At 41.3% G+C, this 1,153,433-nt stretch overlaps 4 protein-coding genes, 4 long non-coding RNA genes and 2 pseudogenes across 29 annotated transcripts; 4 read left to right on the top strand and 6 right to left on the bottom strand.

Annotated features, from left to right (window-relative positions):
• Window positions 1-100,501: 100,501 nt before the first annotated feature.
• LOC147584756 (uncharacterized) lies at window positions 100,502-167,115 on the bottom strand. Of its 4 annotated transcripts, none has more exons than XR_015253011.1 (4): window positions 165,857-167,115; window positions 154,144-154,328; window positions 111,776-111,979; window positions 100,502-103,071 (listed from the first exon to the last, which is right to left on the bottom strand). It is a non-coding gene; the product is annotated as an uncharacterized LOC147584756 (long non-coding RNA). The 4 variants fall into 4 exon arrangements; XR_015253015.1 differs by lacking the exon at window positions 100,502-103,071 and adding an exon at window positions 103,483-103,747; XR_015253010.1 differs by lacking the exons at window positions 100,502-103,071; window positions 111,776-111,979 and adding an exon at window positions 144,977-145,074 and having other exon boundaries at window positions 165,857-167,111.
• Window positions 167,116-167,281: 166 nt separating this feature from the next.
• On the top strand, window positions 167,282-168,894 carry LOC147584755 (uncharacterized). Its single transcript, XR_015253019.1, has 3 exons — window positions 167,282-167,404; window positions 167,731-167,847; window positions 168,741-168,894. It is a non-coding gene; the product is annotated as an uncharacterized LOC147584755 (long non-coding RNA).
• Window positions 168,895-174,421: 5,527 nt separating this feature from the next.
• LOC147584754 (uncharacterized) lies at window positions 174,422-203,484 on the top strand. Of its 3 annotated transcripts, none has more exons than XR_015253002.1 (3): window positions 174,422-174,569; window positions 188,537-188,681; window positions 203,020-203,484. It is a non-coding gene; the product is annotated as an uncharacterized LOC147584754 (long non-coding RNA). The 3 variants fall into 3 exon arrangements; XR_015252998.1 differs by having other exon boundaries at window positions 202,911-203,484; XR_015252999.1 differs by having other exon boundaries at window positions 174,424-174,569; window positions 203,126-203,484.
• Window positions 203,485-382,084: 178,600 nt separating this feature from the next.
• On the bottom strand, window positions 382,085-395,852 carry LOC147584753 (reactive oxygen species modulator 1 pseudogene; annotated as a pseudogene).
• Window positions 395,853-399,489: 3,637 nt separating this feature from the next.
• LACC1 (laccase domain multifunctional purine nucleosidase 1) lies at window positions 399,490-413,732 on the bottom strand. 6 transcript variants are annotated; one of them, XM_086711698.1, is made up of 7 exons: window positions 413,596-413,732; window positions 411,867-412,479; window positions 411,041-411,219; window positions 410,135-410,300; window positions 406,902-407,127; window positions 405,124-405,284; window positions 399,490-403,899 (listed from the first exon to the last, which is right to left on the bottom strand). In XM_086711698.1, exons 2-6 carry the CDS (start codon window positions 412,423-412,425, stop codon window positions 405,125-405,127), a joined length of 1,290 nt encoding a protein of 429 aa, XP_086567824.1. In that variant the 5' UTR covers window positions 412,426-412,479; window positions 413,596-413,732; the 3' UTR covers window positions 399,490-403,899; window position 405,124. The 6 variants fall into 6 exon arrangements, with proteins under 6 accessions (XP_086567824.1, XP_086567787.1, XP_086567814.1 ...); XM_086711661.1 differs by having other exon boundaries at window positions 413,584-413,719; XM_086711688.1 differs by having other exon boundaries at window positions 413,575-413,710.
• Window positions 413,733-413,738: 6 nt separating this feature from the next.
• Window positions 413,739-469,170, top strand: CCDC122 (coiled-coil domain containing 122). Of its 4 annotated transcripts, XR_015252979.1 has the most exons (7): window positions 421,069-423,547; window positions 424,062-424,177; window positions 433,684-434,082; window positions 434,848-434,964; window positions 445,548-445,785; window positions 466,964-467,008; window positions 469,119-469,170. XR_015252979.1 is itself a non-coding variant. In XM_025924951.2 (6 exons), the coding sequence occupies exons 2-6, from the start codon at window positions 423,502-423,504 to the stop codon at window positions 445,695-445,697; spliced, it is 828 nt and encodes a 275-aa protein (XP_025780736.1). In that variant the 5' UTR covers window positions 413,739-413,858; window positions 423,458-423,501; the 3' UTR covers window positions 445,698-446,102. The 4 variants fall into 4 exon arrangements, 3 of the variants coding, with proteins under 3 accessions (XP_025780736.1, XP_086567850.1, XP_086567840.1); XM_025924951.2 differs by lacking the exons at window positions 466,964-467,008; window positions 469,119-469,170 and adding an exon at window positions 413,739-413,858 and having other exon boundaries at window positions 423,458-423,547; window positions 445,548-446,102; XM_086711724.1 differs by lacking the exons at window positions 466,964-467,008; window positions 469,119-469,170 and adding an exon at window positions 413,784-413,902 and having other exon boundaries at window positions 423,458-423,547; window positions 445,548-446,102.
• Window positions 469,171-486,303: 17,133 nt separating this feature from the next.
• Window positions 486,304-496,415, bottom strand: LOC147584752 (uncharacterized). The gene is made up of 2 exons (XM_086711638.1): window positions 495,389-496,415; window positions 486,304-487,026 (listed from the first exon to the last, which is right to left on the bottom strand). Exons 1-2 carry the CDS (start codon window positions 495,653-495,655, stop codon window positions 486,985-486,987), a joined length of 309 nt encoding a protein of 102 aa, XP_086567764.1. The 5' UTR covers window positions 495,656-496,415; the 3' UTR covers window positions 486,304-486,984.
• On the top strand, window positions 494,855-1,080,616 carry ENOX1 (ecto-NOX disulfide-thiol exchanger 1). 9 transcript variants are annotated; one of them, XM_086711591.1, is made up of 20 exons: window positions 494,855-495,625; window positions 602,394-602,517; window positions 617,535-617,600; window positions 667,094-667,226; window positions 783,581-783,724; window positions 810,572-810,718; window positions 848,963-849,106; window positions 849,969-850,103; window positions 899,996-900,169; window positions 901,683-901,889; window positions 905,490-905,723; window positions 915,806-916,018; window positions 935,270-935,376; window positions 939,337-939,454; window positions 962,942-963,126; window positions 992,061-992,168; window positions 996,467-996,523; window positions 1,032,697-1,032,799; window positions 1,044,990-1,045,075; window positions 1,080,229-1,080,616. In XM_086711591.1, the coding sequence occupies exons 6-20, from the start codon at window positions 810,631-810,633 to the stop codon at window positions 1,080,403-1,080,405; spliced, it is 2,136 nt and encodes a 711-aa protein (XP_086567717.1). In that variant the 5' UTR covers window positions 494,855-495,625; window positions 602,394-602,517; window positions 617,535-617,600; window positions 667,094-667,226; window positions 783,581-783,724; window positions 810,572-810,630; the 3' UTR covers window positions 1,080,406-1,080,616. The 9 variants fall into 9 exon arrangements, with proteins under 9 accessions (XP_086567717.1, XP_086567725.1, XP_086567697.1 ...); XM_086711599.1 differs by having other exon boundaries at window positions 494,856-495,625; window positions 849,966-850,103; window positions 900,014-900,169; XM_086711571.1 differs by having other exon boundaries at window positions 494,857-495,625; window positions 849,966-850,103.
• LOC147584751 (uncharacterized) lies at window positions 614,856-627,189 on the bottom strand. Its single transcript, XR_015252960.1, has 4 exons — window positions 627,153-627,189; window positions 620,152-620,270; window positions 619,812-619,881; window positions 614,856-615,079 (listed from the first exon to the last, which is right to left on the bottom strand). It is a non-coding gene; the product is annotated as an uncharacterized LOC147584751 (long non-coding RNA).
• On the bottom strand, window positions 750,308-750,766 carry LOC112861542 (prefoldin subunit 4 pseudogene; annotated as a pseudogene).
• Window positions 1,080,617-1,153,433: the final 72,817 nt, after the last annotated feature.

Below are 1,153,433 nucleotides of genomic sequence, written 5' to 3'. Positions count from 1 at the left end.
AGCTATACAGCCGTGGACTGTGCCTGAGGAGTGGGACCGAGTATTCTGTCTCAAATCCGGCAACCCTTCCCCCTCACTCAGAGATTACCGCATGGTCCCCAGACTGTAAATCCTGTCTGTGAGACCCCAGGAGAGGTGCTGAAAATATACAGGAGGGGCGTAGAGGTAAAGTCTGCGTGAAATTGGGTTTCCAAAACAAGTATATGATTTTGCATTCACTGGGGTGGGGGTGGGGGGGCTGTGGAGGGCACTGACGGAGGTAAGAGAGGCAACACAGCATCTCGTCTCCTGGCGAGGCCACTGATGAGACCCGGGCCCTGTAAGGCAGTGGCGGCAGAAGGGACAGAAGGACATTTCTCCACGGGGCCCTATCCAGCCCCAGAAGATTTTAAGACCTCTGTACTCAGACTCCCTGCACATGCTGGCTGTGGAAAAGTGACTGAACCACTTTCTGATCAGCTGGCAAAATAGACATCTACCTCAAAGAGCCGTTGGGAGGGCTCCACGAGATAGCAATGCTCCAGAAAGGCATTTCAAAGATAACAAAAGACTTCCCAAATACCATTCTGATGTGATGTTATTTTAATACTAAAATGAATGAGACATTTTTCGTGATAAGAGAGCTTCTACAGGTTCTCTTGTGAGTTTCTATGCAGGTAGCTTTTTGTTCCTCTAGTTCTCCAGAGTGAAAATAGTACTTCTCATATCCTACTGGGTCTCCTTTTGCCTTCTGTGAGCCCATGGTGGGAAGGGCTGGGGCTGCGTGGGAACAACAATTAGAGGAGAGTGAAGTGGCTCATACCCATGGATCGTTGTAGAAGTTAGAAGGGGCTTAGGGGCAGGATGCTGCTTTAAGAGTTGATTTTTTTAACTGGATTTTAAAAATTGGAATCTCATTTTAGAAAAGGACGATGTGCCAGCAGAGTTTAAATGCTTAGAGTAGAGGCTCAAGAGGAGAGAGATTCTCTACAGTGGGGACTCAATTTTGAGTTCCATATTAGGTCAGGCTCAGTCTTTCAGGAGCTCTGCGTTCTGGCTCTCCCTGGGAGGGCTTGTGGTGAGGCTGGATTCCAATTAAGTGGATTGAAACAATCCTGTGCGTGTCCCAGTGGCCAAAAGATTTAAGAAGCCAGGTGGCCTGACCTGAGTGCTTTTAGGAGCAAGGCTGCTGTCATACAATGGAAGCAAGGAGGAATATATGTGGCCCTCAGGTGATACACTCAGGTGCCTCTTGGTACTCCCCTGCCCAATTGTGAGGCTATAACCCTGGCCTGAGAAGGTCATGGTGGCCCGAGACTCATAATACTCAAGAAAGAAGGTCTGGGTCTTGACCCTTGGTAAGCCACGGGAGCCCACAGACGTGGTGGTTATAGATAAGAGGACTCAAGTAGAGAATAACAGAAGAGGGAGAAGTTGAGTATCCACTGTGTCCCTAATAACAGATGCAGTGTGAGGAGATACGATTCATCACTCAAAACTTCCTCTGAGTCTCTCCAGGAAGAAGCGTTCTCTGGAATCCTAAAGAGTTGTTCCTCAAATGAACATCAAGAAGTGGTTCTGAACAGTGCAAGGGGTGGACTGTGGTGGGTACAAAGGTGCACTGTCCAGATACCCCTTCAAGAAACCACTGGCTTCCCAGTTGTCAGTATCTTCAGGCCTTGCGTCAGTGACAGATCTGCCTCTTCCAGTGACTGATTGAGGTGGGTATAGAGGCCCAGCCATTTCAGCCCCATATGGGTCATATACACTCCTGAGCTCCTTGTGATGCTGGCCATGACTGTGTTTGGCATGTATTGGTTTGACTTCTCCCTCTGACCAGTCCTACCCACCTCCCTCTCACTTCCACAGCTCTTGATCCCTAAGAAACACCCAGTTTGCCAAATTCCATTTCCAAGTCTGCTTCTGAACAATCCAGTTTGACTGCCAACCTGAAAGAGTTGGTACCAGGAGTGGTCCAGGAAAGCAGGCAATAAGAGGGAGCTTTGAAACCAGGTCGCTTGCTTCTCACCTGGTCAAGAGGACCCTACCCCTAGTGAGAGGAAGAGAATAGATAGCTCCTGACAAAATGTAGAGGTCCAGTTGTAGAGGTCCAAATTTTCCCCCAGGGTGAATTGGGAGAGCGTATTGGTTGGGGAGAACGTACCAGCTAGAGTAATTTGTCAGGCATTTGAGAAGAATGCAAAAACAGTAATTATAAGGACTGATTTTGCTCAGTGATGTGGAACAAAATTTCCAGCATAATAGTTCAGAGGTATCTATCTCAAGTTAAAAAAAATCATAATTCCACCTTGTTGTGAAGTTCAAAAAAATTCTTGGAGACTATAAAAACTTCTATCAGCCAGGAAAATGTCATTATCATTAAAACAGTGCAACTGAAACTCAAAAGCTTCAGTACCAGTCACTCCTTGGACACCCAAAAAATGGGAATTGATTCACCTTGAATAAGGAATTGCCACATTGGTGCAACAGATAAAAATGTAAATTCCTGAAATTACTAGTTAATGCTTGGCTTATCCAAATTTTATTTTCATTGATGGTGGTGACCCACCTCTCTTCAGTAAACACTAATGTGTGGGTATCAGTGAGCCATTGCATGCAGAAATCCTGGATCCCCATCACTGTCCTCCACAGTTTCAGCTGGACACACACTTGCCTTGTGATTCCTGCATGCACCCATCTTCCCGAGCCCAGCTGGAATGGAGTGTTTTACGGGATGCATCCTATTTGGATTCCTTGATGCAAAAGAATGTTCTATAGAAAATCTTGTCCACCTGCCTCGGTCAAAAGACTTCCCAGCTTAGATTTCAAGATGCATTCTGTCATCATCTGCTTGCACACAGTTCTGCAAAGCTTCAGTGTTATGAGCTGGCAGTTACATTGACTCGGGACTGAGTTTTGTTTCAAATGGAAGGAGTCTTGACTTAACTCATGAGTGTCTCTGAACTTGTAGGAATAATGATGCAGTCAGGCAGGTAGAGTTTTGCTGCATGTGTAGGGCTCCCCAGGGAACCCATCTAAATTGTGAGTCCTTGTTCTTTACCCAGAAAAATCATTTTGCCAAGAACCCTGATTATGTAGGCTCAGAGGTAGATACTGGATGGCTTTTTTGGGTTTTTCACTTGTATCTGTTTAACAATAAATACCATTTTATCTCCTTGATGTTATGTAGCATTTTATTTATTTATTTATTTATTTTTTTATTGTGTATTTATTTTTGAGAAAAAGAGAGCACAAGCCGGGGGGAATGGCAGAGAGAGAGGAGACACAGAATCTGAAGCAGGCTCCAGGCTCTGAGCTGTCAGCACAGAGCCTAATGCGGGGCTTGAACTTGGGTATGGCGAGATCATAACCCGAGCTGAGGTCGATCACCTAACCGACTGAGCCACCCAGGCACCCCTGGTATGTAGCATTTTAAACTTTCCAGACCTCTTTTCATCCTCCTAATAGCCTTGCAAAATAAACAATTACCATCTCCTTCTGGTATATGAAGAAATAAACTTTGAGTTCATATAATGTGATATTTAAAAGATTGAGTAATAAATACCTTTAAAAAATTCTTACAGACTCCAAGTGTTGACTTAAATTATTTTCATAGAGAGTTATATAAAAATATAAAAATATGAAAGTAGACATACATTCTGTATGCTTGTATTTGTCATACAACCACTGAAATCGAATTAAATATAAATAAGACAAAAATATCAATAGCATTCAAGTCATTAACCTTCATTTCATATGTTAGGTGGTGTTTTACTGAAAGGAAATTGCCAGTATTGGGCTTATTTATTTATTTTGGGGGTGGGGCAGGAGCAGAGAGAGAGAGAGAGAGGGAGAGAGAGAATCCCAGGCAGGCTCTGAGCTGTCAGTGCAGAGACCTCAGCCTTTGATCCCCCGACCCGCGAGATCGTGACCTGAGTCAAAATCAAAAGTCAGATGCTCAACCGACTGAGCCACCCAGGTGCCCTGACCTGACTTTATTTTTAACCAGGGCCCATGACCCTGAAGGATCAGCCACTTGAAAGGTGCAAACCAAAGTGTCATCCTCAATGTGAAAAAAAAAAAAATCGTATATAATGAAAAGTTCCTCAGTGCGTGTTTGCTGTGATAGTTACTGTTGCTGAACCGGTGGAGGTGAGTACCGACAGCAACAGGAAGTAGGCAGCCCATCCCCTCGCGAGGTGACCATACTCTGAATCCCCCCCTTCCAGGCTTATTAAAATCTGCTCATCCCACAGGGCCCGATTTGAATGCTTCTGCTTCCGGTCAGGTCAGTACCTCCTCTCCCCACTCCCGCGGCACGCCGCCCCTCTGTTTGCACTCTGCCTCGGGTTGCAATTTGCAGTCTCGTGTGTGCTTTAAACCTTGGGTGGAAGACTTGTAAGTCAGGTACATTTTCATGACCATCATGGTGCTCAAGATGAACGAAATGTCCTAGTTTTAGGTGAAAGCAAAATGAGGGACCTTCACAGGATGTGTATTTGAGCTCCACTAGACAAAGAAATCTCTTTAAATTGCTTGTTTTCTGGCGTACTGGAAGCCTCTTAGCATAGACTGGTTGACACAAAACTTTGTTCAAAGCTTGAGCCGATTTGGGACTCATCCAGTTAGCCTAATACAAATCTCTTGCTTTACACAGGGGAAATGGAGTCCCAGAGAAATTAAACAGCTTGCCCAGGGAAAGGTCACACAGTTAAATATTTGCAGCACCAGTCATTAGCTCTGAGCTCCGTATCCTCTTCTACATCAGACAGCTTTCCTGCCTTCAACTCTTCATTGATTCCTAGAGAAGCCATTGCAATCAATCTGCTCAGATCTCAAAGAAGAAGCTAGAGCTAATTGCTCATCAGAAGTTCTTGGAAATTGATTTATACTGCCCACCACTGTTCAGCTTTAATTTTCTTAGTTAATTCCACCTACCTCACCAAAGAATGCAGCCTTGGGTCAGACTTAATAGACAGAGACAAGACTACTGAAGGACAAAACTGTACTGTGATGGCATACCGTAAGTAGCAAAAACACCGACATGTTTGAATGAATGAATCGATATCTACATCCTAAATCTCATGACATATAAATACAGACACTGATGAAATGAACCAATGGGCTTGCAAACACAATCTGTAGATAGCAAGAGCACAGAGCTGATAGGCAGATTTCCCACTTTACCATTCACATACTAGATGGAAATTGACCAGCTATGGCTCTTGGGCCAAATCCAGGACTCGTTTTTCATTAAGAAAGTCTTATTGGAACATGGCTGTGCCTATGTGTTTATAAATTGTCTATGGCTGCTCTTGTACTGGTAGAGTTGAGTAGTTTTTACAAAGACCATATGGGCCTCGAAATATAAAATATTTGCTATCTGATCTTTTACAGAAAACAAAAACATTTCTAGCTCCTTCAACTTGAAGTGTTTCTTAACATGGGCTTTGTAACTCCAATAGGTCTCTAGACATACTGTGGGAATTCTTCCAGAACTTTTCAATGTTGTGTGTTCATGTGGATGATGATCTGGAGGGAAAAATGAACATAAGCATGCTCTGCATCATCTGAACGACTGCTCTAGAACCTAGTCATGGTGCCTTGTGTTTTAGTGTCTGCATTTAGGTTAGGGTTGATCATCACTGGAAAGATGAGAAGGTGGAAAGACCTCATAGCAAGCAGACAAAGTCCCTTTAAGAGCATCCAGGGCTGCGTTAACTGCCTTGCCTATGACCGAGAGGTGTCTGCCCATGAGTCAGGTAAATTCAGAACCAGACAAAAATACGCCCCCTCAAGAGACCCATCCTCGCATAGCCAAACCCACTTTCCATGCTCCAAAGGAAAAGGAGGGTAGTTATTTTTGCTATATGGAGGAGTGAGGAGGGGTCCACCTTAAACATTGCATGGGATGCATTTTTCTTAATTACTTCACCAATTAATGTCCCAGGTATTCATGAAGCGGTCAGTGGGTTTCCAAGGAGCTGGGAAAATCAGTGCTATCCCATCTGGATGGAGTGATTGTACCACTTCATTCCCAGACTAGAAATGTGCCTCTCACAGGAAGTACGAAGTTGGGTTAGATTATCCATTTAAAATGGTGTCCTTGAGCCATTTACGAATCCTTGGGGGTGTATATCAATCCAATTAAATTCATGAAGGGAGACAAGGAGATAAAAGCAGACAGGCTTTTAAAAGTTCATGGCCTATGGGGGAAAAAAAAACACTGATTGGTTCAAGGGGGAACTTTCAAAGCAAGAAAGCAGAACTTGACTTATAAATCTTGAAACCATGGCAAGGCAATCAAAATACTGATTTCACCAAACTACAAAGACTTCTGTGATGTTTCAAACCAAGTCACTGCTCAGAGGAACTCAATTTCAGTCTTGACTAGTTAAGATAAAGTTTATAGTTGCAAACTGGAACGATCCTTTTGGAAAGAATTATACAGCAGGAGGCATAAAGTCACTACATAGCTGAGACATAGTAATTCTACTCCTAGGAATTTTTCTTAAGGAAATAATTCACAGAAATCAAAGAACATATAAACACAAATGTTTACTGCTGCATTATCTTTAAGATAAAATAAATAAGGAAGCAATCTGAATAAAAAAAAAACCAATGTTAGGAGAACGTTCAGTGGATTGTGCTATACCAACACCATAGCATTATTAAAATGAATGCTCACAAAGAATGTGTAGAATTATGAGAAATGTGTTATGAGTTACGTAAAAATAACAGCAAAGTAGAATGCTCACTATCATTGTGGCTATGTACACGTTATATGCAAGAGGTAATATCAAGGAGCAAAAATAGTTTAGGTAGTGCAATACTATGGGTGAGATTTTAAGTGCCTTCTTCAATGATGTTGTGTTCTCTTGAAAAAGAATGAGGACAGTCACTAATTAAAAAGCTGAAAGCTCAGAGAGGGACAAACATCAGGGAAACACTGTATTTTGGTTATGACATAGATATAGTAAATCAGTGGGAAATAAAATCACTTTGTTCAAAACATAAAAATTCTGTAAAGAATCTAGGTGTCAAAAGTCATGAGGCCCCCTTTCTCATGAGAGCTAGGGACACTGGTTACTTACTGTATGGAAATGTCCTTTAGGCTTCAGACATCTTTTATGGCAAGCACTAATATTATTCCTGTTTTTCAGATGAGGTAAAAGGTATCAGGAATAGAGGTAATCTGCCTATGATCGCACGGACATTGAGTGTTAGAGCTGGGATTTCATCTGACGCCAGAGCCACTGCAGCTGTTGGGCTGGAAACACTTCGAGACTTTCTGCCCATCAGAGACAGCCTCTCAGACTAGAAAACCTTCGGAATGAGTAGGTGCTTGGTCATCAGACAGACCTGCGTTTGGATACTGGCTTTTTGCATCTGCCAGGATGCTTTTGATGAAAAGGAGATTGAATCTGACTCATCCTGGTGTAGACACTTAGGAATTTTATTCTCTCATTAACATGAGGTCCAGAAGTTGGGCTGACTGTGGGGTTGGTGGGCTTGGCAGCTCAGTGATGCCACCCCGGGTCTTTGCTATCTTTCCCCTTGCCCCTCTGCCATCCTTAGAGTGATCCTTGCTGGGGAAAAGATACATCAATCACATCCTTGCCCAAGGATGATGAGAGAGTTCCTCTGCCAGGGATGGTCTCTCATGAGAGAGAAGCTTTCCCCAGGAGGTTGCCAGCAGAAATATGTTCCAGGAACATTCTTGAAGCAGCTCCTGGCTGGCGAAGTCAACCACAGTGTTCACTGCACTCTTCAATTAGTTACCTAACCTGTTTGCAGATCTGAGGAGTCAGTGGGATGAGGATTGGCTGTGCCGATTAATGGGGACAGTCAGTAGGGGTTGAGTTTGTTAGTTGGGAGGCAGGCTGGGTGAGAGGTGTACTGGGAGGAGAAGCCTGAGCTCTCTGAGGTGTGATCTTAGAGTGCTTTATTCTTTTTCCTCATGGCCCTTCACTCCGGCAGTGGTAGAATGATAGTTTGGTAAAGAAGGAGGTGCTAATACTCCTAAAATGTTTTAAATATTCTTTTCTCCTCTCGCACGTTTTTTTAAGGCAGCTTAACTGAGACGTTATTGACATAAAATTGTGTATATTTAAGGGGTACAACTTGATACTTCGATATATATACACATGGTGAACTGAGCACCATGATCCAGATAATTAACCTAGGTGACAGTTACCTCCACATGGTTAGTGTGTGTGTGTGTGTGTGTGTGTGTGTGTGTGTGTTGAAATGATTTAATTTCAGATTTACCCTCTTAAAAGATTCAAGCATACGCTATAGTGTTGCTAATTATCATCACATACTGTGCGTTAGATCTCCAGAACTTACTCATCTTGCATAACTAAATTTTCTCACTTCTTCTTATCCTAAGCCTTCACTCCATTCCTCTATTAAATTTATTTGGTCGATTAAAAAAAATGCATAACCCCAAGGCTTAAAGAGGTTATGAAATTCCATTATTCAAAACGCAGAAATTGGATTTCACGGCAAACTCACAATATTTCAAGATTTGAGCTAAATACGGTAATTTCTGCTGTTCCCCATCCCCACTAATCCTTGTTACTGGTGTTTCTCTTAGGCTGTTTTCAGCTTCTCCTTTGACATCAGAATTTTTGTCTCTGCATTATTATTATTATTATTATTATTATTATTACTATTACTGTTATTATTATTATTTATACTAGGTGGAAAAACAATGAGTATTTACAAATTGCAAAGTTCATGCTCCTGAACATTTGTGGCTCTTCCCTCCCTGTGCCCTTCCGCAAAATCAGAGAGCATCTGCTTTCTCAGTTAGATGCTCCTGTATGATGAGTCCCTGGAGGATCATCAGGCCCAGTTTCTGTTTCACACACTGATGTGTAGGCTAAGCATCTCTCACCTGCTCCGTCGACCTCTCTCCTTCCATCTCTGGTGACATGCATGTGACAGGTAGAATGACCCCTAAAGATCAACACAAGTTGCTGTGAAAGCAAGAAAAATAAAACTGGTTCACAATGCTTGTTAGCATGAATACGTAATGATTCCCTTCCTCTTTTTGTTCTTTCTTCCTCCCTTCCTTTCTCCAAGTCATGTAGATAGAGCCCCAGATGTAACTTGTAGTTCCCGTCAAATCGGTCAATGGGTGATCAACGATCATAGGCACATTTCTTTATGTGAGTGAACGAGAGTCAGCTTTGAAACTCAAGTATGTGGTTTTGTACCAGTGTTCATGGGTACAAAGACCCTCCTGATTTTGACATCTCTAGTTGAAAGTTATATGAAATGGTTAATTCTGCAGCAAGTTCCTACTAATTCTCCAGTCTTGACCCATTTATTGTAACCCTAAAGCCGTAAAAACACATTAAAAACTATAAAATACCAATGGGCTAAAGGCAATGGAGTTCAATGTAGAAGAATGTGGCTGTAGAATAATAAATCTTTGTGTGAACTTTATTTATTATAAAACAGCAATATAACACTTGATGTTTTAAAAGGAAATATTGCTTAGAATTCTTTCACCCCAATGCAACTGTCTTTCTTTTTTTTGTGTTTCCAAGCAGCATTGGCTGTCTGCATTTTCCAGTAGCTGTAATCATAATGCTTTTATAATTACGGATGGTAGTTGACTGTTGACATTCTTGAATCTGATATTCTCAACTTCAGTTATTTGCCTGGAACTTCAAAGATGGCAATAATTTGTAATTTTGTGGGGGTTCGATTTTGAAATGGTTGGATTTCCAAACCGTCGTGTGAGAAGGTAAGAATCTAGAGTGAGTGAGCAAGCCCCTCCCACCATTGCTGGGGGCAGCGTTGCAACACTGCTTTGGTGGTTGCGTGTGGAGCTTGCAAGGAACGCTCATGAAACGATAAAGATGTTGTTTCTTTGCAGATTTCAGTAAATTTGGGTAAGTACACTAATAATGTGCTATAATGCAATATAGAGCTTGTTTTATTGGCAGAATTTATATATATATAATATATATGTATATATATAGCTTTATAAGCAAATTCTGAACTCGTAGATACATTAAGAGTCTTAAGGGGTTACTTAACATTTTTAGATCCTGCATTTTAAAGGGGGAAATTGTATGCTACAATGGTTTTCACTTATCTGGGAATTTGCAAAGATACTGGGCCATATTCTTCATGAATTCAATAGTGTACTGTATTTTACCTTTTTACGTGACAGTCACATGGCATTATGTAATCCTTGTAAAGATCATATTAAATGACTATGGAATATTCCATTGAGTTGTTGTATGATGGTTTACCAAACTATTGTCCTATTATTCCACATATAGGGTGTTTTCAATTTTGCACTTTTTAAGATGATGTTGCAATGATAAACTTTGGGTCTACTTTGGAAGCACTTTCTTAAGATAAATTCCTAGAGGCAATAAAGGAATATGGACATTTTTATGACTTGGTATATATTATTATATTGCTTTCCAAAAGATTTACGTAAATTTACAATATGGCCATTAATGTATTAATGATAAGTTGAGTGACACAAATTAGACGGACGCATGCATGGTTATTAATGTTCCTACTAGTTAAATGGGTATAAAGTGGCTCAATATTATTGTTTAACTTTCCAATGCTTTGGTTGGTGCCCAGGTTGAACGCTGTACATACATTCGGAATTCAAAGCTTCTTTTGAAATGAAGTATCTGTTTATGTTTTTTGCTGAGTTCTTTAAGGGGGTTATTCCGGGCTTTGGAGTTGAGAGATGTGGAGAGATAGAGTTTGAATCCCAATTCGCCTACTTACCAGCTGTACGATCTTGAGCAAATTACCAAACCTCTTTGGTCTTGGTTTTCTCATCCGTGAAGGCGCCACAAAAATGTGTCTTTCACGAAGTTTGGAGAATTAATCAGGCTAGCACATGTGAACAAGTACTGAGCACACACATCACAACTGTTTCATGAGTTTTTAATCACATGATACGGCTTTTCTTTGTTGGTTGGCTTTTCTCACTGAGCCCTCAGTGGCTTCCCATCACTCTCAAGATGAGCCCTTGCTGGCCACTCAGCAGCCTGAGTGCCTCTCACCTCTGTGCTCATTCTCCAGTCCGCCCTTCACAAGAGGGGCCTCATTGTGCCAGAATTCTATCTATGCCTTCCTGCAAGTAGTTCCTGCCCTCGTCATCCAGCATCCTTATAATCCAAGCCTCACGTGAGTAAAAACCATGTTTTATCTGATGTTACAGCCTTGTAGCACAGTGCTTGCATGTGGAAAGTGCTTAATAAATATTTGTGGAATGAAGAAATCAATACCTGCATTACTCATCAGGTGTGAATCCAAATGTCTCGTAAAGGAAAGAAAAATCACTTTCACGGAGCAAATATTTGCCATCGTTGGGATTGGTTGGGGTTAAGGCAGTGTTGTGGCATGAAGGGTTTTATTTTCCAAGGGCCAGGCCTAAGTGTGTAAATTGTGGAATTACAAAAAAAAAAAAAATATAAACTCTCACTGACCTGCCGTCACCAGTCGCGGTCCTGAGTGATTCTCTAAAAATTCAAAGGACAGAGAACTGCTGGAGGCTGTCGTGTGTTCACTAATGTTGATGCTATGCTCTGAAGGCAAACTCAGAAGTGGGATCCTTAAATTAGGATGGGCCGTGGCTGCATTGGAGGAAGTGATTAATCTCTCAAGATGAGTACTTTGAAAGTGGCAACATCTATTTAGATGATTAAGTTCTGATCTAATTGTCTAAAAGGCAAAAAAAAAAAAAAAAAAAAAATAGGTACGTGTTTTGGCACCTGTCTTCAGTACTTAAAAATACACCTGAGGTACAGGAGGTAGAATAGGTAGAACTTGAGTTAGATCTTGGAAGAGGTGGACAAATGGAGAGTAAGCTTTTGGAGCAGGAGGAAGATCAAAAGTAAGGTGTGAGGTGTGGAAGCAGTGAGGGGACGGGTGGGGGTGCAGCAGAGGAAGTTAGCAGGGGGTAGAGGGTGGAACAGGTGGCTCATGGGGCAGCTGGCAGGCTATCCCAAGAAAGCCTTGGCAGTGCACCTGTGCAGCTGCAGGAGGGAGAGCTAGAGCAAAGGCTGAGATAAGGATTGGGTACACGTGATTCACTGAAGAGGTGAAGCAGGATGGGAGTGGGGAGAGAAGCCAGGGAAAAGAGACTAGCCTCAGCCCGAGCCACTGGGGTGGGGTGGTATCTTCATACACCACACTGCAGAATTGTCTCCGCCTGGGGGCAAGGGGCCTGGCCTTGTGTACCCCTCTATCCATCACTGGCTGTCAGGAGGCAGGGTGTGGTTATCTCTCTGGCGAGGTGCTCTGGTCAGCCGGGGACAAGCCTCCAGAGAAGGGGAGCAGCTGGGAGCAGCCGTGAGGAGCCAAAGCCCCAGCAGCTAGGCTAAGGGAACCCCGCATGCCAAGGGGATCTGGGCGAGACCCCAGCACCTCTGTGACATACATGGCTGCAGCTGATGAGGTCTCTTAGTCCCCAACTCCATAAGCCTTCATCCTTAGCCCCTTTTCAGATTCAGCTCAAATGCTTCTTCTCCGTAAAACCAAGGTCTCACCGCTGTGGGGGAGCAATCTGTCTTCAGACATCCTAAAATGCTTCATTTGCACCTCTTTTGTGGCACTTTTCACCTGTGGGGTGTCATTTCACTCATTGGTGTGTAGGTCTTATCTCATCTACTTGTCGGGGCAGGCATCACGTCCCCTTCGGTGCTATACTATGCCTACTCTGGCATGCCTGTCGACATATGGACATGTGGTGGCCACAGTAAACGTGTGTAGGCTGAGTGTTGAGAGATCGCTCCTGCCCACCCGGGGAAGAGCTTCAGCTGTAAATCCATGTTTTCTGTGTTGCCTGCTAAATGCTCTTGGCTTATTATCAGACCCTAGCTCTGCTTTGTAATCTTCTTCGCCCTCTTGAACATTAATATTTATCATTAACATTATATATTTTTTATTTTTTTAATTACTCTTTCTTTATTTTTGAGAAGCAGAGACAGAGCATGAGTCGGGGAGGGGCAGAGAGACAAGGAGACACAGAATCCAAAGCAGGCCCCAGGCTCTGAGCTGTCAGCACAGAACCCAATGCGGGGCCCGAACTCACGAACCGTGAGATCATGACCTCAGCCGAAGTCAGACGCTCAACCGACCGAGACTCCCAGGCACCCCTAACATTAACATTATATTAACGTTAATCTTTTTTAATGTCCTTTGGCCTGTATGCTATTAACATGTCTGACACAGCAGTGAAACGATAGTAACTTTGGGATTGCAGCTTCGGCTGTTTTGGAGGATGCTTTCAGTGACCTCCTTCTGCATGACCCTGTGTCCAGCTTCACAGATGGTTGGGCCAATGAATGAACTGAGTATTGAAGTACTGTATTTGACATGCCCGAGAGTACGTCTGCCACACTCTGGCCTGCAGCCAGGCTACAATTCTGAGCCTGCTTTCTGGACTTTCTTTTGAGACGTCCCTCTCAAAAGCGAGCCTTGCTGTTTGCTTACCAGCAATATAGAGTAGTAAGATGCTGTGGAAATTGCCCCATTGAGCCTTCTTACCTTTTCCTTCAAAGTCCCCTGGTGTTGCCTGTGCACCGACGCACTGAAGAGAACCCAGGAGAGGTGACATCGGGTGTCCCGAGGCAGCCCAGGCGTCGGTCACAGCCACGGGCACACGTCAGCTTGTTGGGCGTTTGGACTGAGGGCAGAGAGTGGTGCAGGTTGGAAAGGAGCCTGTAGTTTGGCAGAAGGGCAGCATTTTCTGCACGTTCTTTTGGAAGAACATCCAGGATGGTATGTGTTTCATAACACTTGTGCAATCTGATACATCCCGGGCAGGATGGATTCTTGACTTACTGTATTTGAACCAAACCCAATCTTAAAAATGTTGGCAGAGAGAGGGAACAGGTATTCCATACAGACTCTGCCGCGAAGTGTGACAGCACTGAACTTTTTGTAGCCAGTACCATCCGAAGACCGAACATGTCATCTGTGCAACTTAAGGAAATGAAAGGATCCAGAAACAAAACCCAAGTGAATTCGGACTGGTTTTCTATATTTGGGGACCCGTATGCAGTCGGACTTTTTCCTTGAGCAAAACTACTTGCTGGCCAGAGAGATCATTAGCCACAGCCACCAGGGTGCCCATTTGGGATGGGTGCTGTTAGTGGTGATGGGAATCATGAACCCTGGAAATGCTGACCAGGCCGTGATTAAGGCCCTTTCTAAATTATTGGTGCCTGGCTCTTCCCAGGCCTCAGTGCCTGTACTTCCCAGACCCTTTATTCTGGCTACTGTAGGGTGTAATCAGCCAGTGGCCAGAGGGACCCAGTGGACACCACCCTGAAGTGCTGTAAGCAGACAGCACTGTCCTTCCCTTTTTAAAAACAAATGTAAGTTTATTTGTTTTGAGGGACAGAGTAAGAGAGAGAGAGAGAGAATACACGAGCAGGAAAGGGGCAGAGAGAAGGAGAGACAGAGTCCAAGCAGGCTCTATGCCGTCAGTGCAGAGCCCGAAGCAGAGCTTGAACCCACAAACTGCGAGATCATGACCTGAGTTGAGATCAAGAGTCGCGCGCTTAACTGACTGCGCCACCCAGGCAGCCCTGTCCTTCTTCTCTGTTGTCCCTTAGAGGATGACAACTTCTTGTCCTTTCCAGGTGCCACCACCTCCTATCTTTGGTTTGGTTAAACTAAGGAAAAATTTAAATGGCACCACTTCCTGAGAACTTTATTGGCTCGATCTATCTTTCTCCGTTGCTAACTTTGTCTGCCTTGGCTCGCTTGGATTTCCCCCAGACGTGGGATCCTTTGGAATAAAATATTCAAGGGTCAAATGTTTTAGTGTGACAACTTGACGTGAACAGTACCCGGGGGTGGCACGAGATACAGATCGGGTCCTGGAGGGCATGTCTCCAGAGGAAGACCTGGAAGCAGCTGTGGTGTAGTGGAAAGACTCTGCCACCCGGACTCCTAAAACTTCCTTTAAATACCAGTCTGCCACTAAGATGTTTGATCAGGCAATTGTTTCAGCTCGGTTTCTTTTTCTTTTCTTTTTCTTTTTTTTTTTTTGTAAGGCACTGTGCTCTGTGGTATTAGTGTTGATAATTTTGCCATCTCCTTCAGAGGAAGGATTATACATCCTTGTCCCCTGGTGCCGGGTGTGGCGGTGTGATTTTGGGCACCCCTCCTTCCTGTGGAAAAACTATAGATCCCCTGCCCTGTTGACGTCAGGCTTGGCTGTGAGATTTGCTTTGGCTGGCGAAAGTCAATTGTGTCAGTGCTCTCGGGACGCCTTAGGAGACGCTGTGTGGTCTGCCACTCTGTTTCTCTCTGTCGCTGGGTCCTGGAATGAAGATGACCTGAAGGGCCGTAGCTGATCCACGGTGCACGTATCACATGAACGGAAATAAAACTTTGCCGCAGTAAATGCTGAGATTTGTGGGTTTTCTGTTATGGCTGCACAACTTAGCTTAAGCAGATTAACACAATCGAGAATAATATGATCTTGTGAGATGATGAGAGAATGAACTTAAAAATGGATTGTGCCCTTACGAGGTCCTAGGTAACTGTGTTCTAGTATAAAAGCCACACAGTTGAATAAGGCATTCCAAAAAGCTAATAGTAGAAGAGGTGACAGAGATGTCTACAAATTATGTTCATGACATGGCATTTGGAAGGAACTCAGCCTGGGCCACTACAAATTCCTAAATTCAGGGAAATCCCCTAACATCGGATTTTCCTCAAAAAATTCCTAAAGAAAAGTGAGTCGAGAAGAGTAAAACTGCACTGTGGACTAGACGCTGAGCAGCTGTATGAGATCTCTCACTAGCTGAGTAACTCTCTTTGTCCCTAAGCCTTATAGGTCAAAGCACCTTATTCAAGCCCATATCCCATGAAAACATTTTATTTCAGCTGCGTGTGGGTGTTTGCATGCAATCAAACTGCAAATGTAAATTATCCAAGGACCAAGGGTACAGAGAATATACAACATGGCATTCAGTATGGTTCATCACTTGATTAATGGCTGGTCTAAAGCTGGGAGAACGGGGCTACGCAGTACAACTCAAAGACATCCACAGTGTGCTTGTTCTAATCACAGGTGGTTTTGTCATCAGAAAGAGAAACCTACCCAAACCAGTTCAGTTAAGGAGGGGGGCTGGGAGAACCAAAGAACCCTCATGGGATCTGGAAGGCCTCCAGCCAGTACTTTGTCCATCCCTCATCTCAATTCCTCACTGAGAATGATCACTTTCCGCTCTTTAAGCTGGCTTTCCCTGCATCTGTGGGCTTCCTTCCTTGGTCTTGCCTGGGTTCTGGCTTCCCACCGCTGACCTGGCCCTTCTCTATGTGATTGTGATGATTGATTTTATGTGTCAACTTGTCTAGGCCATGGGGTACACTGATATTAGCTAGACATTATTCTGGGTGTTTCTGTTTTGCAATGAGATTAAGATTTAAATTGGTGGACTCAATAAAGCAAATTGCATTCCCAATATGGGTGGGCCTCATCCCCTCGGTTGAGGGCTGCATAGAACAAAAAGTCCTGACCTAAGTAACAGAGAAGTTACTGCCTCCTCCTGCCTCACACCCTTCAAACTGGGGCATTGGCTCTTCCTGGATCTTGAGCTTGCCAGGCTTTGGCCTGGGACTAAACCATCAGCTCTCCTGGGTCTCCAGCTACCTGACTCTCCATGCAGATCTTGGGACTTGCTGGCCTCCATAACTGCATGTGCCAACTCCTTATAATAAATCTCTTTCTATATCTACATACATCCAATTGTTTCTGCGTCTCTGGAGAACACGGACGAATACAGTGATTGAATAGCTTCAAGCTCATGATGCTTGAACAGCCCTTTCTAGGTGTCCATACCAGTCCTGTGGGAGAGCAACTCTGACTTACTCTTCCTGGTCCAATAAGCTCTGGATGAGGGTGGTGTGGCCCAAAGGATCACCCCATTCAGAGCGGGGACAGGGCCAGTCTTGAAGGTGTCATGGGTGAAGAACAAACTAATTACATTTCTCTCACCATTTTCCTCTCTAGCTAATACAACTAACCTAACCTCTGTAGACACAAAAAGGTTTTTACACCATTGTGAGGCCATTGTGGGGTGCAACATTTCTGAGTGTTCCATATCCCAGAATCCTGGCGCACTAAATGGCTCCTCTCTCCATAGGGAACATAGCAATATTATAACAACGCTGTATGGTGACAGATAGGAACCATACTTATGGTGAACGTTTCGTAATACATGTAATTGTTGAATCACTATGTTGCACGCCCAAAACTAATATAATAGTGTGGTCAACTCTACTACAGTAAAAAGTAAAAATAAAAAAAAAAAAAGACTTCTCTCTGACCTCACTTGCTTTCCAATACCAGAAGAAAAAAAAAATCAGGACGACTTAACACTTTTGAGTTTGTGATTAGAAATGTACTTTCAGTCATTTCGGGGACAATGCCATTTTCCACTCTTGCCCTTCTAGAGTGATGGACCGGAAGCCACCAGCATGAGGGTTTATTAGGGCTCTGCTATCTGCCAGCTCTGTGACATTAGGCAAGCCGCTGCATGGTGCCTCAGTTTACTCCTCTGTACATGAGGCTAATGCCCATTGCTGGAGATACAAATGAAATGGTGTGCGAGTCCCTTGATAACTTCATTGTGGTGTGAAATGTTAAAGCTGTTTAAGAATTTCAGTATATGATAACTAGAAGGTGTCATAACACCTAGTCTAATCCCTTAATTGTAAAGATTATAATGATGACACTCAAAGGATATTATTATTGCTGAGGACATAAGTAATGATTCTCACAATTCTATGGTTTGCTCTGCTCTGACCTTTCCACCCTCCATGAAGCATTTGTTCTCTTAGGGAGGAGGATCAGGTTCCCCAGTGTGCCTCCCATCCCCCTCCTTTTAAGGACTTTCTTTGTTCCCTCAGGGGACCACTTGTTGGACTCCCTCTGAGGTTAGGTGTGTGATCTTCCCCACCCCCAGAAGCCAGGGCAGGCTGGCTGCTTTTCTGGCTCTGACCCACCAAGGGCAGGCATCCAAACTGCTATGGGAAGAGGAGTCAAAAGCCGTAGCTGTGAGTGAGGATTAAGTCATGGGGCAGAGCAAATGCACAGCAGACAGGCATGCGGGCCCTGTGGCCAGGTTTTCCGGGATGTGCAGTTTGGCAGAGCTGAGCCCGGGGTGCCCAGCAAACAGCTTTTGATCTAACGCCATAGTGGTTTTTGAACTCCGAGTACAGCGCCTTTAATCGCTCTTGGCTCGGATTTCCCAGGTTAATTTCCTGACATCTAAGGAGCTTTGTTTAGCGTATGTAACTTCCTGCCTTTTATGTCAGAGTCTGTGAACTGACGGAATCAGGGAATGAGCCAAGTAACCTGGGGGTGGAGGCAAGCATTTGAGACTCCCTTCCTAGTTTTATTTTCCTTAGTCATACCCCAGCCTTAGTCACTTTTCCCCCTGATATTAACACAATAGGAGACTCTTGTGTAAGATGTTAGGAGGGGAGGGGAAGCCAGGGGAGCAGATTGTAGAAGGAGCCAGAGTGGAGTGCTAGAAGGCTTTACCCTGGCTTTGTGACTTTGCACCCATGTCCCACGCCTTTGGGACTCATTCACTGTGGGGCTTTATCCTCGGTCCCCACCCCAGTTCTCTCTACCCTCTTTTGTCCACCATTCAAAAGACCCTGGCAACCCTGGACGGATGAGACAGAAAGAATGACCCTGCACCCCCAACCCCGTTGTCTGGCCTGTGCAAACTCATCTATCCCTCTCTCGCCGCCCCCCCCCCCCCCCACCGCCACCCCCGCTCCCCCAACTGCTGGTTCTTCACCAGCTCTTCGTTTGCATTCCCTTTGTTGGTCTGACAGCACCATTTTATCCGAGTTTGCTCAGTTGTTTGTTTGTCTTTTATTTGGGTGAGCTCCAGGGTTTCTAGAAGCTTCTGGACAGCTGGGCTGTGCCTCTTTAACATAGTGCATATGGTGCCCTGAGCAGACAGGAGCCTGAAGCCTGTTTCTGATTGTGGCAGATGTTGTAGCACCTACATCCCCAGGGGCTGTGGGGAGGTTCAATGAACATTCCAGACACCCACAGGCGCATGTCAAATAGTTAAGTTTGCGAACCCAAATGTAAACAAACAAACAAACAAACAAACAAACAACAAACAAACAAAACAGGATTCCTCTTACTTAAGAGGGGTGAATTCATCAGTTCAGGAGATTTTGGGAAGCCCCCTGTGAAATTATTTAGAGACCATTAGATGGACGTGCCCTCAGAGAGCATGGCCTGTATGCTCATTGATATCTCCTGGGTCGCTGTGGGCTGTCTGGCTTTTTGTTTCTATAACCCAACACAACCCTTGACATCTGGTAGGTACTCAGGACATGACTGTGGAATGAAAATGACCTGCTGCTACTTTCACCAAGTCAACTCACAGGTGAGTAACCTGAGCTTCCCAGGAGCTGCAAGGAGCTGGTTGGATGAAAACCTGTCCCCTGCCTCCCAAGCTAGGGCTGCTTCCACTTAGTTGACTTGTTTGTTTTGTATGGCTGGTGTGGACCACCGGCTGAGTCCGAGGGCCCTCCGGTCTCAGGGAACTCTTCAGAACCTCACAACTCGGTGAGAAGGAGAGCCTAGGAGTGAGAAGGTGAGAAGGAATGCACCAGCAGATCTGCCGCCATTTTTGTGGCCAGTAGGAAGCCCTTCCTGGGAATCTGGGATGTCTCCTTCAGACTCGACTGGGTCCCCACAATCTGAATATCTAGTGGTATTTGGCCAAATATTTGCTCCCCCTGGCAGGGCTCACTCTCAGGCCATTACTCCCTGCTCAGGGTTGCCTCCAGAGGAGTTGTCAAGGGGACACTGCCACATGGGAGTCTGGCTTGGGTGGAGCCCAAGGTCATCCATCAGGAAGATTTACCCTAATGATTTACCCCCCACCAGTTACTCACAAACAGTGAAATTCTTAGTCAAAACAGAACTACTCCAAAGAAAATAACTTCTCTGTTTACGAATTGCTCTATAACTCTTTGCCCCTCTTGGTTCTCTGTCTCTGTCTCTGTTTCCATCTGCCTTTCTCAGTTTGTCTCTGGCTTGGAGACACATGCACTTCAGTTCATTCTTCCTCCCATTTTCATCATCACCAATCTCATAAGTGGTGCTCTGTAGTGGATAAATCCCAAATGGATGGAGAAGATGCTGGCACTAGTGTTATACTGGCTTGTATTCCAAAGGACCAATTTGGAATCATCCAGAGCCTCACAGGGAAGTGCCAAGGAAAGCCAGAGAAGTCATTTGGATCCCCAGTGGGACAAAGCAGCTGGTGCAGGGGGAATGGTGGTGTCACTGGCACCAAGCCCAGGAATCAGCATCACAGAGACATCGAGTAATGAGGGAAGGTCTCCTGACACAGTGACTGTCGCTGCTGCCCAGGGCTCATCTCCTTTCCTGCGGCTGGCCCCTTTGGTGAACTCCCTAGGGTTTTGGGCCAGCAGGCTTGGACTGCAAACTCCAGTTCTGGCCCAAATTAGGAGATGGGGCCAAAAGAGCAAGAGAACGAGGAGGAAAGAAGGGAGAGAGTGGGAGGTTTCCATAGCCATGCCCATGGGGAAATGTCAGTGATGTGAGTCCAATTCTAGAACCTTCTTAAGCAGGATGCTTTAAAGATCTGAAGTCAGGGTTTCCTGCACTGGGAGAAGAAAGATTGTTTATAGTACTCAGGCTAGGTAATGCCCTGATTTCTAATTTAACAGGTTTTTTTTTTTTTCATTCCTTCCTATTTCCTCTGCCACCTAGCTACTTCCCCAGGGTGTTCATAGGAATAATGAGAACATGTGTAATTGCTGTGAGCTCCTTAAAAGGAAAGTGCTATATAAACAGAGTATTTTTATGTGTGCATATAAAATATATCTTCTCTGACTAGAAGTTTCTTATTCATGGAGCTAAATGAAACGGGTTTATTTGGAATAACAGTGATCCCAAAGGACCTGAGTAGGGCAAAGAACTTGTGTGTGGGGAAATATCAGTCAATATTAAAAAGTGTCTCTGGCATTGATTTGTCCCCCTCATCTGTGAGGTCTTAGTTTCTACCTTACTCTCTTTGGTTCACCTTCATGAAGCTTTTGGAGCATGTTCACACATGGGCTTTTCTGCATAGACCATCACACGGTTGCAGATAGTGGCGTGTTGGCAAATGTTTGACGACTGGCTATTTGGGGGAGCGGGCGGTCCTAATTTATGGTTTCGGCCAGTTTTCACGATGTAAATAGTCTTGATCCCGGCCACTTTCAAGCTATCGACATGGCCGATATGGACTTGGGGAGAGGTCCACGTAAGATACCGGTACATGATTTTTTTCACCACACAGATAAAAAGATGTAAATAACCTCAAGAGCACAGATGAAAGTAAAGCGGGGTAAAGTAATTAGGAAGGGACGAGTTTTGAGAATAGATTACATTTGTTTTTAAGATTATTTAATTATAAGTTTTTATGATTTGATTTGAATGATGGCCGCGTGGATAACTGGCTTACAGCATTTCGGAAAATGGAGCAGTTGGCTCTCCCAAGCTGGTCTGGGCTGGCCCCGGCATACCACAGTGCTGAGGTGCTCAGCTTGATATGGTCTCGTCTCTGAGGCCCCGGAAGCCAAGCATCCCCTGGGCGTTTCCACCTGGACATCACAGTACAAGGGTAAGATAAAGGACTCTAAAAATGAATTCTTTGTTTCCACAATTGCATCTCTTTCAGACTTTATCCAAGTGAAAAATCTTAAAGTCACCTTCTATCCTCCTTCTCTCTCAGTCTTCACATTTGCTAGCAACCGTTATCAATTCTTCTTTGCAACATCTCTCGCAGCCGTGGTTCTCAAAATCAGGCGTGCACTAGGAGATTTACATACATACTGATGTCTGGGTTCCACTCTCAGAGGTCCTGATTTCATTGGTCTGGGTATCATGATCTTGCAAATTTCCCCAGGTGAATCTAACGCTCAGCCAGGGATGGAAATCACTGTCCTTTGCACTCTCACCGGTACCCACCTCCAGTACGGTACGAGGGGAACACAGGCTTGGAAGTCCAACAGACATGGCTGTGAATCAGCTCTGCCACCTACAGGGGCATGTTTCTGAAACCTCTGAGCTTCACTTTCACCAAACTGTACAATGGGGAGTAATAATACTGGTCGTATAAGATTATGTCAACATTTTTTAGCTCAGTGCTTGCCTTAATAAGTCAGATTCCTACTTTGAATTCCAGTGGTCTCCTAGCAGATCTTGTCTTTCATTTCTCCCCAGCCTGCATATCTCAGAAACGACTGCTGAAATGATCATTCCCCAAAGTCGAACCTCTGTCCAAGACCCTTGGATGGCTCCCCATTGGCTATTCTTCACTGCCCTGAACCCCAACAGCCTCACCTTCCACTAGGGAGGTGGCACAACTCTCTCAGGTCTGAGCCGACCTAGTGCTTTGTCTAGGTGGAATGTCTCCCCTGTTCCTCACGCAAGGAACAGCTCATAGCTTCCAGGAAGCCTCTCTTTTCAGAAGGACGCTGACGGTTATCTCCTCAGCCTCTCCTAATCTCTGGCTTCAACCTTCTGTGCTCCCCTCATTGAACGTAAGCACTTACATTTCTCATCCTCAGACTGAAGCCTCCTAGATGGCAAGGATGCCTCTTACTCACAGCCCAGGCTGTCCGCGGGATGTGGTCAACCAGGGTGGCTAATTACACAGAGTGACAATCAGCTTCCCAGCTCAGAGCTGCCATTTTCTGGGGCTGCTCAGACTGGAGGGAGAAGGAAATGAAGTAATTCTGAGGTCCCATGGCCACTCTTGCAGCACCTCTTCGTCACCTCTGCCCTTGCGATCTGTCCCAGTGTAAATACTGCACCTAATTGCACCCCAGTTGCTCCTGGGCATCCCAAGTGGTCACGCCAGGGCCTGACCTTTCAGCTCAGCAGGTCTCCTCGGTGCCCTCCATGCCCTAGGCACTCAACGCATTTGGAAATGGGGAGGAAGGCAGAGGTCCTTCCTGCCTGGCTCTTGTTTTCACTGCCAGTTACCTCGGGAGCACTGCCTAGGAGAGGGAATGTTCTTCCATCAGCACTGTATTCACTTGTCTCCCTGAAGGACACGTGTCTAACACCACCCACAACAAAAGAATGTTTTAATTTCATAGCAATTGATTTAAAAGTTATGTCTATATGAAAGCAACCGCCTTTACCTAGGCTGTTCCATATCCTAGTACTATATATTAAACATTTGGGATGAGCAGAGACTAATTTCTCTGTGTTTCAGCCTCTTGTGTTCAATTTCCTAGCTCCGTTACCGCCATCATCATGGCCAAGTTGGTAACCTCAGAATCCCCCTTGACTCCCTTCCCATCTCGCTCTCCAAATCTCCTTAGCCACCAAGTGCTATTGGTTCCATTTTCCAAAGGCCACATGCCCGGCTCTCCTCCCCGTTCCCCCCACAATTCACTTATTTTAGCTTTTATTTTCTCTTAGTTGGGCTATGGTATGAGCCTCTGACCTTCCTGCTCCCTTTGCCACATCACTAGCTGCCTGATGTATCTTTGTAAAATCTGATAAATCATACTTACGCCTAAAATCTTCTGTTTCACCCAAAGAAATAAGTCTGGCTCCTTAAAATAATTTTTTTTCATGTTTATTTATTTTTGAGAGAGAGAAAGAGAGAGACAGAGCACGAGCAGGGGAGGGGCAGAGAGACATGGAGACAGACTCCTAAGCAGGCTCCAAGCTCTGAGCTGTCAGTGCAGAGCCCGACATGGGGCTGGAACCCAGAGTCGTGAGATCATGACCTGAGCCAAAGTCAGACACTTAACTGACTGAGCCACCAAGGCACCTCAAGTCTGGATCTTTTAGTGTTACATACATGCCTACACATCTCATCCCAACCCATGTATCAGCCTCATACCCTTTCTGTTCACTCTCACCTGCCCTGTACTCACACACCACACTTCTCATGGGGCTTTCATGCCTCCACACCTTCTTGTCTGTGGTCCCTCTGTCTGCAGAAATGCCCGCCTTCTCCTTTGTCACCTGAAATTTCCAACTGATCTGTTAAGGGACAGCTCGAAGGTGACCCTCTATGCAATCTTCCTTGTCTCCCTCTGATAGAATTAATTATTCCTTCTTTGTGTTCCCACGGCTGTTGGTATAAACTTTATTCAGCACTTGGCTGCATTATTTTAATTATTTGTTTTCCTATCTGCCCTCATTCAACTGTGGCTTAGTCATCTTGGTATTCCCCAGTGGCTCCACAGGGAGGGAGGAGTTCCACAGATGTTTGTGGAATCAACGAGTGCATTTCCTGTCTCATGTTGCACATGCTCTCTCTTGTCCTCCTCTATGAGAGATACACCAGTAGACCAAGTGGAGAGAGCCTAGACCAGATGATAATACTCTCAAGGCAGCTTAAAAGCTCCATTGTATGTCCAGAAAAAAGCTTTTTCCCGGATCCCATGTGGCAAAGAGCTGTGGCAGACAGGTGAAAAGTCTGTTTGCCCTCAGAGAGGCTGTGTTTGGAAAACCCGTGTTGATTTTAACTTGAGTATTAGTCACCCATAAAACGCTGCCAGAAATCTCTCTGGGGCTGGCCGAAGTTACAAAACGTGTGCGGGTTGTTTTCTAAGCCGTGCTTTGTTAAAATAGCAATTCCCAGTTTGCCTCAGGTATAAAGTTTAGGTTCACGGTTCACTGGATATTTTAGGAGAATATGGGCAAACATTCCAATCACCCCCTCTCCTCCCCTGCGGTATGCAAGACTTCGGTTCTCTGTTCCCATGGCTCAGATTTTTCAGAGAACAGATTGCTGATGATGGTCATTCCGTCACCTTGCCCTCTCCCCAAAGAACCATCTTTAAGCTCTCCATGGATTTGAGTGTCCACAAAACATTACTCTCTAGGGCAAGCTTGGGGTGGCGTTGGGGAACTTTGGAGTTCCTGACAGAGCTGGAGCTCTGGGCCCACATTAGAGATGAGGCCGCTTCTGGGACAGCTAGCCAGATTGAAAGAAGGAATAAATAAGTAAACAAAGGAATCCTTCCTTGTGACTTGAAAAAAGAATCATGGAACCCAACTCTATTTAATACTGTTCCCTCTCACTGGCCTTTCCCTCCTCTCCCCTTCAGAGATTCACCTTTGAGCACTGACTTGGTCCAAGGTTTCACTAACCTTTATTTTGCCAGATTAACCTTCAGTGCCAGGCAGTAGAAAAGACCATCAGTGATGGTTGTGCAGTAGAAGAGGCTGGATGGCTCTCTAATGAATTCTGGCCAAAACAGAAGGAAAAGCACTTGTGAAACACAAGTAGAGGGTCAAGGAATGATGGTGGGGTGTGAAATGCCTCCATTGCCCTCACTCAAGAAACTGACACCTAGCTGGTTGTCACTCTTCATCAAGCTGGAGGCAGCGTTGACAGAATGGAACTGGATGCTGAGGAGATGTTGGTGAAGTGGCAAGGTGATGAGAGGGAGGAGGGTATGGCAGAGTTCCAGCTCTTTCTGGACAGAGCTTCAGTGAAGGTGAAGAAAATGGATCTCAATCATGCAAAGCCACTGCTCCAACAGTATATCATCAAGGAAATGGCCAAGGGAGTCTCTGGGAATGAGGACAAGGCTGCCCTGTGTTTGCTTGGACAGGTATTGGTAACATTTACGGCTCAGAATCTTTAGGAATTAAAGAGTATACATTAAACTAAAACAGATGGTCTTAGAAGTGCAAATATAATTAGGTTACATATATCAATGAACAAATATTATATGGAAGAGTGGAAAATGTTATAGAAACGAAGAGCTGTGTTTTGAGGTGTGCTGCCCACAGAAGGAATGCGGCCACCACTGTCAGCTTGGTGACTTCCCGGAGTCAAGCTTCTTTTGATGACCTCTCAAGGAGCTCCTGAGCTCATGTTGGGATGTTTGTCACCCTGATCCCAAGATAGCAACTGGCAAAGTTTTCTTTACTGGTTATACCCTGGTGGAAGTTCCCAGAAGGTATAGTCTTAGCCACACAACTATATTATGGGCTCAAGTCAAACGCCCAAATAATAGAGGGCAGGGATTCACTTTTTATTTTACCCGATCCTTACTGGGTCCTTCTGATGGTAGACAGGGCGTTTGTTCGTTCACTCATCCGTTCGTCCATGCAGCATTCACTAGCAACATGTGGGAAACTCTGTGCTAGGGATTAAGAATGTGATAAGACAGACCCTGGCTTTAAGATGCTTGGAGATCAGTCAGGGAGACAGAAAAAATACTAGCTGTGATACATACCACAGTGAAAACATCAGGCTAGAGGAATGTGCAGGATGCTGTGAGAAGATATCAGGGAGGTATTGGATATAGCCTTGGAGAGGAGTTCAAGCAGGCTTGAGTTGATCTTGAAAGCTGAGTGGAAGCGAGTCAAGTTACAAGTGGCAGGGGATGAGGTCTGGATGCCAGGACGTGGGAGTAGCACTTATAAAGACAGAGACATGAAATAAATATGGTGACCGGGATGCAGCAGGTATTTCAGGGCTGGAGCAAGACAGGTGGGATTCTAGCAGGAAAAGCAGTTGGAGGGACTGAAAGGGGTCATATCATCAAAGACCTGTGTGTAATACTAGTATAAGTTGCTTCATTCTGATGTAATGAGGAGCAACTGAATACTTTCTTCTTTATAAATGTTTATTGAGGTGTATTTCAAATACAATAAAATGCATCCATTTTAAGTTGGTGAGTTTCGGCCTACACACCTGTGTCACCACTGCCCCAGTTGAGATATAGAACATTTCCATGGTTCCCCAAATTTCCTTGTTCCTCTTTGCAGTCAACATCCTCCTCCAATCCCAATTCCAGGTAACCACTGATGTGTTCTTCAGTCAAAATAGATTACTTCTGTCTGTGTGAGAATTTCATATTAATAGAATCGTACAGCATGTTACCCTTATATCTGCCTTCTTTTACTCAGCATAATGTCCTTGAGATGCTTCCGTGTTGTTGGGTGTTTATTCCTTTTTATTGCTGAGTAGAATTCCATTGTATGAATATACCACACTTTGTTCATTCATTTATCTGTTGATGAATATTTGGGTTTTCAGTTTTGAACTGTTGTAAAGTTGCAATGACCATTCGTGTACATGCTATCTTTTTGTAAACATGTGTTTTTATTTCTCTTGGGTCCATAACTATGAAACTAAACATGAAAAGACATTTAGTATCATCGGTCATCAAGCAATGCAAATTAAAACCGCAATAAGATACGAGTAAACGCCTATCAGCATGCCTAAAATTAAAGAGACTGACCATGATAAGCACTGGCAAGGGATGTGGAGAAACTGGAACTCTCATACACTATTGACGGGAGACTAAAACGGTACACCCATTTTGGAAAGCGGCTTCGTAGTTTCTCATACACATAAACATGAACTCAGAAAGCCACCTCCTGAGTTTTTGACCACTGAATAATTTCAAGTAGGGGAGCAATATAAACAGATTTTGTTTTTATTTTTTTTAAATGTTTATTTGTTTTTGAGAGAGAGAGAGAGGCAGAGAAAGAGGAAGAGAATCTCAAGCAGGCTTTGGGCTGTCAGCACATAGCCTGATGTGTGGCTCGAACTAACGAACCATGAGATCATGACATGGGCAGAAATCAAGAGTCAGACGCTTAACCGACTGAGCCACCCAGGTGCCCCCGACAGATTTTGTTTTTAAAAGAATAGTAGCATTGAGGATGACGGATTCTGTGTAATTAGATCCTCTTTGTCTATATCAATTTTTGTCGATGAAAAATAGTCTCTCATGTTTTAATGCCAAAAAATGGGTAATTACTTCCCTATGGTGAGTAGTTAGATAACATTAAATATTTCATTATTGAGTGTAATTCCAAATAAACTTCTTTTTTTTTTTTAAGTTTACTTATTTATTTTTGAGAGAGAAAGTACAAGCAGGAAAGGAAGGGAGAGAGAGAGAGAAAGAGAGAGACTGAGAGAGAGAGACTCTGAAGCAGGCTCCACACTGCTAGCTTGAAGCCCTCCCTACTCAGGGCCCAAACTCACAAACCCTGAGATCATGACCTGAGCTGAAATCAAGAGTCAGACGCTTAACCCACTGAGCCACCCAGGTGCCCCTCAAATAAACTTCTTTTTTTTTTTTTTTTTAATTTTTTTTTCAACGTTTATTTATTTTTGGGACAGAGAGAGACAGAGCATGAACGGGGGAGGGGCAGAGAGAGAGGGAGACACAGAATCGGAAACAGGCTCCAGGCTCTGAGCCATCAGCCCAGAGCCTGACGCGGGGCTCGAACTCACGGACCGCGAGATCGTGACCTGGCTGAAGTCGGACGCTTAACCGACTGCGCCACCCAGGCGCCCCTCAAATAAACTTCTTAATGCAACAGTGTTGTTTCTGCTGAATTAGTTCCTTAAAGTGAGACCCTGGGATTGGGATCGCTGCACTAATACTCTTAAAAATGTTTAGGTTTTTTGCTGCCAGGTGACATTCTGACTGCCTAAGGATTGCACCAATCAACAATGGGGTATACATTATTGTTTATTTTTCACAGATCGGGAAGGAGAAGCTCAGATGATGTGAATTAGCTAACGTGGGTAGAAGACGGCCCAACAGTGTTTGAACCTGTGTCCCGATTTCCTCTTCAGTCTAGGGGTTCTTGCTCCTTCTATTCACACCTTTCCTCCTGCAGAGCTTTATTTGGAGAAACGTTTCTCTGTGCCAGACTCTACCAAAGGTAGGGACACGCAAATGAAGATGCATAGTCCTTGTTTCCTCAGAGCTTAGACTCCCTCCTGCCTGTCTGGAGAAAATCTCAAGTGAATAGGCTGAATTACAAAAGGAAGGAGAGGAAAGGCATTAGAATCCCATGGTGGGTCACAGGTTGGATACCCAGCTTCCGGGCCCACGTTGAGAGAATTTTCCTCTGCTGTGCTGTTACTTGTCTGGGTCAGCCACAGTGGGGTAGAGGCCTGGGGTTAAGAAACCCATCTCGGTAGGGAGTGACTATAGAGCTTCGCTGTGAGCTTAGACAGGGGAGAGTACACAGAAGTGCTCAGTGGGGGACAATGACAGGTGGGAGCAACCCCTGCGTGAAGGGGAGGGTCTGAAAGAGGCATTCTGAATTGAGTGCATTTTGTTGGGAACAACTTACATTTCTCGAGCTCTTTCTGTGTGGTTGGCATTGTTCCAGGTGTTGTAAAAAAAGAAGAGGGAAAAAGCTTTGGGGGCTGGAGATCAAAACGTTCCGAGAAATGTCTGGCACGTATCAGTGCAGGTGAGGGGGGGGAGATGGAGTGTGGAGGTGGTGGCCTTTCATTTTAGTGTGCTTCAGCTCCCTCCCTCCCTCCCTCCCTCCCTCCCTCCCTCCCTCCTTCCTTCTCTCCCTCTGAGTGCCCTTTCTCTATCCTCTCCCCTACCGCACCCCTGGGGCCTCTGATACCAGGCCAGCCCTGTTGTGTTCTCCCAGCCCCTCACAGAGGCACCTTGCCCAGGCCTGCACCCTGCTTTGGGATGCCAACCACAAATGCCAACAGATACCAGTCAGGTCAGCCAAGTGAGAAAGGAAGGGTGTGTGGGGAGCCAGCTGTAGGGGCTGCGCTGGACTCGACAGCTTCCGCTGTCCGGTCTCAACAGGGCAGCTGTTAGTGCTCTCGGTGTCAGATGTTAATGATACTAATGAAACAGGGCGTTACGAGGGGGTCCAAGGTTCTGGGAGGAGTGGGAAAACTACTGCTTATTTGAAATCTCACTATGTTTAAATATTGGAAATCCAGTTACTTTCAACACTTTTTCTAACAGTTTGTATAGGCCAAATTAAATCAGAGTGGACTGGACTGGATTCCACTGGGGACTTCCCATCCGTGCTTCTGTCCTAGGCAATGCTACTTTGCATTTTTCTTTCTGCCTCAAAGCCTGCCTGCCTCTCGTTCCCGGGATCTGCTCTCTTAGGACCCAGGGAGGTTTAATAGCTTCTACTTATTGAGTATCTATTATATTTCAAGTATTTTGCATGTTTATGCTTACTCCTGACAAATATCCTGTAACGTAGGTATCTCTATCTCCATCTTACAGAGGAGTGAGTTGACCATTGTCACTTGGCTATGTGCAACCATCAGTGGCACATCTGAAATTCAAACCTAAAGTCCACATCTTCCCTGCCATGCCAACCTACCCTTAAACAAGTGGCATACTCTCTCTGAGGAAGCCTGTGTTGCTCAAGTTTTAAGGCAAGAAGTTGCGACAATCTCTGAGGTTCAGGTGGACCCCTGACTTGGTTGATGCTCCTTGTAGTTCAGCTTTGTTGTGCGACTAGGCTGCTCCCGCATAGAAGTATTTAAACATATATAATCACACACACACACACACACACACACACACACACACACCCCTCCCCCTCCCCCCCCCACAAGCATTCCATAGCACTTTATGGTCAGATGCCTTGAACATACCACAGCAATAAAGCTGCTTCTCCCAGTTGCAAATGGAGGTCCTGCAGCACGGCAATTCTATAACTTGTTAGAGAGTGCAAAAGAATGATGAGTCACTGATGGAGCGTGTATGGAAATGAGGACATTTAAGAGACCGTTAAGGGCACTGAAATGGATCCAGGACATACAATAGTGTGTATCTACCGCTATGGTTATGGACTTGTATAATGCTTTTTGCTTCTTTGACTTCAGTGCTTGTAATTGGATATCCCAGGATGAAACAGAACAATGTTAAGAGATGTTAGATCACATAGAAAACAGTTGTCAGTCACAGGCGATTCTGCCTGGAGACTGGTTTGACTTATCCAGAAGGAACGTCCAGTCACCAGATCCTATTTGTTACCCATATTTCTACTAGCACCTCTGTGGACCCTCTACTTACAAGAGTAGCAGTCAAGAGTACATGTTCAAGGGTGTGTGGAGAAGCAAGAAGTCAGAAAGGTGCAAGTGTCCTGCTTAGACTTCTTCCTTTGACATTTACCACCTGGAAGATGTCTTTCATTTGTGGATGTGGCCACATGTCCTCACATTCCAGTGAGGACCAACCTGGCGTTCTAACTGTCCTGGTCGGGGTCTCCTGAGGACGGGATGCTCAACTTTGTTCTGGGGTTGTGGAAAGGCGCCTTGGAAGAAAAAGAAGAGGAGGAAAACGGAAATCAAACTTTTATGGAACTCAACAGTTGCCCCGAGATAGTGTTCCTCAAAATGTGTTACATGAAACACCAGTTCCATGAGCAGCTCTGTGATGGAAGGATGCTGGGTCCAAAGATTTAGGGGATGTTGTATATCATATCACTCACGTGGAGCTGCGCAGTGCAGATTGGCATATGAAAGGTTGTAAGAAGCCTTGCAGAAAAACTCCTCGCTTTTTGTTTAAGGAACTTTGTCTGAAATTTACTTGAATGTGTTTCTCATCTCTCCCCCCACCCCCAATACATCTCTTCACATCCAAGGAAAACACTTGGCATTGAGGGCAGACGAAGGTAAAGATGCAGGAGGGGACTGACTCTGCTGGCTAGAAAAAAAGTACGAACCCCTTTTCCATTGTCTGTTACTCAAATCAGTAATCCCAACTCTGTTTAATGAGCCACCAAGGTGTCCGGAAGCTCATAAAACATCATTTAAAGCATGAGAAAGTGCATTGCCTTTGACCAGGAAAGCACCCACTTCGCCATTTGATGTCGATCGGGAGGAAGAGGGCCACGGCCCTTTCCTCCCTGAGTCCTGCACATTCCCAGTCATGTCCTCAGAGTACTGCTGACTCCTCACTCCAGCTTGGTCTCCTTCACTGAGCTCACTTGTAAACCCTGCTCCTTCCCTCCAGACTGCTCATCTCCTTCGTAATTAGGCATTCACTGGCATGATCATTGGTTTACGGCTTCCACTGGACTAAATGCAGAGCACAGGGACGGGCACGTAATTGGTGTTCATTAAATTTTTGTCAAGAAATTGTATTAAATCCATTAGAAGTCATAATGAATCCACATCCCTTGGTACTCGTTAAAGCAGACACTTTCTCACCCTCTAGGCAAAAGTCTGTATTCGTTTGCTAGGGCTACCATAACAAATGACTACAGTCTTGGTGTATAAAACAACAGAAACGTATTCTCTCACAGTTCTGGAGGCTACGTGTCTGAAATTAAGGTGTTGGGAAGGTTGGTTCTTCCTGGAGGCTCTGAGGGGGAACTCATTTCACCCTCTCTCCTGGCTTCTGACCGCTCCTGGTGTTCCTTGGTCTGTAGCCGCATCAGCCCAATCTCTGCCCCCGTCTTCACATGGCCCTCTCTTTTCTGTGACTGATCAGAGGTTTCTGTATGGAACTCCTGAATCCCTCAAACATAACAGAAGCCTAAATAAAACCTATGGCCGCACCACCCTGTCCCATTTGCCTGCCAACAATTATACACCCATGTCTTCCTGCCTTTTGTCACAAGACTGCAGTGTTTTTAAAAAAGTAGAGGTTTGGGGCGCCTGGGTGGCGCAGTCGGTTAAGCGTCCGACTTCAGCCAGGTCACGATCTCGCGGTCCGTGAGTTCGAGCCCCGCGTCGGGCTCTGGGCTGATGGCTCAGAGCCTGGAGCCTGTTTCCAATTCTGTGTCTCCCTCTCTCTCTGCCCCTCCCCCATTCATGCTCTGTCTCTCTCTGTCCCAAAAATAAATAAACGTTGAAAAAAAAAATTAAAAAAAAATAAAAATAAAAAAATAAATAAATAAAAAAGTAGAGGTTTATACATCTTACTGTCATTTATTATGTCCACAGTTGTTGAATGTCCTTGAAGGGTGGTAAGATACCCCAGGTGGAAGAGACGGGGAGGCATTTCAGGTGGGGAAACCATAAGGAGTAAAAGTTTGGTCCAAGTGAGGAACAGAGAATATTTTCTCTCTCTCCCTCTCTCTTTCTCATTTTCACCTTACAACAAGCTACAGAATTCACAAACTACCCATTCATATCTTGTTATCATCTACAGCAGTGACAGGTTGGTTTGGTTAGAGCTGGAGACAAGATACTTGCTGTGGAAGAGGTAGCTAGGCTGTGAGCAGAAAACCAGGCAGTTAACAAAAAGAGAGCTAAGATTTCCATTTCCTCCTTTGGCTCTTGGAGGAACCATATGAGGACTACGAAATCTGGAGTCACTGAAAGATGTAAGGCTGAATGTAAACTTTGGTAGTAGACTGGTCAACTGCTACTTCCTATGGGACTTGAGGTCCTTGGAAGAGAACCAGATTTCTGCGTGGTCCAGAATTTCTGGAAAATGGAACTAGAAATAGATTCTGTTCCCACTTTTAATAAACCGTAGAGTTCATGGTTTACTTTATCAATTAACATCTCAGGTGAATATACTGGTGGGGCTTGGGATGTGTTCTAGCTTTGAGTGATGAATCTGAAAAATATTTGGAGCCATGGTTAGCTGTCAGGCGAGGGTTTCCCATGAAGACCATCTCTTCATGACCCTCTTGTATACTTGCACCTTTCTCCCTCCAAACCACGAGGTAAGGAGTACTCTTATTATCCCAAATACTTGAGAAGAGGGTCAAATGTGTGATGACTTTTTCACCAATTATATCAAGAAGAAAGACGGAAGAGGCAAAAATTTGGTCCTTTCCTGGTCATAAAGGAGGAGAGGGGTGGCATGTCTGAAATAATCCATGTGCTTTTTCCATCCACCGCCTTGAAAAAAAAAAGTAAAATATGAAACCACAGATAAGGAAGAACTTGAGGAAAAGAAATGAAATGTGAGGAATTATCTTGATGAATGACAAAAACATATCCCACCTGCAGAAGAAATGTTTCCAAGAATGTTGTGGGTAAAGAGGAAGAAACGGTGCAGTAACATCAATATCCATGTCTGTGGAGGCAGGAAACACTTTTTGAAAATTAAATTTTAAACAGATAGCAATGATTTTGGTATTGAGACACTTGAAAAACCCTGGATGAGTTTCAAGATTTTGCTTTCTAATATTCATCTTCTTTCCTTCTAGGGAGCAAAATTTATGAACTTCAGAATTAAATTTAAAAGATATAGTAGTTTGGTATGCTGGAAATCTTCACTAGCAAACACGCCAGACTTTAATAAAGGTGAGTCTGACATATTTCCATGAGAGAGAAAAGCATTTCTTCTTTTCAATCAGGAATATGAAATACATTTCATTAATTTTGATGCAATAAGAGACCCTCAGTTCACATATTTTATTTAGCAAAAGGGCACAATATACCTTTCTTTTCTAATATCTGCTTGCTTTGAGAAATCATTTTGCCCTTCACACACAAATAAGAAGCACATCTCCAAGGGACATAAAATTTTAAACTATGTCCTCAACCAGGTGAATTGCAAAATGGATCACTCAATCCTTCCAACCAAGAAGAGATACTGTCATGGGAAGGTTCCCTTCCAAGGCTGGGATGTGGAGTAGAGGCTTGGGGAAGGAGGGTAGACTTTTGTTGGAGCCAGTGATGACAAGTTTGGGAGCATTCCACCCTGTGGTTGAAGGAAATACTCTCATCTAAAATAATACTCTTTTGACCAGGTGTGTCCACTGAATTCTGGGACCGCATAAGTGAGTGGGAACAAAAGCCAAGTCAAAGAAAGCACTCAAGGAGGGAAAAGAGAGGAGGGAGGAAATTTCCAGATGAAATTTGAAATGAGATCAAGAGTCGATGAGGCGAAGACATACAGGATGGCTGTTCCGAATGAGAGGAGCTGCAGAAGATGTCACTGCATATTTGTCTTTAGGAAGAAAATAAAGCTTAAAGGAACAGGAACACCGAATATTAAAAGTACTACATACAGTGCAAAACATTGTTTTAAAATCTGAAAATGATTTCAGAGTACAGATTTCATTTTAAATGGTTTTGTGAACATGGTTTTCAAGAGTAAAGAAGTAATTTTACACGGTGTGGTGGTGTAGTCGTTGAATTGTGGCCCCCAAATTGATATGTCTATATCCTAACCTATGAACCTTATTGGGAAAAAGCATCTTTGCAGATATAATTAAGTTAAAGATTTTTTTTTTATTAAGTTTATTTATGTATTTTGAGAGAGACAGAGGCAGCGCAAGTGGGGGAGGGACAGAGAGAGAGGGAGACAGAGAATCCCGAGCAGGCTCTGCATTGTCAGCATGGAGCCCGACCTAGGGCTCGAACTCACAAAACTGTAAGATCATGACCTGAGATCATGACCTGAGCTAAGAGTTGGATGCTTAACCGACTGAGCCACCCAGTTAAAGATCTTTAGATGAGATAATCCTAGCTTACCTGGGTAGGCCCTAAATTCAGTGACAAGTGTCTTTATTAGAGGTAAAAGAGAAGATATGGACACACAGAGGGAAGAAAGCCTTGTCAAGACAGGCAGAGATGGTGGCGATGGAGCCACAAACCAGTGAGTGCCTGGGGCCACCAGAAGCTGGAAGAGGCAAAGAAAGATTCTCTCCTAGAGATTTCAGAGGGAGCATGCCCTGAAAACACCTCAACTTTGGACTTCTGGCCTCCAACTATAAGAGAATAAAATTTTCTTGTTTTCAGCCACCCAGTTTGTGGAAATTTGTTATGGCAACTAAACAAATATGGGTGCTTATAGCAGGGTTTTAGCATCCAGACAGACCTCGTTATGAGTTGTGGCCCCTCTTCTTCCTAACGGTTGTTTGCAAGGCTCTTAGCATCTCTAAATATTAGCTTATGCATCAGTGAAATTGGTAAGACAATAGTAGCCACTTCATAGGTTGTGGGGACCAAAGGAGTCGATGTGTGGAAAGGATGGAAGGCAGTGAATGTCACATAGTAGATATCCAGTAATGGCGGCTGATATGATAGTGGTAATTATCTCCCTTACCCTGAGTCACTGGCATTGGTGCTTACACACAACCCACTTGTGCTGGTTAGGAAGCCATTCTCTCTCTGCTCCAAACCTGCCTCCTGTGCTCCGTTCCCCTGGGCTGGGACTGGGGCTCTGCTAAGGACATGTCTGCTTTGCCAATTAGCAGCCCTGCAGGGAGGCAGGAGGGAGAAGTTACTTGCCCTTTCTGTTTGCTTGCTTTTCCTGTCAGCGTCCCCATCAGGGACTTTTCACCCTGGAAGCAGCACGCTTCCAGTTAGTTGCAGTTTCCAGCCTCTTTCAGAATTCCCCAAAGCAGCACCATCGCACATGCATGCTCTGAGGGACCAGCCCCAGACAGGCAGTGCCCCCTCCTAAGTATGAGGCCTAGCTCTGGGGCATTCTCCAAGCTTCCAGGGTCGGCCTCCCCGACTCCCCTCTCTTTGTTCCTGCAGCCCTAGAGGTGCTCGTTGGCTACTTCCTGCAGTTACCAGCTTTCTTTATACCTCCGGGTTCCCTGTTTTCTTCAGTGCCCCAATACCTGTTCAAACAACTCTCTATAGTAAATTCTCTTGGTTCAAATACTAATGGAGTTCCTGTTTTCTGACCGTGCCCTAGAGATGACACTCTCTGTGGGCTTCTTGGTTTCCTATGTGTGTGGGGGAAATGATGGATACAGCCTAATAGGCACTGAATTGAAATCAGCAAGACTTGAGTTTGTATCTTGGCTCCCTTACTTTCCAGATGAGAAATCTTAGCCAAAATGCTTGGCTTCTTTGAGAGTCCAATTTTCTTATTTGTGAAATGGGATTAATGATGTTTATCTTGTAGGGTTATGTGTAGTTGAATGAGATAATGTCTAAAAAGTGCCTGGCACCTAACAGATGTTTAAGAGACGTTGCCTATCATTTTACGTGCGTTATAAATATATCTTTGTGCCTTTATACCTCTTACAGGTTCCTTTGCTTTTTACTGCTGAGCATATGAGCTCCTTTGGCAAGTGGAGGCTCTCTTACTGTGGCTTCTCTGGTTCGTTTAGAGTGTTTGTTTTAGATGAGAAGGCTGCAGTTCTGTTGTATTAATTAGCTTGACTCTAACTGATTTAAGACGGAGGATGGGGTAGTTGTGAGTATGATGGAGCTGACTTTAAAATGCACAATAAATTAGCATGAAAGCAATACCCCTATTGGGAAGCACCTTTGGGAGCCTTTTGATAGCCTGGTGCTCAGCCTCCTTTACTCAGCACTCTCTCCCATGTAAATGTGCTCCTGACTTTTAGAAGCATATTCAGGAAGAGGCTGTGACATCTTGGGGGTAGTGGAATGTGAATTAAAAACTCAATGAATACAATCTGACTGGGACTATTTTCCTAAGACTTAGTTAAAATTCACTTGAAGCCACTCCCATGTTTAACGACTATATCAATGTCAAAGAACATGGTTTACAAGTCATCAAACATTCTCTGGGCACTTAAGGAAGCGTTCTGCAGGCGCTGCCAGGATTGAAATCACACAAAAGCTGTGGTCTTAGCTGGTGTGGGGATTGTAATGGGAGACCAAACTGACAGGCCCAGACACAAATGTAATATCTGCATATGTAGTTCCTCTAGAGTCCAAGATTTTCTGGAACTCCCAGGAAGTTTCCTGAACTGCCAGGTAAAGTGCCTGGGGCATAGGTACCACCACTGCAAAGCATTTTTCAGAGTCTGTTGGGAATTATTTCTCCCATTCTGTCTTGCCACCCCCAAGTGACCCCAATGCCCTAAGACTGCTGCCAGGCATCATCATGTCAACTCACAGGAGGCTTGATCGATCCACTTGGCTCCCAATTACTTCCCCTTCTCCACCACCAAAACGTGCCAACCCTACGCTTTCAGGACTCTGCTTTCTTTACATGAGAACATTCAGTCAGTGAGCTGTATGAACCACGCATATCACGAGACGCTGGGCTAGGCCTATTGACATAAAGGTACGTGTGCCATATACTCTGGCGTTAAGGAGTCCATAGTCCTAGTAGGAGACAGGTGAACAATGTGTGTATATCAGACACACAATGGGTTCTAGGATGGTGAAACACAAAGAGGAAATGGCCATTCTAGCAAGGACATGGTGAGAAAGGGTTTCAGACACACTTCAAAATGGGTACCAGGGCAGTGCTGCAAGTTTTAAGAAATATGAATTTGAAGGGTGAGGAAAGGGAGATTCCAGGCACTATGGCAGAATAGAATATGGGAAGACAAAATTTTGGAACTCAAAATACGGATGCATGGCAGGTTTTAACCTCAGGGGACCGAGACAGGAAGAGGCGATAGGCTGGGGTAAAGACAGGCTGGTTGGCACAGAGCGCAGGAAAATGGATCCTTGTTTTAAACGATCTTTGTTTCACACCTCATAGCCATGTCCTTAGTGTTTCGGCCAGGTATTTTGCACTGCTTCCTCTAATGTCTTTTTACCACAGGCTTCTCAACGATCATGTCATGCTTGTTGAAAAGGTGCCATACTTGGAGAAAGTGTTCAGGAAAAGCAACAGAGCCCCGCACCCCTCTCATCAGCTGGGATTCTGCAGAAAGGTTTACTGTGCTCCTCCCTACCTTCCATCCCAGGAAATAAGATCTAAAGACATCCTTTGGTCATCTACTGCGACATGATTCCATGCGAGTCAAAATAAGAAGCAAATGGCGCTTTTTAACAAACATTTACTATTTTCTAAGCACTGTGTCAGCTGCTTTGGAGGCAAATAAAAGTGGGAATCAGTCCCTCCCGTTAAGAGCTTGTGCTTTTCGTTGGGAAGCCAGACTTATACATGGATTTTCATATAATATGGTTATGGACAAGGGAGAGGGATGCAGAGGATGCCTTAGGGGGTGTGAAGGACAGCACTCAGCTTGAGCTTCTGAGAAGGCTTCAAGAAGTGATGGAGGCTGAGCTGAGTGTTGAAAGGTGAGTAAAGGGTAGCTATGTCAACAAACGATAGACAGAAATTCCAGGCTAAAGAGTGTGAGCAACAGCAAGGAAACTTGAAACCACAGAATGTTTGTTAGGAGCTACAGGTGCTTTAGCAAGATTAGAGCATACATTGTGAGGCAGGGAGAGGCAGAAGAGGAAATTAGAAGGGTACAGGCCAGTTCGTGCAGGACCAGTAGGCCACGCAAGGAGCTTAACTTTGTTCTGTCATGTCGGAAAGCCATAGAGTGATTTTATGTTGAGGATGGCACGCTTTGGTATAGCTAACTGCAAAACAGAGGATGAATCTGAGTGCGGAAGGTGTCCAGACTGGAACAGGGAGTCAGTTAGAAGTCTTGCATAATAGTCCAGGTGAGAGCTGAGCTCCTGAGCTAAGGAAGGGGAGGGAGGGTGGAGTGGGGAGAAGGAGACAAGTCTAAGCGCCACTTAGGAGACAAAGAAGCAATTGGATTTCATGACAGATTGGCAAAGGAGAGGAGATAAGGGAGAAAGCAGGATGAATTACGTTGCAGCTTGGCTGAACGCGTGAGCAGAGGTTTGGTGAGCTGAGACTGGGAATATAAGAGGGAGAAGAGAATTTTGAGGAGGGAGGAGAAGGCTTGAATATTTAATACTTGGAGGACCTGAAAAAGGCCATGCTCAGCAGGGAGTTGGACATATAACCTGAAACTCTGAAGACAGCCAAAGTGACTTGTAAGCATGGTCAGCCTACAAGTGGAAAATACAGTTGGGGGAGTGGCTGGAATCATGCACAAAGGGAACAACTGGAGACAGAGAGAATAACACATCAGTTATCCTTTCCCTCGAGGGAATGTATAGTCAACTGGGGGAGAAAGACTTGAGAACACAAAGCACTGTAATACAAGGAACCATGCAATAATCCCTATAGTTACAGCAACTGTATTTTCCAGGTCAAATACTGGACCATGTGGTTTCACCAAAGTCCAGCCACAGACACAGTTTTTGAAGACAGCTGTGTCAGAAATCCAGTGGCCTTAGTTGTTTTGTTGTTGTTGTTTGTGTGTGTGTGTGTGTGTGTGTGTGTGTGTGTTTTTAGTTTATTTATTTACTTTGAGAGAGAGAGAGAGAAAGAGAACTGGGGAAGGGCAAAGAGAGGGAGGGAGACAGAGAGAGAGAGAGAGAGAGAGAGAGAGAGAGAGAATGAATCCCAAGCAGGCTCCATACTGCCAGCACAGAGCCCAATGTGGGGCTCGAACTCAGGAACTGTGAGATCATGACCTGAGCTGAAATCTAGAGTTGGACACTTAACCAACTGAGCCACCCAGGCGCCCCATGGTTGCCTTAGTTTTACTAGAAGTACACTTAGAAGTGTCTCTAAAGTGCAGCATAAGAAGAAATTCATGGGGAAAGAGGAATTTGAGTTAATCCCTGAAAGGGGACTTGTGAAATCTCAATTCTACCTATATTTAATGCTGTTTCCCTTGAATACTGTGTCATCCTGGAGCCACCAAGAGTAGGGTTGACCCTGGTGAAAAAGAGAGTCCTGTAGCAAGCAGGCTGCCTAAAAGTCTTTAGATGAGATATGTTTTTGGGCTCCATGTTCTCTTTTGGTCTTCTGGGACCCAGCAATTTGAACAGCGTTATCATTTCCCATCCTGTGTTAACCAACAGAGATAAACCCAAATGGATACAATTAATGAATTCCATTATTTACAAACGCAGTGGGATCTTCACTGAGTTCAAGTCATAATACAGAGTATATTTACTTGCAGGATAAATGGGTTGTCAATGAGCTAGCACCCCACCCCTCACATTTGCTTCATGAATTGTTTTGTGTGAGTTGCTTGCTTCCCCCAAGTTTAGTGCATGAGCTTCTTAGAGAGAGATGAGAAAAATACGGATAGCAGAGAAATGCAAAATGTCTGTCTCCTCTGCCTGGTTTTATGAACCTCAATATTTTAGTATAAGAAATTTGAAATCTTCAAAAAGTTTCAAGAAGAGTACACTATCTACGCTTTACTTGCCTTCACCAATATTAACATTTTATAACATTTGCTTCCTTTCTCTCTCTCTCTCTTTGTGTAGCATACATAGCTGGGTTTGTTGTTGTTGTTGTTGTTGTTGAACCACTTGAAAGTTAGTTGTAGGCATCATGAGCGTTCATCCCCAAATACTTCATCATTTATATCTTATTAAAAGGGGCATTATTCGGGGCGCCTGGGTGGCTCAGTCGGTTAAGCGACCGACTTCGGCTCAGGTCACGATCTTGCGGTATGTGAGTTCGAGCCCCGCGTCGGGCTCTGTGCTGACTGCTCAGAGCCTGGAGCCTGTTTGAGATTTTGTGTCTCCCTCTCTCTCTGACCCTCCCCCATTCATGCTCTGTCTCTCTCTGTCTCAAAAATAAATAAATGTTAAAAAAAAATTAAAAAAAAAGGGGCATTATTCTACATACTGCAATACTACCTTCCCACTCGGAAATGTAACATTTGTACCACACTATTATCTAATAGGCAGCTCCCATTCGAATTCCCTCAAAGTTCCCACTAAGGTTTTTTACCACCTTTTTTTTTTTTTTTTAGTTATATTTTCAAATTCCAGAACCTAATGCAAGACCATCCATTGTCTTTAGCTGTCATGTGTCTTGGGTCCTCTTTAGTTTAGAAACCTGTCCCCTTGCTCTTTTGTAGTTTTCCAGACATGAAGATTTTAGAAGGGTCCAGGCCACTTGCTTTTCAAACACTCCATTTGGATTTTTCTGATTGTTTCCTCATGGTTAGATTCAGGTTACACATGTGGGTAAGACTGGCTATTGAGCTCCTGAGAGAGGGTTAGGGGCCGAACCAGAAGAGCTGTGTGATTGGCAGTCTGGCCCAGGCAAGAGAGTGCTTCCTGACCAGATGCATCTCAGTTTGGCTCCAGGGCACTGAGGGCCAAGCGGCCTGGGTGTGATTGCCAGTGTAGAGCTTTGGTGTACAGATGTGACTAGGGTCAGTGGCACAAAGCAGACCAGGGACAGCTCTTTGGAACAGCTATCGTGGACTCATAAGAGCACAGCAAGAGGCTAGGAAGGGCAGTCGGGGCCAGGCCAGAGAGCAGCAGCACCCCTGAAGTGCACCCATCTCCCCTGTGGTTCCAGTAATACTGGAGACTGGTGTCCTTCTGGGTGGAAGTTTTTACGATACTCTTCCTGATTAACCAATAGGGTAGCAGTCCAATAGTCAGGTGAATTTTGGGGTTTACCATTTGGAGAGGAGGAGGATACTGCTTAGGATGGGGAATGAATGAGTACCTGGAAGAAACTACCATGATTTTCATTTTTCTGAGAGACGTAGAGGCCATTGTGGCAGGGGGTGAAACAGAGGGACAGAAATGTATTCTAATCGGATATCTTATGCAAACTTATTTCTAGTAGAATTTTTATCACTAGAGGTTCATGATAAAACAGGAAAGGCACTCTTGTATTTCCTTCTAATGGTGACATTTCCTGTTTCATTGATCATTTCCGTTGATATTTCCATTGATCGTTTTGAGAATGTATGTAAAGCAAAGAACACTTCCTTCTGTGCCCACCATTGAGACGCTAGGTCATCTGTCTGCCCTGCTCCCTTCTGACTTTGCCCTGAGCAAGCTCTGTGAGCATTCATTGCTTCCGGGTAGGGAAGGAGATAAAAGTGGAAACTATTGTTTTTTTGACAAATACGTTTCCTTTGCTGTGCAAAACCGTTTTATTTTGGTGTAGTCTCAATAGTTTATTTTTGCTTTTGTTTCCCTTGCGTGAAGAGACATATCCATAAATACATTGCTAGGGCCCATATCCAAGAGATTACTGCTTATGTTTTCTTTCAGGAATTTTATGGTTTCAGGTCTCACATTTAGGTCTTTAATCCATTGAGTTAATTTTGTATATGGTGAAACAAAGTGGTCGAGTTTCATTCTTTTGCATGTAGTTGTCCAGTTTTTCCAACACCATTTATAGAAGAGACTATCTTTCCCCATTGTATATTCTTGCTTCCTTTATTATAGATCAATTGACTATATACGTGTGGGTTTATTTCTTGACTCTCTATCCTGTTCCATTGATCTATGTGTCTGTTTATGGGCCAATACCATATGGTTTTGATTACTATACCTTGGATCTGTGATTATGATACGCCCAGCCTTGTTCTTCTTTTTTCAAGATTGTTTTGGCTATTCAGGGTCTTCTGTGGTTTCATATAAACAAAAAAGCAACATACTGAATGGGAGAAGATATTTGCAAATGATATATTAGATAAGGGGTTAATATCCAAAATATATAAAGAACTTATACAACTCAACACCAAAAAACCCCAAGGAAGCCAATTAAAAATAGGCAGAGAATCAAATGGACATTTTTCCAAAGAAGACATACGAATGCAACAGACATATGAAAAGATGCTCAACATCACCAATTACGAGGGCAGTGCAAATCAAAACCACAATGAGATATCACCTTGTTCCAGTCAGAATGGCTAGTATCAAAAAGACAAGTGATATCAAGTGTTGCCAAGGATGTGGAGAAAAAGGAACCCTTGTGCACTGTTGGTGAGAATGTAAGTTGGTGTAACCACTGTGGAAAACAGCATAGAAATGCGTCAAAAAATTAAAGATAGAAATGCCTCCATATGATCCAGTAATTCCACGACTGAATATTTACCCGAAGAAAACAAAAACCTAATTTGAAAAGATATATGCACCCCTGTTTATTACAGCATCATTTATAATAGCCATGATATGGAAGCAACCCAAGTGTCCATCAAATAAATGAATGAATAAAGAAGATGTGATATACATACATACATATATATCTATTATATATATATATATATATATATAATAGATATATATAATAGAATCATATCAGCCATAAAAACAATGCGATCTTGCCATTTGCAATAGCATGGGGAGCTAGAGGGTATTATTATGCTAAGTGAAATCAGTCAGGCAAAGAAAGACAAATACTGTAGGGTTTCACTTGCATGTGCAATCTAAAAGACAAAACAAATGAACAAACAAATAAAATGACAGAAACAGGCTCATAAATACAGAGAACAAACTAGGGGTTACCAGAAGGGAGGAAAGTAAGGGGATGGGTGAAATAGGTGATGGGGATTAAGAGGTGCAAACCTCCAGTCATAAAATAAGTCATGCAGATGGGAAAAAAAGGTAGGAACTAAGCTTGCCCGGGAACAAAGAGGAGGGGATGTTTCCTGTTTTGTGGAGCTGGTCCGCTCTAGGAGCACTAGGGTGAGGCAGATCCAGGCTTGGTTTCAGGATTGCAGAGCCTTTTGATCTTAAAGCAGCCCTTTGATCCTGGACAGGATTCAGCCCTGGGGGGATGTAGCTGGTGCTTTGTATAATCGTTGGCTCTTTCCTAAAACCAAATCCTACCCCGGAGCCATTAAAATTGTGAACAAAATGTTTCAGAGCAGGACAATTATTTTTATTAAATTTATTTATTTATTTTTACGAAGCAACAATGCCTTCCATGTGTAAAGCATTTTACCCTTTCCAAAACATTTTCACAAATTATGTTTGGCCTTCACATCGGCTTCACAATATAGGGAAAAGGAGGAAGCAGCCCACCCTGGGATCCAGGTCTTCTGTTAGGGTTTTCTGCCCAGGGCTCAATCCTCTGCCTCTTGCTTCCTCCTCTCAGCAGGTGGGTACCATTTAAGTTTGCTAAGAAAGTGGACTCTTCCACCTTTTACCCCTCAGCCTCCGTGAGTTCCTTCTTCCACCTGGCTCCAGGTATGCAGGGAGAGAAGACCCAGTTGCAACCAGAGAAAGCCCAGGGGGCGCCTTGAGCAGCTGTTGACCCAGAGAGGGAAGACACGTCTGAGGTTTCCCCTTTTGTGAAAACACAAGTTCTCATGTGTTGTGGGGAAGATGTTTTCTCATGAGACCAGTTGGGAGGAATAAGTGTGCTCTGTGGGATTTATTTTCTCTGACCAGGAGAAAATTGACCTGCGTTAAGATGAACTTGTGCATGGCCCCTGAGTCTGGGAGGTTGGATTTCAGGTCAGCGGGCTGTAGACATCAGCTGCCACTTTTCTCTGGGGTGTGTGTGTGTGTGTGTGTGTGTGTGTGGCAGCTGTTAGATGGTGGTATTCTAAGTGATCCTCCACATATCATAGCACATTTTGTGTGTTCCTAACAGGAAAGGCATCATCATGGATGACAGCCTCCACCTTCAATTTGCAGCTAACTTTGGGCTGCCTTCATCACTTATAAGAGAGGTAGCTTCCACTGAAGCATTTGTGAAATCCTTGGAATGGAAGGTTGGTGAGGGAGGAGGCTTCCCAAAGCTCTATGGCAGGATCCTTCTGAGGATACACCAGGATCTTACCACAGTGACGTGAAGCCCTGTGGCTGATGGCTGAGAATGACACCCCTCTTAGCTCTCCCCTTCTGGGAAGCTGAATCAAACATCATTGTCTACGCACATGTTTATATGTTCCTGCAGGATGTTCTGGAGTCTAGCCATTATAACCTGTCACCCATGAAGCTTTGTGCCCACGCCTGGAGGCAGAAAGCATATGCAATTGTACACTGCAGAAAAAACAAAGCACCAAATCCCAGAGGCAAACTTTTCTCAGGTTTAAAAGGAGATTAAGAAATCTAGAAAATTCAGATGTTAATATGATAGAACCCAAATAACCAGCCAATTCAGTAAAAAATAAAGTGCATCCAGCTTCCTGGCAGCATTATTCACAATAGCCAAAAAGTGGCAGCAACCTAAATGTCGATCCATGGACGGACTGATGGCAACATGTAGTGTATACATACAATGGATTACTCAGCCATAAAAAGGAAGGAAAACCAGGTCTATACCCAGCATGGATGAACTTTGAGGACATTATGTTAACTGGAATAAGCCAATCACAAAGGGTCAAATTTTGTATGAATCCACTGTATGAGGCATCTAGGGAAGTCGAATTCATAGAGACAGAAAGTAGAACGGTGGTTTCCATTGGTTAGGGAGACAGGGAAATGGGATGTTATTGTTTCATGAGTACAAAGTTTGTTTTTCAAGATGGAAAAGTTCTAGAGTCTGTACAGCAATGTGAAAATACTTAACATTACCTAACTGTACACTTAAAAATATTTAAGAGGATCAATTATATGTTATGTGTATTTTACCACAGCTAAATAACAACAACAAACAAATGAAAGGTTACAAGGCAAGACAAGCCAGTTGTAAAACAACTAACAGGTTCACAGAGCTTTGGTAACTGTGGCCACCTGGATTGCGGGGTCAGAGGAGGTGATCTCAGCTGGGAGAGAAGCTTCCCTGGGGAGGACTTGTTGAGGAGAGAGGTGGGTCATCCCCTCTGCCCTTTGCCTTCTTGGGATTTCTTCTCTTTGCTGGTAACTTCTGGAGGAAAACTCACTGTGAAAGTACCAATCCCTGTCTTTTACTCTAAATACTGACACTCTTCTGGGCAGGGACCTGTTGTCTCTTCAAGATTTCTGGTGACTGGAGTGATTTATCTTTCATTGGGCATAAAGGGTGATCAGATTGGTTGACTGCTGCCAGGATTGGTGGTTCATCTAATCAAATGTTTCTCAAAGAGGAATCCACAGGTTCTCTATGCAAACATAACTCATAGTCATCTAACCTTTACAATATGAAAACAATTTAAAATTATGCAGTTAATTCAATCATTGGAGCAACTGGATGATGAACTCATCACTAGAATGCTGGTTTTATTTCAGCACCCACAGTTATGACTGAAGTCACTCCAGTGAAGGGCAAATCTCATCGTAAAACTTTGTGTGAATGGAGGTATAGCACCAAATTGAACTGAGGAAAGTGATCGGAGTATTGAGTCATCCTGTGGCACAGGGTGTCACAGGCATGCCACACTCAAAAATGCCAGCATCGTATTTATGCTGTGAAGTAATGTCAACAAGACACTGTTATTGGTGCCATTCATTTAATATGGCTAATTAGAGTTTTATCGACCTTTGAGGTATTGTTTCCATTATATTCGTAAGCTTGTGATGCTTTGCAAGTTATATTGGAGCTACGATATCCACATAATAATGGTATATTTTTAAATAGCTGTATAATAAGTTTAAGACCTAGAGGGACATCTTTAATTCTGGACTCTATGAGGTCAATATAATGACTTTTGAGAATGGGTGAACTTACATTTAGGAAGTCTACCCATTACCATCAGCATAAAAACACATAAAAATCCACAGATTGGATTGGGACTCTGTAGCCTCTTCTCTCAGGTTCAGGTGACCTCTGGGTTTCACACTCTTCTTGCCCTCTCTTGTCAGTGCTCGGCTGGCTGCTTCGTTTGTTCAGGATGCTGGTTTTATGTACAGAAACTTCTAGGCTGAATATCAGCAAATGCTCAGATTTCATTTTAAACACAATTCTGATCAAGCAGTCTCTATGGAGTTTGGTTTCCCTAGAAAACATTCCGCAAACTGCTTTGTCATTGTGCTTGTTACCCAAGGCTTGCTTTGTGGTTCTACTTGCGTTCACAGCTCTTTTTGTCTAACCACACGTGGTGCCCTCCATTTGCCTTTCCCCTCCAGATTTGGATCTTACCCAAGCACCAGAAGGGTCCCTGGAGCTCTGTGGGCAGGATTCCCACTTGGGGTGGACTTGGCACCCAGACACTTTCTTGGAGAAACCGTTAATGTTTCTGCTGTGAACAGGAGCTAGGGGTGATTTCTGGTCACCTTTCCATGACCTGCATCGGCGGTATCTCACCTCCATGCTATTGGGTCATTTGGCAAATATTTTCTAGATGCCTTCTGTACGACATCACTGTTCCAGGTTTTGTCGATACCAAGATGAATAAAATGTAGTATTTACCCTTCATGAGCTTGTGGTCTCATGGGGGGTGCCATATGCATTGAAATAGGTTGCAGCGTCTTGTGACAAACACCCTGTCATGTAATACAGGTATGCAAGTAGGACAGTCCTCCAGAGGTGAAGAGGAGGAGCCCACTAACTATCAGGGAAGGTCAGGAGAGACATCCTGAAGAGTGTGACATTTGAACCCCTCTTGAAGGATGAATGAGAGCTGTTTTGGTGGGAAATGGGGGTGGGTAGGCATTCAAGGTAGAGAGGAGCTGGTGCAAAATCTCGAAGGGACAGAACTGCATGGAGTTTGGGTGGCAATGTAAATTGTTTGGGATGGTTGGAGTATAGGTTTTGGTGTGTGTAAATGTGTACAGTGGGCGGGAGAGGGTGGTGGATGCTCACACTAGAGGGAAGCAGACAACTTGGCCTCCAGGTTGAGCCAAGGTAACTATCACCACTCCTTCCTTGGGCCACTATGTTTTCTCTTTCCTCCCTCCCTCTTTTCTTTCTTTCTTTCTTTCTTTCTTTCTTTCTTTCTTTCTTTCTTTCTTTCTTTCTTCCTTCCTTCCTTCCTTCCTTCCTTCCTTCCTTCCTTCCTTCCAACAGCTTTATAATTCACATAACATACAATTCACCTATTTGAAATGCACAATTTTTTAGTATATTCACAGAGCTGCATAACCATCACCACAATTAATTTTAGCACATATTCACTACCTCAAAAAGAAACTCTGTACCCTTTAGCTATCATGCCCCAATCTCCCTCCTCCCTCACACCTCAGCCCTAATCACCAGTAATCTACTTTCTGCCTCTATGGATTTGCTTACTCTGAACATTTCATATAGAAGCAATCATACAGTGTGGGACCTCTTGTGACTGGTTTCTTTCACTGAGCATGGTATATTTTCTTTATATTTTGCTGCAGAATAGGCAGCAATTCCATTCTCCCCAAACTTGCAGAGGGATAGTGACTTTGTGGGAGTGAAAAAGGAAAAAAGAAAACAGTGATGGGGAGTATTTGGGGCTCTGAAAGGGCAAAGCTACAAAGGCATAAACTTTCATTTAAGACATTTTCTTTCTAAGACCATGGCTCTCCAGCTGTAAATATTTCTCTTACAAAAGGCTGCCTCTTGTCTTGAGCAATGGATAGTTTATCTGGAGCCCCATGGTCTAAGTTTGTCTTGGTATGTTGGTTGGTAGAGATAATCCCTCTCTTACCCATAGTGTGTTGCCATTGCCCCCATGAAAACACCAGTGAATTTGCCATCAATGCTACTTGCTTTTAATGAGCCTTCTGCCTGATGGAGGCTAGACATAAAAGTGCCTCTCCTCCAAAACAAACTGGATGAACTGGTAGGTGGCATAGCTTGTACCGGAACTATTTTCATTAGTGTGGTAAAAATCACATTTGCAAACTCAACACGGCAGTCCTTGTCTATGTCTTATGTCACTGTGCAGAGTTGCTGAGTTCTGAAAAGGTCTGCTTTCTTTCTCTGTGAGCCTTGCTGGCCCATTTTCAAAGACCACATCAGCCAGGGTGAACAGCCCTGGGTCCTTTCCACGCAGCTGTCTCAGGGTCTTATAGACCCTCAACTGGACTCTTATGAAGACTGGCTGTCACTTGGGTTGCAGTCCAGTGATTCCCCCTCTTCCACGTGAAGATTTGATTTTAAATCAGTTTGGGAAATGGCATGGTTAGCCTGAATCATCTTAGGATTCAATGCTAAAATAGAATGGAATATGCAGTGGTTGACTCATCCTACTGTAGTTAAGCTACTTGTCACTTAATACTACGTGACTTTAAGGATTGTTTTAGTCAGTAGCTTTATAAGGTACAAAATGCCAGAGAGCTTCCTCCATCTTGTTCTTTTCTCTAGTCATGTGCGTCATTGTTACACCTCTACCGAATAGGGTATTTTAAAAGCCTATTGTGTATAACCCTGCTTTTTCTTTCTGTTTCTTTCCCCCTTCCTGACTGTCTCTGTCTCTGTCATGCTTATATTTGCCAAAATATGATGATAAATGTTGCCTTAGCATTTTAATTAGGAAGATTTGGGGATGTGGCTTAAGGTCGTCCGTTCTTTAAAATGTGCAAAATGAGAATGGGAAATGGGAGAGGGCAGTCTAGGACAGCAGGTAGAGGGAATGCTCCATGCTCATAAAAGTCCCAGGCTAGTGAAATGAAGCTTCTACCTGAAGTTAATGTGCCTAATCATAACAGCTGTGATCCAAAATCTGCTCTGGGAATTGACATCGTCTAAGAGTTGACTCAACCTTGTGAGCCTAGAATATTAGGGCTAAGAATGTGGGCAGCAGCACACTTATCCTCTCTATTAATGATCTCTGAACCTCTGACCAGTCTGGTGTGGTGGGAAAATACAGGTTTTATAGTCAGTGGATCTGGGTTGGAGTTTGGGGCTTAGCCATCTACCAGCTGTATAATGTTTGGCAAGTTGTTCAGTATCTCTGATCTGCAATTCACATTTTTTTTGTAAAAGAAAAATGATAATACTTATGTCAAGGAGGTTATTGTGAAGATGAAGTATGCATTGAACCTTGCAGGTATGGGGAATTTCAGATTCAAGATTTGTTTCTGTCCTTATATGGGACTGTGTTATGTGATCCATTTGAGAATACCTGGCCAGACGTTTAGCTGGAATGTTTGCTTTATCCACTTTGTTCATTTATTCTTTCACAGATTCATTTGCTCGTCCACTCAATGCTGACCCCTAAGTGTGTGACACTGGGCAGATGTTGGGGATACAACCATGCCCTCCACCTGCCAGTGTTGTGGAGATCAGACCACAAATGACAATTACACTCTGGTGTGAATAAGCACCGTGCCAGGAAAAGTCCCTAGTGCTCTGGAAGTATTTGGAGTGTCAGTTAACCTAGCTGGGGGAGGGTCCAGGAAAGCAGAGACCTCAAGAATGAAAAGGAGAGAGCCAGGTGAAGGTGAGGCAGAGAGCATAGAATGACATACAGTGGGCAAGGGGATGGGGATAATGTGGCTCTTATAAATAGATATTTTGGTATGTCTGCCGTGTCGAGTATGAGAGGAAATATAGAGATAGGTACAGAGGTATGGAGAGAACCTAAGCTTCCTGTGCCCAGGACTGCCTCCCTGTTGGGAGTTCTGTCCCTCAGATGTTGATACAATGGATGCTGTCATCACCAAAGATAGAGTGCTAGGGCATGCCTCACATTTAGAGTTAGAACTTGAGCTACATTTCCCCACAGAAACAGTGTGTTAAATGGTAGTTCCATGTAGTTAAGACACTGTTATTAATGACACCGTCGAATGCATCTTAAATAAGTAAAATATAGAAAAGTAAGGGGAAACAGGTTGTGTTTTCATGCCAGTCCTTTGGGATGCAGAGCACTGTGCTTCTTGCTCTGGCCATCTGAGTCCACGTCAGATCCATGGGCTGGCTCTGCTTGGCCTAATATGTTTGGATATGAATGTCTGGTCCGGTGAGAGTTTCTCCCATGTTTCTATGGTTCCACCACTCCCTGCTGGTTAACATCTGGCCTACTTCTTCACACTGATGTTACCTAAGTTGGCCCCTGGAGACAATGATCTTGGGGACCCTTTCCCTAGGTAGCAGAGGTGAGAAATAGTATCATCATTTCCACCTGACTCATCGTCAGCTTGGTTTTAGTCCACATACAAGGTCAAGCATGATAGACGAGGTAGAGTTTGGAGATGCCTTCTCACTTTGCACCAAATGCTCTCTTTCCTTTTCTCTTCCTCCAGTTCTTTTTCCTGTCTCTCATCTTGTCCTGCCAACACCTTTCTAGCTCAGTTAAATTCAATTCGGCAAAGGCATATGGGACATGGACCACGTGCCTGGAGCTTAGCGTGCAGGGGTGAACAAAGCACAGTGGTTACCCTGAAGGAGTTCGAAATTTGGCAGGAGCAGGTGGCGGACAGACCAGAAAAGGGTCCAGCTCTGTAAGGTGGGGTCTTAGCCCTACTGGGGCGGAGTCTACAGGAGTGTGGAGGAGGAGTACCTGAGCCACCCTGGAGACGGGAAGAGGCCTTGATGGACCAACAGGAATTAGCTATACAAATGTGCGTGCGCTCTAGGCGTAGAGTAAGTAAGACACGAGCAGAGGGTCAGACACGTAGCATGGTGCACTGAGGATACTGCAGGAGTGAGCCAAAGGCTGGGGGCAGAAAGGGGAGGGAGTGCAAGCCCGGAGAGCTGAGGGTGGGAGGCCAGCTCCTGCCTTTCCTGTCTCTCCCCAGAGGCACTCTGGGTGGTACTTAGCACCTCCTGGCAGCCCTGTTGGCTGAGCTGGGCACTGACTTCTGCCCTATGGGAAGTCTGTATTTTTCAAACGTTTCCTTAGAGTCAAGAGTCCCAGGAGAGTAGAGGGGTGAGCCTACACTGGCAGGAAAAGTGGATTAAAAGCAGGCCAAACCCAAAATAGCTCCCAGGGGTTGACCAGATGAAAATTAGATTGCTGCTCTGTGTGGGTGTAACCCTGGGGAGGCCGGCCAAACGGTGAGAAGGGAATGATCCCTTCTGGGGAGTTTAGCGGAAAATGTTGCGGCCTGGATCCGAGCTCAGCAAAGGTTACAAAACAGCATTTCCTAACATAGCCACGTCTTTAAAAAGTTTCAAAATGCAAAGGATTTTTTGAGTGCCAGTAGGAATAAAAACTTACTTTGTTAATAGATATCTACCAAGAGGATCACTGACCCTGCTGTTTAAAATGTTAACACCTGGCCTTTTGGGGGAAGTAACAATCTGGAGGCAGCTTTCTACTCTTTGTGCCTGCGCTGGGAAGAATCCTGCCATCCTCCTTAGCTTTCTGTCACCAGGCATGTGTTGTCCCATTAGGAAGATGAGCCCGGCCTTAGAAAGGGGCTGGTCTGAGGTCTTGTTCTTCTGCATCTGTCTCTGGTCTTTTCCTATAAAGCCACCTGCTTAAGAAGACCGAGGGCCAGGGCGCTGCGTAAACAACGTATTATGCCTACACCATTTTGGCTTTCTTTTGTCACTGTGTTTGGAATGCTGCGTTCAGGGAACTGGTGATGCCAGCCTTTCAGAAGGCCCTGGGCTGCCCAGCATCCCCGCGGGCACCCCGGAGGCAGGCGGGGCTGATGTCCTCAACCGAAAGCTGCAGGAAGTAACAGCTCCAGTGTGAGCACCCCCCTCATCCTTGTGTGGGGGATAGGCTTTGGGAAGGGAGATTAGACTTCGAGTAAACAGGACAGAATTTCACAAGCTTCTTGGAAATGCCAGGACCTGACACTTGTCATCTGCTTCTAAATTTGCCCTTTTCATTTTCCTTGCATGGGATCTCATGGCAACTGTGGCATGCATTCCAGGATGAATTTAGACAAACAACTTGGCTGCTGAGGATTTTTACCTGTTATGGCTCCAAGAAATGTCAAGTGTAATAAGCATGACTCAGGACAATTTCAATTAAAGTGTTAAGAATAGAAAGGATCAGTAGTCTAGCCGATCACTTTCCTCTCCTGCCCTTATTATTTTCATTAGTCTCAATAAACCACTGGAGGTAAGTTTTTGTCCTTTTGTTGTATGTCAGCTAATTCCTGTGTTTGGGTAACACCAGGAGAGCTTCAGTATCACCTCCACCCACTTCCCAGGCAAGAAGAATGCATTTCCTTCACCTTGAATATGCAGAGCACCCGTGCATGCTATTATCACAGCACTAATGGCTGATAGCATACTATTTGTTCTCCAGTCTGTCTCCCCTGCTGGTCCTGGAACCCCACTAGGGGTCATCTCTCATCGGCTTTTGTATCCTCAAAATGAGCACAATGCCTGGTACAGAGTAGACACACATTTGACGTCAAGCACTCATCCTGATTCTGGGGGATGATGTTTTTGGCTGCCAACTGGCAAAGGAATAGAGCCAAAGGCTCACGGAAAGGCAGCTAGGAGGTAGCAGAAGGAGGAAAGGATAAGAAGACCAACGATCCTTCTTTGGTTTACTGGCTATGTCTATCACCCTGAGCAAATCACCAATTTGACACTTTGTTGCCCGTGAAGTGATAATACTGCTTTCCTAGATTTGGTGGAGAGGAGTAAATGATGTAATAGCTATGCAAATGTTTTCTCAACTGTGATGAGTTTTATGTAAGAGAGGCATCGTCATTGGGGGAAGGAAGCATCTCTCCAGCCACAAGCTGGGAGGCCACGTTTTTGCGTCATTCTCTCCCATTCTATCTGAGTGACCTTGGGACCAAGAGACCCATTTGGTTCTTGGTATGCCCCTGGTAGGTCAGAAAGCCCCAACAGGTACTGAGATTGAATTTTGGAATCATTGTGCAGAGTTGGAGTGAATATAAATGACAGCCTGTCGTGGATGTCTCCTCGATAAGGAAGCTGTTTTGTGGCACTGTGAGGCTCAAAAGAGATAATGCATATGAATCTGGTTTGGAGATTATTAAGGTCTATGAACTGGAGCCATGAGATTGTTAGATCAGGTGGGATGGGCTCTCATCGAGGCCTCACTTTGGCTTGTGTCCCCTGCTGGCCTCCTCCCTGTCCCTGTGTGCCCACCGCCGGTTCTGGCAACAGGGACAGGGCGTGGGCTCAGCGTCGTGGCAGGACGCAAGAGCCCCTCCAGCTCTGATGGCTGGCATCTGTGGCCCTGTCCTTCCTGTGCAATAACCCAGATGGGTGGGGTTCTTGGCAGTCTGCCATGAAGACGGCACGTGGAGGGCCACAGAAGCTGCCTGTGCTGAAAATCCCACATTTTGGGGAGCTGCCTCTGGGTGTACAAACAGACACATACATTTCTGGTATATCTGCCCCCAAACTGGGTATTGGTAATGTTTGTCACTCTTTAAAGAACAAGACCAGCCTTTTCTGCTGGCCAGACACCATAAGCAGTTAGGATTCTTGCCTGTGCACTGAAAATAAAGCACTTCAAAGCATGATTAACAGAACCTTAATAACCAGAGTCCTCAGTTCACCAGAATTATGTGGCTGCATTTAGTATTCGTGAGAATGATTAGTAAGCAACACACAAAGCTTGTGTGTCAAGATAATGTATTAAGATATTAACTTGTGCTTTGTTTGGGCTGCGATAGAAGAATGCAGTTGAAGGAGACACTGTTATGCGTCACTTATTTTATCCCAGCTTTCTTGTTCTGAGAAAGTAGACAGGTTATTTAGGGTTGCTGGACGATGAACTCCTGAGGCAGCAGAGAGAGGAGGAGGATCTTTGGGGGGGGGGGTGTGCAACTGACAGTTGAGAGGGAGGGGGAGCTATCCTGAGACTGGGGAGCTGGTGGAGGTGGGCGAGCCAGCTGAGTCATGGCGCCCTCACTTCCTCTCTGTCCGTACCCCAGGTTAGTTGTGAAGCCCAGGGCAGGAATGGTTGTGTAGAGTTCTCAGGGTGCTTGAGGCCAGGAAATGGGGACCTCGGCCCCAGTAATAATTGGCTTCTTTTGCCCCTGGCATGGGCTAGGAAGTACCAGGAACTAGGACTTCAAGAGACCCATTTGGTTCTTGGTATGCCCCTGGTAGGTCAGAAAGCCCCAACAGGTACTGAGATTGAATTTTGGAATCATTGTGCAGAGTTGGAGTGAATATAAATAAACAAATGTGATATTTCTTTTATATATATGTATATATATATGTGTGTGTGTATATATATATATATATATATATATATATATATATATGATTTATTGTCAAATTGGTTTCCATACAACACCCAGTGCTCATCCCAACAGGTGCCCTCCTCAATGCCCATCACCCACTTTCCCCTCTCCCCCACCCCCCATCAACCCTCAGTTTGTTCTCAGTACTTAAGAGTCTCTTATGGTTGCCTCCCTCCCTCTCTGTGACGTCCCCCCCCCCGCTTCCCTACCCCCCTGGTCTTCTGTTAAGTTTCTCAGAATCCACATATGAGTGAAAACATATGGTATCTGTCTTTCTCTGCCTGACTTATTTCACTTAGCATAGTACCTTCCACTTCCATCCATGTTGCTACAAACGGCCAGATTTCATTCTCTCTCATTGCCAAGTAGTATTCCATTGTATATGTAAACCACATCTTCTTTATCCATTCGTCAGTTGATGGACATTTAGGCTCTTTCCATCATTTGGCTATTGTTGAAAGTGCTGCTATAAACATTGGGGTACAAGTGCCCCTATGCAATTGTGATATTTCTTGGAAAGCTCAATTTAACTTTGCAAACTCACTCTCACCTGGATAACGGTATTTATTTTAGAGATGCAATTTCCAGGGGGCTCTGTGAGGGCAATTGATGTCTTCTTGTTTCTAGCATCTATGTCTCCAGGACCACAGATGCTTGGATAGGTGGGATGGAGCAAGAAGAAAGCTGACGGCCAAGTTTCAGAACTCAACGGTGGTGGGATGTGAAGGAGACCGTGGTCTCAGTCCTTGGCCAAGGACTGGTTCTCTTCCCCCCGGGAGCCCCTGAAACCCCTAGGTTGTGACAGTGGCAAACCAGGTAACCTGGTATGGAGCTAACACTTGTCACCTGCCACACACCAACTCATTTAATCCTCACAACAGCCTTGAGAGGTGGGTACCATTATTATTCTCCTATTTTACAGATAAACTGAGACCCAGAGATGCTTAAGATCGCATAGTCAGTAAAGGGCAAAGCCAGGAGTGAAGCAAGCACGCTGGCTTCAGAGCTCATGCCCTTCACAACTTTGCTCTTCTCCCAGTTATTCCTGACTTGTAATGGATGGGCCGGGATGTTGTTACCAGACAGTGCTCGTGGGTGCTCAGGATGCTAATGCAAGCAAGACTCTAAATCATCAAGAAAAGGTCGAATGTGCATATTCTTTATGGTTACTCAGATGTAAGATATTTTTATTTTTGTATTTCTATTTTTTAGGACAAATGTTTAGAATACTGAAACAAAAAGGGATTTCTGGGTCACCCTTGGTTGTTTCACTTTGGAAATACGAAGCGATTCTCTCCCTAGCACATTTTGGTTCATCTGGATTTGACTTCAACAAAGAACTTTCAGTAACTGAGGCGGTGTTGAAGCACATTTTGCCTGCGCCCCTCCATAACTAAACCGAATCTGGTGTGGTCTGTGTGGCTCTTCTCAGAAACACTGAAATATGAAAAGTGGCACAGGAATCTTAGGATGAAATCACAACAACAGTGTATTTGCTTTCTGGCAAGAACATTGAATTCTGGCAGAGTGTAGGGGCCAAACACAGAGTGCATGGTTTTGTCTGGACCATTCCATTTAAATGAAATTTGACTAGGGATTTGGAGAACATTATTACTACCTTGGGGAATTCCTGTGTGGATGTAAATAGAGCCTAGTATTTGCTTATAGGTAAATACTCAAAAGGTCATAATAGGTGAAGATTTAGAGGGTATAGCAACAATAGCTTTTTTTGTTGTTGTTTTTCTTAAACAAGGGTTTTATATTGTGTTTGGGTACTTTCCATGTAGCCCTACTTTCTGGATTTAAAAATGACATTTCTCATGGTACTTTCAACCCATGGTTATATGGCAGAAGGGTCATATAAAAATAGATGCCTTTATAGTCTTTGTGGGTTTTAATTTTATCCTAAGAGAGAGAGAGAGTAACAGCCAAGTGACTGACGAGAAGTTTCCTTTGTTAGAAGTCTGAGACCAGGGCATTTCTCCTCCCTCCGTGGGGGCTGTCACAGGGCTGTCTGCCTCCATGACAACAGGTGTCAACGATGCACAAGTCATTGAGAGAAACCACGTGGGTGTCCTCTGACAGCGTTTTACCCTTAGTCCCTTGCTATGGCCTTTCATTTCTGATCCACCTTTGGACTTGGGTTTCTGACTTATTACTGCACAGCCATCTCTCTGTCTATCCATCTATCCATCCAGCCATCCATTTGTCCATTCATTCTGCTTTTCATGTATTATCCATTACCTGGCTTCTCTGTGACAGGCCTTTCTTAGTGCCCCAGATGACTCTGCTCTCCTGGGGGGAAGTGCAGGCTCCCAGGGCCTCCTTCCCTCACCATGCATGCAGGGGAATGGAGGGCACTGTGAGGCCACCTTATTTTCCCAGGCCCCTCCTGTTACCATTGGAGTCCATGGTCTGCAGTTCCCATCCAGCACCTCCAGACAGGGTTCTGAACCCACAGGGTTGGAGTAAGAGAAGAGGGAGGGGAGGTTATGGGAGAGGGAGGCCACAGTCCTAACTTGGCTCCTCTTCTTCCTGTGGGGTAGGAATCACCTTCATATCACTCCCTACCTTCTCTCAGGCCTTGATACAGATGGCCAGCTGAAAGAGCTTTGGGGTCTTTCTGTTAAAAAAAAAAGATAAAAGCTTTGGGAGTCCTGATAAAATGCTTTCTCTTAACAGTCTTATAAAGTCTATTGCCTTTAGAGTGAAATACAATTTGGAATTCACATCAAGAACAATGGTGTTTTTTCTCCAGTTAGCATATCCCCTTCTTGGGGCTGTATGTGTCCATAGCACGGTGCAGTTTTAATGGCAGATGAGCTGTGGAGTAGGGGGCAACGAAGAGTCACCGGGAAAATACAGCGGGCAGTATTTCGAAGCCTCCCTGGACACATGGGACCTGTGTGAGCCCCACCCTCAAGTGGCCCCATCTTCCCTTGATGTTGCCCTGAATGGTGCTCTTTCATGTCATGTGGAAAAGCAACCTTCCCCCTTATGCTGGGTTCTGATTTATGTGGCTGTTTTGAAGATCAAAACTTGAACTAACGCTCCTAAGCTGGGAAACCCTGCCCAGGCCTCTGTGCTGGACTCAGCTGTCACACCGCATCATCTCTGTCCCACTACCCCCGGGCAATTTGGCCCTATGTCCAGAAGCAGCGGCTCCAGGGTGTCGCCATCTGTCAGACCAGTGAACTGAGGGAGCTTCTCTTCAACTTTCCCTCCCTCGTATCAAATGCAAGCACCCTCTCAAAACTTAGGCAGCTTGAGGCGCTTTTCAAGGACAATTCTTGGCCCCAGCTGTAGCTCTGACCTGCTCCTTCTGTCTGATATTTTCATGCTCTTCCCCATCACCTCAGAGGGAGGGTCTAATCATGCCATGTGGGCAGCACTTCCTAAGTTTCTCATCGTTACGGTCTGGGGACTCCAAACATTCCATGCTCTGTCTTGCCTTTATGACTTTATATATTTTATTCCTTCCTAGAATACTTTCTACTCCTACCCCTTGATTCAAGAAACATTCCCTGAACTAGCTGGGCACTTCTCTGGGCACTTCACTGAGTACCAAACTAGTTTAAGTGCCACTGTCCTATAAGCCTTTGCTCAGCATCAATTTCTTCTCTTGGGGGACAGCCTTGGTCACTCTCTCTCCCCTTTATACCTCTTTCCCCTTTTCCTCTCAGCCCTGAATTAGGGGCTCCTCCTCTGCTCCCTCAGACCCCATCATGCACTCCTATTACAGCATTTATCATATATTCTCATTGCCTTCTCTGTCATCCCCTTTTCGGCCCTAATTAGTTCCTAAAGGGCAAAGATAGAGTCTTGTTCATCCAGCAGACTATCTGCACGTAGAAGGCCCTCAGCAGAATTTACTAAATGTGTGCATAAATGAATGATCAGTTTTAATGTATTTTTGAAATCACTTCCTGGTGAGGGATTGACTAAGAAGATATTTCTGGAACTGGGAAAACAAACCAGAGCAATTTAGTGTGACTTTAATTTTAACCTGACCTTGAGGCTGTAAGCTGAATAAACAAAAGATGAAAAACAAAATATTGGAATTAAGAAATGGTCATTTTCTCTATGTTTCAAGTTTTAAAAATTTCATGCAGTTTTGACCACAGAGACAGAAGAGAAAAAAAGAGAGCTGTGAATTTTATCTCGTCTCCGGGGCAACAAAATGAGTAATGTTAGAGAGAGACAGAGAGAAATTGAGACAGAGTCTCAACAAAGGGAATTCACTGTTCCAACCAAAAGTCATTTGAAAAGAAACAAAGACTTTTCCCAAAGTAAAGGAATCAAAACCAAAATAAAAGGAAATGAGGTAGATTCCCTACACATAATCCTCTGTTGGTGAAGGTCGAGAAGGCAATGGCGAAACAATGGGAATTTTATGATTGTTCAAGCCTATTGAGACACAGCAGTGCAGCTTTTCTGACGCTTACGGCGGGGAAGAAGTATCAAGTCAGAACTGTATACATAAGCCATTTCCCACAGCCTGCTGAGAAACTCGAGCAGCGGGGTGAGGTGTGTGAAGGAATACGGTGACAGGATTTCCCTGAGAAGGGCTGGCAGGGGAACAGAGCTGCTCTGATGGATTGTGACGGATTGCCCCCCTCCCCCTCGCTTCGCTCTCCTGCCTGGAGCGCTCTCATTTCGGCTCCATCAGGAGCAAATTTCAGGTCTGTTTCCGGCATGGTTGTTGCCTCCTGATGCTGGCCCTCTGAGACTCAGTCGTTGTCATGGAAACAACCATTTAGACAATTCATCTGAACAGGGCCTTGCTAAGGGGGCGAAGAGGACCCAAATCACCTTGGTGCAGGAAGGCTCTCAGTCGGGAGCCCAGTGTCATGGCTCCCGCAGCGGTCATGGCGACTGGTCACGAGGCTTCCCAGAGCGTTCTCGGTTCAATCCTCCATTTCTCCGTGTACTCAGAATATATTTGTTTAACTGCTTCGAAAGTGCCCCCAGTGTGTGACGTCGACAGAAATGTTTCTGGCTCCTCTGACCGTCAGGGTCCTCCCACAGTGTCTGGCTCCCACATTGGGTCATCACGTAGTCTACAATCATCCATAGCAGGCCTCTCCATTTCCAGTACTTTATGTCCCATTCTGACATCGCTGAGTTCTTGGGCCCTTAGAGCAGTTCCATCTACAGTAGTGCCCACAACCTGGCAGTTAGATCACCAGCACCCCACGTCGTAGCAGGGAGGGGAACCCATAGGTGCAAGTCTAGTTAGGGGAAGGTATAAGGGCCGTCGGGAACAATAGCTGGCTCCGAAGGTCCGTGCATTTTATTCCAAGTGAGTGATGTGAAGCCATTCTGAGGACCTCCTCACTAAAAACCAGTGAGACAATGCATTATGCAGAGGCAACTGGTCACAGTCAACACAGAGAATAACACCTAGTAGGACTGTAGGTTGGGGTCCTTTAGCACCCCCGAATGATACTGGAGGCAAAGAGTATTGCATATCTCAAAAGCCACTGAAGGTCTTGTTTTATTGGTGTTCAGAATGACACCCACATGTCGTCAAGAAAAGCTAAATATATATGCATATATACACACGTATTTTTTAAATGTTTATTTTTTGAGAGACAGAGAGAGCGAGAGAGCAGGGGAGGGGCAGAGAGAGAGGGAGACAGAGGATCTGAAGCAGGTTCTCTGCTGTTAGCAGAGAGCCCCATGTGGGGCTTGAACTCATGAACCCGGAGATCATCTGAGCTGAAGTCAGATGCTTACCTGACTGAGCCACCCAGACACCCCCACACACATATGTGTTAAGAAGGTGATGTATGTAGTATATTTCAGGAAGATTTCCTACCAAACTGATGACATAAGAAAGGGAAAACATCAGCTCCATGGAAAACTAAGTTATGTGAACTACTGTGTGTGTTCTGGCAGTGTTCTATGCTACTCCAACTACTCTCTAGGAAGGAGTTCCAAGCCAATGGAGCTAAGAGTTCTTACACATGGATTCTGCAGAAGCTCTGCCAGATGGAGAGGGGTCCTTGCAATCACCTATTGTGGTGGTCCTTACATAATTATTGGCCTCGTCTGTGCTGAGAGCGTGGAGTGTGCTTGGGATTTTCCCTCTCTGCCCCTCCCATGATGGCTTTCTCTCTCTTTCAAAATAAATAAATACACTTAAAAATTTTTGTTTTTAATTACTGTCCTTGGAGCCCTTTCTGCAATGGAATCTTATGCAGGACCCTCCCCCTGACCCTTATGTGAAAACCCCTCCCTCTGCTAGCATGCGGGGAAGGAGCTGTAAGAATGACTGGTTTCAGGTGCAGGTAGTATCTTAGTCTGCTTGGCCGCCATAACAAAATACCACAGACTGTGTGGCTTAAACAACAGACATTTACTTTCTCACAGTTCTGGAGGCTAGAAGTCCAATATCAAGGTGCCAGCATGGATGGTCATCTTCTTGGCTTGTAGACAGCTGCTTTCTGATTGTGTCCTCACATAGAACAGAGAGAGACGGAGAGCTGTCGGGTGTCTCTTCTTACAGGGGCACTAATCCTATCATGAGGGCCCCACACTTGTAATCTCATCTAACCCTAATTAGCTCCCAAAGTTCCCATCTCCAGAAGCTATCACACTGGGGGTTAGGGTTTCAACATATGAATTTTGGTTTGACATAATTCTATCCATGACAGGTGGGAATGAGGAGGTCTAAGGAGGTCCTGTGATATGTGTGGGGTCCTATGGCTCATGTAGGCAGACGGGGGATAATGTCTAATTCAGGGCTCCTTGCCTTTTAGCACACAGCTTCACATTTTGAGTATCTGCCATAAGATCTTGGCTTCTCAGGCTGTTTTTGTTGTTGTTGTTGTTTACTTATTTATTTTGAGAAGGAGAGAGTGAGTGAGCAAGGAGGGAGAGGGAGAGAGAAAATCCCAAGCAGGCTCCATTCTGTCAGCACAGCGCCTGATGTGGGGCTCAAACTCATAAACCGGGAGATCATGACCTAAGCCGCAACCAAGAATTGGTCACTTAACCAACTGGGCCACCCAGTGCCCCTCAGCCTCTTCTGTACTTTTGAGAATTGAGCGGGTTCAAGGAAGGCTTTCTGGAGGCTACCTTTTCTAAAACTCATCAGGAGCCATATTAACAATTTCATTAGAAATAGCTATCATATCTAGAGCCTTGACTAAAGTCAGCACTGTTCTAAGAAGTTGCATATAGTACCTCATTTAACCTTCGTGATTACCTAGGGTAAAGGTACCCTTATCCCTTCTCCAGTTGATAGAATACAGAGATACTATGTGATTACACAAGGTCACACAGTCAGTAAGTGGCATAGCTGGGGGTCAGTCTGGCTGTGGAGTCTGCACTCTTAATCAGCACAGGGATGAAACAGACAATACCATAGTTAGGAGACAGGCAGGAGTAACCTTTCCTCTGGGCTGAATGTGCTGGAATAAACCATCTGTCCCCTGGTCAGGGCTGGGGCCAGCACATGAGGTTGGTTTTGTGAGAAACTGTAAGTGTGTCTGACATATGGCTGTTTCCCAAGCTGAGAACACAGGCACAGACTTGAATCCTCTGCTTCTTCCAATGCCAGATAATGAAACAGACAGCCTTACTAGAGTCATAATCTCAACTTCCTCTTTTCTAAATGGAAAGAGGTCAAAGATCTCTTTTCTAGGCTCACAGGATAAGGGACTAAGCAAGGCCACTGCACAGGACCACGTGGGATAGGATACCATTTTGAAATAAATTAGTAAGTGCTGCTCTCTCCTTTAGGGATGGTGAACTCCCCTTCCTCATGGTGGAATTCAGTAGTCATCAGGGACATTCCGCACGCTGGGTGTCTGACAGCCTAGAGACATGAGCTGTGCTATTGGGGTTTACATCGGACATTGATTGATGTCATTCACTCCCAGGCCCTTTATCATCAACTTCTTGTTGGACGGCCCATGCACTGCACTCAGCACCACAGGAGGGGGTGGGGGCATGAAAGAGTGAAGATATGTAAGGGTAGCGGGGATTGTGTTCTACGGCCAATAGGTAAACAGTGTGCCAGATCTGGGAGTTCTGTTGACAAGGGTTCACTCTTGGCTCGTCATTGGGTTACTTTGGGCAAATGACTTCACCTCCCCAAACTCTGGCTTCCTCACTTACAAAATATAATAACTGCATTGCAGGTTGTTGTTTGAATGTATTTAAGGTGTCTACCATCCGATCAGGTCTCAGTAATGTTAGTTTTTTTCTTCTGATGCTACAGGTTGTGTGCTTTTATTTAAAGAAACACAATGCTTCTGTTACCGTTTAACTGATGTCACATTTTCTGGTGGATTGTTGGTTTGCTTTTGACTGTGATTCTTTTTACAACTGAGATGCTTTCATGTTTCCGGGTAAAGAGCAGAAGTTAAGCCAAGGAAGGAGCAAAGCTGGGTTTAAGGATAGTCACAGAAAAGTGAGGACCACCCATTGGCAGAAAAGAATCACATTTTAAAAAGAAAGAAAGAAAAAAAAAACTATCCTGGGGAAAAACTGCATTGAAGTTCATTCTATTGTCTCAAGTTTTGGAAAGCTTTTATAATAAAAAAATTATCATTTTATGTCATGTTCTCAAGTACAACCTCCACAAAGAATCACCGTCTCCTAGAAAGATTCAAACACGTGAAATGAGGGAATTAGAAGATCGAGACAAAAGCAAATAATCACTCACCAAAACGAGAACAAGGAGAGAAAAGCATCCTCAGAAACTCAGCCTAAGATTTTAGGACAGATTCTGCTCGAGTTCAATATTCCCTTAACAGACCTGGCCCAGGTGACAGAGCTGATAAGCCGCACACGGGGAGTTTCAGAATTAAAGAATTATCTTTTACCATTCTTTCCTGCAGATCTTAGTTTCAAAGATGATTTTCTTGCTAACTCTTTAGTAACAGGGAGCAGCTGATGTGTTATGCTGTTTCTCTCCTACGGGAACATGTACTTTGCAGGCAGAGAAACACACACACACACACACACACACACACACACACACACTCATGCACCATGCAAGTGAACAGATGAGGGTGAAGACATCGTGACTGGCTATGAAAGAAGTCTAGAAGTTACCCGTGGAAATGAAGCACACAGATTTAATTTGATATTGATTTCAGTTTCAGGAGGAAGAGACTGCCCTTGCTGCTAAACATGGTGTCATGCAGAAACCTCTGTTTTCTCATTCTGACTGGGACTCTCTTCTCCTCCCAAGAGCTCACCACACGCACGTGTCTCATACTGAGGGCATTTTGAGGGAATGTTTATTCATTCTCAGGCGATGAAGAGTGGCACAGAAAGTGCATTCGGTCAAAAGCACAACTGTGCAGTGATCAGGAAATCTCAGGCAGATGAATTTTCTGAATAAGATGCTTTTCTTTCCTATCTCATCAGAATCTTCTCTAACAGACCTGTCGCTTGTTCTTAACAAATGATTTTTGAGAAGCAATCTCTCTGGTTTTGCCCCCTCCACCCAAAGGGACTATAAGATAACCAATGTCTGGATCAAACACTGGGTTAACTATTTCTGGTGCGTGTTTTCTTTTCAGGGTTTGAAGAAAACGACATCATTCAGGGCCATGCTTGCCTCACGTGGCATCTTCCCGTGTCTCTGTCGGGACAAACACTCACCCATTCATCTCCTTGCTGCCTGACCACCGGAAAACAGTGTGACTGGCACGTAAATTGTGCCAGGCGAGGGACAGGTGGGTTAGCTGAGCTTGGGGCCCTGCCAGCCCTCCCATCATGTAATAAGAAAGCTCTCAAATAAACACCATATGATTTAATTGAATCTGAGCTAGGAGATACGGTTTTTACAGAAACTAATTACGGCAGGCAGCCCAACATATTAGTGCAGTAAATCTCGCCCATGTCAAGCCCTTGAGCTGTTGCCACGCTGGCTTATTTTCTGGCTCTCCCTCTTCCCATGCTTCCTAGTTGTTTTTTTTTTTTTTTTTTCCAATCGGTTTTTCCCACTTATTCTCATCACTCTATCTTCTTTCCAGCATGTTGAGACCTTGAACAGGGGTTCAGCACTTGTAGCCCCGTGATTCCTGCTTCAGGTCGATAAACATATGTGGTTCTGTGTATGTATGTGTGTGCACACATGTGTGCATGTGTGTGTATGCTGGCCTTTCTGTCTGCGATGGACGTGACGATTCAGGATGGAATGGTATAGTAAGTCACTATGGCAGGTGGGGCTAGGGAGCGGGGGCAGTGGATAAAAAAATGATTCAAGCTTCCTTCCTTCAAATAGCTTGGCATGGGTGATTCTGGGGGAGGTAGTGTCGGCTAAAAAAGGGAAAGAGGAAAGTTGTGTAAACAAGTAGCCTTGGGAACATCAGGCAGAATGAGGTACAAGCCATGGATCATGAGAGCGAAGACGGAGGAGTTTAATCCTGACTAGGCTAAGTAAGCGTTCACTTCCTTCCATCCGTCAGTTAGGAACAGAACACTTGACTAAGCATTAGGAGTGAATGAACTCATAATTATTTTGTTACTTAGTTAAGAAGTCTCAGAGTTTGTTCGGTCACTTGGTTATCCTTCCATGCTTTTTCCATCTTTCTCTGCCATCCTCAGAGTTAATGGCTTTTGTTCTCTTGCTTCGTGATCTGAAGATGGCAGCTGCAGTTCCAGACATTGCATGAGCATCTCAAGCTTAAAGAAAGAAGAGGCCGGGGCAAAAGACCTTCTTTTTATTAGGCTCTAGATTTCTGGACTTTAAGAAATAAGCTTTTTTCTGAAGCCTCAGGAAAATTTCCCTTGTATCCCCAGCGTCTGACCACGTAAGGAAGGACATGAAGGTATCTAGCAAACGGGAGTGAGAGGCCATGACTCATTTCTTAGGGATGGATGCATTGTTACTCTACTAAAATCGAGATTCTGTGGGAAAGGGGGAACGTGACTGGGAATGACAGCTGGGTTGGTCAACCTATGGCATCGGTCACTTTCTTCTAGTATATTTGAGAAAAAGGATATTTGTCTTCCATCAGCTACTGAGACGGGCCCTGCACTCCACCAGCAGATGCTCCTTGCATTAACACCCTTCTTTGACATTTGTTTTGCTGTTGGTCATCACCATAATTCAGCTACAGTTCTCTTGAAACAATACTGCTTCCCCTATACAGGCCTACCCAAAGGATTTCAGATCAGACAAAACTGGGTTCAGATCCTGTCCCAGATGTGCCACTCACTAGCATTGTTGCCTTGGGCAAGTTACTCAATCTCTTTGCTCAGTAAAAATGTGCATAATGACTTGTATCTCATTGAGTGGCTACCAGGATTAAATAACGAATGTAAAGTGCTTAGCACCGTGTCTGGACCAGAGGACTGCTCAGTAAATGGTAGTTGTCTCTCTTCTCCACATTTAAAAAGATAATAATAGCTAACACTTACTGAGTGCTTACTATATACCTAGCACAGTTCTTAGTGCTTCATGCCAATTTAACCCTCACAGCAACTCAGGGAGATCTGTGCTGGCATTCTGTTTTTTAACAGCTAGGCCATGAGAGAAAAAGAGATATTTGTCTACAATTCCAGAGATAGTGAGAGACAGAGATAAGATTGAATCCATGCAGTTGGTCTTGAACCTGGGCGCAAACCACTATGTCTACTTCCTCTTGCACACAATGTGTCTTTCCTGAAAATGGGTTCACGCTAGGACCAAAGCTTCCTATTAGGCAACGGACACTGCACAATGGGCAGCCTGAATAACCACAGTTGTGTGTGGTCATGGAGAACGGTGGGCTTTTCCAAAGCTAGGTGCTGTCTGAGGAGATGGCACAGTGGGAGAGCAAGGCCACCCGGGGGTGTGAGGCATAACGGTCAGCACTACACATCAGGCTCTACCCTGCCAACAGTTTCCTTGCACCGGGTGTTAATCTGGTCAGTCTCATTGTGCTGTTACAGTATCCAGCTCCCTGTGCGTGGAGCGGCTCTCAGAGAGGCAGGGATTGGAAATCTCCCGCCTCCAACAAACAACAAACCCTGAGCGGTTAGATTATTTTCCGGATGGGAACCATCGAGAGAGTGAAAAGATCAAAATCAGAGCCCAGGAGCACGAAATCACTTTGATATTTTCCCTGGGCACAGCGTTTCTAATGGCAATATGGAAGAGCAGTGTTTTATGGAGGGAAATGGCCATCTTTCCTTTGGCTTCTGAAAAGCCTCCTCGGTCACTTTGAAGGATTCCGACCCACGGACATGGGCTGTAGCATGGAAACTTTAGTTGCCCATGGAGCTCTGGAGCTCAAGCACCTTTTGGTCAGAGATCCCAGAAAACAAAGGGAGAGAAAAGTTCTGAATGGAAAACTGAATCCCTGGTCTTCTGGCTATCCTAAGTTGAAGTCGTTTCAATTTGATATTTGGACGTTGATATGTTTTCCTCTAAGGGGACCATAGACCCAAGCATCAGTGCCTACATTAACATACTTTCTATTAAAGGAAGCGGATGAATCACAAAGCATGCTAGGAAGGTGTCTGATAAGCACAGAGCATTTGCTGTTTTTCAAAAAATGGGATTACGCCGCAGCCCATGAGGTCAGGCGGAGGGTGGTGGGATGGTGAATGTGGAGGTATGTAACAACTGTCCTCTGAGGAGAGAGATTCCTCTGTACTTTCCCTCACTCCTTTGTTGTGTTGTTTTGTCGCCTTTGGATTTTGTTTGTTTGAGTAAAGGAGGAGCACCCACAATAATGGGCCAGGAAGTGAGTGCAGCTGAGCAGCATAGTCCTGCCTTGAAACCTCTCTGCATTGCATACAATGAGATGCGAACTTTTTACATGTCAGGCATAAAATCACTTTCTTTACTCAGGCCTATCTGAACATTGCTAAACCCTAGATAATGACAAATTTATCATTTTAAAAGTGAATTCCTGGTGCCTTATGTCACATGATTTCACAGTCACCACGACTGGAACTAGGATTAGGGAGATTTTTAGTGCTATCCTGATTTTACAAAGGAAACCTGGGCTCAGACAGCCAAATGACTTGTAGTGGGGGAAGGACCTGACTTCTCATCTTTGGAAACAAATCCTACCACACCATCGGGCTCTTTCCTTAGTGGTTGGGAATTTGCCTCAAGTTTTCCTTGGGACCCACATTCACAGTGCATCAGGAAGTTAGTGTCCAGCAGAAATGAGAATGGAACCATGGATGTTCTGGGGCATCAGCTTGCTTCTTCCATAGAGTCAGAGTCACAGGTAGGTTCAGAAGGACTTTGAGGATATCGTGGCTTATTAGGAGGAACGGGGGTGGAACATGTCCATATTCTAGAATCATAACCACACTGACCACTGAAATGGACATCAGAAGTTTCCCAGGCTAGTTCTCATATATAAGGAAAATGCAACTCTAATTCTGCACCCAAGTCCAACGTGTGGATTTTCCCCCACACCAACCACCTGGGTGTCCTACAATTCAACTCAGTTCTGATACTATCTACCTAGAAACAGTGTCAAATCCCACAGGTTAAAGAATCGGTCCTACAAAACTGCCCCCTTCTTCAGTTGCCAATCATAAGTCTAGATTGTTACCTGTGCTTCTGACCAACTGCTATAAGTTGGAGGTTCAAATGACCTCCTTACATTTGATTCATTTGCTAGAGTGGCTCACAGAACTCAAGAACACTTATAGATTGCTTATTAGATTGCTAGTTATTAGATTACTTGTTAGATTGCTAGTTCGTTATAAAGGGATATAATTTAGGAAGAGCTGGACAGAAGAGATGCACGGGGCAAGCACAGGGAAAGGGCACAGAGCTTCACCCTTGCCCTCTCCAGGCACATCGCTCTCCCTGCACTGCCAGGCGTTCACCAACCCAGAAGCTCTCTGAATCCCATCCTTTAGTTTTTGTTTTTTTTTTTTTTTTAATTTTTAACATTTATTTATTATTAAGAGAGAGACAGAGACAGAGCGCAAGCGGGGGAGGGGCAGAGAGCGAGGAAGACACAGAATCGGAAGCAGGCTCCAGGCTCTGAGCTGTCAGCACAGAGCCCGACATGGGGCTTGAACCCACAGACCATGAGATCATGACCTGAGCTGAAATCAGAGGCCAACTGACTGAGCCACCCAGGTGCCCTACAATCCTTTGGGTTTTTATGGAAGCTTCATTACACAGCCATGATTGATGAAATTGTTGGCCACTGGTGACTGAACTCAATCTTTATCCTCTCTCTTCTTCCCGGAGGTCAGGGGATGGGAACTGAAAGTTCCAACCCTTTAATTACGGGGTGGGTTCCCCTAGCTCCCATCCTTAGATTACCTAGGGCCTTTCTAAAAGTCACCTCATTAACAAAAAAAAGATACTTTTATGACTCCCATCACTTAGGAAATTCCAAGAGTGTTTAGGAATGGGACAAAAAGCAAATAATTTATTTTATATTAGAAATCACAATATCACAGAGACTCAGAGAGGTGAACTGACTAACCTAAAGCCACACAGCCAGGACAGAGCAAGCACTTGAGCTCGGATCTCTCCCCAGTGCACTTTTCTTTGTTCCTCACTGCCTAACATTTTGGTTCCTTATTGCTGGCTGTAATTTGCGGACCAAAGAAGTGATTGGTCTAGGAGGTGGCTGAGACCCAAGTTTGAATTCCAACATTTTTTTTTCTTTTAATTCAAGCTAGTTAAAATACAGTGTAGTCTTGGCTTCAGGAGTAGAGCCCAGTGATTGATCTCTTACATATGACACCCAGTGCGCATCCAAAATAATGCCCTCCTTAATGCCCATCACCCATTTAACCCATCCCCCCACCCACCTCCTCTCCAGAAACCCTCAGTTTGTTCTCTGTATTTAAGAGTCTCTTATGGTTTGCCTCCCTCTCTGTTTTTATCTTATTTTTCTGTCCCTTGACCTATGTTCATCTGTTGTGTTTCTCAAATCCCACATGAGTGAAATCATACGATAATCTGTCTTTCTCTGACTGACTTATTTCACTCAGCATAATACACTCTAGTTCCATTCACATTGTTGCAAATGGAAATATTTCATTCTTTTTCATCACTGAGTAGTATTTCACTGTGTATATACCACATCTTCTTTATCAATTTGTCAGTTGTAAGGTGGCTGATACCTGAGAGTGGCATATTTAAGGCAGCAAGAAGAATGAATGGCAAGGTTTGTGCTCACCAAGATGATGCCTTTTTCTTGGAAAAAATTTATTCTGGTAGCAGTATCCAGGAGTCCACTGCTTACATTCTATGGGCAAAATGGGGTGATCTGGCTCTGTCTAGCTGCGAGAGACAGAACATTAAGCTGTGGCCTCTGTTGTGGGAGGTAGTGAAGAAGAAGGGGATGGGACATGGTTTATGGGGGTCAGTCAACAGTGAGGTCACACCCTGAACTTCAGGGAACAGAAGGATGGCACGCAGTCTATGACTCAGCCTCATGTGTAACCCAGGGAAGCAGTTTTTCTTCTTAAGAACCAGGTAAAGGGCGCCCAGGAGGGTCAGTCGGTTAAGTGTCTGACTCTTGATTTTGGCTCAGGTCATGATCTCAAACGGTTTGGGAGTTTGAGCCCCACATCAGGCTCTGCGCCTATAGCACAGAGCCTGCTTGGGATTCTCTCTCTCCCTCTGTCTCTGCTCCTCTACTGCTTGTGTTCTCTCTCTCTCTCTCTCTCTCTCCCTTTCAAAATAAATGAATTAAAAAAAAAAAAGAACCAAGTAAAATTGGTTCAGGTCTCCATTTCTTGGTAGTCCCAAGGTTGTTTCCAGGATGTCTGCATATAAGAAGGAGGTTTATGGGCTCCTGGTCCCCTCGGGCATATGGCTTTGTTTGAGCTGTCTCTGTTCACTTGAAGACCCCCTGCCTGGTGGGTGCTATTCCCGCTTTCCCCAAGTGAGCTAGGACGCAGACCTCAGAGGCTTTCTTCTCTTTCCACACAGCTCCCCAGGCTCCAGGTATGTGGATTTTACTAAGAAGTGCTTTTAGGGCTGGGTCCACTGACATCAGAGCCAAGGCAAAGCCCATGGAAGAAAACAAACTGGTTGCACCATTGTTTCTACAATAGTTTAGTCAGAATCAATTCTTTTAACTGTGTTTTCTCCTTTTAAGCACACTGAGTCTGTTTTCTTAAAGACCTCTCTGTGCCATTGTTTGTGTGATGCTGAGTTCCCAGAGCGGAGGGGGTGTTTAATAAATTAGCTAAGTAAAAGGGAGGGACAATCGTGAATCAGGAAGCAAACACTCAAATAGCCAAGAGCTTTTACGCAAGTGTGGAATAAGAAGGAAGAACAACCTCTTTTGGTTAGCTAGGGTTTAAAAACACATTTTCCTCTGGAGTCTTTCATTTTCTCATGTGAAAAATTTTCTTATGATCATTTTGGTAGAAGGAACAGGTTTCAGTAAGAAACTCAGGTCAAGTCCCATTGGGTCAGTGGGATTTTGCTGATAAATAAATGAATAAAAATTTATAAATATATATTAAAATATTTATGTTTATATTTTATTTATGTTTATATTATTTGTATTTATATTTTATAAGTATATAATATGTAAATATATAAATTCATACAATTTATAAGCATATATATATAATATAAACAGATTTATCTACATATCTGCCTGCAGCTTATGTTATCTGTCCCTCTACCTACCCACTCTTCAGACTACATGTGCTGCCTTCCTGAGGTTGCTTTGGAAAAAGGAGCTCCAGGATCTCAAGCCATAAATAATGGCACTAAAGGTTTTTTTCTTTTCTGCTGAAGAATATGGGTCTGGAATGGGGCGCCTGGGTGGCGCAGTCGGTTAAGCGTCCGACTTCAGCCAGGTCACGATCTCACGGTCCGTGAGTTCGAGCCCCGCGTCGGGCTCTGGGCTGATGGCTCAGAGCCTGGAGCCTGTTTCCGATTCTGTGTCTCCCTCTCTCTCTGCCCCTCCCCCGTTCATGCTCTGTCTCTCTCTGTCCCAAAAATAAATAAAAAAAAACGTTGAAAAAAAAAAAAATTAAAAAAAAAAAAAAAGAATATGGGTCTGGAATATGCCCCTTGTATTTGCTGTGGCTCGGTTTCCTCGCGTGAAGAGTGGGACTGTCATTACACAGACCCGGCAGTGCCCTGAAGATTTTCTGACGGGTGATTTTCAGGCAGCTTGTGCAGGAAGCACGGGCTGGCCATGGTTTCGGGAAGTCAAGCTGTGATTTTGGAAAGAGAATCAGAGTAGGCACTGAGAGAATTTCACTGCTGATAGAATCTAGAGAATGTCTTTCTGGGACCAGAAAGGAAAGAAGCCTCCGGTTGTCAGTCCACTCTCGTCGATGGGCCCGATGACTTAACAAGGTCCGTTGGCTCGTCACTTAAGGCTCTGATAGATTTCAGCTGCGTTTTTGGGGGGGTTGGGGAGAGAAGGACGAGGGAGGATGACGGGAGGAAATTAAGTACTTTCACCTGGGCTAATGTTGCCTCCCTCGGAGCCGTAATATGAGATCCCTTCTCAGAGGAATCAGAAGTGGAAGCAATAGTTTAGGTTTGATAGTTCATCATCCTGCAGGTGGGAGCAGAGGGTGACATAGAAAAGTCACATGGGGCCATGAGGAGAGTGGGAAAAATTCATTCAAGATGTCCATTACCATGTGTGAAAAGTCAAGTTGATTTCTGCCAAGTCATTTTGTATAATCTTCTAGAAGGGTATGTTGAACACTCTATTCAAACAATGCCCTGAATATTTACATCAGTGGGTGAGGAGACTGAGATTTGCATGAAGTTCCTTAAAATGGAAGAAGAGTCACCCCACCCCATTCCCATTTTACAGATGAAGAAACTGCACTTAGAGAAGACATTTGTTTACATGGCAGAAAAAGAGCTGAGAGAACCATTTAAATCAAGTTAAGCCTTGACTGTTCCCATTACTGCCTTCCTGCCTCTGTGGCTGGGGTTGAGGGGAGCACCGAGAGTTAATGGCATGCCAGGCTGACATCTCATCAGTGATTTATTTCATCAAGTGGCCTAAGCCAAACTGTTACAGCCGAATAGATTTACCTACAGTCTGTCTTGTCAGACAACTTTCTCCTGTTGTGTTCTGACTGCAGAGAACTATTTACCCTTCTCTAAAGATGGCATTTTCTTTGCTGCTTTTGTGCCCTTGCATATTCACTCTGTCTAGAATCACCTGCCTCATTTTTCTCTTCTAGGTTAGTCCCTATTCATTCTTTAAGACCTTTCTCCATGGCGACCCCTGCTCCGTGGTGGACCCTCCCAGGAAACCATTGATGCCTCCAGCATTCTATAATACCTGTGCCATAGCCCAGTCTCCCTGGATGTTGTCAATATCTGAAAAGATACCTCAGTCTCTCCCTATCCTGTGTGTACAGTGGAGACGGTGACCCAGGCTTTTTTATTTCTGCAGACCCACACCTTAACAATGCCTGACACTTAAAATACATCTCACAATTAGTTATCTGATCAATCCCACCATTCTTGAAGCTGAAAAAATATCAGTGATGTAACAACTCCCACAGAAACCCATATTAATTCACACTCATTACGTGTAACCTTTTGAGGGAGTTGCTGGGAACTCACTAAGACAAAGCCCAAGACACGTAAGGAGTACTGAGTCTTCCGGCAATTTACGTTCTGATTCTACTTTTTACTATCAGTACGTGACAGGCCCTTTCCACCCACCACCTCATGTAATTTTCACAACTGCACTACCAGGTAGGCGTTAATATCCTTACACTTACTTTACATTTGGGGCTGGGGCAAAGAGAGATTACATGCTTAGCTCAAGGTCACAGAGCTCCCCAAAACGGCAAAGCCAGATTTGGACCTAAGGCTAAAGGTGGTGCTCTGGACCACTGAGCTGTATGACCTTTTAACACATCCACGACAGCACAGGTTTAAGTGGCACAACCATGGCAGGGGCGGAGAGCACTAGGATGGCCTGCCTCAGCCTGGGCTGAACAGTTTTTTCACCTGCAGGCTTAGAGTAAGAATCCCAAATGGGGTCAGCCCTGGGGGCTTGTGCTGGTGCTAAGTGTTTGGGTAATTTCTCTGGAAAAGCACCCATGGGCCACCTGGAATCAGGGCATCTGTGGTGTCTACAATCCCTAGTGTCATTAATGAAGACCAGGTATGAAGGGCTTCACACACACACACACACACACACACACACACACACACGCTCATTCTGCCAAACAATTGTTTACTGAGACCAAACAACAGAGACTCTAGAATCTGTCACAGTCAGTATCAGGGGAAAGGTCCAGTTTGGGGCCTGGCAAGAGGCAGCATTGCAGACTCCAAAACAATACCAGTAAGAACAAGCCCTGGGGGGCCCAATGCTCAGCTCCTGCCCTGTGTTTGCTCAGAATTCTGAGCAGAAGTTTGGAGTGGGAGGACAGAGGTTTCCAGCCATTCTACCCCAGCCCTAGGCAATGGTCAGAGCCTGGGATTTGTCTGGGCTTTGCAACCCCGGAGGGCTTTGCTGCTTGCTGCAGACCCACGAGCTGCCAGGAGGCCCCAGAAAATGCTTGAGAACAAAGAGGCAATAAACACACTCTGAACCCTTTTCCCAACTGGCGTCATCCCAAACCAAAATGAGAAATGAATTGCTGGGGTAAGCATGCGTGTGTGTGTGTGTGTGTGTGTGTGTGTGTGTGTGTGTTTGTCTTAAGCTGATGGGAAAGAAAAACTGTTTTAGATGGGAATAGTTAGTTTGGGCCATTTAAAGTTATGGTCACATGAATATGGCCAATTTAATTTCTATAATTCGGTCCTCCCAGAAAAGCTGCCATGATAAGCTGTGAAATTTTAGCACCTCAAATTTTCACAAGTACTAACATTTCTGGGGGAAAGGTAGTGTTTGCTTAACTTGAGAACGTGTTTTCTGAATAGGGAAGCTCATCATCAACCTTGTCATCATCTCATCCTTTATTAAGCACCGCTTATGACTTAGGCAATCTTCTGGAAGCTTCCAGATACTGTCTATCATTTTCACAACAACACTGCTGGGGTGCCATCCTTGACTCCATTTTTTAAAGGACAAACTGATGTTGAGATAAACAACTTGTTTAAGATCACACTATTGGTACTTAAGTTTACGTCTTTCAGGGTCCAAACTCCATGCTATTTTTGCTATACTTTCTTGTGTGCAAATGTTTGTTATTACTAATACAATGTCCGAGGCCAGATCAATATTCAGCAGTTGGATTTGGGAATGACAGTTTTCTCAATGCATTGGCTTTTTATAGAGAACTTCAGGTGGGTGTGCTGTTGCCCAAGCTGTGGATCCAGGAGGCAGCAATTGGATCCCATTTCTGGTTCTCAAGTACTTTTTCTGTTCTTCTCTTTGATACGCTAAATATGATGCCACTTGCCTTTACTGCTATTTTATGAGACTTGATGAATTCATGTCTCCCAGTTACTCCCACTGTCTTAGCCACTAAGTATCCCACATTTTGCTAGCTGTTTTTCTTTCTTTCTTTCTTTCTTTCTTTCTTTCTTTCTTTCTTTCTTTCTTTCTTTCTTTCTTTTTAATAAAGATCATATGTACTTTGCTATTAATTGAAATGAAGCTTTTGGAGGGGTCTAGGTGAGTGGCCTGGGGAGACTGGCCCGGTCAGCTCACCATCTGGAAAGCTCTTTGAGGCCTTCTTCCCATAAAGTGCTCACTACTAGGGAGTCATCAGCATGTCTAGGAGGTTGGTTGTCCCAGTTTTGTAAAGGAGGGTCAACCCCAGAAAAGCGTGGAAATGTGACTTGGTTCTTTCGGTAGCACATGTGGGTCTGAACGCAAAAGTCACACTTCATATAAAATAATGGTAGTAAAGTCAAGCACCTATTGGCATCCGACCTTTTAACAAAACAAAAACAAGTAACAATGACCAAAAAAAAAAAAAAACACCTAACTTTTCTAATATGATCATTTAACTAAAATAAATTTTAGAGGGGGTGGCTGGGTGGCTCAGTTGGTTAAGCACCCAACTTTGGCTCAGGTCACCATGTCATAGTTCATGAGTTTGAGCCCCAAGTCGGGCTCTGTGCTGACAGCTCAGAGTTTCAAGTCTGTTTTGGATTCTGTGTCTCCCTCTCTCTCTGCCCCTTGCCTGCTCTCTCTCTCTCTCTCTCTCAGAAAAATAAACATTAAAAATAAAATAAATTGTAGATATATCTGTTAAATTGCTGAATGTTTGCCAATCCCCTGTGAGGACAAAGAAAAAGTACAATCGGTGGGAAGATCTTTACTCAAAAATATTTCATATTGATCAGCACTGTTTTAAACAGATTTATACAATGAAACCAATAATCCTCACAACAATTACAATCTTTTTCAAGATAAGGAATCTGGGTGCAGACAGAGAAGGCAAGTAACTGCCCAAACTCACTAGATGGTTCTTTGACTCCACTGTTCATACTTGGTTCATTTATCCATTCACTAAATATTTATTGGCTATGATGTCTGGGTGCTATTCTGGACCCTGGAGGTGCAGCAGTGAACAAGCCCAAAGGAGATCCCCGTGTCCCTAGTGCTTGTGTTTGAATCAGGGGCGACTCCCACACTGCAACTGTCACGTTTAGCATGACATCCATACCTTCTGCAGCTCTGGGCACGAAAAGTCCCACTTCTAAAATGGTGGTGAAGGTGGCATCTTTGTAGCCAGTGTTTGTTTCAGTAAATAGATCGTACACTGTGAGTTCCAGAGTAACAGTCATTGGGAGTCTTTCTCTTGTTTCACCTAATAGGGATACAAGTGAGAGGGTATCTGGTAAATATTGGTCCTTTTTTGAGATTTATGAAACTATTGGTCCCTTGTTAATTAAGGCTTTTTGACTAGTGGAGCAAAAACATGCACGCTTCAGTCAGAAAGAGAGGGACTCAGAAGGAAGGAGGGCCTGAAGCAGAGGCCTCAGCATGGAGGCCTTGGTTCGGTCCTGTGCACGCTGCCGATTGCTTCTCAGGATTTGTGCTGGATTGGTTTGAGCTGCGTTCCGGGAGGGAGGAGAACCATGGGGAGACACTCTCTCTGAGCAGCCGGAAGTCTTTCTCCCTTTGATATTAGCTCCCAGTGCTTCTTGCAATCTTAGCAACAAAGACCACTGAGAGCAGGGACTCTAGCACTTACCCTTTTCCCAGTTCTTCAAAGAACTGCCTTTTTAAGCACTTGACAAATGTTGAATGGGTAAATGAAAAGATCACAAGACCAAGGGTCATAATAGCTAGTCTCTGGTCTTAGTAAGTTAGCCCAGGTGCCCTAGGTCTCTGGGCCTCTGTATCCTCATCTGTAAAATGAGAAGGCAAGTCCCCTCAAACTCAGACAACTGCAGATGATCTCAATTCCAGTTCTTATTTGCAACGACAGATATGAAAAGCCTGTAACTTACATTGTACTTCTGCCTCATAGGGAACCTGATGGAAAAGTCCAAGTGGAGTCAGCTCTGACTTTTTGTAGAGTGCTGAGGGGCTGAAGCTTCTTTGTCGGGAAAGAGGAGATTTCATTATTGTTATTATTACGTTTCAGTATTGTTATTGTTATAATTACCGAACACTTTGAATTATTCTAGGTGTTGGGCTAAGTAAGTGCTTGATGTACATTTTCCCCCATCAATCCTTGAAACAGAATTATGATTTGGCCCTTTTATTTTTCTTATTTTATAAACAAGACAACCAAGGCTCAGAAAGGTTAATCAACTCAGGCAAGCTAACTCAGCACAAACTCACAAGTGATAGAGACACACATGTGCATGCATGTGTGTGTGTGTGTGTGTGTGTGTGTGTGTGTGTATGCAGGTGTTGGTATCTCAGAGCAAGAGTATCTATTTTTCCTTTTATTTGTCTAACTCTGCAGTGGGACGGTCTGTCCAACCCCCAGAAGATACAGACTCCGGCAAAGATCCACAGCTGAAACAGAGCCCCTTCCTGTCAGACCTGCTCTCGTAGTCCGTTTGGGCTGCTATGAAAAATACCACAGACTGGGTGGCTTTTAAACAACAAACTTTTTCTGGTCACAGTTCTGGAGAATGGAAGTCTGAGTTCAGGGTCCAGCATGGTTAGGTGCTACTGAAGGCCTTCTTCTGGGTCATAGACTTCTCATTGTATCCTCACGTGGTGGAAGGGGCTAGGGAGTGCTGTGGGGTCTCTTTTATAAGAACACTAATCTCATTCATGAGTGCTTCCCCTTCATGACTTAAGCACCCCTAAAGGCCCTACCTTTTAATACCAGCATCTTTGGAAGTCAGGATTTCAACATATGAATTTTGGGGGGACACAGTCAAACCATAGCACCTGCTTAAGCCAAGCCAAGGTGTGAGAGTAACTAGACACTTTCCACAAAGGCAAGGGAAAAGGAAGTACAAGTCCAAATCCTCACTAACTGACTTCTCCCGCACTAAGAGCCTCGGTGATCAGGGGCATCAGTGATCTGTTAAAAAAGAACTGAAAATGATCCCCAGAGGGGAAACTTGTTAAAACCTCTGAAAGGTTTTGTGATCCTTAATTCCAGTTGCTAAAATGCCTTTTCATAAAAAAGACAATTTCATTCAATTCTTAAGTCTGAAGATTATAACCATCTTCAGAGAGGGGCACATATTCAGGCATCCACCAGACCTTGATTTCAAAAGCATTTGTCTTGCTTTCTGTTAACACTAACAAAGCTGCCATTGATGAAAACCAAGGGCATTAAAACCCAGAGCACATCCACCACCCAGGGGGAATTAATCAGATGATTGCTTTGAGAAATGGGCCCCCTGTTGGGACACATTGGCTGGTCTCCTTAGAACATGCCCATGATTTCATTACAAACCACTCATCCCCATCTTGTGTAGAGACTCCTCTTTGGAACTCACACACACAAAATTGCCTCTGCTGGTGGGACAGCCTTCCTCGGACAATTCATTTGTTGTGCTGTTTCACAGAAGAAACATCATAAGCCAAAGAATGTACATCATAGTCTGGTGGCTAGGACACCTTGGTGAAGAGGACCCAATAAACTCATGGGGGATGATAATGCTGTATTTATGTTAAGTGTGGGCGCAAGGCTGCCTGCCAGTGCAGTTGCTACTCACATTACCTGCATCTAGTGTCATTGGAGAGGGCCTCCTGGCCTACCTACTAATTGAAATTATTATGCACCTTTTACCTGGGTTTTCAACCTATTTTTGTTTATGACTGTTGCTGGGTGTGCAAAGGAATTGCTGGTGCCTCATATTTGCCCAACCTTCGCTCTGCTGAGTGAGTGCAAGCCCGAGCCAGCCCCTGCAGGCCTCTGTGTACCTCATGGTCTGAGTTTGAGGGGATTTGAGAGCTTGCTTTCTCATTCTACACACAAGGATAAGGAGGCCTGGAGAACTTGAACGCATGGTCATGATCTCAGCTAATTATTATCAGAGTCAAGACCAGAAACTAGCTATCATGACTCTTGGTCTTGGGATCTTTTCACTTATTCAGTCCAACATTTGACAAGCACTTAGGCCAGTTCTTTGAGGAACTGAGAACAGGGAGAGAAAAGGGGGTCTCTGTCCAGAGGAGCCCATGGTGTTTGTTGCTATGATTGCAAGAAGCCCTGGGAGCTCACATCAAAGGGCAGGGGACCTCTGGATGCTCAGAGAGTCTCCCCATGGTGCCCACCCTCCACCTAATGCAGCTTAAACCAAATCAGCACAAATCCAGGATTCCACTGGAGAACAAGGTCAGAGTGACTTGGGCCAAGGGAACCAAGACAATGCCTTCTTATCCCTCCTGAGAGGAGAGCTGAAGAGCAGCCCCAAGTGATAACTGCGGGCCTCACGGCTGGGCCTTGCCCCTGACACCAGCACCGGCTGGGATGAATCACACACCAGAGAACAACGGGGCTATTTCTTGAGGGTCATTTGTCAAGTTGACATCCCTGCCTAAAGTTATTTAGGGCTTTCTAAAGACACTTCTTTCCTTCCCTGTTGCAGGAAGCACCTGCGAGGCTGTTGAGTTGTGTTTTTGCTCAATAGCACTTTGATATCCCTTAAGACCATCAATTACTCTTCTGTCCTTGCCGGTATGGTCTTTGGCTGATACAAAGATAGGAAAGCTTAGAGAGGATGATGAAGAGGAAAAGGACAGTGACTTCCTCTGGGATCTGAGGCCAGACGCTGTCTGGAGGTGGGCTTCTTGCTGATTTCTGTGGGGGCTCCTCTAGGTCAGGACAGTCAGCATCCTTGACTGGCTGGGCTTGGAACATAACTGCAATGCTCCCGTGAGGCCACATCTCCCTCCTGGAGGAGAGCTATGCTCCTTGCCATCTATTTAGAGATGAGTGTGGCTAGAGCAACACTGATTCAGGTGCATGGCTTCAGGGAGAGGGAAGTTGGAAAGGAATCAGAGGAGAAGAACATAAGCAATCAGAAGACTTGGTGAATGAGCCTCTGAAAATGACTAGGGGAATCAGAGTTGTTGAGTCTAGGGAAGGAAAGGGTGAACTGAGAACCAGCTTTGATTACAGGGAGAATAATTGTGCAGAGATCAGTGGTCATTTCCACTGACAATACAATGTGGGTTACAGATGCTTAAATTGCTGCCTGAGGATTTTTGTTCAGTGTGTGCTAGCCTGTCTGGGCTATTGCGTTGCTCTTATTCGTGAGGTGGGGGTGCTCCTTCCTTGGAGATCTGCATGAATGAAAATGACATCCTCCCAGCTGGGCTGGTTTAGAGAAAGTCTTAATGGCACATGGATCTCTTCGTTTCAGTTCACACTGCTCAGCCGCCCAGCTTGACCTTTATGTCTCCGTCAGTTTGGCAGACTCTTGATTGGTATCCAGACATTCCACCCCTGCCTCCTCTAATCCATTTGGTACACTGGGGTCCCACTTACATTCTTTAAATTCATCATGGGTTATGGCAATGTCCTGTTCGAAAAAACGTTTGTGTTCATTTATTCATTCAACAAATATTGAGCACCTATTGTGTTCATCACCTATTATGTGTCTGGCACTATACTAAGCTTTGTGCATATGACATGGCACAAAATGCAGTGCAGCCTTAAGGAGGTCACTGGGGAACCTGGGTGGCTCAGTCCGTTAAGCTCCTGACTCTTGGTTTTGGCTCAGGTCATGATCTCGCAGTTCGTGAGTTCGAGCCCCACATCGGGCTCCACACTGACAGGGGGGAGCCTGCTTAGGATTCTCTCTCTCTCCCTCTCTCACTGCTCCTCCCTCACTTTCTCTCTCAAAATAAATAAACTTAAAAATGTATTTTAGAAAAGGAGGTTGCTCAGTCTTTATATCCTTGTCCTGGAATTTTTTAAGGCCCCTACCATCCGGTTTTAACATGTCTTTCTAACTTTATGTCCACAACAACACCTTTCTCTTCTATCAGCTTGGTTTATTCACCACGCCCAGCTCATTCTGGGCCTTGCCTCTTGCCACTACTGATGCACTGAATATCCTTATCCAAAGCTAACACAGCCTCCCCTCCTTCAGGAGGACCTCTGTCATCACCTGGGTTTAGGGATTCTCCAGCACCTTAGCCCTTACCGTGCTCACTTAGCACTAGATATTTTCTTCCTGAGTACAGATGGCAAACTGGGCAGCTGCTGTGCCTACTATGACCACTTCTGCCCTCGCTCACTGTGGGTAAGACCCAAGAGACCTGTGACCACACGGACCTTTTCTCCCTATCCAAAGCTTGGCCGTGAGTTGTGGTGGGGGTGGTTGGCTAGGGCTTGCAGAGCATTCTACACCAGGAAGAAAAGGTTAAGGATATCAAATCTCTGAACTTAGAGGGAAAAAGGCTTTTGAGACTGTTTAATAAAACTACTTCACTTTACAGATGTGGAAACTGAGGGCCAGAGAAACTGATTTATCCAACGTCACAAAGTGAAGTCATAACAGAGTCAATCAAGTCTGTTTTCCTTGTCTGCTAAACTCTCTTGTCTCTATATAGTTTGGCAGTTGGAATCCTAAGGAACCTAACATTTCAGGATACACAGGAAAGAGATAGGAAATGTGTTAGTTTCTTATCTTGTCTGTCACAGACAGGCACAAATTTAGTGGCTTAGGCAACCCAAATTTGTTATCTTGCAGTTCTGTAGGTCAGAAGTCTGGTGTGGGTCTAACAGGGCTAAAATCTAAGTGTTTGCAGGGCTTCCTTCCTCTCTGGAGGTTCCAGAGAAGAATCTGCTTCCTTGCCTTTACAGTTTCTAGAAGCTGCCCCTATTCTTTGGCTCATGGCTCCCTTCTTCTGTCTTCAAGCCAGCAGTGGTGTGTGGAGTCCTTCTTACATTGTATTACTCTTCCTCTCATGCCTCCCTCTTCTAATTTGAAGGACCCTTGGGATTACAGTGGGCTTCCCTGGTCAATCTTCCTATCTTCAAGTCAGCTTAATAGCAGCCGGAATTCCTCTTTGCCACATAACATAACATAGTCACAGTTTCCAAGGATTAGGATATGAACATCTTTGGGGGTTATTTTTCTGAAGAGAGTAGGAAAATGAGAACGAAGATCAACTCTTTCTCTTGCTTTCTTGACTTCCCGAATTCTTTGTGATCAGAAAAAGTTAGTATGAAGATATTCTAGGTCTCTGTATTCAACCTCAGTCTTCTCTTCTCAGCTGTGATCTGGTTAATACGGTCAAGACACAGAGAAAAGGAACAGAAATGCCAAAATTTATAGAAAAGGAGGCTCACAAATTTTGGCTAAAATGGGATGAGGGCCAGTAGAAGTCTTTCTGGTTTCTAAAGGTCTGAGAATTCACAGGCTTGGGCTTACTCTGCTAAGTCTGGGTCGGGGCTGGGGGAGGGGGGGTTGTTTATATGAGATATTTGGATGGAATCCCCTACTACAAGCCTTGCTGGCCATTAAAATCGGTAAGCATGGGGGAGTGAGATAATGTCCTGAACAATTTAAGGAAAAAATCAACTGATTTCAAGTTGGGATGGTTTCACAGGCTCATGGTCTCTCAGAGTCTAAAGGACCTTTAGGAGTTTCTTTGTCCAGCCTCTCACCTAATGCAAGACCCTCTATAAGGTCTTTTACCACCCATTGTCACCCTTCTTTGTAAAGCTCTGGCAGAGATAAGAAATCATCTAGATTTCCTTAGATCTTCTCCAATTCTCTGAGTCTGTAATTTTTTGTGAATCTCAAGTTTTACCTCTAATTACTTCTTGGTGTTGGTAGGAAAGTCAGACAAACTGTCCCCATTTTTTCTCTGCCAGGATGGTAGGATATTGACTATTGTTATATCTTCATGAAAAGGGTCTGAGAACCCTTAGAGTACCTGTAGTATTTAACTCTCACTTACGGGGCTATGAGGATAGGGAGGAAGATACAAGGGAGGAGTCATCTGCCAATAGACCTGGTGTCTTCACAGAACTCTCTTTTCCTCAGATGCTATATTGACTCTTATTTAGTCTTCCTAGAACTCCCCCTTCCCTTTCCTCTGATAACAGACACATGCTATCCCCCTGACCACGGGAGACCCAGGAGAGCCCATCACATATCTCACATGTTTAGCCATAGTGAATGGGCCAATAAGCATCTAATCTTGTTTTTTTTTTTTGTTTGTTTCATTTTTTTGTTTTTTCCCAATCCACAGGGGGAAAGGGAGGAAAATCCTGTCTGCTCAGGTCATGAGCTATATATGAGGAAGTGAGCTTTGCCCATGGCCATGTCCCCACCTCCATGGAGAAGCTGGTATGGGAAAATGGCACCAAGCAAGAGCAAAAAGGAGAGAGAATGAGAGAGTCCTGAGGATATCCCTCAATCCAACCATCTTTTTTTTTTTTTTATGTCTTGTTTATATGAACAAATAAATTAGGCTTAAGCTGATTTAAGATGTGTTTCTTCCATTTGTAACCCATGAGTCTGAATAATTTAGAAACTTTCCCGGTTTTCCTCTTTCCTAGAGATGCTGAAAAGTGAATGAAAGATCAGAAACTATTAGTTTCAGAGTCCATCTTGTCCATGATGATTTGCAGAAGAGTCAGGAGGAAGAAAGGATGGGAAATCACGCAGGTGAGAAAGATTCTTATGTGTGAGGTCCAGTGAGAAAGAATCCAAGGGTGATACATAGGGTCCCACTACCTTTGCTCTTTTGAACCTCAGCTTGGTTCCAATAAATTATGACTCCAAACTCACATAGATTCAGGCCAAAGTTGGGGTCCCAAAGTGAGTGTTGTTCTATTTTGTGGACATCATGTTGTTTGTTTGGTGTAAATCAGGGCTTTAGAGAGTACTCAGTAGATGCACAGGTAAGCACAAAGTTTGGGTGGCAGAGGGAGAAGAAAAGAAAGAAAAATCAGGGAAGGGAAGGGAAGTGCAAAATGTATCAGGAGAAGCAAGGAGAGAGAGAGAAAGAGAGAGATTGCTCCATCAGCAAAATGAGGACTGAATATCTCGTACGTGTATAAGGTTGTGCTAGTTGCAACCTGTCATTCCAAAGCAATAAGCAGAAACCTTATTTGTGACAACAGACGCTAAGAGTTAGGTGTCTGGAGTAAGAAAAACGCACACCCAGGTATGAATGGCAAGCAGCAAAGTCAGTGGACAATTACTCATGAAGGCTGTGAAGGAGGGAACAAAATGAATCGGCCTGCGTTTAAACCAGAAGTTAAGTTAAAACATATGGAAGATGTTTTTTTGATATTCACTTAAAGCCTGGCACAGTCTACTCAAAGAGGCTGTGGCGTCTCCTGTAGAGGGAGGCTGTCGAGAATAGTTTAGACTGCCTCGTGGCTGCTTCACGAGCTTGATTACAGGCCTGCATCTCTGCCCGTCACATCTGCTTTTCAGTAACAGCACGGGGGGAGGCAAGCTGTAAAAGGCTTTTGCATTTTTTTTTTTTTTCTGGCAGACTTAGTTTTTCATGTTTGCTTCGCAAAGAAAAAAAATCTATATAGTGCAGTAAACAGTTGAACAAAATCTACACAAAGTCGTCCAAACTTTTTAAATGCTCCCAGATTTGGATATAGTGTTTATTTATGTAGCTTGAGAGTCAGAATGGATCTGGAAGGTCAGGAGATAGCTGAACTTTTGACTCTGCCCGTCAGCTCACACAGTTTTGTGCATTGTTTTATCTTCAAACTGGGAAAACGAGGAACCATTCTTCAGCTGTATCTCTCTCACAGAGCCTTCCCTCCCGCCCCCCAGATTGTGCCATACCCCGCGAGCTTGAAAACAGCCCAGGAAACCATCACACCATTGTGAAAGGACTAATCGCCACACAACACTTGGTTTTCCTTCCTGGACTGCGTCACAGGCCACGGCTCTGTGGTTCCCACATTGTTTCTGTCATCATCCCAAGGAGCATAACTCTTGATCCTGAGTCTGGGCAGGACAGCCTGTCTTGGCACGAGCTCTTATGTAAGTGGCTGTGGGGACAGCTGGCAATAAACAAACATTTTTCCAGCCCTTGTTTTCTCTGCAGACTTGAAAGATTTCTCTCTGGGGTTGCTGTTGCACTTCTGCAATGGGAAGGCGAATTCCCAGCTCAGAAATCTCTTGCGCTGCATTTCTTGCTTCTAAAATCAGAACAAAGTGAACTGAAGTGTCCAAAGAAACTGAATTATTGGGAACGGGATGTTTAGATGGATTTCTCTAAAAGGGGATTTGAAGCAGCGTTTCAGAAAGCTCATCCATTTATTTGTGCCGCTGGTAACTGTTGGTAAATTACGTTGGCACTCCAGGGCCACAGATGGGGAATCAGAAGATGAAAGAACAAACCCGGTAATGTCTTCCAGGGTCAAAGTCAGACCTACTGTATGAACAAAGTACAGACATATGAGAATAAGGAGACTGAGTATTTGTAGAACCCTTTCTCTTTGGGCCGCTCCAAACTTAGAAACTCAAAGAAGGAACAGTTTACAATAGTGCCCTCAAAACACTATGCCTCTCACTCCCATTACTGAATTTAGCGGAAATCCCACCCAAGTAGGCAACATATTGCAGGGACCCTAACACAGGCTCCCAGTCCACTGGGGTTACCCTGCTGGAAGTCAAAGCAATTGCTTCTGTGGTTGACGTGGAGGTCACCTTTAAGGGTATATGGCTTCAGCTGCTTGTCTGAAGCAGTCATGTTTCCCCCTTCCCCACAATAATCTCCACTGGAAGGCTCCAGCCAAAATGACTATGCTTTTAGTTTCCCAGCAGTGGCCAGGTGCTCGAAGGGCACTCATTCCCTGTGCTGAAAGCCAAGCTGGTTTCTTCATATCTCTGGGTAACTCAAATCATTTCACTATGAATTACCAAGTATGTTTGTTATTTTGGGAAATTGGTAGAGAGGGGAAGTACATCCAGAGTTTCTCTTAGTTTTCTTTGAGTCTACTGAGACCCCTGGGAAATAATTTATTGCCTGTAGCCTGGAAACATTGCTACACATTCAAGAAGCCTCCGCTCTGCTCATTGGCAAGCCTTGGTCTCTGGCCATATTAATCTCATCTCTCTCATCCTTGTCTCCACAACATCCATAGAGCTAAGATAGGGGTACCTTGGTGGTTCAGTCAGCTAAACATCTGACTTCGGCTTAGGTCATCTCACGGTTCATGAGTTTGAGCCCCGCATCGGGCTCCGTGCTGACTCAGATAAACATTAAAAAACAAAAACAAAAAACAAAAAACAAAAAACTAAGATAGAGCCACCTGGAAAGGAAATAGCCTTCTTGAGGCCACTTGACTAGTCACTGGTCACATGGAGTCAGCTACATAATTTGTAGGGCCCAGTGCAAAATAAAAATGTGGGGTCCCTTTTTGAAAAATTATTAGGGACTTCAAGATGGCCAAGAGCCAAGCATTAAACCAACTGCACAGGTCACATGCCCACGAAGGCACATTGCATGCAGCTTTTATTTGAAGTCTCTAGTTTTCAGAGAGGAGTAGATGGAGGAGGCAAGTGCTTCGAGGGCCATGTAAGAAAGCCTAAGGCAGAGTGACATCAGGGGGCTGCTTCTAACAGGGTACTCTGGGGAGTGTCTCGTGGGGTCGCTATGAATAACAGACACCATTCGAAGTACTTCCATATGTTAAATCCTTTCATATATACACATACATATAAATAATTTACACCTACTAAATCATAAATCCTCTCAACAACCATACGAAACAGGCGCTATTATTTTCCCTTGCTTTGCAGATGAGGACACTGAAGCACAACAGAATTTAAGAAAACAGTGATTGAGAGTTTGGGTCTCAGCTTTCCGATGCTAAATTTCTATTTTTCAGATCTGCTTGGAGCTGACTAGACCCAGAGGGCCTGCGTCATGCTAAACTCATGGACAACTGATTTCTATGCCACAAAACAAATTTATTCCCTACAGAGATGGTGTTACCATTCCAGTGAATGAAATATTCATTCCCATAATCCAGGGGACCCCTTTGGGAATTAAGGTGCCTAGGGTGACTTATGAAAGAATTAGAAGGTTTCTCAGTGAGCACAGAATCAAAACAAAGCTAATTGCCTAATCTCAAGGGAGGTGTCGACCAGACTAACGCAAAATCTGGGAAATCATCCTCCTCATGCTTACTGCACTTCTTCCTGGTGGATAGAGTGCTCCTGTCTGCTGAACACGGGGTCTCTCTCTGGTGCCTGGTGTCATCCGGGCCACCTCATGCCAGGCCAGTTACATTACACTGAATGGGCTGTCCCTTTCCTTACATTATTGTGTTCTCGTCTGGGATTTGATCCCAAATGTCATGATCTCAGCAGCAACTTATTTACACACCATCCCTGAGGATGCCCCATCTATAGAAGGCCTGCTGATTTCTACCAGTTTCCACTTCCCTGGGTGAACTGAATCTAGGCTTCTATGTGCTGCCCAAACTTAGCATTTGAATAGCTCTAAAGAGGAGTCGAATGGTAACATGTTAAAATGAGGTTATGTTGATTCCATCACGAATTTAAGATACGTAGGCCAGGCAGCTCCTTGGAGGTAAGGTAACTCCCTATGAAAGCTCCTATCTGAGTGGCATTAAATAATTCAACAATGAAATTACACTCAGGTAGGTTTCAAGTGGGACTGAGGAAGGAGTCATAAAGTAAATGACTTGCATCATACGGGAATTAGTTTTTTGTTTCGTTTTGTTTTGTTCGTAGCCCTCCACTTGAAAGTTGTCTTCTCTTTGCCAAGCATCGGGGTGATTCATAAAACCATCTTCTGATGTAAAAGAGAAACTGCTACAAGTGATTTCAAAGCCATCTTCTGGGAGCCAGTTTAAAGAGTAGCACAATCGAATTAGGAAGATGATGATGGTGATGACTGTAAATAACATTAAAAATATTTTTATATATAGGTGACAAGCATTGTGCTAACTGAATAGAAAATATTATTTTTTAACAACGCTATGAGATTATTCCAATTTTACTGAGGGAAAAAAAATGAGTTTGGGACCAGCAATGGTTATAAAAATAAAGGTAAAGATTCTTAAATCCTGAACTAAAAACAGTAAGAATTAGCTGCAATTGGAAACTTGTGATAGATGGAATAGATGGTTCCAGGCAGACCAACATGGGCTGAATACTTGTGGGGCACATGGGGGAAGACCAGAGACCACAACTAGCCAAGTAATAAACATGGAAAAAGTCCTAAAAGGATCTGAGCAGGAAAAGGACCAGGTCAGGCATTCCCCTAGGTTAGGCCCACCTGGATAAGTCCTGAGATCTCTCACTGAGAGAGGATCCAAAAGCCTGCCGGGATCATTTACTCTTTGATTAGGTGTGGATATGAATTGTAACTGACTGTCTGCGTTCATTTATGTTCCAGTTAACTGCTGAGTAGATTACTTAGATGTCATCCCATAGTGTGGATTTTGCCTTTCTTTCCTAATTTCTTTTGTTCCATTGTAGATTCCAGCTAATAAAATCCCCTCAATACTGTGAGGGGCCAAAGCAAGCTGATCCCCAGAGTCACTTAGTCTTTTGCTCTTCCCCTGGGATGTGGCTTAATCATATCTATTTGTAAAAGAGGAGCTGATGCCTCAGAGGTACTCAGTAATTTTCACAGCTAGGTAATTCACAGCTGAGGGTTCAGATCCTGGCCTCATTCTCTCTGGCTCTTTCCCCTACAGTGGAGAATCAGGCACAGCTGTACTTATACACAAGCCATCCACCAGGCTTATTCTTGTGTTCAGCGTGCCTCCCACTGCCCTGCCTTCCCGTAGCTTCCCCTGGTCTCCACACCAGGTACACCATCTCCTTTAGCTCATTGCTTTGCCTACTCATGTGGGGTTACTGAGAAAAGCAAGAATATGGCTGGGATTTCTTACCCACACTTTCATGTTCAAAATCAATTCTTTGAAAGCAAAGTCAAAATCCAATAATAGTAATAATAATAGTTGTTCATAGTTAAAGCAGGAAATCAAATAGTGCTTCTATAGCATCTACTATGTGTTAGGTACTGTTTTAAGTGTGGTTTATTAATTCACTTTGCCCTATATCTTCATCAAGCAGTGTGTGTGTGTGTGTGTGTGTGTGTGTGTGCGTGCGCTCCCACGTGCGCACATGTGAAAGGATGCTAGAATTTCAGTTTTCTTCTGTTCCAGTCTTTGAACTTCTCAAAATGAATTTTAGCAGGGCCGGCCCTAAGTAGAATCTGATTCTAACTCGTGGCTCCAAAAATGGTCCCACTCTAATGTCTACCTCCTTGGCAAAAGGAGGGGCCAGACAGGACTCAAGGGTCTAAGGCGCATCCTGCATTCCCCCAGGCCTGGTCTCCCTGGGAGTGTTTCCCACAGTCTGTGGTTCCTTCTCTGCTTCCTTTTGCTTCCTCCTCTGCCACCACAAAGTCCTTCTTTTTCATCTTGAAGAGCCACATGCTAATTACCAAGAACACCAGCAGGGCCACTCTCCTCCAGCTTTCAGGACCAAAGATCCTGGCTTGTGGGACACTTGTAGCTTTCCCTGCACCCTGGAAGGGTGGTGCCAAAGAGCCAGGAGAGACACATGTGGGCAGTCAAAGGGTAGAATCTGGCTCCCAGGTCCAAAGACACGCAAAACCAAGTTCTGTGCAGTAATTCCCCTCATAAATTTGGCTTTAACTATAAATTATTTAGACTATCCAGTTTCACTTCCTTCTCCTCTCCCATCAGATTCAGAGGATTTCAGACCTGAGAGAAACATCGAACCTGAACTAAGCATCATCAACTTGATCACCTTTAAAAGGCTCTGGTTTCACAGGGGAAGCCAAGGATGGGGAGATGTGGGGGCAGGGGGTCCTAGAGGCAGGGATCAGAAGATATCTGTGGATAAAAAAGGAGTTTGCAAAGCCAAAATTGCTTTGGACTTTATAATATTTAAGATGGTACCACCCAAATGAAACAAAAAAGGCTAGCCCACCTCACTGGGCTGTGATGTTATTGCCCTTAATAACTGTCCTGCGGGGTACACCTCCAGAAGTTTGAAACAGGAAATAAACAAGGTTTCAGGGGCTACAGCAAGACAATAATAACAGCTTTGGAGTGCAGCTGCAGCCACTTTCTGTGATTAGGTCTCTGTCCCTCCCTTGGCCTTGGCAATGGGTCTAGGGTGCTATTTGATCCCTAGGCTTTCATTCCACCCAGTTCAAGTACCTGCTTGCAGGCTTCTCCTGGCCCAGCACACAAACAAACTTTAAATGACAAAGTAAAACACTGGCAGTGTTTTCCAAGGCAGTCCTGAGGCGGGGATTTCCCAGAGTTTGTTATGAGAGGCAACCTGCCTCCCAATCAAGTCGGAAAGAGCCAGGAACCAGGTGGAAAGCCATGAGTCAGGCCTAGAGAATTTCAGTTTCAACACCCACTCAGCAAGAGGCTGTTTAATTATACCTGTTACCTTCAATGTAAAGGTCACCCACCCTGTAGTAAATGATTAATTGCTGGCTGCTTCACCTACTGTTCTGATTCTAATCCCTTTACATTTCTGGTTAATTTTTGTTGGAAAACCGTGATGTACTTCATTTTCTTTTATGAAGAAAATGATAGCCACAGTTGATGATCAATTGGTAAGCAGGCTCCATTTGACAGGTCTTTTGCAAACAACTCTGTGTAGAATTGAAGGGTAGGGTTGGGCAGCATGGTACCCAATTTGTAGTTCAAGTTCTGCTGTAAGTGGCTCACCTGAGTCAAACATTCACTGGATGTTTGGAAATCAGTTGACTAATCATTATAATCTAAGCAGGGAAGGAAGAAAAGATGCAGGCTTCTAGAAAGAACATTCATTGGCGTCACGCTGTGACTGCATTCAGGGTCTTCTAGCCCTCAGAGTGACTGACCCAGGAAGATCAGAAGGTCCCTTCTTAGGACTTGTGTTCGGACGCTTGAGTCAAGGGTAACACTTAGCCCTGTCACACTTGCTGGCTTTCCTCTTGATGGCGATGGCCGAAGGGAAAGAAGAGAGTTGCTTAATTTGACCTATAACACACGCCACAATTTAGCCCCTTCATTTCCCTCAAGAATATGATTATTAAGAGTCTAATTTGTTGGGGACTATTTTTAGGAGAAATGAGGGGAATGGGGGATTGGCAGATGGAAGGAGTGTCAAATACATTCTGATAATTTCTTCACCTTTTTTCCTATCCAGGACTCATTTAATGTCTATTGGAAGCTTGTAAATAATCAGAAATACATCATATGTACCTGCATCCAGGAGATGACCCAGTTAGTTAGCTTACCAACCATGGGAGTATTTAAGAAAATTAAATATTTATTCAGATTAAAAATAGAAGTGGAAGTAAGTTTAACAATTTTAAATGCTGAGAAACACCACAAACATTGTAATCCAACCTTCTCCCCACACTGCCAATAGCATACTGTTTCTAGTAACTAATTGCCTGGCATACCTCTATACTTTTTTGGCTATGTACTCTTTGATCACCTCTTCATATGACAATAACTTTATAGAACGAAACAATAGAAGGATAATGCCGGACCCAGAAGTCTTTCCTCCAAGATGGTTGATCAAAATCAATTTTTTAATTCTTTAAATTAAATAATTGGGATGCTAAACAATCGACTGACACAGGACGTATTTGCTATTTATAGTACTACTTCTGGGGCACCTGGGTGGCTCAGTCTGTTGAGCGACCGACTCTTGATTTCGGCTCAGGTCCTGATCTCATGGTTGTGGGATTGAGCCCCATGTCAGGCCCTGCACTGAGGGTGGAACCTGCTTAAGATTCTCTTTTTTTTCTCTCTCCCTCTGCCACTAATTCCTGTTCATGCACTCTCTCGAAAAAATAAATAAACTAAAAACTAAAAAATAAAGTATAGAATTACTCCTATAAGAGTTTGTACTCTACAGACACAGAGAGAACTTCCTCTTTGCCTAGATGTCCATGAGAATTGAAATCTCTGCATGTGATTTTATATGTTTGATGACTGGATGAATTCCCACAGACCAGCTTCTGCCTTTGTAATCTCATGCCTGGGTGACCCTCCCTTGCTCATGTATTTGCAAGTCCAGATTCTACATAGGGCATTCATATCATGGTATGACATCTGGCTGTGCGCCTTCATATCATGATGCTGGATAAGTTGGCGCAGTGAGTTCTGGGAGTATTTCTAGAAGCAATCCTACACCAAGATGAAGCACAATGACATAACTGTTATCTACAGACACGACTGCGAACCATATAAATATACCCTATTAAATCCAAACTAAATGTATCTCCAATGCACCTTCACCTCAGCGGAATTCCAAAAATACTATGGCAACACTGCACAAGGGTTAGGGTGGTAAAGGGAAGACAGAGTGGAAGGACAGTCTTAACTAAACTCCAGTCAAAATATTTCACTTCTGTAAATTTTTTTTTTTTAATTTTTTTTTTTTCAACGTTTATTTATTTTTTGGGACAGAGAGAGACAGAGCATGAACGGGGGAGGGGCAGAGAGAGAGGGAGACACAGAATCAGAAACAGGCTCCAGGCTCTGAGCCATCAGCCCAGAGCCTGACGCGGGGCTCGAACTCACAGACCGTGAGATCGTGACCTGGCTGAAGTCGGACGCTTAACCGACTGCGCCACCCAGGCGCCCCAACACTTCTGTAAATTTTAAAAAACCCATGTGACCGTGGGTCTTGCAGCTTAAGTTTTATTAACTTCACAGCAGATGTGCCTCTGCTTGTATCCATTTTCAAGCCCAGTTCAATGCTTGATAAATGGCTGTTAATTGAAAGAATGGGGAACCCAGTCTGTAAAGGACAATGAAGAGGGATGAAAGAGGACATCAAAGGCGAGGCTGCTGCTATCCGTGTGTGCACCCAAAGCAGCATCTCAGCCTGACGTGGGTGCCAGGAAGCAGCCAGGTGGTCAACCACAAGAAATTTCTAGGGATGCATCAGGCTAAGGATCTAGTTTTTGGACTATGACACTTTTCAAAAGCACAGAGCAATCTTGGTTGTTCAAGAAAGTGAGAGGGCAGCCTGAATATGCCAGAGTAAAAGATAATAGAGGTTAGTTCAAGTGTGGAGAGGTGAGGACAATAATATTATTATTATTATGATTATTATGAAAATAAAAATAACAATAACAAGGCCTCCAACTCTCCCCCAGTAATGGCATTCTGTGTGTGGCCTGGAAGGAGAGCAGGTCAGAAGTCACTTATAGGTAGGTACACAGAGGTTTCTGAAGTGAGCCACAAATGATAACCATTTGCTGGCCCCAGACAAAATTCTTTACTAAGTCTAAAGATCTTCCCATCTGTGCTTTTAGGAGGCCTTTGTGGAAGCTCTTTTCCTGGGTAAGAAAAGAGGTTTACAGAGGAGGGAATGTGATCTGTGAGACCTGTGGGATTTTTGGACCTATGAGATCTGTTGCAAAGCTGGAGCTAAGTCCTCATATTCACCATTCTGTACTCTTCTAGGGCTCCAATATTCTCCTGTTGGTTCAATGATTCAATGACTATGTATTAACCCCATGCCAGGTACTGTTCTAGAACTGGGGGTACAGTGAAAGACAAGACTGGCAAAGCCTTTGCCCTCATGGAGCTTCCAATCTGGGGTGGGGAGACAAACAGTATACAAGCAAAAAATTAATATGTATCCACTCCAGATTGTAGTAGGTGTTCTGGAGAAACTGAAACAAGGAGATAGGATATAGGTTTGGAGAGGTGGAGGTGGGTGGTAACAGCCATTTCAGGAGTGTTTTCCCTTTTGAGGAGATAGCACCTTGGGCTGGAAAGATGAGAAGGAGGCAGGTGTGCAAGCATCCAGGCAAGCATGCTCCAAGGAGAAAGGGAACACCAAACATGAACGTTCTGAGACCCATGAGACCTGGCACATTAGAGGGAGAGACTGCACACCAGTGTGTCTTCAGTGCAGTGGTGGAGAAAGGCAGAAGATGAGATTAGGGGGCCATATCATGGTCAGTTTTGTAGACTATGGTGAAGTTCATGGACTTGGACAAATCAGCTGCTCCATTTTGACAAACTGACTCCCCATTTTACAAAACTACGCCACGTTCCTAGAAGGGTACAAAGAAGGTGACCGTGGTGAATCTAGAAGCCACCAAACCAGTGCCAGTTGCAGGTTCAGGGAACTGAACCTGAGTGAAGGGAGAGTGTGCAGACCCCAGAGGAACAGTGGAGTGAAGTGAATGGGTCTTACACGACCCTTGCTGGGGCATGTGCCAAGGCACTCAAAAGAGCGATCTGGCACCAGATGTACAGAAATAATTTTTACAGGGGTGTCTGGGTGGCCTCAGTTGGCTGAGTGCCTGACTCTTGATTTTGGCTCACATGATGAGCTCATGGTTCATGAGATCGATCCCCACGTTGGGCTCTGAGCCGACAGTGCAGAACCTGCTTGGGATTCTCTCTCCCTCTCTCCCTGCCCCTGCCCATCTTGTGCTCTCTCTCTCTCTCTCAAGATAAATGAACTTCTTTTTTTTAAAAAAGAAATAATCTTTACAGTTTATAAAGTTTGGTTATATGAATGAGCTGTAGTGGGAAAAGGGAGGTTACAGAGAGGTCAGTTGGAAGGTTACTGTGGTTGTTCAGGCTAGAAATGGTGGTCCATGGTAATACCTGCAGGGTGTCTTGGGGATAGAGCTGCAAAGACTTGCTGAACAATTGGAGGAGGGTGTAGGAAAGTGGGGAGAAACATGGTGTCATCATTTGCTGAGACAGAAAAGATGAGAGAGAGAAAATTTCGGTGGGAAGACCAAAAGTTCTGTTTGGCTGTGTTGTTTGTGACACTGAATAATATATCAAATAGGACATTAGATGATCTGGAGCCCAAGGAGGAGTTCGGAGTTGCGTTTACATATCACTGGTTTTACTAGCTCAGATTGAGGCTTCAGCAGTGTTGTGAGTAGCCATGCAAATACACAGTTCAAATCCTGCCATTGACCCCTCTGACAAGTTAGCTAGTTGTTCACTAGAGATTCTTGCTCCCCCCAAAAAGAGCTGTTGCTGGAAGCAGCTGCCCACCAGGACCCATTTCTTAGACCTCTTACATTTAGGTGGGAATCATGTGACTAGTGTTTCCAAGTCAAGGCATTACAATGTGGTTTTATCTTAATCAGTTCCTCTGCTTCCCTATTTAGGTGGCTGGGTGCAGAAGATAATGTGTCTCTTGGGCAGTATTTCTCAACCTTGGCACTATTGACATTTTGAGCCAGAAAATTCTTTGTTGCAGGATCCGTTCTGTGTGTATGCATGGCCACGACTTAGAACTAGTTGTGAAGCCACAAATTGGGAAGAGATCTGTGTTTCTGAATCACTACATGGAGGATAGCCATCACCTGCTGAGAAGGAGAACCCATCTTGTACTGTCCCATGAATGATAAATATATGTTTACTGTGTTAAGATACTGATGTACAATTAGTACATCTTAAACATTCTCACCACAAGAAAAAATAATTTTATAACTATGTAAGGTAACATATGTTAACTAAACTTACCATGGCAATCATTTCTCAAAGTATAAAAATATCGAATTATTATGTATGTCTGAAACTAATAAAATGTTGCATGTCAATTACACTTCATTTGGCAAACAAATTAAAACCACTGTAACCCACAGGAAGAGATATATTGCGACCTTGGATACACATGAGTTTCACAGAAAATACTTAATATTACTATGAGCAAATAACTGATATAGATAGGATGCTACGCCACCATTAAAGTTATGGCTATAAAAAGTTTGTAAGAAAATGGGAAAATGATGATTTGATTGAGTGTTGAAAAGCAAGAAGTATTAACTGAGCTCTTTCCCATGGCAATTACCTTGAGCACTATGCATAAAAGTCCGCTTTTGCGTAGACATGTTGTTTTTGTAATAGAAAGGAAACCTAATACTTCATTTCAAATCCAAAGAAAACCCAGGTTCTGGCCCCCACAATGCTTCTGACAGACTACATAATCTATAAAAATGGTGTGAGGAAAATATGTTGCTTCCACAAGGAATTCTGGTGGGAAAAAGAATGACATTATTTGTATCACTTTCCAAGGACCAGTTCTATATAAATATAAGGTGTTATTCTATCTGCCTTTCACAATTAGAAAGAAAAAAATATTATGAAACATTTTATTTTAAAAAATAAGACTGAATCCTGAGTAATTGCTACCACAGACATTCAATAGAGCATGGAAGTCAAACTCAAATGGAACCTAGTTTCCTGTCTCACACTCTTTTCCTTGATTAAAAAAATTCTAAGTCCTAAATCTACAGGCAACAGGGATCCCTGACAGCTGCAGTAGAAATAAAGGAACCAGTTTCTGTTGAGACATCTCCCTTCTTGGAGCTCTCAATGGAAAGTTTATAAAAAGTAAGATACAATAAAGTTAATGAGAAGGCAGAAGTGCAGTCTTGAAGACTCCAGTTTTTCCTAGAGGACCTCACAGATTTTCCTTTGCAATGTCGTCTTGTGTAGTTGCACATAACTTTGCCAATTGGTTCCAGAAGTTGGTCAACTGTTTTCATATCTCTCTGAGGAGTTATCTTTTGTTGCTCACAGCATGGACACTTCCTAAGACTGTAATTTCTTGGACTCCAATTACCTGTGAAGTCTCTTTTGGAAAGATTAAAACAAGTATCAAGGGTACCATCATCTTGTTTTCCTGCCCAGGTACATTAGTGTTTCATACCTCAGTGGATATAAAGAGAAATTATGGAAGGTGGAAGAAAGAGATTTTAAATAACTTTAAGGCAAAGGATGGGGTTAGATATACATGGAGAGGATGTATAGAAAGATGTTCCTTATTCCAGAAAGATCATAGAATGGAACATTATCACTATCCCCCAACCTAGAACTCTCTAGCCTTGAAATTCCTTGGCATTCCTATTAACAATAATAATTATGATGCTTGTAATGAAAGAAATCATATCTGGAGTAAACAGTGATCTCTAAGTGCTGGACACTGTACCAAGCATTTTATGTGTATTATTTCATTTAATCCGCACAATAACCCAAGGGGTAAATTTTATTATTATTCATTCACGCAAAAGGATGAGTAACTTGCCCAAATACCAAAGCTAGCCATTGGCACTGTGAGGATTTGAATGTGAATCAGTTAGAATCCACAGCTCATGCTCTTAGCCATTATGTTTTACTGCCTTCTTGATGCCCCTAAGACGTCCACAGTGAAAGTAACTATACATTCTAGAACCGGTCTCAGGGGTAATCAGTGCTAATGTACCACTACGGTAGTGGTATCCTCTTTTGTTAACACCTTCATCTTTAAGAAATAATGTTTTCTCCAAAATCCTAATGTACTAGATCCAATACACTGTGGAAAACATTTCTTTCTGCTTCTTTCGAATTTGACAGTTTAGAATTGTCCCTAAGTGACCATCTACATCCCTCCTGGAAATAAATCCACTTTCTAAGAGCACATGCCATTTGGGCAAAGGACCCAGCTCCAGCCTCAGTGATCAGCCCAGACTTGGGCACATGATTCAGTTTGGTCAGAGTCCTTTTCTGAGACCTTTCTAACTGAAGGTAGTGAGAAGACTGTAGCTACCCGAGCTCCTTTTTTGGGGGGGCGGGCGGGGTCTTATTTTATATTGAGCTTCTGAAAGAGTCCTGATTAATATAACCTTACCCCCCAATTCTTCTCAATTTTTGCTTTAATGGAGGCCCCAGTACACTTTAGCTATAGGAGATTTTGGTTTTGTGCCAACAAATACCAAAAGATTCATCTGAGAATAATGAAAAATGAGACAAAGAGAAGCAAATGGGCACTGATAGGGAAACATCCTCATGTTTGAGACATAGTGCTGGAGTGTCAGGGAACGTGGTTCCAAGTGAAGTTATAATATTTCTTCTCAAAATATTTGTTTAAATATGGTAAGAAATTTTAACAAGGAGGAGGTGCTAGAGAAGATGCAGTCCTGCCTAAATGTAGGAGAGTCCTGAAGATTTTCTGGATCTAATCTCTACCGTTTTGTGCCAAGTTTGAGGACTTATTATACTTTAGGCTTTATAAAATATTTCTCCTCTGGGTGCTTCTGTTTGCGTAAATTTTCCATATTGGGTATGCATGTTTTTCTAGTGGAACCTTTCTCCATTGTACATCTTTTTTTTCTCCCCCCTAAGGACATATAAGAAAAAAATCAGCTTGTTTTTGTATCTAAATGGAGGTTTGTGCTAAACACAAAAATCTAACTACAAATAAATTATGCTCTGATCTTGAAGGATAAAACAAACACAAAGCAATGCAGAGCTGTGTTTTGTCAGAGCCAAATGGAACATGACGTTCAGAAGTTTCCAATTGGGTTCCAAAATTAGAATAAATCTTGGCAAAATGCATACTCATGTCCCCTTTAGGAATCTTATCATTTGAACTCATTACTGGCTACTCCATGCCTTACTCATTCCAGTAGCTCCCAGGAGGCCTGAGGACCTGCCTCCATGAGTTCTGGAGCTGCCCTAAGCCTGCTGGTTTTAACTTTGTCTAAGTTAAATGGAGGCATTTCTAAGGAAATGGGGCATAAAAAAACTTAATAAGCGTTAAGACTTGAACACCCACATCCAGCCCCATTTCTTCTGGGAAGTCCAGGTGTAGAGAAATTGTGCACTGAGTGGCCTTCGCTACTTGGTTCTACAGCTATAGCTCTCTCAAAAAGCACTTGGTGGTAGGTGTTGATTCTAAGCCTTTGGGCTGGGCCATGAACTCTGGGTTACTGTGAAAGTGTCTCTGAATTATACATTCTATAAGATATAGTTCATTTCTAGATTAGAGGCCTTCTTGGATAGGGAGTGAGGTTCAAGGGGGAGAGTGTGGGAGTTCCTATCAGGAAGTTCTTATTTGGCTGCCAATTAGTATCAAGCAAGGGTGAATACTTGCTGAGCTCCCTTCCCAGGGACAGGATGTCAAACTTCATCATTGGAATGGACTGGAAGATCTTCCTTCTGTTCATAGAGCCTCTCAGCTCAAGACCTCATCTTATCTCCCACTACTGATGAATCAGAGTGTAGACACTTTCATCAACCAGTGCCCTGTTAGCTCCTTAACATGCTGCATTCATTCTAACCTCTAGACTCATTCCAGTTTCTCTCTTGGAATGCTTCCTTCCACTCCCCTCTGCAAATGCCATTCATCCCATAAGCCCATCTCACACCTTCTCACATCCTGGGCCAGGCATCTCTGCCAACAGTTTCAACCCACTTTGGTTGCTTGCCTCTCTCCTTTTTCATTGCCTACATCAAACAATTACTACTCATTAATATTCAGTCTTTTATCTTTCTGCAAGTGTGTCCCACAATTACATCAAAGCATTTAGAATTCAGGGCCCATATTTTAGACTTTCTTTTTTATGTCTCTTGAAACTTGAATGATAGGTACTTGGAGTTTGCCCAAAATTGAAAGTAAATCTAACCAAAGATGAGCAAAATCTTTAGATCAAAATATCCAGAATATTACTGAGATAAATTGAAGAAAACCTGAATAAATGAAGGTATAGATCATGCTCATGGATTGGAAGATTCAATATTATAATCAGATGATTATTTTCATGAGCACGAGAAAGGCAAAGATTTCATTAATAGCATTTATATATTTTATGATGAACTAATCATAAAATTGATATTACAGGGCATTAAAAAAGAAAAAATTTCTGTTAATCAAAAGATACCATGGGTGGCTCAGTCGGTTGAGTGTCTGACTTAGGCTCAGGTCATGATCTCACAGTTCGTGAGTTCGAGCCCAGCATCGGACTCTGTGCTGATAGCTCAGAGCCTGGAGCCTTCTTTGGATTCTGTGTCTCCCTCTCTCTCTGCCCCTCCCCTGCCTCTCTCTTTCTCAAAAATAAATTAAAAAAATATACACCATTAAAAAGTGAAAAGTGAAGTCATGGATTAGAAGAAAATATTAGCAAGCTATATATCTGACAAAGGACTTCTCTCTCTCTCTCTCTCTCTCTCTGTCTCTCTCTGTCTCTCTCTCTCTATATATATATATAAAGATCTCCTACAAATAATAAGAAAATGATAGACATATATACAGACAAATATACAATATATTTGAAAAGGTAGTTTACAAAAAAGAAAATCCAAAAGGCGAGTAAACATATGAATAGATGCCTAACTACATTAGTCATTAGGAGAATGCAAATTAAAATCATGAGCTTCAGAAACAGACACCAGAATGGCCAAAATGAAAAAGATATTCAACATCAAGTACTGGAGAAAATTTGGAATATTTGGAACTCTTGCACACTATTATTATACAGTGGTAGTATACAGTTGATACAACTACTTTTCAAGTGTATTTAGCAAAATTGACTAAATCAGGACATATGTATACCTTATCAACTGGTACTTCTACCCCTAGGTATGTATCAGTACATATGCTCTTCAAAAGACATGTAGGAAAAATATTCATAGCAGCACCATACATAATGACCAAAAAGTGGAAATAATCCAAATGTTCATCAGCAGTAGAGTTGGGAAATAAATGTAGTATGTCCACACAATGAAATTCTTTCAGCAATGAGAATGAGCAAATTATTGCTACTTACAACACTCTGGATGAAGCTCACAGACATATTGTTGACCAAAAGAAATCAGACACATGGAGTATATATTGTAAGATTCCATTTCTTTAAAGTTCAAAAAAGGCAAAACTAATCTATGGTAACTAAGATGGCTTTTAGGATGCAATAATGTTCTATTTCTTCATCTGGGTGGTTTGGTGGTTTGGTCTTTTTGTGCAAATTCATTGACCTGTACACTTAACGATCAGTGTACTTTTTCTGTATGGATGAAGTATTTATGTTTAAAAGTAAAAGGTTTCATCTCAGGCAGATGAACTGTCATTCAGCAAGGATTTTCCACTGCTCATAAGCTCAGGAGTTTGATTGAACAAACAGCCCCATAAATCCAATTTCAAACCTCATCTTGACCTTGGAAAGAATAAAACACTGGTCTGAACTACTAAGCTCTTCCTGCTTCAGCAAATTTACTCATAAAACCATTTTATAGATGTTGCACTTTGCTTTCAACAGGAAAGCATCTTTATTAATAACATCTCCGTCCTCATTATTTCCCATTGTAGATCATCTCCTGGCTTAGAGTTGCCTGTCTCTCTCGTGACTGTCATCTTGTTGAATCTTGCATTACAGTTGTGTGTATTCTTTCTCATTCCACCACCCCTGTCTCTTGAGGGCAAAGTAGCTCCTTATGCTGCTCAGTTCAATACACTGGAGAGGCTCAAGGCTGGATTTTTTAAAATTTAATTTAATTAGATCAATTGCAAGGCTCAGGGTTACAAACTACGTGGGTGGTGTCGTCTCCACTTGATTATACCTTGGATTCTCGGGAGTCAGGTAGAAGGCCACCATCCTCACCCAAACCCAGCCAAGGGCTGGGGCATCTTTGCTTGAGTCTGCAAGACCACAGGTTTGATTTGCCAAGGTTGTTCTTGGGTGCTCAGATTGGTTTAGGATATTCCAACCAGAGCATTTTTGAATGCTGAAGGCAAATTGGGAAACACATTTTCCTGTTTTTGTGTAAATTATCTCAATTATACTAAAGTATAAAAGAACATTAGATTTGGACTCTAGAATTCCTTAATTTAAAATGTTTCTACTTTACCCTTATTAACTCTGGAACTTTGGTAGTGGAGGTGGGGAAGGGGCACTTAGCACCTGTTTCCTAATCTTCCCCCAGTGGGACAGTAATGCCACCCCAAAGGATTACTGGGAGAATTCATTCAAGTACACATGCCTTCAGCTTTTAACATTACACATTTATTCAAAACATTCTATCAGCTCTGGGGACTCACAAAGGGCTCACAGTCCAATTGGTGAGAAAGATGTATGAACAAATCAGTTCTGTATTTCTCAACCTATTTTTCATTATTGGCCTCTAAGGAGCCTTCTTAGACATTTTTTCCTCGTCGTCCCCTGCCCTCCGTGAAATTTTAATACCACAGATACACTCTGTATATATTTATGAATTGTATGCATATCTGTGCTTTATAATAAAAAGAGTAAGGTTTTTTCCAGCCCCTCCTCCAGGAACTACTTCTCTCCCCCTTGGGGGAAGATATCTCCTCCCTTGAAAATGAAGGCAACAAATATTACAGGGGAGTGGGAGATGTAATAGGAATAAGTAGTACAAGATGTAGAGTCACTCCACTGCTCATGGTGGGGGAGACCGACTGTGGTGGGTGTTCTCCGGAAAGACTCCAGGGATAAAAGGAAGACTCCGGAGATCACAAAGGTGAATCAGGACTGCCTGGCAGGCACACGCAGGGGAAGTTCCCACAGAAAGGCATAAAGAGGTGTGAGGCAGTGTGCCCATTCTGGGTGAGTACAGATGGGGAGGCCCGGGGCATGAGGCGGGCTCCTGCAGCCAGGGGGGGCCTTGAATGACAAACCAACAGCAGACCTTACCTCCAAAGGCATCGGAGACACACAAAAGTTTTAAGAAGCAGGATGACTTGATCAGATTCATACACTTGCAAGTTCCTTCAGGCTTTTGTGTGGATGAGGCGGAGAAATCAGGTCAGAGTCTTATTCCAGAAGTTAAAGACAGAAATCCTCAGGCCTTGAATGAGAGCAGTTGCCTATGAAGATGAGAGAAGGGAAGGAGATTTTGGAGACAGGAGGAAGTGGAACAGCTTATGAGACAGCACCGGTATGCTGTAGGTAATTGATGAAAGGGCCGTTTGCTAACACTCAGCACTTGGGACGCTTTGGCAGCTTGACACTGCAAAGCTTCCCAGAGGTCTCAGGACCGGATGGCTTAGATCTCTCAGTGGCCTGAGGTTTGATATCGGTACAATCAATGTTTTCCTTTGGGGTTAAACTGGGTAGAGCAAACCTAGCCAGTGGGCTGTGAGGGGACAGCATGGGCTGCTCCTTGGCTGGGCCCCAACTACTGGGCTGAATGACTCCATGAATTATGTACAACAACGGGACAGTACAGGCCACAGGCATTCTTGGACCCGTGCGCCGTGTACTGCTCTGACACTTCAAGTGCTCCCTTGTCTCTCTGCTCCAGCCAATCGGAACCCACAGGAGACATCACCAGCTGCCCTTGCCCTGTGGCTTTGCTCTCTTCAGGGAATCACCTAGGCTGCTACCAAGACTCTTGAGCGATGACCCTGTGCTCCCGTTTGTGACTCTAGCTCACAGTAAATCAGACCGCCTATGGATTCTCCAGCATGAAGTGGTTCATCTCACTTCTGTTGGTAGCTTTTAGGATTATGAAGAAATTTTAAAAGGCGGCAGTTGTGTATTCTGCAGGGAAAATGAGGAATGTTAATGTCTGGACGACTCTTCTACTAAACAGTAGGGCAGGAGCAGAGGTCGGTGGTCTTTTGGCAACGGAATGAGTGTAAGGAGATGGACCAGGGAGGGTGGCATCTGCTGATGATGTGGCTTCTTCTCTTTACGTTGGGGAGCTGGTGTGGCTGCCCCACAGACCTGCTAACAGGACCTCGGGGTGCACAGGGAGGTGTCTGTCCACCACCAGGGACCCTGTGATACATACTAAAGCCCATTCCCTTCAGCTTTACACAGAACACACCGTGTCTGAGAAGACTGCTTTGAAGAAAAGGCTAATGCTCTTTTGCCCATTCTGAGTCAAATCTGTGCACTGGGGGCCGACTTCTCTGCACTCATCTTTACCAAGCCAAATCCCTTACAGTCCCTCTCAAGGCTTGCAGAAGCCGGCCACAAAGGTGGCACGAAAATCAAGAACTGCTGAAAGTTCCCCTCCCAACCATCTCTTTCAGCCTCCCTTCTCTTTGGCTTCCCCAGGCTCTCTACTCTGCCTAACCCCAGCTGGACTAACCCCCCCCCCCCCCCCCCGGCGCTTAGCCTGTTTATCCTGGCTGTGACCCAGAGTGCCCTTCAAGGACTTGAAGTGAAACCTGGCTAACGGGCCCTGGCCTGATGCCATCCCAGGGTGTAGGAAACTGGACTCAGTGGGGCTTGCAGAACCTTCCAGATTCCACTTATTTGTTAGGAGGAGATGGAAGCCACAGCGTTGAGAGGGGCCCAGAGCTGAAGGTGACTAAAAAGCCTGCTGGGGAGCGCTCAGATGCTCCAGTGAGGCTGGAGCTTCTCATGTGGCTCCAGTTCCATCCCAGGCAGGGGCTACCTAACTATTGCAGGGCTATAGGCAAAGAGTGCTGACTTGTGCGTTTTGGAATCTGAAGGGAGGTCTGCGGTGGTGTGCCATAGTCCCTGACGTAGTCACCGTTTAGAAATTAATTGGATTAGGAACTTTGAGAATATGCCAAATAAACACTGCGAGAATGCAAAGCTGGCACCAGAGACCAGTACACTATGACAAACTCGGGATTTAGAGAAACTTGGAGGGGCTGAGCAGTGATGTAATGTTCTCAAATGTTAATGAGAAGTGTGAGTGGTTTTCCTATTAACTGCAAAGTGCAGGAGAGAGGACATGTGGCATACCATCCATTGTGAACTGGAAAGCCTTCAGGATTTTAGTGGACAGTAAGACCGAGGGAATAGAAAACACATGATCTGGCACCTCAACTTTTACATATCCAAAACTGAGCCCGTCAAACTTGTCCCTCTTGACAGTTCCAATGTCTATAGATTAGAGCTATTAGCCTTCCAGAATTATCTATTATATGGTTACAATCTATAGCCAGCTATTTAATAAACATACTTGGTACATAATCCCATAATATGTTTTAGTGAGTCATTTTATCATTCACTCACTTTCAATAAATATTTATTGAGCACATAGTAAGTACCATGCCCTTTGTTAAGTGCTAGAAATATAGTAGCAAATAAAGTAGACATAGTTCCTGCCTTCCTTGTTTTATCAGGGGAAACAGGCATTAAAGCAGTAAATACACATATAATTATTCAAAATTATAGCCCTCTTTAGCTTTATGAAAGTACAAGACTCTAGACAGCATATAGTGGGGAGATAGGCCTGGCTTTGGGAGGAGGATTCAGGGAATGTTCCTTGAGAAAATGAATTTTGAGCTCCCTTATAGTTATATGGTTATTTTGCCCAATATGGTAGCCACGAGCTACATGTGGGTTTTTTTTTTTTTAACTTAAATGGATCAAAATTAAATAAAATTAGTTCAGTTCTTCAGTTACACCAGCTATATTCCAAAGCTCAAAAGCCACCTTCAGCAAGGGGCTACCATATTATATAATATAGGTATACAATGTTTTCATGTTTGTAGAAATTTCCATTGAGCAGTGCTGTTACATAGAATTTTACCGGCTGGAAAAGGGGGCAGGGGAGGGGGAAAGAAATACACTGAGCCAGAAAAACATACTTCTTAATTTAGAGAAACTTAATTATAATCTAAGAGAAATAAACTTTTTAGAATATTCATTTGATGGTGATGTTGGATGATGGGTTTGGGTGAAGGATCAGAGGAGATGGGAAATGTCCCTTCCCTAGGTTCTCTGACTCAGGCTCAGACAGATAACACCTAGCCAGCTGTTCAGCATTTATTCCCACATGGGCCTCTGGTTCTGGACCTTTGCCTTGGTTCTTGGGTATATGAAATAGTTAGTGACCAATACAGCATAATGGAGAACATTATTGTACTTGAATTGTTCAGCAAAATATAAAATGAATGACACAGAATAGGCCAATTGACAATAAATGTTCAATTGTATCATAAAAACCACATGTAACTAAATATTGGTAGTTGCCACCCTCTGAGCTCTCTGCCACTTGCGACAGCCACTGTCCTTGAGTGTGTCTTAGTGCTCCTGAGAGTCCTGTCCTGGGCCCTATTCTCTTTTCACTCTATCCATTGCTCCCTGACTTAACATATGATCCACATGCTGATGGGTTCCAAGTGTATTTCTAGCCCCAGCACTCTCTCCAGTTCTTCTGACTTCTAAATTCAAATGCCCACTAATCATCTTCAGTTGGCTGGGCCAAAGACACTTCAAACTCATTCCTCCAGTGTCCATCCAGATTGCACCTCCTTTTCCGTTCCCTACTTCCACAATGGCAATGTTCTCTAAACCGGGAGCTAAAAGCCTGGGCACCATTCTTGACTTCCACACTGAAATGCCTTTGGCCACCAAGTCCTGTTGATTCTGCCTCCCAAATCAATTCTTGAATGTATTGATTTGCCTCCCCCTCCCCCATTCTGTACTATCCTAGTTTATTATTTACTGCCTGGATTATGTGACCATTTCCCACCCAGTCTCCATGATCCAGTCTTGGCCCCTTCCAAATCATGCTCCACAATACAGCCATAGCACTCTTTTGAAATTCGATAATGTCCTTCCATTGCTTAAAAGCCTTCGATGCCTCCCCAGTACATTTGTCCAAAGGCCTTTCTGTGGTTACAAGGCTCATCTTGGCTTGGCTCTGTTCACTTCTCCAGCTGCTTCTCTTATCCTTTATCCCATGTATGTTATTCTGTAAAAACACTTAGCTTCATTTAGTTCAGGGACCCAGCATGTTTAACTTTGTATTGGGATTTTTTGCACATACTGTTTGTAGAGATAATTTTACCACTACCACCCCTCTTCTTTCCCCTCTTTTTCTGGATTATTCAGTTTCAATGTTATTTTTTTTTTTTCAAGAAGACATCCCCCAATTCCTCAGTGTGGGTTCAGCTGCCCTGTCATATACCCTCTGAAGTGGGTTTAAGGATGCCCCCCTAAATGTCCATATCTGAATTCCCAGAATCTGTGAATGTTACTTTATTTGGAAAAGGGCTCTTTGCAGAGGTAATTAAGGATTTTGAGATGAGATCATGCTGAATTATCCAGGTGGGCTCTAAATACACTGAGAAGTGTCATTATAAGAAACACATAAAAAAGGAGGAAGATGTGAGAAGGAGACAAAGATTGAGTGATGCGGCCACAAGCCAAGGAAAGCCCAGAGCCACCAGAAACTGGAAGAGGCAAGGAAAGATTCTTCTCCAAAGCCTTCAGGGGAAGTGTGGTCCTGTCAACACCTTGATTTCAGTATTCTATTATCCAGAACTATGAGAGAACAAATTTTTGTTGCTGTAAGCCACCAGGTTTGTGGTAATTTGTTACAGCAGCCCTAGGAACTAATACATCCTTCCCTTGCTTCTATGATGCCTCTTTTCACAGTGCTTTGAAGTGGCCTCTTTATGCGACTGCCTTCCTAACTTGCAATAAGCTTCATTAAGGCTTGGGTTTGTTTATAAGCATATTCCCAACACTTGCTCAGGACCTGGTACAGATTAAGCAACCGATAATCATTTGATGTGTGAATGAAGCACTGTTGGCTGATACACAGTAGACTTGGTGGAGGAGATGGACTTGAGCTGCTCTGACAAAATGGGCAGCATTTGGGTGACATTGCGATGGAACAGTTACAGGAACTACATCAATGAGGGTCTAGAGATAAGAACGAGAGTAATATGTGGACTCATAGAGACTGACATGACAGGACGGGGCTCCTAAAATACAGCTGGGTGAGCAGTAAGGTGAACTAATAGGACTGACTCCTGCAGGCCAGAACTTCCCTAGAGGGTGTGCTCAGCATCTTTGTGTGCCAGGAAGGGGTCCCGGTTTTCCGTAACATCTGTTCCCCCCATTATGGCTGGCCGGGGTCTGGGGCTTCAGAGCATCCCACTGTAGCACACAGACACCACTATGCTCTTTGTGTGCCATGCTAAAAAAAGACTAGGAAATACGTCTAAGGTGAGGAGTCATTGAAGCTTCTCGAACTGAAACAGGATAGGGTCAGCTACATAATTTGTGAGCCCCAGTGCAAAATAAAATTGATGGCCTCCGGCTCAAAAATCATAACCAATTTCAAGATGCCAATAGGAGAGCATTAAACCGGTACAGAGCCTTCTAAGTGTGGGGTCTGGTGTAATTGCCAGATCTCACACCCCTGAAGCCAACCCTGACCGGGAAAGATTTGCTGAAGGTGGGTATGAAGTCACTGTGTGAAATGGGTTGAACGAGTAGGGGATATAACAGGGGGATGGGGTAAGAGGCTCCTGCGATAAACGAGGAAGGTGGAGGTGACGAGGTTCTTGGTTCAGGTGGTTTCATAGAAGTACAAAGGGAAGAAAAAGGCAAATCTGAGAGGTAAGAGATGACACGCACTCACAGTCAGGGGTGCTTCAGGGTCTCTCCAGATTTCTCAGAGCAGAGGAAGCATCAGGGAGCCCTCGAGGAAACGGGGAACATTAGTGTGTCATTGACCCTGTACTGCCCGGGAGCTATCTCAGACAGGACTGGCCATTTTACTCCACAAAGGAACCACATACAGACATCAGACCTAATAACTTCCTGACTTTAGTTAGGATGCCAAAGGAGGAGGGAGAGAGGACAAAGCCTACAATACTTCTGGGGGCCAGAATGTGCGAGGGTGAGGAGTGGTGGGGACTGTCACAAGCTCCGGACTGTCCACAGGTACACATGGTTATGTGGGAACACAAGGGCATGGTGGCCAGAGCTTCAGACCTTAAGGGAGAAGCTAAAGATCCAGAATTGTGAAATCTTTCTCAATTTTTAAGAGTTGACAACTCAGTTACATATATATGTAAATTCTTGAAAACATATATATATATATATATACACACACACACACACACACACATATATACATATATATATTGTACATATATATATTGTAAGCTGAAACATACCATACACACTCATGGGCCAGATCTGGCTAATGGGACTCAGCTTGCAGCCTCTGCCTCTGCATAGGACACGGCAGGTAAGAGCCAGAGCTGGGCTCAAATCCAGCCTCTGCCTCTTGATCGGAAGGGCCCTTCTAAGTCTCACCCTTCTATATAACGGGGATGATTGTGGTAGCTACCTCTTGGAGTAGTGGTGAGATTTAAATGACATCCTTTAGGTAAGGCACAGTGATGGTAACCAATAAGTAAATCAATGTTGGCTGTTGCTGTTTTTAAGCACCCACTACATGCCAGGTTCTGTGCTGTGTACTTTATATATTCTATTTTATTTTGTGCTCACAACCATGCTTTCAAATAGGTTTTATTATAGTATACTCATCTCCCATAGGTGGGGTGGAAAGAAAGGCTCAGATATCCAAATTCACTTGCCTCAAATCACAGACTCTGAGTCTGAGCAAGAATTCTAATATTACAATTTCCGCTTCCAAAGGTATTGCTTTTTAAGCAGTGTCTCTTACCCATACTGACTCTTGTGTTCTATTTTTGAGGTTTTCAGAAAGACTGTTCTAGCCAACAGTACTTTTCAAGGAAAATTTAGTAACAAAACAAACTCTAAAAAGAAATAAAGCTCTCCCTCTCACCCTCCCAACTCAAACACACAAATGCTCAAAACAAAAGTAATGAAAGCTGCCAGTGCATTTTCTCCCCCATCCAGTGGACTCTTAAATAACATTGTTTGGGGGAACACATTATTCTTTGTATTTTCCCAATTCCTCAGGACAACCACTGCATTCCTATCCTGCCTCAGAGGTGAAGAAGTTGACAGCATAATGGATAAGGGACCTATGTACAGGCCCTAAGGCAAGAGATTAACAGGTAGGACTCCAGTGCCTTTATTGAGTAGACAAACTCTCTTGGGTCCACTCAGCAATGGTGACAGGTGTCAGAGTCAGGCACGGGGCCCTGGGGCCTCTGTGCCCTGGAAGGCAATTAGGTATTTGCTCAGTGGCCTATACTTTATGTCTATCCTCCAGTCTGGCAAAGTGATCACTCCATCCCCTGCTACTCTTGAGGGGGCTTTATACGCTGGAGCTATCTACCCAGGATCATCCAGCAAGCGATTTTATTTTCTTAAAAAAAGGAAGGGAAAGGAAAGAAAAGATTTGCACTGTTTGTAGATCTCAAAGTAGCAAGAATTTTAACTTGTTCCTGGAATAAATTCTGGCACATTCAAAATGAGAGCGGATTAGGTAGGGGTGGGGGAGATCCCAGCTGGGCAAGGCAGAGTGATGAAATTCATGGCAAACAGCTTTGTTTGAGTCTTTTGACTATGGCCAAGCCAGTAGGGCTGAGAGCACGATGTTCTCAATAACAGCCTTGACAATAACATGATTTGTTTCCCTTCCAAAGCCGAAAATGGCATCTCAGACTGCAAAGGAGAGCTTTCTTCTGAACCTGTGGGATGGGAGAGCTGATTTCATCCCTCAGAGTAGGAGATGAAGGCATTAAGCGGAGCGGACTCAAATCAAAATGTCATCTGACCATAACACTTGCCTAAACAATACATATTTTATTTTGTTTTGGAGGAACTTCTCTTCAGTCTTTTTATGGGTAGGATTTCAGACTAGGATGTCCTTCTTCCCTAACCACCAGAGTGAAATTGAATATTGCCTCAATCCAAGGGTACACATCTGCATCATTTTCGTATTTCACAGCAGAAACTAAGTTCTGAAGCTTGACCCAACCCAGCTATTTTGAAGGCCCTGAGCTGATACCTACCTAAATGGTTTTCCCTTCTTCACACTTTTCTGGGTTCTTTCAGAGAATTGGGAAGATGTAAAGTAAACTGCAGTGCTTTCTCAAAAGGGCAAACTAAAAGCTAATAGGGGTTTATGCCGTTAAGAAAAATAATGGCCTAAGGATGTCTGAGTGGCTCAGTCAGTTAAGCGCCTGACTCATGATCTCACACAGTTGTGGGATTGAGTCCCACACTGGACTCCATGCTCAGTGTGAAGCCTGCTTGGGATTCTCTCTCTCTCTCTCTCTCTCTCTCTGCCCCCCTCTCTCTCAAATAAAAAATAATAATAATGTTAGCCAGCAGTTAATAATGATTACAAGTGATTGCAAATCTCTTGAGCTGCATCACCGCTACAGATAGAAATATGCAAGGTTCCCATGCTTCTCCATCATTGGAAAGCATGGACTGAACTCAGTTCTGGCCAAAGCAGTGCTCTAGTCCTCCCAGGAAACAATAAATCACCAAAGACATGGTCCCTCCCCTCACTGAAATTCCAGTAGAAAGCAAAACCAGTCACATACATTCATCTACCTGGGAAAGGCAGGCACAAACTCCAAGGTGAGCACTGTGCAAGTTCATTTTTAAATCAATGGCTTGAATTTAGATCGCATTTGCCAACGTAAACTATAACCTAAAGGTTGAATAAGTTCTCGAGCTGTCAAACCACAGACCATTTACTTATTCAGACAAGTGTAGGATTTATCCTCCTTTTGCAGCTTTGTTTCTATGGACTAATGAATGGATCTCCATGGTCTTCATAGTAAATCAGAAGCTCCACGTCACCATCCTGTGGGAGGGAATGTTCCCTCCTCTCTCCTTTTACTAAGCTTCAGCTTTTAAAGAGTTCCAGTGGGGGTGAGAAACTGGTACCTGGTTATTGGTGGAAGCAGTGAGTGGTAGGTGCCTTGGGTGAAGACGGAAAAGCAGGGAGGCCTCCAGGACATTAAGGGAGCCGTTCCTCTGTAGGAAGGAGTTTCCATCCCCGCTGCAGCATTTCTTAGTAGTGGCCGCAGGCAACACTGTTCTGATGAGTCCCTCGGCCTTCGGGGACCCTTTGAAACTCAGTTTCCACACCTGGAAAACAAGAACAACAATAATAAACGATGCTTCCTTCATGAGATTGTGAAGATAAGGAGAGGGGAGATGAGAAAACACCTAATACAGTGTGCTGTCACAGAACTGGCATTCAAGGAAATATTGAATCTGGATCTGTTAGAAAAAAGGACAACACATACAAAAGTATAAACAAATGCAGATACATTGAATGCAAACTGTTTCTCTAGGGCTGAGAAATAGATGTGGAATCATTTGCATATGAGGCAATTTGTGGGCTGGCAGATAAAGCTACTCAAGGAAACTCTGAGAAACTTGCATGTGGATGCCTCTCTCTACAAGACATATCTCTTAACATAGGCAGGCTTTTTGAGGTCTTCATGTGGGGCTCCTGGCTCTGCATCTGTCCCTGCTGATAAGAGGGAGCTCAGCCCCACCCTTGTAGAGTTGCAGATTTAGCAAGTAAAAATACAGAATGCTCAGTTAAATTAGAATTTCAAATAAACAATGAAGAATTGTTTAGTATGTCTTATGCAATATTTGGCATGCACTTATACAAAAAAAAATCCATTGTTTATCTGAGATTGAAATCGAACTGAATGTCCTGCACTATATTTGTATCCCAGCACCTCATTTTGTAAGGGCCCACGGGTGAACTCCACCGGATACTCACACTAACAGGTAGTTAAGAGGAATTAACTACACCCTGGGAGGTTGGATTGATTCAGGAAAAATAGCAAGCACAAGGTGGAGGGATACAAAAGGTGTCTGTTAGAAGAGGTCTATCAGGCTGCCCTCTCCTCAACTCCCCTGTTTGCATCAGGGGCTCTCTTCGCATAAGCACCAGGATTGATGCTCCTATGCTGTGGAAGCTTGGGGAATTTGGCCCCAAGTGGGAAATGCTGTCCGCCCCGGATAAGGACCTGAAAGAAAATACATGTGAGCACAGGTCAGGAATCCTCTAGATTCCAGTCAGTCCTCTGCCTCAGAGTCAGGTCTTATAGCATCAAATCCACTGCTCCTCTCAGCACCCACTGTTTTTATGTTTCCCTGATGGACACAAGAACCTTTCATTAGCTTTCTGCTCTGTGTGGTGACTCAGCTTAGTAAAGTCTTAGGGTAACAACACGGTGTGAAGAGAAGGATATGAAGAGGCAAAAAGAACATTAAAAAAATAAAAATAAATGGTATCACTGACAGAAGTTTGGAGGGAGATGATGTTAGAAGAGCTGTAAAAGCACTGATTTCTTAATCTTATATAGTGAGGAGTAAGCCAATGATATCAAAGCTGATGGAGCAAGATCTAAGCACATAATTTAGAGTTATACACACAATAGAAAACTTAAAAATAGAAAAACTTAAAAACAATAATAAAAACCTAAAAAAAAATAAAACTAACCACACTTAAGAAATGGGCAGGATGGTAAGAAAGTCAAAGAGAGTGTAAGAAGTATTCATTGTTCATCTTTCAGAACATGAGGTAAACAAACAAACAAACAAACAAACAAACAAAAAACCAAAAAGCCAACTATTTAAACCTTATAAATAAAGACATGTAAGTTTATCGGTTTAGCTTGTGATGGGTTATTCTGAGGCAACCAACACTGCCCAAATACTAAAACAATGATGTATTGTTTTGCTTATAAATCATGTCTCTGGCTGTGGCTGGCAGTCTCCAAGATGGCTCCCAGTGGTCCTGCCTCATGGTATGCACACCCCCGTGTACTCCTCTCCCACATGGTGCCAGAGTTGGTTTATGTGACCAATCCAATGCTAGAGAAGTGATCCCATATAACTTCTGAGACTGGGTTTTAAAAGGCACAATGGCTTCCATTGTGGGCACATGGCGTATCATTCTTTCTTGGATCACTTGTTTTGGAGGAAACTAAGTGCCATGTTGAGCTGCCCTGTGGTGAGGAACTGAGACAGGCTTCCTGCAAATAGCCACGTGAGTGAGTCATCTTGGAAGCACATCATTCATCCAGCACCAGTCAAGCCTTCAGATTGCTGCAGACTCGGTTGACCGCTTGACTATAGCCCTCATGAGACCCTAAGCCAGAATCACCTTACTAAGTTGCTCCCGGATTCCTGACCCTCAGAAATTTTGTGAGATAGTAATATTTTCATCTAGTAAATAATTTTTAAAATATTTGTATGGCAATTGTTTTTATCTTAAGCTGCTGCTACATTTTAAAGCTATTTGTTATGCAGCAGTAGATAACTAATATAGTGGCTGTGAGTTTACTGACATATAAGTTCTCATTATGAGACCCAGGAGAAAGGAATAGCCCCTAGAACACCTCTTCTCATTTCAGAGAAGAGCCAGCAGGTAGTGAAAACCCACAAGGGTGTTAAATCTTCTGCTTAATTCTGGTGTACAAGACTGATGCTCACCTTTCATTGGTTAAAGCAAGTACCTGGTGAAGTCTGTTTATGGGGCATGTAGGGATAATCCTTCCACAAGAAGGCACTACCATAGGCAGGGATAGATAATTCCCTTACTAGGAAAGAGGACATCAATAGTCGGGAATTATAATACATTTGATCATAAAAGCATAATGTTTTTGATAATATATGACTAAAATATCTCTGGAAGGATATTCAAGGAAATGAGAACATTGGTTGCTTTTAGGGGAAGAGATCTGGGTGTCTGAGGAATAAGGATGAGAGGGAGATTTTTCAATTATATGCCTTGTTGAATATTTTAAATGAGATCTAAGGAAATATGGCACCTAGTAAAAATATTTACCTAATTAAAATTTAAAGTGGAGAGTGTGAGGCTTCTGATTTGTATTCTGTTACTATTACAGAGGCACTAGAGGAACCACAAGTTACTTAAAGAAAGTGGAGCGAGGGGAAGGCAGGAGAAGTGAGACACTTAGATGTCGGGTTTAGGTTCTGTTAGTTATTATTATTATTCTATTTTTAATAAAACAGACTCTTGCTTTGGAGTAGATGTACTTTTGCCTATTTCTTCACTAAGGACAACTAAAGTCCCTGGGCATTATATCTAAAATAAACATTACATGGTTTTGAAACACAGAAATCAGAAGGCAGGGCTGCTAGGCCCCCGGAGACCCAAGAAATGACACGGCCACGAGTTCTCTGCATTTTCTTTTTGCCTCAGATAGCCCAGACTTGGAACCCAAGAAGCCAGCAACCCAGAAAGGCCAATAGGAGCAGACAACAATGGCAAAACACCCTCAGAAAAGCCTGCTTTCTCCAGCCAAAGGAAGGGGAAAGGAGCAGTCCGGGAAGATAGACAATTTTTAGGCATTAACTGCTCCTTCAGCCAAACACCACAGACAAAGCTGTGGTCCCATTCCCACCCATGCCAGTGAAGAGCAGAAGAGCCTATACTTCTGACACTCGTGAGCCAGTATCAAGGTGCTCCTGAGCCCTCCACTGGGGGATTGGCAGAGAAGGCCACATAGGGGCCAGGACTTTCATCCCCACTGGCCTGTAAAGACATCCCCCCATCCCACCTCTCAGGGCCCGTGGAGATTACCCAGTAGTAGCAAGGAGCTCCCTCCCATGTGTCAACAGAGGCCAAGTGGGGAACCTGGATTTCCACCTCCCCCTAGCAGTAACAAGGTAGTTCTCCATCCCCTACCCCCAAACCCTGCCACCTCCTGCAAGAACAGTATCAGAAAAAGCCACTTAAAAATAGAAGTTTAAATCAGATCCAGAGTCTCATATTTAGGAATGGTCTTATATTTAGGTGTAAATCGAGTTTTCTCTCGATTTCCCATGGCTGCTACAACAAATGGGCACAACTGGGTGGCTTAAGACAACAGAGAGTCATTCTCTCACATTTCTCAAGGCCAGGAGTCTGAAATACAGGTGCTGGCAGGGGAGCTTTCCTTCTGGAGGCTTTAGGGGATAATCTGTTCTTTGCCTCTTCCAGTGGCTAGCGGCAGTTGGCATTTTTTTTGACTTGTGGCCACTTCACTCCAAACTCTGTCTCCCTGACTACAATGTGTTCTTCTTTTCTATCTGTCTCCTCTGTATATCTCTTATAAGGACACTTGTTGAATTTGGATCCCACCTGATAATTCAGGATGATCTCCTCATCTGAGCGTCCTTAACTTCATGACATTTGCAAAGACTCTTTTTCCATAGAAGGTCACATTGATTTATTCCAATGATCAGGGTATGGGTATATCTTTTGAGAGAACAACATCCAACCCACTGTAAAGTGTAGCTCAGTTCTATCAAAATCTCAGCAAGATTTTTGTAGACATAGACAAGAGTATCCTAAAATTTATATGGAAAGGCCAAGAATTTAAAATAGCTGAAACAATTTTGAAAAGGAAGAATAAAATGAAAGGAATCAGTCTACCGAATTTCAAGACTTATAGCTATAGTAATCAAGATTGTGTGATACTGGTGGAGGGATAGATAAGATGGACCAGTGTAACACAACAGAGGACCTAGGAATAGACTCTCACAAACATGCCCTACTGGTTTTTGACAAAGATGGAAAAAAAAAAAAAAAAAAAAAGAAAGAAAAAGAAAAGAAAGGAAAAAAGAAGAAATTGTTATGGATCAATTAGATATCCATAGGAAAATATATGAAACCCAACCGAAGTCTCACATTCTTCACAAAATTAACTCAAAATGGATCAGGAGCCTAAATGTAAAATATATAACTATAAAACTACTAGGAAAAATAGGAAAATATCTTCAGGATCTATGAAAAAAGTTATTAAACTTGATGCCAAAAATATAATGTGTAAAAGGAAAATTTGATATATCAGAAACCTTAAAAAATATGCTCTGTGAAGAGACCCTGTTAAGAAAAAGAAAAGACAAGTTATATATTGGGGAGAAAATATTTCCAAGCCACATAGCTGACAAAGGACTAGTGTCTAGTATCAACAAGGATCACTCACAACGGAACAGTAAGAAGTCCCAAAGAATCCAGTTAGAAAATGGACAAAAGAGATGAAGAGACATTTTACCAAGAAGAATGCACAAATAGCAATAAACACATGAAAAAATGCTCAACATCATTAGCCAGAAGGGAAATGAGAATTATAACCACAATAACTTATTACTACCCACCTATCAGAATGGCTTAAATAAAAAAGAATGACAATACCAAATGATGGTGAGGATACAGAGACAATGGATGACTATCACATTGCTGATGAGAATGTAAAATGGTATGGCCGTTCTGGAAAACAATTTGGCATTCAAAAAAAAAAAAAAGCCAAACATGTAAGTACCGTACGATGCAGCAATCACACCCTCAGGCATTTATCTGAGAGAAATTAAGAGTTAGGTTCACACAAAAACCTGTACATGAATATTTATAGCAGCCTCATTTTTAGTAGTCAAACTACAACTGCTGGAAATAACCCAAATGTCCTGTAGTATGTGAACAGTTAAACCAACTGTGATGCCTCCCTATCTTGGAATACCACTTAGCAATAAAAAGGAACAAACTATCAGTACACTCAATGGCCTGGAGGAATCTCCAGAGAATTGTGTTGAATGAAAAAAAGCCAATCCCAAAAGGTTATAGACTGTATGACTGCATTTCTATAGTATTCTTGAAGTGACAAAGTTATAGGAATGGAGAATAGATTACTGATTTCCAGGGGTTAAGGGGAGGGTGGGAAGGAGGTGGGTGTAGCTATAAAAGGACAACATGAAGGATCCTTGTCTTAACTGTACCCAAGTCATTATCCTCATTGATACTGTATTACAATGTTCCAAGATGTTAGCATTGCAGGAAACTGGCTAAAGGATAAAGGGGACCTTTCTGTGTTATTTTTAAGAATTGCATGTAAATCTATAATTACCTCAAAAAGTTTCCTTGAAAAGCCTGAAACAAACTAAAAAAAAAACCTGTATTTTTTAAATTACTTCTATAATAAAAAATAAAAATAAACAGGGGCACCTGGGTGGCTCAGTCAGTTAAGTGTCTGACTCTTGATTTCGGCTCAGGTCATGATCTCTCAGTTGATGAGTTTAAGCCCCACATCAATCTCCATATTGATGGTGCAGACCCTGTTTGGGATTCTCTCTCTCCCTCTTTCTCTGCCCCTCCTTTGCTCTCTCTCCCCCCCACCTCAATAAATAAATAAACTTTTAAAAACATAAAATAAAAATAACCTACTGGGGAAATATATTTTAACATAAATTACAAAAGGTTAATATTATTATTGTAACATGATCTTTATGTAATCATTAAGAATAGACAACTACATAGAAAAATAAAAGCTATGAACAAGTAACTCTCAAACTAAGAAATGCAAATGGCCAGTAAGTAGTGTGACCACGAATTCCATTTGCCTCCCTTCTGGTTAGTGCCCCTTTTCATTCTTGACACACTCCAGATTGAACAATAAACTGATAAAAAGATGTGCACCTTTATTTTTAAAAATTTTTTTAATGTTTATTTATTTTTGAGAGACAGAGTGTGAACAGGGGAGGGGCAGAGAGAGAGGGAGACCCAGAATCGGAAGCAGGCTCCAGGCTCTGAGCTGTCAGCACAGAGCCTGACCTGGGGCTCAAACCCATGAACCCTGAGATCATGACCTGAGCTGAAGTCGGACACCTAACTGACTGAGCCACCCAGGTCCCCCAAAAGATGTTCACCATTATAAGTAGTGAGAGAAATGTGAAAAAACAAGTAATTGCTTTCTCCTATTAGCTTGTTAAAGAATAAAAGTTTGTTAATTCTCACTGTTGGCAAAGGTGTAGAAAAGGTATGTCTTGTGTTTTGTTGGTGAGAGTACAAATAGATTCAAGTTTTCTGGAGAGTAACTCATCAATACATGTTAAAATCTTTAAAAAGTATATTCTCATGAACAGCAATTCCACTTCTAGAAAATTAGACAAGGATATAGACATATGTGTTCAAGGATTTTCACTGAACTGCTGTATATATATTAAAAACAATCCAAGTGGGGCGCCTGGGTTGCTCAGTCAGTTAAGTGCCTTCGGCTCAGGTCATGATCTCCCAGTTTGTGAGTTCGAGCCCCGTGTCGGGTTCTATGCTGACAGCTCAGAGCCTGGAGTCTGTTCAGATTCTGTGTTTCCATCTCTCTCTGTCCCTCCCCTGCTCACTTGTGTGCTCTCTCTCTCTCTCTCTCTCTCAAAAATAAATAAACATTAAAAAAAACAATCCAAATAGTAAATCTTCATTAATACACAAATAATGGCACCTACATACATGTACATGTGATGAAATATTGTGTGTGTGTGTGTGTGTGTGTGTGTGCGTGTATAGCAAGATATTAGCTTATCTTGGTAAATGAGTAATTTGTTAATGCTAATTTTTTATGTATACCATTTATGTTTTCTAAATTATTTTCAAAGCCATATACTATTGCTATAATCTACAGCAAATATATTTTAAAGGGGTCCTGAGAAAATTATACCTAGAAGATCAAGGTAGTCTCAAGGAGATTAAGCGATGCAAGAAAAATGCAGAGTGTCATTTAGGAAAGTGGCCTCCACAGGACGTGGGAATTGATTCCTGCACCTAAGAACACAGTCAAGGCTAGACGTAGTCAGCCTGAAAAATATAGCTACCTCACTGTTCTGTTTTTTAATGTAGTGTTGAATGCAGTGGCTGCATTGAAAATTAGAACACATGACATAGGTACTTTAGAAACTATGAAAATCTATGAAAATATTGGTTATCACTCTCATTACAAGTGGCCTCTCCATGCGCTGCTGAGCTGGGATTTAAGGGCAGCTCTGGAATACCAAAGAGCCAATTGGATCCTCCTTGCTCATGAATGGGTCCTCTGGCATGCAGTTCACATCCAGCCCTTTGGCCATCTCGGCTTCTGTGCTGAGATGTCACATGGTGTGGTGCCCATTGCAAAGGTATGGACATCATAAAGCATGGGATTAAATTCTGACGGACCCATTCATCATTTCAGAAAACCTGGGCAAATTGCTGTAACTTCTCTAGCTGTTTCCTCTACTTGGAAATGAAGGAAATAATAATCCTCATGTTACAGGAGTTTTCTGAGGATCTGATGTAATGGGGTATGTGAAAGTGCTTTGTAAATGCAATTTCTGCAAAGTCCAGTTATGTGTGTTAGAGAAGCAGTGTTGATACTAGAAAGGCATGGAATTCTAGCATAAACCCAGAATGGCCACCTGCTGTCATGTGAAATAAACAAGTTACTTTAAACTTTTATTTCCTCATCTATAAAATAAAAACTATAATAATTTTCTCATTGTGTGTGTTTTTTTTTTTTTTTACTGAAAACTAAATGAGATAGTGATGTAGGAAGGAAACTCAAATGTATTGTGCTTATCTGCTATGTGCCATACACAAACTAGGTGCTTTTATGTGATAGTAAATACACAAAGACAGGGCATATTTCCCTCCAAATTACCCTTTGATGTAGAGAATTTTGCCTTACGTTCAGGTTCTTACAAAGATTCTTGTATTATGGGATGTTCTCTCCGTTATTTGACTTGTGAAAGACAACATACCATCTGGAAAGACACACTAGACCAAAATGACATAATGGATGATGGTTTTGGACACACAAAGGTCATTTGATGGAACTCGGGAAGCAGGAGGCATGAGCGCAGGTCAGGAAGCAACATTCCAGATGGCTCACCAGCACATGAGGTACCCGACTGTAAAATCAGCATCTTCAGAGGGGGCTATTTAGCACCCCCTATATCTTCTGTGAAATCAAGTTTTTGGTGCAATGAATAGGGTCAAGACTGGTGATTGGTTAGGTATACTATAGAGGCTCTACTCCCTTTCATGAATAAGACATAGGAAGGTGGCAGACCTATGCCTGCCACCGGCCCCTTGGTCTTTTGTCCTTCCCTTCACAGAGGACCCTGTTGCCTAATCTAACCCAGAACGGCCCACTGTCTGTCCCCATGCCAGCCTTTCGTGCACCATGCTCACTGGACTGCTGGGGCCTTCCCCAAACTACTGAATGGATTGAATGACTATCTCTGTGCTTCCTTGCCAATATGTGTCTGTGTCTGGTGGGGTTCAGTTCAACACTTTTGAGGTTGTAGGAGAGGGGATTTATAGTTCCCCATCTACCTCTGACCTCAAGAGCCTACCAATAGTTACCAGAAAACCCTTATATTTGCAGAATGGCCAAATTTGCTTAATTCAGTCTTCCACAAATCTTTCACAATGCTGTCTGTCTCTCCACAAGACCATAAACACTTTTAAAGTAGAGACCATGCCCTTTCCGTTAGCCTCTTTCAAACCCCTATAGTGCTTCACACAAAAGTAAACACAGGCAGTGGATACTTTTGGTGACTACAAGGGTTGAATTTGGAATAAAACTTCCTGTGTTCAAACCCTGGCTCTTGCATACAGTGAAAGACTTTAGGGAAGTTGCTTAAATTCACTTGCCTCAGTTTCTTCTTCGATAAAATGGAAATGGTGATAACAGTACCCACATCATAGAACTCATGTGCAGATTAAATTAATAGGTATAAAGAGCTCAGAACAGTACTTGACTCTCAATAAACATTAGCTACCCTCATCAAGTAGGTGTGAAATGTTTGTTATGTAAATTAGTAGCAGTACAGGGTTCTGGTAATTGCACAAGAGCTCTGTCCAGGCCAGCTATTATCATGTAATCAGTTGCCATAAATCTACTGCTGTTCCAAATATATCCCTGCCAATGAATCCACCTGCACCTCACACTGAGCCACTCCCAGCAGGGTTGAAGGCGGTCCACACAGACAGCCCCTCCATCTCCCATTCTCACTTCTTGGCAAAAGCCAGCAGGACACTTTCTGAGAAGGGAGCCTGAGCTCCAGTCCCAGCTCATTCCTAATGAGTCCAATTTTTTACACTCTAAGTGACCTCCCCATCAGGATGTCAAGTACGACAGTTGGTAGACATTCTCCTTTGTTCCATTCCATCTCATGACTTTACATGCTCTTACCTCCCCAACTATGCTAGGTGATTCCCAGAAGGGGAGCTGGCATGAGAACAGGGTACTTGTTGACTCTTGGACAATAATAGCTTTTCCCATCAGAGTTGGGTTTGGCAATTGTCTTGTGGTTAGGCTTACATGCGTGGTGCTTGTACTGTTTTGCAGCACCACATGGGTTTCCACACACATGCCCAGAGGCACCAGCATACCCATACAGATCTACATGGGGTGGTGCACACGGGGACTAAATAGGACTACGTGTGTTTACAAGCCCCTCCTATTCTCCACACAGTCTGCAAACATCCTGAAAAGACCTGGCATGGGGAGAGAAGGGAATAGAAGCAAGTCACTTTACTCCTCTCATCACATTTGCTTTAATAACTGTTTTTGAAAAATCAGGGCCTCTACACTCATGTTCATTCTTTCCCTCTCCCCAGTTGGCTTCCATCCTGTCCTCCTCCACCCTGTGAGTATAAGCTCAGGTGTGTGGGTGTGCACCATGCTCAACATGATGACTCACTCCAAATACAGCCTCATAGGCCCTTTGTGTCCAGTCAGGAGGAAGTCAAGATACTGTCCTCCCATACTGACCATCCTCTCCACTGGCTTGGGGCTGTGGTGATTAGGACAGTCACAGGGAAAGGGCATTCCAGACTTAAGGGGTAAGATTCCATCTTCCCAGGATGCCTTCTTTATTTTAGTTGCTGTTTATCTCAGGAGACAGCGTTCTTGGGATCCCTAAGTATTCAGAGCCTGCTGCCTTCCATATCCTCGAGATGGTCCCACTTATTAGGCAAATCTCTGGGTTCAGTTCATTTCAAACACGTTGTAACTAATGCAGTATGCCTTACATGTCAACATAGCAAACATGGGTGTGGGGTCTATCAAGAGGAGGATAGGCCTCTCCTTCTTGTTCAAGATGGTGACAACATGGCCCTATTCTTCCCACACAAAGGAGGTTCTTTATGGTTACTGTCTAGGGCCACTGAGGTGTGCCTTTATAAATAGAACTTTCCAGAAAAACCTTCCAAGCAAATTTTCTTACCAGGCCCTTCAATAGTGTTGACTGACAGGGAGAGGCAAACCTATATTAGCTTTCCACCGGTAAGTAAAAGGCAGGACTGATTAATTTGACAAGTGAGATGTGAATGAAGTTGAGTAGGTAACTCCTGGCCTAGAAAGGAGTGAAAGATAGACATTTAAGAGATGTGGGCTCTTTCACCTAGCTTCAGCAGGTGAAAACCCTATAGTTTTTTCTCCACTAATTATGCACTGGCTTCAGCAAAGAGGGTAGATAATATAGGTAAACATGCTTGTATTCTGGTTGTCAAGGAGACAGGAGATCTGTTTGCTTAGCTCAACACACAGGCAGACTTAGTAAGCACAACCCAGCATGTGGATTTCTGGACCTTTACCAAATCTCTGTATCTCTGCCCCAAAGCTATAGTGAGTTTAGTGATGTGTGGCATCCTCTCTTCTTTCCACGTTCCTCCTCTCACTATCACCCCCTCAACCTGTGAACTGCAGACATAAAATGAAATCCCTCATGGCAAGGGAGTCTCAGCCAGTAGGGGACTCTGACTGATGTCGCTGAGCCCCCAGAATGATAGCGCGGAGCCAAGAGAACACCCACATCCCAGTTCCCAGCACCCACTCCTCAGGACTGTGAGGAAAGCAGAGACTTCCTCGGCTTGCTGACTGGCTGGTTCAAGGGACAGGTGACTGTAGTGGAAAAAGGTGATCTGGGGAGGCTGAAGTGAGAGGGGCTTGGAGCCACAGAGAAACATGCTGGACCTGAGAGCAAGAAGGCTGAACCGTAGATGCCGCTGACATGTTTACATGTCAACCAAGTGCCTGGAATCCAGGTACTAGAAAGACAGGGTTCTTCTGGCAGGATGGTGGGGAAGCTTGTGGGACCAGCCAGGCCATGGTGAGTCTTGCCAGTTGTTATGTTTTTCCTGGGATCATCTCTTGTGGAACCTGCTTCCCTTTAGTTGATTAGCAAATCATTACAGAGTCGCAAGCAAACTACGCGTGAATATTCCCTAAGTTTCATCAGCTTGGGACACAAATGAGACTGTCAACCCTTAGGAGAAAATTTTGTTTGCTCAACTGTATCCTCCATGGGATGTTGTCTGGTTCCGGCTCCTCTAATATCTCTTGGAGTTCTGAGGATGTGTCTTGTATGCTTCATAGTCTGTCCAGCTGCATGGAAACAGCACCCTGTCTTCTGTGACCCACTCCTTAAAGGGACCCCTACAAAGTTTAGTGGATCAGGTTTGAGTTATGTATGACCCTTTCTCTTCAGGGCACACCAAAGGGGATAGTTAGGGCAAACCATGCTTTTCACCCACATTGTTCTTCTCTGGGATGCATTTTCCCTGAGTAGGCACACCGTTCTTCCTTTGAGTTGGCCTCCTTTTGTCCTCTCCTCCCCCATTACAGTTCACCAGCTGAAGAGACCAAGTTCAAAAAAATATTTTTTTTGCAGATGAATGAATCAAAACATACAGGTAAGTGTAGAACAATCTGATTGCATCTGTGAGGAAGAAGGCCTGAGGGAGCAAATGAGGGACAGGCCCAGAGAGCGCCCTGGGAGAGCTGAGGGATGAGATTACTGGAGATGTGGGAGGAGGCCATCCTATGTGCTTCCATAGCAACCGGGTTTTCCTGTGAATTGTCTACCACAATTACAGTGCCTTGTAATTGCTCTTGCAGCCATCTCTCCACTAATCTATGAGCTTCAGAGACTGAAGCTTTAATCTCTGTATTCCCAGAACCCAGCTAAGTTCCTGATATACAGTAGGTGTTCAAAACACAGAAGAATGACTTCAGCAAAGATCTGGAGGTGAAACAGGCAAATTGTGTCCCAGGGGAAATAAACAAAATTGCTTGGTTCAAAATGATGGAGGCATAAGGGAGGGCGATACCTTGATGGTTAGCCTTGAGTACTTGGATTGTACTTAACCATGAGTCAGAGGCTGGAATCAACCCTTTAGTGTAGATCCAACAATAGTATTTCAGAATTAATTTTCAGAAGGTGTATTTAGAATGGCTGGGTGCAGGGAGAGGAGGAAGGAGGCTGGGGGGCTGAGGGACTCACCAAGAAGGTGTCATAGGTAGTAGGCATGAGATGAGAGAGATTGGGACTGAAGGAACATTTATGGAAATAAAAGGGAGGAACCAAGGGGGAGGCTGAATGAGCAGGAATCAGGTTGGAATACATGAAAGACTTATAGATGTCGATTCATTCATTTACTCCTTTGTCATGAATTCAGGTATGCTTTATTCAGCATTGGGTTGTGCCAGGGCCCTTGGTAAGCACTCTTCTCTGCTCACTGTCAGAAAACAGTGGCAGCACATGCCCCAGCCAGAGAGTGACCATGCAGTATAGTGTGGACTCTGGCTTCAGTTTCTGCTGGTTCATGCCCCATTTCTACCTGGGTGCTTTTGGGCAATTTATTTAACTTCTCCAAACCTCACTCTCTTCATCTGTGACACAGGGATGATAACCTACCTCACAAAGTTATTGTGGGAATTCTCTGAGATAATACACGGAGCAAACCAAGGATAGCTATCATATAATAATTGAAGATGCTTTAAGCACCTGCCTATGTGTTAAGCACTGGGATATTAGGATACCCAGACACAGATAGTGAAGACCCCATCTTGTCTCCTAGCATCCCAAAGACAACTTTGGGGGATAAATAAGTTTGTAAACTGTACTGTGTAATATAATGTAGTAAATAATCTAATAGAAAGATGATGTTAGTGCCATGGAACTCAAACGAAGAGTTTAGTGGGGTCTGGGGAGTTAAGAGAGATGCCATAAAGGAAATGGTCGTTGAATTGGGTTTTAAAAAGGAGAATAAATTTGGAAGATGAGAATACAGAGGAAGAAAAAGAATTTCAGACAAAAGGTACACGTGTGTAAAAGGACAAAGGATAATGACACTCCTTCCTTGCAGAGTTATTGTAGGGACGGACTGAAGCACCATATATGCACAGGACAAGAACCTGCAAAGTGCGTCGTAAGCACTCAACAAATCAGCAAACGCTAGCTTTCTCCCTGTCTTTGCTGAATCCCAGCTGTGTCTTCTCTAGACGACTTATAGCTCAAACCAAGAACGGAGGAATGCCTCAGAAAAGAGAGGGGAAAGAAGGCAGGGGTTCTGAGACCAAGGATTTTATGACCATGGTTAATGAGTGAATGAAGAGGGAGTAAAGCAAGCATCTGCAGAAGAGGCTGACAAAGGTCACTCAGGGTAAAGAGCAGAAACAAGAGGGTTCATGTCATATACGATGAGGAAGGAAAATTCTCAAGAATGAGTGTGGTCAGATATGTCAAATGTAATGAGATGTCAAAACTGGAAGAACATTCTCAGAACTGCTTCCAGGGGCCTTTAGCATCCTCCTCAGAGGTTTCCATGGTAACCTGTGGCCACTCTAAAGGGTTGTCTCTCCAGGGCCTACTCAGCTCCAGAAATGTTTCTTCTTCCCCTCACATCCCCACTGTTCCCTGCGCACACCCCTCTCCTGGTTCACGGTGTGGGCAGATCCCAGAGAGCTGGGAGCAACAAGGCACACCACTCTACCCATAGCCACCACACAGACCAAGCCACTCTCCCAGGACAGCCTCACCCACCTGAACTTCTCATGGTTACCACGTCCATGCAGAAGAATTTCACCCCCTCCAGGAATCTGGTAACCAAAATAAAGCAAAACAAAGCCTTCTCGTATTATTGTTGCTGAGGTTGGTCTTCAAATTACCTATTGGTACAATTCTCCCAGGAGATGACCTTAAATGACTCAGACCTCAAATATTGAATGACAAATAAATCGGGTTATCAAGATAAAGTCCTATGAGACTGGGTCATTTATAAAGGCACTGGTAAGCAATGAGACCATATTAAACTACTAAAATGTCTATCTATTCCAGCACCTATAACAAAATTCAGGGAACTTACAGTTCCTAAAAACTATAGTTCAGTAGGCCTTCCTTTGCTTAAATCATATGCCAATGTGTCAGGACACAGGCTCCCTTTGCTTTATTTATAGCTTAAAAGTAAAGTAGAATAAATTGGAAGTTACTCTTGAAAGCAGAGAAATACAATGAAGGAGGCAAATAAACATGATCAGAGGAGGTTTCCTTTTTCCTTGTTTCTTCTTTGCCTCATGTTTTCTAAAACTTAGTGACTCAAATCTGAAGAACTGTCTTCACAAAAGTAGGGTAAACTACTACCCTAATGTTTAATTCACTTTTGGTTGGTCAGTACTTTATAACTTTGAACAGAATGGACTTAAATGGCAAGAGGAGATCTTAATATAATTTTGGTGGAGAAATAGGGGCAAACGCAAGTAATTAAGGAAGAAACAGGTTGTAAGGAAAAACAAGCCCCTGCTCTGGCAAACAGAGCAGTGAGAATGAAACTCTGTGCTGTGTGAGAGAACCTCTTGCCTCTTCCTCAGAGGCTGGGCTGCGTTCTCACTGTGGTTCCCATGCTGCTAGATCTCCCTCACTCTATGTCCAATAAAAACTTGCTACTTAGTCACCCAATCGATCGGTCCTAATTTAGCATCTGCTAACTGCAAATCACAATAGCGAGCATATGGGAGCACAGAAAGAACGATACTCTATAACCTCCTTCCTCTTCACCTATCTCAGAGACCCTCCTCTGACCCCCACATGAGGTGAGGGCTGCCATCATGTGCTTGTGAAACATTCTCACTCACAACAGCCATCACCCTTGTGTTTGATTAACTTCTGCCTGCAATCAAGATGTGAGCTCCAAGAGGGCCGTGACTCTAGGTGAGCTGCTCCTACCCTGATCTGGGGCATCTCATACAGTGCCTCACACAGACAATGAGTCTTCCATACATGATGGAGGAACGAATAAGCAAGCAATGGAAGAACAAATACCATTTCCAGGCTCTTGAGATTATTACCTCACCCCTCTTTGGAACAGCAATGGAAAGATGTCATTCAGATACCAGCTCATTCTCCCCTCCCTTCTCTTTCCTTTTTTCCTTTCCGCTTCTCTTCCTACTACCACATGCTTCACTCCTCACCCCTCCCACCAGCCCCTCAAATATTAAAATAACAACCTTCTCAAAAACCACACAATGGATTCGGAGTGTCTGCATCCTGGAAGAGGCAGTGGTGCTGGTGTGGGCTGTATGAGCACAGCCCAAGTCCTCTGCTATGCTGCATGGGGTTTTTGTGTAATAGGAACATGTCGACTAGCATGTTCTCAGTTTGGAAAGAGAAACCATGCCTTCTTGCGGCTTTGAGTTCAGACTAATTTTTCTTAATCTTTGAAGATGAAGAGCCTTAGAAGCAAAGCAAATCAAAATGAACCTAAATGCTTCAAGCTCTATGCAAGGCAGGAAGAATGCCGTGCGGTGATATTGTTTAGAAAGAGACTTTGTAATTGCTGTACTGGAGAGCCGACATTTGCAGAACTCAATTGTGTGGCGTCCGACTGAGTAAGTTAGCAAAATAAAGACAGATGGCAATGGATTAACTCCAACACGCCCACCAGACAATGGCAGCCAACATGGAGAACTGTGGAGTGCTCTAAAAATGCGCTTTCTGGGATAGTCCTCCAAATGCCTCCATTAGATGCCACCTAGTGACTCACCAAAACATTGCATCTTGCACAACCAAGTAGATTGAGGACACAGGTTAAGGGTACCGTGCCACACATAGATTGGCTTTGTTTAATAGGAAAAGAGGGAGTGAGAAATGGCAGATCATGAGGGACTTGAAAATTTATAATTTAGTGTTCAGTTCACTGAGAAAAAATGGTTGAGTTCTGTATTATGCCTTGTATGTGTATGGGGAAAAAAGACAAAAAGGAAGGGAAGGGGGGAGGGGAGGGAAGGGAGGGGAAGGAAGAAGGAATACAAATCCTACAAGACAGGCAACTATCTTTCATTCAGAAATACATGACCCAGAGATAGATAGAAGATTTAGGACAGCTTATGCATTTAGGTCCTGGCTTTATACAACTAAAACCTAGGATAGTGAATCATTTCATTTCAAATGCCAGCTCTAACTGCCTAGCAGAAGCTTTTTGGATGTATGGGATTGTGAGGTAGCCTCCAGGCTCAGACCACCCTGTGGTCACTGAGGTCCTCTGCGATGGTTACAGGTGAGGGGACTGGTTGTATTGGGGTGCATATTAGAGAGTCATGCATCAGGCTATGAAATCTCCTAATTTGTTTAATAGTGGGTATTTAGCCAAAAAGCTCTTTGTATTTCTGGCTGTCTGATGGCAGAAGCTGAAAGGCGTATAGAACATATAGAAAAGGCGATGATTTTCAATCTAGAGGAAACATGAAGAAATAGTATGACCAGTTTTGTTAGATTCTAGCAACTAGGGCTTCATTATATTTGTTCTTCCATTATGGAAGGCATTGTTTGATTGGCAATTTGCAGCACTAGCACATATAATTTAGGTCTTATAGTCCTGGAATATGTGCTTGGTGATGAGACATTGATTACTCCTAACTGTAGGATTTATTTCACAAGTGAAGGTCTCCCCAGTTTCAGTGACTGATCCAGTATGCAAAGTAGCTGAGGAGAGAATGAGCTTTAGTTTCTGGGCATTTCCATCACTACTCTCATACTGAACTGACACTATTTCTCATTCTTCCTTGGCAGTCGTCTGGCCTATGGGTCAAAAGAGAGATTCTTTTCTCTAATGGCCCTAAACAGCTCTTGGTGACCAGCAAACAAAGCTAGCCATGTCTGCTGATTTTAGGGGGCTTCCATTCTGTAGGGTCAGGTAGTTGTGTGGCTAACTGGTTTGACTCTACCCATCATGTCCTGGGTGAGAGCCTGGGTCCCCACCTGCCACGATTCTGCCTTCTCAAGCAACTCTCTTAGAGGTCTATGTCCTTTGATGTTCAATTTATTTTGAGGCAGAAAGGTATACCACATAGACAACAAACTTTTTTCAGGCTTTTCCCCTTTTAATTTGACTTAACTCTCATTGACTAAATGTTCACCACATGGAAGGCACTGCACTAGAGTCAAAACCCAGGGGTTGGACAAGGGGTCTAGCTTCAACTCTGTGAGCAACTCTCCTGAAGTTTCCACTTCAGTTGAATGGAAATACTGGGCTAAAGCAAACCTACTAAATTCCTTTCTCACTCTCGAGTTTTACGGCTTCACAAAGACAGCACTTGAGAATGTAAGGCTAGGTTTCAGATTTGATTTCTTAAAGTGTGATAACTTTTATTATTTATTCATTCTGAGAGTTTTGAGTACCCATAAGGTTTCAGGGACTAGTCTTGTACAATGAACAAACAAAGCCCTTGGCCTCACAAAACTTATAGTCTCCTGGGAGAGATAAATAGTAAACAAACAAACAAGAAATATAAAATATAATGTGCCAGATGGTGAATACCATGAAGAAATAAAGCAGAGTAAGGAGACAAAGGGGCAGAGTGACCAGGGAAAGCTCCTCTTTAAGAAAGAGGTGTCTGTCCTGACTAATGAGAGGGAGAGAGCTCTGTGGGGTCTGGGAGAAGAGGTCCCAGGCAGAGGTGGGTGCAAATGTGAAGGCTCTTAGGAGAGAACAATTTTGACATGCTTAAGGAACAGCAAGGGGGCCACTTACATAAATAGTTTATCAATCACCATCTGGGGTGCCTAGAAGGCACTTCTTCCCAAAGAAGCTGGTGAATACCTCCTGCGTGCCAGGCATTATTCGAGGGTTCTGGGGCAGAGATGAAAAAAGGAATCACTACATCACTACCTGTGCAAAGAAGTTTGCATTTTAATGAATAGTCAGGTCTGATTGAGAAAAAACTCCAATATTATGAAAGAGGTGCTATGATTGAGATCATGGCTAAGGGACATGGGAGTTCAGTGAAGAAGGTAACATTTCAGCTGGGTCTTGAAGGATGAGGAGGAGTTGGACAGGCTGAGGATGAAGGATTAGCAAGGTCACATGAAAGGCAAAGTGTGATTGGGGAATGAATTGAGGTCCAGGTTGACTGAAACACAGGCACAAGAAGTCATTACTAAAAAAGCCAGGAAGGCTTTTGTGTCCTCTCTGCTTTGACATGAGCTTCATGTTTGGACTTTATCCTGTAGTCCAGTGGTCCCCAATATTCACTCTTAAGGACTGCCTCTTTACACTTTCTTCCTAATTGATCGTGTCTTCATAGATTTCTTTTTAATCTTCCCAAATATTACATTTATTAAGAAGTAACTAATTTGTTTCCCATTTTTAAATGGTCATCCAACCTCCATGACATCCAATCAGAGTCATGGGTAAGTATGAGACACAGTGTGTTACCAAATTGAGTTAAAACATCATTCGAGAGAAAAGCCACACTGATGAGCCATATCATGGGGTGTATTGGTCAGATATACAACTTCAGCTGCTGTATCAGACAATCTCCCAAATCTCAGTGGTTTAATGTATGTGGGTTTACTCTTGGTCAAGTGAGGTCCATTGTGGATTGGGAAGCCCTCCTCCATGCTGTAGAAAAGCCACTGAGAACACTTCTTCCAAGGTTCCTGGACATGGAGGAGGTACCCTATCTCAGCCTGGAAGTCACATTTTGACTTTTGTTCACAGTCCATTAGACAAAACTAGTCACATGCTACAACCTAACCCCAGGAGAGGGTAGAACACATGGGGGTGCATGCAGAATATTTGTTCATCATTAACTGTCTCTGCCACATAGCATAAATGTGCAATTTCTCTCCTGGTTTCTTGGACTTTAAGGCAGCATCCAGTTGAGAACCACTACTCTGGCACCGGACAGCAGAGGAATCATTTCTTTCTCAGAAAGATCACATAGGTGGTGGTTTAGACACTGGACTGTAATGGGTAGACTGGTGGCAGGAAGACCAGTTAGGAGGCACTAGGTCCAAATGAAGGAGGATCAGGGCCTGGCCCAAAGCACTGGCAGTAGGATGGAGTAGGGGAATGGTTCTAATAATAATCTGGGATAAAATCCTTAGGTGTTGGAGACCAGATATAATGCCTGTGGGAGTCAGAGGTGTCAAAGTTGATTCTTGGGTTTCTAGGCTGGTTGAGTCAGAGACACTATGACAGCAACTGCATGAGTCAGAGCAGAAGCAGGGCCTCCTTCGAGGTTGCAGGTATAATGGTAGCCAGTCATCCTTTTTCCTACTGATCTAGTCATTTGTCCTATCCCCTCCCCACCCAAGAAAACACTAGGCCTGAGTCACAGGCTGTGGGAACTCAGAAGACAAGGCACCAGAGTCAGGGCAGATCTAGCTAGAAGTTTCAGAATCCAACCCAGGGATCAAAAGCTTTGGTACTAATCCAACCATGTTTGGGTAAGTGCTAGGCCAAACAGCACTTCAAACTACCACAACTGCCATCACTCAGTGCTCCTTCTTCTCTTCTACTCACTTTCCTTCATCAGGTTTTTCCCTCCTGGACTCTTCCCAGTTGTCCCTACAACCTTTCCAATTTGCACCAAGCATTACAGCAATCCCCTACTCACTTTGGGCATATTGTAATCAAATCTATCTGTGCACTTCTTGTTCAGAAGCCCTGTCTGTCCTGTCTCCCATTGGACAGCAACCCCATCCCTGGAGAGATCACACTTCCCCAACTGCTGTGAATTGGGTGGAGAGGGGTGAATCGCACCCCTTTCAATAGAGGGCTACACTCTTTAATAAAGTTGGTATGCTCTGGACATCAGAACTTTGGAACACAAAAATCAACTGTGTTCCCTTGTTTGAAGCATCAACCTCTTAGCAGAATCTGCTGTGATGTTGTTTTTTTGAACTTTATAAAGACAATTGAAAAAAATCACTTGAGCAGAATTAAAACCACACTTAGAAATTAAGTGTTCAGTTTCCTCAACGTTTATTCTATGTATTCAATACGATGAACTATGAAGAAATAAATTTTTCAGTTTCCTCAAATTATTCCATTTACTCAATACAATAAGCTATGAATGAGTAGCCATTATCATGGGCTGCAGAAGAAAATGGGCTTGGGCATAAAAAAGATTTGACACCTGGGCTCTACTTCTGTGATGTACTACATGTTACAAGGCTTCACTGTCCTCATCGGCAAACTAGGGGGTGATAAGAGGCAAACAGCAGTGCAGTTTGAGGATTGGGCCCATAATAGGTAGAGAATCTAGTGCAGGCCTTGCTCAATAGAGGGTAGCTGCACCATGGTTACTGCTTTGTTCCCTTCCTTATGGGGTGTGGTGCTGCAATCTCAGATGTTTCTGCCTTCCTTCCTATCTAGGTCCTCTTGGTTTTTGCCATCCTGATTTGTATCATTCACCGATCCCCATCCATACCTCACATGAAACCTTGCCAGCTGCATCGCTTCTTAGTCCTAGTATTAATTTTAAAGAGTTCTCAGCCTTTTGTTTGCTCAAAAGTGGAACCTAAAGGTACAGAGTCTGCATCAACTGCTTTTAGATGTACAGTCTGAGTTATTTATATTTCCATTTTCTGCTCTATGAGACTGTGCAAATACTGAAGGAGAGACTTGCTTCCAATTCTCCAAGATCTGCCTGGAATACCGTCTTGTGGTAGAGGAAGCTGAGCCAGCAGATGCTCCTTCTGCCAGAAGTTCAATAAAGTCTCCCTGCCTTTCAGTGGGAAGAGGAATATTTTCAGCTTGCGATGATTACACTGCTCAGAAATAAGTTACTTCAGGATCTCACTTTTGCGTGACCATTTATTATCCATGCTAGCTGCAGAAGCTGGAGTTAAAAACTGGACAATTGTTTCCTTGCTGCTGATTTGCTCTTCAACCATTTCTCACCACTTACATGTGCGGTAGCAGCAATTATAAGGCTATGTGCACCGTGGGAAGTACTTTCTGACATGGCTGATACATTCCTGACATCGTTTAAGAGTTCAAAGCAGCTCCACATAACCTTTTGAGGAGAGAATTTGTAGGGTATAAACCCAAACAAACAAAAACATTCAATGACACACGTTTCCATCTGGGTCTGCAGACAGCGTCATGGCATCCCTAGGGTATTTTAGTGCTTGAGTTGCCTTCCATCTCTTGCAAATGTTTGACCAGAGCATGGAAGTAACCAAGTAGAAAAAAAGAGAGAGCAAGTTACATCTTGGGAGAAATCGTATGGCCAGAGGGATGGCTAGGATTGTAAAAGAAGAACATATGGTAAAGGAAGTAAGGCGTGGGAAACGTGCTACCATGAGCTGAAATGGATCCCCTATATTCATATGTTGAAGTCCTAACCCCTAAGAAGGTAACTGCATTTGGGGATAGGGTCTTTAAAGAGGTAATGATGTCAAAATGACATCATTTAGATGGGCCTCCATCTAATACAACTGTACCCTTATAAAAGAGGTGGTTAAGACAGACACACACAGAAGGAAGATAATTGGAAGACACAAGAGGAAAGATGGACATCTCCATGCTAAGGGGAGAGGCCTCAAAGAAACCAACTCTGCTGGCACCTTGATCTTGGACTTCTAGCCTCTACAGCTATGAGAAAATGAATTGCTGTTGTTTTAGCCACCCAGTCCATGGTGTTTTGTACCACAGGAAACTGATACAAATGCCTTACTGGTATACAGCAGCAGGTGAGCATTTTCACAAATAAAGAAGTTTAGGAAAGCTGGGATAAATAATTATGTGTCTCTAAAATATTGTGTGTAATTCTGTTGGTATTTTATATATATCTGAAGGCACCTTGTATCTCCTACTCCTGAAATGCTTGCTCAAGTTTAAATTGTTCAAGGTTTGGCAGTCCATATCACTCAAATTGTACTCAAACCCCCTTCTTTAGAGAGAAGAGACATTAGTTGGGTAATTCTCAAATTCTTCTCACCAGGTTTTTCTAAAATCAGATAAGAAAGAATGGATGCAGCAGTGAATCAGCCTGGAAAGGGAGTCCAAAGCAACCTGACTCTTTGTAAAGTCAGGTTTATTGAGATCTGATTTACATAAAGTAAAATTAATCCTTTTAAACTGTACAGTTGGTTAAATTTTATAAGTGTATACAATCATGTAACCACCATCACAATCAAGATATAGAACATTTCCGTCATCTCAAATTTCCTCGTGTTCCTCTGTAATTTCCTTTCTTCACTCCCAGTCCCTGGAAACCACTGATATGAATTTTCACCCTATAATTTTGCCTTTTTCAGAATGTCATATAAATGGATTCACATGATATGTAGCCTTTTATGTCTGGCTTCTTTCATGTTTTTTGAAGTCTATTGTTTTGATTCTAAAATTTATTTGAATTTTATATGCAGTGCTGATGTAGATTTGTACATACATATATAAAATATAAATGGTATATATTCAATGATGGATATACCCCCATATATGTGTGTGTGTGTGTGTGTGTGTGTGTGTGTGTATAAAATGCTGAATAATATATCCATGTTTGTTTTAATATTGCTATGCATTTGAACTTACTTATCCAGTTAGGTTATTAATGTGACCCAATAATAATAGATAAAATTAATATCCCATTAGATAAAATTAATTAAAAAAGATAAAATTGAGGCCCCATTTACTAATTTAGAAATATTACTACTAATTACAAAGATGTTGGTTGCAAGACACATCCAAGAAAGTTCAAAGAGATATCCATTGAATACTGAAAATATATGGAACAGGGAGCATTGAGCAATAGCCTTCTTACCTTTTATTAGAGACTGAGATCATAAATGCCTTCTTGGGTTTTAGAGACATCAATGTTATATGTAAAATACATAGAAAGCATTAAAAATTTTTGTAATGTTTATTTTTGAGAGAGAGAGAGAGAGAGAGAGAGAGCGTGTGCAAGTGGGGGAGGAGCAGAGAGAGAAGAAGACACGGAATCCAAAGCAAGCTCCAGGCTCGGAGCTGTCAGCACAGAGCCTGATATGGGGCTTGAATCCATGAACCGTGAGATCATGACCTGAGCGGAAGTCAACCCTTAACCAACTGAGCCATCCAGGTGCTCCTAGAAAGCATTTTTAAGAAGAAAAATATCCAAATAGGCCACATGATAATCTCAGTGGTGATACATGATTATAACATCCTGAGGCTCTAAAATTTACTACTATCTGGATAGCATCAGTGGTGGCTATGGGTCTCTACTGTTTGAGCCAGTACCCACCAAAACACTTCCTCAAAACCAGAGGCTTTTCAGTTGGTTGTTTCCCTGGGCCATAGCCTATCTGCAGGACAAGTTTAATATCTGTCTCTAGATTGTTAATCAAAAAAAGTGGTTCTTTTCATGCAAGGTCCAGGTTTTGGATGAGGCCAGCAAATAGAAGGAGGAGAAGAGGCTCTCACTTGATCAGCTGGATGGACAGTACACTTCCTGCTCTTCCCAGATTCTCCTTACAATGTGACTCCTCTGTGCCCCCATTGTGATGCATTCCCTAACTCAGGCAGAATGAGTTACTCTCTCCTTGGACTTCTTATAACATTGTGCACATAGAACTATCACATTTTATGACAATTCTTTATGTGTATGTGTCCCCTGCTCTTCTTTAATGAACTTGAAGACACAAGGATTATGTCTTACCTCTCTCTGTTTCCCAAGATCCTAGCATGTAGCAAATGCTCCATGAATATATGCTAAATTTAGTTGGTCCTTATAATACAGCATATACCACATATCACAGGCCCACCCCAAGAAGACTTTGGAGACTAAGAAATGGCCTGTGTGGATAAAACTAGTCTCTATTTTAATTTGTGTATCAGGCCTTGTATTTCCTGCCAGTCTGCCAAGCTTCTGACCCAGATTCTTTCTCTGAGCCTATTTTCCAGGTCCAAGTGCAAACATAATTCCTGATCTGACCCAGATCCACTGCCTCTACTTGTTCCAGCTCACCAGGGCCTCCTGCTTTGGGCTCATCTATGAAACCTGATGTGTGGCCAAAATGATCCTGGTGAAGAGCCAGGTGGGGCAGGCTGGCACTGCAAGGTCCCAGCGTGACATCTGGTTCTCCTTGCTGTCTGCAAGGCAACTGGGTGGGCAGAGCAGAATAAGCCTTCATGGGCTCAAGTGTCTGTGTGCTGCTCACAGTGAATCCTGAGGCAGGAAACAGGTGCAGATGTGGGCCAGGGTAGAGGCCAGGAAGGAGTGAATTTGTTGCTAGGTCCCTCTGGCTGTGAGGGACCATTAAAGAGGTATGGATGAGACTGGAACAAGTGTACAAGGAAAAGGAAGAGGGATGGGTTCTATTTAGACCCAGTTAGAACCCCGTTACCCCTTACAGTGGGATGACCAGTTGGGCCCAAAAGACATGTCTATGCACTAACCCCTGGTACCTATGAATGCAAAACTATTTGGAAAAAAGTGTCTTTGCAGACACAGATATAATTAAGGATATCAAGAAAAAGAAATTACAGAATTTAAGGTGAATCCTAAATCTACTGACAGATGTCCTTAGTGGGGAGAGGCAGAAGGAGATTTGGGACAGAGGCGTACAGAGGGAGAAGGTCATGTGAAAACGAAAGCAGAGATTGGATTTTGGCTGCCACAAGCCAAGGAAGGCTTGGAGTCAGAAGACACTGGAAGAGGCAAGGAAAGATTCTCCCATAGAGCTTTCAGAGGGAGTGTGGCCCCTTGATACTGTGATTTCAGACTTCTGACTTCAGAGCTGTGAGAATATGAATTTCTGATGTGTTAAGCCATCAGGTTTACAGTACTTTGTTATGGTTGTCCAAGAAAATTAATACACTCCTCCTTTGCTTATAGATCAGAGAAATAAGTATGCATTGGAGTGTTTGGGTCCATAAAGGAGGCTTTCAGAGGACTAGTGAGACAAGCAAGGCACAAAGGAAGAGACTGGTTCAAAACCACACAGAAACAGCTCTTTTTCTCCCAAAATCATCAACAGAGACCAAAAGCATCCATAGGAAAAACGTTTCTGTTATGCAATGAAGTTCACCCTAAGAAAGTATCTTCCACTTATAGAAGAAGTAATAGTAATAGAAATAATAATAATAATTACTGAGATCATGCCTTATGTTAGGCACGGAACTAACTGATCTACTTATATCCACTTTTCCAATGAGAAAATTGAGGCTTAGAATGATAAACCTTGACACAGTGTTTACAATATGCCACGCCCTGTTCTAAGAGCTTTACAATGATTAACTAATTCAATCCTCATAATAACCTGTGAAAGAAGAATTATTTCCATTTTACAGATGAGAAAACTAAGGCACAGAGAGGTTATATAGCATGTCTAATGTCCCACAGCAAGGAAGTGAAGGAAATGGGATTCATATCCAGCTGGGATTCAGATCTTTGTCCCAAAGATTCTTAAAGTTATCCCACAGTTCTAAGTTAAAAAAAGGGGGGGTTGGATTGGAATGCATGTGTGTCTGACCCAAAATCCCATGTTTATTCCATAAGCTGGACTGCCTCTTAAAAAAATGAGGTGAAATCACTTTGTGAACAGCGGTTCTGCCCACATGACCAGTTATAGGCTCTGAGGTCTTCAGCCAAGAGGCCTGATTCCTCCCTATTGCTCACACAATCTTGAGCAGAATAGCCAACATAGATAGAAGCTCAGACCCACCTCTGGGGAGAGACTGGCATTGGTTTTGTGGGACAATCTCTGGAAGGTTGCAAGAGAGCCCTTCCCCATTCCCTCCTGCATACTCTCCTGTGTTTACCCAGTTGTGCAACTGAGGTTTTTTATTGTTTCAACAAATATTATTAGGTGCTGGAGTAAAGGCTTAATCTCAGGCTGGAGACAGAGTAAAGGCTTAATCTCAGGCTGGAGACAGAGTAAAGGCTTAATCTCAGGCAACGCATGTATAGTCTCCAATTCAGAGTGATAGGTACCATCAAGGAAGAATAAAATTAATAACAGCCACTCTTTTTAGAGTGCTTATTATGTGCCAGTCATTATATAATCCTCCTAACACATGCTGCTTTGGCTTAACACAGGAGGGTCACCTAACCTAGTCTTGAAAGGTCAAGGAAGGCTTCCTGGAAGAATCCTAAGGGATTAGTGGGAGTTAGCCAGATAAAGAAGGGAGCCAGAGAGAAAGGTCTTTCAGGCAGAAGCCTGAAGCTGAGAAAGCACATGGTAAATGTTGTAGAAAGGGAAAACAGGGGCGCCTGGGTGGCGCAGTCAGTTAAGCGTCCGACTTCAGCCAGGTCACGATCTCATGGTCCGTGGGTTCGAGCCCTGCGTCAGGCTCTGGGCTGATGGCTCGGAGCCTGGAGCCTGTTTCCGATTCTGTGTCTCCCTCTCTCTCTGCCCCTCCCCCGTTCATGCTCTGTCTCTGTCTGTCCCATAAATAAATAAAAACGTTGAAAAATAAATAAATAAAAAATAAAAAAAAAAAGAAAGGGAAAACAGCTTAATATAGCTGGGGGCAGAGCAGGAGCAGTAATAAATGTAGTGGGAAAAATATGTCAGCAAGTAAAGGTCATTTTGGCCTTTTAAGCCAGGATTAATGTTTATTAGTCCAGCCTGACCAGACTTTCCCCTATGGGCACCTGTCAGCTGGGACCCTTAACATCCTCATCTTGCCATATTCCCTGCCCCTGTCTACTGCCTGGAGGCTTGGTTCCAGGTGGATGGACAACCCAGAGCTATGGCCTTCCCATCCATCTGACTGCAGGTACCAGTACTGCCCAAAAGCTCTTTGGATATTGGCATTGGCCTTACGGGCACTCAAGTTCACTGCCCCCTGTAGACACCTCCAAATTGATGGTTAGACACTATCAGCCCTGGAAAGCAGATCCATAGGAAAGTTATTCCTCTATCTCTGGCCCAGCGGCCCCTTCCTACTCACTTTCTGATGACCTAGGTGGTCTGTGAATGCTTTAGGAAGATGTCTCCACATGCAGGTTAAGAAGAGATTCAAAACTATTGTTTAGTGAAGACTACACAACGGATCAGTGGGAGGGGACCCCAGCCCCCTGACAGTTTTGGTCAAATGCAAAGGCTTTGGAGACATGTAGCCTGTGTCTGAACTCTGATTGTACTGCTAAGCAGCAGCTGGGTGATCTTGGAGCCAATTACTCAGCTTTCCTAAGCCTCAGTTTCCCCAACTACAAAAGGGATTAAAAATTCTGTCCCTAATAGGACAATAGTCAGAAGATAGCACATAGCCAGGCATTTAGTAGACTCATATCATGACAATTGTAGTGGATGTTGTGGTGCAACATCAGATTCCCCTTCACATCTGAGGCATTTATTCTCCTGGCTACCAATGGCTCCCTATGCCAAAGGATGCTTTCTTGCTCAAGGTCATGACACTTTTCTGGGGCAGCCCACATTCAATGATAAGCTGATATGGGAATACAAATTCTGGTCCCCTTTACCCCAAAAGGGTCTTTAGAAAAGTCTCTTTCCATCTTCAAAGTTCCTCCTGAGGATCAGTTTGGGTCTTTGTTGCCACTGCAGGCAACAAAGGGGGGTGACTACTTTCACTGTCCCAGAAAAGGGCTATTTCCATTTTTTTCCTTGCAAGGGGGCTCAACTTCTTCCAATCCCATTTCTGGGGCTTTCCCACAGACGTTACTCCCTAGAGTAGTCCTGGGTAAATTTTCAGCATGAAAATCTCAGAGTCTTAGATGACCCAAGCTGTAATGATGAGGAGAAAGATGGTGTTGTGATTATACCTCACCACCTTTAAAGAACAAACCTGAACTCATACTGACAAGAATATTAAACAGCTAGCAAATTAACTGGCTAGCAATAATTTGAGAATTATTATTTATTCTCAAATAAGTTATTTCTTTATTTGATTTTCCTATTAGAAAGAAAACAACAAACTCAAATTTCACAAGTATGTGTGATTTACAAAAGTGTGATCTTTCTTTAATAATGGACCCAGCTTCAGACTCCTTTCAGAAATTGGTTGTTCTCAGGAAAATCACACATGAACCTTAGGCAATATTTATCTTTTATGTTAGAACTGCAAACCAAACAACAACTAATTCATGGATTCAGTTATAAGTGTTGTTATATATTTTTTCTCCACGACTAAATCATATATATGGTAAACTTTATTACTAGGCTTAGTAAGAGTATAGGATCATTTAGGCAAACCGATATTCTTTTTTTTTTTTATTTTTTTAATGTTTATTTATTCTTGAGAGGGGGTGGGAGAGAGAGAGAGAGAGCAGGGAAGGGGCAGAAGAGAGAGAGACACTGAATCTGAAACAGGCTCCAGGCTCCATGCTGTCAGCACAGAGCCCCATGCAGGGCTTGAACTCACAAACCAGGAAATCACGACCTGAGCCAAAGTTGGACGCTTAACCGACTGAGACACCCAGGCACCCCTGGCAAACCAGTATTCTGATAGAACTGTTACATTTCCATACATGCTTTACCAATTTTTAATGAATTAGAAAACAATAAAACAATATTTAACACTAAAAGTGTGCTGCTCACGGTTTAATTTTATTTCTGATAATTCCAAAGATATCTGACATTTGAAAGGTTATCAGTGCATTATAAATGTTCAGAGATAAGTTACTAGAGAATGACAGCCAATTTTAATCTGTAGATTATGATATACATGAATATTCATATTTGCATACATTAATCGTGTTAAATATAAATATGAGGACTATTAAAAATTGGTAATTGGAGTATAGCTGTTCATGGGCAGGGAACTCATTTATCTGTGTGGAATTAGATAGATAGATTTTAAATTAAGATAAAATTTACATAGGTGTACAGTTTGATGAACTCACCCATGTAACCAACAAACTGATCAAGATATACAAGGCGTCCAAAGCAGGGATTATGTGGGAAAAGTCTCTTGAATGTTTGGCTGTCCTTGACAGTGTGCTCAGCTTCCCAAGAGAGCTGGCCAGCTAATGGATCCTGGTGTCTGCTTCACTCTTCTTATCTCCATTATTACTTTCTGGCAACTTCCATTGGCGTTCATGGCACCTTCTCTCTGCTGAACCTCATGGCACACAGTTGTCATCAGATTGGAGGTGACTTCATTTTCCCAGACAAGGGCTGTTTCCATTTTTTCCTTGAACACACATGGTGGTCAGATTTCCCCACTCCTTCCGGGAGCTCTCCAAACCTTTGTTCATGAATCTTTCCAGCATAGTCTTGAATACTGAGTAGGGAGCAAGTCATATCCTTTGCTTTTACAGATGGAAACCTTGAAGCAAAGTGAAGTTAAATGGCTTCCTGACCAATGAGACTGGCACTAACTCAGAATTATATGACCCAGCTTGGTGCCATGAGTTTGTTTTATCTCCTTCAGCAGGAAGGAGAGTATGGCGGAGTTCAGAAGGTGGTTATCTCTTTAAGCCTCTCAATTTTTCTCACCTCTGTTTGAGAGGCTATTCCATAGTTCAGGTGTGAGGAAAGAGCGGCATGGAGGGAGATGAAGCAGTAGGAAGGGACAGAGATATGGTATGAGAAGCCCTGGGTCTTGTTGATGTTGTTAGAGATCAGCAGCAAAGGAGAAAGAACCAAGAGTCAAAGATGATCAAAAAGTAGTCACAATAGCAGTTCTTAACACTTCTTGCAGTTGTATATTCAACGTATAGTTATTAAGCTTATAGTTTATTTAGGCATTTTTTTAGTTTATTTATTTTGAAAAAAAGCACAGAAGTGGGGGAGGGACAGAGAGAAAAAGAGACAGAATCCCAAGCACACTTTGTGCCATCAGCGCAGAGCCCGATGTGGGGTTTGAACTCAGGAACTGTGAGATCATGACCTGAGCTGGGATCAAGAGTCAAATGCCTTACTGATTAAGCCACGCAGGCGCCCCTAGACATTTTTAATTAGACTCTTTCAGTATCAGAAAGATGCCTAAAAGATTTATAAAGAAGTCACTGAGTTTTCTTTTTTTCTTTTCTTTTTTTAAAAGAAGTCATTGAATTTTCTAAGAAATCCCCCTTCCCCACTACAAACATTCTCCCTTCCAAATGTTGTTCTTTATGTTAACTGATTGGCTTTGTTGAAATAGCCACATCTAGTTCTTAGGGGAAATATATATTTAGAGGCTTAGGAAATTACGCCAGAGGATTTTCCATGTTTTCAGCAATGGGAAGTGTAGACACCCAGTGTGTTACATTTTGCAAAAGGAACTGTGGCGCTGACTTTGCCCCTGCCTTACCTCTCCAAATGGAGCCAGGAGACTGGAGCAATCGGAAATGGTACCACTCTCCAGCTGTTCTTACTGGCTGGCTCATAGTTCACCCCATCTCCTTAGCATAATGACTATGTTGTGGGATTTGACAGTTGCAACATCGAATCTGCCTCAAAGCCTCTTTCTCACTTCCAGGGAGTTCCACTGGACCTCCCTTAGTTTGGTGTAAGATCTAACCACAACTTTAATTATTAGTCTTCTTGAGAGAACCAGGGAGACTGTCTCTCACACCATTACTCCATCCACTCAGCTATGAATGAACAATCCAGCTCTTTGCAGTGAACTCCCCAAACAAGCGTGACACCCCAAAGTGTGAGTAAAATAACTCCAGCCCTTAGACATCACGACCTGTGTATGCCACTCCTATTTTGCTTCTTACAAAATATTTTACACTCATCCCAGCCTGAGTTAAACTTTCTCCGGTACCTTCTTCTGACTCATAAGAACATCTACCTAATCCACTGTAGACAATCAAGGACTCTCTTTAGCTTCATCAAAGTTGCTTAGCAGCAGAAATTGGTTTATTAAAAACAACTTTCTGTGAGGAAAGCACCCCCGCATTTTCCTGTGGATTCATGTCTTCTTGTTGACTGACTTGCTAACTGAATTACTCAAAAGATTTTCTGTTTATACGTGTTGGGGGTACCTAGGGGGCAAAATGGCTAGGAAAGACGTGATATTAGAAAGTGAGTGAGACACCTTGAAGCAACTGGGAGAACCATGTTTCTTCTATCCAGAAACCTCTAATTAGGAAGTCTGAAGACTCAGCATGGCTGTGTGTCCTTTGCCCTACTGTCAGGTTTCATTATGGGCGCCAGCAGAATGTGGGAGAAAGCTCAGAGAGGAAGAAGGGGTATGTGTCAGGCTGGGGATGGGGCCAATCAACCCAGAAAGGATGTAGACTTGAGTTATTATTACCTAGTGACCTGAGGCACCACAGTTGCCAAACTCATTTGGTTGAACTATCCAGGGTAAGAGTTATGCTCACGGGGCCAGGAAAAATAGCAAAGCTACCTATGTAAGGGACGTGAGGTGGGGGAATCATTGGCATTTACTGAACGATTATTATATGTTAGCCACTGTTTTAAGGATTTTTCTGTACACAAAAATAAATACTATCAGTTGAATGTTGTCTTTAGAAATGAGAAACTAATGGGGCGCCTGGGTGGCGCAGTCGGTTGGGCGTCCGACTTCAGCTCAGGTCACGATCTCATGGTCCGTGAGTTTGAGCCCCGCGTCGGGCTCTGGGCTGATGGCTCAGGGCCTGGAGCCTACTTCTGATTCTGTGTCTCCTTCTCTCTCTGCCCCTCCCCCCTTCATGCTCTGTCTCTCTCTGTCTCAAAAATAAATAAAAACATTAAAAAAAAAATTAAAAAAAAAAAAGAAATGAGAAACTAAGACTTTGAGAGTTAAATTCACGAATACAGTTACCTAGAAGTAGCAGGGATGGGATCTGAATCCTGGAAGCCAGCACCCCTGTGCACTGTACTTGGGCCCTTAGTCTCATGGGGGGAACTGGGCTCTGTGTTGTCAGGTCTTCCCATTTTTCAAGGAAGCCAGTTGGTTTGGATTCATTAATAAGAAATATCTGAATATTTAAATTTAACTTGTTGGCAGTATCTTTTTTTTTTTTTTTTAATGTTTTTGTTACACTTATTTCAGGTCAGCAACCGAATGCAGGCTGAATGTAATCTAGGATCACTTCCTTCTTGCCAGTCATTGGGTCATTGCTCAACCTGTAACTCTGTGTACATATGGGATAAACCTAGATGAAAGAAGTAGAAATGTAAACAGGAACCCACACTAGTCCCATTGCAGTAAATGCCTGTTAAGGAAGCTTTGAAATATTGGGTCAACAGAGGGAGTTTGACTGACTAGGCTTTACTAGTTTCACCAGAAACCCAGAAGTGGATTTCGGATTTGTAATGGAGCAGAGTCTAGACGTATGTGTTTAGGCCAAAGTGCTATAGTCCTATGGCTCAAAGAGGTCAGTGAGTTACAAGTGAGCTGAGATACTGACCCTTTCAGCTTTCAGCCGGCTGAGAGTTTCTGTGGTCCTGAAGTCCCTCGTTGGTCACCTGGTCATAAGTAGCTCCTCCTTTCAGTGGACTCCATGCTGCAGACATTACAATTTTTAAAAATGTGTACCATGAAGTTAAAACAATTGGGAGACACTACTGCGGTCTGTTTCTTATGTAATATGAATTGCCCTGATTTACCATCAAGCTTTTTTCTTCTTGATGAATGGGATCTACATTTTTACATGAATCCTTTAATGGAAATTTTGTCTTCTTCTGTTCACCTGGATAGTAGGATATTCTCCTCCTGGTTCTCTCTCTCCCCCCATTCGTGGATGTTTTTATTAAAAACAAATAATTTCATTCATTCATTCATTCATTCATCCATTCCAGTTTTCTTCGTGGCTTCCAATCTCACATAGCAATGTGGTCTTATTTGGTATCAATTCACTCAATAATTTGAGTTTGGAAATGGGACAGGGTATGTGGTATACTGAGGAAATCAACTTGTTTTGGTCTACCTGAGACATTTTTAGAACTGAAAGTCCCATGCACTCCCTCCTCAGTCTTGGGTTAACCAGGATAATTAGTCATCCTATGCCTAGCAAACATGTAAAGTTGTTGTCACAGACAAAATAAAAGACCCTTCTTCATATGGACAGGTAAGTATGAAGAAAACCAGGGGAGAGTTTCACACAAAATAACCTCAATTTTTAGTAAAAATATTGATATAAGTTCATCTGCTGGAGAGGAAGGTAAACAGATGATAGAGAAACTGTCACTCAGTGAGCCCTCCCCCATATCCTAAATAACAAACCTAACTTAAGTCATAGTTACCCACTCAAAATTGGGGGAAATGTGGCTACTATGAAGGGAGGGAGGACCTGAATGTGAGCCGTGGCCTCAAAGACCCAGTGAAGGTCAGGCATCACCAGGCTGTAAGAGAAGCCAGGAACAGGGCGAGTGAAACTCCATGAGTTTCATGCATGAGTATGACTGCATGACTGCCGTAAGTGTGGAAGTGTCTGTGCCCTGGGCCTTTATCTGCAGAGTGAAGGGGTAGACCAAGCATGCCCCTCAAATTTTCACATGCATTCTAGAATCCTAGCACTTTTTCAGGGATGGTAAGGGGAGGGAAACAGCTACACACACACACACACACACACACACACACACACACACACACGTTAGAAGTCTTTTGTATGTGAAGCCAAGGGAAGAGGCCAAGGGTCTCTGCAAAAACAAAAAAAAAACAAAAAAAAACAAAAAAAAAAAAAAAGAGAAGAAATATGCCTAGAATGGACCAAGCCCCGACACACTGAAAACCAGGCAGCACCCTGGAACTTTTTGATGAAGGAAGTCTCATTACCCACATCAGAACAAACTTCTCATTGTATACCTTTACAATTTAGACAATATCACAGAACGAGAGCTTGCAGACTGAGAAGTATTTGAACAGAACAGTATACCATTTGATCCTCACACAATCCTGGGAGGCAGATGGCAGAGTTTCTATTCTCCCCATTTTACAGATGAGGAAACTGAGTTTCCAAGTAGTTAAGGTCACAAAGCCGACTTTTGGGTTCCGTTCTCACAAATCTTTGTAACACCTATAGAGAATGGGGTAAATGGCATGTTATCACTATGCAGCCATTTCACAAGTGGGAGCCCTGGGCAAGAGCGTTAGGAACCCATGGGACACACGGTGCCCTCCCCAGGCTAGAGCCCAGGACTGTGGTTGTGAAGGCCACAGTTGGTCTGCTCTGGAGAGGATCACTCTTAGAGTCACCAAAAAGATGTCACTGTAGATTTGAGGGTACCCTGACCAGTCCACATGCTTACCCTCTATATGCTGGGGCTGTGTCCCTGTGGTCACACCCCTAATCAGGTCACTGCTGGAGTCCCTCTTCCTAAATGTCTGAGTGCCACAGCTGTGGTGCTCCGGAAGGCTGTGGGATTGAAATGATCTGAGCCTGTGAGGCGTCCTGCTTTTTTGTTGTGTGGTAATAGCCCAATGCTATTATACCACTTATGCTGCTGTTTAGATTTTTTTTGTCCATTATAGATTATTATTCTGAAAATAGACTGGTAATATATTCTTGTACATCTGAATTTAATTAAGAACCTTCTTCTTAGTGACACAGATGTGGTTTTACTGCTTCTGGCCAGACCAGACATGGATGTCTGAAGACAGATTTCTGAAATGTGGGCTAATTTCTCTGATCTTTTTAACCTAGGGCCCCTGCTCTGAGATGGTGACTTATGACTCTGGCATGCTGTCTTCAACCACTCTCTGGTCACTAGGGAGTATGTGAAACATCACCAGAAACACTGTTCCCAGGAGTCAAGGCTGTCCCTTCCAACCTCACCAGGATCCTCATGGGATTCAGAAGATAACTTAATATTCAGTGTTCTGGGGACTGTCAGAATCACCCTGGCCTCACCTAATAATTTCATTACTTGAGAGGGTCGGAGATAGGATATAATCTTCTGTACTGTCTCCATTTCTGATGCGTTTGGCCCATTGAGACTCCAAGGGCATTATGGACTCCACTTGGTTTCCCAAAGGACTAACACCCGAAACTCATGTACTGTTTTGTTCGGTAGCTTCTCTGTTTAGCCATACCTCACCCATGGAGCTGATACTGTCTAAACGATGAGAGAAGGTGCAGGAGAACTGACAATTCCTACCGAGTGCACATCCCACCCCCTGTGCCCCTCTCCATGTGTGAAGGCCGCACTGCCTGCCCCTGGGGAAGTAAAAGACTAAATCCTTTAATCACCTTGCAGGTGCTCGCCCCAGCTGCTGGCTCAAGTCCCAGGGAGCACTGCCTCTTTGGTACATGTCATAGTTGGGAGATTATGCCTCTCTTCGTGTTCTAGGGTTCACACCACTTAGAGCAGAGCTGGAGGGGCAGAAGTGATGGGATGGCAGCACCCACCCATTCATGTCCACCTCCATCCAGTCTTCCGTCACAGTTATTGAGGGCCCAGCATGTGCCATGTGCTAAACTGGATACTGGGCGTTCAGTGGTGAACAGAGAAGTTGTGGTGTCAAGGAGGGGCATCTGTTTCAACAGAACGGCCCAAACAACTTCATCTGCTTTTGCTTCAGGTGTGTTAGTTACTGCCAAGAGTTTGTAGGTGTTTAGGAGCCTCGTTAAGCTTGGAAAGCTCTGGAAAGCTCTGGCTCTTCTCCGCTCCCTATGGAGCCTGGCCCTTGGTTGGCCTTGAATGCGAAGCTGGGTCCTCAAAGTGCTACTGTCAGCACTCTCCAGATGAGTACTCTGCACGGGGAGGGGCCAGGGTGTGGGGCCCTCTGAAGGCTGTGTCATCCCCGGCTCCAGCCACAGAGGTTACATCACGAAGGGAAGCTGAGCTGTCAGCATGTTGCTAGGCTGTGGTTATTTATTTTTATAAATGAGACTTGTGCTTAATTTAGAAATCTGCTTTTGCTTTTTCTTTCTTTTTTCCAGCATCATCTGGCTGTCTGGCACCACCAGAGAACTGCATTTTTGACCCAACAAGAGCTCGTGGGTGGATGGGGGCAGGAAGGAGGTTGGGGAAAGGACTGATGCCAGCCTGGCTGCCTCATGGGGAGCTAGACACACATGGCCATTCCGTTAGCCTCCTGTTCGGCTTCTAGACGGGTTTCATCTGGGAGACCTACACAGTCCTTGCTTGGAACAACACAGTGTAAAGCTGCCCTGGTGCTAACTCGTCTTCTGAATAACCACACACTGAAATACAGCAGAACAGAAGACGGGGCCACAGAGAAAGAGGACCACAGTCAGGTGCCAGAAGCAGGTGACATCTAGATTTTCAGTCCTTTGGATGCAGCTTTTTTTTTTTTTTTTAATTTTTAAGTTTATTTATTTTGAGAGAGAGAGACAGAGAGAGCAAGTGGGGGAGGGGCAGAGAAAGAGGGAGAGAGAGAGAATCCCAAGCAGGCTCCACACCGACAGTGCACAGCCTGACGCGGGGCTCGAACTCACAAACTGTGAGATCATGACCTGAGCTGAAACCAAGAGTTGGACGCTTAACCAACTAAGCCACCCAGGTGCCCCTGAATGCAGCTATTTTAATAGAGCTGCTTTATTACAGCTATTTTGACATGAAGATATTTAGATTTGGCCTAAATTTTCAGCCAATAAATGTTCTGATTTTCAGAAACAAATGGTGAGTAACATGGACATTTTATACTCCATCTGTGAACTTCCCTCCAGCCCAAATCTTTACCTTATTGCCATTCCCACCTGGGGGAATTAAGGTATATGGATTAGGAACAGGTAAGGGGAAAGGATGGTAGAGATTCACAATGGGAGAAATACTGAGGATCAGGTGATGACCAAGAATGAAGTAAATGTCAGGAATGGGGTACCTGTCAGAGCTGGGGGTAGGTCAGGAGGAAAGGATGGTCAAGAGGCCTCTAAAGTTAATAAAAGTGTCACACTGAGGTGGAGCAGAAGTCACAGATGGTATGAGGGCTGGGAAATGGGTTATAAACATAAAATACAGTGAATCCGCATTTTGGCTCACCTGTTTTAAGGCTGTATGAGAATACAGTCCACGTAGGATTCAGAATCACTCATTTTTGCTCTTCCACGGGCAGTGTCTGACTCACACATGTCTGCACATTTCACTCGAGGCTTGTTGGAGCCTCAGTTTCCCCACATAAAATGCAGACGATTATGTCTACCCTTCATCCTTCCCCACCTTTTGCTCTCCCTGCAGGGGACATGCTGAGGATGAGCCAGCAGCTTGTAAATCACTTCCAGCCACTTGGAGAAAGGTGCCCGCATGAACAGTGGGTATTAGTCTACATGAGTGGCTCTGTGAGTCAAGGATGTTGGAGTTGGGCAAGTGTAGTCGTCTCTGCCTGGTGATTCACCCGAACACCGTGATGCCTCTAAGCAGGAATGTATAGTGTTTGGGATGAATTTGTTCTTTCCACCGCAGAGAACTTCATCTTTACCCAAATGCTAATACCTGAGGAGTTTGCACATAGGCAGGAGGGGATGAGCTGTGACAAGAAGTGAAAGGAAGCTGCCCTTTCTGCCCGCCATCTACAGTTTTAGTACAAAGAACTACAGCAGCAGGTCTGTGCCCAACCATCCATTCCCCTTTGCCAGCCAAGAAATTCTTCCAGATTCTCCTGCCATTTGTCAAACTTGCCAAAGTCCACCAGAGGCAGTTCCAGTAACTGAAGGTGGAGGGAAGGAAGTACTCTCTGCCAGCCTTCACTACCTTCTGTGTTGACCTTCTGCATCGCAAGGTGAGGCCTCACTGATGCGGTCCTGGAGGGTCGTTCAGAAATGGTGCAAGGAGGCAGCGGGGGCTAGGGCCTCAGCTTCCGGACACCCGACCTGAGGTCACCATGGCTGGACAGGGACCTCCGCTGAGCCCTCAGATGCACTGCAGGCTTCCTGCCCCAGCCTTACTACCAAGTGCATGCCGTCACCAACCCTATCCTAGGAGCCAATGCGCCGCCACGACAGTTAACCTTTGTTCCCGCCACCAACTCATCTTTCTTTGTTATTTCTCACCATGTCCCTGCCTTCAGATTTCTTATGGATTCCTTTCTCAGGCATCATGTTTTGATTCCTTCCTCACATTTACTTCCAATTGCCAAGAACAACTCTGTTCCGGCAGGAAGATATTATTTGGCTTAAAGGAGAGCGAGCAGTGGCTTCTCTCCACTAGCATTCTTCGAATTTACGTGGGAATGTATTCTGGGAACTGCTCAGCGTCTCCCTCAAGTCTCTCCCTCACCGTCAACATGTTTCCATCACAGAGTTGCTTTGCTTACATTGTTTTTAACTGGTTAACGATAAGAGCTTTTCTTTCGAAGCCTGGGTGTAGGGTTCAGCGCACCTCCCCACACTATTACTCCCCAAGGACCTTGGCTGAGCCCACACTGAATACTACAATGGATATTGTTACCATTGTTACAGACCCGAGCACTGTCCCCACTATTTGCTTGTGTGATAAACCTTCAGTCCTCTTCCAGAATGGTTAGTTTTTCCACCCCTCGGGCATTGAGTTCACCCTTAGGGCAGCCCATCCTGAGGGACTGGCAAGCATTCCCTGACTTAGCTGGACAGATTGGGCCCAACTGACATGTGCTTCTCTGTTGACATCACAGGGGCTTTAATAACACATGCTAAGCACGGTGGCTGGTGTTGTCACTGGTCCCGAGCCATGTTTGGGGGAAGTTACATCGCTCCAACCGCCACTTTGTATAGTGATTCAGGAATTTGCTGTTTGACACAGAGGTAAAAGAAGAGATAGGAGGGGCTGGGTACCACCCAGGCAGCAAGCAGACCTGCTCGGCCCATCCCCAGAGGATGTTCTGAGAAGTTCCCTGAATGTGTCCTGGCCTTGGACTTGGTCTGCCTGGACCTATGGCAAACAATGGCCTAGTGTGCTCTAGACCAAAGGACATCCAGCCCTCCCAGAGCAGAATACTGCACTCAGGGATGAGGGAAAGATCCCTTTGAGAGATCAGTTAGTTAGACCGCTGCCTCAGGGCCCAAAACCACTGTAACAGGCCAAGGCTGAGCAATGAGCATCCCTTCCAGTTCAAGGTGCTTCCAGATACATGAGTGGGCTTCTTTGAGTCCGCCTACAACTCTTGGAGGTGAATGGGGCAGGTGTTGTTACTCCAGTTTTGCCAATGGGGAAACTAAGTTCTGTTGGTTGGCCCTAAGACAGTGGCCCAGCTCCTTCCTCCCAGGGGCACCTCAAATGTGGGGGCTGTCAACACAGCCAGGTTCCTGCTGAGAGTGGCAAGGGTGCATTTCCTGGTTGGGTGTTGCTCCTTTTCAGCCACTGGACATGAAGACTGTGCTATGGTAGTCATAAATTATAGAGTTTTTCAGGTTGGAAGAATCTCTTCTCCTACATATCCAGGAGGGCCCCTGCATCAGGATTGCAGGGGTAAGAAATATAGAGAACTGACCTCACTGTCCTTATTTTTTTTTAAGTTTATCCATTTATTTTGAGAGAGAGAGAGAGAGAGAGAGAAAGAGGCAGAGAGAGAGCACAAGATCCCAAGCAGGCTCTGCACTGTCAGTGCAGAGCTCAGTGTGGGGCTGGATTCCACCAATTGCAGGATCATGGCCTTAGCAGAAACCAGGAGTCAGACACTCAACTAACTGAGCCACCCAGGCTCCCCACCCCTCAATGCCTTTAATAATGATGCCAAGTTGAAGTAAGCCTGGAGTTTCCCTATTCTATCTTGTTTTGCTGGCCACATGGACTTCTGGGCAGGTGCAGGGTCAGCTACTCCTTACTAGTTTTCAGGCCTGGTGAGTAGCACCATAAATGCTCACTTTTCGTTGAGCATGTCTGGATCAACTTGCTCTGTAAATTCCTCTTTACGCAGCAGCAGGAGAATCTCTGGAGCACAGGAAGGCAGAGCCAGAACTCCCTGGAATGGGAGCAGGTTCCTGGATGCCACTTCCCCATCAGTTCTCCTGGGTCTCAGCAGACAGCACATTGGACTTGCAACCAAGCAGACACGTGAAAGCAAACGTGCGCTTCTAACATTTCGTAACCTGCCTCCCACAAAACAGAAGGCGCTCTTCCCCTCGCATTATTCTCTGCCTTGTTCTTGACATTTTTAATGTGCTGAGTCTACAGCCGACTTTGCATTCCCGACACCTCCCACTTGAACTGGCTCCTGGTCCCTCTGGGCCTGAGGATCCTAGTCACGTGCTCCACCCCACAGAACACTCTTGGCTCTCGTTCTGCCAGGCTACACTCCTCACCTTGACATTTAGGGCCTGCTGTTTCTTTTCCTCTTCTGCTCCAATAAATCAGGGTCAGTCAAGATTCACTATTCCTGGGCAGGGTTTGGAGAAACCACTGCTGGGAGAAAGGGGTTTTCTGTGTGTGTTGGGTGAAAGCAACCATTGCCTTTCTTTATTTAAAAAAAAATTTTAAGTTTATTTATTTATTTATTTATTTATTTATTTATTTATTTTGAGAGAGACAGCGCAAGTAGGGGAGGGGCAGAGAGAGAGAGAGAGAGAGAGAGAGAGAATACCAAGCAGGTTCTGCACTGTCAGTGCATAGCCGGATGCGGGGCTGGAACTCACCAAATTGCAAGATCATGACCTGAGCAGAAACCAAGAGTCAGACACTTAACTGACTGAGCCACCCAGGCGCCCGGCAAGCACTGCCTTTCTGCTCCTGTTCCCTGGCTTTGCAACAATGTGAAGCCCTAAGGAGAAAGCCTAGGCTCCGTTTCCAGACCCTTGTCTGCACAGAGCTGAGTGTATCTTTGAAGTTCTTCAGCTTAAACCGGACAATGCCATACTATCCCTTTCCTGGGTCCTTCTTGGTTTGTGGCCCAGGCTGAGCAGCTGGTGCAGCTCCTTCACCTCAGGGTGTCGGGCAGGGAATAGAGTCATCCTGAGGGACACAGAAGCTGGACCAGTTTTGTCTCTTCCCTCCCCTCATCTCACATTCTGCAGTTTCAGTGTAATCCAGTTTAGGAATGAAAGTAAATCAAGTGTCAGATGCTGAGCAAAACCTAAGGGTACCTATGAATGGGATAATAGTATCATCTGGAAGAGAGAAAGGGGAAGGGAAAGGAAAGACAGCAAATAGGAGAGGGAAAGAAGGGAAAGGGAGAAAAAGAGTACAAAGTGATAGTAATGTGGCAAAGTGGCTGAGTGCCACCTGCAATGCTTTGAGTGGCACAAATGCCATCTGTTACCCACCCCTGTTTCAAAGTGGCATCCGGAGCTGGTGAGCACATATACTCGCTCCAGAGAGGACACATAGCTCAGATTTTAGAACCATGTTGCCTCCCAGTGTCACCGAGTTGGAATAAGCAAAACCCTCCTTACCTGACCATGCATGATCTTGATCAAAGGATTCTAAAATGCTTTGTAAAAAGCGTAAATCACTTGTGTAAATATAAGCTGGTAATTTTTTTCTCCTACTCACCCCAAAACCTGAACACACACTATTAGCACAACCCTTTAAGATGCTGGTTTAGGACAGTTTTAAGGGAAGAGACCATGAAAATTGGATTGAGCATACAGCCTGACACACAGTAGGTGTTCAATAAGCATCTGACATTGTATTAGTGAACAAATGAATAGGAGAGAAATATAATGAACAATAAAGATACTTGAATATTTAACATTACTTACGTTTCAAAATACTTCATGGCTTTTGTTCTGGGTCCCACAGATGCAAAGATAAGTGAGCTTTCCATGCACATAGTCAGTAGGTGACCTGTGATTACACACACACACTAGTGCAAGGAAGACAGGGACAAGGCACAGTGATGGAGGTGGTGGACCCTGTCCAGGAGCTGTGTTGGTCTCACCAGGCCCTGGAAGACAGAACAGAAGGACAACAAAGGTATGAAACAACTCATTGTGTCAGAGAGCTGCAATGCCTGGGTATGGCTGGTGCAAATGGAAAGGGTGTGTGTGTGTGTGTGTGTGTGTGTGTGTGTGTGTGTCTGGGTGTGTGTAGGAACGTGGGGATATAGGGAAAGTAGGGGCCTTGGTGTGAGAAAACGCAGACAAGATAGAGAGCTCTGGATGGTCACCACAGGGCTCAGAGTGTCCTTTATATGACCAAACACTGGCAACAGTAGGTTTCACCTATTTAAATCTTCCTGGGAAGCTGAAACTTTATGTATAAACTATTGCTTGGCCTTTGCGGAGTGTGTGGGTATCTCCGTGTCTCCTTAGAGCCTCCAAGCTGATGGGAGAGAATGATCTCTGATGCTTATGTCGTTTCTTGTCTGTGTTCCTCTCTGCTATGAGCAACCTCAGTGCAAAATCTCCCTGGTCTCTGAGCAGAATGAGCACAACAAAGCTTTACTGAACGAATGTATGTGTGTATAGATGCATATATGGATGTATAGATTTAGGTGAAGATGGATAGATGAACAGACAGATGGACAGGTAAATGTCTAGAGTCCTACAAAAGTCTTTACGCCCCACCACTCTCTCCTAAGGGGGCAAAACCCATCGTTACCCCTGTATTTGTTTATCATTAGCCTTACAGTCTCCCACAGGCACAGAGCCCAGAAGAAATCAATCTGGAATGAAAGGAGACAAGTCTGGAGCCTCAGAAGAACTTAGAAAGGAGCCTGGTCAGAGCTTATCCGAAGTGCAGCCAGCACAGACTCTGAGGCCCAGGAGGAGGAAGAGCCAGAAGCCTCTGCAGACCCTCGGGCTCTCGTGTGCTCTGCAGCTGGCAGAATGGGCCCAGTCCCAGGACATCATGAACATTGCTGCCGCAGAATGCCTTGGGAGCCAAAAGATTTGATAAAGCCCAAATCAGAGCAGATAAAAGGCAGTTATGTTCCCACACCCTGGGCTCCTGCCACCCTGTGGCTCCCCGGGGATGTACTTGTGGCATTTGGATGTTTCTCTCACAAAGGCCTGGAGAGAGAAAAACAGCCACTCAACAACTAATAAATTATCCACCATGTCACTGCTTCTGCTGGTCTCATTCTGACACTTCTGTCCTTCTGAATGTAGACAATAATTATCTTCTAATTGCTTAGATAATCTTGTTCATGGAGCTACAGCAATGACAAAAAGCTCTCGTTTGTTATTGCTTGTTCTGGGTGTTGATTCAAGCTGAATTATGCCTTGGTTACAAACATGATTCTCCTCTGAAGAGCAGAGCACCCACACCCCACCCCTACTAAGCAAGGGCTTTGGAGGCCGGGAGGGGGTGTCACAGCATATTTCTTGCCTCTGTCTTGGCCCAAGGGCTGCACCTGACTTCTGGGAGGTCACTAATCAGCTTTTCCCTGAACAAGGAATCAAAGCGGGGTCCGTGTGTATTTGAGGGCAACTCTCAAATACAGAATAAGTGCAGGAAGGCAGTGAGGGTATCCAAGTCCCCATCCCTCTAATAGTGGATATTCCTGGAATTCTGGACCAGATTTTGATCCTGCCTGCCATTATCTCTTTTTTTCAGAGCACAGAATTGAATGACAGAAAAATATCACAAATCATTGACTTAAGTAGTATTCACTGCTTAATGCTGGATGCAATATAGTCTTTGAGAAGACTGTATCATTTCCTGCAATATGAGTACAAATTACGCATTGAGGCACCATGAATATACAGAATATATGGAAATATGAGGGAGCGGTGCAAGTCAGACATAGCAATGAGCATGGATTTTCAGAGCAACAGTCAAATGGAAAATGCTTGAGAAAAATACCTGAGTGTGAGCTGAAGGTCAGAAGGTCGGGCTTGGAGATCTAAGCTGCTGGACTGATTATTTGGTTCATTTGTCCAACTCTATTTATTGAGGATCTATTAAGTGACAAGGACCAAATGAGGCAAAGAGTTTTCAAAAAGAATAAAACACTGCCCTTGGCTTTGAGAAGCTCACACGCTGGTGAGAATTGAAGTATGAATGTACTGTACAATTAGAGTACAACAGCACACAGAAAGGAGGAATATTAGGAAAGCACCGAGGAAAGACAGATGGACTCAGCCCGAGGAGGTGGAAACCCCATTTGAACTGGGCCTAGAAGGGTTGGTGAGCTTCTGATAACTTTGCTGAGGGCATTTCAGGCCTAGAAGCTGAAAGAATAAGGAGTCATTAAAAGAATGTGAAACCATTGTGACCAAAGAGAATGTGAAGGGAGGCACAGAGGGAATGTGGCTGGGAAGAGGTTGGGGCTAGTTCTGGAAGGTTCTGAGTATCCTGTGATGGATGTGGGCTTTTACTTCAAAGGCGCTAAGTGGGGAGAGGGCATTAAGAGATTCACTCTTGCCAGTGTGGAGGGGAATCCATTGAAAGGGGGAAGGCAGGAAGCAGAGACAAGTAGGAAAGTGACAGAATTTGTGCGGCAGAAGGAGCTTCCAGAGACCTATGAGGTGGAGGCTATTCGACCTTCATGTTTCTTTCTTTGTCTTTTCACTGCTTTGGGGGCACTGTTACACAGAGATGTTTTCTTTCTTTCTTTTTTTTTTTTAATTAAAAAAATTTTTTTTAATGTTTATTTCTGAGAGAGAGAGAGAGAGAGAGAGAGAGAGAGAGAGACAGAGCACAAGTGGGGGAGGGACAGAGAGAGAGGGAGACACAGAATCTGAAGCAGGCTCCAGGCTCTGAGCTGTCAGCACGGAGCCCAACACAGGGCTCGAACTTGTGAGCTGCGATATCATGACCTGAGCTAAAGTCGGACGCCCAGCAGATTGAGCCATCCAGGTGCCTCCACAGAGATATTTTCTTATTGATCCTCTGGAACTGCTTATTCTGGAAACCTGCCCCCACATTCTTCTTGGGCCTCGAGATCTAGCCTCTATTTTCACAATTTCAGGGTGCACACTATTTTTCGTCCTTGGCCAGGGATGGGAGACCCCAGGGTGCACACTCAGGTTAATGGAAGTTTCATATCATAGGTTAGACTCAACTTGAAGTCCCTCCCTTATGATCTCCATAAATATGCTTTGTCTTTTTGAGTTGACAACTTCTCACGTGAAGCTGAAGTTATGTGTATAAGGACATGGATCTCTCCTTAGTTTCTCTTTCAAGGGCGTTAATAATCCAGGGATCACGTCTCAGCTGGCCTATGAACACTGATTTATTGGACGTCTGCTGTTTACCCAATATTAAATATTGGGTCACATCAACATTACGTGTTGTGTTCAATAGCCAAAGGAAGGTTCAGACCATGAGGAAGGCTCAGGTCAGGTGTTCATAGCAATAGGCAGCCCCTACCTGGTGCTGACCTCATCCACCTTGAGCTGATGGTGAACATCTGTCCCTCTGCAAAGTCGTGCTCACTTGCTTGGAGGACCGCTGATCACTCAGTATCCTCAGATTCCATACACACAAACACCTGCCTGGGATAACTGTCATGTCGTTTCCAAACAACTTCTGTGAAAGGGGATAAATAGAAGTGCTCTCCAGGAGGCCTCGAAGAAAGCTCTGCTCTGGACCTTGACCTTTCCCTAATTTCTCCACCAAGGGTGTTAATAATCCAGGGGTTAATAATCAGCCCACCTATGATCACGGATTTATTGGACACCTGCTGTTTACGTATCACACTACTTTTCCAGGTTGTGTTCAAGAAAGAGCCTAGACTGTGTCTCAGCAAAAGCTCCTTGTAATTCCTCCCACTGCCAGCAATGCTTGTCCCTATCTTAGAACAGCCCATGTGCTGCTGTGAAAAATAACCTTTCTTTAAATGCTTGCAAAGCCTGATGCATATCAGTAACCTGCTCCCTGTCAATGGCCAGAGAAACAAGAGAAGGGCTAGTCTTTCAAATGCTTTTCAGATATAAATCTCCAACTGAGGAGAACTTCTCCCTGGAGATGGTACACTGATTTGCCTAAAAACAAGCAAACCTACATTTACCTGAGCCAGTTTTCTGTTTCCCAAAGGTAACATACTCTGGAGAATAAAATAAAATGAAACTACATTGATGCAGCATGTCCTGTGTATGTGTCTATTAAGCACCGTATAGATACTGTAGGGTCACACACACACAAAAACAAGACTTGGCCTCTGACCTCATAGGGCTTACATTTTACTTGAGGACACACAGAGCTGGATGAAACCTTTATAGGTCCTAACATGAAAAGATACAGTCCCTCCCACCCATATACAGATCAAAAATTTAAAGATCCCAGCAAAGTGTAAAACACAGAACTGCATGCATGATTTTCTGATTGCAAAATTCTGGACAAGTTAGTTGAATAGAAGCTGAACTTTTCTCATGTTTTTGTGCCCCTGTGTTATTGATTAAAGCACGTGCTTTGTCTGCCTCCTAGTAACCCAGATGGGGGCCTTAAATATCCATACCACAAGATACGAGACTGATCCATATCAGACAATATTGTAAGAAAAAAAGGACACGGTGGATCCCTGTGTCACTCAGAGTTCTCAAGAGAAACAGAACTAGTAGATTATATATATATATGGTATATATAGTATATTTATAGTACACATATATGTATATTATATATATATATATACACACACATGCATATGTACAGAAAGACAAAGAGATTTTGTATATATATATGTATATATACACATACATTTACATATATGTATGTATATGTATACATACATATGTATATATGGAGAGAGACAGAGACAAAGAGAAAAATGGTTTATTTCAAGGAATTGGCTTAAGGGATTCTAAGGCTAACTGGCAAGTCTGAAATCCGTAAGGCAGGTCAGCAGCAAACTGGAAACTCTCAGGTAGGGGCTGATGCTGCAGTCCACAGATGGAATTTTTTTTTTTCCCCCCCTCAGGGAAACCTTAGTTTTGCTCTAAAGGCCTTTCAATGGATTACATAAAGCCCAGATTATCAAAGATAATCATTACTTAAAATCAATTTAGGTAGATGTTAATCACATCTACAAAATACTTCCACAGCAACCCCTAGATTAGTGTTCAGTACCTGACTACAGCCTGGCCAAGTAGACACATGACTCTGACCACAACAGTCCCCCCCACAAAGGATTTGGACATGAGCAGAGTGGATGATCAGAAGGTATCCTAGGCTGTGAGAGCTGGAAGGGGATTTGGAGACCACCAAGTTCAATCCTTCCACACACAGGGAAAGGGCCTGTGTTGCTCGGTTTGTACAAAATCTTGAAAACTGATTTTCCCAACCCAGAAGTATGTTTTATGTGAGGAATTCAAAGGGATTGCTACAGAGGCCTGGGGTCTAGATTCTTTGTTGATCAAGGCCTGATGGAGCATAAGGTACACAACAGGTGTCCAAACAATATTTTTAAATGGGTCACAATGGGTATTAGAACTGAGCCTGAGGCTTAGTTCCGCCCTTTGAGGATAGGATCCAAGACTATCAGTTCACTGATAACTCTTTAGGGCCTAGCCCGGTTGTGGTATGTAATAGGTGCTCGAAAGTACTGGTGGAATTCATGAATTGAATGAATGCATGGAATTTAGGCTAGGTGGATATGCAATATCCTGATTCTATCCATAGGAATGTAGATGCAAAAAGGAAATCTTTTAAGCATGAAATATGGTATTTTCTGGGTTTCCTCATCCGTCCAATGGAAATGGTAGTATATCACCTATTTAATAGCTGTATTCTAAGGACTATATGGGTAGATAGACCGATATAGATGTAGCATTTAGCACAACACTTGACATATAATAGGTGCTCAATAAATGGTAGTGGTTATTATAATCCACATCATTTCACACTACCCAATTCTAGTAGCTGCTGTTGGTGCCATACCTAGACTACTTTTACTAGCCACTGTACCCATCCCCCAGCTCTGGGAATTGAGTACTAACAGCTCACAGCTGCCCCCTTCCCCAGAGAATTGCTCTCCATTAAAACAAAAGTTGTATTCACCAGGCAGTTATGGTTCCCTCCTCCCAACAACAATTCACAGCCAGAGACTGGCGTATAGGAGAAACAAAGAGTTATCTTCCTTGTCTTAAGATGGTACCAATCCTAAAGCTCACGGTAATCAAATTGCAGCTGGGGTCACATCCTGGCATTTCCTCTGCCCTTTTCTGCTCACTCCCTTTCTTCTGAGAGCATGTTCTCAATAAATCACTTAGACAAGACTCCTTGTCTCAAGCTCTGCTTCTAGGGTATCCAACTTAAGACACAAATAGTTACTTGGAGAGAGCTCTTCTTCCTGGCCTAAGCAATAATGAGCCATTTTGCTCATTGTGATTCTGCTATTCAGATCCTTGGGTAAGTCACTTGATATTCCTAGCCAGAAGAGTAAAATGGCTTTGCCTCTGCAGCTGGTACCTGGCTCATCCACGTCAGACCTCCCCAACCAGAGAGGCCAAGATCTCTTTATCTTACATTTTGCCTAATTCTTTCTGGCCAAGTCTATCCAATTAGCCTGGCTTGCTATTTAAACCAAATAATGATACTTTTGACCACCAAACTTGAATTTCAGAGAAAACATTCATTCATCTCCAGTCAGCCAGCCAGCCAGCCAGCCGTTATGGAGGATTGTTCAAGTAGCCAGGTACTGTGCTAGATTCTGGATGTGGCTACAAGCATAGACAGGATATAGTACTTGCCCTCCAGGAACTCATTCTGGAGGGAGAAATGGACAAACAAATATGCGATTGTAAATGAAGTTTATGATCCATGCTCTAATATGATGCTAGGAGAACACAGAAAAGCTACTAAATCAGGCTGGAGGTTCAAAACGGCTTGGTTTTTTTATTGTGTTAACCTAACAAATACATAGAATAGATATCCCCTAAGAACACTGCACACCAGAATGGTTACTTCAAAGAATACGGTGTTACAATGTAGAAAGATGTGTAGTTTTAAGCACAAAGAATGGTTGCCTAGTGATGGGAAGAATAACAAGATATAAATGCAAAGGACTCTGCCTGCTGTGTTATTACTGCTGTAGCTTTGCTCCCACTCAAATGCTCACTTCCTGGAGGCCCAAAGAAAGGGAAGCTGAATTATGGTTTCTGCCTGGGGACTGGCTAGATCAGTGGTAATCAAAGCCAACTTCTCCCACTGGCTTTCCACCAACGTTGTGGCTGATGGCCCACAGACATAGGATGCAGGGGTCTCACTGCACGACTGCCCCATTCTTGCGTATTCCTCCCATGCCATTCATCAATCTACTCCTGCAAGACATGTGGAGGTTATAGCATAACTATGAGGTTAGGGATGGTAATTGTTCTATGTTGATATTAGTGTGGCTGGTGCTAATGCAAAAATAATTACTACTCTGTGTCTTTATGGCCATTTTCATTTGCCCTCTGGTGGTTATGTAGTTATTTGGCTATCGATGGTAATGACATAATGCATGGCAACTAATATTGCCTCAGCTATACAACTGGGGGGAGTCAAAAAGGAGGAGGTGTTTGGGAGAGGCTGGGACTTGATAAATAATTTATTTTTCTTGAGACTTTTTTTTTTTTTTGTCTTTGCAAAGACTTTTCTTTGGCTGTAAGAATATGAAGTCCTAAGAATACCAGTGATCTGGTGATCAAAAACCTCAAGGTCTTAATGCACATGTCAGCTCTTTTGGTGATCATGTGCTAAAGTCTGAAAAATAAGTAAGGAGCGGTCATGGTCTCTCGGAATGCCTCTTATCACTCAGTTTCCTGAGTTGTAAGCCTTGCAGTTTGTCTAGATTCTTCTCTCTTTCATATTCTCCTGTATAGTCTCCTCATTGGCAACAGAATAAAAGAAAAACTTCTTTCTGAGATGCTTCAAGATCTAATTTCTGCCCAGTCTTCTAACTTCACCTCCTTTCCCATTCCCTTGTCATTCCCAATGACTCACTGTTCTTCCCCAGCTACATCATGCCCTTTCCTCATATGCTGCTTTTACTCTCTGGAATGGCCTCATCCTTCAGATCTCAGATACTTCATCTGAGAGCCATCCCTGACTCTCTCAGGCAAACAAGATCGTATCACTCCTGCGCACTGGGTATTTTACCTAAAGCACAGAAATAACCACACTGTATTCTAATGGTGTGTTGGTTCACCTGTTTCCCCATAAGGCCACAAACTTCTAGAGGTTCATGAGGTTCTTCTCTCCTTAATTTCCAGCGCCCAGCAAAGTGACAGGCACATAGCAATTATTTAATATGTGCTGGAATAAATGAACAAAATGGGTTTCCTTCTCATGTGCTAGGTTCTTCTGGATTAAAATGACAGATAAATCAATTTTACTTTACAAGGATCATACAAGATGTTTTCATCAGCATACAGTTGCAGTCACATAATCACTTCTTTTAGAAGGCCAGTTTCCCTTTCTTCATGGTCCTCACATATGCTGTTCCCTCTGCTTAGAACACTCTTACTTCCTCTCCATTTAATTCCAGTTTAAATGTATTCCTTAAAGAACCTCTGATTGAGCACCTTTCTAATTGCTATCAGACTAGGCTATGCCCTCTGTTATAAATTCCCATGGCATCTGTGTGTTGTTTTCCATTTTATTAACACAAATTATAATTAGAAAATGTTTGTTTAATTATTTAATAACTGTCTTATCTACAAAATATTAAACTCCTTGAATGCAGGGGCTATATTTGTCCTATTCACCACTATGTTCCCGGGCCTGGCATATTGCCTTGCCTATAGAGAGTATACAATAAATATTCCAAATAAGGAACTGAAAAAGCCCCTAAGGCAAGACATACTACTGATATCTACTTAGATGCACACATTAAAAGGTTACATAACTACATCTGTTTTCAGAGATAAGCTGAAGTGCATGTTTTCTTACAGAAGATTTCAAGGAACACATGGAAACTTCATCAATATGGACTAAAGGGAATAGGGGAGAAGAAAATTTCCTTTAAATATGTAGTAAATTTCAACTTCAGGCTTATTCTTCCATATCAGTTTAATTCAACATCTACTGAGCACCTACTATGTGCTAGGCACTGTCCTAGCCTCCACACAGGGTCTACGAACATGAATACAACAAGGCACCTGACTTAAAGCCCTTTAAGAAATGTCTTTCTGTAGATTTAATAAATTCATGCTCACTCTAAGCACAAATTGTTTCTTTAAATCATGTGGTCGTCTCTGCCCTTTTCTGTGTAGAATGCTCTTCCCTGCCTGGACCATTTAGTTAATTATAATTCTTCTCTCCTACATCAAAACCTTTTAATAAGAGCACACCCTCGTTCCCTCCTTCATCCCCTCCTCTCTTTCCCCAGAATCCTACCCTCATGGCTCCTTCTCTGTGCTGTTCTCCTGTTCTCCCAGGCCTCCTTCCCATAACACTGTCCACAGTGTCATACTTACTCCTTTACTCCTATTCGGTGTGGTCCTCAGGACAGGGACCATCATTTTATTCTATCTCAGCACAGTGACTGAGACACAGGAGATGCTCAATGATTTTTGTTACTGTTACAGTGAATGAGTAAATGAATAAAACTAGTGTTTTTAATTAGATATCCTGCAAGACTATTTTTAGTGGATTGTTTACAATTAGGAATACTCACTCTACAGAGATCTAGATCTCCGAAGTTCCTCAGTCTTTTTCCTTCAGTCAGGTAAGCTAAGCATCCCCTAATATATTTGAGATTCTAGAAGATTTAGCCACATGAAGTTACCATTGTTGTGCATCAAAAATGATTGAGGAAGTGCCTAGGTGGCTCAGTCGATTAAGAATCAGACTTCAGCTCAGGTCACGATCTCGTGGTTCGTGAATTCGAGCCCTGCGTTGGGCTCTGTGCTGATAACTGCTTTGGATTCTGTCTCCCTCTTTCTCTGCCCCTCCCCCGCTCATCCTCTCTCTCTGTCTCTGTCTCTCTCTCAAAAATAAACATTAAAAAAAAAAAAAACAACTGAGTATCAGCACTTCACATGTGTCAACTTAATACTTAGAAAATCCACTGGCTAATGATGGTGTCAAGGTGAACATCAAAGTGTCTATATTTAAATGTTCCGGATTCCAAATGAAAGAACTGTTTTCCTTATCTCGGCCTGGGTCTCCCAGGCTTATGCCTTCCAAGCTATTCAGAAGGGTCTGCTAAGCCCACTGCTTCTTGTAAGAAGAAGACTGTAGTCTCCCTTTCTAAGATCGTAAATACTCAGAATACTGTGTAGAAATCATGTTTTTAGGATCACTTATGAAAGGTTAGCATTTTATAGCCAATTACTAAAAGCCCAGCACAAAGTAAATGTACCCCAAATCAAGCAGATGTACAACAAAAGCCCAAGAAAAAGTACACGGACATTCTTGGAATGAATACTAAGCAACACAGTAGACACGACTTATATCACGAAGAAAATCACCAGTTGGTGGGGATGGAGGAGCTTGGGGGATGGTGGTTTGGTGAAGCCCCTTCATTTCTAGAATAGAAGCCACACTGCTTGGCTATCTGTCCCTGGGCCTTTAGCTCCACTGCCTTGCTCCTGTCTCATGTGTCCAGCAGCCACAGGCCAGAGCTGTCCTCTGACCTGTCTAATCCACAGTCTCGTAAGACTTTATTGCTCATGCCACCCTTTACTCCACTTTCCAAGCAGATGGTGTCATTAGCTCACAGCCTCTTGCCTCATCGGTCTCTGCTGTAATTACACTGCTAAAATCTCATAACCAGTATTTCTCTACCAGGATTGCCCTAGATTTCCCTTTTTAATAGCGACTGAATTTTCTCTGGTCACTTAGAATATCATCTCAGGATGTTGACAGAGCGCTTGAGACCCAACCCCCAGCACCACCCCGACCCGTCTGATGTGGTCTATGTACCTCTCTGCTCTTTCCCAGCCCCAGATACGGGTGATTTTTGCCCCTAACAAAGATATGGACGGAGAAGGGGAAGGGAACACAGGACCCTCTAAGTATCTTCCTTTTGCTACCAGTCAGGTTCAAACGTCATCTAACATCTACTATTGGCCAAAACGTAGCCTCCACTCGGCTCCCTCTTCACGCTCCAAATTTCCCAGGTTTACCAGGAAAGGTGGAGGAAGAGAAGACAGAAGAGCAGGGTGAAGCCCAAGACCTTGGGGATTCTTATTGGGCAAGAGTCAAAGGAGTGTTCTGGACAAACAGAAGCTGTGTATGGAAGCGTATTGTGTAGTTCAAGGCCACCACAGCTATCGAGGCCAATGTCACTTTAGCAGGAACTCTGACCTGGCTCCCAGAGAGAACTGTTCATAGTTTTCCCCTGTAGTTGTAGTTTTCCCCTGTAGGTATTATTCCCTTCTGGACTTCCTGATCCAAGATTTGTCCTCTAGACAAATCCCTGCTCCTATCTCACAGGATTTAACCTTCAGTTTGAGTCTTTGGTCTCCTTCTAGCTACCAGGTCCCACCTCCCTCTCAATCTTCCTTTTTCCTTGTTCTGTGATACCTGCTGAATGAGGCCCACAGGGTTTGCAGTCAACACAGTACACCTTATGATCGTGAGGTAATTGGATAATATTATCACCTTCTCAGAAAGTCTTCAAAATTATCATGAGGATGTGAGGCATTCCTCCCCTGGCAGGTATCTGTGTGGTCAGATAAGATGACTGTTGCATTCCATTCCAATCATGTCATTCGGCCATTCTCCCATAGTGGGCACTTCCATGGAGACACTGAGGGATGTGACAGTCTGGAACATTCAGCTAAAATGGAATTCCAAACATAGCGCCTGCATGTGAGTTTCTCATAATCAGCCCATATATAGTCCGTCCACAGTCAAGGACTTAGTTAGGTGCCTCTCTGTTTCGTTTTTTCTTCCTCCTGCCCTTTAGGAGTTTTAAAAAAGTCAGAGGCATCTTGTAGATGGTGACAAAAGTATGTATTATCAAAGACAGATCTTATCACAACCCCATTTTGTCACAGCGTGAAACACAAATATCAGTATGCGTGGCTTTATGAGCTAGATTGGTTGGGTATAAATCTCAGCTCTGACGACTTTCAGTTTTTTAAGCATGAATGTGTTATTTAACCTCTCTCTGCGCCTCAGTGTCCCCTCTCTAAAGTGAGCGTTTTAATAGAAGGCAACTCACAGGGCATTGTGAAGAGTAAACAAACAAGGTTGAGAACGGTGCCTGACAAAAGTTGACAAAAAATAAAGTATAATCTAATTAATAGTAGTAGTAAAGACAATGTTTAGTATTTTGCCTCAGAGTAGTGTGTTTTGCTGCGGGGTCTCTCCTATGTGACAACTCACCGAATCCCTTGACTATATCCCTGAACCCTCCGAGTTCTCTGGACCTCTGAAACTGGTTTAGCACAAAAAGTCCCAGACTGGAAGTCAGAAGATCTGGGAATGTTTGAGGCTTACACACATACTATTCATGAACAACCTACCACAGGCCAGTCCTCGCACTAGATTCTTCTCCTGTTCTTTTCTGTGTTCTTCACACCAGTTTCACAAGGTGGCTATCATTGTCCCCATTTCGCAGATGACGAAATAAGTTTTGAACGGTTAACGACTGGGCCAACGTTAGGAAGGAGAAAACACGGGGGTCTGTCTGGAACCATTGCTAAAATCCCAGCACGTGCTTCTATGGAGAGTCACTCAACCTCTGTGACCTTTACTTCTCCCACCTGTAAAGCTGAATTCTCCCTGCCGTGTCCATCTCACAGGGTGAGAATCCAAAGAGAAAGCGTCTACGCCAGTCGGCTGCAGGCCTTTGAAACGTTTACGGGGCTCGGAACCACTACCGCCAGGGAAGCGCCTGGAAAGGCGAGCTGGGAGGCGCCAACGCGGGGAGCAGACTCGGGATCCCGCCTCCCCGCGACCCCAGGGGCGGGCGCTCTGCTGAGTGGCAGGAGAGTAAGCCAATAGGGATGCGGAGGCGGCCGGGGGCGGGGCTTCCCCAGGGCGCGCTCGGACTCGCTAGAGGGCTAGCGGGCCAGAAGCTGGCCGCAAGTTTCAGCCCTGCCCGGGGTTTGCTGAGCGCGCATCTGTGGGGCCTTATCACCTTCCTCACCGCCTGCGCTGAGAGGCCTGGCCTCGTGTGAGGAGAGTAGCAGAATCTCGTTAGTGAGGACAGCAGGCAAAGTCACGAAGTGGTGCAAATGGCCTCGGCTGGCTCAAAGGCTGTGGAATCCGGGTGTCTGGGCAATCGGTGGTTGTGATAGAGAGCCAGGGATCCCCGGGCCTTCTGAATCCACTGTCATTCCTGAATGTTTCAGGGGCTGGGCCCCACGGGGAGCTACGGAAGGCAGGAGAAAGAGCAGGGACGATTTTCCTACCAGAAATACATGTGCAGTTATTCCAGAAGGAGAAATCCGAGAACAGTGGGATTTGGGGAAAGGACATCTTGGTTCTCACATTTTGATATGATCTATTCACTTTGCTTCTTACAGCTGCCACCACCATTCTCTCACATGTTTTTTATCGCTATAATTCCGACTGGACTTCCTGATCCAAGATGTGCATCTTCCAGCAGGCCCACTGAGGTCCACAGTGATTGGTGCTAAATGGTCAGGACATTCCCCCTGCGTAAAACCTTTCTGTGATATCCCATCACCCTTCTGTGATTTCCCATTGCCCTCAGGATAAAGGCCTAACTAACGTTGGACATGGCTTTCAGGGCAGCAGAGGTTCTGGCCTCCTGCCCCAGCCCTGTCTCCAGACACTTTCCACTCCTTTCCTAGGTTAAGGGCTTGTGAAATTAGTAAAAGAATGGGTTATTTCTAGAATGATTCAGCAGTATTGTCAGAAGAGAAATCCTCCATAATCTGAACACTGATTGTGTTCAGTAACCACCTGAAATGGAGATATCAGCTCTGTCTGGAATCTAAGAAACCTCAAATCTAGTTCTTGCTCATTTTCTGATTTTACTGTGTAATCTGCCACATGTTTCTTTCACTCTGTGTTACTTTGCTTATAAAACAGGGAGAGTGAAATAATGTTTCCTATTCTTTTTTTTAGATTTTATTTATTTATTTATTTATTTATTTACTTATTTATTTATTTATTGAGAGAGCACATGCATGCAAAAGAGCAGGTGAAGGGCAGTGGGAGAGAGAGAGAATCTTAAGCAGTCTCTGTGCTCAGTGCGGAGCCCAATGCAGGGCTCGATCCCATGACCTTGGGATCATGACCTAAGCTGAAATCAAGAGTCCGCGGCTCAATTGACTGAGGCACTCAGGCACCTCGTGTTTCTTACTCTCTTATTTTTACTTTCTCAAGGTACTTCAAAGAGAAATCTAACAATACATGGAAAAGGGCTTTATAAATTCAAATTATTAATATATGTCCTTCATAGCGAGATATACAACATTAATTACCTTGAAGATATTTTTCTGGGTCATATAGAATCTGTATTTTATATACATTGTGTATGTAACCCTAAGGTTTATCTTTATATCAGGCATGGATTAAAGCACCCCACAGATACCATTTACTCTGGCTGGATCAGAGGAGCAGGCCTGACTTACAAGCCTTGTCCACTTATGCTCACTTGTTACTGTACTTAACGGAGGGACCTAGAGAAAAGGTAAGATAGAAGATGTCAACTAAAGAGTCCTGCCCGCATAAAATAAAGATGGCTCTGTCTTAAGAAAACTTTGAAAATTAATTCTTTTTGTACAAGATGTAATGATTGCTTTCAGAGGAATTGGAATAGCATGTAAAATATTAGAATATGGGATTATGGACTGTTGTAGGTCCTTGCTCACTCTATGTTCTTAATCACCTCATTGTCTCTGCCTTTAGTGCTCTTTCCAAATCTGGGATTCATCTCTCCTTTTCTTCCCCTAGCCTCCTAACATATACTTTTCACTTAGCTAACTATCAGAAGGTATAATAGATAATGAATGAAGAAATGAAAGGGTGATGGATGGATGGAGGGAGGGATGGATGCCTGGATGGACACCAACGGACATGAAGCCGGTTGATCTGGGTTCTTATATGGATCAATGCAATAGCCTTTTGAAGTAGACCAGCAATTATTGGTCCTATTTTACAAACGAAGAAACTGAGGCTCAGAAAGTTAAGTGGCTTGGTGTGGAATACACACTGTTAAAAAGTGACAGAACTGACTTTAATTTTTACGACATCTTTCTTCTCACAACATAGTCATTCTTGAAGGTAAGAAAGACTTAATTTCCACATTTTAGGCTGAGAACAGGCCTTCAAAAGAACACTTACATGCCTGTCTCCTTCACCACCTCCTCCTGTCCTAAGCAAGTGATTTCAGAAGCAAGCCAGTACTCACAGGCTAATTTTAAAGACAGGTCTGGAAAGTGACACCTGTTAGGAACATGGTAAGGAAGAACTAGACATAATGAGATTTCAGCCCATTTTGGCACTGACTTCTAATGGAAGATTCAGTACAGTTCTCTGCTTATGAAAGGAACCTGTTTCCATGGCAGAGGAGGAACTGAGGGAGGAAAGAGAGAAAAAAAAATGGTAAAAATGTATTTTCTCAAAATCATTTCTCCAGATACACTGAATAATTCAAAGGGCAAGGGCAGTTCAGTGACAAGGAGTGTGGCAGTAGGTGAGCTCTGAGAAATAGAATAACTCTCAAGATTTCATCCAACGGACAAGATAAATGAGGAATTTGGACTTGGAAAGGTTTTATTGAGCTCATGAGCCTTCCCTATTTCACTTAGTGTGGCTCACATCTCTTCATTTAAACTCGGAAGCTAGACATCCTGGGTTTTAAACCCTGGCTCTGCTACTAAACTAGCTCTGTAATCAGGGGCATGATTCTTAACCTTTCTGCCTATTTGCATCTGTAAAATGGGTATAATAATAATTAACATCTCCCCTCTGGCATATTGTAAATGCTATTGTTACTAACGTCACCACAGCTGCCTCTTGATCATTGAAGCAAGGCATTTACTTGAAGAGAGTTATTTGCAATTGCATAAAAAAATGGAGGAGGGGCATCTGGGTGGCTTAGTCGGTTAAACGTCTGATTTTGGATTTTGGCTCAGGTCATGATCTCACAGTTGTGAGATTGAGGCTCTGCCACTCCACTGCTCGCGTGCTTGCACTTTCCCTTTCTCTCTCTCTCAAAATGAAAAACATTTTAAAAATGGAGAAAACAGTAGTGAGATTACCTGGGGCACTTTTACATGTTCTGGCCTTCCTTTCCATCTCCTATCTCCAGCCTTCTGGAAATTCAGATTCTGTGGGTCTTGGGTAAAACTTAGGGATGTGCATTTTGAAGAAAAACATACCTAAAATGCTTTCTTTCATTTTACCCCTCTACCTAACACCCCACTGGAACCCTACCTTAAGGGATTTCCCTGGAGGATGAAAGATATTTTTACTGCGTGAGGATTACCAGGGTTATATAAACATGGGCAGCGCATGTACATATTATTAAGTCTAGCTCCCTAGCTAGATTAAAACCAACCTAAGTTAAGATTCAGACTTCTTCTGCCTTATGATGAGCTGATGAGCCCGCCTCAAACTCACAAATGATATCGTCATGATGGTACTCTTTCTGGAGAAACCAAGTCCTGGTGATGTAAAGTTTGGTCATCTAGTATTATGTGCTTATGTGCATTAGGTTGCAACCAACTTTTTGTAACTTATTGATCTATATGGACCTCCTTCCAGGTTCATGTACATAGCTCTAACTTATTCTTTTTAATACCTGCATAATATTCCATAGTATATAATTTTCATGCTTTCTTCAGCCATTTCCTGTTGCAGGAAATGCAAATTGTCTGCTACCATATTTTAACCACCAAGTATTATGCTGTAATAAACACTCTTGTGTGTTACTTGGGCATTTTTTTCTTTCCTCTTAGAATAAAATCAGAAAAGGCCATGGTTGGATCACAAAGTATGTACATTGTTAACTTTTAGATGATATCTCCAAAAAGGTTGAAACACTGCCCTTCCCATGAGCTCCTCCTTAGAATATCATGTGTACTGTGGGAAGGGGCAGCCTGACCTGGGCTACCTTCAAGTGGATGCAGTTGTGAGTATAACAAGACTATGATTCATGGTTGCTAAGGTGTTTTGGATTTTACAGATTGGCTAAAACCTCATCAGATCACATAATGCCTTCCCTTTTCTGACCATAACTGAGTCTGTGGCATGGCTGAATTTACCCCCCAAAATGGCACAGCCACAAGTATCAACCTACCTTCCATCCCTGTTCTTAGTTTTGTATGATACCTACTTGGGGGGGAGAGAGGGTGGGTGGAAGCAGGTACAAAAAAAAAAAAAATCTCAGCGGCAGAGATGAAAGGAATTGTGCTCAACCCAGAGACCACAGGACAGAGGTCAGATGACGGGATAGAATCAATTTCCTTATTTTCATGCTCTCTCTGCTCAGAAACATTTTCAGCTTAATAGCTGCTGACTTCTATAACACTCTCCTGTAATCTACTGCAAATCCAACGGATTCTGTGTTGTCACACTTCATCAGCTGTGTTATAATTCCCAATAACTGGCACACAATTGATGTGCTATCCCTGAAAAGCCGGCCCCCAGATAAATGGCTTCCGAGGGTATAATGATAAATCAGAGGCATTGTGAATGGATTCTGAAAGTATTCTAAGTCAGTACAAATCCTCCCTGGAATCCAATTTGGCTGGTTCATTACCAGTTCTATCTCTGGTATGCAAAAAGACGATAAACAATATTGTAAAGATGTAGATGAGATCGGCTTTTGTGACCTAATGTTTCTGTTGAAGAGAGAAGTACATGTTGTTAAAATGAGAAAAACGCACACAACCCACTGGCAACAGATTATTATAAGCTTCATTTTGAACAGGAATCATTTGTGATTTTATTACCTTGGAGACAAAGGCCTGGCTACTTCTGCATTTTATAGTGGCTTAATTAACCTTTGCGCACAGAGATCTGGTACACCTACTCCACGAACTTAAAAGCTGCTTAAAAATACTGAGAGCCACCGGCTATTTCTGATAGACTCAGACCGAGATTCTGGAGGAGTATATAGTGGTCAAAGCAAAATTTTCCGGGACCAGGCTCCGGGGGATGAGTCCCAGCAAGTGACCTAACTTTCTGCGTCTCAGTTTCCTCCATTTGGAAAATGGGCTGATAGTAGTTTGGATCTCATTTCTTTTAAGTGGCACTAAGAAGAACGAATAAATAACCAAATGTGAAAGGGATATGGCCGAAGAAGGAAAGTTTAATTAGTAAATCTAGCCTCAGAGAAATCATTAAGGATTGCTGGAGTTTGTCTCTTCGGGTTAATAAATCTCTATGTAAGGTGTTGGAAGTGACCGTATAGTGTCGTGTTTCTGTTCATGGCCTTTGGAGTTGGACACACCTGGGTTTAAATTCTTGCTCTGCCACTTAGTAGTTGTGTGACCTCAGTTTCTTGCTTTATCTAGGGGGATTAACTGGAGGACCTAATACAAGGGTGTGAGGCATGGCCCTGTGGGACCAAGTAAAATATTTTGTTTCTGTAGTACTGAGTTAACATTTCAAACGTAAATAACGATCCTATACAGGTGATATAGCTTAGAGGTGAGGACCCTGGGTCCTGGACCTGATCGTCTGGTCAGATCCCAGTTGTACCCTGTACATTAGGTGTAACCTTGGGGAATTTGCTGACTTTTTTATGCCTCAGTTTCCTTATCTGTGAGTACAGTTAGGGTACCCACCTCAAGGGGTGCCCTTGAGGACTAAAAGGTGCCCAGCTTACTAACAAGGTAAGTGTTAGATGTTACCATGCACTTCTGTGCAGAGAGGCGGACAAATCGACTGGGAACCAGGTAGAACACTTGCTACGTTTCTAAAGTTAGAAATCCCTACCATCTGCTTTTCCCTTCTAATTTCATTACTTGCCCCTAGGACAAGTTATGCAGAGAACATTCCAGTTAACTGAGAACCAGGGTTGTCAGGACACTTATAAATTGAGATTTTCTATTTAATAATGTGTACTGCGTTAGCAGGTGTATAAAAGGGCAAATCCAACCCTGTGGGGACTGAAACGCACCTAAGATGGAGGTCCTCTTGATGCAAAGGAGTGCAAATCACAAATACAAAAAGAGGCACAAGAGTGAATATCTACTTACAATGAGAAATGAAAGCACAACAAAATTACTGGCTGGTCCTGCATGGGAGGCAAGTGAAATGCAGATTCCAGGGGCCAGCTTGTGCACATGGTTGATGGTCTAGGTGGTAAGAACAGTAGCTGCAGAAGGGACAGAGTGGGCAACTGCATTGACATCCCTCTCCTGGAACGGAAGCCAACAACATGAAATCCACTAGTCAATAAAGAAGATTTATTACATGTAAACTAAACACAACTTATTTTCCTTTTTTTAAGACTTCACAGATAAATTTATAGATATGTCGGAACCAACGTTCCGATTTGGGTTTGGAAAATACAGTCCTGTGTTTCCTTTTAACTTCTTAGCCTTCACCTAGAAAAATGACTGTCCTTCAGATCTCATCTGGATGGAGAGGGGAGCCTGGAAGTGTGTGTCTGGGGCGTGCTAACACTGCAGTGCCTTCTTTTCTTTCATTTCTCTTCTGTGCTTGAGTTTTCAAGTGCTCTGAGGCTGGGAGACAAAGCAGGTGTTTAAGAATTTGTGCGGTGAGTCCTGACCTTCCTCCCACCCCCGGCCCGCCCCCCCCCCCCCCCCCCCACTGCTTCTCAATATTGTCTGAACAATTTTGGAAGGGCTGACGGTGTTCTAGAAAGTGTTATCCTATGCACACGACTACTGGAAGGGAGACAAAATCTGTCTCTCTCTCTCTCTCTCTCTCATTTCTTTTTTTTCTTTGTCCTCCTCACCTCTCCCCATGTCCCTCAGCATTCCAAAATCCTACACAGATACCAAGTTAAGAAATCACTTGCTAATTAGAAGCTCCGAAATACCCCAAAGCCTGAATAACTAATGATGATGGAATTTTGGATACAGTGTCAGGAAAGAGGAAGCTCCATATGGGGGGAGGGGGTGCTGCAGGAAGGATAAGCTTCCAGGCATTCGCCAAATGACTCAAAAGCCATGCCTGCCCACTTCTTTTACTCACCAGGTCATTTCTGTTCTTGGAAATCAGCTGATTCCTGTATTGGGCAGTGCACCCAGGCCAGCTCTGCCAGGCCCAGTGAGGGTGACATACCCACACCAGCCTGTCCACACCTCTTCCTCTGCCAGAAACTAAAGCACATGGAGGAATGTGTGGGTCATCACAGAAGTAATGCTTTCTGAAGTCCTGGGTTCATCTAAATGGTTCAGGGACAAGCAGAGAGGTAAGAACACACCTGGCATCAGGTCCTTCGTGAAAAATAAGACTTGACTCCGACGGGTGAGTTGGATTTCCATCTTGTTAAAAATATGTATAGTAGCCACTTACTCAAATATTGATTCAACACACAATTCTTAACACATGCCCATATTTTATAGGTGAAAGATACAAAGAAAACATTCACAAGTTTCATGATAAAAACATACAAGTATGCCATAAATAATATAGTATAATGTGATCATTGCTGTAACGGTAGGTAAATAGAACTTTAGGGAAGCCAAGAAATAGGAATGATTGTATTTTATGTGTGTGCACATGTGTATAGGGGGTTCTCAACCAAAGCAGGGAAATGTGATTTGTTTCATATGTAACCCAAGGATCCATGTGTCTCCTGATAGTATAGCCCCTTTCCCAGTAAGAACTAGTTTCCCTCTCCCATCTTGCCATCAGGGTCACCTTCTAGGACACTTTCAAAAATCAAGGTGACCCTGATGACTTTTCCTTTGAGGAGCTTCTCCCCTAGACACAGAACAGCAGCGGTCATTTTGTTGTTGTTGTTAAGACGATGTGAGTTTTGCCCCCTTAAAGGTGAGAGATGGAATAAAATGAAGGCATACAGATCTGAGTCTCTTATGTAGCCCCCTTACTCAAGAAGGTGTGGGGAGCAATGTGGAGACAAGGAAGACAGGTCCCAGAGAGTGGTGGCCCCGCTGGGTGCCCCAATAGGTGGAAGTTTTGTGCATCTGTCAGTCAGGGTGTGTGTCCTGGGCAGATTCCTTGAATCCTACCTCTCTTAAGTACCATGGATTTCATGTTTTCTCTTGTACTTCAAGGTTGTCATTCTAAGCCAAGAAAGAAGTCTTGAAAGGATCAAAAGGCTATTTCAACCAAGGCAGTCTCCAGCTTTTGTGTGGATGGCAGCACGGTTATATGGACATCTCTCCTTGCTAGCTCAGCCTGGCCAAGTAACCTGGCCACGATGCCTCAGATAATTCAGAATGAGAATTAAACAAAGATTAAAAAAAAAAAGAAAGAAAGAAAGAAAAAGAAAAAGTTACTTTGGCTTAAATGATCTAAGCAATGTGAAAAAACAACTTTTAAATTTATTTACTTATTGATTTTTTAATTTGGATCATCTAGGACTTAGGCTTTCTTGAATGCCTTCTAGTAATTTCTTTTCTTTTCTTTTTTTTTTTTTTTTTTTCTCCTGCTCTGAGAGATCATTTCTAGCCCATCCTGAGGGCTGTGGTTTTGGTCCCAGTGGCTCTGCCATTGGTCTCCACCATCGTGCTGAGGCATCCACACCTTTGCTTTCATTGTCCCCTCATGGCAGATCTGTGTGAAGCTTTCTTGCTGGTCAGAGTCCCCTTTGCCAGCACTTGGCAAGAAGGGGGCTGTCCTCTGAGGCAACGTTTGGGTTCAGGCACAGTAGTCCCCTGGCTTCCTGCCACCACCACACAAGGCCAGGGACCACTCTGGGTTGAGTGGGTAAGAATGTTCACGGTAGTACTTAGCATCTGGGTTGTAGTTCGCCATCTGGGACAGAAAGGTGAAGCAGAGCAGTCCTGAACAGGAGGGCGCACGTAAGTGGAGACTCAGAATGTGTCAAACACAGCCTCTGAGGGAAGGGGACAGGGAGATATGGGGAGCAAGAACGTTGTCGCTTCTGAGCTTTAGGAAGTCACCAACAATTCCACTGTTGGAGAAATGAGTGCACATAAAGAAGCCTAAACCAGCAAGAGGCAATGAATGCAAATTTCTGAGACTGATAGACAGCTACTGCTAACCTGAAGTCACCAGCCCGGCCCCCCTGTCCTCACAGACTTCGCCTTTCCTGAACTCCTATCACACTTCCCATCTTTATTACATGTTTTTGCATTTATACCGTACTCTGTCTTATGTTGCTTCCCAACTATGGTTTCGTGTATATACATGATCTCTTCCCAACTTGAATATAAACTCTTAGAGAGCAAGGCCATGCCCAACAACTGGCAAAGGGTATGAGTGAAACCAATTTTTAAAACTTGTATATAGAAGTGGGGTGCCTAGGTGGCTCACTCGGTTGAGTGTCTGACTCTTGATTTCTGCTCAGGTCATGATCCTAGGGTTGTGGGATGGATCAAGCCCTGTGTCGGTTTCTCTCTCTCTCTGCCCCTCTCCCCTCCTCTCTCTCTCTAAAGTAAAAATAAATCGGGGGGCCTGGGTGGCTCAGTCGGTTAAGTGTCTGACTCAGGTCATGATCTCGCGGTTGGTGAGTTCAAGCCCCACGCCAGGCTCTGTGCTGACAGCTCAGAGCCTAGAACCTGCTTCAGATTCTGTGTCTCCCTCTCTCTCTGCCCCTCCCCTGCTCATGCTCTGTCTCTCTCTGTCTCTCAATAATAAACAAACATTAAAAAAATGAAAAATGAATAAAATAAAATAAAAATAAAATTTGCATATATAAGAGAATACAATCATGTATTGTGCATGGAAAGAAATTAATAAGTATTGTAAAGAAGCAAACTAGCACTATAAAAAAAGCATTCTTTACCTAATTTCCTGGTCCAGAAACTATTTTTAAAGGATTTTAATAATAACAAATCTTAAACATACACGCAAGTAGAGAAAATAGTTTAACTCCCATACAGCCATCACCCAGAGTCCAGAATTTTCAAATTTTCACCACTCTCATTTCATTCAGTCTCCTTTCTACTGAGAGTAATTTAAAATTTTTAATCACAAATCCCAGTTATATTACTTATCCTTATGTACTTCAGTAAACATCTCTAAAAAATATGGACATTTTCTTACATACATAACCACAATGTTTTCATCAACCTGATTAGCATCAGCTTAAAATTAACAACAATTTCTGGATATTCTCTCAACTTCCTTGCTAGTTACCAAAGAGCAAGAACATCATTTAAAAGAAGGCCTGTTTCTCAGCCCATCACAGAAAGTCATGCTAGGAACTGACAAGAGAAGGCAGCAATTAAAGTCAAGGTCAACTTTTGTTTGGCCATACTAGCCAAGTCTGACAATCATAGTCACAGGCTCAAGTAGGACTGGCTCAGAGTCCAACTTTCTGGAAAAGTGTTGGTGGGCCCCAGACAGCTAATGCTGTGTAGAAATGTGTATATGTGTGTCTAGCACAGGGACCATCTCTGGGGCACGAAGGTGGGAATAGATTTCAAGAGGGGTGTGATGGCATTTAGGAGGGCTATGAATTTAGATGGGAACCTTTAATGGAAATTCAAAATTTCTTTCAACTGTAAATATGGACAACAAACCACAGAAGTATTAGTATCTATGACTTTGTCACCAATAGAAATGAAAATATTTAAAAAATATATTTTAATATTACAATTGTTGTAGATGTCATCAAATTTTGTAAATGCCTATTATTACTTTGAAATGATGTTAATCATTTTCCCAGCCCTAAATCTTGTTATATTCAATAAGAAAGCACACATATTACTATATCGCAAATTTGTTTCGTTTTAATTTTCTATTAGATAACTGCATTTTGATATACTTGATTTCCTTTGTAGTCCAGTGCATTTTATTTAAAAAAAATTTGTTTAATGTTTATTTTATCCTTGAGGGAGAGAGACAGAGTGCAAGTGGGGAAGGGGCAAAGAGAGAGGGAGAGAATCGAAGCAGGATCCAGGCTCAGGGCTATCAGCACAGAGCCCAATTCGGGGCTTGAATTCAGGAACCGCAAGATCAAGACCTGAACTGAAGTCCGATGCTTCCCTGACTAAGCCACCCAGGTGCCCCTCGTGCATTTTATTTTATACGTTTTAAGACAGTTTTCTGGGAAAGAGTCTGCAGGCTTCGCCAGACAGCCAAAGGAATGCATGGCCCAAAGAGAAAGATGAGGACGCCAGAAAGCCTAAGAGCTGGGATGCTGTGAGTGACGTTTAGGGGAGAAAAGGGAATTACCCCTTGCCTAGGTCATCAGTTTTTTGACTCTGAACATAATAACCAAGGATGAGATATCAGCTCCTATAAGGAGCCCGGAAGTCCCTGCAAGAGCCACATGAAAGCCTGTCTCCAAAAGGACATTTCTTCAGTGCTGGCATATGAGTCACAGATTTTGGCCAGCAATTGTGAAAGGATGCTCTAAGTCCTCCAGAGGCAGAGTACTATAAAAGTCTAAAGTATTAATAGAATTCCTCCCACCTCAAGGCTGTGGCTCCGCCCACGGCCTTGCAGGCAACATGAGGGGCATCCTGCCAGGCTGACTTCATGGAGGACCGATGGGGACAGGTCGCAGCTTACAATGCGATGCCAATACCGACTGTCGTGAATGGTGCGAGAAGGAGAGAAAGTGATTTGCCTAAACTCCCTTTTCTGGAAAATGGGAACAATGCCCATTGCCACCTACCTCGCAGAGTTTTAAGTCAATCATTGTGGTGTTATGTTAAATCCTAGGAGTGTCACATTATCATAACATGAAAAACTTACCCAGCTTTGCTAAAGGCAGAGGGTTTTTAAAAATAGCCAGCTATTCCTGGGACCACATAGATCCATATTCTTTATCTGCAAATTCACCAACCTTATTTGCTTCTCACTGGCTTATGACTATTAGCATTATGCAGTGAGTTGCATATAACTGCCTTATACAGTAACCATATCTTGAAATTTCCCAGGCAAGGGAAAAGCTCTTTGGCAGTTGTGTTTGCTTCCTATAGCCATAGGAATTTATCAGCCCTGGAATTTCACATCCACGTGTGGTGTGACTTTTGGCAGGAGTATGTTAACGACCATCAAATGGTAAAAAACGGCTGGCAATCATTCATATTAGCTCCAAACTGGAAATGACCCAAATGTCCACCCATATTGAGTGAATTAAATAATTTTTGGTAGTTGCCTACAAGGGCATACCGCACAGCAGAGAGAACGAATCAACTATTGCTAATTGGCAGTGACATCTATCAATCTCACCAATATAAGGTTGAGGGAAAGATGCCAGACAGGGAAGAATACACACTGAATGGTTTCATTTACAGAGTTTATAAATGTGGGTTTATGACAAAGTGAGCCTGGGGCATTCAAAGTCAGAGCACTGGTTGTCTACGGATGGCAAGTCGTGACTCGAAAACGTGAAGCAATTTCTGGGGAGTTAGCGCTAACTCTGTTTCTTGACATGAGTGCTGGCTACTGGGATGTACTCATTTTGTGAAAATTTACTGAGCTGTATGCTTATAATTTGTGCACGTTTCTGTGTGTATGTTTTATACTTCAACAAAAATTCAGGCTTACATAAAGACATGAGCAGGGCCCCCCAGTTTTTTCCAATGCAGATATGTATTGTGTTCCTCCAGAGCACATACCTTTTTTTAGAGAGTTGGTGATATTTTAAAATAATGTTAAGAGGGGCGCTTGGGGTGGTGGCCCAGTCGGTTAAGCAGCTGACTTTCGGCTCAGGTCGTGATCGCACGGTTCGTGAGTTCAAGCCTCGCGGGCTCTGCGCTGACAGCTCAGAGCCTACAGCCTGCTTCGGATTCTGTGTCTCCCTCACTCCCTGCTCCCCCTCTCAAAAATAAATAAACGTTAAAAAATTTTTAAAAAAGTAATGTTAAGCAATCTGCAATTTTCAATTGGGGCTTTTGATAATATGCAAATCACCAAAAATAATTGCCCATCCACCCCTGAATTGGGTTATCATTCTTTTTATTGACGTATCTGTTCATCTTAAATAATAGATATCATAAAGCCAACTGTGTGTTCTAATGACTTGTTAAAGTGGCCGGATACAAAGTGAGCCATGATGGGGACGGCCTTATCGGAAGCTTCTCCGCAGGAGGCAGGACGGTGGTGTAATTTTGCCCTGGTAAGGCCACCCGGTCAGGTTGATACACTGCATCCAGTGTAGCGCATGCAGCAGGAAGAAGGGGAACTTCTATGTGGTCAGCGCAGAGAGGGCCTTTTTCCTAACTGGTGGACCTAAATGGGTACTATTTCAGAAAGAGGATGGGACAGGGATACAGCTTGCTTCTGTCCCCCACAGGGCCCTTTTCTCTGCTCATCACTGTTGATGTAGGGCACTGTCCCTCCCTCCTCCAGTTACCTACCTTTTTTTCCCCCCCTGTTTTTACACAGGAAGCCTTTGGGAACCATCTCTTTTCTTTTACGTCTCTCTTTTGTTCCGCCCCACGCTCCAGAGCAGAGCTAAGGGTTACACTGTTCACTTTGTAGAGATAAAAGGTGGGAGTCCTATTTAGGAGCCACTGAAAGCCGGTCCCTAGGGTTGATGTCTAGGAGGAATTTCATAAATCCTTGTTCAAAAAAGGAACTACAGATTCCTGGTATTTCTTTTGGCCCCTCTTCATTTTTGTCTTTCCCTTATTCTGGGCTATTCTGATTATCAGTGAGGTACAGTGGAAAGCGAGCGGGTATCAGAGTTGGACAGACCTGATGCCGGAATCCTGCCCTTTTCTCGTCACTTTTTTAACCCTGGGCAAGTTGTTTATCTTCAGTTTCATTTTCCTCAACTGTAAAATTGGAATGATACTATCTTCTTGCAAGGGTCTGGGGAAGATTATATAAATAAAAGGTATGTGATTCCTAACAGTGTTTGCACATAGCATTGCACATTTATTCATTTTTTCATTCATGCGTTTGATAAACAGAACCATGGGGAGAGATGCATTTGTAATCAACAAATATAAAAATGCCTTTTTCGTTATGGGTTTATAATACAAATATATGATCGGTTATCTATCTATCTATTCATCATCTTTTAGCTGTCCAGGCATCCATTCTTTTATCTTTACATGTATGTGATTGTTCTATCTGTATCTGTTGTGATAATATCAAGTACTATACGTGTTTGCTAATATTATTAATGATAATATTATAACTCTGTACATACAGAAAAATGTCTGTATAACTATATACATTGAGATGTTTACATTACAATTATTTCAGGGGCATAAGATATGAAGTGGGTTTTTCAGTTTCTTCTTTCAACTTTTTTATGTTGTTTGAAATCTTTAGCAGCGGCTAACATTTTCAAAAAAAATTAAAATACTAGAAATGTTATGAACTAAAAAATTTGAAAATTTAGAGAAAATGGAAAACATATTACATGTCAAAACTGAAATAAGAAATAGGGAACTTGAATAGACTAATAAGTTTTAAAGAAATTAAGTGACAATTGATAACTTCTCCCTCTTAAAACACTATAGGCCCAAATGGTTTTTCAGGTGAGTTCTATCAAAGCCTTGAGGAACAATACATTTTTATCTGCATTGTAAGTTATTCCAGAAGAGACAAAACCAAATGCTGCAAGCTATTTCATAAACTTGGTATAAATGAGATGAACACAGTATAAACAAAGAAAGAAAACTATATACCTTTTTCTCTTATGCAACTAGATGAAAAATCTTCTGAAATATCAGCTATTTGATTCCAACAGTATGTTTTAAAATAATACAGCTTGATTAATTAATGGTTAGTCATTAGGGATTCTGCCAACATAATTCAGAACATTAATAGATTAAAATTTTAAAACTCATGATGATTTCATTTGATGCAGAAAAAGCATTCAACAAATTCTTTACTTATTTATGATAAAAACTCTTAGCAAACTAAGAGTAGAAAAGGATTTCTTTAATTCCCTTAAATGGATGATGGTTATATTCCAAAACCATTTTTACTTAATGGAAAAAATTTAAGTCCATTCCTGCTAAGACTGGAACAAGAGAAATATTGTCAAAAACCACTATATATTACAACCAACACTATAATGTTGGAAATCCTGGCCAGCCCTGAATAAAAGAAAGAAATAAAGGAATTGGAAAGAAAGAAACAAAATTATCAGTTTTTTCAGGTGCTATACTTACCTACTGAAAAGAACCAGTAGAATCAACAGGTAAATTATAAGAACTTGATGGGTATGTGATGAAATTATGAGAGCATTTCCAACAGCAAACAGCTAGAAAATGTTATTTTAAAAAGGCAAGATACCGTTCACATATCAACAACTGAGAAATGTTGGGTAATTAACGTAACCAAGATTATACAAGTCCTCTTTGAGAAAACGTAAGAGTTCTAATAAAGGACATAGAAAAACAAAAACAAGAACAAAAACAAGTGAATGAGTAGCATTCCTTGTTCTTGACCCGAAGGACTTAAAATTGTAAAGATATCAACTCTCCCCATATTTGTTGTAGTTGCAACAAAATTCCATGGATCTTTGAGATCCATGATAAATTTATTTTAAAATGCATCTGATGTTGAGGCAGTGAAGGACTTTTTAAACAAAAGCTTCCAAAAAACATGGGATAAAGTTGATTAGAGAGTACATCAAAGTTAAGGATTTATGTTATGCAAAGGGAACATGGATAATGTTAGAAACACACTTCAAAATGGGAGAAGAGCCTTTACAATGTGTCAACTGGATGAGAGATTCCCATCTAGAATATAGAACATAAATCAAATAAGAAATCTAATAAACAAATCAACAGGAAAAAGACAGTGACCTCAATAGAAAAATGGGCAAAGTTTGTCAACAGGCAACTTACAGAGAGATACACTCAGAAAGCTAACACATCATAAATAACTCAGCAAACTGACATAACAATGAGCTATAATTTTATACCCACTTGACTGAAAAGGTTTCAAAAGCCGAACTACACTCTGTGTGAGCTGGATATGGACCTAGGTCCTGCTGGTGAGAGTAAGGACCAACACAGTGATTGGAAAGCACAATCTGTACTACTCAAGCAAAGTAAGAACGCCCATGTCCTATGAGCTGGCAAGATTGAGAGGAGGGTAAGGAAATGGGAGTAGAGAAAACAACAAAGATTCTGGCTTAATTGACTGGGTAGATTCAGGTGACATTACCCAAGGTACGGAATGAAGAAGGAGGAAGAGCTGGTCTGGGGGTAAAGATGATGTTTTCCAATTTGGATCTGTTAAGAATTATGAACTCAGGGGGCGCCTGGGTGGTGCAGTCGGTTAAGCGTCCGACTTCAGCCAGGTCACGATCTCGCGGTCCGTGAGTTCGAGCCCCGCGTCAGGCTCTGGGCTGATGGCTCAGAGCCTGGAGCCTGTTTCTGGTTCTGTGTCTCCCTCTCTCTCTGACCCTCCCCCGTTCATGCTCTGTCTCTCTCTGTCCCCAAAATAAATAAACGTTGAAAAAAAAAAAAAAAGAATTATGAACTCAGGGGATGCCTGATGAGAATAGTAGACACTCCATCGATATTAACTTCTCTCCAATCAGGTAAGTTCCCTTTTTCTTTTCTCTTTAGGAAAGACTGAATTTTATTTTGTAATTTTCTCCAACTTAAATGCTATTAGTTTTTTGTCGATAAGGACCAACGTTTCTACTCCCACCTTCTCAAAAATAAAAGAATGAATAGATGACACTGATTTTGGAGATCATCAAAACTTTTAAGCTATTGTTAGGAACTGAGTGGGAAGATATCCCTACTTTTTTCCGAGTCACCGAATGTCAACATTCTTGGGCATATATTTTTTTATGTTTATTTATTTATTTTGGGGGGGGGGGGATGGGCAGAGGGTGGGAAAGAGAGAATCCTAAGCAGGCTCCACATCCAGTGCAGAGCCCAATGCCGGCCTCAGTCTCACAGACCATGAGATCATGACTTGAACCAAAATCAAGAGTCAGCCACTCAACCCACTGAGCCACCCAGGCATCTCTTGGGCATATTTTTTTAAGTGAGGTAAAGAATGGTTAAAAGACATCATGTCAGACTGAAAAGCTCATGTGTTTTGGTGCCAGAAAACCTGAATTTAAATACCAGTTCTCCACTAGAGAGCCAAGCAACTTGGGGGAAGATATTTAGCCTTTCAATAAATGTAACTAATAAAAATTACCTTTTTGTAATGTTATTAGGGTTAAATAAAATCATATAAATCAAGTGTCAGACACATAATAAATGTGTCATAAAGGCTATTATTATTAATTATTATTTTTTCTATACCATTGTAGACCCTTATCTTCAATAATTCTAAATTTCACAGAACAGTCTACATCAACACTGTCCGATAGGAGTACAAGGCAAGCCATATAGGATGTTTAAAATTTTTAGTAGCCATACTGAGAAAGTAAAAAGAAACAGGCCAAATTGGTATTAATAATACACTGTAGCCCAATATATGCAAAATACAATTTCAACATGTAACCAGTATGAATGTTATTAATAAGATATTGTACATTTTTGTTTTTGTATTGTTTTCAATATCTGGTGTGTACTTTATACATGAAACATAACCTCAGTTCTGATGAGCCACACCTCAAGTGCTTAAAAATCACATGTGACTAGTGGTTACTTCATTAAATGGGTCTACATCCAATGTTTAAATCCTGCATTATTTAAACATTCTCTTAAAAATCAACAAGTTCCTCTGTATGGTTCTCAGATAGTAAGAGTTTGTCTAACAAACAGCATGGCATTTCTCCCCCACCTCAGCCATTAGAAATGGAGATTCTTTGGAACACTCATTAGGTAGTTTGAACTTCTGGCAAGAGGGAGTGCCTGGGTGGCTCAGTTGGTTAAGAGTCTGACTTTGGCTCAGGTCATGATCTCACAGTTCATGAGTCAGAGCCCTGCGTCGGGCTCTGTGCTGCCAGCTCAGAGCCTGGAACCTGCTTTGGATTCTGTCTCCCTCTCTCCCTGCCCCTCCCCCGCTCACATTCTGTCTCTCTCAAAAATAAATAAACGTTAAAAAAAAGTTTATAGAACTTCTGGCAAGTGGTCTTTGCAAATCTCCCCCCTTTCCCTCCTGGCGGCTACATGGCCTTGGAAGGATCTCTTGAACCAGCCCACAGAGCAGTTTTGGCTGCACTTTGAGGGGCTGAGGATTTTCTGACTCTTCTCCTCAAGGTTCAGAATATTAATTCTAAAAGAGATCTTATTCCCTCCCAGACCTAGGAAGATCCAAACCACAGTAGCCATTAAACCAATGGGAAGGAGGGAGGCAAAGTTTTCCATGTGGGGCTCGCTCACGTTCCAGTGCAATCAAGCAGACCATTTGTTCTGTTTGGAATTAGTTTGGAATGAGACAGAGAGGAAAGAAATACATATTACATAAACTTACGGGAACCACAAACTGGATAAGACAAGTATTAACAATACTTGAAACATGAAAATGTATGAAATTATTACCTTTCCCTGCAGTATCTAATGGAATGCCCTGCTTTGGGTGAGAGAGTGACCAGGTGACTTCTCTCAGATCCATTTTAAGTCTATTATTCTCTTGTTTTTGAAATAATTATGTCGAGAACTTTTTTTTTTTAACTTGTGGTAAAAACACATAACATGAAGTTTCCTTTCTTAACCACTTTGAAGCGTACTGTTCAGTAGCGTTAAGTATATTCGCATTATTATGAAACAAATCTCCAGAATTTTCTTGTGTTGTAAATACAAAACTCTGTCCACATTCAGTGAGAACGCCCTTCCCCGCCTCCCACCCCCCAGCCAACAGACAACCACCACTCTACTTTCTGTTTCTAGGAGTTAGCCTGCTCCGGATACCTCATAAAAATGGAATCAAAAACTGTCTTCTTCTGACTGGCTTATTTCACTCAGCGGAATGTCCTCAAGGTTCATGCACACTGTGGCAACATTCTTTTTAAGTTTAGTTTTCCAGATTTATCATTTTAAACAATGCATTTGACTTGATTCACCAAACTTTTACCAGGCAACCACTATCTGCTACCTGCTCTATTTTCATGTTTAGTGGCTTGAAAACTGGAATATTCCGACTCAAGTTAATGTAGCCATGGTTGGGACTTCCTTGAGACTTACTCCAGGAAGCTCCGAACAACAGGCCAGGGGATACATTGCATTGTGTCCAATTTAAATTCCATCCATGCTCCTCAGCCAGGTGCTTCATTACTGCGTGTTTTCTCACTCCCCTAGGGGCTGATTCAGGTCCACGGATTATGGAGAACATAGGTAAAAGTAAGCACAGAATATGCGTGTGGCCTTGAATGAGGTGGAGATCCTTTCGTAAACTCATTATTTCATTCTCAGTGATTTGGGTGGCTCACCGGCGATAGGCTGGCCAACAGCAAAGAATCTCACATCACCAGACTCTGTCCCCATCCTCTGTCTTTCCCATTCCCAACACTTGATATCTCCAGAGCAGCAGGGAATGCAATCCTGCCATGTGCAGCTTAGCTCAAAGAGAAAAGGCACAGAGTTCCAATTTGTGATTCCCAGCCTGAAAGGGACCAATAAACTGTTGTTCTGATAAACAACACTTGAGCTTTTTTTTTTTTTTTTTTTTTTTTTTTTTTTTTTTTTTTAACGAAGGCATTAAACTGACCTTCTTTTGAAAGGGGCTAGACAGGGTAAACAGGAGAGGTCTTGTTTTCTCTTCGTCCTGGAAAAATAACATTTCTCCCTTTCCAGCTCAGTACAGTTGACTGAATTGGAAAGGAATCTATTTTCTCTGGAAAGATTTATTTGCCCAACAGTCATGTTTTTGTATATGTGTGTGTGTTGGCAAGAGGCGATAGATTTTCAGAACAAGGGTCGTCTTGTTCACAGTTTAAAGGGGCCCAGAAGTTGACTAAGGAACTGAACATTAGGGAAAGCTTTTGCAGCCTTCATTAATGCTATATACAGACTCCCAGTACATCTCCGGTGGGCCTGGGAGATGGGGCAGTGACTCTGTGGTGCCACCAAACTCATCTGAGAGCAGGTAGAAACATTTCTCCTTCCTTCACCTCAATCTCAAGACATGTGACAGCCAGAGTCTGTAAGAAAGCATCTGCGTTTCTAGTTGTTTCCAACAAAGGTAAACAATATTTGAATAAAGCCATGTGGAAAAGTTAAGCACAGAATTTCCTCCTTTCCTCACAACCAGACTTCTTTCTCCTACCTGAGGACACAATATCGCATAAAGTAACATTGTGTACTTGGGGATATATTTTTTTGAGAACATTTCTCTGGAGGTGGATGGCCTATTTCTTGTCAACTCAAAAAAAAAGTTGAATATATGTATATACCCTGACACCAGAGATGCACTGTACTTGAAGCTGGTGGCTCCTTCCCCTGGTTTTGTTTGTTTCTTTCTTTCCAAGTCACCGTTTGCAGCACTCAACTGACATCTCAGCTAGATTTTGCACAAGTGACTTTTCACCCAGCTGGTCTTTGCCTTGCCAGGTGCGGCTGGCCAACATAAAGAAAGAAAACGTGTTTTTCCTTTTAGCAGGAACGTTAAAACTTTTCCCACATTTTCCATCACCCGGTGTCTGTTTTCAAGGAAGCACAGATCAGCAGAATCCAGAGGAGTCTGAGATTGCTCCTTCATAGGGGTTGGCTCTGAGCCTTTTCGTGCATTTAATTTAGCAGAAGTCCACATCGTGAAATGAGGGCAAAATGTAATTTTTCTTTGATGGCAAAATGGTTTCCATGAGGAGAAACTGGCTGACGGCACTGAGTCCCGTGTTGCTGGAAGCCTTCACAGCAGCTACTCACCTTTGTCTTGCACCCAAACTCCCCCAGAGGCTGGCTGCACTCACGGGGCTGAACGGCTTTCCCCTCAGCAAGTGCATACCTTCTTGAGGCATTTTTAACTGTCACCAATAGATTTCCATTGTGTGCCAAAGTCCATGTACCTGGCAGAATTGGCAATCTCATCAATTCCTAGCGTGTTCTTTATTCGCCTGGTTGAAAGGTAGTTGGGACTGAATCTGAGCTAAATGGGTTTTGTACTTGTTTTCAAGCAGCCCAGCACAGCGACTCCCAAAGAATCAGCATGCTTCTCCGGGAAAGACACCAGAAGTTTTCCAGGGTAGGGTCCAGCTTTTCTTCTTAATCTCTTCTCCAGATATCTACCCCACGCTTGGTGTTAAATAAATATTAATTGGAAATGCTGACCACAAGGTAGCAGAAATGGAAGAGAGGAGAGAAATATGTCAGCTCGCTGCAGGTTAGCAAAGGATAAAACAGGGTTGATCATCCAGGAGAGCTGGACCTGATTCTTCATCTCTTATTCTTGTAGGCCTCACAGCCAAGAGAAGTTTCCAGGCCTCTCTCTGCCACAATCCCTTCTCTGATTCGCCTCCAGTGATGCCCTCTCTACTCTGCCCATTCGTCGTCCATCAGCACCCTTCCTTCCCCACCCCAAGGTGCTGAGAACCTCCAGGGTAAGTGCCTCCCCTGTCTCTCATCCTCTCTTTCCCTCCCGCCACTGGCCTTGGGATGGGAGTGGGGGGAAGGGGGGATTAGAAGCAGGAAATCTCTTGGATGGGGTATCATGTAGCTAGTTGAATCTTGCCCCCAGGGTTTCCAAATGTAGGACAAGAGGTAGCTGCCTGGAGTGGTAAGAAGGAGATTTAGGGATGTTAACACTTGCCACCTAATTGTCAAGGTGGGCTGTTCACAGAGATGTGTTCTTCCCTTGAGTTGTGGACAACAGGGAGAAAATGTAAACGAATAGGGAGAAAATGCACTATCTCAGCAGCTGGCTTCAGAATTTCTCCTATCTTGATGAACCAGCCTGATGTGAAGAGTTGAGCAGGAAGGTTAGGCCCCAGGAAAGTTATGGAAGGAAAAAATAGAACGAAGAGAGGACTATACAAAACAATGAAACTGTAATACTTTTTGCTAGTGAGGATGGGGGTAGAGTGTTGAGCTACCAGGTAGTAGATCTCAGTTGATGGAAAAAATGTTTATGTCATATCATTTTTAACTGTTTTATTTGTTTGCACTGGTATGATGTAAACTCCTCTATTTAAGTAAAGGGCATAAAGTACATATGAATTACAATAAAGTACATGTAAAGGCTCTGTGTGTGTGTGTGTGTGTGTGTGTGTGTGTGTGAAAATCGAGGGATCCTTCTGGATTTTCTACATTCAGGTCCACATGTTAGAGAAAGCCCACAGCGGACAACGAGATGATACACATATTGAAACACAGAGTCAATATGTCAATGGGAGGAACTGGAATCTGATTAGCAATATCGAAAGGCATACCTTCCTTATGCATCCAGAATCCAAGAAGCAGAAGGTTTGCGAGCTCCTTCAGGTGGCAATGAAAAGCAATTCATTTAATACTCAAAAGACAGATTTTGTTTTTCTCTGATGCCTTGGTTAAATGAAGAGCCCATTTAGTAAAGTAGGGAGACAGGGCTGGGCAGCCATTTACTGACTTGATTTGGGTCTAGCAGTATTACCTGGGAAAAGACACGAATGGAAAGAAAATGTAAACTTCTATCAGCACTTTGACCCTACTGAAAGAGATTGCCTTCTTTCACAAAAATATATGGATCGAAGGTATATGGAATCATCCAAAAATGTTGTCATGAACTTAAATTTGACAAAAGCCATACAACATATGAATCCAACCTCTGGAACCAGTTACCTGGACTTGAAGCCCCTTTACTTGTAAGTGACCATATCCAAATTTCTTAACCTCCTTACGCCTCAGTTTCCTCTTCTCTAAACTGAGGATAGTCATAGCCCCTAGCTCATAAGGTCCTTGAGAAGATGAAGTGAGTTTGGGTGCAGAAAGCACTTAGAATAGTTCTGGCACATTCAAAACGTGCCAGAATAATAATTCAGAAGTGAACTAGAAAATTCATGTACATAGTTCAATCCTCCCAACAATTAATTGTCATAACAAAGGGACAATATCTTCTCAGCTGAAGACATAAGACCAAGGAAAACAAGTAAATTTTCTAAGGTCACACAACTGGTTAGAAGCAGATGCCTTTGTGGGTCACTCATTTCGTAAATTTATTCAGCAAAAATTGTAACTATTGATTACAGCTCACACAGGGAATAGCGCAATATCTTATATGGCATTTAACTAGAAATGGAAATCCAAACAGGAAATAGCTATGTTAAGCGCACTTTAAATGGGAAAGTGTGAAATATAGTGAAATTCTTACAGTTAATCTCTGAGCGGAAACCACACAGGATAAGCAGTGTGGCTGAGCTAGCAGGGTCAGCAGAAGTCTATATTCTCAATTTCTGGTCTTCAGTTGCTTGAATTTTTTAAAACAATAGTGAGAGGATAATTAGCAAATATTTCACATGCTGAATACATTTGTATTAGCTGAAAGAAAAATAATTTTTCTCCTTAAAGTTATGCCTATAGTAAAAGTTCCTTTTCCTCTTGGTAAGCAATTTGGGCAAGCCTGGCTTACTGGCAGCTTTCACATCCCCCTCGTGACTTACAGCCTGATATTGATCTGGGTTCTGGGGGTGGCTGGGAGGCAGGACAGAATCCTTCTTCATGGAGCACCTCCTACTGCCAGTGTCAACCTGATACCTGACAGCCACCGTCCCTTCCCATCCCGCCTCCCATCTTCGGAGGGTGGTGCTCTCGTCTTCTTTTTAGAGGTGAGGAAACCGAGGCACAGAAAGGTTAGGCAACTGACTCATTTTCTCGCAGCTACTAAGTGGGGACACCAGGCTTCAAACCAAGGATGGACCCCACAGTCCATGCTTCTGTTATTCATAATTTGCCCCTGTTAGTTAAAGACGGATCCACATTAAATTAAATTCCAGGCCAGGCTGCTTTTGTAAAACTCAACTGATGCATGTACATGTGTGTAAAAAAATGGAAGTTCAGGTACTTGCAAGTAATTGCTAGATGGACAAACAGAACACGGAGAGCCCTTAGATCTGAACGAACAGCTGACAAAGGCCTACGATTAGGTCAGATTGTTTCTCACGTGTTTACTCAACAATCTTTGACTCTTTTCAAAGAAATTCACAGGCTCTAATCTCTTAAACCAGTGGTTCTCTTACTTTTCACACGTGAAAAGGCATGGCACGTGCACATTGCAACGCATCTCCAAAGGAACAATTCTGCATGTTCCTCTCTTTTTTATCCTTTCTCTTTTTCTGTGCTGCTCCTTTCTGTGCTCCGTTTCCATCAATAGAACTAATTTACTCAAAGTTGTCCAGACTCAGGACCTCAGGGCCATTACAGTGCCAGCCTCATGCTCCATGATTTCTCTCAGACCTGGTCTCTCTTCTCCATCCATAGTGACTTCCGAACTATCATCTGTCAACTTGGTTCCCTGCCTCTTTTCTCTTTTTCCTATAATCTTTTATTTTCACTTCTGCCAGATGAGTCTCCCCAAATACAGTTTATTTTTATTTTTATTTTTTCCAAATACAGTTTAAATACTATCATTTTATTGTAACAGAACCTTAAAAAACTACCACTCCTCACTTGAGCCCCTAATAAACCTTGTTGTTCAATCCCAGCAAGCTTTGTACTACCTGTACCCGATGCCCCAGCCAAAATGTCATTGAGGACTGTGTTTCTCTTTACTCGTCCATTCTGTATTTGATTAAAATACTACCCTGCTCCTCCTTCTCCAAAAACTTGTCTCCTGATTCTCAATCAAATGGAATCGTTCTTCCTTTGGACCCTCTGTCATAAAATGAGCAGAAATCGCTGTGTTGTGTTGTGATTTCTATTATTACCTCCAGTTCTGTGGTCTTTTGTCCCTCCCCTCCCCCACTCCCATCTCCCAGTAAATTATCATTTCCTTGGCGGTTGAGATTTTGCATCCCCTATAGTTCCAGTAGGGTCTTTCCCATGCAGTGGTAATTGTAATCGTGATGTTGTTGTTGCTAATGAAGGAGGAGGAGGAGGAGACGTTGCAGGAAAAGATGGTTAGAGAGCTCATTTGCTTCTTTAATCACCCTGGTTGAACAGCTCTAACTGTTGAAAAGTCTTTTTCCATATTCATCTGAAACCTGCCCCACTGAAATTTGCCCCCATAAATATTTATTGAGTGACTACTAGGTGCAAATTGCACCATTTTAGGCACAAATCACTCTCACTGATTCCAATACAGCCTGTATGCTCACCTTCCCATGAAGGGACCTTCTTCTCACACATAAAGGAGGAAAAATGCTGTTCCTAAGTCCACACTCTCAGCAGCTTCTCCAAGCTTCTCTCACTTCTACCCTGAGCTCTGCTTTCCAAGTCATTTCTTGAAGTATCTCTCTACACTCATTTCTGAGCTATAACATTGTAATGGGGGTGCATAGAGGGTTGCTGAGAGATTTATTGGATTTTTTATCATAATGCATAGCAAATTCCTGGGAGTCAGAGGTAGAAAGTCTTGTTTCGTTTACACAGAAAAATGTATCAGCCTCATGGTTAAATCTTAAAATATTTGAAGACCACACCCTGTATCCCATAAATCTTATTTGGAAAGATTTATTTACTTTGGAAGCAAGAAGTGGAGAGCTAGGTAAAGTTTCGTAGTTAAAATGTCAGGAGATGGGCTTAAAAGGGGTATATTTAGAAAGAAGACTCATTTATGTGGGATTGAGTAGATAAATGACAGTCCATCATTACAGCAATGGGGAAAGTGTTATGAGTCGGAGTCCCTGATGAAATCAGACTTTGGTGGTACTCTTGCATAGCTGGTGGAGAAACAGACCAAACTTTGGTCTCATAGGTTAATTGTGTGAATCTGATATTACTACAGGTAGTGGCTTGCCGTGCATGATCTATTTTGACACTGGGACCAGCCAAAGCCACTGATGTCTTCCCATCACTGACGTCTGTTACCCTCATTGTCTCTCTCACAGAACATGCAATGACCTCCCAACCAGGGTCCTTATATCCAACTGCTCTTCTCACCAAACCGTCCCATCTGACCCAGTGAGGCTAATCTTGCTAAAATGCAGTTCTAATCATGTTCCTGGCCCAGCTATTCTGTTTCTTAAATCGTCAACCTTAAACTTCAATGTCCCCTCCCACCTTGTCCCTGGAGGTGACCCTAAGCTCCAGATAGGGTTGACCACCCCTAATTTTATCTGTTATTTCTAATATAGATTTCAGTCCTAGTACCTATAACATTTTATTTCTTTACATCTCTCTCTTACTTCTAAGAGTGTAATTTTGCATTTGTATTCCCAACATGTACCGCAGTGCCTAGCATCCAATGAATGCCTAATACCTTGTCTTAGGAACGAATATAGGAGAAAATCTAGTCTCCCTGGTATAGCACTATAAGCATTCCATAATCTTGGCTTGCCCTGTCTGTTCAGTATGCCTGCTAATGGCTGCTGTTCCTTTGCAAAATACAAAGCAAACCTTTCCCTTAACAAGGCTTGAAATCTTCCCACTCTGATGGGGAAATTCTCTGTCCAGTCTGTTGCTTTCAGCTGGATGGCTCTTCTTAATTTCTCTGCTTGTTGAAACACTATTTATTTTCCAAGAGACGGTCCAGATGTCCCTTCTTTATGAAGCCTCCCCACGCTCTGATTGATCTGTCACCTGGTTCATCTGTCTTTGGCAGCATTGATCAGACACTTATTTCATGACCTCATTCCCTTCCATGTTCACCACTGCCTTTTGAGTTGGCAATGGGCCAAATTGGTGCTAAGAAAATTGTGTGGAGTGGAAGTAATATGACTACATGCCTTAATACAATAAGACTCTGCTGACTTTGCTGAGCACACAGCCCTGTCCCACATGCCTAGATCTTGCTACTGAAAAGGTGCTAGAAAATGGCACTGATGTCAAAGTCTTTTCCTCTCCTAATTTTCTCTGGAGGAGTAGTGAGCTGGGCTGAAGAGCCTAGAATTTCCCAACCTGTGTCCCCACAGTGATGTATGGAGAGAGGGATTCCTCTCACCCCTCAGAGTATCTGGGCCGGGCTCAAAACACCCAAGCCCCTAGGCCTCTGGGTGTTAACCCAGTGTGCTTCATGGACACTGCGTGTGTGTCCTGTTATGAAAAAAGTTGGGAAGCACTGGCCGTACTTAGTCAAATAGGGCAAGACCATGAACATGTGGGCACACACACACTACAATGGGAAATATCTCCATTTGGATTTGGTGTCACCAAATCCTGTAGGCACAGCAGGAAAAACCAGGAGGCTGGAGTCAGGAGCTGTATTCCAAACCCGTCCGTTATGTAGATGTGACTTTGAGCAAATCATCTAAACTTTCTAGACTTCTCTTTCCTCGAGGATTTTTTTTCTTCACAGATTTTTCTTTCTTTTTAAGCCGGCTTCCATTGGGGTTAGGGAAAAGCCATGGACTAAGCGATGTCCACATTCTCTTTCAATGCCCATGTCCTTGGAATCTTTGAAAACCTGTTTCTTATCAGTGTTGAAAGTAAAATAAATAACCTTTAGGCCACAACTATTTCATTCTTAGAACAGATTGTTTTTCTGGTCTGGTCACTTGATCGTTTGGTTTTCTGAGAATGTAGAGCCTCTGGGTGAGGTAAAAGCTTTCATGATATGGGTGTTAAATCTATCCAGGTGAAGGCAAAAGCTATGGCCCCTCCTGGAAAAGGAATGTGAACATCTTTGGGGGGGGCATCAAATACCATAGATATCATTTTCAGGTGGCTTCATTCTCCCCCTCCCAATTAAATATGACATGACTGTGAACTAACTTTAGAAAACTACAATCCGTAGGTTTGTGTTAATCATTTATTACTTCAACTGCTTATAGTAACCATACCACTGTTTGCCCTAAAACAGTCCAGGTTAGATGACTTTTTGTGCATCAGGTGATCTCTACTAATTATTTTCCACACTCCATTTCACTCTGCATACTGAGTGCCTACTGCACCTTCTCTCTGCCAGCAGTCTGCCCCTTCCGGGCTGGGTTGGTATAGATTCACAGGTGACTCAGCTCATTCAGAGAACTGGGTCAAAACAATGTCCTGAAATCTCTGTTTCTGAACCTGATCAAATGAAGGCGGTTAGTAGTAAACAAAGGATGGTGGACTCTGGATGAATCGCAGAATTTGAAATCAAACCCCCTAGCCGAGAGCCCTGATTCCATGTTGGATATGAATTTTTAGAAGACTCTGAATTCACGCTTTCTTCTCTGTGTTTGTGTAACTGTGGCTTATAAAAGTTTGATTTTTCACATCAGGAATTTTGTCGTTGGTGTGGCCCCTCACCACATCTTGACAACAGAAGCCTCTTGCTGTGTCTGAAACCCGCCCTTGAGGCAAGAATTCACTTGGTGAATGAACACACCTTTGAGGTGCAAGGCATCTCCTTCACCATTCACAGGCACGATTTATTCACTTGTTTCCACACACTGGCTTCTGTCTTCATCCACGGAGCTAGAAAACAGGGTCTTGTTTATATAAAGGTGTTGTAAAATGAATCGATCCCCACAAGGCCCCTTGGCCACAGGAAGGACTCCCAGACATGCTCTGCACTGTATAAACACACACTTTTCATCTATCCCTGGCACACTTTCTCCATTTATAACCTGTGGATTCCCTTCTCTGATTCTGACCTAGTAATGCTTCCTTCTTTACTTTAAAGTGTGAATGGGTTTCTGGGATCTTCTTTCTATAAATGCTTTACCATGCCAGAGCATGGTAAGATCTTGTTTCAATACAGCCTTGTCTAAAGCCCTCGCTGACCCCATCCCCCTACTGTGGAAATAAGTTCTTCCTCATCTCCTGTGACATTTCTCTGTAACCTTTCTTCTTGCATTTATCACTTCTTAAAGTGATCAAAGATCTTCATCTCCCCACCAGGGCTGGGACTGTGTAAGACAAGGGACTTGTGTCAGATGTCAAATTTAGGGGAAGGAGCCAAACCCCAGTGAAAGTAAATCATGTTGTTAATGTGACATTAAAAAATAATAATAATAATTAGTGAAAAAAATCCATGATTTTTCCATTAACAAAATATCAACATTTTCAAGAAAGACGGGATCAGTATTTTTGCTTTTATTCGCCCTTTTCCTTTCAGATTTTTTTCTTTTGCCGGAGGGTCTGTTATGGCCAAGCACTGTTCATTGATTCGGTGGTTATTGGAAATTTTGATATTTTGTTCATCATAGATTTTTGCATTCATTTTGAGTTTTTAAAATATATTGCATTAAGGTGTTATTTGTCTTGATTCCTACGTTTTTGGCATCCCCTTAAATGTTGTGCTTCTGGCCACTGCCTCCCTTGCCTGACCCTGACCCTGGCTCTGATCACCATAGCAACCGGCACAGGCCTTTGCCCTCCGATACACACTCAATTAATATTTCATGAACGAACGAATGAATGAATGAATGAATGAATGAATACTAGCAGAGATATCTTAGATGCTCTTTTCTTTTCTTTTTCCTGAAGGTAAAATGACACCTGACCCACAATTTAGTATCTACCATGACATCTACGTGGGGAAATTATAGTGGCCTCGAGTGACTGTCTGTAGTAGCTGTCAGCTTTGCTCCTGCTAATTAAAATCATTGATCCTGGACCCCTTTCACTGTCACAGAGCACCTCTTCCAGTCTTGCTTTATTTCATAAATATAAGTGCTTCTCAAGAAGCTAAATAGTCACAGGGCTACCAAATTATCTTTCACCTTCTTCTAGTGAACTGCGAGCCACTGACAATAAGAATTACTTCTTTGGAAGTCCAGAATATTGGGAGCAGAGGTTCTGTAGATGGGTGCAGTGAAGGAGTCTCAATGCCTCCAGGAGGAGGAAGATGGCAGAGGGCTGGAAGACCAAACGTCAGGGAGTCTGCTCCTCCGACGATACTACCCAGTACGCAGTGGCCCAGAAAGTGAGTTTTTGCTTCATTACAATATCACAGACACATAGGAGAGGTTCCCCTTTCTGGGGGGAGAAAGACACAGATCATGTAGGTGTTGAGTCTGAGTCTCACGTAGGCCTCGAAGAGTATGGTTGACTCCTCACTGTATTCATCAACATTGATCTTTAAAAGACAAAATGATTATTCACAAATCTTCTCACAAAATCATCTCTAGGAAGTTGAGCCTGTCATAACAAAATTATTTCTATGTCCTGGTAGACCGCCCATGAAAATAATGTTTTTGATTTAGTTACAGGAATTCTATTCGGCAAACAGTGCTGTTAAAGTGTTTTCCCTGGGTTCTGTCCACACAATAGTCGCTGTCCCTGGGAGGGTGGATTTTATTCTGTAATAGTTACGATGATTTACACTTTTGTCCAGTTATCAAATGATCGTTGACCTCTATTATCCTCACTCCTCTAACCCTATGCAGTCCAACTATAAAAACATTAAATTAACTAAAAAAAAAAAAAAAAGAAAAAAGAATAACCTATCCACCCCCCCATCCCCAATCCAGGAAGAAAGAAAGAAATCCAGAAATAAGAAAATGATTCTTAGAGAATGCTTTTTTTGTTTCCCTGGACATCTTCAAATCATTTATTTTTCCACTTCGTTTTTTGGCTGTTCCATGTGGAGTGCCTGGAACTTCACTTCTGCTATACCTCTGGAAGTTTGGGGATCTGAGACCCGGCGATGTGTTCCCTTTAACAACGCATCTTACTGGAAGAGTGTTCAGACACTTCCCGGAGTATGGAGTGAGCGTCACGCTGGGGCTCAAGTTCACGTTTCCTGAGGGCCTCGTGTGTGGCAGCCACCATGCTTAGCAGCTTTCCCAGGTTGATTTATCTGATACTTTGAAGAGTCTAGAGGGAGAACAGGTACGGCCAGGCTCATGCTAAAGAAATAAAAACCAAGGCTGTAGCAGGTCATTATGTGCCCAAGGCTGCAAGACTAGTGAGTGAGGGGCGAGACTGAGGCTTGGCCCAGGTCCCCTGCTTGTCATATTACATACAATTGCCTGGTTATTGTCACAGAAGGGAAACACCACACTGCTTCTTCTCTAAGAGATGCAGAGAATATGTTTATCCAACCCAATATGTCATGTGGTTTCCATGGGGAAAAGAAATAATCCTAAGAGGCTTCAGACATTATTTTCACCTATTTGAAGGGACAAGCACTACCTGTTCAGCTCTCTAGACCCTGTGTATACCTTCCCTGGGATTCCATATTTTATCAGAGCAACTTCTCCCTTTTCAAAAAGTCACCATAACTTCCAAAGAGGCTTACAGGTAAGAGTTTCTAGATCACCTTGGAAGACTGTTGAGGGTATATGTGGACATATGTGTGTGTGTGCTGGGGGTGAGGGAAGAATGTGTGGAACAGAAATTGAATGATGCTGAAAAATATATCCTGATTTCTCAGGATCATATTTTTTAAATGTTTTTAATGTTTATTTATTTTTGAGAGAGAGAGAGAGAGAGAGAGAGAGGAGAGAGGAAGCAGGGGAGGGGCAGAGAGAGAGGGAGACACAGAATCCAAAGTAGGTTCCAGGCTCCGAGCTGTCAGCACATATCCTGACGCGGGGTTCAAACTCACATACCGTGAGATCATGACTCGAGCCGAAGCCGGATGCTTAACCGACTGAACACCAGGACCATATTTTTAATAAACAAGCAATCAAGTATTCATGGCTACAACTATAATGGATAAAACAACTGAAGTTAAAAACAGTCTAGAAGAAGTAAGACAGAATAGCATGGCACAGTGGTCAAATGTGTTGGCTCTTCAGGTTGCTCGATGTATTCCAGTTCTGCTACTTACTGGTTATGTGACATTTAACTGTTACTTAAAAATGAACAGTGGGGCACCTGGGTGTCTCAGTCTGTTAAGCGTTTGGACTTTGGCTCAGGTCATGATCTCATGGTTCATGGGTTCCAGCCCCGCGTTGGGCTCTGTGCTGACAGCTCAGAGCCCGGAGCCTGCTTAGGATTCGGTGTTTCCCTGTCTCTCTGCCCCTCCCCTATTTGCACTCTGTCTCTGTCTCTCTCAAAAATGAATAAACATTAAAACAATGTTTTAAAAGACTGGAATTAAAAACACAGTTTAAAAAAGTAACCAACCAACCGACAAGCAAACCCTGTGTGTTCAGTGTTCCTACCTATACAATGAGCGTAATAACAGTAAGTATGCATAAGGATGTTGAGAAGAATAAATGAGAAAGTGCATATAAGATGTCTGACACTTTGTAAAAATGTGCGATTATCAAGAGGAGATATATATATATACACGTATATATATATGTAGATAGATATATAGATATATATATATATACACATATATATGTATACGTATATATATATACAACAAGGGGCTAACAAAATGCCATATATATATATATATATATATATATATATGTATATATATATATATGTATATATATATATACATATATATGTATACGTGTATAACACGTATAACAAAATGCCATATACATATATACATATATATGTATACGTGTATACCCGTATACATATATATGTATATATATATATGGCATTTTGTTAGCCCATACACGTATACATATGTATATATATATATATATATGTATATATATATGGCATTTTGTTAGCCCCTTGTTGTATATATATATATATATATATATATATATATACACAACACGTATACGTGTATATATATATATATACATATATATGTATATATATATATATATATATGGCATTTTGTTAGCCCCTTGTTGTGTATATATATATATATATACATACACGTATACATATATATGTGTATATATATATATATATATACATACACGTATACATATATATGTGTGTGTATATATATATATATATATATATGGCATTTTGTTAGCCCCTTGTTGTAGAATAATCTATTTCTCAGATTTAAGACACTGGGAAAGTGTTAATCACAGCAGAAATTGTCATCAGACTTAGAGCAGGCGATTTTATTAGTGGAAGTCAATATGACTCCAGTAACTCAGGAGCACACGGCCTACAAAGCATGGGGAAGAGGACATCCAGCCAATAAACAGTAATAATTGCAACATTGTTGGCAGCTGAGCCGCCGGAGCACCTAATCGCCTTCAACAACGAATTGGCGACTAACTGCCCAGTGGTGGCCGATCGGCACTAACCATACGAGAGGCACCAGCACAACCAGAAAACGCCCAGCAGATGCCCCTTGCAGGAAATGTAATTAAAGTGGAAAGGACTATAACAACATTCCCACTGGGCTCTTGACTCAAACTGGAGAGGCAGAGCAGTGTGTGAATTCTCCAGACCAGGAGGCTGGCGTGGAAACAGCTGACACTGTGGGCCTCCTCGGATCCTGCCGAGGGCGCTTGTAGCTCTGTCAACCCCCCAGTCACAGAGCACTTGCAGATCAGCCCAGTTCTGGGTCACGAAACAGGTGGGGAGCCGCAGAGCTCTGGGTCGTTTAAAGGAAATGAAAGATCACACACCTTCTGTAATGAAACACCCTTCTATCTCCTCATGGCCACTGATAATACAGCAAACTCTTCAGAAATAATTCAAGCAGATAAGAAATCAAGCCCCACCCTTTTATGTTCTGAGGCCTTAGCAGTGGCTCCAACTCTTGGAAGGGGAATGAAATCTATTACACATCCTCAGCCCATGAGTTTTTCCTACAAATGTATGAGACCCTAAACTTGGGAAGGTGGTAGGCAGTTCCACAGGGAGACAGTGTGATGGGTGCCCGCCCTGGAGGAGCAGCTTCGGGTTTCAGATGTGGTCTCCACGGCACTGGGCAAATTGCTTCATTCTCGGTTTTCTCGTTCAGAAAACTGAGGCATAACAGCATCTACCTCTTACGGTTCTTGTGCCTGGAACACTGTAGGCACTAAATGATTGTCAGCTATAATGCCCAGTTTTTCAAGTAGTTAACGATGGCTTCACTTACTGACAGTCTGGCGAATAAATTTTTTGAAACAAACAAACAAACAAACAAACACATACCAATAAAATGTGCATTTCTCATAACTAAACTATCTAATAGGATATATACCCAGAGTGGGATTGATGGATCATATGGTGGTTCTGCTTTTGATGTTTTGAGAAATGTCCATACTGTTTTCCGTAGTGGCTGCACCATTTTACATTCCCACCAACAGTCCCATTTTCTCCACATCCTTGCCAAAACTTGTTTTTTTTTTTTATAGTAGCCATGCAAACTAGTATAAGGTGATATATATCATTGTGGTTTGGTTTTGCTTTTTGTATATTAATTATATTTCAATAAAGTTGTTAAAAAATATCTTACATTGTCCCTTAGACATAATAGGTTGCTATTGACCCTTTGATTGCTGTGTGAAAAGATAACATGTCTCTGAGTAATTTCGACAGTCGATGTGTTGAAAGGATCACAAATATCTACCTTTGGCAAGTACTTACAGGGATCATTCTAAATACATATACCAGGGGTGCCTGGATCTCTCAATTGGTTGAACGATCGACTACAGCTCAGGTCATGATCTCATGGTTCATGAGTTCAAGCCCACATCGGGCTCTGTGCTGACAGCTCGATCCTGGAGCCTGCTTCGGATTCCGTGTCTCCCTCTCTCTCTGTTCCTCTCCCGCTCATGCTCTGTCTCTCTGTCTCTCAAAAATAAACATTAAAAAAATAAATAAATACATCTACCCACCAGGTGCTATGAATAGAGAGAGATGGGACATAGGTGGGACATAGTCCCTCCTTCATGGAACTTAAATTATGGTTAGACAGGCGGCGACAACAAAGCCTGAGAAGTGTTAGCATCAGAAATTCAGAGCGTGAGGGTGTCATGTCCTGGGAGGAGAAAGAGAAAGCTTCCCTAAATGCAGTGAAGTTTACACTGAAAACTGAAGGATTCAAGGGTTAACTACACCTGAGAAGGGGCTCCAGGTGAGTGGGAGCGTGAGGTTCCAAGATCTAGAAGGAAAAGGAGGCTGGAGCTGAGAGGAGCCGTCTCCTCCCGCCTGTAGCTACAGGAGATGGCAAGGTGGATGGTGGCCAGATTCTGGTGTAGGCTTGGAGGAACCTCAGAAGGTGAGGCTTGATCCAGAGAATGTTGGGGAAATCATTGACAGGTTTCAAGTAGGGAAGTGAAATGGTCTGATCTGAGATTAGGAAGCATCATTCTGGCTGTTCGGTGAGGCAAGAGGGAATGTGGGGATCCCGGTAGGAGGCATAAATGCCTCATCTTTGATGATTCTGGCCCAGACTTGGGCAGTTTGGAAGCAAAGTAATGGATAGATTGGAGACGAATTTATATATTTGGCTTCAAACTAAAGCTACTACCCACTCCCTGACACTGCCCAGATAGGGATGGGATATGTAGAAACCTTAACTTTTAGGCTGCCCTCTGCAAACAATACCCAGAACATATTTAGATTAGAAAAAAGAGGGGCGCCTGGGTGGCGCAGTCGGTTAAGTGTCCGACTTCAGCCAGGTCACGATCTCGCGGTCCGGGAGTTCGAGCCCCGCGTCGGGCTCTGGGCTGATGGCTCAGAGCCTGGAGCCTGCTTCCGATTCTGTGTCTTCCTCTCTCTCTGCCCCTCCCCCCTTCATGCTCTGTCTCTCTCTGTCCCAAAAAATAAATAAACGTTAAAAAAAAAAAATAAAAAAAAAAAAAGAAAGAAAGAAGAAGGGAACTGATATCCAAAGTGGAGCTAGGGGGTTGCCCATGCCAATTATCTGATAATCTGCTTGACCCATTGCTTCAGCTAACGAAGGGCTGTTTGCCCTCCTTCCACCCCAATTATGCTTATCATCATGCTTACCATCGCAGGGCCCCAGAGAAGCCAGAGAGAACTCAACACCAGTCCCTCTAGCCAAACAATCAGCAAACGAAGATAACTTTAAAGAGTGTCAAGCCCAACTTTATGACTCCCTCATAGGCACCAAGGGCATTGTCTCAAGAGCCTAAGCCACCAGACAGGATAACCCAGGACTGCTTGTCGGTTGACCTGCTGAGACCAACTATGACTCATCTGTTTACTGCAGAACGGAGGTAACCTGGGATGCAAAGGTTGACAGCCACCTCCCGGGAGACCGTCGGACCTGGAAATCAGGGCCCTGGGTTTCAACCGGAAATGTTTACACTGGCACAGACCTAAGATGGATGGAGGGCCACGTCACGGAGAGCTGAGTGAGCACATGCACACATTTTAAGGGACCGGGGTCTTCACAGCTGACTGGCTGGTCACTCTCACCGCTGCGCTGAGCAGCCTGGAGGCTAGCGGTCATCACTTACATGTGCTCTGCTACTTACACTTGGATTTATAACCACACTTTCCCACGACCGCATTTTCTTTCTTGGCAGAAGATTAAGGGCAGCAATAATAAACACGTAATAATAGTGATATTGGTCTCATTTATTAATGGCATATTATATCTGGGGGGCATTATGTCTTTCAGGTGATAGACATTACCTCTATTCCGCCATCACAGCCTGGTGCACCGATGAATCACCTGGGGACCTTTGAAATACTAACGCCTGGGCCCACCCTCCAAGGGCTCTGATTTAATTGATCTGGGTGGAGCCCAGGCATGGGCATTTTAAGGCCCCCGGGGGGGAATTCTGGTGTGCAGCCAGGGTTGAGAACCACAGCTTTAATCATCATGGCAAACTGCAATGTAGGGATTTGCAGCTTTATTTTAGAGATGAGGAAAAAAAAAAAAAAAAAAATAGAGCCCAGAAAGAACAAGTAATTTGCCCAAGTGCAAGAGGAGGAACTTCAACCTTGAGTCTTTCTGGCCACCAACCCTTCCTCTGAAGTATTGCTTCGCACACGGTTTAGGGAATCCTTGGGTGAAGAGTAAGCAGGGAGGGCACACAGAGGAGAAAGGGCAGCCACGGGCTCCCCGTGGGTACCTAGGAACTCTGGGAGGCTCCACCCCACCCTGAGCCAGCCATGCCGCCCATAGGGTGCAGATCCGTAAAGGAGAGGAGCCGAGTGGGCAAACGACCCACCTTCCTGGCTGCAGCAGCCCTGGCCTCCCTCCAAGCCCCAGGGGATGGCACAGAGGAGACACTTGGCAGAAAGTTGAACAGGGCATGGCCGGGCTGGGCCGGGCAGCCCCATGCACTCATTTACCCTTCGCCTTGTCATACTGCTGCAGGGAGATGACCTTCCTTCCTCAGCCTCTGCCTTCCCATCCTGTGCCGTGTCTGCTCAGGGCCGTGCCAGCTTCCCCAGCCACCTCTACGTCGTACTTCTGAAACCTGCTATTCACTCACGTAGGTCATGCAGATACGCACGCTACTACTGCATGGAAAGGAGGCATCTTCTCGCTCTTATCTCCCAGCCGTGAGCACCCTTAGCCATAACTGCCTGAAACAAATATAATCGAGTGCGAGTGTGAAGCCGCACCTTTCTTCCTCCCTGCTGGGAGACGTGGACTAGGCTCTCCGCCCACAGCCTCCTAGAATGAAGCCTGGACACAAAGCAAGGAGCTCAGCTCCTCTGTACCCACCTACTCCCTAGATCAAGGTGGCTCTCCCAAGCTATTTCTGATATCGTTGCTGGGAGTGGCTGAGAAAGGATCACACTCTGAGGGATAAAAGAAGGAGGGAAGAAGTTTCTGGAATCTGAGGTGGGCAGTGTCTGTGCCTCTGTGTTCTTCAGGTCGGAACTCCACTTTCATACTCTGCACAAAGGCTTGGGCTAGCCAGCTTCATTCATGTGTTTACTCAACAGTTATTAAGGGTTTGTTATACGGGGAATTTGAGAGGAGGAAGACGCATCCCTGACCTTAAGCAGCTCACGGTTTCAGCAGGGATGAAGTCACATAGACAGCAACATAATGGCAGGGGGAAGCAGTGGAGTGGCTGGGACATGGGGAGAGGCCCTGGGCCCAGTCAGAGAGGGGGCCAGGGCCCGGGGCGGAGCAATCCCTCTCTGGAGACTTACTGCATGTCAGAAAGGGAGAGATGGTTTTCTAAGTGAAGCGGGCAGCTTCACCAGGGGAGCAGAGATTCTGTCCCTCGCTTCAATAAAGGACATTCCCTTGTTGGAAAGTCACAGTTGACTTAGCTGCAGGAGCAGAGCTCTTCCCTCTCTAGGTTGCAGAGTTTTGGACTCCCTTCTCTATGTTCAGGTCGAAGGACTGAGTCTAAAGCGCCACTGAATTCCTCACTCAGGTTTTTTCTCAACAGACACATGCAATTCTGAAGGCCTGCCGGCCGCACCAAAGAGCTTCTCCCAAGAAGTCCTGGGCCGGGTAGAGGCAGCTGCGAAAGGGGAGGAGCGTTCTGTTTTGGACCAAAAAACACGACTCAGATGAGGCTGACGATACCCAAAGTACAGAGACTGCATAGAGGAGTCACTGTCCCTCTATCATGTGTCATTAAATGTCATAACAGGGCAGACAAAAAGATGCATGGAGGGACCTGTACCCGGCCCTGCCACATAGGCTCCCAGATGGTCTACTGCAGGTCTCTGAGCTTCACGGTTTTCGTACATAACACAGGGCTTGAGGGCATCCCCACATCCCCTGTGGTGGTGAGAATTAGGTGGGATGATAGCGGGAGGGGCCTGGGGCTTGGCACAGAGGGGATCTCAACACATGCCTGGTGTGACCCTCTTCCTTCCAGCCTACTCACCAGAGAGCCCCCCAAGTCGTTAATAACCCAACCCCTCCCCTCAGAAATGTTGGTCTTTTCCCAAAAGTGATGATTCCAGTTTGATCATTTTCTGCCTCCTGATACACCCCAACATGCTCCTCCCCAGGCTCCTCGGTGGGGTGCTTCTTGACACGCCTTTGTTGGGTCCCTGCGCACCGAGTGCAGGGAAGGAGGGGCGAGCTGTGGTTCCAGGAGCAGGGGTGAAGCCTGTGGGCCTCCCAGCTCCATTTCTGTCTCCTCCTTGCCTGACAGAGCCATAGCCGATGCTCTCACGAGGTCACTTGATTTCCCCACCGCCATGACCTTCGCTTGGCCCGTTTTGGAACAATGCGCGCCCCCACGTTAACAAGCGTTTGTTTCTTCCTGCCTGCGCTGAGCCTGTCTACCTTTGAAGAGGAATCACAAGAGTTGTCACTGTTATGCTCCTTACCCTCTGAATGGAACGGCTCCAGCTCTGATGTTACCTCATTTATAATTATCTTAGGGATCTCTCCTGGATGGTGGTGGCAGAGGAGGATTTCTAATTCACTCCCTTACAATGTTTTGCAAATAAGCTCCCAGAACCAGGTCCATTTTATTGTCTTCTATTTTAAATAGATTTTTTTAGTGCTCATCCAATGAAAAGCCTATTTAAACACCTGTACTCTGTCCTATAATGGTGATGGGGGAAAAAAATCCAAAAGAAGTGGAGGCCACAGAAATCTTTTAGACGGCAGTGCTTGGACAGAAATCCTTTCCTTTCCGTTCCCACCGTCGCCCTTGCGGTGAGGCCGTATCAGCTCGTACGGGACCTTAGCAAGAGCTTCATGCTGGTTTCCCAGCCTCCGGGCTGTTTCCCTCACAGTCTGTGTTGCTCCCGCCAGTATCTCAGGCATCACGAGATATGTCAGCTCCGAGTTTCCCAATAGCTTTTCAGTGATTGCAGGATAAATTCCATCCTTCTCACCCAGACATTCGAGGTGCTTTACTATCTGGGTCCTCCTGACCTTCCAGGGCCCCCACTGCTATCAAATGGGTCTACTTCTTATCCCACGATAGCCCTGCCATTGCTTCATTTTGTGCCCGAGTTATCGATCCTTCTATATCCCCCCCGTTCAGAAATCCTTCCTCTCCTCGGTGGGGGCAAATCCTACCCATGTCCTCTGACTCCTGAGCTGAAAGCACAGTCCCCGCCCCGAGATATGCATGGGGTTATCACTTTGCACTCTGCTTCCCTTTGCCCAATATGGGTGTCCCTTGTCCCTGCTCTTCCTTTCCCTTCAGCTCCTTCAGAGTCCGCTTTCTTCGCAAACCCAGAAAGGACTTGATGTCTCGGAGGTATTGCTGTCTGCTGCACCCTGTGTCCAGGCACATTTTTACGTGGTTTCATAGTCTTGTCTCTCACACTATGCACCTACCCCCCCGACACAAGTGGGCAGGTAAGGAGAGCAGGAGTCCTGGTGTTTACAGCATAGCTACCGTGTGTTGCACACGGGCACATTTAGATACATCCAAATTTACCTACAAATTTGTCTGGAAGTGTTTTGTGCCACACTTTCCAATGAGTGAACTGAAGTTCAGAGGGACTTAATGACCTTCTCAAAGACAGTTTGATGCTGGATATGGAACCAAAGAGAGAAAAAAATTTTGTGGCATGGAGCTTGTTAGGCCAGGCTTCACAAATGTGGTAGGATCTGAGCCAGATCCTGGTCTGGTGGGCAGGGTGCAAGAACACTGTGAGTGTGAACAGCATCACAAAGATTTCAGAGTCAACGTGACAATGTGATCATTCACGGCTTCTAGAGATTGTACCCAATCTCCCTTAAGAATGAAGTATTCAAGTTAATTGCCTGGTTTTGAGCATGCAAACACTGAAATTGTGCCAGAAGGGCCAAAGTTCAGGGGTAAGTGAACTTTACTGCAGCATGGTAAGAACAGAATAAATGCTGACAAAGAAGCAGAGATTTTTAAATTTTCACTGCAGGTCAAAAGAGGGCTCCTAACACAAGATGGCTGAAATTGAGCAAACACACAGTCCCAGATGGTTTCAGACAGCGGGATAAAAATGAATGAGCCAATATGGGTTCATCAAAGATAACAAATGTACCACTCTGTGTGAGTGTGTGTGTGTGTGTGTGTGTGTGTGTGTGTGTGGGAGGGAGGGGTACTAGGAACTCTGTGTTTTCTGTTCAGTTTTGCGTGGACCTAAAACTACTCTTAAATAAAGTCTACTGTAAAAAGAAGTAAAATGAAACAACTTGAAAAAATTATTTTAAATGAATGAGAGCAGGTCCCAACACCGTCCCCTGAGGAATGAGGGGAGGGGAGTATGTGACATCTCTTGGTATACTGGAGCACAGACACCCTGCCCAGCTGTGGTGAGTGCCATCATTTTTTCCCCCCTAGGTCACTTGCTAATGAAATGCTTATGAGCATCTACTGTCTCAAAAAGCAACATATGGAATATGGAGAAGGAGGAAAAGGAAAAGAAGAGAAGGAATTGAAGGATGCTTTAACGGCTTGCATATTAAAAAATAAAAAGCTGGCTGCATGGACAGGTTGCAAAAACCATAATGATCTAAGTGCCGGGGAAGAGAGGCTTTACAGAACAGCCAATATATAGTAACATTGGGAAGTGGCTCGCTTGTCTAATTTTCCTTTATCTCTTCTCTAAAATGTGAATAACGATACCTGCCTCCCATGCTTATGATGAGGATTAAATGACAACGCATATAAAATCCTTAGCCCCAAAGTCTGCACTCATTCATTAAAAATAGTTTTTGAGTTGCTGATTATGAGCTAGATACCAAGTTGGACAAAACAGATGTGATGCCTCCTGGCTCACAACGGGGCTGGGGGGGGGGGGGGGGAGCCAAATGTTAAACAAGGAAACATAAAGATACTTAGTTACAAATTGGGAGGTGTTCTACAAAGAAAAAACTCAGAGCCTGTGAGAAAATAGCAGGGCCTCCAAGCCCATGGTCAGTAAATAGCAGTCATTTCAAGACAGACCTTTCTTTGCAACTGTGACAGATTAGTTTCTATCAGACTAAAACCTTTCACAAGGAATAATAGGGAAGACTTGGATTAAAAAAATAAATAAAAGAAGAAATGTGTTTGAAGGAACACAAGGGTTGCCAAGGCTTCAAGGGTGTTAGTTAGTTAGTAGAGAAGATACTAGAACAAAGGTAAATGGGAAGAGGTCAGATTAACATGCAGCTCTACTTTCTCCTGGAAGCTTCGGCAAGATCCTAAGTGGCTATGGAGAATTTTCAGCAATCTCATGGGACAAAATTGGAGTTCATGGCCGGCTAAGGAGGAGGGGAACTGAGAAACACCCAGCTTTCAGTTGGGAGATGTAAAAGGCAACAGTCTTGGGAGTAAAGGCAAAGTAGATACAGACCAGCTCTCACCAAAAAAAAGCAGCTTCAGCTGAGGTTGAATTAAGGTGATTTGTGTAGCTTAATCACCGAGAGATTGTCCCCTATGAAGAAAGATAACTTTATCCAGAACCTCAAGTCACCCCTATAATTTTTCATACCATAATGTCCAATATTTGGAATAAAAAAAATGGGGCAATATAATGACCAAAAAAAAAAAAAAAAAAAAAAAAACCATTAAAAGATGGTAGAAACAGACTTCTAGAGTATTCAGATATTATATGGACACGGAAGTTATCAGACACACATTTTAAATACTATGTTAAATTTATTAAAGAGAAACGACAGCAAGATGGAGAATTTCAACAGGTTACTATAAATTTATATGTGAATCTAAAAAAGAATAAGAAGGGGGGGTGCCTGGGCAGCTCGGTTGGTTAAGCATCTGACTTTGGCTCAGGTCATGATCTCATGGTTCACGAGTTCGTGCCCCACGTCAGGTTCTGTGCTGACAGCTCAGAGCCTGGAGCCTACTTCAGATTCTGTGTCTTCCTTTCTCTCTTCCCCTCCCCCACTTGTGTGTGCTCTCTCGCTCTCTCTCTCTGTCTCTCTTTCTCTCCTTCTCTCTCTCAAAAATAAATAAAAAACAAGAAGGGATTAAATTAAAAGTTAAAGGAATCAAATTAAAAAATACGAAGGAAATTCTAGAACTGAAAAAAGAGAATAAATAAAATTGAAATTTAATAAGTGAACTAGGAGCACACTGAACATAGCTGAAGAGAGAAATGAAGAACCAGACTGTAGGTCAGTAGATAATATCCATACTGAACCACGAAAAGAAGGGATGCAAAAAATAGAGCAAAAGAAGGAAAGAGATATATGGGATATTGTAAATTATTATATATAAATGTAGAATGGTAGTGCCAGAAAGAGGAGAAAAAGAATGGGTAGTAGCAATATTTGAAGAGATTTTTCCAAAACTGAAGGGAGGCATTATGCCACATACACAAGAAACCCTATGAATTCCATGATGGACAGACACAGGTAAACTACGGTAAGGTACACCACAATGAAGCTATTGCAAACCTAAGACGAAGATAATGTTAAAAGCAGTTAGAGGAAGAAAGACACATGGTCTTCAAAAAGAATAAGACTTGGGGCGCCTGGGTGGCTCGGTCGGTTAAGCGTCCGACTTCAGCTCAGGTCATGATCTCGCAGTCCGTGAGTTCAAGCCCCGCGTTGGGCTCTGTGCTGACAGCTCAGAGCCTGGAGCCTGTTTCAGATTCTGTGTCTCCCTCTTTCTCTGCCCCTCCCCTGTTCATGCTGTCTCTCTCTGTCTCAAAAATAAATAAATGTTAAAAAAAAAAAAAAAGAACAAGACTTAATGCTGAATTCTTAAGAAAAATTATGGAAGCCAAAGACATTGGTATACTGTTCTAAGGTGCAAAATACTCCTTCTAAACTAGGATTATAAAAATTGTCCTTCAAGAGAAACATAGTACAAATAAAAATTGCCTTTCAATATCGAATATAAAATTTACTAACTTTCAATTTATTTTTACTTTTATCTTGTTATTATGAAATAAAACACAGATACAGAAACCACCCAAATCAAGTATATAGTTTAATACATGATTTTAAGCCTAACAGCTTTGTAATCACTGTAAAGAAATAGAACTTGACTGGCCACTCAGAAACCTCTCCTTGTGTGCTATCCTAATCACAATGCACTGCTTTCCCTCAGAGCAGTCCTTACCCTTTAATACTTTTATTGTAATCTCTTCCTTGTATTCATACTTTGATTATCCACATATGCATCCCTAGACACTATAGTGCAGTCTTGCCCACTTAAAAAAAAGAAAAAAAAATTGACATGTCCTGGAAGTCTCTTTTATCTCCTGGAGCTCCTTCTATTTTTCTTCTCCTAGACTCTATCTTGAAGATCCTGGCCTGTTTGACCCATAGAATTTCCCAAAGTCTAGATTTTGTTAACGTTGTGGTACAGTTCAACAAGTCCCTTTCTTCTCTGTTTCTTGCAAATTTTTAGCTAGATCCAGAGCCTTGAACACTATATTTTTCTGGAAGAATTCATCACCGATACTTGCATTAAAGGAAAAACACAAAGAAGGTCTTCAGCAGAAAAAAAGTGAAGCTAAATGACAAATATATATATATATATGTATATATATATACACACATATATATATACACATACATATATATATATATATACACACACACATACATATATGAAAGAAAAGGGAAAAGGTACATATGTAGGCAAATCTAAATAAATATTGACTATATGAAAACAATACTAATAACATGGGGTTTTAAATATATGTAGAATTAAAATAAATGGTGATGATAGCATAATATTCAGAAGGAAGGTAAGTAAAGTCAAAGTGTTTATAAATGTCCTTTCACTGTACAGGAATTGATAAAAATATACTGTTATGTATTATACTTCAATAAAGTTAAGATTCATATTGAATCTCTAAAGTAGCCTCTGAAAGAATGCCAAAAGATTTTGTAACTGCCAACATGTGAAAAACTGGAGTAGTAAAACCTACGTGATTAACCCAAAAGAAGGTAAGGGGGGGGGGAAAGGAACATAGAATAAATGGGATAAATTGGGGGGAAAAACAAACAGTAAGATGGTAAATTTAAACCCAAGTATTCCAGCAATTATATTTGTTTAAATATAATTAACAATTATAAACAATTTTTAAAATGTATATTGTCAGACTGCATTAAAAATAACAAGACGCAATAATATAATACTTATAAGAGAAGCACCTTAAATAAATTTTAAAAACCCAGAAATAATAAAAGTAAGGAATAAGGAAAGACACACCTTACAAATCCTAACCAAAAGGAAGCTGGCATTGGCATATTAGTATCAAACAAAGTAAATTGTAAGGCAGAAAGGGGCCATGGAAAACTAACAAAAGGATTAATCCTCTAGAATGATAGACTAGTCTTAAGTTTGTAGTGTTTAATAATATAGGTTCAGAATAATAAACTCAAAATGGACAAAGGACCTGAATGTGAGACAGGAAACCATCAAAACCCTAGAGGGAAAGCAGGAAAAAAACCTCTCTGACCTCAGCCGCAGCAATTTCTTACTTGACACATCTCCAACAGCAAGGGAATTAAAAGAAAAAATGAACCATTGGGACCTCATGAAGATAAAAAGCTTCTGCACTGCAAAGGAAACAATCAACAAAACTAAAAGGCAACCAACGGAATGGGAAAAGATATTTGCAATGACATATTAGACAAAGGGCTAGTATCCAAAATCTATAAAGAACTCACCAAACTCCACACCTGAAAAACAAATGATCCAGTGAAGAAATGGGCAGAAAACATGAATAGACACTTCTCTAAAGAAGATATCCAGATGGCCAACAGTCACATGAAAAGATGCTCAACATCACTCCTCATCAGGGAAATACAAATCAAAACCACACTGAGATACCACCTCACGCCAGTCAGAGTGGCTAAAATGAACAAATCAGGAGACTATAGATGCTGGAGAGGATGTGGAGAAACAGGAACCCTTTTGCACTGCTGGTGGGAATGCAAACTGATGTAGTCACTCTGGAAAACAGAGTGGAGGTTCCTCAAAAAATTAAAAATAGATCTACCCTATGACCCAGCAATAGCACTGCTAGGAATTTACCCAAGGGATAGAAGACTGCTGATGCATAAGGGCACTTGTACCCCAATGTTTATAGCAGCACTTTCAACAATAGCCAAATTATGGAAAGAGCCTAAATGTCCATCAACTGATGAATGGATAAAGAAATTGTGGTTTATATACACAATGGAATACTACTTGGCAATGAGAAAGAATGAAATATGGCCTTTTGTAGCAATGTGGATGGAACTGGATAGTGTTATGCTAAGTGAAATAAGTCATACAGAGAAAGACAGATACCATATGTTTTCACTCTTATATGGATCCTGAGAAACTTAACAGAAGACCATGAGGGAGGGGAAGGAAAAAAAAAAAAAAGAGATGGAGGGAGCCAAACCATAAGAGACTCTTAAAAACTGAGAATAAACTGAGGGTTGATGGGGGGTGGGAGTGAGGGGAGGGTGGGTGATGGGCATTGAGGAGGGCACCTGTTGGGATGAGCACTGGGTGTTGTATGGAAACCAATCTGACAATTAAAAAAAAATGTTAATAATAAATAAATAAATAAATAAATAAATAAATAAATAAAATATATAAATAAAAAATGATAGAATTAAAGGAGAAATAAGCAAACCCACAACAAGTTAGAAACTTTTAAGCACATTTCTCACTGAACCTGATAGAACAAAAAATACAATAGTGAGAAAAATCCCTGCCATATTGAACTCGCATTAGGGTACAGGACACAAACAGTAATCAAACAGGCACACAAATGAATGTAAAATTGCACATTGGCTGAGTTCTCTGCAGGAAAGGAAGACATTCTGTATCAATGAACATGACTTGAACTGAGGGAATCAAAAAGGCTTTTCTAAAAAAGTGACCCTTGATTTCAGATCTAAAAGATGTGTGTTAATCAGGTGAGTAGAAAGGGAAGTCTGAAGCAAAGAGCTGACACAGCAGGCATCGTGGCACCTGCAGAGATCCCCCAGTAGGAGGGAGCATGTCAGTTTGAGAAGGTGGAAGGAGGCCCGAGTGACTGAAACACGGTATATGAAGGAAAGTAGCCCCAAATCAAGCTGGAGAGGTTAATAGAGCCAGAACACTGAGAACGTTGCAGGCCATGTTATGGATCTTGGCCTTCAGAGAGTAATGGGAAAGCAATCAAGATTGCTAAAGCAGGCTTATATTGTCATTGGATTCAGGTTTGGAAAAGACTATTCTAGCTGTGGCATGAGAATTGATTGTGGAAGGTCAGAGTCAACAGAGGAGGCCAAACAACTCAGCATTCCTCAGATGACCAATGATGGTGGAGACAGTGGAGGTGGAGAGGAGTCAGATTCAAGAGACACTTGAGAGGTAAAAAGCAACAGAACTTAGTGAAGGATTCTGCATGGTGCCTGGGAGCAAGGGAGACATCAAGAATGTCTTCTCAGGTTCTTGCTTGTACAAATGGGTCCAACAGCGATGCAATTCTCAAGATAAGAATCAGGGAGAGCCAGATTTTGGAGTGCAAGCCACAAATTCAGCGTTGAGTGTGTGGAGGTTGAGGGTTGTTTCTGTTAGAGATTGTTCTGTAGAACGTCTCCTCTAGGCTCTTAATTGAGTTTTCTGTGTGGTGTTTGGTTTGTTTTATTTGCTTGTCTTACCCCCTGCAGTCTAACATTTCAAAAATGGAATAGCCAAGTCCTAACTGTGGAAATTTATCATGTCACTGCATCAAAATATTGACGTTTGCCTAATTTGAACCTTCCCGGGGAGTAATGCAAATAAGAGAGAAGATGGAAAATTTCTTGTGATCCCCAGGAGTGCCTGCAGGATGCTGGGCACTAGAGTCCAAATGTGTCAGAGAACTTTCCTGGCTCTGGTTGTCGAAGGCCATTTAATGTGGCAGGATCACTTTTCTTTAAGATGCTGCACAAGGATGAGCAAGCCAAGTTTAGGAGAATTGGCTCTCAACACACGGGGCAATTTCAGAGAAACATTAATGAGCTCTCCCTTCATTGAAAATTAAATCTGTCAAGGATATGAATCAGGTGTCATGTGAAAGAGAGCCCAATCAACTCTTTCAAAGCAATTTCCTGTTAGAACTCCAGGATAGAAGATGCCATTTCCCTCACTCCAAGGTGGTTGAGATCCTGTTGGCAAGTTGCTTTGAAATTCTTTCCATGAGAAAGAACAAAGTGAAGAAGACAGCCTGTACAGTTAGTTACCATCCAGAAAAATGAAATATATATTCATGGCTATTTCTCTCTCTCTCTCTCTCTCTCTGTCTCGGCATTGACCAGCAACCTTATGAGAGTATATCAAGCCCTTTTTAAACACATTTTTAAAACACATTTTTCCCCCTCCTTCTTCCCCGTCCTTTAATTCTTTTGAGGCTTAACTTAAAAGAAGAAATGGAATTTCTATCTTTTAAGAAGTTTGGTTATGGTATCTGATTGGAATAAGTTTCATAGATTATATGAGGTTTAAGTTGTGTATTCTTCTTTATGACAGCTTGAGTTTTAAGGTTTTTGTCCTAAATCATTATTATTGAGTCTGCCTACAGTTTCAACAATTGTCAAACTGAGGGCAAGATCTGCTTCCTTGCTTGGAATAGAACACTGAATTTTGTAACTATATGAAGAAGGTAAGAGACAGATGATTTACAGCTATTTCACAAGCTATGAACCTAAGTCAATTGTCAAAAAAGGAAAGGAGGTAGATGTTCAGGATTTGTTATTTTATGTGGTTTTATGTATTTCTGATTTGTTTGAGGATCATTAACTTAAAATTTTAGAAAATGAAAGGTCAAGGAGTTGTGATTCTACCAATGCTGCTCAACCAAAAAGCACCATAGAATTTTGAAGCACAGAGACACTTAAATCATCAGGTAGTCCAAGGGCTTCTGGAGTGTCTGATTTGGGATCGTGGTTTTAATCCTCCCCACCTCCTATTACCCATAGGGGGAACAAATTCCCAGAGGGGAGGTGTCCCAGTAAACGTCACATGACTTGTATCTCAGAATTCATCCTCTTATGAATTTTCTTCAGAGAAAAGAAGCAAGAGCTTGAGCCAGTCTTTATTCTAACAGACTGATTAGGCATATTACAAAGGGAAAGTCTCAAATGATAGCACTGGAAAGAACTATCCTACATGAAGTCCCTTTCTGGGGGTTCTGGGCTTTGGATGTGCTTAGGACATTTTATTTCCATTTGGGTTCCTATAGACTCTGTAATTTGGAGGATGCCATCAGGTTCTTGGACAATTGCTGAGTAGAATTGAGGGAAATGAGAGGAGGGAAGCATCTCAGAGCCTATCTGAACTTCCTCCTTGCTTTGGACCTCCTATACACTGATAACTGAGTATGGAGTTCTTGAACTGATAAACAAGGGTGTTGGACTTGGGTGTTTTGCTTTCTTGTTTGTAAGCTTTGTGTGTGTTTCTGTTCCTCTAAGAGAACACTTGCTTAGTCCCCTTGTGGCCCCCAACCACATGCTGGGAAAAATGGGCCCACTCTACCTTCTAATAATTTGTCATGTTGTTGCTTATTCTTGAATTCAATGGATGAAACAAATGACCCAGAGTTTGTGAGTAATGGAATCCCATCTCCACTCCAACCCCAACTCATGAACCAATGACTTCTACTTGTACCTGACATAGTAACAAATATGTTGGGGGCCTTAACTTAAATCTAGAGCTAAGCTGGTGATCTCAGTTGAAATACTCTGATTCATTCTGAAAAATCATTTGATAGAATAGTCTTAGTTTTCCTGTCTGTAAAATGAATTCCATGTTGGTGACTCTGGTATTAAAGTAAAACATCTTTAAGAAAATTGCTGGAGGCTGTGACATATGACCCAGTGTATTATTATTTTATAATGGAGAGTTTTACCTACCAAAGAGAAGAGCTATCAGCTTCTCTTGGCATTGCTGGTAATTTATTATTCATGACTTCTAAAAATTCCAGCACTGCAGGAAGCTTCAGCATCATTACTGCATTACGTTTTGCTTTTGTGTTAATGCACAGCTATTTTTCACTGTCACTTTCATGGGTAGCAAGAGAGAATAGACGAAAAATGTTAACAAATGTAGGACAGTACCAGACATATTCCAGGTTCTGTTTCTTGTTATTAATTGAATGATCAAATTCAGCTTTATCAGAAGTGAGACTTTTCTGGATGTCCACAGGTTAACCCAAATACCTCCTTCTCCTTGGTGTCCTCAATACATCATGCTCACTCAGAAGCAAGGGACAGGAAATAATGAATTTAGTTAGCACTTTCATATTTGAAGAATCAAGAACATCATCAATTTTTTTTGCTTTTCATAATTAAGAAGAAAAAAAGTCATGGTTTAATTTCAGGCAGTGAAGAAGCTTCCATTCAATTCAACTTCTCTGTGGATTAGAGTAAGGAAGTCCTTTTGATGGGACCAAAGAGATTTCTCCTTCTAGAAGGAGGAGAGGATTCTCTGCTTTGAAGACAGCTCTTGAAGGTAAGGACTCCCTGCTTCCAAAATCTGGAATAATCTAAGTCAAGCCCAGGTAACATAATGTAGAAGCAAAACTATGCTAACCCTCGATGTTACGAATGGAAACAGTTCTTTTCTGTCTAAATCACAAATACCCATTGTACATCTCCAGCTTTGTAATTCGTCTTTCTTCAAATGTTTGTGCTCTTGGGGTGACTGTATCTGCAGGTGCTAACAATCAGCAAGAACAAAGACATCGGGGCTCTTGTTCTGTGTCTTCTTTTTTTTCCATGCCTGCCCTTTGGTTAGCTGGTACTGTGTGAACAAAGTTACAAATTTGAATGACATATTTTCAAAGGGTTGAAGAATGCCAAGACAATAGCTCTCTGCAAATGTAGCACAATTGGCAGATGTAAAAAGTGGAGGAAGGGGATATTCAGCATGTATACACTCATTACTAATAGCTTACAGCTTAGCAATTTCATATTTTGTTTTGATATCTTCTGACCTCATAGAGGTTTCTTTTATGCATTCCAAGCATGTACAGAAATACTTTTTCATCCAATTATATATGGCAGTGTATTTTTCCCAATTAGCAGGGTCCTTGGGTGTGTGGTAACAGCAGAAATAAGGACATCAGGGGTCTCATTCTCCTCTCTCCTTATTTTTCATGACCTCCCTTTTTTGTTCAGCTTTAGGTTATTTTGCCAAGAAACAGCTCTAGATGCATCATATTTCCACCCATTAATCAATGCTAATCCAAAAAAGCATGAGGCATGGATAGGAAAGTTCTCTTGCCTTACAAAACAAGTCCGTGTTTATACTTGGAATCTGTTCTAGACAAAGTAAAGGACAAAAGAGAATGCGCTGGACGTTTTTAAGCATCATGATAGCCTGACTGTGAAACCTCACAATTTGTTTGGAGCAAGTAAATGGATATTGTGATATTTGTAATCTGTATCATGGTCCAGTGAAGTATTTCCCAAAAAGCACTTCATGGAAGAGAAATCCCTGGAGATACTTCAGAGAAGGAATTGTGGAGTTCAGTAAGTTTGGGGAGTGTGTCACACAAGATTTCCCTTTTTGAGACTCACAATGCATAATAGAATTTTATAGCTCAGACAACTAACAAAACAAAGAAAAAAACTATTGCACTTTGTGTAACCTTAGCATTTCAGAAACTCATTTGATCACAGATCACATTTTAAAACTCATTTTTTTTTTAAATAATACTTACTAATATCTGAAAGTAGCGTGAAGTAAATGATCTATAAGCTATAGCTTGGGAGCAGATCAGTACTTTTAATCAAAAGAAAAACTTTCAAACTTAAGGTCTGCTACTGATTTGCAGTACATCACAAATGACCATTATATCCTGCTATATCTCATTATTAATTTTCACTTTTTTTTAGAGTTTATTGATTTATTTTGAGAGAGAGAGAGAGAGAGAGAGAGAGAGAGAGAAGGAGAGGAGAATCCCAAGCAGGCTCCTCACTGTCCGCATGGAGTCCAAGGCAGGGCTCAAACCCAAACCATGAGATCGTGACCTGAGCAGAAACCAAGAGTTGCATGCTTAACCAGCTGAGCCCCCTGGCACCCCAATATTTTTAACTTTTAAATGAAAATAATAATATAAGTGAAAATTTACTAAGTTCTTATGATGTGTCAGGTACTGTACTAAGTGCTGTAGATATTTTATTCCATTTATTACTTTGAACTTGTATTTATTTTTATTTATTCATATCTTTTTAATGTTTATTTATTTTTGAGAGAGAGAGAGAGAAAGAGAGAGAGAGAGAGAGAGAGAGACAGAGTGCAAGCTGGGGAGAGGCAGAAAGAGAAGGAGACACAGAATCTGAAGCAGGCTCCAGGCTCTGAGCTGTCAGCACAGAGCCCAACGCGGGGCTCAAACTCACAAACCGTGAGATCATGACCTGAGCCGAAGCCGGACGCTCAACCGACTGAGCCACCCAGGGGCCCCTGTATTTATTTTTAAATAAACCCAAGTAGTGAAAGAATATATTCTCATTTTTAAAAAGTAAAAAAACCCCACAAACCTATAAAATATCCTTTCATTTTAGCATAAACATCTATATCTTTTTCTGTGCATTTAAATAAAAATGTTTCCTTGCAAAAGCATATACATTTCTTATTTTCTACATAACCAGAATCATATTAAGCATACCATTGTGCACTAGCTTTTTTTTTTTAATGTAAGGTATGTATTAGAGATATTTCCAGTATATATATCAGTATATACACATCTACCACATTCCATTTGGAGGCTTCATGACATTTATGGTGTATATGTACCTCCCATTTTTTTTTAAATGTTTATTTATTTTTGAAGGAGAGAGAGAGAGACAGAGCGTGAGCTGGGGAGGGGCAGAGAGAGAGGGAGACACAGAATCAGAAGCAGGCTCCAGGCTCTGAGCCATCAGCACACAGTCTGATATAGGACTCAAACCCACCAACCTTGGGATCGGATCATGACCTGAGCTGATGTCAGACACTTAACCGACTGAGCCACATAGGCGCCCCTATACCTCCAATTTTTTTAATGGTAGATATTCAGTTTATTTTCAAATTTTTCACCAGTGTAAACAATTATTTTTATTTCTATTTCTGGTAGTATGGCAGATAGGTAAACTTGGATGATGCCCTACTTGAAACAATCAGAATGCTGGAGAAAACACAGGGTACATCAGCTTGCACATAAAGAAGGGTGACTCAAGGGTCAAAAGACAAAGTGAAAGCAAGGACCCTGTGGAGCAAGAGATGGCCAAACTTATCTTTCTTTCTGAGGTTTTCTACTGAAGCCTGGACAATTTGAGCTACTGCTTGGTGAGGTGCAGGAGCCAGGAAGTAAGACTTAATATTTGTACAAGGAGCCAAAGCCAATAGAAAACACCCAACATAAAGCTGGCATCCAAAGGACTATAGCTTCAGTGTGGCAGTGTCCCTCGAAGGGACAATTCACTTGGGTGCATGGTAGGAGATGAGGGTAATCTCTCCTAAGAGTTTAAAACCACAAGCCTGACTTCATGTGGGTTTGACATCCAGTTCATGATATCTTTGTGTTTCAAAAAACATCAAGTCAAAAATACATAGCTCATGCTGCATTAAGGAGGGCACTTTTAGGAGGAGCACTGGGTATCATATGGAAGAGATGAATCACTGGGTTCTACTCCTGAAACCAAGATGACATTGTATGTTAACTAACTTGAATTTACATAAAAAAAGACAAAAATAAAAATAAATACACAGCTGACCCTTGGACAACCCAGGTTATGTGGGTCCACTTATACATGGATTTTTTTCCCATAAATATACATACAGTACTATAAATGTATTTTCTCTTCCTTTCTTTTCTTCAGCTTGTTTCATTGTAAGAATACAGCATATAGTACATATGATATACAAAATATGTGTTAATCAAGTGTTTGTGTTACCAGTAAGGCTTCCAGTCAGCAGTAGGCTATGAGTAGTTAAGTTTGGGGGAAGTCAAAAGTTATACACAGATTTTCAACCATGCCAGTAAGTCAGCACCCCTACCCTCCCCCCACACACATTGTTCAAGGGTCAACTCTCATGTGGATGCAGGTTAATGGTGCCCCTAAGCATATTATATAAGTAAAAACATCCAAATCCTCAGAAGAAATTCAACTGAGGCCTCTAAGAATTCCCACAGATATTGTTACAAGAAAAATGATCAGCCTACAGTCAAAGTTCACAAGACAAACAGGAACCAAGACACCATGAGTAAAACCAGCAGAAACAATAAACAGGAGATTCAGACTTGCAAAGACTTCATATATTGGAATTATCACTAAAAACTTTTTTAAAACTATATTTAAGGGCACCTGGATGGCTCAGTAGGGTAAGTATCCAACTTCAGCTCAGGTCATGATCTCATGGTTCATGAGTTTGAGCCCCGCCTCGGGCTCTATGCTGACAGCTCGGAGCTAGGATTGGATTCTGTGTCTCCCTCTCTCTCTCTTTCCCTCCCCTGCCTGTGCTCTGTTTCTCTCTCTCCCTCTCAAAAATAAACATTAAACTTTTTTTTTTTAATTTAAAAAAGAAAAAAGTATATTTCATGTTTTGAGAAATAAAAGAAAGCTTGAGGATACGAAAAAGAATAAGAAATTTTAAAAAGGATAACCAAATATATTTGCAAAAGAATTACTAGAAATCTTCAAGAATTCTAGAAGTCATGAATATATAAATTGAAATTAATAAGGCAATATAAACAGCAGATGAGATAGACACAGATAAAGAAGTAGTCAGTTCGGAGATATAGCTAAAGAAGCTATACAGAATATAGTCCAGAGGAATGAAGAGATAGAAAATATGAAAAAGAGTTCAAAGACATAGAAGATACAGTAGGAATGTCTGAGGTACATTAATGAAAGTTTCAGAGGGCAATCATCAAGATAACGGAGAAAAAAGCATTACCTGAAGAGCTAATGGGTGAGAATATTCTCTCATTGCTGAAAGACTTTCATACCCGTTTCCAAAAAGGCAAATGAGTCACAAGTATGATAAACAAGAGAAATGTTTATATCTGAACATATAGTAAAGCAAAACACCAAAGAAAAAGAGATTAAAAACAGCCAGCCAGCAAGACGGCACTAAAGCAGAGTTGTGGCTAACTCCTCAAAGGCAACAATGGCAACAATCATTTGTTCAAGCTGAGAGAATATACATGTGAATTTGGAATCTTATACTAAGCACACAGCTTTCTAGATTGAGGTGACATAAAGATATTTTCTATCCTTTTGCTTAGCCATTCTTACTCCGTGCTATTTACCTTGTCGCAGGACAGTTGCTTCACCTCTGTATTCTGGTAGGAAAAAGAGAAAGAGCAAAAGAAAAAAAAAAATAGGCCAGTTACTCTCCTTTTTTCCTGGAAGTCCCATCCATACTTCCACATATCTCGGCCAAAACTCCATCACATAGTCTCACTTACCTGCAAGGCAGCCTGAGATGCATTGCCTCCCCAAAACAAAATTTAGTTTCTATTTGTGAAAAGGAGGAATAGCTTTATTAGGATATTAGATAAGCCACTAATTAATGATTTCTATTACAATCAAGAATAAAACATGATTTCTGTCCTCAAAGATTTCATAGTCTGGCGAGAGAGATGGACCTATAAAAAAGGTAAATGTGGAATTTCGCACATGTATTTCCATAGTTTTTTTTTCTATAAATGAAACGAGAGGCTATTTACCACTATCATTTGAGTCTTTGTTGATTTATCATTCCTGATATCAGCAAGCCAACCAGGTGACTTTAGTAAGCAGGCTCATGTGCTAGGAATTACACTAGGTCACGGGTACATAGAAAAATCAAATGTGGTTCCCACTCTGTGAAGTCTTGTGACCTTGTGGGAGATGTCAGGTAGGAGAAAAACAGAGTAGTGCAAGAAATTATTACAACATAAATGGGGGGAAAGGAATAAAAGAAGATATTATAGGTTGAATTGTATCCGCCCAAATTCATATGTTGAAGTCTTAACCCCAAGTTAAGACTAGAATGTAACCTTAGAATGTCACCCTAGAATGTAACCTTATTTAGAGATAGAGTCTTTACAGAGGTAATCAAGTTAAAGCGAGGTCATTAGGATAGACCTTAATCCAATAGGACTATTATCTTGTAAGAAGGGGAAATTTGGACACATATAGAGGGAAGGCACTGTGATGAGACGGGAGAAAACGGCCATTTATAAACCAAGGAGAGAGGCCTGGGACAGATCTACCCCCCACAGACCTCAGAGGGAGGCGGCCTTGCTGACACCTTGATTCTGGACTTCTGCCTCCAGAGCCATGAGACAATCAGTTCCAGTTGTTTAAGGCCCTCAGGCTGGGGTACTTTTTGTCATGGCAGCCCTAGCAGGTTAATACACAGGAAGGGATCCATTCTCAGGGAGGCATAGAGAGTAAAAATGCTTCAGAAAGGCCTTCATGATTACCTGAAGGTTGAGTTGTAGAATGAACAGACATTTGCCGGTCAGAGTTGGAGAAGCAGGAACCATAGGAATTCCAGTCCAAAAGGATGTCGTGAATAGAGAATGAGCAATGTGATGAAGCATGACAAGACTGAGAAAACATTAAAGCAGGGACATAAGTTTGGGGTAAAGTTGCCGTGAGGGAGGAAGCCGGGATAGCAGGATGCTCACATTAAGAAGGACCTTTGATTTTCCAAAAAACAAAAAAAAACAAAAAAAAAAAACAAAAAAAACCCAGCATCTCTTTGAAAAATAAATATGAAGCAGAGAAGTCTTTGTAGCTGGTTTTGTACTGGATTGAGTCTGTTTCTGATTTATCTGATGCCATTTAAATGAGCCTTCTTCACGAGTTAGAACTGACGTTCAGAAGAAATTTGTGCCTCCAGTGCATTATGCACAGTCCCCAGGACACTTGCAGGCACCCTGTCTTGAGCAAATAGTTCCTGATGGAAATGTGGATACTCGGTGCTGTATACTCAAATGTGCAATCCAGCTATACAGCTTGACGTAGTTTCATGAGGCCAAGGTCTTAGTCCTAATACAAATGTGTTCTTTTGATTCCTCTGAGACAGCGCTAGAGTTGGGCCTTTGCTCAAAAACATGAAATCACTTAATACAGAAGATTATAGTGGCATGTGGGTGGCTCAGTTGGTTAAATGTCTGGCTTTGGCTCAGGTCGCGATCTCGCAGTTCACGGGTTCAAGCCCTGCATCAGGCTCTGAGTTATTAGCTCAGAGCCTGGAGCCTGCTTGAGATTTGGTGTCTCCCTCTCTCTCTACCGCTCCCCTGCTCATGCTCTGTCTCTCTCTCTCTCTAAAGCATAAGTAAACATTAAACAAATTTTAGAAGATTATAATGTTTAAGGATGGGTTGATATAAAATTGCTACAATTCCGTCTCTTCAAATCATTGTGAGACCCTTGTACCTTTCTAATCTGAAATCTCTGCTCTTATTATGCAACATTTAATCAAATCAAGTATAGGCAGGAAGAGCAGTAGACAATGAGACTTTCATGTTCAAAGCCAGAGGATAGAAAACTCTTGTGTGTTTTAAAATAGAAACTTTTGCAATTAAACCAACTCCCTCCTGCTCAGGAAAATCCATATAAATCAAATTTGATGCCAGGACTTTCTCACTGTAATAAATGACTATAAATAAGCCTACTCTTTATGATAATGTTTGTCACACCTTGAATCAAGGTTATTAAAAAGGCTGTTTTATAACAGACAACAGCCATTCATAACTGATTTTTTTTACGCCTGTGTTTGAACCAATAGTCCATCTTCTGTACAGAATTAAATTTTAAAAGCAATTAAATAAGACAATATATTACAAATCCTGCAAAAGGCATTATACATGAGGAAAGTCTAAATAACATAGCAACTGGGTTCCATTTAAGATATCTGCTATCCATTCATTGTGAAGCCTGGGTAAACTCTATCACTAGAGTACTCCTGCTTTTTCATCTGTACTATAAAAACAGGAGAAATAGATGTGTCCTCGTCCAAATAAAGCACAATGGGATTAAAGCACTAATATTCTAGTAGTCTTTGCTTAAATGTATACAAAACAATTACAGCAAAATAAACATTTTTGCCTGAAAAGACTATAGCAATTTATAGCTAATGTTGGAAGACGATGATCAGACAGAAAGGTAGATTAATGCCAATTTTGCTTATGCAGAGATTAATTTTATTTTTATCCAGTGTACTTATGAATAAGAAGAAATAACTAAGTAAATAAAAGTTCTTCAGAAGAATACTGATGCTAACTGAATATGAAAATGGGTATGACTGGAGTTGAGCACTCCTGTTGCTTTGTGGATGGAATTGTGGTTGATAAAAAGGACTTACTTCATGCCCACTCTCACATCACAGTAGAATCAGTAACAGATTTACACATAGACAATGACCATTAAAGGGGTTTGTTTTTTCAAATGCAAATGAGGTAGATGTTTATAGATTTTATTTTTATTTATTAACTAAAGTTCTGTTTGGCATAAAATAATTGTTGGCCACCCTGAATTTTACATACCTTTCTTATTAGCTCATGTTTATGGTCTAGACAATTAGGATGATCATGGGGGGGGGGGACACTCTTAGGATCAAAAGAATGGGAATAATTCCCTGGGTCTCCAGATCCCCTCATTACCAGCACAGGTTGCTGGGATCTCCCTTCCCTGCTATCAATCCATTTTTACCCCAGATTGAAAGGTGCTACACTTTTTATTTTTTAGAACGTGGGTTTAAAATTCTACTCTGTCTAAAAGATTTTTAACAGATTAGAAAATAGTCTTCAGTATTTATAATAGTGCAGATCAATTTCTAAAAAATAGATTGTCTATACTGTTTTTGGCATCAAGATCATGTAATGTAACTAGGGAGCATTTTCAAGTATCTTTTCTCAAATGTTCTCTATGTAGCTCATACTTCCTCAAAAGCAATTACTTTTTCATTCCTCATTACAATATGTGTGTTCATGTTTTTAAAGAACAGCTAGCTTACTATCAGCCACTTGTCATGGTAGAAATGGTAAGCAATTTTGGATCATTCATCTTTTTATAGAAGAAAAATCTCATCCTAAAATTTGACAGCTCTTTTAAATACCTTGCTGTGAGAATGAGGCACCTGGGTGGCTCAGTCGGTTGAACGTCCAACTTCCGCTCAGGTCATGATCTCAGGACTTGTGGGTTCGAGCCCCGCGTCGGACCGTGTGCTGACAGCTCAGAGCCTGGAGCCTGCTTCGGATTCTGCATCTCTCTCTCTCTCTCTCTGCTCCTCTCCCACTCACTCTGTCTCTCTCTAAAAAATAAATAAAAACATTTTAAAAAAACTTCTTAAAATACCTTGTTGTGCAATAACCAGGGAGCCTCTGCCTCGTACACAAGAACAGTCATGGGTACAGGCACATGTCAACTGCAAAATGTCAGAATACTCTGAAAATGAACAAATGCAAAAGATGTAATCAGAAAAACAAGACACGTGAGTTTTGTGAGTTGTTTGGTGTCTACTAACAATTTCTCTTTAAGTTAAGGAAATGAAAGGGGAAAAGGGGAAAGTAGGAGGTAAAAGAAGAAAGCTTCTGCCCCTTGTGTCAAGATTTTAGCTCCTGGTGTTTGAATCTAGTGCCTCAAATGTAAAGTCAGTTAGTGTCCTGAAACATCACGCAAGTGGCTGCTGGCTCTTAATTCAGATTTTGGATATGCAGTGTCTATAAATGTTAAGTTATTCATTTGATTAGCTAGAGTCATTACATTGACAGACACTATATCTTAGACAAAACTACAGCCTTCAGCACTTTCATTTGTAGCAAAAGTAAAATATATTAATTTTGGCTTTATTAATTCATAACATTTAATCATTCTATGTTCATCACCTCTGGCCTAGTAATTATACTTTTGGCATTCACCACTGAGAATATGCTAATAAAATCTTAATGTAACTTAAAATAGCATAATGTTGTGTGCAACCTAAAATAACCACTAGTAGGAGATAGTTGTGTAGCCAAAGCCAGCTGTTGACAAAATATTACGCAGATATGAAAGGTTATATTTATAAAGCATTTTATAACATGAAAAAAAATCCTATAAAATTAAGTTTTAAAAGCTCTGTTCTAAATTACACATAAAGTATAAATGCAACCAGGCCAAGCCTTCTATGTAGAAAAATTACTGGAAAGAAATATTACTCAATGTTATCTCCGATTGTGTGTGGGTGTCACAAGTATGGGATTTTCTTTTCATGATTTTTTCCCCCCTAAATTATTTTTATTGTAGTGTATATTCCAAGCCGTCATCATCTCCTGCCTGGACCATTACAATAGCCCCCTAGCCAATCTCTCCTTTTTCATAATTATATGTTTTGTTCATTATCTATATACTAGCCAGAGTGATCTTCTTAAATAAGTTGGACCTTTCTTAAATTAAGTTGGCTTTCTATTTCAGTTAGAATAAAATCCGAAATCTCTGACCTGTTGACAATAACCTGTTTGATTGGACCTGCTACACAGGTCCTATTTCACTGAGTACAAATTTAAAGGATTTCCCATTTCTTCTGAAATTCACCATTATCTTTCTGAAATAAAACTTACATCTTATTTATGCTCTTCAGTTCACTAGATTCCAACTAAACCCTGACTATGAATTATATTTAACACTCACAGCTTAGCCGACTTGATAATTTCAGCAACTTTTAGAACATATGTGTATTTCACATTCCACCCACATAAAAATAGCTACAAATAAGACAAATCACCTAAAAATGCTGCTAGTAATAGAGACCGGAGTAATGCAGTATGAATGAATGATTGACAAGATGAATTCATGCTAAGCAGCTTTTTCCTTACTGATTATATAGGAAGGATGTGCTTTAAGTAGCAAACACTATGATCGTTGAAGAGAGATTAAAACATTTGCTCTAGGAAAGGAGAAGTTCATTATCATTTACTGAGTTCTTGAGTTATCTACCTATGGTAGATAATTAATATTCGTCACCTCACTTAAGTCTGGAAGTGTTAGTAAACACCTGATACAAGGAAAACAAAACCTGCCAAATAGCAGTCTGAAATAAACTGAATCTTTTCCTTTGTTCCAGTTTAGCAGGTCTCCCTGGGTAGAAATTAAAACGGCTAGATCAGTGTTGTCTAATAGGAAAATAATGCAAGCCACACAGGTAATTTTAAATTTCTGGTAGCTGCATTACAAAAGTAAAAGTGAAACAAGTGAAATTAATGTTAATAATATATTTTATTTAACCTAATTTACCTAAATATCAATATTTAAATATGTAATCAATATAAAAATTATTAACAAGATATTTTACTTTTTTTGTCCTAAGTCTCCAAATTCCACTGTGCATTTTGTGCTTACAACTTGACTCCAACTTACATGGACTTGAACTAGGACTAGTTCAAGCATTGAACTACTAATGTCATTGACATACTAATGTCAAGCATTCAGTAGCCATCCATGGCTAGGGGCCACCGTGTTGGACAGCATAGAGCTCAATAATAATCCCAGAGGAGAAAGTAACCAAAGAGCAGAGAGTCTACGTTTAGTTTTCTGGGTGGCTCATGAGGCAAAGTGTCACTGCTTCTCTGGGATTGGTTGCCTTCAGATTTTGAGACACCAAAGCTGGGAAGTCTGCATTCAAACAGTCAGAAATGGGTTCTGCAAGATCCCAGCCAGCCAAAGGTCAATCAATAGATGTGGTTGCACACCGTTGAAACTTGGCAAGATTTCTCTTTGCCATCCAAACAAGTCTGCAATCCAGCACGGATGAGAATAAGAGGCGTTTATTGCTTCATCAGCCACATTGATCTTTAGTTAGGATGGCATGATGATTGATTATTTAAAGAGAGAGGCTTTGAGAGGGAAAAGAGGTATGCTTAATAATTACCTTAGGACAATAGGCATAATATGAGACTGTTTCTGCTGGAAGATGAGGAACCATGGTCACTCTACCTTTACTCAGCATTTTTACCTCTTAAAACAACCGGAGTTCCGGCCAGTAGGCACAAACTTCTTCAGAATCTATGTAACTCTATGAACAGGAGCCAGATCCCACAGAAGCCCGGCACACAAAACCCTAATTTTCCCCTATAGAAGTCGAGGTCTCATCCCAAGAACCAGCATCATAAGGGGTCTTTTACACGCATCTCTAATAACATTGCTTTGATGCAATTTGCAAGCTTCCTGTTTTGCAATTTTCCACTCTGGGTCTTGCTTCAATTGGGGTTTTAATGAGAAATGGCTGTTGTCAGCTGAATGGAGCTTCTTCTTGGCAGGGTCTCCCAAGGACACTATAGGACCAGTAAACAAAGCTGTGCATGCGGGTGGCCAGGAGAGGGTGGGTTTTGTGCATGCGCATGTGTGTGTGCACGTGTGTGTATGTGTTTGGCTCTTTTCTTTTTCCTTTCCTTTCCTTTCCTTTCCTTTCCTTTCCTTTCCTTTCCTTTCCTTTCCTTTCCTTTCCTTTCCTTTCCTTTCCTTTCCTTTCCTTCCCTTCCCTTCCCTTCCCTTCCCTTCCCTTCCCTTCCCTTCCCTTCCCTTTCTTCTCCTCTCCTCTCCTCTTTCTTTTTCTCCTATATAAAAAAAGAAATAGAATAATCAGCAATGACAGCTGAGAGAAATGTTTCACAGAAAGTAACAGATGGCTCAAAGCCACCTTCATTTCTGAGTAAGAAGGAGAAGGCCCCTGGGCCTGGAAAATTGAAGGTTTGGAAACTAATTTTGTTTGACTCTTTAATCCATTTCGAACATGGGCCCCAAAATGGAAGATTAAGGGATTTTACTTTTGCTGCTGAGTATATTCAGCTCAGAAGGGTAAAAGACCCAGACGTAGGATGTCTGTGGGTGGAACAGCAGGAGATTAAACAGGAGAAACTTATCTTTATTAGCGCCAAGGTAGGTGGATAAAATTCTCAAATTGGAGTTTTGTTATTGTTGCTGTTTATGTTAAGATTGAAGTGTTTTACAAAAGTGGAGGACACTGGGTTAACAAATGAGGCTATGTTTCATACAGAAACTACAGGTCAGATTACTCAGAGCAAAAAGGCATAAAGATTTAGAGGTTGGTTAGTATGAGCACCAGAGCAAAAGTAACAAAAAGCACAAAAGACTCGAGTCCATTCAGTCATTCATCAAATATTTGTTGAGGACTTACTATGTGGCAGGCAGTGTTTTCTTTTAGGTTTGGGGATCAGCTGTGAACAAGGTGGAGAAGTACTCTGTCCTCTATATTACAGCCCAGGAAATTGACAACAGAGAAGTAAACGGATAGTAAGATAATTTCAGCTATGCATTAACATGTGATGAAAATGTGAAAGGGTGCTATTGGGAGAAAGATCAGTAGGATGGAAGGGGGGTACTTCAAATAGCGTGGCCTTCTCAGAGGAGGTGGTATCTAATCTGAAACCTGGATGGTAAGAAGGAGCCTTCCAGATGGTAGGAATAGTGTGTAGCCTACTATGTGGCAGGCATCATTCTAGGTACTAGGGATATAGCGTGAGCAAATCAGGCACAGTTCTTGTCCTTCTAGAAGTTACATTTTTATGGGGGTAGAAAATTAAGTAAGGGCTGACTAGAAGAACGAGGGTGCTAGGGTAGAAAAACCATCAGGGAAGGTGATACATGGCTCAGAGAAGCTTTCACTGGGAAGTTGACATTTGAGCAAGGACTTAGGGAGGCAAGGGAGTGAGCCGTGCAAAAGTATGGGGGAAGACAAATGTTCTGGATGGAGGGTTCAGCCAGTGCAAAGGCCTTAAGCAAGAATCTGTGCAGCTTATTTGAGAAAGAGCAAGGAGACCAACGAGGCTAGAGTTTACCCCTGAAAAGGACAAGAACAATTTTTACTTAATAGTTAATATCAGATGTGTGCCTTGAAGGTGGAGAGTCTTTAAAGCCCAGAACTATTATACCTGCTGCCCAGAGAAACTCTTTCTCTGACAGTGGAAGGCCTATGCCTAGCTCAGGGGAGATAACACTCACTTTAGGTAATACCCTTTCATTTTCTTTCTTTCTTTTTTTTTTTTAATATTTATTTATTTATTTGAGAGAGAGAGAGAGAGAGAGAGAGAGAGAGAGAGAGAGAGAGAATCCTAAGCAGAGTCTGAGCTATTAGCTCAGAGCCTGATGTGGGCCTTGAACTCACAAACCTGACCTGAGCTGAAATCAGCAGTCAGACACTTAACTGATTGAGCCACCCAGGTACGTCTCATTTCATTTTCATATATCCCTCACAGACTTCAAATTTCACAATTCTTTCCAAATATATTATAAACTCTACAACATAAAACATGTGTTCAGAGGTAATTTGCTTCAATATTTTCTTTCTTTTTTTTTTTTTTTTAACACTTATTTGTGTATTTTGAGAGAGAGAGCAGGGTAGGGTAGTGAGAGAGAGAGAGAGAGAGAGAGAGAGAGAGAGAGAGAGAGGGAGAGAGGGAGAGAATCCCAAGCCAGCTCCACACTGTCAGAGCACTTCTTCTTCCCATCTTCTGTGTTATTGCTATGGTCAGTTTTTCTTCTACATATTATCAACCCCACAATACACTGCTATTAATTTTGCTTTAAATAATCACTTGTCTCTTAAATAGAATAAACATAGTAATTATTTCTGACACTTTTCATTTTTTAATGTAGATCTAAATTTTCACATAATACCATGTCTTTGGTATTCAACTTCTCTTTCTTATACTATAGAACCCCTGGCAATGAATTCTCTCAACTTTTCTTTAAAAAAAAAGTCTTTACTTTCCCTTAATTCTTCAAAGACTTTTTCCTGGGTGTAGAGTTCTACTTAGATTTTTCATTTTTTTTCTCCTGATGTTTCAGTCCATGGTCCACTAAGGCTTGTATAGATACTGAAAAGAATTCTGCTATAATTCTTATATCTGACCCTCGTTACATAATGTCTTTTTCCTCTTGCTGCTTTTAAGATTTTCCTTGAACAGTGATGTTCTGAAATTCAATTGCAATATGCCTTTATGACTTTTTGTGTCTTTCTTTAGGTTTATTCTGCTGTAGCCACTAAGCTGCTTTTACCATTACATTATTTTTTAAACTGATCCACCATTTCTTAATTTCTCATCTCATACCTTTTTTTTCCGAGTAATCAAATATTTTTATTATTTTATTTCCCCCAATCATTTGGTAGTTACCATTCAAGTGATTAGAGATTTGCAATGTGCACATTAAACTTATTAGTCTATAATAAAATTAGCATTTCCCACATGATGCAAGAAACTTAGAATATTTTAAATTCATTTAGTCCCTACTGTCTTTTGTGTTGTTTTCATATACATCAATTCTGCCTGTATTTTCAACCCCACAAGATATTATCTTTATATTATTGCTTCATTTTGTTGTTTTATACAAGTCACTATATTTACTCACATATTTACCCTTTCCAGTGTTCTTCCCATCTTTGTGCACTGCTTTGATTTCATTTAAAAACATTTTTCTTCTTCCTGAAGAATTATTTTAAATATTTATTATTGTGTACTTTTGCTGGGACTTAATTCTCTAAGCTTTTGTTTGTATGAAAACAATCTTTATTTTCCGTTCATTTTTGAGTAATATTTTCACTCAACTATAGTATGCTAGGTTGCCAGTTATTTTATTTCAGCACTGTTTACATGCTACCCAATTGTCCTCTGACTTCTATCATTTCTGTTGCGAAGCAATCAATTTGTAATTGACATTGACTTTGAAAGTAATGTCTTTTTTTGACTTTGAATTGACTTTGAAAGTAATGTCTTTTTTTCCCCATCTACATTTAAATTATGTTAGTTTTTGCTTTTATCTATAGCGGTTTGGATACATTCTACCTCGGATGGGTTTTTTTGTGTTTAATAATTTTAGGATTCTTAGAGGTTTTTGAACATGGGTTGATATGTTTCATCAGGTTTTGGAAATTCTCAGTCATTATTTCTTCAAATATTACTCCTGTGCTATTTCCCATTTCTCTCTCCTCTATTTTTGTAAACCCTATCACAAGTGTTAGCATTTTTTCTTTCTTTCTTTCTTTTTTTTTTTTTTTTTACCTGTATTTTGGTATTTATATACCCTTATACACTCTCTGTATTTTTGGTCTTCTTTTCTTTCTGTGGTTCAATCTGAATTTTCCTTCACTTACCCATTTTCCAGTTCACTAATTTCTTCTTCTGTTCTAATTTTCTATTAAGTCCATCTATTGACTTATTAATCTAAAATACCTTATTTTTTAATTTCACAATACATATCAGATTCTTTATTTAAGGATTCCAGTTTCCTATTCTCCAGCTTGTATCAGTTTTTCCAAAAGTACTGATTACAGTTAATCTGAAGTCTCTTTCAGAAAACTCCATTATCTGGGTTGCCTGTGGATCCATTTCAATTATTTTATTTTAGTCTTCAGGCATGTCCAGTAATTGTCAATTGAGTAACTGGTATTAACTATGAAAAACTGTAGAGGCTCTCGTGATATTATTTTCTTCCATAAAATGTTTACTTTTCTTCTGGCAGGCAATTGGAGTAGGAGCATGTAACCTTGATTCAATGGGTATTGGGAGAAATCAAGGTGGAATTTTAGTATTTTTTGAGGGCTTGTCTATTTCTAGTCTGTCTTTACTTTCCGCATGTAGTTCTTCATGGGTCTCAATTCAAAGAGTAGAATGGTCGTCATTGCCGCTCATCCTTGGTTGGGACGTGAACTCCCATTTGTGCCTCCCCAGCACCATGATATCCACAAAAGTTTGCTAGGCTATTCACCTCTTTTGTGTGTCGTTATGGTTGCCTTCTAAACTTTTCACTTCTCACAGTTGTGCAATGGCAAAATGTCTCAAGGGGGAAAGCAACAGAGAATGTCAAATAGTCTCATTGCATTTTCTCTCCTTCCGGAATATTTATCCCCAACCCTTTTTCCCCCTTGATTGTTCTCTAGTGCCTTCAAATTGCTACATTTTAGTATTTGTGCAGCTTTCAATGACGGTATCAGAGGGAGAGTCGATTTGACATAAACTATTCTGATTCTCAAATATGTAGACTAATGTAATTTTAATTTTTTTCTAAATATAATTTTGATGAAAACAATTATTTAGATATCAAAGAATCATTATATTTCTGCCAAGTAAAATAACAACATGAAGCCAGGACACCTATTGCTTGACAACCACATTTTTAAGGAATGACTACATTGTAGTCATGCTGGAAAGTGAGTGATAGGAGGAGAGAAATAAACCATGAGATCATATTACCAGCAGAATGTTAGTTGAAACCAAAGGGAAAGATACTGGAAAACAAGTTCTGCAATGTCAGTGTGGGTGTATGTAGGAGGAAGAGAACCATTAATAGCCTATTTATTTTTAGAATGTATCTTTTTCATTCTAAAAATATGACAGTTTATCAGGTAGCACTATGATCTTTCAGTATAACTTGATAAAAGAAGTTGATTGAAAGGCAGGTGATATTAATTATTCTGTGCCTGCTGAAATTTTGAAAATAAGGTGGCAGGACTGAGTGTCCCCCTTTCCTCAGCCATTAAAAAAAATCACAGCTGGGGCGCCTGGGTGGCTCAGTCGGTTAAGCCTCCGACTTCGGCTCAGATCATGATCTCGCGGTCTGTGAGTTCAAGCCCCGCGTCGGGCTCTGTGCTGACTGCTCAGAGCCTGGAGCCTGTTTCAGATCCTGTGTCTCCCTCTCTCTCTGACCCTCCCCCGTTCATGCTCTGTCTCTCTCTGTCTCAAAAATAAATAAACGTTAAAAAAATTTTTTTTAAAAATCACAGCTGCATCGGTTATACGCGAGACAGCACAACATGGTAATATTGGTGGAAAAGCACTATTCTGTGCCCAATCTATAGCAAGAGCCATTATGGAAATGAGTGAATGAGGGAAAAAATGAACAAATACAAACTTCTTCAGCAAACTTCTGACCTGTCCTCCCACAATAAAAATGCTAAACCACTGGAGAACGATGTCACAGTTTACCAAACAGGTGATACTAGAGCGTATACAGAAGAAATCCAAGAGGAGAGGAGAGGAATGAGAAGGGTCTCGGAATCATAGTCTAGGAATCATAGTAATCAAGATTCAAATTCCTGAGTTCTGTCACTTCTTAACTATGTGGTCTTAGTCATGTTGCCTGAGTCTCTGATTTTTCATTTGTAAAATGAGAATGATACCTACTTGTAATGCTGTTGCACAGGTTAGAATTATACTAGCAAAATGACAGACATAAATAGAATCTCAGTAAGTAATTGGTATTCTTGTTATCTCTTTCTCAAAATCACCAGGATAATAATGTATATTTGATTACTCGTTGCCGTGTAATCTTTACACGGAAGACAATTTGCCTTAGAGATTCCTTCAGAATTCCTTCAATTTTTATATTAAAAGAGCCATGTAAAATTAGCAAAGGGTTAGCTAATGATAGCTTAGAAGAGTTCATAATAATCATCCTGGAGCTTTTAGTAATTTCACATGGAGAAAAGAAACAAACACTATACGGTTGAGAAAAAAGGAAATCAAAGGAATGCCTTTGTCATTACGATTTGTTTTCCATTTATCATTTGAATACAATTAGAATTCAATATAGGCTTCTTTGTCCTCGGTGACTGGAAACACAAAATTAATTTGTGGCACAATGACCTTGACACTGATCAGCATACTCCTTCTGGTACCACAACTTTGATGATTCTTCATACACAAGAACATCTACTTTATTGACTTTACCACCACTGTTCATCACCTCCTTCATGTCCTCAACTTACTGCCTCACTAGGGTTAGGATCCTTGGTCCACTCATAATCACTCTATCTCCCACTCAATTTCCTTGCTCCTTCCCCTTCCATTATGAAGGCATAGAACAACATCAACCTCTGGAGCACCCTGGTGGCTCAGTCAGTTGAGCATCCAACTTCGGCTCAGGTCATGATCTCATGGTTCATGAGTTTGAGCCCCACATTGGGCTCACTGGTGTCAGCTTCCCGGCAGCCCACTTCAAATCCTCTGTCCCCCTTTCTCTGTCTCTCCCCTTCTGGTACTCTCCCCCCGCCCCCCAGAAAAACCATCAACTTTCTCACTATTGCCCCATTCCTCTTTATAGAAAAACTTGAGTGCTGTTTCCTTGTTCTCCCTCCTCCCCTTGCACTCACTCCCTAGTAAGCCCACTGCAAGCAACCAGACCTGTGCACATCACTCCTCTCAAACTGCTCATATCCAAGGCATCAACTCCAGGAGTCAATGCCACATCTTCATCTTACTCATTAGCACGTTGAGTGATAATTCCCTACTTAAAAAAAAACTCCTTTAATTGGCTACAGGGACACATAATTGCCCATAATTGTCCCAGACTTCGCAGGTTGCTCCTCCTCAGAATCCTCTGAGACTCCCCCTCCTCCTTTCCTTTTCCTGATTTCTCAATGTTGCAGTCCACGGGGACAAGTCCTCAGAGTCTTCTTTATCCACATCCACTCTCTTGATCATCTAATCCAGACTGTGGCTTAAAATAGCATCTACGTAGTTCATCTGAGATTCTGTGATAGGCTGAATAGTGTCTTTCAAAGATATCCTGGCACAAGTCCTTGGTGTCTGTAGACGTTACCTTAATTGGCAGAAAGGACTTTGCAAATGTGATGAAATTTAGGATCTTCATATGGGAAGACTGATCAGGGTGTTCAGATGGGCCCTAAATGTAACCACGAGTACCTACATAAGAGGGAGGCAAAGGAAGATTTGACTACAGAGACAGAAAGCAATGTGATGGCAGAAGAAAGATGCTATGCTGCTGGCTTTGAAGATGGAGGAGAGGGCCACTAGCCAACGAATGCAGGGACTGCAGCTCTGAGAGCTGGAAAAGCAAGAAAATGAATTCTCCCCTAGAGCCTCTGAAAGAATGTGGCTTTCCTTTCAACTCAGTGAGACCATTTGGACTTCTGGCCTCCAGAACTGTAAGAGTAGAAATTTGTGTGGCTTCAAGCCATCAAGTTTGTGACAATTCATTATAGCAGCCTTAGGGAACGGTTACACTTTATTCTTTATATTTTAACATCTTTGAGCTCAGGAGGCATTTAACAATCATTGTGGCAGAATTGTTGTCAGCCAGACAGAAGATGTGACCTGGTTCGAAAAACTGGGTACTGTTAAGTACATCCACATTGTTGTGCAGCCAATCTCTAGGACTCTCCATCTTGCAAAACTGAAACTGTATCTTTATTAAACAAGTCTCCACTGCCCTCTCCTCCCAGCCCCTAGCAACCACCCTTCTACTTTCTGTCTCTATGAATTTGACTACTCTAGGGACTTCATGTAAGTGGAATCACACTGCTTTTGTCTTCTCATGACTGGCTTATTTTACTTAGTGTAGTATCATCAGGGTTCATCCATGTTGTAGCATGTGTCTGCGTTGCCTTTCTCTTTAAGACTGAATAATACTCCATTGCATATATACCACATTTTGCTTATCCATTGGCCTGTCAATGGACATTTAGTTTGCTCTCCCCATGGCTTTTCATCATGCTTGCAATAAAATCTGAAGTCCTTACGGTGCCTTACAAGACCTTTTATGATCTGGCCCTTAGCCATCACCTTGGCCTCTTTGCCTATTAAGCTTCTCCTCACTATGCTCCAACCACTCCAGCCTCCATCACACCCTTGCTGTTTCCTCTTTTCCCAGGACTCCTCTGTGCATAGCCCACATGGCTCCTCTCTCTCTTCCGTAGGGCTCCCTTCAAATGTCCCTTCGGAGAAGGCACTCCCCGGACCACTGCATCTAAAGCAGGGCTGCTTCTGCCTGCCCTGCAATTGTGTGGTGCTGACTCATGTTCCTCCAGAGCTTACTGTCTGACATTATTTGAGCTTTTATGAGTTAATTTATTATCTGTCTCCCAACCAGAATAAAACACCAAGAGGGCAGGCATTTTGTGTCATTAAATGTTGAATCCTGAGTGCCTAAAATAGGAAATAGCACATACTAGAAATTCAATAGGTGATCTAGAACATTGAATGCAGTCAAAGAGATCAGATTCAGTGATTCACTTTCAGAGTATTTTAAGCTTTTCAGTGAAAATACTTTATTTCTCAGAGCAGGTTTTGGTTTTCAGAAAAATTGCACAGAGAGTGCAGAGGGTTCCCGTATACTTTCTCCAGTTAGTTTCCCATTATTAGCATTTTGCATTAGTGTGGCACATTTGTTGTAACTGATGAACCAATAGTAATACATGAGAATAACTAAAGCTCATGGCTTACATTAGGGTTCAGTATTTGTATTGTACATCCTATGGATTTTGACAAATGCGTGATGTCTCGTATCCACCATTATGGTATCATACAGAATAGGTTCACTTGCCCAAATTTTCCTGTGCTCCACCTATTCACCTCTCTTTCCTTACTCCCAACCTCTGCCAACTCCTGGAGTGTTTTAATTTTATGTGACTAGGTGACTAGATGCTTCCTAGGACAAATATGAGAAAGCCCATGTGTGAGTTTCCTGCTGCTCCTCATGCACTGTCTTCAGGCTGAATGTTCTTGCCTTTCAGAGCTATTAAGGAACTGCAGCACATTTCTTGGGTTTAAAAAAAGAAAGAAAAAAAAACCACTTCACCTAATAATGTTCCATCTTGTTCTCCTTTCAAAAAGATTGCTTCGTTCCTAATTATCACCCAGCTGTGGTCCCAGAGGCTGACGTCGGAAAGCTGTGATGAATAGAGGGACTCACTGGGAAATCGTTTCTCACAGAGATTCATTTCCTCCTTCTAGGGCTCTCCCCACTCCCACTTTTTTTCCCCTCATCTTCATTTTCTAACAAGCTTGAGTTATTGAGATTTCTAAACCTGTTTTTATGCAATGCCATGTTAATTAAGAAACAGCCACAAGCAAATTGATTTTCCCAGTCAATTCTGGGAGGAAGCTGTGCTTGAAAGTCTCCAAATCATACATGCTCTAGTAGGAGTACTAGGGACAGGAGGTCAGGAATAGGGAGAGCCACAAAAGCCCAGGTGTCTTTCTGTGGGAATGGGGACCGGGGAATTGCCAAGTGAATGAGTTGTCTTTCCTGATAAGGAGAGGGTCTCTATCCTATTTAATACCTATGAAGGGACTGAAATGTTGTAAGGGCGAGTAAGGCTTTGTGGTCTTCAGCTAGCTCCTGGTGGTGGTGGGGGTGGGGGAGGTACCTCCTTCCTTTACTCATATGACCACCAGCATTGGCTCCTTTCATTAGTCTTCAGTACTAGGCTCTCTCTTTGGAGAAGCTTGCCAGTTATGAAATCACAGCTATTGCTAACTGCAAAGAAGTCTACTGAGTGGTAAGGAAGAAGATAATGTATTCATGAGAGGAAATTATTTATGTTCATTGTATACATCAAGTTCGTAAGAATGGTTTGTTTCCCCAAATTACTTGCCATTTCCCCAGCACATAATTCATTCTTTCTTTCACATATGTTTTCCACGTGCTCATCCCAATGTCCGTGTTCCCATTTCATTCTTTCTCTTCTTTCTCAGTGGCATCTTCTCTGTGGCCCCAGGGAGTGAGTCACTCCTTGTTCATTTTTCCCATAGTTCCCTACATAATTTTAATATAACACTTTTCACTCCTCTACTAAGTAAGAAGTCCTTTCTTAAAGGCAAGAGTTTCATCGAGAGCTCCACAATCCATAGTTAGGAGCTCCAGAAATTATTGATTGCAAGAATGAGCTTAGATCTTTTAGCTATAGTACAGCAGGAGTCCTGGCTTGGGTGCAAGCTGTGGGGAACCTATGGCCACTCTGGCATGTCTGGAGGGTAAGTGGAACCAGCACACTACGGGCTGGTTTTATGAGGACGGAGAATCTCTGGGGAAAGAATTAGTATTACAAGACTCTTTCCTGGAAAGACCTAATCTCTCTTGCCTCCAGGCCACTACACATGCTGAGCACATGTTCTGCCTGAAACTCTTCCTCCACCTCTGTCCTGAGCTAATTTCATTTATGTCGCAGAGCTGAGTTTAAATCTCATTTCCTTAGGAAGTCTTTGCTAGCCACCCGGACCATAAGCTTCCCTCGTTCTTCCCCCTTAAAGCTTGCTGATCAGTACCCACATCATGCTTAGTTCTTGTCCAGTGTCTGTCCTACTTGCTCATAAATTTCTTGAAGTCAGGACCATCCCTGTTTTGTTTACTGCTTTACCCCAGAATCTGGCCCAGTTCCTATGCACAACAGTGACTCAAAAATATTTGTTAAATAAACAAATGAGTATATGCAAATATTCCACTTGAGAGACTCATAAGCACATCAAACTAAATATGTTGCAGACTCTTCTGATTTTCCCCTCTGAAGTCTATTCTTCATCTTCCTCATTTTAATAAACGCACCCATATTTATCCAGCTGTTTAGCCCAGAAACTTGGTAGTTGGTCTCGATTCTTCTTCTCTTTTACCACACCCCCATATTGAGTCCATCAGCAAATCCTTCCAGAATACATCTTCCATTTCCTTATAGCCATCCCCAGTGTCACCGTCCTCCTTCAAGCCACCGTTGTCTCTCACCTCTCACCTGGATGACTGCAAATCACTGCCTCTTTGCACTCTGTTCCCTCCTATTGCTATTTAAACTGCTAAATGACTACCAACTCCCCACAGAGCAGTCAGGGTGACCTTTGCAAAATGTAAAGACAACTATCCCATTGCTCTGTTCTTTAAGGGCTACCCCAGTATATTCACAACCCCAAATGTAGCCCAGCCATTCCTTACTGCTCCAATCCTACCTCCTGCTGCCTCTCTCACTCAGCTCCAGTCACGCTCACTCTAAGCTTACTTTAGGTCATGGAATGGACCATGCTTCAACTCTTTTTTTTTTTTTTTTTTTAAGAGAGAGAGCGCAAGTGGGTGGTGGGGCAGAGGGAGAGGGAGAGACATTCTCAAGCAGGCTCGACACCCAGTGCAAAGCCCAATGTGGGGCTGGATCTCACAACCATGAGACCATGACCTGAAATCAACAGTGGGAAATCAACCATGAGACCATGACCTGAAATCAAATTAACCTACTGAGCCACTCAGGTGACCCCAGTTCTTGATCTTCATTATAACACTTCAATTATTTACTTCTTAGCATTTCATACAGAGAGTTACACATTTACTAATTTGTCATGGTGCTTGTTTTGCACATAATTGTTCACCATGAGCATGTGGTTGGCATGTAACAGTTATTCAATAAACATTTATTGGCTGAAAGAACATGAACAAAGGTCAATGGCAATGGAGTGGGGATAGAACAGAAGGGCAGTTCTGAGAACGGTATAGGATCTGTTGCAACTACATGCAGTGGCCCAGACATCAGTTCCCTCTGCCTTGGTCACCATGAGCCTTGTTGTGGACATCTGCAACAATCTGCTTCTCTCTGAGCAATGGAGGCCAACCCCTCACCCGAGGCACAGGAGAGACAGATGCAGCACCAGGGAAGGCTAAACATGCTGCGGTCCCATCAGGGCCAAGAAATTTAGTTTTTTGAACCCTTGAGTGGTGCCATGTGGGAAGAACTTGGGCCTTGCTAGGACCCAAAAGGGAAGAATTTTAGGGGGTTGAAGATTCTACAGAGTGAGCAAGGGTAGAGCTAGAAAAATGCCATTTTGTGAGCATTGTGGCCAGGCACATGTAGGTTTTGACTCTTTTAAGCCTTGTCTCTCAATAAGTAACTTATTTGTGGTTTGATTTTTACCTTCAAGACAGAGTAGGCAGCATTAATAATCACTCGTATCAATAGTGGTGGAAGAAGTCTCAGGGAGTTAAACAAAACCTCAGTCCCACTGGTGGGAGTGGTTGCAATTTTATGAAGTCACTTTGGAAGTACATTAAAAAGCAGACACAAAAGGTCTTTCAGCCATGTTCCAGCTGCTGTAGAAACCCTTCAGGTATTTATGTCAATGAGTACATTAACAGTCTTAATAGGTCACAGGTGGCTGCATTTTTTATTTTTTTAAAGCATTCTTACAAGGCGATCCAATTTAAGTGTACATTTGGGCCAAATTCTCATCCTTTATGGCTCTTTGGGGGCATGAATTCATTAGAGAAAAGGCATAGAGTTCTTTAAAAGGAAGAATTGTCTACCAGTTAATGAGTCGGCCTAAAATATTAGGAACTCGATATCCTGTTTCCACTCCTTTCGTTGTCACGTTATTTCCTTCAGTGGGGGCTGGTTTTCCTCAGGGCTGGTGTATCTTGTTGTCCTCCCTAACATGGATTCTAGGTCAGGAAAGTGAGATCACATGAAAACCAACATGGATTAGTCTTGCTCAATATCCAGCCTCTTCAGGCTTCCTCTCCCTCTGTAAATGAGGCTACATAAGCCCAGGCCTTTCTGTCTCCTACCCAAGAACCAGTCTCCACTTCTTGGGCCAGCTCTGAAAAATGGGCTTCTTCCTCATCCCTTGTGCCCAAGTTTCTGCACTGGGAACCTGATGCTACCATTGTCTCTCTTTTTCGAATTTTTTTTTTCTTAAAGAATTCATTTTTTTAATATTTCTAGTTTTTATTTAAATTTTAGTTAGTTAACCTCTAGGGTAATATTAGTTTCAGTAGAATTTAGTGATTCATCACTTACATATAACACCCAGTGCTTATTGTGGGAAGTGTCCTCCTTAATACCCATCGCTCATTTAACCCACCCCCCTGCCCACCTGGCCTCCAGCAGCCCTCAGTTTGTTCTCAAAAAATTCATTTATTATGGTAAAATATACATGACATGAGATTTCCCATTTGAACCATTTTGAAGTGCACAGTCCATTCACATTGTAAGTTCAATCACATTGTTGTACAACTGTCACTACTATCCTTCTCCAGAACCTGTTCATCATCCCAAACTGAAACTCTGTACCCATGAAACACGAATTCCTCATTCTCTTACCCCCAGAGTTACCCCCGGGTAACTCCTCTTTTACTTTCTAGACAGTCTTGCACTGAGTCTTGCCTTGATCTTGCCTGCCCACCTCTTCATTCCCTAGCCACAAGGACGAGTCAGAGACCAGAAGGTTATTTTTGAACTTTGATATGAGAGATGAAGCCCTGCGACTTGCTAAGAAATTTTTTATGTTTTCTGCCTGAGTGGAATTCTGAGTATCCCTTCAGACCTCAGCCTTCACTGCCTGTCTCTGCCTGTCTCTCATGGTTTCCCTACTCTTTTTTCTTGAGTTCCTACCCTTCAATACATTTTTCCTACCTCCAATCCCCCTTTCCCCATGTCTGTGGCTTATTTCTATACTCTCTGAAGCAGTGTCCTATCTTCCAAACTACACTTCTCCTCAGCACCAGTAGCTGGACCCTTCTCCCTAATCCCTTCTTCTAAATCTTCATCCTTCCCAGCATGCTCTTCCAAGGCTACCTGGCGGCCTCTTGAGGCAAGAGAACATTGCCATTCAGTGATGGTCACAGGGACACAACACCATGGACTCTGCAACCTCCTGTAGTTTAAAGCTCTATGTCTTTTGAGAGGACACAGGTTCAAGTTCAGAATTAGCAGCAAAAGGCAATGAGATTTGACAAAGTACTACACAAGGAAAACAGCACTCAGGCAACGTAAATGAAATGAATTTTCATGGACTGCAATGACCCAATATGAAATCTCATTTCATACATAGATTTAAAAGACTGACTTTAAATGTCATTAGCTCCATTTCCCCAGGCCCCTCACACCATGGTGTGAAATGCGAATCTCTTTGCCAATACCCTCAACAAGGATAGGAACTAAATACATCTCCTAGTATCCCATTGTACCTCAACAGGTTAGATTATTCAAGCTCAAGGTCCTATTCTGAAGAAAAGCTTGTTCATCCAATGTAGAGTATTATTCCTCTCTTCTATTAAAGACTGATTCAGCTAAAGAATTAGTTTCTATACCATTTTAATAGTAGGTATTTTTAGAAGTCAGTGAAATATTACTGTGAGATTGAAAATAATGACCCAATTCCTCATCACCTTCAAGACAAATGACACATATTAAGACCTACCTCCCTGAGAAGAGAGATGAAGTAGAATTAGATGTTCATAATAACTTAGAATTCTCAAGTACTTCATTTTTCAGTGAACCTTTAAAAATAGTTCAGGGAGCCTATTTAAAATAGCATTTGGGTCGTCTATAACAGTCTAGTACTCTACCATGTGTCACTCCTGGTCAGGACCAAGGCAAAACAGGGACAGCAACAGGGCCCAGGGTCTCAGCATAGGCAGGTGAGTAAGAAGTTTAAAGCAGAATTTTCAGCTGTAAGACGAATAAGGTCTGAAGATCTAAAGTAAAACATGGTAACTATAGTTGATAACACTGTGTTATAAAATCAGAACTTGCTAAGAGAGGAGAATTTCAACATTATCACAAAAAAAAAAGATAATTTAAAAAAAAAAAAGCTGAATTACAGTGTGGAAGAAGAATCGCTTAAAACATAGAGCAACTTCTCACCAGCTGGGCAGGAATCAGAGACAGAAAAGTCTGATCAGACTCAAACAGGAAGCAGAGACCGTGAAAGCCTAGATGCCTGCTGTCTGCTGACATGTCATAGAACAGGACCAAGACTTTCTCAAAACATTTAGCGGTAGAAAGGGTGTTAGATTTTAATTTGCAAGACCAGGTTTAAGTTCCAACCCCATTACTTTTGAAATATGTATTTGGAGCAAATCACTTATCATCTCTGAACGTGTTTCTTTCTCTAGTTAGTAACCACACAGCTCTTTTTACAGAGTCCTTTTATGTATCAAATGAGTTGAGGCTTTGAGCACTAGAAGGTGTGGTATGGTCATAAAAGCTAGATTTTCCTAAAAGAAACAAATCTTGCAGGCTTTGAGAAGAAAAATCCAGCTATTTGTTCCATGGGAGATGTTAGCTGTATCCAGAAAACTGAGTGGAGAGAGTTTGCATTTTCCTCTTCGGTTCTGTTCAAGAGTTCCATGTCATGTTTTTTCAGCTGCTAATCATGGATATTTCTGCCAAATATGTAACAATGATAGTGCTGGCTAAACCTTTTCTGGCTGCCACTTTAGCACTAAGCCAGCACAGAGCCAAATAGTACACATTTTTCTGGAACATATCTGTGTGATATCAGTTAATTTTATCTCAGACTTTCTATATAGATCTTCTCTGATCAGTCTTGTAATATTGCAGAAAAGAGAGAATTTTCATCTTTTTAGGAAACTTCATTTTTTAGACAGTTTTAGATTTATAGAACACTTGTAAAGGTAGCTCAGAGAGTTTCCATTTCCCCAAACCCAGTTTTCTCTGTTAACTTTCATATATTTGTTGCAATTTAAGGAGTCAACATTGAAACATTATTATTAAATAAGGTCTATATTGAGTGAGTTTTCCTTAGTTTTTACCTTATGTCCTTTTTATGTTCCAGGGTCCCATCCAGGATACCACATTGTATTTTCTCATTTTTTCTCCTGAGGCCTCCATTAGCCGTGACAGTTTTTCACATTTTCCTTGTCTTTGATGGCCTTGACAGCTTTGAAAAATACTGGTCAGATGTTTTGCAGGCTGTCCCTTAGTTGGAATTTGTCTGATTTTTCAGACAAGGACCATAGAGGTAAAAATACCATTTGCATCATATCATATTAAGGGTGCATTCTATCAACATGACTTATTGTTGCTGTTCATCTTGATCACCTGACTGAGGTAGTGTTTGTCAGCCTTCTGTACTGTAAAGTTATTTTTTTGTTCCTCCTTTTCACACTGTACGCTTCTTAAGGAAGGCACTGTGTGCAGACTGCACAGCCTCACTTAAGGAATGAGGAGTTATGCCTCACTTCCTTGAGGACAGGGTATCTACATAAGTTATTTGGAATTCTTATGTGTGGGAGATATTTCTCCTCCATTTCAATTATTACTTAATTATTTACATCAGTATGGACACATGGGCATTTATTTCACACTTTGGACTACAATCCAATGTTACTTCAAGTTTTTGCCCAAATTGTTCCAGCTTTAGAACTCTTTCAGTTGGCTCCTGAATCTCTTTGCAGTATCTCCCTCATTATGGGATTTTGTTGACTTTGTTTGGGTTTCTGGTTTTTGAACACTTCCTGGCACTGTAAAATGTTCCAAGCTTATTTCCTGGTGCAGCCCTAGAGTCAGCCATTTCTCCAAAGAGTCCTGGCTCTTCTTATTGGAGAATGGTATTTAGAAACCAAGATCTGGGTGATAGGTGTGCTTGTTGCTATGGAGTGTTGGTGCTTCTGGGAACTCCCAGCTGACAGAACAAGGGAATATATGCGTATATATTAACCCATGTATTTACACATCTCTAAAAATATTTTTATATATAATTGCCTTTATCTATATTAAGCTAAACATGAGTTCATATTGGCATCTCCAACCCCAGTCCATTATCACATGGATCATTGTGATTTCCTCCACTTATTTGTCAGTTTCCATTCTAACAGTATGAAGCCTTGCTTGTTCAGTTCCAGTATATATGGATAGTAGTTTCAGAATTATTAACCCATCCTTTAACGGGGAACAACCTTACCAACTAGAGTACAATGCTTGTGTACAGTTTCTTTTGCTCTTAAATCTTACGAACGCTGTTCATTCTCTATATTACTTAGGTCAACACTTTTTCCCCACCTCCCTTGGTGAGGTTGTTTCATACGCTGTAACACAGTGCAATTCTCTTATGATAGTCTACATTCCTCCCTGGTATCCTTTGACATATAAATGCTTTCTTAAACTTTTACACAAACTAAGTTTCATGTTTCACGCTATAAATTTCAATGGATTTGGACAAGTGGATAGTGCTATATCCACAATTTCAGTATCATACAGAATAGTTTCACCACCCTAAAATATCCCTTGTACTGCATATATTCAACACTACCCCCCCCCCACCACACCCCTGAGCCTTTGGTGACAACTCATCATTTTACTATCTCTGTAATGTTGCCTTGTCAGAATATTATATAGTTGGAATCATACAGTATAGAGTACTTTCAGGCTGTCTCTTTTTATAAAGCTCCATGCATTTAAAATACATCCATGTCTTTGTGTGCCTTGTTAGCACATTTCTTATTATGGCTGAATAATATTCCACTGCATGGATGTACCATAGTTTGTTTATCTATTCACCCAGTGACAAATATCTTGGTTATTTCCAGGTTTGGGTGATTATGAAAAAAAAGATGCTATAAGAATTCAGAAACAATCCAGTTTTAGCACATGTCCATCAACTAAAAAAATTCCTTTGAACTATTGGCAGTCTATCCCTGCTCTTTCCTTAATCCCAGGCAGTACCATCTTTTTTAGAAATTATTTATAGATATAGTCATCATAGTCCAATGTGTCTGGCTTCTTTCATTTAGCATTATGTTTTCGATGTTCAGCCATGCTGTTGCATGTATCAGTAATCCATTCCTTTTTATTATTGTGCGGTATTCCATTGTCAAGATTTACCACATTTTTTTTTTAATTTTTTTTTCAACGTTTTTTATTTATTTTTGGGACAGAGAGAGACAGAGCATGAACGGGAGAGGGGCAGAGAGAGAGGGAGACACAGAATCGGAAACAGGCTCCAGGCTCTGAGCCATCAGCCCAGAGCCTGACGCGGGGCTCGAACTCCCGGACCGCGAGATTGTGACCTGGCTGAAGTCGGACGCTTAACCGACTGCGCCACCCAGGCGCCCCAAGATTTACCACATTTTTAATGCATTCACCAGTTGGTGGACATTGCCATTTTTCTTGCTATTGTGAGTAATGCTACTATGACCATTCATGCATAAGTTTTTATGTAGACATATGTTCTCATTTCTCTTGGGTAGATATCTAGGAGTGGAACTGATGTTTGGTAAGGTCATATTTAACTTTTTAAGAAACTTTTGGTTTCCCAAGGTGGTTGCACCATTTTGTTTCCACGAGCAATGTCTGCGGGTTGCACTTCCTCCACATCCTCAGAAACACTTGGAATTCTTAGTCTTCTTGAGGTTAGCCATTCTAGCAGGCATGAGGTGGTATCTTGTGGTTTTAACTTGCATTCCCTAATGACTAATGGCATTGAACATCATTTCATATATTTATTAGCCACTTGCCTATCTTCTTTGGAGAAATGTAAATTCAAATCATTGGCTCATCTTTTCTTTTTTAAATTTAAATCCAAGTTAGTTAACATATAGTACAATAATAATTTCAGGAATAGAATTCAGTGATTCATCACTTACATATAACACTCAGTGCGTATCCCAACAAGTGTCCACCTTAATGCCCCTCACTCTTTTAGCCCCTCCCCCCAACACCCTGCCAGAAACCCTCAGTTTGTTCTCTGTATTTAAGAGTCTCTTATGCTTTGTTTCCCTCTCTGTGTTTATATAATTTTTGCTGCCTTATGTTCATCTGTTTCATATCTTAAATTCCACATATGAGTGAAATCCTATGAAATTTGTCTTTCCCTGACTGACTTATTTCATTTAGCATAATATACTCTAGTACTCTAGTTCCACGTTGTTGCAAATGGCAAGATTTCATTCTTTTTGATCACTGAGTAATATTTCATTGTGTATATATATATATACCACATCTTCTTTATCCATTCATCAGTCGGTGGACATTTGGGCTCTTTGCATACTTTGGCTATTGTTGATAATGCTGCTATAAACATTGAGGTGCATTGCATTTGCTCATTTTCTTAATTTAATTTTTTTCTTTCCTATTTGCTCATTTTTATGAGGGTTATTTGTCTTCTTATTATTGAATGGTAAAATGTATTTTTTCTATATAAAAGTCCTGTATCTGATAATGTTTTGTAAATATTTTCTCCCAATCTCTGTCTTGTCTTTTTATTTTCTTAGTGGTATCTTGTGAAGACCAAAAATTTTTTATTTTGATGAAGTCCAATTTATCAACTTTCTAATGGATGTGCTTTTGATGTCATTATGCAAGAAATATTTACTAACCCCAAATCACAAACATTTTTCTCCTGTATATTCTTCTAAACAAAGTTATAGCTCTTACATTCACATCTATGATAATTGATTTAAAATTTGGGTTAGTTTTGGGGGGGGTTGTTTGGGGTTTTTTTGCAAATGGATGGAGCTCCATTTGTTGAAAAGATTATCTCTCCCCATTGAATTACCTAGGTACATTTGTTGAAAATAAATTGACCATGTATATGTAGGGCTTATTTTTGGACTATTCTGCACTATTGATCTTTATGTCTATCATTATGCCAATATCACACCGTCTTGCCTACTATTACTTTCTGTTGAGTTTTGAAACCAGGCTGTGTGAGTCAACTTTGTTCCTCTTTCTCAAAATTATTTTGACTATTCTATGTTGTTTGCATTTACATATACATCCTAGAATCAGCTTATGGACAATTAATTAAGGAAGCCAACTAGGATTTTGGTAGGGACTATTTTCAGCCTCCATTTCAATTTGGGAAAACTTGATATCTTAACAATGTCAAATTTTCCAATCCATGAACATAGTACCTTTCTCACTTATTTAGGTCTTCTTTCATTTTGTTCAGTAATATAATATAATTTTCAATATATAGAGAGGTCTTATCTTTAACAAAATTATGCCTAAGTATTTTGTTCTTTTTGATGTTATTGTGAATGGCAATTTTTTATTAATTACAGTTTTAGATTGTTTGGTGCTGGTATATAGGAATACATTGCTGTTTGTATATTTAGGTAGTATCCTATGACCTTGCTAAACTCTATTAATAGTTCTATTAGGGTCCTTAGAATTTTCTACACAAAAGATCATTTTGTCTGTGAATAAAACATTTTACTTCTTCCTTTCTAATCTATATGCATTTAGTATCATGTTCTTGCCTTACTTCACTGGCTAGAGCCTTTAATACAATAAATTTCTCCAATCTAAAAAAGAATTTAATCTTTCACCACTAAGTGTGATATCAACTGTGAGGTTTTTTTTAAATAGATACCCTTTATTAAGTTAATGCAGTTCTCTTTTCTTTCTAATTTGTTGGGAGTTTTTAACATGTGTTGGGATTTTCCTTCCAATTCTTTTTCTGCATCTGTTGAGTTGGGTTTTGCCCTTTATCCTCTTAATATTGTGTATTACATTGATTGATTTTTGATTTATTCTTGCAAATCCCACTTTTTCATTGTTTATAATCCTTTCCATACATTGATGGATTTGATTTGTGAATGTTCTGCTAAGGATTTTTGTGTTTATATTCATCGGGATTATTCCATAGTTTTATTTATTTATTTTTCTTCTGATACCATCATTATATCAATAGAAAAAGTATTACCTCCCCTATTTTCTGGGTTTGTATAGAATTTATGTTATTTTTTCCTTTAAATGCTTGATATATTTTATGAGTAGAATCATTTGGGACTTGGCTTTCCTATGTGGAAAGAGTGTTATATATTAATTCAATTTCTTTACTTAATATACATATATTCGGTTGCAATTTCTTTATGAGTCTGTTTTAGCAATTTGTGTATTTCTAGGAATTTTTCTATTAATTTATCAATTCATTTCATTTAAATTATCTAATCTGTTAGCATAAAGTTGTTTATAATATTCCCTTATAACTATTTTAATCTCTTTATGGTCTGTGGTATTGTGTCTCTTTTATCCTTGATTTTTGGAGTTTCTGTCTGCTTTTACCTTTTTCCTTGGTCAGGCTAGGTAGAGGTTTATCAATTTTGTTGATGTTTTCAAGGAACCACATTTTAATGTAACTGAAATTCTCTATTATGTTGCATTTTTCATTTTACTGATTTCCATTCAGATCTTTATTATTTCCTTCCTTCTACTCCCTTTGAATTTGATTTGCTCTTCTTTTCCTGGCCTCATATCATTGAAACTTGCTATAAGCCCCCCTTTAAGCACTATTTTAGCTGCATTCCATAAATTTTGATATTGTCTGCTCTCATTTTTTAATTAGGTCACAATATTTTCTAATTTCTGTTGTGATTTCTTTTTTGACACATGGGCTATTTAGAAATATGCTACTAAATTTCCAAATATTTGAGGATTTTCCAAATTTCTTTTTGTTACTGATTTTTAATTTAGGTCCATTGGAGTAAGAGCATATACTTTGTATGGTTTCAGTCCTATTCGTTTTATGGAGTTAGCCTATGATATATACTGAGAAATTTTCTACATGCACCTGAAAAGAATGTGCACCTTGTGGTTGGCGGTAGTATGTTTATATATGTCAACTAGACCAACTTGTTTAATATTGTTCAAATCCTCCTTACTGATTTTCTTTCTCATTCTATCAATTATGGGGAGAGGAGTATTTAAATCTCCAACCGTAATTGTTGATTTGTCTATTTCTACTATCATCTTGTCAGTTATTGCTACATGTACTCTGTGGCTTGGTCATGAGGAGCTTTACATTTATAATTGTTATAACTCCCTGTTTCCCTCTATCATTACGAAGATGACTATTACTACTACTGTCATTACCTTTTTTTCTCTAAGAATATTCCTTGTCTTAAAGTCTATGTTGTCTGATATTAGTACAGCCATTCCAGCTCCCTATGGTTACTGTTTGCATAGTATATATATCCAGAGATGTCCCTTGTAGCATAAACCTGCCATAATTTACCTTTTGTTTCTCTATTGTTGGGCATTTATATTACACATTGTTCTGTGGATAGTTATCCTCCAGATATTCAATTTTTTTTAGAATAGGAAATTCTTTTCCAGCCCTCAAACAAGAGATGCTTCAGACTTCTTCCATGATTATATGGGCATAATTGTTATCCCTGGGAAATTATAAATTAATGACAATAAATTATTTTAAGGGAATTGTATGATATGCTTTCTACTTATAATTTAACATAATCCTTAAAACAATTCGGTCATGTAGATATTTTATTCTTTTTTACAGGTGAATAAACTGAGGATCATAGAGATTAAGTAACTGACTCAGGCATAAAAAACAAGCACTCAGTGAAGGAGCCCATCCTGTTAGACTCCATATGATACCGTGAAGTTTTCTTCAACCCCCTTCTCTCTCCTTCTCTCCATGCTCTCCACTCTCACAATCTTTTCTCCTAACATTCCCACATCCCTTTCAGGTATGAAGTGGTCCAGAACAAGTTATCTGCCTTTTTTTTTTTTTTTTTCTTTTGGTCAGGGCCAGAGACTATGGTAAACTCATTCACAGTTATTCATAATTGATGATGGGCTGCTTTATATAAGGATATGATAAAGAATGAGAACTTTCTCCCATTCATATTTTATCCTATTTTCTTACATTATCTCTAATTGCACTGGTGGCAGATCAGGAAGAGAAACATGAGATGAGGACTGAAGAGAGGAGTTGTTTTTGTTGTTGCTATTAATGTGTGTGTGTGTGTGTGTGTGTGTGTGTGGCGGTGGTGGTGGTAGCTCCCTGTATATTATGAACCAGATCTCCTCAAAGTATCAGATCCTGTCTGTCTTGGCTGAAGAGGAATATCCTTTTCAGATATGAATTAGCATCCATCACATCACATTCCACAACAGTTTCTAGAAAGAGAACCAAAACTGATGTTGAGATTATATAAAGAATTGGCAAATAGACTGATGGGTTGGTAAAATCCTTGTGTGAATAACTGGAGAATAATATGGGGAAGGAAAAGAGGAATTTTGCCTGAATGCAGATATACATATATATATATAATAACATATTAATATATAATAATATAAGTATACATAATTGTATTTATATATACACATATATAGATATAGATATAGCTTCTCTGTTCTATGCCAGAATAGTGATCACCTCTTCAGCATAAAATACCCCACTTAGCAATGATCTCCTTCAATGAATCCAAATTTTATTGTCTCACCAAAGAGTTAAAAAGATATTTGTGTTTCTGTGCCAAAAGAAGGAAACACACAAGGAGAAGGTTGGGTTTTAACCTTAGCAGATTTGAGGTGCTTAGGAATTTCATAAATGGTACAATTTTAGGTATACACGGGGTTGTTCTGTTTTAATACTTTCCCAGAGCCACCGTCCTTTTTGATCCTTCAAAGGGATTTAATTTTGATCTTTTAGAAATGTTCTTATCTCCTGAAAAGAAAAATCTGTCATGGAGGAGCACCTGGTGGCCCAATCATGTAAGCATCTGACTCTTGATTTCAGCTCGGGTCATGATCTCATGGCTTATGAGTTCAAGTCCCACAGGGGCTCTGCACTGACAGCGTGGAGCCTGCTTGGGATTTTCTCTCTGCCCTTCCCTGACTCATGCTTTTTCTCTCCCTCTGTCTCTAAATAAAGAAATAAACTTAAAAAAAAGAAAAGCTTCTTACAGAAAACTCTGGCATGGAAACGGGAGCAAATGTAAAAAAAAGTTGAGGTGTTTACAGTTTCTCAAACTAGTCAGAATTCTCAAATTCTGTCCTTCTTGTAGGGGTGGAAGCACAGGGCAGAGGGCAGGGTGAGAGGAGTGTTCACAACAAGAAGAACATCTAGAAGAGAGTTCTGCACATTTCAAATCTCTGTAGTTCACTGGGTTTATACCTTATCGTGAAAGACAAAGAGTAAGATGTACAAGTAAGAGTAAGAGCTGGGGGCCGCAGGGGAGGAGATGAGCCCTTTGGTGGGATTCTCGTGTGGGATGGGATTTGTACAGGCCTATACGCATATATATGTCACTGTGTATACTTTCTCTTTTTTTTAATTGAAAAAGTTATGTGAGTGTTGAAAGTCTCAAAAGCCAGACGAGTGACCAACAGTAATGCCTATCCTTTTCCCTTCAGTATCAAAGAAATCCTATTTACCATGGGCCCAGAAAATCCTGTGGTTTTTTTTTTCTCCCCTCCTCCATCCCCATGGTCTTTTTTGCACCTGGTTCTTTGTTTGCTGGCCATGCCACAAGATTCATCTGGAGAGGGATGTGTGGCCTGGACAGGTCAGGAGTGGAGATAGGGTGGGCATTTGCTGTATATCAATTGCTTTGCTCTCCTTCCCACCCCAGGGCTATGTTTCCAGGCTTTTATTCTGATTTCTCAAACCCAACTAGAAAATTTGAATATAAATGCCTCTCCCCTTTTTCAAGAGGTCTAGAGGGCTCACAAAGGAAGTCCAAAGTACAACTGACCTGGGCTCTCAATGTCTTTTTCAGTTCTGTCTAGAATAATGAAATATTAGATAGACAATCTTCTAGACTAGCATGTTAACTTTGCTGTTGAGACAACTGAACGCCAGAGGGGCTGAGAAGCTTTGTCAGGTCTCACAGCTGGTCTCCGCCCAGCTGGGACTTGGATTTGCTTCTCTGGCCTCACAAGCCAACATTCTTTCCACTCAGCTATGCCACTTCCTTGAAGGATGAAAAGGACCTGAAATTTTTACCATGGCTGCATAAAATCTTTTCTTAAGCATCGCACAATGTTATGAGTCAGACTTTGTACATAAATGTCATTACTTATTATTAATTTGTTCTGTAGGGGTTGCTGCAACTCAGCACATCAGAAAACTGAGGTGCTGAGTTGCAGCAACCTCCACAGAATCTCAAAAATACACTTGAGACTGCTCTTCACAGGGCAAGTGCTCAATACAGGCTTCCTATGGAGAAATGTGGCGATAGCAGGAAGTGTCACTTCTCGTTCACATAGAGCTGGGGGGCGGGGGGTGGGGGTGGGGGAAGGCATCTCTTTGGACAGTCCCCTGAAATCAACCAAGATGTGGGTTGCCAAAGGCATTTGTAGGCAATAGTACTAGGGGGCCTGACACACCACACTTTGATCATTCAGTCAAATCAAAAAGCATTTATTAAGCATCAGTTCAAGGCCCCCTGCTGGGGCTTCCCTTTGTGTCTCTGGCATTCACACCTCCCTGCCTCTCTCATGTGGCTCTTCACCCCTACCCCAGAAACCGCCACCCCCCACACCCCCCACCTCCCCACCCCCCCACACCCCCCCACCCCCCCAACACCCCCACCCCCCGCAATGCTGCATGCACCTCCCTGCTGATATTATCCTTATCTGTTTCTTCCTAAGACTTTGAATACAAAGTCCAGGATAGAATTTATTCCATTGTAAAGCTATGCACCCATCCCTGTTTTCATGGGATTTTGTGTGAGGAGCCCCCTAGCCAGTAGTTGAAGCTTAAAGGGGTGAAATTTCAGCATCTATTTTCCTCTTTCAGAATGCAGAGTGAATATTTTAGAAGGATTTTTAGGAAAGCAATTTACAGCCAGTAATTGGAGTTGCAGTGTTTTTGCAAGACCAATGTCTCCGATTACAGGTTTACGATTTGCCTAAAAAGAAATCATTTATTTTAGGCTTGGATTTTGAAAAGGAGGAAAATTAAGTCTTAGGATGATTTTCTTCAAGTTTCCCAGGACATTCTTTACATCAGAAAGGGAGATGTGGGAAGGCAAGATGGAGTTTCTAGAGAGGAGAAATCCAACGCTGTTTTCCCTTGGTTCATTTATGAGACTACATTTTCCCACCATGTACACTATTTCCAGTTTATGACTCACTCAGACAATTTACTGTATTTAAAATTACATTAAATTCTCTTTGTAATGCGTAGGTCAAATATTCATACTATGTATACAGTTGGAAATTCTTCCTCATAGATCCAGCTCATGGTATGGATGTATTTGTGTCCTTGTTGCCATGGTGACTAGAAAAGGTTAAAGCCAAAGCCTCAGAAAACAGTGGCTGAGCAATAAAATATCATAAATATGTGTGTGTTTCTTAAAATACTCTTCTCACATATGGATTCAAAAATCTTAGAACCACTGCCTTGAAGTTAATTTCACATTTCCAGCATACAGGTTGTTACCCAAAAAGAATATTCTCAAAACAATCTCTTTCAACTCACTTCCTTTTTGTCTAAACTGTACTCTAATAGCTATTTATCTCAAAAGACAGACTATGTAAGTCATGAGCAATGCTTTGGTTTTCAAACGTGGATAGGACATGCCAACGAGAGTGGGGTTCAATAAAGTTGGTTTTTGATTGAAACACTGTCCTTTTCAAATCTCCAGTTTAGATTCTTCTGTAGGGGGATAATACAATATTTTCCACAGTTTGTTTAAGAACTGGTAAATAAACTTGGGCAATACTTGCAAGTGCCAAGATATTAAACATTTATCAATTGTAAGGATTCAAACCCTTCCTTTGGTCTGCTGATGGCCCTTGGTCCCTGGCTAACTCTTTTTATTTCCTTCTACATTCTAACTATCTTGTGAGATGAATTTTAAGGGTTTATCCTCAAAATGAATGCTATATAGGAGTAGAGAATGCAATCCCCGTAAGGCCAAGAGATATCTTATATCCGTACGTCTTTCCTACTTACATTTCCAAGTGCAGAGGCAAGATTAGTGAAAAATCTTCACTGAGTAATTTCCTTGGCCCTGTTGCCTACTTTATAAGGATACCAGAAAGAATATCAACACATTCCTTGGTCTATAATCTCTTGCTTAACTTTTAAACTCCAACCTAACACCTAAGTTCTTCACAATCCTTTCTTTATTTCAAGACATTTCCATGTAGAAAGCATAATAAAAACAAAATTATAGCAACATATTTGAGCATTCTTTCCTACCTCTGAATACCATCTCATATTTAATATCTAAGAATCAAAGATATCTCAAACTCAATAATCAGGCCCTTCTTCTGCCATCTGGTGGAGAAATGGGGAAGCAGTGAAATTAAGTAATGAACCAAGAGGGACTTTGCTGAATCCATAAACACATCAGTTAACAAATGTTAATGGGGCTATTATTATTATTCATCATTTTGTATTCAAATAGTAGTCACTGAGGCACTTGGTACAATTAAGGACCATACTATGAGAATTAGCCAAACTCAGTCTCTGTCCCCAGAAGGGCTGTGAAATATTACATTAATTAAAAGCTCTCCTAGGGGTGCCTGGGTGGCTCAGTTGGTTAAGTGTCCGACTTCGGCTCAGGTCATGCATGGTTCATGGGTTCAAGCCCCGCATTGGGCTCTGTGCTGACAGCTCAGAGCCTGGAGCCTGCTTTGGATTCTGTGTCTCCCACTCTCTCTGCCCCTCCCCCACTCATGCTCTGTCTCACTCTCTCTCAAAAATAAAATAAAAATAGAACATTAAAAAATAATAATAATAAGACAATAAAAGCTATCCTATAGCTTATTTTCCAGCAATTGATTCAACATATAGGACAAAGCAGGGACCCTTTAAGACTGTCAGGTTACCACTTAACTTTTTTTTAGTAGCAATTTACTTTATAATGATATTGTGACCCTAAGATGTTCGTACTTTTCTGAGAATTTTCTAAAGAGAAATAAAGAGGGGGAGAGATAGAGGGTAGGCGGATGAGGGGCAAGAAACTCTCTCATGCCTTACAAAGCTAAAAATAAAGTTTGGGGAACGTTTTTCAGTAAAGCACTTAAGAGTGCCTAAAACATCTCTATATGAGAAAAACACATCTTTGTAATCTGTCTGCGTTTTTATCCATTCCTAATTTACAGCCTATAGAGAGTAGGAATGTGATGGCAGAGATGTATACTAACCATCACAGATTTGAGGAACGTAACAACCTCCTCAAATTAGCTTTAACAAAATGATGTTACAAGCCTATTGAATTGGCCCATACACAGCCCAATCTGAATTCCCTTCTTCTTTCCAAAACCCACAGAGAAAAGGCAGCCATAAATCATGTAGGAGATACTGTGGCTGTTAATAAATGCCCTGTACATTTCAAGGAAATGTGACTCTTCATGCCAGTGGATTTTAGATGAAAGTACTCGATACAGAAAGACCACGCCGTTTTATGTTGAAAGGGGCTATTGGCTTGGTTTAGTGCCGTATGCTCTTTGGTTTTAAAGGACATTGAAATCTAAGAAAAGTCCTTCATAGTGTTCCAGAATCATTACCTCGACACAGAGAAAAAGTGGTGCTTATGTAACCAACGTACTCAACTCAAATAGAGCCGTAGACAGGGGTGTGGAACACAGTAAGCTCCCATCCCTACTTCCTGCCTTCTCCATTCAGATCCTCTTGCCCAATCCTAGGATGAGCGGTCTGCCAGAAATAATCTTCATATTAAAAAAAGGACAGAGGGACGCCTGGGTGGCGCAGTCGGTTAAGCGTCCCACTTCAGCCAGGTCACGATCTCGCGGTCCGTGGGTTCGAGCCCCGCGTCGGGCTCTGGGCTGATGGCTCAGAGCCTGGAGCCTGTTTCTGATTCTGTGTCTCCCTCTCTCTCTGCCCCTCCCCCGTTCATGCTCTGTCTCTCTCTGTCCCAAAAAAAATAAATAAACGTTAAAAAAAAAATTTTTTTAAAAAAAGGACAGAGGCACCATCTTGAACATCCTTGATTATAATCATCAGTGGGTACATTTTGAATAGACACACATGTGTGATTTTTTTTCTAAACAAAATGAAAATTTCTGTAGTTTAATAATAGGCTTTAAAAATATGCCCCCTTGACGAGGGGGGGGTGGTGTGGGGCGGGGGGAGTGCCTGGGTGGCTTAGATGGTTAAGTGTCGAACTTCAGCTCAGGTCATGAACTTACGATTCCTGATTCCTGAGTTCGACTCCCACATCGGACTCTGCTGTCAGCACAGAGCCGCTTGGGATCCTCTGTCTCCTTTTCTTTCTCTGTCTACCACCCTGTCCCCCGTCAACTCTCTCTCCCTCAAAAATAAATAAACATTAATATATATATATATATATATATATATATATATATGTACACACACACACACACACACACACACACACACACACATGTATGTACATATATACTCATACATACACCCTCCGGCATTTTTGTAGCTGTTTCTCTACTCCAACTTCCCCCCATGAATTCTGATCTGCTGCAGAAACCTGAAAGGTCAATGCAGTTTCACAATTAACTTTTATAAATTCTTACCCCCAGTCAGTGTCCACAAGAGGGCTCGCAGGACATTCTTCCCAAAGAGGAGAATGAGGCACCTATAGAAGAGGGAATTGGCAATCACCAGGAGCCAGTATAGGTTCCTTAATATCAAGCTATGTCGGTCTAAACTAATTTTTCATTGAAATTGTTTCTATAGTGTAAGTGCAGTGTATCTTGATAACAGCAAAACACCATGAAACTTTATGACAAAAAAGGAGAAAAATGAGCTGGATCCACATATATTTGGATTAATAGACATTGAAAGATAGGTACCAAAAGAAAGATGTTTCTAGAAGACAGGTAAAATAGCTAACCTTTCTTACATTTTAATTAAAGCTTGAAAAATAGTGAAGGTATGTCTTCGAGTTTGTCCAGTAAACATTTAACTGCGTATGCTCTGGTCACGGGTCATGAGCTAGGATTTGGAGATAGCAAAATAAATGATGCAGGAAGCCACCTCTGGAGCCTAGAGTCAGACTCATTAGTTATGCTAATCATAGAAAGCCTGGAGACTAAATATCGTACAACAGAATCACAAGAAAAAAAAACACGCAGACATTCATTGGGCTAAATTTTAGCAGGGATATATGTGAAGTTCTCAACTAAGGACCAAAAAATATAATAAACTAGCAATGCCACTATAGAATGGAAAGATATGGCTTAGCAACTGTTTCATTAAAAAGACTTAATGGTTTTAGATGACTGACGTAGGGTAATGATATGATGTAGTTCCCGCCAAACCAGTGAAGTGTTGGGGTGCATTATATGCATATATGGATTCAGATAAAATTGGCAACCACCCCCTTCCATTCCAGTTTCTACTGATATCAGAGTATTGTACTTTGCATTGGACACTGCCTATTAGTTGGGACATAGACAAATGAGACATCCATTGATGAACTAGAAACTATACACCCGGAAATGTTTATTGAGTGCCAACTTTGTTTAAGTCACTTATTTTGGTGCTTGGGATAAATGAGGGGCAAAACACACAAGGTCCCTATTCATATGGAGATGACTGTTTAATGAAAACAGGAGATAAACAAATAGTTGATAAGATAACTTTACATATTGATAAGCACTACTTTAAAAACCACCCAAACCATGTCCCATGAAGCACAATGGAAAGGAACTAGAGACAGGATGTCGAGACTGTAAAGATGTAAGAGACATGCAAATGTCTTACTAACATATGAGAAGGATTTTCCAAAGGAGACACTAAATATATTCTGTAAGGACCTGGCAAATAGAACCATTGCCAGTGAGAGACATGAAGACAGAATCAACTCAACATTAACATTAACCTTCCTATAAATCTGGCCACTCCACAGGTGACAGTAGTCTCCATCAAAAGAAGAAATGTTATTCACCAACCCATTTGCCAAAGCAGAAACTTCACAACCCTGGTTGTTCAGGAGTTGGAGGTCCATGGCTAATGGGTCCAAACTCTGTGTCCCAAGGACTTTGTAGGTGCCTCTGTCAGCATGTCTCACTCAGCCCACTTCTCCAATCCTTGAGTTAACTTTACTGGAATTTCACTGAAACCACCTTCTCCAGCCTCTCCAGCTTCTATTCAGGTTTTCATCATTTTTACCTGGTTCCTCAAGAAACATTCAGTTACAAGTAACAAAAAAACTAACTCAAGCTGGCTCAAGCCTAAAGAAATTTACTGGCGTGTGTAACTGGAAATTTCATTGGTATATTGACTTTAGACACAGCTGGGTCTCTGTCCTAGATTCTAGCAGCTCAAACAATATCAACAAATCTCTGTTTCCCCATCTCTTAGTGCATTTTTCTCTATCTATTGGCCTAATGATCAGAGAGTCCTCTCCAGGTATCAGGAAAGATGGTTTCTGGAAGCCAAAAGCTACATCCTTTCATCTTGAAGAAAAAAGAAAGCAAGAAAATAATAATCCTATGTCCAGAAGTCTATATGTGAAATTTTGTGGGAGAAATCTCATTGGTGCTGCTTGGATCATGTGGCCATCCTTGAACCAATCACAGCAAACATTGACAAGGTACTATAATAGGCTGGGTTTTGGTCATACATCCACTTCTCCTGTGAGGGTGGGCCAGGGGCTGAGGGCAGGGCACTTCTCTTCCAAAAGGCAGATGTTAGACAGATGCTATTGTGTATATATATGTATATATATATATATATATATATATATATATATATATATACATATATATATATAAAATATATATAAAAGACAGATGCTTTTATATATATATATATATATATATATATATATATATATATAAAAACAAGACAGAATGTAATAGATATCTTCTATAGCCTCAGTGTTTCAATAACTTCCTAATTGCCCCCATGTTTTCCCCAGTTCATGCTTTTCTTTTCTGGAAGGATAATCTTCCTAAATGGCAGTTGCAATTCTCTGCCTTCTCTCCCTAAAACCCTAAGGAGCTTCTATTTGCCTGCAAGGTATAGTCAAATGGCCAAAGCTCTAGCCATTCTGAATTGCTTGCAATTCCACAAACATCCAACATCATTCCATACCTTCACTCTTTTCTCACAGTGTCTCTCTACCTCACTTTAGTCCCACTGATTTCCTTTCAAAATTAGCCCAAACATCACCTCATCTCGCAGCCTGTCCTGTTCTCTCTCAGGTACATGTCTCCATCTGGGCCTTGTGCACACCTCTGTCTCTTCAGTTTATGCATTGCTTACATGCCATGTCCCTGTCTAATAACCTGTGGGCTTCTAGAGGACAGGCATTGAACCTTATTCATCCTGTGTTTCTGGTAACTGCCCGGCAGATAACAGGCACCTAATAAACAGTTTTAAGAGAGAGCGAAAAGGGGGAAGGGAGAAAGAAAGAAAAGGAGGGAAGGAAACGACAGATTCCCTAGGGTCTGTCTTTTCCTTCTAGATAATAGGTTTTGAGAATTACATTCGGGGTAAAAGGGCCTGACTTTGTTGTCTAAATCAAAGTAATGAGTAATAGAATTTCAGGCTCAGTCGTGGTGGAAGGTAGATGCAGGGAACGTGGGGAAAGGGGACAAAAAGGTGTTCGTGGTGTCTTTTTTTTTTTTTTTTTTTTTTTGGTGTGGACCAGCGTGGACCAGCCACTCACCCACCCACGCAAAGGGTAAAGGGTAAGCCTGGACACAGGCATGTGAAGCGTCATCTTCAGTAATGCGCTGTGGCTACCCTGTTTCTGGCTTGCTTCCAACTGGGCACTCGCGTGGAGAAATGAAAGTGAATGGAGAATTTAAAACGTGACCTAATTCTCTGCTGAAAGCATTTCCAATCATAGGTCTGAATGTATTTTAATTATACCTGGACACAGGAGCCCTCACCCAGACATACTGAAATCCCGAGTGGACTGTCACTGTGGCTGGAAAGATTTGTCTAAGCTTGTGGTTATGTCAAGAGCCTGACATCACACTGATCATTAAGCAACAGTGTGGAGGCGCAGCTGGGCGTTTCCATGGCAACCTGCACTGGGTTCCCTGCAGAGCTTGGTAACAAGAGCATTTCATTATGGGTCATTAAGGGCAAAGGCTTCATTTACATTATTTCCTGTAAAATCCTATTATTTCAGGTGTTACACTCCATCTCCATCAATGCAGCCCTTCTAGAAGAAATTATAAATGTGGGTTATTAGGGAGAGAAACAACAAGGTGCAGGTAAACTGTAAACCACAGTGTTCTGTAGACGAGAAAAGCATTTCACAATAGGGATGTGGGCTAAAGAGGCAACCAGCCTTCTCTGAAGGCAGAGAATTCTTATTCTGAAAAGTGAACCATCTTTTTTCTTATTGGCTGTTCCTCAGGCAGGGGTCATGCTTCACGACTGGTTGATAAGGATACAAAATAAGCATAGACAAATCTGGCTCTGCTGTTCTATGCTTTGAATATTATTTTACTGTGGCAACAACACTTCACACGAGATCGGCCTTCTTAACAAATGTTTAAATGCACAGTATTGGTGTGCGGGTCTCTAGAGCTTATTCATTTTGCTTCAGTGAAACTTTACACCCGCTGACTAGCGACTCCCTGCTTCCCCTCTGCCTGCCGCCTGGCAACCACCATTCCACTCTTTGATTCTGTGAATTTCACTATTTTAGATACTTCACATTAGTGATTGTCATGAAGTATTTGTCTTCCTGTGACTTGGCCCGTTTCTTATCCTCATCAGGTGCTGAGTCTTTGGTGTCTTATATTCCAGAGTAGCCTTTCTTGCCCATCTCTACCACATCCAGGAAATGGCAGCTTCTGTTAGCACTCAAGTACTTATTTAACACTCTCAAGGCAAGGAGCCTCTCCCTTGTTTATCTGTGCTTGGGAATAGGGAAATAAGGCCTTCAGGCTGAGCCAGCAGCTTTCTAATAGCCCAGGCCCCTCGCCAGCATTGCAGGCTGACCTGGAGCTGAGGGACCGTGAGTGCCTGCAGACTGTGCTAATACCAAGTCAGCTTGAGGACTTGACCTAGAAGGTCATTCATTCACTTGCAGCTCCACCTATAGGCTATCAGTTCTACAGAGGCAATACCACAAATGCCACCAAATCTGCTCTAGCTTCCAAACCCCTGTGACCTAACAATAGTTAATTTAGCCTTCTCTGAATGGTCACAAGTTCCCTCGTGATCAAAAGACCCTGGGGGTCTTGCGTCCTGGTACGACAGCTGAGATGTAGAGATAAACAACAAAGGGTCTAATCCTTACATTTTCCCAGTTAGTATGGTTGGGAATTCATGAAATGCTTCCTGTTCAGAAAACCACTAGCCTAAATGAGTGGAACAACAGGCATGTCATTGAATTAGTTCACGATTTCATTGGCATTTCACACCAGCCTCCAAGGACGGTGGTAATCAACTTCAGATGACCCAAAGCGGAGCGCTGGCCAAGCGAGTGGGTGATTGTCAATGCTTCGCTTATAGAGAATAGCTGGATCATATTTTAAAAAACAAAGTACAAAACTGTACCTTCTCTCAACATTCACCACAACTGTTAGAGAAAAAGTCGATGTTTGTGTCAAATTCCAACTTTTAACTATAGAATTAAGGTGCCTCTATTCTGAACAGTACAGTCTCTTCTTTAGGGTTAAATGACACAAGGCAGGTGACAATTTGATGAATGTTCTGGGATGTATTTCCTGGTGTAACAGGGAGGTAAATTTAGTGCAGACTTCCTGTCGAGCTGTGTGAACCAACACACAGGACCTCCAGGATGCTTTCAAGCCCAGAAGATACTCTTTGAAGGTCGTGATGGAGACGTTATTTTACAAGTTACATTTTCTTTGCCACAGAAAAGGGGATCAGGCTAGATTAGATTTGGAAAATGAGGCTATACTACAAATAAACAATAGTGGATATGGAAGCAAACGCTCCAGGTGGAACAGAGGTGACATCAGATGTAACCGGTGCTTTTATCCCGGTGATTACCTGCTACTAAAAAGGTTGCAGCTATGTGAGGTGTCAAACATCCCTTTCAAAGGATTCTAATTCAGGAACTGCCTTATATGGGGAGGTGAAGCTTCCAGCTCCCTAAATCAATGACTATACAATTAATTAGAGTTAAAAGGAGGCAAAGCTCTGAGGACAGGGATTTCACAAGCAACTCCCAACAGCCAGATTAAAAGATTGGATTTAACCACAAATTGTTGTCCCCAGTCCCCTTCCTCGCCTCTGGTATAAGTACAGTTAACGCTCAATAAAGGTTTTACAAGTGAAGAGTTGCCTTTCTTGGATAAAGATATCTGAATAAGAATGGTATTGATGCATAAAATTAACTCTTTGCAACCTACATTTAATAAAAGACATTAAATGTCCTTTATCTGGAATACATGGGATAATTATTGTATGGACTACAATACAATAATTATTATAAAATATTATTATACAAGAATACAATACAATAGTTATTATTAAATATTATAAACAGAACACATACAGGTCAGATTTGAGGAATACAAATATTTTAGATCCAAAAATGATGAAGATAAAAGAAGAGAAAAAAATAAATAAAACTCAATTCAATAAAATGGAGAGGTTTTAAAAATTCTGTGCTGGTGTTTACTTCTAAATGTACTGTTCTGTTGCATATGCCTGGCTTCTAAATTGTAAAAGAGTTACAGTGATATGCTTTACCAAAAAGAACAATGAATCCACATTATAATAGCTTGAGCAAAGTGAGCTAATTTAATTAACTTGTCTATTATGTCCTAAACTATTAATGTTAAAATAATCCTATTCTGAATTAAAGGGCTGAGCAGCCTGTGGACATGGAACAGAGAAGATTCTTCTATTTTACTTAGTTCTCTTATTATTAGTTCTGAAGAAAATCATTGCAGCCACATTTCCAGGTCTCTCTCTCCTCATTACGGAAGAAATAATCACCTTATCCAGATCTGAAAAGCTGTCATACTTGTCATTTAGCACTGGACCTATGAAAAACCAGAAAGTGCTATTGAAAATGAAAGGCTTAAGTGTTCCAATGTTTTGGCAGAGACGGTTACTTGAATGAGCTTCCATTCCTTTTTTTTTTTTTTTTAATGTCATAGCCATCTATGAGTGTAATTAAAAGAAATTAATTGAAGTGTAGTTGACATATAATATTATATCTGTTACAAAATGTTCACCATGGTAAGTGTAGTTACCCTTGGCCACTATACAAAGTTACTCTGGTATTATTGAGTATATTTCCTATGCTGTACTTTTTATTCCCATGATTTATTTATTTTATAACTTAATCCCCTTCCAATCTTTGATTGGATGAAATTGTCAAAACAATATACTTCTAAGACACATTGATAGGCTAATTGGGAACAATTATCTTCAATGTTGATTAACAAAGAGATTATTAAAATTCTGACAGGTGTCAATGCAGAGTAACAAGTCTTTGTTGTTCATAAAGAGCCTGAGTCTCAAGAGTTTTAAGGGTTTCACAAACATCATCTAATGATTTTCTGTAGCATCTTAATAAGGTAGTAGAAGGCTGGCATCCTGGCCCTGGAGCACAGAGGAGGATGCTAAGCCATTGTAGTAGGCATTGCATTTTTACTGATAATGCATTAAGCCACAGTCTTTTTTTATATCATTTTTAAGGATCTCAGATACACAGGACTCAGTTGTTTGTCATTAGTGCAAGGTCCACTTTTAGCATCCATCTGAGAAAAATCCTTGATTCGTTTTATTACTTTTCCCTTCATTTCCATCTCCAATTCCATTCCCCTCCCTACTCTCCTGGAAAATACATATAAAAGTATGTGCTATCCTAAGAATATGCAATGGGAAAAAGACAGTCTCTTCAACAAATGGTGCTGGGAAAACAGGACAGCTACATGCAAAAGAATGAAACTGGACCACTTTCTTATGCCATATACAAAAATAAACTCAAAATGGATTAAAAACCTAAATATAAAACCTGGAACCATAAAAGTCCTAGAAGAGAACACAGGTAGTAATTTCTCTGACATTGGCCATACGTCCATCTTTCTAGGTATGTCTCCTGAGGCAAGGGAAATAAAAGCAAAAATAAACTATTTGGGACTACATAAAGAAAAAACAAACAAAAAACAAAACAAAAACAAAAACACACACACAACAAAGGAAATAATCAACAAAGCTGTTGATTATCCTGTGTTTGTGCACAACAAAGGAAACAATCAACAAAGCTAAAAACTATCCCACTAAATGGAATAAGATATTTGCAAATGACATAATGAATAAAGGGTTATTATCCAAAATACATAAAGAACTTACACAACTCAACACCCGAAAAACCAAATAATACACTTAAAAAACTGGCAGAAGACATGAACAGACATTTTCTCCAAAGAAGACATACGGGTGGTCAGATGGCCAACAGACTCAAGAAAAGATGCTCAACATCACTCATCAAAATGCAAATCAATACCACAATGAGATATTCTGACCTCACACCTGTCAGAATGGCTAAAATAAAAACGCAAGAAATGGCAAGTGTTGGCAAGGATGTGGAGAAAAAGGAATCCTTGTGCACCATTGGTGGGAATGCAAACTGGTGCAGCCACTGTGGAAAACAGCATAGAGGTTCCTCAAAAAATTAAAAAGAGAACTACCCTATGATCCAGTAGTTGCACTACTGGGTATTTACCCAAAGAATGCAAAAACACTAATTTGAAAGGATACATGCACCCCTATGTTTATAGCAGTATTATTTACAATAGCCAAATTATGGAAACAGCCCAAGTATCCCTCCATAGGTACATGGATAAAGAAGAGGTGATATATACACACAATAGAATATTACTCAGTCATTGAAAAGAATGAAATCTTGCCATTTATAACAACACGGATGGAGCTATAGAGTATAATGCTAAGTGAAATAAGTTAGTCAAAGAAAACAAATATCATATGATTTCACTCATGTGGAATTTAAAACACAAACGAGCAAAGGGGGAAAACAGAGAGACAAATCAAGAAACAGACTCTTAACTATAGAGGACACACTGATGGTTGAGGGGAGGTGGGCTGGGAGATGAGTGAATTAGGTGATGGGGATTAAAGAATACACTTATCACCATGAGCACTGAGTAATGTATAGAATTGTTGAATCACTATGTTGTACACCTGAAACTAATGAAACAATGTATGTTAACTATACTGAAATTAAAAACTTTAAAAAAAAAGTATGTGCTGTCCTTCCAGGTCCACCATCTGTAAGCATATGTATTTATGACCCAGCACCTGGGTCATATGCCCCATATGCCCCTGGAAACGTACCTCAGAAGAAATGTGTACACATTCATAAGGAACTACATACTTGATTTATCAGGGAGTGTTTGGGAGTAGCAAAGAAATGGAAGCCTCCTGTATCCATCACTAAGTGAATAGATACATAAAAAATGGTTTATAGACATGATAGAATTCTATGTAACTGTCAGAGGCAATAAACGAAATTCACACATAGTAACATGAGAAATGTATGAAACAGAATGAGATCTGGAGCACAATGTCATTTATGTAAAATTTTCAAACCATATGTTTAAAACAACACTAAGTATTTCTCAGATACTTTTTTATCTCTCATTTTTAAGGGAAAAATTGATGTAGTCTATCAAGAATGAAGGGAAGAAAGGAAAGGAAAACACATAAGGGTTAGAGGGAAAAGAGGGGTCTATGGATGCAATTTATTAGCTATCTACCAACATAATGCTAAGTTCATTACATTCATTATCTATTTCAAACTTATGAAATAGATACCGTTGTTCTACTAAACGCTGAGGCACACGAAACCCAAAAAGGCTAAATATCTCACCTAAGAGGTTACTGCAAGAAAACGCAGACCCAGTTTACAAAACTAGGAGATCTGGCCCAAGAGTCCCCAAGCCAATTATAAAACCACTCCTCTCTGAGAGCTGTTTTTGGTGGAGGCAAGAATGTTCATTTTTGCATAGCCAGTCTCCTCTGTTGTAATTCTACACCCAGGTCTCAATATTAGTTGTTTTTGTTTCCCAGACTCCTGGAAGTGGGTATAAAAAGCAGTAGACAGAAGTGTAATAGACACTGATAGATATGTTCCGCTTTTGACAAATAATTACACTTGCATCTAATTTATACTTTACTGTTCCACTAATTTGGTTAGCATGAGTTGATATCTAAGAAACGAATAAGCCTGGATGCTCTATTAAAATTTAGTTTCTGGACCCGGAAAAGCGAAAGAGCGATTCCACAGTGCGGCGGCTCGTCTGCTATGTCACGCTTCCAGGTTATTAGAAATTATATTTAACAATGATGAAATCACTTGGATATTAAAAAGGAAGTGCGGGGCGCCTGGGTGGCGCAGTCGGTTAAGCGTCCGACTTCAACCAGGTCACGATCTCGCGGTCCGTGAGTTCGAGCCCCGCGTCAGGCTCTGGGCTGATGGCTCAGAGCCTGGAGCCTGTTTCCGATTCTGTGTCTCCCTCTCTCTCTGCCCCTCCCCCGTTCATGCTCTGTCTCTCTCTGTCCCAAAAATAAATAAACGATGAAAAAAAAAAAAAAGGAAGTGCAAGATGCCAGGCCACACACCTATCACTGAGTTGACCCTTTATATTTCTATAGTTGCTGCAAGGAAAATGTTTTTTGAGAGCTCTAGCAAAGATGGCACAAAAGCTCCTTCCTATCAATGAGACAAGGAGACAATGAGACAAGGAGATGAGAAGGGTGACATTGATGACATCACCAAATAATATAACGCTTGAGATTTTCACTCTTCTATTAAATATGTCCAGTATGCGGGGCGCCTGGGTGGCTCAGTCGGTTAAGCAGCCGACTTCGGGTCAGGTCACGATCTCACACTCCGTGAGTTCGAGCCCCGCGTTGGGCTCTGTGCTGACTGCTCAGAGCCTGGAGCCTGTTTCAGATTCTGTGTCTCCCTCTCTCTCTGACCCTCCCCCGGTTCATGCTCTGTCTCTCTCTGTCTCAAAAATAAATAAACATTAAAAAAAAATTTAAAAAAAAATATGTCCAGTATGCAGCCCAGAGAAAGAAGTAGAAAGTTTAATTAGGAAGCCACAAGAAAAAGTACTTTTTATTGGTAATCTCACATGAATCCTCAAATGCTAGAAAAAAAAAAAGAAATTTGGGGGGGGAGAGGTGAGAGAGGACATGAAATTTGTCGTAGATGAACTTCAAGATTGATAATTCCAGAAATAGAAAAGAATTAACAAAATAATAATAAAGGGCATAATTAGTACTATCTCTTGAAAATTCACTAGTACCTATTTTAAAAATCCTTATATTTCCACCAAGAAGAATCTAATTAAAGAATGACACATGGATTTCATTTCTTTGCATAAAACAATGATTCTTTACGTTTCAGGGGTTATGAACCTCTTTTACAATTTTGGTGAAAATTATGGAACATCTTTTTTCAAAATGCACATTCGTGCACATTTTGCAGAAAATTCCAAAGGTTCATAAACCTAAAACCCAAGGACTTAGACTAGAAAGATCAAATTGATCAGATACATAGTAAGTCAGTCTAAATTTCCCCTACTAACTCTTCTTTTTTGTAAAGTTTTCCAAGAAACATCTTGACATTTACCATCGCTGTAGGTGCTCATATAATATACAGAATGAAAACCAATCATCCTACTTCAGGCAAGGTCCAATTTTGACATAATTAGATTTTGCTTACTTTACTGGGGCTGCCATTGCGTTCTGCAAATTGCAGACATTATTATGACACTTCCAGGAACTAGGGCTGAAGGAAACCAAAGATATCTGGTTATCAAGGAGAAGGCTAGTGAAGCCTTGTGCTTGAGGAAGGAGGCAGTACTATCAATGGCTCTATCAAATACAAGAGAACCAAGTGTTCATCAAAGTTCACAGCTTCTGGGTAAAATAAATCTGGAAGAGTGCTCCAATAGCATAGGGGACACTCAAAATAGTATTGTCAAACCCCACATCTGGTACATCATTAAGGTTTACTGCAATCATGGCTTGAGAGCAAATAGAAATGTTATTTCCCAGGTGCACTGAATCAGATTAAGAACATTCGTAGGGCAACAAAATCTATTCCTTGTGTGTTGGGATGGTCTAAATGGAAGCATTTATCTGATAGGAAAAGCTTTAGACCCCAAAGCTGTACCTACTATTCACCTGAACGTTCATCTCTGTTCCTCAGAGTGTCGCCAAACCGAGGATACAAATGAGACCTAAGATAACATTAGATTCTGTTCAGTTAGCTCAGACGTGACTCATGAAGAATGTAATTTTGTATATTCAGGGGTTTTGTTTGTTTTAGTTGCCACTGTGTGGGTGATTTTTAAAGCAATGTGGCAAATTTAAGGTAAAATATAATGAGAAGCAGGAAGGTATTGTGAAGAAGCCTGAATATGAAATCAGAAAGACTGGGTTTGGTCCCTGGCTCTGTCATTTGGTAACTATGTCAACTTGCACAATTTCTCTGGTAAAGTGAAGACATAATGTTCATCTGTTAGGGATTTTCTGAGTTTTCACATCTGTCATCACAGTGAGACATGTTTTTCTCTACATTCCAAATACACTTGAAATTTATATTTTATATTCATTATAGTGATCAATGCATATGATTTAAAAACTCAAATAAAATTACAAGGTTCAAAACAATAACAATGGAAAAAGCAGTAATTTCTTCCCAGATTCCAGCTCCCCAAGGGTACCCACTACTCTTTTATCTCTGTTTGGTCTTCGACATCTACTTTTATAATATGCTTCTATCTATTTCTGGATATTTTCCAACATTTAGAAACTATATATTGAATTCCCAAATTGGAATGTGGAATTTAGTTCTCCTAAGCTGCCCTCAACACACATACTTTCCCCTCATTTATCCTCCCCAAATAGTCATAGCACAATTTGTGTTTAAACAAGTATTTAATGCTTATATTATTATAATACAATGAAAAATGTTCAGACCTGAGCCATGTAATCAATATGTTCACATTCTTTTCTTAGACAACTCTTCCCCCTCTCGTGTGTTATTTTTTTGCTTTGTATTTACTCCATTTTCTATTTATTTTTCATTAATTCCTTTTCTAAATCTCCACCTGAACTGCAAATAGCCACTCAACGTGATCAGATGCATCAGGTGATATCAGTTTCAGTTTCTCCTTCCCACAACCTTCCTTCGGTTCTTTGTCTTCCTGTTCCAATCTTCACTGTTTCTAGGACTCTTGAGGATTTACCCTCACCAACAGACTGGTAATTCCCTTTTCTTCTCTCTTATGATCCAGCCCGCATTTCCTGAACGTTTCCTTCTTTCCTTCCTTCCTCCCTTCCTTCCCTCCTTCTTTCCCCCCTTCCTTCCTTCCTCACTTCCTTTCTTCCTTCCTTCCCTCCCTCCCTCCTTCCTTCCTTCCTTTTTTTTTTTTTTAATAAGGTAGAGCATTATCTTGTTGCTTCCTAAGAAACTGTGTGGAAAGTAAAGTTTGAGACTGACTACACCTGAAAATGCTTAAATGAGTGTTTGGGTATAGAACTGTAGGTCAGAAATTAGTGTCTTATAGAAGAGAAGGCATTGTTGTAGTGTTTTCCAGCTTTCAACGTTATCCTTGAAAGACTGATGGCATTCTAATTCCCAACCTACCATGTGATCTGTTTTTTTCCTCTTGGAAACTTAAATATGTTTCATTGTTCATGAATATCGTGCAATTTCAGGATGCCGTGAGCTTTGCTGTCTCTTTCATTTTATTGTGCTGCTGTGGGCTTGAACAACCCTTTTGTCCAAATTCTTATGTTCTTCATTTCAGGCAAGTTTCTTTGGATTATTTCTGTGACAATTTCCTCCCATCTGTTTTCCATTTCCTTTTCTAAGAACGTTTCAAACAGTTTTCCTCTTTTTGATCTGATCCCACACTTATCCCTTTGGACAAAGTTGGTATCTCCACATCCTAATTCCTGGAAAGGAAAGGTACAAGCATACCTACTTCACAAGGACACCTCAGACTGGCTGGTCGCCTACTGTCAGCCCCAACCCTGAGCTCTCAGTCAGGTTATAAGGATCCAGCTACCGCGAAGCACTTCCATAACCAAGCAGAACAGACATTCTTACTCTACCCTCTGTCTTGTTCCTTCTTTCCACTCTCCTTCCCCTTCTCCCACTTTTTCCCTCATCTGTTTGTTTTCTTCATCCCTCATGGGGATGACCATTTGGTTCTCCTCTTCTTTTGCCTCCCCCCTTTTTTTCTTAAACTTTACTATCTGTGCATATCCCAACCCTACTGGCACTCTGTTCTCATTTCAAGTCTATGCCCTCTCAACTGTCATATTAGCTATAGCTTCAGACCTAGCATTCTGGAGCTGGAAGGGCTCCATTTGCTGATGAGGAATGGGCCCAGAGAGGTAGAGCTGACTTCTTAGTGGCAGCAGGACTCCAGTGCAGATCTGCTAACTCTGGATTCGTTGCGCTTTCCATTATATAACAGTTCAGTGCACCTCAACGCCAGGAACACAAACCTCTGGGCAACGTGCCTATGCATTTTGCTGTACAAATCCCACTGAAAAGAGATTTTTACATTGCATTTGAGTCAAAGGAGTCTTTTGAGAGTAGCCTCTGTATATTACAAAAGTAGAATAAAACAATTGAGGAAAGAGTTTCTAGCAAATGCTAACATTCATTGAAGAATTACTATGTGCCATTCATTTTGCATATGTTCTCTTATTTGAGCCACATAATAACTTCATATAATACTCACACAAGCCCTGATTTCAATATGATGAAAGGCAGAGAAATTGATTTCTACTCAGAGAGACATAGGAGGAACTTATTCACAAGTCTGTGTGGTTCTCAGGTCCATGCTGTTAACTAATCTATGGTGCTTTCTGACATTGTTTAAGGCATTAATCTAGCTTGCTAGACAAGCCCAATAGTCCAAAAGCATGCACAATTTTAAAACAGGCTTTAAAGTGTTCATGCCCTTTGCCTGTTTAGCAATATCTGCATCTCCCACTTCTTTGCAAATCTCTAGATTCAGAGAGGGACATATTCTCTCCAGTTCCCTGTACATCCCCATTCAGAGCCCTCCCATTCTTATGGGAAAAGGTAAATATAGCAAAAGTAGGGTGTTCCAGATTGTTTCCAGTCTGGCTCACTTCTTTTCAGATAAAAAACATTTGGTGAAGCTATATTTTTAAGGCTATTATAACAATTATATCCAGCAAGCTTCTTAAGGTTTATTTGAACTGAAGTGATTTGCATCAATCCAAGCTCCCGGTCTGCTCTCCAGGTTTTCGTGACTGCTGTTTGGAGCTATAAATCTAGCTTGGCTAATGGAGGATAATAAGCAAAGTGTCCTTGCTTTCTCTCCAACATAACTCAGCTGTGTAGTATAAAACCTTGATTCCGCCTTTAGACATGTGTTGACCAGCTTGTCAGAATTTCCATTGGCATTGTATACGAGGGTGGGTGGAAACTGCTACAATTTAGATGTAACTGAATTTTTAAAAAAAAAAAAAAAACCTTCCTTTCATGTGACTTCAACCCCCTGATTCATTTTCAACTTGGAAAAAATACCATATACATGGTGGTCTATGAGAGCTGTACTTTGGCAAGCACAATTTATAATTCATTACCTTTTTTTTTTTTTTTTTTTTGGTCAAGGCAATTTTTAAAATGCTATTTCTATCATCTTTTAAATTGATGTCTTTCTTCTTTGACTGCCATATGAGCTTTATGCATTATTTTCAGCATCTTTAGGGTATTTTTTCTATTGCTTTAAAGTGTAATGGACCATGTATCAGATATTGTAAAATATGTTCTAGCCTTCAAAGCAAGTTAAGCCTATCACCTGTTTTATAACAAGCAGGAGCCCAGCAAATGTTCTGTTGTAATCTCCACAGTAAGAAATAGCACTTTATATTAATATGGTGCCCAGGGTCTTTTTGAGCTAGTCTGGAATCCAGGACAAACCAAAGCTTTGCTGTTGATACCTTAATACCACCAGGTGAACCTGTACGGTAAATCTGGGCAGTGAGTGTCAGAAAGGTCCCTGAGTACAGTAGGTTGAAAAGTATCTTCCCTTCCAAAAAAAATTTAGATGTGCCTGAAACCTCAGAATGTGATCTTATTCACAAATGGGGTCTTGGCAGAAGTATTTCGTTGAGATCAGGTCATACGGGATTACAATGGGCACTGAATTCAAAGACTGATGTGCTTATAAGAGGAAAGACAGAGACACAGAGACACGAAGAAGAGGAAGGGATTAGTTTGACGTAGCTGCAAACCAAGGATTGCCAGAAACTAGGAAGAGGTAAGGAAGGATCTTCTCTAGAGCCTCCAGAGGGAACACAACCCTGTTAATACCTTGATTTTGAACTTCTTGCCTGCAGAACTTAGAATGAATTTCTATTGTTTTAAGTCACCCAGGTTGGGGTAATTTGTCACAGCAGCCTTAGGAATGAATACACTGAGGATTTCCTGAATGATGTTACTGAAGAGGTAATAAGACTCCAAACACTCAGGACTCCTGGATGTAGGACATCCAACAGCTATATGTGCCTGTGGGTAAGAAGAATGACTGGGGGGGGGGGGCGCCTGGGTGGCTCAGTCAGTTGAGCGACCGACTTCGGCTCAGGTCACGATCTCACGGTTTGTGAGTTGGAGCCCCGCGTCGGGCTCTGTGCTGACAGCTCAGAGCCTGGAGCCTGCTTCAGATTCTGTGTCTCCGTCTCTCTCTGCCCCTCCCCCACTCGTGCTCTGTCTCTCTCTGTCTCAGAAATAAATAAACATTAAAAAAAAAGAAGAAGCATGACTAGGGAACTACGCACAGCGACCAGATCTGGGATCATCTCACTTCAAGCAAAAGGGCAGCTGCTAAGGAAGGGAGGGAAACCCAAGCTTGGTCTGAGACTTGGAATGCAGGATTTGAGCTGCAAATGAAGGAACAGACTTCAGTAATAATCTGGGCGGAAAGAACCTCAGTAACCTGTTCATCTTCTCAGCTGCACCAGCACATGTACATATAGGACAACTGAGCCCAGCTTGATAATTTTGCAAATAGTTCAACCACAGTAAATGGAAAGACTTTTACTATGAATTACGGGAAGGTGTTCATTGTTTTGGGAAATCCAGCTCAGGACTGGAGCCCACACTCCACTCTGCTTTGACGAGCACCATTTGACACTGGGAAGCTCAAGGACTTTGGCATCAATGAGATACGTGTTAACATTCTGGCCCCTTCACTTTCTGCTTGTCTAGCTATAGTATTTTGACAAAACGCTGTGAGCCACGATGTCCCCATTTAAAATGGGAATAAGACGTATCTACCTCATAAAGTGCTTGTGAGGATCAGCTGAGATAAGCTATGCAAAACAGGTGGCATACAGCAGGTGCTCATTAAATGTTAGTTCAGTCCCTTCTGTTCCTGGCAGCCAGGCAATTAAACAGTAATTGCTCTCTTCTTCTTTTTCACACTTATATCCCTAACAGACTAGATAGGACATGATTTCCAAAGAAATGAGGAGGCTATGTTGGGTCACTTATGTTTGTATGATAATGAAATTGAAATACTGTTTCTGCATTTGATGGTGAAGGATAATTTTTTTTCCTAAAATTTATTAAATTTTTTAATGTTTATTTAGTTCTGAGAGAGAGAGAGACAGAGACAGAGCATGAGAGGGGGAGGGGCAGAGAGGGAGGGAGACACAGAATCTGAAGCAGCCTCTAGGCTCCGTGCTCTGTGCTGTCAGTACAGAGCTGGATGTGGGGCTTGAATTCACATACCATGAGATCATGACCGGAGCTGGAGTCAGACACTTAACTGACTGAGCCACCCAGGCACCCCAAGGATAAATTATTTTTTAATAGTCATGCTTAATAGTTACAAGGAGTCTTCTAGAAGGCATTGATTTAACTCAGAAGCAGACCTAAAAGCCTGCTGTGGTGAAGAGTAACGTTCCCTCAGCTGCTTTGAGCTCCCTTTCTAGAGTCGAATTGCTGGCGAGGCAAGAAATTATAAATGTCTACTCTTGTAAGTAGCTTGGGTTGGTCCAAGACTATGACAGAACAAAGATATCCTACAGTAGCACAGAAAAGGTATCAGTTGAACTTTTACTCTTCTTTAATCCTGGAAAATCATAAATTCTTTCTCAACTAGTCACTCTTCACATAGACTTTTGTGGGCCCAAACTCTCAAGGCTTTTTGAAAGTAATGGTTTTTGAGTCTGGATTCAAATTAAGACCTAACTAACACCCAGAGCCTCTGCCAGGCTCAACCACACAGTGCCTCCCAGTGTCTCCTCCACATGAGTCTCCTCCTTTCCTTCTCTTGAAAACAATGAAACTAGCCCAAAACTTTGTCTCTGAATTTTTATGTATGTGTGTGTGTTTTGTTTTTCCCAGAGGAAGAGGTTACATTCTGGTCCTACAATAATTAAATCAGGAAGGAACAATGGAGGACGTTTGTTTGCTTTACTGTATTGGATGAGATTAATGGTTACCAAGTCTGGAATTCAGGTTCCAGAAAGGGAAAGGGAGGCAAAAGAGCAGGGAAGGATGGGGGAGAGGGGAGGGAAGGAGAGTGAAGGGATAGGCAGAGGTGAGGAGAACAGGGAAAGAAGAAAAAACTATGATATGGAAGAGAGGGAATGTGGAGGGAGCATTTTGGCAGGGTTGTTTGGCAAACACAGCTCACCTTTCCTATGCCTTCCCAGGTCTAAACTTGTTACCTCATTTCTTCCTATCTACCACAGAGTGAAATACTGTAAGCAATAACCTCTCAGAGCTTAAACTAGGCCTTGCAATTGGTTCATTATGTGCTTGCTAGAGGCTTTGCTTAGAAGAAATTACGTTCAGGACAATAGCTGACTAACATATAAAATACATACTAAGTGTTAGTCACTGTCCTCACAACCACCCCCTGAGGAGATAACTATTTTTATTTTTGACTGAGAAAAATGAGGCTTGGAGAGACAAAGAAATTTGCTTAAGGCCCTATACCCAGTAGAACCGGCATTCAAACCCAGGTCAGTGATTCAATACTCCATGCCTTTAACCACCAAGCCACACTGCCACGCTTAGAATGGAGAAAAGAATCTACAGTGTTCTCCCCAGGCACAATTCAGTAGCAGTGCATGGGCCTCAATCCCTGGAAACAGTATGGTGAAAGAGTTTGCTTGAAGAAGCAACAATTTTTCATTCCTCGTGTTTCCTTAGATGAGAGATTCCACCCACTTTCTAGGAGGGAAAGGATGAGAAGAACGTCCTTGCTTCTATCTCCTTCACTGACCTTCTCCTCAGAGGAAAAGGAACAAACTCTCTGATGTGGAAGATTGGAGAAACAATCCAATGCACTTGGCCCCACAATTTGATTTCCCCTTCCCCCAGCCTATCTCCAGTGCACTCACTGGCTTCTCATTTTTGTGGTAAACTTTCCAGAGCAGTATCTGTCCCTGGAGAAGGAAGGCTCTGGGATGGTCCTGCTGAGTCAGGAACCAGGAGGGCATGAATTTCTAATTGTCTGTGGACTAAAGCAAGCCCATTTGGCCACCACGCAGAGCCATGCTTTGCAGTCTTTTTTTTTTTTTTTTAAGTTTATTTATTCATTTTGAGAGAGAGAGAGAGCACAGGTGAGGGAGGAACAGAGAGAGAGGGAGAGAGAGAGAATCCCACGCAGGCTCCACATTGTCAGCACAGAGCCCAATGCAGGGCTTGAACCCATGAACCATGAGATCATGACCTCAGCTGAAATCAAGGGTCTGATGCTTAACCTATTGAGCCACCCATGTGCCCCATAGTCATTTTTATCAGTAATATACCTGATGGTTTTATCTCCATCTCTCTATCTCTTCTGTTTCAGTTCCCAACTTCCTCAACTTCAATTACCTGAAAATCAAAGTGGGAATATTAATACCCACTGGTTTGACCCACTGGTCAAACAGTTAAATGAGATAAAGTATTTACATCTCTTTATACCTAGTAAGCATTTAACAACTGTGCCCCCCACACACAACTTTTCTTCTTCTCTTAGTCACAATCTAACTTTTATGACTTGTTTTTACTATGAATATAAATATATCTCTTCCATCTTGTAATCTCTCATTGCAAAATTTTAATTCTATACTTATAATATCTCATAGGTTTTGGCAATTAAATTTGTGCAAATAAGAAGTCTCACTGAGTTGGTATCTTCTGTAGATTTGGTCTTCATATCTTAAATCTTTGAGCATATTTACCCCATTGAAAGCATCTGATGTAATTGTTTTCAGCAGCATGTAATTTTTAAATCACGTGATTAGATCATAATAATTAGGCTCTTGAAAGGAGCCACAAAGTAGAAACTTGAACATACAAAATAAGTTAAACCTTTTAGACTTAAAAGTTATTATTTTGGCTTCACTTTGTGTACAATATTACTTAAAGACAGTAAGAAAGGGATAAAATATCTTTAGATTTGAAGCAATTCAATATCATTTGAATTTTGTTATTCAATTCTTTCACATTTGTTTTGATAAAAGAGCTAAAAGTCTCAGCCTTCAGAAGCCAGAAAATGCTGTTTGCCCAGTGGGCCCATGATTAAATGTCTTCTCATGTAGAAAGAGTGCAAAAACAAACAAGCAAACACATAGCTGACAGACGAGAGCTGAACATTTGTCACTGATGTGCAGCATGACTCTCTTTCCCTTTGTAAGTAAAAGTGCCAAACTGCTGTGTGACATTGGAGTCAATAAGTAGTCAGACTCAGCAAGCTGATCTTGGCAATTCTACTTTTAGGCCCTGTGCTTAGGCCAAGTCAGAAGACATACCTTACAGGGACCCTTGATCGCAGAATTTACAAAAGGCTATAACTCAGGTTGTGACAAAGTCTTGGGTGGAGCCTTACAGGGGCAAATACTCATTAAGACAGATCCAGGAAGGGTTCTGCTTGATTCCTGGAAGGTAGAGCTTGGTTAAGCTAACAATGATAGGAATTGATAGTGGTTCCAGCTGAGCATCAGTTAGGGCATTTTGGTCCCTTTTCTTGGGTATAGACTATGGTGATGCTACCCTTCTCAGCATGAACTTGCTCAGCTTTGAATTATCTGCCTTTTGTTCACCTTTTGATTTCCTCCTGCACTGACCCAGATCAAGGAGAAGAGAAATAACAGAAAAACAACTTCATATTGTTGAATTCTGGAGGGTGATGCACCTTGAATCAATCATGGAGAAGAGTCTAGCACTTAGGAGAGGGACACAGCATCTACTTTCTTCTGTGCTCTCAATCCATCCTCAGGCACCCTCAGAAGTCCATTCTTGTGTCTAAAAATCAACCCTATTCTTTAGAAAGAGTCACAAAGATGTGACCCTTCCTTCTCTCCCACTAGTTTGAAGGTCAGGAAAAGTAGAATTGAACAGAAACAGGAAATGGTTATAAAGTCCCAAATTCCACCCTCTGTAGTCATACCTCCTCGCCTTAAAAGTCGATAACTCAATGTTTACCCATCCTTCCTAAAAAGGCATAGGGATTATATCTGCCATAACTTTTGAACCGCCACCAGGGTTGAAGATGTGAAACAAAGTGAAGACGCCATTCCCATATTTTTAGAGTAACAAGGTGTGAATATCTTCAATCTGTAGTATTTTTAATATGATTTAGCTTATTCCATCGTGAAGAAACTCCAACATCTATTTTTCTTTAGTAATTAATGGAAAATAACGTGAGACTGTAGGAAGGTTACCCACCATCTACTTAATGACTGCCTTCAAAATTGCTAACAAACTAACTTGCTGGGACAGTAGTGACATTGACTACTGCCTGCGTGGAACACTGCTTAGCTCACCAGAATCCAACAGAAAGAACTACAAGTCATAAGTAGGTGTAAAGCTGGTGACATCATATTTCTGAGTCAGATATTTCCAACATTTCAATAGCATAACAGAAAAGACATATGCTTTCAAGTGAGACAAAAGCTAGCAGCCCTCCAACAACAGCTTTGGCACTTGCCTTTCTTAGGATTAACAAAGAAAGGACTGACCCCTAGGACCTCACAGTGCAATGAAGGGGAAAGGTACCCAAATTGAGGAAGCCATAGTTGATTTCATCCCTGGTCAAAAAGAAACCATCCTTCTTAGGAAAGAAGGACATGATCAGGCCTCAGATTGGAGGAAAAATTAGGATGTGTGGCAAATTTCATAATATGTACTTATGTCATATGTTTATGCAAAAATCAAGGCAATCCATGAAAAATAATGCAGTCATATCACCTTGGTCATTTGCTAACAGTCCCATTGGAATAGGGGTGAAAACTAGAGTTTAAAGACCTTCCACTTGTTCTGCTAATCATCTACACTTATCATTATGATATTAATCGGCTGTTTGTTTTACACTTCCCCATCCCCTACAGAAAGAGGTAGCCTTTCCCTGAGAAAACTCTGTTAGCCGCTGACAGGCTTGTTATGAAGATTCCAATATTATGGGATAAAAGTAATTGTTGCACAATCCTGTCCTAGACATTCAAATATTTGAAGTCATACATAGTGACCAAAGATTATGCAAATTCCCCTGGTTTGCTTTGCAAAAGTAACCTGAGCCTTCCTGAGGACCTGACTCCTGTGGTTGTTGGAGGGACTAAAATGGCATTAGTTTGGGAGGTTCTTGGGTGTTTGGAAGCCTCCTGGAAGCTTCCAGAGATATTATCTGGCCCTACCCACACAGTTTCTGCCCTAGCCCCACTCCTGGGTACTGACTGAGTGACATCTTGCAAAGATCGGGGAGACAGGTAACTATAACCTGTATTTTAGTTGGCCTAATTCCACCCTCCTTAGCAAACTTCCCTCAAAAGATTGAAACCTTTTACAGGATGCAATTTCCTTCCTGAGCTGAACTGTTGTACTGGCTGTGGTATCTTTTCTCCTTGCTCATTCCTTATTCCTCAGAGAACTTGGGGAATTTTAATAACAGGAACTACCAGCTATGAAAATTTTCACTCATGTTTCTGAAAGAAATGGAAATAGTCCTAATACATTGCTTCTTTCTAGTCTTCTCTATAAAATGTCTTCATCTGGTATAAGTGACATATTATAGACCAATGTTTCTCAAACCTTAGCATACTACAGGTATCAAAATCACCTGGAGGACTTAGGCGACCACAGATTGCTGGGCCCCATCCTTAGACTTTCAATTCAGTAGGTCTGGGTTGGTTCCCGAAGATTTGCATTTCTAACAAGTTTCCAGGTCAAGCTACGGGCCCAAGGAACCCATTTTGAGAATCCCGGTTATGGTGGAAGGGCCAAATACCTGTGAAGTAAGGCTGGGGTGACTGATTCATGGTGGTTCACCTGCAATTTTAGTACTAAAAGGTCCACATCCCAGTGACTCCTTCAATTCAGGGCAAAAGCCAGGACAGTTGGTCACTCTAGGTGAGGGCAAAAATATTACTAGCTTAAATAGAAATTTGGTAGCTCTTAGTATTTCTAAAAACCATTTTCAAGAATGCCATGTTATGATTTCATATTTAGATGATTAAAAGGTTTAGATACTCCACATTATCTAGCTAGTCTCCATAGTTCTAAAATATGAATGATCTTAGAGTATCCTGTAAAAGAGTAATGAGCCCTTACTGAGGCCCTAAAGCCCTGTGTGCCACTATGTTAGCACTTTGAATATATTATATCTAAATCCTCCAACAGTACAGCTTATTAGGAATTACAGCCAATCCAGATGGGAAACTAAGCTTGCAGAGGTTACAGGGACACAGCTTGTTATTCTGCAGCTGGGATTTGAGCCCAGCTGTCTCTGGCTCCAAAGCTTGTATTCTTTCCCTTATGATGATCCAAGGGAGTATTTGTTTTTCCTAAGGTTTAACATTTGCCATCACTTAATAGGTATAGATGTTCAAGGCCAGTCTTATGGGGGCTGATTATTTGTGCACTCAATCTGAGATTATAGTGCATGCCACCCCCTAAAAACTCCAGGGAGAAACGGTCTGCAGACAGTCTTTCCTTAATTAGGAAAAAGTGGTAGAAGAAAAACAGCTAGTTATGCTTTTAAAATTTAAAAAAAAAATGCTATTGATGGGGCACCTGGGTGGTTCAGTTGGTTAAATGTCCAACTCTTGATCTGGGCTCAGCTCATGATCTCAGTTTGTGAGTTCCAGCCCTGCCTAACTACACCGACAGCACAGAGCCTGCTTGGGATTCTGTCTCTACCCCTCACCCCCACCCCCGCCACACCCTCCCTCTGTCTCTCTCTCAAAACAAATAAACTTTTAAAAATTGTGTTATCAAAAGCAATTTCATTTTTATAATTAAATTATTTCAAAAATATAAGGCACAATATAATACAGAATAAAATGTGAAGGCATACTTTATAATGTAATCTCTTTATCACATTTCAATGATTATCAGTCATCACTTATTGCAAGAAGACAAAGTCTTTCCCCTCCTGGGGCACCTTTGATTCATTACATACACTTGCTGATCACAGTCATGTCCCAGGTCCTGATCCTGACTCAGGACCTCCAGTAGCTGGGGATGAAATTCTCTTCACTGTTTCCTCTTCTGTCTTCCTACTAGAAAGCTATTTCAGGTTTCATTTTTTTCACCTATGCAATCTCAGAAATATATCCTCCTATTCTGAAAAAGAGCTATTTCCCATGTGTGTGTGTCTCTCTCTCCTTTTATCTACTCTATGATCTGTCTTTTCAAGGCCACACCATAGAAGAACAAGAAACCTGGTCAAAATATGCTTCTTTCCCTGGAGGCCTCTCACCTTGATAATTTCCTTCCCATCAGGAAAATTATCTTGTCAACTCCCTAAACTCATTTGGTGAATTCTCTCCCCATTCTCCGCCCCATTTAATGACATCTTACAGTATGTGCAGAATCCATGTTTTGATTAATCTGTCAATTTTGTGATTCCAGAAGGACACTCTTTTTATTTTTGTTACTTTAAATATATTGGGATCCATCAGGAATGGTTTAGAGGACTCGCTTTTGTTTTTCCCTTGTACAGGGTAGGGTGTTCTCAGTTCCTAGCATCCTCTCACATTTATGTGAGTCTTATGGTCCACGCACAGCATGAAACGCTTCATAGTCACCTTTTTTCCTTTCCTGATTTCCATTAAACAGAATTACTTACATGTTTCTAACCATGAGAAAATAAAAGTTAGGAGGGCAAAAACTCTTAAAGTTTCCTCACACCTGTTCTACTCCAGCCAGTGGCAGCGACCCCCTGTGGCCCCCTATCCCCACCAGGAGTGCTCACCTGAGGTGGGCCCAAAGACACCTGCTCATAGTAGAAAATCCAAGACTTGATCATAAAAACATCCCCGACCCTAGAGCAGGGTCTATGGGCTGGAACTCACAACTGACCTCATCACATCAAGGCTGTGGGTGGCCTTCTTGGCTCTGAGCCTGGATTTTCCCCTACCTTGATTTTGTGTCTTGGTCTTAAACATGAGCGGTATCTCTGGACCTGCGCTGGTCAGTCTTTGCTAATGGTTCAAGATATGAACTGGTCACCATAGAACTTTTATTTTACCCCAAACGTTCGAGAAGAGAGAAAGATGACGCACATCGTCATGCCCAAAATGAGGTACAAGTTGGTGACATTTTCTTTTTTTTTTTTTTTTTTTTTAAGTTTTTTTTTTTCCAACGTTTTTTATTTATTTTTGGGACAGAGAGAGACAGAGCATGAACGGGGGAGGGGCAGAGAGAGAGGGAGACACAGAATCGGAAACAGGCTCCAGGCTCTGAGCCATCAGCCCAGAGCCCGACGCGGGGCTCGAACTCACGGACCGCGAGATCGTGACCTGGCTGAAGTCGGACGCTTAACCGACTGCGCCACCCAGGCGCCCCTGTTGGTGACATTTTCAAAGAATGAGAAAGTGGCTGGGAAGGAGAATGGGTAACAAGTAGGGAACAGTACCAATGGGTTCAGCAAACTTATAGCAAATTCCATACTTCCAGGCTCAGCAAATAGCAATATACTCCCTTTACTTTTGGCAAACATTTAAAAGTCAAATATCTTGCACCAGACACCAGGCAGAGACACCGTTTTTTTCTTATATTTTTCATAATCAAATGGGATCATTAACAGAAAACAAATCAAGCACAAATGGCCAACATCATAAAAGAATTTTGCTTAATGCATGTCTCAGCAACAAAGTAAAATGTCCTAACAGCATTTAGCATTTCAAATGAAGATAATTGTGAAACAGTAACACTGAAACCAACAACAAACGGGATTGTGAGTGTGTGCGTGTGTGTGTGTACACGTATGTGGGTGTGTGTGTGTTTAAATACAAAATGCCTTTCACTGTTTGCTCACAAGATCAGATTGCCCCTTTTGGGCAAAGACGGGGAATGATATTTTAAACTCTGAACTGAACCTGATAAAAGCTACTGGTGGTTTCTTCCTTTTAAGGGCGTAGACCAGCAGAGCCCCTGCCAGGCATTGGGCCTCCCTCAGGCCATTTCCTGTCCACAGAGCTCTGTGGCGGGGCATGGGGCTACTTTGACAGCTTTGTGTCAGAGCATCAAGGACACAGTCTTCCGTTTAAGTGTCTGGCTGGCAAATTCCAAGGAATATGATCTTTTAGCCAGTAACCCATCGCGACAGTGTCCCAAAAGGTTTTAATAGCAGACACTGTTAGTGGGTTGGGTTTGCAACCAGTTTCAAGTTCTCTCCCATGCTTCTTTCTGAACTATGGGTCTTTCCGGAAAATAAGCAACTGCCACTGAGAAATTGTTTATCTCTAACCTGTGAGCAGCATGAAAACACAGTACTTCTATTGAGATGCCAATTTGGTGATGTTTGTTTAATCATTAATGTATTACGCTTCACTGGTTGAATAGCTGAAAGTTACCCAGAAAGTTAGAAAAGGAGAGTTTGAACCAGAAACACAGATTAAAGAATTAGACTAAGTGATCATATAATTTGCCAAACTACATTCAGAAAGTTTAGGGTTATTTAGCATTATTTAATCTGGCCTGTGCTAAAGTTTGTATTTCACTCTGTGGGAAGAAACGCCTTGCTAAGCAAATTAATAGTGTATATAATAAAATTGCATAATACATTTTAACCCACTAAAAGGAATATGAACAATGTATAACTCTTAATTTATTTTTTATGCTTTATTTCTACAAAATTTGAATGGGTAAAGGAACATATAATGTTTTGTTTAAAAGTGAGGATTCATTTTTGCACTGTGATTCATGTAACTTTGTTATGTTGGAATAAGAAGATGAAACGGTACATTTAGAAAGACTCAAAAGACTTTCAGAAGTTTTTGTTTCAACCTTTTGCTTCTCAATCTAGCTTTTCAAGTTCTATAATTTTTTATTAATTTGTTTCGTATTCAGTCAACATTGATATAATTATACTATACTTATAAGTAACTTGATTTTTTAAAAAGTCACCAAATCTAACATGACAAGGAATGCCTAACTGTATTGTGACGTACTATGGCCTTGAATTGGTGGTACTTTTTTCTCTATATCAAAGACTTCTTTTTCACAGTGCAGCTGATATCATTTGGGAAGGGGGGTGCCAAAAGGCAAAACAGAATTTTTCCCGGCTTAGGCAGCATGACACTTCATATTAAAGACCCAAGGTGGAGGCAAGAGCGAGGTTAGATGGACCTGGAATCTGGCATCAGGTGGGAGCCTAGTAAGTCAATAACCAGATACTAAGAAACTATTGAGTCTGGACAAAGTAACCCTGGCCGGTCTCCACTAAGACAAGGGCAGGGACTTTCTTGCATCTGACCCAGCCAAGAAAACGCAAGGAGTAAATACTGGTTAAGCACAAGACTGTATAATTTATTGTGCAAACTGGAACACTTTGGAGAGTAAAAAATGCTATTAATAATATACCAGGACAAAAGGTAGAAACCAAGCCTATTTCCAGGCAAAATATGACTTACAGTCTTCTAGTTTAAAGCCATCCAGGGCTATATAGTTTTCATATCATGAAAACTAAGAGCAGGGGGAATCATCCACCAACATTTTCATTTTGCAGGTGTAGCAGCAAAGATATTGGGCTGTGAAGAGGACTTTCTTAAGTCTGACAAGTTCCCGGCAGCATTAGGACCAGGACTAGAACTTCCTGCTTCCAGTTCAGTGTTTTCCTAGCATACCACATACTTCTGTAGCGTTTCACCCTCTTCAAAGTGTAGCCCCAAGTTTCCCCAGGCCATAACATTCGGGAATACAAACTAAGGTCATAGTAGCAATAACAAATAATAATTTCCTTGTTCTTCATCTACTTGTAGTAGAACTAATTCCAGTTCTACTTTAAATTCCCGTGAAACAATTTCTAGGAGACTCCTGGGGTTGGTTTGTGTCCCTACATTACATAGAATCCACTTCGACTTTCACCTTCACACCAGAGTAGCACAATCTCCGTGAGCTGGAGACAGGTTCAGAGCTGGGTTCCACTTCCTTGCCCGGTACCACGGCTCTGAACACAGTATTTAACCTTCCTGGGACTAAAATTCATCTAGGCCGGAACTTTTGTAAAATGTGATCTTTATAGCATTGCTTTCTGGAACTATGACTGTAAGTAAAGTAATGTCCAATCAATTCTCATTATTTGTGGTAGTTCTGTTCTATACAATCACCCACAAACATTTAAGTAGCAAATACTGAACCACGGCTCCTTGGGAAAATACAGAGTTAGGTTCCTGTGAGCCTCTGGTCACATTTTTGTCCACTGAACAATTAATAACCTTGTTTTATGTGCATTTCTGTTTAAAGACACCTTACTTTGTATATATTATTGATTCCTTAACATTACACTCATGGCCAACAGCATTCCCTTCTCGTGCAGAGGAACACTAGACAGTGCTTCAGCATTACACTTGGGGGCTATTTCAAACAGCAAAATTACCAACAAAAAGCACACACTAAAAATGTGAAAACGTTGGAGCTAGACAGACAGCAAAAGGACACTTGCTTACAGTATGACAGCTCTACCCTATTTGACCTCAGCTAGGAACACACATGCATGTCAGGGGCCTCAAAGTTTTCTCTGCACTTGTCTACGGATGACTACAAAAGCCTCCAAAAAATTTGGAGTCACAGAGAAGTTTTAGTGAGTAGGCAAATACAAAATCTGCAAATAATGACGATCTACTATCTTAGCACAGTGCATGAAATGGAACCCATAGTAAATGTTAACTGTTGTTCTTGTGTGACGGTTGTTAAGAAAAACCTCCTGCCAAGGCCTAAGACACAGGGGGGCCACCCCCACAATTGCTGAATACCCCAGTGTGACTACTCTTGATGTCAACCAAAAGGGATAGCTTTTCACCAAGACAAGCAGTAAGCTGGTTTAGCCCTGGCACTCAGGCTTTATGTTCCAGATAGGAAAATAGTTATAAAATTGTCCCCAAAGTGTCCAGTGTCCACCAGGTAATGGACTCTGGTGGACCTACTTTCCAGGTCGTCCACAGTCAAATATCACCTCAGGCATCCCTTTCCCCTTCCTAGGTGCCACCTGTTTTGATGTGACCTTCACAAGGCATTTATATGTTACATATGGAAACATATTGCACACCATCATGAATTAATGACCCATTATCAAACAAATCCCACACACACTTCAACACTTTCCAGTTTCTCGTACAAAAGGCACTCAGATTTTTCACTCCCTTCCTTTTATTTATTTTTGTTTTGTTTCTCCAGTTCCTCTCTTAGCTTCCCCTGTGGCCTTGCATATTCTCCTATTAGAGCATGTTCTTGAAATGGCTCTAACTCCTCCTTTGGCTGCCCTCAGGGTTTTCTCTTTCCCTGTCCTCTCTGACTCCTTGATTTCTGGCTTATTCACTGTCTCAAATTCCAATTACTCCCTCCTCCAGCAGATTCTCTTCCTGCAGATCTTTCTATAATTGAGCTTGTTGTTCTCCTCTGGCAGTCTCAACTTCCGACAACGGCCTCCTCCCTGTGCCTTCTCCTTCCCTGTGGCCCCTTGGACAGGGTTGTTTTCTCTGGGACAGGCCCAGACTGTCGCCTTCCCTCAGCAGGGGGTGTCTTCTTCCTGTGCTTTGTGTTCAGCCCTAGCTGCATTCCCCATTTCCTGCTTCCCCTTCCTCTTTTATCTCTGTCTAAAATCCATCACCCTTAACGCATGTGACGTGTAGGTTTGGATTTTGCAAAAATTGAATTGTCTTAAAATAGGTCCTACTTGAACACTTGTGTACCTCCCTTATAGAATAGCTCATTATTGCGTGGACCTGGCTACACTGCAGGTCACATCCCACCCCCTGTGTTATTGCAAATAAACACAGGCCATCCCACTGTGATTTCCAACAAAATGTGTGCCTTAGATTTGTCTTTTAATACCAGCATCGAGAGCTGACAGTTACTTACAGTTCTGAAGTTTTAAATATTATGCCTGTATGCTAATTTGCTCTCTGAATCTTGCTTCTTCCACTTCGACCACCCTGTCCCACTTACCCAGCCCCCAATTACTCTCCCAAAACTAGTCTCACGAGGGCTGCTGAGGCCTTTCAAAGACATCAATCCAGTGACCTGGCCCATTCTCCTTGACTTCCCAGCACTGTCCAACAGTGTTCATTCTTTCCTTCAACAAATAGTCACGGTATTTCTCTATACCAAGCACTGTTCTAGGCACTTAGGATAGGTTAATAAAACAAAGATTGCTGCCCTTGTGGAGGTTACGTCTTATTAGACTGTGGGGGCAGAGATCAAAAACATAAATAACAAATTATTATTATATAGACAAATTAGTAAGTAAATTGTTATATTAACCAGTCTTAAAGAAAAAAAGGAAAGATAGAGCAGGGCAAGGCAGTCAGGGAGGTGACTGTTGGGAGGTTTCAGTGTCCAAAGTGTGGTCAAGTAGATATCCCTGAGAAGGTGACAATTCCGCAGACTTGAAGGAGGTGAGAGAGGAAACCATGTGGACATCTGAGGCAGTGTGTTCCAGGGAGTATGTCTGAGTGTTCAAGGACTGGCAAGGAGGCCAGTGCACTGGAGAGAGCTGAGGGGAGGGTCCTAGGGAATGACGTCAGAGAGGTAACAGACCTTCGGCCATCTTGGGCTTGTAAACCCTGTTATCACATTCCCCCTTTGGCCTCCATAAATGTGCTCTGCTGGTTCTCTCTTCAGTTTCTTCCTTTGCTTCCTCTTCCAGGGCCTTTGTCTTCAGCTGATCCCCATAGAGTTGGGTTTTCCAGATGCTCTTTTCTCATCCACCTCTGTTCCCTCACCATCTCTTCCTTCTTTATTGCATCTGCTTCCTTTGCTTCCATCATATGACTAATTCCAAAAATTGTCTCCAGGTTACACCTACTTCTAAGGTACTCTTTCTCATTTGGCGTCTTACCAGTATCTCATACTTGATATGTAATAAATCAGCTTTCTGTCAAGCCTGTAATTCTTGGGGTCTTTTCTATTTCCATTAACGAAAACTATTTCTTTGGCCATTTGTATTTAAAATCTCATAGTTACCATCATCCTTCTTATCTAATCAGTTTCTAAGTGCTCTTAATTCTATCTTCAAGTAAGAAAACTTCGTAAGGGGATCATATATCCAAGAGAACCATAACCTTAATTTAATTGATTCATTATAATCTTAATTCCCCAAGTCACTTTTAGACTTTGATAATATTGTCATATGTGCTCAGGTAGAACTCTGATTACCAATATATTCATAAAGAGTTTAACAAATTAGGAGTTAATTTTTTACTTTAAATAATCAGAATCACTTGAAAGCTTATAATTAAGGGAAATTCCAAGGTGTCGACTACACGAGGTAGCCATGGATTTGCAAAAACTGACAGAATAATAGGATCTGGGTTGCAAGCTCTAATTCTGGTGCCAGAACATTCACATCCTGCCCTTTGCTGTGTCTTCCCTCATGTTCATTTATCATCACTCAGGCTGCTTTGCAGCTCCTGCCTGGCACTATAATTCAGCAGTTTATCACAGACCCACTAAGAAAATCATTCGGGGAATGAATAAAATCCCCGGAAGTAACCTATCCACCCTCCAGCCTGTTCAAAGACTGCATGACTTACAAGCTTGTAACCCACCACCAGTCAGTTTTTGAACGAGAACCCCATCATTCACCCTATTTCCACCTTGAGCCATAGGGTACAAGCTGCCTTATTTACATTTTTCTAGCATTGTCATTTTCTGGGACACCTCTGCGATAACAGGACGAGGGGTTATCCCCTGCCCTACCTGTTGCACCATTCTCTCCCTGACGCCTCTCTCTTTTCTCTTCCCGGAGAAGCCATTACACCTGCCTTTATTCAAATGGAGAAAGATAGTTGAAAGCACAGCTATTCCGTGTAACAAGTGGGTGCCATTTCTCCTTCTTTGGGGTGTGCCCTTCCTGGGCACATAATATGTTCTCCATTCCTATTTGTGTAACTGTCCACTATTTTTCCTTTAGGGGGGAGGGGGCAGCCTCCAGGGAGGGGCTGTGCTCGCTGCACATAGCTCAAGCTCTACCTCTGTAATGTTGGCAGAGATTCACAAATGACATTCGAACAAGGTGGTGTCAGCAGCAGGGTCTTCATGTGGGGGCTGGTGTGGGTGGGCAGGGCAAGAGTGGCCCCGAACTCTAACAGGCAAGCAATGGCCTCGTTTGCAGAGACAGGCCAATCAGTGGACATGTCTGAGGGATTTCTAGAAGTCTTAAAATTGGAGCTCAGGAGCTGGAAGAGTCTGATGACAAATGTCCTAGGTGAGAGTGAAAGCAAAGAGCAAGGTTTGGAAAGAGGTAAGGTCAGAGGGGTTTTTTTCCTTCCTAGGAAGCTCCCAGTCACCATACAAAGAGCCTCTGGGCCTCACAAAGGCTTCTCATAGCTCACTGGCCTGTCTGACCTCAGCCTAATGGTAAGACCAGGAATAGGTGGAGTTATTGATGCTACTAATGCACCCTGAAGTCTGCAGGCCGACTACACTCCTTGCACATCTGTGTGAAGGGTCCAATTTATTCACACTGGGGTCTATATAGGTTGGAAACTCTTAGTAAAATGTTTTAGGGGCTCTGATTCTAAATTCTAGTGCCTCCAACAGCTGTGTATGCTTTGTGTCCACTCTTTATATGCCCTTCCCGCACTTGTGCCTGAGGCCTATGACACGGCCATAAAGCTGTTGTGTTCTTGAACCCTCCTGGTCTAAACTGGGAACCTCATCACGAATCATTCTACTCGGTGTCTACTCCAGTAGATTTCTCAATGTGGTATACCCTTCCTGTGCCGTCCCACTTGGAACTGGTAGTTGGGTTCAAAACAGGTATTGTTGGCCTACCTGCAATCCCTCTGGAAAGCTGGCTCACATAATTTTCCCCAGGCTCCCTTCTCTGCTCTCATGGGTAAAAGGTACCTAAGCCACCAACAACCAGGCAGGGAGTATAGACAGATAATATCTTTCCTCAGTATAATGGGATATGGTGATTGACTGTGGGGTGGGAAAATATCTCAGGGGAGGAGAAGCTTGCACATAAAACAGAAACTCGAGGGGTAAGTATCTGACAGTGGCAACACCTTGAGATTGCATAGCTTAAACATTCTCCATTGGCCTGACATATAGTGATACTGATTGAAATTAGGAAAAGCACATCAAGCAATATGATCAAACAATATTAATTAATACATTCAATGAAAAACCATTCAACTCTAATGAACAACAAACGTATGTTTTATTGTAGACTTTACGAAAAATTATCTAGTTGGTTTGGCCAACATATGCATAAATTCATCATGCATATGACATATTCTAGAAAGATCCATTTGGTTCCACTATTCATCATCTCTGCCCAGGAGCATCCTGGGTTGTTTAGCTTGTGTCATTCATCATTGACTAGTTAGCCTGTAACTGCTCCCAGCTTATGAAGGAGAACTATGGGAAGAGTACAAAGGGAGAAGTTTCTGGAAACGATATAAAACTAACATAACTTCCTGAACCATCCTCTTGTTCTTTGGTGACCTGGATTGGAGAGTCAAGTGCACAGATGTGCTTAGGAGGCCAACAGTGCCAAGTGGCTCCGGGGCCTTGGAGGTGGAAATATGGGTACACCCAACTCCCACAGAGCTGAGTCTGAGCTCACTGCCCAGATGGTTGCAATAAAACCCTTCTTTCACATAAAAGAAAAACATTTTAAAAGACCCCTCCCATGTACAGTATTATCTGTGGAAGCATAGGAAATCAAGTCTGAGTCGTTCATTTAAATCCAAAGTGCTATTTATAGTTGACAATGTCAGCTGTTATTTAACACTCTGTCCTGATAGCTTGGCCTCTTGGCCAGAGTTTCAATCATTTTGCTGATCATTAATGAAGTAGAGGAGACATGACTTATTAGCAAGTTTCAGTTTGAGGCCATGAATTGGTGGCATAATGGTCTTGCCCCTTCTCCCCCGAATGATCAAAGTTCAGTAGCTAAGAAGCTGTGACCAAACAGGGCCCCCACCCACATCTTTCTCATCTCCACTCTTCCAGAAATAGACAGGATTTTATCAAAGAACTTTCTTGTTTGATGCCACTATATAAGTGTAATTTGGAAAAGGTAACATTTTGAAAACCGAGACATTTTTAAAAGAGGCTTTTGTTTAAAAATATAAAGCTGGATTTCCCCTAGTGATGTATTTATATTCATGGATCACCAGGCATTCTGTGGCCCAAGCTTCTCACATATTCCCAGAAATTTGGCAAAACTTCCTATAAGGAAGCTTCTGGGAAGGTCTAGTTCTGTTTTAACACCTCATTTGTCCTCAGGCTATTCAGCAAGATCCTAGAGCTTGGGGATTAGGGAATGACCAGGAAGGGGTCAGGATTCAGGATCTCCTGGGGTGCTAGGCAAGAGGTAGGTCTTTCAGCCTCTCCCTGAGGTTAGGCTTATTGTTCTGGGCTGGCTGCCCCTTATGCATCTACCATCCCAGTTTGTTTATTTCATGGACAAAGCCTTCCTCTTGTTGCTTCTCATGTTTCTAGATCCCAGCATAATGTGCCTGCTGACTGCCAGGAAGTGTTTTTCACCCCGAGCTGACCAGTCATGGGAGTACCCACAGTCTGGGAACCAGAGAAATCCAACTGCAAGTCTGAAGGAATTTAATTTAACCTTAACAATCTTCACATTAAGTGGAAAATGTGGAAGTCAGCTCTCCGTTACTGAGTAAATTCAAAATATGGGCCAAAACAACCAAAACTCCAGTTTTTACCCAAATGTATCACATGACTGCTTCAGGTTTTCCATGTTACCGTGTTATTCAAATGAGTTTCATCAAACGTAAATGCTTCTGGTCCCTCAGGACTTCTCTATCATCCAACACTTGAGAAACCAGTAAAGTATTTTGGCGATATGTATCGAAAGCCATAAAAACATTCATATCTTTGTAGAAGTGATTCTATTTCTTGAAATTTTCTGGAATTTATCATCAAGAAATAAGCCACTACTGTTCACAGAAATTGAGATAACTGAACAATCATCTACTGATTGAAATTAGGAAGAGCACATCAAGCAATCTGATTAGCCAATAAGAGATTTAGGACAAGTAACGGTTAATCCATGTTACAGAATACTATGCAGCCATTTCGAAGCTCTATCTTTGAAGAATAGTAATGGCATGGGAAATGTTTCATATCATGAAAAGAAGGGGTGCGGAGGCACAGAGATAGTGAATTGGGTGAAGGGGCACGATCAGACAATGGGAGAGCAGAAGAGAACAGAATATAAACAGCAGTACTTTTGATTCGTGGGGTCACAAGGCAGGGCTGAGGTGGGGCAGGTATTGCCACCTGGAATATTGAGGTGAGCGCACAGAGACTCCTCTGAGGACTTGCCCACTTGTCCACTTGCTCAGTTGGCTGATGTTCGTAAGCTAGTCCAGAGAAGTCGAGAGTCCTGAGAAGCAGGTGGGTGAGATTATGAACAGATGGAGACCACATGCCCTCTGCCCAGACCGGGGAAAATAAGCCCTACTTACCATGGCAAAAATGCCTTACGGGGCATTTTTAACATGTTTGGTCACAGTCTTCTTTAATTACAAGGTAATACTGATGAAGATTCCCTCATCTCTAAGTTTTCTTATAACTGTACTCTTCCCTTCACAGGAACACTTCTTGAAAGAATAGAATCAGGGGATGTCTGCTTCCTCATTATCTAGTCATTTCTCAGCCCATTGATATCAGGCCTTGACTCCCACCCCATCACTGAGACTGCTGTAGCAAAGGTCACCACGCGGTTTCTAATTGCCAAATCCAATAGACTCCATGTTCTTGTCTTCTCAGACCCACTATAGCATTTAGTCATCCCTTATTGAAATGTTCTCTTAGAACTCTTCAAAGGCACCATTCTCACCTGATTTTCCTGCTTTCACTGTTTCCGTCGCCTCTTTGTCTCTTTTACTGGCACCTCTTGGTAGGCCTGGCCATTCCCATTGACCTGAAAAAGGTCTCCTTATCTTTCAAGACTCAGGTCCAAGTTTGATAACGCTGTGAAGTCTTTGTTCTCCCACTCAAGTTAGCTCCCTGCCTTCTCAGGATGGATTGACACGGAGGTTAATACAATTTAGGCATCAGGGCACCTTATTTGCAAAGGCCATGAGCCTCATGTGTTTGTGAGGACATATACCTTTGCAAACTTGCAGATGTAATCGATTTTAGTTGTAATAAGATAACTGTCTCTTGCCACGCTGACTGCCCCCCCCACCCCACTTACTTTGCATATTCAGTAGTTTGGAGGAGCTGAGGGGATTTGGGGATTCAGGTCAGAGAGCTGAGTTAGAGAGACACCTATTTGGATTTAATCAAATATATTCATATGGTTCATAAATACTCCCGTGGGGAGATAAGTGGCACTGGCTGTCCTGATGCAGGACTGGTTTCCAGGAATACTCCTACTGCCCATAGGGCTGACTCACCCTGTGCCATGACACCCAGGACCGAGGAGGCCAGAGACTGAATCACAATAAGAACAGTCGGCCTGCCGTCTTAGGCACTGGGACTGTGAGGGCGGGTGAAACGAGGTTTGAGATGTACCAAGCTTTCTCCCAGTCTTTAAATATACAAAATTGTTAGTGAGTAATTCAGGCTTTAATCACACTGAGTCGAAATCATCAGTAATGCAAAACCAAGTTTAATGAACTATGCTAGAGGAAAGACTGAATTACATTTCTGTCTCTCTATGAAAAATGGTCATAAAAATTATTGCCATATGAAGGTGACCAAAGAGCACACAGCCAAAACGTGTAGGGGGAAATGTATGAGAAGTTTGTTATGCAGTTAGTTAACAAAAATGCTATGTTGGTTTTCTCCCCTCTGGATTTTTTGATACTTGAGGTATATGTCAGATTTTTAAAATTTGGAATTTCTTGGAATTCCTTTCCTCCTTCTGAATAAAATTTCTCTTTTATACTTCATTTTCTGTGTAATGTGAGGTGTTTTTTTCTTAAAGAAAGCCCCGAAAATCACAGTGACTTCAGGCTCCACCAGCCTCCCCTGCAGCCCTACTCAGGTCTTCATCTTGTAGCTCTATTATTTGGTCCAGGTCCAACTGCCTCGTGCAGGCTCAGGAAATGTTTGTTGAAAAACATACCACCCAAAAATGATGTTACACTCAGGGTCTACTTTATCTTACTATAACCAGAACGTGAGAACTAAAGGCAACAGAGCATCCTAGAAAGCCAATCCCAGTTCAGATGGGGCGTAGTCAGCTTTTGCGCTTCTCTGCTTGAAGAACACTTCTAGGCATTTCTAGGTATTGTGGGTCATTTTATCTTTACGGTGTCCCAAAGTGGGGGACAGGAGAAAAGTGCGAGGATTCCTCTGATTATTATACATGATTCAACATTAGAGAACACAGCAAAATGAAGCAGAAATGAAAGAAGAATAATGAATAGTATCTGCCTAGGACCCCCTGAATCACTGCGCTCCCCAATTTTCCTTTTCTATAGAGACTAGCCAGCTGTGAAGAGCATAGTCAGGACTTAAAACTCAACTTCAAACGTTGACTTGTTTGCTGTTACTTTACTTTCTCTTGGAGCCCTTGCTGTTTCAAGGTGATGAACTACCTGGAGGCTTACATTACAGGCGTGCGGCCGGTTGCTGGGTCAGCGGAGTATACTCCCAAGCCTGGCTTTCTCTAATTTCAACCTCTCTCTTGTTCCCGTTCCAGAGATACTCTTTCCTGTGCGACTCCAGATGCACTCTCCTTTGTGGGAGTCTAATGGTAATTCCTTTCTTATTTTTTTTTAAATTTCTTAATTTTTTAATTTAAAAATTTTTTAATATTTTAAATTTTTTTAAATGTTAATCCCTTTCTGTGTCATTAGTATCAATTTGCTCCATCTTCCAGGTTTTATGATCAGAACACTATGACCTCACCTCACCCTTGACCTCCACCCTAGTTCAAGTTCTTTCTCTGATGACTAGTCTTTTCCTCTCCAGATTTTCATAACCATGGAATACAGTGCTTTTATTTTATCCTTTGTAGGTATTTATCTTCATCATCGGGACCTTTACCTCAGCATCCCCTCTCTACAGACAATAAAAGCAAGCTTCCTGGAAAGAATTCACACTTGCCTGATATATAGCACCTGTGGTTTAATCCAAAAGACACCCCCAGTCTGATCATGTAAATTTCTTAAGTATAAATATGTCATCCCCAATCCCATGTCTACAGGCTACTCATCAGTCTATACCTCCTTGCTATAAGAAAGAGACAGAGGGCCCAACTCAGGATTCATAAAAGTAAGTGTAAGACAACCAGAATAAACAAAAGAAAGACCAGGATATGGAAAGACTAGTCATGAAGAAGGCAAAACTCTCATCTCATGTTCTAGATAAAATGAAAAAGAAGATTTGAAAAACATAGTAGGGAGTGGTCTTCTAGGGAAAACTGGAAAAAAAAAAAGTCTAAAGCCTTGAAGCATAGGACAGATGTTTGAAACAAGAGTTGAAACAAAAATAATGTAGAAATTTATGTCCCAGTGAGAAGAGAAAAGTCCCCCTCTGTCTGAGAAGACTGACCAACTAACCTGAAGATGCAACTTCTGGGTCTTATGTGTCCATATTAACACAAGGAAGAAGAAAACCCAGGGACCAAGCCAACAGGTGTCATAGGCAAATGCCACTTACAACTTTCAAAATAGTAATGAAATGTACAGCCCTCCTTTATGTACTGCATTGTGAAATCGGACATTTAAAAGAATAATAGTTAGCAGGTTGAAATAGAAATGCATTAGCACAAGAAATGCATAAGGTTAAAAGCAGATACAACAAATTCATTTATATAAGAAATCTTTGGAGGTACATTCAAAGTATATTCAAGTTTGAAGATACTGGGACAATTTATGTTTCAAAGGTAGTAAGACTATTTACTTCCTGTTTTTGAATAAATTTGGTATGACTCCAAGAACCAATTCCTCATAATGATAGGTTTCTCAGACTTATTAATTAAAAACCAATTAACAATAGTCTCAACCTTGATTCCTTTCCAGTTTCCTTGACAAACTGGCTGGGGGTATTTCTTGAAAGGGAACTATAACCAAGTTGTGTTACAACTTTTAAGAGGGTGCGACATTCCACCACCATCACACAAAGAAACAAACAGGTTTTTTTTAGGGATGTTGGCATACATTTGTGCTCAAAGAATAGAACATCCCAGGGGAGCATCCGACCATGAGAAAAGAGTGGGTAGGAAATAAAAATCTGCATTATCTGATCTTGGCCAAATTTGGGGGTGGCAGTTTATACATACTGAGAGTGCTTCCCTATATATATGTAGACAAACTTTACCTACTCAATGTCCAGAATAACAAGTATTTTTGACAAACGAAAGGTTCCCTTTGGGAAAGAATCTCCAGGATTTCACTCCTCCTCCATTGCATAAATCTTGGAGTAGACAAAGGTCAGTGACAATAGTCACATTACCCTTCCCATCTCCCCCTAGGACTGCAGTATTTCCAGGGTCTGGATACCACATGCTAACCAAATACAGTGACCAGAACTGCTTTTTGTCAACATGAGGAAGCCCCCAGAGGGAATCTTCTCAGTAGAAAAATAGCAAGAAAAGTAGAATAAAAACGTACATTTCTTTCTGTTATATCCTAGATCATACTGGGTCCCCAGAAAGTATTTCTAAAATCCATTGCACAGCTTTGCCTGATAGATGAATATATACTAGGAAGACACATTAAACTTTTCTGGTTGTTATGAAGAAATATACCCCTATTCTCTCCTACCCTTATGTCCCATTCTTATGTCTGTGTGGTACTCCTGACCTTGGCATAATTCCCTGGCAGGAGAAGTACAGATTATATGATCTCTGAAATCTTTTCCCAGGAGGAGATCCAACATTACCTAAACGGTTATGTTTCCTGGGAATGCTCTGAATAGTCCCACTGTCCCACTGTTTTCTCAGGAAGCTGTTCACCTGTTTACTTTATGCTTCCCCAACCACACCCCTAATAACTCAAGTAAAGAGGTACCATAAAGAGTTCACATTTGAATTGTTTTGAACAATTTTCTGGTAAGAACTGAAGCGTTCCAAGTTAGGGGCTATTTCTCATACAAGAGTAGGCATTACTTGGCTGACAAGTCTCTTGGCAAGCTGAGCTCTCACGTTAGCTGCAGTGAAGGGTATTATAGCCACGAGCCAAATTCCAGCTGAGTACAGTGATCAGGGCCACCTTGACCTGTGAGCATTCATCAACACAGCTCCCAAAGGGAAACTTATACATCTTGGGAATGGTTTCATTGGAGAACAGGAACAAGAGCCAGATTTCTTTTCTTTCTTTTTTCTTTTTTTTTTTTTTTTAAGGGAGAGAGAGAAAGCACTAGCAGGGGAGAGAGGCAGAGGAAGAGGTGGGAGGGAAAGAGAGAGAGAGAGAGAGAGAGAGAGAGAGTCAGTCTTAAGCAGGCTCCATGCTCAGTGTGGAACCTGATGTGGGGCTCGATCCCACAACCCTGGGATCATGACCTGAGCTGAAATCAAGAGTTGGACTCTCAACTGACTGAGCCACCCATGCCTCCCTGGAGCCAGATTTCTTGAATCAAAGGGAAGAGGTTTCATATTCTAAGAAGCTGAACTAGTTCTGATATTCTTACAAAATTGATACTATCGCAATTCAATGTATCAGTGACACTTCATTTACATGGACAAGAGTCAAATTCAGTTCACTGTGGTATTTATAAAGCATGGACATAAAATTTTTTGACATTCTTATGGAAAGATAGGTTTATATCACCTCTCCATAAGTCTGGAGCTTTATGACTGCTTAACTAACAGAATTCAGAGAAAGAGGTACTATGCTAATTTCATACCTAGGTCTTAAAGATACTGAGCTTTCACTTCTTGTCTGTCAGGAGGCTCATACTTGAGACCCAAAAACCACATTACAAGGAAACCCAAACAGCACAGAAAGAGACCCACATGAAAAGAACTGAGGTCCCTGGCCCATAGTCTTGACTAGCCTTCTAGCTAACAGGGAGCACCAACTTCACATCTATGTGAATGAGCTACCATGAAAGTGGACCCCCCAGCCCTCAGTCAAGCTACGCGAGCTGACCCCCATTTGGAGCAGAGGAGTTATCCCTGCTGAGCCTTGACACAATTGCAGATTTATGAGCAAAATATATTGTGTTTTAAGCAACTAAATTTTAGAATAGATTATTATGCAGCAATATATAACTGATACAGCCAACTTGCTACAGGATATATTTAGGCAATCTGGAAGTTAAAAGTGATCTATCCTTAATTTAATATCAATTTGAAATCTAAGAAAGCAAATTCAGTTTAAGAGGGGTGGTGCTTTGCTGCAAACGTATATTTGGTGTTCATGTTTTACAATAAGCTCTGTTAAATTAGTATCTTGCACATTTAAAATCGAAACCAATGATATTAATAACTAAACCATAGCACTATTGGCTAGATCAAATGATAATATTATTCCCAACATGGGAGTTTTGTTGTAACCTTCGAGATTTTTTCCTTCAATTGCATGTCTCTCAGTGGTGAACCATTTTAATGCTTTAATTTTTCCAGAACACTAGATTACATAACCATAAAGGTGTTCAGCATGGGACAGAGGTGTTCAGCATGGGACACAAAACCTTACGCAATTTAAGGTAAATGAAACGAGGGGGCCTGAAAAATTTATGACAACACATCTCAAATCCTTACAATAAAGATATATTCACTTATTTATCCATTCACTCCACAAACATGTAATGAGTGAGCTTCATTCATGTACCAAGCATCTGCTAGTGGCTAGACATAATGATGAGTAAGAAAGTATAGTGAATAGCAATGAGTAACAATGAATACCTTCCACTTTTGTCAGCAAAGTATTTCTACCTATACACCTGGGGAAACTGGGGCTTATAGACCTCAAAACACTTCCTCTATCTCCAATGAGGCAGAAATTGCCTATGGAGACTCATACATTTCTAAGGGGTTCAAAGGCTGAACATCCTGGCAAACGCAAGACACTGGCCCAGGTTCCACTATACATTAGCCAATGTGGTGGCATCTGTTATTTTTGCCTGTTTGATGTTCATCCCCCACTTGTGTAACAGCACCTTGATTTTCCTCTCAGGACTCTCCGCCAGTGCATACACTGCTGCTACTCCAGGCTAGTTAAATCATCATTTTCCATTCTTTCTCCTTGGCCACAGTAATTGGCTTAGAGTTGGGAAGGAGACACACATCAGGAAAATGTGGACATTCTTTGTAGCTACCAGACGTGAGAAACTCTCTTTCACCTGGGGTTGCAGGCCTACCGGTGTAAACCTGGATGAAACTCATGGAGGCAACTACAAGGAGGGTGTCTGACTGTAGGGAAACAGAGTAGAGATGTGGAGAGATTGGTTAGGCACAGGGCGGGGGGTGGGGGGTGGGGGAAGCAGGCTACATGAGCCAATAATTCCTGACCTTTTGCTGAAGCTAAGATTCCTAAAATACCTGATCTATTGAATGAACCTATTTTTGGCCAACAAATGGTCCATAGAGAGGTAACTGTTACTTATTTTTTTAATTAAAAAAATTTTTTTTAACATTTACTTATTTTTGAGAAACAGAGAAAGAGCACAAGCGGGGGAGGGGCAGAGAGAGAGGAAGACACAGAATCTGAAGCAGGCTCCAGGCTCCGAGCTGTCAGCACAGAGCCCAAAGCAGAGCTCAAACTCACGAACCGTGAGATCATGACCTGAGCCCAAGTCGGATGCCTAACCGACTGAGCCACCCAAGTGCCCCAGAGAGGCAACTGTTATTTAATGAAAAGGTCACGAAGAGCTGAGATCTGGGACTTCCCCAGGAAGGGTGTTTCCAGGCAGTTAAAGAAAAACATGAGGGTCTTGAAGATGCCCATAATTTGGCACCAGGGAGCTAATATAGAGCAGAGAAAACCTAGGGTTACTCCCAGAAATTATCTTTACTGGTACCCGTGGACTTGGTACTTTACAGCCATACATACACTAGAACTTACTTTTTTTTTTTATAATTTAAAAAATCTCCAACGTGAGTTAAAGTTTTCCAAGAATATCCACACCGCCCTTTCCAGTAATTTTCACAACCGCCCCCAAGAAGTTCCTCATTATCCCAAAACAGAGATGTTATAACTGAAGCCCAGAAGTCAAAGGGCATGGATTTGGACCTAAGCGATCTGATGCCAAATTCAGTGTTCTTTTCACAACTCATCCCTGTTGAGAAAAAAAACAAAAAACAAAAAACAAAAAACAAACAACTCAGATCATCTTTATTGTGATTTCACATTTAAAACATTTTCTTGGGGGAGGAAAAAAAGGAAATATTAAAGAATCTAATATCAGAGTGTTTCCGAAACTGGTATCAAATGAAGATTGTGGGAAGTAAAAGTTGCCTATTTGAGATGGAAAACTGAAAAAAGCAAAACTTTTTATTCCATCGGGATGGTCAATATTTTTAAACTTTTACCAGATTTTTCTGACTGTATGACCTCCATCTTTGGGCCAGACGAGGCCCCCAGGGGCAAAGGCGGGACTGGTGGGCAGAGGGGGCTGGTGCAGGAGTTACAGAAAAGTTGACAAATACCCCTCTGATAATCCAGTTAGGATTTTTGCAGCAAGACCATCAGCTAGAGAGCTGGGTATTGTCAAAGGGAAAGGAGTTCCTAAATTAATTTTGCCCCATTTAATTAAGAAGCTGATTGGGAGGATAAAATCATTGTTTTGTATACAAAAGGCCTGGGAAAGCAGGAGGAGGAAGTCACAGAAAGACCATACCCTTATCAATCTGAGAGACTGTGGGGGTGGGAGGGGTGCGGGGATGCGCGTGGGAGGAGATGATGGGAAGTCATAACTTGATATTCCCACCCTGGCAATTCAGTGTAAAACCAGACGGTCCCCTGGACAGGCTACGAGAAACAATGGGGGTAGAGGGGCTTCTGCTTCCTACCCCTTTCCCTCACAGAAGCCATCACAGTGAAGAAGGTGGACAGCATGCCCAAGCAGAAAATGGGTCTGATGTTGTTTCTAAACCTCCTGCAGCTTCTGTGTAGCACAGACAATAGGCTGGGAACTTTAGGGCCTGACATCATGGGGCTGAAGTAAAGGTAGGACAGATAAGCCTACAGAAGCTATCGTGGACAGGGGCCACATGCCAAATGTGGAAAGACTTGGAGCTATCTACATGTGAGGGAAAGCCAAAAGCAGGAAAGTCAGCAAGGAGAAGACCTGGGCCAGAGCCAGTCAAGAAAGAAAAATCGGGAGGTCATTGACTGTGGGGAAATGGGTTCTACTTATATAAATGGATTGGAAAAAGCTTAGGGCGGAAAGCCACCATCGTGGGCCAAAGCGCCCAAGGTCAGCTAGCGATATATTGTAATGGGATCATGAGTAATTTGTTATGTCACCTGCAGGAAATTACTTTCCATCTGGCACCAATGTACCTTGATCACAAACTCCACTTGTCACCCAGACCTTTTGCTTCTTACACAAGTTAATGATTACTGTCTCAGTGTTTTCTCCACACTCACATGGGTAAGATCTTGTTTTCTTCACCTTCACCACGTGGGTAATATCTTGTGAGCTCAATAAATACGGAGGCAAAACTCCTGTTCAGGGGGTCTTGTCTCCTCCTGGACATTAGCCTCTCTTCTATTCAATTCTGCATCCGCTCTCTTGCTGGACAAGCAAGAACTCCAGACTCCTAGTCTGTGACAACTGGCCACAGACACCGACAACAAAATGGGCCCAATTCCCTTTAGCAGGGGACAGCCAGCACTCAGTCAAGTTCAGCACCAGGCCAGGGGTCACCTTCTCCCCATGCCCTGAGGTTTATTTGAACCACCACCTGCCCCCTGCCCCCTCCCCCCATTACCCAAACAACCTTGGAGAGAGTTCCAAGGGAAGGGGAAGAATCTGAAAGTCTGAACAATTATCCCAAAGCTTTGATTTAAGCCTAAGGAGACTGTCAAAATTCTTAGACCAAACTGGGCTGAAACTAGTACGTGTGTGGAGAGGGACTACCACCCAGGGAGTGGAAGCCTCCGATTTTGCACCTACTAATGAGTATCTGTGCTAAAGCTCTCCCTGGATCTTGATGTGTTCTTATTCTTTCTACCACAGAGTAATTCAGTTACTTTCTTTGCAACATTGTTCCCTGGGCTTGCTTGATCATAAGAATCACCCAGAGATTTCATTAGAAATGCAGATTTTTCTATTTTATATCCAGTCTCACTCGACCTACTGAATTAGAATCACTAAGAGAGGGTCTAGGAATCTATACGTCTCTCGAGCACCTCCTGAGACCTTTGTGATCAATTTGACACACCCTGCTCTTGACTTAGTGGACCTTCGATAATACAATACCATAAGGCCTCTAAATTGTGTGGCTTGGCAGGCCAATTCTGGCAGTCTGCCACTACCATGGAAATGTGTTGTTACTCTTGAACCGATGGTATTTCTTTCTCCTTAAACATTTAGGGCCCCAAATGTTATCACTTCATTACCAGACTTACACAAAGCCAATTAAATTCTGTCAGTTTGATTAAAGATGCTAAGCCCTTTAAGTTATGCAGACAAATTAACAGCTTGGATGGCTACAGCCCACACATCACTCTGGCCATCAGGATTGGTTTGGGGAGGAGCAGTGACAGAGTAAAACTAACGGTGTGGGTTCTCTGGTGAAGCAAACGATGGATGCCCTTTCTCTACTCCAGATGTGAATGGGAAAGCATCTATCACAGTTTGCTGGGATATTAATCACAATATTTGGGGGCAAGCCACAGAAATGTGCATTTTCAACAAGTTCTCTCCAAAAGTTTGCAAATCGCAATGCGAGGCAGAGAGCAAGAATCTATGGTCATATCAGACATAGAACAGATTCTGGAGGAAATAAAGGTGTTTTAGTCAGGAATCATGGAAATTTTCAGTAAAGAAAAAACAGGGCAACAGAAAGTGCATGGCTTAGAGAATGTAAAGGAAGGAAGTGTGCCTCACATAGGAAAATGCATCTCTCTTCCAGGCACTGAGGAGTCAGGCTGAGCCTCAGGAGGGCAGAGACAGCTAGCTGCTAGTCAAATGGAGGCCTCCTGGCCACATCATGACCTGCCCACCATGGACGTGTGAACCATGGATTGGAAAAGAAGGACAGAAGGGTGGGTGAGACATGGTCCCTGTCTTGCCATAGACGACAAACTTCAAAGCCTGTGAGAGACGCATCCAGTGTCTGGCCAGCCTTGTCGAAGCACCAGGAAGATACTGCCTGCCCTGCCCCCACGGACTCTGGCAGGACTCCGAGAAAGTGGCGTCGGAATTAGAATGAATTCCGTTCTTGGGCTGTTTGTACTGCTTGCTTTATTTTGTTTTCCTATCTTGCCACTCTCCAAAAAAGCTGTGAAGCAGTTTTGAATGGGGATGTTTTCGGCTGAGAAGCACATTGAGGGCAGAGAAACCGGCATAAGTAAGGCACAACATTAAGATAAGTGCGGGGGGCGCCTGGGTGGCGCAGTCGGTTAAGCGTCCGACTTCAGCCAGGTCACGATCTCGCGGTCCGTGAGTTCGAGCCCCGCGTCAGGCTCTGGGCTGATGGCTCAGAGCCTGGAGCCTGTTTCCGATTCTGTGTCTCCCTCTCTCTCTGCCCCTCCCCCGTTCATGCTCTGTCTCTCTCTGTCCCAAAAATAAATAAACGTTTGGAAAAAAAAAAAAAGATAAGTGCGGGACCAGAGCCCTGAGGAGGCAGGAGCGGGTGGGTGGTGAGATGGGTCACATGGGCACCATCAGCAGGTGGCTCCACTTGTGCAGGTGAGGGTGATGAAAGCCCCGACCAAGGTGGGATTGCTGACTTGGAAAAGGGAGACTTACATGGAGACATTTTAGAAGCAAAATCTGCAGAACTGGCCTCAAATGGAATGTGGCAGTTTAAAGAAAAAAGGAATAGCGAAGAATAACACTGGTACTTCTACTTTGGTGCAGGCCAGATGAAAACAGTGTTAGCCACCGTGGAAAATATGGGGTAGGCATCACGCACAGAAACACCTGTGAAGGTCAGTTTGGAATTGGTCTGCTTGGAATATATATATATATATATATATATATATATATATATCCTGTATGTATATATATATATATATATATATATATATGGCATATATATCCTGTATGTATGTGTGTGTATATATATATATGTGCATATATATATACATACATATATATATATATATATATATATATATATATCCTGGAGATACAATGCACAGCATGTGACTATAGTTCATAATAACTCTGTTGCATAATTGAAAGTTTCCAAGAGAGTGGATCTTAAAAATTCTCATTACAAGAAAAAAACATTTGTAACTATGTACGATGACTGATTTATTGTGGTGGTCATTTTGTAATATATACAAATATTAAGTCATGTTGTACACCTGAAACTAATATAATGTTATATGTGCATTATACTTCAATACAGAAAAATTTAACTCGGGGATTTAAATTCCAGAAAAGTGCTTTAAATATCTTAGGATAGCTCCAAATTATTAAAGTATTTTGATATCTAAGGATCAAGAATAAAAAAGATGCTTCTAAGAAGCAGTGACAGCAAACAGGTGGTCTACAAAAACCTGCTTTGATTACATCACTCATGGAGAGTCATTTTGACAAAATGATGTGAAAGCAGGCTATTCTGCTAGAAATGCTTAATTTATTAGGTGTTATTCTTAGCTGCAACCGCAAATAAAAGGGAACAGACGACCCCACTACTGTACATAGTATTCGTTATAAAGTTAGTTGCTTATAGTAAATACCAGGTACCCTACAAATAGAATAAGGCATAGACCAAGAGAACTATGAGGGAATTCTGAAGCCAAACAAAGGATAAAAATAGATAGATAGATAACACAGGAGAAACATCTCTGGAACAGCTACAAGTGAGAGCTGGGAGCTTTAGCTCCAACCTCAAGGAGGAAGCCGAACTAGATGAATACAGACTGGAGCAAAAAAGCTTCAAAAGTGACATGAAAACAAGACAGGAACTCAATTTGCAACACCCCTAAGACATAGGGACTGATTACACACATGCAACATTTTACCCTATGCTTCCTTGAGTTTGGGTGTTGTTTTGTTGTGTTGAATTTGTTTTCGCCTAGCCAAAAATGCTCTGTGAAATGATCAGGTACCAGCAAGCCAGAGACCAGGAGTCCCAGAACTGCCTTTCCACTCCAGAATGGGGCAGGGAAAGGGGACAAGCCAGTGGGAAATAATGATCAGCACAGCTAATTAGCAAAGCTCAAGAGTTAGCCGGGGTGGGGGAAGGGGCTGCGGGACCTGGTTGAACTTACAAGACATGTAGGGCTTTAACCAATGAAAGGTTTGTGCCCAACCATCCAGGCCTCTGGATCACACAGGTCGAGTCCCCAAATATGGCATAAAAATGAACTGTGAGTTTGCCTCGGCTTTACTGCTGAGCACATAAACTGCTTTAGAGAAAAACAGCAGCGTTTTGTACAAGAAACTTGGCAAGCCCATGGTGTTGACAGTGTGCTGAGAGAATCCGTTGATGTTTGACCTCACCAAGACTCAACCTGTTTGTGTTTCCAGCCCCTCCGAACCCTGATAATGAAAACCTATCACTGAGGCCTCTGATAATGGAAACCTTTTCTCAGCTGTGTTCTCCAGCTGCCACCTGAACTTACCGGTAATGTTTCAGCGGACAATAGTGAGACTGTCAACTCAAACAGTAACTCTTTTAGTGATTTCAGCCCGGTCTCTGGATTTGCTTGGACGTTAGGAGTCCAGGCTTGGTGGAGAGGACACAGAGGGGGAATGCCAATGACTGGAGCAAGACGTGGCATCAGAAAGAAATTCTGTTTTCTGGAAGAAAAGAGGTGAGTGCCTTCCTGCTGAAAACATAATTAAGTCATGGGTCAAATATGTGAGACTCAATGACTTCACTGCCCTTGTTGATGGTACGTCCGAGAACTGGAAGCCTAAAACAGGGTCTTGAACGCACAAGAAGCAAGAAGAAATGCAGAAATGTTGGAAATGGCAGAATAATGAGAAATGATGAGGATGAGAAACACTTTCTGGGGAAAGGACACAACACGGGATTTCTGTGATCACAAAGCAGCCGCTCCAAGAGCAGGGCATCAGCCCTAAAAGAGTAACCACGTTGGGAAGTGTTGGAGGAAGCCCTGGTCAAAGGGAGTTTTATTCTTTCTGCCACCATCTCTGCCAATCCCAACCTTGCACTGGTTGTGAGTGAAACAGGCTGGCGGGGGTGGGTGTTGGGAATGTAAAATATTTAATAAATAAAATGGCGAACGCTGACCAATCCAAATGGATGTGGGCCAAAGTGCTGAAACAAGTGCTGAAACAGACCTCCTGTCAGGCTGGATCCTGCGGAGACCCCAGAAACGGGGCTTGGCAGCTGGGGCATCAGAGCAGCTGAATGCCTGCCCTGTTACCAGCTCTTGTCTGAAGCCCCACATTTGTTCTGTTTCCTCTCCACCAACCTGAGGTCAGATGGCCTTCATGCAGCACCCAAAGCATCTAATTTCATGTCACTCCAGATTCAGTTGTCTGCCTCCTCACTGTTATAAAAAACTCAAGAAAATGTTCTTGTTTTGTCTGCGTTCTTGGCATCTAGCACTTTACCTCTACCTTGGGTAGTGGTGCTGGAATCCTGGGAGAGGTAGCATCTGAGAGATGTTTGTGTGGGATAAAATTCAAACATGCAGAAAAGGGGAGACCTGATTCTACATGCTGTGGACACAGAGCAAAAGGAGTCAGGGAAATGAGCAGTGAATAGCTCACTTTCTGAATTGCAGACAGAGGAGATACTGAAGTCTGGCTGTGCAAAGGGAGGGCAGTAGCCGGGACCAGTATGAAAAGGCATTCTGAGACCAAACTGTAAAGGGACATCAGAAACCAGCTAAGAAATGTAAAACTTATCTTGTAGATGCGAGAGAGAAGTGGGAAATTTTAGAGCATAAGCAAATCATGACTGCAGAGGTATGATATACGAAGTGGGAAAAAAAACATTTGGGCCCCAAGCAAAAGGCTGTTGCCCTAATCTTAGGCAGGAGACTGTCATAACTTGACCTTGGCAGGTAATGGCAGTGGAAATGGAGAGGACAATTTGGAAATGAGAGATGTTATGGAGCAGTATAATTAACAGCCCTGGTAATTGATTGGAAGCACATTCATCTGATCCCAATGGGGATCAGAATCAAAGATGATAGAAAACCTGTGAGCCTTAATTCCAAGGAGAATGGTGTTACCCTTAACAGCATGAATAATTCAAGGAAGGCCCAGGTTTGGATCCAGTTGGGAAGGGAGAAGGAGACACTACACTAAGGACATATGAATCCAACAGACCTGGCAGAAAACCAAGGGGGAGCTTTAGGACCAATAGTCACAAATGTGGGATCAGAGCTTAGAAGAGATATCAGAGCTGGAGGTAGAGAATTAGCTCAAACAAACTCAGTTTTACTGAGCATAAAAAAACAAAGCTTAGTAGCTGCTCTAGATGCTTCCAAAGATGGATTGGGGTCCCAGCTGTGGTGTTTACTTCCTCATTACTTCCTCATCTCCTGAGGATCTTTGGTCTCAGGGAAAGGTAAGGGAGGCATGTGGAACAGCTGATTCCTGAGCTATCTAGCTGGGATGTCATTGTGCAAGGCTGATGCCCAAGAGGCCCAGCAAGAGAAGAGGCAGCAGCCTTCACCCAGAGGTTTCCTCAACCTCCAAAGAATTAAATTTTTTTAATTTAATTTTTTTATTTTTAAAATTTATATCCAAATTAGTTAGCATATAGTGCAACAATGATTTCAAGAGTAGCTTCGTTAGCCCCTTACCCATTTAGCCCATCCCCCCTCCCACAACCCCTCCAGTAACCCTCAGTTCTCTATATTTATGAGTCTCTTCTGTTTTGTCCCCTTCCCGTTTTTATATTATTTTTGTTTTCCTTCTCTTATGTTCATCGGTTTTGTCTCTTAAAGTCCTCATATGAGTGAAGTCATATGATTTTTGTCTTTCTCTGATTAATTTCACTTAGCATAATACCCTCCAGTTCCATCCACGTAGTTGCAAATGGCAAGATTTTATTCTTTTTGATTGCTGAGTAATACTCCATTGTATGTGTGTGTGTGTGTGTGTGTGTGTGTGTGTGTGTGTATATATATATATATATATATATATATATACCACATCTTCCAAAGAATTAAAGTTTTAAATTCCTTGTAACAGTGTATTTACAAATGATTGGAAGTGGAGAGAATATTTTACAGAACACAAATTTATACATGAATAAAAATATGTTAACCATGGCTAGGAAATGCTAGATGGTTCAGAAAAGTTTTAGTCCGGCTCAGGAAACCCAATACCTCTAAGACACAGATAGTGTTTCTCTTCTAAGTACATGAGACAACACTGATCTAAAACTGACAATCTCAGCTCATTAGGTAGAAAGTTCTTGTGTTCTGCTTTTATTGGGTTTGTTAAGGAACTTTATCTTTGTTCGGTGTTGATACACTATGTTCTCATTTTGAAAGGTATTCTTATTTTTATCTTTTAAAATTTATCCTAGGCTACTCTGGACCAGACATTTTCAAAAACTAAGAGTTCCTACAGCCCCATGCTCATATAACAATGATTTTAACATCTCAACTTGCACAGGAGCACACTCCCACAATTAACCATTTCATTTCACCAAAATAACCATATCACATCCACTTGGATAATTTACTTATATTTTTTAAAAAAAGTAAAAGAAAAGAAAATAATCAAGTGCTCATATTCTGGAATCATGCTCCCACTGTTTGAATCTTAGGGCCCTGTTCATAGTTTCCTGCAAATTACCATAACAAATTACCTCAAACTGGGTGGCTTAAAATGACAGACCTTTTCATAGTTCTGTACCCTACAAGTCCTAAATCAAGGTGTCAGCAGAGACACTAGGGAAGGATCCTTCCTTGCCTCTTCCAGCTTCTGGTGGCCCTGGACATTTCTAGGGCCACTCCAATCTCTGCCCCCAAGTTCACATATGTCTCCATGTGTCTGTATGTCCATTCTATCTCTTATAAAGACACTCACACTGGATTCAGGGGCCCACCCTAATCCAGAAGTACCTTGTTTCAAGATCCTCAACTTAATAGAAAGTCCCTTTTTTAAATAGGGTAACTATCTGCAAAGACTCTTTTCCAATTTAGGTCACCTGCACAGGTACGAGGGGGTTAGGGCTTGGAGATATGTTTGTAGCAGACAAAATACAACTCACCGCAGGCCCCCATTACCACCTCTGTGACCCTGGGCAACTTGGCTTTAGCTCTCTGTGTCCTTGTTTCCTCATCTGTGAAATGGAGATGGTAATAATACCCAGTAATTATATAAATAAATACATGCAAACCACTTACCACAGTGCTTGAGACAAATATTGGCTATTATTATTTGTTTGGTAAATAGAAGAAACAAACAAAAACAAACAAACAAGCAAACACAAGATCAAGTTATGACACTGCTCTTTACCCTGAACTATACTTCACGTTTCTGTAGCATGCATTTTTTGTTTATTTTTAATTTAAGTATAGTTGAAACACTATGTTATATAGTATGTATTCCCTTGTTAAATTTCATACAACATTTGTCTCATTTCATTGTGAAACAGAGATTTTAAGTATCACATTATACCCATTCACAACTGAATAAACTGTGTAGTTATTTGTAGTAGCAAAGCAGGCAGGAACTTGAACACCGGTGGTCTGGCTACCAATCTAGCACTCTTTCTATTCCAGCAATGTAGCCAGGCTAGTTATTTTGTGTTCTTATGACAAACCGTGGTAGGGATCTCTCCCTAAGGAAAGAAAAACAAAAAACAAAAACACCTCAAGGCAACACCTCAAGGCAAAACTGCATATGTGACAACCTCCCTCACCACCTTGTAACATGAGACCACTTAATCAGACTGCATGTTTGTATGTTACCATATATGGGAGACAAAAAAATAGAACATTTATTAAAAAAATACACCATGTGGTGTTTGGGGCTCAGTTCTTTGGGTACAAACCCAACTGAGCCGTGCCAGCACAAATAAAGTTGCTTCCTGGAAAAAAAAAAAAGCCCCAGAGTCACAACTCTATGTGTGAGAATCCTGCTACATAACCATCCTCCCATATCCAACATTTTGTCTGGACATGAGGAAGAGACTGTGATAGAGATCTTGATTTGAAATATACCTATGATGATTAATATGAGAGAGAGACAAAAAAGCAAGAAAACTTAGAAAAGAAGAAGAAGAAAATGCATTTATGAAGTGATTCAACATGACTGCAAATGTCCTTTTCTTTCAAATTTCGTATTTATTACTTTAGTATGTTAGGTCCAAAACATGTTACCAGGCAACCTTTCCAGGCAAATCAACTCAGATCTGCTCCTGTACCCGCTAGGACCACGGTGGGTTGGAGCCAGATGCAGATGCCCCCACAGAGGAGCTGCTATTCATTTTGCCCCTTTCTAACCTTGCTCACTGGCAGTTACCAGAGGTTCCAGCCCAACTTCGAATGCTTCAGGGAACATGGGGGCAGAAACAGGTAAGAATCAAGCAATCAAAGAGCAGTAGGAAGAAACTTTGAATTTAATCCTCTGCCGACCGCGGTGACAGCAAACCCACTCTATTTTCTTCAAAAGGTATTCCTTGATGGGAAAAAGTAGATGTACTAAAAGGAAAGCATGTGAAGGAGGGATTCTGGTACTTTCATCTAGATCACTCAGCCTCTAATTCTTAGGTTCTCCTTTGGGCTTTTGCTAGAAGCCAGAAAGTTGCTCCATAGAAATAAAGTACAGGAAAAAGGAAAGGGGGGTTAAGGAGGAGGTGAGATAATTAGGTGGGAACAAATTTTAATAAATTTTGTCCTCAAAATATGGTGTGTGGATAATTATATAAGTGGATGAAATATGAGTAAATATGAGTATTACAATGTCTGCTGAAAATTGGGTTCATGCTGTTTAGAGTCATTTTAATAATCTTGTGGTTTATTTGATAATGTATTTTCCAAATTGTTCTAGAAAGCCTCAAGGCACACATACAATGAAATCATTCAGTAGAGTTCTTTAAACAATTGATAATAGTAATAAAGTGAAAACTGCCTGTATCTAACTGTAACCCATATTAAGATAATTCTTTGCCCTTCTATGGCATTTGCCTTGAAGTGTCTGACCTCTGCCTAAGGATTAATTAAATCCCACAACAGGAATGAGGGGAAAAATTCCAGACAAGTATAATTAATTCCTGTTATAAGCACCTTTTTTATTCCCAGGTTGGGTTACACCTGGGTCAGATTATGCCCCTGGTGTACATGAGAATGTAGAATGAACACATCTTGCACTTATAACCCTGAATGCTTACGACACAAGATTGTCCTTTGTCCGGGAGAACCGATCAAATGACTGACTCAAGAACATTTTGCTTTTGTTTCCTCCTCTGTCCATGCTGCCTCTCAGCAACTGGTCCCCAGATGATGTCCATCTAATCCTACATTTAAAGCGTTAGGGCATTTGACAAAAAAACAATAATTAATTTCTCAAACTCAACTGCTTCTCATTTTTCCAATCTGTCTTCCATGGAAGAACTGAACAAAATGTGTCCCGTGTGCTGTAGGAGCTATTTCAACTAAGCATCAGGAGGCTGGCCTTTTTTCCTGCCTTCAGTACTGGATTTTATTTAGTTACATTATATTTCTGGAAACTGTATTTTTTTTTTTTTTTTTTAGAGATGTAATTCCCTTCTAATGGGAACTTGAAGTCTGGGGGGCATATGTCCTCTAGGAGCTGGACAGAGAGACCAAAGCAGGAAATGGCCAAATATCCATCAGATGGTAATGCTAATGCACTGAGTCACTGCTGTTCTCTGTTACATTTGAACAAGGACCTTTAAACAGAATATAGTTCACTCAGGTAACTCTGTGCCCTTTTTTTCACACACCGTTCAGGACTTCATGTCTCATTTTTTCTCTGTCAACTTAAATTTGACCCCTTATCCTGTTGATCGGTTGGATACCATTAATGTCATCTGCCATGTACAGAACATGCGTCCTAGATCATGGCAAAAGCAAAGAAACGTCTTTGCCTACCTGGGACAGAAACAAAGGTTAGCCTAAATGGAGAAATATGACAGTGTGCAAATAAGAAACAGATAACATATATAGGGTTTATTATGGTTTCAAACAAGCTCTGGCAGAGCCAACCAAAGTGAAAAGATATAGAACGTGGTTTTCTAAAAACATTTCAAGGAGTACAGAAGCTTTAGGACAAGTTTTAAATGCTAAAATTTAATTTTAAAATTTAAATTTAAAACTTAAATGAGCACAAGTGGGTGAGCTACTCTAAGCACACAAAAATGTGCTTAGCTGGAGAAAATAAAGGTCCAAAACACAGAGGCTTTCCTCACAGCCCCTCCAGAGAGTTGATAAGCAAATATGTCCTTGAAAGACGAATTGCTCCTCTGTTGTGTTACATTTAGTGTATCCTATTATAGATTCTCAGATGCCTCTTTGGACTCAAATGGTAAAAATAATAGTGTTTCCACATTGCTAATCTCTATAAAGAACAGTGAGGTGCTAATTGTCATATGGCTTGTGGATTTCCTACAGAAATTACAGAAGCAACTATGTGCCCATGGAAGTTTGTAAGTAGGCAAGGAGCTACCAGACAGATAATTCCTGAAGGCGCCTATCTTCAACAAGACATAACAGGTCAGGAAAGATCCAAGTGGCAACACCCAAAGGTTAGGCATTAGAACATTGCATGCTATTACAAAACTTGAATTCATGTTTTTGAAAATGAAACCTCCATTCAGCCCTATCTCCACAGCCAGAGCTCAAATGCATTTCTCAGGGTGAGCCCACAAAATCTCTAGTAACAACCATTCTTTACCCTTTCACCATTTACAAAGATGGCTCTTCCGTAAACCATATCACCAAATCCTGAGTGGAACTGAGAATTTCTGCTCCTCTGACCCACTGCCTTCTTGACCACTAATCCTGCTGTGAAGGTTGTCCAAGCTAATGAGCTGAAGAGCCCCAGGATCCTAAGAAGCCTCCTTTCTCGGGGCTCTGGGCCACTGACATTACCTCTAACCCTCATCATTATCAGCACCCAGGGAGCTCAGGGGCTTTGCATGAGGGCTTTGCCTCAGGTCCCCTTGTTTGTTCTCTATAACAACAACAAAAAAAAAAAAAAAAAAAAATGACTGCTGGTTTTCATTTCTTTTCAGAGAGGTCTCCTGGCTCGTCTTCACCCAGACTAAATGCAGTGGGGCAGAGGCACTATAAACAAGTTGATTCATTTTTTTCATCCATTTTCTCATGGACTCAACAAACACTGTTCAGTCCTTATTCTGCACAGAACGCAATGCTACGTTTTGTTGGGAGTGGAGAGTGGAGTCGGTGGTCTCAGGATTGTGGCCTGGCAGGCACCCCAAAGCTTGGTACGTACATAGATACCATGTTACTCCTCTGTTGCCCGCTCTGATCTGGGAGTTCATTGGTCAGGCATGTACAGAAAACGGGAGGGCGTAGTGTCCTTGGGGGCCAAAACTAAAAGATGAAAGGACTGAGTTATAAGCCGCTTATTTTAGCACTTCCCAAACAGGTGTCTTCCTCTCCTGGCTTCAGACACAACTTAACTCTAGAGGACAGTCTTGGAGCAACACTGTAAGCCAGATCCTCAACGGACATGTCCACTTCCCCCAACTACACATATGCAAACTTTTGCCTGCTCAGACATTAGCTGAAACTGTTGAATACATGGATAAAGGAGGTGAGAATATTTGTCTTCTATTAGAGGGTAGGAAGTAAGCAAAAAGGAGAAACCAGAGAGTAGAAAAGCAGAACATGATTGTGTTAATTTTTTGCCTCTTTTTTTTTCAAAAAGAGGGAGAGCACACTACATTTTTTAAGAAAACTAAAAAATAAAATAAAATAAAAACTGAGTGGATAAGTGAAGTGCCTTCTAAAAACAGTGCCAAACCAGAAAAGAACCCAGACCTCCTTCAGAGTTTTCATTTGCATGAATCCCTCAGTACCACCTTCGGAAAGTTCTTTCCCATCTAAGCCCCCAGGGTAAGTTAAGTTTTGGCTCCGATTTCTACACAGCATCTGGTTCTATGTGAGAATGGACACTGGAGTTTGGAGACCAGAAAGCAAGAGAACTTCCAAGGGTTCCCTCAAGTGACACAACACTTAACCTGTATAAAAAAGTAAAACACGAAATGCTCCCCCCACTCCCTCTCCACTCTCCCTCACACACACAGATGCCCAATATTGGCAACGTTGATACATCTTCTGAAGAGACAGAAATGAATAAATGTAACAGAATTTATCTTTAAGGGAAAACAGATGGCTATATAACATGCTTTGTGAGTCAGAAGCATTCCTAGAAAGAAAAAAATAATAATAAAAATCCATTGATAATGCAAATTAATTGTTGCCACTTACTGCCTCCCCCCCCCCACCCTTTGCACAGAAGGTGATTACGATGACACCAAGAAAACCTGCCTTGATTGTTCCCAGAAATCAGACCTAACAAGTCAGATTCTTCCCACATAAAACCAAAGCTATTTCCCCTCTTCTGTCTTCTTTCACTTCCTCCAGCAGCCTTTCCCACCGGGTGATGCTAAGTTTTTTGTTGAGTCAGCCTGGCATGTCTTCCATTTGAAGATGCTTGGCAGGTGTTTGACAGGCAGGGTTGACAGACTTTTGAGAGCCCTTCCATCCGTCAGCCTGACAGGCTTCACAGGGCTTGAGTTCAGTACCTGTAACAGCACTATCCAAGGGTCTCTACACACCAGCCAGGCTAATATCAGAGAAAAGAACATAAGGCAATTTGCCAGCCATTCCCCTGCATCCTTATGTACTCACTTGCCAGAGTATATAGGGAATGCTCCTGGCCTCCCATCGTAACCTGGAGGATGCTAACTTGAGCTTAGTTTATGTTTGTGGGTATATGCACGCAAATGCACATGTATGATCACGGTGTAGACTTAGATAAGTTCATTTCACATATTTCTCTTGTTTTTCCTTATTTCTTCAGCAGGAAAAAAAAAGATACAATCAGTCTTCTTAGATAAAAGTACCTATGGCACTTGGCATACTTTTTCTTTTTCTTTTTTTTTTAATTGTTTTATTTATTTTTGAGACAGAGAGACAGAGCATGAGCAGGGGAGGGGCAGAGAGAGAAGGAGACACAGAATCGGAAGCAGGCTCCAGGCTCCGAGCTGTCAGCACAGAGCCTGACGCAGGGCTTGAACTCACAGAGTGTGAGATCATGACCTGAGCCGAAGTCGGACGCCCAACCGACTGAGCCACCCAGGTGCCCCAACTTTTGCTTTTTCAATCAACAGCACAGAAATTAAGTCTATTCTCTGGGTTCAGACTTCCAGCACAAGAGGGACAAAAACAAGAAGGATATAAAAGTGACCAGAAGAAACTGTTTTCTGGTTTAACTTTAGTGAGCAGGAAGAAACACTGCAAATATGGGTTAGCATGCCAATTCTTGCCTGCTGAAGCTGTGAAATTGCTTCCCTCCCACCTCACCCCTTCCCTCAGGTTTCATATTTTTATTCCCACAAAAATCTTCTGGCTAAACTGGAAGATGGAAGAATAATATTAAGGTGCAATTTAAATCTCAGTGGTTTGCTGGAAGAAGAGATATTTGGTAAACTTGTTTTTGTGGAGGAAGACTTCAAATGTAACTTTATTCCAGATCTCTGCAAGATAGAAAGCAAACTAATCCCCAGTATTGATTGCCAGAAGAAAAACATTTGCCATTTATTAAAGAGACTATTGCAAGAAAATGCTGTTTGTACTACCTAGTTGTTTACCAACGGAAGCAAAATCAAAGTCGACCCTTTGGTGCCTTGTTACTTTAAGCACAAAGAGTCCTGGTGCTTTTTCTTTTGGGAGGTGAACACATCCACTACCAGAATGTAGTTACTTATTCCAGTGGCCTTCTGATGGTAAGAATCATCAGGCATTTGTTCAATATACAGTGATATTCAATGACATGTCTGATGCAAAAAGTGTGTTCCTGGGGCCCTAGACACCTCAATTTTTAAAAAGCTCTTCAAATGACATTAATTAATTTGCTAGCATCATTTTGCTGGCTACAGGGAAAACTACGGCTAGATCCAGGGATCTTGACTTTTAGCCCAAAGATCGTTGACAGTTCAGCACTGCATACAATTTTATTGAGGAAAATAGCAATTAAAGTCATCAGGCAAAGAAATATAGGACGGTGTATCTTCAAGGCTGTTATATTCTCATGAAGCTTAGTGGCAATGAAACTTGAGGGTATTACTGAACTCTCATTTAAGGCTCTAGTTCGAAGGACCACGTGCTGACCTTCTCATTTTAATAACTATTTTCAACTGTAAACGTTTTCTATAAAACTAGGCTATCCGTGTACTTAATCTAGGGCATAATCCCCAGCTGCAAAGGTTAAGACTTCACATTCCAGTAACAACAGAAAGTTCCGAAATCTAGCCTATCCTACTTTAAACTTTCAGTCCCTTCTTTGTTCCATGTTCTGGGATTTCTGAGAGCTTATAGGTGTTTCCAGTTTGTTTTATGCCAATGAAGGAGGCATATCCATGTCCCCTGTCCCTGTAATATCCACAGGTCCAGGATAGGGTCTTGCCTTGGCCATAACAAAATTGAGGGGGAAGCTGGGCCATCGCCCGGTGTTACCCACTGTAAAATGGCTCCCAGAGACTTTGGCTGGCACCCTTTGCATTAAAGTCCATGTAATTCCCTCTCTCAGACCCCAGGATTCCCAAGATTTGACTTGGGCACAGTCTAGAATTAGGTAACAAATCTGGGCTCTAGGACAACCCACAGTGAAATGTATTGTAAAGTCAGCCCAGAAGTAGAAGCATTTTTATAAATATCTTTTGTTTTTGACCTTAGATTTAGTTGTAGTATGTTTCTTAAATTCCTCTAGTTTCTATTTTTCCTTTTATGAAGTTCTGGTTCATGTATTCGTACCACAGAACATAACTTCTTATGATGGTTTGGATACAGTTAGGATACAGAATGGAGACATACAGTGAAAGAGATTCAGTCATGTTCTAAAGGAGCTCATGGTCCAACTGGAGAAATAGAAAAGTAAATGACTCAAAAACAGAATGAGAGCCACAATTTGGGACAAATAATGAACTGGAGGCATATGGAGGAGGAGTTCCTATGTCAGGCAGAGAGGGGGATAATGAGCCGATGTCGAAGACCAAAGAGCTGGTCAGGCCAGAAAGAGGATGCGCCTCTCACAGGGTTTCTGTCCAGGTTGATCGCAGAGGTAGCCAGAGTGAGGCTGGCACAATTCAGCAGGACAGCCAGCACCAGGCAAACATGGGTCGGACCAGGGTGTAGACACAGCGTTAGACTTTTTATGTCATGGACACCTTGGGCTGTCTGATGAAACCTGTGAACCTTATGATAGGCAGAATAATGCCCCACAAAGATGCCCTCCTCTAATTCCCAGAACCTAGGAATACATTCTGTTACATGACGAAGGACAATTAAAGTTGCTAACCAGCTAATCTTAACATGGATTACCAAAATGGGTCTGATGTAATCACAAGAGTCTATACAAGTGGAAGAGGGAAGTGAAAAGGAAAGTTGGAGTGATGTTTTAAGAAGGACAAAAATGCCCTGAAGATAGAGAAAGGAAGCCCCAAGATAAGGAATGTAGGGAGCTTCTAGGAGCCGGGAAAGGCAAGGAATGGATTATCCCCTAGCACCTTTGGACACCAATTGACTCTATTTTGAGATATCTGCCACAGCTATAAATAATGTAACGTAAATTACCTCTGATTTCTAATCGTGATGATTACTGTTAATATTATTGTAGTTTGATGCTTACATTCATAATGAAAGGAAATGCAAACTTTCATCACTGAGTAGTAAAGATAAAAATGCCATTTTCCCTTTCAAGTTCTGGAATTCTGTCCAGAAATCCGTTAGAGGTCAGACTCAGGTTAAGATCTCCTGATTTGGAGAGGAGCTTGGCTCTGATTCAAGCATAGTATTTCAGGATAAATATGGTGGACTTGGGGCAGCATCCTAGAATAGCTAAACACAGGAACAGGCAGCTCACGAGAGCATCATAACCCAGAAATTAAGCCTTTGATGAGAGCAACAGAGCCTCATGCTCAAGTCCAGGTCACAACTGTGGGGATGTGATAACCCCAGGCTGAGGGTAGAGAGGGACACAGAAACTGTGATCACTCATATCCATCTTCTTGCTGCAAAACTCTGGCCATCTCTTAGTAGCCAAAACAATAAGGAGATTTTCCTAAGCCCAGAGGAGGGGTTACTGGCCATTCTTCCTTCCGTGAATTCTTGGGTTGGTGCCTGCAGGGAGGGCTCTTTCATCTACCAGACTGAAGTCACAGGTGGAAACAGGTCATGAAACTGTTCTATTTGGCCCACATGCCATTATGATTGTTATTATTTTAGTTTTTTTATTTTTCATTATGATACAATTTTACAAAGGGAAATGCATACACCTCAAGCACACTGAATATTGAAATTTCCATTACCGCAGAAAGTTTTCTTGTCTTCTTTTCTGGTCAAGAATTGACCTTTCCTTGTAAAAGCAACCATTATTACTATTTATATCATTATACATTGGTTTTGGGTATTCTTGAACTTCATATAAATAAAATTTGCAGGTATGTACTACTTAGTGTCTGGCTTCTTTCACTCAATATAATGTTTTCAAGATTCATTCATATTGTCGGTGCATATGTCAGTAGTTTATTCCTTTTTATTCCACTGTGTGGATATCACAATTTACTTATATGTTCTTTTGTTGATGGGCATTTGATGGAAATCACTTCCATTATTTTCAGGAGTATTTTAGACTACTATCAATAAAGTTGCTAGAAAGAACAGTGTTGTAGAAGTCTCTGGGAGGACACAATTTTTTTATTTCTCTTGAGTATATGCATAGGAATGGAATTGCTTTATCATGGATAGAGGTATACATAACACTATAAGAAACTGCCAATGACTCACTTAAGTGTTCAATTATTTTTTTTTTAATGTTTATTTACTTTTGAGACAGAGAGAGCACGAGCAGGGGAGTAGCAGAGAGAGAGAGACAGAATTCGAAGCAGGCTCTATGATGTCAGCACAGAGCCCGATGTGAGGTTTGAACTCACAAACCGTGAGATCATGACCTGAGTCAAAACCAAGAGTTGGGTGCTTAACCGACTGAGCCACTGAGGTACCCCAAGTGTTTGACTCTTGATTTCAGCTCAGGTCATGATCTCACGGTTCGTGACGAGGGACTGAGACCCACATCATGCTCTGTGGTGACAGCGTGGAGCCTGCTTCGGGTTCTCTCTCTCCTTCTCTCTCTGCCCCTCCCCTCTTGTATGTGTGCATGCTCCTTCTCTCAAAATAAATAAAATAAACTAAAAAAAAAAAAAGAAACTGCCGATGAATGTTTCAGAGTAGTTATTCCATTTTACACTCCCCCAGCAGTGTGTAAGACTTCCAGCTGTTCCACATTCTTGCCAACATTTGATGTCATACTTTTCATTTTAACCATTTTAGTGGTTTAGTGAAATGGTATCTCATTGTGGTTTCAATTTGCATTTCTCTGATGAAAACTGATGTTGACCACAACCCAACCTTCCTTACCACTACCTTTTGATCTTGTTAATATTTAAGCTGGGAGAAAGGTCAGCTGCAGTTGAAGGTATTTTGGGTTCACCTTTAGATCCAACTCATCAGGGTCCTGGAATCCAATTACCACAGGAACATAAGGTAATATATTACTTCCTTTTTGCTTACCATCCTCTTCTTTACAGTTGCCTTCTCAGCCAAATTTGGGTTTGGAGGGAGAATTGTTGAGCCAGTTCTGCTCATCAAGGCTTCCCTGTGTCCACTGCTTTTTGGTAGCCCCATAGAAAAGTATGGTTTAAATTTTGTATGGGTTTTTCTTTTTGTTTCCATGGGAGCAAAGAGCTTTCATATCCTTCCATAGTAATATGGAGCTGGGAGCACCGTCTTTTCCTTTTCTTTTTCTAGTTTTTGCATTAACTAACTACAATTAAAAATTAGGAACCCCCCTCCAAAATATGCAGATTTCCAGCTTCCTTTTAGAGTAGTTTCTCTTGAATGTACTTGGCCTGCGTTCCCCTAGGCAATGATTAGTCACAGCTAAGCAGAGGCTGCCCCTGAACTCAGTCCGGGTACTATCTACTTCAGCCTCATTCCCTATACTTCCATCATCTGGCCCAAGTCACATTACCTGTGATCCATGGCCTTTTGGGTACTCATCACCAGAAATTTCCATCAGGGCTGAAGGAGAATCCTGCAGTAAACTTTTTAACCAAATACTGATTCACTCAAACCCTTGGGCAATGAAAATTAGGTCAACAACATCTTGAATGACTGATAATCGCTTCTGGTTCAAGTCTCTGGCCACATTTGGCAGATAATTTATCTCCCTGAACAAATCAGGAATAACTGCAAGTAGGTATCTCATGTATTGAGATAGAATTTCTTTGCTCTGAGAAGATATAGAAATTCATGGTCTAGAAAAACTACCCTTATGTTTCCATGCTCTGAGTTGATTGCCCTGTAGTATTGTCTGATGATGGACAAGTGACAATTAAATATACCTGACACCATATTTTACCTTTAACACAACATTGGTATGTCTTAGAATCTTCTCAAACTTAGTTTACAAGTCACTACTATAGAAGTTTTTTTTTTGCAACAAAATTCCCTACTCTCCTGACTTCTAATCAATACTTTTATTGTTCTTGTTCTTATTTTTCTTTTGTCTTTTCTTTCTTTCTTTTTTTTTTTTTTTAGAGAGACAGAGAGAGAGAGAAAGCAGAAGTGGGGGAGAGCACCAGAGGGAGAGAAAGAGAATCTTAGGCAGGCTGCATGCTCAGTGTGGAACGTGACACAGGGCTCAACTTCACGACTGCGAGACCACGACCTGAGCTGAAATCAAGAGTCAGACACTTAACTGACTGAGCCACCCAGGATCCCCTCATTAGTATCATTTTTAAGCAAGAAATCCCAGCCTACTTCCTATAGGCATATTCTTCTCATCTGAACTTAAAATGCCCCCAAACTCTACCCAAGTTTAGTACATTTAAATGAAGTCAGGCAGGATGAATTTTCAAAAAAACTTTTATCCAAACTAACAGCAAGCCTCATACTGTAAGGTGACCAGCAAAGAGCTATCAAGAAAATAGAATTTAAAACTCATAGTTACAGCTTAAATGATATGCTTTAACCAGTACCAAAATTCATTCCTGCAACTAAATTATTATTTTATATGACTGTTTTGCAACCAATCATGAACTTCTTGGGGGCAGAGACTGTATCTTATTTATCATGTGACCTCAGCCCCTAGCCCAATGCCATGTATTCAATGGAAGTTCAATAAACGTATGTTGAACGAATAGATTACGAGAAGTAGTCTTTTCTGAATTGGGCTGGATGCAAAGAATCTCAAAAGCACACACTATTGCTGATTTCTCAAAAAGAATGAATGAAAAGATTTCAAAGCCATATGTGTATTGCAATGAAACTAGAATGCCCTAGAATATATTAAGATTTAGGCCCTCATGAGAGGGTAAAGTGGGGGAAGAACTCTGTAGAAATAACCTTCTCATCTTTTGTTAACTATGACATCCCCAGCTCCCAGGAAGTAAACTTCCTTTGGTGGAAGTCCTTGCAGTACAGGGCTTACTTGGTGGGCATTTACAGGTCAGCTCACATTCTCTGGGCAAGGATGGCCCCTTAAGAGATGGCTATCTAGATGGCACAATGGTAGCAAAAGCTGTGGGAAATGGACAAAATTAATATGGGTTTTCAAGCAATATCCAATTTACCTTTCTTGGTGACATTTTACAGTATGTCTTTTTTGCTTGATTTAGAGCCACATCCAATTCACAAGGGTCTATTGTTGAAACAGCTTCTCTGCCTCCTTCTCCTAAATTCTAAATACCTTGGCAAGATTGGCACATTCTCTACCAATGTTACCCATAGAACTTTTCACTGGACTTACATTTTCAAGTAATGCCTGAGATGACAAACCAGCTTGGAATGATGTCTCTTATCTATTTTTATGTAAAGTTGATTTCTATTTGACTATAATTGAAAAATGGAGGAAAAGATAATTTACAAATTTTTTTTAATCCTCACATTAAACCAGATTATAAATGGATAGAAAACTGTACTTGATGGCAGACTTTGAGCAAGATACTGGTTTTTGGGGCACCTGGGTGGCTCAGTCTGTTGAGCGACCGACTTCGGCTCAGGTCATGATCTTATGGTTTGTGAGTTTGAGCCCCGCATAGGGCTCTGTGCTGACAGCTCGGAGCCTGGAGCCTGCTTCACATTCTGTGTCTCCTTCTGTCTCTGCCCCTCCCCCTCTCATGCTCTGCCTCTCTCTGTCTCAGCTGAATTTAAAAAAAATTTTTTAAAAAGACACTTTTTTTTTTTTTGCTGCCTCAGTTGTATCAGAGAGTAAGACTGATCTCAGTGATTAAATTGTCATTTTAGGCTTGAAATTAAAAGCCAAAATTTCCTGGGGTACCTGGGTGGCTCAGTAGGTTGAACCCCTGACACTTGATTTCAGCTCAGGTCATGATCCCAGGATTATGGTGTCGAGCTCTACATCAGACTCCTCACTGAGCATGGAGCCTGCTTGGAATTCTCCCTCTCTCTCTCTCTCTCTCTCTCTCCTTCTGCCTCTCCCCCAACCCCTGTGCTCTCTCTAAAAAAACAAAACAAAAACGATAACAGAAAAATATCCTATCAGCTTAAATTTTTAGATAAACTTTCTATTAAAGTTTAACATCTCAAAAGAATATGCATAAATTATGATTATCTTGCTCAAGAATTATTACAGAAAATAACTCAGCCAACTAAGCCTTGATGAAGGAATCAACAAGTCTTTCTCAGGGCCCACCCAATGACCACCCCCTCGGTCCTCCCCAAATACAACCCTTACTTCTAACACCACAAATTAGTCTCCTTTTGAACATTATTAAGATAAATCATACCATATGTATATTTTTTATGTCCATAAGCCATATGTTCACCTATAATTTGGTGCTAACCAAAATTTAGGCTCATCAACATAGATGACCAAAGTATCGGGCCTTTGTGCATAAGTCTTTGTGTGATTCGGGATTATTCAGGGAGGAAAAAGCGATTCTATGTATTTTGAGTGGAGAGATATTTAATATAGAAAATTAGAAGGGTTAGAGGAACGAAGGTCAAGAGGCCATTCTGGGAGACCTGCAGTGATCACAGGGAAGCCACCACTGATGTCCTTAGCTGCCTGTCTAAAAACACTCCAGAGCCGAGGGGAGCCATCGGTGATGATCACAGCTCCCTACCCATGGCTGTCGTAAGAGCAAACTACTTTCTCCTCTTCTGCCTTCCAAATCTCACCTAAGTTCCTATCACTGGGAGGTCTAACCCAGAATTCAACTGGAAAAGCTTTCGGGAAAATGGCATTCTGAATGTCTCTCCTGTGATGAAGGAGAGAATACAGAAAAGGGGAATGACGACGCTGAGCTAAGAACATCATTTGGCAGAAGCTTAGACAGTTTAAAGTAGTTGATGGAAGAGAACCAGAGCCTGGCTACATTTCTGACCTGCTAGTCACTCCTGGGTCTTCAGATCCTTTTCCAACACAGGTTCTACAGTGCCTTCCTTAGAGATACTTGAAAGCCTGGTCCTATTTTACTTCTTTCAAGCCCAGTGAGTTACAAAGACCCTCTTCTCTTATTTTGCAGATTGCACAAGGCAACTTTTGAAGAAAAGTAGGCCTGTGTATGATCACCTGAAGGTTCCCAGAATTAAAGCAATATGAAACTCACCATATGGAATGTAGGCACTTCACATTGACCATGTCTCTCAAATGGTGAGACTGCCTTTTGGGGAAGACATTGTTGAAAATAATTACTATTCATCATCCTCTGCTAACAGAAACGATTTTCCTCCGTCACCTAGGTTTCCAACCTTAGAGGCTGTCCTGTCCTCACCGAGGAAAGACCAGAGAGGTAGGAGTTTTGTTTGTTTGCTTTTCTGTGCATCTGAATATCCTGACAATCTAATCCCCAGAGAGTCTCAGTAACCAGGCAACACAAGACATGCTCCAATTGTGAAGTCCTCAATCCACCTTCTCTGCACTATTCTGTTCCAAAATAGAAGGCAGAGCTGCAAAATTAGATTTGGATCTTATTACTACAAGCAAATAACTGTTCCCCCCTCTTACTGGTGACCAGAAATTCTGAGATAAGTGCTTTTAAAAAGATTAGAACAACAAATCTCGTCTAAGATCAACGCCATTTCTCTGTTTTTCTTACAGAAAGAAGAAAATGGAAGGAGAAAGCTTTTGTCTGGTGACGGTTTATTTTAACCCAGACACTTTCTCCATTTGTAATTTGGTGTCATTTGTGTTATGAGAAGCATTGCCAATTCAGATGGGTTTCTTGGGCAAGGACTAACAAAGGAGGTTAAACACAGCTGTTCTAGTGTCTCAAATCCTTAAGAGTCCAGCAGGACCTGAGCTAGTAAAATAAACTCAAGAGAAGGCTGTCTGAACCAGCTTTTCTAGAGACGAAATGAGCATAAATAAGCATAGAGTCAGCAGGGCTCCTGGGCCAAGGTCAGAGGCAAGCTGGGGACATGGCTTTACAGAGGAAGATACTGTCCACAGCACATTTGCTACAAGACATACAGAATTGGACATTCTGTCTTTTAATCGTCTGGACATCACAAGGAAAAGTGGCCCACATTGGCACTGACCCTGTCAGCACGTTTTATAATAAATACTTCATTTACTGGGAATGTTGCTATCAGTTTGCCGAAGATAAAAATGACACTCAAATGCAAGGTCAAACCACAGTGTTTATAATTCTTTTCTATTAGTGAAACACACATAATCCTAAGTATCCAGATGAAGGGGTAGCTGTTTTCCCAAATGGTGCCTCAATCTCTAGTGATTTACAAAGTACTTTTATACACATCATCTTACCACCACCGTGTATGTGTCCCTGTTACACAGATGAGTTGAACTGAAAATAGTTTCACTTGCCAGTTTTAAGTATCTTTCTTTCCCTTCTGGGCAGCTTTAGTTTCCATGTGGCCAACAGACATTATTGTCATTTGCCTCTTCCAGGCACAGGACACCTCTAGAGAGGCCAACAATCTGGAACTATCTCAGTTCTAACACGTTAGATGAGAGTCTCCTAACTTCCCTGGGTTTCAGCTTCTTCATATGCATGCCTCAGATATTGCAGTCATCCTCACCAACTGATAAATGATAAGAATGAGATTGTGTGTGGCTATGGGACTTTTACAGCTGATGGTGGGAATATGAATTAGCAGGATTTTTCATTGACATTATGCAATAAAACTTAAACTATGTATCATTTTATACAGAAAATTTTATACTTAACAATCTATTCCAATGAGATAACCACATCAATAGACAAAGATATACAAAAACGTTCATTGAAAGTAGAAACAACCTCAATATCCACCAACATGAGACCGGTGGAAGAAGATATGGTGTATTCATATAAGAGAACCTATACATCTGCTGAAAAGAATCATGGAGATTTATATTTGTTGGCTTGAATAGGAGCTCCATGACATAATTTTTGAAAGAAAAGAATTAGAAAGCAGTGTAGTTGATATAATCCCATTCATGTGTAAATCACAGAAATCCCAGATCCTGCTGTGGTCCACTTCCGCAGTGTTGCCTTCTAGAAACAGCCCAGTTACCAAAACGCATTACAAAATAATTTCACTCTTGGCTCTTAACTTTCAGAAATTATTAAGGAACATATAATTCCCAACCCAGGGCACTACATCCTAAAATACCTCTGTACCCTACCTTTTCCATCTTGTTCTCTAACACTGTAACAGCTCCTGACGGCTCTCTGTCCCCCCAGCAGCCTTTTCCTAGTCTCAATCACAAACTCTGCCCCCAAATTGACCAACCACTCATTTTTTTCTTTGGTTCTTTTTTTGGTTCTTTTTCCTCTTCTTTTGGTTCTTGCTTCAGTGATTACCATAATCTGAATAATAAGGTGGGGAAAGAAGAAAATGCTAAATGAACAAAATTTCCTTTCCAGGAGTAGGAGGAAAAGAGATCGACTATCCATACACTACGATGTCTTAACCTTGCAGCAAATACAAAATTATTATACTGCTACCCGCTGATATTTACATAAAAGTGTCTGCAAGGATGTTGACAAAATCCTTAGCAATAATGATCCCAGTTGGGATTTCTCTGTGAATTTCTCTGTCTTCCTTCTAGTTCTTTGATTTATTCATGATAAACATGTTTTGTTTATAATCAGAAATGAGAAATAAACTCATATTAACATGTAAAGAAGGAATTGTAATGACGTTCACAATGAATAATGAATATAAAAAATTACCACACAATTTAAGTATAAGATATATATATTTTAAATACATACAATTGGACTGTCTCTTCCTGTTTTCAACATTAATAAGCTCCATTATTTGGGGATTATCTTTAATTACCCCTACATGTTAGATTTGATCAGTTTCTTAGCAACAGTTGAACACTATATTGCTTAATTTTGTTGTTTTTACTCCCAGTCAATCCTATTTAATTTGTGAGTCCAATGCATTGTGATTCTTACACAGCACCTAATGACTTACAAAAAATGTTAACATTTCAAACTGATTGTAATCCTTTCAATCCATTTGCCCTGGAAGTCTTCATTTTTATGGTTTCTTGGGTAAACAGTGAGTTACTGTATGTGTGTTTGTATCCATTTCAAACTCTCCACATCTACACATCCCTGTACCTCTTTCTAACTAGATAGTATTTGTTTATTTTTGTGATTTTTGAACTGGATAAATTTTCCTGAAAATCAAGGTGCCTGACTATTTAGTTCCTGACACTGTGATTCATGCGTCTTCTCTTAGCTGGGGGATTTCCGAAGAGAAGTTTGCAACACCTCCCTGGTGGGGCACAGTCCCACAACTGCTAATAACTAGTGCCAGACAACGGGCACTCCTGGTTTCTGAGCAGGGAGCTTGTTCGTCAGACTCTCCATTCAGAAATGCCAAATGGCACCCATGCTTACGGCTGGAAATTCCAACCTGGGAGTTCCAGAAAGTGTAATTTATCATGTGACAACTATATTTACCTCTCAAAGTTCCTTCAGCATTATAATTAAATAACTGAATCAGTTCTAGTCGGAGACAGTTTACAGTATGTCTTTATGTGGAGAAAAGAAATAATTGCTGATCAAAATCCTAAAGGACCTTGAAAAATTAGAAACAAGCTCTAATAGGCTGGCTACTGAACAAAACATTCCCAGGAAAAACAAGTGCCCACAGTAGGTGGAAAATGGTTGACTTTTTAGCCCCACAGATTCAGTTGTCATCAAGGGACTATACACTTCAGTGATATTATATAAATATTAAGCAACATTTTAATAAATATATCAGGGTATATCTGTTTGTTTCCTAGTTATTCTTTTTGTCCTTTAGAGTCATTTGAGTAGCCCTCAGATATATGAATATGGCTGAATAAGCCTCACTGAATTAGAACTATGGTATAAAAGGACTCCTTTATTTCTCTCTCTCTCTTTTAGAAAGACTTGGGAGATGTTGCTTCACCTTCTGATAAAACTTGGCCAGAAGCCATGCTTTTCTACCCCTGAAGGAAGAGCACAGCAAACTCACTGTCCCAGTGAAGCCTTCCCAGGTGTTCCTGACCAGATGGTTCTTCTTGTATATAACCTCTCCTGTACCACTCCATCATTGCCTTATCACAGTTGTGGCTTTATGTTTATGTCATTACTCTTTGTTTAATATCTTAATCCTCCTCTAGGCGTTAAGCAACATTAGGGCAAAGACCATGACTCTCTTTGCTCATACTTATATTTCTAATGCCTCACATAGTGTCTAATCCACATTAGCACTCAATGAACATCGTACTTGTTGAAAAGATGAATGAATGGATGAATGAATGAATGAATGAATGAATGATGTGGAAAGACCTATATAGGGTGGTACCAATCAAGGTCATTGGGCAGAGAGGATAACAAAATGTCCAAAATAAAGTTACCACAAATGTATAAAGACATGGAACCAGCAGATTGGCCCTGGATTTGAGTTTGAAACAGAGAAGAGGATAATTGTCTAATTTCTGTGATGTGCAAGACTCTAGAACTGGTCTTAACCCATCCTTCCTGGGAAGGCCAGTTCTTTAAACTGGCTGGGTATATATTCAAAGAAATAATCTGTATGGATGGTATCAATGTGGACCTCAGATGTATTACAGGCGGATGATATCTCAACTGAGCAATCGATTGGAAGTGACCTTCCCTCAAAGGCTTGTTGAGGTCAGGACAGGGCTCAGGGCTCTGCCAACACAGAGGATCTCACCCAGCACCACTGCACATTACTGGATAGCATTCAGTGTTTACCAACAAGAGTAGACAGAATTCTGGAGTCAAATTAATATACAAATGGTGCTTCATTTCCCTGTCTGACTCCTCTTCTTTTGGAGGGTTTCTGGGTCACCTCACTCCACATGAGGTGCTTCAAATATCTTCAAATACCCCACTGGGCTTTCATCCACCTTATGTTCACATGATGATTTTCATCTGAACCTGCCCTAGAGGAGATTAGTACCATATGAACGTCACCAGGTGAAGGCACTGAAATCGTTATAACTCAACTAACCTGGTCAGTTGGCTGGAAGTCATTGCCACCGAGTACAATCCAAACCATCCACAAATGACAACTTCCAAATGGCTGCCTGACACTCTTGACTACCTTAGGAACAGGAAGCTTCCATCTCTGTACTTCCACAAAGGCCAGCCTCTACTAAGAGCCTTCTAACCTTAACCACTGTTGGTCCATCCATATGACTCAGAAGCAGACTGAATTTCCCCCTTCCCAAGACACCTGTGAACACTTAAGGGCTTGCAGGATACAAGATGGGAATGACATTAGAGCTGAAAGGACAGACTTAGTGTCTAAACTATCTGTCTGGCTGTATAGACATGTAAACACTTGAGTACCATACCCTACAAACTCCTGGTGCAGGTTATTTCTACCCAAAACTAGATAAACCCTTCTATTATATAAAGACCAGAAGAGAACTAATCCATTAAACTTAGTCTACCTCTCACCAGTGCCACCTATAGTTCTCAACCCTTTATGTTATGTTCCCAAAAATCCAGACTGAATCACATCACCCTTCAGGTTAAAAATCTCCATGTGCTTCTCATTATCTACAGGATCAAATCCAAACTTTCTTCTTGCTTCATGCCCCCTCATACAACCTTGAATTTGTGTTAACCTTACCAATTTAAACATTTTCATTTTAGATATTTAAAGTATAAAATAATACAAACTCAAAAATTCAAACGATACAAATGGCACAAAGAAAAAATATTCTCTTCTTCTACTCTACCTTTTTCCCTTCAGAATAAACTGCTGATACTGTGATGTGTGGCCCTTTAGATCTTTCTCAATGTATACATGTTTATGTATTGGAGTTGCATTATAACTTCCTCATGCACACATAGAAAACATATAGAAACAGACAGAAACATACAAAAAGAGAGCAATGTAAACAGAGGAGTTCTGGCACCACTATTCCACTCAATGAGCACACTGTCCTGAGAGAGCTTGGAATGCAAGCCATGATTCTGCTGACCGTGGGGAGAGCTAAGTTTTCAGGCCTGTGGAGGATGAACATCTCACGGAGCTGAGTGCGGTTCTCATGTTCACAGATGCGGGTTTGTCTATAGTTGCTAGGACTTTGCTTCAAGACCAAACCCCTCACTGGATATAACTCCATTGCGCATATGAACATATTTTGTTATTATAATGAGAGTATAATATACTGCTTTGCAACCATGAGCATTTTTGTTTTTATTGATTTCATTATTTTTCACCACTGTCTGATACGCCATTGCTTAGATGTACCATAATTTGTTTAATCTCTCTCCAGCTGATGGGCATTTTACCCCAGGTTTTCATTAGTATAGGTGATGCACCAAGCATCCTTCTATATAAATCTTGTGCTCTTCTTTGGGAATATTGGTAGGATACATACCTGGTAGTCAAAATACTGGAACAAACGGTAGGTGCTTTTTTTTTGATAAATATTTTTGATAAATTTTTGATAAATGTTACCAAATGTTATATAAACTTAAACATATACTAATAGTTTTCTAAAGAATATTTTGGAATTATTTGTCACAGAAAATTTTGAAGAAGAAAGCAAAATGTCCCATAGTCTCCATTTAAATTTACAACATAGAGTTGAAATATATAAAAACAAAAATACAAAAATTCTACCTCTCCACAATATCTTCTAAAGAGATTTGGGTTATCTTTAACAAATTTTTGTATATATATAATAGCATTCTTGTGTACATACAATATATATATGTCCTTTTAATAAAAAAGGATTATTGTATACATGCAAATTTTCACTGTGCTTTTCTTCCTTTGAAAAATACATCTTCAAGATTCTTTCCATATCAGGATATATAAGTCTACCTAGTTCTAGTGGCTGCATACTATTCCATTTTATTGGTATTTCATAATCCATTGAATTAGTCCCTTAATGACATTTATAATGTTTCAAGTTTTGGGTTATTGCAAACAATTCTGAACACACTCATTGTAAAAACACACTAATAGTCTTAACACGCTCATTCTCAAAATTGAACATTGCTATCTCTATTCATATTTTATAATTAATACAGGTATTCCTCGCTTTTCAAGAGTTTGTGTTAGCTATTTCTCTTTTATAAAAGATTACCTTACTACCTGTTTTCAATAGCCCCAAAAAAATCCAAAGAGGAATTTCACTTTTAGGAAAAAAGGCAAAAAAGTGAAAATAGCATTCAGCATTTGTTTTGCAGCAAGGCCTTACGGAGGCAGCACGCACTCTGAGCAGCTCCGCCAAGCTCCTTCCCCGGGAAATACACTCAGCATCTTTGTATCAAGCTGTTACAGCTTTAGCGTGTGTCTGTGAGCATCTGCGCTTTATCTCAATTTATTTTGTGCATCCGTTAGCAAGATGTGTCCTAAGGTGTAGCAGGATTCTCGCACAGAGAGCCGTGACACCGAAGCTTTACTTTCCAGGAAGCAACTTTATTCGTGCCGGGGTAGCTCAGTTTGGGTTCGTACCTGAAGAACTGAGCCCCGAATGCCACGTGGCATAATTTTTTATACATTTTCTATTTCTTTGTCTCCCATATAAGGTAACACACAAATATGCCGTCTGATGTTACAAGGTCGTGAAGGATGTCACATAAGCATACAGCCAGGTTGCCTTGAAATTTTCTTTTCCTTAGGGAGGGGACCCTACCACAAAGGTATCAGAAGAGCCTAAGAGGGGTTATTTTTTGGATGTAAGAATGCTCAAAGATGGTTTCATATACATTAGTGGTAACTGATTCTTTGCTTTATGCCACTTCGACTTAGGAAAGGTTTCATAGGAAGCCTCAACTTTCAGATAGTGGGGAAATCTGTATATAGATGGAAGTGTAGTGTGATTATTTACATATGTCTTGCCCAGAAAATGAGCTTCCTGAAGAAAAGGAGCATGCCTTACTATTTGCTAAATCCCACAGGGCATACATAGTACATTGTTATATGATAGATGCATATTAAGCATTAAAAAAGTGAATGAAGGAATGAAAAAAAAATGCTGCTGGTGAAGATGTATCTTTTCTTAATTTTAAAGTGAGTGTGAACAGTGTGCCTTTTATGGATCCACTGATATAGCATACATTTGTTAAGTATCTACTCTATGCTAGATATTATGGCCCATGTGATCAGGAATTGAAGCAGGTACATAAATATTAGTGATAACCGAAGATAAGGGCCAAAGAAAGTGCCACAAGCAACCAGAGGGATACAGAGAACATCTAGAAAGTAGTATGAGCTTGAAATAAGACAGTGCCACATTGGCAAACCAGCTCTTGGTGAGTGGGGCTTATTTGTAGCATATACCAATTTGTATGGCCATATTCAAGCTATCAGTATACCGAACAATCATCTCTCTTAAGCCAATAAAGCCTTCAGCATCACACCGAATCGGGGCATACCAACCGACCTTTTCTTTTTTTTTTTTTTTTTTTTTTTTTTTAATTTTTTTTTCCAACGTTTATTTATTTTTGGGACAGAGAGAGACAGAGCGTGAACGGGGGAGGGGCAGAGAGAGAGGGAGACACAGAATCGGAAACAGGCTCCAGGCTCCGAGCCATCAGGCCAGAGCCCGACGCGGGGCTCGAACTCGCGGACCGCGAGATCGTGACCTGGCTGAAGTCGGACGCTTAACCGACTGCGCCACCCAGGCGCCCCCCAACCGACCTTTTCAAAACCCCTTCCTTCTCCTATCACCATGACTTCCCAATACCACATCATTTCAGCTATTGCCCCCAACCCATGCACGCCACAGGAGAAACAAAGTGGTTTTTGGAGGTTCTTAGGATGGAGAAATTGGGAGCTAGAGAATGACTTCTACAATTGGTTAAGCATGCAGAAAACTACTCTGACCAGTTGAATATGCTTCATGTCCAATCTTGCTGGCCCTCAATGGGTCCATTCCATCCTCAAAGGCTTCTTTTCCCCATTCCATTGCCTGCACTGCTGGGTTCCTCACAAATGCTTCCAGCCCAGTTTTCTTGAGTGAGCTAGAAATCTCTCAGAAAGATAAGGAAAACAACTGGAGATTGTTTATTATAAATAGGGCTCAACTCTAACCGAGCTCACATCCCCTGAGGCTTAAATTTGTATTTGGACATCAAATTTACAGCAGGAATATGGCTCCTGAAGTTTGGGGGATGAGTCACAGTATATTTTAAGAGGTACTGGACACATGTTAAGATTATATTTTGCTTTAGAGCCAGGAAACAAAGTGTCTCAGCTGTGCCATGAGAAATTATACATTTCAAGATCCAAGCAAGAATCTCATACAAGTTTGTAGAAGAGGGGCTTTATAGGAATTAGTCCATCTTAGTCCAAAATGTTTTTAGTAGAATTATTTGGTTTTGGGCTCCACTGTTTATCGGAAATCTTAAAAACAAAATAAAAACAGCCAAGTGAAACAATCATATCCACCTCTTTGGAAGTTTAAAATGTATTTTTCCAAGGAGACGTTCAACCTACAATGTTCTCATTCATCATACCCTGACTTGCAAACCAGTGTGAGATTCTAATTTTCCACTCAAAATAAACCATGAAAACTAGTATGTCAGAAGAGGTCCCTTGGAGAATGAAATAGTGCCTTTAATGATCAAAATAAAGAAAGGATGGGGGGTCATAGACACAAAAATTAACCCAGCCCAGTTAAAATCAACCAAAATGGTTTTGTTATTGCTTCTGTTTAAATTAAGTATAGCTGGGAATGCAAGCTGGTGCAGCCACTCTGGAAAACAGTATGGAGTTTCCTCAAAAAACTAAAAATAGAAGTACCCTATGACCCAGCAATTGCACTACTAGGCATTTATCCACGGGATACAGGTGTGCTGTTTCGAAGGGACACTTGCACCCCCATATTTATAGCAGCACTATCAACAATAGCCAAAGTATGGAAAGAGCCCAAATGTCCATTGATGGATGAATGGATAAAGAAGATGTGAGATATATATATATATATATACACATATACATACATACATACAATGGAGTATTACTCAGCAATCAAAACAAATGAAATCTTGCCATTTGCAACTACGTGGCTGGAACTGGAGGGGATTATGCTAAGTGAAATTAGTCAGAGAAAGACAAAAATCATATGACTTCACTCATATGAGGACTTTAAGAGACAAAACAGATGAACATAAGGGAAGGGAAACAAAAATAATATAAAAACAGGGAGGGGGACAAAACAGAAGAGACTCATAAATATAGAGAACAAACTGAGGGTTACTGGAGGGGTTGTGGGAGGCGGGATGGGCTAAATGGGTAAGAAGCATTAAGGAATCTACTCCCAAAATCATTGTTTCACTATATGCTAACTAATTTGGATGTAAGTTTTAAAAAATAAAAAATAGGGGCGCCTGGGTGGCGCAGTCGGTTAAGCGTCCGACTTCAGCCAGGTCACAATCTCGCGCTCCGGGAGTTCGAGCTTCGCGTCGGGCTCTGGGCTGATGGCTCAGAGCCTGGAGCCTGTTTCCGATTCTGTGTCTCCCTCTCTCTCTGACCCTCCCCCGTTCATGCTCTGTCTCTCTCTGTCCCAAAAATAAATAAACGTTGAAAAAAAAAATAAAAAATAAAAAATAAAAAATAAAAATAAATAAATAAATAAATAAATAAATAAATAAATAAATAAAAAGAAAAAAAAATAAATTAAGTATAGCAATGCACTGTCCCTGAAAACTGGCAGTACATTCATTCCACTTTTCCTGTGGAAGATTTTGGACATAGGGAATTGTTAAAGCTAATTACTAGCAAGAAAAAGAATGCTGCGGTTAGGGTGGAAGCATAATGCATCAAAAACCAAAGGCTGAAGCAGGGAAGAACTTGGCACAAGGAAATGACCGAAACAACAGATGATGCCTGGGCTCCATGACCTTTAACACGTTTCCAAACAGGGCCAGCTTCATGAGCATGTCACCAAGGCAGCCCCCACAGAGCCCCATGCTCACAGCTCCCTGTGCCTGGGGTTTAACGTTCTGAGGTCATCATCTTGAAATTGTTCATTTTGTCTTTGAATTTGCATTTTTAAAATGAAGTCTCATGAGACAATAGAGCATGTGTGTTTGGCGCTTTGGCCCACAGAGAGGTCCCATTTCAACTCATCTCCCTCAGGTGGGCTTTCAGACACCCACTCTCCCACCCCCTGGTGCCTCAGGCCACTCCCATCCTCCCTTCCTGCCCTATCCCAGGACTCCAGCTTCCTCCTGGCCCCTTCTGGAGCCTAGACACCAGAAGAATCATACCATCTTGGGACAGGGTATGGTGGTGGCATTCCCATCCTGGGCTACTTTAAGCAGACGATTTGGGGGTGGGGGGCGGTGAGCCTCTCATCCACCCCCCAAACTACATACTGAGGGCAGAGGTTGCAATCCCTTGTGGGTCACCCATCAGCAGTGGGTTGATTGACTTCTCTGGGGAGATTGACTTCTCTGCCCAGAGCAGGACACAAGTGTCAGTCCAGTGGCTGAACATTGATATATAATTAGTGACTTTCATGTGCCTCTGTTTTACTTTTTCTTCACCTAGCTATCTCTCCACATTTATATTTCCCCCAGGAGTTACTATTTTCAACCACTTAATCAGCTGCCTCTTGGCTGCAGTTCTCTGCCCAGATTCCCATCTCTTGCTCCAGACCGAGAATCAGCAAACGCCCAAGGAGAAAAGCGGACACAGAAGTCAATGCACCCCTATGCTGTTCCCTTTTCTCTGGGATGTTAGCACCTTAAGCCCTGGTTGCTTTTGCATAACTTCATGGCTTCTAAATTTCCAATGGGAGCATAGGTATGCCGCAAGCCATTCCATCAGTGCTGGGAATTGATGACATAGTCTAGGGTCACAAACCAGACAACTGTTCCTACTAACAGAAAGAACAAATGAACGTCAAACATTCCAAAACCCACCATTTTGAGTTCAGAAACTCTAAATTTAATCACCGTTTTTATTAACGGTGTCCTACATTAGTTCTTTAAGTTAGACTTTAAATTTGATTTTCTAATGGATACTTCAGATGATTAAGACCACCTAAATGTAAGATTTTCCATGCTAAAAATTCTGTGGGCATGTATTATCCCATACTTCTAGATTGTCTGTCTGTATGGTGAAGTGAAAGAATTCACTACTTTCTGGGGGGAAATCTTGGCCCTGTCTAAGGACACATTCTCTACCCAACCCCTGTGTGAAGGTGAGGTTGCCAGCCACCCAGACAGCCTCACTCCCTGGTCAGACCCCTTAATGTTCATAACATTTCATAAGGAGAGGTCAAGGCCCTGCTCTTAGCTTATTCTCTAACTACATTTAGGGAACTTCCTCTTATCAGTAACCTGGAGATTGGGTTCAAAACAGACAATATACTGTGAATTCTTCGTGGCACATTTTGTTTTTTAAATAAAGGGTTACCGGGGCGTCTGTGTGGCTCGGTCGGTTGGGCGCCCGACTTCGGCTCAGGTCATGATCTCACGGTCCGTGAGTTCGAGCCCTGGGTCGGGCTCTGTGCTGACAGCTCAGAGCCTGGAGCCTGCTTCAGATTCTGTGTCTCCCTCTCTCTGACCCTCCCCCATTCATGCTCTGTCTCTTTCTGTCTCAAAAATAAATAAATATTAAAAAAAATTTTTTTAAATAAATTAAATAAAATAAAGGGTTACCTTTAAGAAATATTGCTCAAGGAAGATTACTGTTAAGCTATAGAGTCTGCTCCTTCCCCCTGAATCTAAAAGAACTAAACAGAAACAAAATTGCTTTACATTTAATTGCTTTGGTCCCTCATTTACAATATGCTTCGGCATTATGCCTTTGGCTTACATACAGGGAAGTAACAAGAGGAAGTCATTCTAAACTTGCCATTCTATTTAATGCAGAAATATCGTTGAGAATGCTGATCTTGACAAGTCACAGGAGAGGTTTCTGCCAGCTGTCAGTATCAGGAAGATCTATGCATCTCTGAAAAAATGGTTTGTTTTCATCTTTAGACATTCTGAACATTGTAATCAATTATGTTTCATTTTCTCTGGCAGGTAGGAAGCTCAGGAGCCAAATCTGAAACCCACTTTAGGCTATGTTATTTCAAGTATTTCGTGTATTAATCTTGCCTCTGGTTTTATTTTCCTTAGTTTTCCTTTCTTCTGATTTCTGTATAGTTATCCTGCAGCGTTGTATATATGTTTTCAGATACAACCTGAAATAATTTTTGGAATAAAACAAGGGATATATGATATGCAAATGAATGCCCTTAAGACTGGGGATGGGCTGTCCTTAGGGCTCCCTTGTTTTCCTCTTTTGGATCTTCTGTCAGGCTTGTGCGGCACAGGCTGCCGCAGGACTCCACTGCTCCAGCCTTTAAAACAGCGGGGGCGCCTGGGTGGCTCAGTCGGTTAAGCGTCCGACTTTGGCTCAGGTCATGATCTCACGGTCCGTGAGTTCGAGCCCCGCGTCGGGCTCTGTGCTGACCGCTCAGAGCCTGGAGCCTGTTTCAGATTCTGTGTCTCCCTCTCTCTCTGCCCCTCCCCTGTTCATGCTCTGTCTCTCTCTGTCTCAAAAATAAATAAACGTTAAAAAAAAAATTAAAATAGCAATTCACTGGAGGCCCCTGTGTGGGCAGTGTCAGGAGAGCAAGGTGAGAGGAATACGGCAGCCCCTCAAGAAGGTCAATGAGTGATCCATTACAACTCACAGGTTAGAGATCTGTTGTGAATACTTGTGACAGTCCCTTCCAGCTCTAAAATTTTATGTTATTCTATACTTCTATGAGCAGTTATGAAACTAACAGGTTAATTCTGTTTTGTAAGTTCTCGATGGTCTTGTGACCACTCTTCTCTGTTTCTTGAAGCCCTTATCTGTCAGAGTTCCTGTGCTCAGATTCTTCCAGAAGGAACAGTTCCACATTAAAAACTGAATGAGGACTCACAGTCCCTATTCCCATGTCTCCACAGCACAACAAAAAATGAGGTTAACAGCATACTTGCACCAGCCACCCTGGTTCCTACAGAAGTGATTCTTAAAGGCGGGGTTGGCGGAGTGGGGGATGGGGGGGTTGGGGAATATTAAATGTATTTGCCCTTTAAAGAATCCCAAAGAAATGGAATTCTATTGAAAAAATGTAACCAACTTCAGAATCATTTGCCTCCCTCTCACCCACTTTGTTTTCTGTGACTCTTTGCTTAGACCTGTTGCTTGGGACAGGGTTTACATAAATGGAAACACTTTCTTCTTCTATAAAACACATCTTACAATTCATATAATGAACTGCATATGGAGATTGCTAGGGGGATATAACAACCTTAGCAGATTTCAGAAAGGGTGGTTGGCAGTCTCTTTCATTCACTCAATCAATATCAACCACGGGCCAGACACAATACAAACCCACTGAAAGTCACTTCCAAAAAGGAGCTTAGGGTCCGATAGAATAAAAAGAAGAGAGAGACGTAATGTCAACATAGCACTACAGTTATTGAGAAATACGGAAGATACAGTAATGCCTTTAAGAAGAATGTTAAGAGACCTGGGGACTCTGGGGACTTAGAGAAATGTTAGAGAATTAACCTTGGTGGTGAAGCAAAAGTGAGGTTTGACAGGCATAGAGCGGGAGGGGATGACTCAGGCAGTAGTACAAGATGTGGCAGGAAAATCTGGGGAACTTCCAAGGGATGTGCATTATCTTTCATAAAGACTGAGAAGAGACCAGAAGAAAAGTAAGAAAGCCAAAAAAAAGAAAGTAATAAAGGTGAGAAAGAGAGAAAGGAAGGAAGGAAGGAAGGAAGGAAGGAAGGAAGGAAGGAAGGAAGGAAGGAAGGAAGGAAGGGAGGGAGGGAGGGAGGGAGGGAGGGAGGGAGGGAGGGAGGGAGGGAGGAAAGTGAAGGGAAGAAAGGGAGGGAGAGGAGGGTAATTCAAAAGGAATAAGGATTGCTACTGATACGGAGTTTTAATGTGGAACTTGAGTTCAAGAAAAAAATCAGAAGCTACATTTAAAAACTGGGAAATTGTAATACACACATCTCGAGAGAAGGTGGGTAGAAAACTTCATTTCTACCGAGTAAAGTTACAAAATGTTTCAGGCCCTCCAGAACCTCTCTGAAGTCTTTGAAATAAAATCTAAACAGACCTCCTTTGGTAAATGCATATCTGTTCTTTTTTTATCCGCCCCCCCCCCCCTTCCTAATTCTTTGGAAAAGTGTCCTTCCCCTTTGTGCAGAGGTTTGGTGGAGAAAGGTCAGAGAATGAAACTGTTACTATTTTGCCTTCCCCATCTCTTGGCGTTTCGGAGCTCCCTTGGTTTCTGACCATTGCTAAACCCTGTTCTCAAGCCTCAGATCAAATCTGTGATTACCATGATGTTCTCATAATGCCCTCTTATGCTCAGAGAAGCCCAATCAGTGGCTTTCAACCAAGAATAACGTTTTAACCAAGTATATTCATTTTCAGTTGCTGCTGTAACAAATTACTACAAATTTGGTGGCATAAAGAATACTAATTTATTGCCTTTACAGTTCTGTAGGTCAGAAGTTTGACACAGGGGTCACTAGGCTAAAATGAAGGTGTTACTGGGTTGTGTTCCTTTCTGGAAGCTCTAGGGGTCAATCCATTTCTTTGCCTTTTCAGCTTTTACAGGCTGCTGGCATTCTTTGGCTTAGAGCCTCTTTCCTCCATTTTCAAAGCCAGCAGTGGTGGACTGAGTCTATCTCACACTGCCATCTCTCTGATTCTCTCTGGTCTTAACAAAGGCTCTGGCCTTTATAAAGGATTTATAGGATTAGATTGGAACTACCTGCATTATCCACCAGGGTAATCTTCCCATCTCAAAGTCCTTTTGCCATGAAAGCAATGAATTCATAAGCTCCTAGAGTTAGGGCTAGGACTTCTTTGGGAGCCAGTAGTCTGCCTGCCACATGGGGTGATAAAGGTTTACATCACTGTGGTAGGGTGGGTCAACAACATACTATCTCTTGTGTGATGCCCTGTGAAAAACTCTGCTAGAACCTTCCTGAAGTATTGCCGCCAAGAACGCATGGCCTGAATCTGGGCAGGAGGAATCACTGGAAAGACCTAGGTTGAGGGACATTATACAGAACGATTTAATTACAGACACAGATTACAGATTTGTAATTACAGATTTAATTACAGACACAGAATTTAAAATGGTAAGGCCACAGAATACAGGAAAAGAGTGAGGAAATGTTCCAGAGAGAAGGATATTAAAGAGATATAACAATTAAATGCAATACATAATTCCAAATTGGGTCTTGCATCAGAAGAAAAAGGGGATTTGGGGAACACTTGAGGAAATGCAAATGGGGTCTGCGATGGCATCAATGTTAATTTTCTAATTAAGAAACTTATATGATGGAAACATAGGAAAGTTTCCTTCTTTGTGAGTAGAGGTGGGAAATACACCCTGGAGAGTCTAGAAATGATGAAGTATCATGTTTGCAACTTTCCCTCAAATGCTTCAGAAAGAGACGAATGAGGATGGAGATATATACGTATGTGAGTGTGTGTGGTAGATAGAGATAGAAATGGAGTAGTAAAAGTGGTAAATGTTGATATAGGGGAATCTGGACAAAGAAAATGGTGGTCTTTAGAATTGAAATTATTATAATATATAATTATAAAATTATAATCATAATTATAATTATAAAATTATAATCATAAAAATAAATTATAAAAAATTATAATTCTAACTATAAAATTATAATCATAAACATTATAAAATTATATTATATAAAATTATAAAATTATAAATTTTATAAAATTATAATCATAAACAATAAATTATAAAATAAATTATAAAAAACTGTGTAGGATTTATGTTTATTAAAATGGTAAAATGCCCGTGATTTATTTTATACATTATTCCATATGTTTGTGTGTTAACAGGAGTAATCTCTTTACCGTGGAATTATAGAGATTGTTGACTTTCTCCTTACACTTGTCTGAATTACTGGATATTTTTATAGGCTTTAAAATTTTTCTTATCAGAAGAAAATAAAAGGTATTTCTATTTTGAAGTCAGTTTATTTTTTTATTTTTATTTTTTAATTTATTTTTTAATGTTTACTTATTTTTGAGACAGGGACAGAGCATGAACAGGGGAGGGGCAGAGAGATTGAGACACAGAATCTGAAACAGGCTCCAGGCTCTGAGCTGTCAGCACAGAGCCCGACATGGGGCTCGAACCCACGAACTGTGAGATCATGACCTGAGCCGAAGTCAGACACTTAACCGACTGAGCCACCCAGGCACCCCTAAAGTCAGTTTTTTAAAAACTCCGTAATTACAATGTTTAATTTGGAAAGCTTTTCAAGTCCCTTTGCTCTTCACAAACAGCAAGACTAAAATTACACTACACATACACCCATGCATTTAAGGTACTCATGCTTATGAAAGGCTCAGATACATAGCCGTGAAACTGTCACTAACCCTAAAGTATACATTTCAATAATTTCTAAGCAATGACCTAAATTGTCATTTTATGTACTCAATTACATAACTAAGTGCTCAATTACATTAATAGTTTTAAGTCGTGTAAACCAGCAGCTCAGAAAATTAAAAGTAAATCCAGTGACATTTAATATAACACTCTACAGTTAACAAAGTTATTTCATTACATCTTCAGAATCACATTGTTTGGCTGGTATTACAAGAATCCACTTGTGCCTCCCCTGAGACTTCTCCTCCTCATGAGACTGGCTCCTATCTCACTTGATAGAGCTCGTGAGAGTGTATGAGTGACCAAGAATATGCCTCCACACTATAAAGACAACTCTTGCCCTCATTTCTCATCCTGAACTACTGACCCAGGCAGTGAGCTTGTGGTGATGCTCACTGCCCAGCCTGTTTTCTGAATCATCCTCAGAGAAAGGGAGAAATCTGCTCAGAGATCTGCAGGCATCTTGTTCACCATTAAGCTCTTCTCTTCATTTATTAATCCTAAGAAAAAGACCTGAAACCCATGGATGGAGGGAAGTAGGATGTCAAAGAGAAGGAAATTAAAGTCCCCTAAACAGAGTAAATGATGAAAGTGGTTTTCCCCAAATCAAAAGTCATTAACAGATCAACACACTTAAGCGATGTGTATATTCATATAAAGGTCAACCTCATTAATAAGGAAGCATCTGAAGCTGAGCAGAACCTACTTTTGTAGGAATCTCCTCTGGTTCGTCAGTTTCATTTGCAGAAGGAATTTTGTCTTTCTAGTACCCCACTAGTCCCTTATTTTCGAGTGGCTTTCAGTGGCCTTTACCTCTTGGTTTCTCTGTCCACATCATGATTTTTCATTAATCCTGGTAGATCTGCACTATGGCTGAGAGAATCCCATCTTATTACTTTGGTAGGAATCTGTGGTTGCCATTGACGGAGGAAAGGGAGGAGACACCACAGCATGTGAATAGGATGTCAACAGGAGCAAAAGTTGTTTCTGGATTATACCCTAGCATCCAGCCTGCTCACTAAAGTAGTCACACAGATTGAAACTGCAGATAGCAGGACAGGGGTGAAAGTGCTCTGCATAAGAAGGGGTGAAGATAGATACAGAGGGAGTGAGGCCCACAAATATTCAGGAAAGGGGAGGCAGGAGGCAAAAAGGCTAAGCACCAGAGAGGAAGAGGGACAACCAAGATCAAGGCGAGAGATGTGAGAGAAGAAACATTTTATTCAAATATCTAATTAGAAAGGTCTTCTGGGATGCCCATAATCCATCTTCTTTTACCCGCCCCTACCCCTCCCCACAAAAATCCTCAGCCCTAAATGGGTTACTAATGATCTTAGGCAAATGGAGTTTTGTTTGCACATCTCCCCTCTTCAACTCTGTTCCCTCTTATCCATTCTTCACTCAGCCACCAAAAGACTATTTTTAAGACATAAAATGTGACCACCAACTCCCTGTACTGAGAATAAAAGCTAAATTTATGACCATGACCCCCAAAGTCCTGTATGATCTGAGCCCTACATAGCTCTCTAGTCCCAAGTCATGTCCCCTCTCTGTAGCTCACTCTCCTCCAACCACCCTAGAGCCTCACAGCCTCTTTAAAATGTCTGGTTCTAAAAGTTCTATTCTAAACCAGACAAATTGTGTTAACAGGGAAGCCACCTACAAACCTCAGGTCTTCCAGAAGCCCATGGAAGGGCTGAGATGTCAGCCAATGAAGAAGGTTCTATTCCGGGAGACAGACTCTTCTGACATCAGACCAACATTTGTTATTCTATTGTCAATATATAAGAAAACTAAATGGGCAGCTGCCTCATTTTTCCCCTGAGTGCCAGGGGATCCCCATCATCATTCAAAGTGAGGCTGCAAAGTGTGCACCAGGCTCCTACAGTAATAGAATGTCATGGCTCATAATACAAGTTTGATTTAGACAAAACCAGGTTTGAAACCTGGCTTTGCACTTAGCGGTTGTATTACTTAGGCGAGTGGCTTAATCTTACTGAACCTAAACTGCCTACACGAAAGTGTGGTAATTAGTGGACTTTGTGAAAGTTAAATTAGAAACAGCACAGAAAGCTCTTTGTCATAGTAAAGACTCAAGCACTGCTAAATCCTGAACAGTAACTAAACAGAATTGCAGTTTGGGCTTTTATTTTTGCTTTTGCAAACCTCATAGGTTCAGAAGTTTAAAAGATGGGTTGGGCCAGGAAAGAGCCAGCAAAGCAGTCAACTTCTCATTGATTGGGATTGTGTTAGACTTTGCCCGAAGCCTTGGAAATATCTGGTGCAGTACTGGGCATACAGTGAAGCAGTGTTTCTCAAATGAGGCATGTAAACCCCTGCATCAGAAACATTTGTCATGAGGCACATTCCTGAGATTTCATCCAGAATCCCAGGGTTGAGGGCAGTAATGGACTTTTCAAACAAGTTTCCTAGATTTTTACTGCACACACATATTGACAATTGACTGATTTATTGAACAACAGAACCTACAGTTCTGATCTCAGATGTGTACAATCTCCATTTAGCTTTGCATCTTTAAAAAAAAATCTTTCTCCAAAACATAACCAATATATTACATTTTTTAAATGCAATGAACAAAAGGTCAAAGGGTTGCTGGGATATTTATTTCAAAGCCCCAGAGACCTCTTTGACATTCCAAAAGCCCTCAGTGGGCCTGTAAATTGAATATTTTATAACCATGGGCTTATTAAAATACATCCTTCCAGAGACTTGCCTCCACAATGCAGGTTCTATCAGGTGGAGGCTACTAGTTCATTTATAACACTAACGAAGCACCCTCTCTCAGCATTTTATCACTCTTACCACTCCATGCGTCTGCAATAAAGAGTCTGACTCCAGTTTTGATTTCTGATTGTTAACAGCTTTCAAAGCCACATCGTTCCCCTCCTCCTTCTGCTCCATATCTGCACAAGCTGTTAAGAAATTCTGGGTGCTTCCTCCTTTGGCACCAGCAGGAAGTTCAAAGCACACAAGCCTCAGCACACAGGAGGGAACACTCACTTCATATACTCCCCCCACCAGAAGAACTCAAGCTGGTCACCCCCTGTCCCCACACGCCCCTTGTAGACCTGCTTGGGAGTTTGCCTTGCCTCCCTAGAAACGTCATTGTGTGCATAGTAAACCTTTCTTATACTCTCTTAGTGTGTGTGTGTGGCACCATCTGTCTAGCCACCCAAATCAAATTTTGTGTGGTAGGAGGTCTATCTTGTATCCGTAGAGTGACCTAGATAGTCTGAAGAAGAGCAACAGCCTTTTTGTCCATCTCAGTATCTCAAGTTTCTCTGTCCAGTCTGCATGTAACTGAGATACTCGTCTCCCCAACATGCTGCTCTGATTTTGTCATTTCTGCACTTAAGGTTAGAATTAAAATTTTCAATGGTTTCCCTATAAAATCAAGTTCTATAACCTTAGCCTGGCGTCTAAAGTCCATAATTTTCACCCAATTTATCTTTCTAGCCTCGTCTCCTGTACTGTTTTTCAAAAATCCTCTTCTTTAACCAAATAGCTGAATTGCTGATTCCCAAAGGAATTTTAATGCCTGACTTGTATTGACAATTGACCTTGTATATTCTTTGCCATTGTTGTCTCAAAGTATTACTTATGATGTTAAACATTTAGTCTTTAACAATTTTCCTCTACGAGATTTTAAGAAGCCAGGAACCACCTTTGTTCTTCTCAAAGGACTTAAGGCAAAGCCTGGCATATCACATGTCCTTTATTCTTCTTATTTGATTTTATAAAGAGTCATAAATCTATTCTAAGATTTTTCAAGGGTGAAAAATTAAAATAAAGGGTAAAATTTTTGATGTGGGATTTTCATCCAAATTTTGTTTTAATCACATATGACTTTATGGGATTGGATTTGGAAAAATATTTTTTAATATAAAAATGAAATGGATCTGTCCTTTAGTCTGTTGTGATAAGCAAACTTAAAGTTTTCTCACAAAGAGAACTTATCAAGGATAACATTTACTTAGGCTGAGCTATTAAATCAATTGATTTGTTTGAAATGTACTGATTTTTACAGGAATGTTTCTAATCACAAGCTTTAGTGCAGATTTCACCGATTAAATTAGCACTAGCTAGTAGGCACCTTATTGATAAAAAAGTACAACCTGATCATTTTTCCCCCATTGTATTGGGGTTTACATGGACATATACAACAGGGATTTATGGCTCCTTAAAAAAGCATTTCTCTCCTTTAACTGCTCCATCTAGTCTCCTTCCTGAGCAGATAATAACTCAAGGAGAAGGACTTGGGTCAAAACAGCTCTCTTAGTAACAATCTAGCCACGTCAGTAAAGCTTCGATCACAAAGATATAGGATATGATGTGGCAACCAAAAGAATTCTGAACTATTTGTGGGAAGGCCAAGGAACATAGGTGGCTCACTTTCTCCTTAAAGTTAGATTCATAGCAAATGATGTCCAGGCTTCTATGATCTAGAGGCTACTTGAACAATATTTATACCAGTATCTTTCTCAAAATCCTACTTATAATAGCCCAGAACAGGTTCTATTCTTGTTTAATAGATATCTTGCTCAACAAAGGTATGTGTCGGCAGACCTGCATACATAACCATCTGGGAGCTGGGTACTCCAGATTGGAAAAGGACTTCAGTAAGAAAAGATTTGAATCACATACTTAGACTTCCTCAAATATGTTTGAGAACCATATTAAAGCTTCGACTGCCTATTTATAAATGCTATGCTTTTGTAAATGTGACATTTTGCTTAGGAACAGCACCACATGGGTCATAGCTTGAGAATCAGCTAGAGCCACTGTAACAGCTCTAATGTAAATCTCTAGATTCACTCTAGAGAATCAGCTAGAATCACTCTAAAAATCTAAATTCTACAGTACTTTGTCAACTTTTCGCTACAACTTTAGTTGTCATTCATTGAAAAGTTCACTCTACATTTTTTAAAAATGCTCACTGTACATTCACAACACTCAAGACATCCTTTGGTGTCCAGGCATTTCCCCAACTCACTCAATACTCTTCATATATCTCCTTCCCTCTAAGTACAATTCCATTCATTTTCTTTTTTTACTCACAAACTCCTAGAACAGGGTCATGTGTCTGAAATAATTCCCATTCAGCTACTCTCCACATTCTACACCTTTATTTTAAAAATCTTTTTTTAATGTTTATTTATTTTTGAAAGAGAGACAGAGTGCAAGCAGGGGAGGGGCAGGAGAGAGGGAGACACAGAAACTGAAGAAGGGTCCCGGCTCTGAGCTGTGAGCACAAAGCCCAACATGGGGCTTGAACTCGTGAACCATGAGATCATGACCTGAGCCAAAGTTGGACACTTAACCAACTGAGCCACCCAGGTGCCCCTCCACATTCGGCACCTTTAAATTCTCTAAGCATTTTGATAGTCTGAAAAATCTCAAGTTTCTGAAGTCCCTTTACAGGACTTTTCCATCTGCCGCTATTAGTTTACTAGTCTCAAACATACTTTCCACAGTTTCTTCCTATCTTGTAATTTTTCTAACTGTGTAATATTGATCATAGTAGCATCTAAATCTGCCAATGGAAGACTGTCCCCTATTGATGTGAAATAAATCTTCATTCGTGATGATGGGAGCTAATAAAGCAGTTATCTGAGACAAGGCTGTGCAAGTCAGTAACGATGGCACGAGAGCAGCATGTAACTAAGCTGCCTCAATTGCCAAGATTTATTTCATTCCTTTAAAAAAAAACACGGCTTAATTTTCCAGCTGCACAAAGCAATGTGGAAAAAGAAGACATTATCACAAATTAGTGTTAGGTTTCTCAAGACTGTATTTTTTTTTTTGGAATATCCAGCATCACCATTTATGACTTGTGGCAACACAAGTTATATTTATCTGTAAAATATGGAAATAATTCTATGAAGACTCAAATTGTAAGCAGAGAATACTTAAAGTATGCTCACATGCTTGAAGACCTTCTGGTAAATAAAATCTGAATGTTCCATTGATATTCCCAATTAGGTTTCTCATCTTTGCAACAAATGCATGCAATAATCATTTCTAAATAAAGACCATATATTCAATACTGATTACATTCTGTTATTTCTTTTGTATTTGCCCTGTAATAATCAAGCTAACAAATCTATAACAGCAGTCTTACATTATAATGTTGCCACCTTTTTGTGGGGATTTGATCCTAAATACAACCAGAAAAGCCAGTCCCCAAATGTCTCCTTGGCAATGATCCATCTTGGTTCCCATTGCATTCTATCACATTCTCCAAAGGGACATACTAAAAGGGGCATTTTTCTTTATCAATAAGCTATTAGAACAACATTAGAAAAAGTAGCAATTCTTACTTCTGTTTCAGAGACATCCAGAGCAGATCACTCTGTTTTCAGGCAAGAGCTGACTTTAAATTTTTGAATAGTGACTAACTAGCTTCTAGTTAAAATGTGGACTGAACAAGTGTTTACTATTTTCCCTCCAGAAACCTCACTAAGAAGGCAGTAAAGGTATTAAGATATATGCATCCACAAGTGTAAAGAGAACAGAAAAAGAAATGACAATATAATATTGAAAGCTCAAAATCAAATGGGTGAGTGGTTACTAACTTGGGAAACTGGAAAAAGCCTGGAGGTGGTTTGAGGTGGGAAAACCTCAAGGTAACTTCAGAAATAAGCAGATGCATGTTCTAAAGCTACAGAAAGCCTTGGTAATTGGGGTATCAATTACCTCTGAAAGTGGGGGTTCAAGTGAGGAAGAAAGCCAGACCCTCAGTTGATAATCCTGATAAGAAGCAGTTAACCTCACAGATCTCCTCCCCAAGCCTGTTCAGCCAAATGGCTACCTCTTCTCCCACCATGAAAGAAAACAAAAGATTTGCTCACTGGAGACACTGAACCAGAGAGACTCCAGCCTCACCTCGCCACATGATACAAAAGAACTCTATCGAAAACAGGGAGAATAGACCAACTTTGAAACTTCTGACAGGTGAACCTCCTCCACCTCTGCCCCAGCCTCTTCTCCCACTCAGTCCCAGAAGCTGGCCAGGAAGATGCACTGATACTGACAGCTGGAAGTCCTCGGAGAAAATCCCTCAGCCAAACTATTGCAGATTGACCCATCCACTCATTCAGAATTTATAAGCAGCCTTTTTTGGTACTGAAGGTATGAGCGCACAGCCAGTGATAACACTGTGGATGAGGAAAACCTGTGATATGCTGATAACCTGTGGTTTGCTGCCCAAAACAAAATAGACAAACAAACAACCAGAAAAGAAAAGAGGCATTGGATGAAACAAGAAAACTTCAAACAAACAGAAAAACTTAATTCTTACAATCCTCAGAGAAATGAAAAAGATCTAGCATCCGCCAAAAAAAGAAAAGAAGACTATAACAAAGCAACATTTCTGAACAAAAGCAAATCCTTGGGAGTTAGGGGAAAACAGTAGAAATAAACATTTTAATTGAAGGAACAGAAGATATGATTTATTAAGTCAAGTAGAAAATATGACATATCTGTTTAAGAGATAGAAAATAAAAAGAAAGATAACAAAATTAGAGAATCGATCCAGAGGTCCAAAATCATTTTAATGGAATATTTTGAAAGAGAAAAAAAAAATAAAACATAGGGATAGAAATTATTATAGAAATATTTGAAAATGTGTCAGCACTTTAAACATTATCTTGCAAATGATGGAACCCACAAAACGCCCAGCACAATACATGAGCAGAGAACCACTTCAATTCCTTTAGTCAGGAAATTTTAGGAGCTGAAGGACAAAAAGGAAATCATAAAACCTTCCAGAGAGTGAAAAACATACAAGGATCAGGAATCAAACTGACACTGATTACATCATGTTATTATAGCAACTGCGAAATAAAGTACAACGTCAGAATCTAGAAGATCAAACTCCTGAGGGAAATGATTTTCACTCTAGTAACCTGGTCAAATGATCTATTAACTACAAGACTAGAATAAAGACATCAAGTTCTCAAAAAGCATATCTCCTGTGAACTCTTTCCTAGCAAGCTCCATCAAAACAACGGAGGAAACCAAGAAAGATGAAAACATGGGCTCTGCGAAACAACAGGTCCAACATAGGAGACAGGCAAAGGAAATCTCAAAAGTGGCATTAAAGAAGATTTTTGGCAACATTTCTGTGGCAGGTATAGAGATCAGCCAGTCCAGACTTGAGGGGAGGACAGAAGGTAACAAAAGAGGTGTCTTCAAGAAAAAAATGTATATAATGTAGTAGGTTACCTGATATAATTTAATATATTCGGAGGAGATTTATATTTCTAGCAAGGAATTCAAGAATGAATTAATGGTAGTAAACACCACATAAAATTTAAAAATGAAGAAAAGAAGGTGATTATTAATTCTAGGGAAAACAAAAAGGTATAAAAATGCTGTGAAGGATAGTTATAAGAGAATAATAGTGTAATTGATGAATACTAATGTATAAAAATCATGTTGAGAAAATGTGAGAGTTAAATTATCTTTCATAGTAGGAAGCTGGTAGATAATATCTAAAGCTGAAAATCAAGTAATAAAACTAGAAGCATATTATTGAGAAATATGAAATTAAATACAAGAAGAAAACTAAAAGATGAGAGAGACTGCTTCTTGAGATGGGATTGAAATGGGGTAGAAAGAGGCAGAATAAGAGACCACTGTTATTCACTGAAAGCCTCATAGAGCTATTTGACTATTTAAACTATGTACATAAGTAATTTTGATTAAAAGTAAAATTAAATATAAAAATTAGAAATTTTTAAAGAAAGAAGAGCTTAATTAGAACTGATTCAAAAATGTATATGATAAGACAAAATATCGAGAATAGCCAGGACAAGATATAAATACTTTTTATAAAGTTTCATAATTAAGGTCATGTACTACTGGCATAAAGATAGACAAAGCAATGAAACAAAGAATAAATAAAAAAGTCCATACACGTGCAATCATCTGATTTACATCAGAAGCGCTACTATAACTTAGGGGGCAAAGGATTGGAATTTTTAATAAATATTTCTGAATTAACTGAATATCTTTCTGCAGAAAGGGGATGAATAGAATATACAAAAGTTAATTACATATGGATTATAAGAGCTAAAAATAAAAAAAAATAAAGCTTTTCAGAAGAGAACAGAATAACAGATTCATGAACTTAGGGTTATATTAAAGCAGTGCAAGAAAAACACGAATTATAAAACAAAAGATTGATAGATTAAATTTTATCACAATTAAGAACTTCTAATAATCAAAAGATACGAAGAAAGAATTAAAAGGCAAGTCATAAACTGAGAGAAGATGTTTATAACACAAGTATCTGACAAAGGGATCAAATTTAGAATATATAAGTAACTACAAATCAATAGTATAATGGTAGACAAACCAACTACATGGACAAAAGACTTGATAAGAACTTTATAAATATGGATATCCAAACAGGCAATAATGATTTGGGGGAAAATGCTCATTTTCATTATTCATTAGGCAAATATAAATTTAAACCAAATGAATACCACTCTACACTCATCAGAATGTCTAACATTTAAAAGACAGGTAATAGCAAAAGTTGGTGAAGAAGGGGGGCAACTGGAATCTTCATATGCCGCCAGTAAAAATTTAAATTGTATAACCACTTTGGAAAATTGTTTCCGTATCTTTGACACAGTAATTCCACTCCTAGGTGTACATACACTCAAGAGGAATGGATGCATACATCCACCAGGAGATGTGTACAAGAATATTCATAGCAAATTCACTCATTAAAGAAAAACACTGGAAACAATCCAAATCTTCATCAAAGATAGAAGGAATAGGGTATTTTCCTACAATGGGATACTAAGTAGCAATTAAAAAGAACAAACCACTATTATATGCAACAATGTGGATGAATCTCACAGACATAATGCCTGGTGAAGGAAGCTAGACACAAATAACTACATATTGAATGATTCCATTTATGTGAGGTGTGCAAGCAAAATAATTTTTAGCAATACAAATCAGAGTAATTAGTCTGCGGACAGAGATATTGACTAGAAGGAAGCAAAAGGAAGCCTTCTGAGATACTGGAAGTATTCTGTATTTTGATTTGGTTTGGAGATCCTTAGGTATGCTCATAAATGAAAATTCAACAAACTACACACCTAAGATTAATTGGATACGTGTGTGCTTGTCTGTGTGTGTGTGTGTGTGTGTGTGTGTGTGTGTGTGTTATAGCTCAATAGAAAAAAATACATATCTTTGCTCGGAGAACATCTTTTTAAGCTCCTTCACCTCATTCAGTGTCTCCCTGTCACCACTATCCCTGGTTTCCAGTAACTTCAGTATGCCCTATTTACTCCCAATTATTCAGCCCATGAGTTTTCCAGTATCACAACACTCAATACCTTCTTCCCCCCAACCACTCAGAAGTTAGAGTTTAAACATTTCAAGCTTAGTGGTCTCATAAATATATATATAGTGTTCTAGACATCCTGGCCTATCAACTGCCCTAAGTCAAATGCCTACTTTTGGGGAAAGTGCATAGATTTTTAAGATTCCATGCTGTCATATTGCCCCACATTCTAAGCCCACTGAAATCCTTTTCCCCCACTCAATGCCCCCCACCCCATCACCAAGAAGGAGGAGGAGGAGGAGGAGGAGGAGGAGGGGGAAGGGGAAGGGGAAGGGGAAAGAGAGGAACATGGAGGGGGGGTGATGGCTCCGTAAATTTTTTAACTTTTTTTCCTGGAGCCATAAATTTCATTTTCTGCATCTTTTTGTAATTCTCATATTTATCTGCCTTTTCCTTCCTTCACACTACTTACCTCTTCTTTTCTCTCTACCTATATCTGTTATACTTTAAAAAGATATGAAGAATGTAGTAGTTCTAGAATAACTTTTTTATTTTATTTTATTTTATTTTATTTTTTTTAATGTATGAAATGTATTGTCAAATTGGTTTTCATACAACACCCAGTGCTCATCCCAAAAGATGCCCTCTTCAATACTCATCACCTCCCCTCCCCTCCCTCCCACACCCCATCAACCTTCAGTTTGTTCTCAGTTTTTAAGAGTCTCTTATGCTTTGGCTCTCTCCCACTCTAACCTCTTTTTTTTCCTTCCCCTCCCCCATGGGTTTCTGTCAAGTTTCTCAGGATCCACAAAAGAATGAAAACATATGGTATCTATCTTTCTCTGTATGGCTTATTTCAGATATCACCTCACGCCAGTCAGAGTGCCCAAAATGTACAAATCAGGAGACTATAGATGCTGGAGAGGATGTGGAGAAACGGGAACCCTCTTGCACTGTTGGTGGGAATGCAAACTGGTGCAGCCACTCTGGAAAAGTGTGGAGGTTCCTCAAAAAATTAAAAATAGATCTACCCTATGACCCAGCAGTAGCACTGCTAGGAATTTACCCAAGGAATACAGGAGTACTGATGCATAGGGGCACTTGTACCCCAATGTTTATAGCAGCACTCTCAACAATAGCCAAATTGTGGAAAGAGCCTAAATGTCCATCAGCTGATGAATGGATAAAGAAATTGTGGTTTATATACACAATGGAGTACCACGTGGCAATGAGAAAGAACGATATATGGCCCTTTGTAGCAACATGGATGGAACTGGAGAGTGTGATGCTAAGAGAATAACTTTTTTAAATAAACAGGCTTTTTAGAGCAGTTTTAGGTTTAGAGAAAAATTGATCAGAAAGTACTAGAGAGTCCCATACACCTCCTTTCCAAGTCACCCACCCTTCCACCCCGTGTGCCCAATATTACTATCTTGCATTGGTGTAGTACAAATGATGAAGCAATATTGATACAATATTATTAACTAAAGCCCATAGTTTACATTAGGCTTCATCCTGGTGTACAGTTTTATGGGTTTTGACATGTGCATAATATCATGTATCCTTCATTACGATATCACAAAGAATAGTTTCCCTACCCTAAAAATGCCCTGTGTGCCACCTGTTCACCTCTTTCCTCCTCCACTGTCCCCCACCTCGAACTTCTGGCAGCCTCTGATATTTTTACTCTCTCTATAGTTTTGCCTTTTTCAGGATGTCATATAATTGGAATTATATAGTATATAGCCTTTCAAACTGGCTTCTTTCACTTGCAATATGCACTAAGTTCCTTCCGTGTATTTTCACGGCTTGAGAGCACTTAAAAAAATGATTGTTGACAAATATTGTTTGGATATTCCACAATTTGTTTACCCATTCACCTACTCCATGATAACTTGGTTGCTTCCAATTTAGGCACTTATGAATAAGGCTTCTGTAAACATTTGTGTGCATGTTTTTATGGGGATGTAAGTTTTCAATTCATTTGGGTAAATACCTGGGAGTGCATATCATACGGTAAGATTATGTTCAACTTTGTCATAGATAATTTTTTAACATTCTAAAAATAGAGAAACGGGGCACTTCTTCCGAATAGAACAGTGGAAATAAGTCTTTCTTCCATCACCACTTCAGTCCTACTTGGTAATAGGTCTCCTAATAGTTAGTTTTCACATTTCAGCCTCTAAATCTCTTCTCTTGAAGGAACTTCCTAACTCGTCTGTAAAACGAGTCAAAATCAAGTAGACCTGGGTGGCGAGGAAGAGAACCCACATGCTATGGAACAAATTCCATGGATAAGCTTCCTCTTTTTCTTCAGTTAATGAGCTTTGAAAGGAGATAGGTCAAGCTAAACTCCAAGATCTTCTACTACTGATTAGCTCCTCATTACAGTTACTTAACCTCCCATAGCCTCATTTTTCCCACCCATAAAATGGTGATTAATGGCATAATGGCACTAGAGAAAGATTTGATGAAATGGCATATTCAAAGCACATAGAACAGGGGCGCCTGGGTGGCGCAGTCGGTTAAGCGTCCGACTTCAGCCAGGTCACGATCTCGCGGTCTGTGAGTTCGAGCCCCGCGTCAGGCTCTGGGCTGATGGCTCGGAGCCTGGAGCCTGTTTCCGATTCTGTGTCTCCCTCTCTCTCTGCCCCTCCCCCGTTCATGCTCTGTGTCTCTCTGTCCCGAAAATAAATAAACGTTGAAAAAAAAAATTCAAAGCATATAGAACAGAGCCAGGTATATGAGGGACACTCAACAAAAGTTTATTTCCCTCCTTCGATTAGACAACTTGAGGGGCGTCTTGGTGGCTCAGTTGGTTAAGCCTCTGGCTTAACCTGAGACTTTGGCTCAGGTCATGATCTTGTGGTCTGTGAGTTCGAGTCCCATGTCGGGCTCTGTGCTGACAGCTCAGAGCCTGGAGCCTGATTCTGTGTCCCTATCTCTCTCTGTTCCTCCCCTGCTCATGGTCTTTCTCTCTCTCTCAAAAATAAATAAACATTAAAAACAAAACTCCTTGAATACCACACTATACTTTCCTTCCCTACCTCACTGGGGCAATAACAATAGGACTTCCTCTCAGGAGACCAGGAAATCTCCACTGATAAGAATTCCCAGTGAATTCTTAAAAAGTCTTGAAAAGATTTCTAAAAATGAGCGACATTCTGTTCGAGTCATTAGTCATAGGATGGTAATAGACCTTGGCATCTCTCTTGATAGCTTTATTCCTTAATGTTCTTTAATGTATTACTCTCCCTGGAGTGTTTGCATTTTAAATTAGGATTTCAGAAGATAATATGAAGAAATTAGTGCCCAGCTGAATTCTAATCAATCTTGTGGTTGACTCCCCTTAACCTGCCCCAGGAAATACCAGTCTTTTTGTAACACAGCCTAACTGTCCACAGAATTCAACTCAGACTCTTCAAACAACAATGGAATGTGGGATCATTGTTCCTACAAAGATTACAAAGTTAAAATGAAAGGAACACAGGGTTGAGATTGCTCGGAGCCTTATGAAAATGAGACTGTTATTTTCTATGGATGTGAGTGTAAAAATCACTTTTTTTGGAAATGTATCTATCTTTAGATGTGTTAGTCCTACCTACCACAGGGAGTATCCAATCAAAGTTAAGTGACTTCACAGAGATCAAAAGTGCTTAAGTTTGTTGATCACATCTGGGATATGTCAGATTCTTAGTGCTAGCTCTGTGCTTTTAGTATCATAACGAATGATATAGCCCTTTTTTCTTCCTAGATGATTGCCAGGGGATTAACAAGAAACTATTTAAACGCACCAATATTATGGCTTTCTGCCAGTCATAGATCCCAATATTCTTTCCCCACGATAATTTACCCTTCCAATTCTCAGGGTTATATTTACATCATGGAACCAATATTTCCCTTTCTCAAAAGAGGGCAGGACTCATGTCTTATTTGCCTGTGTACTTGGTAGTGTGAACCCCTGGTGTACATGATGTTGACTATCTATAGGCAAATGCCATAGCCTTATGGTAAAATGGGAAATTAAAGATGCAAATTCTCTCTTTACAATGTGATTTGATTACCAACCTGGTAGTTAATAATTTGCATTTTGCAATTTACAGGAACTGTGTGGTAAAAATAATCATAGCAGACCCTGACATTCTTAATATATATGTCCTGAGACATTTACAAATTCCCCAAATCACAGATACCATTTATAGTGTAGAATTTTTCCTGTAAAATTCAGTCAAGTATCACTAAAAACTTTTAATTGATCCCTTAAGACTTTTATAATTCTATAAATAGAAGACTAGACTCATTTATAAAGCTAACTGTATGAATTCTGTCTGGAAAATTTATTGAAATAGTTTGTGAATTGCCTTTCCTTATTTCCTCATGGAGCACATGGTAAAAATATTCATAGCATGGATCCAAGCCACTGCCAATGTAGCTTCCCCATAATTTATCCCAAATATCTATTTCTCATACGGTGTAAGTATCATCTATTTCTTAGGTTTTTTTTAACTTTCTCTTCACTTCCATGTCAACACTGTTCACTAGTTGGTTTTGTTTTCTGTTTTCTTTTTCCCCGTTTGTTCCTTTGTTTAGCAGGGGCAATTCCATAAAATACAGAGACTTTCTTGCTTCACTGAAGGTGTGTGCACAGGAAGATGAGCCAAGAACCATAAAGGCAAGCTAAGATGAGGATGTCTGGCATTGGATAGGCTCCACCAGAAGAAAGTGACTCATTCCTGTCAACTAGTCTCCTCTCAGTGTGCAGGATTCAAATGTGTACCTCCGCAAAACTGGAACGATTACATTATGTGGACCAGTGGAGTTACTTAGCAATAGTCAAAGCTGCACATGTTAATTCTCTGAATGCCAAAGGTCTTATAATGATTTGTTTAAATTCTAATATAATTTGTGAGTATACAGCTGTTTTTTTTGGGGGGGGGGGAGGTGGGAGACTAAATTAGTGAGTTCTATTGTGAGTAAGGAACTAGGTTACTTGCCTTAAGCTCAAGAGACATGACATCATTTAATTCTCCCCGAAACTTTATGAGGTAGGTATACTATTCCTGTTTTTACAAGAATCTAGAGCTCTGAGAGAATTTAAACTTGCCCAATATTCTACAAGTAATAATTGGCTGGGAAATAATTCAAAACTGGGTCTGTCTGACCCAACGGTGTTATTTTTACTGGAACCTTGCTGTTCAAAACACCCACACCATGAGTGTCACTCAGGAGGTTGCTGAAAATGCAGAACTCTGAGAAATATGAACCAGTTTACAGATAAATACAGATTGAGGTCTGCCAAATCTCATAGGTGCTTAGGAAAGAGTGGAAAACTAAGAGGCTGAGGCACCCAGGGACTGAAAAGGTTAACAGAGTAGAATTCACTACTTAATTAAGTAATCTAATCTTTGAATCTGTTTCTTTTCTCCAGGAACTTTGTACCCATCCTTAGGTGTTTTGTTTCAGGGGCAAGTTAATGCTCAGAGACTGGGTTTGTCCTCACTGGCAATTTATTTAACACAGGTTCACTGAGGGAGTTCCATGAGCCAATAGCATACAGGATAATATGCCTTAATAAGCCAATAAGGAAATAACATGCTCCAAGCCAATGATGGATTAATCACAATATTGTTTCAGGCAAGGGAAGATGAAAGGAATAAAGACCAAGTTTAGTTGAGGTGTACCCTTCACAGGAGAGCTGATGTCCAGCTGCCAGCACTAAAGTCCCCTGTTTCTAAAGCACGTGCTATGGAATGTGGGCCATGGGGGTTGGTGTTGTGCAGCAAGAAGATCTCTGAGGGCCACTCCATGGTTGTCACCATTGCAACGAAGTGTCGTCTTTACTGGCAGGAGTTAATGAACACCTCTCAGATCGTCCTCACAAACCCTCAGTATTTATAGTCCAAATGTCCCCTTGCCGTAGTTGCTTCTTCATGGTTTTACCGATAAGCCCCCTGGAGCACCCCCCCAGCTGCTGAGCCACCGACTGACAGCTTATCACCAACAACACATGGGATGATGACACTCTGTCACAATGGACTTCACTCTTACAGCAAAACAACTTTACTCTTAATTCTTCATTTTTGTCATTAACAAGTAGATTTGCAATTATGTCAAACCAATATACAACCTTGGGTTACTTTCAGTTCCCTCTTCCAAACATACTCCTCTACTAGTCTTTTCTGGTAGTGACCTAGCCCCAGTTGCTCAGGCCAGTCCTAAGGGTAATCTTTATTCTCTTTTCGTTGTCCTGCATACAATCCATCACAACTTCTTTTGGATTCCCTTTCAAAATATATACTAAAAGTCAACCATACTTCACTGTCACTACATCCTCCAAAATACCCCATCTCTTTCCTGGGTAACTATCAGTCTCATAATTCACTATTCTGTCTTATTCTACTCTTCACCTCCTATAAGTCATTCACTACACAGAAGTCAAAGTGACATTTTTAAATTACTTCTAATAATTCCTCATCGAATGCAGAATACAATTCAAATTCCATGACCAGCCACTCTTTCTACCAGCCTCTTTCTCATTAACCATGCTTGCATTAACACTGGCCTTCCTTCTTTTTCTGGAACATGTCAAACTCATTCTCACCTCAAGGTCTTCATGGTCCCCATCTGGAATGCTACTCCTTTGATTCTTTCTGTGTCTTTTCTCACATTCACACATCAGCTCAAATATCAGCTGGGTGGAGGAGCCTTATCTGGCCATCTTAATTAGAGCACCCCCTCCTAATACTGAAATTTATCCCATTACACATAGCACAGTTGTAGGTTGGGGTCCCCAGGAACCAGAGACTGGGGAGTGGTTTTGCTTGTAGGAAGCTTATTAGAGGTTCTTTTGACCAACATCCAAAGTAGGGAAGGAAAATAAGAGGCTTGGACAAAGGGAAAAGTTGGGCTACAAGTCCAGTGTCAGCAAAGGTCTCAACCAATCCCACAGGGAGCTCTGGGAGCTCTGAAGCTGCAATAGCCCTTTAGAGATAGATCAAGTTTCAGCAAGAGGGGACACATTTTTCTATCCCCACATCAACCAGTTACTGGCTGCCAGGAGCACCAAGGAGACACATGGCTCTCCTCAGTTGAGACAGTTCCCAGAGAAAGCTGAAAAAGTGTAATATTTCAAAGAGCTTAGGAAGTATTTTTGTTTTTGTTTTTCTTGTACTAAATGAGGATCTGGGTAGCACCTCACAGAATTCACTAGAGTCTCCCTCTAAATCCACTGTTTCATATACAATCTGGAAATAGCTTTCTTAGGATGCTGGTGTATCTCTTATTCAGGTAAAACTTACAGAGGTTTAGTGGAATGAAATACAGCCCTAGCTACTGCAGCCTATCTTAGGTTCACACATGAAACTCGTTGTCTTATTTACTATCCATTACTATGTAAAATATGTTACTATATTTTCCCCAGTATCACCTAGCACCTCCACCATGTCTTACCTGGTGGCATGACAAGTCCTTTATCCCTGAGGGGTATGAGCTCCCAGTAACTATTTTTTTCTCTGACTGTGGCTTCTGAAATTACCTACTACTGTCAAAATTGGGCAAAGGACTACCAAGAGGTCCCTAAATAAATCACCTGGGTGCCAATATATTCTTTCCTACCTCCTCTGTATAACAGTCATCCAATCTCCTGATACCAAAAGTCACCCCCTTCCCTGAATGTTGGTCCTTTGGCACAAGGAACCCCAAATGCCCAGCAACCAGCTATAGCATATACTTTAATAGTACTCATCCTGTGTATTGTGATAAAGGCATTCCCTCTTTAAAAATCAGAACTACTAAAGCTATAGAACCCGGAGATGCAAGGAGACAGAGGAAGACAAATTCCCCAAGCAGGTAATGGGACGTGATGGTAAGCAGGTCACTCCTGCTTCCAACCCTTAATTCCTGGACCCATGTATTCTACTGACTAGGAATGCAGCACCATATGAAATTCATTTCAAAGTACACACTACCCCCCACCTCATCATAAAGTATAATCTCAAAGCTGTTGCCTCCGCTGTGCCTTGAATGCACCATTCCACTGCTCTGCCAAGCCAGTAGCCTCTGGTGGTTCAGGATGTGATAGGACCAGTGGATCTCATAGTCACGTACCCACACCTGCATCCCCTTTTCTTTCAAGTGTGTCTCTAACTCTGATGCAGTGTATAAAGTATCCCATACCGATGAATTAAATATTCTGTAGGCCTTCAAATAGTAGTGGTGGATGAAGCTCCATGGGAAGGAGAGGCAAACCCAAACCCAGAATATATTTCTATCTCTGTCAAAAATGACACACTGTCCCTTCCAGGCCAGAAGAGGTCTAATGTGGTGAACTTGTTACCACGTGGCTGGCTGGTATCTTGAAGGGTTGGTGCTTTACTGGGGACTGACTCATCATTGGTTTTTCCTGCTGGCTGGTTAGACCTCCACTAGGCCAATGCATAGCATTCATTTCTGCTACCGGTGAGTCTTTATTCCTAGCTAGACAGTAGCTGACGCAGACCCCAAATTCTAACTTAATGTCTATTTCCTTGGTCCCATGATGGTATGAACTATTGCAGGTCAGGGCTCTCAAGAAGCAGACTGAGGCAGAGATTAGTGAGCAGGGAGTTTATCAGGAAGTGCTGTTGGGTTCTTGCCTATGGAAGGGAAGGAAATAGGATAGGGCAGAGGAAGAAGTTGGGACATGATGCATTAACAAAAGACGCAGCTGACCCTACAGAAAGCTGGTGTCGATCTTTAGAGCTGCTCTGAGGTAACATGAGGGTGTCCATGCATCATACCTCTATGTTGATGAGTTATTGGATATGGACTACCCCAGAAAAGGAACATAACCTTGAGTAAGGTAACTCTCTTTAGGTAAGGTAATTCTCAAAGGGGGCTGAGAAATGAGGGCTGTCTGCTGTCAGCAGTCCCAAAGGGACTGTCAAAGAACATTAGACCTAAAGGGTATCTGGAAAGTTCATCATAAAATTCGCTATAAGCATGTGTCATCATCTGAAATTATTGCTTTTTAAAAATAGTCTCTCATTTATTAAACATCTCCCTCCATTAAAACTAAATACCATGAAGACAGATACCTTACCTATCTGGCATGTAGTAGGTAGGTTCTCAACAAATAGTTGCTGGATTTTGAATGAATGAGTTTAAGACTGAGTATAACACCTGTCAAAATAACCAAAGATAATCTATACAGTGTTATTTGAGGGAGAAATTTTGCTGTCAGACTGGGAGTTCTTTTCTGTGGTTTTTTTGTTTGTTTTTTCTTTTTCTTTTCTTTTTTTCTTTCTTTTCTTGTAACTCAAAGACAGGATATAAAGGTCTAGAGAAGTCACAACCAGACACTTCAAGGTCTTTCTTTCTTTGTATGTCATCTGGAGAATAACAGATATTTGGGGAAAGAAAGAAAGAAAGAGAAAGAAAGAAAGAGAAGAAGGGAAGGAAGGAAGGAAAGAAGGAAGGAAGGACGGACTTCCATTGATATACACTCCATTTACTCCAATCTCAAATTATAAAGAAAACAAAAGGACAAATTATATTCTTTAAACTTATTTATAATGTACATTTACCAAATAGATGAAAAACTAGATGCTAACTTATTGCCCAAGCCAAGTGGAACTAAGGTTAGATGTTACATATAGTTACCTAAAGAAAAACACATATGAATATTCTTAATATTTTATGTGTAGAACTATCTACATATCTATGTATACTGACATTAATAGATATATAAGGATATATCAGAGGTCAACTGATTTCCAGATAGTGAAGTTTTTAAGATCCTATTGAAAATAATACTCTTCAGAGCCATAATTTTTTACTCAATTGGTAGGACTAGTCTATCCTTTTCAAATGGATTGAGATGTGTGGAAAATACAAGGAAGCAAAATCTGTGTAAACGGCAAATGCCAAAATCAAACTGAAAACTCAAGGCATGCCAAATTCTAAAAGCGCATCATACGTGTGTGCAAGCAAGCTAAATTGGTCAGCTAGGCTCTATGAAATACCTCTCAGCTCAGTTGTAAGGTCCAGGATAGGATTTTCTCATCTACCCTGTCCTTCTTTCTTTGGTTTCTGCATGAACCTACATATAAATACATTCTTTATCTGGACGGGTGTGTCTTCCTTCTGGCGTGGGTCTAGTTACTGGTTTTGGAGAGGAAGTGAGTATTTAAATTGGCTATGGAAATCTTGGTTTACATTGCCTTTGAGCCGCAGTCCTGTTTGCTTAGGGAGAGGAGCTGGCTGCACAGAGGAGGCACCTTCCTCTGTTGCTGAATTTCAATGAACAGAATCAATCAACAAAGTCAGGACACTATAAGCCCCGACAGGCTCCGGGCCTCCTCTGGGATGAGGCCAGGCTGGGGATTTAAACCTGACACAGAACTTGTTATATTTAATATTAAAGAAACATGAAGCAATGGAACGTCCCCAGGGGGCTCTTTCTCCTTGACACTGAGAAGTGGAAGTCTTAGCCAGGGGGCGTTCTCTTTCCTGCCTTGTTGTCTAAGGCTACTCAGAAATAAAACACATCTTTTGAAGAGAGGTATGGAAACAATGTATAATAGTTGCTAGCAACACATTTTACCAACATAATTAACAAACTAATGCCACAGGTCATAAAAGGGGAGTGTGTGAATTTAGAATTTCATTTTGTCCGTAGCTTTCCCTTCCTTAAAACTTGAAAGCCAGTACATTCAGCTGCCAGAATAAATCATCTCCACATTTTGGAGGCTTAACTTCATGGCAGTCACCAGGCAAGTGAGATTCAAGAGTTTGCCACAGATACTGGTGTGCCTGCTTTCCTACTTGTGCATTGCTGGGGTCATGTTTAGCAGTGCTAACTCCTTTAGTGTTGTTCTTCCCAGGGTGTCTCTGATTTCTCTTGATTTATTTCACTGAAAAAAAAAATCATGTTTTTAATCTGTCTGCTTCTCTGAGCCAACTGAGAAAACAAGGAGCTCAGAATGGGCCCCATTTCTTGTGAATTATTGAAACACACTGTCAGCAACTCTAAATCCTGCTGAAGGATAATAGCCTCAGAAGCAGAGGAGACAGCCCAGTCTGTGGAGCCTGGTGGAAAAAAAGAAAAAAAAAATCATGTCTTGAATGGAAAACTGAAGAAACTCCTATGTTGATTTAGAAGGTGGATTTGGGGGAGATATTCATCACCCAAATCAAAATTAACCAAGAACTCCTTTTTTAAATGGTTGGGTAAAGTTTCATACTATTTGTTTTTTCTTGTTCTTTCCTTAACATCTTACCTGGTTGGGATCAGAGTCAATTAAAGTGATTTAAATAATGCTTCAGAGGAAAATCTTGTGGGCCCTCAATGCAGATACCTCTTACACCTTCTAGAAAAAGGTGAAAAAAATAGTGTATAAAAAAATAAGCTTGTTATTTGAACCACCAGATGGAACTAAAATAAAGGATACTGAGTGTTTTCATGGAGTTCATGTAAGTCTCATGTTCCCTGTCCTCAGTTCCAATTCATCATCTATACATCCAACAAGCATTTGCTGGGGCCTCTCAGGAACTTCCTCTCTGTTCTTTTTGAAGCAATTACTCTTTGGAAGGTGCTTAGAACTTTCTGGTCAGCAAAAGGATAAGAGAAAAATGTGTTTAATATGGTGCTAATATTTTTCTGTTGTATTAACTTAGGAGTTTATTTTCATCCATCCTACATTGTTAAATACCAGGGAGTAGCTAAATATTAATCAAGTATTTTGCTTCAAGAAACTTCATGAGCTTCATGAGACTGATTCAGAATGGACTCGTGGCCCAAAGGGAAGCAGACTGTCAGGTATCAGGTCCAGTGCTGCTAGGCCTTGGGTGGGAGAGGCCCTTCCCCTCTCTGAGCCTCAGTGACCTGCATTTGTATGACCCTACGAGTGAATGCCTCCTTAAGGCTGACACCCTAGGCAGCTCACTCACCCCACCCCTCTTGACACTAGACGAGGCCCTGCTTCAGTGATACTACTTGGATGAGCTTTGTGACTCCAGAGACATACTGGGTAGAAAGAGCTTGTCTTTATTCTATCTCCTCACAATGAAAGACTGGGAGAATCTAAACAGCTCACCTTGATTCCAAGATTCATCACATCCCCAAAGCCCAACCCTAGTAGATGCTTTCCAAGGGAGCTGCCCCAAGTTGAGGGTAAGGAAACGCTACCAACAGTGGTCATGAGAACAGCTTCTGAATGCTGATCTCATGACATTCCTCTCAAGATTGATTTCTCTTTTGGCTCCTTCTTGTGCTTTGGCCCTGGGCTTTGCTAAGTGTGACTTTTGGTCTGCTTCCTTTTGGGCTTCTGCCTCCTAGCTTCTACCTTGTCTCCGTGGCAGACCTTCTGGCTCTGACCATCAGCCATGTCCTTGATCTGGTTTGTTGCATGTCCTTAAGGTCTCCTGTTCTCTTTTCCCCACAGACCTAGGCTGCGGTACTAAGGCCATTTCAAAATTCATGGCTTGGTTCTGACAGCATGTCCTGGAAAGGAGAAAAGGGACCAGAAAGCCTGGTCTTCTAATGTTCTTTCCCTACTCTGAAAAACAGACTAAAAACTGTATTTTGCCTTTCTGGACTACATAGGTGCGTTATAAAGATTAATATCCGTGAAGCCTGTGTGGGTTAATGTGAAAAGCAGCCATGTAGAAGATTGCCAAGCTATTGCCTTGGCAACATCTCCACATTAGGAAGAAACCTTTAACGCAAGCTGTAATTATAAATGAAGGAGACTGTTTTTGTTTTTATCAACTATACCAAACTCTGTATTTCCAGGTGCCTCTTGTCTCCTTCAAATTAGCCATTGTGCAAAACTGTCACTTATTTCACCGATTTGAGCAATTAATCCCTGCTCAAAAAAATTGTTTGGAATGACCTTTTTGTATTTCCTTTAGGACTCGTGGCACATTTTTTCCCAAATATCCTTAATGGTAAAAAGCCTTTGTTCTATTAGGGTGGCCCTGAAAATGCCAAATGGGGGTGGAAAGTTAGCCATTAATCTAGGAAATATTAGAATAAGAGAGAGAGAAAGAGAGAGAGAGATGGAGAGAGAAAATAGATTAATTCCACCATAACTATATATAGAGAGAGACCTGATTCTAAAGTAATAAGGTGGATGTGTGCGTATGCACTCATGGACATGGGAGGTGGGGGGCAAGAGCACACGGGAAAGTGAGAAACAGAGAATATCTTAGGTATTCCAGTTTGTTGGTAGAGTAGTGACTTTATGTTTCACTGAACAAAGAAATCAAATCTAGTAGACCATGCATGCTACAACTTTCACCCTGTCAGGAAAATTCCTCAGCTTCAGTTTTGATTGGAAGTACGCGCGCACATACCCACACGCACACTATATATATATATATATATATATATATATATATATATATTTTTTTTTTTTTTTTTTTTTTTTTAAACAGGCAATGCCATCACCGAGAAGGCAGATGCTCCCATGGGACATACCATGGGAACAACTTTCCTCCACCCAAGATTCATACAGCCTTGTCATCCTCTCCCATCTCTGCTGCTGCAGAACACCAGGCAACAGGACTGGATGTGCAAAATTGTGAATGCTTTCAGTTGGATTTTTGAAGAAAATGTTACTTTGCAAACTGTCAATTTGCCTCTAAAATGCAAGCTCTTCCCCTCCCCAACCACTGCTCTCCCCTTTTTCTGCTGCTGCTAGTCTCTGTTCCCATTATCCCTTGCCTCAGGCCTCTCTCTGCCTTTTCAAAGATGAGCAATTAGTTTCAGCTTCAAGAAGGATGCTGCCCCTTAGGGTCTTTCCAAATGTAATAAATCTGGGAAAGGAGGATGATTTACAGATCAACAGCTACCTGGCAGATACTGTGCGATATTTTGCTGTCAACACCAAGGGACTGGTAAGAATAGTTTTGCTAGCCACAGAAAATCTGTAAGAAAAAAAGAGGAATCAGAGCCTTCCCCTCTCCTCTTAAAATATTTGCTTATTTCTTTCTTTCCCATTGGCAGTTAATTCCGTTTTTAAAGGCCTACAAAAGAGACAGAAACATACTTGCTTTGTGAACTCTGGTACTTCCTAACTCATTCTGTATGTGATTCCTGATCAACATTAACAACAGACTGAATTCCTGGGTTTATGATATTTCCTGGATCCCCAGGTTGAGTGTGTATGTGTGTGTGTGTGTGTGGGGGGGGGGGTGATGTGGTTCCACCTGTCAGATTCTACTGAGGACCACCTGAGGCTAAGTCAGTACATGGGAGCTCAGCCTATGTTGTTGCTCCTAAGTCTCAGGGTAGTACTCACCTCTCACCCTGTAATCGACATACCTACCTTCTCACTTTGCCAGTACTGATAATCTGCCACATTTCAGGAAATGCTTTCTTATGCCAGAGCATCCCGAGGTCCCATGCTCATAGCATCTTTTTTTTCTATTTTAATCCTTCTGATAGATTATTGCAATATTTAGAGTGGATTAGTTGGGTCTGTTTTACCCTGTTGCCTAGATTCAATTCAACTTAATAAGCATTTATGGAATCCTTTCTAAGGACAGGTATAAATGCTAAAGAAGACAAATAAAAAGTTAAGACATAATTCAAAATCAGGGGCCCCTGGGTGGCTCAGTCCATTAAGCCTCTGACTCTTGATCTCCGCTCAGGTCATGATCTCATGATTTGTGAGTTCAAACCCTGCATCAGGCTCTGGGTTAACAGTGTGGAGCCTGCTTGGGATTCTCTCTGTCTCCCTCTCTCTCTCTCTCTGCACGACTCACTCCAGCATGCATGCTGTCCCTACCCCCCCTCAAAATAAATAAATAAGCATTAAAAAAAGTTAAGATACGATTCACAACTGGGTAGATGATTCAAGCACAAAAAGGAATGTAACACAAGGAAGAGTAAGACAAATATCTTAGGATACGTATATGACATCACTCCTTTACTATTATGCTGTTAGATGTTGGCCATCAGGAACAGGGTGATAATGAGGAAAATAATGAACAACAGAAAGCAGGAAAGGAGGCTCTAGAAAACACTTCTCCAAAAAATAAGTTCAAATCTTAATTCTAAAAGGGGCCTGTGTTCCTCTGGCAAAACTGAATCCCTCTGAATAGTGAGCGCTATGGTAGTCAATCAGAGTATTCAGTGTAGAGAAGCCATTATTTATTTTTTAAGACTTTTTAATTTTAATTTTATTTTTTAAATGTTTGTTTATTTTTGAGAGAGAGAGAGAGTGTGTGTGAACACTTGTGAATGGGGGAGGGGCAGAGAAAGAGGAGACAGAGGTCCAAAGCAGTTTCTGTGCTGACAGCAGGCAGCCAGATGTGGGGCTTGAACTCATGAACTGTGAGATCATGGCCTGATCCGAAGTCAGATGCTTAACCAACAGAGCCACCCAGGTGTTCCAAGACTTTTTAAAGAGCAGTTTTAGGTTTATAACAAAACTGAGAAGAAGGTACAGAGATTTCCCATATGTCTCCTACACTCACACATATATAACCTCCTCCATTATCACTCATCAGAGTAGAGCATTTTTTTTTTCACCAGGGATGAACGTACACTGACCCATCATAATCCCCCAAAGTCCATAGTTTACCTTATGGTTCACTCTTGGTGTTGTACATTTGATAGATTTGGACAAATGTATAATGACATGTATCCATCACTATAATATCACACATAGTATTTTTATTGCCCGAAAAGCTGTGCTCTATTCATTCCCTAATGCTGGCAACTGATCTTTTTTGTCTGTTTGTTTGTTTTTGTTTAGCTTATTTATTTTGAGAGAGAGAGCACAAACAAGGGATGGGCGGAGAGAGGGACAGAGAGAATCCCAAGCAGACTCCATACTGTCAGCACAGAGCCCCATCTGGGGCTTGAACTCATGAACCATGAGATCATGACCTGAGCTGAAACCAAGAGCTGCAAACACATGTTTTACGAATGTACATGGAACATTTACCAGATGTGTTAGTTTCCTAGGGTTACCATAATAAAATACCATTTTATTTATACAAACTAAGTAACTTAAAAATGACAGAAATTTATTCTCTCACAGATATTGAAAGATAGGCACCCTAATCCAGTATGACCTTAGTAGATCTGCAAAGACCCTCTTTACAAATAAGGTTGCATTCACAGGTACCAGGGTTAGGACCTGAACTATCTTTTGTGGGGACACAAGTCAACCCATAACACCAGATTAGACCACACTATGGACAAATAAAAAAAGTCTTAATAAATTTAAAAAGAATGAAATAATGTAATATATGTACTCTAACTTCAATGGAATTAAATTAAAAATCAACCACAAAAATGTATTCAGAAAATCTCCAAGTGTTTGGCAGCTAAACAACACACTTTCAAATAACCCATAGGCCAAAGAAGAAATCATAATTGAAATCAGAAATTAAGCTGAGTGAAAATGGACACAAGATATTTAAAAATCTGTTGGATCCAGCTGAAGAGTGCTTAAGGAGTATCATATATTTATATTAAGTGCTTATAGTATAATATATTAGTCAAGTAGAAAGACTCAAAATTCATGACTAAAGTCTGTACCTGAAGAAAGTAGAAACAGTATTTTAAGACCAAAATAGGGATAAAAAAGGATTTAAAATGGATACAAACAGAAATTAATGAAATAGAAAACAGAAAAGCAATAGAGAAAAATCAATGAGACAACAACCAAAAAACCTTGACTTCTTTAAACAAAATTTAATACAATTAATAAATTCTAGCTGGACTGATCAGGTAAAGAAAATACATAAATTACCAATATCAATAGTGAAAGATCCTTGCTAAAGATCGTATAGTCATTAAAAGAAAAATTGGGAACAAGTTTATGCCTATAAATTCTACAACTTGGATGAAACCAAAAAATTCCTTGAAATACACAAATAACCAAAGCTCACCTAAGAATAGCTAGCCTAGATTACCCTTATATATTTTAAAGAAATTGAATTCATAGTTAAAATTCCAAACACATACAGCATTTTAAGAGTTACCTTTTATAACTGATTTATATATTTTAATTTTTTCCCCCAGTTGCTTTTAACAATCTATTTTTGGTGTTCTGTAGTCTCACTATAATGTTGTCTCCTATGTTTTTTGGCATGGGACTCATGTTTCCTAAATCTGAGGATTTATAGCCTAACTCAATTCTGGAAAATTCTCAGCCATCCTGCCGGAAGTGGAACCTCCACCATTCACTCCTTACTTAAGTAGAGTTAGGCTATTTTTGGCCTATTAACTGCAGACCATATTAAGGCATAGGGCTCTTAACTTGCTCAAATTCCAGTTCTCCTAGGTATTCAATTATGGCGACTCTTTTAAATTTAGACAGACTCTCTCATAAACCACCAATGCCTTGTCTCTAATTAGTGGATTATTGAAAACCCGCAATCCTGAAGTAGACACATTCAGGGAACCTGCTGAGTCCCCGCCTCTTCTTTGTGACTGGCCTTTCACCTTCAACCCCTGCTGTTATATTTGTACTGCATTACCTCTTCTCCATTAATTAAGCAAATTGAAACAAAGATGGGCACCTCACCCAAAATGAGTTCCTTTCTTAGAATTGAGAATGAGAACACATGAGAGGGAGTCACTTAATGGAAGGCAAAAAGAAAAAGAAACCAAAACAAATGAAGCAGAGGCTTTTTGAAGGAAGGGCACTATAGCAAGGACCAGAAACTCCAACTAGTAGCATCCCTAGAACTGACACTCTTCCTAAAAGGATTAAATTCCAATAGATTCGAATCCTAAAATCAAACAAACAAAAAAACCCACCCAACTTACTTAGATAGGTGGGGTGGAGATATTCTGACTAAATCAGAAAGTCAGTATTCTCACAGCAATCCATTTTCCAGTCATAGGCCCTCAATCTTTGAGCCTGACCATGGGAAAGAAATAAAATAAATATATTTCTCACACGATGTTAACAATTTGAGTATTATTAGTGGCTGGTATATTTTTGTCAATTCCACTCTTTATTGCTGTATTGCAGAAAGTGGAAATGGTTCCATGGGAGATTACTATTTTGACATCCTCTTTCCATAACACCAATATTCAATTTTATCAAATAAAACTGTTAATAATGCTGATTATCTGGACTCTGACTTTTCCACTGCCATAAATAAACTCTTTCAAAATAAATTTATTTTTAACAAAAAATATCTAGCTGCATAGATTTCAAGAACACAAACCACACACACTTTTATCTCTTTTAAGTCACTCACTAATTAAATTATTAGTTATTTCCAATTAGTTTTACTATCTATACTTTTCATTATATATATATATGTGTGTATATATATACATATATACACATATATGTATATATGTGTGTATATATGTGTGTGTGTATATATATAGATATAGATATAGATATAGATATTTTTTTTTTTTTTTAAGAGAGTGCAAGCAGGGGAGAGAGGCAAAGAGAGAGGGAGAGAAAGAATCTTAGGCAGGTTCCACACCAGTGTGGAGCTGACATGGGGCTCAATCTTCCAATCATGAGATCATGACCTGAGCTGAAATCAAGAGTCAGATGCTTAACCAACTAGGCCACCCAGGCACCCCATCATTATATTTTTATAATAAGATTTGATCCCTTCTCTGGAAGAAATGCCCCTGGAAAAGTATCAAATAAAAACTAGTACTTGTAGTTGTAAAAGTGTGATTAGCATGGTCATAAGATATTAGAGAATTTCATTCAGAGAATTCACTGGAAGGATAATAATTATACATGCTCCTTTTGCCTCCTTTAGATACTAAATGGTCAAGTGCCCTATAGTACTGCTGAGACCCATTCCTGGCTCCCAGGTTGATTTGCTCAGTGACCACAATAATGATTTAATTTCCTGTTCTTCAGTCTCAACCAGTAGAAATAATAATTTCACTTCCTATATGGGCAAGAGTTTTAATAAGAATGTGTTGGTGAGGCAATTTGAGGTCTCAAATAATTAAGAAGCAATTGCTAGGAGTCCTAGAAGAAAAAGGAAGGGTATTCTTACTATGAGACATTGAGGAATCTCTGCTTCCACTTCTCTTCAGTGCTGTTGAAATATCAGAAAGGGATGCCCAAACACTGCTGTCAATTTCTAATTATTTCTCAAATGCAGGAGCAGTTAGGCAAAGATGTGCACACTGATGTTGGAATTAGGGAAAATGAACTAGTTTATATGTGCAAACAAAACTCACACTAAATTCATATAATCTAACTGCAGATGAGCACTACATGCTAGGACCACAGTAGGGAGGAGGGAGAAGGCAAAGAAAACACCTTGGTATGGGTGCTTAGAGCCCCAAAGAATTCTCTCAGCTAAAGAAAATTACAGTGAGTGCATGCTGGTATTATTCCTACACACACCTAATTCCATCACCCCTTATACTGAAGTCCAACATTCTCATAAATGGTTATACATAAAAGAAAACTAAGTAATTGCTTTGCTTTCTTAGGAAGAAAAAACATAAAAAGTTTAATTCATCACATTTTAAGAGAGTAATAATATCAAATCATACTCAATACACAAAATATGTTCTAAATTATCTTTATAATTTACCCTTTATTCCCAAGTATGGTCCAGGAAGGGGGAAAGGGGAAAAAGGGAGTGAGGAAGAGGCAAAAAGGGAGAGAGAGAGAGAGAGAGAGAGAGAGAGAGACGAGAAGGAAAAGGAGAAAGGCAGATAGAAAACGAAGGAGGTAAAGAGTAACAAAAAGACAGATATACCAATAAAAATGAAAGAGAAACAAGTGAAATGAGTATGGATAACAAACTTAATTTTGGGGGGTAAAAACTGAAGTAATTATAAAATACCTCTTCCTTCCATTCCTTTTACCCACTTATTTACCGAATTTGTGATGACCTTTTAATTTAAATGTTGACGATAGGGAACATATAAACATTTGAATTTTTTAATGTTTTAATTTTTAAGTTATAAAGGATAATAAAAACATAGTGACCTAGAAATTTTTCAAATTTTAACAAGGTCTTTTTTGACAACATATGCTAACTTTGCTTCTTGCATTATTTTGAAAGGCATCATGACACAACAGTTCACAGTGGAAACATAGAAGGGGATGGGGGAAAACTTAGTATATTTTTTTTAACTTTCAAAGTGCCTATATCTTTTTGACCAGAAAATGGACCCTGAGTTTATATTCAAGGTCATGTCAATTGTAGTCTCTCTGAAACAAAGAAAGGAAAAAAGATTACTACTTCCCAATGCCTGTGATTTAAAATACCGTGAAATTCTTCTTCTTCCTTTTTTTCTTCCTCCTTCCTTCCTTCCTTCCTTCCTTCCTTCCTTCCTTCCTTCCTTCCTTCCTTCCTTCCTTCCTTCTCCTTCCATTTTCTTTCTCTTTCTTTCTTTCTTTCTTTCTTTCTTTCTTTCTTTCTTTCTTTCTTTCTTTCTTTCTTTCTTTCAAGGGTTAAATTATCAGCCAATCTTTTTTTTTTTGCCAAATCAGTCTGTTAGAATGTTAAATCAAATGAGTAGACAAGGGGTAAAAGTTGCTGGATATTTGGCCATTCATTTCCTATGTTACTCATAGCAGTGATTAGAGCAATACTATTTCTAAAGAAAGTTTGCAGTCATCAAATAAAATCTATATCAAAGGTTCCATCCTACATTAAGATCATGCCTAGTGACTACTCAAAATGGTTCAACTATCTAAATTTTCGTTTCTTAACAGGTCAGATTTTCCTGATTTTGTGTTTGTATTAACAAACTATGATATTCTTATTTTGTTACTGTATAAAAATTCTACTATAATATAGTGGTACTGAGATTTAGGTACAGATTCTCAGCTCTGCAGAACAGGACACTCAGAGGAGTCTTCCCTTGTAGAGAATGGGGCTCCCCAGGTCAAGTTTGGAAGAGGCACTGATTAATATTCTATCTCCTGGACTAATATTTCTCACTTATTTAAATTATGAACTCCCTTTACATTGAAATTTTTAAAATAATCCATATTATTTTTTTTAATAAAAGCGTACAACTAGATATAAATTCTTTATACTTTAAGCACTTACACAAATATGAAACCTAAAGAAATGTATACTTATATACTATACATATTAAAACAAAATCAGGAAAAATCAAGTTAGCAACATTAATTTAGCTTAATGTATGGTGTTTCTTTCCTGAAAGTAGAATTCTGATGTAGAAAAATCTCAACTCAGATCCAATTTTAAAATATACTCTCTCTAGATGGGTGGGTTACCAGGGTTTTGGAGGTAGAGGAGATGGGGAGATACCAATCAAAGAGTATAAGCCTTCCGGTATTAGATGAGTAAGTCTGGGTATCTAAGTCCAGCACTGTGCCTATAGTTAATAATACTGCATTATGCACTTGAAATTTGCTAAGGAATAGATCTTAAGCATTCTTATCACACTCAAATAAAAAATAGTAACCATGTGAGGTGATGGATATGTGGTAATCACTTCACATAGTATATGAATGTCAAATCATCACTTTGTACACTATAAATATATGCAATGTTGTCAATTATATCCCAATAAACTGAAAAATTTTTTAAAGTAAAATATACTCTCTCCCACCATGAAAAAGATCAGAGTGTACAGGATAAAGCCTAACTTCTTGGCATAGCATTCAAGACCCTCCACATAGACCCCTTTCCAATCTCATTTCTTTCTGTGTCCCCCCACTCACTGTTCACACACTTCCAACTGGATGACTTCCCATGATCTGCCACCCAGAACCCTGTCCTTGCACCTACCTGTGACTTTGCCCATGCTGTCTTCTCAGCCTCTACCCTCAGTTGCCCACTACCATTCTAATTTTGCTCTCAGATTCAGCTCCAATACACCTACTTCATAAAGCCATCTTCCAGCTCCCTGGACCTAACAACTACACCTTCCCCTGAGTTTCCAGAGTGCATTGTTCATACTGTTTCCTATTGCCTGGTATCCTGTTAGCTGTTTATAAATCCGTCTTCTATACTATATTGTTAACCTTATAAAAAAATAACAGCTTTATTGAGATTAGTTCACAGATCATATAATTCACCCATTTGAAGTGTGCAATTGAATGATTCTTAGTATAGTCACAGAGTTGTGCAACCATTACCACAAACAATTTTAGAACATTTTCATTACTGCAAAAAGAAACCCTATACCATTAGCAGTCACTCTGCACTCTGCACTCCCTTACCCTCAGCAAACCTTAATTTTCCTTCTTGTCTCTATAGATTTACCTATTCTGCACGTTTCATATAAATGGAACCATCTGATGTATGATCTTTTACATACTTGTAAGTCTTTAAAAGCCAGAGACAAAGTCTTATTCTTGGAAGAAAGAGTTAATGAGCAGACTATGTGATAAAATAGAAAGAGAATGAGTGTGGAGTTAGACTGGAGTTAAAATCTCAGTTCAGCCATTTACTTGTGTAACTTTGGACAAGTCACTTCATCTCTCTGGGTCTCAGTTTACACATCTGCAAAAGGAAGACAACTCCTCTCTTGAAAGATCGTTGTGAGGATTAGAAAGAGGATATGCAAAGTTCCCTGAAAAGAATTCGCTCAATAAATGGAAGCTGTTATCTGTAATTATCTCTGCATGTCTACAGTAACTGGCATAGTAAACAGTAACGCAAATTAATGTGTTAATTAATGGATGAGTGATGAAAAATTCTGATGTCTTTCCTTCAGAGTGTCAATGAACTTTCAAAAGCTTAGGGGAAGGACATAGAGTTCCCAGGGCCAAATCTGTCCTGGAAGATCTAAACTAGCCTCCTGTTATTTCTCAGTCATTGTTTTGCCTTGCAGACTGGTCAATGAAGAGAGACAACAGAGCCAATAAGCAAATCTAGGATCTGAAATCAGACAGGAAGAAGTTGGGTTCTGGCCCTGATACTGGCATTCTGAAGGCGCTTTGAAAAGCAGCTCATCCATCTCAACCTCTAGTTTTCATTTGTTATACACTTCTTCATTAAATAATCATTTCTGCTTTCCCTATTACAGGACAAAAGAAATGTGCGTCACACCTGATCACTTAACTCCTCCTAAAGGTAGACCAGGGGTACCATCTGAATCATGAGTAGAAAAAAGCACAGAAAGGGAAAGGAACAGAACAGGTGTCAATCCAAAGGAAAGATAAGCCCCATTACCATAAAGTCTAAAGATATCCAAATAAATTAAATTGAATTAAATCTAGAGATATCCAAATAAAATAGGAACCTACATAACAGCAAAAAGGCTCCCTCACAAGAAAGAAAGACACTAATGTATCTATCCAATTCTCAAAATAAAAGAAAGATATTTTTATGAAAAAGTTATAATAATAATTTTAGTTGAATCATAGTTATATAGAGGATAATGACTGAATCAATGGCCTGAAAGAAATTGAATAGTGTGCCTTAAAACAAAAAGGATATGCAAGTTATTCAATCTTTACGAGAGAGAAAAATGGTAGGATTTTTTTTTAAAGAAAGGGTGTAATTTCTAAAAGATGCTAGGGTGAGTTACATGATTTTTCTGTAGGACGTAATTTTTAAAACCATAATCCTGAAAGTCATGGGGATAATTAAGGACATAATCACTTCATTGGGCAAATGACTATTGAAGCATGTAGTTTTACCAAAAAAAGATCAAAAAAAAAAAAGTAGAAATGCCCTTGGAAACTTTTGCCATTTAAAAATTTTTTAAATATATATAAAGAGCCAGAAAAATTACCTTCAGCTAGATGCAACTATGTGAAATTCAGATAGAGACATCCACTTTTTGTCATGGAAATGTTTGAATTGATAAATTTCAGCCCTTACAAGCAGGGTGAGGAAAATTTGAAGTGTTGCCATGAGGTAATATCTATTACTGACATAAAGACAGGCTAAAGCATTCTCATTTCAAATTGCTCTAACTCTTTAATTTACCCTTTCTCAATAATTTATCCCATGCTGAGGGAATGTTTAACTCCTGATCCAAATAAAGAGGGCCAACAAGCCTTTTTATCCACTTATCTTTTTAAGAATAAGACAAAAAGAAAGATAACGAAAAGAAAATATATTGATTCTTAATAGGTCTAGTTCTTTATACCAGCGGCCTGCTCACGTTTGTTCATAAACAAGTCATTATAAAACCTCAGGCCATCACCTCACCTCCTTTTTGTGTAATCAAATATTCTCTTAGGAGATAGAGGCAACCTGAACCCTCGTTTCTATATCAAATGTACACAGACAGGAATAGCTCCTAAAACTCTCTAAGGATATTTGCCCACTGTAAATAAGAAATTCTTTTGAGTATCTAGAGCTGAAGTTAAGAGTGATGTATATATTTTTTCTCACTATTTTCCAGATTCTATTAGAGGTCTACTGAAGTGTTTTCTAACAGATTTAATAGTGGGAACTCCCTGAAGAACAGGTCCAACTCAGCTCCAAAGCTCATTCATCAAGAAGGGGAAACAATGCCAGCAGCTTTCACTGGACTTCTGTTTGTGTAAGAAACTCTCAATACTGAGACGGACTTTCAGAACGAAGCATCCATGGAAGGGATCCCTCTGGTGCTGACAAGCTTGGGAATTGGGAAAGAAGAGGGTAAATTGAAGCAATAAAATGTTGGCATTTATTATTACATTAACTATAACTGAAGTGAACCAACATCCAGACCCCAAAGAACCAACATGAAACTCACTGCAAGAAACAAACACAACAAAAACATCCTCCAGTATAAAATGATGGCACAGAAGAATTGTTCTGATTCAAGCTTCCTTATCCTTTCTAACATTCGTAATTATCCTGGTTCTTACCTAAGTATTAAATGTGCTAGTTTCTGACAGGTCACATAAAATTAAGACTTAGTGGCTGGGCTTGTGTTTGTGCCCTTAACATTCCCCAAAACTTTTCAAGAGCCAAAAGTCTACTATCCAAGCTAGTAGTTGCTAGACTCAAGTCCTGGATTCTTTCAGTGACTTGTTACTTTACCCAAGTGAAGAGCTGGTTTCCATCTCTCTTTTTTTTCTTTTAAGTTTCTTTTTTGTTTGACTTTTGAGAGAGAGAGAGAGAGAGAGCGAGCACAGGAGTAGAGGAGGGTCGAAGAGAGAAGGAGAGAGAGAATCCCAAGCAGGCTCTCTACTGTCAGCACAGAGCCCAACAAGGAGCTGGAACCCACAAACCGGGAGATCATAACCTGAGTTGAAACCAAGAATCGGATGCTTAACTGAGCCACACCGGTGCCCTAGTTTCTTTCTCTCTCTCTCTCTCTCTCTCTCTCTCTCTCTCTCTCTCTCTCTCTCAACATGGTAACAAAACATGGTACCTATAATTTGCCTTAACAGGGTTATGGTGAATGTTCTGCAAACATTAGCTCATGGATATTCTTCTGCACAAATATGAAGAACCATTTCATACTAAAACAGTTATTACATACTAGTATTGATATTGAACATTATAGCAATAGCTTATGGTGGCTAACAGAGCTGAAAGTCATAATTATACATACCCTCTAGCCCTCAGGATACTTTATTGATGCCCATAATCCTTTTTACTTCTCAGGAATAGAAGCCCCAGTAGTCCATTTAGTTTTTCCCTTTATCATCACAATAGTTTATATTTACAAAAACTCCATCCACTAAAAGCCTATGGCCTGTGACTCAGATATTTTTAAAACTGACCAAAGTATCCTCAAGCATCTCAGAAAGGTTAGTTTGATGGGGAATCTAAGACAAATAGTAGAAATGGCAGATTTACAAAGCAGGGGAAAGCATATGTAATCCACTCTGTACCCTTAATCATAGGATTCAATTCACTGAGATGTTGGCTTTTTGCTGTCTTAAGGAGACAAGGATTCCGGCGTCACATGAGGTTTACACGAATCACTTTTGTGCTCATTTTCTGAGGAAGGTTGTATGGAATGACAGGTAGAGTTTAGGGTTTTAACCCTCTGCCCTAAAAAAAGGTGGGATTTCAGTTTTTTGGGTTTTTTTAAAAAAGTATATTTATTTTGAGAGAAAGAGCATGAGCAGGGAAGGGGAAGAGATGGAGAGAGAGAGAATCAGCACAGAGCCTGACAAGGATCTCGATATCATGAACTGTGAGATCATGACCTGAGCCAAAATCAAGAGTCAGACACTTAACTGACTGAGCCACTCAGGCACCTTGGGATTTCAGTTTTGATTGTTATATGATATTGGACATTTATCATTTAATCCTTCTTAGACTCAGTTTCTTATGTATAAAATGAAAATAATAACACTAACCCTAGAGAGTTGTAAATGCTTTTGCTGCATTCATCACATTAATTTTTTTAATGTTTATTTATTTTCAGAGAGAGAAAGAGATAACGGTCATGAGCAGAGGAGGGGCAGGGGGGGGCGGTGAGAGAATTCCAAGTAGGTTCCATGCCCAGTGTGGATCCCAACTCAGGCTCAATCTCATGCTTGTGAGATCGTGACCTGAGACAGGAGACGAAATCAAAAGTCAGACACTTAACCAACTGAGCCACCCAGACGCCCTCCTCACACTAAATTCTGATTTGCTTATAAATCTGTCTCTGAGCTTCTTGAGGGCAGAGACTGTCTCACCCATCTCTGAACGCCTAACACACACCAACAAATAAAAGTCACTCATTATACTGTACCGAGTCAGCTATTTGCACTGCTTTTGCTAACAACATACTGAGTATTGTTTTTGTAAACAAGAAAATACCAGTTTTAAATTCAGATGGTAGATTAGATCACTGCTTAAGAAATATCCACCCTCATCCCTCTCCTTAATGAGAAGAGTATATTTTCTCACCCCTTAAACTTAGGCTTGACCATTTGTTTTGCTTTGGCTAACGGGATGTTCGTGGACGTATCATAAACAGAAGTTTGAACTGTGCTTGCACAATTGGTCTTGCTCTCTTAACTCCTGCCTTTTACCATAAGACAAGCATGTCTTGAGTAGCCACTAGTCCAAAGAGGATGAGGGACACTTGCTATCAAGCCTTAGAGTCTGGGTATGTTTTTTTAAACAAGTCCCCAGGTGATACTGACACCAATGTAGATTATGCCTACCAATAGATTACAGATTAGATAAGTAGAAAGAAATTTTGAAAGAAACTTACCAGCCTCAAGTATTCTTCATGGCACCTGCATCAATCAGTTATTTAAAGAGAAGGTAATGGAGATAAGTAGTGAATTTGGTAAGTCAATTAAGTAGCAGTTAAGAAATCTCCTACTTTCCACCTCGTATAGTTCTGTATAACCGTTGCTGTAAATTTTAATTGAGGTTATGACTGTAAAGTAGTCAGCACGGCGCCTTGTATATGAAAGCACTCAATAAATGTTATCATCATTATTATATTTTAGTTTTCTTTGTGTTAATTCTAAAACTCACCCAACACAGCCACTAATCACCTCTGCATCTTCGTATTAAGTAATTTAATCACTCGGTCACTGAGTTTATTCATCTGTAAAATAAAGTGGTTGGAATAGATGATCTTTATTGTCTTTCTCTAAATCTAAAAGTCTAATTTTACACTGACAGGAATCCATCTCATCTGTCTTAAGGTTTTATATTCACTGAGAGTGCTCCCCTTTCTGATCACAACTGTGATGTCCTGAAAATCTTGTTTCTTATTTATCTCATCGAAATTCCTCATCCTGTAGAATTTGTTTTTTTAAGTACATTGGACTTTAGGTCAGTTTCTACCCCTATTTATGCCTGGGAACTAAGAGCTGAAGTACTATAAAGAGAAAAATCCAAACAGGAAAGGTTGTATTTTCTGTTGGTAGGGTCATACTTTTCCCATTTGGGTTTTCTTTGAGGCTTTCCTCAAGAAAACTAAAGCTCCATTAGCAGACATGCTACAAAAAGGGAAGCTGCTATTACTTTAATGATATGGGTCTAATTGCAAGGATGTGATAGTTTATTTACCATACACTGAAGAGTGTACATTTCAAGTTGTTCTAGGATTTGAAACCACAAATAATTCATTAAGATACCATTAATTTCACTGAAGGGTCACTGTCTAAAATTCTGTATATCAATATTCTTACTATCAGTATAACTTCACTTATATTATGCATAGTAACTTAAGAGAGAGAGAGCAAAATGGAGCAGAAATGAAATACACACTTGCCAAAATGGTTAATTTACCATTGCCCATTTGCCTTCTTTTGCAATGCCTTAACTCTTTGGCTGAAAGTTAGGCTTTTACTGGAGGAAATGTGGTCTGCACGCACACTGAATCTCACCGCAACTTGCCTATACGATAACCCCTCTCTCTTGCATCATCAGCTTTCTTTCTGCTGTATCTTTGTTCTCTGCACACAAAAGTGATGTTCTTTCTCCCATTTTAGAAAAATCAAAGCTTCTCTTAGTCACAGCCCTCTCTAGGTACTGCCTATCTTCTGCTTCCTTTCGTAGCAATGTAGTGCAAAGGTAGTGTGCACATTCACTCTCCCTTTCTTCTCCTCTCATTCTCTCTAGAACTTACTCCTATCAGGGTCTCACTATTTCAACAAAACTGTTGTGTCCTTGATCACCAATTAACTTCTAATTGTCAAATTCTAAAGTTGATTTCTGGTCTAAGTTGATTGTCCTCCTTTTTGAAGTACTGTCTCAATTTGACTTCCAAGAACACTACACTCTCCTGCATATCCTTCTACCTCAGTGGCTGTTCCTTCTTGATCTTCTTTCCTGAATCCTCTTCAGTTCCCTACCTCTCATGCTGGAATGCCTCAGGGTTGAGCCCTCAGACGTCTCCTCACTAAGTACATTTCTTCCTTACATGATCTCACTTGTCCGATGACTTTCAATACCATCTGTGCAGATGATTCCAAAATGTCTCTAGTCTAGGCCTTCCCTGATCATTCTTTCTAAAACAGCACTCCCTCCTGTCATTTTTTTTCTATTTTTTTTTAACACTTTAAAAATCTACTCTCTCAGCAACTTTCAAATATACATTATAGTGTTACTAATGATAGTCCCCATTATTACATTAAATCCTCAGGACTTCTTTACTTTATAACAGGAAATTTAAACCTTTTGACTTTCTTCACTCATTTGCCCACCCCACCCCCACCTCTGGCAACCACCAATCTATTCTCTGTATCTATGAGCTTGGTTTTTTTTTTGGCGGGGGGGAGGAGTTTCTTTTATTTATATATATATTTTTTTAGATTCCACATATAAGTGAGATCATATGGTATTTGTCTTTCTGTATCTGACTTATTTCACTTAGCATAATGCTCTTGAAGTCCATCCATGTCATTATAAATGGTAGGATTTCCTTCTTTTTATGGCTGAGTAATATTCCATTGTGTATGTGGATCGTCTTTATCCAGTCATACATTGATGGACACTTAGGTTGTTTCTGCATCTTGGCTATCATAAATAACGCTGCAATGAATATAGGGGTACATTTATCTTTTCAAATCAGTGGTTTTGTTGTCTTCAGATAAATACCCAGAAGTAGAATTTGTGGATCATATGGTGGCTCTTATTTAACTACTCAAAACCTTTTATTGTAGTTTGTGAGCTGGGACTGATGGGAAGGAGTAGCTGTAGTGGGCAACCGCTGCCCTGATCAGCATTGGATGCCCATCCCGATGGCCATGAATGTGCCAAAGGTGCTGCCACCCTGCATCATGGTTTTCCTGATCCCACCATCAACTCCTGACCCCACACTTTAATCCTTTTCCTGAGGAAAAGGTGCCAGAAAGTGCCTCAGCCACCACACCCGCTGCACAGCCCATCACAAAAGCCCATCTTCATGGGGTCGAAGCAGTTCATCTGCGGCTGTCTATAGGGCCCCATGACCACCAGCATCTCATTCATGTCTTCAGTTACCCAGTTTTGGTTGCTCTATTTTTAATTTTTTGCGGACTCTCCATACTGTTTTCCACAGTGGCCGCACCAATTCCCACCAAGTGTGCACAAGGCTCTCTTTCTTCGCATTCTTGCCAGTACTTGTTATCTCTTGTCTTTTTGATAATAGCCATGCAAACAGGTATGAGGTGATGTCTCATTGTGGTTTTGATTTGCATTTCCTTCACGTTAGTGATTTTGATTAGTGATGTCACCTTCTGTTCCTTTTCCCTGCTTTATGTTCCTTCACAGCACTTACTTTTTAGCAATAATTTTATATTATATATCTATTCATTTGTTTGTTTTTCATGTTTCTTCTGGACTAGGATGTCAACTCCATGAGGGCAGGGATTTGGTCTTGTTCCCTGTTGTATCTCTAGCACATGCAACATCATGCAGTGTTCGTATATATTAGGTACTCAATAAATACTTGTCAAGTGAATAATTAATGACAAAATCTTTTCTTTCAAATTGTTCAACACCAATTTCATTTGTGTAATAGTGACAGGTAAGCAATAGTTTAAGCTCTCAAAGAGTGAGATTACAGCAGGCTGCCTGCATTATACTCAGCATGTCAGGAAGGAGGATGAGCTGAGGGGCACAAGGAAGGGGGCCTGATACAGTGGTAACAATTCTAATTTGTATCCAAACTGGGGAATGGTAAATTCAGTCCAGTCCAAATCAGGTGTTGGTTTTGGGGTGGGGAAACAATGGGATGGGAGGGCCCGAACGCAGAGACGCAGCTTTATATTATCAGGTGAAGACTGCCAACTTAGGTTTCTTTTTTTCTTTTCTTTTTTTTAACTTGTTTTCTTTCTTTTGTTTTTTTTTTTTTTTTTTTTTTTTTTTTTATTTACATCCAAATTGGTTAGCATATAGTGCAACAATGATTTCAGGAGTAGATTCCTTAGTGCCCTTTACCCATTTAGACCATCCCCCCCTCCCACAACCCCTCCAGTAACCCTCAGTTTGTTCTCCATATTTATGAGTCTCTTCTGTTTTGTCCCCCTCCCTGTTTTTATATTATTATTATTTTTTAATATGAAATCTATTGTCAAATTGGTTAGGTTTCTATCAGCAAACAAGGTCTAGGGAAACTATCAGATGTTCTGAAGCAAAAGAAAATGTGCAAAACTCACAAGAGACCTACCACTTTAAGGCCTGTTTCCTTAATTTCAGTATAGGATCATGGCTGCCTACAGATGGCTTAATGTTCAGTCCAGTATCAGATGTGGGATGAAGCAGGTATTTGTAAAATGCAAAATAAATACAACAAAATCTCTATTTTCAAAGTGCCTGTAGACTTACAGACGATGGTAAGACACAGCTAATAAAAATAAGAGCATTATGTAACATGTAACCTGCTCCAGAGTCATGGAATCATAGCAAATTATGTCTTTAAAGAGGCTATTTCTGGATTGTGTTTAAATATAGAACTAGTCTCTTGAGTACAAGAAAAAAGAATAATTTACCAGTCACAAATCTCTTCATCGGTAAAATGTAAGCTTTAAACAGAACTCTTCTGTATGTTTCCTCCCAGTTCTAAATTGCTATCATTCTTCATTCATACACATGTAACCCTATATACATATACATACATACATAATAAAAATCTCATTAATTTGGACTTTGCTAAAATGAAATTTGTGATTAACCATCAAAGTGAGCCTAGATGAATTTTAATTTTGCTCTGAGACATTAGTAGCTTATTCAACAAAGAGCATAAGCAAATTATAAAAGGAATGCTCACAAAGTTTAAAGAACAAACTGTTTCCAAAGCATTCAGAACTCCTATTTGTGAACAAATAGCTAAAGTGTACATTAGCCATTTGGACGAGTGTTTTGATATACTTCATACAGATCTCTGGGCTAGGGCCCGCTGGACAGAAGGGGGTTGGCATACCAGTTCCCTGACCCTCACCTCCACTCAGAGCATAGGAGTCCGCTTGACTTGACTGAAGGAGATGCCAGAGGAAATTGTACCCAGAAGAACCATGGCCTAACTGCTTATCCCTTGAGCCTCCTGCTGTATTTCTTGTTCTGATAGTAAAAAGTGCTATGCAAAGCATACGCCAGAAAAGATGCATTCTTTTCCTTATGAACAGGTTATTATATAAAACCAATTCATTTGAAAAGATTTATCAAATGCCTACCATGCAGGAGGCACTGATACATATCCTTGTCACGTTACGGATGTTTCACTTCCACATTTATTTGTCCATAGCTCTTGAAAATATGTTGGAAGAAGATCTCATTATTACACAGTTAGTTCTAATGGGAATTTCAGTTACATTGCCTCAAAAGGCTGCATGTGGACCTCATAGGCAAATGGGAATGTTACCAAACATAGAAACTAAGGTGATTGATTAGGGAATATAAAATTTAGCAAACTTTTACAATGTAGGTCAGAAAAGTGGAAATTCACAATGAGATGAAAATTTTAAAAAGACAGCAAGGGAATGGAAAAAGAGATCATGGAAACCGCATCGCTAGAAATCTTCATTATACCTTAGAAAAATAATCACAAAGTGAATACTAAAGAGGAGGTAGGTGTGGGAGAGCAGGAATAGGAGTCGAACAACCTATCAGCCACTCTCTGTGGCTGAATCAAAAGACTAATCAAGATAGGCAGGCCATGGTCCTCAGTCTCCATTGAACACACTGAGGCCATGTCCAACTTAGTGTTTTTCCTAATGCTGCTTTCCTCACCCATTGTCTGCTTTTTCAGATACTTTTTCAGATTCCTTATTAGAGCACTGCTGCAATTCCAGCTTCACCTTAGCCCTGATTCCTCCTTCCAAAAATGACAGCCACTTTCTGGATGCCCCACAATATCAAAATTTAGCACTAAATGGTTCTTTAATAGATGTTGAGTTCTTCCAGATTAGACTACAGATTTCTTATTGGTGGGACTCAGGCCTTATTAAACCTTTTAAAACTTATGCTTTTGCGCTTACTTATGAGCAAAGTCTTACAAGACATAAAAATTAAATCACATTAATTATACATTTAATGAATTGCCTCTATTGAAAAGAATAATATGAAAGTGAAACTACTGTGGAAAACTTGGGATGTGTGGTCCACATACCCAGTGCACTTGACTCCTTATAAGACATAAAAGAAGCACTAAAATATTTTTGACAGACAGACATGTTAATTGATGAATGTTTATAAGGGAGTTTTTCTTTACTGAGATCTTTCATTCTAACCTATGTGTTCATAATGTATGAAGTTGATTAGTGAAAATAATCAGACAATATGTCCTAAAGTAAACTCAAGACATTCACCACCATCCTCTAAAGACTGTCTGGCCTCCTGCATCCTCTATCATATTTGATGACATCACCATTCACCCAGTGACCTAAGCCGGGAACCTGGCGGCCACCTAGCATTTTGTCCTTACTCTCATATTTTATTCCTCATCTGAATGTTCTGTAACCAATTCCAATTTGTGGGAAGAAATTTTCCCACACATCACCAAGCAATTCTCCGACACCAGATGGTGTCCTACAATTCAACTCAGTGAAGACAGTACCTGGAGATAGCATCCAATTCTACAGCCTAAAGGCTCAGTCTCACAGGACTGTCTTCATCCCCCACACCCATTCTTACCCTCACCCCCTCCACTTTATTTGCCAATCCCAAATCCAGGTTGTCACAATCAGCTATAGATTGGAGGGTCCCAAGACTCCCTCTTCAAGTTTGAAAATTTGCTAGAATGGCTCACAAAACTCAGAGAAACATTTTACTCAGTGGATTACTGGTTTATTATAAAAGGATATGACTCAGGAACAGCCAGATGGAAGAGATGCATAGGGCAAGGTATGGGGAAAGGGCAGGGAGCTTCCATACTGTCTCTGAGTGATCCACTGCTTCCAAATCCCTGTGTGTTCACCAACCTGGAAGCTCTCAGAAACCCATCATTTTGGGTTCATTACATAGACACAATGGATTAAACCACTGGTCACTGACCGTTGGTGACTGATTCAACCTCTAGTCCTGGCTCTTGCTCCCTTTCCTTCAGGGAACTTTCGGTCCCAAACCTTTCAGTATTACCTCAGTTCTCCTGGCAACCAGACCCCATCCCTTGGTTACAAAGGAGTTTTCCAAAAGTCATCTCATTAACGTAAAAAAAGACACCTTTATGGTTCTCTGCTGTTAGGAAATGCCTTGAGTTTTAGCAGCTCTCTGCCAGGAAAGGGGACAAAGACCAAATACATATTTCTTATTAGAAATCACAATATCATATTGTCAAATTCTGTTGATGCTCTCAGATCCATCCCTGACTCTCTTTCAGCACAGTTTTTACCTTGGTTCAGGCCTTAATACCCCCCACCAGGTTCTATGGTCATTTCCTAACTGCTGGCCTTGTATCTGGTCTCACCTCTTTCCAATCCATGCCACATACACCTAGGGATGATCTTTCTAAAATACAAATCCGTTTGTGTCACCCTCCTTCCTAAATATTGTAATGACTTTTAATGCCTAAAGGACAAAGTCTTAACTTCTTTGCATGTCATTCAAGGACCCTCATAATCTGTGCCTTTCTTTTTAATTTCAACGTTGGCCATTTACCTATACACATCGTACCTTCTACCCATGCTAAAATTGTCAAACTTTGAAATACCATGCCATTTCATCTCACTATTCTAAAACCACCTTTGACTCTACCCATTTATATTATTTGAGTTACCTTCAAGCCTAACTCAAGGACCAATTTCTTTCTCGACCACCACTGCAAGACTGATACTACGGTCCGGTAATTGCCTTCAATCTATTTTCATATACCCATTTTACCGACTAGATCTTCTTTACTCTCAAAAGGGTAGAGAGGGAAATCGCAAATTCTGGTATGGAAACAGAGTACGTGGTTTGGCCTTTCATATATTACCATCACCATAATTACCATTCAAATATTTGTTGGATACTGGTAAGTCAAGGATGAGTTTAAAAGAGAAGAAAATTTAGGGAAGGGAACAGCAGGAACAAAGGCTCAGAAGTAGCAGTGAACTTGCAGTAGGCTGAGACTAGCCCAAGGTATTTTTTTTCCTGACATTTCCTGACATTGCTAAATTGAAGGTTTATATAAAGAAGCTAAAGGTGAGGGAAGGAACAGTGACTCAATCAGCAAAACATGAAACAGAAAAATAACTCAAAGACTTGTACCTGGGAGGCTGGCAGATTGACAGCACCTTAACAGAAAAGAAGTCTGGATTACACATTCAGACTAGTTCTCACCATCTCAGTTTGAAAAAAAAAAAATGTCTAAGAAGGAAAACTGAATGGTTACCTATAAACTGCCTAATAAATGTCCTTGCCAGTTTGAGGACTTATGCCACCTGGTGGCAGTTTACCCAATTTTAGATTCAATTTTTTAAAGTGGTGTAAACTATCCAAATTTGTACCTACAAACCTTAGCACAGTGCCAGGAACAGAGCCGCTACTTAAACAATTTTTGTTGAATGGGTGAATTAGTTAAGTGTATAAATCAATGATTAAACAAGGCAAAGCTCTGTGGTGAAAAGAGCTCTGGCCTGAAGGTCAAGAGAGTAAATGTGTGGTTCCACATCACTACTTGTGGGCTGACCCTAAGAAAGTCACTAGATCTCTGGGTCTCAACACTGGTATATGTAGAATCTCTAAGTAGATGATTTCTAATCTCCCGTCCAGCACTAACATTATTGACTTTATATTGGGACTTCAGTTGGCTCATCTGGAAAAAAAATTAGGTAGTCAAAGTTAATGATATGTAAAAATCTCTTAACATTATATTATTTGATTTTTTGAATAAATGTGTATGGAAAAAGGGAAGGGTCCATTGTCAGGCAAGAGCCACAGAAATAAGAAGATAATTAAGAGTATTGGAGTTAGAAAAATAGGTTAGGGGAATTTAAAAAGGGCATGTGTATGTTTCGAGGAGTGACATATGAATCCATAAAATGCTGAGAGATGGGAAGAGCATGAAGAATCACTTATTTTGCAAATATGTGTTTGTGGACATATTGGGAGGAGAGCCAACGTGGTTGTCAGTAAGTGGCAGGAAGTGTTAACATTATTAAAATGTCTGTAGTCACTTCTAGTTAGGGGCTTGAATTCCGACAATACTCTTTCTTATTATTTGATACAATGGCTATTTTCCACATAAAAATGTTTGACATCTTAAATTCAGTTAGATGGGGGGGGGGGGTAATGACAAGAAACAGTATACATTCTTGAGTACATATTGCCACCCAGTGGATGCATGTGCATGATACACAAAGCATTTGCAAAGGGAAAGACAAAGGAAGATGACAGTAAGAGGTTAATTATGACCATGTTAGTGTTAAAGCTATGTTTATGCTCAGTGAAGGTCAGATATCATAAGTGACCCAAACCTGCATTACCACTCATTTAGAATGCCAGACTAGATCTTAATATACATTTTTGAAGTATTCTGATAAACATTATCAGAGGCTTTCAGCAATGAGAGAAAAATACTGAGCGTTCTTACCTCTGCTTTAGATACTAAAGTCTCATTAATGCCAATGAAACTTAATGTCCATGGATTTCCAATAAAACAAATCAGGCGTATTTAACTTACAATAAGGCAGAAAGGGTTCTCAAGGCAGAGACTAGACATTTAAACCTTGACTCCCCAGGGTGCTAACAGTTTTGATCAATTACATTTTTGGCATAATAATCTTGAGTTTCCCTTCATCTGAAAGCAAATAAAGATTTATTAGAGTAGGGATATATAGAGACAATGGATGGAAGCTGGGTCATTTATGTATTGACGTCATGTTTATGGAGAGATTTCCTAGTGGTTCAACTTGAAGGGGCACAACAAATATACTTCTCATGGAATAACTCCATAAGATTCTTCTGGTATTCTGTAGATAAGTCTAAACCTATGTACTATGTTTTCTAAAAAGAATAATAAAATTCACGCAATTGGAAGGACATTGAAAGTCCAAGGAAAACTAGTTTGGGGTTTTATATCTTGCTATGTTTATGCAGTATCCTCATGAAGAGATTTATCCATCCACTTTTGAGCAACTCTAGATAGGGAGTCAAGTAACTAGGGTGCTTGTTCTTTGCTGGGTCTGGGATTTATTCATCTAATCCTACTTATAAGCTAGTAAGTTAGCCTATCACTGTTTCATGAATGTTGACAGAAGACATGAGATGCCTGAGTTAGGCACAAATGACTTCATTATTCACAATTAGCAAGTAGGATGAAATTACATTTGAGTGAGTTTCCCTTACTGCCAAGTCCCATAGGCGCACTGGAGAGGGACCCAGGTGCATTCTTTGTACATCTATTTGTGTCCTATGTTAAAAATCTTTAACTCGGGGAATCCACCACTTTTATAATAAGTGGTAAGTAAGTGTGCCTTTTGCCAATGGGATCAAACAATGCCTGTCTGGTCCAAGTTGGGAAGAGAAGAAGTTTTATATTTAGATCAGATTGGACTCAATATTCTCAAATTTACTACAAGGTGGAAACAAGCAAGTCTAATGATGGGTAAAACAAAACAAAACAAAACAAAACAAAAAACATGGCTGAAAGCCCTAAAATAGATCTCTATTGCAAAAGTTCTTTCTTTACAGTGACTTTAATATATCATTATTTAAATAAGTTCAGCTAAACATTGAAGATATAAAAGTACCCAGTGAGCAGTGGTCCTCAACATTGGCTACACATTAAAATCATCAAGAAAGCTTTCAAGTACACTGATGTTACTGTGTAACACTCGCACCCGCCATTCTAACTGAATTGATTTGGGGTGATTTTTAAAGCTTAACAGGTAAGTCTATTAATGCAGCCAATGTTGAGAACTATTGCTCTAGAAATAGAGTCTACCGAAACAAAACAAAATACTTTTACTACTTTACTTTCAAATATCAACAGAACTATTGACAAGCTATTGAATTTTCATGGAAGAGACCTACCTGTTTGATCTTCACTCTCTGGATCCCTGTCATAGTGATTTGATTAAATGAATGTATTCCTTTCATTAATGGGATGTAAGTAAGTTCATTCCATGGGGTCAGGGACCAAGGCTCTTGTGTAATATAAGATAAATACTAGAATATATTATTACAGGAGTGGAAAGAAATCAACAGTTTTGAAAACACATATTGATCTCTAACATACATCATTCCCATAGAAGGCATGTTTTTTAAAGCAATAATTTATAGTTTATATTGTTACATGAATTGGAAACTGGAAATTCTAATGTTTTAAAGAAACATGGATGAACACTTTAAAACAGATCTCCATCTTAGATATTCTTTCCTCAAAATGACATTAATGTATTGTTATAATTTATATTTAAATAAATTCAACTAAATATTGAAGATAGAAAACTACTTGGCAAAAAATGACAATACACACACACAACAATGCCCCAAATGGTTTGTTATCTTTATCCTTTCAGACTTTGTGCTGATCAATAAAGGATTCCTCCCCTTTTCCCTCCCTTTTTTCTTTCTATAGATATAGGTGATTACAATGTGTTAATCCTCACTAGATATTTAAAAAATGAAGATGAGTAAGACCTGGTCTTTACTCTGATAGAGCTGACATATACCAGTAGACAAGTAAACAGACCAACATTTAAAAATCAGTACACTGAGGACTATAAAAAAAAAAATGATACACAAGATAGTACTCAAGAAAATGACCAACAAAAATGTTCTGGAAAAGATGACCCCTGGTCTGAGTCTTAAAGAATGGCTATGAGTTGGAGGAGTCAACATGGCAGAGAAGTAGGGGGCCCGAAATTCCTCCATCTCTCAAACACAGCAGTATTGAGGCCAGAAGACGGGCTACAGAGTGACATAAATATCTCCAGGGGCCCATGGGGATATCTTGGTGGGCCATAGGCATGTGATTGTGAATTGGGAGAGATAAAATGGGCCGCGTAGGCAAGGAGGGGAGGGATCCCCCTCTGTGGAGAGACAAAAGAAAGAGAAAGAGAGGCTATGGAAGTGTAGGATTATATTTGGACAAGAGAAAAACCTCTCTGGACCACATACCGGGGAATGGAAAAAATGGAGAAAGAACCAATTTCTAACTTGCAAACAGCCTTAGGAGTGAGGAACCAGGGTTGTGGGACTTCCTCTGGACTGGGGCCAGCCGCCCTGTGCGTGCACCTGGGGAGGAGGGGATCGAACCCTGGCTTGGTAGCGAGCTCAGAGGCGCAGTCAGAGCAGTCCCCTCCCTTGAGTGCTGTGGGAAGAAGGCATATAGCCTCTTCAAGGACAAAAGACCCTGCAGGTGCTGGCCAGCCTGAGGCCCTTTGTCCCCTGGCTGGGTGGAGTGGCACTACCCTGGAACAGGGGCAAGTGAAGAGGAATTTAAGACATCAGGGTTTGAATCCCAGACAAGCACATGGGAGGCACGAATGACTGTAGAGCAAGAGAAGCCAGCCCACTCGCGAACACCCAGCACTGTGACAAACGCCTGAACACAGTGATTTGGGACACCCAGTCCAGGGAAAAGAGACTGGGTGTGCCATTTTTCCCTCCATCACCAACAAGGTGGGGCTTCAGGGAATAGGACAGAGGGCCACAGTGGAAGCGGGACCCACCTACACCAAACCACGCCCCTCCGTGCCTGGTAACTGCCATCTGCCAACCAAGATTGACACTGACCGAACCAGACGGCCCCTCCTCCAAACCAGCACAGCCACTGGTTCCAAGGCAGCATCAGATATCCTCCCAGCGTTTTTGCATTTTCTGGTTTGATTCTTGGTCAATTCTGTGTGTGTGTGTGTGTGTGTGTGTGTGTGTGTGTGTGTGTGTGTGTATGTATACATGTATATGTATATGTATACACATACACACATATATATATAATTTTTTTCTTTCTTTTCTTCCTCTTATTTCTTCTCTTCTCTATTCTGGTTGGTGGTTTGTTTAATGGGACATTTTAAATCTATTCTTTTTATACCTCTTCTGTATCTCCTTCTTCTTTATATTCCTCTTTCTCTCTGGATTAAGCCATATAGTATAGTTTCTCTGATTCTCTAACTGGTCATTTTTTTTTTTCTTTTCTTTTTCCCCACTCCTGTCATTTCTCTCTTTGTATGGAATAAGGCTTCTTCTACCACCACCCCCCATTTTGAATTTTTTCCAGGGTTACTTCAATGAACAAATCAAAGCACAAGTGGAAGAAGGTCCAAACCACCACTATGAGTAGGGAGATAAAGCAACTAGAGTCAAAATAACAGAGAGCACACAACACACTCCAAAAACACCTCCTGAAGGGCCAGGCCCTGGACAGTGTATGACCCCTTTTTAATATGGTAGTTCTCACAGTTGCCGGACACATAACAAGCTATTAAAACACGTAAAGGACAGAAAACCAAACAAAATGATGAAATGGAAGAATTCTCCTCAAAAGAAATTCCAGGAAATGACAGCTAGAGAATTGCTCAAAACAGATATAAACAATATATCTCATTAAGAATTTGGAATAATAATCTTAAGGTTAATAGCTGGGCTTAAAAAAAGCATAGAAGATACCAGAAAATCTATTGCTACAAAGATCAAGGAAATAAGAAATAGTCACGACAAATTAAGAAATGCTATAAATGAGGTACAAAATAAACTAGATGCAGTGACAGCAAGGACGGAGAAAGCAGAGGGGAGAATAAGTGAAAAAGAAGATAAAATTATGGAAAATGATAAAGCGGAGAAAAAGAGAGATAAGAAAATACTAGACCATGAGGGGAGAATTAGAGAACTAGGTGATTCAATGAAACATAATATCTGTATCACAGAAGTTCCAGAAGAAGAGAGAGAGAAAGAGGCAGAAGGTTTACTTGAAAAATTATAGCTGAGACCTTCCTTAATCTGGGGAAGGAAGCAGACATTTATATCCAGGAGGCACAGAGAACTCCCTTAAGAATCAATAAGAATAGATCTTAACCACAGCATATCATAGCAAAACTAGCAAAATACAAAGATAAAGGGAATTCTGAAAGCATCTAGGGACAAATGGGCCTTAACCTACAAGGGTAGACACATAAGGGTAGTAGCAGACCTGTCCACTGAAACTTGGCAGGCCAGAAGGGTGTGGCAGGAAATATTTAATGTGTTAAGAACAATATGCAGCCAAGAATCCTTTATCCTTCAAGGTTGTCATTCATAATAGAAGGAGAGATAAAGGCTTTCCCAGATAAAGGAGTGCATGATCACCAAACCAGCCCTGCAAATGATCCTAAGGGGGACTCTGTGAGTGGAATGCTGCAAAGACGACAAAGGACAAGACATCACCACTAGCAGGGAACCTATAGATAACACAATGACACTAAATCCGTATCTTTCAAAAATCACTCTGAATGTAAATGGACTAAATGCTCCAATGAAAAGACATAGGGTATCAGAATGGATAAAAAAACAAGACCCATCTTTTTGCTGTCTACAAGAAACCCATTTTAGACTTGAGGACACCTTCAGATTGAAAGTGAGGGGATGGAGAACCATCTATCATGCTACTGGAAGTCAAAAGAAAACTGGAGTAGCCATACTTACATCAGACAAACTAGATTTTAAACTAAAGACTGTAAGAGATGAAGAAGGGAATTATATCATAATTATAAGGTCTATCCATCAAGAAGAGCTGACAATTGTAAATGTTTATGCCCCCTAATTGATAGCACCCATATATATAAATCAATTAATCACAAACATAAGCAGTCTTATTGATAAGAAAACAGTAATTGCAGGTGACTTTAATACTCCACTTACAACAATGGACAAATCATCTAGGCAGAAAATCAATAAAGAAACAACGGCCCTGAATGATACACTGGAACAGATGGACTTGACAGATATATTCAGAACTTTTCATCCAAAAGCAACAGAATACACATTCTTCTTGAGTGCACATAGGACATTCTCCAAGATAGATCACATACTGGGTCACAAAACAGCCCTCAATAAATACAAAAGAATTGAGATCATATCATGCATATTTTCAGATCACAAGGCTATGAAACTTGAACCACAAGAAAAATTTGGAAAGCCTCAAAATGCATGGAGGTTAAAGAATATCCAACTAAAGAATGAATGGATCAACCAGGCAATTAAAGAAGAAATTAAAAAATATATGGAAGAAAATTAAAATGAAAACACAACAGTCCAAACCCTTTGGGATGTAGCAAAGGCAGTCCTAAGAGGAAAATACATTGCAATCCAGGCCGATCTCAAAAAACAAGAAAAATCCCAAATACAAAACCTAACCTCACACCTAAAGGAACTAGAAGCAGAGCTGCAAAGAAAACCAAAACTCAGTAGAAGAATAGAAATAATAAAGACTAGAGTAGAAATGAACAATATAGAATCCAAAAAAAAAAAAAAAGAGTAGAACAGATTCATAAATCTAAGAGTTGGTTTTTGAAAGAATACGCAAAATTGATAACCCACTAGCCAGACTTCTCAAGAAAAGAGAGAGAACCCAAATAGATAAAATCACGAATGAAAGAGGAGAGATCACAACACCACAGAAATAAAAACAATTAAGAGAATACTATGAAAAATTATATGTCAAAAACTGGACAACCGGGAAGAAATGGACAAATTCCTAGACACCCACACACTACCAAAACTCAAACAGAAAGAAACAGAAAATTTGAACAGATCCATAACCAGTGAAGAATTTGAATTGGTTATCAAAAATCTCCCAACAAATAAGAGTCCTGGGCCAGATGGCTTCCCAGGGGAATTCTATCAGACATTTAAAGCAGAGTTAATAGCTGTTCCAAAAAATAGAAATGGAAGGAAAGCTTCTGTGAGACCCTACAAAAAAGGAGAATTATAGGCCATATCCCTGATGAACATGGATGCAAAAATTCTCAACAAGATACTAGCAAATCGAATTCAACAGTATATCAAAAGAATTATTCACCATGATCAAGTGGGATTCATTCCTGGGCTGCAGGGCTGGTTCAACATTCACAAATCATTCAGTGTGATCCATCACATTAACAGAAGAAAAGATAAGAAACATGATCCTATCAATAGATGCAGAAAAAGCATTTGATAAAATACAACATCCTTTCTTAATAAAAACCCTCAAGAAAGTCAGGATAGAAGGAACATACTTAAACATCATAGAAGTCATATATGAAAAGCCCACAGCTAGTATTATCCTCAATGGGAAAGACTGAAAGCTTTTCCCCTGAGATCAGGAACACGACAGGGATGTCCACTCTAACCACTGTTGTTTAACATAGTGTTGGAAGTCCTAGCATCAGCAATCACACAACAAAATGAAATAAAAAGCATGAAAACTGGTAAAGAAGAAGTCAAACCTTCACTTTTCACAAACGACATGATACTCTACATGGAAAACCCAAAAGACTCCACCAAAAGACTCCTAGAAGTGATACATGAATTCAGCAAAGTCGCAGGATACAAAATCAATGTACAGAAATCAGTTGCATTTGTATACACCAATAATGAAGCAACAGAAAGAAATAAAGAAACTGATCTCATTTACAATTTCACCAAGAACCATAAAATACATAGGCATAAACCTAACCAAAGATGTAAAAGGTCTGTATGCTGAAAACTATAGAAAGCTTATGAAGGACTGAAGAAGACACAAAGAAATGGGAAAACATTCCATGCTCTTGGATTGGAAGAATAAACATTGTTAACATGTCAGTACTACCCAAAGCAATCTACCCATTCAATGCAATCCCAATCAGAGTGCACAGAGCTAGAATAAACATCCTAAAATTTGTATGGAACCACAAAAGACTCCAAAGAGCCAAAGTAATGCTGAAAAAGAAAACCAAAGCGGGAGGCATCACAATCCCGGACTTCAGCCTCTACTACAAAGCTGTAATCATCAAGACAGTATATGGTATTGGCACAAAAACAGACACATAGACCAATGGAATAGAATATAGAACCCAGAATTGGACCCACACATGTATGGCCGACTAATCTTTGACAAAGCAGGGAAGAGGATCCAATGGAAAAAAGACAGTCTCTTTAGCAAATGGTGCTGAGAGAACTGGACAGCAACATGCAGAAGAATGAAACTGGACAACTTTCTTACACCATACACAAAAATAGACTCACACTGGATGAAAGACCTAAATGTGAGGCAGGAAACCATCAAAACCCTCGAGGAGAAAACAGGCAACAATCTCTTTGACCTCAGCCACAGCAACTTCTTAATCGACACATCTCTGAAGGCAAGGGAAATAAAAGCAAAAATGAACTATTGGGACCTCATCAAGATAAAAAGCTTCTGCACAGCAAAGGAAACAATCAACAAGATGAAAAGGCAACCAACGGAATGGGAAAAGATGTTTGCAGATGACATACCAGATAAAGGGCTAGTATGCAAAATCTGTAAAGAACTTATCAAACTCCACACTCAAAAAGCAAATAATCCAGTGAAGAAATGGGCAGAAGACATGAATAGACACTTTTCCAAAGAAGACACCCAGATGGCCAACAAGCACATGAAAAGATGCTTAATGTCACGCATTATCAGGGAAATACAAATCAAAGCCACACTGAGATACCACCTCACACCTGCCAGAGTGGCTAAAATTAACAAATCAGGAAACAACACATGTTGGCAAGGATGTGGAGAAATGGGAACCCTCTTGCACTGTTGGTGGAAATGCAAACTTGTGCAGCCACTCTGGAAAACAGTGTGGAGGTTCCTCAAAAAGTTAAAAATAGACCTACCCTACCACCCAGCAATAGCACTATTAGGAATTTATCCAAGGGACACAGGAGTGCTGATGCATAGAGGCATATGTACCCCAATGTTTATAGCAGCATTTTCAACAATAACAAAATTATGGAAAGAGCCTAAATGTCCATCAAGTGACAAATGGATAAAGAAGATGGTTTATATGTACAATGGAATACTACTTGGCAATGAGAAAGAATGAAATCTTGCCATTTGCAGCAACATAGATGGAACTGGAGGGTATTATGCTAAGTGAAATAAGTCAGAGAAAGACAGATATCATATGTTTTCATTCATATGTGGATCTTGAGAAATTAACAGAAGATCATGGGGGAAGGGAAGGGGAAAGAGAAAAAGTTACAGAGAGGGAGTGAGGCAAACCATAAGAGACTCTTAAAGACTGAGAACAAACTGAGGGTTGATGGGGGGTGGGGGAGAGGGGAAAGTAGGTGATGGGCATGGAGGAGGGTACATGCTGGGATGAGCACTGGATGTCGTATGTAAGTGATGACTCATGGGAATCTACTCCCAAAGCCAAGAGCACACCATATACAATACTGCTTAGATATGGCAAAATTTTGTTATATTTTGTAGAAGGTAGACCTTTGAACATTAACATAGCCCCTCACCCTGCCTAATGGAACAAAAACTACTATTCTTCTATATATGACCTGGCATATTGCTGAGTATACACTACATTGACAACTGAATTTTGGTCAAATGTCTCTACGGAATTGGGGGGGGGGGGACACTCCAGTGCTGTATCCATTCACTTAGATGTTTATATTATGTATGTCCTCGGTGCTGCTTGTTTTCTCAGGAGAAACCCTAAGTAAAAGTAACCTTGAACCTAATTTGAGTTCTAGTCAGTCTTTGAATACAAACCAACCTCTGTGGTCTGACTGAGCTTAATGGTATATTCCAGGAAATGAAAAAAAGCACAGAATGGATGGAATATGCAATAGAGAGTGGGGAGTGGGAGAAATAGAAAAGGTAACAAAGGGGTGAGATCATAATAGCTCCTATAAAAGTTAGTGAGTAGGGCTTCATCTTGGAGATAGCAGAAACATCATATAGTACAGAGGGATGTAATATGACCAGATTTGCATTTTAGAACAATAATGGCAGTAAAAGAAAGATTCAATGAAGGCGGACTAGTTAGAAGGCTGGTCAAATGATGCACCTGAGAGATGACGATCTGAATGTCTGGCAGTTAAGATAGAGAGACATGGGAACAGATGATAGATTTATAAAGGCAGAAGTGTAGGGGAAGAAGAGGTGAAGGAAAGGGAGACATTCAGAAACACTCCAAGATTTTTGGATGAACAACTTCATGAAAAATGGTTTCATTCTCTGAAATAGAACATCAGAGGGGAAAAAATTTGGAGGGGAAATGGTGAGTTAAGTTTGGAGGATATTGTTTTGAGGGGCCCATAGGATATGTCCAATAAGCAACACTATACCCAAGTCTGAATATGTACTTGAAAGTATAAAACTTAAAGAATTAGGTTACCTTATGTAGAGGAAACATCAATTATAAACACGAGGATGATGGGGTGGGATAAGAAAATAAACTCTAAAACACGTGCTTAAGGAAAGTAAAGGAATAGGGAAGTACTGATAATATGTAAATTGAAGCAATGTATAATGCAAAACTAAGAATTAAGAAAATGGAGGATGGGGCACCTAGGTGGTTCAGTTGGTTGAGGGTCCAGCTCTTGATTTTGGGTTGGGTCATGATCTCACGGTTTGTGAGATCAAGCCCCACATCTGGCTCTGTGCTGATGGAATGCAGCCTGCTTGGAATTCTCTTTCCCTCTCTCTTGCTCTCAAAATAAAGAGATAAACATTTAAAAAAAAAAAAAAAAGAGAAAAGAAAATGGAGGATATTAAAAACTCAAAACTCAATTGTCATGAACACATCTATTTTCCACAAATGTTTCTCATTAAATGAGTACTCTCTTTTTGTTGTTGTTAGAAAGGAATGTGACATTTTGAGCTAAAGAGTCTGCTGGAAGCTTTAATTATTTAATAAAATACAGTAACTGGACACCCCAGCCTTCTGAGAATTAAATAAAACAAAAAGCCTGCTCCAGATTTAGAAGGGACATAGTTTACCACAGGCACTTGGCACAAGGACACAGGAAATACGATGTAAGCATTTATTTCTCTAGAAAGAAAATCTATTTAAGGAGAGTATGAAAAGTTTGTCTCTACACAATTGATACGTGATCATCATGAGTCCAAACTAAATGTGTTAATCTGGAAAAAGTCGTAATGACAGACTCTATTTCCTTCACTAAGCAAATAGCTAGCATAGACTAACTCATTACTTGTAGCAGCCGCCCCATCTCTGATATCACAAGTTTAAAAACATTGCCTACAATGGAAACACATGTGCTCTAGACCACAGTTCACATAAACACATACAGTAAGCATATAAACTATGATTCCCATTCTTTACTGCACAAGTTACAAAAACTTTATAAAAAGAAATCCATAATTCCACTGCATCCAATATGTTGTGTGTGAATTTACATTATTTAGGGCAAACAGGCTATATATAATACATACACATTTCTTGCTTGCCATTTAGCACAAACACTCAGATACACACACACACACACACACACACACACACACAAACACATAGATAACTGAGCAGTGCTTTCTTGAAAGTGCTGGACTTCCATAGATTGGTGGCATCTAAGAGTTCACATAACAAATAGGATGTTGGGACACCGGGGTTGCTTAGTTGGTTGAGCGTCCGGCTTGTGATATGGCTCAGGTCATGATCCCAGGGTTGTGGGATCAAGCCCCATGTCAGACTGAGTGTGAACCCTGCTTAAGATTCTCTCTCTCTTTCTCTCCCTCTGCCCCTCTCCCCCGTTCTTGCTCTCTATTAAAAAAAAAAAGTAGGATGGATATATTGTAAGTATAACTTTAATACAACCAAGTAAAAACAATTATTAAATCTACTTTGAAATATAAAATGATATAATTCACATGTAATTGACATCTTATCCTCCAGCTTTTGAATCCATGGGTGTTATGTTTTTGTCATGTGTCATAGAATAAGCTTCTCTGAATTTCTCCCCCAAAATTCTACTTACAGAAAAGGAATTACTGGAGATTCTGTAGAAGTGAGATAGATCCAGGTAGGTGAGGGTTCCTAAATGCTTTTATAGACTTGAACTACAAGATGGTGCATATATAAAGTAAGAGCAATACATTCATTAACTTTAAAAGCACCTCTTTTTTTTTTTTTTTCTTTCCTGGTACAAATAAATACAGAGAGTAAGATTGGTTCAACTTTATACCAAGGAAAAGAGCAAAGCTACTTGTAGAAATACTGCCTCCTAGTGGAAAGATCACTTTTTCATTTGTTTTATAAAGCACTGGAGTACAGCACATTTATTTGGTCACTATATTACTATTCACAATTTAAAACTACAGTTAGACAAAGTTTAGTTTGATACTTAGTACCTCCAAAAAACCATGTCATGAACTCTCATCTGATTTACAAACGTGATTCCTCTTCTTAATAAAATGACAACCAGTATTTCATATGTGCAGTTAGTAGCAGAGCTTAGATTGAAAACTAAACTTATTAAAAATAAAAATCATCATTGTGGTTTTACCCTCAAAGTACCAGAAACCTATATATAAATGCTTGAGAGTGACAAAGATCTTATAGAAACAGTAAGACACAATTATTTAACAACCTAGTCATTCTGTGCCTGAGTTAATCAAAAGTTTTTCACTCAGTAAAACAGCAAGGAGACTTTTCATTAAATACTTTGTAACAGGGGCGCCTGGGTGGCGCAGTCGGTTAAGCGTCCGACTTCAGCCAGGTCACGATCTCGCGGTCCGTGAGTTCTAGCCCCGCGTCAGGCTCTGGGCTGATGGCTCAGAGCCTGGAGCCTGTTTCCGATTCTGTGTCTCCCTCTCTCTCTGCCCCTCCCCCGTTCATGCTCTGTCTCTCTCTGTCCCAAAAATAAATAAACGTTGAAAAAAAAATTAAAAAAAAAATACTTTGGAACAGATAATCCAAAGTCATAGTCAAATATAATTTTATTTTGTTTTAGAATATTTTGGTACATAAAGTGAAATATGGTCACCTAATCCTCTTGTAAATTTATAAACTTCAAACAAAATAATGCATAGCGAAGAACTGGAAAATGATCAACCTTTCTTAATGTGTGAAATTATTCTTAATCTTCATTGTTATCATTAAACAAAAGTATTTTTCCTGAGTTTGAAATTGTTGTCCTATGTTTAATGCCTTCCCTGAACTGGAAGAGACGAGGTATTTAAATTTTACACTGTCTTATGAGTTGCATAGAAGAATTCAACTGAACAAGGTATCAGGTTGTGACGACTTAACAACACATATCACAGTATTGCAATTGCTGGTTTATTGACTGCCACCTTTCAGTAGATATTAAACCTCCTAAAGGCTACAAGTGTATTTTTTTTTAACCTATCCTAGTACCTCAACAAAATTTTGACTGAATGTATGAATGGATGATATTAACAGAACGTTGAAAATAAAATTTTAACTTAGATAGCTTTGATTAACTGTAAAATCTAAAATGAGATCTGAAGTCCTAAGATGTGGGTTCAAGTCCTGCTTTATCACAAAGTATATGATTTTAAACCTCAATGAGACTTAAGTTTCCTCATCTGAATAAAAAGAATAACAACTGGCCTATGTATTTCAGAATAGCTGTCAAGATAAAATGAGGTTAATGTATATAAAAGCCCTTTGTAAATACCCAACAAATGTAATTTTCCATTATTCTACTACCTGTTCATATAAGACACATATGAATAAAATAAAAAAGTTGAAGATGCAATGAACTACTCACTTTAAAAATACACACCATATATACCATTTTGCCCCACGTACACATAGCTTGACTCCTCTCTTCAGCCTACAAATATATTTAAAACTCCTGATCAAAAGAAAAAAAATATCCCTTCCTTTGAGATACACAGCCCCCAGTGCTTTCTCTTCTCTAGTAAATACTATCAAAGAAGAGTGGACACCTACGCATCCTCTTTCGCGGTGTCCTGAAATCCGACTCTGCCACCATTGCCTATAGAACAGCTTCAATATGGTTAATCCACTGGTTTCTTCTCAGTTCTCATTTTATTCCATCTCTGAAAATTTCTTGTATGCTGTGTCTCATTCTGAGTTCCTCTCACATCCACACTGGCTTCTTTCTTCAAAATGGGAATACTCTGGTTTTCTTCCCTTATTTCTAATTATTAATCTTTTTTTTTAATGGTTCAGCTTCTTGGTTCTTCAAACCCAGGTGTTGTATGAAGTTTCACCCTCAAACCTCCTTTTCACTCATCCTGTAATTCTGCCTAGATGATTCAGTCTACTCCAATGGCCTCAGGCCTCATTTCTGCATAGCCAACTTCTAAAGCTCTATCTTTCTCCCAGCTCCCACCAATGTGACAGGGCTGTATTTCTAGTCATTGACCAAATATTTCCATCTGGATACACTTTAGTCTGCGTGTCAAACTCATTATCCTTCTCCCTTTTCCCAAACTTCTTTCTTCCTCTTGTTGCCACTCTTGGTAGTCAACCAAGCAGAAATCTTGGAGTCATCAATGACTTCCCCACTCTTCCTCACCTGTCCGCTTCATTATCTATTAAGAGGATCTACTGATTCTATATCTGAAACGTCTCGCCATCTATTCTCCTCCATCTTAATTTCCATGGTCTTCATTTAGGCTTCATTATTTCTTTTTTAAAGTATTTTGCCTCTTAACTAATTCTCTCTGGCATGGTCTCTTGCAATTTAAATCCATCCTGTTACAGATGTCGAGAAAATAAAAACACTCCCCTACTTTTTATGCCTACTCTTTAACTGAAAAATCAACTCTAAACTCTCTGATATGGCATGTGAGACCTTAACTAATCTCTTTCCAACCTGTTTTTCCAGTAACTCCTGCCTACACACTTCTCTCTCTAGAACATGTTACACACTCAATTTCATGCCCTAGTTCATGGTGTTCCCTCTACCTGTTATGGTTGTTCTTCATTTGTCAAAAGCCTGTACATCTTTTGGGCCCATGTGATATATCATTTTCTATATAGCACTTTCCCTATCCTGCCTTCCAGAGAGAATTAATCCTCTCTTCTTCAGTACTCTTCCACGGCTATCAAAATTAAATTTAAGTATTATAAGTGTTTATCTCCTCCATTGCATTAGACTCAAGGGGAAAAATTATTACTTATTTTGACTCACCTATGCTTCACCAATGCCTGACAAAGAGGGTACCCAATAAATACTGAAATGAACAGACCTATTCCTGATTCATGCAACACAGAAAATAGACCACACTTTACGAATAATCCTCATCTAGATTTTGTTAGAATCAATAAAAATCATTTGGTTTTGGATAATAGTGAAAAATATACCTAAGATGAATTATCCATTATAATCCTTTTGGTTTTAAGTAAATCAAACAGCTAAATTTGTCTCTTGTCGTTGGTTTAGGAGGAGGCAGGAAACAGTTGTGTAAAAATCCAGTCAATATCTGTAAAAATACATTGAAATCAAATAAGAGACCCTTACTAATGCTATTATAATATCAAGGTAAAAATCACTAAGTATGCTAAAGTCTTTTGTATATTAAAGAGTTAAAGACATTGTGAAGATTAAAAATAATATTAATTCAGTTAAAAGTAAACTTAAGGAAAATTAGATATGTGCTAAAGGGTCAGCACTAAATCGCTGTCATGAAATATTTTTTTATAACTCTGAGAAAAGTATCTGAAATAAATACTAACTTAATGAAATTATACTCTGTCTCGCTCTGTGACTATAGATCAGGTATCAGCAAATTATAGCCTGTGGGCTAAACCTGCCTGGTGCCTCACCTGTTTTTTTTCATAAAGACAGTTTTATTGAAATACAGTCGTACTCTTTTGTTTCTGTGTCTTTCCTGTCTGCTTTTGCTGTACAATGGCAAAGCTGAGTAGAGACAGAGACTGCACATACTACAAAGTCTATTTATTATTTATCCTTTAAAGAAAACTAGCGGGGCGCCTGGGTGGCGCAGTCGGTTAAGCGTCCGACTTCAGCCAGGTCACGATCTCGCGGTCCGTGAGTTCGAGCCCCACGTCAGGCTCTGGGCTGATGGCTCGGAGCCTGGAGCCTGTTTCCGATTCTGTGTCTCCCTCTCTCTCTGCCCCTCCCCCGTTCATGCTCTGTCTCTCTCTGTCCCAAAAATAAATAAACGTTGAAAAAAAAAATTTTTAAAGAAAACTAGCAAATTCCTGCTATAATCAGTTGGAAATCTAGCTGAAAACCAAGTCAGTTTGTGTATGTGAGGATTTTTTATTATTCTAGAATTTAGAATCTTTATGCACAGATTTCTTCTCAAAAATCAAAAGAATAAAAAAAAGAAAGGTACGAGGATGTTATGATATGAAGTATACTGATATGAAGTACAAAGAAGATAAATGGTATTCATACCGGATTTTTTAAAAAGAATAAATGATTTAATTTTATACTTATATGCTAGACTGATTATTCTTCATTAACTAGGAAAAGGAGTGGCTATTCTTTATATTATAGCATGTCACTAAAAATTAACTTTTCTACCTCTATTGCTTCAATAAAAAGTAGAAACTTAATTCTTCCTACAAGAATAAAGGGGTAAAGTTAAATATGATTAATTATTTTTAAAAATGAGGGGAGGGAAAGGTGGAAAGAGGAAGAAGGAGAGAAGGGAAAGACGAGAGAGAACCTACTGTACCTCATTCTCTAATTGATATGAAGCCAATCTGTGTACCAAAATTAAGGCCATCTCGGACGTGGGAAAAAAACTTGTCAGGATGGCAGGATGTACAGATGTTGAGATCTTGGTTCAGGTCCTGAATATTCTGTGGTAGAACTCCTCCCCGTTCTAGAAGAATCCTTGGGATAAAGATTTTTTAAAAGATAGCAAGAGTTTATTTCACCAATAGACAAAGCAGGAATGTGTGTGTGTGTGTGTGTGTGTGTATTGGATATTGGTATAAAAGAATTCTGGGAAAGATCTGCTTAAAACCAGGCAAGTTGATTTTCAGATACAAAACATGAACAAGTCCAGGAAATGATAGATTTTATCACCATTAATCACTTAAATTCATATATAAACTGTAAAACCTTCCATATTGTTCTGCAGACATGACCTGGGAATTTTATAATCAAAATCAAGTACTTATTCAGAAGAAACTTCTAAAGTTACCAGGGTATTGGCAGACAAGATTCATTTGATTCAGAACATGCTTTTTAGTCATTTGGCCCTCCCTTCTCCTGTCCTCCTCTTAACCAGATTTTTCACAGAGAAGTTGTTTCTTCATAAACACTTTATGATATGAAATATGACTATAAATTAGTGACACTAATTCCACAAGTCACATTTAAGAATCAATTTCAATCCTTTCTACTTATGTGCTAAGTGAAGCAGAATCTCAGCAAGGTTTTGTTGGCTGGAACAGAAACACAATTCAAATCAGACAATTTTCCTTTATAGGAATGATAATGGCTATTAACAGCAACACTTTGTAACTCAAAATTGTAAGGGGCCATAAAAACCTTGAAAGTGACTATGTGCTTATATTATCTAACATTTTTTCTAAGAAATATATTCCTCTAGTTATAGAATAAAATAATTTTAAAATATCAGCTTTCTGATAGTTTATTGTATTTAGGACATTTTAGCTGAGGAATGTCTATTAAGTACATGGCAACTTTTCTACATGAAGACTAAGTAGGTCTCTCAAAACTACATGGTAAATATATCCTCTTTCACTTTTAAATCAGTAAGAGGTACCAGACAGGAAAATTTCATTATTCAAACTTAAATGACAATGTATTTCATAATTAAAATAAGTTTTTATATATGTGTGTGTCAGCTACTTAAATACCTGCCACCTGAATTTTTCTTGGAGTTACTAATTGTCTAAAGTACTTTTCATTAAAAAAAAATTTTTTTTTTAACGTTTATTTATTTTTGAGACAGAGAGAGACAGAGCATGAACAGGGGAGGGGCAGAGAGAGAGGGAGACACAGAATCTGAAACAGGCTCCAGGCTCTGAGCTGTCAGCACAGAGCCCGACGCGGGGCTCGAACTCACGGACCATGAGATCATGACCTGAGCCGAAGTCGGCCGCTTAACCGACCAAGCCACCCAGGCGCCCCTAAAGTACTTTTCATTTTAGAAACAGGGGTAGCTGGGTGGTTCAGTCAGTTGAGCATCCGACTTGGGCTCAGGTCATGATCTCATGGTTTATGAGTTTGAGCCCCACACTGGGCTCACTACTCTCAGCACAGAAACCAATGTCCTCCTCTCTCTGGCCTTCCCCCGTTTGTGCATTCTGTCTCTCTCTCTCTCAAAAATAAATAAATATTTAAAAATAAAATAAAATAAAATAACACTGAGGCACTCATGCCATAGAGACTGTACATTAAAAAAAAAAAAAAGAGAGAGAGAGAAAGAAACAATAAGCAATAACCAAACTTGCAGTTCTGTAATGAAGTCAAACCTACCTAGTGGCTTTACGAATGTCAACATAGGGATTTGGTGAATCAAATAACCGTACACATTCAGGATCAAGATTATGAAATCCCTTTGCTGATTCCCTTGGCAGAGTAAAACAGCAAGGTCCTACTGAAGGTCCCAGTACAACAATAATGTCTTCCAAACTACAGCTGTATTCTGTGATCAGAGCATGCACTGTAGCCATAGCAACACCTAACAAAGTACCTCTCCAACCTGGTAAATAGGAAGAAAAAAAGATAAGGGAAGTTAAAATGTAACATTGCACCTTAATTTATATCTAACTTAAAAATGAACAGTTTGTGTATTTTTCAAAGTCCAGAAACAGCAAATAAATCACAAAATTAATTAAGCTAAATAATCAATTAACTAAAATACTGGTTTTTAAATAAGGTATGTTATGCAAAGCACCTGACATAGAAAACATATTTAATGGGAGGTCCCTTCCACTTAAAAATATTCTACAGCTTCAGTTTCCACTGGGATTATATATAACTTGTTAGTATTCTCTCTCCTTCACTTTTTTCAAATTTTTTTAAATTGTGGGAAAAAATATGTAAAATAAAATTTACCATTTTAACTCTTTTTAAGTGTATACTTCAGTAGTGTTAAATACGTTCATCTTGCAAAACTGAAACTCTATACCCATTAAATAACAACTCCCCCTCACCACTTTCCCCTCGCCCTGGTACCCACCATTCTACTTTCTGTTTCTATGAATTTGCCGACTATAGATAAGCCATGTAAGTGGAATCTTAAAAGTGTCTCTTTGTGACTGACTTATTACACTTAGCATAATGTCCTCAAACCCCTCATTCAGGTGTCAGGATTTCCTTCCTTTTTAATGCTAAATAATATTCCATTGTCTGTATATATCACATTGTGTTTATCTATTCATCCATCTGTGGACTCTTGGATTGCTTCCACCTCTTTGCCATTGTGAATCATTCTGCCATGAGTATGGGTGTGCAAGTATCTTGTCAAGGTCCTGCTTTCAATTCTTTTGGATATACCCAGAAGTACTGGATACCAGGACTTCTACCTAGAAGTAGAATTGCTGGATCATATGGTAATTCTATTTAAAAATTTCTGAGGAACCATCATATTATTTTCTATAGCAGCTGCACCATTTTACATTCCCACTATTCCCACCAATAGTACATCAGGGTTCCAGTTTCTCCACATCCTTACCAAAACTTGTTATTTTCGTTTGTTTTTAATATTAGCTTTCCTAATGAGTGTGAGGTGGTATCTCATCGTAGTTTTGATTTGCATTTCCCTAATTATTAGTGACAGTAAGCATATTTCACATGCTTGTTGGCCATTTGCTTATCATATTTGGAGAAATGTCTAGTCAAGTCCTTTGCCTATTTTTCTGGGTTGTTTTTTTGTTGTTGAATTATAGGAGTTCTTTATACATTCTGGACATGAATCCCTTTTCGGATATGTGAATTGCAAATATTTTCTCCCATTCTATGGGTTGCCTTTTAACTGTGTTGATGCTCAGTTTGTAATTCTGATGAAATCCAATTTATCTATTTATACTTCTGTTCCTTGTGCTTTCGGTATCACATCTATAAAACCACTGCCTCATCCAAGTTCATAAGGATTTACACTGTTTTCTTTGATGAATTTTATAGATTTAGGTCTTACATGTAGGTCTTTAACCCAATTTGAGTTAATTTTTATATATGATGTGAGATAAGGGTCTAATATCCTTCTTTTCTAGGTGAATATCCAGTTTTCTCAGCACTATTTGTTGAAAAGACTATCCTTTCCCCATTGTATAGTCTAGGCACCTTGTTAAAAATCTTTTGACCATATGCAAGGGTTTATTTCTGGGACCTCTGTTCTGTTCCATTGGTCGATATGTCTGTCTTCTGCCAGTACCATACTGTTTTGATTACTGTGGCTTTATAATAAGTTTTGAAATCAGAGAGTGTCAGACCTCTGACTTTGTTCAAGAGTGTTTCATTTTGACAGCTTTAATCTTTGATATTTAAAAATAATGTTCCAGGGCGCCTGGATGGCGCAGTCGGTTAAGCGTCCGACTTCAGCCAGGTCACGATCTCACGGTCCGTGAGTTCGAGCCCCGCGTCAGGCTCTGGGCTGATGGTTCGGAGCCTGGAGCCTGTTTCCAATTCTGTGTCTCCCTCTATCTCTGCCCCTCCCCCCGTTCATGCTCTGTCTCTCTCTGTCCCCAAAAAAATAAACGTTGAAAAAAAAAATTTAATAAAAATAATGTTCCAAAACCTAAGAAGTAACAAATAAGATTTTTTTACATCCAGGAACTAAGACTCAAACGTTAAATAACATTTTGATAATGGCAAATCAAAATTTGACTTCTAGTCATCCAATCCCATAACTCTAGCTAGATCAAAAGAAAAATATGCCATTTTCTTATTTATCTTTTGTCTAAAAAGCAAAGTAGTCCTAGATTTACAAGCAGAAGGAAATCTGAAAGATCATCCCTTATTTCACATAGAGTAGTAACCACAGGATAATTTAAATAGCATTTTAAAATACCTTTAGAAAACAAAATTCCATAACCTTAACACAGCATCTAAAAATCCTTTGTTCTTATCTTTAGATAATAAAGGCCCTAGACTATAACGTATTAAACTAAACGACTTTTTCCAAACATATCTTGCTTTTTCTTACCTCCATACCTTTTACACATGCTGTTGTACCTCCCCCTTCATGAATACCTTTCTGCAACATGCTTAACCTTCCTATTCCCCATTGACCGGACTTCAAGGGTTCTCAACCAGAGGCAGTACCACTCCCTTTGGAATGTTCTGAAAAGCCTTCATGCTTTCTTTTTGTTGCTGCTTTTCTTACAACAACTGGGGGGGGGGGGGGGGGGGCGGTGCTACTGGCATTAAGAATTTTGGAAGCCAAGCAAACTGCAATATAAGATTATCTTGCCCAAAATGTTAACATTTTGGCACCCCTGCTGAGAAACATTGGTACCTAATCAGGTCTTGCAAATTCCTCAGAAATCAGCCTGGTTACTGCTTCCTTTGGGAATTCTACTCTGATTCATATAATTTGACTTAGGTACTGCCCCCACCTGCTCCTATAATAAGAGTATGCTGGTTCTACCCCTTTATACTTAATACCATGTAATTAACTGTCTTGTAATGCACACCGTAAAGAAATTATAATTTTGCCTATACTACAAAATTGGTAAAACTTTAAATGCTTCATTAAGGATACTTACCAGAGTGAGCAACCCCACATGCTTTTTTGACAGGATCAGCAAAAACTATTGGTATACAGTCAGCACCAAGAGCTGCTATTGTGACTCCCCTCTGATTTGTGGTGATTCCATCGTAAGATTCAGGCTCCTTCCTTCCCATAATCCAGACGTCATTGGCATGATCAGTCTAATACCAAAGATGTGTGATAAAAATATTTTGAAAGGAGGATTTCTCATACCATAAGCTTTTCTGAAAATACTCTTTTTGTGTACAAAATTAAACAATCAGTTTAATATTACCAGCAAGCATTAAGTATATCACTTCTGTATGTGGTAAAATACCAAATTTACTTATCACTTAACTTTTGGTATTATAATCTCTGCATATTTTAGTCAAAGGAAAACACACTTTAACACTTAAAAATTTAATACTGTACATCACAAACATCTCCTACTAGAGATGAGTAAATCTCTACTTGCAGCACTTTCCAAAGAGTATTATTTAAGGAAAGAAGTTAATTACCAAATCAATGGTATTTTTACTTTTCCTGATTCAAATAAACCTAGCATTCTGTAAGGAACAAGGCATCCATTGTGACCCTAGTTCCTCCTAATGTTGATTTAGAAAATAATAGCCCTTTTCTCCCATCATTCTGGAATCTTCCTTCTGAATCAAAAAGGGCAGTGATACCATACCCTGAGAGTTAAAAGAACTTTTAGACATGAGTAGCTTCAGGTGAAATCTATCACAGAACTGATATTTAAGCTATAGAGTACAGATCTAAGAAAAACAACCATAAGCATTATCCTAACATTTTCAGTAAAACACCAGATGCAGAAGTTAAACAGCTTGATTAAAGTCCATGAAGTCATTAGCAGAGTTAAGAATATACTTTGCATCTTCTAAAACACGAAACAAAACTTTACCTTTATTTGGTAAAATTTCTCCACATCAAATCCTGCAGCATTCCCCAACCTACGCAGATTTTCTTGGACAACAACCTTGGGATCCCTCCGTTTGGAACTACTGAAGAGATTGAATGAGCTAAGAGTTGGTATGTAAGATATTCCACCTGTCCTTGTAGTAAATCCATGCAAGAATATATCTATCGAATAGAAGTAGTGAAGATTAAAAATATGCTATACAAAGACTATAGAGCATTACCAACCCAGTCTCACAGTAAGACTTTCCCTGATCACCTCAAGCTGCATGTTTTTCTGGCTTCCAATTTCTACAGCACTGTGTACCTCCATGTATTCTTGTTATACACGATTTGTGTTTGCTCTACCTTCCCCATGGGACTATTGCTTTTCAAAGGGTATCTTCTGTCCCATTTGTCTTTGGTATTCCTCATAGCATACAGCTCACAGTAAGTATCATTTAACCAAGAGTAAGATGGACTCTTAAATTTCATTCTTCTGTCTAAACGCCAATGACTTAAGGTTCCAGAATTTCTAAATAGGAGATGCTTAGGGTCATAAATCTCATTTTAAAGGAAGCCTGGGGGATTTGTCTTAAAGCTGAATTTGCACAAAGCAAATTTATTTATTTAGGGTGGCTCTGAAGGGACTGTCCCTCGACACTGCTGACACTACAAGGCCATCCCTGATACTCCCATGTTGCAGCTGATGCCAATGAGCTTATAAACCCTACAGTCTACAAAAGAGAGGAAGGGGAAAAAGGTGACCAGCCTCTAAAGAAAGACTGTTTTTTTTCATGTATACAGTAAGAACAACACAGTGTTTAATATACCTGAGATTAATGGAGATGTGATAATGGTTAATTCTCCTTTCAGAGCTGGCAGACTTCTCAAATATGTTTTTATTTCATTCTGGATTGCTTCTTGTTCTTGATCTGTGATCATGTTTATTTCAGTGGACTGTTTCACAAGACCTCCCCTCAAAGTCACCTGTAAATCTTCAAACTCAAAATTGTAAACGTTGGTGAAGAGTTGATCAATAAAAGCTTTCAGCAATGTCTTCCGGTGCTTGGGTACAATTACCTTAATGCTGCTCAAGTTTTTTTCATCAATTTTTTGTTTAATGGTATACAAAGAGGCAGCCATACTAGGATGGCTAACAGTCTCAAACTCTCTCAAGAGAGCTGATAATCCATTGCTTGCTTCCAATTCAAAGTTATGTTCCCCATCCCTTTCACAGCTGATGCTATTACAACACATTATGCAAAGAAACTTGGCCTTGGCAGCATGATGGTATCGGACAGCATTCAGTGTCTTCAGTAATACCTGGTGACTGTTTTTCTGAGAGTTAAATTTCAAACCAAAGAAATCAATCAACACTGCTTCTGCCATCCTTCAATAGGGTACGCAGCCCTTCAAACACTTCTGTGCCTCCTAAGAAATCACCTATAAAGAAAAATTAGCCTAAGAATGCAAAATTATATCAACCTTCTTATAGTTACAACAGAAATTTGTGCCTACATCAAAAAAAAAAAAAAAAAAAAAGGTTCACGGATCTAAAAATGTAGTAAAATAGTAAATCTAGACTTCTCCCATTAAAGCCAGTCCACTATCTGTCCTACGTGAACCATGAGAGGAGAACCATCTTTTAATTTGTTTTGTGAAAGTATTTGTACATCTTTTCAGCAGGACTACAGTTCCTGTGTGTGTGTGTGTGTGTTTGCACACAGCAAGTTTTAAGTAGGGAATTACTTGTTGACTTAGACGAAGCCTTGTTTTTTAATTACAGGGTGTCAGTTTATGTTATACACATCATTAATCTTGATGTGACTGGCATATTAGGTCACACCTCTTCATATGACACATTGGGGCCTTAAGTTCAACAGATTAAATGGAGCTGCACTAAAATTCACGCTTTTAAGGGGATAACAGCTGAGACGATCCAGGATTTACAAAGCACTCCAAGTAGGGCAATGGGCACAAAGACTACCACGATTTGGATCAGACGCGCTGCCTACCCTCTTGCTTACTCAGGGCCCAGGCCCCGCCCAGAGTGGATCTTCACCCCTCCAGCCCCAGCACTCCCACCCCAGGGCCTCCGCTTTCTCTTCAGGGGCCGCTCCCAACCTCCACTCCATACCGTACTGGGCTCCCGCTGAAGTTCACCTCGCCAGTTTTGAAAAACATTGAGAGAAGCTAGGAGGGTGATGGCCTCCTTCCCCTCTGCCTTGGGAAATGCCGCAAAAAGCGTCTGTCCCGGCCCGGTCCCACGCTCGGTCTCCACCTGCCCGAGCTCCACCACCGCCTCTTCCCCGCCCCTTTGGCACTTCCTGACATACGGACGTGCACCGTAGGCAGTTTTCCCCGTGCCGCCTGCCCACGCTCCGCTTAGACCTATACTCCCAGTCTGCTGCGAGCTCCGAAGCGCCCGGCATCCACCACCCCAGCCCGGAGCCAGGACGGAACCCGGAAGCCGCGAGCTGGGCACCTGGAATCCTAAGCCCCGCCCCGCGGCCCCGCCCACTGCGGCGCCCGCCCCACCTCACCCACCTCACTGCCTACCAGCCGCGGGGTGGCGTGCCGGTTTTGCGTGGACTCGACGGCCGGGGGGTTCCGCTGTTGCAGAGGCCCGGGCCGGCCAGGCCGGCGAGCGGCACGGAGGCACGAGCGAGTTCGAGGGAGAGGGCTAGGCACCAAGCGGCCACGGCGGGCCGAGCCCCGGCGCGGGGAAAGTCCGGGAAGAGCCGAGAGCCGGCCCCCGCGGCCACCTCAGTAGTTCCGGGTCAGCGCGGCCCGTCGAGGCCGTCCTCCGCCGCCCTGTCTAGGCAAGAGAAACAGGAACCGGGGCCCTTTGGCCGGAGCCAGGCGGGTCAGCGGGCGGGGGCCAGGGCGGCGGGCCGTGAGGGGGAGCGGGCGGGCAGCCAGACTGGGGGGCCCGTGCGAGGAGCTGGCCGGCGGGAGGCCGGACCCGTGAGGGGAGCGGGGCGGCTGGTCGATTTGAAGGCCCGTGAGGGGAGCGGGGCGGCGGGGAGGAGGAGGGTCCGCGAAGGGGCGGGCTGGCGGGCTGGCCCCTGTGCGGGGTAAGGCGGGAGAACGTCGTGGGGAACCAATCGCAGACGCCATTCTGTGAATGGATTCCGTCTCCGGGAGTGGGCTTCCCCAAATCGGCACTCCCATCCCGCCCAAGAAGTCCCGGACCAGCTGTGTGAGCCAGAGTTTTGGTTTCATTCCTAGAGCCCAACCCTGAAAACCTCCTATGGTTCAAGTAATAGGCCTTCTTGGGGCGGGGATTTGGTTTGTTGTTCTTGCTGTTTTTTTTTTTTTTTTTATGTTTGTTTATTTTTTAGAGACAATGTGCCAGCAGGGGAGGGACAGAAGGGGGGTGGGGCGGAACAGGATCCAAGGCGGGCTCTGGGCTAACAGCGGAGGGCATGATCTGGGCTGGAACTCACCAACCCGGAGAGCAAGACCTGAGCCAAGGTCAGATGCTTATCCCACGGAGCCACCCAGGCGGCCGCTTGCTGTTGTTTTTTACAGTGTGTTGTTTGTTCCCGGAAACAACTTGGTTGAACCTTCCTTTGCCTTTTTGCTGATTCCGCCTTACTTGCTGACGGGACCAAAACTCCATACAGCCCCTTGTACTGACTTTTTTGTATGCCCGTTTAAAAATATGAGCCCCTAGTAGAACATTAGAAGGCAGTGACTCTTAGAAATGTAATAAATTAGCATCCCTTATCTAACCTCGAAGAGGGTAACAATCATTTAAAAATATTGAACAGCTGCTACATGGAAGGCAGATGCTATGGTAAAGGGAGAGTCAATCCGACCTTCACGGAGTAGGAGAAAGGGTGCTTCCTGTGGAACTGGTTATGATGGAAGGAGAGGTCCCTTTTGTCTTCATTGTTGCTTAGATGATAAATGCTGAAGAAATTTAACCTGAAAGAGAGAGCCTTACATATCTGGGAGTTTAGAAGAGCATTTGGAAGTGGGCAAGTGCCTCCATTCTATTTAACTAGGTGATGGGATCACCAGCCCAGAACAGGAACTTGCTGTTTAGTATCCCTGGCAGGTGTTCTGTCCAAATTTGTATTTTCATGATTTTTGTTGGACATTTGTTAAAAACCCTGAGTGGTAGATGGTACACTTGATCAGAAGGTGCACTCTGCTCTCTGAGTTTTATGTTAAGTGTTACCTTAAGTAAAATAGAAATCTTTGAGTTACAAAGCTGGTTTAAAACGTTTATCCCTGTTTTTATAGACAATGGTGGGAATTCATTTTCTTTTCCTGAAACAGTAGTGGCAGTCAAAAGTTTAAAAATATTTCAGGGGCGTGTGGGTGGCTCAGTCGGTTAAGCAGCCGACTAGGGCTCAGGTCATGATCTCCCCCTTGGAAGGTTGGAGAGTCGAGTTCCCTGCATCAGGCTCTGTGCTGACAACTCAGAGCCTGGAGCCTGCTTCAGATTCTGTGTCTCCCTCTCTCTCTCCGCCCCTCCCCTGCTCGTGCTCTGTTTCTCTCTCAAAAATAAATAAACGTTAAAAAAATTTTTTTAATGTTTCAAAATAGGGAAGCTACCAGGAAAGAGAGAGTTTGTCATCTTGTATTTACATACTATTTCCTTTCACCAGTTGTTCCTAGACTACTATCTAGCCTCATCTCCTAACTCTCTTCCTTCATCCCGGTTTACCCCACTCGGGTGGTTCTTAATCCTGGCTGCACCTCAGAACTACAAGTAGAACCTACAAAAAAAAAAAATAAATAAATCTAGGGACTCCACTCCATATACATTTAAATCAGAATCTCTGGGAGTCAAGTCTGGGCTTGTTTTTCCCTGCTATTTGTTTTCTTTTAATGTGTACAGATGATTCAGATGCATAATTAGGTTTGAAAAAACAAATGCCTTATTCCCAAGCCATTTAAACTAAAGGCTGTTCCTTGGATGAACTACAAGATTTTTATCCTTTACATTTGCTATTCCTTTTACTTAGAACACGCTTCTCTTTTGACACTTATTTATTTGCTGCTTATTTAAGATCTTTAAAGCCAATCATAACTTTCCTTGAGTCCCCATCCCCTCACCAGACAGAATTAATTGCTTCTTCCTTAGCATTTTGTTCACACAGAAGAAGCCCTCTCATTGATGTACTCTGGACCCATAACCTACTAATAAATTGAAAAAGTCAATTAAACATTGAAGGTATTATTCATATTTTTTTATTTTTTAAATATTTTTAATATTTGTTTATTTTTGAGTGAGACAGAGAGTGGGCAGGGGAGGGGCAGAAAGAGAGAGAGAGAGGGAGACAGAGAATCCAAAACTGGCTCCAAGCCTTGAGCTGTTAGCACAGAGCCTGACTCAGGGCTTGAACCCATGAACCATGAGATCATGACCTAAGCCGAAGTCAGATACTCAACCTACTGAGCCACTTAGGTGCTCTGAAGTGTAAACTTTATAAGAATGAACTTGATAGTATATGACTTTTCTCTAAATAAAGCTTTTTTAAAAAGTTTATTTATTTTGAGAGAGAGAGAGAGAGACAAAGAGCACATGCAAGTGGGGGAGGGGCAGAGAAAGAGGGAGACCAACAATCCCAAGCAGGCTCCAAGCTGAGTTCAATGTGGGGCTCTAACTCACTAATCCTGAGATCCCCACCTGAGCTACATGATCTGAGATGAAGTTGGATACTTAACCCACTGAACCACCCAGGCACCCCAAAGCTATTTTTTGTTTGTTTGTTTGTTTTTTGTTTTTGTTTTATGTGTTTTGGTCAGTTTAACCCGAGAGTCGTGATAGAAATATAACATAAATATCTTAAACATTTTGTTTTAGCCTAAAACAACTATATGCTCATTTGCCAAACTGAGAAAGCCATGGCGTTTTCTTTGAACAAGTTCTGCTGATTGGAGTTTTGTGTTGCATTTCTTTCATAAACTACACCTCTAAACCATCAGCAAAGATTTCCTAGGATTTTATTCCTTTAAGAGGAAAATAAAGGCACTTGCAGAGCTATCTGAGTGCAGATTTCTCCTTTATAATCTTTTATTGTGATCTCACACATTCAAACAACTCACAGTTTGGGGGTCTTTCCAGAATATTAAACATTAGATTTTAAAGAAACAATGAAATTTATTTCCACACTATTTCATCGCTTTACATATTACTAAATTATGAAAGCAGAATAACAAGTACAACTGGCATAAACAGGTTTGGGAACAAACACAGGTAACTCACTGTCAGATTGTACTGATAGGAGCAGAAGTAGACAGATTCACGGGAGAGTAGTTTCCTAATCAGCATGATGTGGGAATTAGCAGTTTATGATTTATAAAGGAAATAGAATGAGTTAATTGGTTAGAGTTTTTAGTGTAAGTAGACTAAGAGAGCAACTACTATACCTCTACATTTTAATTATTTTACTGTGTGTCTATCGCCTTCATAGAGACGTAGAGCATTCTGAGGGCAGAGATAGTGCCTGGCTATTAAAGGAAACTTTGGGGGAATCCCTAAAAGTTCTTCTATCACCATATAGATCTTTAATCTTCTTATGAAAACAAATGAAATTCTGAAAAACGAACAGTTGTTTTTAAGACATTTACATTAATTCATGGGTCCCTCAAGAAAAGTAAATGTGGGGCGCCTGGGTGGCGCAGTCGGTTAAGCGTCCGACTTCAGCCAGGTCACGATCTCGCGGTCCGTGAGTTCGAGCCCCGCGTCGGGCTCTGGGCTGATGGCTCAGAGCCTGGAGCCTGTTTCCGATTCTGTGTCTCCCTCTCTCTCTGCCCCTCCCCTGTTCATGCTCTGTCTCTCTCTGTCCCAAAAATAAATAAACGTTGAAAAAAAAAATTAAAAAAAAAGTAAATGTAATATTGCACATTTCCTTGTTAAAAGCTTATATTAATTTCCTAAGGCTGCCATAACAAATTACCACAAACTGGATAGCTAAAAGCGACAAAAATGTATTCTCTCGTAGTTATGGAAGCAGAAGTCCCAAATCTAGGTGTTCTCATGACCATGTTTCTTTCAAAGTGTCTCATTTTCCTTGCCTCTTCAGCTTCTGGTAGCTCCAGGTGTTTCGTTCCTTGGCTTGGGGCTCCATGTCTTGAGCCTCCTATGGTCTTCTTAATGTGCATCTGAATCTCAAATCTCCCTCTACCTTTCTGCTGTAAGAACACTTGTGTGCAAATAATGGCCAACCATATGAGAACAGGCAAAGATTATTTGTTCAGAGTTTGCTATGGCAAGGAAGTCGGCCACCATCACTTGTGGGTTGGCAAAGTAGGAAAGCTTTATAGTGGAAAAAAAGGAAATCTTCAAGTATACCCTGATTAGAGGCAATTGGCATGGGGAAGCTGTAAGTGGGCTAACTAGAAGCAAGGCATCCTATGCGATTGGTTAAGTGTGCATATTTGGCTTTCTCTGATTGATCCCAAGATAGAAGTGGTGACAAAAATTAGGGAAGCTGTCAGTTATTCAGCAAACCAGCAAACACTGGTCTTTTGGGGCCAGTTGTTACAGAAGTTTTTGTTTGGCTTCTAGAATTGTTATTAGAGATAGTGGTCTGGCTTCCTACAAGCCTGGCTTATAGACAGCAGGATGGTTTCCTGGTCTGGTTACTGTAGGAAACAGGTTGGTTTCCTGAGTTGGTTGCTGCCAATTGTAGGTCAGAATTCTGTATTTATATATGGTCTGCCCACTGTTTGCATAGCCCATCTCTCACCTGTCATTGGATTTAGGGCTAATCCTAAATCCAGGATGATCTCATTTCAAGATCCTTAACTACAACTGCAAACACCATTTTTCCAAATTAGCACATTCACAGATTCTGGAGTTTGGAACATGGACATATAGGTGTGGGGGCACCATTCAACCTACAAGCTCCTCTTGGTTTAGAAATCATGCTTACTTGTACACAGAGTAAAAAAACAAAAAAACAAAAAAACCTTGCTTCTTACTGTCCTGAATGAAACACGTAGGTAGGCTGTGACTGGATTTCATCATACACCTATCATTTCTATTTGAAACAGTTGCCTAGCTATCCCTTAAAGCTTGGATTCAAGCTGCGGATCAATCTTTGTATGTTTACACTTTAAAACAAGACATCTTGGTAGTCCATTACTAGCGGAACATTCAGAGAAATCTCACCTTTTGTAGAAAGTTAGAAGCAGGGTGGTTAATGTATTAATGTTGCCTGTATTGTCTTTGATAGGAAGTTAAGGAACACTGCAAATCCTGGGTTTTTTTCTTTCTGTTTTCAGCATCCTGAAACCTTAATCACATTGCCTAGTCAAAGAAGAGAGTAATGACTACTCTTAGCAGATCCCAACACACTAGTATATAATAGGTATGAATACATTTTTAATGATCCAATTAATTAGTTCCTTTGGATGATGTTATAACTTCTCTTAAAAACATGTGATTGAAAAGACTTACACTCTTTTTTACCTGAAAAGTGTGTATTCTTACTTATTTGTGCAGTGGGTGACATTTTCCCCACTATTATCTTTATTTGTTAGAATTGAACCACCCAGATCTGAGTTCATCATGTTTATGACAAATAAAGACCATAATTTAAAATTTGCTCGATTCCAGGGAACTCTTTGACCTCATCTTTCCCCAGGTTAATTTTCTTTAGCTTTCCCAGCTAAATATCAGCTTTAGATATTAAACTCCCCCACCCACTTAGAAAGCAAAAATAGTTTCACACAAAAATTATGTTTCTGGTAATATTTTCTGTTTTCTGAAAAGTCGCTATTTTAAAAGGGTAGGATGAAATTATAAGCTACTTTAACTGCCTAGCTGTCACATGACAGCTTTCCCATTCAGAATGAAAACCGGTGCTTATGTGACATGGTTGCACATACACAATTACCTCCTCGTAGTGCTTCTAAGCCAAAAGCTCTCAAAAGCCCAGAGGAGTTTGACAGTCTTGCTTTATTTTGCTCATTAACTTGGAGGAGGTACCAGATGATGAGTTTCCAAAAGCTGGAACCATGGCCTTTTAAAAATATCCCAAGGGTCAAATAGAAGGGCTTGCCTCTTCAATGCAAAAGAGATAATGCACAAATTATGCTTATCACAGTGCTTTCATACATGTTAAGTGCCTAATAAATGTGAATTTGAATCCTAATTGTTTCAAATTCCATCCTTCCTACTTGTTGGATGTGTGACCTTTGGCTAATTTCTTAATTTCTCCAAGTCTTAGTTTACTCATCTATAAAATATAGGCAAAAATAATATCTAGCTTATAGGATTGTTCTGAGGGAAAATACAGATAATTCATGTAAAAGCACTTAGAACAATGTCAGTTACTTGTAAGTACTCAATGTTGATTATAGTTAATATAGAAAAATGATAGTTTAGTGTAGTATTTTTATTAACTTATTTTCTGTAAAGCTAATTTTTTAGTTGAAAGTATATTTTCTAAATGATTGTGTTTTATATGTAGTTTGAACATTTACTATCAAATACTGTAGTTTTTTTTTTTAAATCAGAGTCACTTAATTTGTCTTTATATTCCTCAAAATACCTTATATATTATATGTACCCACATATATGGTTTGAACGAAAGAGTAATTGAGGGGCACTTGGGTGGCTCAGTCTGTTGAGCCTCTGACTTCGGCTCAGGTCATGATCTCACGGTTCGTAAGTTCGAACCCCGCGTCGGGCTCCGTGCTGACAGCTCAGAGCCTGGAGCCTGCTTCGGATTCTGTGTTACTCTCTCTCTCTCTCTGCCCCTCCCCTACTCACACTCTGTCTTCTCTGTCTCTCAAAAATAAATAAATGTTGGGGCGCCTGGGTGGCGCAGTCGGTTAAGCGTCCGACTTCAGCCAGGTCACGATCTCGCGGTCCGCGAGTTCGAGCCCCGCGTCGGCTCTGGGCTGATGGCTCAGAGCCTGGAGCCTGTTTCCGATTCTGTGTCTCCCTCTCTCTCTCTGCCCCTCCCCCGTTCATGCTCTGTCTCTCTCTGTCCCAAAAATAAATAAATGTTGAAAAAAAAAAATTAAAAAAAAAAAATAATAAATAAATGTTAAAAAAAAAGAAAGTAATTGATACTGTCTAGTCTCTAAACTCTCGTTTTCATTGATTTAAATGATTGTAATGAATTATCAGTAGATGGCAGTAGTTTGTTTTCTTTTTTATCTTTTGTCCATTCTGCAATAGAGATCCAGAGAAAACTACAACTTTCCCAATTTTAAAGCATATATCCTTTCACAAATAGTTGGTTTAAATAAATGTCACCCAAGAGTTTTTCAATTTATGTTGCTTTAGAAATAGAGATCAAGAAGTACCAGTTATGTTATTTTTTATTATTATAAATCTAATGTTTTCCATTTTTTAAGATTTCTCCAACAAATTTTCAGGGAATACAAAAATGAGTAAGACACTGTATGTGTCTTCCTGGAGCTTATAGTCTAGTGGGGAAATATGTATAAAATGATGGAAATAATAAGAATAAAAATTGTAGGGGCGCCTGGGTGGCTCAGTTGGTTAAGCATCTGACTTCGGCTCACGTCATGATCTCACAGTCCGTGAGTTCCAGCCCTGCGTTGGGCTCTGTGCTGACAGCTCAGAGCCTGGAGCCTGCTTCAGATTCTGTGTCTCCCTCTCTCTGACCCTCCCCTGTTCATGCTGTCTCTCTCTGTCTCAAAAATAAATAAACATTAAAAAAATTTTTTTAAATAAAAATTGTTAAGTAGCAGGAATTTGCTAAATGTTGTCATGCATTATTGAGTCCTCACAATAATTCTAATGAAATAGGTATTACTATTGTTTCTGTTTTATAGATAAAGAATCAGGCCCAGGTTGGGCCTAATAAACTAGTAAGTGGTACAATCTGAATTCAAAGCTGGCTGTGTCTTACTTTATAACCTAAACTGTCATCACAGTATAACAGATATAGAAAAATTGCACCAGAAAGAGGGAGGGATTATATCTCCCCAAAAAGATCAAAAAAGACTTCTTAAAGAAGATGCCATCTGTGATGAAGTTGAAAGATTGGTTGTGATGTTGACATGGCAGGAACAGTATTTTAGGAGATTCTATCAGTAGAACAGGGTAAATTGGAATGAAGATAGACTACAAACAGACACCTAGAAAGTGCCAGGCACTGTTTCAGGTCTCTACCTTTGTGGACCTTATATTAGTAAAGGGAGATAGGAAGAAACAAATGTATATAAAATGTCAGTAGTGACAAATGCTATTAAGAAAAATGAGGCAGGGTCAGAAAATGGAGAATGAAGAAGGGGAGGTCATGTTTTAAAGAAGGTTATCAGGGAAGGCTTCTCTACTAAGATAGTATTTGGAAGTGCTAAGTAGTGAGTGAATCCTAATATAATTTAAAGAGGGAACCAACAGGTTTTGCTAAAAGAATTGCATACAGCATGTAAAAGAAAAGTCAAGATTCTGGCTTGTCCTTCGGGTAGATAATTGAGACAGAAGTCCTGGGCCACATATTTGGAGAGTATCTTAAGGGATTTCCCAAAGGGCCTATGAAACATCCACAATGAACTCTTATTTATGATTATCTTTAAGAAGTCTTGTTGAATTGCTGAGTGTTCTCTACTTTTTTATTTTATTGATTGATTGATTGATTGATTGATTGATTGGAGAGGGAGCTGCCATTTATTTAGCTTTGCTCCCTCCTGTTCTATACTTTTTTAGAGAACTCCTTACTAATGTCTCCAGGGTTTTGGGCCTAAACAGGAAAAACTTCATTTATTGAGATGGAGGAGACTGTGAAGGAGCAGGTTTAGTGGTGGTGGTAGAGTGAACAGAGAAATACATAGTTCAGTTTGGACTATATTAAATTGAAATGCCTATAAAAATCCAAGTGAAGATATCAGGTAGGCAATTTTGGTATGAGTCTGGAGGTCGAGAAGGATGTTCAGATTAGAGATATGAATAGGATAAAACCTGTAAGTGGGTTTTAAGGCTATGCAACTAGGTGACATTAGTTGAAGAGTGAGTATGGAGAAGATGCCTGAGGACTTAGCATTGGGACACTGACATAGATGGGAAAGCTGAAGAGGAACTAGCAAAGGAAACCCAAGACAAAGTCCATAATAATTACTCACTATATATGTCAGGTACTATGCTAAACATGCTACCTATATTACGTTAATTATTATGACAGCATTGTGAGGCTTTATAGATGAGGACCCTGATGGTCAAAGAAGTTAAGAAACTGTCCCAAGGTCATAACAGCTAAAAAGCAGGAGAACCAAGATTCAAATACAGTTCAGTTTTCCTCCAAAGCTTTTTCACTTAACCATTGTGTTTTAATTTTAGGAACTAATGATGAAATATCCTTGCCATCCCTTTGAGGTTTTTGACAATTAATTTGCTTTCAGGATCACCAGGATATATGACAGGAAAAAAAAAACAACAAAGAAAAGTGAGAAATTATCAATATTGATTATTTTATAGGCACAAAAAAAGGTGAATCAAAAAGGGGGAAGAGACACAGAAGAATGTCAGGCAACAAAGAAATGAAGAGTCAAGGAATTCCTGAAGAAGGTAATGAAGCAATCTTAAGAAATAAATAAAAGATAGGCAACAATAAAAAGGTAGTATGATAGGATAATTGTGTTAAAATTTATAGCCAAATAGAACAGAAGGGAACTGTTAAATTTCTCGAAGAAGGAACTTATATGTTGTTTAGAAAAGGCATAACAACCTGGAAATACAGGCCTATAATGAAAATTCATCAACTATAATCGCTATATAGTTGTTACGGTAGCATTGTATGTATATGTATAAATGGTCTGGATAAAATAGATAGGACAATCAAAATATTTCTACCGTTCTGTACAGGAACAGGTATAACATTACAGTAGGTGATTCTGAATTGTGTATTATTATGGCATTTGATTTTGGTTTTGTTTATGGTCAGAAAGGGAATATTATCAACCCTAAATATACTTTATTGATGAGAAACATCACATTTTTCATAACTTTGAGTAAAGAAACACTAATTTTCTTTGAGTGTTTACACTTAAATTTGTATTACGTACTTTATTCTTTTGTCTAGCTCTGGCTAACCGAGGCACGTCTTCATTAACCGCTGCTGTAGAGCAAGTTGCAAAGCAACAACAATCACAAACATCAGAGATAGAAAAAAATAAAAAAGTTCTATTCCATTTGCAGGTAACCTATTTCATATAGTTTTTAAATGAGCCTTTACTGTCTTCAAAACTATATTAAATTATTAATAGAGAAGTTATTGAGGATACTTAATTTGGGGAGGCAATTTCTAAACTTCTATTTTTCATGTTTACTCCTTCTTAATCTTTTATCCCTAAATGAAGTGTATACAAGTATTCCAGTGTCATGGAACATTTTGCACACCCAATATACAAGGATTCAGCAATGTCATTGCAACTGTAGTATGTACATATAAAACCCATCTATCACATAGAATTATTTTAAATTCACTGCTATTTGATAGTTTTTTCTAAAATGTTAAATTGAAGAAAAGTTAAGTTTTTAAGCTAGTGGGTTTTTAAAATTTTTTTGTTTTTGTTTATTTTTGAGAGAGAGAGAGAGAGAGAGAGAGAGAGAGAGAGCAAGCAAGCAACCAGGGGAGAGGCAGAGAAAGAGGGAGACACAGAATCTGAAGCAGGCTCCAGGCTCTGAGCTGTCAGCACAGAGCCTGACATGGGGCTCGAACTCACAAGCTGTGAGATCATGACCTGAGCCAAAGTCAGATGCTTAACCGACTGAGCCAACCAGGAGCCCCTAAGCTAGTATTTTTAAAGCCATGGCTTGTGAGTTATAGTTGTCAGTGAACATTTCAAGTTGATAAGAAACATTTTTGTGTTCCTTATATTTCATAATATATTCATAATTCCACTGCAAGGAATCTGGAAGCCATACTTGTTTTTTGTTTTGTTGTTGTTGTTGTTTGGCATGCAGCACATTTAGATGAACTATACTCTGTTAATATAGCTAAAGAAGCAAAAATGGAAACCGTATCTTTACTATCTGCTTTGTAAAGGTTATTATTAAATATATATGGAAATGAAAAGAATAGGCTCTAGAGCCCAGCTGCCTAGTTTGAAAGACAAAGTTTGCTACCTTTAGCTCCATGGTTTAATTTCTTTGTGCTTCCATTTTCCTATTTGTAAAATGGAGATAATCATATGACCTACTTAGAAGTTTCATGAGGATTAAATGAATTAATATTTGTAAATACGTGTAAAGTATCCTGCTGGGGCCCTGGTGGACAGTATAGAGCTGGATTTTGATATTGGCTTTAGGTATTAGTTCATCATTCATATGATGATGATAATTTTACTCTCACGGTAATACGGATCTCCTACAAATATCTGCATTGCATTAGTCACTTTTAGAAAAGAATATATTTTTTTGCAATAGAATATAATACACAAATAATAATGTCTTAGCAGTTTATAAAGAAATTATCCGTAAAACTTCTCAATCTTCAATAAGTTGCACAGATGTTATTTCACTTATATTCAGGGCTTACTTTCTATTAAGCATTTTGCCAAGCATTGTCCTCACTCTTAAGTTGCTCATCATCTATTTATGAGGGAGACAAATAAATACATAATTATATGCAGGGTAGTAATGTCAACAGTAGAGGCAGATTTAACACTGAAAAAGGAGTGATCACAAAGTGATTTTTCAGTTGAATTTAAAAGAAGACAGCTGAAGGGACGTCTGGGTGGCTATGTCACTTGAGCATCTGACTCTTTGATTTTTGGCTCAGGTCATGATCCCAGGGTTGTGGTATCGAGCCCCTTGTCAGTGCTGAGCATGAAACCTGTTTGGGATTCTCTCCCTCTTTCCCTCTGCCCCTCTCCCCTGTTTGCGTTCTCTCTCTCTCTCTCTCTCTCTCTCTCTCTCTCTCTCTCTCAAATAAAATTAAAACAATTTTTAAGTCTTAAAAAAAAATGAAGATAGTTGGAATTCACTTGAATAATTGGGTATCTGGGACAGGTTTAAGGGTTAGGTGCTAAGGAGGATGGTATTCCAGACATCCAGACAAGATCCTAAGAAAATCCACAGGTGCATGTAGCATTGATACACTGATACATTCGTAGACCTACAGTTGACTCTTGAATAACAGAGTGTTAGGGGCGCCCACCCCTAACATATAACTTTTGACTCCTCAAAAACTTAACTATTAATAGCCTATTGTTGACAAGAAGACTTAACCAATAACATAAACAATCTATTAACACATGTTTTGTAAGTTATACGTATTAATTACTGTGTTCTTACAATAAAGTAAGCTAGAGAAAAAATGTCATTAAGAAAATCACAAGAAAGACAAAATATGTTTCCAGTACTGTACTGTGTGTGTGTGTATGTGTGTATGTGTGTGTGTGTGTAAATCTTCCTATAGTGGACAGTACTGTGTGTGTATCTTCCTATAAGTGGACCCATGCAGTGCAAATCTGTGTGGTTCAAGGGTCAACTGTACATGTAGTTTGGTGGCAGTATAGCATAGGGTGTGTTTTGAGACATGGTGGGAGATATATACTGTGATCAGTAACCTGGATGTATTCTAAAGGTGATGGGAAGGTTTTGATGGGTTTGCAAATGATTACCTTTATATTTTAGAAAGAGAATTATAGATGCATAAAAAACACTTTTCATAATCCAACGTCCATTCATGATAAAAACTCTCAGCAAATTAGAAGTAGAACTTCCTTAATCTAAAAAGGGCATATATATCCATTTATGAATCTTACAGCCAACTTCATACCTAATGGCAAAAGACTGTTTCTCCCTTAAGATCAGGAACAAGGCAAGGATGTATGCTCTTACCACGTCTTTTCTTTCTGTCATACTGCTGGTTCAAGCAAGTGCAATCATGAAAGGAAAATAAATAAAAGGCATCCATATCGGAAAGGAGGAAGTAAACCACTTTTATTCACAGGTAGCATGATTATCTTTAGAAAATCCTAAGGAATCTTTAAAAAAACAGATTAGGACTAATAAGTGAGTTTATGAAGGTTGCAGGGTACAAGATTAGTATATAAATATCAATTGTATTTCTGTATATGAAAGAAATAACCAGAAATTAAAATTTAAATAGCAATATCATTTACAGTAGCATTATCATTTACTTATAGGTAAATGTGACAAAAAGTTTGTGTTATGGGCTGAATGTTTGTGTCCCCCTCACCCAAATTCATATGTTGTAGCCCTAACCCCCAATGTGATTGTATCTGGAGATGGGGGGTTTAGGAGGTAATTAGGCCTAGATGAAGTCATCCTCATGACATGAGTAGTGCCATTACAAGAAGAAACACCAGAGAGCTTGCTCTCTCTCTTTCTCTGCTGTGAGGATACAGTGAGAGGGTGGCTGTCTGCAAGCCAAGAAGAGAGCTCTCACCAGAACCCAACCATGCTGACACACTTTCAGCCTTTAGAACCATGAGAAATAAATGTCTGTTATTTAAGCTACTGAGTCTATGGTATTTTGCTATGGCAGCCCAAGCCGACTAAGACAATTTGTCTTAAGACTGGTATGCTGAAAACACTGATGAGAGAAAATAAAGACCTAAATAAATAGAGAGATATACCATTTTCAAGAGTCAGAAGAGTCAGTATTGTTAACATGTAAGTTCTTTCAATTTTATCTATAGTTTAAAAGCAATTCTAATCAAAATCCCAGCAGGCTTTTTTTTTTTTTTTTTTTTTTTTTTTGAGAAATTGCCGATTCTAAAACTCATATGAAAATGGAGGGGCGCCTGGGTGGCGCAGTCGGTTAAGCGTCCGACTTCAACCAGGTCACGATCTCACGGTCTGTGAGTTCGAGCCCCGCGTCGGGCTCTGGGCTGATGGCTCAGAGCCTGGAGCCTGTTTCCGATTCTGTGTCTCCCTCTCTCTCTGCCCCTCGCCCGTTCATGCTCTGTCTCTCTCTGTCCCAAAAATAAATAAACGTTGAAAAAAAAAAATTAAAAAAAAAAAAAAAGAAAATGGAAAGGACCTAGAATAGCCAAAACAATTTTGAAAAAGAAAAACAATGTAGAAGTTCATACATTACCTGACTTAAAGATTTATTATAGAGCAATCAGGACAGTATGATAAGGAATAAAGATAGACCTACAGATCCATTGAACAGAACAGAGTATGCAGTAATAGCCCCACACATATCGATTGATTTCAAAGGTGCTATTATGGATTGAATGTTTGTGTTTCCCCTAGTGTGCTGAAATTTTGAGGTAAGGCCTTTGGAAAGTAAGATTTGGGTGACTTTATGAGGGTGGTGCCACTATAATAGAGTTACTGTCCTTATAAGAAGAGGAGGAAAAGGGGCGCCTGGGTGGCTCAGTCGGTTAAGCGTCTGACCTCAGGTCATGATCTCCCAGTTCATGAGTTTGAACCCGTGTCAGGCTCTATACTGACAGCTCAGAGTCTGGAGCCTGCTTCGGATTCTGTGTGTGTTTCTCTCTCTCTCTCTGTTCCTCCCCTACCAGAACTTTCTCTCTCTCTCAAAAATAAATAAGCCTTAAAAAAAAAAGGTTAAAAAAAAAAGAAGAGGAAGAGAAACCAGAACTCTGTTTTCCACATGAGGACACAGGAAGAAGGCAGCCATCGGCAAACCAGAAACACGGTCATCACCAGGAACTGAATCTGCTGGCACCTTGATTTCTCAGAATTGTAGAAATAAATGCTTGTTATTTAAGCCACCTAATCTATGGTATTTTTTTATAACAGCCAAGCTGGCTAAGGCAGGTGCAAAGACCATCCTTTAGAGAAAGAATAGTCTTTCAACAATGGTAGAGGACAGCCACATGCAAAAAAAGTGAACCTCAATTTTCACCTCAGACCACATGGAAAAATTAACTCAAAATGGATTAGCAGCCTAAGTGTAAGAATTAAAGCTATAAAATGTCTAGAAAAAAACATAGGAGAAAAGTTTAGTGATACTGAGTTTGGTAAAGATGTCTTAAATAGGACACAAAAATTTAAAAATTGGACTTCATCGGAAATATTTTTTAATTTCTACTCAAGAGACACTTTTAAAAATGAATATATGGTATATTTGTTGGGGCCCTATGGACATTTGGATTGTCATAGACTGGGAAAATTATTTGAAAACACATATGACAATGTGCTTATATTTACAGTATATAAACAAATCCTACAACTCAGGAAGCCAAACAACCCAATTAAAACCTGGACAAAATATTTGAATAGTCATTTTATTAAAGAAGATATTACAAAAGACAAGCAAATGAAAAGAATATCAATATCATTCATCATTAAGGAAATGCAAATTATAATCATCATGAGATACTACTCTATACCACTGGAATGACTAAATTTAAAAAGACCGACCATACCAAGTATTGTAAAGAAGATATGGAAGAATTGGAACTCTCAGATTCTGTTATTTGGAATGTAAATACAACCACTTAGGAAACAGTTCACAGTTTCCTAAAAGGTTAACATATATTTACTGTATAACTCAGCCATTCAGCTTCTAGATATTTGTTTACCCAAGAGAAATGAAAGTGTATACTCACTGGAAAACTGCATACAACGAAAATACCCATCAGAACAAAGTGTGGTATACCCATACAATGGAATGCTACTCATCGATAAAAAGGAAGAACTAATGATACGTATAACAATACAGTGGTATCTAAAAGTATTTATGCTGAAAGAAGTAAGACTTAAAAAGTATATATTGTGATAATTTATTTATAAAAAATTCTTGAAAATGCAAACTTATCTTTAGTAAGAGACAGAAAATAAATGGTTGTCTGAGAATGGAGAGATGGGGAGGAAGGATGGATTGCAAAGTAGCAGGAGGAAGCTCGTTGGTAATGGATATGTTTATTATCTTAATTGTGGTGGTCTCAAGAGCATAAAAATAAATCAAAACTCATCAAATTGTAAAGTTTAAATATGTGCAGTTTATGTAAATTCTACCTCAATAAATCTATAAACAAAAAAGAAGAGGGAGAGGGGAAGAAGAAGGGACAGAAGAAGAAAGAGGAGAAGTAAAAGGAGGAGGAGGCATTGGGTATTAAGAAGAAGGGGAGGAGAGGGAGGAGAACAAAAAATATAGATCTAGTGAAAGAAATGGATTGAAGGAGGAATTGACTAAAGCCAGGGAGAAATATTAATAACCTATTATATTAGTCCAGGAGAGAGAAGAAATGATTACCAAATCAGTGGAAATATCTTTCCCCATATTGATAAATAGTGTTAATAGCCTCATCTAGTTGGCAGTGCATGTGTCCCTGTGCATCATTCATTCAATCATTTAATATTTATTGAGCACCTTTTTTGTACTAGGTACAATTTTAAGACCTGAGAACATAATAGTAAACAAAACAGACAAGGTTACTGCACCCAGGGGGCTTACTCTCTAGTCAGGGGACGCAGGCAATAAAGAAATAAAACAAAAAAGGTAATTCCATTAATTGATGTGTTTCAAAGGAAATACAATAATGTATAGAGAGTAATGCAAGGAGAAGGATGGATGGTTAATCTATATTTTAATTCAGAGAAGACTATTTGAAGAGTAATAATAAAACTGAATTGCGGAAGACAAAGACCCCAATAGGTAATAACTAAAGGTAGACACATCTAAGGTTGAGATCACAATTACTCTCCAATAGAAAGTCATTAGGCACATTTAATAAACAGAAAGGAAGGTGGAGGAGGGGAGAGTAGAATGTGAGAGGAATGGCACAGTAAATAGTGGCTAGAGGATATATAGCTTTGTAAGCTACATTAAGGAATTTGAATTTTATTATTAATGCAATAGGAAACCACTGGAAGGTTCTGAGCTGGGAAGTAACATGATATGATTTATGTTTTTGAAAGATTCTTCTGCCTGATATATGGAGCTCAGATGTGTGGCGGGGGGGGGGGGGGGGGATGGAAATAGGGAGACCAGGCAGAATTCTGGCCACAATAAAGAAATTGGTCAGAAGTGAATGTGGGATTTTATTTTGGAGGCCCAACCATCAAGTTTTGCTGAATTAGGCTGTGGGGAGTTAGGTAAAGGGAAGAATCAAGAATGAATTGTAGGTCTTGAGTATCTAGGTATAAGGTGGCGCAATTTATTGAAATCGGGAAGACTAGGGGAGGAACATATTGGGTGTGTTGATTATTTTCTGAACATGTATAGTTGAGATGTCTATTGGGTATCTGAATAAAAAAATCAAGTGGGTATTTGAAATATCAGAACTGGAGATAAAAATAGAGGTTCCTCAACATATTGTATTTTTCTCTTTCTTGTCTCTGCCAGGAAAACGATAACTTGGTCTGACTTTTTAATGCATTGCCCCTTCCCAAAATTAAAAATTTATTTAAAAAGAATGGCCATACTAGACAAAAAAAAAAAAAAAAGGATGGATGATGGTCTGCAGAGTTGTTTTGGAGGGAGGATCTATAAAATTTGATTAACAGATATAGATAATAAGGAGAAGGAAATAATTGGGGATGGCTCCCAAAGTAGTACCATTCGTTAATTAGTTTGGGAATCCAGGGGTATGGTAATTCACATTTTTGGTCCCAATTCTTCATCCTTGTCTGTATTCATACCCTTCCCCATGTATCATTACCACGGGTGGGCGTACTGTTACCCTTTGACTGTGAGTTGCATCATATGACTAGCTGCGATGTTAACAGATGTTATGAATAGAAGCTTGAAAAAGCTCTTCCATAATTCCATAAAAAGGATGCTTCCATTCTTTTGCATCTGCTATCATCATGGGAAGGATATGCCTGGTCTGTCCCACTAGAGGATAAGATATATATGAAGCAAAGCCAAGACATCATGGCCAGCCCAGTCAGCCAAGCCAAACCATCTTACAGCCAGTCAATTCTCAGACATTTGAGCAAATCTAACCAATGTCAGCATCTAGCCAATTCCAGCTGTGAGCAATAAATATGTATTGTTGTATGTCACTGAGGTTTTGTGGTCCTGACAATAGATAAGTAATGCAAGGAAGAACACGATGGGAAGGGGAGAAAGATTAGTCTGATTTGGGGACGCGGTGAATTTGAAATGGCCAGTGGATACCTGGGTATAGGACTTAAGAGCCAGTTATGTTCTGTGAATCATTGGCATATATGTAGCTCTAGATGTAAGTATGGGTAAGATTACCCAAGGAATATACATAGAATGAGAGGAGGAGATGATGATGGTTGCACCCTGAGGAAGACCTATATTTGAAGGAATGACTGAGATTGAGAAGGAATGTTCAGGTATCTGAGGAGAACCAGAGAAGAATGGTGGTGTGAAAACTATGTTTTAAAAAGGAGGTGCTGCTGTTGGTGGGAATGCAAACTGGTGCAACCTCTCTGGAAAACTGTAGAGGTTCCTCAAAAAGTTAAAAATAGAACTACCCTATGAGCCAGCAATAACACTACTAGGAATTTACCCAAGGGATACAGGAGTGCTGATGCATAGGGGCACACGTATCCCAATGTTTATAGCAGCATTTTCAACAATAGCCAAATTATGGAAAGAGCTTAAATGTCCATCAAGTGATGAATGGATAAAGAAGATGTGGTTTATATACACAATGGAATACTACTTGGCAATGAGAAAGAATGAAATCTTGCCATTTGCAGCAACATAGATGGAACTGGAGGGTATTAGGCTAAGTGAAATAAGTCAGAGAAAGACAGATACCATGTGTTTTCATTCATATGTGGATCTTGAGAAACTTAACAGAAGATCATGGGGGAAGGGAAGGGGAAAAAAAATTACAGAGAGGGAGGGAGGCAAACCATAAGAGACTCTTGGATAATGAGAACAAACAGGGTTGATGGGGGGTGGAGGAGAGGGGAAAGTGGGTGATGGGCATTGAGGAGGGCACTTGTTAGGATGAGTACTGGGTGTTGTATGGAAACCAATATGACAATAAATTATATTAAAAATAATAATTAAAAAAATAAAAAGGAGGTGCTGGTGGTGCACCTGGGTGGCTCAGTCGGTTGAGCATCCGACTCCAACTCAGGTCATGATCTAGGAGTTCCTGAGTTCAAGCCCTACATCAGGCTCGCTGCTGTCAGCTTAGAGCCTGCTTTGGATCTTCTGTCCTCTCTCTCTGCTCCTCCCCCACTTATGCTCTTTCAAAAATAAATAAAACATTAAAAAAAAGGAGGTGCTGGTGAGAAATGCCAACTGCCCCAGAGAGGTAATGCAGACATCTTTATACTTATTTATAAATGAATAAAGTGAGGTTTAGGTTTAGATAGGGCAATTAAGTTTGCTATATATGATCATACCAACTAGTAAATGGCAGTAAGGGCCCTAGAATATAGATCTTTTGATTTTTAACCTAGGGCTTTATAATTTTCATCATATTATCTTTCTTCAGTGCATACTTCTGATTCCATAAATATATTATTTAAATGATTGTAAAGTACATTTTAATATGAAATGTTAACACAAACAGTAAATTTTAATATTTTGAATTAGATGAACATTAAAAAGTAAGAAATATATAATTCTGGGCTCACTTCAAGATTATAAGATAATTTGTTACTTATTGAATGGTTCTTTTTGTATAACAGTTTTTCAATATCTGATAAATATGTATTTTTATGTTGTGATTTCACAACATGAATTATGGATCAAAACAATAGTATCCTCTTTTTTGAGTATCATAAATTAATAACAATAATATTGAAATATTTTACAGGATGAACTCCATGAGCTTGAAAAACAAATAGCATCTGTCTCTGCAGAAACTAAAGAAACAGAAAGGCAAATTTATCAGCAAGATGCTGCCATCGAGAATACCAAACTACAGTGTGGGAACCTGGAAACTCAAATCAAATCCTTACATACAGAAAATGTAAAGCTTAAATTTGACATAGAAGGAGCTCAAGAAGACTTTGAGGAACACATGATAAGATATAATGAATATTATGCAAAAATAAAAGAGCATAAAGATAGTTTGTGGGAGGCTGGAAGCAAAAGGTCATTCATGACTACACTCCATGAAAAACGAGATCTTGTTAGAAAACTAAAAACAATGAAAGAGGAACTTATGCAAAATCTCAAAAATCCAGAAGGAAACCACATAAAACAAGCACAGGTTTGAAATATCACTTACCAAAAGTTTTTCTATTACTCCTTTTTTTCAAGCACACTTATTAAGTGATAAATTTAACATTAACTTAATAAAACACCCATAGCTGCTTTAACTAGATTTAGAAACTATTTTCACAACTTCTAAAAACTTAAATACATGAGTTATATAACAACTATGCCAAATGAACAAATGCATAAAGGAATTGTTCTCAAATCCCCTGTGGATTAATAAAAAAATTCAAACAGAATTGCAGTGAACAATTAATCCATTTTTTTGCAGAAACTGGTGACTCACAAAAACGTTGAAGCCCTAGCTTAAGCTAATGGATCCAACCAATTCAAATCAATTTAGTATGCGTAATGCTGTTATACAAACAGCATCAATTAATAATTGCACCTTAAGCATCTTCTATTTTTTAGAGTATTGTTTGAAGATGGGGAGATATAAAGTTAAAATATCTATCATTTCTTGCTAGAGAATTTAAAATTATCCTTTATACTGTTGCTGGGCAATTGCCACTATGACTACCACTTATTTTTTTTTGTCTTATCTACATTTAGTTTTAATTTTATGTCTTTAAGTCAAAGGTTTATTTGTTTGAATAACAGTTCTTTATTCTTTGTACCTATAGAAGTAATGTTCTAATCCTGTTTACCAAAATTAAATACGATGTCTATTTTTTTTAAATTATAGAAACATTAAAAATGTTGGACTTATATTGATCATTCATTGTTTGACTTGTATATTTTAAATTTTATAAATATGCAGGAAGACATTATAAAGCTGAAGGCTAAAATTATAGCTGTAAAAGAATCTATCATTGAAAAAACTTTCTTTCTTGAGGAAGAAGAAAAGACACATGAAAAATTAAGAAAAGAAATAGAGGTAAGTCTTAATTATCTGGATTTCAATGTTTTATGGTATCATTTCTTAACATATACTATATTTATAATTTATACAGTTTATTTTCAATTCCTAAAACAGCTAGAGAACAAAAAAGAACTATAAAAAGCAATAAAGTTCAAATCATTACCAGAAATAACTCTCTCATTCAGATACTTAAATATGTGAAATATATTCAAAAAAGCAAACACTCATTCCTATTAAAATATGGCCTGGGAGGGTGCCTGTGTGGCTCAGTTGGTGAAGCATCCCACTCTTGACTTTGGCTCAGGTCATGATCTCACATCTGGGTTTCACTGAAGGCACAGAGCCTGGGTTCTCTCCCCCTCTCTCTGCCCCTCCCCCACTTGTGTGTGTGCATGCGCATGCTCTAAATAAATAAATAAATAAATAAATAAATAAATAAATAAATACTTAAAAAATTTTTTAAATGTGGCTGGGAATTATTCCAGGTCTCATTCCATCAACAACTTGGTACTAAATTAATAGCTAGAAAGTAGAGGCTATCGAGTTACTAGATAGACATCAGAAACTCCTTAAAATAGAGTAAAAGGCGATGGAAGTCATTAGTATCCTAATCCTTTCTGACTTCACGCTTCCAATTATTAAGAATCAAATAAAAAAACTGATATGCAAAATTGAAAATGAAATTAAATTGGGGGTACCACTAGTAAACTTCTATGACCATTATTGTTTAAATAAATGGAGAACAAAAATAGAAAAGAATATGTTGTTGAGGAAATAAAAAATTATTTATTATTTGAAATTATTATGTGAAATTATTATTTGAAATAATATGTGAAATATTATGTGAAATAAATAATTTTCACCCTTAAGACATTAATTTGAAAACTAAAAAGATATGTTTGCTTGTGGCTAATTTAACACAATAAAAAAGCATCTGAAGAATTTGAAGATAAAAATCCTCACCTTTACAAAACATTTTTCTAAGAAATACCATTACTTTATCATATATTTAGTAGGAACCTAAATAAATGATTACTTTTTTACCTTCTGGATCAAGATTTATTATAAAACTAGAAACAGTAAGACACTATCAGCGGCATCAAAATAGAAGTACAATGATTAATGAAATAGAAAAAAGACTCCGGATATAATCCATCATAAATGGTACAAACAAAATAAGTTAGCCATATGGGAAAATAAAGCAAATTTGGAAATAAAATTATATTTCTATCTTATAACACATACAACTACTTCCAGGAAGATTCAAGACAATATATGAGACAAACTTAACCATTTGTGTCAGAGAACTATTTCTTTTAAAAGACACACACACACACACACACACACACACACACACACACACACACACACAACTGCATGATTAAATATTGCTTTTGACAATATCATAAATTTCTGGATTATTAAAATGTACCATTACAATAAAGAAGACTCATAGAGAGCAGGTATTTGTAATTTATACAAGTGACTAAGAGATAAAAGATGTCAAACAAGCCAGTAGAACACTGGGTAAAATATGAGAAGTCTTATTTTTTGAAACATGAATATCCAAAAACACTGGTAAAATTGACGAACCTAATTAATAATAATGGATTGATAATTAAAACCACAATGGGGTCCCATATTTAGTCCCTTAGATTATCAATATTACAGTTGGGAAGATATGGAGCACCTGAATTTTATTATTTTTAAATACAATTTATTCTCAAATTGGCTTACATACAACACCGAGTGCTCATCCCAACAAGTGCCTTCCTTAATGCCCATCACCCATTTTCCCCTCTCCCCCACCCTCCCATCCACCCTCACTTTGTTCTCTGTATTTAAGAGTCTCTTATGGTTTGTCTCCCTCCTTCTCTGCTTGTAACTAATTTTCCCCCTCCCTTCCTTCATGGATGTCTCTTAAGTTTCTCAAGATCCACAGATGAGTGAAAACATGATCTGTCCTTCTCTGACTGACTTATTTCACTCAGCATAATACCTTCTAGTTCCATCCACATTGCTGCAAATGGTGAGAATTCATTCTTTCTCATTGCCAAGTAGTATTCTATTGTGTGTGTGTGTGTGTACATCTTAATATAATTTATCGTCAAATTGATTACCATACAACACCCAGTGCTCATCCCAGCATGTACCCTCCTCCATGCCCATCACCTACTTTCCCCTCTCCCCCACCCCCCATCAACCCTCAGTTTGTTCTCAGTCTTTAAGAGTCTCTTATGGTTTGCCTCACTCCCTCTCTGTAACTTTTTCTCTTTCCCCTTCCCTTCCCCCATGATCTTCTGTTAATTTCTCAAGATCCACATATGAATGAAAACATATGATATCTGTCTTTCTCTGACTTATTTCACTTAGCATAATACCCTCCAGTTCCATCTATGTTGCTGCAAATGGCAAGATTTCATTCTTTCTCATTGCCAAGTAGTATTCCATTGTACATATAAACCATCTTCTTTATCCATTTGTCACTTGATGGACATTTAGGCTCTTTCCATAATTTTGTTATTGTTGAAAATGCTGCTATAAACATTGGGGTACATATGCCCCTATGCATCAGCACTCCTGTGTCCCTTGGATAAATTCCTAATAGTGCTATTGCTGGGTGGTAGGGTAGGTCTATTTTTAACTTTTTGAGGAACCTCCACACTGTTTTCCAGAGTGGCTGCACAAGTTTGCATTTCCACCAACAGTGCAAGAGGGTTCCCATTTCTCCACATCCTTGCCAACATGTGTTGTTTCCTGATTTGTTAATTTTAGCCACTCTGGCAGGTGTGAGGTGGTATCTCAGTGTGGCTTTGATTTGTATTTCCCTGATAATGCGTGACATTAAGCATCTTTTCATGTGCTTGTTGGCCATCTGGGTGTCTTCTTTGGAAAAGTGTCTATTCATGTCTTCTGCCCATTTCTTCACTGGATTATTTGCTTTTTGAGTGTGGAGTTTGATAAGTTCTTTACAGATTTTGCATACTAGCCCTTTATGTGGTATGTCATCTGCAAACATCTTTTCCCATTCCGTTGGTTGCCTTTTCATCTTGTTGATTGTTTCCTTTGCTGTGCAGAAGCTTTTTATCTTGATGAGGTCCCAATAGTTCATTTTTGCTTTTATTTCCCTTGCCTTCAGAGATGTGTTGATTAAGAAGTTGCTGTGGCTGAGGTCAAAGAGATTGTTGCCTGTTTTCTCCTCGAGGGTTTTGATGGTTTCCTGCCTCACATTTAGGTCTTTCATCCAGTGTGAGTCTATTTTTGTGTATGGTGTAAGAAAGTTGTCCAGTTTCATTCTTCTGCATGTTGCTGTCCAGTTCTCTCAGCACTATTTGCTAAAGAGACTGTCTTTTTTCCATTGGATCCTCTTCCCTGCTTTGTCAAAGATTAGTCGGCCATACATGTGTGGGTCCAATTCTGGGTTCTATATTCTATTCCATTGGTCTATGTGTCTGTTTTTGTGCCAATACCATATACTGTCTTGATGATTACAGCTTTGTAGTAGAGGCTGAAGTCCGGGATTGTGATGCCTCCCGCTTTGGTTTTCTTTTTCAACATTACTTTGGCTCTTTGGAGTCTTTTGTGGTTCCATACAAATTTTAGGATGTTTATTCTAGCTCTGTGCACTCTGATTGGGATTGCATTGAATGGGTAGATTGCTTTGGGTAGTACTGACATGTTAACAATGTTTATTCTTCCAATCCAAGAGCATGGAATGTTTTCCCATTTCTTTGTGTCTTCTTCAGTCCTTCATAAGCTTTCTATAGTTTTCAGCATACAGACCTTTTACATCTTTGGTTAGGTTTATGCCTATGTATTTTATGGTTCTTGGTGAAATTGTAAATGAGATCAGTTTCTTTATTTCTTTCTGTTGCTTCATTATTGGTGTATACAAATGCAACTGATTTCTGTACATTGATTTTGTATCCTGCGACTTTGCTGAATTCATGTATCACTTCTAGGAGTCTTTTGGTGGAGTCTTTTGGGTTTTCCATGTAGAGTATCATGTCGTTTGCGAAAAGTGAAGGTTTGACTTCTTCTTTACCAGTTTTCATGCTTTTTATTTCATTTTGTTGTGTGATTGCTGATGCTAGGACTTCCAACACTATGTTAAACAACAGTGGTTAGAGTGGACATCCCTGTCGTGTTCCTGATCTCAGGGGAAAAGCTTTCAGTCTTTCCCATTGAGGATAATACTAGCTGTGGGCTTTTCATATATGACTTTTATGATGTTTAAGTATGTTCCTTCTATGCCAACTTTCTTGAGGGTTTTTATTAAGAAAGGATGTTGTATTTTATCAAATGCTTTTTCTGCATCTATTGATAGGATCATGTTTCTTATCTTTTCTTCTGTTAATGTGATGGATCACACTGAATGATTTGTGAATGTTGAACCAGCCCTGCAGCCCAGGAATGAATCCCACTTGATCATGGTGAATAATTCTTTTTATATGCTGTTGAATTCAATTTGCCAGTATCTTGTTGAGAATTTTTGCATCCATGTTCATCAGGGATATTGGCTCGTAGTTCTCCTTTTTTTGTGGGGTCTCTGTGTGGTTTAGGAATCAAAGTAATGCTGGCTTCATAGAATGAGTCTGGAAGTTTTCCTTCCATTTCTCCTTTTTGGGACAGCTTGAGAATGGTAGGTATTAACTCTGCTTTAAATGTCTGGTGGAATTCCCCAGGCAAGCCATCGGGTCCAGGACTCTTATTTGTTGGGAGATTTTTGATAACTGATTCAATTTCTTCACTAGTTATGGGTTTGTTAAAATTTCCTATTTCTCCTGGTTTGAGTTTTGGTAGTGTGTGGGTGTTAGGAATTTGTCCATTTCTTCCAGGTTGTCCAGTTGTTGGCATGTAATTTTTCCTACTATTCTCTTATAATTGCTTGTATTTCTGAGGGATTGGTTGTGATAAATCCATCTTAATTCATGATTTTATCTATTTGGATCCTCTCCCTCTCTCTTTTTGAGAAGCCTGGCTAGAGGTTTGTCAATTTTGTTTATTTTTGCAAAATGTCAACTCTTGGTTTCATTGATCTATTCTACTGTTGTTGTTTTTAATTCTATATTGTTTAGTTATGCTCTGATCTTTATTATTTCTCTTCTTATGCTGGTTTGGGGTTTCTTTGTTATTCTGCTTCTGGTTCCTTTAGGTGTGCTGTTAGATTTTGTATTTGGGATTTTTCTTGTTTCTTGAGATAGGCCTGGATTACAATGTATTTTTCTCCTAGGACTGCCTTGCTGCATCTCAAAGAGTTTGGATTATTGTGTTTTCATTTTCATTTGTTTCTACATATTTCTTGATTTCTTCTTTAATTGACTGGTTGACCCATTCCTTAATACAATGTTCTTTTACCTCCATGCATTTGGAGGTTTTCCAAAGTTTTTCCTGTGGTTGTTTTCAAGTTTCATAGCATTATGATCTGAAAGTGTGCATGGTATGATCTCAGTTCTTCTGTATTTATTGTGGGCTGTTTTGTGACCCAGTATGTTATCTATCTTGGAGAATGTTCCATGTGAACTTGAGAAAAATGTATATTCTGCTGCTTTAGGATGAAAAGTTCTAAATATATCTGTCAAGTCCATCTGGTCCAGTTATGATTCAGGGCCCTTGTTTCTTTATCTATATTCTGTCTAGATGATCTGTCCATTGTTGTAAGTGGAGTATTAAAGTCCCTTGCAATTACTACATTCTTACCAATAAGATTGCTTATGTTTGTGATTGTTTTATATATTTGGGTGCTCCCAAATTCAGTGAATAGACACTCATAATTGTTAGCTTTTCCTGATGGATAGACCCTGTAATTATTATGTAATGCCTTTCTTCATCTCTTGTTACAGTCTTTAGTTTAAAGTCTAGTTTGTCTGATGTAAGTATGGCTACTCCAGCTTTCTTTTGACTTCCAGTAGCATGATAGATGGTTCTCCATCCCCTCACTTTCAATCTGAAGGTGTCCTCAAGTCTAAAATGGGTTTCTTGTAGACAGCAAAAAGATGGGTCTTGTTTTTTTATCCATTCTGATATCCTATGTCTTTTTATTGGAGCATTTAGTCCATTACATTCAGTGTTATTACTGAAAGATATGGGTTTAGAGTCATTGTGTTATCTGTAAGTTTTATGCTTGTAGTGATGTGTCTGGTCCTTTGTGGTCCTTGCAATCTTTCACTCACAGCGTCTCCCTTAGGATCTCTTGTAGGGCTGATTTAGTGGTGATGAATTCCTTTAGTTTTTGTTTGTTTGGGAAAACCGTTCTCTCTCCTTCTATTCTGAATGACAGGCTTGCTGGATACAGGATTCTTGGCTGAATCTTTTTCCTGTTCATCACATTGAAAATTTCCTGCCACTCCTTTCTGGCCTGCCAACTTTCAGTAGATAGGTCTGCTACTAACCTTAAGTGTCTACCCTTGTATGTTAAGGCCCGTTTATCCGTAGCTGCTTTCAGGATTCTCTCTTTATCTTTGTATTTTGCCAGTTTCACTATGATATGTTGTGCAGAAGATCAATTCAAGTTACATCTGAAGGGAGTTCTCTGTGGAGTACCTACATTTTAATATACTGTTGGTATGAGTGTAAATTGGTAAAAAGTATTTTGGAAAGGATTTTGAAATTACCTAGTAATTTTTAACTCTAATATTCTTTCTTGAGGTAAATTGTTGTTAAGAGTAGGTACACAAATGAAAAGGTTTAGTTTGACTAATTTTGACTAAGATATATATTTACACCTGTTATTACCATCAACTAGATCAGGATAGAACACTTACCCATCATGCTTACGAAGTTCTTCTGTGCTCCTTCCCCCAGGCTACCACTATTCCGGTTTTTAAAAACAACTTCATTGAGATATAACTCGCATACCATATAATTAATCCATTGAGAGTGCATAATTCAATGGTTTTTAGTATATTTATCAATAATTTCTAACCATTGCCACATTCAATTTTAGAAATTTTCGTCACCTCAAAAAGAAACATCATACCCTGTAGCTGTGACCTCTTCTTTTGTCTATTTTGTTTACCTAAATTTTTGCTCTACCATATTCTTCTTTCCTACCTGATGCTCTAAAATTCCTTCTTTTATCATTTCCTGTCTCTTTAGAAAAATAAATTCATTCTTTTAGAATAGGTCTGCTGGTGACAAAGTGTTTTAGTTTTTTTTCATCTGAGAGTGTCTTGGTTTCCCCTTCACTCCTGATGGATATTTTTGATGCATATAGAATTCTGGGTTGAATATGTTTTCACTCATATGTGGGTCCTGAGAAACTTAACAGAAGACCAGGGGGGAGTGGAAGAGGGGAAAAAGTTACAGAGAGGGAAGGAGGCAAACCATAAGAGACTCTTAAATACTGAGAACAAACTGAGAGTTGATGGGGGGGTGGGGGAGAGGGGAAAGTGGGTGATGGGCATTGAGGAGGGCATCTGTTGGGATGAGCACTGGGTGTTGTATGGAAACCAATTTGACAATAGATTATATTTAATATAAAAAAATTAAAATAAAATAAAATAAAATAATTCTGGATTGAAAGTTCTTTCCTCATTTGAAAAATTCTGTGCCACTTCTTTCTGACCTCCATGATTTCTGATGAAAAATCCTGTCATCCAAATTGTTTTTCTCCCTATAGATGAGGTGTTCTTTTTTTAAAATTGAAATTTGATTAACATACAGACTTCATAACATCATAACATAACATAACATAACATAACATAACATAACATAACAACATCATTTTGGGTATTATGCAATATATCAGTTTTATACATTACTCAGTGCTCATCACAATAAATGCATTCTTAATCCCCTTTACCTACTTTACCCATCCCCCCATCCAATATCCCTTCAGCAACCACCAATTTGTTCTCTGTATATGAACAATACGGAATTTAGCAATATATTTTATATAACATTCTTCTCAAAATAGGGTAGCAGCCATTTGATTTTCAAAAACTGTCTCAAATAGCACATGACTCCCTCACTTTTCTTTTTTTTTTTTAATTTTTTTTTAACGTTTATTTATTTTTGAGACAGAGAGAGACAGAGCATGAACGGGGGAGGGGCAGAGAGAGAGGGAGACACAGAATTGGAAACAGGCTCCAGGCTCTGAGCCATCAGCCCAGAGCCCGACGCGGGGCTCGAACTCACGGACCACGAGATCGTGACCTGAGCTGAAGTCGGCCAGTTAACCGACTGCGCCACCCAGGCGCCCCTCTCCTTCACTTTTCTATGTGTGTGCTACATTCCTTACAAACCCCCTTCTAATGATACATGTCCTCCTGAACTTGCATTCTAGTTGGAGACATAGACATAAACAATATATGTAAGTAAAATATATGGCATGTTAGCTAAGGATAGGATTAAGGACAAAAAAATGGAGCAGACAAGGGAATATGTAATATATGTGGTGTAAGGAGAGAGAAGGCGAAATATTATATCTTCTAGCCATCAAAAGCTGCACTGAGAAGGTCTCTTTCAGCAAAATCCTAAAAGTGAAGGAGTTAGGCATGCAGATCTGAGTGAGAGCTTTCCAGGAAAAAGTAAATGCAAGTGCAAAGGTCTTAAGATGAGACCATTCCTGGGCTCAGAGATTAGAAGAGCAGTGTGGCTAGAATGGAGGGAAGGAAGAAAACAGTAGTGGATGAGGTCAGATTTGGCTTATACAGGGCCTTGTTTTCTTTTTGCCACTGTGTTTTGTGACCACCACCTCTCCTTCATTATTGCTTGTTTCTTCCTATCCAGAAACAGTAACTAAATGAGAGTAGTGGCCCATCCACTTCCTAGAGGCAAAAAGTTACTTTCTGTACAGAACCATTTACATCCTTGGCTGCCTACAGATAATCAAATTTGAACATTAAGACACATCTCAAAGTCTGAATGTTATCAGTAGAGGCTGAACAAATGGCTGACTTTCAAGAAGGCTCACAATGTGAACTTTGCCTTTACAAAGTCACTTCTTGTCTCCCTCTCTCTCTCTTTTTTCCCTTTGTTCATTTGTTGTATGCATGGGGGGGGTTGTTTATTTGTTAATTTCAAGTTTTTATTTAAATTCTAGTTAGTTACCAGAGGGAAACGGGTGGGGAGGATGGGTGAAATAGATGATCAGGATTAAGGAGCGCACCTGTCATGATGAGCACTCCATGATGTATGGAATTGTTCAGTAACTATATTGTACACCTGAAACTAATATAACATTGTATGTTAACTAGCTGGAATTAAAATAATACAAAATAAGACAAATGAAATATTGGCATGTGAAAAAGAAAAAAATAAAGTCACTTCTTGGCCAAACTGCCTTTTAGCCTTGTGAGCTTAGAAACTTAATCTTGTTAGTATCCCAGAGTTGCTTAGACATAGAGAGATGCTAGTAAGTTCACAAGAAACTGATGTATATAACTCAAATATCAGCTTATTAATTTACAATAATAAAATTCTCAAGGAAACCAGATAACTTATGTCAGCCATTGGTGCTTCTCCCTGTAAGGGAACTACATTGGAAGCCAGGAGTTGGTTAGTGAGCATGGAAATCAAGTCAGTCATCTGAGTTTGAATGTTCTTGGACTCTGGCTCTGGGTGCTCAAGGAGCCAATCCCCATAACACAATTATACTTGTCAGATAATCAGTTCCTACCAGCACATGACTCCTTAACTTTCCTATGTGTGTGCTACATTCTTCACAAAACCTCTTCTAATGATATATTCTTTCTTTAGGTGTATTAATACCTTTTGTGACATCTAGCTATGACTGGTGATCTGGAGTCCCACTAAGGGTACCTTGCACATCTCTACTCTGATCCATTCTGTATTAGTTTCATAGCTTACTACTGAAGAATAATTTTAGAAGCATGCTACTATGCAACTGACCAAATTTACTGATTAAACAAAAATTTGTTTTAGTTATTTTATTGCTATGAATATATTCTATGAATAGCAGTATGTGCACATTCAGCAACTATTCTCTCCTTATGAATATATTCTATTGTATATACCAGTGGATATAATATATAAATATATTATGTATAGTGGATATGTATGTTTTTATATAGAAATATAGATATAAATATATATCCTCTTAAGTATATTCAATGTATAAAAAATCTTTTTTTGAATATAGTTTCACATCTAATATGATGTTTCAGTTTATATTAATTTATTTCTAATCCTTTTCAAGTCCTTTTTTATTTTGTAAACATATTAGCAGGGTTAGTTCACCAGTTTCAATGAATTATCTGAACTTAAAGAATTAGCAAAAATGAAAACTTAGAATGACATAAAGTTTATAGAACTTTATGTGAAGTGTCAGTTGACAAGTTTTCACTTTGTCTTTATGGTAGTAATTTGATGTCTCTGTCCCAATTCTCCTGATGCTGTTGCAGAGCTGTATTTTGATCTAATTTATTTTTTTTGTAATCATGTATGTCTTATTTTATGCATTAAAAGCATTATTCTGAGGAGTCCATAGTCTTCACCATATTGTCAAAAGGACCCATGGCATAATAACGGTAAAGAAGGTCTGAGCTAAGGCAGGAACTTGGAAACAAAACGAGTGACCTTTGGTGGGGGAAAAGCAGAGGGGAGATTCAGGATGTGTACTCTTGTTTTAACAGGTACAACATAAGAGATATAATGCAATTCTTAAGCGTTTGCATTGTCAAGTGAACAAGCTTCAGTCAAATAGAAGACAATGGCAATCGAACATTCAACAACTGGAAAAAACTGCAGCTGAACTGAGAAAACGCATTGGAATGAAATACTAACGTGGCTAAAGGGCAATGTAGAACATAGACTATGCCAACAAAACAGAAAATTCTTTGGATTCTTAACAACCAGCATCTACTACCAGAGGTCTGTCTTAATAACAGATGTATTTTCTCTCTCTCTCTCTTTTTTTTTTTGAATCAGTTACCTGTTTACCTTCCAAGCCTACAATTGACAACAGTAGAGAGACAATAGGAATGCTTATGTAAGAATAGTGCAAGATTCTATATAAACATTTTGAGTGTATAAGATAAACTGTACTCATGATTCTTATTTTATAAATGTGTTGTTTGCACTATCATATGAGGTAAAAATTTAGAAGGAAACACTTGAAGTTATGATTTATTTTAAATGATTTATTTTAAATGATTGTTTCAAACATTTTATTAAAACTTGCTTTTTTACCACTGCCTTCACAGTAGTCCATAAATATTGACATTTATAATAATGTTGTTGTATGTTCAGTGCTTCAGGTACTTTACTCAGTTTTTTATTCTGAAGGTAGCAATCTTTTTTTTTGTTGTTATTAGATAACATAATTTTAGAGTGTTGCAATGCATAAAATTTTTTGTTTACTTTTCTGTCTGTAAATTTGTTAGTAATATTCTGTGATGAAATTGATATTATAGTATCGTGCAAGGCAAATATGAGCTCTTAAAAAAAGAATATTAACCAGTATACACTACCATGTATTTTTTCTCACTGGAAGTCATATACTGTGTCCATGGCAACATTTCAAAATTTAACTTGATACTAAGATAAAAATGCTCCTTCTTATGGCTCCATTGAATCAAATTTTTAGGAACAAAAAAAATATTGAGGATAATGGTTTTTAAATATTTACTTTTAGGACTTAATGCTTTCAAAGCAACAACATCAAAAAGGTATCTCAAGTCCATTTTCTCCTCACCTTTCTTTGTGCCTACGACTAAGTAAGAGGATAGCTGATATAAAACCTGACATAAATAATCTTGTTATGTCTAACATTAATAATCCTATTATGAATTAGCATGGCTCAGTATGTCTAACATGTTAACTATCTTTGCTGTTAACACAATCAGCCTTGGTGCATGACTCAGAAATGCAGTTAGACTAAAAATGGTTAAACCTGCAGATTGTAGAGAGTATCCACTATGCTCAGCGGAAGACAAGGCTGACACAAAGGCTGATGATATAAAAATATTTCAGTGTATTTTGCATATTTAAAAGGTTATTTTTATAATTATACTTTATAATTTTATTTACAGTTTATAATAGAAAAATTCTAGCTTTCTAAACTTTTTAAGCTTATAATAGGTTTCAAAATATTTGTACGTGATAGCTAAACACCTTGAGTTATGTTTGTGAAAATTATTTTTAAATTAAGATAGAAAAATAGGTTTAATCTGCTTAAGATAATGTGTTCTATTTGAGAAAGTTGTTTTTAATGTAGTTTTCTGAAATACCCATGATAACAATACATGTACCTATTTTATTTTATTTTATTTTATTTTATTTTATTTTTCAACGTTTGTTTACTTTTGGGACAGAGAGAGACAGAGCATGAACGGGGGAGGGGCAGAGAGAGAGGGAGACACAGAATCGGAAACAGGCTCCAGGCTCCGAGCCATCAGCCCAGAGCCTGACGCGGGGCTCGAACTCACGGACCGCGAGATCGTGACCTGGCTGAAGTCGGACGCTTAACCGACTGTGCCACCCAGGCGCCCCTACCTATTTTAAATTTTGTGACAGATGAAAGAATTACTTGAAAGAGAAATTCTTTTCTTTCCTTTCTCTTTCTAATCTTGAAAATCATTTCAGATGATGGAGGCTTTCAGATTAACCAAGAAGAACTAAAACTTGAGGTATCCTCAAGCCTGATCATATAGTTAGTGGATATGATATCTCAACATAATCATAAACTCTGCAGTTAGAAAATAAAGTAATTTTTTAAATTTCTCTATAGCTGAATCTAGATTAGAATATGAGCTCTTCTGCTTAATGGCCTTTGTCACATACACTTTTGCCTTACAACTCAGTCTATTTTGAGTAATCATTCAGTCAGATTCTCCTTCTTCTCATTTTCTTCTTGGAGGTAGTCTAAATTCCTGGAGCAGGGGATGGGCAGTACACTTACATTGTTTGTCATCAGGGGAAGGGTCCTGGTCCAAGCAGCATTCTCACTGGCCTCTGCAGAGCTGTAACCCATCTTCTTGGTCTTGAGGAGTTTGCCTATGCCACACCTGCAGTGGTTGTCTCTAATTAATGTGGTCAGCCTCCTCACCCAATCACAAGGTCTCTTCTGCTCATGTTTACTTCTCTTTTTCTGTATGTAGGACAAATTTTACCTCTTTGGGGCCTGTTATTCTACTCACGAATTCTTCCTGACTCTTTGATTCCTGGTATAAAATGAGTCTTTCAAGTCTCTCAGTGCTTTGGAGCTCAGCAAATTTTTCTCTCAAAATGCCCCGTGTTCTGCAAAGGAAAGCTATGATTTTAACACTATTGTGTCTACTGTGGACTCTTTCAAAAGCCTAATGTGAAGCTCAAAGCTGATAAATGACTTCTAAATTCTGAGTAGTTGTGTCCTGACTCTAGCCTGCTAAGTTCTATTATCTAAATGATCAGGAAAAGGTAAGTAGTGCAAGGAAGCAGTGGGAGGAAAAAAACCTACAGTTATATATCAAAATATGACTTACTATATGTGCAATGTATAGGCAAATTATAGTTGACCAATGTGAATAAAATGATATCTACTTTTAAGTCATATATTAACATTGGTGATTTCCATTGTCAAAGCAGCTATCATAGGCACTGTCATGGACAGTATAAATGATCTATGTGTTATCTGTTAGGCCATGTTATTCTAGTCAATTGATTAATCATGTTATTTTCTAAAAGACTAAAGATATGAAATAGCAACAATAGTAACATAATTGAGCAACTATGCAATGCCCTATTTGGCAATTTGCATACATTAATTCATTTACTCTTCAGAATAATGAGAATAATGGCTTAAAGTATATATTATTGTCCTTGATTTACAGATGGGGAAACTGAGGCTTAGGGACTTGCTTAAGATCTTATCACACAGCTCATCGGGGCAGAGTTGAAATTCATTGTCCTATTTTTTTTAGCTACATAAAATATCCTGCAAAAAATGATCCCAAAGAAAGCCTCAATTTTACAATTTTATTATTAAATAAGTATTTTATTTGTATACTTAATCAATTTTTAAAATAAATTACAAGGCATAAGACAAATTTAACTTAAAGGAGAAATCTTATGGATAAAAAAAGGGGGGAATTCCACATATAGGTCACCACACCGTCCTAACAAGTGAAAAGTTAATAGGCTGAAAAATCAATAACTCTTCTTGGATCCCTAAGAGGTGAGGACACAAGGGAAACCACTGTCTCTGAATTTGGAGACACAGGTAGGCAAATACAACAAGGCGCTGCTGGCCAGAGCAGAGACTCACAAACCTCCATAGGAAACAGTGTCAGGACAGGAAAACCTAACTGTAATTGATAAATTTCTGGAGTCCTGGCGTACTCTAAGAGTTAAAAACCCCAGGGGAACCCAGGCAGAGGTAGGTCCCCACAATACTGTGAGATTTATCTCCAGATAAGAATTACAACTGACTTCTCCTCAGGAACCATACAGGCAAGAAGAGAGTGGTGTGAAATATTTAAAGTGTTGACAGAATAAAATCCACCAACCTAGAATTCTGTACCCTATGAAATTATCCTTCAGAAGTGAAGGAGAAATAAAGACTCTCAGACAAATTGAGGGAATTTAATGCAGTAGACCTACCTCACAGGAAATGTTAAAGAAGTTCTTTAGAGAAATAAAAAATAATATAAGTAAGAAACTTGAATCTGTATAAAGTAAGGAAGAGTATCAAAGAAGGAATAAGTGAAGGTAAAAGGAAACATTTTATTTTTCTCATTCTTTTTTTCTTTTAATTTTAGTTAGGTAACATACAGTGCAATATTGGTTTCAGGAGTAGAATTCAGTGATTTGTCATTTGCATACATCATCCAGTGCTCATCACAAAAAAAGTGCCCTCCTTAATACCCATCACCCAAGTAGCCCATTCCCCACCCACCTAATTCCACAAACCCTCAGTTTGTTCTCTATCATTGAGAGTCTCTTGTGGTTTGTTTCCCTCTCTCCTTTCTCCCTGCTTCCCGTATGTTCACCTATTTTGTTTCTTAAATTCCACATATGAGTGAAATCATATGGTATTTGTCTTTCTCTGTTTGACTTATCTTGCTTAGCATAATACCTTCTAGGTCCATTCATGCCATTGCAAATGGCAAGATTTCATTCTTTTTCATGGTTGAGTAATATTCCATTGTATATGTATACCACATCTTCTTTATCCATTTATCAGTCAGTGGATACTTGTGCTCTCTCCACAGTTTGGCTATTGTTGATAATGCTGCTATAAACATTGGGGTGCATATACACCTTTACATCTGTACTTTTGTATCCTTTGGGTAAATACCTAATAGTGCAATTGCTGGATTGTAGGGTAGTTCTATTTTTAGTTTTTTAAGGAGCCTCCATACAGTTTTCCAGAGTGGCTGCACCAGTTTGCTTTCCCCTGAACAAGTGAGAAAGTGGTCCCCTTCTCAGGGTCCTCACCAACCCCTGCTGTTTCCTGAGTTGTTAATTTTAGCCATTCTGACTGGTGTGAGGTGGTATCTCATTATTGTTTTGGTTTGTATTTCCTTGACAATGAGTGATGTTCAGCATCTTTTCATGTTTCTGTTAACCATCTTGATGTCTGCTTTGGAAAAGTGTCTATTCATGTCTTTTGCTCATTTCTTCACTGGATTATTTGTTTTTTTGGGTATTGAGTTTGATAAATTCTTTATAGATTTTGGATGCCAAGACTTTATCAGATATGTTGTTTGCAAATAACTTCTCCCATTCTGTAGGCTGCCTTTTCATTTTGTTGATTGTTTCCTTCACTGTACAGAAGGTTTTTTTATCTGGATGAAGTCCCAGTAGTTCATGTTTGCTTTTGTTTCCCTTACCCCTGGTGTATTTTTCTTATTCTTTTTTTTTTTTTTTTTTAATTTTTTAACGTTTGTTTATTTTTGGGACAGAGACAGAGCATGAGTGGGGGAGGGTCAGAGAGAACGGGAGACACAGAATCTGAAACAGGCTCCAGGCTCTGAGCTGTCAGCACAGAGCCCGACGTGGGGCTTGAACTCACAGACCGTGAGATCATGATCTGAGCTGAAGTCGGACACTTAACCGACTGAGCCACCCAGGTGCCCCATATTTTTCTATTCTTAATTGACATAACAGATAACAATTTGCTCGAAATAATAATGTTAGCAACAATGTATTCAAATATACACACTTATATATATACAAATATGTTATGAATGCTTCTATATGTGAAATGAGTGACGGCAATGATAGAAGGCATGGGAGGAAAGAATTAAGATTATTTTGTTATTAAAAGATATTCATACTACCAGTGAAATGGTATAGTGTTACTTGAAAGTGGACTTGGTTTGGTTGTAAATATATATTACAAATTCAAGGGCAAGCACTAAGAAAACTTAAAAAATAAGTGTAACTGATATTCTCCAAGAAGAGAAAATGGAATCATATAAAATGCTTGACTAAAACCACAAAAGGCAGGAAAAAAAGTGAGAGACAAAAAAAGTGAGAGACAAAAAGTGAGAGACAAAAAGTGAGAGAACAAAACACAAGGGCAAAAATCGAAAACATTAACAAATATGCTAGATATGAATCCAGCTATATCAGTTATCACTATGAATGTCAATGATGTAAATGCACCAATTAAAGACAGAGATTATCAGAGTGGATCAAAAAACACAAGTCATATGTTGTCTATATGAAGCCACTTTAAATATAAAGACACATACAGATGAAAAGTAAATGGATAGAGAAAAATATACCATGCTGACATTAATCAAAAGAAAACAGGAGTAGCTATATGCTTTCATAACGGAGCAGACTTCAAAGTAAGGAAAGTTATTAGAGATTAAGAAGGACATTACATAGTAAGAAAGGGGTCAATTCTTTAAGAAGACATAATAATTCTTAATGTGGATGCATCTAACAACAGAGCATCAAACTATGTGGGGCAAAAACTGATAGAACTGCCAAGGAAAAATAGATAACTCCACTATCATAGTTGCAGACTTCAACATAACTCTATCAGAAATGGACAGATTCACCAAAAGAAATTCAGTAAGGACATCGTTGAATTCAACAACACCATCAATCAACTGGATACAACTCACACCAATACACTACTTCATCCAACAACAGCAGAATACAGATTTTTCTCAAGATTACATAGAACATTCACCAAGATAGACAATATTCTGGGCCATAAAACATACCTTAACAAATTTAAAAGAGTAGAAATCATAAAATATTTGCTCTCAGACCATAATGGAATTAAACTAGAAATCAATAACAAAAAATAACTGGAATAATCCCCAAATAGGTAGAGATTAAACTACATACTTGCAAATAAATAGATCAAAGAAGAAATCTCAAGAAATTATAAAATATTTTGAACTAAATGAAAATGAAAACACAATTTATCCAAATTTGTGGAACACAGTAAAAGCAGTGCTTAGATAGAAATTTATGGCATTGAATGCATATATTAGTAAAGAAAAAAAAATCTAAAATTAATCATCTAAACTTCCACATTAGGAAGCTAGAAAAAAAAAACAGTAAATTACATTCAAAGTAAGTAGACAAAAAGAAATAAGAATTAGAGCAGAAATCAATGAAATAAAATGCAGGATATCAGTAGAGAGAAATCAATGAAACCAAAATCTGGTTCTTTGAAGAAATCAGTAAAATTACTGACCCTCTAGCTACATTAACTAAGACAAAAAGGACAAGTCACAAATTTCTAATATCAGAAACGAAAGAGGAGACATCACTATAGATCTCATGGAAATTAAAAGGATAATAAAGGAATACTATGAATAGCTCTATGCCGATAAATTTGATACCCTAAATGAAATGGACTAATTCCTTGAATGATATAATCTGCCAAAACTGACACAAGAAAAAACAGATGATCTGAATAGGCCTATATTTATTTAAGGAATTGAATCAATAATTCATCACTTTCCAAAACAGAAAGCCCCAAACCCAGAGGGTTCAGTGGTAAGTTCTGCCAAACATTTAAAAATTACACCCATTCTCTATAATCTCTTTCAGAGGATAGAAGCAAAGGGAATACTTCTTAACTCATTCTATGAGGCCAGCATTAACCTAATACCAAAACCAGACAAAAAAATTACAAGAAAATAAAACTATAAACCAATATCTCTCGTGAACATAAATTTAAATATCCTCAACAAAATATGAGCAAATCAAATCCAAAAAAGTATAAAAGAAATTGTATGCCATGATCAAGTGGGAATTGTCATAGGTACACAATTATGGCTCAACATCCAAAAATCAATTAACATAATCCATCACATCAACAGACTTAAAAAAGTAAAATCATGTGATTATACCAATAGATACATAAAAATCATTTAACAAATCCAAATCCCATTTATAATAAAAACACTCAGTAAAGTAACAATACAGGAGAACTTTCTCAACTTGATAAAAAAAATTCTACAGCCAACATCATACTTAATGGTAAGAAACTCAAAGCTTTCCATTAAGATTAGAACAAGGCAAGGATACTTTCTCTCATCATTCCTTTTCAACATCATACCGTAAGTCCTTGCTGATGCAATAAGGTGAGAAAAAGAAATAATATGTATACAGATTAGGGAAGATATAAAACTGTTTATAGATGACATGATAATCTAGGTATAAAACTGAAAATAATTGAAAAAAAGAACAAGCTGCTGGAACCAATAATCAATTATAGCAAAGTTTCAGGGTAATATAAAAAAGTCAATGCTTTTATATAACGATAGTGAACAAGTAGAATATGAAATTTAAAACGATACCATTTACTTAGCACCCCTAAAAATGAAATACTTAGGTACAAATCTAATAAAATATGTGCAAGATCTATATAAGAAAAAGTAAAAAACTCAGATGAAGGTGTTCAAAGAAGAACTACATAAATGGAGAGATATTCCATGTTCACTGGTAGAAAGACTCATTATAGCCAACATGTCAGTTCTTCCCAAGGTGATCTACAGATTCAATTCAATCCCAATCAAAATCCCAGTAAGTTATTTTATGGATAGTGACAAACTGATTGTAAAGTTTATAGAGGGAGGCAAAAGACTAAAGACTAGCCAGCACAGTATTGAAGAGGAAAAACAAAGTTGGAGCACTGACCTTATTTGACATCAAGACATACTATCAAGTTGCAGTAATCAAGATGGTGATGTACTGGTGAAATAATAGGTAAATTTAACAGACAGCTACATAAAGAGACCCACATAAATGTATTAACTGATCTTTGGCAAAGGAGCAAAGGTAATACAGTGGAGCAAAGATAGTCCCATTCAACAAATGGTGCTGAAACAATTGGATATCCACATGCAAAACAATGAACCTAGACACAGACCTTACACCCTTCACAAAAATTAACTCAAGGAGTGTCTGGGTGGCTCAATTGGTTAAGCAACTGACTCTTGATTTAGTCTCTCTCTTTCCCTGCCCCTCCCCCACTCAATCTGCTCTCTCTCTCTCTTTCTCTCAAAATAAATAAATAAATAAGCTTAAAAACAAACAAACCAACCACAACAACAACAACAAAATTAAAGTGGATCATAGACCTAAACATAAAATGCTAAACTGTAAACTCCTAGAAGGTAACATAGGAGAAAATCTAGATGATGTTGGGTTTGGTGTTGCCATTTTAGATACAACACCAAAGGCAACCCATGAAATAAATAGTTGATAAGCTAAACTTCATTAAAATTAAAAGTTTCTATTGTGTAAAAGACACTGTCACAAGAGAATTGTAAGACAAGCCACAGACTGGGAGAAAATACTGCAAAAGCTCCATTTGATAAAAGACTGTTATTTAAAATGAAGAACTCTTAAAATTCAATAACAAGAAAACAAACAACTAGATTTTGAAAGTGGACCAAAGACCTTAACAGAAGCCTCACCAGAGAAGACAGATGGCAAATAGCATATGAAAAGGTGTTCCACTTTATATGTCACCAGGGAAGTGTGAATTAAACAATGAGATACACTACACACTTATTAGGATGGCCAACGTCAGGAACCCTGACAACACCAAAATGCTAATGAGGATGTGGAACAACAGGAACTCTCATTCATTTCTGGTGGGAATGCAAAATATACAGCCATTCTGAAAGACAGTTTGGTGGTTTCTCATAAAACTGAACATATTCTTACCATACAATCCAGCAATTGTGCTGCTTGGTATTTATCCAAAGGAGTTAAAGACTGATGTCTATGCCAAAACACAGATGTTTATGGCAGCTTTATCCATAATTGTCAAAGTTTGGAAGCAAGCAAAATGTCCTTCAGTAGGTGATTAGCTACATAAACTGTGGTATATCCAGACAATGGAACATTATTTAGTCCTAAAAAGAAATGAGTTATTAAGCTATGAAAAGACTTGGAGGAACCTGAATGAATATTACTAAGTGAAAGAAGCCAATCTGACAAGGCAGTAATACCACATGATTCCAACCATATGACATTCTGAAAAGGTAAAACGATGGAGATAATAAAAAGATCAGTGGCTGCTAGGGTTGGGGGCAGGGTAGGGGAGAGATGCATAGGCAGAGAACAGAGGAATTTTAGGGCAGTAGAAATACTCTGTATGATATTATAATGATGGATATATATCATTATACTATTTATCCAAATCCGTACATAGTATAACACCAAGAGTGAACCCTAAGGTAAACAATGGACTTTAAGTGATTATGATGTGAAAGTACCATTCTGGTGAGTGAAGTTGATAATGAGGAAAGCTTTGCATGTGTAGGGACAAGGAGTATATGGGAAATCTTGTACTTTCCTCTCAATTTTGTAGTAAACCTAAAACTGCTCCTAAAAATAGTCTTTTTAAAAAGCACTCAAATGTAGTTAACACTACATCAAGGTCAGTATCAGTAAACATTTTGCTAAGTGAAGTGAAATCCTGCTTATAAATATTACTTTGGAACCTTTTAAAATTCATATAGGTGACTGCAATGAAAACTCTATGTTCCTGTATCACCTAACATCGAATGTGGAATCCATTGCTCATATAAAAATCATTCAGGCCTATATTACTGATATGGAGATTTGAGACCATTTTTTGGCAGAGGAATCAGTAGATTGAGAAGAGCTTATAGTTTTGCAACTATTTGATTTGTTAGTTGCTTATATTTTCAGTATTACGCATATTTTTCATTAAGCTAAGGATAACTAAAGCTAATGATCAGAATCTAAAAATTATATGCCTTTCAAAAATAATCTATGTTATATTTGTTTATTTGGATTTATAATGTATTTCTAAGGAAAGGGTTTTTTTTTTTTCCTTTTCTGATAAATTTGGCAGTGTGAGTAATGGATTTTCGATATCACATTATTTATCATATAATATTCTCCTGAATGTTGCTGAACTATGACCAAAACCAGAAAAAATAAATTGAAACAGATACTAATAGCAGGATAGCTTTATTCAATACATAGCTAAGAATGGGATGCTCCAAATTGCTTTTTCTTTTCTGTAATTTTCAATTTAAGCGATGGCTTTGAGATCTAAAACTTTAGAAAAATAAAAATAGTATGTGATTTGGTAATGGCAGAGCTGTTTACATAATCTAGTGAAGAGAGACATCAAGTAATGAAATTTAAATCTCTTAATTAATGAGATGATGTATTCAAAAGGAAAATCAGAGTTCATGCAATAAATAGTTTTAAAAGGCTTATTATCCAAAAGTTCCCTGGCATAACAGTCATGTCCAAATTGGAATAAAACACATAAATATCAGATGTGTTCCAGTATTTCTCAGTCCACACAGCACAAGGTAATTTAGAGACAGTGATAATACACTAACAATCTAAGATATAGTTTCTGTCCCAAATGTTTAACTCAAGACATATGATCCCCCTCATCTACTATTATTTGTTACTCCCCCTGACATTATTTGACATAGTATTTAGACAAATGTAATCACTTTGCTTGTATTGAAGAAGCTTCATCAAGGTGTTCTCAAGACTATGTATGTCTCCTTGAGTCCACAGTGCTGCTTTCTTTGTGTACCTGGCATAAATAAATAAATAAATAAATAAATAAATAGCTAGCTAGCAAGCCTGCAATCTGCATGAGTTGTTTTGTCTTCAGTGACTAATGTTAACTAACTCATGCACAGTGATCCAACCAGATGTCAGCACATCCAATTGGCTGAAAATATCACAGTTTTCTCTTCATCTGCCTGTTCCACAGAGACTGTATAGAGCCATCCTTAAGTGTCTGTCATCCTTTAGAGTGAGACCTCTTTGGAGACACTTCCATCCCTTAGATGTAACATTAACTTTGCTGGGCTGTTAGATAATGTTGATATTATTTTAATTTGTGGTTCATACAGATTTGTATTAAGCACTCACCTTGCAGAAAGGTCCAGTCTTTTTCTAATCTTCCAGTAATTTGGGTTGTTCATCTTCTAAGCCTTTCAGTCTCAATCTGTCAATGTAATTTACCCCTGCACAGTTTTTTAATAACTAGTGTAACTCTCTCATTTTTCTAACATTCCTTTCCATTAAAAATGCCATGGCCTCATTCAGAGCTCACCTGTTTTTGGTCTCTGCAGAGCCATAGCTGTGTCATCTTCAGGCTCCAGTTCTCATTTTTGTTGTAACTCCAAAGTTTAATCCATGGCTTAAAGTTAGATCCTGAACATTGAAAACAATCTCTTCATTTATAACTGGCTTACGCAAGAGAATCTCTTTTTTCTACTTTGAGATGCTTCACAGAGATCAGCTTTCTCAGCAACACTGTGCAGTGGACATAGTCCGGACTCTGCCCAGATCCTCTCAGATCTTTTTTTTTTATCCCTTATGAGCATCCTTCTCCCAACTAAGGCATGTTTTTGCCTCCAATAGCTCTCACCTAAGACTTCCTGTGGGAGGTTTGCTTCCCTCAAAAAAGACTTTGCCTGAGATTGCCGCCTTGCTTGGCTTTCTCCTTACTAGTCTGGCTTCCCTTACCAATTTCACCTGCGAGGGCTTCAGTAATAAATCACTTGCTCAGAGTCTGCTTCTGGGAATCCCAAAGTAAGTCCCCTTGCAAAAATAATCACACACTGAAATCTATTTTTAAGAGATGACAATTATTCTACTCCTGCTGTTCATTCCAGATCAATCCCTCTCCCAGCAGTAGCAGCAGCAGCAGCAGAGAAAATAAAAAAAAGAAAAAAAAAAAAAAGAAACTTACACCTTTGAAATGTAATCACTGTCCCATTTAGTATAATTTTGATATCATTTATTTGCTTTAAATTTAAAAAGCCAAAGGCACAAACTTTATTCCATATATATAGTGTGAATATAAAAGTACACTATTAGCCTTCAAATATAGTAAATAAATCACTATGTTGCATTTATCTTTTTTGATGTTAGTGTTCTTAGGAACTACTATGTTGCTGCATACGATAATTTATTAAATAAATCTTGATTCTGAGATCCCAATTTCAAAGTGTAGGATATTTCTCCAACTGTGTTAAAGTCACATGACTTTATACAGCTGTATTAGAAGACTCATGCAAGCAGACCAAAAGGGTAATATTTACGGAAAACATCTATGTTACTCTCATTCCAACCAGATGACAAGACAGAGACAGGAATAAATCATGTGTGCACATCCACAGACCCTACTTCTTTATATAGTCATTCTGGTTCTCTCAAGCCATTCTTTCCCATCTTTTCCATTTTTTTAAATTAGTAATTCTCTTTTCTAATAATTCATTATGCTACCTATAGCTCAAGAACACTGGAGTAATAGTCTGTTGCAGCCTAAGAGTAATTAACTCAGAAAACTACCAAGACATATGGATCTATAAGACAGAACATTGTAAATATGAAAGTCACAGCATCTGCCAGCATGGTTTTTTAAAATTTGTAACTTTGAGAGTATTTACTGCTAATAATATCTTATATCTTTGTGATATTTTTACCATAGCAACATTCAAAATATAAAATTAATAATTCCCAAAAACGATTATTGCTGTTGTGAAAATTATTTTATCTTAAGCTAAAGTAAATATAATCCTTTTTGCTCTGAACTTCAAAATGCTTTCAAAGTTAATGTTTCTGGTCCTCAAAACTTCTAGCTGATACATGAATAATTTAAAACTACTGCAAATGCAAGTGAGGGCCAGCAATAGGATCAAAACTTGAATACAGACTTTCATTTTTGTAACATTGTCTAAAAAAGAAGCTAACTAGTACAGGTTATAGCTGAAAACACTGAACTAATTGCAAAGAGACAATTTTCAAGTTATACCTTCTCTGTGTTAGGTAACTGTCAAAATAAACATGGCATGATTCTTTTCATCCAGGAGATCAATTTAGTTGGCAAGAGAGATATATATATAACAGATTCAAATACAATGTACAGCACCCTGCAATAGAAACAATTAACCCAACTTTGTGGAAACACAAAATGAAGAGCACTTAATTCCAAATGGAGGCAGGGAGGCTTAAAAGAAGACATGATGTTTGAGGTGAACTGCAAAGCATTATAAGTTCTTGTGATTGTTTCCACTCATCAGACCCTGAAAGTTTTTTATTCCTGTTTGCATCTCCACAACCTAGCAGATACTTGGAGTGTATAAATAGTACTCTGATGTATGTTGAATGAGTTAGTGAATCAGATAATCAACCAATATTCTTATTGATATCTCCCAACATTCCTATCTTCCGTCTCTCTTAGCTCTAGTACTATTGTTAATGCTATTGCTTGAGTTCTTTTCTATGAGTAAAAACTGAGCATGTAATGCTTCTCCTAAAAAGAAAGAAAAAAGAAAAACTTTACGTGGACACAAAATCCATTTCATCACTAAATAGTAAACACTTACAAATCTGTCCCAACCCGCTTGTTCACCCTCATTTTTTCCTGTTCAATCTAACAACCCTATACTCCAGTCAGAGCAAAATTTTAACTCTTCTGTAAGCATGTATTTTCACGCATTATTCTCTTTGCCTTGAAGTTCTCGCCTACATTCAGGAATTAACTCTAACTCAGTCTTCAGCCTCAATTTCTCTGTAATGCCACGGCTTAGAAATACTAAGAAACCTATATTATGATTTCTGAATCAACACAAATATTTGCTTACAACTTAGAGAACTTATGCACAAATCCTTGTTTAAAACAGGTTAAGGAATGCCTGGTTGGCTCTGTCAGTTGAGCATTTGACTCTTGATTTTGGTTCCAGTCATGATCCCAGGGTCATGGGACTGAGACCTGTGTGGGGCTCTGCGCTGAGTGTGGAGCCTGCTTAAGATCCTCTCTCTCTCTCCGGAGCTCTGCCTCTCTCTCCTGCTGGTGCTCTCTCGCTCTCTAAAAAAAAAATAAATAAATAAAATAATTTTAGACTTCTAAATATTGGGCTTTATTATGAACAGTCTGGCATGGAATTGTTTGGATAATACCAAATAACAGATAATTTCATTTATCATCTATAAAAGAACATGAGAATTAGTTGTTCCATGACTATTCCAAAATCTACTTTTATGATTTTAAATCAAAATGTGAATATTTATGAACACAAACTTTTTTGAATCACTGGGTTCTACTCCTGAAGCCAAGACTACATTGTATGTTAACTAACTTGAATTTAAATTAAAAAAAAAAGACAAACTGTTTTAAAAAATGCCTTTCTAGGGGCGCCTGGGTGGCGCAGTCGGTTGAGCGACCGACTTCGGCCAGGTCACGATCTCGCGGTCCGGGAGTTCGAGCCCCGCGTCGGGCTCTAGGCTGATGATGGCTCAGAGCCTGGAGCCTGTTTCCGATTCTGTGTCTCCCTCTCTCTCTGCCCCTCCCCCGTTCATGCTCTGTCTCTCTCTGTCCCAAAAATAAGTAAATGTTGAAAAAAAAAATGCCTTTCTAGAAAATGAAATTATGTTTTTAGTTTAGCCCTAATGAAAGTAAACATGCTTAACAAGCCACAAGAAATATGCTTTTTGTCTTCTTCAATTATAAATACTTTGACTGAACCATGCTTTATAAGAGTTTTATATATTGAAAAATTAGATAAAATGTTCTATCCTTTAAAAAAGAAAGCTGGTAATAAGCTTTATGAAAATACAACTCAACAAATGAGACTGTATGGGAATAGAAAGAAAATCTGTATTAAAAATGAAAACCAGAATATTTCTCTTAATATTGTACATTAATCATAAATTTAATGATATTTAGGGTAATTTGGGAAAATTTCACTTTGTTTTTATTGTTTCTCTATGGGTTATGCATAATTATGAAGTTTAACTATAATTTTAATGTAATTTTCCCAATGACACACTTTATATCTTTCCTAATTACATTTGTAGCAAAATCATTTTCAGGAAACCAGCTTTCTGTGTCTATTCTATTACTCTTTACACCACTGAAAATAGCCTCTCTTTTAATCACTTTCAAATATTCTTTACTTTTTCCCCTTAAATTACAATATTCCATTAGCTGATGGCACAGGGGTTTTGAGTACTTTTCAGAGTTTTGGCATCAGAGGTATCCTTAGCCATGCTTATTAGGCCTTAGAGAGTGCTAATTTTCTCATACAAAGGGAGTTTTGAGCTTTCATTAGGATGTTTCCCAGATGCTTTAATTTTCAGATACAGTTTAGTACAATTATGGCTGCTTTAACCAAGGTTATTTGAAAAATAATCTACATAGAGAAATGGAAAAGCACCAAGTAGCTGATAAGCAACCATAGTAACGTGGTTTAATATCCCATGTACCAAAGAGAAAATGTGTATTCTGTGATATTAACTATTGTAATTGCTAATACATCATGATTTAGGCAAATAAGTTCGATATTCTCCTAAGTCCTTGAAATCGTAAGCATTCTTTGAATCTGAATTAAAATGTAGCACTATTTAAAATGATGGGCACTGGAGAGGAGGGAATAAAAAAGTGAAAGGCCAAATATACCTAATTAAATAATGGAAAAAAGAGCTTATTAATATGCATATTACCAAGAGTCTGAATTCATTGACTGAGTTAAGACAAAATGTAGATTATAAAACATTATGAATGATATGTTCTAATTCCATTTTTTAAAAAGTGATAGTGAGTTTTGTCTCAAAAAGCTAGGAATATTTAGCCCATATCCAGCCCAAAGACTGTTTCTCTGGGCTAAATATTCCCAGTTCTTTTGTAACAACTTATATAAGTTCAAGTCCCTTCAACATTCTAGTCACATCTCTGGTTATATTCTGCCTGGATATTGTCCTGTGAGAGGTACAGACCAGGATTTGATAATTAAGATATAGTCTCATCAGCTGCTTGTAGAAACATATTTCATCCTATATGAGGTAGTTTTCTAATAATGCAAACTAAGTTTACAAGGGCAACTTAGGCTGTCATTGTTCCTAGGGTTTTTCAGTAGGTGGAGGTAGGAAATATCAGTATTTTGGACAAAAAAAAAAAAAAAATTTATACTGTATTTTAAATTCAAAGATTACATGTAGTTTTTACTCAATTTTACCGTCAATTTCAGAGGTGTATGTTTTTTCCCTCTAATGCTGAAAATCTTAGTTGCTGAATCACATTATTATGAATATTTATTTTCAAAATATCATGATGTTATTTTTAATAATACAATTACAAGTTAATTTTTTCTGTAGAATCTAATTTATTTTTTATAGCTACATAGCTTTCCATTCTAATGGATGTCCATAGCTTATTCTTTTTTCTTAGTGTTTATTTATTTTTGAGAGAGATTGACAGAGAGAGACAGAGCGCGAGTGGGGGAGTGGGAGAGAGAGGGAGACACAGAATCCGAAGCAGCTGTCAGCATAAAGCCCGACGCAGGGCTTGAACTCATGGACAGTGAGATCATGACATAAGCCACAGTCGGACTCTTAACCAACTGAGCCACTCAGGTGCCCCTCAATTCTATTTTTTTTTACCCTCCCCTGACCCCTATAGCTTATTCAACTCTTAATGAACATTTGAGTTTTTTTCTAATCTTTTGCTACAATAAATAGTACTGTAATGAATGCCTCCTGTGAAAATGTCATTTTCTATTTTAGCCAGTATGTCTTTGGAATAGATTTCTAGAAGTAGAATTGCTAAGTTGAATTTTGTATATACTTTATATATATTTAATACATATATATATTTATATATACTTTATATATATAAATATACATAAAGTGTATAATGTGCACACACAATTTTGCTTGATGTTATAAAATTTTTCTCCATTGTGTTGAACCATTTTGTATCCCTATCAACAGCAATGTATGAGACTGCTTGCTTCTCCAAAGTCTTGCCATCAGAGTACATTGTCAAGCTTTTGGATTTTTGCCCACATGATAAGAGAGTGAACTTTTATATAAATTCATTTTAATTCACATTTCTCTAATAATTGAATTTGAGCATCTTTCATATGTTCAAAGGCCATAAACATTTCTTTTTCTGTGAATTCTTTTTAAAATGTTTACCCCTTTAAAAAATTAGAGTTGATGGCTCTTCTCAATTCTTTGAGACCTCTTGTATAAGCAATAATAATCCTTTGTTGTTGTTGTTTACTGTGGTAAAATATATATAACATAAAATTTACCATTTTAACTATTTTTATGTGTACAGTTCAGTAGCTTTAAGTACATTCACATTGTTGTGCTGTTAACCAGCAACTTCACTCCCATCCATATCCAGGACTTATTCATCTTCAACTGAAACTCTGTACTGATTAAACAGTAGCTTTCCATTCTTCCTCCCTCCTGTTTCTGGAAACTACCTTTCTATTTTACATCTCCATGAATTTGACTTCCCTAGGTACCTCATGTAAGTGAAACTGTGTAACATTTGTCCTTTTGTGTCAGGCTTATTTCACTTAGCATAGTGTCATATTGTAGCATGCGCCAGGATTTCCTTACTTTTTAAGCTGAATAATATTCCATTGTATGTATGTACCACATTTTGTTTATCCATTTACCCCTCCATAGACAGTTGAGGCTTTCCTACTTTTTTGCTGTTATGAGTAATGCTGCTCTGAACGTTCGTGTTTGAGTCCCTGCTTTTAACTCTTTTTGAGTATTCACCTAGCAGTGGAACTGCTAGATGATATGGTAATTCTATGTTTATTTGAAAAACCTCCCTGCCTTTTCCACAGAAGCTGCACCATTTTATATTCCCACCAGGAATGCACAAGGTTTTCAATTTCTCAACATCTTTTCAACCGCTTATCTTATTTTATATTAGCCATCCTTATGAATATAAAGTGGTATTTCACTTGGTTTTTATCTTCATTTCCCTAATTAGTGATATAGAGCATCTTCTCATGTGCTTATTGGCCATTTGTATATCTTCTTTGGAGAAATGTCTATTCAAGTCCTTTGTCCATTTTTTTTTATAAATATTTTTTTAGTGTTTATTCTTGAGAGAGCATGAGCAGGGGAGGGGCAGAGAGAGAGGGGGACAGAGGATCTGAAGTAGGCTTTGTGCTGAGAGCAGTGAGCCCAATGTGGGGCTCAAACTCATAAACTGTGAGATCATGACCTGAGCCAAAATTGGACACTCAACTGACTGAGCCACAATGGCGCCCCTGTCCATTTTTTTAATTGAGTTATTTTTGTTGGTGGTGGTGAGTTGTAGGAGTTCTTTATATATTCTAGATTATTAATCCCATATCAGTTATATAATTCAAAAATATTTTCTCCCACTTCATGGGTTAACTTTTCACTCTGTCCTTTGATGTGCAGAAATATTCAATTTTGATGAAATCCAATTTATCTATTTTTTCATTTTGCTTGTGCTTTTGGTATCATGTCCATGAAATCCTTGCCAAATCCAAAGTCATGAAGCTTTTCCTCTATGTGTTTTCCTAAGGGTTTTATTGTTTTGGTTCTAGATTTAGGTCCTTGATCCATTTTGAGTTAATTTTTATATTTGATGTAAGGTAATAGTCCAACTTCATTCTTTTGCATGGGGAAATCCACTTTCCAGCCCTATTTGTTGAAAAGACCCTCCTCTCCCCATTGAATGGTCTTCACACACTTGTCAAAAATCATTGTCCATATATGTGAAGGTTTGTTTCTGGGCTCTGTATTCTACTTCATTAGTCTGTGTGTCTGTCTTGATGCCAGAATAAAGTTTTGTTTGTCGTGCAAGTGGCAGATATTTATTTCAGTTTGTCATTTGTCTTTTTAGTTTGTTTATAGTACTTATCTTTTCCACGCAAAAGTTGTTTAATTTTATGCAGTTAAATTTATCACTGTTTTTATTTATTTCCTTTGTATTTTGTCTCATAGGAAAATTTCCCTGCACTTTTTTATTTTAATTAATTTAATTTTATTATTTTTAAATTTCATATGTATTTGATGTATTGATGTATTTATTTTTAATATCATTTAGTGTCAAGCTAGCTAACATACAGTGTATACAGTGTGCTCTTGGTTTCAGGGGTAGATTCCTGTGATTCATCGCTTACATACAACACCCACTGCTCATCCCAACATGTACCCCCCTCAATGGCCATCACCCATTGTCCCTTCTCCCCCCCCCCCCCCACCCCCTGCCATCAACCCTCAGTTTACTCTCTGCATTCAAGAGTCTCTTATGGGTTTGTTTCCCTCTCTGTTTGAAACTGTTTTTTTCCCCTTCCCTTCCCCCATGGTCTTCTGTCAAGTTTCTCAAGTTCCATATATGAGTGAAAACATATGATATCTGTCTTTCTCTGACTTATTTCACTTAGCATAACACTCTCTAGTTCCATCCACGTTGCTGCAAATGACAAGATTTCGTTCTTTCTCATTGCCAAGTAGTAGTCCATTGTATATATAAACCACATCTTCTTTATCCATTCATCAGTTGATGGACATTTGGGCTCTTTCCATAATTTGGCTATTGTTGAAAGCTCTGCTATAAACATTAGGGTGCATGTGCCCCTATTAATCAGCGCTCCTGTATCCTTTGGATAAATTCCTGGTAGTGATATTGCTGGGTGGTAGGGTAGTTCTATTTTTAACTTTTTGAGGAACCTCCACACTGTTTTCCAGAGTGGCTGCACTGGTTTGCATTCCTACCAACAGAGCAAGAGGGTTCCCATTTCTTCACATCCTCGCCAGCATCTGTTGTTTCCTGAGTTGTTCATTTTACCCACTCTGACTGGTGTGAGGTGGTATCTCAATGTGGTTTTGATTTGTATTTCCCTGATGATGAGTGATGTTGAGCATCTTTTCATGTGTCTGCCTACACTTAACTTATAATGGAACATGCCCATGGTTTCATTTGTGCATGAATAACACTGTAAGGTTTTCAGAGAAAGAGTTGACCCCTTTTGGTAGAAACATGATAACACACCAAATTGATAAAAGACTATACAAAGACTGCTGGTCAAGTTAGAATGTAATCTTCTGCTTAATAGTAATGGAGATAACCATAATGATGAGGAGGATGATAATGATAATAACTATCGAATGAATGACTTCATATTCTGTACAAGGCACTGTAGGAAGTCTTTGTATACAGTTAAGTATAGGGAAAAAAGAAAAACTCAATTGTTAAGAGCTTTAACTTTGAAGTTATATAAGCCTGAGTTCAAATACATGTTTTACTAGATTAGTTCCAAACTATCACTTACAGGTGGTGTAACTTTGGGCAAATATCTTACATTCATTAAGTCTCAATTTTAAATGTGTAGGGTGGGAATGATAATAGGATTTACTTCATGGACTTGTTGTAGAATTAAATTAGATAATGTATATAAAGTCTTTAGAGATTAAAATTAAGTACTTAATATATATTAACTACTGTTAATAAAATTAGTACTAATTATTTCATAAATTTCTCAGTTTATAAATAAGATTACCAAAGCAATGAGAAAGTAGATAAAGTCAAATAACTAATAAGGTCAGAATTGGGATTTGAACCTAACCTTTGATCTGTTTTTACTCCAAAGTTCCTATTTCTCTATTACATCAATTGAAAGTCATTTTCATGTGAATGTTGATTTTTAGAAAAGCCTACACTAGATGGACTTGGTTATGAAGAGAATTGTCTTCTGATTAGAAACAATGGCAATTACATAAGAAACTTAGTGTATAAAAGCATAATGCCTGAATCCATGATCTTTGCCTCTTTTTCCACAAATTTTAGAGCTGAGAAGTCAGAGAAGATAAGGACTGAAAAGGTGTCACCAGAGTGAGTAATTAAGATCCTATGGTTGATTTCTGAGGCAGAAATCATGGTATGTAGGGTTTAGGAGTGAGTGTATTTGGCAACAGAAGGGCTGGCATGGTGGCTAAGATTAGACAAGCTTTCTGGGGCATAGCAGGAGTTGGGAGAAGCCCCAGCAGGGAGGCAGAAGATGGATGGTGTGGAACATTTATTGCCCGTGACTCATATTTCCATAAAGGGAAGAGAATGTCCAATCTACTCTCCAGGAATGGAAAATTATGGGAGGAACATTTTTAGCTTATCTCTCATCCCAGTAGATGAGTAACATATTTTTAATTAATTTGGAAGAAGGCTTAGCCCCTTTTCCCTGTAAGCTAGCCTGCAAACCAAGTGGAGACAGGGTATATTCTAGGCTGCTATGATAGGACACAATCCCATGTAATAAAGCTATTCGCCCAAACAGCTACAGACACATTTCCCAATCAGCTTTATCAATAATGAAGTTAATGTTTTGATGTGTATTTGTCCAAACATGAAAGGAGGAAAAAAGAGTGTAACAGAGGTCAGCAACAGGCAGAAATTGAAGCTGATAGGTGGTTGGCTTTATAAGTTCTAGTAGTAGTGATATAGGCAGAATCTAGTTCCAGGTTGGAGCACTTGACATGTTGATTTGAAACTGGGAATCTAAAGAGCGAGAGTTGCTTCCTTATGACTAGATTTAACTTAGAATCTAAGCACAAGCTCACTCCCATAGGACTGGAATTTGTGGCCTTAGGTGTGAGGACTGGAGAGATTACAAGCATCAAAACAAACAAACAAAAAAAAATCAGATAAATGGAGATAACATGTTGATTGCATTTTTGAGAAACAAGATACTAAATGAAAAGCCAAACATTAAAACAATAATTTATAAAGTAGCCAAAAGGGTTAGGAAGAGGATTTTCTAGGGTCTGGGAAATCTGACCAAACTTGTAGAGCTCTTGAAAAGGGCAATACTGCAGATACAAGATGGTAAGAGAGGAAGGGGGTAGCCTTGAGGAAAAAAATCACAGCCGAGAAAGAATGGGGAAAAAAAAAGAGAAAATAACTAAAGGAAAAGGAAACTTCTTTCTTTTTTATTTAAATTCTAGTTCATTAACATACAGTGTAATGTTAGTTTCAGGTGTACAATATAGTGAATCAACAATTCCATACAACAGCCGGTACTCATCACAAGTGCACTCTTTAATCCCCATCACCGATTTCTCCCATTTTCCCACCCACATCCTTTTGGTAACCATCAGTTTGTTCTCTATAATTAAGAGTATTTTTCTTTGTTTGCCTCTCTCTCTTCTTATCCCTTTGCTTGTTTTGTTTCTTTAATTCCACATGAGTGAATGCCATTTGCAATGATGTAGATGGAGCTAGAGAGTACTTTGCTAAATGAAAAAAGTCAGATAAGGAAAATAAAATTTTATTTTTTAAAGTTTACTTTTTTATTTTAAGAGAGAGAGAGAGGCAGAGAGAGAGAGGGAGAGAGAGAATCCCAAGCAGGCTCCATGCTGTCAGTGCAGAGCTCCACATGGGGCTCCATCTCACAAACCGTGAGATCATGACCTGAGCCGAAATCAAGAGTCAGACACTTAACGGACTGAGCCATCCAGGTGCCCCAGGAAAATTAAATTTTAAAGAGAGGAGGTGGGGGCGCCTGGGTGGCGCAGTCGGTTAAGCGTCCGACTTCAGCCAGGTCACGATCTTGCGGTCCGTGAGTTCGAGCCCCGCGTCAGGCTCTGGGCTGATGGCTCAGAGCCTGGAGCCTGTTTCCGATTCTCTGTCTCCCTCTCTCTCTGACCCTCCCCCGTTCATGCTCTGTCTCTCCCTGTCCCAAAAATAAGTAAATGTTGAAAAAAAAATAAAAAAAAAATAAAAAAAAAAGAGAGGAGGGAAATGGAAGGAGTTTTTGTTTAGATGGAGGAAGGATAAGAGCTGAGGGTGATGGTGTGGAGTTAGCACATTTGAGCAAATGAAATGGTGTATAAAGCTATGAAAGAGGGATTGGCATTAGTGGTCTAAGTGATACAGATTAGAGTAAATCCATGGTGAACCTACTAAATTCAGTTTTGCCATTTTTATTTTGGTATGTTCTGTTGTCCAGGATAAGGAAGCACAGCAAAAGATGGGATGGAAATTGGATTAAATAAATTCAGTACATCAAACACATTTTAACTTTTCTTTCTTAATAATTATGGATTTTAAATAGCTATTCTCTTAATATGGTAGTATAGCGCTAAATATGTAAGTTATAAAAGATAAGGCTGAACTCAAAACATACCTGGGAAGTAGTTTGTTTGGTTTGTTGGTTTATTTTATTTTATTATTTTATTTTATTATTTTTTAAATGTTTATTTATTTTGAGAGAGAGAAAGAGAGCAAGCAGGGGAGGAGCAGAGAGAGAGGGAGAGAGAGAGGGAATCCCAAGCAGGCTCCATGCTGTCAGCACAGAGCCCAATGTGTGGGACTTGATCCCATGAACTGTGAGATCATGATCTTAGCTGAAATCAAGAGTCAGATGCTTAACCAGCTGAGCCACCCAGGCGCCCCTGTTGGTATATTTTAAAACTAAATTCAGTATCTCAGATTACAAGTGGAGTGCTAATATTTATTGAACACCTAAGAAATATTAGACATTTGCTTGGGCACCACACAAATATGTAACTTGATTTAATTAAATATTCCAAGGTTCTGGATCATTTATTTAAAAATTCTGGATCACTTATTCAACAATTGTGCATCTACTAACTGCATACCTCTGGAACATAATATAATGGACAGTACATAGTTCTTTCTCTCCTTTATCTTACACCCAGTTGTGCCAGTAATACATGAAACAGATTAATCACTTTAGCAACATTGAAAGGGTAAGTACAATGAAGTATCACTATGTTTCACAAAATTTCAGAGGAATGAAGAGCATGAGATGTTTTTGGAATGATGGACAGGATTTTGATGAAGTGGAGAGGAAAGGCTTGGATATTTCAGACCACAGCTGTTGCGTGCTAGAATGACCACAGTACATAGGTCTAACTACTTCGGGGAAGTAAAAGAGAAAGTTTGAATCAGATACACTGAGATTCAGAGGTTGGGTGGCAGGTGAGAGAGCTGCTTGGTGCAAAGAGAGAAGAGAAACATATCCCTGAGAGTCTGCACCATGGGTTCATCTGATAGTTGTAGCTCCTCTAGGTTGTTTTGGACATGAAATTCTGACTATGCCATGTTTTTTATATAGTGTTCTATGAACATTATTCCATCATAAGGATTTTCTTTTTTTAAAATGTTTATTTATTTTGAAAGAGAGAGAGAGCATGAGCTGGGGAGGAGCAAAGAGAGAGGGAGAGAGAGAATCCCTAGCAGGCTCCGTGCTATCAACACAGAGCCCAACATGGGGCTCAATCTCATGACCATGGCATCATGACCTGAGCCAAAATCAAGAGTTGGATGCTCAACTGACTGAGCCACCAAGGTACCCCATCAGGATTTTCAAAACATGAAGTCTGAAAGAGTCAGTGTTGTCTGTAATCATTAATGTAATTCCCTCTCCCCCAAGCAGTCCTCAGCTGACCTACCCATTAGTGCAAGTTAAACTGGAAACTACTAACTTTGGAGCAAGCCACAAGGCCTTCAAGTAACGTAGGATTTTTTTTTTCTTTTTTAAATATTAAACTATACTAAATAAATATGTAGCAATTTAAGTTTTTAAGTTTCTCTCCTAGAGCCAAAAACTGAGTTCAGATGTTTTTAGTGTTTATAGCTTTAAAAGTAGCTAAGGGGTTGATACCATTTTATTATGCCTCTTAAAAGTAGAAAAGAAATAGCCTGGTAAATTTTATTTTGACAAATGGTTGAATAAAACCTTCCAGAATATATCCTATAACCCCCAACCTACACAAGGTCAGATAGAACACCATGCTGACTGTGAGAGAAAGCCTTGGACAGTTGCACGAGTTGTAAGAGGTCTCAGGAGTCAATGTAGGCCAACTCACCTCCCCAAATCCTTGTATCTTCATGCAAGCAAAGCAGCTAGATGGGTAGGCTGGCCCATGCTGTCACACCTTTTGGCCCACACTTCCCACTACACCTAACATTTCAACAGATTCACTCATTTAACAAAAATACTTATGAGCAGTCACTCTGTGCAAGCTATTAGGATACAGTGTAAAAAAAAAAAATACATGTGCTCTCTGCAGTCATGCAGCTTATAACCGAGCAGGGAAAGCAGATGTTAAGTAACTCCAAGGTTAATTATTGAACTGTAAAGATGCTAAGTGCTCTAAAAAAGTAATATGTGGAGCTGCTAAGAGAATGACCTAGTCTGGAGGACTCAAGGAAGTCTTGAGTTGTCCAACTAAGGAATGCTACACATGTAGCAATTTATTGCCCCATAGAGATTCCAGAATGTAAAGAACAAGAAAAGTATCATCAACAATGTCTCATACACTCTCATGAGCACTTTATGAATCTTAACTCTATCTTCATAACCTCACTATGAAGCAGATGCTATTACTATCATCATTCTCATTTCATATGTGGGGAAACTGAGGCACATAGAGGCTAAGGAACTTGTGTATGGTCACAGAATGACATAATGGCTTAGCTAAGATTTGGATTCAGATGCTCTCAACCACCATGCTGTGATGCTTCTGTTCCATAGTCCATATAAAGCATAAGGGAAGAAGCAAGCACATCAAGGTATAAAATATGCTAGGATTAGCTTATGTACATTTGTCTTCTGCATCCAGTAGCTAAATTCAATCAAAGCTAAGATCACTAAAATCCATCAGAAATCAAAATGGAGCTGGATAATATTTTGATATATGATTTACATTTTTTTTCTCACCTATTTTTTCCTTTACCCTTTCCATATTTAAGCCAATAGCTGGCTCTGTGCTCTTATGCCTCAGGTATAGGAAGTTGTCCCTGTCCTTTCTGGCTTTTCTTTCTAAAAATAAAACAAAGCCCCTAGAAGAACTTCCAGTGCTTATAGAGGATGCATTAGGGAGAAAATGTTTGCAGGAGCAAACTTTTGAAAAGAGTAGAAGGAAGGAAAGTGCTTTCCCCAAGGAGGGAGGTCCTGGGGCAGGAGTCAGATGCAGTCTTCTGGAAATGTCCAGGGAGGCAGAAGAGCCTAGTGTGGAACAGCTTCAAGTCATAGGTATGACTGTCAAGGAAGGAGAGCACGGTAGCATCAGAAGGCCATCACACTGGAAAGGACAGAGCATGTGGAACGTGACAATGAGCATGAATTCAGTAGGATCCAATCAGGATCACTGTCTTCATCTGTGTTCTGGTGGGTGTCTCCTCCCTACCACCTGGCAACATCTCAGAGAAATCCTATAGCACTTCTGGACAATTTCAACCATAGCTACAGTCTCCTAGGTAAGCAACAGGCCTAACTTTAATTTCCTGTTTTGACTAAAGCTTTTCTTCTGTCAGGTGAGGTCTGACTCCAGGCTTTAATTAGGTACTAGGAGTAGGACAGGCAGGCTGTCCCTACTGCTGTCTTCTAAACTTCAACTGCTGACACCACCTTCTCTTCTCCTCACCCCAAGGTGGAGCAGGAGGGCTGAGTAGAAAGAGCAAAGGCCTATTTACTCAGAGGTCGCTGTTCGTAGTTCTGTCAGATGTAGAGTCTCTCTCTTAGGTTATATTTGCAGATTATTTACGTACCCCTCATTCAAGGAACTCTAGTCTGGACCTTTCCCTAGTGGATACCTTCCAAACGACCTCTTACCGTCCCCTGCAGCTGTCGCCTTCTAGTGGTGCACACACAGCCTCTTTCTGCTGGGGTCCTTGAGCTGGCTCAAACCTGGCTCCCCTGTGGAGTTCACTTGCTGATGTACAAAATCCCAGAACAGTGGCACATTTGGGGAAGTGGAAGTTTCCAAGAGAGGTGGAGGTTAAATTTCCTCACAAGCATGAATGATAGAAAGTCCAGAGTCAGAAATTAAGATGACTTATAAAAAATAAATCGATATTCATTGCATTTCTACGTTTACAGTTTGAGAATCACACCTGCTAAAATGGTAAGTCCCTTATATGAATGTTGCCTCTGGAATTGTGTAACACATGGCTCTAATCATCTATTAGTGTATGCCAAGAAGTTGTTGCCTATTACAATACATTTCCTTGGACTTTTTTGAAAGTTACATAGGAGAAGTCAACTGCCATTGTCCTAGGCAAAGTACGAGGCTGAAGGAACAATTTACTTTCTAACTAATTTTAACCATGGAAATTATGGTATACAATGAAGAGTGCCTTCTGGTTTCTCATTCAAGATTAAAAAAAAATTTTTTTTTAATTTATGTTTGATAAAGACAGAGACACAGAGTGTGACTGGGGGAGGGGCCAAGAGAGGGAGACACAGAATCTGAAGCAGGCTCCAGGCTCTGAGCTATCAGCACAGGGCCTGATGTGGGGCTCGAACTCATGAACTGCAAGATCATGACCTGAGCTGAAGTTGGACGCTTAACCGACTGAGCCACAGAGGCACCCCCTCACTCAAGATTTTAAAAACTGTCTTCTTTTAAAAAGATATTCATTTGCTAAAGGTTTATTCTGCTCCTACTGGATACAAGGGCTACAGGATTCAAAGAAGACTATATGGTTTAACAAGTAGAAGAGGATATGACATGTCACAGATGCTGAAACAGAAGGGAAAATATGATAAATTCCACCACAGAAGAGGCAGGGACAGAAATCTCAGTGGTTCCCAACCAGAAACCATTTCAACTCAAAAAAAAAAAAAAAAAAATGTGCTCCTCATAACAAGAGTGAAAAACAGTCTTCTTTAGTAGAGCAATATAGAGGAAGAGATTTCTTTCCCTCCTCTCCCCACACTGGCCTCCGTCTTTCCTCTTTTGTCAGTAGTAGCTCAAAATCCTCAAGTCACTGCGAATCACTAATTGTCACAAAGTTGACTTCTGTTCACGATCCACTTTCTAGATTTTATCTTGTCCGTATTGTGGCATCAGGGGACCATCATGTTTTGATACTTTTCTGTTCCATTGATCTTCTCTTATAGTTTTCAAGATACCAAGAAAACCTTGTATTCTGTGCTGGGGAGGAGAAACTGTTAGCTGGGCATTTTTACCCAATATTAACAGTTCTAAAACAACAAAATTTCATACTTAAAAGTATATGATGCTGTTGTGTCACTAGATTCCTCTTTATCACTAAAGAGGTATTAAATGTTGCTGGGTCAACTCGGACATGCTTAGTTAACGGGAAAGGGAGAACAAAGTAAATAAACCTATGTAATGGGTCTGCAAATTAAAAGGAAGGCAGCATGGTTGGGAGTCTCTCAAGAATCACACGTCTATGTGTTCTGCCTCTCACTCTTTCTGACTTGTCAAACCTTTTTGATTTTTCAATTACACATCCCTGAATCCTTAGGAAGGTAACAAAACCTAAACCTCTCAAATCTGTTAAAATTCTCAAAAAAAAAAAAAAGAAAAAAGAAAAAAAGGAAAAAAAGAAAAAAGAAACAAAAAGCAAGGAAGATGGAACAGAAACAGAAATGGCTGTTCTCAACTCCCAGCACATATGTTCTGGGAGGATGACATAGTTTTGCAATAATTTCAGATCAATAGTTCATTCTATTCTTCCCAGGCTCATCCCTCAATTGGTTACGAGTTCCTTCATAATCATACTCTAAGTTCCCTAGATGTCCATAAACGCTTCTTCAGTGAAATTGGCAGATAAAAACTCTCATTCTGTAAATGTGTTTAAAAACACGTTTGATAAACTAATTATGTATTTCAGATATGCTAATTTTTCCTGATGAAGTAAATGTTAGACATGCAGATTTTAAGCCATCATCATTTCCATTGATTACTGACAGAAATATTAGGTATCCAATAGTGTAGAATAAAATTAAACGAAACAACTTCAAATGGGTGGAGGAGGGCATTTTGTCCAAATATGAATCATTTTATTTTAGTGCAACCTATTACACACATATATTTATTAGTCATTCACATATCCCCTGCACACTTATGTGCTAGGCAAAGCAGAGTGATGGGCTGAGAAATATCCCATGCTATTGTTCTCAATGGTAATTAACATCTAAAATCTTGGAAACAGTGCACTGAGTGGGCACTAAACCGGGTTAGATGTGATAGCTGGCAACATCAGCCAGTGTGCAGTACATTTGAGTGGGAGTCCTATTTCTAAATTCCATTCAAAGCAACCCTCTCCTCACAGCAAATTACATCTCTTGATTCCTTCATTTCTCTGGCATTAAAGATTGGGAAAAATGTTTGGGAAGAGAGTATTGGTGAGGATTCTCGAGATCTCGTTTTACCAGAGCTTTCCATGTCATGCCACTTTATAATTAATGCATTAACAAAGTAGTTCTTCAACCCATTAGGGCATCCTTGCCTTGAAACCTTTAAAATACCTGAGGATTCTAGTATCTCCCTAAGGTGATGAAAGTAGGGTAGAGATACTCTATATCACTGTCTGCTTACTTTTTGTAAATGTCTATACTTGCATTTATTAATTTTTAATAGTTAAACCTGAAGCCAAGAATTTTGACTTAAATTGTAAGAGTAAGGCAAAATAGGATCTTCTTAGCTAAGCACAAGAAAAATGGAATGTTCTCGATTCTGGCTACATATTAGAATTATCTAAGAGATTTTTTTTTTTTTTTTTTTTTTAATACTGAAACCTTGGTCCTATTCCAAACTGATTAAGTCAAACCTGTTTAGGAGGCTTGGAGATCAGCATTTTACAAAGTTATCCCAATGTTTCTGATGTGTAGCTAGAATTGTGACCACTGGAAAAGATAAACCAGCAATGATTGAGAAGTGGATGGGTCTTACAGCTGTGGAAGACTCTGGGAAATAGAACAAAAGTTCCACTTGGATAATAATGGAATTGCCTCAGGAGCTGTTCTGTATAAAGGGAGTAGTGTGGAGAACCAATAAGAGCTGGATTGAATGAAGTACACAGGTTTCTAAAACCACTAAGTAAGAAGGACTTGGTCTGGGATGGGGCTGAATATGAATAAAAAGATAATAATGCCCAGAGACTCTCTTAATCTAAGACACAATCTGCAGAATAGTCAACAAACCCTACATTCAAAGAGACTTTGAATTCCTAAGGAGAGATATGAGAGGAAAAGTCACATCAAATGAACTATTTATTTAAAATTTTTTTGAATGTTTATTTACTTTTGAGAGAGACAGACAGAGAGAGAGAGAGAGCAGGGGAGGGGCAGAGAGTCAGGGACATACAGAATCCGAAGCAGGCTCCAGGCTCTGAGCTGTCCACACAGAGCCCGATGTGGGGCTCAAACGCACTGTCTGAGAGATCATGACCTGAGCTGAAGTTGACACTTAACCGACTGAGCCACCCCGGCACCCCTCAAATGAGCTATTTATTAAGTACATGGCCTTTGTGGGATATTGTGGAAGATAAAAATAAATATAGGACATGGTCCCTGCCTCCAATGAGCATATTTTCAATGGGCTGGACAGATCAATTGTGATAATACTCATGTTACTAATCATCGCAAATTTTCACTTTTGAATCATTCTTTATACTCTTCTTCACCACAACTTAAGAGCTATTTAAAAACAGTCTGTAATTGGTTGTCATGTAGTGGCTCAGACCATAAGGACTCTGCTTTTAGAGAAGGAGGAGGACACTATGGATACGACTCACCTAGGAGAAGGCTTCATAGGGGCTTAGACCCAAGCTGAGTTTGATGGCTGAATTGGGTGTGGATAAGTGAAAAGAGGTGGTTCTTGGTCCTGGAGATGTCTTCCCTGGTGTCACTGCGGTGTGTGGGGGAAGTCAGAGACATGAATGGTTTGCTGATGTTCAGGAGGCCTCAATGCCTTCCTGGTGTGCACCAGCATTGCCAGGAGAGGTGATACCTCACATGAGCAAACTTCCACAAAGGGGTAGGTAATCAAACCTCTGTCCACACTGCCACACCATTCACGGTGTGCTCGCCCATCACCATAAAAGCCTCCATGTCCTTTTACCAAGTCAAAGTCATTGACGTTTTAACTAAAGGAAGAGCATCAAGTCTGAAAACCTAGTTAGATACAAAATAAATGGTTTATTGTTATCATACCAAGCATATGACAAGATAATATTTATGTTTCTAGACTTCATGGCTACCCCGTGTGCATGTAAGTTCATTAAAAGCTAATGCTCTGGGAGAGGTTAGTTGCCATCAACAAGCTTTATCAAGAATGGGATAACTGAAAGGAATCAGAGTATGAGGACTAAGTGAAACAAGAGCGGCCCACAGGGGAGGCGGGGTGCCAAGAGGAAGAGGGTGCACTCAAAAGCCAGTGGGGAGACAGCCGGCAAATGCTGTCGGCTCCATGGTTTTCCTGAGAACTGTCTTTGTAGGATTGGTCCGGAAGTTTCCCTAGAGCAGCAGGATCACTGTGGACAGTGGTGGGAGCTGCTCTGTGAATCAGAACCACTGACAGGAGACCCAGGAATGTACAACTTTTAAAAGTACCACCGATGGTGCTAATGTGCAGGCACATCCTGTTCTAGAACAATTCTCCCAAAAGAGGCCTGGAATGGATCACTGGAGGCTCACCCACCTGCAGTTTGATCTTAGGCACCACAGAAGTTACAGAGTAAAGAATTTCAGGGTTCTAGACAGTGGTCATCAAACTCCAGTGTGCATAAGAAAAGCCTGTTAAGTGAAAAGTGGGTGCCAGACCAGAAGTTTAGGATTCAGCATGTCCTAGGACTAGGCTGAGAACATGTGTCTTTCATAAGCTCCTCAGAGGATCTTGGTACAGGTGGACTGAGGACCACAATTTGAGAAACGCTGCTGGCATGTTGCCAGGGTGTGGCTCACGGGCCATCTTGTGTACGACCGAGGGCACGCTGGCTGGTAGAGAAAGAACTCAGATGACCCAGCACGCTGAGTCCTTCCGGGGAAGTGTTGGGGACGACACCTCCAACCCCGTCTTCTCCACCATGTGTAGCATGAGATGAACGTTTGTACACACCGCTGGCTCTCCTCACTAAGAAAAGTGTTCCCCTTTCCCTCCTTTTCTTTGTAAAGAAGGAAAAAGTTGGCCTCTCAGGTAGATCAGATTGAGGATGGACCGGAGAGTTGTCAGCCGAGCAGAGGAGAGGGTTATTTCACAGACCTGTGGAGGTTTTCCTCAATTCTTATTTGATTATGCTTCCATGTAAGGTGATTTAACTTTCGTTCCAGAAATTTTTTTTTTTTTTTGAATGTCAAAGTAGATTACTGTGAAGGCAATTATTTCTATTGAACATTTTTTTAAATACCAATAGTAAAGTGACTTGGAATGTACAAGTAAGAAACAAACACAGCCATTTAAAAAAATCTTGCAATCTTCATGACAGGTAACCAAGGGCTTTTAAAATTTATGTCTTATTTATATTGTGTGCACGTATTCAATGTGCATAATTAAGGATCCTCTGAAAAACCTGTAAAAAAGAGAAAATTAAATCCCAGTAGATGGCACTGTTTGCTACTTTTTACAAGTTAATTCAGTAAGGAAACATTCCCCTCACCCCCAAACCTATTTGTTTTTACAATAATATAAATCCAACCTCCATCTTTAAAAAGCATTACTTACAAGGAGCCCGATCATTATGTCCTTTTCCAGACTCACATTGAGTAACTCTGTCACAATTTATTAAACAGAACAGTACTTAAGGATTATTAATCATGTCTGAGAGTAGAAAGCATTTAACTTGCTCCTTTTCTTTCACTTGCTGCCAAGATAGCTGTATTTCTCCTCCCCACTAGTCCTCATATACATTGCAGATACTCTGTCTTCAAAAACTATGTAGGTTAAAAATCAATTTCAGGCCAGAATGGCACCTGTGTTTCAATGAAATTATGTTTGTATTAGGATTACACCTAGTTCTCTCACTTCATTTTTTTCAAACAGTGTGACACATTATGAACAAATACTTTATCGTATTTTTTTGACACGAGAATGAACTAATGTGCAGTTAATGTAGGTAGGTCACTGGAATCAGAAGGGGCACTGGTATGGTGCCCTAATCCTATGACCTCTAATCCTATGACCCTGGGTGCCCAGTTCAATGCATGATCCACAGTAGCTACTCAGACTGTTGTTTATGTTGTTCTATTAAACTTAATCTCCTAGAATCAGGGAGGCCTTCTGCAAAACTTTTAGAACTTCAGAAACACAAATTCCATTATCTCCATTAGCAATATACTTAGTCTCCACTCTCCCCCCACCTCCCCATCAACCTAAGTGATGCTAATTTACTGTGTTTTCTGATCATCAGCATCAAACGTATATTTTAAAGCTTCTTGGGCTTTAGAGGCACATAGAGGCAATTCAGCAAGCACCATTTACTGTTGAAGGTGAAAGCAACTGTACCCTGTAATCTCCTACCCAGCTGCCAATACTAATTTAATACAGAAAGGTGAACACGTGGCTGAAACATTTAGCACAGTATCTACTTTCCCCATCTTGGTTTAAGATTATGAAAATTATCTATTATCTGCAAAAGCTAGTATTTCCAGTTAGTGATAGTTTCCCAACATCAGGGCACTAAATACATCCAAGTGCCAAGGTATTCTATGAATGAAAATTTTATGTCTGTAAGCATTCAATTTGATTAAAATTCAGAAGCAGAGCAGAAAAAGATTAACAAAATGAACAGGAATATTCAGAAGAAAGAAAAATACCACCCAGAAAAGAGAAAAGGCAGAGAGGAGGGGAATCACCCTAACAACAATTTGAATTTTCTATATTTATCCATGTGTATTTGCTTCACTTGGTTGTCAATCTTAATTGGTCTGCAACATGCTGTGGTTCTAATGTATTCAGAATTTCAATTGTTGTTTCTGTCATCTATTATAGTATCCCCAAATGCAGTCTATTCCTAGTGAATAATAAGGGTTTCTCTCATTATAGAAATAAATAGCTTATTAAATCTACTGGTAGTTTTTATACCTGATGGCAGAACTGTTTAAAAGTGCAGAGAATGGGAAACTATCTCTTCCACAAGTCATATTTATTTTACTAAGAGTAAGGATGATTTATCAAGGTCGGCCCAATGCTAATTAAGATTTTGCAAAGGTTAAGCCAGGTATATACCAAAATGTCAGAAGTTCACTACTGATACTCCTGTCTTTCCAATGCAATTTGTGTTTCGAATGCCAAGACTATTTTTAAAAAGGAAAAAGCATCCTGCTGTGTGTGTGTTTGCACGTGTGCAACTACACAGATACATGTTAAACCCTGATGCTTTTAAAATTTAACAGCCCACAGGATACACTGACAAAGGTATAGACCTTGGAGGAACACAGATCTGGATTCCTGGATACATACTAATCATTATTAGTCTTCTTACCTTGTAAACTTACTTAACCTTTCCGGAACAGAACTTTGTCATCTATAAAAAATGAGAATAATCATGCATGCCCTACAGAAAGTGTATTTTATCACAATACCTGAAATGTAGGAGAGGCTCAATACTTGATTAGAAATTAGAACAAAGGTGAGCCCTGAAACAACTTCATATACGAGAATCTGGCTAGACAACAACTAAAAACGAGTTGTTAATTACTTTTAAACACAACTTTAAGAGAAATAACAATAGAATCACTTTTAAAAGCATGTATTAGTACATTTGAAGTTTAACAAAAATAATGCTGTACAGAACACATTAAGCAGAGTGAAATATACTGTAGAATTAACAGAACACCAAAGGGAAAATCACGATTCTGTTGCTCCTAGGCCATTCATTTGTTCATTCCTATTAATAAAAATGAGTTCCTCATCCTTGAGTAATACCTAACAAGTATTTTTCTCTGTTTTACTTTGAATAGGACAGGTTAATAGATATCGAGGTTTGTTAATTTAGCTAGTGTCAATATGTATATATATATATTCTTTTGCCCTGTTCAGAGACATTGCTTAATGTGTGCCTAATCAGTACATGGAAATTAAGGTCAAGCACAATAAACATAAAGAAGACTTCAGGGAGTTAGATCCACTTTCTCCTGTCATTTTCTCTGATGTCTCTCAGATCTCTCACTTGATAGGAAAAGTTGGGTACAAACCTAAAATTTCAGGTTTTATTGAAGGGTTAATGAAATTGAACTAGCACATGTTGATACTGGATTCACTAATGAATCCAGGGGTTGTATATTCTATAATACTCAAAATGTTATTAGAATATATTACTATAAGTTATTCATTTTATTTTTTTTTCAACGTTTTTTATTTATTTTTGGGACAGAGAGAGACAGAGCATGAACGGGGGAGGGGCAGAGAGAGAGGGAGACACAGAATCGGAAACAGGCTCCAGGCTCTGAGCCATCAGCCCAGAGCCCGACGCGGGGCTCGAACTCACGGACCGCGAGATCGTGACCTGGCTGAAGTCGGACGCTTAACCGACTGCGCCACCCAGGCGCCCCTAAGTTATTCATTTTAAATAAGATTTTCTTCTAAGAGAAATAGTTCCATGTTTTGTGGATTTCTCTGGAAAATGAAGAACTGAACTGAGGACAGACATAAGGTTAGTTGTAATTCAACAATATGTGTGTTTTATAGAGGATGTGTGGGTGAGAAAGGATTGTTGGTCTGTTGAGTTGGTTTTGATTCTAAGAAATAAGACTTAGTGAGTTCAACCACTGGCTTCCTTGATGAACCATTTTGAAAAGATAATTAGCCAAAAATGCTACTAAAATACATCTGCAAAATGACAGCATACATAGAAAGGATGTCGAGGATGATGATTTGGTCCCTAAACTAGTGCCCATATCAAATGTGTGCAGTCATTTGATTCTAGCACCACTAAGTAAAGACACTCTACAACTACTATATGAGCAATGCCTTCGGTTCAAATCTGGTCTAGCTAATTGGATTACTGACTGTTTCCTGCCACATCTAAGAAAAGTAGCCACTGTGTGCACAGCCATTCTCACACCCTTCCCTTCATTATTACTGTTCCCCAACTCATTTACTGCCCAATCCAGCTTGTGTGTTTCACACTTTTCCAAAGCTCAATATAGCACACAAATGTCTTAGACCTTCCATTTGCCATTAGCATGAACAGAGAACATTCATAGCAGACTCTCAATTGTAAGTCATGTGTGTCCTCGTATCAGTTTCTGATTTCTGGACAGCCCTGAAGATTTTAGCAGTCAACATATCACATACCTTCGTAATGAAATGAAAGGTTAGACGTATACTTTTTTAGGCCCTTCATTTATTGGATTTTTCAGGTTATAGCTGAGTCTATTAGAGAGGTAGTATGTAGGGCAGCTGCTGAACAGAGGTAGCAACCTGGTAGGAGAATGATAGGACGGAGAGTGGTACTGGAAACTGGCATCACAAGGGTCACTAAATGAAACAGAAAAGTAGCAACACAGAATAGTTTTGTGGGTTGAACAGCGGTCTGGACCGCAAGGACATCGGGACTCAGTAATTAACTCTTGAGTCCTGCTGATAGAATAGTCATAATACTAATTGATTGATTGATTGATTGATTAAACAACTGTTTACGAAGCACTTGTTGTGGGCCAGGGTCAGAGTTAAGTGCTGAGACCCAAAGGGAAGAAAATAGATAAGCTTCTTGATGCCTCTTGACATGCTCACAGACCCGGCACGGTTACTGCTATGAAGTTCCTGCAGCATCAGTTGAGAAGACCACAGGGCAGACACTGTGCAGGTCTGGATTCCCCTCCGGCTGTGCTGCTGACTTGCTGAGGGGTCTTGGATAAGGCATTTAACCTCTTAGTCTCACTTTCTGCCTTCATACAAGGAGGCTAACAGTAAAGCTGCCCTCTCTAGCTTCCTCACAATGTCGGTGTGATAGACAAACGAGATAATCGATATGAGAATGCTTTGAAAATTGTAGAGTACCCATTTTATTTTCACCTTTCTATGCACAGAAATAATAATTTCCACCTATTCACCTCACATGGATGCTGTCGCTTCTTGGCATTTATTGAACAACAATGCTCTCTCTCTGATTTACAAATAGAATTAGACAGAGTTCCTGCCCTGTGATTTTAAACTAGGCAGACATGCATGATAAAAAGGTGCGAAAACATTCAAGATAGACAATGTTGTGTGATGATCATTAATGTGTTTATAAAGGGCCAATGTGGTTCTTAGATGGAAAAATGCTATCAGCGTTTTTCATAGTCCTTGGGATATTTGCTTACAGCAAAAATATAATCCCAATAATATAAACCAAGAGGAAAGGTACGGGAGGATTGAAAAGAAATAAAGTTGTTTTAAAAGAAGGGGAGGGGCACCTGGGAGGCTCAGTCGGTTAAGCGTCTGACTTCAGCTCAGGTCACGATCTCACGGTCTGTGAGTTCGAGCCCCGCGTCAGGCTCTGTGCTGACAGCTCAGAGCGTGGAGACTCCTTCGGATTCTGTGTCTCCCTCTCTCTCTACCCCTCCCCCACTCATGCTCTGTCTCTGTCTCAAAAATAAATAAACATTAAAAAAAATTTTTTTTAAAAGAAGGGGATAAATAACATCATGTACTGAACACCTTACTACATGCTTTGTACCAGGCTGAGTCTTAGATGAGTGAATCACTGGTGTGAGATGAACGAACAGCATCTCACTTTGCAAATGCATTCTTTATTTTGCTCTAGAAACTATGCCAAGTAAATTAGTTCATGGTTGACTGTGTTACTATATTTAGCTTTGAAAATATTAATATTTTAAAATAGTAACAACTGTAGTAATACCCTCCAAATGTTTTAGCATTTATACGATGCCTTAGATTTTACAAAATTTTTATGTGAAAAATTCAATTTAATCTTCATAATAGCTTTGGGAGATGAGCATTACCATTTTCTCTAATTTAGAGATGAAAATACTGAGCAGGAGCTGGTAAAATAATTTACTCAAAGTAAGACAGTAAGTGGGAGACGCATGGCTTGAACCCAGGCTTTCTGACACAAGGATATATTTTCCATCTTCACTCCTCATAAATAAATCAACAGTCTACAACAAAGCACCATCATAACAGGCTAGGAAAAGAAAGACCTGGAAAATAAATTAAAAAGCAAATTCAAAGCATGGATTGAATTTGGAAGCATCGTCCCTTGTACCCCTCATCTTATTCCACTTGTAGAATTTATAAGTCAATTGCACTGGTTTCCAGAGTGATGCAGTCATTAGAAGAATTCTGTGAAATGGTAGTTCTGGGCAAACACTGCCTTCTTAAGGAATGTCAATTAAACCGTGAAGGTTTAAATTTTTTTTTAACGTTTATTTATTTTTGAGAGAAAGAGACAGAGCATGAGTGGGAGAGGGGCAGAGAGAGAGGGAGACGCAGAATGGGAAGCAGGCTCCAGGCTCTGAGCTGTCAGCAAAAAGCCCAACTCGGGGCTCAAACTCACGAGTGGTGAGTTCGTGACCTGAGCTGAAGTTGGACACTTAACCGGCTGAGTCACCTAGGCGCCCAAACTGTGAAGGTGTGATTGTGATTATGGTTTTGCATACCTATAGTACATATTTCTTTCATATATTTAAGATGCCCAAAAAAAGAGCCTTGATGGGAGATTTACCAAAACATTTAAAGCATTTATTTTATTTGCATCCAGCTATAAGTAGTAATGTATAACATGGAATCTGAAAAGAGAGTAAAAATGGCTTTGAAAAATATAAGACAAACCCAAAGTCATAATTGACATTTCCACTGTAAGAATGAAACAAGGTTCTAGTTAACTGTATTAATGACAAAGCTTATACGAGTAAAACACATACACATTCACATAATTATGCATGGTTGTTAGCAAGACGTTAATGATTCCCTGGAAATTCTAACAGTCTTCTAGTCCAAGAACAGATTACTACATGGCAGTTAAAGTAAAAGACAACAACTACTACATTAACTCTTGGGGTAGGGTCTTAGTTCAGGCTATTACAGAATAACACTGACTGGGTGGCTAAAACAACCAACATTTATTTCTTGCAGTTCTGATGGCTAGTCAGTCCAAGATCAGGGTGCTGGCTGATTCTAGGGTTGGTGAAGCCTCTCTTCCTAGCTTGCAGGTGACCATCTCTTCCATATACCCTCATAAAGTGGAAAGCAAGCTTTTGTATTTCTTCTTGTAAGGACATTAATCCCTTTCTTGAAGGGTCCACCCTCATGACCTTATTAGATGTGTCCTCCCAAAAGTCCCACATCCTAATACCAATAACGTCATTTTAGGGGATAGGAGTTCAACATGGGAATTTGGGGGGGACACATTCCATCCATAGCAGGTAGACTGGCATATCATATTCCCTCTCTCCCCACCCTCCTACAATAAAAACAAGATCTTTAACACGAGATCTTTTACCAAGTAAGAACAAAATCTTGTTTCTTCTCGCCCAGACTACTGTCTCCATTCTAGAAATCTAAAATGGAGATTCTCTCACTAAAACAGCGGCTAAAGTCCAACTGCTATTTATTTTCATTTTTCCTTCTATAATTGTCATGGAATAAAACCATTAAAATGTATCACAATAACATCTTGGTCTGGCTTTTCCTATTCTACAGTATCAGAGAATCATCTGAGTAAAAGAGTACTTGAGGGGTGCATGAGTGGTCAGTCAGTTAAATGACGGACTCTTGATTTCAGCTCAGGTCATGATCTTGTGGTTTGGGAGTTCAAGCCCCACATGGGGCTCTGTGCTGACAGTGTGAAGTCTGCTTGGGATTCTCTATCTCCCTCTCTCTCTGTCCCTCCTCTGCTCACATACTCTATCTTTCGAAATAAATAAACATTAAAAACAAAGAGTACTTGATTGATCACTAATGTCTGGATTTAGTAAGTACTGTATATAAACACTTTTATTTAGACTTGTTTACAAAGAGCTTCATATGGACATATATAAAAGGACAATTCCACTGTCTTTCTTAACTCAATTTGTATAGAATCACTTTATCAGGAAACTCTTCTTCATACTTTGATTATAAATCCCTTATATGCCCCAGATTAAGAAATATAAATATACACATGTTCCATGTGAAAACTCTTGGAGTGTCTTAAATATGAAAAAGAAATTCAGTTCATTTATTTCCAAAAACTTGTGATTTTTTTTTTTTTTAATTTTTTTTTCAACGTTTTTTATTTATTTTTTTTGGGACAGAGAGAGACAGAGCATGAACAGGGGAGGGGCAGAGAGAGAGGGAGACACAGAATCAGAAACAGGCTCCAGGCTCCGAGCCATCAGCCCAGAGCCTGACGCGGGGCTCGAACTCACGGACCGCGAGATCGTGACCTGGCTGAAGTCGGACGCTTAACCGACTGCGCCACCCAGGCGCCCCAAAACTTGTGATTTTTATGATAGGAAGCACTGAATGTTTCAGGCTGGATCACATAGGATGTAACCCTTAATGAAACCTTCATGGTTTGGGGCTTGGTCCACAGTTTTGCAGTTTCAAAAAACGGAGTAGTGGTCTGGCCCTGAGGAACGGATTCGTACTAGCTGAAATCACAAGAAACTGATTCCTTTCAGGGTGAATATGTGATATGATGTGAAGGGTGAGCAGAGTTGATCAGGAAGGAGCAAGGTCAGATGTATGCCTTTCTGCTTGGGATGCTCTTTTACAGATGTCAGTGTATCCGAAAAACTGAATTCCAATAAATACTTTATGTATTCAGAATACAGTCTAGACATGGGAAGTAAGTAAAGCGAGACTATTTGTATTGAAAAATAGATGTTCCCAAGTCTGTGAAATGGAATTCTCTTTGGAGCGGAGGAGAAGCTATGATCAGTTGCACTGATAGAAACTAGAACGGATAACTGACATTTTGAAGAAATGTAGAGAAAACAGACACGTGAACTCAAAAGTCCATTTGGTGGTGGAGGAAGGTATGCTGGTCAGGGTTCTGCAGAGAAGGAGAACCAATATCTATATTTAAAGAGATTTATTGTAAGGAATTGGCTCACATGATGATGGAGGCTGAGAAGTCCCACGATCCGCTGTGTGTAAGCTGGAGACCTAGGCAAGCCAGTGGTGTAGTTCTGGTTGGAGTTCAAAGTCCTGGGAATCAGGAGAACCAATGGTGTCAGAGGGAACAAATTCTCCCTTCTGCCTTTTAGTTCTATTTGGGTCCTCAACAGATGGGATGATGCCCACCCACTTTGGGGAGGACAATCTGCTTTCCTCTACTGATTCAAATGCTAATCTCATCCAGAAACACTCTCATAGACACATCCAGAAATAATGTTTAGCCAAATATCTGGGCACCCTATGGTCCTGTCAAGTTGACACATAAAATTAACCATCAAAGAAAGTAAACTCTATATGCCCTTAGTATCCCCCAGGGGCAGGTCAACATTAGGAAATGCTTAGTGTTGTCTCATTGATCATCACAAAATGTTTTAACAGTTAGGTATTAAACTACCCCTATTTTCAGATGAAGAAACTGAGGCCTAGAGAGGTTAAGAAACATACCCAAGTTTACTCAGAGAGTGACATACCTGTGACTGAAATCTAGCTTAATCTGATCTTAAATTGCCTATTTTTATTTTTCTATGCTAACTATAAAAAATATTCTAGTGATTCTAATTTGTGAAGTTTAGGTTAAAGGATATAAAACATACCATATTTTAGCAGAAAGTAAATTAAAATTATTGTTGCATTTATTTCAATTTTTCTTAGTTCCTCTGGTCAAATGCTTTTATTATAATAATTCAAAGGCTGGTTTTTGAGAATAGAGTCAAACAAATTTAAAGTGCATAGCATCCATCTCTTGGAGCTTCAACCAAGCCGTGTATCACATACGAGGATCATTTCATGGCTACTCAACTCTCAAGGACTTGGTTCTGGAGCACTGGCCTCATCCTGTCTCCCAGTCTCAGATTTTCTGTTTCTGCCCTCACCTTACCTTTCAGATTTAATGGTGTGAACATGGCATCTTATGACATCTGGCACAGGAAAGAATCAAGGTAAGTAATCATGTGCAATAAGGGAATACGTTTCTAGTTGCTGAAACTCTCTCATTTGCTAAATTTGATGGCTCTCTCCTTTGATTAATGTCAGACACATGCTATCAATTCTTGGAAACTTTTTAATACATATTGTTATTCCCTGTATACAATTTCTAAGATTATAGCTTGTCTCATATGTTGCATTTTATTATCTCATTATTTTCTTTTATGAGTTGTACATACAATGTTGTAACTTATTTACTTAAAACTTTCGTAATTCACAATGTAGGGCATATATTTCTCAGAGAACTATATGTAATTAATCTCACCTCATTTTCTTTTTTTCTTTCCTTCTGTCAGTTCTTTAGCGCTCGTTTTAAGAGCGGTGGCAGAGGGCCTGGTCTCTTGGATTTGTAGGGGGACAGATTGGGTTGTGGTTGTTTTACTTTGGGAACCTGTAGCCTTCTGTACAACTAGCGAACCAGCAAAATTATAAACAAACATTGTTATATGTTTCATTAATAATGATAGCTTCTGGGTAAAATAGTGAACATGCTCAATTGCGAAAGTTGGAGATTCTACTGGAATTATCGCTGGCATTTGCATTGCGAAGGACTGTTTATAGATTCCTAAAAGCAAAATAAAACAAACTTCCCAAATTTTGCCTGCAGCAATTGACATAAAACATGAACTCAAATAATTCACCACTACACAGACCTTCGGTTGAACCAGTAGATGGTCACTCCAATGCACACTCTGGTTACTTATTGAAATCAAGAATCTTTTTTGCTCCATCAGGGAATGCAGTACCAGATCCAAGGTCAGAGCTGGACCTCATCTTGGGGGTGGAGGCTAAGTAATGCAAAGCACCCACAGAATGGCCAGAGGCCAAGGAGCAGGGCTTGTGACTCCAGATCACGTCAGCTCAAGGTGAGACTAAGTTTTTAAAGGGTCATTAAAAAGGACTCATTGTTAGAAGTGTTGAAAGTGGGGAAATAGGAAGGGAGGTTTTCTTTTTAAAAAATTTTTTTTTAATGTTTATTTTTGAGACAGAGAGAGACAGAGTATGAGTAGGGAAGGGGCAGAGAGAGAGGGAGACACAGAATCTGAAGCAGGCTCCAGGCTCTGAGCTGTTAGCACAGAGCCCTACATGGGGCTCAAACCCAAGAATGGTGAGATCATGACCTGAGCTGAAGTCAGTCAGAAGCTCAACCGACTGAGCCACCCAGGCACCCCAGGAAGGGAAGTTTTCAAAGATGATTGGCTAAAATCCTGTTTAAGCTGCGTGATGAACAAAGGGCCCATCTTGGAAGAAAAGTGTATGAAAGGAAAAAACAAAACAGAACAAAACTGTTGAACTTTTTTTGTGAACCGTTTTTACTAAAATGCTAGTATGCATTTAAATGGCTGCACATTGACTTGAATCACTTTTTAAAGAATGAATCTATGCAAATAAAATGTCTAGAAGGATATATACCAGAACAGTAATGGTGATTGGTCCCTGAGAGGTGATGTAACAGCAATTTTTTCTTCCTTATACATTCTGCATTGCCTTTTTTTTTTTTTTTTTTTAACCCAACGAACACATATACCACTTTCACAGTTAAGGGGAGGGGGCAGAAAACAGTGAACTATTCTTGATTTAAAAAATTACTATGGGTATTAATTTTTAAAATAAATGTTCACATAGGCAAGTTAGCAGGGCAAACCATCACTGGGAAAGGAGAATCTGTGTGACTGAAAAAAACAGAGACTAATTAAAAACAAATGAACACAAAAGCTTGGGTTTTGCAATAGCAGTAGAATTTATAGAATTACAGCACCTCTAGAATTATGGAACCCACAATATCCTGCATGTGTCTGTTTCTGCCAACTTTTGGTTGTCTGTGGTTTTCCTAAAATATCCTTGGAAGGGACTCCCAGGAATCATCAAATCATTCAACATTATTTGAGTTATCTTCTAACAAAAACCTCCAAAATTTCCGCAGGAGCCTCCCATTCACGTACGTGCTCCAATATTCTGCCACATACATTTTTTAAAAAATTATTATTTAGATCCAAGATTTCACAGAGTTACTTAGCTCCTACGATGTGAGGGATCCTTTCTCACATTATTTCATGTAATTGTCTTAACCAATGAGTCAGTTATTATTATCCGCATTACACAGGAGGGCCACCTGATGCTTCGAAAGTGAGTTGCCCCGGGTCTCACAGTAAGCTGTCGGCCAGAACAGGATTGAACTTAGATCTTATGACTTGGTGCCCAGTACTATTTTTATATGATGCTAAGACGCCGGAAAAGTAAAAAGATATGATTGATGTTCCTGCTTTCCCCACATGAAAGCCTCTGGGGTCCTTGGGGAGGCAGGCTATGTAAAATGTTCAACACGTGGATGGTTGGGCTTTCCACAGTTCTAATTTTGTGACTGGCTTTCTGTCTGTGCCACTGTATAAGTGGGAGGGGAATTCATGGTAACACTCTAACTACTGGAAACTTCTTGTTTCCTTATGTTGCTGCTTTTGTACTCTTCATAATTCCGTCATGAATTAAGTGAAGGAGTTGCAGTTTTAAAAATTATGTTAACCAAAAGTAATTCTGTGTCAGCAAGCCAAAAGAAACCGCGAAGACAAAAATTAAGAAGTTTTAAGGAGAGTCCTTAGTAAAATATTATGTTAATAGTATGTTATGTTAAATAATAAATATTATAATATTTATTTTATATTTATATTCTATTCATTTATAATTTGAAATAAAATATTATGTAAAATTCTCCAAGAATAGACTGCTGGGTCTCTGTAGATCTAGACTTTTCAAAATGCATGGGTACCCCCCTAATTCTTTGATCAATGGAAATATTAGCTCTAATATATCCTAATCAATTCCACTTTGCCCAGGGATCCTGTGATAGATAATCCATAGCTGCCATTGCCAACATAGTCCATTTTTTCTTGCCAGCAATTTTATTCTTATCTCTAATCTAAAATTCAGAATACAGCAATAAACTAGCTTTTTACATTATACATCATGCAATAGTCTAAGTGATTATTACTAGGGGTGTGTGAATATAAAAACATGCATTTAGACATAGGTCGCTAATAACCAATTTTCAACGGAATGGTTTAACAATTGGTTTAAAAAGTTGTATTAGTTAATTCAAATTGAGGCTAGTTGTATCTGGTCAAGTGCTAAAGTATGCTTATGTTAGCTTTTTTGTTCCTAAGAATAATGATAGCTAGATGATAGGCTCTTTAAAGGCAGAAACAGATTGCACTTTATACTTTTTGGTAAAAACCACAGCATAAGGAACAGAATTAATTATGAAGTAGGTACTCAATAAATACTTGCTTGGTTTCCTGATTTGTTTATGCGTCTTTTTGGTGTTGACAATCAACTAAATTATCAGGTTAAAAATAGAAATGAGGATATTAGTAAATCTACCAATTCATCTCTCTATAGCTGTAAATCTCAATGTGCAAAGGACGTATGTTAGGGATTCCTTACCTCAGCTTCAGAGTGGATTCCCTTAACTCCTGAAATTTTACTCAAATATGTTTTACATCTTCAGGGGAGCCTGGGTGGCTCAGTCAGTTGAGCGTCCAATTTTGGCTCAGGTCATGATCTCATGGTTCACGGGTTCCTGAGTTTGAGCCCCATGAGAGCACAGAGCCGATTTAGGATTCTCTGTCTCCCTCTCTCTCTGCCCCTCCGCCACCCACTCCCTCAAAAATAATCATTAAAAAAATAAAAAAAAATTGTTTTTACATCTTCCTATGTTCACTTTCCTGAGGAGAGGATACATAGCTTTCTTCAGCTTCCAGGAAATCCATAACTCTATCAGAAACTATTAAAAATGGGTGTTATTTAATATATTCACCTGTACCATAAATGTCACCACTGATGATGACAGAAACCTATCTACTTTTGCTTGGAATAAAGTATAACTTTTTTTTCCTCTGGTTTTTGACTTTCTTAAAGATCTTTATTCAGAATTAAGCACCGTAAGTAGTACCTGGAATAAAGCAACGTATAAAAGCACGGATGCAAACAGGATAGCTCCTGTCTTCTCCTTGTTCCCGAGTGACACTCTGTACCAAAGTGGCACTCTGAGTCCAGGTGCAGGTCAAGGTTGGTTTTTTGGGTTTTTTTTTTTTTTTTTAATCATATAAAGTTCTAATGGACTAAGTGATCTGGGACCTGATTATGGGGGGAAATTACCTGTCTCCTTATGCATGCTCACAACCATTTAAAATCAACAGCAGCACTTCAACTAACGGTTCCTGCCACCTCACTTCAGAGAATGTGAGGCCATATGCTCCCAGCAGCAGAAGTTGACTTTAGAATCCATGATACATCTCACACCCAAAATTTATGAGTTTAGAGGTAGAAAGCTTTTTCTTTCTTTTTTTTAATCTAGACCGACAGAATAGATTAGTTAGTTGTGGTCAAATCAGGTTAAAGTGTTTCTCTACCTACTCCACCTTTCCCCAGTACTATGTTCTTAAGAAAGTTAATGTTTGACTAGTGTATTGCATTGTTGCAAATTGAAAAAAGCAGTTACTGTTAAGGAGCATGCCCTTTTTAGGAAGAAAAATAGGACCTTTATGATTATGCTATTGATTCAGTTCTACTTATGATAACATATAACAGTGAATCTCTCAGCAGCACATTTTATTATTATGTAGTGTTTAAGTAGCGTGAGGGCCTATGGTTTATGGCATTTTGATCCTGGCTGTCCCTCCAAACTTTTATCTTTAAGTGGGTCATAAACACTATATATCTTATGTTGTTATCTTTTCTGTTGTTTATCTTTTAAGTGAACATAAATTAAGATTGCTATAAGCCTACATTCTTATTTAAAAAAATTTTTTTAATGTTTATTTATTTTTGAGAGAGAGGGAGAGACAGAGCATGAGCTGGGGGGGGGGGGGGGGGGGCTGGGCAGAGAGAGGGAGACACAGAATCCGAAGCAAGCTCCAGGTTCTGAGCTGTCAGCACAGAGCCTGACACGGGGCTCGAACTCACAAACTCACAAACCGTGAGATCATGACCTGAGCCAAAGTCGCACACTCAGCCGACTAAGCCACCCAGGCGCTCCCATTACTATTTTTAAATGTTGGCTTCTTCTCAATGCATTTATTTTTACAAAGAGAAGACTGCCCCCTTTGGTGGTCATCAGAGAAGTTAAAACTTGGTTACATTCTGCATCCCAAGACAAGCACTTGGGAAGCCTAAAGGCATCTCTCTAAGGAAAACAAAGCTTTAAAATTATTTTGCAAGACTTTGACTCATACCTATTTTAGGTTGGCTGTCAGGAACCCATTTGGGGTGTCAAGAGTTTTTCTGCTCCTCCTGTAAGTTCCAGAGCTTCCTTTCAAGTAGAAGTTTTAAACATATAGGTGTTCTACATAACATAAAAGCACCTGGTTTCTTAAGAAGACTGTAAACTGAGGGACAGAGAAGAAGTTACTTAAAAGGACCCCCACTAGAGAACACACTGGCAGCACCCAAATAAATCCATTTTAATTGTCACTTTATTTCAACTACATTTTAAAGCTGTGATATGAGTGGAGAGGGAAGCAGCTCATACAAGAGCCTGAGTTCAAAGAAATTGAAATTTAGCGTGGAATGTAAAACTGAGGGCTGTTACTTCTAAGAGGATGGTTGTGGAAATACCAAGGGTGAAGGACGTGGGTTTGGTGCTACAGCAGAAATAGTCTGGGGTGACCTTGCATTGGTCAGTGTCCATGAAGTAATGCTCTTTATAAGAGAAAAGCTTGTACCCGACAAGCTAGTAGAAATGTGCATTTCTCTTAAAAGTTTTTATTTTTTTTCCTGTCCTTCTGTTCTAGAAGGGACATTATAAATTGCTAATGAACAGTGACTTTCACATTTTAAGAGATTAGATTCCCCCAGGACTAAAATAAAGTGTGCTTTAGCCCTCTTACACACAGGATATCCCATTGGGTTCCCTGCAGAGTGCTCTCTTCTTGCACCCTTTGGTAAGGCTGCACAATGGGTCACTATTGTCTGTAGTCTTTTTTTACATTGGGTCTCTGGCAGCCAGAGGGGAAAATAGTCACACACAGGGAAATGGTGCAAGTTAAAATCAAGTAAGCCTAGTGGGGTGGTAATGACTTTCCCATCATCCAAGTCTTTGCCTTCAGGATATGTGAAGCTAAAAAACAATGTCACTCATTCAACGTTTATAGAAAACACACAATGTACGAGGTACTGTGCGAAGTACTGGAGGGCATGCGAAAGTATGCAAAACACAATCCCTGCGTGGAAGAATCCCGCCAGGAAGGGTATTTTCAAGTATTACTCAGACCTTATGATCCTTCAAGAAATTCTTGGGTGAATAAAATTGCACTTCCAATTTAAAATAAGCAAGAACTGGAAAAGCAAGAAATGGAAAAGACGCTATGTCTTTTAGGAAGAAGGTATGTAAATGTGTCTAAAATTTTTATTTCTAAGGTATACACAACGTGGCTTGGATGAATGAAGGAGTATGGGAGTTAAGAGGCCAAGAGCGGCGCCAGGCTGGCCACAAGGGCCCCTTCTTGGCCGAGCCTGACTTCAAAAAGGCGCTGCTCTGATCCTGCACAGTTAGCTGAATCCGAACAAAGAGGCGACCGGCACTTTTACCTGGGAAGTGGATTAACTTTGAGGAAAAGTGGCCTCCGAGGAGGAAAAGAGGCAGCAATTCTACCTGGAGTAAGAAGCGCCTTCCCTTCCCCCCGGACCGTGCAAGCTCACCTCCCTCCCGACTGACCTCACCCTTGCTCCCCGCCCCGCATCCCTCCACTGGCGAGGCGGTGGGCCGCGCTCGGTGGGGTTCCACCGCCCACTCCACGCCCGCCGCGCTTGCACACGCCGACTCCCGCCGGTAGTCGGCCACGTGCGCCCGGGTCTCCGATCGGCCCACTAAGGGGCCGAGCGCCTCCAAGGTGGCAGTGGCGACCGTGGTGTCCCGATTTCTGTCCCTCCGCGCTTAGCCGAGAAGTCCGGACAGCGGCGGCGGTGGCGGGAGAGAGCGACTCGGCCCCTCCCTAGAGGGGGCCGCGCGACCGAGGGCTACGGGCACCGCCTCTGCTGCATCCGTGGCTGCGCGCTCCGCTCGGCTCAGACCCGCTCGGATCCGGAGCCCGCGCGCGGCGCTGCCTTCCCTTCCCCCTCTGCCGCCGCCCCGCGGGCAGCTCCCCCCGGCGAGACGCACGTTCGATCCTCCTTCGCCGGATTTACGGATTTCCGGGGACAAAGAATTTTGCCTCAGTCCCTACCAGCATCTTTTGGCCTCTCCCCCCCTCTCCTCGCGACTCCCCCACCCCGTGGGCGCGCGCGCGCGCGCACACACACACACACACACACACACTCACACACACTCACACTCGCAGGCGCGCGTGCGCACGCCCGCGCGCCCCGAGCCGCGGAGTCTCCAGCAGATCCCACTCTCTCGGGCGCCGCTACTCACACAGGCTTCCAGTCGCCACGGGGCGTCCTCTGTCTGCGGCAGCAGCGGCGGAGGCAGCACAGGGAACCGCAGCTGCAGCCGGGCCGCGTCTTGCAGCTTCGTGTCCGGGACGGAGTCCGGGAGAAGCGGACGAGGAGGACGACGAGGCGAGGAGGAGCCGCGCCGCGCCCAGCGCCCGGCTCCCGGCTCCCGGCTCCGCGCGGCGGGCTGCCCCCGCTCCCGGTATCGCGGATCCAGGTAAGCAAGCAGCTCCGGGGCCCGCAGCATCCCTGGGGTGTCCGGGCTCGGTGCCGGGATTCCCCGGTCCCGCCCCCGCCATGGCCCCGGGACGGAGGCTTGGAGGGGAGTGGGCTCCCGGGAGGGGGAGGGGAATAGAGCTAGAGGTGAGGCTGGTGGGGAGGGGTACGTGGAAGCGTGGAGGCTTCCGCGCAGCCCCCCGCGCCTTTCCCCGCTCTACACCAGCTCCAGCCCTGTCACTTTTGCGAGCCTGGAGGTGCCCGGCGCTCCAGACAGCTGTGTCCTGCTCTCCCCGCCGCCGCCAGCCCGTGTTGGCTCTGGGCTCCGAGCCCGCCGCGCGCTTCCCACCTCCCCTGCACCTTGGACAGCGCACCCAGCCGCCCGCCGCCCCCTGCACGGCACCCGGGACGGAGCCCTGCTCGCGCAGCCCTCCCGCTACCCTCTTCTTGTCAGGTTGTCACCCTCTCGCCCTGCACCACTTGTCCTCTCTGTCTTGGCGGACTCCGCTGTGGTGCGGGCCGGAAACTTTACTCCCCTTTTCGTCTGCGCTAGGTACTGTTGTTATTTTGTGACTGTCCCCTTACACGGGGAACCCGGACACCTTGGACGTGTCTTCTTCGGCGGGAGCAGGTCCTGGCCCGCCGAGTCGAAGGCAAAAGAGGCACTGGGCAGCTGGACTCGGTGGCTGCCAGGGTGCAGAGTCCGCGCCTCAGGTCCTGGACGCCTGCCGCCTCTCCGCCTCCCTGCCTCTCTGGACTCGACACGTGCGCGCCTCCCACGGACGCGGCCCCTCCCCGACCACCCCACGTCCTCCCCCTGCACGGCCACGGCCACCCCATAGGTTGGACACCCGGAGTTCGCGGGTCCTGATTGGCTGAAGGCGTAACCCCGCCTCCTTCCCGGAGGGGGTGGTTCTGGAGTGTTGTGGTTGTCATCCCGCGGCGCGCACATGGGGAAAGTGGGGTCGACAGGTGGGGAAGCCCGGGTGGGTAGGATCCCCGTGTCCCACCCTTCTCCTTCCGAATACACTCCTCTTCTCCTTTTCTCTCAACATTTTGCTCCTGTAAGTAAAAAAACAAAACAAAAAAACAAAAACAAAAACTGGCTTGAAACCCTACTTTTATCAGTATTGCATTTGTTTGGTGGTAGAGATTTGGAAAGCATATCTAGAAGAATGAGGGAAACAAATGCATGTGGGGACGGTTCGTGGCAGACTGGGCTGCAGTTTGAGTCCAGTAGTTTGGAGAAAGTAATGGGTGGCTAAGAGATCTGAAGATGGAGAAAGTGGGAGGAAAATTGTTTCTTGGATAAAGGAAGACGAAGGTGGGTGAACTTGGGAAGCTAAGGGGAAAAAAAAAAACAACTGGGTCATTTATGGGGTGACATGTGAAGGAGAAACCCATACGGGCACTCCCGGGAGGCGAGTGGGTTCTGCTGAAGAAGGCTCCGTTCCAGAAACGGGTAATTTTCGATAATATTTAGTTCATTATTAGCACACTTTGTTTCTGTTTTGCTGGCGTTGTCCTTTTGATAGGAGACTTTATAGTAATGATGTCAAGCCATGTAATGGATTTTGCTTATTCCCGTTTTGTTGTAATATATAGATTTCCAAGTGGCAATGAATTTCAAAAAGTGAACTTAAAAGCTCCTTTAGAGGGATGCACTAAATAGTTAAGGCAAAGTGCTTTTGAAATATTGTGAAGGAAGACGGATGAGCATTGCATAAAATCCAAAGATTGTTCTGGCGTTATTTAGGTCCTTTGCAGCAATACACACACACACACACACACACACACACACACACACACACACACACACACACATATATGTATAAATTATGTATAAATGATACTGATTTCTCTTTATTTCAAAACGTGATTGCCTCTAGCATTTTCAAGCTTTGATTCCTTCAGGCCGTTTTGATGTTGTGTCTGTACATCTAAGAATATTGTAATTCTTATCTTTAGAAGCCTTGTCAATGCAAAACAAACAGCAACTGATGCAAGTTAATGTTGACAACTTTATATTGAGTACACTGTGTGTTATTTTATTTGCAAGCTAGTGAAATATGCAAGAGTAACATAGCATGACTGCTATTCCCCAGGGACCCATATCAAAACAAAGTGGGGAATCACATGAGGCTATTCCAAGGAGAACAGTTCAATTATTTTAAAAATGAATGTGTTTTAAGATTCTTGGGTGTAAGCAGCAACAGTATTTTCCCATTTCAATTATTATCTTTGTACGCAGTGGTAGCACATAAAAACTCAGTAAGTCCTACAGCATGTTAAATATGTTAGGTAATTCCAAAGTAGATAGATAGTGAAGGTTTTCCTTTTGATATTATTTGTATATAAGTAGACAAAATTGATTTTATGATTGTAGGACTTTGTATGGAAGGGACAGATTTGATACATCTGGCAAACTGGAAATTATTGCTATTGTTGAAAAAATAGGTCTTACTATGTTTTTGTATCTCTAGGTCATACTTTGATTTGCCTTCAAGGGATTTAGATTCTAGTTTTTGGCCTATCAAAGTTAGATGGCTTTTGAGGTAGGTAGAAGATGAATGTATATAGTCGCACATATGTATATCTGCAAAATATATGTATGTATAGACCCACACAGCTATATATGTATACACGTCATTTTGGGGTACATTCAGTGTATTTATTTATATATGTGTTATTGTCATTCTTAAATTTTTTCTCATTTCTTCTTGTCCAAAAGGTGGCCCTGTTTTAAACTGTAGAAAGCATTATTACCAGTAGAATTGGCCAATAGATCATGGAAACAGACAATAGTATTTTGTTGCTTGGCAACCACCTACTGTGAATGAAAAACAAAGCAGTGACAGCTGCTTCCACATCCTGATACCCATACTGTAGCTCAAGCATTGAAGCCCTCCAAGTGAGACAGATCTAAGTTTCATTTGAGTCAGGTGAAGCTCTTTCTTTTGGGGGATGTTTTTAAAAAGAGTATTTACATTTTTTTGTCATAAGAATTACATTGTTACTGTGGGATGAAATGAAGCATCTAATTTCGGTTGCCCTCTTAATCCTAGCATAAACTGAAAGATGCAAGATAGGGTGACTTGTTTAGACCCTTCTCATTCTTCCCTTTGTAGTCGTCAGACACTGTAAGCACATTTTCTGCTGCTGTCAGATGCTTTTGGGGTTTTACAAAAACTTGAGTTCTCCGTGACACCTAAATAGATAGCTGGATTTCACTGCTAGCAGGGAATTAGAGATTTGTGCTCTGGCCTCATTCTTTAATTTCATGGGACACTGAGGCACAGTGAGGTCATGTGACTTGACCCTGGTGACAGAACCATCTCTAGAATGTCTTCCCTTGGGTCACATTTGGAAAGTTTCCCCCATTTCCTCCCTGGAATTATTCTTGTCCTTTAGTTACATAAAGTTTATAAAAAAAGATTTTTATCCTAATAAAGATACTTAGAAAATACAGCAATATTTGGGAGTACAAATTCAGTATTGACACCAGGCTAGATTATGGTGTTAGAGGCATTGTATATCATGTGTTCTCCCTTCAATATAAAAAGTCCTAGGACTCCTGTCTTTTTCCCCCCAAGTGGGGAAGCCCCATCCCTTGCTTTGGTAATTGTTTATACTTTTGGACAATCTTTAATGATCTATTATTCTCTGAGTGAATTTTAAACAGGGATGAGATTGAAGATTGTGTTGGTCAGCTTGTATACCAGCGAGAGTTTAAACATTACAGCTAATTAATCACTCGTTCTGGTCTTCTGTCTGCAACGTGGTGGAAATACTGTTGGTGTAGTGATTTGGGCTCTTTAAAGTACATGGGGCAGACTGTGTCGCTACATAATATTCATTTCAGTCTTTTATCAAAGCTCTCTTGCCAAAGATGCTACCTGAAGCGTGTTGGTGGAGGACAAGTCGGGTATCTGTGGGAGATGTAATCGTGCCAATTGTTTCTTAACTCTAAGATGATAATGAATAAATTACTGGGTGGCAAACTTGGATCACAGATGCATCATTAGGCATTTCTTCTAAACTTAGGAAATGTATTGCCTGTGTGATACATTTTGAGGTTCCTTATGCTATTTTAAAGAATCTGTATTTCATTGTTTATTATTTATGTCAAAGATAGGCATTTAACTTTAATGTAACAATTGCAGTAGAAAAACTTGAAGTGGTCTGGTTGGAGAAACAATAAAGTGACAGTATTAAGTACCATTGAAGAACCATTTTCACCAGAAAAGCATGCACTTTAGCAGATTTATAGGGGGGAATAAATTGATTTAGAGCATGTTTAACCTAGTTTTGGAAGCCTGCTATTAACTTGTTCTAGCTAGGAGAATTTTCAAGCAGAATAATAATTTGGCAGATTCAAGTGAACTTCACTGAATTTTTAAAACTATTTTCCACAGTCTGGTTATAGTTTGTCCAGGGCAAGTACTTGTTTCAGATCCTCTAGGATTAATAGAAATTTCAAGATTGCTATTATTATTTTTTAAAATTTCTGAGCCATTTTTCTTTGCAAGGTGGGATGTTAAATATTCTGTCATTCATGCATTTAATTTAACTCACTGGAATTTTGATGTTTAACTTCCCTATCCTATCTTCAAGTACAAGATAATGTGTGTGTATGTGAATGTGCAAACACACAATACTTACATTTCCCCCCTTTTGTTGTTTTCATCCTTGTAGTAGAACACTAAAAGACTTGATTTATGGTTTTTTTTTCATACAGTAAAGAGAAACTTTAAACAAAAGATATTTATGTTTTCAATTTCCTTATGTCTGTTTCCGCTATTATAACATGTAAACTCTCACCCACACCAATAGGATGATTGCTAAAAACAAGCATATATATGTGTATATGTGTATATATATACATATATATGTATACGTATATATACGTATATATACATATATGTATATATGTATGTATATATACGTATATATGTATATATGTATATATACGTATATATAGGCAGCATCCCATTTGTTACCCTCCAAGCTAGCCAAGAAAGCATATTTTCTTATTTTTAGACAGACATATCCTTCCACACACATACCTACATAGACATTGAGTTTAAGGTCCTATAGACTCTTCTAAGAGTGGACAGGAATAGTGTGTTTATTGGGAGCGCTGTGCATGGTAATGCTGGTATATTTAGTAAAGTGTATATATTCAGATTTTCAGAAATATAGTAGCATAGGAAGAATTTCATTGAATTATTCCCTTTGTAAGATTTTCAAATTATGCTGAGAACATAACCCACAACCTTACGACAGTTCCCAGTACCTACAATAGAGCCTGGCATGTAGTAGACACACAGTACCTATTTTGTGGAATATTCACCTGCCCTCCTTTTGTATATATAATGTTGCAAACACTTCAGTCGGTGTCTGCATGAATAGTATAAGTTGAGAAGATGGAGAAGAAATTACCGTAGTTTTCTAATTGTTTCTGGCACTATATTAAAAAAATAACTTAGCCAGTGAGATATTGTGGGATATACTTCTTGTCAGTGTAGAAAGTTATACCAGGAGTATTGATTTTTCACAAATACAGCCATCCTAAGTACAGAATAGCTCTTTAATAGCCCACAGCAGCAGAACAAAGGTTATGGCAGCTAGTCCAAAGGAATACTTTATTTAGTTGGAGCTAGAGGGTGAGGTTTGCTAGCCCCAGTGTAATTATCCAGACTGGAATGTGGCCAAGGGGCTGTGGTTAACATCCCAAACAGTGGGAAAAAAGCCATGGATGAGGTCTTTAGTGACTGTGAGTGGCCAGACCTCTGCTATGGTCTCATTTGCAAGAGAGCACTTTTAGTAGCTTAAAAACCACAACAACTGTTTTTGCACTTAAGGGATTGAGCCCAGAGTTACCATTCTAGATCCCAGGTACCAAATTTCTGGTCATTGGATGAAGTCATAATCCCAAGAGTTCAGTGACATTGAAATAAGTCTCTCTTCTTTGTCCTGTGCCATCCTTGTGAAGTAGGTGGAGAGTGATAGTGTCTCTGGGGACAACCATGGCAGGATCACAAGATAGGTAAAGTTTAACATGCTTCCAATTAGTCTCAAACATCCTTCAGCTTTCCACCACTACCCAGCTGTTTATCTCCCTTGTAGGGCTTAATTAATAGTTTCGTATCAGCAAAGCTCCAGCAGACTGCTTCCTGAGTTCCCTTTTTCTGTGAGAGAATTAGTCCTGCTATGTTTTTAAAAAACACCTCTCCCATGGCCAACCTCGGGTCACTCCAGGTTGGGGAGAGGGAGCTACCACATCTGTTGACCACGGCCAAGTCATGTCCCCTCTTTGCCCATCTCTATCAAGACTCCCTTTTGGGGGAAAAATGTGTTAAGGTGTATACTGTTAAAAGGCTGTAATACTTTCCTGGAGAGATTCCTGAGTATGTTGCATACATTGGGTTCTAAATATAATTATGTAATATAACATATATATTAATATAATTATGTGTTTAGTTTCACTAGTAGAATTGTACCTACTATTTTGATGCATAGGGAAGGTAGTTTTGTCCAGGGAACACTTAAATAATATCGTATTATTTTCTTTTAGGATTATTTCTTTAACAAAGATTTATTGAGCATTTACTGCATGAATGGTGCAGTATTTGGCCCTGGGTATCATAAAGATTCTTAAGGCACAGTTCTTGCTCATAGATGAGAATATGCTGTTTGCAGGGAAGTGCACAAATGTGACTTTAAAGGTGACTATGCAGGAGGATCAGTAGGTCTGGAGAGCAGGACGGCAGACACACAATGGCGGACCTAGTGAAACCCATACAAGATTTTGAGCTTCATGATATTAGTTTCACAATCTGCCTCTTGAACACAATTCCGTGCAATTCCTGCTATACTACTGATTCCTGGGTCCCACCCCAGACCCACTGTACCAAAATCTTCAGGGACATGGCCTGTTGGAGCAGACATGGTCAGTGTCATACTTATTTGCCCAAATGCCCACTGCTCCAGTTCATGTCTGCAGAATGCTTCTGCAAGTACCTCTTGTTCTCTACGCGGAGGCTTTTTCTCCCACATGTAGGGCAGCGTGGTTGGGCAGTGAAGTTAATGGCCTCAGGACTGGACCTAGGCCAATGACAGAAGGGAGCTGGGAGGTAATACACTAGCATCTTGGACTTTCTGGTGTGATAACTGACACACGTTCCACACTGTGTCCCCAAATTGCCTAGTGAAACTGAACCTCAGTTGCCCATAATGGCAATCTGTTAGATATCTGTGCTTTGTTGACTGTCTCTCTTTCCTCTACCAGTGCTTCTAGGATCCTCTGCTAAATAAATAACTTGTACTTCCATTCTGTCTCAAGATCTGTTTCTGGAGGATCCCAACATAAGATGCTGAAGAATCTGCTTTATTTAATTTTATTTTTTATTAATGCCCCCACTGGTTTTTATAAAGAGGCAAATTTGGGAGACTTGGTCTCAGGTGATGATGGAGAGCCACTGAAGGATTAAGACGTAGGCATTGTCATTTTTCATTTGCTTCTTAGCAAGATCATGCTCGCAGGTGTGTGGCAAGTGGATTCATGGAGGAAGAGTCAGGAGCCTGGAGATCAGTTAGGAGGTGGCATTGCCCAGGCAAGCAATGGTCAGCACCAAAGTGAAGGTGGCAACTGTGGGGATGGAGGTGGGGGAAGGATGCAGGATGGGTTGTGATGGAAAGCTGTCTGGAAAAGTCAACAGGACATGGAGGCCTGCATGTGTGTGGTCACCTAGCTGACTGCCGTTCCAAACATGAGATTTTAATCCTCTCTCTGCCATGCATCGTGGCCCTGCTTTGTGCATTAAGCTCAGCACCCCTGAAGGGCTGAGACTCCTGTGCCTTGCCTGTAATCTTGGTCAGACTTTCTAGAGTTAAGGAGCACAAGTCTGGGAATAAATAAAAGAAGACAAGAAGATAAATTGAAGAATATAAATAATTCACTACTAGATCATTAAAGGAAGAAAGTTATATTTTACAGGAAGGATTTGTGGAGTTACAGACAAGGAGAGTTGCAGAGATGCCTGTGACGCACGTCCTTTTTCTGATGAATAGTGATTCCCACCCTCCCCCCACCCCCGTACTCTTGACTAAGAGGAGATTTTCATCCACCATCAGTTTCTGGAAGTCCTAGCCTGTACTTAGGTCTATTGTTTTTCCTGCTTCTCTGAGACCCTGTATTTTAGCTAAGTGAATGAGTGGTAGCTGGGGTTGGGGCTGGTTCTTTTCTCTTGCTCTGTCAAAATGCCAGGCTTTTCGTTGCAGTTTCCCCTGCCAGCTCTTAGGCCGCCAACTCCCAAAGGAGACCAAAGGGTACAGAGGAGGGCAGGAGAAGGGAAGAGCAAATCTGTAAAAAGAGCTCTTCTGAATTAAATGCTTAACCATGAAATGAACAGGTTAAAGCTTGTTAGTTGATATGAAATAAAAGGAGGCAGCCTTCTAATTGTCCCATGTACAAATACTTACATTCTGGCTCTGTCTGTAGTCAGATATGCCAAGGCTGAATCGTCAAACAAGAGCAAATTCACACCATCACCTTTCTGCAAAAGTAGCCTTGAGCCGATGACACGGAGAAGACTGCATTATAAGAAGCTGTAGAATGGGTCAGCAGAGAGCTTATTGGGCCTTGCTTAACAGGCAGAACAGAGTCAAGGCAGTGGCAATATGGGGCATGTGAGCGTAAGGAGTCTGGAGAGACTGTGTTCAACACAATTCAAGGAGAGCAGCCTTAGAATATTATGAACGTATTTATGATATTTTTAAATTAAACTTTATTCGGACATCGCTGTAGATTCCCATGCAGTTACAAGAAATAACCCAGAGAGATTCTGCGTACACTCTGCTCATTTCCCCCCAATGATAATATCTGGCAAACCTATAGCACAATATCATAACCAGGATATTGATTGATAGAGTCCGTCATATCTTCTTCATATTTCCCCAGTTTTACTTGTAATCATTTGGGTATATGTGCCAGGTTTTTTCTATTCAGTACTCAGGGGATATTTTTTTACTTTTCAAGGAGTCTTTTTCATTCTAAAATTTTGAAAAAAATTCACTTGTTGGACTTGTGCTGGCTTAGCTGTAACTGAAGAAAGGGTAATGTAGAATAGATTCCTTAACCCCCTTTCAAGTCTGGGATTCTGCAGATTGGAATCAAGGGCCACCTAACATGGCAGGAAGGTCAGTAGGCCATGGTATAGCTTCCACTTTATTACTAGGTAACCACTTTATTACTGGAGCCTTTCTATGGCAATACACAAACCTTTTAAAAGTATGTCTATTGCAAAAGAAGCTTCCTTATTAAATCCTATTGTAACTCATCTTTCTTGTACCAGAGTTTCTGTCCTTTCCTTCTGGCATTCCTTGCCCTCCCCTTTTCCTCTTTGTGTCGGAGGGGGCGCACCCCTTCAGGTTGTGCTCCTAGATTCCTGAGTCAGCTGGCCTGCTGTCTTCAGCCTGTGGGAGGCACTGGGAAGAGAGGGCAGGGAGAAGGGCAAGACCAAGGCATTTTTTTCTTTTCTCTAGCTTTGTGCAGCATCCCTGGCAGTGAGACTCCCTCCTCTGTAGCACCACTCGTGCTTGACACACTGGCTCTGGTGCTAGCTGCTCACAAGTGACCTTGGCCCATGGACCCCAGAGACATACCCTCCTGCCATTGTCTCTTCAGCCTTGGGGAGGTAGCAGCCTCCTGCTCTTGCTGATCTCTGGATTGCCTCGCTATCCTGTTAGGCTCTCTGCTCCACCATCACCTGAGTAACCAAGTCCCTATATTAAATTTCCTTTGTAAAAAATGCTTGAAGAGATTTCTGTTTTCCTAGTTAGATATTCTGCAGTTCCTCAAAGCATGGAAATGGTATAAATCTGAAGAGGTTTTCTGTTTCTGACATTCTGGCGTATTCCAAGGGAAAAATCTTGCGAACTCTAGTCAGGGCAGAATTTGTAACTTGTAATCTCACCTCTCCCACCTAGAATCCCAGTCTCTTGACTGATTATTCACCTGCTTCCAGTCTTTGGTTTTCCAACCTGATTTCCCTTTGTCTAATATATTTGGTAATTTTGCAGCCTCCCCTAGTGTCTTTGTTATTTTGTCCTTGGGCCGCTCTTTTACTAATCTTCCCTATCTTATTTTCTGCTAGCGGTTCTTACTGACCTCATCTCCATGTGTAATACCCTTATGCCCATGTTAACATATTGGTCTCATGACTCGCTCCTGAATGTTCTTTGGTTTATGGGGCATACATCTGCTACATTAGGATTTGGTTTTGCTGTCACTTCACTTTCTTGCATGAGGATGCTGTTTATTTGTATTACAGGGGTCCTCCGCCTCTTCTCCTATAAAAGTAGGAGTATGTGACTCTATAACAAAAACAATGGTAAGAATTTGAATAAGAATGTCTTTGTCAGAAGGTAATAGGACTCCGTAGAATCTTCAGGTATAAAGCATATTTAGAAGCCATGTCATTGAAAGCAAAGCTGGGAACCACCATGATGGCCACACATACTACCTTAAGGAAGGGATATGAAAGAGAAACAGTATGCTTAGGGAAGGTGTTGGGATGGTAAGGTTGACCACTCAGGTTCCTCCCCCGGTTGGAGAGCAGTCTTATTGGTTGCTACCATATTGGTCTCATAGTTGGTCACATTGAGCAACTTCGTCTTTTCTCCAGGCGGGTCCCCAGGTGAGCACAGGGAACTGGGAGTTGGAGCAAGGAAAATGCTTTCAAGCTATCTCCAACTAAGATGTGTAAAAGGTCACACAAATAATCCAGTTGTAGGTGCCCCATCTTCCAAGGCCAGGAATAGTACCCTTAGGCACTGCAGCACACACGGGGGATACTCTTTAAATGGATAGCCATGCAAACCACTACTGGGACTGTGGATTAGAGTCGGGGAAAATCCAAAGCTTTGGCTGAAGAAGAATTTAAATATTGAAAAGTAGCCTGTGGCATGAGCTCTGGATGTGTTCAGGTCCTGATGTTCTTCTGTCCTTGTGGTGGACACAGGGCTGGGGAGTGTTTTGCAGCTAGTGCACACAGTTATGAACAGATGGATCTCTTTGGAAGCTGGAAGGCCACTTGCTTGCCTCTGCTCTCCATAATGATCAGAAGTGGTGAGCGTTGGGCAGGAGAATTGTAGATTAGGCGGCTCTGGGCAAGCTGACAATGGAAAAGAAATAAGCTTATTTTAAATGGGCATAAGCTTTGAAGGCAAGTAATAAAGACATATTTCAGCCTCATGGACAAATTAGGGTTCTAGTTAATACAAGTGCAAGATCGGAAAAAAATAAATCACTTGCTCATCTCTAATCGCTAAAGAACAGTTTGTTTAGTAACAAAGTACCAATCATGCCTGCTCTTATGCGAGTTTCTCCTCTATTTCTCTTTTTTCCTACATCTCTCAGAACTGGTTGAGTTCAGGGTCCTTTTTCCCCTGGGAGTGCTCTATACAGTTTTATTCTGGAAAGTGGAGCCTATGTGAGAGCCGCCAACAGTTTCCCAAGACATCCTTCTGAATCCTGGTCTTTTACCCACCTCGGTTCCATCTTTCTGTAAATATATAATCCCTGTTTCTTTCCTCATTACTCAGTAATGTGCTGTGGCATGAGGAGAGAGTTTTTAAATGGAATTTTCTTGGGCATTAGGAACTTCAATCTATCAAGAAGCACAAAGCAGTCACTGTAGAAGTGAGAGTTGTTTTCTGTGCATTGGTTGTGCACTCTATTATGTTGAGTTGGCCCTGAGTAGTCTCTGATTTTTCTCATCTAGTTATTAAAAGAATAATGTTGGTAGATATATATTTAAATCTCACATAATATTGTGGCCTAGCTTGGTACTCATTCTGTAGTAAAGATTTAATGTTTTTGGAGGAAAGCATGCTGCATATTCCTTCTGCCCAATGAATAGGCACTTATTGTGCCAAGTTCATGCTAGGTGCTGGAAATACAGCAGTGAACAAAAATGATCACTGTTCCTGTCCTTCTGGGAGCCCCCAGTTTACCGGAAAGGACATTAAGTAACCCCCAAATAATTCTGTAATTGGAACTCTTGACAAGAACTTGGAAAAGACCAGGTTTCTCTGAAAGGGTGTAGAGAGGATGAAGTAGTCAGAGAAGGCTTATAGAGGAAAATAATTTACAAATGAAGATCTGAAGAATGATTGGGGCTATCCAGCTGGGGAGTACCATTTGTGAAGCCCTCACCTGAGAAAGATCTTGGGTTTTAGAGCCATTGAAAGATACTCAGGTTGGTGCAGTGCATTGAGTGAGGGTGGACTGTACCTGGGGGGGAGGCCGCTGAGATGTGGCTTAGGGCCTGGTTATGCCACACCTGCTAAGCCATGCTGAGGACTTTGGATTTTATCCTGAGTGCAATGGGAAGCCATTGAGAAGTTTTTGGATTTTTGTTTGTTTGTTTGTTTTTTTCTTTTTTAAAGTTGAGATGAAATTCACATAACACAAACTGTGTGAAAGTGAATAATTCAATGGTATTTAGTACATTCACAATATTGTCCAACTACCATTGGTATGTCTGTTCTAAAACATTTTCATCGCCCCAGATGGAAACGCCATTCCCATTAAGCAGTCATTGAAGAGTTTTACAAGGAGTGATGTCGTGTTACCTGTAGCATGTAAGATCTTTCTGGCAAGTTCTGAAGAAGGGATTGGAGAGGGGAAGAGTGGAAGCAAGACAGCAGACTTGGAAGTACTGGTCAAGTTCAGAGACAGATGATGGTGATGGCTTCCTGGATGAGGGACAAGATTAGTGAAGAGAAGAGTGGAATGATCCAATATGGAGTTATATAATTAAGTTTGATTATCTGTGTAAGTGACTTAGTCACTGTTTAACTATCTACATAACTTTCCCAAAGGATAATTCATCCCCTATTCAGATCTAGGTAGTCTGCTTGTTAAAAGTACAGGTACGTAAGCCCACCTCAAGGTACTGATGCAAATGGACTAAAGAGGGACTTTAAGGGATTCTTCTCGGAACTGAGGTTTGAGAACCATTTATTGTTGTTTGTCATTCTTTCTCATTCTGATGCCCTTTAAGATTGCAGGCCGTCAACAGTCCATCAAGGTGGGATGAATTAGAATGAGACACAGAATAAACAAATGGATAACCTAGTGTACGCTTGTAATTTTGAGTGGGATGGATGTTTTTTGGAGATGAATCTTTAACTTGATCTTAAAGACAAGTATGTAATACAGACAGTTCTATGGGTGGTGTTTATTTTTGATTCTTTTCTTTCTTGGAGTATTGTGCCTCTCCCAGAATTAAATGGTGACTGACTGAGAACAATGACATTCTTATGAAATACAGTGTAGGTACAGTGTAGTAATTTATGGTAAGAGACACATACAACTGCTGGAAATTAACATATAAAACCAACTATCCTGGTATTTTTTGCAGTTACCTTGTAGCTACAGGATTCCTATTAAAGACATGTTCACTCCAATTAACTGAATTTAGAAGCCAGAGTTTTTTGAGACTTTATAGTCAGAAAATCCTACAAGCTTTGGTAAAAATCAACCAGTCAACAAATCAAGATTTTGTCTTTGACTTCTGGTTTCTGTTTGCCGTCAGTAGGTTTTTCTAAGCCATTACTACCTTTTTAGAGCTGTTAACTCGCAGCCAGAGTCTACGACATTCAGATGTTACTGTCCCGTTCAAATAATTCCCTCCCCCACCACAATTTCGCTAACATGTTTGGTTAAATTATAATTTTAGAACTGAAGGATATTACAGAGAATTTAGTTTTCTGTTGTTGTTGTTGTTGTTGAAACTATTACCTTTGGAGATCTTAAAGTAAGTGAAAGAAGACTCCTACTAAGGGAGTGGCGTTGGGTCCTTGGGCATTAGGGTCCCTGAGGAAAGGGTGTGGGTATCCAGCAGCAGTCAAGGGTTAAGCCCTCTATTTTACCCAGCATAACAGCATGCCAAAGTGGTTGTAAGTGGCCTCAATGGTACCTGCTCTTCCTGCAAGTAGCTGGTGTCTCTTGGCATCCTTGCAAGAGATCCCTTCTTCCCTCCCCCACTAGGACTTCCTCTGAGTATGAAGTGCTCAGCTCCTACAAGATGTTTCATTTTGATTAATATTATTTCCACTCTTCTGGAAAGACACTTGGGCACCTCTGGCTGTGTTTCTTTTTCAGCATGTACAAATTCGGATCTTAAAGTGGTTTCATTGCTTCATCCTAGAGTTTTATAATGAAATAATATTTTGAGTGCCTGATGGGTTTTGATCTTTTTCCCTGGACCACTTAGGTTTGGAGAGGGATCTGAAGAAAAGCGGTTCATTTATTTTCCACCAAAGATAAACAGAATCGGTAAATAGCCAGCTTTTTTCAAAGCTTAGTTTTTCTGTTCCACAAAAATGCATGTTGTTGTGTAAGAGCATACACTATAGAAGAATACAAAAAGGAAAGTAAAATTCCTCTGAAATACTAGAGTTAGCCATTGTTGACATTTTTGTTTATTTTTGGGACAGAGAGAGACAGAGCATGAACGGGGGAGGGGCAGAGAGAGAGGGAGACACAGAATCGGAAACAGGCTCCAGGCTCCGAGCCATCAGCCCAGAGCCCGACGCGGGGCTCGAACTCACGGACTGCGAGATCGTGACCTGGCTGAAGTCGGACGCTCAACCAACTGCGCCACCCAGGCGCCCCCCATTGTTGACATTTTTGTAAAATTCTTCCAAGTATAATTCTCTATCATCTCTATTTATGTGTGTCTATGTATATTCTATGTACAGATGAAGTTCTCAGTAAATGGGATTTTGCTGTATGTGTTATTCTGTAGTCTATGTTTTTCTAATAACATGTGGTTGGCAACTGTCCATGCCAATAAATATATATTATCTTTTTAATAATTGAATACTCTTATTGGATGCTTTTCATGTAAGCAATACAAATCCCAGGGCAAAGTAGCTTAAATAATAAGAATATAGTAAAAATCCAGTTGGTAAGGGCTTCAGGCATAATTTAATCGGGACTTAGGATTTCTCTCCTTTATAGTTTTCTTTTCCCTACTCTTTTTCATGCTCCTCATGGTAGCAAAATAGCTGCAGCTCCAGGGGCTCATTATCCAGAGAAAGAGAGCCTCTGCCAGTCACTGAACTAAAATCCTGGGCTTCTTCTGCCTGGATCATCTTAGGTAATGTGACCAAGGGAATGCCATTATTCTGATTGTTTCAGATCTGGGTAACAGTTTATGCTAATCCCATCCAAAGTTTGTGAATAAGGAACTCAGAGTTCTGGAAAAGAAGGTGAAACAACTTGCAAAGGAGGCAGCTAATGGTTTCTGTTAGAGTTTACTCTGGGCTTACTGATAGACATTTAAGTTGTTCCCAGTTTTTCAGTCTAAACACTATTGCTGCCCTAAACTTGCTTGTATGTATACTTTATTCTTTTGCAGTAATCCTATTTGGATAAATTCTTATTAGAGGAATTTCTGGGTCAAAAGATATGCCCATTTTACATTTTTTAATTGACATAAACCATCTAAGCTGGAAAACCATACTCTTGCCAGTTATATTTTGAAATCCCTCAACTGCCTGTTGAGAGGCTGTTGTTTGTTTGTTTGCTTTTTTTGTGTGTGGTTTTGTTTTGTGTTGGTTTTTGGTTTTGTTTTTTTTGTTTTGTTTTGTTTTGTTTTTAGCTTCTGAACTGAAGCAGAATTTCAGGCGTCACAATTTCTCCAAGCAAGACAAACTTGACCTGACATAAGTTGAGGTTAATCAAAGCTTCCGTGTATAAGATGTTTCACCAGGAAGGCAAAGAGGGAAGGATGGAGAGGAATACATTCTTCCAGCTGCAGGCCTAGTTTTTGGTGGGCGATGGCTCAGGAATTGACTGGGTGCCCCTGAGTGCCACCCTGTGTCTTCTCAGTGGCATGTGCTCTCCAGTCACTCTGCATTGTCTACCTCTTCATTCCCATGTCTGGAAAGTGCTGGCGGATGGTGGCCATTCATGCAGTTAGTCTGCACTTTCTATTGTACCTCTGAAGTTCTTGAACTTAGTAGAAAAAGCTAACGCAGAAATCAGTGATCTCTGAGATGGTGGGACCTTGGTCATTGTTTTGAGGAAATGAACGGGGCAGCTCATGGGTGACACACTTCCAGGGAACCAATGACAGATGTGATTTGTTAGGATGGCCCGTATTCATGTGAATGAGAAGGACATTTGAGTGGAAACTGAGCAGAAGATCTCAGAGTTACAGTGAATGTCCCTTTGAGTATTTTCTGGCACAGTTGTAGATGCCATCCTGTTTAATCCTTATAATAACCTTTTTTCTGTCAACAGTAAGAGGAAACCGAAACCCAGGAAGATTAACTTGTCCACTGTCATAGCTAGTATGCGGAAGAAGCAAGAATTTTGAACCTTTTATCCCACCACGTTTTGCTCTATAAGGGTCCCTCTCTCCCAAATAGAAATTATTGATAACAACTGGCTTTGTTTTATTTTAACTGATGATGTAAAAGAAGGAATATAGTGGTTAGTTCTAAAATTAAGATGGCATTAAAGAGATTCACCTGAAATTTTTAAATGATGAAAATTAACCCAAAGTGCAAATGACCTGGATGAGATGTGCAACCTAGAAAATAAGGAATTTGGATCAATAGTGACAAAGGGAACAGGCTCACCTGTGGGCACTGAGAGTTGGGACTTTCTTTCATGAGCTTGAAACTTGAGGAAAGGGGCCAAATGGTAAAAATAGATAAGATTAAGTGCATGGTATATGTGAGCATGTTCTAAAGCTGTGAATATGCTAAAGAAAGAAATTATTATTGTTAAATTGGAAAGGTTTATCACGGAAGCCTATTTACATGACAGAATTTTATTACAAAGTAGAGAAGTGATAGAATTTTAGAAATGTGTGAGCTTGGCTGCTCTGTTTTTTGGGCTCAGACTGCTAGATGGACATGAATCAATTAAGTCAAACACCATCCTGATCAACAAGAAGAAAAAAAAGGCAACTTAGGTTTTTAAAAAGCAAAAATACGTTTCCACTAAAAAAAAAAAAAAAGACTGTTAGGGTGTATGCGGCATGTTTAGTAGAGAAAAGCAACAGCTTAAATTCACAGGAATGGAATTATGTAGCACAGGGTCAGTTCTTCTGTCACTTCGAAGAAGGAAGAGTTCCTTTTGGGCAGGGGCCAAAAGGAGAGCTCCACCTTGTGCAGTCTCTCACCACCCTCCGCCTCTCTAATTGCCAAATGCCAGGGGGAGCTGGAGGGCACTGACAGATTGAGTGGTCTTGGTGAGTCTTGTGTTGCATCTGGCAACAAGTGTATTGGTCTCCTTGGGCTCCTGGCGGCTGGTATGCACTGCCCGTCGTTTGTGGTGTCTTCCAGTGGACAGCCGATTAAGAGCCATGGGGCAGAGGACCGGGCTTTGGCAAATGGCCAGCTGTATATGGCAGACCCTGCTCGCTGTAAGTGCTTTGGTGGGAACCGGGCACGTTCTTTCCCACTGATGCTGTAATGAACCGATGACAGAATACCTGCTATAGTGTCTCCTTCATCACCTTCCCTGGGAATTGACTCCATTGCCCGATTGCACTAATCATGAAAAACTTTAAGTGTGCAGTCTACACTTTTCTCTCCTTGGCTCGAGGCGATTGCTGCTTGCCCTATTTGGCAGTCTCGAGAGTAGCTGTGAGCACCAGTGAGGTTATTGGCTGATGAGTTAAACAGAAGCTGGATAAAGTGTGGCTCCCTGCATAGTCAGGGCAGAGCTTCTAGTCCCAGGGTTAAAACAACACGGAGACAGCAACTGAAAATGTCACTGAGCAGTGCACCATGAATAGCCTTTGATGCCCAATGGGGCCATCCGTGCCTCGGTGCTAAAGTGCTGCTGCAGACTTCCAAAGCTCCAAATTTGTGCTCAAGTTTCTTTAGTCTCAAAATCTTAGCGTGAAATATTTAGTACCCTAGGAAAGCTAAATTAATGGTGAGTCAAAGTAATTAAGGCAAAGTAAATAATCTCCAAGGTTCTCATTCCCCGTGAAACTAATTTCATATCTTATCCTTCATGTGTTAAAAATAGTTCTCTGCTAATTCAAGATGCCTGTGCTCTGTGTTAGTGAAGTGCACTTCAGTTCTATTGAAAGGACGCAGATTAGAGAGTTATTTTCAATTGGGCATTTTTTTTTTTTTTAAAAGAGAGACACTCATTTTGGCACCACGAGAGTGTGACTCTCTTTGGGTGAACTGAGAGTTGGATACAGCTGTAGCCGGGCGGATGATGGGCCAGCTAGCTTACGATGACTTGCAGCTGGGACAGCCTCTTCATCCTTCTAGTGAGAACTCTCAGTTCCCATCCTTCCATTTGATGATGAGATTAGTTTAACTCCTTTGCAGGATTTTGACTGGCCAGAGCTTGTCCTTGTCTGTGACTACACGCTTAGGAAGTAGATCTGGGTAGGTTTTCTACATGATGGGAACATTGGGTCTTGAACATAATTTGAGAGTTATTTGTCACCTGAAAATAATCAGGACATATAAAGAAGGGGACGCTTGTGAGCTTATGGGTTTGTAGACTCCAGTGTAACCAAGCTGATCTTTCTACATTTGAGCCATTCCGGTGATAATGCCCCATTGTCCCAGGGCCTGAGAACACATGTGCTTTGGAGTCAGTGCATGGCTATGATACTGTGTTTCCTCAAGCTAATGAAACTGCTTCAGAATTTATTATTGTTACAGTGGCGGTCTTGATCAAATGTGAGAGTTCTTTTCTCTACGATCGGAGAGTATTTTGGTTAGAACGAACAGAGGTGGTTGAAGAGATGTTGAGCAAACAGTCCTCAGTTACCTCCAGCTGAAATATGCCATCGTTATCTTCTTGCTCACCTTCAGAATTCCTCAGTTATCTTTTTGTCTTCAAAGAGATGCCTTAGCTCTTCAGCACATCATGGGCCTGTTCTTCCAGAGAAATGCAGTTTTGCTTTTAATATGTTTTGAGATGGCAACCTGGGAGTGGGATATGCAGTACTCTGCTTACATCACAGAGTGGAGTCTGTATCTCGCCACACATCCATGCGGAAAAATGCGCATAATTAATAGAAGGAGAATCATATGTAAAGCGATTCTCTTATGTTTGATATTTGGTTTTAGTGTCATAAGAACATTTCTGTGGACAGTGAAGTGTCCCTTTTGCTAATTTTTTATTTCTCTTTCTGAAAAAAATACCAGAATTAAGTTGAGCATAGGTGCGTGGCATGTATGGATAATATTTTTACTGTATGTGAAGCCATCATACTATGGACACCATGGCTTTTTAGTATTTTATCATAATCATTCCATTTATAGAGTACCTAACAAAGTGCAAAGCATCAGCTCATTTTTTTGATCATCATGACTTCTGAATGAGCAGGGTAACCATTTATTATCCCTGTTTTGAAGGTGATGAAATTGAAATTTGGTGAAGTCAGTTTGTTGGTAATCCCTTCATTGATTTGTCCTTTATTTCACAAACTTTTACTGAGCGCTTCTCAATGTTTGACAGTTCTGAAGGTACAAAGATGAGATGGTCCCTGCCCTCAAGGATACTAGAAGAAATGGACAGGCACAGATAACGCTGTGTGGCCGGTATTAAGTTGCAAATAGCATTCAACTTTCCCACAGCAGGGTGCGGTTCATTCTGGCAAGGGAATTGAGGTACTTTTTCACAGAGATGAGAATTGAACTAGGCTCCAGAGGGGTTCTCCAGGTAGGGAAGGTCTCATCCAAAGCTGAGACACAGAAAGACGGAAGAGCACAGCGTGCCCCAGGAGAGCTGTGTGAAGTGGCTGGAACATTGAGAACAAACAAGCAGGTGAGATGAGGCTTGGAAAGGTCCCATAGCTTGTAAATGACAGAGCCAGGAAGGGGCGGGGTTTTCTGCTTCCTAGTGTGATGCTTGTCCTGTACATTAGGTTCTCTGTTGCTTATTTAGGTTTTCTTTTCTTTTTTTTTCTAAATACATCACTGGCACCCTCTACACAAGCCATGTTCAAGACTACGACAACTAGGGATTTCATTTGACAAGGTTATCTCATATGGCTAGAGGTGTAGCTTGTGTTTTAGTCAGTGTATGAATGTGTGTGCTCCTGTGTATTAAGGTGAAGTGACTGGGGGCTGAGGCCCAGTGGTCTCAGTTAAATGTTCTGACAGGAGAAGAGCAAGTGCCTTTTTATCAGCCACAAACAGGTGTGTTTCTGCTGCCTGACCCCAGCCCTAGATTGGAGGTCTCCCAGGTTATGTAGATATGGCGCTTGGCAATCTAAAGGCTTTAGTCATTATTTGGAAGGGGTTGGTTTTTTGAAGCTGTTGCTCTGGTTGGAAATGATTTTTTGTTCACAGCGCTGAGTAAATGCTAGAAATAATTGAAAGTGACTTGAAGAAGGAGAGTAAAGTGGAGGTAAGGCATATTAGCTGCCGGCTGATGTTACTGCTTGAAAGCAGGCAGTTTTGTTAGATTTTGTACACTGTATGTGGTGTAAAGAACAAACCTTTCCATTTTTTTTTTTCTGAGAGCCATGATGTTATCTCAGTAATTGAAAATAATCTTCTAAAGTTGCTCTTTAACTAGATTTACACAATCCCCTTTCAAATCGGCTGTTATCTGCCCTTACATTTCACAGTAAATGTTGCTGTCTGCACAGCCCCTGCTAACAAGAAGATCAAGTGTAACTCTTTTCATGATTTGAAATAAAGTGTTTCTATTGTAATTATCCTGGCTCCTGGTTGTGGTGTTAGAAGGGGGCTCCTCTCTTAGCTGGGTTTACGAGGAATACAAAGCGTTGTGTTCTAGCCGCGTTTCCTTTCACGAACATCTTAAGCAATTGTCTAACTTTCTCAATCATTTAAATTTTTTATGTTTAAAAATGTTTTCATGGATAGTTCATGGTGTGGTCTGGGATTAAGGAGAGGTGGGTTTTGGGAATTTTTACATCTGCTCTCCAGGGTAAACTTGAGAGCCACTATATCTCCTGTTTATATCTTCACTGACCTCATTTTGGCAAAATTAGAATAAACGTTATGCCTAATAAGCTGCAATAGGCAGGTTTTAAATGGGTGTTTTATGACGGTGGTGACAGAGGTAAACAGTAAAATGTGTTACTAGAGAATGTCGTGAAAAGCTGGAATCTTGTTTGAAATTCTTCAGCAACAGGATAAGTTCTCATATGTTTGGAGCACAGATTCTCTGAGTCTCATATACTGTGATAATACATTTAACTGTCTACTCCTAGATTGTGTTCACATTTTATTTTTAAATTGTGATGTCATCCCCCTGGCATTATTGACTTAGAAAAGCATTTTGCTTATTGGAGGCTAGCACTTTTCAATAAAGTTTCCTTTAAATCATATTGCTAATTGCTTTCTCATGGACGAGACCAACCAACAACCATGGAAGAATAAAAGGACATTAAGTCCTATTTAAATTAGAGTATCGAATCAACTAGTAGCATTTTGTTAACTGGTATTTCGGAAAGGAAGTCCTGAGGGTTGAATGAAGGATGGGGTGAGGGAGGGAAGACTCCAACTGAGGTTAAATATGCTCTTCTTCTTCATGATGTTAGTTGGGGTGGTTAGATTAAGGCCCAAATCTCAATAATTGTATGAGTCCTTTGAACACTTTAAACCTAACTTCACTTGGGTGCAAAATAAGAGGGTTGGATAAAATGACCTTCTAAGAGTCTCAACTGCTCTTATCTGAAATGATGAACTCTGTTAAATTTAAAGACTATTCAGTGCACCTATATATTAATAATAAAGAGTGGATTTATGAGCCATAGCTAAAAAACTACATGGTCTGCCTTTTATCTCTTGTATTGATCAACTCCTTTAATAGAGATAATTGAGAATGGACTGAATCACTTTGACAGCTTCTTAATTACATTAACAAAAATAAAAATATTTTTTGCATTGCCAAGTATTTTACATTGCATAAATATTTCATGTAATACTCCACAGGCTTCATATTATGTGACACCTTTTTCCAAAAATATCTTCTGACCCAGGTATAATAGGTATTGTTTTGTATTGTAAATAGTAAGAGAGTAAATACCTTGTCTAATTCCCACAGTTGGCTACCCGCGGCGTCTTTTTTCGGACTGTAGGATGCCAAGTTAGTGCTTGCCCCAGATGATGAACTTACATCTGGTGAAAATGGACACCACGGGCTTACTCGTGTCCAAGGCCAGAGATCCAAGTTGTGCTACTTTTCGTTCTACATCACGTTTTGTCTTGTTGAGTACTTACTAGAACTACTGCTGCTTAAAAGACACGGGAGTAATCATAGGGAATTAAATTCAAATTTCATCCCATGGTTAATGAAACGGGTGAGGAAGTTAATAAGGGAGAAAACTCAGATCTGATCATAAAAAGAAAGCCAATGTATCCACCCCCAATCATCTCAGGAAACTGAGACTTGGATGACCTGAAGAACAAATAATCGCTACCACCTGCCCACCTCCTTGTCCTTCTCAACAGTAGGCTGTTGACAGCACAGGGAATAAAGGGAAAATTGGAGGGGGGAGGTTTGTGTGGAAGAAGTCAGGTGGCTACTTCTGTAGCTTACATGGGTCCTAGAGCTCAGAACAGAGAGTAAGTGGTCGGGAAGTTTAAATTGTCCTGGAGCCATTTTAATTTATGAGTTTCTCACGTAACTTACAAGTTTCTCATCTAATGGGCATATTGCCAGAAGAATTCTGTAAACTTTTGCCAACACTGAGCTATCCTTCGAGATAGATCTCAGCAGTCATATCCATCCCAGGTAAACCCGGGCACATTAACTATTATTCTCAATATTGTTGCACTAATAAGTCCAGCTTTATTTGACATTAGCCGTACAAAAAGTAAAGGAGGAGGATGTGCATGAAATAGATTTGCAGAAGGCAGCATGACCTAGAGAAGGTCAGAAACACATGCTTTTATTTTATTGTTTTTGTTTCCCTTCCTGTTCTCTGGCCACTTGGAACACTGTGTCCAATTCTTTTGTAGAGGTTTGTAGTATTTTACTAATTGAGCCTGGAAAGTGACACAGACTTGGCCTCAAGCGGTGAGAACATTGGGAACGCTTAAAAATGTTATATCGTATAGCAAGAATCCTGGGTGACTGAGCGGACACAAATGAGGAGGGAGAAGAGGTGCCCAGGTCCTTATAGTTGAAAAGCAAGCAGAGGCGGGTCCTAATGGAATGACTGACATTCACCTGCAGGCAATCCAGTCTACTGCAGGGAACTGAGGAGACATCCAAGATGGTGGGCAGGGAGTTGAGATTTGTAACATGCTAACGCAGGGGTTTCTGTTAAAGTATGCAAACAGTCGTATATAGATTGTTTTCTTCACTGTGTGAAATGTGCCCTGAGAGTTGCTGCATTTATCTGAAGTAATTTCAAGGTGTTTGGAAAGGTGACAAGCACATATGGTGGTATAGAAAGATGTAGGTTTTCCTATGTTTTAGGTACTTTCCATTAGGTTTCCTGTGAAAAGGTGGTTTCCTTCAGACTGAAAAGATTAAAAAAATTTTTTTTACTATTCTTAGTTCTGAGGAACTTGGCATTTTATTTATTTATTTATTTATTTATTTATTTATTTATTTATTTATTTATTTTCAACCTCAATTTCTCTATCTCAGAGGAAGATTGGGTCCCCCTGGGCATTTCTGCTCTGGACGTGTTCATTCCTAGAAAGAAAATGAGGGCAAGGAAGCAGGAAGACCCTCAGGCCTCTTTCTGTGACTTGGGCAACTCACTTAGACTCTTGGCAATCACAGCTTGACTCTCAAAGTAGTAGGAATTATGCTCGCCTTTTTCTGTGTCTCAGGAATTTGGGGAAAATAAACGAGATAATAGGACAAATACTTGAACTCTTTGTAGGGAAAAATGTTGTATAATCATAATTGACATAATTCATACTGCCAGACCAGTAGTACTTGCTCCTTTGTTTTTTCTTTGTTAGCCCTCTGGAAAATTTGTGATCCTGAAAAGAAGAACCCTTTGGCTCCCTAAACATTTTTTCTACAAATCTGCTGCATTTGAACTCTGTTTTGGGCAAAGGGGTCTTTTTACTTTAAATTTATGTATAGTGCCTGTTTTTTGGGTTCCCTTGGAAATTTCCATTTTTGATCTAGCTTATGAAATACAAGCAGGAGAGCAGGTTAGAGGGAAGGAATGATGGCGGAGGCAGACAGTATGGATAGAGCCAGTGGAGTTACCAGGCCCTAAAGGAAACAAAGCGTCACAGTACTCGGATGTGCAGCGTGGGGCAAGCATGCTGATGTCCTCCCCGGTTAGAGGGAGGGCTGGGGGAGCATGCACAGATAGCAGGCTATGGTGTGCAGTGAGCCTTCCGGTCCTCTGCACACCCCAGGAGAGTTTGAAGGGAATATGTGGTACTGACATTCATAATGGTCACTGGGGGCCATTGAAAGCAAATTACAATCATTTGCCTGTTTTAGTGTTGTAGAGCAGTGCACAATGGCTCGTTTTAGGATTTGGTTTTTACAGGTTTTAAGTAAAATTTTAGCCAAAGGTGATAGTTTTCAGCTTTCTAGAAAGTACACTGAAACGACCCAGAGTACTCTTTGATGATGATCTATGAAGTGTTTATTTTCATTATGTAGATGGCAAAAATAAACGAACGAACAAATAATTGAGCGGTGTTTTCACAGCACATCATTGTATGGAAGAGAGTCTTATGCTGTTGATGAGCTTGTGCATCCAATGAGGTATTCCCAAAGCTGCTCAGGAATCTCCATCATTGTACATTTTATGAATGATTAAGCAATTCTATTCCTCTCCTGATAGAATGTAAGTTTTGTGAAGGTAGAGACTGTGTCACTCTTGCTCATAATTGTAGCTCCAGCGTCTAATATGGCACTCAACACACAGAAGATGGTCAATGACTATCTGTTGAGTGGATGGATGGACGTGCCTAAAAATAATGTGGCTTGATTATCCTGTACCCTGGCTAGATTCAGACACCATCAAAGTAGTTACCTTAAAGTGTGGCTGATATCTACACTGAAGAGACAATCCTCTTTATCATTCCAGGGTGATATAAAATGTCATATCATGTGGAAACCATTAACCCTTACTTTCAGTGCTTATCAGATGATTCTCATGTGCAGTTTGGAATGTCCACCTCTGATTTAGAATTTTACAATTACTGGGAAGGGTAGTGGCTTCTCCATTATCTCCATCTCCATCACTTTTGTTAAAAATTTATTATCCTAGGCGCCCCTCTATCATTTTTTTTAAGTGAGACATTTTCCATATCAGGCATTGTAGAGACTATTTCAGCATAACAGGAGGGATTTAGAAGTTAAATGGGGGATAGATTTAACTTATCTCCAAGATTCTGTGATTCTTGGGATATATGTTTAATTGTATAGATTTTAATGTATTTTTTAATGTTTATTTATTTATTTTTGAGTGGGGCAGAGTGAGCATGCATGGGAGCAGGAGGGGGGCAAAGAGAGAGGGAGAGAGAGAATCCTAAGAAGGCTCTGCACTGTCAGTGAGGAAACCGACTGGGGGCTCAAACCCACACGAACTGTGAGATCATGACCTGAGACGAAATCAAGGGTCGGACTCTCAACCAACTGACCCACCCAGGCACCCCTAATTATATATCTTTAGGCATATTATAGGGACTAATCAATTTCCAGCCCAGGTTTTCATCTACTTAACTTTCTGACACATGTGTTAACTGGATCCCATTGTATAGCCTTTTCTAGAACAGAGCTACCTTTCTCTGTTTCCTGGTCCTTGGGCAAATAAGGCCTCCTGTTCCTTGCTTTAGGTTTGTTTTCTAGTTAGCACCTTGATAACATATGAATTGCTAATCTTTGCCTTGCTTTCATGCCCCAAAAATCTGACTGAACTTTAAACAATCAACATCGTTATTTGGGACTATGCTTATTACTTTTGTTACTATTTGGGTTTGTTATTTGTCACTCTTGCTCCTAATATAATCAATAACAACATTTATTGCATACTAATCATCCTCTAAGTGTATTATAAATATCACTTCTCTTAATCATCTAATTTAAGCCCTATTACATAGGTACTATTTTATCCCTGTTTTACAGGCAAGAAAACCAGAGCTTACAAGTTCCTTCAGTAACTTGCCCAAAGCCACTCACGTAGTTAGCTTTAAATTAAGCTTTTTGAGATAATTATAGGTTCACTTGCAGTTATAAGAAATAATAGAGTTCTCTTGTATTTTTTACATAGTTTATCCACATGGTAGCGTCTTGCAAAACTGTAGTGCAATATCACAACTGGGGTACTGACTGATACAGTTAATATAGAGAGTATTTCCACCATAGGGACGATCCTCCATTTTGCCCTATTCTTTTTTAAGCCCACACCCATCTCCTATCTTGCCCATCCTCATAGTGACCCCAGCGACCATCAACCTGTTTTCTAGATTCTATAATTTTGTCATTTCATGAGTGTTATATAAGTACCGTATGTGAGGGGTACCTGGGTGGCTCAGTAGGTTGAGTGTCTGACTTCGGCTCAGGTCATAATCTTGCAGTTCGTGAGTTTGAGCCCCACATCAGATTCACTGCTGTCAGCCTGTCAGTGCAGAGACTGTCCCCCTCTCTCTGCCCCTCCCACACTTATGCTCTACCAAAAAAAAAATTAAAAAAAAAATAAATACAATATGTGGACTTCTGGGATTGGCTTTTTTTTTTCATTCAGCATAATTCCCTGGAGATTCATTTAAGGTGGGTGTACTGATAGTTTGTTCCATTCTATTGTTAAGGAGTAGTCCAGCTTTTTAATAATTTTCCCGTCAGAGAACTTCTGGGTTGTTTCCAGTTTTTGACTACTATGTATAAAGTTGCTTTGGATGTTCATCTATAGGTTTTTTTTGTTTGTTTGAACGCATCCCAGGCTTTTATTTTTCTGGGATAAATCCTCAAGAGTACAATTGGTGGGTAGTTTTATGTTCAGCTTTATAAGAAACTACCAAACTGTTTTCCACACTGGTAGTACCATTTTGCATTCCCACCAGTAGTGTATGAGTGGTCTGGTGTCTCCACATCCTTGCCAGTATTTGGGTGTTGTCACTATCTTTTATTTAGCTACCTGATAGGTATCTAGTGATATCTAGTTGCGGTTCTAATTTGCATTTTCCAGATTCTTTGCTGAGATGTCATGCCTCTGTTCACAAGGCAGCATGGCTCAGGGCTGGATGGTTAGATGTCTGGTGGTTGGCGGTCAGTTGGAGTAATGAGGATGGCAGGCCACATGGCCTCTTGTCTCCCACCAGCCAGCAGGCCAGCTTGGTGACTGGGCAGAGTTCTGAGAGAGTAGGTCTTTTGAGACCTTGGACCTCGCACACCTTTCTTCCCCTGTGTTCTGTTACTCAAAACAAAGTCGTAAGGCCAACCTAGATTCAGGGAGTGGGGGAATAGATTCTGTCTACCTCTTGATGGGAGAAGCTACAAAGTCAAATATCAAAGGGCATGGATACAGAGAGAAAAAGGGACTTGGGGGGGGGGGCATTTCTCAATTAATATACCATATTGGGCATCTGGTATAATTATCTTTAACCCATTTTTTTCCATTCACAACACACATTAACCTTGGAAACAGTGTGCCTTAGTGAAAATATATTTGACTGGAAGTTGGAAAATGGTGTGTGTAAGAAATTGGATTAAAGATGTCTAGAGCCTGGATATTTTCCAGCTTATTTACTAACATTTACCTTTAACATATCCAGGATTTGCTTCTACCAAAATCACGATGGGACAGTTATAGCTAGAGATTATATTTTCATCTTTTTTTTTTCTAGTGTGTTACATGGGCTAGTTTCTGCCCAATCAGTTTCAATTCAACTGCTCTGGACAGCCCCTAAATTCATTCAGCATATCCTTACTAAGTGCCAGGCACTCAAGCTAAAAAGGAGTAATGACACCTACTGAGGACTTCCAGTCCAGCAAGAGACATGGATGTACATGAAGATGGCAAGTGGGGGTGCCTGGGTGGTTCAGTCAGTTAAGCATCCCACTTTGGCTCAGGTCATGATCTCAAGGTTCCTGAGTTCGAGCCCCACATCGAGGTTGCTACTGTCAGCACAGAGCCCACTTGGGGCCCTCAACCTCCCTCTCTCTGCCCTTCCCCTGCTGATTCCCCCCTACCCTGCTCTCAAAAACAAACAAACAAACAAACAAACAAACAAACAAACCATGACAAGTGGTATGTTTTATCGCCTACATCATGCACATGTTTTTTTTCTGGATCTCTGGCACTTATCAAGTGTTTCCTTTTTCTCACCAGTAATGACATGACCTCAACTCTTGTCACTTTCTCAGCCCCCAAGTGTGCAACCACATGCACCTATAGGCTGCTTAGAACTTTTTTTGTGAAACAAAACATAAGAGACTCTTCAATATAGAGAACAGAGGATTACTGGAGGGGTTGTGGGGGGGTGGGGATGGGCTAAATGGGTAAGGGGCATTAAGGAATCTTCTCCTGAAATCATTGTTGCACTATATGCTAACTAATTTGGATGTTAGCATCCAATTTAGCATTTTAAATTAAAACAATAAAATTAAAAAAAATAAAAATAAAATGATATTCTATAGGAAAAAAAAAGAACTTTTTCTGTGGACAGGTGTTTCATGTGATCTGGGCGAGTGACAGTATTCTAGCTGTGGTTTTCTAATTAGTGGGAGATTTCTCCATTTGCTAGTTAATTCTGCTTGGGCTGGCTGGAGGTAATACACACCATAATTATTTTATAGCTTTGGTTGAAGGTCTGATGTTCTTTGTAACATGTTACTTCTTTTGCTAAGATTGCACCAAAAAGTAATCAACATGTCTTTCTGCCCTATTACCTACCTGACAACTTAGAAGACAATAGTGGATAACTTTATGATTTCATTTTTGTTGAAAATTTTGTAACAGGAGAAAATTCTGGGAGAATATATATCAAATGTCAGGAGTGGTAATCTCTGGCTGGTAAGCTTATTGATTATTCGTTTTCTTATTTAGGCTTAATTGTGTTTTCTTATGCTGTAAAAATGTCTTATGTTGTAAATTTTTTTTTTTTAGTTTATATGAAAGAAATTTAGGGCCCACAGGCAATGACTGATAGAGAGAGCGAGCGAGCATGAATGTAAGAGGTGTTAGAGCCTCACAGGTGTACAAGACCCCGATTAAAGTGGTGACAGAGGCTTCCTGAATGACTGTTACATCAACACAGAGAAATAGAAAGCAGGTTGAGGGACTTCTGACCAGACTTCATTCTTTGATGTTAATTCTGTACGCATTCCCCCTGGTGTCTCTATTTCTCTCTTCCCTTCATACGGTGTGCCATTCATACTCAACAATGATGCTTCTGACAGTGATGGCCATCTAGAAACATGGATGTAGCTGAAAATGCTCATATTCCACCAAAAGTCTTTTCAATTAGGAACATGCCTTGAAGTTTCTGTGTAGTGTGAAGTAGAGAAGTGGTTTGTGTTCTGGGGTTGGTAACAATAGAATCCTTTCTTTTGTGTCTGGAGCAGATAGAGCTCTGGTGATGTGAAGGATGGAGAAACATGTGACCTCTGAGTTTTCTATTGTGGAGGATGAGTGCAGCAAACAAGACCTACTGCATTGTGAAGCAGGCATCCTATTTATGGATGTGAGGTCAGCGGAATATAAGCAGATTTAGTTATGCAGGCAGTCAACATGAATTAATATGTACAATTTAGAGTCAGGAACCCAAGACTAATCATTCAAAATGCAAATAGAAAAATAGAGGAGATACTCCCGTTTAAGTCCCAGTTCTGAAATGTACGGACTAGATATCTGTTAAGGAAACTCGGTCATAGCAAGATGAGAAAAATAAGCAGAAACCAGCCTAAAGGATTCAAGACCTAAAGAAAAGTGAAGCGTTGTTGCTATTGGTCCCCTGGGGTTCTTCTTCTGAGGCGAGGGATTATACTGTTTCACATTTCAGAAACTATTGTAGCAAGAACCACGTGCATTAGTAGTAGAATTTTTTCTATACCACTTGGCTAATGAGCTCAAAGACTCTCTCAAACCATCTAGGCCAAAGACAGAGAAACAAAAATGCTGAAGATGTGTCTTTGCTTGTCCTCTCTCCCCTGCCAGTTGTAAATATCTCCACAGCACAACTTTTTTTCTCTATGTAGCTGTGACCAACTTCCTTTGTCCTTCTAGGCATTGAGATGTTAATCTTAATTCTTAATTCCAGTATCCTCTGGCAAGATTCCAGGATGGCATATCAATATATAAAAATCAATTATAGTACTATATACTAGCAATTAACAATAAGAAATGAAATAAAAGTGCCATTTACAATAGCACCAAAAATATAAAATACTTAGGGATAAATCTAACAAAAGATGTGCAAAACCTTTTCACTGAAAAAACTTAAAATATTGCTGAGAAAAAGAGGACCTAAATACATGGAGAGCTAGAACTGAAGTCTCAATATTGTAATGATGTCACTTTTCTCCAAATTGATCTGTAGATTCAATGCAACCCCAATCAAAATGCCAGAAGTTTTTAAAATTACAAGATGAATCTAAAAGGTCACACGGGTATGCAAAGAACCTAGAATAGCCAAAGCAACTTTGAAAAAGAAGAACAAAATTGAAGGACTAAAACTACCTGATATCAAGCTCAGTAATCAGAGTGAGGTAGGTTCTGGTATTGTAATAGACAAATAGATTACTGGAGTGACTGAGTTAGAAGCAGATCCACGCATATAGAGACATATAGATACGGGTGCAAAGGCATATCAATGGAATAGCGATTGTTTCTTTAACAAATGGCCCTGGAACACTTAGATATCCATAAGGGGAAAAGTAAACATTGAACCATACCTTATAGTATATTTTTTTGTTTTTATTAAAAAAATTTTAATTTAATTTTGCTCTTATTGATTTTTTTTTAATGTTTAGTTACTTTGAGAGAGAGAGTGTGCATGCATGTGGGGGAGGGGCAGAAAGAGAGGGAAAGAGAGAATCCCAAGCATGCTCCACACTTAGTGTGCCTGACACAGAGCTTGATCTCTTGATCAAAAAGATCACAACCTGAGCCAATTTCAAGAGACAGACGTTTAACTGACTGAGCCACCCACGTGTCCCTATTTTTTAGATGGATACAAAATAGATTATAGACATACATGTAAAACCAAAAAATATGAATCCTGTCAAAAAAACATATGAAAAAAAATCTTTGTGACATTGAATTTGACAAAGATTTCTCAGATATGATATCAAAACCACAATCCATAAAAAAACAAATTGGTAAATTGGCCTTTATCAAATTTAAAAATTTGTTCTTCAAAAAATATTAAGAAAATGCAAACATAAACCATAGATTGGGAGAAAATATTTGCAAATATATCTGATAAAGGATTTGCATCCAGAGTTTATAAATTACTCTCAAAAATTAATAGGAAAACGAACAGTCCTCTAAAATAATGGGCAAATAATTTGAACAGATATTCCACCAAAGAAGAAATATGGGTGGCAAATAAACTCATGGAAAGATGCTCAACATCATTAACCATTAGGGAAATGCAAATTAAAACCCCAATGGGATAATATGATAGATGCATTAGAATGGCTGTAATTAAAACAACTAGCTATTTAAAGTATTGATGAGGATATGGAGGAAATGGAGCTTTTACACACTGTGGGAATATAAAATGGCACAGTCCTTTTGGAAAGTAGTTTGTCAGTTTTTTTAAAAAATTGGACATCCACCTACCATATGATTCCTCTATTCTCACTTTTAAATGTTTACCCAAGAAGAAAGAAAACGTGTCTGTACAAAGACTTCTATATAAATGTTCATAGCATTGTACTTTGTAATAGTCAAAAAGTTGAAACGACTCCAATACTCATCAACAGAGGAAAGGACAAACTCACTGCAGCATCCATACCCATGCTGAAACTACTCAGGAATAAAATCTGATGAACTATTGATTTGTGCAACAACATGGATGAATCTCAGGATAATTATGCTGAACAAAAGAAGCAAGACAGAATAAAGAGAGTTCATACTGTATAATTCCATATATCTAAAACTATAGAAAGCGCTAATGAATTTATGGCGTCAGAAAGCAAATTGGTGTTTGCCTGGGGGTAGGGAAAGACGGGGAAGGGTGAGAGGGAAAGATGAAAAACTTCAGAGGTAGCAGATAAATATGTTCATTATCTTGAATGTGGTGGCTTCACGGGTATAACCATATGTGAAAACTTATGAAATTGCACACCTTAACATGTGCAGCGTTCTGAATTTGAGTCATTTCTCCATAAGGCAACTAAAAACAGTACAGTTAAATGCTGTGGTGGGCAGGAAGGCAGGAGTGGACAGGGCATTTTGTGGACATAAAGAAAAGAGTGGGTCAGTCTTTCCTGGGATAGGAGATTTAACAAAGGCTTTATAGGGGAGGTCATCTTTGCTGAGTTGGGAAAGAAGAATAAATATTTGTCAATCTGCTGTAAAAACAAAACATTCTAGGTACAGGGGTAGTGTCAGTGAGGGCTGAGAGGTGTGAAGGAGTGTGAATAACAATTTGAGGACTTGCAGAGAGGTTGAACATCCTTGCAGCCACGGAGGTAAATGAGCCTAGACACGTAGGTAGGGGCAGACCAAAGAGGTCTTGCTTGTATCCGGAAGTATTAGGATTTTGACTTTTAGGCACAAGGGAGCCACTGAAGGTGTTTAATCTGGGAAGTGACAAGCCACGTTGGTTTTAAGGAAGAATATTCTCATACTAGAATGAACACTTAACTATGATAACTAAGGATATGTAGACTTATTTAGTTAAATAAGAAGAGAATTTTCCATTGTTAAAGTTTCCATCTTAAGACTTCCTGTGCAAGTATTTTATTTTGAATGATCCTGATAGAAATTTGATCAAATAGATAATTTGCCACCAAATACCAGTTGTGTGGATGTATAAACATGGATACATATTCTTGGATTTCTCTTTTGTCTTCTCCTTACCCCACCTGTCGATACAGAGGGCACATTCGTAACTTTGTTCTAAGGCTTTTTTGACCAAAGACTTCAGATCAGATGTCTTGCCTTAATCTGAATTGTCAAAGCACTCCACTCCACTACAGGATCATATGAGTAGAGTTGAGAACCACGCTCAGCAGCCTGGGGACTCGGAAAGCATCTCAGGATGGTTGAGCTCCAGTGGTCCAAGCACTAAAGACCAGTTCCGCCTCTCCCTGGGGTGCTTTGAAAAGCCCCTTGTGGTATTGAAAGACAGCATTGCAAGGGCAGCTTTTAATCCCTCAGCTGGAATGTTTTACTTTGGACACCATTAAGGGAGGTTGGAAATAATAATACTGGCATGAGTAGAGCATCAAAGAGGAGAGCCCCTTAATTGCCAATCTGCCTAGATTCTACTACTACATAGCACTCTCTGGTCACTAAACTGAGAGCATGCCAAATTTTCCTTTCCTGGTAGAAACAACTTGTTTTTTCTCCTTCCTGGGAACAAACCTTTCGCCATATGTGTTGGAAAATGAAATTTCCAAGGGATGCCTCTGTGTGCATCTGGGGAAAACCGAAAGATTTATTGCCTCTGACTTTTAACATTAATGGTCTGGTAGTCTTTTGATCATTAGTTTAAAACATCAGATTCAGCACTTACATTTTTGTTGAGTACTGGGAATGGTGACGAGCATTAATTAGAATTATTGGGGTATGTACCATAATTTGTTTTTAGTATTCTTTATCTTACATGCTGGGAGGGTTAATATTATATTCAGCAAAGAACCCTGAATTCTTCAAGCTCCTAAGTAAATAACAGTGAAATAAAATGATGGTGACAATAATTTCACCTGCTTCATCATTTTGCTATGATGACTGATTGTTGAGTTACTAATTATTCAACTACTTTAAAAGATGGGGAGAAGTGAATGTGTTTGTTACTATTATTATGGTTGTTTTTACTGTTACTCTTAGTTCAGAAAATGACGTCAGTTATATTCTCAGAGATCAGTGGTTTGTGTAGGTTTTAAATTGAGTCAAACCATACTAATTACCAGGTGAGGAGCAAGGCCGGTCCCCTGCTGGGAAACAGGTGCATCTCTGTTCTCGTGATGCTGACGTGGCCCTTGCTGTTGTCACTGAGCCCAGCATTTCCATGGCTCCTTTCTCCAAGGTGAGCTCCAGCCTGGGCCACAGAGGCCCCTCTCTACAGTCGTTTAAAGGTACAGAAGCAAAGTTATGTTTGCTCCTACATGACACAGATCTGTGGCCATAAAAGAAGCATTTCAAACTTTAAAGAATCTTCCGTGTGTAAGCTTTGACTTGGTTACAAAACCATGGTAAGTGGGGTCTTCTTATCCCCCCCTAAGGCATAATTGTAGCTGAATTTCTTCCCTGCCATGTTCTTATTAACATGAAAATATATTCATGTAAATACTTTCCTTTAAGTGGGACTAATTCCACTTCATTTATAATAAATCTTCACTAAAATTCAGATGAAGGAAAAAGGAAGAGTTCTTGAGTTTGATGAGAAACCATTGTATAGTAACTACTGATGATGATGATAATAGTAGTTGACAGTTACCAAGTATTTACTGTGTCCCAGGCACTTTTTAATGTGCTTCATGTATGGTTACTAATTTGATCCTTGTAGCAATTCTCTTAGGTAGATATTATTATTTTCCACATTTCATAGGTCTGGAAGCTGAATCCCAAAAAGTAAGTAGCTTAGAGTTACACAGCTTGTAAGTGGTAGAGGTAAATTCAAAGCCAGGTAGTCTGTTGTTGGAGTCTGTGTTCTGAAGGAGTGTATTATATTGCTTCTTAATTATATAATCTTTTAAAGAAATCATTTTAAAGACTCAATATAAATTATGACTTAGATGGTATTAATAACTAAAATAAAACAATTTATTGAGTGCTTACTTTGTCAGGTACTGTGCTAAGTACTTTGCATATATTATTTAGTGTTTTGCCTGTACTATTTAAACCTCTTAATAATGCTTTGAGGCAGATATTATCATTCACATTTTGTAGATGAGAAAAATGAGGCTGAGAGAGGTTTACTGGCCTGCCCAAGGCCAGATAGTAAATTTGAGATAGGATTCAAAGCCAAGTCCTTGACTCAGATACTGCTTAAAGGTAATAAAAAGAATTCGGATTGGATTGTTACATTCATAGGCTGCTCCATAATGTAAGTTATGTCATTAATTTTGAAATTTTTAGTCAATACAAATAACTTGTACATATCAGAATGGTTGCAGATTCTCAAATGTTTTTGTCTTCCCATTTAAAAGTGTTTCGAGCAGTGAGACTGGTGCCTACATAATGCTTTCAATTGTTGGACAAGTTGAAAACCTAGAGTCAGGTTTTCTCAACCATTTTAGTGTCATGGACATCTTTTATCATCTTTTATAGTTGGCTGGAGTCTATGTCCTGTTTCTCAGGACATCGTGAAGTATGTGAGTGCATGAAATAAAATGCATGAAATGATAAGGAACTGATTCTATTGATTACAATTTTAGCTATTAAATTATTAAATCAAAGTTGTTTTGTAGTAACACATATGCTTTTTTATTAACACATTATATTAGGTTTAAGAGTGGTATAATGACTACCGTAATTTCTTTTTTTTTTTTTAATTTTTTTTAACGTTTATTTATTTTTGAGACAGACAGAGACAGAGCATGAACAGGGGAGGGGCAGAGAAAGAGAGGGAGACACAGAATCGGAAGCAGGCTCCAGGCTCCGAGCCATCAGCCCAGAGCCCGACGCGGGGCTCGAACTCACGGACCGTGAGATCGTGACCTGAGCTGAAGTCGGAGGCTTAACCGACTGAGCCACCCAGGCGCCCCTGACTACCGTAATTTCAAACTGCTTAGAAGTGATGATGTACATGATATTTTGAAATATCAGCAACAATTACAAGGAGATATGAAAGTATCTGTGACTTTGTGTTGGTGACAAATGTGGAAGTACCATTACCGCTACCATGATTTGTTGCCTCAATTCATGTTGCAAGCAAATGCTAAATTTTAGCTGGATGTTGCTGAAAATACACATCTAATTTTTTCCCATCTGAGTTTAAGTACCCTCATGAATTCTATCCATGGACCTCTTTGGGATCCATGGGCCTAGATTAGGAAATTATAGTCCATAGGGTATGCTTAGTCTTATGCCTTTCAAGTAAAAGGTATCCGTTTTTGATGTGCTGTTCACAATTAGGTCCTCAAAATTACTTTGCCTGAACATTGCCAAATGTTCTGGGATCTCTCCTTCACCAGTGAGGATCACTCCTCACTACCAAGAGGTTGGCACCAGCAGGGTCTCTGAGGACCTGAGGAAAACCTGGAACTACTTTCTTTTCTTCATGGCTTTATAGTGTTGGTAGGTTATTTGCCTTGAGGTATGAAGACACAGCCGTCACCATTTTAGATTTTATAGTTCTTTTTTTTTAATTTTTTTTTTTATTTTAGAGAGACAGTGTCAACAGGGGAGAAGGGCAGAGGGGAGGAGAGAAAGAGAATCTTCAACAGGCTCCCCACTCAGTGTGGAGCCCAACACGGAGCTTGATCCCCTGACCCTGGGATCGTGACCTGAGCTGAAATCAAGAGTGGGATGCTCAACCGGCTGAGCTACCCAGGCACCCCTTAGATTTTACAGTTCTAAAGAGAAAAAGCGAAAAGCACAGCAATACCCTTTCAAAGTTGAGAATGGGTTACAGATCCCCAGGAAGTTCTCTTATGAAGGGCAGTAATAGTAGTAGATGCAGTAAATGGGAGACTTTACTGTTAAAAGGACATTACTGCAGTGACAGAATCCACCAGGATTTTGCCTTTCCTATAACTTCTTTCCATGCACAGTACTGTATGGTGCCTACACATCGGTTCATTGTTCAGTCAGAAATACTGATTGTGTGTCTGCTATGTCCCAGGCCCTGAGTTATCATGTCTATCATTTGAATCTCACAATTCTTTGATGTTATACCCATTCTTTAGACTAGGAATCTGAAGCATGTAGTCATTTGAATGTGCCTGTAAGTCACAGAGCCAGTCATTTGACTTTTTGTGCTGAGTGGTGCCATATACCCTTGTCAGCTCTCCCAGCCTGAGCAAATTAGCTGCCCCAATTCCCAGGAACATCTGAGACATGGTGACACAGACTAAAGTGATATATAGGAACGGTGATTTTCAACTGAAATTTGCTGAACTTGTTAAGGGCAGACAAACTGCATTTTGAAGTTCAGATTGCTATTTGGAGGCAAGAAAGCAGGTTTCAGGTTAATGGGTTTGAAGCCAGATTACTTTGTGCTTGACTGGCTCCTAGTAAATCAGCCATATGTTACGAGTCCTCTCATAAATTCTGTTTGTTCTCCTCCTGTTTTTCTTTTGTGCTGTTTGATTCACTGTTACCCAGTCATTCTCAACCTCACTTTTCCATGATTTTGCTGCCTCTCCTTTTCTACCTTTCTGAAGTTCCCCATCACTTTTTCTCAGGACTCTAGAGGAACATTGAATCCTTTGTCCCCTGTCAAAAACCTTCTCCCAACTTTATGTTAGGTATTTTTCTCATTCCTGCTCCCCCTCAACTTACGGTCATTGTTACTCCTGCTCAAGTTTTAGAGTTTAGCGTGACCCCTTATTTTCATTGCCTTAGTTACACTATCTTCCTGTATACTCCTAATCTTGACCACTCCTCAAAACTCCTCTTAGATTTTATCCCCCCCATTACTTCTAAAGTTTCCATATTCTAGTTGTTTTGATTTTTTTAAATTAAATTTTTACTCTTTAAAATGTTTTCTCTAGGGGCGCCTGGGTAGCTCAGTTGGTTAAGCATCTGACCTTTGTTTTCAGCTCAGGTCATAATCTCGAAGTTGTGAGATTGAGCCCCACATCAGTCTCTGCACTGACAGCATGGAGGCTGTTTGGGATTCTATCTCTCCCTCTCTATCTGCCCCTCCCCCAGTCACTCACGTGCTCTCTCTCTTTCTTTCTCAAAATAAGTAAATAAATAAATATTTCAAAAATTTAAAATGTTTTTTCCAATGACACATGTAATGCAAGGTTACACAAAATGCAGACATTACAGAAATAGATTAATGTAGGAAATGAAAACATGTGATCTCATAATTATCCCTCCATTTAGGGTCTATTAGTCCAAACTCTTTTTTTCCTGTGTGTATACTCACAAATATTAATATAGTTTTAAATTTTATGTGAATATGATTGTACCATACATATTTTTTTTTGCAAATTTACTTTTAAAAATATTACTTGGCCGTAATTCACAGACATATATTATGTCAATAGGAATAGATATACTTCAATTTTTAAAGTGGTGTAGGAGATCATTTTATGTCTGTGCCAGGATTTGTTTAATCTGTCTCTTATAGATAGATATTTGAGTTGTGTACCATTTTTTAACCATCACAGAGTTGCTGTGAATATTCACATATACTCTAATTACCGATAAAAATATAGTGTGTGGGTGTGTACATATGTGTATTGGCAGTAAGAGTAAAGGAAATTTCAAAAGCAAACTGATAAGTCCATAATTCTCCTCTCATCTAGTGGTTTTGAGTTTCGTATATTCCCTTCCAGACTTCAACTTTTTCGTATTCATGATTTTAATCACAGTGTATTTATCATTTTATATCTTGCTTTTTCCATTTAGCATCATTTTATAAACACTTCTCCATGTTGATAAACTCTCTTGGTGTTCCTAATGGAAATGTCATTTTCCATCATACTGATATTCTGGCTGATGTTTTTGTCTTCTTCTGCTCTTTTGCTTTCTGTTACCTGTCTCATGATGCTTTATCAGTTCAGGCTTTCTGCTGCAGTTCCTTCTCTTCTTGCATGTCCTTTGTTAGGCAACTTCATCTCTCCACTCTTGTGAAACCTGAGCAGAAGTGGTTGCAGCCGCCAACTCCTCTGTGCGGCTCAAGACCCAGCACACTCTTAGTGCTCACTAAATACACGATCATCATTTGTGAAGGAGTGCCTTCCCAGTCATCTCCCTAAGAAGTTCGTTCCTTCGTGTTGCAGTGCCTCTGCAAATAGTACCTTCTGGAAGAATGTGTACCCTGTTGGTAATCCATAAATGCTAAGATGCGTTGTAGGTGTAATTCATATTCACAGCCGTTTATGCAGTGCTTTAGTTAGGCAGTTCAGCACCAAGGAGAGTGACTGTTTGCTTTAGCTTGGGTTCAAGGTCAGTGGAGGATTTACTGTGTTTAGGCCTTTGTAGTGCTGTTGGCAAGATGTAATTTTTCCATAATAGATGAAAAGCCAAACCCTGTATAAACACACTTTAATAATGGTGAAAGCACTTGTAGAGCTGTACACTGAGGAAATATTAAAGTTCACACTTCTGTAGCTTAGACTTAATTGAAGCAAATAGTCTTCATATTTACATTTGGGTTGTTTGTTTTATTATCACTTCCTGGAGTGGTTCATCACATGGCTTCCATTCCGCTACACATAACTGCTTAACAGCCTATTCCAGGATTCCATTTGGTCTTTGTCTTGTCTCCAGGCCTGGGGACAGATTTACATTTTCCTTTGTGGGTCTTCAAAATCCTTGACATGGTATCCTGGCCTTCTTTCCCCTGAATATCTCCAATGCTGAGAGGCACTGTTTCCTCATTAGCTGTGGTTCACTGAAAAAAAAAAAAAATGACTTGAGCAGCTTATTAGGATCTTGAACTGAGCTCTTTTTGTCCATTTGTATAACAGGTTCTCAGAATTAGTTCAGGGTTGCCCCAAACCTGTTTTCAGAGAAGGCTCTAAGTCTCATGCTTTCTCTTAAAAGGAACACTAGTGATGCCTTTTGCCCCATGGACTCAGTAGATTTTTACTGAAACGGAAAGCTTGTCTAGGAGAGAAGAGAATGGAAAGCTGCTAAATCCAGAAGAAAATCACCCTGTTTTTATGCAGAAAGAGACAGCTTAAATGCTTCTATTTCCTCCCCGTGTGTTGCAGCACTTATCCTGCTTCACCTGCCTCTCCTGAGGCCAGGCGAGGAAGATTAAGTCTCTTGAAGGGACACTAGAGCTGCAGTGCTTTTTTCCCCAGTGCAGTGGTGTGAGCTATTTGAGTTGTGCCTTGGCCATCTTCTCAAGAGGCTTTAATAGAACTTGAGGATTTATGCCCGAGAACCCCCTGAGCTGGACATATTAGAAGGTCTACTACAAAAGCTGCTTGAAAGAATTTTTCAGGTAATAAGAAATGAGGCTTTCTTGTCTTCCAGTGAAAATGTTCTGGGGGAGTGTGATTTGAAGGATGCCTAAAATCCCCACCAAGCTTATATCTTCTCCACTGACCTTTGGTGAGATTTGTAGTCATCACAATTAATTATGTATTTGAGTTTTGCCATCGTGTCTCTGAGAAGTACTAATGACAATTCAAATAAATTCCAAAGAGGGATTATCACAGTAGCTTTTCACGGGTCCCTCTGCTTCTGTTTTCATCCCTTTACCATCTAATTTTATTATTTTTTTTTAATTTTTTTTTCAATGTTTATTTATTTTTGGGACAGAGAGAGACAGAGCATGAACAGGGGAGGGACAGAGAGAGAGGGAGACACAGAATCGGAAACAGGCTCCAGGCTCTGAGCCATCAGCCCAGAGCCCGACGCGGGGCTCGAACTCACAGACTGCGAGATCGTGACCTGCCTGAAGTCGGACGCTTAACCGACTGCGCCACCCAGGCGCCCCTACCATCTAGTTTTAAAACAGAAGTCTGGGTGATCAGGCCAGACTTCCTTAAGCCAAAATTGTAGTCTGTCTGACTTCAAAACCAAAAATATTGGAGTCAGTTTTGTGTCCTGCATTTCTTTTTTTTTAATATGAAATTTATTGTCAAATTAGTTTCCATACAACACCCAGTGCTCATCCCAAAAGGTGCCCTCCTCAATACCCATCACCCCCCCCGTCTCTCCCACCCCCCATCGACCCTCAGTTTGTTCTCAGTTTTTAAGAGTCTCTTATGCTTTGGTTCTCTCCCTCTCTAACCTCTTTTTTCTCTTCCCCTCCCCCATTGACTTGTTAAGTTTCTCAGGATCCACTTAAGAGTGAAAACATACGGTATCTGTCTTTCTCTGTATGACTTATTTCACTTAGCATAACACTCTCCAGTTCCATCCACGTTGTATTTCTAACATCCACATTCAATCTCTAAGCAGGTTCTATCAGCTCAGCTTTCAAAACATATTCAAAATTTGATCATGCTTGCCACTTCTACTCTCCCACTCCTGGTTGAACCAGTATCATCTCTTACCTGGTTTATGATAGTAGCCTCCTAACTGCTCTCTGTTTCTACCCTGGCCCATTTGGTATATTTTCAAGACAGCAGCTAGACAGATCCTGTTGAAATTAATTTAGTCCAACAAAAATGCCAAGATAATTCAGTGCGGGAAAGAATAGTCTTTTGAAAAAATGGTGCTGGAACAACTGGGTTTCTACGCAAAAAGAATAAAGTTACACTTCCTTCTCTCACACCATATATGCAAATTAATTCAAAATGGATTAAAAACCTAAATGTAAGAGCTAAAACTATAGAATGCTTAGAAGAAGACAGAGGTGTACATCTTCATGATCCTGGATTAGGCAGCAGTTTTTAAGATATGACACCAAAAGCACAAGTGTCAGAAGAAAAAAGATAGATAATTTGGACTTCATCAAAGTTAAAAATCACCTGTGTGGCTCAGTTGGTTAAGCATCCAACTCTTGGTTTTGGCTCAGGTCATAATCTCACAGTTTCTGAGTTCAAGCCCCACATTGGGCCTCGTGCTGATAGTGCACAGCTTGTTTGGGATTCTCTCTCTCTCTCTCTCTCTCTCTCTCTCTCTCCCTCTCTCCCTCTCTCTGTCCCTTCCCCGCACACACACTTTCTCAAAATAATGAATAAACTTAAAAAATTAAAAACCCTTGTGTTTCAAAGCATATCATAAAAAAAAAGTGAAAAGACAACCCACAAGGTAGTAGAAAATATTTGCAAATCATATATTTCATAAGAGACTTGCATCTAGGGTACATAAAGAACTCTTACAACTCAAAAAATAAAAAGATATAGCCTAATTAAAAAATGAGCAAAGGATCTGAATAGGCATTTCTCCAAAGGAGATATATGGTCAATAAGTGCATAAAAAGAGGCTCAATATTATTAGCACATCTGTGAGATGCAAATCAAAACCACAATGAGACATCACTTCTTACCAACTTAGATGGCTATGATCAAATAGACAGATAATTACAAGTGTTAAGGATATGGAGAAGTTGGACTCCTCAAGTAGTACTGGTGGAATATTATAAAAGTTCAGCCGCTTTGGAAAATAGTTTGGCAGTTCTTCAAAAGGTTAAACACAGAGTTACCATATGACCCAGATATTCTACTTGTAGGTATTTAACTAAGAGAAATGAAAATATATGTCTGCATAAAAACTAGTACATAGTTGTTCATAAAAGCATTACTCATAATAGCTAGTAAGTGGAAACAACTCAAATGTCCACTGCCTGATGAATGGATAAGCAACACATGGTATATCCCTACAATGGAAAGTTATTCAGCAATAAAAAAAAATGAATTACTGACATAGGTTATAAGAGAGATGAACCTTGTGGGCTCAGGGATACACTAAGTGAAAGAAGCCAGTCACAAAAGACCATATACTGCACGATGCCATTTATATGAAATGTCCATAATAGGAAAATCTATAAAGATAGAGAATGTATTAGTGGTTATGTAGGGCTGGGAGTTTGGAGGATGGGGAGTGACTGCTGAGGAGTATGGAATTTCTTTTTGGAGTGATGAAAATATTCTAAAGTTGATTGTGGTGTTTGTTTCACAACTCTGTGAATATACTAAAAACTATTGAATTATATGCTTTATAAATGAATTAATGCATGTCAATTATATCTTAATTCAGATGTTCTGAAATTAATAACTGATGTTATCTCTCAAAGCACTCCAGTAGCTTCTCTGCTCATTAAGAGTAAAAGCAAAGTCCTTTCAGTGGTCCTTGGTATCTGTCTGACTTGAATACCTAGTAGACTTTGCCTCATTGACCCCATTCTAGACACATTGGCAGCCCTTGTCTAAGATGTTAGACTTATAATTTGCTATGTAGGAGTCTACTGCTCCCTCTGCCTGGAGCACTTTCCCCTGTATCTATCCATATGACTTTCTTACCTTCTTCAGGTCTTTATCCAGCTATCACCTTATCTAACCATCTTTTAAAATGCAACTCTACCCCAACAGTTCTTCTTTTATGTCATTGTTTCTTTAGTCTTCTCAGAGTCATTGAACTGAATATATATGTACACACATATATGTACATATATATTTATTCTTAATTTATTTATGTATCATGTTAGTCTCTAATGAATGCAAGAATTTTGGTCTAGTATCATTCACCGGGATATCCCTGGGAACCAGGAAGGGTGCTGCCATATAGTAGGTACTCAGTGGATATTTGTTGAATGAATGAATAATATAAGATTGTTCGTGAACGGTTGTTATCAACTAATCTGATCAGCAAGTTGGAACCTAAGAAACAGTAGGAGACAGAAGAAATGGGAGATAGGATAGATTTTTTTTCAAAATGTGCTTTTGGAGATCGGGTAAAATTCAAAATGGTTATTACTGCCCCCAAAGGGGCAACTCCATGAAGCCATGGATATGGTGGGCGAGGGTTTTGAGAAGGAGGTTCAGAGGGGAAATAGGATGGAAGGACTACTAAAGCAGTGAAGGTCGGGTTCAAGGCATTGTTTCTTCCTTTACAGCTTTAATTCGGGTGAGTGTGGGCTTTCTTACGAATTTAGCTCCTGATTAGCAAGACTAGTATAGTTTGATGAGATGGTTTCTGAGTTTTTGAGGCAAACAGTCATCAATACATACTTGTTTGTTTTCGTCAGATATTGTGAAAAGGAACTGAGCAAACATAACCCAAGAAGAATCAGTTGCCATGTTGGTATATCTATTGGACATTAAACTCACCTTATTTTTTTTTTAAACATCTCTAATGATATGTAATTAAAGGATTATTGTTTGGAAGTCATTTCTCTGTGAAATGTGGTAGATGAAAATATTGTTTCTACTTAAATGTGGATGGGAGAAGGATCATTTAAATACAGTGAATTAATATTGTGTTTATCAATTAACCTTTTTAATTGATAATTTAAGAATTAGTTCCTTTGTAATTCTGTATATGGCACTAGAGAAAGGCAGTTAACTACAGAACAGATATTTTAGGTATAAGATATTTCTTCTTTCTCATTTAATGTCACAGAGCTTTTGCTTAAATTACTGGATTGTTTGACTATACGCTTGACTGTGTAACTACATATTGTAATGTTGAAAAACTGTTAAAAGACTCATATTTAAAATACTGTGGCCTAATGTATAAAATTATTTTCCTCTAGATTATATCATATACTGTGTGCTCTTCAAGCTTGGGTAAAAAGGCTTTTGAAAGTATTCATACTATAAAATGAAGAATATAGCATTTCCAGTGCTCTAAAATAATATTTGGAAAACACCATCGTATTAGTAACATTTCCTACGCATTTTTTTAAAATTTCAAATACACAGAATTTTCAGGGAAACTAGTTAGGGGATGCATTTAGGTGTAAGTTCAAGTAAGAATTCTATAGAAGGAAGAGAAAAATGATTTAAAGTCATAGCCCCGGTTCTCCAATCACAATTGGTTCCAGTGAGGCTTGACCCCCTGTGTGGGTGTGGAGCAGAAGGATTAGACCCCCACATTGTTAGGTATGTTTGCTGTCTAAGGGCCTGTTGTATTTTCAATGTGATTGGCAAATTAGCTATACATGAACTTTAACTAATAAAAGCCAAAGCATATTTATGATATTTTCAAATTATGATTTACTTGATAGCATTGATATTTGTGGATATCAGACCTTTAATCAATTGATCATTTCTGGACGGGAGGCCTCATCCTCTTGTTGTTCTTGTTGAATATGTTATCCTGCTTTTCACTCATGGTATGTAAATCTGTTAAATATGTACTCTGGGTAATGTATATAACCTATGCAAATGGGCGTTGTCCTTGGTCAGTGAGATCGGTTCTGAAGAATGGCTCCCATCTGTCTGGAATAGTTCAGTAAAGGTCTGAGCCAGAAGGATGAAGCATTCCATGCTCAGAACAGCGAAGCTCAGAAGAGAGTAGAACCCGCCAGACTATTCAGCATCCATGGCCACTGCTGAACAATGCAGAGATATCCTACAGATCCAGACCAACATTTTCTTGAGAAAATCTGCATCAGTCACTAGTCCATGGCCCAGGCTGTCTGGTAATATCTATAAACACTCCAAGATATGGAGCCCGTTCATTAATCTTTAGGACTATTAGGCCAAAAAACATCAGTTCCTCCTGCTGTTTTCTAGGACTAGGGAAACCTAAAAGACGGTGGTATTTAGCAATACAAATATAAATTATTTTTTTCTAATTTGATCCGTGATTCTTGGGATGTCTTTTAGAGGTTATACTTGACTTTAATACACACATCATTGTCATGATGTTGGAAAGTGCAAGGGAGTAGTTAAGATATTTGCTGATCAATATTCAAAAAAAAATTCTAAGTCTGAGGCTGCCTTCTACCAGAAATCTATGGCAGAGTCAAATTAGATCTAGCCTGCATTAGGACCGTATCTCCTGGTTCACTTGATTCATCCAAGTTTAAGTTGATGATTTGTCAAAACTCCCTGACGTGGGATTTGGGGGAGAGGTGAGAATTTGGATAGGAAAGGATGGCAAGCCAATGTTCCACTTCTTTCTCAGCTTAAGCCTTTACTGCTTCCCAAGTCTTCATTAAAGGCTCCGCACCGCCCTTTCCGGTCCTGCTGGAGGCTCCAGAACACATCCTTTCCTGGTAGCCTTGTGGCCGGGTCTGCAGAGTTTCCCACTCAGACAGGCCCCTTCGTGTCGGTTTTTAACCTAGTACTGAGTATCTGAGTGAGAATGAATCTTTCCCTGGGAGTAGAGGACCATACTGTAGATTAGAGACACAATGTTAAGAACTAAGGCAAATGCATTAAAGTAGTTCACCAGACAACACAAGCTGAAGTTTTACAGCTGTTAGGACAGGATCTTAACCTGGTGGCGGTTTTGCAGGTTGCTCCTGCGATGACCTCTGTATCATCTGAAGATTGCTACACCAAAATGGAACACTTGCTGGCCATTCCCAGGGCCAAATTAAGGGCATGTCAATAAATTTCTAGAAATTGGAAAAAAAAAAACCATATTTTCACACAGTGAGTTGTTCAGTCTTGTGTAATTCTGATTTTTAAGAAAAAGAATTCTTATTGGCAACACCTCTGAAACATACCCCGTTGACTAGCATTTTTAGAGGAAATAAGCAAACTGTCATGATTCATTGCTGAAACTTTTTTGATAATTTTCTTGCAATAATTTGGGAAATAAAAAATATTTACAATAAAGCTCTTCAGGTTTTCTGGCCTACATTAACAATTAGAAGATCAATAAATGCACTGTACCAAAAGTTTCTACGCAAGTATAAATGTGTATGATTGAATCAATAAGGTACATTAAATGATGTTCGCTGCAGCCAAGCTGACTGAGAGAGTGCAAAGTGGGTTTAAAAAAAAATCAATAAAAGGAGGGAAATGGAAGGAGTTAGTCCTGAAAATGGGTTTTGATCACCATTCTCTATCACTCACTTTACCTTCAATAATGTTGTACTTTTACGGGAAGTCTGGAGGCAAGGATTATTTTTGTCATTGTCTGTGCTGCGGTCAGTACTAAAAGGAGGCTCTATGCTGTTTTAAGCCTTAACCTTGAATGACCTTCTGGTCGATTAGATATTTGTATATTAACTGTCCTTCCAACTAGGAGGTTTTGAATTATTTTTTCTCCATGGCCTTTTATCGTTTACATTTTATTTTTGCTCCAAGTTTGCCTTTTCCTTTCATGCCTCTCCATTCCACAAGTATTTGTATTATTTAAAATGACTGGTAGTAAATTTTATTGTTTGTTTCAGTTTGGTAAATACTGTAATGTGTTTTATTGATTATATTATTGTTTTGTTATATATAGCAGGGAGGAATTTTTTATGTTCGTTCAGAAAAGCCAAGTTGTAATTGTGGTCTTTAGAGGCCCAGTTACTAGACTGTTACCTTAAATGTCATGCTTTCTGATACATTTCCACAATGAGTATTTTGATTAATTTTTATAGCATGGGAATATGTTCTCTATTTTCCTAAACCCATTTTCCACTTCAAAATGATAGACCTTGCTTGCTTGCTTGTTTTCTGACACAAAATTGGCTTTAGCTGGGATATCTAAAAGTGTATTATGAACAAACAACTATCACCCTCCCTCTTTGAAGACAGAGACGTAGACTGATTGCAGTCTGCTAGAGTCCGCCTAGCTCAGGGTTGGCAATGGTGTCCCAGAGATGTGCCCTGAACATGATTTTTCTCATCTATAAAATTATGATATGAGATCTCTAAAAAAAATAACTATCTCTAACAGTAAGTTCTCTGTTTCTTCCAGAGTTGTCCTCTGTCCTTGTGAATGTATATCATTTATCTTTATTCCAAACAGAGCAAACCGGAATCTCCTTTACATTACATTTTTATTATAGTCTTTTCAACAGGAATACTCCATTTTCCCAGTTGCTGGTGGCGCATGCTGTGATTGCGTCAGATGATACAGAGCAGCCGTCATCTATGTGTTCATACCTGTGGATGCTAAAACATCGAGTTACTAAAGGTTCTTTAGATGTGAGTGTTCTGCGAAACAGATAGCAAGGGTCAGAAGCTGACTGCTGGCGCATCTGCATTTGCCTCATTGCCTTCTCCAGGATGACTCCCTTGGGAAAGGAGGGCAGGGTGGCCTCCGCAGGTTCCACAGATACTTCCAGGTTTGAAGGTGACGTGCTGCTTTAATGTGTTTTCATTTCTCTTGGGGTCGCAGATACGGATTTCTGATTTCAGGGTATCTCATCCGCTGGGATAGAGTTCCATAGGGGTTCCGCGGCCTTAACTGAGTCTACCTATCAGGATTAATTTTCATGACGTCCAACTGGAAGGGACAAGAATCGAAAGAGATGACCCTCGTACTTGTTTCCTAGGGCTGCTGTAATAAAGTACCACAAACAAAGCAGCTTCAGATGACAATTTACCGTCTCATAGTTCTGGAGGCCAGAAGTCTGCAATTAAAGTTTCAGTCAGCCCGGACGCTTGTAGGGGAGAATCCTTCCTCGCGTCTTTCTAGCTTCCAATGGTTTGCTGGCAATACTAGGCTCTCCTTAGCATGCGCTTCGACATGTCAGTCTCTCCCTTGTGGTCACATAGTGTGTTCCATCCTGTGTCTGTGTTCTCTTCTTCTCATAAAGGTGTCAGTCCTGTTGGGTTAGAGCCCACCCTAATGACTTCATTCTTAACTTGATAACATCTTTAAAGATCCTGTTTCCGAAAAAGGTCAAGATCCACAAGTACTGGATATTTGGACATACCATTTGGGGCGACGCAATTCAGCCTGTAATAACCCTGAATTTTTTTCCCCATGTCTAACATGCAGAGAGCCTCTTGGTGAGGGGTGAACCTGAAGATCAGTAATCCGAACAATTGAAGTTGGAAAACAAGTCTCTGGTACACGGAAAGATGAGAAAGCTTTTTAAAGGACAGTGCTTTTGGTGCATTGAAAAACTGGGTCTCTATGTTTCTTTGGAGCATTCAGACAAAGTCAAGGATAAATCACCACATTGGATATGGCTTACTCTAATGCCTTTTGATGCTTTGACATGTTTGTAAAGCCCAAGATACGTTTGTGCATGGAGGTTATTATCTTTCAGTTCTTTGTGTGGAAAATAACTGAGCTGATGGTGTTTTACAATAACACAGTCCCTGGACCTTCCACATAGCAATTGCTATCTGGTCTTTGCTCTTTTCTTGCTAAGAAAGGTATTTTACATACCATTTGTTGTATTTTGTTGTTATTGTTGTTGTTGTTGTTGTTGTTGTTGTTGTTGTTGTTATTGCTACCCTATGTAGATGGTATAAAATTATTTAGAGTGTGTGAAACTCTTATACTTTTATTCCCCATCTCCCACAGTGCATAAAATTTTTGTGAGAATGGGGTCTGGTCATCCAGGTACAAATGTGTAGCTTGGAGAGAGATTTACTGTTTACCAAGTATGGAGGGGGGGCGGGGTTCCAGAAGGGACTAGTTAACAGTGAGTTGTATCTTGTGACGAGCCAAGCCTGTTAGGTGTGAGCTGTCTTTTGCTCTGTGCCCTGGTGCAATTAGATTGAATTTGTGTCAGTGATGTGAACTGTCACTGTGAGCTGCCTGGCCACTGACTTTGCCACATCAGAGCCTGATGGAAAGGTAGGGACCTTGCTTTGTCTCGCCTTCCTGGGCAGAGTGAAGGCGAAAGAAGATCCAGTGAGTGCTGAAGTGAACCGATGCTTCACCCTCTGAGCTTTTTGAGCCTACCAAGTTCATTCTTTTAGGGATTCTCATTTATGAAAACTTGGAGCAAGATTTAAGGTGAGTACATCAGGGTATTCTTTCATCGAATAGCACATTGTCTTTTCTTTAGGGTACCTGTTTGGTATTGGTTTTTAGCACTGGAAGTTAATTGACTTAATTTTTTTTTTTTTTTTAAATAGTCGGGGGCTGTTGGGTATTCATCCTTATTTGATAACCAGTGTTCCAGGGACTTGGTAGAAGATGAAACTAACTTTACGAAAATGGATGCATATTCTAGAGGCTTAAGTTGTTATACATCAGTTTGAATAGCCTTTAGTAATAAGGATAAGAGGGTGCATACTTAGGAATCAACACGGTATGAGGTAGAAATTGGTTCAGTGTGTTTTCCGTCATTGGATGCTTAGTCGCAAGGAGAGAGGGAAGACAAAAAAGTAAGAGAACTTTATTGACTCGTAAAACAGGAGTGGGTCCCTGGAGTTTATCTTATCTGTCCTGTGTCTCCAGGCAGGTCTGCCCTTGGCTGTGTGAGGCTGTACAAGAATCAGCCTTGCAAATATGCTGTTTTTAAGTATTAGCTAGAGGAGCAAGCACGTATCAGACTGGGCTTGGTGGTGTTGTAAGCCTCTTAAATTATATTCACATTACAGATGACTCCTATAAGGATTGAAGTGAATTCTGATGCTGTTAATATTGATTTTAATTTTCCTTCCCGTTTCCTTCTCTGCTTGGGATAAAATGTTAATGAACTCTTACCTGTGAAACTTGTGTGACTCATATTGCTTGTTTAATTTAGACTACAAGCCCACAGGGCAAGCTCCTTTCTTTTCTCTGCAGAGCGAAGGACCCCAATGGCAGAAGTGTTTATTATTATTATGTATTATAATAATCATGATGTTCTCCTAAAATATTATGCCAATTGCATTTGCTCAGAAGTAATAGCTTTAGTCCTTTTTAGCTTGAAAATATTTTATTTTGCTTTAAGGTGGTTAGACAGTGATTTCATAAGGAAGACTAAGCTAGGTACTAAATTGAAATGTAGTTTGAATGCATTTTTGAATTATGTTGGTTATTCTGAGCCAAAAGCAGTTACACCTTTGATGTAAAGTATATTTTAATCATTTCCAATCTCTTCTTGCTCCAGAATGGCTAAGAGGATTTTTTTTCCCCCTCAAATTATTCCCAAAGAAAGAAAAAAAAATAGGACCAAAACCAAGCTTAAAAAGGTTTGGCTGAGCAAGGGAGTTATGATTGAGTGCAAACAGGTGGCTGTAATATTCTGCTTAGAAATATCTGCCACAGGAACTTTTTAAAAATTGTAAACTATGCCATTTACTGTAGAAGTCTCCATTCATAGAGAATGACAGAGAAATGAGGCACATATCAGAATAATTGAGTCCAAAAAGCACTCTATGTGAAATATCTCAACAGAGAAAAACTAATTAATTAAAACTGACTTGGAAAGGCCAGCCAAATTAGTGAAGTTTAAATTAGAGTAATCTCTAGTGTATGGCAAATTGATGTGATTATCTAGGACCATTGCCTAGAACATGGCAGGGGTTCTAAGAAGTGGGGAGGAATTCAGAGACAAGGTGGGCTTATGGGTCTGTGTTTGTCATAACTGATTACTCACTTTATTCATTCAATAGACATTTACCGCTCGCCTGTTATGTAACTGGCCCTGTGTTAGGATTGGGCGCACACGGATGAGTGAGGTACTGCTTTGGCCCTCAAGGATGAGACACGCCGTAGAGAGTTAGGAAGCCGTGTTAAGGAGTGGTCACAAGTTATAGGGGATCACAGAAATACCGAGAATGGATAGCTGTGGTCTAGACTGGGAGCCAGGGAACACTTCCTGGAGGAGGGGATGCCCGAGCTGAATCCTGAAGAATGAAGGTGAGGATGAGGGTAAAACACTGAGTACAAGCACTGAGGTCAGAAATAGCCTTTACTATATTAACTTTTAAAGTTTGTTTCTACTTTGTTCAAAATAGTGACTTCTGGAAGGTGATGGGGAGAGACATCAGAGAATATACATGTTTGCCTAAGACTGCCCTCAAAATATTTTTAGTGTCAATTTATTTATCAGGATAACAACAACACAAACAATGTTACACAAATGTTTTAACAAATAGATGTAAAAACATGAGTTTTTGGTACGTTACTGTTAAGATGTTTGAAAAATCATCTTTTGTCTATCATCGATGAGTAAATGTTTCCAGTGCTGATCATATTTGCATTAGACACATGTCCTCCTAAATAATGAAAGGGAGGTATTTACCTAGGCCTAGCTGAATTATCCCAGATGCCAAATTTGCAAAGTATAGTTAAGAGGTTTTACTATAATTTAATCAAAAGAGTTGTGTTTTAATCTGAGTTAAATAGATATTTATTTAGATTGCCTACCTTTATCTAAGCATATATGATTATATTCGTAGCATATAGTGAGTAAACACAATTTTGGAGAATGTTGGATATTGTGGAATATCGGATTTTCTGTTCTGTGTTCTGCTGCTTTCTCACTGAATGACCTTAGACAACGCAGATAAATTCTTTGGTCCTCAGTCTTCTCATGTGGAAAACAAAAAGAGTGGACTAAGTCAATGACTTTTGTGGTTATTGTGATTATTTTTCTTTTTGAATAAATAAAGCTGAAGGAGGGGCTCAAATGGGGTTGGACGGTAACTGTGGGCCAAGGAACGCACTGGCGGGTTGACTGGTCAAACAAAGGGAGGACACTCTCTCTCCAGCTTCCTCTCCTAGTCACACAGATTCTTGATGAAGCTCTCCACACCTTCATTTGCCATTTAAAATAATGCGGACAAAATATTTACAAGTGTGTGTGATAAGGATTGTAAATACGTGGTCCCCTTGGTCTTCGGCTTGTGTTCTATAAAACATTGATGAGTGACCTGTAACCCCAAAGAAATTAGTGGTCAGATCAACCTGACTTATCTGACTTGGAAGTCAGATAGTACTCACTATTTCCCCCTCTTAGAAACTCCCAGTGCATCTCACATTCTCTATAAGCAGCTACGTTTTTCTTTTTAACCTAGTCGTTCTCAAGTGAATCTATTCCATTCCTATTTTAGTCAGAGTCTCTTACCTTCCCAGCATGTACTGATCTCAGTACACTTTATGGGAAACAGTGATGTCCCTGCCCAGGCTCTCCAGGTGTTCACTGAAGGGCTAGAATGTTAAATGCCAGAGAGGTGAGCGCCAGGCTGGATTCAAATGCACATCACCATCCTGTGAATTCTTACACTGTAAAGAGGCTTGAAAAATAGACATAGAAAGAAAGAAACTAAAGGCTTTTTTCCCCCACCAAAGTCTTCAAACTGACAAGTGCTGCAATGTGTTTAGATAGTCTTTAATTCCACTAAGCAAAAGAATTGAACTACAACTTAGGAATTCGGGGGGTTCACTTTTTTCTTTTCTCGTGAGGACATTCCTAGAAAAAGAACGGGCTCTGACCTGTGAGAGTCCAGCCTGGTTTGATCCCATGTCACTTGCCCTGTCCCGACCTCATTCCTGTCTCTTCACCCCTCTCAAGGGAAGAAGAAAAAGAAAAGAGAAAAGGAAAATAAAAGCAGGGAGATTGGATTTATAAAAGCCCAAAGGGTATTAAATTGTAGCAGCTGGCACCATGGCCTTTAGTAGTCTAGACTACTGTATATGTTTTATAATAGAAACCAGTGTTGGGGCGCTTTTGTTTTAAATTTATAATTATTTATTGTGCTGAACTGGTGATATTAGTATTTGCCAATTAGATATGCCAATAGATATTAGATATGCCAGTATGGTTATTTTGCATCTACAACTAACCCTAAGATTCGATCTCTTTAAAACGAAAGAATTAATAAGCAAATGCCTAAAAATGCAATCCTTTCAGCAGCCAACGTCTTAAAAAAAACCTCAAGGTTGGTAATATTTTTCAAATGGTTTCGTGCGTCTAACTGACAGTGGGGGCAGTAGGGGGAGGATAGGGTGGGAAGGAGAGTAGAGGGAGGCTGCCTAATGCTGTCCTCACTTGGCCATCTAATACAGGACTGAATTCAGACCACCCCCTTCTCCTCCTTCTGCCAGTCTTTCCTCTCTCCCCTGTTCCTCCTCAGCAGCCACACATGGACATCAGTACCATCTTTTGCCATCCCTGTTCTCCTGGTGGGGTGAGCCCCTTGCCTCAGGGAGCCCCATACCGAGAACAAACTTCCTTTCTTAAAAAAAATTTTCAAGTTCATTTATTCATTTTGAGAGAGAGCGGGGAGAGGCAGGGAGGGGCGGCAGAGAGAGAAGGAGAGAGAGAGAATCCCAAGCAGGCTCCACACTGTCAGCGCAGAGCCTGATGCGGGGCTTGAACTCACGAACCGCGAGACCACGACCTGAGCCAAAATGGAGAGTTGGACGCATAACCGACTGAGCCACCCAGGTGCCCCTGGAACAAACTTGCTAGAGCAACTTTGTAATGACAGCCTAGTTATGTTGTCTGCCAGTCAAGTAGAAAAGAACATGGGTGGAATTCGTTTTAATCTATGTCTGTCTCGTCTGTGGACAGCGAGGACGGTGTAGTCCTGGGCGTCCTTGCAAAGCAGAGCTTCCGCTGTGTGTGTGTGTGTGTGTGTGTGTGTGTGTGTGTGTGTGTGTGGTGGAAAAGAATTACCTGTTATTGCTGGGTCTGCAGGAAGGATTTTAACACATATGATGAGGAATTAGCCACAGAACGATCATAAAAAAGGATGTAACTTGAGTCCATTAAAATGGCCTGGGGGGACCTTTGCTCCGGAGTCTGAGATAGTGAGAAGGGCTCCAGGAAAGAGCCTGATTGTCAGTGCTGATACCCGCACAGGGGGCAGAAACATGGAAAACTTCAGGATGCTCCTTGGCACAAACTTGGCCTTGAGGGCAAAATTCAGACACTTCTGTTTGAAAGAAGTGATGTGTTTCTTCAGTCTCTTAAGGTTTGAATTCTGAGGAGAGGACAATTTCTACTTCCCCTTAAAGCCAATTCTTGTCATTTTTCTTGATTGTTTAAAGCGTGTTTATTATATGTTGGGTGATTCAGATGTTCTTCTGCAGTCCACTTTTTAAACTCAGGCAGAGCATAGAATGGTCACTATTAATTAAATAATTAAAGTCAAAGCATGAAATAATTAAAGTCAAAGCATGAAAAACTGCCTAACAAAAGAGTTGAAAACCTTAGGATTTTTTTGACCTTTGACGTGTGCTTTTCTGTGGATTTACATTTTTCCATTGCGCGGACCATACCTTGTTTCAGTTCTTTGTCGTGTAACAATGTTTGCTTTGAAAACCATGTTTCCTTTGTTTGCTTTGAAAAGTAATATTGTCATCACTGAACCATATCTGGTTACCAAAAAGTCCGGAGCCACAAAACTAACTTGGCTCATAGCTGGTCAGGAGGAGAAGGCGCCCATGGAAAAAAACAGCAGCAGAGAGCCGGTCTTTCCTCTTGCAGAGATTTCTTACTTGTGGGAGATAAACTTGACTCCAGAGACAAAAGACAAATTTTACAAATTTGTAAAATTCTTGCTGCCCAATTCCTGCCCTGGTCTCAGGGAGAGGCACATGACTCTGGCAGACACTGTGTTTAGCTCTTTCGAGCTCTCTGGGACACCTCACAGCAAGAGACTACCATCACTACGTGTGATTCCTAAAGTCCATATACTTTAGATTAGCGGTGATTAGAAAGGCCCAGTTAGCTAGAGCCAGAGATCCCTTAACATGCCAGCATTTAAGGGAAGCAGGGTCCTTTATAGGCATTGTACCAGGCTCGGAGTGATTGGCTGATCATTGCTTAACCAGTGGGAAAGGAGACACCATTTAGCTTCCTTATAAAAACAGAATTAAAGAATAAAATGCTTCCATCACTCTTTCTAAATACCAGTCAGAAAAGTCTTAGCTTATCTTTTCCTGCCAAGGTCAAATGCTTTAGAATTACAACTTAACAATCAAGGAAGTCGGGACACACATCTCGAGGAATCACATTTGAATTCCTGAAATGCAAGAGAATGTTACCTTAGCTTTGTTGTCTCAAACAGAGTATTCAGTGGTGGCAGTCGGGCTGTTTCTTTCCCTTGTCCAAGTGGGTCTGTGCTTTCTTGGGGAGAATAATAGAGTCAGATCACTGTTCTTTTGTAGTTCTCGCATATGTGCTGCATTCATAGCAAGATGAAGCAGGGCAACTAAATAACTAATGTAAAAGTGTATTTCTTGCATAGATTTAAATAGAAGCTGTATATATAAAGAGAGAGACAGGGAGGGAGAATGACAGAGAAGGAGAGGCAGAAAAAGAGGAAGGTCGTGTGGTTTTTGAGGAACAATAAATTAGATAAATATGAATTTAAAACAATCTAGAATCTTTAAGCGCATTTTTTTAAGTTGAGTTTCCTCCCAAACCTGCTACCAGGGTTACAATGCAAAGGCAAACTTGACTGGCTTTGTTTAATCTTTGCATATATATTTGGTGTTCATTGAGTTTCTACTAGTCAGGGGAGATACACAAGTGAGTAAAATAGTGCTCGTGCTCAGGTACCGACAGGTGATTTCCTCAGCATGGTGCATAGTGTTGCCCAGGAAAGAAGGAGCATACGTGTGATGGGCGTTCCCTGTCCTGTCCTTCCCGTCCTCCTGACTTGGAGGTATTGATGAAACAGAGATGGCAAAAGATGAAACTAGCCATCAGACATATACAGGGCTCAGTCCATAGAGGATAGATAGGTCAGGCCTGAATTCAGCATTCTGGGTCCTGGGGAGGATAGATACGCCATCCCTATTTGTGCAGAAGCATGTGTTACCTTTCATGCATGAAAAGTCCTTTGTATATATTTGATTTATGTAATTTAAAGGAGAGGCAAAGTAGGCACTTCCATTTGGGCAGTAGCAAAAGGAACATGAAAAATGGATCCCTAGAATCTTTTCCCGGTGTTCACAGCATTATTTAAAAGACCTAATGTGATGTCATGTATGATTTATGCTGTGTAGGTATTTTTCTACTGTGTTCAAAGCAGATAGGTATTAGAGTGTAATATATTATGTAGTTTCAAATATAAAAACTGCCTAGTGATGTGAAGAGATAAGGTGTTGTACTGCTGATCAGATAGCCCAGAATAGCTGTTTTCGGTGGGAAAGCTTATATTTGGACATTTTTATCCTAATGAAACATTCAGGAGTCTAATTTCCTTTTTTCCTACTTGTACCTTGAAGATTTGGTCCAATTCTTCTTTCTTTCGTGTGTGTGTGTGTGTGTGTGTGTGTGTGTTTCTTTTTTTCTTTCCTCTGCGTATTTATAGATGCTTAAAGTGCCACCACGAGTTTGAAGGGGAGAGTCTTGGATCCCATTTACACGGTGGTATCGCCTTCCTTCTAACTTTGAGTAGAAGTGCCTCCCACTTTGTCTTGGGCTTTCGCTTTGGCGAAAAGCGAAAACACAAGTATGTTAAAAATGCATTCGCGGAGTGCTTTGTTGCCTACTCGAAATGAATGTAAGAAGATTAAGAGTTTGAAGTGCTTTTAGGAATAGCAGAGTCGGCTGTCTCGCAACTCTTAATTTTCAGTTGAAGTTTGTGGTGATGTCATGTCAAAAACAATCCTAACAGGTAGGATACAGAGCACTTACGTGGCTCCTGAGTGAGTTTTAGAAAATGGAAGCATTTAAATGAGAATCCCAGCTTTGCATTTACAGATGCTAGTTTCAGTCGTGTTCTGGGCTTAAGAGGTAGGAGACAAGCCAGAGACCGTGAACAGTATCCCACCCAGAGAGAATTTCACACCTGCTAGACTTCCAAGTGCCGAGTGTGGCTTCCCTCGAGTGATTTTCAAGATGCTTAAGTATAAAAAGCTACAAAACTGGTCTCAAAATGGGACAAAGCTGCTGTCTGGCAGGCCCAGGCTCTCGGTCGCTCTGCCAAGGCGGAGGCTGACGGCCGTGTTGAGGGATCTTCCGCATAGTGATAGAGTTCTAGAACCTCAGCCGTTTCTTCAGATGGAGGAACAGTTTGGGGAAGGCTTGAAACTCAGGCACTGTGCCGATGCCCTAGGAAAGAGAACCTGTTTTGGCTCCTAGATTTTTCAGAGCCCTGTTTTCTAATGATGTGATCCTCCCCAGCGGGTTTAGTGATTCTTTTAACGATTCAGATGAATATCGTCGTGTCTGTGTGAAGCTGAGAAGACCATTCTGGGAGTCTTTTACCTGCAGACATGAGATTTGTAATGATTCTCATTTCCTTCAGCATTTGGGTAAATGTTGCCCAATATTTCTGAATCTCACAGTTTGAAGAGAATTCAATGAAAGGTGGCTGGCTTCATAACATACTACCTTTGTGATCTGGAATAAACTATTTAAGGATAAGTAAGGGTAAGAGCTGTAAGAGGAACATCGCCCACCTCATGGATTTAGGTTGTTATGATTGAATAGAAGATAGTATGTATAGAGTGCCTCTCTTTGTCTGGTATTTAGGATGCACCAACAAACAGTATCTGCCACCATCATTATCACTGAAATTTTGAAATAATGATAATGGCCAGTCTTTACCTGACAATACGTGTTTCTTAAAAATTTTTTTGCAAATACTCCTCTACTCCTTTAAGGGACAGGGAGCTTATTGTGTCCCCAGGCAGGTCCGTGTTTGCCTCTTCAGAAATCCTTCCTTATACTGTTTTTCTGTCTTCTTATACATTTCTCCCCCATGCTCCCTTCTGTGCTCTTTCTTACCTGCGACTCTTAGGCCTTCTTCTGTTTTCTCTGTGACAGACATTCATCTGTTAGAAGTCAGTAGTTGTGTTCCTCCTACGTCTTTTTTAACAGCTTATTATCCATATTTTGCAAAACAGAAAACTGACGGTCACAGAGGTTAATTAATTTCCTTTTGGTTATAGAGCTAAGAAGATGTCAAAATAATGTGAACCCAATACCTTTTGGTGAATTCTTCTCTAAGTTCCTTTTTGAATGTGGCCCCTAGTACTGAGCATAGTACCCCAGGTGTTGTCTGTCCGGCACAGAGTAGGTAGAGAGAGAGATTATTGTTTTCCTACTTTGGGACCCTGTTAGTTTCTGTTCTTTCACGTTCTGTAACTGACATATGTTTAGTGAATACTGAATGAACCCAACGTAGTAGCTGAGGTGCTGCAATCATGTAGCCGTGGGTATAGCAGCATCCCCGCCCTTAAGGAACTTATGTCCTAGTGTCCTTATGTCCGAGCTAGTTTCGGGGCCCAGAGCAATTGAACATGCAGGAGCCCTTGTTCAGAAAAGCAGGGGAAATGGGTCCATTAAAGGTGTAAAATATAAAGTTTCCTTTTTCTTTCTTCTGTGGTGTCTTGACTTAAGTTGTTTTTTTTTCCCCTTGCTGTTTAATGTCATTCTAAATAAAGAAAAATTAAAAATTTAAATTATTAGCATGAACTTTACCATTCATCTTCATATTGTGCAATGCTGGTTTTGAGGCAGATATAAGGGCACTAAACTCATAGGCAGAATCAATGAAATTACATGATTCATATGTATTCCATTCTTATTAGAACAGTGGAAACACTGCACAAAACTGCCTCAGTTGTTTTTATTTCATTTCTTGCTATGTGCAAATTCTACCTACAGTGTCTACTTACTGATAAATAAGGAAGAACTGAAAGGAAAACAAACCATGGGTTACCTTCTCTTTCTGTGGCTCTATTTTCAACATAAATGGTTGGTTAACATTTAGAACACTATGGCCTTCTTTCTGCAATCAAATCAAGTTCTGGTTCAAATGGAAAGAGCATGGCCTTTCGGGGCTGTCAGTGGGTCTGCTTGCTCACTACTTAGTCGTAAACATAATACGCCTACTTGGTACTTGCTTTGAATCTTGCTAACCTGCCACACGTCGTGGGTCCCTGGAAGTCTGTCATTGTGGGGGTTTGGAGAAAGCTGCATGCAGTGAGGTGGAGAGGACTGTGGTCGTACACGTTGTGTATACTCCTCTGCTCATGCACATGCTCCATTGTCTCATCAGATGTCACTAACACGTGGTTTCAAAGATAAAATTATTCCGAATTTGAAGATGTTGACAGAAGGGCATTAAACCGAGTGTGGGCCCTTTAGAGAGTAGGGCTGTTTGACTTCACAGGTCACACACATCCATAAGGATGATTCTGCCTTCTGGAGAAACAGATAAACCTAATCCAAGGCGTTTGGAAGCTGAGACAGCTCTACAGACTTGGGCACCTGGCAAGACTGGAGAGTTTCAAGGGGAAGATGATGTATGAGTAACCACAGCGAGAAGGTGTTGAAAGAGAGAGGCACCGATTGTATTGTATATTTGAAAGTTGTTAAGAGAGTAGATCTTAAAAGTTCTCATCACAAGAAAAAAAAATTGTCACTTGTGTGGTGATGGATGTTAACTAAACTTATTTTGGTGATCATTTCGCAATAGGTACACACATCAAATCATTTTATTGCATACCTGAAACGAATATCATGTTATATGTTAGTTATATCTCAATAAAAAGAGAGAGAGAGAGGCATTGAAAGGGTTTCTACACGAGGGAAAACTTGTGCTAAGGCATGGAGGGATGGAAGTACAGAACTCAGGTTTAGGCAGCATCTGTATTCCAGGGTGGCCTGAACAAAGTGAACATGGAGGGTTAATAGAACATTTACTCTGTGTGGCATGAGAATAATTGAATAACATCCTTGCTTCTTTATTCTCATTTATATTGCATAGGGTCTATAAATCTGCAAACATAGTCCTAAGAGAAACATCAGATTTATATACGCGATTTTTCAATAATAATATAAGTAATTTATATTAACTTTAGACAGTTTCCCCCCAAAATGAAACACTATTAATTCTCTGTCTTGCTTTTAGAATGATTACAGTTAGAGATATAAATCTTGATTTTTTTCAACTGTATCTGCTTGAAGAAAGGATTAGGTGAACACGATACCAGCTTCTTTCTTTAGATGTGAAAATTCCACTGAGTTTTAAAATATTGCCTTTATCTTGTCTCAGAGATATCATTTGAGTTCTCATACCTTCTCCAGAAACCTGAGACAGGAGCTCCGAACTGGGCAAGAGACTTACTCATCTGGACAGCCTATGGGTTAGGATATAGTATGGTCCGTTGAGTCCATGGCCAAAGGGTGTAGGAAGCCCTTTTAGGATTCTAACTTGTCTCTCAGAGTTTTGGCTACACAGTTGCATGTTTTGAGGTAAAGCTGCATTTGGGTTTTCTGGCAGTGACTGCTTTGGATTCCCTATGTTGAGGTGGGGGCTTAAGTCAGGCGCTTCTCTATGAATGCCTTAGGACTTGGTGCCTGTCATAGTTTCCACTCCTTTCACTTGTGATTTTCTCTATATCTCATAGCTTCCCAGTCACTGTGTCATTACCATTGATTTGGGGATGATTCAGGGGGAGGCTGAATGCTCAGTCACTGCACTGAACAGCTCCAGCTCCTAGCAAGACAAAGTCATAGAAATCAAGGCCCAGACTTAACCCTGAACATATGAGCGCTGATGTGTATATGTGCACGTGTGTGTGAATGAGTGCATACTTCTGTGTGCATCCATTGGTAGGTGTGGATTGCTACAATTCAATAGGAAGTATGACACAGTTATCACTGCTGAAGGACATCTGACTTCCTAAGGCAGAGGCTTAGGGGTCTTGGTGAAAGCCAATATCAGGAAGGGTGACTAAGCTCCAGATCTTTATGGAAGGGTGGCCAGTGGGAAGTTAAATGCTAATTATCTTACATATAGATCAGCTTGGAAATAGATCCTGAGCCTTCAGGAGGAGGCAGAAAAGGGTAGTGGCAGGAAAAAGAAATCAGGGGCTAACAACGACGTTTTCCTGTGCACGCAATATTTCTTCATTAATTCATTGCATCCATTGTAGAAGATCTCAACATAGTTTTACAGTGTCTCCATAGAGGTCTTGTGCATTCTGAAGTTAATTTAAAGATATTTTATTTTATCGTATCTGTCTTATTTTCTTTTATATTTTCTACTTGATATTACTTTTATAGGATGATATTGTGGAGTTTTATAAGCCAATCTTGAGTTTAATTACCTTGCTCTCATTTCTTACTCTTTTCATTTTAATCTATGTATTGATTCTGTTACTTCTTATCCATTTTTTTTTTTTTATGTTGATGCCCACGCTTTCTATTTATCTATTGACTGTGGTAATTTTTGTATGTTGATAATCATAAGTTCTGATAACCAGTTTTTTCTCTCCTTCAGTCATATGCCCCTGATACCTTCTTCTTGCCTCATAGCATGGGCCTGAAGTGGCGAGAGCAAGTAGCATTCTGTGTTTAAAGTTTTTCAGTTAATGGTGCTTGCTGTTAATTTTGGTATACAATCTTAAGAAGTTACCTTCATTCTTAGTAGTCTTGAGAATTTTTTTATGTGAATCATTGTTAAACTTTTCCAGATATTATTTCTGCATTTGAGATAATTGTATGATTTTATCATTTAATCTATGAATGTGATAGATTGCTGTAATAGATTTTCTGATGTCTAACTATCCCAGAATTATCAGGATATTTGTTTTACAGGCATATAATATATCTGGACATCATGATAAACTCTATCTGGTCATGATTACTCCTCTTCCTTATTTCTTTTAATACTCTGTTAGATTTGATTGGCTAATTTTTGCTTTAGGATACTTGCATTTGTGTTGATTAGTGGATTTTCTTGCATTGTGCTTATCAGGTTTTATATTTTTTAATATAATTTTTTTTAACGTTTATTTATTTTTGAGACAGAGAGAGACAGAGCACGAACAGGGGAGGGGCAGAGAGAGAGGGAGAAACAGAATCTGAAACAGACTCCAGGCTCTGAGCAGTCAGCACAGAGCCCAACGCGGGGCTCGAGCTCACGGACTGTGAGATCATGACCTGAGCCGAAGACGGACGCTTAACCGACCGAGCCACCCAGGCGCCCCTAATATAATTTTTTAAAGATTTATTATTTATTTTGAGAGAGAGCTAGAGAGCAATTGAGGGAGGGGCAGAGAGAGAGGGAGACAGAATCCCAAGCAGACTCTACACTGTTCGCGCAGAGCCCGGTGCGGGTCTCAAACCCACGAACTGTGAGATCATGACCTGAGCCAAAACCAAGAGTTGTATCCTTAACCGACTGAGCACCCAGGTGCCCCATAAGATTTTACATTTAAGATACCAGTGTTTTCATCCTACATGTTGGGCAGCTTTTCTTCTTTTCCTATATACTTTAACAACTTATGTCAGAATTTTCTGTTCCTTGACAGTGGAGCTCGTTGGTTAAATGATCTGTTCTTTTTTGTTGTAGAAGAGACTTTTTAAAATTGTTGCATTCTATCATTAAACGCTTATTTTTTTTTTTTAAAGTTTTTTTTAACGTTTATTTATTTTTTGGGACAGAGAGAGACAGAGCATGAACGGGGGAGGGGCAGAGAGAGAGGGAGACACAGAATCAGAAACAGGCTCCAGGCTCTGAGCCATCAGCCCAGAGCCCGACGCGGGGCTCGAACTCACGGACCGCGAGATCGTGACCTGGCTGAAGTCGGACGCTTAACCGACTGCGCCACCCAGGCGCCCCGATCATTAAACGCTTATTAAGTCAAGGTTTCTACTTCTTCTTAATTTTGACATTTAATATTTTCAAGAGAGTTTGACAATTATCCTTTTCTCATCTAAATTTTTCTGGCTTTAGTTGTGATTTTATGTATTTATTTGAGGTTTAATTGGCATGTAACATTACTTAGTTTCAGGTGTACAGCATAATGATTTGATATTTGTCTATCTTGCAAAATGGTCACCACAGTAAGTCTAGTTAACGGTCGTTTCCCTACAGAGAGGTACACATTTTCTTTCTTGTAGTGAGAACTTTGAAGATCTGCTATCTTAGCAACTATCAAATACACAGTATTCTTAACTACAGTCACTCTGCGATTGTACATTTCACCCCCAGGACCTATTTACTTTATAACTGGCAATTTGTAACTTATGACTACCTTTACCCATTTTGCCCACCCCATCCCTATTCTTTTTGCTAATCTGTGAGTTCTTTCGTATTCAGATTTGCCTGAGATATCGTTAATTTAGGCATCTTTTCAAAGAACCAGTTTTGGTTTTGTTAATTGTCTTCTTTCCCTTTTTCTGCTTCCATCTTCCTCCTCCGTCTTCTCCTCCACTTACAAGTGTTTTTGCACTGAATTTTGCCCTTATCATTCTTACGTCCTTTTTGCGTTCTTCATTTCGTTACTTACTCTTTTCAGATTCTTGTGTTGAATGTTTCATTTGTTTGCTTTCAGTATTTCTTGTTTGCTTAAAAACATATTGAAAATTATAATTTCCCTTAAGATTTCCTCTATCACAGTTATTCAGTGGTGTGTTATTTATTTTCCAGATATAGATTTGTTTTGTTTTGTTTTGAGCTCCTCCTTTACTATCAGTTTCTGATTTTATTACATTTTATGGTCACAGAACATTTTCTATATGATGTTTATCCTTTGGAATTTATTGTTTCTTGTAGCCTATTACAAAATCAATTTTTGAGAAGGTTCTAATGAACATTTCTCTGTTTTCATGCAGCATCTTATCTAAACTTATTAATTCCAGTTTATTCATTGTGGTATTGTTTGTATTGTTTTGCTCCCTTATTGTTTGCTTGATGTATCAGTTTCTGAGAGTGTGTGTTAATGTCACGGTTATGATTTTAGATTTATCCACTTCTGTTCATATTTTCCATCTATTATTTTGTATATTCGGAGGCAGAACTATTAGGTGCATTTATGTACATGATGGATTTATGGCTTAACCTACTATTCCTTTTACTAATATGTAATTTGTCTCTTACGATTTTTCCCTGAATTCTTCTTTCTGTCAAATATTAAGATTGCTATGCTGGCTTTCTTTTGGTTCATACCCTTTTGTTTCTAGAGCGTTATATCCCTTTTTAAAAATTGTGATTCTTACAGACAAGATATTGCTTTTGCTTTTTTGGTGAGGAGGATAAAACTAACACATATAAACTGTGCTGATTTTGTGTGTGTTTTGATGGATTTGCTACATGTATATACCTGTGTAACTACTACTCCAGTCAAACAAAGGGTAGAGAATTCCAGTCACCAGAATGATCCCTCGTGCTTCTTCCCAGTCACTTTACACACCCTTCTGTGAGGCACAGATACAATCACTTTTCTGGTATCTGTCAATGTACCAGAATTGGACCTGTTGTGAAACTGCATATCAGTGAAATTATGCGTTATGTGCTTATATGTCTGGCTTCTTTTGAGACTTCTCCAAATTGTTGTTGGGATCAGCAGCTCGGTTTTTTTTTTTTTTTTTTTTTTATTGCTGTGCAGTATTTGGTTGCATGGGCATACCACACTTTGTTTATCCATCAATCTGTTGATGGGATTTTTAGTTGTTCTGATTAATTGGCTTTATAAATACAGCTGTAAGAAACATGTGTGCAATGCCTTTTAGCGGGGGAGGAAAGGAAGAAATGCATAAATACCTAGGAATGGATTTTTGGGTCGTGACATAGGTTTATAAGAAACTGCGAAATGGTTTTCTGAGGTAGTCATACCATTTTATGTTCCCATCAGTGATATCTGAGAGTTCTAGGTGCTCACAGGGTCAGTCAGATTTACTTACCAATCTAATAGGTAGGTCTCCTTGTGGTTTTAATTTCTATTTCTTGGATAACTAATGATGTCTAATAGAACATCCTTACCTGTGGTAATTAACATTTGTGTCTTGTGTGAGGTTCTGTTTAATTTTTTGTCCATTTTTTATTGTATTGTCTATTCCTTTATCATTTGAATTACGGAATTGTAAAATATATTTTGTATATAAGATCTTTGTTAGGTATGTATATTTTGAATATTTTTTTTCCTATCCATGGCTTGCCTTTTCACTTTTTTTTTTTTTTTACGAATTTTTAAAGTATTTATTTATTTTGAGAAAGACAGAGGGAGAGAACAGGGGAGGGGCAGAGAGAGAGAGGGAGAGAGAGAATCCCAAGCAGCCTCCATGTTGCCAGCATAGAGCCCGACGTGGGGATAGAACTCACAAACTCTGAGGTCATGACCTGAGCCAAAACCAAGAGTTGGATGCTTAACTGACTGAGACACCCAGGTGTCCCTTGACTTTTCATTTTCTTAATGCTATCTTTTGAGTAGCAGAACTTTTAATTTTGATGAGGCCAGTATATGAATTTTTTTAATTAAGCTCTAGGCCCAATATGAGGTTTGAACACATGACCTAAGATCAAGAGTCACATGCTCTATCAACTGAGCCAGCCAGGCGCCCCCATCATATGAAAATTTTGCCTAACCCTTATTGGTTTTGTGTACAGAAAGTTTTCTGTCATCATAAGGACATGAAGGTCTTCTCCTGTATTTTTTAGCTAGGAGCATTGCAGTTTCAGTTTTTATATTTAGGTCTATGAAACATCTTGGATTACTTTTTCTATATGTTTGGAGGCTCATTTATTCATTACGGATTTATAGTTGTTTAAACATCATTTGTTAAAAGCATTCTACTTTCTCTGTTGAATTATTTTGGTACCTTAATTGGAAGTTACTTGGCCACGTATGTCCACACATATTTCTCAATTCTTTATTCAATTTCATTGATTTATTTATGCTTATATCAGTACCTTATTTTCTTGATCACTGTAGCTTTTTAAAAAAAAATTAAAATCAGTTTCTATAAATTCTTCAACTTTGTTCTTTCTAAAGATTATTTTGGGGTGTCTGGATGGCTCAGTCGATTAAGCATCTGACTTCGGCTCAGGTCATGATCTCTCAGTTCGTGAGTTCGAGCCCCATGATGGGTTCTGGTGCTGACAGCTTGGAGCCTGGAGCTTGCTTTGGATTCTGTGTCTCCCTCTCTCTCTCAAAAATAAATAAACATTAAAAAATTTTTTTAAATAAAATAAAAAAATAAAGATTGTTTTAATGACTATAAATCCATATATTTTCTTACAAGTTTTAGAATCAGCTGTCAGTTGCCACAAAAATTCTGCTGAGATTTTGATTGGGATGGCATTGAATCTATAGATCAACTTTGGGGAATCTGACAGCTTAATGTTCTTTGGACATCCAGTTCATGAGTGTGCAACATGAAATATCTCTTCATTTATGTAGGTCCTTAATATTCTCTAATATTTTGTGGTTTTCAATATGGAAGCCTTGCATACTTTCTCATTATATTTATTCCTGAGTATTAATGTTTTATGATGCCATTATGAGTATTATTTCAAATTTCATTTCCAGTTATTCATCACTGGTATATACAGTTGATTTTTATGTAGTGACTGTCTATCATCTCACCTTGCTAAATGAATGTTTGAGTTACAGTAGTTTTGTGTGTGTGTGTGTGTGTGTGAAGTAAAATGGTTTCTTTTTCTGTAAACAACATGCTTGTTTATAGAGAAAATCTTAAGGAACCGTGTACAGGGGTTCTCTTTTCTCCATCTCCTTGCCGGTATTTATTATCTCTTATATTCCTGATCATAGCCATTGTAACAGGTGTGAGGTGACATCTTATTGTGGCTTTGATGTGCATTTCCCTGATGATTAGTGATGCTGAGTGCCTTTTCATGTACCATACAAATTTTAGGACTTTTAAAACTTTCCATGGAAAAATGCCATTGGAATTTTGATAGAGATTACATTGAATCTGTAGAATGTATGAACATCTTAAGAGTATTAATTCTTCCAGTCTGTGATCACAGAATTTCTTGGTTTTTGTCTTCTTTGATTTCTTTCATCAGTGTCTTATAGTTTTTAGTTTATAGATCTTTCATCTCCTAGGTTGTATTTATTCCTAAGTATTTTATTATTTTTGATGCTATTGTAAGTGAGATTGTTTTCTTAATTTCTTTCTGATACTTCATTGTTCATGTATAGAAATGCACATAGTTTTTATATATTGATTATGTATCCTGAAACATAATTGAATTCATTTACTAATTCCTAATAGTTTTTTTGGTAGAGTCTTTAGGGTTTTTGATATACAGTATAATATCCTATCATCCATAAATAGAGACAGTTTTACTTCTTCCTTTGTAATTTGGATATCTTTTATCTCTTTCTCTTGCCTAATTGCTCTGGTAGGACTTCCAGTACTGTGTTAAATAGAAGTGGCAAGAAGTGTCTTGTTCCTGAGGTTAGAGGAAAAGTGTTCAGCTTTTCACCATTGAGTGTAATGTTAGCTGCGAGCTCACCATATATGGCCTTTATTACGAAGGTACATTCTGTTTATACTCAGTTTGTTGAGATTTTATTATGAATCTTGAATTTTGTCAGGTGGTTTTATGTATCTGTTGAGAGGATCATATGATTTATTATCCTTTATTTTGTTAATGTGGTATATCACATCGATTGTTTTGTGGATATTGAAACATCCTTGCATTCCTGGAATAAATCCCACTTGATCATGGTATATGATTCTTTCAGTATTCAGTTTGCTAATATTTTTTGAGGCTTTTTGCATCTGTGTTCATCAGACATATTGGCCTGTATTTTCTTTTATTGTGGTGTTTTTGTCTAGCTTTGGTATCGGGGTAATGCTGGCCTTTTTAAATGAGTTTGGAAATGTTCCCCCTGCTCCTGTTTTTTGGAAGAGTTTGAGAAGAATTAATGTTATTCTTTAAAGGTTTGGTAAAATCTACCAGTGAAACCATCTGATCCCGGACTTTTGTTTGCTGGGACGTTTTTCATTACTGAATCAATCTTCTTATTAGTAATTGGTCTGCTCAGATTTTCAGTTTCTTCATGATACCGTTTTATTAGGTTGTATGTTTCTAGGAATTTATCCCTTTCTTCCCAATTTGTTGTCATATAATTGTACATAGTAGTCTCTTATAATCCTTTGTATTTGTATGATATCAGTTGTAATGTCTCCTGTTTCATTTCTAATTTTATTTGAGTACTTTCTTTTCTTCTTGGTGAGTCTAGCTAAATTTTGTCTATTTTATCTTTTCAAAACACCAACTCTTCAATTACTTTTAAATCTCCATTTCACTTATTTACACTCTGATCTTTGTTGTATGCTTTCTTTTACTATTTTTGGGTTTAATTTGGTCTTCTTTCTAGTTCCTTGAAGTACAAAGTTAGATTTTTTTCTTGAGATTTTTTTCTTTTTTTTTTTTAATGTTTGTTCATTTTTGAGAGACAGAGACAGAACATGAGTTGGGGAGGGGCAGAGAGAGAGGGAGACATAGAATCTGAAGCCAACACCAGGCTCCGAGATGTCAGCACAGAGCCTGATACAGGGCTTGAACTCACAGGCTGTGTGATCATGACCTGAGCCAAAGTTGGATGCTTAACCAACTGAGCCACCCAGGCGCCCCGATTGAGATTTTTTTTTTTTTATTTATATATGAAATTTATTGTCAAATTGGTTTCCATACAACACCCAGTGCTCATCGCAAAAGGTGCCCTCGTCAGTACCCATCACCCACCCTCTCCTCCCTCCCACCCCCCATCAACCCTTAGTTTGTTCTCAGTTCTCAACAGTCTCTTATGCTTTGGCTCTCTCCCATTCTAACCTCTTTTTTTTTTTTTTTTGTTCCCCTCCCCCATGGGTTTCTCTTAAGTTTCTCAGGATCCACATAAGAGTGAAACCATATGGTATCTGTCTTTCTCTGTATGGCTTATATCACTTAGCATCACACTCTCCAGTTCCATCCACGTTGCTACAAAAGGCCATATTTCATTTTTTCTCATTGCCACGTAGTACTCCATTGTGTATATAAACCACAATTTCTTTATCCATTCATCAGTTGATGGACATTTAGGCTCTTTGCATAATTTGGCTATTGTTGAGAGTGCTGCTATGAACATTGGGGTACAAGTGCCCCTATGCATCAGTACTCCTGTGTCCCTTGGATAAATTCCTAGCAGTGCTATTGCTGGGTCATAGGGTAGGTCTATTTTTAATTTTCTGAGGAACCTCCACACTGCTTTCCAGAGCGGCTGCACCAATTTGCATTCCCACCAACAGTGCAAGAGGGTTCCCGTTTCTCCACATCCTCTCCAGCATCTATAGTCTCCTGATTTGTTCATTTTGGCCACTCTGACTGGCGTGAGGTGATATCTGAGTGTGGTTTTGATTTGTATTTCCCTGATAAGGAGCGACGCTGAACATCTTTTCATGTGCCTGTTGGCCATCCGGATGTCTTCTTTAGACAAGTGTCTATTCATGTTTTCTGCCCATTTCTTCACTGGGTTATTTGCTTTTCGGGTGTGGAGTTTGGTGAGCTCTTTATAGATTTTGGATACTAGCCCTTTGTCCGATATGTCATTTGCAAATATCTTTTCCCATTCCGTTGGTTGCCTTTTAGTTTTGTTGGTTGTTTCCTTTGCTGTGCAGAAGCTTTTTATCTTCATAAGGTCCCAGCAATTCACTTTTGCTTTTAATTGCCTTGCCTTTGGGGATGTGTCGAGTAAGAGATTGCTACGGCTGAGGTCAGAGAGGTCTTTTCCTGCTTTCTCCTCTAAGGTTTTGATGGTTTCCTGTCTCACATTCAGGTCCTTTATCCATTTTGAGTTTATTTTTGTGAATGGTGTGAGAAAGTGGTCTAGTTTCAACCTTCTGCATGTTGCTGTCCAGTTCTCCCAGCACCATTTGTTAAAGAGACTGTCTTTTTTCCATTGGATGTTCTTTCCTGCTTTGTCAAAGATGAGTTGGCCATACGTTTGTGGGTCTAGTTCTGGGGTTTCTATTCTATTCCATTGGTCTATGTGTCTGTTTTTGTGCCAATACCATGCTGTCTTGATGATGACAGCTTTGTAGTAGAGGCTAAAGTCTGGGATTGTGATGCCTCCTGCTTTGGTCTTCTTCTTCAAAATTACTTTGGCTATTCGGGGCCTTTTGTGGTTCCATATGAATTTTAGGATTGCTTGTTCTAGTTTCGAGAAGAATGCTGGTGCAATTTTGATTGGGATTGCATTGAATGTGTAGATAGCTTTGGGTAGTATTGACATTTTGACAATATTTATTCTTCCAGTCCATGAGCAGGGAATGTCTTTCCATTTCTTTAAATCTTCTTCAATTACTTTCATAAGCTTTCTATAGTTTTCAGCATACAGATCCTTTACATCTTTGGTTAGATTTATTCCTAGGTATTTTATGCTTCTTGGTGCAATTGTGAATGGGATCAGTTTCTTTATTTGTCTTTCTGTTGCTTCATTGTTAGTGTATAAGAATGCAACTGATTTCTGTACATTGATTTTGTATCCTGCAACTTTGCTGAATTCATGTATCAGTTCTAGCAGACTTTTGGTGGAGTCTATCGGATTTTCCATGTATAATATCATGTCATCTGCAAAGAGCGAAAGCTTGACTTCATCTTTGCCAATTTTGACACCTTTGATTTCCTTTTGTTGTCTGATTGCTGATGCTAGAACTTCCAGCACTATGTTAAACAACAGCGGTGAGAGTGGGCATCCCTGTCGTGTTCCTGATCTCAGGGAAAAAGCTCTCAGTTTTTCCCCGTTGAGGATGATGTTAGCTGTGGGCTTTTCATAAATGGCTTTTATGATCTTTAAGTATGTTCCTTCTATCCCGACTTTCTCAAGAGTTTTTATTAAGAAAGGGTGCTGGATTTTGTCAAAGGCCTTTTCTGCATCGATTGACAGGATCATATGGTTCTTCTCTTTTTTTTTGTTAATGTGATGTATCACGTTGATTGATTTGCGAATGTTGAACCAGCCCTGCAGCCCAGGAATGAATCCCACTTGATCTTGATCATGGTGAATAATTCTTTTTATATGCCGTTGAATTCGATTTGCTAGTATCTTATTGAGAATTTTTGCATCCATATTCATCAGGGATATTGGCCTGTAGTTCTCTTTTTTTACTGGGTCTCTGTCTGGTTTAGGAATCAAAGTAATACTGGCTTCATAGAATGAGTCTGGAAGTTTTCCTTCCCTTTCTATTTCTTGGAATAGCTTGAGAAGGATAGGTATTATCTCTGCTTTAAACGTCTGGTAGAACTCCCCTGGGAAGCCATCTGGTCCTGGACTCTTATTTGTTGGGAGATTTTTGATAACCGATTCAATTTCTTCGCTGGTTATGGGTCTGTTCAAGCTTTCTATTTCCTCCTGATTGAGTTTTGGAAGAGTGTGGGTGTTCAGGAATTTGTCCATTTCTTCCAGGTTGTCCAATTTGTTGGCATATAATTTTTCATAGTATTCCCTGATAATTGTTTGTATCTCTGATGGATTGGTTGTAATCATTCCATTTTCATTCATGATTTTATCTATTTGGGTCATCTCCCTTTTCTTTTTGAGAAGTCTGGCTAGAGGTTTGTCAATTTTGTTTATTTTTTCAAAAAACCAACTCTTGGTTTCGTTGATCTGCTCTACAGTTTTTTTAGATTCTATATTGTTTATTTCTGCTCTGATCTTTATTATTTCTCTTCTTCTGCTGGGTTTAGGCTGCCTTTGCTGTTCTGCTTCTAGTTCCTTTAGGTGTGCTGTTAGATTTTGTATTTGGGATTTTTCTTGTTTCTTGAGATAGGCCTGGATTGCAATGTATTTTCCTCTCAGGACTGCCTTCGCTGCGTCCCAAAGCATTTGGATTGTTGTATTTTCATTTTCGTTTGTTTCCATATATTTTTTAATTTCTTCTCTAATTGCCTGGTTGACCCACTCATTCGTTAGTAGGGTGTTCTTTAACCTCCATGCTTTTGGAGGTTTTCCAGACGTTTTTCTGTGGTTGATTTCAAGCTTCATAGCATTGTGGTCTGAAAGTATGCATGGTATGATTTCAATTCTTGTAAACTTATGAAGGGCTGTTTTGTGACCCAGTATATGATGTATCTTGGAGAATGTTCCATGTGCACTCGAGAAGAAAGTATATTCTGTTGCTTTGGGATGCAGAGTTCTAAATATATCTGTCAAGTCCATCTGATCCAATGTCTCATTCAGGGCCCTTGTTTCTTTATTGACCATGTGTCTAGATGATCTATCCATTTCTGTAAGTGGGGTGTTAAAGTCCCCTGCAATTACCACATTCTTATCAATAAGGTTGCTTATGTTTATGAGTAATTGTTTTATATATTTGGGCGCTCCGGTATTCGGCGCATAGACATTTATAATTGTTAGCTCTTCCTGATGGATAGACCCTGTCACTATTATATAATGTCCTTCTTCATCTCTTGTTACAGTCTTTAATTTAAAGTCTAGTTTGTCTGATATAAGGATGGCTACTCCAGCTTTCTTTTGGCTTCCAGTAGCATGATAAATAGTTCTCCATCCCCTCACTCTCAATCTAAAGGTGTCCTCAGGTCTAAAATGAGTCTCTTGTAGACAGCAAATAGATGGGTCTTGTTTTTTTATCCATTCTGATACCCTATGTCTTTTGGTTGGCGCATTTAATCCATTTACATTCAGTGTTATTATAGAAAGATATGGGTTTAGAGTCATTGTGATGTCTGTATGTTTTATGCTTGTAGTGATGTCTCTGGTACTTTGTGTCACAGGGTCCCCCTTAGGATCTCTTGTAGGGCTGGTTTAGTGGTGACAAATTCCTTCAGTTTTTGTTTGTTTGGGAAGACCTTTATCTCTCCTTCTATTCTAAATGACAGACTTGCTGGATAAAGGATTCTCGGCTGCATATTTTTTCTGTCTAGCACCCTGAAAATCTCGTGCCAATTCTTTCTGGCCTGCCATGTTTCAAAAGAGAGATCAGTCACGAGTCTTATAGGTCTCCCTTTATATGTGAGGGCACGTTTACCCCTTGCTGCTTTCAGAATTTTCTCTTTATCCTTGTATTTTGCCAGTTTCACTATGATATGTCGTGCAGAAGATCGATTCAAGTTACGTCTGAAGGGAGTTCTCTGTGCCTCTTGGATTTCAATGCCTTTTTCCTTCCCCACTTCAGGGAAGTTCTCAGCTCTTATTTCTTCAAGTACCCCTTCAGCACCTTTCCCTCTCTCTTCCTCCTCTGGGATACCAATTATGCGTATATTATTTCTTTTTAGTGTATCACTTAGTTCTCTAATTTTCCCCTCATACTCCTGGATTTTTTTATCTCTCTTTTTCTCAGCTTCCTCTTTTTCCATAACTTTATCTTCTAGTTCACCTATTCTCTCCTCTGCCTCTTCAATCCGAGCCGTGGTGGTTTCCATTTTGTTATGCATTTCGTTTAAAGCGTTTTTCAGCTCCTCGTGACTGTTCCTTAGTCCCTTGATCTCTGTAGCAAGAGATTCTCTGCTGTCAGCTATACTGTTTTCAAGCCCAGCGATTAATTTTATGACTATTATTCTAAATTCACTTTCTGTTATATTATTTAAATCCTTTTTGATCAGCTCATTAGCTGTTGTTATTTCCTGGAGATTCTTCTGAGGGGAATTCTTCCGCTTGGTCATTTTGGATAGTCCCTGGCGTGGTGAGGACCTGCAGGGCACTTCCCCTGTGCTGTGGTGTATAACTGGAGTTGGTGGGCGGAGCCGCAGTCAGACCTGATGTCTTCCCCGAGCCCACCGCTGGGGCCACAGTCAGACTGGTGCGTGCCTTCTCTTCCCCTCTCCTAGGGGCGGGATTCACTGTGGGGTGGGGTGGTCTGTCTGGGCTACTTGCACACTGCCAGGCTTGTGATGCTGGGGATCTGGTGTCTTAGCTGGGGTGGGTAGGCAAGGTGCACAGGGGCAGGAGGGGCAGGCTTAGCTTGCTTCTCCTTAGGTGATCCACTTCAGGAGGGGCCCTGTGGCAGCAGGAGGGAGTCAGATCCGCTGCCGGAGGTTTGGCTCCGCAGAAGCGCAGAGTTGGGTGTTTGCGCGGAGCGAGCAAGTTCCCTGGCAGGAACTGGTTCTCTTTGGGATTTTGGCTGGGGGATGGGCGGGGGAGATGGCGCTGGCGATTGCCTTTGTTCCCCACCAAACTGAGCTCTGTTGTCCAGGGGCTCAGCAGCTCTCCTTCCCTTTGTCCTCCAGCCTTCCCGCTTTCTGAGCAGAGCTGTTAGCTTATGACCTCCCAGATGCTAAGTCGCGCTTGCTGTCGGAACACAGTCCGTCAGGCCCCTCCGCTTTTTGCAAGCCAGACTCGGGGGCTCTGCTTGGCCGGCGAGCCGCCCCTCCGCCCCGGCTCCCTCCCGCCAGTCCGTGGAGCGCGCACCGCCTCCCCGCCCTTCCTACCCTCTTCCGTGGGCCTCTCGTCTGCGCTTGGCTCCGGCGACTCCGTTCTGCTAATCCTCTGGTGGTTTTCTGAGATTTTTTTTCTTAATGAAAGTGTTTATTGCTATAAACTTTTCTCTTAGAACTGTTTTGTTGCATCTTACAAGTTTGGGTATGTGTCTCAGTTTTTATTTATCTTAAGATTTTTTTTTATTTCTCCTTTGATTTCTTCTTTGATCTCTTGGTTGTTCACTAGCATCTTGTTTAGTCTCCACATATTTCTTCCAGTTTTCTTTTTAAACTGATTTCTAACTTCATACCATTGTGGTTGGAAAAGATGCTTGGCATGATTTCAGCCTTCTTGAATTAATTAAGACTTGCTTTGGCGCCTAATATATGTTCTGTCTTGGCAAATGTTCCATGTGTGCTTGAATGTATTTTGCCATTATTGGATGGATGAAATGTTCTGGAAGTGTTAGGTCCATCTGATCTAATGTGTGGTTTCCCTGTTGATTTTCTGTCTGGTTGATCTATCTATTGTTGAAAAGGGGTATTGAAGTCTCCTACTATTATTGTATTTCTGTCTATTTTTCCCTAAAGATCTGTTAATACTTGCTTTATATATCTAGATACTCCTCTCTTGGGTGCATAAATATTTACTAATGTTATATCCTCTTGGTGAATTGACCTCTTTATCATTATATAATGGCCTTTGTTTCTTTTTATAGTTTTTGGCTTAAAGTCTGTTTTGTCTGATAGAAGTATAGCTGTTCCAGCTTTCTTTTGGTTTTCATTTGCATGGAACATCTTTTTATATTACTTCACTTTTAGTTTATGTGTCCTTGAAGCTGAAATAAGTCTTTCATAGGCAGCATATAGTTGAGTCTTGTTTTTTTGTTTTGTTTTGTTTTCTTTTCTTTTTTCCATTGAGTCACTGTGTCTTTTAGTTGGAGAATTTAGTCCATTTGTATTTAAAATAGTTATTGATAGGTATAGACTTACTATTGCCATTTTGTTAATTGTTTTCTGATTGTTTTGTGATTCTTTTGTTCCTCTTATTCATCTTGTGTCTCTTCCTTTGTGAATTTCTCTAGTGGTATGCTTTGATTCTTTTCTCTATACCTTTTTTTTTTTTTTTTGGTATCTACTTTAAGTATTTGCTTTGTGGTTTCCATGAAGCTTACATAAAATATGTCCTATTTAAAATAGTGTAATTTATGCTGATGAGAACTTAACTTCAAATGCATGCAAATGCTCAACATTTTTCAACCCCTCCCCACATTTTGTGTTTTTAGTATCAAAATTTATATCTTTATCTTGTGAATCCATAAGATACAATTTCTATAATTTTGTGTTTTATCTTGTGTAGCTCTGTCTTTGAGTTCACTGATCCTTTCTACCACTTGATCTGGCCTACTATTCAAGCCCTCAATTGAATTTTTCAGTTTAATTATTGTATTTTTCCGCTGTGTGTTTTCTATTTTGTACTCTTTAATATTTTCTATCTCTGTTGAAACTCTCACTTTGTCCATGAATTACCCTTTTGACTTGGTAAGCATTTTAATGCTTTTGTGTCTTAATCTTCATGCTAGAATTATAAGCGATTTACCCACCATCGTAACAGCTTTAGAGTATTGTAAATTTAACTAAATATTTATTTTTACCAGTCAGTTTTATAGTTTTATATGTTTTCCTGTTAGTAATTAGCATCCTTTTATTTCATCCTGTAGAACTTCCTTTAACATTTCTTGTAAAAGTGACTTAGTGTTGTTTTGCTTGCCTAGAACACTCTTTTTATTTCTCCTTCAATTCTGAAGGATGGTGTTGCCAGGTAGAGGATTCTTGGTTGGCAGTTTTTTCTTGTTGTTGTTTGTTTAACATTAAATATATCATCTCACTCCCTCCGGGCCTACAAGGCTTCTGATGAAAAATCTTATAGTCTTACAAGGGTTCCCTTGTATGTAGCAGATTGTTTTTCTCTTAATGCTTTTCAGACTCTCTCCCTGTCTTTAACTTGTCAAAATTTTAATTATAGTGTGTCTTGGTGTGATCTCTCTGGATTCTTTTTATTTGGTAATTTCTGGGCTTTCTGGATCTGGGTGTTGATTTCTTTCCCCAAGTTGGGGGTATGTAGAGCCATTATTTTTCTGAATAAGCTTTCTGCACATTTCTCTCTCCTTCTGGGACCCCTATAATGCATATGTTAATCTGTTTGATGGTATCCTATAAGTCCCTTACACTATCTTCACTTTTTTTTCATTCCTTTTGCCTTTTGCTCTACTAATTAGTTGAATTTCACCCCCTTGTCTTTGCGTTCACTGCTCCTTTCTTCCACTTGATCTGGTCTACTGGTGAACATCTCAGTTGAAGTTTTCAGTTTAATTACTGTATTTTTCAGCTCTGTGATTTCTGTCTCTGATATTTTCTGTCTCTGTTGAAACTCTCACTTTGTGCATGCATTACTTTTCTGACTTTGGTGAACATATTTATGACCACTATTTTGAATTCTGTCAGGTAAATCACTTATCTCTGTTTCATTAAGGTCTCTTTCTGGAGATTTACTTTATTCTTTTGTTTGGAACATATTTTTATATTTATTCAAGGTACTTGGCTCCTTGTGGTGGTTTCTGCACATTAAATGAAGCATCCATCTCTCCTTGTCTTGATAGAGTGGTCTGTGGAAGAGGTGAATCTTGTCAATCAGCCTGGCCCAAGCTTCTTGTTATCTCTTAAACTTTTGTAATTGTCCAAGCTACCTTCTTTGTTCTTAGTCACTCCCAGAAATTAAAGGTGTGCCAAGGCCTGTCGGTTTCTCAGAGGGGAAGACCACATTCAGTACTTAGATGGAGGCTGACTGAAAGCTGGACCCTCAGGCAGCAGCTAGGTAAGTATATAATTAAGCCCTTTCTAGGGTCAAATTGGGAGATGAGTGTTTTTTCCCTGCTTCTTCTGCACTGGGTCCAAATGTATACTGCTAGGGAATAGGGGTGCTCCTGTGCCCTACTCCTACAAAAACTACTGTTTTGTTCGCTACAGTCCTGTAGGACTCATGAACGCAAGCCCCGTTAGTTGTCAGAGTCCAGTGATCCAGGTTCTGTCCCTGAGAAATAGCCACAAAAGTTAGAGAGGGTATAAGACCTTTTAGGGAGATACAGGTGACATGGAGATGGCTAGAGGGAGAAGGTGAGGGATGTAATTGCCAGCTTTTCCAGTTCTATGGAGGGTAGCCAGTTCCTTAGTTTTTAAAATTTACTTCTTTTCAAGCTTTTTTTTTTTTAGCATAGATTGTTCATTTTAAACCATTCTTATTTTTTTAAGATATGCTTTTCTTTTTTTTTTTTTTTAAAATTTTTTTTTCAACGTTTTTATTTATTTTTGGGACAGAGAGAGACAGAGCATGAACAGGGGAGGGGCAGAGAGAGAGGGAGACACAGAATCGGAAACAGGCTCCAGGCTCCGAGCCATCAGCCCAGAGCCTGACGCGGGGCTCGAACTCACGGACCGCGAGATCGTGACCTGGCTGAAGTCGGACGCTTAACCGACTGCGCCACCCAGGCGCCCCAAGATATGCTTTTCTTAAAGATACAGATTTTCCCCTAAGCACTCTAGTCAAGTTCACAAATTTTTTATATGTTATGTTTTTGTTATTATAAAGTTGTAAATATTTTCTAATTTCTTTTATGATTTCTTTCTTAGACTCATAAACTATTTAAAATTGTGTTGCTTCATTTCTAAATAATTGGCTCAGATTCCCTAGACCTCTTGATGTTGATTTCTGAGGCACCTGGGTGGCTCAGTCCATTGAGCATCTGACTCTTGATTTTGGCTCATGGTTCTGAGATCAAGTCCCTCATCAGGCTCTGTGCTGGGTGTTGAACTTGCTTAGGATTCTCTCCCTCTGCCCGCCCCTGCATGTGCACATACACACACTCTCTCTCACAAAACAAATATTGATTTCTAATTTAAATTCTTTTAAATATTTGTGTGTGTCATACATATTCTGCATGATATTTTAAAGTTTATTGAGATTTATTTTATGTTCTAATTTGTGGTATGTTTTATTGAATATTCTTTATTTAAAAAAAATTTTTTTTTCAACGTTTATTTATTTTTGGGACAGAGAGAGACAGAGCATGAACAGGGGAGGGGCAGAGAGAGAGGGAGACACAGAATCGGAAACAGGCTCTAGGCTCTGAGCCATCAGCCCAGAGCCTGACGCGGGGCTCGAACTCACGGACCGCGAGATCGTGACCTGGCTGAAGTCAGATGCTTAACCGACTGCGCCACCCAGGCGCCCCTTGAATATTCTATAAAGTACTTGACAAGCATGTATGTGTGAATTCTGCATTGTTTAGTATTCTATATATATTTTAAGTTAAATTTGGTTAACTGTTTTTCAAACTTTGTATATATATATATATATATATATATATATATATATATATATATACACACACTATTTTTTTCTATATTTTTATCACCTCCTGAGATATTTTTATAAATGTCCAATTATGTGTGAATTTTTCTATTTCTCCCCTAATTTCTATCAGTTTTTTGCTTCATGTATATTAAAATTCTTAAGTGCATATATATTTGGATTGTTACTTTTTATTAATGAAGTGGTCCTCTAAGTCATAGCCCTTTATTATTTTAAAATAACTCAATTTTTATCTAGTAATATTCATTTGCTTGAAGTACTTTGATATTTATATAGCCACATCAGCTTTCTTATGTTTCATATTACATGATATATATTTTTTCCATTCTTTTTTTCAACATGTGTTTTTGCATCGAATGTGTATCACTTTTATAGAGCATGTAATCGTGTGCTTTCTTACCTAGTTTGATGATCTATGCCTTGTAATTTGATGATTTAGTCTTTGTATATTTAATGTAATTTTGGTGTTTGTGTTTGTGCAACCTTGGTATTTCGTTTTTATTTCTTCTTTTATGTTATTTTGTTCCTTCTTTCTTGACCTTTTTTAGTTGAATATTTTTAGTATCCCTCTTACATCCTTAACTTTTTATTTTTTTTTCTAAATGATAGAAAACTTATAATTGGAAGTCATACCTATTCCCCAGCTGCCTTTAGTTCCTCAAAATAAATGTATCAGTAAATAATCATTGAAAATGAAACATTTACTGCTAAAGAGACATGACATTAGAGAAACAAATTTATGATATGTTTATGAATACCTATAAATTAAATAATCAGATCACTTCCTGATAAACCATAAATAGCTCTTTATTTTTCAGATCTATCATCTATCCATCTATCATATATCTGTCATCTCCATTCTTTTCTAATAGCTTTCATTTGTATCTCTTGAATTAGTTTTCAATACTTGCTCTAAAGATTACAATATTCAGTTTTATCTCACTGCAAACTACCTTCAGTTAATGCTATAAAGTGCATATAGAATGGAAGAATCTTGTAACAGTACCTTTCTGTTTTCATCCCTCTTTGCTTTTGTGCTATTGATGTCTCCTATTTTTCTTCTAGATGTTTTAAAATGCAGAATACATTGCTATTGCTATTATTGAAATGCTATTGCTTTGCATTAGTGAACTGACTTAAAAATCAAAGTAAAAAGGTAGGATTTTATATCTATCCATATATTAATTGTTTCTGTCTTTTGTTCTTTCCTGGAGATCTCAATATCCAATATATCTCAAATGATATCAGTACCATTTCTCTTTAGCCAAAAATTTTCCTTTAGTCTCTGTTGTTATGCAGATCTACTATAAATGGCTTTTGCTTACCCAAAAGTATCTTCATTTTGTCTTCATTTTTGAAGTGAAATGTACTGAAGGCTATTTTTTTGCCAAGTACAGAAGTTTACATGTTTTCCTATCAGCACTCTAAAAATGTTATTCCATTGTCTCTTGGCCTTCATTATTTCTAACAGTGGATCTGTTATCATTCTCTTCTCTTCAGTTTTCTTCCTCTCTCTCTCTGTCTCTGTGCGTGTATATAGACTGTTTTTCATTTCTTTATATTTGCTTTTTTAGAGTGTAAATATGACTTTTCTTAAGCTGTGGTTTTCTTTTTATTTATACCGGATTTGCCATTGTTGTTTTTGACAAACTGTAAAATTTTTGGTCAGTGTTTTTTTCTGCAGATAGTTTTCTTGTTCCAGTATGTCTCTTCACTCCTCTGAGGTTTCCAGTTACAAGTATGTTAGACTTTGTGATTACCCTCCGTCTGCTGAGACTCTCTAATAATAACAAATGTATTTATTTCTGCTTCCTGTGCTTTTGTTTGGATGATTTCTGTTGACTTCATTTCCAGTTTATTGATTCCTTTTTGTGGACAGTTTGCTGTTAATTCCATCTATTAAAAGTTTTAATTTCAGGCACTGTGTTTTTCATTTTAGGATTTCCATGTGTCCTGTTTTTATAGTTTTTATACTTTTCCTGTTATTCCCTATCTAGTCACCTTTAGACCTCAATTCTCTTACAGCTTTTGTAACATCTTTATCATAATTTAAAGATTTTTTGTTTGCTAATTCCAACATCATAGTTTCCATTAGCCTGAATTTTCTCTTGACTATCACATTTTCTTATGTATGTTTATGTCTAATGGATTTTTATTGCGTACTACTAGCGTGGATATTTTGTAGATACTCTGCATTATGTTATTTTCTTCTGAATACTTCTGAGTTGTGTTGTAGCAGCCAGTTATGTTTCATAATAATCGTGTTAAACTTTTGGAGCTTGGTATTAGGCTTTGTTAGGTCTATTTTGGTTTTGTCTTTAGTCCTAGGACAAATAGGACAAATAGTCCTATATCAATAGTTTTTCTTCTAACTTGTTGTGGCCCTTCTGTAGTGTCATTGGAAAGCCCAAGTTGTTTCTCAAGTTCCACGTAAGGTAGCAGGACTTGTACTGCAAATTTAGTTTCCTTTGAGATGAGCAACTATCAAAATGGTTCTTTCTGTGTTCCACTGGTTGGTTTTCTCCTGTGCACTTTGAAGTCTTGCCCCAGGTGTGCACAATTAATAATCAGCCAAGAATTCATATGCAAATTATAGGTCTGGTGTTTTCCTTCTATGCATTTCTTGTTTCCTGGATCCCCATTCTCACCTGGACATTTTTTAAAGTGCTCTATTAGCCTCATACAATGTCTTCAGAGTCCTAAGATCAATAAGACCATGGATTGCTGCTTGAATTCTATTTACACTACGCTAGGGGAAAAGATGTATAAAAGTAGATCTTACCGGGTGTGGTTTCTTTCTTTCAAAGGTCAGCTCTCCTCTTTGTTTGGTCTCTCTTCAGTGCCTTCAAAGAGTTGTTTTTATATTTTGTATAGTTTGTACTTATTTTCAGCAGGAGATTTAGTCTGAGAAAAGCTATTCCACCATTATTAGAAGTCAGATCTCTTCTCAAGGTCTTGATTGCTGAGTTTAAACCATTTATAATGATTTTAATTGCTGTTAAATCAGGACTTATTTCTGCCATCATATTCACATTTTGTATTTACTGGGCTTTTTTTTTCACTCTTCTTTTCTAATTTTCTTTGAATATATCAAATTTTCTTTTGTTTGAAAAATACTCACTATATTTTTATTCTTCAGGCAATTTTCCCTAACTTGTTAACATATATTCTTCCTCATTTTTTTCTATTAGTATCTTAATTGTTGTCCATGATCTTCCCTATCAAGGAAAGTACAACAATACATATATTTTTGGTGATTTTGTTGTCATTTTGGTATTTTAGAATTTTAGTTCTTTGTTCTCAAGGGTATTTTCTTCAGGTGTAAGCATGGAGAAGGGCTACAACAGCCTGTTGTAGTTTACTGTTTTGCCATTAATTGCATGTAGCTTCTTTTAAGATAAAATATATTCCTCTGGATACAGCATCATTGTTTTAAAATGTAAAACTGAGACACTACTAAAGGAATGGCTTCTAAAGGAAGGCTGATATAGAATTTTAAACATTGTGTACTTTTTATAGTCAAGATTCTTTTTTGAACAAACATCAGGGGAAAACAAAGGAGAGTCTTCATTTAGAACTTAATGTAAATTCTCTTAACTCCTAGCATATCACCTGTTTATTATACATGTTTTGAATGTTTATTTATTTTGAGAGACAGATAGAGAGTGACTGGGGGAGGGGCAGAGAGAAGAGGGGAGGGAAAGAATCTCAAGCATTCTCTGGACTCTCAGCACAAAGCCCAACAGGGAGTTCGAAACCACGAACTGTGAGATCCTGACCTGAGCCAAAACCAAGAGTCAGATGCTTACCTGACTGAGCCACCCAAGCACCCTTGTTTATTAAAAATTTTACCTTGAGTGTCTCAGCTACTGAGTAAAAATCTACTATTGAGAAATAATGTTGACATATTCTATAGATCTCAGTTAAGAATAAGCTTATCGCTGGGCTTTCTGACAATAGAAGAAATATGTGTAACATTCCCAGAGAAGTCTAAAAGAGGTAACTGATAATACTATCTAAAGCTGCCTGGATTTATGGTCCTGATGAGTGGTTGCTACTCAGGGGGACAACCACATTTCTGGTTACCCATAAATGAAGGGGATAAGTAAAAATAAAGTGAATGGAATGAGAGAAAAAAGCTAAATTCTTGGGTGGAAAAATTATTCCATATTCTTTGTGTTTCTGTAGAGGAGAGTAAATTTGTACACTTTGCTTGAGGAAGGAAGAAAATGGAAGGAGCACTACCCATTTCACTGTGTCTTTTCATTCATTCTCCTGATGGGTTTGAGGCTCCTTGAGAGATTTGTTAGGGATTAGGAATTGGGTATGCCCCCTACTTTGAAATCTCCCATCAGTAGTTTTCTAGCTATGCCGGTGAATAAGTTTAATCCTTCACTAGAATGTTAGCCAGTCTTTTGACAGCTAATATAAAGCCATGTTCTGCAATCAGATTGAATAGTAAAACACTGATATCTTTATCCCCTACTTATTTGCATCATTTGCCTTCTTACTTTGGTTGGAACTTCAGAGTATCATTTGTCAATCCTTTAAAATCCAACATTTTATTTTTGTACCCAGTTTGTATGATGATGAATATGATAACAGTACTTCAGAGCACTAAAAAACAGTGCAAACCATTCATACATGCAACAATTTGGATGCATCCAAAGGGAATTATGCTGAATGAGAAAAAAGACAACCTGAAGAAGTTATATAGTGTATGATTCTATTTATATAACATTCTTGAAATGATACAGTTATAGAGATGGAGAGTACGTTAATGGTGACCAGGATACAGGGATGGACAGGGGAGCAGCATAGGAGCGTTCCTTGGTGGGGAGAGAATTCTGTATCTTGATGGTAGTGGTGGTTACATGAATTTATACAGGGGAGAAGATTGCATGGAAATGCACGCGCGTGCGCGCACACACACACACACACACACACACACACAAGTGCATGTTAAAGTCAGTTAAGTCTGTAAAAGGCCTGTAATGTGTAGAAGAGTATTGTACCAATGTAGTTTTCTGGATTTGATGTTGTGTCATACATGTTACCGTTTGAGGGAAACTGAGCTAAAGGTATACAGAACTCTCTATTATTTTTATGATTTTCTGTGAGTTTTTTATTATTTCAAAGAAAAGGTAAAAACAAAAAAAATTGTGCAAACACTGTCAATTAATCTAAGTCCCTCCATACCTAAAAGCCAACAAGCAGGGTGATGAGTTAGAACTTAACAAAGCTGGGCATGCTATGAGAGCCTTTGCTGTCATCTGTTTTGTCTCAGCTAAAATCGTGACACAAGTAATCTTAAAAACCCAAGAAAATATCCTAGTAAAGAATGAATTTCTAAAGTTTATTTATCTCTTCCTAAAGACTTTTTTTTTTACACTCAAAAGCAGATTTTATTTCTGTCCTTACTGGATGAGATTGTTGGTGCCCTGCTTCCCGGTTTAAAATCCAAGACTTGCGAAACTGGAGCTCGTTTGTGAGCATAAAAATACATTTTTGTTTACTGTTGGCTCTAATAAAATCAGTGCTTTTTAAAAACAAGTGATTGTTTTGAGGGAAAGAAGTGCAGACTTAGGAACAATTAATGGTTTTGGTAATTATTACTCACTGCACAGGTATTAACCAGTGTTCGCTCTTTAGCAGTAAGATACACTTCAAGCCCCTAAATATTCAAAACATGAACTAATTTTTCTTCATTATTGAAATCTCTGTATGCAAACCTAGTAGCATTTGAAAGCTAATCTCCCTATGTGCCAGAGTAATTACAGCAAAGTAAATAATCTCCAGTGTTCTTAGTCCCTATAGAAATGGTTTAATATCTTATCTTTCGAAACTGGTTTTTGGCTCATTCAGAAAGCCTGAGAAAAGTTCTTTAGTATTCAGGAAAGGAGTAACATTGCTATTGTACCAGGGCATTTTCTCCATCAGAGAAGGAGAAAACAAATCCCTTTGCTACTATTCCCAGGCGTGTGTGTGTGTGTGTGTGTGTGTGTGTGTGTGCGCGCGCGCGCACGTGTTCGTGTGTCTGTTCCTCTGTAGAGCCTCAAACCAAAATCTGAACCAGAAGCCACTGTGTGTAAACATGAAGTGATTTGTTTGGCTTGTTCATCATTCCATAGATGGCATTCTGCCATCAACTCATTTCTAAACCAATGCCCCAGTGTGATGTTAGGGGTCACCCAGCTTTTCCATGAGATGTTACACAGAGGTCCTGAGTTGATTTGTTGATTTATTACCCACTGGGATTTTTTAGCCCTTATAAAGTTTTGTGGTGTTTGTCCCAGTATCTGTACAGGTTCCAGAATGAGTCATTATGCAGTCGCTTCCCAAGTTATAAGGCAGTAATGAGTTCTTTGCTTCTGTATCTGGAATGTTGGATATCAGACCTCAAAGTGCCAAAGCGATTCTTGCTTTTTAAAACTGTGAGATTGTTTTTCACAGGTCTCTTTCCTAGCGTATGGGTTGGAAGCTCTGCATTTTTTCCCCAAAAGGTTAAAACTGTGAGGAGAGCTTCTCAGCATAGATGACTCATATTCCTTCTAGATCATTGGGAGACATTTTGTTTTGAATAAATATATCTTTGGTGAAATGTGCAAAAGACCTGACATGTGCTACTTGCAGTTTTCAGCCTGTTATAATTTCATGAGAAGTGCGGTGTTGATTGAAATTTTCTATTTTTGGTCTTGGTGTTGAGATAGTTTTTTGTTTTACTTTCTGCCCCAATAAAATACGAGGGGGAAAAAAACAACTGTTCATTTTTATGAAATTGTGGTTTTGTATTAAAGTTGTAATGTTGTAAAATTTCCAAGATGCCTTTTTGTAATGTAGTTTACTTGTCTAAATTTTAGTTCACAGTATATTTTGTAACCACTGAGTTTTACATTTCGTTCTTTATGCTGTGACTTGGCATTGTGCAGAATTTCTGAAATTTTGCTGGCTACTCTAGGAATTAGGGCCTTTGGAGGTCTGTATTTCGAATTTTATATTATTATTGATGTTTTCTTGGCTTCTAAGATAGCTTCTAGACCAAGATTGGATGTGTTTACTGAAAGGTATTTATACAGGACTTCCCACTCTTAAACATTACTTGTCAAGAACAAAAAAAGGGAACTTTCTAAAATGGGCCAACCAGTGGGGCACCTGGGTGGCTCAGTCAGTTGGTTGTCCCACTTCGGCTCAGGTCATGAGCTCATGGTTCGTGAGTTCAAGCCCTGCGTCAGGCTCTGTGCTGGCAGCTCAGAGCCTGGAGCCTGCTTCAGATTCTGTGTCTCCCTCTCTCTCTCCTCCTACCCCACTGATACTCTGTCTCTCAAAAATAAATAAACATTAAAATAAAATAAAATGGGCCAACAACAACAACAACAACAAAACATTATTTATGACAGTGCATCACTGCCGTCAAGTGGAAATTTTGGTGAAAACCAGTGAGATCAGTCAGGAGGGCCCCCCGGGTGACCCATACATTTCTTCTAAATCTTCTCCTCCTCTCGGAGGACACCGCTTTGGTCTGCTTCTCTTCTGCTTCGTTGTCATGTTCTACTGCTATACAGAGTGTTGTTGAATGTTTTCTCTGCCTTATCTTTTTTCTCCTTCTTCCTCCTTTGCCTTGACAAAGGTGAATGTTCTTTATGGTTCTGTCCCTCCCTGCCTCTGGAGTAACTGAGTGTCTGTAGCTCACTTTCACTTGGTTTCTGGGCCTCTCCTGAGCAGGACAGAAAAAAAACAAGAGAAGCTTTATTTCCAGTAGCCTGTGGGGCCCCCAATCAGTCTTGCTCTGCTATAGGCCAGGTGTTGAGAGTGAGGAGACAGGGTGAGTCTCCCACATTCACACCAAGCTGTGTCCCTACCCCAGAGGCTGCTGAGTCTGTTCAGTCGGTGTGAACCAGAGTCTTCAGTGAACCCATCCCTTTGGATGGAATTTGGATATTTTGGATAAATTTTCCTAGCTCTTGCTGGTCCTGAGAGGCTGGACTCCGCCTTTTACCTCTTCAGTCAGTCGAAGGAGATCTGCTCTGACGTGGCTCAACTCTGATGGGAAATACCTGCTGTTGTGCCTGGCCTACTAGATTGAACCTGAAGCACTGGCCTGATTAAACCCGAGTTTGCTGTGTCCTTCAGAACATGAACCTCAAGGATCAGCCCTAAAATTAGGTCCCTTTCCCAAACTCTGGCCCTACCTAGCCCCGGCCCTTTGTTTCCCCGGGGGACTAAGGTTCCTGTTTGGATGTGAGTTAAAACAGGCCCCTTCCCCTCTCTCTTCACCTACTCTGAAGGCCTCAGCAATGATATCCATTAGGAAATATTTGCGGAGCTCCAGTTCTGCATTTTCATCTGCCTGATGGACCTGTCACCTCCTTATGTTCCTCTGGTACTTTAAACTCAATGTATGTCTGAAATTGAACTCTGCCTTCCCACCCATACCAGCTCTTCCAATAGGCTTTCCCATTATTTTCTGTACTGGCACTATCATCTGTCCTGTCTTCTATGCCAAAACTCTGGGAATCATTTTCTTTTTTTGTTTGTTTGTTTGACTTTGATATTTTGATTTTTTGTTTATTTTTATTTTAATTCTAGTATAGTTAACATGGAGTTATATTTGTTTCAGGCGTGTAATACAGTGATTCAACAGTTCCATATATTACTCAGTACTCTTCACTAAGTGTACTCTTAATCCCCTTCACCTATTTCGTCCATCCTGTTTCACCCCGCCCGTCTCCCCTGTGTGACCATCAGTTTGCTCTCTGTAGTTAAGAATCCGTTTCCTGACTTGTCTCTTTTTTCCTTTGTTCGCTTGTTTTGTTTCTTAAATTCTGCATGTGAGTGAAGTCACGTGGTATTTGTCTTTCTCTGACTTATTTCACTTAGCATTCTACTCTCTAGCCTCATCCATGTTGCAAATGGCAAGATTTCATTCATTTTTATGGCTGAGAAATAATCCTTTTATATATACACCACACCTTCTTTCATCCATTCATCTGTCGATGGACGCTTGGGCTGCTTCCATATCTTGGCTATTGTAAATAATGCTGCACTAAATACAGGAGTGCATATCTCCTTTCGAATTAGAATTTTTGTATTCTTTGGATAAATACCCAGTAGTGCAACTGCTGGGTTGTAGGGTAGTTCTATTTTTAATTTCTTGAGGAGCCTCCATACTGTTTTCTACAGTGGCTGTGCCAATTTACATTCCCACCAGCAGTGCACAAGGGTTCCTTTTTTCTCCATACCTCGCCAACACTTGTTGTTTCTTGAGTTTTTTATATTAGCCATTCTGAAAAATATGAGGTGGTATCTCATTATGGTTTTGATTTGCATTTCCCTGACAGTGATGTTGAGCATCTTTTCATGTGTCTGTTGGCTATCTGGGTGTCTTCTTCGGAGAAATATCTGTTCATGTATTCTGTCCACTTTTTAATTGGATTATTTGTTTTTTGGCTGTTGAGTTGTATAAGTTCTTTATATATTTTGGACACTAACCCTTTATCAAAGATGTCATTTGCAAATATATTCTCCCATTCAGTAGGTTGTTTTTTACTTTCATTAGTTGTTTCCTTTGATGTGCAGGAGCTTTTCATTTTGCTGCAGTTCCAATATTTATTTTTGCTTTTATTTCCCTTGCCTCAGGAGACCTATCTAGAAAAATGTTGCTATGGCCAATGTCAGATTACTGCCTGTGTTCTCTTCAAGGATTTTTATGGTTTCAGGTCTTACATTAGGGTCCTTAATCCATTTTGTGTTTATTTTTGTGCATGGTGTAAGAAATGGTCTAGTTTCATTCTTTTTCATGGAGCTATCCCGTTTTCCCAACACCATTTGTTGGAGACCTTTTCTCATTGCATATTATTGCCTGCTTTTCCAAGGGTTAATTGATCATGTAATTGTGAGTTTATTTCTGGGATTTCTATACTGTTGTACTGATCTATGGGTCTATTTTTGTGCCAGTACCATACTGCTTTGATTACTACAGCTTTGTAATATAATTTGAAGTCTGGACTTGTGAAACCTCCAGCTTTACTTTTTCACGATTGCTTTGTCTGTGTGGGGTCTTTTGTGGTTCCATACAAATTTTAGAATTGTTTGTTCTAGTTCTGTGAAAAATGTTCTTAGTATTTTGATAGGGATTACAATAAATCTGCAGATTGTTTTGGGCAGTGGAGACATTGTAACAATATTTGTTCTTCCAGTCCATGAGCATGGAATGTCTTTTCATTTCTATGTGTCATCTTCAGTTTCTTTCATCAGTGTTTTATAGTTTTCAGAGTACAGGCCTTCCACTTCTTTGGTTAATTTTATTACTAAATATTTTATTGCTTATGGCATAATTGTAAATGGGATTATTTTCTAATTTTTCTTTCTGCTGCTTCATTATTTAGGGTATGGGAATGCAATTGATTTCTGTACATTGATATTGTACTCTGTGACCTTACTGAATTCATTTATAATTCTAATAGTTATTTTTGTGGAGTGTTTAGGGTTTTTTTTTGTCTACATCTACAAATAGTTTGTCTTCTTCTTTACCAGTTTTGATGCTTTTTATTTTTGTTGTCTGATTGCTGTGGTTAGGACTTCCAGTACTATGTTGAATAAAAGTGGTGAGAGTGGATATCCCTGTCTTATTCCTGACCTTAGGGGAAAAGCTTTCAGTTTTTCCCCATTGAGTCTGATGTTTGTTGTGGGTTTATCATATATGGACTTATTATGTTGAGTATGTTCCCTCTAAACCTACTTTGTTGAGGGTTTTTATCGTGAATGGATAGTGTAATTTGTCATATGCTTTTTCTACATCTATTGAAATGATCGTATGTTTTTTTATCCTTTCTCTTATTGATGTGATGTATCCTATTGATTGATTTGTGAATATTGAACCACCCTTGTATCCTGGGAATCAATCCTGCTTGATTGTGGTGAATGACTTTTTAATGTATTGTTGGATTCAGTTTGCTAATATTTTGCTGAGGATTTTTGTATCTATGTTCATCAGAGATATTGGCCTGTGGTGTCCTCTCTCTTTCTCTCTCTTTTGTGATGTCTTTATCTGGTTTTGGTATCAGGGTAATTCTGGCCTCGTAGAATGAATTTGGAAGTTTTCTTTCCTCTTCTGTTTTTTGGAAAAGTTTGAGAAAAATAGGTATTAACTTTTCTTTCAGTATTTGTAGAATTCACCTGTGAACTTATCTGGTCCTGGGATTTTGGTTTTTGAGTTTTGTTTTTGTTTTTGTTTTTTTTTTTTTCTATTTTGATTCAGTTTCATTGCTGGTAACTGGTCTATTCAAATTTTCTGTTTCTTCCTGCTTCAGTTTTGGTAGGTTATCTTTCTAGGAGTTATCCATTTCTTCTAGGTTGTTCAATTTTTTAGCATATAGTTTTTCACAATATTCTCTTAAAATTGTTTGTATTTCTGTGGTGTCATTTGTCATTTCTCCTCTTTTCTGATTTTTTTTTTTTTATTTGAGACCTCTCTCTCTGTCTCTCCCTTCCTCATCTGGCTAGAGGTTTATCAATTTTGCTGATCTTTTCAAAGAACTAACTTGTTTTATTGATTAGTTCTATTGCTTTTTAGTTTCTATATCATTTATTTCTGTTCTCATCTTTATTATTTCCTTCCTTCTGCTGGTTTTGGGTTTTATTTGTTCTTCTTTTTCTAATTTCTTTTTCGAACTCCATTAGGTATAGGGTTGAGTTGTTTATTTGAGGTAGGCCTGTATTGCTGTAAACTTCCCTCTTAGAACTGCTTTTGCTGCACCCGGGAGTCATTTTTTACTCCACTTTCTACCTCACTTCACATTTAGTCACTTGCCAAAATGTCAGTTCTTTCTTGCTGTGTTTCCTATGCTTTCTAACTCCTCATTCTTATTCCTTCACCCTGCACTCTTTTTGATTATTCTATTTTTTTCTGTTTGAAATGCAATTTCTCCTCACTTTTGCTGTTTTAAAACATGGTTATCCTTTAACAACCAGTAAAGATGCTTTCCTTTCCAAAAGAATCTTCCCTGGTGTGCCCAGATGGAATTATTTTCTCATATAGTAGTTTTTGAAAAAAAAAAAACATATTTTTTGTTATTTATGTTCCTGTTGTACTGTTCTGGTTACATTGTAAGCCCCTGAGATAAAGATATGAGTGTGCTTATATTTATATGGTTTATCATTATAAGTCTAGAGGATAAAACTTTAAACGGCAGCAAAATCCCCTCACCACTTTATAAGGTGGTTCCTGAGCTGCAGGCATCAGTGCTGCCTTCCATGGATGTTTTGGCTGCGTGTTCTCTAGCACTACTTTATGTACACAGAAACACATCCGCCACCTTGTTGTGTTTGTGTCTACCTAAACACTAGGCTAAAAATGGCCCATTCTGTAGAAAATGTCTTTATAATCACCCTATTATTTTCCCAGCTAAGCTCAAACAACCAGAAAGCCAACATAGAAAGAACCAAAAGTAGTCAAAAAGCAAAGAAAATGGTATAACTAGTTTGGAAAAAAGTCTGGTTCCTCACAAATTAGACATACAGTTATGATATATTTTTCTCTTAGGTGTATACCCAAGAGAAATGAAAATATATGTCCATCTGAATACCTATACGTGAATGTTCCTAACAGCATTATTCAAAATAGCTAAAAAATGGAAACCAACCAAACGTTCATTAACTGATGAGTGGATAAACAAAAGCTGGTATGTCTATGCAATGGCATTTTATTCAACTACAAAAAGGAACGAAGTACTGACACAGGCTATAAGGATGAACCTTGAAGACATTATGCTTAGTGAAAGAAGCCAGGCACAGCGGCCACTTACTGATTCTCTTTATATGAAATGTCCACAATATAGGCAAATCCTTAAACACAGAAAGTAGAGGGGTGCCTGGGTGGCTCCATCAGCTAAGTGTCTGACTCTTTTTTTTTTTTTTTTTAATTTTTTTTTTCAACGTTTATTTATTTTTGGGACAGAGAGAGACAGAGCATGAACGGGGGAAGGGCAGAGAGAGAGGGAGACACAGAATCGGAAACAGGCTCCAGGCTCTGAGCCATCAGCCCAGAGCCCGACGCGGGGCTGGAACTCACGGACTGCGAGATCGTGACCTGGCTGAAGTCGGACGCTCAACCGACTGCGCCACCCAGGCGCCCCAAGTGTCTGACTCTTGATCTCAGCTCAAGTCTTGATCTTAGGGTCGTGAGCTCAAGCCCTGTGTTGGGCTCTGCACTGAGCATGAAGTCTACTTAAAAAACAAACAAACAAAAACGCAGGAAACAGGAAGTAGATTAGTGGTTGCCATGGTTGTGATGGAGGAATGGGGAGTGACTGCTAATGGGGATGGGGTTTCTTTTGGGGATTATAAAAATGTTCTGGGATTAGACAGCAGTAATGGTTACATAACTCTGAACATACTAATATTCACTAAATTGTACACTTTAAATGGTTAACTTTTTATGGTATATGAATTACATCCCAATATAGCTATTATTAAAAAAAGAAGAAAGGTTTATAGAATTTAAAGGTAGAAAGAAAAAGGGTTTGAAAATGTTTCATTGAGCCAAGGTAGGCCCTCTGACTGGTTAGGCTAGTTAAAATGCTTACAGATGACAAAATGAAGGTGAGAGAAATTAACCTACTTAGGATTTTGTAGCGTGTGGTGGGGATGATTGAAGGAACCACTGTTCAACACACATGCTTATGCCACTAATTATGTTGCCTTCTCAGAATAGCATACGCCTCATATGAGATATGTCTAGTGAACATATCACTCAGAGAGGCCTGATGACTGTTTGTTTGATGTCTGGACTTCTGTAGGATAACTTCCCCCCCCCCCCCATCCCCCGACACTCCTCCACATTGTTTACCTTCTGGTGTCTTAAATGGTGTTGTATATGTGTGCTGTTAATGCTTGTGATTGGCTTACTATGTTCTTTCCTCACTAGAAACAGTGGTTGTTGGTCATCCCTGTGAAAGGAGAATGCTTGGGGCTTACGCCTAGGGGTGACCATAATTTCTTAAATGTACCACGTGAAAGACAAAATGCACCAAACAATTCAGGAGAGGATTTTACTCAGGCTATAGCACAGGAAAGAATGTTCATTAGTAAGGACTGTCCAGGGGAAAAACACTTGGGTTTCATAAAACAAGGGAGTCAGTGAATAAGGGTAGAGGTGGATCTTAGAAGAGGAGAAGGCATATCTTCTCCATACATCAACAATAAGTTGAAATGATGCAGACTTCTGCAGGCATTATAAAGATGGAAGCAATCTTGAAGTGTCGCTTAAGGGAAGACATTGTTCCCTTTCTACACAATTGAAGTGAGACTCCTGTACCTGATGGTAGTCAGTTTTAAAGGAAACTACAAGATGTCAGGAGATTGAAAGAAGGGGAAGGGGCTGACTTGTGTGAACCAAGTCCTGTAGGTATGTGAGTATCTTGGCAAAGTGCCTCCTAAGCCAGAGCTGTGGCCAGCTTGGAAAGCATCAGCTCAGCAGGAGAGGAACTTTGGAGTAAGGTGATGGAATGATTTTTCCTAAGAGCTGATGGAGTTATTTTTGAACATAAAAAGTGGTAAAAAAAAAAAAAAAAAAAAATCCTGCAGTTAGGGTCGTTAAGACTGATTTTGTTCCAGCACAGACTAGCTCAGTAACAAATTAGTCTTTCCTAGTGTTTTTTTTTTTTTCCCCTTAGCCTAATTTCCATGATTTTACCATATGGAAACTCTGACTTTTATAAAGAACTTGCTCCACTGAGCAAGCTTGGTGCATTTTTCAAATGTTTTTTGACATTAACAGCTCTATTTCTCAATTAGCAAAGGGAATAAAGTTGATTATGCATATCCATGGGTGACAATTTACATCTGATTAGCCAGCTCTAAGGTAAACATTAAAAGGTCACTATAAATAACTTTTACTTCCTTTGTTTTCAGAAAGACCAGTCACTAAGTCCTAGCTTTGTCCTGCTCCCCATGGTTGAAAGTCCCTATTTTAAAATGATGGGCTTAAAGTAATATTGGGTAATAAAATCTGTAGAATTTAAAGCTTAGTTAGTTGACATTTTGTTTGTTGCATTTTTCTAATCATATTCTGATTCCCATCTGTTTTTGTGAGAACTATTAGCTAATCATAGACATTAAAAAAAAAAAAAAGGAACATATGTAGACTTACAACATGTTCTGGTAACCTATTCATGGGTTTACCCTTAGAGCTGAAAGGTCTTTTGGCTTTTTTTTTTTCTGACTAAAAATAGGCAAACTGTCAGAGAGAGGGAGAGAGGAAATTAACTCTACCTCCTCTATTATAAAAATTAACAATTCATCCTTTTCTTATGCTCACTGGAATCAGAGGCTTGATGGCTTGTGTATGAGAAAGATTTGGAAAAGTAAATTTATGGTGTGAATTGTGCAGGCAGTAGTTCAGGTCTTTCTGTGGTGTCCCATTGGCAGACCTGTAGTGGATGAACTTCCTCAGGGCTCCTCGTTGGTGGCAGCTCTTTTAGACAGGTGACCCTGCTCTCTCAATGCACTCGTGAACGTCGTTTTTGTCTTTCTCCATTTTATTTCCAAACAATGGAAATAGTTGTATTGTTGGTAATTAGTTTTTAATTGTAAAAGTACACGGGCTGTTGATAAAATTAGATAATATGAAAAGGTGTGAAGAAGAAAGGAAGATGTGAAGAAAGAACTTATAGTCCCACTTCTCAGAGATAATGATTATTTCCATTTTGGTAAATATCCTTCCAAGTATGTACTTCCCCCCCCCCACTTCCTGTTTATATAAACAAATATATTTTAACACAGGACAATGTCGTACATTGTTTTTAACCCAATTTTAGAAACTTTTGTAACATGTGTAGTTTTCTGTACAACTAATTTTGCATATATCTTTCATTTTAGTGGGTATATGATATTGCAATATAAAGAGCCGCTATAATTTCTTAAGTAACTCTGTGTTCATGGACATTTAAGTTGTTCTCTAGGATAAATTCTGGTGAAAGTTCTGGGTCATAATTTTTGATACTCATGTTAAACTACTTTTCAGGGCTCTTTTATCAATGGTGTTTAACAGCACCCATTTTCTCGTATCTTTAGTGAAAGTATTTTTAAAATTTTTGTCATTCTAGGGACACCTGGGTGGCTCAGTCGGTTAAGCGTCTGACTTAGGCTCAGGTCATGATCTTGCGGTTGGCAGGTTCGAGCCCCACGTTGGGCTCTATGCTGACAGCCCAGAGCCTAGAACCTACTTCAGATTCTGTGTCTCCCTCTCTCTGCCCTCCCCAGCTCATGCTCGGTCTCTCTTTCAAAAATAAACATTAAAACAATTGAAATATTTGTCATTCTGATATGCAAAATATTATTTAAAACTTAAATATCTTTGATTTGGGAGTTTGAAAACTTTACATAAATTTAGAAGCATTTTATAAACCTGTGAAGGTTGTTTGTTTTGCTTTTTCTAATAGGGAGTTTGTATTTTTGTATTGGTTCACAAGAATTCTTTATATATTAGGGAGATGAACCCTCTGCCATATAAATCAACTTACCCAAAATAAATTAGATGCCAGGCAGTGGGCCAAATATACATTTTTCTCTATTTGTTAATTGTCTTTTCCTTTGAATTTATAGTATTTTTCACAATTAAAAAGTTATTTATTTAATCAAATGTATTAATGTTTATAGTTACTGGCTTTAAAGCCATGCTTAGAAAAATCTTCTTCCCCTTGGATTATAGAAATTGTCCCTTGAATTTTCTTCTGGTTCATTTGTGATTTTTTTTTTTAACATTTAAAGATTTAATCTATCTGGAATTAATTTGGGGGGCAGACACTTGGTAAGGATCCAAAATTAGTATTTCTCCATTACCTCAGCACCATTATTCCAGAGTTCGCTGCTTTTCCACTTCCATCACATACAAAGTTCCCATGGGTTTTGGAATCTAATTCTGCTTCCTTTCTTCTGTTCCGCAGATCTATTACCATGATATTAACTCAGAAATACAAAAATATATTATCATCGAGCAGTGCTAACTTTCCCTTACAGAGTGAGGTGGAGAGTATTTGAGGAGTATTGAGAATGATTTCTAAGGCTTTCAGGAGGTGACCCCTGAATGAACCGTAAAGATGTAGCAGGAGTAAGCCAAGTGAGGGTCAGGTTGGGGTAACGGGGAAGTGCATTCCAGGCAGAGACGTTAGCATGAATGGTCTCAGAGGTAAGAAGTAGCAGGACGTGTGTGTGTGTGTGTGTGTGTGTGTGTGTGTGTGTTATGTGAAATACGGGGCAGATGTCATGAGAAATGAAGTTGGAGCCATGGTCAGGTGCCTAATGCTTGGGGTTCTTTCAACCGTGTAAGAAATTTGGATATTTTTCAGATGGCCTGTATTGTTAAAGTGTTCTAAGCAGAGGCCTGACACTGTTTGGTTTGAGTTTTAGAGAGATTTTCTTTTTTTAATTTTTCACATGTACGATCCATTCTAGAGAAATCAGCCTATAAGCAAAGAGATCACTAGACGTTCCTTAGTAATCCAAATAAGGGGTGACAGGCACCTCAACCCAGGCGACATAGCAGATGGGGAGAAGAGGGTTAGATGCGAAGCCTGTTTTGGTGAGTTCCATGAAGAATGGTGAATGATGCACATGGAAGAGTGAAAGGTGGCTCTGGGTTTCCCAGCACTGGTGGTGAATGGCCTCAAGTTTTTGGTCGTGGAGGAGACAAAAAATTGTCTTGTGAAGAGGAGAAGATGGCAGAGTAAGTTGGTGGCTTTAGGACACTGACAAGGATGAGGGAGTGATCTGACTGGACGAAACTGATGGGCCTCAGCCCCAGTGCCCTTTGAAGGCGTTGGACCGAGTGTTGACATTGTGTTTTGCATTCCCAGATTCTTTTCGAAGAAACGCCTGTGGCTCTTCCACAGGTCCCAGACACATCATGGTGGTGAACTCCTGCCCTTCCGCTACGACTCCCCTGTGGACTAGCTGGGAATCTAGAATTACAAAACAAAAAACCCTACATAGTTCACCTAGCCGGTGTGAGACAAGTTGCAGTTTCTCAGTTTCATACACAATCTGCTTCAGCAGCTACATTTCTAGATGTGCCTTGCACATGATACTTGAAGCTAGCAGACTTTGAATAATGATGACCCTGGAAAAGTAGCAATAAGAAAGACTTGTTGGAGCTGACAGAAAAGCTCACAGAAGCCAGGGAAGAAACGCTGCTTGCAAAGTTGTCCTGTGCTTACACTCACTAGTTGGCCTCTCTCAAATCAAAGGAAGAATTAATTTTGCTAATTGGAAGGCTATTTCTAATAGATTCACACCTGATATGAGTTAGCATGTGAAGAGCAGTAACGGTAGAATAAAATGCATATGATTTGTGCCACTGAACTGCCAACTGTGTGTCATTAAGTAAGGAAATATGGGTAGCATCGTCGCCATCCTCAATTTATGTTTATTGAACGCCACGAAGTTCGAGGTCAGGCTTATAAATAGTCACTTGGTCAGGTTGAGTACACTAATAATTTATGCTGAGCAAGTAGAAGAGGTTACTAATTTTGTTTTCTTTACCATCTGTGTACCTCCTGGGCAGATCTTTTTTTTTTTTTTTAATCTGCTTGTTTTCTTTTTTAACTTATTTATAAGCAAGGCTGGCTGTTCTGCAAAAAAGAGTGTTCCAGATATAAAATCCTGAGAATCCCCTTCTTTGTCCCAAAGACTTTAGATTCTAAAGAGAGAGAAGAAGGTGGATTGGTAGACAGCTCTGCAAGATCCCATGTTCTTCTTTTCCTCGCTTAAGTCTGCTTGGCTCAGAATTGCTGAGGGAAGGCAGCATGGAGGTTCCAGCCTGGGTTTTTTTGTTTAAGCTACAGGCTGTGTCTTTTTTTGTGGTAATGAAGCAGTGCCTAAAATGTTATCAGGGAGGAATCCAACCCGTTTTCTTCTTGGTCTTCTCATCCGGAGCCAGCAACAGACACACAAACAGGGGGGGTGGGAGCTGGAAGAGAAGCCTTGAGCAAAGCAGAGAGAACGGAGAATTGCAAAAAGTGGAAGCAAAACAGAAGTGCATTGTGGTAATGGATCCTGTGAGTGCCGAGTGTGTGTGTATATGCAGACAGGTGTGTATTCATATTTATATTAATATTTATATTCATATATTCATATTTATATTAATTTATAATAATAAATAATAAATTTTTGATGCAGAAAATACATTTTACCTACATAGGTTGATTTATGGATACAAAAAGTGAATGAAAAAAAAATGAATATTGCAGCGCATAGCCCTAAAGCAGTCCATCTGAATGGTAATGAAAATCTGGCTCTACTGAGGGGCTGATTTTGCCGTTTTCTCTTAAATGCAATTGGGCTCATTTTCATGCCATTTTTTTTATGGTATCAGAGGTACCAAATAAGTGTCAGCTTGTCAGAGATGGGATCAATGCTTAACAATTAAGTGTGCATTCCTTTCTACCTATGTACATTAAACGTCTAACACGGTCTTCCAGTTTTATTTTCATTTTGTCATTCTCCTTTGCTACATCTTCTTCCTCCTCAGTTCGTCTTCTAACACTTGTGTTCTGCAGAGCCCTGAACTTGTTCTCACTCTTCACCGTTGTCTGGCTCACTTCTCTTCATCTTCATGCTTTCCTGGCCTGTTCTTTAATTTTGACTCTTGTGGCGGATCCTGATAGCTGCCCACCAAAATCCATTCTACCTTTATCCTCGACACACAGCTCTAGTGTGTTTCCCAGCCTTGCTTGTAGGTGGGTGGCCATGTGAGTAAGATCTCTCCAGGGGAATGTGAGTAGACGTGGTGCATGCCCTTTTTAGACTTGGGCCATAAAAAGCCCTACAGGCGCTCCTCTCTGAACCTCCCTCCTCTGGCTAAGTGGGATGGATGCTGCTGTTGGACAGGCTCGTGGAATGACGGTCTTCCCACCCCCCCATCTGAGTTCCTTGTATCACGATGGGAGAAACTTCTTACTAAATCCATGGATTTTTGGTGGTCTGCTAACAACATCTAGTCTGCCCTAAGACAACTCCCGAACCTATATATCTTTACAAATAGCCTAGGTCATTTTCGTAATCTAGACCCAAACATCTGACTGTTTACTGGACATATCTTACACTCAGCTTGTCTAAATCCTGGCCACTACCTCCCTCTCTCTGACCCCATTCCTTTTCCAATGTCCCTTCCTCTGTAAAGAGCAGGCCTAGCCAACCAGATACCCAAGTGACATACTCGGGAGCCATTTTTGACTGCCCTTACTGCTACATCCCTCAGTTAGTCTAGGGGTTGGCAAACTTCAGTCAGGCAAAATTTGTCCTGTTTGCCTGTGTTTTATAAATAAATTTTTGTTGGCATGAAGTCACACTCATTTACCTACATATGTCCCCTTTCTCACCAAAACACCAGGGTTGAGTAGTTGTGGTAGAAACCGTATGGCCAGCAAAGGCTAAGGTTTGTTGATCTGGCCCTTTACAGAAAACTTTGCCAACCGTGGTCTAGTCAGGTGGCAAAGTCTATTAATTCTGTCTTAATGTTCTTTTGAACCCATCCACTTCTTTCCATTTTCACTATCATTTCCATCCTCATGTGACCTATCAAAATGGCATCCAAAGCGTGTCTATCTATGGACATAGTCTCGCATTTTTATAATCCATTCTCCATATGACAGCCAGAGTCATCTTTCTATAAGGACAATGTTGAAGATCCTTATTATTACTCTTAGCCTACTTTACTAATACAGCCCCCAAATCTGTGTGTCTTCACCTATAACCCAAGCCTCTTTCCTTAACCTCAGACCCAAATATCACCACCTTGGTTAAAATCCTTCAGTGGCTTCCCATTGCCCTTACAGTAAGTAAGCCGAGGCCCAGGCTTGCCCCCTCACTTAAACCCCAGCCATTCTTATCTTCTTAAAAGTGTTTTGCTTGCATTGTGTTCTTCCTTGCCTGTGGTACTTCTCTTTGCCAAATTCCCCTTTTACCTGGTTAAGTCTTATTTACCCACCCAGGCTGAAACTTAAAAGATACTTTGTCTAGGAGACCCTTCCTGATCTCCAGACTGGGTTTGATCTCCTTCTTAATGTGCTCTCATAACACCTTTTGTTTCCTCTGTATTATAGTCACTATACTTTACTCACCTTATTATTTATCTCTCTTCTTCCCACTGACTGTAAATTCTGAAAGAGGAGGGGCTGTGTCTGTATCAAGTCCTGCTGAATATCCAACATCCATCAAACTTGGAATATGTCACGTTTTCTGACCTTTCCTCTGTCCAACTTACAATAAGAATGCCTTTTTTAAAAAAAAATTCTAATTGAATTAGTTAAGTTCAAAGAAAATCCGTGATTAAGGGAGTAAGTTATGAGATATATAGGCTTGGTAGGTGTAAGGTGGGAGAAATTAATTCTATAGAATATAGGAGCAGAGGAGCCTACACACACGCACACACACACACACACACACACACACACACACAGCCACACCGAAAACATTCATTAAGTGCCAGAACATCCTAGAAACCTAATACTACAAACAGGCATGATTCACCCCCCAGCGTAAGTGTGACAGTATCAACTATCTTCAGTCATAAAGACAGAGGAAAAAAGAACATTTCTTTTTGCCCTAGTTAAAGCGAGCCTTTGAGCAAGCTGTCATTCATTCATTGTTCCATTCAGTCTTTCATTTGTTTAACAAATTTTTGTTTAGCCTGATACCAGATGCATTGGATACAGATATTCAGGGGAGAAAGGGAGCTATTACATTAGTGGGAAGGCAGACACTTAAAATATAATTACAGGACAATATGGTAAGCACTATAATTTAGCAATTTGTACAAAGGAGCATGAGAGCACAGAGGAGGAAGCAAATTTTTTTTTACCTGTTTACGGCAATATGAAAATGGAAATGTAGGTTCACTTTGTGTGCGTGAGAAGTGAAGGGAGTGAGTAAAGCTCACCTCCCTTGTGTGGTTTCGCTTGAGTAGTTTCTCATTGCTGCCTTTCCCCCTTTTCTTTGGGGCTGGGATGGAGATAGTATGCTGTTTTCCACATACATTTGCTTGGCATTCGAATAATTCATTCATTGCTGCAGGATTAGCAGTAGCGTTTATTTGACACATTCAGCTGAGTCCTAGAAGAGAAGACAGATACTGTTCCCATGATGTCACCACCCCTCCCCAGGCTCCCTAAGGAGGAGACACAGTTGGGAAACTCATTTCCTGGGCGTTGACCGCTGGAAATAGGCAAATGGGGACGGATCATACTTGAATGAGAATGACACCATGTGAGGTGAGGCTTGAGTCTACATGGGTAACTTTAGCAGACGACTCACTTGGCTACGAACAAACCTGTCTCTGTGGGCAAGTGTTCACTAGGTTCAACTTTAGACTCTCCTTTTGCCTCATTAAGCCAGATAACAGAGAAATGAACTGACAGTGTGGTTGGAGAAATCTCGTGTTTTCCTCAGGTTTCTTTTTTTAATTCTTGTCAGAGTCTCGTTGTTGCTGTTGTTGTTGAGGAACTCTTGTTTTTTTTCTGCTCACTCTTTTCCTTCATCCTCCAAAATTTCTCAGAAACAGCCTACTCGTGATAGAAAATCTCCCTTGCCACTGATACTACTAGTAATTGATAGCGTGTATTCACATCCCATCTCTGCTACTTATTAATTGGGGAGACTTGGATAATTTACTTAACTAAGCTTGCTAAGCCTCAATTTCTCCATCTTAAAAATGAGAATATTTTTGTAACGTTTCTATTTCTTTTTGAGAGACAGAGCACGAGTAGGGGAGGGGCAGAGAGAGAGGGACACACAGAATCCAAAGCAGGCTCCAGGCTCTGAGCTGTCAGCATAGACAGCATAGACTGTCATGGGGTTCGAACTCACTAACTGCAAGATCATGACTTGAGCCGAAGTCAGACGCTTAACTGACTCAGCCACCCAGGCACCCCCCAAAATGAGAATATTAATACTACCGTCTAACTTAAGTGATTGTAATGAGGATTAAATGAGATAATACAAATAAATTCCTGGTGTATCCTAAGAGCTCCTTAAAGGTTTGTCATTAGGTCCGAAAAGGTAAGCCTTGCCCGTTGTGTCTTCTCTGGTTAGGGTGTCAGACACTTTTCCTTTGTCATTCGGACCATCTGAAAGATTACCCTAAGGTCTCATACATGACTTTTGATTCCTTGGTTGGTGTATGTTGGCTGAGACTTCACTTATTTTGGGAGATTTCGCAGTGTTAAAAAACATGTGATGGTTTTTTCCCCTGCATCTTCTAAAAGGCTGCAGCAGGTTTCTTCAATTCTGGAGGAGGGCTAATGGGACAAGTAATGGGCATGCTCTCTTTCCCTGGAATGCCCAGGAGGCAAGGCTAGCTGGGCTCAAAGTGGACCTAAGAGTCCTCTAGAAGTTCACAACGATGAAAAACAGCAGAAGGATATGGATGTCCATAATGCATTAACCCTTATTCCACTACCGGCACCTCAAAGAAAAAACCATGTGTCACCATTGAACAGTCCTCTTCTCAGATTTCCTTTTGAATTAATACCTTATGTAGTTCAGGTCTGAATTGCCAAGTACACTGACTCATTTCTTCATTATGCAAGCCATTTACAGGTCACTGCTCAGATGTTGGAATACCTGTTTTAGGCTAACGGCAAGGTGCTTAAATGACTCTCAGCTGTGCCCTTACACTTGCATTCACCTGGGCTCCCCAGAGAACTACCATACTGGGCTCCTCACCATTAGCTGTGAGTCCCGCACAGAGGCCTCATTAGCATCAAAAAGCTCCTCCTCTCTGCCTTCTGGGCAGCGACCTACCCAGGGGAATGGCAAGGAAACTATGCAAGAAGCAGATTGCAGTTACTGGGAAGTGAAACTTTTTGAAGAAAATGCAGATCAACTAGATCTGGATGTCGGGAAGGATGAAGAGACCCAGTGTGGGAAAGGGTCATCCAAGTGAGTTTGAAAGCAGAATCTGGGCACCAAGCTGAGTTTAAAGCAAACACCATAGAGAATGACCTTGGGGATCCTGGGAAATTGGGGAAGAGCAGCATGATGTACACAATGAGGCCAAAAAGAAAGTAAGTGCTTAAGGAACAGTAATTTCAAAGACTGTCAGCTCTAAAGAGACATTCTAAATGCGATTTCTTTGAAAACCATTCCAAAGCTCAAATATTTATATTGATACTATTTAGTTACGATCATGAAATGCTTTGATCTGGCTGATACCATATATGTGTTCCCATTTTGTAATTATCTAGGGAAAATACTCTTCCAAAGTTCATAGACAAAGCTGGTTACTGTGATTGGCTGAAGTTGTTGTGCATAACAAAGCATTGGTTTAATTAAGTTCTTAATCCTTCCTACTCTCCAAAGAGGTCATACCATTCAGTGTGGTAAATGTAGACATGGGAATTCAATTGTTTCTGAAGATTACCTGCTCTCTGCAGGGTGAAGGTTCTCAAAGGAGTTCCTGGCCTTCAAAAACAAAGATATTATTATTCCCCAGTCACTGGTATGGATTAGTGCTATCCTGGGATTGATGATCCCATCTTCAAAGCACTCTGATTGTCCTTCATGGCCAATCAGAGGGTCATCAGAACCTGCTACATTTTAAATGTCTGTGTTAGGAGATATCCAAAGACATCAGACTTTTGCTTATTTTCTTACTTAATGTAGATATGCTCTTTCTTCTCTTTGATAATTCAACTCTGGTGTGCTGTTGAGTATAGCTGGGTGAAATCTTTCCTGACCACTTGGGTTCCTCAGTAACTCAGATACTGTTCCCACCATACATTCATGAACTTGACATTTACTGACATATTTTGTTCTTGCCAGTCATTACAATAATGTTCAAATAATTTAAGGGGGAGGCAATAAGACAGGTATATAAACTGCTAAAATACAAAATAGAAAAAGGTACAGGAGCTTAGGTAAGGGAGATGTTATTTCTGGTTAGGACATCAGAACAATCTCATGGAATAGGCTGTATTTAAGGTGGAACTTGAAAAAGATGGGTTTTGAAATGTGAGCTGCTTCTTGCACAGACACACAGACATGTACCTTTTTTTTTTATTGAAGTACAGTTGACATGCAATGTTATATTGGTTTCAGGTGTATGACACAGTGGTTCAAAAATTCTATATGTTATTCATTGCTCAACGTGGTAAGTATAGTCACCTTCTGTCACTATTCAACCTTATTACAGTATTATTGACTATATTACCTATGTTGTACTTTTGATCCCCGTGACTTATTTATCTTGTAACTGGAAGTTTGTACCTCTTAAGCCTCCTTACCTCTTTTGCCCATTCTCCTAACCTCTTTCCATCTGGGAACCACCAATTTGTTCTTTGTATTTATGGGTCTGTTTCTGTTTTCTGTTTATTTTTTTAGATTTCATATATAAGCAAAATCATATAGTATTTGTCTTTCTCTCTCTGACTTAATGTAGAATAATATGCGCTATGTCCATCCACATTGTCACATAATGCAAGATTTCATTCTTTACTATGGTTAATATTCCATTGTATGTATATAACACATCTTCTTTATCCATTCATCTATCAGTGGTCCCTTAGGTTGCTATACCTCAGCTACTGTAAACAATGCTGCAGTAAACACAGGGGTGCATATATCTTTTCAAATTAGTGTGTTTCTTCTCTTTGGGTAAATACTCAGAAGTGGAATTTCTGGATCATATGGTAATTCTATTTTTATTTTTTTTTGGGGGGGGGGAGGTCCACACTGTTCTCTATAGTACCAGTTTACATCTCACCAATAGTGCACAGGAGGGTTCCTTTTCTCCATATCCTCACTAACACTTATTTCTTTTTGATACAAGCCATTCTTACTGGTGTGGGATTGTGTCTTATTGTGGTTTCAACTTGCATTGCCCTGATGATTAGTGATGTTGAGCATCTTCTCAAGACATACAGTTGGCCATTTGTATGTCTTATTTGGAAAAATGTCCATTCAGGTCCTTTGCCTATTTTTTAATTGGATTATTTGTTTTTGTGTTGAGTTGTATGAGGTCTTTATATCTTTGGAATATCAACCCTTTATTGGATTTATCATTTGAAAATATCTTCTACCATTCAGTAGGTTGTCTTTTTGTTTTGTTGATGGTTTCCTTCACTTTTTAGTTTGATGTAGTCCCAATGGTTTATTTTCATTTTTGTCTCCCTGAGAAGATATATCCCAAAAAATGTTGCTAAGATTGATGTCCAAGAGATATGTACGTCTTCATTAGCTTTGAGTGTAGTTTCTGTGGAGACAGAATAGGAGTTCTCCTGTTGTCCCTCCTGACATGTGGTTCAGTGCTTGACACAGACTAGCTGCGGAACCCATATTTGTCACCAGAGACAATGAGATAAGCATCCCTTCTAGAAGGAGAATTGAGGTGATGTAATTGAAACAGTCTACCACATCATAGAACAAAAGCATATGTTTGCCCAGTAGCCCTGGAATGTTTTTCAAGAGGGCATGTTTCCTTTTACCTCTTTGTGGGCTTCTTAGACCCAATTACTTTGATGCTGTATTAAAAAAGTAAAGGAGGGGCGCCTGGGTGGCTCAGTCGGGTGAGCGTCCGACTTTGGCTCTGGTCATGATCTCACGGTCTGTGAGTACGAGCCCCGCGTCGGGCTCTGTGATGACATCTCAGAGCCTGGAGCCTGCTTCGGATTCTGTGTCTCCCTCTCTCTCTGCCCCTCCCCCGCTCATGCTCTGTCTCTCTCTCTCTCCCTCTGTCAAAAATAAATAAACATTAAAAAAAAGAAAAGTAAAGGAGTGAATGAAGTTCTCAAGGGTAGAGTCTGTTTGCTTTTACAAAATCATGTTTGGAGATGGATCTGTGGCTACTTCATCCTTAAATAAAGAGAAACCATCCCAGAAACCCAACTGAAGTTGGTTATTTTAAGGTCTTACTGTCTTTTTGCCTGATTCTGTTGTCTTTGACACACCTGCTATATATCTAATTAAGAAAGGTTATGGCTGATTCATAAATAGCCACCAGATTAGTATAGTGAGCTCTGGAGAGATCCGGGAGTCGGGGGCACCAGGTCTTATGTTTCCACCAACAGCTGAAACCCAACTGAGCAGAACCCAACATTACAGAAACAATTGTAAAAATCAAAAGCTTAACACTGGGAAGAGTTGAAACAAGATTTGCGAGTTTCTAAGGAAGAAAAACATTGCCGCATCTTCCTACCCTGCACGCCTACTGGCAGTGACTGTTCAGTCGCTCCAGATACCTTCTGCAACTGCGGAGGCACAATTTTTCTGAGAGCTTCTCTTCCCTAGTCCCATCTTCTCTTGCCACAGGTTATCAAAAGGCCATAGAGCTTGTCTTGGGGGCAGGGCATGGAATCTGAAAATTCTTGCTTTCTTGCAGGTCTCCCCCTACCCTCGCTTTGCTAGACAATTGCAGGAGCCTCAGAGGAATACACAGGCAGCCATTGGAGGAGTTTCTCTGCAGTTATCTGCCATTGACCTTAGCCTAATTTGTCATGTTTTGGTCGATAATTCCAAAGATGAAGGATGAGGTACCTATTAGATTTGATGTGCCACATTCTTCCTCTGAAGCTAGGTTTGTTTCACCAGCTAATGACTTTATTCAATTATATTAAAAACCCAAGGTTTATTTTATAAGCGTGACAACGAGTCATTATATGAGTAGTATTCCACAGGCCCTAAGCAAAACACATAAAATGTCATTTCAAGTGCCAAGTTTCTTTTCTAATTCCATTTTTTTTTTTCTTACAGATTTTTGAAAGCGGCTTAAATCTAATTGGCTCCCCCAGGATCTCAGCTCCTGTTACATTGGTGCATTCCTTTTTTTGAGAGGCATTTGGAGAGACTGAACGGCCACTGCTCGTTGGCATACAGGGTAGGAGGATGCGGCAACTTTTTTTTTTTCTCTCTGTCCTTGGAAACTTTCAAATCTTGGTTCAGTTCTTCTTGAGCGTGAATGTTTGGTTTTTGCGATTGTTTTTGTAATGCTGGGTTCTGTTTTCCTGTTGTTGAATTTCATATGAGTGAGGTGGCAGCCACAACTGCTGCCACCCCATGGTGGCCAGCCTATGTCTTCTGTGAAGGAAACCTCAAGAGAAAAGAAAAACAAAACGCATAATAGTAGTAGGGTATGGATTTGTATAAATAATACTTACCAAACAGTGCTAATAAATCAGCTTTATGTGCGTCTGTTCTACTCAAGGTAAACACCTATTTACACAGCAGAGCTGAGTTGCTTTTAGAGGCCCACAGTCAGATGTCCCTGTAGTCAATGCAGCTGTTAAAAGAATGCCTGAATCTTTCCCTTAATCACGGTGACGTCCTATGTTTGAAACCCCACGCAGTGAAGCAAATGAAAGAGGAGATTCTACCCATCAGATAGTAGGGAAAGAGGAGGGAGAAGAGGGTAACTAGGGTTTTTTTTTCTTGTTTCAAAGGGTTTCTCTTAGCCAGATACTTAAAGATTTGAGATAAAAAAAAAAAACAACAGGAAAATATATGTGGTATCTGTTTTTAAGTATGTTATTAAAGTATGTATGTATGTAAAGTATGTATGGAAAGACTCTGGTTTTAGAGCTTCAGTCTTCCATTGTAGAGGGGAAAGCTGGGATTAAAGAAATTGAACATGTAAGAGACTATTGGCCTGATTTGGGCAAACCCATATTGAAGACATTCAGAAGCCAGAAATAAAAAGCGTGTTAAAGGCTGTGGTTAGGCTGTCTTTTGTTGCTGGATTAGAAATAGTAAATGGAGAAATAGCAAGAAATGTGTTCCTCTTTTGGAAGACAAGTGATTTAAAATTTTTGTACTAGCAGAGTCTTATCTTGTAATATTTGATATCTCCTTCTCCTAAACATAGGCCAGGAGAGTGACCAGAATGGGCTCAAAGTTTGTTTTGATTAAGTGCCTCTTGGTTGTGTGTGTGTGTGTGTGTGTGTGTGTGTGTGTGTGTGTGTGTGTATGTGTATGGCCCAAGTGGGAATATCTGTTTAATTGAAATCTGATTGTCCTGTTATTGGTTAGGCAGGACCTGCCCAAGCATAGAAAAACCTAATTTCAGGCTTAGCAGGCAATGAAGTTAATAATAAAACATGTCTATTGAATTAAAAACAGTACCATTCTTGTTAATTCATTTAAAAATATTACTCAAGATTTTCCTCCCAAGATAAACATTTATGTATCTGCCAAATGGGACAAGAGCCAGCCAGTCTCCTTTTTGGTAAATGTACTCCTTTTGTTGTCCTAAGGGAGACAGCCCAGGCCTAGGGCACAAGGAGCCCAGTTTTAATTTTGTGCCCCTCTGGAGTTGTACCACCAGGGACAATGACTTTGTCATATTGGCCCTAAGCTTTTCTTATGTATAAAATAAGAGGGTTGGATGAGGTGACTTCTAAAGTCCTTAATACATATAATGTTCTGTGAAACAGAGTAAACGGTGGAAAGAAACACATGGAAATGGTAAGGAAAAGCTAAGTGAGGTAGCTCAATGCCTGAGGAAGGATTTTCTGAGCAGAGAAGGGAGAGAGTCCAGGCAAGGCTGAGCAAATGACCTCCTCCTCCTCCTCCTCCTCCTCCTCCTCCTCCTCCTCCTCCTCCTCCTCCTTCTTCTTCTTCTTCTTCTTCTTCTTCTTCTTCTCTCTCTCTCTCTCTCTCTCTCTCTCTCCAGTTCAACTCCTATCTGGAAGCTTTAAAGAACTCAGAAATGCTCCTCCATATGTACCCTTTCTTTTTCTCTCCTCTCCTCTTTATCATGTTTCTTTATGTCTTTATCCACTCCCTCACTCACTGCCATCTTTCCATCTCTCTGAGGAGTAGATATAGTTAGCATTTGTCAGGAAGACAGGAGGACAATGATGGAACTTGTTGGAAAAGGGTTTTTTTCCCCATTTTTCCTCTTTTCGTTTCCTAGGATCTGTTATAGCTTTGATTTTATTAAATAAAAAATAAAAGATCTTAACAACTGGATTGTACATTCATAATGATGACAATTATAACAATCACAGTGATGATGCTGACCTTGAGTGCTCACTGTGTGCCAGGAACTGTTCTTAATGCCTTAGGCACAATGGCTTCTGTAATCCCCAGCACAACACTGTGAGGTCAGACCTGCTCTCACCGGCATTATGCTGATGTAGACACTGCATCAGAAAGGTAAAGTCACTTGCCCAAGTTTCACAGCTAATTATGGAAAAGTTGGGATTCTGTCCTCAGCCATCCTTTTCCAGTGTTACTGCTCTTACGTGCTCAGCCTTGCCGCATCTCCTCTGAGGCAGAGATGATATATTCTATTCACTTTTTTGTATTCTCTTGAGAATTTGGCATGCTTAAGGAAGTGTACCTTGAATTCATGTAGAATCGAATTAAAGGAACACCATCCACCTGGAAGGGAAAGTCGTCCAAGGCTTCCCCACCTCAGGCCTCTGGAGAAGCGGCGTTTGTGATGACCTCCCAACCATGTTCGTGGACAAACGTTTGACTTGTTATTTGAAACCATCTACTTCCTTTCTGCGTGAAACTCATGAACTCGTTTCGTTTAGAAATTTTGGCTTTAAGGGAGAAAGTTAGGCTGTAGCTTAAGGAGGTTGAATTGAATTTATGTGTAAACAGTGAAACTGTGGTATGATTTAAGCAAATGTAGCTGATAAGTTAATATATGAACGAAGTGGTGTTTGAAGAAATAGCTTGGAACAAGGAGTCAACGAACGCACTAGATGATAGTTATTAGAAAAAAATTTCCCATTAAGGTTTTATTTGCCCGGATGCAGTTGACTTCTTTTGAAAAAATACTTGGTTTTCCACTTACGAACATTTGACGCACCCACAAAATCAATATGTTTACATTCCAAGGCCAATATTTCTACTCCTGTATATGACGTTAATGGTGGGAGAAATGAGTAGGAGAGCTACTTCTTTCTATATTTGCTGCCGTGGTACAAGGATAGTGCTTTCATACTAGGGCTCCGGATTACAGGGATTCACTATGTCCTCTAGTGCCTCACTCATCTGGTGGTCAGATTTCCAGCAATTCTATCGTATGGAACATATATATGTGCCTAGAAGGATAGGGTCATGGGGGGTGGGGGGGGGGGGGCTAATGTTGGAAATAACCTTAAGGTTATTTGCCTTATTTTGCAGATAAAAAAGTACAGCCCCAAATGAGTAAGGGCCCTAGCTGTGGAGTAGAACAAAGTCTCAAATAGAAAACAGTAATTACATAGGTTGTGTAGTGTTAACTCTATTAATTCGCTGTATAACTATTTGTCGAGTACCTTATAACGTGTAAGACATTAGAGATAGAAACATGAATTCTTGGACTAGGAAGTATATGGGTCTTCCTTGTAGCTCTTACTAAACATGTGCTCATGAAGCCACAGATGAGAAATATCTGAGAATGATCCTCATGAACTCTGAAGATGACAAGGACTCTGTTTTGTAAATTCCACGGTGTCTCATGCCTTCCAGGATATGAAGCTGCTGACCACAGGAAGAAATGAAAGGAATGATCACAGTGTAGGAATCTGACAATATTTAGTATGAGCAAATGTACTGACTTAAAAAGCCTCTGAAAAATTATAACTTTTCATTCCAATGCTGTGTCTTAAGTTTGTGTTGATAACCCTGAGTCAAAAAAAAAAAAAAAAAAAAAGGTTAAAGTTCTTTCAACCTGTTATTTTAGCAAAGTGATAAAGGGCACAATATATTTTGGAAAGCTTTCAAATATGGGGTATTGGTGTATAAAAGGGGGAGCTTCACTTCCCTGGGACATTTACTCAAAAGGCATTAAAATTTGTTGAACACCAGCCATGCACAACTTATCTCTAGATCACGAATGGGTAAATTTGATGTTCACGGAAGGGAAAGTGGCCACCATTGTAAAGAAAGTTGATGTTTAGCCATTAGCTTTACAAGGGGGTTTTGTATATGGAAGCACTATTATGAAGGTTGGTGTGCAAGGGGTCACACTAAATGTGGGCTAGAGGGAGGGGGGGAGAATAACAAAACTGCAGGCGGCCTTGGCAGTGTGCCAAATCTGTGACTTCATTTAACTCTCTTGCCACTTCTGCATGGTGCCCAGGGTTCTCTCTGTCTTGCTCATGAGGAAGCTTAGAATCAAGAGAGGAGTTAATTTGCTCACAGTGTCACAGTTGGCAAATAGCAGGATTTGAATTTAGATGTACATGATTGCAAAGCCCCAGGCTTGGTCAGCTGGGTCTGACTCAAGTAGCATTTCACTCTTCACCCGACATGGACTGTAGCCTGAGGGACACATGCATTCTTTCCCTTGTGTGTCCTTCTACGCCTCCATTCAACAAATATTTAAAAACCAGCTTTATGCCAGACTCTTTCAGGAGAGGCAGATACAAATTAAGAGAAAAGTTGAACTACAGGGTAATATAAGACATGATAAAGGTACTTGACAAAAGCATGTGAGAGTGGTTGGTTTTTATTTTAGCCTATAGACTCAGTACGATTACTTTAAGATCATCCTGCTTAGACGTGGGGGATGTTTTTGAAATTTTTAACATTGATGAGCCACAAACACAGAATTACATCATTTGTAGTTAGCAGATCCATCTTTTTTTTTTTTTAAACTGCTTGTTGGTGCTAAGTTGGTGATGTTGGCCCTGATGGAATAAACAAAGGCAGGCTTTCTTTTGCTGTACTTTCAGGGCGATAGCTTTCCCGTCCAATATCCTGTACCAATATTGTAGGCACAATACTTATTATAGCACATCCCAGATTTCCAAGTAAGTGGGGTATCACATGATGATGTTTTATGGCCTCACCAATTCTGAATCAGTGAAGTCTAGATTAATGAAATTTACAGCACATAGAGTTAGAGAGTCAAAAATACACTAGCAGCATATTGTAGAAGCACAGGATCCCAAGTCAGAGGATCTGGGTTTGCGTGAAGGCTCTTTCTCTTGTGTAAGACTATAAATCGCTTTGGGCCTGGATTTATTTAAGTGCTTATGTCACATAGTGTAGCGTAAATTAAATGACACAGTAGATGTGAAAAATGCTTTGCAAAGAAAGTTACAGTGTGTGCTTGTGCAGGGTTTCGGGTGTCATGTGAGGATAATAGGACATTTAACATTGGGCTCAAGCTGTGAAGGAAGAATATAGAAAAATAAGTGGAAAGAGATGGTTTTGACCATGGAGGGTAAAGAGTATCAACATGCACCTTAGTTTTGTCTGCTCAGTTCCTCACCATTTCCTGTAACAGGTACATTACATTGGCATCCTTGCAGCTTCTGCTTCCAGCCCCTGGAGTTGCCTTCAAGATGTCTCATGGTGGTGTCAGAGGGCCACCATGTTGACTGTGCCCTTGGTTTCTCATCCATTGCTTTTTTCCAGTCACTCACTCCTAGTGGTGTGTTTGTCTGTACTCCCCAGGGCTCCATCTTGGTCATGGGCTTAGGCTCTCACTAGGAGCAGGCTCTCTGAGTCAGGTTCCTATGAATTACTCCCAGTTTGTCCTGACTTTTGCTCTCTGTCTTTCCTGAACTCTCTTTGCAAATCTCAATTACCATCCTACCAAAAAAAAAAGAAAAAAAAAATCTAATGATATGAGAAGATGGTGTGTCCAAGCAATAAAAAGCATTCCATAGGGCAGAATGGACAGGAATAGATAAGGCCTGGGTGGAAGAGCTTGACGTGAATGGAACCTTGGTGAGAGCCTGCAGGGAGTTTCAGAGTGAGCCACCTGAGTGTTTATCTAACAACGGGACAAGTGTCCACTGTCCTTTTGTGTGTGCTGACAGCATATCCCTTGTATACCTTCATGAAAGCATTTGGTAAGAAAATCAGTGCCAGAGGAGAGTGATTCCCGTCTTTATATATGATTTTAGCCCCGAAAAATGATATTCTAAATCTCCAGTTTGGAGGATGGGGGCGTAACTGACCAAGCTTCTCAAACTCTTTCTTCCGAATCCCCGTCTTTGGGTGTTCTCGGTGTAGTTATCGTGACTACCGCTAACTGTGGCCCTGTTGTCCATCAGTGGGGCTATGCGTGCTCTGCCGGGGTCCTTTGGAAAAAACATGATTAGAGAAAAGCAGTAGAGAGGAAGTCTACAAACCAACAAGAAAACAAACAACCCACATTCAGTAGGAACAGAGAATGTATGACTCACAGGGACAAACACAGAGGCAGACACCCCCTCACTGTTTCCCTTTCAGACTTCAAAATGTTGTGAGGTGGGAGTCCTCACAGCTTCTGAGGGAGAGCCTGGCAGAGTGAAGCCTATTTTTAAAACTTGTATAGGTAGGATGCAGACTCAACAGCGTGTCCAGGCCTCCCAGTCCTGCCCCTTGTGTCTGTCTTCTTTAAATATGATCTGAATTATTTTAGTGATGATTCCACCTGGCTGAATTTCTCTCTTTTAAGTGATGTTTCAAAAAACCAGACCTGTCAGCAGTTTGGTTCTATCATTTTTGTTTTCCTTTTTCCTAATATTTGTTTGGGCTTTCGGTGCTTTTTGAGAAACCTAAAGACTAAGAGAGGAATCCCAGATGAAGTATATAAGGAGGTGCTGCTCTGCCAGTGAGTCATGGGCACATGTGCTTCTTCCATTGATGAGCAAGCTCCATCTGCGTCACCCTTAGGAGGGTTTCTGAAGAGCTTGTGCACGGGGGACCTTGTTGTTTGTAGTTAAAATGTCCATTTAGGGGCACCTGGATGGCTCAATTGGTTGAGCATCTGACTTCAGCTCAGGTCATGATGAAGCGGTTCATGGGTTCCAGCCCTGCATCGGGCTCTGTGCTGATGGCTCAGAGCCTGGAGCCTGCTTCGGATTCTATGTCTCCCCCTCTCTCTCTCTGCCCTCTCTCTTTCTCTCTCTCTCTCTCTCTCTCTCTCTCTCTCTCAAAAATGAATAAACATTAAAAAATTAAAAAATAAAATGTCCATTTAAAAAAATCTGTGTCACATTTTAGTTTAGGGTTTGATTTGCTCTATGTAAGGTTTGCTTTCGTGTTAACTGATTTTTTTTTTTTTTTTAGTTTTGTCAGTCACATTTTATAGAGTATTTAAATAGCGTCTAGACAGGATGAGCTAAAGGAAATGCAGCAGTAGCACCCCACCCTTATCCAGAATGTGTGTGCTCACATTGAGAGCAGCGCTCACAGGGCTCCTTGCACATTCTAGAGGATCCCCCAGAAGACTGTGATATATGTATGGTGTCATCTCCTGTGAGGGAACCTGGTTCCTAGCGTTAGCTCTGCCGGTCAGTTGCTGTGTGACCTTCAGCAAGACCCTTCACCTCATTTGCCCTCAGCTTTCTTGCAAGTTAATGGAAATAACACCAATAATAATCTTTCTCTTTCTTCCTTGAAAGATTACTGAAATAATTGTAAATTTGCTTTGAGTTGCAAAATCCATTTACTAAGCATTATATGTATTCATGTATATCCAAGTGGATATATGTGAGTGTGTGTGTGTCCATGGATCGCACATGCATACATTTGCTATTCACATTAAGGCAGCAATCAAGCAAGCAGAACTTGAGTTCTTCGGTGGACGCACTCTCGCTGCTTCCATATGTCTGCCATACGGCACGTGGCACCTTGTGTGGTCTTCGTAGGTCCTTCCCCAGGGATCTTCTGCATCTCAGTAAGTTCCGTCTCCTCCTCTTCAGCAATCGTCTTTGATTTCTCTTCCCCCCACACCCCCCCATATCCAGTCTATCTGTCGCCAATCCTGTCAGCTTTTTTTTCAAATGTATCTCAAACCCACCCACCTCTCCCACCCTTGACCAGACCACCATCATCAGCCTCCGTTGACCGCCTCTCTGTAATGCATTTTCCACATGGTAGCCAGAGTCACCTTTCACAAATGTAAAACACATTAAAATGAGCCCTGCTTAAAACTAGCCAGTGGCTCCTGGTGCTTTTAGCATGAAATTAAAACTCCTAACCATGATCAACTTGGCTCACCTTCGTGCCGTTCCTCTCTGCCTCGTTCACCAGACTCTGGTGAAGCTGAACTTCTTCAGCACACCATACTCTTTCTTACCTTAAGGGTTTTTAAAATCAGACTTTTTGTAGAGCAGGTTTGGGCTCACAGCAAAACTGAGCAGAAGGTACAGAGAATTCTCCTGTCTCTCCTCTCTCCCCTGCCCCCTACCCCATGCGCATGGGCAGGCGCTTCCCCTGTGGACATCCCACACGGGAGTGACGCTTCTTACAGCCGATGCTCCTACACTGACACACCTTTATCACCCAGAGCCCATAGTTTACTTTAGGGTTCACTCTTACTGTTGTACATTTTATGGCTTTTGACAATGATACAATGTCATATATCTGCCATCATATAGTATTGTACAGAACAGTTTCACTGTGTAAAAATCCTCTGTACTCTGCCTATTCATCCCTCCCTCTCCCCAACCCCTGGCAACCACTGATCTTTTGACAGTCTCCACCATAGTTTTGCCTTTTCCAGATGTCATACAATTGGAATTAGACAGTCTGTAGCCTTTTCAGATTATCTTCTTTCACTTACTAGCATGCATTTCAGCTTTCTCTCTGTCTTTTCATGACCTTAAGGATTTGCTGTAGCTTTTTGCTCTGCGTGGCTTTTCCTGTCCACCCTATTTAACTAGCCTCTCTTATCATACTGCCCTGTTGTATGCTCTTCATAGCACTTATTCCCTTCTAACATGTTCTTTCTGTTTACTGCCTGTCTCTCCAGCTACATCTTAAGCTCTGTGAGAGTGGAGGTCTTGTCTACCTTATTCCTGACTCTATCCCCAGTACCCAGACTAGTCCTTCATCCACAGTAGGTGTTCAGTAAATGTGATGAATTACCTGGGTATTAAGAACCTTTAGCTTTACTCTTCTCTTCCACCTGGTTTTCAAGGTGACAAACTCTTTCATTTACACTGCTTCGGGTTTTGTTCGGAAGAAGAGGCAGACATTCATGTTAAGTCACTGAGTCTGAGAATTATTTCTTGTTCACCTTTGGCTTCTGAAGCTTTCTTGGTTGTCTGCTGAATTTAATGGGTCTCCAGGCGAGTAGCAGTTGGTAGCCTTGGTGGGAATCAGTCACATCGCAAGAGAGAACAGAGGCAGTAGAAAATGATTAAGGGAAAATAGCAGAAAAGTATGATTTAACATTTATTGAGTCACACATTGTAGTCAAAGCTGTGTATAACATAAAAGCGAATTAGGAGACGAGTCAGATATAAAATGAGTGAGCACACACAAGCACACAAATACTGCAGAGAGGAGGGTATTTCTTCAGATGCCTTCTCTCATTTACCAAACTGTAGTCTTATCAAAATATATAGGCTAGTTCAGGAGGGAAATAATGCATCCAGTGCTTGTGGCCCAGTCATGCCCTATGGGGCACAGACAGGCCTGCAATTTCATTACTGCTTTTTAAAGAAACTTTCTCTAAGGCTAACAGACTTTCTGGGGAGGCCAAAGCAAGTGAAGCTGAGTTTAATGTTCTCATTAAAATGTTAAAGAGGCTTTATTCATGAGCGACTAAAGCTGTAATTGCTTTATCCTCGTAAACTATGAAAATATGTGGTGATCTCTTACAGAGGCATCCACCCAGTCCCCTCTGTCTGGAAGGTCTGTTTAATGGAGGGCTTGGCTGGATCAAGGAAGGGACTGAGAAGATTTCCCGGATTATATCCCTCAGGGACCTAGTGGAAGTGGTGGCAAGGGATACTCCTTCACTGATCTATTTTCATTCTGTAGCTCTTTTTTTTTAAAATTTTTTTTAATGCTTATTTCTTTTTTTTTTTTTTTTTAATTTTTTTTTCAACGTTTATTTATTTTTTGGGACAGAGAGAGGGCAGAGCATGAATGGGGGAAGGGCAGAGAGAGAGGGAGACACGGAATCGGAAACAGGCTCCAGGCTCCGAGCCATCAGCCCAGAGCCTGACGCGGGGCTCGAACTCACGGACCGTGAGATCGTGACCTGGCTGAAGTCGGACGCTTAACCGACTGCGCCACCCAGGCGCCCCTAATGCTAATTTCTGAGACAGAGAGAGACAGAGCATGAGTGGGGGAGGGGCAGAGAGAGAGGGGGACACAGAATCCGAAGGAGGCTCCAGGCTCTGCGCTGTCAGCACAGAGCCCCACGCGGGGCTCGAACTCACACACTGCGAGATCATGACCTGAGCCGAAGTCAGATGCTTAACCAATTGAGCCACCCAGGCGCCCCTATACCTCTTGTTTTGTATGCACTATTTGACTACTGAATCTGAAGTTCAGATCTGGAAATGACAGACGAACGCATATATAGGCACATGCACACAAATGTTGTGGAAGGGAGTGGTTTTTTATTGTTCCCATAAGCACTAGCTTATTGAGATGAGAATAGAAGAAATCCAAAAATGTTGAGGTATTACTGAAATTGAACGGAGAATTTATGTTGAAAAGGTGTCATGTGAATCACAGGGGAGAAGGCACTCAGAACTGGCTTCAGGAGGTATCAGATCCCTTTGCCATTCTTAATGCCCCAGTGCAAAAACATAGCTGTAGAACTTTAGGTAGTGAGTACAGATGGCAAATACAGCTATTTTTTTCTTTCTGGAAATGCTTGTCATACTGTATGGATATGACTGAAAAAGTAAAGCTGGGATTCTTGCACAGCTAGGAAACCATATTGTTGGAAAGCTCAAAATGAAATTTAGGAGGTAAAAAAGAGTTAAAACATGCTGTCTATTCTTCAATTCCCTATTATTAGAAAACCCTATTTGTTGAATGGTAACAAATCGGGGTCTCATGATATGCAGATGTAGTAAGGTAAGTAATATCTAGGGAGTGTTTAAAATTTTTTTCCCCACTGATGGGTCAGGTAGATGTTTTACTCTGGGTCAGATTTAAATTAAAATACATGTGTCCTAGAGCTGTCAACGTTTTTTTCTTCAAGGGGTCAAATCGTTCTCTTCAGAAGAGAGTGCAGGGCATTTGTTAAAAGCCATTCAAGTCTGAGGGAGCAGTGGAGTTGAAATCACAGGGGGTTCTTCCTATGTGATAGATTAGATAGGTTTCTGAGCAGTTCTTTTCTGGAGGGGTGATCATCTCAGCCTGATGATGTTAATGGTGTTCATGTTAAAAAGAACCTCTTACAGTTTTTGAACATAAAGTGAATTCCAACTTCTGGAATGCTGTTGATTGTGTGTAATGAAATACATTTTTAAAAACCTATTAAGAGATTCAGAACAAGATGTAACAAATTGCCACTGCGGGCTGGGCCAGCTCTGCCTCTTGCTCCTGCTTGATTGATGGGGCGTGACTTACAGTCTCTGTTTTGGGGAATCACTAATGTGGTCCCTGCGTTCTGAGGCGAATCCAGGGAGATGGGGACTCTGTAGGTTCTGTTTAGGCATAGTTCAGCTTGTCATGTCTCCTTTTCCCCTTATCCAAGGTAGGATCACAATCTACAGTGAACCCATTCTGGAGCTTTCTTGGCTTGCCTAGAAGATCTTAGGGGGATTGTGCCCAGGTCTTCACTTGCTAGTGTCACACAAAAACTGCTGAAGAAGTGTAATGGTATGATGAGACCATCAGAAATTAAAAAAAAGTGTGTATCATGGGAACAAATGGAAGGATTGACTAATTTCTCCCCAGCTAACTGTATTTTTTTTGAGAACTTTTGTCTGTTTTTTAGAGTTTTTATTTCTGCTCATTTGCTATTACAAAGTTGGTTGTCACATTGGGCTATTCTGTGTCCCCATCCAACCAGCCCCTCTTCCTTTTTACTAGATCTTGGAGGTGAGTTACATCCAAGATCCTATGTTGATTATGTAGGATCTACATAATCCTATGTAGATCTAATCCTATGTAGGATTAGATCTAATCTATGTAGGATTCTAATCCTATGTAGGATTAGATGACAATGCCAAAAACCTCAGGGAGTTTTCCAAAATGCTTTAGTGTATGACAGTGTTTTCCTCCAGCTACTTAGTTCTGTTGTGTCTTAGGCTTGTATTGATTGGTCAGTTGGTTGTTTGATTAATTGACTCATTCATCCATCAAATATTTTGAGAGCATATACTATATGTGAGGGGCATATGCTACATCTAGGGAATGGGATAAAAGACTGGGATTTGTCTACAAAGTTTTGCTGATAGTTCACAGGGGTTGAAAATAGAGTGCAATGCCCAAAGAAAACTAAGTTGCTTTTCTGCAAATCAAAGAGTATGTGTGCAATTGCCATATCGACAGCCTACTCTGTGGCATTCTCTGTAAGTGCGTTTCATGTGGGAAGTGGTACCAGACATTTTCTATATTACAACAATCTTCATATATTTATTAAGCTGTAACTTGTAAGGCTTCCCGATGGGGTGTTAAATGAGCCTTGTTGCGTGCTGCATTGTGTCTTTGTCAAGAAGCATTCAGTTAACTCTGACCTGTGTCATTCATCTTCCTTGGGCTGGTAATGAGGCACATTTCAGTCATTCCAGGAGGCTTTAGGGCATCTGCACAAGGAGAAGACTAATGAAAAGGTTGGATTTATGGGGGGTTGGAAGGAATGCACTTAAGGAGAACCAGGATAGAATGAAACCCTTTTGCCTAGTGTGTTTGATATCTTTGTACCCATTCAGCACAGCAGTAGAATAATCCTGAATTGTTCTACATTTTAAAACCTAAGAAAATGCTAGATTACTATGTCTTTAAAGTGTTTTTTTCTTCTCAACTGTTCACCTGGCATGTTAGGAGAATCTGGAAACTCTAAGTATAGCAGTGGAACAGTAGAGGCAGCCAACAATTCTGTCATTTCTAAGGTGTATGCTTGGGAGAATTGGCCACAGACTGATAACAGAGATTGACTCTAGGAGAGGAAAGAGAGAGGAGGGAAATAGAAGTGTGGGGATATTAGTGGAGCAAAGGGAAGAGAGATCAAGGGAAGAGAGAAGAAAGATGTTCTGTTGTCCTTGCTCCTGCCCCTTATCTCCTTCTCACAAAATAAGGGTGTGAAAAAGCCGGCAGATTGAAAGGAAAAAGATGAGAGTTGAATTAGAGACCAGTGGGCTCCTAGAGGTACTAAGGGAGAAGGAAAATGAATGAGAGAAATCACAAGAATAAGTGAGAGGGAAGGGGGCAGGATAAGAACTATATAAATGCAGGGAGAAGAGACAGGCAAAGAGAGGGGTGTGCACACGGTGGTCACACTGAGACCCTCGATTGCTGCCAGCAGTGCACCTGCCAAATAGCCAGTGTCCCTCACCTAAGACATTTTACTGACTTTTGTATTCAGTTTAATGCAATTCTCTTTATGGTCCCCAAATTGCTGGTTGCGGTTTCGTTGACACTCTCTGTGATCAAATGGCAAATGTGGAGGCACTGTTCTGTTATCCCTGCCCCCTTGCAGTGTTCCGCAGACTTCTGCGTTAGTGCTTCTTGTATTTGATGTTTGCCATTCCTCCTTGTCTACAGGTAGGAGAGTTGAAAGGGAAAAAAATATTCCTAAGGCTGCCACGTTTATAGCTCATGCATACAAATATTCAAAGCAGTTGAACAAAAGCTATAAAACCAGAGTCAATTTTTTTTTAAGTAAGGTAGTTGACTCTTTCATTGCTGGTACAGGGACTTGCCCTAACCTAACACCACACTCGCTATGCCTACAGGTGTGCTGCTTCTTGAAAAAATGTTCATCTTTGTTTGTTTGTTTGTTTTTCAAAGCTCAGCACAGGAAGCTGCTTTGATATTCCAGATCTGGGTCAGGTGCTTTCCAAGTGTGTACCAGTGCCCAACTCCATACCCTGCTTTCCTGTGCTGACCTTTCCCTGTTAGACCTATAACTCTGTGTTGTAATCTCTATCCTTCTACTAGACTTTGGGCTCTTTGCACAATGTTAGTTATTGTGAATTACCTAAGTAGATATTCACTTACTGGTTATAGAATGAATGCATGGCCTATGATGCTGGTCTTTTGAGTATAAAGCAAAATCCTTCTAGAATTATGCTATGCTTTTAGGTATCAGTTTACAATCAGCCTACGTGTTCTGGAAAAGAAAAGGTGATTTAGGCAGCAGGAGGGGGTTTCTGGGGAGTTTAGTAAGTCCCCAGATTCTCGCAACTATAGTAAGGGGATTGTGATTTCATTAACTCCTGGCCACCGGAGGACAGTCTTGAAGTTTCAGGCAACTTCCTTCTTGTGATTCTAGTAATCATAGGCCAGATGTACTTCAGAACCATGCTTCTCAGACTTTAATGTGCATGGGAATCAGCTGAGGTTGTTGTTAAAATGCAGATTTTATTCCAGTAGGTTTCAAGTGGGTTCTCAGGGACAGCATTTCAGGCTCTTGGGTGATGCTGAGGTTGCTGCTCTATGGATCTGACTTGAGTAAGAGGACTTCAAAATACTTTCTAGAAAATAAAGTTGGGATTTATTCTATGAAAAGATCTAGATGCATTTTTATAGTTTTTACAACAACAGATTTTCTTAGAGACAACTTAAAAGTATTTGTTATTTTATCTTAGAAATTTGTAAGAGGTCTTTCCCACACTTAAAAAATAGTAATCTTATACTGATCAGCCACCCAAACTGGTTTTGAATGATAGTTCCCTTAACTAACATACAGCTTTATTCATTTAGGCTTTCTTAGATTTGGGAGGCCCTGGCTCTAGCATTGGCCTTGATGCAGCTACTTTGGCAACAAGGACTATTTTCAGAGCAGAAATATTCTCCGGAAGATTGACAGTTCATAGGCTGTGTTTCTGTTAAGACCTTCACATTTATTGATCGTTACCAGGTTAGCACCATGCAGAGACCTTCTCCAAGGGCAGTCAGTTGGAATGGCTAGAAATGCAAAAGGGCAGTGTTCAGCTTGAACTTTGCAAGTGAAACCTTGCATCTGCTTACATGTGTTCAAACAGCTCTCTGAATTTGATGTTTAGAGTTTCTTCTAACAAGGTGGCCTTTATTTTACAGGTCCTTTGCAGCCAGCATGATATCATATCTATAAGACATGGAGGAGAGAGAGCTCACCATGCTCAGGTAAAGGGACGGTGTGGCCAGGGAGCAACAAGTAGGACTAAGGACAGGTTGTTTGTCACTGTAGGAGAGGTGATTCAGCTTAATTATACCATTGACGTCATTCTCTTACGTGTGTTTTACTCACGTCTGCCTGGGGTGCAGAGGGCCTGTTCTGGGTGAGCTCAGTGAACTAACATGAATTGGGGGAACATCTACAAAGTACCTACAACAGGGCCTCTGTAAACAGCCCGTGGGGAAACAGGACTAGTCACGGGAAATCTCCTTGCATTTTTTACAGAGTCAACGTAGAATTATTGTTCATCTTACTAGAATTATTCATCAACATAGAATTATTGTTCATCATACTATTGTTCGTCTTTATTACCCTATCAGAAGGCTTTCATCTTTTCAACATGTATGTAAATATGTGAATATTGAAACTCTTCTAATTAAAGTCTTATCTCTGTCCCCTTATCTGGAGTTGCTGTTCTAAATATCCTTTGCATCTTCCTTTTAAATAAATGCATGTCTCACAACTTTGATTTGCCCAAATAAGACACCAAGATTAATTTTCCATTAACCTTTATTGCTTCTGTTTCTTTCTAATCATCTTTTTAGAGGATTAAAGAGTTCCCATTGGGTCAGCCTTTATATAGGATATAAATCATCTTTTTCTTTGATGGTCTTTATGGAACTGCTGTGGAAGGTGGTGATCTTTGGTCTGGTGACTGCACTTGCCCCTGTAACTGAGTCAAAGCATCTGTAGAAAGACCCACATGGAGAGTTCTGTTGACTGGCAATTTTTTCATTGGCCTCCCTTCTTTTGTGACCCAAGTTATATTAGTTACCTCTGGTGGAAACTAACAAAAATAACAATAAACTATGTGGCCTAAACAACACACACTTACACTCTTACAGTTCTGGAGGCCAGAAGTGTGAAACCAAGGTCTCGGTGAGGTTGGTTTCTTCTAAGAGCTGTGAGGGAGAATGTCTTCCATGCCTGTCTCCTAGCTTCTGGTAACCTCAAGTGTTTCTGGTGTATAGATGGCCATCCTTCTCCCTGTGTGTTCACATTGCCTTCCTTCTACATGTGTCTATCCCTTGTTCAAATTTCCCCCTTTTAGAAGGATACCTTTCATACTGGATGAGGGCCTGCTTTAATGACTTCATCATAACCTGACCATCTTCAGAGGCTCCACTTCTAAATCAGGTCACATTTATGTGCATAAGAGATAAGGACTTCAATAGCATTTTGGAGTACACATTTCAAAACCGATCACACTGTCAAAGGAATGGAGACTCCATTCGTTTTGGCATCCCTTCAAGAAGCTAGCACACTGCCTGTTGCTTAATATTGGTTGGATGAGTGAAGGACAAAGACCATAAAGGCCCCGGTCAAATTTAAGTTAAGAAATAAAGCGCAAGGATCAGACGTGGATGGGCATTATGCTGACCCTTGGCCTCAGTGCGTGCTTGCTTTCAGGACATTCCAAGTTAAGCAACATCACGGATGTGCTGAGGTTTTTCCTTTAAGAGTGATGGCAAATAACAGTTCTTACAAAATAGAGCCCTCGGTGTAAGCAACTCATGCTTTGTCATTTCAGGCTGAACTGCCAATTTACATGCTGCCTCTGTCAGCACGTGGAGATATCCTTCCCGCTAATTCAATACCATTTAAATCATACTTAGTCGGGCTCTTCTTCCTTCCCAGTCGCGTTGCCTTGCGCTTATTAAACGTAACGTCGTGTTCCCCAGCGCTAATCCATAAAGGCTATGCTAAGACACATCTGCTCTTGTTGTGTCAGCTGCCCCCTGTATGCTTCCTTAGCTGAAAATGATTGAAAGTTATCTTTTGAGTGTTTGGATTTGAGTGTGGATCAAATATGAGGATCCTGGTCTCCAGGTATCACTTAAATGACCCGTTCTTTAGAGCTGTTTCTTTAGAAAGCCCCTTTTTCCTGTAAGGGAAGAGCTTTCTGGCCATGTCTACCTTACTTCCAGGAAAGGATTGCTTTTTATACCCGAAGGAAGCCTCCTGCGGAGAGAAGCCAAAGGCCAGTGAGGGATTTCCACCTGGGGGTGAAGTAAGCATGTGTAGGAGCCTGAGAATTGATGTCAGCCCCTGGGGTAGTGTTACTTGTTGGCAGGCCAAGGTCTAGGAATGACTGAGTGCCTCAGGCCCTGGCCTTCCCTGAGGACTGCACAGCAGGTGGGCTGGAATAATTGACTTACAATCTTCTCAATCCTTTGGATGCTTTGATGTTCCTGGGGGTGGGGCCGCAGTCTGAGTGGTTGCATTGGCCTAGACAGCATAGATTTATAAGTTGATGACAGGCAGTAGAAAACGAAAAGGAAAATAAACATTCATTTTACCATTTTTCACACCGACATTAGTCCGAAGAAAATTGGTAAATCAAATGACAAATATTTATGGAGTGTGTGATGCAGGCATGGTTCTACCAGATGCTGTATACGGATGTATAACTTCATCCTGGCGCCTGCACTGCTTACCTGGCTTTTCCATTTTGTTCAGGAGCCTACTACCTTTGATTAGAGGCCTTCTATCACTTACCACGAGAGTGTCTACAGGGCTTCGTTAAAATGAAGACAACTGGCAGGCTCAGTTGGTAGAGCGTGCGACTCTTGATCTCGCAGTCCTGAGTTTGAGCCCCACGTTGGGCGTAGAGCTCACTAAAAAACGAAAACAACCAATTTATATTGTTACACAGCGATCGATTCAGAGTGATGATGGAGCCGCCCGCCATTTTGATGTGGAAATGGTGGGGTTCAGAGCAAATGGTCAAGAAAGAATTCTTGAGATGTCTTTGGTGCAAAAAGTGGTTGGCCCACGCGCAAAGAGAGCTAGCTGTACTGGGGGTGTGAGGAGTGGCTGATTATATACTTGGAAGTTGGGAGGGGGTTAGGGATAGCGTAAGTCTCTAAGGACATTTGGGAGCAAAGTTTCCAGGAGCTTGAGGGGGCTAGTTATTGTTAGGAAAAGGTCCTTTATTACTGTCTAATAAAACCATAGTCATGAGACCCTTCAGATGTATATCAGGGGGCCATACTCTTGGAGGATGATTGCTAACATATATCTTGGGGGGTAGAGATAAAGGAACTTTCCAAAGGAATTTTTACATGTTAAAGAAGACTTATAGGATCCTGGAGGTTGCGATTATGTTTAAGCTAAATTTGCCTTTTGCCCTTAGCAAAGTATTAATAGCAAGGCAGTTGAGGTCCTAGAGGAAGGTCACTCTGCCTGTCTCAAGGACTTGTCAATGTAAGTTGTAAGGAAATTTCACTTTTTTTTCTTTTGCCTCTGTTCCCCACATCACTTTGGCAATTATGTGTAGAGTTCAGTGAGCAATTGCATTTTGGTCATTAAACTGTCCTTAAATATCTTGCTGTGTACTCTAAAGTATGCACTACTACAGTTAGAACATTCTAATAAATCCTATTTTAATAGGTCATTTTATGTGTGCCTAATACTTCTCTACTATTAAAGAGAAAATAAATGAGAAATAAAACCTTAAGTGCGTTGAAAACTAAAAATGAATTTATTGTTGCTGAGTCTTTTCCCCACTTCCATTTTGCGTTCTCCACTTTCACTAATCTTAGATTTTTGAAAATTCACATGTAATAGTTTTATGGAATTGGTAAAAATATATCCATTGTTGGGGCTCCTGGGTGGCGCAGTCGGTTAAGCGTCCAACTTCAGCCAGGTCACGATCTCGCGGCCCGTGAGTTCGAGCCCCGCGTCAGGCTCTGGGCTGATGGCTCAGAGCCTGGAGCCTGTTTCCGTTTCTGTGCCTCCCTCTCTCTCTGCCCCTCCCCCGTTCATGCTCTGTCTCTCTCTGTCCCAAAAATAAATAAACGTTGAAAAAAAATTAAAAAAAAAAAGAAAAAAAAATATATTCATTGTTAAACTCTGATTTTCAAAAAAGGGAAAATAATTTTCACGTCCTTTTAGTTGATAATTAACGTGGTAGTTTTTTTTTATACCTCTGAGATTAGAGTGTTATTTATGATACATGGGAAATATTCTAATTAAAGAAATTATACTTTGAATCAAGACTCTATCAAACTTCCACAGAAAATGTTTGCACATGAGTAATTTAAAATAGGAATCTTAGTGTTTGTTCTGTCTGGGTTCTTCTCTGCCTCTCTCTCCTGATGGTTCCTTCTTTGTTTCTTTTAAACCCATGAGTTTATGTTCAGTGTTTTTAAGCTGATAAAGTGTAAGCAATGAAGAAGGGCTTTGTGCTCCTGGCAGAGAACTCGGAAGCTTGGTGTCCTCCTCCTTATTTTGCTCACCCTACATTTAGTCATCACTAAGCTCTGTCAGGTTTCTAGAATTCTTTCATATTTTTACTTTCCTTTTTCTTTACGTCTATGGACATCCCTTTCCAGGCTTTTCTTTCATTTTGTTTGTTTCTTTCATTTTGTTCATACAGCCACTCATTCATTCATTCATTCATTCATTCGTTGTCCTTTGTACGTGTGCAAAAATTGCTCTGGCGATAGCATCAAGGCTATTATAATTAGGAGATTATCCTGCAAAAGTCGTTGCTCTGATGGGGCTCCATGGTAAATATAACTTACACATGGGAAGAGGAGCAACTGATTTGGCTTGGGCCAGTCCAGAAATACTCTAGAGAGAAATCGGCCTTCGGGTGGAGATTGGAACGAATAGAACATTGCCAGATGGCTTGGTGTGGTGGAGAGAAAGCGTTTCAAAGGAGACAGAGGGCGGGTGGCTTCGCACAGAGCTGTGCTGGGCGGAGTGTGTGCTCCTTGCCATTTGGGTGTAGATGGAGCACGAGGTGGGACAGAGGATGCGAGGCTAGACAGGGAGGCAGGAATCACACCTAGAAGGTCCCCTTAACATGTTGCTGAGCCTGCCTTCCTGTCTCATGTCTACAAGTTGCAGTTGCCTTCAGTTCATTGTGCACATGGTGATGAGGCTGACCTCGTGTTAAGAAGTGCTTATCTCCTGCCCAGCTCCTGCCTGGTCTCCTTGCTTCCCAAGGGAAGTCCAGCCTTCCTAACTGGTCATTTGAGGATCTCAGCCATTTCTCTCTTTTATTTACTTTGAAAATCCTTGACCCCAGCTAGATTTGCTGCCTTGCTTTGCACACAGTTTGTCCCTTTTTCTTCCAAGCTTCCCTTTTCAAAATCCACCCATACTCCACAATCCCACTCAAATTCATATCCTTTGTATGAAAATTTTCTCCACTCATATGCAATTTTACCCCCTCTGAACTCCAGGGGAACTTTTGAGGGACTCTTCCCATCACAATTTCATATGCTTCTTCATATCCCCCATGTTACTTATAATACTTTCGGAGAACCATTGCGTGGTGCAGGGAAGGGCCACCTGCCTATTACATACCCTGTCTATGCCAAAAGAGCAACTTCTTGCATAGAGCAGGCATCGCATTGATGTTTGTTAAAAGAGTAGAGAGAAACAGAGTTCCTTTAATTTGTAAGGCTCTTACAGAGGTGGAACTGAGGGATTGATTAATTGTCATATGAAAGAGGCAGTGGTTAATGTAATGTCCAGATGAAACTCTTGCAGGGCAGAATAATTGTTGGTGGAAGGCAGAAGGATTCCATTCAACAAAAAGCAGAATATGTATAGAAAAGAAACACATTCTGGAGACTAGGGCTTAGACACGGGAAGAAGAAACTTAGAAAGCCATTAAGCCATATGTGAGTGGTCTTGACAGTGAATGACAAATGACCTAACAGGTAAAAGCACCTATATTGCATTAAGATGCTCTGCATCTTTATATGAGATGGCCTCTGGAAGACCTGATTCAATTTAAGACTCCTCAGTTGCAGATCTGGAGACAATCACAAATTCAGAAATATATTTATGAATGTCTGTTGCCACTGAGCTCAAAAGACCATAATCCTATTACTTGTGATTTTGAAAAGGGTAAACATGAATAACTGAAAGGAGATATTGATTAAAGAAGTAATATGAACAGGAATAATGGAATTAAAGTAATTGAGGCAATATTGGGCCTAATGGACCTTGTTCTCTTAATGCCTTTCTTCTGCTCTTTGTATTGAGTTGGCCCTAAAGTCGATTGGACCATGTGCACAGAAAGAGAAGGACGTAATGGAAGAGTTAGTATTGGTGTCTATAAAAAAATCAATCTGTTGTTCTTACAGAAGAACATCAGTCAGTCTGCGAAATCGATTAATTGGATTTTTTTTACATTTGGCTTATGAGATAATGAGACACATGACGGGAAAAGACTACATGCCTTGCACATAGTAGATACTCAGTAAATGTTTCTTGAATTAAAAACCAACGGGTACCATGGATTTAGTTTACAAATAACTTCAGCGTAAGCCCTTTTGTCAGTAGTAATTCAGTCCGTCGTTCCTTTGGCTTGACTATCCATGGTACTGTAAATTTGGATTCCTCAGTTTCCTAGGATCTCTGAAGTGAGTTCTCTCACATTTCTACTGCCAAGCCGTCCAGGCCAGCTTCATTTAATCGGGGATCTCTGCATGTCTTAGGGTCCGAGTTATTTTCTGTGGCTAGACTTTCTGCCCCATCGTGCCCTGGCAGTTTACATTGTTTCACACATCGTTTTGATGAAGTTACTCCCTGTTCAGTGTCTCACTCAGACTTCAGCACCTCTCATCCACACTTGCCTTCCCACCACCTCCTACCCGGATTCGACGGGGAGGACAGTTTTGTTTTCATTTTCGAACATGGTCAGTATTCTCCTTGGAGTCCTTCCTCTCATAGCTATATATATCCAATTAAGAGTCAGTTCTGCCTCAGGCAATAGTTATATTCCTTCAAACTGTGGATTACCAAAACCTGTTATGAAGACAATGATTTCAGTGGGATAAATGGCGTTAGAGACTACAGACTTGCAGGTGCACGGCCACAAGGTTATTTTACCTACAGTTATTTCAGTAATAATGGTGTTTTCAATCTGTATAAGTCTGCAACTTCAAAACCAGTAGGTCACTGAAAAAAAGTACAATGTTTTACTATATCTCTTCTTACAAGTATGCAGTGCACTAAACCGGTACTGAAAAAAAAATTATTTCAAATCTTTATGAGCCACTATGGTGACAAACAGAGAAAAAAAAGACTTAAAACCGCTGTATTGTAAGCAGAAGAGCTTCTTTTTTCCCTTATGCCAGCAGCCTTAGTCTGCAAAAATAAATCTCATTGTTCAATCAATTGATCACTTTATATTTCATACACATTATGCAAACTCCACAGAAGAAATGTTTTTAACGTTTATTTTTCGAAGCTGTGTCTCAGCCCTTTTTCCTCCATTGGGCATGACACTTGCTATTCGACTCTCTTGCCTGGCAGTTTTTTTCCCTCTGAATACTCTCTTTTTGGCTAATTATCGATTCCAGGATCTCGTTAGTAGTTCACGTTTTTGAGAATTCTTACAGGTGTTCTGAAATAGGGGCATACTTTTATGCCCAATACATACAGTGCCCAATACATTGTTAGAACAGTGAGAAGCATTAGTTTATAAGAGCAGGCAATTATCAAATTCAGTTCCACCTACACCCCAGTTGCTATTTTTCCTACCTCCTGTTCCTCCTGAACATCGAGCCTTACTGTCTTAACGGTGAAGAAAAATTGAGTAATGCCCGTTTCAGTGTGAAAAAATGAGGAGTGGCTGACCGTTTTCAGGTTAAAGACGAGTACATGTTTTAGTTCCTGGCCCTTCCTGAAACTCCATTAAAATGACTTTTAAGGGATTTTTTTTTTTTTTAAGGCACACACCCATAAGAACAAAGAAATGAGGTTAACAGCCACAGCATTTGGGAATCTGGGATACAGATGGATGAATGTTAGCATATAGAGCAGGCCTGAGAAAGCAGAATTTTAATCTGGCAGGGGAGAAAGGAAGAAGGAGCCCAGTTTACACCAATGAAACCTGCAAAAGCTCAGGAATTTTGAGCAACAAGAACCCTCTGGAAATGGGAGTGAAGAAAGGGTTAACCTTAGGAGTGTTCCGCTGAAAGTTTAGATCTGCTCTCAAACTGTATACATGTAGATAACTGTCCCTCTTCCCCTCCAACAGAGCAATGGAGATTTTTTTTTTTAATGTAGAAATGATAAAATAGGTTTCTGGGTTAGCAGATATCAGGGAAAGTTAAAAGTGGTATTATATAGTCTTGAAATCAGGGAAATTGCATTGACTTACCAAATCCTGACAACCACAGCAGCTACCCTCTTATGCCCCTTAGCCTGAGAGCAGGCAGGATGATACCCTACCTGAAGGAGGCTCCAAGAGACTTCCTTGGTGTTGTGACCTAAAAATAAAACTCAAGGATACTGATATCAAGCGTTCCCCTGAAGAAGAGGCCTAACTAGAACAATCCTAAAATAAATCCCAAATCAACAACCCATCCTCTCCAACCTTACTGTTGGCTTTCTAGTTCCCCACTTCTAAATATCAGCACACAGCCAAGGATCGTCAGATATTTAAGAAAAGTATTATAAGAAATAGAAACTAAAACGTGCAAACATTAAAAAAAGCATCTTGGAGAAAACAGGACCTTTTCAGGAAGAAGAAATCTTAAAAAAGAAATCATCTGTATCTACAGAGAGATGAAGTGTGGTATTGAAGCCACGAAAGAGAATAGAATTTACAAGGGTTAGAAGACCAAGGTAAGCAAATTCTAGGATGTGGAGTAATAAGAATAGAAAATAATACAAAAAGAGAAAATGTATAGGATTGCTTCATGAAGTCCAGTGCCTAAAAATAATAACCCAAGATTGAGAGATTATGGAAAACAGAGGACAGAAAACCATCCAAGAAATAATTTAACAAAATTTCCCACAACCAGGGTACCTGGGTGGCTCAGAAGGTTAAGCATCTGACTTGATTTCGGCTCAAATCACGATCCCATGGTAGTGAGGTCGAGTCCCACATTGGGTTTGTGCTCAGCATGGAGCCTACTTAAGACTCTCTCTCCCTCTCCTTCTGCCCCTCCCCAACGTGCATTCTCTGTCTCTCTCAAATTTTTTTTCCTCACAATCAAAGATAGAAGTTTCCAAGTAAAATGTTACCAATACATTCTCGTGAAACTTTACAAAATTACGGTACGCTCTAATAAATGACAGGGTAAGCCCATAAAAACACCCAGGATCCCAGAGACAGGACCAACACAAGAGCCAGGAGTGTGGCAGGACTAGTGATCCTCTCATGTAATTTTGGGATAGGTAGAGGGGTTCAGGAGAGACTTCTTCAAGATGGAGAAACTGATAAGACACCCGCTGTGTGTGTGTGGAGAGGAGAGTTGGAAGTCTAGGGGAGGAGTTGGGGAGAACCTCATGATAAGTATATAGGAAACTAACGCAAATTAAATGTAACAGTGATTAACTCCAGGAAAGACAAAAATTAAGTAGAAAAGGAAATGTTATCACGGCATATTACACAATTCAATTACTAATAGTGTCTCCATGGCAATAATGATATGAAAATTGACATTCAAGCTAATCAAAATTGTGGTGGAAATCTGAGAGGATGGGAACATGGGGCATGTATATGTGTGTGAAAGAACACTTACCCTTATCTTCCTCCCTGGTAAACCAACGGGTAGTGCCTAAAATGGGAAAACCGAGAAGTGGTACCATAGGCATGTTATTTAAATCAGTTGTCAATTTTGCCTCATTATAGCACACACAGAAACTGATTACTTAATAATGCCGCAAGCTCAGGACATCCATTTGGAGAACACTGCATGGATAAGAAACTTCCAAATAGAACCTTTTCACATTTTCTAATGAGAAACCTGAGCTTGCTTTCATGACCGTTACTTTTTAAATATTGCTTTTATTATATGCCTGGGAAAGCTAAATGCACTTCTTCATCAAGATTTCAATGATTCTCTAAATTCTTGTTAGTCGCTATCAAATATTGTACAAGTAGTGATTTAGAAAATTTCAAACCACTTCACCACTATTGTGAATTTTACAAAAGTTCAAAATTTTTAAAAGTCAATAGCTTCAATCCTTTTTTTTTTTTAACTACAGAAGTGCAACACTCTGACATTCCCCATCTGAAGAGAGCAAAAATGATGAAGCTCTACGTGGTAAAATATGTGTTTATTGTTACAGTAGGCATCTCATAGGTAGCTTGGTTGCCAACGAAAGTGCACATTAGCCCCGCATGGAAAGAAGCAGCTGAAACACTTTAGGAGAGAATTTGGGGAGCTTCCAGCTGTAGCTTTGCCTACCAGGTCCCCTTCCCAAACTCTTCCCAAACTCTCAAATACCCACCAGCATCTTCAAGGGGCACTCACTTCTCCACGAAGGGGAGGGGTGCCTCTTGCAGCAGCCTGTTGAAGCGGGGATCCACAGACGTGTTTAATGTCTCTCTCAGTTGAGCAGGGAGCACTGTGCCTTTGGACTCTGGCAAAGCTGATGGCCAGTGGTCATCTGTCCCCGGGTGCCAGTTACCCAGACCCCACCTGGTGCCCTGGGGCTGAGGTATGTCAGTACCTCGTGAAAACGTGGAACCCGCTCGTAGCAGAGCAGAATGTCAAAACCTGCTACCGGTTGGAAAGCACTGACTTCCAGATGTGGAAGCAGAGTCCACAATAATTACTTAGAGAGCTGAAGGCACCTAGGAGGCGCTTACAGTTGAAACTGTTATGAATAAATTGGTACAAATACAAACTACCTTAAAAAGAAAAATCTCTCATGTGTTCCTATTAGAACTTCCAGACCTTTTGTCTTTTTTTTTTTGTTTGTTTTGAAGGAGAGAGAGACAGAGCATGAGTGGGGGAGGAGCAGAGAGAGAGGGAGACACAGAATTCGAAGCAGGCTCCAGGCTCTAAGCTGTCAGCACAGAGCCCAATGCGGGGCTCGAACTCACAAACTGTTAGATCATGACCTGAGCTGAAGTCAGACACCCAACTGACTGAGCCACCCAGGCGCCCCCAGACCTTTTGTCTCATCGAGGCACTGAGGAGAACTGCTTTCAACTCTGTTTTCTTGAGATGAGATGATGAAATGTATACAGCTGTGGAATATGGTATGCTTTTAAACTCAGAAGCTACTCAGTTTGCGGGTTGTCTGTATGCTGTGTGTGTAGACCATTTTGTCTATACCATTAAGATAAGGGAAAAAACAGTACATCTGAAGACAGCAAACTTCATGTTTTTAATAAAAGAAAAAAAAGAAGTTGAAATTAATGGGGAATATAGCTTGTGTTTTGAATCTTCAGTTAATTGTTTTCCTGCTGTCCCTTTAACATGCTCCTGGGGAAGTTAGCAAAAATGTTTTAGGGGAAGAGTTAGGAAATGGACAGCCACTCTTTCACTAAATTAGCTGGAAAAGAAGAAAGGCACTTGAGAATACATAGTGGAGAGCTCCCCTTCCTAATGCAGAGGGGACGGAGAGTGTGGTCCATTTGGTGCCCTCCATATTCAAGGCTGAAATTGGAAACAATGGCCCTTTAATTCTCTGCTCAGTTAATGGGCCTGCTGATTTACTCTCATTTTTTAGACATCTAATATGTCCTTAAAACCCTCTCAAGGGTTTTATACTTTTAGCCTGAGGTCTCTGTGCTTCATTTTTCCTTTTGTTCTTCAGACACTCTCATTGCCTCTCTCTGTTTCATCTTCTGAGAGGTTCAGAATAATGCATGGTGTGAGCTGAATAATTGGGATGAAGCTGGTGACATGTCTTGATGATGTTAAGCCACTCAAAATCCTAGGAAATAGTCCCAGCTTGCATTAGCAGTGGATTAATTCAGGTGAACTTTAGAGTCTTAATTTTTTTAGAAATTTACATTTTTACCAGTGATGATTGAAAAACATTGGCATTCTTTCTGCCCACATTACTGATTACAATTGCAAATACTTGCAAAATGTGCTAGAATGACTTCTCACTGTTCCATAAGGAGCAGAGTGTTATTTTACCCATTTAATGGCTATTAAATATTTTAAAAAACAATTTTCCAAAAATACATCCATACCCATATGTAACATTGCATAAATCACAATGGGAAATGTATTCTGATATGCATGCCTAATAATACTTGTGTAGGTAGGTTTATAGGTTTAAGAGAGTTTGCCAAGAGGAAAGGTTACATTGGGGGGAGGTTTCTCATTTGAGACTTCATTATGAGAGTGGTAAAAATAGGGGTGCTTTCGGATGAAGTCAAGAGAGTGATTACTCAGATAGCTGGCAACTTTTTGCCCCAGGATTTCCTGAGTGTGGGCTAGATGTGAGTCCAAGCCTTATGATCTGAATCAAGTGTTGGAAAACCGTGGTGAACTAGTTATTTAGTATGTGGGATTAAGGAAACCCAACAGCTCGTGAATTTGCCCCATGAAAAATGAGCAGAGGAATCTATTCTGAGTGGAGATTCAAAGGAGAGCAGGAACATGTCACAGGGAGGCATATTGGGAGAGAAGGGTTGGCCCTACTTTCTGGAGAGCAGAGGCTGTAGCAGACAGGTCTAAGGCAAGGGAGCAGGGAACAGCTGGGAAGGAGGAGAATTGGGGAAAGAAAGGAGTCAGCTGGTTGACTTTTAAATCTGGGATTGAAATTTAATTTCAAAAGAAACATTTGGAACACTTGGCGACAAGTGACACGATCAAAATGACATTTGGGGAACATGATTCTTGCTGTGGGTTGTGAAATAACTCAGAAGAGGAGTATGAAGGCTGGTGCATGATGAGAAGGTCCCCAGCTGAGGAAGGGAAAAGGGGAAGGGATTGGACTTGGTGACAAGATCCATAGAGAAGACACAGGGAAAGAGAAGTTATAGATAATTTTCAGTCAAGCCTGGGCTGCTGCCTTGAAGAACTCCTCCCATCCTTGTGGGTCCAAAAGAAAAAAAAAAGGGTAGGGTGTCTGGAAGAAATGTCCAAATGCCTTCCTGAACATGTCAGTTCTCTTCCGAGCTTGCGAGTCATGGAACAGTGGAGATGAAAAGGATTGCAAAAGATAGGAATTTGTTAAGTTGATCAGTTCTCATTTGGATGTGCTCCGACCCTTCCCCTCATCCCACCAGCTCCCAGGAGATCCTAGAGGCAGCAGTAAATAAAGGAGTGTGATGAGGGTTAGCGGTCAGAGAAGGGAATGAACACAGCCCTGCGGATCTTTGTGCACACACAGTAATTGGATGTGGCTGTGTGGATAAGCGTTCCATGTCACAGAGAGGAGAAGGGAAGAGCAGAGGCTTGGAGGCAAACACTGTGAGCGGCTTTGTGGAAAGGCCAAGGGAGAAAAGAAGCCAGAGAAAGATTGGCCAGCGTGGCAGGAAACCCGTGAAATTGTTTGATCTAAACTTGAAATAGATATTGGCTTCATTAGAGCCGACAGTATGAATCGGGTTCTTAGGTCATAAATTAAGGGACAGCTTCCTCCCCCAAGACAGAGCATCCACAGAGAATTCCCAATAAAAATCTAGCAAGGCAAGCCTCCAAACTGACATAGCCGAGCAGATGTTCAACTGCCAGAGAGATTTTCACGAGCCCCTACTCTTTCACAAATACAGTTCACCTTTATCCTTATACCGAACCATGAAAATTCTTTAAATGGATGTCAGGAAATTCTCAAGAAATTCCTGCACTCCACAGTGGTGGAGCTATTTAAAAGGATGGGTGAAGGTGGTCAAAAGGTACAAATTTCCATTTATAAAATTAACAAGTCCTGGGGAGGTAATGTATATAATGGTGAGCGTAGGGGCGCCTGGGTGGCTCAGTCGGTTGAGCGTCCGGCTTTGGCTCAGGTCGTGATCTCACAGTTTGTGGGTTTGAGCCGCGCTTCGGGCTCTGTGCTGACAGCTCAGAGCCTGGAGCCTGCTTCGAATTCTGGGTCTCTCTCTCTCTCTGCTCCTCCCCTGCTCATGCTCTGTCTCTCTCTCTCTCCTTCAAAAATAAATAAAAACATTAAAAAAAAAGAATAGCGAGTGTAGTTGACAATACTGTATTGTATATTTGAAACTTGCTAAGCAAGGAGATCTTAAAAGTTCTGTTCTCAAGAAAAAAAATTATAATTAACTAGGCTTATTATGGTGATCATTTCATGATATATACCTATATTGAATGATTTATATCATTTACTTGAAACTCATATGTCAATTATATCTCAATTAAAAAATGTTCAAAGAGAATACATTAACTTTTCCATTGCAGTGAAGATCAACCAACACTCACCTACCCACCAGGTTGGCTTATAATACTGTATACTTTGTTAGCTCTAAACTGGAAATCCTTTTGAATCTTCTATCAGTTGGGCTTTTCCAGAGAAACAGAATCAATAGATATGCATGCATACATGTGTGTGTTTGTAGTACAGTATGCATGAAGAGATTTACTTTAAGAAATTGACTCGTGTAATTGTGGGAGCTGGCAAGTCTAAAACTCATAGGGCAGGACAACAGGCAGGAGTTGCTGTTGTAGCCTTGTTATAGGACAGGTTGACAAGCTGGAAACTTAGAATCTCTGCTATGGTCTTCAGGTAGAATTCCTTCTGGAACCTTCGTTTTTGCTCCTGAAGCCTTCACCTGGTTAGATGAGGCCCACTCATATTATGCAGGGTAATCTCCTTTCCCTAGCGTTGATTGATGGATAATATTAATCCCAGCTACAAAATACCTTGATAGCAACATCTGTACTTGTGTTGGACCACATAACTGGGCACCATAGCCTACCAAGTGGATGCATAAAATGTTACCGTGACAAATTCCTTATTTTTACTATAGTGAAAGAGGAGAATCAGCTGTATTTTGCCCCACTTCTTCAATTTGAAATCTTTACACTGGAGAAAGATCCCCTTAGTGATTCAGTGGTGGCCGTTTTAGTGGTGCCTCTGTCTGTGGAACTATTTTAAAAATTTTGTTTGAAAAGCTGGGCAACATCCGAGCGCCTTTATTCTGTCCTACATGATGCCAGATGATCCTGTCTGCTCTGCCTGGTGAGTGGGGTGGGCATAGTGCTACAGGCTATTGACTTCTCAAGCTCTGCAATGAAACTGCTCTGCTGACTGCGTGACAATCACATGGGACTTGGGGAGTTAATATTTCCTTGGAAGAATTTTAATGTTAGAATTTACTGTCTTTTGCACATTATAAATTTAAAGCCTTAATGTTATGCTCTTCTGGTTATTTGCATTTAATATGCATGCAAATTCACAATGTATACTATATGCCGAGGATATAATTTATAAATCGGTACTTTCCCTGGTTGTTAGCAATTTTGGCCGCTTTAAAAATTAATACTTTGAAGAAATATATGTTTTCAAATGTATATGTAGTATCTTTAGTTTCCAGGGGAAAATATGCAGTGCATTCTCTACTGAAAAGGTAGATCTCTGCTGTAAAGTTCTCTGTGTTGAAAGAAATTACTCATAATGCTAAAGGTTAGGATATTTTTATTTATTTATCTTTCCCGTGAATGGGCTCGGATTAGGTGTCGCAGATGTTTGTTTCCATTAACGGTGTTGAAAAACATGTGTTTATGAAGCATGATTGCAACCTGCGGCATTCTGGTACAATTGGGGCGAGTCATTCCAGCTGATAAACACCCCTGACATAACAGCGCACCACACTGCACTTTTAAGTGGAAGATCAGTTCTGCGCTTCATATAACCAAGAGTGGGAGAGTCCCGGAGAGAGGCTCTAGCCTCCCTGGCTGCCATTTAGGCTTGTTGCCTCGGCAACCTGAACACAGCCATGGGTCCTGTCCTCAGGCGGGGAACTCCAGTCATCCTCAGCTCTGCCGTGACCTTTTCTTCTCCCCTTCCCATCTGTTGCTGGGCTCTGCCGGGCAGCTCCCAGGCAGCTGCAGATTTTCTCTGCCTTGCACACCTCCAGGCCTCTACCGGCCTCTGTTCTTTCTTCTTCGGACGGCTGAAACCTCATTCCGGGCCCTCTGGCTTATCAGCTCCCTCCTGACCTCTTCTCCCCGCCTCAACCAAGGCTTCAGAAACCTTGTGAGGAAAGTCGTCTTTCCGCGTGGACCTCTTGGTGGCTCAGCATTCCTTGCAGGGAGCAGACGTCCGTTGTCCACTTCAGCGGGCCGCCTCCACGTGCCGTTTAAAACAGTTTTTTTCTCTGAGCTGCACATCGCGTGGAATGTGAAGTCACCCCCCCTCCTATACCTTACCAACGCTGCGGCCCACCTGACCGGTGTCATCTTCGTCGCTCTCAACAGCAGCCCTCCTTAGGTGATAACGAGCAAAGAGCCTCTGGCTGACAAGTTTTGTTGGGACCACCCCCTCCCCCACCGTAAATATTATCACTAAGCTCTGTGTCAGCGTCCTACTAGTTGCTGCGCGAAATGAGCTAGGTTCATCTGGTCTGTGGGCAGGTACTCAAGACCCAAGTCAGGGCCTCCGTGTGTTATTGGGCAGCCTGGCAGAAGACGTGAGTTGGGTTGAGACTCCATCTTGGCTCTGCTCACCAACATGTGTATCCTTGGACGCAACTGGATCTGCCAGGTGAAAGGGTGACTCCCACCCCCCCAGTCCTCCCCAACACAGGCACCTTCAGCTAGCCAAATTGTACAGAGACACAAGGGGTACCATCTTCTAACCCGTATGGGGGCTAAAAGGGCACCATTGACTGATTAGCAGCTGGGCACCCTATAAGCTCGTAGAGGCCTCGACCTATGATACGTATGGGAAAATCAAGAAGAAATAAAGTGAAGTTTCCTATTAAGAGGGGAAGACATTAAAAGGAAGACCAAATCTCTTGTCTCTTTTTTACAGACCATAAACAGTGGGGATCTCGGTTTTGCTTTTGAGTTATGTGACGCCGTTTGATAAATTGATAAATCTTCACCAGGTGAAGATAATGTGATAATGACATCCCGACCAAATATTCGACAGTGCCTTCTCTTTCCCCTCCTCCCTCGTTCCTCTTGTCTCCTCCCCTTTTCTCTCTCCCTCATCCCCTCTCCCTTCCCCTCCCCACCTCTTCTTCCTTTTTTTAGAATGAATGTAGCAGCCAATAATGGCACGAAACATCCTGGGTGTCTCAGAGATGCATCTTTACCGACTGGATTGTATCATGGGTAACTCGCCACAAGCTCCCATGTGCTGTGGGCAGAATGGCCTCCTAACTGTCATAGAATGTTTAAGGACCTGGAAGCCACGTGCTTGATTTACATTGACAGCACGAGCCCTGAGTGTAAGAACTTGGGCCTGGCTCGCTTGCTTTGGGAGTTCAGGCATGTACTAATCTCTCCGGTGGCTTAGGATTCCTCCGAAGAGGCTGGGTCGAGGGAAGTGACGGCGTCTCCGAGAGAAAGCCATGAGTGAAGAAATTGCCAGAGTGGAGCAGACTGAGCGACAGGGTCTGGATGTTTGAGGGAGCAGTAGTTCCAGGAACCTTCTCTGACCTAAGTACCTTCCACTCAACCCCCTTACCAAGACCATGCCCCTCCTCACACACACAAAAGCAAGTACGTTAGGGCACCAATGAAGGCTGTGGCATAAAGTGGGGGTTGGGAAACTCTACTCCTTGGGACAAATCCAGGCTGTGGCCTGTTTTTTCGTAAGGCCTGAGGGCTAAGACTTGTTTTCAAATTTTTAAAACACTGTAAAGAAAGCAAAAGATAATGTGCTACAAGGACAATATTTAGGCCTTTGAAGGCTAAAGTATTTATTATCTGGCCCTTTACAGGTGAAGCTTGCTGACCCCTTCAAGGAACTGATTGGCAAAATGGCTCTTTTTTGAAATAGCAAGGCCCAAGAGTGGAATTGGTTTCCTTGATGGCTGGACCTTGAGGCTGGTGTTCTAGAGGAAGTTATCTGTCCAGAGAATGTTGTCTGTAGTGTCAGTTGTGACATGTGGATGGCAAAGTGACAGGTCAGTGGAGCAGAGGAAAAGCGAAGGAGAAGGGGAGGGCTGTCGAACAGCAGGCCTTAGGTCTGTTTGTGCGGTAGACATCTGCTCCCACCGCCACCAGCACATCCCAGAGGGAGTAACTGAGGAGAGGAACCCTAGGTGGAGCGTAGAGAACTGAAACTTAGGCTTAAGTCCACATATTTATAGCGCCATCAGCAAGGAGGCCCCTGGGGGACTTTGGTTTCTACTTATGTCCTGTAATTCACAAGGCATGTCTCATTTTGTAATCATGAGAGCCCTCTGAAGCAGACAAGAAGGGTGTCGCTTTTGACCTCAATCTATAGAGAAGAAAGCACTGCTGCTTGGTCAGAGATGTGTCCCGTTCAAGGTCATATGTTTATTATATGATGGAGCTGGAAATCAAACCCAGATATTCTGGTCCTAAAACCTGGGCACCATTCTCCGGGTCAGTGAATTATCACTATGAGGTATCTCTCTGCACCCCACTCCCATGATACAAAAGCCTTCTCCCTCAATATTAAGTCACTTTGCACGTTCATTAACCTGTAAAACAACAGAAATGGTTGGAATACCTCTGGAACTGGAATCATTTGGCGTACCTCAGCTTTGCTGTCTTCTCAGTGGGAAAGGTAAACGTGGGAGAAGCTTGTAGCGGGGGTGTCTGAAGTAGTCTGCACCACTCTGAGTTGTTTATGCATGCCCGGGGACTCTGGGTTGAGACAGATTACTTGGCCATTCTGGTTTGACCTTCCTAAAGAACCCGCGAAAGGAACAATTGCGAGAAGTAATTAATGACACTCTGACAACCTCAACCAAAATTGGAGCTGTTTTCACTGGTTTATGATAGATGCCAGAGCAAGGCATTGTGTAATAGACACATTGAAGGACTTGTTCTGTGTATGTATGTTTTAGGCATCAAAAGCCATCATTCCTCCATGATAGGACAGGAAAGAGAATTTTATGCATTTACCCACCACCTACATACTTTGACATTTTGTCATAATGAGGCGTGCAGGGGAGCCAGCTGTGGTCTGGCCGGCTGTGGCTCTCCATCTCGGTCCCAACCTGAGCGATGGATGAAGTCCTGGGGCCAGACTCCCTGACACAGACAGCCACCAGCCCCAGGGAAATCCATCACAAAACAGCCGTCGCCAGGAGTCTAACCACCTCCGGATTCTCGTAAGGAGAGCACCGAGTACCCTCCTGGATAATGATGCCCCGAGACTCTGGGATAATGCTGCCTTTACACTGCTCATAAAATATGTTAAAAAATAAAGCCTTAAAAGTCATGCTCGTGAAGAGTGAGGACAGGAAAATGAGCGTAGCAATTCGCACAGTGCACTTTTCCTTGGAGCAAGAAGTCCTGTCAATTTTTCAAAGTGGGTATTTCATGTCTCACAGTATCCTCGAGAAGGCCGGGTCAGCCATAGGTTACTGGCTCAGGAGCTGACTTGGATCTTTGTCTTGCTGGCTTCTTGCACTTTTTCTTTTTTCTTTTCTTTTATTTTCTTTTCTTTTCTTTTTTTTTTTTTTTTTTTTTTTTTTTTTTTTTTTTTAGCTAAATTGTCATTTCTTAGCCTTCCTCCTGCCCAGTCTGGGATTTCCTTTCCCCTCAGCTCTGCCTCCTGTGTTCTCTGTCTCATCATCCTATTTTATTTCTTTCACAGCACTAATCGCTGTTTGAAATTATTTTATTTATTGACCTGTTTAGCGTCTCTGTCTCTTACCCCTGGGACATAAGCTCCAAGAGAACAGAAGCCAGCCATGACTCCCGGGTTTACTGTTGTTTTCTGTAGCACATAGAACGGTGCCTGGCCTATGGGAGGTGCTCCATAAATTCATTTAGTGAATCAATAAATGAATTAGGGGGTAAATATGGGCTGTTCTGTTGCTTAATCCCACAGGATAGTGCCCATAAACTGGGTAGCAGTCTTTTCCTGATAGAAAAATCCAAAGGGATTATATTAGTTTTCTTATTGTTGTACTAACAGGTTATCATAAACTTACTGACTTAAGTGTGCAGATTTATTATCATAAAGTTCTGGAAGTCAGAAGTCCAACATAAGGGGGATGGGGCTAACGTCAAGGTCAGCAAGGCTGCATTTCTTCCTGGAGGCTCCAGAGAAAAATTGTTGTTGTTGTTTTTGTTTTGTTTTGTTTTGTTTTGCATTTTTCAGTTTCTAGAAGTCATCTACATTCCTTGGTTTGGGACCCCTTTCCATCCTCAAAGCCAGCCACGGAGTTGAGTCTTTGTCATCCTGCCATCTCTCCGATTCTCTACAGATAGGGGCTGAGGACTCGCATGATTGAATTGAGCTTACTTAAATTGAGCTGAATCTGGGAAAACCTCTTATCCCAATGTGCCTAATGTGAATCACCCCTGTAAAGTCCCCTTTGCCATACAAACTAACATATTCAGGTTCCAGGGAACAAACTGTGGGCATGTGGACCTCTTGCAGAGAGAGGAGGTGTCTTTGTTCTGCCTACCACGTGGATTCACTCACAGAAGAGGCAGAGGGATGGTCTCATTTTTCTCTGAGAATATATATTGTGAACCCAAGAGTTCCCGACTCATTTATTCATTCAACAAATACTTGTGGAGCTTGTCACATTTTCCTTGTCACTTTTGTTTCTGGTGGTAGAGTGGGCCAGGCTAGGCTGCTGTTTTGTCGGGTGGGGCAAGGACACCCTGGAGAAGTTCACGTGAAGGTAGAACCAGGCCTGACAGTCGGAGATTGGGTTGCTAACCAGAATGGGGTAGGTGTGTCCAAAGGGGACTCAGAGCAGCAGTAGTGATGACAGTGGTAACAGATAACGCTGGTGACAGATAACATTTATTGTGTACAGGCCTGTTTGGAGTAATTTACTTCATTTATGTAATCCTTACCACAATTCTGTGAGCGAGGTACTGTTGTTATCCCCATTTTACAGATGATGAAACTAAGGCACAAATAGGTCAAGTAAGTTGTCTAAAACCACGCAACTAATAAGCGACTGAGCCAGGATTCCAAATTCCGGGCCATCTAGCTTCTAGATCCTGCTCCCTAACCACCGTCCTCTCCTGCCTGTCATGGAGCCAATCAAAGAGGGGCGGAAGGAGCCCACGAGAGGCCAAAGTTGGGTGCTGGGGATCAGAGCCTCAGTCGTTGCACAGACGTGCGCACTTGGTTGTTATTTGCACCTCATGTTTTCTGCCTTGGAAACATAGGAAAGACCCCACTGTGTGTCAGGCATGGCCACTTGCGGCGGGGACATGTGAAGAAGGATCTGTGCTCAGGAGGATGCAGAAGCTAGCAGCTCACAGGCATTCACCGTAAGGGGCCGCTGAGGGAGACATTGGCTACTCTGCAGCTTGCTGAACCATCTGCTGAGCTTCTGGGTCTCATGAAGTACGGGGACTGGAATGGTACAGAGGAGCAAGTCAAGAAGCCCCGAGTTTGTGTGTCCACTTTATCGGTCACCAGATCTAGGTCTGGGTCAACTCATTGAGCCTCTGTGAAGAAAAAAATACAGTCTTTTTTTGCCTACATCTCTAGAGTGAGGGAAAGATCAAATTATTGCTGTGAAGTACTCTGTAAATATTGGTTGTTAATGTCCACGTGCCTGAGCAACAAGGTGAGGAAAAGAGGTATGTCTGAGTGCCCCCAAATGGTGTCTGGTTTCCTGGGGGCAAACCAGAGAGTGCGAGCAGGAGAGGACATCTTCCCGTGGCCTCTGTGAGAGAGTCTGATTGATGGCAGGGATTTACAGGTCACCCTATGAAAGCATGCCATCGATCAGGGAGCAAGAAGGGTGTCTTGTCTTTACTGTACAGACTCACAGTCCTGATGGCTCTGATGACCCAAAGGTGGTCACCGGAAGGGAAAGCCTTCTCTGCTTGTGTCCACCCACCCCCTTCATGTTAGTAGCTACAGTGTGGCCAGATGGCCCCAAGAATTTCTCACATGAAAGTGGAATTTTTTAGTAGGTTTGATGTAACTGAGCACAAACGACAGCTGTGAGTTCCAGACTTCAGAGGGAGGTGCAAAAATTTACCTCGGAGTTAGCGAGCCTCTTAAAATACGTATTCAAATAATCAGTAATACACAACTGTCAAGAGTTGCAAAGGCTTTTAGATTTACCCTGCTCGTAAGCTAATAGGTTAGGCTGCAACAGTTTTACACCTGCTGGCAGAAGACATGAAACTCCCAGGTCAGACACCCAGGATTTTATTCCTCATGGTGCAACTTCCTGTTACCATTGGTTTCCTTTGTCCCCCAGCCCCAAGGGGACAGTGCAGAGCAGGCCTAGGTGGGTCTGTGTCTGTGTCACAGCCGAGGAACACAGAGTTTGGGAAATCACCAATCTTATAAAGAGGTACTGGCATGCTTGCTCAGCCTTTATTATCCTGGTCAGGAAACAAATCTGTCCTGTCCTGGAGGGAGACACTATCTTCGTCTTTCGTCTTTTCCTTGTGATGTTTGCTTCACAAACATCCTTGAAAAGATAGTCTGGAATAAAAGCTGTCATAAGACATGTAGCAAAGCCTCCCCTTAGAAACGAATACATAATCTGCTGAATTCCTAATAGCGACCTATGGAAAGTATTTGTCTTTAAATATACAGTATTGTATCAGTGAGTGGATATAGTCTGAATTTTAAGAAAAGAATCCATTTCTAATTCTTTTCACTTAGTGAGTTCTACTCAATATTTTAGGATAGTGATCCAGCCATACTTGTTGCTTAAATAATTGCCGTGGAGTTCAGGACTTCTAATGAATTGGTAATTAAATGATATTTTAATTAAAAGTTGTTTACATGGAGTGTGCAGAGGGCTTATGGTTGATTGTCTCTTTGACCAACTTTGGTTACAGGAGCAACAAAAGTAAGAATTTTATGTTTTGACCGTGGATGATACTGATAGGAATTTATGCAAAGATTTTTGCTTAGAGTAACACGTGCTTTTTCTGTGATTTTAGTGATAAGTTTTCTAGGCAAATTCTTATTGGGAGAATTATCATTTGTACAAGTTTCTTTATATTTGATTTTTTTTAAATTCCCCAAATGTATTCAATTTCATACATCGTCATGCTTAAAAATTGTAGGCCTATCATTGCCTACTTAGTATGTAGTCAGGGATAAATTGAGCCCCAATGATTTGGATAATCCAGGAGATCATTAAACTTTGAATATTTTTAGGTTTAAACTTGATAAAAGGACCCACATGGTACTGAAAGTGTCAGGAAATTCAAGGACCCACATTCTGCCTGGGAGTTGGCATAGTGCTATGAACATGGCTTTAAATGCAGCTGGATCTGGATTGAATTCCAGCTCTTGCTAATTCCTAATTCTGTAATTTACGTAAAATGTCTGCGCCTCAATTTCCTCATCTGAAAATTGTGCACAGTGACTGCTGCTTTGTGGGGTGGTTGTGCAGCCTAAATGAGATGAGTTATTCAAAGCTGATATATTTCTTTAATAATGTAAAGGGAATGTTGGAAGTCAGTTCAGGACCATTACAAAGTTTTTTTTTTTGATTACTTTCAGCTTGGGTGAAGCTTTAAATTCATAGTTAAATTCCTTCTCCAAAGTACTCATTTACTGTCTATTATTTTTCTAGTTATCTAGGTGCATTGGGGAATTAAAATCATGCTTTAAAAATCATCCCATGGATATCAAAAGCTCATCAGTTGCTAGATGCTAATGGGAAAGTCAAGAATCTGCTCCAACTTATTATTGCAGGCATACACAGAACTACCTAGGGAAAAGCAAGGGTTGGCTTCAATTCCCAGAATAAGATGCTTTGCAGATTTCAAAATATGTCACTCACTATAAAATTAATTCAATTATTTACCAGCCACACACATACTAATCAGGTTTGAAAGTACGAAAGACCACAGGCAAGAATGGACAGTTACCTTTCTATTACCCATGCTAGTGTTACGAAATAAGGACAGCTCACGTGTGCGCAGTGCCCTCAGTTTTGTGGGAAATCAGGAGCTGAATATTTAAAAAACTAATTACAATTAATTAAGATGACTACAAGAGCTGTGACAGTTTGGGGTTCTATTTTTATCAATTTAATCAATCTCTCCCATGAAAAGTAGGAGAGATATTTTGGATTTGACAAACAACTTAAGAGCTTTGCAGCGGGGACGGAATGAGAAAGCGCAGTGAGCAGAGAGTGTTAAGTAAAGTTCTTTACGTTTTAAAACAAGCAGCTACTACCTTCAGAATATAAAGGCGGCCAAGACTGAAGCGATAAGGAGAAAGAGAGGGGAAAGTTGGTGTATCACCAGATGGGATGATGGAAGATAAATGATAAATGATTACACCTGCCTCCTCCCAGTGTGTAAATTACTCACAGCTACCGTGCAGAAAAAAGCACTATGATGACAACAGCTTTAATACCAAATGTGTGTGTGTGTACCATGGTCCCCCCTCATCTGCAGGGGATACATTCCAAGACCCCAGTGGATGCCTAAAACCCCAGAGGGTACCAAATCCTACACACGTATATAATGTTTTTCCCATTCATACATACCTGCGATAGTGTTTAGTTTATGAATGAGGCGCAATGAGAGATTAACAACAATAATAAAATAGAACAATCACAACAATCTACTGTTATACATGGTATATGAATATGGTTTCTCTCAAAGTATTTTACGATATTAGACTCCCCCTTTTTTTCTTGGGATGCTGTGAGACGGTGAATGCCTACGTGATGAGATGAAGTGAGGTGAGTGGCGTTCGCACCGTGATGCAGCGTTAGGCTACTAATGACCTTCTGATGATACGTCAGAGGGAGGACCTTCTGCTTCAGTTACCACAAGTAACTGAAACCATAGAAAGCAGAAAGGCAGGTGGGGGGAATTGTCATATTTAGCCAGTGTGTCTTCAGGTTATGCATAAAATGTTAAGGGTTTTACTTAGTAGAGATGGGGTTAAATATTTACTTCTGGCTAATTAACATATTACCATATGCCTAAACTTTTGAAATGGTAGCTGTTCTAAAGGTGACAAATGGACAATTTGCAAGATATATCAAAACTAGCCTCAGCCGGATGTTAATTAATGGAAGTAAATGGATGATGACACTATTTCTATTTAGTCCAACTCCTATGAAACAAACACCTACCCTGGGCGGGGAGCTGCGCTGGCTCTGTAGAAACTAAGCTGTTCATGATCATCAGCGTCTCTCCCCAGAATGTAGGCACCTGCAGGCCTTGGCATCCCTTGTGAGACGGGGTTTCTGAATCTAACCCTTGCCCTCAGGAGCAGGAAAATGTGCACATTGGTGAGACAGGACACGTGCACACATTTAAATCCGTTTGGGTCAACAGTTTTTCTTTGTCTACAAATAAATGGTTTGAGTTCATTTTTAAAGGTATGTTTTCCCTACATAATTATAACTGTTTTACTTTGAAACACAGTGCAATTGGAGTATTTCTTCCTTTCCATATTCTACTTATATTTTTTATTTGCCTTGGACTGTGCATGATCATGGACACAAATATCCTGCACCTTTTAGTACAAACGCAGCGGTAGCATAAATGAAGACGTAGAATGCCAGCTCAAGTGGAGGAAGTTCAGACTCTGGGCTCTATTAGACAGGAAAATGGATATTCCAATAAATAGGGTTGTTGAGGCTACAGCAAGTTATCTGCACAAAGCTGCAGGGTCAGCATTTTTTAGATGGTATCAGGGATGAGTAGTTAATTAAGTAAAGGCATCCAATCCCAGTGGAGTCTTGGGGAAATGAGGTCGATACTTTCTTCTCCTTGAACATGGGGCCAAATTGGTCTTTTGATTCTATTGTAGTCATCTCTTGGGTGCTTCTGCCCTAAGATCTGCTTCTATCCCTTTGAAAATCTTTTTTGTTGAGATGACCTTAGTGTTAGCGACACCCATAGGCTAGATTTAATTGCTTTTCTAAAAATACCATCTTTTCCCCCCAATAATTCCTTCAGTTCACAATTAATTAAAGCATAATGTGTTGGAAACTTTCTTGTTTAAAGTCTACCTATTCTTTACCTTATTGACTTATTTATTTACCACAAATGGCCAATTCTAAATGGGTAGTATTTCTTTCAGCTTCCAGCTCCTAGCTTTTCTTCTGATATTGATTAAATTTTGAGGTATTTAAAGCAAACAGACCTATAGAGGTAGATAAAACTCTGTGTGTGTGTGTGTGTGTCTCTGTGTGTGTGTAGGCATGTTGTTATCCTTTTCTAAAAAAACTATAAGTAGAGGCAAGAACTTTTGAAATTGGAGGCTGAATTGCATAGTGATTATTAGCATATGTAAATTTGGACAAGTTTGTAAGTAATTCTCTAATCTTTTTTGTTTACTCATCTGTAAAATTAGGAGAATAGTATCTAAATCGTCTAGTTGTGTATTAAAAATTGAAAAGCATTTAAAATAGTGCCTAGTACACAGTAAGTGCTCAACAATAAATATTATCATTGTGATCATTATAATTCTGGTCACTTTTATCTTGATTATTTGTATTTTAGGGATTTGTCAACTTTTTAATTTGAGATACTTAAAAGGCACATGAGACTTCTTGTAAAAAGTATTCTATTACTGATAGTGTCTTTAATTTTGATTGAATTGATTTAAATCACACAATGGTCACAGGGACTCAAGGGCCTTGAGGGCGGGACTATGTTATACCTTTATGTACATCATCTCTGGAATAGCACTGTATTCACAGCAGGTGCTCAACAAATTTGGACAATGATCTGGGTCTGGATTTAGTTCTTGTTTTTTACTAGCTTGGGGGTTACTGGGTTCACCTTTCTGGACTCAGGATCTCTGAGGTCCGAAAGCCAGATCTGGAGGCAGAAAGACTTGAGATATGAATTCCAGTTCTGCTGAGATCAAGTCCAAGGTACCTGGGGTTTCCTGATCAAACATCCCACCAAGTCTCTATTCTTTCAATATTTGTTCAACAGTATTTAATGGAGGCACAGGGGAATGATTTTCAGTAATAAAAATACAATATATTAACAGATTCGCTGATTTGTTTATTTTCTCTGGCCCAGGCAGGATCAATGATCTGTAGGTAAAAATATTGAAAGGTGAAAGGTTTTCTGTTTTAGTTTTTCTTGATTTTACTTTAGACTAAGCATGTATGTGTTTTCTAGATCAAATAAGTAATAGGGAGGCATATTAAATGATTTACATTTTAGATAATAAAATATCTCACTTGCTTCAGTCAAAGAACACCACTCGTGCTGATTTGATCTCAGAATTTTAGCAGGCAGTGAGGGTGGGTTACTCCAAGATACACTGACAATTTGGGGCAAGTTTTCTTTGGTGGGTGGGTGAGTGGGTGGAAACAAACTTTTTTCCTACTTGAGAGTGCTGTGATTTTTTTTTAAAGATTTATTTATCCATAATGAGAAAGAGCAGGGGAGGGGCAGAGAGAGAGGGAGAGAAGGAGAATCCCAAGCAAGCTCTGTGCTAACAGTGAGGAGCCCCACAATATTGGGCTCATCCCAGGAGCCATGAGAGCATGACCTGAGCAGAGAGCAGGAGTTGGATGTTTAACCAACTAAGCCACACAGGAGCCCTGGAGAGTGCTGTTTTTATATTTTGCTAGTTACATGGATTGCCTGATGAAATTTGAGTTGCTTGGTGCCTATTACTCCAGTAACATTTTAGCATTCCAAAGAAGTTGGCTCCTAGGGAATTGGCTTCCTGCCCTGAGGCTGATTTGCCTCTGGCCCTGCCACTTACCAACTGCTTGGTTTAGGGCAGTTGTTTTCACCTCTCTGAGCCTGGGTACCATTATCCTTAAAGGGCAAGACAGTGAGAATGGAGGAAAAGAAGGCACACCAGCCAAGTTTCTTCTCTATGTTAAGCGCAAGCCTTCCTAGACCGCCTATACCCTTGCTTTCTCCCCTTTGGCCAGGACGGAATCACGTGACCACTGCTTGTGGAAGGGTAACCACTGCTTGCTGGAGAAGCAATTATTGCACTTCTCCGTTTATTTTAGCGGCTGTCACTGCCCCACATTTTCCTCTTTTTCAAGGAAAAAGGTGGGGGGCGGGTGTTGACTGGTGGTATTAGGCCATCATCAAACTGCTTCTGGGGATTTCTCTGTGTTAGAAGTACTGTGATGTTAAGCATCTAGCAGAACCTTGAGGTAGAAAAACATGGCGGAGATCATGTATTTTCTCATGTACAGGAGTTTACAGATTGCTAGACACAATACAGTTTTTAAAATTTAGAGGAGAACATACGCTCAATGTAGATATCATTTGAAGATGTATCTCATTTCCAAAAACATTAAAATGTGAAAAAAGCATGCATCATGGAATTGAGGAGCTGTGGAGGTAGATGGGATTAGGATGAACCTGAAAATTTAATTCATTTTCCTTAGAAATATGACATTTTTTAAGTAGTGAATAACATAATGCATGGATTCAGCTATTCAGAGATAAAAACGGATACTCTTTGTAGAGAGTATATATGCCGCTTTGAGTGTAATAATTTTTGGAAAGTATTTTAAGAAGAATTTTGCAAGACTGCCAAAATATGTTATAATTTTATGTTTATATATTTTATAATAATATCAAAAATAACAATAAAAAATTTTTCCTTATTCAAAACAGCATTGAAGAATTTCTAAGTCACTTATAGATGTAAAGCGCATTTTAAAAAACATAAAAACAAAAACCATGCTGGATTAGATTCCTAATCTGCCATAGGATATATTATGGGAGGGTACTGTTATTAACCACAGTGGTCAACGCTTGCTCCTAACTCAGACTGTCTGGATCAACGCAGTTTGTTTTTGGTTTAATTAAGAGATCAGTGAATGAGTATGAAAGGAAGGAATCAAGTATTGGTGATCTAAGACTAATACCAATCTATCTTCAACGTAACTCTTTTTAAGAAAATATTGGCTTATAGGGATGCCTAGGTGTCTCAGTTGGTTTAGCATCCAACTCTTGATTTTGGCTCAGGTCATGATCTCATGGCTCGTGGATTCGAGCACTGCTTCGTGCTGAGAATGCCGAGCCCGCTTGGGATTCTCTCTCTACCCTACTGTCTCTCCCTCCCCAAGATAAAATAAATAAACTTAAAAAAAAAAATAAAGAAAATATTGGGTTCTTGACAATTGTATACAATAGCCAGTTTGTTCTCTGTAACTAATTTTACCTAATTTCTCAAACCTTTTCCCTTTGTGCAAGAGTTTGTGTATGACAGTTTTTGTGGTGAATGTGTTGATTTTCATGCCAACCCTGTGCTGTCTATAGTTCTAAAGAGGTACCAATATTCCTAAATAAAGCTAAAAATCCAAATGTGTAGATAGTTGTATTCTGAACTGGAAGCCTTAATGAGTTAATAATGCAATGCTAGCCATCAGTGGTTTTAAAATCCAATATTCAGATCTGTTGCACATAAAATACATAGCGTTCTTTATTCTTTAGTTTTTTTTAATGGTTTGAATGTATATGGCCTGTATACCCCCCACCCCCCCCACGTAGTTTTCACATATAAAATATGTGAAAGCATATTTTTTTCATATAAAAATATATTTTAACAGATTGTGAAACTTGGAACATAAAATATGTAACTTTTAGATTCAGCTAAGCAATAATGCTGGGAGACATATGGGTCAAAACAAATAGCCATTTGCACAACACAGATTTAAACTTCTTTGGTTAGGTTGGCAAAGAAGTTTATTAGGTTAGAAATCAGTTCCTCCAGTTATAGTCTTTGCTAAAAGGCGGTGGATTTGAAGAAACTTACTCTGAATTAGGGGGTCAAATATTACAGTTTTCTGAAAAAAGATCCCAGACACTTACGATGATAGTGTGAGTTAATTCTGTTTCCCTGGGTGAGGTCTCACTGTGAGAACACAATGCACCACTTTGGCTGAGACACTGTTTCCAATAAATATGGAAATTATGGCTTCCAGTGCTGTGGCCTGGTATGAAATCCCATGGGAAATAACTTGAAACTATGTGACAGGTTTAAAACTAATTCCTACCCCCCTCTCTGAAGTAACCCACCTATATTTACAAGATGTACCATTATTTCGTGGCCATCCAGAAAGATGAGCAAATGCAGTGCTGTTTTGTAGAATGAAACCGTGGGGATAAAAATCTCCTAGTCCATATATATCCTTGTTAGTGCATGGCTTGAATCAAGTAGGCTCTGATTTCGTGGCCTGTGCTTCTGTAAATCCAAGAGTTGCTCTTTGACCCTTCTTCCTGTTCTTTCTTGGGCTTTCTCTAATGACTCTCAGCAGAGAATTATGATTGGGGTTTTTCCCTTTGCCAAATGAGGATGGTTTTGTCATGATGGGTTTCAAACTACACCCGCATCCTCAACCTCGTGAGATCCTGGCTGGACAAAGGTGAAATGTGCCTGCCATTTTCAGATCTATTTCTTGAGGAACCATTAGAGAGACTTATTATGCTGTAAATAGAGGGGGAGGCTGTTATCGAGAGTGGGGAGAAACAGGACATGAAGAGTGTCTTTGGATATCTATGTAGATAAAGCAGAGACCCTCAGTGAGTATTCGTTAGTGCTGTTCTTAAATGACTCGAATTCAAATGTGGCAACTCGAATTCAAGTGTGGCTCAGTAAAGTCAGAAGAACCTAATCTATACATGCTCTGAAACCGCCTCCTGCTTTCTTGGTGTCTGAGACTAGGAAGGGCTATGGGTGGGGCTGGCCCCTCCTGCATGTTTGTGGCCAGTGGAGCTTCAGGGGCAAAGGCTTGTGGATGTGCTGTTGATTTTCTTTTTCTCCTTTAGGGACCGGTATTTCTGAGCATCCTCCTTAACTTCCTGTGTTGCCTGTGGTAGATTGTTCTCTTTAAATCGGGCTACCACAGTTGAAAGAGACATAAGAGATTAACCCTGCTTTTTGTTCATTTCTAACCAAAGGGAGAGGAACTTTGTGAAGATTTAGTAGATTAATAAAAATGAATACTTGTGTGCAATATCTTGAGCTCTTGGGAAGTTGGTTCTGAATAAATTTAAGGTCTGAGTGTCGTGCCGATGTCGGGATTCCATGAACAATGAGGGGCTATGAGATGAGTACACTGGGCTTTATGAAGTAGTGTTCCCAACAGCTTATGCTGTTCTCCACAAAATTAGATCCATATAATAGTTTCCCCCTCCCGCGCCCCTTGCTTTCCAGTCTTCCCCCTCTGGTGCCACGACCGTGGTGAAATAATGACTGAATTAGGCCTGGGAAATTCTTCATGTAGCCATTCAGGGCACTGCTGGCCTGGGCGAGGCTCCTGAATGTCAGGTCTTCCCTTGCATTTCAAGTAGCATTGACCCAAGGGCAGTCTTCCCTGGAGACCTGGGGGAAACCCACACTAGGAAACTTGGGTCTGGCAGAGAAGTCTTTCTGATTGGGTTGCACTGGCCACCTATTGTGGGGGCCTATTGCTGCAATTCATAGGGGGACGGGATGCTTTGTGCTGCCCATCTGTCATACCCAGGCAACCCCCACATTCTGCATGCATCTAAGACCAACCTCTCTCTTTTCTGCCCCCATATGAGAGCCAGCACGGTTTAGTTGCTCAGCAATACCATAGTTGTGCCTGGCGAGCCAAGGGGAGACAGGACTGATGGCCCCAAACTGTGGGGCAAAGCCAGTCCTGATATACCAGCTGTTGTCCCAGGGACAGCTGACCAGGGCACCGAAGAGTGAGAGAAAATTGCACGTCGCGAGGATTAACACGATTTATTTCATTATTAGTCTTGCAGGGTTGTGGTGTGCTTGTTACTAAGTCTACTTTTCAAAGGACTTCAGCGAAGGAAGCTGGAATGTTCCGAACATCCATTTTGGAGTGTGATTATTTCCTTTCAATTTGTTGAGTAAGTAGGAATGTCACAATGTAGGCTAATTTTCACCAAGAGAATATTTGTAATAGGCGCCTCATACTAAACATTCATTGGCTTCAATGAGAGTTTCTGAGGTGGCCATGGAGACTGTTGGGAGGAGAAAACTGAAGTCCTGGAGGGTTAAGTGATGATGCTCAGAGTTAGTGCATTACACTGGGGCCTGGACGGACTGCAGCAGCCTGGTAGCCTGAGCCCCTGGCCTGTCTGCTCTTCCGTAGTCTTCTTTACACAATTCCACGAAGCAGTTGTCAGTCACAGACTTTAAACGCAAAATTTCTCCTTTGAGAAGATTCTATCATTTGAAATGGGATGTGATGTTATGCTACTATTAACAAAAGAAACTTTTATAGTGTTTGCTCTGTGTCACTCCGACTTGAATGACCCTGGGTATGGTTCCCAGTTCCCAGGATTCAGTGTCAGCTCATTAGATATTAACCCTTCTGATGCCTCTTGGTAACAGCAAACCATCTGTGCCTGACTTCCTAAATTTCAGGCAGCTTGCATGTGTTCCGGGTCAGAACTCTCTTCTTAGTCAATCATTTGGTCCCCTTCATAGGAATGAACCCCTACTCAACTCTACCGGCTGCCCTGGTGGCTATGCTGGGGCTATGCTAGCCCACAGTGCAGACCGGTGACAGTGCCTTTCAACATCCCCATCGACAGATAAGTGTCTGCTGACCATTGCCGGGGGAGGGGGGCTTCCAAGGACTACCCACTGTCCTGGGTCCTGAACCCCCTAGTTTCCTTTTTGCCCCGAATAGAGATCAGAGTGAACAGTAGGTTTTGCCTACGCCAGCGCGCGTGCGCGCGCACACACACACACACACACACACACACACGCACACACATGCACACACACACACACTGGTTCCCACTGCAAGTCTAGTGCAAAGTTCCCTCCTTTGCTGCCTTATCTTGCTCTGAGTAGCTGACAAGATCAAACAAAACCCTGAGATATATCAGATTTCACTGATACTGGATAATTTTAAACACCCACTTCTCACATGTAGACATTTTAGGAAGTATATGAACAGAACATGTATTTCTACATTTAAAGTAAAAAGTGGAAGATACCCTTCTGGCACATTTATCTCCGTCAAACCTCAGACCAAAACAAAACAAAACATATATTCCATCTTTTTATATTATCGTTTTTCCTATGTTTTTTTCTTACTGGGGACATCACTGTAAGCCAGGTTGTTAATTCAATTGCGACTTTGTTTTTTTATAGTGGCCATTTGTTCAAACAAAGAAACGCTTATCGGTGGAAATGATAACTGTGATAAATTGCCTCAGCTTTCATGCTTACCTACTATTTTCTGGTGGCACTAAATTCCAGTTTTAAGTCCAGAAAAAATTAAGCTGAATGTCTTTTCCAGGAGAGATTCCATTTCCTACGGATAATTTATAGAGGTTTTTTTTTTTTCTCTTGCACCCCCTCTTGGATTCTGTCCTTTTCACCACTTTGCAGGTATTAATCCCCTATTTATGCCCCGCTGTCTACCTTTATTTCCACTCAGATTTCAGCCTCTTTGTGCCCCTTAATTCTTCCACTCATTCCTTTTTCTCCCCTTGCTTCTGATCTTGAGAGCAGCTACCACAATCCTTCCCCTGTTCTTCCGTACCCACAGGCAATAAATGTGTATTTGGTCCTTGCAAGAATTAATACCCCAGAGAGCCACCAAGCTTGATTAGTAAGTGGCAGATACACTCACCCTAGTGCAGAAAAGTGCTCTTGTGCTTATGTTTGTATACATACACCTTCTGTATGTATGGCCTCTTTTGTCCTCTAGGGTTGTTATGCTGTGTTTTGGGCTTTACTTTTATTTACAAAATAGCATGTTTATAGTATCATCTGGCTGATAGGCCCTGAAGTAGCCTCTCCCAACTTTCCGTTTATTTATTTATTTTTTTAATTTATTAATGTTTATTTTTGAGAGACCGAGAGACAACGAGAAGGCGAGTGGGGGAGGGGCAGAGAGGGAGGGAGACACAGAATCTGAAGCAGGCTCCAGGCTCTGAGCTGTCAGCACAGAGCCCGACATGGGGCTCAAACTCATGGCCCACAAGATCATGACCTGAGCTGAAGTCGGACGTTTAACCAGCTGAGCCACCCAGGCGCCCCCATCAACTTTCCATTTAAGTACCCATGGTGACACAGAAAAATATAAAAACAAAATACCAGTGGAAAAAAAAGACTGATAGCCTTTTGCAGGTTTCCTAGAGGAATTTCCACTGATTATAAGGCTGAGGGAGCTGCATTGAGAATAAAAACCATTGGCCAGTATTGAGTCTGTCTCCTGTAGGTCATGGCTTTCTGACGTGTACAAAATAACCTAAACACATCTTCTCATCTACGTGAATTTTTTCCTATTTTCGTAGACTACACTTCCTTGTTTAGCGGTGGTGCTGTAGGGAAACAGTAAAATCCATCCCCGGAGGTAAAGTCCCCTCCCTGCTCTAACACACTGTCAAGACTCTGTAGGTGAAGGCAGAAAGAGCTCATCTAGCATTGAGTGCCTGGATTGTGGCTTTTTGGGTATTATTTGTTTGATGGGGCTTTGGGGAAGAGAACTATGCAATGATAGGGCGAAAAAAAAATCTCACCTCAGCTACTTAGGGTAGTCTGCAATGAATGCTAATTAAATACCCAAGGTGTCCAGACCAACTTGTACCAGAGCAGAGGAACCATAGAGGGTTCAGAAAGTACCACCCAAGGGGCATCACCAACCTGGAGTTACATGTATTTATCTGTTGGCCAACTCCAAGTCGGGTTAACTTTCTCCCAGTTCAAGAGTGAACAAACACAAAGACTACCCAAAAGGTTAGGTGATATTAATAAAAGGAGAAGGTAATATTAATAACGAATATGTGTTACTTTAAAATTTTTTTCTGTAAAATACACAAGTTGTACATGAACATAAGCATGCAATAGATACCTAAAATAATATAGAAATACTTAGGTTAAAAATTACAATCTCTTGGGGAGCCTTGGCAGCTCAGTTGGTTCAAGTGTTGGACTCTTGACTTCAGCTCAGGTCATGATCTCATGGTTGTGAGATCGAGGGCTGGCAGTGCAGAGCCTGCCTGGAATTCTATCTGCCCCTTCCCCACTCGTGTGCACCAGTACTCTCTATCCCTCTCTCAAAATAAATAAGTAAACATTAAAAAAATTATAATCCTTTTTTACTCCCTAACCTCACCTACCTCCCTAGAAGTAAATATGATTGCTCTTTCAGTGTCTGTCTGACTAAATAGTCTTTATACATATACATACTACCTATCTACCTACACACACAAAGACAGAGATTTTAAAATATAAGTAGCTTTATGTTGGTCATATTGCTCTGAAACTTATTTTTTTATTTAATAATAGATTTCAGAGATTTTGTTTCATATCATTACATATAGGTATACTTTGTTCTTTTTAATAGCTATGCAACATTCCATTGTATGCATACTCCATAGTTGACTTTACCATTCACCTATCGTAACTGGACTTTTATGTGGATTCCATTAGGGGATTATTGCAAGCGATGGCACAATGACCTGCCTTGTATATTTGTGTACACATGTGTAAGACTGTCTATGGGACAAGTTCCTAGAGGGGGAATTGTTGGATCGAGGAGTATGCACATATTGCATTTTGATAGACACAAATTTCCTCTAAAAAGCTACCAATTTCCTTTTTCATTGACGCTCTATGAAAATGCTCATTCTCCCCATATTTACACTAGCACTGGACATTATCAGACTTCAAAATCTGTATCTACTCGTTATGCTATGGCTAGTAGTAAACGCGAATGCCTTTTTATGTGTATACCAGTATAGACATCTTTAATAATCACAAAATTTAAATCTTATGTTTAAAATATAAGCAGATTTCCTTTTGAAACTTGAATTATTGATCCTAAAATTCATTTAGAAGAATAAGTGGGTGAACTAGTTAAAATTTTGAGGGGAAAAAAATCAATGGCACCAGAGGACAGAATATTCAGGGTACTCAATTCTCTTGCAGGAAACAGTCTAAGAATCCAGAAACAGTACAGTGGCACCCTAGAAGGTCTGTAAAATACCCTATATATGAAATAATTTAGTATATGATAAAAATGGCAGTTAAATCAATGATGAATCAAACGATTTCTCAAAAATATCTTATTGTTCAAAATCATAATAAAATAGTAAAATCACAATAAAACTAGAAGAATAAAATATACCTTAATATACATGTGATTTTGGACTCGGGAATGTATACTAACTATAAGAAAGAAAAAAATGCTAAAGTAAGAGATACATTAACATACTAAATTTAAACATCTCTGAATGGTTAAAAAAAAAAAAAAGGGGGGGGGGAAGAAATGCACCAGGTACAAAATCAAATGGCCCTGAAAAGTGGGAAAAATATTTGGAACAAATATGACAGACATAGGGTTAATAGCATCAATATTTAAAGGTATTTCTCAAATCTATAAGAAAAAAAAAAAAAAACCCTAACTCCTCAATAGAAAAAATGAGCAAAGAGCATGAATAAATAAAATGTAAATCGTTCCCTGCTAGGGCTGCTCCAAGAAGAGCAACAACTGGTGGAAATTGGGTGTTTCAAAGGTAGTTGACAGATGAGAGTTCCTTTTGTGTAAAGATAGTGATATTTGTGTTGGCAGCAATAGAAAACATTCTTACTTTAAGGAATGAAATATTATAAAGTAGCATATGACAAGCCACATTTTTACAATTAAATAACTCACACGATTTATTAAGGAAAAGAAAGCAGCTTCGAAAGTGCCTCATTGAAAAGTACAACGTGATCAGAGATACACCAGTGTAGTCACATAGTGTGGTGAAACTATAGAGTTCCTAAATTTTATCTTCCCTCCCCCCCAAAAAAGAAAATAAATAATAAAAGCCTACTTATGTATAGTTACTGTGTTCCCAATTTTGTTTTAAAGATGCTATTTCCTTATAGCATGGGAACTCTTTCCTTTCTCCTGAAATAAATTAGTGGATAGGACTTCCGGCAGAAAATGTCGCACCTTTCTGCTGATTCACACTGTCATCTGATCCTTATTACTCCAGTGGTGGAATGAGGCAGGACTGCAAACACGAGAAAGCACACATTTATGACTCAGTTTCCCTGGTTCCTAGCAGCTTTCCAAAGGAGCAGAGCAGGCAAATCTTTTTTGCTAGCAGGAGGAGCCCCAGGCTTGCCTGGTCACACTGCTGCACAGGAAATAAGTACTTGAAAGGGAACCCCAACAGTGTCTTGCGATAAGGATGCAGAATTTGCAATCTCTTCTCAGTGCTGTGGCCAGGAGCGAACAGCTAGTTCTTGACCCACAACAGTGTTTCCTGCTCTAGGAGGGAAGTTTGTGCTGCAGCAGCCACAGTCCAATAATCCAAATTCTAGCAGTCTATCCTAAGAAAAGAAAATAAATCAAAGATTTATGTAAAATAATATACCTTGCAGCATTATTAAAAACAGCAAAACTGTAGAAGCTTACCCTCACATAGAAGAATGTTTAAATAAATTATGATACCGTCATGAAGGTAGAATATTATTACAGCCATTAAAGACTCATGTTTTTAAAGACCATTTAACCAAATGGGAAAACACATTATTATGTTAAGTGAATAAAGCAGGGTTCACATGGTATGAGCGAACCCATTTTATAAAAAGAAGAAAAAAGTGCATAGGAAGAAACTAGAGTGGAATAATCCAAAGAAAACTCAATAGTCATAGCTAAATAGCATTATGTGGAGTTACATTTTTATGCATTTCTTTTTTCTGCTCAAAATACTTTACCGTGAGCAAATATTTTATCAGAAGTTTGTGTATGTACACACACACCTACCTTCGTATACTACATTGAGGTACATAAAGAGTTAATCTTTTTATTTTGTGTTTGTGTGTTTCTTTGTAGAGAAAAACAGGAGCTTCAGCTTTTGAATTAAAAAAAAAAACAACAACAAGCAAAATGCATTTGGCGGACAATGTATTAATGGCAATAAGCTTTAACTGAGTGAAGGTGTTTTAATTGTATTCCTGTTTTAAATGGTAAAGCTTCCACACGGTATTGCCGCCTTCTTCATCTTGGAATATACTGTTCATACTAGTGTTGAAAGTAGCGTTTAAGGACTTACAAGACACAAAAGTCTGGAAAACAGAGAGGTGGTATAATCAAGTGTAAGGGCTAAATGAGTGACACTGGATACTCCTCCAACAAAACTGCCATTGTCCATCCCCAGTTTTCTTACTGTTACCTTCTGCCTCTGAAAATAAGGTATTTATAAAAGGTATACACTTGAGGCATCTCTGAAAGACAGCAGTTTGCATACACATACTCTTAAAATGCTGATAAAAATGGACAATGAGAAGCATACATACAGGGTGGGAGAGAACGGAGAGACAAAAGAATTATCCCAATAAAATACCACAAGCGTCAAGGAAGTTTTGTCAAATATAGCCTGATTTCAAATAAATTAAAATGAGATACGAGAAATTGGAATAAAATTTCCCTCCTCACGACTCTGTGCGGTGTTTTCTTTTTTTCTGTAGGTGGAATAGGCTTAGAAAAGGTTCACTAACAGTCTTCAAGTCAGGTGAACGGTGCTGAGTAGGAGGCAGGCAAATGAAAGAAGGAGAACATCTGTGGAAAGCTTACTTCTGAATGGCAGTCCCTACGTCCTTTCCACCCATAAAGAAGAATTTCCTACCAGAAATGCTTAAGTTGACTCTAAAATGGCAGGCGTGAAACCCCTATAACCTGGACAAATTAGATGTGAGGGCAAAGACAGATAGATGACAGAGCAATTTCTACCATGAAGACCAATAGCAGAAAACAAGACCAACTCTATGGAAATGTAAATCGGTACATCTATAGAAGGCAATTAGATAATCACCAATGATAACCTAAACTAAAAATGTAGCCTTCTGGGTATTGGAGTAGAAGTACTTTCTCCTGTTCCTCTCATTAAGTTCAACTGAAAACCATGGACGTTATACATAGAATAAACACAAGGTTCTGAAAGGTGGAGACAAGAAGAAAGACTGGTTGAGGACATCAGGACCAGAGGAATGATCCAGTGGGGAGTTCTCTAAATTTTCTTCTGGCTTCATGTGTCCAAGACTGAGTAATTAAGAGGGCAGCAACACGGGATGCCAATGGCTACAAACAAAAAAAAAGAAATCCCAAGGAAGTCTACTCTTTTTTTATCCAGAAAGATAGGAAAGGAATAGCCGGTAAAATAGAACACTTTTACTCAGTAACCTCTTTACTCCACCAAACATTATAGAAAAACAAAACAAGACAAAACAAAAAAACTAGCCCCACCACCACCCATGCCAGGAAAAGCAGAGTGGGGAACCTAGACTTTTATCCACTACAGGCTATAACAATACTCCTAATGAAGTGCAGTCGGAAACCAAAAAAGGAGCCAGGACTTTCAGCCCCACTGGCCGGTAATAAGTTGCTCCTTTTTCCCATTGCAGTGTCAGTGGCGATCACTTGGGGAATCTAGACTTCCATCTCCACCTGGAAAAAAAGTTAGGCATCCCTAACTTGGATTGTGACAGAAGAGGCCTTGCAGAGACTCACCGTTGCCCAGTGGTAATGAAGCTACTAACCCCAGCTCAGTGTCTTAGGAGACCTTATTCAGAGACAGAACCCATAACTGTAACCAGCAGTAATGAGAAACTCCCATCTGAGTGTCAATGGAGCAGTGCTGAGGTATCATCCTCCTTTCCCCTCTGAGATCAGTGTCCGAGAAGGCCATTTAAAATAGAAGGTTTATATAAGATCCAGATATTAGCAGACCTGTGCTCGCTTCGGCAGCACATATACCAGCTATTAGCAGACCTTCCGCCAGCAAAGTAGCTTGAGAACGTTCTCTGAACAGAAGGGAAACAAAACAAAAACAGAAAAAGGGTGGGGGGGGTACTTTGGGAAATCAAGACAAGAAAACATGGTAAGCAAAAGTATGGGTAAATACAGTAGACTTTCCTTCTTGTGAGGTTTCTAAATTATAGTAGGTGGTTGAAATGAAAATTATAACGTGGTTTGATGGAGCTTCTAAAGAAACGTAGAAGAAATATTTAATACAACTATATTTTAAATAGAGAAGGAAAAGGGACATAAAAGGTAGGTAAGTGTCCTATACTTCACTTGAACTGGTAAAAAGATGCCACCAATAGACAAATTATGTATATATGTAATACCCAGAGCAGCCACTGAAAAATTATACTAAAGAGATATATTTCGGGGCACTTGGGTGGCTCAGTCGGTTAAGCATCCGAGTTCGGCTCAGGTCATGATCTCACAGCTCGAGAGTTTGAGCCCCACAGCTCTGTGCTGACAGCTCAGAGCCTGGAGCCTGCCTTGGATTCTGTGTCCTCCTCTCTCTCTGCCCCTCCCTGGCTTGTGCACCCCCCCTCAAAAATAAACATTAAAAACTTTTTAAAAAATAAAGAGATACATTCCAAAACACTAGATACATCAAAATGGAATTCTGCAATGTCATCTAATCCACTTGAAACACAAGAAAAAACAAATGAAAAATAGAAAAAACAGAAAATAAATAAGATGGCAGACTTAAGCCTTAACCCATCAATAATTACATTAATGCAGATAATCTAAAAACATCAAATGAGAGACATAAATTGTCAGGGTGGACTACAAAAAACATGAACCAACTATATGCTCTCTATAAGGAACTCATTTCAAATATAACAATATAGGCACGTTGAAAGTAACAAGTATAGGAACATATATAAAATCATACAATTATAGGATCACCTGGCTGGCTCAGTTGGTGGAGCATGTGACTCTTGATCTCAGGGTTGTGAGTTCAAGCCCCATATTGGATGTAGAGATTGTTTAAAAATAAAATCTTAAAAAAAATAAAATCATACGATTACATATATATTATGCAAACATTAATCAAAGGAATTCAAGATTATATCATTAGATAATATAGACAAAGAAATTGCCAGAGACAGAGCTGGACATTATATAGAGATAAAAGGATCAATACAGATAAAAGGATCAATCCGCCAAGAAAACATGGCAATCCTAACTGTAAAACACCAAACAACAGTCCTACAAAAAATATGTGAAGTAAAAACTGATAGGACTGAAGGGAGAAATGGACAAATCCATAATTATAGGTGAACACTTCAACGCCTCTTTCTCCACAACTGACAAGACAATTACACATAAAATTAGTGAGGATATGGAATAATTCATAGCACCATCAACCAACAGGATCTAATTAACATTCATAAACCATTCCACTAAGCAGCACAAAATACACATTCTTTTCACAGGCCCATGAACATATACCAAGAAAGACCACATACTGCATCATAAAACAATCTTAAAATTTTAATAGATTTGATACCCTATAGAGTATATTCTCTGACTCCAACCAATAAAATTAAACTAGAAGTCAATAATAGAAAGATAATATGATCCAATGCTTTGAAATTAAACACGTTTCTAAATAATCCATGAGTCGAAGAAGAAATGTCAAGGGAAATTAAAAAAAATACATTGAACCAAATGAACTTGAAAATACAACATAACAAAATTTGTGGGCAGTAGCCAAGGCAGTTGTGAGAGGGAAATGTATAGGACTAATTTCATATTATTAAACATGAGGAAATGTCTTAAACCAATAATCTAAGTTCCCACCTCAAGAGCCTAGAAAAAGAATAGCAAAGTAAGCCCAAAGCAAACAGAAGAAAGAAAATAAGAAAAATAAAATCAGATGTCAATTAAATTGAAAACAGAAGAACAGAGAAAATCAGTGGAACGAAGAACTGGTTCTTCGAAAAGATCAATAAAATTGACAAACCTCTAGCAAGACTGAGAAAAGAGAAAAACGCCAATTACCAATATCCAGAATCAAACAGCAGGTATCACTGCAGATCCTACAAGACATCGAAAAGAATAAAGGTAATATGAACAATTTTACCCACATGAATTTGACAACTTAGATGGAATAAATCAATTCCTTGAAAAGCACAGACTATTACAACTCACCCGATACAGTGTAGATAATTTGAATATCCCTGTAACTATTAAGGAAATGGGACTCATGATTTAAAATCTTCCCCAAGTGAAATATCCAGGTCCAGTTGGTTTCTTGGAGATTTCTATTACACACTTAAAAAATAATTAATACCAATCCTGCACAGTCTTTTCCAGAAAATAGAAGGAAAGTCTTCTCAATTCATTACATCAAGTTAGTATTACCCTAATACTAAAAGAAGACAAAAACAATACAAAAAAGAAAAAGACATACCAATATCTCTTAAAGAGATGCAAAAATACTTAACAAGTTAGTAGCAAATAAAATTCATCAATATATAAAAAGAACTATAAAGCATGACCGAGGGGAATGTGTTCCATGGATGAAAGGCTGGTTCAGTATTTGAAAATCAACCTATGTGATCCACTGTATGAACAGGTTAGAGAAGAGGAGACCCATGACCATATCAACTGATACAGAAAAAGCATTTGACAAAATTCAACACCTATTCACAAGAAACTTTCATAAAAAATCAGGACTAGGAGAGATTTATTCAATTTGATATATGGTAATCTTCAAAAAATGCTATAGACATCATAGTTAAAGGTGAAGGATTTAATGCTTTCTTTTTAAGGTTGGGAGCAAGGCAAGAATATCTGCTTTTAGCACTCTTATGTAACAGTGTAAGGCAAGAAAAGGGGAAAAAGGCACTGATACTGGGAAGGAAGGAAAGAATATAAATGTCTTTATGTGTAGATGGTATGATTGTGTACATAGAAAATATCGAAGAATTTGTTAAAAAAAATAAAATAAATCCCAGAACTAATAAGTCAAGTTCAGCAAGGTCACAGAATATAAGCTCAATATAAAAATATCAGAACATATTAACACAGATATTTCAAAATATGATAATTGCTCAAAAAAGAAATAATTAGTTATAAATCTAACAAAACATGTACAAGATTTGTATGCTGAAAACTGCACAGTACAATGAAAGAACAAAAGGTCTAAATAAAGGGAAAGACATGTCATGTTCATGGAGTGGAAGATGTCTATTCTCCCGAAGGAGATATATGAAAGTTTTGATAGTAATTCCTATCAAAATCCCAAGGAAGATATATGTGGATATTGATAATATTATTCTAATTTTTATATGGAAAAGCAAAGGACTAGAATAGTTGAAGAATTTTGAAAACTGAGGGTACATAGAGGGAGGTGGGTGGGAGATGGGCTAGATGGGTGATGGGAGCTAAGGGGAGCACTTGTGATGAGTACTAGGTGTTGTGTGCAAGTGATGAATCAGTGAATTCTACTTCTGAAACCAATATTGCACTGTTTATTAACTACACTAAAATATTAAAAATAAAAACAAAAAAATGAATTTGGAAGAAAGCAAAATGGGAGGAATCAGTCTACCCAATTCTTATGGCCGCTATAATCAAGACTGTAGTATTGGTGGAGGGATAGGTGGATTGGTGGAAGAGGACAGAGAACCCAGATGAAGATCCACACAAATGTGCACAACTGACTTTTGACAGAGGTTCAAATGCGTTTCAATGGAGACAGACGCCCTTTTAACAAATCGTGCTGGAGCAATTGGACATTTATACGGAAAAGATGGACCTCAATTTCAGTCTCATGCATTATGTAAAAATTAACTCAAAATGGGTCATGGACTTCAAACTATAAAAGTGTTAGAATAAAACAGAAAATTCGGAGGATTTAGGAATAGACAAAGAGTTCTTAGACTTGGCAACAAAAACATGATTCATAGAAAGATCAGTCAAATGGACTTAATTATTAGCTTTTTTTTTTTTTTTTTTTTTACTTTGAAAGAGTGTTGAGAGATGAAAATAGAAGCTACAGACCGGGGAAATATTTGCAAACCACTTAGAAAAGTCTAGTACCATAGAATATATAAAGAACTCTAAGAAATCAATAACAAAAAAAGAATCCAATTAGAAAATGGGCAAAATACGTGAAGAGACATTTTACCAAAGAGTATACATAGATGGTCAATAAGTATGTGAAAAGATGTTGGACATCGTTAGTCATTTTGGAAATGCAAATTAGAATCTCGATGACATCTTACTATAAACCTATCAGAATAGCTAAAATAAAAACTAGTGGCAACATCGGATGCTGCCAAAGATGCAGGGCAACTGAACCACTTACCCATTGCTGGTAGGAATGTAAAATGGCACAGCCACTTTGGGAAAACAATCTGGCAATTTCTTAAACAACGAAGCCTGCAACTGCCATTCAAACCGTGAATTGAATTACTGGCCATTTATTCCAGAAAAATGAAGATTTATGATCACAAAAACCTGTACATAAATGTTTATAGCATGTTTATCTTTAATAGCCAAAAATTTGGAAGCAGCCCAAATGTCCTTCAGTGTATAGTTAAACAAACTATAATACATCCATACCATGGAATAGTACTCAGCAATAAAAAGAAATGAACTGTCGATACAGGCAACAACCTTGATGAATCCCCAGAGCATTATGCTGAGTGAAAAATGCCAATCCCAACAAGTTACATTCTGCATGATTCCATTTATGTAACATTCTTTAAATGACAAGATTATAGGAATGGAGAATAGACTGGTGGTCCCCAGGGGTTAAGAAGGGGATAGGGGAGGGGCACCTGGGTGGTGCAGTCGGTTAAGTGTCCGACTTCAGCCAGGTCACGATCTCGCGGTCCGGGAGTTCGAGCCCCGCGTCAGGCTCTGGGCTGATGGCTCAGAGCCTGGAGCCTGTTTCCGATTCTGTGTCTCCCTCTCTCTCTGCCCCTCCCCCGTTCATGCTCTGTCTCTCTCTGTCCCAAAAATAAATAAACGTTGAAAAAAAAAATTAAAAAAAAAAAAAAAAGAAGGGGATAGGGGAAAGAGATAAGTGGGTATGGCTACACAAGGGCAACATGAAGGATTCTTGCGATGGAAATATTTGGTATGTCAGCTGTATCAGAGTCAATATCTTGGTTGTAATAATGTACTGTAGTTTTGTAAAATGGTACCACTTGGGGGAAACTAGGTGAGTGACACAGGGCATATCTGTGTTATTTCTTACAACAGCATATATCTGTAATTATTTCAAAATAAATAGTTTTTTTAATATTTATTTATTTTATTTTGAGAAAGAGAGCAGGGGAGGGGCAGAGAGAGAGAGAGAGAGAGAGAGAGGCAGAGAATCACAAGCAGGCTCCGTGCTGTCATTGCAGAGCCCAACAAGGGACAAACCATGAGATCTCACAAACCATGAGATCATGACCTGAGCTGAAATCAAGAGTCAGATGCTTAACCAACTGAGACACCCAGGCACCCTGCAAAGTGTGTAGTTTAAAAAATACATATAGGGGCGCCTGGGTGGCGCAGTCGGTTAAGCGTCCAACTTCAGCCAGGTCACGATCTCGCGGTCCGTGAGTTCGAGCCCCGCGTCGGGCTCTCGGCTGATGGCTCAGAGCCTGGAGCCTGTTTCCGATTCTGTGTCTCCCTCTCTCTCTGCCCCTCCCCCGTTCATGCTCTGTCTCTCTCTGTCCCCAAAATAAATAAACGTTGAAAAAAAAATTAAAAAAAAAAAACATATATACTTCAATCCTGAATTGTACTTCTGAGATTTACCCACAGATACTCATTTCAGGTTTACCGATAATAGCAAAAGATGACACACAGTGTTTCAGTTCATCAGGAGGTATAGGTTTTAAATAAATTCATATAATGCAGATAGTACCAAGGATGAGATAGCACGGATGAATTGACTTATATGGAAATGCAAACTCTAGAACTGTGCTTTGCTATGCTATTTTAAAGACATGTTAATATACCCAGGAGTGTATATTCACTTTTTTTTATAGGCACAGATTACTTTTGGAAGGGTAGACAAATGACTCAAAGCCATGGTCGAACTTGAGAAGAGTAGCTATGTGTCTGGTGGGCAGGTGTGAAAGAAGCCTTATTTACTATCTTTATACGCTCTGTTTTTCCTCTTGAATTTTATACTTTGTACTTACATGACCAATTGAAGAATATATTAGCATGTTTTAAAAACATAAGAGAACATCCAGAAAGAGACTCAAGTATATATTTGGGAATTTAGTATATAATAAAGGAAGCATTTTATGACAGCAGGGGGAAAAGATGGGTTATTTCATAAAAGCTCTTGGGAAAATTGCCTACCCATTGAGGGAAGATGAACAGACATACAACTACTTAACTCTTTACATGCAAGTAAATTCCAAGTGAAGTGAAGATACAAACAATGAAAAAAGTATTAGAGGAAAATGTAGGTAAACATTTCATAATCCTGTGGTAGGAAAAGTTAAGAAAAAAATTTTTTAATGTTTATTCATTCTTGAGAGAGAGAGAGAGAGAGAGCATGAGTGGGTGAGGGGCAGAGAGAAAGAGGGAGACACAGAACTTGAAGCAGGATCCAGGCTCTGAGCTGTCAGCACAGAGCCCGACATGGGGCTCGAACCCATGCACCAAAATCATGACCTGAGCCGAAGTCGGAGGCTCAACCCACTGAGCCACCCAGGCACCCCAAGGAAAAGATTTTTAAAGGATAGCACCAATCATGTAATAACAAAAGAAAAAGATTGATAGGTTTAATATATATGTTAAATACATGTAAGTTTACTTAAAAGTTTACTTTTTTTGTATGACCAAAACAGCAGCGCCCAAATATATAAACTACATTAAATGATATAGTGTGTCTCAACAAGAGAATGGCAAATTGTGGTATATTTGCATAATTAATTATTACCCACCAACAAAAGTGAGTGAACTGTAGACAAAATGAGCAGCATGGATAAATTTTGTGCATCTAGCAGGGACATGAGGCGGCTTTCATGCCGCTAATATTCCATACCTTGGTTGGGAGTACAAGAGTGTGTTTGCTTTGTGATAGCTCATTAAGTTGTACACTATTCTGTATGCATATTTTACTTTATTTTTTAAAGTTTATTTTTGAGAGAGAGAGAGAGAGAGCGAGCGAGCGAGAGCGAGCAGGGGGAAGGGCAGAGAAAGAAAGAGAGAGAGAATCCCAAGCAGGCTCTGCACCATCAGCACAGAGCCTGATGTGGGGCTTGAACTCACTCACCGTGAGGTCACAACTGGCGCTGAAATCAACAGTTGGATGCTTAGCTAACAGAGCCACCCAGGCGCCCCCATATTTTACTTTAATAAAGCAGTTTTAAAAACAAAAACACGGGGCGCCTAGGTGGCGCAGTCGGTTAAGCGTCCGACTTCAGCCAGGTCACGATCTCGCGGTCCGTGAGTTCGAGCCCCGCGTCAGGCTCTGGGCTGATGGCTCGGAGCCTGGAGCCTGCTTCCGATTCTGTGTCTCCCTCTCTCTCTGCCCCTCCCCCGTTCATGCTCTGTCTCTCTCTGTCCCAAAAATAAAATAAAAAAAAAAAAAAAAAAAAAAAACGTTGAAAAACAAAAACACATTTTTTGACTTTCATAATGGCAGATACTTTTTTTCTTAATGAAGTCTTTTGATGTTGCTGTAAATGATAAAATTTTTCAGAAAGCAAACGGGTAATATGTTTCAAAATAGTATTTAACAATTTCTGTTAAAGGTATTTATCCTAAGGATGGAATGAGAAAAATATAAGAGGAAACATCTATAGCCATTTCCACAATAGCTTTATTTATAAAAATGAAACATCAGAAACAAAGTTCCCAACATTGAGAGATCATTTAACTGATAATGATACATAAGAAATACATTGTAGCCAAATATAAAAGGCAAGGCTGTTTTTCTTTCTCTGGAAAACTATATGAGGAGTTTGGTGGATGAAATAGCAATTTTCAGAACTCTTCAACTCACGTAAACACAAATACACACAAATATACACACTCAAAATCACATTAAAAATATCTATATCTAAATAGTTTGAGACACTAAAGTGTTAGCAGAATTTATCTCATTTTTTCTGTGTATTTTTTAAAACTTTTTTGTTTTACCTTTTGTATTTTTTTTTATTTAAAAAAATTTTTTTTTTAACGTTTATTTATTTTTGAGACAGAGACACAGCATGAACGGGGGAGGGGCAGAGAGAGAGGGAGACACAGAATCGGAAGCAAGCTCCAGGCTCTGAGCCATCAGCCCAGAGCCCGACGCGGGGCTCGAACTCGCGGACCGCGAGATCGTGACCTGAGCTGAAGTCGGGCGCTTAACCGACTGAGCCACCCAGGCGCCCCACCTTTTGTATTTTCTAAAACACGCAAAGAAGCACAAGTAGATATGACCTTGTAATACTTGAAGAAAATAATAAAGCGGAAGTAAACAAAAATGCCCAGAAAGTATTTTTGTGTATTTCTTTTAGTTATTCCCCTTCCCCCAGCAATATTCAGGTTTTTTAGTTAATTTGGGAGAAAAAGAAGAGCGGAAGAGAAATATGAATAAACCATGTATTTGTTTAGTTTAATGGTGTTACATGATAACTTTGAAAGATATGAATCTTTTTATTACAAAGAACTTCTCTTACCTATGAGCAGAATTATTTCCGGTCCTCCTTCAATAGTTATTTTCATTTGTAGACTATATGATTGTGATATAATTTGAGGTATTTCCTAGTATATTGAAAGAAACTAAAAAGTGGTATATTCCAAAGTTAAAAATGGTTTTCATAATTAATTAGGCCAGGGATGGTTCCGGGTTTTACGGAGGTTCAAAGTTATATAGTTTTTGAGTCTGCCTTTAAGAAAAAGAACAAAGACTTGAATAGCATGTTAGCTGCTGGTCCCTGTAAGGGCATGTGGAAATGGAGGGTTCTAGCACTTAGATTCCTTTTACTTCATGTAAAATTCACCTGTTTATGCCCTGTTTCCCTTTTGGGGGGAATTATTTCTCAGTATTATTAAATTACGATAACACGCCTATTTGTTACTAATACGATTTAACTATGCCTTATGAAAAGATTCATTAAAATACAAAGAAAAAGAGTATGTATTTAAGTCTCATTGTGGAAGGTTATTAAACTTATTGATGATGCTTTAAGGCCCTATCCGTAAAATAATTGGATTTATTTATTCCTCTTATTTCAAAGAAAGTAAGTAATGCATCCCACAAATAAGTATTTGATTAATAGTATTTATTTCCTTATTCTAGAAGTAGCCTTGCACTTACGGAAACGATACCCCCTCCGTGAATTCTAAAATCTGGCTCCAAATATATTCAGATTTTACACCAGAGTTTCTCAAACTGTAATGTCCATTCGACATTCAGTTCATGCGGGGGATCTTGTTACATGCAGGCTCTGATTCAGTAGTTCTGGAGTAGGGTCCAGCATCCTGCTTGTTTAGCACGCTCCATGTGATGGCTCCATTGCTGTTCTGCAGACCATACTTGGCAAATGTATAGCGAGGCTCTACACCTGCTATCCTGTCCCCAGCATCCCCTCCTCAGAAGCTGCCCTCCACATATAAGGTGCAGGGGAATGTGCCAGTCTAGTGGTTCTTAGGTACAGCTGATGGATACGTAGCCATGAATCTAAATGTAGGACCTGGATTGCTTGAAGCAAGTGACACAACCGAGGACAGTGAGCGAGTGGAGGAATAAGAGCCAGAAAGTGAGCACAGGTGCCGAGGAAGAAACCACACTGCTTTGAGGAAGTGTTTATGAGTACATGAGACAGGCAGACAGCTTCCATTTCCAGCCTGCCTTCAGAAGCACGGGTGAAGCAGTTAAGTGCGATGTTCCTGCAGGAATTTAAGAACCTACAAAAAGAGACGACTCAGAATTGTTCCACCCTGGTCACACGCACGTGGTTTCTTCCGTTTCAGGGTTTAGGGCATGCTGTGCGTAGCGACAGCCGTTCCAGCCGGCAGCCCGCCCCACCTGTGACCTGTGGCCTCTTCTGGGAACTGTCCTCAGGAGCTGACCGTGTCCAGTGTTTCCCAGGTTCCTCGCACCAAGGTAAAGAGTCTTTCCGTAGTGATTTTGACATTGCACTCGCTGTGCTGTGAAGCTAAGTGCAAATGCTCGGTGGGGCAGTGCGGGGGCATAGGGCTCTGAACAGGCTGCTTTCCGGTGAACACTACTCCAGTGATCATAGAGATAGGACTTGTTACCCTCAGGGTAAACTAAGAAAAGCATAAGGTGCCCTGTTGCTCCTGCTTTTGATATTTTTGCATCCCTAGGAGAGAGCTGATCCATGTATATGTTTATGTATATTGGTTATATATATATAAAACACCAAAAGTTTCTTCGAGTTGGAATACTGTAGATACCTCATATAAGTGGAATCATGGAGTATTTGTCTTTCTGTGAGTGGTTCATTTCACTCAGCATTATGTCCTCGGGTTTTATCCGTGTCGTAGCGTGATTCAGGATTTCCTTTTTTATGGCTTGGTAACATTCCCTGGTATGTATACACCACATTTTCTCCGTTCATTCATCTGTGGCTAGAAGTATAGTTGTTTTTGCCTTTTGGCTATTGTGAGTAATGCCGCTGTGAATACGGGTGTGCAGATGTCTCTCTGAGATCCTGATTTCAGTTGCTCTGGATGCATACCGAGAAATGGAATTGTTTGGTCTCAAATGGTAGTTCTATTTTTAATCTTTTGAGGAACCTCCATCATGTTTTTTTCAGAAGATGCACCATTTTACAATCATTTATAGTAACACTCACTGTCTTCTGTTTGTTTGGTTTTATAATGGCCCTCCTAACAGGTGTGGGGCGATATGCTTTAAATATAATACTCTCATACTAGTAACTTACAAGAGTATGAGTGTAATCCATTGGGTTACATCTGTATTTTCACTTCTAACATTTTCTACTACTGCTTTTAAAAAAAAATTAATGTTTATTTATTTTTGAGAGAAAGAGAGTGGGGGAGAGAGAGAGCAGGGAAGGGGCAGAAAGGGAGACACAGAATCTGAAGCAGGCTCCAGGCTCTGAGCTCTCAGCGCTGAGCCCAATGCGGGACTTGAACTTTTGAACCACGAGATCATGACCTGAGCTGATGTCAGATGCTCAACCAACTGAGCCACCCAGGCACCACTAACATTTTCTGCTACTGTTAACTGGTTTGCTCACTGTGTGATTTACTTCATTTGCCCTTCTGGCTGTAATACACACCACTTTACTCAAAATGAGCCTGCATGGGACATCAGTTGATTCTCTGTGTTTCACAGAAATCAACTTGGAGTAGTTGAAATGGGTTTTCTTCGTCTTGCCTTCCCATGGTCGCCCTTGGCCAACTCTCCCTATGAAACAAATTACCAAGAATTCTTTAATAACAGAGCATTAACACTCATTGATGGCTCTTGACAGTGATTGACTGGATAGGAATGACTTAAAAAATGGCAGAATTGGCAAAAAAGAAAAGCAAGCGTCCCCTCCGAATGTGACATCAGAATCTTGGGGATCATTTAGGGAATCTGTTTACGAGGCCAGTGCGTGAGGCTGAGAAGCAAGATGACTCTGCTGGAATTCATGAAGAAGAACGAGGTACCCCCCAGGGGCAAGCCCAGGCCTCTGGCCAAAGCTCCCAACTGCTGAGAGGTTTACTTGTTTTGTGCACTGTGCAAAGAAATTGGTGAAGTCACACTGTGTGGTTGCTGGCACTGCTGTGCAAAGTGACTTCACACAAGTAGCATTGCTAAGCATGCATTAGAAATAATGATTTGAGATTGAACTGGCTCTGTGGAAATAACCTGAATTACATGCTGCAACACTGTTTTGCCCAAGGGGCTAAAATCACTGACTTAAGATATTTAAAATGTCAGAAACGTATATTCTTAATAAGCTTGGAAAGTCTGCCATACTTCAGGGAGTATCATAGGTCTTCATCATCATCTAAGTAGACCTTTGAGACCACATGGGTTGTGACTTGATTTCTTTCATTATGAATAAATCCAAAATGACTGATGCATTCCGACATCCGGACAGGGCTGAACCAGATGTGTGACCGAGTCATTGTTGCAAGTTCCTTGCTTCAAATCCTTCAGTGTACGTTTAGCATCGTGCATTTAAACACTTAGACTGAAGGATTACTCTTCTTAAGTATGGTAATTCTTGATGCCTCGCTGATGGATTGGTGGATGCACGTGCATGTCTGGGTGGACAGAGCTGGGTTAAGGAATGGCAGCTTCCCCGGGCACCACCGTATGCCAGTGGAGTATCCTTAGTATCAATGGCAAATATGGCATCTGCTAACTCAGGTTTCCACATGTAACACTTAGGCGATTGATAATACGACATTTGTTCCAGCTCCCTCACAGGGGTGGGCACGAGATACCAGTAAGAATTGTTGCCATTGTTGAACTATCCCTGATGAATATTTTCCTAACAATAACAAAAAATTCTTGGCACTGAGGAATTTCTCTATTGAATATTTTGCATAGTGTTATGGCAAGCCACACCACTACCCTGATTTAGAATCGCTTGAATTTGGCAGTTCATACTTGAAATTCTTAAACCGAGTAGCAGTTTATATAGGTCCGTTTACTGGAAATGAGTGGTTTCTTTTTTTAAATGTATTTATTTTATTGACATATGATTGACATACAACATTACATGAGTTTCAGGAATACAACTTAGTGATTCGATATGTATATATATATTGGAAAACAATTATCATAATAAGTCTGGTTATCATCCATTACCATACACGTTACAAACTTTTTTTTCTTGTGGTGAAAACTTTTAAGAAATACTCTCTTAGCTACTTCCAAATATATATTACAGTATTATTAATTACAGTCACAATACTGTACACTTATTTTGAATCTCTATTTCTGAGGATTTTGTTTGGTAAATCATAAAAGAAAACTGAACAGAAAAAAGGACCACAGAAAACTGGAAAATGTTTTGACAAAAAAAAAAAAGTGTGAAAGTAAACAAACAAAAGAACTTTGAAATCCATTTTTTAACTTTGTAACTGTATCTGTGTAAGTTATCACTTCCCGGGGGAGTATAAGTAACTAATTCTGTCCAGTAATGAGATACCAAATAGTTGTGAAATGAAAGAGGTTGAAGCATGTGAAAGTGATATGTTCATTCACGTACATGAACTAATAACTCTGTTAACTCACCATAAATAGATACACACTTTTGTTAATACAAAATAACTTTCCTCCAGTTCCACTTAATAAATGTTTGGTAAAAACTTAAAAAATAACAGTTTGAATCGTTACTGAATCTTTAGCTTTTCTGGGGGCACTCACATGATTCAGTCTCTGTTAAATTGCTCACCACACACACACACACACACACACACACACACACACACACACACACACACAGTTGATATACAGCACAAGAAAAGTACTCACATGCATGTGAGGTAGGTCCCAGTTTGAGAAAGCTAGAATCCATTTATCACCTGCAAATTTCACCAGAAAAAATTACATAAATGTCAAGAGCACATTGCCTTTATAATATCACATGGGAGAAATATCTGGACTCTGTCCTGATGGCCAGGGCAGATGGTTGATATCATGTGCTAAGAATGGGCACTATGCAGTTCTCAGCATTTGGAGCTCTGCCATGTAAATTTGAAGTGGGTCAAAGTGAAATGCTGGGATTTTCATATACTTATCAGAGGGTGTAAAATTTCAAAACTAGGGGCGTCATAGAAAGTTAATTCCTGAGGAAACAATCCTATTAGTAAAGATATGTTTGAGCCAGAGACTCTAATTTTTCTGGCTCTACCCTGGATGAACAGGAGATAGGAAAAATCTTACAGAAATGAAGTCCCTAAGAGTATGATGGAGTAATGTTTTTCTGTGTTTGTAATGGTCATTTTTAGTATTTGTGTCAATGCACCTTACATTAATCCATAATAACGCAATAGCTATCACTTTTTAATGCTATTATGTGTGTTAGCTTTAATGAGAGCCTGCAAAGAGATGAAAATAGAAGGATTCCATGATGTGGTTTATGTTATAAATAAGAGCTTTTTTTTTTTCAGATGCAAGTATAGAGTTATACGGGTGGAAATAATCATGCTTGGTGATTGCTTTGCCTTTTAGATGTGAACCTTAGGCTCTCATGTCCTCTAGAGGTTTGTCATCATTAGATGAGAAGCAGCAGCATTGGAAGGGTGGTGATGCTGCTTCTAGAAAGTGAATTGCGCAGCCACACTAACATAACTAAAACCCAGTGTGTATTCATTATAATGGAAATGCAAACTATTTATAAAAATATAAATAACGCAGAAGTGACTCTTTTATTAAATTAGAACCACTGGGTGGAGGAAATTTATGAAAATAATAAGGCACTTTTAGGCTGTCAAACTGTTCAGCCACAAATGAGTTATTGCAAGCATAGTGAGTGTCTTACTCAAGGGTTAAAGAAAAAAAGAAAACTTTGTTCACAGATGTGCACAAATACACAGCGAGGGATGGTGACCACGTGCTTTGCTGAGCCCTAAGAGGAACAGTATCTGTACGTATCAACCTGATCGTATGAAAGACAAAGAGACTGGGCACCATGAAAGATCAAAGACTGGCCCATGAATGGGAACTGGGTGCTTGCATTTCCTGAGTGCCCGCTCTGTGACAGCACTCTGCTGGGCACGCAGTGCCCGTTGTAGGTTGAGAACAACCGAGAGTGTTGCATAGCCGAGTACCGGGCACAGATTAGAAGGGGTGGTTGCAAACCTTTTGGAAATTCCAGGGATAAAGGGAGGTGGCGAACCGACAGTAGGGACAGAGAAGAGGCCCGACAAGAAGAAATAATGAGCCAGTTTGGAGACTCTGCGGATGCTCGGTTGTAGGCCACCTGTGCCTCAGTGGCTGCTAAAGGCAGTTTTATACTTGCCCAAAGTACATTTGCTATAACAGCAGGACTTTAGTTCACACATAGATGGGAAAAACAGGAAAAGATAAGGAAGTCGATTGACATCAGGGGTATTTCTGTCTATGTGTCTGTTGTTCTGTCCATCCATCTACCTGTCCATCTAGCCATCTGTACATGTACCCAATTCAAGAAGGCAGAAGGCAAGTTCTTGGTTAACTTCTGTGATCAGTAGCCCTTAGTTTCTATGCCTCATTGTTTTCTAACTACCACTGTGCCTGTCATGTGGCCCAGGACAATGGCTGATGTTCATAATGATGACCCTAAGTCACCAAAGAAATATTCTGTATGCCCTTTTAAAGAAGGTAGATACAAGTAAAATGTATTCTAGAAAGATTTCGATTCTTTTCATTAGACTGATGATTCCTGGAGGTAAGAAATAATCTCTTTTTCATCTTTATATCCTTCGACACCTAGCACAATGTTTTTCACATAGAAGGTAAAATATTTGTGACACTGAATAGAATAGAAATAATTTAAGTTTTGTAGGAAAAAAAATTGCATTATTTAAAATCCAGTATTCCTATTATCAGGGTACTCAACCAGAAATGGTATATCGTTCTAACCATACTCCTACCCATTCTCAACCCTCAAAATAAGATGATGTTTTCATGTACTGAATTAAGGACTCAGTTATAGAAGTGTCTTTGGTAATGAAAAGGATATGTTTCTATGAAGTTTTTCAGGAACATTGAACAGAGGAAGATATTGTAATGGTGGGGTCGCACGAAGGAGTTATTCTCTACCTTTCTGCATCAGAGGTGCCAGGCAGAGGCTCTCCTAGTCTTGCCTTTGCCTACAGGGTTCTCAGCTCAGTGACTTAGAAGCTGCTGGCCTTAAACCCATGCAGTACCCTAAGCTCAAGGTGGGATTTAGCCAGATCAAAGTTAGGGGTGAGGGCTGCAGATCTTTTATAAGACGCCTCTACCTGAATTTCTACCCAAGCCTAACATGCATCCTTGAAGAGACCAGATTATCCTTCATGAGAATCTACATCACATGGTAGAAAGAGCAGTAGGGTTTTTTGTTTGTTTGTTTGTTTGTTTGTTTATTATGGGGGGCAGAGAGAGAGAGAGAATGAGTGGGGGAGAGGCAGAGAGAGAGAGAGGGACAGAGGATTTGAAGCAAGCTCAGGACTGACAGGAGAGAGCCCAGTGTGGGGCTCAAACTTGTGAACTGTGAGATTGTGCCTGAGCTGAGTCAGACGCTGAACCAACCGAGCCCTGCGGGTGCCCCAAGAGCAGTAGGTTTTTGAGTCCATGAACTAGGATGTCAGTGACCACATTTGCTCTCGCTGGTGGCAAGCACAAAGTTGTGATCTTCCCTACAGAATTATTGGTCAGATCATATGAAAGAGTATGTTTGGTGGGTTTGAGAGATTTTAAAGCGCTATACACACATTAGTCCCCTCTGTGACCAGAGGATATATTAACTTATTACCAGCAATATTGGTAAGGAAGATCATAAAGAACATTTTACTAATAAGTTATATATAGTCACAGATTAGTTATTTAGAATATATTGATAACTCCAACATAAGGAAAAAGAGGTGTTTTTTTTTTTTTTATAAGAGGGGAACTTTGCACAGTTGGTCCAATACCTTGACTTTATTATCCTTGTTACAAACTGTCCCATAGTCACAACAGAAATCTGCCCGCCTCCCTGGCATTCAGGAAGTTCACCAACACTCGAGTATTTACACTTAAACCTAGCTAAGATCCTACTAACACTTTTAAGTGGGTTAGCACAGTGTTCCCTTTCTAATAGCAGTGTTTTTACTTACCGCAGAGCTATCCTTGGTGTAAGAGAGAGAAAAGCATTTTTCTTCTATAGCTCCTTGTCAGCTTGGGGTTTCTATCCGAATTCCTATTGAACTACTCCTAGAACCCTAAACAAACAAAACAGTTTCACATTCTTTTTTTTTAATTTTTTTTCAACGTTTATTTATTTTTGGGACAGAGAGAGACAGAGCATGAACGGGGGAGGGGCAGAGAGAGAGGGAGACACAGAATCGGAAACAGGCTCCAGGCTCTGAGCCATCAGCCCAGAGCCCGACGCGGGGCTCGAACTCACGGACCGCGAGATCGTGACCTGGCTGAAGTCGGACGCTTAACCGACTGTGCCACCCAGGCGCCCCAACAGTTTCACATTCTAAATAGTGTGTTTTAAAGGGGCTCAAGCCTTTTCCTACAATTTTATACATGGCACACCATGTCACCTGCAGCTTAACAACTTGTTTGAACAAGTTACAATAAAAATGAAAAACAGCTGCATCATGCTTTTTTGCAATTTACCATTTGCCTTTTGTCCGTTGGAAGTCTTTCCAGAGATGAAGGTTCCCTGGCAATGCCTGTATCTTCTGCTCATGAACCGTGCGGGTGGAGTGGATGAAGCAGGCTCAGGGACACGGCCAGGCTTTTTTCACCCACAAATGTGTTTTTAGCAGTTCTGAAAATAGTGTTTTGGGGTTTTGGTGCTCTTTCAATCTGCTTGAGTATAGGAGATACAGTAAAATATTAATTCATTCAACAAATTTTTAGCTCCTGCAACGTGCCAAGCACTACAGGTCATGTGGAGAAAGCACTGAGCAAAATAGACAAAATCTCTGCTTCATGAAGTTTTTTTTTTTGGGGGGGGCATATATTTTTAAGAAGAGAACGCTATGCTAGTCATTTGGCTCCCAGGGGGAAGGATGGCCTAATTATCAGTGTCTAATTTGAGACTATCTGGAGCTAGGAAGAGCTGGGAGAGGTAGCCAATATACAGAATAAATAAATAGACTATGTAACGTGCCAGATGTGATATGTACTTCATAGGATAATAAAGCAGGGAAGGGACAATAGGGAATGTTAGGGGAGGGCTGCGATCATAAATACGGTGATCAGACGGAGCCTTGCGGAGATCGGAGCACTTGGGTCGGGGCCAGAGGAAGTGAGGGAGCAAACGTGCAAATACCTAGGAAAGCGGGTTCCAGGCAGAGGGAAATGAGGTCATGAAGTGAGAAGGCAACCGGCCACGTTGGAAGGGGAAGCACTGAGGCCCATGCGTCCAGACAAGAGTGAGCAGGGCTAGTGAGGGGGCAGGAGATGAAGTGATCGGGACCCACCCTGAGTCAGGCCTGCGGCGCACCGTAAGGATTTGCTCTTTCTCTGACGCCACGTGAGACCCGAGTGGGTCTCGACTCAAAGGGTGATGCGGTGTGACTGCACAGTGTAGCACGACCCAGGCAGCGGCTGTCTCGAGAATAAATGGAATAAGGGCCAGACACTGGGAGATTCTTTAGGAGCTCGTGTAATAGCCCAGGTGAGGGATGGTTGTGGTTTAGACCAGGGTGGTTAGATGTGGCCACATCCTGGAGTTAACTGTGTGCTAGTAACAACATGATTTGCTAGCTGATGGGATGTATCGTGTGACGGGAAGAGGTGAGTCAACGAGGACTCCCAACGCTCCTGGTACAGAAGTCCGTCAGACCCGAGGTTTTGTGCTTTGTTTCAAGGTCAGACTCAGATTCTGTTTCTGCCTGTGTCCCTCCCTAGCTATTTGTTTTCCTTTGGGTAAGGCCAAGTCTTGCCCGTGGATGATAAGCCCCCTGAAGGAAGGGATATGATCTAAGCCTTCATACCATTATATTCCTAGTGCGAAACACAGAGCCTGCCACATAATACTCTGTAAATATTTGTTGACTGAATGTTGTACCTTTCTCTATAGTCTGGTTTCCAAAACTGTGAAGTCTAAATAATAACACTAAGTTTAACAGATAGTTTTTTTAAGTTTATTTATCTTGAGAGAGAGAGAGAGAGAGAGTGTGCGTGTGAACATGTGAGAGCTAGCCAAGCAAGCGGGGAAAGGACAGGGAGAGAGGGAGGGAAAGAGGGAGAGAGAGAATTCCAAGCAAGCTTTGTGGTCAGCTTAGAGTCCACTGCAGGGCTTGAACTCACAAACCCACGAGGCCGAAAACAAGAGCCGGATGCTTAACTGACTGAGCCACCCAGGCGCCCCCAGTTTACAGGTAGTGTTGAAGAATAAGTGAAAAATGCTGTGTCCAAGGTGCATTATACAGTCAATGTACAGGAAGCATTAATACATGGAAGCTATAATTATTATTGTCCATATTCTATGCCATTTAAAATGCCAATAAAATTTTGAACATCCAGAAGGAAGTCTTCCTTCTTCATAGGAGAAAGAAGGGTGGTGGCAAATTTTCACCATTTTCATTAAGACTTTTTCGCTAGGAGCGATATCTTAATGCAGAAATAGAAGACTTCCCTGCATAAAAGCCATAAAATCCGAATTATTTTAACCGCATTGCGCAAATAGAAGGGATTTGTCTTATCCCTAGTATTAAAGTCGTGCAGAAGCAAGAGAAGCATCCCCTAGGAGCTTACCTTCTGCGCATAAATAGTACTTACCATGTTGACTGGTGTTTTACAACGGTGCCTACTCTAGGCGACTGCAGTCGTGTCAAAAGTAGATGAGCAGAGACTGAACAGTTTGAGAGACCATGCACTTCAGTTGTCATGGTAGCCAAGGGCTCCCAAATAGATCCTGTTCCCCTGCCCAGATGTTTAATGTTTGTGATAGCATGCCCTAAATGGTGACAGAGCCAGATGTGAATGTATAATGTCATTTATTTTTATTTATTTATTTTTGTCCTTAACAGTTTAGAAAATCTTTTTAAAGCTCAGAGGTTGAATTTAGCTGAGAGTATGCAAGTGAGGATTCAGTAGAACATCTGTGTTTCTGAAGTCTGTGTTTCCAAGTCGTATATACCCCAATTGCCTTTCCAGATGAACTGATTAATTGCACGCATTCTGAAAAAGAATTCATAGAGCCCATTAATAAGGGCATATCTGGTGATTGAGACTACGGAGCTTAAAACTGTCAATAGGAATCTTTTATTTTCCTGTCTCACGGCTTGGGTATCCATTCAGGCTACGGTAAAGAAGAAAACAGACCCTAATTTGCAAGTAGCTCCCGAAGTTGATTGTTTTAAGAAAAGACCTTGGGGGCACCTGGGTGGCGCAGTCGGTTGGGCGTCCGACTTCAGCCAGGTCACGATCTCGCGGTCCGTGAGTTCGAGCCCCACGTCAGGCTCTGGGCTGATGGCTCAGAGCCTGGAGCCTGTTTCAGATTCTGTGTCTCCCTCTCTCTCTGCCCCTCCCCCGTTCATGCTCTGTCTCTCTCTGTCCCAAAAATAAATAAACGTTGAAAAAAAAAAAATTTAAGAAAAGACCTTGGCTGGAGCGCCTGGGTAGCTCAGCTGGTTGAGTTTCCAACTTCAGCGTAAGTCATGATCTCGTGGTCTGTGGGTTCGAGCCCCGCATCGGGCTCTGTGCTGACAGCTCCGAGCCTGGAGCCTGCTTCGGATTCTGTGTCTCCCTCTTTCTCTGCCCCTCCCCTGCTCATGCTCTGTCTCTGTCTCTCTCTCTCTCAAATAAGTAAACATTATAAAAAATTAAAAAAAAAGGAAAGATCTTTGCCTTGATAATAGCTCTTCAATAAGTGAAATTTTATATGCATATTTTATAAATATATTTGATTTTCACTAGAGTTGTATTTTTATTTTAGACAAGAAAGCTAATGTTAGCCTATATTTTCCTATGAAAATACCTCTGATGAAGGTAAAAAGGTGTAGCCTGCCCTTGCCATTGACCCAATGACCCTATAAAGGAATGTTAACTGAGGGCCATAATACACGTTAAAAAGAGCAGTTCGCTCTTCTCGAGAAAGAAAAATTCTAACGTTCAATTAATCTGTGTGAAGAACAATGAACATAAAAGTCTAATACATGGAAGAAATAAAATATTTATTGCAGTTATATATATATTTTTTCTGGTGACCGGAGGGCAAAAGAAAAGGAGGGAGAGTAAGTTGTTGTTGTTGTTGCTGTTGTTGTTGTTGTTGTTTCAGTAAGGGAATCAGAGTCGGATAATCAGGGAGAAACTGAAGAGGAGGAAACTGTAAATAATGTCCTACTGGGCACTACTCTGTAAGACTCCGTTCTTCTCAGACCTTTGCTCATTTGGGCCCCAGTGTTCCAAGTCACTCAATAGCAACATAAATCCTGTCCCCTAAGTCCCATTCTGACCTGGGAATGCTCCTTTCCCCTGTCTGTGGGTCCAGCCCCAAGAGGGTGGGGTGTCTCAGAGGCATCTGAGGTCCACGTCCCCCACCTATCTGCTCTCCACCCACCTTCCTGATGGATCACCCGAGCTCTTCTTCCGTCCACAGCTCCTTTTGAGACAACTGCCTCAAAAGGAAGTGCCTCTGAGGTAAATCTTTTTTTACCTGCCTTTTGGATCTGCACGGAGTTCACCCTGATGATCTCCCTAAGCGAGAGTTGTCCTTTTAGGACAGTGCAGATTCACAGGAACTTTCTGCAATAGCAGAAACGTTCTGTGTTTGTGCTGCCCGGCGTGGTAGCTGAGAGCCTCTTGGGGCTACTTAGATTTAAATTAAATAAGATGAAATAAAAATAAACATTCAGTTCTTCAGTGACACTACCCACGTTTCGAGTGCTCCATAGCCACATGTGGCTAATGGCCACCATATTGGAGAGTAGCTTTAGAGTTTTAGAGGCAATCCTGGGTCTGGTAGGAATGGGCCGATGCTGGTACCCCACCGTGCTCAGCCCCAGAGAACTCTGCTCTCAGAGGAAAGCCATGGTGCATGCAGACGTACAGCGGCTGCCCATCCCCGCAGCGGTTTCTGTTGAAGGGAAACGGGCACCTCCGTGAACACCACATGTGTGCCATTTCCCAATGAGTAGTGCTTTAATCTTCAGTATGAGATTTGGAGTCAGGCCTGAGTTTGAATGTTGGCTCTACTAATAGATAGGTGTGGGACCATGGGCAGTCATCTAAATCCTCCCAACACTTGTTTCTTCATCTGTAAAATGGACATACTAACCCCCTACTGCCCCAGGCCATGATGAAAATCCAGTGAGATAGGAAACGGAGGGCAGGACAGTGCCTGGCATATCCTAACCGCCTACTATATAAGCCAAAGATAAGATGCTGTGGGTCCTGTGTCAACCTCAGCCCCCTCTTCCTACAACTTAAACAAAAAAAAAACACTAATTAGCCTTTTGAACGAAAGTACTAAATAAACAAAAGGAGGATTCAGGAATTGTTGCTACATTGCCTATCTTTTTCAAACACTTGATGAATAGTGTGTGTGTGTGTGTGTGTGTGTGTGTGTGTGTGTGTGTGTACACAGCTTAATCTATATGCATACTGTTAACACCAGACAGGTGCAATCTAGCTTCTTCTGACATGAGAAGAAGTACATGACCTCTGTCTGTGGACCCAGGCCAGCTGCCATTGTCACCACTGCCATTCCCACTCGCAGACAGTCAAGGAACTGTGCCACACTTCTGGATACTTCATTCCAGGTTGCAAAGAGAGGAGAGATGTCTGAAGGAGCGGATTATGTAGTGCATCTTGGGAGAATTTCCTCTGCCCTCTTTCTCTGCAATGCCACATGCTTTCATCCACCCAAGCACAAATGGGGCATGGTGTGGATGGGGCTCTGTGATAGCGAATAGGTCACGTCAAGGCACAACCACTGGCCGACCTTGTAGAGGACAGGACGACTGGACACCAGTCCAAAAACCCAAGTGGATTCACCCAGCTGAAATGCCAGTTTCAGTGTACTTTTCAACTCGCTCAGCTTCCTCTGTGCAAAATAGGTCATTGATTTGACAATAGGAGGAGAAAGAGTTAAGAAAACTAATATTTACTCAGCATCCTTGCTATGAATTGGGTTTTAAATAGTCCAAGACCGGGGCGCCTGGGTGGCGCAGTCGGTTGAGCGTCCGACTTCAGCCAGGTCACGATCTCGCGGTCCGTGAGTTCGAGCCCCGCGTCGGGCTCTGGGCTGATGGCTCAGAGCCTGGAGCCTGTTTCCGATTCTGTGTCTCCCTCTCTCTCTGCCCCTCCCCCGTTCATGCTCTGTCTCTCTCTGTCCCAAAAATAAATAAACGTTGAAAAAAAAAATAAAAAAAAAAATAAAAAAAAATAAATAGTCCAAGACCTCCTCCTGAGAGAAGGCTGATGAATTGTTTCAGTCGGGGTGGGCAGCAGAATTACAAATCCAAGTGGGTCCTCGTGGGTGAGGTGCCCCCCCGACTCGGATTCCTGCTGAGTGGGGAACACTCTCTGTAGCAGCTCCTCATTTCTCTTCACCTCCCAGGTGAACTTTGCAGGGCTTCTTGTTCTGTTTTATTTTAAGGCTTTCTTTACAGGCAGGGAACCAGGAGAGCAAAGATGGGGAATTTGCAGCTACCCCAGATATGGAAGGGGCCTCCTCCTGCAATCTCAGACTCCCACTCTCCCCACTCACCCAATCCCTGAAGAATTTTCAGACCCCATCAGGAGGTAAGGCTAAGGAATCATTTCTTCATTTTGGTCCCTCGCCCTGGATGTGTGTACTCCTGAGCATGTGTGTTTCCTTGTTGCCAATGAAATAAGTCCACAAAAGCTACAGGAAGATAAATAAACTTCCTGGAAGTCGCTCTAGGACATAGTCTCTATCAGACCCTAGATTGTTACTCTCCTCTAAAATAACTATTAGCAAAAATTTTAGACTAGCAATTCTTGGAATTAGTTGGCTTTTATTCTGTTAATGTATGAAACTCTAGCCAAATATTGTTACTGAATAACTATTATGATAGCTACTGATGTTTTTTGAAAACTTTGATGATACAGAATATTAAATAAAACTTCAGCAGTTTCTGAAATTGTTTTTGTATGATTACCTGGCAAAAAAAATCATTACTAGCAACTTCTGAAGATCGATTTTCAGAATGCTAAATAACCGTTGGCTTCATCAGATCCAAATTTGACTTTAGGAGAGTTTATGATAAACATTAGTGTTTCTAGGACCTGTGCACCTCTGTGCACCACAGAGGAGGCTAGCACTCTGGCAGATATCAATGCATAAATTGACTTAGTTGAATCATGTAGGCTGTCTTTGGCAAAAGTCTTATTAATTTCTTCCTTTTTTTTTCCCCTTCCTTCCTTCCTTCCTTCCTTCCTTCCTTCCTTCCTTCCTTCCTTCCTTCCTTCCTCCCTTCCATAATATATTTCATTTAGATTGTATTTGCAGAAAAATCTAAAACAATAAGTTGCATTCTGATAATCCAACCAAACTAATTTTGTTTAATATAAATCACATACTAATTGATATTGATATCCTAGTAAATACAAAAGTTAATCAAGCATAAATCAAATGACCTCGTTCTTAATGTTTTTTTCCCCCTAGTATTTCTTCTTCCATTCTGTGTCTGTTTTTATTTTAAAAAGTACAACGATAGTTTTATTTTAAAGCATCTATGAATAAGACCACATGAGTGTTCCCATAAATTGATCACACATTTTTTTTTTTACCCATCCCCAACGCTCAAGATTTTAAATTACTGCATGTACTGAGTTATGTTTTAAAGACCGAGTGTTTCAGGAAAACATTGATTAGCTGACCTCCAGTAACAAAAGTCTTGAATTCAGAAGTCACTATGTTTATTATTATTTTTTTTTTGATGCTTATTTATTTATCTTTGAGAGAGAAAGAGAGAGCACAGCAGGGGAGGGGCTGAGCGAGAGGGAGACAGAGAATCCAAAGCAGGCTCCAGGCTCTGAGCTGTCAGCACAGAGCCCGACGTGGGGCTCAAACTTACTAACTGCCGGATTGGTACACTTTCTTGAAGTCCTCGCACATTTTATATCCAGTCGAAAAGATGTTCAAGTCACATTTTTTGCCACCAAGATAAATGACTACAAACTTACCGACCATACACCATAAAAAATGTATACGAGAGTGTTGTGGCAATTAGGAGTAATTAGCCTTCTCGAAGCAGCTCCAAGAAGCTGTTTGAAGTGGTCTGAAGGCCAATCCTGTAGTCCCCTCCACTGGGAGCCAGGTGTAGGGGCGGCTGCTGAGGGAAGGTGCCTCTGGGCAGATGGGCAGGTGATGGGGAAGGCTTCAAAGCCTAAGCTGGTCTTTTGACTTCAAAGATTCCCTTGGAACAGTTACCTCAAACTTTTATTAGCACAAACCATGATTATCACATAATCCTTTGGCAAGATTCGTGGGTGGAACCTGTTAGATGTGCCTTTAAGGTTGAGAGGAGACACAGGTGGGAGGGAACGAGAGACACATCTCCTCAGGACCCCGGATTTGGTCAGAGTTTGCTCACTCCCTTCCCCAGTGCTCTTTTTAGAATTTTAATGAAATATTTCGTACATACAATCAAAAATACATTCTCTCTGTCCCAAAAATAAATAAAAAATGTTGAAAAAAAATTAAAAAAAAAAAAAAAGGGGCGCCTGGGTGGCGCAGTCGGTTAAGCGTCCGACTTCAGCCAGGTCACGCTCTCGCGGTTCGTGAGTTCGAGCCCCGCGTCAGGCTCTGGGCTGATGGCTCGGAGCCTGGAGCCTGTTTCCGATTCTGTGTCTCCCTCTCTCTCTGCCCCTCCCCCGTTCATGCTCTGTCTCTCTCTGTCCCAAAAATAAATAAAAAATGTTGAAGAAAAAAAAAAAATTAAAAAAAATACATAACATATATTTACATTATGAAAAAAGAATGAAACAGTATTTGTGTGTGTGCCACTCAGCTGAAGAAATGGAATATCAGCAAGAAATCGAACACCTCCTATGTCCCCTTCACCACTCTTCCTCTCGCCTCTCTCTCCCATCAGAACAGTCTTTTGTGATGACAATGTTCTGTCTTAGGGTTTTGCTACACATGCATGCATCTGTACACAACAGATTATGTTACATAAGTTTATATTGAGTCATACTCTATTTTGTTTTTCTTTAACTCATTATTTTTCTGAGATGTATCCACGTTGATTAGCGTAGCTACAATTCATTAATTTTCACTGCTGTGAAATAGTCTGTTGTATGACTATTCCAAAAGTTTTTGATCTTTTGATGGACTTCATTTGAGTTCCTCATAGTTGGATTTTCTTTCTTTGCTTCTTTTTTCCTTTTTTTTTTTTTTTTTTTTGCTTTTACAAACAATGATGCTGCTAAGACCTTTGACCTTTCTCAAGTCAGATTCATATGTGTAAGTGTTCCTCTGGGAAATAGACTTAATCGATTGAAATGATTAGTCAGTGGCTATGTGCATCTTCAAATGTAATGCCAAATTGTTCTCTAAAGTGGTTGTACAAATTTAAATTCCCAGTAGTTGTCAGTGCTCTGCATTCTTGTCAGCATCTGGAAACTACAGGTTTTCTAATCCCTTCCACCTCGCCAATCTTGGGTATTAACTGGTATCTCATGGTTTGCATTTATATTTCTCTAGTTACTATTTGAGCATCTGTTCTTACGTTTAATGGTAATTTGTGTTTCTTCCTCTTTGAAATGTCTGCTTGAATTTGTGTTTCTTCCTCCTCGACTGTCTGTTTCCGACATTTGCCTGTTTCTCTGTTGGGTTATTTATCTTTTGATCAAGAGGCATTCTCTTTATATCCCAAACTAACGATCTTTGTGGGTTTTACCTTCACCAAGTTTGTGTGTTAACCCTTCACTTTCTTTAGGGTACCTTTGGATAAAGAAACTTTTGATTATGATGTATTTCTTGTCATTTTCTATCGTCCGTGTCTCATAACCTCACTTCCACATGTTCCGTGTTCTTTGCCACATTGCACTACAATCTGGCTTGGTCCCTCAAGTCTGTCTTCTGGGTTTTTCCTTCTGGTTGTGTTCTCATTTGTGGCGTCAAGTATCCCTGAGTTTTTAATGTCAAAAATTTTCATTTTAATCTCCAAAAACCGTCTATTTTTACGTCTGATGGAATGTCTTTTGATAGTATTTTTTTTTTTTTTTTTTTTTTTTTTTTGCTCCTGAGAAATGTTTTCTTTTTTATGTCTTTAGACATTTGGAACATAACTCTTTTTTTTTTTTAATTTTTTTTTTCAACGTTTATTTATTTTTGGGACAGAGAGAGACAGAGCATGAACGGGGGAGGGGCAGAGAGAGAGGGAGACACAGAATCGGAAACAGGCTCCAGGCTCTGAGCCATCAGCCCAGAGCCCGACGCGGGGCTCGAACTCACGGACCGTGAGATCGTGACCTGGCTGAAGTCGGACGCTTAACCGACTGCGCCACCCAGGCGCCCCTGGAACATAACTCTTTTACGTTCCATGTGAGATAATGCTAACATTTGAGGCCATTGAGGTTTTAAACCTCTGATTTAACGGTGCTTCTGACTGGTGCCTGTGCTGGCTTGGGTCCTTATCTTCATTTTGTAATAGTTGATTATGGGCTCATATTTGGCAGACCTTAATCTGTGGGAACGATGAGGAATGATATTAAGTGCTATGGAATGAATTATGTGCCCCCCATTCACGTGTTTAAGTTCTAACTCCCAGTGTGACTATACCTGGAGATAGGATCTTTAGGAGGTAGTTAAGTCTCCTTGGTATTAAAGGTAGGACCCTAACCAGATAGGACTGTAGCCTTATAAAAAGGAAGGAGAGATCTCTGTCTCTCTCCTCACCATGTGATGACACAATGAAATGGCCGCTGTCTGCAAACCAGGAAGAGACTCCTCACCAGAACCTGACCATCCTGACATCCTGATCTCAGATTTCCAGATTCTAGACCTGTGAGAATATGAATTTTCGTTGTTTAAGCCACCCAGTCTGGGGTACTTGTGTTATGGCAGCCTGAGATGACTAAAGCATTAATGATGCTGGTTTTTCTCCAGAACAGACTTGCCTGTTCTTCAGCTGGGCATCAGAGAGTGCTTTAGGACAGCTTTTATTTAGTTATTTGGCCTGCGGTTTTCCCGACAGCCGAAGTAGTCCAAATTTGAACACCACACCCATGTGAGAGCTAGTCTCTTGGTATAGATTTTAAGGGAAGACTATTATTTATTATATCCATGATTACATTTTTTACCCCGGGAACAGGTAGGACAGGTAGACTTTCTATCTGTTTCCTCTGAGACAGGCTGTTAGCTTCCAGTGCTCACACACACTGAGAGCGAGGTTTCTTCAAGTACAAGTTGAATTTAGGAGTCTCTGGGTTAATAGCCCTCTTTTTCTCCCATTAATATATAAACTCTGGGTGCCTGGTTTATTCAGTTGTCCTCAGGGAAGCTTTAGCTTCAGGGTTTTCTTACCATTATGATTTTAGTTTGTGGGTCCCAGTTTTTGTTAGCTTCCCTTGTTTTCTAGAGAACTCTGCCATGTGTTTATATGTAAGCTAGTTATAATTTATCCAACATGTAGGTGTTTTTGATAGGGTAGCTTTCCTGAATATTTAGTCCAACAACAGTTGGAAATACAAGTCTGACACAGTGCTTTTTGCCTCTAAAATACCACTTTCGGGGCGCCTGGGTGGCGCAGTCGGTTAAGCGTCCGACTTCAGCCAGGTCACGATCTCGGTCCATGAGTTCGAGCCCCGCATCAGGCTCTGGGCTGATGGCTTAGAGCCTGGAGCCTGTTTCCGATTCTGTGTCTCCCTCTCTCTCTGCCCCTCCCCCGTTCATGCTCTGTCTCTCTCTGTCCCAAAAATAAATAAACGTTGAAAAAAAATAAAATGCCACTTTCTCTTCACATATTGGGCAAGTGCACGATGTTAAGATACACTGAGACTTTAGTATTAGAAACAACCGTGTTTAAATCTCATTTGTTGGTTTTAAGATTTTACAATGTGTGTCTGGGGCTGAGCTAGAGTGAGCAAGACCCTCCATCCACACATCTGCATCACTAGAGTAGCCCTGTTTTTATCACGTACTTGTTCAAGATTCTGATTAGCATTTCCACTGTAGGAACAAAATCTCAAAACAGGCACCATCAGTCTGTTGGGCCGATGAGGAAACTATAGCTCAGAAACCCTAGGAAAGGGGGACAAATAAGACTTTCAGCCTCAAATTTTCCACTTTCTCTACACTGGAGTGCTAGCTCCTTTTCTGCAGGTTGTACTGGTCCCCATTACAGCTTTGTATTTTGATCTTATTTTTTTAAGTGTAGTGTGGATTTCTCAGCCATACTCACAAGAGAGGAAGGAAGATAAGGTGTAAACATTACAGAGTGTGATTACTAATTGCCAGGGTGTGAATAAAAGAAATGCAGATCTAGAGGGGTAATGTGACTTTTTTTTTTTAATCTGATAGTGAACAAATGAGCTAAGATTGTGATCCAGATTTTTCCACTGCAAATCCACTCATTTATACATGTTGTTTTTTTTTTTTTAATTTTTTTTTTAACGTTTATTTATTTTTGGGACAGAGAGAGACAGAGCATGAACGGGGGAGGAGCAGAGAGAGAGGGAGACACAGAATCGGAAACAGGCTCCAGGCTCTGAGCCATCAGCCCAGAGCCTGACGCGGGGCTCGAACTCCCGGACCGCGAGATCGTGACCTGGCTGAAGTCGGACGCTTAACCGACTGCGCCACCCAGGCACCCCAATACATGTTGTTTTAATGAGATAATATTAAATCTGTCTTTAAGGTATGTCAAAAATTTTTTTAAGAGTGCACGCTTCAACTTTATCACATCAGTGTGAAAAAGTAAAATGAACTAATTTACTTAAATTAATAGAAACATACATAATCTTCATTGAGATTTTTTTTTCCCCAGGAGCCAATTAGAAATGAAATATTTTGTTTATCTTGTCCCATTTTACTTCAGAAACGTAATTTGAGCTTCTGTTTCCATTGCTTTATCAGAAAGGCAGATTAACTTAAAAAGCATCCTCTGTTCTCAACTGTGTCTTTCTCATTGTAGATTTAAAAGGGAAAATGCACAGAAGTTAATGGAATCAGAGGCTAGTCCCTGAAACCATTTCCACATGGTCAGTCTAAATCATTATTTCTAGTGTTTATGGCTTCTAAAATGAAGTATAGCTTCTAAACTGACAATTAAAGAATAGCGTGTATTTTTTTTTTTAATTTTGAATTAAATCGTTACCCAGATAAATATAACAACATATGTTTAAAAATGAAGAAAATGGCTACAGAACTTTGGGAGGCTTTGCTTTGAGTCTAATGGTTCCAATTATAGATTGGAACATCAAGTCAAGATGAGCTATACTGCCAGTGCATTAGGCAGTTCTTTCTAGAAGTGTGAGGTTTTTGTACATCTGGGGAAAAAATACTGATAGATTATCCTAGCCATCATAAAGAATGGAATTGACAGGTAAGTATTCTGCAGGTAAAAAGCCATTCTCACCCTGTCACTCAGGGATATGAGTCAGCAATATAGGGCTGTTATCCAAAAGGAGAACACCATCTGGGGTTGCATCAACCATAATGTAACACACAAGAATCATAAAATAATCCACTCACAGTGTTCAGCGTGGATAAAGCCCATATTTGAGTCTAATTTTCATCTCCATATTTGCAAGATAATATTAGGAAATTGGAGGTGGGCAAGAGTAAAGAAACGAAATGATTTGAAAGCACAAAAACTTTCTTGGCCGAAAGCTGGAAGTGGAATTCTTTATAACTGAGAAGGGAGAGCAAAGGGGTGGCATGGGGGTGGTTTTGAGTCACTCTTCATCTGTAGCAGAATTGGGACTGATAGGGGCCTCTTGTCCTAAGCGTGCCTTTCAGGGTGAAGTTCTTAACTAGAAGCAATGGCCATGATGCCAGGGCTGGTTGTTCTAGTAGCAGTTCTCAAACCTAGCGCCTACTCCTTGAAAGTATAGGAGGATGTTGTCTTAGTGGGTTAATTCTCACAGTAATTCCAAAGTCAAATATGAGCCAAAACTAGGAGAAAGATAGAGCCTTATCTTCATGCTAGTGGTCACGAGAAGGCAAGACCTGTCCCTGCTGTTTGTTGAGAGTGAGGGCCGGGCTAGGCATTGTGGAGAAAGAAATGGAGAGGTCCCAGCCTTTAAGGAGCTCACTCTCAAGAGATTGCCAACACAGTTGATTAGTATTGAAAGATATGTAGGAGCTTGCCAGTTAGACAGGTGCTAAGAGACCATTATTCAGAGTGAAGATTAAGTATCATGTTTGCATGGAATGCTGGGTGGGCACCAAGTTTGGACAGAGGGCAGAGATTAAAATTGGATGGTTAGGTGGGTGTCACAATATGAAGGCACTTTACCGGATAAATAAACTTATTGTCACTCTGTTGTCAACAGTGAGCCATGTGACTTGAGACGATCATATTTTTTTCTTATACGGATCTTCTGGGGACAGTTTGAAGTCTGACATTGCCCAACTTAGAGTTGGGGGAGGCAGTGGCCTGAGGAGACACAGGAAGACCCGCAAAGACTCATAATGCATTTCCTTCTTGGAGAGTACCCATGGAGATAAGAACAGATGGGGTGGAAGGGCCGTAAAGAATTTAGGAGGAAGAATCAATAGGTCTTGGAAAGTTATATGGCAGAGTGGTAATCGAGAGAATTGATGGTGTTAGTATCTTACCGTTGCTGTGACAAATTACTACAAACTTAGTGGCTTAAAATAATAACAAAATTGTTATCTTACAATTCTGGAGGTAGTAAGTCTGAAATGGGTTTCTTTGGGTTGAATCAAGGAATCAGCATGGCAAGGCTATACTCCCTCTGGACACTCTAGAGGAGAATCCTCCTTGCTTCCTCCAGCTTGTAGGGGCTCTTTATATTCTTTGCTTCATGGTTCCCTTTAAGCTTCAAAACCAGCAATGGCCAGTCAAGTGTTTCTCACAAAATCACTCTAACATTGACTCTTGGAAGTGCTTTTGTGACTACCTTGATCTACCTGGATCCACTTGGATAATCTTAAGACCCTCAATTAAGTTATATCTGCAAACATTTTGCCATATAAGGTAACATAACCAAAGGTTCTGGATATTAGGGTGTGGACATCTTTGGAAGACCATCCTTCTTCAGCTTCTCTCAGTTTGGAGGGAGAAAGTGAGTACACAACTGATAAATGGATAATAAAGATGTACACACACACACACACACACACACACACACACACACACACACACAGGAATATTACTCAGCAATCAAAAAGAGTGAAATCTTGCCATTTACAATGACATAGATAGAGCTAGAGTGTATTATGCTAAGCAAGATAAATCAGAGAAAGACAAATACCATATGATTTCACTCATATGTGGAATTTAAGAAACAGAACAGGTGAACATAGGGGAAGGGAAAAAGAAGAGAAGGAGGCAAATCATAAGAGACTCTTAATGAAAGAGAAAAAACTGAGGGTTGCTCAGGAGCGGAGGTGAATGAGGGATGGGCTAAGTGGGCAATATGTATTAAGGAGGACACATGTTGTGATGAGCACTGGGTGTTGTCTGTAAATGATGAATCACTAAATTCTGCTGCTGAAACCAATATTACCCTATATGTTAACTAACTCGAATTTAAAATAAAAACTTGAAACAAAAGAAAAACAACAACAACAAAAAGTGAGTATAGTTTATGCATATGAGGCTGATAAGCTGGGGACACATAGGTATATGATTTTTACCTGGAGATAGATTTTGATTTAAGACTTTGATCTTCATTTAGTGTTGAAGCCGTGAATAGTAGCGAGCTCTGAAATGGCAAAGTGTGCGGTGTGGGAATGAATTAAGAGCGGAGTATGGGGGCCTGATGATCACTGAGATATCAGGGCAGATGGAGGAGTTGCAGAGACGAAGGGGCATCAGAGAAATAGGAAAACCAGGGACAGATGTCTCAAACACCTGAGAAGGGCACATTCTAAGCGAGGGATGGGGCAACATGAGGAGGATGAAAAAAAAAAAAAAAAAAAACTGCTAGATTTCCCTACCAGAAAGTGTCAACTATGTCAACTTCTTTGTTTGACGTGGTCTTAAAATAAACTGTAGCTTTCGTACTTGGGACGAACCAGAAATTTGTCATTTCATTGGACTTCATTGCTTTTGAAATTATACCCAGAATAACAGGTTTATATTGAAAGTCCAGGTCTCAAGAAGTGTTATCAACACTGGTGGGAATGTGGCCTTTTTGCGCCATTTGAGCTTGATGTCAGTTTCTCACGTTAAATCCCATAGTCTCTGCCCTGTTTAATATTCCGTTCTTCGCAAACCTTCTGGTGCAATTTTGATAGGACTGTTGACCCTGCTGCGCATAACAAATTACACACACGTTTTGAAACTTGACACGATGACTGTCTCACAGGCTTGTACATTTTCAGTGAAATTTTAGAACACGGGTTAATGTTTGAAATTCGTGGAAATGAAACATGAAAAGGATGCATATGTGTAGTGGGGTGTGTGTGTGTGTGTGTGTGTGTGTGTGTGTGTGTGTGTGTGAGTGAAGTACTTGCTTCCAAACCAACAACCTAATGAGACCAACGATTCCATCCTGACTCCATGTCCTGCACTGATGCTTTCTAGCTTCTAGCTGCTTTTTGGCTCCTGCAAAGGCTGTTACCGTCAGCTTACTGGCTGGCTGAGGGTAATTAGAGTTTCTCAGTCTGGAGCCGGAGTGAATTTCATGCTGCCATGATTCCGGCTGCAGGATGATAGTGGGGCTGGCGTGGGTACTGCCTCGCTGATGTTCAGATTCTAACTTTTTATTCTGCACACATGCAGTAACATTTTAAGGAAAGCCATTACTCCTAAGTCTTCAACTTGCTTTTGCTTTCATATCTTGGATTTTTGTGTTGTTACACCGAAACATGAAAGTGTATAAAGATCTGTAGTTCCGATCTTGCATTGATTGGAACACAGAGATGCATCAGGCATGGGCGCTTCCCCTCAAAAAAGTTTCTAGACTGATAGGAGAAGTAGTGCTTTGTACAGATACCTATAATACAGGGTAGGCTGCGATAAGTGCTTGCATGAGAGAAGGAAAAACTTTTCAGTTCAGTAAAAAAGAGAGAGCTCAGAGCCTAGAGTCTGCTTCAGATTCTGTGTCTCACTCTCTGCTCCTCCCTTGCTTGCTCGCTCTCTCTCTCTCTCTGTCAAAAATAAATAAACATTAAAAAAAAAATTAAGCTAAAAAAAAGAAGTTTCTGATTGTGAGGAGAATCAAGGGAGCTTTTCTTATGAGTTAATATTTAAATTTGGTTTTGATGGGTGGATAGGATATTCAGAACTGGGAGCAGGTTTGGGCTCATGACATTTCAAACACCGATGCAAACTTGGCAGAAGTCAAGAGATAGGATATGGCATACGTATGCGGGAGACTGAACGGCAAGGTCGTTGGAGTGGTGGCATTAATGTGGAAATGAAAACTATCATACTGTAAAAGGCATTGAATATCATAGTGAGGGATTTGGTGCTACCAGAATTTTTTCTTAAATGTTTGATCTTTTTATTTTTAAAATTTTTTTTCTTACACGCCTCAAATAAATTCCATTTGGCCAGGTACATTATTATTTAAATCAGATTCTATTTGTCAATATTTAGTTTAGGATTTTTGCATTGCTGTTCCTGAGTTTGCTCTATAATTTTCTTTTTGGTGCAGCCTGTCAGGTTTTAGGCTCAATGTTACTATTGCTTCATAAACTCTGGGAGAGTTTTAAATGGTATTGGAATTAACCTGTGTTTTAAAGGTTTGGCATGTTGTGCCATGAACCCATCCAGGCTGTGTGTGTGTGTGTGTGTGTGTGTGTGTGTGTGTGTGTGTATGTGTGTGTGTCCATAGTTTTGGTGGCAACTACTTAACAACTTCCTTTATTTAAATGGTAATTGTCTAATGCCATCTTCTCTCTCTTCTGGAAGCAGTTTGGCATGCCATATGTTCCACAAATTATTTCTGTCATCTAAGTTTTGAAATTTATTTGCACAAACTAGTCTGTTATGATATTTAAAATATCCTTTATATTTGCATTATTTTCCTCTTATTGTTTCCGGTTTAGTATAATTGTATGAGCCTTCTTTCTCATCCCCCCTCCCCCAATCTGATTAGCTAACAGTGTAAGTACTAGCCTTTTGGTTTATTTATTAATCCTCTACTCTTCTTTTTTCCAATTAATTTGTACTATGTATATCAATTCCTTTTTCTGCTTTCTGTAGTTTTTGTTTCCTTTAACTTTCTAACTTGAATGCTTAATGGATTTTTTATTCTTCCTTGTTTATTAATAAACTAAGTCTGTGAATTTTCCTTTGAGCACTACTTTAGCTATCCCATGAATTTTTTTTATAAGTTACTTTCTAGATGCTTTCCTTTTTTTGACCCTAGAAGTATGGGGCAGGTTTCAAATTTTCAGGACACAGAGCATATTTTTTCCTAGTGTTGTGAGTAATTGATAGTTTTATTGCATTATGATAAGAGAATGTTTCCTATACTTCCCTGTTTTGGGGAGTGTTTTGTGGGTTTTATTTGTGGCATAATACATTGTTGAATTTTGTGCTTGTTTGACAGATATTGGAAAGGAAAGATATGTTCTCTCTAGGGTGCAGATATGATCCATATTACCTAGACCTTACCATTTTAATTATGGTATTCAGATATTATGTGCCATTATGTATAGTGTGTATGTGTGTGTGCACTGAATTATCATGAACAGAAAGAGAAAGTTTTCTGCCCTTAATCTGTTTCTGTATTTTTCTACATTTTCTCCTTGCTCCCCCTCAAATGTGACATTTTAGGTGGGGCAGTTCTTCATGGTGAATGGCTGTCCTGTGCATTGCAGAATATTTAGCATTTTCATCTCCCGCCTAGTAAAGTCCAGTGGGGTCCTCCAGTTCACTGTGACAACCAAATACACCCACTAAAATACTAGGGACATTATCATTTAGAATCACTTCAGGTTGGAAAATAATGCTTTTTAAACTTTTCTCCTCCATGTATGGGATAGTTCTATATGACTTGTGAGAAAACTGAAGATTTTTTAAAAACTCTTTTTTTAATTGTGTCTGAAAGAAATTGTTTTTTTCTTTTTCTTTTTCTTTTTTTCTCCTCTCTGGGGAGTGGCTGAAACCAATGAAATGGTGATGCCAGAAGGAGCCATGAAGAATCAGAGATTACTAAAATTGCTTGGGTCAAAACTTTCCCCTTCCAATATTGTGCTCTGTGTTTCGGTACAAGAGACTACAAGGTCTGTCAAATAAACTAACTCTTCCAATAACCTTAAAATAAATCTATATATCATATTTCAACACAGAGTTCTAACTTTTATTATCATCTGCCACAATCAATCTCCCAAAGGGCAAGCCATATTAAATTGACAAGTTCTTGAGTGTAAATATGGCATGCTAAATAACATATATACTTTAAATTGAAAACTTGTCAAGATTCTCAAATAAACTCCTAAGGACTCAAGCAAGTCTCTGTGTATACAGCATACACACACACACACACACACACACACACACACACAGAGACGATCAGCATGCCATTGAGAAAGAGTGGAATCTTACCTATAAAAATACACTCTGAAGTTCTTTGAACTTAAGATGAGCTAACTAAAATTTGTGTGCAAACAGTGTGGGAGGAATAGAATAATTTCAAAGCAACTTTTGGCTAGCTCATCAGAATTTCAAAGAATCCCCTCCCCCCACCACAATGTGTGTACAGGATTTGAAACAGCTTAGCTGAGGCTAACACGCACTGACATCAAAGTCCTTTGTAGGGTGGCTGAAAATGACTTTCGCTGCTATGGAAAGGAGAATAAGAGTATTTTTAGATATTCACCTGAGCATACAGGAACTGTTCTTGGTGCAGCTATTCTGGTCAGCACTTGAATAGACCTCGCAGAGAAGCTGCTCCAAATCTACCACTGGTGAGAATTAAGTTATACTATATTCGTTGAATGCTCATAACAGTACTTATTGGTGCTAAAAGTGTCCATTGTTTACAAACAACAACAACAACAACAAAAGCTGAAGGTTAATGGACTAAACACACACAGACTGCTAATTTGCAGTCTATCAGAGTATGATAAAACTCCATTTCACATAAAATTAATGCAGAATGCCATTTAATTGATCTTTTCTGGTGTGGCAGGTGACTTAGGGTTTTCTGTATCTCAGTGATGTGAGTATTCCAGGTTATATCCAGATACCACAAATTTGGAAGAAGCCGATGGATTCATTCTTTGACTCTGAGCCTGGTTTTAGATTTTCAGGTCTCCCCTTCCTTTAAGAAGACCCAGTCACCAGCCACTTGCATCTCACGTCCCCCTGCATACATAGTTTTTGATGCCCACCCCCACCCTCTGTGCTAGTCCTGTTGGTGACCCTCTGAAAGAAGCCCTGGGAGCTACCCTTCCCTATGCTAAGGCCTCTTTGGGAGAGGTCGGCTTGTTCCCAGTTTCCTATCCCTCTATCTGTAATCAAGATACGGGCTTCTTTGGATTTGGATACATTTAAATTTACCTCTCCCATTAAGAACTGTAGTGTTTGTCTTTTTTTTTTTTTTTTTTTTTTTTTTTCTGGCTCATTTGCAGCTTCTCTCTTTTAGGCTTAGTCTTAGTTTTCTTTAATATGAGCCTACTAGGCAAGCCTAACTTTTTGTGTCTCCAAGAACATCTGAGCTCCAGTTCCCATGTTTATCTACTCCTAATTCAATGTAGTCTCATGAGGAGATCAGGAACGTAGATGTCAGTGGTCAGAGGTCAACAGGAAGTTCCCCATGTACCAAGAAGAGATTGACTCTCTTGTGAAAATAGTACAAATACATGTCCTGGATACAGGAGGCTGACATGCTCCTCATTTTTGCATTTGGGAATTGTGCTATATACTTCTTAATTTCAGTTGAGAGTGTTAGTCATGACCTTAGGATCGTAGGGTTGGAAGAGTAGGAAGGGCGATATTAAAACTTAAAAGTAAATGACTTTATGATGCATAAATCCTCTCTTCAGTATCTCAATCAAGTAGATACTTAAGTCTTTGTTTGAACACTTCTGGGTACAGATAACTCACTCCTAAAACCATCTAAGGTTGGAAAATCCTACATTTTGTTAAACCACCATTCTTTTCTCTGTGACTTCAATCCATTGTGGAATTTATATTTAGTGAGTACTTAGTAGGTCCCAGGCACTATCCTATATACTTTTAGTCTTCAGAAAACCCTATGACATAGCTAATATTAATAACTTAATTTTACCAGTGAGGAAAACAAGTTATAGAAAGGTTAAGCAGCTTATACAATGCCACACAACTAGAAGTAAAAACTGAAGGAACTAGGACTCCTATCTAGGCCGTAGGATGTCTCATCCAGTGCTATTCATTGACCCTACAATATTCAAAATCTAGTATAATCTCTAGAATAGACGAAATTAATAAGCATTTTTCAGTTATAAAGTTTTCTAAATCATTGGAGAGAGGAGATGGGATGTGGAATTAAGTCAGGGAATGATATTTGGATTTCTTGTTTATTCATTCATCAAATGTACCCACTAAGGTGTGGCACCCTTATAGATTCACTGCAGATAAAGCAGTGAATAAGGTATACCAGTCGTGCCCTAGTGGAGCTTACATTCTAGAGAGAGGAGGCAGATGGAAGCAGATAGTGAACCAGAAAGTATCAGATAATGATCAGAGGGAAATCAAGCAAGGTAATATGGTTGTAACTGTTGAGTGATTCTACTTTTGATAGGAGGTATTCTACTTTCTGAGGAGGTAAAATTTGATCTGAGAACAGATATTTGGTATTTACATTTATTATTATTTAGAATTAGAAATGTGAGCTTTCCAATGTATCAAAAATTTTGGTAATAAAATAAAATCCTCCTACAACATAAACATAATACATTTTCCCCAACTTACCTCTTTTCCTTTATCTACAATATAGTGGGTTTGAGTCAGCTCTGAGTTGAGATAGCTGTTATTGATATTCCCAGGTTATATTTAAATCTTTCCCAAGCAGAAGAGAAGCCAAGGGGGTCTCATGTACTTTGATGTCTATCCTGTGATTTTAATGACTTCTCAGTGTTCCTTCTAAATTATGTTTAGGTCTGTACATCTTCTTTGTGTCAGAAGCCAGATGGTTTCAAATGACTGTCCTGTGTAATCAGACAAACTCTGAGCAAAACTAGTTGTTGTTTTTTTTATTTCTTCTCTTTCCTGTCTGTAATTATATATTACATGTGCATTTGATTGGATCACATAGAGAGTCAATGTAAGTTTCTGGTTTCCATTTCCCTTTCTCTGTAGTTTCTCCCATTTTAAACAGCTCTTTATTCCATAGGTTCTGTGACTGTGGGTAATTACAGTAACTGTGACTTTAAGGATTAAGGCTTTCCTCTGTAAGGACTATCAATTAGAATAGGGACATGGAAGCAGACAGCCGTCAGTCCACAGAGAATGCCAGGAGTTTCAAGAGTTATCTAGAGGTGCCATAAGTGTTTGTGCTTTCTGTCTGGAGTACATCTCCTTACAGAGTTTACATGTGTGTGTGTTTGTGTGTCTCAGACCCTCCTTATCTCTGAAGATTTAACAAAAACAGCCACCATTTCATGGTTTCGGGCTTTTCCTGACACTCGTTTCCTTGTCTACGCACATCCTCCTCCACCCCGTTGGCCTCCCTCCTAAGTAGCTGTATCCTGGATTCGGCTCCGGTGCTTTATGGCACACGCACACGCTTACATATGTACAATTCTGCGCTGCACGGAGATCCTTGACGCCGGAGACCAGGGACCGTGCCCTCTTCTTATTCATTTTCTTATTTTTTTATCGAGGTGGACTTCACGGAACAAAAAAAGTAACCATTTTAAAGTGAACAGTTCAGCAGCATTTAGTACATTCAGTGTTGTGCAACCACCATGGCTATCTAGTTCCAGAGTATTTTCATCATCCCCCAAGGAAACCCCATACCCGCCAAGCAGTTGCTCCCTGCACCTCCCTCCCCCCAGCCCCTGGCAACCACTTTGTGTTTATTTTTGTATCCTCGGCGCCTTGCATAGTACCTGGCTCAGTACCTTGCATAGCACCTGGCTCAGTACCTTGCATAGCACCTGGCTCAGTACCTTGCATAGCACCTGTCTCAGTACCTGCATAGCACCTAGCTCAGTACACCTTGCATAGCAGCTGACTCAGTACTTTGTATGGTACCTAGCTTAATAAATGTTTGCTAGAATAATGAATGGATTACTCATTTCTAAAAGGAGAGGAACTGTCTTTATTTAAATTGCTTCACCCATTCCCACTATTTTGGACTAACCAGCATGAGCCAGGCACTGTGCTGGGAGCAGGTCATGGAGCAGTGAACAAAACGGACATGTCCCTGCCCTCATGGAGTTTATGAATGAACCCAATGCCGTCCAACCGAAATAATATGAGATCCACATATGTAAACCTTCTATAGCTACATGTATTAGTTTTTTGTTACGGCCATAAAAATTACCACACACTTCGTGGCTTAACACAACCTACATGTACTCTCGTATAGTGTACTAAGGTCAGGACACTAATGTAGTTCTCACTGGGCTAAAATCAGGTGTCAACAGGGCTACATTCCTTCTGGAGAAATCCGTATTAAATCTTGCAAATATCATGTGTGTTTCACACGAAAGCACATCAGCTTGAATTAGCCATATTTCAAGGGCTCAGTAGCCACATATGCGTGGTGTCTACCATATTGAACAGCACAGATCACCATGGGGATAGAGAGACTCTGAGAAATAATGACAAGTTTGATATATGTCAAGACAAAGTACAGAGTCCTATAAGATAATACCGTAGGAAGCCTAATCTTCTGCGAGGTGTGGGAATGTTTCCTAGAGAAAGCAGTGACCTAAATGACAAGTGGATTGGGTTTTAAAAGCAAAAGGAGAGATTATATGCTCCCTTCCTCTCCCAGTTTGAAACCCGTAAATAGCTTCTATTGTCCTGTGACAGAAGTTCACGTTAAGGATTTGGGGCTAGCCTAAGTAGAGAAGTGATAGGATTAGATATGCGATTCTTAGAAAAACAATTACGCTGACTGCTTTTAAGATCCTATTTTCTTCTGTTCTTAATATTTTCCCCTGAGTTGTCTGTTTTACATTGAAGAAAATAGTTTATGTTCCATCAATGCTTCTCATTCATAAGTGTCCCATTAGACCACGAGGTCAATACACTTCAGTGGACAGTAAATTCGTCCATTTTTTTTCTTTGTAGTCTTTAGGGACTTACATATTACAATATATTCTAAGATGTGCTTTCTTAATTCTCCCAGGCCACTAACCTCTGGTTTCAGTCAAGGTGTGTCCTCATCCCTGATACCCATAGCAGACTGTCATGCCACCTCTGTGGGTTGATTTTACAGAAGAGGAAACTGGCATAAAATTCCAAATGGCTAAGCAGCCATCTGGCACTGTGCTAAGTTCTTGAGGAATCTGCACTGATTCTTCTGATGCCAGTCCTGGTCCTGCTGTTTTGAGCTGCTGGGATAAACCAGAACTTGCCAGTAACCACAGTATAAAAGCACCCCATAACACGAGCCTCTCAAGAAGAGTTTAAAGAAGGACGGTTCAACAGGACGGCAGAGGCGCTTCTTAGGAACAATCGAACAAAACTGATTTTAGATGGGTTGAAAGACACGGAACGAATATGGTCCTACTGAAGTCTTCTCTGTCACTTACGTCTCTCCAGAGAGTAGCTGATGGCCTTCCATTTTTGGAGGGTAGGGTTGGGGACAGTAGTGCAGTTACCTGTGATTTACCTGGTTTGTTTTATGAAAACAGGCTAAGTCCGGCAAACTTTCAGTCTTATCTCTATTTTCAGACCCTGCTTTGCAGAGGGTCTGAATTTCCACGAGGGAAGAGAAAAGAACATGCCGCTTTGACTAGGCTACATTTTCCTTTCTATCACATTTCAGTGTGATATCTAGTTTCTAGAGCATTAAGTGGGTGTACGCATAATGCAATTAAGCGTTTCTCAACATAGTGGCCAGTCTTTGTGGAGGAACTTGAATAACCTGGATCTTCCACACCCTGTGTCTCAATGTTGTGAATCCGTGGAAATACCCGTGGTGCGATTCTTGACGGAGAAAGTCCCCTGCTATGATAAAGCATGTTTGTAGGAAACCAGCGGTTTCTCTGCTGAGAACTCAAGCCTAACAGGTGTTTAAATAGCACAGATGCCCTTCCTGGGATTAAAGTTGAAAATGTAAGTGTATGTGTTAGTCAGCTGTGGAAGTGTTACAACTCGAGCGTCCTCCCACCTCTCATGATTTTGGTTTATAGTCAATTACAAAGATGAGAAACACTTTGGAAATAGCATGCCGGACGCACACATTAAATCATTTTCATTCATGTCTTCTGAGCACTGATTTTAACCCAAAACATTAATTTCAGTAGAAATGGATGTATTGCACATTGGAGGTCAAGTTAATAGAGTGGGTACGTGCCAGTGAGCACTCAGGCTGAAAGGACCCTCGCATTTGCAGAACTCGGTGACAATATTGCACTTTTTCTAATTGGATGGGAAAAGCTGGTTCGTGGTTCACTGTGTTGATGAGCATCTTTATAATCTTTTAAGACCCCTACCTATCTGAAAAGTCCTTCACACGGGCTCTTGTTTTTCCCTACCAGATTGACACATATAATATTACATTTTAAATAGCACTTAGCCTGTCATATGCAGCATTAGCTTTGAAGATTTGCGGTCCATGTTCTAATTTTGAGGGGAAAAATGGTTAAATGACAGGAGAAGTATGGCAGTTTGTGAACAAAATTCTTTCTGAGTTTCGCTTTCTGTTAGGGTCATCCATATCCTGTCACTAACCTCATTAGGTCAAGGGCTTAGAGGCATTTTCTGTAGAATTGGCATATGTTTTGGTGACAGTGGTACAACGTTTTAGCATCTCGACAGCGACTTTCTTTCCTGTTTTGGGGGGGGGAGGGGACAATCGTTTTCAAATACCTCTCATTTTTAGCTTAAAAAATGAATATTGCTCAGCGCATTTTGCCTCGGGAAAGCCTTTAAAGCATTTTGGAGGTTGTCTCACCTCTCCCGAAAGTCAGAGACCTCCACAAACCCTCAGCAGCAGCTGTGAGACCCAAGCAGTTGAAGTCAACTTCTGTGGCAAGACCGCTTGTCTTTGGATGCTGTGCTTTCGTTTGTCCTAAACTTACCGGGCATCTGAGGCAAACAACATGCTACGGGTTTGAATCTTTAAGGAATGTTCCTTTCCTGGAGTGACGATGGGAGAAGATAGGTTAATATCGAATGTGGACCGTGGAATGGAACCGCTGTAGCCAGGCCTGTCTGGGTAACAGACTGGCAGGGCTGTGGCGTCCGCTTGCATCTGGAATGGTTGATCAGCACTGAACAGATGCTGGTGAGAAATAGGTCGTCGTAGCAGTGGAGCATGAGAACGCACACGTTTCTTTATTCTTGCGGCGACAGGCGTTGCATTTCATTCGTGCTAACTATGGAAATGTCACGCCCTCTTTGCAATATGAATACATGCATGATAGATAGCAAGCCTTGGCAGCCTCCAGAGGTAAAAACCAAACTGGCTGCAGAGGACTCCTACAACCCCATTTCCGTGGTACAGATAATTCTATCAATATTACAGAATGGAACTGGTGGGGGAAGGGGATCGCGTAAGAGTGCATGGGGTTCAAATACACACATTCCTGAGTGCCTTCTTAGTTGCAGACACCCAGAAGGACGCCAATTCACAGGGGTCCATCAGTCTTGTGAAAGGAGAAGTCACTGAGATAAGAAAAATGAGCAGCATGAGGACAGGAAGCAGTGACATTCAATGAGTCCTTGTCACCAGCAGTCATTAGCATGCAAGCCTGCTGTTAGTTTTTCATGCTTTATGCGATTTCCTTGACCAAGCAGAGAGCCTTTGGAACGCTAGTAGCAGTTAATATCACACAAGTTATTGTTTCTTTCTGGAATGCCTTATATTTTTTAGTACCAATGAGGTCCTTCTGTGTCCCCATGTGCCTCTAAAATTTTAAAGAGAATCAAAGAATGCATAATTTATATCTGTCCCAGAGGTAATGGAGTGACTCAGTGATATCTATGAAGGGATGATTTTAAATTTCATGTCTTATGCAAGAGGTGATTTTTATGTGAAAACTGCAAGAACTGGCCTCAGGGATAACCAGATAATTATCCCTCTAACAGCAGGGCTAGATTCCAGGGGGATTATGGCTGAAAGCTGTGGTGTATCAGCTTTGCCCTTGTGAATCCTGGTTGCCACAATGGAACACATAGCAACTGATTGCACTGCATGGAACACATCTTACCTCTGCCTCTGGAGAGTGCCTGCTGGAGACCTGTGTCTCAAAAGGCAGGTGAGCAGAGATTTCCTGTGCAAGAATTCAGGACAAGGCTGAGTGAGATTTCTGTTTACAGCAACAGCAGGGGAAAAAAAAAAAAAAATTGCTTTCTCTACTCTGTTCCTGAAGGCACTCACTGATGAATCAGATAAAACCCATTAGTCCTTAAGCCCCCAGTGCGATGACCCACCCTGGATCATCATTGTTTTTCACTGAGCTCCCAGTGCTGAGAACCTCCTCCCCTCAGCCCCTGGTATATGGAATGTTGCAACTGGAGAGGTCTCAGAGCTTCCGAGGGACAAGAGAGCAAAATCATATTCTGCTGTCTTCAGCTTGGTTAAAAGTCTCCATTCTGTTCTTTGAGCCAACCATTTTTAGCATTTGCTTTTAAGCATTTTGTGACTACTTATTTTTTCTCTGGGAAAATTTATGTGCAAAGGTACAAAGTCTTGTAATTTAGTTGGGGAAGAAGCTTGTATGGGGAAGAAGCATAGCATTCCAGCTGGTGGAATTGGAATTTTTTTCAGCTTGATTCTCTGTTGTTTATTTCTTGTTTGTCTCCATCTTTTTCTGTATGTCTGTTGGTGCATATATGTTTTATTTATGTAAATACAATTTACTTTATTTATACATAGACATCTTCATTGTATTGACCTCTTCCTCTCTCAGAGAAGGCTCCTGATAAGGTACCCTATAATCTCTTAATTTCTCTTCATCCTAGGAGACTTTTCTGCTGTATTACCCTGTTGACCACCTGCTTCTACTTAAAACACTCTTTTTTTTGTTTTTTTTTTTTTTAATTTATTGCCAAGTTAGCTAACACAGTGTATACAGTGTGCTCTTGGTTTTGGGGGTAGACTCCCATGATCCATCACTTACATACAACACCCACTGCTCATCCCAACAAGTGCCCTCCTCAGTGACCATCACCCACTTCCCCGCTCCTGTCCCCCCACCCCCCAGGCCCCTGTCAACCCTCAGTTTGTTCTCCGCATTCAAGAATCTCTTATGCTTCACCTCCCTCTCTGTTTGACATACTCCCTTTTGCTTTTGAGATGGTTCTGACCATGTAAAAGATCATTCCTTCTACTTGTCTGATATACATATGGACAAGCAAATGTTTAGAGGTTGACGAAAGGTATTTAGAGATTCCCTACTTCTACTTCAGATCTCAGACAAGGAATTCAAGGCCTCGCATTTCTTCATCACTTCTTTAATAATCTCCTTGAAAGGTAGCTTTAAGGTGCGGATTCTCCTGCTTGAGCTCAGATCTAGTTGAGAAGCAAATGCCAGAGTCAGATGAGTGGAGCTCGCACCATAGGTTGACTACCAGTATGGATGAACTGGAGAATTTGGCATACGCCCAAGACCACATGGGCTTCTTAGTACAGCCCCATTGATATAAACCGACCTCTCAAGTACAAGCAGAGCTAGACAGCCTCAGCCCCCTGTGCCGTGGCAGGCAACTGAAAGCCTAACGACATAGGAGGTCCTGTATCTGCTATGAATTTAAGGGAACGAGATGATAAGCTGGACAAGCTCCATTCCTTTTTCCAAACTCAAAAATCAGATAAATTACTCCTTGCCAGAAAGAAGTGAATGGGAAGGCTGAGATTGTATCTTCTTGTGAAATTGATGTTCCCTCCGTTCTATGGAAATATAAGGAATCGGGGGAGAGGGTAAGCATTCATCCCCAGTAGGAATTTTGGAACCATTTTCTTAAGGCCATCTTGCCCAAAATATAAAATATGTAAAATGTTGCCATGGGAAGACTAAAATCCTTCCAGCTCTGCTCATTTGCTAATTCCCTCTCACCAGGCCTCTCCATCCCTCTCTTCTTCCACTGCCCACCTGGGCGGCCACTGCTGGCATCATGCATAAGCCGTCTTTCATCCAGACTCCTACTGTCTGTAATGAGTCTGGATGAAAGACACTCATTCACTCTAGCCCACTGCAGTCTGTTTCTTCCTGGTCCTTCCCCTCCACGGAGATTGCTCGCGGTGATGTCTCACTTTTCCCTGTATTTGTCCCTCCAAGTTGTAAGATCCATCGCCTCTGTGGTTTCCCTTCCACTTGATCATCAGGAGACACTAACATGGTTGATACTCTTTCCTATTTTAATTTCTCAATGCCTTTGGCTTTGTAAGTGCTCCAGTTTCTTCGATATCTTATTCTTCCCCAAAGCCTTTCGGCAGTATTCTTTACCTTATCCATCCATGGCTGCTGCTACTACCCGTATACTGATGACTCCCAGATGACTGCCTTCAGCTCCCACCCCTTTCTCTAGCTCTAGGCCCAGATTTCCTGACTTTATAATTTCTGCTGGAACCCATCTTATCATGGCTTTAAAATGTGGAGATCTCCAACTTACAAATTAAATCTCATAAGAAAATCTGCTTCTATTCTCTATCCCATCTCTTGGCTAATGTCATCAGTATTCCCTTCGCCTCCTGAACTGAAAACCTTGAGGGTACTCTCGGTTATATTCAGGGTGTCCTAAACTGTGTTGGATGCTAAGAAAACAGAGGCAAATTGAGACAAAAATCCCTGCTCTCAACCAGTTCTCAGATATTAATCCGAACTCATTAACAGAGCACGAGACTGGTACAATGATGAACTGTTTATGGGAAAGGTAAAGAAGGGAATGACTCACTTTTCCCAGGGTGTGATGTGGGGTAATTGGTGAACTGGGTTTGTAGAACCAAGCTGGAGTTCGTCAAGCAGATGAAAAGGCAAAAACACCCTGCTAAAAGAAAACAAAAAAGCAAAAACAATAGAAACTAATTAAGAATATGGAAACTAATTTGATAATAAATTTCATATAATAAAAAAAAAAAAAAGCAAACACAAAAAAACCTCGAACTGGAAACATCACAATGTGGTCAGGGAGCTATGAGGGGTACACTCTCAGGGAGTGAGCACTGGCAGCAGGTGAAACTCCTCCAGGGCAGTGAAGGCCAGATGGAGAAAGATGGTTTATTCACCGCTGAGGAGCTTGCCCTTTCTACCCCATGCAAAAGATTGTCATAAAGGAAGAGGCGTTGTTTCCATATGCCCCTCCGTGCCGAAAGGCGGGGAGACTCTTTTTTTGCTGGAGTGTCTTCTACCCAAACCTATGGATTACAACGAAATCAAAGTTTTTAAGATCTGTGGGCCAAAAAAGGGGGAACAGGAGAATAGAAAACAGAGAATAATTGGTAAATTGATTAATGAAGGGATCCTGGTTGAATATCTGGGGTCTGTCTCTCTATCTCTCCATCCCTCCCTCCCCTCCGTTCATCCATCCATCCAATTTATTTATCTGTCTGCCATGACTGGTTTTTATACGCTTGTGTGGTGTATTTCATAAGAGAGCCCAATGAGAATGAAGAACCAGGGATGAGAAGAGCAAACATGATCTAATACTATTATAGAAAAAGGTCATTTTATTAGCACTGTGGCTTGGAAAGGGGTGATAATGTAGGCCGGAAGAATCCTTAAAGAACTACTGAAGTATTCCTGATGCAAGGTTAAGTGAGTAGATGAATAAATGAAGGAATACATTTATATCTAAGGGCACACAGCTATTTACTGCCTGTTACCTGTGGGTTTTTTTTTTTTTTTTTTAAAGCTTTTCTTACAAAGAGACCTCAGCCACGGTGCATAGAATCGTTGTTTCACTAAACATTTATCGATTACCTACAGGTGCTGTAAGTCCTGGGGATCTGACAGACTTGTATTCATAAACGGACAGCATGAAATCATTAGATTGCACTTTCCCATCATACCAGCCTCAGGATTCTTCTTAGCAGACCCTTCAGCAGCCGCTGCTAATAGATCAAAATTGGCTTTCGCAATGAAGTCTGTTTGCCTTTCTCTGTCTAGTCTCATCAATACGATGAGGTTTAAAAACTTAATGATTGCAGGGATGAAAATAATAATTACGCTAATGGACTGAAATCAACAGACTAATGTAGGAACTTGAATTTTGGCAGACCCAGAAAAACCCAAGTTTTAGGACTTGCTGTGGGTGAAAGAGCAGCCAAGGCGAGACTGGTAACGGTCTGGGTGCATTATTTTAGGAGTTTGGTTCTTTCTCATTCATGTCACTCTCTCTTCTTTCAACTTACGATCTGACTGGAGCCTTATTTAGGAGCTTAGGTAGAATGGGCAGATCTCGCAAAATGTTTCCCGGAAAAGGTTAAGGTTCGTTTGGTTGAAGTATGATTTTTCTCTTTCTTAGTGACAGAAATGGCCAGAGGAGTCTCTGACTTTCTTCCAAAGGCACCCCGACACACCGACACATTTGCTGAGGACAGCGCTTCATTCTAAAACGCTGAAATTTTGTTTCCTAAATGAATGCATGTTCTTTTTTTTTTTTTTAATTTTTTTTTTTTTAACGTTTTTTGAGACAGAGAGAGACAGAGCATGAAGGGGGGAGGGGCAGAGAGAGAAGGAGACACAGAATCGGAAGCAGGCTCCAGGCTCCGAGCCATCAGCCCAGAGCCCAACGCGGGGCTCGAACTCCCGGACCGCGAGATCGTGACCTGGCCGAAGTCGGACGCTTAACCGACTGCGCCACCCAGGCGCCCCTATGAACGCATGTTCTTAACGCGTGTCGTTCTCCACGGACAGCGTGCTACGTACCAGCTGTTTCCGAAGGCTTCATGCGTGTCAGGGATTATCTTTTTGAGGCAAAGCATTTATCTGACAATTTTGGTCAAAATATTGTGGCCGTAGCCCATATGCTACCCGATTTAGCTGCAGTGTATAAATACTAGTACCAATTGTCAAAGAATTAAAAAAAGTGTTATTCGATCACAAAGAAAGATCTACCACCTGTGAGTTTTTCATATTATGTTCCGAAAGTACAACGGGTCAGCATTTTTATAGTAGGAAAGCCTTTTCTGTGGTTTTTAGAGACCCAAAGTAAACACTTTTAAATGTCAAAAAGCTTAAAAATCCAACCAGGCTGTAGTCTCATTAGAGAACAGACTGGCAAGAATTCACAAATCGAAACATCCTCCCATAAAATTTATTGTAAACAAGAAGTCAGGAAAAGGCACGGACGTAATTCAAAAAATATCAGGCTCTGGGTTTCTGTCTTCTTAAACTCAAAGATGTTTAAAGTTACATAATTGTACCCTGATACATGTTATCATGATTTACCAATCTTACTTTATAAATTCTGTTTCCCTTCCTTGCAGCTCTGACTGTGGGGGAGAAGAGTACACATGTAGATTAAGTGCTAATCCCTCCTCTGCAAGGTGCTATTATCTCTCTATACCTCAATTTCTCTCCTCCAAATTAGAGACATTTATGATTCTCCTTTTCCTACTCTTTGTAAGTATATAAAAATTAGTCATTGGACCATGTCTAGACAGGGGTAAAATTAACTCTAGGAATTATGTTTATTATTTTAGGTAACTTTAACCTTTTTTTAATGGACACAATTGTGTCCATTTTGAAGCATATAAACATTTTTTTAAAACTATTATATAAAGGTTACATAAAAGTAATAGAACTCTTGGCTGAAGGTGATGTATTTTTAAAACAATAATGGAGATAGAAATTTGCAAACAAATTGATGTGGAGGAAAGCACTAGATACTGATGTTGTATTAAAATGTGTTACTTTGGGGAGCCTGGGTGGCTCAGTTAAGTGGCCCAGGTCATGATCTCAATATCCGTGAGTTTAAGCCCCGCACCGGGCTCTGGGATGACAGCTCAGAGCCTGGAGCCTGCTTCAGGTTCTGTGTCTCCCTCTTTCTCTGCCCCTCCCCTGCTCATGCCTCTGTCTCTCCCTCTTTCTCAAAATAAATAAACTTTAAAATAAATTTTTTTTTTAATGTGTTACTTTGATAACTCTTGAGAGTTAAGTGTAAGGAATATGCCCTGATACTGACTTTCCTGTCAAGGATTTGGAGGTCACGTGTTTTTTTTTTTTAAACCGAGCTTTCAGGCCACGAATTATGCTATCAGGTTTTAGTTGTATTTTTCTTTCCATCTGTTCTGGTGAGTTTTAAAAAGTTCTTGGAGAGAACAATCAGAAATTGACATGAGGTACTTTGTTCAGATCATGAATAAACAAATTGATTTATTGGATGGAATAACATTTTCCATTGGCTGTGTCTACATTTAGGAGGATAGATTGTTCCATGCCTTCTTATTTAAGATGCTCTGGGCCTAATCACCGAAAAAAAAAAATAATAACAGACAGGACTTTAGACATAATAATTGGTGTAATAAAACAATTCCAGTAATAATAATGGCACGCCCTTACATTTTTACAGTACTCTATGATTTGACAATCATTTTCACACATACGAACATTTAAATTCATCTCATTTAGAATACAAGTACAATTCAGTAAGTTATTAAGCTTTCAAAGATCTATACCTTCTCTTCTGAGAGTGGACAAAATGTCTTATAATTATTCTCCTATCAAATGATGCCGGTCCAGATAACACCAAGTTCTCAGAGTTGTTAGCTTCTAGTCTTAGCTCTTTGTTTCTCAGAAATAGTACTTCATTCCTCAAATAACCAATATTCCTTCTGTTTTGCTGCAGATAAAAGGACTTTAACAAAAGATCACATTCTTTTTTAAAATTTTTTAACATTTATTTATTTTTGAGAGGGAGAGAGAGAGAGAGTGAGTGAGCGAATGGAGGAGGGGCAGGGAGAGAGGGAGACACAGAGTCTGAAGCAGGCTCCAGGCTCTGAGCTGTCAGCACAGAGCCCGACGTGGGGCTTGAACTCACGAACTATGAGATCATGACCTGAGCCAAAGTCAGATAGATGTCTAACGGACTGAGCCACCCAGGTGCCCCCAAAAGATTAAATTTTAACACAAGATAGCTATGCTGTTGCCGGTGAGAATAACAATTTGTATATTCCAAATCCATAAATAAAATATATTTATTCACCCTGGGTGTTCATCTTCCTTAGAAATACTAGTAGAATACTAGTAGAAATTCATGTGATATAATAAGTATAAAATTCTTTGACCTGTGCCCTGATGGTTGGCTCTAAAATGACTATACCTGAATTGTTCAAAATACCTAGAATTTGTGGCCAGGTTCATTGATTTTTTTTTTTTTTTTTTACCCCTTATGACTGTAGAATAATCCTTTTCAAGAAAACAGTATGACCTCATAGAGAATTTTGGCCTTATTATTATTATTTCAGTGCCAGTTATAAACTGGCATATTTATCTAGTCGAATAAATAACAAGTGGGAAAAATGTAAACCATAACGTCTCCAGAGCAACTTAGTTATATTCAACATTTGTATAAGAGAGCATAATTTTAGTAGCAACATCGTTTAGTTGAAAGTTGGCTTAGGAAAACAGGCATTTCTTAAATTTCCTATTCTTAATTGTCACCAATCACAAGTTACTTTCATACTGTAATATGCAAGGTGATTACAAAGATTAAGCATTTAAAAACGAGGCCGACAAATAAAATAGAGAAACCTCTGGAACAGCTGTCACAATAGGTGAGATCCATTTTCCACCCATCAGTGGCTCGGTTTTGCTTTTCGGAGTGATCCTAAGGGACATTTACTCGGATGGCATGGTTGTGTTTTGGTTTTCGTTTTGTTTTGTTTTTAGACGTATCTTAAAAGGCTAGTGATAAGCTGCAATTATTTTGGTTCCCTTGGTCTCCGTTGGCACATAGCTCAGCCTTGGAACTTCTGCGATTCCCGAATGATTTTGTCCGAAGTGCTCCTTTGGAAGCTCCCAGACAAAACAGGTGAGTAAACGGCAGACGTCTTTCCCTTGATTAAACCAGTTACACTGGAATTCTGCTGAAGGTGGATTGAAGTCCCACATCCCACACCCTTCCTCCCTGGAGGGTGTCTTTGTAGGTACGGGGGGGCCACTGTCCCCTTGTTACCCTTTGCTTGCCCAAGCCTCTCACTCTCCTCCCACCGTGCTCTTGGGACCCCAAGGCCTCTGAGCTTCTGAGGTCCCCAACCTCATGCATTTTCTGTCAACAGCTGAGGAGTCGCTGAACCTCTGGCAAGCTCCGCCAACAAAAAACTGCAGCCTGCAGAAGAAAGGAGGAGGTGTGTGTTTGATGTGCAAAGCTAGAATTCAGAATTACTTTTTGTTTAAGAAGCATTGCCCCCAGCACTTCCCCCCTCCCCTCCGCTCCAGCCTCGCTGGCTGCCTTTTTGTTCTGTGAACACACGAAACTTTTTCCAGCCTTAGCATCTTTGTTCCCACTGTTCTCTCTGCCAGAAACTCCCTGCCACTTCTCTTCCGTCTCACCATTCGGATCTCCTATAGATGTCACTTTCGTCCACATTGAGTGGCCTTGCACCCCATGACAATACTCACTTTTACTTTCTTCCTAGCACTTCTCATGGTCCGAAGTAATGTCATTCATCCATTTGTTCATGTCTGTGCTGTGTCCCTTGCTGCCCCCCTTCCCCACACTGAAAGTTAAGCCTCACGAGAGTAGACACCTTGCTTCGCGACTGTTGTCGCTCACGACTGTTGTGCTCACGGCTGTTGTGCTCCCTTAGGGCAGGCTAGGCACTGGCGGTGGGTGTTCGTCAGATGGGGAATGAGCAAAGGAAGGAACGCATTTGTGTGAGATGGATGGTTGTGTTCTGACTCTGCCTGAGCAGTTCATAGTCCGGGAGTTCAGGACCAGGCTGCAAAGTTCTCCACCCTGTATAGCAAGGTTTCTGTGGGACAGGCGTTCTCTTTTCCAGTGCTTGCCTTAGAGACAAACTTACGAAACACAACTTTCCTGGGGCACCTGGGTGGCGCAGTCGGTTAAGCGTCCGACTTCAGCTCAGGTCATGATCTCGCGGTCTGTGGGTTCGAGCCCTGCGTCGGGCTCTGTGCTGACAGCTCAGAGCCTGGAGCCTGTTTCAGATTCTGTGTCTCCCTCTTTCTCTGACCCTCCCCTGTTCATGCTCTCTCTCTGTCTCAAAAATAAATAATTGTTAAAAAAAATTTTAAAAAAAGAAACACAACTTTGCTTTCTTAAGTGAGGGATTAGCTTTACTTCTGTGACAGCAGCTGGTTCAGTTTATTAATTGAGAGCAAGAATAAGTAAACATTTTCTTATTTAAATAAATAGACTTGAGATGTTTGAGAGATGTTTGTTAACTCCTTGGCAATCTACCTTTTTAAAGTTATTTCCTCCTTCTGTCTGGATGCAGCCTTTTGTTGTACTCACACGACTGTGCTCATGGTCCCTGCGGGAATGTATGGGCTCCTAGGGCCCTTCGCCCCCTGTGGAACACACCTTTGTCTTTGCCCATCCTTCCTATCCTCTTCACGTCCTACTCACACCCCAAAGGAGGAATGCTGCTTTGGGGCTCCCATTTCTGTGGTCACATAGTATGTAAGTAAAGCTTATTGGACTTTCTCACACTCTCACTGATACTGCTTTCTGCATTCATGACTATTATCGGGCCATGTTTATTTAAGACCGGCCATATGCCAGGCACTGCTCTGTCAAGTAACTAACTGCTTTTACTCTACAGCAATCCTATAATGTACCTGTCTGATAAGGATATGGAGACGGAGCCCTGAGAGGTTAAATGGCTCTGGGTAATACAATGACCACATCGGGGGTGGGAGGAGGGAGTGTCAGGATTTGCACCTTGCAGTTGGCTCCCCATCAGTATGTGTACAGACGAGCTCATTGTCGGCTGGGCTCATGCCCTGATGTTCTTTGTGTGCTAGGGGTGAGTCTGGTCAATGCCCGACACACGGTATATCCTCAACAAATGTATGTTAGTGATCCTGAGAAGGGATGGGATGAACCCCCCCGCTCCCCAAATATAAGATCTGGCGTAATCGCTGTGAACATGAAAAAGGAATCCTAGGAATTAGCTGAATTCTTTCATAGATGAAGTAGTAATTTTCTAGATCTGGTCGCTCACTCTGCGTTCTCCTCCACTCCTCCCAGAATTGCTGGTAGGGGAAAAGGGGAAACAAAAGAGTAAAGAAATTTTGTGTACTGACTTCTGAGTGACTTCTGTGAAAGGAGCAGGTACTTTGGGGTCAAGATCCCAATTGAGATTAAGGCAGGAGGCTGCCAGGTGAGAGTGAGCACTTTATAAATGGCCCCTGTGAGCATGTGAAACTTGAGGAGGGTCTCCACCAATTGGTCCTGGTGACCTTGTGCCTGAGATAAGCGAGATACCCAAAGAGCAGGTCACGGTTGGCATCATACAGTCCGTATTTTAGAGTTACTGATGTTATTGTTGAAAAATGTCGTCTTTTCTGGAAGACTGTCCCCCATCCCGATGCAACAGCAAAGTCAACAGAGAACAGAAAAATTAGAAAAAGTGTTTGCAATACACACGGTAGATGATGGACTGATTCCCCTGATAAACAAGGGCCTCGTTCGTATCCATCAGTAAATAGGAAAAGCCCAGCGGAAGAAAATGAGGAAAGAATATTAATGGTCAGTTCAGAGAATAGCCTGCTTCTCAGAAATATGGCCTCATTAATGATGAAAAAAATAAGATAGTATTTTTCACTTGTCAGTTGAAAACAATTCAAGCAGCTGGTGCTATCGAGAGAGGGCAAGAAGTTTCCACCCTGCTGGAAGGAGCGTAGATGGCAAAATATATTTCGGAGGAGTTCCCGTTGTGCCTGTACACGATGTGTGGCTGTCACTGTAGGAATGCGCGTTGCTTCTTTTGTAACGTGACAACTTGGAAGTGGCCTAAAACTACGCCGATAGAGATCTAGGTTTTACAGTGACCTGTTCATAGGATGCAACATAGCCATTTAAAAAAGTGAGTCAATCTGTGCCAGTGATGTGGGACAATGCTGCTGGGGTTCTGTAACGAGCTGAGCACGTTTGAATAAGATAGCGTGTTTTCATACAGTTTAAGCACATGCCAGCAAATATGCACGTGGTTTTATGTGCACGACTGTACATTAAGCCATTCGTGGTTCTTAGCTCTAGAAGGTGGGACTGTGGTGGGAGGCATACCTACATTTCTTGCTTAGTCTTTTGACCTCATGGAAGCTTTTTACTTTCTCTCGTATTACTTTTATAGAAACACCCTAACTATATAGATATAGTTAGAGTATATCTAAAGCCCTTTACCAAGGGAGAATATGTTTCAGCATTTCTAAAACGCTAGTTAACCTGAAAAATTAGACCATCTTCCTTATGGTCCCTGCTCCTGGAATGTTGTAATTCCTATTAGAAATCAAAGTTTCCTTTGCTATACGTTATAAACACCATACCTTTTGCTGGCTTCCTCCATGACTTTTCCACCACTGTTCTGGGTGGTTCCTTTTCTGTTGCTTTACCTTTGACAACTGACGTGAAGGAGGAAGTCCCACATAGTCTCTGCAGGTGTGATCCTTGAGCTTCTTCTCATAGCTTTGGATACGTATGATTTGAGGCAATTTATATATAACCCGAGAGCATTAAAGGAAGCATATTTAAATAAGTGCTCCTTTTCAGAAGTTGTCTCAGTTGCCTGAGAGACCGCAAGGTCTAAGTTTGCAGAATCTGCAGTGAGTTTGGGGTCCCTAGATTTAAAGTCCCCTTAAATCCTGCACTCTCTTCCATGTTGTGGAGGAAGTAAGGTTGTGCACAGAATACCAGATTCCAGTGCTCTTTATAAAGAGCCAAATGATAAAAATGGTTTTGAAGAAGAGACACTGCAAATGAAGAAAAAAAACAAAACAAAACAAAACAACGTACAAAAATGTGTTTGGAAGGGGTTTTGTGGCCTGTGACCCTTGCACATTTGAGGGATTAGCAAGCCAGAGGGTGTGTCTCAGTCTAAATGTTATTCCCCAGCACGCTTGCACGGGCACAGCTGAATTCTGTTGAGACGTGCCAATTGGCCAGATGTGTGTGAGTTTCCCAGATGAGCTGAGTGGTGCAATGAACTCAGAATGTCCCTGGTAACATATTTTCCCCTGCTTGTGCTTGTGACACCTTTTTTGTTGTGGAAGCCAAATGGCTTGCAGAGAAAAGAGGGTCAAGGGCGAGGGAAGCTGGAAAAGGAGATGCGTTTTCTCCTCTTTAAGGGGACAAAGTGAGTGTGTTCAGAGGCTAGAAGCAGACAGTCACGTGGCAGAAAAGAAATACTCTTCTCAGACAGATAGCTCGCTCCCAAAGACCCTATCGGCCAACTGGTAAAAGGAAGTCGGCTACATGAAAATATTTTAGAAAGCAAATTCGATAGCTTTCTTACATGAAAACAAACAAACAAACTCTACTTCTCTTTCATCTTTGTATCTTTTGTGGATTTCCCATCTATAATTTTGCCATAATGATCCATTGTGCCCTTTACCTGGAAGAGTGGGGAAAGAAGAAAAAGAATGAACTGTCTGATCTATTCAGTGTTGAAAGGTGGAAGTGTCTATGATAAGGTATCGCAGAGGCGAAAATAAATAAATGAAAACCTGGCAGAGCGACTAAGGCAAATCGGTGACGAATTTGTTGTGATCCGTGATAGAAATGCCAGACTTCCCCTGATGCCACCCCGAACCTGGACCCAACCTGGAAACATCCTGGCTACTTCAGCCTCATGCTGGAATCTTAGTCCAGCCCAGCAGCCCACCCTGCCCTGCTGTGCCTCAAAGGGAGTGGGCAGCCGGCTAATTGTCTTCAAACGAACTACCACTTGAACAAGGACACCCCTAGAGGAACAGTTCACACTGGAGCCTGCAAAGTTCTTGCAACCACTCCAGCCCCGTCATCAACACCACAGCTGACGGCCTTTCTGCTGAAAAACTGACAGTGGTCAGAGAAGTGCTTACGGAGGAGGGGAAGGGCAGCCACCAGCTAGAGGCGGAGCAAAGATGTCTCTTGTTCTGCCCAGAGGTGCCCAGGTCGGCAGATGCTACCTTCTTCTTGACGACTCAGCACCACGTTGGTTCCCTGGCTCTCACACCGTGCCACCGAGGCGGCCTTCCAGGTAGCCTGGGCTCGTGGTGCAGCTCTCATGGATGGGACCCGCCCCGATCCCTCTTTGTTGTGGTTTACCGCCCTGGAATGCTAGGCCTAGATTTGCTCACACTTCATAAGGCGGGAGACAATGTGCGTGTGGAAGACGTGTAGTTCTAGCAGGGCGCATAGGCCCCATCGGCTGTGACCTTCTGACCAGCAGATCTCCCTGTATTTTGTTTCTCACCATTCCTGGGCTTGGTTTAGTTTGGTTTTCTGCTTTGAGCCACAAAATGCATCTTCCACTTTGAGCCCAACTCCTTGAGCCACGAGAACCTAGCAGGTTTAACTGAAAGGCATCTTAGGATGTTACGCTTGCCAGGGACCAGTGAGGTCGGAGGAGAGTGCTGTTTCTAGCCCCGTGTGAAGCCCCTGGACCTACGGGGCACCAGACTCCATTCGGAATCAGAAGATCAGTCAAAGCCTCGGGCTCCTCGCCTCTGCCATCTTTGCCCCCTCGGAACATAGAAACCCTTGCAGATGGAAGGTCCTCTCTCCCACACTCATTTCTCTTTCTGTCAGGAAGTTTCTTCCACCGGGACCGTCGTCCAGTGCCCTTCCCCTGAAATCGTGGCTTGCTCCTAGGTCTTCTGAAACCTGTGTTCCACAGAAAGCAAGACCTGTGGTTAATGATGTAGGGAGACTTGCCTTCTTTTGTTGCTGGTTTGTCAGCCGTGACCTTCATGAACAAATTTCCTGATGTGACCTCTAAGTTCTCAGCTTTAACTTGCTGTGAGGGTAGACAGAGCTACAGTAAAGTAAGATGAGCTTATAAGAAAAAAAATATTTTAAATTAAATATTTACAAAGTAAAAGGTGTAGCAGAATCAAAAGAGTGTCTATATGGACTATCATCTCTATAAATAGACAATATAGTGTCCTTAAGGGAAAGCATCATATTCTCTGTATTGAACACCGCAAAAATGTTTCTTTTGTCTTTTGCAACATAGTAGAAAAGAAAAATAATGAGTTCTAGAGCTGAAACAATTGGGAAACTAAGCCTAGTAACTTTTTTTAATTGCTTGCTTGTTTTCCTTGAAGGATCATCAAAGAACACGGGAGAGGTTAAGAGTTTGGCCAAAAAAAAAAAAAAAAAAACAAAAAAAAAACTATTATTTACGCCTCGTGATACAGTTCGAGCTCACCACAGGATGCTTTTTGCTATGCTTTGAACGTCCATTGGCATCAAAGTACTTTTAATTTTAGGAAACCATCCCCAACGGAGAGTATCTTAAGTAAGGAAGAGATTTGGGAAGATTGAAAACTGTTAAGTGTGGGAGGAGGTGGGTTATAACTGCTGAACCTTCCTCTGCTTTGATTTCTCTGCTCTGTATGTCATCCCTAGCTGCAGTGGAACAGATTCATACATATTTACCAGTTGCAAATTATAAATGTGCAGCCCAGAGAGTAGCAATGTTCTGTGTCTTTCTTCTTTTCTTCCTGCACTAATGATTCAAAAAGTCTTCACACATCCAGAGTTTTGGAGACTGGTTTTGTAACTTGTCATTTCGTTTGTGTTCCAATTAAGTCTTTGTAATGGAAATGGAATTTTATTTTCCATTTTGGAAGCTTCGGTGTAGGTAGGCTGAGATTTTCTCCATCCCGTGTCGGGGCTTTGATATAATGATTTATTAAGGTACTAGGAGAAATATTGATCCAGCTAATAGCTTCTGCCTTGCCACATAATGTTTTACACTTAACTCAGCTGAAAGACCATATTCCTTCTCTCGTCATCTGATTGACCATAAATGCTTTGGCCTTTCCTCTGCAATTATCTCACTTACCAAAGCAGTGGGTAGAAGTCAAGTATTTATAGACTAATTAGTGAAGTCAACATGTCCAAATAGAGTACGATATATAATACAAAGAAGTATTGTATAGTACTGGGAAATTAGCAGAGGTAGGTGCAATGCAAAGAGGTAAGTGTTGAGAACACCAATGGCTGAGGACACATGTACTATGAGTGGCAGTTGTCTTTTATGTGATTATTGGGACCTAGCTAAGGTGACGTTGTGACAATAGAACTTTTCCTCCGTAGCTTCTCTCCTTGATCCTAACTTCTTTTTACTTATGAAAGCTTTGGGATATTAGTGGGTTTCAAGTTCATTTTAGGTTCTGTTTTTTTTTTTTTTTTTTTTTTTAATTATTTTAAAGAGAGAGACAGTGCATGAGCAGGGGAGAGAGGCAGGGGGTTGGAGAGAGAGGAAGAGAGGAAGAGAGAGAGGAGAGAGGGACTCTTAATCAGGCGCCACACTCAGCACAGAGCCAACACGGGGCTGGATCCCACCACCCTGGGATCATGACCTGAGCCACAATCAAGAGTCGGATGCTCAACCCACTGAGCCACCCAGGCACCCCTTAGATTCATCTTTTTAGAGTTCCGTATCTCAAGTTCACTATCATTTAACACTTGAGCTCTTGGGGAGAAAGATACCATTAAAATGTAAATATGGGGCTCCTGGGTGGTTCAGTCGGTTAAGCATCCCACTCTTGATTTAGGCTCAGGTCATGATCTCACAGTTTGTGAGTTTGAGCCCTGCGTCATGCTTTGGGCTGACAGCTCAGAGCCTGGAGCCTGCTTTGGATTCTTGGTCTCTCTCTCTCACTCTGCCCCTCCCCAACTCATGCCCTGTCTCTCTCTCAAAAATCAATAAACATTAAAAAAATTTTAAATGCAAATATCATTTTCTTATACATAAAGCTACATTGTATTTTCAAAATATCTTAGAATCTGTCTTAATTATTGTCCAAGGTATAGTTAGCCCCGTTTTGAAAATAAGAAAAAAGTTGCTGGCATATAAAGTGTACTGGGCTGTGAGTCAGAAGATTAGGTTTGGTTCCTGGCTTTGTAACGAGTCATTGTGTATCCTTGTAGTGGTCACACAAGTCTTTTAGGCTTCAATTTCATCATTTTGGAGCTAGAGATACAAAACTATACATATATATATATATATATATATATATATATATATACACACACATGTATACATATGTATATATGTACATATATACACATATGTGTGTACATATATACATATATATGTATATATACATATATACACATATACATATATAACTTAACACAACATATATATGTGTGTGTGTGTGTGTGTTTCCCTTCCTGCCCCAGCTTTATCGAGATTTTATTTACATGTAATGTATGTATATTTGAGGTATACAACATGATGATTTGATACACATATATATTTTGAAGTAATTACCACAACAGATTAGTTAATATTCTGTCCCCTCACATGATTACCAATTTTTTGTGTAGTGATAGCATTTAAGATCTACTCTCAACACCTCTCAAGTATACAATATAAAATTGCTATTACAATCACCATGTTGTGCATTAGATCCCCAGAACTAATTCATCGTACAGTTGAAAGTTTATACCCTTTGGCCAGCATCTCTTCATTTTCCCTACCATTCTTCTATTTCTATGAGTTTGTCTTTTTTTTTTTTTTTTTTTTTTAGATTCTACATATAAGTGAGAACATACAGTATTTGTTCTTCTCTGACTTATTTCACTTAGCATAAGTGATCCATCCGTGTTGTCACAAAAGGCAGAATTTCATTCTGCTTTATGACTGGATATATTCTATTTTCTATTTATATATTTATAATAGTATATATATAGTATATACTATATATATAGTATATATATAATAAATATATATTATATATAAATATTATATAACATATACACTAACATATATGTTATATATATACTTTGTTTTATATATATTATATATATAACATATGTATGGAACATATATATTATACATATAACATTTTCTTTGGCCGTCCATTTATCGATGACCAATTAGGTTGTTTCCCTGGCCTGGTTATTGTGAATAATGCTGCAAAGAACATGGGGGTGCAGCTAGCTCATCAAGATAGTAATTACATTTCCTTCGGATAAATACCCATCAGAGGGATTTCTGGATCCTATGGGAGTTCTATTTTTAATTTCTTCAGGAACCTTTCCTTTATGGCTGTGCCAGTTCACATTCCCACCAACAGTTCGCCAGGGTTCTGTTATCTCCACATCTTTGCCAATACTTGTTGTCTCTTGTCTTTTTGAGAATAGCAATTCTAACAGGTGTGAGGTGACACTTCATTGTGGTTTTGATTTGTAGTTCCCTGATGGTTCGTGAATTTGAGCCCCTTTTCATGTACCTGTTAGCCATTTGTATGTCTTCTTTAGAAAAATGTCTGGGGGCGCCTGGGTGGCTCAGTCGGTTAAGCGTCCGACTTCAGCTCAGGTCATCGACCTCACGGTCCATGAGTTCGAGCCCCGCGTGGGACTCTGGGCTGATGGCTCAGAGCCTGGAGCCTGCTTCCAATTCTGTGTCTCCCTCTCTCTCTGCCCCTCCCCCATTCATGCTCTGTCTCTCTCTGTCTCAAAAATAAATAAACGTTAAAAAAAAAATTAAAAAAAAAAAAAAAAAAGGGGCGCCTGGGTGGCTCAGTTGGTTGGGCGTCTGACTGTATCTCAGGTTGAATCTCGCGCTCTGTGAGTTCAAGCCCCACGTCAGGCTCCGTATCTGTCACTCGGAGCCTGTTTCGATTCTGTGCCTGCCGTCTGACTCTCTCCCGTCCGTTGCCTGTGCCAAAAAAGTAAATAAAGGCTAAAAATAAAAAATAAATAAAAAAATAAAAAGAAAAATGTCTGTTCAAGTCCTCTACCCATTTTTTAATCAGATTTTTATTTTTTTGCTATTGAGTTTTATGAGTTCCTTATACACTATGGATAGCTTATCAGATAGATGGTTGGCAAATATTGTCTCCAATTCTGTTGGTTGCTTTCTCTTCTTTTTAATATAGAGGTTGCTTTTTCATTTTGTTGATGGTTTCTTTTGCTATGCAGAGGCTGTTTTGTCCCGTGCTGATTTTTGCTTTTGTTCCTTGTGATTTTGGGTCATGTCCAAAAAATCGTTGCCGAGACCAATGTCAAGGAGTTTTATACCTTGTGTGTTCATCAGGTAGTTTTATAGTTTCAGGTCTTACATTTAAGTCTTCAACCTATTTTGAGTTAACTTCTGTGAATGGGGTAAGATAAGTGCCCAGTTTCATTCTTTTGCACGGGAACAACCAGGTTTCCCAGCACCATTTATTGAAAAGATGGTCTTTTGCCCTTTGTGCGGTCACCCTTGTTGAAAATCATTTGACTGTATACTCAAGGGTTTATTTCTGGGCTTTCCATTCTATTCCATTAATGTATACGTCTGTCTTTATGCCACTATGGTATGTCTTTATACTATATTATTTTGATTAGTATAGGTTCATAATACATTGAAATCAGAAAGTGTGGGACCATTAACATTGTTCTTTTTCAAGATTGTTTTTGACTATTTAAAGTTCCTTCAGATTCTCTATGAATTTTAAGGTGAATTTTTCTATTCCTGCAGAAAGTACCGTTGACGTTCTGATAAGGATTGCATTAAATTTGTAGATCACTTTGATAGTATTGATATCTTTACGATATTACAACTTCTAATCAATAAACATGGGATTTCTTTTCATTTATTTGTGTTTAATTTCTTTTATCAATGTCTTACAACTTTCAATTTTCCACTTCCTTGGTTGTATTTACTTCTAAATATTTTATTACTTTTGATGCTACTGTAAATGGGATCATTTTACTTCTTTTTCAAATAATTTGTTGTTAGTGTATAGAAATGCCACTAACTTTCATTCGTATGTTGATCTTGTATCCTGTGACTTTACGGAATTATTTTATTAGTTCTAATAATTTTTTGGTGTAACTCTCTCTCTCTCTCTCTCTATTTTAATCATTTGCAGTTACATACAGACCAGTGAAGGGTTCCTTCTGAGATGAATGCAGGCAGACATAATATTGCAGCCCAGACTTCGGTTTAGTTAGTAGTGTTGCTTCCTATCTTGGCCTGTGTTGTTCCTTCTGATTAAACGTGTAACTGGATCCTCATACACACCTGCCTTTGGCATCCCATATACGTTTTGGAAAGGATGAAAACCCTCTTCGGAATTTCCAGAGATTATGGAATCTCTTAGGAAATAACAAAGAATGTCTCATTATCTAGGACCCCCTTATAATTATATTTTCCCCAAGTTGCAGCGACACGCTTGGCAAGCCGCATTGTGCTTTCCCACAGCATTCTAAGGCTAGAATGGAAACACCACCAACAACAAACCAGTTCTTCAGTACATCTGCCTTAAGTAAATACCACCGTGTGTCTGATTTCCACCATGCTTTTTGTTTGCTCATTACCCTGCCCTTCCTTTAATCCCTCTCCTTGTCATTATCTGCAGGAACTAGCAATTTGTAAACCCAGAAACCAAAGCAAAATTGAATGCTACAAATGATATCAAAAAGGAAGGAGGCAGATATATTTAAGTGAGCCCGTTTTAAGGAATCAATAAGTACTTTGACAGCGGTGAAATGTGTACTTTCTCTTCAGACCTTGTCATCGGGGCGGCCAGGTGTCACATTCGGTCCATCTTACGGGGTAGCATTTTTTTTCTTGTTCGTTTTGTTTTGTATTGTTTTCTTTTGGAAAATTAAAATCACTGTGAAATGGTGGTAGTCCTACATTCACTACAGCTTTTACCATGACTCCTTTGTAGACTGTTCAACGCGAGTCTCCCCAAGTCAGTATATAGATGCCATAACTCTATGGTCCTAAACTAAATAGTAATATCTAATTTTAATTTAATTTAATTAATTTTGTTGCCCTCTTTCATTTGTATATGCCTTTCCCACCTCCTCATGTCCCTTCTCACCTGTCGTTAGGTGCCCGTGGTGCCCATAATGCAATAGTGTCCTTTAATGCAATCCCCAGGTTGCCTCTGACTGCACAGCGTTCCCATTTTAGGACCTCTCAACCCCCACCTTCACCCCTCTACCTGCCTGACTACAAAATATTCCAGGATCCAAAATTACCTTCTCCTCCTTAGTATCACTATAAACTCCCATTTATTCCCTCTTACTATGGCGGGCTAAATTAGAAAAAAGTAATATGATTGAACTAATTCACAATAAGGTGTCAGTGACCGACAGAGGCCTCCCTTAATTCTCCTATGGATGTGCCTCCATTTTAAAGGAAAGTGATCTTCTTCAAATATGCCATTTATTTGGATAAACAATGACTTATTTATTCCTTAACAGAAAGCTGAGCGCCTAGTCTCACCTTTATGTGTTAAGACAGATAAAGGACTATGAGGGCTGGTAGATCTTTTTGGCGTGTTGGCCCTGGGCCTTAAATTATGACATTGGCTAGACCCTTCTTGCTCATCTTGCTTCTACTGTTCATACCCAGCAGTGGCCCTGATCCTCCCTATGCTTACCCTGTAGACAGCATTTCAGCGATGAGGGGAAGCAGGCTGGGACCTAGAGACGCAGTGAGAATCAAGGGGAGGAGAAAGTACAGCCAGAAGAATGGAATTATTTAATCTTCCAGGTCTCTTCTGACTCTAAAATTCTGCACAAATGAGCAAAAAAAAAAAAAAAAAAAAAAAAAAAAAGAGAGGAAATAACACGGAATGAGAGAGGAAGGAGGAAGGTGCTGGGAATCCAGTAGAAAGGCTGCATGTTTTAGCTAAAAGCCTTTCGGTTAATAAATAATATATTATGATGTGCTGTTTACCTCCCAGAGCAGAGGTGAGACTGTTTCCGTGGCTTCTCGGAATTTAAAAAAGCACCCGGTATGCGGCCTCCCTGGCAAGCCCCTTTCATGGCATCAGAGGACATCTCCCATGGTGAGGTTGAGGCTGCCAATAAATACTTCAGCATTTTCTTTCCCGAGCCAGAGCTCTCAAAGAAGGTTGGCATGAGGTCATACACCTCTCAAGGTGGCAGGGCTAAAGGTCCCTGCTCCCTCCCGGCAGAGGTTCAGACAGCTCAGATACGAGACATCAAGCAGAAACCAGGACAACAGGACATTCAAATACAGAAAGACTAAAAAGAAAGCCCAGCTCCTTAGAAAATCAATGTTTTCTAAACTGAAGAAGCGAGTGGAGGGCGGGGGGAGGGGTAGATGCGTTCGTGAAGGGAATCGAAGCACTACGGCACACCCATTAAGTGAAAAGAAATCCTATCTTGTGTGAATTTGGTGCCCATACACAGTTGTGCTGGGCCCACCCTCTCCCGCTCTGGTGAACGTAGCCCTGGAAGGAGAAAGCTGGACGGAAGCCCCCGGGAGGCCACAACAGCCTCGTGGGTAATTGTGCCCTTATGGTATCGCACACAATTTAAATGGTGTTCAGGGGCGCCTGGGTGGCTCCGTGGGTTAAGCGCCCGACTCTTGATTTCAGCTCGGGTCATGATCTCACGGTTCCTGAGATAGAGCCTTGCGTCACATTAGTATGGAGCCTGCTTGGAAATGTCTCTCTCTGCCTCTCTCTGCCCCTCCCCTGCTCACTCGCGTGTGCATGCTCTCTCTCTAAGTAAGGAAATAAACTTTAAAATAACTAACTCTATAAATAAATAAATGGTGTTCGGAAACCGAATGTTCTTCTGCTCTGCTGACGCCCCATTATCAAATGCGATCATCAGCTGTGGCAGCTTTTTAACCTTATTACCATCAAATTTGACTAAATTTTAATGTACCTCTTAAGGTAAAAAAAATTTTTTTTTTGTGGTATATAAAGAAGTTTTATAGCTTAAAAAGTTCAGTAGCTTCCTGTAACAGAAATATGTCATGTAATTTTTTGAAGATAAATGAGCCCCCACACTTGGTTCAGTTGCTCCATTTTGAGGCCTCCCCTTGGGCAAATGTCAGCTTGGAGGAAGGATCTGAGAAGGCACTTCCTGAAGAGGCAGCATCTACAAGTTTTATTTTATTTTTGAGAGCCAAGTGAAATTAAATTTAGGTTGTCTGTCTTTTTTTTTTTTTTTACTATGAAATTTATTGGCAGATTGGTTTCCATACAACACCCAGTGCTCATCCCAAAAGGTACCCTCCTCAATACCCATCAAGGTTATCTGTCTTTTTTAAGAGTTACCTGCAGTTTGGTGTTTGTTTGTTTGTTTGTTTGTTTTTTAAGTCTCTTGGGCTATTAGAGTATTTGAAGGATGTTGCTGGACTCAAACATAGTTACACTAGGGATTTACTCTAAATATGGGTTGTTTACGATCTAAACTTTTAAATAATTTGAGACATATTTTGTGACATGAAACCCTGGCCTTAATAGCCCCAAATGGTGATTTGAATTACTGTTGTAATATCTCTAAAGTTTCATCAGACCAAAATGATGAACACTTTTTCTTTTTAACACAATACAAAGTGGATCTCTTTTGGTAGTGCATATATCCTGAATATAGCTCTTAGAATCTTTGAAAGAAAGAGGATTGTATTTTTTAAAGCACAGGATTATGGGAAAGTTACTCAACCTCTCTGGAGCTCCATGTTTTTCATATATAAACTGGCCAGTAATCATTTAACTCTCAGAGTTTTTGTGATGGTTGCCTGAGATTCTGAGCGTTGGAATTATTCTTATTTCAGCGAGGGACTGGACGTACCTCATCTGCAACCAGGTACCAGATGAGAAAGATTTGTAAGCAAAACTACTCTTTCAAATGCCCCTTAATTTTCCATAAAGAACAGCCAATGTGGTTCTTTGCCTGTTCGTACATCTCTTGAGGAGTCCTGCACAGACCATCGTCCTTCCAGCACGAGACCAGTGGTTGCCAATAATGTGCTCTAGAGGAAGACGCCATGTTGTATTAACCTTGCATATGGTGGGACTTCACATGTGCGTAAGATCCGCGGTGCCATGTTTTCCACAGTCCATGTTAGTTTCATTTTCCCTTGCCCCTACTGCCTTGGTAGTATCTGTCTTTCCTGGACCAACGGGACCTGAAGGTGGGATTCAGTACAGCTTTTTTCTTTCTTTCTTTTTTTTTAAATTTTTTAAAATCTTTATTTATTTCAGAGAGAGAAAGAGAGAGAGAGATTGGGAGGAACCGAGAGAGGGAGACACAGAATCCCAAGCAGAGTCCAGGCTCCGAGCTGTCGGCCCAGAGCCCAACGCGGGGCTCGAACTCACAAACCGTGAGATCATGACCTGAGCTGAAGTCGGAGGCTTAACCGACTGAGCCACCCAGGCACCCCTCAGTACAGCTTTAAGGCCTTGATCATGAGAGTTCCACTTGACTCATATGGTTTCTGAAGTCTGAGGTGTTAGAACTGGGTTACTGGGAGACAGGACTCATTTTCATCAGGTACTGAGGAGGAAACATAAATGAATTAGGCTCAGAGCACATATACATTTGCATGATGCAGAGGAGTGCCCTCTAGAATCTCCTTAGGCAGTTACATTTTGAGTAATGATGAATTTAAGTAATGTTAAAAATAACATGCATTGCTGTTTCTTAGGCTGTTTTTACAGGAAGTATCTGTGATCACAGTGAAACACAAAATTCTGCTTTTGTGAAGTCAGAGTATGAACTGAAAATATAAATGGAGTTAGAGATGAATTAAAGTCATTTTACTAGATTTTGGATTGAATATATATAGGGACTAGCCCTTCCTAATGAATTAGTTTAAAATACTTTAGTGGTTCACGTTTTGCTATTCTTGTCCAAGTTTGGGCTTTAGTGACTAGGTAAAAATGAATTGCTCAGTTAATTGAATTTTCAAATTTCTGTTTACAAACTAGAGACACTCCAGATGGAAGCTTTGTTAGAGACTGTTTCATTGTTATTTCAGAATAATTTGGTGTGACTGATATTACAGTGGACTGATGGATAAACCATGAGAGAAGAACCACCCTGGCCACAACAGTCTCATTGCATAAATTTTTACTATTTTGTGCCAAGGATTGTCCTGGTGACAAGTATAAAAAGCCTTTTGGGAATTTGTTACGTTTAATACACTTAAACAGAGTGTTTCAAAAAGTGTAGTAAATTCAGCAATGGTAGGAAGCACCAGACTCTGTGGGGAGCCCAGAAAGGACCCCTAAGCCACAGGGTAAGAGTCTGAGGAGACATTTTGGTTTGTATGTGTGTGTTTTGCGTTTTTGTTGCTTTGTTTTTGTTGAGATAATTGACATATGACATTTTGTAAGGATAAGGTATACAATGGGTACATTCGATACATTTCTGTACTATAATATGATGACCACTATGTGGTGTTAGCTATCACGTCATATAATTATTTTTTATATGTGGTAAGAACAATTAAGACCTAATAGCTTGGCAGCTGTGAGGTTTATAATATAGTATTATCAACCGTAATCACTATGCTGTGGGTTAGATGTCCATGACTTATTTATAAACTAGTTGCAAGTTGGTACCCTTAAACACCTCCCAATTCTCCTACCTCCTCCCCCGCCTCCGGTAAATACCAGTCTACTTGCTGATTTTATGAGCTTGGCTCTTTTAGATTACATACGTAAATGATACCATACAGTATTTGTCCTTCTCTGACTCAGCTCGCTTAACATAGTGCTCTCAAGGGCCATCATGTTGTCACAAATAGCAGGATTTTCTTCTTTCTCATGGCCGAATAATATTCCATTGTGATGTGTGTGTGTGTGTGTGTGTGTGCGCGTGCGTGTGTGTATCACACCTTCTTTGTCCCATTTATTCATTGACGGACACTTTGGTTGTTTCTGTATCTTAGCTATTTGAATGTGCTGCAATGAACGTGGGGGTGCAGATATCTTTTCGATATCTTGTTTTCATTTTTTTTATTTTTTTTATTTTTTTTTAAATTTTTTTTCAACGTTTTTTATTTATTTTTGGGACAGAGAGAGACAGAGCATGAACGGGGGAGGGGCAGAGAGAGAGGGAGACACAGAATCGGAAACAGGCTCCAGGCTCCGAGCCATCAGCCCAGAGCCCGACGCGGGGCTCGAACTCCCGGACCGCGAGATCGTGACCTGGCTGAAGTCGGACGCTTAACCGACTGCGCCACCCAGGCGCCCCATTGTTTTCATTTTAATTAACCATTTTAAAGTGAACATTTCATCGGAGTTTGGAGAGTGTGTTTTGCAGAAGGGAATATTTGAACTCAGTTTTGGGAGGCTTTTGAAGAAAAGAGGAAAGAAGTCAATGGAGGGAACAGCATAGACATTATATAGTAAATATCTCTTGGTCTCACATAGCAACGTACATCCCTTTCCTGCTAGCAGCACCTAAGTTTTCCTTTGGGAACCAGGTCTTGTTTGAACCTGTGAAACTGAACTGGTGCCACCATCATCCCCCAGCTAGAGGATGGGAGGGTAAGCCCCTGGGCCGATTTCTCAACCATTCAGAATGTTCCTCCCTCCCTGCAGACCAAAGAGATGGTTTGTGAACCAAGCTAGGCTCATGAGAGACCCAATCCTAAAATATTTGTTGAATTTGTGGAAAAAGGTGGGTTTTTTTTCCCCTGTTTTCTTTTTTAATTTAGATTGGTAACATAAATCTGGAGCTTCTCCTAGTGATTTTGCCTCTATGAAAGATAACCTACTTGGGGTGCCTGCGTGGCTTAGTCGGTTAAGCATCTGACTCTTGATCTCAGCTCAGGTCTTGATCTCAGGGTTGTGAGTTCAACCCTTGGTTTGGAGCGTGGGGCGTACTTAAAAAAAATAAATAAAAATATATTTTATTTTTATTTATTTATTTTTTTTTTTAATTTTTTTTTCAATGTTTATTTATTTTTGGGACAGAGAGAGACAGAGCATGAACGGGGGAGGGGCAGAGAGAGAGGGAGACACAGAATCGGAAACAGGCTCCAGGCTCCGAGCCATCAGCCCAGAGCCCGACGCGGGGCTCGAACTCACGGACCGCGAGATCGTGACCTGGCTGAAGTCGGACGCTTAACCGACTGCGCCACCCAGGCGCCCCAATAAAAATATATTTTAAAAGACCTGCTTAATAAATGAACAGGCAAATGAAGATAACCTAGTTAAAAAATGAAGCCAATGCAGGGGGTTGCAGAATTAAGAGATGGAGAAAGTTTCTGATAATATAACTTCAGCACCTAGATTGAGCCATACCTGAATCCATTATCTCTTGGGCTTGTCAGTGAAGTGTACCAATAAATTCCCTTTTGTGCTAAAGCTACTTTGAGTTGGGTCGGGTTTCTGTCATTTGAGACCTGAGTAGTTCTAATAAAGTGTTTTGGGTGTTTTAAATAATTGTTTTTCTTTTGCTTTTAAGGAATTGTGTTAGTTTTGACTTAAAAAGAAACTGTGGCAGTTTCCAAATAAGTATGTTTCCTCTGAAAGGGAAACGTATTTCTTCCTCTTTCTAATATGTTCAAACAATCAGAAAATTAAGCTCAATTCTAAAACTATTATCTTATTTCAGAGCAGCATTTTGTATCAATTACACTCGAAGGCAAAGAAGCCTTTAACCAAATTTTAGGCATTGAAAGCCACAAATTTCATGCAAAATGTTTTATTTTTATTCTCTAGCCACCATCTTTGTGGGCAGGACTTAGGTTTCTGGACATGGTGTCCCGGGTCCCAGGGGGAGGTCCATCCTGCACACCCATGTTGGGTCTGTCCCTGCCTTGCCTGACAGCACGTGGGGTCTCAGACCTCCCTCCCCTTTGGGGTTTACAATCTCAGCACCAGAGATCCTCAGCTTCCAGATATGCCTCCGAGGAGATCATCTCTTACACAGTGTCACCAGAGGTTATATGTCACCTGAAGATACACAGATGCATGTAGGCAGGACGTGGGTTTGTAATACCTGATCATTATTCTTAAACCAGTCACTTCAAATAGTAAAATTTCCTGAGTTGTTTGCTCACCGTCTTTTCAAAATGAAAGCATCCCCTTTCCACCTACGAACAAACCAAAGCAAACCAAAACCACTCCTGCATCTGTCTTGTCTGCTGATTATTTAGCAAGTGCAATTTCAGATCTTCCTCTTTGATGTCTTTATCAGTTACGTTTTTCAATCAAAGGTAACTTTTATCTTCCCACATCATTAGTGAATATTTTAAAAGTTTGATTCCTTTGTGCACATATCTGGTCATTTATCTGGCAGTACAAATTAAGTTAACGTGTCCTTCTAGGGACTCTCAGGCTGTTTGAAGCGATTTCATTTCCCTACTTCTGTCTCTGGTTTGTTTTCATTAAGGGAACCACAGCAGATACAGACTTAAGAACATTAGCTTGACGAAAGTAGTTGACTGTCTTAGAGAAATTTTTCCTCTTGGAAACAAAATTCAGACTTCACTAAAGAGCCTTACTCCCCAGACGGTATGTGGACCTAGGGCGGGGTTCTTGGAGGTGTTAGGCAAGAGAATGGGCTAGGCCTGCCTCTCCTATGATTTAATGGTTGGCTGAGCCAGCTTAACAAACAATGAGTTTGCATGCCTTGTTGAGACAATAATCCTTGATTGGTCCAAAGGGAGATGTTGACAACTCATATGGGAAGGAAAGCATTGTAGCCCAGCTTGCATTATCCGTGCCTGAGATGCTTTGCAGAAGGCACTCACTTCCACGGACCCCAATCTGATAATGGGACTTGGCAATTCAGTCTTCGGGATGTTGTGAGAAGGATCATTTGCATAGTTCACCATCTTCTGGTTCCTATTTCTTACTGTTCAGGTCATTGTGAAGTGTGAGAATGGTAAGAATGTAGTGGTAGGTGAGAGATCTTTCTTTTTTAGCGATAGGTTTATTTAAATGTAAGCAATTTGTCATCAAAGTTCAGCCTTGATTGAGTCACCAATAATGATAAAGCAGAAATTGGGGGTGCGGGGAATATATCTTTGTGCTGTTGATTCTGCAGAGGCCCGAAAGGCATCTTAGAAGATGGTGAGCTGGAGACACGCAGCGAAGAAGCAGCAGATGTTTATTTTGGTTTAGATCCCTTCCAGTGGTTTCCCTTTGCTAGAAGTGACATAGGAATTCCTTTCCAGCATCCACAAGCCCCTGTGGGATCTTGCCCTGCTGCCCTGTGACCTCTGCTCATGCCACTTGCCCATTGGTTGGCAGGCTCTGGATACACAGACTTCTCCTCCACAGCCACCACAGGTCATTTGCATCTTCTGTCTGGGATGCTCGTGACCAGAATCAGATCTTGGCAGCTCCTTTGAATCCTTCAGCTTCCAGTGTACATGACAGCTCCTCCAAGAGGTCTTCTCTAAACCTGCCCCCAATTGCCTCCAGTCCATATCCAGCCACTCTGTGCAATGACCACATTTTCCTTCTTCATAGCACTTATGACTATTTGACGTTATTTTGTAGCTTATCTATTCTATTTTTTTTAAGTTTATTTATTTTGAGATAGATAGTGCACGTGGGGGAGGGGCAGAGAGAGAGGGAGAGAGAGAGAAACACAAGCAGTAGAGGAACAGAGAGAGAGGGAGAGAGAGAATCCCAAGCAGGCTCCTCGCTGTCAGCACAGATCCCGACGTGGGGCTCAGACTCACAAACCGTGAGATCATGGCCTCAGCCGAAATCAAGAGTCGGCCACTCAACTGACTGAGCCACCCAGGTACCCCAGCTTGTCTATTTTCTGTCTCTTCCTACTAGAATACATGTTCCATTAGGGAAGGACCTTGTTCACCACTGTATTCCCAGCACTTAAACATCATCTGGCAGAATCTGGAGGCTCAGTTAACAGTGAACATTTGAGGGGCTCCTGGCCGGCTCAGTTAGTGGAGCATACAACTCTTGATCTCAGGGTTGTAGGTTCAAGCCCCACAGTGAGTGTAGAGGTTACTTAAAAAAATAAAGTCTTAAACAAACAAGCAATGAACATTTGGGTTTTCTAGACCTGTTTGAATTCGGATCCATTGTTATATATGGATCAAACATAAAAAGCTCCATTGCCCCTTGCTATTGTGGGGAGAATTTCAGCCAACTGAAATAGTACCCCCTCCCCCTCCCTCCACCCTACAGCGATCAGAGGAATCAGTTGCTCAGACAAGATGACCGGTTGTATTGTGTAAAGGAGGAGAGAGGACAGTAGATGCTAACAGGGAGATGTGTGTTACTTGCCTGGGGGAAGACACCTTCTCCTGAAGCAAGTTTCAGACACAAACAGGGCTCACCCTCTCCCCACCCCCAGGGCACTTGTACATGGTTACACAGCACATGGGTCAGGTTTTGAAAAGCAACAAGCCTTTGAAAGTTTCTTACCATTTCTCCATGTGTCACCTTTGGATTTGCTTTATGAAATGTGTGGCCATGCCACCTGGCAGGAAGAAAGGCAGGTTTGGGGAAAGCTTGTCATTCCCAGGGGGCCCTTTCACAGTGACTTGGGGCCCACGGACCAGGCCACTGACAGAGGCCTTCCACAGGATTCCATTTCATCCCTCCCCACCCTAATATCCTTCCTCCCTGGGGCCTCTTATTCATGTATGTAAGAGAAGAAACAAACTTGACAAGAAGATGACTTTTGTGAGGCAATTTAATGGCGAATAGACAGCGAATGCCACCCTGGGGTCAGCTGGAAAGGCTAGATGTATAAGAATTGCATTTTCATTGTTACTTTGAAAATGGTAGGATGGGGGAACTCAGTAGCTTTATACACTGAGGGGTTTTTTAGAGATGACTGTCCCATTAGTGAAACATATATGACCTGTTTGCTTCAGAGGCATAGACATTTGGTTTTAATGGCATCGGGAATTCCTTTGAGATGGCAAAGAAATGCCGGGGAACAACATGCACCCCTACTCTCTCAGGCAGAGCTCTGTGGTCATGAGTGACTGGGCCACTGGTGAGATCAGCTGGGCAGGTGCACAGAGGTGCCCTGTCGCCTCCAGGGGCTAAGGATTTAAAGCGCAGAACGGTGTTGCAGCTTTAGGGGTGTGAGGTGTGTTTATATAGATGGGATCAGAAGAAAGGAAGTTTTGAAAGGAAAATAAGGACTGTTCTCTACTTAATATGGTTTTTGGTAGGCTTGTTTCAGAGCAAAACGACTGTTCCATATCTTATCAGCTCGCTCTTACCTTTTGAAGATAAGCAAAAATCTCCCACTCTTCTCAGTCTAGGTGCTCTGCTTGTCTTGACTGGCAGGGGCTTTCAATTACTGGCTTCTTCCCAGAGTGCAGAGATGTGTTTAAATTCTTGTCAGGGAAGATGAAACCTACCTGATGAAACTTGACTTGGTTCCCTTTGTAGTTGGACCTTTTGGGAGTTGGGTGTTTCCTATGGAGACTGCCCTCCCAGTCCAAAAAAAAAAAAAAAAAAAAAAAATCAAGTTAATATGGGCATAAAGATTGGCTTTTATAATCATTCTGGCAATAAGTATACTCTCTTATCAAGAAAACACAACAGCACCTTTCCTGAATTCAATTCTGCCAACTTTTATCAAGCATCTTTCGTGTGTGTGTGTGTGTGGTCATGTGTCGCACTCAGGGGATGAAAAGAGATGAAGTACACTCTTCAGGAAGGCAGAGAACAAGATGCCTGCTTATATATGAGAAGGATAAACAGTTGTGTGCTTGGTTCTCATTTTATTATAATTCAAAATAGTCATTTATTGAATGCCTAACTTTTGTCAGGCACTTTGCACGAATTCTCTCCACTCCTTGCAACAATCTGGCTAAGGAGATAGTATTAACTTTAATTTACAGCCAAAGAAACTAAGGCTGAGAGAAGATGAATAACTTTCCAAATTTATACAGTAAGGAAGTGATTCTGATTCATTCCTTTTTTTTTTCTTTCAGCAGGAAAATAATTCCGATGGGAATGTATTTTTAAATAAAGCCAGCTCATATGCCAGCTTTTAAGACCCATCTACAAAAGAGATAAGCAAAGGAGAGAGATGATCTTTATAATCTTTCAAAGCTCAGTGATCCAGTGTGACTGAGGGATTTGAGAACTATTTAACAGAGAATCAACATATAACATTGAATGAGACAAATAAGAGATAATTTATGAAAAGCTGGAAGGAAGGTTTTCATCTTTGTTCCATTACTGGAAACAGAAATAAAAGGAAAACATCATGTTTTCTTTTGAAGGTGTGAAGCCCAAGTAAAACATGAACAAATCTTTAACATGTCCTTTTTTATCAGAAGGAGGGGGCAAGGAACCTTAAATAGTGTGGCTCAGTGACTCACTGAATACGTATTTAACTCGACGGTTTGTAGTAAAAAGTATAGATGACAAATCAATATACACATATTTACATATTCCCACAATACATACTCACATATATATGAGAAACAGAGTCTAATGAAATGTTACCTCTATTATACATGATATGCTCTGGTGTTTTCTTTTCTAGCTAATAAAACAAATTCTGGTCCTGATCCACTCACTGATGGCTCACAGCATGACGTTTGAAAAACACGGCTCTATCTAATCCCTCAATTTTATTTATTCTTCTCTCTTTATCCTTTAACCCCAAGAGAATCATCCCTGGCAAAAATAGAAACATTGACACCCTTCACCCCCTTTCACCTCTTCCTTGTTCTACATTCCCGCGTACAACACAGGTGCCCCTCCTGTCTCCCTCCACACAGACCTGTGCCTCAAACACTATGGACCACTGGTATCTGTACTCCTTCCTTTCTGCAGATGGGGAAGCGTCTCATCTGCCATTGGTGCTTTGCAGATCATGATAGCTGAGGGGATTTTTTTGCCCAGTAAATGAAGCTTCTCTGATGGTCAGAAAACATTCCTAATTTTCGACGGCTTGTCAACATAACTTTTGTGACTACAGAAAGAAGAAAAACTTTGTCACTCAACAATCTGACGATTCCATTAGGCACTTACCTTTTTATTTTAGACAAAGTTCAAAACCTGGAAACCTAAATGAAATGTAGGTCCAATGAATGAAACAAATTGTCTTGCATCAGAATTGTTTTGAAATATTTTGTTTTCTCATGAAAAAATGCAATCAAATTTGTGTTTTATTCTTAGTAGTAGTATTTTTTGGAGTTAGTGTTGACATGATTTCAACCACTAAGAGTGTTCGCCCAAACTTTACAGTGTCTTTTGTGAGAAGAGTAATATAGTATAACATGGGGTGAACTGCTCGGTTTTATTTGGAATCATTTTCAGCACAAAAGCTGCAAAGGGAAAATATTACAGAGAGATTGGGGTTTGTGGAACACAAGCTTGAAATTTTTAAAGTTTAGGAAGTGAGATAATGAAAAGAAGATAATGAGCGGTAGATGCGATAACTGGTCTGTAGGTATTAGACTTCATTGTAGATACAAATTCACTACAAACACTTGTTATTTACGTGTTGCTTCAGCCAGAACCCTGACGTCCTCCGTAACACCACCCTCTCCCTCACTCCTCACATGAGCCATTATTATGTCCTTTTGATTCTCCCCTTAGAGATCCCTCAAGCCCACCTGCTTCTTCTCAAGTTAAAGGCACCACCTCATTTTGTGGAGGGTGGGGATGTCTTTAGGAGACTTCCTGACTGGAGGCATATGTGTAAGTGATGAATCACTAAATACTATTCCTGAAACCAATATTCCACTATATGTTAACTAACTTGAATTGGTTACCTAATAATTGGTTACCTAAATCGGTTACCTAATTGGTTACCTAAACCTAATAACTACCCCCCACCCAAAATAAAAAATAAAAAAAAAAAATTAAACCACAACAACAACAAAGGGGACTTTCTGAAATGGCTACTTTATCCTCCACCCCCCTCCCATTCTTGCCTTCTCTATTCAGTAAGAGTCCAAGTAAACTATTAAAAGCACAAATCATACCACATTGTCCTGCATACTGGGAAGTGTATTTCTAACACTGACAATAACCCCATGAAGCTCTACAGGATCTAGCTATGTCCCCGTCAGTAACTGCCCCTTCTTCCCATACTGGCCTTCTTTCCATCCCTGAACTCACTGAGCCCCTCTTCTCCTCGGAGCCTTCCCACATACCTCCCCAAGCCAAACATCAGAAGCTTTGTTTCTTCTAAAGGAATCATGTCATAAGGCTGTGAGAATATTCTTATGATGCTGCCATCACTTGATGTATTTTTTAAATTTCTCTGAAACAGCTTTTCAAGAGCCTGCATCGGTTTTTTGGGTAGAATTTTCAGTGGAAGAATATTTAGTAATACTGAGTTTGGTTTAGGATATTGTAATCGTCAAAGCACTTGAACAAGTCTTCTCATTTAAATTTTGTTTAATTCTTAATAAGACCCATGCTTGAAGTTGATATTGATGTTTGGAAAAGCTAAGTACATGGTAGAGTCGCAGACTTAGATTTGAATATATTAGCTATGGTATTAATCGTAAAAAGACATAATGCTCTAATTAAAGGACAAAGAATATCAGATTGGATAAAGCTCACTTAATGCTGTTTCTAGGAAATATATTTAGTATCTAAGAACGTGAAAGGTTGGGGCACCTTGGTGGCTCAGTCGGTTAAGTGTCCGACTTTGGCTCAGGTCATGATCTCGTAGGCCATGAGTTCGAGCCCCGCATTAGGCTCTGGGCTGACAGATCAGAGCCTGGGGCCTGCTTAAGATTCTGTGTCTCCTTCTCTCCTGACCCTTCCCCACTCACGCTCAGTCTCTCACTCTCTCTGTCTCTGAAAAATGAATAAACCTTAAAAAAAAGGAATGTAAAATATTGCAAGTAAAAAGGTGGAAAAAAAACATAAAATGCAAAAATACCAATATCTCCCCTTGCCCTCCACCCCCCAAAATCAGTAATTGTTATGCTAATACTAAGAAGACTTTTTAAAGCAGAAAACTTTACCAGATATAATGAGGATATTTTATAATGGTAAAAATTAATTCACCTGGAAGTTATAATAATCCCCAAAGTTTAGACATTTAATCATATGCCCCAATTTTTAAAAATTAGCAATACTAAGAGAAGAAATATAAAAATTAATAAATAGTAAGAGATTATGATATATCTCTTTCAGTAAGTTGGGAAAACAGACAAAAAAGTAAGATTAGTAAAGTTTAAACCATACGGTGACAAACTTTACTTATGGAAACATAAAAAGCTTTGAGCACAAAACAAGCACAGAAAACCATTTTTGCCTAGCATGTAAGAAACATATTTTTAAAAAAGTGACCACATACTGAATCAAATATGCAGTCTCAAAATATTTGAAAAGGTTAAAATTTTACAGAGAATTAAAAGTTGATCACTATTCATTTAAGCTACAAATCAGCAGCAACAATCTGGAGAACAATAGTAAAATCTTGAACAGTCCTATATTTAAAAATTAAGAAATATTCTTCTAAATAAATACAGGGTCAAAAAAGAATCATAATGGCAATTGGAAAATATTTTTATCTGAATGGTAATGAAATTCAGATGCAGCTAAAGCCATCTTTGAGGGAAATTTATAGCCTTAAAATGCATGTTAAAACGGAAAATTAATAAACTGAACATCCATCTCAAAAATTTATAAAAAAGAAGGAAAAATACACTGAAAGAAGGTAGAAGGAAGAAAAAACAAAGAGAAGAGCAGAAAATAATGCAAATTTAAAAACTAAAAACAAATACATAGCAGAGACCATCATCAAAGCCAAAATTTTGTTCTTTGAAAAGTCTATTGAAATTGACAAGCTCACGGGACACCTGGGTGGCTCAGTCAGTTAAGTGTCTGACTCTGTTTTGGCTCAGGTCATGATCTTAAGGTTCATTGGGTTCGAGCCCTACATTCTGTCTCTCTCCCTCTTTGTCTGCCCCTTCCCTGCTCTCTCTCTCTCTCTCTCAAAATAAATAAGCATTTAAAAAATAAATAAAAAATAAAATCGGCAAGCTCAAACAAGAAAAAGTATTAAAGAGCCAGGCATTGGGAGTGATAAAAGGGGATATCATTATAGTTCCTTGCAGGCACTGAAAATATAATAAGAGGATATTATCAACAACTTTAATTAAAGTGTAAAATTTCTAAAGAAAACATTAGCAAGCAGTCGATTAATATATAAAAAAATTAGTACATGAGCAAATTGATTTTAACCCAGAGACACAAGATTGCTTAAATGTAATTTTCTACACTATATAAAAGGAGAAAAATCATATGATTACTTTATTACATACTGATATAGTATTTACTAAAATTCGACATCAGTTCATGATAATACTTCTTAGCATATCAGGAAGAAAATGAAGTTTTCTTAATCCAAAAAGGATAGGCACCCCAAAATCTACAGGATAGTTTATGTATATGCACCCCAAATCTATAATTGAAGCTCCTGTCCTGTCAGGGGTCATTCTGGCCTCATTCTAACCTGTGCTGTGCCATTCTCCACATTTAGTTGCTCTTCTTCTCCATGGTTTTGTCAAAAACATTTTTTGATGAAATAAAGGAACAATGAAGAAAATACCTTGTTTATTTTTGAAACCACACAGGATGCCTATAAAGATGATAAGATTAGATTAAATGTATCGATACGATTTTAAGTTACGCATTCTCTTAAGCAAGAGTATATCAGCATCAGCAGGAATGTGGAATTGGCAAGGAGGGCCAGGTCTAGAAGGACAGGTCAAGATCACGCCCTAGGACAAGCTGAAGAAAATCAGCTAATGCTGAGAGAGGGTAGCTGTCATAGGTCTAGGGAGCCTGGATCCAGAGCGCAGGAAAGACACATTCATTTAGAGGCAGGGCTATTGTATGATTGGGAGACAGAGGCTAATAAGTTAGTTCTTCTACTCCTTGGGTAATAAACCGAGAAATGTTTTTGGTCATTTGGTTTATCAAATGATGTGGTTTATCATCACGAGCAGGTAGAGGAAACATTGATTTTCAGCAGTTTCCTCTACCTGGTTCACTACTTTTAGATATCACGGTGTTGCATCATGAGGGTGTTTATAATTTCACGTGAAAACTTATTAATTTCTGCTGGAATATTTTGATACAGTTGTATTTCACAGAAACAAAGCCGATGACGGCATAGAAAATAAAGTAGCTACTATCGCAGTCATCATTATTACTTCTGCACATTTCCTGTTATTTCCCAAGCTGCTCCACCCTGGGAATAAACACGAATCACAACAACAGTTACAGAACAGCATCTCTTTGGCTCCAGCCAGCTCTCCCAGATTCCTCCCAAATAGCTTTGGAGTCTCGGTGAGTGTCTCACATGCATGTGTGAGGGCGTCCTCTTGATTACTGCTGAAATCGCCAACAATTCATTCCTCCTTCATCCTGGGGGAGGTTTCTAGTCCCTGCAACTCCACGCGTGGTCCCTGTGTCATTGGTAACTGGGAGTTCTACTGACACCCATCCAAGGCCGACAGAGCCTCACATCCAGGGCTACAAAGGCATCCCCTGCTTTTCCTAAGTTCACATCACGCCACTTCACTTTTGGGAAAGAACTGCATTAGTACCTGTTTTCATTAACTGAAACCAACCAACCAACAAACAAAAACATCCAAAGAGGATTCCTGCTTTTACGTAAAAAGATAGTGAAAATAGCTTTCAGCACTTGCTCTGCAGTGAGGCCTTATAGAGGCAGCGGGCACCCCAAGCGGAGGGGCCCCCGCCAAACTCCCTCCCTGGGAGCTACACTCAGCATCTCAGCATCAAGCTGCCAGAGCTTCAAGTTTTGTGAGCACCTGTGCTTTATCTCGATTTCTTTTGTGCATCTGTTAGCAAGATGTGACCTAAGGTGTCAGAAAAGCATAAGAGAGATTATTCTTTGGGTCTGGGAATGCCTACAATTCTTTCCATGTATATTAATGGTGAATGCTTCTTTGCTTTGCACCATTTTGGCTCAGGAAAGTTATCATGGGAATGCTGTACTTGCGTGTAGTGGGGGAAACCTATATCCATCCTGGCAATTGTGGTAATTAGGTGCAGCCCAGGAGTGAGTGTCATAAATTGAGAAATGGTGATAAACGAATGCCGTTAATATCTTCTAGTACCCTACTGAGATTTCAGATAAACCACTCCTACTCTTTAGTGTTACATTGATTGCAGTTTCTCTACCTAGGGCCTCTGTGTGCCTGCTGGAGCAGTCTCTCCATATTCAAAGAGTAGACTTTTGGTTGTTCTTAGCATCACTTCTATTTTTCTTGTATCACGGTCCCTTGTCCTAGCAGAAGATAGGTTTGTTTTTTTTTTTTGTTTTTTTTTTTTTGTTTTTTTTTTTTTTTTTTTTTGTCACTGCTTTACCTTCCATTTTTATCCCAGGAGGCCCCTTGGTCCCTCATGTAGGCTAGTTCAAAGAGAATCCACCCCTCCGTCCTCCAGAGATAACAGATACTCCTGATGCCCGAGGGCATACAGGACTTCAGCTCAGATTAGGACATAAAGAAATGTGCTCCTAGGACTGTTCCAACAGGAGAGAGAACACCTTAGCGCTTTTTGCAATTAGAGCTTAAAAAATATTCCTTCCTGAACATATAAGATTGTGAGTGACCAGAATAATAGATGTTACAGAAGGTGATGATATATTTTGAAGGAGGAAGGCTGCCATGAAGACACTTCTCTCCCTCCTTTATCATTCTGACTTGGAATGTGTATTTTTCTTAAAGAAGTGTTTAGAGAGTTGGAACCATGCAGGGTTTTTTTGTGTTTTTTTCTAAGTGAAACTTTCAGGTTACTAATAGTCTGAAAACCAGCCATCTTGTATCCTCTTATGGTCTGAAGCCTTTTAACAAAATAGAGGATTTTAGTATTATGTGCAAGTAACTCAGCAATAAATTTCTCCAAAGGATATACTGTAAACTTTTTTTATGCTAGAAAACCAAATTCCCAAAACGCAAGACTAGTTACCTGCCGCATTAAGAAACATGAGTGCAAACAAATTTTATGAAAAAAAAAATTATGGAAAGCAATTGGCTAGAGAGTGATTACGGAGGTTAATCTGTGTACTAATTGGCTTGTTTAGGACGTACCCCAAACCAGAATCACCAATCATTTTCTAGTGTAAGTAAATGATACAGCATTATGGCAATTAAAGAACAGGATTCATTTTTCCACAGTGTTTCACATTAACTTAAAAATAATCATTGAGGTTTAATCCGAATCAACAAAAAATATACAGCATCTAAATGGGGCTTTTACCTTTCAAGTAATTTTCCTGCTGCTGAATGTGTAGAACAGTGCAAGACAGAAGTTCATTCCTGAACTGCAGAGCTTAAAGGATATTCTCGTAAGGCATATGCCCTCCTTATAACCCCCATTTATTTATGTTACAGGTCATTATTCTAGTGAATGTGACACTGCAGTCATTTGTACAGTTACAAATTATAATGTGCATGTGCAAATTATAACTTTCTTGCACAGAGCAAGGAGCAGAGCTGTATCAGGTGATATAAGAGGGATAAGTAAAAGTCACTTGATACAATAAGGAAAATAAATTATGAAACCTTTTTTAATGGGGGAATTTTTTTCCTTAAAAGATGCTCATTTCTGCTCAATGAATATTTTCTGGCTGACCCATGCTCAAAATGCCACAGGGAGCCAGTGCATGCTGATGGTGCCCGCTGACCACATGCTCCCCCTGGGCTGAAACACTGACCCCTGAATTTTTTTTAATGTTTATTTTTTTGAGAGAGAGAGAGACAGAGAGAGAGAGAGAGAGAGAGAGAGAGAGAGAGAGCGCACATGAGCAAGGGAGGGGCAGAGAGAGAGGGAGACACAGACTCTGAAACAGGCTCCAGGATCTGAGCTGTCAGCACAGAGCCCGACACGGGGCTCGAACTCACGGATCGTGAGATCACGACCTGAGCCGGAGTCAGACGCTTAACCGACTGAGCCACCCAGGTGCTCCTGGCCCCTGAATTTTGAACATGGTGACCCTGTCAGCCTGCCCTCTTTTTGAGGCCCGTGGGAAGCCATTCTGCTTGTGTGCTACTAGGTCTTTGTTGTGAGCACAACTTTTTACCACAGAACATCTGAGGTCCCGAACCAGAGAATCCAGGGTTCTGATGGGAGGGAGAGGTAGCAGAGAAGCAGAACATGAGAAATCCCGCTCAGAACAAGCAGGACTTCCTCTGGGGTAGCGGAGAATGAAAAGGTGCGTCTGGTCACTTTCTCGTCCTTTTGGCTAAGACCAAGTGAAAAGGCGTGTCTCTCGGAGCAGTTGAAGGGTGCAGAGGAGTGCCTCTTGCTTGGGGAAAGCTCTTTAGGATTTCAGAACTTTGAGATCGGTCTTTTGATTGCATTTTTGCTCAGGTGGATGTCTGTGATCTCCTTAGCGATAGATTCCAAGTCTTTATTCTTTCACGTATCTTCCGGTCCAAACGTGGTGCCAGGCACCTGGTAGTTACTCGATGTTTGACGACGATGACGGTGATGATGATGGTGGTGACGCTGTTGATGATAATGATAGTGAAGGTAGTGACAGCTAACATTTATCACCAAGCGTTTTGTCTCGTCTGATGCAATCTTCACAACAGTTGTGTGGAGGCATTATTTTTTTTTTCACGTTCAGACGTAAAGTACAGAGTTTAAGTTCCTTGCTCGAGGTCACACGGCTAATAAGTATTAGAGCTGGGGATCAGATACCTCGGCTAAGGAAAATGGCACAAAAGTACAGATAGTTGAATGAACTATTGAGTAATGTCAGTAGGCTTCCCCTTTACATCCGTGGGCCCCAAAGCTGTGTGTTTTGCTAATGCCAGGGCAGGGTTTCCAACATGTGGGGCCAGAGAATACGGTGTTGTGGGGGCCGTCCTGTGCATTGGAGGGCGTGGAGCAACATCCCTAACTTCTAGCCACCAGATGCCAATGGCAGCCCCCAACCCACGTTGTCACAACCAAAATTGTCTCTGGAGGACAACATTGTTGCCACTTTCGAAGGGCCGGCCTTAGAAGGCCACCTAAGGCTTCGGCTTGAGCGGCACCCATTCCTACCGTCACCATCTGTGAATATTAAAACAGCATCACCTTCAGTATCTGTGAGAAGATCTACCTTAGATGCATGGACCATCCTTGGCAATGGCACCTTTGTCTTTACCCTTTAGGAGTTAGGGCATGAGGTAGGGGACAGGTTTTTTAGTTCTATTTTTTCCTCTATGTTTTTTTGTCCCCCTTCTGTTCTGCAAGAGAAAGAAGACAAGAACATTATCCCCCGAAAATGCCAAGAATCTGTCCAAAGAAATCACTCTCTGACCCTGGAAGAGGAAAAAGGTGATATTTAGAAGTGAGGCCATAGATGAAGGGTGTCATCGCTGTGACAAGAGTGCAATCCACTGGTTGCAGCGACACTACGAGGCTGAGTCTTGAGGACACAAGCCTGTGTCCTGGGCCCAAAGGGAAGTGGGAAGAGGACCCAGTGGATGGTTCCATACCCTCCTCCTATGTTTCCTTAGAATCTCCACGTACTGAGGACCCAGAGTCCGTGATGGAGTCGTAAAACAGAAAGGGTATGTTGGACAGGAGGGCGTGTTTTGTTTTAAAATAGGAAAACCTAGTGTCGGTGTTTGGAGAGCAAAAACAGCTCTTGCGGTTTGAAAATCACCGATAAAAATTCCCAGATGCGTGCCGCATTAAAACCAGATCTCACTGGTTTTTAAAACTGGAGTGTGAGCTCCAGTGCTCACGCTTTTGGAACTTTACGTGACTGGACTGTCATTCAGTTGCGCTCTTTACCATTCTGGCACTGGTACCCTAGACTACTTAAAATGGGTGCTCAAGGCCTCGATAACAATGAAGATTCCTAAGTACTGCAGAAAAGGTTACAAGGAGTATAGTCTGGTTTAAAGTTATTTAGGTAAGCCCCCCAGAGACGGTTGAGTTTAATGAGGCCAACTCTCTCTATATTTAATTCATTAAAGAGTGATATAATGCATGAGAGAATAGCCTGTTATGGATTTGTATGCTTTAGGACTGGGCAGACTGTTTTAGTTTTTGTTTTTGTTTTTGTTTTATCCTAGGTTAATTTTAAAAATCAATTCATTAGCGTAGATAATCCTGATTGAAGAAAATCCAGATTTACGAAATAAACTGGTCCATGAGTTTTTACTATTATAAATATGTTCTTAACCTCATAAAAAGAAAGGCTGATTAAATGATACTTCTAATTCATTTAGGATCATGCCATGCAGATTTCCACTGATTCATCTGAGAGGCAGTAGGGATGAAGAGGAAAAAAAAAAAACAAACAAAACAAAACTAAGGTGGCTGGGATTCAACCTGATTGAGCATTGCTCAATCTTATTTACTCACTGGGAGCAAATCTTTTACTAGGCCCTTTAGGATTTACAGTTTTCTTTGCTTTCAAGAATTGTATATTCTGGAGTTAAATAAATTAAGACATGTCCATTAAAAAGAGGGGTACCTGGGTGGCTCAGTCTGTTAAACACCTGACTCTTGATCTCAGCTCAGGTCATGATCTCATGGTTCATGGGTTTGAGCCCCGCGTTGGGCTCCATACTGACAGTGCAGAGCCTGCTTGGGATTCTCCCCCCCCCCCTCTCTCTCTCTCTCTCTCTCTCTCTCTCTCTCTCTGCCCCTACTCCACTTGTGCTCTCTCTCACTCTCTCTCAAAATAAACAAACTTAAAAAAAAAGACCAATATACTTTTGATAAAAATCCTGCTATAAAACAGCATTTCCCGAACATTTTGGTCTCAAGACTTCTTAAAACTTAGGATTCCAAAAAGCTTTTTATTCATGTGGTTTATATCTGTCAGTATTTACTATGTTAGAAACTATGTAGAAATTTTTAATATGTTTATGTACTGATCCATTTAAAAACAACAAATACATTATGTGTTAACATAAATAACACACTTTTTGGAAAATGTATTTCTTAAAAATATATTAGTAAAAAGGTGAGTGTTCTTTTATATTTTTGCAAATCTCTTTAGTATCTTACTCGACTGGGTTAGGAGAAGACATATGGATTCTTATACCTGCTTTGCTATTCAGTGTGTTCTGATATGTTTCAATTGAAGAATAAAAAGACTCCAGCTCCACAAATATATATGTCACTGTAAAGAGAGGAGTATTTTAATAGCCTTTTTGGATAATTATGGATTTGATTCTTTGCAGTGCACCAAAACTCAAAACCTACCTGGATTCTTTTTAAGGCTACAACAGTTTTACCCACCATTGGTTTTTTTAAAAATTTTTTTAAATGTTTATTTCTTTTTGAGAGAGAGAGAGAGAGAGCGTTGAGTGGGAGGGGGCAGAGAGAGAGAGAGAGAGACTCAGAATCTGAAGCAGGCTCCAGGCTCTGAGCTGTCAGCACAGAGCCTGACGCGGGGCTTGAACCCACAAACTGTGAGATCATGACCTGAGCTGAAGTCGGACACTTAACTGACTGAGCCACCCAGATGCCCCAACCCACCATTGCTTTTGATTCACCAGTGCAAATGTCAACATGGTGAAAAAGGCAAGTAACATTTTAATATTATTATGAAAATAGATTTGACTTCCCAGACCCAAAGAAAGGATCTCAGGGACACATAAAAGTCTGAAGTCTCTACTTTAAGAATTGCTGTTAAGGAAGACCATTTTTAATTGCTGAAAAAAGTCCACAGTGTATTGTTCAGTAATAAAGGGAAAGAAATGTCCCATGTTTTAAATAAAAATACAGTCAATAGGAAAACCTGAAAGTGTATATCAAACTGTTAAACAATGGTCGTATCTCAGGATAGAAGAATTATGGGTAATTCATTTTCTTCTTTTTGTTTATTTCATAGAATCTCCTACAAAAAGTATTTTGTAAGGGAACAAAGTTATTCTTTCAGTGTTTAGCATCTTGAAGTCAAATGTTTTGAAGATTTAAGCAAAATACAAAACCTCCTATGGTCCCATTACTCTAATAATACTATTTTTTAAAGCATTTTATTGTGGTGTAAGAACACGTAACATAGATCTACCCTCTCAAATTTTTAAGTGCACAATACAGCATTTTTGACTACAACCACAATATTGTACAACAGATCTCTAGAGCTTATTTGTTTTTATTTTATGTTCATCTTAGCTTTTATTTATTTGCATTTACATTTTGAATAGCGTTTTTCACAGAGTGGTAGAAAATTCACTTTCCCTCTTACTCCTGTATGTGGACAAGAAACTTTCATCATAATTATCTATAAAATATTAGCATTCTAATTACTGGTACAAATTTTGGCTCCTATGGAGATGAACTGGCTAATCTCAATGGTATCCAATGATATTAGTTAATGTAATTTCTTCCTAAAAGGAAGTAACAGTGCTTTGCCATTAACTAGGTTTAAAGAAATGTAGTCATTACATTACGACTGTAATAATTTCAGATCCTAAATTATGCTAATTTGATTTTAATCATTTAGCAAGCTTCTGTTTATTCCTAAAGGTTTAAAAATAGCCAAATATACTTTAATGTAGGCAGTTTTGTTTAATGTGATCGTCCCCGTAACTGTACCCTTAACTTTCAGTCATTCTCAATGTGGTTTATTCCACATACAATTCAGGGCTAATATGGAAAGATAACGGTTTTCAGATTCTGGCGTTGCATTATGTCTACACAGGACGGATTTCTGCTGGTTGGCATTCAGCTACAACCATTTGCCAAGCCATATAATTTTCATTTCTTAGCATCACTTGTATGACGAGCTCTAGACGAGGGCACTTTAACACAGGTAGACTCGGCAGGGTCACTCCCAGGTGGCTTCCTATCAGAAGTGATAAGTAAGAAATAAGTGAATGGCAGCACCTTTCCTTTGTTCAGCTTTAGTTCTTTTGGAGAAATTTTACTCTTTCTGTCTATCACAGAGTAAATCCCCCAGACATCTTGTCTACTCTGATTACGTACTTTAGTTCTTAACAATATCTATGTCAAGCTTGTTACCTCCATTGAAACAGATGATTTATGAAAGCTGATGGGTATTGTTTGAGATACTGTGAACACAGGATACTTTGTTTAGTTATTTCCTGCCTGCTCCAAGGTAGCCTTTGCTCACATGCCACTTGAAATATTAGATACATATTAAAACATAACACTCACACAGGAGAGTCACCCTAGCTTTAATAATTGATTCAGAGGGATCCTGAGTCAGAGGCATTGTTGGCATCTAAACTCAGAGTGTTCCAGGTTGGACAACTTAGTGCGACAGCCACATTAATGGTTAGGTTGGGGGCACCAGGATGGCTCAGTTGGTTAAGTGTCTGACTCTTGATTTCATCTCAGCTCATGATCTCATGGTTCCTGGGATAGAGCTCCCCATAATAGTGCGGAAACTGCTTGGGATTTTTCTCTCTCCGTCTCTCTCTGCTCCCCTCTCCATTCACACATGTGTGTGCATGCTCTCTCTCTCTCTCTCCCCAAATAAATAAATGAACTTTAAAAAAAAAAAAAGATATTTTCTCTAAGTTGAAGATAGACTTTGTGTTTTGAGATTAAATGCCTTGGGGCGCCTGGGTGGCGCAGTCGGTTAAGCGTCCGACTTCAGCCAGGTCACGATCTCGCGGTCCGTGAGTTCGAGTCCCGCGTCAGGCTCTGGGCTGATGGCTCAGAGCCTGGAGCCTGTTTCGGATTCTGTGTCTCCCTCTCTCTCTGCCCCTCCCCCGTTCATGCTCTCTCTCTGTCCCAAAAATAAATAAACGTTGAGATTAAATGGCTTGGCAGACTTCTAGCACAATGAAAGAAAAATAACATATAGCTAGGTGCATCTTGATGAAATTTCAGAACTCCTAGGATAAGGAAAAAATTTCTGTTTGAAAAAAAAAACAAATGACCTAAGAAAGAGAATTATGTTAGCAGACTCATATCAATTTTGGAATTTCATATTAAAATAACAATGAAGAAAGTTTTATCCAAGAGAATGGTAATGTCATTGTTGATGAATATGGGAAATAGATACTCTCATGTATGTACTTTAAGTGAAATTATACTAATTTAGTGCAGTCCTTTTGGAAGATAGTTTAGCAGCATATATTACTGTTTAAAATACACATTCCATTTGATCCAGCAGTTCTAGGTTATCAATAGGAAGACAACAGGCCTTTGTATAGGATGGGCTTGTACTAGGGTGTACACTGTGCAAGAGGTAGGACTGGACGGAGACGGGGCAATGAATGTGACCTCATCATTATGTCATCATCTTCTGTGCCACTTGCATGACTGGAATAATTTTGTTAAGTGCTCAAGAATTAAGGAGAGTGGCTCCCGAAATGTGTCAGGCTACATCAAAAAAAAAAAAAAAAAAAAAAAAAAAAAGGAGATTAAGCCTGATCTGTTTTGCTAGGAAAGAAATTCCATATGATCAGCAGAGAAAAGATTGAGTTGAATCTTCCTTCTCCAAATTCAGGTGAATCAAAACACTCCGCTTTGAGCTGAAATCAAGCTTAGAAAGTTTCAACCCCAAAGGAAGCCCTTTTGGAAAATTATGACAGAATGAAAATTGGATTATAATGGAAGTCTATCAACTCTATAATTTTATGGTTTTCCAAACAGTGTATCATCTCACTTTGCATTGTGTTTACCTAATTAGATGTGTGAAATATGGAAAACAATATTTAGAAGAAAGCAGAGACATAGACTTGATGAGATTCAAATAGAATAAACAGAAAAGATAAATTCAGGTGTCTTTATATTTTAATCATACAAATAATAATCCTGGTGTAGAAAGTTACCTGGCTCTCTTCTTGCTTTCTATCACTCAGATTCTTTATCACATACGTAATGTCAGTTTTTTTCTTCTTGCAAAAGGCATCAGGCTACATTCAGTAACAGAAGATGAAACAAAAAATATGTTATTCCTAGATTTCTTCTCAGCTGGGCTGAAATTACCTATGTAATAAGGTCTACTTGCATAAAAGGATTTAGAGATGGGAGTCCCAAAATCAAAATAAAAAATACCAAGCAACTTCTCCTTTCCTTAAGTAGGATACAGTAGAATTTTTAGAGGAGAAAAGTCCATAACTGGGAGCTTATGGGGAGAAATCTGGAATTGAGTGTAAATAGTTTCATGGTCATGAAGTGACAAGAGTTGCCTCTGGCATTGTGACATCATGACTGTGAAGCACACAGCAGGAAGTCTGGCACATAATACCCAACAAATCCTGGCTAATAGGATTTAAATTATTAATTAATTTCAGCAACTTCTATTGAATGTCTGTATGTGTCCATCCAGCACTGTGTGTAGCACTCAGGTGTGGGTCTTTGGAAGGGGAGGGGAGCCAAGGTTGAGGGAGGCTGTCTTGCTGTGCCATTTTCCAAGGGCAAATAACTATTCCACACAAAGAAGTAAAGTAAGCTGTGCTATGACTGGACGATTTGCGCCGTAAGACTTTGAACTGGTACCCGTGGACCGTGGTATCTTTAATCTGGTGTAAACAGGGAAGTGGAAAGAAATTGTATATTAATATAAATTTCTTTCAGCCTATAAAAGAACGTTAAATCCAAAATGTTCTGCTAACCACACTGCTTTTCTTCTTTTTCTTGGCCTTCTAGTTCAAAGAACATTAAAATCTTATGTTTCCTCAATATTTTAGAAAACTATGCCTTTCTATTATTACAGAGCATGAAAAGCTCATTTAAAAACTTTTGTGCTTTTTAAAATTTTTCATCCTCGTTTTTTAAAGACAGAATAAAGAATGAAAATAATGGGTAAGAAACAAAGGCTTTCAAGTGCAAGATGTAGAGGTTTTAATTAAAGGATGATGAAAAAGTGACTAGTCCTCCAAATCTTTAATAAAGCTAGTTAATTCTCCACTAATGCTGTAGGAATTATGCTCTAGTGAGCTGGGACATTTTATTCATAATCAGGCAACATTATGTGCTTTTAATTACCAGTTGTACTTTCATTTGTTGGCCACTATTGAACGAAAAGTGATACCAAATAGTATCCTGCATCATTTTGTAATCATCCTCAGAAAGCCTACATAGACAGCCTTGTTTGCTAAGAATTGCATGGGTCAAACCGAGGCACCATCTCTCTTCTCTAAGAGTAGACCCTCCAAAATAAATTATGGACAGCTTAAGAGGACATCAACCAACTCAAGGAATTAAAAATATACAGTATTTAGCAACCCCCTGAATGAGAGAAAGTAATTTATAAATCATACATCTATCATAAAGGATTAATACCCAGAATATACAAAGAACTCCTACAGCTCAACAGCAACAGTAAGAAACAAACAACCCAAAACTTCAAAAATGGGCGAAGGACTTGAATAGACCTTTCTCCGGAAAAGACATACAAATGGCCAACAGGTATGTGAAAGATGCTCAATATCACTATTCATGAGAGAAATGCAAATCAAAACCAAATGAACGACATCCTCACACCCCTTAGGATGACTACTATCCAAAAAAACAGAAAATGACAAGTATTGGTGAGGATGGGGAGGAATTGGAACACTTGTTCACTGCTGGTAGGAATACAAAATGATGCAGCTGCTATGGAAAACAGCATGGCAGATGCTCAAAAAAAGTAAAAATAGAATTACCATATGATCCAGCAATTCTACTTCTGGGTATGTGTCCAAAAGAATTTAAAGCAGGGTCTCAAAGAGATATTTGTACACTCATTTTCACAGCAGCATTATTCAAAATAGCCAAAAGGCAGAAGCAACCCAGTTGTCCAGTTGATGGGCAAATGGGTAAACAAAACGTGCTATACACATACAAATGCGGTATCATTCAGCCTTAAAAAGGAAGGAAGTTCTGACACCGAGCGACATGCTACAACGCGGATGAACCTCGAGGACATTATGCTAAGTGAAGTAAGCCAGTCACAAGGAAGACAAATACTGTAGGATTCCACCTGTATGAGATACCTAGATAGTCGACTTCACAGAAACAGAAGGTACAATAGTGGTTTCCAGGGACTAGAGGTGGGAGAAATGGGGAGCTGTTCTCTAATAGGTACAAAGTTTTAGTTTTGCAAAATGAGAAGAGTTTTGGAGAGAGAGGATGGTGATGGGTGTACAACAATGTGAATGCCCCTGAACTATACACTCGAAAATGGTTAAGACAGTAAATTTCATGTGTATTTTACCGCAATTAAATTTTTTAAATATGTCAATGTACATTGACATTAAGTGTAAAAGGGTAGTTGATGAAATGAGGGCTTTAAGAACAAAATCAAATTTTTCCCTTTCTTTCCTTCCTAGTATTGATCAGACGCCTTCTAAGAGTCTGTATTATTCTTAACACTGGGGATACTGGGTTAAAAACACAGTTACGGTTCAGAACTCGTGTGGCTGAATATCTCAGAAGAACAGAACCAGATAATAAACATATCAAGGAAAGTGTATATAATTGAATTTCAGGTGGTAATATTATGAAAAAAAAAATAAATCAGGGTAAAGATAGAGCAATGGAAGCACCATTTTTTAAATTTTTTAAAATGTTTTATTTACGTTTGAGAGAGAGAGAGAACGCACGCACACACAAGTAGGGTAGGGGCAGAGAGGGGGCAGAGGATCGGAAGTGGGATCTATGCTGACAGCAGCAAGGCCGATGCGGGGCTCGAGCTCACAAACCGTGAGATCATGCATGACCTAAGCTGAAGTTGGACGCTCAACCTACTGAACCACCCAGGCGCCCCTGGAAGGACTGTTTTAAATAGGGTGGTTAGGTAAGACCTCTATGAAGAGATGACGTTCAAACAGAAACCTGAATGGAAAGAACGATTGTATCCATGCAGATATGTGTGTGGGGGGGGGGGGGAGTATTCCAGGTAGAGGACCCAGCATGGACAAACTGGAATGTGCTTGATGTGCCTGAACAGCAAGCAATCCAGGAAGCTGGAGCGGAGTGAGCTGAGCACGGGGGAAGAAAAGTGGCCATTCTTTCATGGTTGTGACAGGACTCAGGCTGAATAGGACGTGAGGAGAGCAAATGTGTCAGGAACGAATCCAAAGATTTGACCTCAACACCTAGGTGAACGGTGGAATCTTCTGTCCACCAAGATGGGGGCACTGAGTGAAATACATGTCAAGGGTGGGGAACAAGAGGTTGGAGCCTGATTGTTCAGCAAGAGCCCTAGACAAATGTGCTCGTAATGAAAGCAGCCAGAGAATGTGAGCAGTTTGGCAGGTGATGAGTTTGAAGTATCCCTGTGAGGACTGTAGGGATAGGAACAGAAACCTGATCACAGTTGGATTTGTGACAAGACAAGGAGTTAGAAAGAAGGCTTGCAGTTAACTAAAGGGGTCTGAAGGTCGGGACAGCCTTTTTTTGTTGTTGCTTAACCAATTTTAATAACATGACATAAAGCCCCTACACTTGATAGAATAGTTATGCAAAATACATAGATGAATACTCTCTTCTGTTAAAAACATAAAATAAATAAGCAAGACAGGTGAAAATAGGCAAGTTTCCATTCAATAAATGAAAAATTTTAAAAAAGAAAGTTTTGCTTTCCATGTCATTTGAAGAAGGGAAATTGTCGTTTTAAACGATATTCAAGTTTATTAAACACATTTTAAAAAAGTATTATAAAATGTTTAACTGTCATCAGCTTCGAGGTTGATGTTGCTCCCGAATTTTGCGTATAACTGAACTTTCAAATCTGCTAACGCCCCCTGAATTGATTCCACTCTGGCTTCTAGGGGATCAATTTCTTCTTGCAAATTTTTCTTTGCTTCTTCTAACATTTCTTGTGTTTCTTCTTGAGAATGGCTAATGAAAACATCCCAATTTGATAGGGTATCATTAAGCAATCATCATCCGCAAGCATGATGTCCTTACAAGCATCTCCTAAGTTTTGGAGTTGTTTCTTTTTTACTTCTATTTCCTCTTTCAGCTCTGTGATTCTACTTGCATTCCGTGCCAATTTGTTTATCTTTTGTTGATCTTCAAAAGTAACATTGACAACTTCTGCAGCCGTCTTCTTCATGGTGGCCGCCATCTTGGCTTTTTGTTTTTGTCTGAAAATCTCATTTTTACTTACAGCATAAAAATTGAGACATAACATATACATTTATACATGAAGAAAGAAAACACCAGAAAGTTTACAAAACTATCTGAGTGTCTCAGATAATTTCTAGAGATTTATACTGTGGCTGTGGCCATGGAGGATGGAAAGTAAGAGACAGATTCCATAGGTCCTATGAAGAAAGAAAGGAGACGGTTTACTTGGTTAGAACCTCTGCCTTAAGGACAGTGATGGATTTTTTTTCTAAGTTAAGGGTAGTATCTTCTGATTGTGCTGATGATAGTCACACCAGGGGCATTGGTTGATGACTGGTGCTTGATGGTTAGATTTACCTTCTCTGGAGCCAGAATGATGCCTCAAAGATCAGATCATTCTGTTATCATCTACTGTGGGGGACCTCAGAGGCTACTGGTATCTGAGAGGGGATGCTGAAGGGACGGGGTGCCTGGTCACGTCTATCAGGGCAACTCTGTATTTATCTAAAGATGATGCTTCATTGAAAGATATTGCTTGAGGAGCGCCTGGGTGGCTCAGTCGGTTGAGCAACTGACTTCGGCTCAGGTCACGATCTCACGGTTTGTGAGTTCGAGCCCCGTGTCAGGCTCTGTGCTGACAGCTCAGGGCCTGGAGCCTGCTTTGGATTCTGTGTCTCCCTCTCTCTCTGCCCCTCCCCTACTCATGCTCTGTCTCTGTCTCAGAAATATATAAACATTAATTTTTTTTAAAAAAAAGATATTGCTTGAAAATAGTTTAGCTTCTAAAAGGGGGTTAAAAAGTCACCAGTCTTGTTCACAACCCCTGTTCATAGGATGAGAATACAGACTGTGAAAAAATGAGTGATTTGGCTTCTTCAGATACTCTCTTCATTCTTGTCGTTCTTGCTCTTGTTTTTTTCCTGTTCTCATTTCCACTTTTACAGCTGCTGCAGATTCTCAAAGGAATTCTATCCTTGTAATATTACCTCCAGACTCTGCAGTGATTAGGGCAGATATTATCAACCGTCATTTGAAAAATAAGAACCTGGGTTTCCTTAGAATTAGACCCCATTCCCGAGAACTGCACCCAGGGTGGGGCCAAGGAACTTGGGCTTGTAATATGTACCTCAGATGGCTCTGTTGCAGGGAGTCCTGAGGCCACATTATGAGAATAACCAAACTCAATTCTTTGGTGGAGGAATAAACCTAGCAGTGGGTGGGTGAGGAGTTACTGAACTTTGCGGATAGAAGACAGAGATCAAAAGGACTCACCTGAGGATGCCCCATAACTATGATGTGTTTAAGACCCAAATTCTATGTTCTTTCCATAAAACAATTGCTTCCCAAATTCAGGTCCACAGAACAGTGACTTTCCGTACCGGCTTTTTTCTGTGATCCTTAAGAAATGAGGACAATGTGGGGTAGTGTTGTGCTTTATCAAGAATCTCCATTTGGGGCGCCTGGGTGGCTCAGTCAGTTAAGCATCCGACTTCAGGTCAGATCATGATCTCACAGTTCCTGGGTTCGAGCCCTGTGTTGGGCTCTGTGCTGACAACTCGGGACCTGGAACCTGCCTTGGATTCTGTGTCTCCCTCTCTCCTTGCCCCTCCCCCGCTTGTACTCTGTCCCTCTCTCTCTCTCAAAAATAAATAATAGACATTAAAAAAAAGAATCTCCATTTATTTTGAGATTCTGTCCTTCCAAAAGTCTTTTGCATTAAAATATCTCTTCTTAAAAATTGTTTCAATGTGTACATAAAATATCCCTTCTCTTATGACATGATGGTAATTGTATATAGTTTTTTGGTTTTTTTTTTTTTTTTTTACTGGCATGAAATCCACAAATCTGGATACCTGTGCGCTAAAGTCCAGTGTGCCTACCTGAACAGAAAGCATGAGACCAACAGTGGAACAGTGCCCTTCAAGCCCCCATGCCCTGTCCAGGGCACCGGCAGGATCTGCAGGACGCGAATTGAAAACCACTAATGTGGTGGAAAGTATAGCAGATACGGGGTTGCAAGACCTACATTCTAATCTTACACTTCATCATTAATTAGCCATGTGACTTGAGCAGATCACTTCATTTATCTGGGCCTATATCGTCATCAAAGATTCTACGTGCTTAAGGGTAAACTTCTGTATTTTGAAATAAGAGAATTACGAAAAAGGACTAGGGGTTATTTGCCTTCCTTACGAGTAATTCATCAACTCTACCATATTTGTGTGAAACGACTAATACGCTTTTTTTTTTATTAAGCCTAGTACACAAAAAACTCATTACGCTAACACTAACTAGCTCACCCAGAGTGAGATTTCATTCAAAACAATTGCTATTCCCTAGTAATCTAGATCTCTGTGGTTTAGTGGTGAAAATACTGAATTATCTGAATCTAGTTAGTGCAAGGTTCAATTTCCCTATTTCTAAATAGTTTTCCCTCATACGTCACACTGAGAGGTATATGTCAATGAGCAGCAATCTCTAGACCCATCTTGACATCCATGGTTGTGCTCAAATACTCTGCTCTCCAGATCGTCAGATACTTAGGATTTGATGCCGCTGATGATTCCATACAGTCAGTCTCTGTGCTCTCTCTCGTAAATACTTCAGTGCCACATCAGCTTTCAAACTTACGTTATCATTTGGGGGCAGCCCTCTTTGCGTTTGTAGCATTTATTTTTTTTCTCATATTCAACAAGCATGGTGTGACTTTCACTGTCAGCCCAACAGTGGCTAAGGCCTTGAGGACACAGTCCCAGACTCAGGGAGCTCCTAGCCTAGTAGAGGAGTTAGGCTTACAAAGGAACCCTTACAATGCAGTATAAATGCGGTAGTGGAAAGTGTATGTTTTCAGCCTTTATACTCAAACTCCTGTTCACGTTTGCTCCAAACAATGGCTTTTTAGGGCAAAGTACCTTCTGGTGCGGGCCGGACCTACAGGTCACAGGTGTACTTAGCCCCCCCTTGGTAACCTGCAGAGTCTGCTTAGGGCTTCCCTGTTCATTCGTCCTTCCTTTTTAGGGGGCCGGGGCATGAGAGTGCCTTCTAGGGCTCAGGAACAAAGCCCTCCTCCGGCACCAAAGAATTTAATTTGTGTTTAAGCTGTATAGGACTAAGAGAAACTTTCCAGCCTCCCTCGTGGGGGTGAGGAGAATCGCAGATGTCCTGGGGACGAGAAGTTGGGCACAGTCGCCCCCACCCCCCAAGTGGGATTTGGAGCACTGGCCCCAGGTCAGTTGTTAAGCAAACTGAGATGAGCCTCTGGCGGCAGTCTCTGGACGATCAGACTGCTTCTCTACAAAGCTGGTACAGTCCTCCACACTGTGCCTCATCTCGCCGGGTTAGGAGGCAAATATGCCTCCTAAGGGTGGATATCACGTTGTTCTAAAATCGATGGCAAATGTCTCATTTTTCAATTGCTCATGTCGGTAAAACATTAGAGTTTATCAGCTTGTGTCTTTCGGAATGTACCTATAAAACATGGAATTTCGTTGTTCTCTTAGAGAAAAAAAGCCTGTTTCCAGACAGCGTACCTGTATTAGTCAGTGTGCTTCCTGCAAAAGGTCGAGACAAAAGTCAGCTCCAAAGGAAAGAGTGGACCAGAGCATGCTATTCTGGGGTTCGTTTCGAAAATAGTGACATGTTCTCATGTTTCCCTTTGCTAAGGAAAAATGTCTCTGGCAAAGTGTATATGCATGGCCAAATTCCTAGAAATTTATACACAAGAGTTTCCTTCCCTCCTATCCTCCTCTCTCTCTCCTTTCTTCCCTCCTTCCCATTCAGCGAGCTATTGTTTCTATAGCTGGATATCAATGAGGGGCGACAGAGTGACGGAGTGGGTTCTTCTGAAGGAGACCCACCTTCTCTCCGCGTCTGCCAGCCTGGGTAATTCCAGACAGCCAAATCATCTGAGTAGTTATGTTTTTCCACAGTGAGACACTTGACATCAAATTCTGTTTTTAGAAGCAGCATCGGATAGGTATAATTTAAAGCCTTATGGCGAATCTCTACATCCCTCTTTTGCTTCCTCTCTAACACCATCCACCAAGCATTGGCTTCCATTCTCGTGAACAAGGACATGAGAGTTTTTGGACTCACGGTGGGGTGTGAGTCCTAATTCCAGCACATACTAGCTCTGTGTCCTTGGGCAATCTAGCCTCACTTCCTTCATCTGTTAAAAGGAGGGTAGTCAAACCTATCACAGGGTTGTAGAAAATAAATAAGGTAACCAGTAAGCTGGTTTTCCCTCCCTTTCCCTTCCCTGGTAAGATTGTAAGTGAGAGAAAGGGAGTGACTGCATTCTTTCTAAGGTGTGGCTAATAGGTTCAGCCTTTATATTTTAACTCTCTGAATTTATATCACGTGTTATTTTTTTGTTTTTTTGTTTTAAGTAGGGAAGATCTGTTGAATTTAGAAATGATGCAAAAACCCCCTGCAGATAGATAACAAAGGGGAGAAAAATGTAGGTTTCCGAATTGGAGAAAGTCGTTTAATTTTGACTCAAGTTCAGATATTGTGATGGTATCTTATAACGTGTCTATGAAAAGAAATATGGTAGTTTAGAATTCTTATGCTAGATCTTTAAAACTAAATCTCTAGGGGCACCTGGGTGGCTCAGTCAGTTGAGCATCCGACTTCGGCTCAGGTCGTGATCTCGCGGTTTGTGGGTTTGAGCCCCACGTCAGGCTCCGTGCTGACAGCTCAGAGCCTGCTTTCGATTCTGTGTCTCCCTCTCTGCCCCTCCCCAACTTGTGCTCTGTCTCACTCTGTCTCTCAAAAATAAATAAAATGTTAAGAAAAGAATTTAAAAAAAACAAAAAAAAACAAAAAAAACAAAAAAAACTAAATCTCTAAAGAATGGGTATATGCAGTTACACACAGTTGGAGATGATCTTTGGGAAAGCATGAAACTCTGCCATGTTATATGTGTTATGTGTTATATATATGTTATAGCTGTGCCCTTCACCTTTACATGTGGTCCATTGTCATTGTTCACCTTCTAAGGTGTTTGCTAAAGCAGTTGGCCACTTGGGGCTCCTCTGGGGTGATTCTCACAACTCTGCTTTCGCCAGGTCAGATTTTCCCTTTATTATCCAATACAAAAATGCCACACTGAAGAGATTTCACAGCTTAAAATATTTATTAGCTGTCTTAGCTTAATAAATTGTTGGATGTTCGTTTGTTTGTTTGTTTGTTTGTTTGTTTTGTTTTGATCCTGATGTCTAAAGAGGAAGAGAGTTCCTGAAAGGATTGCCTTTAAAGAGTGACAGTTGGTGCCCTGGGTAAACCTGCTGTTTTGATTACTTGGTTCCTGACACAGAGCCTGCTTCGTCCCTGCCTTTCCTTTGAACCTGACCCTGGCCTCTTCCTGCCCACAGAGCATCCTGCTTGCTGTCATTTCTTTGACCTAAAAAGCCCCATGAAAGCCAAGATGATGTCTTACAATTTTAGGCCCCACCCAGCTAGTTTCTTACACATAGGAGGTAAGTCAGTATTTGTTAGAAATTATTTTAGTCTGCGTAAGCTGCTGTAACACAAATACCATAACATTGGCTGGCTTATGAACAACCTCACAGTTCTGGAGGCTGGACAGCCCAAGATCAAGGCACTGGCAGATTCTGTGTGTAGTGAGGGCCCATTCTCTATTGTCTTTTCACTGTAACCTAACATGGCAGAGGAGCAATGGATCTTCCTTTGATGAGGGCACTAATCTCACTCATGAGAGCCTTGCCTTTCGTGACCCAGTCACCTCGCAGAGGCCCCACCTCTTAATACCATCACATTGAGCATCAGGTTTCAACTTAACAAATTTTGGAGAGGCACAAACATTCAGACCATAGCAATGGTATCATAGAACTTTTAAGAACTTAAATAAACTGTAATTGTGAAATTCTGTAAACAAAACAAAACAAAACAAAAAACAACTGCCTTTTACTTTAGGTAACTTGCTAGTAAGATAATTGGAACATTAAGATACCGTGTATGTGCAGGGTGACCACTGTATTTAAAGGAATATAAAAAATAACCAGAGACAATACCAGTGAAGAACCTTCCAGCGAAGGTTGCTGGGGCGTGGCTCTAGAAGTTGCTTCTGACCTACTACAGTAGAATTAGTAAAAGGTGGGTATTGTCCTGGGTCATTGTGATGAAATCAGATCACTAAGCTAAGGGAGCAGTCAGTAATTAGGCACCGTCACATTTCTAAACTAGACTTCGTTTATTTGTTCAATTATTTAGTGAACTTTTTAAAAAAGCATTTACCATGGGCTAAGGGCTCTGCAGGGTTTTAAGAACACAAAGATGAATTAGGTCCCTGTTCATTCAGGAAGCTCATAGCCCAGTGGGGAGGCAGGCATATTAGTAGGCTCTCAAAAAGGCAGTGTAAACGTTCAGGGATGGTGATATTGTGCATATGATTGGGGACCTAGGAGGAATACTGGATCCATTCCTCTAGTCTAAGTCAAGGGCATGGAGAGAAAAGGTGGCTTATACAGAAGACAAGGGCATTGAGTATGAGTGTGGGACTGCCAAGTGGATGAGTTATGGCACAAGTCAGATCATATGGGGTGAAGGATTCCTTGGACTTCCTGTCCTTGGTTCTGTTTCCTTTTGCTAACTACCTACCTCCTCTCCCTAAGGCCTGCTCCAAGGATCTGCTTTGTGGTCTGGGGTCTCCTGGTCCTTGTTTTTCTAGGCCCAGTTTGTCTGGCTGCCAGCCAAGTGCCCAGGATAGGCTTTCTGCCAGGTGCAGTGGGAAAATGGAGATGAATTTATGATGGTCTCAGAGCTCAATGGTGGTAGATCCTGGAGAGTGTGTGCAAACAGGTATTGGGAGCAGCTGGAGCTGAGGCAAGTACAGAGACAGGAAATGGGAAGAAATGGCCAAAGCGGTGGCCAATCAGGCTATACAGAAAGTTGAAGTTTTGTTCTTAGACCAGAGAATCTGTTCCTTATTAGTAGGCAGGTAAGTTTTTTTTTAATTGGCATATGGTTAATGAAGTGCTATAGGCTAATGGGTTAGAGGTGATATATAGGATAGGTGGTTAGATTGGGAGAATCACACACATGTGTTAAGTAATGTTACCTAATTTATTTTACTCTGTCACTTGTCTTCGTGTGCATTAATAGGCATCATGGGGTGCCTGGGTGGCTCAGTAGGTTGAGCGTCCCACTCGATTTTGGTTCAGGTAATTATCTCATGGTTTGTGAGATCAAGACCCCATGTTGGGCTCTGCTGAAACAGTATGAAGCCTGCTTGGGATTCTCTCTCTCTCTCTCTCTCTCTCTCTCTGCTCCTCCGCACCCCTCTCGAAATAAATAAGTAAACTTAGGGGCGCCTGGGTGGCGCAGTCGGTTAAGCGTCCGACTTCAGCCAGGTCACGATCTCGCGGTCCGTGAGTTCGAGCCCCGCGTCAGGCTCTGGGCTGATGGCTCAGAGCCTGGAGCCTGTTTCCGATTCTGTGTCTCCCTCTCTCTCTGCCCCTCCCCCGTTCATGCTCTGTCTCTCTCTGTCCCAAAAATAAATAAACGTTGAAAAAAAAAATTTAAAAAAATAAAAAAAATAAAAAAATAAGTAAACTTAAAAAAAAAATGCATCTCAGTTGTCCAGACAATACCTTTCAGGGAAACTTTAACACAAAGGTTCCTAACTTATAGGAATCACATGGTTATTTGCATATATGGAACTGGGACCCAGATTTTTGTGTTCTCCACCCATGTTCTTTTCAGACCCCCAGTCATTCATATTCAGTGGAAAGGAAATAAGATTTGGTACAGATTTTTTTTTTTTTTTTAATGTTTTATTTTTGAGAGAGAGACGGTATGAGCGAGGGAGGAGCAGAGAGAGAGGGAGACACACAGAATCTGAAGAAGGTTCCAGGCTCTGAGCTGTCCACACAGAGCCTGACATGGGGCTCAAACCCACGAACTGTAAGATCATGACCTGAGCCAAAATCAGACGCTTAACTGACTGAGCCACCCAGGCGCCCCTGATTTGGCACAGATTCTTGACTTCAGTAAGGGGGAGTTTTTCCACGTACTACCTAGAATAAGTAATCTGAATCTTAAATTTAATAAAAAAGATGTTAAAATGAATATTTCATTTGATCATGTTTTCTGTAATTTACTTTTAAGTTCTTGAGTGTGGAAACTGTAGGGTGTGTGTATCACATGTGAATTAATCTGTATCTCAGAGATAGCAAGCTAATATCTGCAGCACCTAATTGAGAATATTCAGTACAGGGTGTTTAGTATTTGAAAGATTAATGAGATGATTACGATAAATGCTTCAGTGATCTTAGTTTCGGATCAGCAAGGGGTATTCAGAATTGTTATTTCCCACAATGGTGGAAATGAATGGGGTTCAGGATTTGTGGATTCTATACCATTGTGTGAGCAGGATGTTAAAAATCTAGGTAGCCAAGTATTGGGAACCCTTTTGAAGATAACAAAAACTGAGATAACGGAGAAGAACTTCTCAGGGAGCTGGTTACCTAACTGTTTTTTGTGCTTGCTCGCTAATATGTGCAGAATGTGTGTTGGTGTGTGTGGGAGAATTGGGTACCAAGGTCATGGGAGAGGAGACCTCCAGGTCTCACCTACTAGAAGGAACCTAATATCAGTGAATGATCAGATTAGCTTAGATCAGTTCTCACAATGCATTTCCTGAGAACGAACTGAATGAAAGGAGGGGATAGGCATTTAAAGAAGAGGAAAACTTATTCATATGATTGATGAGTTCTCCTTGGTGAGGAATGCATTCTCTCCGTGGGTTTTATTTGGAGATGCTCTCTCCAATCACGCATAAGGCTTCCTGGCTTGTCCCATAGGATCCAGTTTGAAGGGAAATAATACTGCATTCATTGACCAGCGGGCACAGCAGAGATAATTGGCCCAAACCTACATCCATGGCAGGGGGCACGCACTCCTGAATTTTTGGTCAAAACATTGACCGGACCTTATTTCATAAAATATGGGTTTTGTAGAACTGCATGTTTCACATGAAGCTTGTAGGGCATTTTCCTTAAATCACCAGGCCAAAAGCTTCCTAAACCTATTTTCTACCATGAAATATAATTGTGAGGTGTGCCGTAGTCTGCTTTATCTGAAGCACGTTGTTTACTTTTGCGGCGTAATCTGAGCACTCCATCACTGAATTAACATAATGGGTTTAGCCTGCTTTCCTCTCAGGGTATTGTTTAGAAGGAAAAATTAATATGGTCTGTTTCTACTAATCACAAATCCCATTTTGCATTTTTTTTGATATACTTTCTTTGATGTGAGGGAAAAAGTCGAAATCTCTTTTAAAGGCAGAAAAATGTCAGTGAGTCTGTTTAGCATGTACACAATCTAAAGAATGTAAGCTACACAAGATGAGGAGGTTAATATTCCATGTTTGGGGCTGTTTTGCTTATTTGAGGAATTTAATTATAACTCCAGTGGCTTTCTGGGCATGTAAGAAATTCTTACCCTAAGACTATAGAACATTTTGCAACTCTCCTGTTTGATTTCCTAGGCCACTTAGAGACAAGTTAGATAAAAACACCAGCTAGACTTTTCTCGATTGGAGGAGCTGAAGAACCAAAGTCTCGCAGCTTCCCCATTGTTCTTTATGTTCTTCTTGTGTGAGAGAATTTTGTTTTCTCCAGATGGCTTCGGCGGTCATTGCAGAGCAGGGAAACTTGATCCTTCTTCAGTAGCCAGGAGAGCAGAGCTCTCAAAATTTCTTGCTTCTGCCAGCTGGAGAGGAAAGGACTGAACTCACAAGCCAAGCTTCACTTCCCCCATCTGCTTACACATGTATAGCACCAAAGCCAACACCCTTTAATGTGTGCACCTCCCTTTATGCATCAGGAGTGTCCCTGAAAACCTGTGTCTAATTCACATTTTCATAGATCAATAGAAGATTTCCCACTGACTTAAATTATAATTTCAGAGGCATTTTATCTGAAATTTGGATGGCTCTCCAGTTGGCAGTGGCTTTCACTTTCTGCCCTCCAGACTTTCTGTCCAGAAATTAATGATATGTAAATGAACACAGGGGTTTGGAAACCTTTGGTAAATTCTATTACAAAGCAAATAACCATTCCTTGCTTTGAATGCAACCTTTCATTTATGCTGCAAGCATCTATAGAGCTCCTTCTCGCCACTGGACACCTGGAGCAGAAGATAAATAAGTCCCAGTGTGTGTCCTCAGGGGCTCTACAGTCTCCTGTGGAAGGTAGGAGCAGATCTGTGGGTATAGCTCAGTGTAATTAACACCATGAGGCCAGTGAGCTCTGGGCCCTGGGAACGGAGAAGAGGGGAACCTACCTCATCCTGGACACCCAGAAATGGCCTCTAGGTTTGCCAGATGAGGCGGGATTAGCCACGTGCAGGAGGGGTGGTGGGCATGTTAGCAGAGAGAGCAGAGCACGTGAAGACACAGGGATACGGAGCAGGAGGGCGTCTTCAAGGAACTGTAAGCTGGTGCATAAAGCTCAGATCTAAGGGGCCTGCAGGTGTTCTCCCAGTGCCTCTCACGACAATCCCAAACCTTTGTTGGAAGCTGCAGGTCTGTGTTGGAAGCATAGTGTGGTAGTTGACACATGGGCTCAAGCCAGACAGCCTAAGGTCACATCTTGGGACCCTTGAGGCAAGAACCTCTAGCGTCTCTGTGCCTAAGTTTCTTCATTTATAACATAAGTATCATAATATTATCTAGCACGTAAGGTTGTGGTGAGAATTTAATCATCAATCAATAGGGCCTTACAGGTAGCAAATGCTACATAAGTATTTGTTAAGTGAAAAATGTGAGGGCGGCGCCTGGGTGGCTCAGTCAGTTAAGTATCCCACTCTTGATTTTGGCTCGGGTCATGATCTCATGGTTCGTGGGAACGAGCCCCGACGCTGGGCTCCACACTGATAGCACAGAACCTGCTTGGGATTCTCTCCCCCCCCCCAAAATAAATAAATAAACTTTAAAAAAACACCCTGTGAAACCAGGAGGGCCAGAGCTGCGACTTGTTCATAAAAGATATTCAAGTGATGGATAAGAAAAAAAACCCCAGGAGTGTTCCTAATGAAAAACTAAGCCTCCAAAGTTTAGAGATAGAAGAAAAGACTTAGATTAGCAGTTTTCTGAGTCTCCTGTGAATAGGAAACACCTAGGGAGCTTATTAAAATGCGGATTCTTGGACCCACCTTCCAAGAGTCTAATTCATGGCTCTTGGCTGAGATTCAGGAATACGCATTTTTAAAATTACCCATAGCGATTTTCATGCAGCCGGTCCCAGAATCTTTCTGAGGCATCTCCTGAGCTGTGGCCCTTTTAGGGCATGTGATTCACCGGGACTAAGAAGACCCTGTGTTCCGCTATTCCACTCCTGGTTGTATGGCCTTGGACAAGTCAACGAATGCTCTGAGCCTCTATTTCTTTGAGAATAATATCATTGCACTGCTGTGAGGATGACATAAGACGCGTATCTACACCACTTGTTAAGTCATCTTATTACTGGCACTGAGGGTGCCTCAACCCACATCAGGGCAGACGGGAAGTCTGCTCTCCAGGTTATTTTAACGATTAGGGAGGGATGTGGCCAAACCTGGACCTCTGGCCACTTTCCTCCGTGGAAACCACCTGTTTCTTCTCTGGCGTCTTGATTGATTATCCAGCTAATAGTCTGGTGCTCAGACATAGGTAAGGACAGTTTACTACTCCATGAAGTAAACAGTCCCAGTTATTAGACGGCTGTGGTTGTAAGAAAGTTCTACAGATTAAGCCCAAAGGAGCCCGCTGGTAGATTTTGCTATATCATTGTAGACAACCGGGAGTGGAGGGGTTAATTAGAAAAGGCCAGTGGGGCCAGAACCCAGAACTCGGGTGGGGAGAGCTCAAGGAGGGTTGGCTGGCGGAGGGGGCTGGTGCCACGTCAGGCATCAATCCCTCCCAGCTGTTTAAGTTAATACTCTGAACCGATGGCGTTTGGCCATGGCTACAAGTTCATGTGCCAAAATGAAAAGAAAAGAGGATTTAAAAAACAAAAGGATAGGAGAGACATTTCCTAATTTATTAAGATAAAGATGTGTTTGGTACTAGATGTAAACATTTTCGTGAAATATAGTTGCTTCTCGTTTGGGAATTTAGCAGGTACCTACTGGGACTCACCATCGTGAAACAAAGTATTTAAGACTAAAAACAAACAAACCCTCAATTGGAAATTAGGATATGTAACACTGGTTTGAATCATAATTCATTCTACTTGAATTTTTAACGTTTATTTATTTTTGGGACAGAGAGAGACAGAGCATGAACGGGGGAGGGGCAGAGAGAGAGGGAGACACAGAACTGGAAACAGGCTCCAGGCTCTGAGCCATCAGCCCAGAGCCTGATGCGGGGCTCGAACTCACGGACCGCGAGATCGTGACCTGGCTGAAGTCTGATGCTTAACCGACTGCGCCACCCAGGCGCCCCCATTCTACTTGAATTTTAAAAGAATCCAGTATGAAAAAGAGCTGAAATCCAAAATTGCCTCTTTGTCTTCAGAGGTGAACATGAAGTGGATGTTGTTGCCCTGTCTTAACCCACAAGGATCAAAGCTAAGCATGACTACTCCCCTCACTGCCTGGTGAGATATAGATGCACACACAGATGTGCGTATAAGTGTGTGTGAATATAAACAAGCATTGCAGGGGGGCCTGGGTGGCTCAGTCGGTTAAGCATCCGACTTCAGCTCAGGTCATGATCTCACACTCCATGAGTTCGAGCCCCACGTCGGGCTCTGTGCTGACAGCTCAGAGCCTGGAGCCTGCTTCAGAATCTGTGTCTCCCCCTCTCTCTCCCCCTCTCCCCTGCTCATGCTCTGTCTCTCTCTGTCTCAAAGATAAATTAAAACATTAAAAAAAAACTTTTAAAAATAAACAAGCATTGCATCAATATATGAATTTCATAGTTAAGGATTTTGATGTTTTCTATGAAAGCATTTCATTGTTTATGTAATCAACTAATGGAAAGTTATGGTGTTGAAATCTTTATTTCTCTTTGAAACCTCTTGTCTCTCAAACTGTGATCAACAGCTGCGGGAGAACTTTTACTCGAAGGTAAAGGAGTACTGGTGATGCTCCTCCCTTTTTATTTTTTGACATTCAAGGTATTCTTTAGTTTTGCATTCTTTTTCCTCATTAAGTAAGTTTCAAAAAGGAAATGTAACTCACAGGCGGAGATGCAGCCCCAGTGCTTAACCTGTCGTGTAAAAAGCTCTCCAGACTTCCCTGGTGGGTAAGTGGAGAGTTGCTTGTGTTTAGTTATGGACAGTTCACAGGGTTGCAAGGAGAGGTTCATGTTAAGAATACTAGAATAATGCTGGCATTGTTTATTGCTATTTCAGGGTATATCATTAGAGTCCTGTCTGGTATTTATTAAAATGATAAACTGTCAGAGAAAAGGGATCGAAGGCAAAGGATGAATCTTAGAAAAACAGGAAGAGTCCCAACCTGTGCCCGTCTCTCTGGTCTTATTTCTTGCCGCCTCTTTCCATGTTCTCTGTATGCCAGCCTTTCCTTCTGTGAGTTTTTTTAATGTTTTGCTCTTTTTTTTTTCCTGTTGGATCGTTTAATCGTGCTGTTCCTTCTGACCCCTAACTCTCTTCATTGTTTTCTGACTCAGTACCACTTACTCTTAAGACCTCAGGATAAATGCTATATCTTTCAGAAGTTTCTTTATAACCTTTCTCTCCACTGCCCATCTAGCAGGCTGTTCTTTCTTTATCCTACACTGAGCACAAAGTGGATCTTTCCAGCTACACTATAAACTCTCTCTTGTTTGCCATTATTTCTCTGAGTGCTTGACGCATCTTAGATACTTGACTAATTAATACTTGTTAGAAAGATGGTTAGACGGGTGAATGGTTAGACGGATGGATGCATGGATGGGTGGATGGATGGAAGAATATACATGCTCGTAAAGAAGGACAGACGCTGGCCTCCTGAATCAGGATCTGACCAATAGCAATCTGAGCCAAGAAATGTATGCTTCTTAGGTTCTCAATAATGAATACATGTTGATTGACTGATTGATTTGACTGTCATGCAGAAATGCAAGTGATAGGCAGCCAGGAAAATATGAACATCAAAACATGAAAGCTGATAATATCTCAGTAATTTCCTTGGCCAAAATTGGGGGAAAAAACGCATTGGTTTTGGAAGCTCTTTAAAAATGTATTCTAACATTTAATTTTTTTTTTTTGTAAATGATCTTCTTTATTATATAGTATGTTAGACATCTCTAGAATAGTGCTGGCAAGTCTTTCAGTCAATTATATGCTCATTGGCAAAGTGTTTCACAATATTTTGGTAAACTTTGGAGCTGTGTGCCATTCAGCAGCACACATGACATTTCCATGTCAGTATGCTGCTTTTTTATTGCATTTTGTTCACTCATCACTCGAGTGCTTCTTGCCAGCTTTTGTTCTCAGGATGAAATAGGTTTGAATTTTTGGATGAAAATATGCAAGATGGTACAGGAACCTCACAGTGTTGTGTAATTAGAAGTACATCGTATAGTCAGAAGGAAAGCAAGTTAGAAGTAGCTTTTCTGGGCTCTGTTACCCTGGGAGGATTTTTGTTTTTGTGTAACTGATCGTGTGTAAGGGTTTAAAACCCAGCAGCCATTTGTAGACCTACTAGTTATAGAAAAGCCCAACCCCTGGTTCTAGAAGGCAATAAATGAAAAATAAATCAGTAACAGCTCATGTACATTATATATACATACATAAATACATATATACACACAGAGAGAGACACACGCTAGTAAGCTTTACACTGGGGTGATGGCATGATCACCTCTGCAAAGGAAATTTGGGGCGATGTCCTCTTGGATCTCTTAGAACGAACCTGAGAGATTATGGAAGTCTGAAGCAACAGCTGCCATTGACGGTTTTTCCCCTACAAGGAGATGAAATGATGCAGACCAATGGTCTAACATTTCCCAAAGCACTGGAAAAGAACAAACAAGAATCAGTGAGATGGCATATTGCTTTATGCTTTATTTTGGGAATTTTAGAACTTCTCTGGCGAACTACTCCCCCCCCCCCCCCAGGAGAACCCCTTGACCTAATTTAGAAGTTGTAACTGAAGGGTCTTGCTTGGAGCACAGAGTATGGTTCAGAAATGGCATGTTATTTTGTCTTGGGCTTTTCCTTTTAAATACTCGAGAAAAGTTCAGGTCCATCTGATAGGTTTACACTGAGGCGAACTGGCATCTGGATTTCAAGACTAATGGAACAAAGAGTCAATATAAATATAACTTCACAAGCTCTATCATGTGTACAATAAGAATAAACTAAGCTCTTCTGAACGAAATCGGTATCTGAAAATACGTTAGCTCATTGACACTAGGAATGTTTCTAAAGCAAATCTCAATCAAAACGAAAACTGTTTCATGTTTAAAGAAGCTTGTCATGTCCAGGTCACATGAAGAGGCCTCATGAAAGTGAAAACGCATTGAAAACCCCGTAAAGAGTGGATGGAGACCCTGAAGCTGCCTCTCTGATTAAAAGCCTCAGCTAATATCCATATTTCCCCCAAACATATAACTTACTGAGCTGTAGCTCCTTGCGGCTCTTTAGGGAGCTAGATATGTAGAGGAACAGTGCATCCTGCTGAAACTCAGAGAAATTCAAGGACACAAAATTTATCCTTAAACTTGTACGGCGTTAAGGATGCTGTTTATCCTTAAACTTGTACAGCATTAAGCAGTTTAAAACAAATCACCGTGTGGACCTTACTGAACTTCCTGCTCTGTGGGAGCAGTAACATCAGCCCCAGCAGCCCTCTTAGAACTTTCTGTACGCCAGGCCTTGTTTCCAGTGAGTTACATACAGTAGCCCGTTTAATTCTCACAACGGCCCTATTAGTTAGACACCGTTATCTTCTGGTTTACAGATGAGCAAACTAAGCATGGAGTTTAAGTAACTTGCTCAAGGTCATTCAGCCAATAAGTGAGTCGCAGAGGCGGCATTTGGTTTTCACCCTGAATACTGTGCTGTTTTCCCTGTCACCTGTAGCTGAGTCTAATTACGTAGCCTAGTATTAGGATCCGAAACACAGGGAATGGCTGTTAGAGCTCTTAGGAGCCAGCCCCAACAAGGAAGTAGATTATGCTGAGTAACAGCAACGATAACTAACGTCTTAACACGTTTTAAGACTTTGCAAAGCACTTTCATCTGTCCTTGTCCCTTTGCTTTTTACGATAAGAGTATGTGAGATACTCTTCTAGGTTATGAAATGTAGTAGCAAATGACACAACATCTTTGCTGTCGTGGCACTTCACCTAAAAGGATTACATGGTAATTATAAAAGTAACAACCGCTGCTATGGGTGAAATACATCAGAAACAACAGAGCAGACTGGCAGGGTAGGAAAATCTCGTCCTTTCCTGTTTCTGGAAGGCTTATGAAAGCTCACATGACATGATCTGAAGGCTCCTTAAGCTCTTATTTCATTCACAGCAAGGCAGTCTTATCACATTTATAGATTATTTGCTTTTTTATTGTTATTCTATTACAAAAACATCATGGAGACTTCCCTCTTCTAGTTATATCTCTATATATGTACAGATAAATTCTTTCCGTAATGAATTCCAACAGAGATCTGAAGTCTATTACTACTTGGGAGCTTTTCTGAGACCTAATTTTTGCTAAAAAGGAGTATTTAGATATAGGACTGTCCAACTCTGAGAATTTACATCTGGAAAGTTAGCAACGGCTGGAAAATTCTCATTCAGGAAGGGAGGATAGAAGCCCATATTTTTTTTTCTTTAGGAAAAGCAAGCCAGCATTCATTTTTAACGCTCCTACAAGATGGGAAGTATTTAAAGTCGGCTGTTGAATTTCAGATGTTTGCCTGTATCGAATGACATTGGAAAAACTCTTTATTTGAAATGTTTAAACATGGAGCAAAGGAAATTTGAAGATGAATGAGAATACCATCCACAGACTCTACAATCGTTCTTATTTTGACATTTGTCTCTTTTTAAAATTTCTGACTTCACTTTACTTTTTTTCAAATCTATATCACACAGTAGTTGTCATATCCAGAAAACTCAAATTCATGCCCTATCAGGTACATCCCTAATTTCAGGCGCCATAAATTCTGTGGTGTCAGAGTATGCCTAAAGTCATTTGAGCTACATCATGTTTAAATGGTGGAGGTATTGTGTCCTAGAAATGAAAGCTGGGGATGTGGCTCACAGATGCTGATTCTGATGGGCAGGTTGTCACCTTGCCTACTGGAAATCTCAGAGGGAATAAATGACAGTCTCCAGATAGTCCAGGATGGCTCCAATTTAAGCAGTCTTCTATTGTTGTATTAGTGACCTAATGAGACCAATGTGCCCCTTTCTGTAATATGTGTTAGGGACCATCATGGAGAGTTATGAAGGATAGGCATTAACTCACTTCATCCATTTCTCACATATTTTAACCACAGTTTTTAATTTCCTTAACACTTACTATACCCAAAGCAGGCTATTTTGTCACGTGTTCTAAAATTACTTCCGTGATATTGTCTGCCACATGGTAGAATTTGTAGCAGACATTCCTATTGGAGGCTTAAAAATGTTGTCTCTTAATTTCTGAAATACCAAGAGCTTATGTACATGCTGAGGTCTGCACTATGAAGCATAGTCTAGTTGGGTGATTTCCAAATAAATATTTCACATTTATTTTCCTCAATAAAATACACATATCTGCTTCTAAAAATTGAAAAATAGAGTAGGCTTATAATGAAAAACTATAGTTCTGGATTCCACCCCCAGAGTCATTGCCCAGAGAAAAGCTTGTAATTCTTTTAACTGTTTCTGTGTTTATATTTTTGTCTAGAGCCTTTAAAGCTCTAGATATGTAATGTTGGCTAAATTGAGTGCAAGTGTGTGTGGTGTTGCTTTGCGTGTAACAACCATTTCCCAATTTATCAAATTTGGGTATTATCTGCTGAATACCGTGATTTATAAGAAATATATATTTCATCATTCAGATGACCAGAATATATTTCTTATATGTGTTTGATCTTTGCCCACCGTTCCTGCCTTACCACTCCCACAACTCCTGGCATTTCCTGAGCGATAAGATCGATAGGAATATCTTTTGTTATAATATTTGGTCTTCTCCTGAGTTTTTGAAGTCTGCTTCAGAGCCATAAGGGTGAAATGGGGGTCTTGTTATTCTTAATAAGCTCCTTTCTACCACAACTGGGTTTATGTTGATGCGGTGAATTTTGGAAGCACCTAGGGATGGGGGCTGGTCGCCAGGGGACCCAACCATGAATAGAAGGTTGGAACTCTCAGTTGCACCCCCTGATTTCCTGGAGGAGAGAGGGTCTGGAGGTTGAATCTATTGCCAATAGCTAATGATTTAATCACTCAGGCCTATGTAATGAAGCCTCCATAAAAATCCAAAGGGCAGGGTTCCAAAGGCTTCCGTGTTGGTGAATACATGGAGATTAGGGAGAGTGGCACAACTTAGAGAGCATGGAAGCTCCCTGCCCTTTCCCCATACCTTGCCTTCTCACCTCTTCCATCTGGCTCTTCCTGAGTCATATCCTTTAATGATGAGCTGATAATCTAGTAAGTAAAATGTTTCACCGAGTCCTGTGAGCAGTTCTAGTAAACTAATCAAAGAGGAGGTCTTGGAAACCTCTGAGTTTTAGGCAGTTGGTCAGAAATACAGGTGACGGGGTACCTGGGTGGCTCAGTCGGTTAAGCGTCCGACTTCAGTTCAGGTCATGATCTCACGGTTCATGGGTTTGAGCCCCATGTCAGGCTCTGTGCTGACAGCTCAGAGCCTGCAGCCTGTTTCAGATTCTGTCTCTGGCTCGCTCTCTGCCCCTCCCCCACTTGTGCTCTGTCTCTCTGTCTCTAAAATAAATAAATGTTAAAAAGAATTTTTAAAAAAAGGAAATACAGGTGACAGTCAGGACTTGTGACTGGCATCTGAAGTCCAAGGAAGCAGTCATCATGAGAACCTCTAGTCTGTAGCTGAAGGGTCAGAAGCATAGGTAACAACCCAAACTTGCAACTGTCACTCTGAACTGGTCAGAGTGGGGAGGCAGTATTGTAGGACAGAACCCTTAATAGAATCTGGTGCTATCTCCAGGTAGATAGTGTCACAATTTGGTTCAATTACTAGACATGTTGCTGGTGTCTGAGAATTGTTCGTTGATGTGGGGGGATCCACCCTCCCCCACTTTGGAAATTGAGTCTTAGGACACAAAAAGATCCGTTGACTTACTATGATGATAGATAAAGATCTAGCTTATTTGTACCACTACCTCCCTATTGTCCTGATTCTCAAAATACTCCAATTCTTAATTCTCTCGTTACCTATGTACTTTACAATAATATACTTATTTCTATATTTCTGTCTTTTTAACTATAGAGAGTATCTAATGATTTCTTACATTATAAGATGAGAATATTACCCTTTCACAACTTCTTTTCCCTTTAATATCTTCCAGTCTCTCTCATTTGTGTGGTTAGTTCTACATTATTAAAGTTGGTATCATTTGTATTATTTTCTGTAATCCCAAATAGGCTCTCATGCTCAGTGTGGATCCCAATGTGGGGCTGAATCCCACAACCCTGGGATCATGACCTGAGCCAAAATCAAGAGTTGGACCCTCAACCAACTGAGCCACCCAGGTGTCCCATCATTTATCTTCTATTTTTAACCATGTTAAGACTTTAGTGTTTTGTGTGCAGGTTGATTATAAAACTTGAAAATGAATACAAAATTATTATGAATATATAAGTATCACTCAACTGCTCATCTAAGTAGTATGCTATGATTACATTGCCTTATCTGGTATAGCTTTTTGTTTTTGTACAGTTTCTAGTTGCTTTTGTTTTTCTTTGCATTTTATGCCATTATGTTACCATTAAGTACTTTGAGCCTCTCAGAAGGTCGAATGAAATCTTTGGAATTCCCCCTTTATCCGAATACCTCCCTCTGTCCCATGGTGGAGCACTTGCTACCTAGGCATCTTGTTGGACACTGATCTTTCCTGGATGCATGTCTTCCTCTTTCTCACTTTAATCCTATGTGCTGCTAAAGCCTTCTTAGGATGCTTCCTGAAAAGAGAATGTAGGAGGTAAATATTCTGAATTTCTGCATGTGTGAAAATGACTTATTAATGTTTTGGCTAGATCAAGAATTAGAGGTTAAACATAATTTTCCTTAGGAACTGGGAGACATTGCTCTATTTTTTAGCATCCAGTATTGCTGATAAGAAATCTGATTCTTGTCCTTTGAAAGTTACTTTTCCTGTTTCCATTTTTAGACACTTATCTTTAGGATCTGTAACTAATAAATAACTGGTTATGATTCTTTCCTTGATATCCCTTCTTGAAGGGCTTTTTCATTCTGAAAAGTTGTGACCTTTAGTTGTGGGAATTTCTTTTAAATGATTTCTTTGATTATTTTCTCCCTTCTGTTTTTCCTTGGAATTCTCTTTGGAATTCATAGTAGTTGGGCCTTCTAGTTAGATTTTCTACATCTTTTCTGTTTTCTTTTCTGTTTTCCATTTCTGGTATTTAAAAAATTTTTGAGAGGCTTATTCAAATTGATTTTCTTACCTGATGTTGACTTCTAAATTTTTTGAATTTAATTTTCTAGTACTCTTCCTTAGTTTTTGTTCCTTTTTTGAAGAATCTTATTCTTGTTTGTTTTTAATTTTTTTAATGCTTATTTATTTTTGAGAGAGAGAGAGAGAGAGAGAGCGCGCGCACATGTGTGTGGGTGTGGAGGGGCAGAGAGAGGGAGACAGAGGATCCAAAGTGGGCTCTGCACAGACAGCGGAGAGCCCAATGTGGAGCTTGAACTCATGAACCCTGAGACCATACTTGAGCCAAAAGCCAGCTGCTTAACCAATTGAGCCTCCCAGGCATCCCCCTTGATCTTATTTTTTAGAGATTTTAAAATTCTCTTCTGTTCCCCAAATTATTCAGGTTTCCTCAAAGGACATTTTCTCTGTCTGTTTGTTATAAATAGTTTCTTTTATCTTTCCAACTTTTTTCAAATGTCTGTCAATAGTTTTTATCTAGTTATATTTAAGAATGAAAATTTTAAAAAAAGAATAAAAATCCTACTGGAAACTCTTCCTCTGTTGTGAGATATTATAGTCTAGCACCCTATTTTTTAGGGAGTTTGTTGGAAATCTGATTGTTTCTCTGCAGTATTCTCCAACTTTCTGGATTCTTTGGATCATCCTCTCTTCCCACATGTATCTAGATTACAGCTTTATTAGTCCTCTGTTCAACTCCATCATCTAGAATTTTTCCGAATTTTTTCACCCATTCCTATTTTCTTTGGTTTTATAGATGTATGGATCCAGCTTCTTGACTTTAATATTAATAGGAACGTAGAAAGGCACGGGATAAATTATGTGATCAGTTTGCCATCTTGACCTGGAAACATATAGAACCAGTATAAATTTCATATATTTTTAAAGTTGTAAAGTTAAAATGTAAAATAATGTGGTACTACTTCACCAAAAGATAGCTATAAATTTCTTTTATGTATTTGTTTCCTAAGAGAATCTGTATTATCTCACTGACTTTTGGAGGAAGAGTGGTTTTGGATATTTACATTTATTATTTACTTCTCTAATGGTGTCCTGTGTCTTCTTGGATGTAATTGGTATAGCTTTTATTAATGTTGTTACTAATAAGTTGCTCTTATTTAGTCCATTTCTTAAAAATGTTGATGTGTGGTTTTAAATCCAATCTAGACAGTATATTTCACAAAAGGGAGCATAAATTCAATTATTAATATAAATACAAGGAGCACAGACTTCCAGTGAATCCAAACATAAAGGTGTGGTCTGATACAATAGATGCTTTTTAAAAGTTTAAAAAGAAAACAACCTTTTCATTTTTAAACAATTTTAATTTTTTACCGAAGAATTAGATAATACAGAGGGGCATGTGGGTGGCTCAGTCAGTTAAGCATCTGACTTCAGCTCAGGTCATGATCTCATGGCTCATGTATTGGAGCCCCATGTAGGCATCTATGCTGACAGCTCAGAACCTGGAACCTGCTTCAGATTCTGTCTCTCTCTCTCTCTCTCTCTCTCTCTCTCTCTGCCCCTCCCTCACTCGCACTCTGTCTCTCTCTCTCTCTCTGTCAAAAATAAATAAATATTAAAATTTTTTTTTTAAAAAAGAAGAAAGATAATACAGAGAGTTTCTGTATACTCTTTACCCAGATCCCCCTAATGGTACTTGTGCTATGATTATGTAACCTTGCTACACTTATCAAAACTAATGAACTAACCTTGGTCCGGTGCAATTAATTATAATCCATACTTTATTTAGACTTCACTAGTTTTTCATTTCTTCCTTCTCTGTTCCAGGATCCCATCTAGAATACCACAGGGATTACTTCCCCTTAGTTTCCAACAATCTGTGATAGTTTCACAGTTTTTCCCAGTTTTTCAAGACCTTGACAGTTTTGAAGGGTATTAGGTATTTTGTAGAATTTTCCTCAGTTTGCTTTTTCCTGAGGTTTTGTCACGATTGAACTAGGCTTTTGGATCCTAGGGAACAATACCACAGAGGTGAAGTGCCCTTCTCATTATTTCAAAGGTACATGATATCTTCATGACTTTTACTGGTGATATGAACCTTGATCACTTGATCTGTCTGCCAGATTCCTTCACAGTTACTATTTTCTTTTCAATATTATATTTATTTAGAGCAGGTCACTAATGCTAGCACACAGTCAAGGGGAGAGAAATTAAGTTCCATCTCCTGAATAGAAAGAAGAGTATCAAATACTTTTGGACATACGTTAAAATGACTAGAGTGATTTTAATATTTTAGGGGTCTTCTTAGACGCTATATAACTATCATGTTCTTGTTTAAGTTTTTGCCCACTAAAATTTTAGTATTCATCCTTAAATCTGGCCTGTAACAAATACTACTGGGTGTTGCAATTATTTTCTGTTTTGACTCCTTCCTTCTACATTTTTGTCTGAAATTCTGCGAGAAGACTTGTCTCTTTTCTCCCATTTATTTATTTATTCAATTATTTTTATATCATTATGGACTCCCAGGCATTTATTTTATTTTTAAGTTACATAATCCAATGTTATTATTATTTATTTTGTTTCTCAAATCGGTTCGGTTTTGGCCATTGGAAACTCTTTCAGGTTGGCTACTTTGCCTTTTGACATGCCCCCAAATAGTTTTCATTATTATCATTATTTTTAACACTTCCATGCTTCCTGGAATTATGAGATGCTCCAAGCTTTTCCACAGTAGATGTTTAGAGTAACCCACAGAGTGGGCAAATCAGTACTCTCAAAATATTTATTTAATGTTAAGCAAGCATGCTTGATGCTATGGAGGACAATGAAGTTAAAGATGTAATTTCTGCCTTCAAGGAGTCTATTTGCAGAGATTTAATAATGAAAGATAATGAAAAACTAAGGCAGTATAAGATTAAAACAGTAAGGGCTTAGAGAAGCTCACAGAAAAGGAAAATACAACATTTAGCTAAATAAGTCAGGAGAGATGCGTTTGGTTTAGTAAAGTGGAAAGAAAAAGACCTGAGTCCAGGAATTGTTATTATATGATGTGAGAAGCAGTAAGAGACGAAGAAAATCATCTTAGATGAAATGGACAAATTTCTTGTTTAGTGAGATAAAATCTGCTAACATTGATATAAGAAGAAATAGAAAACATCAATAGCTCTGTATTTGTTAAATAAATTGAATTAATAATTAAAAGCCTTCACACAAAGAAAAATTTAGATCCAGATGGTTTCACTAGTGAATTCCTTCAAGCATTTAAAGAAGAAATAATACAAATCTGAAGCAAGTAGAGAAAATAGAGTTAGAGACTACACTTTCCAAGTCATTTTCTGAGGTCTGTGTAACTTGAATACTAAATCCTGAGAAGAAACACTATAAGAGAAAATTACACATTGACATCCCTATGACTATAGACACAAAAATATTTTTTATTTATTTTTATTTTATTTTATTTGTAAGTTTTTTTTAAATGTTTTTATTTATTTTTGAGACAGAGAGAGACAGAGCATGAGCAGGGGAGGAGCAGAGAGAGAGGGAGACACAGAATCCGAAGCAGGCTCCAGGCTCTGAGCTGTCAGCACAGAGCCTGATGCGCGGCTCGAACTCATGGACTGTGAGATCATGACCTGAGCTGAAGTCGGACACTCAATCAACAGAGCCACCCAGGCGCCTCTAGACACAAAAATATTTAATTCACGATTAGAAATAGAATGCAGTGATATATTTAAAAATGATATGTCATGACCAAATTGAATTTATTGCAAGTATGCAAGTATGCATTTAACATTAAAAAATCAGTCCACTGGGGCACCTGGGTGGCTCAGTAAGTTAAGCAGCCAACTCTCGATTTAGCTCAGGTCATGATCTCACGGTTCTTGGGATCGAGCCGTGCATGAGCCATGCTTGGGATTCTCTGTCTCTCTCATTCTCTTTCTCAAAATAAATAAGTAAACTTAAAAAAAATTTTTTTTTAAATCAGTATTTAAAAAAAATACATACAGTTTAAAAATCATATGATTATATCGATCGACCCAGAAATAGTATTTGACAAAATTCAGCACCTAATCATGATAAAAAGTGTCAGCAAAACTATGAATACAGGGATCTTCCTTAATCTGATAAAGGACATCTATGAAACATCTACAACCAACAATGTTGAAACAATTAATGCTTTCCTCCTAAATCAGGAAGAAGGCATGGGTGTCTGCTCTCACTAATTCATTTTAATAAACTGTCCTGGAGATCCTACCCAATGCAATAGGGTTAACCAGTAAAAGACATTTTTAAAGCTTACAGATTGAAAGGAAGAAGTAATTAAACTGTCTCTATTTACAAATGGCATGATTGTGTATCTATAAAATCCTAAGGAACCTAAAAAGACTATTTGAACTTAGCAAAAATTGATTTAATTTAGTAAAGTCTCAGAATACAAGTTCAATATAAAATACCAATTCTGTTTCTATACACCAAGATACAATTGGAAAATGGAGTTTAAAACAATACTGATTATAATAGTATCAAACCGTGAAGTAGTAATATATTTAAATAACTAGTATAAGACCTGTACAATAAAATTATAAAACATTTCTGATAAAAAATTCAAGAAGATTTAAGTAAGTGGAGAGATACATCATGTTTCAGAATGGAAGACTCAGAATTGTTAAAATGTTGGGTTTTCCTAAAATTATGTACAGATATAACATAGTCCCAAAAGATTTTGTTGTTGATTTTTTTTGGTATAAACTGACAATTTCTAAAATTTATATGGAAATACAGGGACTTAAAAGTATGAAAACATTTTCCCTTTCTTTTTTTTTTTTTTTACTGAGTCAAACATTTTTGAAAGATAGAATGGCAGTGTTGGGGGACCCGCACTCCCTGATTTCAAGACTTCTATAAAAGACTTCTTAAAGTAATTAAGAAAATATGGTATTAGATAAGGATAGGCAAGTGATCAATGGAACAGAATCAACTGTCAGGAAATAAGCAATTATATAGTTAATTGATTTTCAACAAAGGCACCAAAGCAATTTAGCAGGATAAAGGAAAGGCTTATCAACAAATGATGTTGGAGCAGTTTATTAACTGTATTGAAACAAAATGAAACTTAATGCCTACCTCACACAAAAATTAATTCAGGGTATATCATAGGCTTTGACACACAAGCAAAAACTGTAAAGCTTCTGGAAAAAAAAATGTAGAACTGTGCTTTAGAAATATGGCAACTGTATCTTAGGGTACCAAAAGCACTAACACTATAGAAAAACAAATGACAAAGTGGACCTCACCAAAACAAAAAACTCCTTCTTATGAACAGACATTGTTAACAGAGAAGCCACAGACTGGAAAAACAATTGGTAATACGTATGTATGACACAGGAATTGAGTCCAGAATATATGAAGAAACTTTACAAGTTAATTTAGAAAGACAAAGAACACCCTTCCCCTGAAGGACAAATTACTTGAACAAAACCTTCACAAGAGTTATTACAATGGACAAAAAACATTTGAAGATGTAATAATGGCATGATTAGCCCTAAGGGAAATGGAAACTCAAGTACCAGTTCTTGCCCACTAGAATAGATAAAAATAAAAGCACTTGTGACCAGATGCCAGTGAGGGCGTGGGAATGTAGAGACTCTCATACAGTGCTGGTGAAGGGTTCCTTTCAAACTGAAACATGTACCTGCTCTATGCCCCAGAACTCATGCCTATTTACATAATAAAAACAGAGGATTTATCCACAAAAAGTCCTATATAAGAATGTTCATAATAGGAGCGCCTGGGTGGCTCAGTTGGTTAAGCATCAGACTCTTCATTCCAGCTCAGGTCATGATCTCACGGTTCCTCCGATCGAGTCCCACATCAGGCTCTGCGCTGACAGCTCGGAGCCTTCTTGGGATTCTCTCTCCCTCTCTCTCTTCCCCTCCCCAGCTTTCTCTCTCTCTTGAAAGAAATGAATAAACTTAAAAGAAAAAAAGGACTGTTCATAATAGCTTTGTGTATGATGGCCAACGCTGGATTAACCTCAATGTCCATCAACAGGAGAATGGATAACAAATTATGGTGTTTTTATACAAGGGAATACTACACATTTATACAGTGGAGTAATTCTTATGAATTAACCAATACATTTCACAACAAGAATAAACAATAATCATTATGTTGAGCAAAAGAAACCAGACAAAAAAGAGTATATTCTATGATTCTATGTATATATACTTTGCATATAGGCAGAACTATCTATAGTGACACAAATCAGAACTCCCCTTCTGGGAGGACTTAACTGGAGAAGAATTTCCAAGGGTGATGGAAATGCTCTTTATCTTAACTGGTTTGCAGGTTCCCTGGGAGTATATCTTTGACACAGCTCATTGAAGTATATACACTGAAGGTCTGTGCATTTTACTATATGTAAATTATATCCCAGCTGGAAAAAAAATAAAGACCTAGTCTTTGAAATTCTGAACTAATCTTTGGGGAAAGATTTATCAAACCTTGGGTTTTCAGTATGCATAAACATAGGAGGGAATGTGACATTTCTCAAACTCAGCATACCTCAAAGCCGAGTTCATTATTGCCTTCCACTCCCTAGGCAGGCAGACACTTGCCTGTTCCCCTCTGGAAAAACACTACATTTTGTCAGTGTTCTTACACTTGTCCCCAGGCCCTGGCTCAAAATATTCTTATAATCTTTCACTACTTCTTTTATCTTAGTATGAATAGAAGAAATTCCATCAATTAGATGGAATTCCATTTCCTGCCTTTTTCTTCTGGCTAGCCCTTCCTCAGTATTTTCACTGCTGGCTCTAATTCACTCTCTTAGCAGTAGCCTTGCCCCTTAGCCACGCTACAAAATTTCACATTTGCACCTCTGGAGGTCACACTCTGGTCTTCTCCAGCTCCATAAAGCCCCCACTCCAGTCTCCAAACATGTCACCGTTTTCATGTCTACTCCTTTGCTCACCTTTGAAGGGATATACATGTCGTCTTACAATTCTTATATTTATTTGTACCTTTTTTTGAAGGTGCCTGTGACTACAGACAATAAATTCGGGAATTGCTGCCTTCGTTTTGTTTTTGTTTTTGTTTTGGCAGTGGGTGGTTACATGAAGACACTGCTGCTGAAGCTTTATCACTTACTCATTAGTTTATTTAACAAATACGTATTGAATACCTGCCATATACCAGGCTTAGTACTGGGAGCTATAAGGCTCTGATTATAGAGGAATTTAAAAAGTAATTATAACTCAGTCTGATAAGTACTAGAGTGGGGAGGCATCATCGTTGTTTGACAGATTATCCTGGAACTTAGCAGGTTCCCCAGAAGAGCAGAATCAAGAGTGTGTATATCATGTAGATGCATGCTTGTATACGTATATACACATACCTATGCACATATACATCTATAGGTCTATTTATCGAGAGAGAGAGAGAGAGAGATGTATTATAAGGAGTTAGCTCATGCTATTATGGAAGCTGGCAGGTCCAAAATCTTCAGAGCATGCCAGCAGGCTGGAGATCCAGAGAAGAGTTATGTTTCAGCTCAAGTCCAAAGGCAGTCCGCAAGCAGAACTCCCTCTTCATTGGAATACTTCAGTCTGTTTTCTTTTAAGGTCTTCAGCTGGTTGGAGAGTAACCTTCATATTATGGAGGGTAATCTGCTGTATTCAATGTCCACTGATTTAAATGTTAATTTTATCTAAAAAATACCTTCGCAGCAACATCCAGATTGATGTTTGGACCGAACATCTGAATACCGCGGCCTGCCCAAGTTGACACATAATGTTAACCATCACAATTAGGAATCGGGGCATGGCTTAGGGGAATCTTCCAGCTCACAGTTTCTCACAATCTTTAGTCAAGGTGTTGGACCACCCAACAGTCATCCCACCTGGGGCAGGATCTACGGACTCCCTACTCAATTGGGGGAGGATCCATTTCCAAGCTTACTCAGTGGCTGGCAGGTTTCAGTTCCTCCCATGTTGGACTGAGGGCCTTAGCAGTTCTTTGCTCGTCATCAGCTGGAAACTTCCCTCGGTTCCTTACCAAATGGGTCACTCTACTGGGCAGTTCACGATGAAGCAGCTGCTGTCATCAGAGTCAGAGCACGAGAGAGATGTCACTTTCCATCACCTTTGCCATATTCTGTTCACTAGAAGTCACTAAATCCAGCCCACACTCAAGGTGGGGAGGACAAGGAGATTACACAAGGGTGTGATACTAGCAGAGAGTCAAGCAAGAGAATCAATGGGAGATCTTTCTAGTTTAAAATATTTTAAGTCTATAATGAGAAGCCAGGAGAGGGATAAAATATTGTTGTGGCCTCGGGAGAGTCACTGAAGGGGAGGCCTCTAGTGTGCTGTGAAAGATGGGTTCGTATGCAGAAGAGGAGACGGCAGAGGAGGGTAATCTGCCTGTTAAGTTTCTTGGAAGGGGATATAAGTAGGATGTCAGAAATTATAAGAAGGGCCTACGAATAAGTATGGTTCTTAACAAGTGATGTACATCTGATCTGAATCACCTGTGGAGCATTTTTTAAAATGCCTATGGTGATACCATTCACGTGCTGATTCCAGTTCAGTAGACTTGGCTGATTGGGACGTACCCCTAGGTGAGATTTACTGTAATATAATAAACAAACCATTTCTATTTGACCCAAGGGTTTAGGTCAGAAACAGCCTGTTTTAAAGTTAGAGAGGATGGTGGGAACATCTCTTCTTAACGAGGAGCTTAGATCTGATGCTTGAGAAAATAGGAAACCATTGTAGGTTCTTCAGTAGTGGATATACATAATTAGAATTGGGTTTTATTTCACTTCTGTAGTCATTCATTTGTTTTCTTCTCCAGATATTTGTTTATCACCACCATAGACCAGTCAGAGAGGATGACTCATCTGTTGACTATTTTCAGGATGAGCTACAAGAAGGAAAACCAGCTAGAAGCTTATGGTAGTGCGTGAAGTATAACATCGTGAGTTGGATGAGTGGGAAGATAAGTTGGTGGGATTTCCTAATTCAGTGGAAGGGATAAGGAAGGGTGAAAAGGGAAGGACGCTACTAGGTGTTTTGCGGATTCACTCTCCTCACGCAGACCTTCCAGGGCCAGGAAGCAGGGAGGATGGGGGAGAATTCAAGCCTTATGTGCTTTTAGTTCTTCTGTTTAGTACGATATCATATGGGTCTGGCAAGGACAAAGTAGGATGGCTCAGTAAGTCCCCTAAAAAGGGACTTCAGAGGGACTGCATTTTAAATCCATAAATGATGCGATTCTTGCTAAGCTTCTTTTGAATTGAATAAAGTCCGGAATATGAAGGAAACAGGAATGTTCATTAACAGGATAAGACAACATCTCGAAATGAATGATGCAAAATCAAATAGAGTCTTTGTTTTCACTGCTTCTAGAAAATCAAAAGTCACGGTCCTTCTGTGGCTCTGTGCTTATAACAATACAGTCCATCTTTTCATTATACTTTCCAGAATAAAAGGTTCCTCTGCACAGCGACAGGCGTGTTTTCCTGAACAATGCCCTGTAAAGGTCACATTGGAGATTTGAGTCACAAGCCCTATGATTTAAATTTGAAGCTAAGTTTAAAAATGGTATGTCTAGAGCTTGCCAAGTTCCATTAAAAGCCATAGTGTCATTTTGGATTACAGTTGAACAAAACAGGGTTCACTGAGATATTATATCTTTGTTCGTAGCGATGCATATATTTTCTTCTTTGCATCATTCCCTGGCTGTGTTGTTATGGTAGATATCTACTTTCACACCAAATCCTGGGAAATAATGTCTAATTTCATGGGCCTATTTTTTTCCCTAAAGTAGCTCATTTCCTAGCTTTTCAATTATCTTCAGAGGATTTCTATAAAAGCCTAATCATTCGTGCGTGTTTAGTTACGGTTGATCTTGAATGCTACCTTTCCCACTGCAGCCTTGCTGATTCCCTTCATCCCCTACAGAGAGGATCTCCAACTTCCTAAAGCTCTGGAGCGCTTTTTGCCTCACTGACATCATGCCGGTCTGTTATCTGGCAGTACAGTCGTATTACTTCTCCCTAACGTTCGATGGGTTCTTAACTCTGTGCCGGTCATTTTGCCTAACGCTTTATATAGGTTATCGTATAACCTGTGTTCATGCTCACAACAGCCTGCGCGGGAAGTGCATCATTTCTGCATTTTGCAGATGAGAAAGCTGAGGGTAAAGGGTTAAATACCTTGCCCCAGGTCGCGCAGCTAGTAAGTAATGAAACAGGAACAACCTTAGGTAGTCTGGTCCAGACCCCGTTCTTTCAAACACTTATTCGTATGCCCTTCTTATAATTTCTGACATCCTACTTATGTCCCCTTCCAGGAAAGTTAACAGGCTTGAGAGGACTGTCTTGCTCATTTCAATATTCTTGGAGTTTTCTGACTTATTGATCACCTCATAAATAAATGGAGCAATCAATAGTGGCTGAGTGAATACTTGAAAATTGCCCCTGGGATTTTATGGGAAACAGGTTCTGCAGCTTTAGGCAGAGAACCTGAAACTTTGCTTCTGAGTGATGTGAAGAAAACAGAACGCTAGTATATGAGGTCTTAAGAAGAGTTTCTATTTATTTTCATTCCTGTCATTTAGGTTAGATCCCGTGATCCAAATACTTTCCCCCCCTGCTCTTTGTCAAGCCCTTCTTCCTTCTTTTATGCAAAGATAAACTGGCTCTGTTTGGCTCTGTTCTTTTTTCTTTTTTCCCCCCGATGTAACAATCCCAGGCTCCAGTCCTACAGAACTCTGAAAATGCTATCAATCGTCTTTTCCCTATTTCTTTATCCATGACTTAAGCTTTTGTTGCCAAAAATAAAAATAAAAATAAAACAAAAACTTGTTAAAGTTATGTGTGACCTTCTCGCTCCGTCATTCTCAAAGCTTTTCTGAGGAGCTCCCCAAACACGGTGTGGACATGAGCTAAAAGTCCCAATACTCGGAAGTCGGTGGCATAAAAAGCTGGAACTTCGAGGGAGATTTTGAAGTTGTTATTGGTGGGCAGTGACCCCGAAACACTGTGTAAGAGGGGATGCTGGGCCAGCCAGTGGGGGGGGGGGTAGGCCGAGGGGCTGTGTTGGCACTAGAGAGACTGGAAACATGTAGACATTTGACTAAAATTGAGAATGGAAATCTAGATGGTGCCCTGCCCAGCCCTCCCGGTCACCTTCAGCCATTAAGATGGATATAGCCATGAGGAGACACAAGAATACCACTCAGAGATACCACAGAAGGTATGGCTTCCATTCCCATCTGTAGCAAGAAAACCCAAGATCGAAGATGGGAGAAAGGCTGCCCTGCTTACAACTGGGAGTCTGTATTTCCTGTGACTCAATTAAGACAGTACCATACATAAAACTAAAGCAAATTAGGAAAGAAAATGTCCTAAATTTAATGATATTTGAATTAATTTAATAAATTGCTGCATTGTCTGTTCTCTTGTCAATTCTGTTTGTGAAATATTTTTCTAGGGGCAGCTGGGTGGTTCAGTCGGTTGTTCGGCATGCAACTTCGGCTCAGGTCATGAACTCGTGGTTCACGAGTTCAGGCCCCAGGTTGGACTCTGTGCTGACAGCTCAGAGCCCGGAGCCTGCTTTGGATTCTGTGTCTCCCCCTTTCTGCCCCTCCCCTGCTCATGCTCTCTCTCTCTCTCTCTCTCTCTCTCTCAAAAATAAATAAACATTATAAAAATTTTTAAAAATATATTTTCTAAATCACATAGGCCACAGAGTCAAATGAGGAAAAGAGCGAGCCATGAAGCCTTTGGACTTTTACAGACCTGGGTTCTAAGCCTGGCATCAGGAGTCTGTGCTTTAGTTTTCTCATCCGTAAAATGGAGCCAGTTCTCTCTCAGTTGCAGGCCTGTGGTTCAAATTAAAGAGCCCGTATGTATGCAGGCCCTTGCTGTGCTGGTCGGAATCCCTTAAATACCAGTGTTGCTGCCTCTGTCCTCATACCCCATGTACAGTTCTTCAATCCTAGCCTGCTTAGATAATGAGAAAAATAAGAGTTAGTAAAATACTCCCGGTTTTTAAAAGTTTTCAGATACAGAGCTGAAAGCTTACTTTCCTACCCTGCCATTTACAAATAAGATTTGGGGGACGCAAGAGTACAGAAATTCCAACCATTATATTAATAATAGCAATTGATGCTAATACAATGATGGCTGGGACTGGCAGTAATAGCACTCGGATACTTCCTAATAGTGCGCTTTTTTCTTTCCTTCCAGAAGCACCTGGCATGTCAAAGCCACACTGTCTTCCATGGGACTCCCTTTGTGAACAGCTTCCATTTAAAAGACTTTTGTGAGTGCACTATTTCAACCAAGTCCTCAGAGAACCTATTTGTCTTCTGATCCTCCGGAGGTCTTAAGGTTTGTGTTCATTTTTTTTCTAATTTCTCTTAGTGAAGATATTAATTTTGAGGGATATTTTTAAAAGGGATAATAGTCCTACCCCATTGTAATAAGAACTCTGAAGTAGAATATGCACAGACTGTAATCCCTTGATTTCACCGGGAGACAGATAAGAGAAATGAAAAGAAATTTGATATGCTACTTCTCATACTTATTATTGTATACTCTGTAGAATGTTACAAGGATATTAGAAATAAAATATCCCCCACTCGGGCTTGAAACAAATTTTATTTTTGGGTTCTATAAATTCTAACGGAATAGATTTAATAAATTTATAGTGAATGTCTATATATATCAGATTTTGTTAAGTGCTATCAATTAGTTAGAGGCCTTGTGGATACATTCTGTTTTGAAACACTAAAAATCAAAACCTCATCTGTCAATATCAACTAGTATGATTATTATGACAGCTTTTAAATTCTAAAGCCTCAGCGACCAGAGAGTTTTCATGTAGCTCTACCAAGGGGTACTCACCCTCTGATTTACAATGATAGAACAGGGCTGTTGTTGTCTTTTAATACGTGTATATTAACCGCTTGAAAAATTGCGAACAATATTGTTGTTTACTCAATAAAAAAAAGCTTGCTGCAAAGCAAGCGTTTTATTTTGGAAGTACATGTTTTGCTGTTGAGATAGTGCCAAGTAAAACACTTTTATTTTGAAAGTACTTTCCAACAAAGACCTACCCGAAGGCTGAATTCAATCCATGCATCTTTCATAGGTGGAAAAATAAACAGGGGAGAGGGTAAAGCTTGGTACATTGAGTGGACAAAAACTCAATGAAGAGCAAGGGAGAAGGAACAGAGTACTTTCCCTAGAACGACACGTCTTTTTCCACAGGCATTTATTTCATTCGGTTGGACTTTTATTCTGTCCAAGGTGACAAATGTTTTCTCCCCTAATGGCCCTTTCCTGTGGGTTTTCTTTTTATTTCTTTTATTTCTACTGAGAAACCAAAGTAGATTTCACTGCAGTGCTGGTACATTCCCGTTTTCCCTCTGCACCCTTCTTTGTTGGGCCTCATGACTGACGCACTTTGAAGTGTGAGGCACGCAGGACGTACTGGGGGGAGAGGGATGGGAAGTTGTGCCCCCATCTTCAACTTTCCAGTCTGTCAATTTGGTAGCAAATCATAGTGTGTAGAAACCTAATAAGTGTATCCATAGAAACGGAAGTGCTAGAAAGGACTTCAGAAGTTACCTAAATGTTCTCCCCTCATCTGTAAGCAAGACCCCGCTTGAGCTGTCTGAAACTAATGAGAATCTATTTGCCTTCAAACCTAGGAATCCACTTTCCTTTTTAAACCTAATATAGATTTTCCTTCCTTAGAAACCTTGTTGTCACGAAAGCCAAGGTAATTCCGGATGTCCTAGCATGATGGTGCATTCCTTCTTCCCTGGAGGGAGAGAACTTACTGGTCAGAGCCCCCTGTATCATCACAGATTCAGTTGCCAAGTGATCCTTTTTCTCTTCAGGAGAAATGAACCCACTTTGTTGAACTTCTTCTATGAAATTGTATAATCCGGAAATTTGCGTAGCCTTACGGTTCTTTTCTGAGTGTCTAAAGATCTCTACGCTCTGCTTAAGTTTAAGAGTCCAGACTGATTGAAGGAGCATTAAAAATCATCTATCAGTGTTTGTCAGTGGGGCCATTATTGACATTTCGAGGTGGGGATAGTTCTTGATGATGCCAGATTATCCCATGCGTTCTAGAATGGTTAAACAGCCCTGGTTTCCTGGGACCAACGACCAGTAGCTCCCTTAGCACCCAGTCACCGTGACAACCAGATTCAGCCCTCCTTCACATGTGCCCGCAGAGAGGACCGGGACTGCCCAGACTCCAAGCTCCTCACCTGGAATTGAGGATGCTGAAACTCGCAGAGTTGGATAAAGGGTGGGGAACCCAACTTTTAGCACTGGGAGCACTCTCTTCCCTCGCCATCACGCTTCTCTTCTGGGCTTACATTTATTTCTCAGCAGTCCAGAAAGACAGTAACATGCAGTTATGAATTCTCTTTCGGAAGACCAGAGTTTCTGGCTTGGTGTGTTAAAGGAAATCACTGGTATTTGATACAGGAACGTGGATGTGGGAAAGGTAATATCGGAACTCAGTGCGGGAAAATAGCAAAGAGAGGACAGTTCTGAGGGTTTAGGGAAAAGACAGAACCTGGACCCCAGAGTATTAGCAGGGTTGATGTTACAAAGGTATTATTAGCTCAGTCACTGAGAAAGGACTAAAAGGAGGGAAGACTGAAAACAGGTAAATAACAAAGGAATATTTCTTCACTGCCTTTTCACCATGTGCCCTACTTTCAACTCCCTACTCTATGTCACGGGCTTCCTCAGAAATTCGAGGATCTGTTTTGGGGGAGCTTAAAGGGCCCTTGATTACAGCTGAAGCTCTCTCTCCCTTCAATCCAATATCCCTTGCCTCACCTACCCTCCACCAGCATTTCTGTCTCCTCCCTCACTTGCTTATTGGTGGCCCCTACTTCATTCTTCAAGCAGAGAATGGGGAAATGACTTGATGACGTTTATCTTTCTGGATCCTTCCAAGGTCCCAAGGAAAGTTGTAAACTGAAAGAACGTAAAAACAATGGAGCTTTGGGACATTTCTCCCACAGAAGGTTGCTAAGGCTCTGATTTTTTGAGACACTTACCAAAATACAGGTACTTTTCCAAAGAAAAATTCTCACTCCCTCCTATTTTTTCTTTTTTGATTTAATGTTAAGAAGTAATTGAATTTAAAGAGGTTCCTTATTAACAAAATAAGAAGAAATCATGACTTAAAGACACAATGCCAGCCAAGTAGGAATATCTGGATTGTTATAATAGATTATACTTAATACCTGCCTTAATGTCTACAAAATAACACGCGATAAGTACGGAGATGAAAATAGGGCCTGGGCTAGAGAACTCTGCTTTCTAGTAAAATGAGGAATCCTACATGATAAAATGTATCGTTTATAAAAAGGCTTACATGCATGAGGAGAGAAATAACATCTGAGGCTTCCCTTATCTTGTGTTATTTAATTATTTAACGCTTTATGACTGAGTTCCTCAGCCAGGTTTTTTTAAACATGGTGATTTTCCTGTTCTGTCTTCTTTTGTGCACAAGACACCAAGTTATATTTGACTTCTCAGTTTCTCATTTCCTGAAATGCACTACTAGCTCTATAAACATGGAAGAATAAATATTAGCTTTATGAGACCGTGTTCCTCTAGTAGCTGAAAAATAGCATATAATAAAAAATACAAGGATGTAATATTGAAAATTATAGGTCAATATGCCCGCTTATTGTGGGTATATATCTAATCCTCCTGCGTGGAGACTACTTTTTTCAGAAAAATGTGTGCTGTGTAATACCACTCGTGTCTGTGATATATTTTCACCCCTCATATTTAACAATATATCTCACGACTGTTGCCTCATGAGTGAAACATTTCAGGCTTATTTACCACTATGATTTAAAACAAAAACAAAAACAAAAACCTCTCTGGCTCTTTGCTATTAATTCTAATAATTGCAAGTGATCCAAAGTTAATAAAATGTTTGTAAGTTTCCGTCCCACTCCAGTACTTCAGTACCCGTGAGCTCCTTGGAATTACGTTAGAAAATGCTTAATGGCAGTTTTGGAGAAAAAGAAAGAGAGAAAGAGAGAAAGAGAGGAAGGAAGGAAGGAAGGAAGGAAGGAAGGAAGGAAGGAAGGAAGGAAGGAAGGAGAAAGAAAAAGAAAGAAAGAAAAAGAAAGAAAGAAAGAAAGAAAGAAAGAAAGAAAGAAAGAAAGAAAGTCTTTGTGAGAGGTAAAAAAAAAAAAAAAGTCAACTGTGGTCTTGAACAGCTAATCAATACTTTAAATGTCCAAATTGTTATTCCAAAATCCAGTCTCTAATTATACATTCTTAGCAGCAGTGAAAATGTGGCATCCATTAACCATCCCTTAAACCTCACATTTACACCCCATAAGGAAGAAAAGAGTGACTTACATGGATACTGTATGATTGAAACACTCTTTTAAAGCCAGAGGATTCAATATAATTATGTTCAGATAATTCACTTCCATCTGGAAATTATCATCCATTTGCCAAAAGTGCCACTGACTTATCATATCAAGGACAGTCTTTTCTTCTACATTAGCTCTCCATTGTTCCTCTTGCTAAAGATGGAAAATAATCAGCCTTGTATATTCTAGGCTCAAAAGTAAGAAAATTGGACTTACTGGAATAGTTCATTCTTTTTTTTTTCTTTTTTGGAATAGTTCATTCCAATAGCCTAAGTTTCTACAATATCTTTCTTTTAAACACCATAATTTTTAAACTATATTTTTATTATGAAGTAGTTTAAAGCTATAGAAAGTAAAAAGGCCTATGTATCCACCCCTATATTTTAATATGTTGATACTATTATATTTGCTTTGGATCTCTTTTTTTTAAAGCAAAAAAAAAAAAAATCAACATCCTTCCTATTCATCCATCCCCAGAAGTAATATTAACTATAATAATATTGCTGTATATTATTCCATTTATATTATATTATATTATATTATATTATATTATATTATATCATATCATATCATATTATATTTATTATATATACTGTTTATGGAAATAAAAATATGTAGATATATATCCATAACTATTATAAGTCTGTAGATGTATATATATGGAATATTATTTTTAAGTTTACCTAGGTGAGATCATACTGAATGTATACCTTTGCAACTTGTTTTTCTTCAACATTATTTTTTTTATTTTTTAAATATTTATTTTGGGGGAAGGTGCACATGAGTGGGGGAGAGGCATAGAGAGAGGGAGAGAGAGAATCCCAATCAGGCTCTGTGCTATCAGTGAAGAGCTGGACTTGGGGCTTGAACTCACAAACCGTGAGATCATGACCTGAGCCAAAACCAAGAGCGGGATACTTGACCCATTGGGCTGAGTCACCCAAGCACCCTTCAACATTGTTATTTTTTTTTAATTATCTGTTAATATAGGGACATCTGGCTCATTCTTAGTAGTTAATTATCATGTAGTCTCCCAAACAAAGTACATCTACCTTCTCATAAAAGAACATTTACCAGCCTTCTTTTTTTCTGGACAACCATCTTCCTGCACCCATTTTATCATTCACGGTAGACACACAGGTTTAGCACGTGGTGCTGCTGTATCCTGCCTTCCACAGAAGAGGTACAGGGAAGTATTTGTTCTTTAAAACATACTACAAAGGGGCGCCTGGGTGGCGCAGTCGGTTAAGCGTCTGACTTCAGCCAGGTCACGATCTCGCGGTCCGTGAGTTTGAGCCCCGCGTCGGGCTCTGGGCTGATGGCTCAGAGCCTGGAGCCTGTTTCCGATTCTGTGTCTCCCTCTCTCTCTGCCCCTCCCCCGTTCATGCTCTGTCTCTCTCTGTCCCAAAAATAAATAAACGTTGAAAAAAAAACAAAACAAAACATACTACAAAACCTTTTCTTCCTTCTTGTCAGCAAGCTTTTCTATTTTGTTTTGTTGTTACTGTTAGATGGGCCTTCATCCCTCCCTCCTGATTTTTCAGATGGGCAGTTTCCAATGTGGCTTCCATCTCACACAAGTGTTAAATGTGTCCAAACAGTGAGAAAAGACAAAAGAAATAGAGCAAAGACAAAGAGAGAATGCAAGAAGGAAGAAGGGATTACTTCCAACCCTTAGACGCTGAGGTGCAGTTGGTGTCCATGAGAGATAGATTTTTAAAGTGTATTTGCACATCAACATCTTGGAGGTCAGCTAGTTTTGGGAGGATTTTCCTTTTCCATTCGACCAACCAAACGTTTCCTTTTGTCTCTTGGTTTCATAACAACATTAGAAAAATGTGTGTTAGATATTTTAAAAAGTTAGATATGATGTTAACAGTTTCAAGATGTAAAGTTAAATATTTGTTTAGTGCCTGGTGTCTTCAAAAAAGGGGCACTATAGGGGCGCCTGGGTGGCGCAGTCGGTTAAGCGTCCGACTTCAGCCAGGTCACGATCTCGTGGTCCGTGAGTTTGAGCCCCGCGTCGGGCTCTGGGCTGATGGCTCAGAGCCTGGAGCCTGTTTCCGATTCTGTGTCTCCCTCTCTCTCTCTGCCCCTCCCCTGTTCATGCTCTGTCTCTCTCTGTCCCAAAAATAAATAAACATTGAAAAAAAAAAATTAAAAAAAAAAAAAAAAAAAAAAAAAAAAAAAAAGGGGGCACTATCAAAAATCCTCAAAGGAACATATATTTGTACTTCTTTTTAGCAGATTTTAGGGTTGTTTTGTGAGTGTTTTACCTAGTGCAGACTAAATAAATCTTTTTGAATGGTTGAATGAATAAACAAGGTAATAAATATTTGTAGAGGTTACAGTAATAAATATTTGTAGAGGTTGTGTGGTCATTTGACTTGGAGGTATTTTAGCCTTCCTAGTAATCATCCTTCATTTACTAGAACACTTAACTTCAGCATATTTCGACCTCCTATGATTGAAAACTGAAGTCTAAAAACAAAGGAAGATCAGAGTTAACGGAGAGCATCAATTTTCGAGAGTTATTAGAATTAAAGTCTCTGTTGCGGGTTCCCAGACTGTTCAGGGCTATAAAACAAGGGTCTACTCCCTTAAAAATTTAAAAGCTGTGTATATAAGAGTTTACACCCTTCTCATATTCTGTTCTGTTTTGTTATTCTAAGAGATTAAAGCTTTTTTTGGGGGGGGGAGTCAATCATATTTTTGTATATGACTGTGGGCTGCCCCAACTGACACCACTAAAAAAAAAATGCAACTTTGAAAAATTCAAGAGTGAAAGCAATTATTTCTAGAATTGGCAGAGCCTTTCCTGGGTTCAATTCTCACTCTTTTTAATTATTTATTCCCTTCAAGATGCTGGGAATTATTATACTGTAAATTATCTTACCACTTACCAAATGAAATTTTCTATATGAAAAGATTAATAAGTATTGAGAATTTTCTTTGGTCTCCCTTGCAAGCAATGTCCTGGTCTTTTCTGAAAGTCAAGTCTGTAGGGTTTTTTCCCCCTCGATCTTTATTTTTTGTAGTATTTGATGGAGTTCTGCTAAGCTAAGATTTGGGCCAAGTTTAGCTTTCAGCAGACTTTTGTAACTGAGTATAAGTCTTCAGAAAATAGAGTTTCTGTCAGAAATTCTTGCTCACATTACTTATAGCTACTGTGCTGGGCATCACCATAACACTTGGACTTTCCTGTATGTCTAGAATCAGCAGGGAAATGCTTTCGATCTTAACCCACATATGTTTTTAAGTAGGGCTTGTTCTAGTAGTCCAGATATTCCCAATATGAGCTCACTAGTGCTATTTTCTAACATTAAATTATGATTTTTATCAGTATCCATTGTAATCATAGATCTGCAGATGGCCTCAGGTTCTCATTTGGCATGTCTGTTAATAAGTGTGGTGGAATTTCCAATAAATCGTACATCCTTTATTTCGGCAGATTTTACTTTAGGAAGTAAAATGTCTGCTCTGTCCATCTGTGTGCCTCCAAGTTGTTGTACTGGGACTCGACTGAAATTATCACCAAATCTGTAGCCTTCCTTGCCTTCCTCTGCAGGCTCAGTCTCTCAGGAGTGGGGCAGCTCTGCTCTGATCCCAACCACAAAGATGGGAGTTGCAGAAGAAAATGAGGAAATGTGCCCAGTAGTAATGGGCCTACTGTCATCCCTTTATATTTCCCTTTATATTTCTTTTCCTTTACTTTTATATTAGAGTCCATAGAATTTAAAAAATAAAGGAAAGAAAGAAAAATAGCAAGGCCATCAGTGGCTTGGCAGAAAGACAGCTGGTCATGATGTTGGATTGCAAGTTTTTCAAATATAATTTGAGAAAGTATCTGTCAAAATTTGAAATGGAATGGGAAAACAGTAAAAAACTATCAGGAGTTTGGTTCAGATGAGAGGATCATCAAGTTCATTTTGAGTAAATTGAAACCTAAATTTGGATTCCTCAATAAGCAACTGTGCAAAATGCAAGGGGAAATAATGCATTATTCCTAAAAGTGTTGAGGACAAAATTAGGCTAACAAGTCTAGGCAGAAAACAAAACTGGTAAGTGTTAGGAACCCAGAAAAACTGTAAATGTCAAGTGTGCTCTTACCACCTGAGATATAGACATGAATAATTAAGGACAAAGAATTCCAAGGATGCTTTTGAAAGAGACAAAATTAACATGGGGAAAGCTCCCTAATCTGGGTGAACCAGAAAGAACACACTTGTTGGAATCACATGATGTTTAATCTCAAGGACAGTTATATAAATACAGTAGTATAAGCTGTTGGCTAGTGAAAACCTCAACAACTGTTAACAACAAAACCCTCTCCATCCTGCTTCATGAATCCCTAACTTCCCCCTAATAATTTTATTCTAAGATGATCCACACTGGGAGGAATTAACAGAAGTTTGGCCCTTGACCATTCTATGCCATTTGTATTATTTTAGAAAACAGTATATTAACCTAAAGTCAGTGGTAAACTTTATTTGAATATAGGTCTCAATATACTTCTTTGACAAATTTATTACTACTTAAATTGAACCGGTGTTTTAAAATTGCAGGTGTATTGGTGGTGAGACCCAGGAAGGTGATTTACAAGTGACTGAGTCTTTTCATTTACGTGTAACATTTTATTTCCCCTCAACAGTAAGGTTTCACTCAAGGGAAAGAATAATAAGACATTAAAGTACAGGGCACCTGACTCACAGCTTGTGTCTCCAGTCAAGAAAGAGGTCATAGAGAATGGACCTTGCAGCCCCCCAGCCCAGACTGATAAGTGGGAGAAAAAGATAAGGGCTGGGAGAGGTGATTGCCCACCAGCTTTCTCTTCCCTGTTATCCCAGAATTTGGCATGCAGCCAGTGTTTCTTTAGCTTTAGCTTCTATTGATAGCACAGGATTTGTGTGTGTGTGCGTGGGAGCACTGGAGGTAGGAGGGAGTTCCTTTTTAAACAGACACAAGCGAACGCCATATTTTTATGAGAAAGTCATTTTTCTAAATTCTTTCCTGAAAATATGGACAACATTTGAATAAATACTATAGGCAAAAGTTTTCCAGATTAAAAAGTCTGAGACCATTTTTATTCAGTCGAAATGTTTCACACACACAAAGGAATGCTATTTACTGAACAATGCCATCCCTGTTAGAAATTCCATCCTAAATTTTAGCAGAGAAAGTGTAATCCCAAAATAAAGATGAGTTAAGGGAATGGAATGTACTTTTCCTTTCATTTAAAAGGATTTCCTTTGTTGTTTTAAAATCCTGGGTAAAAATCGATTAATCACCCTTTCTTGGAATTATCGTAAGTATGTGTATTTGACAACCCAAGAAACAGCAGTCATAAACTGAAACAACTTTCAGTATTCTAGAGGTCATTTTTCTTATTAGAGACATCACTAAATTGCAGTTTAGTAAAAGATATCACATTAAGAAATTCCACTTGCGTTTATAATATCCATTTATAAAAATATTTATAAACACGATAGAAAATACAATTTATAAAAATGTAATTTTACTTATACACTTCTCAGCAAAGATATAACCCACATAAATTCTGCTACCTTCCTTCCTGAGGATTTCTGTCATTTATGAAAATACGCAGTAGCTTAATCTGTTGATTAAAAATGCTAAAATTGCATTTTTAAAGTGAATATTGAAAAAGGACGTGGCAGGTATAGACAGTACTATCCTCTTAGTTTTACTGCATTTAGAACTTTTTTTTTCTAGGATGACCTAACCCAGCTTCATTTTCATTAAGTCCTGGAGGGCAATGCTGAGAACTTTGCCCAGAGTGGGCTGTGATTGAAATGTTTACTGAACAAATAAATAAGAAAATTAATTAAAGGTGGCCTACAAGGGTGAATTTCCAAAAACCCCACGACTTCAGTGGGCTAAATACCAGATGGGAAGGGTTTGGGAGACATAATGCTACATGTTCTCGTTTTATGCTTCCTCTCCAAGGACTCACTCTATTTATTGCCGTGGCATCTGGCAGGCTTTCTTTTCTGGGCCCAGCATGCTCCATGCCGTGTGTTAGTGTTTTCCTGGAATGAAAGTCAAGGAAATACCATGTCTAAAAATATGCTTTATGGGTTTTCAAAAATATAGTATTTCCTTTCTACTAGCTCATTCACTTTGAGGTCCTAATAAATGACATTTATGCATAGGAAAAAAATCACAGTGAATCTGATTTTATCTACACAGCAAATATAACAATTGCTTTCACAAAATGTGCAAACGTTGTCCTCCTCTTCTGTTTCTGAGACGTTTTATTTTTGTGGGTTTATGGCCACAGGCACTCCATGCTCACTGAAAATAGTCCCTAAAACATTTACTCAGTGCTTCTTTATGCCAGGGACTGTTTTTCACATATGTCAAGTATAGTCCTTTAACAATCCTGTATAGAAGGTATTATTTATATTATTTATCACTCACATTTTATAAATAAGGACATTTAGATGTAGACTATCTAAATACCTTGCCAGATTCACATGACTGGTATCTTACAAGCTTGGTGGGGCTTTCTTCTTTCGATTTTTTAAAATTCATTTATTATTTATTATGAAAGACTCCGTTTTTAAAGATAGTTTTGCAGCATTTTACTATGAATATGTTTACCCGTACAGAAAAGTTGAAAGAAATTTACAGTGAACACTCATATCTCCACCACTCTTAACCCCTCCCTCTGTCCACCCATGAATCCATCTTCTTTTGGGACACATTTTAAAGTAAGTTGTAGGGGCGCCTGGGTGGCGCAGTCGGTTAAGCGTCCGACTTCAACCAGGTCACGATCTAGCGGTCCGTGAGTTCGAGCCCCGCGTTGGGCTCTGGGCTGACGGCTCAGAGCCTGGAGCCTGTTTCCGAATCTGTGTCTCCCTCTCTCTCTGCCCCTCCCCCGTTCATGCTCTGTCTCTCTCTGTCCCAAAAATAAATAAACGTTGAAAAAAAAAAAATTTAAAAAAAAATAAAAAATAAATAAAGTAAGTTGTAGACATCAGCACCATCCCCCCCCACACACAATCCTTTGGCTTATATATCATTACCAGAATTCAAAGTTTATGATTTTTTTATAATTCTTTTTTTTTTTGGTACAATATGTGTTTATATAAAATGCATAGATCCTAAGTTTGCATTTTCATGAGTTCTGACAATGCCTATCCTTGTGCTACTCAAACCTACATCACCTCAGAAAATTCCCTCCTACCCCTTCCCCACAAATCCCCAGCCCTCTTCGACCACCCAGCGTAAACTACTTCGAGTTCTAGAACTTCACAGAAACGGAATCATACGCTACGTACTCTTTTGTGCCGGGTTTCCTTCACACAGTTTGATGTTTTTGCGATGACTCTGTCCCCGAGTTTATCAGTAGGGCATTTCCATTTCCTGCTTAGTGATACCGTGTTATATGAATATACCACAGTTTATCCATTCTTCCTTGGATGGACACCTATGCTCGTTCCAGGTTTGACTATTATAAATGAAGTTATTATGAACAATCTTGAGCGAGGCTTCTTGTCAACATAGGCTTTCATTTCTACTAGTTCCACATCTAAGAGTGGAATTTTAGGTCATTAAGTGCATATTCAGTTTTGTAAGAAATTACCAGGTCTTTGTCCAAAGTAGTTGCACCATTTTACATCCCCACCGATAACAAATGATAGTTTTAGTTGTTCCACATCCTCAACAACATTTGGTATTGTCAGTCTTTTGAATTTTAGCCACTCTGGTGGGTTTTTAGTGGTATTTCCTTGTTATCTAATACGTGTTTTACTTGATGACTCGTGTGGAAACCTTCTTTATGTACTTAGTGGCCATTCATAGATCTTCTTTATAAAATGTTTATTAAAGGGGCGTCTGAGTGGCTCAGTCAGTTAAGCGTCCGACTTTGGCTCAGGTCATGATCTCGCAGTTTGTATGTTCGAGCCCCATGTTGGGCTCTGTGCTGACAGCTCGGAGCCTGGAGCCTGGTTTGCATTCTGTGTCTCCCCTTCTCTCTGCCCCTATCCCTGCTCATGCTCTGTCTCCCTCTCTCAAAATGAATAAACATTAAAGCGTTTTTTAAATTATTTTCCCGTCTCAATATTGGGTTGTTGGTATCTTTTAAATATGCGCTTTGTAACTATTTCTTAACGGTGCCACTCTATACCCTGCCTATTCATTCTCTTAATGATGTCTTTTGATGAGCAGAAGTTTTAATTTGGGGGGGGGGTTGTAATATTACTGTTTTCCTTTTATGAACACTGTTCCTTGTATCCTAAAATAACTTTATCCCCAAAGCAAAAAAAAAAAAAAAATCTATGGCTTCTTTAAATAGTTTTCTAGTTTTATATTTAGATTTATGATCTGTATTGAATGAACTTTTGTGTATTATGTGAGGTCAGGGTTGGGCTTATTATTTCCTGTATACGACATTAAATTCTTCTAGTCTTGTTTGCTGAAAAGACTTTCCTTTTCCTAATGGAACGACTGCCTTCATGCTATTCTCAGAAATCAAGGGACCATATAAGTGTGCCTCTATTTCTGACCTTTCTATTCTCTTCCATTTATTTTGTTGCTCTCTATGCTAGTACCACACTATACTGATTATGGTAGCTTTATAGTAAGTCTTCAAGGCAGATGGTATATGCTTTCCATCTTTGTTCTTCTTTCATAATATTGGTTTCAATCTCCTAGTTCTTCTGAAATTTTACATACATTTTAGAATTGGCTTGCCAGTTTCTAAAAATGATCAGCTTAGTGGCGTTGTCGTTGGGAATATGTTGAATCCAAGCCTCAACTCGGGAAGAATTGAGTATCACCACTAGCCTCCCAATCCATAAGCATATAGACATTCTTTCCCCACTTATATAGGTCTGCTTTAACATTTCTCAACAACATTTTGTAGTTTTCAGTGTAAAATTCTTCTATGCCTCTTATTTCATATTCCTCAGAATTTTATGTATTTTTAATAGTTTAGGTGAAATTTAATTTTTTATCTCCTAATTGCTTACTTTGAATACATAAAACTATAATTATAGTATTGTCCTGATACCAAAATCAGAAAAATATAAGAAAACTACAGACCAGTATGCCTTATGAATATAAACATGAAAATCTTCAACATAATACTAGCACATAAAATTAAAAACCACGTACAGAGGATTACGCACCATGGCCAAGCGGGATTTATCCCGGGAATGCAAGGTTAGTACAACGTTCAAAAGTTAGCCAATGTGGAACACCATTTTAATAGAAGAAAAGGGCAAAAACGATATGATAATTTCAACGGACATAGAACATTTAACAAACTACCTTTCGTGATAAAAACATTCAACAAACTAGAAATATAAAGAAACTTTCTCAGCCTGATAAAGGATAGCTATGAAAACCCACAGCTAACATCATACTTACCGGTGAAAGACTGAAAAAGTTTCCCAGCTAAGATGAGGGACAAGACAAAGATACCCGCCCTTGATACTTCTATTCAATAATATACTGGAGGTTTTAGCCAAGGCAGTTAGACAAGAAGAAAAGAAAGAAAGGATGTCTGGATTAGGGAGGGACGAATAAAATAAACTCTGTATACAAATGGCACAGTCTTATATGGAGAAAATCCTAAGGAATGCACACATACACAAAACTATTGGGGCTAAGAAATGAGTTCAGAAAGGCTGCAGGATAGATCAGTTATATTTCTCTACGCCAGCAATGAGCCATCGAAAAAATAAAACAGTTCCATTTAAAATAGCGTTAAAAAAAACCCAAAATGCTTTGGCATAAATATAACAAAAGAAGCATAAGATGTGGACGGTGAACACTGAAAAAGATGGTCAAAAGAAATCAAAGATGACCTAAATAATTAGAGAGACGCAACATGATCATCAAAGACCTAACGTTGTTAAGATGGCAGAACTCCCCAACTGTATCTACAGATTCAAAGCAATCCCCATAAAAATCTCAGCTGGCTTTTTAAAAGAAATGTATAAGATGATTCCAAACTTTCTATGAAATACAAGAGACGCAGAATAGCCAAAACAACCTTGCCAAAGAGTAGTGTTGGAGGACTCACTCCAGATTTAAAAGCTTACTACAAAGCTACAGTAATGAAGACTGTGTGGTACTGGCAGATGGATAGACAGATGGATCAATGGAATAGATTGAGAGTTCAGAAATAAACCCATACATCTATGGTCAATTGATTTACAGAAATGGTGCCAAGACAACTCAATCGGGGGATAATAGTCTTTTCAGCAAACAGTCCTGGGACAACTAGATGTTCACATTCAAAACAATGAACTTGGACCATTACTCACCACATACGTAAAAATTAACTCAAAATCAATCAAAGACTTAAATGTAAACGCCAAAACTGTAAAAAATTTATAAGGAAACGTAACTATAAATCTTCATGACGTTGGATTAGGCAGTGGTTTCTTAGATACAACATCAGAAGCGTGAACAACAAAAGGAAAAAATAGACAAATTGGTCCTCCTCAACATTAAAAACGTTTAAGGATACTGTAAAGAAATTGAAAAGAAAACCTACAAGGTGGGAAAAAACATACTTGCAAATTGTATGTATGGTAAAGGTCTAGAACCTAGGATATACAAAGAACTCTTACAACTCAGCAATAAACAGACAAATACTCCAATTTAAAAATAGGGAAAATGCTGAATAGACATTTCTCCAGAGAAGATACACAAATGATCAATAAGTACATGAAAAGATGCTCAGCATCATTAGTAATTAGGAAAACACAAATGAAAACTACAATAAAATACCACTCCACACCCACTTGGATTACTATAATAAAAGAGGCAGATGATAATAAGCGTTGGTGAGGAGGTGGAGATTTAGAACCATTATTCATTTTGGCGGGAATGTAAAATGCTGCAACCACTTTGGAAGAGCTTGGAATTTCCTCAAAAAGTTATTCATAGAGTTACCATTTGACCTTGCAATTTTACTCGTAGGTATAGACCCAAGAGAACTGAAAATACGTGTTCACACAAAAACTTGTACACAAATGTACATAGCGGTAAATTCCTAAAACCCTAAGTATAGGAAACCCGAACAGCTAATGAATGGATATACATGAAATGGAATATTATTCAGCCAAAAAAGGGAATGAAATAAGGGCATGTAGGTGGTTCGGTCGGTTAACCGTCCCACTTCAGCTCAGGTTATGATCCCACAGTTCACGAGTCAGAGCCCTGCGTAAGGCTCTGTGCTGACAGCTTGGAGCCTGGAGCCTGCTTTGGATTCTGTGTCTCCCTCTCTCTCTGCCCCTCCGCTGCTCTCTCTCTCTCTCTCTCTCTCTCTCTCTTTTAAAAATAAGCACTTAAAAATTTTTTTTAAAAGGGAATGAGATATGGATACATGCTACCATGTGGATGAACTTGGTAAACAAAATGCCAAGGGGAAGAAGTCAGACACAAAAGACCGCCTGTTATGTAATTCCATTTATATGAAATGTTCAGAGTAGGCAACTTCATGGAGACAGGAGGGAGATTAGTGGTTATCAGGGACTTGGGATAGGGAGTTAGTGCTAATGGTACAGGTTTTCTTTCTGGGTGATGAAAATGTTCTGAAATTAGATAAGGATAATAGGTGCACGATCTTGTAAATATAACAAAAACCATTGAACTGTACACATAAAAAGGGTGAAATGTGGTATGTGAATTATATCTCAATATAAAAATAAGACTGCCCTGTGATGTTATAAATTTACTTACTAGTTATAATTATTGTTTGGTAGTTTTCATTGGATTTTTTAATATAAACTATGCAAATAGGGACAGTTTTGTTTGTTTCTAATTTTTATCCTCTATTTCTTTTTCTTACTTTATTGTAGTGGTTTAAGCCTCCTAGACAGTGTTGCATAGAAGTGGTGAGATGGGGCATCCTTGCCTTGCTTCTGATTTTATGAGGACTCTTTCATTGTATTAAAAATCGAGTACGATTTTATCTGTAGGATTTTCAGTGATGCTTTTTATCAGATTGGAAAAGTTATTTTCCATCCCTAGTCGGTTAGTGTTTTATAATAAATGGATGTTTAATTTTTTCAAAAGTTTTTTTATTTATCCATTAAGTGCCTCATATAGCTTTTCTCTTTTAGTCTTGCATCTCTCGCTTTATCTTACACCCGGTATCAATGAAATAGACCGTGAAATAGACAATGAGGTAGAGGATCCCGCAGAAGCTTCTCAGGACTAGAGCTACATGTGGCAATTGACATTCCTTTGAGTGGAACCAGTTACATGTTTGCACCTAAATGCAAGGGTTAGTGGGAATTATAGTCTTCCTGTGTGCCCGGAAGAAACTTGAAATGATTTGGTAAAAACAGAACAATTACAGTGATGATAATGATAAAAAAAAAATGCTGTTATACTTATGTAGCACTATATACTATATAATTCATAAGTCCTTTTCGTTTTCTATGCTTTGTTTTAGAATTCAGCATGGATCTGTCAGTATTAACGTTGGATAGGCTATTGCCCCTGATCTATTGCTTATTCTTCATGCATTCCTGGCCTTTTCATCCAGTCCCAAAGCTTTCCATCTTCCTTATTGGGCTTACGACCCTGAAATTCACTTCTACATCTTGGATAACTCTCTTCAAATCCAGAACCGTATTCCAGGATGCCTTCGAAGCATGTCCACGTGGATGTTCCACTTAAAATGCCCCAGACTCAGTTATTTCCTTCCCAAACCGTTTCTTCCCAGTGTATTTTCTAACTCAGATAAAAGCACACCGTGCTCCTAATTATTTAATCCACATTCGTGTCTGACTTCACTGTCTCACTTCTCACATTTAATCACTTCTGTGCATTAATCTTCTAAAACCCCTCGCAAATTGATTCCTGCTTTTGTATTTCCATCGCTGCGAGAAGGCCCTTCCCATGTGGAAGGACGTGGAGCATCCTTCCAAACACTTATCCTTACCTCATCTCAGGATAGCATTTCTAAAAATATGAATATAATTGTGTTACTTTTATGCATGAAATAATTTAATGACCTTCTCTTACAATATTTATTTTTAGGCTTTTTTTCCTATTATTTTAAAGAATGGAAATCTGTTCTCAAAAAAAAAAAAAAAAGGTTCAGATACTAGAGATGAACAAAAAATAAATAGATGGTGAGAGCCAGATTTCTCTCTGTCCGGCATTTGCAGATAAGTAAGGAGGGAAGGCTGGAAAGAGTGAACCCTTTAGTGCAGGACTAGAGTTGGACATGTCAAGTACAAACTCACGTTTAGCCTAATATATATACAGATGGACAGATACAGGAACAATTGTAGCTATAGGTGAATACCTGGGCTTGAACGTATACATAAATTTCGTAGCTCTTTCTGCTAACAGGGCCTGGGGCCAGTGCTGTCCCAGTGGAGGCTAGCATACTGATGCCCAAATACTGGTTTCCTAAATGGTGTCTGAACGTTATCCTCCAGTGAAAGGAACTGTGAATGTTGGGAGAAATGTCTGATTCTAGGGCTGAGGCAGCAAAAATACAGTATAAGCCTGGAGCATTTGGTATTCCCTAAAGCAATAAAGTGCTCAAAAGACAAAAGAATGGGAGTATGTCAAAGGGATAGAAGCGATGACCTAAAAAAGTTCCCAATGGCCGAAGCTGGAACAATTTGAGCAACAAAATAGATAACGTGCTACTGGGTCACAATTGGAAGTATAAAATGAATATATATGAGTTCATCCTAATATAAGCAAATGATTGAACAAGTAAACAATTGGAGTAGAAGGGACAAATCTTCCTTATAAAATAATTCCACATAATATAGGCATATATGGCTCCCACCAGGAAGGGGAGTTTACTCTCACCCTTCAGTGGGGGCTGGACTTAGTGACTGACTTCCAAATAAGATCATGTATGAAGGAGAAACACAGTAACTTTACAGAGGAGAGTCCTGGTAAACACTAGTGATTAAGGTTAGTGTCGCAAGTGGTGAGTCTGGTTGATATCACATGCCTCCTGATAGGACATGATGAAAAATGTACCTCGCCTCTGTTGGCGTTCCTCCCAAAACCTGGAGCCCTAGTCTAGTCGTGAGGAAAACAGTAGACAAAAGCAAAGTGAAGGACTTTCTCTAAAATACCTGGCTAATGTTTCTCAAGACTGTCAAGGTCATGAGTAACAAGGAAACACTGAGAAACTGTTACACATCAAGGCGTGTGTACAAGGGATAAAGAGACATGATGCCTGAATGCAGTGTGTGTTTCTCGGTTATGACCATGTGCCAAGGTAATATAACATGTTAATATTAGGAGAAAGTAGGTGAGACATTTATGGGAACTCTGTACCACCTTGGCAACTTTCCTGTAAATCTAAAACCATTTGAAATGTTATAAGTTCCTTAAAAAACTAAGACCTGATATAAAACAGATACTAGCAGAACTTCTGTGGTTGAAACAGAGTTGCGGGACCCAGGGTCCAGACTACCTGGCCTCCCTCTCCCTCCATGCCTTCTCCGTCTGCCTCCGTCCCCTCCCTAACTCTAAGGTTATCCGGCACGAGTGTTGCAAACAACCACCTCCAGAACGAAATCCAAACTCCTTGACATGCCTTCCAGTGCCCTTCATATTGTCACCTTGCTTATCTTCATAGGTATCTTCATCATCTGTTGATCTCTTGCCTCCCGTATTTATTTCCTTCACGTATTGTGAAGGCAATTTCTTTTTTTTTTTTTCAAGCAGACCATGACCTTCTTGTTGATTTTACCTGTGCTGTTCTTTCAGCTTAGTTTTTTCTCAAGTTTGTTCAGCCTCAGAAACTCTCCATTCTGTGCCTTCTGTGTCATCCTAGAATTCAGCGGAAGAGTCTTCTCCCCTCCAAAGTCTGGAAGGGGAGGGAGGTGCTCTGGCAGTATTTCTACGATAACATGTACTCCCTCTTAGCTGTGTGTAGGCATCTTGGCTCCAGTGGTTGACAAGCTCCTTGAGGAGACATCATTCATCTCTTGCCTCGGACACAGTAGTTGTTCAGTACGTATCAAACAAATGGATGACTGAACGGACAGTAGCAAAGTTATTAAAATGAACTTATTTCCTTTTTTGGTGGTATTTGCACGCCTTTGAATCTAGTTGTCATAAAGCTACAAACTCAACATTTTAGTAGGCAAGTTTGAACCCAGTTTTTCAGCTTAAAACGCAAAGCATTGGGTTTTGAGGAGCAAGGGATGGCCTCAGCTCAACCCCTATGTGTATAAAACACATGGAAGGAGTTTGTATGTTACTCCTTTATTTTGGATTTTAGTCCTTTAAATAACAAGAGTTCTACATGGTGTGTACTTTACAGGAAAGTAAATGGGTGCTCTAATGTTGCCTTTTCCGTCTTCTGGTGTTTGAAGGAGTTGTCAGTAAAGCTGGCTGCGTCCATTCATCTTCATTAGCCGTTTTAAAGTGATGCTTTTTTGATGCAGGTGGGCCAGCTATCCTCAGGCACTTTAATTTGCCAATTATTGTACCCACGGGTAAGAACAGATAGCGATTAGTTTCACATTTTGCTCACTGGGCAGCTTAATGTTCTTGTCACCTTACATTGAGTTTTAAATGTGCAAAGCGCAAAGAAACTCCAGTGCTTTTCTCAGACTTGGGGGTGGGAGTGTGGTCATACCTAGTAACTTCAATTGCTTCTGGACACAGGCATTAAAGGGCCTGATTGATTAATAAAAGAACAAGATAATATGGCAGAGGTATATCAAGGAGAAGGGTGTGTGTGTGTGTGTGTGTGTGTGTGTGTGTGTGTGTGTGTGTGTGTACAAAAGCTTAGATGTATCTTTTTCTTTCACAAAAGCACTGTTTGCTAGCTTATGAAATCTGAGTGCTAGTTGATGGTTTAGATTGCTGCTATTTAAGGAAAGAAAGAATGGTAGGATCGTCTTTACAAAATAGCCTTTAACCTTAATAATTGTCTTCTTTAAATATTCTCAGGGAACATAGGTGACCCAAAACACAGAATGAGATGCGTCATTTTTTAACGTAATGAATATTCGCTACCTTATACTTTGGACAGTTTTACTCCAGCTGTGACTCACTAATGCCTTCTTTTAAAAATTGCCATCGAAAGTTCCCTTTGGAAAAATCCAAACCACCCTGGCAGTGTTGTCGGCTGTGCTTTTGCTTTAATTGTCTGGGAGTGGAGTTGACTTGTTTATGGGAACTAAACCTGGTGCCACTATTAGCAGGAAAGATTATTTAACAGTGTAAGAAGGCATGAGAAAATGTCAGGCACGTAGCATCCCAGACATAAACTTTATTTGCTACCCTCTTGAAGAATTTGTTTGCATATAATGTTGTTCACACCACTGATAACAGAAAATGTATTTAATAACTACTCAGAATTAATATGCTGTAGTATGCATGGCTGCCTAATTTAATTTATCTCTGATTAAGCCTATTATGTTTGAGATCACTTTACAGAAGAGATTTTTTTTTTGCCAGCTGTAAGCTTATTTGAATTGTAATATAAGTTAATAATGTGTGAAATAACCAGTGGTGCCTACTTCTAAATGTTAATTTTGCCAACTGACTTCCTCAGATGATGCATACCCAGATCATTCATTGACATTTAGTTAATATCTTCCATGAAGACCAGATATTGGAATAAATAGGAAAATTAACTATTTTAGGAGGCAAAGACAAATGGAACAGTAGTGCTTTAATTCTGAAATCCAGAAAAAAGACCCTTGCATTATAAAAGTAATTGAAAGCCAATGATTGGTAATCATATAACGTGACAACTAATGCACAACTTTTTCTTGAGTTCTGTTCTAACTGTATTCCTTCAATGTTAAATAATCATTTGGTTGGCTAGAGTGGGAACCTCAAGAGTTCAGCAATGACTGCTGGAGCATCCGCCTTGATGTCTGGGCAATTAGGTCTCTTCAGTGGGCCCAGCACGAGAGAGGGAAGGGACTTCTGCTATTGCCGTTTCGTGAGTGGCTTGTTCTCCAAGCCTGTCTTTATGCCTGTCCTTAACCAGCTATTTCATCGGCCAGTCCAGTTCTCTTTTTCAGTGTCACGGGTGGTCACCACCAAAAAAGTGATTGGGTAATTATGACCCCTCGCTCCTCAGCTGGCCTCATATTGAGCTCTGTGCATCCCCAGAGATGGTTTGCAATGCACAGAATGTGAATTCTAGCATTTGTAGGTGTATTTGCATTAGTTTATTTTTATTTTTATTATTTTATATTTATATTTGCTATATTTATATTTGCTATATTTATATTTATATTTATATTTATATTTATATTTATATTTATATTTATATTTATATTTATATTATTTGCTTCTTACCCACCCCCAAAGTGTCTTTCTCCCTGCTTGGAATGCCTTTCCTGACCTTCTAAACTAAAACCGCACCCCATCCTCAAGGCCTTGTTTAAACCCTACCTGCTGCCCTTCCAGCCATCTTGGGCCGTAGACGTTTCCTCTTTGATCTCCTCTTGAGGTTGGTGGCTCGATAAGTTAGTCACATTTCACGTGTCATACAGAGAACTTGAGTTTTAAATCTCTGTGGCCCCATAGTGCCTGATACAGCTTCTTATGGAAAAAAAAAAAAAAAAAAGGTCAATAGATGGTGGTGATTGTTGGTCAGAATGAAAACATGATAAGACAACAACTTAGATATCACGATCCTTAGGTGAACAACTATAAGGTCAGTTTGTGGGTTCCCATTTGTTTTAAATGTGAAATGGAAACTTGCATGTAATATTTAAAAAGTCAGAGCTCATAAAGGAGATTTCTCTTTTCTTTGAATGGCTCTTACTAGACCTGTAGTTTGAAACCCAGAATGTATGAAAGTAGTGGATTTTAGCCCGAGATGACATAAGAATCAACTGGGGAAATTTGAACACGTATTCTGATGATTGGGATTCGCCTTCAGACCAAATCAGGGAATAACATCATTTTAAAAAGCTAACCAGATGATTCTAGTAAGAAACCAGAATTGAAAGCCACTGGTGTAAAGGAAACTTAAAGGTCATTAAATTCATTCATCCATCTGGTGTCTGATTGCTTTCTACAGCTGTTTGGCAATGAAAGAAGAGAAATTCTAATAGGGGGATTAAAATTGCAACTTTCTGATGCAGGCATCCAACGCTGCATCCAGATCTCTTAAGCTACAAATCAAGGTGACCCACTGTCATGGTTCATCAGACACTGACCCAGTTTTAGCCCAGAAAGCCCCACACAGGGAGAAACCCATCAGTACTGGACAAACCAGGATCGTTGGCCACCTTACCACCAATACACTCATTCTTTGGATTCCACGGTGCTGTTTTTTGATAAATTTCCTTTTGAGAAGAAGGAAAAGTATGTTTTTGAGACAGAGTATTTAATAGAAAGAGAAATAATTAGAACACTTGAAAACCTTGGCAGCCTTGAGGGGAAAGAGACATATCAAGAGAAAAAAGGGAAAACAGTGCAACAGGTTGTGTTAGAATTCCTGCAATTAAGATGAAGGAGGGGGCTTTATTTCATGTAATTAATTAAAGAACATCAAAATATTCATTCACTTTTATCTCTGCTATGTAGATAAATTAAGAATGATTTTGTAACGTAAGAAGGCATTAAATGAAAATCTCAAATTTGTAAATATAATCAACTTAGCTATAAGCTCCTTGAGGATAGTTATTTTTACAAGGAAGAAAACAAAGACTTATTGAAGGCTACGTGGAAAGTGACTGACAGAGCATCTGGCTCCTGGATAGTTTTCTGGTAGGTTCTTTGGCCTCTTTCCTGCCGTACATCCGTTTATTCGCAGCAACGTATAGCACAGCCCTTTCCTTTCAGATAAAAGTAAATGTTGGTAGGTTGATAGAAAAAGTGAAAATATTTTAGAAGCAAATAATTTTAGCAGTTTCATTTGTAATTATAGCATTAAGAATTATTCACCATGGATGCCCATGTGGGTTTTATTCTGGTGTCATGATACAGTCCTGCAGCCTAAGGATTAACTTATCCCACAGTTATTTTCCATTCAGGTCATGTTGATCACTGAACAGCCAGTCCGATCACTACCCTGTTGATTCATTTCATTCACTGATTGCCAAAATTGCCAGATGTGTCCCAATAATCTGACTGTCTTTATAACCAAATGAAATCCACTGAACTGGCATAAGTCCAGTCAGTGTGTTGTTGGTCAGAGATGTTGATGGCACCATGCAGATGAGATGTTCACCAAACGTAGAAATGTCTAGTTCCCTCAAAGTCATGATAGACGTTTCTCCCACTCTAAAAGTTATATGCTGCTTCAGAAGAAATCATCCATAAATAAAACTTCTGACACATGTTGTTTCCCTTTTTTTTCCCCTTAACTAGAACATTTAGCTGAGTTCCTAAAACTCAGAGAAACATTATAGAATGGAAAGTTGCAGGTCAACCCTTCGCCCTTCTCAAAATATGTTAAGTAGTGCCTGAAAAAAAAAAGTAAGGATGATCCTTACTTTTGTAATATGTTTGTAATATGCCGGCTAAAGCCAAACCAAACTGGTACCTCGAATGGGGGAGGGCATGAGACAAACACATTTCCCAAAACTATCTAACCATAGAACTCTTTATCATCAATATTTGGAGGAACTCCATCCAGCCTCCCAATTTTGCAGGTTAAATAAAAGGTTAAGAAACTGATCCAAAATCAAGTATTTCCTTTAATTGTTTTCCAGGCCTCCTGTTCGCACCCCCACCCCCGCGCACGTTCATATTGCTTTCCCTAATTACGTATAAGAACTTATCCCATCACTCCTCAGTAACTCACAAGTTGCTTCCAATGGACCAGCTTACCGGTGATGTGACTCCTAAGAATGGAAGCGAAAACCATTCACTTAGAAAAGATGTACTTCTAGAGAGTGAAAGGTTTTCCTGATGCTCTGATTTTAACAGGTTTTATTTATCGGGCACCTCCAATATTCAGGCTCTTTAGATGCATCATATGATTTAATCCTCAGAAAAACCTGCAGAATAGACAATACTCTATCTGTTTTCCTATTAGGGAGATTATTATCTTTCTGAAGGTCATGGATTCAGCAAGTGGAAGAGTTAGGATTTAAAACAAGGTCAGTCTGACTACAAAGTCTTCAATCTGACCACGCTGAAAGATATGATCACAGCTGCATTAGAAGCATCGTTGTTGACAACATAGTTATTTTTTTTAAAGTTATTGGTCCATAACTGAGTATGGCATCATATACAGAGAATTACATCACTTTGGGTAGACAAATTTGTAAGAAATGTACTCAAGAAAAATAATATATTAAAAGGATAACCAGCAAACTGCCTTACATTTATTTGGGGAATGAGGTAAGGAATATGTACAATATACATCAGTACATACATATATGCATGCATTCTTAAACCAAAAACAGATACTTTTCAGGGCAATAAAAGGACAAGAACATAATTAGAAGATAGTGGGCATATAATTGTGATAATTTCTTATGTTGACTGTTTTTGCTGGATAATGATGTTTTTTATATGGATTTTGAGTACATGCTGCTTGAATGAACGAATGAATGAATGAGTTGATGGAGTTTCACAATAAACATTTAGTGACTTCATCAGTTGACTGCCTTCCTAGTGAGTGATCATTGTTGAGAGTTATCTTAAAGTCAGATGACTTTTCTGCAGTCTCTTTTCTTACTTAATAAACTTAGCTTTTCTTAAAATAGTTATTTGGGCCAGTCATCTTGCTATTTTTTTTAAACCCTTTTCTTGATGTCTGTTTCTTTTATTTCCTTCCCCACTCTATCCACCCCTCCCTTCCTCCCCCCTTCCTTTCATCCCTTCCTGCTTACCTTTCTTCCTACGTACTAAGAAATTGATGTGGTGTCTGCCTCAAATTGGTCCAAACTTCTGGAACCATAAAGATAAATTTGTAGAGGAGTTCAACCCACTTTGCATGACACTCCCTTGAAAATAATAGAGAATTAAAATTATTTTGGCAACATCCTCCCTAAAAATAGTTGGCTGGTAGTCAGTAGTTGATTCTGGGTAACCTAAAATTCTCTGGATAAACAAATTAGATTAGAGTACATAGTAAGTATGTAAAACCCAAGAAAGATTTATAAGATCAGAAACTTGTATTCTATCAGATTGAACACGTGCATTCATACCTTTTTATTCCATACATCTCCCTGAAATCAAAAAAACTACAGAAAGAAAAACAGAGAACGAGAGCAAGAGGGACCAAACCAAGGAGGAGATGCTGTTAAATGAGAGATATCAGCAGATTTGGGGAAGATGGCGCAGTGATGGAGGAGCGGGAACTGAGGCACACTGAGAGAAGCCTGCAAATTCATTCTGCAGGGCCCTGGGGAGGCATGGAAGGGTGTGAAGATGAGACAAAAGGGGATTGGTCACAGGAGTTACAGAATAGGTAGCAGTCATTGGTGGAAGGTAGTATATAGGGAGTTGTGAGACTGTGTTCCTCTGCCTGCATCACATTGTCACTACAGTTCTCCATCTGTGCTGGAAGATTGAGGCATAGTCTTGGGCTAAAGTGAATCAGAGATGTGCTGGACTCAGGGAAGCAAGACCCAGGATGGAGAGGTGAAGCCAGGGGAATTAAATGAAACTCCATAGATGGCAGGTTAGACCCTCCTGGACTATTCCAGAGCATAGCTCCAGAGCACCCAGAGCCAGGGACAGGCTCTTTAGGCAAGAGTTTGAAGGATTCTGATCTAGAGAAACTGATCAACCTGAGAAATGATCTGAGTGATGTTTGGAGTCCTCATCAAAATGGCTGGGTCCCTCACCTGGCTACCTCACAAGGATGCCTTCCAGATAATAAAAATGCCCTGCCCCCACTTGAGGCTTCTAGTCAGTCTTTTAGGGACTCAATGTTCCCAGGTGTGTGTGTGTGTGTGTGTGTGTGTGTGTGTGTGTGTGTGTGTGTACATGTATGTACGTGTGTGTGTGAGCCTTAAATATAAATAGAGTCACCAGATATTTGAGTATAGCTCCCAACATAAAATATAGAATAAAATATAGAGATCAAAACAGAGAAAGAAGTTGGGAGCCACTCAATTAAAATATAGATAACTCAGAAGTAGAAGAAAAACTTTTAAAAACCTAAGTATCTTTAGAAAGACGAGAGCACACGAAATAAAAAGTGCATCCTATAAAAAAGGAACAGTCCAAAAATAAGAGCTCCTAGAAATTAAACTTAGTAAAACAATAAAATAAAAAATAAAGGAATGAAAAAAAAAAAACACAGAACAAAAAAAAAACTTATTCAGAGAGGCAGAAGATAAAGTCAAGTAAACTTTCTCAGAAGTAGCTTAGCAGACAAAAATGGTCAGTAGGGGAAGAGGGAAAAGAAGGTAGGAAATATAGTGGATCCGTCCATGTGGTTCAGCATTTTATCATAGGAGTTCCAGAAAGAGAAAACAGAAGAAAATGGTGAGGAGACAAGTCTTAAAAAATAATGCAAGAAAAATTTCAAGTGGAACAATAAGGAATTTCCATATTTTAAGGGTCCAGAGCAATGGATAAGAATGGATAAAGAATCATTGAAATTCTTTAGTCTGAGATTTTAGAACATCAGGGATCACAAAGAAGATTCCAAAACCTTCCAGAGAAATAAGACAGGTCATATATAACAGATCAGGAATACCAATGTCACCAGACTCCTCAGGCACAATACTGGAAGCTAGAAGACAATTCAGCCTTCAGAATTCTGAGGGAAATGACTTTTTACTTAGAATTCAATTACAAGCTAAACTAGCAAGCACCAGAGTAGAATTAAGACATTTTCAGACACTCAAGGAAGGTCTCAACGAATTTACCTCCCATGTACTTTTCTCAGGAAGCTACTAGAGAATGTGCTCTACAAAAATGAGGATGTAAACCAAGAAAGAGGAAACCATGGGATCCAGGAAACGGGGGACCCAACACAGGCGAGAGGCGCAGGGATTTCGCAAGATGGTGTTAAAAAGAAGCCCCAGGACAACAGGTGGGCAGCTGGCCTGGGAAAGCGCTAGACCAGATGGTCTAGATGGGCGGCCCCTTGAGGGAAGAATAGATGCGACAGATAAACTAATGGCTTTGATCATGAAAACAAAAACAAAACGGTTTAATAGGGCTTTTAAAGTTCCTTTGAAAAGTTCAGGAGCAGTAATAGGTGCACACACACACACAGACACACACACAGACACACACACACACACACACACACACACACACACAAAGAAAGAAAAAAAGGCCACCAAGAAAAATGAAATATTGAACAAAATAGGAAGTGTATTCTTACACTACATGTGTAGTAAACAATTATTATATGGTCCTAACAATGTAAACCTTATTTATAAACACATTTTGTAATTCTGTTAACGGAATTTTGATTTAGCCTCAAATTAATACTTTAACATACTGGAGGGATGGGGGAAGAAGCTTGTCAAGAGGTAGTGATGGGATAAGGATGATAATTTTTTTTTCATTTCTTAAATGACAATTTAAGAGATACCAGTATGTGCATGTTATTTAAATATATGGAATTAAATATCTGAATTGGAAGTTGAAAATAGTTTTCTCTCCCATGACAGGATTTAACCTCCTTGTGGGATGTGATGGGTTAGTTACTAGTCAGCCTCTGTCCTCTGGACAAGCCCATAGATTTATCAAACTGAGAGTAACTAACCGGGTGGGGCAAAAGTCTTACCTATATAGCAAGCTCATTCTGGCAAATAACTACCTTTCATAATAAAAACAAACAAAAAGGTGGTCTCATCTGTGGAGCAGGAAGGGGTGATGGGACAGGTGGCATAGGGGATTTCTGTTTTTAGTTATAGGCCTTTATAAGTACAACAATAGCCCTATTTGCTTTTTTAAACTGTAGGCATACATTATTTTGATAGGTATTAAGTTGGTTTTAAAAACTACCTGAATCAGAAACAGAGGTTGTAAAACCCAAGTGTACAACCTCACCCTCCCACCTCCACCCCCCATATATCAAAAAAGCAACAACAAAAACAGAAGAAGGAGTTGATAGTGCTTTTTTTGGATATCTTTCAGAACTAGTTTACTGATCCCACATCTAATAACAAAGCGTAGGGGCTTTAGGACCCTGGACTGCTCTCACTCCAACCAGCATTGCCTGTCCTCCGAGCCCCACACTCTGCTTTTAAGCTCTCCAGAGCCACTGCAAGGTACCTTTACAACACCTGTATTTCCCTTCACTGGGCCTTTGCTCCCCTTCCACCCACACATATCCACACACACGCTCACCCATTCCCAAAGTTCCCTTGTTCTACCTTCTGCCTACCTGTTTTGTATCTTGGCTCCGATTCCTCTCTGAGGGTCTTAGAGGGGCTCTGGATCATAGCATTCTCCCCTTCGTTTTAATTCTCGTCGTATTGTCTTTGGCACCACTTACCACAATCATGCTTTGGTTTTGTTTTGTTTTACTTGTCCTGTCTTTGTTCAAAGGCTAGAAGGTGACAAGGGCAGGAGCCATATTGCGCTGGTATTTATTCCTCCTACAGAGCTTGGCAGAGTGCTGACATAATCCAGGTACTGCCTCAGATAATAATTAAATGAATAAATTAATCTTTCATTAAATGTGAAATCTGTTCAGTCATATGGCCCATAGTTAAACATCTGCATCTACCTAAATAAATATTACTGGTAGGTAGGGATTTTGTTTGCTTTTGTTTTAAGAAAGCTTATGAGCTTTCTCCTAAAGGGGAAGATTGTGTTCAGAGCCCAGGGGGTTAACTGCTCCCTAAAATTTTTGCTAATGCTTCCTTTGTGGGGGATGTATAAAACGTGTCACCTGGAGGGTGTTTTTCTTTGACTCTACAAGGATTACAGGTAGCCTAGCATTGAGGAAAATTGCGAGCAGTGTGTCACGTTGACCCCCAGCTAGAGAAGATTCTAGACATCACCCTGTGCCTGACGGACACTAGCAGAGGCTAAGATGTGACAGGAAAAGGGAGACCCTCTCTTGAGGCCAGACCACTAACATAAAAAAGGCATTCTAGAAACACTCAATGATAACATGATCTCTTGGGGCCAGTGGCCTACTAGGACTTGCATCCACAGCTTTTCACACCTAACTTAAGCCCCTTTCTACTTCATCAGGCTTTATACCACATTCCCCAGATCTTTTTATAACCACTTCAAGGATCATCTTAACAAATTACATAACAGGATTAATCCAAAACATTCATAGATGCAAACAGTGGAATACGATGGAGTCGTTAAGGAGAATGAGGTAGACCTGTTCAGTTCCGATGTGGTGAGGGCTTTAACATATGGTGCTGAAGGGAAAAGTCAGTGTGGAATAGGATGACTTCCTTCATGTCTTTACTGCACAGATACCATCTTTTCAACGAGGTCTTCCTTAACCACTGCATTTATAAGTGTAAGCATCTCCCCTCCCACTTTTTCTCCATTGGCATTTATCCCTATTTGACGTGCCATATATTTTCCTTGTTTGTTTATGGTCTATATTCCCTCCTGGAGGGAGGGCTTTCATGTGTTTTATTTATTGCTCTTCCCCCCAGGGCCTTAAAATAACTGTCTGAATGAATTTGTATAAAAAAGTATATTATTTGTACAGAATGTTATTATTTGTACAGAATTTCTAGAACACTACACAAACTTAACAGTAGTTATATCTGAGTCATAGAACTAAGGGCACATGGGAGGAAGACCAACTTCTGTTGCATATATCTTACCATGTACATGCAACACTTCTTAAAAACCCCAGTTTAATAGAGAATCCCATTTGAAGTATTTCTCACATAGCTATAATAAAATATAAGTTATTTACTTATTTATTTCTGGTCCTGAGGTAATGAACACCATTTGGAATTTCCCCTCTTCTCAGAAGTCAAGTTGTAAATGTCCCGTGATTCAAGTCCATGGACTTTATAATTTATGAAGCCTTTACCAGCAGAGACTTTTTATTTTCCATCAGCGTGTACCATCTGTACTTCTGTTGTGATGGGACAAAAAAAAAAAGTTTTTAGGTCAGATGCATTCATATCTTCTTCCTTTTAGCAAAGTGACCCAAGGCAGGTTACTGAACCACCCAGAGCCTCAGTTCTGTTACTTGTAAAATTGGGATCATTTTTCCTGTGAGCAGAAAATGTTGTCCCAATGAATCAAGATAAAGTCTGAATATTCAGTGCCTAGAAATGTCTGGATCACAGCAGGGTTCAGTAAATGTTAAGTCCTTCCCTTTTCTCCACAGAAGGTGACCTAGAGGGAGGACTTTTAGAGATATTATTATCCCTAACTTCTCAAAGTGTGGTCCCAGCAGCACTTTGCATTAGGAATGCAAAGTCTCACACCCAACCTGATCTAATGAATCAGAATGTAGCTTAACAAAATACCCTAGTGATTATTATGCACAGTAGAGTCTGCAAAGCTCTATTTTTATGCTTCTTATAGCAGTGTTTTAGACAGAGTTGCATTAATCATGTTTCTTATTTTCTGTATTTTATGATACTTTGACATCTTGGGGCCTTGAAGTTCTTAGGGGAGGCCCTGTCCTTGCAGGGTTAGCTAATTCCTGCAGATATCAAACAGTTGGCCTAGGAACACCCTTTCGATATGCAGATCAAGCACTCCTAAGTCCTCACCCCCCACAGGCCTCCTTTAATCAGGCTCTCAAACGCAATCCAGAACATTATCCCCTACCCCCCCACCCCCCCACCCCCCACCCTAAATCACCCCGGGGCCAGGTACTGGACAATTTGGAACCAACCCTAAACCACAGAACCCACTTTGCTTTCCTGCAGAAACCACACAAAAAAATTTGTTGCCCTCTCTCCCCCCTTATTCCCTCTGACCAACAATTCCCTTATTCCAACTGACCCTGGTGCTTCCCGAAGTGGCCCTGCATGGTCTGTCTTGGCCCTGTGTGCCCCTCTCCTCCTGGGAAGAGTAAACAGCAGACTGTCTTTTCACTGGCAAGCATCTCCTAAAATGTTGGCCTCCCCATACCTGAGTAAAACCAAAATACCTCGTGTATATTTTAAAACAAGGCTGCCATTTTTAATTGCATTTTTTCGTTTTCGTGCCACTGGCCACCGTTCCCCTCTTCACCTTACCAATGGTAGTTCCATTTGAAGAGTATGAGGGTGGCCAGCAGAACAAGATGTTCTGAGGGTACAACTAATAAGCTGAAACATCAAAGGATGCTTAAGCCATCTCATCAGCCTGAACTTACTTCTAAATAAAGATGATCAAGGATAACCATGAACGAAGTTGTAAATCTGCTGAAGGTAGTATAACTACGTTAAATGCCGATAATGTTCCTTAAGCACAAGCTTTGAACACTTCAGAAACTGCTATTACAAATGATTAAGACCTCCGAGATAATGGAACCGTTTGAATTGAAACACACAAACTTATTTACAGAATGTCAGGGAAACAAATGAAAGCCTGCCATCCACATCCATTCATTTTTCGTAGTGGCTTCAAACTATGGTATATGTGTTTTAGGTCAAAGTAACTGGTGCCCAGGAGCAGCTAGTATGTCCCTGAGCTGCTTTCCTTCCCACGTTTGCGTTTGCCTCTTATCGCTTCTATTTTGAAAAGAATCTCTATATATGGAAGTGAGCTATCTGAAGCTGAAGTTAATAAAAGTACTTATTAAAAGAATATAAAAGGGACTTTTCTCCCTATGACTCAAAGAAAAAAAATAATGAGCATTTATTTCAGAAATATCCCACATTTGTCAGATAAGATGATGAGAAAAGAAGACAGCAGTTTGATGGTAACTTTTTCCTTATAAAAGTTTTACTACAGTGTAATTAAGAAATTGGAATTTGATTAGCAGCATTTAATTAGAAATATTAGACAAGGAAATTTTCCATTATCTTATGACTATCCGTTTTATTTCCATAAGATCTAAATCCTCACCACATACACACAAAGGTAACTATGTGAGGTGATAGATGTGGTAACTAACTTTATTGTGGTAATCATTTCACTATATATAAAATATATATAATATATATATATAACATGCATGAATATGTTAAATTTGTACAATTTTTTTTCTGTCAATTCCACCTCAATAAAACTGGAAAAAAATAAACCTGTTGGTTATAACCACAAAAAGAAACTTTGGCTGCAGCTATCAGAAGTTTGCTCCCCATCACCGACCCTATCAAATTCAATATTGCTGCCCAAGCAGCGCCTAAAATTTGACTCGCGGCCTGCTTGACTGATGGCATCCCCTGAAACCACATGCTTGTTTCTCAGCAGGTATTTTGTTTGATTGCTCCTTGACCCTTTTCCAAGAAACCTAATTTGCCCAAGGGAGTCTCACACTGGAAAAGAGTGTTTGCATCTGCTTAGGGAAATGTGCCTGAAATAATGACTTATTTAGAACAGAGAACAGAATGGAATGGAATGGATTGATAAGCCAGTTTGAGCAGGCAGAAAGCAACCTGGGCCTCCTAACTCTTATAAAAGGAGCTTTGCAGCAGAGCAGTTTGCCCAGACTGGGTCTGGCAAGACCCATATCCATTCCACAAATGTTGTCCCTGTGAGCTCCATACAAAATTCTTAGCCTACAAACGCCTCAAGGCGCGCCATCTCCTCTTCAGCCTCACTTACACCTTTAAGATGGTGCGGATTTCTCGATTCAGCCCTGCAGACCCCAGTGTAGAAATTGCTCCCGGAGGTATGTTGCCCATTTGAAACTTCGTGGAGTGCTGTGGGTGACCACAGAGTCCTTGGTGGTGGTCTGGAAACTGAAGCACTCTCTTGGTTGCTGGCAGGGAGGTTGGGAGGGTGTTGGGGAGTGTGCCCAGGCATGGATTTTCTGGAGAGAGCTGGACTCATGTTCTTTCTCACTTACTGAACTTAAAATGAACCAGCAGTTAGAAGCAGGAGCTGACATCTCATCCAGCAGAATGAAGGATGAGTGGAGGCAAATAGAATGAAAGAAAGAGAGAGAGAGAGAGAGAGAGAGAGAGAAAGAAAGAAAGAAAGAAAGAAAGAAAGAAAAGAAGGAAGGAAGGAAGGAAAAAAGAAAGAAAAAAAGAAAGAAAGAAAGAAAAGAAAGAAAGAAAGAAAGAAAGAAAGAAAGAAAGAAAGAAGAAAGAGAGAAAGAAATGGAACATTGCCACTGCATCGCTCTTATTTTCTGTTTCTTTTGCTTTGCCTTTTTTTCCTTTTTTTTTTTTTTTTTTTTTGCCAAGGAAATATAGTTGATTTATTTATAACCATACCCTCAAAGCTAACAACTCTTTTGAATTGGCAGAAGTGACAACAAATAGTTTCTTAAATTTAAAAACCTGAAGTTACTTTTTTTTTTCCTGTCTTAATCTTTCTCTGCTATTCAGTTAAAAACAAAAATGGACCCATTGGCCACATTTAAGTTAGCAAGGTTAAAGTCATACCGTATGCACAGTGCTAATGGGGGTTTACCTTTCTTTTTAAATTTAAATCTATCTTTGCACAATTAGCAAATTATTAAACGACCTTTCCTTCAAAGTCTGCAAGCAATTGCTTGTTTCCGCTAATAAGAGAGCATGTTTTACAAGGTTCACGTTGATTAATTGACAAATGCTGATAAAATCAAAGCAGGGCTCAAATGCAGTGCACCAGCTGTAGTATAAATTACTTTTGTTCAATAGTGTTTCAAGTGGCTATGCGTTTATGGTTTACCTTTCAATAAATATTACCGTCTTAATTGAAGCATCCATTGTGGAAATTTATCTCTGAAGATGTCTGTCAGAAGGGACAGCGAGGACTAAACATTGCTATATCTGTGTGTGTTTTTCTGCTCAATTAAAAACTTTGATTGCTCTGCGTAGTTTAAAAATGGATGCTTTATATTTTCTGTGAAGTGAGCATTAACACATTCTAATATACTTTGAAAATCTTGCACCCTTGAATGACCTAAGGATCCTGTTCCCTGCACTTCTGGAGAGCTTCAACTGCAACAAAAAATTAAGTGTTCTAAACCACGAACTTTACACCATTCACTAAGAACATTACATTCTAGGCCCGTTGCCACCCAGCTGTTTTGGCAACTCTGTTGGGCCCCATGAGAGGGCCCGTAGCTGGCTGTTTCATGCTGATAGGTGTTTTCAGACATCAGAGGTGCATGGCCAAACCCAGCTTCCTCCTTTTACTTATGAGTAAGTAGCCGTCCGGAAGGCTCTCTTGCATCTCGGGCCAAAACTGAAGGTATAGAAGATCCTAGCAGAGAAATGTAAATTAGGTCACCGAAGAGTTCCTACTCCTCTCTTGTGGTGTTTCTTACCCCTGGTGTAGATTGACAGACTCTAGTGCCTGAAGAATTCTGTAGCTTGTAGATTGAGGGGTCCAACCGATCTGATAGTTTTCTCTGGGCATCTTAAGAGGTCCTACTGCATCTAGATTCCTGGGAAATTTAGACATCCCCCCAAAGTGCCTTTGACATACTTTTCTCAACAAAGTGATTTTAATTCCACAAATACTTATCAACTCCACTATATGCCAGGCACTGTGCTGGACCCTGGGGATATCGGTAGATTCTTTAATCTGAAGAAGCTTCCAGTATCCACTCATAACTCCAAACATTTACCACTTGTTATTTTCAAGGTGTCTTTACATAACTTGTCAGAAGGTTTTTGAGTCCCCAGGCACCAGCCTTGATGTTCAGAGAATATTCCAGATGTCTTCTTTCTTCGGCATTTATCAAAGATCACTGTCTTCCAGTAGCCCTCCGAGGCAAATCTCATTTGCCAGTTGTCCATTTGAGCCTCTGGAGTGCTGGTTAGCAGGTAGTAGTTGTACTCAAGGCTACCACAGCTTGCCAGACCTGAATGGAGATCACTGGGACTGAACACAGATCCTCACTCTGAATGCAGTCAAAGGACACACCATTCTCAGGATGGGCGTGAAGATCGTAGACCAGGAATATGGAGCTGTGGAGTTAAGGACAGTTTGGCACAGCCTAGACTCAAGTGAGTTTGGGAATGTGGATCACAGCGGGGGCAGATTAATCCGGCAAGCCAGGGTGCAGGGTGAGGCAGAAGCTGAATTGGGCTAGTAAATCATAGAAGTCCTAGTGACTGGCTGGAAGGTAAGGACTGAAGGCAGACCAGTGACGGAGGTCACAGAGAAGCAAGCGGTTTAGTGAGAAGAGATCAAAGCCGGTGAACGGGCAGGTGAGTTGTTATAGCTGCCAGCCCAGCCAGTATTTGAGAATTCTGAAAGGTAAGCATCCGCTGGGAGGGGTTCAACCATCAAGAGAATCAGGCTTAAGTATAATAAGCAAGAAGGAAAGCCTCTGCCGCTGAGAACTTGGTCACAAGACATGAAACGTGCTTCTAGTAATCTAGGTCACAGGGCTGTGGGCAGGAGAGGCAGCATGATGGAGAATTTCTGCGTTCGGGCTCATTATGTTCTCTCAGCCCAGACATCATTAAGACAGCGTCTGGCATGCAGTAGATACAGCACAAGTATTCCGCTGAACGGACCTGGCGTCTGAGAGGGAGGCAGGGTAGAAAACAAAGCGATTTTTACACGGTGATGTAAAAACTAAATTGCCCCTGCACTTCGTGGAGAAAAAAGATGCACAGGAGGGTTCAGCACGTGGGGAGGACGATGGTTGGTTTAAATGACGCGTGCATCGTCCCGGTATTTGTGTCGGTTCCCTCCCTTGCCGTCTTTACTGTGAGATGGTACCAAGTCAGAAGAGGGACAGGATGGTGCACAACCTGGTGTGTTCCAAGAGCATGTTAATGATCAGACGCGCTTTCCTTGTGGGAGCATTTGGAAAGAAAGAAATGAAAAGGGAAAGGTGAAGTCATTGAAACCCTGCCAAGCTCCCAGATTTTGGTCTGCGAAAATCTCAGCGAGCTGCCAGAATGTGGCTGGATGGTGCACGGCACGCCCAGAAGCTCTTCTCGTCTTCCATGAGGAAGGTACTGCCTTCTGATGGCCATCCCCCGAGGCTCTTCTGTGTCCACGGCCGTAGCTGCCAGTAAAAATGATAGGAAAGATGATTCTGTGCAACCTTACTACAAGCCCCATTGTGCTTGTGTTGTACATCACACCTCAAAGTTGCAAAACCAAGTCTTTTCAAAAATGTCCCATGTCACCAAGGTGGGTCAGTGGGATCTAACGAAGACCACCCGGGCAGCCTTCCTGCCAACGGCCACGCTGCACCCTCAAGCTCTGGTCCTCACTGCGGACTCCTGTACCAGTATTCCCTGTTTTGACACTAGATGGGGCATTGTTATTATTACAGCGGCTCTACAATGTGAATACATAAAACCCAGGAGGATGAAAACATTTCTATAACATAATATCGTGCTACTGAATCAGAGAGCATTGGATGAGGAAACAGCCGTGAAAAGCATCGAAAACGCAAATGCTGGCTTTTCCTTTTTACCTGCGAAAACTGTGACCAGCCCGTGTTCATGCAGTAAGTTAGCAGCAGACCCAAAACTGGAAGCCAGAGTCCAAGCCCCGCCTCGTGAGCCCACAGCAGCCCTGCACCGTGTCTCACAGCCTGCACACCTGGGGCGGAAGCATGAAGGTCACATGGGGCTAAGGAGTCAGGGTCTCAGCTCTCAGAAGCTGCCTTCGTTTGTATAGGGAACAATAAAGAATAAAAGAAGACATCTCCAACGCATGTCTTCCTAAATATATTCTTCCTACAACTTGACTCTACTTATAGATGGCTCAAAGAAAGGTAAACAACACAATCCAGACAGTCTATGTGTTTAACCCTTCTGTCTGTTACACACAGGTGCACACACACATGCACTCACACGTACGTGAAATATGAATGAATTAGCTTCATTTCCTAAAATGGGAATAAGCAAAATGTTACCTATTGTATTTAGGTTCTAGCTAACTAAATTTCCCTCAGGTGTTTAAACTCTGGTGTAGTTAGCTTCTGGGCCCTCTGACAACCCAGCAAAGTCCTGTCCTCTTCTTAATCTCTCGGCCACTAACCAGCCATTCTCCCTTGAGCACTCGAATCCTCTGGACTTAGCGCCGTTGTGTAGAACCCAGCTAATGACGGGGCCTTCTCAGAACTCCTATCCCTCTCCAGGTCTGCCCGACCTTGTTCTCCCCCCTCACTGTCCCCTCTGGTGCAGAAGAGGGACATGATACAAAACGTGAAGGCTTCACCTCCGCTCAAGGTGCCAGTGTGACTAAATCACTGGAAGGAAATTCTTCATTTCTCCTTACTCTCCTCCCTACTGGCCAATAGGTCCTAGCACAGAGCAGAACTCTTACAGACCCTGTAGGTGACAGCACTTTGCAGGCTTTTTTCTTCACAGACCCTTGTTTTTATTATTTAAGTTCAAGTTAGTCAACATGTAATGTAGTATTAGTTTCAGGAGTAGAATTCCCGATTCATCATTTACATACAAAACAGCCAGTGTTCATCCCAAGTGCCCTTCCCAGTGCTCATCACCCATTTAGCCCACCCCCCCCCCACCTAACACCCCTCCAGCAACCCTCAATTCTCTATATTTAAGAGCCTCTTATGGTTTGCCTCCCTCTCTGTTTTTATCTTATTTTTCCTTCCCTTCTCCTGTGTTCATCTCTTTTGTTTCTTAAATTCCACATATGAGTAAAGTCGTATGATATTTGTCTTTATTTAACTGACTTGTTTCGCCTAGCATAATACACTCTAGTCCCATCCGTGTTGTCGCAAATGGCAAGATTTCATTCTTTCTGATTGCCAAGTTATATTCCATTGTGTGTGTATGTATGTGTGTGTGTGTGTGTGTGTGTGTGTGTGTACATACATACCACATCTTCTTTATCCATTGATCCATCAATGGACATTTGGGCTCTTTCCGTACTTTGGCAATTGTTGATAGTGCTGCTATAAACATGGGGGTGCATGTGCCCCTTCCAAATAGCCTATCTGTATCCCTTGGATAAATACCTTGTAGTGCAATTGCTGGGTCATAGGGTAGTTCTATTTTTAATTTTTTGAGGAACCTTCATGCTGTTCATACTATTCATACTATTCTCCAGAGTGGCTGCACCAGTTTGCATTCCTACCAACAAGTGCAAAAGTATTCCCCTTCCTCTACATCCTCACCAAGATCTGTTGTTTCCTGAGTTGCACATTTTAGCCATTCTGACAGGCGTGAGGGGATATCTCATTGTGGTTTTGATTTGTATTCCCCTGATGATGAGTGATGTTGAGCATCTTTTCATGTGTCAGTTGGCCATCTGGATGTCTTCTTTGGAAAGGTGTCTGTTCATGTCTCCTGCCCATTTCTTCACTGGATTCTTTGTTTTTTGGGTGTGAGAGTTTGATAAGTTCTTTATAGACTTTTGTACCCTACCATTTCATCAAATATAGCAGACCCGCTTTCTTGAAGAGGTGAACTTGCATTTTTATCAGACCGAAAAGGTATGATTATTGCAGTACACTTTTTCTCTTTTCAGTGGTAGCACCTCTCCTCACAGGCCTATAGTGCTGGCTCCGTGTCTTGTTTCTGTTACGGAAAGATTCTCACTTTCTCTGTTCATGCTGAGCGACTATCAGTCCTCTGCCCCTTATTCCGCGTACTTCTTAAACATCTAGGGCGCATGGGAGAAGGGCAGGCTGGTGAGAAAGAAACCATCCAGTTTGTGATCTCATTTCATGTTAGGCTTTGCAACCTTAACTCTTTTTGAAGTGAAACACTTGTAAAAGTCTGATTTTTAAAACTTGGCATGTATGGGCTTATTTGTTTCTTCCAACTTGGAATGCTCTCGTCCGCTGCCTGGTCTAATCTTACTCATCCTTTAAGACCTAGCTCAAATGTCATCTCCTCTGCTGAGCCTCTGTGCCCCCCCCCCCCCATGTCGTCTTCCAGAATCCTCACTCTCTATTCTGTACTGCCAGAGCATTTTATTCCTACCACTGGAAGACAGTCCCAGTACATTACAGCCACTTATCTGTGTGTCTGTCCTGCCAGCCCAGCTGTGGGCTCTTCGAAGAGCAGGAACTACAGACCATGCCTGATTTGTCTCGTGTTACCTGCTCAGAGGATAGTGGATGAGCTTCATACATATGTAGGGGATTGGATGAAATTACGGCAGCATCAACTCTTGTAAACGATTTTTAAGTTTATTTATTTATTCTGAGAGAGAGCAAGCAGGGAAGGGGCGGAGAGAGAGAGAATCCCAAGCAGGCTCCGTGCTGCCAGCACAAAGCGCGATGCAGGGCTCAAACTCCCGAACCGCGAGACAATGACCTGAACCGAGATCCAAAGCCGGACGCTTAACCAACTAAGCCACCCAGGTGCCCTCAGCGTCAACTCTTTTCACGTAAGAATTCTGAGGTTTACGAAAATGTATCAAATAAAAGTGTACTTTAAAACCCGTAGTCTTCTGAAATTTCCTGAAGTTCCCAAAGTGTTAAGTTTTTTTTATATTCTTACTTTTAAGAGGAGAGTGTTATATAAAGCTAGGCATACAGTACTTACGCCCATGAGGATACTGGTCATTGATTTGCTTACCACATCAGAATAGTTAGTCACAGATTCACTTTGCTTTACGTAGAAGACTACACTGGAATAATTTGTATGTAAATCTAATGTATGTAAACCAAATTATCTATAAAAAATGCACTAAGGGAATAGTTTGAAGAGAACATTTCTTTTCCAAGTGAAAAATATTTATGTAAAAAGGATAATTACTGAATTTATCAGGGAATTTGCCTGTTGTAGAGAAGTATTTTTCCTAGAATGATAAAGGCGCCCCTGTATTCCAGTCACAACTCATCTGGGATTAATTTCATGCTTTTCCATAGTCTATTTAAAACACTGGACTTACTCCTGAGAAGATTTTAAATTTATACAACAGATACTCTAACTACAGTGAATAACTTTTCTTACTGTCATAAAAGTGGTATGTATTATGTATTATTTCAGGTTCAGTTAATAAAAAATTTCCTGCATGGGTGTTTCCTGATTTTAACACAAATCTTATTGGAAGGAGTCAGTATATCATACCTTTGATCTGCAGGAAGAAATGGGGACAGATCCAAATGAACGTTTGTGCAGATCCAAATTGAGATGCTGGCCACCCAAAGAACCAAAGATGTTGTGCTTAGCACTGAGGTTTTATATGAGTTTTATTTAGATGTTTCCATTTTTCTTTTTTTCCTTTTTTTTTTTTTTCTAGATTGGCCACAAGGGAGTTGAAAAGAGACAGGGTCTGATGTTGTAGCGGTGAGAGTTGATAGGGAGTGACTCAGTCGGTGTCCCTTTGCATTCAGAGCACAGGGCCACCACTGCCTCCTGTTCTGTCTCACAGCAGAGGGCACAGTTCTTTAATAATGCACTCGCTGGTTGGAAAAATAATATTCTAGCTTCTGGAACCATGTGTTTAACACATTCTCAGCAAATGCCATGTGGCAAACCTAGTGCTTGTAGACTGGGGTTCTGCCGCGCATAAATAAAACACCGGGAGTGTTGACCTTTCTCAGTAAACAATGCAGAAATGTTGAGTACCTTTAAAATTCAAATGCAGCTTTTAAACTGCGTTCTCATTTTCACGGACAGCTGAGACCTGCTGCACTAATCTGAGGTCTGTGAAGAGCTTGGGAATCAGTCAGATTCTGTTCATCTTTGCTTGTTTTAGCCCCATGTGTGGACGCCCTGGGGACTGCTCTGTTCAGTTCCCCCTCCATTTACACGTTTGATTCCCCAGGAGATCTTCAGCGGGTGGGAGTATTTGTCTTGCGAACATCGCGCTTGGGACAACATAGATGCCTCTACCCAATTTTAATTAAGTAGTAAAGCTGATCTTTATTAGAATTTTACTTCAAACATAGATCTCCCCCTTCCTACTCCTACTTTAAAAAAAAAGGTGTTTTATTGGCTATGTCTTTTCTCACTCCTAGAAAATATCTTAGGAGAAAACACCCACCCTACTGTGAGATCTCATCCAACTTTTATCACTGGTCCTTGGGATCAGAGCACCCAAAGCCACGTGGCTGCCTGGAGATTGCTTTTACCCAAAGGAGACCATTACTAGCAGACCGGCCATACTGCCTTGGGGCAGGTAGGTTCTGGGCCAGGGCCTCCAGGTGGGAGACCTGCGCCTGACCTATTCCACTGGATTAAAAATTAAAATCTGTTTAGAAACAAGCTGCTCGCTTATAGCCCGGAGCATCTAGCAGTATTCACAGGTTAATGAATGGGATATAAGGGAGTAGTGTTTCCTTCCTCCTTCCCCCTTCCTTCAATCTCCACCCACCCCCCCCCCAGCCTTTTTTTTTTTTTTCACTTCTCTTGTGTATCCGCTTTCCTATTAGGGCAATGAAAATAACCATCAGAACTCTAATAATCTGAGCTCAGATACTGATTTGGAAAGACATACAGCCTTTGTAAGAAATGACATGTAAATTTAGCTCAGTGTAAGGTAATTTTCAGTCCGTTAACTAGAGTCTGTGGTTAACAGAGAATCCTCTTTTGATTATAACTGTTCAGGGAAAATTGCAAATAATATAAAAACAATTTCCATCATAAAATGTAGCTAATATCCTGATGCGATATGGAATTATTCCAGTTTCTTAAGCCTACATTTATGCATCCAATACTACGTATTGCCAACTGGTCTTCAGAATGATGCTCTGAATACACCAAAAATATCAAAAATGAATAGGACAGTTCTGCGTTTTTTTCTTTTTCTTTCAAAACTGTGACACTTTTTGCGTACTGGTTAGTTATTGGTGGGATATCTTTGATACGGGTTTGTCTGATCTCTTATGATTAAACTGAGGTTACACAATTTGGGCAAGAATACCACAGAGGGGCTATGTCCTTGTCAGTGTCTCATATGAAAGGGCATATGAGGTCAGTATATCTTATTACTGATTTTAATATCTTTTGTGTACCGTCAATGGAAACAATATTATTTTCTCCTTAGTAAACTAACCAAATTATATCATTAGCCAAAATATAGTGCTCTGTTGTTCTCATGATTGAGGTTTACATTTAGTATTTTAATAAAACTGTGCTTCTATACCTAGAATATACATTTTCACCTGGATCAAGATGATGCTTCAGCGATTTTTTTTTTAATGGACACTTTTTTATAGTATTCCAGTTCTGGGCGTACGTCTCCAGTCACTCTGACTTCTGGTTTGCTGTTGTGACAGTTAGATGAGCTGACATAAATGAAGGTACAGCAGATAGTAGGTACCTGGCAAATTGTAGGTAAAGTAGAATTCTGATTTTGATCATTTTTGTGCAGCAAACAAGCAAGCAAACAAGCAAAAGACTCACATTCAGCCCCAGGGCAGTCAAATGGCCCAAAAATGTCATGAGTTAGTTGAATAGTAAGTACCATCAGCCACTGTTTATTCAAAAGTATAGAGCATATTGACCACAATTAGTGTAGGGAGTTTTAACATTTCTGGATCTTCATGTTGGCCACCTGTTTCTCCTTCTTTTACTGCTAGTATGAACTTTGGATTCCCTATCCTGTCCTTGGCGTATTTGTTTTGTACCAAATTGTCGGACTTGATCCTTAACCCATAATCGATATGAAAGCCCCCGGTTAATCAGACTTTGAGGCTAAGGCTTCTTAGATCTAGATGAGAAACAGGACCAGGGTCTAAATTATACTTCTCAGGTTCAATACTTGGGCCTGTTTCATCCTTTTAGATATTTATTCCGTATTTTAAATTTGATTTATTTTATATAAGGAGCTGTGTTATATAATACTGAAGTTTTGGAAGCAAAATGTTTTTTCTTGAGGTAAAAAAAAAATCTTAAAATGTCTTGTCTGTAGCTGTGTGTGTTCTTATCATTTCTGAAACTGTTTTCTGGGTCTATAATACACTCATGGACAGGTCTGTATCTGTAGGCATATTGAAAGTGACACAATGTAGCCTAAAATTTTTCGTAAGAAAAATTTGGTTCATTGCTCATTTATTTACTCAATAACCTGTGTTTTTCCAGGTAAATGCTGGGTGCACAATAGCAGGCAAAAGAAACAGCATGCCTGCCTTCATGGATCTCCAGTCTAGGAGAAGAGGCAGGCATTGGGGCAAATACATAAAATGTTACAAAGTTAAAGAATGTGTTGCTAGAAGTCAGGATGGCCGCTAATAACACAAGAGATGTGAGAAAGATCCATTGAGGCAGACCAGTGATCCCTGAGCCAGTGCTGTCTCTTCAAGACTTGAAGCCAGGGACACCATAGCATCACATCCGTGAATCCTTAAGATTGGAAAATATGAAAGGTCACATTGCAGACTTTCCTACCGACACCGTACAGTTGAGTGTAGGCCAACCAGCTGCTTCTTCAAAAACTTCAGAAAGCCTCCCGCCCTCCTTCCTTCTTCTAATTAATTCATCAGTTACTTATTGACTGTATCCTATATTGGCTGTCAAATTTTGATGCACATCAGAATGTCTTTTGGAGATGTTTTTAAAAATGCCTGGAACCTCACATCAGATGCACTGAAGGTTTAAAATCTGAGGGTGGAGTCCAGATATATTTACAAAGACCTCCTCGAGTGACTCCAATGTCCTTCAAAGGCCAAGAATCACTGTGTGCCAAACACAGAGGCTAGCACCGTTGCTATCAGGAGAATCCGATATCTGCCTGGGGGACAGCATGCTTGGATATAGAAGTTCAATAATGGAAACAATTGATTACTCTGTAGAAAGCTCACAATTTCCTCCTTTGGAGCTGAACTAATATTTAACTGCTCTTGTGCCTCAGAAATCCCCTGTTTTTATCCACCAACCAGAAACCCGGGAATAGTTTTTGAATATTACCTTCTTGCACCATCACCTCCATATTCCAATTGCCCGCCGAGTCCTGTCTCTCTGTCTGCAGAAATGTATCTAATCTACTCTCACTGTCTATCTCCTCTGCCACTGTTGTATCTGGCCTGGTCCCTAGTAATTATATCAGAATAGGTTAACCTCTTCAAGCTTCTCTCCCCGTGAGCTTACCTTTTACATCACTCTAAGAATTATCATTTGATCCTGTCACTCCCAATTTAAAATACTCTATTAGGGCCCCATTGCCTATGGACATCAAACTCCCTATCATTCCCCCACCTATATTTTCAACTTCACTCCCCGCCATTTGCCGCTTAAGCTATAGTCAAACAAAAACACTCATTTCCATACATGCAGTGTTCTCTTCACTTGAGTGTCTTTGCTCATAGTGTTGTTGATGCCTGAAACACTTTTTCTTTCTTGTTACTATCCCTCCAGTCATATCTAAGATATGACTATCACCTTCAGTCATCCATAGAGAAGATCCAAAATCACTTCCACTGGGAGAGTTGGTTGGTTCTTCCTCTCTGTCCTTTATTTTAACCCATGTTTTAATTAACTCTCTGTCCTTTATTTTAACCCATGTTTTAATTAAAGTACGCATTTGTCTACATACATACCTATATATTGCCCTATCTGACTAGGCCAGTCTTCTTTGGCCTGAGATTTTTGTTTACCTAGAACTTAAAACCGTGCGACACAATAGGAGTTAAGTAAATATTCACTGAGTCAGTGGGGAAAAGAATGAATGAACCTGAAATGGGTTTGCCAGATCCCTTCCTGTTTGTATTCAATCAGTCCTTTGGTCTATCACTTAACTAATCTGATCCACCTTCTGTATTCCCTTTCCTTCTAACATGTGAAGATTACCCTCAACCTTTCTCTTTTTTTCCCCCAAGTCACATAGTAAGTGGTCATTCCAAAACTGACACCAACTCTTTGGAATTCTAGTAGTTGTTATGAGCAGTTTCAATATTGCACTAAGTTCTCAAGGTCAATTGACCAAAGCTTAATAAAGTTGCAAACTCAGATTTACAGGGAAGGAAAGTGGGTGGCGTCTAACCTAGTATCATATCATGTAGGTTCCAGGATTCAGCCTCACACGTGCTTCTTGTTCTGAGATTATCTGATGGCGTCTCTAGTGTCCCTCCTCTCCCCACTGCCCCTACCGCCTGGGCTGAAATTCCATGCCCATGTGGTTTATTATACCCTTTCCAATGAATGGGGGTTTTTTGCTTGCTGAGGGAGACCCACAAAACGGGGACTGAACAGTTCTTTCATCTTTGCTGTACATTTTTAATGGCCTTCCCCAAAAGCATTTCTATTTGTCCTTGTCCCCCTCTTCACATATGCTTAAGTATGTTCTATGTACTACCTTTGGTATTTTTTCAAAATATTCAATTTCATTCCTGCTGGGTATAGGCCTCTCTTGCATTCTTCTGAGAATTCTTCCCACTTTTGTGATTGCCTTTACTTTTGTGTCATTGTTTCCATTTATTTCTATTTCTGTAGAATCAGAACTCATCAGAGCAGTTCTTGGAAAGACACAGCAATTTCTGTAGCGGTATCCCCTTTCCTTCTAAGATTATGACTATAGAGTTATATGATCAAAATTTTATTTTTCAGAATCTCCTTTCTATTAGAGTTGATACCTCTGTGTTCATAGCATACTTACCTTTTCGCTGAACTTTTATTTTTTTTTTTTCAACGTTTATTTATTTTTGGGACAGAGAGAGACAGAGCATGAACGGGGGAGGGGCAGAGAGAGAGGGAGACACAGAATCGGAAACAGGCTCCAGGCTCTGAGCCATCAGCCCAGAGCCTGATGCGGGGCTCGAACTCACGGACCGCGAGATCGTGACCTGGTTGAAGTCGGACGCTTAACCGACTGCGCCACCCAGGCGCCCCTTTCGCTGAACTTTTAAAATGTTTTTCACAAGTCAATGGCATGGATCTGATTAGAATTCATGTTCTCTATCCTCACTATTATGAACACCAGGCTTGTATAGTAACTTTCTTCTAAGAGTTCAGTCATCTTCGTGTTGTTATTGAGACTTTCTTTTTTGCAACTGATCCATATTAAGGCTATTACATGGTTCTTCCTGTCCTCAAAGGTTGTGAACAGAATCCTGCCATTCTTAACATGGTTTAGTTAAACCATTATAAATCTACGCTCCATGACTTTATTTAAAACGCTCTTAAAGTATGTATTTCATATATTTTTTGGCCTCTTGTCTAATGAATTTTCAGATTACTTTCTATGCTATAAAAATGTGCTTTATTTTCTTTCTAGTAAAATGATTTCTTTTATTGCGCTTTGAGCAGTGAAACCTGAGTTTTAGTATTTCGTGAGTTGGTGAGTAAATGTGTATTTATATTCTCGCGACCTTCCTGATTTCTTTAGTCTTTTACAAAACTTTACTTTAGTTTTCTAGTTGATAAACTAGCATCTTTATGTAGGAAAACATTTTACTTAGGAAGCATGACTTTAAAACTTCCTTGACATCTTTCTCCAAGCAACATTTTAGGGCATACAAACTATCATTGTCATTACACAGATACAGAGACCAAGAGCATCTGAATAACTCCACTTAAACGTAAGGTCGTGAGGAGAGACGCAGCTCGTCTGCTCAGTGGCCTCCACCAACTCTTGATTTCACACATTTGGGTTTATCATTTCCTTCTTGAGCTGCCGTTTTCCCCCTCTCTCTTCCTATCGAGGTATTTTTTATCCCTCAAGACTCAGCCTGTAGATTTCTTCTCTCTCGTACTTTCTTAACCCTCCAGATAAAAGTAACATCTTTCCTCTTTCCTCTCTCCACACCGCACATTTCTACAGTAATCATTGGTTGCAACATCTAGTGACTGCACCGCACATTTCTATAATAATTTTTTTTTAAAAATATTGTTGCAACCTCTAATGACTGACCTCCTAGGTATTATGGAGACATAGCATTTTGTAAATGGAAATAAGAGTGGTTAGTAGGCACAAATCTTCCTCAACCACTGTATTAGAAAGAAGCATAGGTTACAAGACCTTTCAGAATACGAATTGCATGTAATATTTGTGTGTTTTTAAAAAGAAGTGAAGTATATAGGTTGTACGAGTGACATTAGTTAATGTTTTGAAACATGTGAGTCATAATTATCCCCACACATTTCAAAAGACTGAAGCGTCCTTTTTTAAAGGACGGTATTTAACTGAATTTGATGCTGGTTGCAGTGGTTGGTAGCTGAGCAGAGAGGACAGGTGCCAAGAGCCTATCATAGGGGGAGGTGGCTTCCCTTAGTCTCTCGTCTCCCACCTGTTTGTGGCATTGCCTTGGGATTGGGAAGCAGAGAAAGCTATGCATATTCTGTTGCTAAATGGAGTAAGTCCAGATGGTCGGGCCATGTTCTGTCCAGAAGACCACCCTGCCTCTTAACGCATCTTGGTAGTTTCTAACGTGCGATGCTGCTAAAAGTCCCGAGTTTGAAATTGCCACGGGTCCAAAGCTTTCTGGCCAGAACAATACGGCCCGTTGGTTTCCAGAGTTAGACTAACGAGAAAGAAAAACAAGGCACCTGGCTGGCTCAGTCAGTGGAGCGTGGGACTCTTGATCTCAGAGCCGTCAGTTCGAGCACCATGTGGAGCGTAGCGCCTACATAAAAAAAGGAAAACAAATGGTGTTTCCCGGTGAGATCATGCTAAGTGACCAGACAAACCCGTAGCAGAGGTCTGTCTGCTGTGTACAAGGTACTATGCTAAGAGGTCGATCATTCAGATTACTCCCTGCCTTTAAACATCTGGGAAACACGTTGGAGAGAAAACACAAACACGTAGACACACAGAGAAAATGACCACAAAAAATTGGGGCTTGTGGAATGGCCAGAGAGGCACAGAGAGCACTGGTTGTCAAAATCCGGTTTTGCAGTTGGACAGTGGACATCAGTGTTTTGTTGTTTTTTTTTTTTTTGCCACATCTGTACCATCAGAACATTTGTTTACATACTGATTTATACATGACTCCGTAAAGTATCCATTTTAGCCTCTTCCTAAGCAGCAATATCAGCAAAATCACATGGTTTTCTTCTAATACATTTTATTCCTGACACGGATTAGATCGAACTAGGTGAAACTTCCAATATTTGACCATTTTTTTTTTACTCCACCAAAACCTCAATTTAATGTGGCTAAAAGTAAACATAACTATTAAAAACTAAAATAATGGTTTTCACATCTCCCATTAAATCCCCCAGACATACCACCCTTGAGTTGGAGGGAACAAGCAATCATAAAGAATTGATCTTGTGGGGCACCCAGGCGACTTAGGTGGTTAAGCCTTTAACTCTTGATTTCGGCCCGGGTCATGATTTCATGGTTCATGAGATAGAGCCCCGTGTTGGGCTCTGCACGGACAGTGTGGAGTCTACTTGGAATTCTCTTACTTTCTCTCTCTCTCTCTCTCTCTTTCTCTCAAAATAAATGAATACACTTTCTTGAAAAAAGAGAGCTGATCAGGGGCGCCTGGGTGTGTCAGTCGGTTAAGCGTCCGACTTCAGCTCAGGTCACGATCTCGCGGTCTGTGAGTTCGAGCCCCGCGTTGGGCTCTGGGCTGACGACTCAGAGCCTGGAGCCTGCTTCTGATTCTGTGTCTCCCTCTCTCTGTCCCTCCCCCATTCATGCTCTGTCTCTCTCTGTCTCAAAAATAAATAAACGTTAAAAAAAAAATTAAAAAAAAAAAAGAGAGAGCTGATCTTGTAAGGTTTCATGGAGGAGGTGGGCCTTGATGTTTGTCTGGAAGGAAGGATGCATAGAGAAGAAAAGGAAGTACATTGTTCTCTGGGCCGCAACCCTGAGTGACAGCATGTAGGAGGCACAGCGCGCCGCCGGTGAGAAAGGAAAGCTGATGCCCTAGAGAGCACTCCTGTCTCCCTTGACGTAAATTCCTAATCCTTGCATGTATTTGGAAGGCACGTTTTCGGAGAGCGTGAACAGTCTTAAGGCCTTTTTGAAGTTTTCTGAAAATTATTCTCTTATTATTACTCACGCCTTAAGCAGGGTCAGGTGTTTCTATTAGGGAGTATGTGGGTGTCAGCAGGGCAGCGGGGGCTGGACAGAGCTATGTAACCTAAGTACAGGAGGCATGAGTTTGATCGCATGCACACAGCTGCGTAGACGGGAGGGTCCGTGGCGGTTTTCCCCTCAGAGAGCAAGCTTTCCTGGCTATCAGATCCCAGTGAGGGCCCTCCTGCCAAAGACAGCAACTGACAGGTCTTAGGCTCCCTTCAGTTCATTCTAGAAGCTCCCTTTGCCATTCCTGTGGCTGTCTTTCCGCCTTTCTGGCCTATCCCTACAGTGCTAAAGACTCTAGCCTCAGGCTTTCCTCCCGACCAGGGGCAAGTAACGGGTAACCACCCAGCACATTCCTCTGAGCTCACTGCGAGGGTGACTCAAAGGTCAGTTTCCCAGGATCAGTTTCTACGGCTGCCACGCCGATCAGGCCCCCGCTTAGCCCTGCCTGAGGTGTGTTCCAGCAGAGGCCATCGAGGCACCTGACCAGTGGGCCACGGAACAACGTGAACTACATTTTTCTGGAACGAAAAGAGAGCAGCTGTGTCCTAACGTTCATCAAAAAGCTGACTGAGTGCTTCAAGTCATGGAAACGTGTCCTTGCTACTGTTAAGCTTGTTATGATTTAGCAAATTATGGGGAGGGCTTATTATTTCCTTGAATTCAAAGGCAATAAACTCGTGTGTGCTTTATTGACAATGTATTGGTATTCGGTGTCTAGCATTAATTATTTGTCTCTGGCAAAAAGCACAAGGCAGGAGGCTGTTCCCTTGAGTTAATAATGGCGTTTAGATCTAAAACAAAACAAAACGAATAAAACAAATAGCTTGAGGGTCAAAGTAGCAGCCAACGACAATGACCACTGAAACGATTCATAAATTAATCTCAGAGCCAAGATGAGAGCTAAATTACATACAAATCTTTAAAACATCACCGTCATTTTATGTCTCAATGAGCCCAGGGAAATCATGACCCCTGGTGATGGTTTTGTCATTTTCCTTGATGATGCAGTGAACTTGATTTGTTTGAGGCATTCAGTGAATTCATATGTGTAAAACGTAGGTTTTGGGGGCATCTGGGGGGCTCCGTTGGTTAAGCATCAGACTCTTGATCTCGGCTCAGGTCATGATCTCATGGTTCATGAGCTCGAGCCACACGCCAAGCCCTGTGCTGACCGCGTGGAGGCTGCTGGGGATTCTTTCTGTCTCCCTCTCTCTCTGCCCCTCACCGCCCCCCTCAAAATAGATAAGTAAGCTTAAAAATAAGTAAGGAAAGAAAGAAAGAAAATGTAGGCTTTGCCGTTATTTAGGTTTGGTGACGCCAAGAAGATTACAGTGAAAAGGTATTTTGTTCCTCGCGGCTCCTCGAGAGCATGCTACACAGCCCTTGGGCCACACAGCGGGGGCACCAAGATCAGTCAGGAGGCTGAGGGAGTGAGAGGCAAACGTGAGCCAGAGGCTTTCTGGTGGTTTCTGAGGGAAGGAATGAGTGAAGCGGCGTAAGCAGGTTTGGGATTGACTAGTGTGAATTAATTACGGCAAGCCCTGGGGTACAGAGGTTAGCTCTAGTTGTCTGGACCCTGGCCCTGGGGTGCTTAGGGCAGGGGTGGGGGGAGCGGTATGGTGTGTGAGCCCCTTGCAAAAGGAGACGCTTGAGTACGTGAGCTCTGGTTTGATAGGTTCGCATTTGAAGACTGTGCTTTCGGGTGGGTTGTTCGCTGTCTCTAGGAATTGGCTAGCCCCGGAAGGGGACAGTCCCTCCAGTACCAGCAAGGCTGTGGACGTCAAAGCATCGGGAAACACAGAAAATAAGAGACATGGTTAATACGGTGCGCGTGCGCGCACGTGTGTGTGTGTGTGTGTGTGTGTGTGTGTGTGTGTACACAAACACATTCATAACATTTATTAAGTGAATTTGTGTAGGGGGAAAGGAGGATGTGTGTCTCCTGTGTACCAGGCGCTATATTGGCTGATGGAGACTCAGCAGAAAAAGCATAACTTTAAAAAAAATTTGTTTTCATGTTTATTTATTTTTGAGACGGACAGAGACAGGGAGAGAGAGGCAGAATCTGGAGAAAGCTCCAGGCTCTGAGCTGTCAGTACAGAGCCCGATGCTCAAACTCCTGAGCTGTGAGATCATGACCTGAGTGGGCTTCGAACGCTTAACCAGCTGAGCCACCCAGGTGCCTTTTTTCCTTTTCTTTTCTTTCTTTCTTTTTTTTTTTTTTGTAAGAAAGAGTATAAACAGGGAAAGGGGCAGAGAGAGAGAGAGAGAGAGAGAGAGAGAGAACCTCAAGCAGGCACCACACTCAAGTGCAGAGTCCAACACAGGGCTCGGTCCCACGACCCTGGGATCACGACCAGGGATGAAATCAAAATCAAGAGTTGGATGCTCAGCTGACTTATACCCCCAGGCGCCCAAAACAATTTTTTTTTTTAAGTCAGCCTGCCCTTACGGAACACCAACTGATCAAGACATAATTAGGTACTATAACCTCAGTTGCTGAGAAATCCTGTAGAGGGAAAAAAAAAAAAAGAAGGCTGGTTGAAGGAGGGAAGAACTGGTTTTAGGTAGGTCAAAGAAGGCCTGTCTGCAGAGGGTGACATTTCAGCAGAGAGGGGACTAAAGGGAGAGAGCAGGTCGTTGTGCAGGCATCTGGAGGAACCACAGGCACACCGTCACTGAGAGAGCATCCAGCTTGGAAGGCTCAAGAAAAGTAAGCGAGGTCTGTGTCCTGGGGGCCCCAGGAGAAGGGACACTGTAGGAAACGGGTTCGCAGAGGTGACCAGAAGGCAGATTCTGAAGCACCTTGCGTGTCATCCAACAGTGATAGAAGCTGTTTGTGTATGTTTCTGTGATGCTAGAAACCTGAGCTATGGGAAGACGAGAGTTAAGCTTTAGCCTCAAGATGCAAATTAAGTAGCCATCACCCCAGTCTATTTCCTTATGTTCTACGCTCTTAATTTTTTTAACATTCATTTGACATGATTAGTTTGTAAATGGGGAAGCGTAATACCTTTCTCCCCAAAGTTTTAGAAAAATTTTTTTTACAGTTTAAAACAAATCAGACAAATAAAAACTTCTCCATACAATAACAAAAGGACAGCAGCGTTAGGTCATGACTTTTTCTGTGCCATCAAGTTCCTTGGTGTTTAAATAAAATGAAATACAGTTTTAAAAACTGCCACGCTTCTGTAAATCTAGGAGAAGAAAAAAAGACCTGTGAACAATCAACAATTTGCTTTTATTTTCTATTAAATCGCGGTGTTTTTTGCATTTGGTATCGTTTACTGAATATAAAGTAAAATCCACTCACACTCCACTTACCATAAGCGTGCCTACAAAGAAAACCTCATTTCAAATCTAATTGTGGACATTGTTCCTTCGTTAAAAATTCATAGGGTTTGTGAATGTGTCACAGAAATACTAGAGTATCATTATTTCCCCAGCTCTTTTCCCACTGCCAATTCTGATCAGAATTTTAAAACATCCATATCTCCGAGGAAAAGGAAAAACAAGAAACAAGAAAGGAAAGAAAGAAATTATGAATATAAATAGAAAAACCTCCTGACCAAAGATGCTGAGATTCCTGACTTTGTTTCGGTGTATGAAAATAAAAGGACAGGGGCCAGCAGTCTTCTGTTAACTTCAACCTCTCCCTCTCAGCAAGCTTTCAATGTGCTATTAACTAATAGCTGGGCGATTGTTTCAGATAAAGGGAGGAAACTGAAGAGTCAGCAGCTTGCTATGGGTGAGCACCTATCCACCCACATTGGCAAGACCTAAGTCCCACACACAACCACTTGTTAGTATGGTGTGTGCTGTTGGAGGCAACTGATTAGACAGGCAATGCTTTGGTTAGCCTCCGTGTTGAGGCCCTCTTGGTTTATACTTTATAAGCTTTCATTGACTTGGGTCAAGAATATACAAGTACAAGAATACTAGCGGAGAGTAGAAAATAAGGATACCTGACTGCATATAACAGAACCGTGATCACATGGGATGGAGGAAATGTACTTTTCTGGATTTCATTTATATTTACAACCATTGTGTTATCTTAGAAGTCACCTTTTCTCCTCACGTGAACTTATTTTGGCAATTCAACTCAGCAAGGAGCTTGCAAATCCAGAAACAATTTGTGCTCCATTCAGCTCTGACGGGAAGAATACAACTGTACCCTTTATTTTAGCCTGCGTTACCTTTTCAGTATGAACTCACATTTTCTCTTTAATTTTCCCGCCCTTCTTAAAATGGCCTGGGCATCTGCTTGGTTCCCAGGTGTGTGTTCTAACAACACATAACATATCCAAAAGGTCCCTGCCATTGTCAGCCATCGTTCTGAATTTCCTTTATTGGATTAGGACATCAAGATGCCACTACAAGTTTGGGGCACCTGGGTGGCTCGGCCAGTTAAGCGTCCGACTTCGGCTCAGGCCATGATCTCACGGTTCATGAGTTCGAGTCCCTCGTCGGATTCTGCTGGCAGCTCAGAGCCCGGAGCCTGCTTCAGATTCTGTCTCCCTCTCTCTTTGCCCCTTCCCCACTCGTGCTCTGTCTCTCAAAAATAAATAAATGTTAAAAAAAATGTTTAAGATGCCACTCCAAGTTTTTCCCACCGTTTGATCTGCTGGACCACAGGAATTTACAGACCAAAACAGCAATGGTACTCCCAAGCCCCTACCACATACAGAGTCAAGCCACCTAATTTTTTATTCTGGTGTCATGTGAACCAGCAATGAATTAAAACCAAAATACTGGTAGAAAAAACAGAAAGGCCAGGATATGCACTTTTCGGTGGGGGGAGGTGGGAATAGCAGATGTGAAGACATGTTCACAAAGCTGCCCTTGGTGGAGTTTCTGCTGCTGTTTTGAAATCGAGAGAATTCTTTTATGAGAACCTGCCTGAAGGCATCTGGATTTTAACTACCAAAATATCTGACAGCGTTGCCAGTGATGAGTCCTTTCTTCCAGCTCTTCCGAAGGACATTACGTGTTAGCCCCTGAAATAGCTCGCTAGATGAGAATTGAAGGCATAAGGTGGAAAAGCTCAGGGAATGGACCCCACGGAACTTGTGGCAGGAGCTCTGCTATGATGCTACCCTGTGTAGTTTTCCAGGAGTGGCCGGAGCAAGAGGGGAGTCCCTACCTGGGTTCTCGGGGGTGCGGTCTATCCTTACTGAGCTGAAAAGTAACTGCCACAAGGATGATGATGAGGATGATGATGATAAGCCCATGGCGGGACTTTGATTCAAGCATATGTCTCACAATAACATAGGTCCTCAGGCCTCCAGCGCCTCCAATATGTCAGTGATCCCTTGGACCAGGGATTAGAAGTTGGGATTTCTGGTTTACTCAGCTCATGGCTTTACCCAGCTACGCAGGACCTTCACTTCCTGCTTCTGTAGCTCTTGTTCATGGTGGACAGTTGAACCCCTGGCCTGCCTTGTCACCAGCTGCCACTGTACCAAGATGGCCTGTGTTAGAGACACCATGTCAGGTAGAGGTAAGAGAAGTAGGGCGAGAGGAGGTGTGGGCACAAAGGGGTAAGGAAAGGAATAGTAACCCTCCTTTACCTCCCAGCCGTCCAGTTCAGATGGCCATGACCAGCCTCTCCATCTTGCCATCCTTATCTGTCAGTATTGTATTTCGTTAGGTAGTAAAAGCATGGTGGGTTGGAAATTACACATAGGAGCTACCCACACAGGGGTAACCGTTCTGGGCATCTTTGGTGGTGACGATGCTTGCACCAAATCCTCAGCTCAGATCACAGATTTACCCTCAATATAGCCATTTTGACAAAGTTAAGCCCAGTTTGAGCCAAGACATCTGTGAGACTTACTCATAGGTGAAACCTAACCTCTAAGGCTACACATCAACTGTAGGTAGACATCTTAGGTGTCTGTGCCCCATTCACCTTTTCTCTAAATGCACAGTTAACATTCTGACTTTAGGAAAAATGTGCTTCTCAATAAAGCATTGGCTTTGAGATGTTTTCCAGCAGTGATTTCTGATTTGTTCACATTTGAGCCTACTTTTGTCACTGAAGTACAGAGGTCAACATGGCTGCTGGGGACTGGGGAAGGGCCATGCAAAGACAACAAAGCTTCCAGGTCTTGATTACCAGCGGATCCTCAGACTATGGCTCTACCTTGGATGGCAAGGTCTCCTGGTCCTGGCACAATGCTGGTCCTGGCATTTTCCCTTTGAGCAACTCTGGCTTCATGTTTACCTACTGCTCATAGCAATTCCTGGTTTTAGCCTACCTGCCTTTTTTGTGGGGGTCAGCAGAGGGCCGAAGGGATGAAGGGAGGAATCTTAGTGAGCGTCCTGCCTTATTGCAAGCCTAGCAATACACTAATGGATAGTTGTATCCAGAATCTAATTGTTGTTGTTGTTGTTTTCTTATGATAGGCAAGCTCCTAAAAGTATCTAGTTTGCGACGCTACTACAAGCTAATGCTTTTTTTAATTTGCAAACTCTTTGAAGACTGGGTCTGTGTCTTGCTCACCATTACATTCCTGATCTCAAGCACATTGCCTTCATTCAGCAAGTATTTAATAAAGATCTGCTGAGTGACTGTGTCCCCGGGTGATGGAAGTAACCCTTTACCCCAGACTTCTCTGTCAAACCAAGTCGGTCAAACCAAGGAGGGATTCCTAGTCTGGCTCTTTGCTGGGGAAAACCTCAGTTCTCCAAATCTATAACAACATAGGCCCGGGCGAAAACACACTAAATCGTGGGGTTCTGCCATTCATTAGCTTTGCAACCTTGGGTAAATGATCCAAAGTCTTAACTTCCTGAACCTTTTCATGCTTCTAGAAAGTTGCTAATGATACCTATCTCATAGGTTGTGGTTGATATTTCATAAGATCAAAGGTGTGGGACTGTTCGATAATAAGCTCTTTTCCCAGTGGGTGCCCCTAGGGGAAGGGCTGAGGGAATGACATCCTCCCTTGACTTTACAGACTTTGCTTTTTGAACTCATTACAAATATTAGCGCTCATAGTAATACCTTGAAAATAAGAATGTCCTTACAGGAATGTTTATTTCCATCTCCCTAACCTGTACTGGAGTTTACTCTCGGGTGGAAAAGAACCGTGTCGTTGCATTCCACTGCTGCAGATCGCCCTACCAGAAAGAAAGGCCAGTTGCGTCGGCTGGTAGAACGGCATCAAGGGTTTGGGGAGTGTATTTGAATGAAGGTGGGGGGCGCCTGGGTGGCGCAGTCGGTTGAGCGTCCGACTTCAGCCAGGTCACGATCTCGCGGTCCGTGAGTTCGAGCCCCGCGTCGGGCTCTGGGCTGATGGCTCGGAGCCTGGAGCCTGTTTCCGATTCTGTGTCTCCCTCTCTCTCTGCCCCTCCCCCGTTCATGCTCTGTCTCTGTCTGTCCCATAAATAAATAAAAACGTTGAAAAAAAAATTAAAAAAAAAAAAAAAAATGAATGAAGGTGGTGTCTCTGGTTAGGAAGAGGACGTTGCATTTAGTTTTATGGTGATTATGTGTCTCTGCTCTGTCTGCCTTGTTTGTAGGTTATTAGCAATACTCTCTGTGTTGCAGAGATGGTGGCAGGTTGATATGTTGGACGAGTACGTGAACACATGTCTACTTGATTACGCAAGTAATAAAGTCATTACTTTGATTGCATTAATGGTCGAGGCCTGGTGAATGTTTGCCATTGGCAGCCGCTGCCACTTTCAAACGCCCTCACATCCCCTGCGCTGTTTTACCACCACTGGGTGCTGGGCATTTTCTGAGTCATTATTTTACAATAAACATTATCTCATAATAAACCGTAACACTTACAATTGCACACGAATAAGAACATCAGAGAGCTTGAAGAGCAGGATATCTTTTTCATTAAGGCTAGAGAGGGGAAAAAAAATGTGATAGTGCTGGTGGGGATTCATTTAAAATATTTGTTTAGGTTGGGTTTAAGCCATCTTGCTGGGAAAATAATAAACCGTGGTAGCAATCGCAATATTCTGTAATTCCCACAAAGCACATTCCGCATAATTTCTTTTTTATAAATAATAAAACCATAAGTAAATATGATGACTTTAAGCTAACATGAAATTGCATTCAGTAACACGGGCCAGATGTTTTTCTCTCATATCTGTTTTTTAGGGTCAGTTTTTCTCCCTCCCCTACCTTCCCCCAATAAATTTGTAAGTCATCTGTGAAAAAGTAACCGGGGATGGCGTTTAATCCTGAACTGAGGTTGGCAAACGTAAAGGGAAAATTTAGCTTTGTTTATCTCACATGTAGCAGGCAGGAAGGAGACAACGTCTCTGAACAGCCATTTAAAACTTTTGCAGACTCGAATGGCCGCCGCTCGGCTTTGCTTTTGGAGGCCTCACCCCACGTTGCACTTAACATACAAAATGCATTCAGTGTACTCAATGTATCTGGCATGCAGTATGATTTTGTCTATAGGACTTTTGGACAGGATTTCTATAATTCTGCTTTTGAAGTTATCTGCCTACAAGTTATTCCTCTCATTTAAAACCAGCTCTGATTTCTGCATAATTATGCAGACTCAGGAGTTTTTTGCAACATGAGAAAGCCCCACTTGCGAGTGATTTTCAACTCTAATGATGTCTGTGTGACTATTAAATTTGATAATTAGAGAAGTTGTCATAATACAAAATTTCTAGGTGTTTCATTAAATAAGTACTTGGTTTTGGTAATGCATGTTTTACTGTATGTTGACATGAAACGTTTTCAGCTCTCCAAGATTATTGTGCACCCTGTGCCTTCAGTGCCTAACTGATAACACAGCCACAGTTAGAAAAACAGGCTACTTTCCCGGGGCAGATGAGTCGTTGATCTGGAAGGCTGGAGTAGGAGAAAAGATTCTATTTGAGGATCTTAGTCCTCCAAATGCCATCCCCTTGTACGGAAGGATGTCTGTATGACATTCTTACGAGGCACGTATCTCCTCCTACTGACAGCGAGAAGGGGTGTTAATGGGAGAAGATAGAGTGGAGGGTAGCGCATTTATACCCTTGTATGGAAATCTGTAACCAAGATAGAGAGCAAGGATGGAATTACAGCTGTGGCAGCAGCATTTTTCAGGGACCTTCGGCCTTGTTTTCAGCGCTGGAACCTTCCCATCGGCATCTATCCCGCCCCCCTGTTGGGGGCAAGAGCCTTCGTGGAGCTTTCTGTGTCACAGAAGCCTGGCTGAGATCACTGTGTGCAGTCAGTCCTTACCTCCGAGGATGATCCTGACCTCCAAAAGCAGTTAGAACATAAAGCCTTCACCACGAAAGAACTAAGACAGTCTTTCTATTAGATTCTGAGTCACGAATGTCCCTAGAGACTAGACCCATCTTGCTGTACCCCCCCAACCTCTCGTCTTGGGACCCTGAATATCTTCGGGCCCGGAAGGCCTTCCTCTTTCTGAGCACCTCCGTTTGAATCTCGGTGAACACTGCCAATGGCACCTAAGCTTTGACCCATTTCCCCAGAATGCTCCCTGCTCAACCTAGAACTTTCCAGTTGGATATCTTGCTGCACATTCATTTGCTCCAACTAGCCCACCCTCACGAGGTAACCATACCATCTATGACTCCCCATGGAGTGAAAAGGACTCTCCCTAGGAACCCAGGGCCCCCACCATCCTACTCACTGCTTTCAGACCATAAACAAGGGCTGTGTGTGGTCATTTAGAGAAACAGAAAACAAGGTCTCTGGTCCAGGGCACCCCACTGGAGGCGGGGTGTCCTGCTGAGTCTGGAATACCTGGGGCGATCATGACTGCAGGGTAATACTTCATGCGTCGTGTTGCAAAGGCATCATTAAGAGCACATTAGTTTAAAGAGTAACCAACACGTTGTTTGTGACCCTACTAGGAGAAATGTTTAACAGGATGGGCAACTGGCTCAGGCTGGTCAGGATCTGATCTGGATTTTATTGCAGGTAGATTTCCATAGATTCAAGAGCTCTAATCAAGCTTTTTTTTTTTTTTTTTTTTTGAAAACAGATCATTCATTTACCAGAGTTTGCAGCCATTTAAGGGTCAGTTATTCACTCACTACAATTAAAATGTTCCACTTTGTAGCTTAATATGTTTTTCATGGTTGGGTCAAGGTATAAAATGAGTACATAATGAAAAAACTGAGTACAACAGAGCACAAATTATAGAATGATACTGTCTGCTTTCCCTTATATAAGAAGATAATAATGTTTACAGAAATTGCTTTCTGTGTGTAAGTGTGGCCAAAAAGACCAGCATGTGACCTACACTATACATGCATTAAAAATTGTTCTTTGATCATTGGCAGTGTCCATGGTTTATAGACCTCACGCTTTTGAGGAATGTATCTTTGAAGCCTGAAATCTACCTTAAGTCTATTTCGGAGGTGTTACCCGTCTTCCAAAAGGACTCTTTCCCCTGGTCTCTGCGTTGCTCTTTCTCTGCAGCCCACATCTTTGCCATCTCAATCGAAGCTTCTGTGTAGTTATAGCATTGTATTTACTTTGTCCCTTCACTAGGACTGTTTGAATGGGAGCTTGAGAACAGAGAGTGCAAACAGAAAACAAACTCGTCAGGTGAGGGAAAATGCGAATTCTCTGATGTGTCCATATTTACTTTCATAAACTTGTCTGAGACTTACTTGATTGGCAGTTACGCCTCAATATCCCTGTTCAGGGGACAGAAGAGTCCCTTTCCCAGGGCCACACATGGTTGCAGAAGCAGAGTTCAAGAGCTTATTTTCCCCACAAGGGCTCAGCTGAAGGGTGAATGTGTGAACTGTTAAGGCTGAAACAGTTTCCTGCCTGTAACATTTTGGGGACTTCCACATCTGAGGGAAGCTGGAATTAAGGAACTCTAGGGTTTGAACCTTGACGTTCTATGAACCTGGGTGTGGTTGTCCTGAATCCTCAGGGCGTTAGAAAAAGCTTTGCTGAAAGTGAGACTCTTCTCGTTTTAATGGATCCAGGCCTATGTTTATGGATGAGATTGCTTCCTTTAATAATTCACTCAGCAGCAGAGTCAGCAATGATAACTTTCCCTATGCTAGATGTATTTTGGAAGGCAGAAAACAACGTCTGACAACATATTGTGTATGTGGTTGATGGATATCCATCAATGGGAGGTATGAGTTGACCCATTACATGTTTCATAAACAGCCTTCAGGTATAATATTGCCCTTCTCAGAAAAGCTGAAATAATCTAAGTGTGGAAGCTCCTGTATTTTAAAACTTGCCTATATACAGACTTTGAAATTACATATTATCATAGTAGTATCTGGTCCTATTTCCTTTTCTGTCTTTAACGGAAAAAGAAATACTTTATCCCTAAGGTCTCAAGCTTTCTCTTTTATTATTTTGTTCAATTTAGAAATATAAAATGTAATATTTTTTAAAAGAATCGATTTCCTGAAAACAAAGTAATTTTACCTCTGTCATTTCTCTACACTTAAAAATGTAGGGGCGCCTGGGTGGCGCAGTCGGTTAAGCATCCGACTTCAGCCAGGCCACGATCTCGCGGTCCGTGAGTTCGAGCCCCGCGTCGGGCTCTGGGCTGATGGCTCAGAGCCTGGAGCCTGTTTCCGATTCTGTGTCTCCCTCTCTCTCTGCCCCTCCCCCGTTCATGCTCTGTCTCTCTCTGTCCCAAAAATAAATAAACGTTGAAAAAAAAAAAAATGTAATGCCAAACAGTATTTTACTTTGCGTCCAAGGACTTTATCTACCTCTCATGCCCATGCTGGTTGAGTTGTCTCTGGCAAATTTGGTAATTTTGTTTGATTTCATGATTTCAGAGGAAACCTTCTCTCTCATTCATATTCTCTGTCTGTCTCTGCCTCTGTCTGTCTGTCTGTCTGTCTCTGTCAATGTTGAGTTTTTCAAAGACAGACATGTCTTGGGTAAAACCTTATCATCCATTCAGTAACCGTTCCCTCCCTAACATGGAAGAATGACAACTTATAGTTTAAAACTGGCTGCTAGACAGAATGGAAAAATGGAGGATGCAAGCTCAGATCCTTAATGATATTTTGTGTTTGAGAAACGGCCAGACCTGCTTTCTTTCCTCTGTAGTACGTGCCAAATGGAAATTTTTCCTTTCTTCCAATGATATCACTTCTTTAGCATATATGTACGTATGTGCCTTTATTACACTAACGTACTGTTTAATGGGTCTGGAGATGCTGTTATTTATAGATTTCAGCTTATTCAAAGAACAGCTGCAAGAAGTCTCACAAAAGGGGAGCATCCCGGTAACCTGATGATGGCCCCACATTGGTTGCCAGGGAGGTGTGGAATCTTAGATCGTGAAGAATGACTTAAGTGCACCAAAAGCTTATCTGGAAGGATCTAACATTTTTAAAAATTGTCTTTCTTTGACACTTTAAATTCGTCTGTGTTCTAGTTCCCAACAACAATTTCCCCTTTTGTGTTCTTTAGTTTTCAAACCTCCAGCCTTTGCAATTGGACCCTGGAACTGAAGTTTATTCCTTTGTTCCTTTGTCATTTCCTTCTTTCTCTTTTTATTTTCCTTTTTAGTTTCCTTCCTTTCTTCTATGACTGAATTCACTTGAAAAACATATGTGTGTGTGTGTATATATATACACATACAGTTTATATATAGTTTTAAATATATTTTATAAATGTATAAACATACTATAATTATATATAATTATTACATATAAATAACATATAAGTATATATTATGTACTTTAACATCAAACAAAATCATTCTGTTAAATTTTAAAAAATAAAATTTCAATACTTAACTCATCTCTACCCCCATTTTATAGCAATCTATGCTTTGTGGACAGTTACAGATGGGTTTTATTATTCATAGCGTGTGTGTGTGTCCTTGGGACACGTGAAAGTTGGACAGGGTTAGCAAGTGTTGTGTTACTTACAGTGAGAAAAGCTGTGCTGTTTGTTTGTCTGTTTGTTTCTTTTGAGGAAGGAATGGGGAAAATAGTATTTTCATAGGCTTGGTGAGTTTCAAAAATTATTTGCCCTGTTGATGTAGCCCAGTGAAATCCTGAGCATAAATCAATCTTGTTGAACAGTTACGAAATTGGGTATGAGATTTTGTACGTGCATATACCTTAACAAAGAACAGGTTAGATTTCATCTGAACCCTGGACAGTGCTGTATCATTAACCTTGGCATTTTGTACATCCGATTGGTTTTGTGATGATCTTGTCTTACTAAAAGCTGTAAATTCAAACTGCTAATTTCACAATTAGTCATCAGTTTCTTGAAAGCTTTCATAGTTGCATAAACAGAAGAATAGCCTAGAGAAGAAAATTCATACATCTTTTAATTCACATTGTATTATTTTATAAAGGATTTGTGGAAAATAAAGAAATATTCTGCTACAATTTAGGTGTGGCATAGAAAACTAGGGCAGTGCTTACTTTTAGAAATATCAAGTGTTACTCGCTGTTTTAGAATTAATTACATAATTATCCCGTAGAACACTGAGATCCCAGGCTACCTTCATAGAAACACTACACTTCCAAATAAAATAATAATAATTAGCATCTACTATATTCCAAGTGCTTTATTAGCTATAATTTTTTAACTCCCCACATCTCTGTGTGTAAGTAAACACCATTAACATGATCAATCTTTTCTGTAGTTTAGAAATAAGAAAACTAAGGCAGAGAAATGGATTTGAATGATAAATTAGGCATTATGGCTTTGAGTCATGTAAAGAGGCAGGTATTCAATAGGAACGATAGATGTTAGGAGAGTATAAAAATTACTCTTGCAACCATTCATAAATTACTAGGTAGTAATTAATTTAAAATATCATCTTTCTTCCAAGCATCAAGGAAATTTACTTTTTTTTAAAAAATTGCCTGGCTTCCTTGAGACTCTTAGAAATGCCTAAGAGGTGATACAACTTACTTTGGAGTCACCATTCTAGGTACATGGCAGCTACATGAAGTTGTATGACATTGAAACCATTGGTTGGTAGATTGAAGGCATGTAATAAATTAAGTGTCACAGAGTCTCATTAGGGGATAAATTCAGGTTTACATCTTACATCTTGCCAACAAAGCAATGACTTTTTTTGTTTGTTTTTTGTTTGTTGTATGACACAGTAACAGTTCATTACTGTTCCCAATGGAACAGCATTAGTTTAGGATGGGCATGAAAGTGTGGGTGGGCACTATGGGCCCCTGGGACGTTTGATGCCCCCATGTGACACTATAATCACTGAGGAGAAAACTACCTTTGGAACAGACAGTTATAGAGCCATGGAAAACTAACGGCATCCCTAAAATACTGTTGCAAAAAGGCAAGGGGAAACATGGCAGGTCAGATACCAGTGGTAAAGCCTACAAAGTAAAGGGATGTTCTTTGATGTAATATTCCAGAACTGCAGACTCATTGGACAGAAAGTTGTGATTAATGCCCATTTGGAGAGAACCCAAGCTGGCAGGAAGCCAGCCAACTAAACTTCATTTAGGGAGATAAGTAAGACAAATGGTGACCTTGCAACGATCTGAAACAACTCTACTCCATGGCCATTTGAGCAAAAGAATGAACAGTCTAGCCGGACTCTGCTGTGGTGATCTGAACTGGTTGGAGGTAGACAGGGGAAAGTGCTGTGAGGTTTCATCATAGAAACATAGCTGGTGTGTGGGTAGCCAAAGGGCAGACATTTAGATCTGTTATGTATTTGTTACTGAGTTCATTTTCTATGGTGAGAACGTTGTCTGATGGCTTCCGTTGCCGTGGTGAATAATTGATTCACCACAAGTGAACAAGGTCTCAATTCATTTGGGTAGTAGAGTTTTTGGGTTTTTTTTAATTTTTTAATGTTTGTTCATTTTTGAGAGAGAAACAGAGCATGAGTGGGGGCAGGGCAGAGAGAGAGGGAGACACAGAATCCGAAGCAGGCTCCAGGCTCTGAGCTGGCAGCACAGAACCCCATGTGGGGGGCTCAAACCCATGAATTACAAGATCATGACTTGAGCCAAAGTCGGACACTTAAACTGACTGAACCGCCCAGGCGCCCCATGGGTAGGTGAGTTTCATTGCAAGGTATAAAGCATTTGTCTTGAGTGCAGTTTGCTCTCAAAGTTGGAATCGTTTTCTATTGAATGATGATGTATCATCTGCCAACAAGCTATTGGAAAATATTCCCCGCCATCTCATGTGCCCCTCCGGTCGAGGGCTAGGTGTTTGTGGAGACTATGGAAACAATTTGCTATCACCCACCTATTCCTTGAAATACTGAAATCTGAGCTTCCATTTGAACTAAACTTATACTCATAAAGTGTGAACTAGACACACACAAACAGACCATCGCATCTAATTCTAAAATACCCAATAGCAAAAACATGGGTTAGAAAAACTTCTAAGTTTATAGCTAAATAAAAAGAAATAATTAAACTGTTACATCAAATCCACTTAAAATTCAAACTTCACAGATCCCACACGTAAGCGGTATGTTTTGCCTTTCAGTTTTGAACTGCTGAATGTGCACTTAAAATACGTGTGCATGAAAAACACTGTATGTATGAATGCTATGTTTTTGCATTTTTAAGGATGGGGGGAAGGTTATTTTATAAATAGCGGGCTATAGAGGGACCCTTTCCTTTGCAGCTTTATTTAATGCTTTATTATTTGTTTTTACTAGAAGAGTGCTTTGGAAAGTTTAACAAAAATATGTGCATATAGATGTATGTGTGTGTGCGTGTGTGTGTGCGCGTGCGTGCGTGCACGCGCATGCGTGTGCGCTGTGAGGCTAGGGAAAACCCAGACCCAACAAACTGTGGCCTGTTCAATTTATCTTCATAGAAATGAAAGAAACAACTGTGTCTCTTTGCTGCCCCAACATCCTCTCCATCTTCTTTTATGAGAGGCGCACTATTCTTTCCCTCTGCCTCTGCTGGCTATTGTAATCTGGGCGCACTCCTTTACCAGCTTCACGGCGAATAGCTCCTGGCTTTTCTCTTCCTCTGCCCTCCATTTCCACCCCCCCCCCCCGAATACATTTCGCAGACGACCGTCTTCCAAAATAACAACATCAATTAATTTTTTAACTTAAAGAAAATCATATTTAGCCCCGAGTCTGCCCTCTCCATTGATGTGTAGTGAGTGGAAGAGGCTGTGCCGGGGCTGATAAGCCCCGTCTGTGAAGTCTCTTCAGTAGGAGGCAAGGAAGGCCCTGGCCGCTTGCACAAGGGGCTGCTTATTCAGGCAGCGTGGCTCTAGGTGAGCTGACAGCTGGCCCGCCCAGCGCACCCAGGGCAAACCTAGGCAGGGACCGGCTGGGCCGCCCGGGGCTCAGGAAGCAGCCCCTCCCCGAGTCTCAGTCTGTGACTGGAAGTTGTCCTTTGTTGTTCATTGGTTTTTGCCCAGACAACAGTGTTTTCCTCAAAGGCTCCTTCAGCTAACTGTCGTGATCTCTCACCACCCTCCTCTCCCCTTTTGCAGAATCCGATGACCTCCGTGGGGAACCTGCACTCAGCCATCAGAGCGCACCTGCCCCCAAGGATGCTCATAGTTCAGTCGTAGATGCAGGTGGCGTGGAAAGCATCAGCCGGTGTCCCCAGCAGCTTCCTCAGATGATGGCTGCAGGTAAATGCCAGTGGCCCGCCCAGGACACAAACAAGGCGTTGTGAGTTCTTAGAGGAAGAGCTTGCCTGGCAGTGAAAATAGGCATTGAACCGGGAACCTGGAATCCTTAAAGAAATCGGGCCATGGGACTAGCATACATCAAAACTCATTAAGTCAAATTTCACATGTTTTGCTGAGTTTTTTTTTTTTCTGGCCCTGTGCTCTTTGTTTTTAATGTTATTTATTTGTTTGTTTGGTTTTGACGAAAGTCTGAACTTACAAGAAATATTTTGGAAGAGTCATCTTAAGCAGACACCTGCATTTCCATAATGGAATGATACAAACAGCTTAGAAAGGAAAGAGTATGTTACAAGGTAACCCTGATAAATTCAGTTAGGACCGAACTGAGTCGCTGCTTGGCGACTGTTCTTAAAAATTCTGTTAAATAGCTGGAAGGTGTGCCTGCTCCAAAATTCTGCTCAGAAATAGATGATGGCATTTATTTTTAGTCTACTGAACCAATTGACTTTTTTTTTCCCTTACCAAAGGAGTGGTGCTGTTCTGCCTCTCCCCCTTAGAACTTAACTCACGTTGTCTCACTAAGAGAAAGAAGCAGTTCCTCCATTTTTTCCCAGGAGTGCTTCCTTAATGGCATGCTGTGTGTAACACAAACTACATGTCATTAAGTTTCCTCCCAGAATGTATTTGGAAACCCTTTATGTTTACGTCTGGAGAAAACATTGCTGTAGATTACAGTGCTTTATTTTCGCGTGGTTGGGGAATGTGCTAAGTGAAGTCTCGCATCTCTAGCAATGTGATCTCCTTTAAAACAAACACTCTTGCCTGTTGACTGGAAGTCACAGTTTGTTTTTCCCCGCAGCAGCTGATGGTTTGGGGAGTATAGCGATAGACACAACCCAGCTCAACATGTCCGTGACCGATCCCACAGCCTGGGCCACCGCCATGAATAACTTGGGCATGGTTCCCGTGGGGTTGCCTGGACAGCAGCTTGTGTCTGGTAAGCTTGGGTTTCAAGGTACTTCGCAGCAGTACCAAAGGGTGTTGGTGACAGGTGTCCAGTAATCTACCCACACACAAGTGTTGAGCATAGTCAACATGGGACATGTTTATGACTGGGATTTGTCTGGCAGGTTGTGCTTGAGATTCTTTTCCTCATCACCTTGCTCTCCTGCCCGACAGCTATTCTCAGAAAAAGCCATGTGTAGTATATATCATCTGTGGCATTGCGATATCAATTTCATGTTTTAAATTGCTAAATAGAAGAGCTAACGTTTGCTTTGTAATTTGCAAAACTCCTTCACCTACATTATGCCATCTGATTCCACAGTCGTCTCTTTGAGGCAGGTGGATATTGTTTGTTTGCTTACGAATGTTCACATTTCAAAGACGGGGAAACAGAGGGCCAGCATTCAGGTGGCTTTTCCAGCACTGCGGTGGCAGAACTAGAAATTCAACTCAACTGACACCAGTCCACATTTTTCCCGTCACTCTTTGGAATCATAATACGATGCATTCAATAGGGAAAATGTTTAGAAATGTGCCCAAGTAGAAGGCCGTTTAAAAGATTTCATCATTTAATTTAATACATCTTTATTGAGGACTTTCCGTGTGCTGTGGAACAAATACTCCGGGGAAGAGAATAGATATATACATACATAAGTGTTCCTGAGGACCATGTCTCCCTAAATTGCAAAGCACAGCAACAACAACAACAACAAAACCCAGCAAGTAGAATAATGTGTAGAATCAGGTGCGAAGTGGTAACACAGGCCAATAATGTAGTAATTTCCAGAAGGGTCAATCACTGGGGCTCTAAGAGAAGATATTCTCAGAAGAGTAGGACTTGGGCTGTCCAGAAAGGAAAGATACATAAAACTTGCAGTATCCACTCATTCGCTCATTCGTTCATTCAACAAACATTTATTGAGTTACTGTCCTGGTGTGGGTGCTCCAGCTATAAACAAACCAGGCATGGTCCCTGCCCTCCCAGAATTTCCAATGGAGAGGTGAGAGTCAGTTATTATGTTATGGTCATTGTTACGTCAGAGGAACAATTCACTTTTGCCCGTCAAGTCAGATGAGGGTAGATGTATGCACCAAGTAGAAAGCAGTCGCCATTGGAGAGGTAGTTTCCGCCCCCACAAACCTGTGTATTTTGTGCTGAGGTGACCAAGCATTTGTTTGTTTTTGTTGTTGTTTTTATTGTTTTTCAATAGTGGCCATAGATAGCAAATTCTAAACTAGTTATAGTAAGTTTTATGTGTGTGTGTACCTGTACATATGTGTATATATATGTACATGCACACGTACATATATGTGAATATATATGTATGGGTTTTTTTTAGTATCACAAGAAAGAACAGGAGAGAAGACAGGAGACAGCGACAAGTGGGAGACAGAAAAAAGAGAGTCAGATCCTGAGTTACAAAACAGTATTCTTAGGATATTTATGAAATTCTCCAAAGTATAAAACTCACGTTGAGTTGAGGATTAGTCTGGTGCATGCTGTGTATATATGTGCAGCAGTGACATTTTCTTTTTTTTTTTTTTTTGTCACATGCTTTCTTTGCATTTTTAAAAATTTTTTTTCAATATATGAAATTTATTGTCAAATTGGTTTCCATACAACACCCAGTGCTCATCCCAAAAGGTGCCCTCCTCAATACCCATCACCCACCGTCCCCTCCCTCCCACCCCCCATCAACCCTCAGTTTGTTCTCAGTTTTTAAGAGTCTCTTATGCTTTGGCTCTCTTCCACTCTAACCTCTTTTTTTTTTTTCCTTCCCCTCCCCCATGGGTTTCTGTTAAGTTTCTCAGGATCCACATAAGAGTGAAAACATATGGTATCTGTCTTTCTCTGTATGGCTTATTTCACTTAACATCACACTCTCCAGTTCCATCCACGTTGCTACAAAGGGCCATATTTCATTCTTTCTCATTGCCACGTAGTACTCCATTGTGTATATAAACCACAATTTCTTTATCCATTCATCCGTTGATGGACATTTAGGCTCTTTCCATAATTTGGCTATTGTTGAGAGTGCTGCTATGAACATTGGGGTACAAGTGCCCCTATGCATCAGTACTCCTGTATTCCTTGGGTAAATTCCTAGCAGTGCCACTGCTGGGTCATAGGGTAGGTTTATTTTTAATTTTTTGAGGAACCTCCACACTGTTTTCCAGAGTGGCTGCACCAATTTGCATTCCCACCAACAGTGCAAGAGGGTTCCCATTTCTCCACATCGTCTCCAGCATCTATAGTCTCCTGATTTGTTCATTTTGGCCAAGCAGTGACATTTTCTATGGTCTGAACATGCGTTGATCCAGACCCCTTTTCCCGAAAGCTTACCCAGGCAGATACTTCCATCTACTAACTCGAGAGTAAAGATTTGCATTTTTCCACCCAAATTTTCCCAACTGCCTAATTGAAATGCTTATCTAGCAGAAATTGCTCTTGTCTCCACCTCCCACTTGTGTCAGAAAATGTTGTGTAACTTCCAGAGTAAGCCACAACCTCAATAATTCATTATTTTTTCTTTATGATTTTGAGTCTTGTGACATTTTAACCATGACCAATTTATGATTTTCCCGGCAACTTACCATGAAAAGAATTACAGCCCCTGCTCGTTATAGAAGATTTACCGTATCTGCCCTGCATTACGTTCTCTATCTCCTGTACTAGCCAGACTGCTTCAACTGTTTTCCAGCCTCTCAGGGTCTTCCTGGGTGTCCCTTCGTCATTTCTGCATTCTGCCAGGTGAACTGTACTTCACGTGGTTCCTCGGGGCTCCCGCTGACCCCGTTTGTTGGCACTTTCTCAGGGTCGGGTTCTGTTTTATTCACTTAGTGTGTCTGCAGTTTCTTCCAGTCTTTTTTCCACGGAAACATTTTCATCACATTAAATACTCTATTGTGTATTTTTATTAACACCTTGTCCTAAATTAGTTTTTCCATTTTATTGTTTTATATGTAAGAAATGTAAATAATCCATTGAACAAACCTCCAATTTATTTAACCAGCCTAGTGTTTACATTTAGGCTGTTTCCATTGTTTCACTCTTAGAAGGCAAGTTTGTTTGGAGAATTTAATGTCTTCAAGCACAGAGAGAAGCATGTTACCTTTTTTGTAAAATGGTGATTATGTCTAGTTCATGGGACTGTTGCGAGATTTTAATATGATAGTTTACGTGCGATAACCACATAGCACCTACACGTAGAAAGCATTCATTGACTATTAACTCTTATTCCTTCCTTCCTTTTTTGCTCATTTTTTTAAAACAGGTAATATTATGTGAACCATTTCCACGCATAGAGCTTTTCAGCAATTAGAATTACTGTCCTTGGATAGACTCCTGTATGTAAAACTAGCAGATCACAAGAAATGAACATTTGAAAGTTTCTTGTTAAATGCTGGGCGATTAATTTCCAAAATATGCATATGTATTTAATATTTATTTGCTAATTTGATATGTAAAGATGGCATCCTATGATTTTGCCCTTATTTTTTTTATATCTACCCTTTGTAAATTATTTACCTCCTCTGTTATTAGTACTTCCTCTTTTGCAAATAGATTACTTTCATACTGTATCCATTTATCACACAGAGCTCAAACCTTTTTGATTTACATTTGGTTATTTATTATTAAGCGTTTTAATCTTTGGAATTCATATTTCCTAAAAACACTTATATAGTCTGTTTTTTTTTTTTGCCTCTTAATGTTGTTTTTCTAAAAAAAAATATATGTTTAACTTTTCCTTTATGAGTTCTTTATTCCATTTGTAAATACGAAAAGGCTTGTCCCACCGTAGAAGTTGATACGTATTCCCAGTTTTCTGGGCCTCCGTTGGCTTACTTTTATCTTTTTTACCTTTCTATCTTTCTTATCTTTTATCAAACATTCCATTCTTATGCATATTTCTATCCCATGTTTGAAGTATCTGTTCTGTACCCCTGATCTATCTTTATTCCAGCACCACATTGTCTCAGTCCTTCCAGCTCTATGGAGTATTTATATGACATCTCTTACGCTCTTTTTACTGGACTGCATGGGTAATGCTGTTTGTTTCTTTCAAGGCAGTCACAGACGGCTGTTTCCTGCTCAGTTCACATGCAGCCGCCTCTGGAATTCTTCGGGGTGCCTGTGGAATGTGAGAGGCAGTCTTTACTGTCTCAGAAGGGGCTTAAAGATTATTTAGTGTAGCCTTCCTTCCAAGAAATCCCCTCTAAAATGTCTCTGACAGGATTATGGAGAGGCTGGATTTTACAAGCACTTGGCCTTCTCCCAAAGTTTCTGATATTTCTAAATGACCAACTACTCTTCCCATGTTTGTGAAAACTGAACTGACACCCAATCCCATTCTCCACCAGTACTTCTGTTTATTGAGAGATTAAAATTATCAGCAAAGGAAGGAAGGCACACAGTTTTCACATCCTCTGCTTTTATCAGAAAGTTTTCCCGGGAAATCAGATCACCCACCACTGTCCCATTGCACCTTTCTGATGTGTTATTGTGGCTTCCACAGTTACAGCTCTTCCATTTTCTTCCCCTCTACCGTCCCCCCGTGTTCCCACCATGATTCCAGCCCCATGCTCATGAACTTGCCTGGCTACCTTCTTCCTATCATGTGCTGCTTAAGATCATCGTATTGAATCAGTTTCTTTTATCTAAAATATACCATTATGGTGTTTTATTCCAGCCCTAAATCGCATACTTCAATGTCTTGGTTTATCTATAGCATAATATTTACCTCCTTATATTATTGTTTCATGTTTATTTTATTCCTCCTACTTTTAGTTTTGTGGAACTTTTAATTTTGTGCATTTCAACACTTTGTGCATGGATATAGATCTAGGTTTTCTAAACTGATCTGTTAGAACACCAGTGCCCTGGGGTTGTTAGGTAAAGTGGATGTCATAGAAGTATTTATGTGGCCTAATAGCCAAGGCAAACTCTGGGTTTAAAATAGGTAGATTGCGGTTCAGTCAGTTAAGTGTCAGACTTCGGCTCAGGTCATGATCTCATGGTTCATTGGTTTGAGCCCTGTGTCGGGCTCTGTGCTGACAACTTGGAGCCTGGAGCCTTCTTCAGATTCTGTGTCTCCCTCTCTCTCTCTCTCTCTCTCTCTCTCTCTCTCTCTGCCCCTCCCCCACTCACACTCTGTTTCTCTCTCTCAAAAAAAATTGAATAAACATTTAAAAAAAAATGAAAACAGGTGGGTTGCAGAGCACCTGGGTGGCTCAGTCAGTTGAGCATTGAACTCTTGGTTTAGGCTCAGGTCATGATCTCACAGTCCCCGAGGTCAAGCCCCACCCCACGTTGGGCTCCATGCAGGCCATGCGGAGCCTGCTTGGGATTCTCTCTCTCTGCCCTTTCCCCTGTCTCTGCCTCTTCACCCCTCTCTCTCTCAAAATAAATAAACTTAAAATAAAATAAAACAGGTAGGTTGCTTTCTTTGTGAGTTTCTTCAAAGTCTTTACTATGCTCATATCCAATGTATACTTTCAAAGAGTAGTATGTAGCATGTGGGCTTCCCCAAACTTAATTTAGCTTAAAAAAAAAAAATCTCTTGGCATCTCGTGAGACACCAGAATAGCCATGTAAACCAGATTTCTGCCATCAGCTGGGGACATCCTTTTCCACTACCGTCCGTCTCTCTATGCTGTTTATGATATCCTGTCTATGATCTGGCACACGGCTTGGGTTATGTTTTCACTGAATAGTGTTACTACCTAACCTCAGGTTTCCAAATAATTCTCTCGTGGTCAAGAGTTTGCCTAAAGCCTTCTTCCCAGTTTTCTCTGATCCGTGTTGTCACTTTCCAGGAGCCCCCGCCATGGGTGTCATCAGCCCAAATCCGGAATATCAAATCATGAGCTTTGACACCATCTGTGTGACCAGCTGCTCTCTTCCTATATATCCCAGCTTCTTTTCCAAAGTTATGATCATCAGTTGGAAGAGTTGAAAACTCAGCAGCCGAGTCCCCAGTTTTTAAGTTTCTTGCCCAGGACTACGTGGGGATTGGTAATATTTCCTGGGTATTCTCTGGCCATGAGCTTCTAGCTTGCTTTTCTCTAAACTTCTTGAAATTTTATTTCCTGATCTCAAAATCTTCCAACACGATGGAAAGCGAAAACAAAAGAAGACTCTGAGCATCATCGTTTAGAGAGCCTTGCTATTACACCCCAGGCTGTCTGTATCCCCTTAAATCATGCCCGTGTCAGGGAGTGCCGCCAGTAACACGTGAAGGGACTAAAGAAAGGAAGTTTGCTGGCTTGAGTATTATTGTCCTCTTAAAAACAAGTACGTAGGACAGTTTATCAAAAGAAAGCCCATCTGCGTATCTCTCCTTAGCTGTCGTTGACTTTGATTGGTAGATATCTTTTACCCCAAATGGCTTGACATGCCATTTGTGTTATCTCAAATTCGTGTTCTGAAAAGGCATCACACTTCCCTATTAGCTATGGAAAGACTTTGTCCAAGACAGCGCCACAGGCCTTATCATAAGGGATTAACTTAGAGCCCGTAAAAGACTTCTTCCCTCTTACAAGTATCTGTGAACACGGATTGTCCCTTGGCTCGCACCTGTTTCTTCTTTAAAAGCTCTGAGTTCACCGTCACTGCTTCTGTTACTGCCACTCGGAGAAGAGATCAACTTTAAAACTCATGGGGAGGCCAGGTTGGGCTACAGTCCTCTCTTTCCCCTCTTCCATTCGCTGATGCTTCCACTCGTTTTAATTCCTCTCTGCTGGCTCAGAATATTTTTTCTGCTTTCCTTCTTGGGTTGGTTAATCCTCCCAGGAACACCTTGATCCTCTTTAATATGCCCAGATATGAGGAGGCATGTGTTAAATCCTTTCATCTCCTGGAGCATTGCTCTTAACTGGGATTTATTGATCCAGACATTGTGCCAAATGCTGGGAATAGGGAGACATAGACCTTTCAGCGCCTAGCGGGAGAAACAGAGAAGAGTGAATAAGCTAATACAAATCAACATGATGAGTGGCTCTGCCACGAGGAGATAAAGGGTGCTATAGGATGTCACCGAAGAGTGGTAAGCAGGGACTAGTGCGATTAAAGTTGCATTTTAACGGAGAACTTTTGCAAGTCCTAGAGAGAATGGATGGAGTGTGGAATGGTTGGTGGCAGGGAGGTCAGACAAAGGGCCGTAGCAGTTACGCAGATGCAAGGTAATAATGACGGTAATAATCATGGAAGCGGAGATGGAGAGAAGTGAAGGGACCCATGAGACATTTGATTCTAGAAACGATAGGAATTGATGACTGAGTCCTCAGAATGTTAGGGGAGTCATCAGCAGTGATTCCAGTTTGGGAAATCATGTAAACTGGTATGGCCATGTGCTGAGACGCAGAAGGCTGGAAGAGAACAGGTTGCGGAAGATGGCAAGATTCTTTTTGCATGTGTTGAGTTTGAAGAACCCATGGAAATGAAATGTGGTGAGCAGTTAGATCTGAGGGTCTAGAGCTAATGACAGAAGGGGAGACAGGGACGTGGCTTTGGCAGTCATAGGACAAGGACGGTCATTGACTCCTTTCTCCCCCAGTCATACTTTTGCTGTGAAATTATACATAAGCCCTCAGCTGCTCATGCAGGTATCAGTCTAACCTACAACTGAGGCTCCAAGTATCTGCTTCCTCTGTTTCCTCTCTTTTGACCCACTGGATTCCTATCCATTGGTGGGCTCCAAGGTTTGCAATTAGAGAAGTAGTCAGAGATTTAAAAAATGTAATCTAAGAATCTATTCCTGAAACCATCTCATCAGTTTACAGAGACACTCAGATGGTCTTTCTGTTGATAAACCGTCCTACATACTTGTTTTCAAGATGAGACTAACACTTGGGGCGCCTGGGTGGCTCAGTCGGTTAAGCGTCCAATTTTGGCTCAGGTCGTGATCTCGCAGTTCGTGGGTTCAAGCCCCGCGTCGGGCTCTGTGCTAACAGTTTGGAGCCTGGAGTCTGCTTCAGATTCTGGTCTCCTTCTCTCTCTGTTCCTCCCCTGCTCACGCTCTGTCTCTCTCTCTCTCTAAAAAATAAAGTTAAAAAATTTTTTTTAAAAAAAGAGGAGAATAATACCCAAGCCAGCAAACTTCCTTTCTTTCTTCCCTTCACACATTACCGGCGGCACTCCCTGACACGGGCATGATTAAGGGGATACAGATAGCCTGGCGTGTAATAGCGAGGCTCTCTAAACGATGATGCTCAGAGTCTTCTTTTGTTTTTATTTTCCATCTTGCCGGAAGATTTCTCATTATCAAACATCAGAAAACAAAGAGGGCCTTCGACTTAGATTTCACAATTTATGTACCCGATTACATGTATTCCTGACAGCTCAGTTGCACATTCCACAGTTATCTACCCTCTCTTCCCCAGGACATTAGAACAGTACATTGGTATGTCCGCTCATTCCCCTACCGTATTGCAGAAGGCTCAAAATGTACAACACATTTTACAAGGCCCTAGAGAAACAGCAGTTTATATGACAGACAGGCGACATTCCTGTGGAGCATTCATATTTTTTAAAGAAGCAGATGCGTAAATGCCCGTTTCACGACAACAACAGTGGGGTGTTACAGTAAGAGGGATTGGGAGCCCAACTTCGCTTGGAGGCATTAGAGGCTATTCAGAAAAGTCCCTCCAAAGAATATTTAGGCTAAGGGCCCAAAGATGAATTCAAGCTTACCAGGTAGCAGGAGGGAAGAATAGGGGAATCTGGGAAGCTGCGAGAATTCTAAAAGTTTATATAAAATGCCCCGTGCAAAGGCCTGGGGCAAGAGGAGCTTGGCTCTTGCAAGGAGATGAAACCGGGATGTGTGTGGGCATACATCCAAAAGACTGCTGGAAGTCCCGAGAGAGATGAATGAGGTAGACGGCCTGGATATCCGCACTTGGGGCCAGAGTACCGAGCACCTCCCACCTGCCAGGCATTGAGGGGTGCCTCAAGTGCTGAGGGGAAACATGGCTGTCATCCGTCCTAGGGCTCTCATCCTGGTGCTCGGTACATGACGTGTGTGTCTACGGTATTTCTGGAGATGAGCGAATTTGTAGCAAATTGTTTCCAAAAAATATTTGCTTCTTCCTGTGCTGTGTGCTATATAAGGTAATTGGTATCGCTTCAAACGAATCAAGGCTTGTCCTCAAATCACACTCCACAAGTGACAACAACCTGTATCTTTGTTGACTAGAGATGTCATGAAATGAAAGTCCTTTTAAATGCTTGCCTAACATGATCTAGTCATTTGAAGTGTAGTCATTTTTCTCCCCCATGCAATGAAGCACATAAATCCACTCGCTTTGTAGATTGACTTTTTCTGAATTATGAATGTGTAATTCTGTTCTTCCTGTCTATGCCACAACAAATATATATTTTTTTGATTTTATACTAGTTTCCATCTCTTGATTAGCTTAGTCCTTATTTGGTCTGTCATACCCTGGTATACGTGCTACCCAACTAATTCAACCAGCCTTTTGAACTACTCTGGTCACTTTCTTACCCTCTAGACTAAAATTAGAGAAAAATATTTTTAAAGAACTGTCTGTATTTACATATGCATAGGTATAGTAACTATATGCATGTTACATGCAAATATATAACATGAAGATGTGCCTATACATCACAAACACACACATTCCCTAATTTTCTTGGTTTCCTTTTCTTCCCCTAGAATAGAGATGCTTTCGTATCTTTAACGGCAACATGAGCTAAAGGGAAATATTTGCATTCCATAATGGAAAACGGATTGTCTCCTGCCCCCATAGTAGACATTCTAATGCAGCTGGAATCAGGAAGAAAGATCAAACAGTTAAATTCCTGTATTAAAATTAATTTGTATGTTCCTATCCAGCGTGCACACGCATACACACATACAGGCACATTACCATATATTGCATTTTTGTTTTCAGTTAATGTCAAACCCTTTTATTTGTAAGTATGGAATCATTGTGTAGTGACTTCTCATTTACGCCTTGTTTCCTTTTATTGGGCTGGGCCTTATCATCTACTGTGTGTTACACACCATGTTGTTGAGTGGTAGATATATTACACTGTGCACTTATATAACTAGGCTATCGTTTATCTAATAGACTGTGCTAGGCTATACATTTATATGGGCAAGAATCGTATGTTTCATCTTTGTCTTTCCTCTATCATCAAATACAGAGATGGGTGCTCAGTAACCATGTAGTGGAATGCATGTCTGGGTGGATTCATTTATATAAATAACCACATAAAGATGTATACATTTTGGAAAAGTTACTTTTACCTGGTCCTTAGACTGTTCTAAAGTATAGCTTTTATGTTTTTAATCATGGTTAGATATGAAGGGTAGCCACGACCATCAGCCCCTTATTTGACATCTGTGATTTATTTTTCAAGTAATTGAGCATCATCTTTCCAGATTACTTCTTTTCTTCTTTTTTTAAAAAAATGTATCTTCCCCATCTCTCCTTATCATGCTTATGCTTTCATTGACCTTCTTGTACATATGGATGGAGTATATGATAGCTGTTTTAGTGCACTTATGTACTAATTCTGTTGTCTGTGATCTTTCTAAGTGTCTTTCTGTTGGTCCTCATGATAGATCCTATTTTCCTGCTTCTTTGCATGCCTAGTAATTTTTCGTTGGATGCCAGACATTGTAAATTTTACCTTGTTAGGTGCTGGATTTTTTTTTTTTAATTTCCTTAAATATTTTTGACATTTGTTCTGAGATGCCATTAAGTTCCTTAGAAATACTTTCATCCTTTCAAGGCTTGCTTTTTAGCCTAAGTAGGTGGGTCCGGAGCAGCCTTTAGATAGACTAAAGATAATTTATGCCACTTCTGAGGCAAGATACTTCTAGAAACACTACTCTGGTATATTAAGAGTTATCCTCTCTGGCTACTAGAAACTGGATCTGTTCTCAGCCCTTTTGTGATCCTCAGAATCAGTTCCACCTGCTCCTTACCCACAGTTTTTGCCTCAGTCTTGGAACCTCCTTCGCAGACCTGATCAATACTCAGCCAAAGACCTGAAGGGAACATTCTGAAGATTTTCAGAGCTATCTTTCTGGTTAGGGCCTTTCTCTGCAGTGCTCTTCCCTATAATTTCCAGCTGCCTTGGCCTCCCAAACACTGAAACTAAGGTATACCTCTGCCTCTGTTTGGGTTTCTCGTGCTTGAGTTAAATCCTGGAAACTTTCTAGACAGTAGACAGGGACAATCATAGCTTTTACTGTACCTGTCTCCCTTCTCTCAATAATCACTGTTCTGTACTTGATGTTGTCCATTGCCCAAAAACTGTCATTTCATATATTTTGTCTGACTTTCAAGTTGCTTCAAGCAGGAGAATAAATTCTATCGCTGTTACTTCTTCCTGGCTGGAAACAGAAGTTTTCAGACAAAGTCTTTTTAAAGTGTGTGTGTGTGTGTGTGTGTGTGTGCACGCACACATGCACACGCATGCCCTAGGGACATAAACAGTGTAATCTCTGGCTATGATATGAATGACTTTTGTAGGGATGCTGAAAAAGGTGGTAATAAACCCACCAATTCCTGAACACCTAATATGTACCAAATTCAGTAAACATCTAGCTTCATTTAATCCTCTGCTAGCTAAATATTATTAACCCCATTTCATAGATAAGGGAACTGAGCTTGGGTGATGTTAACTAACTTACCCCAGGTTATTCACTTAGAGGGAGGTAGTGCTGGAATTGAAATACAGGTCTATCCACCTAAGCTGTTTCCACTATATCAGAATTTGGAGAAAAATCACTGAAGCAAGATTTCCTAGATTTTTGTCTCAGGCCAGCACTCTCTTTACACTTACAAATATCTTAGGTGGAAATATATCATTGGGGGGGGGGGGAGGAGGAGGAGGAATCATAGAGATTTTTTTATATCACATTAAAACTTTAAAATAGCAATTATTTAATTTTTATGCACATCATTTTTCATGGTACTTAAAATCCAGAGATTTCCAGGGCACCTGTGTGGCTTAGTTGGCTAAGTGTCCAACTCTCAATTTCAGGTCAGGTCATGATCTCACAGTTGGTGAGATCAAGCCTGGTGATGGGCTCTGTGCTGACAGCACGGAGCCTACTTGGGATTCTCTCTCCCTCTCTCTCTGCCCCTCCCCTACTCGTGTGCACATCCTCTTTCTCCCTCTTAAAATAAATAAACATAAAAAATAATAATAAATCCAGAGATTTCCATTAAGCCTCATGAGTTTAGGACTTATGGTCTGGTGATCTGGAATTGGTACTAACATTTAACCAGGAATAGCTTGGTAATATAAAGTAGACTGCTATGGATAAGACCAGGTAAGTGACCTGCCCCTAGCTAATGTCAGTAACCAAAAATGATCATAAATATGGGGAGATTATATACATTTCAGTCTAAAGGCAAGTAAGAAGGTTTTCCCAAAGGAAAAAAATGACTGTGAGTTTCTAAGCAGTTAACACAGGTGGGCTTGAGTCAACTTAAATATTCACTCTTTGGGAATAACAGAATGCAGAGCATGTGGGAGCTGGGACACACAGTCCTTATAAGATTGTGGTAGAGATTGGAAAGGGGGTGGATCGTATGGAAAGAGCTGATGACGGCAAGCAGGGAGTTGGAAGGGTTAGAAGGTGTGAAGGAGAAAAGAGCATTAGCCAGCAACATAAATAGGGACCCTTTCCATGGTATTTGCAAAAGAAAAATTATTTTCCCTAGAAACTGATGAACTGTCCCTGCAAGAGGCAGATGGTGACTTTGAGCCCGATGGCTTGGGTTTGAGTCCAGGCTTTTTCCCTTGGCCATGTCACCTTGGGCAAATTACATTTAACCCCCCTGAGTTTGTTTGTCTATAAAGAGAGACATAATGTATCGACATCAGAGAATTGTAGCTTCTAGCATCTGATGATACAAAGTATGGGCCATACTGTAGGGATCCAGATATGTTAGCTACCTTGCCCCTTACTGGACAGCAGTTAGGGAGGAGCAGGGAAGGAGAGAAGAGTGACTTTGGATGACTCCATATTGAAATGCACTGAAAAAGGAAGATTTGGCCCCTGTGAAAAACTGGTTCCCTTGTCCTGATTTTCCAGTGTCCTAGGAGCAGTGACAACCATTCTCCTCTACAAGCCATGCGGAGGCACCCAGAACACACCCATAAATTGTAGCTCTATGAGTATTTGAGTATTAGTCTTTGAGTGTTACTCAAAGTATTTTCCACTGATCTTCTGTGTCATTATTCCCTGAAATGTAGATTTTAGGGCCACTTTCAGACCTTCTGAAACATGAGGCCCTGGAAAGTACAAATGAATATTTGAGAACACAACTCCTTGAAGGACTTTGGGATCTACGTTGGTGGGAGAAGAAGAAAATACCCCATTTGGCCTAGAAATGAGCAGGGAAACTTGTTTGATACTAAATTTCTGTGGTCTTAACTACAATGCCGTTTTTACAACTGAAAATGTTTTTATAAAGTAGCTGAGACTAAAAGTACCTAAATGGTAGCTGCAGATGCAAATTTAAAACTCATATATTGAGTATCTACAATGCTCAAGCACTGTGCATAATCTCATTTAATCAGGCTTCATCTGGATGGGGCTCCTGGGTGGCTCAGTTGGTTGAGCATCTGACTCTTGATTTCAGCTTAGGTCATGATCCCAGGGTTGTGGAATCGAGCACCACAATGGGTTCCGTGCTGAGCACCCAGCCTACTTAGGATTCTCTCTCTCTTTCTCTCTCTCTCCCCACTGCCCCTCTCCCCCACTTGAGTTCTCTCTCCCTCTCTCTCTATTTCTAAAAAAAACAAAAATAAAATAAAACAAAACAGAATAAAATAAAATCAGGCTTTATCTTGAAGAAGAGTCTTGGGCGTTGAGACACATATCCTTGAGCTATAATAAACTGCACTTTCTTCTTCTTCAGGGATATCTGCTTGTTATCACAGAAGTCACAGTTTTGACCTTGAAGTTTTACTTCGGAAAGTTTATGCCTGTGGGGCAAAGGGATACTTTATTCTAAAGGGGAAGGAGAAATACTATAGTCTTCAAGTTCGCTATGTCTTCCAGCCACAAGGGCGTCTTTAAAGAAATATTCCTCCCCTTCCTGGATGGGACTCTTGTGACCTCCATCAGTTAATGCCTCCTAGTCATTTATTCTATCTCAGCAGGAAAAATAAGCCTCAACACTCTAATGTGAGGCAGCTAAAGCCTCCACAGGGGACCCTCACACAGAGTGAATCATTGCTGACGAGGTTCTAACCAGAGACATTTTTATGAGCTGTGCAATCACTCAAAAATGCTCATTTTATATTTTCAAAACTTAGTGGCCTCTATCTCGGAAACTGTGTATTTGAGAACATCTTTTTGAAGTTGTTCATCCCCAGCTGTGAGAAAATACTGCCTAGTCATGGGTTGGGGAAAAAAGCAATTGAGAGAAATAATAGAGGAAGGCGATGATTTCATCCTTGTCTGGATATCTATGTCATCCTCACTGGTACTTGGCTAAGAGAGAGGCAGGCCAGAGGCGCTGTGGGTCGCAGGAAGGAGGAAGGAGCCCAGTGGGTCACAGGCCCTTACTGGCCAGAGAAAACCAGGAAGGGCACAACGGTGTAAGAGAAGCATATGGGAGGGGCGCCTGGGTGGCGCAGTCGGTTAAGCGTCCGACTTCAGCCAGGTCAAGATCTCACGGTCCGTGAGTTCGAGCCCCGCGTCGGGCTCTGGGCTGATGGATCAGAGCCTGGAGCCTGTTTCCGATTCTGTGTCTCCCTCTCTCTCTGCCCCTCCTCCGTTCATGCTCTGTCTCTCTCTGTCCCAAAAATAAATAAATGTTGAAAAAAAAAAATTAAAAAAATAAATAAATAAAAAAAATAAAAAAAATAAAAAAAAAAGAAAGAGAAGCATATGGGAAACAGAGTTCCGGGGCCCTGGAGGCTTGGTGTTACTCTTCCTCCGCTCTGTCACATGGTGGCCACGTGACCATGGGCCAGTCGCACAGATTATGAGGGCCTTGCTATGCCCAACTGTCAAAGGAAGGTGTCTGGGGTTCCTTAATGCTCTGAAATTCTGTAATTCAGGAAAACCCTAAAAATCAGGAATGTGAGACATTAATATGCGCAATGCTAAAGTGACTAGCATCCAGTTAATATCTTGAGGAAATAAAGCAGGATAATAACTTTGAACAGGAACCGCAGGAAGAGTATCTCTATAATTAAGGTGATCTTTTTTGGTGGAGATGGAGATGGTGTTTTTTGTTTGTTTGTTTGTTTGTTTGTTTGTGTATTTGTTCCTTAATGGATCCAGAGAGCACCTGCAGAGTTAATCACACACATAGCCACCCGAGTCATGTAGGAGAATCATCGTAAGGAACTTGAATCTTTCTAGGCTTTAAAGAAACAAGTTGCAAGAGAGGGCAAGACATACTCCTACCAATGTCAGGGCCTTTGACACAGCAGTGGCATCTGCGGAATAACCAGTAACCGAAGGCAAACAGGAAGCTGAGCAAGAGTGTAGATGCTAGAAATCGGAGAGTCTCAGTTCAGTCAAGCTCAGGAAGGATGTGAGACGTTTCATATCTGCTCTTCCTGTCAGTGTAAAGGAATGGGCCAAAGACCATACGAAATCTTAAGTGAGCGGTCTTGTTTGTTTTTACGTGTAATTCCAAATCTGCTTCGTGAATTCACAGTTCCTTCGAGAAAATCGGGGGACTTCGTAAAAATAAGAGGAGGCAGGATGCAGGAATGTGCATTTGCTCACCTACCTCTCTCGTTGCAAAGCTCTTGCTGTTCCCCAGAGCCTGTGCTCAAACCGAGGAAAAGAGCCAGTGCAACATCTGTTCCTTGCTTTGCTAAGTCAGTGTGCGATGGCTCCTTCTTTGAATGAGTAAACTAAGTGGTCTGTTTTAAACAGCCTCCTGCTGGGCTGCATGCTTAGGAAGGAAAGGTAAATAAGGCCACGCTTATTCCCGTCATGTTCACGAGAACCTGAAAACAAGACTTGGGGCAAAATAAGTGAAACACGGATAATTAAAAATGTAGTGTGATATGGCATCCGTTATACGGGAAGATGATAACACCAACTCGGTAGAAATAAGATTTGGCAGTTAGAAAGGTCTTGAATAGTAGCCTATCATTCTGATATTTAGTGCGTACTTTTTCTGAGAGATTTCAGATGGGATATTCCATTTAAACCTTAATAATTTGCTCTACGGTGGCAGGTGTGTCCTACACAGTTCCCGTGCTCATGGCAGACGTCGCTAACGTGATTGTCAGCCTTCTTTCCTACCGTAGTAGGATATGTCCTTACATCCCAGCATGGCGCCCCAAACAGCCCACACCAGTAGAAACGTGAAGGAGACTTTCTGCTCCCCCTGATCTTTCATTTTAGGGATGAGGAGATAAAGGTCTGCAGAAGGTCTAGTTAAATTCTAGGGAACAAGGTATCTTGACTGTTTCCTCCAGTTTTGATAGGCGTGAGAGGAAGACCTCAGGGTCTCTTGCCTATCCCCTTCCGTGCGCGGCGAAGAACATGCCAAGTTTAGGAGTGCCCTCATACTTTTCATTGAAGGAAATTGACTGGTCATAAAGGGAAACAACTAAACTCTAACCTTGGCTGCTTATGCAGAAGAGTTAACAGTTTTATCATTTACTGGAAGAAATGTATGTACTTTAAAGGAAAAGTCTATTAATAATTTCACATGGCAACCGAAATATTGGTAAAATTAATGAAGCACGCTCATTTCTTCACATTTAGAATCAGTCTCCTTAACTTTTCTTTGTTTCGTTTCTCATTCTTGTCACTCTCTTTTCCCTTTGAGACCATGCGCATTCATCCTTTCCTTATGGTCTGTTTATCCACCCGCCATCCATCCATCCATCCATCCATCCATCCATCCATCCATCCATTCTTTCTTCCCTTCCTTCCCTCCTTTCTCCCTCTCTTTTCTCTGTTCTCCTTTATTCCTTTCCTTCTTTCCTTCCATACTTGTTGGTCACCTTTCACTGTGAGAACTAAAGTTATTTCTATCTCGTGGAGGTCATACTCTGACAGCGGAGAAAGATAATAAACACCTTAATACATATATATTGTAAATTGTAACAATTACTATCAGGGAATAGTAGGATACCACAATGGTAGAGAACACGGGGGGGACCCACCATGGATCTTAGTACAATCAGAAGAAGTTTTCCTCTGGAGACAAAACTCCAGCTCAGATGGCTGAGGGTGAGAAGGAGCCAGCTCTGGAAAAGAGGGGAAGGAAGAGTGTCTGAGAGGATGCTAAAGGCAGGAGGGGTTTGACTTGCTTGAAGAACGACTGCAGGGCCAGTTTAGCGGATGGGATGGAGACTGGTGTGAGAGGTGTTTGAAGATGGGGTTTGAGGCCCTGAGAAAGAATTTGGACTTAATTCTAAGATGAACCGAAGGTCACACGTTCACTCGCTCACTCAACAGAGGGATCCCATGGTTGAATTTGAATGTTAAGAGAGAATGGATCTGAGATGGGATGGAAGTGGAAACAATGGAGTCATCAAAGAGGGCAATGCAAGTCTGGGCGCTGACTCCAGTGTGGCTTCAAGGAGGAGGATGGTAGTGAGGTCGAAGAGAGGAGGACATATCTGTGACATATTTTTGAGGTTGAGGCCTCAGGACTTCCTGATTAGATGAGAGAGGAAGGAGAGAGAAGGGAGAATCAAGTTGAATCGCAAGTTTCCAGGTTTGGCACAGCTGGGTAGATGGCGGCGGCATTTCCTGAAATGAGCCACACAGGAAGAGCAGATATAGGGAGTATCACAGTCAGATCTACGCGTCTGAGGTTTGTGCTCCTGCGAGCAATCTAAGTGGTGACGTGAAGGAGGCAGATATTCATGCCTGGCACTTGTGTGCCAGACTTCTACAAACACACGTTATCTGTGTTTGTCCACGTGTAGAACGTGGTCTGTGTTCTACGCCATGTATATGAGGGAAGTGGCATAAAGATAAGAGAGGGAGGCAGGTGTAAGAGCAGGTTTTGAATTTGAAATTCAGGAAGAAGATGGGGGCGCCTGGGTGGCTCAGTCAGTTAAGCATCCGACTTTAACTCAGGTCATGATCTTGTGGTTGGCAGGTTCGAGCCCCACGTCGGGCTCTGTGCTGACAGCTCAGAGCCTGGAGCCCGCTTCTGATTCTGTGTCTCCGTCTCTCTCTGCCCCTCTCCTGCTCGTGTTCTGTTCTCTCTCTCTCTCTCTCTCGCAAAAATAAATAAACATTAAATTTTTTTAATTAAAAAAATAAAAAATAAAGTTTGGGAAGAAGCCATAAGGGGCTTGAAAAGAAGGAACAGCCAGAAAATTAGAAGGAAAACAGATATGCGCAATATCGTATGAGCCAGTATCTTGGCCACATCGTAGAAAGATTGATTGCTTCTGAGAGGCCAAGTGAAAAGACTATAGTGAGGGAGATCATTTGGGTAGAGTTGTGGAGGTAGAAACCAGGTTTGGGAGTTAAAGATTGAATGATATCTTATAAGGATCAAGTGAGATTGTGCTTAGGGAGGCCCTTTGAAAAGCTAAACAGGGCTACACAAAGAAAATAGATTATTCTAAGTAATAGTACCTCCATGATATTAATGGATTCACTATTTGTCATTTTTGTTTCATATTTAAATTTGGACCAACTACTTAACCCCCTTCAAAAAAGGGGGAAAGGAAGGAAAAGAATAATGACAGATGAAAGGCAGAACCATCTGGTAGGGTCAGCTCTTCGAAGATGTTTGTCTAGAAAGGGAGCAGGTAAATTGAGAGGTACTTGAGGGGAATATGGGCTCAAGAGAAAATTTAAGACAAACTGGGACGAAGATACACTTTTGGAAGCAGACCCTTCGATAGGAAGAAGTACTTGGAGATGTCATGTGAACGTAAAGGAAGAATCCCAAACCTCCTGATTTGGGTAAAGCTTTCCTTTGTATATTAAAAGTCGTGACACTAAAGTGCAGAAAAATAGTGAACCTTGGGTCTAGGATCAAATAACGAGCCACCGAGAGGGAGGGTCTTAAAACACAAAATGAAATACACTATTGATTGACACAGTCTTGTCCTTGCCAAAATTTTGTATATAATTCCTGAATTTTTACAGACGTTTTCCTCGATAAATAAGAGAACGATTACGTGTGCCCACAGAAGATAGCATTGGACACAGCCATCTGGTTCGACACCACTTCTCTCTTCTGAGTAATCTCCCCTCTGAAGAGTTAAGTTTCCATGTGTAAAGCTCATTTATTTACCTTGATTTCCTATCTTTGTGCTGTAACTCATTCTAAATATTTACTTTGGCTAATCAATGGATTATTGTGAGGCCCGTTGCAGTTCACATGGCTTTTGGAAATGACGAGAGCTATTATTTCTCCTGCTGTGAAATAATAATGCCTCACCTCCCTGTTTGAACCTGCTGTCCGAGTACATGCAATACTTGTGAATAATAGATCTCTCACAGTCCTCACCTCCTTTTAAGCATTCACGCTGCATCTTATATTTGCATACAAGTTATTTTTGCTTGTTCTTGCTAGGTCACATGCTAGGTCAGAGGACCAACAAATCATTTCTGTCTCTCCACCCTCTCTCCTTCCCCTCTCCACCATCCCACTTCCAAATGTAGTGCAAGCAGTGTTATTTGTAATCCTGCAGGAAAGAATAGGCCAGCCCAACCATTACTTCCCCAGACCCTAGTGGTTTGCTTCCATGAAATACAGTTCCACGCCTGAACAAAGAGGTATTTGCACATAAACAAGATGACTATTCTTAGCCTGCTGAAATTCCCACCATTTTCACTGGGGAAAACTAGTAAAACATTTGACTTCTCCTTGCTGGGTATCTGAACTTAGTGCCAGTAAGGGTAAATCCCTTAATCTCTGTGACCTTTAGGTTCCCTGTTAGAAGATGGGCCTACCAGTAGTATCCATTTCACTATCCTTTTTTTTCAAGGATCGAGTGGCTTGTGTATTATGAAATTTAAAACGGGAGAGTAGGAGATGCTTTGGGATGAGTGAAGTCCGTTATACACTTTAATTATCCGACCATTTGCATCTCTGAGTTTCTAGAACGGACTCAGAGGAATTGTATATTTAACGTTTTGACAGTGCCAAGTTGTCTTCTACAAAAGCTGAACCCACATTACAACTCACACCGATAGTGGGTATTTTTAAATCAGTTGAATCTTTACTACCTCCATGGGTGAGAAATGACGTCACACATCTCTTTGCATCGCTTTGAGGACCCTGTTGGGGAGTCTTTGGGATGTTTTCAAACTGTATGAATGACTCCGCTGTTGAGTATCTCTGATTCTTTATTTCCCATTTGGAATGTTTCTTCAGGATCATTTTCCAGTCAACAGACGATAGGGCCATTTCAGTTGCTCTTGAGACATCACAAAATTACTTTGCAAAAGGGTTTCACAATTTATATTGAATGTATATTTATATATACAATATATATTCAGAGATGCCTAAATGTTTTTGTTTTAGCATCCTTGCTGACTCTGGGTGTTACTGAAATTATTTTTGCTAATTTAGTACAAGCGAAAGAGGTTGCCTTTTTATTGCCCGGGAACCATCATTTAAAGGGCCTCCCGATGGGGCTGTAGCCAGATGGAAGCCTGGCAGTGACACCAGAGGTTTATTTTCTGTTCTTTCACCTGCTGGTTAATAATTAGGCAATATTTCCAGGCCCACAGTTGGATCAGATTGAACTGCTCTTGCTGAGCTGTTAATGATTCGGAAACACCTTCCCCTACCTCCCCGCCTATCTAAATTCTTCCAGCTTCTTTGAGGGCACCTCAATTCCCATGTCATTCAAATAGCCTTCCCTGATTGCCCCTTCCCACCCACCCCAAGGCAATTACTGCTCTTACCATATGGTTTGACCCTGAGCTATAGTCAATTTGTTTCCATTATTTGCTTTGCTTCTAAGAGTTTGTAAAATGGATACACTCCACCGGTAAGGAGATGTTAACGCAATGCCTTTTCTCTTCAGGTTTTTACTCTGTAAGTAGACACTTCCCAGAGCAGTGCTGGCCACACATAGGTGCATAATTAACATTAGCAGCTGTGTTGAACTGAACCCCTTGTCAAAGAGATTTTACTCCAAAAGATAACGGAGTGTAAGAAGCACTGTAGCCTTTCCACACACTAGGAACACTGTGTTCCTAGAACACAGAACAGGCAGACCAAATGTATTACTATACTTCGCTTGCAGACATTATTGTTTTTCCACCATTCTGCTGTGCTTCGTAGGTCCCTTTCCCTAACGGTCTCTTCTTGTTGAGTCTTCTAGCATATTCCAGTGAACAAGATTAGTTTCTCCTCAAACAAAATACCATAGGCATGCCCACACAGTGGGTTGAATTTCTCCTCTATTTAGATCATGTCTCTTAAGTGACACCGATCCACTTAATCCTGGCAGCCTTCATTGTTATTATTGACTCTGTCTCTAATGTTAGCATTTTCCAGCGCTGCTATTTTCAGAATGTACCTGCTCGTGTCATTCATGCGCCTTTTGTCCAGAATCTCTAGTTTTGCTGACATACCGAGCTTCTCCAGCTGGGGGAGAGTTTCCACGCGACTGTGGCTAACTTTGCCTTCCCGGCGTAAAGTACCTCCAAATCATGGATGTTCAATTTTACCCCCTGTACTGGGACTTCTAAGCCACTGATTCTCTGGTATGAATCCTTGTCAAATGTTCAAAAGCACCTGGATGTATGGGTCTATCTGTGTTGTGTATGTGTATGTGTGTGTATATGTTTATATGTGTATATATTTTTATATTACATATGTTTATAAATGTGTGTTTATATAATCACGTATACAGATGTGCTTACGTATGTATATGTGTGTGTCTATATATCTTCTAGTAGTTAGAATAGAATTAAAGCTATTAACAGAGGTGTTCAAATCTTTCTTTTTAACCTTAAAACACTTCTGTATGATCACTCAGACAGGAAGTCAATAGGCATAAAAGATAGTGATTATCTAGTTGAATAGTGGGAATGAAAAGGCCGTTGGGACATTGTTCTAAACCATGATTTGTCCCCTGCTGTTGATCATATCTCTTCACCATAACCCTCACCCACCAGGCTCCATTCACATTGGCCTCTTTTTACATCTGGAATTTACTAAAGTTGTCCTTTCCCCTGGGGCTTTGCTCTACCCATCCCCCTGTCCAGAACCTGCTCACCTAGACTTTCCCGCTTCCCACAACCTGGCTCCTTGTTACTAGAAACTCAAATCAAAAGTCACATTTCCAGAGAGACCTTCCTTGACCTGCCAAATGGCTTCTCCCCTTCTTTCCCACTCCCAGGTAACCCTTACACCCCTACCCACTCCCGGGAAGTAACTTCTTTCTTATGGTTTGTTTATGTCCCAGTAGGAGGCGAGTTTCCAGGACAGTAGGCAGCTAGTCTGTCTTGCTCCAAGTTATACTTCCAGTCCTTAAAAACAATGCCTGGCACACAGGAGACAATAAATATGCGCCGGGAGGAAAACGCATCAATGGAGCACTAGCTTTAGAGGAGTCTCAGACCTTCATATGATTTCCTTCTCCTGCTTCTAAATCCCTTGGGGTTTACATTTTAACATTCTGTTTTTAAAGGTGTTTCACAAAGCTTTTCCTAGATTTTAGGTTATCAAAGCATATTTTGTTTTTTGAACTCTAATTCCTACTAGGAATTTGAAAGCTTATGGTGAAAAGCTGCTTTGCGGAATAAACTACAGTGAGTTAAGAATCGGTTCTAAACATTTTAAAAGAACAGCTTAGGAAAACTTCTATCTACTAAAGGAAGTGAAATTTCAAAGTTCATTTCCCAAAACAAATCACCAAGACGCCATGTTCTTTTACCATTTAATTTATAATGCCTACAAGTAATTTTTTTTAATTTTTTTAAAATTTATTAATATATATTTTGAGAGAGAACAAGAGCAGGGGAGGGGCAGGGAGAAAGAGAGAATCCCAAGCGGGCTCCATGCTAATAGCGCAGAGCCTGATGTGGGACTTGATCTTGCCAAGTGTGAGATCTTGACCTGAGCCAGGATCAAGAGCCAGACGCTTAACTGACTGAGCCACCCAGGTGCCCCTATTTCTAATTTTTTAACTATCCAAACAAAAAGCTAAAAATTTTACCTCCAAGCCAACAATGGGTGATAAAAAGTCGTTTATTAATATTATTGTTTGGCAAACATTAGTTTCAATCAGTTTTTCCCAGTTATAGACTTACTGAATGGGAAGCACCTTGTAAGCATATCATTTGCTTGGGAAAAACAGTATGTTATAATATAGTAATGTAATTTTTGTCCTCTTCATTCTTTTATCATAGAATAGTCTACCAGTGCTGAACTGGACTTATAGCTCTAAAAATTACTTTGTATAGAGTTAACTTTTCTAGTAGGCCTATCTGTCCAATCTTAAATAAGCCCCTTGGGAACACAACAACATTGCTACAAAGAAATTTTTTACATCATCATCATGTTTTGGTAATGAGGAGGAAAGATGTGCAATGTGAATCCAGACTCATTCATTTACCATCAAAGATAGAATTAAAAGGGGAAAAAAGGAACTTGGAGTGCACAGAGGAGAACGTTAATAGCATAATAGTATTTTAAAAAATGTAATACGTAACAGCTTAAAGGTGAAAAAAAAATGTTGTAATTTGAAGGCTCAGAAATAACCACTACTTATATCAATGTATTTCATTCAAGTCACTTTTTCTGCAAATGTATAAACAAATATATTTAATTCTAAAAATTTGGTTTATCACTTTTCCTTAGCAGGAGGGGAAAAGGACAGTTTCTCATGTCAGTAAATATTCTTTGGATGCAAAATAATTGACTTCGCTACACATATTGTTGGTCCGTTCCTCAAATCCTTGCTAATACTGCTATTATTTATTACATTTTGAGTCTTTGCTAATAAGATGGGTGAAAAGTATCTTGCTTTTATTTAAAACTTTCAAATTTTTTTTTTTTTGAGTATAGTCAATATACAATGTGACATTAATTCCAGGTGTACAACTTAGGGGTTGACAAGTTTATATATATTATGTTCTAAAGTATAGCTACCATCTGTGGAATTATTAGATCATATGATACTTCTCTTTTTTATTATTTTTTAATGTTTATTTATTTTTGAGAGAGCTAGACAGAATGTGAACAGGGGAGGGGCAGAGAGAGAGGGAGACACAGAATCTGAAGCAGGCTCCAGGCTCTGATCTGTCAGCACAGAGCCCCACACAGGCTCGAACTCACAAACCGTGAGATCATGACCTGAGCTATGGTTGGATGCTTAACTAACTGAGCCACCCAGGTGCCCTGAGGATCATATGGTATTTCTAGTTCTTTTATTTTTTAATTTTTTAAACATTTATTTATTTTTGAGGGTGAGGGTGGGGCAGAGAGAGACAGAGTGAAAGAGGGAAAGGGAGAGAGAGAATCCCAAGCAGGCTCCACACTGCCAGTGCAGAGGCTGATGTGGGGCTCGATCTCATGAACTGTGAGATCATGACCTGAGCTGAAATCAAGAGTTGGACGTTCAGTCAACTGAGCCATCCAGGCACCTGGTATTTCTATTTTTAATTTCTTAAGGAACTTCTATACTGTTTTCCACAGTGGCTGTCCCAATTTACATTCCCACCAGTGGTGCACAAGGGTTCTTTTTTTCTACATTCTCACCAACATTTCTTTTCTTGTGTTTTTTTTTATTTTAGCCATTCTCACAGGTGTGAGGTGATATCTCGTTATGGTTTTGATTTGCATTTCCTTGATGATGAGTGATGTTGAGCATCTTATCACATATGTGTCTGTTGTCCATCTATATGTCTTCTTTGGAAAGATGTCTATTCAGCCCCTCTGCCCATTTTTTAAATCAGATTGTTTGTTTTTGTTGTTGTTATTGTTGAGTTGCAAAAATTGTATGTTGGCGTATAAGTTGCATATATAAGTTTGGGTATTGACTCCTTATCAGATATATCATTTGCAAATATCTTATCCTGTATAGTAGGTTGTCTTTTGTTTTCTTGATGGTTTCCTTTGCTGTGAAATAGCTTTTTATTCTGAGGTAGTCCCATTTATTTGGGATTATAATCATTTATTCGGGAAACCAATCATTTGCTTTCCCTTGCCTTAGAAGACATATCTAGAAAAATGTTGCTTTGGCTAATGTCAGGGAAATTACTGCCTGGGTTCTCTTCTAGGATTTTTGTGGTTTCGGGTCTCACACTCAGATCTTTAATCCATTTTGAGGTTTTTTTTGTGTGTATATGGTGTTAGAACATAGTCTGGTTTCATCATTTTACATAAAGCTGTCCAGTTTTTCCAACACCATTTACTGAAAAACTTTTACCCATTGTATACTCTTGCCTCCTTTGTCACAGATTAATTGACCATACAAACGTAGGCTGATTTCCGGGTTTTCTTTTCTGTTCCATTGATCGGTCTGTTTTTGTGCCATTTCCCTACTGTTTTGATTACTACAACTTTGTAGTATATCTTTATATCTGAAATTGTTATACCTCTAGCTGTGTTCTTTCTCAAGATTGCTTTGGCGTTTTGAGGTCTCTTGTCGTTCCATACAAATTTTAGTATTATTTGTTCTAGTTTTGTGAAAAATGCTGTTGGTATTATGATACAGATTACGTTGACTCTCTAGATTGATTTGGGTAATATTGACAGTTTAACAATATTTGTTCTTCCAATCCATGAACATGGAATATCTTTCCATTTGTTTGTTATCTTCACTTTCTTTCATCAGTGTTTTCTAGTTTTCAGAGTACAGGTCTCACATCTCCTTGGTTAGGTTTATTCCTTGGTATTTTATTCTTTTTGGTGCAATTGTAAATGGAATTGCTTTCTTAATTTCACTTTCTGTGACTTTGTTGTATAGAAACAAACTTTTCCTGAGAGAGAGAGCGTGCACACTCAGGGGAAGGACAGGGGGAGAAGGAGAGAGAGTATCTTAAGCAGGTGCCCCACTGTCAGCACAGAGCCCAAACCCAACGAGGGCCACCCAGGCAGCCTCATAGAAATGAATCTTTTCAAATCTTTTTTTTTTTTAATATTATTTATTGTCAAATTGGTTTCCATACAACACCCAGTGCTCATTCCAACAAGTGCCCTCCTCCCTGCCCATCATCCACTTTCCCCTCTCCCCCACCCCCCATCTACCCTTAGTTTGTTCTCAGTCCTTAAGAGTCTTTTATGGTTTGCCTCTCTGTAACTTTCGTTCTTTCCCCCCCTTACCTTCCCCCATGGTCTTCTGTTAAGTTTCTCAAGATCCACATAGGAGTGAAAACATATGGTATCTGTCTTTCTCTGCCTGGCTTATTTCACCTAGCATAATACCCTCCAGTTCCATCCACGTTGCTGCAAATGGCCAGATTTCGTTCTCTCTCATTGCCAAGTAGTATTCCATTGTGTATATAAACCACATCTTCTTTTATCCATTCATCAGTTGATGGACATTTAGGTTCTTTCCATCATTTGGCTATTGTTGAAAGTGCTGCTATAAACATTGGGGTCTGTGTGCCCCGATGCATCAGCACTCCTGTATCCCTTGGGTGGATTCCTAGCAGTGCTATTGCTGGGTCATAGGGTAGTTTGTAAGAGCGTCCTCATTTAAGCAGCAGAGAATCTCTCCCCCCCATGTGGGAAACAGGGAAACCTTCCTCTAGCTCTGGACGCCTCAGGCCCTTCTAACCCTGTGGTGCCAGGTGCTAAGATACCACACGTTTCATTTCTCTGCGCTTTCCACATAATATCCTTTTCTGAGGAAGTGAGCACTGAGCAGTCTAATTGGAATTATGGTATCGGGTAAGGGACCAAGGAAAACCCAAGAAAAACTTGAATATCATTTCAAGTATATTTTCCTGACACACAGAGAAGAGCCAGCTGTGATGACTGTTATCTCCACGTTCAGGAGTGACAGGGAAAACTGTGTTTCACCCGGCAATGCTTATGACTGTCCTCCTTTTAATTATTTCAAAAAGCCTGTGCACTGTTGGAAACTCCACCTCCCGACAGACGTATTTTCCTCCTGAATGCCTTTGCTCAGAATACACCACCACTTTTGGGGTTGAAGAGCTGCGTGGCATAGTGGAAAAACCATGGGCTAAGAGCCAGACTGTGCTGTGCAGAAATGTTCTCACCAGCCATGTGAGCAAAAGCAAGTTATTTAACTTCTTGGGCCTCAGTTTTCTTGTGGGGAAAAAAAGGGAATTCTATCATCTACCTCATGGGGTTGTTGTTGGAATTGATAGGATAATGTGTACAATGCCCCCTTTTACATTGCACTGTATGCAGAAGGGACTCAATAAGGGGTGGTATTAGGTAATTATATTTTGAGATTGTGGTCTTGTCCAGTCCTCTCTCCCAGAAGATGTTGCTGCATCAGCAGAGGAAGGACTTTTTTTTTTTTTTTTTTAAGTTTATTTATTTTGAGAGAGACAGAGACAGCATGAGTCGGGGAGGGACAGAGACAGATTGGGAGAGAGAATCCCACGCAGGCTCTGCGCTGTTCAGCACGGAGCCTGGTGTGGGGCTCGAACCCATGGAACCATGAGATCATGACCTGAGCTGAAACCAAGAGTGTCTGAAGCTCCACCAGCTGAGCCCCGCAGGCGCCCCCTGGAGGAAGCACTTCTATTTCTTGTTCCTCTTGTGCTTGGCCATGGCAGCTGGGAGGTGCTGCTGTCCTCTGTTCTCTACAGTTGCTGTTGCATCAGCAAAGCTGCGTTAACAGTAATAATTAGGCTTACCTTTACTGTGTGTGTGTCCCCCGCCTTTTCCTAAGCATCCTGTAGTTCTATCTCATCTACCCTTATCCAACCACATACCTGCTATTGTTATAAATAAGCACACCAAGGCATCGAGAGGCTGAGGAGTCTATACTGATAGTGAGGGGTACAGCCAGGAGGGGAACACCAGCATCCTGGCTCCCCTAACCATCAGTCTCCCACATGTTGCAACACTGCCTGCCTAGAGCGTCAGCCTTCGTATCCTGGGATGGGTAACTCAGAAGGACATGAAAACACCTGCTGGAAGGAGAGAAGGAGGCTGCTCAGAATGGAGTGTCATTAACCCGCAGGATGGTGTCCAGAGGGAGCAGAGCCACTGCCAAACAAAATCTATGCATTCTGCTAACAGCAAACCAGCTTTGTATTTCCCTCAGTAAAGAATCTCCACAATGCCAGAATTCCTGTGGATGGTAATGGTGTCATTTCTGTAATTGCAGTCCTATAAACACGAGCAGCAGGAGACCAGGAGGGAAGCCTTTGTAGATAGCACCATAGGGTCTGTCGCCTTTGAGTAAATAAATAGACCTTATTTATTAAGCATGTAGAATTTATTTAAAATACTCATTTCTAACGGAAGCAATAGAAGGATATATGAATTTCCCATGGATTGCAAACCTAAAACAGTAATATTGCAATAATAGCAATATCTGAACTAGCTTTGTCTTAATACTCCTTTTAGCACCCGAGATAATGATGTTTCTCTCGATTCTATTTTAATCTGAAATACAAACAGCTTAGGCTTTGCTTGCCTTGAATCATTATTATGGTGAGGCGGAGCCATCTGTGTTTTTCTTATTCTGCTCATAGCTCCAAGGAGAAGTCTTGAAATTGAACAAGTTGGGAGAATTTCTGTGGAGTAAATTCAAACATACAGTGACATCTAAAACCCTGCAAGATTTTTATGTTGCCTGGGAACCTTTTTCTCTCTTGGATTGAGTTAGGAGTGAGAATTAATCTCACCCTGCCAAATCATTTTCACAACTCTTTGAGGTCTGGAGCCATGTTTCTTACCAAATTTTGCTCACTTCGTGTATAATCCCCCCAATCTGCTTCTTCTTGACTTCTGAGATTATAAAATTGGCTGTTTGTTTAAATCAGGATCTTTCAAGGCTCTTGTTGGGAGACTCAATAGCTTTATATACGCACAACTAGTATTTTTAAATTCGCCTCAGGAAGAACAGCCATACCCTCCTGTAATTCATTCCCTGGTTGAGACTGAGACTTTGGATAGATTTACCTTAACAGTGCTGAAAATTACCTGAAAATCTGTTGGTTTTTTGTAGCTTTAATAAAGTATAATTGACATACACTAAAGTGTACATATTTTTTTTTTCAACGTTTATTTATTTTTGGGACAGAGAGAGACAGAGCATGAACGGGGGAGGGGCAGAGAGAGAGGGAGACACAGAATCGGAAACAGGCTCCAGGCTCTGAGCCATCAGGCCAGAGCCCGACGCGGGGCTCGAACCCGCGGACCGCGAGATCGTGACCTGGCTGAAGTCGGACGCTTAACCGACTGTGCCACCCAGGCGCCCCCATATTTTTTAATTTTTTTTAAACATTTATTTATTTTTGAGAGACAGAGAGAGACAAGAGAGAGAGAGCACAAGCAGGGGAGGGGCAGAGAGAGGGGGAGACACAGAATCCGAAGCAGGCTCCGGGCTCTGAGCTGTCAGCACAGAGCCTGATGTGGGGCTTGAACCCACAAACTGTGAGATCATGACCTGAGCAGAAGTCGGACACCCAACCAACTGAGCCATTCAGGTGCCCTGTCAATATCTGACTTCTTTCTCTCAGTGTAATTATTCTAAAAGCCACCCATGTTGTCATGTGCATTAACAGTTAAAGGGAACTAGTGAAAGAGATTACCCTTGGCCTGTTCTTAATCTTATAAGGGAAATACAATTAAATATGAGGACACCAGTACATCATCTTTATTAGGTTAAGGAAGTTTCCTTCAAATTTTAGATTTCTAAGAGAATGGATATTGGATTTTTTAAAATGCTTTTTCTGCATCTGTGGAGATGATCACAGGTTTTTGTTTTGTCGTTTTGTTTTTTTTTTTCTTTTTCAGTCCGCCACTTTGGCAAATTACATTGATTGACTTTTTTATTTAAACCAATCTTGCATTCCTGGGATGAATTCTATTTAGTCATGATGTATTGTCCTTTATGTAGATCATTAGATTCAATTTGCTAAAATTTTGCATTGAAGCTAATGACAGATATTGTCTATAATTTTCTCTGAATGTCTCTTTCTGGTCTTCGTATCAGGGTAATGCTGGCCTCATAAAATCATTTGGGAAGTAGTCCCTCATCTTCAAAATTCTGGAAGAGTTTGTATACTAGAATTGCTGTTATTTTTTTTTCTTTAATATTTAATTTCTACTAGGGCAGAATTCCCCAGTTCAGTCTTCTGGGATTGAAATTTCTTTGTGAAAATGCTTTTAACTACAAATCCTGTTTCTTTAATAGGGGCTACATAGATTATTTATTTTTTTCCTTTTGTGACCATTGGTAATTTGAGCCTTTCAGGGAATCTGTCCCATCATTTAAGTTGTCAAATGTGTTGACATAAATGTGTTCACGGTGTTTCTTTATACCTATAATTGGTATGGGACCTGTAGTTACATTACCCTCTATCACGCCCACTCTTGGTATTTTGTGTCCTTCTCCCTTCTCCTTCTGAAGGCTGACTGGCAGTTTATCAGTTTTATTGATCTTCACAAATATCTGACATTTGGTTTCACAGATTTTCTCTATAATTTTTCTGTTTTATATTTCATTGATTCTTGCTCTTATCTTTACTATTTCCTTTTCTGCCTATATTAGACTTAATTTGCTCTTCTTTTTCCATTTTTTTTTTAAAAAGTGGATCCAGACTCATTGATTTGAGACTCTTTTCTAATACAGGCATTTATTTAGTGCCATAAATTTCCTTCTGAGTACTGCTTTGGCCATATCCTATGAGTTGCGATATGCTGTTTTTATTCTCATTTAGTTCAAAATACTTTTTAATTCCCCTTTTGATTTCTTCCTTGAAGGTTGTTCAGAAATATGTTAATTTAGTTTCTAAATATTTGGTGACTTTCCACATGTCCTTCTGTCATTTTTTTCTAATTTAATCCCGCTCTGGTCCAAGAATATGCTCTGCACTTTTTATGATTTGTATCTTTGTAATTTCCTGAAGCTTGCTTGAGGCCTCGAATATGGCCTGTCTTGATAGATGTACCACGTACACTTGAAAAGAATGTGTTTTCTGCTATTGCTGGGTGAAGCGTTCTGTGAGCGTTAGTTTAGGTCAAAACGGTTGATAGTGTTATTTAAGTTTTCTATATCCTTATTGATTTTTTGTCTACTTGTCCTAGCAGCTATTGAGAAGGGTTATCGAAATCTCCGGTTTTGTGGATTTGTCTCTTTTACCTTTCTGTGCCCCACTTTTTACTTCATGTATTTTGGTTTTGGTTTTGTTTTAATATAATTTATTGTCAAACTGGTTTCCGTACAACACCCAGTGCTCATCCCAACAAGTGCCCTCCTCCCTGCCCATCACCTGCTTTCCCCTCTTCCCCACCCTCCCATCTACCCCTTAGTTTGTTCTCAGTCCTTAAGACTCTCTTATGGTTTGCCTCCCTCCCTCTCTGTAGCTTTTTTTTCCCCCTTCCCCTCACCCATGGTCTTCTGTTAAGTTTCTCAAGATCCACAGTATTACTTCATGTATTTGAAGTCTTCAGTGCATGAATGGTTGGGGTTGTTAGGTTCTCTTGATGAAATAAGTCAGAGAAAGACAAATACCATATGATTTCATTCATATGTGGAAGTTAAGAAACAAAACAAAGGAACAAAGAAAAAAGGAGACAAACCAAATAACAGTCTCTTAACCACAGGGAACAAACAGATGGCTACCAGAGGGGTGGTGGTGGGTGGGAGTGGGTGAAATAGGTGAGGAGGATCTTTATGAGTACCAAGTAATGTATAGAATTATTGAATTACTGTATTGTACACCTGAAACTAATATAACACTAATTCCAGTATGTTAACTATACTGGATTTAAAACTTATAAAATAAAGTAGGTCTCTTATAGGCAGCATGTAGTTAGGTCTTAATTTTTTTAATCCAATCTAACAGGGTTCTGCCTTTTAATTGGGGTCTTACTTATATTTAATATGATTGTCAGTATGATTGGGCACTTGTTTTAATAAATCTTATTAATTGATTTTATTTGTCTATTCTGTTCTTTATTCTATCTTTTCTATTTTTGTGCCTTATGTTGAATTATCTTGTAGGATTTTGATTTTATCTCTTTTGTTGGCTTTACCACTTCACGTATAGTATAAGAACCATAAACAGTATAATTTTACTTCCGCCCTCCTTGTCCTATGTTATTTGCTGTCATACATTGTATACATATGTTAAAAAGCCAAAATACATTGTTAGCATATTTGATTTTTTCTGCCAATTGTCTGTTAAATAAATAATGAAAAGTCTTTTATGTTGAACTACACATTTCCAATGTTCTTCACTCCTTTGTGTAGATTAAGATTTGTACTTCATATCATTTTTCTTTGCCTAAAGGGCTGCCTTTAATATTTCTTACAGTGTGGATCTGCTGGTGATTGATTTTTTTCGTTTCTGTCTGAAAACTTCTTTATGTTGTTTGCACTATTGGACATCTTCCCTGGATATAGAACTCTAGGTTGACATATTTTTTAATTTCAGTTCTTAATAACAGTCACTCCAATGTCTTTTGGCTTGCATTGTTTTCAGCATGAAATATGCTTTCATTGTTACCTTTTTTCCTTTGTACATAACACATCTTCTTCCTCTGGATGCTTTTGGGAATTTTTCCCTATCACTGATTTTAAGTAACTTATTATGCTATGTCCTGGTATACTTCTCTCTGTATCTGTTGTACCTCATATCCTTGAACTCCTTGCATCTGTGAGTTTATAGTTTCACCCAATTTGGATGATCTTCAGCCATCATTTCTTCAAATAGTTTTCTGACCCCATCTCTTTTCTTCAGGGAATTTAATTACAAGTATATTAGGCTGATGATAGTTTTCCTACAGCTCTTTCTTATGCTGGGTTCATTTTGTTGTTGTTCTTCTTCTTGTTGTCACTTCTTATCCCTGTGTTTTATTTCAGATAGTTTCTATTGCTGTGTCTGCACAATCACTAACTTTTCAATTAATTTCATGCAGTATATTTTCACCTCATACATTTTAGCTCTCATCTCTGGACGTTCTGTTCAAGACTTCCATGTATCTCTTTAACACTCTTTTTTCTACATTCTTGAATATATGGAACAGTGATAACCATCTTAATATCTTTGTCCACTAATTCTGTCATCTGTGTCATTTATGTTTTCTTTCTATTGATTTATTTTTTTTTCCTTATTATGGGTCATTTTTTTCCTGCTCCTTGTAGTCCTGGTATATTTTATTTATTTGTTAGTTCATTTATTATTATTATTATTATTATTATTATTATTATTATACTGCTGTAACTAGTAACCACAAACTTAGTGACTTAAAAAAAAATTTATTATCTTACAGTTCTGTAGGTTAGAAAGCCTCCCTGGTCTTAGTCAAGGGGTCATGAGGACTGTATTCCTTTCTAGAGGCTCCAGGCTCCATATTCCTGTCTGTTTCCTGGCCTTTTCTAACTTCTAGACACTGCCTGTATCCCATGACTTGTGGTCTCCTTCCATCTTCAAAACCAGCAATGACTCTCACATTAAATCACTCTTTCTCTTCTGCCTCTCTCATCCCCTTTTAAGGACTCCTGTGATTCTGTTGGGCTCCATGGAATAATCCAGGATAGTCTCTTTATCTTTATCTTAAGGTCAGCTGATTAGCAGCCTTGATGCTGTCTTTAGCCTTAATTCCCCTTAGCCACACAAATAACATATTCACAGGTTTAGGGGTTAGCCCAGCACACCTGGTAATTTTTCCATGGTTGCCAGACATGGTGAATTTCACCTTCTTAGGTGCTGGATATTTTTGCATTCCTAAAAAGTCCTTGAGGTTTATTATAGGACAGATTTAAATTTATTTTTTTTTTTTTAAATTTTTTTTTTTTTCAACGTTTATTTATTTTTGGGACAGGGAGAGACAGAGCATGAACAGGGGAGGGGCAGAGAGAGAGGGAGACACAGAATCGGAAACAGGCTCCAGGCTCCGAGCCATCAGCCCAGAGCCCGATGCGGGGCTCGAACTCACGGACCGCGAGATCGTGACCTGGCTGAAGTCGGACGCTTAACCGACTGCGCCACCCAGGCACCCCAGGACAGATTTAAATTTATTGGAAACAGTTTGAACCTTTCGAGACTTGCCTTTTAAGTTTTGTTAGGGCTGATTTTGCCCTACTCCTGGGACAGTACCATTCTGAGTATTCTACACAATACCTCATGAATTCTGAGGCTTCTCTACTCTAGCTGAAGGGAACATGAACTCTTCCCCTCTTTTGTGATCTCTATGGATTATTCCTGGAATCCTTTGGGCGGTTCTTCTCCAGCCTTGAGTAGTTGCCCCACATGCATACGCTGATTGGCTCTCGGCTGAAGACTCAAGACGGGCCTGCTTTAAATCTCCGAGCTGTGCGTGTGTGTTTGTGCGTGCATGTGTGTGCGCCCATGTGTCCGTATGCATGTGTGTGTGTGCAGTTCTCTCAGGTACTCCACCCTGCAAACCCCTGTCACCTTGGCCTTCTCAAACTACCAGCTTTATCTTTAATCAGGGAGACTTCTGGGCGCCTCTGGGGTTCCCCCTCCCTGGGCCATAGCCTGAAACTCTCTTTTGGCAGGAATCTCTCTCGGCCAGGCAATCATATGGCTCACTTTGTTTCTCTACTCTCAGGAATCAGTATCTTGCGCTGCATGAGATCCAATATCTGAAAACCTCGTTTCACACATTTTATCTAGGTTTTTAGTTGTTTCAGGTGGGAGAGTATATCCTGTGTCTGTTACTCTTTCCTTGCCAGAAGTAGAAGTCAAACATTTGTTACTTGCCACATATTTCATTTCGATAAGGGCAACAATGATACCCAAATATTTAACTACGGCTAGGTCCTGGGCACTGACCAAACAGAACAGATAGATGCTGGGCTTAAACAGTGATATGTCCATACTGGTATTTACTGGCTGAAGGTCAGTCCCGTGTAGTGCTGAAACCCATAATCCATCCAGCTCAGGGTTTTGTCACTGATGGCCCTGGCAAGACAGCAAGACCTTTGCAGTAAGACCCACCTGGATTTGAGTCCTGGCTCTGACATTTCCAGCTGACCACTTAAAACTCCTCCATTCCCTAATTTTCTCTGCACTATTATAGTGAAGGCAACGTAGGATAATGTAGGTGCAGGTGCCTGGCATCTTGCCTGGCACCCAGAATACTCCGTAAAAATGAGAACCGCTCCCCTTCCCAAACCTTCCTCCGTGATCCATTCGGATCCCTCGGTGCTCTACCAACAGTAGAGTTTTACTCAGAGGGCCATTCACCCAGGAGAAAGAAAGGACCATCCACCAGAGCTTTGCCTGTGAGGGAGGGGATCCAAAAGACGCAACTGTGAGGCAGCCACGGAAGGGAGAGTGGGTGTAGTGATCTTTCGAGTGAAAAAAACCTCCCTGTTGGGCTGGTATGAAGTCAGTCCACGGGAGCTCGTACCCAGCCACAGGAGAGGGCAGCGCAAGGCACGTCAGCCCCAGCCAGTTGTGGAGAGGGTGACGGCAGGGAGACAGGTACCTGAATTCAGTTAGAAGGGAGTGGCAGGAGTTGGTCTGAGACCTCTCTGCTTCTTAAGGTGATGACACTCCACAGCTGTCCTACCACAGCCCCTTGACAAACGGTGGCAAAGGGGGAACAGCATGAGGGATACTTTTGTAGGACTGGATTTCTCTGGCATCCTCCTCAGGAATTAGGATTTACCTCTGACACATATAACTCGTTCTCCATAATCCACTGTGAGAGCATGTCAGGCATGAACTCTACACCGATGGTCTGCCTTTTCATTTTCTTTTAGGGTACTTTTCAACAAATGAAGATACTTTTTTAATTTTCTTTTTAATGTTTATTTATTTTTGAGAGAGAGAGAGCGAGAGAGCAGGGGAGGGACAGAGAGAGAGGGAGACACAGAATCCAAAGCAGGCTCCAGGCTCTGAGCTGTCAGCACAGAGCCTGATGCGGGACTCAAACCCACAAACCGTGAGATCATGACCTGAGCCGAAGTCGAACGCCCAACCGACTGAGCCACCCAGGTGCCCCAAAGATATTTTTTGTCACTTTCATTTTCTCTGAAAGTTTCTGTCTTTCTGGAAGCACACAAAGCTCAAACATTTGTCTTCAAGCTTTTTGTATCCCCAGCACCTACTGCACACCTGAGCACAAGAGCCTGTTGATGACAGACAGTATTTTTGATGGGCGTGTCATTGAGTTCTTTGTTCAAAACATGGAATGAAGATATTGAGCAGAAAAGGCCCCAGGATAAATCCTCCTGAGACACACTTGATACATCCTTCCAGTTTATTCTATTTTATTTTAGTAGAACTTAGCTCTGTTTGTTCAACAAACACTTTATGCTTGAGATTATTCTTGTCCCTCGTGCCTCCGTCCCGTCGCTGTGATGGAAGGAAGTTAAATACCTGCGATAAGGTTTCCAAATTCTTTTGACTGACTTACCAAATGTATTTGAAAGAAAAAAAAATGTGATGATCTGGTATTCTTACCATAAAAAATAATATGGAAAATTGAATAAGGGTATGAAAGCCCCAGCTAACTAACGTTTCTATTCTGCCTTTCCTGACAAATGCAAATTCCCCGAACATTCCTGTGACGACAAGCAGATACAGATTAGGGAGGCCTTGGACTCTGTCTCCGACAAATCTATACTTTGTAACCTCAGTCCTCCACACCAGGGGCACTTTTGATGTAAACTCAGCCTGAAGAAAGTCTGCTGATCCCGACTGCCCTCAGTATTAAGAACAGGAGAAAAATATATAATGATATAGCCAAAGGAAGATAAATAAAACACCCGGCAGTCCTCTGCCCTCAAAACGTCATTTGATAAATGCAGTGAAAATGACTGCTCTTGAAAGTGTGGCCCCCGTCCCGAGGGACAGCTGCTGTCTGACTTGGGTACGTATTTACAGAGTGCTCTGTGCTTGGGTTTGAGGACGTGGTGGCTCAGCTAGATAGATACTTGCAACGAGGAAGGCCACTTGTAATTCAGAGCGTGGACAGGCTCTTTTCAGGATGATAGCACAGGTGCTGTGTATGCCTCCCTAATTTCGCTGCCACTTTCTAATGCGGCTGTGTACCCGTGTGTCTGTGTCACAGCGCACTGGGCACCTTGGACCAGGGGTCCTGACTTACCTCTGCGCCCCCTGCATCTAGCGCATTGCTTAGCAACCTTGTAGACGATGAATAATGTTCAATGAGCACATTCATCAGGGGGATGCAGGAGAGGGCAGGATGCCGCTCAGATCCTCAATTTTTTCAGCTGTAAAACTTAGGGGATGCCCCTAACATGGAAACGGCAGAGTTCTACCGAGTCCATGGGTTATAGCGCAAAGAGCAAGGACCACACGCACTGACACACGCTGACACACACACACACACACACACACACACACACACACACACATCCTCCCTGTCCTTCTCCCTCCCTCCCTTCTCCTCCCTCCTGCCATGTTTGTGTATACTCTAAAGCACAATAATATATGGGATAATATATTGAATTCTCTTCCTGCACAAAATAAGCACTTAGCACCATCGTGGAGCCCCAGAGGCCTTTGAAAGAGGAAAAATCTTAACTATAATTTACATTTGTGTATTGATTTCCTTGTTTGTGAATCACTGGCTTATAAATGCCCATCATATAATTGGGCCTCCATAATAACAATGAGGTAGGCACGGAAGGTTTTGGCATTACGTGTGAGATGAGGAACCTCCGGTGGATGGGACGGAAGGCCAGATGGGGTGCATCCTGGCTCTATCCCTCTGCTCTGTGCATGCCTGGAGACCTCACACAGCTAGACTCTCATCACAGCCAGTACAGCCTGGACCACAGTTTGCTTCTCCCCCCATTCCAGTGATGTTGCCGACAAATGTCTTTAGTCTCCCTGACCTCCACTTCCTCATTCGTGTGTAAAGGGTGGGGGGAAGCCTTGGAGAGATGTAATGAAAACTAGCTTATTAAATGATTGAAAAAGGACTTCGAAAGTACGGTGTTGCATAAAGGTAACAGTTCAAAACTGGGTGCCTCTGGGGATGGGAATGAGAGGTAGAGCCCTGAATGAAGAACAAAAACATTCTTTGAATTTACAACTAGACAGAAAATGATGAACTTCAAATGAAAATCTGGGTAATGGTCTGTGCTTTCAACCTTGAACTCTCCAGGGGGCATGTTTGGGGTATGTTTTTCATGTGAGAAATGAGTTCTCTGAGTTTTTAATATTGAGGGGTCCACACTGTAAAGGAAAACACTAGCAGACAAGGTGCTGAGAAATACTTCTCAAGGTATGCTACCCTCAGCCCGCAAGGCTGAATTAGTTTTAAATGGCAATCTAGTACTTAAACCATTCCACTTTAGTTTACTTCTCTGAAAAATTACTCAAGGTGTTTGTCAGAAATGGCAGGCTATCAGAGACTATGACTTGGCATTGATGCTTTCTTTTTTTTTTTAAATGTTTATTTATTTATTAAAGAGAGAGACATAGGACATGAGCAGGGGAGGGGCAGAGGGAGAGGGAGGCACAGAATCTGAAGCAGGCTCCAGGCTCCCAGCTGTCAGCAACATACAGCCCCATGTGGGGCGAACCGTGAGATCATGACTTGAGCCCAAGTTGGATGCTTAACTGACTAACCCATCCAGGCGCCCCAACGCTTTCTAAATTAAAATGCATATCAACATGTGCATAACTCAATCTAGCCAGAGCCTTGGATGTAACAACGTATTTTTAAAGTCTGGTGCTGCTTGGCTTAAATTTATTAAAAAGATGTGTGTGTGTGTGTGTGTGTGTGTGTGTGTGTGTGTGTGTGTGTGTGTAAAGAAACTTAATAACATAGGCATATTCATTTACATGAATAAAATAGTATTTCAATGGAAAAGCTAAGTTTAGGGAGAATGATATGCCAAACATATGAATGAGCCCCGTTGGTGAATTTGGGTACAAAAAGCGAATCTTCTTGGCAGAAAAAGCAGAGAGAAAATAGCTCTGTACTCTATAATTCTCATTTCCAGGCACTGACAAACATCTTGGGCCTTTGGGGATAGAGGGGACAACAACAACAAACAACAAACTGTCGGAGAAATTCCTCTGATGGCAAGACTATACGGCACCGCCTCTTCGAAAGGACACTAAGGCAGTGTCGTCTGATCTATACCGTGTAGTATACACATGCAGAAAGGCACACACGCAAATATATTTATCATTAAAGATTGAATGCAATATAATTAAACAAATATATTAAATATTTTAAATGATGGCTAGTATGTATGGAGGGCTTCCTCTACCAGGCACTATTTTAACCCCTTTATATATTTTAACTCACTCACTCCTCACAACAAGCCTGTCGAGGTAAATATTATCTTTTATCTTTTCGCACATTAAGATCTGCGGTGTAAAGAGGCTGGGAGTCAGGGCAGGAGGGCGTGAGCCTGTTCCTGAGCCCAGGGCTCAGGTGGCCCCTCCCTCCGTTGCCGCCTGGCCCTTGGATTGCTCTTTTCTTTCCATATTCCACTCTTATTTCTTCGCAGCCTATTGTCCTGGCCCACACAGTCGAGTAGGAAAATTAAATTAATATTAGATCAGTCTGTGATTTTCAAACAACACACGACTCGGAAGTTTCCTTTAGGAGTGTTCATGATGTGTTTGCTTTCAAAAGAGGCTCTATTTTCTCCCCCAGCCGAGGGCTATATGCTGATCTCATTTAAAGAGACCAACTCTGGGTTGCTTCAATCCCTTCAAGCAGTAAGTTTAAATTGAAACCTACATAAATTGTTTAAAATAATATGATGTGAATGTTTTCTTTGAAGCTAAATATTGAATAAGTTTTCCTTTGTTCTTGTTTAAATTTATGAGATGTTACCTATCTCCCGGATGCCTTTGTAAACTAAAACTAAGGTGGATAAATAAAATCAAAAGGTTAGCCCTTGCATATTATCTTGGGAAGATGCAGGTTTCCAAGGGAAGATCTGTGAAGACGTTTACATGCCATGAAATACCACCCCCGCTGTCACGACCGCTGACTGCAGAGGTCTCTATATCAATATGACGCCAGGCTATTACCGGACTTCAGAGAAGAACAGAGCGAGAAGGCATTGAATGCCAGAAAGAAATGTGTTGACATAAATTATTTAGTCTTTCCCTATATACTCAGAGGGTCCCCATCCTTAAAAAGCTAGATAGATAGGTAGATAGATAGATGGATGGATAAATACTTAAGAATTAAAGAGTGCCTCTTACATGCTTGACTGAATATTCAGAAACATTTTCCAGGACTCCATAGTGTTTCGCCTCTCCGTTCTGCCTCTGTGCCATAAGTCTGTCAGTTGGTTCAAAGCACAGAACACCAATAGCTTATTCAGGCCTTTTTTTCCTACCATTATGTAACAGTCCTGCTGTACAAAGTCACATAACGTCGTACAGAGAGAAAATTAATCATCAGCTAATGAGATGGGGATGTGAAAAGAAGTTTGAAAGAAGTAATTTGGAAGCCCCAATTACGGCCTATTCCCGTGGGTCTCCCATGGGCATGACTGGCTGATCCAGGTTCAGGGGTGTAAGAAGGGCGTGGGGGGAAGGAAGAAGATACAGAAGGCACAGCCTCTGGGCATACACGGCGGCTTTTGCAATCTTCCAGATGAGAACTAATAGGCACCTATATAGCAGTGGGAGCAAAAAACGATGATGTGGGAAAAGCCTTTCAAAGGGAAGTCTGTCTCAAAGGTTCTGGCATGTGACCACATGTGGTTGCTACCAAGGTTTTAAACTAGGAACTGAGAGGAAGGGGAATTGCCGTTAAAAGAAATAGGCAAGGGGGCGCCTGGATGGCTCAGTCAGTTAAGTGTCCGGCTCTTGATTCCGGCTCAGGTCATGATCTCACAGTTGATGAGTTCAAGCCCCGTGTTGGGCTCTGCACTGACAGTGAGAAGCCTGCTTGGGATTCTCTCTCTCCCTCTCTCTCTGCCCCTTCCCTGCTTGTGCATGCTCGCTCTCTCTCTCTCTCTCTCTCTCTCTCAAAACAAATAAAGAAGCAAACAAACAAACAAAAGAAAGAGACAAGTCCTGAAGCTACTTACTTCATCCAGGAGTATGCAATGGAGATGAGGTCGGAAGGAAGGCCTGGATGCTGTAACCAGGGTGCATTTTGACACATATGAAAAGAAGCATGAGGGTGCCAGCAGGCCACAGAGCAGAGAAAATAACTTAGCAAGAGCTTATAACGCAAGGAATTAAGAGCGACCCCATGCACAGTGAGAATTTGGCATTGGCCCTCAGAACTGGGAATCAATGACTTGAGTTCAGGAGAAGTAAATGTTAGGGGGAAGGAGTCTATGCAGATATGTCTAAGAGGGTCTTCCCTGGCCAAGTCTGACCTGCAAGGAGAAATTAGAAGGGGTGGGAACTTTAAGAAGGAGCTGTCTTGCCATTGTATAGATTTTGAGGGCCGGGAGGGAAAATTCAAGACGGGAGGAGAACCTAAGAACCAAGGTTTGGGGGGGAGGGGGGCACCTGGGTGGCTCAGTCAGTTAAGCATTCCAACTTTGGCTCAGGTAGTGATCTCACGGTTCATGAGTCCGAGCTCTGTGTTGGGCTCTGTGCTGACAGCTCAGAGCCTGGAACCTGCTGTAGATTCTGTGTCTCCCTCTCTCTCTGCCCCTCGCGTGCTCACGCTCTTTCTCTTTCTCTTTCTCTAAAAAATAAATAAACATTAAAAAATTTAAAAAAAGAAGGGAGATTTTGGAAAATCCAATGGAAAATGCAAACTCTTGTATTTAGTTTTAAAACATCAACTGCAAAGTTGCATAACGGCATCCTGCAGAGACACAACACACGTGTTCTAGTTGAGTGAGGTTAGTTGATGCATGTCAGCTCCGTGATGGGACTGTCAAAAGTCTCGTGCCGTGAGATGACGTGAAGCTTTCCACAGAGGCCTGGCAGAAAGCAAGCATTCAAACGTGACCATTGCTTTTTAATCATAATGTACCAAGTCAGCCGAAAGCATAGACTTCAGAATTAAGAAGGGTCGAAATCCCTGCCAGTCCTATAGGTCAGCTTCTATTGGGGCCTATTTCTGGGACTAACCCCCTAGACCTCAGAAAGGGTGGGTTTTAGAGGAAGTCACTTGTGGAAAGGCTAAGGGGAGCAGGGTCCCTGAGGCCCGGCGGGTGCTCCTATGAGCTTTCTTCGTGGATTTGACCAGCAGCGCGAGGACAGGGGAACAGACTTGTGACGACAGCCCAGGAGAGCAGAATAAAGACAATGGAGTTACTCCAGGATATCAGGTCCCGAGGCAACATACGAGACAGGTAAACTTCTCACCGTGAAACCGTTAGTAGTGGAATGCACAGTCTTGGGAAGTCGTGAACATCCTGTCAGTAGCTGCGTCTTAGGAACGGCAGGGTGGACAGACACTGGGGAACTCAGATGCACACTGGTGAAGCAGCAAGGACTCCGGATCCTAATTTCAGTTCCTCTCTTAACTAGCTGTGTCACTTTGGGCAAGTCACTTCACCTGTCTGAGCCTCGGTTTTCTCATCACGAAATCAAGAGGGTAGGACTAGGAAATACTCAGATCTCTTGCAGCTTTGAAAATTCACTGTGGTGAGGCCCAGCATCCTTTGCTTCCTGGTCAGACTGAACCCCTGCACACCTGCCTGGCATATGCCAGCACGGTTTTCATGCCTCAGCTGGGCATGTGCCTCAGTGACTGAAGAGTGGGTGCTAGCAGGTCCAGGGGACAGAACGTCTTACTCTGAGTGTGACAGGTGAGGCCTCTGTACTGAGCTCTGGCACCAAATTCAAATCGCCCAGCCCTCAGCGTGAGTGACTTTCACAGAACCTTTGATAGGCTTTTACCTCCTGCTCACTCCAAATTTGGTTTTTGGGTGCAGGCTCCACGCACAGGAAAAGATCTGACAGACTTCTTTCGGCAGTCGTTGCTTCCCCGAACCAATTTTGGTGCAAATTTTGAAATTCTCTTCACTTGTGTTGTAGTTTCAAATATGGACACAGATCTCCGCACTCAAGTCAACAGTACTTAAAATAGCCGTCGACGGCTGCATTCCTCTGTTCTGCCAGCATTCTATCTGCAGTCAAAGGAGACAGAGGGTTTTATTTATGGAACGAGGCCTTTGTTTACAACGTGAGCACAGCAAGGCTCCAGGAGCTCACTTTGGGTGTACATCTTGGGTGTAAATAGAAAACATATCTCACCACCTTTGGAACTCTTTGGAAAGATCACAAAAGCATTTTCAATGTTGCTTTCTTAGATTCTGCTTGTAGGCATTCACTTATCTTATAAAGTACGCCGTTATGTGAACTTATCATCTGTGGGGTTGATTTGTTCTTAATAAATACGTGGCCATCTTCAGGGTTGTTTTTTTTTTTTTGGTTTTTTTTTTTTTCCACAAAGGGAAAACATAAGAGCAATTCTGCCTCCAGGGGACTGGTTTTGAACATTTCTTCTAAGAGAACATTTAGAAATATCTTTTGTACTTATGATCCTAGTAAATATATTTTGAGAATACCTTTTCTACATGCCCATAGAAGTCATGCCCTTGAGACTCAGGTCAGCTGTCCCCCACTCCAGCATCCCTCCCATGACCCGTCCCCCGTATTAGTTTCCCAGAACTGCCGTAAGAAAGTACCACAACCCGGGATGGCTTAAAACAGAAACGTCGTTCCCTCAGTTCTGGAGGCAAGAAGTCAGAAATCAAAGTGTCGGCGTAGCCATCCTCTCTCTGGGAAGGAACCAGGGAAGAATCTGTTTTCCGTGCCTTTCTCCTAGTTTCTGGTTTTTGATAGCAGTTCCTTGGCTTGCCACGACATAACTGAATCTCTGCCTCCATAGTCACGTGGCATCCTCTGTATGCCTGTGTCCCTTCTGTCCTCACGAGGACATCGGTCATATTAGATAGAGCCCACCCTAATTGAGTATGACATTATCTTAACTTGATTACATCTGCAAAGACCCTATTTCTAAATAAAGTTACATTCACAGGGACCAGGGGAGTTGAGACTTCAACATACCTGTTCAGGGAGACACAATTCAAACCATAACGCCCATATCCCAGTATGGTTTCTGCGCCCCCCCTTCTCTGTGTTTCCATAGCACCCCCTATTTAAATGTCTCACAACAGTTGTCATACTCTGTTGTCATTTTCTCTTTAGTTGTTTCTGCCGCCGGACTGTCACTTCGTGGAAGGAAGGATTCCTATATTATCTTTACAGGCGAAGTACCTACCAGAGCAGCCAGCATTTACAAGGCGCTCAAATGTTTGTCAAAACAAATACTTCGCCATCACCATCATGACCCTTTATGTGTATACAGTATTAATAACATGTTTATAGCAGCTTACATAAATATTATTATACATAAAATACATATTTATAACATTGCCTATAAGTGCGACCATTTGTTACACACTTACCATGTGCCAGACGTTACGTTAAACACTTCAGATTTTTTTTAAATCCCATTTAATCCTCTCAAGAGGATTAAAATTTAAATATGATTATCCCCATTTTTCAGATATTATAAATGAGGCTTAGGAAGGTTAACCTTCCCGAGGTCATGTAGCCTCAGGAAAGACCCAGGGCCTGACCACAGGGACATTTGATTGCAGATTTGGGCTCCTGACACGCTGATATCCTGCCTTCACACAGGCTGTCCTCTCCGATGCTCCCATTCTGTGGAGGTGGAATCTCTGGTTCATGTTCACGTTTATCTGCAGAAGACCCTGAAGCCCAGAGAGGCTAAGAGATCAGTCAGCCTTAGCTGACTCAGCTGTGCTCACGTCCTTCCAGCTCGAGTTTACCCTTTTAAAAATTGGTTTCCTGTGTTGATCATGAATTTTCAAGAATATTGGAGAAAAGGAGGACATGTAATGAAAAAAAAAAAAAACATTCCCAGAACGCCTGGGTGGCTCAGTCAGTTAAGCGTCCGACTTCAGCTCAGGTCATGATCTCGTGGTCCGTGAGTTCGAGCCCCACGTCAGGCTGTGTGCTGTCAGCCCAGGGCCTGGAACCTCCTTCGGATTCTGTGTCTCCCTCTCTCTCTGCCCCTCCCCCACTCACTCTTCCTCTCTCTCTCTCTCTCTCTCTCAAAAATCAATAAACATTAAAAAAAGAAATAAAAGAAAAAAGCATTCCTTTAACAGTCTGAGTTTAACGGCCATTGTAGAAGAGTAGGTCCTGTCAACTGCAACAAGAAACTATCATGAGAAATAGTGTCCATCATGTATCCCAAATGTCCAATAAACAGAATGTCCTCACGTATCACGTAGTTTCTCTGCCCAGTGAGAAGGGATCATATTTTGAGACAATAACTCCTCTGGAGAAAGGACAGGAGTTTCTGCTCGTTTGCCAGAGCCCCTCCAGCCTGTCTCTCTGCCCGGCCCCCACAAGCTTGGCACCTCCCTGGACTTGAGGTCCCATCTGGGCCTCAGGTACAAGGAAGGGGGCCCCTGGGGCCCTGCCTTCTAAGACTCAGCATCCAGCTGGCTTTGACACTGGCTGGGCTGTGACCCAGGCCCCAGGACTGATGCCTGGCATGTCTGCCTCCTTTCACAATCCCTAGGCCTTGCTTCTGGTGTCCGTCTTGCTTCTCCAGCCTGGGATCCAGCTCACGTAACCTCCCCGTCGGTTTCTCTCAGCCTCTGACCCCGAGACGTTGTTGCCACACCTCTACCCGGATGGAGTCAGAACGTGGATCAGGGTGGTTCAGGCCCCGTGACCTGCCAGCGGCATCCCCTGGCAAAGCTGGCCTGCCTGGTCTCGTGTTTTGTCTGCTGCTCATGATCTCTGCCCAGGACTAGACCTAATGCTAACCTTTGGCTAGCCTGACTCCTGCCTCTTTTTTCATATTATTCTCTTGGAATGCTGTGCCCTGCCTTCTGGGCCACACTTGTTCCTGGCACAGACAGTGCACCTGTGTCCCCCTAGCCTCAGCTCAGCCCAGCATGCACACCCACACCTAACCTAGTTCAGTCCAGGCTTGACAGAGATAGGCCTCGATGGCCTTTCTTTTGAGGGAGGTCTAGTTCTCATTTCAAATAGGTAGACATCAGTGAGGCACTGACGGGAAAGGGGGCTGACCACTGCTAGGGGCAGCAGACAAATTGAGAAGGAGGGATAGGCAGGCAGCACAGCCGGCAGGGGGCCTCGGCTTAGAAAGTGCACGTCCGACCTTTGGTGGCCACCGTCCCAGGGAGAATAAAGCCAGAATGTACTGGCTCGAACAGCAAGGTGCGGTCTCATCTAATCTGACTCCCGCGGCCCCTCAGGACACTGGGGTCACACTGTCACATGCGGACCATGCTGTAGCACGGACAGTTGTTTGGAATTCCCCAGGCCCATCAGGCTCTCCCCAGCGGGCCCCTTCCTGGGCTGACCTCTGAGCCTCGGTTTTTCTCAACTCTTCTGCTGAGTTTGGTGCCCATCTTTCATGTTCTCCTTAAACACTGTGATTTCCCCAAGTGGGGGACGTATTACAGTTCGCGACACCAGATCCTTGCAGCGGTAGGTGCCCAGTAAGTGCCAAATGAATGAGTGAAAGAAAGAAACTGTCGTGCCTGAATACAAGACCCTAACCTCCCCTCTGAAAAAATGCTTGCCCAATTGATGAAACACTCACTGGGCTGTGTATGGATCGGTAAGCAGGACTTGTGTTCCTGCTTTTGTCTTGTCCGGTTGGGAGAAGACAACCAGAAAGAATCGTCGGCTCAGCTTTGGCCTTAGCACCTGCTTGCTTGGCTTGGCCTCCTTCCAAGGAGAAGCCGAACAGGGCTGCCGTCTTTGAAACAAATAGCCCTTCCTCTTGTTTAAGTACGGTTTCTGAAAGAAAGTTCTACTCTCTACTTAATTGGATTCTTTCTTGCTGCAAGTTAAGCCTTCTTCCTCTTTTCCGTGAGTGGAATTATAACTCATTATCTCTGAAGTTCACAGGGGTACCTTTTCTAAGCAAGACAAGGAACTGCCTCTTAGAGCTTGAATTCTCTCTTCACCTTTGTCTTCCTGTGCATCTGTCTTTCTCCGACTCCCCAAAATTGTGCGTTTCCTTTAATGAGTTAGTACAGAATAGGTTCCTGTGCCATTTGAGAAAACAATTTCCATCTGTTCGTATATTGTTAACAAGTAATGGGTTCTTATTTAAAAAAATAAAAAAAAGGTCTAATCCTTCCCTACTTCCTCCTCTCAAATACTGAATCTCCGATCCTTTGAGGTCCAACATAATTTAAGTGTTAATTCCTTTCTAAGCTCTTTTCAAGCTACTGTACTCACCATGCAGATTTCATTAAACCTCAGAGTCTCTTCATATTGATGTCTCAGAAAAAGCAAAGTAACGCTTGCTCTATATTAAAATACTTTGCTCAAGAGCAGTGTCTTTTGTCCCCATTTATTTATTTGGCCTCCCAAAAGAAAACAGAAGTGCGTTACGACTAAAGAGAACACAAGCGCCAGGCTTCACATCTCATTTGTGAAAAACATCTGGTTATTACAATTCACAGGGTTTGCTGTCCTGAGACGTTTCAGCCTTAAATCACCCTGTGTTGGCAAACAACAGAGAGGGCCAGGCCAGGAATGAAACAGACGAACCTTACGTACAGAATGAGATTAAATAAAAGCATATGCATGCCAATACTTCGATTTCTAATATATTCACCTTGAAAGGCAATCTGTTGTTTCAGTGATCATCATCACTGAAGTCCTTGCAAGCAAATTTCTTAAGATGAGACAGGTAAGATGGGACAATGAAAGCCATTCTGTTCGGGAACTTCCCCTTCAGACTTGGCATCTGGGACGGAAGGATACGTCTTAACTTTTTTAAAGAGAGGAGTGAATGTTCAGTAGTGACATAGATCAGGTGAAAGATCAAGTCGGTTCATTCGAATGGAAACTTTGAAATAGTCAAGAGACGCATTTAAATACAGAGCCAGAGACCTAAGGGCCCGTGTGCGGACTCTGCCTTTTGTTTGCTTTGTGGTGTTGGGGATTTCACTTAACTGCTTTAAGCCTCAATTTCTTTGTCTGTGAAATGAGAAAAAAGACCTGGGAAACTTCATGAGGACTTCAAATGACTAACCAAAGTGCGAGTCTTGTCTCTGTCACTTCCAAGCCTTTGTGTCTTTTGTGTATCACTTGTTTTGAGCGGTGTCAGCGCAGAATCCCTACTACTGCTCTAAGAGATTATTCAACCAAACCATCCCATGTTACAGATGAAGAAACTAAAAACCATAATTACAGAAGAAGTACCTAGGATGTCAAGACGACTCCTCCGAACAAGAATGCTCATTTGGCATTTAGATTTAGGACCTTTTTTTTTTTTTTAAACCAAAGCACAACTGGAGAAAAGAACGCTCATTTTATTGAAGTCGTGCTGGCACATTGTCAAGTTAGATGGATCTCCTAATAAATGGGACAGCAGTCCTCCTGGGGTTATAGATCGGGATCACCCTGCTTATGCTGTTCCACCCAGAAAGAGAGTGGAAATATCCAGGGTAGCTACAGGAAAGCTATGACAAACCTTTTCCCAGAAAGGAAAAGGTTTTGCTGGTGATTTCTATGCACTGGAGTATCTTAGCAAACGGAGGGCGTGACTGTCACTTCGTCTGCCTCTGGGCTTGCTGGACCTTTCGGCACAGGTAAGCAAAGGGTGAGGCCATGCCACTAAGGCAGGGACCTTCCAGGGTCAGAAGGGCCAGGAGGGAGGAATGGGAATGATCTAGGACGACGAGGGAGAAGAGATAGGAGAGTTTCACGGCTGAGGAGTAGTGGAGGGTCACCCCAGTGATCTGTGCTCCTGTGTGTCTACCTGGAACATCATCACGCTCCCAGGGAGACTGTCTGCTTTCTGCAAACAGAAAAACTCTCAGGAGAAGGATCCCCTTGCAGCTACTTTTAGGCACTCGGTACATTATTGTAACAGTCCCTGCTTGTAAATAAATCTTACTCATTTAGGATAAGAAAATCCCTGTATATCATCTTTGCAGTTACTTGTTTCATTACCGCGTGCGCGCGCACACACACACACACACACACACGCACACACACACGCACACAAAACAGCACCACCAAAAAACAACTCATTGCTTATATTGGAAAACCCATTCCTTTTGCCCCCTTTCATTTTTTTTTTTTTTTTATACAGGGCGTAAATTTGTTGTTTTAATACAGGGCATAACGATTTCAGAAGCGTTGGTCAATTATTTGTTGATTGAATTAGAGGAAGAAAGTGTGATTATCCAATAGAATCCAGAAATGTACAGCTAATTTTGTGCCTCATGTATATAACCCAGCCATGGTAATTATAATCACTCGTTGTTTTTTGTTTCCTGGGGGAAATAGGTTAGGTTGGACCTGAATGTATCGATATAAAGTATGCACATATAAATTGAACTTTTCTAAATCTAGGTCACTCGGGTAAGAAGGCTCTTTTGATAAAACCAGATTGACAATTAGATTCACAGGGCACTTCAATGTTAAATGGTATTCTTCCCACATTCTGGGTCATAAGGCAGTGTAAACAATACACTGCTGTTGAGAAACAGAAAATCACATTCACAATAACCACAGAGCTTCATGGTGCGTGGTTTTCCACTTTAATAGGCTGTGTTCTGTTCTGCCATGTTAATATCTTAAGTAATATGATTTTCTTTTCATGTAGCTTTAAGTTCATCTTTTATTTTCTCTTTACCTTTCTGGAATAGCTTTCTATAATGCTACATCTTCAGGAGACATTCCTAAAAAAAAAAAAAAAAAAAAAAAAAAAATAGAAAGCATAAAGCCGAATAATCTTTGCAAGCAAACAGCAAAAACAACAATGAAAATTGATTTCAGATCCTCCAGCCAAAATGTTATCTTGTGTACTTTTCAGACTCAATCTGTGTTCCAGGCTTTGATCCAGGCCTCAACATGATGACTGGGATCACCCCCATTAACCCGATGATTCCAGGCCTGGGGCTGGTACCACCGCCACCACCAACAGAAGTGGCTGTCGTCAAAGAAATAATCCACTGCAAAAGTTGTACTCTTTTCCCTCAAAATCCAAGTAAGTGTTGCCTGTGAAAGATACTCATCAATTTAAACTTCTTTCTCTTCTTTCTTTCTTTCTTTCTTTCTTTCTTTCTTTCTTTCTTTCTTTCTTTCCTTCTTTCTTTCTCTTTCTTTCTTTCTTTCTTTCTTTCTTTCTTTCTTTCATTCTTTCTTTCTCTCTCTCTCTTTCTTTCTCTTTCTTTCCTTTCTTTCTTTCTTTCTTTCTCTTTCTTTCTTTCTTTCTCTTTTTCTTTCTTTCTTTCCTTCTTTCTTTCTTTCTTTCTTTCTTTCTTTCTTTCTCTCTTTCTTTCTTTCCTTCTTCCTCTTTCTTTCTTTCTTTCTTTCTTTCTTTCTTTCTTTCTTTCTTTTTCTTTCATGTAGCATTGTATTCACTTTCAGATCTGACTCAGAATTCTTCCACACGCAGGCACAAAGTGGAGGTCCATTCTCCATGAGGCCTTTGTCTCTAGATTAGCCCAAATGGATGGGGATATGTCCATGTGTTGTATCCAGGAGCTGAACTGACACCTGAAGGCAGTATGTGTGATTTGGGGATATATATCCAGCATTAAGAATCTTTTTGCATGCAATGACATCTAGCATTTGCTGCAAAACATAGTGTGAAATATGTGAGCATTTCCATCCATCGTCACAAATGTAGGAGAAAAACTCCGAAATGTGCTTTGCTAGATGGAAAATTGAATTAATTTAGCAGTTTGCAATTTTGGGGGGAGGCTGCATCTCAGAGTTTCTGGGCCAAATTACATTTGCTTGAAGGAAACATACATTCGATGACATAAATGAGCCAGATTTTTTTTTTTTAATTTAGGCTCAGATACTAAGTTTATGGGCTTAAATAGCTAGAATTTTTTTTTATTCATATTAATCAGTGTTGCCTTTTTGAAGTGGACTTTTCAGGAGATTGCTTTAGTAATCTACATGTAAACTAGGTAAAATGTTGTGACAGTATAGGTTTTATCTTTTCCTACAGACTTCCCCCAATGTAATCATTTGCTCATTTAAATGTGAATAATAATTTTTTTTTAAAAAAGTGGTTTTTCAGGCCCGATGTTTGGTGTTTCCCAGCCCAGCAAGTACTGCTTTCGGGTTGTGTTCCCAGTTTTCTGCCTTGCTGATCCATTATCCCGCAAGGAGACAAAGCCGATAACAAGCCCAAGTTTTCCATCATGTTGTCATTTCATCATGCTTTGTCCTTTGTCAGGTTTTTTTCCCCCCGTTTTCTGGGCTTCTGTATTATGAAGGAGAAATGAAATTATGCTAACACTTGCATTATCTCTGTTCACGGACAAGCATAGCCAGTCTGTGTAGAAAGGAACACAGAAAGTTAAGGTTGGGGAGGGGAGAGGAGGTGAAAACAAGGCAGCCTGCCAGCCGTGTAGGTCGGTGTAGAAATCTATCCTTCCTCAGAATGGACACAGTTACTCTTCAGGTGTCACTTTCACCAGGTGAGCCAGGAAGAGGGCAAAGAAATAAAAGTCAAAACCCCTCTGTTTTGTTGTGATTAATAGATCTTCCACCTCCTTCCACAAGAGAACGACCTCCTGGGTGTAAGACCGTGTTTGTCGGGGGATTACCAGAAAACGCTACTGAAGAAATTATTCAAGAAGTCTTTGAGCAGTGCGGTGATATTACAGCGATTCGGAAAAGCAAGAAGAATTTCTGTCACATTCGCTTTGCAGAGGAATTCATGGTTGATAAAGCCATTTACCTTTCCGGTACTTTGCATTACATCGGGGGTTTTCTCAGCATTTTGTTACGTTTTGTGATGTTAATATGAGCTTATTCCCTTTTGCCTTAATGTACAATAAAGTCCTCACAGTTAGGGGCTGGAAAAGGAGGAACTCTGCCTTTTCCTTGGCGGCCAGAAGCTCTATGCTAAGTCTGTGAGCGTTCCTCGCTGCACGAAGGGTTGCCCAACACCAGTCTTTAGGAATTCCACTGAGGTTCTAATTAATGTTCTCATTAATGATGAAAAGCAATATTATGAAGACTGAGGGCCATTATTATTATTGGATGCCATTCCCGGGAAGAATAAGGTATGCTCTCGGCACAATTTCAGTTTTCCGGAAGTGGCTCACTTTCTAGACCCCAGGGTAGCAGGTCAAGATCAGTTCCTCGCAGGAAGCAGCCTGATGTCATTGCCACTTTAGGGGAAGGCCCGATATCATTGCCCAATTGCCAGTGCACTTAGATTGGTGAAGGCTGCCCCGTGATATCTGCTGCTTTGGTGCCAGCTCATAGGGGAGATTTTTACAGATGCTGAAATTAGACCCAGTGCCGCCTATCGCTCTGTGGCTGTTGGAGCTACTGTAGGGAGTCTGTCATCCGGGCCTTTACCAAACCCAAGAACTACGCATCTGGTATTGGTATGTGGCTTTAGAAAGCTGTGCGCTTAGATTCAGCTCCCTGACATTCCCTCACACTCTCCATCTCGCATGTTTCCCATCCATCACTCTGCACACCACCTCCCCATTCCGGAGGCAAAGGTCATGAGGGAAGGTGAGAAAAGAATGGGGGGAAAAAAATACCTGAATGCCCCTGCCAGGCTTAATTTCTGCAGGCAGCTCCCTTCCCCCCCACGGAACACTCTTGCGAACCCCAGCCGCCTCGGGGTTATTCCGACACTGCTGTGACTTTGCGGAGTAGAGCTGGCATAGAGATGTGGAGGACTTTCAAACCCTTATTCCAAGAAAACCTAACAAAGTGGGGAAAAATTCTGAAAGCCTTCTAAAGGAGATGGAAGACGAAACACAGAGGAAAATATTTTACAGCGCATAAACAGCTACGTGTTTTGCTTCCCATATCTTCTTGGGCCACAGCATCAGAGTACTCTTGTTACACACACAGGTGGTGGCTCTGTCACCAGCATGCCTGGCGACGGGTCTCCCGGGTCTCACGTGCCTCGGGCTAGAATACCTCTCCCTGGCTTCCATTTTCTCATCTGCAAAACTGAGGCAGCAACAGTAGTAACTTATAGGATTATTATGAGGAACGAATCAACATAATGGATATTAAGTGCTTAGCAGGGCACCGACAACAATAGGAACCATCCAGGAAATGGTTGTTTTTAACACAAATATCCTGAAGATGATAAAAGAAACACGGATCCTTATTTCTCACGGACCCTGCCTCGGGAAGCCGGGTTCTAATCACAGCTCTACCAATAAAAGTATTACTTCACCCCACCTGCTTAAATGAGAGGGTTAGAGTAGATCAAAAGTGCTTTTCAACGCCAACATAACACAATGTTTAGACCCAGTCAGAAGCGCCTTGAGACGTCGCCAAAGATGAACAGGCCCAAATTTAGGCACGTGGAAGGTATTTCTCTATTGCTTCCTTGATGCTAGGCTTTGCCCCACTTGGACCCTGGTCCTGCTGCTTAGCCGGGCGCCTGATTGCTCCTTGGTCTGCCCCTTTGCGGCAGGGAGAGCCCACAGCTAAGGCCTCACCTCCAGCTTCCCTGCCTGGGGGCACAGGGGTCTCCCAGCTTTACCTCCATCGCCCTAGGAAGGTTGCACATCAGTCCGGGGAGGATCTGGAAGGCTGCTTATTTGGAGGGGTGGGGGGTGTGGGGGCAGAAGGCTGCCCCTCCCGTGTGCAAGCTCCTGCAAGCCCGTGCCCAGCTGGAAGGCCTAATTTTAGGACCGTGTTCACATTTGAAGGCCAGGCTAATTTTAGGCTCAGCCTCATCAGGATCTCTTTTTAAGGCCTTAATGATGATGTGTCGGTGAAAGAGAGGGTACAGAAATATCTGAAAAGCGATGCTCTGGACACGGGCAGGAGAAAGTCCCTTGGCCAGTGGGGACTGCTAGCCAGTCTCAGGTGGTGCCACCCGCTCAGCTGTTATGTATATATCACCGTGGCCTGCCGACTTGTTACATCGCTATGGCCCAGCACCAAGATACACTCTGCTTTAGCATGAATTCTGCTCATCTATGACGGGATGTTTACGTGTGTCGTAGGTATTGTTAGGTCTTCCCGTTTTTAGAGAACACCATTTGAACCTAGGAGGGAGAAGGGCACAACAGGAATCAGATGTGAGATCTGTTTTGTGTTTGCAACTTCTCAAAGGTGTGAAGTGCCCTACAGGGGAGAAGTCAGCCTCTGCAGGGATTTTCAGCTGAGCTCCAACCCAAATGCCAAGATAATCCATTGAAATCTACCATAGAGATCTTGAACATCAGCACAGGGCAGCCTGGCATTTCACAGTGGTGTCTCATTTGCAAAGCCCCTACACAGCAAAAGTGCTCACTTTGCTGTCTCCTCTGGCAGCCCCAACAGCTGTGATCCTGCTGGGACCTGAATTTATGTTTTTAAAATCTGAGTGCCCCAAACTGAAGAGCAGCCTCAAAGCCAAGTCTTCCTTCATTTGAAGTTAGGCTAGCTGTCTGGTTTCAGTTCTGTTTGCGTTGATGTCTCAGATCGAGTGTCTGCACATCATCTGCTTGTAAGTTGGGTAGCTCGCCGCAAATCCCCCAAAGATTTCCAGGCCCCTGTTTTTGGTCTAGCTCCGCGTTCTTGCGCGGGCTCCTGTGGCCTTCAAAGATCGCGTGGACAATTTGTGCAGTGCTGCGTGCCAGATGAGGTAGTGCAGGGCTGTAAGGAAGGCAGCAGCAAGGCCTCTTGATTGAAGGTAAAATATTCTCCCGCGTGCCCCAGAGGATAAGTGGAAATAAAACAGCATTGCAAAATTGCCTTGGTGATTGTGGCTTTTGCAGCTGCTGAGAGAGAATTGAGCAGCATTTTCTAGGAGAATGAAGCGGTAACATGTGAGTGAGGTGCTGCGGAATTTACTTTGTGGATCTTTTTAAATATCACAGATATTCTTTATTTACTCCTGTTCCACCTTTTTCTAAAAAGAATTTAAGAGCACTTACGCAATGGAGTTACCATAAATCAAAAATAGAAAAAAAACAAAGCCATAAAATCGGGGAGCCGGGAGGGAGAACGCTACGTGCCAAATTTGTTTCGGAGCTTCCTGGAAGCCAGAGGGAAGAAGGAGTTACTGTAAGTGTCCTGGTTCTTGAGGTCATCCTCTTAGTAACAGTGGCTTGCAAGATGGGTAGGTGACCCTCTGAGACGCCTCCCAGGAGGGGGTTTATCCCCCAATCCCTAATAAGCTGAACTTGGCCGTGCTTCCTGATCGCTGGGGAGAAGCGTAACTGCTTCCCACCTGCTACGGGCAGAGCGCCCTTGCTATGGGCAGAGAAAGAGGCAAAAGCACCGTATCGCGCCCTCGCTGAGGGCCTGGGCGACGCTTTGCCCTCATCGTGCTGGTGACCTTGTGACGGGACCGGCCTTTCCGTTGCTTTCAGGTTACCGGATGCGATTAGGGTCTAGCACGGACAAGAAGGACTCGGGCCGCCTCCACGTGGACTTCGCCCAGGCCAGGGACGACTTCTACGAATGGGAATGCAAACAGAGGATGCGCGCGCGCGAGGAGCGGCACCGGCGCAAGCTGGAGGAGGACCGGCTGCGGCCGCCCTCGCCGCCCGCGATCATGCACTACTCGGAGCACGAGGCCGCCCTGCTGGCCGACAAGCTGAAAGGTAGGAGGCCGCCGACCTGGGCCTGCCCGGGCAGTAGCCCCTGCCCGCTGACTGACTGAGGAGCCCTGTGATCCCCAAGCACCCCCGGCGTCTCCGCCCCTACACCTGCTGATTTCCTGCAGGCGAGGTCACCCCCGAAGCTTCCCCCTGCCGCCTGGGACAGAGCCCTGCCTCTTCCCACCTGTGTCCTCCGTGCAGGTGTGTGTTGTCACTCAGCACGACGCACGGAAGGAGGGGAGAGGAGTCGCACGCAGAAGGCCCAGAGGTGGCTCCTGTCTTACCACCTGTGACGAATGAGCTAGGCTAGTGTCCCCTCCCGTGGTCGGGATCCCTGCCTTCAGAGATGGAGTTGAAGGGTCACTGCTAACACCTATGGAATAATTGGGGGCAGGGGGCACTAGTGTATGTGACTTCTTTAACGTTTGCTGTGCTCCTCTCACGTGTTTGATGCTGTGGGGGAATAAAGACATATGGGGGCTTTAGTACCTGCCCCAGGGAACTACAGATGATTGGGGAGGGGCCGGAATTTTAAGTCAGGACCACGTGTATGCGTGAATTCCCTTCCATCACCCATCAGAGTTGTATCATCTGAGCCGCATCTGCATTTTACAGGCAAGTGACGAGTGACGGTCAGACCTTTCTCAGGCCGTTGGGCGTGTCAGGTTTTAAGGAGAGAAGGCAGGTTGCAGTCGCTGGCCGCATGTAGGTGTCTCAAGTAAGCGATTAACTCAAGTCCAAAGCCAATGGCATGATTGCCAACCGATGTATGAGCAACGTGCTTTGGGAACACAGGGGCGAGTGTCAAGGAAGGTATATCAAGAAAATCGTCACAGAGGAGAACTGTGCAGGAGAAACAAGGGTCCCCCCTGCCCCCCAGGAGAAAAAGGGCCTAAATACATCCTGGTCAGAGGCTGGAGCCCCAGGAGAAAAGACACAAGGAAGCAGAGAGGAATTTGGCCCAGGAGGAGAAAGGCACGTCACCTGTCCCAAGGTACACGAGAGCTGCATGGCAGTTTCTAGAGCGAGGTGAAGTGGGAAGAGCAGTTGGGGGCCAGCGGGCAGAGCCCTGAAGGCTGCCGCTGGATTTGGGTTTTGTTCCTTAAGCAGCGGAGAGGCCATGAAAGATTTCTCATGGGAAGAGAGATGTGATTGATCGCTTGGAGTGTTTTAGAGCATAGCTAGTATATTGCTGGGAATGTGTAAAGTGGATTGGATGTTTTCATTAAAAGAAATGTATGAAAGCTGCCCCAAACCTATTTTAGGAGGATAGGAGGTTGACATTCTATATCTTTAAAAGAGAATTCTTTTATTTCTTCTAAACTTTATTTATTTATTTTCAGAGAAAGACAGTGAGTGGGGGAGGAACAAAGAGAGAGAGAGAGAGAGAGAATCCCAAGCAGGCTCTGCACTGTCAGCACAGAGCCCAACGTGGGGCTCAAACTCACGAACTGTGAGATCATGACCTGAGCCCAAATCAAGAGCCAGGCGCTTAACCGACTGAGTCACCCAGGCACCCCGAGAATTGTTTTGAAACGGGCTTCTAGCTTCTAGCCGTTTTCCCCCGGTCCGGCCTTGAGAACCCCTAATCAGCTGCAATTGTGACTGAAATGCCCCACTGTGACCACCAGGCCAGTCTTGCTTGTTGTGCTGCTCTGAAAGGGCCTGTCTTACAGACATAAACACATAGGTCATTGTCCCTTCAACAAAAAGCATACACAGTGCAAATACAGGCATCATCTCCCCTTTCCACTCAGGCTACAAATCACAGGGAGTGGCCAGGAGGAGAAAGAACTACATCCTCAGCCAGGAATGTGGATTTTGGAACAAATTGGGTTTTTTTCTTTAATATCCTATACATTGTGTATTATCGGCTTACGCGCTACACCTAGACGTGACAAAAACTAGCGCTGTGGTTCTGTGACCTCTTAGAGGAGTTTCACAGAAGTCTGGCATCCCCCTGTTCTTTTTAAGAAACCCGCACGGAAATGTCTGTGCATGTAAGAGGAACGTGGCATTGCCTTCCCTGCTGGAGGATCACAGATTGGGATGTCAATTTGGTGAAGTAATTTGCAAGCTTTGCCATTTCAAAAATATATATTTATATAGATGAGTATAATTTGCAGAATTTCGAAGCTGCACCTTTGCCAAGTACTGTGTGATCCCTTGAGAGAACAGATTGGAAAATTTAATAGATGGCAGTTACAGTAGAATGAACTAGCTGGGGATACATCTCAGGCAACAGTCAGGTAATATCAAGCTTGACAATTTCAACCCAAGCACAGAGTTTGGAATATAAACAGCATTTAATTGCCTAGGAAATTGGCTGCCTCAGAGAGGAAATCCACTCCATGCTCCTTATAACGCTGCAAAGCCAGACAGGAGGAGCCAAGGAAACTGCTGCCCTGAAGATGATTTCATTGATGTAGGGATAAAAAAAAAAAAAAAAAAAAAAAAAAAAATGCAGTCAAAACCCAAGGTAAAGAAGCCTGGATAAAAAAGAAAATGGAAATGCAATCTGAAAATACCTAATTGGATTTGATTTTTTTTTCCCCTCCCCTGAGAAGTCATACTCTTAGGTTTATTCCATTTTCCCCCATTTTACATTGTACTTGTTTATTCTTGCAGTTTCCTTTTGGAAAATCAGCTTCATCTAGCAACATCTGTACAAGCCAACCCTATGTATGACCCACAAGGCCCTCCACTGCATCCTGCCTAGGGTTAAAACAATGCACATAGTAAATGCTTAATTCCTTTCTCTCTTCCTCAGCTATTTGGATCTCTTGAGTATGTTGCATTTCTGGGCAGTGGTGCCACCGGGCGTGATCGGAAATGTGCAGGCAGCCATCATCCCACTTGTGGGGCTCTTTACCATATATCTGGGACCTTGCTAAGCACTGCAGGGAAGACAACAGCATGCAAGCCGCTACTTCACAGCGTTTAGGCTTCTGGAATGATAGAGGCAATTACAAAGCACCGTATACTTCCCACTACCGTGTGTGAGAAGTGCCCCGTGCCTTCCCAGGAGTGACTCGGGACCCAACTGGACAGTGACGGGGTGAGGGGGCAGATCTTCTGAAACCAGCTAACCCCAGATTCTATGGCCACGGGGCCTTCTTGAAGGCGGAGGAAACTTGGAATTGTAATTGTGTAGTGTCTAAGGCAGCGTCTGTTGCGTTAATACAAATTCTAAAAAAGAAAATTAGCGGGCACCCTGCTGATTAAATAGACATTGTTCTGAGACAATTCAACTTAATGAAGACTGACTGGGAAGTAACTGCTCACAGACCCAAAGTTTATAGCATGGCTTTGAGAAAGTGAGCAGGAGCTCAATAACACCATAATTACACTTTATTGGAAACAGTAGCACCAGGCAGATGAGATAATGAATTTCAGTGTGTCTAACACAGACCATCCACCCCTGGAGGAACCCTGTGTTTGGACTGGGGAAGGAAGAGATTGATTAGACGGTGAGAAAGATGATATCCTCATTCACTGGAGATTTCTCCTGGCAAGAGCATTTAAAAGTTTTTGTGTACTTTTCCCCCCTTTGGAAAGCTTCGCATAATCTTTCATTATGCGATGAAATGAAGAGTTTCTCTGTGCCATCAGGTGAAGTTTTGACAAAGCTTTGAAGCAGTGCCCTTGGGATCCCCTGATGTGTCATCATGAATTCAGTTCTCCTGGGATCCGCATTCATAATTTCCGGAGGGCTAGGCTCTGATTTGCATACAGAATGGCCCGGTGTCAGCCTGCCAGGGGGACAGGGGGAGGGAGGGCTGCCGGCATTTTGCTGCGGTGGTTGTCAATATTTATGGTTCCAAGAAAGTAAAAATCAATAATGCTCTAAGCCAAGTGGAAGTTCCATTAGCTAAAAGCCAGGCTTCCGTCTTAGGGCAAAGGAAATAAGCACAGGAGGCTGTTGGAGAATCACTTCCGTGGGCGTCACTGACCTTCACAGAGGCAAGACAGGCCTTTTCACCTAGAAACGTTTTGCATGACCCCAAAGCAGGAATAATCAGTGCATTTTCATATTGCCACCCCCTCCCTTAATTTTTTTTCATTTTTACAGGTACTGAGTAATTGGGGGAGATTTTGTGTGTGTGTGTGTGTGTGTGTGTGTGTGTGTGTGTGTGTGTGTGTGTGTTGAAGGGAGAGGAGTGCATTAACCATTTGTCTCGCCTCTCCTGCTCTCTGTGATTTGGGGGATAGATAAGGTAACAACACCCCTTTTAGTGGTTAATTGAGTAGCCAGAAGAATGGAGACTTGCTTAGAGATGTCCAGCAATAGGACGTTTTAGGACTATTGTAGTAGGAGTGCTTGGGCCATCCTGGAATCCCCATTCTGCTTGGATCACTATGTGACTCCACACTGTGAGCTATTTCCAGCTATCATAAACGCCAGAAATCAGTGACAGCATTCACTGTGTGTGTGTGTGTGTGTGTGTGTGTGTGTGTACGTGTGTCTGTATCCCCATTTTTGGAGGAAAAAATTGTGTTGTAGAACATCTTCCTTTTATCTCATTCTTGGGATATGTTATTCAAACACTGATCTCCTCTCCTGTTATTCCTTTATAGACCCAGCCATAAATAAGGGTACTACAGCCCGCCTAACTTTTCATATTCAGTGCTCATGGCCTGGCTCTCATCCTATCTATTGTTCTGAAAATCAAGGCCAGATCTCCCTCTGCACACAAAGGGGGAAAAATACCTGCTTACCAATTTGAGGCCTTTTTCCCCTTGATTATCGGTTTGTCACTTTGATTGAAGTTCACCACATTCCCACCTGCTGAGTCCTGGGCTCTGTGTCCTTGTCCTAGAGTGACACATGCAACTATTGCATGGACCTGGCCTTTGAGGAGCTACAGTTCAAAGGTGGCTGAAGCATGCTCTGGCAGTGGAACCATAACTTACAAATATAAAATTGACACGTGCCTATGATTTTGTTTAACTCATTCATTAATGAGAGAATCAGTAAGGCGTTAAAACTGGTTCAAAAGAAAACGTGCTTTATAATGATTGGTATTTTCTACTGGACGATAGTTCATCTGTGTTGTTATGGAGAATTATTTGCATTGTTATCAGCTCTCCACAATCTATGTTCTGTCCCTAAAGGGTTGTAAGATAGCCTAGTCAGAGGCAATTAAAGAGTCATTCCCCTATAGAATCAGATAATTCCGGGGGCTGGGGGGCGATGGAGAGGGTCTTCTGGGCCATGCCCAGGATTCCGCTACAAAGATCTGCAGTAGTCTCTATGCCCATTTCCAAGTCTTTGACATTTTTTTCACATTTTCTTTTCTGGGACAGGGATGACGGATGTTTAAGCACCTGTTCTTTAAATGGGGGCAGGGAGGTTAGGGACAGGGATTCACAGAGCTCAGAAGAATCACATCAAACCCTTTCAGTAACCTCCACTATCTCAGGTGCCACTTTCCATGTCAAGGTCTCGTGATCTTTTAACATAGATGAGCTCCCAGCCAGTTTCCCTGGTTTTCATTGACTGATTTCTTCCAGTGCTTCCAAAACTTTAATGTGCATTTGAATCACTTGGAGTAGGAGATTCTGAATCAGGAAGCCTGAGTCAGGGTGAGTCTGCATTTTCAAGGAGCTCCCAAATGAGGCTCAAGCTTAGTCTTTGAATGGCGAAGATTTATCCCCTATGCAGTTTTTGAAGTGCCTCCTATGTCACGGGTGCTCAATAAACATGGAAGAGAGGGACAGAGAAGGAGGTTGATGAAGTCTGAAGGAGCCAGAAACAAAATGAGATGGGTATGGGATTCAGGTAGTAACAGTAAAGGGATAACAGTCATTACAATATTATTTATTCCTCACAACACTAAAAACAATCATTATCTTCCCAGAATTAAAAATGCTTTCAAAAAGATTTTTGAGTCATTTGATAAGCTGGTTAGCGCCTTGCTGCAGAAGGCTCTGCTTCTCTGTGATTATCTGACATCATTCTTAGCTTTCATTGCCAGTGGCGATGACCTCAGAGGCCTGAAGGATAAAAGGACCAGCTAGCCTAAGTGCCAGAGAACATTTATCTCTGGGAGACAATGTGAAAACACTCCTTAACATGAAATTAAAATGTTTATTACTGGGGCGCCTGGGTGGCTCAGTCAGTTCAGCGTGTGGCTTAGGCTCAGGTCATGATCTCACAGTTTCAGATTTCGAGCCCCGCATCTGACTCTGCAATGACAGTGCTCGCTCTCACTCGCTTGCTCTCTGTCTCTCTCTCTCAAAATAAATAAGCTTTAAAAAATGTTGATTACTAACTGATGTTTCCGAACTTCTGACCATTGAATTTGTGGCTCTCTAGCGAGAATCACTGCAAGTCTATTAGAAATAGTGTAACCAAATATAGATAAATTGCCAAGCGAAAAACTCAGAGTGACCAGAAGATTGCAGTATGTTTTAGAAGTTTCATTCTCACGTTAGCCCTTCAAAACTGGAGGCAGATCCATAAGCCAACCATGGACTATATAGAGTGACTGATGTTTTAGTAGAAGGATATGGAGGGAATTGTGAAAACGTAGCACATGGACGCCCCAGTTCATGGTAGAGTTACAGAAAAGCTGCTTTGATGAAAGACACTGAGGCTGAATCTTGAGGGAAACGTAACAGTTATCCAGGTGTCCAGAAACGTGAAGGCTCCTGGAATGAGCACACAGAAAACGGAAAGGCAGGGAGGCGTGGCCATGGTGCTCACCAAAGAGGAGAATGGTAAGGGAACGGGGGATGAAGGGGAAAATGCAAATCAAGAAAAGCCATGGAGCAGACATGTGCGGTAACCCAGGTGTGACGTGGTAAGGACCCTGGTTAGAAAACACTGCACAATTTTTAAGGAGCAAATGGTCCATATTCGCCCGTTAATAACGGCAGTTTTCCCAGCTCTTGCTGTGGAAAAAGGCACGTCTGCCCATTCTAGTTTCTAAACTGCACCCGTGTTCAGAATTATGCCTGAGCATGTTCACAGGAAGTATTTGGAATTTTTGTAAATGCATCTTTGATGTGATTTTTATGAGCAGTGTTAATTTCTTTTCACATGAATAGCTTTAATAATGCTGCCGTCTAAATCCTGTTTAAATTAGTTTATATTGTTTTCTGTTTTCTCAGTGATCTTTCCACTGAATCCAAAATTGAACTTACAGTTAGATATTGAAAATGACCGCTCCCAATACACTTCTGTAGCCATTCAGAGTGAGTTGCTGAGTCAGTCTTAATTAATATGAAGTCACTTCTTACGTAGCAACAGATATTGACCGAACTTACTGATTGTGCCTTAACTAATGTTTTCACATTTAATTTGCATGTCAGTACATCAATTATATATTGGCCTGGAAGTTTCAGAAAGTTCAGAAATGAGGATGAAATTGGGAGTTCTCGAAACTACATACATCTTTTAAGCTAAGCTAGTGGAATTTTGCGTGCTATTGACTTGTGCTACATATTTTTTAACACTTGTTAAAATGTGAGCAAGTCTCTTCCCTGCTTACTTTTTAAATTGTATATTTTCAATTGCCCAGTCCTAAAACTGCTGTTTCTCTTTTTGAAAACTATCAATTAACTCTGATCTGCTGGTGAACTTATGCCCTCCGTCCTAGACAGGAAGAAAAATAAAGTTTGGTTTTCAGGTCATTTGAGCAAACACACATTTTTAAATTTTAAGTGTGTTCTCCCTGACAGTAAATTAGTGTATTTATGAACTGAGTTACCACAAGCAAGAGAAGGAAGAACAACCAGTAACAGGAGGGAAAGATGGATGGAACGGGGATGTTCTATCTCCTTGTAAGGTTGACAACAAAATCTTAGAGGGTTTTTTTTCTCCCCCTCTGTGTTATATACAGATAGAAGTCCCAGGAAAGGCGAAAAATGGTACATGAAGTCAGTGTTTTCTTTTTTGTTGTTATTTTTTAAGAGGGGAGGAAAAAAAGACTTCTTATAAGTGTTAGGTTTATTCATGCTGTCTTTTGGGAGGTCCATTCTCCTAACATCTATTGGCGGGGAGAGAGGTAGCGAGTATGCGCGGGAGGCAAAATTTATTCTGACTGTAACGGTCACAGTGGGCCTCTCACAAACATAATGCTAAATTATGGGCCTCTCCATGGGCTGAACGTAATGTTAAGTTGTATGATGGATTTTATCTTACACAAGCCGCTCCGGTCCATGAAATGAGATAAGAAACCACTGCAGCTGGAGTTCACCGAGGGTTGAGCTCAGCCTGAAATTCTGGAGTTAACAAAATTGGATGAGCCAGCTGTGAGACTGCACGCGTGTGTTCTGTGCCTGTGCCTGGAGATTTTCGAGGAAGGGCGTCTTTCCCTCGCAGGGTGCCCAGTGGGCCAGTTCTCTCCTCTGGCCCAAGTGTGAGGGCAGAGGGGGGCAGGTTTGCCCTGAAAAAAGGCTTTGATCCCCAACCCCAGACTGCCTCCGCCTCAGGGGGAGAGGGCCTGGGTGGGTGCTGATGGGTAGCGTGTGTTTGATCACTACTTCCACCATGGAAAAAGCAGAGCACGCTCCACGCACCCTGGGTCAGGCTGACCCTGCCTTCGTTCCGGGTGCGTACCTCTGGGCAAGCAACAGCCACAGCAAGGAAGTTGTGCCCCCGTCTGGGAGAGGGACTCTGGCAGAAAAGGTACTAATGGTGTTTCTACGGCGCACTATGAAATTCACAAATCACCCCCACGAACGAAGGCTTTGTATGCTGTCTAACATGCCAACAACAGTGGTTGATTAAAGAACATCTGGTGAATGAGATAAAATAGAACTCCTTTACCAAACATGAATCACGCTCCGTCCAGTCATCTGGGGGGTATATATGTATATGTGTTTGTATGCATATATACACAATATATAACATAGGAAATAAATGCACACACAAACACACACACACAACACATAAGGAGGTTTTTGATGTTCCTCCAGGAGAGGGAATATAATAGGCACTCAGTATTTACCAAATAAATTCGTAAGAATCTGAATCGTCCAGTGTAATTTTGCTCCCAATTTTTAGAATTCAGAATCTACCTTGTTTTCTGGAAAAATGTAGGATATTTTCCTTAAGTCACATGTTCCAAGGGTAGAAAAATTCAGGTGGAAGACTTCTCCCCTCCAGTTTGCCTGGGAAGTACGCAGTGAGCCTTCAGCAGTAGGATCGATTAATGTTGTGATAATTGACATACAGCTTCCAGTTCTAATTAACTTAATTACCTTCAGACTTGCTTTTTTTTCCTACTTCTAAGCCATACAACACAGGTCTGTTCCAGTAACCATTCCCAAACAGGCAAGTTTACTTGTTTTCTTTCAGATAAACTTTATCATTTATTTACAGGTGGAACCTCATTGCCCACTCCGTGCACCCCACCCCCTCCACAACACACACATACCTCGAACCAAGTTCAAGTGGACTCTAGTAGGCTTCCAGATGGGTTCCACAGAGAACACTGACCACTCAGGGAACAAGCCCTCTTTTGTTGAAAACAAGGAAATGTTTTGTTTTTCAGCTGAATCGAAGATGCTCTATTAAATGTAAAGCGAAACTAGTTTTGAACTGGAGCAGAAAAAGAACTAATTCCTACAACCACTTTGGGAACAATATCTTCCGTTACATCCGGTTTTAAAATAGTCTAATCTGTCATCCATATTTTGCCACTAACTCAGCTGAATCTAAGTCATACAACTAGTTTCACTGTATAATAGATCTGATAAGAGAATCTTGAAAAATGCAGTAGGGACCCAATAGGTTAATGACAGTTTTCTGAGCCACTCTTGAGAAAGAGAAATCAGGATTTGGTGTGCCATGTTACCAAGAATGCCCAGAACAGATCTAAAGCTAAGCTCACCGGGTTGGTAGATGAGAGAGTGAGCTACCAAGTATTTCTTGGATGGCTCTGTGACACCATAGAGTCAGATGTGAAAGGGAAGGCTAAGAAACGCTAGCACGGTTAGCCTTAGGGAAGCTAATTTGTCAAGTTCCAAAGATGTATCCGTTAAGATGGTCCATGTTCTGTCTTTTGAGAAGAACCAGAGTAAAGTACGTGTCCTTGCCTTGGCATGATTTGTACTTGGTGGTTTTCCATTTCCAGATGATAGCAAGTTTTCAGAGGCTATCACAGTGCTACTCTCCTGGATTGAGCGAGGGGAAGTTAATCGGCGTTCTGCCAACCAGTTCTATTCCATGGTGCAGTCAGCCAATAGCCACGTCCGCCGGCTGATGAACGAAAAAGCCACCCATGAGCAGGAGATGGAAGAAGCCAAGGAGAATTTTAAAAATGCCTTAACTGGAATCCTCACCCAATGTAAGTAAAATTTGGGGGGCCATCTGTTTTGCTGTGGTTTTGCCTTTTCTTTTGTATTCATTTAGTTTTTGTTTTCATGTGGGGGTAAGTAGATCAATAATTTCCCATTTTACTCCATATCAAATGGCACACCTCATAACCGATTTCATGTTCTGTGGCAACTTGGAGGAACACGGACCCCGCCCTGAGAGCTTACTTCTCAAGGTGAGCAACATTTCTGTAGCTTTTCCTCAGAACACCAAACCCGGCCACCAGGGCAGGGCCCCAGATGCTTCTGTGCCTGCTGGACCCACCGCAGCTCACAGCACACCTGCAGGGTGGCCACCCTTTACCTGGGGGCCGTCCCCACAGACCTGTGTGTCCTCCCAGTGCTGGGACAGTAGGAAGCAGACCCCAAACACATTGTCCTTGAGCTCTGTTTAGGATGAAGGTATCATCAGAAAAACTCCTCCCCAGGATCCTTTATTTGAGGTGAGCTCTGGCTGTCGACATGGGCAACTCAGGAGTAGAGGAGGGTTTTCTGCAGTATTATTTTTTTGTCCTTTCTTCATCTGGAAAGCAGATTGCCTTAACCGCTTAATGCTGGTGATTTTTCATGTCCAGACCCTAAATTGATGAAGGGGTCTAAATGGGCTTGCTCATAGAACAATAGTCGGGGTAATTACCCAGGGCTCTATTCAAAAAAAAAGGGCGTATATTTTTTTTTATGGGTACTCTGTCTGTGTCTGTAGTTAACGTCACAGTGGCATAATGCATTACAGTTGCGGATGTTCCCCGGGTCGGTAAAAGCCACCGAATGACACTGTAACAATGCCGTGCTCCATCCCATACCAGGTGCAGGGTGCCATGTGGGACGGGGCTATACGCGATTTACATATTCATTCTGAGAATAAGTATTATTTTCAATGATATAACGTGCCAAAATGTCGAGCGCCTATTTCATCGGTGCAAACCCAAGGGATAATGTATCTGTTCGGATGAGAAGAGAGAGGGGCGTGAAAAACCAGGCTCTCGAGTGGAAAAGGGTTTTCTATGACTCTGTTGTCAGGCCTTTTTCGCGGCAGCATTAAAATACGTAAGAAACTCTCAAACGTGAACTCTGATAGGTGACCAAATATCCAGTGTGAGATCAACCCGGGACACCTGTCTTTACAGAAAAGGAATAGGAAAGAACAGAAGTGCTGTCTCCTCAGACCATTCTCAGACCACCTTCTCGTGATTCCTACTCTGAGGGATGACCCTTCTTCACGTGACCGTGTCTGTCCAGCAGTTCTGAAGTTAGGGTTACTAGGGATAGGATGAGAAACACTAATATCGATGCCCCCTTTAAAAGGAGGGCCATGCAGCATGGATTAGCAGGTGGAGGGGAGGTAAGGCTGGATTGGTAACAGAGAAAAGGAAGAGAGGGAAAGGCCACTCGACTCTTAAAAACACAGCCCCTGCAGAGTGATGGCAAACCAGGTGCCTGAACACTGGGATATTCCGGGTACCTCTTGCTCACCAGCATCAATTTCATAATATATTTTCGTTCCCGTGACTTCACTGTCCCACCTGGCAGGGAAGACTCAACCCTTGACTCCAACAGCGAAGGTAGGAAGGGAACCACGCATTAGAATAGGGAAGTTTCGTGTTCTTTGGCAATACCCGTGGGAAGAAGCATGTATTAAAAAGAGGCCCGGGGGCACCTGGGTGGCGCAGTCGGTTGAGCCTCCGACTTCAGCCAGGTCACGATCTTGCGGTCCGTGAGTTCGAGCCCCGCGTCAGGCTCTGGGCTGATGGCTCAGAGCCTGGAGCCTGTTTCTGATTCTGTGTCTCCCTCTCTCTCTGCCCCTCCCCCGTTCATGCTCTGTCTCTCTCTGTCCCAAAAATAAATAAACGTTGAAAAAAAAAAATTTAAAAAGAGGCCCAGATCCTGTGGCTGAAAGAATGCCACGCCACGTGCCTAACATTACCCAGGGGTGAGCTGGCCTATGCTAGGGGATCCAAACATCAGCACTGTATTCCTGATAAATCGAGGCTGAATTGGACCATGAGGTTGAGGTCTGTTGCAACAATGCGCTTCCTACTGTGGGACCTCTGAACGAGCAAGCATCTGGCCACAAGCAGGCCTGAAGAACTCTTCCCACAACGCACAGCCAGGATGGGGAGGAGAGGGAGGAGGAGGGAAGTAAGGGGAGGGGAGGAGGGAGAAGAAGAAGAGGCAGGAGGAGGAGGAAGGGAGGAGGGGAAGAGGGGGAAGGGAAGAAGGAAGGAGGAGGCCCCCATCATGTCTTTTTTTACAGGCTCAAATCACGCAAGATAAAAAGAAGGGGAAAGAAAAGAAAGAGGACAGGGTTGCACCTTCAGAGCGAGACAGCAAAACTTGCCCAAAGAACCCCAACAGCCTTCCGTTTCTGTCTCGTTGTGCAGAATTATTACGCGTGTTGGTGCCTAGCTACAAGGAAAATGGGAAATATGCTTTTCTGAAGGGACCCATTGCTCCCCAGAATAAAACCGGAGGTCTCAGAGTAAAGAAGGAGCGGGGGGGGGGGGGGGAGGGGGGTTGGATGGCTGCCCAGAGGCATTTTGCAGTTCCTGCCATACGCGGCCCCTCCCGTCACACTTTTACTCCTGTCCGATCTGTTGTTCATACGTCGCCTAGTGGGATTCACATCATATCTCCCCACTTCAGCCCCTTGAGTAGCTTCCCATTGCACGAATAATATTCCCTCCGCAGCCCGCGGGCTCTCCACACCTGCCTCTTCAGCTCCGTCTTCCCTCGACTCTCCACGCGTCCTCCCCATGGGCCTCCCTCCTGCTGAGCCCTTCAGAAGCAACTCCCACCCCAGAGCCTTTGCACCTCTGTCCCTCTGTCTGACTTGCACTTCCCCCCACTCCACATGCATGAATCCTTCCCATCCTTTAGGTCTTGGCTGAGAGCCCACCCTTCGGAGAGGCCTTTCAACACACCCCCTCCCCCATAGGCTCACCACCCACTGCGAGTTCACGGTCCTCCAGAGCACTTAGCAAATGTGCAGCAGTGTGATAATTTGTCGGCTTTTGCTGATTAGTCTTCCACGCACCCCAAGTGTCTGGAACATAGGAACAGGATGATGAGTAAGTGAGTGCGTGAGTAATGGGAAGGGCAGGAGGAAGGAAGCCTGAAACCGTTCAGAAGTTCCCAGGGACCTTGGAGAGTAGTTTGGTATCGGTAGCAGCACAGTCCGGGGGTCCCGGGCCTCGACTCTGCAGGCGTAATCTCACAGATCGAGAAGCCCAGTAGCTGTGCTTTCGGCGGGAACTGCTGTACTTTACCGGACCCCCCGGAGCAGGCTGGGGGGGTATTTGCGTGGAAGAGTCAGCAGAAGAATTCATGTTGGCATTCCTCAGTCCTACCTGTCCCACAACCTGTCCGTGAGAGACACCCCCCTACCCTCAGCCCCGGACTTTAATTCTGGGGAAGTATTTCAGCAGCCAGCAGAGACTGGAAAGTCCCAGTGGACGCCACCAGCCCACAGTGCTGTCTCCGTGGTGCCCATCCCAGCCATGGCGGACCTGAGGGGCCTTCGCGGGCCCTGATGGCTGAGACCCGTCAGGACACCTTGAAGGTGAGAGAGAGCTAGAGGGGAGCCTGAGCTGGAATCAAGGCTCTAGGGTAGAACAGGAAGATTGCACGTCCCAGTGAACAGCCTCAGACTTTCCCACTCTTTCCCGTGTGCTTTTGCAAAGATGACTACTCCCCAGATGCACAGGGGAGCCGAAGCCTACCTGTCATCACGCAAATAGTAGCGGCAACGTGGCCAAGCTGCTAGGTGTGTGCCCATTTCATCACCCTCTGAAGGTTAAACACATCTCATTTCATGTCTGGGGCAGTTACGTTTGTCTCAACCACGTTTTCTCCACTTACCCCCACGCAGTTCGGCGTGGTGGGACGGGGTCGGTGTCCGTACAGGGGGCTGCTTCTGACATAATGACGGCGGAAGTCCACACGGACTGACACGCTTGCTTGCATTTTCCAAAAGCAGAACCAGCCATACTCCCGTTTACCTGCACGAATACTTCCGGAAAACACACCAGGAATCACATCCTGCCCTTCCCATTTCGAATTAGATCATGATTGTTTAGCCTTAAAATTCAGGAATGGCAGCTCAGTTTTCTTTCTCCCGAGTGGCTGGAAATCTAGTTGTTTGGCAGTTAGCATGAGTGCACCCTCCCATGTAAAAGATCTCCACGGTGCTGGCGCCCTTCTCCATGGCATTCCATGGTGGCCTTTCTGTTGGAAAGCCACGAGTGCCAGGAAATTGTTCTGAGGCCATAGGAAAAGCAGGTACATTGATGAACTGGCTTATCACAGCAGGTGGGGCTGGCCTGGTGTCCTGAAGGGAGGGCTCATTTAACAACTTCCGGGAAGTTCAGGCACATTTCTGCAAAGCTCCAAGCATGGCAAAAGGTTGGCTCCCTGCATAGATTTTACTGGAAATAGGAGAAGGAAAATTTCATTAAGTGTTAGTCCTTTAAACTGGATAAGAGGCACCCATCTCCTCACTTTGCTAGTCATACTTTCCTGGCTTTTGTATTTGAGCAGGTAGCATTTGCTCAAAAGGGGAAAAGAAATCAAGAGCCACGAAGAATAACATAAAGAGAAAGTTGTGATTTATTTCAAGATTTACATCGAGGTCCGGGAGTTACCTCCTAGCCCTGTTGGTTTTCCGTTATGTGGACATTTGTTCAGGTTCTCACCTCACTCCTATCTCTGGCCTTCACCCCAGGACCAGCTATTAAATCTAATCCAGTAGGCATTGTTTCCATCCGAACCTTGGCTTCAGGCCTCAAGGGGCAGCACCTGACGCAACCAAGAGTTTGGGGAGTTCAGCATCCATTCACTTTCGTTTGGGATCCTTTTTCACTTCTGACCATGGATGTGCAGTTACGAAAGATGTTAGTTGAGGATGCCATCTATCCCAGTGTGGCAGCTGGGGCTCTCTCGTCTTTTCCGGGCCAGCTGGATAGATCTCATCTGCTGGATATAGAAACAAAAGAAAAAAAACGTCAGCACAGGTGACTCATTTCACTCTTAGGACATTTCACCCTTATGTCATCCTTGACTCATGTTTATGTCATTTCTTAGCCTGTCCGTGTGGCAGAAACCTCCCCAGTTTTTCCGACTGAGAGACTTTGGGGTTTTGGTCTTCTTTGCCCTTCAAAAATGTATATTCCATAGGCCTGCCCATTTCCAGTTTTGCAGTTATGAGTAAAGCTTGTCAATTCGAAGCTCAGAGAGGAGCTGTTTGTAAAGTTCAGGAAGCATGTACCACAGCATTCAATTATTAATATGCATGCCAAGATGATCAATTGTGCATGCCTTGTTACAACACACACACGTCTAATGAAAATTTAAACACTCCATGATATTCCCACTTTGGTACTTCCCCAACAAGCTTCCCAGTAAGAGAGAAGAGAAGGAAGGGAGCAACGTGGGGGAAAGACAATTGGGAAAGCAGACGGCAGTGGAGAAGGGTTTATTAATATTAATTTAAGGATACGTGCCATAAATATAATGAGCGGGACTGCAAAGCAGAACTTGGAGGATGTCAGAGACCCATTGGTTCAAACCCTCTCATTTTATAGAGGAGGAAACTGAGATCCCAGAGCAGACGCGATAGGCCTTGGTCATTCAGCAATTTGGGGGCAGACTAGAACCCAAGACGCTTGGCTCATTCTCGTTGTCCAGATTGCTCTCTGTCATCGTGGGTAGGGATGCTTCCATGAACAGCGAAAATGATCAGAGGAGGATATTATAGCTGTAAATTTATAGCTTACACAGGTGGAGTTGAAGAAGCGTTCAGTGACGTTCTGTGTTGGCTCCACATGGAATACAAATGCTGCGGTCTGGTTACAAAATGCAGCCTTTGCCTCTAGCCCTGCCCTCCTCCCCCCTCCACACTGGTGCCTATGCTACGTCCCTCGCCTCAGGTATTTCCCTCGGCCCCGTGCCAGAACTGGAACCTCGCGTCTGTCACACTTCCTCCTCGTGTAACCCACACCCCCTGTCCCCGTTCTGTGCGTCAGGTTTTGGGGTTTTCGTTTTTTTCTTCTAGTAAGATTTTAGACTAAACAGAAACAGAGGCCGTTTACTCTTCGCCTTCCCCACCTCCCCAGGGAACATCACCCCCGGGGTCTAAGCGTATCGAAGACCTCAGTACAACCTTCAGCTGTTGATCAAAGACCATAGACAGAAATGAGGGCGGCATTGGAAATTGGCCTGGAACCTAAAACCTGCGGAACACATTCTAAATGTTGGGGTGTTTGAATACGCCATGATCCCAGTGGACTTGGCTCTCATATGCCATCCTCCTTCAAGTAGCATACGCAGAATATACTTCTGTTGAGAATCGTGCCGCAGGTGGTATTACAGTCCTCTTACATCACTTCAACCTGGAGGCCGGAGAGGTTAGAATTACCATGCAAATTTGTTTTATATATTTATGATAGGAAATGGCATCACCCTCATCTTAGACCTTGAAAACAGCAGACAGAGGAGAGGCTTTTGACGTAGCATGAAGAGATCCTCGTTCTAAGCCGAGCTCGACCATCAATTAGCCAGGTGGCTTTCGGAAAGTCAGTTCAGCCTCTTGAGTCTTGGTTTTCTCGTCTACTCTATAGTGAAAGGGCTTGACCAGACAGTCCCCTCAGTTCCATTTTCATTGTGAAAACCCAGCAGTCCTTATCATATCATTGACTCTGATCCTTTTTTTTTTTTTTTTTTTTCTTAATATCTACATGGAGCAAGCATCTGCCAGGACCCAGCCAGGATGCCAAGGCTCCTGAGCTGAGCACAGAACAGTAGGTCACATATCCCTCCATGCATGTGCCCCCTTTCTGCCTCACTGGGGGGACGTTGTGTCTGCACGCAGCACTGAGGGTTTCAAGCCCCATTTCGACCCTAAGAGTGCGTGGGCAGCATGCACCCGGGGGTGGGGCAGACCATAGACAGGGCAGGATTCTGGTCAGAGAGGCGGCGCCTTCCCTGGCCACTCTCATCTGTTTTCTTGACTAAAACCGTAACACCTCAGGTGTTTGAATGAATGATGCGATTCATCCACAAGTATTTACTGGTCCCTGTTACATACCAGGCAGGGCACTAAGCACCTGAGTGAAATAGGAGGGGTTTCTGGTCTTCCGTGGACCACGACCCCTCTTTCTGGATGGTGTCACCATCCATGTTTCTTCTGCCTGAAAAGCTCTTTCTGAAACCCTTCACTTCTTAGGAACATCTCGGCTAAACCTTTTTTTTTTTTTTTTTTTTTAATTTCTGCCAAGGGAAATTTGGCTTCTATGTTCCCGCTGTAGGAAAAGAATTTTATGAAGTGTTAAAATGTTTTCCGTGTCTGTGGTCGTCATTGCTATCGTTCATCCAGGAGAAAAAAACTCCCCATAACTGCTTTAGCAACTCGACAGGTTTTCTGTTTCTCCTCAAAATCATACTGATGACTATATTTGCCAATGCTTTAAGTGCTGGAAACGTTATTTTCTTTAAAAAAAAAAAAAGTATCTATTTGCGCTCAGGGAATAAATGTCCAGAGAAGACATTAAAAAAATTTTTTTTAATGTTTATTTACTTTTGAGAGAGAGAGCATGAGCAGGGGAGGGGCAGAGAGAGGGAGACACAGAACCCGAAGCAGGCTCCAGGCTCTGAGCTGTCAGCACGGAGCCTGATACAGGGTTCAAACTCATGAACCGCGGGTTTGTGATGTGAGTCTCGAACTCACGAACTGTGAGATCGTGAACTGAGCCAAAGTCGGATGCTCAACCGACTGCGCCACCCAGGCGCCCCGTGAAAATATTTTTTTTTTTTTTAAATTTTTTTTTTTTTTCAACGTTTATTTATTTTTGGGACAGAGAGAGACAGAGCATGAACGGGGGAGGGGCAGAGAGAGAGGGAGACACAGAATCGGAAACAGGCTCCAGGCTCTGAGCCGTCAGCCCAGAGCCCGACGCGGGGTTCGAACCCACGGACCGCGAGATCGTGACCTGGCTGAAGTCGGACGCTTAACCGACTGCGCCACCCAGGCGCCCCGTGAAAATATTTTTTTAATAAAAGCTTTCAAATCAAGAATGAGCACAGAATTTTCTGTTTCACAGGATACCAAAGCTGATAGCAGAGGATGCTGGAAGCCTGCCAGATCTGAGTGTTGAGCCTTTTCTGGATCTCTCAGTCTCACTGAAAACATATCTACTGAGCCAAGTAATACCACTACAATGTTAACATGATTTTTTTTTTAACTGGTAGCAAAATGAGAGACAGGAATTAAGCCTCACACTCTGGACCAATGAGGAGCCATGGAAGGCTAGATTTTTAAGAGCTAACATAGGATGTGCTAAGTAAAGCAGAGCAATTCAGGAAAGATAGAACTTTCAGGAGCTAGAGGTGAAGCCCTGCTATCTTGATATGAGCCCAGTTGTAGGGACTGGAAAGGAAGCCGGGACTAAGTGTGAGGAGGAGGGGTGGGGAGTGGTCGTGGGTAGGGGGTGGGGCAGGAGGGGAACAGACTATGAGGGAAAAGGTCTCTGAGCTGCTTTGGAAAGAATCCACATGCAACCTTTTTTTTTTTCCCCACGAAAACTTTTTAAAGCCAAGACTCGGCTAAACCTTTCAAACTAGATCCGAGGAAGAGCGAGGTGTCTGTAAAGTCACTTTAAGGCAGAGATGACGTGTTCTGGACTTTTATGTGCAACCGAGAAAGAAGTCCCAAGTTGGTGTCCAGGCTCAAACAAAGGAAAACTATGCCCGGGGCGGATCATGAAACGGTAGCCACAAAGTGAGAGGACTTCTATTTATTAAGGACATAAACTGCTTAGGGTTTGCGCACTCCTTCTCCGGCAGGGTAGATGTATGATCCACAAGGCCAAAAATATTTACTATTTCTTTGCGGAGAAAGCTTGCTGAACCATCTTCTGTAGGATCACAGAGCTAGAGAGGATATTTAGAAATAACTAGTCCAGGGGCGCCTGGCTGGCTCAGTTGGAAGAGCGTGCGATTCTTGATCTGGGGGTTATGGGTTCAAACCCCCACGTTGGGTGTACAGATTACTTAAATAAATACATAAATTTACAACAGAAAAGAAAGGACTATAGTCCATCCCCCTTTGCCTGGGAACTCAAACACAGAGGCTCTCTTCAGCCCACACAGCCACTTAGTGGTGGAACTAAGACTTTCCCAACAACAAGGGCTCCCTGGCTCTCCCTCCCCACTCCTGTGCCTCCCCACAGTGTTGCATTCCTAAAAGCACTCCCTCAGCCCGGCCCCACCTCCTCAGGTTTCCCCTGCTGAGGCGTAGGATTCAGCAACAGTGATGAACAAAAGTAGGGCAGAGTGGATTTTAGATGACCCCGTGCTAAGGGCACACACTGAGCGAAGCCCCTTCCCGTCTGGTAGACATGCAAGAAACAGGGGCCTTTTCCAGGCGCTGATTACACTTCTCCGTCTCTCGGATTCATCGGGACACTTTTGGAAAACGGTCCGTCAGCTTCCTGCCCCATAACAATCTCAAATATTTGGCTCCTGGGTTCTAGAAAATTCTACCTACCTAATGGACCAAGGGTCATTGGAGCCTTTCCTGCCTCCTTGGATGCTCTCTGCAAGCTGCTTCTCCCACCATGACTCAATCATGTGTACAGCTGTCTCCCCCCAGGGCTACGAGAACCAGAAGGATCTTTGGATCTGCAGCCCCTAGTACGGTGTCTGGATGTTACACTCCACCGTGCTCAGAAGACTCTGGCCCATAAGTGTAAATACATATACAAACGTTTATAAATGCGCTTGACCCTGGAACAACATGGGTTTGACCTGAGCTGGTGCACAGATGTTTTCAATGCAGTACATTAGTACTCTGTATTTTCTCCAGCCTCCTTTATTGTTAAGAATACAGGATGTACCACATATAACAGACCAAATATGTGTCAATCAGCAGTTTTGCTATCAGTAAGGCTTCCGGTAAACAGGAGGCTAGTAAGTTTTGGGGGAGGCAAAAGTTACGCATGATTTTTGACCGGGGGAAGGTCAGTGGCCCTCATCCCTGCATTGTTCAAGGGGTTGGATGTGCGTAATTTGGAGTTAGGTGAATGCAATTCCACTCCCTAGGAAAGCCCCTTCAGGGCCTCCGTTCCCTGTCTGCAGAGAGAGAGGGGATTAGAATCATGGGTCCCTTTTGAATTTCACCATTTGCTAAGTATGCGACCTTGGACAAGTGTTTACCCCTCTCTGCGAATCTGTTTCTTCATCTGTGAAACGGGCATAATGGAAGCACCAGCCCCAGAGGATCGCTGGGAAGTTTAAAGGAGATCATGTTTTATTAGTTTATTTATTTTGAGATGTTAAAGGAGAGGTTCTGAAACTTCAGCACTCGTTGGAGTGACCTGGAAAGCTTGTTAAAACAGTCCACTAGATTGGTGGTTGCCAGAGGCAGAGGGTGGAGGTACAGGAAATGGGGAGAGGGGGTCAAAAGGTACAAACTTCCAGTTAATCTGAAAAACAAAACTTAGTGGGCATGAAATTAAAGTGCAATTTGGCAATAGCTCTCAAAAATTTAAAATTCAGACACTCTTGGGCTCAGTCAGTTAAGCATCCAACTTCGGCTCGGGGCAAGATCTCACAGTTCGTGGGTTTAAGCCCCACGTTGGGCTCTGTGCTGACAGCTCGGAGCCTGGAGCCTGCTTGGATTCTGTGTCTCCCTCTCTGGCGGTCTGTCTCTGTCTCTCTCAAAAATAAACGTTAAACAAATTTTTTTTTTAATTCAGATACTCTGTTATCTTTTCCACTGCCAAGAATTTCTTATAAAGACATTTATATAAAAATGTCCAGGAGCACCCGCGTGCCTCAGTCAGTTAAGCGTTCAACTCTTGGTTTCAGCTCAGGCCATGATCTCACGGTTCATGAGTTGGATCTCCCTGTCGGGCTCCATGCTGACAGTGTGGAGCCTGCTTGGGATTCTCTCTCTCGCCCTCTCTTTCCCTTTCTCTCTGCCCCTCCCCTGCTCACATTTTCTCTCTCTCAAAATCAACAAACTTAAAACATTATTTTAAAAAGCCCAAAGACATGTCTGAGGATGTTCATTACAACCTGATTAATGAAGGAATACCCCCAAACTATTGCGAGTTCAGTGCCAGACCACCACAATAAAGTGAGTATTGCAATAAAGTGAATCAAATGAATATTTTGGGCTCCCAGTGTATATAACAGGTATATTGACACTGCACTGGAGTCTATTAAGCGTCCAATAGCATCGTGTCTAAAAAAATGTACATACCTTAAATTAAAAATACTTTGTAGCTAAAAAGTGCTAACCATCACCTGAGTTTTCAGAGAGTTGTAATCTCTTTGCTGGCAGAGGATCTTGTCTGCTGTTGATGGCCACTGACTGATCAGGGTGATATCTGCTGAAGGCTGGGCTGGCTGTGGCAGTTTCCTATAATAAGACGACAGTGAAGCTTGCCACATCGATTGGATCTTCCTTTCACTCGCACACTTAGAAGCCATCATAGGGTTATTCATTGGCCCAATTTCAACTTTGGTGTGTCTCAGGGAATAGGGAGCCTGAGGAGAGGGAGAGAGATGGGGGGAGAGCCAGTCAGTGGTACAATCAGAACACTCACATTTATCGATTAGGTTTGCCATCTTATATGGGTGTGGTTCGCAGTGCCCCAAAGCAATTTCAATGGTCATCGTAACAAGTGCAATAATGATGAGGAGGTTGCAGTATTGCAATGAATTACCGAGAATGACCAAAACGTGGCACGGAGACATGAAGCAAACGAATGCTGTTGGAAAAATGATGTTGAAGGACTTGCTCGACACAGGGTTGCCACAAGCCTTCAATCTGTAAAAGGTGCAATATACCTGCGAAGCGTAAAAAAGGGAAGCGCGGTGAAATGAAGTGCCTTTAACATGCATACGAATAGATTTCCAAGATATGTTAAGTGAGAGCGAGTTTCAGCACAGTATATACAATGTCAGCATTTTTGTGTAAGTGAAGAAAGGTTATGCTTTTTGTAATTAAAAACAAAGGATAGACACAGTGTATCTGCTACATGCGTAAGATTTTTCCCTGGATGGGGATGCCAGAATCTGTTAAGAGTGGTTACCTTTAGGGGCGCCTGGGTGGCGCAGTCGGTTAAGCGTCCGACTTCAGCCAGGTCACGATCTCGCGGTCCGTGAGTTCGAGCCCCGCGTCAGGCTCTGGGCTGATGGCTCAGAGCCTGGAGCCTGTTTCCGATTCTGTGTCTCCCTCTCTCTCTGCCCCTCCCCCATTCATGCTCTGTCTCTCTCTGTCCCAAAAATAAATAAAAACGTTGGAAAAAAAAAAAATTAAAAAAAAAAAAAAAAAAAAAGAGTGGTTACCTTTAAAGAGAGAAACTGGATGGGAGGCAGCCAGAATGGGAAGGTAACCTTTTACTTTTCATTTTATTCCTTTTTTCTTGAATACATCTATCACTTTTATCTAGTCAATAGGGCTAATCTAGGCAGGGGGATTTATTGGATTTTAAAAGTCTAATAAATGCTGCGTGTTGTAAGGAACCATTAAAATTATAATATTCTCAGAGATTTTTGTTTTGATACTTCTCAGAATATTTGAATATATGTATTAATAAGGGGATCTCCAGTTCCTGAAATGTATTGGGATTTATACAAAGCTTAAGAAGTCACCGCCCACCTAGTATCTTACCATTTATTTGAATAATGTCACCATTCCGTGCTTGCTTGAAATTTGCTAAAAGCATCCGATTTCTTTTTTTATATATATAAATAATTTGATCGCCACTTTCTCTCTGTCTCCGTCCACATTCCCCCAAAGAACTAAACATCCGGCCTCATCTAGCCAGGATGTTAAGAAAGGTGATGCCCGCCCGTGGTGTCGTGGCCTCGGGTTTAACACGCTGTAATGGATTCACGGTGTCACGCAGCAATGCTCTTTTTCTTCATCTCAGGAGAAAACCCCAGAATGCCCTTTTTCCTCCTCAACTTGAAATTCCAGTCCATGCCTCCCTAATAGATGGGTTTGACCGTGTTAATTCTCTATTTCCTGGGCTTCCTGCCAGACTGACTGGCAGGCTCCTGTTTGCTCAGGACCCAGACTGAGTAGGCAGGAATCTCTCTGGGAATCTCTTCTAGCAGCTTCCCCTGTCTGTGTCTGACACTAACTGCTCCTCCCTCTGGCTTTGTCTTGCTTTTGTGGGTGTCCTGAGAGCCCGAATCACTTACTACATTCCCTCTGTTGTAATTTTTCAGTCCGGAGCCCAGACTCATCAATTCTACCCTAGCTTTTAGTATTTCAAAGCAACAGGAACCAGCCAGGGTGGGGGAAGTCAACTATTTCATTTGTTACGTGCCTTAGAACATCTTTTATGAGCTCTTCATAGAGGATATGGAAAAGATGTTATCCCTTAAAGGAAAATCAAATTTCCTCTGAACCCTACAGAGTCAGGCTCTATGATGAGCCCAGATAACATTAAAAACAAAAAATTGAGGGCGCCTGGGTGGCGCAGTCGGTTGAGCGTCTGACTTCAGCCAGGTCACGATCTCGCAGTCTGTGAGTTCGAGCCCCGCGTCGGGCTCTGGGCTGATGGCTCAGAGCCTGGAGCCTGTTTCCGATTCTGTGTCTCCCTCTCTCTCTGCCCCTCCCCCGTTCATGCTCTGTCTCTCTCTGTCCCAAAAAATAAATAAACGTTGAAAAAAAAAATTAAAAAAAAAAAACAAAAAATTGAGCTTGAAGATTTGTTTGAGGTGCTCTATTTAGGCAAAGCTACTGCGTATAAGGACTTAGCGTCTCCAGACATTTGCAACACTAAATGGATTGAAGGCTGTTTCACAGCTATTTAGCTGGAACACAACATGGAGGACTGAGGAAGTAGGTAGTCAGGGGACAATGAAGAGAAAGGTCTGGGCTTGTGCTCCTTGGAGGAGCCTTACCTCCGTCTGCCTTGCTTCCGAGGCCTTTCTGCCCCGGAGCTCAGAATTCAGGAGCCTCGTGCAGCCCGGAGATCTGAGGTTTTGTGCCTGGCACTCTGCTCCCTCCCAGAGAGCTTGTTTAAATGTGGCCTGTTTCTGGGTGAATGGATGTCCCGTGCCGAGCTTTCCTTCCCGAAAACTGAACACAAGTGCTTCTAAAGATAACGTGTCATGTTTTCTGTCAGGTGAGAAGTGTGCTCTGAATTCAGCAGATGGCCAAACATTTTGAGGTAGGGGACAGTATTAAAAAAAAAAAAAAAAAGTTGTTACATTACTTAGTCTTACGGATTTTTTTAATTCTGAAGAATATATACATGCGTGTGCGTGTGATGCTTGTGTAGTGCCTCTTTATGTGCACACATACAAGATAATGAATAATCACTACTGGGATGTTAAATTCTTCATTAAGCAAGGGGAACACCAGACGGAGGGGGCCCTGATGTCGTGGTGGTGTCCATCAGCGAACCCAAATCCAAGCCTATAAATGCCTAAAAGTTACAAAACTGAAACCTAAGGACAACCAATCGCAGGCAGGCAACTAGATTTTAAACTGTGACCGATCCACGATTGCTTTGCTTTGCTTTGCTTTGCTTCTGCCTTTTTCCTGTGAAAGCCTGTGGCCTGTTCCCGGCTTCTGCCAGTCAGTGGAGGGCTCTTCCCATTCGGCACTGCCTAATTTGATTGATTTTTGCTCAAATAAACGCTTGCAATTTCTAATCTTTTAACAAGGGGTTTGCAGCTGCAAAGAGTGATTAGCGATTTGGTCAAAGCTCTGTTTATCCTTCCTTTTAAGTTCACTTATACCTGCTGGATATATGTCAGGGACTCCTTTATGACATCGAAGACTGACACTTAAGCATAATTATGAAAAAGCACTTTTGAGTTTTTCATGATTCTCCAAAACCCTAATTTAGGCAAAACACTTGAAGCATAGAATTTGATGGTGGGTGGAGGGGGGTGGATAGATTTGTAAGGTGTGAAGGATAGATTTACATTTTCTGGGGGCGCCTGGGTGGCTCAGTCAGTTGAGTGTCTGACTCTTGGTTTCGGCTCAGGTCATGATCTCACAGTTCGTGAGTTCAAGCCCCACATCGGGCTCGGCCCTGACAACATGGAGCCTGCCTGGGATTCTCTCTCTCCCCCCCTCTCTCTCTCTGCCCCTCCTCTGCTCTCTCTGTCTCTCAAAATAAATAAACTTCAAAAAAATTTTGAAAGAAAGAAAGAAAGAAAGAAAGAAAGAAAGAGAGAAAGAAAGAAAAAAGAAATTTTCTGACTGAGCTCTTTCTGTTGATAGTACTTCCAAAATGTTTGAGCGTATACCTGACCCAGGCTCACATGTGGCCTTAGAACCAGAAGTAGCTGGCCCACTAGGGTGGCAAAGGCATGGGCTGGGGTGATTTGAATTTGTTCTTCTGTAAGCTGCTTTTTGGAACAAATGCCAGGGCCGCCTTCTTTACGGTTTATGTCGTCTCTGAGCTTTTAGGTAGAACTTTAAAGATTGAGTTTAGTGAGTAACTACTTGCAGTTTTATTGGGTAGAGGACCCGTAGTATTTATTACACTGGGGGGGGGGGGGGGCGGTGTTGAGTGGCAGTCAGCTTGCTCTTCGGCGTTCCCTGTTGGAGACGACGAAGAGGGTCTGGTCTTTACCTGGGACACCAGTACCAGCGGTCATCCTGATTTATGATTTTGAAAATCTGCTGCCTTTGAATCACATTCATTAAGCCCTACTCTTTGAGGTGGTTTTTCCCTAATGATGGATTCCTGCTGATCCAAGCACTCTTTCCGAGTCCTTTCGTGTGCCCAAGAACTTTCATTTGCAAGAGAAATGGCTGGTTCCCGAGCGGTCTCTGCAGAAATGAGAGAAGGAAACTGAGCCATGGAGAAACCTTGAGAGTGTTTTTCAAACCTAATCAGAGTTACAAGGTTTTTTTTATTTTTATTTGGGGCAGGGGGGGTTCTTTACTATTTGGTATTATTTGCAGAGAAAGTACAAAACTTATTAAGAAGTATAGAGTTCGTCACATTTAGTTTTGCTTTTAATCAGTTACCCCATTGAAAAGAGTACAACTGCATAAAATTGCATTAAATTGAGAAAATTTAAGACGCGTCTCTGAGTCGTGACTTCTTTCTGAACCCCCCACCTGTATTTCAGCTCCATCTGGATGACCTTCAGGCATGTCAAATTCTGTGTGTTCCAAGCAGGTCCCTTATGTTCTCTCTCCCACCTCCCCCTGGGCTTGTCCTCCTGGTTGCTGAGGTGTCTCCCAAGCCTGAGGCATGCTAGTCTCCCCCCTCCTTCCTCATAGCAATTCAGCCACCTGTCCGATCAGCTTGCCCCATCATATGACTCCTTGCTCCCGCCTCTGTTTCACTGTTCTGCCTTCACTCAAGCCTTCGTCATTTCTCCCAAACAAACCCTACTCAGATATGCCTCCTCAGGTTACAGTATAAAGTTCACCACCTGGCTTAGCATCCACTGTCCTTCTTGACCCATCCTCACTTAGCACTCGCCCTAGCCTTTGAAGTGAGGAGCAAGCATTGACTCATCGTGTAAGACCTAGTGACAATGTTGTCTCCTTTGGGGGTGTTCCCTGACTGTACCTACCGGGTTAGTTACTGTGGCCCCGGTTACTTACTATGTCCCCGTACTGTCATCCATACCGCTCTTGCATAGGATAATTATCTGCTTATCTTCCTCTCTCCCTAGAGACTGATCCCATCAGGGGCAAGGGCTGTCTTAATCATATATTTCTAGCAATCAGTGAAGTGCTTGGTAGGTAACTAGAGGATCTCAGATGTTTGCTGAATAAATGAATGGGCGGGTGAATGAATTGAACGTATGCCCCGGGATATGGTAACAACATGTTCTAGATAACTGAGATACTTAGCCTCAAACAGGAAATATCTGCAGTGGTACATAGCTTGAGTAGATATTAGAGGATCTATTTTTACCCTTGAACCTGTGCAGTATTCAGCCATTGGGTCTGTCTTCTAAGCGTTTTCCCTTCTTTATGCTTCCATGGGTATTGCTGGCCTCTCTTACCTTCCCCCTACTCTATACACACATATGTGATCATTTTCTCTCTAGTGTATCCCCTTTATTAACAGCCTTTCTTGATTGATGGCAGAATTTTGACTATCACCACCAAAATACTTGGCCTCAACCCTTACTGCCCCTTCCCCTCTGGATAACACAGTTCTTTTCTCTCTCTCTTTCTTTCTTTCTTTCTTTCTTTCTTTCTTTCTTTCGAGAGAGAGTGCAAGCACAGGGAGGGGCAGAGAAAGAATCCTAAGCAGGCTCCACATTCATTGTGGAGCCCGATGTGGGGCTCGATCCCATGACCCTGGGATCATGACCTGGGCTGAAATCAAGAGTCGGATGCTCAATCGACCGAGCCACCCAGGTGCCCCTCTGTTCTCACTCCTCTAAATGATGCCTCTTAAACAGCTCTACTCTGTGGGGTCATATGCTCTTTTAACAGTCCCATGATTCCCACCCCTGAAATCTCGCCTGACGGTGCATTTCACCACTGCAGATTGGGCTGACTACTCTGTGTTGCCCAAGCAAAAGGAAGCTGAAATTCCCCCACGACCTCAGCCCACATGCAAACAAAACACCAGGAAGCCCAGGCAGTGAGGCTGAACCAGCTCCTCTCCACCTGCCATGCTGCAGTGGAGCCAAGCAGAGCCCGGGGAGGTGGCGGTCAGGTGAAAGTCAGCACCTAGAGCAGCACAGTGTGGCTAGTCTGGCAGCGTGACTTCCTCCAGACGAGGTCGGGGAAGGGAGCCGCATGCGCCCCTGGAGAACGTGAGCTAAGGTGATAGCACCTCCTCCTGGTAAAGTTGAGTGCACCAAGTTCATCATGTGACGTGATGATAAAATTTGATAAAGAAGGAGATTTGGAGTTGGGATTCTCTCGAGAGAGAAAAGGGGGAACATAAAAGCCTCTGTGAAAATTACCCATTGATTGGGAAGTGGTTGCTCATGAGCGTTGGAAGATATTTACAATGTGGTAAGTGAACAGCATCTACCTTCTTTCTCTGCTCCATCATATACTTACTTATTCTGTGTGACAATTGTTTAAGTTGTGGCACCAGGTGTTGTTCTGTGGGGATTATTCCATTACTCTTTGCCATACTTTGGACACCTGGAAGATTTGGAAGAGCTTTGGTGCCCTTTTTTTTATAATAGAGCCTTGGGAATCACTTAAGAAGGATTTATGTTAGAGTTTCAGCATCCATGAGAAGGTAATTCTAACTGGGCCTTCCTAACTAAATATTTAGAAATTCAGGTTTAATCATATGGTTAATTCAGTGCTATAACTTCCTTAATCCCATGCTTACTAGATCGATAACTGTTTAAGAAAGATTGGATCTGCAGTTGGTTGGCCCCACCCCTAGTAGCTATCTAGCTTTGTTCAGGGCCCCACACGTTTATCATTCCAATAGCACTTTGCCTGAGAACCAAAAAAAATGCTAAATGAAGCCAAAGTGAGAGAGTTAGAACTTCAAGGGGTGTGGTATGTGGTCTTGATGAACTACTAGGGAGCAGGACGTCAGGCCGTGTTGAAATGAGATCTGCGTGCCTGTGCGGCTGGTTGGGTGAGCCTTGGTCTGTCTTGAAGTGGAGAGGATTGCTTCTGTTCCCTGCCAGAGGGCTGGAGGGCTGGCTGCAGAGGGTACAGGGGGGGGGGGTGGGTAGAGGGGAGAAAGGAGCCAAGGAGTAAAAATGGCCCTTGACATTGAGGGGTGATATGAAACACCTATTCGTTGTCCCAGCTTGGAACTTGGACCCGGTAATGTCTTCAGAGGACTGCAGTTGAGTCCTTGAGATGGAGACCAAAAGAGAAAAAGATGTACGTGTGGCTCTCCCTCATTCAGCCGCCTCGCCCCAGCTTCACTTCTAAGCCCCCAACCCAGGCATCTCTATGCCAACACCAGATCTATATCCATAGATCTAGGTATGTAGACATACCAAGTCACGGTTTTAAATGAAAGCTGCAGAATCTTGGAAGCAGATGCCCGTGAGCTCTACCCAGTTGTATTTTAGAATTTGTTTTAACCTAAAGTTGTGGAGACAGACTTGAAGGGAGACATCCCCAGCCTTGCTAAAATGTAAGTACAAAAAGGCACAAATTGGATGGATATCGATGATGTTATTTCTACTATGACATCATCCATAGACTCCTAGTGTCTTTGCTTTGCTTCCCTATAGTGATCACAACATAAATTACTTGTCTTGTTTGACTTCCTTGTTCACCAAAGTTGAGCAGATTGTGGCCGTTTTCAACGCTTCTACCAGACAAAAAGCTTGGGACCATTTCTCGAAAGCTCAGCGCAAGAACATAGACATTTGGCGAAAGCATTCTGAGGTTGGTGATTTTATTATTACTTTTTAACCACCATCACACAGCTGGATTGGCAGAGAATAGTGTGGCTGCAGCCATTTTGGTTTTTGTCATAGCGGGCAGCTGTCCTGCCATTGTCCTGTCGCATTGTCAGCTCTAAATCCAGCTCAGATGTGTGCCTTATCCAGAAAAGCAGCTGACTTAATGCTTAGAAAACAGAGTGCTTTTCTCCCCCTGCAAAGGAAGAAAGGCATCTCTCCCATTGATAGCAAAGAGCTCGGAAATAAGCCAAGACGTGTTGCTTGCGTATTCTGAAGAAAGGTGTAATGTAAAACAGAAGACTAGCTTTTAAATAAATACAGAGGGTTGTTTTTTTTTTTTCAGTGTTCTGCAACTGATGGTGATGGTTTGCTCTTTGGGCTAGAAATGGCTAGCATGCCTTTCTTCTGTGCCTTCTCTTTGTAAACGATGCCTTAGTGCCCTATGCTGGCCGGCCAATTATATAGCCAGTCTCCCCAGGGCACCTTTCCCCAGGGGAGTGAATGTCTAGGCTAGCCAGGTCCACCCTTCCGCATCAGTGCTTGACGTGTGAGTATCTACCCCAAGGAAAGAGGCCAGAACTTGACCTTTCTCACCACCTAGAAGGATCAGAATGTGTCATTAGTCATTGGTCGTCCAGCTGTTCTTTTTAACTCCACAGTGTAGCGTACGCTTTGAACCTGTAATTTAAAAGTAAGTATGCTATCTTTGCTTCTTCTTCTGCTGCTTCTTTTTTTAACGAGAGAATGTTTTCCATTTGGATGCCTCTCTATCACTAGCATGTTAGTACTAAAGTTCTCTAAATGATACTCCCCTCTTTCAAAATCTCAAAACTTCTAGAAGGTAAGGTTTGTTTATGCAACGATTTGGGCTCACACTTGTAAAATAAGTGTTTTATGTAGAGTTTGAGGAACCACCAAGCACTATAATATCAATCATTTGGGTAGCATTTTAAGTGCCCATTAACTAATGCTAAATTACAGCTAAATACCAATGGCACGAGATCTAACATCCACATGAATACCAAATGAATTCTTTATTATCACTGTTATTATGGCCAATCCTCAATGACTTCACAATAATGGGACACTTAACATGCTGGTGCAATTTATTGTTAAGAAGGCCATTTTTTGTTTTCTTCACAAAGACGTAAGAAGGTGGCTGGTGACTGATGTAGTTCCATTCCTCTGTTCAGGATTTTGAGTAAGGAGGAAGTGGGCTTTCTCTTTAATTTTTCAGGAGCCAGAAAAACAAAGGGCGCTTACCTGCTGCTCGTCCAGACACTGAATCGAGAGCTGAGTCAAGGCTGATTTTCGGGAGGAGAGAGTCCTCGTTTGTGATGAAACAGACAGATTGAGGGCTATGCAAACACAAATTGAAATCCATAAACTATGATTCAGATTTGGGAGTGACTAGTCTATGAATTGTTCACATATACATCTGTGTACATTCTTTTCCTTCACATAAAAACCACACATGATTAACAGAAACGTTAAGAGAAAGGCAAGCAACATGATGCTAAATAATCTGGGCATGAAAAGGCTGTCATTACTACGTGAGTGTTAGCAAATATCGGTTATTGATCCGAATCATGCTTCCCACGTGCCTGCTCCCCCTGCCCACCCCCACCCCCAGCCCTGCCTCCCTGATGGTCCTGCTGCTGAGCAGGGCACACAAAGACTTCCAGCTTTGTTCCAAGGAAGACCGCTTGCTTCGCTCGGTACACATGGAGAGGCAGACATGGATGCACGCAGTCCTGAAAGGTGCTCCCGCAGAGGGGCTTTGCACCTCCCTGCCACTCCTCCCACCTCTTTTGATATACTAGGAAATAGAATTCTAAATTACCTTTGATTTTCTCCCCTCCATGTCGCTTAATTGATTAAATACCAGTTGGTAATTTAACATTGTGGATGATTTCTCTGTTGCGTAGAAGCTTGATAATTGGCTTGATTTTTTCTGCGTTCCCATGTACAGCATCTGTTAATTATCTGCAACACCTTTACAGATTTATGAGAGTGCACTAGTGATTTACTGCTGAACCAGAGGCACCCTGTGGAAACACCCTCAGGTTTTTTTTCCCCTCCCCAATTTTTTTTTTCTTGCCAACACCCTTCCCCGCAAGAACCGCTACAGTATGACAATCTGTCATTAATTGTAGGGACTAAACCACAGGCCCTTTCAGCCTCATTTATTCTTTCCACCTGATTGTTCCTTGTTTCAAGTATTTTCAAACCACCTCTTTGGGAGCCGGGTTCTTTGTCTGCGGAAAAATTAGCTGTACACAACCTAAACGCTTCCCCACTAATCACATGTGACATATGCCTCCAAGACCCACTGGTGTTATTTAAGGTGGAATTGGTGCCTCTTTCTACTGGGGGTCATAGCCAAGTGAGGAGGCATTGCCCATCACCCCGGTGACCTCTCAAGACTCCCTGTGATGGGTATCCCTTTCCCAGGAACCTTGACGCTCTGCCCCCTCCCGTTTCCCTGTCCTCTGCAGTGGTGATTCCCAGGGCTCAGAGCTGACCATGCAAATACTGTTAGCGGTAAATAATTTCCTTTTTTTCTGCCCTACTACTAAAGTTACAATCTGTGAGCTAAGGAGGAGAGGAGAAATCAGAGAACCTATCACACAATAAAATATCACATCCATCAAATGGGCACTAGAAATTTGTTTAAAATCGTGCCATTAATACATTAGGTGTTATAATTTATTTTTATTGTTATTCATAGGTTCATGATAAAGCAAAACTATCTTAACTATGTGGTTTTTATTTAGAGACTTCAATTTCAATGGGGGGGGGAAGAATAATGCAGTCATTTCATTGTTGTTGTTTTGAGGACAGTACATGTAAGAGAATAGAATTGGTAAGGATTCACGAACATAGGCTATTCAGCTTAGTACAAAATAATAGAATTACTTACCATAAACAATTGTAGTGTCCTGACTTCTAGGCAAGGTAGTGCCTGAAAACACATCAGAAATGTGTTTTGATTCTTTCCTTTTTACGGTGTGCTTTCACATATACTCTTGCATTCAAGCAGCCTTGTATTACTGTTGCCCGTTTTATAAAATGTGAGGAGACAAAGACTCAAAGAAAGTAAATGACTTTGACTGCAGTCACTCCTCTAGTAAGTAGAGAAAGTAAGACATGATCCTAAGATCTTTAAGTGATGTCAAAACAACCAACACAACAGAAACACTAAACCCCTACATGATAATGTGAAACGCCAAAAAGGTATCTGTTTTCATTGGTCCTCCAGCATCTTTTGAAATGTGCCATTTGGATACCTGAATAGTGAGTGTGTGTGTGTGTGTGTGTGTGCGTGTGTGATCACACACAGGCACATACACACATGCAGGGGCACCGTTTTGCATGAAGGGTAGTAGTTGTCCACATTATCAACTTAGCAAACCAAGCGTTTGGCACGACGGTGAGGAGCTTTACAGGCATTCACTTATTTCCTCCTCAAAACTATTATCATCAACAGAATTCCAATAAGTAAATCAAGGTCAAGAGAGATGAGGAAACATTCATGAATTGACACGGTGTGTCAGTGGTCGACCAGGCCTTTTATAATTGCCACCGTGCACGTATCTTATCGTTAGCTCTGAGCCACCGCTGTGCCAGTCATGACGATAGGCATTTCTGTGGAATCCTCCTAGGTGATGTTATCATCCCCTTTTTTGGCAGATGAGGAAATTGAGACTCAAGAGATTAAATAATTTTCTGAAGGCCCCTTGACTAGTCTTTATCCCTGGATCTTTCCGCTCCCCATACGCTCAGACCTTCATTCTAGATGACGCAGGGCAGTGGTTGGGAGGTGTAAAAACTTCAGATTCTAAGCGTTCGTATAGGCATCCCAGTACACCAAAAGACCATTGAGAAAAGGTAGGTTGACATGTGTGCGTGACTCTAACATCCTCGTATATTCTACTTTCAGGAGCTCCGGAACGCTCAAAGCGAGCAGCTTATGGGTATCCGCCGTGAAGAAGAAATGGAAATGTCAGATGATGAGAATTGTGACAGCCCGACTAAAAAAATGAGAGTCGATGAATCAGGTAAGGCTGGTGACTGCCACACACCTGTGAGGCATCTTAATGATCTTCCAGATCTCACATGGGGCGTATGTACTAGGAAATGGCCGCATAACTCACTTTTATTTGAGTTATACTAAAGTTTCATCTTTGAGTGACTCTGCCTTTTATTAATAGAACTTTAAACTCCTTCTTAGGAACACGGTGATTTAAATTGGTCCACTTGTTTCTATGTCCATATATCTGGGGCTGTTGCACTTTCTTCAGGGATATTTGCCTATTCCCATAAAAATCCTTTTCCAGAGGGTGGCAGCCACCGCTGATGCTGAGATACAGATAAAATTTGGTCTCAGTCTGTATGCTTCTTACATGGGAATTGTTTAATCCCTAAAGAAGCTTTCTAGCCTCTGAGCCAATGTGCTGGAGAATTAGACATTTTTCCAATAAACGTTCCCTAACCTGTAATCAAAGAGGTGGCCTCATGTGGTACCAAGAAAGGGGCATCACTCCTGAGTTGGAAAAAGGAGAGAAGCTTCGAGAGAACCTTGCTTTTCGTGCTCCGCCTACACTCAGATGCTGATTGAAAATTCTCTCCCCGAATTAGATGCAAATCTCTTGGCATTACAGGCAAGAAAGATGCTCAATCAGATATGGGAGACACCAAGGGAGATTGCTTGCTCGTCCGAGGGGAAGCGTGTTGTCTCAAGGGCCTGGGAAGGACCACAACTGCCACCATTTCCAAAAAAAGAAAATCAGAGGAATAGCATGGATTTGACTTGTCTCCTTCAACGTACCAGTGAATAAAATACTCACCCACCTCAGGCTCTTTAACAGAATCAAATGGCCAGGAACAGAGGATCTTTGCTAGTGTGTCAGTAGAAGCCAAAACCAAGACTCCAATACTCAGGTCATCAAGATTGCAAAGTGGTCAGAGTGCTCCCTTTCTCCGGGGTTCAGCGAGGGCCAGGGCCATGAATGATGATCACCAGAAAATCCTTTTCTTTTAGGCATACGTAGGAGGGAGTTCAATTTCCCTAGCGCAGTGGTTTTTTCAAGTGTGGTCCCCAGTCCAGCACCATCAGGCACCTCCGAGGAATTTGTTAGAAATGTAAATTCTTGGACCCTGCTCCATCCCCAAGGAATCAGGAACTCTAGGAGGCAGGGGTGGGGATGTGAGATCCAGAAATCTGCGATTTAAATTCTCCAGGGAATTCTGAGGTGCGCTAAACTTTCAGGACCACTGCCTTAGAAAATTTCCCTTTCATCCTCAAATGCCACTCATTTAAATCTTTCAGAAGCTTAGCAGAAAAGAAGGCACCATGCCACCAGTTTTTGAAGCCATGTATCTTTTGTCTGAAAAATGAACCTAGCATTTATGTGTCAGTGTACGTCTCTTGTTAAGTGGAAATGAGATTTCTCAGGACTGATTATTGGGCTTGGACTTATTTATTTGAGGACGGCAATTTCTGTCCCGCAAGCCTGCGTATATCAAAAGCAAAGAGCAAGTTTTAGTGTGAACTTCTTACATTTAATGAGCTCTGCTGGTAAATAAATAAATAATTTTCTTTTCTCAATAAAGCCTTCATCATTTTTGAAGTTTCTAGATGAGGGGCAAGTTTACATGAAACTTGGATCCTTAACATTCTTATACGGTAGGTGTAGAAGAAAAGCAATCAATCAGAAATTCTTATTTGAACCCGTGGCTTTTTTTTTTTTTAATTTTGGGGTGACATTTCTTTTTAAACAAGTCGTCAACTTCCCAAATGAGGAATGTGTATAATTTCATAGTTTGCTCAGAATAGGACAAGAATAATAATGACTCAGGCAGTAGGCTCCAGTGGGAAGTCTTCTAGACCGTGACAGCAAGCGTAGACCCACAGTTCCGCTGCAGAAGAATTCAAAGCTCCCTTCCCTAGGCTGAGATGCGCGAGTCTCTCTGGCAGCTTCCCTGAAGAGCCTTCTAGCTAGATCTCTGTTGGTTTTTTCCCCCAGGCATCTAATAAGAGCCTGAAGCAGGACCTGAACTTTCAGTTCTCCGGGCTTTTCCTTGGCCAGCGCCACGAATGCACACAACACAGAGCATGATCTATACGAGTGCTGGTAGGAGAGATGGAAAAACTGGAGTTCAGATGCCAGGTCCCCAGGAGTTCAAAGTCTTTTTCGTGCTTTTCAGAATGAGATGGACCAGAGGACGCGGCATGTGGTTTATGGGGAAAGCACAGGACTGATTAGAGGAAAAGGAAAGCAACTAACCTTTTTTATTCCTCTGGGCCCCGCAGATCCTGCCAAAAGGCTAGCAGCTGTTTTCCCTTCAGCCCAGCATATTCAGGGACACAGCCTGACGGCAAGAATTCCCATCTGGTCTTTTGACCAAGCTTCAGACAGGATCCCTGCAAACTGCTGCTGGGAGGGGAGGGATCCAGGCCCAGGAGCTGCAGGAAAACACACCTTTCAGTGGTGTCATCCGAGACTCTCTGCATTCACGGCAGGTGCAAATTTGCATCTGTCAGTCACCCAGGAGCAGGCATCTCAAAGGGCTCAATTCACTGATGGAAGTTGCTAAGCGCTGACCTAGCAGTAAATCTTTCTATCCTTTAAAGAATCCCTTGCCCTTTTGCTTTCTGCCGAAACAGGGAGCTTCTGCCTCCAACCTCCTGGGCGGTGGGTGACCCAAGACTTCTTGGAAATTCCAGAGGAGGGCTTCCTTCGTGGAGCCTCCTCCTGTCCAAGAGGACCGTGGAGAGGCTCACCTGCCGGGTTGCGTGAGGCCGATGCACCGGGACCTCTCTGCTCCTCACCTCCTCCTGGAGCCCACGCCAACCTGCCCAGATTTTATTTCTGAAGGGGAGACGGAGAGAATTGACTTTCCTTGGTTTGTAGAAAGGATACAATTTATTATGTTTGGGCTTATATCTTGGGTTTAATTTTTTTTTTCTAAATCGGTGTTTTTGGCATATCTCTGCTCTTCTGGTTGTGCAGAATATTTCATTGTACTTTTGCTTTTTACCCCCTGTAATAACTTACGACGTGTCGTTGGCGAGGGTTCCCCAGTCCTGTCATAACTGCGATATCATGCTGGGCAGGCAGGTCACTGTTCCTCCTTATCAGTTGCCTCCTAAAGGGGAAACAGAGCTGCTGGAGCAAAACTAAGATGCTGATAAAAATGAAAATGAGTTTTGTTAATAAATTTGAAAATCAAGGCAGATTTATTGAAGCATTCATTCAAGAAGATTGGCATCCGGCTCCAAAGCCTGTGAAGATGCTTTCTGATAAACATTCAAATTTACTGCTGCATCGTCTGCCTTTTACTGGAATTAAGCCCCACTTTAAAAGCCATATCTATTGCTGCTGCTTCCTCCTCCTTCCTCCAGGTTGGCAGGAGGGGTGGGGCAGGAGTGCACAGGGAACAAAGGGAAGAAAAGAGGAAATCTGTCCAGAGCGTAAGGCCTCGTGTGGCAGCACTCAGTTAGCCATGGTACTGTGGAGTCGGTGCGTGGAAATCCCTCCCGACCATACCGACAGCGTTGAGCACATAGTAAGTGCTCAGTAACTCTGACCTCCGCTTGTCGTCGTCACCTAGGGCACCCGGCTCTGGGCCTTTCACCAAGTAAGTGAATTGTGTTGACTTCAATTGCACATGCCCCCTCTTCTGGTCTTTGTTTTTGATGCCTTTGTCCCGGAAGTTGATGAGAACGTGGTAACCCTGAGAACATTTGCTCTAAATTTAAACGGAAAGCCTTAAGAAGCTTGCTCAAACGAGGATGATTCATTTCTCAAAATGTTCACAACTTTGATGCGTTCAAAATCCAGTGCCACGTGCTGAAGAGGCCGTGACCCCGGAGAGTGGACACTCAGCATCATTCTAGTTATCAACAAATATTTGTCAAGCCCTTCTTCTTCTCCAGACACTGTGGACCTGGTGTGGGGGTGGGGGGGCAGTATGGAGAGGGCTAGGCACAGTTTACCCCGCCCTCAAGAGTGTGAGGTGCTTTTTGAAGAGAAGAAATATACATTTTAAGTTAAAAAGTACAGTGGCTAAATGCCTAAAAGCCTAATGCCAAACATGTTTGAAAGCCATTGCCGTAAATTTGATGTAAACCAAAATAAATACCTCTATCCAGTGTTTGCACCTCATCCAGTATCTGATGAGTGTAGATTGTACATTGAAGACAAATTTCAGAAGGATAAAACTAAAACGTCCTTCCTTAATAGACAACCCTTAAAACATTTCATAATGCGCAAACAAATGTTCTTGGATTGTAATTACACCTCATTTAATCTCTGAGCTCTTCATAGGAGCAAATACTCTTTTAATTACGAAAGGTGTTTTCTAGTTGTCGATTTGCCATGGAAACTTTCCACATGTAGGTACAGATTTATTCTTTTAATTTCAATAACACATCCAGCAAGGATTCCGAAAATCTTTCAGCTAATTGAATCAAACTAGAGACTCACAATCAAATTCAGTTGGACCTAGCAGTATTCAGTGTGTCTGAATAGTTTCATATGTAGCTGGCAGCTTGAGGTTAAAGAAATTAACAACAAGAAATTAACAACAAGCTATTCCCTTGATCTCTTTGAACACCAGGACTGCCTTAGTGTTTTTCCTGATTAATTCCTACGGGAGAGTGCTTTTGAAAGACATTTAGGATGCCCAACAGATTACAGTTTGTCACAAGCCTGAGAAGAGGATTAGTGCTACCCCCCCAGCACCAGCCTGGGCACAGAAGGAAGGATTCCAGAGAAGGATCCTGCAGGGGGCCAGCCGAAGGGAGCCACGTCACTGGCAGCTAGTAGAAGCTTTTAGGAAACACTGCATGTGATCTAAGCAGGCTCACTCAGGAGTTGCTCAGAACTCCGCAGAGGGACGAGAGCACTCAGAAGTGAAAAGTGAACTGACCCAGTGAGGCCACAGCCACGCCGAGATCCCTGCACCAGCAGACCCCCAAGGCAGGTGCACCAGTGGTGAGAGGAAGCAAGGAAAGGACAATGTGTTCGCAGACTTTTGTGTTCACATGTGATGACAACCCGAAGGAGAAACAGCGGCGGTGTGTGTCCATCCACGACCACTGAATTGAAGACGAGCGTCTTGTTTTCATCCACAGAAGAATGTCTTCTGGGAATCCAAGTGCCAAACAAAGAAATGTGATTAATTAAACCTAATATGGCTGAAAGATGATGAAATGCACCTTCTGATGTGGGCTGAGCAGGCTGCTTCATTTCTGAACTCTGGAAATAGAGCTTCATTCTCAAGGAGCCAAGGCTTTTGCTACCCTCCCACCCCGTCCTTTTTCAAATCTTGCTAATCTTACCAAAGGAAGTCAAGCCAATGCTTATTTCAGGTAGAATTTTCAGTTCCCTCATCTCGTGTGCGCTTACAGCTTCCCTTTCATAAAGGACATGGTTTTAAAAAGCGTAGAAATAATTATTTTTGTAAATTGCCTTACCTTTTAAATGCAAGAGACGGATGCTATTAAATTGATCCTCTAGCATAGGATTCCTTTGTCATGGAAGCACTCTGGTCCAACCAGACTGTGTGTATCTGTCGTACAAAGTAACATTTGGAGCCTCAGCTCTTTTTAAGCTTAGCCCCTTATTAATCTTATTTTTGTGTAGTACCTGATAATGCCATATTCCTGACATCTCTCTCACATATGCACACATTCTCCATAATCGTGCATTTAGTGTAAAAATTGATTGGTTCTGCTGAAATTGCGTTGTGTCTAGGAGACCGCAGATTTTGTCAGATACTCTAACCCTGCAACTGTGCTGCACCCCCACGAAACCCAGTTGAGCCCTCGCTGAGGATCTCAAACAGTTTGTATTCCTGGTCAACACTGGCTTGGAGCCGGTTTCCTGCTGTGACAGCCCAGCACAGGGTCCCAGCTGCTTTTGCAGAACAGGCTGAGGCTCTGTGAAACCCTAGCTTCTTGCCTAGTGACGGGAGGCCCCGGGGACTTGGTGACATCAGAGGAGAAAAGGGAGGAAGTTAACAGCCCATCCTCAGAAAGGGAGAACTGCAGAGACCTTGACCCGAGAAGAGCATAGACAAGTGGCCGTGCACGGGATGAGGTCACAGCACAGCTACTCACGCACAGCCCGTGGTCCCCTGACGCCTCGCACCTGCCACAGCGCCATGATCTAGATTACGGTTTATTATGTTTTCTGGGCATTTCATTCTGATAAGGTTTGAGGCAGGATCATTACATAGGAGAGTAGATTTAATCCAGTTTTCTTAGTAGGCTGTAAGGACACTGAGGGAATATTTATGTAATAAGACGCAAAGTTGCTATGGAAAATACTATAGCAACCTAACATCTTCCCAGACTCAGGCAGCTACTTGTAACCGCAGTCTAAATTTACATTTATTTTAGTGTCATTTTATCGACACTCTTAGTATCTCATTCTGACAGGATGTTAAAATATGTTTTCAGCTTGCATTTGAGCAAAATTAACACAGTGTTGTTGGGATTTAAGTGTGGTTTGCACAACTTCTGGAAAAAATCAGAATATTTTTGAGGGAGTTTAGATGACAGGATCTGGGTAAGTTTATAAGTTTTGTTTTTCTTTCCTAAACATAAGGAAGAATTCCTTAGTAGTGTTTATTCCTAATTGTTCCTTTTCGCTTGTAAATAATAAGTGGGAGTTTCTGATTATGAAATAAGGATTATCCTCTTCGACACTGACTTTTGTCGAGTGTCAGTTAGAATCGAGTGATTCTAGTTGGTGCTTATAGAAAATACTTTCAGTAGATCAGCTCATTGCCCTCCAGCAGCATGTAACGTTTTAAAAATAAAAGCTGTTTTTCATATAAAGATAATGCTTGGTCATTTTGGAAAATCTATTGATTAAGAATAAGGAAAGAAGAAAACTGTTGGTTTTAATACTACAAAAGATCGTTTCGCTTCTAATCTTTTTTCTTCTCCACAGCTTAACTACATAAGCACTCTGCTCTATGTTTTTAGGGTTCAGAAACAATAATTCTGTATGATTTTGTTTTCAGACAGTTCTTGCGTAACAAGTGAGTGTTTTTTTTAAGCTTCCTTTTTATATGTTAATGAAATAGAAAAATAGAAAATGAGCAGGTATCTCTTCTGGATCATAGGCTCTTTTTTCGTGAATCGCTGGGAGTTGAAGCTATAATCTTTGAGGTAGTCAGAGTGGATTCCTGAGGTTATTAGAAGCCTGATAACTGGACTAGCCGTCCCCAAAGCATCTTTTAGATCTCTTAAATGTGAGTATGGCAGAGAGGCTATAGATATGTGGCTGGTTGGTAGTGGAAAGATAGTATCTATTGATTTCCTTCTGTACCTCTCCATCTAAAATCTTAAAATGTGACTATAACACTGTTAAGGTGGGACATTGGCCAAAAGAATCAATACCAGACTATATTAAAACATATGCTATTACCAACTTCTTAGCACTGATGTACTGTTTATGAACATCATTGTCCTAATTCTTCCGTGTGTTCATTCTGCTTTGTTCATCAAAACACAGTTGGTGACACAGTTATTGTACCTTGACTGCTAACACTGTCGCCCATAAGCTTCACTAATCAGAGACCTGACGATACTAAGACTACTGTATAAATAAGATAAGTGAGGACAAGACAAAGTCCTATAGCATTCCGGGTATCCGTGCACAGCGGAGTGCCACATAGCTACTGAAAAAAGTAATTGAAAGAAGTAATTACTTTCTTCCTGTCTTGGAAATTCCCCCTGCGTGATATGATGCTTACACTTAGAGTCCCTGGACTTTGAAGTTTATAGCAAGTTTGGAAATTATTATTATAGTAAGCTCTCCCATGTCCAAGGGGCTTAGAAACTCTTTTATTTGGGTGAACCTCCTTGACACCAGAGAGGGACTAAGGGCTCAGCCACTCTTCCCCCCAGTTTTCAGGACACAGTGTGTGAAGCCTTCTGGGAAGAGGCTAGGGAAAAGGAACTTTATTTTAGACTCCCCGTCAGTAGCAGAGAAGTAGGGAGAATCATTTCTAGAGCAGAAGTGGCAAGACAGAGTGTATTCATCATAGTGCTTCGGGTAGGGTGTTGCAGGTTCTTAATGAGCCCACCATGACTTCCAGAGCCGCTCGCTGTGTCCCAGAGGCCCTTGCTTTCCACTTAAGGCAAATGGGCCATTGACACTTAATGCAGTTACCTAAATTTTCAGTTATCGAATCACTTTAGAAACATGTAAATATCTAACACTGGGATATTGGTTAATTAATTATATATCCATAAACAGCCTTGAGAAAGATCATATTCTGGAAGACTATATAATGGCACGCGAGATTCTCAGTGTATTGCTAAGTGATAAAATCAGTTACAAATCAATGTACAGATCATGTGGTTTGTATATGTGTTCCATTCATAATTTGTATGTTAGGGAAAATATGTAAGGATATGGGTCAAAATATTCAGCGATTATTTCTGGGCGGTGTGATTATAGGTGATTTTTGTTTTCTTCTCTTTGCATCTCAGAAATTTCCACAGTATATACATGTATTATTTTAATAATTAAACTAGTAAGTAGTAAGTATTAATTTTTAAATTACCTCGGAGAACGTGTGATAAAATTCACATTGGTTGGGGAATACCTGGCCATTTCCAGTCAAACAAGAAAATTAAAAGTAGTAACCAGTGTCAGAAAATGGAAATTTATTGAGTTGCCTCCTTTTGCTTTACATTAGGGAATTTCCACATTTAATTTCCAGACCCCATTGTCTTACAATTTCCTGTTTCAAGGACTGATCATATTTGTATAGCTCTTAGATTAAGAGTCAAGAAATAATTCAAGTTCTAAACCGGGCAGACACGTGCTGTTGAATTCTGTTGAATTCTGCTTTTGAATTCTGCTGTTGAGTTCTTACCCGCCGGGAATGGCAATGATGAGTCTCTTCAGATGTGGAAGAGACCCTTAGAAATCATCTTGCACAACCACTTTCTGTTTTCACAGACAGGAAGATGCAGTCACATGCTGAGAAGTTATGTTAGTTCCCCAAGATAGCAAGTGGACAGTCTAGAGCTCAGTGCTACTTTCCTTCTTGCCTGGTTAATGACCTTCACAAGGCACCACTAAATTTGATGGGAGAAAAGCTCCAGAATCTCCCCCAAATGCTTTAAGTGGCTTCATAAGAGGCTGCAACCAAATAAAATCAACCAAGGATTTTGAAAGCCTGTGACGTGCGTGGCGCCATGATGCCGTTTGGAGGCAAAGGTAGACTGGAGAGTGTATTACCTTAAAACGTTAATCCAGACAAAGCTGACTGGGGCTCGTGTTTAGTCTCCCCATTATTTTCTGTATTTTTGACTAGAAAGAGGTTGACTTCAACATCGGCAGTGCATCCAGCAAACTGTTTTTAGGCCCATTCCAACAGAAATGCCAGTTTTTAAAAATACTCAGGAAATTGGCACAGTCTCTTTTCTAGTTGAGTGATATTTATTTCCTCAAAAGCAATCTGTTCTATGGCTTTAGGCAAGAAGAAGAAATGCTTTGAAGAGGTAAAGTGCACGGGGAAAGAGCCGTGCCATCACGCATTTCCTTTGGCAAACCCTACACCCTGTCACAACTCGTGTTTTCTACTCCCCAGCTCTCCAGAAAAGTAAAGAGAAAAATCAAGGTACTTCTCAAAACACAGGCACAGACTTGACGGTCGGTCTGGAATGATCTGAACCACAATATTAGCCCCTTTATTTCCCATCTCATCCCATATTTCCTTTGCATCCCTAGGGTCTGGGAGAGCGTATGAGAAGATCACCAGTTTATTGACCATCTAATTTCAGGACTTATTGTAGTGCTGTCCCTGTTTCATTGTTCCTGGGGCTTTTTTTTTTATGAGATGTACCTCTCAATAAGTCTTAAATACCAGAGGGACAGCATCCACGATAATACCAATCCTATTGAGATGCACTGACTCAGGGAAGTTTTGACCCAGGAGAGACCTTACAAGTATTATGCCCTCTCCCTGCCCATCCCATGTTTTAATTTAATGATAAAAATGTGGTGTTGTTGTTGGTGTTGTTGTTTCCCTCCTAACAGTAATTAGTTGGAATGTCAGATAAATTCTGCAAGTTTCGGGTTTTTGTAATTACAAGCGTTCAGACACAACTTCAGTGACAACACGTATTTGGCAAATCTTGTAGAGGTAGGTTACTCTTCTTTTAGTGATTTACCAGTCCGTTTCTCAGGAATTGTCTCCACCTGCCATCCCACGCTTTTCTAGGATAGTTTATGTGACCCGAGCACCCTAAAGTTATCCATTTCTCTGTCCTTAGCTCTTTGCCACCATGCAATGTGCCAAGCAATGTCATACTACAAAGCAGTGATAAAATTAAAACAAATATTCACAGAATTCTTAATGCCGTGTACGGGACCATGAGACCACTTGTCTCGAAGTACCAGATTAAGGAGAGAAATTAGCACACAGAGTCTTGTAAGACTAATCAAGACTCGGTCTTTGATCTGAGAGCGTTACTTGTGTGCTGTGAAGAATCCTAGCAGCACATCATCAGAGTTCTCCTTTCTTGGAATAGCACTGGCTCATGGCCCCCTGGACCGTCAGGAGTTATAGCCCATGCGAGCAGGTACACCCTGACCTAAGGAACGGTGGGAGCTGAGATGAACTGAAAAGAGGTTGTATAAATCTATGCATCTGAACTCCATCTTCTCCCTGGAGAAGGCTGTATTTTGTTGCAAACAAAGAAGAGTAAAAACATGACACGGGCGGACCTTCCACCCCGTGTGTTCCTTAAAGACTAGTTTGAGATCTTTTCCTTTCTGAATGGCCAGCATGTGGCGTTGCACGGTACAAGGACAAGAGTTTGTGAAATGAAGGGATAGGAAATTAAAACTAGGAAGAACTAATTTCTTAATTGCTGAAGGGCTTTTTTTTTTTTCAGTTTGGGACCCCCCTCCCTCCAAAAAATAAAAACAACAACAACAACAACAACAAAAACCCCACAACTATTATCTGTTTAATCCTCCCAGTACTGACCATGTTTTTCAGATGAGGATCCTGAGCTCTAATGGAGGTTTACTAACTTGCCCCAAATCTCAGAAGACAAGTGTGCCCTTCAAGTCCCTTCTTGCCCTCTGTAGTAACCCCTCTGCCGCCCTCCTGTGTGTAATCCATGTCTCCACGCCTCTCTGGAGTTGGCAGGAGCAGGGACGTAAAAGAGCGCGGCCAGTGTTCTTCTCAGGACTAACGCTCCTCAGAAACAATGCCCTGTAGTCCCCAAACCTCCACCGACGTGTCTGGTCCCCTCTCCTTCCTCTGGACAATCCTGCTTCCATAACTCGGTATCACAAACTCTGTGTGTTACTATTTAGAGCAGGGAGAAGAACCTGTCCCTTCAGGCCATTAAAAGGTGGGAGACTATGGCAAGGTTAGGGATGGAACGGAAATGAGGAACGGCAAAGAAATAAAGTAAGATGTGAAACTTTGCCCCTAGAACTAGGTTGAAATTAACGCAGATGGACAATGTAACTTGATTTTTCTTAGTCATTGGAAGTTGTTGGGTCTTTGGGCTTTTGAAACAGAAATTAAAACTTAAATTGGACTTTTTGCCCCGTTCGATAGAGCATTTGTGACTCTAAGGAATGTTATAATCGATGCCAGCTCATCAGCACCATGTTAACAAAGCACTTTCTCTGAAACTATCCGTGGCGCCTTCTCTCTCGTGTTCAATAAAGAACAGGCAACAAGAGAGCTGGTTTCTCAGAGGAATTCCTTTAACCTTTCGGAAACAGAATATTTCATGCTAATTCCTGCTTAATTGGAGGGAAGTCATTTCTTTAAAATCATTGAATATGAGTTTGAAGTCTGTTCCATCCCTGACCTCTTTAATTCAATCAAGGTCACCCCATAAACTTGCCCAAACAGCTCTTTTTCTCAATTAGAAAATAAGGGGTAGAGCTGTTTAAAAGCATTTAGCATTTGATTAATAGTGCTTAACTGGGGCTTCCGCACTTGCAGAGGGTTTTTAAGGAGTTGCTAGTAAGAATGAAACATTGCTACCTGAGAAATTACACTCATCAGAAACCAAAAACAAATCATTTTAATGAGCAAAGCAAAAACTCTTTTTTTTTTTTTTTTGTGGGAATGTGAGAAAGATCATCACACTCAGTACATAGAAGGTTTTAACATCTGAACAACTCTCTCCCAGAGAAAAATTGCTATAATTTAGCCATCTAGACAGTTTTTAAAATCCGTGCACTTTTCCCTGCCCAAGGACTCGGGGAAGATGAATGTGGGGTTTGTTGAAGCAGGCTTTTGTAGCACTCAAGCTCTGGGGGTGAAAGCAGGAATGAGAAGATGTGTCCCGTTGAAGAATGTGACCTAGAGCCATCTTAAGGGAGGGGAAATCAAGGGTTCTGAAAATACGGTTTTGGAAGGCTTCCTTCCACATTTCCTTCCTTCCTATTCTCTGGGCCTAAGGAAGGCCAAGTTCACCCTGACACTCATTTGATGAGGGGGTCCTTTGGGTGGCAAAATCATTAGAAAGGCTCTAAGGAAGTGGACAGATGAGTGAGAAGCGGTATTCCTGGAAGCGTTTAGAGACACTGAACATAATCAAGAAATAACTTTGAGCCAGATGAAGTTCGAGGCCTCTGGAAGTAGCTGAGTTTTGTTTCTGGAGTGGCTTGGCAAACAATGTGTCTCTTCCAAGCCCCAGCCTTCTCGATAGTAACGTGAGGCTCATCCTAAGAGAGTTTACTTGAGGTTGTAAGAAATGACCAAGGAAGGGGCTCCATGGCCCTTTGCAAATACCTGTTACCATAGCAACGTGGAAGACTGATACCGGTGAGCAGTGGCAGAAGGCGTAGATGAGTGATTCACAGCCCTGGCTCCGCGTGAGAAAGAGCTGGGAAGCTTTCCTGGCAACGGCTGGGAGTTAATGCCCACTCACGTGAGTTACAAGATAGTCCTCAGGTATTTCTGCCGCACAAAGTCTTGAAAACCACTGGTACATGACATGGGGCCTGATGTCCGTCAATAATAGGTAGAAAGAACGGGGCAAAGAAACAGGTTGAGGTAAGGTAACAGAGGATGAGAAGAAAATGAACATGAAGTAAAAGGTGGGGCACCGGGGCAGCTCTGTCAGTGAAGCGTCCGACACTCGGTTTCAGCTCTGGCCATGATCTCCCAGTTTGTGAGTCTGAACCCCAAGTCGGGCTCTGGGCTGACAGCGCGGAGCCCGCTTGGGATTTCTTTCTGTCCCTCTCTCTGCCCCTCCCTGGCTTGCTCGCTCTCTCGCTCTCTCTCTCTCTCTCTCTCTCAAACAATAAATAAGCATAACAAAATTTAAGGTAAGAAAATGAAGTAAAAGATAAAAATGTTTAGGGGAAAGGAAGTGACTGATGTGGCAAATCACCAAGGACCAGAGAAAGAAGAAATGAAAGGGAGCTAGTTTCTTGGTTTAAGTATGGCATGCATGACACAGGTGGAGAACCCTGTCATAGCTGCGTGAGGAACATGTGAAGCATCCTCTGGATAATCGGAAAAAGGTTGTTTGGGAGGAAAGAAAAAAAAAATGAGGGTAGTCTGATGCAGAAAAACGTGGGGAAGGCCAAGTACAGAGTCTCTGCTTTTCTCAGACTCTAGGAGAATAGCCAGGAACTGTTTTCTCATCCATCAGTGGTTAGAGACAGGCAGGGATGGGCCCCCTCTCCTCAGTAAGAAGCTGGTGTCAGGACCCCTGGCCAAGGGTCATTAGTTCCCACCAGGCACAGAGGTTGGGCTGGGCCTCTCCGGGGCGCAAGCCACGGACCTGCTGCAGCAGGCACTTTCTCCAGAAATATGGCTGCAAAGAAAACTAATACGCAACAACATCCAGTAGATCAGAAAAATGTGTTTTGGAGACACTGCCTGGAGGATTTATGAAAGCATTCAGTCACAATATCATCACGGGAGAGGCAGTAAGTAGCGTTCAGAGAGGAACAGGTGGATAGATTGATGAAATGCGAGAAGGCAAGGCAGATGGCGGTGAGGCCTCGGCGGCCATGTTGGAGGGTAAAAGCTGGAGATGAGAAGGTCCATTTAAGAACAGAAAAGCTGCTAGAAAAGGCTGAGAGAAAGCAGGTGTCAAAAAAAAATGACGAAAGAAATGTAAGACTGGAAGAAAGTTACGAAGGAACGGGGATCCGGTCCCTACAGGCCAGGGAAGCGGTTCTAAAACTTTGGCATGCATTCAGCCCACCCTGGATGGTTGTTGAAAGGCACATCCTCAGACCCCATTCCAGACCCTCAGATTCAGAGGGTCTGGGATGGGATGGCTCCAAGAATTCCCATTTAAGATACCAAAGTGGAACAAATGAGGGCTGCGGGTGGAGGAAACTTGGAGGAATACTGGCCTCAGTTATTCATACCAGTGTCATTTTATTGTGGTTACGTACTTAGAGACGACAGGAATTCTTTCTGCCCTAATGTCAGGCACAAATACGTGCACATCAATCAGTCTCCACACTGGTGACCAGGAGAGTGGAGAGGATGAGACTTCACGGGCAGCCCAAGCACAGTTCCCACCCACCACTTCCCCCCCCCCCACTCCCCCACCCCCCCAAAAAAGCTTGAGAGCAAAGTCTTGGTTCTCTCTTAGTAGACCGGATAGTTAATGTTTATATAAAGCACAAAAACTGAGGGGAGAAAAGCGTTTTCTGTGCAACTCCTCTTTGTTGCCCCAAGTATGTGATGTGCTAAGATTAAAAAAAAAAAAAAAATGTGGGAAAAGTTGCTATTCCTTGCAAAAGATGGTGCCTACATCTGAGAATGTTGAGGTTCGGGCTGAGCTTCTCTTCACATTTCCGAGTGTGGATGTGTTTTATGTGGTGGAAACCACCAGTTCAAGAGTGTGTGTGTGTGTGTGTGTGTGTGTGTGTGTGTGTGTGTCTGGGGAGGTGTTAGTAGGAGCAGGAAATCCCCACTTCTTTTTTTTTTAAATTTTTTTTTCAACGTTTATTTATCTTTGGGACAGAGAGAGAGACAGAGCATGAACGGGGGAGGGGCAGAGAGAGAGGGAGACACAGAATCGGAAACAGGCTCCAGGCTCTGAGCCATCAGCCCAGAGCCCAACGCGGGGCTCGAACCCACGGACCGAGAGATCGTGACCTGGCTGAAGTCGGACGCTTAACCGACTGCGCCACCCAGGCGCCCCAGGAAATCCCCACTTCTTGAGGGGAAGGTGTCTTGAAGAAAATGAGAAATGACCAAGAAATCCACAAGTTAGTGGGGGAAGGAGGTGAGGTCCTTACGCCACAGGCAGGTGAGGAAATGAGAAATGAGACGAGGAATTCCTTCAGGGGAGAGGTTGTGTTTCAGGCTTCTCTGGTTGGACAAGACCAACCGCTACGTAGGGTGCAGCGGCCCAGAGCGAAAAGCCAGTGGTGCAGAGCTGTACCCAAGGGGGGCGCTCTGTGTGCGAGGGTGGCGGCCAAGGCCGGGGGAGGCGTTCCCACGCCCCCGAAACCTGTGTCCTTGTGAGATTTATCTTGGTCTGAGTCTGACTGCTCTGAAAAGGAATCTCTAAAGGCTTCAGAAGGTAAAAAAGAGGTAGTCCTGAATCTTGGAGGTCAACATTGAAAATGAAAAAGAAAACTGACATCTGATCAAAAAAAGTAAAGGGGGGCGGGGGGGAGAGCTGGAGTTGAGGGGAGAAATGCCCCTCTCGGTAGCCCTGCTGCCTGGGTTTGGGGCTCCAACAACCCAACCCCCTCTCCCCTCCTTCCCCCTCATCCTGCCCTGGCAGTCTGGCCACCTTCTCCCGGAGACTGCTGGGTCTTGATCTGTGCTCGCCTGAGGCCTCGAAAGGCGTCCCTCACCCCCACCCAGCATCTTTCAACAGTACTTTAAATTGCAGGCTTATCCTGCTGTTGAAAGGAGTGGGCAAGCCTCTCCGCTCATTTTGCCCTGGGGACGATGGGGGCAGCTGGGGGCGGTATCAGAGGAGAATAAGGTCGGTGGCAAAGCAGGAAGGCATGATGTGAATTCTCTGTGGTGTCTGCACCCCGCAGCACCTTGTGGCCGCTGCTCCGGGGCGCAGACCCCTTGGTGAGGATGAGCTGTGTGGAAGGGGAGACAGACGGGGGGTTTTTTTCCTGAGTCGCCAGCTGTGGGTTGTGCCTCCAGACTCGCGTTTAAGCCATTATAATAACAGGATCTAGCTTACCTGCACTCTCCAAATTACCCTTATTCCACCGGCCTCACACAAAGATGGAAATAGACACCGCATTGTGCTTCTGTTTAGCTCTCCCTAATAATAGCTAATGTGCAGGCTATAATGCACACTGCAAATATAAAATGTTATGTCAATGCTAAGTTGTAATAATAATAATCCTGCAAAAATGTAGCAGAAGGAATTTCCGTGAGCAATTTGAGGAAGATTGCTGCTTCCGCGGTGATACAGGTATGACTGAGAAACAGATCAATTACAGTTTGTTGGGACCGTAGGAGGCTGTCTAGCAGCAGCCTGGCCGGGCAGCGGGGCCAAGATGCCCTTCAGCTCTGTGTCTGGACACTGGGAGGCACCGACATGGCAGCAGCCCAAGGACCCCAGGCCTTCCTTCCCCTGGTCAGCTGAGGGCAGGCCCGGGTCTTGTCTTGGGCTTTCCTTGGCCTGTTCAGAGGACATCTTGGGGACGGGACTCGGTGGGAAGAGAGGTTTTTCCATCGCCTTTACTGTAACTGAAGGCACATGACAGAGCAACCACACAGGTGAGGTCGGAGGGTTGGGGGAGGGGGAGGCATATATACATTATATATATAATATATATATAAACATATATATATTATATATATATAATTTATATATATATAATATATTTTTATATATAAAAATTATATTTAATATATATAAATATATATAAATATATAAAAATATATAAATATAAAATATATAAAATATAAAATACATAAAAATATAAAAATATAAAATATATAAAAAATTATATATAATTTATATATTATATATAATTTTTTAATAAATATATATTTTTTTAATGTTTATTTATTCTTGAGAGCGAGGCAGAGCATGAGTGGAGGAGGGGCAGAGAGAGAGGGAGACACAGAATCTGAAGCAGGCTCCAGGCTCCGAGCTGTCAGCACAGAGCCCGACGCGGGGCTCGAACTCACGGACCGCGAGATCACGACTTGAGCTGAAGTCAGACACCCAAAAACCAACTGAGCCACCCAGGCACCCCTGGACACAGCTGTCCCAATGGAGCCTTATTAACCAACTGCGGCTCAGGAGCTCGGCAGTTCGTGACTATCAGTGTGGCCATTTCAGAGGAGAGAGATACGGGGGGCAGAAGGAGGATCCCTAAGTGGTCTGAGTCAGGCGTCAAGACTGTCCAAAGGGGGCCAGACGGGTCCTTCCCTCTGGATCATTCCCAAGATTCTCCTGCAGAAGAGACTTGTGTGTCTGTGTTAAAATAGGGCCTCAAGCAGAACGCTCCCCAAACAGTGCCACAAGTGGAAGCCGTTTTCTGTTTTAGCAACAAATTTGCCACTCTCGTGGTGTCCTTGGTTCCTTCCCTCTCCGGCTGCAGCACTTATCTGCGCCCAGGCTACCCCAATGGCATTATGTCAAGGACGGGAGATAAACTGGGTGGAAAGCCTGCGCCTCCAAACCCTGCGTCTCTCAAACCCAGCTCCATCACCTGTAGAATAGAAGCTGCGATCATACTCACTATATCGTGTTTTTGGACGCTGCAAGGAGATCGTGCAAGTCACATGCCTCGCACGGTACCTGGCATGTTAGAAATTGTTAGCTGTTACCACCACTATTCCTACTGCTGCTTTTTATTTGGGGGAGATGGGGAAGGGTGAACTCTCACCCTCACTCCGAAAGGAGGCGCTCAGGGCATTGGGATGTGGCCGGGGCAGGACTGCCCTCAAAGGTGCAGGGCATGGAGATTCCTCCAGAAGGATTTGTCCAAACAAGCCAACCGTAGCCCCAATTCAGGAACCGGGTGACAGAACGAGCGATGGTCTGAGCAGCATTTCTCAGAGCGTGCTCGCGGCCCCGTCAGCACTACCGCCACCTGAGAACCTGGACGGAGGCCGTTACTGGGGGAAATACTGGCTTACAGGAACACCAGCTAGTTTATAAATAAGGCCCACATTTTCAGGGGCTTCCCAGCGACAAGAAAAAGCTTATCCTTTTTTTTTCATTTTTGTATGTATTTGTTTACCTTGAGAGAGCGCGCGCGCATACGTGGAGGGGAAGCAGGGAGAGAGGGAAAGAGAGAATCCCTAGCAGGCTCCACACCATCAGCACAGAGCCCGACGCGGGGCTTGAAGTTACAAACCGTGAGATCGGGACCTGAGCTGAGATCGAGAGTCGGACGCTTAACCGACTGACCACCCGGGCGCCCTCGAAAAGTTTATTATTGAGCACAGAAGAGTCCCTAAGCAGACACTGTCGGTCTCCGGGCACCTTTCCTGTGTGTGGTGAGTCAGAGACCCAGGCCCATTCCAGCAGCGGGAAGAGACATTATTCAGAAGACACCCCTTGCTCCCTCATGTCCCGCTGGTGAGCACCAGCCTCTGGGACAGTCACCTGTCAGGAGCAACGCTGCACTGAGCAAAGAAAAGCATGAGTTTGGGTGCACCGCATGCTGTCTCTGCCACAGAAGGGCAACCCCCCTACCCCCCCCACACCCCAGCCAGGCAGCCTGCAAGGAGAGGCTTGGGGAGAGGCAGATGGGGCCTGGCCAGTAGCTAAGTCACTAGCCCAGGGGGGCTGGAAGGTGACCGATATCGTGGGGGTGTCTTCCGGGCCTTGGACCTCTCCATTATCATCCCGTGTTCTGACTCTGTCAGCACAGCCGCCCGTCTGGGCAGCAGCTGATGAATCCTTGAGAAGGGCTTCTTGTGTGGGGGAAAGAAACACACAGTTCAGCAGCCCTCTCCTGGCATTCCACGTCTGCATCTGGCAGAGCGGAGGGAGAATGTTAAACGCGGAGTTCCCCAAAGACACAAAGATGAACAGTTCTTGAGACATCCAGATATTGTTAGGAATAATATGTTAAAGTGTTTTATTAATTTAGTTACATCTTGCCTGAGCAGGAAAAAAGATATTAACATACTGTCAGCTTACCGGGACATAACCCAAAATAACTTACATTCTTCATATAGGGCTAATTATTTTTCTGAGGCCGGCTCCGGCTGGTAAGAGAGAGATTTCAAGGCTTTTCCCAGATTATTTACTTAAAGAAGTTAAGCCTGCCACTCTCTGTTCCCATGGAAACACAGTAAGTAATACAGGAGACAGGAAGAGGTCACTTTGGCCATAATTAATATAAAGGATAATGGTTTGTATGGAATCTCGTAAAGGGTAAAGCAAGCTGCTGTAATCCCTTTAAACCTCCTTTTCAGCGGTACAATTTAATCTTTGGATCAATTTTCCGACACTGACGTCACTTTGGTAATTTTAGTAGTCTAGTGCTAATTTTTGAAATGTAATTTAATCTTGCTTGGCAAAGTTTTTCTTCTGTTGCTGTTTCATTTTTGATCCAATCAGAAAATCGCGGGAACAATTTTTCTAGGGTCGGAACAACTGCACTGCCCTTCCCCTTTGGATGCCCCATCTTCTCAATAATCTGGTTGGTTGTGAGTGAATTACTGATAATCCAGAGGCACCACTGGATTCAGGTGCCACTAGAATCACCAAAGGAAGATTTCATTGGATTCAGAAGAGTAGTTTACATTTGAAGGCTCATTGTATTCTTTTCGTGTTAATTATTGCAAATGGGTAATCCACAGGTGGTGGCTCTTAGCTAAATATTCCACTTATCGGAACATAGTACACTCCTCAGGGAATCTTACAAAAAGACACACACTGCAGGTTATTTTTAGTCCTTACGCTTATTTGAACAGTGAATCTGTTATGCAGTCTCTCAAGGGTAAATTTTATCATGGAAGCTTGATTACACATTTTTCAAGACTGTTTCATTTAATACAGTGTCCCGGAAAGAGCTAAAGAGTAAAGACAAAGAGAGAGCAATGAAAGAATGGAACTTGGTCAAGTTTCTGAATTTTTAATATCCTGAAAAAATGATATTACGCTAGGAATTATCAGGACTTTGTTTCTTTCCGGGCTCAAGGAACATAATGTTCCCAGAAGCCTCATGTGAGGGGTGCATTCAGGGCTGCCCATGACACTTAACAATGTTTACAAACAGGTGGCCTGAAGTTAAGTGGAGTCAATATACAATTTCTCACCCTGTAGAAATAACCACTTGGCTGCCACATGAGTAACCATTTTTTTTTTTGCAACTATCAAGCTTGAAATCATTTAATCAGGAATGTAAATTAGTTATATGCCTCAGTTATAAAAACGTTGATGGGATTGGCTATGGTATTGATTTGGGGTGGAGGGAGGAAAGTTACAGCTGCTTTTTAAAAAAAATTATATATGTATATATATACACGTATACATATATACATATATATATACATATACATATATATGTATACGTGTATATATATACATATACGTATATATATACATATACATATATATATACATATATATGTATATTACATATACATATATATACGTATATATATACATATATATATGTATATGTATATAATAATATCACATTCCTATTCCAGAAATGCAAACAGCATTGTCTCTTCCTTGGCAAGAATAGTGGCCACTCGGCTCAGCCAAGAATAACTGTCAGCACTACCGTTACACAGGCTTCTAAGAGAGCCCGTGAAATAATGGATGGTGCACTCTCCTATATGTATTTATGTTCAGATAATTTATTTAAATAATGTTGCTGGCACATGCTTTATAACTGCTTGCATTTTGCTACACAGATTTCAGCGTATCTTGCAGACTATGCAATTCATTTGGAAAATGTAATTTCCATCCCTGCATACTAATCGATTTCTTCACAAACACCTGCTATCAGTTATGATAATAAAAATGCCACTCTAAATTGAAAAAGGGCCAAATAGAGCTTCCTAAGGAAATGACTTAAGTGTCTTTGAATGCTACTAAATGTAGTAATGTGCTTATGTGGTGCCAACATTTTTTTCATCATTTGCATTTTCTGTAATTTTGCCCTATTACAGCATCCCTCTCAAATGATGCCTCATAACCATTTCCTTGTGGATTGGTAAACTGAGTTGTCAGGAGTTGGTGTCATGGGGTGTGGACAAGATCTGGAGTTGGGCAGTGTGATGTTAGAAAACACTAGCTCATGCTTCTGGCTACACCCTGGGTCGTTTCCGATTTTATGAGTAAGTCCCCGGAAACTGTAAAATTGGCTGCTCCTTGGTTTTGCGCACACGTAGACCCCAAATAAAATTTCCTTCATTCATTCCCTGCAGCCTCTAGTTCATTGCACGCACCAGTGCCAAACTAATCTTACTAAATCACCAATTCCGTTGTGTCCTTCCGCTGCCCGGGCACCTGGCATGGTTCTCCATCAGCTGCCCCACCGAATCTCACTCTCTAGCCTGACTTCTGAGTTCCATCCCCTCTCATCCTGTGACACAGCCCGCCTTTCCCTCACTGCCTCCAGACCGACATGTGCCTTTTTGGTCAAGCTTCCCACCTTCCTGCCCCAAGTGGTCTCTCTTAAATTCTCTTCCCTGAACTTTTGCTTATGCTCTTGCCCTGTCCAGACTCAGACATCCTTCCCCAGTTCTTGAGCCTTCCAGGCCCTCTTTTATCATTCTGGTCCGCATCTTCCTTTCTCTTCTCTGAGCCCCAACAGGATGAATTCCCTCGACACTAAGTTGCTCATTTATTTGTTCATTCAACGAGCATTCATCAAATGCCTACTATATGCCAGCCGTCAGGCTGTTCTCGCTTCCCTTGGACGTATTTGTTTCTTTTCAAATGTATCAGTTTCTCTGATCTTCTAAGCTGCCTGAGAGAAGACATATTCTGGCTCCTCCTTCTGTGATCCAGGATGCCCAGGCAGGCCTGGGCACAGAGTATGTATGCAGTAACTGCGTGTTGACTAATTGATCCCTAATGGTTTGAGGTAGGGAATTTTCTGGTTAATTGCATGTTCTATTTGATTAGTATTTCCATGTGTACTATACATAATCATTTTGCAAAGCAGAATACTATAAACCACTCAACTATAAAACTATTATTAGCATAATTTGAGGTTTGATATTTGAGGAGAGAATTCACTGGGGTCTCAGAGCACGTCTGTAAAGATCTATTATCTGCATACTGTAATGTGAAGGTAGAACATCCAGGAGGCTGACCCCCAGTGGTCTCTGATTGGCACTGGTTGGGGGAGGGGGTGGAAATGAGCCCGTACTGAGAACCTGCTGGCCAACAGGCCTCACGTCATGCCCTTACAAACCGGAAGTCACTTCTTTGAAGAAGTTCCTGATAAGTTTTGAAATCTCTCCTTCTCTTTTCTCTTGCTTACAAGAGTAGAGAATGCATTTTCTGTGGGAGGGGGAAGAAAGTGTGGGCAACTGGTGGGAGGGGGGGGCGGGGAGAGAAGTCACGAGGGGTTTCAAACGGTCTGATGAGAACTAAACGCATCTGGACGGGCAAGAAGCCCAGCGACTTGAGGACTAGGTTTGAAGACTGTTGACGATACTTCTTCCTTTGTGGGGCGAGACAAGTTCTCTAGCTTCTCTGTGCCTCGTTTTTGTCCTCTGTAAAGAACGGGATTAAGAGCAGCCTAACCGACATTCTAGGCCTGAGGCGGGATGAAGTGATGAATCCGTGCGAATCGTCGGGTCCGGTGTCTCTCACGTGCTGGGTGCTCCGCCGGCGGTTAGTATCAGGGGAGAGACCCCAGCAGGGAAGCTGGAAACCATCGGTGTTGCTTTGTGCCACCCACTCTTCTGTTTTCAGTCTCTGCCGTTTCTGTTAACGGTCTCGGTTTCTCGGTAGGATGGAGACGTAAGATCCGAATCCACACATGGAGAGTTTTCGGTTTCGGGAAGGAGGGTCACGGCCTTGCAGGGAAGCAGGGTTTTAATCTGCTGGTGAAACATACGGAGCCAGCCTACCGTCCTGATAAGGAGGGGGCGAGCAATCCGTGCGATTTGTCCCAGCGGCCGTGCGGGGAGGAATGACGTCCGTGTCGATCCCTCTGTCCCCTGGGATGTGGCTGCAGGCCTCAACCTGTGGAAAGACTGATTCGGTGAAAGAAAGTGGCCCCCGTGCTGTCCCCACCTAGCAGCACGTTCCCGCTTGCGGGAGGGCGCCTCGGACTGGGGGAGAGGCCGAGAGGCCAGCACTGGGGAGGAGTTACTCCTGGGCCCACAAGAAGCATGCCTCCATCAGACAGGACAAATGGAATCGATAAAAATTCCCAAAGAAGTGATGCTCACCAGCCGGGAATCACAGAGCCCCGGGGCCAGGCATTTGGGGTTTGTTTCTGAGCTGGTGTGAACGGTAAGAATTTGGGTGAGAGACGCCCCATCCCGCGAGAGCCCCCCCGCCCCCACCCCGGTCTAAGCCCCGCCCCCGTCACCTGAAGGTGACGGACCTGAACTTGTGCTGTGTGTTTGCCTTCCAGCCCTGGCTGCTCAGGCCTATGCTCTGAAAGAGGAGAATGACAGTCTGCGCTGGCAGCTGGACGCCTACAGGAACGAAGTGGAGCTGCTGAAACAGGAGAAAGAGCAGCTTTTCCGAACGGAGGACAACGTCACCAAGGACCAGCAGCTTCAGTTCCTGCAACAGACCATGCAGGGCATGCAGCAGGTACCTGGGCCCAGACTTTTCTTTTTTTTTCCGCGAGGGCAAGGGGTGCGTGCGTTCCGCGGACGCGAGACGGGAGCCATTTGCCGGGAAAGGGGAAGGAGAAGAAAGGACAAGCGCCAAGCTAGCAAGGAAAGGAAAGTGCCGGTGACTGCAGAAGGGCAGCGTCTGCAGAAAAAAATCAGGCTAGAGAACACCTGCGAGGCAGGAAGCTAAGGAAGAGAATCTAGGAGGTCGAAAGGTTTGCAGGGGGAGGTGAGCCGCGTGGAAAATGGTCAGAAAATCCTCGTGAATCACGATGCAAGGGTTTTAGCATCTGAGGACATTTCTTTATGGTTATTGATTTATTTTGAAAGAGCGAGAGCATGCACGCCTGTGGATGAGCGGGAGAGGGACAGAGAGAGAGAGAGAGAAGGGAGCGAGAGGATCCCAAGCAGGCTCGGTGCTGTCCGTGCAGAGCCCCACGCGGGGCTCGAACTCAGGAACCACGAGGTCATGACCTGCGTGGAAATCAAGACTTGGACCCTTAACCATCTGGGCCACCCAGGCGCCCCACCACCTGAGAACAATTAAGTTAAAAGCACGCCAACAGATTTCCAAAAGCATGGTGAGCTTGTTTTCAAGTTCGGTGTACCTGTAAACTCTGGGTTGGTTTCACTTCTTTTGGATCATCCTTAGGGTCTAGTCAGGTTTCATGAACACACTGTACATACTTAAGACACGTTTGTTGCTGGAAAAGATGAAGTTCCAGAATGGGGGGTACGGGCAACTTCAAAAACAGGCTGGTATCTATGCCTTTGTGAAGGGTGCCAGACCTCAGCCTCATGCACTGATGTTAAAGATGTGTCTGTGGGAACTGTCAGGAAGAGACAGGAGCTGTGGGGCATTGGAGGAAGGAGAAGGAACTTGGACTGCTGGGATGAGGGCTTGAGAGGAGGGGAGGCCTCAGCAGTCGGGAAATAGAACCAAAGACTCATAGCCGGGTTGATATCTGAAAGCATCACTTAACGGCGTTTGAGCCTTCGAGTGACCTTGTAATGATACAGCGTAAATTGTCATCACACACGGTATTTTCTATCACCCCTCTGAACGTACAAACCTAACCACTCTTTTCTGGGGGAAAAAATGTGTTTTTATTTAAACAAGGGGAATGGAAATAGAATGATGGGACACTAAAATGTAGAGTAAGAAGAATATTGTTTTAATGCCCCTATCCATACGGACTGCTCTCCAAGCTCAGGAGCATGGATTGCCTACAAAAGTGTCTTAATGATTAGAGGTAACTGCTACAGAAACATTAGCCAAGCAGGGAAAAATAATTGAGAGGAAAGGATTATAAAAAAAAAAAAAAAAAAAAAAAAAAAAGATGTACAGATTGGGATAGAAGCAAGTTAATGACCAACTCACAGAAATTATGTCTTAAATATCTCCTGCCATTTTAAAGCGGTTTTTGAGTCTTGGCTTTGAGTCCTAACTGGTTGGTGTTCACAGTGTGTGTTAGACAAATCAGTGCGATTCAGAGGTCAGAGCCAGCCAGGAAAATGTCATTACAGTTGCCACTCAGGTCCCCGCACTTGGAAATTGGTGTAACAGCTGCTGTGCGAGGCTCCCGGGGTTGTCCATATGCCCCAACATGGGCTGTGTGTCGGCGCCCCTGCCGGGAGGAGAGTCTGTCTGTCAATTTCCCCAAAGACCATGAGGCCAGACCTAGGCCACAGTTACCATCTCATGCCTCATGCAATGGGCCCACTTTTCCTCCAGTAAAGATTACCCCAGTTGCTTGAAAAGTTGATGGAATTGGGGACGCCTAGGTGGCGCAGTCGGTTAAGTGTCCAACTTCGGCCCAGGTCATGATCTCATGGTCCATGGGTTCAAGTCCCGCATCAGGCTCTGTTCTGACAGCTCAGAGCCTGGAGCCTGCTTCTGATCCTCTCTCTCTCTCTCTCTCTCTCTCTCTCTCTCTCTCTCTGTCTTTCTGCCTCTTTCCCACTCATGCTCTGTCTCTCAAAAATAAATAAACATTAAATTTTTTTTTTAAGTTGATGGAATGGTTAAGGCAATCAGAGATTCAAATATGAAGGAAATCTGAGGAGGTAAGGGTGAGCTCGGCCGTCGGGGAGAAGGATGCCCGGGAGTCAGCATCAGGGACTGCGAAGCTGCAGCCCCTTGAGAGAGGTGTTTGGTTATTGTGGCTTCTCACACATTTGCAGAATTTCCTTGTCAGTAGGAAATGTACTTTAATATAGTTTTGTTTTGTGGGATTTGGTTTTGGTTTTGGTACGATTTGCTTTAAATAGAAATTTTTTTTTAATTTTTTAATGTTTATTGAGAGAGAGAGAGAGAACAAGTGGGGAAGGGGAAGAGAGAGAGAGAGAGAGAGAATCCCAAGCAGGCTTTGTACTGTCAGCACCAAACCCAACGTGGGGCTTGAACTCGCGAACGAGAGAACACGATCTAGGCTGAGCCCAGGAGTTGGATGCTTAACCGACTGAGCCACCCAGGTGCCCCAAATAGCAGAAATGTATTGTCTCATGGTTCTAGAGGTTAGAAGTGCAAGATCAAGGTGTCAGCAGGAGAGGTTCCTTCTGAGGGCTGTGAGGGAGAACCTATTCCAGAACTTCCCCAAACTTCTGGTGGTTTCCCTAGAATCCTTGGTGTTCCATGCCTTGTAGAAGCATCACCCTAATCTCTGCCTTCATCTTCACATAGCATCCTCCCTGTGTGTATCAGTGTCCAAATTTCTGCTTTTGATAATGATACAATTTGTATAGGACTGAGGGGCCCATGCTATTCCACTATGACCTCATCTTACCGAATCATACCTCTAATGACTCTGTTTCCAAATACCATTTTCTGAGGTACAGGGGGCTAAGATTTCAACATATAAATTTTGAATGGAAACAATTCAATCATTAATAGACACATGGTAGCTATATTATATATATATATATATATATATATATATATATATATACACACACACACATATACATACATATATATATACCCATGTATAGATATATATATATATACGTACGTATATATGTATACATGTGTGTATATATATGTACATATATATATGTACATATATATATATTTTAAGTAGGCTTCACACCCAGGCGGAGCCCAGCGTGGGGCTTGAACTCATGACCCTGAGATCAAGACCTGAGCTGAGATCGAGTCAGGTGCTTAACCAACTGAGCCACCCCGGCGCCCCTAGATAAATATGTATTTGTTGAATGTAAGAGTAATGGACAAGAGTACAGGGACAAGAACTACCATGGAACCTGTGGGGAACTCTGGATCATTCGGGATTCTTGGACCATAAATAGCAAGGCAGACGGTGGGAGCTGATATCCTACAAGTATTCATAGCTCTTCCTAGCACATGGGAAGCGCTCACTCAGTGGCAGTGGCTATGACTTTAATTTTCAGTGGTTATTAGGTAGATGTGTGGCAGTCTCTGTGGCAACACGTCTTTAATACAGAGTTCCAAAATATGTGTGCTCTTTAAGAGTCAACCTCTACCTTAATATCATTTTGCATAAGTTACCACAACTTGCTAATTTGAACTCTACCACAAAGAATTCTGCTGATTTTAAAATTTACTCAGTTTGCCCCCTCTCCACTTTATTAATTAGAAAATCATGATCTCACGGGCAAGTCAACAGCTAAAGGAGAGGTTAGCCTCTCACATGCCGTTGTGTTAGCGGTTGATCTACGGGAAATTATTTCTGTAACAAACAGAAGAAAATAAAGTCTTAACAGCCTCAGACCTAGCATACCATTTTTAGAAATGCCCTCAAGTTTAGCGAAGCAGTTTTACCCTTTCTTCTTTTAATCCCTTAAAGATATTTTCACCGGGGCGCCTGGGTGGCGCAGTCGGTTAAGCATCCGACTTCAGCCAGGTCACGATCTCGCGGTCCGGGAGTTCGAGCCCTGCGTCAGGCTCTGGGCTGATGGCTCAGAGCCTGGAGCCTGTTTCCGATTCTGTGTCTCCCTCTCTCTCTGCCCCTCCCTCGTTCATGCTCTGTCTCTCTCTGTCCCAAAAATAAATAAAAACGTTAAAAAAAAATTAAAAAAAAAAAAAAAGATATTTTCACCGACATTATAGTTTCTCTTACGTTCATGAAGAAAACATCATGGGCAGGGGTCCTAAGGCTGAAAACCCTTGGGTGACTTTGGTTGTTTCTGAGTCTACCCCTACATTACGTGTGAGTCACGATTTAATATTAGAGACTTCACACGAAAGGAAATAATAGTTTGTATCCATGGTAACACCGTACCCTTTACCTGATCTTAAGCTGGCAGTGAAGTTAACTTGTCTCTGCCATAAGAGTAGTGAGCTGGTTGGCTTTCATTTGTATTTTTAAGTATACAAGGAAAGAATGTACCTATCGCAGACTCTCATTTATCTTCCAGTTATCCCTGAATTTATCGAGGCAAAATTTACATACAATAAAAATACTCTCTTTAGGGCTACAGTTCTATGAGTTTTGACAAATCGATAGATACACTCATGTAACCAAGACCACAATCAATATAGGATTGTCCTGTCACCCTCCAGAAATTCCTTTGTGTTTCTTTTTAGTCAACCCAACTCCGAGCAACCACAGATCTTTTTTTTCTACCCGTCAGAGTTTTGCATTTTCCAGAGTGTCATATAAGTGGAATTACATAGAATGCAACCGTTGAGTCTCGCTTCTTTCAGTTAGCGTAATGAATTTGAGATTCCTCCCTGTTGCTGTATATATCAAGAGTTCATTCCTCTTTATGCTGGATAGTATCCCAATGTAAGGAAGAGCTATAATTTGTTCATTTGGTCACCAGCTAACGGACATTTGGATGGTTTCCTCTTTGGGGCTAATATGAACAAATGTGCTGGCAACATTCACTTACAGACTTTTTGTTGGGACGTAAGTTTTCATTTCAGTTGGGTAAAAACCTAGGACTAGGATTGCTAGTTCATATGGTAAGTGTGTTTAACTAAGAAACTGCTGGAATGTTGCCCAAAGTGTCTATACCATCATGCATTCCCATGGGATACAGGAGAATTCCAGTTGTTTCGTGTCCTTGTCGGTCAGCACGTGATATGATCAGCCTGTTTTGTTTCACTTGTCTTTTTTTAGCCACTATATGGTAAGTGTAGAATGGCATCTCTGGTTTTAATCACACTTGAATTTAAACAATACTTGTATTTTCATTCATGAGGATAGGTCAATATGTCGTAATTTTAAATAACCAATTTAAAAATCAATTCCTTTCGAAGCCTTGTGTAAATCATATTGACAGGACTGCTAAATATTCACATAACAACAGGATCCCATTATAAGCTGCTGATCATAAAACTGTGTGTGACTGATGATGATTATGTCAGAAGGGTCCCTCGTAAATACTTTGAGCCAATGCTTTTTAATAGTGTTAGCAAATGTCATCTGAAGACCAACTGCCTTTAGGCCAGTAAACCATTGGCCCATGTAGAGCAGTGGCTTTCTAACAGTCTTGGCTTGACATTAGTAAAGACCAAGGCTGGCTGTCTTGACAACTTTGAGCAAGACAGGACAAAATTTGGGATAAGAGGATTATCATGATCAACAGCATCTTAGAAATTAAGTAACAAGTGTTTCCCCCCTGGGCTTAAAAGGGAACATATGTATGGTTTTTCTGTATCTGTCTTACAAAACCTCACCAATCTAGACCAATTTTACAGAAGGAGACAGACAAATATAATACTGCTATTTCCCTAAAACATACAGCAACCCCAGCTAGTTTTGCCAAAGGTTGGTCAAGAGTTGGTCTTTGGGATAGATATTAAGAAAGAAATGAAAGTGCGTTGAAATGACATCAGCGAGTGCGTCTGACCACTTAAGCATCTCTTCTGAAATCTTCTCTAAAACTGTTCAATTGCTTAGTAAGTACTTTTTAGAAGAGATAATGAAAAGTGTGTGCTCATTTCCTCTCCCAAGTTCACGTGCAGTGAAGTGTCAGGTGTTCCTGTCAAAGCCAGGATGATCATCACGGCAGCAGGATTGTGCCGCAGGTGGTGTTTCTGACCATCAGAAATTTCAGGGAAAGACAGGCGAAGTGAGCTGTACCCAGGAAAATTTTTAGAGGCTTTAAAAAAATTTTTTTTCTGGAAAATAAAAACCCTGCCCCTTAAAAATTATAAGAATCCTCGAAAGCCCATCAGGCCCATTGCTTCCAGTGAACTTCAGACGGTGTTTCTGTGAGCAACTTGGGAGAGGTTCTGTAGGTAAAGAACACAGACAGATGTAGCAGGACTTTGCAACAGGAGTTTCTCTGTTTCCTTGATAATTTTCCACTTTTGTTTTCTGTTTTTATTTTCTTTCTGAAATGCCCACCAGTCAGATAATGGACCTTCCTAGGCTCATGCTATGTGTGTATTATCGTTCTTCTCATGTTATCTGTTTAAACCGTGTCTTTTATCCTTTCCTCTGAAGTTTCTATTTGATCATCAGGTTATTTTATTTCCAAATGTTCTTTTTCTTCTTCGATTACTGTCTTTTCGTGCAATTTTTTATTTATTTATTTATTTTTTTTGGTTTCAGTATCTTCTCAGATCTCTTTGAGAATACTAATTAGAATGCTTAAAATTCTTTTTGTTCCTGAGTCATTTCTATTTATTCCAGGATTGGGTGTTTGCTTTTGTGTCTCAATCTGTCTCTTGGCTGCTACAGGTTTCTTTTCGCGGAGTGATGTTCGCTGGGGTGCTTCTCTCTGGGAGGGAAGGGATTACTTCCCCAGGAGCTATGGGGGCGGGCCTGCTGGCTGCTGTGTCCAGCTCTCCTCCGCTCTCCTCCCAGGCCAAGTCTCCTCCCACACAGTGGTGCACTCACTGCTCACCACCAGGCTTCACTTTTGGGATAGTTGGGGATCCCACAGATGCCAGAATCTCCCATACATGAGAATTCCCTGGAACTCCCGTTCCATTCTCTTTGCTCTTTTAAGTTTATTCACTGACAGCCATCTTAATTGAGTTTCTGGAGGAAGAAAACCCAAAGAGCAGATAAACATGTACTTTGTCTGACATCTTGAACAAGAACGTGTTTCAGGGGCTTTTAACTTTAATCCGGTCCTCGAATGAATTCTTGATTAACATGTGGGCCAGTGAAGGAGGCAGGAGAAGAGTGTTGCAAATGATTCTGGCTGTCCAGAAATCCATAGGGAAAGGAAGGACAGCAAGCACATTGTATAGACAACTAAGAGGAAAGGACATGGGGACTGAAGGCAGCATGTTTTAGAGTAAAGACAGCTGCTTCAGGATTGGGAGGCAGATGCACAAATTAGAAGGGTTTTAGGGTGAAGGGAAGGAAGGCATGTAGTCAGGAGAAGGCACCATGAAGAGGCTGACATCTGTAATAATGCTAGAGAAATGGTTAACTTTTTGTCCACTCTGCTTTGGTTGTTTGCCCTAGAAGAGTAGAAGAGGCAGGGAATTGCGGGGGGGTGGGGAGGTGGTGGGGGGGAATGCTAATGGTGTGGAGGGGGCAAGCCTCAGCTCAAATGGATGCGCACAGAGTAGAGGAATAAAAGCTGTTCCAGGTGGAAGGTGAGAAGGATGTACAGAGGTCACGGAAGACACAGTGGGGAGAACAGTTCTTCTAATGTAGTTACAAAAAATAAGGAAAATGACACAAACACATAGAAGAATAAGAAAATGGAAAAAGACATTTTTCTAAAGGAAGAAATTCAACATTCTTATAAATGACAAATTACATTTTAAGAGCTTTTGTGAAATATTTAGGTAAATGAACTAAGGATCGATTAGTTTGGAATTTAAGTTGCAATGTATTGTGAGGATTTCCTTCTAAGTAGGGTTCATGAACCTCAAAAATGATGGTTAGAAGGAAGAAATCACACGTACATCACGATCTGGTTGTGTACTCATTCCGGAAGAAGCACATAACAACATTATCATAATATCTTTAATATATGAAGCATCAGTACAGAAAATAATTCAGTATCACTCGACAGGGCAAGAAAATCGCATTATTTAAAAAAAAAAAAAGAAAAAAGAAAATCCCATTATTACAGTGTAGAGAAAGAGGCTTTCTTTTAGACTTTCATGTGTAATTAGTAAAACCTTTAATCTTAAAAAGTTCAAAAAATATGTGTGTGTGTAAGTACACACACACACACACACACACACACACACACACACATCTGGAATCTATACAAGTAAGGGCAGCAGAGACACAGCCTGTGTTTATTTGATTCTATTTCAACTTCCTAAACGACGTTTTTTTTTTTCTTTCTGAATAGAAAACAATGCATAAGACATGGCCCACATTCATATTAAAAGTCTTTCACCTCTGACTAGAATAAGAAAACTTAGGGGCACCTGGGTGACTCAGTTGGTTAAGCGTCCGACTTCGGCTCAGGTCATGATCTCACGGTCTGTGGGTTCGAGCCCCGCGTCGGGCTCTGTGCTGACGGCTCAGAGCCTGGAGCCTGTTTCAGATTCTGTGTCTCCCTCTCACTCTGCCCCTCCCCTGCTCATGCTCTGTCTGTGTCTCTCTGACTCTCTCTCTCTCAAAAATAAGTAAAGCATTAAAAAAAAGAGTAAACTTATGAAACATACACATCTCTCAGATGATGTGGCTTTACAAAGTTTTGAGGACCGGACATGATGGTTCACAACAGCCATATTTGGGGTCCATTATTGTCTTCCTTTCTTTTTACTTAACTATCCCAGAGTTTGTAGTTTCATTTTGTACCCATTCCTCAGCCAGGTACCTTGGGGTGACACATTGTAATAGCAGCCCGTGAGACACTGATGATAATCCTCATTCATAACTCACTGGCACCTTTCATTAGGCGGTTAAGTCATTTGGAGAGTTCCCGCTGGCAGCGTGTGTATTTTCTAACATTTGCAGGCCGTACCCTGGCACATCCGAAGAGGGTACGTATCCCGCTTGGGTGTGAGACTCCTGGAGTGTTGTTAGGTACATTTGGAACCAGAAATAGAAACCGATTCTCCGATTCTTGGCCCAGCACCTTACATCACAAAGCCCTACCGGTTTGAAATGATCATACCTGACATGTGCACAGGGGTCTGGAAGTTTTAAAAGCACATTCCCGTTTGACTGGGGGCAAGATACAAAAATTAAAAGCAAAGATAAGGGAGAGGAAACCACCCCAAGTTTGTTTTTTGGGTTTTTTGGGGTTTTTTTTCTTTTTTTTCTTTTTTTTTTTAATTTTTTTTTCAACGTTTATTTATTTTTGGGACAGAGAGAGACAGAGCATGAACGGGCGAGGGGCAGAGAGAGAGGGAGACACAGAATCGGAAACAGGCTCCAGGCTCTGAGCCATCAGCCCAGAGCCCGACGCGGGGCTGGAACTCACGGACCGCGAGATCGTGACCTGGCTGAAGCCGGACGCTTAACCGACTGCGCCACCCAGGCGCCCCTTTTTGGGTTTTTTTTTAGCAGTTTCACACAAGGTTGGGTCCCAGGGTATCTTGCTGTTTTCTTTGGACCGAGACCATAAGATAAGGAGATAAGCTAGCTGCCTGTAGGCCAGCTGAGCCATGCCAAGCTCTTGCACCAGGAAATAAAAACACTGAACCAGCAGAAGGAAGAGCTGGCTCCAGCCTGACTCTTTTCTGTGCAACTTTGCATCAGTCAGCCCCTCGGAACCTCAGGTTTTTCATGTGGACCGTGGGTGCTGCCACGGGTCTGTTGGAATAAAATGAGATCATGTATGTGAACGCATTTGGGACGGCTGTTTTACAAAGTGTGATCGCCCCATTTCTAGTGAAAATGTGAAGAATTGTAGGGGGTTAAGGGAAGACCCAGGATGTGCAGGGCACGTCTGGACACATCCTAACAGCAGGGTGGCCTTGCTCCCACACCCCTTCTCTGAGAGGGCCCCTCCCCACTGCTGATTCACCTCAGTATGCTCAGTGCTCACAGTTCAGGAGCATTTGAATTGCGAGTGCTTATCTCAGTGTCTCAGGGAGGAAACTGAGACCTAGACATGTCAAGTGACTCGTCCAGAGTATAGCCTGTTCCTGGCAGAGTCAAAGTGCCAACCCAGGTCTGTCTGACCACAGCCCCCATGTTCGGTCTGTTACTCCAGAACCTTCTACAGTATATTCTAGAAGTGGCGCTCCAGAACTGCAGTCGTCAGGGGAGCCGAAGACCAGTGGGCTGTGCCCTTGCTGTGCTTGTTGATTGCTAGCGATATTACTGGCAAGAACCCGCTGCCTGTTTTCTGCCTCTGCCACAGCCCCTCATTTGGGCTTTGCATCAGCAGAGTAAGAGCTGGCAAAAAGAAAATAACAAACATGCGGCTGTTATTTCTTAAATTTGAACTGCAAAAATAAATCTCTTCACTTCGGGGAAGGGAAAAAGAAGCCCTAATAAAACTTAACTATGGGAGGCTTCATCTCATAATTAGTTATCCAGCTCTTCCATTAATTAATGTGATCATCAAATGCATCCTCATTAGTAATCATCCCTTCTAAAAATAATGAGGCTAGCAGAGAAATCGATGTAGGAGCCGGGGGTAGAAATAATGACATTGCCCTGCAGACCATTAAAATCGTTTGGCTTCTACCTTGTAACTGCTTTTCCCCAACATCTGCAACGGGAGATACTGCGTCTGCAGCCTTTCCCAGGATAAAGCAACTCCCCTTTTCCCAACACTGTCAGCTGCAGTCCTTGGATGACCTTTGAACGACCCTCCCTTCCACCACCTCTTTTGGAAATTGCCTCCTGACTTCAAGGCCATATCACATCAAGAGTGCCAGATTTATAGTGAAATGGATCTTTTCTTAAACGTAGTAAATCAAAATGGGCTTTTGCTGCAGACACATGCTGGCCTTTCGCTCTGTTTGACCGTTGTCGTCTCTCCCCGCCAGCCACCGACGCTAAAATGAATCCTTGTGGTCTGGCCTTGACTTCTTTTCTCTGTAGTCCGCCAACACAAAGAAGCGGCCTTGTCCCCGTGGCGCCCCGAACTCGGGCCAGCACACACTGCCGCCTGTATACAGCAGGTGACCCGCTCCCGGGCAGATTGGCGTAATTATCCGGCTCTCAAATTGGGCCCCACTGGGAGAGAGCCGTGCCCCAAGGCTTTCTCCATGCAGCTAGTTAGGAGAGGAAACATAAGGGCTGCAAGACCAGCAGATCTCCTCCTTGGAAATGAGCATGAGCCCAGTGGAGAGCAAAGGAGAGAACTGTAGTAGAAGCGACAATGTAACGTGCAAACAAAGAAGCAAGGAGACGGAGTCAGAGGGAAAAATTCCTCTTTATCTGAGAGGAGAATAAAGAGCGAGGAAGACAAACATGGGGGGGGGCGTTCCCATTTTACTGGGTCTAGGTTTGTCATTTTAATTTTTGTTTTATTTTCCTTTTCCCAAAAGAATATACAGTCAATGCAGAAAACTTGGAAACAGAAGCATCTACAGGAGACAGAAATCGTTCCTAGTTTCACCACCCGGATACTGCCCTTTTTAACATTTACGTTTCTCCTATGTTCTTTCTCTCTAATGCATGCCCATGCATGCACACGCATGCGCGTGCGCGCGCGCACACACACACACACACACACACACACACACACACACACACAGTGTTAATCCTTTCCCAAAACTGACCGGTGGAATAGCCACATTCAGTCAGTCCGCATTTCTGGAATTGTAACCAAAGTGTGAAATTGGGAATTCAGTTCCAAGATGCTAGATGGTTAGTTAAAGACTATGTTTTCTCCTCTGTTTAACAAAGCACCCCGAATAGTCATCAAGGGAAACGTAAACAAAGTTAGTGCCCAATCTGGCCCTCACTTTATAGACCACCCATTTCATTCAGTCAATCTCTGGAAAGACCCTGCCTCCTGAATTCCTTGTTTTGTGCAGACTCCTCAGTTGGGTACTGATCTCTGTTTTAGTGCTTTCTGGGTGTCTCTGTGCCTGCCTCCTCTCTCTGTCTCTCTCTTCCTCCCTACCTCCATCTTTCCCTCTGTCTGTCTCTGTCACACACACACACACACACACACACACACACACACACACACACACTTAGGAAACAGCCACGACACATTTATTTTCTGGCGGTACTGGGAAGATAGAAAAGGAGAGAGTATATTCGAACTCGGCTGTAGGTCTCCGAGAAAGGGGTGCTACAGGAAGTGCTTGAGAGCAGAGTGACTTTTCAAAGCTTTATTATCACTTTCCTTCTCCTTCCTTCTGTTCTCTCAATTTATTCTGCCGTCCTCCCCCGTGCATACACACTCCACCTTTCATGTCCTCTTCCACCACCGCCACCTTAATCCATGTTAATCCAGGCATTACTCAGGTATTCCAGTCAGAGGAGTTCCATTAGCAAGCGCGGGGACTCTCGTTCGCCGTATTAGAGGTGTGTGTTTTCACCCGTGATTTACATTCTTCCCTGAGTAAGTCCTTTCCTGAGCTGGTGCGTGACAGTCTGTGATCATTCAAACACAGAGGTTACTCTGCAGGTTTGTCCTTCACTAATTCTCTGGGCACCTTGTCTTCTTTCCTCCTGGGTGGGTATTTCGCCGCCCGTGGTTTGTAGTTCTTAAATTGTGCGACTCACAATTGATTTCAGGAGGGTTTTGGTAATGACCTCTAACTGTAAAGTCCATAAAAAAAGCTATAGTGCTGAGTTTCTCTTTACAATATAATCTTCCCCCCAGTAATCCTCCCGTTTATCATGTGGGGGGAAGGAAAAGAGGGGATTATAATGTAGTCTCACTACTCCACATCTGAGCATATGAGCTCAGATTGATTTCAGAGAACCACCAGGTCATTGAAGGGCACTCCCAGGTCTCACCCTGCCCCTATAGGCCCTCGGGTCTTAGACGATTAGGCTGGTCTCTCCAGTCAGCTTTTCTGTCCAGCTGGTGACGGACCTGCTTCCTTTTAAGTCCACAGTCTGCTGGCCATTTCTCATGGAAAACCCATGCTTTGTTTTGTCTGTGGGGTCCACGCACAGTAAAACAGCAAGGTAGAATGAGATGATAATGGGAATTCTGCTTTACGTACAAAATCTGGACTGGATATGGACTCGGTTTTACCAAGGTTGTTACAGCAAGACAACCACAAAATACAGAATATTAAAACCAGGAAGGGTGGGGCGCCTGGGTGGCTCAGTCGGTTGAGCATCCGACTTTGACTCAGATCATGATCTCACGGTTTGTGAGTCCAAGCCCCACGATGGGCTCTTTGCTGACAGCTGGGAGCTTGGAGCCTGCTTCAGATTCTGTGTCTCCCTCTCTCTGCCCCTCCCTCTCTCTATTTCTCTCTCTCTTTCTCTCTCTCTCTCTCTCTCAAAAAATAAACATTAAAAATTAAAAAAAAACAGGAAGGGTGTTAGCGAGCCCCTATTCCAGCATTACTTTCTGCTTGTAATCAAATGGAGAGGTCCAGTCTCTGCGCTAAGCACCATTCTTTCACCTCTGCTGCCCCAGGCTCCCAGTTTCTGGTCCTCAGGTCCTCACTCCATCTCCCCCTACGTCCCCGCATTCTGAGAAACTTGTCCTTTGCATTCCTTTGTATCCGTCTCCCATCCCCCTGAAAAGTGAGTTGAGGCACAGGGGTTATTTTCCCCCACCAGGTTAACTAAGTGTTCATTCCTTTTTTCTTCTGACATCGCAGTTGAAACTAATGTGAGCACCTAAGACCAGTCTCTCAGGGCTAACACAGTACTTCATATCCGACAACTATCTGAATAAATGAGTGAAGAAAAGAACAAATTGTTGGGTCACCGCAATTTATTCTGTGACGGAAAACTCTCAGCCAGCTTCCCTGCGTCCTAATCTCTGCTGCTTTTCCCTACACATGCCCAAACAAGTAATAATCCTCTCTCCCTGACTGAATGGAACTGGCTTTCTGAGAAGTCTGTGTTGAAATAGAAGGCTTCGTGGAGTCCTCCTGTCTTTAGAGGTCATGCATGCTCCCTGCTCCCTGATCTCTAGGGTCCCAGGGAACTTGCTGGCCCCTCATCTCCTCTAGTGCAGCCAGTGAGGCTCCCTCGGGGCTCCCAGAGAATGTCCGCTCGGGGAGTGAGTGCAGAGTTTCCATCCTGCTGACTGGGTGTGTGTGTGGTCACAAATGTTTCCGTGCACACCACACCCTTCTACCGCCAGAATGCTCTAATGGCTTTTAGTGGGCCCTAGGAAATGATATTCTTATTTATTCATTCCATGCTTATCAAGGAACCAGGGATCAGAAACCACAGGGAAGAGGCCTCCACAGCAGGCAGTACAGTGCTTAAAATTGCTTTCTAATGGTTTTTCCTCATATTGAGAGTGACATTATCTGACAAATTGAGACTGAAAGGACAATAGGGAACATGCCCACCTCGCTCTTTAGTGGAAAGACCCTAAACTATGTCAGGAAATAAAGGACAATTTTCTAAGCAGCTCTGCCATTCCCTTCCTGCTGCTGTTCCTTCCAGTGTTTGTAGTCTACCAAGACTTTCCGCACAACTCAGCCCCCATAAGTTTGATAGGACGTAAATGGAAAACTGTGCCTTTCACATATACCTGGAACACGTACAAAAAATAATCTTATGCTACATCTTAAAGCAAATCTCTGCAAATTTCAAAGGAGCACTCTCGCATCTTCTGACCACAGCACAATTGTTAAGAAATCCATGTCACTAAAGATAACTAAAATAAGTCTTATGCATTTGGAAATTTCCAGGCACACATCTAAACCCACAAATCCGATGAAATCAGAAATGTAATTTTAAAATACCCACAAGGAATTGATAGTTAAATTACAACATAGCAACAACTTCTAGGATGCAGCTAAAACAGAACCTAGAGGAAAATTAAAATTTTTATTATTTTTTTAATGTGTATTTATTTTTGAGAGAGAGAGAGAGAGAGAGAGAGAGCATGAGAGGGGGGAGGGGCAGAGAGAGAGGGAGACAGAATCTGAAGCAGACTCCAGGCTCTGAGCTGTCAGCACAGAGCCTGATATGGGGCTCGAACTCAAGAACTGTGAGATCAGACCTGAGCTGAAGTTGGACACTTAACCGACTGAGCCACCCGGGAACCCACACTTTAAATGGATGTTTTGACAAGAAAGAAAAGTAGAAACAGGAGTAAGCATCCAACTCTTACTAAAAAATATAAACACAAAGAAGGATGATAAAAATATAGAAATGACTAAAATAGCAAACAGCCGTTCAATAGAGAAGATCAACAAAGCTAAATGCTGTTTATTTGAAAAGACTAATAAAACTGGAAAATCTTTGGTAACAGTGATTGCAAAAAAAAAGAGAGAGAGAGAGAGAGAGAGAAGGACCAGATAAACAATACTAAAAATTAAAACGAGGTATAACTGCATATGTGGCGGATTAAAGAGATGTGAGAATATCAGAAATGATAAAATTTTAAACTGAAGTGATATAAATTCCAGGAGGAAAAAAAAATACCTTATCAAAATTAAATCAGGGAAAAAATGAAAGCCTGAACCATATCAGTAAAAATCATTAAAATGTTAACATTAAAGCAACAGACCCAAAATGGCTTTAGGGTCAAGTTTTACCAAACACTCTCTTTTATAAACTTCTTCAGAAAATAGAAAAGAAGGAAACACATCGCAACTAATTCAGAAGGCAAAGGTACTTGATACCAAAAAGGGGCAAGGATGGTAAAAAAAAAAAAAAAAAAACAAGTGTGGGGGGAGGAGGTTATAAGTCAGTCTCACTTAGGAACATAGATTTAAAATTCTTTTTAAAAAGCTAACTTAATTTGGTATTTTATAAACCACCCTATTGGATTTATCCCAGGAATTCAAGGTTAGTTCAACATTACAGAAAGCCATTAACGCAACATATCCCATTAACAGGATTAAACTGGAATAATCAGTCTAATAGCTACAGAATATCCACCCGTGATTTACAACTAAAATAGCCAAAGGAAAAAGGAAGGTTTTAACAACTTGCATTAAAAGAGAACGTTCTTATCTGGTTGAGGATCATCCACAGTGAACTCAGTGGCAAAACAAGTGATTATTTTTTAACTCTCCCAGAGTAATCCTGACACGATCTTTTTTCATCTTGACAAAATTACTTGGACTAGAAAGGAACTGCTTTGTGCGACTTGCTTTCTATCATAATTTACATTTTCAAATTGTCGTCTGGAAGCAAAAATGGTTACTGCACAAAGTCTGCCAGCAGACCCTAAAAATGTGGTTTCCCTATTCTTTCCTTTTGAAAAATCAAAAGTCATTAACACCAACCTGGGTGTTATCCCATGTTTCTAGAATGCACACTTAACTAGCCATTTATCATGGATGATGATCTTTTCTGTGGCATCATTGTCAGGAGGGGTCGTCTAGCTGACCTGTGATTGAAATTGTCATTAAAGGTACATGGGTAGACTTCCTTCCACCCGTAATCTTAAAGCGCATGCAGTCGCTGGTCTTGAATGAGGGGATTGCTAAGGCTGGAGAAACACTTCATAGGGTAGATCGATATTAAGTATAAAGCCACACCTCTAATTTCTGTTAATTTTTATACCTTGGGAGCCTTTTTTGCTGTTATCATTCATGGCCATGCTGACACCATTTATTGTAAAGGGTCTCAGTAATTCCGCTCACTTCTTTAATGCTTCCTATATTTAATGTTTCCAGAGCAGAGAAGATTGGTTTAAAATGGTAATTTTTCTGTCTGCCCTTTTGAGGTCCATGCAAGGTGGCTGGTGCCGCATTTTATTTTACCAGATAGAATTCAGCCCAGGTAGTAAGAGTAGGGGGCGTCCTTCACAGTGACAGTATTTGCTGAGGCTTTTTATTGTTGCTGCTGCTACTGTGGTTTTTCCCTTAAAGATGGTCTGCGGTTCAGAGACAGAGAAAACCTGAGATAGTCCAGGGGCTGAATAGCTGTCATAGGGTCCACCTGCGGTGGTTAAATAAAGCCCCTGAGGGAACCTGTTCTTACCTATGCCTGCAGCTGTCTACCTTGGGCTTGGCCCTGGAGTAGGGAACAGAGAAAACTTGGAGATCTCCGAAGGTTCTAGTTACAATGAGACTCCTAACACGTGGGCTTCCAGACCAGATTCAGTGTATTGAAATAACTTGGAGACTTTGGGGGGAGCAAGCCGCCTTCCCCCGCCTCACACCTCTTCTGTCATAGATGAATGTGCCTTTTTATTTGCAGATCTTGTCCCAGTGGCTTCTAAAGATCCCAAGTGCTAAGTTCAAGGGCTATCCCTCCTTCTCATCCTGCCCCTAGATGTCCTAGTCTCCTACGATAAAGAAATGATAACTTGTGTTAACAAGGAAGACATGGGAAAGTTGAAATCATTGAATTAGCTTCCCTCAAGTTCAGTGGTTAATCGGGTGGTAAGTCAAAGAGGCGGTGAAGGCCTTCTAGACCCACAGCAGAGAAAGTTTCCCATCCTTAGGCGTCTAGCGCTGATGCAGAGATAGAACTTGCAGCCATGTTCTCTCACTTCATTTTTCTGCAGAACATGTTAGATCGTTACAACTTTCTCACCATTATGATTCAAGTTAAAGCTCTCAAGACCCCAATACACGTTCTTATCCCATAACCATTAAGTCCAAAGCTGCTTTCCTAAAACTGCCATCGAGGAGGTCAGTGATGATGGTAATACCTGATGTTAATGCATCTAGAATGAGGATGGCTTGGCTTCCCAGGAGCTAAACTGAATGAGGCCCAGATCACTTTGGATAAGCCACCTCCAAAGACGGGCACAGGACTTTGGTCAAAAGTCACCCATAAAGGGTTTTCTAGCCATAAGCTCTGACCATGACTGGGTTATAAACCCTGCAAAGAAGGAACAAATCTCTATTGGCCTTTAGAGCACGGTGCAAGACCCAGCTGTTCAATCAAGTTCTTGTTTGAAGTGAATGGGCCAATCTGGCAGGAAAGCATGTTAATATTTTAAATTTCTACATTAACAGCTGTACATGTGCCCAGAGACTGGGGTGATGACCACCTCATATAACTGAAAAAAAAAAAAAGTGATAGGCATAAATAAAATCCCAGCAAATTGGATTATCATTTGCAGTGGAATTGCCAGCAAAGGCAATGGAGTGAATATCACTGACATATACTCCTACTTCAGCAAAGCATTTGATGCCTTCTCTTGTGAATTGCATGAATGGTGTTAATTCGAGTTGGCTGGCCCTGCATTTTGAAAATTGGCTGAAGGTGGGTAACCAGCCTGGCCGGGGTGGGGCTGAACCACAGCCCTTTCTCTTAGAATACTAATCCCCAGAACAGCCCGCCCAGTCCACTCACAGTAAGCTAAAAGTCACTTGACCTTGCTGGGTCTTAGCGTCTCCACTCTTGCAAAGAAGATAAGAATAGCACTTTGATTTAACTTGGCGCCCTTTGCCATTCAAGGAGCCTCACATACTTAATGGATGTTCTTTAGTTCCACAATACCCCACTGGTGAGTATGGTTATCTTTAACATGTGAAGAAAGTGAAAACCAGAAAGCTGAAATGAGCCTGCAAATTACACTATGAAAAAAGAAAAATCATTTGAAGAAAGGAAATAGGTTTTAGGGCCTGCCAAACCACTTTCGCCTCGGCTTTTCCTGTATTCAGTATTCAAGAATTTAATTGATGCGTTGTTTTTCAAATGATAAATTATTCCTCATGACACAGTTGTGAGAGAAAAGAGGAGACCAGAGCAGTAAAGTGTTTTGCAGGCCACACAGCAAGTCAGCAAGAAAGCTAACCATGCTAGCCTTTGAAATGCTAACTAGTGGCTTATTTTTTGCCTTTTCACCAGTATTTGGAAATATGCATGTTTGTTTTTCATACTAATGTTGCTTTATCAGGATATAAGGTATTATGACCAGTAACCTCTTTGGATTAGAAAACTAAAAAGTATCTGTTTTTAATACAAGTCCCTCCTAGGAGGATATTCAAGTGAAAGAAATGGTCTCTAAAACCACCTCTGATGAAACCTGTCCTTCCCACCACCCCCTCCCCCGCCAAACCCAGCAGGCCAGGGTCATGATCTCCCTCTCCTGCCCAGGCGCTGGGCTGGGCTGCCTGCCGGGCGGGGGAGGGGCAGTAATTTGACACTCAGAGAAGATCCTTTCCTAAACATCCTCCTCTAAATGACAAAATTATTTTCAGTAATAATCATAACATAAAGTGAATAATAACAACCAGGAAGGAAACACAGACAGTGACATTCCTGTTGATTTTCACATATAATTATGCCTGTAAAAAAAAAAAAAAAAACAACCCAAAATTAAAACGGTGCAGTGTAAGGGAAAAAAAATCACAACCATCTAGTCAGTAGGTTGTTGGTTTGTTTTAATCTAACAGTTTGAACTTGGATTACGGTACAGACAATAAATAGTATGTAAATAATCGTCCAGTAAATAAGTGAGTTTTAATAAAACCAAATGAAAAAGGTATAGTTCAGGAAACTATTAGTTGTACCACTGATGTAATATTTTGTCCTTTAGTTTTAAAGCAAACAACTTAAAAATAATGCATTTCAGGGCACGTGGGTGGCTCAGTTGGTTAAGCGTCCAACTCTTGATTTTGGCCAGGTCATGATCTCACGCTTCCTGAGATCAAGCCCCCCATCCGGCTCTGTGTTTACAGTGGTGGGGCCTGCTTGGGATTGTCTCTCTCCCTGTCTCTCTGACCCTCCCCCCACTCACACTCACATTCTCTCTCTCTCTCTCTGTCTCTCCTCTCTCGAAAATAAATGAAAAAAGAAATACAATAAAAAGAAAGCGTTTCAATTTCTAAAACACTGAAAATTCAGTAAGAATACTTAACATAGGACCTAAAGGTTGCACTTTAGTGCAAAAATAAATAGCACTCATGGTTCTCACTGTGTTTTACAGTTTAAATTTTAAACATAAAAATTCTTTCCTGGATCCGGTACAATGAACTGAAGTAGCTCAGGTCCTACCTGTTAGTCTTTGTAATAGCCTGTGCTACCTTTGTTGATTTCAGATCTACTGTATCAATGTAGGGATGCCTGTACCCCTAATGGGATTGGAGACACTGTGTCCAGAACAGTCTCAATAGATTCTAAAGCCAGTGTGCACCGCAGAGACCCTGCTGTGAGGTGGGGGGAGGGCAGGGAGGGTTGGGAGTGGGAGCAGAAACTGGACATTTTCCAATTTAGACTCTGCACAGAGTACGTTTGTTAAAGGCTGAGTAGTGAAAATGTGCTCATTTGAAGATTTCATACATACTAAATCCTAACAATAACTGTAGCAATTTTAGGACAACAAAGGAGTTTTTGTCAGAAGGGAGTATTTTATCATTGATTTCTATGTAGAATTGCTGGGCCACAGTGATAATAAATGGATGGACCTTTAGGTCGTTTTTTTATTGTTACATTTTGTACAGTTGCACCTGTTTATTTCCTGCACTGAGATACACGGCTCCCGGGGCTCAGCCCTTGATAGCACCCCCCCCCCCCGCCCCTGCTGCCTGCAGACTTAGGCCCCCAAATCCGCATGTCTGTGTTTCCCTGTGTTTCCCCACCTCTTGGTCACTCTTGAAGCCTTAATATTTATCACTCCTGCTTCCCTTTGGAAATTTTGCAAATTTCTCACGGATTTGTGGACTTTTCTCTTTCTCTACAGCAAGGGAAATCCCAGCATCATGGGCCAGCCCCTGGGAACCCGGAAACACCCCTGCTCTCTGCGGTTGTGCACTTCCCCTGGTCTAGAGAATCCATGGCCTGTGCCCACGACCTGTGAGATCTTGCTCAGATGTGTGCACACTGTGTGTCCTTCCATCAGACCCTTATTCGCAGGTCCCGAGAAAGGCCCCCTTGCCAGAGCATCCTGGCCTGGGTGGGGCGGCAGGGCGCCTCATGCCTCAGGGTCTCAGGCATCCCCTGGAGGACCCAAACCCTTGAAAACACTTGCTTTCTCACCAGCCTCCCAGGAACGGCTCAGGCTTCCAGCGTACTGATGGTCACGAGCCTGGGGTGCATGGTCTTGACCTATGAGAGAGGGCAAGCCCAGTCGGGCCTGTTTGGGCTGTTTGGCTCTCTGGCTGACATTAGGATCTTGACAGCCAGGTCAGGGAATAGGGCAGCACTCCAGGCGTCTCTGGGCCGTAAATGACGCCTGATCCCATCACGAGCAAGAGATTGCCTTTCTGCCTAGCAATGAGAATGGCATTTAAAATTCAATATCAGAAAAGATATTGACGAGATTAAGGGCCTGAAGGAATTGATTTATGAGGAAAGACCCAAGGAATTAAATATGTATAGCCTGGTGTAATAGGATATTAGGCTCGGAGCACAATTTCATTTCTATGATCCAGTGTTCCTGTTATCAGTCATCTGAACGGTGGAGCTCTCTCTCCCAGAGATGTTTCTCCCCCAGGGGTCACCGTGCTGGAGGCAGAGCGGAAGACACCGCGATTGATAAAACAGGCCACAGACTTGGTTACCCTCGTCCCTTGCTGTAAATTGAAGACCAGTTTCATCCCCAGGTGGAGGCGGATGACATTTTAAACTAGAATAGATCTTGAGGAGTCTTACCACCTCGTGTGACAAGAAAATTCAGGCTAGTTCAATTCCATCTTTTTTTTTTTTTTCTTCCCAAGGAGAGAAGTGAAAGTTGTTGCTACCAGGTGGTAAATGACGGTCCTTCCCCTGAGCCAGCTTTCTCTCCTCTGTCAAGAACACTGTTAGATGTGTTTGCCTTTAGGCACAGCCTTGCTTTTTGCATTATGGTAATATGCACTTGATTTTCCCCATCTCAGACTTTCCCTAACAACCGGGGATTGGCCCGGGATTCACAGAGATGGAGGCAAAGCAGGCCCAGGTGACTTCATCAGCAGGACCTAAGGCTGACATTCCGAAGTGGTTCTGCAATCCGTGAGAACCAAAACAGGATTGAGAGGGCGGAGGGTGGCAGGCAGCCTCTCCGCTGCCGTCCAGCCCACTGCTCCCATGCGGTGCAGTCAGTAAATTTCTATCTCCTTTGAAAAAAAAGAGAGAGAAGTTGGAGGGTGTGGAGAGTACGGGGGGGGGGGGGGGGGGGAGGAGAACAGTAAGCTGTGTTTGGGTAGCAGGAACTCACCAAGGAAGAAAGGATTAGTGCATGTATCCCGGCACCTTATGGCAGGACAAGGTGCCAGGGGTCTGGCAGAGCTGGCCAGGTGAGGTTCAGATCGCAGACTAAAATATACAGGGAAATCAGGTTGGAGGCAAGGTGCACTCACAGGGCGATGCTGGATACCCTCAGGCGTAGCCTAGATACGAAACCGGCTGCCCCGATTGGTCGGTCCAGACACAGTCGCATCTCCCATGGCCTTTGGAAGTCCCTGGACTTCATTTCCTTAGGCGGTGTTTGACTGGCTTCAAAAGCACATCCCACTGAGTAGGGCATCTAATGTAGAGCAAAGTTATGGAGATGGAACAACATTTATTAAAACTGAGTCAAAAGAGCAAAACCACATTTAAATTTAAATCGATGACCCTCTGTGGGTTCAAATATCTCCAGACTTTTATGCACGAATCTAACCTTCTGTAATCTGTTAGCCATATCAAAACTTTACCTTGGTAGCACAATTATAAAATTCAAGGAAAGAAGACAAAGAAGGGGCTACGTTTTTAATGCAGAGTTCAATCCACTGCAGAGTTCACAGAAGTGCACACAAAAGCATGTCTGCCACTGGGCTTGCTTTTAAGTGGAAATGGCGAATGCCTAGGTAGAAGTCGTTGCTAGGAGGATTTTAAGTTTGGCATGTCCTGATTTCCATTTTAAACTGACAGTGCCGTGTGGTTGCCAGGGTACGAACCACGGTTTAAAGCAGGAAAATTGAGACGTGCGAGTGGTAGGTCTCTCCCAGACAGTGTGGCCCTGGATACATGGCTTAACCTTTGTGTGCCTATGACTCGCCCATCTGTAAAAATGGAGATGTGACCTCACTTATTCTGGGGCTCCAAATAACATTTGTAATGCTCTTTGAATTTGTCAGAGAGAAAGACCCATTACGCACTGAAGTCTACATCCCCAAAGAGCATTACAAATTATCCTATTAAATCAGTGGCCTGGAAATACCAAGATGTGTCAGGTGCGGCCTGTATTTACCTGTTATTGTCTGCCAGAGTATTTGCACTTGATTGGCATATGGATAATTGTCTAATTGGAACACCCTCCATTGTAACCACCAAAAATTGGAATAGTGCATCTGCTTAATGTCATACTGTCCAGTGTTGAATTAAAACTATGCTGTAGCTCAGCCAGTCCAACCGAGAGACTCTTCTGATTAAGTTCTAGCTGCCTGTGAACTTCTGTAATTGAGGCACGTTAGTACTTGAACATCCTAACTAGAAAGGATATGATACGGTCTCATAAATTTCAAGTGAAAAAGAACCAGGAAGGCTGACTTAAATTATCTAGTTGTGGACCATCTCACCACTGCTTTGAATACATAAATATTAGGCTCATGAGTGTATGCTTTGTAAACAAAAGAAAGCATTCATCTTGAAGAATGCAGAAAACAGCCTCGGGATGTTGATTGTATTTGTCCTCCGGTGGTGGTTTTGTTCTGTTTCTGGTGGAACATGGGGAAGAAGTTATAAAATTATACATTCATTGAGTAGATTCCCTTAGCCTTTTAGGAAATAGTCCCCATTAGATTAAGAAGGCTATCTGGAACCGCCAGAGTAATGAATCAAAATGTCTTAAAATGTCTTAAATCGAGCTGCTCTTTTCCTCTGAAAGTTCCATATATCCATATGTCTCCATATGTCTAGAACAATAAATCACACGGTGATAGATTCTCAGGTAGTTTTTGTTATTGTGGTTGTTTTGGTTTTTGTCTATGTGTGTGCAGTTTTTGGTTTTATTTTGTTTTACTAGATCGTGGTTTAATCCCATAGCAGTGGGGAAATCAGAGGAAGCATTCATTCATTTCTGTACTCATTCATTCATTCAGCACCTACACTATGTGTCAGGGACGACCTGACGACTGACCCTGCCATTGGTGGGTATAGTCTCGTTGAGATACCTATGAAAGGTAATCTTTCATATGAAATGCTTTGGGAGTGTAGCAGTTCGGACAATTAACTTTGCTCGCGTGATTGAAGGAGGTCTTTACTGCAGAAGAACCCAAGGATACTGCATATGGTCCTGCAGCTTCTGCCCTGGATAAAGGCACCAGGCCAGATGGGCAAGTGGAAATTAAATCGAGCCCCCACATCACCACCAAACTATGTGCCCTAGTGAGGAGTCTTGTCTTCCTATTGGATGGGGCTGTTTTCTAGTGCATAAAGTCATCCTACGGGTGGTACTCATCGAAAAACATTCTTTTCGATGTTGGCCTAAAAATGAGTAGGAGCCTGCCAAGCAGAACTCTGGGTAATGATCTTGTCACAGAGACATGAAAGGACCTCACACATCCAGGGAAGGATGAGATCAGGGCTTTGGATTTTCTCCAGTAGAGTTTGGGGAACCAAAAGTATTTTTTAATTATTATTATTATTGAAGTATAGTTGACACGCAATGTTACATTAATTTCAGGCATACAGCATTTTTTGGTGTTGAGTTGTAGAAGTTCTTTATATATATCGGATGTTAACCCTTTGTCAAATATGTCATTTGCAAATATCTTCTCCCATTCAGTAGGTTGGTTTTTTGTTTTGTTAATGATCTCCTTCACTGTGCAAAAGTTTTTTATTTTGGTGTAGTCCCAATAGTTTATTTTTGCTTTTGTTTCTCTTGCCTTAGGAGACACAAATATTGCTATGGCTGATGTCAGAGAAATTACTGCCTACCTTTCCTTCTAGGAGTTTTATGGTGTCAGGTCTCACATTTAGGTCTCTAATTCATTTTGGGTTTATTTTTGTGTGTGGTGTAAGAAAGTGGTCCAGTTTCATTCTTTTGCATGTAGCTGTCCAGTTTTCCCAACACCATTTATTGAAGAGACTGTCTTTTCCCATTGCATATTCTTGCCTCCTTTGTTGTAGATTAATTGGCCATATATATGACCATATATATACATATATATATATATATAGGTTTATTTCTGGGCTCTCTGTTCCGTTCCATTGATCTGTGTGTCTGTTTTTTGTGTGTGTGCCAGTACCATTCTGTTTTGATGACTGTGGCTTTGTAGTATATCCTGAAATCTGGAATTGTGATACCTCCAGCTTTATTCTTATTTATCAAGATAGCTATGGCTTTTTGAGGTCTTTTGTGGTCCCATACAAATTTTAGTATTATTGTTCTAGTTCTCTGAAAAATGCTGAGCCAACCATATGTTTTAAGCATGGGAGCACTTTCATTTTTTAGGAGGTCAGTTCTGTGAGGAGTACAAGGTGAATGACAAGGGGGACAAGCAGATCCGGAGGAGAGGAGAGGGGCTGCCTTAACTATGACAGTGAGGCTGGGAGGGAGAAAAGGCAGAGGACCGGGCAGGGAGGTTCCCAAGGTGATAAAAGGGGAGGGGTGGACTTCAGGGTTTTAGGAATGAGGCACAGACTGTAGAGTCACCCTTGTAAGGCATAAGCACGTAAGATGTGGAGTTGAGGCCATGGGTGTGAACAGAGCACCTGGGGAAGGTACCGAGCAGGAGAAAAGAACCCGGCATGCTAGTCGGCCAGTAGAAAAGCGTCAGTGATTCAGTGACGATAGTTTGAGTGGAGTACTCTAGACGGAAGTCACAGTGTAGTGGAATGAGGTTTAAATGAGCATTAAAAGAAACAGTGGCTTTTATCCCAGTTACACATTAGAATTCTCTGTTAAGGCATTTTTTTTTACGTATCATTGCCTAGATATTCTGAGTTCATTGGTCTTCTTGAGGGCCCAAGAACCAGTCCTATTTTGAAAAGTTCCCCATATTAAGAACCACTGCCCTTGAAGTATAAATGGAAGCCTCAGCAGCCAGCAAGCATCTGATGAGAGGTTTAAAAATCACAAGGGGTTTAGAGAAGTACCCAAACATATTTTCAGTGAATAACCTTTATATGATTAGACAACAATTAGAACTATCTGACAAATAGTAGAAAACCAGGTGGGTAATGCTAAGCGTTAGTGTGGCCGTGGGGCACGGGGACTCTCGTACCCCACTGGTGGGTGGGTAGACTGGTACAGACATTCGGCACAGCAGCTTGGGCAAATTGGCATGTTGGGTACACCCTAGGAAGCGGCATTTCCCCTGAGGAATGCCTAGGGAGTTTTGCCGCAGGTCCGTAAGCTACCATGCACTCGCATGTTCCACTGCAACCTTGTATAGAGTGAGGAGAGCTAGACATAATCTGAGTGGCTTTCCTGGGAGAGTGGATTAGGTATAACCGGGTGGATGTACCTCAGAGATTGTTGTACAGCCATCAGGAGCAACAGATGAGATACACACATATTAACAGGAATGGATCTTTAAAAAATAATCCCTAGTAAAAACGTAAATAACAAGAGATACGACAACATCCCATAAAAATGCATGCTCAAAACCCAACAATATGTATTTTAGAAAAACACATTCAAACAAAGATGGAAAGCATTGAAAGTGGTTGCCTACATATAAAAAGGAAGCGGGGATGAGAGAGAAAACATTTTATTTTTAAAAGTGTGATTCCACAGAGGGGAAAAGTACAGCCTAGGGAATAGAGTCAATAATAGCGTAATAATTTTGTGTGGTGACAGATGGTGACCACACTTATTGAGGTCAGCTCTGAGCAATGCACACATTTGTCAGATCACTATGTTGTGTACCTAAAACTAATATACCGTTGTAGGTCGGCTATACTTATATAATTAACATTTTTTATTTTTATTTATTTTTATTATTATTATTTCTTTGAGAAAGAGCGCATGTGAGCAAGGGCAGGGTAGATGAAGAGAGAGAGAGAGAGAGAGAGAATCTTAAGTAGGCTCCATAATGAAACCTTTTTGTAACCTGAAGTCTTCGTGGGGAGAAGAGTGTATTGGCAGCTTCTTCTGTGTTGTCCAAAGACCTTTGTGCAACTTCGTTTTCAACGGCTGCATAGTTTCCCTTGAACAGATGCACCATCACTAACGCAGCCAACACCCTTCCCCTGGACATGAGTTGTTTCTGAGCGTTGCTACCCCAAGTGTGGCAGGGAACAAACCTAAGCTACCTACTCTTGAAGACGATTTCCTGTCCTTCCTTTGGCTCATTTTTAAAAGAGGTTTAAGGATCGGATCTGAAACTTGTCTAATATGTAAAAATTCACCGGGCGTCATCGAAAGTCAGAACACCAGATCCCCCGAGAGCTGTTCTGGGGCCAGTCATGAATGACAATGAAGGAACAGAGTCACCCCCCAATGTTTGGAAGCAGTCATTTTAGGTACTTGTCATGGTGCCAGAGGACAATACGGGCTCCCCGGTTTCTGTGTTTCAATCAACTGATGCACAATTAAATCACACAAGGTGTTAAGGGAGCAGGTGTGGGACGTGTCTACTACCTCACGTGTTGTTATGATACGGGCTGGTGGTGAAATAGGGTTTTTAGAGTATTGCAAGGATATCGCCGCTTACGCTAGGGGGCACGAAAGTCGGTTCCTGAATTTACATCCAGTGCCAAAGGAGGGAACAGGGCAAGCCAGCCCAAGGGAAAGCAGAGTGTGTTTTTCTGAGTGCTTCCTACTCCCTAACACACCCCAAAACTAGGTTTTAAAGACTTAATTTGATCCTTCCAGTTGGTGGGTTTAAGCATCAGAAATCCAGCGCCAGTGTTTATTCAGGCCTTGATAGTTAAGAGCTGGCCAGCAGCCGCACAGCCGGCTTGTCAAGGCCCCAAAGAAGCAGCCTTGATGTTGGAGACAGCCACCTTCGTGGCAGGAATGCACTAACATTTCAGATCATTAGTGCGGCATTTGTTATGTTCGGTAGCAGAAAAAATGCTCCTCTGTCTTTCCTGACTAGTCCTTTGTTGTTAAGAAGCTTTGAGCAGACACAGCCATTGCTACGGCCTGTTTGGAAGCTCTTGAATGTATTTTGCAGCCCACGTATATAGTCACATACAGCCCTGTTCCAAAGAATTAGTGCCGGGCCGTACCGTGCTTTTGGCAGACAAGGTAAGCCTCAACATGAGTTACAGTTGATAGGGCGAGGAAGGCTCAAGGCAAGGCTTACAGAAATCCCTTCAGTGGCCCTGCTTAAAAATAGCAGCGTAGGCCATAGCTTAGTGTTTTGACAGCTTATATCAGCAGTTTTCTCGGCTGATATATTGATTGCAGTTTGGACTTCAGTCCTGCTGATCTAATAAAACATCACCGTCATAACAGAGAAAGTAAAAGGATCTTTTGTGGTCCCAGCCACTGGGCGAGGTGGCTTCACGGAGCCACTGTAAGGCCGGTTTTCCTGTCCTATGGAAAACGAAGAAACAGTGGATAAGTTGACGGATTAGATCCAGGTTTTTTTTTTTTTTTTTTTTTGATTATTTCATTTCTTCGTCTATCAAAACATGTTGTCTACTAACACTGTTCTCTACATGTTGACAAATGCGCGTTTGTTCGAAGGATTATGATGATGCCTTTGCAAATAGCTCGAACAGATTCGTTTCGTTGCATAGCAGTATCACGAATGGCCTAATAATGTGTCAAGACCTGCAATACTCAATACACTAAGTGGTGGGGGCGTGCCGCCTGGGTGGCTCAGTCGGTTAAGCTCTAACTCTTGGTTTGGGCTCAGGTCACGAGCTCACGGTTTGTGAGTTCAAGCCCCAAGTCCGGCTCCGTTCTGACAGTGCAGAGCCTGCTTGGAATTCTCTCTCTCTCCCTCTCTCTCTGCCCCTCCCATGCTTGCTCTCTCTCTCTCTCTCTCTCTCTCTCTCAAAGTAAATAAATAAACTTTAAAAAAGAAAAAGTTAGCTGAAGTCTGGATTAAGCCTTTAAGACATAAAAAAAAAATCTTCTCAGGTTTTGAATGGATATTTTTAATATCTTGCCATCTCCTGGCCATCACTCTATTTACCTTAACTATTCTTATTCTCACAGCAACTGCTGACCATCCAGGAGGAGTTAAACAACAAGAAGTCGGAATTGGAACAAGCAAAGGAAGAGCAGTCGCACACGCAAGCATTACTTAAAGTCCTCCAGGAACAAGTAAGTGAACGCAACATCTCTGCTTCGTGCATACGCTGACGTGCACGTCGCTCATATCAGACACCTGTGCAGACTTTCCCGAAGTCAGTCTGTGGGACAGTCGGCCTGCACCCTCTCAAACCCCCTGGCAGCTTCGCTCCGTAGAATCTAAAACCAGTTTTCGCTCTTGCACCTGCGGAGATCACCTGAGCCTGCCAGCGGTGTGTCAAAGTTCATTCCAAAAGACAAATGAATTTTGATAAAGTTTTAAGCCACCGGAGGTACAGACGGATCCCCAAGCAAGCGGGTAGTTTCCTCTCAAGGATAAGAGTGAGGGAAATGTGTTTAGCATAACCCATGGCTTTCACGCAGACATCTGAATTGAGAACGACTGAGTCACGGGGACATTAAAAAAAGAGCCTTCCCCGTTTGTGCATCAGGGCACTTATCTAACCACAGTGAGCAACCAACCTTTTATATGAAGTTTGTAAATCTGATCGTTTCATCCTGGCTTTCTTTGATACTGAAGTGTGGCCTGACATTGATAAGTGGATTTGAAAGTATTGTCTTACAGCAGGGTAAGATGGATTGCTCAGCTGCAGAGTGAAATCTGAGTGAAATCTAAGCCCAGCACCTACACGGGAGAGCTCTTGAAATGCTTGCCTCTTTCTGGACTTCCTTGCTGCCAGCAATGTAATGAATGGTAACTGGGAGGGAGAAAATCACATAGCGTAACCCCAACCCTTTGGGGGGATCAAATTTAGCTTGTTTTACATTTCACACCCACAGTGGCTTATGAGAAGGTTATTTGTATAATATAAATAACTTCAGAAGTGGTGTATCTAAAAAAGTGACGTCGGGAGAATAGTCAGCTGTGACTCAGTCACTTTACAAGTGATTTTTCGTTTTTCATGGTTTGGGGGCAGGAAAATGTAGTTTTGGTTAGTTTCCCCTAACAGTATAAGGGATTGGTGAGTAGGAAGTGAAGATGTTGGATACTTCATAAGCTTTTATAGCTTTGAAGGAGAATATAAAACTAATGATTATGTGATTAGTACAGATAAAATAATGCAGACTGAGGCTGAATCTACTGTGTGATTTTGGAGCAATTAGACTGAGCTGAAAACTACTGACAAAATTCGCAGCGACCTGCCATCCAGGAGACTCGGAGTCACCGGGCTTTCCTCCTCTACATTACAAAGAGACTATCAGCATCGTGACGCTGTTTTGGTCCATATTTGCTCCTGATCAGACATAGCTCTGAGCCTTGTCGTTTTGTTCTGACCCCCTCTCTCCTCGATTTGCTGGGATGGGGAGGGATGGATTTGTCCTTTCTCCACATGACTCAGATCCTTTACGTACATGGCCTCTTTCGACATAATGCTATTGCCACTAAATAGACGATAGTGAAAACGTAACTTTTTATTCACCGGAAAGCCAAAAAAAAAAAAAAAAAAAAGTCAGTTGACTCACTTTATTGCAATTTTCTGGAGCCAAACCCACAACACCTCTAAGGTATGCGTGTTTTGGACTTGAAGTCTAAACCCCAGTCATAAAAAAACAGATTCTGAGTTTCGCAGAAAGCACTGGTACGTTCTTGTTGCGGCGTGCACTTTTAGAGGGCAAAAAGTGCACGCACAGGCAGTGGTGAAGCATCACACTTCCATCCTATTACTTAAACAGGGAACATGAAGAAGATTCAGAACAACTAAAATCATTAAAGAGCTAGAAAATCGGACCAGGAAGGAATCGTGTTTCAGTCTGCTGTACTAATTTAAACGGGACCGCTCTTTTCAAACAAAGGCATCAGAAGGACACGTGTCTGAGCAGGCCGGGGACACACTGCAGCCACGTGCATTTGGCTGCCATAGCCACCGGCAGTCTATTTTGTGACATCCTCTAGCCCGGAGCCCCCGTCATCCTTGCGGTTGGGAGCACGCATTGGCCGTGTTCCTTCCATCTCCTTGCAGCCACCCCCACGCCGCAGACAGACATACACTTGCAAAGGCACCTGTGTACTTCCAAGAACATTGCCCGATAAGGCTTCCTTTGGACTTATGTAGAGTAACTACATGTGTAAACACTTCTTCAGTGCCTGCATACATAAGGCCTACACAAATAGCATCGCTCCTGGACAGTATGGCTGCGCGGGCTTAGATGCTGTCTCACACACACACACACACACACACACACACACACACACACACACACACGCGCGCGCGCGCGCGCGAGAGAGAGAGAGGAAAAGATACACCTTTTTCTGAAGACTTGGTATTCTGCTATTTAAAGTGATGCCACGTGATGGGAATCCTAAAAAGCAAGACTAGGTTGTGAGGGAAGGCCCTTACCATCCCCATTCAGGGAAGGCAGGGTTATTCCCTAGGCTCCCCAGAAGGTCCCCGGCCCTCCTTGTTTGCTAGGACGCGGCTCCTCCGGGCCCCTCCCGGGCCCCCTGGCTCCCGCCCCTTGCCTCCTGCGCCACGGTGGCAGCGTCTGGCGCTTGTTCACAAGCCCAGGTACCCTCAGAGGAGACGCTCGTCTGCTCCACCTGGAGGAAGCGAGTAGCTCGAGGAGAGGAGGACAGGGAGAGGCCGGTGAGGGCACGGCAGTGGCTAGCCCCCCGCTGCAGGAGGGAGCGCTGGCCTGTGGCGGTTCTGGCAGATGAGAGCAGGGGAGGGAACAGAACCAGGGGACAGGGAGCACCGGGGGGAGCCAGCCGGGGGTGTGGCAAGACAAGAGAGCGTGGAGTCGCACCAAGGAGTCCGCGTAAAAGGGAGGAGAGCCGTGGGCACGTCTGTGCTGGTAAACACAGAAAGGTGGAGCAGGTCCTTGCCTTCTGCTGCAAAATAACAAAGCTTTCAGAGCTAGGCCCGCTCGACCCGACGGAAGCACGAACCGCGGGACCTACGGTGAGCCAAGAGAAAGACAATAAGGAACACCTGCAACGAGAAAACCTTCGGACCGGAAAACACGGAGGGTCTTGTTCAGTCCCCCGTGCCCTCTGGTAACGGATGGCCTGGCTATCGCGCTGGCACCCTTTTCTTCTCACGTCCGTAACACGTCACGATTGCTGTGTGCGGAAACACCCGTGATGTAGCCCCGAAGACCAGCGGGCGGAATTGTTGTCCCAAGTGGGAGCCACGTGGAAACGAGCCCAAGGGCCTCTGGTCCACCGTCGGCTGCCCCAGGCTCAGTTTCTACATGTTCCCCTTCCTTTCACAAAGCCCCTCTCTTGACACGGACAGCGTGTGGCTTTCTTGCCGACGGTTTGACATTGCCTAAACACACACACACACACACACACACACACACACACAAGCTTTCATTTTAATATGTACAAATAGCCAGAAAGAACCAGCGTGTCAGATCGGACACATCACGGGTGTACGTGCATTTATTTTCTTTCACACTTTCAGCATTTATTTCCCACCATTTTATTTTAGGCTTAAAAAAAAAAACGATGATCCAGCAGGGGCTGCTTCCTAAGCATTAAAAAGCCAGGAAGCAGTGCTGGCAACGGCCGTAAGGCCCGCCCCCCCCCCCCCCTTGCCCTTGCTCTCGGCTCGCAATGTCTGCTTTGATAAAATGCCAATTAAAGGTCTCCAGAAATCTCCAGATAACTGATTATTGCTAAGCCTTCTGAGAGAGAGTAGCGGGAGTAGTGTTTTCAGGTGTTCACTGTTAAAAATCTCATTTGAGCAATAGCTTTTCTTCTAATGCCTCAGTGACCAAGGAGATGTCTTCCCGATTCTTCCTTTGCAAAAAAAAAAAAAAAAAAAAAGAAGAAGAAGAAAATCATCTTTTTGTTTAGGCCTCCAGAAACAATGCCAGTCATTCAAATATGTTCTCAAGGAGGACATGTACAATAGCACTGTGGCATGTTAAAGCAATGGAAAATACATCATTCACGAGTAATCATTAGTCTAACATCAGCTGGTGGCAACTTGCAAACACTGCAGGGTTTAAATTAATAGCAATACAACTAGGAAATGAAATCATTTGTTATTCTTAAGAACCAATTTTATACATTTTATGCCTATGGAACTGCTTTCTGATCTTATTATTTAAAAAATAATGACCAAGACCCATTTATTTTTTGCCAGCCATCAAGTTTTCTAAAATATTGGTCTCAAGCTTGTTTCAATAAGACTCATTAGAATTATATGCTCCATCTGGTTTTTTTGGTTCTCTTTCCTTGGAAGTTTTATAAAGTGCAACCCCAGATAAATCAGAGTTAACAGGATGATGTGTATTTAACAGACATGCTTGCTTACTCATGTGGGGTTTTGTTTTGTTTTGTTTCTTCTTGAAATTTGCAGTTAAAAGGTACCAAGGAATTGGTCGAGACCAACGGCCACAGCCATGAGGACACAAATGTAGGTACCACTGACCCAGTATTTGCTCTTGTTGCTTGATGTTGGTTGAATGCCCACAGGTATGTGGCACTTTATTTATGACACAAAGGAGATCAGAAGTCCTGCCCCTCGGTGGTTTATTAAGATTACTCTGAATGGTTTGGCAGTAAAGTGTGGTAGACAGGCACTGCTCTTGTTAGCTTACGTTATCAAATGTCCGTTTTAGAGGTACTTGAGCTAATCTCTACCATAAAAATTCTCATCTCCGTGAATTTCTTTGAGTCCTTTGTATTTTCAAAGCTATACACTAATGACGTGTTGGGAGGGCAAATGGAATGAGACCAAACAGGGGGTAATAAGTTGTGTATTGCATGCGTATTTATTGAGTTTGCTGGTCACTGAAGATGGTAATGAAATGATTGCTGTGCCGGAAAGGTTTCAGAGCAGACCCCGTCTCTCAGAAAAGCCCTTGAAAGCGACGCCTCTCTTGTTTCTGACCCAGAACAGGAGCATGGTGCATCCGTCTTCTTGATACAAGAGTAATGGTACAAGATCCCAGTTAGCACAGACTTTTTCTCTTAGGGTTCCTTGTGTATCCAATTGCCCAAGATCAGTCCGGTGTTCTCTCTGCCTTGGAAGTTCTGTAGTCTCAGGTGGAATATTATGCCATGTAGATCATTGTCTCTCCCTATGTATGATGGTTGTGCTTTTGTCTTTTTAAAAATCTCTCTGATATCTGTACGTATTTGATTATTGTCATCACAGAAAATGCTTACTAAGCAGTTCTTTTCACATAATGCAGAATCAGACATGGTAATGAATGCCTGATTAAGCTAGAGCTGGGAGAAATTATACACTTCATGTTCACTCTTGTTTTAATTATATACCGTGGAATGCCTGACATCCAAAGTACCAAAAAAATCCCTCTTTAATAACTACTGTTCCTGCAAAATGGATATTTAACTATGACGTTTATGGAGAGTCTACTGCGTACGTAGAGCTCTACTACGTGCTGGGGGGGGTGGGGGTGGTTACAGAGAAAATAGAAGGCTTGCTGTCTGCCCTCCGAGAACTTGTAACTGAGTTGGGGATGAGGGAACACACGGGCGATAGACAGGATGTGAAAAGTGTGTCACAAGGGGAGGCAGCTGTGATGCGGTGTAGTTTGAAATCTGGACTTTGCTGCCTATTAACTGTGTCAACTGGGGGCAGGTCGGCACTTCTGAGTTTTATTTTCCTATTTGTAAAATGGATGGCGATGCCTACCTCAAACATGTGTCATGAAGTCGTAACGGGCTGAGGCATCTGAGACGTCACTACGATGGTCTCACGGTGGTGGACAACCGAGAACAGCTTCCCAGATCGGTGGGATTTGGGTTAGCTTTGGAGGACGGAGAGGATTGAGAAAGCAGAGGAGGAAGCCATGCATACAGAGCTCTCCACAGGCAACATTGCCACCTAAATAGTTTCTCTTCCCACTCCAGTATTTCATAAACCCCCGCCTTATCGTGGAGCCTTTTTTCCAGGGTCCTATCCTCCTGGGACACATTGCTGCCGCATTCTCGACCAGAACGTTCACATGCTTCTCCCTCAGAGTCAGTCCCTCTGTGTCTCCTGAGGAAAGCCGCTGTCAAATCCAACAAGGCAAAGTGGCAGGATGCCTCGATTTCCTGGTCTACAAAATGGGGATGATATTACCTGTCTTTCCTTCTTGTAAGGCTTATGGTGAGAAGCAAATGAGATAATGGATGTGGAGGCACTTTGTAATTGTGAGGTTCTGAGCAGGAGGTTGTTATGATTATAAGCTCATCTGTTGGTCGAATTAAATTGACGATGCGTGTGAAGACAGGCCTCACACAATATCTAGTCCCTCTCGTTTTGAGAAATGTCAAAACGCATTCATTATTCAATGAAAAAAGTGGAAGGTCATCTTTGAAGTCTTTTATCCTTTCTAGAAGAAAGTTTTTAGCTTTGAAAGAGACCTCTCTAGAATCCAGGGTGTGGGCTGAAAAAGCCCACAACAGAAAAGTCGACAGAAGTAATGGCTGTTGAGAGACAGGGTTGAGGCCAAGTAGGAGGGAGGGGCAGCACTGTGACCAAGGGTGGGTGAGAGGTTTGTGGAATGATGGAGCCCAGCAGCACTTGCCGGTGCCCCCCTCCATGCCCACCTTTCTCACTGGGCCAAAGGTTGGGCTAGTTTCTATAATCACTGCCTATTCTTTTAGGGCTTTCCCAGCAGGTGGATAATCCACGGGTCTTGCTCTTTTCTGTCTGTCATGTTGTCTCCTTTGGGCAGTTCCCTACTACCTTCGCTGGGTTATGTGAATGAAAAAAAAAAAAGTTATTTTGGCCACACATTAGAAGCGCTTGCACAGTATCGGGTGAAGGTCGTTTTAAATGTCTGAAATGAAGTCCCTGTCTCCTCTAAAGTTTCCATCGGCCTTGTGGTGGTAGAAGGCATCAGGCTTTCAAACTAGATTGAGAAGGTTTGGGTTCATTTTGATCCCTGAATAGCCGTGTGACCAGGGCAAGTGATTTGACTTTCACCTTCCTCATCCATAAGAGTGCTCAGGGTACATAAACACTTGGCTTAGCGTGTCAATTCCCTCTCTTCATCTAGCCACATAAATAGTAGTTGGTATAGAAGGCAGAATTTTGACAGGATGAATTTTTTATGGTTGTTTTTGTTGTTTATTATTTTTTTTTAATTTACATCCAAATTAGTTAGCATACAGTGCAACAATGATTTCAGGAATAGATTCTTTAATGCCCATTACCCATTTAGCCCATCCCCCCTCCCACAGCCCCTCCAGTAACCCTCTGTTTGTTCTCCATATTTAAGAGTCTCTTCTGTTTTGTCCCCCTCCCTGTTTTTATATTATTTTTGTTTCCCTTCCCTTATGTTCCTCTGTTTTGTCTCTTAAAGTCCTCATGTGAGTGAAGTTATATGATATTTGTCTTTCTCTGACTAATTTCACTTAGCATAATCCCCTCCAGTTCCATCCACATAGTTGCAAATGGCAAAATTTCATTCTTTTTGATTGCCAAGTAATACTCCATTGTGTGTGTGTGTGTGTGTGTGTGTGTGTGTGTGTGTGTGTGTGTGTATATATACACACACCACATCTTCTTTATCCATTCATGCATCAGTGGACATTTGGGCTCTTTCCATACTTTGGCTGTTGTTGATAGTGCTGCTATCAACATTGGGGTGCATGTGTTCCTCGGAAACAGCACACCTGTATCCCTTGGATAAATGCCTAGTAGTGCAATTGCTGGGTCATAGGGTAGTTCTATTTTCAGTTTTTTGAGGAGCCTACATACTGTTTTCCAGAGTGGCTGCAACATCTTGCATTCCCACCAACAATGCAAAAGAGATCCTCTTTCTCCGCATCCTCGCCAACATCTGTTGTTGCCTGAGTTGTTAATGTGAGCCATTCTGACAAGTGTGAGGTGGTATCTCATTGTGGTTTTGTGTTTCCCTGATGACGAGTGATGTTGAGCATTTTTTCATGTGTCAGTTGGCCATCTGGATGTCTTCTTTGGAGAAGTGTGTATTCATGTCTTTTGCCCATTTCTTCACTGGATTATTTGCTTTTGGGGTGTTGAGTTTGATAAGTTCTTTATAGATTTTGGATACTAACCCTTTATCTGATATGTTGTTTGCAAATATCTTCTCCCATTCTGTCAGTTGCCTTTTAGTTTTCCTGATTGCTTCCTTCACTGTGCAGAAGCTTTTTATTTTGATGAGGTCCCAGTAAGTTCATTTTTGCTTTTGTTTTCCTTGCCTCCAGAGACGTGTTGAGTAAGAAGTTGCTGCGGCCAAGATCAAAGAAGTTTTTGCCTTCTTTCTCCTTGAAAATTTTGATGGCTTTCTGTCTTACATTTAGGTCTTTCAACCATTTTGAGTTTATTTTTGTGTATGATGTAAGAAAGTGGTCCAGGCTCATTCTTCTGCATGTCGCTGTCCAGTTTTCCCAGCACCACTTGCTGAAGAGACTGTCTTTATTCCATTGGATAGTCTTTCCTGCTTTGTCAAAGATGAGTTGGTCATCTGTTTGTGGGTCCATTTCTGAGTTCTCTATTCTGTTCCATTGACCTGAGTGTCTGTTCTTGTGCCAATGACAAGATGAATTTTAATGCAGATCATGAGGTTTAAAGCCTCTGGCACAGAGGTTATTGACTAAGACATATAGATTCTTTTTTCTCTATAATTAGTCACATGGGCAGGAATTTTACATATTATTTATTAATAATAATTATACAGGACTGGTGCAGGCTTAGCTGGATATTCTTATGAGAGTTGACAGTTGCTTTTTAAAAACAATATATTTTATTATAAAAGAAGTAGTCTGTATGAAACTGGAAAATCATAGAAAAAAAATACAGAGGTGAAGAAAAATAACTTAACATCTCATTACTCAGAGATAACCACTATTAATATTTTATTTTAGTTTTTTCCAGTCATGTGCATATATATGACCAGAGGGAAAAAGCCATAAATAAATATTATCATAGTGTCTTCAGTTTTGTACATTTTTGATTTCTCATTATATCATAAGTATTTTTCTTGTCACCAAATGTTCCTCAAAGACATGATTCTTAATGGCTGTGTAATGCAGATAGGAAATAATTGAACCACAGACCTATGTGTTCGGCATTTAACTTCCCATTTTTTTACTATTATAAATAATGCTGTAATTAACATGCCCATAAATCTCGTTCTGCCTCTTTCATATTTGTTTCTGGGGGATACTGTATATTAATAGGCATGTCATGGAGTCTGGCAGGGAGTTTCAGACTTGCAGAATTGTTTAGCATTTAGAATGTCGTGTGGCAGATGGACACTTATGGTAGCCATTAGTGGTCCTGAAGGGACTCATAACAAATATGTCTCGTCTTGCAATTTACTAACCCTCTTGCCTTAGTCCCGAGCGTTGTCCAGCTTATGGGATGTTAACCACACTTAGATTTGACCTGTTACTCTTCCTTTTCTACTGTTTTTATGTTTTATTGAGCCAACAACAGTCTGTGACCAACACTTTGTCTGCTATTCCCGAGGTCCCCGAACTGACCTACCCTGGTCCCCATCTGAAGACCTGCGAGCTTGTGCTCAGGAGGAAAGTTTTCTGAGGTCCAATTTAAACCCATTAGAGCCAGAACCTGAGATCACCGGCAAAGGCCTTGCTCTCCAAGAGTACTGATTTTAAATAGACTTTTCCTTGTGTTTGGAACTGGATATGTTAATGATGGCCGGACAGTCCAAACTTCTAAGTGTACTCAAGTTTAAAACTAGCCTTTATTATGGTTCATTTAGAGATTTCAGTTATTCCAGGCCCAGTTTTCTTTCCTAAAAGGCAAACCATAAATTTTCCTTTTATCTCTGTCTCTGAGCTATCTCCTAATCCCTAGAACTTCTGAATACCTAGCCTGGTCCCTGGTAATTAATGCATAACAGATACCAAGATCTAAAAGAAAAAGAAAAATCCGCCCTTATCTTGCATCATTTTTGATGACCTTCCTCCCAGAGCTATCCCACCTGTGATCCTTACGTGTGGATGTTTGGTGAGAGAATGGAATAAAATGGAGGGGAAGGGAGAGGGTGAGAGAAATGCAGGAATAGGGGCACCTAGGTGGCTTAGTCGATAAGGCATCCAACTTCAGCTCAGGTCATTATCTCGTGGTTGCTGAGTTCGAGCCCGGCGTGGGCTCTATGGTGACGGCTTGGAGCCTGGAGCCTGCTTCAGATTCTGTATGTGTCTCTGTCTCTGCCTCTCCCCCACTCATGCTCTCTCTGTCTCTCTCTCTCAAAAAGAAACAAACATTCACAAAAAGAATGCAATTACAATTATAAAAAAAAAAAAAGAAATGTAGGAATAAGTAGGAGAAATCAAGTAAAGTGGCAGCTGAAGCCTGCAGCGTATAAACAATTTTGCCTAAAAGTTTCCCATTAATTTCCACTCCTCCCGTCCTCGTTTCTGCCATGCGAAAGCTGCGACACCCCCGTCTTCTGGCTGCACAACCCAGGCTGACACACTGGGGTCGGAGAAATCATTTGCAACCTGTAAAGAGGCTTAATTCATGATGCTGGAGGTTGCCGCTGTGAAGTACAACACCCTTCCCAGCCGACAATAAAACAAAAACACAAAAGAGAGAAACACTTTGCGGTTTTTCGCGCTGCCTCTGTAAGGAAGTAAATCCTCAGAGTTGTCTTTAAATCTGTCAGAGTAAAGACGTTGGGAGTGTATAGAAGAGATGCTGGGTGAAGAACATTGTTCAAGTTGAGCACACCGCAGCAGAAAGCCATTGTTAACCGTGTATTTTAATGACGTCTACGGCTGAAGTCCCACAAGTGCTGGGTCCGTCCTCTGCCCGGGTTCGGGACGTGGCTTTCATCCTTGACGCAGGCGAGCCCAAGAGGGAAGAATATATACTGGTGTATTCGATAAGGCAGGAAAGAAAAAGAAAAGCCCTGCAGGAAAGGCTCAGATCCTTAAAAGGCAAAGACGTGAACTCAGTCCTGTCCTTTCCCCCCTTATACAACCTGCCACCTGCTCTCGGGGGTCCCCAACCTGGAACCGGAAGGGGAGTAGACAAGACAGAAAGGACTCACTCTTCCTACACCCCATTCCACAGGCTCTGCGAGGGCAACCGGAGCCCCTGACCTGGCGAGCCGGCGCCTGGCGGGACTGGGTGTGAGACTGTGGACGGACATCACAGTTCCCGCAGCCCTGGAGATCTCTCTTCTCACCATTTCCCGCCACCCTCAGCCTGTACAGAGTCCCCAGTCTGTCCTGCCGTCCCCTTTTCACTCAGTTAATGAAGTCATCATTGTGGGGGAGGCAGCAGAGTATAGGGCTTTGGAATAGATCCGGGCACCAGGCGGCCTGGCTTCCATCTTGGCGCAGCCCCCCTTCCTGTCCAGGAGACCTTGAGTGTCTTCCACCTACATTTTTTTTCCACTCCGGAAACGAAAGCAATAATCACACCTGCCTCATTAGGGTTATTGTGAGCATTGCTTGACGGTGTTGACATCATCAGCACGCGTTAGGCGTCGTTATTACCCTGGCCTTCCATGCGCCAGGTGCCGCACTGGGTTCTGGAGACCCGTCAGTGAGGGGTGTAGACGTGGTTTAGCCCAGGTGAGCTCAGCCCCTGTCATTGTGCCCTGCGCTTATCAAAACTTGCTTGTCCTGTGTTTCATTCCATCAGGGCTTATTCTCTGCCATCAAGTTAATATCACAGTGGGCATAATGGGCTTGAGGTAATTTACTTGCGTGTTTCCAGCAACTCTCTGGAGATGAGACCTTTACCGTAAGGACTGGCTCCATGGAGAGGAGAATCTGACAGAAATGAGATATATGATATGTAGGTACCTAGGGAGCATGGGCCCCTAGAAAGCTCAACTGGAAAACCGATAGCCACTTTGTATTCCTCCGGGGAGAGACGGACCCACGTCTCTGGGTGACTGAGGTCACCCTCGCTCCATAGATGTTTGAAATCAAGAAGGTGGACTTGTCATGACTAAAATTTCCTTTCTGTAATATATTACTGTCCTCACATACCAAATGCTGACATCCAGAACTCGGCCTTTGCCTCAAATTATAGCTCCTATAGCATTACTGCTTTTCCCTTGCTGATGCTTCCTTCCCCATCCTCTACCTCTGCTTCCCTCTCCACACCCTCCTGCCCCCATACAACTGCCTTACCATGTTTTCTGCTGTGAATTAACCACGTGTCCTGCCGTTGCCATAAAATCCATAACTCCGTCTAAAAAAAAAACCCACATTGGGGCACCCGCGTGGCTCAGTCAGTTGAGCGTCCAACCTCAGCTCAGGTCATGATCTCACAGTCCGTGAGTTCGAGCCCCACACTGGGCTCTCTGCTGTCGACCCGGAGCCCGCTTCAGATCTTCTGTCCCCCTCTTTCTCTTCCCCTTCCCAGCTCACACTCTCTGTCTCAAAAATAAATAAACATTAAATAATGATAATAATAATAATAATAATAATAATAATAATAATAAAACCCACACACATCCCAACCCGGCACCCTTGAGAGGGACTGAGGCCTGGAAGAGGCTCTGTACCACACCCACTTTCCAGCCCGTGCAGAGCCCGCAGGAAGGACGAGACATCAAAAACAGGCAGAGGCTGGCTTCACGGTCAGTGCTTATTTCCAGTAAACACGCGAGAAGTTTTCTTAACAAGCTCCTCGCTGCCAACCAATGATGTGTTTCCCCAGGTGGAGCTGGGGACTACATGGTCTGTCCTTTTTGTCAAGACAGGAGTTGGTAGTAGCTGCTTGGCCATGCGTTGGGTTTAGAGAAATGGAAACACCTTCTTTGCCCAGGCCAGGTTAGAGAAGTATAGGTAAAGGAGACATAAGTTTCAGCTCTATGTAAAATGGCCTCACATGGACGGGGGGACCGGTATAGCTAAAACAAAGATCTGAAACAAAACAGTTTTCTAGTTTGGAGACCAGTTGTACGTAAAACCTTGGCCTGCGAGTAACTTATTCTGTGAGTGTTCTGCAAGACGAGCAAACATTTCTCATAAATTTTAACTTGATAAACGAACGATGTCTCGCAGTATGAATAGTACGTGTGGCCGAACGTCCCAGATCACAACTGAGCCCATGGTTCTTGAAATTCGCTTTGATAAACGAGTGCTCTGGATTACAAGCATGCTTGCAGAAGACATGATGCTCACCCACCAAGGTTTTGCTTGTACTTTCCCCTAAAGGCTGAATGATCCTACCCGATGTAGAAGCAAAAGCAGTTGCTCAAAATGGAAAACTGGTGATGTATGGATCCCATAGGCCTGTATATGAATGCTCCTATCTTAAAAGCACCATTTTGTCCTTGTGAAAAATTTAGAAAATGCAGAAAACTGTAAAGAAAGAAAAAAAAACACTTCCACTCCTTCGTGTTTCCCCATCTTTGTCTATGTGCACGTGCATACATTTTTAGCACACTTGTAGCATATCACGTACAGCCTACACTTTTCCCCATATAAGCCATTAGCCTTTCCCCCACGTTAAGTATTTTCTTAATGTGACTTTTGATGGCCATCTACTACTTCATGCCACAGATGTGCTCTAGTTTATTTAATCCATTCCTACCGTGGGACTTCAATTTTTTTTTTTTTTTTTTTTTTTTTGCTGTCACAGACAGTATGCAATGAATATTCTTTAACCACATGTTAGTTAATCCATCTACCATTTAAGGACTTTTTAAATGTGGAAGATTTCCATGTGGTTGGGATTTAGGGATGGCACGAGATCCACTGATCCTTTAAAAATGTTGGCGCTCAAAGCCTACATGGTAAGTGATAAGATACACCGCCAACAATAATGTGTGGTCGTTACCATAGAGAGAGGAGACTGAGTTCTTCAACGGGAGAGGGAACACAACTGCCAGGGTATTTGCATTCTAAAGAGAAAGGCAAACTGTGTGCTTCATGAACAATTTAGAAGAACGATACCGAGACATGTTATTTGGGGTTCTGGGCTGTGAACGGGAGATCAGACGTCTTGGTGGCCTAAGGACTTATATAGAGCCTGTTCTCTGTGTGGACCCCAGATCCAGACTCACAGAACCAAGCTGCCCGCACCCAAATGAGGCTTGTCCACCCTCCAGAGGAAATACGTAAGATGGAGAAGAGTGATCAATTAACAAAATGGGTTCGAATCCCAAAAGGAGAAAGAAGTTTTTATTCCTAATATGGCCCAGAAGACACATGTACGCCCCAAACCAGCAATAAGCGATGCATGCAGAAGCATACAGACATGACTTGAGTACAAGCACCATCATTTTAAAGTCAAATAAACCCAGAGGGCTTAATCACAGTTCTCCTGCCTCCCACGAGAGACAGCTTCGTACCACCTGATACGCCGATCGGAAGTGAGTAGGAAGAAAGTTTGGGAACATTCGTGGGAGAAGCCACCTAGAATGAAGGCAGACAGAAGCAGAAGCTTGTTGTTGGGCCTCCCCAAGGTAGTAGGGGAGAGTGTCGAGAGCCTCCTGGACTCACACAGCTTTGGTTCCTGCTGACACGGCACCTGTTTTAGTGATCTGAAAACAGCAAGGAACAGGGATTCACCAGTGGGTAAAGGTGCCTTCTGAGTTCCATGTTAACCGCGGAGGCACCGGGCTTCCCAGACTGTTGTTGTGAGAATATTAAAGGTCTTCCACGATTGCCGCACCCCTAATTTGTGCCGATCGCACAGGAAACCAGGACGGGGAGAGGGTGAAACGTAGCAGCCGGGGCGGGGGCCAGCAGTGGTCCCCATCTGCCACCTGCTCTTCCTGGGGCTGCTCCGCTCAGCCGGCCCTCGCTCTGCCGGGGGGCGCTGTGTAGTTCCACACGCACTGCTCATCTCCAGACCTCATCCATCACGTTGCCACATAACTCACTGGACTGTGGCATTTCTTCGAGGAAGTGTGTAGGAAGATGACACAGAAGAAAAGTAGGTGGAGAGCTGGGAAGAAGAAAAAGGGGAAGAGGGGCGGGAAAGACTACGACAGGAAGTTTCCCTGTTCCATCGCCTTCTGCTGCCCGCCAGCACCTCGAAATCATGCCTGGCAGGCGGGAGAGCGGTGCCTCTCGCCGTCCCCCACACCCCTGCCAGCTCCGGTGGTGAGCTTTGCTACACAAAGGTGTGTTTGCGGCTGCGCGAATCTACACGCTTCGTGAAAACTGTATCCAAAATATAAGGTTCTTGAATTTGAAGCAGCAAGCTCGGATGTCAATCTGCCAGTAAAATATCGGGGGGCTTGCTGGGGGTAACTACGAAGACTATACTTGGAAAGAAATACGTCCAGACTATCCACAATCAAGTGAAGTGTGGTCTTGTCTTTCAGCCTCAAAACTCTGCCCAGCTCTGGTGAAAACGCTCTCTCCATTCCCTCCCTCTCTCCCTAGGGCTTGACGGGTGGGAATCCACTGGGTTGTGAGTTCACTGCCCACCAAGTGCGGCTCGCCTCCCCTTTCCCAGCCTCCCCCGAGGGACACCCAGCCCAGCGGCTCTCTTGAGACGTCCAGTTTACGGCCACCTGTAACTGAGCATTGCCAAACCTCCATGCAGGTTGCAAACCTCACACTTTTGGCTTTCAGTGTAACTTAGGGTATGACAAACTTTCAGAATTTCAGCAAGCCGAACCTCAGTGTGAACTCCCTCCCACCCGGGTAGGAGCCCAGGTCGAACTGGGCGGAGAGCTGGTGCGCAAAGGAGGGGCCTTCGTGGGTTATGTTCGCTATAGAGAGACTGTGGGACTTTTCCTGCATAAATGAGTGAGTAGTTCTGAGCTGTGCCGGTGTCAGAACCACAGAGGTCTTTGCCTGTCACCCCCACCCCGGGCAGCAGTCTGCTCGTAAACCTGCACAGTCACCTGGAGACTTGCGGGAAGCGCCTTGCCAGGTATATGGAAACCGTTCTCCAGAAACCCTGCAGATTCCCCTGAAAAGACTCACCAGCCTTGGAACACTTAATAGTTGTGTTGTTTTTTTTTTTTTTTTTCTTTCACATTTCTTCCTATTTGATTTTTTTTTTTTTTTTCAAGAAAATCCTATAAGCCTCGGGCTTCCCAGCCCTGAAATTGCCCTTGTAGGGGAGATTTGTGACTGTGATGTTCAGCATCACCGTCATTTTTATTGTTATGTCAGCTTCCCCATGAGTTTACAGAGTGCCTTTGTTTGTCTGGACAGTTTCCAGACTGTTCAGTGTATGCTGATGAGCTACTTTTTACCTGCCTTGCAAATTCCATCTGTTTCCAAGCCCAGCTCAATTCCCCTTTCTTGGGGCCTTATCCCAGGCTCAGCCCAAATCAGTTACCATCTTCTCCATATTCCCACAGTATTTATCTGCATTCCAAACATTCCGAACAACCCAGTTACGATAGGCGTACCGCCTCAATGCAGGCATATGTGCCTTCATGGCAGGTAATATGTATGTGCCTTACAGAACCTGTCCCAGTGATGAGCCCACGTAGGTGAATACGTTTGTAACATTTAAAATACTTACCGACCGACGATGTAATTGACATAGAATTTCTAGCAGCCTGGGACAGCTCTGTGAATCTGCCTGGCCTGGGGAGGTGAAAGGTACACACACTTCTTTGTGGATATTATAGGCAAGTGACCTTGAAGGTGAACGTGCGCCATTCTGGTTCACTTGAAGACGTGTACAGAAGTCTTGTAGACTGTGCAAGTTAGAATGGAGGTGATACAGGGACCACCCCACCTCACCTTTATTTTATGAGTGTTCATTTGGCATATGCCTTCTTACCTAATCGGCGTGTGTCTGTGAGTCTTCCATTCTCGAAGGCAGTATTTCTCAAACTTTATCAAGCGGTAGAATCTAATGGAGAGCTTCTTAAAAGTCCAGATTGCTGGACTCCAGCCCAGAGTTTCGGATTGGGTAAATCTGGGCTGGGTCCCACAGATCTGCATTTCCAACAAACTCCCACATGATGCTGACTACACTTTGTGTAACTGCCAGCTGCTTTCCACCCTAGTCCAGGTTAGGGGCTGCTCTGGGCTCCCACGGCACCCAAGGCCAACCCTTGTCATGGCTTCTGTCACACTGTGTTTTAATATATTTGTTATGCCTCTCATCCCCTGGACACATAGGAACTACTGTGATTCATCTGTGGCTCTTGTCTAGCACAAAGCCTACCGTATGGTAGACGCTCAAAAAATACCTGATGAACGTTAAGAGGGTAGAGGCCCAAGAAACTCCAGTCAAACTATGCTGAACTGAGGTGGCCAGGGACTTTATTTAGTCCAGATGTTGAACTTCTCTGCCATTGAGCCCCCGAAAGAAAATACTACCTAATTCGTAACTGCCAGACTGGAGTTCGTAAGAAATCACATCCTTTCGGAGAGCACGCAAAAGACCGCGGACTCACAGCTTAGCCGGGTCCGTCCACATCCAGGTGCGGGCCAGTGCAGGGGTGTAGGCACAGTACTGCGTGGGGAGCATATGCCACCGCAGCCCAGTCACTGCCCCCAAGGAGCACATGACCCACTGAGGAGAGCGCATACGGCAAAGAGGGGAAATCACTAAAGACTGGCTCTCGGTAAGGAAGAGGACTTGGGCCAGGATGAGGGATTTGAACAAAGTGGAGAAGTTGTGACTCCGTGAGAGGTGACTCAGACAGCAGCACAGACTAATAGCTCCAGAGTCTGAGTGTCGGGGGCCCAGTCCTGGAGCCACTGCTTTCCGGGTGTGTGAACTTAGGAAGCCACTCCCCTTCTCTGGGCCTCAGTTTTTCCGTCTGTAAACAGGGATGTAATAGTACAAGCACCTGGCACCTACCAAGCGTTCAGTAAGTATCATGACCATTACTCATATGATTTTTTATTCAGAGAACTTCGTATGCCAGATCCACCGCGCATCAGCCCTCCAGCCACTTAGTTCTTGGAATATTTCTCGCGTCGCACATGCTAGAACACAGAGGAGAGAACTGACTCTGTTGTGTTGGAGAGGGGAGACAATTGAGTGTTTACTGAGATAGTGTGCCTGGCCAACCTTGTGAAGTTCATTTTACGTAAATAATAATGAAATGTCTTTCTCATTTATCAGATTGCATCCCATCTATTCTCATGACCTAATTTACCACCATAAAGGTCAAAAAACTCTGAATTTTAATATTATCATTAGTAACGTAAACTCAGCAGGTGAAAATTATGATAGTGGGTGCTTTGTAGCGGAGAAAAATAAGAAATGTCATACTGAGAAATGGACTGGGAAAATAACATGCCAGGAGCACCATAATACAATTAATCTTTACCAGCAATAGAGTCAGTATCATACAAGATAAATCAAACCAACTAATTCTGGATGCACACACATACATTTAAAAGTAGTTCGCTTTAGTTTCTTCTGTTTGCTCCTCTGTTTTTATTGGTTAAGGAGATTTTTCATGTCACTACGTTTGCAGGCTATGAAGGGTATGTACTTGCATAGGCAGAGCAGCGTGGGGGACATTTTTTACACACTGAAGAGAAACACACAACTGTGTTTGAGGCCAAGTGTGTTTGGGAACACCTACAAATGGCGTATAGCAAAACTAAAAATAAACTACTACAGCTTACACTTTAAATAATGAACGGAGTTATTAGAACACAAAGGAATATTTTCCCACCTTTAGATCATTGGTATTTAATATGACTGTCACAAGACTATGCCAAAAGAAAGCCCCTCGTTTGCCAGCTCGAGACCACGGTCTGAGCGTGGTGTGAACTGTCATAGCCGTAATTAAGTTATGATCCAGGCAGCAGTGACGCTCTTACTATTTAATGGGAAACTTGACAAAATTGAAATTAGTCTTTCCTGTCAAAGTCTCCGTTCTCTTATTAAAAGTACATGTGGGAGAATCCCTATTTTTCAAATAAGAGCCAGATATGTATACATGTGTGTGTATATATACGTATACGTGTGTGTATATTATGTTCTAGAGAGAGAGAGGGGAGGGTTATATATGAGATATAAAGGGTAGATATCTGAATGTTAATAATGCTTATGTCTGGATAGGCAAATTTGAGTTAATTTCTATTTTCTTATATTTTATAACTTTTCTCCACTGAAGAGATGTATATATCAAATTTTGTATTGAAATAAAAACAAGAGAAGTTATTAACTAAGAATTAAAGCAAACTGGAGAACTGTCTTAAGTTTGGGAAAGGAAAGGAGAAGAACAAGGTTATAAGCTTATCGTGGTCTCCAGAAGAGTGAATATTTAAATTCAAAATATATCGAAGGCATTAATAATAGATGCAAACGAAAAATTCACTTTTTACCTTCTTCAATCCAAAACAGTGAAGAAATGATTTTACTTTAAAATGATGCTACAGCAAATGCATTTAGAAACTGAAAGAATGCAAAATAGCCAAAGCGACTGCACTGGCTTTTTCACTGTCCCCTGCAATATATTCCTCAAAGTCTTCTTGTAAATCACCCCAGGCCAAGCGTCCCGACCAGAGCCTATGACGACCGGTTAGTTTCACCTATGATTACGCTCTCTCTGTGTGGTAACAGATTGATCCGATTGATTTAATTCACAACTTACTACTGAGAGTCCACTCGTTACTCTTTCAAAAGATACTGGTTGCAGGTACGCTATGTACAAGGGACTGTTCCAGGTGCCGAGGACGTTGTTCCTGTGTCGCGAAAGGATTAAAGGTAGAGCAGTCTCTCTGAGTCTGGGCAACTCGCGATGGTGACAGGGAGCCTTGGTAATACTTCTGCTGGGACAGCAGGTGTGCGCTGGGACTGTGCAGGAGGGAGAGAGACGCAAGGTGGGCTGGAAAGTCATTCCCGGCCCAACCGCTCTCCTGAGCTCATGCGCCATATTTCCAGCTGCCTTTCCGAGGCCTCACATCCGGTATTTCTAAATTATTGGAGCCTGTACTTCTCATTCTTTGTGCCCTCTGGTTCTAGTATCATTATTCTGCTAGTCACCTGGACTTCACTGATTTAACTCTTTTTTAACTCTCCTCTTTCCTCTGTTTCACACACGGAAGCTGTCCATTCTCCCTTTAGAATGGCTTCTGTGTCCCCTCGTCCAAAGAAAGTCTGTCACCACCTAACGACAGCAGGCAGCCGCGCCCCATCCCTGCTAACGCTGCTCCTTGGCCAAGCCCCTGCTGGCCTTCTGCCTTGCTTCGCTTTGCTTTCATGACTATGCAAGAGCCAATCTGGCTCCGAATGGGCAAGGCCCGTAGGCAGCGCTCAGAAGAGGATTTGATCCTAGTGTTCAACGGGCATTTTTCAGTTGACGAGGATTGTAATAGGTGCCAGGAGGGCGTTCGAGAGAGGCAGCCTCGCACAGTAATTAGGACTCTGGAGTGAGACAGCATTGATTCGAATATGACATCTGCTGCTTCCTAGTTGTGTGATCTTAGGCAAGTCATTAGCTTCTGTATGCCTCACTTTCCTCGTCTGTAAAAGGGGAATGCAGTAATACCTCATAGGGCTGTTATAAGGATTAAATGAGTTCACATTAGTAAAGTTCTTATAATACTGGCTGCATGTAGTAAACACTCTGTAGTATTTATTAAATAAATATAACCAGGAATGACCAGAAAAGAAGGCTACCAGGAGAAATACTGTATCTGGATAGCTCTGGCACCTAAACCACACGGAGGTTTCACCTGTCCTTCTCAAAAGGGTCCATTTACAGCCTGCAACCAGTTCTCACCTATCTTAATCTTTGCAATTGGAAATCTTAGAAAACGCAGTTCCTGGAGCCTCTAAGGACACAATGCATGCCCTCTGGGTCCAACAATGGAATCCCAAGGAGATGGGACATCTCGGCACGTCACAGGGGGATGCACTGCGAGGCAGCTAACCGCAGGAGCCCTGCATGTCTGCTTCCACATGGTCTCTCTGAGGCTCCCCTCGTGCAGACCCTGATCATCAGGCTTCTGAGGAAGGGGCACAGGTCAGTGAGCGCCCATGACCCTTGGGGCTGACGGCACCAAGCTTCAGCAAGTGGGAAGATTAGCAAGGACTTGCGACTTCCTACCCACAGAAAAATTCCCCAGATCCCGCTCACTCTTGGGGACCGAGGCATTCTTACTTTCCTTTGAACCATAAGAAAACTTGAAGCTTCCTCAGGTACTCCTTCTCATCCGTCCTTTCCTCATCCATGTGTTTCTTCACTGCTTTTCTCCCTCTGCTTCCTCTTTCCTTTCTGAACGAAATCCAGGATAAGTACATGTTGTCTGTACTGACTTGGCTGCCTTATTCTGAAGGGAAGTTCCAAGTCAGGGAAGAGGACACAGAGCAGGCAGGGGATTCTGGTGCAAGAGGACGCTGCAGAGATTGTGTGCTTCAAATCCCACTTTTTACGAACAAATAATGAAACAAGGGCACACAGCAAGTCAGTAGCAATTAGAACCAGTCTTCTGTGTCCAGATCCATTTTTTCCACTCTCCCAGACCATTATTTAGGGGCCATTCCCTCATTTGTCAGCCACTGGGCACCTGCTCCGTGATAGCCACTGGCCCATCAAGAAAAGTGTGAAAGGCACCTCCATTCTCTTTCCTCCCCTGACCACAGTTACAATCTTCTGAGGAATAGCTTGACAGTTATTGGAGACTGTCATGTCACTTGATGGATTGCCGTCAGTACTTAGAAAAAAAACGTGAGTAAAGGATATTGAAGTAGCTGATTAGCATCTTGACTATGGTCTCCAGGGCCCCTCGATTCACAAGGTGTGATGTTTAATAGCAGGGCTTAGGAGCAAACAGCAAAACAAGGCCCCGGAGCAAGGAAAACAGGGAAGGAATGCGAGCCTTATGGTGCGGTGCCGGCAGATGGGAGGTGACGTGGTGAATCTTTGCCCTGCTGATCTTGACGACTGTCCCACTCACCTTGTACTAGTTGCTATAGAGCCCACCAGCCCTCGGAGTGCCACAGGGGAGTCACACGGTGAAGGTCTCGCTACTCAGTGTGTGGGGAGGGATGTCACTCATTATGGTATTCAATGAAGTAGTCAGCTCTTACTGGCTGTGCTGTACCATTTTGTCATCTATATGTGACTGGCTCCTTTGTATTTCTTTTTAAATTATCAGGATAGTGGTATAGTAAGACAACCTCAAACATTTAGAAAATAGAAAATATGCACAGTTTGAATGCCCCCACAGTCACCACTTTTGCCTACGTGTTTTCATATAATGGCAGTTAAGGTCTTATACAGAATTCTTGCACGGATTCGGTACCCCAAGTATGCGTTATAGACCTATTCTGTATCCAGTCAGTCCTGAGAATAAAAAAAGTGAAGACCGATGATAGAAATGATGCCACAGTATATATTTCTTGTCATTTACAGTTCAAAAGCACTGTCTCACATAGGACATTTGGCTTTCACAGCAACTTTGGGTCCTTATCCATGTTTTACATAAGAGAAAGCTAAGTTGAGCCTAAAGTTAACATACATAATGGTGACAGATTGAGAACACAAGTTCCATCAGCCACGCTGCCTCACTTGCTTGGAAATGGTGACTGCCCTAAAGGCGTTGATGATTTTGCTGAAAAAACAAAGTCAGATGAGTCAGTTCTATCAAAATGTATAAATGATCAACTGCCACATAAGTGACATAGAAAATGTGCAGCGATAAGGAAAACTTGCAAACAGCCTGGAAGAAAGGCCTCTGAGAGATAAGGGACTTGTACTATGTGTAAAATGTAAGCAGGAAGTGATGAAGAAAAGGGAGGAGGCTTTCTAAGGCTTTTGAAGAACATATCTAGACATAATATATACAGAAGATAGGCTATTTTTGGTAGGATTGAACCAGAAATGCCAGATCTGATCTGACATCTTCCCATAGGGCATCAGAAAGCATCCAAGTTTTAAACTGGAGAGTGACAAAGTGAAAGTGGCATTTTAGATAACTGGTCTGGCAACCTCATGTAAGATAGATTGGAAAAGGAAGAGACCAGAGAAGGAGACAAAGAAGGAGGTTCTCGCGGTAGTCAAAGAACTGATAGCAGAGTGCCAATAATAGAGACGGGAAGGGGCCAGGAGAGACATTGCACAGAGAGCTGATAGAATTTGGATCTAGAGAGATCTTAGAAGCACTTAGGGGACAGGAGAGAAAAAAACCAAAATAAGATGAATATTCCAAGCCCCTGCAGGTGGAAGAATGATGGTCCTACTAATAGATATGGAAAAGTTAGAAGAGGCTGCAGCCTGACAGGTGAGATGAATTGGATTTTAGAGAATTTTGGAAGACTCACATCAGGCAGGACCCGAGCTCAGACTTTTTTTTTTTTTTTTTAATGAGGACATTTGCTTAAATGAAGCTTTACACAGAAGTCCTGTGTTCTAAAACAGAAGAAAGCAGTAAATGAGTGGGAATTCTAGAGGTCTGCTCTTGGAACCTTCCACATCACCTCTGTAGAGCCGATAGGACTCCCTCGAGCATTATTCAGAGATGACTACTCCGCCCAGCACCCTCATTCGTAGACAATTGATCTGAGGCTTGTAGAGGTTAAGTAACTTGCCCAAGGTCAACCAGTTGTTAGTGGAAGAGTCTAGGCTAAAACTCTAGGATGTGGTGCGTTTTGTGCCACCTCATGGCCACCCTCACGCTGGATTCAAGCTGGGTAGTGGCAGATTCAAGCAGACAAGCCCAGTGGTCAGCCAGTGAAAAGAATGGAAGTTAAAGAGTTCAGTGTGATGACAGTTGAACCCAGGAGAATGAAAGCCCTCTGGTAAAAGGGAATAGAGAAGAGAAAGTGGCGACTGAACTCTGGCAATTCCCAAAGTTAGAGTATAAGAGGAACAAAGTAACGCCCTTCTCCATGTGTAATGGGCCAGCAGAGGGAATTTAAAAACCAGTGAGAACTGAACAAACTTTAGGAGGAAAAAGACCAGGACCTTTTCTGTAACAGGAGCAAGTGTGACAGATGTCGGCGATGTCAGACATCACATGGTAAGAGACCGAGAAAAACAGTCACTGAGAATCTTTCAAAGGACAGCTTCATGGGCTGATGGATGAGAAAGTGGAGATTTCAGGTGGGAAGGCAGTAGACACAGTGGGTGTATACCACATATTCAAGCAGCTTTGTAATAGCAAAGAAATAGCAGCAAAGTTAAGGATTAAGGTCAGGAGAATAATGAAATGAAAGGAATAACAAAAGGAGTCTATGAAGCTGGAGAAGCCATGTTCTTGGTTCTTAGGGGTTTGGTGGATGGAGGGGAACAAAAACAAAACAACAGGGACATTTCTAGATCAGCAAATTATTGAGAAAGAGCTTTCCTACATGGATCAATTCCTTTGGTCATTTCTCAAAGTGATTGACAAGGATTCTTAGAGGAGAAATTTCTGCCTTCAAGCAGCTGACTCTTAAAAAGTCTTTGAAAACGTCCATGATATCTAGTTTCCAGTTATTGAAAACCTCTTCTTCCAGCTCTGTAATGATTCCTTCTAAGTGTCACAGAAATTAGAGTTAAAAGGTGGGCTGAGAAAAGATTTGTTAGATAATCGTGTCCATTCTCTTGCCAAGTGCAGAATTGTTACCCATTGGGCATTTTGTAGACTGGAGGGCTTTTTACTGTGTCAAGTGAATGGTGTTTCCACCACTTGCCTTGGAATACTATTTCATAATCCTGTTGATCTCACTGCGAAGAGACTTGTGATCCCCATCCTCATGTTCTTTCCTACTGTATACTTGATATACCATTAACAGTTTGTCCTTAGTAACCTTCTCGTAATCCTGTCTCCTCTTATCCACATCTAGTTTGCAGTCTTCAGGCACCTGAAACCCCGTCTCCCTAACATCTAGTAGACACATAATTCTTCAGGGCTTGTCACATCATCAGGGTAGAGGATTTCGATGTGATAAAAGATAAAGCGTCTTCATTTTACGTTTCTAATGATGAAACTTTTCTATTCTGAGAAGGTCCCTTCCATTTTCTAGAGATGTGGGCTGAGAGGGAATAATAAAAGCAGTGATATTTTTAAGAAAGGGGCAAAGCCTTTCTAACTTACGATCTAATGTCCCAGTAAAAAAAAAGTGTCCCTGATTGCTTAATAGCTATGTTGGAACATCCTCAGTGGAGAACATGAAATTCATAGGCGGAGTCATAGACTTCAACCACGTTTCTTCCAGAGTTAGAGATGAAGCATACGCTGGTTATGGCCTCTGATACCCTTGAAATCATATTCTTGAAATGTACTCTTTTTTTGACTATTTTTTATTTACTATCTATTTACTAATAGTGTTTACTGTTATGGCCGATTTGTGCCTAATGTGATGGGTTGTTCTCAGAAAAGCTTTTGGCAAGCCCTCTTTTGAGGACTTTGGGCCACCAAGCAGCCATCCCAGGCTTCACCAGATTTATCCTCATGGATCCAACAACCTGATCATTGCCCCACAGAGGCACCCAGATGGAAGCTCATGCAGTGGGCTATGTGACAGGAGAGGAACACTGAGCTTGGGGAATCCACCTCTTCTATATCAAGTAGTAAGCCAGACTTTTCTTTGTCCCCGAAGGAGGGGACATGAAGATTGCTGGCTGCAAACACAAATGGCCTACAGAAAGAGCTGTCCGGGCCTTGCTTCTAAGCTCAAAAACCTCCACATCCTATTTTTCTCCAAAATATCTTGACAAGATGTCATGGAATACTTAAGTTCAACATTTCCAACCTTGGAGGCATCACCTCCTATACTTGCTGTTTTCCGGTTCACCAAGGTACTTGCTCGTCCTTACATTTACTCATCCGCCAGGCCATCAGATTTTTTTAGTTCTACCTCTTAAGTAGCTCTTACACTTTGCACTCTACACACCACTGGCGTGGTTTTGAACCCTTATCATGAAAAGTAAACAATAAACAGGCTATTTGCAGTAGACCCCAACTTGGCATCCCTGCCTCCAATTTCCTCTCCCTCCGAACGATTTTCCTAACATGCGGGATCACTCACGTAACTCCTCTGCTGAACAACCTTCAGTACTTAAGCTTTCCAAGTAAAATCCAGACTCATTATCATCTACTTTCCCAGCTTCATCTACCGACATTTCCCATAAGCTTTCTTACCTTTTATAAAAGACTTGCTTGCCGACCCCGGGGGGGGGGGGGGGCACACACTTCTTGACACTTTAGACTCAGTATCCTGAACACATTAGCATTACTTGGCATACAGTAGGCATATAATACACGTATGCAGCGTAAATATTCATTGGACGGCTGAACAGAAAACCGGGCTTGGCTGAAATGCGACAGAGGTGTGACTTGGGAAATTATTTAGTACCACATTCTCTCTGTATTCTTTGCCTCAACCAGTCATGATGAAGGAGCTCTTGTGACAAACATTGGATGATCATTTAGATTTGTAGGCACTAAGGGAAACATGGAAAGAGGGGATAGAAGTTGCAAATATGCTGCTTTGTTTTTTGTTTTAATTAATTAATTAATTTATATTTCATTTTATTTTCTTTTAATTCCAGAGTAGTCAGATTCAGTGTTGCATTGGTTTCAGGAGTGCAATATGGTATTTCAGCAGTTCCATACATCACCCAGTGCTCATCATGACAAGTGCACTCCTTAATCCCCATCACCTATTTCCCATCCCTCCACCCACCTCCCCTCTGGTAACCATCAGTTTGTTCTGGTAACCATCAGTCTCTTTCTTGTTTTGCCTCTCTCTCTCTCTCTCTTTCCTTTGATCATTTGTTTTGCTTCTTGAATTCCACATATGAAAGAATCATACGATGTTTGTCTTTCTTTGACTCATTTTGCTTAGATCCTCTGTATCGTCATCCATGTCGTTGCAAGTGGCAAGATTTCATTCTTTTTATGGCTGAATAATATTCCACTGTATATATAGACCACCTCTTCTTTATCCATTCGTGAACTGATGGATAGCTTCCCTATCTCGGCTATTGTAAATAATGCCGCAATAGCCATAGGGCTGCACATATCCCTTGGAATTAGTGTTTTTTGTATTTTGGGGGGTAAATACCCAGTAGTGCAATTACTAGATTGTAGGGTAGTTCCTTTTTAACTTTTGAGAAACCTCCATATTATTTTCCACAGTGCCTTTACCAGTTTGCATTCCCAGCAGCAGTGCAAGAGGGATCCTTTTTCTCCACATCCTCGCGAACACTTGTTTTTTGTGTTGTTAATGTTAGCCATTGTGACGGTTGTGAGGTGATAGGTCATTGTAGCTCTGATTTACATTTCCCTCATGATTAACGATATTGAACAACTTTTCTTGTGTCTGTTGGCCATCTAGATGTCTTCTCTAGAGAAATGTCTGTTCATTTCTTCTGCCCATTTCTTAATTGGGTTATTCATTTTTTGGGTGTTGAGTTGTGTAAGTTCTTTATATAGTTTGTATAATAACCCCTTACCAGATATGTCATTTAAAAATATCTTCTCCCATTCAGTAGGTTGTGTTTTAGTTTTGTTGTTTCCTTTTCTGTGCAGAAGCTTTTTATTTTGATGTAGTCCTGTTTATTTGTCCTTTTGTTTCCCTTGCCTCAGGAGACATCTAGAAAAATGTTGCTATGGCTGATGTTGGGGACATTACTACCTATGCTCTCATCCAGGATTTTTATGGTATCAGGTCTCCCATGTCTTTCATCCATTTTGAGTTTATTTTTGCGTACGGTGTAAGAAAGTAGTCCAGGTTCCTTCTTTTGCACATAGCTGACCAGTTTTCCCAGCACTTTTTCTTGAATAGACTTTTTCCTGTTGTATATTTTTGCCTCCTTGATTAAATAGTTACTGACTATATAATTGTGGGTTTATTTCTGGGCTATTCTATTCTATTCTATTCTATTCTATTCTATTCTATTCTATGGATCGATGTGTCTGTTTTTGTGCCAGAACCATACTTCTTCGATTACTACAGCTTTGCAGTATATCTTGAAATCTGGGACTGTGATACCTCCAGTTTTGTTCTTCTTTTTCAAGGCTGCTATCAGTATTCAGGGTCTTTTGTGGTTCCATAGAAATTTTTTGGATTCTTTACTCTAGTTCTGTGAAAAACGCTATTGCTATTTTAATAGAGATTGGATTAAATCTGTAGATTGCTTTGTATAGTAGGAACATTTTAACAGTATTTGTTCTTCCAACCCATGAGCATGGAATGCCTTTCCATTATTTTTTTTAGCATCTTCAATTACTTTCATCAATGTTTTATACTTTTCAGAGTACATACAGGTGTTTCATCTCCTTGGTAAAGTTTACTTGTAGGTATTTTATTCTTTTTTCACACAATTGTGAATGAGACTGTTTGCTTAATTTCTCTTTCTGCTGCTTCATTATTAGTGTATAGAAATGCAACGTATTTCTGTATATTGATTTTGTATCCTGCAATCTTGCTTATTTCATATATCGCTTCTGGTAGTTTTTTTTTTTTAAGTCTTAGGATTTTCTTTATAAAGAATATTATGTAATCTGCAAATAGTGAAGGTTTTACTTCTTCCTTACCCATTTGGAGGCCTTTTATTTCTTTCTCTTATGTGTTTACTGTAGCTAGGACTTACAGTACTATGTTCAATAAAAGTAGTGAGAGTGCAGTGGACATTCTTTTCTTGTTCCTGACCTTAGGAGAAAAGCTCTCAGTTTTTCACCATTGAGTATGATGTTAGCTGTGGGTTCTTCATATATGTCCTTTACTACATTGAGGTATGTTCCCTCTAAACCTGCTATTTTGAGGTTCCCTCTAAACCGGCTTTTATCATGAATGGATGTTGTACTTTGTTAAGTGCTTTTTCTGCATCTATTGAAAATGATAATACGGTTTTTATCCTTTCTCTTGGTTTTATACATCACATTGACTGATTTGTGAATATTGACCTACCCTTGCATCCCAAGAATAAATCCAATTGATCATGGTGAATGATTTTTTTTTTCATGGTAAATGATTTTTTTAATGTATCATTGGATTCACTTTTCTAATATTTTGTTGATGATTTTTGCATCTATGTTCACCATAGATACTAGCCCATAGTTTTCTTTTTTGTAGAGTCTTTATTTGGTTTTGGAATCAGGGTAATTCTTCTATCCTGGAATGAATTTGGAACCTTTCCTTCCTCATCTGGTTTTTGAAACAGTTTGATAAGAATAGGTATTAACTCTTCTTCAAATATTTGGTAGAACTCACCTGTGAAGCTGTCTAGTCCTGGACATTTGTCTCTGCGCCCCCTGGATCTGGATTTTTGTTTCCTTCCCCAGACTTGGGAAATTTTCAACTATTATTTCTTCAAATAAATATTATGTTCCTTTTTATTTTTTTCTCCTTCTGGGATCCCTATATTGCAAATGTTATTATGCTTGGTGGTGTCTCTGGGTTCCCCAAGTCCATTTTCATTTTTTATTTATTTTTTCCTCTCTTCTGTTCAGCTTGTTTTCCATTACTCTGTCCTCCAGGTCACTGATCCGTTCTACTTCCCCTAATCTATTTATTCTATCTAGTGTATTTTTTATTTCAGTTATTGAGTTCTTCATCTCTGACTGGTTCTTTTTTATGCTTTCGATCTTTTTTAAGCGTCTCACTGAGGTCCTCCACTCTTTTCTCCAGTCCAGTGAATGCATTTGTGATCATTACTTTAAATTCTCTATGAGGCATGTTACTGATCTCTGTTTTGTTTAGCCCCCTTGCTGTGACTTGTTTTGTTCTTTCATGTGGGACATATTCCTCTGCCCCCCTATTTTGTCTGACTGTGTCTGTTTCTGTGTGTTAGGAATGTCAGCTACGTCAGAAGACATCCTATAGTGCCACGAAGCGCGGTGTCCCTTCTCCACCAGAACCTGGAGCTTCGGGGGGCGTCTCCTATGAATGTTGTGTGCACTCTGCTGTTGTGTCTCAGCTGCAGTGTGCCTCCGGTCCAGTCGTCTGCAATGGCCGTCTTTGCCTGTTGAGGGCAGGGTTTTGGTCCCTATGTTGTTAGTGGGCCATTCTGGGCTGCCCTGGACTTGAGTTGAGTCAGACCAGGCATTTGCTAGAGATCCAGTAGCACCAAACTTGCAGGGTGCTTTCCTTGTGAAAGCTTCCTGAGAAGCTTTCATTGGTGGGTGAGGCCTGCGGCCATCCAGATGTCTGCCCCCAGCCCACTTCTGGGGCTGTGTAGTTGGACTGCCGTGTGTGGTTCTCTTCCACGCTCCCTGGGGCAAGAGTCACGTTGGAGCAGTGCTGGCCCCTGTTGCACGTGCTTGTGTAGTGCCAGGCTTGTGGCACGGCTTTGGATGGGCTCTGGCCAAGGGCGTATTGTAGGGGTACGTCTTCAGGATAACTTGGGGGCAGGGCACACCGTGTTAGCAAATGCACCCGTCTGCTGTGGACCTGCTTTTATAACACCCCTGCTGCAGGGCTGGTGGGGATGAGTCCACAGGATAGCGAGGGGTCAGGGCAGGGGGTGTAGGCAAGGTCCTGTTGGTCTGCTGCGGGATGTGACCTCCACCTGCCTGGATGGAGGCGGATCAACAGAAAACAGCAGGGGCGGGGCATGCACTATTAGCTAGGTTTGCCAGGTCTGCTGTGGGAGCAGAGGCCCGGCTCAAGGGGGCGTGTCCACAGGAAAACAAGGGGTGGGGTGCACTGTTAGCAAGTTAGGTGGAGAGTTTGGCACACTGCTGGTTCCCACAACCATTGCTGCTGAGTGTCTATGTCTCTGGCTGGTCAATGGTACCCTCCAGCCCCATTGTTCCTGGAGAAGCCTCCCAGCAGTCCCTGCCCCTCCAGCACATGCTCTCAGATTAATAGACAAATCTCCCTCTCATATACCCCAGGCTTTTTTCAAAGTGCTGCTTCTGTGTCGTATCTCTGCAGGGCCGTTTTTGTGCTCTTTTAGGGCATGGACTCAGTTTCCTCTTGCCTTGCTTCCTCACAGAGAGAGGAGCCCATTTTTAAAGTTCTAGGAGTTAAGTCCTGCTAATCGTAAGAACTCATGAAATCATGCCCCTGTGGTTTTCAAAGCCAATGGATGGGGATTCATCTTTCCTGTGCGGGTTCCCTGTGCCTGGGGCGCCTCGGGTGAGAGTCATTTGTCTCCCCACTCCATACCCACAGTGTCCCTCCCTCCCTCCTGCTTATAGCCTCGTGGGTCCATTTAGCTCCCAAACATGTCTCTCTACTTTCTAGCCTCTTTGGTGGGGCTTCCTCTCTGGTGGCATCAGTGGGACAAGGTGAGCTTACTCCACCATCTTCCCTGAAGGTGTTTCTATTTTTAATTTTTTGAGGAATCTCCATACTGTTTTCCACAGTGACGATGCCAATTTACATTTCTACCGGTGGTGCACAAGTGTTCCTCTTTCTTCACATCCTCACCAACACTTGTCGTTTCTTGTGTTCTTGATTTTAGTCATTCTCACAAGTGTGAGGTTATAGCTCATTGTGGTTTTGATTTGCATTTCCCTGGTGATTAGTGATAGTGAGCATTTTTTCATATGACTATTGGCCATCTATTTGCCTTCTTTGGAAGAATTGGCCATCTTCTTTGGAAAAACGTCTATTCAGGTCCTCTGCCCATTTTTAAATAGGATTGTTTGGAGGGTTTTTGGTGTTGAGCTGTGTAAGTTCTTCATATATTTTGGATATTAAGCCTTTTTTGGATATATCACTTGCAAGTATCTTCTCCCATTGAGTAGGTTGCCTTTTTTGTTTTGTTGTTAGTTTCCTTCACTGTACCAGAGCTTTTTATTTTGATGCAGTCCCAATAGTTTATTTTTGCTTCTGTTTCACTTGCCATGGGAGACATATCTATAAAAAATGTTGCTAAGGCCAATGTTTGGGAATTTACTGCCCGTGTTTTCTTCTAGGATTTTTACATTTTAGGTTTCAGGTCTCATATGTAGGTCTTTAATCCATTTGAGTTTATTTTTGTGTATGGTGTTAGGAAGTGGTCCAGTGTTTTTTTCCCCTGCTGTATATTCATGCCTCCTTTGTCACAGATTAATTTACCATGTAAGTGTGGGTTTCTTTTGAGGCTGTCTATTCTGTGCCCTTGATTTATATATTTGTTTTTTTGCCAGCACCATATTGTTTCAAAAGCTGTAGTTTTGTAGTATCTCTTGAAATCTGGAATTCTAAAACCTCTAACTTTTTCTTTCTCAAGACTGCTCCGGCTATTCAAAGTCTTCTCTGGTTCCATTCACATTTTATGAGTATTCTAGTTTTGTGAAAAATACTGTTGGTATTTTAATGGCGGGGGGTGGGGGGGGGCGGTTGCACTAAATCTGTAGATTGCCCTGAGTAGTATGGACGTTTAAAAAATATTCTTCTAAAACCACGTCTGTTTGTGTCATCTTTTGTTTCTCTCATCAGTGTTTTATAGAGTACAGGTCTTTCACTTTCTTGTATAAGTTTATTCCTAGGCATTTTATTCTTTTTGGCACAATTGTAAATGGAGTTATTTCTTAATTTCTCCTTCTGCTATTTCATTATTAGTATATAGAAACACTGCTGATTTCTGGGTATCACTTTTGTATCCTGCCACTTTACTGAATTCATTTACTTCTAGTAGTGTTTCGGTGGAGTCTTTAGGATTTGCTATATATATAGTAGTAGGTCATCTGCAAATAGTGACAGTTTAACTTCTTCTTTACCAATATGGATCCCTATTTCTTCACTGACTGCGATGGCTAGGACTTCCAGTATTATGTTGAATAAAAGTTGTCCAGTTCCAGATCTTAAAGGAAAAGCTCTATTTTTCCCCATTTTATGATGTTAACTGTGGGTTTTTCATATATGGCCTTTATTATCTTGAGGAATGTTCTCTCTACACCCACTGTGTTGAGAATTTTTATCAATCATGGATGTTTAATTTTGTCAGCTGCTTTTCTGCTTCTACTAAGACGATCCTGTGATTTTTTTTATCCTGTTTTGTTGATGTGATATATCATGTTAATTGATTTGTGACTACTGAACCATCCTTGCATTCCCAAAGTAAACCCCACTTGATTGTCGTGAATGATTCTTTTAATGTATTCTTGAATGTGGTTTGCTAATACTTTGTTGAGGATTTTGCATCAATGTCCATCAAGGATATTGGCCTGTAGTTTTCTTTTTTTTTCTGGTGTATGTCTGATTTGGATACCAGGGCAATGTTAGCCTCATAGAATATAGTTGGAAGCTTTCCTTCCTCTTTTATTTTTGGAACAGTTTGACAAGAATATGTATTAACTCTTATTTAAATGTTTGGCGGAATTCATCTGTGAATCCTTCTGCTCCTAGATTTTTATTTTTTGGTAGTTTTTTTCATGCCTGATTCAATTTTGTTACTAGTAATCAGTCTGTTCAGATTTTCTATTTCTTCCTGATTCAGTCTTGAAAGATTATTATGTTTCTAGAAATTATCCATTTTTTCGAAGTTATCCAAGTTGTTGGCATGTAATTTTTCATAGTATTCTCTTATAAGCCTTTTTATTTCTGTGGCATCAGGTCTTCTCACTCATCTCTGATTTCATTTATTTGGGTCCTTCTCTTTTTTTTCTTGATGAGTCTGGCTAAAGGTTTATCAATTTTATTTTCTCAAAAAAAACAAACAAACAACTCTTGGTTTCATTCAGTCAGTCAGTCTCTATGTTATTTATTTCCGCCCTGATCTTTTATCATTTCCTTCCCTCTACTCACCTTGGGCTTTGTTCTCTTTTCCAGTTTCCTTAGATGTAAGGTTAGATTGTTTATTTGAGCTTTTTTCTTGTTTCTTGAGGTCAGCCTGTGTCATTCATTTCCCCTTAGAACTGCTTTCACTGCATCCCCCAAATTTTGGACTGTTGTGCTTTAATTTTCATTTGTCTCCAATGTAAATTTTTATTTCTTCCCTGATTGCTTTACTGACCCGTTGGTTGTTTAGTATCATGTTGTTTCATTTCCATGTGTTTGTTTTTTCCAGTGTTTTCCTTGTGATTTATTCCCAGTTTCATACCTTTGTGGTCAGAAAAGATGCATAGTATGATTTTGACCTTCTTAAATTTGTTGAGACTTCCTTTGTGACCTCATGCGATCTATTCTGGAGAATGTTGCATGTGCACTTGAAAAGAATGTGTATTCTGTTGTTTTTGGATAGATGTTCTGTATATATCTGTTATGTCCATCTGGCCTTACGTGTCAAAGACACTGCATCTTTATTGATTTTCTGCCTGGATATCTATCCATTGATGTGAGTGGGGTGTTAAAGTCCCCTACTATTGTATTACCATCACAGTCTCTCTTTATGTTCCTTAACATTTGTTTTATGTATTTAGGTGCTCCAGTGACGGCTATATAGATATGTGTAATTGTTTTATCGTATTGTTGCAATGATCCTTTTATCATTAGGTAATGCCCTTCTCTGTCTCATTATAGTCTTTGTCTTAAAGTCTGTTTTGTCTTGATACAAGCATTGCTGTCTCAGCTTTGTTCTGTTTTGTTTGGGTTTTGTTTTGTTTTGATTTGCATGGTAAATTTTTTTTTTTCCATCGCCTTCACTTTCACACTGTATGTCTTTAGGTCTGAGGTGAGTCTCTTGTAGGCGGTGTTTAGATGGTCTTGTGTTTCATTGTTGTTTTGTTTTTATCTTTTCTGCCGCTGTCTGCTTTTATTGGAGCATTTAGGCTATTCTCATTTAATTGATAGGTATATATTTATTGCCACTATGTTAATTGTTTTCTAGTTGTCTTTTTCTTCTCTTGCTGTCTTTCTTCATGATTGATGAGTTTTTGTAGTCATATGTTTGGCTACTCTCTTTATTTTTTGTGTATGTATGATAGGTTTTGGGTTTATGGTTACCAGGAGGTTTATATATAATATCCTAAGTAAATAGCAGTCTGTGTTAATTTAATGGTCATTTAAGTTCAGACATATTCTTAAAAGAAGAAAAAAACTCTTTTCCCCCCTTCTCTTCCCTTTTTACTCCCTTCTCCATGTTTTATGTGTATTCTATTATATTTTGTATCTTTTTATTCATATTTTATTACAGCTCATGTGGCCATTTCTTTTCCACTTAAAGAAGTCCCTTTAACATTTCTTCTATGGCTGGTTTAGTGGTGATAAACTCCTTTATCTTTTGTTTGGGAAACACTTTTCCCTTCCTTCAAATTTGAATCATAACCTTGCCAGGTAGAGTATTCTCGACTGTAGGTTTTTTCCCTTCAGCACTTTGATTATATCATGGCACTCCATGCTGGCTTGCAAAGGTCCTGCTGAAAAAATCAGCTGACAGTATTTTAATTTTTTTCAGTGTTTATTTTTGAGAGAGAGAGAGAGACTGAGTATGAGTGAGGGAGGGGCAGAGACAGAGGGAGGCACAGAATCAGAAGCAGGCTCCAGGCTCTGAGCTGTCAGCACAGACCCCAACACAAGGCTCGAACCCACAAACCATGAGATGATGATCTGAGCTGAAGTTGGACGCTTACCCAACTGAGCTACCCAGGCGCCCCCAACTGACAGTCTCATAGGACTTTATAGGCCTTTATTTCCTTTCTAGGAAATTTTTTGCTTCTCTCTTGCTTTTAAAATTCTCTTTATCTTTAGCCTTTGACATTTTAATTATTATGTGTCATGGTGTGGACCTCCTTGAGTTCATCTTGTTTGAAATGTCCTGTGCTTCCTGGACCTAGATGTCTGTTTCCTTCCCGAGGTTAGGGAAGTTTTCAGCTATTATTTTTTCATATAAATTTTCTACCCCTTTCTCTCTCTCCTTCAGGGACCCCAATAATGCAAATGTTTGTTTGCTGAGTGTTGTCCAAAAGATCCCTTAACCTGCCTTCATTTTTTTAATTCGTTTCTGTTTTGCTTTTCAGCTTGTGTGCATTCCAGTACCCTACCTCCCAGATCGCTGACGTATTCTTCCGCATCTGCTAATCTACCATTGATTCCCTCTACTGTGGTTTTTTATTTTAGTGATTGTATTCAATTCTGATTGGTTGTTTTTTACGTTTTCTATCTCTTTATTGAAGGCCCCACTGAATTCTTGCACTCTTCTCGCCAGCCCAGTGAGCATTTTTATGATCATTACTTTAAATTCTTTATCAAGCATATTGCCTGTCTCCATTTCACGTAGTTCTTTTTCTGAGGGTTTGTCTTGTTCTTTATTTTGGAGCATATTCCTCTGTCTCCCTGTTTTGCTTAACATTCTGTGTTTGTTTCTGTGGATTAGATGTAACAGTTACTTCTCCTAAACCTGAAGGAATTATCCTGTATATGGTCATCCTCCAGGTAGATGGTGTGTGCTTGGCGATCTCTGCTGGCTGGCTTGAGCTGTGACGGGCATGGGCTGGGGACCCCAGGGCTTTCCACACAGAGAGTGCCATGTCTGGACAGCTGAAGCGGATGCGGGCCAGGGTGTCCTCGGATTCTGTGTGCTGAGGGCACCTGGCAAGACAGCTGAAATGGTTGTGACCCGGGCTGTCCGGGGCACTTTGTGCAAGGGGTGCCCTAGCAGCGTGGCTGGAGCTAAGGCAGTGTGGGTGCCGGGAGTTCCCAGAGTTTTCTGCACAGAGCCTTCCTTGACAGTGTAGCTGGAACTAAAGTGGATGCAAACCAGGGGGACCTGGGGCTCGAAGCCCAGGGGGCATGTTGGCAGGATGGCTGAAGCTGAAGTGGATGTAAACCGGGATGTTTCGGGACTCTCGGCAGAGGATGCCCCGAAGGAGGGGATGGCGTTGAGGTGGGGTACAGGCCAGGAGGTTCTGGGGTGTTCTGTGCAGAGGGCGCCCTGGCAGGACAGCTTTCACTGAATTTGGTGCGATTTGAGGTGTCTCTGGGTACTCCATGCAGGGGGTTCCCTGGTCGGCAACCAAAGCCAAGGCCAATGTGGGCAAAGGAGTGTTGGGGTGCTCTGCACAGGGGGTGCCCTGATGGGATGACTGGAACTGATGCAGGCATGGACTGGGGTTTGGGGCACCCTGGCAGGGCAACTGGATCTCAAGCACATGGCAGCCAAAACATTCTGGAGTGTTCTACACGGGGGGGGGGGGGTGCCCTAGCCAGCCATCTGAAGCCAAAGTGGTGTGGGCCATGAGCGTTCTGGGGGGGCCTTGTGACTGTGATCTTAGCACGAAGGCTGGAGCTGTAGCGAGTGCTAACTAAGGATATCCCAGTGTGCACGCCCTGTGGCCACCTTGGTGGGCTGGCTGGTAGGGGTGTGGGCTAGGGGTCCAGGGCTCACTGAGGCAGGAGGCCAGGACATCACTCTGTGCTTTCAAAGTATGTGGGAGGGGTAGTGAGCGGAGACTGTGTATCAGCCCCTCCCACCCGGAGAGCCCTCCCACAGCTACCCCTACCATTAGCAGAATTCTAGAGCGGGCTGTTTTTCATGCCAGCTACTCTTTTAAACTGCGGCTTTGTGTGTGTGTGTGTGCCCAAGTGCATCCAGGGCTGATGTTTGCCTGGAGGACCTGAGGGTACAGACCTACCTCTGGTCTATGCGTAAACCGTGTTGTTCTCCAGTCCCTGTGACTCAGAGAGTGTCCCCACAGCTCTTCTGCCATTTGGTGGAGCTCGAAGGGCTGGCTCTTAGGGATGCTGGTCACTCTTTTTAAAAAAAATCTTTTTTTAGGTTTGTTTGTTTATTTTGAGAGACAGAAGGCATGAGTAGGGCAGAGAGAGTGGGAGAGAAAATTCCGAGCAGGCTCCACACTGACACAGCGCAGAGCCCCACATGGGGCTTGAACTTCCAAACTGTGAGATCATGACCTAAGCTGAAATCAAGAGTCGGACGCTAATGGACTGAGCTAGCTCGGCGCTCTTTTAAACCATGGCTTTTTTTTTCTGTGTCCAAGGACAGAGGAGTTCCAGGTCCCCAGTCCTGTCCCTCCCCAATGCCGTTCACCACTTCAGAGGTGGGGGTTCCCTTCCTTACCCTGTCCCCATCACTTTTGCTCTCTTGCCATTCTGTCTTTTGTTGTGCAGAAGCCCATGCCGGAGGCCAGCTTGGGCTCCAGGGCACTTGGTCATTAGTACCGCTTTTGAGTGGCCACGGGTTGGTCCGCTTCCCCAGTGATGTTGTGGCGCCAAGGCTCTCGGTAGGCTTAGACACCCCTTGCTCTATCATGGAAATGATAGTTCCCCTTTAGCGGGTTCTTGACACCCAAGTTCTTACAACATCCGGGCACTTCTTGGAGCCTGCCTGATCGGTTTCATTCGGTCCTGTACTCTTCCCAGAACAGTTCTTCTCCCTGCCGAAGGAGTCAAAAGAACAGCGCCCTATGTACCCTGGGCAGAACCCACAGTGGTGCCCGGAGGCTGAAGCACTGCCAAGCCTCAGGTCTCTGTTGGACCCATGCCTCCTGCGTTGCTGTTGAAGCCTTGCAGAGAGGCGTGTCCCCTCCAGAGTCACTGGCGGCGACCATGTAGGAGAACACCGTTTGTGGTTAGAGCACATGCTGCCATATTCGGTCTCAAAGATATTTCCCAGGACTCCTCTTTCCATCCTCATAGACACGACCCTAAGTCATCATCAAAGCAACAGTCAGTGGTAGGCGGTTATCGGCGCCTTGGAGAATCTGTTGGGACTTGCTCGACATGCCCTCCAGCTTTGAATAGGGGACAGAGGCCTAACAGCACCCTAGAGTGGTCTCAGCGTGTTCTGCCCTTGCCATCCCTTGCTGCTCCTGATGTACTGCCTGCCCCTGGGGTCCAGTTCCCTTCCTAAACCTGGATCCTCACCTGTGTGACGGCTCCAGGACCCCACTCAGCTTTGTCAGTTAACGTGGGCCTGTTGTCTGCTAAATGCTCCCCAGTAATTTCATTTGGCCTCCGGGTATCATCCAGGCTGTGAACAGATCACCCTCTCCTGGAGACACTGTTTCCGCTAATCCCCGAGGTTCATTATTTGTATTGTTCTTAAATGCTGCAGTCATCATCCTCGGTAACGTCTTTCCGTCTCTTTCCTCCGAAACCTCTTCTAGCCCTTAAAACGCAGCCATGTTGTTTCCTCGCAGAGGGTATCCCTACATCTTTCCTGGAACTCCTCTTCTGATCTCATCTACGTCAGCCTTTAGGTTTAGTCTGTTTTAACATTCTGGACTATGTTTCTACCGGTGCTGATTCCCAAGATCCCTTGTGGGAAGTATAAGGACATCTTGAATCTCTAGTGGTGCAGCTGGCTCCAGCCTTGCCTGGGACCATACTGTCCTCATGGGCACCCTCCTGCCGTCAGCCTCAGGCCTCAGGTACCCTCTAGCCAACCAGCATTTTCCTTCTGATCAATCCACCACCCCGCTGTGATTCCCTCGATTCTTTACCTTACTCATCTTCGGCAGGTAAGTGGGACCTTTAGAGGAGCCTCCAAAATGTTCACCAAATTGCAATTTCTTAGAGCCTTTTTTTTTTCCTGCCAATTGCTATAATTACCCCTGATTTCCACGTTTTTTTTTTTTGTTTTTTTTTTTTTATTTTTGGGACAGAGAGAGACAGAGCATGAACGGGGGAGGGGCAGAGAGAGAGGGAGACACAGAATCAGAAACAGGCTCCAGGCTCCGAGCCATCAGCCCAGAGCCCGACGCGGGGCTCGAACTCACGGACCGCGAGATCGTGACCTGGCTGAAGCCGGACGCTTAACCGACTGCGCCATCCAGGCGCCCCCCAATTTCCAAAGTAGTAGCTCGTAGGGTAAATTTAGCTCCCAGATCTTTTGTGATTGATATACACTGAGGTTTGGGTTTTTTTCTTCTTTTTCTTTTATTTGAAGGCCTTCAGACAGGGTTTGTGCTCTGTACAGGTTCAACGTGCTCCCAACTATTTCCCTATTCTTTTATCTGGCTAATTTTGTCAAGTTGAATTGACTAGATCAGCATCTATCCCTGTAACCAGTTCCTGTCTTGGTACCACCTGCCAAACCTTTTGCCCAGACCTTCTAAGTCCTCCTTTGTCCCTCCCTACTAACCTCTGTCCTTCTGGCAGATTTCTCATCATCTAATGGAGACAGTATCCTTAACTCTCTGCCCAATATGCCCATCCTTCTTTGAGACCTATCTTTCAGTGAGAGATGTCCCTCCAAGCCTCAGCTACCCTAGTGATTCTATCCCATATATGTAGGTCTCTGATCGTTGCATTTGATTTCCTATTAAATCATTCTCCATTTTGAATCCTAATATCAGGTCCGGGAGAATAGGAGTTAAATGTTTTTCCCTGTTTCTCAACAGAAAAGACCATAGAACTAAAAATAGTTCAACTTCAGTGTTCCACATGTTACTGGTTTGTGGTATAATTCTTCATTTTTAGTTTCCGAAGAAAAGAATTTCTCAACCTTTGCTTTATCTCCCTTTTGCAGTTGTGTATAAGGACATCTACTTATTCAACTTAAACACTTCTAATGACAATCCTATCTCACCTTCCCAATAGGCCCTATTTCTCCACACACACATACAAGTTACTAGCATAGTATTATAAATCAGTTCATACATGCTTTGGGGGAAGTTTTTTTATATTTGAAATAAAAGCATGTTTAAGTGGCTACAATAAAATAGTTTTTGTTAACAGAGATTAATCAAAACATGGACAGAAACCTAAGATAATTTATGCCAAATTTGCTACTTTTGCATAGTTACTTGGTTCGCTGGGAGCAGCTAGGAGCCTAAGTTTTAGTACTACTTTTTTATTGTTGAGCACATAGATCAATTACTTATAAAAGTTGATGTTCAGTTAAAAATGGAAATGATGACCTTTTTTTATAGAGTTGAAAAGTCCAGGTGGCTCACTGAAATGCACAAAATCTACATGAACACCTCTATGGTTTTTGTTTAACTTCATAGGAAATCAACGTGTTGACAGTCGCATTGGTCAACCAAGACCGAGAGAACAATATGGAAAAAAGAAGCCAAGGCTTAAAATCAGAGAAAGAAGCTTTGCTAATCGGTAAGGACATTATGTTTTCCTCGTCTGCTGTCTTAAATAATATGAAAGGAATTCACCTCCAAGTTGTTAACAATGCAGACAGCTCTGCCCTCTGGCCAGAGGTAAGATTAACTTTGTCAAGATTATATTATACTTACATTTCAAATTAGGGATGCATAAACCAAGGTGGGGAGGTTTGCTCTTCTGTAACCACGTGTGTTCGTCGGCTGTACAACATAAAACCGAGTACAAGAAGACAGATTATTTTGCATCCCGTGTTTTACAAATCTGAATTCCAAAATATGGACGCATCACTTCCAACAGGAGGCCAGGCTGTGTCCAAAAGTTCCAAATCAAGCCAGACCCCCAGGCTCAAGAGGCTGCATCCTGAGGTCAGCCCTGTAATGCTGATGATATGGGGGCCTTGAGACTACATCTAAGTTGGCTTTTTTTTTTTTGGTCTGGACCAGAGACAAAGCTCTGAATGTTTTCTTTTTGAGAGTCCTCATGAGCAGATCCAAAAATAGTACTTACTCTCCCAAGGAAGAGTTCTTGATGAGGATATGTTGGTGACGGGCCTGGGACCCTACTTTAGAAGCTGGTCTGTTTAAGGCCTGTCTCCAGAGTCCCCATTCTACAGAAGGAGAAGCTGTGCCCCTCACTCTGTAACGCACAGGACTAATTCAAGCTGTGCCTTGGCACTGACCCTGGTGTGGGGTTCCAAGTTTAAACTGGCTCTTCCTTGGCATAGTTAAGGGTGAGGAATGAGACTGTTGTACATGTGAGACAAATTGTTCTCCTATAGTTCATATTCTGGCAAAAGGAACACCTGGTTGCATTTTCTAGATAATGCACGCACTCACCTCAAAATGACAGGTAGACCAGGGCCTGTAGAAGCTGGCACAGGAGGAATTAAATTCAAGATAGTCCAAACTTCATCCATCATATATAGATTTTTCAACTACAGGGTTATTGAATATGACATCAACTTCGAGATACTCTAAGGAAAACCAATTATTTTTTTTCTCTCTGATGATATACAGCTGCAATAACATGCCATGCACAAGTTTCGTAAGACATGCTGATGTGTTATCAGTTCCAGGAACCCAAAATGAACCCATATGTAGTTGGCAACTGGATTTTTCTTCTATTGGAAAATGTGTCAAACTCCAACAACTGTTTCTCTTCTGCTCCGTGTGACAAAGTTGTGATCTCCCCCACGAATTCAGGGCATGAACAGAGCACATGGTGATCAGCAGTAAATGTTCCCTCTTTTAAGTCAGAATAATCCAGAGCACTTGAAGTTTTAAAAAATGGGAATAAGTCTCTGTTTTTTTTTTTTTAATTTCCTGCCTCTCACTAAAGATTGCTTCTCCTCATGTGTTTTACTTGCAGAACAGAGTTCATTTACAATGTCTCTTAAATAGTTACTACACACACACACATTTTCTTTCAATCAGCTACCTCAAAATTTAAAAAGGATATGCTTTGCACACCATAGGTTAATAGGAGTAGATGAGAGGTTACATTTAGAACATCTTAACTCTGCTGATGTCTTCAGTATTAGGGGAAAAAAAGTTGTTTTGGGGTGCCTGGGTGGCTCAGTCAGAGTGCCCGATCCTTGGTTTCAGTTCAGGTCACCATGATCTCCTGGTTCATAGGTTCGAGCCCCAAGGCAGGCTCCGTGCTGATGGTGTGGAGCCTGCTTGGGATTCTCTCTCCCTCCCTCTCTCTCTGCTCCTCCCTCAAAACAAATAATTAAAACAATTTCCAAGAATTGTTTTAATTGGTAAATTCGAGTGTATTAGAAAAACTTTAGTAAGTCAGAATCTTCAGTTACCAGTAGGCAGAACCCACTTTAAATTTTCTAGGATTCTTCCGCTCACTTCTGGTCTTTTGAACTGGTTTACGTGTATTAACAACTGACACTCATTTTGAATCAATATATGAGAGTGTTTAGTTAGAAAGAAGGCCAAAGCCAAGTTTTTGATTACAATAAGGTTAGGAGGTGGGGTTTTTTTCCCCCCTTCATTTCTCCATTACCTCTCCTCCTCGACATTTTATTTTACTTAATGAAAGTTTTAATACAGCTGTGATTTCCTGCCCAAACCCTCCCCCCCCCCAAATACTTACTTTTGTAGTCAGAGAGAGAGTAATTGTCCAGAAGAATGCCAAGGTAGAAACGAGTCTCCAAGACTGGCAGAATGGATCCTGCTGAAGGACATAGCTGCCTCTTGCCATTAATCGTGCCTCTCTGCTAAGTGAGTTTGGCCATTCATACCTTGTAGAAACTCAAATGCTGGGGTCACAAATACCGCTCTTGCAACTTCTGGAATCTAGAGAAGGGCTGTGACGGGGAGAGAATAGGGGTCCAAAACTGCTTTGGACAAAGCTAGATAGAGGAAAGAGTTTCTGGTGCTGGAGCTACTCTTTTCTGAAGAATACTTATAGGCAGAATGATTCCCAGAGTCCTCCAGACTTCTGATATATCTGGAAAGGTTAGGAATACTCTTCGCAGTATCGTTGGAATCTTCCCTTGGAATAATTAAACCCATATAGAGGGTACAGTGGGCCTGTTCTGATCTAGCCTAGAAGGCCCAGGAGCACAGCAAAAAATCTCCCTTGATTTGGAAATACTTGTTAGCAAAAGCCTCATCACATCTGGGTACCTGTAGTATATGCTATATGCAAATATATTCAGATAACACCCTCTTGGGACACACAGATATTATATAAAAATGCACAGTGGCACAAATCTTGATTTCCTGGAAGGGAAGGGGGGGGAGTGAGAAATACACTTGTCAAATAGATTCCATATACAGAGAACATAAAACTGAGGCTAGAACTTCCTAAACAACAAGCAATCCCGACTGTCTGTGATTACTTGTGACGCTCATCTATCTGGGCAAAAGTACACATCCCTTCCACACATTCTCATGGCCTGTTCATAATTGGCGTCTTTAAGACATGGAAGGTACGGATGCATAACAGAAGGTCAGCGGGATTTCACTGATGATATTACTTGGCGTCGTGCCTGTCCCTTGAGAGTTCCATCATTCTGCTCAACTTTCTGCTTGACAAGTAATGGGGATCGAGAGCTGTGTTCCAACTCTGCTAAAACAGATGGGCCCTTGGAAAGCACCTTATTCTTGGGACTTCTGGATTATTTATCTTGTAATCAATGCTCGTAAAGACAGGTTAACATATCATTGGACCTAAAAGAATTACATTTGTATGGGGCGGGGGGGGGGGGCAGGGGTAAAGCAGGGTACTAGTTTACAGCTCATGGCTCTATGGTAACTGAACATTAGGTCGGCCTGACGTAGTCTGGTATCTATGCCAGAACTCCTAGTTCACTTCACATATGGCCTACACACTGGGTTTGGCATGCACTCAACTTGCATGGAACAGAATGAGACAATACTTTTGGTTTAGGACCACCACTTTGGAAACCCCTGGCTACTGTTAATGAAGAATGGGTCAAGAAAATTTTTATAGATAGGCAAAGAGCTCTTGAGGAGATGCTAACAGTATACCTCTGGGTCTTTATCACTCGATCTTCTCTTTCTTTTTAAGTAATTCGAACACAGTAAATGTCCAGTTCTAGGAGCCCTGACTGACACCCTCCCAATGCTAGTCATCACTGTAAATCCCATCCAGGTATGGTCAGAACCTTCTCAACAGCTCTGTTCATAAAGTATCTGTTCTGCACAACTCCCCCCCCGACTCCTGAGAACCGTCCCCAAATTCTTAATGGTAAGGCACACGTCTTTACAGATCATCCTGACTCCGCTACAAATCGGGACGTACATAGTACAGATGGCCAGGATGCTGCTTTCCATCACCCCCCCCCACCCCCACCGCCCCATTTCTATCGCTGTCACCATTTCACACATCTGCGCACAGCCTGTCTATATCAGAATTGGAATGCTCCCCTGAATACATGAGTATTAGGAAGCAGATGAATGGACGGGAGAGAAACACACTTAAAGAAGGTTAAATGGTGATGTTTTGGTGTTTTCAGTGACTGGAATTGAGGCTATATTTAGGCCACACCTGAGAAAAGTAATCTGGGAAGTGCGTGCTTCTCTGAAAGCTGCTGACCATAAAGAATGAGTCATTGACCTAAATCTTGTTTCCGAGACACAAATGTCCATATCAATAAATCAACAAACATTTGTCAAGAGCCTACTATAAAAATTACCAGCCTTCCTTGTGGAAAAGAATCATCTCGGCAGCCTGTTTAAAAGGCACAGCCTCTGGACCCACACGCAGGGATTCTGTTCATTAGAAAACTAACATCCGAGGTGATACTGAAACAGGCACTTGGGGGACCACGTTTGGAGAACTACCAGCCTGCCATCTGCCCAAACCTGTGTTCGCTGATGGTGGTGATAAGATGATCTCTTCCCTCAGTTCATAGACTAGTGAGAAAGCAAGCAGTGAATGGCAATGAAATATGGTTTGGACTAAAATCAGAAGCACAGAGAAAGGGCTCCTTAGGCCTTATCGGAAGAAAGGACAGTCGAACGAGTCCTAAAGGGATGCGTAGACTCTCTGTGGTCAAATGACGGAGTTGTCAAGGCCATTTCGGACACAAGGAACAACTGGTACAGTCTCAGGAGTTTAGTTAAAATAAGACCAACAGACAGACATTTCAATTTTTTTTTCTTTACATTAAATAAACTAACCGTACAAGACCAGGTACGGTACTCACCAGAAAAGTGGAACAAACTGCTCTTTGGAAAAGTAAAGCTTTTCTGCCTTCCGAGGCACGGAGAAGCTTCGGACCAAATCACAGTGTGGGATCACTCTCCTGCCACTTGCTCACAGTGGAATCTCCCCGATTCCCACAATGCTTTATCACGCTGCAGCTGCTCAGGATAACCACAGGCTCGTGGCTTAGTGGGAAACCCAGATTGCACAGGGCATCGTCCCTGCTGCCTCTCCAGTCCGGTGTCCCTGACGCCTTATGGGCTGCAAAATGAAGCAAGGATATTTCCGGCTGGCTTACGGTCAAGGCCTCTGCCGGTTTCCGGCATGATATAAGTGTCTCTGGAGAGATAGCTGTTCCTCGGCAGAGCTTACATTCCTAGAAATCCCTGGGATGCCCCCTCCCCCAGTAAGCTGATAGGTCTCAGGGTTTTCCGAAGTTTCCCAGGAGACTGTCAGCTAGTGTGCATGTAGGGAAAGCTAATCTCAGCCAGAACTTTCTAAGCTGACGCAGAGTTTGGAGTGAAACTCCAAGCAGCCTGAGGAAGGGGAGTATGTTCTGGTAGGATGCCATTTCTCATTCACCTCAAGGAGAATGCACTGGGAAGGAGCATCCTGAGGATTTGTGGACGGAGGCATGATTCACTGGGCAAATCATCCACTGTGGGTCTAATTCTTCATATCGTATCAAGTTAGGAGGTCTGATTAGATGGTCTTTCTCAACTCAATAGTCTGTAATCTATGAGGACGATTACGAAAGGGGCACTGCCCTTTAGGCAGTGACCGTATTTGTAAGCAGATGCTGATAACATCCGCATATTAACTTGAACTCTTCTACCTCATACCTTTAGAACAAAAAAAGAAGGGAGACTTGTCTTCACTCCAACAGCCCATGTCCCTGCTCCCTATCTAAGCATGACTTTTCCGAAGTCCCATCTATACTAACAGCCCCCATTTCCTTTCTGCCCCTCCCCTCCGGCCCACTGGGGTATAACTTGCACCCTCACCCTGAAGTGGTTTTGTCAGCGTGACGAGAGAACTTCATGTTGCCAATTTCTCAACTCCCTCCATTTGTCATCTGCACTTTAGACAGCTGACTAGCCACATCTTGTGAGTAGAAGTTCCTTCTCTTAGCTATCATGACGCCATTTTTTCTTACTGATCACTCCCTCCCAGATTCCTTTGGTGAGTTTTCCTCAGCTTAACCTCTAAATTTGGGGCTTCTTCAGAGTTCAGGCCAGAAGTGCTTGGGTTTCAAATCCCTGTTTGTTGCCACTGATTCACACATGTATACCATCTCCAGAAAGCATTTGGGATCTCCACATAGATGCTAGTGGACATCTCAAATCTAGTGAGGCCAAAACAGAACTCTGGACTCCACCCTTTCCTCTGCCCTCATATGCTCCTCCCCTAGTACTCCCGTCTGAGAAAATGGTACCAAGCCAAATCAAGGACTCCTCCTCCCAAGACTATGCCACTCACATGTTGCCCTTCAGCTCTCCTTCACTGCTCTTTGGTCCAAATCACTACTTACCACTTCAGGTCTTGTGCAGACACTTCTAAATGGCCTCTCAATTCCCTTTTCATCTATTCACCAGACAGAAGCTTGAAGGAAGTTTTAAAAATGCAATTCAGATCTTATCATGCCCCTACTTAGAACTCTTCTGTTGGTTTCCTGCTATATTTAGAATTTAAGCCAAACACATCACACTCATTCAAGGCCTTCCATGATCTGGCTCCCCACCTCCCTCTAAATGCCTGCTGTACCACTCTCAGGCCAAGTTTGTTCCTGCCAGCTGCCAGCTCATTTCCACCTCAGGTCTTTTGCACATTCTGGAAAAATCTTTCCCCAGGCTGTCTGTGGCTGGCTCCTTCTCATCTGACCCAGGAGACTTTACCTTCACTCAACTTCCCGGGATAGAGTAACACTCCACCAAGCTTGAACCTGTTGTGTTTTCTTCACTATGTTTACCACTATCTGAAAATATTCCCTTTATTTTTCATCTTTGGGTTTATCCTGTGTTACTTACCTAGAATATAAATTCCCCAAGAGCAGGAAGCTTGTCTGTCTTGTGCAGTGCAGTGTCCCTGGCACCTAATTGCTGGTAAGGAAATGTTTAAGAATGAATGAACGAAGCAGTAAAAATCTAGCACTATTTGGCTAACTTAAATGCTGCTTCCTTAGTCTTAGTGAGGTCTAAAAATGGGAAAAAACTCGATGATTTTCATGGAGAAAGCTCAAAATGCTTTCATGTGCCTGTTTAAATGGCCTTCCTCATGAGGGGCTTGCCACCGGTTGTACAGAGCTGGTTTGTATGTCCTTCTAGAGTCATTTTTAAGGCCCTGGGACGTGCAGAAAGTTTGAGTTCTGACAGCCTCCTCCACTCCTTTTTTATTTTCTTAAATTAGCTACTTACAGTTGTATTTTCCTGGTTGGGAAACCCATCTTTAAATATGGAGACTTCTGCTTCTCCATGGAAACAGCCAAGACCAACAGTTGCGTCTATCCCTTTGGAGATCCACCAGTTCAGTAATGGCTAAGTTCTCCACCCTCTGTTGTTAGTGTTTCTTTTTACCAAGCCTTTAGATGCCTCCCAGAGGACCACAAAACAGTCTCCATTTTCTGGGTTGGTAGCATTTTTCGTTAGATTATGAGTCGTATCTATCTGTTTTTCCATTCTCAGGAAATATTCCAGTTCTTTTAAAGGAATGACAAAGAGGCTTTAGTTGATTATTCAGGAAGCCCCACCTCACCCCGCCCAATGAATCCAATCCAAAACCAGGGCCTAGAAACTACATTTTCTCAGCATGACTAATGCGCCTGTGATGATACTGTGATGGGCAGCGGTAAGGGTGGGAGTAAGGAACAGGAGGATATGACTAATGTTTCCCATTTCTGCTGTATCTCTAGCAATACTGAACAGCTTAGTTGCCATCCATGCGAAAAGCTTGGGAAGCTTTTATTTAACTACCTGCTTTGGCCCCAAATGAATCTAGTGCAACCACTCTACTTTTATAAAGAAAAGCTAATGGCTTATTAATATCAGCTACTACAGTGATCATTTCGAATATCCTCCTAAGGACAGCTATTCATGAGTGGGTCAGGATTTCTACACTGATTTTAGAAAGATATATAGAAATCATATAAGCATTTTCCCCCTTAATTTTATGAGCGAAAGAATTTTTTTAACTTTTTTTATGTTTATTTTTGTGAGAGAGAGCATGCACAAGCAGGAGAGGCGCAGAGAGAGATACACAGAATCTGAAGCAGGCTCCCAGCTCCGAGCTATCGGCACAGAGCCCAACACGGGGCTCAAGCCCACTAACCGTAAGATCATGACCTGAGCCAAAGTCGGATGCTTAACCCACCGAGCCACCCAGGCACCCCAAGCCAAAGAATTTAAATAAAAAGTTTCCACGGTATGGAGATTCCTCAAAAGATTAAAATAGAACTATCCTACGACCCAGCAATTGCACTACTATTTATCAAAGGGATACAGGTGTGCTGGTTCACAGGGGCACATGCACCCCCATGTTTATAGCAGCACTATCAACAACAGCCAAAGTATGGAAAGAGTCCAACTGTGCATCAATGGATGAATGGATAAAGAAGATGTGGTATGTATATACAATGGAGTATTACTCGGCAATCAAAAAGAATGAAATCTTGCCATTTGCAGCTACGTGGATGGAACTGGAGGGTATGATGCTAAGCGAAATTAGTCAGAGAAAGACAGATATCATGACTTCACTCATATAAGGACTTTAAGATACCAAACAGATGAACATAAGGGAAGGGAAGCAAAAAATAAAGACAGGGAGAGAGACAAAACATAAGAGACTTAAATATGGAAAACGAACAGTGGGTTACTGGAGGGGTTGTGGGAGGGAGGATGGGCTAAATGGGTAAGGGGCATTAAGGAATCTACTCCTGAAATCGTTGTTGCACTACATGCTAACTTGGATATAAATTAAAAAATAATAAATTAAAAAAATAAAAAATTAAAGTTATAAAATAAATAAAAAGTTTCCATGACCAAAACATTCAGGTTGCTCTGTCCTTCTGAATCCATAATAGGGAAGGAATCAGGAGTGAATAATGTCTCAAAGTTACCTGATCTTTGAAAGACTGCCCCATCACCAGTTAGTACTGTAGCCATTTTTAATGTTCTTATTTATCCCCATTTACCTATAATAGAACAGTAGAAATTTTAAACAAGTATACTGGCTAGTCTTAGTTCTAGAGGATAAATTCATTCAATATACACTTATTGTACATGTATACTCTATTGCCAATACTGAGCCAGAATACACAAAGACTTTCTGAGGGCAGAGTTCCCTGGGGAACCCAAGACTGGGCCCGGCAGACAGACCGTTACCAGTGAGGGAGTGTGTACACAGAGAGATACCCAGCTCACAGAAGCAACAAAAGCAGCCACCCCAGGTCCTCCCATTACTGGTATCCCTAAATTTCCTCTTTTAACACCTCGTCTCCTAGCCTAAAGTCATCAACTTCTCCCCCATCGCCCACACACATCCTCTTCTGACTCGTTCCGTTTATACTGCCGAAGACCTGTCACTTCGCACCACCTTCCATAGATGTTTACAGGAGAGGCTGTGGGTTATCTAGGAGATGGTGCTAAGTCTCTGTCCGGTAGAGAGATTAATATGAAAAATGTCTTTCTCTATTTGCTGGGGCCTTTGGGGTGGTTTACTCGTAAGACTACTCAAGCCTCCCCACCGTCTAAGATGCTCCCTTACCCCGGTGGAAAACCACACATCCTCGTCACCCCAAAGGCTGACCGGTCAGTCTGCTGCCTAAGCCGACATCCAACCAAGGAAGCGAATGCTGCCCCCATCTTGCAGCACCCCTCTTGGCTCTGTGAGCCACGCTCTCGGAGCTTCCCCCTCCCCTGCCTGGGAGAACCTGTGTGCCAGGAGAAGAAAGGAACACCCTCGCCTCCTCACAAGGCCAGAGGTGACTGCTCCTTCTTCCCCCTTGTCTTCTAATGGGGGATTGAGGGGTCTGCCTACCATTTATTGGAGGCTCCCTGTGAAAACTAGTGGACGTAATGCCACCGGTCCTCAGCTTGGGACAGCAAGGAGAACCCCATTCACCATCCTGAAACAGGAGTTTCCCCTTAAGAATTCTGCCCCCTCAGGGCCCCTGGGTAGCTCAGTCGGTTAAGCATCCAACTTTGGCTCAGGTCACAATCTCACAGTTCGTGAGTTCAAGCCCCGCATCGGGCTGTGTGCTGACAGCTGAGAGCCTGGAACCTGCTTCAGATTCTGTGTCTCCCTCTCTCTCTGCCCTTCCCCTGCTTGTGCTTTCTCTCTCCCTCTCTCTCTCTCAAAAATAAATAAACATTAAAAAAAAAAAAAAGAATTCTGCCCCCTCTCTCCCACTTAACAAATGCAAATAAAAGTGTTATTTTAAAAAAAACTTATTTTTTAAGTCCTTCATGAGCTTCTATACTCGAACTCATTAGTAACAGAATTACTTACAGTGTCACTTCACCAGATTTGAGAATTTCAAAGACACAGGGAAGTAGTTGCCAGATCTATAAATTTAAAAATGGAAATTAACAAACTAGAAGGAGGGGAATAAAACAACTCCACTTAAGTGTATTAAAATGGCTATTTGCCACTTAAAGATATTAAAACTATCAATATTACCTTTTACCACTTGCATTATTTCATAAAAGAACATTTTAGCAAAAAAAGGAATATAATTTCAGAATAAAATGGTAGTGCTTGGGGTGCCTGGGAGGCTCGGTGGGTTAAAGTTTCCAACTTCTGATTCTGGCTCAGGTCATGATCTCGTGGTTCATGAGATCGAGCCCCACATCAGGCTCTGTGCTGACAGTGCAGAGTCTGCTTGGGATTCTCTCTCCCCCTCTCTCTGTGCCCCCTGCCCCCTGCTCATGCTTATTCTCTCTCTCAAAACATTTTTTTTAATTTTTTTTTTAACATTTATTTTTGAGACAGACAGAGCATGAATGGGGGAGGGTCAGAGAGAGGGAGACACAGAATCTGAAACAGGCTCCAGGCTCTGAGCTGTCAGCACAGAGCCCAACGCGGGGCTCGAACTCACGGACCGCGAGATCATGACCTGAGCCGAAGTCGGCCGCTTAACCGACTGAGCCACCCAGGCGCCCCTCAAAACATTTTTTTTTACTGGTAGTTCTTTACATCGCAAGAAAAACAGGTCTCTGAAAACTGAGGTTTTAGCATTATGGAGAAATACGATTAATTATTTCTCTCTTCCTCATTTCACTGTAAACCAGTACAAACCTCATATAAGCAGTGTTCTGAAGACAGGTCTTTGAGAGCAGTGGTCTAGACACTTCGGTTCTCTGTCCTCGGACTAAAGCTAAACTGGGAGTTTTTCTTTAAATGCTGGCACTCATCCCAGAGCATCCCAAGCATCACACAGGAGGTCAGGAGGCCATGAGACCCTATCCCAGATCAATCCAGGGTCAGCCTGCGATTCCCAGGGTGACCTGGTGCAAGAACGATGTGCTCGTCTAGGGCTCACTCCACCTGCGTGTCAAACAAATGCAGCTCTTTTTTTTGACCTTCAGCTCTCAGGCATCAGAATTTCCCAATAAACAATGTGAGGGCTTAAAAGAGAACTCAAACAATGTCAGTCTGAACACCGTTTCATAACAAACAGCAGCATACAGTCTATGAAGTCGACGTCCTCATTTTCACTATTTTGATTTTGGATCTAGGAGCAGGGAGGATAGAGAGGTAATGCTTTCACTTCAGCCCCGACACCAACCCCGGCTTTTCATTTGTCAGTACAATGTTGACAGTTGATTTTCACAATGGAAAAGACTTCTGATTTATACTCAGACTCCAGCCAAACCATCCATTCCTGGACCTTTTAAAATGATCTTGTAAATTACAGCAGGGAGGAGAGAGTAAGCCGGTTCCCTTTAAACACCAGCAACAACGAGGGGGAAATAAAGGCTTCGGAAAGGATTTGTGCTTCCTTCAGTGGCAGTTAGGGGAAATATGGATTAAATACTTTTCATAACTGGCAGCTGTAATTATCAGGGAAATCGGAGGCCGTGTGATCTCTGACACCAGCTGTATGAGCCATTTTCATACTGCAAAGCCCACTGAGGGAAAGAAAAGAGAGAATTTTATCCTCCCAATAACTACAATTTTATATTGGTAAATCAAGCATAAAATTGGTAGCTGAAATGCTTCCAGGAGTCTTTGTTTAGAAATACCTTCATTCATCTGTATATTATCTCAGAGTCTAGCTTTTCTAACTACTGTTATTCCAGCAGATAGAGTGTTCTGTTTGCCATGTTACTATGACTGTCTTCAGAACGGGCTGCTATTAAATGCTTGTTGAGTGCTGCTGAAAATGGTGAGACTGTAACTCAGGCTGACAAAACCATCGCTGGGGTTAGTAAAGGACATTATCTGACTCCGACTCTGACTTGCCTTGAAGTAATGCCCAATGTTTGTCTTTTTAACCCAGGCATCATATCAACGTTTCTTCATGTCCATCCTTTTGGAGCCAACATAGAGTATCTTTGGTCATACATGCAGCAGCTTGACTCCAAGGTAAATTCTTTTTCTCAAGCGCACTTACGTTGTTGGGATTTTGCATGTCAACTCCTGGCTGCAGGTGGGCCCTGTGTGAACTGCATCAGGGATCCAATAGCACTTGGAGACTTATCAGGACTTCTCCGCAAGGCCCTCAGTTTTGGGCCAATACTTGTCCTTTTTTCACTTGCATTTGTCTTTAGAGAAAGAAAAGCAGTTATCTACAATGACCGTGACTTTCAGCAGGTGCCAAATGGGGACGTGGCATATGAGGGGCTTAAAATTACAGGTTCCCCAAACCGGGAGGAATCAGGTCAGGGTGGCTAACGTGGCATTATCTTCAGGCCAGATTCTCACAGGGTTCCGTGGTAAGAAGTCCACACAATAGGGAGAAAATCGCCTCAAACAACAAAGATCTGATACGACTCTCGAGAAAACTGGATTAGCGGTGGGTTTTCAGCATTATTCTCTAAATGGAAAAGATGATTGCAGAATTATTCTCAGCTCCACCCCACGAGGGCCACACCCAGAGTCAGGACTCACTCTTCATTTCTCTGAGGCTTGGTTTTCCTCCTCTCCGCGTTAGCTGTGCCCCTGACCCATTGCGATATCTGTGTTCTACAAGATAGAGGACAAAAAGAGCTCAGTGCATGTATCAATTGATGTAGCAAATTCCAGGCAACAATGAGAGGGGCCCCAGTTGAAATAGTGTCATTGACCAGCACTGCCTGGGGAAGCCCTGGGAGGGGATGGACACAGAAGCAGAGAGTTGAAGCCCGCCACTGAGCAGCTTGTTAAATGTCCTGCTGGGAGGGAAAATGAAATACACTCTTCCATAGAGTGCAGCAAAGTGCACGGAATGTGTAGGACCAGGCCCACGGCCCGCAGTTCTAGGACCCTGATGACACACGTACAAATCATTCTAAATCTCCAAAGGCCAGTATCAATTAAATTACTGCACTGGGTTCTCAGTTTGAGTCACATGATCTTACCGATTCATGATGCCATAACTGCTTGGCCTTTCTAATGGGTCTTAAACTTCCCCTCTGAGAGAATCATCTGGAACCAAAAGTATTTTTCAGTCACAGAGATTCATGTCCATTTATTCTCTCACAGCTGGTAATAGGGTAGACCAAAACAGAGTGAAAGGGGATGAGGCGATTATAAGATTCTTGAAGTTCACACTTGTGTTACTGTCTCCTTTGCAGCCTCCCCTCATGTGGATGGGAGGGATAGAAAATGCTCGTGTGGATTCAGATAAAATGAGAAGGATGAGCTGTACAATGTTACTTTGTTGAAATAATACTTTGTTGAAAATACTTTCTTGAGGGGCACCTGGGTGGCGCAGTTGGTTAAGCGTCCGACTTCAGCCAGGTCACGATCTCGCGGTCCGTGAGTTCGAGCCCCGCGTCGGGCTCTGGGCTGATGGCTCAGAGCCTGGAGCCTGTTTCCGAGTCTGTGTCTCCCTCTCTCTCTGCCTCTCGCCCGTTCATGCTCTGTCTCTCTCTGTCCCAAAAATAAATAAACGTTGGAAAAAAAATTTTTAAAAAAAGAAAATACTTTCTTGAAGGGTTTGGTTTTTTTCCCTCACCAGTATCGTTCTTAACATCAACCCTACCTTTGCCTGAAAGATGAAATGAAATACTACTTTCCCCAGTGTGGCGTGACACAGAATAAGGCCTCGAGAAATTATTCCAATCATTGCTATTATCCTTCGCTGGTATTGTTGACATTTTTTTCCTTCCCCTTCTGGAAATCCCAAGTGGAAAGCCTTTGTTGGGAAGCAGTTGTTGTTTTAGTATATATAGGGAGATACGGGTGGCGGGGGGGGGGGGGGGTGGGTGAGGATAAAAATCCCCGGTGGGAGTGATAAATAATGAAGCATGTCCCTCCGGACAGAGTGTCCATCATCCATTTGTTCAGGCACGATTTGTGTGGTCTCCCTTAGTAGTCTCTGAGGAGAGAATTCACACACCTGGTCTCTGGCCATTAGATGATTGGCCTTTCTGGAAGGGATTCTGTCAAAGGGAAGTCCATTTCATCTCAGACTGTTACTTTTATTTTAGAAGATAAAGAAGAAAGTATTTCCTTCACAGAGGAAATACACGGGGTCCCCCCCCCCCGGACAGCCCTCCATCTCCTGAATGAAATGCCCAGTAGAGCAGTCAAATTGTTTCCTCATGCATGAAGCAAAAATTATATAGAAAAAGTGCTCTGACTAAAACTCCTAGGTGCCAGCGATTAGACCAAATATTCTCTCTATCCCAGTGAGGCTGAAAGGGTATTTAGACTGCTTAATCCAGAGACGAAATTACTGCTGTATACCGGAATTCTATATCCTCAGGGCTTTAAACAGAAAACAAAATAATGAGAGGTTTGCCCTTTAAGTACCCACCAGGGCCTTGTCCTTGCATCAGCCGCCAGAAGGCTCAGAATCCTGGAGCCACGACCAGCCCAGTGACGCCGAGGCTGGCTGGTCCAGCGACCTAGTACTCCTGCCTCTGTTAATCAGAATGACTTGGGCATCACCGCCCCCCCACCAAGTTTCGGTTGATGTTGCACCAGGGCCACGGATTCAGCCTGGCCTCCACTGCATGGAGGGTTTACTGACTCTGGGTGGGTTTTCAAACTTCCGCTTAGAACAACACTGTTTGACATCAGACAACATCACCATTACAACAACTATCAAATAATATTTAGATTCTGCCTCCCCCAGTGCTGACGAGAACAAGGAAGGCAGGCAGCCTGTAATGGAGCTGATTTTATTAGGGTTTCCCCAAAGGCCACATAGGAGTATAAGAATGATTAGAAATGGAAGAAGAGCCAGGAATTAATTTAAATTAGGCTGGGCATGTGAATTGCACATGGCTCCTAAAAGTGCGTGGCCCAGTAATAGGCCATTTTCCAGTTAAATATTATTCCCGCTCTTGACAGTGATGTTTGCATATTTTTCTCTTCTCGGCCTCTTCTAAGCCACCCACTCTCATTCACTCAGCCCTCTTGTAGGTCAATGTGGCCGTATGACCATATCACAAAGATTCACTCAGAGGAAAGCAGAAGGGGGGGGGGGTGTGGAGGGGAGATGGCTTCCTGAAACTTTGCCAAGTCAAAAGTTGTGCCCTGGGCGCAGGAAGATAAGCTCAAAACAGGCAGCTCTATCCTGCGATGGTTTCTGATCACAAGCCCCCCACCACATCAACCCACTCGCTGATCCTGGGCAGCAAGGAAGTCACATTGAGTCGAGCATTAGCAGATGAATATCTCCTGTCTTACAGTCAAGAGGAGGGATTCTTCTGCTCTTCCTCCAATTTACATGTTCTTTAGGAGTGAAGACCCAGTTCTCCCAAGTGTGTGTGGCTGTCCCCTCTACCCATGTACAGCCTCGTCCCAAGGCCCACCAAATAGAATATTTGATTCTGAAAACCAGAGTCAACATAATGTGGCCGCCGATGCTGGAGGATTTGCAAAGACCTGCCATTTTGACATAATACCACCGTTCACCGACAGGCTGGGTGTTCATAGGCAGGTGTACATTTCCCACCAGAGGGGCAGTAAAATATCTGGTCTGTCCCGAGGAGATTCAAATTAGCCTTAACTGGAGAGCATTCTTTTCCAGACTATAGCTAGGCAGTAACGGTAGATGAAATGTTCTCAGTGGTGTTTGTAAGGTTCCCCTCCCCCTACCAAAAAATCTTCAGTATTATGCATATTCTAGTGTTCTCCTAAGTAGCCACTTGTCACAGTATGTCGATGAGTGCAAGAATTTTTTGTTGCTTAGGCTACAATAAAATGTGGTTTTTTTTTTTTTATAAATTTTTTCAACATTTATTTATTTATTTTTGGGACAGAGAGAGACAGAGCATGAATGGGGGAGGGGCAGAGAGAGAGGGAGACACAGAATCGGAAACAGGCTCCAGGCTCTGAGCCATCAGCCCAGAGCCCGATGCGGGGCTCGAACTCCCGGACCGCGAGATCGTGACCTGGCTGAAGTCGGACGCTTAACCAACTGCGCCACCCAGGCGCCCCTAAAATGTGTTTTTTTAGATCTCACAACACCTCTGGAAAGCATATGATAAGTGAAGCATTGGAGGTAACAGCACTTCATTTGGCTACATAAAGAACAAAAAGGAAGTTGTTCACACACCGCTGGAGAAACTGACGAGGTTGCCAGGGACCCAGTAAACGCTGGGATAATTCACTGCTTTGCATGAACCCGGCACCGTCCTAGGGACCGGGGAGGAACAGGTCATGGCGAGGGCACAAAAGAAATCTAAGAAAGAATGCTGCTCTCAAAAAGTGTGTAGTCTAGTTGAGAGAATGTAAAATACTTATGGAATAACTAGGTAATCAGACATAAACTAACAAGCAGGCCGATCTTTAGTGAGACAGAAGTTGGAGAGGGGTGAAGTCTGTGCAGGAGGCATCCCCGAGTACGTGCTGTCACACTTCCCTCTAGGGTGCTGTAGCCACACTGCTCTCCTCTCCTTCTCTCCTTCCTGCCTCTCTCATTTTCCATCCGGATCCTGCCTTTTCTCCTACTCATCTTCGTCCTTCTTTCTTTTTCCTCTTGTCTTTCTCTCCCACCCCGGTTCCTCTTCCTTCCGGTTCCTTTCTTCTCTCTTCCTAATTCCTCAGTTATGTTTATCTTCTTTCCTTCTTCCTCTCTTACTTCCTCCTTGTGTCTTGCTTCCTCCTCCCTTCCCTTCCCTTCTTTGCCCATCCGCATTCTGTATTTCTCTCTGCAGAAGTTTGTTGCACGGTGTCTGTGTGCTGATGCCATGCATCGCCCAGGGATATGAAGAATGAACAGGATTTAAATGTGCACGAAAAGCCAGCCGTCAGTTTATCCTATGGAAGGAAATCTGGTTTTGCAATTGGCTTCTCTGACTCTCCAGCCTTGACAAAGCCTATGCCAGTGTCTTTTCAGTGCCTCAAACAAGAACTCCTCATCACTCGGCTTCCCTGGCCTGACTGATATGGGACACGGAGCCAGCCAGCCCCATAATAAAACTGATTTATGTCTGCTTGTGTCAATTTATATACACGCTCAGAGGCCTGGCAAAGAGGCAGTGGGCTTGGGCTGGAGTCAGCAAATCAGAAAATAAATCAAGCAGATATTACAAATTACCTCTGCAGTGTTACCACCACACAAGCCCCTTGGTTACACAGAGTCTTTATTCCTTCTCATATTTTCTGTTCTTTTTTTTTTAATTAGAACAAATCAATCCTTTCTAAAAGAATAGATGTCAGACTTGGAAAATTTTAAGCAGAACAGAGGGGAAGGAGATCCACTGACAATACCAAAGGTTGAAAAGACGCAGACCACCAATTTCCTGGAACAAAAGCAAGCTGAGTAAAAGGGTGATAAAAGCATCATATCTGTGACGATCCTGCCCACTTTCCAGGGCACCAAATACGTGGTGTATGTGTAAATGGGGCACAGCATGTCCCTACCCTCTATGGCAGGGCCACACAGAAGTCTGTTAACCACGTGTATTTGATTCTGCTCCCAGCACCCACGAGAAGACCGTGGTGCTCTGAAAGCAGGGCTGGATTGGGTGTCGCGAGCCCTGCACCAAGTTTCAGCCCCTCTGCTCATCAGCAGGGCAAGCATACCCTCCCTGGCCCCCCGTGGGCTCCCTCTAGGACAAAAGGGCACAGAGAAAGAAGCCCCGACCTCGGAATGGATTTGGGGAAGGGAACCCTGTGCAACTGATGCGGGGGCAGGTGCATTTCACTCTGAGCTCAGCCAGTGAGGTTTTTCTGCTCTGTTTTATGTGGTGACCCCACGGCTGCGTCCTCAAACCCAAGAAATTATCAGCATGAGATATTACAAAGGCAAAATTATGGGAGCGGACAAGCTATGTAGGAGGAGGAGAAAACAGAATTAAAGTAAATGAAAATATCTAATGTAAAAATTCTTTGGCCATAGGGTAAAAAAAGAAAAAAAAAAAAGAGGACCAATTGAATTCTCTCTTTGTCTTGAAAATCCCAAAGTGTGATATATCATAAAAGTTATTTTGTCAGGGTAGAGGAAGGTTTAAAAGCCATCAGACTAACTTGAAAGCAGTTTCTCTTTGATCTTTCTTCTGGCATGAAATAGAAAACGTCTTAAAGAAATGCTCTACAATTTATCTGAGAGCCTCATTAAATGGATATTTTAGGTAGGGGTTCATCTGAGGTGGTGGGTTCTGTGGTTATGACACATCCCTGTCCACATGATTTACATCTTTACGGCAGGGTCGGGCAGTTCCCTTCCACTACCAACAGTAACTTAGCATGAACGACTCATTTCCATTACATTGACTTCCAGCTCTGTCAAAATCTAAGGAATTGGTCATCCAAACTAAGTCACCCTAAGATCTCAAATCCCAGTGTCGCTAATTTATTTGTGTGACCGTGGGCAATTTATTTAACAGCTTGGTGCCTCAGTTTTACCCTCAACTAAAATGGGTTTTTATGGATTACCATTGTGTATCGAGTGACTTAATATATGAAAAGAACTCAATGGGTATTGAAGAGGGCATCTTTTGGGATGAGCCCTGAGTGTTGTATGGAAACTAATTTGACAGTAAATTTCATATATTAAAAAGAAAAGAAAAAAAGAAAAGAAAAGACAAGAAAAGCAAAGAAAAGAAAAAAGAAAAGAGCTCAGAACGGGGCACCCGGGTGGCTCAGTCGGTGAGCGTCAGACTTTGGCTCAGGTCATGATCTCGCGGTTCGTGGGTTCGAGCCTCACATCCAGCTCACTGCTGTCAGTGCATAGCCCATTTCGGGTCCTCTCTGTCTCTCTGTCCCTCCCTCCCTCTCCGCCTCTCTCTCTCTGCCCCTCCCCTGCTTGTGCTCTCTCTCTCTCTTTCTCAGAAAATAAACATTAAAAAAGAAAAGAACTCAGAGCAGTATCTGGTGCACAGTAAGAGGTACCGAGTACTGGTTGCCATTTGTTTTGTGCTTTAAAGTACACAGGAGATCTATCAGTTCGAGATCTTTGCCACAGCCTAGAGGTCAGATGAATTTTAAGTAGCTTGCCCAAAGACCAGTACTAACATATGGCGGGGCCAGCACGCAAATTCAAGTCCTCAGAGCAGTCGGTGAGTTTCTTTCCAATTCCCTTGTCTCGCAAAGGAGAAAACACCCAAAGAGTTTAAGTGATTTAGACAAGATGAGGAAGCTGGCTAACGGTCATTCCATGACCGGATTCCAAATGTTGTCTCTCAACATTTCTGTCTTCCGGCAAGTGAGGAGTTTGCTTGCTTGCTTGCTTACTGAATGAGCTTTCTGATGAGATCATGCACGTAAGACACACACTGTGCGCCTGGGCTCCGGTGAGGACTCAGGCAGGGTGGCTACCCCTCTCACCCTGCATGCTTCTCCTGCTTCCTCGGTGGTTAAAGTCTAGCCTCAGGTCGAAAGACATCATGGAAAACAAGACTCCCCGTGATTTGCTCGCTGTTCTGGTGAACGGTTTATGGGGAGGCCTCCAAGCATTAGCAATGGAACGTGCACGGGCTGGTCAAGTTGGGAATTCTCACTTCCTTGTTACTGGTGTCGACATCTTTATCACCTGCCCTCCAGTACACGGACCCCTGCCCCAAACAGGGAGACAGCGACCAGGAGGATTATTTCCAGTTCTCACTCACAGCCCCCCACCCCCTGTGGCAGTCGGCATTAATGTTGAAGAACAAGGCCAGGCCAGTTCTGGATCCGCACCCCAGCTCCACACTTAGTGCCTGGGTTATCCTGCATAAGGCACCTAATCTGTCTGGACCTGTTTTCTTGCGTGTAAGTCATTCCCTGTCTTATGAGAATGTAGCTGAGAATTAACAAAAGCGTTTTCAGAAGTCTGGCAAGCGAAAGGTTTTCAGGAATTATGAGTTGTCCCACTTTTCACAGTTGGCCACAGGGCTACTGCCCTGACCTGACCCCGGCTGGCCTCCTGCATAGGTGTTATCTTTAGATCAGACTTGTTACTTTACCCTCAAGAATTCAGCTTTTACTCTCCTTCCTAATGAACAACGCAAAGTCCCTTCCCTCCTCTTCCAAGGGAGATGGTGGTTATCCTGAAAACAACCCCCTGATAGGCTGGCTGTTACCCGGGTCTGTCAGCCTCTCCACGGCTCGGCCCGATCTGGGGAAGGACAGCTCGTCTCAGGGGTATCACTTGAATGCACTGGAGACTCGAGCCTACCATGGATGACCTGTGCTGTCCTCCTCCCGAGGAAAGAAAGGAGGTTGTTAAGAGGAGAACTTGGCTTCAGGAAACTGCTTTCTGGACCAAGTAAAAACTGGGTTGACCACCTACTTCTCTGTACTTGTTTGACTTACGGGCACAGAGCTTGACCCATCTATCACAAAAAGTTTGAGAACAGAGCATCGTATTCTATCAGCATCGCCCTATATGTACATAGAGAGAAACATCTTGTGCCAGGCACTGTGCTATATTTTGTGTATAAGCCTCACAATTAGGCTGAGAGAGCTATTATACACATGAAGAAACTGAACAGCTATTAAATGACCTGCCCATGGTTACACATCTTGGCCCAGCCCAGATTCAAATCCAAGCCTGGTCTGATTTTAAATCCCCATTCTTAACCTAAATATGCTTGTTCTTAAGAATTACCAGGGGTGATTAGTGTATGATTAGAGTGTATAAAATGGAGTGTATGAGCAACATCCCAGAGAGGCTGAAACAGAGTCTCCAGAGAAGAGACTAGGGAACCTGATTTAAAAAAAAAAAAAGAAAGAAAGAAAGAAAGAAAGAAAGAAAAAAAGAAAACTCAGGTGACTGATATTTCAAAAGCAATCACCCCACCCTGGGTGATCTTCACCCATAACTGCTGAAATCATGCAGAGTTCGCAAAGCATACCAGTGCCTAGTTCCTGTGCACAAGCCATGGGTTCTTTCCCAGTTCCGTGATAAACGCCTCTGTAGTTGACTCCATTTTCTCAGCTCCAGAATGGAGATAGATCCTGACATTTCTGCCCTACGCACCTCCTAGGAGCGTTGTGACAATGAAACCAGGGTGCTAGGAAGGCATTCCGCACAGAGCTCACTGAAACAAAATGTTTCAAAATCACATGAACCTTTAACAGGCTTTTGTGGGTTGACCTGGGAATCTAATAACCCCTTTAACATGGCTTCATGGGAAAATGCATTCAGATTTCAAAATAATTCACGCAAAAATTTTAGAATGCAATTTGTTTTAACTTTCAGGGCCACCTCGAAAGGTCTTTTGTTATAGGTCTAGGAATATCAACCGTATCACGTGAAATCTTCTCTATGTGAACATTAAATGAACAGTTGGCTTGACTTCCTGGTCTATTCGGTTCTCTCTTTAAAATAAATGTTAAATTTATTTCACATTTAAATGTGAAATGGAAAGTGTAGACTCTAAAATATCTATTCAACGATTGTACCATGAAAAATAATAATAGGTCTGATTCATTAAACATTTCTACATGCCAAGTCTATGCTAAGCCAGTAGTCTTCATACATCATTATTACATGTTGTTATTCCCATTTGCTGAGGCTTAGAGAGACTAATTATCTTGGCTGGAGTGATTTAGCTCCTAACAATAGTAGATACAGGATTCAAATAGAAATGTTAGCCCCACCCTGGTTCCAGGGTCTTAGCCACCTTGCTGTATGAGATCCCCATGCAAACGCATGGATTAGGAAGCAAAGACACGGAAACAAGAACAATAGCTGTATTAGAGCAGACAGATTATGGTCGGATTGCCCTTTATTTAAGATAAAATGAATTATTGGTATAAAACTGTGTGTAATAAAGAAAAATTGGTAGAAGAAAAAAATGCATTAAAAAATAACCTGGATTGGGGCGCCTGGGTGCCTCAGTCAGTTAAGCTTCCGACTCTTGATTTTGGCTCAGGTCACGATCTCACAATTTGTGGGATCGAGCCCCCAGTCGGGCTCTGCGCTGACAGTGTGGAGCTGTGGAGCCTGCTTGGGATTCTCTTTCTCTCCCTCTTTCTCTGCCTCTCCCCTGCTTGTGCTTAACTCTCTCTCTCTCTCTCTCAAAATAAATAAATAAACTTAAAAAAAATTTAAAAGTACCTGGATTTTAAGAATGGATGTTGAGACTTTTACCGTTGCAGGTTCTGGATTTTCATTTCTGTTCCTAAACCTTTATGGTCTTCTGGTCCCTGTGAGAATTAAGGGAAGAGAAAGAAGAGAAGTTAGGGCGGCCAGAAATCTACTCAAATGCCCTTTGGCCCTCACTGAGTTAGACAGAAGCGCTGTCCTTTGTAGAAGAGGATGAGAGCGCCGGGAGTGGTGATGAACTTGCTCTCAGCCCTCATAAGTCCCATTCTCACCTCCTTTTGTATCAAGGGGGAGAGTGCTGTTGAAGCCTGGCACTACCGGGAAGCTAGCCGTCCACATGAACGGTGAGCCTGGAATTTGCACCCATTCGTCTCCTGCGCCCGCACCCCCACCGGCTGCTCAGGGGACGACCAGGATAACCACGTTCGGTGCTTTACTGGTGCTCCTCTCCCAGGAGCCTTCCTTGACAGCCAAGTAGAGAGCGTCGCGTTGTTTGGCTCACCGGGCAAGCGCCTCCTCACCCCACCCCTTGCCTCCTTTCGGGGGAGCCTTGTTTCTAAAAGTGACTTTTCTTCCTTTCTAAACAGATATCCGCCAACGAAATCGAAATGCTTCTGATGAGGCTGCCACGCATGTTCAAACAGGAATTCACAGGCGTGGGAGCGACTTTGGAAAAAAGGTGGAAGCTGTGTGCCTTTGAAGGAATTAAGACGACCTAACTATGAGGAATTAAACAAGTCTCTGGAAGTGAAACCGCCTGAACTCGGCCAGGGCTGTGCGCTGTGAGCACTGGAGGTTGGGGTCGTCCGGCGTGGGGCCCCTGCGGAGCCATCAGAGCCAGACTTCAGTGACATCCGTGGCGTCCTCTTGTGAGTGGAAATGTAATTGTGTACCAGTTCCCTAAAACCAAGCTCCATACTGTGACAGATCTGTTCCCTATGAAAACCAACGATTCCACAGTCATCACGATGGCAGAATCTTAAAATATGCTACATTTGAGAATAGCTCACCGAGCAGAATATTTAAAGTGAATGATGGTGTAGCAATGGTTGTTGCTAGGCTACTACAGAGTTGTATATGTAATGTATAGCGGAAATCATTCAATGACATTTTCCGGAAAGTCTTTCTGTTTTAGTAAAAAACAAAACAAAACAAAACAAAACAAAACAACAACAACAACAAAAATAAAAATAAAAAAGTAATTTGACAGTGAGAAAAATCATACCAAAAGAAAACTTGAATATGTGTCTGAACATTTATTGTATTTTGTAAATTAAGTTATATGCTATTCCAGGGACTTTTGCCTTATTGAAGAGGCAGAAAATGTGATTGGACTCCTTGGACTCCTTGAGAATGCTTTATCAAGAATATTATTTTTCTAATGTAACAATTCTCCGTCATCACTTCTTTTAACATGGACTGCATAACAGTTTTCATAAAATGTAAATAAAGGAAAAGCTAGTGCTCCTGTCTTGTACTTGGTATGTAATATTCAGGTTTATGCATCAAAATAAACATTCAGTAAATATTCCTGTTACAAATTTTATAGCAAAGATATTAATTTTTTTCAATAAATATGACTTCTGCCATATTGGTTTTGCAAATTATTCTTTGATACATTGTATTCACCCTTAAGAAGTCTTTTGCACATTATCCAGTCCCATCTCATATCCAACCATTTTTAAATGATTTTCTACATGAACGGCACGGAGACAAAAGATTATGTCAAATAGAAATGTATAAAAACTGAAGTGGGAAGTACCATGAAAAGCAGATTATACAGCATTAGAGTGTATGTCGTTTCTAAAATACCAACACCTTGATCCAAGTATAATCAACATAAATATTACCTTTGCAAAGGCAAGTACAAAAGAGCCAATTAGTTAATTCCTGGGTTTATTTAGTTTTATGTTTGCTGGAAAGCATACAAGTTAGAAAAGGAATTAAAGAATTCATACCTGGGCCAACAGTTCAATCAGAATTTGGGCTTTCACTATTTCTTTTAATTACAAGTAGGATACAGCTTTCAATTGTATCTCCTTCCTGCTCTCTTACATAGGAATCACAAAAAGGGAGAATTAGAGAGCGGGGGAGGGGCAGAGAGAGAGACAGAGAGAGAGAATCCCAAGCAGGCTCCGTGGTGTCGGCACAGAGCCCTACGTGGGGCTTGATCTCACAACCTTGAGATCATGACCGGAGCCAAAATCAAGAGACGCTTCACCAACGGAGCCACCCAGGCGCCCTGATACTAACTTCATTTTATTTTTTTCTCACGTTAATTTTAAATGAAACTGTCACACAGACACCTGAGCAGTGAATTTTCTTTGAAATTCTGAAAAGATGTTCATGATATCCTATTAGGAAATTATTGTCTTCAGGATCTTTTTATTGCGCTGCGTGTTATGTTCAGACTCAGTGCTAATCCTGTGAATATGGAGATAGATAAGAAAAGACCCTCTCCTTAATGAGCTCAGAGTTCAACAAGAAAAAGTGTCCCGAAAGTTTCTATATAACGTGAGCCAGGTGTCAGGAAAGATATAACAAGGGTGCATTGGGATCCAAACTAAATGTCAATATCATATTAAAAGTTGACAAGCCAGAGGCCTCTCCCATACCGTCTATTGACTCCTATCACCACCATCACCCCGACAGCTTTATCTCTACGTCAGGAGACACAGAAGGATACAACAGCCAGAAAGGAGGTGACCTCGTTTCCGAATACTGTCATCACAAAACAGAAAACCTAAGAGGTTTGCCTTGAGAATAATCAGACGAAAAAGATTTCCATGAAGCGGCCCGTCAAAGACAGGCGGGGAACTGCAATCCAGACTATCGCTAACGGAAAGCAGGGGAGAGGTTTTCAAATGCGCGCACACGTTTGCAAGGCCTTGGACTAGATCTGACAAGACGACACCATTTCCTAAACACGTGGTTCTGAGCCCTAAACGGCAACACAGAGGACTGAAATGGTTAACACAGCTTCCAAAAATATTTGCGTCATTCCCACAGGCAAGGGTCTGCCTCAGGAGGATCTATTTTGGCTGTGACATTCTTATTGATATTTGAAACGAATTATATTAACTGTCTGGAAATACATGAGGGATATATTTTAACTTCGATTACGTGAATAAATTATTTTTGTAGGAGAAACTTTTGAATTATTTCACAGACATTCAGAAGGGACCTTAGAGGTCACCTGGGGAAAGAACTGACATTGGGACCTTGGGGCCATCTGGAGTCTACATATGCGTGTCACTGCGTTCTCTGTAATCCTTAGGACAGCCCTATATGAAGACACTATTATTGTCCTCATTTGTCACACAAGGAGAATGAGGCTCTGACGTCCTAAGTCATTTGGACAAGTCTACACAGTCAGTAAAGGCTGATTACGGGATTTGAATCCAGGGCTGACAGACTCCAAAACCCGTTTTCTTCTTTTCACTATGTCCTTCTTCTAGTTCGGTGTATCCCCACCCTCCCAAGAGCCCAGTATCCTGCCAATGCTTCTAGATCACTGCTTTTGCTCCATCCCGTGTACATGGGGGTGGGCGTGAAGGCTCTTAGCCTTTCTCTTCCAAACCTACCCGGCGACAAATCATGGTTCTTGGGTTCCTAGAATAAGCGGGGACACTGAAAGTCTGGAGGCCCTCGTAACCGGGCCCCATTAGGCCTCTCTGGCTTGTTTTTTCACTGCTTCCCTGAAGAGGACGAAGCGTTTGTCGCCTTTGTTTTGCTCAGATTTTTCTATCTGGATAAAATGACCTTACTGACATCCAGTTACCACAAAGCCTTCTGGGGAAAGTGCAAAGAAGCCCCCCCACCCTCCCCAACTCCACTGAGCTTTGCTTCATCCCCCAGCAGAAGTCACTTGTCCAGCCTCTGCACAGCCCGCCCACACTGACTTTTCTTAAGACACCCGAGGCCCAGCTGTCTTTGCCATAACTCCTTTTAGAACGCAAGCTCTTTGAGAGATCTGAACATCTCCTTTACTTTGAATTATTTCTCAAGGTGGTTTTGCTTATAAATTTTGAGAAAACAAAACAGAGAAATGAACCAACGTGGTTTTATGCCTCCAGGAACCAGTCTCCATGGACCCTTAAGAAAGAAAAACCACAAACTATTTGAAAAGCCCGCAAATATTTTAGATCCAAGATTTCAAGGCGTAAAATGTGAGTGATAATGTAGTTCATATCACTAAAATGCAAACAAAACAAAACAAAACAAAAAAACATCCCAACCAATTCCTTCTCAAAATTCAAACCTAGATAAATTATCAACTCTTCTACGAAGCCTTCACCCCTCAGGAACCTCCTCTCCAGCATTCCCGCCACTATTCATTGACTTCTGCTACAACCTTTATACTGTATTTTGATCATATGTGAATATGGCTGTCTTCTCCCAGTCTCGTGGGCTCCCTTACTCATCTTTCCAGTCCTCGGTCTAACAAGACATACCATGACTTTTTGTTTTTAAATAAATATGTATCAACTGAATGAACCAAATGAAGGAAGGAAGGAGCCCACGCAGGAACTTTTTTAAAAGTTGGCCGAATCAAAACATATTCAGGCATCAGGCCCAGGAAGAGAGGTGAGAACTTTCTACTCCTCAGTTGTAAGATCTTGGCAGAATTCCTACCGTGTTTTTCAATTTTTTTCCCCCACTGGGGTAACGTGTACGTAATATTTATCACTTAACCCGTTTGTAATTGTACAATTCAGTGGCATTAAATAGATGGACAGCTGCCAACCCCCACTATAATTTTACATCCTCCTCCTGAATGTACCCATTAAAAAATGGCTCCCTATCCCCTCACCGTCCTTCCGGCCCCTGGCACTCTCTATTCTACTGAGTGCCTCTTTGAATTTGCCTCTTTGAGGTCTCCCATGTATGTGGAAACGTAGTATTTGTCCCTCTGTGTCTCACTTATGTCATTTCTGTCTTCAGTGTTCACCCACGTTGTAGCATCTGTCAGAACTACATTCCTTTTCTGAGGCTGAATAATATTCTACTGCATGAGAACTCTTCTTGTTGGCCTAGGTATCCTTCACCCAGTGCAACAAGGAAAGGTCAGGTTGTTTATGTTTCAAAATACTTAAGTACTTTCGTTACATACCACATCAAAAGCGACGTGTGAAAGTGTAGAGAAGCTTGCTTCCATCTGGTAAACCTCTCATTTTCATCAAGGGTGATAAAAACGAAATGATAAAAGTAGAAAATGCTGGTAATAACTATGGAGAAAACGAGACTGTGTAAACAAACAGCCAGGCGTCAATTGTGATATGCAACAACTTGTTTCTTCTTGGTAAGGGTTGGGGGTGCTTAACTTGCAGGGTTTTTTTTACTCCTTTTCCTAAAAATGGCTGCTCTGTTTGTTGCACTCAATAAAAGCTGTTTTATCTTGAAACCCTAAGAACCATTTTTACCCTAATACTCCGTTGCTTCTCATAAACCGAGAAAATGAAGAGATGTTCGAGATGCCTGCAACTTTACAGCTTGGCTCCCTTTATATCAAAATGGTAAAAGGTTAACATGAATATTCAATCAGTCTGTCATTAGTATCTGAATAAACTATACTGGCATACCTCATTTTATTGTGCTTCACTTTATTGTGCTTGGCAGGTATTGTGTTTTTTTACAAATTAAAGTTTTGTGGCAACCCTGGGTCGAGCAAGTCTGTTGGCAGCATTTTTTCCAACAGCATTTGCTCACTTTGTGTCTCTCTGGCACATTTGGGTAATTCTAGCAATATTTCAAATTTGTCATTATTATTATGTGACCAGCAGTCTTTGATGTTACTACTATAATTATTTTGGTGTGCCACAAACCACATCCATGTAAGATGGCCAACTTAAAGGATACTGTTCTGTGTATTCTGGCGGCTTAATCCAACTGGCCATTCCCCTCTCTGCCTCACTATTCCAAGATGCAACAATACTGAAATTGAGGTCAACCAATCACCCTTCAGTGGCCTCTAGGTATTCAAGTGAAAGGGAGAGCTGCACTTCTCTCAATTTAAACCAAAAGCTAGAAAGGATTACACTTAGCAAGAAAAGCACGTCAAGAGCCAAGAGAAGCTGAAAGCTAGGTCTCTTGTGCCAAATAGCTAACTTGTGAATGCAAAAAAAAAAAAAAAAAGTTCTTGGGGCACCTGGGGGGCTCAGTCGGTTAAGTGTCTGACTTCAGCTCAGGTCATGATCTCATGGTTCATGGATTCAAGCCCCACATCGGGCTCTGTGCTGACAGCTCAGAGCCTGGAGCCTGCTTCAGATTCTGTGTCTCCCTCTCTCTCTGCCTCTCTCTCTCTCTCTCTCTTTCTCAAAAAAAAAAAAAAAATTAGAAAATTAAAAAAAAAAGAGCAAAGGCTCTTAAAGAAAATGAAAACCTAGCTGACACATGAATGGTAAAACCAAACAGTTTTATTGTAAACTGTAAAGTTTGAGTGGCCTGCATAGAGGATCAACCCAGGCACAACATTCCCTTAAGCCAAAGCCTAATCTAGAGCAAAGCCCTAACTCTCTTCAATTTGAGGACGGCTGAGAGAGGTGAGGAAGCTGCAGGAGAAAAGTGTGAAGCTAGCAGAGATTGGTTCATAAGGTTTAAGGAAGGAAGCTGTCTCCATAACATGAAAGTATGAGGTGAGGCAGCAAGTGTTGATGTAGAAGCTGCAACACATTATCTAAAAGATCTGGCTGAAATAATGAATGAAGGTGGCCACACTGAACAATAGATTTTCAATGGCTGAAATAATGAACGAAGTTGGCCACACTGAACAACAGATTTTCAATGTAGACAAAACAGCCTTCTGTTAGAAGAAGATGCCATCTTGGACTTTCATAGCTAGAGAGGAGAAGTCAATGCCTGACTTTAAAGCTTCCAAGGACAGGCTGACTCTCTTGCTAGGGGCTAATGCATCTGGTGACCTAACGTTGAAGCCAATGCTCATTTACTGTTCTGGAAACTCTAGGGCCCCTAAGAATTATGCCAAATCTACTCTGCCTGTGCTCTGTAAATGGAAGAACAAAACCTGGATGACAACACCTCTGTTTACAACTTGGTTTACTGAATATTTTAACCTCTCTGTTAAGACCTGTTGCTCAGAAAAAAAATAATTTCATTTCAGTGTATGTCTGCTCACTAACAATGCACCTGATCACCCAAGAGCTCTGATGAAATGTACAAGAGTGATGTTATGTTCATGCCTGCTATGGCAACACCCATTCTGCAGCCCATGGAGCAAGGCATTATTTTGATTTTCAAAGTATATTAAGAAATATACTTCATGGAAACAATAAAGATTAGAGCAGAAATAAAGAAAATAGAAACTAAAGAAACAATAGAACAGAATCAATGAAACCAGGAGCTGGCTCTTTGAAAAGATCAACAAAAATCAATAAAACTTTAGCCAGACTCATTAAAAAAAAAAAAAAAGACTCAAAAATCAGAAATGAGATTAATAACAACCCACCCCACAGAAATACAAAAGACTGTAAGAAAACATTATAAAAAATTATATGCCAAAAAATTATATGCCAAAAAATTGGACAGCTTAGAAGAAATGGATAAATTCCTAGAAACATATAACTTCCCAAAACTGAATCAGGAAAAATGGAAAATTTGAAAACACTGATTATCAGCACTGACGTTGAATTAGTAATCAACAAAAACTCCCAGTAAACACAAGTCTGAGGCCAGACAGCTTCACAGGTGAATTCTACCACATATTTAAAGAAAAGTTGGTACCTATTCTTCTCAAACTATTCCAAAAATTAGAAGAGGAAGAAAGGCTTCCAAATTCATTCTACAAAGCCAGCATTACCCTGATACCAAAACCAAATAAAGACACTACAAAAATGGAGAATGGCAGGCCAATATCTCTGATGAACCTTGATGCAAAAATCCTCAACAAAATATTAGCAAACTGAATGCAGTGATATATTAAAAAAAAAAATCATTCACCATGATCAAGTAGGATTTATCCCTGGGATGCAAGGGTGGTTCAATATTTGCAAGTCAATCCATGTGATACATCTACCTCATCAATAAAAGACGGGATAAAAACCTTACGATCATTTCAATAGACGCAGAAAAAGCCCTTGACAAAGTACAATATCCACTCATGATAAAAAATCTGACCAAAGTAGGTTTAGGGGGAATGTACCTCATTAGAATAAAAGCCATATATGAAAATCCCACAGCTTAAATCAAGCTCGATGGTAAAACAAAAAACAAAACAACAATGACAACAAAACAAAAGCCAAAAAACAAACAAACAAAAAGAACATATTCCCTAAGGTCAAGAACAAGATAGGGATATCCACTCTTACCACTATTATTTGACTTAGTACTGGAAGTCCTAAGTACCTAGTACTTAGTCCAGAAATAAAAGGCATCCAAATTGGTAAGGAAGAAGTTAAACTGGGGGCACCTGGGTGGCTCAGTCAATTAGGCATCCGACTTCGGCTTAGGTCATGATCTCACAATTCACGGGTTGAAGCCCCAGGTTGGACTCTGTGTTGACAGCTCAAAGCCTGGAGCCTGCTTCAGATTCTCTCTCTCTCTCTCTCTCTCTCTCTCTCTCTCTCTCTCTGCCCCTCTCCCACTCACACTCTGTCTCTCAAAAATAAATAAACATTAAAAACAAGAAGTTAAACTGTCACTATTTGCAGATGACATGATAGTATACATAGAAAACCCTAAAGATTTCACCAAAAAAAATGTGCTAAAAGTGATAAATGAATTCAGTAAAGTTGCAGGACACAAAATTAATGTGGATAAATCTGTTGCATCTCTATACACTAATAATAAAGCAGCAGAAAAAAAATTAACAATCCCATTTACAACTGCACCAACAATAACATACTTAGGAATAAACTTAACCAAGGAGGTAAAAGATCTGTGCTCTGAAAACTATAAAACATCTATGTAAGTTTATTTATTTTTGTCAGGGGTTAGAGAGAGGGAGAGAGAGAATTCCAAACAGTCTCTGCACTGTCGGTGTAGAGCCGAACGCAGGGCTTGAACTCACAAGCTGCGAGATCGTGGCCTTAGCCGAAATCAAGAGTCCGACGCTTAACTGACTAGCCACCCAGGCACCACTGAAAACCCTTAAACATTTATGAAAGAAAATGAAGATGACACAAAGAGATGGAAAGTCATTGCATGCATATGGATTGGAAGAACATTGTTAAAATGTCCACACTCCCCAAAGCAGTCTACAGATTTAATGCAATCCCTATCAAAATACCAACAACATTTTTCACACAACTAGAACAAACACTCCTGAAATTTTATGGCACCACAAAAGACCTCAAAGAGCCCAAACAATCTTGAAAAAGAAAACAAACAAACAAACCTGGAGGCATCACAATTCCAGATTTCAAGTTATACTACAAAGCTGTAGTAATCAAGACAGTATGGTACTGGCATGAAAATTGGCACACAGATCAATGGAATAGAATAGAAACCCCACAAAGAAACCTATGCTTACATGGTCAATCTATGACAAATGATGAAAGAATATGCAAAATAAGCAATGGGGAAGAGAGAGACTCTTCAACAAATGGTGCTGGGAGAACTGGCCAAACACATGGAAAAGAATGAAACTGGGCTCCCAGCTTACACCATACACAAAGATAAATTCAAAATGAATTAAGTACCTAAATATAAGACCTGAAACTATGAAAATCCTAGAAGAGAACACAGGCAGTAATTTCTCCAACATTAGTCATAGCAATTTCTTTTTAAATATATTTCCTGAGGCAAGGGAAATAGAAACAAAAATAAACTACTGGGACGTCAAAATAAAAATCTTCTGCACGGCGAAGAAAATGACCAAAAAAAATGGAAGACAACCTATTGAATAAGAGAAGATATATGCGAATCATATCTCTGATAAAGGGTTAGTATCCAAAAAATAGAAAGAATGTATACAACGCAATGCCCAAAAAACAAATAATCCAACCAAAAAAATGGGCAGAAAACATGAAGACAAAAGAAGAAATATAGATGGCCAACAGATCTATGAAAAGATGTTCAACATCACTGATCATCGGGGAAATGTAAATCAAAACTACAATGCGTTATCACCTCACACCTGTTATAATGGTTAAAATCCAAAAAAGAAGAAATAACAAATGTTGAAAGGGATGTGGAGAAATAGAAGTCCTTGTGCACTGTTGGTGGGAATGCAAACTGGTGCAGCCACTCTGGAAAACAGTATGGAGGTTCCTCAAAAAGTTAAAAATGAAAATAAAATAAAGTTAAAAATAGAACCATACAATCCATTAATTCACTACTGGCATTTACCCCCCAAATACAAAAATCCTAGTTCAAAGGGATACATGCACCCCTATATTTACGGCAGAATTATTTATAATGGCTAAACTATGGAAGCAGCCCAAGTATCCATCAACAGATGAATGGATAAAGAAGGTATGATATATATATAATATATAATATATATAATTGGATATTATTCAGCCATAAAACAGAATGAAATCTTGCCATTTGCAACAATATGAATAGAGCCAGAGAGTATAATGCTAAGCAAAATAAATCAGAGAAAGACAAATACCATATGATTTCATTCATATATGGAATTTAAGAAACACAACACATGAGCAAAAGAAAACAAAAGAGAGAGAGAAAGAGAGACAAACCAAGAAACAGACTCTTAACTATAAAGAATAAACTGATGCTTGCCAGAGGGGAGGTAGGGTGGGTGGGTAAAAAACGTGCTGGGGGTTAAGAGTACAGTTACCATGGGGCGCCTGGGTGGCGCAGTCGGTTAAGCGTCCGACTTCAGCCAGGTCACGATCTCGCGGTCCGCGAGTTCCAGCCCCGCGTCGGGCTCTGGCTTGATGGCTCAGAGCCTGGAGCCTGTTTCCGATTCTGTGTCTCCCTCTCTCTCTGCCCCTCCCCCGTTCATGCTCTGTCTCTCTCTGTCCCAAAAATAAATAAACGTTGAAAAAAAAAATTAAAAAAAAATAAATAAAATTAAAAAAAAGAGTACAGTTACCATGAGGAGCACTGAGTAACGTGTAGAAGAGTTGAATCACTATGTTGTACACCTGAAACTAATATAACACTGCATGTTAACTATACTAGAATAAAAATTTTTTAATTAATTTTTTTAAAAAAGAACTCTACTTTGTAAGATTATAGCTGCCATGAATAGTGATTCTTCTGGTGGATGTGGGCAAAGTAAATTGAAAACCTCCTGGAAAGGATTCACTATTAAGGACATTGTGATCCGTGGGAAAAGGTCAAAATACCAACGTTAACAAGAGTTTGGAAGAAGTTCTCCCAGCCCTCAAGGATGTCTTTAAAGGGGTTCAAGACTTCAGAGGACAAAGCGAGTGCAGATATGGTGGCAAAAGCAAGAGAAACTAACATTAGAGTGGAGCCTGAAGACATGACCGCATTGCTGCCGTCTCAAGATGACACGAGCGAATGAAGAAAGAGTTGCCTCTTATGGATGAGCAAAGAAAATGGTTTTCTTAAGATGAGCCCTACGCCCTGTGAAGACGCTCTGAAGATTGCTGAAATGACAACAAAGGATTTAGAATATTACATAAACTTAGTCGATAAAGCTGTGGCAGGGTTTGAGAAGACGGGTTCCCATTGTGAAAGAACTCCTAGTGTGGATATCAGATGGCATTGCTTGCCGCAGAGAAATCGTTCACGAAAGGAAGAGTCAATCGATGTGATCAACTTCCTGGTCTCATTTCAAGAAATTGCCATAGCCATCCCAACCTTCCGCAACAAGCACCCTTATCAGTCAGCAGCCGTTGATATCAGGCAAGACTGTCAACCAGCAAAAAAATTATGACTCGCTGAAAGCTCACATGATGGTTAGCATATTTTAGCAATAAAATATTTTTAATTAAGGTATGTGTATTGTTGCTTAAACACAATGCTATTGCCCACTTAGTCTATAGTATAGTGCATACACAACTTTTATATGCACGGGGAAACCAAAACATTCATTGGACTCACTTGATCGTGATATTCACTTTATTACAGTGGTCTGGAGCCTAACCCACAGTTATCCCTAAGACCTGCCTGTGCTTTTAGGGGTAGCACACCAAACAGGAACATTTCAGAGTTAAACAGATTATAGTGAATTATATATTAGATCACTAGAAATATTGTGCCTCTATTTTCACCACCTCACAATCTCTTCTTATGTTTTCAATTTTCATTTCTGGGCTTCAAACATTTGGAAATATCTCGTGTTCTGTCAGAGAATGTTCAGGTTGTGCTGGGGTCGAGTCCCGGCCCCAACATTCACTGGACCTCTGATTAAGGCATGTAACTTTACCACGGTGAAGCATGGTCCCAGATTCATGATACAGTAATGTTAAAGCCTACTTCATAAGGTTGCTTGTGATTAAATAAGATAGCATGCATACAGCACCTAACGCTGAGGCAGGCCGACTGAAGGCATTGGTTTCTTCAAAAATAGTACTTTAGATACACCATTCCAACCAAGCAAAGTAGGCAAGCCCTTTTTCTTCCTACCCTGTCCTTTGGGAAAAACAGTCAGTGTTTCTAAGCCAACAAGTGTTTGTTCCTAAATGTCAGAATAAAATAAAGACAAGCATCATCCCCACAAATAGTCCATTATATATGCGCAAGTATAAGATTGACATAAGCAAAATAATTCTAATTCTCTAACCTGCAAAGACCTCTATAACTTTTGTCCGTTTATTTTTGAGAGAGAGAAAAAGACAGAGTGTGGGCAGGGGAGGAGGAGGGGCAGAGAGAGGGCTCCAGGAGGGGCAGAGAGGGGGCTATCAGCACAAAGCCTGACATGGGGCTCAAACTCACAAACTGTAAGATCATGACCTGAGCTGAATGAAGTTGGACGCTTAACCAACTGAGCCACCTAGGCGCCACGAGACTTTCGTAACTCTTACAGGCCAACGGGCCGTCACAGTCACAGTGACCCTTAGCACAAAGAAAATGTAGAGCAGGAATTCTTTATTGCAGCTGCTTTTTTACTTATTTGGGATATTTCCAGGAAACAGTAATCAGGGTCAAATACATTCAACTGTGAAGAAACTAAAGCACTCTGGGCAAGTGCCATTTTGAATGATGGTCAACTAGGTATACAGTATACAAGGATTAAATAAAGTATTAATTATGGTTTTTTTTAACCCAGCAGAAGCATTATCAGGAAAAATTATGGGTGTAGCTGAAGCATGCGATAGTATTATTTTAGAGAACTTACACATGTATTATGGTTGCTGAAAGTATCAAAGTAAATGACTCCAGTAAACCTACTAATTACAGACTGGTTGTTAATAAAATCAGCCGTTCTAGTCTAAGATTTTAACGGTCTGCTCTCAGAACTGTATAGACACTCAAACAATAAAGCTCAGATGTTTATACTACACATTTTGCCTCGTATATAATTTATCAGTACAGGGTTATGTAATGGAACGTTCTTCCTTCATGGGAAAAAACAGACTTATAAAAATAAATTGCAGACATTTTACAGTAGAAAATGGTACTTTTCTACACAAAGCAAAAAAGTGGTTAATGTACAATAGAAAGTGCATTGCATGTAATGAAATGCATTTTTTTTTGTCTAGCAAATATATTTATTGTGTGTTGAAAATTGTAATATCTTCCCCGGCACAAAGAAATTTCTATTATAAAGTCCATTTGCTATTGTAGGGAACGAAACCCTTTTTCTTGTTTACTAAAGTCGTCTATCTTAATATCAGCCCACAACACTGTCAAGTTCACTTAAGAAGAGCTATGTGTAGATAAGAATAGGGCTGAATCAGAAACCAGAATATTCCATTTCATCTGCGTTTCATAGCTGAGCAAGTGCTGTGTAATCCACTACATCTGGTAGCAATCTCTTCTTGGAAAGCTTTCTTCTTTTCAGAAGAAAAAGCTAAAAATTGGTCAATTTGAAGCTCTCATCAATAAATAAATCTTTTGCCTTTGAATATGTTTATGCATAAGTGAGGACTTGTTTCTCTAGTATTTTTGAGCTTTCAGAATGTGAAGTATGGGCTGGAAAATCAAACACTGTCTTCAGGTGGAGATAATGTATGAAAACCATTGTGGGCCGTTTATTAAATAGACATTGATTGTTACATCAAATCAACATGTCATGCATCATTTTTATGACTTACCATCATAGTAAATCAAGTTTCACACAGGAAGTGCTATGAATTCTTAGGATATTTGTCAATTTCTAACCTGAGCAAGGACGGAATAAGGTTTTGCACCTCATTATCTGCTCCTTGAGCAGATAAAGGTAACTTTGGTTCAAAGCATGCCAAAGAAAAGGCTTTGGGCTGCTGCAGTTACCTATAGTCTGGTAACTATAGGTAGCAAAGGAAAGACAATGAAATCTGTGCCAGTCTGTAGTCAAGTATTTTGTATTGCTGCTTACTCTTAGGGGCTGGCAAATGAGGCTTCCAGACTTTTGGTCATGGAAGGGGTAGATCACCTGGTCGTAGACACAGTATAGTGAGGTATTCAAGAGCACTTTTTTCTGGAATCTGCCCCAGTGAGTAATCATAGTGACTCAATCTCTGAAATAGGGATAATAGTAACACCTATCTCATAGAGTCTTTTTGTAATTGTATCCATTGACTAGGTCTTACTAGGTCACCTGAGGTTATAAAACTCTTCTAGCAAAAGTTTTCAAACTCAGAGCCTCACACAGGCCACTGCCAATTGAAAACTATTTCCTTTTAGAGGTTACCACTGACATATCCAATAGAATCAGCTTCCTGAGTCCTCTCTGGAATAACAAATATTTTAATACACTGTAACAGGAAATCCCCCATGGTCCCAAGAGCCCGGTGGACTGTGCAGAACTAGAACCTAGACTTCCAGAGGACTGCAGGTTCCCATGGCCTCCCTGGGAGATTTCAGGCTCTCGTGAAATGAATGAATAACCAGTAAAGTTCCTAACTCAAACCAGGCCTCTTGGAAGAGAGCCTTGGCAAAGACGAACCTGGTGTGTTTTCTCAAATATAAAGTATTTCAGAGGAAATAGAACATTCCACTCTTGAGACATAGAAAGGACAAGATATCTTGTCCCCAATCTTCTATCTCCAATAAGGATGGGACATCGTGGTGGGAAAACCAAAGACAGGAAATCCATCTTGTGCTACTCTGTTTCATGGATTACAGGAGGGCAGCAACATGGGGGTATTGCCCATATTTCCCTACCATCCAGGTTTAAAGAAGGACATAGGGGGAGAAGGCGTGAGAAACTGCTCATAACTGCCGTTTGGAATTTTTCAAATCTGGACGTGTAGAAACACCTGCTTTGTTTTTATAACCCTTTGACTCCTATTTCATATTTCCTTCTTTTACCATTGGGCTTTGCCCCATGAGTATTCGTCTCACTGTCTCACTGATTTATCAGATCAAGTGCAGTGGTATTTTTTAATAAACTGGGAAGAACACTTATCCCATGCATATATACATGCCCTAATGCACACGTGTACAGATATGTATATATTCATACACATGCACACTAATGAAAATTTGTGTACACACACAATGTAAATGTACACGCAGGTAGCCACATTTATGCACGTTCGCTTCACTGACACTCAAACACCTCTGCTTTTGGCAATCATTTTTTCCCCTCAGGTTCTTTCCTCTCTTCTTTCTATATCGATCAGCTATTCACTCTTCAACTATGACAAGTAAGAGAAGATGCCGCTCAACCCTGTAGGTAATAAACATAGGGAGCTTACTTTGAAAAGAGAATACTGGCAAGAAATGTAGGTAGATTTGAAAATATTTCAAATAAATTTATAAAGGAGCCAGAAAAGGCAAAGAAACGGAGACAGCTAGCCCATGAGGACATCAGCGAGCCCTGTTCTGGGAGATTCCAATACTTTCACAGACATAATCCCAAGGAGATGGAGTTTATTAACAGGCCCCATTTAATGGCCAATCTGTACTCACACCTCTTTCCCTGTAACTATGTAATCGCCTCTCACTCTACCTCTAGACTTGGTCATTTGCCCTGCTTTGGCAAAGAGATGTTGGCAGAGGCTCAACAAGCACGTGCCTGTTTCTATGCCCCCTTGCATGACTGGGTTTGGACACTCTTGCACTATGACACGGCTATGAGAACATAGTTGGACTAGCCCATGGGAGGATGAGCTGTTTAGGTAAGGGGGCAAGCCAAGGCCATCCTAGATTAGCTGAAAGCCAGCTAATGGTTCAACAGAACATATCAAAGACAAGAACTGCAATTCATCTTCAATTGCTCATCCGTAGACTTGAGTTAAATCAGTGGTTGTGTTAAGCTACCGAGTTTTGGGGGTTGACTTGTTATATAGCATTATTTGCAGCAACAGATAACTAACACAGAAATTATTTAGAATCAGGGTACCGTTATAACCAAGACTAAAAAATGTGGCCCTGGCTTTGAGAGTAGGCAGCGGACAGAGGCTAGAAAAGCAGTAAGAAAACTGCTCCAAAAAGATGCAAAAATGACATGGGTTATGTAGCAGCAGAGAAGAAAAATGGTAAAAACCACCACCACAGGTGGTCCTTCAGAAGATAGAAAATATATTAAGGACATTCGGGATTTAAGCGGTAACATTTCCAGGCAGAATGTTCAAAGTATCAGTGGCTCTTACTACCCATATATCGATAAGGTTCTACAACAAAGAGAAGGGTTAGAGAAATAAGTAAGTGTTTAAGCATATTTAGAGGGACCATAACGAGACAGAACTTCTTGGCTGGAAAATAAAATTGTTTCTCACCTCTAGCCTTCCAGTTAGCAAAAAATTCTCAAAGTAAAATACATCCTGGGGCAAGTATCTAATTAAATATTTATCTTTAAGGCTTTTTATTACAACCCCTGAAAGAAATGAAGAAGAACCTAGCAGATCCTGTAAGCTAGACAAAAGGGCTGCTACAAATCTAAAGAGTACTGCCCCACAGCAACCTGACTTGTCCACATAAGTGATTAAGTTTTGAGAGAGATAGAGCTCTAACCATATTGTAGGTGTTGCTTTTGGCTCATCAGATTTATAAGAAACCCACAACAAATATTGAGGGTACAGTATTGCCAAAAGCCTCACCAATTTATATTAAAAGAAACTGAGACTGTCCAAAATGTCAAGAAAACCTCTGAGCTTTCCATTTCCGCAAGTAGGAAGCAGACTGAGAACACCATTCAAAGCACACAGAAAGAGCTAAGCATGGCAGAAAAGTAAAGATACCTCAGATGGTACAGCACAGAACTACAGAAAACAATGGATTGGACGGTCACTCTCAGGGAGAACTAAGGCCTAAGCAAGGAATATTCCACTCCTCTGAATTGGTGGTCCTGGTGGCATTTGCAAGGCCAGACGTGAGTTGCTATAAACTAGTGCCTCTTATGTGGTTTCCATTCTTCTTCTTTTTAAATGAGATAATGTACTACCCACAGTGCAGAGAGGTGAACGGGGGGAGAGAAAAGCCACGGAGCTGCAGAGGGTAGGGAGCTGTTTTCACAGAGGGAGGACAGAGAGAAAGGGGGAGAGTGCGATGCCTTGGGGTCGCCCAAGGAAAGCACTCCCCCAAAAGTAGCTGAAGAGAGAAAGAGTGAAAACACTTGCAGGGAACCAGACAAGAAATCTGTTCCCCAAACTTACTGACAGGAGAAAGAGCAGAGTTTCAATACAGCAGAGTCTGAAGGTTCAGAGCTCAGTACCTGGCGGTGCTCTGGTGGGGAAGTAGGGCAAATCCCCAGGATCGGGAAAGGCTATCTGAAGAGTCCGTGTGCCACACAGGGAGAGTGGTTCCCCTGCTTGAAGTGCGGTTGGTAGAGGCCATATGGCTTCCCTGTGGGCCAAGGTCCTAGTGGACCTTGGAGAGCAGCCATGTTTGCTAGTATTGGGACAAAGACACCAGAGTGCAGTGAACCCTGGCACCAACTGTGTACTGTGATTTGCCATAAACTCTGAACCTCTGCCATCGCATGATCACGTGAACGTATCCAGGGCAAGCTGGCACCTGGCCATTGCTCAGCAAGACCCTCTCCCAGAGAGGTGGCATGGGTTCAAGCTGCAAGGGTCTATGAAGTGTGGGGTTTTGAAACATAATCCCATCTGAGATAAAACTTTGGAGGGAGGCACCACCTGGCAGGCAGACAGCTTGGACATGGACAGAGTAGAGCCGGGGAGTGGAGAGAGGCCTGAGACAAAGAAGGGATGCTTGATTGTGGGTCGGCAAGAGGGCAAAGGTCCCGCACCAGAGACTAGGGAGCTAGGTGAGGCCATTTTCACCATTACCATGCATGCACTGAGCGTGCATATGTGGGCGTGCGTGTGCACACGTGCACATGCATACACACCCATCCCAGTAAGCTTAGCAGTGCCACCAAATGGAGAATGGAGCCATTACACAAAGCCCCGCCCAACTACACCCTCCAGGCTCGTTCCCCAGAAGACCAGCACAAATCCCTCCACCTGCTTAGTCTAAGGACAACAGTGTTTCAAAGTTTCAGTTCTAGAGGAAACTGGATGTAACTTCACTGGGGCTTCTGTGTTTGCTGGTTCCTTTATTTGTTCATTTTCTTGGCTTCTGTTTTTGCTTACATTGTTTTCTTCCTTTTTTCTTTCTTTTTCTCTTTCTTGAATACAGGAAGAGCAAATTTCTTTTTATTTTTCTATTTTCAAATTTTTAATTCAATTTTCTTTTCTTTTTTTGATTCTATTTTACTATTAATTTTTTTAATTTTTCAACTTCTTTAACCTTTTTTATTCTTCCCTTTCTCTTTTTTCTCTATTCCATCCAGATAGGCCTCTTTCAACAAGCAGACTAATCCAGCTTCCTTTACTTGGTTTTATTTTGTTTTCTTTTTAACTTTTTAACTTTTATTTTTTATTATTTTTTTTTCTTCCTCCAAAATGACAAGACAGAAGATAACTCAGACTTAGAGAACTCAGTGACTTATTGAAAAGGAATAATATTCGAATCATAGGAGTCCCAAAAGATGAAGAGAGAGAAAAAGGAGCAGAAGGTTTATGTGAGCAAATTATAGTTGAAAACTTTGCTAATCTGAGGAAGGACACAGACATCAAAATCTAACAAGTACAGAGAACTCACATTAGACTCAACAAAAACTGAGCATCACCGAGGAATATCATAGTCAAATTCACAAAATACACGGACAAGGAAAAAAATTATGAAAGCAGCAAGGGGAAAAAGTCCTTAACCTATAAGGAAAGACAGATCAGGTTCACAGCAGATGTGTCCACAGAAACTTGGCAGGCCACAAGGGAGTGGCAGGATATATTCAATGTGCTGAACTGGAAGAATATGCAGTCTAAAATTCTTTATCCAGCAAGGCTATCATTCAAAGTAGAATGAAAGATAAAGAGTTTCCCAGACAAACAAAAACTAAAGGAGTTTGTGACCACTAAACCAGCCCTGCAAGAAATTTTAAGAGGGACTCTTTGAGTGGAGAAAAAACAAAAAGACCAAAAGCAACAAAGCATAGAAAGGACCGGAGAGCATCACCAGAAACACCAAGTCTATAGGTCACACAATGGCACTAAATTCATCTTTTAATAATCACTCTAAATGTAAATGGACTAAATGCTCCAATCAAAAGACATAGGGTATAAGAATGGATAAGAAACAAGACCCATATATCTGCGCTTACAAGAGACTCATTTGAGACCTAAAGACACCTGCAGATTGAAATTAAGGGGATGGAGAACCATCTATCATGCTAGTGGATGCCAAAAGAAAGCCAGAGTAGTCATACTTTTATCAGACAAACTAGATTTTAAAACAAAGACTGTAACAAGAGATGAAGATGAGCATTATATCATAATTAAGAGGTCTATCCACCAAGAAGATCTAACATTGTAAATATTTATGCCCCCAACTTGGCAAAAAATATATATAAATCAATTAATCACAAACATAAAGAAATTTAAAACAATATCATAATAATAGGGGATTTCAACATCCCACATACAGAAATGGACAGATCTAAGCAGAAAATCAACAAGGAAACAATGGCTTTGAATGACACACTGAACTGGATGGACCTGACAGCTATACGCAGAATATTTCATCCTAAATTAGCAGAATATGCATTCTTCTCAAGTGCACATGGAACATTCTCCAGAATAGATCACATCCTGGGTCACAAATCAACCCTCAACAAATACAAAAAGATTGATATCATACTATGTATATTTTCAGACCACAAGGCTATGAAACCTGAAATCAACTACAAGAAAAAATTTGGAAAGACCACAAATACTTGCAGATTAAAGAACATCCGACTAAAGAATAAATGGATTAATCAAGAAATTAAAGAGGAAATTAAAAAGTACATGGAAATAAATGAAAATGAAAACACAACAGTCCAAAACCTCTGGGAAGCAGCAAAGGCAGTCATAAGAGGGAAGTGTGTAGTAATCCAGGCCTTCCTAAAGAAGGAAGAAATGTCTTAGGTACACAACCTAACCTTATACCTAAAGGAACTGGAAAACAAACAGCAAATAAAGCCCAAAGTCATCAGAAGAAGAGAAACAAAAAAGATGAGAGCAGAAATCAATGATTTTGAAATCAAAATAACACACCAGATCAATAAAACCAGGAGCTGGTTCTTTGAAAGAATTAACAAAATTGATAAACCCCTAGCCAGATTTATCAAAAAGAAAAATGTAATGACCCAAATAAATAAAATCACGAATGAAAGGGGAGAGATGGCAAACAACACCACAGAAATACAAACAATAATTAGAGAATATTATGAGCAATTATATCCCAACAAATTGGTAATCTGGAAGAAATAAACACACTCCTAGAAACATAAAACCTACCAAAACTGAAACAGGAAGAAATAGAATATTGGAACAGACCCATAACCATTAAAGAAATTGAATCAGTAACCAAAATTTCCCAACAAACAGAAATCCAGGGCCAGATGGCTTTCCAGGGGAATTCTACCACCATTTAAAGAAGAGTTAGCACCTATTCTTTTGAAGTTGTTCCAAAAAATAGAAGTGGAAGGAAAACTTCCAAACTCATTCTATGAGGCCAGAATTATCTTGATTCCAAAACCAGACAAAGACCCCACTTAAAAGGAAAACTACAAACCAATTTCCCTGATGAACATGGATGCAAAAATTCTCAACAAAATACTAGCAAACTGGTTCCAATAATACATTAAAAGAATTATTCACCATGATCAAGTGGGGTTTATTCCTGGGCTGTAGGATTGGTTCTATATCCACATACCAATCAATGTGATACACACATTAATAAAAAAACAAAAGGATAAGAACCACATGATCTTCTCAATACATGTAGAAAAAAACATTTGAGGGGCGCCTGGGTGGCTCAGTCAGTTGAGCGTCCGACTCTTGATTTCAGCTCGGATCATGATTCCAGGGTCCTGGGATTGAGCCCCACATTGGGCTCTGTGCTGAGCGTGGAGCCTGCTTGAGATTCTCTCTCTCTCCCTCTGCCCCCCTCCCCCTTCAATGCTCTCTCTCTCTCTAAAATTAAAAAAAAATAAATAAAATTTTAAAAAAAGAAGAAAAAGGATTTGACAAAATACAGCATCCTTTCTTGATAAAAGCCCTCAAGAAAGTGGGGGTAGAAAGAACATACCTCAAGATCATAAATGCCATATATAAAAGACCCACAGCTAATATCATCCTCAAAGGGAAAAACTGAGAGCTTTCCCCCTAAGGTCAGGAACACAACAGGGATGTCCACTCTCCCACTGTTGTTCAACACAGTGTTGGAAGTCCAAGCCTCAGCAATCACACAACAAAAAGAAATAGAAGGCTTTCAAATTGGCAAGGAAGAAGTCAAAACGTTCACTCTTCACGGACAACATAATATTCTATGTGTAAAACCCAAACGACTCCACCAAAAAACTGCTAGAACTGATACATGAATTCAGCAAAGTTGCAGAATAGAAAATCAATGTACAGAAATCTGTGGCATTTCCATACACCAATAATAAAGCAGCAGAAAGAGAAATCAAGGAATTGATCACATTTACAATTGCACCAAACACCATAAAATACCTAGGAATAAACTTAACCGAAGGGGTAAAAGATTTATACACTGAAAACTATAGAAAGCTTATGAAAGAAACTGAAAAAGGCGCAAAGAAATGGAAAAACATTCCATACTCATGGATTGAACAAACAAATATTGTTAAAATGTCGATGCTACCCAAAGCAACGTACATATTCAATGCAATCCCTTTCCAAGTAATACCAGAATTCTTCACAGACCTAGAACAAACAATTCTAATATTTGTATGGAACCATAAATGACCCCAATAGCCAAAGTAATGTTGAAAAAGAAAACCAAAGCTGGAAGCATCACAATTCCAAACTTCAAACTGTATTACAAATCTGTAATCATCAAGACAGCTATGGTATTGGCACAAAAATGAGCACATAGATCAAAGATACAGAATAGAAAATCCAGAAATGGACCTACAGCTATATGGTCAACTCATTTTTGACAAAGCAGGAAAGAATATCCAACTGAAAAAAGACAGTCTCTTCGGCAAATGGTGTTAGGAAAACTGGACAGCAACGTGCAAAAGAATGAACCTGGACCACTTTCTTACACCAGACACAAAAATAAATTCAAAACGGATGCAAGACCTAAATGTAAGACAGAAAACCATCAAAATCCTAGAGGAGAAAATAGGCAACAACCTCTTTGACCTTGGCCAGAGCAACTTCTTACTAGGCAGGTCTCTGGAGGCAAGGAAAACAAAAACAAACATGAACTATTGGGACCTCATCAAGATAAAAAGCCTCTGCACAGCAAAGGAAACACTCAACAAAACTAAAAGACAGCCGACAGAATGGGAGAAGATATTTGCAAATGACGTACCAGATGAAGGGTTAGCATCCAAAATCTATAAAGAGCTTATCAAACTCAACACACAAAAATACCATCCAGAGAAGAAATGGGCAGAAGACATGAATAGACACTTTTCCAAAGAAGACATCCAGATGGCTAACAGACACATGAAAAGATGCTCAACATCACTCATCATCAGGGAATACAAATCAAAACCACAATGAGATACCACCTCACACCTGTCAGAATTGTCATAATGAACAACTCAGGAAACCACAGATGTTGGTGAGAATGAGGAGAAAGGGAATAATTTTGCTGCTGATGGGAATGCAAACTGCTACAGCCACTCTGGAAAGCAGTATGGAGGGTCCTTAAAAAATTAAAAATAGAACTACCCTATGACCCAGCAATTGCACTACTATGGATTTATCCAAAGGACACAAAAATGCTGATTCAAAGGGGCACATGCACCCAATGTTTATAGCAGCACTATCAAAATAGCCAAAGTTTGGAAAGAGCCCAAATGTCCATTGACTGATGAACGGATAAAGAAGTTGTGGTATATATATGTAATGGAATATTACTCAGCAACTAAAAAGAATGAAATCTTGCCATTTGCAGCAACATGGATGGAACTAGAGTGTATTATGCTAAGCAAAATTAGTCAGAGAAAGACAAGAATCATACGACTTCACTCATATGGAATTTAAGATACAAAAAATATGAACATAAAGGAAGGGAAGGAAAAATAATATAAAAACAGGGAGGTGGACAAACCATAAGAGACTTAGATATAAACTGAGGGTTGCTGGAGGGGTTTTGGGTGTGGGGATGAACTAAATGGGCAAGGGGTACTAAGGAGGACACCTGTTGGGATGAGCGCTGGGTGTTATACGTAAGTAATAAATCACTAAATTCTATTCCTGAAATAATAATTACAACATATGTTAACTAACTTGGATGTAAATTAAAAATAATTAAAAATGAATTAATCTATTTAAAAAAAGATATGTGTGTGTGTGTGTATACACACACAATGGACTATTACTCGGTGATCAGAAAGAATGAAATTTTGCCATTTGCAATAATATGGATGGAACTAGAGTGTATGACACTAAGTGAAGTCAGTCAGAGAAAAATAAATTCATATGATTTCACTCATATGTGGAATTTAAGAAACAAAACAGATGAACATAGGGGAAGGGAAGCAAAAATAAGATACAAAGAGAGAGGGAGGCAAACCGTAAGAGAGTCTTCAATACAGGGAACAAACTGAGGGTTGTTGGAGGGGTGTTGGGTAGGGGGATGGGCCAAATGGACAAGAGACACTATGGAGGACACTTGTTGGGATGAGCACTGGGTGTCATATGTAAGTGATGAACCACTGAATTCTACTCCTGAAATAATGATTACACTGTATGTTAACTCGGATTTAAATTTTAAAAAAGGTAATTGATTATTAAAAAGGTAATTATTATGAGCAGCAAGATAGCAAGCCTCAACGCACTTTCCAACCCTTTGCTTGGACCAACACTTACTCACAACTGATTGGCCAAAATAAGTTAATGACTGGGCTCAGAAACAAGGGGTGAGATCATCAACCCTACCGTCGTTCCCAAACCATCTTCTATGAAAACCAATGTCCCACAGATGCCTTAAGATGTTCCAAAAAAGGGGGGCGCCTGGGTGGCACAGTCGGTTAAGCGTCCGACTTCAGCCAGGTCACGATCTCACGGTCCGTGAGTTCGAGCCCCGCATCAGGCTCTGGGCTGATGGCTCAGAGCCTGGAGCCTGTTTCCGATTCTGTGTCTCCCTCTCTCTCTGCCCCTCCCCCATTCATGCTCTGTCTCTCTCTGTCCCAAAAATAAATAAACGTTGAAAAAAAAAAAATTAAAAAAAAAAAAAAAAAAGATGTTCCAAAAAAGGGTTCTATGGTCATACAAATTTGTGAAACGCTGCGTATTATAGCTTCCAGGTGAGTCATAGTCCTCATTAAGTTATTAAAGACTCTGAGAATTCCCATATCTGTTTACCCTGGTTTAATTGTTCTCTGCCACACTCATTTAGTCATGAAACACACTAATCACACAAAACTTTCAAACACAGCTTACCCAAGTATTCCCTGAATCCAAGTATTCATACCAAGTTATGAAAACTCCTTGTAATAGTTACATTATAATAGAGAGATTTGGGTGACCCAGAAGTTTTCATGGCACCGGTAATATAAACTGCTCATGGTAGTTATTTTCTCTATTCCTAGACGAGAAAGGAAAAACAAGAAGAGTTCAGCAAGACCCACAGAAAGAGAATGGCAAAGCGGGGATGCATATCCACATCTGCCTGCACACCCATCATCTTTTTATCTCCCTACCGTCAATGGTGGAATGTCAGGCACCGTGACAAAGGGCAGGGGAGGCAGCGCATGACGATAGTCTAGTACTTGAAGAATGTTTGCTTTAGTCCTGGCTTTGCCACTACATGATCTTGAGCGGGTCACCACCTTCTTAATAGAGTATATTGGAAACACCATTCTTTTTGCTCCCTTGTAACTCCAAGAATCTGGAAAATATTTTGATGAACAGCTCATTGGGACGTAAGAATCCTCTGAGGCATTCCCATCTGCCACCATAAAAATGACCTAAAACTTACTGCCTTGTCATTAATCTGGTCCTGAACATAACAGATTCATTTTTTCATCTGTTTATTTCAATCACTTAAGATATTCAAAATATCCTTCCAGCCTGAAACTCTTCCCTTGCCCTTTCTAATTTTCCAGTGAAGTCTCGATGATGTATTCCAGTGAGGGCATATTAATATTCTGAGGAAATACAATACCTGTGCTGCAGACACTAATTTTAGAACATTCATCACTGAGGATGGTTTTCTTCTTCCTGTCCTAATTTTTTTTTTTTTAGGTTGTCAGCCTGTTGGACTACGTTAAGCTAGGTGGTGACTTTCCTTTATTAAACATTTCTTTCCTGAGGGCTTGCCCTTTGTTAGGACTGGCAGGAGGCCCAAAAAAGGGAGAACCTAGAGCCCTGGGACGCTCTAACCTTGCTCTCTAACTAAGGAGATAAAACTTCGAGCAATAGGAGACCACACAGAAAGCACCAACGGAACAGCGGAAACAAGGTCACTTTGTCAGGAAAGCTATTTTACGGTCATGGATTCCATCTTGGCTTTACCCCACCCTCGTGCTGAGGCAATAAGGTGAACTGGTCTCAAAATCATTTCCAACTCTATGACCTAATGTCTGGTTTGGGTACAGCAGCACCCACAGCACCACATGAGGCATTCGATGAAATACTTTGTCTTGCGGGCATTATCTAAACTACATTTGAGTCTCCTGTCTCCGGAAAAAGCAGTATGACCCCTAACCTTTTATTGCCACCAGCTGAACAGTACATACTAGGATTGCGCTGGGAGCAGTAACTACCAGAAGTCTCGGCTCCAGAAAGCTGCCTGGATCTGGTTATGGAAGGTTCCAGGAGTGAAGCGGCCAGCAACAGGAGTGGCTCCAGGGGCAGCGGCCAACTTGAGTACAACCCACTGGCCAGTACTCCTGGAGGATGTGACACGACATCGGGTTTTCAATAGCAACAATGGCACGAGCTGCCTGCAGAGCTTCTCCCAGGCTGTCTTCAGATTTATGGTGCAGATGCCATATGCAGATATCCTTTTGTAGATATCTGGAAGTCAAGGTTGATGCCATCTGAGCAGGCTTCCTGCTGCAAGAAATTTCAGGACTTCCTCCTCCTTCATCTGTAGGACCTCAAGGGCTCTGGACATTGTCAAAGTTTCCCTTTAACTTATGACAGAAACTCAGGACAACACTGTGTGGACCCCTCTCTAGGTGATGGGGAAAGGCTCCTTATCCCTATTTAAAGGCTGAGTAAACAGATGCACAGAGATGTTTGTAACTTGACCACGATCACTCCGCTACTCCACGGCAGGACTGGACAAGTTCCGGAATGCTTTGCTCACCTGCTGGTTCTTTGAAAGAAAAGAGAGTTTGGTATTAACAAGCGCCTCTAGTGGCCCAGAGCTCTCCAAAGTAACAGAACCAATACAAAGGGGACACATACATGGAGAGAGAAAGAGAAGAAGGCCATGTAATTACAAGGCTAGCAAATTCAAAATTTGTAGGGCAGGTCAATGGGCAAGTAATTCAGGGTGATGTTGCCATCTTGCCACTGAAAACTGCAGAGCAGGCCAGCGGGCTGGAAACTCAGGCAGAATTTCTATGTGGCTGTCTTGATGCAAATTTCTTCTTCTTTGGGAAAGCTATCTTTACCCTTGATTCCTTTAGATTGGATGGAGAATAATATGCTTTTCCTGAAAATCTGATTTAAACATTAATACGCCTAAATAATACCTTCACGGCAATACCGAGACCAGTGTTTCACCAAACTCTAGAGCACTAGACAGGGCACAACAACCTATTCGAGTTGACACTTAAAATTAACCATCACCCCCAAGAAACAAGAGTAAGGCAGAAGTATTGTTCTTAGCATCCACTGAGTGATCAAAGGGAAGCTGGCCCTTTCAAGTCCAGCAGGAAGGAGGCACGGTGCTCAGTGCATCAAAAACAAGAACAAAGTAGTGGGAAAGGCACCAAGTGGATTAGCACAGAGACTAGAAGGAAAGTGTCGAAAGCCAAGCACATTCAGAGAAGGGAGGCAGAGGGGAATGATACCCCTGGGTAGGGGCAGCCCATGACACTGCAGGAATAAGCCAACCAATATGGCTTCCTTCCTTGAAATACATGCTTGCGAATTAGATCCAACTTGTTTTAGATAAGTCTCCGTGTTAACAGATAAGGTGTGGCACAGTCATGGAAATAATGTGGTTTTAAAGAGCTCTGGAAACCTGCTTCCCATCTAAAATTCCTCTTCTCTCATCCCGAATGGCTTTTAAGGGTGTTCATTGATGGTAAGCACATGAACATACGCGCTGAGCTCTTGCAAATGTTCCATCTAGAGACAAGCATGTGGGGCCTGAGCACAAGCTAACAAGCTTTCTTTGCAAGAGGGATTTCCACTGCCTACAATCCCTTCTCGTGCTGTCTGCATCCCTGGCTTGGTTTCAGAGATTTTATGTTGTTGAGGTTTTCTTGGTTTTGTTTAATATGTTTTTCCCCTAATAAAAATGATTGGTGGAGAGAGGTCCTGAGTGCTGCAAAAATACATTGTAGGATGTTATGTATTAAAAACTGGCTTGGGATCCAGGTGTCAGCTTCTTCTTCCAATTCAGTTTGGAGCTAGTTCCAATGCTCTTTGCTATGTTCAGACTGGCCTCTGGAGAGCAAAATGTCCATGTGTAGTGGTTTTGTGAAATGCTTAAGTGGTACAAGAAAAAAAAAAAAAAAACCCAAACAGATAAAGGGAGATGACTCCGTTGTTCAAGAGAGAGATTGTAATCCCAAAATATATTCCCATTTCTCTTCCTTTGCCATCTGACTTAGGGCACTGAAGTACTCTGTGCCTCAGTTTATCCACCAGCAATACTCAAATGGCTAATAACCTTTGTCTGTCTTCTTCCTACCTAATAAGTCATAAATCAGGATGCTGGAACACTTTGTAATCTTAAAGAAATATAAATCAAGCACAGTGAAATATAGAAACCATCAATATCATCACCTTCGGTCAAAAGCAGGATTTAAATTCCAGGCTCCAGTGATAAAAGGCCAGTGGGTGGATATGCTGTCAGTCGGCCCATAGCTCTTGTCTCCATGTTTCACATGTTCACCTTCAGATCAACGAGTCTTTAGTGAAAGACGACCTCACAGTACAGTAGCATTGTTATAATAGCAGATTGACAAAAATGGAGACAGATGGCTACTCAGTGGCAGGTTTTTCAAATGAATTTATTGTTTATGAAATGTGCTAGATTGATGGCACCCGTGACTGAGTCTGCCACTTAAAAGGAGAGATCAAGGGGGACAAGGACAATGACCCGGGCAGCTTCTCCCTAATTCCCCTACCCAATCTCAGGCAAGAGGCTTGGGCTAGCTGCCGAGTCTCCAAAAGGGAAACAGTATTTGGACTCATGGCGACACCCACTGTGGAACAAGAGAACAGATGCAGCCCCGTTTATTCCTCACGTTGGCAGAGAAAATGCCAGTGACTGCCAGTTGTGTGAGGATGGGAGAGAGATCAGGGCCCTTCTCCTGGTTATTGTCTTGTGTTCATTTCTTGGGAAATAGCATGGGGCAGGGGTTGAGAGAATGCATTCCCCCAGATGGGAGCACCAAGTGAACTGGTAATGTACACAGTCATTACAGCATAATGGTTAAAGAGATGGGGACTGTTCCCATCAACTCCCCCGAGGTTTGACAAGTTCCAACCATCGTTTCTTCCAATTTCACACAATCTTTAGCCAGTCCTCCCAGGCTTCAACTGAGTTTTACGATGTCCTTCTTTCATAACATCAAAGGATTTCTGCCAATCCCAAATGGCCCAATTCTGTTTTCTGAGCTATTTTCTTGAAGGAGGCTCCAATTTCAGTAAAAGACTCCAGTGTGGTACTCTCCCTTGGCACATTTGAGGCACCTCTAGCACCTTTTGTCAGGCACTGTGAGTCAATGCCATAAAGAGAAATCACATCCCAGTAAAAGTGACTGTAAACGAAGGAAAGCTAGGTCTTACAAGTGCCGACCTGCTGAGAGCTCCCATGATGTTCCCTCTGCTGGTTGACCTGTTCTGCTGTCCTTTTCCTGACACACAAGGCCAGTGTTGAATAGTTTATGACTGTAACCTTAAGAAACATTCTGGTTTGATGCTCAAGAGACAGAAGGCATGTAGACCACGCACTCTGAAGCCTCAAATACCACCCCCCGCCATAGTCCCCATCTGAGGGGCTCGCCATACGCGGGACACTGGCCCTGATACGGCCCAGTACAAAGGTTCTACATGCTGTGCTGGGGCCTCTGCTGGAGGTAGCCAGCCAGTCCAGTCAGAGCCCTTCTTGAAAGGCTGGACAGTGGGATCTACAGAGAGAGCCATCGGAAAGGAAGGACTCCAGAAGCCAAGAGATACTCCCAGACCAGGCACCAAGCAGAAACTGTGAAGCTGGTGGAGCACAAGAAGTCAGTCAATGGGAACAGCAGAGGCGGACCACAACTGCTGTCATCCCAGTGATGGAGCAGATCAAGGAACAATCTCTCCTGCTCTCCTAGCTGAGTGACCTTGCATGAAGCCTGGCTCCATGGCTAATGAGCTGGTTTCCAGTCTCCCCGGATTTCCCCGTGTACTTGGTGTTCCTTAACTGACTTCACCTCAGTATGCCTGCACACTGAACCTCCTGTTGCCTGCATCGCACAGGCACCTAAGCGGGTATCATCTCACTGCAGCCAGGTGAACTAAATGTGAGGGTCAGTGTACCCACCTTGATGTGGATTTATAACAGATATCTTTAGCGCTAGCGAATCTCCTAGGCAGCGTGCAGTTAGAGGAGGATTTACCGTGCACTTCTTTATTCAGGCATTCAGTAGTCTTGAATTCCTACCACGTGCTAAGCAATGTGCCGAGTACTACAGATACAAAGAAAAGTTAGAGGTGGGCGATGGGCATTGAGGAGGGCACCTGTTGGGATGAGCACTGGGCGTTGTATGGAAACCAATATGCCCATAAATTTCATATTAAAAAAAATCACAATAATAATAAATACAGCTTTAAAAAAAAAAAGTTAGAAAGGGATCTCAAACTCAAGAGCATTCGCAGAGCTTGAACTAAGTCCCTGGTCAGAGATTACGGAACAAACTCTGCTGTTCAAGAAACGCTGCCATTGCCAATGAACCAACATAAGCACAAAAGGGTTTAGCTGTACCGCCAACTGAGAAGAGAAAATTAGAGTTAAACGTCTAAAGCAAATTATTGAAAGGTTGGCTCTTCGACTCGAGTCCCAACAAAAATAAAGGATCAGCAGAAAAAAGATGAAAACACTGAAATAGCGCAGGAACACTGTCTTGTGGTATGTTTCTGATACAAATGCAATTCCAACCTGCCCAAATTTTGTCAGCAGGCGGGAGAAAGAGGGCCACGTACGTTCCTGTTGAGATTCAGGGGAAGCCTGGTCAAGAGAAAAATACAAAATGACTGCTTCCCCTGGGAATATTCTAAGGAAGGAAAGAGCTGCTGTTAGCGCCCCGCCCCCCCCCCCCCCCCCCCCCACAACGCTTTTGTGTAAATTAAAACAAGATGCGTCCTCTGGGCTGACAAAGACCCATGCCAGCGCTTGCGCCTGGGCAAGCAGGGTGTACGATATATTTCTGCCCTCATCTCTCCTCTCCTCAAGGTGTCCTTGTGCAGTCAACAACCTACAAACCTTTTACGTGGCAGAGAGAAGGGAGGAAGCAGAGAAAGAGACAAACAGGGCTAAGAGAGTCATGCAGAGAGAAATAGAGACTGAGACGGAGACCATGAAACGGAGAGGGAAGGATGAAAAGAGGGAAGAGGAGGACAGGCAGAGAAGGGAGGGAAGGGAAGATAAGGGGACACTCACAAGAAAGAGTGAGACACAAAGAGAGAGAGAGAGAGAGAAAGGGGGCCAGATGTTTGATATTTGTTTCTCCATGGCCATTCAATTGCTTGGTAGTGATGGAGAAACCAAGCCACGTAGCTTCTTTAATACCTTCCATTCGGTTTACATCAGCACACCTGTCTCGAGGGCTGACTTGTGATGCACTGTGGTTGAAGCTTCGAAACAAATCTGGATGACCAGCTCCCCGTCCTAAGTGGCCTACTGCTGGGGAGAACAGAGACTAAAATAAAATGTCTACCAACCACTCTGAGAGCACCAAGGCACACAGGATTCATTCTGACCAGAAAGACCCATTTCAGGCAAGGTACTGGAGGTCTCATAACTTCATCAGGCAACTGAGAAGTCAAGCCTTGACCAGAACGAAGCTAACCACCCGACCACCTCCCCCAAGCCCTCACCAATCAACCAACCAACAGAACCCTTGCCTGTAAGGCGCATATTACTGAGATGGATAGTTGCCGGAGGCTTAATAAAAGTGCCAGATGTCTCATCAAGCATTTTTGAGTATCATGGTTTTCCGTTAAAAACAAACAGCTGATCTGATCCAACTCCTTCCACTAACACCACCACACACACGCACACAAAAATCTCTCTCACCTACCCCATCTGCTATGTGGACTGATTTTGGAGATTCCTTTGGCAGTCTGGGATTCAAGAATCTTGGAAACATTTTTGGTTCTGGGGCACCCGGGTGGATCAGTTGGCTAAGTGTCCGACTTTGGCTCAGGTCAAGATCTCACAGTTTGTGGGTTTGAGCCCCACGTCGGGCTCTGTGCCGACAGCTCGGGAGCCTGGAACCTGCGTCAGATTCTGTGTCTCACCCTCTCTCTGCCCAACCCCCCCCCCCCGACCCCGCGCCCCCGCTCATGCTCTGTCTCTGTCTCTCAATAATAAATAAACATTAAAAGAAAAAAGAAACATTTTTGGTTTAAGATTCTCCAAAAACACCTTAAAATAACCCTGGTCACCGTCAGTCCGGTTCCTTAACTGAGGAAATACCTAACAGCCAACTGACAGCTAAGCCTTATGCATCTGAGTCCAGAATTCATTGATGTCTGCAGGAAGACAGACACTGCGAAAGGGAGGTGTGCTAAAAATAAAACCCACCTGCTGCATGCTGTTGTCACAGCTAGTGCCCCAAAGGTCATGTCCTCATTTTTTTTTCCTTTGGTTCTTCCAAGCATTCATTCAACACATATTTACTAAGTCCCTGCCTGAGTATTAAAGACTGAGTCAGACTCTACAGATAGAGCAGTGATGAAGAAAGAGGTAAATCCTGCCCTCCAGGAATTTCCAATCCCATTATACAAAGAATGACATCGTTACGTAATGATTTAGTAAGCAGTACTACATGGTAACCACAAGTGTAACTGAGCCCCAGTACAGGACTCTAGGCAGGCATGCGTAACTGAGGTATCTGAGATATGAGAATAGAAGACAGGTCAGCAAGACAGAGCATTAGGAAAGAGACCAGGATGACAGAACAGCCACGTGGAAAGCATTGTGGCCAGCTGGCTCCCACCCCAATCACGAGAAGTAATGGGGAGGACGATGGAGGGGTTAAGTCGTTGGGGTCTGGAAGGCCAAGTGAAGGGTAACCTCTGTCTACTGTCCTTTAGACCGGGTCATGGTTTTGCTCTTGGTCTCAGTTGTCAAAAATCTAGAAATACGGGAAAGAAATACCTTACCTCTAGTGCGTGAGCTGGCTACAATGCATAGATCCATTCTAGAGATGCCAACATAAAGAAGTTAACTCCTGAGTTCCAAGCCACAGGACTACACGAGACTCCAGTAGCCCTCTGTACTTCCCGGCTCCAAAGAGAGCTGCTGCACAACCCAATAGACCCTTCTGCTTCCGCTGGCAACAGATTCCATAGTTCCCAGTGTCTTCCATTAGCCTGAGCTTTCTGACAGTTCTCCCGAGGCTGCCCTCCTGCTCTGTGGGAATGTTCACATCGCCATTCCTTCTAAGAAGGTTAAATAGCACAAATGGCTTTATTATATCCTTTTTTGGGTCTATACTCCTGCCATTTAATCGTTTTAATTCCTTTCTTATTCATTAGAAAAGGGAATGTTAGGAGAGGAGAATCCCGGAATTCATAGAAGTTTGAGTAATAGCCCTTAAAACATAAAAAGATAAAAAAGTATTTCAATTCTCTTCACTTTCCTTTCTCTAGTCAGATTCAACTAATGGCACACAATAGAGGGAGATGAGGTGTTCCTTTAACACTTACAATATGCAATTTGGCCGCCAGAGTAAGAAATAGGCAGAAATCTTTCTGTTTCTGAGATGGCTGGAATTTGAGGTGCAGTGTAGTCCAGAGATGAGTTCTGCTCTGCATTTCAACTCTGTTTAATCGGCAGTGGTGGTCGGGAGCAGACTCTTGATGATTCTGAGACTATTCTGGTCTCGGCAGGCAGGTCTAGTTGGTCAGCCAATGACAGGACTTGGGAGTAGTGAGTCACAGCAAATGTGACACACATTTCCCTACCCTGGCAGAGGGCTTAAGAGGACTCACGAGCTTTTGAACTAGACAGCCTGCAGGTGAGTTCTGGCTTAGCTACTTTAGTAGGTTATGATCTTGAAATTGAAAGGTCATAGAAGATCAAAAGATCATACATCAGATCTTCAAGACCTCATCAGATAGGTTGCTACCATCTACTCTGACCAGGGGGGACATTTTCCCAATCACCACTATCCTCTGCACACACACATGGTCACCCAAACAGTAATAACCCATATTTTATTAGTTTGTGGCCCCATTTGCCACTGCAGGATCACCTGCCCTTTGGAAATTCTTCGCATTTCCAGTCTCCACAGGGTAGGTCTGTTTTTGCCAGTGACATTGGTCTGCCAGGCTTTAGGGATACTGCCACTGCCAGAAGTATCCCATTTCCCTCCAGAATTCGTTAGGACGAAGCAGTCCCCACCAGTCCCGCTATTTGTCTCACGGGTGCAGTGGGGACCGTTTCTACTCTATCGGGTAACCCTTCTTAGTACTGAGCTGTGCTGCGATGTGCAGTGAAATAAGCATATTAGGTAGAATTTTAAGAATGATCCCCCATGACCATCACCTTTATGTCCCTTCCCTTTTGAGTGTGTGTGGAATCTGGAGACGGTGAGGAGACCTCACTCATGTGATTGTTACCTTACAAGGCAAAGGAAAAATTATCCAGGCGGGCCTAATTTAACCTAATGAACCCTTTAAAAGCAGACCATTTTCTCCAGCTCATGGCGCAGGGAGAAGTCAGAGAAAGATGAAGCACCAGAGGATTTGATATACCATTGCTGGCTTGCAGACAGAGGGACAACATGGGGAGAAAGGCAGGTGCCCTCTAGAAACGAAAGGTGGCCCTGGCTAACAGCCAGAAAGAACACCAGGACATCAGTCCTTCAACCACAAGGAACTTGATTCTGTCAACAGCCTGAATGAACTTGGAAGCAGATTCTTCTCCGGAGCCTCCAGGTAAGAGCCCAGACTGGCCAACACCTGCCTGGACTTCGGACCTACAGAACTCTTGAGATTATAAGTGAGTGTTGATTTAAGCTGCTAAATTTTAGTAATGTGTTGCAAAGAAAGATGAAACTAATGCATGGCGAAAGGGGAGAAACAGTTCTCTCTATTCAGTAGCCCCACAGCAGTGTTCTTGGGCACCCAAAATTTATAGTTCAGGAAAATGTGCCTTTCTGATTTCCAAGGGTCAGAGATGTACCCAATGGGCATTGGGCCCAACGGTAGTCATTACTCAATCTTTGAAATTATCCTTCTTAGCTACTGGTTAACACTCTGCAGGCCTTATTTATAATGAGCTCTTGTAGGAGACTTCCCAATTCCATGTTGAAGAGATGTATGGGTAATTTCTATTCATTAAACAGTGAGTGCCTATCACCTGCTGAGCTCTCTTCTAGGTTCTGATGATACAGAGGAAACACATCAAAGTCTTATCTCTCATAGACCTTGCATTTTCATGAGGAGTAAAGAGACGAACTAATACATAGCCATGTCAAGTGATGCCAAGTGTTACAAAGAAAAATAAAGGAGAGTAAGGGGATTAAGGGCAACCCAGGAGTGGAGAGAGCATTTTATACACAGTGGCCAGCAATGGCCTGACAGGGGAGCCATTTGAGCAGTTAAAGGTGAGCCATGCAGATAGGTGAGGCAGAAGAGATTCTAAGTGTGCGGGTGCTGAGGTGGGAGAGTGCTTGGTATAATCTGAGGACTGACATTGCTGGAGAGGAATGAGCAAGGAGGAAAGAAGAAGAAAATGAGGTCAGTGAAGTATCAGGGGCTAGATCATGGGGGGGGCCCCGGGGGCCACTGAAGAACTTTGAGTTTTGCTCTGAATGAGATGGAAAATGTTGGAGGGATTTAAACAGAGGAGTCACCATGGGACTTGCATTGCTGTGGCAGAGAGGAGCCAGAAGGGAGAGAGCAACTTAGTGGGCCAGTGAACTAAGAGGTGATGGGGGTTTGCTGGGGAGGCAGCAATGGAGACACCGAGAAGCTGCTAGATTTTGGATTTATTAGAAGGTGATGTTGACAAGATTTGTGGATGAGTTGGATATGGAATGTGAAGGAAAAAGAATCAAGAAAAATACATGCCTATGTCTGAACTCCAGCCGTGGATGTGACTTAAGTTCCTTCCCAGGAGATACTTCATGCTATCAGTTCTGTTCCACCCGCTCTCCGGGTGCCATCCCCACATTCTAGAAGCCCGGTGGTTGTGATGTCCCGGCTTAACTTGAGATCCTTGCTTTGGTAAATAAAATTCTGGACACAGCCAAGTTTGTGTTGGGAGACAAAAACCCAGGTAAGGCGAAATCTTCCAAGGAATAAAGATCCTGACCTAGCAATCAGCCTGTACCTTGTTTAACACGAAAAGACAGAAAATACCATGGCATTTTCGTTCCACAGCCCCTAATTCCAACAGACTTATGCATTTTTCTCCAGCTCATAAGTATGGTGTTAAATCTCAGCCTGAGTGTGAAATCTGGAACCCAGTCCTAAGACATCCTGGGTACCAGTTAAAGAACTGGTCCAAGCAGTATTTTCTGGGCTCTGTAACATTTCGACCCAATCACTGTTTTTTGTATATGAACAGAGAACAAGTCCTGGAGTCTTCCTGGCATGAAAACCACATATGGTCTCTGCATGTAGGGCGTCACTTTATAAATAAGAAGTATTCATAAAAGAAAACCTTTTATACAGCTAAAAATAGCTAGTTTAGACAAGGTGGTGTATACCCATTCTCCCGACGCCTCCCCTACTAAGTACAAGTATAAAAGCCAAAAATGATGGGGCGCCTGGGTGGCTCCATTGGTTAAGCATCCAACTTCAGCTCAGGTCATGATCTCATGGTTTGTGAGTTCGAGCCCTGTGCTGGGCTCTCTGCTGTCAGCACAGAGCCTGTTTCGAATCCTCTCTGCCCTTCCCCATTTTGTTCACACGTGTGCTCTCTCGCTCAAAAATAAATCAACATTTTTAAAAAATGGTGCAACAGGCACCAAAAGATTGCAAAATGTGGTAAGGAGGAGCCCAGCTGATTTGGGAATCCAGGACCTGAGGAACAACATCTTGCTTCCCACCCCCCCCCCAACTCAAAATAGGAAGGCCATCCAGACACAGAACCCCCAATCTCCAACCTAGCAGCAGAAGGCCTCCCAGGCTATTCCTCCCTGGAAAAGACAGGAAACCCTCTGACAACAAAGGAGGATCACTGGAAACCCACCAGAAATGGCCAGGAAGCACTCTCCTTCTTTGCAGGCCTCACTCTCCTTTCCCTCCCAAACATACCCAGAAACACACAGCAGGAGAGAGCGAGCTGCAGTAGGTAGCCAGTCCTGCCTTCTGAGACTCCCCTCCCCCACCCAGGGACAAAGCTGATGGGAGAAGGATGAGAGAAAGGGGTAGTCACAGAAACTGAGCTGATAGAAAGAACATGAAAAAGGCTCATTAAAAACTAAAGAGCTGAAACAAACTTTAGCTCGTAAGTGATTCTGGTATTTTTACAGCGAAGGATTAATAGGATAAGCTGGCATATATGGTGGGATTGAGCCGTGGAGCCAATAAAAAGGTCTCTGCAGAAGATTTTATCTAGAAATTGAGATGTCCAGGTAGGGTTGCCAAGCAGTGAAAGCCCTTAACCTTGGCTTTATATTTTAAACGCAGGCAGATTGAGGTTAAAATGAAATACACAATTTTATTGGTATACGGGAGCAAGAAAGGGACATTGGTCTGTATAAAGCTCTAAACTAAAATTTGATTTTCGGCTAAGGTGCTTTGGGGGAATACACATAAAAAAAAAAAAAAGGCTTTCAAATAAAATTGAAATATGCTTTTGAATGACAGCGTAGTAGTACCCTGAATTCAGGGTAGTAGACTACTCTTACAAGCCAAATTTAAATATGAAAACAGACCATTTCATTAATTAGGGCAGAATTCAGGGTGCTGGGATACCAGGAAAATTTTTAGCCAAGACGATCAGTGAATAACTTTGGAAAGTCCCCAAACCCTCCATATCTGAAGCAATGGAAAAAGTAAGTTCCACGGTTTTCTGAAACTAAGCTAGAGAAAAAAGAGAGGTGACGGGGTAGAGAAAATGTTAGTTCCTCAACATTTGAAAGAAAACAGAAGCCAGACGGTACCAATTGAATGTTCATGCCCCAAATTCCTCTTTTGAAATCCTAACCCCCAGTTTGAAGGTTAGGCCTTTGGAAGGTGACCAGATCATGAACATGGAGCCCTCGTGAATGCGATTAGTGCCCTTAAGAAAAACACCCCAGACAGTTCTCTTGCGCCTTCCGCCTCATGAGGTTAACGCAAGAAGACAGCCATCTATGAACCAGGAAGTGACCAGACACGGTGTCTGTCAGCAATTTGATCTTCAACTTTCCACCCTCCACGACTGTGAGAAATAAATATTTCTTGTTCAAGCCACCCGTTCTATGACATTTTTGTTACAGCAGCCCAAATGGACTGAGACATCAGATATGAGAAACTGGTTAAAGAGGAGTTCAAGAATCTGAAATATAACATCCCCTGTGGAGGTGCTGTAAATCAGTCAAGTAACGAATTGTCCCTCTTCAGCCTTTCTCTCTGAAGATAAGATCCTCTGCCAATGACCTACTCTATAAATAAAAGGGGAGGAAATTGGTTCTCTCTTTTTTTTTTAAGTTGATTTATTTATTCTGAGAGAGAGAGCAAGATCAGGGGAGGGGCAGAGAAAGAGAGAGAGAGAAAGAATCCCAAGCAGACTCCTCCCTGTCAGCTTGGAGCTCCACGCAGGGCCCGAACCTACGAACCGTGATCAGCACCTGAGCCAAAACCAAGAGTCAAGACACTCACCCAAGTCACCCAGGCACCCGAAAAAATCAGTTCCTATGAGAGCTTTCAAGAAGAGAATTCCCCTAACAATATTCAGATGCTTTCAAAACAAAAATTTTAACTAATAGAAAGGATACATTCCTTTCATGATGAAAAAGACTCAAAAAATAGTTTCTACTTCTGAAGATAAAGAACTGATTCAATCACTAGAACTCGAAGACCACCAAAGCTTCCAGGGTTGAAAACTGCATCAACTACTGAGAAGACAACCAGAGCGGGGAAGCCGACGGTCCCCTGGAACATCAGGAAGATGCTCAGCGTCACCTCTCCAGCAACCTCCTGTATGGATCCCAAGTGTCTTTGCCTTGATTTCTTCGTGTGAAATATAGGAACTAAATCTTTACAACTGTAAAGAATCTCCAGCTTGCTGGAGACTTTGTGTTAAAGAAAAGTTTATATAATCTGCTAGATTAAAGACGACCTTTAGGATGATCTTTTGTGATGCTTTTTCTTGATTATAGAAATAGTACACACTCAACATAAAAAAAACTTTTGAAAACCACAAAAAAAAACATATAAAGAAGAAAAAATAAAATACAACCCTCAGATATAAGTACATGGTGACTACAGTTAAAAGTGCTATATGGGATATTTGAAAGAAGTTAAGAGCATAGATCTTAAGTTATTGTCATCACCAAGAAAAGAAACATTTTTTCCTTTTTTTTATTTTTCTATCTATATGAGATGATGGATATTAACCACATTTACGGTGGTAACCAATTCACAATATATGAAAGTCAAGTCATTATGCTGTAACACCTTAAACTTATCCTGTGCTGCCTGTCAGTTATATCTCGATAAACATGGGGGGAAATCCATTAAACAAAAAAACTCTTAATCTTCCCAGAGTTAAGTGCATTTAAAATTTCTTTCCATCTAGGGGCGCCTGGGTGGCGCAGTCGGTTAAGCGTCCGACTTCAGCCAGGTCACGATCTCGCGGTCCGTGAGTTCGAGCCCCGCGTCAGGCTCTGGGCTGATGGCTCGGAGCCTGGAGCCTGTTTCCGATTCTGTGTCTCCCTCTCTCTCTGCCCCTCCCCCGTTCATGCTCTGTCTCTCTCTGTCCCAAAAATAAATAAAAAACTTTGAAAAAAAAATTTAAAAAAAAAAAAAAATTTCTTTCCATCTTTCTATTATTTTATCTCTGAAGACATACCTTTTTTAAAAATTAAAATCATGCTATTTGAAAAGTGTAATATTCTGTGTTCTCCTTTACCTTTTCGTAAATTTTTTTACATTTATTCTTTTGTTTTTTATTTTAAAAGCTTCTTTAAAAACTTATTTTAAAATGTACTTAAAACTTTAAATAGTTTATTATTTTTATTTATTTATTTAAAACTTATTAAAAAGTTATTTAAAAACTTATTAAAAGTTTATTTAAAAAACTTTTGTTTTTTATTTAATTTTTTTTTTTAATGTTTATTTATTTTTGAGAGAGACAGAGACAGAGTGTGAGCAGGTGAGGGGCAGAGAGAAAGGGAGACAGAATCGGGAACAGGCTCCAGGCTCTGAGCTGTCAGCACAGAGCCCCATGCGGGGCTGGAACTCACGGATCACGAGACCATGACCTGAGCCATAGTCGGACGCTTAACCGGCTGAGCCACTCAGGCGCCCCACGTTTATTCATTTTTTGAGACAGAGAGACAGAGCGTGAGTGGAGGAGGGGCAGAGAGAGAGGGAGACACAGAATCCCAAGCAAGTTCCAGGCTCTGAACTGACAGCACAGAGCCCGACGAAGGGCTTGAACTCACGGACTGTGAGACCGTGACCTGAGCTGAAGTCAGACGCTTAACAGACTGAACCACCGGGCATCCCTCCTTTACCTTTTTTTAAAATGTTTATTTATTTTTAAGAGAGAGAGAGGGAGATCATGAGCAAGGGAGGGGCAGAGAGACAGCGAAACAGAGGATCCAAAGCGGGCTCTGTGCTGACAGCAAAGAGCCTGATGTAGGACTCGAACCCAGAAACCATTAAGATCATGCCCTGAGACATAAGTCAGGCACTTAACTGACTGAGCCACCCAGGCATCCCTCTCCTTTATTTACCTTTTATTTTCTCATATCAGTAAATACTTTCCAAAACATGATTTTGAATCATCACATATTATCTATTCTACCTTATAGATGTACCATAATTTAGTTACTGTCCTTATCATTGGATAGCTTACAACAAATTTTTCTATTAAATGTTGTCCTGAACATCCTCATATACAAAACTCTTTTCTACATCTCTAATAATTTCTTTCTGATTTGTTCACAAAATTGAAATTGCTGGGCAAAAGAGTATAATTTGTTTAAGGCCATGGGTTAACTGGCACACTAATTTTTAGACAGATATACTAAATTACACTCTAATCAGCCATGTGTAAGAATGCCTACTTCACCAGATCCTTGAGAGAACAGAATCTTAACAAGTTTGTGAGTAGGCTTCTGTTTCCACAATTGGCTAACTAAACTGTTTATAAAAACCTTGTACTTGGGGCACCTGGGTCACTCAGTTGGTTGAGAATCTGACTCTTGATTTTGGCTCAGGTCATGATCCCAGGGTCATGGGATCAAGCCCTGAGTTGGGCTCCGAGCTGAACGTGGAGCCTACTTAAGATTCTCTCTCACCCTCACACTCTGCCCCTCCCCTGACCTGCCCACCCCCCATCTCTCTAATTAAAAATAAAAAACTTACCTGAGAATAACCAGAAATGCTGGATAAAATATATTAAAAGAAATATTTTTAAAGACATGAAACCTACTGAGAAAATGAAACTTGCAGGGATAAGATAGGGAAGAGGAGAAAAAAAATGTAATGTAAATTTAGGGTCACTTGTACAGGTATGGCTATTATTGACATTGAAAGTGACAGTGTCAGCTAAGAGGCTAAGGGTAGAGTTTTAGCAGTCAAAACTTGGAAAAGACTAAGGAGGGACTCCAGTAAACACCCTAGGCTTTCAGGATTGGGAGCCTAAAAGGCCCAAGGTTTAAGGGTGAACCAGAAACAGACCATAGCTCACAAACACTTACATCCAACGTGATTGGATTAAGGTGATCAGTTCCCTGGCTTAAGTGCCTTACAGAAGCAAAATAAATCCTCTCTGAAGGAAGACAGCATAATCCAAAGCCACAAATCATCTCTACCATTTTTCATACAGAATATCTGACGCTTAATAAAAATATTACTAAGTATATAAGATAAAACTGGAGAGAAAAAAATGAGAAACAGACCATAAAAACAGAGCAACAAGAAAATCCAAAAATTGTATAGATCATAGATTGATATGTTCATGAAACAAGATAAAAGCTAAAACTAGAAAACATTAAAAAGGAAATCAAATTAGTATCCTAGGGTTGAAAAATGTAATAACTGAAATTCAAAACTCAATACATGAACAACCTAAAACAACCCAAACACTGATCAATAGATGTACGATAAATAAAATGTGGTACGTTTACAAACTATTATTCAAAGAGAAAAAGAAATAAAGTACTGACACATGGTACAACATGGGCAAATCTTGAAAACATTGTGCTAAGTGAAATAAGCCAGCCACACATTGTATGTGAAAGTCATATAATCACATATTGTATGATTCCACTTATATGAGAAGTCCAGAACAGGCAAATCTATAGAGGCAGAAAGTAGACTAGTGGTACCTGGGGGTAGGCAAGGTGGGAGATTGTAAGAGGATAGCTAAGGAGCACAGGGTTTCTTTGGAGGTTATAAAAACGACCTGAAAATGATTGTGGTATTATTTATGAATCCTAGAGCCTGTGCTAGAGGGGCAGGGATTGTTAGGCGACTTCTCCAAAAACAAAACAAAACAAAACAAAAAACTGGCAGGCTCCATTTCCTTCCCCCACCTCCCAGCCTCTATACCTAGACGACGACAGAAAGCAGCACAGCGCCAACACTCTCCACCTAACTCGGGAACAGCACACCCTGCCCTTGACCACTTCTGTAGACACCACTCCTCTGGCCAGGTCTCCTCCTACAGCAGACCCAGCAAAACTTGCCAACACCGCAGGCCCCACCCCTGTGCTCTACTGCAGATCCGCCCACTCCAACCTCGCAGCAGGAGTTTTCTAAAGCGGATCTCTTAACAGCAGACCTGCCCAAACCTTGCTCACGCCACACGCCCCCACATTCTCCTGCCGACCTGCCTCTTCCAATATAGACTTGGCCAGAGCCCATCCAGAGTGCTACCACAAGCCTGACACTGTGTTCGCAGTCCCAACAGGACTGTAGCGAGGACTACTCCGAAGTGACTCCTGCCCCAGGGAGAGAAGATAACCGCAAGCACTAGTCTGACTGTGGCCCCAGCAGTGGGCTGGAGGGCAGATGCCTGGTCTGACTGAGACCGCACCCACCGACAAAAGGTTCTCAGGGACAACACAGGCAAAGTGGCCCGTGATTCCAACTACTGCATCTCTGGCCAATGCCTGGTCTGACTCAACCAAAGCCCCAGGAAGCCCCAGACTGGCCCACTCACAACACAGGGACCAAATGCTGCTTACAACAGGCAAAAAGGGCCTTTACAGATCGGACTGAAGGCAAAAGTGGCTCAGCCACGATAGTGAGGCTCAGACAACACATATAAGAGATACTCCTGAAGCACCAGGTTTTGGTGAAGAGGGAACACCACACTTCAGGGCACTAAACGGCCTCTTTTTCATAAGGCCACTACTCTTTTTTTTTTTTTTTTTTTAATTTACATCCAAGTTAGTTAGCATATAGTGCAACAATGATTTCAGGAGTAGATTCCTTAATGCCTCTTACCCATTTAGCCCATCCCCCCTCCCAAAACCCTTCCAGTAACCCTCTGTTTGTTCTCCATTTTTAAGAGTCTCTTATGTTTTTGTCCCCCTCCCTGTTTTTTATTATTTTTGCTTCCCTTCCCTTATGTTCATCTGTTTTTATATCCTAAAGTCCTCACATGAGTGAAGTCATATGATATTTGTCTTTCTCTGACTAATTTCTCTTAGCATAATACCCTCTAGTTCCATCCATGTAGTTGCAAATGGCAAGATTTCATTCTTTTTGATTGCCAAGTAATACTCCATTGTATATATATACCACATCTTCTTTATCCATTCATCCATCAGTGGACATTTGGGCTCTTTCCATACACTGGTTATTGTTGAGAGTGCTGCTATAAACATTGGGGTGCATGTGCCCCTTTGAAACAGCATACCTGTATCCCTTGGATAAATACATAAGGCCACTACTCTTAAGAACAGGAGACATAGCTGACTTTCCTAACACAGAGAAATAGATACAGGAGAGTCAGACAAAGTAAGAACATAGAACATGAAAGAACAGGACAAAAATCACAACAATAGGCATAAGCAAAACAGAGATAAGTTATAGGCCCTTCAGAGAATTTAAAGTAATGGTCATAAAGATACTCACTGGACTTGAGGAAAGAGTGGAGGACCTCAGTGAGACTGTTAACAGAGACAGAAAACAAAAAGATAACCAACCGGAGATGAAGAACTCAGTAACTGAAATTATAAATATAATCAATGGACTAAATAGATTAGAGGAAGCAGAATGGATCAGTGACCTGTAGGACAGAGTATTGATAAACAGTCAAGATGAAAAGGAGAGAGAGAAAAAAATAATAAAAAGATGAAAACAGAGAACACAGCGACATCATCAAGTGTAATAACATTCACATTACAGGGATCCCAGTAGAAGAACATAGAGAAAAAGGAGCAGAAAATTAATTTAAAGAAATAATAGCAGAAAACTTCTCAAATCTAGGGAAGGAAACAGAAATCCAGATCCAGGATGCATAAAGAGCCCCCAACAAAATCAACCCAAGGAGGTACACAACCAAGACAAATAGTAATTAAAGCGACAAAAAGTAATAGAGAATTATAAAAGCAGCAATGGAAAAGAAAACAGTTACATACAAAAGAAACCCCATAAGGCTATCAGCTGATGTTTTCAACAGGACAGAAGGGAGTGGCATGATATAGTCAAAGAGCTGAAAGGAAAAAACCTGCAGCCAAGAATACTCTATCCAGCCAAGCTATTATTCAGAATAGAAGTAGATATAAGAAGTTTCCCAGGCAAAAAAAGCTTAAAGGGATTCATGACCACAAACCAGCCCTACGATAATTATTAAAGCAGACTCTTTAAGTGGGAAGAAAAGATCATAAGTAGGAGTAAGAAAAGTAGGAAGCACAAAAGCATTAAGAATAAATATTTCTGTAAAAATCAGTCAAGGAATTCACAAAATAAAAAGGTGTTAAAGTATGACACCATATACCTAAAACATTGGACATGGGGGGGGTGGTGGAAGAGTAAAGAATGGGTTCATACTTAAATGACCATCAACTTAATATGGACTGCTATATACATAAGATGTTATGTACAAACCTAATGGTAACCACAAGTCAAAAATCAGTAATAAACATGAAAAAAATAAAGAGAAATAAATCCAAGTACATCACCAAAGAAAGCCAGCAAAGCATGAGAGGTGAGAGAAAAAGAAAGGAACAGCAAAGACTACACAAAAACAACCTTAAACAGATAACAGAATGGTAGTAAGTACATAACTACCAATAGTTACTTTGAATGTTAGTGGACTAAACACTTGAATCAAAAGACACTGTGTAGAGGCACCAGGGTGGCTCAGTTGGTTAAGCATCTGACTCCTGATTTAGGCTCAGGTCATGATCTCATGGTCCATGTGATTGAGCCCCATGTCGGGCTCTGTACTGACAGTGTGGAGCCTCCCTGTCTCACATTCATGCTCTCTCTCTTGCTTGCTCTCTCTCTCTCTCTCTCTCTCTCTCTCCCTAAATAAACTTAAAAAAAAAAATACACTGGATACTGGAATGGCTAAAAAGGCAAGATCTATCTATATGCTTGCTGCCTAGAAGAGACTCATTTCAGACCTAAAGACACATGAAGATTAAAACTGAAGAGATGGAAAAGCATTTATCATGCAAATGGTAGAGAAAAGAAAGCTAGAGTAGCAATACTTATGTTAGAAAAAAATAAACTAAAATAGACTATAACAAGAGACCAGAAGAATGCTATGTTAGAAAAAAATAAACTAAAATAGACTGTAACAAGAGACCAGAAGAATGCTCTATAATCATAAAGGGAAGAATTCAACAAGAAGACATAACAATTGTAAATATTTATGTACCCAACAAGGAACCACCCAAATACATAAAGCAGCTGATAACAAACATAAAGGAAGCAATCAAAAGTAATACAATAATAGTAGGGAACTTTAACACCCCATTTACATCAATGGACAGATCCTCCTAACAGAAAATCAACAAGGAAACAGTGGCTTTGAATAACACATTGGACCAGATGGACCTAACAGATATATTCAGAATAGTCTATCATAAAGCAGCAGAATACACATTTTTCAAATGCACATGGAACATTCCCCAGAATAGATCACATAACAGGCCACAAAACAAGTCTCGATAAATTCAAAAAGACTGAAGTTATATTATACATCTTTTCCAACCACAACACCATGCAACTAGAAATCACAAGAAAAAAATCTGGAAAGAACACAAAAGCAAGTTAAATAGCATGCTACTCAACAATGAATGGGTCAACCAAGGAATTAAAGAAGAAATAAAAAAATACATGGGACACAAATGAAAATACAATGGTCTGAAACCTTTGGGATACAGCAAAAGCTGTTCTAAGAGGAAAGTTTATAGCAACACAGGTCTACCTCAAAAGCAAAAAAAAATCTCAAATGAAAACCTAAACTTACACCTCAAGGAGGTACAAAAAGAGGAACAATACCCCAAACCAGTAGCAGTAAGGAAATAATACAAATACAGCACAAACAAATAAAATAGAAGCCAAAAAAAACACCCACAAAAAACAAAAAACAAAACAGAACAAATCAATGAAACCAGAAGATGGCTCTTTTAAAAGATCAATAAAATTGATAAATCTCTAGCACAAAGAGAGAGACAGAGAGACAGAGAGGACCCAAATAAACAAAATTACTAATGAAAGAGGAGAAATAACAATCAACACCACAGAAATACAAACAATGGTAACAGAAGATTATGAAAACCTATATGCCAACAAATTGGACAACTTAGAAGAAACGGAAAAATTCCTAAAAGCATAGAACCTACCAAAACTAAAGCAAGAAAAAATAGAAAATTTGAACAGACTAAATCACTGGCAATGAAACTGAATCACTAATCAAAAAAATCCCAAAACACCAAAATCCAGGACCAGACAGCTTCACAGGCTAATTCTACCAAACATTGATTTTTTTTTAAGTTTTATTTATTTTAAGTAATCTCTACACCCAACATGGAGCTTGAACTCACAACCCTGAGATCAAGAGTCACATGCTCTTCCAACTGAGCCAGCCATGCACCCTGCTATCAAACATTTAAAGAAGAGTTAATACCTTTTCTCCTCAAACTATTCCCCAAAACCAAACTTCCAAATTCATTCTATAAGGCCAGTATCACCATGATATCAAAACCAGATAAAGCCACAACAAAAAAAGAGGGAGCTACAGGCCAATATCTCTCATGCATATAGATGCCAAAATCCTCAACAAAATGGCAGCCAAATCCAACAATATATTAAAAAAATCACTCACCACAATCAAGTGGGATTTATTCCCATCATGCAAGGGTAGTTCAATATTCACAAAACAATCAACATGATATATCACATCAATAAGAAAAAGGATAAAAACCGTATGATCATTTCAATAGACACAGAAAAAGCATTTGACAAAGTACAACGTCCATTCATGTAAAAAACTCTCTACAAAGCAGGTCTAGAGGGAACATACCTGTGCCTAATAAAGGCCTTATATGAAAAACCCACGGTTAACATCATACTCATTGGGGAAAAACTGAGAGCTTTTCCCCTAAGATCAGGAACAAGACAAGGATGTCCACTTTTACTGCTTTTATTCAACACAGTAGTGTAATGAGACAAGAAAAAGAAATAAAATGCATCCAAATTGGTAAAGAAGAAATAAAACTCCATTTACGGATGACATATTATACATAGAAAGACTCCATCAAAAAACTACTAGAACTGATAAATGAATTCAGTATAATTGCAGGATACAAGATCAATGTGCAGAAGTCTGTTCATTTTCATACACTAATAATGAAACAGCATTAGTGAAATTAAGAAAACAATCCCATTTATGGGGTGCCTGGGTGACTCAGGTGAGCATCTGACTCTTAACTTTGGCTCACGTCATGGGCTTGCAGTTTGTGGGTTCAAGCCCCATGCTAGGTTCTGTACTGACAGTGTGGAGCCTGCTTGGGGTTCTCCCTCTGTCTCGCCCCCTCCCCTGCTCATGTTCTCTTTCTCAAAATAAATAAATAAACTTTCAAAAATATTAAAAAACAAAATAGAAAGAAAACAATCCCATTTCTAACTGCAGCAAAAACAATAAAATATCTAGGAATAAACCTAACCAAAGAGGTGAAAGACCGATACTCTGAAAACTATACAACACTGCTGAAAGAAATTCAAGATGATGCAAAGAAATGGAAAGACATTCCATGCTCATGAGTTAAAGAACAAATATTGTTAAAATGTCCATACTACTCAAAGCAATCTGCAGATTTCATGCAATCCCTATTAAAATACCAACAACATTTTTCAAAGAACTAGAAAAAAGAACCCTAAAATATGTGTGGAACCACCAAAGACCTTGAATAACCAAAGCAGTCTTGAAAAATAAAAGCAGAATGGGAGGTATCACAATTCCAGATTTCAAGTTATACGATAAAGCAGTATTAATTAAAACAGTATGGTATTGGCATAAAAAATAGACACACAGATCAACAAAATAGAACAAAAAACCCAGAAATAAACCTACAATTATATGGTCAATTAATCTTCAACAAAGGAGGAGTGAATATACAATGGGAAAAAGACAGTCTCTTCAACGAATGGTGCTGGGAAAACTGTACAGCCACATGCAGAAGAGTGAAACTGGACAACTGGATTTAATGTTAAATCTCTTATATGAGGAGAGGTAAAGGCATTATTTTACTTAAAAAAAATTTTTAATGTTTATTTATTTTTGAAAGAGAGAGACAGACTGCAAGCATAGAGAGGGGCAGAGAGAAGGAGACACAGAATCTGAAGCAGACTCCAGGCTCTGAGCTGTCAGCACAGAGCCCGATGTGGTGCTCGAACCCACTAACTGTGAGATCATGACCTGAGCCGAAGTTGGTCACTTAACTGAGACACGCAGGCTCCCCTCTTTAACCTTTTAATATGTCAGGAAGTTAAGATATTCACTGAAAGAATAGAAGAATAGGTAAACATTAAGGAAAATTTGAATTATGAGAAATAATTATGAGAAATAATTTCATTGAAACATACCAGTAAATACGGTACACCTATACTAACCATTCTAAGTACAAAGATTTGTAGAATGGATAAAAGATCAAACCTAGCCATATACAGCTTATAAAAATTGGGTATTAACTATAAGACAATTTAAACATTTAAAGTAAAGAAGAGAAAAGACAGACACCATTTGAATGCTAATCAAAGAAAGCTGCTTAGCTTGTTATACGTCAGACACGTAAGCACTGAGGCAAGAGGCATCCCTAGAAAGAAACAAGGATGTTTCTTTCATAAGATAAAATGGTCAATTCACTATGACAATATACAATCCTAAAAGTTCAACTACTTAATCTATCTTTTGTATGAAAATATAGAAAGCAAAAATACAGAAGTAAAAGGACGGGTAAAAAATTCAGTCATGGGGCACCAGGCTGGCTCAGTCTGTAGAGCTTGTGACTCTTGATCTCAGGGTTATGAATTTGAGCCCTATGTTGGGTGTAGAGATTACTTAAAAATTACTTAAAAAAAAATCACAATCATAATGAGAGATTGCAGCATCCTTCCCTTCAATAATTGAAGAACAAGCAGACAATACATCAGTAAGGATAGAGATACGAACAAGAGAATTACAAAATCCCAACTGACATATTTAGAACACTATACATAACAATCTCGGAATGCACATTTTTTTCACATAATATTGACCATAGAGAGGCTCGCAAAAATTTCAAAGAAATAAAACCAGAGAGACTATATTGCCAGACCACTGTGAAATTAATCTAGAAATGATTAACAAAACAAAACTGGAAAGTATGTTTGGGAATTAGGAAATCCAATTCTAAATAACCCAATGATCAAGAAATTACAACAGAAATTAGAAACTATTTTGAACTAAATGGTATTGGAAACCTATCAAAGTTAGTGGATTGCAATTAAAGCCTTGTTTAGAGGGAAATTTATCACTGAAGAGTGAAGAAAGGCTGCAAATCAATTTATCGGTGCAAACACTCAAAAAGTTATTTTAAAAAAGCAGATGAAGAAAGAAGAGAAAATAAAAAGAAATTAAATTATTGAAACAAACATATATACAGAGGAGAAACAAAGATAAAAGTTGGCTCTTTCAGTAGACCAATGGCATAGATCAGGAGTAAGAAAACCTTTTCGGTAAAGGTCCCGATAACTTTTTTCTCCATTGGTAAGCCTTATGATCTCTGTGTAATTGTTTATCTGGCATTGTGGTGGGAAAGCCGCCATAGATAATAAATGAATAGTTGTGGTTGTGTCACAATAAACCTTTATGTACAAAAACAGGCGCAAGGCTAGATTTGATCCAAGGCTATAATTGGCCAGCCTGTAGACAAGTGTGTGTGAGACAGAGAGAGAGAGAAACACCAACAACAAAAATTAGAAATTAAAATGGAGACCTCATTACAGGTCCTACATTTAAAGAAAGTCATAACAGTCATAATAGCTTACTGTGAATAACTTTAGGCTAATTAATTTAAAATTTTAGATGAAATGGACCCTAAGGAAGGCTCAACTTACTAAAACTAAATAGAAACTCCAAATGGTTCCTCATCTATTAAAGGAATAAATTGAAAAGGCTTCCCTCAATGAAAATCCTAGATCCAGAAGAATTTACCAGTCACTTCCATCACATATTTAAGGATTAAATTCTATCACAACCGACAAATTCCATGGAGCATTAAAAGAAGGAATACTTTCCAGTTCATTTTATGAGGAGAGCAAACATTGAAACCAAAACTTGCTAAAGATATTACAATAAAGGAAAATTAGAGGTCCATCTCTCACATTTACCTAAAAGGAAAAATCTTACACAAAATTGTAGCAAATCAGGGCGCCTGGGTGGCTCCGTTGGTTAAGCGTCCAACTTCGGTTCAGGTCATGATCTCATGGCTTGTGAGTTTGAGCCCCATGAAGGGCTCTGTGCTGACAGCTCAGAGCCTGGAGCCTGCTTCGGATTCTGTGTCTCCCTCTCTCTCTGTGCCCCTCCCCCACTTGTGCTCTGTCTCTCTCTGTCTCTCAACACTAAATAAATGTAAAAAAAAAAAAAAAAGAATTTTTTTTTAATTTTAGCAAATCAAATCTAGCCGTATCCAGAAAGGATAACACACCATGGTCACTTTGGGTTAAAAAAAAATGTTTTAACATTCAAACATCAATGTATATTAATGAAGAAAGCATAAAATAACCAATTTGAGTAAAAACAACCTTGCTCTCAGGTGCAGCAGCAGCTCAGGTATTTCCAGGTGAAGTGCTCGTGGCTTAAGGAACTCTTGGTCATTGAAAGGACTTACAGCTTTGATTAAAAAGACAGCTCATCATGAGAGCCCACAGGGGAAAGATCGTTAATGAAAACAACTCCTTTTTCCCATAGTCAAAGTTGGATGTCAGGCACACCTGAAATGGGCTCTTAGCCTAATCCTTTACTCTGTCCTCCCACATTCCTGCCTTTGACTTTTCTCATTGCTGTATGTTCTTTCTTTTTCCCTCTTAGTCTATTGTTTGGGACTTGCTTAGCTAACTGGATATGAATATTACTAGACAAGAATTCTGCTTTCCATCCAGCATACTAGTTCTTACTGGAGAATTGTGGTCAGAGGGTGTTTGGATAAAGTATCCTATGCTTATCTTCATGGTATTGAAATTTGTGTAAGTAACCGGCTGTGCAGAATGTTATAGAAGCTTTCCATATTCTTCTAGTCTTAAAATCTGTATCTGTTTACAGACACTATTCTTTCTGCATAATATTTTTGTACATTGAAGAATATTTTGATTACATTAAATAAGGCTGCTGACTTCGCTGTTTTGGGGGGGCAAACGCAGGGGGCGGGGGGGGGAGGAGTAGAGAGAGGGGGATAGAGGATCCAAATAGGGCTCTGCACTGACAGGCTGACAGCAGAAAGCCCATCTGAGGCTCGAACTCATGAACCGTCAGATCATGACCTGAGCAGAAGTTGGAAGCTCAACTAAGCCCCCAGGTGCCCCCGATTTTGCTACGTTTTTAAAGGGATCTTCAAGTAAGTACAAAACTGACATTAAAGGTAGAGGAAAGGGGTGCCTGGGTGGCTCAGTAGGTTGAGCATCAGACTCTTGATCTTGGCTCAGGTCATGATCTCATGGTTAGGTTTGTGAGATAGAGCCCTGCATCGGGCCTGCTAGGGACTCACTCTCTCTCTGCCCCTCCCCTGCTTGTGTTCTCTCTCAAAACAAATGAAGTTAAAAAAAAAAAAAAAAGGTAGAAGAAAAATGTACCTTGAATTTACATCTTCCTTCTCACACCCAAGCTGTAAACAATTGACATATTCTGTTTTAAAACATTTGGCTCAACATATGCGTATTTGTTTTAAAGCCTCATCAATGCTCCCTTTAGATTTAAACTTCTGTTGAATAGGACGCTTTTGAGGAGTGTACTCAGAACTTAGGATATAGCGGGCCAAGCATCCCAAGGGTACCAAATTTTCTAATGTTACACCCAACACGGGAGATGTGGTCACTAAACAACAAAAATATATATGTAGGAGGTAACGTACTGTTGCTTTGTCAAGCCATTTGATAGTTTTCCAGATCATGTTTCCTTAACTCTAAAAAGCGATGTAACCGGGTAGCAGTGTATTAGTTCATCGGCATAACTTTAAAAACCAACGTATCGACAACTTCCAGGAAGGCCAGTCACGGCTGCCAGGGAGGAGGTACTCACCGTGCAGGCAGAAGTTGCCCTGAGCGAGGAGGCGCTGAACTCCCTGAAGCAGAGGCCGGTGGAGGCTCTTTAGAGGCTCTTTCAGCAGAGCTGCACCTGAGCTGGAGGACTGCCCCAGCACTGCCAGCACAGCCCCGGCCTTTACTTTATTTTATTTTATTTTATTTTACTGTTTAACGTTTAGTTTTGAGAAAGAGAGAGACCGAGTGTGATGGGGGAGGGGGCAGAGAGAGAGGGAGACCCAGCCTCGGAGGCAGGCTCCAGGCTCTGGGCTGTCAGCACAGAGCCCGTGGCGGGGCTGGAACCCATGAACCACGAGATCATGACCTGAGCCGAAGGCGGAGGCTTAACCAGCTGACTCTCCCAGGTGCCCTGGGGAAGGCCTTCCTCCAGGTTGAAACAGCTCAGCTGGGCATGCACAGATCCCCGGGCTGCGACTACCTCGGTGTAGTGGGCCTCGGTGGGCTGGGCAACTTGGCATGAGCTGTTCAGTTCTTGGCAACTTGGCATGAGCTGTCTTGGCCTGGCAGACTGCCAGCTGAGAAGAGATGAGCCACCGGGCGCCCAGGGCAGCACGGTGAGGCCTTTTCCGCCACCGTGTCGATCCCGGCCTGGAGCACGTGCCCTGGGCGCAGGCCCTTCGCCAACCACAGCACCAGACCGGCTCCATCTCTAGGAACTGTGACAGAGTGCTCACTTGCCCTCTGGTTAGTGACAGGCGCCTGCCAGAGTGCCGGCCTCCCACCCTGGCCAGTGCCCTGCACGTCTCAGTCTAAAGCAGAGCCAGCCGGCCGGCCTTGCTACCTCTGCGTCTCTCCCAACCTCTCCAGCCGAGACACCGACCAATTGCATGGACGATGCGGTGGTCGGCATCCTAACTCGGGTGCTGGGCTGCCTGCGGAGGCTGGACCCGCTGGGTGTGCCCTCTCACAGTGGCAGTCTGTCGGATGCCTTCAGAGGCATTTCCGCAGGATTCGGACCCAACTGGACAGCTTTTGAGGAGTGGCCCACTGTGACTAATTTGAAGGACGAGTGACAGGGAAAGATAGGAGTCAGTAAGCAGAAAGGGACAGGCTAAGGCTTGAAGGCCCCTGGGGGGGGGAAACATATTTTAAAACATTTCTCCTGGGAACGTCTGACCTTCAGCAAACTCCCTCAGGCATGAAGTTCCTCTTAAAAATGTGAAAGGGTGCCTGAGTGGCTCAGTCAGTTAAGCGTCCCACTCTTGATTTTGGGGCGCCTGGGCGGCTCAATCGGTTAGGCAGTCCGACTTCGGCTCAGGTCATGATCTCACAGCTCGTGAGTTCGAGCCCCGTGTCGGGCTCTGTGCTGACAGCTCAGAGCCTGGAGCCTGCGCTTCATTCTGTGTCTCCCTCTCTCTCTGCCCCTCCCCTACTTGTGCTTTGTCTCTCTCTGTCTCTCAAAAATGAATAAATGTAAAAAAAAAAAAAAGAAAAGAAAAGAAAAAAAAACAAAAACGTAACAGACAACAGCTACTCCCCCTCAGGTTTCCTTCAGAAATTTGACACACAAAAGACCTAACTAAAAATAAGTAGACCTTGTGACCCACAAGGAAGGTATGGCCATAGACCACCCCTCATACAATGGAAAGGAGTCAATCAAAAAGGAATGGTTAAGCATTTAGAGTTACCTACCCAACAAGGGTAGAACTGGAGAAGAAACACAGGGAAAAGGAAAAGGACCGACCAAAATGCTATAAAATAGAGTCCCTTGGGCGCCTGGGTGGCTGAGTCGGTTAAGTGTCTGACTTCAGCTCAAGTCATGATCTCACAGTTGGTGGATTCGAGCCCCGTGTCGGGCTCTGTGCTGACAGCTCAGAGCCTGGAGTCCGCTTCGGATTCCGTGTCTCCCTCTCTCTCTGCCCTTTCCCACTCATGCTCTGTCTCTCCCTGTCTCAAAAATAAATTAAAAACAAAACAAAAACATTAAAATAGAATCCCTTGCCTGTAGTCCATGGGCATTTACTTTAGAATGCCGCCTCTCTGTAAAGAGATCTTTCATACTATTGCTACTTTCTGATCTTATATTCTAATAAACTTTTGCCTGCTGCTCATTTTATTTTGTATCCACCTCTTCATGCTTCAAAGCAGCGAGACGTGAACCCTGAGTGTTGAGGTAAAGAATCCTACAACACGAGGAAGCCTTCTGTGACTCCTAAACCAGCGACAAGTGTCCTCCCTGCAGTTGCGGAGCTCAGAGGAGCAGGCTTCTGTGTGGGCAGCAAGCGACTTCTGGATTCTGGGCGCCCCACCTGTTGCTGGATATCGGGCCTCAGGCGGAGGTGGCCATCTGTCATTTACCTGCACATCCCTTTGAAATTCTTGGAATGGAGGAATGCAGGAAAGCTGGAAATTCCTGGAAGACGTAATTGGGGAAGGGAACCGAGCACTTAGGAAGTGGCAGCTCTCCCCATTTATGTGATTTGTAAACTGAGCGATGACTTCCCAAAAGCCGTAAACATCCTGCAATCCTAAATAGCAACCCAAGAGTTGGACTCTTTGACAGTTCGGGATGTTGTGAGGGCCTCGTGGACAAGGCTGGCAAAATCCACGAAACATCTGCTGTACTGAGGTGGCTAATACGGACAGACCTGAGAAAGAGGTGAATTACTTTGTATTAGCTCAAACATATACTCATTTTCATCTTCTAAAACAATGTAGAAAAGAACCTGGGATTCTACCATATCTACAAATACATAGACTCCTTTTTTGTGGGACTCTTCTACTGCAATTTATTGGATGACTTATTGACCTATTACACTTTCTGAGTATCTTCTTGTTTTCGGCACTTGGAGAGTGTCTTGGCCACGAAACTTGTCAATAAATGAAAAGTTTTCTTTGTTTTCAACTGCAGATCGTGTACTCACCTGCTTATTTGCCACCTCTCCCAATAAAAAACTTTCTGGAAAGTGTCCTCTTCGTGCCTGGAATTGAAGTGGGGTAAACTGAATTACCAAACTAATCACTGATGATATACGTAAGGGCAGCTTATTATTTAGTAATGCATCCTTTGAGTCTGATTTCAAACGATAGACTGTGAGAAATTAGCCCACTGACCCAACCAAAGGAGGGACGCAGAGACTCGGAGCACATGAAGGGAGGCTTTAATCAACGTTCTTACAAGAGCAGGTGTCTGATGGACAGGCACACTCGGGACAGTTACAGTAGGCAATTTATCTCCTAGCGGAGCAAGTCCCTCCCCCGGTTCCTCATTGGCTGAGTGCTACAGAGGTTACAGCCTTAACCAGACGTCACCTATGCCCATGTAAGGGAAACGGCCTGATTGGAACAAATGTACATTCCTTGGGTGATGCAGAGACTTCAGTTCTTTGGCGCATGCTCATTGTAAAGCCTGCAAACAGGAGAGGGGAAGAAGAAGGAAGTGAAGTGTCTAAGGGTTTGGGACTCCATTTGGGGGAGGGGGGGTTCTTACATTTTCCAATTGGTTGTAAACCTATTGCTAATTAGCACAGCTTTTATTTGGTACTTCTGAAAATGAGCCATCTCCCTTCTCACATAGACCCTATCCTACATTAATAGTGTTTTAGTATGTAAATTGTTTTGATTATCTGGAAAGTGGTCATTCCAGTAAACATTTCGAATTGATATCAAAGTGAGATCTTTACAGTTCAGCAAGATAAAGGAAACCACCCTTACAGTCTGTCAGTTTCTCTTACAGATGGTTGGCATTTTCTTAGCATTAGCTGCAGGGTCATGTTGTATACTATATGTTGTATACTATAACATTTCCTAAATTGTCTATCATGGTTTGGCTTGCTTTAGAATCTTAAAAGTCCGAGTTCCAACCTTCTCCACCCTTGCTGTTTAGTTTACCTTTTTCATTTTGGTATAATCTATTCCAGCATTTTATGGCAGTGTAAAATGTAGATGCTTTTATGTTGTTTACTTACTGAACAACATTTTCACGAAATGGCCAGTAGTCTGCCAAGATTACAAGATGCACAAAAAATTAGAAGTAGCAATTTGGTAGGTTAGTGTACATCAATGGCAAATTGAGGAACAAATACTTTGTCTTGTCAAAAGGGAGTACTCTCCAGCTGACTGTTGCATGTGGGTCCACTCTTGTCAGATATGTATGTATGTATGTATGTATGTATGTGTGTCTATGCATAAGTATAAATGTAAATATAAATATTTAAGAGAAGGCAGAAATCGCAGATGTAAATGTAAAATCTTTGTATCATTAGCAGTAAATTCTGTGTGTTGGGGGTTAGGAGTGGTTTAAAACTACTGTGGGCCAGACAAAACCACTGCAGGCCATATTTACACTGCAGGTCACCAGTTTGCCACTTCTGGTATGCTCTCTTGTTTTATTATTAAAGGCTAGTAGTTTAGGGGGCACCTGGGTGGCTGAGTCGGCTAAGCGTCCAACTTCGGCTCAGGTCATGAACTCACAGTCCGTGAGTTTGAGCCCCGCATCAGGCTCTGTGCTGACAGCTCAGAGCCTGGAGCCTGCTTTGGATTCTGTGTCTCCTTCTCTCTCTGCCCCTCCCCCACACGTGCTCTGTCTCTCAAAAATAAATAAAAAATGTAAAGGCGAGTAGTTTAACAGTCAACTTCAAAATTAGGATATCATCATTTTTCAGTTGTGGAATCATATTGTAACCCTTGGCAGTTTTTGAAACAGGTATACTTAAAGTGTGGTATACCCTTCTCTGTTATGAAGACGTAACAGGCCTCATTATTGTTTTTCCTAAGGGGTTCTAGAACTAAACGACTGAGACCGCAAGGGGAGAACCACAACAGCAACAAAATCAATGTATTTTACTACATGAATAGAAAAAGACAAAATACAACCATCTCAACAGATGCAGAGACTTAACATCCTTTTGTAGTGGAGCAGGGAGGAGAAGAAACCACTTTGTTAACAAAGAATAGAAGAGAATATCCTTCATCTATTAAGGACTATCCATCCAAACCTCCAGTTATCATCATGGTTAATGGTAACTTGGAAGATTTTGCTCTGAGATTTGAAATGAATCAAAGATGCTTGGTATCACCACTTACATTCATATTTTAATAAAAGTTCTAGCTAGCTAGTACAATGAAGCCAGGATGGATAGATACATTAATAATTAATTCATTCATTCATTAATTTTGGAAAAGAAGAAATAAAACAACCTTTTCCTCTTTTCTTTTTCTTTTTTTAAAAATTTTGCAGAAGGCAAGATTATATATGTAGAAAGTCCAAAGTACAAATGTATGCTAGTAAAATTTTAAATCACATTTATAAGGTTATAGGTTTCATCGTAAATATGCCAATTGTGATAGTTAATTTTATGTGTCAACCTGATTGGGCTAAAGGCTAGTAAATAGCTAGTAAAACATTATTTCCGGGCGTGTCTATCAAGGTGGTCCCAGAAGAGATTAGCATTTGAATCAGCAGATTGCTTAAAGATCTTTACCAATAAAGGCAGACATCACTCAATCTTTTGAGTGATATCGCACAAAAAAAGGTGAAGGAAAGGTAAATTTGCCTTCTCTGAACTAAGATGTCCATCTTCTTCTGCCCTCAGTGCTTCTGGTTTTCAGGTTTTTGCACTCATACACTGGGACTTACACCACCCGCCCCCTTATTCTCAGGTTTTTTGACTCAGATTGATCAGAACACCCATTTTCCTGGCTCTCCAGCTTGCAGACAGCAGACGAAGAAAATAGAAAAAAGAAAATAAAATTTAAAAGGGATCCCATTTGCAATAACATCCCAAAGCACAACATATCTATGCAAATAACCTCATAAAAGATATGCAAGACCTCTACAAAGAAAACTATAAATCATTACTGAAGGAAATTTAAGAAATATCTAAATAAATGGAGAAATGTACCACATTTGGACATAACAATTGAGAGCCTCAATATTGTCAAGATGTTAATTTCTCTAAACTGATTTCATAAGTCTGTGCAATCTGAAACAAAATCCCAACCATTCTTATCGTATAAATTGACAAGGTGATTCTAAATATTATATGGAAATACAAATATCTGTCTACTCTAAGATCACGTAGATGTTGTCCAATGTTCTAGAAATGTTATGTTATCTTTTTAACATTTGGATCTACAACCCATAGGGAATTGATTTTTGTGTGGGGGGAGGTGTGAATAGGAGTCAAGTTTTATTTTCTACATGTATATCTTACTTCCCAGGCACCATTTAACTCACTACCAAGCTAACTGAACAGATTTTGTGGGCACACATAACAAAAAAATATAGACTTTACAAAATTGGTTCAAAAGTCAGGTAACATATATACAAACTACATCTATAACAACTATCAACAAGAACAAAATAAACCTCAAGTGTGTGGGAGAAACTGAATTTCAGACTTGCCACATTATTTTACTTAAAACATTCAGTTTTCAACAAATTATTATGAGGCATGCATAGAAATCAGAAAGGATGACCCAAAAAAGGGGGGGGGGAGAAAAAGATAGGAACTGTCCCTGAGAAAGCCTGGATGTTGCACTTAACTAGAAAAAAAAAACCCAAAACTTTACAATCAGGCATTTTAAATGTGTCCAAAGAACTAAAGGAAGCCATGTCTAAAGAATTAAAGGAAAATATGAAGATGATGATGTCTTACCAAATAGAGAATATCAATAAGGACAAAAAATATAAAAAGAACAAAATTCAAGAGTTGAAAAACAAAAACTGAAATGAGACTACAGTAGTGGGCTCAACAGCTTATTTGAATAGGCAGAATAACGATGAGCACACTTGAAGATAAGTCAACTAAGATTATCCAGTTTGAGTAGTGGGAAGAAAAAAATAGAAAAAGAGGAATAGAGACTCAGAAATGTGGACCACATCAAGCACACCAATATATGCATAATAGGAAAAGCAGAAGGGTCTATGGTCATAAGAGAGATTGGTCTGTAGTTTTCTAGTAATGTCTTTGTCTAGTTTTGGTATTAAGGTAAGGCTGACCTCATAGAATGTGTTAGGAACTATTCCCTCTGCTTCTATCCCCTGACAGAGATTGTAGAGAATTAGTATAATTCTTCCTTAAGTGTTTGGTAGGATTCACCAGTGAACTCATCTTGGCCTAGTGCTTTCTGTTTTGAAGGGTTGATTACTGACTGATTCCATTTTTTAAATAGATACAGGCCTATCCGCATTGTCTACTTTTTCTTGTGTAAGGTTTAGCAAGTTGTTTCTTTCAAGGATTTGGTCCATTTCATCTAAGCTATGAAACTTGTGAGCACAGAGCTGTCCATACTATTCCCTTATTATCCTTTTAATTTCCAGGATATCTGTAGTCATACCCTCAATTTCATTTTTTATACTAGTTGTCTGTGTACCTTCTCTTTTTTTTTTTCTCTTTTTTGCCAGTTAGCCTGGCCAGAGCTTATGGATTTTATTGGTTTTTTTCAAAGAACTAGCTTTTGGTTTCCTTGATTTTTCTCTATTGATTTCCTGTTTTCAATTTCAATTATTTCTGCTCAACTTCTTATTTCTTTTTTTCTGCTTACTTTGGATTTAATTTTCTCCCTCTTTTCCAGTTTCCTAAGGTAGAATGTTAGATGATTGATTTTAGATCTTTCTTCTCTTCCGACATATGCATTCAAAATCAGAGAAGGGCACTATAAGAAAAGAAAATTACAGGCCAATATTCCCAACGTAGATGCAGAAATCCTCAGCAAAATACTAGCAAACCAAATTCAACAAAACATCCAATGGATTATATACCATGATCAAGCTGGACTTATTTCAGGGATATAAGGATGGTTCAACATCCATAAATCAATCAGTGTGGTACATTAACAACAAAATGAAGGATAAAAATTATATGATCATCTCAGTAGATGCAGAAAAAGCATTTGACAAAATTCAATATCTATTCATAATAAAAACCATAAAAACCTACATATAGAAGAAATTTATTTCAATATAATTAAAGCCATATATGATAAGCCCACAATTAATATCACACTCAACAGTGAAAAGCTTTTTCTCTAAAATCAGGAATAAGACAAGCATGCCCACTCTTACCACTTCCATTCAACGCAGTTCTGGAAGTACTAGTCAGGGTAATTAGATAGATGATAGATAGATAGATAGATAGATAGATAGATAGATAGATAAATGGTGTCCAAGTCAGAAAGGAAAAAGAAAAATTCTTTTTTTGCAGATGATCTGATCTTATAGATAGGAGTCCCTGAAGACACCACCAAAACACTTAGAACTAATGAATGAATTTAACTAAGTGGCTTGACTCAAAACCAACATACAAACATACAACATACAAAAATCAGTTGCATTTCTATCTACTAACAACAAACTGTCTAAAAGGGAAAGAAAACAATTCCATTCACAATAATATCAAAAAGAATAAAATACTTAGAAATAAATTTAACCAAGAAGATGCAAGATCTGTGCACCGAAAACTATAAAACATTGATGAAAAATTAAGGAAGAAACAAATAAATGGAAAGATAGCCCCTTTTCATGGATTGGAAGATTTAACATTGTTAAAATGTCCACACCACCCAAAGTGATCTACAGATTCAATGCAATCTGTATCAAAACTCCAATGGCACTTTTCACAGAAATAGAAAAAAATTCTAGAGACCCCAAATAGCCAAAACAATCTTAAGGCAAGAACACCACAGCTGGAAGCTGTGTATATACAAAATATACAGAAGCTATAGTAATCAAAACGGTATGGTACTGAAATAAAAACAGACATACAGACCAATGGAACATAAGGCAGAGCCCAGAAATAAATCTAGTCTTTATGGTCATCTGATCTTCAATTAGGCTGCCCAAAACACGCAATAGGGAAATAGTAGTCCCTTTGATGAATGGTGTTAGAAAAACTGGATATCCACATGCAGAAGAATTATATTGACTGTTTTCTCACACAATATACAAAAATCAATTAAAAATGGATTAAAGTCTTAAATGTAAGACCAAAAACTGTAAAAGCACTGGGAGAAAACAGAGGGAAAAATCCTCATGGCAATGGTCTAGGCAATGATTTTTTTTTTGATATTACCCCAAAAGCAAAAATAGACAAGTGGGATTGCTTCAATCTAAAAAACTTACAACCAGTGAAAGAAACAATCGACAGAGTGAAAAGACAGCCTAACAAACTAGAGAACATGTTTGTAAATCGTATATCCAATAAGGGGTTAATGTCCAAAATATTAAATATTTTTACATTTAATATTCATACAACTCAGTAGCAAAACAACCAAATTACCCAATTTAAAATGTGCAAAGGACATCAATAGACATTTCTCAAAAGAAGATATACAAATGGCCATCAGGTATGTGATAAGGTGCTAATCATCAGGGAAATACAAAGCAAAACCACAGTGTGATCTCTCTTCACACCTGTTAGAATGGCTATTATCAGAAAAGTAAAAGATAAATGTTGGTGAGGATGTGGAAGAAAGGGAACCCTTGTATGCTGTTGATGGAAATGTAAATTGGCAAAGCCACTATGGAAAACAGTATGGAGTTTCCTCAAAATATTAAAAATGGAACCCCCATGAGATCCAGCAATCCCACTCTTTAGTATATATCCAAAGGAAATGAGGTCACTACCTTGAAGTAATATGTACACTCCCAAGTTTATTGCAACATTATTCACTAGGTTTGGGAAACTTACCTAAATGTCGCCAGATGAATGGTTAAAAAATATATGTATGTGTGTGTGTGTGTGTGTGTGTATGTGTGTGTGTGTATACACACATATATATATACACACACATATACACATACACACATATATATACACACACATACACACATATTTTTATATAAATATAAAATATACAATATTATATATAATTTTGATATAAATATAAAATATATAATATAAATTTAAATATATATATTTTTAAATATATACACATATGTGTATATATACATATACACATATATATACATACACACATATATTTTTAAGAGTCTCATGCTCTACCAACTGAGCTAGCCGGGCGCCCAGACACACATATATTTTTATATAAAATATATAATATTATATATAATTTATATATAAATATAAAATATGTAATATAAATTTAAATATATTTATATTTTAAATGTATATATTATTACATGTAGAGCCTGTAGCCTGCTTGGGATTCTGTGTCTCCCTCTCTCTCTGCCCCTCCACCACTCATGCCCTGATTCTGTCTCTCAAAAATGAATAAATGTTAAAAAAAAAAAAAGACAACCCAATTTTAAAAATGGGAAAGCATCTGAATAGACATCTCTCCAAAGGAGATATACTAGTGGCCAATAAGCACATGAAATGATTCTCAATATCACTAATTATTAGGGAAATGCAAATCAAGTCAGAGTGAGATACTACTTCACATCCACTAAATTGCTATAATTAAAAAAATGGACACTAACAAGGCAGTTTGTGGAGAAACTGGAGCCATCATCATTGCTGGTAAGAATGAAAAACAGCTGCTTTGGAAAACAGTGTAGTAATTCCTCAAAACATTAAACAGAATAGCTCTATGACCCAGTAATTCCATTCCTAAGTATATACCCAAAAGAACTTTTGAAAACATATGCCATAAAAAATTGTGGATCAATGTTCATTGAAGTATTATTTTTGGTAGCCAAAAGACAGATATAAATGTACATCAGCTAATGAATGGATAAGCAAATGGTTACAATAGACTATTATTCAGTCATAAAAAGGAATCAAAGTTGTGGTAAATCCGACACAGTGGATGAATTAAAAAAAATTCACTAAGTGATAGAAGCTAGAGACATAACACAACTAATTATATTATTTCACTTACATAAAATGTCCAGAATAGACAATACATTCAAGCATAGATCAGTGATTTCCAGTGACTATGAGGAGGAGAAACTAGGAAGTGACTGCTAATTGACATGGACTTTTGAGAATATGAAAATATTCTGAAATTAGATAGTGGTGATATTTGCAAAGCATTGTAAATATACTTTAAAAAATCACTGAATTACACAATTTTTAAAAGTGAGCTTTGTGATATATGAACTAGATCTTAAAAATGTATATGTGTTTTTCTTTTCAAAATTTTATTTAAATTCTAATTACTTAACATACAGTGCAATATTGGTTTCAGAAGTAGAATTCAGTGATTCATCACTTACAACACCCAGTGCTCATCATAACAAGTGCTCTCCTTAATACCCATCACCTATTTAGCTCAGCCCCCCAGCTACCTCCCTCTATCAACCCTCACTTTGTTCTCTATAGTTAAAAGTCTCTTATGGTTTGCCTCCTTTTATGTTTTTATCTTATTTTTCCTTCCCCTCCCCTATGTTCATCTGTTATGTTTCTTAAACTCTACATATGGGTAAAAAACTCTACATATGGTATTTGTCTTTCTCTGACTGACTTACCTCATTTAGCATAATACACTGTAGTTCCATCCACATCATTGTAAATGGTAAGACTTCATAGCTGAGTAATTCCATTGTGTGTGTGTGTGTGTGTGTGTGTGTGTGCGCACGCGCGTGTGTGTGTGTGTGTGTGTGCATGCGCGCCACATCTTTATCCATTCATCAGTTCATGAACATTTGGGCTCTTTCCATGATTTGGCTATTGTTGATAATGCTGCTACAAACATTGGGGTGCATGCACCCCTTTGGATCAGTATTTTTGTATCCTTTGGATAAATACCTAGTAGTGCAATTGCTGTGTCATAGAGTGTCTATCTTGACTTTCTAAGGAACCTCCACACTGTTTTCCAGAGTGGCTGTACCAGTTTGCATTCCCATCAACAGTATAACAGGGCTCTCCTTTCTCCACATCCTCACCAACATCTGTTGTTTCCTAGCTTGTTAATTTTAGCCATTCTGACAGGTGTGAGGTGATGTCTTATTGTGGTTTTGATTTGTATTTCCATGATGATGAATGCTGTTGAGCATTTTTTTCATGTGTCTGTTAGCCATTTGTATATTTTCTTTGGAGAAATGTCTGTTTATGTCTTTTGCCCATTTCTTAACTGGATTATTTGCTTTTGGGGTGTTGAATTTGATAAGATCTTTATAGATTTTGGAAAGTAGCCCTTTATTCAATATGTCATCTGTAAATACCGCCTCCCATTCTGTAGGCTGCCTTTTAGTTCTGTTGATTGTTTCCTTCGCTGTGCAGGTTTTTATCTTGATGAAGTCCCAATAGTTCATGTTTGCCTTTGTTTCCCCAGCCTTTAGCAGGGTGTCTAGTAAGAAGTTGCTCCTGCCAAGGACAAAGAAGTTGCTGTGTTCTCCTCTAGGATTCTGATGGTTTCCAGTCTCACATTTAGGTCTTTCATTCATTTTGAATTTATTTCTGTGTATGGTGTAAGAAAGTGGTCCAGTTTCATCCTGCATGTTGCTGTCCAGTTCTCCCGATACCATTTGTTGAGGAGACTGTCTTTTTTCCATTGGATAGTCTTACCTGCTTTGTCAAAGATGAGCTGACCATATAGCTGTGGGTCCATTTCTGGATTTTCTATTCTGTGCCTTTGATCTATGTGTCTGTTTTTCTGCCAATACCACGCTGTCTTGATGATTACAGATTTGTAATACACCTTGAAGTCTGGAATTGTGATGCATCCCACTTTCCTTTTCTTTTTCAACATTACTTTGTCTATTAGGGGTCATTTTTGGTTCCATACAAATTTTAGAATACTTTGTTCTAGCTCTGTGAAAAATGCTGGGTTTTTTTTTTGTTTTTTTTTTTCCGATAGGGATCGCATCGAACGTGTAGATTACTTTGGGTAGTATAGACATTTTCACAATATTTGTTCTTCCTAACCATGAGAATGGAATATTTTTCCATTTCTTTTTGTCTTCTTCAATTTCTTTCTTAAGTGTTCTATAGTTTTCAGAGTACAGATCTTTTACCTCTTTAGTTAGGTTTATTCCTAGATATCTTATGGATTTTGATGCAATTGTAAATGGGAGGATCCCTTGATTTCTCTTTCTGCTGCTTCATTATTGATGTGTAGAAATGCAACAGATTTTTGTGTGCTGGTTTTATATCCTGTGACTTCGCTGAATTCATGTATTGGCTCTAGCAATTTTTTAGTGGAGTCTTTTGGGTTTTCCAGGTAGAGTATCATGTTGTCTGTGAAGAGGAAAGTTTGACTTCTTCCTTGCCGATTTGGATGCTTTTTATTTCTTTTTGTTATCTGATTGCTGAGTCTAGGACTTCCAGTACTATGTTGAACAACAGTGGTGAGACTGGACATCCCTATTGTGTTCCTGACCTTAGGGGGAAAGATCTCAGTTTTTCCCTTTGAGGATGATATTAGCTGTGGGTATTTCATATAGGGCCTTTATGATCTTGAGGTATGTTCCTTCTATCCCTAGTTTTTTGAGGGTTTTTTATCAAGAAAAGGTGCTGTATTTTGTCAAATGTTTTTCGGCGTGTATTGAAAGAATCATACGGTTTTCATCCCTTCTTTTAGGAGTCTAGTGTATTACGTTGATTGATTTGTGGGTATTGAACCACTCCTGCATCCCAGGAATAAATCCCACTTGATCATGGTGAATAATTCTTTTAATGTCCTGTTGGATTCAATTTGCTAGTATCTTCTTGAGAATTTTTGCATTGATGTTCATCAGGGATGTTGGTCTGTAATTCTCCTTTTTAGTGGGGTCTTTATTTGGTTTGGTAATACTGGTATTATAGAATGAGTTTGGAAGTTTTCTTCCCATTTCTATTTTTTGGAAAAGACTGAGAAGAATAGGTACTAATTCTTCTTTAAATGTTTGGTAGAATTCCTCTAGGAAGCCATCCAGCCCTGGGCTCTTGTTTGTTGGGAAATTCTTGATTACTGATTCAATTTCTTTGCTGATTATGGAACTGTTTAGATTTTCTATTTCTTCCTGTTTCAGTTTTGGTAGTTTTTATGTTTGTAGGAATTTGTCCATTTCTTCCAGATTGCCCAATTTGTTGGCATATAATTGCTCATGATATCCTCTTAAAATTGGGGGGCGCCTGGGTGGCGCAGTCGGTTAAGCGTCCGACTTCAGCCAGGTCACGATCTCGCGGTCCGTGAGTTCGAGCCCCGCATCAGGCTCTGGGCCGATGGCTCAGAGCCTGGAGCCTGTTTCCGATTCTGTGTCTCCCTCTCTCTCTGCCCCTCCCCCGTTCATGCTCTGTCTCTCTCTGTCCCAAAAATAAATAAAAAACGTTGAAAAAAAGAAATTTAAAATTGTTTGTATTTCTACAGTGTTGGTTGTAATCTCTCTTCTTTCATTCATGATTTTATCTACTTGGGGCCTTTCTCTTTTCTTTTTGATAAGTCTGGCTAGGGGTTTATCAATTTTGTTAATTCTCTCAAAAAACCAGCTCCTAGTTCTGTTGATCTGTCCTACTGTTTTTTGTTTTTTGTTTTCGCTATAATTGATTTCTGCTCTAATCTTTATTATTTCCCTTCTCCTGCTTTTGGATTGTATTTGCGTTCTATTAGGTTGTATATCTGAGACTTTTCTTCTTCTTTAGAAAGCCCTCTATGGCTATATACTTCTCTCTTATGACTGCCTTTGCTGCATCCCAAAGGTTTTGGACTGTTGTGTTTTCATTTTCATTAGCTTCATTGGCTTCACTGGAAATTTTTAAATTTCGACTTTAATTTCCTGGTTCATTGGAAATTTTTAAATTTCTTCTTTAATTTCCTGGCTAACCCATTCATTTTTTAGTAGGATGTTCTTTAACTTCCACATCTTTCTTCCATGTATTTGTGGTCTTTCCAAATTTTTTTTTGGTTGACTTCAAGTTTCACAGCATCGTGCTCTGAAAATATGCATGTACGATCTCAATCTTCTTGTACCAATCGCGGCCTGATTTGTGACCCAGTATGTGATCTATTCTGGAGAATGTTCCTTGTACACCTGAAAACAATGTGCTGTTTCAGGGTGAAATGTTCTGAATATATCTGTTTACATCCATCTGGACCAGTGTGTCATTCAAAAACATTGTTTCCTTGTTAATTTGCTAAGGTGATCTGTCCATTGTTGTAAGTGGGGTATTAAAGTCCCTTACTATTATTGTATTATTACCAATGAGTTTCTTTAACTTTATTATTAATTGATATATTTGGCTTCTTCCAAGTTGGGGGCATAAATATTTATAGCTGTTAGATCTTCTTGACGGATAGACCCCTTTATTATGATATAGTGCCCTTCTTCATCTCTTATTATAGTCTTTGGTTTAAAATCCAGTTTGTCAGGGGCGCCTGGGTGGAGCAGTCGGTTAAGCGTCGGACTTCAGCCAGGTCACGATCTCGCAGTCCGTGAGTTCCAGCCCCGCGTCAGGCTCTGGGCTGATGGCTCGGAGCCTGGAGCCTGTTTCCGATTCTGTGTCTCCCTCTCTCTCTGCCCCTCCCCCGTTCATGCTCTGTCTCTCTCTGTCCCAAAAATAAATAAAAAACGTTGAAAAAAAATTTAAAATCCAGTTTGTCTGATAGAAGTATGACTACTCCAGCTTTCTTTTGATGTCCATTAGCATGATAAATAGTTCTCCACCCTTTACTTTCAATCTGGAGGTGTCTTTGGATCTAAAATGAGTCTCTTGTAAGCAGCATATTGATGGGTCTTTTTATCCATTCTGATACCCTATGTCTTTTGATTGGAGCATTTAGTCCATTTACATTTAGAATAATTATTGATAAATATGAATATAGTGTCATTGTATTACCTATAAAGTTGCTGTTCCTGTAGATTGTTTCTGTTCCTCTCTAGTCTTTGGTGCTTTTGGTCTCTCTTTCTCAAAGCGTCCCCTTTAATAAGCAGTGCTGGTTTAGCGTTCACAAACTCCTTTAGTTTTTGCTTGTCTTGGAAACTCTTTAGCTCTCCTTTTATTCTGAATGACAGCCTTGCTGGATAAAGTATTCTTGGCTGCATATTTTCCCCATTAGCACACTGAATATTTCATGCCACTACTCCTTTCTGGCCTGCGAAGTTTCTGTGGACAGATCAGCTGTGAACCTGATCTGTCTTCCCTTGTAGGTTAAGAACCTTTGTCCCTAGCTGCTTTCAGAATTCTCTCTTTATCTTTGTATTTTGCAAGTTTCACTATGATATGTCTTAGTGTTGACCTATTTGATTTTGAGGGGAGTTCTCTGTGCCTCTTGAACTTGAATTCCTGTTTCCTTCCCCAAATTAGGGAAGTTCTCAGCTACAATTTATTTTTTTTTTAATTTTTTTTCAACGTTTTTTAATTTATTTTTTGGGACAGAGAGAGACAGAGCATGAACGGGGGAGGGGCAGAGAGAGAGGGAGACACAGAATCGGAAACAGGCTCCAGGCTCTGAGCCATCAGCCCAGAGCCCGACGCGGGGCTCGAACTCACGGACCGCGAGATCGTGACCTGGCTGAAGTCGGACGCTTAACCGACTGCGCCACCCAGGCGCCCCAGCTACAATTTGTTTAAATAAACCTCTCATCCCTTTTCCATGCCTTTCTTCTTCTGGGACTCCTATAATAACAGGTATTGTGCTTCATAGAATCACTGATTTCCCTAAGTCTATATTTGTGATCTAATAGTTTTATTTCCATCTCCTTTTCAGCTTTATTATTTTCCATAATTTTATGTCCTGTATCATCTATTCAGTCCTCTGCTTCTCCCATCCTCATTGTAATTGCATCCAGGCAGTTTTGCACCTCAATTATAGCATTTTTTATTTTGGCCTAATTTTTAGGTCTTTTTTTCCTGCAGCAAGGGTTTCTCTGGAGTCTTTTATACTTTTTTTTCAAGCCCAACTAGTATTCTTATGACTGTTGTTCTAAATTCTTGTTCAGATATATTACTCATATCTGTTTTGAGAAAATCCCTTACTGTGGTTTCTTCTTTATCTTACTTTGGGGGAGAATGCCTCCATCTTGTCATTTTGTCTAGGATTCTGTCATTTGTGCATTATGAAAACTTGTTATATTTCCTGCTCCTGAGAGTAATGCTATACTAAGAAGGGGTTGTACGCTCTCCAAGGCCTGGAGCTTCAGGAAGTGTTTCCAGTATGTGCTGGGTGCACTCTGCTGTGGTGATGTGGCCTCTTTTGTGGTGGGGTTTGGTGTAAGTGGCTCCGGCCTTGACTGAGGGCCCTGTGTGGCTCACTGAAGTCTGACTCTGCTGGTGAGTGGAGGAAGATCGCATCACCCAGCTCTCTCCAGAGGAGAAGTTTGCGGCACTGCACCTGGTGCCATTCTGTCCCAGAAAATAGTTGCATAGCTGTGCAGGTGCCTGGAGTTTATGGTGATGCACAGCAAAAAGCTGTGACCACTCTATCCACGCGCTATGCACGCCTCTGTCCCGTTGTTGAATAGTCGCTCAAAGGCACAGGCCGGGCCTTTTGTCCCTAGGCAATATACCGTCTTCCAAATGCACTCCAGGGAGGGGAACTTTCTCTCCCAGTGCAACCCAGCAGGGATCCCCACAGCACACTGTCCACTGTCTGTTGCTGGGCCTACCTCCTTCTCCCCAGGAGGACTGCCACCTGCCCAGATCTAGTCCAGTGAGCAGCGAAGGACTTCCAAAACCTCAGAATTTCAGCTCCACTGTTCGTGAAAACTTGCAATACTCGTCTTCTCATGATTCCCCCATCAATGGTTTTGGGGAGTGCTTTTCTTGCACAAACCCGATGCACTGCTTTCTCTCCCCCTCTCTTTTTCCTCTCCACGGAAAGGGCTCCCACTGGCCCTGCGGCTTTTTGCTACTCCAGTTACCCTCTCCATAGCACATACCTGCCACATTCTCCCTCAAATTACACAGATTGTTCTTGTAATCCTCAGATCATTTTCCTCGATATGCAAAATGATTTGTTGTCTATCTAGCTGTGTTCGAAGAATAAGACGAGCCCAGGATCCCCCTGTGACTCTAGCATCCTAACTCCTCCCCCGAAAATGTATATTTTTTAGATAGTTATCAAGGTCCCCAGAGTTGGTTTTCCCCAGAGTAAACATGCCCAGTCCTGTCAGTCGTTCCTCATACCATTAATTCAAACTTCTATGTAACGGTGAGTAATTTTCTTTGAGGATATTCCTACAACTTATTCTGAGGCGACTAAAGAGTGTAGTATTGTCTGATCAGTATAAAATAGAAAGGAGCTAATATCTAGTTTCAGACTCTGTATTTCTATTATGGCAGCTGAAGATTATGTTGTATACCTTCAGCACATCAACTCATATTGACCTTACTGTCATGTTAAGAGTTGAAGTCATTTTTTACATATCATCCATTCTATACTTGTAAGATTGGCTTTTGGGATACGAGTGTAGGAGTTTCCATTGGGCCCTATAAAACTTTAGCTTTATTTTGGCCCAGATTCTAAATTTTTTAGTTATTTTTTAGATTCCTATGTTACCATCGGGTACACAATATATCTCTTCTTGTTGCCTCCCAGCTCCTAATTTCATCAACATATTAACCGTGCCCTCATGCAGATAATTTGTTTAAGTAGGCTCCGTGCCCAAAGTGGGGGCTCAAACTCATAGCCCCAAGATCAAGAGTCACACACTATTCTGACAGAGCCAGGCACATGCCCTCGCATCCGGATCACCAACAGGTAGAGAGTAGAGCCTCGTCATATACTACCGTACCCTTTTCTCCCGATAATGGCCACAGTTCACTGGTTGGCGGTCTTTCAACATTTTTGTACATAAATTAGGATATGCTGTTGTGACAAATACATTCACAAATATCAGTGGCTTAACAAGAAATTTAATTCTCATTCATGTCTCAGTCCAGTGTATTTGGGCAACTCTCCTAGGTCGTTCGCCTCTATGCAACACCCAGGGAACTGGGCTGGTGGCCGTCTCTTTACCCTGCACATGCAAAGGGCACAGAAAGAGCGAGCTAAGATCCTCACGGGCGATTTCATGAAGCAGGTTTGCAAGTGGCCTATATTACTTTTGCCCACATCCTCTGGGCTGTTATCAGTCACGTGGCCTCAAACTAACTGCTGGGAAATGTAGTCTCTCTGTGTATTAATGAGCAGTCCTATATAAAGAAATAGTATTAATGAGCATATAGCCATAATTTCCTTAATATAGTAAAACCTCGGTCTCTTAAAGTTGGCAATAACAGACTTCCCACGTGGCAAAGGGTGAGTGAACCTTGCAGCCTTATTCTTTCCCACTTAGGATTTGCCTTCCGTTGAAGCTCTTTCATTCGAACCACTGCCATCACCATCAAAACATCAGGGGTTGCTGCAACCCCTTAAATACGCCTACCTACGAGACACTCCTTTTTCACCAACCCCAACAATGTGGACAAGATGCTTTCACCAGTAGAGTTAGATGAAATAGGCCAGCTTGTTCCTTCCACAGTCCAAAGGAATTTAGTGAGGAGTCCACCAATTCATAAGTCCTCTCTGCTGCGGATTCTCAGCCCCTCCAGGCAACAAAACAATATGATCCCATATCGACTCTCTCTTGCAGGTGGTCCCACATCTGTTCTAAGCAGAAATACTCTTAGATGCCTTGCCCCAAAGAACTATGAGAATTTTTCCTCATTACTCACTTTTTCTCCCAAAAATTGATACCTAGGAAGCCCTTCTCTTTTAGGGGGACATCCCAATCCCAGCTCTAGGAATGTAATCTCACCGCCATGGTCCAAACACAGACCAGGACAATTATAAGGGCACCACATGTTCCACTTAGGTGGACGTGGGATGATTCTAGGACAATTCTTTGTTGTGTGCTCCTGCTCTAACAACTAACATAACTTGCGCTAAATAGCCCCTAGCCGCTGTATCTCACAAAGATGACTCCATAATTTCCCTATCCCCTAGGATCCACAACCGAGAATCACTGGGATTTGTGTGTAAACTTATCCAAACCCGACCCTTCCAAGAAGTGCATAATTTTTTTCCAGTTTTTTCATGAAATAGTTGACATACATCACTGTATAAGCTTAAGGTGTAGAGCATGATGGCTTGATTGATGTAACTTGTGAAATGATTACAACAGTATGTTTTGTTAATATCCAGCGTCTCATATAGATACTACAAAAAGAGAAAAAAAATGTCTCTGTGATGAGAACTCTTAGGATCTACTCTCTTAACAACTTCTCCATATATCATACAGCAGTGTTAGCTCTAGTCATCATGCCATACATTACATTCCTACTACTTCTTTACCTTATAACTGGAAGTTTATGCCTTTCGACGACCTTCCTTCAATTCCCTCTCCACAACCTCCTGCTTCGGGTAAACACAAATCTGATCTCTCTATCAGTTTGTTGGGATTCGTTTGTGTGTTTGTTTCTAGAGTCCACATATAAGTGAGATCACAAAGTATTTGAAAGACGTGGATACGTGAGCCTTCAATACCATGCACTTTAAAAAGGGAAAGAGGCTATTTATTTGGTTTCGGGCGCAAAGAAGGAAATAGCACCATCAAATGCCTTCCTCCTACTCCTCTCCCTCTGCCTTCAAGGGAAAATAGATTTGCTGGCTGATGGATGTGGTATAAGTGACCATTCCTGAACTGTGATATGGTGCCTTTCGACTCCTAGTTTCAGTTGCTTATTCTATAGGAGAAATACTAGGCATCAAGTAATAGCATCACCTGAACAAATAGCCCTCACCCCCAAAGGAGTGTTCTGAATCAATAGTCCCTCCAAACTGAGCCTTCATACAGAGCCCCTTTCCTGTCCATCTCCCCAGGGTCAGCTCCCCACTGGCCCATAACCCTCAAGGCCCTTATTGCAAATTCAGACTCTTCCTCATAGGCCTTTTCAGAGAACAGTCCTTCATTATTATTAAATCACTTGATTAAGTGATTGTAACATTTAGTAATTAATTTAGCAACACTGAAAATTAAAATGTTCTTGCAGCCAGGGTGTAGTAATGCGTACAAATGTACCTCTGACTCATATATGTATAAAAACTTTTCTAAAGCTAAAAAGCTTTCAATATGACGTCTGCTTTTTTTTTCTTCTTTTGAGGTGAGATAATCATGATAATCATAGCAATATTAAGATGTTACAGCAAAAGGGGTATGAAGACTGTTTTTTATCTTGTATCATCTACTAACCCATGTGACTCTAGCAACGTGCATTATTCCACCAGGCTATTACCAACGCCTTTGTCAAATGTCGGGCTTATATCCACAAGCACTTGTGTGGCATTCCCCTAATCTAGTTAATATAGTAACTTTTTCAAGAACAAATGAAAACAAAGGCCATACCATACAAGCTTACAGCTCTTTCAAATTTAAAAACACACGGGAAAAAACAACCAGATGAGGCTTTCATATGACCTTACAAAATTCTTTATAGGACGCTTTCATTGCTATTATCTCTATGGGAGGCAGCACAGGCAAGCGGACTTAAAATCAGAAAGCAGACCTGGGTTTTGCTTCATGTACCTGGTTGACCTTGGGAAAGTCATTTAATTCTTCTCTCTCCTTATCTCTAAATATTAAAAAAGCAATGCTTTCCTTCTAATTAGAATCTAATTAGGAAAACACAATCCCCCTCTAATATTTACAACCAAGGGATTTTAAAGGAAAGAATTGCTTACGCAGATGATGGAGGCTCTGAGACCCACGTGATAGTAAAGGCAAACCACAGATTTGCAACGAAAGAAGAGAAAGGGGAAAGGAGGCAGAATTCTGAAGTCCAGACACAGAAGGCCACTCACTGCTTAGTGGGGAAGCCCCCACCCCCTTCCCACCAGTGCGTCCCATTGGCCAAACGACATTGGAAGCCTGCTAATAAGGGAGGGGGCGTGGCCTAGAGGGTCAGGGCCCTGGTGACACAGAGTAGAGCAGACAACCAATGAGGAATAAATCTGAGGGCAAACTAAGTACATTTACTGTGTTATTGTGAGGAGTGATAAAACCAAAAAATACACAGGGGACACCTTTGTAAACTGTAAAGCTTTATACAACACAATCAGTATTGATTTATAAAATGCATCTCATTGAAAACATCAGGCACATCTCTTCTGATGTCTTATAACATTTTACCTTTGCTTGCTTTCCAGTTCCTATTTTCTGCCCAGTTCTCTTGTTTTTTAAGCACATGTCATATCTTCCCTTGCATGGCTGTGCTCCCTGAGGCCAAGTCTATGGTCGATTCATCTTCATAATCCTCACCATACATTTCCTATAGTAGATGTTCAGTAAGTATTGGAGGGAGGAAGAGAAGGCAGGGAAGAAAGAAAGAAAGGGTGGGAGAAGAAAAGAAACATCATATTCTGAAATTAAATTAACTTACAATATAAAAGATGACTCCTATCTTGGGTATTGATAGCATCTGGGCGAAGAATTACTCATCAGAGGGACTGACCAAAGTGTCACAGGATGTTCAGCATTGACTCCACCATTAACGGCCACTCATTCTCTAGAGAGAATTAGAGACAAAGACAAGACAAATACAGAATCAAGACAAATACAGCTGCCCACATTTCAAACTGCCCCTAGGAGGTGGCTGAGACCCACTCTCAGCTGAAGATGCTTAGACATCTCCATCAAGCCTGGCCTCAGGACAAGTTTAGGCATCCCTTCTTCCATGCTCCTACCCCATCACACATCCCTTTGACCTTTTATTTGATTTAATGGTAGAATTATTCATTGTCTCCCTGTTGAGGGAGAGAGTAAATAAATAAAGCATAAATGTTCTTAATATTCATTACCCACATGCAACACAAGAGAGATACAGTGGCTCAAAGGAAATTAGGGGAGGTGAGCATTGTCATAGGAGAATCATTAGTTCAGAAAAAAAAACCACTAATTCCTTTGTCCTGTTGGGACAGGGCCATTCATTTATTCAATCAACAAATCTAATTAATTGCTATATGCCAGGTATTGTGTTGGATGCTGGATATATGGAGATAAATAAGGGCAGTTATTAGCTCCAAGCCTGGAGTTTGGGATCTAATGATGGAAAGTGAAGAAGTAATCAGCCAATTACAATGTTAAATGTGTGTTTACAAGCTGTGATGGTGGCAGAGGCCTTCGACACATGCCTGACAAATCACTGTGCTCCATTTCTGCAGCTATTCAGGACACTTTGAAAAGTCCTGGGCATGACCGGTTCACGTTGCAGGCTTCCAGCAACTTCCCATCCCAGTCGTGGCAGGGACCCTGGAGGGCAGAAGGAAGCTGGTAAGCTGCCTGAGGTCATGGTGATACCTTACCTTACAACCACAGGTTAGATTCAAGTCCTTGAACTGTGGAACACAGAAACAGCAAGGAGCTTGTGCCAAAGCACAATCCATTTTATGACTTGACAAGATGATCCTTGTTTGTCTTTCCCACTAGGCAAGCTGACACATTAGCCTCTCTGTTGCTTAATGACGCAGTTGTTATTGTTGCTTTCCAAAATGAAGCATCGCACAGATACACAGACACATGTGCAGAAAATATTTACGGCCTCTCCCAGTGAAATACATGTCAAGGCAAGCTCTTCCTCTGAATGCATTCACTTATAAGTGTCACTCCATCCCCCATTTGCTAAGAAATAAGGGCCCAGGAATGGCAACATAACCCCATAAAGATGTATAAAATGCACGCTGTGAATTAGTCCTTAAAGATGAAAGGCTGCGTACTTGGAAGTACTTAAATCTTTGTTCAAACTTCACATTTCTCCTGCTTGAACTATAGACGCGGAGTGTGATTCATCAGGGCCTCACTCTCGTTCAGGCTTCAGACATGCTGGGAAATGACCCAATAATCTGAGAGGAAGATGAGCCTAACGTTCTCTGTATTTTCAGAAATTCAATACGTGTACCCACTAATGGCGCAGAGTTGGAATAGCTCCTCGTGGTGGCCCACAGTGTCAGGGGTTTCTAGCCCAGGACTTAGGGTCAATAGGCACTGTACCAACAACTTTGTCTATATATTGATCTGGGGTCTTGTCCCTCATGGAGCTTTATGTGAGCATCACAGAGCCCACACGGAACAAGGAGCTGTGCGCACGTATGCGTCTGTTCATGGGTATTTGTGTTCCTCCTCTGGTTTGAAGCCCTTGTTTGTAAACCCTCCCAAGCATGAAGAGAATAGGGAATTTATTCAAACGGGACAATAAAGAATTCGAAAGTGCTTTGTAAACCGTAAACCACATGCTACTGATAATTGTTAGTTGCCATTTTGTTATTAGTGCCCATTTGAATCGTTGCTTGTCACAAGTAGTTATCATCATCACCATAGAAAGAGGGGGGGTTTTGATACTGAAGAAGCGGCAACTTGGGTTCCTCTTAGGACAAGAGCACTCTCTTTGTTCAAGAAAATCCTGGGAATTTTTAGTGCAGGAGATAAAACCCAAGGACTTTGCCTTAAGCGCACAGAGAAACAAAGTTAAGGGAAGAGGCAGTCAGTAAAGAGATGGGGAGAGGGCTGGAGGCTGGGGACTGAGGAGTTTAAAGAACTTTTAAGAACGGGATGCCTTACATTTAAATCTAAGTTGTGTAGCACTGCGTTATAAATCCCCTTCCCTGCCCTAACACTTCAGGAAGCCCTCTATAGCTACAGCCTTACAGATCAGACGCTGCTGGGGGAGTAAAGAGATCAGAGTGGCAGGCAGCATGGAGTGGCAGTGTAGAAAACAATCAGAGAGCATGAGATGGCAGGACAGTCCCTAGAACTGGACTCTTGTAGCTGCAGGAATCTGGAGCCATAGTTTCTAGAAGAAAAGTAAACTCATCCACAAGGTTCTTCTCATGGGGCAGAGCTAATGGTAACACTGTGTACCTGGCCCCGTTATTAATGCTTTATTTGCAATACTTTATTGAATCATCATCCCAAATATATAAAGGTATTCTTACGCCTATTTTACAGACAAAAAAAAAAAAAGAAGAAAGAAAGAAAGAAAGAGAGAGGTCAAGTCATCTGCACAAAATCACACAGTAAGTAAAGAGAGTACGTAGACATGGGATCTGGGCAGATGGGATCTCATATTGTTTTCAGTGTGCTTTAAAGCCGACGTCATTTGAATCTCAAAGGCACAAGGATCCTAGTTGACATCTGAGCTGCAAATTCCTTGTGACTGACTGTTTCAAACTAATGGATTCAGGGCCATTTGGATGGTATTGTGAGTCCACTGGCACTCTTGGAAAGCAGATATCAAGTCAGGACTCACAAATAAGCCCCGGCAGCCCATGGAGGTGAGAGCCCGTTGGGATGGCCTTGGCATGGAGAGCATGCAGCATTTCTATTTTGGGGGACTAGAACAGCTCTGGCTAGAGCACAAGGTGGGGGGAAGCAGAGGAAAGGACCATGGTCTAGGAAAGACGCAGACCAAATCCAGAAAACTGGGGAAGCCAGTTCAAGTCCCAAGATCCAGGGATGATGAACTTGGGGAAGCTATAGGCCAACCAGAGCAGCAGGGGTCCCTAGAAGCCTAGAGTGGTTGCTTGGCGGGAGGGCTCCTGTGTTTGGCCCCCAAGCACCAGGGAGCAAGAAACACATTGCGTCAGAGAGGTACAACTGAGACAGGTGGGCAAAGCAATGAGGACCTGAGGAGGGAAGCGGAAAGCAAGGGATGTAGGTGCGACACGGGAGAGAGAAGTGCGGGGGGCGTGGCGGTACGAGCTCTTGTCTGCCTGTTCCCAGCCCTTTGGCATGGGGAGTCTGGGCCAACTGAAAGGACTCAGGCCACAAATGACAATAAGGACTACATGACTGTGTTTGATCCTTCAAGGCCCCCTTGAAGGCCTCTTGCGTGTGCAAGCTTTCCGGTTTAGACCTGTGGGTCCATAAGCAGCCATTAGCCAGGCCTGCTTCCAAAGGAAGTATCTTCTGAAAAAGAAAAGGAATTTTCTTTTTGGAAGGAGTTGCCTTTATTTTTTTCTTAACTGCGTTGAGAATAGGAGGAGGGAAGTGCAGGGGCATCTGGCTTTGGGCCGTCCACTGCCGTCCTGAAGTAAAACAGACTTGAACTGGCCCAGGGCGAGCCATCATGAGGGGGGGCTAGCAGACTGCACCCCAGATAAGAAGAGCCAGTCCTCTACGTAAAAGACTACGAGGCAAGACAAAACAGACGGCAAATTAAATACGTGACACTTTGGGGCACCTGGGTGGCTCAGCCGGTTGAGCGTCCGACTTCGGCTCAGGTCATGATCTCATAGTCTGTGGGTTCGAGCCCCGCATCGGGCTCTGTGCTGACAGCTCAGAGCCGGGAGCCTGCTTCGGATTCTGTGTCTCCCTCTCTCTCTGCCCCTTCCCTGCTCATGCTGTATCTCTCTCTGTCTCAAAAATAAATAAAAATTTAAAAAATAAATAAATAAATAAATACGTGACACTTTGATGAGGAAACAACACAAAGCTATTTTAAAATAGAAATAAATACATCTAGCCATTTTCATCCAAGAAATCCAGAGAACTGCTTCCAAACCCTTTGAAGAGTCCTGAGACACAGGAAATTGGGAAGATGGAATTAGAGCGAGGGGCGCCTAGTGGGGGCAGAAAGGCAGATGGGCAGCTGTACAAACGTGTCATTTCAGGGGCATGTAATGGCACAGCGCTTCCCCGATGCTCCATCTTCGCCACCGGTGGCTAAATTCGCTCCATGAATAATGTATCTCCGTCCAAAGGACTTCTCAGGACTCCAGCACAGAGGTTTCTCAAACATGTCAATGCCCCTGCTCTGAACTTGTAGCCTTAGCTCGCTGGTTACGCTGAAACGACTGGAGGACGTTAGGGTCCCGTGATTACTCAGCACTGGGGGAGAAGGGGGGGTGGCAGAGTGGATTTGAGGTAATTTTCTCCTCCCTCCAATACCGCCAATACATCTTATCCTAGGGAACAATCAGATGCCATCAAATGAGCAATAGAAACTAATATGGGTTTAATGAAATGAGGACCTTGGATTGACAGTGCTTTGTTTTAAGGACTCTCTGGGGCTCTGGCAGCATAATTTATTCATAACTTGCAACTCCCCAGGAAGGGAAAAACAGATGGTTCATCTCTGTTTTCAAATTGGAGGTTGAAGGGCTAAGATCAATAGGCATGATCCCATGGCAAACACTGTTGTCTGGCTCTTCTCCAAATCCCCCTTCCCTTTTGCCCTCCTCCCATTCTAGAGTGAAAACGCTAGAGGCTCATGTTCCAAGCCCCCTCTGCCACTGAGGCGGTGCTAACAAAACACTGCTGGGAGGTCTCTGGGAAGGAGTTTTCCTCCCTGATCGAAGGTGGGAGGCACACAAGTCAAACACGTGTATGTGACCCTCCTTTCTGCCTCTTGGTCGTGATATAGGGCCTGGAGCTGTGGCAACCATCTTGTGACCACGAGGAGAAGGCCAAACACTGAATGAGATGGCAGTCGTGTGTCTTGATGTCATAGAAACGCTAAACTTACCCAGGAACCACCTACCTCCAGGCGTCTTGTTGAGGAAATAAAAGCATACTTATTGTGTAAGCCCCTGCAATTCGGGTTTTCTGTTACTTGTAGCTAAACACGTTATTTTTACATTTAGTTGAAATAAACAGAGAGGCACAAGTAATATACCTGAAAATACAGAATGACAGAATCAAGGGGGCAGCACAGGGGCAGTGGGGACTTCCATTAAAGGCTGGGATACTGGTAACACTTACTAGGTGGTGGGAAGACATTTGTTTCAGACTCTTAATTTTCATTCCTGAGATTCAAACTGAAACAGACAAATTAAAGGGACCCTGTGTAAAACTTTTCCTGCTTCCTACATCCCCACCTGGGTGGCTCAGTCGGTTGAGCATCCAGCTTCGGCTCAGGTCATGATCTCGCGGTTTGTGAGTTCAAGCCCCTCATTGGGCTCTGTGCTGACAGCTCAGAGCCTGGAGCCTGTTTTGGATTCTGTGTCTCCCTCTCTCTCTGCTCCTCCCCCGCTCGTGCTCTGTCTCTCTCTCTCTCTCTCTGTCTCTCTCTCTCTCTCTCAGAAGTAAATAAACATTAAAAAAATAAACAACAACCCTACTCTCACTTCCTCTAGGCTCATGTTTGATTTCCATCCTGTGAGAAGCCAAGGGACCCTCATGGCTGGTCCTGTGGGACTCTCTCTAGGTCCTCGGACCCAGCCAACCTGTATCAAAAGCACATGCCTACTGAGGCTATAGTGTTACGAGAAATGGTAAGAAGCATTTAGGATTTGGGGTTATGTTGGCTACTTTTTTCAGCTTCTGGCAAGGTCCTACAAGAAAAAGATAAACACAGGTTAGAGATCTGTCGTGACAAAGGGAAGAAAAAGACCTCTTCTGGGATGTTCTCTGCTGATAACCAGCGATCTAAACTGACGGAGCATTTCACAATTCGGAGACTTACTGGAGTCAGAAGCAGGGAAGCGTGGACATAGCAAAGGCTAAGCCGGGCAAAGTTAGAGCCAAACCTCTCCAACTCCTCTCGTTCAGTTTTCTTCACCTGTGGGCAAAGGTCTGATAAAAATGAAGCCTCCCCATCCGACACTCTCGTTCTTAACTTCTTCACAGCAGCCACCATTAACTGATAAAGAGAGAACACAAACAAAGCCGGTCAACTATACTGTTGGCCGTATCCTTGCACCTCCACAGCAGCCCCATTCAGGACCCCTTTAAGAAAGAAGGCGCAGTGAGAATGGTTAGCTGATAGCCTCTGGCTGTGAGCCCCTTTGAGATGCTGCTCAGCTGTAGATCAGAAGCCGCAGTCTTTCCGAGAAGCCTCTAGTCAGTGACTAGATAGGGCTGGCTATTTCTGCACAATGTGGGATCTTCTAATGAACTATCTTTGCTCTGAAGCTCCCTTCTGAGTTAGCAAAGACTTTATCAGATCTGTAGCCAAGCCGGAGGCTTTTCCTGCCCAATCCGACTTCCTTCACCATTTTCTCTCACAGAAAATAGGGCTGAAGGCTTTCCTTGCCTTGCATCGTATTTTCCTTGCCTTGTATTATAGTTCTTACTGTGTATCATAGGCTTCCAGATAGGTTAACTATCTAAGAAATTGAATCCTTTCTCATTCTTACTGTTTATTAAAGATCAATAGGAGTGGGTATGTGCTAAAAATCAGGGGCTATTGTGTGTTTCCCATTATGCCTTTTCCAAATGCAAGATTTTATTAAAGACAATTTCTTCCTTCTACATCACCGTGTTCGAAGCAGGTATGTTATCTCTCAGTTGTAGGCTGTTGCACTTTAAGAGTCTACATGGAGACATGATGGAGATTACCAACCACCCAGAGATTGGGGATTTGGCGGTAGCTGTAGTAACTGAGTGATTCTGTACGTTTGTCCTCCCATAGAAAATGGGTGACAGCATTCCATCCACAGTGGCTATTGGGGAGGAGTCATGTCAAAGATGGTGAGTGTCCAAGGAGATGGATTCTGGTTAACACTCTGGCAGGCCATCCACAGGCATGTCCAACCTTCTTTTCCCTTGTATACCTTCCCAAGTAGAAGCTGAAAACAATGGATATTCTCTTTATCAGCTTCCTTTGCCACTGAGATACAAGGGAAGTCTGGAAGTCTGGAGGGAAGGCTTCTGGAAAAGTGATCTTTCCAATAAAAGAGGTACAGGGGCGCCTGGGTGGCGCAGTCGGTTAAGCGTCCGACTTCAGCCAGGTCACGATCTCGCGGTCCGGGAGTTCGAGCCCCGCGTCGGGCTCTGGGCTGATGGCTCGGAGCCTGGAGCCTGTTTCCGATTCTGTGTCTCCCTCTCTCTCTGCCCCTCCCCCGTTCATGCTCTGTCTCTCTCTGTCCCAAAAATAAATAAACGTTGAAAAAAAAAAAAGAGGTACACAAGGAGAGGTCTATTCTGCTTCCTTCTTGTGGTTACAGTCATGTGGGGAGTTGATATCTGGAGCTACGGTGGCCATTCTACAACTGAAAAAGCAAGAAAATGGCGCAGATAGAAACCCAGGCCCTGAGACTTGTTGGGAGAGCAAAAGGTGTTCTTAGGATTTCAGTCATTGGGTTTTCAGTTAGCTGTGACTGAATGCGTGTAACTGATCTCATTTCAGACTTCTTTGAGACAAGCATCTACAGTGTCTCCAGTTGATTTGGTTACCTATGTTCATCTGTCTGAAATTAAAAACAACCCAATCTCTATCTTCATATAGATCATATAAAATATTGGAAAGTAAATAAAATTTATAAGACCGTGAGCTAATTATTCCCTTAAGGCTTCATAATTACTAGGTAAGAAATATATCATCTATTCACTCTCGTCAAACTCCAAATCACTGGTACAGTTGAAAATGCTAATAAAATAAATATCCAGCCTTATGCATTAGATTTAAGATAGTATGCTAGGCCTTGAGATGTTTTCCCAGCCTTATAGGTAATGGAAGTGGCCAAAGAATGGCAGCAGGACAAAGCCCTGAGGTGCTAGGAAAGGACCTCCCATTTAACCTAACTTTGCACTGGATTCTTCCAACATTTGCACCGTGAGAGGGGACAGTGCTCTCTATAGGTACAAAACTAAAACAAAAACAATAAAACAATACTTTGCCTTCCTGCCAAAAGGCTCTAGTTACTGGGGAGAGTCATCTGGCTCAATGACTTTCTAATCTCTACTATTCTTTAGATATCATCCAGTCTGATGCCCTAATTTTACAGGTAACAAACTGACGTCCTGAGCTGTGGGGAAGACTTGTTAAGTTTGCTTTGCTTCTTAGTGACAGAACAGGGGTGGGAATTAACCCCAGATCTCTTGCTGTCTGTGGGGTGCCTTATCTACTGAACTTTTATTTCCAAATGGGCAAGGACAGCATGATCTCTTCTTCTGTCTCACTCCTTCCAAAATATCTAATCCAGAGCTGTTACGACCATCTCTAAGAGATGTCCAACAACGCCTTATGGAAGAAAGGAAGGGATAGAGGGAAGAGGAAGGGCTACACAGCAAACTTGAGAGAATCACTTTGTGGATTGTTCCAGTTGGACTTGGGAACCCAAACTTGTTCAGAGATTTTTTTTTTTAATCCCAAATCACCCCACTGAAATGAAGCACTGTACTCCTACACTATGAGCCTTGGACATCATAGGCACTCAATGAACACTTACTGAATTGAATTGAATGAATGGAATATACTCTTTACGAGGTCAAAAGTAGCACAGACATACATATTTAGATAAACTTCTTTGCTTTTGAATTACATTATTAACAGAGCCAGTGGAAATGAAGCTTACTAAAAATATTATTAATGGGAGAAGATGAAGATTCTTACATTTCTCAGAAATCCATGAAAAAAGTAAATGCTTTCAATAATCCTTTGAATATGACTCAGTTCAATAAACTCCATAGAGCACCTACTATCTACAAGAGCATGATGGGGCATTGTTGGGTACGCAAGGGTGAAATAGATACAATATCCTCCTGCTCCCAAAGAACTTAAGATCTGATATATGAATAAAACATTGATGTCTGTATCAACAAATAATTGTTTTATAAGTGCTATAGAGAGCAATAAAAGATATATATGTATTTGTGACTTCCCAAGAGAGGGCAGGGTCCTTGGAAGCTATGTTAATGATTGATCTTCATCAGAAGAGAGGCAGAGAGCTATTGACGAATTTTAATTAAATGGTGTTTTGATGTGTATTTTAAAATGCATATTAGTGAAGTAAGGCTGAGATTATTTATTTCACTACATTAGAAATCTACTAATAGCACTGGAATACTGGTGATAGACCTTGCAAACTGTTCTCAGATGAGATTCCTTCTCCAGATTTGATGGTTGTGAAAAACCTCAGGCCCCCTTTGCTGTTCATCATCAGAAAACACTTGAGGAGCACTGACAGTGATCTGGTTGCTGATCTGGGCTGGATAAAAGTCTAGGGCTGTGTTTGTATAATGATAGATTTAATATATGCTGGCTCACGGCATCAACGCTTTATCAGAGGAATAAATGGAAAGTTATTCTGGGCTGAGAGGGTAAAGAGATCAGTTTATGGAAAAGAGAGCCTCCTTATGCACATATTCTGTAAACTACAGATCAAAAGCCAGAAGAGGAGCGCCAGCCATGAATAATGAAATCATACATCCAAAGGTCTGGATGGAGTCAGACATCCTGATGATTTCTTTTTAAGGAAAAATCAAGACTTTTGCCTAGTGCTGAATGCTTTGAAGATAAGTGCTCTGAAGGCAGAGCAAGATAGCTATCATATTTAGTAGAGATAGGTGAACTTTCAAATTGGGTTCATTTAAATGGTGTGCCCTAGAGTATCCTGCCAGACAAGAAAGGTCAGAGTGGCTTTCACTGAATTTGAGGGACACTCTGATCCCCAATAATTTGGGTGTTCCATGATGTCAGGTGGATAGAGACTAAGCTGACCTTACTGAAGATCTCACTTTGGACTAAAGCCCAAGCCCACATCCTAACCAGTGAGATTCCCAATCTAGTGAAATTGTCAGAAAAACACAGCACAACCACGAGAGCCACAATCATACCCACAGGAGTACATTTCTTGATTCCTACTCACTCCCCAACCCATTAAACTTTATCCCTGACTTCTCTCCATCCTCAGTTCCAAAAAACTGCTGATGCTGAGGTAGGAAACCGGCTATCTAGGTGGGCCTGGCATTGCTCTGCAAGGGCTGCATCCAAAGCAGCTCCCCACCCCCGCAGGCATGGGTAAACGAAGATGGTTGGTCACCCTACGGAGGTCACCACTACTTCCCAATGGACACATGCACTGACCCATTTGAATCCCTCGCACTTGACCTCTCAACAACTATGGATGTGGGTTAGTGATTGTGCTTCAAGAAGACTCTTTACTCCTCTGGCTTCCTTGCTTCCCCGCTCTCACATTTTTACTTCCTCTATCTCTCCTCTCATTTCTCTGCTGACACTTGCCTTCTAACCTCCAAAATGTTAGTGCTTCTCAGGATTCTGCCCTTAGCTTTCTTTCATTCTTTTCTTTACCTTTATACTACATTGAATAATGCCTCGCCACACACAATTCATGTTCACTCGGAACTTCAGAATGTGAGCTTATCTGGGACTAGAGTCTTGGCAGGTGCAATTAATTAAGTTAAAATGGGGTCATACTGGATTAGGTTGGGTCCTGAATCCAGCACGACTGATGTCCTTATAAGAAAAGGGGAGGACCCACAAAGATAGACAGACGCAGAGGGAAGGCCGTGTGACAACAGAGGCAGAGATTGGATTGATGCAGTTGCCAGCCAAGAAAGACCAAAAATGGCCAGCAACTATCAGAAGGTAGGAAGAGGCAAGGAAGGATTCTTCTCTAGAGCCTTCAGAGGGAGTGTGGTCCTGGCGAAAACCTGATTTCAGGCATCTAGCCTCCTGCACTATAAGAAGAGAAAACATTTCTGCCCTTTCATGCCACCAAGTTTGTGATAATTTATTCCGGAAGCCCTAGGAAACTAATGCAAGCATCTTGAAATATTTTATCCGGTCTTCACGGTCTCGATTCTATTTGCCTGTGACATCTAGCCCTCTCCCAAGTTCTAGAGCTGTGTTCTAAGCATCTGCTAAAACAGCAGAACAGTGGATCCCTGGGTCTTTCATGCACTGTCTGTGGTTAAGTCCAACTCTGAATTTATCTTTTACATACCTGCTCTCCCCCTCAATAGGTTTTCTATCTAGGCTTGTGGCCTCACCAAACACCTGCCTCCTCAACCTTAAATCCTGATGTGACCCTTGATTATTTCTCCTCCTTCTCCCCTTCCTCCTCCTCCTGCATTTATCTGGCCATTGAGACCTCATAAACCTCTCTATACAGTATTGAATGAAGTAGACGGTGTGTCCAGCCAGAGCCCAAGTGATCTCCATGTTTTAGACATGTGTCTGAGCTTGTCTGATGCACTCGAAAACCAGCAGGTGAGAGAGATCCAGCCAAGAGCCAGTCTGGGTAAGAGATTTGAGTGAATTTGTGATAGTATAACCTACATGTTTCCTGGTTTCACACGCCTATGATTATAAAACAAGGTCATACTTCCCTTTTACAATCCAAATTATTATGGCAGGAGACCTCATCCTGCTTGTCTGCAAGAGGCAAGCCTTCCTCAAAGTGCCCTCATGTTATTTCCCAAAGTCCCCAGAGGGATGTGTCATCTGTACTCACAAATCACACTGGAACCTGCTGGTGTCAGAAAGTGCATTAGTCGGGGCCATTTTGCCACTTGTGTCAGGGGGCATCACAAACGAGCTTATGCAAGACGAGAGAATAAATGGGTCCCATGGTTAAGAAAGATGCTGAAGGTTTTCATTTAATTGAGGTGGCAGTGGAGGGGACCAGGGCCCCAAGGACCAGAACCCGTGTTCGGTGCCTCCATAATACTTCTCTCTCCTCCTGTCTCTCACTTCTGCCATCTTTGTTCTTCTTTATGTACTGGCTTCATCTTCTGTCTTCACTCGCATGGCATAGACCATGCCTACGTGAATCAATCCCAGGGACAGACTCTGATGAACTCTATCTATACGGGTCTCATGCCCATGCCTGGGCTCATCACTGTGGCCAGGGAAAGGGAAGCTATGATTATTAGGCCTGGTCCCTTCCCCATCTCTGCAGCTAGGAGACAAAGTCTGTCACTGGGAGAAAGAGAGTGTCAGGCAAAATCAGTCACTACCCCAGGCCACTACCTGTGTGTCTTCCTTTGTCATCCTTTCCTGCATGTCTGTGTCCACTGCTTCCAAAGCCTCGTGGTAAAACCTCACCACTACCAATGCCGTCATGAGACCCGGAACACAAGCAACACTATTTAAGGCCCAGTGACGAACTGCATCCCCAAGAAGAGAAGAAGGGCATTCTTTCATGTGAAAATTCATAGTCTGATACCCAAGGACTCCCAGTAAAGTCAGCAGTGCTATCTAGCATTGGATGAGGGAGGAAGCTGGATGAAAACGGTGACAATATCCGGTGTGTGACTCTACAAGAAGAGGAGGTGAAAGTTTTAGAATCAAGGTCAGTGTCCCAGGATTGGCTTTATGGACAGCTGTTCAGTTAGCACCAAATGAGATAGAGATTTGTGAACTCAGAGATCAAACCAGCAGACGAAGACTTATTGGCCCAGGGGTTTCTTTGAAAGGTGTGTGTGTAGGGGGGTGTATCTGTCCTTACAGGACCAACTAACCCAACGAACAAGCCAGTTATCCTACACAGGTTCAAGATTCAGTAACCTTAGCATCCCTGACTCTTTACGTCTTTCTCAAAACATCAGGTCACAGAGCTTCTCCGGGGGTCCCATTGCAAGTGTTTGCCTTTTGCCTTCAGGTCCCATTGCCACTTGTCCTGGGTAATGACAGTGCAGCCAGATGCCCCATGCGGATTAGGGACAGTAGAGAGCCAGGTGGGGCGGAAATGGAGGTGTGTGAGCAGCCCTGCCTGCTCCCGGAGGAGGAGCCCTGATTCGACCCGAGGCCTGGGTGGGTGGCCACAGAATGTGAGGCAGGTGGTTCTGCCGCAGCCCATTCTGGTCTCGCCAGCCCACTGCAAGCCTTGCCGTGGCCTGAGCCTTGACTATAGACAAGTCAATGGAGCCAAAGTTAGCAGCCAAGGCTGATTTAAAGCTACCATTTAGACTGATTCTCACTTGCGGCGTGAAACACAAATGATCGTTCTTACCGAGAGTCATTTGGGGAATCGAAGTTTGGGGCTTGACAGAGTGTAATTAACACATCATCGGCACAAAGCCCAAAGACGGACTCCGTAGCATCACCGTGATCACTCCCAGGAAACACACGGTAATTGTATCATCGCATCCAAATACACTGGGACAAGCATTTTGTGTCTGGATGAAAGTCAAGGCAGATTAAGAAGCGCTTATGCCAGAAGCAGCTTCCCTGACCAGCATGAAGAAGCAAGAGGTGAGAGGAACTAGGAGGGCCTGGTAAAGTAAATAATTCCACAGCCACCAATAGAATGTGCTGCATAATTAGGAATTATGTTGCAGGAGAACATATAACAACATGGAAAATTTCCACAGTCCAATATAAAAAGGGAAGAATGAGAAAATTGAAGAAACCATATAATCGCAAGACCCTCAAATGTTTATTATTTTTGTGTGTTTTTTCTGTATTTCTACAAGTTTTCTTGAAACCAACTTTGAACCAACTTTCTTTGTATAAGGAGAAAATCTCAATTGGCCTGATTTGAAAAACAACAGTGAAGGTCAGAAAAACCTTTCTGAAACTAGGAATTTTTCTTTTTCTTTCTTTCTTTCTTTCTTTTTTTTTTTTTTTTTATTCCTGACCTTTTTCCCTAGTCCCTGGCCTGAATCCTACCCAGGAGTCTTGCCTGAGAGGTCAAGACCTCCTGTCCCCTTTTCTGCCCCTACTAATAGTTGGAGTCACCTGGGAGCAGAAAGTCCCAGGGTCTAATTTGATATGGGACACACACAGAGACAGTAAACAGACAGCCATTCCAATGGGGACTTGAAAAATAAACCCTTTCACTTAATGACGTTCTACAAAAACTGATTACTAAAGAAAATAAATGATAACAAAAGCAACACCACAAAGGATGGCCATCTGCTGTGAAGGTCGTTAAGGGATTGTCTGCGTGGGGAAGGAGGTTGAGCCAAATTATCTCTAAGGACTCTTCTGGATCTCAAATTCTATGAAATAAATGGTGTGCCCATAATAAAGAGAGGTACAGGGGAAAAAAAAGAGAAGCCACCCCATTCTGCTTTGATACATATTCTGCGACTTCTGGCACCACTGTGTGCTCAGCCTCAGACTGGTCAACTGTCCGGTGTTTCAAAAACACTCCCCCATAGATGGTCTGTTTCCCCTCGAAGGAAACGTGGGCACCACCATGCTTTAGCCCACTCTCCCTCTCTGTCCCTGGGACAGTTCTGATGACCACCCCTCCTTTGTCTCCACCAGCTTCTGTCAACCACCAGGTGCCCAAAGGAGGGCGTCCTCTCTGCAAAGGGCTCAACTTCAATCCTTCTCGTGCCTCTTCCCTCATCCCTCGGGCTGAGATATCAAATCCCAGAATGTGGCCGGGGTGGTTTCTCACCGCGCAGAGCAATGGCAAAGAAACAAGCACGGCTCACACCGGAAGGGCTTAGGCCTTCGTGTCACATGTTTTAGGCCAGTGCATTTATGTATAGTGTATGTGGGTTTGTGGCGTCATCAGATCTAAAAGGGATTGGGGGGGGGGGGGGGGGAGGGGCCTGGGTGGCTCAGCTGGTTAAGCATCTGACTTCAGCTCAGGTCATGATCTCACGGTAGGTGAGTTCGAGCCCCGCGTCGGGCTCTGTGCTGACAGCCCGGAGCCTGGAGCCTGCCTTGGATTCTGTGTCTCCCTCCCTCTCTGCCCCTCCCCCGCTCTGTCTCTCTCAAAAATAAATCAACATTAAAAATTTTTTTATGGGGCGCCTGGGTGGCGCAGTCGGTTAAGCGTCCGACTTCAGCCAGGTCACGATCTCGCGGTCCGGGAGTTCGAGCCCCGCGTCAGGCTCTGGGCTGATGGCTCAGAGCCTGGAGCCTGTTTCCGATTCTGTGTCTCCCTCTCTCTCTGCCCCTCCCCCGTTCATGCTCTGTCTCTCTCTGTCCCAAAAATAAATAAACGTTGAAAAAAAAAAAAAATTTTAAAGAAAGAAAGAGGGCCCCCCCCCCCCCCCCCCCCCCCCGGGTGGCTCAGTCGGTTAAGCGTCTGATTTCAGCTCAGGTTACGATCTCACCGTTCATGAGTTCAAGCCCCGCCTCGGGTTCTGTGCTGACAGTTTGGAGCCTGGAGCCTGTTTCGGATTCTGTGTCTCCCTCGCTCTCTGCCCCTGCCCCACTCGTGCTCTGTCTCTCTCTGTCTCAGAAATAAATAAACATTAAAAAAAATTTGTTTTAATAAAAAATAAATAAATAAATAAATAAATAAATAAATAAAAGAAAGAAAGTAAGGAAGAAAGAAAGAGAGAGGAAGGAAGGAAGGAAGGAAGGAAGGAAGGAAGGAAGGAAGGAAGAAAGAAAGTGGATTTTGTCCCTGGCTCATTTGTGAGAAAGGAAGGATGAAGGGGGTGCTAACACTGGCTGACCGCCAGGGACACCTGTTAGGTGCTTATCTGAATTCATCTTGCTCTTCTCGAGAACTGCATTTTATAGAGCAGGAGCTGGAGATCCTAGAAGACTCGAGGATCTTGCCCAGAGGTACGCAGCCAATAAGCGGCAAAGCAAAGGTTAGAACTGAATTTGCCCAGTTCTTACGGTTTATGTACCTGGTTGAAAACATACGATTTTGTTAAATTTTCCTGAGTGTCACGCCATTTGAAAAAAAAAAATAATAACGCGTGGATGTAAAGGTTATGCTTGTACCTCAACAATATTTCAGTTTAAATTTCAAGTTACATGTAATTAAATTGTATAATTTAGAATATAATGATGCCACTGTATTAGCAAGATAGACACACTTAGTGATGCTTACTACTGAACACAAAAGAGCCATTTAATTTAAACAAGATAATTCAAACATTTGCTTCGCCTAAAGCTCATAAAATGCCATTTCATTAAATCATGTTTTCATTTCTGTAAGATGACTGTCATATCAAAGCTATTTTATTGTTATAGGAGTTAGAACAGTATGGCGTATTGTTATTAAATTGTGAACATATAATGAAAAATACTTTTTAGAATAAAATACACTGGGCTATATTAATTTATTTAGTCACTTAGTAAATACCAGCTGAGTATCCGCTATGTTGTGGGCACAGTCCTAGGTGCCTGGGGCATAGCAGATTGCTCCCGCTGAGCAATCATCGAGGGAGACAAATTGCAGGAGGCACGATAATGCCCCTCCCCCACCTCCCCCAAAATATCAGGCCCTAAATCTCTGGAACCTGTAAATGTCAGCTTGCAAGGAAAGAGGTTCTTTGTAGATGTGATTGAGTTAAGGGTCTTGGTATGGGAGATTATCCTTGATTATCAGAGGGGGCCTCAAATGCAATTATATGTATTCTTCTAAGAGGGAAGCAGAGGGAGGTTTTGACACAGAGAGGAGGTGACGCGGCCACGGACCTGAGTGAGCCGGCCTTGGGGGCTGGAGGGGTGCAGCCGCAAGCCAAGGACTGCTGCCGGCCACCGGAAGGTGGAAGAGGCCAGCCCAGGTTCTCCTCTAAGAGCCTCCATAGGGAGAATGACCCTGTGGACGGACACCTTGACTTTGGCCCAGGCCCAGCGCTGATTTCAGACTTCCGGCCTGAGTTAACTGTGGGAGAATAAATTGCTGTGGTTTCAAGTCAGCAAGCATGTGCTAATCGGTTTCCGCATCCATAGGAGACGAATACGCACATGTACAAGTAAACACGAGTACGTTGGTGGCGACTGATAGAACTGTGCATGTGACAGATGGGGACGAGAGGTGCCAGCTCAGGCGACACAGCCGGGGCAGGCCTCGTTTACCAGTGAGCATTTCGGCGGGAGCCCGTGAGCCTGGAAGGATGCTGAGCGAGAGCAGCTGGCACTCGGCGGGGGAGGCAGGGCTCCGTGGGTGTGGGGAGGTGGAAGCCAGGCCGACCAGGGCAGAGGGCTGTGACGCGGGGTCAGGCAGACTGGCTGGAGCCACTGCGGGTAGGGTTTTGTCAGCCAGAGTCGGGAACCCAGATTTTTAGAGTTGTGAGCCCTGAAGACACTGAAGGATTTTACCGGGGAATAACACGATGCGCTTTCCATTATGTAGAGCTCCCGGGGGTAAAGGGTGGCTGGTAAGGGGCAGGTGAAAGGAGGCAAAGTAGCAAAAAGCCTCTTGCAGGATTCCAGCCCCAGGGATGCTGGTCCAGGCCACCAGTGCTCCACTTTGCTCTGGGTGCCAGCTCCCCCTCTGGGCGTCCCCATTCCAGCGACACCGCTGCTGTTGGCCGGGGTCTATGGCAACACGTTGGATGGGCCTTTTCACTTTTTCTTCTCCCAACCCCCCCCCCCCCCCACTGCCGTCACACAGGACCAGGTGGCCTCTGGGCCCACGGTATCGCAGCCCGCCTCTAGCGCTCCCCACTTTTGCTCAGGCCCTCATTGTGTTTTGCCTGAATAAACAGCTTAGAGCATCTGGCGGCACCCTGGGTCTTCCACCTCTTCGGCGGGTGACCCGGACAAGTGACTTAACCTCTCTATCCCCCAGTTTTGTTATCTGTAAAATGGTGAAAATGGCAGTCTCCCTCCCAGTGGTGGTGTGGGCATTACCTTAGGGACGCGAGATGTGCTTGAAACAGTGCATGCCATTCTAAGGCTTACCTGCCATCCTCTCCCTCCTCCTCCTCCTCACCATCCTCCTTCTCATGCCTGCCATCCCCGCCGGTCCCCCTTCTTCCTGGCCTTCTGTCCCCCAGTCCGGCAGAGGCTGCTGTGTGACTTGTTTTCCGAAGCACTGCTCTGATCGGGCCGCTCTCCCCAGACACCTTCAATAACCGTGGGGTGTCTCTTGTAGGGCGTCTGACATCCCTAGCCTGGCTTCCCGGCCCCCTGCACGTCCCGGCTTCCCACGTCCCTACTTACTTCCTGCACCACAGCCTAAGGGTCAGCCCCACCTTTCCGGAACACGCCCCGGATCTGCCTTTTCGCCTCCAGGCCTCTGCCCTCGGGCGGGTTCCTCTGCCTGCACTTCCCTCCCCGAGAGCTCCCTCCAGGGTGCATCCTCTGGGGCCGGCCTACATTTAAGCTTTTTTCATCTTTGAAACCTTCAAAAGTTTCTCAGCATTTCCCACGGAGCCCTTACCCTCTATTCCTTGAATCGGTTCACTTATCTACATGTCTATCTGGGGATGAACCAGGGACGCTGCTTCCGGCCTGCTTTTATCAGAAGTCCCGGATCAAGACAGTTTAATCCGAGACAGTGCCCCAGGCCTGGCACCTCGTCTCCATCTCCTTCTGCACCAGTGAGCACCTCCTGATGGCCTTGGAAGGGCGCCAGGCCTGGGGGAGTGGGGGAGTGGGGCATGCGCTGTTCCGAAGAAGCAAGACCAAAAGGAGACAAATTGGAAACGCGCCCCTTTCTCCAGGTGGGTTCTAGGATCAGGCTGTGTGGTCTCTGAGGAAATCTTGCTAGGTGCGACATCATAGATGGCCTGGTAAGGCGGTCAGCCTGCCCACAGGTTCCCCTGGGCCAGTCAGCAGTCCCCAGCGCACCTGCCCAGCGGCTGTGATGACGGAGCCGGAGACAGCACTGCACATGGAGGCAAAGCTCTAGGTTAGAGGATTCTTGAAGAAACCCTTTAGAAAGGCAGAGCATTTTCCCAGTGCACCTGCGGGGCCCCTGCACTGAGATCTGGGGAGGTGGCCGTAGGGTGGATGACCAGAGGGAAGAAATTCAAGACCAGCGGTGGGGAGGGGGCGACGTGAGGGGACAACCTCCATGTACAGCCCCAAGTCTGGAAGGTGTGGCAGAAGGACACGTCTACCTAGAATTTCAATTGTAATCCTCCCTACGTATTTGCAAACGCTCATCGGAGATTTTGTCTGGCAGTTGTTTGTCTTGCCAGGAACATTCCCGGCTGCCTTTCCTGCCCCATGCACGTACACATGTTCGTGGAGGAAAGGGGATTTCCACCCCAAGATCAGAAAGGGTATCGGAATGCCTATTTTGGTCCTCTTTCTCACCCTTTCTTCACAGTTCCCAAAAGAGGAGGGATTGGCCTGATTGATGAGTGGACAGAGGAAGAAATTCCTGGGATCCTGTCCCATATACCAGCGGGTAGGCGTACGTGGCCTTAAGAGTGGGGAACAGGCTCAGCCCCTCTCTTGCTCTCCTGGCCCCTCTTTGCTCAGGCTAAAGGGTCCTTTGTATTCCCAAGCTGCACAGGGATGAGGTCACAAATCAGACAGGCCTGCTGCTGGGAGGCCTGGCTAGGTGTCTGCCCTCCTAGTTCCTTTTCCTTCATCTGTGGCTCAGTGGGGGGTCCGCTGGCCTTCACCGCAGACCTTATAACTTCAATTCTGGGGAAGGGGGTAAGAAAGCACAACTGGGCCCTGGGTGCCCCACAGTGCTATAGTCCAGAGTTGCCCAGAGACCTATATTGTCAGGGTCATTGAGCACTTTCCAGACCCGCAATAAAGTGGATCCAAATTTTTACTTGCCAAGGTGGCAATGTGTACCATTTCTGGATTGATTAGAACCTCCAAACAAATAGCTATGCAGTAAAGAATTTCACATATCTACATTGTAGTCTGAAGGAGTGGACCCGGAAGAGGCTGAAGCATGGGTCTATCTCACCTTAGATGAGACAGACCTGGTCTAGCCCTTTGGGTGGGTTCCTTCTTAGATAAACCATAGAGCCAGCTGCAGAGAAGAGACTCATGACCAGGAGATGCTGGCTAAGACTCCAGATTTGGGACGCAATATGATTAACCTCTTGACTGTCCTCCAAGGATTGGTAAAAATCCCCCTTACGAACAGAAAATGAAGGGACCCTACCACACCTATGCAATTTATCTAATCCCTCTCCATATTCTAACCCCCTCATCATTTGCAGCTATGTTTTACTTGTCTTTGTATTCAACTGTCAAGCACTGAGTCTGGCATAAGGTAGGAGATCATTCATATTTATTGGACTGAATTAAAGCCAGACTGAGTAAGACGAACCTCTCTGGGTGATAGATTTAAGGATGAGGTTGGAGGGCATGGGCTCTGTCAGTATCAAAAAAAAAAAAAAAAAAAAAAAAAAGCCACTGCTCATCTCACTTCAGTAAGAAGTAAATGACACCACTAAATGGAAGTAGAATCTTTAAATACAAAGAACAACGGGTTGTGAAAGGAGAAACAAAATCATTAAAGGAATTGAGAACCTCTCTAATTAGTTCAATTTTTCATTCTCTTGCCTTCAGTGTATTTTCTTATACGGTCTCTAAAAGATTGCAGTGTGGGTCCTCCCCAGTCCTTCAGCTCTGCTGGCTCTGGTTCATGCATGAACACACACACACACACACACACACACACACACACACACAGGCAGCTGGTCCTCTCAACTGAGTATCTGCTAAGTTGCTATTCAGAAAGGAATCCATGAAGAAATAAAGACCCAATGAGACTAACGTCACAAATCTCTTCCAAGGCACTGGGTCCCTCCTGTCATGGCCTCTTAGGTACACAGCAGTCATCCAGATGCCAGCTATTTGCAAGCGATTAAGAACCAGGTAAGTTAAATTGATGATCTGAGATTCTGCCTTGGGGCATTAACTTCAGTCAATTATTGAAGTTACTGCTAGTTCTGAAATAGTGTTTGCTTTAAATCTCCAATAATGTAAATCTCACAGGCAGGAAGAGTCCCCCAGCAGCCATTCCAGCTCAGTGAGTAACCGGAAAAGATGCTGAGAAGTTAGGACGCGGTACAGACGAGGGTCTCCCATTTGACTAACACGATGGTCATCTTTGCCACCCAGAGAGGAGATGAAGACTTTTGTTTTGTAGCATTCGTGCTGCAGAGAGAAGCCACTGACGGGTTTCAGCTTACAGCACAATAATTCACTTCTGTAAATCATAAATGAGATCATATCATGTCGTAATGAATAAAATATACACACCGATCCAATGCGGGCAGGCATCTCTCCCTTGTTAATTCTTGTATTTTGTTTGTATTTAACATACCATTAAGTTCTAAACTTCTAAAATGTGTCCACTCAACCAATATTTACTCGCAAGCGCTGTGATCTGTGTCGGGGAGTGGGCTGTAGGGAATCTTTGAGCTTTCAGTCTACTGAGTGAGATCGGGTATGCTCACAAGCAAATGCAATTCACAGTCACGCTGTAAGGATCCTAAGAGGCTGGGTTGGTTTGCTAGGACTTCAACAGCACAGTACCACAATCTGGGTGGCTTAAAACAACAGTAATTTTTTCCCTTAGAATTCTAGAGGCTAGAAGTTTAAAATCAAGGTGTCAGTAGGGATCCGGCTTTCTCTGAAGACTCTAGGGGAGGATCCTTCTCTTTCTCTTCCTCGTTTCTTTTTGTCTTCGGCAAGCTTTGGCACTCTTTAGCTTGGAAGCTGCATCGCTCCAACCTCTGCCTTTGTGGCCATATGGCATCGCTCCAACCTCTACCTTTGTGGCCACAGGGAGACCTGTGTGTTTCTGCGTATATGTAGCTTTCTTCTTACAAGGACCCCAGTCATATGGGGTTAGGGGCCCACCCTATTCCAGTATGACCTCAGCTGAACTGATGACATCTGTAATGACCCTTTTTTCCTCGTAAGGTCATAAGTGAGGTATGGGCGTTAGGACTTCAACTCCCATCTTTTCGGGGTGGGGGGCACAATTTGACCCTTAACAGAGGGATCTCGAAAATGATGCCTTCTGGTGAATGACAGCGAAGCATTAAGGTTTAACTCTTACTCCACTTGGAGGGCTCAAGCATGACTGTAATGTGGCTCATCTGGCCAAAGTGTCAGCAATTGACATCGGGACCAGTCAGGCATCTGTACTGTGAGTGTCAGGGCTGTCCTTCCAGGGGAGGGCTGACCGGGAGGAAGGAAGGAAACTGTTTATATCTTCCTTCCAGGTTTCTGAATCCGGCTGGAGCTAGAGAGAGGGGAGCAGTTTAAATACGGTGACAGATAACAATTTTGATATCAGATTGTGGTGGAGTTTTTAATGTCTGCTAATAAGAATGGATATTGTCACCTGGAAATAACCAGAAAAGCTATGCACTCTATGTATCGTCCAAGGGCAGGGAAGAGCGGGATTGAAAGAGAATGGTAAGAAACCATTAAGTGGCACCCCATCGTGTGCAGCTGAAACATGTATGGTAGTAAGAGGATTACGATGGAACTGGTAAAAAAGCCTTCAGTGAAGGGTCAGGTGTAGCTCAGAGTAGCACTACCATGTTGGAGAAACAGACGTTCTCTGTAGATTTCACTTGAGCATTGGCTTGCCATGGAAGGAAGGACCACAGACTTGAGTCTGGGAAAGGTTCTGGTAGAACAGGTGCTTCCCATGGACACCCCCAACCCCGTCCCCCGGCCACCTTCCTTTCTCCCCTGCTCCTCACTCTCCCCGTTGCCCCCACACAGCCCCCTCCTTACAGTTCCCCAGTAAGGGGAACCCCCTCCCCCCTCCCCCCATTCCACCTTGGAAAACCCTACCCTTCCCCAAAGGTGTCTCAACCCTTTGGTTTCTTCCCTTGTGTTGCAAAAATGAGTAGCCAGGGTGCAGCCAGATCCCAGAGGAGATGCCCAGCTCAGTCCTGTTGACATCAGAAAGAGAGGTTGTGTTTATCTTCCTGCGGGAGGGAGACAGTGGGTCCTGGGTGTGCAGCCTGAGCACTGCCTGGGAGCTTGATGGTAAGGAAAAATCTTGAGTCTCACCTAAAAACCACTGAACCCAAATCTGCATTTTAACAAGATCCTGTGGGATTCATATGCAAATTAGCATTTGAGAAGCAAAAAAATCAAAAAGGCGCTAAAATCTTGCGTTAACAGACACCCCAGATGATGTCCGTGACATTAGGAGAGGAACCCTAAGCCAGACAGCACTTATGTTGAGGGGGAGCCTGTGTATTCAAAAGTCTTGCCCTTCTGGGTCATTCTCTGAAAAGCAACTTCTCAAAATCCAGATGGTGATGATGACGATGATGATTTTTATGTATAATATAGCTACATTTTTTTTTAATTAAAATTGTTAAGGTTTCTGTAGTCACGTGCCTTCATCCACCTAGGAGGGCCCACAGCCCTTATCA

This window comes from Puma concolor, chromosome A1 (assembly GCF_028749965.1).
Source record: "Puma concolor isolate L17-30 chromosome A1, mPumCon1.1.hap2, whole genome shotgun sequence".
NCBI lineage: Eukaryota > Metazoa > Chordata > Mammalia > Carnivora > Felidae > Puma > Puma concolor.
The sequence above is the reverse complement of the archived record's forward strand: the minus strand, read 5'-3'. Positions and strand labels throughout refer to the sequence as shown.

Coding starts and splice junctions, on each gene's coding strand:
- LOC147584752 (XM_086711638.1), bottom strand. CDS start 495,655: ATGCTGCGGGCCCCGGAGCTGCTTGCTTACCTGGATCCGCGATACCGG. Junction 487,027..495,388: donor CGTGGCGACTGGAAGCCTGT/GTGAGTAGCGGC, acceptor CCTGATTCCCAG/GACTTTGAACTCCAACCAGA.
- LACC1 (XM_086711698.1), bottom strand. CDS start 412,425: ATGGCAGAAGCAGTGTTGATTGATTTCTTTGGTTTGAAATTTAACTCT. Junction 411,220..411,866: donor CACATCTCCATTAATCTCAG/GTATATTAAACA, acceptor TCTATTCGATAG/ATATATTCTTGCATGGATTT. Junction 407,128..410,134: donor ATGTGGGGTTGCTCACTCTG/GTAAGTATCCTT, acceptor CCTATTTACCAG/GTTGGAGAGGTACTTTGTTA.
- ENOX1 (XM_086711581.1), top strand. CDS start 810,631: ATGGGATCCAGGAAACGGGGGACCCAACACAGGCGAGAGGCGCAGGGA. Junction 850,104..899,995: donor TGGACAGCAGCTTGTGTCTG/GTAAGCTTGGGT, acceptor TGTACTTTTCAG/ACTCAATCTGTGTTCCAGGC. Junction 935,377..939,336: donor TTTGGCGAAAGCATTCTGAG/GTTGGTGATTTT, acceptor TTCTACTTTCAG/GAGCTCCGGAACGCTCAAAG.
- CCDC122 (XM_025924951.2), top strand. CDS start 423,502: ATGTCAGGCAACAAAGAAATGAAGAGTCAAGGAATTCCTGAAGAAG. Junction 423,548..424,061: donor TCAAGGAATTCCTGAAGAAG/GTAATGAAGCAA, acceptor TCTTTTGTCTAG/CTCTGGCTAACCGAGGCACG. Junction 434,083..434,847: donor ACCACATAAAACAAGCACAG/GTTTGAAATATC, acceptor ATAAATATGCAG/GAAGACATTATAAAGCTGAA.